The sequence below is a fragment of the Diabrotica virgifera genome, chromosome 2 (genome assembly GCF_917563875.1).
Source record: "Diabrotica virgifera virgifera chromosome 2, PGI_DIABVI_V3a".
NCBI lineage: Eukaryota > Metazoa > Arthropoda > Insecta > Coleoptera > Chrysomelidae > Diabrotica > Diabrotica virgifera.
Window position 1 is genome coordinate 184,051,179 of NC_065444.1, and position 1,110,907 is coordinate 185,162,085.

At 32.5% G+C, this 1,110,907-nt stretch overlaps 1 protein-coding gene and 1 long non-coding RNA gene across 2 annotated transcripts; one reads left to right on the top strand and one right to left on the bottom strand.

Annotated features, from left to right (window-relative positions):
* Positions 1 to 34,462: 34,462 nt before the first annotated feature.
* On the bottom strand, positions 34,463 to 875,904 carry LOC114331856 (protein tincar). Its single transcript, XM_050642976.1, has 13 exons — positions 875,674 to 875,904; positions 533,281 to 533,575; positions 474,913 to 475,031; positions 428,779 to 428,992; positions 375,519 to 375,776; positions 349,036 to 349,226; positions 337,082 to 337,260; positions 243,844 to 244,138; positions 153,586 to 153,825; positions 141,048 to 141,178; positions 60,065 to 60,212; positions 40,711 to 40,851; positions 34,463 to 36,167 (listed from the first exon to the last, which is right to left on the bottom strand). The coding sequence occupies exons 2-13, from the start codon at positions 533,528 to 533,530 to the stop codon at positions 35,466 to 35,468; spliced, it is 2,868 nt and encodes a 955-aa protein (XP_050498933.1). The 5' UTR covers positions 533,531 to 533,575; positions 875,674 to 875,904; the 3' UTR covers positions 34,463 to 35,465.
* LOC126879745 (uncharacterized) lies at positions 389,208 to 390,194 on the top strand. The gene is made up of 2 exons (XR_007696239.1): positions 389,208 to 389,500; positions 389,953 to 390,194. It is a non-coding gene; the product is annotated as an uncharacterized LOC126879745 (long non-coding RNA).
* Positions 875,905 to 1,110,907: the final 235,003 nt, after the last annotated feature.

Below are 1,110,907 nucleotides of genomic sequence, written 5' to 3' on the forward strand. Positions count from 1 at the left end.
TGGTGTTATACCACTTTCATAAATTTTGAAGCCAGAAAATGCGCCTTCTTCCCGGTACTCTTTTACCATTTACCTTCCCTTGGAGAATCAGTTGGAGAAGGTCGTAACGTTCTTGATTTCTCATTACATGTCCTAGATATTCTAATTTTTTTGTTTTGATGGTTATAAGAATTTCACACTTTTTCCCCATTCTACTCAGGACTTCCACATTAGTAATTCGGTCAACCCAGGATATACGTAAGATGCCTTTAACACCACATTTCGAAAGCTTCGAGCCGATTCATAGATGCAACAGTTAGTGTCCACGCTTTCATTCCGTAGAGCAGAACTGTGAATATGTAGCATTTCAACAGACGGTATTTTGTTTTTAATGATATGTCTCGACTGTTGAAAATGGGTCTCATTCTAACGTATGCTGCTTTCGCTTTTATTATTCGCTGTTTAATTTCTATTGAGTGGTCCCATTGGCTATTTAAATTCGTACCCAGATATTATATTCCTCAACTCTTTCGATATTCTGTTGGTTGATTGTAAGTTGAGCGTTTAGTATTGGTTTTTTACTAATTGTCATAAATTTGGTCTTCTTTATGTTAAGAGCTAGTCCGTATCTGTTGCTGACTTCTGTTATACGATTTGTTAATATCTGTAAATCATTCAGATTATCGGCAAAAACTATGGTGTCATCTGCATATCTAATGTTATTCAACCATTTACCATTTATTAATACTCCTTTCGCACAACCGTCTAAAGTCTAAAGCTTCCTTAAATACCCATTCAGAGTAAATATTGAATAGTAGTGGAGATAAAATACAGCCCTGTCATACTCCTCGTTCCTTTGCAATTTTATCAGTTAACTGATCTTCTATTTTGATTTTGGCCGTTTGATTGTAATAAATGTTTCTGATAATTCTTAGATCTTTGTTGTCAATTCCAATTTCTTGCATTAGAGTTATTAATTTGTCATGTTTTACTCTGTCAAATGCTTTCTGGTAATCTATAAAGCATACGTATATATCACAATTTACATCCCTGCATCTCTGAATAGCACTTGCACAGCAAAAAAAGCCTCCCGTGTTCCCAGAGCATCACGAAATCCGAATTGTGTTCTTGTTAGTTGTTTCTCGCACTTTTATTTGTATATATTCGTTTGTGAATAACCTTTAGAAATGTTTTAAGGTGATACAGTAGCGATCAACAGGTGGCAACAAACGCGGTTCAATATTGCGAAAGTTCTGCGAACTTTCAAAAGTGGGGCAACAGTGCGTCGGTAATTCGACACTGACAGTGACGTTTATACTATCAAAAACAATAATTTTTATACACATAGGCGCGAAATGTTGCCAAGTCAGTGACGTTCGATTTCTTGTTAAAAAAAAATCAATTTTTAGTAGTTCCAAGATTACACAAAATCTAGGCATGGGATAACAAAGTTTATTTGAAGAAAGTGTATTTTTTTGTCTTTCTTAATGGCGGTACAGACTCCTTTTTTCAATATTTTATTTAGTTGTAGAGTAATTTCCACATACTAACATATTTCTGAAATTGGGCTCTGTACCGCCATTCTTTATTATATTAAGAATATGTGTGCCAAATATCTCGACAAAATATTCAAAATTAGAGCCGCAATCTTGGAACGCGTTTGTTGCTACCTGTTGATCGCTACTGTTTCCTCTTAAGTAAATGGCTCCTAAGGCTTATAATTCGCACTTTCTCGCGTTGGGTTTTTCTGTAAGATTTATAAAAGTTGGTTCTAGCCATTTTTTGGGGAATTATGCCTGCGTCATATATATTGTTAAATAATATATTTGTCATCCGTTTTATGTCGTCGTAGTCCATAGGTTTTAAGAATTCGGAATGAAAATGATCATGGCCTATACTGCTTTACCATCTTTGGTACTTTTGATGGCATACGTTACTTCTTCAACTGTAAGTGGAGGTCCAGATTCGCAATTTGGTGTTTGTTGTGATGCCAGTGTTACTTCGTATATCTTGAAAAGTTTTTTCCACGTATTTAATCCAAATATCCCATTTATGTTCTATTTCCAATACTATGTTTTCCTGATTATCTGTCAGAAATCCAGTGTTCTTGTGTTTATATAAGCCTGCAGCTTCTTTGATCTTTTTATGGAGGTTAAAGCAGGATGGGAACCAATGAAAGACAACGCGGCATAAACGCACGAAGAGTCGTAAAAGCCAAAGAAGAATAAGATCATTTATAGAGCAATGTAGCAACATTAATGATAATATATTCTCCTCTCTGTTTATCATTAAAAATCAAATTTATTTAGAATCAGAAAATTGTTTCTTACCCACCCTATCACTCTCTTATACAGGGTGTATAATTAAGAATGTCCAATCTCTGAGCTGGAGATTCTAGACCTCAAAATATTAAGATTTAACCCAAATCACTTAAATAAAATATGGCTCCTTACTGAATTACAGGGTGTTTTATTTAAAAATTTAAAAAGTATTTTTACCCAGTACTTTAAAACTATTTGACGTATCCTTATCATACTTGGCAGAAAGTGTGGCTACTATACACCCTATTAAATGGTGATAAATAAACGTTTCTAGCTACTACCAGAGGCGTACGACAGGGATAGTGAATGGTTGACTCTTCCCAAATTCTACGCCACTGGGGGAATTACTATTTTAGCGTAATTTTTTGATTTTCCAATACTTTCTATGTCAATAGTATACTCTTCATTGGTAACGCTAAAGTCATTAGTTTTCGAGATATTTGAAGTTAAACATGAAACGGCACAGTTATTTTGATTAATAGTCCGAGTAATGAAACTTAAAATAGGACAAAACCTCGCAATTTTTACAGAATAGATAGATTTGCTTGAAAATTTGAGAACAAGTAGTGGATAGTCCAAGGATCAAAATCTATATGATGCCGAAAGGCGCTTTTACCATGGGGGTGGTTACCACCCCATCCCGGGGGTGGAAATTTTTTATTATATTTTTACCGCAAAAGTTGGTAAAAACATTCATTATAAGCAAAAAACGTTCTATACATTTTTTTGATAAAATTAATAGTTTTCGATTTATTCGCTATGGAAAGTGTTAGTTTTATATCGAAAAAATCAATGTTTTTAATAAGTTTTCTGCTAATAACTTCAAAAGTTTTCGTTTTATCAAAACAACTTCACTGAACAAAAATTTACCTTTTGAAAAAACAAAAAAAAACTGTTTTTTTAATTTTCTTTAAGACCAATAGTAATCGAGCTATACTTTATTATATGTTAGCTCTTCTTCTTCAAATGCTAAATATTGTAGTTTCAAAGTAATAAGACGGGAAAATTATGCATTTTTCGAGGATAACTTGTTGAAACTAATTTAAAGTATTTAAAAATATCTATGTCTAGAAATAAAGAAGACGTCTCTAGCTCAAAAATTAAGTGACTTATAATGAAAATAATGTCAGTCCCTATTTTTTTCAGCGAAAAAGTGATTGGAAGCACCCCCTAATCACCACCCTAATTAAAATTAGTCATTGACCTAACTTAATTTTTTTTATTTATTTATTAATAATAGGTTCTAGAAGTTTGATCGGCTTAGAATGATTAGTTTTTAAAAAATGAAGTTAAAAGCGAATAACGAATTTTTGTAGTTTGGAAGAAAATGGCCTTTTCTTCAGAATAGAAAGATTAGCATCAGAGATACGAAAAAAGTTTAAATATGAAGTTGTAGCTTGTTTTATTTTCAAGAAACTTGTTTCCAAAAATTTTTCTACGGTAAAAATTGAGTGAGTTATTGACAATTAAAACTTGTATTAACATGCAAAAACCACCTTTACCAACTCTTTCAAAGTCATCTCTTTTTGCGACTGAGGACTGTTAAAAGATTTAATATTAATAAGCGTATAGATCTTGTAAAAACCTACAAAATTGGTTTTTACAAAACTTTCTTAAAAAATAAGAAAGTTACGGTTAAAAAATCAATATATTTTTTTGAAAAAAAAAGAAGAAATATAATTGGAAGCATAATAATGTAAGTTAGCGGTGTTTTTAGTTATTGGCCTTACTTAATATTCCTTATTTATGTATTATTAATATATTATAGAAATTTGACTGGCTTGGAATGATTAGTTTTTAAAAACCTGGAGTTAAAAGCGAATAACGAATTTTTGTAGTTTGGTAAAAAATGCCATTTTCTTCAAAATAGAAAGATTATCATCAGAGATACGAAAAATGTTTAAATATGAAATTGTAGGCTATTTAATTCCCAAGAACACGGTATGAAAAAATGTTTTCTGTGGCAAAAATTGAGTTAATCGTAAATGAGTATATATCGAAAAACATTGATTTTTTCGATATAAAACTAACACTTCCGATAGCGAATAAATCGAAAACTGTTAATTTTATCAAAAAAAGTATAGAACATTTTTTGCTAAGAATAAATGTTTTTATCAAAATTTGCGGTCAAAATATAATAAAAATTTCCACCCCCGAGATGGGGTGACAACCACCCCCACGGTCCAGTACTTTAAAACTATTTGACGTATCCTGATCATACTTGGTAGAAAGTGTAGTTACTGTACACCCTACTAAATTATGTTAAATAATATTTTCTGACCCCACCAGAGGCGTACGACAGGGGAAATTGACTGGTTGATCCTTCCCAAATTCTACGCCACTGACGGAATAGCTATTTTAGTGAATCTTTTAAATGTTCCATTACATTTTATGTCAATAATATACTCTTCATTCGTAACGATAAAATTATTATTTTTCGAGATATTTGAAGTTAAAAATGAAGCGACACAAGACATTAATCAAAATAACTGTGTCGTTTCATATTTTAACTTCAAAATATCTCGAAAACTAATGACTTTATCGTTACAAATCAAGAGTATAGATACTGTTAACACACAAAGTACTACAGAATCGAAAAATTGCACTAAAATAGTAATTCACCCAGTGGCGTAGAATTTGGGAAGGGTCAACCATTCACTATCCACTATCGTACGCCTCTGGTAGTAGCTAGAAACGTTTATTTATCACAGTTTAATAGGGTGTATAGCAGGCACACTTTCTTTAAAGTATGATAAGGATACGTCAAATAGTTTTAAAGTACTGGGTAAAAATAGTTCTTCAATTTTTAAATAAAACACCCTGTAATTCAGTAAGGAGTCATATTTTATTTAGGTGATTTGGGTTAAATCTTAATATTTTGAGGTCTAGAATCTACAACTCAGAGATTGGACATTCTTAATGATACACCCGTATAAACCCTTGATAAGTTAAAAATCTATAACCTAAAGTATTTTGTTGTTCCTTTGATCATTAACTTAATATTTATATATTTTTTCTGGTTAATAGAGTCCTGCGCCTTCCAGTTCCCAGTTTCCATTTTCTCGGGCATCTTATTTACCTGGACGTAAACCTCTCCCCGAAATGTCGGGGAGATGTTTATTGGGAGTCGGGGAGTTTTATTTCGCTTCTCTATGTCGTTTGATTATCTTTAATCTTTAATCGTTAGTCAATTGTCTGTCATTATTTGTATGTGGTCATACCAGCATTGTTATTTCTATTGTATTCCCCCAAGAATTATCCTCTTTTTATATTTATTTCCTTGAGCAACCACTAAGTTGAGAAAAGGGATCATTACAGAGTAAAGTAGTGCTTAATACGCCAATACTGTGTGCCGTCATTTTATATTAGGAACATCGAATATCAACAGCTATTTTTTAAATTTGTCGGCGATTTGATTGTAATTTTTGAAAAGGAAAATAAAAAACAATTGCATTTATTTTAATAAATAATAATTTATTATAGTGATGCAACATAGAAACTATAAACACCATAGGAATATCACTTTTTTACATACTGATAGAGATTGGAAGTCGGTATATATTAATATAGTTTATATAAATTACAATAAATATATGGTTTTTCAAAAGCAAAGATATCCATATTCTTTAACAATTATGAGAAAATCCCAAATATTTATCCTTTAAAATTACAACATACAAAATAGTTTTATTTTTGTACTAAAATAATGATTTTTTATAAATAATGAAAACAGTCATCCAAAAATTTGGAAATAATTTAAAATTCATCAAATAAATCCAAATGATCCAAGTTAACAATCTATAGAAACGAAATAGCAAACTTTGTTAATATCTTACTTCTATGAATGCAGACATGTCCTAGAAACAAAATACTGTTCTGTTTTGTAATTTTAATGGTCTGCCGATTGAACAAGAGGGAGATCAGTAGAAACTGTAACAATATAAAAAGAAAGAATTCCAGAAAAATGCTCTTCAAACTAAAGCAATAGTAAAGTAAGCGAGAAAAAGACAAAATATAATTTAACTAGCGTATAATATTTACGCAGATCGGTAAATAGAGTTAAAATATCCAAGAAAATTGTCAACATTATTGTCAAATTGTATATGGACATCTTTAACTTTTAGCTGGTTTAGAGATGAATATAATAAAATTTGACTAGATCTGTGTTTTAATCTACAAAATCAACAAGTGAACTTAGGGCGCACATCATTTAAAAATTAACATGTCGAGATAAAAACTGAACCAAAACTTGTTTCCTTAGCGTAAAAAAATAAAAAAGCGGAGTTTCACATTTATTTAAAAGGATGAAAACGTTTCATTGGTTCAGCTACTATCTGTTATACCAGAACTAAAATTGGATAAGAGTTTTAGACCTCAAAGATCTACTGGACTATAAAAATGGCCTATTTTACTGCAATATTACATCGATAGTTCACAGTACAAAGTCCTTTTTCAAAAATGATTACGAAAGTCTTAAAAATGGTTTTAATTGCTTGATTTGAGCTAGTCTACCACTTTCTGAAATATTTCCCCCACACCTAAACCTGTAGCTCTAGCGCGGTTAGGTCTTGTGATTGCAAAACAATAATTTTTAATTTTAATCAAAAGATTACGCGTTAAAATAAAATAAATTATTTTTGTCGGACAAAAAATAGTGCGCGATTGTCGAGTCCGACACCCACAAGATGTCACTCTAGCGCGTACAGTTTTGTTATTAAGAAACTCTTATTTTTAATCGAAAGTATTAATAAATAATTACTAAAGATTGTCGATCTCATGTCCCACAAATTTACATCCTCGTTTCTGTAGTCGGACAACGTAAATATATTAATTATGGCAGGTTATATTTTGCGATTACAAAATTTCGGACACGAATAACAGGTGAAAGATTGGAGGGTCCTTTATACAAATATAGCAGTGTCCGACAAAAATTGGGTGTCAGATAGCCAGTCCGACAAATTAATTTCAAAACTTTTTATACTGTAACCGCTACAGTTACTAGACACATTAAGCTAATACAGCCCTGGACCTTTCTCTTGTTGCACTGTTTACTTTTATGTCTAGTGACGTCTAGAACGTCAGAAAATGTATAGAAACGGAATGTAAACATAGATTAATTATTAGACCTTTCGCTTTCATATCCTAACAAAGCGTTGTCATGAAGCATCTAGACTAGAGGTAGGTGATTTGTGATGATAACAACAAAGAACAAGTAGACTACCACTGTTTAAAAAAAATTTAAAAGTTTGCGTCATTTTTTTTGTCGGACAATTACTTTTTTAATAAACATGTATTATTTAAACGTTAAAAAAATACAAATATGACTTTTGTAATCACAAAACATAACCTGCCATAATTAACATATTTACGTTGTCCGGCTAAATAAACGAGGCTATAAATTTGTCAGACAAGAGATCGACAATCTCTAGTGATCAATTATTAATACGTTTAATTGAAAATGAAGAATAAAAATGTGTACCATTTTTATTCATTCAGTTGCGGTGCGAAACCAAAACTGTCTTAATTTTTACTCAGATCAGAGAGTGCAGCCAGCACTCTTATCGACGATTTCACCTCTTTTTAGAGGTTCATCAGAGACTGCATAGGTTGCTTTTCTCTGGCCCAGGTAAAAATCTTCGACATATCCATCTCCCACCGCAACTGACGAGATGGTAGTAGGTGCCTAGCGGCATCTGCTAAATAAAAGACTAAGTTTTTCAACCTAATAAAAATATTTGTAAATTAAATATTTTTAAAAGATTTTTAATTGAAAAACTTTATTGGCCCATTTCCTGGTGACAACCTCCAAGGCTTCTACAATATGCAAGCACATGGATGCTGCATTGAAGACTAAGGGGAAGGAATTCTACACTATGCAATTCACAACCCCCGTCTGCAGCGTGGTAAAGTTCCAGCGGAAATGGACCTAGTTACTCTATAGGAGTAATACTAATATAAAAATAAAAATGTATACCATTTTTATTCATTCAGTTGCGGTGCGAAACCAAAACTGTCTTAATTTTTACTCAGATCAGAGAGTGCAGCCAGCACTCTTATCGACGATTTCACCTCTTTTTAGAGGTTCATCAGAGACTGCATAGGCTGCTTTTCTCTGGCCCAGGTAAAAATCTTCGACATATCCATCTCCCACCGCAACTGACGAGATGGTAGTAGGTGCCTAGCGGCATCTGCTAAATAAAAGACTAAGTTTTTCAACCTAATAAAAATATTTGTAAATTAAATATTTTTAAAAGATTTTTAATTGAAAAACTTTATTGGCCCATTTCCTGGTGACAACCTCCAAGGCTTCTACAATATGCAAGCACATGGATGCTGCATTGAAGACTAAGGGGAAGGAATTCTACACTATGCAATTCACAACCCCCGTCTGCAGCGTGGTAAAGTTCCAGCGGAAAATTGACCTAGTTACTCTATAGGAGTAATACTAATATAAAAATAAAAATGTATACCATTTTTATTCATTCAGTTGCGGTGCGAAACCAAAACTGTCTTAATTTTTACTCAGATCAGAGAGTGCAGCCAGTCTTTTTTTTTTTTTTTTTTTTGAAAATTAAGAGTTTTGTAATAACAAAACTGTACCGCGCTAGAGTGACATCTTGCGGATGTCGCCCTCTTTTTTGTCCGACAAAAATAATTTAGTAAATAGATTAGAATAGTTTTGCTTGTTTTTGATTCAGAGGGTTGCATAATCGCTGGACAGCTGTTTCCACCATTTCAGGCTTCCTCAACAGCGCTAGCATGCACTCCTCTGGATCGAAAAACAGCTCAACCATCAATTTAAGGGGAACTTCAAAAATCATTGAATTTCCCATTGGGACCTTAGAATATAAAAGAACAGGAAGGAGTCTGTCATATATCAACAACACCTTAAATTTCTAGCGGAACTGGCCATCTTGAACGTCTGGGGATGACTCATAAGTTTTTGTCAACGAGGTAGAAGGTGTTGGACATCTTGGATATTAGTGCACCCTATGTAACGCACAGCTGAATCTTATGTTTGTGCGTCACAGTGTTGCCATGCTGTTTTCTATATTTTTTTCATAATTTCAATCAATGTTAAATGTACTTACAAGAATAATAGAATAAGAACGTTTACTTCTCCGTTATTATACTAGGTAGAATGACAAATGAGGTGTCAAATGAAAGCTTATAATCCAAGGATAGTACTAAAGGCGAGAAATTAGACCTAGGTTGTCTGTACGTCTGTCTGTCTGACCGCGAATATAACTCATCCGTCACTATACCAGGTAGAATGACAAATGAGGTGTCAAATGAAAGCTTATAATCCAAGGATGGTACTAAAGGTGAGAAATTTGACATAGGTTGTCTGTCCGCCTGTCCGTCCGACCGCGAATATAACTTCTCACTATACTAGGTAGAATGAAAAATGAGGTGTCAAACGAAAGCTTATAATCTAAGAATGGTACTAAAGGTGAGGAATTTTATAAGCTTTTATTTGACACTTCATTTGTTGTTCTACCTGGTATAGTGACGAAGGAATTATATACGCGGTCGGACAGACAGACGGACAGACAGTCTACGTTAAATTTCTTTACTTTACTTGGTGTTTCAAAACTACATACTTACTTTTAACACATTACACAATATTTCAAGGTTCCTAGCAAGTTAAACTTTACAATGATTTAAAATAATTAAGTCAAAACCTATCTATACGTAACATATTAGAATATACCTAAAATACACAAATGATACATTTCACACACAAATATAATATCACAAAAAAGTATAACGTGATAGTATGAAAAAATAGAGGATACGGCAACGGTGTTACAAGTGATGGTCGGATCCAATGCCAAAATCTACACAGACATATTAGGGTGCACTAATATCCAAGGTGTCCGAAGGTGTTTGTGTATTGGATCAGCTGTGTGCATAGGCGTACCATCTGGTAAAGCTCCTGTATATGCAATCAATTAACTGAAGTTATTAGTATAATAAAATGTTATTTAACTGACTTTTCAACAAAATATTATACTAATACGTATTTTCTCTTGATCTATAGCTGTTTCTTTAACATCAAAGATGTAATAAAATCGTTAAGAATTTATTTTCTTCCCTCTTTCAAAGATACGTCACTGGAGATAGAAAGCAAATCTGACAGCTGATCGCCATTTGCAACCTCCTTCCTGGCTCGGAGTCATTTCGCATTGTACTCCTTCCTTTTATTTTATATTCTAAGATTGGGACGCGATACAGCGACATCTCTTAACAAATTGAAGAGTCTCAAATGCAGAATTCACCACTCAATAAAATTAAAATGGTAAATAGTTATTTAAATCTGAGACTCTTCGTGTTGAAAGTTCTTTCTGGTACATCCCTAATCTGCGACTTTTACAATTTATAAGACCGCAGACGACGAATATAGAAAACAAAAAGGACTCCTTGCAATCACATTCTGTTTTCAATCGTCTAGGAAAAGGACAGAAGAGGAACTTTCTAGTATTCAAATCTGAGTAAAGATAGAAAAGTAAATAGATGGTTTTGCTTGTTTTTGATTCAGAGGGTTGCATAATCGCTGGACACCTGTTTCCACCATTTCAGGCTTCCTCAACAGCGCTAGCATGCACTACTCTGAATCGAAAAACAGCTCAACCATCAATTTAAGGGGAACTTCAAAAATCATTGAATTTCCCATTGGGACGCGATAAAGCGACATCTCTTAACAAATTGAAGAGTCTCAAATGCAGAATTCACCACTCAATAAAATTAAAATGGTAAATAGTTATTTAAATCTGAGACTCTTCGTGTTGAAAGTTCTTGCTGGTACATCCCTAATCTGCGACTTTTACAATTAATAAGACCGCAGACCAGTGGCGGCTCGTACCACTTTAAGAAGGTAGTGCCACAACTCGGGCAGCCGCCAAAATTTTTAGTGACGGATTCACGATACATATTGTCAAAAAAGGTATACTGACAACAAAAACTAAAAAAAAATATGCGCGGATACTTTTATCTTATGTACATATCTTAAGTTTATTGATCTGAGGTGCCAAGCAATTGTCCAACATTGATCAATACAGTTCCGTAAATTAATTAATAATAAAAACCTCTTAACCTACCACCAGCATTTACTGCTGATAGTGCTTGAAAATTGTTATTACGATTTAGTCTCTATTTACCAATTTATAAAAATAATACTATTTCATTATTCATACACATGCACAAATTTTTGTAATGTCACTTTTAAAGTTTACGATATATGAAATTTATTCTTCTATTTTTTGGTTGCAAAGTTTTCAATGACTTTATAATTAAAATTATCAATACAATTTACAAAATGCTTTTCTGCAGATAGCATACCTAAAGCACTATATTTTAACATCGAAAAACAGCGTTCTGCTTCAGATGTTGATATAGGAATGGTAACTAAAATACTTAAAAGTTTAATAGTTTCTTCAAATGTGCTTTTTAAACCTTCCCTCTACAATAAAACCGATAGCGAAACAGCCCCAGAGGTAGTACTTAATTCGTCTCGCTAATACAGTACCTACTTCTAATTCAATTTTAAACCGAGTTTTGCTTAAAAATGAAAATTGTCTCCATGTTTCGTTAAGAAATGATTCGGAGAACTGATGCTTATAAGCAGAAAACTTCTCCCACATAAATAAATTAGAAGCAACTAAATGTCCGGAGAAGGTAGGCCTTTGAAAGATCTGGTACTTTGAATAATATGAACCTTTAAGTCGTTGTCTAATTCGGCGCTAAAATTGACCAGCTCCTTAAATATGCCTCTATTTTCTTTTTCGTCGTGACCTCTTAAAGCTAACTCGAAAGCTCCACAACACCTTATAACCTTTGTAGTTTTTTTTCTAGCGAAAAACCACCAAAAAAATTTTTAAAATACTAATCTTTATTGTCAATTAATAAATTAAACTTAAGAAATAATCAAAATATTATCAAAATACCCACGATCATGATGCACTAAAAGTTTAATTATAAATACAAAAACTTTTTAAAAGAAAATATACATAATAAAATCGACAAACCAGCACGTAAAGAAACTCAACCCTCGTGCCTGGCACAGAGATTCTAATGTTAAGGTATACTAATAGTCCAATATAGCTCTTTCTCTGTCACTTACATAGAATGCTCGTAAAATCTTTCTCTCTTTTGTCGTGCCAGTACTGACTTCGGCGCGAAGGAGATTCTCCTGTCGAATACTCTCCGCTGTCGGCAGGGATTGTATTGCGCCTATAGTTGCCATATTTTATATAATTTATGAAGATCAAAAGAAATACAAACAAAAAAATTAACTGGAATTAAAAAGTTTTGAAGATAAAAAATATGTTTATGGATAGTTAGCAAGGTAGTGGCATGGCTCTATGGCACTACCTCCCGGACCGCCACTGCCGCAGACGACGATTTTTCTATATTCGTCGTCTGCGGTCTTATAAATTGTAAAAGTCGCAGATTAAGGATGTACCAGAAAGAACTTTCAACACGAAGAGTCTCAGATTTAAATTTTATTTACCATTTTAATTTTATTGAGTGGTGAAATCTGCATTTGAGACTCTTCAATTCGTTAAGAGATGTCGCTGTATCGCGTCCCAATGGGAAATTCAATGATTTTTAAAGTTCCCCTTAAATTGATAGTTGAGGTGTTTTTCGATTCAGAGGAGTGCATGCTAGCGCTGTTGAGGAAGCCTGAAGTGGTGGAAACAGCTGTCCAGAGATTATGCAACGCTCTGAATCAAAAACAAGCAAAACCATCTATTTACTTTTCTATCTTTACTCAGATTTGAGTACTAGAAAGTTCCTCTTCCGTCCTTTTCCTAGACAATTGAAAACAGAATGTGATTGCAAGGAGTCCTTTTTGTTTTCTATATTCGTCGTCTGCGGTCTTATAAATTGTAAAAGTCGCAGATTAAGGATGTACCAGAAAGAACTTTTAACACGAAGAGTCTCAGATTGAAATAACTATTTACCATTTTAATTTTATTGAGTGGTGAATTCTGCATTTGAGACTGTTCGATTTGTTAAAAATAATTTATTTTATTATAACGCATAATCTTTTGATTCAAATTAAAAATTACAGTTTTGCAATCACAAAATCTAAGCGCGCTAGAGCTACAGTATTAGGCGTGGGGCGTGAGGAAACACGTCCAACCTGAACTCTGAAATTTTTTAGATAGTGGTAGACTCACTCAAACGAAATAGTTAAAACTATTTTTAGGACTTTTGCAATCATTTTCAAAAAGGACTATGTACTGTGGACTACGAATAGTTGCTGTTTAAACCTAATAATGGACAGCTTGTATTGAATATCAAAAACTCTTATACAATTTTTGTTTTCCTATACACAAAATATATTCATAATTATCAAGATCAACTGTAGGTAACATAAACTGTTTTTAGTTATTAGTTTTAAGCGAAATTATATTTACACAGTTGGCCAACCAGAATTCACAAAACATTTGGGATATTGATACACATGAAGGTCCAGTTTGGTTTTAATTAAAGTATTTCAAACAAGCCATTGAATTTGCTGCTTTAAAAACCAAAGTCAGCATTTTTCGTATATATTTTTAAAGACACTTATAGCATTAGTAGGTATCTATATTGATACACTCTGTTAGTTAAGTTGATGTTTTAGTCCTTTATGCCCTTGGTACAGATATACAGAAACCTACATAAATTATGTTTTTTCTAAACAAGTCAAGTTCTATCTTGTAACAAGAGAGAATCTTAAAGGGTGTCTTTTATTACTCAATAGTAAAAATGTTTTTTTCTTAATAGCTATATTTCTTGGTTAGAATCATTACTTGAACATTTTATTAGTTACTTTTACTCTTGTTTCAATAGACGATCTTCTATAGCATGAAAAAACAATTCACTTTAAGGAAACACAGCTTTAGATTAAATTCGATTCGGAGCTGACCAAGGTTTCTGCTTTTCAGCGTCTTTAGAGCCGCCTGTGGTGTATACCTAAGCGAACTGCGTACGGACACGTCAGTGACATCTATTTATATCTAGACACAGAGAAAATTCTTTATAATTTGGAGTGCAGAATCCTTGGTAACTATCTGCTGCCTGAGCTGTTTACAAATTTATAAAGATATAGGCCGTAAATAGCGGACAATGGGAGGATCTACTATACAGTGATGAGCGCGCTAATAACCGGCAAAATAACGCAAAAGATGGAAAACATGTTAAGTTATGAGATAAGAAGAAATGAAACTAGTCGAGATGGGAAATTTAGCGATAAAAACCTATAAACTGACATTCTATTTATTGTTTCCCACTTTTAGATGTATCAGAGTAGTATGTCAACTAAAATTGTCACTATCAAAGTTGCAGTTCCCAAACTCGTCCGATACGTCTAAAAGTGGGAAACAATAAAAAAAATGTAAATTTATAGATATTTATCGCTAAATTTCCCAACTCTACTAGTTTCATTTCGTTTTATCTCACAACTTAATATGTTTTCCATCTTTTGCGTTATTTTGCCGGTTATTAGTGCGCTCATCACTGTATACATCCATCACCTGCCCGCTTATCTCGATAAAATTCCAACAGAATTCTACATCCTTAGTACTCAAATACAGGGTGATTGATTAGTGGGGTAAAGCTCAATAGATCCGCTATAGTAATAGATGGCAATAAAAGTTAATAAAAAAAATTTAGACACCTTTGAGCTTCACGTTACAAAACTAGTTAGAATGTTACAGGGTGTTCGATAACACAGTGGCAGACCAAACTTATGTTTTTTTAAATGGAACACCCTATATTTTATTTTAAATTTGAAATTCTGTTAACTTCTCCATCACAAAAATATAAAGTTTTGTTATGTTATACAGGGTATTTACAAAGTTATAACCAATTTGATATGAAAATCGTAAGTTTAACTCCCTGTATAAATAAAAATAAGCAAAACAGCAATAGTTTATTAATGCCATATATTTTTACGTATTGTCAAAATTTTCAAGAATGATTGATATTGCTAATTTTCTTTATATCAAATACAGGGTGAGTCAAAACGCAAGTACATTATTTTCTCAGTAATTTTAAATGGAACACCCTGTATTTTATATCACTATTGAAAAGTACCATTACCTTACTTTAATTTTTAGATAACATTCCCTATGTCTAAATTTATTAGTTTTCAAGATATTTTTATTTTTCAGAGCAAATTATTTTAGGTGTCTAAATTTATCCAAATTTGAAGTAAGCCATGACTGAATGACAATTGACGATTACTGATTATCAGTCCGGTAATCAATGTAACAATGTAGCAAATAAACAAATAAAAATAATTTATTAGTAATACATTTTACAAAAAAAAACACAACCACAACATGCAACATTTTTGAAACAATTAAAAACTACTTTTTTATGTAAATGTAACAAATAAAGAAAGAAAATTAGTAATAAATGTAATAAATTTTACAAAAAAAAAAACACACAAACACAAATTGGAACAATTTGTGAAGACAATTAAAGACTACTTTTGTATGTAAATGTAATAATGTAACAAATAAAGAACGAAAAATAATTTATCAGTAATAAATTTTGCAAAAAAAAAAGTTTGAAAAAATTAGAAGCTACTTTTAATAAAATAATTTTAATATAATTACATAAATTGTTCAAAATTACCTCCTAACACATTATTATACTCGCCTAAAAACGATCATTGAATGAGCTACTTACTCTACGAAGCATTTGTAAATTAACACATCAAAATACACTTTGTATTCTATTTTTTATCTCATCCCTTGTTGTTGGAGGTATTTTATAAACTTCATTATTAACGTAACCCCAATAAAGTCAGTCCAGTGTATTAAATTCTGGTGATTTGGGTGGCCACGCTACTGGTCCATTGAAAAATGAAAATATCTCGAAAACTAATAAATTTAGACATAGGGAATGATATCTAAAAATTAAAGTACGGTAATGGTACTTTTCAATAGTGATATCAAATACAGGGTGTTCCATTTAAAATTACTGAAAAAATAATGTACTTGCGTTTTGACTCACCCTGTACTTGATATAAAGCAAATTAGCAATATCAACCATTCTTGAAAATTTTGACAATATGTAAAAAAATATGGCATTAATAAACCATTGCTGTTTTGCTTATTTTTATTTATACAGGGAGTTAAATTTGTTACGATTTTCATATAAAAATGGTTATAACTTTTTAAATACCCTGTATAACATAACAAACCTTAATATTTTTGTGATGGAGAAGTTAACAGAATTTCGAATTTAAAATAAAATATAGGGGGTTCCATTTAAAAAAACATAAGTTTGGTCTGCCATTGTGTTATCGAACACCCTGTAACATTCTAACTAATTTTGTAATGTGAAGCTCAAAGGTGGCTAAAATTTTTGTTATTAACTTTTATTGCTATCTATTACTATAGCGGATCTATTGAGCTTTGTCCCACTAATCAATCACCCGTTATGAGTAAAATGAAATAAGGAAAGACAGCTTTAGATTAAATTCGATTCGGAGCCACCACCATCGGCTGATCATGGTTTCTGCTTTTCAGCGTCTTCAGAGCCGCCTGTGTGGTGTATCCCGAAGCGAACTGAATCCCTAAGCATCCATGCTTGTATATAGACCTCCTCTTCCTTCTTCAAAGCCTCTCTATCTTGGACAATTTGCATCCATTTTGATCCGGCGTGTTTCTTTAGGTCATAATATGACCATCGCATTTGTGGCCTTCCCCTTTTTCGTTTGTGGTTCCACGGTCTGTCTCTAGTGTATAATCGTCTTAGTCAATACTTCATCCTTCTGCCTTAGGGTGTGTCCGACGAACTTTCATATAAGCTTTACTACTTGAGTTCAGCCATCTTTCACATTTTGTTTTGTTACGAATCCTTTCGTTTCTTTTCCTGTCTGATAGTTTAATGTTCAGCACTTGTCTTTACATGGACCTTTCTGTCATTGGCTATTTTTTCCATATTTTCCTTTGCAAACGTCCATATCCACGAGAGCCATATATGAGGACAAGGAGTACCTATAGGATAGGTACATTGTTTAAAGACTCTTGTTTGTAGGTATTGGGGGTATTTTTTGTTAATTAGAATATAAAAAAGTTTTCCGAATGATGCCCAGGCCAATCTTATTCTTCTTTTTATTTTTTCGGTCTGCTTTTTATTATTTAATTTAGTGATTTGTCCTAAATTACTATTTTACTTGTTCTATTATTGTTTATGCCATTGTAATTATTAGTTCTTCTTGTTGATTGTTCATGATTTTTGTTTCACTGTAATTCATCTTCAGTCCTATCTTTATCGATTCTCTATATAGTTCTTCCATCGTTCTTTGTAATTCTTTACTCTTTTCTGTTGTTAATACAATATCGTCAGCATATCGTAAGTGATTCAGATATTGCCCGTTTATGTTAATACCCAAGCCATGCCATCCCAGTGTAGTTGTTTGAACACAACAATTCAATTTTATACTACATTTCAGAATACAATCAGAGAAAATTGCTCAGAAAATTGAAAAATTTCAGAAAACATAACATTTATTTAAACTTCGCGGGTTTAATTATGATCGTTTTGGGCATGAGCCAAAAAGACATCTTCTGCTTTAGGTACAATCTCCTCATTTAAGGTTGGTGATGACACCTGCCAATATTTTATATTGTTCTTATTATGTTTTTCAGGTCTAATTCTGTTCATTTTTAGATGTTTCGTTACAAAAGAAGGATTAGGTGGGATAGTACATAATTAAAAAGTTTAAATATATTATTTGGCACGTTATTTAAAACAAGAGAAAACAGTGTTGTGAATAAGTACCAAAAAGATGTTTTCTTGTCAAATAGCTAAGTTTATTTATATAAAAAAACTGATAAAAAAAGATAATTTTATCAGTTTTTTTTTCATTTTTTCACTTTCTTTTGGAGCAAATACTTTCACTGCACTTAGATTTTTAGCAGTCAAGTAACTATTTATTATTTGTACATACTATAAAAATTGTGTCAAAAACTTCCAAAAGCTTATACGCTAAAAGGCGACAATTCTAAGGTCTTGTACATTATTGTCAAAATGTATTTTGAAGTAAACCTGAGCTTTAGCTACTAAAACCAACACACATTTGTATAAAAAAATATTCTTGGGATATGTTGAAAATCACAAATTTTGTGTATGTGTTTTAAAATTTTGATCATCTACTGAGTCCTGTATACAAAATATTGCATTTTTAGAAATATTAAAGTAATTCCTCACCTTAATTGTGCCGCTTATACACTTAATATTACAGTTTCTTATGTTTATGTCGATATTAAAATACTTTCTATCTCTATGAAAGATTCTAATTTTTCTACAGTTGTTCTACTCTTTCAATACACCCTGTATTATATTCACAGTAGAATCTATAGATATGATGAGAATATCTGGTTATTACGCTCAAAAATATTGTAACGGAACATCCCTTATCAAGATGTGTATTTGAGTCCACAGTTTGCTTATTTATTTCAGTCTTTCCATCTTTTGTGCCGTTACAAAATTTTGATTTAACTTTTTTGTCTAAGTGTTTGGTGATATTAAGTATTATAACTAATATGTTTGTGAATTCTGTTTGGCATTTTGGAGAAAGGTACATTGACAAACTAAATCTATCTTACGTATTAGTCACTAACCTATTGAGAGTTAGCTGGAGTATATATTTGAAAATTTATAATTTCTTTGATTGTAAATTGCAACTTATATGCTCATAATGCAAATAGGCACTTAAATGAATAATATGAAAATAAAAATTCGAAAACTACCACATCGTAAATAACATTTATGGTTTGGAGTCTGATGTAAACACAATAATAAGAAAAACGGAAAACGATCCATTCGCACCCTCCAACTTGCGAGAACACCAGCACTCTGCATAGTGTACATCAGAAAAGAAGAAATTCAAGTAAGAATAGAAAATAAAGAGATTGATAAGTCTTCTTTGTATTAGTCAAAGAACCGGTATCACAGATGTTATAGACCGTGTCACCAAGCTCAAATGGAACTGGACAGGACACTTCGGCAGGCTGAAGGACTCAAGATGGATAAGAAAGCTAGTGAAATGGAGACCGAGAGAAGATAAACGCAGTAGAGGAAGGCCGCCTACACGATAGACAGATGCTATCAGGCGGATTAGTAAATACTGGCAACAATCAGCACAAAACCGTGAAGTGTGGAAACAATTGGGAGAGAACTATGACCAGCAGTGGACGTAAATTGTTTGGATGATAATAAGTCTTCTACTTCGTGTGCACCCATTATTCTTATTTTGTCATTTAATATCTTGAAGTAACATTCTTCATAATAGATTAAAACCTCTACTGGCTCTGTTAGAACTCCAAATGCCGCTTCGTCTTATCCAACTAACTGAATTTAGACTCACAAGAGTCACAAGAGGAGCGAGCATGGTCAGAATTCAGAACGATGTTTCAAGACTCTTTCATTGCAAAAATAGACTGACAGATCGTTAAGGGATCTGCACAGAGAATGGGGCTAAATATAAATGCTCAAGAGACCAACAATCAGTGAGCATTACAGAAATGCAGTAAAGTCTGTAAAAACTTTTTCTGGTGCCGATGTTCCATCTGATCACAATCTGTTGTTAGCCGAAATAAAATTAAAACCTAAAACGGATAAAACAATAACTCTAACAAACTGGACATGGATTTAGTCAGAAGGGCAAAACTGACCGACAAGGGCATAAACATAAACGGAAAAAAGCTTAGCAATCTGGATATATGAGATCAAAGAACTTTTAAATCAGCTCAACCTTTCCTCGCTAGAAGGGAGATTGAAAATAAATGTATCTAAAATCCAGATGATGACAAATCTTGTAGTCATCGAAGATATCTGCGTAGGAACAAGATCCATAGACAAGGTAATGGCTTATAAATACCTAGTAATAAGATTCACATACGAAAAAATACCCAATCCATTGAGCTTCTCCGTCGTGTAAGACTGTCTTGGGCATCCTTCGGCAAGCTGAACCATATTTTCAAATCGTCTGACAATGCATTAAAAGACAAACCTTTAATCAATGTGAAAGTGTTGACTTTTGGAGCGGAAACGTTGACCATGACAAGAAGAGCAGTGTTAAATATCCATGTATCTCAAAGAGCGATGGAGCGTTCTATGTTGGCCGTTTCACTACGAGACAAGATCCAAAACCGCCAGCTTCGACCAATATCAGAAGTGGCTGATGCAGTAGAGGGAACAGCAACACTGAAATGGAACTGGGCAGGTCACGTGGCTCGAATGACAGATAAAAAATAAATAAAGCGGATACTGAAATGGAGACCAATAGACGATGCCTACCCAAACAGAGGTCGCCCACCAACAAGTTGGACTGATGATCTAAAACGTTGTCATAGGAATTTGATGCAAGAGGCACAAGATTGAAATAGATGGAACATTATGAGGGAGATCTATGTGCAGCAGTGGAGAAGCGAAGATTGAAGGATGAACAGTTAGGGGATTGGAACAGTTTAGAGAGAAATTTTGAGAATATCGTTAGTTAAAGTTAACACGCCTTAGATGGATATGACATGTAATTAGGCAAGAAGAAGGTGCAACAGTCACAAAAGTATTTCATCGAAGAGGGACGATTGGAAAACGAGCCAGAGAAAAACCGAGACTTAGGTATCAAGACAACTTAAAGGACGAGTTAAAATCTATTGACTTAAGGACATGGAGAAGAGTTGCCAGAGACAGGAGTAATGAAATATTATTCTGAAGAATGTTTTGGCTCATAACGAGCTGTGATACCACTGATGATGAACATTTTACATAGAATTATCAATATTTACCTTATATTAATCAGTCATGTAGGCTTGGAATAGAGATAAAGTTACTTACAGAACTAAAAACTATATTTTTGCAGAGAAAACTATTTATGAACATACAATAAAAATATTCAGTACCATTTAGTCATTTCTCTCCATAGCGTTTATAAAAAAAACTATAGCATTTGAAAACGTTTCACATAACTACAACATTTTTCTGCTGCGTGAAATTTGTTTTTAGTATTGACATAAATAACAAAGAAAATTGTAAATTTACAAATTACGTCCAGCTCTACCATTTGATAGACAGAGAGAGTGAGCATCACATTTATTTTTAATATTAAAACTGTTACAATTGGTATAAATAATAATTCTTCATATAAAAGCTATTATACCTACTTTTTATTGTTTATGTTTTTTGTTTAACTTACTATACGACAATGTTTATGTTACTGTGTATGAGTATTATTGTTGCATGACGGTGATATGAAAGGGGATATTTTTTCGTTTTAAAATGGTCGAATGTGGCAACAATTTAAAACAGTTGTAGCTTAAAATATCTATATTATTTTCTAAAGTTATACCGTTAGTCTTTTTGCTTGTTTTCTAAAATTTTACCGTGTTTTATAGGTTTTATGTGCAAATATAGTGTACCTTCATTATGAATACGGTTGGCCAAAACAAGATTATAGTCTGGTGACTCACCCCTGAAAAGGGGTGTAAAATAAAATTACCAAATCACCGCTTAAAAAAGACGACTGATATGTCCAATAAGGTAGAATCGATTCCTTATGTCATTAAAAAAAATCCTACAAAATTTTTTTACCAAAATAAAAAAAAAACTATTTTATGAAACCTATTTTATAAAAGAGGTATTGTAAACCTTTTCGTTAGGCTTTTATTTGCGTTTTGGCATTAAAAAATGTTCCTTTTCCATTTCCAGAACACCCATTATTACTTAACACTCATATTTTTTTAAATTAGAGTATGTTTTTCAAAATTATGTTTGTTTGAAGTTTTTTTGAAGATTTTTAAACATTGGATTTTTGCTAAGCATCTCTTGATAAACGACTTTTTTTCAATAATTTTATTGTTTTGTTTTCCTCAAGGGTAGTTTTTACCGTATCTGTCATAAAATGTGTCCCAAAATTGAAAATTTCTGCAAATTGAAAGAAATATAACATGGGTAGTTAATGTCAAAGTAATGTAATATTACTTCATCAAGTATTTCCGTGTTATCAGATATCATTTCAGGGTCGATCTCATGGTTTGGAGCAAGTTCACAACACATTATGAAACCTTTGAGGGCCGGTTGTTCGAACGCTAATCAAGAAGTTGATTATAATGAATCAGTTTATTATAATCAATTTTCTTGATGGGATTCAAATTGAGACAAAGAAAATTAATGTAAAACACTAATCACTCATTGATTGTAAGTAAAGCAGTAATTAAAATGTAGCCGCAGCTCTTATATTATTAAAAATTGCTTATTATTATTATTGATTTGTAAGTAAAAACAAAAAATTAACATCAGAAAGAGTTTAATTATAGTTTATTTTAAATTAAAACTAAAATAATAAAATAAATCAGTCCACATAACCTCAAAATGTGACATCTGTCAGAAGTACGCTTAATCAAATAAAATTGTAATTAAATATTTGATAATGATCAGTGGATTCCATTTTTGATTAGCGTTCGAGCAACCGGCCCTGAGAGAAGGAAGAAGACATATTTTCAAATCATTCATCTTATTAATTTTTTATCATATCACTGGGACGACTAAAAACATTAGGACATTTAAAACTCTTAGCTTTCTTTAATAGATTAGGTTCTTCTTCTGCTTACCAAGCCCATCAGTCCCGGATGCTGGCGATCAGCATGGCGATCAGCTTGGCTGTCCTAACTTTGCTTGTCGCTATTCGGAATAGTCCGGTTGTAGATGTATTGAACTAATTTTTCAGGTTTTGACGCCAAGATATTCTTCTTCTCTTTGGTCCTATTTCCAAATACCTTGCCCTGAAGATTGAGTTGCAACAAGCCATATATCTGTTCATTCCTCATACCATGGGCAAGATATTTTAGTTTGCTCTCTTTGATTGTGTTAATAATCTCGCATTCCTTGCTCATTCTACGATCCAACCATCAAAATATAATAACAAATTATTATTATCATAAATCAAGTGGGTGCTGTATATTCTGACGGATATACCTAAATTACCCATAGCAAGTTGCGCAGTAAATTACAGAAGGAGGTTAGGTTCCTATTATGAATGACTGACTAAAATGTACTACATAATTTAAAACACAAAAAACATTATCTCACTTTCCGTTTTTATTCAACTTTATTCAAAAATCGATTGAAAAATCTTTAGCGATTACACTCTCTAAGTTCTGGTGTCATCCAATACCTACTTACATGAACTGGGGGATTAAATCAAAACTAGAGAAATTAAATTTACGAACTAATAGGATTAGCAATGCAAAACCAGGCGTTTTAAGTAGATAATAGATTGTAAAATGTTTGTCTAGATTTACAGGGTTTCTCCATTAAGATTGTCTTACATAGGGAAAGTAGAGATTATTTCCGTAAGTCTGCGACGAAAACTTAAGTTAATTTAAAAATGGGGAGTTCAGAGTTTCCTCGTGTAAAATGTGTAATATTTTTCATTTTTAATAAGGTATTTTTTTTAAATAAACAGATAACGACTAATTATTATTTTTATTTTGTTTTGTGGGTAACCTTCCTTCGTTTTTTCTTCAAATTTTCTTCTTCTTTAAGTGCCGTCTCCTAATCAGAGGTTGGATATCATCATCACTATCTTAACTCTATCTACTGCTGCTATGAAGAGTTCTATAGAACTTCATTTAAACCAGTCCCTTAAATTCTTCAACCATTGACACTCTCCTCCTTCCTATACTCCTTCCGCGTCTTATCTTTCCCTTTATTATCAGTCTTGGCATTTTAGCTCATCATATTAATGTGCACATCGTTGATATTTAACTCTCCCTAACTTCATATTTTATCGTATATATTAACTTATTTTACCAAAAACTTGATATAGTCGATTCGCTAAACTCAGACACAATTGGCTAGAGATTTTACTAGGTATTTTTTTTTGTTTTTTGCCAAATTTGCCAAAATTGGCAAAATTACTAACTATTTAGTAATTCTTAACTATTTAGTAATTATTTTTTGTTAAAATTACTTACTAAAATCATTAGCCAGTTGTGTCTGAATTTAGCAAACCGACTATACTTGAATTAACCGTATAAAAGTGTTAGCTAGTACTAGTACTAGCTTATATGCTTTATATTCCTAATTCATTTATTAGTAGTTAGAATGGTGCATTTATAAAAACTTTATAATAAATTAATTCAAGATGTTTTCCTGGAGACGACTATTTTGAATTTTTGAGTAACTCAACATATAAGTACATATTTATAAAAAATTCTAGAAGTACAGGAAGGTTTCAAGGTTCAAAGCACAAGAATCTCTCAAGAAGCTTTCCATACATGAAAGATTAAAGAACTTGAATTTTCTGCCAAATATATTAAGTACATAATTTCTCTTACCAATGAACTATTGTCGTAATGCGAAAGAATTAATGAACAAGGAAAAATTAGAGATGGCTGTTCGCCATGGAGAGATTAGAGAAGTCAATGCATTTTCAGATGGTTAAATCAATGCATTTTTGAGTTATAATTTTCGCGTTTAATCTCAAAATATGGGTTACAAAGAAATCACAAGGTTGAAAGAATCATTACATCGGGATGTCCTTAAAATATCTCAAATGGTTTAAACATTTGATTAAATTTATTACAATCTTCGAGAGTTTGTTTAAGTGTTTTAACTAGATGTTTTATGTTCCTTACATCATTTGCCAAATGTTTCCTTTTAAATTGGATAAATGAAACTAAGCATTACCTGCTAATGTATTTGAATAAATTTGATTAAACAGCTTTTGTACCACATAATAATATAATTACCACAAAGTAAACAATATATGATTTTTACTAACTTTTAAACTGTATTTTACGAATAAAATGATATTCAAATTATTACAGAAACATAAATTCTGCAAAGGTCTGCAAAATAGGCGTTTGTTTTGTCAACTATCTCTTCATTCAAGCTGAATTTTATTGTAAGAGCCATCTCTTCAGATTTTGGAACACAATAATCGGAGGTGGCCAAATCAGGGGAATAAGTTGGATGAGAAAGCAATTCGAAGACCAACTCATACATTTATTGCCATTGCCATTGACTCTTGTGAGTCGGTGTATTATCTTGTAGAAATAATATGTACTTTTTTCTTCTGCATACGGGACTGTTTCTCGCCAAGTTTCTACTTTAGTTTGTCCAATAATGCATAATAATATTGTCTATCGATAGCTTTACGTGTTTCAAAATAGTCAGTTAACATTATGCTTTTCCAATCCCCAAATATAGTTACTATAACTTTTCCTACCCATTGAGACACGCTTAGCCACTTAGCACTTTTGTCGGCTTCGGTCCACTGCGGTGTGTTCATTCTGTTCTTAGGTATGTAGGTTCTCAAAAGGAGATGTAGTAGTGGATCCAGATTTCGTTAACGGTTATCAATCTGCGCCAAAAATTCGAGGAATTGAGCTTCATACGGTCCAAACACTGCTAAGCAATGATGATACGATCATGGTTTGGTCAATGGTCAGAAAACGCGGGGCATGATAATTTGTCATATTCTTTACATTGAATTTTTCATACCAATCATTCCCACTACCCAAGCTAGTCATGAAATGCAAGGTATTTGGAGAATACGACTCTGAACGAAGAATTATAATATGCATTTTATTATTTATACTATTCTGTATTTGTTTATAACAAACGAATTTCACTTAAACACTCAAAGACAGTAATAAATTTTGAAGGCACTGGACTTGATGAATGCCAAATTATTTGTAATACTAAAATGTTAATAAAAAAGTGAAAAAATAGAAATATTAAATTAAACATGATTTGATAATTTATTAAAGATGATGATAATTAAGGTAAAGCAAAGGGATAATCTTGAAGAATATGATTTAACGTGGAAAGATTTATTGGTAATTACACATATATTAGGGCCAGCTAGTTTCTGGTTTCTTTATAGTTGTAGGAAATTTTTATGATAATCCAGGCGAATTAAAACTTCGTTGGATCCATGTTGCCTTAGAACCTTTCTTATGGTATGTTAGATTGTTACCCATGTTACACTTTGTCATCTAGTTAACGTGTTAAGTGCCACAGTCCATATTTAAATAGTAGAACTATATTGACAAAACGTTTTAAAGGATCAATATTAAATATTAAAAAAGAATATATTATGGAATTTTTGTATTTTTATTTTCTTTTCAGATCAAAATTTATTTTGCCATTTTATTATTAGTCTAGTCGCAACATAGGGGGTCCCCTGGACAGTTTTTGTTCGCCGCGATTTGATGGTGGTATAATAGGTTTTTGGGTCGCTGAATCCAATGGAAGTGGTCTGGAAGCCAAAATGTGGTGCGTTTAATTGTTATTAAGACATTATGGTAAAATTAGGTGTTTTTCAGGAATTATTAGAAGCCTTGTAAATAAATTGATAGTGTTAAGGTCTTCTCTGGTGTATTTTTGGTCCATGAATCGAATTCGACTAGTCGCGATTACTCAAAATATGTTCTTATTTTGTTAATAACAAAATAGGTAATAGTTTATTCGCCGAAAAGCTCGAAATGCGCAATCTAAGTACAGCAAGTTTGTAGTCTTTTTCATAGCATTTTTATACGCTAAATCGGTTGCCGTTAGTCGTGATAGCTTAAACCACGTTCCAACTTTGTTCGACGTTGACGAATTAATAAATTATTGCAAAAATAACGGTTTATAGTACGTTCACTCACGGTTTTTGCTCTAAATTTAAAAAAACCACTTGGATTGACATGAAATTTGGCATACAGGTAGCTAACCTGTCAAACAAAACAAGTGATATTGTGCCGATGTCTGACTTTACCCTGGGGGTGAGTTTCTCCCTTTTCGGGGGTGAAAAAAGAAACCTTTAAAATAAGTCCGGAAGTAGATAAACTGATTAATTCTAAGCAACTTTTGTTCTATCCAGTTTTTTCACTAAGTCAATACTTTTCGAGTTATTTGGTGTTTTTGTTGAAAAATGAACATATTCACTCGCAAATAACTCGAAAAGTATTGACTTAGTGAAAAAACTGTATAGAACAAACGCAGTGGCGTAACTAGTCTGACCTGCGCCCCAATGCAAGTAATCCTCGTGCGCCCCTATTCCCAGACTTATTCTGCACCCCCTCCCTCCCAACCGCCAACGAAACTAACAACGACATTTCTTCAGAGAGAGATTATACAAAGAAATATAACAGTAATTTGACTCCCACATTTGACTTTGACTAACAATCCTGACTCACTTTGAACATTTTTTATGCTTTCAGACCGATGCCCTCTGAAAGCTAGATTACAGGTTGATATTGTTATGATAACATCCAAAATTCTCTTTATTACTTTAACCAGTTTTTCTTCTTTGTCATAAAAAACATTTTGATATCTCTGTTATTTTTTTCTCATTCCATACATGCATTAATATGGCACTTACTCAATTCGTGGTCTTTAATGTTTGTTGACAGATTTCTCCAAGCATTGATCTTCCCCGTAGTCCATGCATTGTTAAAGTTTTTATCAAGTCTGTTAGCGAACAACCAACATGGTTCACAATACACTTCACTTAAAGAAGGAGAGTAGCAAAGCCAAAAACGCTCAATTTTTTGACCAGTTTTCGTTTCGAATAAATAATAGTCTTTTGAAAAAGATCTATTTGTTTGAATGTCTTTAGGGAATGGCCTTGAGGTCTACATGGTTCGGAGTTCAAAATACGAGATTTCAGTTCATCTTTATTCATATCTTCTGAGAAAAAAGCTATGCCTGTATTCTCTACATTGCAGATTATACCTATGTCATCAGTATTTTCTTGTACTGTACTACTTATGCCAGTTGCTGATGTAGAAGGAGCTGTATAATATGTAATATTTAAATCAGCAGACTTACTCACGTTTTGGTGGACTTCTGAATTTTGGTTATCGGCAAGAAAATGCAATGTGACGATCTCTTCTATCGTGGATATTTTGTCCCCACGCTCACATTCACTCTCACCAACACCATCGTCACCTGATTGACTTTTAGAAGTATTAGCAAAATCCTGTTTTTTTAAAAACATGTCAATCTTTGGTAGTTTTTTCACCTTTTCATCTTCTTGTTTTTTCCTTTTTCGGAACTCAGCACCACTAGGTCTTTTTTTTATTTCCGTTCATTTTGTTCACACTAAATCCACTAAAACGCACAAATAAACGGTCCACTTATTTCAATTGTATAACAAATACACCGACAAAATTTGTTTTGTATTTTTATGTAACAAATAAAGCTACTGAACCGTACGATCTTACAACAAGGACTAACACATGACAGGGACACGTTGTTCTAGTTACTAAAATAATACTAAAATATTTTACCTGAATATCTTTGTAGCTAACAACGATAAATAAACAAAAGCAGTTGTGATGAGAAAGCCATAAACACGATAACTATAATAGTAAACAAAAGAGTCACCAACATTCTGTTGTGACTGAACGGAAGTGAGTGAACGGAATAAAATACCACGAATATTTTTTTACATTTTTTATTTTCGGGAAGCTAAACATTATATTTGCTTCAACATATTCTTTTGCTAAAATTTTTCCAGAATATCAGTTTTTTGCGCCCCCCTACGGCCTGCGCCCCAATGCACCGCATTGGTTGCATTGGCGTTAGTTACGCCACTGAACAAACGTTGTTTAGAATGAGTCAGTTTATCCAATTCTGGTCTTATTTTAAAGGTTTTTTCTTTCACCCCCGAAACGGGGCGAAACTCACACCCAGGGTAAAAGCACACATCTGCACAATATCACTTGTTTTGTTTGACATGTTAGCTACGTGCATGCCAAATTTCATGTCATTCCAAGAAGTTTTTTTAAAATTTAGAGCAAAAACCGTGAGTAAACGTACTATAAACCGCTATTTTTGCAATAATTTATTAATAACAAAGTCGGGACGTGGTTTAAGCTATCACTACTAGTGACAATCGATTTAGCGTATAAAAATACTATGAAAAAGATTACAAACTTGCTGTAGATAACGCAACTTCGAGGTTTTCGGTGAATAAACAATTATTTTGTTATTAACAAAATAAGAACACATTTTGAGTAATCGCGACTAGTCGCATTCGATTCAGCGGTCAAAAATACACCAGACAAGACCTTAACACTATCAATTTATTTACAGAGCTTCTAATAATTCCTGAAAAACACCTAATTTTACCATAATTTGTTAATAACAATTAAATGCACCACATTTGGGCTTCCAGACCACTTCTATTGGACTCAGCGACCCAAAATACCTATAATACCACCATCAAATCGCGGCGAACTAAAAGTGTCCACAGGACCCCCTATGTTGCGACTAGACTATATTATGTTGAAAAATTTCATATTTTGAATTACTATTATATCAAAATAATATTGAGTTTGTTTAGTTAATTCATTTGTATTTTTTAAATCAATTTTAATTTAAAAGCTACAACTGCTTCTAAATTCTGCACAGTTTTTACGTAATGATACTTGCCTAAAGGGTTCCCAAAATATAAAAACTCTAAAAAAATCTATAAAAGTTATGATTTCTTGACTAGTGCGCATATATGTAAAGAAGATGTATATTTTCTTAAATTATTCTAGCAGAAGCTGAATGGGAAACTGCATGTTTTTCGTAATAATAGTGTCAGTTCTTTTATTTGAAACTTTCGAAAGGTTGTGAAATTATTTTAAAGGGAGACTTGTTTCTTGTTAATAACAATATTTCCTTGATCCCGAAACTGTCCCGTCCCCCAATATGTTTGTCTAATATGGAAAACATATTAGAATAGTTTATATAAGTTTAGAAGAGAGAATTATTATCATAAATATATGCAACTTCTGAATCAAACTGGCGTTTGATTAAGAATTATACAGAACAAATATGTGTAAACCGATACCAATTAAATAAAATAAAATTTCTCAAATAAGTATTAAAAAATATCAAATTTTTTTTAGTATACATATGAATATTGATTTTTGCATATTTTTAAACTGCCGAGTAACATTTACCTTACTAACTTTGTGTGTCATTCCACCAGACAGATATTTATGTCGCAGTCAGTAGGATTTTCCGATACTCACTTCTAAACCAATTTTCGTGCCAATAATTAGCAATAATCTCTTCCAGATTCATTTTCCTGTTCTATATATTCACTCCCCTCCTAAAATTTCTATTTCCTAAACTCTGAAAATTGCAATTTCCGTTTCAGCGTTAGCTACACAACCATCTTACGACTAAGGGGAACAAAATTGGAGGATAAGCCATATATTTCAGTGTACTATAACGGTTTTCTTTTAATAAGATATTTTAGGTTTATTATCTAATTTATAATAAACTAAATAAAACGTATATTATTTTATAAGTAAATAAGTAGGAATATTACAAACGATATAGAAGTCACACAATCTTAAAAGGAAATCAGTAAGTAATACATATTATGTAACACAATATTCTAAGTAGGTATTACTTTTACGTATACAGGGTATTTCGTTAAGAATTGTCCATATCGTTACTGGAGAAACCTTAGCACAAAATATGAAGATTTAACCTAAAACACTTAAGTAAAATGTGGCTCCTTACTAAGTACAGGATGTTACTAAATTATGTCAAATAAACGTTTCTGCCTACTACCAGAGGCGTACGATAGGGGAAAGTGAATGGTTGACCTTTCCCAAATTCTACGCAACTGGCCGAATTGCTATTTTAGTGCAATTTTTGGGTTCTCCACTCCATTCGTAACGATAAAGTCATTATTTTTCGAGATATTATTTGAAGTTAAAAATGAAGCGGTACAATTATTTTGACTAACGTAGGTATTTATTATGTCGGTGTTTTTAGATCAGAAGATTGCATTTTATTACGCAAATGAATTTTTAATCGATAATAAAAAAATATAATGTTATTTATTAATATTTCTTAAAACGAAGAGATGCATTCAACATTTAAAAACAAATTGTGGTTCTATAAACAACTACATATTTGGTTATAATCTAAATAAAAGAACAATTTTAATAACACGAAAATATCAAAAACACACATTTTTTGGCTAATCAATAGTTTAAATGTATTTTTTGATATTTACGTGTTATTAAAATTTTGTTCTTTTATTTAGATTATAAAAAACCCCATTTTAGAACCCCAATTTTTTTTAAATGTTGAATGCATCTATTTGTTTTTAGAAATTTCAATAAATAACATTATGTTTTTGTTATTAACAATTAAAAATTCATTTGTGTAATAAATGAAATCTTATGACCCAAAAACACCGACACAATCAATTCTTACATTAGTCAAAATAACTGTGTCGCTTCATTTTTAACTTCAAATATCTCAAAAAATAATGACTATCGTTACGAATGAAGAGTATATTATTTACATAGGTACTAAGTATTGCAGAATCGAAAAATTGCGCTAAAATAGCAATTACGCCAGTGGCGTAGAATTTGAGAAGGGTCAACCATTCACTTTCCCTCGTCGTACTCTCTAGTAGTAGCCAGAAACATTTTTTTAACATAATTTAGTAGGGTGTACAGTACCTACATATACTTCATACCAAGTATGACAAGGATATGTTAAATGGTTTTAAAGTACTACATAAAAAATAATTTTTAAATAAAACACCCTGTAACTTAGTAAGGAACCACATTTCATTTAAGTGTTTTAGGTTAAATCTGAAGCGAACGGCTCCACGGGCAAGAAATTGACGCTAGCAGTAGCAGTAAAATGAACTTAATGTTCCGCGGAACGGAATAGGAATAGACGAACTGTACCGACTATAGGACTTGTGCGTAGTCGGTTCAGTTCGGCTATTCCCATTCCGTTCCGCGGAACCTTAAGTTCATTTTATTGCTACTGCTAGCGTCAATTTCTCGCCTGTGGAGCCGTAGCCTAAGGTTTCTCCAGTTACTATATGGACAATTCTTAACGAAACACCCTGTATATGAGTCAATTCACAAAGTCTATTAAAAAACAAGATTTTAAAGAATAAATTATTATTGGAGTTTTTGTCTTATGTTTCTTTTATAGCAGTCATATATTCAATTTTCCGTATTTGTACTTTTAGAAATTTAGCACTTCAGATACATAACAGATCTGGTAGACTTCTTCTTTTTAATGTACCTATCCGTGATGAATGTTGGGGATCATCATGTCAATCTTCACCGTCTGCAGCAACGCGGAAAAACTGCATAGTCAACCATCATGATCTCAGGTTGAACTAGATTCTGCGAGGTTCTTCAACCAGGATGTTCTTCTTCCTCCTGGCAGTGCCGGATTTACCACTAGGCCGACTAGGCCGCAAGCAAAAGGGGCCGCAGCGTTTTGTAAAAAAACTTTTTTGGTAAAAAAATGTGTAAAAAAAGCCGTGTCCGAATATGGACACGGCTTTGCGCATTCTACTATGCATGATGACATCTAATGCATCTGGAGAAAGATCATTCAGCGTGTTGAAAAGAAACAAAAATTGACGAAGATTCTAGATTGTCTAGTTTGGTTAGTTTTGTTTCAAATGCTAAGAGCTTTTTCAAGGCTTAGACTTTAAGGCCATCGGTACATAATACGCAAATATTTTACGGCTATCCCTATTTTTACGGCTCTCCCTATTTTTACGGCTATTCTGTCTTTACACGGCAAATTACGTGTAGTAAAATTCTCACTGGTATGGATATGTAAATATTACTTGTCAATGTCATCATTAACTTTAAAGGGATGGATTTTGAATGCTCTTGGATAACTGTTACTTGTATAATGGAAAATTATTAATTCAGTTAATAAATATGATTATTTTTTCACTAATTATGTATTCAGTGATTGTAATAATTTATATACTGTACAACAAAAACTAATACTCAATCGAGAAAATAGAAAAAGTGTTAAAGTGATTTTTTAATAATATATTGTTACTATGGAACGCTTACAATTTGTGAACATCTTTAGCAACAAAATACTTGGATCACAGAATATATCCTGGTCAATTCTCTGCTTGGATCGTCCATAAATAACAAACAATTCAGATTTTATTAAGTTCACGTTTTAAATCAATTATTTATCAAACACAGTATCAATATTATTTAATCAACAACTCAAAATATTCCCGATGCCATGTCAAATATTTAAAATTGTCACTGTCTTGTCATCATATTCTATTTGACTCAGTGCGTTGTATGACAAAGATAGCGAATGTTAGATTTGGAAAATATCACCACGGACATGGTGTCCATTTTTTTCAAATCTTGAGAAAAGTAATAAATATTTTTTTAAAATTTAAACGCAGAATGAAAGACTAAATTATTATCGAGGGCTGAAAGTCCCTTAGAATAAATAGAAAGTTTATTTTGAACGAGATATTTGAAATTAAAAATCACACTACATTTTCTCTTAGTTTTTCACCCCTGTAACTTATTAAAATAAACATTACAGAAGTTTTCAGGGACTTTCTGCCCTCGGTAAGAACGTAGTCTTTCGTTCTACATTTAAATTTTTCAAAAATACTTATTAGTTTTCTCAGGATTTGAAAAAAATGAATCCCATTTAAATAGCATTAAAGCCGAAACTACGTACCCATCCCCTTAACGATTTGATTAAAGATTTTGCAGCTAAAAAAGCTAGAAAAGTGAGTGTTTAGAGTGTAGATATGAGATTTATTATGAGTATGGAGTGGAGTGAGTGTCAATGTTAATCACTAATCCAACTTTACCCAAATTAAGAACATGACATTGACTTTTTTCAGTATAAGAGAATAATGTGACAATTTAACGATCTAAAGTTTATTTGTGGTATTCTTAATATTTTTATTTTTCAGTACCGTGGCCTATTACTGTTATACAGTTCATATTATTTTGCTTGTTCTTTTACTTATAATGTCTTTTCAACTCGGCTTTTTTTAGTCTTTTGCTGTCACCTGTATCTACTTTTCCACCGGATGAAACAAATGCTATTTAATTTTAACAATTAAGGGCAGAGGCGCAAAATGTCGCCTGTCAAAATGTTCAATGTGATTTACCAATGTACTTTTTGTAGTACCTACCAATGTTGTACCAATTTTAAAAAGTAAAATTAAAATAAACGTTATGTAATAATATTATGTGCTTTATGCTTAAATTACATAATCGTGAAGTTATCGGGGGCCGCTCGGGGTAATTTGGCCTAGGGCCGCAAGTACTCTAAATCCGGCACTGCCTCCTGGACCTCGCTTTCCAAATATTTTTCCTTGTAAGATAGCTTCTAGGGGGGCATATATGGATTAATTTGTGTCCAAATATTGTAGCTTTCGAGATTTGATGGTGGTTAGTACCTTTCGGTTTTTCTTTATTTCTATGCGGACCTCCTAATTTGTGACTCGGCCAGTCCACGGAATTTTATGTATTCTCCGATATAGCCACATCTCAAATGCTTCCCATTTTTGCACATATCTTCGTTAAAGATCCACGATTTAACATCATAAAAAAGGACGGAGAATACTTATTTTTATACCAAGATAGATATTGTGGTTCTTGAATCCAGTTGAAGGTGGATCTAGTTTTTTCGGTGCGTTTTCATATCTCGTGAATGTTGGTCCATTATTAATTTATTATGGTACCGAGGTAGTTGTAGTGCGTAACTCTTTCTAAAGGTGCTTGGTTGATGTAAAGTTGACCTTGATCATAAGCTTTATCTTCTTTACATTTATATTGAGTCCATATTGTTGACTGTAATACGTGATTTTATTGAAAGGGACTTGCAGGTCTTCTAGATTGTCCACGAAACGCACATATTTTGTAACAATATAATTTTTCTTCTAATCACTTATAATGTTGAATTTTTTGGTGATTTGTTCTGCTTCCAAGCAATACAAAAAACAATGTTATTTAAAAGCTTTAAAATAAAGAAAGAATATCTAATTTTTTTCACGTTGCTGGTTGATATTACGTGCTGCATTTATATAAACACATACTTATCAATTTTAAGATTTTTTCAATTGATTAAGAAATTACTTAATTTATGTTTTTTTTTTGAGAACTATATTTGTGTATGGTATACATATTGTAAAAATAATAATGTTGAGATACGTAATCGTAAAGGAAAATAATTTATGTAATGCCAAAAAACTTTCCCCTCGATTGTGTGATGGGAATATTCCAAAATAAATTCTCTTTATGTACTCATCAATATCAATCTCGGCATGGCATGAACTGGAACAATGGCTAACCCTCCCTGCACTTTTACTACCCTTGTCTACGACGTATAGTGATACAATTCGCCGGATTTCCTATTAATAGCAGTATAAATTGGTTCATATTTTATCCCCTCGCCTACCTTGGGATGCAGTCTTTTAACGTATGGATTGTGTGGATTAGACAACAGCTTGACGCCGTTATGATGTGTCGGTATAGTAGTGTGTTGTCTCGGATACACATTGCAGCTATTTCCGTTTACCAAATTGGCTGCTTGAACATTGTTGGTAGTATGTTGTGGAAGAGGCATGGTAGAACAGTTCGGATACACGTTCTGAACAGGTTGTGTCGGATAATGCGGCAACGTTGCTGAGCACGACTGGGTGTTTGTTTTATCCGTAAACGACGTCATGCGCATGTTAGTGCATCTACCATACGGATCCTCTTCCAATATAGCGGGTGTTATAATGTCGGTTTTGTTCGGCCTGATCGATTTTCTGCGTATGACGACTGTGCTTTCCTGGCTGTCGGCTGGATTTTCTGTGATGTTAATTATGCTTTCGGTTTTCGGTGGTGAATGATGCTCGCTATCGTTCGAATGAATTCCACTAGAAGTTTCGCTGTGATTACTTCCAGGAGGATCAGGGGGCGAATGTGAGCTTTCTGTACTCACAGAATCGGATCTTCCTGGAATTTCTTCGTGGGGGATGATTCCGGAGTCGGCGCGTCGAATACAACGTGGTGCTGAACTGGTTATTTGTACCTGTAGAAGAAAAATAGACTTCATTGCAATTAAAAGTTTTAGGTATTTATATTGAAAGTTTTAAAACATGTCTGTACCATCTTTCTACAGTTTATAATAGTAAACAAAGTAAACTCCTACCTATTTGTACTCAATTCTAAAATTTAGTTCGTTAAAAGATGACAGAAACTATAAATAGGGATAATAAACGCAATTACACCCAAATATAAAATATTTAGTACCAAACTGACTTGAAAATGGTTTTAATAAACAAAAATTGGTATCGAAAACTATCAAACTACTGTAAATAAACAAGTCGATCATGCTAAAATAACTTCCCAAGAATGTAATTCTACAATATCTACGAATACAACAAACCGGTATATGTATATTTCGTTGACCTTAAGAAGATATTTGACAGAGTCAAATTAAAGGAATTTATCCATTTATTGTATGCAAGAGAGATATCTCTAGGAATAATAAGAATGCTAAATTATAACCGCCAGAAATTTTAACATGTTAGTGTCCCCCAAAAAAAAGACAAAATGCATGGTTATAGCAGCAAATACACTAAGATATAGCGGGAGGTTCAGATCATAGAACAAATGATTTAGTATAAACATTTAGGCATCAAACTAACTAGCTACGGAAAGCTTGGAAGGAGTAAAAGAAGAAGGAGAGTGTCATGGTTGAAGAATTTAAGGGAATTTAAATACAGTTCAATATAACTCTTCAGAGCAGCGGTAGATAGAGTAAAGATAGTGATGATGATGTCCAACCTCCGATTGGAAGACGGCACACGGCACTTAAAGAAGACGGAAACAAAAGTGGAAGATCAAATGAATAGAAAAAACAAAGCCGCAGGTTCCCCGAATAAAACAAGATGAAAAAAATAAAAATATCGTAAAAAAAAAATTAAAGGCAAAATTTACAAAAAAGTCATCAGACTCAAAATGACATAAGCGGCAGGAACAAGACCTGTCACACACAAGACAAAAGAATGCTAGAAATAGCAGAGATTAAAAAAATCTTAGAAAAATCGATGGTAGAGATATATAGATGGGCAAAGCTAGAAGTACAGATATACGACGGAGATGTAAGATGGACATCAAGGACTTGGTAAGAAACAAAGGAGCAGAATGGGACGATTACGAGTACATAAGCCGAATGACAATAAATAGAGTAGTATAGATAGCGAGAGACAGTTCTCCAATAGGAAGACGATCAGTGGGAAGACCACGAAAATGATGGAACGACAACTTACTGGAGACACATTGAAAAACAGAGTCATGTATTCACAAGACAAAGGAGAAAAACAGGTATGTAATTCTGATAAACGTATAGTAATCGTGAACCATAGCCAAATTAAACATTAGAGCACAATTAGAGAGATATACACTTTTCCAAGAAATTAGCGACGCATCACCTTAATAATTGGTCATTTTTAATGTCTCTAATTTCCTAAACATGTTGTCCGACTTAAGTGATTGATTTTTTTTAACTTGTTGTAGCCATATAATTTGACAATGTCGCTGTAATAATATTGTTGCTAAACAGATAAATTGTCACTGTATACCGGGTGTACCAATCAAACTGATTTTTTCTCAAAGTTCGCGTCACCCTGTGGAATATTCTAGCATTTATACAATACTGAACTGAAAACCCAACAATAGCCTCATATTTTCGTAAAATTTTGTTTTTTGATTCATTCGCTTATGTTGGATGGTAAAAAAGTTAGGTACTTTAACAACTAGCCTTGTTTTTCATCAATACATATTGTTTTTAAACAAGTATGGCAAATTTTAAGGGGTAATACTGCATGAAAAAATAATGACATTTTGCTTTATAAACGTATGTCGGCAAATGTTCGTTTCCGGGATAGGGGCGTTGAAAATTTTCTTACAAACTGACGATTTATTTATTGCTCTAAAACCGCTTGAGATACGCAAATGTAATTTGGTGGGTTTTAAGAATTAAAATTCCTAATTGTATATAAAAAAATACGCAATAATTACCTCTTAAAACCCACCAAATTTTATTTGTATATCTTAACCGGTTTTAGAGCAATAAATAAATCGTCACTTTGTAAGAAATAAAATTTCAACGCCCCCTATCTCGGGAACGAAGCAGGTGCGGACATAAGTGTATAAAGCAAACTGTCATTTTTTTTTAATGCAGAATTACCCCTCAAAGTTTGTCATACTTATTTAAAAACACCCTGTATTGACTAAAAAACAACTATGAGAAAAAATCACAGCTTGATTGGTATACCCGGTATACAATAACAATAATTTACATCAAATTTACGAGACATAAAAAATGATCCGTTTTTAAGGTGATACGTTATAGGCCAGGGTAATAAGACAAAAATATTCCCTGTTCGTGACACTTCAGCAGCCAGGGTTCTAAAGCGTGTTTTCGACAGGTAATACCTACAAGAACAAATTATAACTATTTCCTGCGTAGGATCTGTCGGCCATTTTTATTTATAAACAATGAACTGTCAAAAAATGGCATTTTCCCCTTTTTCTTCAAATCAACGGAGAACAGTGAAACTTATGATTTTTTTAGTACAAATATCTTCGAGATTATGGAAAAAGATTTAAAATGACGTATTGCAAAGTTTGATATACTCATTTATTGTTAATATAATAGCGAAAAAAGGTCGGAATTGCAAAAAAAAAATATTTTCTCAATAACTGTTGTAAAAATTAGTGTACAGCTTTGAAATTTTGGTCAAATGAGGGTTCTTTGGTGCTTAATATGTGATAAAAATTTCAAAGCGATTCATTCAATTGTTTAAATTTTATTCAAATTATTTATCCCAGTGAGCATTTTTGTCGCAATAACATAAGTCAGAAAAAAATTACCTTAGAACCATTCCACAGGTGTCAAATGAAAGAACATGAGCTACATTTTCAACATGGTTTAAAAAAGTGAATAAAAAATGCATTTATTAGTAATAAATAATTATGCAAAAGTATCGTCAATTTTTCTATATAAACTTTTTGAATAACTTTTTTCAAAAAAATTAACTATTTTACCCTGTTTTAAGTGCACAACTACCAAGTAATGTTATCCTATCATAATTGATAAAAAATTGTAATAAATATGTATAATTTCTTATATAACAAAATAAAAACTTTATAATGAAAGATTTACGATACTTTTGCATAATTATTTATTACTAGTAAATGCATTTTTTATTCACTTTTTTTAAACCAAGTTGAAAATATAGCTCATGCTCTTTCATTTGGACACCTGTGGAATGGTGCTATCGTCATTTTCTTCTGACTTATGTTATTGCAAAAAAATGCTCTCTGGGATAAACAATTTGAATAAAATTTAAACAATTAAATGAATCGCTTTGAAATTTTTACCACATATTAAGCACTAAAGATCTCTTATTTGACAAAATATTCAAAGCTGTACACTAATTTTTACAACAGTTATTGCGAAAATATTTTTTTTTGCAATTCCGACTTTTTTCGCAATTATATTAACAATAAATGAGTATATCAAACTTTGTAATACGTCACTTTAAAGCTTTTTCCATAATCTCGAAGATATTTGTACTAAAAAAACCATGTTTCCCTGTTTTCCATTGATTTGAAAAAAAGTGAAATATGCCATTTTTTGACACTTAATTGTTTATAAATAAAAAAAGGCCGCCAGATCCTACGCAGGAAACAGTTACAATTTGCTCTTATAGGTATTACCTGTCGAAAAAACGCTTCAGTACCCTGGCTGTTCAAGTGTCATGGAAAAAACCTTATTACCCTGGACTATTAATTTCTTGGAGTAGTGTAGTATAAAAACAGGGAGGCGTAAAATTAAATTTATCAATCATATCAGAAGATAAGATCTCACCACTCACGAAGGCCAATATGGGAAAAATAATAAATGCACGAAGAGCGATGGAAAGATCAATGCTCGGGATGAGACTTATAGACACAAAAACAAACAAATGGATTAGAAGCAAAATCAAAGTAAAAGACGCAGGAGAACATGCTGCCAAATTAAAATGGAGCTTCGCAATACACAATGCCCGACTGAAGGACAAAAGATGGAATTACGAAATAAAACAATGGAGACCATGGTTAGGAAGAGAAGCAGAGGAAGGCCACGAATGAGAAGGGCTGATGACATTAAGAAGGTTGAAGGACACAACTGGAAGCAAGTGGCGCAAAATAGAAAACGCTGTTGGATTACTTTAGGCTGAAGAAGAAGAAGAATAATATCAAAAGATTTGTAGGGCTATTATAAATCACACTGATAGACGACCAAACAATTATTGAAAAAAAAGTAAACGCGTACCAAAAAAAGTTGATTAATAGCAAGCTAAAAATTTGTTAATAGCTTAACGGTGCGGTGTCTAGTCGGACAAACTTTGATGTACCTACGGAAACACTGGAACAGGGAAAGTTTTAACTGTGGAACAGGTTACAGGTTTCGAACGTCAGATTACGAAAACTTAATTTCTTTATCTTCTATGCTACTTGTTTGTTGAAGGTCATGTGATGAAAATGTATACAAGTTGAGACCCTAAAAGTATTATACTTACCACACTTTCGTAATTATTATGAACAATAACAGATGATTCTTCCAGCAACGGACTTCTATCTTCATAAGCGTTATCCGGAGGATCGAAGTCTTGGTTGGTGCTAGCATAAGTTATATGTTCATCATGAACACAAGCCAGAAGCTAAGGTAAGAAAGCAAAGCAAAGTTAGTACAGTTAGAGCAAAATTAAGCTTTACAGGGTATTTTAACTATGTTTTAAAAGTTTTTTAGACGTCACATAGAAAGCATTATTTTCAATCAAAGCTTCGACCGCTGTACAGCTTTTCACATCTAAGAAAATTTAAATCTACACAATAAAAAATTATATTTCCATATTAATAATAATGAAAAACAAATCGTGGCTTATCGAGAAGAGTTTGAACCTTCGTACCGTTAACATCGTATCGAAGACGAGCTAGGTAGTTATCAAAATGCAATTAGCAGAAAGTTTATTGTTTCAACAAGTAAATATAAATAATAAAAGTTTATTTATACAAGTTAAGTTTTTGTGAAAGTGGTACATACAAAAAATATTTCATTGTATTATAATATCCAATTGTATATACCAGTAACATTTTTAAACACATTTTCAATTTTATTGCGATTTATACTGACAAAACTGAAGTCGGTTCCCAATAGGGGGACAGGGCCGCACTCCCTCTTGCGGGTGAGGTCTGTTCTTCTAAAATGATCTCCACCGAAGCAAGCATGGATCAACAATCTCAACAAAACCAAATTTCACCGAAAAGCTACTGAGCAGTGACAAATCAATTTAAATTTCCTTTAGAAGACCAAGCACTAGTCTTTAGTGAATCTACAGAATCACCAAATCTACAGAATTACAACTAAAGCTTCTTTCAGACGGATGATATTTTGTCGTTGTCGTACAGTGATCGTGTCGTGAAAAAGAGTTTGGTTGCATTTACACATCATTTTTTCATTTCTGCCGTAGTTGTGCTGTGCTGTGAACTGTTTTCTGGTATGATGGATGAAAGAAAAAGAAAGCTTTTAATAGTGTTGGTATTATGGCATTGATAGAAGATTAATAACAAGCTCGTTAACAATTTCGATATCCATTTTTTAAAATCTAAATTCACTAGCACTGTTTACTTCGAAGCATAAATCACGTGACAGACAATTTAAAAAATATTAGAATATTGTTATAGAACCTTCAAGAAGTGTGCTCTCAGGTTGGGTTAAAAATTAACATATCTAAGACAGGATAATGACAAACCTGGTCCCCAGTGAAAACATTGTCATTAATGACTGCGAAATGGAGTTTGCGGAAAAGTACACATATCTTGGCCATGAAATACGAATCACGAGAGACAATCAAACATGCGAATTGAAACGAAGAATTATCCTCTTCTGGGCCGCATATGGTAAACTCAGAGACGTATTCAAAAGTGATCTTCCAATTTAGGAACGGAAAGTCTTTAACTAATGAGTTTTGCCAGTTATGACCAATGGTGCTGAAACTCTACCTTTAACAACCTCATCTGCTAAGAAGCTAAGAATTACTCAACGTAAGATGGAAAGGTCGATGATTGGTGTGTCATTGCGGGACCATATAACAAACGAAGAACTACGATTGACAACAGGAGTCACAGATGTTGTATGACAGGGGACTAAACTTAAATGGGACTGGGCCGGTCATGTGGCACGTCTGATAGATGAGAGATGAACAAAAAGGTTGCTCGTGTGGAGACCAAGAGCCGATAAAACAGTAGAGGAAGAAAATCCCACACGATGGATGGACGATATAAAAGGAATGACCACAAATTGGATTAAAAGCGCCCAGGGCAGAAGCGAGTGGACGGAAATAGGGGAGGCCTATATCCAGCATTGGATGCAAAGGGCTGAATGATTGATGATACATCACGAGTTTTTTTAACCAACGCACAAGCGTGAAAACTAGAATAAACTAACTTGTAACACTGCAGTCGTTCACGATCCCAAGATCGTGTTGTCGCAGTGTACCCGACGTTGTACTACGACAGTCGTGTACGACTTCTATTTAAATCGTGTAGTGTGAAAGTTTACATTTAATCAATGAGTTATTAAATATCGTACTGTCTGAAAGAAGCGTAACACCTTATGCGAAATGAATACAGATGTGCCCTCCTACAAGTCATCCTGCAAGGAAAAATATTTGGAAAGCCAGGTTCAGGAAGAAGAACCTGGTTAAAGAACCTCAGAAACTAGTTCAGCACATGTGTTCAGCTTTTCCGGGCTGCTACAGATAAAGTAACATTGCCATGACGATCACCAACATTTGTCATAGATAGGCACATCAAAAGAAGAATTACACTTATTATATTTTGACTTTCTATGAATATTTTATCGACTTATTTTTCAAAGCTTTTGTAATGAGCGTAACCTATATTTCTCTCTTAATTTGTTGATTTTCCACCAATTTCTTCATTTTGCCTCTTTGCTGCCGTTTGAAGTACCATACTTGTTTTTGTTGCTTTTAATATGTAAAGTTTTCAAAGTAATATATCATTTTGTTATTTTTGTTTCAATTGTGACAAACTATGTTGTTTATTTTGTTATTTTTTTTAATTTTTATTTATTGTTGATCTGTAACGTAGCAAATTTGTCGGATTATACTTGTTAATCGAATAAAAGAGGTTACATTACGATACAAGAATATGTGGAATTTTTTATTTATTAAATATGTTACAGTTCAAGTTGATTCTCAGTTAGAGTTGACTTTTCCTAGTTCGAGTCAACTCCAACTGAAACGAGCAGTAAAAGTTGATTTGAAAAATTTAAATCAACTTTTACTAGTTGAAGTTGACTCTTCCTAACTCTTGTTAGTAAAAGTAGATTATACAATTTATATGAGTATAATCTCACGTGCATTTTTGATGAGTGTGCGTCTCTTTGTTTTTACCGTTTCAACTACTTATTAGTTCATGCTGTAACGTCGCCCCCGTTAGGTAAATTATTCTGATTCGATTTTTTTGCACAAACTTACTCAAACAAATACATCCTTATAACAAATACACAGTGTCAGGCGGTACCACGGTCGAAAAATTGTTTAACCAATTTTTGTTAACCAAATTGACAAAAATAATTCTTATCTACTCTACCTCATATTATGTATAAGTTTTTATTGTATGAAAATTTTAAATATAGATAGCAGTACATGAAGGGTTTAAAGTGTGCCTGAAGTAATAATGTATTTTAAATGGGATTTACTTTTTCGCACTGTTTTTAGCACACTTTCATATAATCAAATATCCTTAACTTTCTCCTTGTCATGGTGATGACATGTGAGCAATAAATTACAAAAAAAGTTTTGACAGTTTTGTGGTTTGACAGAAGTTTGAATTTTTAACTGTCAAAGTTCTAAAAAATTGTAAAATAGGAATGTATTCCAGTGACGAAGAGTTGCAGTTTTTTTATTTGTTTTTTGGTAGATAAAATATTGTATGAAACTGTGCGCGAAGTACTTTTTGCGCACTTAGGCGATGTATAGCACTCGGCCCGCTCGTGCTCTAAACGTCGCGTGCGTGCGCAAAAAGCATACTTCACGAACTGTTTTATAAATAACTAAGTATTTCAATCCGGACAAATTTTTTTAGATTATTTTGGTCATTCGGAGCAAAAAAGGTCTCTTACGATTTTTCTCTAAAATTGATAGTTTTCGAGTTATACGCGATTTAAAATTAGAAAAATGCGAAATGGCCATTTTTAAGGCTTAATAACTCGATTAAAAACTATTATTATGAAAGTCAGAAAGTCACCTAATCAAAGTTTAAAGTCCCCCTACAAGATCCTGAAGAAATTTTTGGCATTATTTTATTACTAAGCTGTTATTTTTAATTATCAACAATGAGCGCTTAAAGCGTATTGAGGCGGCCGTCAATGTGAGTGCGAGTAAGATCCTCCATTCCGACCGTCCAATGCTGCATCTCAGTCGCACTCACATTGACATCCGCCTCAATACGCTCCTAGCGCTCATTGTTAATAATTAAAATTAACAGCTTAGTAATACAATAATGAAAAATATTTTTTCTTCAGTACCTTGTAGGGGGGTCGTTAAAATTTGATTTCGTGACTTTCTGACTTTCATAATAATAATTTTTAACCGAGTTATTAGCCTTGAAAATAGTTATTTTCACATTTTTCTAATTTTAAACTCGAGAACAATAAATTTTACAGAAAAATCACAAAATACCTCTTTTGCTCCGAATGACCCAAATTAATGACGTAAAAAATGTCCGAAGTGAATTTTTTTTTGTGAATTAAAAAAAAATGTTAAAACAATTTTTCGATTACATTACCACCTGTCACCCTGTGGATTCGTTATAAGGACCTCTTTTTGAGTAAGTTTGTGCAAAAAAATCGAACTGGAATAATGTACCTAACGGGGGCGACGATACAGGCTGGACTATAAATATCACGATTTGAACATAATATACAGTAACATTCAATTTCTAGAATCGGTTGTTTGTGTGAATCAACTTTTACTAAATGGCATTGGGAAGAGTATACTTTAACTAGTTGGAGTCTACTTTTACAAGTAAATGTTGAATAAAAATCTTCATTTTATATTTATAATCAACTTTTACTAAAACCAGCCGTTTGAGTCGACTCGAACTAGGAAAAGTCAACTTCAACTGGATAATCAACTTGAACTGTAACAGATACATTAGATACATTTAAAAAATCTCGGAACAACCGTCTAGCAAAAATTAGAATCCATCAAATGATTAACCGTATTTCAATTAAGACGAAAATAAGCGAAAATAAACAAATAAAACAACACTAATTAAAAATGATTAACCTGCTTGTTAAATCCTTTACTTTTATCAATGAAAAGTCTTTTAATTAAAGTTGCTGGACGCAAAAACAAGAAAAAACAAACCGAACACTACAATAACTTGTAAGCTTGTCGTCGATCAAAGCGGACAGCTTCAGGACTACTCCCCCAACCACGCACAACAACGAACCAGCAAACAAATGAAACACGATACGGACGGGCACGAAACACCAAATCTACAGAATTACAACTAAAGCACAAACTTGTGGAAATCACATAGGCTTATCTAAAGAACATCTGAGGGGTCAATTGTTATTCTCTATTTACAAAGCTTGTAATTAAAATCAGGGAAATCGGAGAACATGCAAACCTTGCTTTTTTTAACTTAGCTTTATTTCCAATTATACCGACACTGATTTCAAGTGGTTTTCAGATTTTCCAAGGTAAAAATTTAGCGATTTAGTTAAAAATTCCGTTTTCAAAGTAAAAATTTAGCAATTTAGTTAAACATAATTTAAATCTGAATAAGCATAACAATTAGAATATTAGAATATTTATGAAAAGTATATTATACACTGTGTTAACTTGGCGATTAGAGATAGAGTCTTAAAATGGCAATACTGCCGACTTCCCACATGCAATAAGTTACATATAAACGATATTATTATAATTTATAGACATGTAAATATTAAAAGTGTCGGCGGCATGAGTAATCGTTAGAGTATCAATTTCATTGCCGGATTCCCAAATTCAATCACCCTGGATTCTTATGATAATTTATTAGACATGTATTATAAACAAGAAGAATGGAGTACAGAATAGTCATAATTTCATCTTCAAAATAGAGCTGGCTATTTCTTTAGTTTTTGAATATTCTTTTAAAAATCCTTACCTGTTAATGGCTTTACTTATTCATTATTAATTAATATTATGATTATTTTTTCACCAACTACGTACTCAGTGATTGCAATCATTTATATTACTATGCAATAAAGAGACTAATAATCAAGAAAGGAGAAAAATTGACGTGATTTTAATAACATACTGTTATTATCCGAACGAGTAGATACATTTTTCCAGTTACACCTTTAACAGTTAAAATATCATTTTAAACAACGATATTTTCTTGAAAAATTATTGTCTCAAACAATGCAGAAATTGCCACCCTCAAGAAGTGTCACCAGAAAAAGTCGAGGAAAGAGAATACCGGGATACACAAATGTGTGCTACAATCGACGTAGATTCAACACGTTCAAGTAGAAGCGTTGCTCAAGAGTTGGATGCTAGCAATGCTACTGTAACTAAAGTATGGAAAAAGCACGGTTACAAGACTTTTGAATATGTACAAACGCAGAGCTTTATCCAGACGATTACTTTCGAAGAATGGAGTTTTGTGAAGATCTAATGACGAAGGCTAATGATGATCCAAATTTTATTAAAAACATATTGTTCACTGATGAATCTTCTGTTTCGTTAGTAGGGAGACATGATCCTTCCATTACGAGGTATTGGGCTCATGAAAACCAGGCATAGAAGTGTTGTTTGCCGAACTCAACATCCAAAAAAGTTAACGTCTGGACTGGTATTTTAGGAGACCACATAATAGGTCCTTTTTTTATCGAGGGCAACTTGAACAGCAGAAAATACCTCGATTTGTTACAGAATCATGTTCTTCCCGCTATTATCAATTTTCCTGATATAAATCTGGAAAATGTTTTGTTCCATCAAGATGGATTTTCAGTTCACAACGCACGAATAATTCAGGAGTATTTAAACAATATTTTCCCGAATCGAGTTATCAGTGGAACAGGTGATATTAAGTGGCCTGCGCGATCTCCAGATCTTACACTCATGGACTTTTTTTTTGGGATATTTAAAAAACACCATCTACGATCATCTTAAGGCTAGAGCCCAAAACTTAGATGAATTAAAAACTCGAATAAGAGAAGTCTCCAATTCTGTTACAGCAGAGACTCTGTCATCTGTCCGCAGGAGTTTTTATGACAGATTGGGATATTATTCATACGCAAACGGTGGTATATTTGAACGATTTCCGAATACTGTAGGGTATAAAAGAAATATTTTACGTTTTATTAGGAATTATTTTGTCATTTCGTTCACTGTTTATTTTGTCTATGTTAGTTTTAACTTTATGACATGTACTTAACTATTTAAATTTTAAAATTTTATACCTTACTATTTTGTAATGCTGTGCATTGGGTAATTACTCTTTGACAAATAAATAATATATTTTTGTTTTATCTTGTGTGTGTTCGCACCACACCAGCAAATCGTTACAAAAAAGTGACAAAGTGTCGCTTTGATTAGAAGTTACTCACAGTAACGAAATAGCTCGTCGTTTCGGCCCGGCAAGTCAAGAACGCATGTACGAGAACGGGACGGGACAACGGGAGTTGTCTACCATTGTTGATGCATCTACCATGCATCTGGTAATATGGTGACAACATAATAGGTGACTGTCACCTTTTACCGCGATATCTCGTAACGTTGGGAACGTTACCATTAAATAGCGGTAATTTCCATCTCTATATTAATTGAAATGCCATACCTTACTACTTGCACTTGCTTACTCTTGCTGAGCGGTGAGGTTCCAAAGTTAAAGGGAGGGGATAGAAATTCTGAGAAATCCATCTCAGTCTGAGTCATTTTCATTTTCGACTACCTCTCAACGTCCATTGTAAAAATATTTGTATTGCCCTTTTTTATTGTCTACCAATGCCAAAGGTAATCCTTGATTAGCCAAGGAATTTTGTTCATTCGACAATAAGAGTATATCTCAACGCCTTCTAACTTGTTCATCATAATAACTTTCGTGATCAAGGTTTCATATCGGTATAGAGAGTAATATAGGATATATGTATACATTCCATTTTCTCTATGCTAAAAAAATGTTGTGTACTGAATTAACCCCATTAGCATGGGGGAGATCCGAATGGTCAAAACAGCAAGAAATAAATCACCACTCTAAATCAGGAATTCTTGTGCAACAATACTTGACAGTGGCGGCTCGTGATTTTTTCAATAGGGGAGGCTATAATTAACTGTAAATTATCTAGACAAATTTTGCACTATCAAAAAAAAATCCGCCAAAAAAATCTAATTTAGGGCCCCATTTTTTTGACCATTTTTTATTTACATTTTATAATATCATCATAATTCATAATTATTTCATAATATATCATTTTAAAAATAGTTAGTATAATTGTAAAAGTGTATTACCAAAGTTTGTGTCGTTTATTTGTTAACAATTCTATCTCTGTAAGTAGATATGCATATCAAAATAAATACAGATTTGAAGTTTTGCAGTCCATACAGGTTGAAGGTTTACATTGTTTAAGATACTCAATTGAATTTTTTTAATTCTAAAAGCGGCTTACTCTGCGAATGCAAAAACACGGTAAATTGCCGATATTTTGCTTTGCATTACAGATATCGGAAAAAGTTATTTAAACAAGTTGTTCCAAATATTATTCTAATCCCACATACCAAATTTGATCACAAAATTCGCACTTTTAGTTTTTTCATTATTTCATTATTTGTAGTCAGGATCCTAAAATCCACAGAGGACAGGGTTGCCAGATTGGGGTATTTTCCCACAATTTTGGGGTAATTTGAAAGCGTATAGGGGAACTTCTCTAAGCAGAAATGGTTGGAAGATTTTTTGGGGTGAAAATTATGGAAGATTTTAAGGGGTCATGGGAAATTAAATTTGCAAATGTACACATAGAACTGTATATTATACTCTCATATAATCGAAGAAGATGAGAGCTATGAATTATTTCCAGGGCCCTCTGTTGATAAGTAGTATAATTTTTGTTTACTGTTCGCTACATTTGACTACTAATTTATTAAAATGCGTCAAAAATTTAAATTTGGGTGATTTGAGCTTCAATTTGAGGGAATTTCAGTTTCTAAGTGGGGGATTTATAAAATCACATCTGGCAACTCTGACAGAGGAGGCTGCTGGTCGAAAAATCTCACTTGCCCGATCTCCGGGCAGCGTGTGCGTTAAGCGATGTGCAGCTCTAAGGCATTAGAAGCTCTATTAGCACATCAAAGAAACATGAAACGTAAATTACGTTTCATGGAAATAAACCACTGCTAAACAAATATATATCCGGCCATTTATGAAACTCTCCGAAAATAAAAATGTGTCATGAGCATGAATCACACTCGTTTCATTGGTAGGCGGACTTTGAGATTTGTTTAGAAGTGTTTTCTTTTCATGAAACATGTTTTTCGTTTCATGTTTCATGTTTTTCGTTTCATGTTTCTTTGGTGTGCGGCTTGGCTAAGGAGACCGGGTCTCCTTAAACCATCCTTAAACGCTGCTGGGCTACGCGGAGCATTAGCAAGTGAAATTTTCCGGCCAGCAGCCTCCTCTGCGATTTTAGGATCCCGACTACAAATAATGAAAAAACTAAAAGTCCGAATTTTGTGCTGAAATTTGGTATGTGGGGTTAGAATATTATTTGAAACAACTTGTTCAAATAACTTTTTGCGATATCTCTAACGCGAAGGAAAATAGCAAAGTAAACAAAACAGTGTAGCGTGTGTAAAAAATTTATGGGGAGGCTAAGCCTCCCTTGCCTCCTCTGACCAGCCGCCACTGATACTTGAAAAAGAAAGCAAAGCCACTTATTTTCCCATTCCGGCTCTGAATTCAAATTAGTCGTATCGTAGCCCACTTCTTTTTCAAATTGTTTGTTTAATCTCTTGAAAACTATTTTTAGTCGAATTTTAAGTTCTTGGCTCATAAAACTTTTAATCTGAAATTGGCACATTGTTTGCAGTTGGCTTGTTTTCATAAGGGAATATTATTATTTATTATTTATTTACATAAAGTACCTCGGCAGCTATGGCTATTGGTACAATATTATTATTTGATAAAAATAGATAAATATCTATTAAACAAAGTGCGTTAAACCACTGCTTAATAATTTTCGATATTTACAAATTAAATGTTATGAATTACTATTAATATCTAATCCTCTTTACCCCCTAATGTGATAAACTGATAAATGATATTTTTAGTACATTATTTGACGGTTTTTGCTGTAAATTTTAAAGAACCGTTTGGATTGATATAAAATTTGGCATACGCATAGCCAACAAGTAAAAAAAGTGATATTGTGCCGATGTGTGCTTTTGCCCTGGGGGTGAGTTTCACCCCTTCTCGGGGGTGAAAAACATACGTTCGAAATAAGTCCGAAATTCGATAAAATGCCTAATTCTAAGCAACTTTTATTCTATACAGTCTTTTCACTAAGTCAATACTTTTCGAGTTATTTGCGAGTGAATATGTTAATTTTTCAGCAAAACAAACACGTTTTTAGACAATTTTTCGCAATTAATTCAAAAAGTATTTTATCGAAAAAACCATTGTTAGCAAAAGTATAGCTTGTAAAAAAGTGAAAAAAATAGTGTATACATGAAGTCTCCAGACCTAGTAGAAGCAGAGTTATAGCTAAATAAAAATAGGTTCATATTCGCCAAACTTCAAATAAATATATTTCAACGTGAAATAACCAAAAAATTAAGCACTTTTGGAAAAAACTCATTACAACTTTTTAGAGTTTAAAAAGCTTTATGTCTATTTTTATAAAAAAATATTCTAGCATCAAATGTGAGCAAGTTATGCTCAAAATACAATTTAGTGCAGTCACTGAAGGTTTTCACCTCCGATTTCGTTGAACCTCCATCGATTTTCATGAAAATTGGTGAGCAATTAGAGGATACCTCAAGGAACAAAGATGATATGATGTCAACTTGCGCTTTTACCCTGGGGGTGGATGCCACCCCTTTTCTGGGGTGAAAATGATTTTATTAAAAGTAATACCATAAATCGATAGAGGAACAAATTCTAAGCAAAACTTGTTATATTAAGTTACTAACATAAATCAATACTTTTTGAGTTATTAAAGATCAAAGATTTTATTTTTGCGTAAAAAAATGTGTGTTTTAAAGCTGTTCACGTATAACTCAAAAACTATTTAGTGTAGGAAAGAGAGGTTGAACCTTGCAAAATGGACACAAGTCCGGTTTTATTTTTTTTCTGGTAGATCAAGGGGTGCTTATTATAAGACTAACTTTTTCTGAAAAAATTTCGCCCCGGAACCCCCTTTTTCACCCCTTTAAAGGGGGTAATTTGTGGTTTTTGCGGAACGTAGCCCTTCCTGTACCTTTTACAAAAAACATTTTTTATAGAAATATGAAGAGGACTACATTTTCTATGATTTATTTCCCGACAGCATATGTCTATCATCCACCGTTTAGCGGGGGTGGCGCCCCAAAGTTGACAAGTTTTTAAAAAAGATGTTTTTAAAAAAAATATATTTTTCCCTAACTGTAACGGAAATTAGGAAGAAATCCTGCGACAATTATTCACAAATAAGTGACTGATTTTTTGGTATAGGTTTCACTTAAGGGTAATTGGCCTATTTTTAATTACAGGGTGTTACATTTTAAAAAACCCCTTTTTATACCATCTGAACCGTTTATGCTAGAGTAAAAAGACTTTCAGCAATTACCCACGTACTGGTGCTATTTACAAATTGGTATAATTTACCCCCATTTTTTCCTCGGAACCACCCCAAAAAAAGAAGAATTAATAAATAAAGTGATTTTCTTGAAATCCTTCACACACAATGCCCTTTATTAATATGCTTCATATATCATTTTGTGCACGTTATTATTACCCATGCATGGACACCAAAAGCGATTTCCTAGTGCAACCCCTGTAGCCAAAAATAAATAAATAAAATGGGGGTTGAAAGTATTTTTTTGTTTTTTGCTTTTTGATCCATACGGGCATATGCTTCATCAATAGTGCTTTTCAAAAATATATATGGTTATTGCAACATTCCTGCGGAAACCACCCCCATCCTTGAAAATATACTGCAAAAACTACCCCTATCCCTTGGCGAGCATATTTTTACGATTTCCTCATTACTTATGCATTCTTTTTAAACAAAACTTATACAAGATTAAAGACCACTATTTATTCTAAAAATTAGGTTCTATTCATTTTTTTCGTATAAGCAACCGTTACGGCAGCCGTAAACTTCGTGATATGCTTTGGAGGGCTCCAGTTTTTGTTTTTTATTTCGTCACTTGTTTGTTTAATTGATAAAGTACTTATGTAAAATAAAACAACATAGTGTAAGCTACAAATTATGACCTATACACATTTTACATTCTTTGCCCCCCAAAGCCACAGTGGTGGCCCAAAATCAATTTTTGCATATTTTCGCCACCTACACGCATTTTATTTCATTAATGCTACCTTAATAGCACAATATTCACCCTTAAGTGGTCGCTAAGCAGTGGCGAATCCAGAGAGGGGTGATTGGGGCGATCACCCCCCTCAAACCAAAAGTGATATTATATTTAAAGATTATAAAAATATTCATTTATTTTTATAGAAATACTTATATTATTATTTTTATAATGATGGCGTACTTTTTATGTTTTAGCGACAGTGGCGGATCCAGCATCGTTAAGGGGGGTGCCAATTGGCTAAATTTCTATAAAAATAAATGAATATTTTTATAATCTTTAAATATAATATCACTTTTGGTGTGAGAGGGGGGGTGTTCGCCCCCATCACCCCTCCCTGGATCCGCCACTGCTTAGCGACCACTTAAGGGTGAATATTGTGCTATTAAGGTAGCATTAATGAAATAAATTGCGTGTAGGTGGCGAAAATATGCAAAAATTGATTTTGGGCCACCACTGTGGCTTTGGGGGGCAAAGAACGTAAAATGTGTATAGGTCATAATTTGTAGCTTACACTGTGTTGTTTTATTTTACATAAGTACTTTATCAATAAAACAAACAAGTAACGAGATAAAAACCAAAAACTGGAGCCCGCCAAAGCATATCACGAGGTTTACGGCGCCACTGTGCCGTATCGGTTGCTTATACGAAAAAAATGAATAGGACCTAATTTTTAGAGTTAATAGTGGTCTTTAACCTTGTACAAGTTTTGTTTAAAAATAATACATAGGTAATGAGAAAATCGTAAAAACATGCTCGCCAAGGGATAGGGGTAGTTTCTGCAGTAAATTTTCAAGGATAGGGGTGGTTTCCGCAGGAATGTTGCAATAACCATATATATTTTTGAAAAGCAGAATTGATGAAGCATATGCCCATATGGATCAAAAAGCAAAAAACAAAAAAAAATTTCAACCCCCATTTTATTTATTTTTTTTTGGCTACAGGGGTTGCACTAGGAAATCGCTTTTGGTGTCCATGCATGGGTAATAATAACGTGCACAAAATGATATATGAAGCATATTAATAAAGGGCATTGTGTGTGAAGGATTCCAAGAGAATCACTTTATTTATTAATTCTTCTTTTTTTGGGGTGGTTCCGGGGAAAAAATGGGGGTGCATTATATAAATTTGTAAATAGCACCAGTACATGAGTAATCGCTGAAAGTCTTTTTACTCTAGCATAAACGGTTCAGATGGTATAAAAAGGGGTTTTTTAAAATGTAACACCCTGTAATTAAAAATAGGGCAACTACCCTTAAGTGAAACCTATACCAAAAAATCAGTCACTTATTTGTGAAAAATTGTAGCAGGACTTTTTCTTAATTTCCGTTACAGTTAGGGAAAAATATATTTTTTTTAAAAACATCTTTTTTAAAAACTTGTCAACTTTGGGGCGCCACCCCCGCTAAACGGTGGATGATAGACATATGCTGTCTGGAAATAAATCATAGAAAATATAGTCCTCTTCATATTTCTATAAAAAAAAATTTTGTAAAAGGTACAGGAAGGGCTACGTTCCGCAAAAACCACAAATTACCCCCTTTAAAGGGGTGAAAAAGGGGGTTCCGGGGCGAAATTTTTTCATAAAAAGTTAGTCTTATAATAAGCACCCCTTGATCTACCAGAAAAAAAATAAAACCGGACTTGTGTCCATTTTGCAAGGTTCAACCTCTGTTTCCTACACTAATTAGCTTTTAGAAAAAGTTATTCTTACTAAACTTAAAGACAATAAAAAATTGAATGCACTATTTACTCAAAGTACTAAACTAATTTTAATTCAAAGTGAGTTATGGGTAATTGAATGTATATTTTTTTCGATGAGTACTCAAATCTCTGTATTCAAGGTTAAATAACGAGAAAACATGCATTTGATAAAATATTCCTGCTAAATACTTATCAAATTACTTCAGAATACCTAACAAATGAGCTCCAGAAGAAGTTAATAGCATCAAAATTAAGCAAGTTATGATGAAACTAAGAGAGCCCTTTCGAATTTTTTAGGAAAAAGTGAAAAATAAAACATACGCCATTTCCACAAAAATTAAAATTTATAGTAATCCTTACAAAAATTTCTTTGTACTAGCATAAGTAATGATTTTAACAATTTTCACCGGTTTAGAATGTATATTTTTGAAAAAAAGGTATAATTTAAAAAAATCAGAATTTTTAAAATTATCCTCATTTTCATTTTCTTTTAATAATAACTGTAAAAATACTCAATATACGTAAAAAATGGTATATAACCAAATTTTAGTTTTTTCTATATCAAATATTATGCCTTTTTACCATTTCTGTAGGGTGAAAAATAACATTTAGAAACGTTTAAAGCTTAAATTTTGCTGCGAGAACCATGTAACCGTGGCCATTTAATCTTTGATTTTTAAAAAAGTAAAGGGTTTAAAAGATTAGGTTCAACGCGTTTTAATAGCCTTTAGAATTACCTTTCAAACTGTTGTTAGGTGAATCTGATATCTTAAAAATTAACGGAGTTATTAAAAAAAGCACTAACATTTTTTGGAAAAATTGATAAAAGATAAAGTTTGAAAAAATTTTTTAGCATCAATTTTAACGCTATTAACTTGTTCGGTATCTCATTTGATAGATATTTCTAAGTACTTTCACAAATTTTTAATAAGTTTATGTTATAAAATGCATCATTTTCCCGTAATTTAAGCTTGAATACTTAGATTTGGGTACTCGCCGAAAAAAATATGCATTCAATTACCTATAACTCACTTTTAGTTAATATTAAAAGGATTTTTAGTAAGAAGTATACATATTTTGTTTTTTATTAGCTTTAATTTTGGTAATAATAACTTTTTTGTAAAAACTTATAGTTTTTGAGTTATCTATAAAAAATCGGTTAAAAACATGCATTTTTTTACGAAAAATTAAAATTTTTGATCTTTAATAACTCAAAAAGTTTTGATATATTTTAATAACTTTATATAACAAATTTTGCTTAGAATTTGTCCCCCTATCTAATTTTGGGGTTATTTTTAATAAAATAATTTTCATCCCGAGAAGGGCTGGCATCCATCTAAAGAGTAAAAGCGCAAGTTGGCACCGTGTCTCCTTTGTTTCTTGAGATATCCTCTAACCACTCACTAATGTTCATGCAAATGGATGGAGGTTGAACGAAATCGGAGGTAATAGCTCATATCCACCTTCAGTGACTCCACTAATTGGTCCGTTTTGATTTGGCATAAAAAAATCGGGAAAATCACCCCCTAATTAAAAACTTAAATAGAATTAATCCTTACCGCTTCACATGTTGCTTTATTTATGTTGTGTCTATATGGTCTGTAAGTTTCATCGATTCAACCTGCTTATTTTGAAAAAAAAATGGTTTTAAAATAAAATTTTTAAAATTTTTAATTTTGAAAAATTGATCTTTATTAGTAATACCAAAAATCTCAAGAAGTGATAAAATCTACGTTTTGCTTTTCTGAATATTTTGGACTTTTTGTTTTCCTGTTACACAAAAATCGGTTATGCTATGGCTGTTCAAAATTTGCATACACTCGGGATTAGTGACTCGTTCAAGCCATTTTAACTACAGCCTTTTCAAAAATAAGCACTTCGAACCGCTGAGACTTACAGATCGTATAAAAAATAAATAAGTAAAGTAACCTGTGAAGCGGTTACGATTAATTTCATGTGATATGCTAATTAGGGGGTGCTTTTCGGGATTCTTTTTACCAAAAAATAAAAGGTACCAACAATATTTTGAGCATAACTCATTTACTTTTAAGGTTAGAAGTTTTTTTAAAAAACAAAAATAAACCTTTTTTTAAACACGTTAAAAAAGTTGAAATGAGTGTTCCCCGAAAAGTGTTCCGTTTTTTGGTTATTTCTCGATGAAATATTTGATTTGGAATTTGACGAATACGAACCTACTTTTCATTAGCTACAACTTTGCCTGTACTGGGTACTTATTAACTATGTGTATGCCAAATTTCATGTCAATCCAAGTGGTTCTTTAAAATTTAGAGGTTTTGCAATATTTTACCGTTAAAGAACGTACTATTTAATAACTTAATACTTTAGAAATACAATAAGGTATTAAAATATTAAAAAGTGTAGACATATTCTTCTATGTATTATAGTTGTTCCATTTTATCTTTGCTCAAACGTGATGATTAATTTTCAAACAAGTTAAATAATATAATTATGTGAAACATACGTCGATAATAATATGTAATAATATCATTGATACATATATTTGTACTGTCAATTTATAATTAGGAAATGGCTATTATGCCGTGGACGTATTTTATACAGTTTTATTGTTCATTCATATTTAACTATATTTAACACAATATAACTTTATAAAATAAACACAATATAAGTTATAAATTCTAATAAACACAACAAATGCGCTAATGTCACTATCACTGAAAATGATAAACGTCAAAATTCATAGTAAACATGGTATCAAAGACATGCCGTATTGTTTATCCTTCTTTAACTTACTGTGGTTTCTATGGACAAGCGGCTTAATTTTGCGATACTAGTTTCTGTGAGTAAAAAAGAGACCTAGTGTAAAAAGTAATTCGTGAATAATTTCATGCATGGGCAAAGATAGAGTGGGAAAACTATAAAATCTATTTACTAATACCTACTTAAATGTACATGTTAGATATTATAAAACATTTATTGTTAAACGAGTGGCTTGCAATCTAAATTATATTTGAAAATTTTCATGTTCAGTGGCCAAATTACATTGCAATCAGCAATTTCGTTCTTCCTCAATGCCCATATTTTTTTGTATTCGATTTACGTAGCTCCGATAATAGAGTACAAGTGCATTATGATAAGAGTAAATATAAATTTGGTCACAATATAATATTCAATTTTTTAGCTGTCATATATTTATCCTTTAACACTTTCCTGTTTTCTTGAAAAACCTTCAGTTTTTCTCCATCTACATCCCATTGTTATACCAATATTTTTAATGATTATATTTTTCTAGTAAAGTTTACTCATTTTTTAGTACTTCTAAATTCTTCTTCATAGTAGACCTTTTTTGCTTATCTATATATTAATGAAACTTAAAATAGGACAAAACCTCGCAATTTTTACAGAATAGATAGATTTGCTTGAAAATTTGAGAATAAGTAGTGGATAGTCCAAGGATCAAAATCTATATGAGTCCGAAAGGCGCTTTTACCATGGGGGTGGTTGCCACCCATCTCGGGGGTGGAAATTTTTTATTATACATATTTTGACCGCAATAGTTGGTAAAACATTCATTCTAAGCAAAAAACGTTCAATACATTTTTTTGATAAAATTAATAGTTTTCGATTTATTCGATATCGAAAATGTTAGTTTTACATCGAAAAAATCAATGTTTTTAATCAGTTTTCTGCTAATAACTCAAAAAGTTTTCGTTTTATCAAAACAACTTTGCTTAACAAAAATGTACCTTTTGAAAAAATAAACAAAACCGTTTTTTCTACTTCTCTTTAAGACCAATAGTAATCGAGCTATACTTTATTATATGTTAGCTTTTCTTCGTCAAATGCTAAATATTGTAGTTTCAAAGTCAAAAGACGGGAAAACTATGCATGTTTCGAGGATAACTTGTTTAAACTAATTTAAAGTATTTAAAAATATCTCTCTACAGAAATAAAAAAAGTCTCTAGCTCAATAATTAAGTGACTTATAATGAAAAGAATGTCAGTCCCTATTTTTTTAAGCGAAAAAGTGATTAGAAACAACCCCCTAATCATCACCCTAATTTAAAGTAGTCATTAACCTTACTTGGTCTTCTTTATTTATGTACTATTAATAGGTTCTAGAATCTAGAAGTTTGGTCGGCTTGGAATGACTAGTTTTAAAAAAATTGGAGTTAAAAGCGAATAACGAATTTTTGTAGTTTGGTAAATTTGGCTATTTTATTCAGAATACAAAGATTAGCATCAGATATACGAAAAAAATGTTTAAATATAAAATTGTAGCTTATTTAATTCCCAAGAAGTTGGTTTACAAAAATTTTTTCTACGGCAAAAATTGAGTGAGCTATTGACAATTACACTTGTAATAACATGCAAAAATCACCTTTACCAACCCTTTCAAAGTCACCTCTTTTTGCTACTGAGGATTTCAAAAGGATTTAATATTAATAGCCAAATAGATCTTGTAAAAACCTAAAAAATTCTTTTTTATCAAACTTTCTAAGATAAAAAATAAAAAGTTACGGTTAAAAAATCAATATATTTTTTTGAAAAAAAAAAGGAGAAATCCTATTAAAAGCATAATAATGTAAGTTAGCTGTGTTTTTAGTCATTAGCCTTATTCATTCTTTTTTATTTATGTATTATTAATAGATTCTTGAAGTGTGATCGGCTTAAAATGATTAGTTTTTAAACAACTGGAGTTAAAAGCGAATAACGAATTTTTGTAGTTTGGTAAATTTGGCCATTTTCTTCAGAATAGAAAGATTAGCATCAGAGATACGAGAAAATGGAAAAAATTGTAGGCTATTTAATTCCCAAGAATTTGGTTTAAAAAATTTTCTACGGCAAAAATTGAGTGAATCGTAAATGAGTATAATATCGAAAAACATTGATTTTTTCGATATAAAACTAACACTTTCGATAGCGAATAAATCTAAAACTAATAGTTTTATCAAAAAAATGTATAAACCATTTTTTGCTTAGAATGAATGTTTTTATCAACTTTTGCGGTAAAAATATAATAAAATATTTCCACCCCTGAGATGGGGTGGCAACCACCCTCATGGTAAAAGCGCCTTTAAACATCATATAGATTTTGATCCTTGGACTATCCACTACTTATTCTCACATTTTCAAGAAAATCGATCCATTCTGTAAAAATTGCAGTTGAAAAGTTTCGGTTCGTGTACTATAAGCTAGAGAAGCATGTTTACAGTTGCCTTTAATACTTCTGAATATTTCTTTTTATCTTCATTTTAATTTTCTATGTAATTTTTTTACTAAAAACTTATTGACCAGCAAACTACTACTGCACTCAAATTTTTCGTTTATACTTCAAGAGTTCATCATTTGCGCCACATTTTTCAAGAAATGTAAGTTAAGAAAGAAAGTAGTCGTTAGCTAAAACTATCTAACACAACCATAAACTAAATGGTGATTTTATTTTATATTACGTCATTTTAATTTTTGCATATTTCCCCTTTTTTTAACATCTTATAAAATGCACCTATAAGCATTTTTGTTTCTAATTGATACGCCTATGCCAATTTCCTCCAAATATCCAACGTCACATTTCGATACAACAAAATTGGAAACTTACCTTTCCCTCTTCACTGGCTGTGTCTTCCCCGTTGGAAATTCTCTGAGAGGAGTTGGGAGGCGGAAGAGGCAATTCCCTTAGGGTAGCATAATCGCCGTCGTCTTGGTCCATTCCTGGGATGGTGCTTCTTCTCACGCTGCTCTTTGTGCTGGAAACAATAAGAGAGAATAAGGTAATGTTAGGGGTGGCATCCGACAAGAGAGACGGACAGGTTGCGGCAAGACATGGGTTGACTGGCTGTCATAAGTTAGGATAACTTCTTGGCTTTGGCTGTTCGAAAGAAGGGCCTTAACGATTATAATCTAAAGAAAATATTGATTTGGCCTCTAATATGCCGCCTTCATGCTATGATTGATGACATATAAAAAATTACTTTATCGATATATTAGCGATATAAAAATAATTATTTTTTTAACTAGTTGTTATATTGATGTAAAAAATATCCTCTATGTGATGAATTAAATAAAGTAAAGAAAACATAAAGTAATTTCTATGAAACTTTTTCTTCTGGCATGTCAAGTTAAATATTTACCCCAGGCTGTGGGTGAAAAAACGTGATATAATTCAGGAATTTTTGAAACCTACCAGGTGTTGTAAAGGACGATGCCAGGAATAACTTATACTAAAATGTAACCAAAAATATTGTGCGCTTTTTTTTAATTGCGATTTTCATTTGTTAAATTTGCAATTTTTATTGATTTTTAATTTTGTAGCTTAGGATATTGATTTTAGAGAAAAACTGGTTAATAGAAAGTTGTAGTAAATTAAAAAACCTACAATTTGAGGTACGGTAAGTTTAATTTGGTTAATTGGTTATTGCAAAACAGCCTGCGAAAAGTCCAAAATGGCCGTTTTTTCAATTGCATTATTTATTGTACAAATATATTTTTTTATTTTTTAAAGCTTTAAAATGAAGATCTTTTAATTTCAAACGTAAAAAAAATTGTAAAGAGGTCAAATGTCGAAGGCTATAACTTTTTGAAAAAAAAAATCGTAGAGAGTTGGTGAAACATCTAATCTCCTTCAAAAGAGTTATATTTTCATATTCTGATGTAAATAAATGCGCAAAACATTTTTAAACCTCTAATTTTTGGATTTGAAAATAAGGGGGCAAATTTCGTTATAAACATTTAGAGCTGAAGCGGCCCTGTACATCCTATGAGTTTTTAACTTACATATTATTGTTGCTGAAGATGAAACGAAGTTTTATAAAAAAATAAAAAATTTCTACGACCAACTGAAGCCGAGATAATTTTTGGGTTTGAAAACAAGGGGGCAAATTTCGTTATAAACATTTAGAGCTGAAGCGGCCCCGTATATCCTATGAGTTTCTAACTTACAGATTATTGTTGCTAAAGACGAAACGAATATTTATAAAAAAATTAAAATTTTCTACAACCAACTGAAGCCGAGATAATTGTTTTTTTTTCTTAAATCATAGTGCCTTTATTTATAACAATTAAGAAATTATTTTACAGTCATTGACTAAAGAAAGACTTATATTATCTTAAAATAAAAATTATTATAAAATATAATTACATTTAATTATTAAAAATTATTTTTTAAATCGGTGCTTTTGCAAGCGGCCGAATTTTGCAAATCGCCCGGCTCGCTTCAAATCCGCACGCTCGGAAAATTTTTACGTAACTTGTATTACATTTTGACAGAAAACAATTTAATAATATTACCATTATAATATACAGTCCATTTACCACTGTATTTTTTTTTCTTGATAAACTTTTATATGTGAAATCCAAAAAGAATAGTCACTACAAGAAGAAAAAGTTTTATATTGTATATTATAGTAAGAAGTAATATCATTATTATTATATTTATATAACAATGAAAAACTTAAAAATATTGTTATATATTTCATATATATGTATCATTTTTGTAATATTATTTCTTCAGAAATGAAAGTTCACATATAAAAGTTTATCAAGAAAACAAATACAGTGGTAAATAGACTGTATGTTATAATGGTAATATTATTAAATTGTTTTCTGTCAAAATTTAATACAAGTTACGTAAAAATTTTCCGACCGCGCGGATTTGAAGCGAGCCGGGCGATTTGCAAAATTCGGCCGCTCGCAAAAACACCGATTTTAAAAATAATTTTTAATAATTAAATGTAATTATATTTTATAATAATTTTTATTTTAAGATAATATAAGTCTTTCTTTAGTCAATGACTGTAAAATAATTTCTTAATTGTTATAAATAAAGGCACTATGATTTAAGAAAAAAAAAAAAAAACAATTATCTCGGCTTCAGTTGGTTGTAGAAAATTTTAATTTTTTTTATAAATCTTCGTTTCGTCTTTAGCAACAATAATCTGTAAGTTAGAAACTCATGGGATATACAGGGCCGCTTCAGCTCTAAATGTTTATAACGAAATTTGCCCCCTTATTTTCAAACCCAAAAATTATCTCGGCTTCAGTTGGTCGTAGAAATTTTTTATTTTTTTATAAATCTTTGTTTCATCTTTAGCAACAACAATCTGTAAGTTAAAAACTCATAGGATGTACAGGGCCGCTTCATCTCTAAATGTTTATAACGAAATTTGCCCCCTTATTTTCAAACCCAGAAATTAGAGGTTTAAAAATGTTTTACGCATTTATTTACATCAGAATATGAAAATACAACTCTTTAGAAGGAGATTAGATGTTTCACCAACTCTCTACGATTTTTTTTTCAAAAAGTTATAGCCTTCGACATTTGACCTCTTGGGATAAACAATTTATAATATCTAAGCAACAAATTCGTTAATCTGGCTTTACAATTTTTTTTACGTTTGAAATTAAAAGATCTTCATTTTAAAGCTTTAAAAAATAAAAAAAATATTTGTACAATAAATAATGCAATTGAAAAAACGGCCATTTTGGACTTTTCGCAGGCTGTTTTGCAATAACCAATTAACCAAATTAAACTTACCGTACCTCAAATTGTAGGTTTTTTAATTTACTACAACTTTCTATTAACCAGTTTTTCTCTAAAATCAATATCCTAAGCTACAAAATTGAAAATCCAATAAAAATTGCAAATTTAACAAATGAAAATCGCAATTAATAAAAAAGCGCACAATATTTTTGGTTACATTTTAGTATAAGTTATTCCTGGCATCGTCCTTTATAACATCTGATAGGTTTCAAAAATTCCTGAATTATATCCTGAAATCGACCTATTTTTTACCCACAGCCTGGGGTAATTACGTTTATATGGAATTAAGTCACAATTGATTGGAAATAAAATTACATTTTATAATTTATTGAAGACCTAAGTGGAAGACAGGGGTATGTTACAAAGACTATCTTTAGAGATATGGGCAGTTAAAGTTTTTATTCCTCTACTTTTATCATGAAAATATTATTTATGTTATTTGGTTTTATTTATATAGCTATAAGCATTACTTTACATATAATGTTGATAATTTGTTTTTATTGTTAGTATTTTTTCTAAAAATAAATAAAAACTGTACATACCGCCTTCTTCCATTACTTTTAGTTCGTATAACTATCCTTTATCTGAATGGATCAAGGGGGTATGTGGCATGAAATAATACTCTATAATCAGTTTTACGGAAATTTATGTAATTGAACACAAATTAATCTTCTTCTTCATATGTCGTGCTCGATTATTGAGCGTTGGCTATCAAACTGGCTATAGTAATTTTGTTAATGACAGCTCGGTAAACGGATACGGAGAATCGGTTAAACCATTCTCATAAGTGTCTAAGTCATGACGGTCTTCTTCGACCTGGCCTTTCTTCTTCCGTCTACCTTGTCTTGTATTATTAAATGGAGTATATTATACAGAATGAGTTTTATGTATGGAAAGCCTCAATTATCTCGGAAACGGCTTGCACGATTTTTTATAGATTTTGGTGACAAAGGGTTTTCTAATGCGGCCGATATAATAGTGACAATTACATTGTTGTCAGAACTTCCGTTTTTCTGTAAATCTGATGAATTCTCTTATTTCAAATGGAACACCCTGTATATTTTTGCGCTTTGAAGTCCTTAAGAAATGCTGATTATTTTTCGTGTTATATTCCCTATATCTAATTGCTATAATTTCGTAGTTATTTAGCTACATTTATTTAAAAAAAAATTTAAACAAATTTAAAAAATCATTTTTTTTAACCCGGGTACATATTTTAGGTTTTTTTGATCATTGGAAACAAAAGAGGTCCTTTGTAATTGTTGTCTAAACTTAATAGTTTTCGAGTTATAAACAATTTAAACCTGAAAAAGACGAAAAATGTTACATGCCTCCTTCATCCACTAGAATATCTCTTATTAAGCTTTTTAGAGGTACAGTATCAGTGTCATATGATAGTGAAGTTACATACCACCTTCATTTACTAAGAAACTCAAAATTTTAGAAAATGTTACATACCCCCTAGTCATGTTGATTAAAGTTACTTTCGAGTATTTGTTACAAATCTTTACTTTTATATAAAGTAATCATTTGCAGTATTCGTTACTTTGATTACTATGATTACTTTTGTTACTTTTGTATTTGAGTACCGGTAATCATATCGAAAATCGTATTTCTCAGTAGGTAGTTATTTTGTATAAAGTAATAATTGACAGTATTCGTTACTTTGATTACTATGATTAGTTTTGTATTTGAGTACCGGTAATCATATCGAGAATCGTATTTCTCAGTACGTAGGTCTGTATAGGTATTCCGATATAACAACGACCTTCACCAATCTGTTTAAGAGATAAAAATGATTTGATTACTATGATTACTTTTGTATTTGAGTACCGGTAATCATATCGAGAATCGTATTTCTCAGTAGGTAGGTATTTTGTATAGGGATTCCGATATAATAACGACCTTCACGAAGTACGAAGTAATCAGAGTAATCAAAGTAGATACAATAGTCGTTACTCGCTCTGATACGATTGGTACGAAGTAACGAAGTAATCAGAGTAATCAAAGTAATCAAAGTAGATACAATAGTCGTTACTCGCTCTAATACGATTGGTATGAAGTAACGAAGTAATCAGAGTAATCAAAGTAATCAAAGTAGATACAATAGTCGTTACTCGCTCTGATACAATTGATACGAAGTAATCAGAGTAATCAAAGTAACGACTTGCCTCTCTGTATAGTAATCGTTACTTTCCGTATTCGTAAGTAACGAGTACTTTGTCACGAAAAGTTACTTTTTCAACATCACTAATACCCCCTTCTTCCACTTGGGTCTTCAATTATTACTGTTGTTTGACGTTTTTATTTCCACTCCGGAAATCGTTTTCAAAAAAGATTATTTTAATAGTGAGGTTTTATTATAACAAGTTGATTAACGGTCATGCTTTTTTAAACTGATAGGTAACTTACTTCGACCATTAGGTACTTTCGGCAAAAGTACAGCAGTTTAATCAAATAAGTAAAAAACGACCCGAAAAAAAATCAGTAAAGAACCAATCAGATATAAAATAGAAATTGACGGTGTCGGTGTTGAACAAGTAATGGAAATAAAATACCTTGGAATTACATTGTCAAACTACGGAGGCCTGGACAAAGAAGTGAGAAATAAAGTACAAAAAGCAAATAGATTGGCAGGATGTATTAATAATACTAAATGGCGAAACCGACATATTAACACTGAGATGAAGTCAAGCATTTTTAAAGCCAGTGTACGACCAATAATGACATATGCATCAGAAACAAGACTCGATACAGCCACAACACAAAGACTACTAGAAACAGCAGAGATAAGAGTACTGAGAATAATTACAGGAAATACGCTGAGAGATCGAAAGAGGAGTGAAGACATTAGAAGAAAATGTAACGTACGTTGTATAAAAAATGGACACTAAATAGAAAAAAGAATTGAATAACTACATAAGCAGAATGAGGGAGACTCGTGTGGTCAAAATAGAAAGAGATAAATGACTACTCGGTAGAAGAAGTATCCGCCGACCGCGCAAAAGGTGGAGTGACAACCTTTGTAACAAAAAAGAAAACTTCTGTCGGAGTGAAAGTAAAGAGAATGATAAACTCCAACAGAAGTAAGAAAAAGAAAGAAACTTAATGTAAGCTAATGTAAGAAAAAGTAACAAAAATGTGTCAAAAATACAGGTGGCTTCTACGTTGAGAAGCCGAAGTAATATACTCCTTTTTGCAGTAGTATTAGTAGAGGAGGATGCAAAGAAGAAAAAAGTGGGATGATAATAAAAGTATGAATGGACAGAGTTAAACTGAATGGAGTTAGGCTAGCGAGAGATGCAAGAGAACGACAACTTGACACTCAAAGATGGATACGGCCAATTTGCATGCCTGTCAAAGACGGTAGCTTAAAGTAGATAGGGATGATAACGAAGAAGGGAAATACTAAGATAAGAATAATGTACTGAAAATGGATAAAGATGAATAATTGCTAATGAAGAACAAATTGAATAAAACCAAATACATCATGGGCGCCAGGAAATGATCTTGGATCACCTTCCCAGGTATCTTTCACTGCTGTCAAATATTAAATAATATATTAAATCAGTAAATGTGAACATAAAGGAATAATTAGAAATGATATGCAAAATAAATAAACATTTGTTAAAGATAACTACTAGATTTTTGACAATATCTGAGTTAAAAAATGCATATACACTGACTCTAACATGACAAAAGTTATCGTTAAACAAGTGATATCCAGATAACAACAATAATGTTATCTGTTCCAAAATTATATACCTCTTACTTATACATAGGGTACAACTCACATGAGACTTTTACCAAATAGTATATGGTTTATATAGTACGCTTGCTACGTACAAGTAAAGTAAACCGACAAATATGAGAATAATATAAATAAATAGGCACAAGCCTGACTAAGAGAAAATATAATAATGAATTAAGCAAAATTAATGAATGAAAGTTAAATTCCTTGATTATATCGGACAAATCTAGTGGCTTTAAAACATCGTGTTCAGTGCTCATTATAGAGAGATGTTTCAAACGCTCTTGTCCCATCATAAGTCGAAGTCGATTTTTAATTAACTTAAATTTTGAGAACGATCTCTCTCCACTTCAGTTAGTTAGCAGCATCAGAACTATATAGGTATATACGAAGTGTCACTACAACGTTTGGAAATGCATCATTCAAATTCTTGTCTTTTAGCAGTCGGTACATTTGAAGTTTTAACTTATATCTGATGAGCCGATTTCCTCTTTAAATGAACTGAACAATTCTACAAATTGTACCAGTTCGACACCTAGATTTTCATCTTAATCATTGCTATATAATATGTCGGTAAGCTTCAGTGAGTGAGCTTCAATTTCATTGGGAGTTAATTTTTCCAAATAATGTAAAAATCCAAAATTTGAATGAATGGATTCAAATGCAGAAAGCCTCTGACTTAAAGAGGAAATGATCTATAATAGCGATAAAATTTTGGGCCCTAAATTTCTCTAATGTCATCATTTCAGTCTTTGAAATATTCCTTAAAAGAATATAAATTCTTTAAGTGATCTACCTAAGTGCCGCAACTCCTGAATTGAGGTCTATATTTGGATCTTGGAAAACACGACTTGTCCTGTTTGTAGTCTCTAAGATTTCATTCCAAAATATCACAAACATTCCTGTTTCCAGTAAACACATTCGATTATACAAACCATTTGCATCGCTACGAGTTTCAAATTGTTGCTCATCGTCTTCTGAAATTTTGGATAATGCTCCTTTAATCTGATTATAACCTTTAACTAGTTTTTTTGCGGCGTCACTTCTAGATGACCATCTATTAGTATTTACTCTTTTAGAAACAATAATATTTCTGCCACGATCGGCGTTGCTCTAGCTTAAAGACGCTTTTAAACATTCGATTAACAAGTTGTATCTATTGCAGAGGAAGTGAAAAATACGTATAATTCATATAGTCCTTCCAGGAAATCAAAGAATGCTATGGCAGCAGGACAACACTCAGCTGCAGCTTTTGCAACTAAATTTAGAGAGTGAGCGGTACACGGAATCCACAACTCCAAGATATTATGTTATCTAATTTTGGCCTGAACACTATTGTATTTTCCACTCATAATTGAGGCGTTGTCGTAGGACTGTCCCCTGCAGTTTTTCAAATCGATATCATCTTCTTGCAAGAATTTCATTAGAGAATTAAATATATCTTCTGTTTAATGATCGTGATTTGGCAAAAATACATTTTCAACGGGAGAGACACCTTCTATGTAAGGAAATATCACAGTTAATTGATTGACAAAAATTAATAGGTATATGTGAATAATGTGCTGATTTTTTTTAAGTTTGGGGCTATGTGGGGGTCCTGGGCAGCTGCCCAGCCTGCCCCTCCTTAAATCCGGCCCTGGCCATGTCGAAAGGAGGAATAATCAAAGATAGCCAGGGAAAATGTTACAGTGGATTCCTATCAACCGTAGAAAAAATGGAAGACCAAGAATATCGTGGAGACTAGAAGTAAATGGTGACATGGAAGATAGGGGTCTACAAGCAGATGACTGGAACGATCATAAATACGTTGGAAGCTAGGGATGCAAGAAACGACGACAGCTGTAATAAACTCGTTATAAAAAAAATCAACACCACTCAAATTAATATCATTTGCACAATTTGTTATCATAAATGATTTTCTAAATGAGGCTAACATAGAGCGAGTAAAATGCGCCCGAATATGCACCGCTGATATTTATGCTTTTTTTAATGAAAAAAAGCCATAAAAATACTGTTACTAGCATAATCTTTAAAGCGACTATGAATTCAGCTAATTGTTAAAACCATGATTAAAATTTTAACGCCATTTATTAAAAAAAAACACATTCTCTGTAGAGTTAAATCAAATGAACACATACCGCATGTTCATGCCAACATCAAAGCCGTTTCAAATCTGAGTGGCAGTGGACTATTTGTTGGTTTCATAATTATTACCGCAGCTTCATTTTGTAATCTCCGCTACAAAACCCACACACCGCAATGATGGTTTTGATCTTTGACCAATAAAATAAACTACTTTGCCATTTTGCTAAATACTGATCAATTGGTATAACACTGATACATTAATAGAGTGAATATAGGTTTTCACTTCGAAAAAAATCAAACAAAATAGAGTTTTTTGTAATTTCATTAAGAAATGTTTAATAAACAACATACCTATTATCAAAAAGTTCTACTTGATAAGTGGGTGCTTCATTTTTTATTAAACAAATAAACTGCAAAATTAGATGTTTTTTTAAATAACTCCGAAAATATAAATTTTAGAAAAAAACTGATTTAACCGTTGACGAATTCAGGAAATTTTACAAAAAAAAAACTTATATAAAGATTTTTTTAAAATTAAATCTATAGCTACTATAATTTTTGATTTATAACGCTAAAGTCACCCTTCTCACAAACATTAGCGCACTGTAAACTACATAGCGTTCGGCGAAGTGCACGGTTGAGATATTTTAATGTAATTCTTTAACTAATGGATCAAATAAAATTTTACAAATTGCACATGAAAGACGAACAATTAAACAATTAACAATCTTTTGGTTATAATAAAAAGAAATAAAATGTATGGACATCAGTACGGTGTGGGCAGAAAATGTGTAACTAATACAATTTTATTTATAAAACTCTCAAATTCGCACAACTTACCTTTCAAACATTTTGCTAAACCAAGTTTCATTCAAAAAAAATCTCAAAAATTTAAATCAAATGATACGGCGGCGTCTCAAAAAAGTAATTTTTGAAAACCTCGTAGTTTTACAGAATTACTACCACTTTAAGACGATATCAAGTTTGAAAAGATTTGCTACAATTTTATAGGTGTTTTTTTAAAGCTTAGAATGTAATCTTTAAGAGGGGGGGGGTATGGTTTGAAATCAACATACCAAGCACATTTTTGTGAATTTTCTTTAAAGCTATGGTACAATTATTTTATTTTTAAAATAAATAAACATATTAAGTGCAATTCAAAAAATATTTGGAAAAAAATTCAATCCAAAATATTGAAAAGTATGCCATTGGTGACAAATTTTGACAGGCAGCTCACAAAAAAATGGATTTTGCGGTGGACATCAGAACTCGTCACTAGATCAAACGAAACAAAAAATTGAAAAAGATTTAATTAGGTTATGAGTTTCACGAGGTCACAACGTCGAGTTTTTTATTTTTAATGATTTTTGAATTTTTGGTATCACTTAGAAATAAAAAAAATGAAATTTTTAATCTATCTGAAATATCAGGTAAATCGGCCGAGTAGTTTTTCAGTTACAATGTCCACCGCATTTGAAAAAGCAGTTTTGAGAAAAATGCGTTTAAACTTTTGACAACTGCATCTTCGTCTTCTTATTTGTCTGCCAAATCGTAAATGCATATCACTAAATGGGTATTTTAATGAGTGGAACACGTAGAATATGTCAAATGACAGAACTTATGACAGGTGATAAATAGCAGTCTGATTTTTGCATTAGAGTTTAATGAAAGGGTAACAAAAGCAATTGGAAGTCCTGTCGGACAAAATACATGTGACGTTTTCGTGGTCTGACCGTTCCAAATTTTTAACCTGTTCCACAATTAAAACTTGCCCTGTTTCAGTGTTCCCATATATCAAAGTTTGTCCGACTAGACACCCTTAAGCTATTAACAAATTTTGAGCTTGCTATTAATCACCTTTTTTCATACGCGGGATCCAGACCTATATATAGATATTATGATTTGCTAACTACACTCTGTATATCGACAATATAATATTTTACTATCTATCTATCAACTTGGCCACATGCACACCTGACACACCTGCACATCTGGGCGGACCAAAGGACGCCACTTTTTCCCACGGTCGACAAATTGTTTCCAGGCTCAACCGGCCCATCTGATTTTTTTTTATTTTTGAGTATTTGAGCTGAACTTTAATTTTAAAATGCCCCCGATAAAATATTTTTTTAACAAAAAACTGGGTGGCACTCCAATAAATATCACATCGTCATAATCATCATTAGCCATTTTGCATCCACAACTGAACATAGGCCTCCCGTAAATAATTCCATTGCATCCGACCTTGAGCACCCTGAATCCAGTTGTGCTGAATGTTCTTGATGTCGTCCAACCATCTTGTTGGAGGACGTCTATAACCATCGTGTCTATATCTACATTCTAAAATTTTTTGGTCCATCTACCATCTGTGACTCTGGCAAGATGTCCCGTCCAGTTCCATTTCTGCATACGTAATAACAGTTTTTCTCCTAACTATGTGATTTGAAATTCTGAGTCTCTGAGGGATATATTTAAAATTTACTTCTCCATTGCACTCTGTACCACTTGTATCTTATTGATTACTTTTCTGGTAAGTAATCTGGATCATAGACCTTTCTTTTCGAGCACATGGGAATATCTGATCAAAAGACTTCCCTCAGTTTCCCGTAAGCTACCCATGTTAGTTCTATTCTCCTGTTTAACTGTGTTGTTTGATTGTCTGATGTTTTGGAAAAGTTAATTTCAAGGTCAATTCATGTACAAGAGCTCTGACGATCTTGAAGAAGTTGGCAGGCATGATCTATCCGGTCGGCAATAAGGACTATGTCGTCTGCAAATCTCAAGTTATTCAGAAACTTCCCATACATGTGACTCCAATATTTTCCCAATTATTTCTGACAATAAATATCACAGGTAGGTCAAATTATCCACCTATTACAACTCTTATAGTCCGTTCGCTAAACTCAGACACAACTGGCTAGTGATTTTAGTAGGTATTTTTTTTGCTTTTTCCCAATTTTGCCAAAATTGGCAAAATTACTAACTATTTAGTAATTATTAACTATTTAGTAATTTTTTTTTGCCAATTTTACCAAATTGGCAAAATTACTGACTAAAATCACTAGCCAGTTGTGCCCTCGTTTAGCGAACCGACTATAATAAGTTTCTGAATTTGCGTATATTTTGCACTTATCTATTTGAAATTATATTTCCCGGTCTTCTGGATATTTGAATTTGCCTCATAGAAGAATGGTCTAACAATGTCACCACACATTTATTTTCCATTATACAGACTTTCAACAACAAAAATGATGAGAAAAGCTTTAACAATTCCATTATGATAATTTTTCGCAATAAAATTGTCAGATTCTCATTGATGCAAAAATGCACAAATAAAAAAATAACTTCCTCCAATAAGTTCGTCCTTCAGAAATGTTAAATCGTTTTCATTACGAAATCTACATACATTTTTATTGCTCGAACTGTTTTTGTTTAAATCGTTTACTGACGACGATGAAGTAGATAATTATTCATCAAATTCCGCAAACCGATGCTTTGAAGTTTTTTCTAATTTAACATAAATCTCATGCAAATTTACACGATCTTTTTATTTCGCAGAAAATTTCCTTATAAACTTTACTCCCCTCTTTATTGGAAAGTTTTTTGCCTCTGGCTAAGAAAAAGTCGGTCTAATATATCGAGGGATGCATCGGAGTGTGATTTAGGACAAATTGGAAATATTTCTTCAACGTCTCAACAGGGGAGAGCGGTCGTAATGTATTTGTATGTGGGTGTGAGTCATAGGTTCAACATTTGTAGTTTATTACCTTTCCACCATTCATGTTTCACGACCTTTAAGATTGCACAAAAGGGAGTTGATATTCTGTCGTTTTAACAGAAAAATAATATGAAATTTATTTCTTTTTTTACTTCTTCTTCTTCTTAAAGTTCCCTCTCCTCTATCGGAAGTTGGATATCGTAATGGCTATGGTCACTTTGTTTGCTGCTGCTCTGAACAGTTGTAAAGAACTACAGTTAAACCATTCTCTAAGGTTCCTCAGCCAGGAGATGCGTCTTCTTCCTATGCTTCTTCTTCCTTGCATAATAATTCTCAGCAACTCGTATTTGTCTCCTCCTTTTAATGTAACCCAAATATTAAAGTTTTCTAGTCTTTATACTCTTCATAATTTCTAACTCCTTATTTAAACGTCGTAGTCCCGAGAAATAAGATTTTTCTCGTGACACATCCCCCTCCAGGCCGAAACCAAATTTTTTGAGTAGTATGGACATCTATATTATTAACCTATATGTTTCCTGCAGCCGATTTTGATGATATACATAGTTATAAACAAATGAAGATCGAAAAACGGCAAATTATCGCTTTTTTCGTCTATTACCAAAAAATTAAGCATATTAAACAAATTTGAGAGTAAGAAACTCATAAATCGTATAAAAAACTTCAATATGGCATTCGCTGAATATGTCCATCCTTATTGGTTGCTTAGAAAATTGCAAAATAAATCATAAATTTTCAGTTTTTATAAATATTCATAACTTAGGTAAAAATTAACTTAGAATCTTCTTATTACACGGAATGCCGAGACTTCTTGTACTAAAATTATATTTAAAATTTCAAAGCAATTGGTCAAATAGTTTAAAAGTTATTTAATTTGTTTTTCCCAAATTCATTTTTTTTGCAACACTATAAGTCAGAAAATTACGAGGTTACAATAATACTTCAGACAGTTTATGAAAGAAGAACATTTATACTATTACCTTAATTAAAAATAAATGACAAAAAATAATTTTAAACAGTGTAAAATAATTTTGCAAAAACTTATAAACAATTAGAATAACTTTTTAACCGTTACCCGTAGAAAAATTATTTTTTCATATTTAGAAAGACTGAATTTTTATACACATTCAGAAAGAAAAACAACTGTTCTAGGACATTTAGGGACAAAGTTAGCCCCCCCATTTTTTTAATTCACATGTTTTTGCAAAATTATTTTGCAATATTTATAATTATTTGTTGTCATTTTTTTTAAATTAAATAAATACTGTAAATTTTCTTCTTCAATAAACTATCCAAAATATTACTGTAACTTCATCATTTTCTGACTTACAGTGTTGCAAAAAAAATTAATTTTGGAAAAACAAATTAAATAACTTTAAAACTATTTGACCAATTGCTTTGAAATTTAGGGTATGATTTAAGCACCATAATTCTCATCATTCTGTGTAATAAGAAGGTTCTAAGTTAATTTTTATATAAGTTATGAATATTTATAAAAACTCAAAATTTATGATTTATTTGGCAATTTTCTAAGCAACCAATAAGGATAGACATATTCAGCGAACGCCATATTGAAGTTTTTTATACGGTTTATGAGTTTATTACTCTCAAATTTGTTTAAAATGCCCAATTTTTTAGTAATAGACGAAAAAAGCGAAAATTTACCGTTTTTTGATCTTGTTTATAACTATGTATATCATCAAAATCGGCTGCAGGAAACATATAGGTTATTATTATAGATGACCATATTACTCGAAAAATTTGGTTTCGGCCTGGAGGGGGTTGTGTCACCAACACGATATTTTTTTCCTTATTTCTCTGAACTATCGTAGCACTTCAACATTGGCAATCCTTTGAACCCACTGAATTTTCAACATTCTTCTGTAACACCACATTTCGAACGCTTCTATTCTTCTTACGTGTTGTCTCTTCAATGTCCAAGCTTCCATTCCGTATAGCAATATAGAAAATATGTAGCATCTTAGAGCCCTCAATCTGAGAGGCAACTGAAGGTCTTTGTTTGTAAGCAGTGTCTTCATTTTTATAAATGCTTGCCTTGCAGTTTCAATTTGGACTTTAATTTCTTTGCTTTGGTCATTTTTGTCATCGACCCAGGTTTCCAGATATTTGTATGTCTTTACTTTTTCTATTTGGGTTTGCTCTATCATTAACCTTTCATTTTCATGTTCTGTTTTAGAGACGATCATAAATTTAGTTTTTTTCTTGTTTATTTTTAGTCCGTATCGAATGCAATAATCGTTAATTCTATTTAGCAATTTTTGTGGCGATTCCAGGGTGTCTGCCATTATAACGGTGTCATCAGCGAATCTTATGTCATTTACTATTCTTCCGTTTATAGAGATTCCATCACTTAGCTCCGATATCGCTTCCTGAAATATGTCTTCACTGTATAGGTTAAACAGTAGCGGCGACAGAACACAAACCTGTCTTACCCCTCTCTTTATATCAATATTCTCGGATTCTTGTTGTTCTATCTTTATATTGATTCCGTTACAGATTTATGATAATTCGTAAATCTGGTATGTCTATATCTCTGTTTTTCAATAATTTTATTAGTTTTTCATGTCGGACCCTGTCGAACGCTTTTTCGAAGTCGATGAAACAGGAATAAATATCCAGGTTCATATCTAAGCATCTTTGAGAGAGGACATTAAACGCAAACAATGCCTCTCTTGTTCCAAGTCCTTTGCGGAACCCAAATTGGGTATCATCCATATCATATTCTAGCTTTCTGTATAATCTTCCATGAATCACCTTTAGAAATATTTTGAGGGTATGGCTTATTAATGATATTGTCCTATAGTCCGAACAATGTTTGGCATATATTGTTTTTGGTATTGTTACAAAGGTGGACACCAACAATACCTGAGGGATTTTTCCGGTTTTACATACTTCATTAAACAGATCCAGTAGTACAGGTAGAGTTTCATCGTCTAGACATTTCAGTAATTCCGCAGGTATTTCGTCTGGACTTACAGTTTTTCCGTTTTTTGCGTTTCGTATTGCTTGTTCGATTTCCTCCATTATGATCTCTGTTTCGCTGTCGATTTTTTCCGGTTCTTGTCTATTCTCCTCAAACAGATCTGTTATGTATGTCTTCCACTTTTTTAATTTCACCGTGATTTCTATAATAATTTTTCCACTTATGTCTTTAAGAATGCCATCTTTCTTTTTTCGCTGTGTATTTTTGATTTCCTTTATTTTCTTGTACATGTTAAAGCTATCATACTTTTTAGAATATTCTTCTATATTTTTTTACTAGAGAATAGATAATATATTACCTATTTTTCTCAAAAAAACTAAGTGTATTAAGAATACTATTTGTTTAAGAGTATCTTATTCTTCTTCTTCTTCTTCTTCCTCTCTATAAAAAACTCTGCTTGTTCATTGGCGGATTGATACCTCCATGGAAGGTTTCCACTCCATCTTTTATACGGTCTTTCGATACTTTTTATGCCGATTGGTGATTTATGTCTTGCTATCTTGACCACACGGGTTTTCTCCATTTTGCTTATATGGTTATTCCATTCTTTTTTCTATTTAGTGTCCATTTATTATTAGCATTATACACCGTACGTTATATTTCCTTCTTATTCTTCTTCTAATATCACGCGAGACTCGTTAGTCTCTGGCCCTTGTTCATAAGACCTTTGTACCATACATTGTTTTTTTCTTAAACTACTCGTTTCGTAAGCTTCTTGTTCAAACCTCAGTTGATTCATTCACCTTACCTAGTTTGTAACTGCCATTTCTTAATCGGCAATCTCCAGTCAACATTTCAGTGACCGTTTTGATCTCTCGTTTATTGAGGTTCATCAAGCTGTTTGAGAGTTTTTTTTATCAATATGCTTATTTTTTTTTTAATCTGGGTTTGCCCTTGAGTGGCTCTCCATTCCTCTTGATGATTCCTTATCAGCCATTTCTGAACCTCGTTTTTCGTAGTATCCTTTTTCGTAGCATCTTTAGTGATGCTACCCACATAAACCCTGTTTTGCCAATCTTGCTCGTTCGTTCCCATGCACCCATTCATGACCCGGTACCCATGTTGAAGACTCTTTATTGTCTCCTGCCAGGTTGTTGAGGAGATATTTGCAATTTCTCACCAGTTTTGGCTTCGTGAGAGGATTCTTTACTGAAGGAATAGTCGCATGGCTAATGTTGATTCTCTTAGTTTTAGGGTATTCATCAATGATATCATCAATGCAGGCCACCAAAGCAAAAACTTCAGCGTGGAACACAGTTATACTTATAACCTAGGTTATAAGATTTATTATAGTTACATGTTTGTCCAAAGACCCCTGATCCAGTACTATGGGCAGTTTTAGATTCATCAGTAAACCATATTAAGTCCCCATTAATATTTGGGACGTTTTGTTCTCTAGATGGTATAATTCTCAGTGAAGATTAGTTCTGGTGTCATCATATCTGAGTTCATCATAAAGATGGATTCCTCAAGTATAATCGCAGTAGTGTCTGTGTGCCTATTCAATACATAATTCGGCCTCCATGTATTGTTCGCTTTGGGTCTCAGGATGTTCATAACGGCTACCGCTGTAATATATAATTACAGCGAAGGTAGACTTGTGACAGTCTCAAATGAAGCCATTCCTGTGTTATTCAAGGCTCCTGATATATTTAGAAGTACTTGTTTTTGTATGGTCTTGAGATTGGTCACACAAGATTGCAAAGCCGTCTTTCTCCACCAAATATTGAACCATAAATAACTGTCCATGTGTCACTGCTGTGTATAAGCAACATATTACCTATGCTTTCAATTTAGGTTTTACCTACAAGTCTCTTCGTCCGCAGTTTCAGAGGAGTCTCTTAGCCCTATTGGTTATATATTTAATGTGAGTATTCCAATTGGATTTCGAATCTAAGGTTACCCCTAGATACTTTACCTCATTGGTTTTTTCCAGTACCTCACCAAATAATTTCAGTTCACTTAGTCCAGTAAGCTTCCTCTTATTTGTAAAGATTACCTGTTTAGTTTTGGAAGGGTTCACGGAGAGGTTCTCTTTCAGACACCTGTTCTCTATCTAATGAAGAGTATATCGCATCTGATCCGTAGTAGTGCTGGGAAAATTTGCCGTAGTCACTATTACACGTCTGCGAAACACTGGACCCAGATTTCTTGGGCGCGTAGCCCATGAATCAGGTCATCGACAACTATGTTCCATAATGACGGTGAGAATACACCCCCTTGAGTGCATCGCTTAGTTGACCTCAGATTTATGGCATGTTCATTGTTCATACGTGACTGTGGATATGAACGTGGAGTTCACCATAGCTAATTAATCTCGCCATGTGCGGTCATGTTTTTAATGTGACAAATAAGTGAAATAATAAGTAATTAGTTTTACTTTACGTTTGCACCCTATAATAATTTCTTAAACAGTACGGTCAAATTTCTTTTTGGAAAAATATCGAAAATTATTAATTATAAACCCTCTTTTTATTATTTTTCCTAGTACAGTTAGGCCATTGAAATGTTACATTTAGGGTTGCATTTCTTAGAGGAGTCAATTTTATTTTTTAATGTGTAGGGGGGTTCAGTAGGAGCTTAAGTTCAAGTTTTTGGGGTCGCCACCTTTGTCCCCCGGCCGCCATATTGGAAAAAGGGGTGCAAAGGGCTTTCACGCTGTATCTCCCAAACTAGCAATCCTACAGAAAATTTAATTCCACATAAAATGTTGCAAATTAAATTTTCTACAATTTTATATCTATTACTTTTTATCGTCAAGTGACCAACAAAAAAGTTATAAACAAAAATATGAGACAATTTTGTAAAAAGTTTCCTTTTGTAGGTTACAACTTTTATTCCGTGCATTTCACTATAAAATACCATCATAGCGATTTTGTAGAGGATTTTTCAATGAACAATTTTCACTATAAAGTTGTTTAATTTTATTTATTATCTAGGTTTTACAGCGCTCCAATCTTGACCAGATTCTCGAATTCTGATAGGAATACAATAAAAAAAATACTTTTCTATCTAATATATTAGTCGAGCGGCAGCAATCGTTATGCCGACCACGAAAATCAAATTTAAGGTGAATGACCAATTTTGGTCTATTTTTATGTTTTCGAGGTCGCTGAATCCGAATATGAAGGTTATTTTTATCTAGATTTGGTGGAACATGTTCAAAAATCAAATTTTATACAAAAATGTCGAAAATCAATTTTGATGATTTTTTAAATTTACCTCACTGTATCTTTAGTCGCTGTAAATATTTCCTTTTGAAAATTTTACTGTGTCGTCTTTGAAGTATGTAGATAACTTTACTTAAAAAAGTTGAATGAGAAACTTTTTAGTTTATAATTTTAACCAACACAACAATAAAACATAATTTATGAAGAAGTTTTTTGGAAAATTTTAAGTCAAAATATACAATAGGAAAAAAGTTATGTTACTTCATAGACAAGCGGCACACTCCAAAAAACGCTTATTTCTCGAGATAATGACCACCGTGTGGTGAATGGCTAATTTTGATCATACTTTATGATTTTGATATCAAAAATTCGTTTTTTGCTCTTCTTAAGAATTTTGCATTTTGCGGTTTCGTCATTCTTCTTCTGAACCGGCGAATTTGTCCTGAAACAACTTCTTGGGCCTTTTCTATATATGCTTAGGGTTATAAGTTTTATAGTAGGGAGAAAGGTCAAAAACAGATTAATAATACCATAGGAATGTGAAAATCATAATAAATTATATGAATAAAAAATATATATAGATAGAAAAGTAAGCCTAACTTTTGTTTTTATTGTATCACTATGAGCATTCGAGAATCTGGTCAAATTTGGAGCGCTGCAAAACCTATACAAATAAATAGAATTAAACAACTTTATAGTGCAAATTGTTCGCTGAAAAACCCTCTACAAAATTGCTATAATGTTATTTTATTTTAAAATGAACTGAAAAAAAGTTAGAACCTCCAAAAGAAACTTGTTAAAAAAATTTTACGTATTTTTGTTTATATCTTTTTTGTTGGTCACTTGACGATAAAAAGTAATAATGACAAAATTGTAGAAAATTTTATTTGCTACATTTTATGTTTAATTAGATTTTCCGTAGGGTTGGTAGTTTACGAGAAATAGCACGAAACCCCTTTGCACCCCATTTCCAAGATGGCGGCCGGGGGACAAGGGTGGCGACCATAAAAACTTAAGCTTCTACTGATCCCCCTACACATTAAAGAAATAAAATTGACTCCTCTAACAAATGCAAGGTATGGCTTAAAAAATGTAACATTTTAATGGACTAAGTACTTTATCATCTTAAATACTTAATCCTGCATAGTTTAAGCGTCTACATTTTGTAGTAGTTCGATTTCAGGAAAACCCTCAGCGTAAATAGTTCTGATCCCTCGGTGACGAAACTGTCGTGACGTCTGTCTGAAATAATTCGCTGAAATTATGCATGACTTAATTGCAGACGGGACGTTGTCTCTCAAGTGGAAAGGCTCTCTTGGCTCTGGGCTCCGCAGCTTCCAAACTCCTTCTGTCGAATTATTATCAGAATGCAGACTTGCTTGGTGGGTTTAAAGTTTGTTGAATATTTAATAATTTTGTTCTCAAAGGGGTATTTTGGTATAAATTTAATTAAACTGAATCTTTTAGTGGAGAATTTAAAAAAAAATAATAATACTCCTCAATTGCAAAATAGGCATTTATTATAAGGTAACTCTTAACTTTTGCCTTAAGGGCATGGGCGCAAATATTTTACGGCTATTCCTACTTTTTCTGTCTTTACACGGCAAATTACCTGTAGTCAAATTCTCACTGGTATGGAAATGTAAACAGTACCTACTTGACAAATGTTATCATTAACTTTAAAGAGATGGCTTTTGAATGTTCTTGGATAACTGTTACTCGTAAAATTGCATTATTAATTCAGTTAATTAATATGATTATTTCATTCATAGGAGATTCTGACCAATAGAAAGCTACAGAAATCTGAATTAAATCGATAATTTTTGATAATCTCCCGTCGTTAAGTATATTACGTCAGATGCCCTTCGTTGCTACGAAAAAATACATTCAGTGACATTAATGACAATTAATATTTTAAAAATTATAAAAGTGATGACTTTCAATCGTCAAATATTTATAAAAACTGTGTGTTTAATGGTACTTACATAAATAAATTACAATAAAATTTTGGTTTTGAACAGTTTTATTCATGAAATAATCGCAACAAATTGCACTCGACCTCTGAAATTAATATAGAATTTTTGCTCTCGTGACACTTTGACATAATTTCACTCGCCTTCGGCTCGTGAAATTAAAACTGTCAAAGTGTCACTCGGGAAAAATTCAATAATTTCAGAGCTCTTGTGCAATTACTACTGATTATTTCATTCATAGGAGATTCTGACCAACAGAAAGCTACAGAAATGCAAATTAAGGTGATAATTTTTGATAATATCCCGTCGTCAAGTATATTACGTCAGATGCCCTTCGTTGCTACGAAAAAATACATTCAGTGAGATTAATGACAATTAATGTTTTAAAAGTAATAAAAGTGATGACTTTCAACCGTAAAATAGTTTATATCAACTGTGTGCTTAACAGTACTAATTTGTACGTACATAACTAAATTACAATAAAATTTTGGTTTTGAACAGTTTTATTCATGAAATAATCGCAACAAATTGCACTCGATCTCTAAAATTAATATAGAATTTTTGCCCTCGTGATACTTTGACATAATTTCACTCGCCTTCGGCTCGTGAAATTAAAACTGTCAAAGTGTCAGTCGGGAAAAATTCAATAATTTTAGAGCTCTTGTGCAATTACTACTGATAATTTTTTCACTAACTATGTATTCAGTGATGGTAATAATTTATATACCGTACAACAAAAACTAATACTCAATTGGGACCGTGCAAGTTCGGCAAGGCGACACCTATTTCTACGCTCTGCAACTTTATTCGCACTTTTAATTATATTGGCCAATTATATTAGTCCTGGTTACTGGATAATTATTGTCAAGGCAATAGCCCAAAAAATAATAAGAAGAAAAAATAAGATTCAGGTTATGTTATTAAAACGTAAAAAATTGTATGTAGTAAATAAAATTAGTTATTAAAATGCAGTACTACAAGCAAAATACAATTAATTAAATTTACCTTTATATAATAATTGCATATCATATCAATATTGTGGGGCAACATATAATTTTTCTTCTTCAATGACAATAGATATGAAATTTACGTCAATTTGACAATTTCAATTGACAATATGAATTATTTAAGAAAGTTGCAATATTTCTCCGCTATTCGCGCACGATCGTTTTACGTATCCCTTCCAAGTACTTGCATACCGCGAATAGAGGAAAGAGGAAAAGTGATAAAGTGATTTTTTAATAATATATTGTTACTACGAAACGCTTACAATTTTGAACATCTTTAACAACAAAATACTTGGATCACAGAATATATTCTGCTGTATTCTCTGCTTGGATCTTCCATAAATAATAAACAATAAATAACTTTTAATTAAGTTCACGTCTTAAATCAATTATTTATCAAATACACTATCAATATTATTTAATCAACAACTCAAAATACTCCCGATGCCATGTCAAATATATAAAATTGTCACTGTCTTGTCACCATATTCTATTCGACTCAGTGCGTTGTATGACAAAGATAGCGAATGTTCGATTTGGAAAATATCACCATGGACATGGTGTCCATTTTTTTTCAAATCCTGAAAAACTAATAAATATTTTTAAAAAATTTAAACGCAGAATGAAAGACTAAATTATTATCGAGGGCCTTAGAATAAATAAAATGTTTCTTTTGAATGAGATATTTGAAATTAAAAATCACACTACATTTTCTCTTAGTTTTCACCCCTGTAACTTATTAAAATAAATATTACAGAAGTTTTCAGGGACTTTTCGGCCCTCGGTAAGTACGTAATCTTTCATTCTGCGTTTAAATTTTTCAAAAATCCTTTTTAGTTTTCTCAGGATTCGAAAAAAATCAATCCCATTTAAACAGCATTGGAGCCGAAACTACGTATCCATCCCCTTAATCTGATGAAAGTTAATAGCATTTATTCTAGCCTGGCATTATATTATAAAACTTAATGGCTAAATATAGTACCTTAAACCATTTCTGGATCTCTCAAGTCGGCCAAATTCTGGCTTACGATTATTGCTGTTTATAGTGGGATAATTGTGAAAATCTACATGCGCTTTCTATTGGCTAAGATTTTGTTTAATGTGCAACAAACACTGCATAATATATACACAAGTTAATGTCAAAATTTTTAAAGTTCTAACATTTTTTCTTTTTTTTCCATAACTCGGTGAAAAATTTTGCAACCTAACTTTCCTCTCGTAAGTGCTTCGAGGAAGGGTGTAGTAATGCGTAGGTTTATTTTTTTCTTTTTTCATCTTCTTCATTTTGATTATTTAAATCAATAGCTTTAATAATTGTTAGAAATCATATTTCTAACATAACAAATAAATAAAAATACTATAAACTAAAAATATGTTGTAAGTTCGTATTTAAATGCGTTTGTTAGATAAAATCTAACGCGCGACCGATTACGTGACAGAAAAGAGCGCAACTGTTCCCGGGTTAACAAACAACAACATAAAAACAGTTTGACAGCTGACAGCTGACAGCTTACATATATGTAGTAAAAATGAAACGGAACACTAGAGAACAACTAGTTTTCATCCTTGAAAAATATTTTAAAAATAGTACAAGTTGAACGAAAGTTGGTCACAGTTCGAAAATTTCATGCAAAATATGGTTTACATCGGTAACTGTGAAGAGAGTAATTGAAAAATTCAGAGAAGCTGAATCAATTAATGATGCTAAATACACTGCTTGTCCAAAAACAAACCGCTCAAATATCAGTATCGAAGCAGTGCGTCAGAATATTGGTGAAAGTCCAGAAACATCAATTTGGAGTCAGTGAACAAAAATTTCAAATATCAAGAAGTTCCGGGCTATAGGAAACTCAATGTAAAATTCTAAACTGTTGAATTCCTGCTTCAATAATAAAAAGTTTAAAATTGTTCTACGATTTAAACGCGTTCCAAAATTTTAAAAAATATAATACATTTGCACAGTAGGTATGTATGTAAGTATGTATGTATGTATGTAAGTTGGGCCACACGTTACTATTTAACTGACAGTGCTCACACCATTGACTGAACAAAAAATCTTTATCATTAATACTTTCTCCGCAACTGAGGGTATCTTAGCAGCTGTATTGTTTTTAAACAATAAATGATAAAATAACTTCATTGTAACACAGTATTGCACTGTGTGTGGCCTAATTTTGTGCTGAAAAACTGAAAAATGTATTATTTTGGAATATGTTTAATTCGTAGAACAATTTTAACAGTTGTTTTCAATACAGATTTCAATCCTCTATAAATAGTTTCCAATGTCTTTTGATGTAAAATAATTAGGGAAGCAGGAATTCAACAGTTTAGAATTTTACATTATTTTACATTGAGTTTCCTATGGCCCGTTTTCCAATTTACCACCCGGTATGTATTCATGCTTACAAAGTTGAATTGACAGAATAACTGAAGTCTAATGACCATGTATGGCGAAGAGAGTTCGTTGAATGGATTATTAAACATCAACAAGTGGATGCCGATTTTTCGAGCAAAATCATTCTTAGCCATGAAGTATGTTTTCACCTGGATGGCTTTGCTAATTGTCATTGTTAATTGTTATTGGCGATTGTTAATTGCCGCATTTGCAGTTCTGAGAAACCACAAGTGACTATCTAAAAAAAAGGAGCGATACCGTGTCACTGTTTGGTAGGGATTTTGGGTTAGAAGTATCATTGGACAATAGATCTTAAAAAAAATAGGCTGGTTAAGCAATGACTTACTGGTGCTCGATATCGCAATATGGTAAGAAAGTTCTTGTTGACTAAATTGGATGATGTTGATCTGGATGACATGTGGTTTCAAAAAGACGGTAGCACTTGCCATACAGCCCGTCAGATAATGCAATTACTGCATGAGATATTTCCTGGCCGTGTAAACTCTAATTTCGGTGATCAGAATTGACCCCCTAAATCGTCTGATTTAACACCATTAGATTTCTTTTTATAGGGTTATTTGAAGTCAAAAGTTTATGTCAATAAGCCTACAACTACCCGCGCATTGAAGGAGGAAATTCATAGCTGCATCAACGAAATTCAGCCACACTAATGCAAAAAGTCTTGAAAAATTTCAGCAAATGAGGATGTAGGTGCCAGCAAAGCCGTGAAGGTTATTTTTAGCTAATGCGTTTTTCATATATAACTCTATGCTATCCTGTGCACTTTATGGTTCAATAAAAAAGTTACAATCTAAAGGAAAAAAGTGTGTTCGATTAAATTCAAATATTTCGTAAATTTTGAACGCTTTTTGTCTTAAATGTTATTATTTCTTTAAAATCCAATAGGCTCTTATTCCAATATAAAAATTCTTAGCATGAGATTTTTCTTCACAAAATAACAACTGCTGCTTAATACAGGTATGACTGCTAATTTTGTACTTAAAAAACATCTTTTTATGCAAAGATTTACACTCCAGATACACTGCGGTACAAAAAAATCGATCCACTAACAATTTGGTCATTTTTGATGTTTCAAATATCCTAAGGCTGTTGTCCGATTTAAGTGATTTTTTACCACGTTATATTGTTGCTAGACAGTCAAACTGTCATTGTATACCGGGTGTACGAATCAAACTGTGTTTTTTTCTCAAAGTTCGCATCACCCTGTGGATTATTCCAGCATTTATAAAATACTGAAATTAAAACCCAACTATAGCCTCAGGTTTTCTTAAAATTTTGGCTTTCGATTCATTCGCTTATGTTGGATAATAAAAAAGTTAGGTACTTTAACAACTGGCCATGTTCGTCATCAGTACAGGGTGTTTCTAAATAAGTGCTACAAACTTTAAGGGGTAATTTTACATGACAAAATAATGACAATTTTTTTATAATCAAATGTCCGCAAACGCTTCGTTTCCGAGATACGCGATTTTCAATTTTTTTTACAAACTGACGATTTATTTATTACTTTAAAACTAGTTGAGATATGCAAATAAAATTTGGTGGGTTTTAAGACGTACTTATTGCACATTTTTTGACATACAATTAAGAATTTAATATTCAAAATTGGCGCGCAAACGGGTATTATGACCGATAATATTATCCGTACGCACGCCAATGGTGAATATATAATTTTTAATTGTATGTTAAAAAATGTGCAATAACTACGTCTTAAAACCCACCAAATTTCATTTGCATATCTTAACTGGTTTTAAAGCAATAAATAAATCGTCAGTGTGTAAAAAAATTGAACATCCCGTATCTCGGAAACGAAGAGTTTGCGGACATATGATTATAAAGCAAATTGTCATTTTTTTCTCATGTAAAATTACCCCTTAAAGTTTGTCGCACTTATTTAGAAAACATCCTGTACTAATGACGAACATGGTCAGTTGTTAAAGTACCTAACTTTTTTATCATCCAACATAAGCGAATGAATCGAAAGACAAACTGTTAAGAAAACCTGAGGCTATAGTTGGGTTTTAATTTCAGTATTTTATAAATGATAGAATAATCCACAGGGTGATGCGAACTTAAAAAAAAAAGTACAGTTTGATTCGTACACCCGGTATACAATCTCAGTTTGACTGTCTAGTAACAATATTATTACAGCGATATTGTCAATGAATAAGGTTATAACGTGGTAAACAACCGCTTAAATCGGACAACAGGTTTAGGAAATTCGAAACATTAAAAATTACCAAATTTTTAGTGGATCGATTTTTTTGCACCGCAGTGTATTAGATGGCACAATTATTGTCAGGCTTCTCATTATACATAAAGCATCACATGATACTAACACAAAATATTTAAGGGGAAAAAAGCAAAATGTGACCTGTCAAAATTTTCAATGTGTTTTAAATGTATTCATTTTTTTCAAATCCTGAGAAAACTAATAAGTATTTTTAAAAAATTTAAACGCAGAATGAAAGATTGCGTTTTTACCGAGGGCTGAAAGTCCCTGAAAAGTTACAGGAGTTAAAATAAAAAAGAACATGTAGTGTGATTTTTAATTGCAAATATTTAATTCCAAAGAAACTTTTTATTTATTCTAAGAGACTTTCTGCCCTCGGTAATAACGTAATCTTTCATTCTGCGTTCAAATTTTTCAAAAGTATTTATTAGTTTTCTCATTCGAAATTCGGATTCGAAAAAAATAAATACATTTAAAATGCATTTAAAATTTTGACAGTACATTTTGCGCCTTTCCCCTTAAGTCGTAGGTCTGTTTCTTTTTAGAATCGTTTAGACAAGTATACTCTAATTACACCCACGACATATATTATATTGTATACGAGTAGAAATAATATTTGAAAACTTTGAAAAATGAATACAATTAAAACACATTGAGAATTTTGACATGCGTAAAAGTTTTGCATTAACTCAATGTAAAATTCTGAACTGTTGAATTCCAGCTTCCGTAATAATTATTTTACATCAAAAGACATTAGAAACTATTTGAAGAGGATTGAAATCTGTATTGGAAATAACTGTTAAAATTGGTCTACGTAATTAAACATATTCCAAAATTTTGTAAAAATGTAATACATTTTAGTTTTCAGCCCAAACTTAGGCCACACACAATGCAATAATGTTCACATTTTTGAACTGTCAATATTTTTATTTTATCATCTATTGTTTAAAAACAATACAGTTGATAAGAGAAAAGATAAGAGAGTTCAGTTGCGGAGAAAGGATTAATAATAAAGATTTTTTTATTCAGTCAATGGTGTGAGCACTGTCAGTTAAATAGTAACGTGTGGCCTTACTTTTACACGCATACCTATTGTGGCAAATGTATCATATTTTTCAAAATTTTGGAATGCATTTAAATCGTAGAACAATTTTAACTTTTGATTTGAATACAGATTTTAATTCTCTACAAGTATTATCTCATGACTTTTGATGTAGAATAATTAGGGAAGCAGGAATTCAACAATTCAGAATTTTACATTGAGTTTCCTATGGCCCTTTTTACGATTCACCACCCGGTATAAGATAAAATGTGTACTATTTGTCTTATTATTTCATAATAACACAAATAATACACATATATACACAATAACACACATTCAATGATCGAAAATAATTTAAAAATATGGGAATGTAAACTCTTGTGACGTAAGGTCAAAAATATAAGTCTCCCCACCACCGTCGGACAAGACAACCGTAATAAAGTCTAATAACCGTGGGCATTGGTAACATTTATTTGACAGTTGCGGTATTGACACTTCGGATTTGTTTTTATTATTTACTTTAGGTATTTGTTTTAATGAATTTACTGTTTTTATTATTTACTTTAAGTAAGATTATTACTTAATTCTTATTTTGCATTTCTAATATTTTTATTTATTTAAATTAAATATTAATTTATTTTGTTGTATAATCCACTTCTGTAATTATTATATTTGATTTAACCCTTAACTAATGACGTGGATTTTTCTGTAAGTAGACTCTGACATGCGGTATGTCATGCCGTTGCATATTCTCCTTTGTTTTCTATATAATGTAAATTTGTCTTATATCACTGTATTTGTTTTTAAACCAACTACTGAATATGATTCTTTACACTGCTATGGAATAAAATACTGCTCCAAATAAAATAAACTTCATTTTTTCAAGAAAATTATGAACGCATGCATGAGAATTAAAAAAATGGAGAAGGTTTTTACCAAATCTTTTATAAACTGAATTACAAAAAAAACTCTAGTGATAGACAGACATTCTGACAGAAAAAGATAGCTAGTGAATATTGGCGTTATAGAGCGGACCATACCTTACCTAATCTATTCTTATTATGTCTATGATTTAGGCTGTACCAACCATACATTTATGTACAAGCACCTCCGTCAAAAATTAAGGAAGAAAACCCATTCAATTCAACTATTATTACTTGTCAAAATCATTTCACCATCCAAAGGTATTACCTTATAGGGCTTTTCATTCACAGTCATTTGTTTCGGGCTTCTGTCATATGTTGTATAATCCGTGTATATTTTTATTATACACGGATTATACGACATTTGACAGAAGCTCGAAACAAATGACAATCGATGAAAAGCCCTATTTGTGGTAGTAAGTCCATCTTTAAATAAACATTTCAAATACTCCTGTTTTTGTCCTACGTGGTCCTACTCAATTTTAATCAAATTTTTCATGAGCTTCATGAAATTTATGAGTCTTACACCTGTTTTAATACTAGTTATAACTTCTTCGTGCATATCTCCCACAAAGTTCAGATACTCACTGAAAAATACTAACTTATTGAGTGCCTACCATAAAAGAATATCTCTCGAGGGACTCGAAGATATCGTATGCGTTTTTAATATCAGTTCAAAGTTCAAACCATATGAGTGACTACCATTTAGTGCTGATCTGTGGTGCATAAATCCAAACTGATTTTCGGATATTTCGGTTTCTTCGATATTGGTCTATCAATTACTTTCTCCCATAGGTAGCTTTAGGACAGCGTGGTTTTTCCATTAGTAAGAATCTCCTTTGTTTTTGTAAATAGCTACTAATTTAATGCTTTCCCAATTCTCTGACATGTGTCCTGTTCCCATGATTTAATTAAACAAACCTGTTAGTTAACTTGTTCTCTCTCTCCCTCTCTCTCTCTCTCTCTCTCTCTCTCTCTCTCTCTCTCTCTCTCTCTCTCTCTCTCTCTCTCTCTCTCTCTCTCACTCTTTCTCTCTCTCTATCTCAAAGCCACCCATACTGTATAAGAGGTGTCCAACTGGCACATTATTTATAACAATACTCCCAACATTTTTTGCAATTTTACATAATAGTTTTCTCTTTTTCTGAATTCTTTCTTATGCCTCCTCTACACATCGGCAGACGCGTCCGCGATGTATCGTAACACGCTGACCACACATCTGAAGGGTCGTTCTGTCTTGGCATTGAAATCCTTTGATCTGTGCTGGAGAAACCAACACAAGTATCGGATGTGCTGCAGATGCGTCTGCCGACGTGATATACATACATCCGCAGACGCATCTGCCGATGTGTAGTGGAGGCATAAGACTGCGTTTGACTACCACCAGAGGCATTTTTATTTGGTTTCGCACCTTAGCTTACCCTAGCATAATAAGTTGTAATAACGAGTATTTTTGCCCTCTCATCACATATACCAAGTACTCAAGTTTTCGTATTTTGATAGTTAATATTATTTCTGATTTATTTTCTATCCTTCTAATTACTTCCGCGTTTGACATTTTCTGAATCCACGAGATTCATAGAATTTTTCTGTAACACCAAAATTCAAAGGCGGCGAACTTATTTAGATGGACTTGTTTTAATGTCCACGCTTCCAAGCCATAAAGAAGAGTAGACAACACGTAACACCGAAGCATCCTTAGGCGTAGTTCTAATCTTATATCCCGACAACAAAGAAACTTTTTAAGTTTAATGAATGATGTACGTGCTATTTCAATACGTGTTTTAATTTCTTTAGTTTGTTGCTAACTAAGTATTTCTAGTTATCCACACTCTCAATTACAGTATATTCGATAATCAATTGGATGTTTGCGTGTACTGATTTAGTCATGATCATTCATTTAGTTTTCTTTAAATTCATCTTTAATCCGTACTCATGACAGCGTTCACTAAGGTGTTGCATTACGTTCTGTAAATCATTGTTGTTATTCGATATTATTACTGTATCGACTGCAAAACGTAACTTGTTCAAAACTTCTCCATTAATAGATATACCTTCTACTGAATCTAAGAGCGCTTCTTGAAATATCGCTTCACTGTAGAGATTGAAGAGTAGTGGGGATATTCTTGTTCTCATGATCATTTTTCAGTGCGTCACAGTTTTTCGATTTCTCTCTAATGCATTAAGTTTGATGAGACGGAAAAAGCGTCCGTGATTAAACACAAAAATAATGCAGCATTACAATGGTTATCTACATAAGATGTCTATTCCTAACCTACGTTTGATTCGTTGATATTTAGAATGCGCGTTATTTCTAGCCAATCAAATACACGTATTACGAACATTTGACGAAAACTTCGTCCATTTTGGCCATTTTTTAGAAGTGTCAAAGAGTCAGTGACGGTTATTATTCAGGTCAGTATTTTGTGTACCTGTCATTTTGAAATTTCGAATTCGACTTCCCTTGTGTTTCACAACGTTTTTGTGCATTATTTTGTGTTTTGCTTTAGAATTTAGTTCGTTAAAAGTTAGTTTTGTATTTTGGTTTAGAATTTAATTCGTTAGAAGTTAGTTTATACTCCAGGTCGTTATGCAAGAAAAATATTCATAGTAAGGAGACGTAACTCATGGCTGAAGAACCTTAGGAACTGGTTTGGATGTAATAACAATGAATTATTTAGAGCCGCGGTTTCAGAAATAAAAATCGCTCTGATGATTACCAACTTTTGAAGCGGATACAGCATCTAGAGAAGAAAATAAAAACACAATTTATGGATAGTTTTGTGTCATTTTTTAATGTTTCCATATTTATAAATTTAATTAACAATATTGTTTCTTCTTAATTTTATTCCCCTTTATAAAAAATACCTACATGTTAACATATTGTGTAAAAATCAAATCTACTAAATTACTAATTAGTTTAATTCCACAAGCTTTTCACATATGGCTAAGTACGATTTGGGCATCTGTCAGATTCGTCAATAATTACATGAAATAAGTCTCGACACACCCAATACAGTATATGACGTCATAATTAATGACGCACTGAAAAATGATCATGAGAACAAGAATAGCAATCAACCCTGACGGATCCCTGTCTGTATTTTGATATCTTGAATCTTGAATGTCCTGGTTTTTGATCTACCACTACTTAATTTATGTGTTTGTGCCAATAAAGAAAGTTGTTTATAGATTTACCTTATGAATATCTTTAGAGCAGGTGCTTGACATATACACTATTTTTTATTTAGGGAAAGAATAACAGACCGATAAAGAAGGAACAAACACAAATAATGAAATCAATGGACCTAAGTTTCAAACAATTTATGGTTTAATGAAAGAGGTATATTTATATTTTATCCATCCTCGTATAAAGCATCATCATCAAAACCAGAAAACTAATCTTCTTTAAAGTGCAGTAACAGAAGGAGCAATAAAATTTTTTCAATAAAAATCAAGTACACCGGACGCATAATATAGTAGGCAATAACTCGCTTAATGTATATAAATATACTTCGTGAGGTGGTGTTTTAACTTTAATAGCAACTTTAAAATTTAAATTGAACTCATAAAATAGGAACATTACGTCTATGATGGCAATAACTTGCAGATTCATTTCTGCTGCGTATGTCACTTATAACTACTTCTAAAACTTTATAAATTTCTGTCTAGGGGTTATGGGATTGAATAATAAATATTAATTTTAACAACTTTTAGTAAAGAAAATGACGTAAAACAACTGATTTTCTACATGTTTGATTACTAAAGGATATTGTTACGTTCGACAGTTCTTACGACATCGACAGTTCCGTAGATTGATACTACATAGAAAAAGTCCCCTGACGTAAAAGAAGAAGTAGACACGTACGAGAATGTTCTAGATGTCATGGAATAACCCAGAAATATCTGATGACGTCTAGAACATCAGCAAATTTATATAAACATATTAGACCTGGATCCCGCGTACCAAAAAAAAGTTGATTAATAACAAGCTGAAAATTTGTTAATAGCTTAACGGTGCCTAATCGGACAATGTTTGATGTACGGGAACACTGGAGCAGGGGAAGTTTTAATTGTGGAACAGTTTAAAAATTTGGAATGTCAGATTACGAAAACGTCCCATGTATTTTGTCGGACAGAACATAAAATTCATTTGTTGAATCAGACTGCTATTACTAACCAACATGATTCCTGTCATTTGATATGTTCTTCGTGTTGCACTCATTAAAATCCCCAGTTGGTGATAAACACCAGTCTGATTTTTGCACGAGAGTTTAATGAAAAGGTAACAATGGTAACAAATTAAAAGTTCTGTCTGACAAAATACATGGAACGTTTTCATAGTCTGACGGTCCAAATTTTTAACCTGTTCCACAATTAAAACTTCCCCTGTTCCAGTGTTCCCATACCTCAAAGTTTGTCCGGCTAGACACCGTTAAGCTATTGACAAATTTTCAGCTTGCTATTAATCAACTTTTTTTGGTACGTGGGATCCAGGGCTATATGTGTTTGACATTTTTAGTAACAGTTGTATCTAAAGTTGATAGTAGTCATTGATATTAAGAATTGTAATATTGTTGGTGTTCAATAAATCGCTTTTAAACCAAAGTAACAATATCATAATAGGCCAGGGTTATAAGACAAAAATACACCCTGTTCGTGACACTTCAGCAGCCAGGGTACTGAAGCGTTTTTTCGACAGATAATACCTATAGGAACAAATTATAACTATTTCCTGCTTAGGATCTGGCGGCCATTTTTATTTATAAACAATTAACTGTCAAAAAATGGCATTTTCCCCTTTTTTTTCAAATAAACGGAAAACAGTGAAACTTATGATTTTTCTAGTACAAATATCTTCGAGATTATGGAAAAAGCTTTAAAATGACGTATTACAAAGTTTGATATACTCATTTATTGTTAATATAATTGCGAAAAAAGTCTGAATTGCAAAAAAAATATTTTCTCAATAACTGTTGTAAAAATTCGTGTACAGCTTTGAAATTTTGGTCAAATGTGAGTTATTTGGTGCTTAATATGTGATAAAAATTTCAAAGCGATTCATTCAATTGTTTAAATTTTATTCAAATTGTTTATCCCAGAGAGCATTTTTTTGCAATAACATAAGTCAGAAAAAAATGACCTTAGAACCATTCCACAGGTGTCAAATGAAAGAACATAAGCTACATTTTCAAAATGGTTTAAAAAAGTAAAAAAAAAGCATTTATTAGTAATAAATAATTATGCAAAAGTATCGTCAATTTTTCTTTATAAACTTTTTGTATAACTTTTTCCAAAAAAATTAACTTTTTTACCCTGTTTTAAGTGCACAACTACCAAGTAATGTGATCTATATCACAAGTGATAAAATATTGTAATAAATATGTATAATTTCTTATATAACAAAATAAAAAGTTTATAAGGAAAGATTTACGATACTTTTGCATAATTATTTATTACTAATAAATGCATTTTTTTATTAACTTTTTTTTACACCAAGTTGAAAATATAGCTCATGCTCTTTCATTTCACACCTGCGGAATGGTTCTAACGTCATTTTCTTCTGACTTATGTTATTGCAAAAAAAATGCTCTCTGGGATAAACAATTTGAATAAAATTTAAACAATTGAATGAGTCGCTTTTAAATTTTTATCACATATTAAGCACCAAAGAACCCTTATTTGACAAAAATTTCAAAGCTGTACACTAATTTTTACAACAGTTATTGCGAAAATATTTTTTTTTGCAATTCCGACCTTTTTTCGCAATTATTATATTAACAATAAATGAGTATATCAAACTTTGTAATACGTCATTTAAAGCCATTTCCATAATCTCGAAGATATTTGTACTAAAAAAACCATAAATTTCTCTGTTTTCTATTGATTTGAAAAAAAAGTGAAAAATGCCATTTTTTGACACTTAATGGTTTATAAATAAAAATGCCGCCAGACCCTACGCAGGAAATAGTTATAATTTGCTCTTATAGGTATTACCTGTCGAAAAAACACTTCAGTACAATGGCTGTTCAAGTGTCATGGAAAAAACCTTATTACCCTGGATTATAACTGATTATAAGTTGTTAACTAACCAGGTATTTTATTTGCATTAATGTGCATGTGCAAACATATGAATTGGTTAGAACACGACAAAGAATACTCTTAAATTATGAAGTGACAACGGAATGAATGTCAATAATCTCAAATTCGTAGATGACACCGTACTGAGTGCTTCCAATTACAAAGAGTTAAAATGACTATATGACCGAAGCAAGTGATGAATATTGGCTAACACTTAATACTTTTTAGACAAAACTTATGGTTGTTAGCAAAACGGATTAATATGTCACAAAGAAAATTCTCTATAATAGAGTTATTACATTAAACTTTAAAATCAGATTATTACGCTGCTACATATTCTCGATGTTGCAGTCTGACATGGACAGCTGGATCCTTACAACAGACTCTAATTAAAAACTCAGAAGCCCTTCAAGATCTAGACCTACTATTTATACGATTAAAAATCTAAAAATTTATCTAGATAAATTGGGTTAATCGAACAAGATTAAGCTAATTTAACTGAAATAGTTTTTTTTACATCCGCTCAGACAGTCCCTTAAACTATACTGCTGGATATCTACAAACGGTAAAATAATTATAGAGATTGGTGAAAGGCTTAAAAGATGGAGGAGTATATTGAAGAGCTATTTAATAGTACATTCTTTCACGGTTTTTGCTGTAAAATTTAAAGAACTGCTTGAATTGACATGAAATTTGGCATACGCATAGATGACATGTCATAGAAAAAAGTGATATGGTGCCGATGTGTGCTTTTGCCCTGGGGGTGAGTTTCACCCCATCTCGGGGGTGAAAAAATATATGTTCCAGTTAAGTCCCGAAATGGATAAACTGACTAATTTTAAGCAACTTCTGCTCTATAGAGTTTTTTCACCAAATTAATACTTTTCGAGTTATTTGCAAGTGAATATGTTCATTTTTCAATAAAATAACCACGTTTTTAGACGGTTTTTCGCAAATAACTCAAAACGTAAGCATTTTGTCGAAAAAAATATTCTTAGCAAAACTATAGTCTATAAAAAAGTGAAAAAAAAAACGGTGTATATATTAGCCCATATTACCTAGCAAAAGCGGAGTTATAGCTAATGAAAAATAGGTTCATATTCGAAAAATTCCAAATAGTATAATTCAATGTGATATATCCAAATAATAAAGCATTCTTGGAGAAAACACATTACAACTTTTTTAAAGTGTTTAAAGTAACGCTCAAAATAAAGTCGGTCCCTTTTGTTTTGGCAAAAAAATCAGGAAGATCACCCCCCCCCCCCCCCTCCCCTTAGCAACTTAAATGAAAGTAATCGTTACCGCTTCACAAGTTACTTTATTTATATTGTGTTTATATGATCTGTAAGTTTCATTGATTCAAAGTGCTTATTTTTGAAAAAAATTGGTTTTAAAGTAAAATTTTTAAAAAATTTAATTTTGAAAAAAATGCTTCGCTGTAAATGTACTTGTGCAAAGGTGCATGGATGTTAATCAGCCAGTATTTTATTACACCAGTTAATAGGGAAAAATATCATCGATTTCACGTAAAAATGTTAAGCAGGGTTTTGAAGGTTTTAAACGATAGATGAAGGATAAATGATGATAATTCCGTGAAGACGTACAGCTAATTTTTCTTCTTCTATTTTTTAAACAGTTACAAAGAATGAAAAACTCAGTTTTTTGACTATAAATCGTTTCTTGTGCATTTTAGAGAAAAATGTTTCAAATAAATATTGTAGACCTTAAAAAGTTCTTTAATTTGGTGCGACAAATATTGAAATATATAAACAATTAACCGAGATAATTGTAAAAAGCTCTCATTTTTGCACTAATTTATAAATGTTAATAACTGTATTTTTTGCACAACAATATTTAATTTAACTTCTTTAGATAATGCCAATTAAAGGGTTATTTCAGTGTGCTAAATTTCAACCAGATTGACCAAACAGTTTATGAGTTATTCAATTTGTTTATCCCAGAGAGCAATTCTTTAAACAACTGCTCTTGCCCTAACAGTGACTATTTTACAAATCCCAATCGATTATTTGAGACTTTAATTTTAAGATGTATTGAAAATGTTTTAAGATTTTATCAAAATTTTTATTAAGAAAAACGTCTGAAAAAGACCCTACTTTTTAGGTTATAAACAATTGGAATAACTTTGACAGTTTTTATGATACACGCTTGTATGTAGGCTCACTGAAAAGCTGGTGAAAAAATACACTTTAAAATTGTAAAAAGAATTTTATATGACCAATAGAAATCAAGTTAGAATTTGTTTTTTCAATAAATTATATTTCCATTGTTTATAAACATTAAGAGCTGAAAATTGAACGAGTTGTTTAAGAAAATCTATATTTTATGACCCACTTCATATATTGCATATGCGGTGAAAAAATAAAAAGTCATGACCCGTTAAACTGATGGTATTCGTGAAACGCCGCCAAAGAATGTGAAGGTGAGAATAGCTTCGTTTTATTTTTTAGAATGGAATCCCAATTTAAAACAATTTACAATTAATTCAACTTTTATGTGCAGAGCTCAACAAATCTGGGTACCGAACTAAAGTAGCAGATGAAGATGCAGACGTATTGATAGTACAGACATCTCTTTAGGAACATACATATGAACCTGACAAGATCGCTGTAATAATTTGTAATGATACCGATATAACCATAATATTGACGCAACTCTCTGTTCCGGACAATAACATATATTTAAAAAAAAATCGAAAAAGGACAATCTATCTATCTATTATAGTTGTAATAGGTTTAAACAATCTCATATAAGAAAATACGTTGGGTTCTTATATATTTTTACTGGGTGTGATACAACTTTTTAGATCTGATAAATATTTTTTATGACGAGAATGCTAACAAGGAGGACATCATGAAAAACGGATATGATATCATTGTTGCTTTGTATTCTGCTGCAGTTGATGTTACATATAAAAAAAAACACAATAACATATTGGCATTAAATGAGTTACGATTTTTACAATTTATAAGAAATACAGGAAAAAAAATGCGTTTATCATCAATTACAACACTGGTTAGGTAAAAAACTGGATGCTACCCATACCCAATATGGATAGAAAAAGACTGATATGGATTTTGAACCCATTTACACTTTAGATTGTTTGACTCCTCAATTGATATTAAAACAAATAACATGTAAATGTTCAACGGGTTGCAAAAGTACAAGATGTGGCTGTAAAAAAATATGGTATAAACTGTACGGATCTTTGTACAAACTGTGCAGTGGAAGAAGAGGGAAAAAATGTTGCAATCGCGCTGCAGTGGTTCTTGACGATGTCGAGTCAGACTTTGCAGACGATGAACTAACTGTAACTTGCCAAAAAGTTGTAGATGTTCACTAGAATAATCAAATTAAAATTCATAAACAATGTTTTATTTTTTATTTTTATATATTTTTATACTTACTAGATGCCTACCTAGACAAATATTAATAGCTTCTTTCAATTAAATCATAATAAAAAAAAAAGAATGTGTGTGTACTTTGTACGCACGTAAGAAGTTATACTTCTATTATATGATTATATGATTATAAACGAAATTAATATACTTTTTATTTATATTTTATTTAAATATTAAATTAATTTATACTTACTACTTCTCAAACATTTTTATTAAAACAGTGCCAAAAATTAAAATAATAAAAAAATAAAACACACACAAACACATTAAAAATGCCACAAATGATTTCTGAACATTAATTGTCGGAAAATTTTTTAACTAAATACGTATTTTCTGAAAATAAAATTATATAATAAATATACTTACAATCATAAAATGTATTAAAAAAAACAAAAAAGAAAGTTTCTATTGGGATTCGAACCAACTTACCACGCGGCTGGTATTTGCGTTTTCACTCGCATTAAAATTTCGCCACAGAGACAGCTTGCCATTACGTGCGAAGATCGTCTAACTAAACAGATTACCCTTTTGACATTTTTAACTTATGTAAATCAAATTATTTTGATTTTGAATTGAAATGATTTAGAATTGAAAAAATACAACAAAACATAGAGTAAGAAGAATCAAATTATGTAAATAAAAGTATTACATACTACTTATGTATTTTGGTAGGTTCAAGGTAGGTATCGGAGCCCGTATAACGACTAATAAATTTCGCAATCACTTGCGTCGTGCAAAGTGGCTATGCTCAAATATCATAACAAAATTTGATCAACTATTTATAACACTTACCAGTGAAAGATTCTTTAGCTTTGAATAAGCGAGATCTGCGGCACTCATACTAGGCACAGTTTGATGAGCTTTCACATTGGCATGCAACAATCATCTCTTCTATGTAAATAAGTCCAAAAATATAATATGAAAACTATTTAAAAAGGCAGTATAACCATTAACTAACTTTTTGTTTGTTGTTTCTCTTCCTACAAATTTTAAAACGCAACAAGCATACATTATAACCAAACACAGTCCCACAGCTGTGCCACAGCTGCCATATTGGATAATTTTTGTCATGTCATTTGAACATCCAATCAGAACAAAGTTATAATGCGCATGCGCCCGGTCGCTAGGTTTTCCCATATAAAATTTCACCGTCATTACGCCCGTAAAGAAGTATAACTTCAAAAAATTAATTTTTTAAAAACTATTAAGGACTTTTATATACTTTTAATTATTGCAATTAAAATAAATAAATAATGTATTGTACTAATTTATAATTATTTTATACTTATATAAAAAATATACTTTATTTAAATAAATTTAAAGAATTTTTACGAAATACTTGTAAAATTCAATAACTTTTATAGTATAATTGAATCAATTGATTTTCACGGGATTTTCCAATTTTCCCGGAAGGTGAAATTTGCACAGTTTTTATTATTTTCTTGAGCTACCCCAGTTAAAAAAAGAAGGTTGCACGTGCTATGGAAGGTGATAATTTATTGCAGTTTTTTTTTTCAAAAAAGTTTCAACCTTCACTTTCGTTGGTGGTGTTTCACGAGTACCGTCAGTTAACGATACCGTTATAATAAGTTTTTATTATTTCACTGCCTATGCAATCTATACACTGGATCATAAAATATAGATTCCCATAAATACAATATGTTCAATTTTTAGCTCTTTATGTTCATAAACAAGGCAAAATTGATTTATTAAAAAAAATACTAACTTGATTCATATTAGTCATATTAAATTATTTTTTCTATTTTAATATGTATTTTTTCATCATCTTTTCAGTGAGCCTACATGCAAGCGTGTGACATAAAAACTGTCAAAGTTATTCTAATTGTTTATAACCTAAAAAGTAGGGCCTTTTTCAAACGGTTTTTTTAATAACAATTTTAATAAAATGTTAAATTTTTTTAATATATCTTAAAGATAAAGTCTCGAATAACTAATTGCGATTTGCTAAATACCTCTAGAGTCACTGTTAGGACAAGAACAGTTGTATAAACAATTGCTCTCTTGGATAAACAAATTGAATAACTTATAAACTATTTGGTCGATCTGGTTGAAATTTGGCACACTTAAATAGCCCATTAAATAGCATAATTTAAATCAGTTAAATTATATATCATTATGCAAAAAGTAAAGTTATTAATATTTATAAATTAGTGCAAAAATGAGGGTTTTTTGCAATTACCTCGGTCAATTGTTTATATATTTCAATATGTGTCCCACCAAATTAAAGAACTCTTTAAGGTCTACAACATTTATTCGAAACATTTTTCTATAAAATTAACAAAAAACGTTTTATCGTCAAAAAACTGAGTCTTTCATTCTTTGTAACTGTTAAAAAAAAAGAAGAAGAAAAATTAGCTGTACGTCTTCAAGCAATCATCATCAGTTATCACTCATCTACCGTTTAGCATCTTCAAAACCCTGCTTAACATTTTTTCATGTTTTTTTACCTATTAACTGGGGTATATGTGTTTCTTGGATTACAACAAAGCCTTCGATAAGGTCAGACATAATCGCCGTATCGAATTACTTGAAAAGAAAAACTTAGACATGAGAGACATGAGGATCATTAATCAGATCGCTGTGGTAAAAGAACAACGTCTTTTCAAATGAAATACAGATTGAGAGGAGCTTCAGGCAGGGCTGTGTCCTCTCCTACCTTGTTTATTTTGTATTCAGAGGAAATAATCCAGAAAGCACTAGAAGAACTAACTATGGGAATAAAAGTAAATGGTCGACCAATCAATATATACGGTTAATATATGGTTTGCCGACGACACTATTTTATTAGCGGGATGTCTTGAAAATTTACAACAAATTGTTGACAAAGTGGTAGAAGTCAGCGAAGAAAACATACTGTCCTTAAACACAAAAAAGACACAATTTATGTTAAAAAGAATGTGTGTGTACTTTGTACGCACGTAAGAAGCTATACTTCTATTATATGATTTAAACGAAATAAATATACTTAAAACAGTTTATTTGTATTTAATTTAATTATTAACTAATTTTGATATTATCACTTTCAAACAATTAAAAAGAAAAAGAAAAAAAGAATCGTCCGTGTCCGGATTTGAACCCGGGACCTCCGGGATGTGTAATTGAATGCTCTACCAAAAACCCATCAGGGCTTTGTGTACATGACTTCTCGGACGTAATTACAAACCACGGTGACAAATAGATCAAGTGAAGTATAAAAATATAAAAATGTTTAATACTTATTATCTTACTCCCGAGGAAGACAAATCCAAAGACACAAAAATTATAATAAATATATTTACTAAAAACACTAACATATTCTTTTCAAACCTTATTTTCGCTGATGCATACATAACTTGAATGATTTAGCAACTAACAACATACTGTCTGTGTGTGCATGCGCCCAGGATAATAAAAATTCACTTTCAATCGCGCCTAAAGAAGTATAACTTCAATAACAAAAGCCCAAGAGCACTAATACCCCAGACTGTGGGTGAAAAAACGTGATATAATTCAGGAATTTTTGAAACGTATCAGGTGTTGTAAAGAACGATGCCAGGAATAACTTCTACTAAAATGTAACCAAAAATATTGTGCGCTTTTTTTTTTAATTGCGATTTTCATTTGTTAAATTAGCAATTTTTATTGATTTTTAATTTTGTAGCTTAGGATATTGATTTTAGAGAAAAACTTTTAAATAGAAAGTTGTAGTAAATTAAAAAACCTACAATTTGAGCTATGGTAAGTTTAATTTCGTTAATTGGTTATTGCAAAACAGCCTGCGAAAGGTCCAAAATGGCCGTTTTTTACAATTACATTATTTATGGTACAAATATTTTTTTTTATTTTTAAAGCTTTAAAATGAAGATCTTTCAATTCCAAACATAAAAAAAATTGTAAAGCCAGATTAACGAATTTGTTGCTTAGATATTATAAATTGTTTATCCCAAGAGGTAAAATGTCGAAGGCTATAACTTTTTGAAAAAAAAAATCGTAGAAAGTTGGTGAAACATCCAATCTCCTTCGAAAGAGTTATGTTTTCATATTCTGATGTAAATAAATGCGTAAAACATTTTTAAACCTCTAATTTTTGGATTTGAAAATAAGGGGGCAAATTTCGTTATAAACATTTAGAGCTGAAGCGGCCCTGTACATCCTATGAGTTTTTAACTTACATATTATTGTTGCTGAAGATGAAACGAAGGTGTATAAAAAAATAAAAAATTTCTACGACCAACTGAAACCGAGATAATTTTTGGGTTTGCAAATAAGGGGGCAAATTTCGTTATAAATATTTAGAGCTGAAGCGGCCCTGTATATCCTATGAGTTTCTAACTTACAGATTATTGTTGCTAAACACGAAATGAAGATTTATAAAAAAATTAAAATTTTCTACAACCAACTGAAGCCGAGATAATTGTTTTTTTTTTTCTTAAATCATAGTGCCTTTATTTATAACAATTAAGAAATTATTTTACAGTCATTGACTAAAGAAATACTTATATTATCTTAAAATAAAAATTATTATAAAATATAATTATATTTAATTATTAAAAATTATTTTTTAAATCGGTGCTTTTGCAAGCGGCCGAATTTTGCAAATCGCCCGGCTCGCTTCAAATCCGCGCGCTCGGAAAATTTTTACGTAACTTGTATTAAATGACAAAACAATTTATTAATATTACCATTATAATATACAGTCTATTTACCACTGTATTTGTTTTTCTTTATAAACTTTTATATGTGAAATCCAAAAAGAATAGTCACTACAAGAAGAAAAAGTTTTATGTATATTATAGTAAGAAGTAACATTATTATTATTATATTTATATAACAATGAAAAAATTAAAAATATAGTTATATATTTCATATATATGTATCATTTTTGTAATATTATTTCTTCAGAAATTAAATTTCACATATAAAAGTTTATCAAGAAAAACAAATACAGTGGTAAATAGATTGTATATTATAACGGTAATATTTTTAAATTGTTTTCTGTCAAAATTTAATACAAGTTACGTGAAAATTTTCCGACCGCGCGGATTTGAAGCGAGCCGGGCGATTTGCAAAATTTGGCCGCTCGCAAAAGCACCGATTTTAAAAATAATTTTTAATAATTAAATGTAATTATATTTTATAATAATTTTTATTTTAAAATAATATAAGTCTTTCTTTAGTCAATGACTGTAAAATAATTTCTTAATTGTTATAAATAAAGGCACTACGACTTAAGAAAAAAAAAACAATTATCTCGGCTTCAGTTGGTTGTAGAAAATTTTTATTTTTTTATAAATCTTCGTTTTGTCTTCATCAACAATAATCTGTAAGTTAGAAACTCCTAGGATGTACAGGGCCGCTACAGCTCTAAATGATTATAACGAAATTTGCCCCCTTATTTGCAAACCCAAAAATTATCTCGGCTTCAGTTGGTCGTAGAAATTTTTTATTTTTTTATAAATCTTTGTTTCATCTTTAGCAACAATAATCTGTAAGTTAAAAACTCATAGGATGTACAGGGCCGCTTCAGCTCTAAATGTTTATAACGAAATTTGCTCCCTTATTTTCAAACCCAAAAATTAGAGGTTTGAAAATGTTTTACGCATTTATTTACATCAGAATATGAAAATATAAATCTTTCGAAGGAGATTGGATGTTTCACTAACTTTCTACGATTTTTTTTCAAAAAGTTATAGCCTTCGACATTTGACCTCTTGTGATAAACAATTTATAATATCTAAGCAACAAATTCGTTAATCTGGCTTTACAATTTTTTTTTATGTTTGGAATTGAAAGATCTTCATTTTAAAGCTTCAAAAAATAAAAAAAATTATTTGTACAATAAATAATGCAATTGTAAAAACGGCCATTTTGGACCTTTCGCAGGCTGTTTTGCAATAACCAATTAACAAAATTAAACTCACCGTAGCTCAAATTGTAGGTTTTTAATTTACTACAACTTTCTATTAAAAAGTTTTTCTCTAAAATCAATATCCGAAGCTACAAAATTAAAAATAAATAAAAATTGCAAATTTAACAAATGAAAATCGCAATTAAAAAAAAGCGCACAATATTTTTGGTTACATTTTAGTAGAACTTATTCCTGGCTTCGTCCTTTACAACACCTGATCGGTTTCAAAAATTCCTGAATTATATCCTGAAATCGACCTATTTTTCACCCACAGCCTGGGGTATAAGAAATCATAACGATACATGGAGAACAAATTAAAAAAGATTGAAAATATAAATATCAGGGTACAATAATTACTGAAAATAATGAAGACACACACAGACTAGAATAAAGCAAGAATAGAACAGGCAACAACCTGTTTCTTTCAACAAACTGAAAAAAGTATTCTGTATTTCTTTAAAGATAAGACTTCTGAGATGGTACGTGTTCTCCGTAGACCGGGCAGTATCGTCGCCCCCGCTAACGAAATTATTCCGATTCGATTTTTTTGCACAAACTTACTAAAAAAGAGGTCCTTATAACATATCCACAGGGTGCCGGGCGGTGCCGTGGTCGAAAAATTGTTTAAACAATTTTTTTTAAACAAATTCACAAAAATATTTTTTTCAGTTCGATCAAATTTTTTTTACATTAATTGGCTTATTCTGAGCAAAAAAGGTCTCTTGTAATTTTTTTCTAAAATTGATTGGTGTCGAGTTATATGCGATTAAAAATTTGAAAAATGCGAAAATGGTCATTTTCAAGGTTTAATAACTCGATTAAACATTATTATTATGAAATTCAAAAAGTCACCAAATCAAGGTTCAAATCCCTTCTTCAAGGTCCTGAAGAGATTTTTGTCATTATTTTATTAGAAAGCTGTTATTTTTAATTATTAACAATTAGCGCTATAGTCCAGGATATATCGTCGCCCCCGTTAGTGAAATTATTCCGATTCAATTTTTTTGCAGAAACTTACTCAAAACGAGGTCCTTATAACAAATCCACAGGGTGCCGGGCGGTGACGTAATCTAAAAATTGTTTAAACAATTTTTTTTAAACAATTTCACAAAAATAATTTTTTGACTTCGAACAAATTTTTTTAGATAATTTGGGACATTCTGAGCAAAAAATGCCTCTTGCGATTTTTTTCTAAAATTGACTGTTGTCGAATTATACGCGATTTATAATTTGAAAAATGCGAAAATGGCCCTATAACTCGATAAAAATCAATTTTAGAGAAAAATCACAAGAGACCTTTTTTGCTCAGAATAACCCAAATTATCTAAAAAAAAATCGTTCGCAATAAAAAAAATATTTTTGTGAATTTGTTTAAAAAAAATTGTTTAAACAATTTTTCGACCACGGCACCGCCCGGCACCCTGTGGATATGTTATAAGTACCTTGTTTTGAGTAAGTTTCTGCAAAAAAATGGAATCGGAATAATTTCACTAACGGGGCGACGGATACATCCTGGACTATAGCGCTAATTGTTAATAATTAAAAATAACAGCTTTGTAATAAAATAATCAGAAAGATCTCTTCAGGACCTTGAAGAAGGGGTTTGAAAATTGATTTGGTCACTTTTTGAATTTCATAATAATGTTTACTCGAGTTATTAAGCCTTAAACATTGCCATTTTCGCATTTTTCAAATTTTTAATCGCATATAACTCGACAACAATCAATTCTAGAAAAAAATGACAAGAGACCTTTTTTGCTCAGAATAAGCCAATTTATCTAAAAAAATTTTGGACGAAATAAAAAATGATTTGTGTGAATTTGTTTAAAAAAAATTGTTTAAACAATTTTTCGACCACGGCACCGGCCGGCACCCTGCGAATATGTTATAAGGACCTCTTTTTGAGTAAGTTTGTGTAAAAAAATCGAATCGGAATAATTTCGCTAGCGGGGGCGACGATACTGCCGGTCTATATGGGTTGGAGGCTTGGACATTAAAGAAAGATGTTTCGGACAAATAAGAAGCCTTCGAGTTATCCTTCGGCCTACAGAAGGATATTAAACATAAGTTGGGTAGATAGTCACGAATGTCGAGGTATTGAGAAAAATGGGAAAAGAAAGAGACGTTTTAAATACAATTAAAGTTACAAAACTGCAATATCTGGGAAATGTCATGAGAGGCAAGCGTTATAACTGGTTGCGGTTAATAATAAAAGGAGGAATGCAGGGTAGAAGCCGTGGAAAAAGACACATCTCCTGGTTAAACAATTTGAGAGATTGGTTTAACTGCATCTTCAGGTCAACGGTTACAAGTAAACTAAATGCTACAAATAAAAACCAGAGTTAGAACAATGTCTGGTTGTAAAAAGATGCTAAAAAAGATCCATAAGATCAAGCCAATATTTAACAATATAAATAAATTAAGACCACAAACAAATACATATGTACGCACACATACTGGCAGTAACAAACGCTCTTATATTCACAAACACATGCAAATGTATGCAGTCTGTGCTTATGCAATGTTAACCGCTACAAGGGATTCTCTCTATAGTCTTCTATAACATGATTTATTGTTCAAATTATGCTAATGGGGATTTGATTGGATGTACCTACTTCTCTTCAATTACTTCAGCGTTTTCCTGAGTTACTCCCAAATAATCGAATTTCCCAACTATCTCAAAATTAAATTCCTTGTCTGGGGCAGATACTTTCTAAAACTGTCCTAACTGTTCATTGTTCCCTTTATCTCTATATACTTTGTCCTCTCATTTACTTCCAGTTCGTACTCTCTTGATTTTCTCTTAAGTATTTTAAAAATCTCTCTTAATTCTGCTGATCTTCTTGTAAGGTCAACAGGGTAAGATCATCTGCGTATGCTACGCATTGACGTATGTGGTGATAGATTGAGCTTTTAGTGTGAATGTTGTTTTCCCTTAAAATTCTTTCCAATATTATATTGAAAAATACAGTAGACAAAGTGTCACCTTGTCGTAGACCTCTCTGTTAAAGCTGTCGGAAACATGACCTTCTATAATGACTTTAAAAATCCACAAGGAAAAAGTTTTCCTGTAGTTGGCTGTATAACATATATTAGAAAAAACGACTAAAATCCTTTATAAAAGGTATATTTAGAAAAATCCCTAAAATCACAGAACTAGTTTTCGATCGGATGACCGATCATCATCAGCACTTACCTAAAATGCGTATAACCTGATAAAATAATGCAAAGTTTTTAAATTTTGACTACGGTTTTAAGAAAAGTTATACTCACGTGATATAACATGCTAACCACCAAAATACAATATTATAAAAATATATGGGTAAAAACCCTTTAAAATTGATCCGTGATGGAAACATAGTTAAATATGTGAACTTAAACATATTCAAAATATTCCATGTAATATGGTCTAGGTACCATTTGAGCTCAGAATTGACTTGTTCACATGTTGACTGTAAGGTGGCAAGTGGCAATGATAGAGGGACTCCTAAACGATGACATGACAGAAGTGACAGTTTCACAGGAAGTTGAAAAATTTAACTTGTTGGTTTTGAAGACTCTGGTGTAAAGCTTGTTAACCTTCGGAGTACGAAGACTGGGTCAAGCGTGACCCGAAATTCAGTTATTTCTTAATATTTTATAAAATAATTTTTTTACAAATCCGATTGATCGTAAGTTCTCCTTATTTGTTTCAATCTATTTTTTCGTATATAATTCGTGAACATGCAAATTACAGTTTTTCCTCTACGTAACATCTATGATGCCGGGTCAGTCCTGACCCGGTCTTCGGATTTCGAAGAATATTTTCAATAATGTTTGTAAGTACACGTAAATCGCAGCCGTCTCTGTTTACGGGTATACGTACAGTGGAACCCCGATAAGTCGGCCTCCGATAACCCGGAAGTCCGGCTAACCCGAACCGATTTTCATCAGACAAAACAAACATTTTTTCACTTTGATCAAGTTTTTTACTAAGCAATAAACAATACTGTATACAACTGTACGTAATTTAGATGTATTGTGCATATTTTATGTATTTCATGTTTTTGAAATTATGTATAATGGAGTTTATCTGTAAGTATACCGTGTTTTATTAATTTTTACCATAATCTCCGGCTAACTCGGATTTTCGATAACTCGGATCGGCCGCAGTCTCGATTAATCCGACTTATCGAGGTTCCACTGTATTCAAATATATGGCCGGAGCAAATTTACCTATGCCCGTTTTCTGTAAGGTATTAAAATCTGGCCGCCGGAGCGAACTAGTATATGCCCTATGGGTAACCATCTTAAAAAATTTAAATACAATAATTTAGGATTTTGTTTGTTTTTTGTTAAATTAAAGACACTGTTTAATAATACTGACTATTTAAAACATCCTTATAAATAAAATGAGAATGGGTCACGCTTGACCCATCATCGTAATCTAAGTAAGTCAAATAATCTCCGTACTCCGAAGGTTAAATTAAGAACAGTAACGACAATCGCACCACTGTGATAAATAATCAATTAAAATAAAATAAACTTGATGTTAGAGTTATGACAATGTATTATGTTGTCAATGGAGGTGATAGGCAGACCACATCACACAAAAAATCGAAAACTAAAATCGATAATAATAAACCCTATTGTGATTAGACCCAGGATTTAGAAAAGCATTTTATGTTGATTTAAAGTTATCGAATTTATTTAACTTGTTGGTAGCTGTTGGAATTTGTGTAAGTTCAAGAAAAGGTTACAGTAGGGGTGACTGGAGTGTAAAAATGCCTCAAATAATCTAGGGTATAGGCTATATATCATTAAAAATTATACCGGGTGGTGAATTGGAAAACGGGCCATAGGAAACACAATGTAAAATTCTAAAACTGTTGAATTCCTGCTTCCCTAATTATTTTACATCAAAAGATATTAGAAACTATTTGTAGATGATTGAAATCTATATTGAAAACAACTGTTAAAATTAAACGTATTAATAATAAAGATTTTTTATGCAGTCAATGGTGTGAGCACTGTCTGTTAAATAGAAACTTGTGGCCTAACTTATACACACATACCTACTGTGGCAAATGTATTATATTTTTCAAAATTTTGGAATGCGTTTAAATCGTAGAACAATTTTAACTTTTGATTTTAATACAGATTTCAATTCTCTACAAATATTATCTCATGACTTTTGATGTAAAATAATTAGGAAAGCAGGAATTCAACAGTTTAAAATTTTACATTAAGTTCCCTATGGTCCGTTTTACGATTCACCACCTGGTATACATCATTATAATGGCTTTACATTATATTAAATATCATTATAATGACTTTACTTTTGATTTCATTCAGAAGGGATTTAGTTTATTCTTTTTACCAATTTATGCCTGTTTATTGTGTTATATTATGCTTGTCAATAAACATGTTTAGTAACATATTAAATTTACATAAGCTAGCCAGTATCTGTTTAATGGTAAAAAATTGGTATATTATTGATCTGTTTTCTCTAAAACTAGCTTGGTATTCACCAAGATTTTCTTCAATGTTGGCATTAATACTACTTCTGATCGATACGGCTAAAACTTTATTCGTTATCTTGTAATGCTGTACCCCTGTAGATTTTATGTTACAGAAATAGTTTTATACCGAATGAAAAAGCGCTCAGAAATAACGTAAACAATAAAAATTCAAAAGTTATAATATTTCGGTGATGTAATGAAACATCCAGAGATATACCCTTCTACACCTTATAATACCGGGCAAGATCGCCTGAAGAATAGGCCTAGACCGAAGGGTAACATTACTAAGTACTGAAAGAAAAAGAACAAGCTACACAGCTGTGCATGTGCATATAATAGATTTGGGTTTTCACAAATCGACAAAAATTAACTTCTACATTAAGAAATCTATATTTTCAATATCTCATTTACAGTAAATTAAACTAAGAAGATATTTTTTTGGTAAATTTCACTTTTCTGTTAAAACATCATTAGACAGATATTTTTTCTCAAAACACCTCCATCTCGTATCTTTTATATTTTTTAACAAAACAGTTACTTTAACTGGTTCCTTATCGAACATTTGTTGGAAAAACACAATGGTCCGCCGTGGGGAGCGTTTTGAAAAGATTATGGCTTTTCCATTCAGAAAGTGTTGAAAGTGAAACGCAGATACTGGAATCTTTTGTTAAAATACGGAAACTACAGTCGTTCCAAATTGGTTAAATGGCTTTAAGTTTATTAGTGAGGAAATAAAATTAACTATTGATTAAACAATTTTATAGTTATTAAATTTGTTAGAATTATTAAGTCTATATTATTGTAATATTTTTTAAATTAATTTTTTTTTATAAATTTAATACAGTGATACTGGCTGTCTCATGTAGCTGTGAAATCTTTTTTATTGCCTTTTGCTAACAGCGTAACATATTTTAGAATAGAATATAACCAGAATAAGTACTATAGAAAAGTTCACCTTTTAAAAAGACAGGAGGTGAATTTGAAACGCCAAATTATACACATATAATTTCTTCCGTGGAATTAGAAAGTTTGACTGTTTGACCATTGACCATGTGTTCTTTCTAACTAGTAACTTTCTGAACAGGAAAAAGGATTCACTTCCGCATGGGTTGTTTAGGGGAATATACCTACATTTCCTCTCTCGCGATTCGTTTGACTTTGTTAAGAGAAACAATTTCACTACAGCAAGTATTTCTATTTAGAAATATGCCCCGAAAAGATTGGTTTTAAGTTATGCCACAGATTCTGGGGTCAAAAATAGGTTGATTGAACCTCACTTACCTATATACAATAGCCCACACAAAAAAGTTACAGCCCTTTGAAGTTACAAAATTAAAATCGATTTTATTTCATATAGGTATCGAAACCGCTTAGAGATTTTTTATTGAAAATGGACATGTGGAATTTTTATGTCAGGGACATCTTAAAAAAAATTAAAGTGAAATTTGTGCACCCATAAAAATTTTATGGGGGTTTTGTTCCCTTAAACCCCCCAAACTTTTGTGTACGTTCCAATTAAATTATTATTGTGGCACTATTAGTTAAACACAATGTTTTTAAAACTTTTTTGCCTCTTAGCACTTTTTTGATAAGCCAGTGTTTATTGAGATATTTTGAATATTTGTCGAATCCACCACATACACATTTGAATGTGGTTAAGTATGATTATATGTAGACACCTGTTAATAATCTGAAAATTTATTTATAACTTACATTTTTAGGTATATTTTGAACAAGAAGCCACATCTCGATAAAAGGTGACTTATCAAAAAAAAGACTAAGAAGCAAAAAAGTTTTAAAAACACTGTGTTTAACTAATGGTACCACAATAATGAATTAATAGGAAGGTACACAAAAGTTCGGGGGGTTTAAGGGAACAAAACCCCCATAAAATTTTATGGGGTGGAAAAATTTTACTATAATTTTGTTTTAAGATGTTTCTGCCATAAGAATGATACATCTCCATTTTCGATAAAAAATCTATAATAGCTTTCGATATATCGAAAAAAATTGATTTTAATTGTGTAACTTCAAAGGACTGTAACTGTTTTTATGAGCACATTTGTACTAAGGTAAATGAGGTTCAACCGAACTATTTTGGACCCCAGAATGTGTGTTATAATTTATGACCAATTTTTTCGGGACACTCTGTATAATTATATTAATATATCAATCGGTAATATAAATACAGATTTATTCTTAATAATACAATAATTCTCCCGAAGTCTGTTCATAGAATTTGTTTCTTGAATTTGTTATCAGAGTCACACAAAAGTTAAATTCTGTTATACCTGTAGGTGTACAGTAGGAAAAATGAAAGAATACCCATGAACGAACATATAAAACACGCTGTATTTTCCTGTCAACGTGTCACACAAAAAATTGGCCAGCGCAAGTACATGTAATAATTATTGTTACATGTACTTGCACTGGACAATTTTCATTGTGACACGGTGACAGGAAAATACAGCGTGTTTTATATGTTCGTTCATGGGTATTCTTTCATTTTTCCGACTGTAGGTATATTAACTAGAAAAGCTTGAGAGTTATTGAATCATTGGCAAATCAAGATCATATCTGTGTCACTTGTTGAATTACTATAGTGGACGCCACATTCAGATGGCAGTGTACTAATATAGAATAACAGTCTTGCCAATTCTACTGGCATCGTAAATTTTGCTACTTTTTTTAAAATAATCAGGGCCAAACCCAAAAAAAGTTCACAACAGTGTAGAATCTTTCCATTTTACATTCATAAATATTTCCCAAATTATAATTCTTTTGTAGGAGCCTGCTCATAACGAACGATTAAAAACTTTGACAATATTGTAGTTATTTCTGCCATATAAAAAGCGCAAGCGTATCTCTGTAACGCTGCCATCTGAATGTGAACTTCAACATGTTAATCCGGCATTGGTCGCTATGTAGGTTGTTACGCCAGTGGTCGCGCGTGAGATTTTCTCTCACATATCCAACTTTTGCCTTTGTTTACAAAATTTTACAAAAAAGATGAGGTGTAATCAACGATAAAGCCATTTGCTTTAAAAAGACACGACATTTTTCTGTTTTAATATTATTATCTTTATATAAAATGTTAATGTTAATGCCGCCAATATTTAACATTGAAAAATATATGGTAAGTGACCATCTACAAGTAACCCGTGAAACAGAATATAGGATTTTCATATCATCGACCATATGGAGTTCCACAAGGTTCAATACTTGGACCTATCCTGTTTAATATATATATATATATATATATATATATATATATATATATATATATATATATATATATATATATATATATATAAATGGTTTATTTTCATTGGAATCTACTGGAAGCATTATCGGCTTTGCAGATGACACCGTAATATTCTATAATGCTACCAATTGGGAAGAACTAAAACATACAGCTGAAATTGACTTTCTAAAAATTAAAAAATGGTTGGACTATAAATTATTAACAGTCAACCTAAGTAAAACCAATTATCTACCATTTAGTTGCTATTCTTCGGGTGCTCCTCAATTTAACCACTTATGTATTACACAATCAATGTCCATTGCACCTGAAAAGAAAATGAAATATTTAGGGATTATTATAGACCCCCACATGAAATGGGATCTACATGTAAAGTATTTAATAAATACATTAAGAGTAATACTGTACAAATTTAGAAAACTAAAACAACTGGTACCTACCAATCACTTGAAAACTTTATATTTTGCATTGGTTGAAACTCATCTGCGATATGGAATTTTAGTATGGGGTTCAACTTATAAAACACATATCACCTCCCTAGAAATTATGCAAAGAAAATTTCTTAAATTAATCTTGTCCAGAAGTACAGTGTATGCATCTGATAGTCTATATACTGAAATGAAAATTTTGGATGTAAGGCAGTTATACTATCTGTGTTCTGGCATCAGGTATTATTCAAATAAAAGTTTAGATGCACTACCAACACACCAATATAATACTCGTCAAAGAGACCATTTTATTGTTCCTCTTATGAATAAAACTAGTACACAAAAATCGTATACCTACATGGCTCCCAAACTATATAATACTATTCCGGACTATATTAGGTACATTGTTAATTTATATAGTTTTAAACACCAATTGAAAATATTTCTTTTGAATACAGACAGATCAATTATACACAACTACTTTGATATATTATAATGATCCATTGGTAGATTGAATTGTTAGATTTAAATGTTTTTGTTACCTTTTATTATATTATTAGACATTAATATTTTTAACTTAAATTGATTTTTATAAATTTTATATTGTACATATTGTTGAATTTATATTTCCCTCGAATTAAATAATCTATATTATTTTAATTTCAAATTTTTATACATAGTTTTATAGATTATAAATTATACCTATTTATATTATTATGTAACCGAAACAAGTGTGTAGACACTTATCGGTATATGTACTACTTTATTCAAATATTTTATTTATATATGTATACAAAGCTGTAATTTTTTTTTTGAATAAAGTTCATTCATTCATTCATTCATATCCACGGCGCCTTTTATTACATCATAAAAGGATATTATTTTAGGTTTTAAGGGGAAAAATATAATTAATTTTTATACACAGTTGGTGACGCCGGTGGTCGCTTGATGAGAGAATCTCTCACATAAAGCGCACTGACTCAACAATATGGTGATACTAAGTATATTGAGTCACTATCTGAGCAGACGAGTCTATTAGATTGTCGAGGGAGGATAGTTAGGAGACTAGAAAGAACTACAGCGCGTATAATTTCCCAGAAAAAAAGTTGTGCGCAATTTTCTGAAACCGTGAGAGAAAATCTCATATAGCGACCACTGGCGGGTTAAGTATCACAGTGATCAAAGATGGTTATACGAACGTCACTCTACTGGAGTCATTACATCCTGATAAATATAATGCAAACGTTAATTCGATAAATACAGTGTAGTTTGTTTTTTGTTTGTAACAAAGATTTTGTATTTTCGAGTTATTGTCCAAATATCGTCAATTGTTAAACAATCATAGTATGATTTTAACTAAATTATAATTTGGTTTAGAGTTTTTTTTAAAGCGAGTTAAATCCTGATCCACTAAAGATTAGATTTTTGTTTTATTTGCTTTTTATAATAATGGCAGTAACCAGCTCTTTACTGATCAGTTAAGGGGTACACGACAATTAGACCGAAATCATTAGACCGAAACCAGTTAGTAGACCGAACTCATTAGACCGAAAAGCAGTTTACCGAAACCTCACTAGACCGAACCGCATTAGACCGAAATGGTACATAAATTAAAAAAGATTGCGGAAAATGTGCTAAGATTTTGTATATCTGTCTTTTTGTTTATTGTATTTTTTTGTAATATTTTATATATAGACTGTGTAAATTGTTACTCTGTACAGTCTAATATGAAAAAATTTTCATCTGTAAACAAATTAGTGAAGGTAAAAATAAATTAAGGGTAGAGTGACGTGAACACCATTATAACTGTTTATAATAACCATCCAAATACCATTTAGTTGTAATTACATTAGTCTTCTCTCTTTTACTGCGACAAGTAAAAAGAACTGCTTTTCGGTCTTCTGCTGTTCGGTCTAGTGAGGTTTCGGTAAAGTGCTTTTCGGTCTAATGAGTTCGGCCTACTGCTTTCGGTCTAATGATTTCGGTCTCTTTACAGTAAACCCAGTTAAGGTACTATTTAATTTTGCATGTAATTGTATGTTGGAGAATTATAAAAGTTTCTACTTTCTAATTGTTTTATTTTATGTTTATTCGAACCATTTATCAAAATTAATGATAATATATTAACGATAATAATTTTATTTACAAAAAGGTAAGTGGTGTCCTATCTCTCTCTCTTTTTTCTTATTCGTCAAAATTTGTTCAGGTAAACTAAATCCCAATTTCAAAAGCTAGTTTTGAACCCAGGACTCGCTCTCCAACAACCGCCTTTCGCATTATATCAATTATTGCTGACCTTTCTAGCTACAGCATAATAAAACCCGTTACACATTGATAAATGACTATTAAGGATTCATGGATAAATATTAACATCGTAAACAAAGAAAATTTAAAACTAAAATACCATAAGTTAACTTATCAAAGAAAATTCAGTATCTTAAAGGCATCACTAGCTTAATTTTCCACCTCTACTGTAAATTATCTTGCTCCACTTACGGCCAAGTCATGTTTATTATTGATGTGTTATCTTTTCATCACCTCGGAGTAGTCATTTAATTAGTTTGTGTGTTTCTATTGATATTCTGATTATGTGGTCTTTCCCTCTTAGACTCCACTCAATGACAGTTTTCCCGTATAATTATAAAGTTTCTACTTACCCCTTACTTTATAGCGGGTCCTGTACCGGTGGTTGCTTTTACCCTGGGGATGGGTGTCACCCCCACTGTCAATGCCACCTAGGGATGACTGAAAGTTGAAATGATGACTTATTTGCGAACGTAAGTTTCAATTTTCCAACCAAGAAACCTATATGTTTTCAGATGGTTTTGCGCCAATAACTCAAAAACTTTATTATTAAAAGTAAAAATGTAGCTTATAATATATCAAAAAGATAGGGCGTTTATGGAGTCTACAGACTAAGATGTTTAAAACGAAGTAACAGCTTAGTGAAGGTTAGTTCATATTCGTCAAAACGTTAAAACTGTACGTTTCAACGTCAAATATAAAAAAATGCATCTTTATGGAAAACATTATATAATCTTTTCTGAAGTATTTAGCATCAATACGAAGCAAGTTGTAACAAAAATAATGTTTGTTATTTTTTATTCACACAAAAAGATGTGAAAATCACCTCCAAATTATAAAATTAATATAAAACTCCTTTTATTTATGTATTTGTAGTCTCTAAGAAGTTTGAAGAAAAAAATGAGCTTGAAGTGAAACGAGTATTGTTATAATTTTTCAAAAATTGCTTTTTGCTCAAACTGTTTGTGATACCTACACAAAAATTTGTATAATACAAAATTGTAGGTTGTATTTTACCGATATAATTTTTCTTTCTTTATATTCTTGTAGGATAAAAATTCAGTAGGATATGGCCGTTATAAGTTTGCAGATGTCCGTTAATAGTAACTTGTTCAAGACTTTTTCTCTCAAATACTGAAAAATAAGAGCTGAAAGAAAATTTACTTCATATGGACTTAACAAAAGTGATATAACAGTTATCAAAAATGATTTTTGAAGGTCATGTCTGAGAGGTGAAGGATATTAATTACTCCGAATCATATTAGAAGAAAAAGTAAAAGGCAAAAGATTAATAGGAAAACGCCAAAACTCGTGACTCAAGGTCTTGAGCAGATGGTTTGACCGCTTATCCATAGAAATCTTTCATGTATCAGTTTACGAAGCTACAATTGCCATTTGGACCGCTAACCTGCGATAGAAGATGGCGGAATTAGAAGAAGAACAAATCACCATTCTTTTTATGGCCCTAAATTTTTACAAAATCTTACATTTTCACATTGTTATCATATATGGAAATAAATATGAAGAATCCGTCAAAAATTTGTTAATTGAAGAACACGTAGAAATAAAAGGAATGAAAAAATTGAAATATTTTGGTTTCATAATGTAGAAAAACGCAACAACAGAAGAAGAAATAAAAAATAGATCGGGAAAAACAAGATCTTGTATAAGACAACTCATAGTGTCATATGGATTAAAAAATCAAAGAAAAAAAACGTTATAACAAACAATAGTACGAAGTATAATGAAATATGAGGTAGAAATTTGGATCATAAATAAAAAAAAAAACAAAAGGAGCATTCCGGCAAATGAAATGGAATACTGGAGAAAATGCTGGGGTCTGATCAGATGAGACAGGATATCAAATGAGGAGATAAAGAGAAGAATGTAAGTGGAAAAAGATAGCCTGCAGTATATAGATGAAAGAATACGGATATTGTACGGGCTCGTACGTAGAGCAGAAAATACATGGATAAACAAGGTTGCAAAATATAACCCAAGGGGAACAAGAAGTAAAGGAAAACCGAGAAGATCATGGAAAAATGAAGTCGACGAAGCCATGTTAAAGAAAAGATTGGAAGACGGAGATTGGGAAGATCGTGAAAAATAGAAGACCTGGCTGACGGAAGGGGACCGGCACTAGTGATACGTGCCCACTAAAAATTATATAAGCTACTGACTTAGTAGATTTTCATTATCTAATATTCTTAATAGCACAATGGTGATTGCAAAAATAATCGGTGCGCTGTAATGAGATGTCATATACATAAATCAAATAAATGTACAACGCTTTATGAATAAAATATTAATTGTAATCATCAATTAATAAATCATTACTCCAAGTTATATAAAATAATAGCACAGATAAATTTGAATATAGTTTATTAAATATTTAATTTCACAAAATATTACACATGTGGAATAAATTATTGCAACTAAGTAATAAATAAAATATTAATTGAATATAATTTTAGCGGTATATACAGAGCATTTTGTCTAAATTATACATGAAATCAAATTGAATATCATACATTTGATATGTTTGCTTATAATTTTTTGGGAAAAAGAAACAGTGAGATTGAGTTAGGTTTTTTAGTGTGCACTTTTGGTATGGTACTCTACGCGTTGTACTATCGGTTTTGTCATAATATTCTATAATGTATTATTATAGACAGGCATCGGTATTTGGATATTAAGAATTAGAAACTTTAGTAATCTGGACATTCAGCGCACAATTCTATAACTGAAAAAGAAAAGTAAATATTCTAGAAGACGAAAGACTAAGTTTTCAATCTAATGGCATATAAAACAACATAATGTTACTCTACATCTCACCAGACTGAAAACAATGGGAACCTTATCTGGTTACACCTCCGAGGCTTCTACAATCTGCAAGCCATAACGGATGCTGAGACTAAGGAAGATGAGGGAATTTTATCATTTATAATTCACGTCCCATCTGCTCAGCGCGGTAAAGTTCCAACGAGAATGGTTCCCTTCGTACTCCAATCACAGTAAACATGTAAATTAAAAATGAATAACCATTTTCAATTTCGTTGCAAAACGAAAATAGCCGCATCATATTCTAGTCCAATCAGAGAGTGCAGCAAGCACCTCTACCGGTTTCGAAACTTATTAGTCACTCATCAGGAGGCACATATGCTGCTCTCTCTGATCCAACCAAAACAAACCCCGGCGTGCAGTCACAGATTGCAACGAACGAAACGGCATAGATGCCCTAGCGGCAACTGCTATCACAAGACTAAGTTTTCAATCTAATGGCATATAAAACATCATAATGTTACTCTACATCCCACCAGACTGAAAATAATGGGAACCTTCTCTGGTTACACCTCTGAGGCTTCTACAATTTGCAAGCCATAACGGATGCTGAGACTAAGGAAGATGAGGGAATTTTACAACTTATAATTCAGCAGATATATAATTGAGCAAAGCAACAAAGGAATTAAAGGATCTAATCCAAGAAGAAGAAAACCATGGAATACAAGAATATTTAGAAAATTTAACACCAACTGAAGCTACAGATTATTCACTCTGGAAAGCCACGAAAAAACTCAAACGGCCCTAACAGCATAATCCACCAATCAAAGATGAGGCAAACACCTGGGCTAGGAACGACAAAGAAAAAGCTGATCTTTTTGGCAAGCACCTTTAAAAAGTATTCACGCCATACCCTTCTACAGTATCTACAGAGGAAGAAACAGAACTAACCAGATTCCTAACAGCACCGTTTCTAATGGATCTGCCCCACACGAAATTTACAGTCAACCAAGTAAAACAAACAATAATAGATGAAATCAACATCAAAAAAGCCCCTGGATTTGACCTAATCTCTGGCAAGATTCTAAAAGAAGTCTCGGATAAGTGCATAAAACTAATCACCTTTATATTTAATGCAATTCTGCGCCTAAACTACTTCCCTAGTTCATGGAAAGTGGCACAAATCCTAATGATCCTTAAACCCGGAAAAAGACCGGAAAATGCATCTTCATACCGGCCTATCAGCCTTTTGCCTATGATTAGCAAAGTCTTTGAAAAAATGTACGTAAAAAGGTTGAAAACGATAATAGACGAAAATAAAATAATTCCAGAACATCAATTCGGTTTCCGAGATAAACACGGAACCATAGAACAAGTGGATAGGCTAGTCAACCAAATAAACAAGAATTTTAACGCCAAAAGATACTGTTCTGCTGCATTCCTTGACATATCTCAGGCTTTTGACAAGGTATGGCACATAGGGCTACAAATAAAATTAAAGAAGCTCCTACCCTATCCTCACTTCCAGCTCTTAAAATCCTACATAGAAAATAGACACTTCCTTGTGAAGCACGGTAACGAGCACACTAAAATATATCCTATTCACTCAGGCATCCCACAAGGCAGCGTTCTCGGCCCAATTCTATATCTTTTATACACAGCGGACATTCCAACATCTGGTACAACTACAGTTGCAACCTATGCAGATGACACTGCTATCCTGGCATCCCACACAGATCCAACAACAGCATCAAGGAATCTTCAATCAAACCTAAATAGAATTCAGCAATGGATGAAAGTATGGCGCATCAAATCTAATGGAACTAAATCATTGCATGTAACATTCACGCTACGCAGAGAAACATGCCCCCCTGTATATATTGATAATTGTCTAATTCCTCAATCCGAGGACGCTAAATATCTTGGCATGTACTTGGACCGCCGTCTAACTTGGAAAAAACATATTTTTACCAAACGAAAACAGCTTGGACTTAATTTTAGAAATATGTATTGGCTCATTGGACGCAATTCCAAACTATCTTTGGATAACAAAATTTTACTCTACAAATCCATCCTCAAGCTCATATGGACTTATGGGATTCAGCTATGGGGCACTGCTAGCGTCTCTCCAATACAAACATCTTACAGAGATTTCAAAACAAGGTGCTGCGTGCCATAGTCAATGCGCCATACTATGTATCTAACGAGGTGATTCAACAGGACATCCCCCTAGAATCCGTGAAAGAAGCCATACAACGCTTTAGTGTTAAATACTGTGAACGAGTGTTAGTGCATCCTAATGCGTTTGCCAGACAATTAAATGTGCGGGACGTCTTTGAAGTGCGTAGACTAAAACGGCAAATATTGCGAACCTTAAAAAAAGTTCCCTCCGGCCCAAATAGGTGATACTGTCATAATAAAAGTGTCTGATGTTGACCGTGGTCGTACTGACCCACGAAATGTGTTAGCGGTTGTTGTTGAAATAGAGGATTCAGACTATTATAAATTAGCAAACAAAATTGGTACCCTCAAGCAACTTTTCACACGTAATCAGTTCGCAATTTGTAAAGAAAAATTACTTTTTATGGATCAAATTACAACTGATGAAATGTCGCTAAGAGAAGCAGCTTGTGCTAATTCGAAAAGTGAAGGACAAGGCTATACAGATACACGTTGCATTGTAACTGCAAAAGAAAGTGTTCCACGGCTAAATGTAGTTGTAAAGGCAAGGGGCTTTTGTGCAATTCGAAGTGTCATGGTAGCTTAAGTTGTTGCAATAAATAAATTTATACTTATTGTAATACATTTCCTTTGTTTTGTTTTTGATTTTTATTTCAAATTAGATATCAATATTTAAAAAAAATTTCTCTGCTATGTTGATAGTATTTTAGTTAACAATCGCTATTTGTGATGTTTGTTTTAATCTTCTTATGTATATTAAAATAATTTTGCCAACTAAAAGACATATCCAACTATTTTTTTATTTTTACTTGATAAAAATTATATTGTTTAACATACACCAAAAATGTGTGACGAATGTCGACATTCACCGGTGAATGTAAGAAAATATGATATTTAACCAATAATTCGGATATACACCAAGCTACTTGGTGAATGTTGACATTCAGTGGTGTATCTCGACATTCACCGGATTTCGGACTTTCACAATAACATATACACTCTCTGATGAAATCTAACGAGGTTGAAACCGGTAATGGTGTTTATGTGACTCTCTGAGCAAACTGAAATATAAGACGCCTCTTGGTTTTGTTTTGCCGTTTTCATGGTTAATAACGAAATTATTAAATTCCAATTGAATTTATTGCATATAGTACATTCTTTCGCGGTTTTTGCTGTAAATTTTAAAGAACCGCTTGGATTGACATGAAGTTTGGCATACGCATAGCTACCATGTCAAAGAAAAAAAGTGATATGGTGCCGATGTGTGCTTTTACCCTGGGGGTGACTTTCAACCCGTCTCGGGGGTGAAAAAATATATGTCCAAGATAAGTCCCAAAATGGATAAACTGACAAATTTTAAGCAACTTTTGTTCTATAGAGTTTTTTCACCAAATCAATGCTTTTCGAGTTATTTGCAAGTTAATATGTTCATTTTTCAACAAAATAACTACGTTTTTAGACGATTTTTCGCAAATAACTCAAAACGTAAGCATTTTGTCGAAAAAAATATTCCTAGCAAAACTATAGCCTATAAAAAAGTGAAAAAAATGGTGTGTATATTAGGTCTCTATACCTAGCAAAAGCAGAGTTATAACTAATGAACAATAGGTTCATATTCGAAAATTTCCAAATAGAATAATTCAATGTGAAATATCCAAATAATGAAGCATTTTTGGGGAAACACATTACAACTTTTTTAAAGTGTTTAAAAAAAGATTAATTCTGTTTTTATAAAAAAAAATTCTAGCATCAAATGTAAGCAAGTTACGCTCAGAATAAAGTTGGTCCCTTTTGTTTTGGCAAAAAAAATCAGGAAGATCACCCCCCAATTAGCAACTTAAATGATATTAATTGTTACCGCTTCACAAGTTATTTTACTTATGTTGTGTTTATATTATGATCTGTAAGTTTCATCGATTTAAAGTGCTTATTTTTGAAAAAGTTTGGTCTTAAAGTAAAATTTTTTAAATTTTAATTTTGGAAAAAATGTTTTTTTTTCAAAATAACTTAAAAATGATTAGAGATACCAAATATCTTAAACAACAAAAAAAGTCGGCTTTACTTTTCTGAATATTTTGTATTTTTTGTTTTGCTGTAAGACAAAAATTATTGGTTAAGATTCGGTGTTTCTAAATTGGCATACACTCGTGATAAGTGACTCGTTCAAGCCCTTTTAACTACAGCTCTTTCAAAAATAAGGACTTTGAACCGATTAAACTTACAGATCATATTTATGATTAATACATACGCGAGTAAAAAACTTGTGAAGTGGTAACAATTAAGTTCATTTGAAATGCTAATTAGGGGGTGATTTTCCCGATTTCTTACCAAAAAAAGGGACCAACTTTATTTTGAGAGCAACTTGTTTACTTTTGATACTAATTTTTATTTTTAACAAAAATAAGCATTTTCTTAAACACTTTAAAAAAGTTAAAATGAGTTTTCCCCAAAAAAGTGCTTCGTTTTTTGGTTATGGCACGTTAGAATATTCGATTTGGAATTTGACGAATATGAACCTATTTTTCATTAGCTACAACTCTGCTTCTACTAGGTATAGTCACCTAATATATACACCATGTTTTTCACTTTTTTACGTGCTATATTTTTGATAAGATTTTTTTTTCGACCAAATACCTACTTTTTGAGATTATTTGCGAAAAACCGTCTGAAAACGTGGTTATTTTGTAGAGAAATTAACAAATTCACTCGCAAATAACTTGAAAAGTATTAACTTGGCGAAAAAACTTTATAGAACAAAAGTTGCTTAGAATTAATTATTTTATCCATTTCAGGACTTATTTCGAACACATATTTGTTACCCCCAAAAGGGGGTGAAAGTCACCCCTAGGGCAAAAGCACACATCGGCACAATATCAATTTTTTTCTATGACTTGCTAGCTATGTGAATGCCAATTTTGATGTCAATCCAAGCGGTTCTTTGAAATTTAGAGGTTTTGCAATATTTTACCTTTAAAAAACGTACTAATACCTACCCAAAAGACAATAATTAAAGAGCACGCTTATCTATAATTAATTTTTCATTATTAAAATAATTCTAGAATAACAGTCAGAGTTTCACGGTGAAATTTAAAAAGCATGGATTAAAAATTAATTCATATTAGAGATTTCTAAAATATAAACAAGTTCATGATATCATGATATACGAACACATTTTGTAGAAATCATCTTGCATGTCTAAACAATCCAAACACATTCAGCACCTAACACATTGTTGTACACCATTCGCGCCTTTTGGCATAAATGCGTTCCAGTGATACATTGTGGTAGCGTTACTAAAACATATCTACAAATAGTATCTGCTTTGACGTTTTAATTTCCTCTTTTGTACGCGTTGATGATGTTGTGACGCAAAACGGGGTTACTAACATCCTGGAGCCAAATCGATTGACGGATGCAACTGGGTGGTTGAATCTGAATGTGTTTCTAAATTAAACAAGATAAGAGCACGGAGGAACGGGTTGTTTCACTTTGAATGTACACGCTGATATGGAAATACTTACATCTATTCTGCCTGTCTCCTTATCCGACAAATAAAGTTAGAAGGGCACTTTGTTGCATATTAAAATTCAATTAAAAGAAGAATTAAGGAAAATAATTCAAAGCGAGCGTTTCCGATAACATTGTAATTATATCAAAGATTTAATGTAGAATTTAAAAGACAGCACAATATCAAGAAAATAATAATAGTTTAATTACAATTGGCGATCAAAAGTCAATACTGTAAGAATATCAGTAAATTGTAATTTTTATGAAAAATGGCACCAATGTTAATATACTTTATACGACTTTTGCGAACCAGTCGAATCGATAGATTTCCCATAGATGTAGAGATATGTTTAAGATAAAAATATTTATTCTTGGCTTTTATTCCTTTTTTTTTCAGACGTTGCAAGACGTGTTCTGTTGTATGTAATATACATATATTTTATTACTCTGGGCTAATTAGCAAAATACAAGGAAAAGTTATTTACCAGCAATTTTATTGCTGAAATCGAATCTTATTATTGTATGTATTAATAATATAGATATGCAAAGTCCGCAGATAGTGTGCTACTTTTTTTATAAACAAAATGGCGCCCGAAAATCGTGTTTTTTTCAATTTTTGGTGTTTTTTACGATTTACTTCGACGAAAACTTTCCCAGCAAAAAACGGGTTTTTCCAACAAAATCTTTAATTTTCAACTAAACTTTTAGATAAGTAGTTGTTAATCAATAATTAAATAACTTGGTAACGTAAAAGACCTTTACGTATATATTATAATTCCAGAAGTCTATGAAAATTGAATGAACAGTTTAGCAACAATTAAAATGTTAATTAAAAATTTACGGTCTCTATAATAACGACAATAATTATGATGTATTAGAATAACTATGATTTTTTCATAAAAAGACACTATATCTATCTAATATACTTTACAGAATTGAAATTAGACTATTTAAGCGGCCTCAGGAATATTTTAAAATTATAAACAATTTTTTGGTTTATAAACAAATAGAATATCTCGGGAAATATTAAACTAAATTAAATTGTGAAAACGGCATTCAAAAGACAGTGGCAGGACGCTTCTTCTAAAAGAAAAAACGTTTAATTACGACGAGTGGTTTGTGAGATACAACCGGTCAAAGTTGACCGGAATTTACGGCAAAGATATAAACAATAGGATCATAATTTTCAAACCGTCACCTTTTTATTTTTGTCCTCTTTCTCCACACCAATTTTCATATCTTTAAAATACTCATAACATATATTATTATAATAAAAACTATCGATAATACGTGTGAAAATTGCCAAAAATAGCAAAATTCCAATCAAAAATTAGGTTGAAGAAAATGTAACCCTCAAAGTTCAAAATCGGTATACGTTAACAAAATGCATTTTCTCGGCTTCCCATGGAGCAATTTCCTTCATTCTTTTTTTGTTCCCTAATAACTCGAGTAGAGCCATCGAACTAACGCATTATTAAATGTCAAACTTGCTTTTGTTTTGTTATAATAGATTAATTTATTTATAAGAACAGAAAATGACATATTTTTTCCAGTTGTAGGCTTTTTTTTAGATAAACTTACTACAAGTGTACCTTTTAAAGTTAAAAACATAAATATTCTCCATTTGAAAGCTGTATAATTATTTAAACAATTTTTATTTAAACAAATTAAAATATTGTGTTATAATAAATAAATAAATTTATTATAACAAAAGAAAAGCAAGTTTGATATTTAACAATGCGTTAGTTCGATGGCTCTACTCGAGTTACTTGGGAACAAAAAAAGAATGAAGGAAATTGCTCCATGGGAAGCCGAGAAAATGTATTTTTTTAACGTATATCGATTTTGAACTTTCAGGGTTACATTTTCTCCAACCTAATTTTTGATTGGAATTTTGCTATTTTTGGCAATTTTCACACGTATTATCGATAGTTTTTATTATAATAATATATGTTATGAGGATTTTAAAGATATGAAAATTGGTGTGGAGAAAGAGGACAAAAATAAAAAGGTGATGGTTTGAAAATTATGATCCTATTGTTTATATCTTTGCCGTAAATTTCGGTCAATTTTGACCGGTTGTATCTCAGGAACTACTCGTCATAATTAAACGTTTTTTTTCTTTTAAAAGAAGCGTCCTGCCGCTGTCTTTCGAATACCGTTTTCACAATTTAATTTAGTTTAATATTTCCCGACATATTCTATTTGTTTATAAGCTAAAAAATTGTTTATAATTTTAAAATATTCCTGAGGCCGCTTAAATAGTCCAATTTCAATTCTGTAAAGTACATTAGATAGGTATAGTGTCTTTTTATGAAAAAAATATAGTTATTCTTATGCATCATAATTATTGTCGTTATTGTAGCGAGCGTAAATTTTTAATTAACATTTCAATTGTTGCTAAACTGTTCATTCAATTTCCATCGGCTTCTGGAATTATAATATACACGGAAAGGGCTTTACGTTACCAAGTTATTTAATTATTGATTAACAACTACTTATCTAAAAGTTTAGTTGAAAATTAAAGATTTTGTTGGAAAAACCCGCTTTTTCCGGGGAAAATTTTCATCGAAGTAAACCGGAAATGACACGTCTCTATGCATAATTTAATTGCGGTGAATTTTTATTTGGGTTTTTTTGGTCTAAAGTTAAAATCTTTGGAGTTATAGAGCAAAAATTGAAAAAAACACGATTTTCGGGAGCCATTTTGTTTATAAAAAAAGTAGCACACTATCTGCGGACTTTGCATATCTATATTATTAATATATACAATCATAAAATTCGATTCCAGCAATAAAATTGCTGGTAAATAACTTTTCCCAAAAATGGCCTATTCTCCGATAATCAGCCCAGACTATATGTAAGAACCGATATTTCCATTTTTCCTTGCTTTTCCTATATATTTCATTATTTTATAAAATAATAACCTCTGGTGTTTTTTTACTCTTCGCAACACATTCTTTTTTTGAGTTTTCCCGCTTCAGGATATTTTCATTTTAATTCTTCACTTACCCACATATTCTTGTAATGTGTCAAAATTCCGATACATTACGTCTTGTCGAAGTGTGTAAGTGGTTAAACTGTAAGGTGCTTTGATTTCAAATCTAAACACCCTAATATACGCGGGTTCGATCCATAATGCGAACTTTCATATTGAAGCAAAAATTGGCAAATTGGCACAGTACTCCGACACGATAGGACTCCGAATAAACACAGAGAAAACTAAACTTCTAAAAACTAATAACCATCCAAATAATAAAATAATGATAAACGGTAAAGAAGTAGGAGAGGAGTCACATATCTGGGATCTGTCATGGAAAGGAGCGGGGAGTGTAAAAAGGATATACAGACGAGAATAACAAAGGCTCAACACGTATTCAACGCTTCAAATAGAATTTGATAAATAAACGAAATATCGGAAACAACAAAAATTAAAATAGTTGCATTAAAAGTATACTGCTCTATGGAGCAGAAACATGGAAACACGACGAAAATACAACTAAAAACTACAAACATTTGTAAACAAATCTCTAAGAAAAATCCTGAAAATATACTGGCCAAACAAAATAACTAATACAGAACTATGGGAAAGAACAAAGCAAACTAACATATCTACTACAGTCAAGGAAAAAAATGGAAATGGATCGGCTACACTTTGAGGAAAGATTAGTATTAGCAGCATAGCAAGACAAGTACTTGAATACCAACCAGAGGGGAAAAGAAAGAGTCAGACCAGACAACAGCTGGAAAATAACAACAACAAGAACCCAAGAAAAAATTGGACTAAGACGGGGCGAAGTCAAAAAGAGAGCAAAAGATAGAAGAGAGTGGAGGGAATTAGTTCACAATTTATACAGAGAATAAAAACAAAAGAAGATGCGCTGTCTCGGCCAGACAGCAATCTTACACTTTTAGCAAAGAAACGCATAAGCGCCCAATACTCCACAAGGAGGGATGGAACAAGAGAGAGACGTCTTGTCGAAATTTTCGGTGTCCTATCAAGTTTCATAAAATCACTCAGTAGATATATTTTTATTCCTATAAATATTTTTCCACGACATAATTTTGCTAAGACCACCCACTCATACATTTTGACTTACAATTAGGTCCATAAGTACTTACTGTAATATCCACAATAAACCTTTTTATAAATTCCCCGCTTTAATACTTCATGTGCCGAACGATTAGCTTGAATCTTTATCATTTCTTTTTAGACAAGGCGAAAACGGCGGTTCGTTGAAAAAATATTCCCATGAGATTTTTTTGCATAATCACATTCGTGAGACATCCCAGAATAAGGTTCAAGAAGTCACCCACGAGAAAAGTGGTCCAAATTTTTTTTAACAATTATTTTTTTTAATCAAATTGCAAAAATTAATATTTTTGGTCTGGACAAATTTTTGTTAGGTTTTTTAGACCATTCTGGATAAAAAAGGTCTCTTGTAATTTTTGTCTAAAGTTGATGGTTTTCGAGTTATAAGCAATTTAAAATTTGAAAATCGCAAAAATGGCCATTTTTAAGACTTAATAACTCGGTTAAAAAATATTATTATGAAAGTCAGGAAGTGACTAAATCAAAGTTTAAAGCCCCCCCTATTGGGACCGTGCAAGTTCGGCAAAGCGACCCCTATTTCTACGCTCTGTACTATTATTCGCACTTTTAATTATATTGGCCAATTATATTAGTCCTGGTTACTGGATAATTGTCAAGGCCATAGTCCAAAAAAATAATAAGAAGAAAAAATAAGATTCAGGTTATGTTATGAAAACATCAACAATTGTATGTAGTAAATAAAATTAGTTATTAAAATGCAGTACTGCAAGCAAAATACAATTAATTAAATTTACCTTTATATAATAATTGCATATCATATCAATATTGTGGAGCAATATATAATTTTTCTGCTTCATTGACAGAAGGTATGAAATATACGTCAATTTGACAATTTCAATTGACAATATGAATTATTTAAGATAGTTGCAGTATTTCTCCGCGACTCGCGCAGGGTCGTTTCTCGTTTCCCTTTCCAAGTACTTGCACACCGCGAATACGATCCTGAAGAAATTTGTGTAAATAATTTATTACTAAGCTGTTATTTTTAATTATTAACAATAAGCCGTAAGAGCGTATTGACGCGGCTGTAAATGTGAGTGCGAGTAAGATGCCCCATTGAACTGCCAGAATGGCATCTCTCTCGTACTCACCATATACGGCAGCATAATACGTGCTGGCGCTCATTATCATTACTTAAAAATAACAGCTTAGTAATAAAATTATGACAAAAATTTCTTCAGGATCTTGTAGGGGGGGCTTTAAACTTTGATTTTGTCACTTTCTGACTTTTATAATAATAACCAGTTTACTAAGCCTTGAAAATCGCCATTTTTCGTTTTTTTCAATTTTAAATTGTTTATAACTAGAAAAATATCAGCTTTAGAGAAAAATTACAATAGACCTTTTTTGTCCAGAATGGCCCAAAAAACCTAACAAAAATTTGTACGGGCCAAAAATATTGATTTTTGCAACTTGATTAAAAAAATTGTTAAAAAAAATTGGACCACTTTTCACGTGGGCGACTTATTGAACCTTATTCTGGGATGTCTCACGAATGTGATTATGCAAAAAAATCTCATGAGAATATTTTTTCTAACGAACCCGCCGTTTCCGCCTTGTCTATTTGTGTCTATTTACCTACCCAGTGCTAAATCTACCAATTCAGTTCGCACACTTTTTGTTTGCAAATATAGTAAACAGTCTCTCATAGAAGCGCCGAAAGATGTGTCGTTAAATAAAATTACAATTTTGACCACAGACAAATTAACGGTATTTTTCGTATGTAAATTTTTCTCTATAAAAAGGAATATCTTCTTAATCTTATTTCGTTTTCCACTGTGTAAGATGTAGTTGAAGTTCGACTAGTGTGTTTTTATAAGACCCCTGTCAAAGGGTAGGATATTTTTGATAGCTTTCATATTTCTTTATATTTTTATCTTCTATTTTCTGCGCCTAGTTTTATTTTGTTTATTTTATCCATTTAATTATGGTGCAAAATCAATCCAAGTAGAATCCAATCATGGTCCAGAGGTAATTCCAACGTTAATCTTAAGTTAGCTCCAAACGTAGTTAAAGTCTATCTCACGTTTTGCAAAGATAGATCCAATTATTTCAAGTTACACAATAATACGAGAGACTGGATATATACGTACATTTTCTTGAATTCTTTGTTATATACCTACATATGTTGTTTTTTTGCGTATTTTATGTTAATTAATAATTCTAGTGGAAGTATCCATTAAATATGTAGGTATGCTTTTTCTCATGAGGATCTGTCAGTGCCTCACAAGTCACAGTTTTTCAATTTCTTTCTAACACATTAAATTGCATGTGACAGAAAAAAACGCACGTCGGTGATTACATTTCGTCGGTGACATTTATAACATTTATTCTAGTTGTCAATAGATGGCGCTATAATCGAAAAAAAAATTGCAAATTATATAATATATCTACGAATATAATCTGTACAATTTATAAGACTATACAAATCAAAGTAAAGACTATAGGCCTAACCTATAGACCTAACCTAACCTACTAAAAGCAAAAAGTAATCTTAGAAGTTATAGACAACACCGCGTATACATTGAATGAGATTTAACACTTAAAGAGATTGATATGCAGAAAAATCTTAGACATATAGCAGCGAAAGAAAAGGCAAATGGCAAAAGAATAAAAATGGGTTATGGTTTTATCGTTATTGAAGACACCAAATGGAGATGGAACCAGAGTACGAATAATATAGAAATAGTCAGAGATAATGTAGCAGCAACTGGTTTAAAAAACTACTAGTTAATGCAAATTCGAGGATGGGTATTAGTGCGGCAGATTCGTGGAATATATTATAAGAATTGCACATTTATTGATACAAGCGTATAATTTGGTCCATATATACTGTACAAATAAAGGTTCAAACTTAGATATGAGGCCATCTCAGATTTTGCCTTTTACAAAAATGGCAGTCATTCAAAATGGGCGACTATACATATATGACTAATAGCACGATATCTTTTGAATGAAAAGTCAGATTTCAACCAAATTTGGTACGTAGGTTCGTTTTGTGATTTACAAGATCGATGCCATAAACTGGAAGAATCGTTTTACCAGAAGTTTTGTTTTTCCTGGTTTTTTATGTAAAACTATTTTATATTATGTAAATAATTTATTTTCAATTTTTTTACCCTGTATATATTAATTTTTCAAAATGGTAATACCACTACTGAAAAGAGCGTAAGAATATGTTTTAGGAACTATTTTGAACTTTGTAGTTATGTTAATTATAATTACCATTTAATAAATGCATAACGTATCTTCACATGTACCTATATGTGGCAGATTCGTGCAAATATTATAAGAATTATTGTACATTTACTGGTAGAGTCATATAATTTGGACAACATATACTACACATACAAAAGTTCAAATTTAGATATGAGGCCATCCCAGATTTTGCCTTTTACAAAAATGGCGAGCATTCAAAATGGCGGCTATACATATGTGACTAATAGCACGATAACTTTTTAACGAAAAGTCCGATTTTAGCCAAATTTGGTATCAAGTTTCTTTTTTTGATGAATAAGATCGAGGTCTTGAACCGGAAGAATCGGTTTACCAGAGTTGTGTTTTTACTGTTTTTTATGTAAAAATATGTTGTGTTTTTTTCAATTCTTTCACCCTGTATATATTAATTTTTCAAAAAGGTAATACCGCCATTGAAAATAGTGTAAAAATATTTTTTAGGAAAGATTTTGAACTTTTTAGATATGTTAATTACCATTTATTAATAAATGCATAACGTATCTTCACATGTACCTATGTGCGGTAGATTCATTTTGAATGCCTGCCATTTTTGTAAAAGACGAACTCTGAGATGGCCTCATATCTAAATTTGAATCTTTGTATGTGTAGTGTATGTGGTCCAAATTATACGCTTCTACCATTAAATGTACAGTAATTCTTATATTATTTGCACGAATGCGCCGCACATAGGTTCATAGGTACATGTTAAGATACGTTATGCATTTATTAATTGGTAATTAATATAACTAAAGAGTTCAAAATATTTCCTAGAAAATATTTTTACGCTCTCTTCAACGTAGGTATTAACTTTTTTAAAAATTAATATATACAGGGTGAAAGAATTGGTAAAAAAACAACATCTTTTTACATAAAAATCAGGAAAAACACAACTTCTGGTAAATCGATTCTTCCGGTTCAAGACCTTGGTCTAACACATCAAAATAAGAATCTATATAACAAATTTGGTTGAAATCGGACTTTTCGTTCAAAAGTTATCGTGCTATAAGTCACATATGTATAGTCGCCATTTTGCATGCCCGCCATTTTTGTAAAAGGTAAAATCTGAGATGGCCTTATATCTAAATTTGAACCTTGATGTATGTAGTATATGTGGTCCAAATTATATGCTTCTACCATTAAATGCACAATAATTCTTATAATGTTTGCACGAATTTGCCACACTAGGTACTTGTGATGATACGTTATGCATTTATTAAATGATAATTAACATAACTAAAAAGTTCAAAATATTTTCTACAGAATATTTTTACGCTCTTTTCAATTGCGGTATTACTTTTTTGAAAAATTAATATATACAGAGGGAAAAAATTGAAAAAAAACATTTTTTACATAAACAACCAGTAAAAACACAACTTCTGGTAAACCGATTCTTCCGGTTCACCATATCCCTCTTGTAAATCAAAAAGAAAACCTATATACCAAATTTGGTTGAAATCGGACTTTTCGTTCAAAAGTTATGGTACTATTAAACACATAAGTATAGCCGCCATTTTGAACGCCCGCCATTTTTGTAAAAGACAAAATCTGAGATGGCCTCATATCTAAATTTGAACCTTTATATGTGTAGTATATGTGGTGCAAATTATATGCTTGTATCATTAAATGTGTAATTGTTTCACATATCGGCCGCACTATATGGATACTACCCCAGGCTGTGGGTGAAAAAACGTGATATAATTCAGGAATTTTTGAAACCTATCAGGTGTTGTAAAGGACGATACCAAGAATAACTTCTACTAAAATGTAACCAAAAATATTGTGCGCTTTTTTTTCTATTGCGATTTTCATTTGTTAAATTTGCAATTTTTAATGATTTTTAATTTTGCAGCTTAGGATATTGATTTTAGAGAAAAACTTTTTAATAGAAAGTTGTAGTAAATTAAAAAACCTACAATTTGAGCTATGGTAAGTTTAATTTCGTTAACTGGTTATTGCAAAACAGCCTGGAAAAGGTCCAAAATGGCCGTTTTTTACAATTGCATTATTTATTGTAGAAATATTTTTTTTTATTTTTTAAAGCTTTAAAATGAAGATCTTTCAATTCCAAACATAAAAAAAAATGTAAAGCCAGATTAACGAATTTGTTGCTTAGATATTATAAATTGTTTATCCCAAGAGGTCAAATGTCGAAGGCTATAACTTTTTGAAAAAAAATCGTAGAGAGTTGGTGAAACATCCAATCGCCTTCTAAAGAGTTATATTTTCATATTCTGATGTAAATAAATGCGTAAAACATTTTTAAACCTCTAATTTTTGGGTTTGAAAATAAGGGGGCAAATTGCGTTAAAAATATTTAGAGCTGAAGCGGCCCTGTACATCCTATAAGTTTTTAACTTACACATTATTGTTGCTAAAGATAAAACGAAGATTTATAAAAAATAAAAAATTTCTACGACAAACTGAATCCGAGATAATTTTTGGGTTTGAAAATAAGGGGGCAAATTTCGTTATAAACATTTAGAGCTGAAGCGGTCCTGTACATCCTATGAGTTTCTAACTTACAGATTATTGTTGCTGAAGACGAAACAAAGATTTATAAAAAAATAAAAATTTTCTACAACTAACTGAAGCCGAGATAATTGTTTTTTTTTTCTTAAATCGTAGTGCCTTTATTTATAACAATTAAGAAATTATTTTACAGTCATTGACTAAAGAAAGACTTATATTATCTTAAAATAAAAATTATTATAAAATATAATTACATTTAATTATTAAAAATTATTTTTTAAATCGGTGCTTTTGCAAGCGGCCGAATTTTGCAAATCGCCCGGCTCGATTCAAATCCGCGCGCTCGGAAAATTTTTACGTAGCTTGTATTAAATTTTGACAGAAAACAATTTATAGTATATTATTCAACGAGCATGTAATAGCCATTACATGCGAGTAGAATACTATACTTTTTCTACGACCTTTTTTTATTTTAATTAGTAAAAAATTTAATTATCAACTACTCGAGATTTAAATTATAATAATTTACAAGAATACCTAAATGATATTTACCCCTAGTACGTGGATGAATAATTGGTTGCCTACTATTACCAAATTATTATTTATTGTAAAAATACATCTAGAAATAGTCAATATAAGTTCTATTCGTTTCCGAAAAATTATAAGCTTAAATTTGTACCTACTGTCAATAGGGCTTTTCATCGATTGTCATTTGTTTCGAGCTTCTGTCATGTGTCACATAATATTAATATATCTACGTCATACGTCTTTGGTTTGTACCATGGGTATATACCAATAACGTACGACGTAGATATATTAATATTATGTGACACATGACAGAAGCTCGAAACAAATGACTGTGAATGAAAAGCCCTATTAATAAATCTGATAAATAGGAAATGGCTGTTGTCGGTGGACGTATTTCAATAGTTATAATGTATATTTACATTTAACTATATATAATATAATAATATAACTATACATAATATGTTATAACATATTTAACACAATATAACTTAAGAAATAAACACAATATTAGTTATAAATTCCAATTAACATAAACAAAATGAGCTAATGTCACTGTCACTAAAATAAATGATAAACGTCAAAATTTGTAAACAAGATATAAACGTAAAAAATATACTGACATTGTTACAGTTAAAATTCTTTTAAACATTTTTCGAAGTTAATTATTGATATAAATTACATTAATTATTGTATTAAATAAACAACTTTAAGTAATTTTATTTGCAGTTTATATACCATTAATATTAAAAGTGGCATGCGTCACTTGAATCTAACTTCAGCCCGTGAGTAATGACCCGTGAGTAACTTCAGCCCGTGAGTAATGAACTATTACTCACAGGTACAGTAATGGGTGCTATTATTTATGAAAAAATAGCGAATAATGAGCATGTTATTAAACGGTCGTAGAAAAATAATATTACCATTATAATATACAGTCTATTTACCACTGTATTTGTTTTTCTTGATAAACTTTTATATGTGAAATCCAAAATGAATAGTCACTACAAGAAGAAAAAGTTTTATATTGTATATTATAGTAAGAAGTAACATTATTATTATTATTATATTTATATAACAATGAAAAAATTAAAAATATAGTTATATATTTCATAATATATGTATCATTTTTGTAATATTATTTCTTCAGAAATGAAATTTCTCATATAAAAGTTTATCAAGAGGAACAAATACAGTGGTAAATAGACTGTACCTATATTATAATGGTAATATTATTAAATTGTTTTCTGTCAAAATTTAATACAAGTTATGTAAAAATTTTCCGACTGCGCGGATTTGAAGCGAGCCGGGCGATTTGCAAAATTCGACCCCTCGCAAAAGCACCGATTTTAAAAATAATTTTTAATAATTAAATGTAATTACATTTTATAATAATTTTTATTTTAAGATAAAGAAGTCTTTCTTTAGTCAATGACTGTAAAATAATTTCTTAATTGTTATAAATAAAGGCACTACGACTTAAGAAAAAAAAAAAAAAAACAATTATCTCGGCTTGAGTTGGTTGTAGAAAATTTTTATTTTTTTATAAATCTTCGTTTTGTCTTCAGCAACAATAATATGTAAGTTAGAAAATCATAGGGTGTACAGGGCCGCTTCAGCTCTAAATGTTTTTAACGAAATTTGCCCCCTTATTTCCACACCCAAAAATTATCTCGGCTTCAGTTGGTCGTAGAATTTTTTTATTTTTTTATAAATCTTCATTTCATCTTCAGCAACAATAATCTGTAAGTTAAAAACTCATAGGATGTACAGGGCCGCTTCAGCTCTAAATGTTTATAACGAAATTTGCCCCCTTATTTTCAAACCCAAAAATTAGAGGTTTAAAAATGTTTTACGCATTTATTTCCATCAGAATATGAAAATATAACTCTTTAGAAGGAGATCAGATGTTTCACCAACTCTCTACGATTTTTTTTTCAAAAAGTTATAGCCTTCGACATTTGACCTCTTGGGATAAACACTTTATAATATCTAAGCAACAAATTCGTTAATATGGCTTTACAATTTTTTTTTATGTTTGGAATTGAAATATCTTCAGTTTAAAGCTTTAAAAAATAAAAAAAAATTATTAGTACAATAAATAATGCAATTGTAAAAAACGGCCATTTTGGACCTTTCTCAGGCTGTTTTGCAATAACCAATTAACGAAATTAAACTTACCATACCTCAAATTGTAGGTTTTTTAATTTACTATAACTTTCTATAAAAAAGTTTTTCTCTAAAATCAATATCCAAAGCTGCAAAATTAAAAATCATTAAAAACTGTAAATTTAACAAATGAAAATCGCAATAGAAAAAAAAGCGCACAATATTTTTGGTTACATTTTAGTAGAAGTTATTCATGGCATCGTCCTTTACAACACCTGATAGGTTTCAAAAATTCCTGAATTATATCCTGAAATCGACCTATTTTTCACCCACAGCCTGGGGTATACGAACATGGCACAGATTATGGACATGAGAGAATATAACAAAATCGATGCGAGTCTTGACAAAAATATGCAAAAACTAAACCGTAAAAATACAAACAATGAAAGAACTATGAATGCAAAAAATGAAAAACAAAATAAGTATTGGAAAATTGGGTTGTGGAATATACAAAGTCTAAATGGTAAAGAAGAGGAACTTATTGATGAGTTTGAAAACACAAGAATGGATTTTTTAGCATTAACTGAAGCAAAGAGAAAAGGTAGTGGATGTATTAAAATGAGAAATGAGCACTACATGATTTTTGGAGGTGTTAATGAGTCAGAACGTGCGAGGGCAGGAGTTGCCCTAATGGTTCACAGAAATGAGCATAAAAATATCCTAGATGGAAAAATATTTCGGAAAGAGTCCTTAGAATAGATATCAGTAAAAACGAGAAGACAACAATTATTGTTGGGTATGGACCATCGGAAAATGAAGCCAAGGAACTCAAAGATAGGGAACAATAAAATTCTGGGAACAATTGCAGAACGAAATGGACCAAATAAATCATAAGGTCATAATAGTAGGCGATTTTAATGGGCGAGTAGGGTCAAGCAATGAATATGACTACCCTATAGGACCATATGGAGAAATGGTCAGGAATAATAATGGACAAAGAGTCATCGAGTTTTGCATCATGAATGATATGCAAGTTAGTAACACATTTTTTCAACACAAGGAGATTCATAAATACACACGAGTGATGGATTCGCGGAACGAAAAATCCGTTATTGACCTAGTATTAGTACAGAACAGATATAAAAATGAAATAGTGGACGTTCGTGTTAAAAGAGGCTATGAGATCAGCTCGGATCATTTTCTCGTTGAAACTAAAATAAAGACAAGGAGAGAACAGACATTTAATATTAAAAATGAAGAAAATCGCTACGAACAACCAAGTATTTAAAGTATACAAACTTCAGTCTGAAAATATTAGGAAAGAATACTGTCGTAAATTAAATAAAGAAATACGAAAAACAAATTGGAAAAATGAGGAGGATATAGAAATATTATGGAATATTTTTAAGGAGCTGGTGTATGCAACCGGGAGTAAAGTATGTGGTGTAACGAAAGGAAGATATCTGAAAGGTACAGCTATTTTTTTATAGTTATGTATGATTCATTTCATTATTATATTTGACTACTTTATTTGATTACGTTATCTGATTATGTTATTTGATTATTTTGTGATGTGAATGGTGTTTGTATTTTTGAGTATATTTTGGTGTAGTGAATTTTACCATAGTTGTTACGATCCCAGCCCAATTGCCAAAGAAGATTGTAAATTACATACTCTCAAAAACAAGCCATACGACTAAAAAAACATCCTAGTAGTTTAACTCAAACTGAAGACGAAGCGACACACTCGCAGTGACGTTACAACAAGATTAACAACGAATTTTGACGTTGTATCAGTTTTTCTCTACAGTAAAATGCGCAGAACATTATCACGACATTAGCGACACAAAATAATTGGAAGAGTCCACTTACTCGACGACGGGAGACCTTGATACAATATAAAATTTCATTTTGTAAATAACATGTAAATATTAAGTAGGTACTAATTCTTTGTCATTTTGAAAATTTCGAATAATATTTATCACCTGTAAAAGATAAACACAGTAGTCATGATAACGCTGGAAAATATGTGGTGGGTCTATAGCTGATTGAAACACAGTATGAAGCTTCGCACTAGTCTACAATACCGCCTACTGAAGGTACCACTTTTTTTCATTTTTACTATTTTTAATCGCTTTTTGTAGATTTTACTTTAAAATTATTACTAGTGATTGTTATTTGTTTTCACCATACACTATTGTTGAATTTTAAGTAGGTACATAATACCTACTAGATAATAAAATACTCTACTAAAAAATAAATAAATAAAAACACTTCTGCTATATTGATATAGGATATCAATGTACCATTCGCAAAAGTAAGGCCAATAGGGCCCAAGATTTGACTATGTTATTTTATATAGGTACTGTATAACTACACTGTGGCAGAAATATAATATGGAGATGAAATTTTTTATTAATATTTTATGTACTTCCATCAAATGTAACTCGTATGACTATAAAATGTTCTTGAAATAAATTTGATTGAAGAGCCAAGCCAAATATATTATATTATGAGAAAACTTTTGTTAATCACTCGGTATGTTTAACAACCAAAACCCATATCTTGATCTTACAAAATTCTACGTTTAAAATAGTGCCACATATATTTTAGAATTACTAAAAATCATAAGCAAGCATGCCAAAAGGAACAAAAAATACTAAACTACTACTAACTATACAAAAAAGCAGTCACATTAACACAAAACTCAGCATCAATTGCAAGATATTAACATTAAAAGAATATTTCATTTTATTTGAGAGTATTTGTTAGATAGTAGTAATATTGGTTATTCTTTTTTTTTTAAGAGAAACCGCGTTTCTTGTATTTTATAAAGATAATAAATATAACTTGTAGGATTACTTCTAAAATTCATTACATCGGTTTCCTCGCATTTTGGTTTAAAAACGGACTTGAAAATAATGTTTATTGTGGTATTTTTGTCCATAATTTAAAATTAATATTATTGGGTAATACTTATATATGTGTACTGTGTGACATTGATTATTAAACACTAAGTAAAATCTAAGGAGTCCTAACAAAATTTTGGTAGATAATAAATATGTTATACTGAAAGGAATTACTTATAAAAAAGTTAGTTTCAGTTGGTTTCTATAGTTGTAGTTGTAATTAAGTAATGCTGCTGTATTAAATACTGTAATACTGCAATTAGTTACTGTACTGTAATGCTGCTGTATTAGTTGTAACTTTCAACAATCGATAATAATAAAAAAGACAGCTTAATTTTAATATAAAAGACATTACTTTGGCAATGTGCTAGAAATCAGGTGTCCCACTTTTTGAACACGGTTCAATCAAAATCGAATGTCAAAAAACAGCGTCAAAGACGGTTCTCCTCTAAACTGACAGTTTAGTTGAGGTTTGGTTTGTACTTTCTAGAACCTGAAAAGCAATAACAAAACTGGAACAAACTCAGAACTTTTGTTTCCATCGAGCGGGATATATTTTGTTCAAGTTTTTGTTTTGTATTCCAACTGGAAACCGTGACTGGTTGTCAGGAAGAAGTCAAAGCACAGTTTTCTGCAATCACCAACCAACATGTTTAGAGTAGATTATTACGTCCTTGAAAAAGGGTTGGTGTCAAACAATTGGGCAATTTCCATGTCGGTCGGTAACATAAAGGTAATCCATATAATTGGAAAAGAGAAAGAAATCATGAGCATAATTAAACAACAAAAAACTTGAATATGCAGGCCACATATTGAGACACGATCCCGGGTAAAATAGACTGCAGGCGAAGACCAGGCAGAAGAAGATATGGTGGCTCCAAAATCTGCGGAAGTGCTTTGGGCTCACATCATCGGTCGAACTATTCAAAAGTGTCGTAAAAAACATCACGACCGTCATGTTAATATCCAACGTTCGCAGCGGACGGGGTTCGGACAAATAATCCCCGGATAAATAATCCCGGACAAAAAATCCCCACAAATTATCCCTGGACAAAAAATCCCCAACCAAATTATCCCCGGACAAATAATCCCCGGACAAATAATCCCCTGACAAATAATCCCCTGACAAAACATCGCCACAAAAAATCCCCACAAAAAATTCCGGAAAAATAATCCACACAAATTTTTTTGGACAAAATATCCTCACAAAAAATTCCGGACAAAGAATTCCCAAGAAATATTTGCTGCCAAATAGTTCTCTAAAGGTTTTCGCGTGAATGCGAACGACTCAAATGTTTTTCAGCCTCAGTGCATGAGAGTTATAGCAATCACCATGAAACCAATTTTCGGCACGAAAATAATAATTAGCAAGATTAAGCATGAATTGTAATTTCGATTACCAAATTTTGAATTCCAATTCCGTGCCACGTCGAAAACTTTACATGACACATTTATTTTACACAAATTTTACATGACAGAAGAGTGCGAGTTTTTTCAAAAATCGTGGAAGATATGGCAATGAGCTAAAGCTGTGGGAATCATGTTGTAATTATTCGCTTAAATCTTTTGCTCACTCTGCTTTAAATAACTATGTTGAAAACATTGATTATTTTGTCTAAAAAATTTGTGTAGATTAGTTGCCCGGGATTTTTTGTGGGGATGTTTTGTCCGGGGATTATTTATCTGGGGATTTTTTGTCCAGGGATAATTTGTGGGGATTATTTTTTCGGGCTAATTTGCCCGGGGATTATTTGTCCGGGCTCATTTGCCCGGGGATTATTTGTCCTAGATTCTACTAGACCAATTAATTAATAAAAATATATGAATAATAATGTTTAAAGCGTAGTGTCACACAGTATATTATATACGAATATATTTCTTGCAATTGATAGTGTACATCTTAACACATCTATATACAACAATCAGGACACAAAACTTAACACCTAGAGGTATTAAAAGCCATGTTACCGATTAGCTGCGTTACTTGTCGATTCGTCAAAAGTAACTTTTTGTTTCGGTTTTTTCTTGAACCAGCAGAAGTATTTGGATCCATCCGGCGAGTTTTGGGAGGGTACAATAGCTGGTCTTAGCCAATAGATCTGCAATAAAAGTAAAATACTAAAGTTTAATACAATCTTTACATATCACGATATCAGCAAATTTAGAAATAACTTTATAATGTGTAAGTATAAATATATTTTGAGGACGAGAGTTACAACTCTTTGACAATGTTGCTGTTTTGAATAAATAATTTCAGACCACAGCTTATAAAAATAAAAGGCAATGTTCAATTATATAGTGATGAGCGCGCTAATAACCGGCAAAATAACGCAAAAGATGAAAAATATTATGTTGACGATAGTTTTCGAGGCACACAGTGCCCATAATGGGTATCATCTGGAGTTTTAGGGAAATCCGATACAAAATCAACCTCATTATTTTCGGAGGGTTTGGGGACGATGAACATGAAGATCCCAACGACGATGGTCTCCGAGGCACCTGGAGCACAAGGTGAGCCTCGTCTTCTGGAGTTTTATGAAAATTTGGGGTCGCTAATTACGAATATATTGACTGCGATGGTCACCGAAGCACCTGGTGTATTTGTACTGATTTTGTATCGAATTTGTACAAAACTCCAGTAGACCAGGCCTGTCCTGGACCCCAAGTGCGTCGGATACTAGCGCCGTTATGATTTTTATGCTCAGAGACCACAAAAATCCCCGACTAACTACTTTGCACGCTGCTTTTGTATATAATTTCCATAAAACTCCAGACGAGGTCCATCCTGGGCACCAGATGCCAAGGATATTATCGCCATTATGAGATTTGTATTCAGTGATTCTAAAAACTCTCTAGTAGTAATACTGAACCCTAATTTCCTTTAAACTGTTTCCGAATTACAAATTTCAAAATGCCTTAGGAAAATGCATTTTCCTTGTTCAATAATGCAATTTTTTGTTCACAATGTTTCCTAAGGCTCTTACGAATTGAATCCAACGAGTTTCATTGACATTGATATTCATCCAACTGCAAAAATTTGGTACGTTTATTGGTTCATTTCCTCGGCTAACGTAACGAAGTTCGATCGTAATAATCGTAATAATCAAATATTTTAACACATTTAATACAGTTTATATCATAATTGTAGTTTATTACTATTAAAAGAACTCAGTTATACAAACTCATCCGTTAGTTTCCGGGATTAAATTGGGTTTTGAAAATAACATTTCGTTCACGTCGATAAAAAAATTTTAAAAGAGCATTACTTCTTTTTCGGATACATGTTTTTCGTTTTTAATAAAATTACATTTATAAAACACGAAATACTGTGTATGCGGTATGTGTATGTTTTGCATTTAAAGTGATTTGTATATATTTACTTATCATTTTCACCAGCGGGTATAAATGCGTTTTGCAAATTAGAGTGAATATTTTAAAACAATTATTTACACACGCCAACAACTCCCAAACTAGTTAGTAAACAAAAGAAAAAAAATATTAATTTAGTATTAAAATACCTCTCGTACTTGGATACACCGTACCTACTGCTGATGACCAACTAATCTCAAATACGTATATACGGTTGCCCTTTATCATAAACCATTGAGAATGAAACCATTTTTTTTCTTTTTTGCAAGACATGCCAATATTATTTACATTCACTCTCTACTGTTCACTTGCATTAACCTTTATCATTTGTTTGAAATGTTTTATGCGTTTGGCGTTCCATTCCTCCGGCAGGTGTAGCTTCTTCCTTGGGTTTTATTAGTTGTTCACCAGGAAACGATCTGGTTCTTCTAACACTATTCTTACAAATCGGTTGCATTGCTCCTCCAGTGATCCTCTCCCAAGCTAACACGCTCCTTTTCTAACTTGGCTACATCGTGCTCATAATCATCAACTTTTTTTAATTCCTGGGTTTGTCGGTCTGTTATAAATTTATTTTGTTTAAACTGTGCCGATAATATAATTTTGTCGTCTAGATACGCCAATGAATTAAGTAAAACGTGTTTTTGTACCGTCTCGGACGATATAAAAGTCAGAACGAAAAGCCTGGTTGATTATTATTCTTGTTTTATATCATAGTTTTAGGGGAAACATTCGAAGAACACATGCAGAACTTAAAACAAGCATTTAAACGATTACATGATGCGAAGCTAAGAACTAAATTAGAACAATGCGAGTTCTGCAAAGACGAGATCGTATACCTCGGTCATGTAGTCAAAGGCATCAAAACTGACGAAAGCAAGATTAAGGCTACCATCGACTACCCAGCCCCAAAATCTATCAAGCAGCTAATTAAATTCCTAGGAACCACATCTTGGTACAAACGTTTTATTCACGATTATTCTACGAACATAGCACCACTAACGCAATTATTAAAAAAGAAACAGAAGTTGATTTGGAGTACAGAACAAAAAATCTCTTTCGAGAAAATCAAGAAACAACTGACACAGGCCCCAGTTCTAATTTGTACAGATTTTAGCAAAAGATTCTTTCTTCAAACAGACGGATCAGACTACGGTCTCGGGGTAGCTCTAATCCAGAAAGACGAACAATGACCCGATCGAGTCGTAGCTTACGCCAGCAAGTCTTTATCAAATGCGGAGAAAAACTACAGTGTAACAGAAAAAGAACTACTACTAGCTATCGTATACGGAATAGAGAAAATGTGACCATACTTGGAAGGGTATCAATTTTCAGTCGTAACCGATCATCAAAGTTTAAAAAAACCTACAAACCATACAAAATCCGTCAGGAAGATTAGCCAGATGGACTATGTCATTACAACAGTTCGATTTCGACGTCATTTAACGCAAAGGAGCATAAAATCACTTAACAAATGCCCTCTCTCGGGAACCAGTAGACTCAATCAGTACCATTACATTCGGAGAATTACAAGATGATTGGTACAAGAAGAAACTAAAAGAGGTGAAAACTAACCCACAACGATTTTAAGATTATATAGTAAGAGACAATCGACTGTATCGACATTTCTAGGATAAATATGACTACAAAGAAACAGATTTAGCCAACCCGTGGAAACTCTGTATTCCATCCAATAAACAAAAACAACTGATATCCGAAAACCACGAAACAACAACATCCGGACACTTAGGTATAGCCAAAACAATAGCAAGACTGGCACGAAAATACTACTGGCCAAACATGTTTAGAGATACCGCAAAATTCGTCAGAAGTTGTCACAGCTGTCAAATGTACAAACCTTCACAGCAACAGACCCCCGGAAAAATGTACTCAACCTCCATCCCAGAACAACCGTGGTACACCGTCACAACCGACATGATCGGCCCACTACCAAGATCAAGCAAAGGCAACATCTATGCAATCGTTTTCCAAGACACTTTTTCGAAATGGGTAGAAATTGTTCGCTAAGACGTGCCACAGCCAGCTAGAACTGATTTCGCAATTAACTCTACAAAACACGACTCCACCGGATTCTCTCCAGCATTTTTAAATTTTGAATACGAACTAGACGTACCCAGTAAAATTATAGAAACGCCTAATCCGCCCGACACTATTCCACCAACTTTCAAATGGAATAAATTAAGATAAACTTTCGAACTGGTAAAAATCAATTTGGCCAAAGCGTTTACATCACAAAATCACTATTATAATCTACGCCGCAGAGAGTGGACACCGAAAATCGGGGACAAAGTCATGAAGAAAGATTACAACATTTCCAACGCCGCCAAATAACTGAACGGCAAATTAGCTCCCAAATTCTCCGGTCCATATACTATTCACAAAGTACTATCCAAAGTAATTTTTCAGTTAAAGGATGCAACGGGAAAAACAATTAACAAAGTTCACATTAAAAATATGAAACCGGCTCACGACGATAGTACATGATTCCATTCACTCCTTTAGCCCAACCCCAACCCCACACTAACACTCATCATACCCGTTATACAACGACACGTCTGTATTACATACATTATTACATGTATTACATACATTTATCAAAATGGAAGTCATCATCGAGGTCTCAGCACTGATGAGGCCGCCACAGGACAGTGCTGTAAGAACGCCGCCGCCCATTCCAGGATGGAACACAGGACAATATGGAAACGATACAAACGTTAGTGCTAGTGCTACTGCATTAAAGGATATTCGTAAGTTTAATTTTTAGAAAGACGTTTTTTTTCTCTTTTGTTATAGTTATAAGTTGTAGTTAGGTATATAGCTAAAATTTTGTTCCAAATTTTTTTTAGGAGAGGGGGGTGTGACGATAATATAATTTTATCGTCTATAGTACGCCAATGAATTAACTAAAACGTGTTTTTGTACCGTCTCGGATGATATAAAAGTCGGAATGAAAAGCCTAGTTGATTATTATTCTTGGAGCGTTGATCGAAGAATAATAAACAACAACGAGGTATAAGAGGTGACTTATCCCGACTGTTCTCCGCCGTCGTTTTGGTGTGTTGAACGAATCCGACGGTTTTCCTTTTACCTATCCTTTTAAGAGCGTTGATCGTATTTCCCTACATGTCTTTTGGAAGGAGTAGGCAGAAGAGGGCAAAAAGTCGGAAACAGCTGGAAAAAAGACAAAAAGTAAGGAAGACACGGATACAACTACAAACAGACAAAAGTAAAAAGGAATACGGCGACTGCCGAAAAGAAACAAGAAAAATAACAACAAAAATATGAGGCTCTGGAGAGAGACCGACCCAAACCTGGCTCGAAAGAATTCTATAAAGCAATGCCCTCTGAGAAAAGAGGACATAGAATCAATTCTATCCTAAACTGAGAGGCAATCAAGGCCATATGATAATCGACGGTAAAGAACTAACTGAAGAATGGAAAGGGTATTTCAGGGACCTTCTAAATATCATACAGTAAGAACATCACAAAGAAGAGGTCTATATCACAGCGAGCATGCCCGTCAAAAATCCTACTTTTGAAGAAACCCAAAAGGCCCTAAATACGCTAAAAAATCACAAAGTGCCGGGTACGGACGAGATACCAGCAGAATTTCTGAAATATGGGGGAAAGCATCCACAAAAGAGGGGACAACACAAAATGCTCGAATTATAGAGGAATTTCACTCCTAAACACGGCATATAAAATCCTTTTAAAGATCATTCTTAGTAGGCTAACCCCCTGTACTGATAACCCCCTATGTCCTAGGAGATTATAAAGGAGGTTTTAGGACAAACAGGTCAACAATAGATCAACTATTCACGCTGAGGCAGCTTCTAAAAAAGGGATGGGAGTATAACAGACCCATACACAATCTCTTCATAGACTTTCGACAGGCATATGATAGCGTAGAAAGAAGCCAAGTATGGAATGCCATGGCGGAGTTCTCAATACCAAAGAAACTCATTGAAATCAACAGTGGACTCAAACAGGATAATTCGTTATCTCCAGTACTTTTTAACCTTGTATTATAGAAAGCCATGCAGTCGGCCCAAATAAAACAGAATTGTTATAAGGCTCAAGGTCCAAAGCTATTACTAGCGTATGCAGATGACAGTGATCTCGTTGGAGATTCTATCCTATCCATAAAACCATAAAAAACATTTTCAACAAGGTGGAAGGAGCAATAAGTGAAGTAGGGCTGAAGATTAATGAAGAGAAGACGAAATATATGTGAATAAATAAAACGACACGAAGAGGCAGGATAGGACAAAATGAGACGATCAACACCTTCAGTTTCGAAAGAGTAGAACGTTTAAAGTATCTGGGGGGCCGTAATCACAGCTGACAACGATGTTACTGAAGAAATAAAAGACAATTCAATCGGAAAATCGCTGTATATTCGTACTGGATAAGATTATAAAATCAAAAAATCTTATAGGAAGTTCAAAGATCAAAATCTATAAATCCATCGTCAGACCTGTATTAACATAAGGATGCGAAACGTGAACCATCACCAAAACAAACGAAGAAAAGCTCAGACGGTTTGAATGAAAATACTTATAAACATTTTCGGGCATCACCACAAACCAGTATAGGGTCAGAACCAATATTGAATTAAAACCACTTTACAATTACGCTGATATTGTCCAAGAAATTAAATCCCGGCGACTAAGATGGGCAGGCCACGTGCACAGACTTCATAACGAGATACTTGTGAGACTGGTATGGGAGGAGATTCCTACAAGCAAAAGACCACTCGAACGTCCCCGAAATCGAAGGAGAGATAACATCCAAGCAAGCAGATCTCCGGAAAATAAACATTCCATTTGACCCTAGGTTGCTGGAAGACCGAACAAATTGGAAAAACGTTGTAAAGTCAGACAAGACCCACCCAGGGTTGTAGATGATGATGATAACTATAACCTTTGGCTGATAACGTTATGTCTGAAATGTACACGGTTTAAGCCCCGCTAATTTTTATTTCAATCTGCACTTCACAGTACCTTTTGAACGTGCCTGTGTCTATTCAGTCTTCAGTCATAGTTTAGCAAGTGAACAGTGTGTATCGTTTAATAGGAATTTTAAATATTTATATGATCCGGTCCCACAAACCGACGTTACAGTTGCCGTTACATTTTGATGTAAGACTAATTTGTTTGATTTTTGATTTGCAATACTGATTTATATTATACAGGGTGTCCCGAAAAGATTGGTCATAAATTATACCACAGATTCTGGGGTCAAAACTAGGTTGTTTGAACCTCACTTACCTATATACAATAGTGCACACAAAAAAAGTTACAGCCCTTTGAAGTTACAAAATGAAAATCGATTTTTTTTCATATATCGAAAACTCAGAGATTTTTTATTGAAAATGGACATGAGGCACTCTTATGATAGCAGCATCTTAAAAAAAAATTAAAGTGAAATTTGTGCACCCCATAAAAATTTTATGGGGGTTGTGTTCCCTTAAACCCCCCCAAACTTTTGTGTACGTTCCAATTAAATTATTATTGTGGCACCATTAGTTAAACACAATATTTTTAAAACTTTCTTGCCTCTTAGTACTTTTTCGATAAGCCAGTGTTTATCGAGATATTTTGAATATTTGTCGAATCCACCACATATTTGTATCTGGTTAAGTACGATTGTAGCGACTTGTTAATAATCTGAAAATTTATTTATAATTTACATTTTTAGGTATATTTTGAAAAAGATGCCACATCTCGATAAAAGGTGACTTATCAAAAAAAGACTAAGAGGCAAAAAAGTTTTAAAAATACTGTGTTTAACTAATGGTACCACAATAATAGTTTCATTAGAACGTACACAAACATTGGGGGGGTTTAAAGGAACAAAACCCCCTTAAAATTTTTACATAAATATATTTAAAAAGAAGCCGCATCTCGATAAAAACTGGTTTATCGACAAAATACTAAGAGGCAAAAAAGTTTTAAAAACGTTGTGTTTAACTAATGGTACCACAATAATGAATCAATTGGAACGTACACCAAAGTTTGGGGGGGTTTAAGGGAACAAAACCCCCATAAAATTTTTATGGGGTGGAAAAATTTCACTATAATTTTGTTTTACGATGTTCCTATTATAACAATGAAACATGTCCATTTTCAACAAAAAATCTCTAATAGTTTTCGATATATTGAAAAAAATCGATTTTCATTTTGTAACTTCAAAGGGCTGTAACTTTTTTTATGAGCACATTTGTACTAAGGTAAGTTAGGTTCAATCGAACTATTTTTGACCCCAGAATGTGTGGTATAATTTATGACCAATCTTTTCGGGACACCCTGTATTTTAGGGCATACGTTTATAATAAATTACGGGAGGGAACAAGAATGGCTGTTGCGGCTTCTAAAGACAGATACTTCGAATTTGGCATTAGTGAATCGTCTTTGTTCATCTATCTTGGGATCAAATAGAAATGTCACGCTTGACAACTTTTTTACCAGCTTTTGATGGAGATACTAAGGCAGCACCGTCTTACTACTATTGGGAAAATGGAAAATTGCGTCTAATAAACTTGAGACACCTCCTCAATAGTGGAGTCACTGAAGGTGGATATGAGCTATTACCTACGATTTCGTTCAACCTCCATCGATTTGCATGAAAATTGGTGAGTGGTTAGAGGATATCTCAAGAAACAAAGGTGACATGGTCCCAACTTGCGCTTTTACGCTGGGGGTGGATGCCACCCCTTCTCGGGGTGAAAATTATTTTATTAAAAATAACCTCATAATTAGATAGGGGGACAAATTCTAAGCAAAATTTGTTATATGAAGTTATTAAAATAAATCAAAACTTTTTGAGTTATTAAAGATCAAAAATTTTAATTTTTCGTAAGAAAAATGCATGTTTTTAACCGATTTTTCATAGATAACTCAAAAACTATAAGTTTTTACAAAAAAGTTATTATTACCAAAATTGAAGCTAATAAAAAATTAAATAAACTCCTTACTAAAAAACCTTAAATATTAACTAAAAGTGAGTTATAGGTAACTGAATGCATATTTTTTTCGGCCAGTACCCGAATTTAATTATTCAAGCTTAAATTACGGGAAAATGATGCATTTTATAACATAAACTTATTAAACATGTGTGAAAGTACTTAGAAATATCTATCAAATGAGATACCGAACAAGTTAATAGCATTAAAATTTATGCTCCAAAAATGTTTCAAACTTTATCTTTTAGAAAATTTTCCAAAAAATGTTATTGTTTTTTTTTAATAACTCCGTTAATTTTTCAGACATCAGGTTCACCTAAAAACGGTTTGAAAGGTAATTCTAAAGGCTATTAAAACGCGTTGAACTTAATCTTTTAAACCCCTTACCTTTTTAAAAATCAAAGATTAAATGGCCACGGTTACATGGTTCTCGCAGCAAAATTTAATGTTGTTCTGAAGCTATTTCCTTGTGGCATTTTTATGATTAATTATTTATATGGGAAATAAGCCACAATTAAAATGAAAAAAATAATTTTATTAACGTTTCGACGCCCAAATCGGGTGCCGTTGTCAAAATACAAAATATTATTAAATAAACAAAAGAGCTGTTGTTAAGCAAAAAAATTCTTCTAATAATTTATTTAATCTCACTCATTTATATTGGCAATTCAGACATATATTATACATTTTAAAGTAGAAGACTTTAAAATGATATTGCCAATATTTATGAGTTGCGTTCCTGGGACGACTTACTGAAAGATAGTTCATTCGATTACATGAAATCAACCCCAACTCAAGAATATCCGTCATAAAAAATTATAGCATGTGATCTGTCTTTAAAAAGACAACCAAATGCAACGACAGTAAAATTCTCGCGTTAGAGACTTCATAGTAAATCACAAGGGAAAACCAGGAAAAACCATGTGATACTATCCCGACATCGTAAGTATTTAGTCTTACATTAATTTACTCTCAAAAAAAAAAAAAAAAAAAATACCAAATTCTGACTTGTAACATGTTTAAATTATAAATAATATTAATAATACTAGATATATAAGTAATACTAAAATATAAAATATGTACTAGCTCGATATTATTGACTTACTAATCTTGGTATTTTCTTTCTATTGACTTTATTTGCGACTTTGCGAATTTGCGACACAATTGGTTTCATTTAGCATAATTAGAGCCGCTTCTTTGATTTTTCTCTTTTTACTATCCTGAAAGAGTCAGATAGTAAAAAGAGAAAAATCAAAGAAGCGGCTCTAATTATGCTAAATGAAACCAATTGTGTCGCAAATTCCTCGGTAGAATGCAGTAGGATGTGGTTACCCATACTGAAAGAGGAAGTCAATAGAAAGAAAATACCAAGATTAGTAAGTCAATAATATCGAGCTAGTACATATTTTATATTTTAGTATTACTTATATATCTAGTATTATTAATATTATTTATAATTTAAACATGTTACAAGTCAGAATTTGGTATTTTTTTTTTGAGAGTAAATTAATGTAAGACTAAATACTTACGATGTCGGGATAGTATCACAGGGTTTTTCCTGGTTTTCCCTTGTGATTTACTATGAAGTCTCTAACGCGAGAATTTTACTGTCGTTGCATTTGGTTGTCTTTTTAAAGACAGATCACATGCTATAATTTTTTATGACGGATATTCTTGAGTTGGGGTTGATTTCATGTAATCGAATGAACTATCTTTCAGTAAGTCGTCCCAGGAACGCAACTCATAAATATTGGCAATATCATTTTAAAGTCTTCTACTTTAAAATGTATAATATATGTCTGAATTGCCAATATAAATGAGTGAGATTAAATAAATTATTAGAAGAATTTTTTTGCTTAACAACAGCTCTTTTGTTTATTTAATAATATTTTGTATTTTGACAACGGCACCCGATTTGGGCGTCGAAACGTTAATAAAATTATTTTTTTCATTTTAATTGTGGCTTATTTCCCATATAAATAATTAATCAGCAAAATTTAAGCTTTAAACGTTTTTATCTAGGTTATTTTTCACCCTACAGAAATGGTAAAAAAAGGTATAATATTTAATATAGAAAAAACTAAAATTTGGTTATTTACCACTTTTTACGTATATCGAGTATTTTTATAGTTATTATCAAAAGAAAATGAAAATGACGATAATTTTAAAAATTCTGATTATTTTAAATTACATCTTTCTTCAAAAATATGCATTCTAAACAAGTGAAAATTGTTAAAATCATTACTTATGCTAATACAAAGAAATTTTTGTAAGGATTACTATAAATTTTAATTTTTGAGGAAATGGCGTATATTTTATTTTTTACTTTTTACTAAAAAAATCGAATAGGTTCTCTTAATTTCATCATAGCTTGCTTAATTTTGATGCTATTAACTTCTTCTGGAGCTCATTTGTTAGGTATTCTGAAGTACTTTGATAAGTGTTGAGCAGGTATATTTTATAAAAAGCATATTTTCCCGTTACTCAAGCTTGAATACTTAGATTTGAGTACTCATCGAAAAAAATATACATTCAATTACCCATAACTCACTTTGAATTAACATTAGTTTAGTACTTTGAGTGAATAGTGTATTCAATTTTTGATTGTCTTCAATTTTTGTAAGAATAACTTTTTTGTATAAGCTAATAGTTTTTGAGTTATACGTGAAAAACAGCTTTAAAACATGCATTTTTTTACGAAAAAATAAAATTTTTGATCTTTAATAACTCAAAAAGTATTGATTTATGTTAATAACTTAATATAACAAATTTTGCTTAGAATTTGTCCCTCTATCGATTTATGGTATTATTTTTAATTAAATAATTTTCACCACAGAAAAGGGGTGCCATCCACCCCCAGGGTAAAAACGCAAGTTGGCAACATGTCACCTTTGTTACTTGAGGTATTGTCTAACTGCTCACCAATTTTTATGAAAATCTATGTAGGTTCAACGAAATCGGAGGTGAAAACCTTCAGTGACTGCACTACAAATGTTATTAGCAAGACCAGAAAAATCCATTATGTTTACTTTCAGAGATAAGTGTACGCTCGTTTCGTATTCTCCAAAACGAAAAAGAAATGTCCTGTTTGTATCGACTATGCATTACGATGATGCTGTTGACGAGAAAACTGGACTACAACAGGAAAACTGGAAAACCAATCATGGACTACAACAAACCTAAAGGAGGTGTCGACGTTGTTGACAAAATGTGCGAAGCCTACAATTGCGCTCGTACAACTCGTCGTTGGCCAATGGTCATTTATTATAGTGCCATGAACGTTGCTGGAATAAATATAGTTACGTCATTTACACCTCGAATACCCAAACAAAAATCGAGAGAAGAAAATTCTTAGAAAATTTAGGATTTCAATTACTTAACCAACACATTCCTCGACGAGCACAACAGCAAAACATTAAAAGATAATCCGTTTGCGTCTTTCTGAAATATGTGGAATAGAAACTGAGAATGTTGCTCCTCAGAATCAAAGTCATGGACGATGTACGTACTGTAACACTAAAAAAAGTTAAAGAACAAGATAGTCTTGCACAAACTAAAAAAAATATTTGTGTCTAAATAGACCATCTAATGGGATTATGTAGGCATTGTTTTGAAAATTATGATGTTCGATGCTCAAATTTGGAATATTTTCAGTAATCTGTATGAATTTCGAGAGTAAAATTTAATTTTCCCAGTTTATTAACATACAAGTAACTGTTTTATGTTTTAGTGGAACCAACATTTTTTTTGTTACAATTATTTCATAAAAATGAATGTCTGTTCATAAAAATGACAGTTTTTTAATACCTCCTTGAAATTGTTAAAATAATAAAAAAATTATAAATTTCATATATTTGTATAGAGAATAAGGTACACAATTATATTATTACACATATTTGTCACCTACAGCTAAATTTAATTTTTTTTAAATATTAGAAAAAGTCGAATTGTTAGCCTACGTTCAAAAATTTTAAATTTTTTCACGTTATCTGCGGAAGGTTAATAAATAATAAACATTACGTTTTTATATTATTATATACACATAGGTACACATTATATTTTAAAATTTATAAATGCCCACGCTACTTCTCTGAGTAAGTAAAAGTAAGTTTACTTTAGCTATAAAACGACGTCTTTAAATATTTAAGTTACCTGTTCATCGCCGTCATCGTTGGTAGTTATTGAACCGTTACTTTTAGATTTCTTGATCAACGCCGCTTTTTGAATCACCCCCATAATGGCCCTTTTGGGAGACGTTTCGGACACGCTGTACGTCCTTCCATTTCCAATTACCAAAAGGGGCTGTTGGGAAGCATCTTCTCGGTGGCTGTTAAGATGGACATCGTGGACAAGACGAAGGGACCGAGATTCTCTAACTGTCGCTCTTCCAATCTGAAAAGAGGTGATTCTATTCAAATAATGCTCTCAATCACTATCTGTATACTTTGCTACTTAGCTTCATTATAATTTATTTTGATTTAATTCGTGACCAAACTAACTTTGTTTAATAACTATATTTTATTTTAATGAAGAAAGGAAAACTATATTGAAGCAGATTTAGTAAAAATATTGGTTCATTTATTACACCAGTGCAACAAAATTGTTGTCACCTGCCATTATTACGCAGCTTTTTGTGATCATCATAATAATAGTGCAGTCACTGAAGGTGGATATGAGCTATTACCTCCGATTTCGTTCAACCTAAATAGATTTGCATGAAAATTGGTGAGTGGTTAGGGGATATCTCAAGGAACAAAGGTGACTTGGTGCCAACTTGCGCTTTTACCCCGGGGGTGGATGCCACCCCTTCTCGTGGGTGAAAATTATTTTATTAAAAATAACCCTATAGGTAGATAGAGGTACAAATTCTAAGCAAAATTTGTCATATAAAGTTATTAAAATAAATCAAAACTTTTTGAGTTATTAATATAATCAAAGATTTTAATTTTTTATGAGAAAAATGCATGTTTTTAACAGATTTTTCATAAATAACTCAAAAACTATAAGTTTTAACAAAAAAGTTATTTTTGTTGTGAAGCTATTTTCTTGTGTCATTTTTACAATTTTAACTATTTATAATGGGAAATAAGCCACAATATTATTTAAAAAAATGATTTTTATTAGTAGTATTTTGTATTTTGACAACGGCACCCGATTTGGGCGTCGAAACGTTAATAAAAATCATTTTTTAATAATATTGTGGCTTATTTCCCATTATAAATAGTTAAAAAAGTTATTATTACCAAAATTGAAGCTAATAACAAATAAAATAATGTACTTGCTAAAAAACCTTTTAGTGTTAAACAAAAGTGAGTTATTTATAGGTAATTGAATGTATATTTTTTTGTCGAGTACCCAAATCTAAGTATTCAACCTTAAATTACGGGAAAATGATGCATTTTATAACATAAACTTATTAAACATTTGTAAAAGTATTTAGAAATATCTATCAAATTAGATTCCTAACAAGTTGAGAGCATTAAAAATGTATGCTCCAAAAAGTTTTCAAACTTTATCTTTAAAAAATTTTTCCAAAAAATGTTATCGTTTTTTTTTATAACTCCGGTAATTTTTACGACATCACCTAAAAACGATTTGAAAGATAATTCCAAAGTCTATTAAAACTCGTTAAATTTAATATTTTCAACCTCTTACTTTTTTAAAAATCAAAGGTTAAATGGCCACGGTTACATGGTTCTCACAGCAAAATATAAACTTTAAACGTTTCTATCTCGGTTATTTTTCACTCTACAGAAATAGTAAACAAGGTAAAATATTTGATATAGAAAAAACTAAAATTTGGTTGTATATCATTTTTTACGTATATTGAGTATTTTTTGAGTTATTATCAAAAAAATGTGAAAATGACGATAATTTTAAAAATTATGATTTATTTAAATTATATCTTTTTCTCAAAAATGTGCATTCTAAACCAGTGAAAATTGTTGAAATCATTAAATATGCTAATATAAAGAAATTCGTGTAAGGATTACTATAAATTTTAATTTTTGTGGAAATAGCATATGTTTTATTTTTCACTTTTTCCTAAAAAAATCGAAAGGGTTCTCTTATTTTCATCATAACTTGCTTAATTTTGATGCTATTAACTTCTTCTGGAGCTCATTTGATAGGTATTCTCAAGTGCTTTGACAAGTGTTTAGCTCATATATTTTATAAATTGCATCGTTTTCCCGTTATTTAAGCTTGAATACTTAGATTTGAGTACGCGTCGAAAAAAATATACATTCAGTTAGCCATAACTCACCTTGAATTAACATAAGTTTAGTTCTCTAAGTGAAAAGTGTATTAAATTTTTTATTATCTTCAATTTTGGTAATAATAATTTTTTTGTAGAAGTTCATAGTTTTTGAGTTATACGTGAAAAACAACTTTCAAACATGCATTTTTTTACGAAAAAGTAAAATCTTTGATCTTTAGTAACTCAAAAAAGTATTGATTTATGTTAATAACTTGACATAATAAATTTTGTTTAGAATTTGTCTCTCTATCGATTTTTGGTATTATTTTCAATAAAATAATTTTCACCCCCGAAAAGATATGGCATCCACCCCCAGGATAAAAGCGCAAGTTGGAATCATGTCACCTTTGTTCGTTGAGGCATCCTCTAACTGCTCACCAATTTTTATGAAAATCGATAAAGGTTCAACGAAATAGGAGGTGAAAACCTTCAGTGACTGCACTATAAGCACAAACATTTCAACCAATGCCATATATTTAGTCAATTTTCTGTAGGATTTTAAGATTTAATTAATAGCAGTTTTAATTAGAGAAGTTAATATTATTTTCGATCATATTTATTACATAGTAGATTACATACCTGGAATGCATGCATTCCAGATGTTAGAATGGGAAAACAGAGGTTTGAATGCCGATGGTGAAAGGCTGAACCACTGCGGCTGAAACCTACGATTTGCAGATGCCATAGTTCTAATAACCGACGACATAAAGGAAGCCTACGAAATGCTGCAAGAACTACAACGAGTTTCTCAAAAAGTAGGGTTGGAAATAAACATTGGGAAAACTAAAATGATGATTAATTTAGTACCTAGCGGACCATTGAAACTAGAAAACTGCCATATCGAAACAGTTGATAAATACATCTATCTGGGCCACGAAATACAAATAAGTAGAGACAACCACATGTGAGCTTGTGGAGCTGAAACACTGACATGACTAAATCATTAATACGAAAATTACAAGTAGCACAACGAAAAATGGAGAGATCCATGCTTGGCCTAACTTTGAGAGACAGAATACGAAATGATGAATTACGGCGAAGAACTGGAGTGGAAGACATCATAAAACGCATTACGAAGTTGAGGTCGAAATGGTCAGGACACGTTGCAAGACAGAGAGACAACAGATGGACAAAGAAGACTTTAGAGTGACGGCCAAGAGCAAACAAGCGAAGTCGTGGAAGACCACCTACCAGATGGACCGACGACATTAAAAGAAGAGCGACAAACTGGATTGCAGCTGCGTAGGACAGAGAAGGGTGGAAACATCTTGAGGAGGCTTATGTCCGACAGTAGACAAATTTGGCTGTGTGATGATGATTACATACCAGTGTCCCTAAAAAGCGGATTAAGAACGGAATGATTTATTATAGCAAAGATTCTGATAGAACAAACCAATATGACGTGGCAATAGCGGTATATACAAAAGGAAAATAAGCACAATGATTGAAGAGTTTACTTCTACCGTTGTCAAGGAAAGAGGCGAGATCGATGAACAAAAATAGAAACAAAAAAACCGGGAAGTTCTTAAGAAAATGGGTAACCTTATTATCAAGATAGTAAAGAAAATGTTGCCAATTATATGGGAAAGTATGAGAGTAATGAAAGTAATCAGAAGAGAGAAATAAGCTAGTTAGCAGTGCAGATCAGGGGAAACAGTTAAAATAACTGTACTACAACAGTGAAAACTTACTCTGGAGCAAATATAACAGATCACAGTCCAGTAGTATGGACAATTAATATAAAAGAGAAAATAATATCGAAAAAATGTTAAAACCACAAATGAGTCGCAAAAATAAAATGAAAGATTATAAAGAACACATTGCAAGTGTAGGACGAAAACTATTCATATATGTAAAAAGAATAATATAAAAATGTCTTAAAGAATATGTATAAAAACAGAGATAAACGTAAATATCAAGAAAGGATTAAGAATAGAAAAAAAAGAAGCGAAAGAAGTATGAATATCCATTACATTTTAAGAAATTGAGGAGTGAGGAGCAATAAATACTATACAATTAAAATTCAAGAAGGTTTAAAAAATGACAGGAAGGTTTAATAAATACATAATGTGACAATACTTTCTTTGTACATAAAATACTCATCATTCGTAACGATAAAATCTTTCGTTTTTGATATATTTGAAGTTAAAAACGAAGGGGCATAATATGTTAATCTAAATAACTGTACCGTTTCATTTTTAACTTCAAATATTTTGAGAACTAATGACTTTATCTTTACGAATGAAGAGTATATTATTGAAGAATCTAAAAATTGCAGTAAAACAGCAATTCCGCCAGTTACGTAATTTGGGAAGGTTCAACCATTCACTTTCCTCCGTCGTACGCCTCTGGTAGCAGCCAGAAACGTTTATTTAACATAATCTACTGGATCTAGGCTGTACATTACCTACACTTGCTGTCAAGTATGACAAGGATAATGTCAAATGGTTTTAAAGTATTGGGTACAAATAGTTTTTAAATTTGTAAATAAAACACCGTCTAACTCAGTAAGGAGCCACATTTTATTTAAGTGATTTCGGTTAAATCTTAATATTTTCAGCCCAACAATTTACAGTCAAAATATTTCCAATTATTAATGAAACACCCTGTATACAGGTTTATCTTAACAATATTCACAATCACCCAAAAAGTAAACTCTTGAACATTTATTAAAAACTTGGTAAAGCCATAAGAGATAATCTCTATCTCTCTCACACAACCTTATCGGTGTTAAATGAACAGTGATAATGTTTGAAACACAAACTGAGGTGTAACTTTGAGAGATACGTCCGTATCCTATTAATTTCTCACCCATTAATAACTTTGTTACTCTCCCGTTATTAATTTGCGTAATTGCCTTTAACCAATGGACCGAACGCGGTTGATGGATTAATAGAAGCAGTTATATGCAGGGTGGTTTCCAAAAACAAAGGTTGCTAACTTAATCTGTAAGCAAACTTAAACCCTGATGATTTAAAATGTGGAGTGCCAAACACAAATGAAAGAATTGTATGTATAATAATATTAAATTATATAAACAATGACAAAATCTACGTTTCAAAATGTGTCTCATCGTATGTTAAAATATTCAAGGTAAAAAATTTTACATGTAGATGTAGACTTCAAAACTTAGCTCTATCAAAGAAGAGGTTTCTTATTATTGTAGCTAAAATTATCCTGCAAAGATAAGCAAACACAAGTTTGAAAATGATAAATCTCAAGAGTGGAACAGTTTAAGCTTCAGTAAGATGGAGAGATGCTACAGCAAGAGGGAGAGATGAGAAGATTCAGGTACGTAAATTACATGGCAATTGAAATTAAAGCCATTGTGCTAAAAATTGACAAACTTGGAAGCATTTCTGGCACTTAGAAGGCAGCGTTTAGATACCACGATAAATCCTAGCGATTTATCGATATCGATCGAGTTGTTTCAATCTGTCGTTGTGTGTAAACGGTACATTGGAGTTGGATTGGAGTTGGTATCAGATTGCATCAATTTATTGTAATGATCGAGTTGTTTCAGTTTATAATCAATCGCGACAATATATCGCAGCGTCTAAATAGTGCGGCAGATTCGTGCAAATATTATAAGAATTGTGCATTTAATAATAGAAACATATAATTTGGACCACATATACTACACATATAAAGGTTCAAAATTAGATATGAGGCCATCTCAGATTTTGCCTTTTACACAAAAATGGCGGGCATTCAAAATGGCGACTATACATATGTAAATAATAGCAAGATAACTTTTGAACGAGACGTCAGATTTCGACAAAATTTGGTATGTAGGTTCTTTTTTTGATGTATAAGATCGAGGTCTTGAACCGGAAGAATCGGTTTACCAGAAGTTGTGTTTTCCTGATTTTTTTGTAAAAATATGTTGTTTATTTTTTCAATTCTTTCACCCTGTATATATTAATTTTTCAAAAAGGTAATACCGGCGTTGAAAAGAGCGTAAAAATATTTTTTAGGAAATACTTTGAACTCTTTAGTTATATTAATTACCATTTAAATGCATAACGTATCTTCACATGTAGGTACCTATGTGCGGCAGATTCGTGAAAATAATAATATAAGAATTATTGTGCATTTAATGGCAGAAGCATACAAAGATTCAAATTTAGATATGAGGCCATCTCAGATTTTGTCTTTTACAAAAATGGCGGGCATTCAAAATGAATCTGCCGCCCATAGGTACATGTGAACATACATTATGCATTTATTAAATGGTAATTAACATAACTAAAAGTTCAAAATATTTCATAAAAAATATTTTTACACACTTTTCAATGGCGGTATTACCTCTTTGAAAAATTTATATATAAAGGGTGACAGAATTGAAAAAAAAAACAACATATTTTTACATAAAACAACAGTAAAAACACAACTACTGGTAAACCGATTCTTCCGGTTCAAGACCTCGATGTTATTCATCAAAAAAAGAATCGATATACCAAATTTGGTTAAAATCTGACTTCTCGTTCAAAAGTTATCGTGTTATTAGTCACATATGTATAGTCGCCATTTTGAATGCCCGCCATTTTTGTAAAAGGAACAAAAACTAAGATGGCCTCATATCTAAATTTGAACCTTTGTACGTGTAGTATATGTGGTCCAAATTATATGTTTCTACCATTAAATGCACAATAATTCTTATAATATTTGCAGGAATCTGCCGCACATAATATGTACATGTGAAGATACGTTATGCATTTATTAAATGGTAATTAACCCAACTAAAAAGTTCAAAATATTTCCTAAAAAATATTTTTACGCTCTTTTCAATGGCGGTATTAACTTGTTGAAAAATTATTACACACAGGGTGAAAGAATTGAAAAAAAAAATAACATATTTTTACATAAAAACCAGGAAAAACACAACTTCTGGTAAACCGATTCTTCTGGTTCACTGGTTCAAGACTTAGATCTTGTACATCAAAAAAAGAACCTATATACCAAATTTGGTTGAAATCTGACGTCTCGTTCAAAAGTTATCGTGTCATTAGTCACATATGTATAGTCGCCATTTTAAATGCCCGCCATCTTTGTAAAAGGCAAAATCTGAGATGGCCTATACCTAATTTTTAACCTTTATATGTGTAGTATCTGTGGTCCAAATTATATGCTTCTATCATTAAATGCACAATTGTTTCACATATCGGCTGCACTAAAACAGCTTTAAAAAAAAAGCAATAAATCGTAGCAATTTATAGTCTTAATAAATTGCTCGCACTTAACGCGACGTCGTCTAAACGTCGCCTAAGATGAAAAAAAAACAAGAAAAACTTGGTCGCTTTTATCTCTGATGCACATTCATTTATTTAGCGCTTCGCTGTTTCTTGAATGTTCTTTGCTCTTTTTGTTGTATGTTGTAGCATAAGTCTTCTTCCTTCCTCTAATTCTGGGTTTCCTTCTTTTCTTTACGTGCCATCTCCGCAACGAAGGTTGATAATCATCATTGCTATTGTAACTTTTGACACTACAGCCCGAAAGAGTTCAGTTGATCTGCATCCAAACCATTATCTAACGTTTTCCAGCCAGGACATGTTTCTTCTACCTATGCTCCGCCTTTCTTGAATCTTTCCCTGCAATATTAATTTTAGGAGTTCATATCTGTCACCACGTGTTATATGACCCAAATATTGTAGTTTTCTTATTTTGATGGAATCCAATATCTCCCTGCTGTTCTCTATTTTTCTTAGTACTTCTTCATTGGTTATTCTGTCTCTCCAGGAGATTCTCAGTATTCTTCGATATGCCCACATTTCAAATTCTTCCAATCTATTGTTTATTAAGAGTCCATGTCTCCATACCATACAAAAGAACAGAAAATACACAACACTTTAGTACTCGTTTTCTAAGATTTAGGCTGAGGTCTCTACTACATAATATTTGTATCATATTATTGAATGCACTTCTAGCCTTTTCTATTCTAACTCTGATTTCTTTGGTATAATCGTTTGTTTCATTAATGTTTGTCCCTAATGGCTATAATTCTGAACTCGTTATATCGTCTTATTATTTACGTGTCGAATGATATTTTCAATATTTTTCTTTGATATAGTCATAGATTTTATTTTCTTTATGTTTAGTGACAGACCAAATTCTTCACTCGTTGCAACAACGTTATCTAAAATTCTTTGTAAATCTGTAATATTTTCTACTGTTAGTATTGTATCATCAGCATATCTAATTTCACATATGGATAGGTCATTTATTTTTATTGAAACCGACTGTATGACTTGTACACACTTCTAAATAGGTCAAACCGGCAAACAGGTGTATGTTCTCAAAGAAATTGAAAGTGTGTAAAAATTTTTTAATAATCAGCTAAGTACTTTCAACACATAACGTGCCATCATCAGAGCTTCCTAAAAGGACATTTAAGATAAGAGATTTTTTTTATAAACATAAGATTGAAAAAACTTACGTCCTCTTATAAATCCTTCATAGAAGAGCAATTGTTAAAAATCACATGAAAAATCATGGATACTGGGCAAAAGCCTCAGATATCGGGTATAAAACCCTTAAAATTAAAAGTTCTTCACATCTAAATTCTCTTTTAGTTTTAAAATTACAACATGGCTGCGTCAAACCATTGTGAGTTCACGTGAACAGCTGAGCACTATCATTCATTAAAATGACAAAGAAGGAACCACTATCCTATGCGCCCTCTATATTGGTATGTAAATAATAATTAAAAATTAATTAAATTGAAAGTGGCTAAAAAGCCAGTGTTGGTTAAATGAATTCTAAGTAAAGATACTAAATTTTAAAGTTAAATTTTCAAAATTACAATTATTAATATTGAAGTGAAATGTTAACGTGTATATAAATTATCAAAATTCTTTTAAAAAACAAACCATTATGGTTTGACCAAGTGTGGAAGAAGTTAGATGAAAACAAACCAAGAAGTCTCATTTGTCAGGTTCAGAGTTCGAAAGCTGTTATTTTATAAAATTAACAATTTTACCAATAGATTAAGTCAAATCTCTAATATTTTACTTATATGTAATCAAGGAAAGAAAACTCAAGAATATCGAAAAAGTAATGTTCAAAAAACCAAAACAATTGCTGTAGGTTTTTTGAGCATTACTTTTTCGATATTCTTGAGTTTTCTCTCATTGATTACATATAAGTAAAATATTAGAGATTTGGCTTAATCTATTGGTAAAATTGTTAATTTTATAAAATAACAGCTTTCGAACTCTGAACCTGACAAATGAGACTTCTCCTTGGTTTGTTTTCATCTAACTTCTTCCACACTTTGTCAAACCATAATGGTTTGTTTTTTAAAAGAATTTTGATAACTTATATACACGTTAACATTTCACTTCAATATTAATAATTGTAATTTTGAAAATTTAACTTTAAAATTTAGTATCTTCACTTAGAATTCATTTAACCAACACATGGCTTTTTAGACATTTGCAATTTAATTAATTTTTAATTATTATTTACATACCAATATAGAGGGCGCATAGGATAGTGGTTCCTTCTTTATCATTTTAATGAATGACAGTGCTCACGTAAACTCACAATGGTTTGACGCAGCCATGTTGTAATTTTAAAACTAAAAGAGAATTTAGATGTGAAGAACTTTTAATTTTAAGGGTTTTATACCCGATATCTGTGGCTTTTGCCCAGTATCCATGATTTTTCATGTGATTTTTAACAATTGCTCTTCTATAAAGGATTTATAAGAGGACGTAAGTTTTTTCAATCTTTTGTTTATAAACAAATCTCTTATCTTAAATGTCCTTTTAGGAAGCTCTGATGATGGCACGTTATGTGTTGAAAGTACTTAGCTGATTATTAAAAATTTTTTACACACTTTCAATTTCCTTGAGAACATACACCTGTTTGCCGGTTTGACCTATTTATTTTTATGCCTGGTACTTCTTCTAATGCTTTTTTGAATATTTCTTCTGAGTATGCATTAAACAGTGATGGCCTGTCTAACAGCCCTATCTAAAACCTCTTTTGATTTTCATTTTATTAGTTTTGAAATTATTTATTCTTCTGACAGCTTCTTGGTCATAATACAGATTATTTATTATTCGTATATCCCGTGTCCATGTTCTTTGTTCTCAGTAGTTTTATCAACGGATTATGTTTAACTGTATCGAATGCCTTGTTACAAATCTAGGAAGCAGAGATAGATGTCCTGGTTTACATCCAAACATCTCTGAATTAGCACATTTACTGCATATAATGCTTCTCTGCTACTCTGGTTCCTTGAGCTCTGGGTTTCCCCTGACATACAATGTTTTTTTTTTATTTTACGCGATGTCCACTCTTTTTCATCACAATGTATCCAGATTTTAATTTACATGTTTTATCTTTTGTTTTCTAATATGTTCATCTAAAAGTTTCATCTGAAATTCTTCTCGCAATAATTACCTTATATAAATAAAAAATAGAGTGCGACACATAGTAAAACTAAATATAGTTTCCAAATTTTCAATTATTGACTGGCTTCGGGGTGGTTTTAACCCTATAACAGTTGATTTGTTCAGTTTTTCTGAAAAATAGAGTGCTACACATAGTAAAACTAAATATAGTTTCCAAATTTTCAATTATTGACTGGCTTCGGGGTGGTTTTAACCCTATAACAGTTGATTTGTTCAGTTTTTCTGAAAAATATAGTGTGACAAATTTTTTTATGGTAAAACTATATATATAGATTCAGAATTTTCTATTATCGAGTGGGTTCGGGGTGGTTTTAACCCTATATGTGTTGATTAAATTAAATTCAATTAAATTATAACAAAAAAATTAAATAAAAGTAAATAAAAAAAATTAAATTAGAGAAAACTAAATAAAATATATATTCTCAGACGGATTATGGGCCCGATAAGAATGGACAACGGAGAAATGAGAAGAAGAATGAACCATGAACTAAGAGACATAATGAAGGGTGAAGATATAGTTAGATTTATTAAAGCACAGAGACTGAGATGGCTAGGACACATAGAGAGAAGGAAAAACGTCCTACTGGTTAAGAAGATCAACAGATGGAAACAGAAGAAGATCATCAGATCATCAGATGGAATAAGTTTTGATGAGATGCGAATAGGTGAGTTAGATTGTATGAGACAGACTGTGGTAAAGAAGCTCCAATAAAAAAAAACATACAAACAAAAACCCAATTTTGGGACCAAAGAAAGGGGGAACGGGGAAAGGAAGGGCATCCTTGCTTACAGTCTGTGGATAAATGAAGGTAAAGTGCTTCGGAAGCGATGTCGACCTTGTAGCGGCCATTCCGCTTTCGGAGCGCTGGATGACACAGGAGGGTCTGGTTTAGCAGGTAGGCATTCGGCGTAGCCTCGACGACGAGAGAGTGGTTTTAAAGTACCTCGGGAACTATCGCTGGGGTTACGAAGAATGAATCCTGCACTAAGGTCAGTCAGGCGGCGTTCTGGACTGAGATGTCTTTTGAAGATTCCATACCCCCCCTCTTTAAAGATGAAAAAAAAAAGATGGAAACCAGAAACTGAAAGACCAAGGGGAAGACCAAGAGAGAGATGGGAAGACCAGGTCGTGAGGGATATCAAAATTCTGGAAGTGAGAAACTGAAGGGAACTAGGCACATATCGAAATGAGTGGAAGAAAATTGTAACGAAAGCCAAGTCATACAAAAAAACTTTGACAACATACAAGTGGAATGCGGAGTGATTCACCGCAATAAGCGAATCAGAGAGCTCTAAGTAAGAGCGGCAAACATTCCACCCGGAATAAAAAGCCCTGATGATGATGATGAAATAAAATTATATAAAATTAAGTAAAATTAAAAAGAATTCAATAAAATTCAATAAAATGTTAAATCATATAAAACTATTTAAAATTAAAAATTATATCTACAATATTCTACAAAATTCTACAAAAATAAATACATAGAATGAAATAAAACTAAATAACACAAATCAAATTAAATAAAACCAAATAAAATTAAATCAATTAAATAGAATCGCATTGAATTAAATAGAATCGAATCGAAGATAATCGAATCTATAAAAAGTATTCACATCTCTCGGCACTCCGCAAGTGACACGCTCTTTTTTATTAGCGTATATCAAATAAAATTATTAACCCTTTCTAAAGATTTATGGTATCTATGTTCTAACACAAAATTTTCCAAAAACATAAAATTTTTATCCAGTACTTAAAGAAATAGGTTACCGATATGAATATTTATCTTTGTCTTAAACCAATAGGGTCACCGATGCTCGACAACCCGAGGCTTTTATAATATCCTAAAGCGAACGAAATTGTGCAACATAAAGCTAACAGTAACTTGGGAAGAGCATCCACCAATCCCTCGCTTATGAAATTTTCATTACTTTAGACATTTATCCCTCCATCGAACAGTCATTTATGTTGCTCTTCTCGTGTTTTTGTTTTTCAATTAAAATCTTTATAGCCCATAACGTTTTATGACAGCCTTTTGGAGTAAGAGGTTAAAATATTTATATTAAGCAACGAATATCAAATTATTTTTTAGAATAGTCTCTTTATAATTTATTCTTCTTCTTTCAGTAATCACGTTTTAGATAATCGATTTGATTTTATTTTAGTCAAGACCATTTTATCTTAAATTTTTTGTATGACCATCAATTTTTATTATTTTTACGGACATAATATTTTCTACAAATTATAGTCACTCGAGCGTTATGGGGACCTATTGGGTTGTGATGTTTAGTTCCTAAAACCAAAAAGAGTTAAGTAAAGTAAAGTTTTCCATTTAAGTGAGGACTTGCCATTTTTTAATTTAATTTTCCATTTCCAACAATCGTTTTTTCCGATTATAGCTCCATCTATCCATAATTCGATAAAATGTCTCAAAAGTTTCTTATTTTTATGTAACGAATCCAAATGTGCAATAAAAAATGGGGTCTATTATTTAAGTTTTTACAGTAACCCCCTACTCCACCTCCATGGGGTTGTTGAATGTTTGGTGTCATTCGATAGATTTTTCAAAAATACTGAATACGTTCATTTTGCTGTTTTTCGATCTGATGTTCATTTCGCGAAATATCGCGGAGTTCCTATTTAAAAGTTTAAATTTACCCCCCACTCCTCTCCGTGGGAGATCGTATTTGGTATCATTCGATAGATTTTTGAAAAATATTGAACGGGTATTTTTTACTTTTTCGATCTGACATTTATTTCTCACAATATTATTAAAAAATGATTTTTATTAACGTTTCGACGCCCAAATCGGGTGCCGTTGTCAAAATACAAAATACTATTCTGATTTTATTAATATATATATAATATATTATTTTGATTTTATTAATATATATATAATATATATAAAATCAATAGTATTTTGTATTTTGACAACGGCACCCGATTTGGGCGTCGAAACGTTAATAAAAATCATTTTTTAATAATATTGTGGCTTATTTCCCATTCTAAATAGTTAAAATTGTAAAAATGCCACAAGAAAATAGCTTCAGAACAACATTTATTTCTCGAAATATTCGTTTTTGTCTTGTGAAAATTTTGTGGCCCACTCATTTCCTTACGCCCCGTTTAAACCGTCAGATTTATTAAATATACACTGTTCTGCATGTACTTACATAACTTACCTAATGCTAATCTGTCGATTTCGAGTTTTTCTAAGGATAAATTTTTTTTGACGGACCCCCCGTTCCCCCCTGTATTAAGATCCCATATATGGTAGAGGTACATTTACAGGGTACAAAGTTTCTCCCCATGTGATAATCTGACGCGCTCGAGTAACTGGAAAAATCCCTTCTTGGGCTCCCCTACCATTATGTTTATATACTAATTTAACTGTATTGTTCTGTTCTTGTTCCAATGATATATAGATTATTCTACTATCTATCTATCTAATCAGCCCTAAACATCCATCCTTGGATATAGGCCTCCTCTTCCTTTTTCCATGCCTCTCTATGTTGGGCAATTTGCATCCATTTTGACCCAGTGTGTTTCTTCAGGTCATCTGACCATCGCATCTGTGGCCTTCCCCTTTTTCGTCTGTGGTTCCACGGTCTCCAATGTATAATCATCTTAGTCCATCTTTCATCCTTCTGCCGTAGGGTGTGTCCGGCGAACTTCCATTTAAGCTTTGCTACTTGGGTAGAGCAATCTTTCACTTTTGTTTTGTTACAGATCCATTCGTTTCTTTTCCTGTCTGATAGTTTAATGTTCAGCATTTGTCTTTCCATGGCTCTTTCTGTTTTTGCTATTTTTTCCATATTCTCTTTTGTAAACGTCCATGTCTGAGAGCCATATATTAAAACAGGGAGTATACATTGATTGAAGACTCTTGTTTTTAGGTATTGCGGGGATTTTCTGTTCTTTAGAATATAAGACAGTTTTCCGAATGATGCCCAGGCCAATCTTATTCTTCTCTTTATTTCTTCGGTCTGATTTTCTTTATTTAATCTAGTGATTTGTCGTAGATATATATACTCTTTTACTTGTTCTATCCTTGTTTGTGCCACTGTAATTACTAGTTCTTCTTGTTGATTGGTCATGGTTTTTGTTTTACTGTAATTCATCTTCAGTCCTATCTTTGTCGATTCTCTATCTCGTTCTTCCACCATTCTTTGTAATTCTTCACTTCTTTCTGCTATTAATACCATCAGCATATCGTAAGTGATTCAGATATTGCCCGTTTATGTTTATACCCAAGCCATCCCAGTGCAGTTATTTGAACACATCTTCTAGCGCTTGGTTGAATAGCTTGGGCGAGATGGTATCTCCTTGTCTTACTCCTCGGTTTATTTTAATAGGCTCCGTTTGTTTCATTAGCTTAATAGTTGTTGTTGCCTTATTATATTATATATTTGTAATTAAGTCGGTATATCTGTAGTCTATTCTGCTGTTTTGTGGGGAATTCTGTACTGCCCAGTGTTCCACACTATCAAATGCTTTTTCGAAGTCAATAAATGCCATGTATAGCGGGATATGATATTCGTTAGATTTTTCGATTAATATCTTCATCGTTAAAAGGTGGTCACTTGTACTGAAGCTCTTTCTAAATCCGGCTTGTTCTCTTGCCTGGTATCCATCTAATTTAGTTGTTAATCTGTTTGTTAATATCTTGGTTAATAGTTTGTACATGACATTTAGTAAAGTTATGGGTCTGTAATTCTTTAGATCCTTTTTATCTCCTTTCTTAAATAGTAACAATGTTACTGCTTCGTTCCAAGTGTTGGGTATTTGTTTTGTCATTAATATTTTATACATAAGTATGTACAAAACTTCTCTAGTTGTTTTCCCACCATTTTTTTGCATTTCTACAGTTAACCCGTCTACTTAGATTATTCTCAGATCATTTTACTACTATTAGATTTATTTGGTTTCTTTTTCTTGAGAAAAGCTACACATATGTTATGTTAAACCATGTTCTGAGGTTATTCATTCAGAATGTTCTTCTTTTTCCTGGACCTCGCTTTCAAAATTTTTTTCCTTGAAGGATAGCTTGTAGGAGCGCATACCTGGACTCATTTCTCATAATGTGTCCCAATTATTGTAACTTTCGAGAATAGGGAACTTGCATAAAATTATAAATTCGAAAAAAATGGTATAAATCACAACAGAACATAATTTAGAACCTGTATCAAAGATAAAAAAGTTTTGTTTGTCTTTCGTTTGGCCCCTAAAGACGACTAAAAATTCAACTTATACCAGCCACCCCAAAACGCGTCGTGACGTCACGGGGTTGTATGTTTACATTCTACACCAATTGTATATATAATTTTAAATTAGACATTATAAACGTCAGTAAAAAATACAGCTATGTGACGTTAAAAGTGTTTTTGATCGTTTGAACTATTCATAGAAAATTTGTACTTTTACAAAATGGTTTTATTTTCAATAGTAAACCTTTCTTCCTTTCCTTCAAAAACTGTATCAAACTCCAATCTCAACAAACTGGTATATATTATTACAACGACATACGATAAATGTCATTAGAATATAAATATTTTTCCTTTATTCCCCGACGACGAGCTGGACAAATACCCAAGTAGGCGGAGGCCAATAAACCAAAGAAGAAGAAGAATATACGTAAATATAACCATAAACGGAACCACATAGTTAAACTCTGTGACGTCACGGGTCGTTTAAACTATTTTAAGATAAAGAAGACTGTAAATTTGTACTTCTTAGTTATTATGAGTGTTTGAAGCGTGAAATTTTGGAAATCTCATTTTTATACAAAACTGAACATTATTATGTAATAAAAAAATATACAAGTTCCCTATTGATGGTGGTCATCTCGGTTCGTCTTTATTCTTCTGGGGCCCTCCTCATTTGTGACTCGATCAGTGCACAGGATTTTAAGTATTATCCAATATAGCCACATCTCAAGTGCTTTCATTTTTCTGCACGCCTCTTCGTTCAAGGTCCACGGTTCAACATCATAAAAGACAGAGAAGACGTAACATAGCATTCTTACTTTTTCTAATAGATACATTTTTTAATCTTTTATTAATTTTACATCCATGATGTAAGGTTATTAGCAGATTCCTTAATTTTTTTTTGATCACTTGTAGATTATGTAAGGTAGTATGTGCAAACATTTCTAGAGTTTGTTGTACGTCATCAATGCCTTAAAATTTCCCGGACTAAGCCAAGCGGTGGAGTTCGACTTGAAAAAAATTCAATCGTCTACCCTTATTTTAACGTCCTTTCTCTACGTAAAGGGTGCGAAATATAGTACTTTTCAAGGATATACTCTAGGTTTATTCCTAACATCTTTCAATGGCTTCCACTAAGCTTGGATTTGCGGTTCACATAATTCGCTATCGAAGAGAAGTTTCTTGACTTGATGTTGCCTCGGCAATTATATTTTTTGGTGATAAACAAAAATTATAAGAATTACCGTAGGATTTTCGAAACATATGACAAAATATCAAAGACTAAAACAAAACCGTACCTATTATAGTAACAATTAGTTGATTTTAATAACGCATCAGGTAACAAAATAACATACCATAAATTTGTTAGTAAATAAAACAAACAACCAATAGGGAACTTGCACAGTTTTGTTTTATTACATAATAATATTCAGTTACGTTTAAAAATAAGATTTCCAAAGTTTCACGCCGAAAAACCTCATAATAATTTAAAAGTACAAAGGACCCCGCAACACTCCTTATGGAAAAGTGGTCCCGGTTAAATTTAACGAAAGTTTGGTCAATGATACTTCCCGATGTGCAGATTAAAAAAGTCCATGGGACCTGGGTCTGAATAATTACTATTTTCGAGCTACAGCCTTCTGAAGTTATTGAATTCGAGTACTCAGTTTACGGCAAGTGCACTAATTCACGGTCAAGTGGACGAAAATATTTATTATTGGAAGAAGAAAGACTTATTTTCTTCATGCAAACTTGCATGTTGTACATGAATTCGTGGTCAAAAATAGATGCATCGTATTTTAGTCTTCAGAAAACCTCCGAAAAGTCCTCAGAAAACTAAAGAAGTGCGATATAAAATGTGCTACTAGAGCGATATAAGAATTATCACGTTTTCATGAATGCTTCACAGTTATGTAATACCAGCAAAGCTGCAGTTTCGCCTTATCTTTAGAATACTACTGAGCAGTGGTGGATCTAGGGGGGAATGGGATATTTCCACCCGTAACATGCTTCAGAAGTAAAGAAAAAATTGTTCTTCTTTTAACGAGAATGAACAAGATGGAAGCCGTCAAACTACATTTAAAACCAAAGACCGGATGGTGTGAGGAAAAGACGTAGGCCCAGAGTACAATTTAAGGACCAGGTGGAAGACGAGTTACGGGTGTTAAGAGTACGAAATTGGAAAACCAAGGCTAAGGATAGGAAGGAATGGGAACTGATTATTGAACAGGCCGAGGTCCACCAGGGGTTTTAGTCAGTGATGATGAACTTTTTAATACAAAATGTTGTACAATGTAAGGTGCTACAGCTGAAGATAGATGCTCAAAAATTATTATTACAGGGGTTATTAATTCCCAATGTTGTACAAGCTAGAGTTGAGACTAATAATCTAATTAGAAGAAATGATCAATGGAGAAGGCTTCATAATCACGATTTTGCCAACTTTCCTGTTTTCGACTTAGAATACCTAAAAGACCTTACGATTGAGATTATTAAATTAAACTGGCACCGTCTTACATACAAGACAAAATAATTAGAGACAATGACGAAGAGTTTCAAATTGATGAGAATATGGATGAACCGGGATTCATAAGAGTTCGAACATTTTCTAGTTTTCGGCAAGGTACAAAACACCAAATATTCATTTCCTACACGGTTGATAAAGATGAGCCTGCAGAAGAACCGATTAGCGGGTAGATGGTTTTAGGCTTTGGAAGACATCAGCCCATTGACATATGATGCATCTAATCGAAATCAGCAAAATCTTAACGTACAGATAGTCGAAGATAACTTAACCAGATTTTTCCATAGAAAATTTGTAATTAATATTTAGCGTTTACTGTCTACAAGGTACTTTGTTTTTATCGTATTCAGATCAAGTCCATGTTTTTACTTATCTTATATTTGATATGCGGGACAAGTTTCATGTCAGCTAATGTATTTTTTATGTTTCGAAAACTTTTTCTTTAGTTCTGGACCGTGTTACGGAAATTCCCCCATTCCTCCCTACATCCGCCACTGTTCAGTATATTCTAAAGACAAGGTGGAACTGCAGCTTTGCTGGTGTTGCATAACTGTGAAGCATTCATGAAAACATGGTAATTCTTATATCGCTCTAGTAGCACATTTATTATCGCACTTCTTTAGTTTTCTGAGGACTTTTCGGAGGTTTGCTGAAGACTAAAATACGATGCATCTATTTTTGACCACGAATTCATACAGTCGGAAAAATGAAAGAATACCCATGAACGAACATATAAAACACGCTGTATTTTCCTGTAACCGTGTCACACAAAAAATTGGCCACCACAAGTACATATAATAATTATTGTTATATGTACTTGCACTGGACAATTTTCTTTGTGACACGGTGACAGGAAAATACAGCGTGTTTTATATGTTCGTTCATGGGTATTCTTTAATTTTCCGACTGTATATAAGACGCAAGTATGCATGAAGAAAATGAGTCTCTCCTCTTCCAATAATAAATATTTTCGTTCACTTGACCGTGAATTAGTGCACTTAACGTAAACCAAGCACTCGAATCAAATAACTTAAGAAGGCTGTAGCTCGAGAATAGTAGTTATTCAGACCCAGGTCCCATGGACTTTTTTAATCTACACATCGAGAAGTATCATTGACCAAACTTTCGTTAAATTTGACCGGGACCACTTTTCCGTAAGGAGTGTTGCGGGGCCCTTTAAGACCTTCTGTGTATTTAAATAAATTCAAACGATCTAAAAAGCACGCGAACCCTTGTGACGTCATATCATAATATTTTGTAATGACCTTTCTCCCGTCTAATATAAAAGTATATACCATTTTGTTTACTAAAGAGTTTAAGAGTTTAATACAGTTTTTGAAGAGATAGTAGGTATTGCATTGTGTATGTGTTTACTATAAAAAATAATAAGTCAATACTATAAGTGCTTTTTATTATCATTGTGTTAAAGTACGACCATTAAAACCTCTAATAAAATATTTATTATATTACCAGTCTATAAGAAACGGCGTTTAATAAACTGGTTGCATCCATGTTGAAAGGACATTACAGATATTTTTGTTTATTTTCAAGGTCTTCACGTATGTGAAAATAATTTTAATGTATGTATTTAATGTCTGTTGTCTGCTTAATAGTTTTTTTAAGACAAGTGTATTTTGAAAAAAAAACTATAACTTTTGGTATATTTTGGTAGATGTACATTACAGATGGAATGGTATTTACCTATATAATGTTTATCTGGAACTGCTTTTACCATAAAATTAAAATAAATTAAAAACTAACATCCAAGTAAAAAACTCCTTAGCAGTAGGTATAATTTAATTAAAAACCTTAGAAATCCAAATGGATTACATAAAATTTGTTCAGAACGAACGTTTTTGGACTTATCAGTCCATCATTAGTGAACTCATGTACTTGCAAAATAACCCCAAAACCAAGTAGTGGTTATATGTCGATTTCAATTTACATTCTTAATCGTAAAATTATAAAAGGTTGTAGCCGATGATAGCGGATATTTTCTGGGAACATTACGAGACCCTACTCGAAATCTCAAACAACCATCTTGGTCAATTGGAGTCTGCCAACTGCCATCACCATTTTTTTCAATTAAATTGTAAACAATTCGAAAATAATTATCGCATATTATCAGTAACGCTTATCATAATTCTTATGTCTTATGTTCTCTTATTATTCTTATTTCTGAATTAAATAATTATTATGACTGTTTTTGCTTTCTACTCACTTACTCTGGGCTAATTAGCAAACTACAAGGAAAAGTTATTTACCAGCAATTTTATTGCTGGAATCGAATCTTATGATTGTATATATTAATAGTATAGGTATGCAAAGTCCGCAGATAGTGTGCTACTTTTTTTATAAATAAAATGGCGTTCAAAAATCGTGTTTTTTCAATTTTTGCTCTATAACTCCAAAGATTTCAACTCTACACCAAAAACACCCAAATAAAAATTCATCGTATTTAAATTCTGCATAGAGACGTGTTTTTCCCGATTTACTTTGATGAAAATTTTCCCCGGAAAATGCGGGGTTTTTCCAACAAAATATTTAATTTTCAACTAAAATTTTAGATAAGTACTCGTTTATCAATAATTAAATAGCTTGGTAATATAAAAGCTCTTTTCGTATAGATTATAATTACAGAAGCCGATGAAAATTGAATGAACAGTTTAGCAACAATTAAAATGTTAATTAAAAATTTACGGTTGCTATAATAACCACAATAATTATGACACATAAGAATAACTATGATTTTTCTACAATAAGATACTGCACTTATCTAATGCACTTTACAGAATTGAAATTGGACTATTTAAGCGGAGTCCGGAATATTTTAAATATTTTTTGGCTTATAAACAAGTAGAATATCTCGGGAAATATTAAATTAAATTAAATTAAATTATGAAAACGGTATTGAAAAAGTTGAGGTTTTAGTTGAAAATTAAAGATTTTGTTGGAGAAACCCGCATTTTCCGGGGAAAATTTTCGTCGAAGTAAATCGGGAAAAACACGCCTCTATGCAGAATTTAATTACGTTGAATTTTTACTTGGGTGTTTTTGGTGTAAAGTTAAAATCTTTGGAGTTATAGTGCAAAAATTAAAAAAAAAACACGATTTTCGGGCCCCATTTTGTTTAAAAAAAAAGTAGCACACTATCTGCGGACTTTGCATACCTATATTATTAATATATACCATCATACGATTTGATTCCAGTAATAAAATTGCTGGTATATAACTTTTCCCAAAAATGGCCCATTTTCCGATAATCTGCCCAGACTAACTATTTTATTTCATATCGTTCCTTTCCAGAACTTAGTAAAAAAATGTACGTTTGTATATTCTCAAAACGTACTCCCTTAAGTTAAAAAGTTGCAGAATTTCGATTTAAGTTTGACGTAGACGTACATTGTGTTGTTCGTTTTCAGATGAACACCGAAAGTTTTACTGGTGCGTCAAAGACATGTAAAATGTGAAAAGGGCTACACTAGCGTAGTTCAAATCATCGGCTTTTAGTTTAAGAGTAAAGGAAATGGATTCAGCATCTCTTTGTAGCATTCGTGACGGAGCATATATTATTCGATTACCCTTTCTTTAGAATTTAATCTTATTGAGCAGTAGGTATTTAATTACTGATTGAGATTAAATAGTTTTTTAACAAACACAAAAAAGCAAAATGTTAAAGAGTAATGTTTTCTTTAACATCGAGAAACATTCTTTAACATTCTCGAAACATCGAGAAAATGTTTTTTTTCAAATTCCAGAAATTACTCCTTATAATTTTGAGAGCTATTAATAAAGAGGATGAAACCTCTCATTTAAACTAAAATTATTCGTCAAAATTGAATAACCATTTTCAATTTCGTTGCAACACGAAACTACAGCCGCATCATTATTCTAGTTCAATCAGAGAGTGCAGCAAGCACCTCTACCGGTTTCGAAACTTATTAGTCTCTCATCAGGAGACACATATGCTGCTCTCTCTGACCCAACTAGGACAAACCCCGGCGTGCAGTCACGGATTGCAACGAACGAAATGACAGGGATGCCCTAGTGGCAACTGCTAGCAAAAAACTAAGTTTTCAATCTAATAGCACATAAAACAACATCTAAAAATGATATTCTACATCCTACCACATTGAAAACAATGGGAACCTTCTCTGGTAACACCTCCGAGGCTTCTACAATTTGCAAGTCATAACGGATGCTGAGTTTAAGGAAGATGAGGGAATTTTACTATTTATAATTCACGTCCCATCTGCCCAGGCGGTAAAATTACAACGAGAATGGTTCCCTTTAAAATGTTTTTTTTAATTATTTGATTTTATTTAGTTAAAAATTCTTTATATTTGGGGTTTCGATTTTTCTCAGAAAAATTTTTCTATTTCATTTTATCTGCTTGACTGATTCTCACTGATCTGTAAAAAAGTGTTTTCATGCATGATAACGTTATTTTTGGTGCTTTAAACTCGGAATTTACCATGGGAATAAATACAGCACATAGACTTTTCGTATAGTGTTCATTTAATAAAAAAACAATATAAATAGAGAAAGATATTTGATCACAAACTAAAAAAAGTTGTAAAGCACTATGTTTAAATTTTACAGTATAGGTATTTGTATAACAAGGGAGGAAAGTGCTACTTTTCCTCCCGAGAATGAAGTTTACTGACCGACGCGTCGCGGAGGGCAGTAATCATTCGAGGGAGGAAAATGCACTTTACTCCCATGTTATCATATGATTTTTCCACCTTCCTCAAATAATATCAAGTAATTTTTTCATCTTTAAATAATTTATTTATGTAACTGACAAAATTTATTAGAGCACTAAAACTAACAAGTAGGTACAGTATAACTGTCAAGTGTCAAATATAAAGGCTAATTTACACTTTGAGAAGTAAAAAGTACAAGTAAGAAGTGACAAGTGACAACTGACAAGAAGCTGTTAAGTGAGAAGTGACAAGTAAAGGTTCACACAGTGCAAAGTTCTTTCTGACAATTTCAAAGTAACCGCGTCAGTGCACAATGGAGGAAGAACAACGTTTACAAATATGGAACATTATAAGAGAGATAGTTGAAGTGATAGCTCACAGCCGACAAGACATCATGTAATATACAAAACCATTTATTATTTGGTACATAAATGTCGCTCGTCCCAGCACCAGACTCGTTAGAATTTTTTACTTTCTTCAGCTCTTGATAATAGGTTGATTTTATGCTTCTTATTTTAAGATATGCATCTTTCGGGTTGAAATCTATCATGTTCATACTTGTACTTATTTTTAAAAGAGATGCATTGCGTAATGGTTTGTTTCTGTACTGTTTGCTATGCATATCATAAAGACATTCGTACTGTATAAATTCCTTAACGAAATGCATAATTTGCTCCTCGGTCCACTTCATTTTCTGCGTTCGTACTATGCACTTGTCACAGCGAAACTGCTTTCACACTGCGAAGTTGTCACTGTTCTCAGTTGTTCCGAAGAGAGGGGGAAGGCTACTTGTCAGGAAAAATCAAATCAATTCTATTCACTTTACTTCGTCACTCACATTCGCGCTTGTCACTCACATTTGTCACTTCACAGCTATTCTGTTCACACGCTACTATTCACTTCTCATTTGTCACTCGCAGTGACAACTTCTTAAAGTGTAAATTAGTCTTAAGTCAAATTATTAATGTAAACATTGTTAAATCAAAATAACCATTTACTGTTTTCACCATTCTGCAAAATACAGGGTGCTCTATAAATAAACGTTATAATGTATAGATATTTACGTAATAGATAATAGAATATTGTATAGGGCGTCAATAACTTATTTCATCAATGACATACCATGACGTCACTTTTACTTTCCCTCCCTAGGGAGGAAAAGTACGACTTTGCTCCCTTCAATCAGGTCAGGAAAAGTATACGTTCGGTAGAGGTAGGTGGAAAAAATTTTTTCATATACAGGGCATGAAAGTTTTACTAAATCACGAGAGTTTCTGGTTAAATGAGTAACAGAAATCAGCCAACATCGCTGATGACTTTTTTCAGGATTTTCAGGCACAAAAATCAATTTTAGAGTTACATATTGCATCGTAGGGCTTCATAATCATAAAGAAGTTCTTAAATGATTTCATGGGAGTTGTCAGCTGTTAGTGGTCAGTTGCCAGGAAAAATTATACAAAATAAGTCAGAAAAAAGACGGCAATTGATTGTATGAATTTTAAGATATTTAAACGTAAAAATGGGAAGAGAAAAATTATATCAGGGAACAATAGGTATACATAGCCTGCACGAAATAAGTAATGACAACGGGCAAAGAATCATAGATTTTCAGAAACATGGGTTTCTCCCGATATGAAAACAAGAAACCAGATCGACCACGTCTTAATAGAAGCAAGACATGCCTCAGGCATTTCAGATGTGAGAAGTCATAGAGAGGCAAACGGCAGCTTTGATCACCACCTTGTGCTAATTAAATATAAACAAACAATTACCGCCAAAGAAACAGAGAAAGCTGAAAAAAAGATCAAATACGCTTCAGAATATTGGCCTGTAATGAGGAAAAGAGAGCAAGATATGAAACGAAAATAGAGAACATAATTGAACAATGTAATCAACTTAATGAAAATCAGGTCAGAAATATCGAAGATAAATGGAGGGTTTTAAAAGAAGCAGTGATAACAGCTGCAAAAGAAGTAGTGGGGGAAAGCAAAGAACCTAGCCAAAAAAAGATGGCATGACAAAGACTGTCAAAGACTAATGGAACAAAAAAAAACAAGCTAGGCTTAAAATGGTGAACAACAGTACGGAAGAAACCAAAGAGGAATATATTACAAGAAGACGACAATTAAAAAAACATCTAAGATTTAAAAAGAGGAAACACAATAGAGAAAATATTGAAAGGCTATGTGAACATCTGAACATGAACAAAAACATGAAATAAAACTATTCTATAAGGAAATAAATCTTGAAAAAAAAGGGGCCATAAAAACTAATCAGATTAGTAAAACTATGCCTAACCAACACCAAAGCAAAAGTAAGAATCCAAAATCAACTGTCCGATGAATTTAACATTAATGAAGGTCTAACACAAGGAGATGCACTGTCAACAACACTTTTTAACCTTGCGTTGGAACAAGTAATCAGGAAAACTCCTATAGATAGGGATATTACAATATTTACAAAGCTCAATCAGGTCGTTACCAACGCGGATGATATAGACATGATCAGCTAGACATTAAAAGACCTAGAAAAAATTTATACATATTTTAAAGAAGCGGCACAGACTATGGGTCTAGAAGTTATTGTCTCAAAGACAAAGTACATGATAACAACTCGGGAAAAAGTACAAACGAACGGCAACATATCCTTCAGCGGGCAAATATTCGAAAGAGTGAACCGTTTCAAATATTTAGGATGAACAATAACAGAAGCAAATAAAACCAGTGATGAGGTAACAGCAAGAATTTCGCTTGGAAACAAATACTTCTACAGCCTACAAAATATCATAAAGTCAAAATTAGTATCTATTAATTCAAAAGTAAAAATATACACAACAGCAATGAGACCTGTAGTAACGTATGCATCAGAAACATGGACCTTGACTAGTGAACAAGAGGAACAACTTCTTAGATGGGAAAGAAAAATCCTAAGGAAAATATATGGACCTATACAGGAGAATGGAGAATGGCGTATAAGAATGAACCACGAAATAAATAGAGTGTTTAACAGACCGACTATCATAAAAGAAATACGAAGTAAACGACTGAGTTGGTTAGAACTCGTAGAAAGGATGGATGATAAGAGAAATACAAAACAAGTTCATAGAAAATAATTAAATGGGAAGAGACCGAGAGGTAGAGCTAGAAAGAGATGGATCGATGGTATTAACCAGGATTTGAAAGACCTAGGAATACGAGAATGGGAAAAACAAGCAAAGGAAAGAAAAACATGGGCAGCTATAGTCAAACAAGCAAAACACACATAACGCCGAAAAGACCTCCTCAAAAAAGAAACAAGAAAGTAATATTTTAAATAAATATCATTTAGAACTTTTGAGGAGTTATGCGTGTGGCTGGCCTCCACACCATGTAAAGCTTTAGAGGATAGAAACCCCAACGAACGGGCTACCATGGCCCTCCATGGGCTGTCGGCGGTCACCGATGATGATGATGATGATGATTAATTTTCAATTGTAATCGTGTATAAACGAATTATTTTAAGCTACTAAAGTGACAATATTATCCTTAATATTTTATTTCCTTAATATCCTTAATAAAGTTATTACGAAGCTCTTCACCTAAAATTGTAAGTGCTGCTTGTTCCATTTACCGAAATGAGAGCTTCTTCTTAATTTTTCTCTTTTTAGCAGATTTTTTTTATTTTTATGAACACCAATGTGTTTACGTATCTGAGATCTGTTAAACCCTCTATTTTTGATATAAGATTAGTTTTTAATCATTGTAACATTTTCTTGGCAAGGTTCTGAAACTGTTTTTTGTGGCATGTCTAATTTAAGTACGGTATGCGGCAAAATAACTAGTACTGAAATTCGTATGCCTCAGATTTGAATGTGTCATGTGCCGAAACGTATTGAGTGATTTCTGAACGTTGTTATAACGTTTGTGTATATCATGTTAATGTTAGCTACTTCAGGACGGTTTTCAGTTTTGCAGAAAAGATTTTTATGGTTGGGTACTATTACGGAAAAGGTTCAAGCTTATAATCAACAATGGTTTCAGCAGGACCGAACAACCTGTCACACTACCAGGGAGTCTCTTAGAATACTGTGCGTGCGATCATTTTGGGAGTTTCCACTCACCAGAACTAACGCCACCAGATGCGTAAATATGCGGAATGCTGAAGGAGTCAGATAGATTCATCGTCTGCCATTTCGGAATTGCGGACTAGAATTAAAGATTTTTTTCGTGCCGAAAGCAGTGGTGAATCTAGAAATTTGACTTGGGACGGAAAATTTGCTTTAGGGGGAACTTCCAATGAAAAACCACCCAAAAGACATAAAAAAGATAAACTCAGATTACGTAAAAGCCATAAATAATAACTTAGAGGCATTAAGCTTCATTAATTTTCTTAACTATCGTGTTTATTGGGTTGAATTTGTCTTTGTGTGGATTTGGTTTCATGTGTGATATTTCTTTGTTTGAACATTTTTTTTTTAATTTTGGACTTTGTTAAGGGGGAAACTTCCTCATTTTCCTACTCCGTAGATCCGCCACTTGCCTAAGAGCATCCTTAACATCTGTTTTATCGGGTACGTGCGTCGTCGTGAATAACGTTTGCAAGGCTATATTATGTAGTATAGATATATAAATAATCATAAACATTTCAATACTCATTTCAGTACTGTTTATTTTGCCGAATACCGTATTACGTTTACGTTTTTTTGGGATGCAGCCACACTTGGGAATCTTGAAAGATTTGCCTGAACTTCTAGAATTATCTTCTTTTGAGAACGAAATTTGAGAATGTCTTTCACATCGGAAATCAAAATTTGTTAATTCAAAATTTAATTTTCATTACACGAATGATTGTGGCTCAATCCAATATAAACATAATACTTAACATTTTCTTTTTACTAACTCTAACAAAATTCGCATTAAACACATATTTTATAACCACCATCCTTTCTTCTTCCCCGTTCGGTTTTGGGTTTGGATTTAGCCAAAATATATTTTGGTTTTGTATTAAAAGTTGTTGAATGTCACGTTGTGAGTAATGTTTAATTCATTTTGTTCAGCTAGTAATTTTACGTCTGGTATTGTGATTTTCCCCAAATTGCCTTTTATGAATATTTTAGGACCTTGATTAATGTTGTGCTGTTCCATTTTCTCTATTCTTCAAAAGGCCTTATTCTATAAATGACAAGGGATAATTAATAAGTTTCTATTAAAATATGTATATACAGAGAGAGTCTGTAATTTGGAATAAATTCAATATCTCAAATACTAATGGTTTTTTTTGAAAAATGCTCAGACCCGTCGATTAGTATTTCAAATTGTCCTTTTTGACATACAATAATAATGTATACAGTGTGTCCCGATTTAGAGATATGACGCCATCGTTGATTTTTTTTAAATAGCAAGACTGTCATTTTGATAGCTATTTTGATAGGGTGTGTAAAGCCATACATAATTGCAAAATATCAAATTTTTATTCTCTTCCATTCACAAGATAATAAAAAATAACAAAGTTATGTCTGTAATTTGGAATAAATTCAATAATTCAAATACTAATTGTATTTTTGAAAAATGCTCAGACCCGTCGATTAGTATTTCAAATTGTCATATTTGACATACAATAATAATGTATACAGAGAGTCCCAATTTAGAGATATGGTTTCATCGTTGATTTTCTTAAATGGCAACACTGTCATTTTGATAGCTATTTTAATAGGGTGTGTAAAGTTATACATAACTGCAAAATTTCAAATTTTTATTCGCTACCATTAACAAGATAATAAAAAATAACCAAGTTATGAAAAACAAGTAATCGAATAATTGAATTTAATTATTTAAATTAAGCAAATGCTCATAATGTTGCTCATTGACTATTTGACAATAATTAAGGGCAAAATTATGAGCATTTGCTTAATTGATATAACTAAATAATTCAATTATTATTTGATTACTTGTTTTTCACATCTTTGTTATTTTTTATTATCTTATAAATGGTAGGGAATAAAAATTTGGAATTTTGCAGTTATGTATAACTTTACACACCCTATCAAAATAGCTATTAAAATGAGAGTGTTGCCATTTATGAAAATCAATGATGACGTCATATCTCTAAATTGGGACACCCTGTATACATTATTATTGTATGTCAAAAATGACAATCCGAAATACTAATCGACGGGTCTGAGCATTTTTCAAAAAAACAATTAATATTTGAATTTATTGAATTTATTCCAAATTACAGACATAACTTTGTTATTTTTTATTATCTTGTAAATGGTAGAAAATAAAAATTTTATATTTAGCAGTTATGTATAACTTTACACACCCTATGAAAATAGCTATCAAAACGACAGTGTTGCCATTTAAGAAAATCAACGATGAAGCCATATCTCTAAATTGGTACACCCTGTATACATTATTATTGTGTGTCAAAGAGGACAATTTAAAATACTAATCGACGGGTCTGAGCATTTTTCAAAAAAACAATTAATATTTGAGATATTGAATTTATTCCAAATTACAGACTCTCTCTGTATAGGTATGTTAAAACATTTTTCTTCTATAAAAATTATTTTCGTTAGAACAAGTAATTTTGTATATTATTATGTATTAATTTAATTATCCTCTTTTAATATCTACTTATGTGGTTTGATTTGTAATTTAAACATCTGTTGAAGTGTGTTGATTTTCTGGATACTTGTGTTTCATAAATATTCAGTTTCAGTATAACCGAAGCAACGAAGCACCAAAAAGCCCAAAATCTAGGAATTTGGTGCAGTAAGATGACAACTTTTTGCATTCGATTCGAGAGAGTGTCAGACAATTTTGTGAACTAAATTGATCTCCGGGAAAACTTTTTGTGCATAAGAAAATGCATTTCCAAATTTAGAACTCAAGAAATGTTAATGGAAATAAGTTCAATTTTTATACTTGGGGGTTTTGGAGGTCACTGAACACGAATTTCATACGGCGATGGTCTCCGAGGTACCTGGTGCCCAGGGTGGAACTCGTCGCCTGGGACGATCGAATAATTCGCAAAATGAAGATTGGACCGAAAAACTGAAAAATGCGTGTTCAATATTTTTCAAAAATCTGTCGAATGACACTAAACACAACCCCACCCCACTCCACCAAATGGAAGTGGGGTGGGGGTAACTTTAAAAACTTAAATAAAAACCCCATGTGTTATTGCAGATTTTGATTGCTTACGTAAAAATAAGCAACTTTTATCCGAGACATTTTTTCGAATCGTGGAAAGATGGCGCTATAATCGGAAAAACGGTTTATTGTGATAGCGTAGGTAAAATATAGAAGCGGTCTAATATCTCGAGAAATACACTTCCACATAAAAAACCATAAAATACGTGGTAAATATGTTTCAAGAACCTATCGAATAACATCAAACACTACTCTCCATTCCACCCACTGGAGGGGGGAGGGGAGAACTTTAAAATCTTAAATAGGAGCCCCACTTTTTATTCCAGATTTTGATTCCTTACGGAAAACTAACTAACTTTTATTTGAGACATTTTTTCGTAATATCAATAGATGGCGCTTTAATCGGAAAAACACTATTTATTAGCGCCATCTATCAACAATTCTAAAAAATGTTTCGAATAAATGTTACTTATTTTTTCATGAGGAATCCAAGTCTGCAATAAACGTGGGGATTCCTATTTGATTTTAAAATTATCCCCCACCCCACCTCCAGGGGGTGGAGTGGAGGGTCATGTTTGATGTTATTCGATAGGCGCTTAAAAAATATTTAAAACGTATTTTTTGGTTTTTTATTTGGAAGTGTATTTCTGGAGATATTAGACCGCTTCTATAATAATTTACCTATGGTATCACGATAAATCGTTTTTTCCGATTATATTGCCATCTATCCACAATTCGAAAAAATGTCTGGAATAAAAGTTGCATAAAATATGAATATCGAAGAAAAGTTAGTTCAGTTGAGATGTAATTTAAGTACTGAAATTAAAGAGATGGTACTAAGTTGAGATAAGCTAATTATAGCTTCTTTTCTACATCATAGGTGTGTTCAAAAACGATCTACAAAAAGTATACAGCAATAACAATAATATAAGAAATAAACAAGACGGTGAAGTCCTCAAAGTTCCATTGCAAGTTTTTTTCTTTTCTGTTGTCTTCCGCGGTGGAATTTGGTGAGTGTTATTGATCATTTTGGCGAGTATCAAACAACTGATTTGGTTTATAGACCTATCTCCGGACTTTTTCAGGTTTATGTCAAATAAAAGAGCTCAATTAATGGATCAATTATGACAATGCATTCTAAAATTTTGTTATTCAATGTTTTACAATATCTGATCACTTTGATTGATCCAAAATTAAAATTGTTGTTTAATATATGTACTAATGTGAACTGGTTTGAGTTATGGTAATGTAATGAAAAGCTTATTCAAACAAAAATATAAGGTTTTGTTAGGAAAACAGATTCTAGAGTAAGTAAAATTAAGCACTACTCTACAACCAAAAGCAGAAAATAGATACAATATACAAGTTTATTTAAATGTAGAACTAAATTGGCTTGATTTTCAAGCCGAGGAAACACACGCCTTTGGTGTTTCGAAGCAATAAGTTGGTTTCACGGTTTCACACCGAGAATGGTGCTGGAAGCGTGTTTAGCGGTCACACTTATTTCTTAATAGCTTAATATAAACTAGATACGCAAATGGAAGCTGAGTGCATCTCCGCTTACAAAGTTCTACGTTGCCAACGTAATTTACGCTGTTTCTTACCAAGTTGATAGAAACTAGAGCGTTTATAAGAAACGTGCAGACACCAATGTGAATTGTACTATAGGGAACGCCACTTACATCCTCTTAATTATACACAAAAATTCCCTCATTTTCGTTTATTTTAGATTCAGTATAATAGTATATTGTGCAACAAGTGCAGAAAGGTACTAATTTCTCACGAGTTTGAAAAGTTGCGGTACGAGCGCAAGCGAGTGCCGCAATTCAAACGAGTGAGAAATTACCTTTCTGCACGTGTTTCACACTATACTTTTTCTACAAGCACAGTTTTTCCTAAAAATAAAAATCACAATTTCCAAACGACGATTAATTATAATAGGTACCTATGTGATAAATTTTAAACTGTATTTAATTAATACCTACTAATCAATTTAAATTCCTTATACCTAAATAAATTGCACAGAAATCAGTTAAAAAATTAATGCACTGCCTTAATTTGTTTAAATTTAAACAATTATTACACATTATTGACATTATATTTATGCAGTCACGGATTTACACAAAACCTACTTCATTCGACGTCTCTTGCACAGGTTGCTAAATCCTTATTGGTTATTTGATAATTATAAAATGTTTAATAAGAATAAAATTGTAAAATAAAACAGTTGTAACATCTATAATTTAGTTTCTATGCTATAGTTAAATATAATAATTGTCTTATAGGTTATATATTTGTCTAAAGTTTAACCACGGATGTAAACAGAATATAACGTTACTCAGAATGCGGTAGTCCACGGATGTAAACAGAATATAACGTTACTCAGAATGAGGTAGTCAACTGTGCAGAAAAGAACTTTGCGGCACAGAAACGTCACTTTGCGGCACAGAAACGTCACTTTTCTGCACACTAATGTCAAATATCTTATACTGTGAGAAAATATCAAGTTTGCTAACATAAAACCGTGCAGAAAAGTGCACTTTGAATAGTGGTTGTAGAAAAAAGTATAGACTTAAATGATGCACTCATATCAAAGGTATGAAAGTAAATTGTCAAAGGTAAAAAATAAGATTATTGTTTTCACCCAATTTAAAAAAAATGTGAAAATTCTGAATTATCCACGTCCGCCTGTTCATCCGTCCGCCCGTAAACACAACTTCTCATTATCCAGGTAGAATGACAAATGAGGTGTCGAATGAAAGCTCATAACCCAAAGATGGTGCTAACATTGAGAAATTTGAACTAGGACCTCCGGTTCTAGTAGCAACCGGAAGTACTGTTTTAAAGTTGCAGGAATAGTACAAGCGATCTATTATTCGACGCGCCTTAGAAAAACGAGAATAAATAATATACACTTCCGGTTTCATGACTGGCTGTCATTGTGTCCGCGAATATAACTCCTCTGCTATTAATACAGATCGAATGACAAATCAGGTGTGCTTATAACACAAGGATAGTATTAAAGATGAGAAATTGGACCCAGAACTTCCAGCTTTAGAGGTGCAACCGGAAGTACGGTTTTAAAGTTACCGAAATAGTATAAGTGATATCTTATTCGATATTTCTGAGCAAGATGAGAACAAATGTATACTTTTAATTTTTATATCATTTCCGGTCAAAAAGTTCTAACCGTGCGTAAGTGCCATATTATAGTCGCAGTAATAGTACATGTGAAATATCGATCGAAGCGTATTGAAAAGTCGAGCTTTAATCTTTAGTTCCGGTTTTGAAGTAAGAAAGTTTAATAAAAATGACTCTAAAGTAGTAAAATCGTATATTAATCGACGCAAAGTTGCACGAAGAGTTCAAATATCTACTTCCGGTTCTACTTTCGGTCACTTTTGTTTTAATGACACCGAGTTTTCTAGTTTTGAGAACTGTCAAATTTCAGAAAATGAACCAAAATAAACGTTTAATGCCTGGTTGCAGCAACAGATCTTAAGTTCCAGCTTAGCTAAGCCCTACTTATATGTAGATAGGGCCTCCTTGAGTATCACGTACGTTGCACCATAATTTTAGATTCTTACCTTATTAGTCCATTCTTTCACGGTTTTTGCTCTAAGTTTTAAAGAACCGCTTGGATTGACATCAAATTTGGCATACGCATAGCTTACATGTCAAAGAAAAAAAGTGATATTGTGCCGACGTGTGCTTTTGCCCTGGGGGTGACTTTCACCCCCTCTTGGGGGTGAAAAAATATATGTCCAAGACAACTCCGGAAATGGGTAAACTGACTAATTTTAAGTAACTTTTGTTCTATAGAGCTTTTTCGCCAAGTCAACACTTTTCGAGTTATTTGCGAGTGAATATGTTCATTTTTCAACAAAATAACCACATTTTTAGACGGTTTTTCGCAAATAACTCAAAAAGTAAGTATTTTGTCGAAAAAACCGTTCTTAGCAAAAATATAGCCTATAAAAAAGTAAAAAAAAAATGGTGTACGCGTTAGGTCTCTGGATCTCGTAGAACCAGAGTTATAGCCAATGAAATATAGATTCATATTCACCAAATTTCAAATAGAATATTTCGACGTGAAATATCCAAAAAATTAAGCACTTTTTGGGGAAAACCCATTTTAACTTTTTTAAAGTGTTTAAAAAAAGCTTTATTTCTGTTTTTACGAAAAGTTTCTAGCATTAAATTTAAGCAAGTTACGCTCAAAATAAAGTTGGTCCCTTTTGTTTTTGCAAAAAAAAATCGGGAAGATCACCCCCTAATTAGCAACTTAAATGAAATTAATCGTTGCCGCTCCATAAATTATTTTACTTATATTGTGTTTATATGATCTGTAAGTTTCATCGATTCAAAGTGTTTATTTTTGAAAAAATTTGGTTTCAAAGTAAAATTTTTAAAAATTTAAATTTTGAAAAATATGCTTTTTTCAAAATAACTTAAAAATTGTTAGAGATACCAAAAGTCTCGAAATACAAAAAAAGTCAGATTTGCTTTTCTGAATATCATGTATTTTTTTGTTTTTCTGTAAGACAAAAATTGATCAATATTTGGTGTTTCTAAATTTGCATACATTCGTGATCAGTGACTCGTTCAACCTCTTTTAACTACAGCCGTTTCAATAATAAGGACTTTGAACCGATGAAACTTACAGGTCATATAAACAATATATACACGAGTCAAGAAACTTGTGAAGTCGTTACGATTAAGTTCATTTAAGATACTAATTAGGGTGTGATTTTCTCGATTTTTTTACCAAAACCAAAAGGGACTAACTTTATTTTGAGCGTAACTTGTTTAATTTTGATGCTAGAAATTTTTTTTATAAAACAAGAATGAAAATAAACACTTTAAATAAGTTTAAATGAGTTTTCCCCGAAATATGCTTCATTTTTGGTTATTTCACGTTAAAGTATTCCACTTGGAATTTGACAAATATGAACCTATATTTCATTAGCTATAACTCTGCTTATACTAAATACAAAAACGTGATATATTCACTATTTTTTTAAATTTTTTATAGGCTATATTTTTGCTAAGAATGCTTTTTCGACAAAATACTTACAATTTGAGTTATTTGCGAAAAACCGTCTAAAAGCGTGGTTATTTTGTTGAAAAAATGAACATATTCACTGCCAAATAACTCGAAAAGTATTGACTTATTGAAAAAACTCTATAGAACAAAAGTTACTTTAAATTAGCCAGTTTACTCATTTCCTGACTTTGTTTGGACGAATATTTTTTAACCCCCAAGAGGGGGTGAAAACCACCCCCCAGGGCAAAAGCACATATCGGCACAATATCACTTTTTTTCTTTGACTTGTTAGCTGTGTGTATGCCAAATTTCATGTCAATCCAAGCGGTTCTTTAAAATTTAAAGGTTTTGCAATATTTTACCGTTAATGAATGGACTATATTATCAATTATATCTATTATTATATTATGGTATTCTTATTGTAATATATTATAATTATGTTATATTAATTCTTATGATATTCTCGACTTAAGCTTAAGATCTGTTGGTGCAACCGGGCATTAGTTCTGCATATAATGTCTTATAATATAATAAAATAAATGTTAACAAAGACTTGAATTTTGTATGTGAGTATTAAAAAAATAATAATAATCTTTCGAATATCACACGATAGTAAGAATAAAAAATAAGAAAATAATATTCCAGTTTGTTTCCCAAACTTGTTGTCATTCGGCAATAGTCACTCGAGCCCTGCGGACTCTCGTGTCTATTGCCGGGCAACAAGTTTGTGAAAAGTTATAACATTATTTTCAATTTTTTCTCACTATCTTGTGATATTAATACTAAAGATACATGGTAATATTTGAATAGGGCATAAAATAAATAAAGAACTAATTTTGGTTGTATTTCAGGAAGAGGATGCTATCCTTACTATAATAGAGAGTGAATATAAAGATAGAGAACAAACAAAATATCAAGTGTGACAATTTCCACATATCCAATAATAGTCAAACTAGAAGAGGAAGGCTGTTAACTATTTAGGAAAAAGGGTAAGGTGTGGTAGATTAAGCTAGATACTTTTTATAAATGTAATACATTAGATAGTGATAGAATAAAAGAAAACCTTTAAAAAATACTGTGTATAGGATGTAATAGTCCGGGAACCGAAGCTTTTCATCTCGCAATTTTTACAGAATGGGTCGATTTGCTTGAAAATTTGAGAATAAGTAGTGTATAGCCTAAGGATCAAAATCTATATGATGCCAAAATGCGCTTTTACCATGGGGGTGGTTGTCACCCCATCTCGGGGGTGGATATTTTTATTATATTTTGACCGCAAAAGTTGGTAAAAATATTTATTCTAAGCAAAAAATGTTGTATAAATTTTTTTGATAAAATTAATAGTTTTCGATTTATTCGCTATTGAAAGTGTTAGTTTTATTCCGAAAAAATCAATGTTTTTCGATATAGTTACTCATTTACAATTCACTCAATTTTTGTCGTAGAAAAAATTTTTTCAAACCAAATTCTTGGGAATTAAATAACCTACAATTTCGTGTTTGAACATTTTTTCGTATCTATGAGACTAATCTTTCTATTCTGAAGAAACTGGCATTTTTTACCAAACTACAAAAATTCGTTATTCGCTTTTAACTCCAGTTTTTTAAAAAGTAATCATTCTAAGCCAGTCATACTTCTAGAATCTATTAATAATACATAAATAAAGAAGACTGAATAAAGCAAATGACTAAGAACACCGCTAACTTATATTATTGTGCTTCCAATTGGATTTCTCCATTTTTTTTAAATATATTGATTTTTTAACCGTAACTTTTAAATTTTTATCTTAGAAAGTTTCGTAAAAAAGAATTTTGTAGATTTTTACAAGATCTCTAAGGCTATTAATAGTATAGTATAGTTGATCCAAAAGATGGCATAACCCAGACATCCAAAGTGAAAGTTATCCTTTAACACCAAATTATTCTATATGGTCCACACAATGTCCAGAAAAAAGTCACACCATTTTGAGCGTCGGGTTTGGGGGGGGGGAGAGGGGGGAGAAATCGGTAAATTCGTAGTTTTTTACGTCTTTCGTCAATATTTCTATAACTATGCGGTTTAGCATGAACAATCTTCTATACAATATTGTTCTACATTAAATTTGAAATAAAAAAAAGCCCCATGCATAATCTTTCTAAAATGAATGGTTCCAAAGTTACGGAGGTAGTATAATATAACTGGTCCAAAAAAAGGCCTAACCCAAACATCCAAAGTAAAAGTTTTCCTCCAACACCAAATTGTTCTGTATGGTCCACATATTGTTTAGTAAAAAGTTACACCATTTTGAGCGTCCGGTTTGGGAGGGAGATGGGGGAGAAGTCGGTAAATTAGTAGTTTTTTTAAGTTTTTCGTCAATATTTCTAAAACTATGCTTTATCGTAAACAATATTATATACAAAAATATTTTCCATAAAATTTAAAACAAAAAATGTTCTATTTATAATTGTTATAAAATCAACGGTTCCAGAGTTACGGAGGGTGAAAAGTCGAGGTTTTCGAAACTTTTTATATTTTTTGGGCAATGTATGTTATAACTATACTGAAATCCCAGACATCCAATGTGAAAGTTATCCTCCTAGACCAAATTGTTCTATATGGTCCACATAATGTTCACAAAAAAGTCACACCATTTTGGGCGTCGGGTTTGGGGGGGAGAGCGGGAAGAAATCGATAAATATAAAATTTATCGAAAACCTCCACTTTTCACCCTCCGTAACTCTGGAACCGTTGATTTTATAACAATTATGTATAGAACCTTTTTTGTTTTAAATTTTATGTAGAACATTTTTCTATAGAACATTCTTTACGCTAAGGCATAGTTTTAGAAAAATTGACGAAAAACTTAAAAAAACTACTAATTTACCGACTTCTGCCCCATCTCCCCCCCCCAAACCGGACGCTCAAAATAGTGTAACTTTTTACTGAACAATATGTGGACCATATAGAACAATTTGGTGTTGCAGGAAAACTTTTACTTTGGATGTCTGGGTTAGGCCTTTTTTTGGGCCAATTATACTATAATGCCTCCGTAACTTTGGAACCGTTCATTTTAGAAGGGTTATGCATAGGGCCTTTTTTATTTCATATTTAATGTAGAACCATTTTGTATAGAGGGCTGTTCATGCTAAACCGCATAGTTTTAGAGATATTGACGAAAAACGTAAAAAACTACGAATTTGCAGATTTCTCCCCCCTCTCCCCCCCCCCAAACCCGACGCTCAAAATGGTGTGACTTTTTTCTGAACATTATGTTTACCATATAGAACAATTTGGTGTTGGAGGATAACTTTCACTTTGGATGCCTGGGTTTGGGTCTAACTATACCATACTATAATATTAAATTCTTTTAAAAACCTCAGTCGCAAAAAGAGGTGACTTTGAAAGGGTTAGTAAAGGTGGTTTTTGCATGTTATTACAGGTTTTAATTGCCAATAGCTCACTCAATTTTTGACGCAGAAAAAGTTTTTGTAACCCAAGTTCTTGGGAAGTAAATACGCCACAATTTCATATTTAAACATTTTTTCGTATCTCTGATGCTAATATTTGTATTCTGAAGAAAAAGGCATTTTTCTACCAAACGACAAAAATTCGTTATTCGTTTTAACTCCATTTTTTTTAAACAAATCATTCTAAGCCAATCAAACTTCTAGAACCTATTAATAATACAAAAATAAAGAAGATCAAATAAGGTCAATGACTATGACTAATTTTAATTAGGGTGGTGATTAGGAGGTTGGTTCCGAGCACTTTTTCTCTGAAAAACATAGGGACTGATATTTTTTTCATTATAAGTCACTTAATTTGTGAGCTAGAGACATTTTTTGTATTTCTGAAGATAGATATTTTAAAATACCTTAAATTAGTTTGAACAACTTATCCTCGAAAAATGCATAGTTTATCCGTATTTTGACTTTGAAACTACAATATTTAGCATTTGGCGAAGAAGAGCTAACAGGTAATAACGTATAACTCGATTACTATTGGTCTTAAAGAAAATTAAAAAAAAAAACCATTTTGTTTATATTTTCAAAAGGTACATTTTTGTTAAGTAAAGTTTTTTGATAAAACGAAAACTTATTAGTAGAGTTATTAGTAGAAAACATTTTCGATAGCGAATAAATCGAAAACTATCAATTTTATCAAAAAAATGTATAGAACATTTTTTGCTTAGAATGAATGTTTTTACCAAGTTTTGTGGTCAACATATAATTAAAAATTTCCACCCCCATGGTAAAAGCGCCTTTCGGCATGATATAGATTCTGATCCTTGGACTATTTAGTACTACTTATCCTCAAATTTTCAAGCAAATCGATCCATTCTGTAAAGATTGCGAGGTTTTATCCTATTTTAAGCTTAATTACTTGGACTATAATATAATGCAAATGATACATGCAGAAATATGCGTATTTGGCGTCGACATAGTAATATTGACCGAAAAAGCCGGAAACTGAAGCACAATTTGGAAAATGGAACTCCAAAGTTAAAAAATACAATCTAGTTGTAAATAAAAAGAAGACAAAGGTATAAAAAAGGACTTCGATGAGCTAATAGAAGTGGTGATAAACCAACAAAAAATAAAGCAAACAAACATATACAAATATCTGGGAACAATAAAATATAACAGATGAAGCATCGATAACGACATTAGTAACAGACTTGAGAGTACAAGAAAACTATTTCTGGCACTAAATAGAAGATTCCTCAATAACAAATAAATATCAAGGAAAACCAAGATGACAATACATAAAACAATATACTTATAAGCAGCCAACGTTGACATACTGAGTACAAAATTACATTTTACACAGAAGACACCAGAGTACGATGCAAGCAGCAGAGATGAAGAACTCATCTCAATGATAAAGAACCTCAGAAGATCAATAGGGGAAGAAGGACAGACAGACTAAAAAAGAAGAAATAACAAACAGACTTAAAATTAAACAGTTACTTGAAACAATAAAGGAGAAAAAAATTACATTTTAAAAATTAAATAACACGAATAAACAACAACAGGCAAGTGAAAAGCGTGTAGGAAACTAAACCAACAGGGAAGAACAGAACAGGTAGACCAATAAAAGAGTAAAACAGCGGCATAGTAGAGATAGTCAAGATTGGGGCAAATCACAACAAACACAAATCTTTTTAGAGTAGCAGTGTGCAAAGTAGCGGATAGGCACTACAAGAAGAAGAAGGAGCAACTATAGTCAAGAAACAACACATACGTTCGTTCGTTTATACGAACCCAATGTGAATACTACGTGCTGAACACAATGTGAATTGTATTATGTATAGGGAACGCTACCTACGTACCCTATACAAAAATATCCACCTATAGATGGTAACAGCATAGACAACATAATATATGGTAACATAATGGATAGGACACAAAATAAATGAAGAACTAATCTGCACTTTGTTTCAGGCAGAGGATACTATATTTACTTCAGAGAATACTAGAATACAAATGCTAAATGGACAGCAAGAGGCAAGTGAAAAGAGTGTGGGAAATTAAAACAGGAAAAAAACAAAAGAGGTAGACCAATAAAAGAGTAGATTAAAAATAGTACAACATAAGGGCAAATCTTGGCAAGAAGCAACACAAATAGCGAAGAACCGAAAATAATGGAAAACATTCATCAAATGCTAAATGCACCTCCCTCGACACCCTCGACACCTAATAAGGGTAGCAGAGGAACGATCGTGTGTGTAGGTATTTACCTTCAAAATTTCCATTAATGTCTTAATGCCTTTCGGTATTATAAATAAATGGTCATATCCGTATACGAGTTCCATATTGCAATATTGTACCGTAATGCGGAAATTAGTAACAGCCGAAAGCGCTATTGATATTTCCACAAATTTCCACACAAAATTTTGTTATATTTGAACGTGTTTCGGACCATATAGGAAATTGATTTTAGTTGTCCGAATTTGGTCCGGCTTTAGACGGATTTCATTTTCATATCGAAGTATATAGTCTGCGAGGTAGTGTCAAATTTTTACGGTGATTTTAGTACTGATTCTATGAATTTATTCTGGTAGATAGTACTTGTTTGACAACGAAAATGTCTGTCAGCTGGCGCGACTCAAGGGTTTTTAGGCAAGAGAAGATAAATATGAAAGTAGATGGAAAAACCCTACAACTTATATGTCAAATATTTATCTCCGTGTCTTATATCCGTAATGTCCTAGTGGTTAGAATACCTGGCTTCTGGCTTTCACCCAGGCGAGTGGGGTTCGATTCCTGGCGTTGGAAATAATTTTTGTTTTTAAAATTGACATTTTGATTTGAAAAATAATTGTTTTTATAATACCACGTTTTTATTATTTAGATATACGACACAATATAAAAAAGTATTATAAAAACAATTATTTTTCAAATCAAAATGTCAATTTTAAAAACAAAAAAGATTTCCGACGCCGGGAATCGAACCCGACTCGCCTGTGTGAAAGACAGGAGCCAGGTATTCTAACAACTAGACCATTATGGATGTAACGCACGAAGATAAATATTTGACATATTATAAGTTTTAGGGTTTTTCCATCTACTTTCATATTTTATCTTTTTTTGCCTAAAAGCCCTGGTTATGGGTCAGCTGACACATCATTTGTTAATAAGCTTTGGAACAACTGACTATATAAACAAAATCAGACATGCTAAAGCTAAAATGCTCCGGTCAAACTTGACGCTACCTCCCGGACTAATACTTTCGGATTCCCTGATTTGTTTATGAAAATTAAACCGTTGAATATCATTTTTTTATATGAACAAAAACCATAATTAAAACAAATAATCGAATGGTAAACGTTAAATGGGAAGGTTTTATTAGTTTAACAGTTATTAAAATCGGTATTTTCACGAAGTATGGCTAATATATTATTTTTTCTATAACTGACATGAAATGTCATAATTGCCAACTCTTCTCAGTGCTGAAATGTCACATTTTATCTCATGGGATAAAATCTATTTCTATCCTGCTCGCGGATGTCAAAAATTTATAAATTATTTTCATACTTGATCAATCCTATTTTTTATTAATTGAAGGAAATTACAATTATTGAATTAGTCCATGTGGTGAGACCGCTCCCGTCTGAAAATATTTCTGATTCGGTATCTTTGTGGATTCCTATTAAAAAATGTCCCCTTTAAACAAATCTGAAGGGTGCCGGGCGGAATTTTTGGGCAGAAATTGTTTAAATAATTTTATTAAACAAATACAAAAGATCACGTTTTTTTGCTCTGAAATATATATTTTTAGATTTTTTGGGTCATTCTAAAGAAGAAAGGTATATTGTAATGTTTCTCAAAAATTGATAGTTTTCGAGTTATAAGCGATTTAAAATCTGAAAAATGCGAAAATACGCATTTTCGAGGCTTAAAAACTCTTATTTAAATTAGTATTTTCGAGGTTTCCATATACCTAAATTGAAGGTTAAACATTCAGCTTCAAGATTCTGAAGAGTGATCGCGTCTAAATTTAATTTATACCGTTGTTTTTTAATTGTTAAATATGCATGTTTATCTGATTTTTTTGCCGGTGCGGCGCGTTCTCTTTCAAAAATCTCCTATTTTCCTCTGAAAAATATTTTTTTTAGATTCTTTGGGATATTCTAAATAAAATAAGTTTCTTGACATTTTTCTCAAAAGGTAATAGTTTTAAAGTTATAAGCGATTTAAAGTCCGAAAAATGACAAAAAACGTATTTTCGGTTTTTAAATCGCTTATAACTTTAAAACTATTAACTTTTGAGAAAAATATCAAGAAACTTTTTTATTTAGAATGTCCCAAAGAATCTACAAAAAATATTTTTCGGACGAAAATAGGAGATTTTTGGAATAGAGCGCGCCGCGCCGGCAAAAAAATCGGATGAACATGCATAATTAACAATTAAAAAACAACGATTTAAATTAAAGTTAGACGGGATCACCCTTCAGAATCTTGAAGCTGAATGTATAAACTTCAATTTAAATATATGGCAACCTCAAAAATACTAATTTAAATATGATTTTTTAAGCCTCGAAAATGCGTATTTTCGCATTTTTCAGATTTTAAATCGCGTATAACTCGAAAACTATCAATTTTTGAGAAAATTTACAAGATACCTTTCTTGTTTAGAATGTCCCACGAAACTTAAAAATATATGTTATGGAGCAAAAAACGTGATCTTTTGTATTTGTTTAAAAAAATTGTTTAAACAATTTCTGCCCAAAAATTCCGCCCGGCACCCTTCATATTTGTTTAAAGGGGACATTTTTGAATAGGAACCTACAAAGAAACCGAATCAGAAATTTTTCCAGACGGGAGTGGTATCACCACATGGACTAAATGTATAGTAGCAAAATAAAAATCAGTTTGTTTCGTCAGGTGTATCTTTTAAAATTCAGTTTTTGTGAATATCTTTGAGACGCAGATCAACGACAGATGCAATCTTCATTATAAGGCAATTGATAAAAAACTACAGGAAAAAAGAAACAAACGCTCAATGGTATTCATTGATCTTCAGAAAGCATATGATGTTCCTCAAGAGATTCTCTGGTGGGCACTCAATAAAAAAGGCGTCCCTGGTGGATATGTAAAGATTGTGAGCGACATGTATGAGGGAGGAACGACTAGTGTTAGCACAAGTGAGGGAGAGACTGATAAATTTCATGTGAAAGTAGGATTGAACCAAGGCTTGGTAGTCCTTATTTATTATCATTAGTTTTGAACCAGATAACAGCGAAACTACAGGGTAGCATTCCATGGTGCTTAATGTATGCTGATGATGTAGTGTACGTAGGAAATAGTGAAAGAGACTTAGAACAAAAAAATTGAACAGTGGAGACAATCTCTGGAAGAAAAAGGTTTAAAACTTAGTAGTATAAAAATAGAGTAGTTGGAATGTTTAAGATGGAGTTACTACAAAGAATATGATATCTTTGGATGGTGAAATGAGAGTGAGATGCAATAGTTTTAAGTACCTACGATCAGTATTACAGAGTAGTGGAGATGCATGCAGTATAATTAAGGCTGGATGGATGAAGTGGAAGAAAGCGAGTGGTGTGTTGTGTGTAATGGAGAAGGATCAGGCACTTATAAATGGGATAAGGAATTAAACAAAGAGATGGACTCAGTCCTCTCTTGTTTATAATAGTCATGGATATCCTAATAAAAAAATACTAAAGATCAAACAAGAAACCTTCAATATAGAGTGGGATATAAAAACTTACATGCAATAAAGATCAACTATCTTCTATACGCTGACGATATAGTTTTAATCACAGACACGGTAGAGAAAATGCAAAAACTAATAAATATTTGGCAAAAAGAGATACAGAATTTAAAAATGGAAATGAATCTTAATAAAACAAAACTTATGATAATAAATAAAGATGAGAAAAAAGAAAGGAATACTAATATAATAGTAAGGGAACAAGTCATAGAAAAGGTATCTACTTTTGAATAATTGGGAAATATAATAACAGATGATGGAAAAACGAACATGGCAGTAATAAACTGAAGAAGGCTACTATCGTGTACTACTATCTAAATAATACACTTTTTGGAAAGTCAGAGATAGACAACAATACTAAACTAAGAGTATACAACAGCATAGTAAATCCGATAATGACATATGGGGCTGAAAACATGGATTGTGCAAAAGAAACATGAATCAATTATAAACGCGACCGAGATGAAATACATGTTAAGAATAGCTGAAGTTACGAAGTTTGACAGATTTCGAAATGAAGATATAAGGAGAGAGCTGGAACAAGAACCGATAATGAGGAAAATCGAAAACAAACAATTGAGCTGGTTTGGCCACATACAACGAATGGAGCAAAAGAGACTAACAAAGAAGGTACATGAAGTCAAAATGGGAAACAAAAAAAAGGAAGACCGAGGAAGACATGGATGGACCAGATCCAGGATATAGGGGAAAGGCGACACATGAGTATGAGAGATATGAAGAACCTGGCCACCAATAGAAGCGCATGGAAGAAATGGATAAGAGGGAGAACCCGACATCCGACGCCCTGAAAGGCACTAAGGATTACGAGAAAGAAGAAGTGTTGTATGACACAAAAATTCTAATGAAGCTGAAAGGAAAATTTTATAAAACAGCCATAAGACCGGCTCTATGATGTACAGACTTGAATGTTGAGCAGTGAAAAAGAAAGATGAACAACGAATGCAAGTGGCGAAAATGAGAATGCTTAGATGGATGAGTGGAGTGACAATAAAGGATAAAATTAAGAATAAGTATACTAGGGGAAGTCTTGGTGTGGCATCAATTGATGCCAAAATGATAGAGCATAGGTTAAGATGATTTGGTCATGTTCGACTTCGAGACGTTAATTACACAATACAAAGAATTGCTTAGGTGCAGATTCCTGGAAGGAGTAGGAGAGGAAGACCAAAGAAGATCTGGGGGGAGACGATTAGTTAGGACATGTTGGTAAAGTGGATTAATATTGATATGATCCAAGATATAATTGTATGGAGGAACACAATAATTATGGAAGCCGACCCCGCTTAGGGATAAGGCAAAGAGAATGATGATTTGACTTCTTAACTCGATAGGCTTGAGAATTTTATGTCAATATCACCTTGTATGTTACATAAGAGAATTGTGGATCGACTTTCAAAAAATCGGCTGTACGATGTGAAAGAAAAGGCGGAAAGACAAACGTATAGGTAGAAAGGGACAAATTAAAATGAAAACGCCAAGGGGAGGTTTCGTCCAGGAGTGGACAGTTAAGAGCAGTTAAAAGAATGTATTTTAAACATTATTTAGTAAAAAAAAACAAGAATGTGTGTGTACTTTGTACACACATAAGAAGGTATATTTCTATTATAGCCGATGTCACGTGCTACTTTGAAATCATATGAAATTTTCATTTGCATTTTTAGGTTCATTAGGTTTAATACGTTTTTAGCAGTGTCTCCATTGTAGAATTATCTCAAAATCTAAAATTGTTAAAAGACCCTAAAGTGCTGTCCCGAGATACAAGTTGACTTTGAGGACTCGGTTATCTCGAAGATGGTTGGAGATATCGGGCCAAAGAAAACAGTCCACTTCGATAGCTGGCAGTAGCTGGCAGTAGTCATTAGATTTTAAGGAAATCACGAAACAGGTTGATTTTTGTTCTAAGAAGAACACATTTTTACGATACATACATCTGTCATTTGTCAACTCCCTCCCTTCCACTTCCCCAACCCCTTATTCTTAAATAGGGAATATCTTTGCAAAAAAACTGTTAATTAATTTGAAGTACAACACCCCTTTAAAATGAAACGTAACGCCTATTATTTATTAATATGTCAATTTTTCTGTCACATCAAAAGTGACAGAAAAAATTACATGTTAGCAAACCATAGACGTATGTGTGTGTGGAAAGATAATGGCATGGAATCAAGTCCATTTGCCACAGAAAGTTGTAAAAGGAATTCTCTTATAGTATAACTACAGAGATGTGGGTTATGCCGTTTTAAATTTGTATTTTATTTTCTTTAATAAAATTTACTAAAAGTTCCAAGGTGTTTCTATTGGCAGCTAACAAAATGTGTGTGAGATTTAATGGAAGAAAATATTTCATTTCAATAAGTGTACGAATTAAATCATTGGATTTTTTTAAATGTTTTTTGCAACCGAAAAATATATGATTTAGATCTCCGTAAGAGTTCTGATCACAACTACAGGCCGAGGACTGTATAATGCCCAGCTTAGCAAGGTGCGATGGAATTCGCCCATGATTTGTTTTAAGTCGAAAAACACTTGCCGAAAAGAATTTTGAAGTAGGGTAGTTGAAAATATATAGAGGTGGGGATGGTAGGGTAGGATGTATTTTAAAGTAGGTATTTTGTGAGTTTTCTACAGTATTTTCCCACTGTCGTTCCCATTTTAATCTTATTTTATTTTTTATCAAATGAAAGACGTCTGGTAATGTATAAATATTACAAAGAACTCCGTTAAGTACTGCTTCCTTAGCCAAACTATCAGCTTTTTCATTACCTAGTATACCTGTATGAACTTTGACCCATACAAATGTTATATTTAAATCTGCTATCAAATTTTTTAAATTGCATAATATAGGACACTTCATTCTTTCAAATTTTATGCTTTTTATTGACTCCAATGCAGACTTAGAATCAGTTAGGATTACTCCATCTCGTAAATTATTTGATGTTAACCAAGTAATGCCCTTCCAAATTGCTATAAGTTCAGCAGTATATATGCTACATATTGATGGTAATTTAAACATAAATGATTGTTTTGTATTTTGGATAAAAACTCCACAACCAACTCCGTGTTTTGTTTTTGATCCATCTGTATATATAAATGGCTTATTGACTAATCCACCTAATATGGATTTTAGAAGGGTGTGATTTATATGATGGTATTCTGTATAATTGGGTATTATGACTCTGTGTGGTTTTATTAGTGATCTATAGGGTATGGTATGCATAAACAATGTTTTATTTTTACCAAAAGAAATGTGATCAGCATTGGTCTCAACGAAAGCTTCTGCCAGTGGAGGAGAATTCTTTATTTTTCAAAAGCGGTTTGTTAAATCTTCTTTTGCAATATCACTTAATTTGTTGATCATGTTTGACTCTAAGGATTTTAGTTTTAAAAGATATTTTTGTGATAATAACTGCCGACGCAAATCCAAAGGCAATTCATTACATTCTGCCAGTATTGCTTTCACCGGTGATGATGTCATTCCACCTCTGCAAGTTCTAAGACATTTATATTGAACTCTGTTTATTTTGTTTAGATTGGTGTTACAAGCAGATCCGTATAAACAACATCCATAGTCAATGATAGACCGCACATAGGCTCTATAAAACAATAAAGCTATACCAGTAGCTGCGCCCCAACTTCGATTTGTTACACACCTAAGCAAATTATAGCCTTTCTCACATTTGTTTATTAAGTGACGTATGTGACTCGACCATAGTAACTTGGTGTCAACAATGATACCTAAATACTTAAACTCTTTAACTACCGACAAGGTACGCCCACACAGAGTTAATCTCTCTGGTGCACGTAGTCTATGCCTGGTAAAAAACATAATAGAGCATTTTTCTGTTGAAAGGGTCATACCAGTTTCTTCTGTCCATGTACTTACCTTATGCATAATATTATCAAGAGCCTCAGTGCATGCTTCATAACTATTTTGGATGGTGTATATACAGATATCATCTGCATATTGTATGCAATTTACGGAATTATGAAATAGTGAATGAATATTGGCAGAATATATATTAAAGAGTATAGGACTAAGTACGGATCCCTGTGGCAACCCATGATAAACAACCCTTGGACCATGTAACACATTTCTATGGTCTCTAATATAGACATGTCTAGAAAAATATAGTTGCAATATATTTAGAGCAGTCGTTTCGCTAAGACCAATCTTAACCATTTTCTGTTTAAGTATATTTATATTTACAGAGTCGTAAGCCCCTTTTATATCTAGGAATAAACAAGCTAGATACTTGTTGCCAGAAAAGGCAATCTGGATGTCATTTACTAAATGAGTTACTGCATCCAAAGTACCATATCCCCTTCTAAAACCGTATTGAGTATTAGGTAAGATATTGTTATACTCGATGTACCACTCCAGTCTTGTTTTTATCATTCTTTCGAACGTTTTAGTTATACATGACATTAAAGATATAGGGCGATAAGAAGAAGGCATATTTCTATCTTTAGTAGGTTTTAAAATTAAACAAATGGTAATTTGTTTGAGATGCTCAACATAGTTTGAATTCACCCACCAATCATTGTATATATTTAGTATAAAATTTTTAGCAACTTGGGGAAGATTTTTAATAATATCATATGTAACATAATCATTACCCGGAGCAGTACATCTAGAGGTCTTAATTGAAGCTTCAAATTCTGTTATATCAAAAGGTGCATCCATGTAGTGGCTGCCAATTTTCTCGTTCGGATCTTCAAGCATATTTGGCACAAAACTAGGTGCTACAATATCAAAAATTTGGTTTATTAGTTCTTCAGATAGAGGATGTTTTTTAAAAGTTGAGTTTTTGTTCGATATTTTTTTTATAAAACTCCAAATTTTTGATATTGGGGTATTTTTATTTAATTTGTTAATAAAATTTTTCCAGCATAGTTGTTGCTTTTGTTTAAAAAGTAATTTAGCTTTGGCCTGAATATGCTTAAACTTGAGGTAATTTTCATAATTCGTGGTCATTTTATATTCATGGTATGCGTCTTTTCTATCATTAACAATTAAAGTGCATTCATTATCCCACCAAATAGGATTTAGAGGTTTTTTACTGTTACCTGAACGAGATTTCATTGACTTAGAAGCTGCATCATTTATTACTTTCATAAAAAAATCAAAGGAGTTATTATTACTGTTATTGTTATAGATTTGTGTTTCGATTAGGTTTTGAAAAAGCGTCCAGTCAGCTGAAGACTCAATCCATTTTCTAGAAGGTGTTTTGTTAGTGGGGATATATTCCCGAGATATAGTAATATGGATAGGGAGATGATCTGAGCCAAGTGTATCATTCAGAGGATTCCATTCAGATAAACTTAAAAGGCTAGATGAGACAAAGGTAAGATCTATGGCAGAAGGTCTTTCGTTAGGTCTGACTATCTTAGTAGGTCGTCCGTCGTTTAAAATAATTAGGTTAGTTTCTTCTATAGCTTCTACAAGTCGATTTCCTTGTGAGTTATCTATTGTAGAGCCCCAAATACTGTGATGACAGTTAAAATCACCGCATATAATGACATCACCCTGTAGTTGTGAAAAAAGATTATTCCAGTCAGTCTTAGTTGCTTTTATGTTGGGAGCTTTATAAATGGAGGCTAAGGATATCTTAAGGTCATCGATATATGCTGCACATACTTCTATTTTGGAATTAAAGATTTTACGAATTGAAATTTCATGATAGCATAGGGAATCTTTAATAAGTATGGCAGTGCCTCCGAATCCATCAGTTCGATCTACATGTAATATATTGTAAGTTGGTAAATGAAATATTTTCTTTTTAGATAACCAAGTTTCGTTAAGCATAATTAAATCAAAAACAGCGTGATCGTTTAGAAAATTAATAAGATTAGCTTTGTTTTTAGTAATGGAGTTACAGTTCCATTGCAATATATTTATCATCTACTTAATAATAATTTTCGTCACTATCACTATCATTGTATTGTATCGTATCTAAGATTGTTCTGAGTTCTGTTTGAGTTTCCTGGATAACTAGTGGATCTGGGTTTACCAAATTAAATTTTTTAAGCATATTTTCAAAAATAGAAGGAAGTTTCTGCAGTATCTGTGATTCTAATTTTTCTTTGTATGAATGGAAAGCTTCTCTATGTGGATTAGGAATGATAGGATTTGAAGCGGTATTTTTAAGTTTAAATGAAGGGGGTTTATTAACTGAAAGGGGCGAACTTACTTTGCGCTTTTTCGGCTGTTGGTAATGTGGACGTGGTACCCAATTTTTATTACTCGTGGAGGGGGAATTGTTCGTGTCAATATTACCATTCAGCTCAGGGAAATTGTTTAAATTATTTAAAATATCGAAATTATTATGTGTTACTATTTTAGCGTAAGACGGATTTCTTACAATAACTTCAGCTTCTTTAAATGATACATTTTTTTCAGACATGATCTTTTTAATTTTTAATTGTTCCTGGTATTTCGGGCAAATTTTTGATACGGACTGATGGTCATGCTTTTCACAGTATATGCAGTAAGTGTCAGAAGTGCAATCGGTATCATCATTTTCATCGTGGGTTTGACCACATTTTTTACATTTAGTTGTAGTGCTTTTACAGTATTTGGCTGTGTGGCCATATCGAAGGCACCTGAAACACTGAACTACAGGATATATGTAGGGCTCTACAGCAAATCTCACCAAATCAATTTTAACAAATTTTGGCAAACTATTTCCTAAAAACGTCAAGACGATCATTTGTCTAGGGACAAACTGTGTCTCATTATCAGAATCAACTATCCTACGTTTCATTCTTTTTACATCTACAACTTTATGTTCACTTTCGATATTCTCCATTATATACTTTTCGGACAAAAATGTGTCAATTTGTCTGATAATTGCCTTTTTATGGTTGAAAAAAATAGGTATATACGCGATCAAATTGTTATCTTTTATTAATTTATGTCCTATAATGGCATTAGCAATATTATAAGATTTAAAAATAATTTTTACTTTATTTCTCCCGACTAATTTTATGTCAATAACATGTGTGTTAAAAGTAGTATTTTTAAATAAGTAGTGCCCAACTTTAACAGCCGATAAATGACTTTTTTGATCAACCGGTTCAACGATAACATAGTACGGTCCGATGTCTGTCGAAATATATTTGTTGTCTAAATTACATATTTTATTATCAATTTCCATTTCGCCTTGTATATCTTTCTCATCTGGTGGGTCTTTTCCAGACGGGGGAGTACCCCCGTCGGAAGAGTTACTCATTATAATATTAAAAAACTTGTACTTACCTTAACTATGGGTTTATGAAATAACAAACCAAAATAAAATATCTACCTGCCTAAATTCGAGCAAAAAGTAATTAAGCGCGTGTAACAAAACCAACCTTACTGTTCGGAAGACACACTAATACTGAAAAAAGACGTGTCGTTACTTTTTAATAGGTGTTCTACTTTAAATATATTGACAGTTTCTTTGCAAAGACGGTGCAAATATCTAAAAAAAATCATGAACGAATATTATGTCTGAATACTCTATCTCAATGCCTTTATATTGTTCGTCCGCTATAATTTTTCCCATGCGTCACGATTCATTTCTAAACAAATTAAGTCAAAACATAAAGTGAAACGTACGCCGATGTGTATATACATTTTATATACTGTATACTATACTACACACATCGGCGTACGTTTCACTTTATGTTTTGACTTAATTTGTTTGAACATGAATCGTGACGCACGGGAAAAGTTATAGCTGACGAACTGTAATGATGTGCCGCACATGGTATATTCCCTATTTAAAAATAAGGGGTTGGGGAAGTGGAAGGGAGGGGTTGACAAATGGCAGATGTATGTATCGTAAAAATGTGACATAATTTAATTTGAGATATTACTTATTTTTTTTTATTTATTTAAAAGTATTTTGCAATCTGTTGAGTGTCAACAATACACAAAAGTAATGACATTCACTAAGGACGAGAAGGATTTTACCCACTGGTAAAATCAAAGTACAATTTTTATAAAGTTGTAAAGGAACTAATCACTTGTTATAACTCCTAACTAATTAGTTCACAAGTTTACTCAAGTGGTACGTCCAGTGGTTTGAACCTCTTTACATACGCTGTTCTTGGAAATTGTCTAGGAGGTTAAGTGCAAACGGGTTTTCATGATCCTCCAACTTGGCAATGTATGCAGCGATACGTTTTTGGATAACTTCTTGTTCCATATTCATTTTAAGGTCTCGATGAATAATTCTGTTGTTGATGTACCAAGGTTTTGAGGGTTTTTGATTGGAAGCGTTGGATAATTTCCATGTTGGAGTGACTGGCTGTTCCCATAGTTCCAACCTATATGTCCAGATTGGCATAAGTATTGCCTTATAGAGCAGCAATTTATTATCCAGAGATAGTATTGATGAACGGCCCATTAACCAATAACCATTAACCAATACAATACATATTTCTGAATTGGAGACCTAGTTGCTTTCTCTTGGTCCAGATATGTTTCCTCTATGTGAGACGTCTGTTCAAATGAATACCAAGATATTTTACCTCGTTGGCTGATGGTAATTGATGATTGTTTAAAGTTACAGAAGAACAGGTTCCTCTTCGTGCTGTAAAGGTAAAATGAAAAGATTTTCCTTCATTGACTTTAATTTTCTATTCCAAAAACCAATCTTGTATTCTGACTAGATACGCTTGAAGGAGATGCGAGGCATAAATACGGTCAGTATGTGAGGCCAGGGTTGCAGTTTCGTCGGCAAATGTTCCTAGCATAATTTCTTCTGTATGTGGTCTCTCCTCTAGTGGTTCCTGAAGAGTTGGAGGTATATCTGCGGTAAACAAAAGATACAAGGTAGATCCCAGCAAGCTACACTGTGGTACGCCAGCTTTGATAGAATACAGGTTGAAAGTTGCATCTTGGTATTTAATAAAATAACACCTACCTAACAAATACGACTCAAGAAGAATGTAAAAACTGTGCAGTAATATTCTTTTTAGCTTGTATAGGAGGCCTTCATGCCACACCGTGTCAAATGCCTGCCTAACGTCAAGAAATACCGCTGTACAGTATCTCTTGGCCTCAAAATCAGCATTCATATTATGTTTTACCACTCTGTGAACTGGTTGAATTGTTGAGTGATGAAACCGAAATCCAAACTGGTGGTCTGGAATTAGATTTTTGATCCCAGTACCATGAGCCTTTTTTTTATATATTCTGGTACAAAAGTTTCTTTCAATTCATATTTTATGTAATTAGACATCGGACAGAAAGCAAATCTATTCGAAGAATGTTATTCCAGTCAATCAGAGTTAATGGACACAGTAGTATAAATAACTCCCGGAATACTACATTTAATTAGTAAGTTCGGTTCTGCAGCTACATATACTTGCATTTTGGCTACTACTCGTATACCCACGTAATAAAGTTAGAGGACCAATGTCCCCAAACAACCTCGATCGGGATTTAGTTGATTTAGTGCCGTTCGTACAATTTTAAGCTCCTTGTCAACGAGATTTATACGGGTATCGGGGATTTCAGACATAATTTAATAACATACGCGGATGTATGGGGTTATTTCACTCTAATGAAAATTTGTTGCGATGTTTCAAAGTTTGATAACTATAAATCAACTAGATATAGCAACAAGTCACCAATTCGTGGTAATTGATATCTGACGTTTTAATATCACCTGCTAAGTCTATTTGCCGTATTCAGGTAATGTAAATGGTTCAATAAGTTATAAAACAAGAAATGACATTAAGAGTAAACAGTAGCGCGTCATCAACATTTTTGTTTTTCGAAATTTTTGCGAACTTTCAGCAGTGTGGCAACAGTGCGTCGGTAATTCGACACTGACAGTGACATTTATACTGTCAAAAACAATAATTTTTATGCTCATAGGCGTGAAATGTTGCCGAGTCAGCCACGTTCGGTTTATTGTTATAGAAAATCGATTTTAAGTAGATCCAATGTGGCACAAAATCTAGGCATGGGATAAAAAAGTTTATTTGAAGAAAGTGTAGTTTTTTGGCTTTCTTAATGGCGGTACATGCTCCTTTTTGCAATATTTTATTTAGTTATAGAGTAATTTTCACATATTAACAAATTTCTCAAATTGGGCTCCGTACCGCCATTCTTTATTACATTACGAATATGTGTGCCAAATATCTCAACAAAATATTCAAAATTACAGCCGCAATTTTGGACCGCGTTTGTTGCTACCTGTTGATCGCTACTGTATGCTCTTAACAACGAACAATACTTAAACCTTGCCCCATGCATAGTGTACCTATGCGTACTATTTTGATCTCGATGAACCATTAATAATTAGGATTTACGAAGGATTATCACACAAACATGGACTGTTTTTGGTAGATTGATCAACATTCTCAAGTTCAGTTAATTCCAGTTTGTTTAAAAAGAATGGTTTCTGACCAGTGTGTTCTGCCGGTTCTTACTAACTCTGAAAAATTGGAAACACTATAAAATGAAATAGCCCGGAAACACTGTCCAGTTACACCAACAAATAAACGATTGATGTGGATTGCCCGTTTATTTCAAAATCTTTTTCGAAAGAAAAGAAAAGTGTTCTGTTATTATATTTGATGGTAAAAAATTTAATATTTTTCGGGAGAATCGTTAAAATTTCTGTTTTTGATTGAGAGTTTTTTGACAATTATTTTATTTTAAAATAAACGGGCAATCCAAATCAAAAATCAATCGTTTATTTGTTGGTGCAACTAGACGTTACTCTGACAAGAGGAACAATAAATAAAATAAGCGTTACACAACACGCTAGGGAAAGATCAATGTTAGGCATTACCATCAGAGATAAAGTACCAAACCTAGAAATAAAAATAAGAACAGGAGTCACAGATGCAGTTGAAAAAATGGTCATGGCTAAATGGGCTTGGCCCATTGGCCAGAAAGATTCTGTCAGAAAGACAAGCTAAACGAGCTTGACCAGAAAGATTCTGGAATGGCGATCAAGACAAGACGCCTATCGAACCAGTGGACGATCACCGACTACGTGGATGGAAGCTCAAGATAGAAATAAGTAGAAAATTTTACGGGAGGTCTACGTTCAGCAGTAAACAACTTTAGGCTAATTGATGAATACAGATTTTAAACAATACAAGTTAGTCGATTCTGACATTCCGTAATGATACCTACAGTTTGCTACAGCTTTTAGTAGAAAGCAAGAGAAGGTAGAAGCTGTTTAGGAAAAAAAAAAATCCTGGCTAACAAACTTAATGGAGTTAATAAACAGATGATCACGTATATTTGTCACTTCAAAGCAGGCTTGTTGACGAGAGATGTTGCGGCCGCGGTGGTGAGATCGCGTAAGCTCTGTAGTCGTTGTCAGGTCTATGCACCTACTCAGTGGGAACACAACATCCTATGCTAAAACGTTACAGGGCAGTATCCTTCTACTCACGTCTATATTCTTTGCTTTTACCAAGAAAAGAAAAATGTTCATTAAATTTACTTGTAATTAATGATATACAGCCAGCTACGGGAAACTCTGCCTTGTGAATAGAAAAGAGATATTTCAAAATATGGCTCATAAATGAGTATAATTTCTGACAGGTGACTATAATCGTGGATTCTGAAACAACAAATACACATGAAACCAAAGCGATCTAACCGGAGGGTAAAAAGAGACCTCGAGAGAATACAATTAGGTTAGGTTAGGTTCAATATCAGTGGGCGCTTAACACATAGATATAATAACAAGTAGATTAGGCCAGGTCTGAAAAATAACGTAACGCGGAGCAGTTCGGGTCAGTGGTCTATCTATCTCTCTCTACCGGCGCTTAGCTTACTCTCTCTAGCATATGGCCGCCGCCTCTGTGTTTGTGTCGTTCCATTACTCGCACCTCTTGGTAGATACGCTCACACTCGCACGATAGACAAAGATAGCTAGACCACCGTACTTGATATTGGCGTTACACTTCGATGCACTGAGTGGCATAAAACTAGCCTGGTCTATTGTTAACATGTCTCTGGCTCAACATCCTTCCACTCGATCTAAGAGGTCTATTGTGGCTTATCCCTAGATTAAAGTTGTCCCCTTCAGTCACTAGTTGTCCCCTTCAGTTGTCAATAGAGTGATTATGCAGGTTGTCACTAAGACTTAGCCTTGGTTTCCCTCCGTATACTCCACCTCCAACTTCTGCATCGGTATTAGAGCCATCTGTTTCCAACGTTGATCAGCTATTATGAGATCCGTTTTATTTGTCCCATTCGTCCTCCCCCTGGAAAGAGGAAGGTTAACAGCTTTTCAACGTTATATTTAGGTTGCGTTGCACTTGGTACCATTTCCAACTCTGAGTGATTTTTAATTATTTCTCCAGATTTGATCCTGGCATCCTTTTGCCTTGCTTTCTGGTATCTTATCCACCTTTTATGTGCTCCTAGCTTCGCCTTCTCCATTCGTATATGTAATGGAGATAGGTCACGTATGACCTACATGGAAGTCGTATCCACGAAAGAGGATACGACTACGGAGTCGCTAAAAAAAAACCAACGAACTCTATAAAAGAGACTACCGATGGCACACAGATATGTATCATTCTGATATTTAACTTGATTTCACTCTAATAGACCTGATCATCAACAAACTGGAACAAGCAGTGGATGAGACTCCCATCGGAAGTCAGGAATCAATTTCTGCAGTTTCATAAAATATCGTTTGGTAGAGAAACAATCTAGCAGAATTAACTAAATGCGGACCGAAATCACTATACTATCATCTCCCTAATTAGTTTAGGTATGTATTCACAGATGTGTCCAAAGGAAAATCAAAAATCCATAACAAAGCAGGAAAGTTCCTTGCAAATTGAATTAAAAAATAATACAAAGATATCAAAGCCGAAGAACAGGCAGGCTGTAGAAGGGAAAGTTCTACGATACATCACCTTTTATGTGTAACTTAAGTGAATGATAAGAAGACAGCATTTAACCAACAACTAGATTTGCTCTATGTGTACTTAAAAAAGCCCTATGATATCGTGCCTCATTGCAACACCTCAACAGCTATGGAAAGCATCATCGTCTTAATCAATAGTACTTTAGCCCTAATTGACCTCCTTTAGCCCTACTCGACCTTCCCCAGTCTATTTCGCCAGTCGTTTCTGTTCATCGCTGATTATTATCAATTTGTGCGCTGATCTTCTTTGCGTCTTCATTTATACGATTCCTCCATCTCAGTTTCGATCTATCCCTACACTTATTTCATATTGTTGCCACTAATTGGGCCCCTCATTAGAAAAAGTTAATATTAAGACCAGTAAAGCAATCTTGGTAGGAAGAAATATTCATAGCTCCGAAACATTCGTTTTGGACTGGCTTACCAGCAGATCAACTATTACCAGTAACGTACTGATAGATCAGCGGGCCCTGGTTCCAGTTTAGATGCGGGGCCCCCCGAACAATAAAAACACACATTGTATATCAAAAGTTTTTAATAAATATTAAATATAAATCACCATATTTTTTTTTAAATTCAAACTAATTTAAAACAGTAAATTAATATTAATCCTATCCTTCTTCCCACTGACATGGCTGATCACTTTACTCCAGCTTTTTTATAAATAATGAAACTCAAAAATTTTCTACATCTAAATCTCCAGTCATAATTAAAAACCTTAATATCGGAAAACTAAAACAGCTTTTAAGAAATGAACATTGGAATGCAATTTATATCGACAAAATGGATTCTCAAATTATTGTATGATAAATTTATAAATAAGTTAAATAATTACATACAAACCCCTAGGGAGATAAAAAGCTAAATAAAAAAAATAGCAAAAATAAAATCTTGGATATCGGTGGGGTTGATATACAGGGTGTTAATAAATAAGTATGAAAAATTTTAAGGGCTAATTCTACATGAAAAATTAATGCCAGTTTGCTCTATAAACATATGTCCGCAAATGCTTAGTTTCGGAGATACGGGGTGTTGAAATTTTTATTTCAAACTGCCAATTTATTTATTTCTCTAAGACCAGTTGAGCTATGAAAATGAAATTTGGTGAGTTTTAGGAGGTAGTTATTACGAATTTTATGACATACAATTAAGAATTTTGTATGCATCATTGGCGCGCCTACGGGCAATGGTCTGAATTATTTAAAGAAAAAAATAGTACGCCACTGAGATATTTCGAATTAGAAAATATTTTTAAATTCCACGTCTAATTTATGATAAAAAACCTTTCTTGCATTTTTTTCATATGATGCACCGTTTTTATGCAGCAAAATAAAACATCTTGGGGCATATTTTTCATTTTCTTAATAAATCATCAAGAACTATCCAATATAATAATACTAAACTAGAACAATAACAGAAAATATTAGTAATACTTTTCTTTGTCGTCAATTGAACGAGGAATTCAAAAATGATTTTTAGTTTAACACATCTCAGTGGCGTACTATTTTTTTCTTCAAAAAATTCAGACCATTACCCGTACGCGCGCCAATGATGAATATAAAATTCTACTGTTACCTGTAAAGTAAAAGAGATCATTTTAAACATTTCTTGCAGCTTTGCACCTAGTTGAAATGGTATTACTAATATTTTCTGTCATTGTTCTAGTTTAGTATTATTATATTGGATAGTTCTTGATGATGTATTAAGAAATGAAAAATATGCGCCAAGATGTTTTATTTTGCTGCATAAAAACGGTGCATCATATGAAAAAAAGGCAAGAAAGGTTTTTTTATCATAAATTAGACGTGGAATTTAAAAATATTTTCTAATTCGAAATATCTCAGTGGCGTACTATTTTTTTCTTTAATATAATTCACGTAGGCGCGCCAATGATGAATACAAACTTCTTAATTGTATGTCATAAAATTCGTAATAACTACCTACTAAAACTCACCAAATTTCATTTTCATAGCTCAACTCGTCTTAAAGCAATAAATAAATTGGCAGATTGAAATAAAAATTTCAACACCCCGTATCTCCGAAACTAAGCATTTGCGGACATATGTTTATAGAGCAAACTGGCATTAATTTTTCATGTAGAATTAGCCCTTAAAATTTTTCATACTTATTTACTAACACCCTGTATTTAATCAAGCGATGAGATTTTCTTAAAAAGAAATTAATAAAGCAATGTTCGCCAACACTTAAGGGAATAGGCGCAAATTTCGGCTCCAATGCATTTTAAATGCATTAATTTTTTTCGAATATTGAGAAAACCTTAGAGTATGGAAAATTTTTTACCCTCTCCCTGGAGTGACCGCAACGAGAACGAAACTGAAGCCAAAACCAAGTTAGAACCAAACACGAGTGATAGTGGCGTAAAGCGTAGGCCAGAAGAAACTATATAAAACTACATAATTAAATAATATTGCTCGTAGGTTTAGTTCAATTTTCTATTTTTATTAATTACACAATATTATGCATGGCTTACATAGAAAGATTGAAACAAATAACAGTATTTTAGTATGTTGAACTTTTATACCCACTCAAAATAAAACAGGATTAGGAATTAGGGGATGTGACGAAAGCAAACTTTTTGAATTATTGATTTATGATAGATATCTTTATTTCACATAGGTCGCAAAATTTCGGCTCCAATACTATATTTAAATAGGATTTATTTTTTCGAATTCTGAGAAAAAAGTTACAGGGGTGAAAAACTAAGAGACAATTTAGTGTGATTTTTATTTTCAAAGATCTCATTCAAAAGAAACTTTTTATTTATTCTGAGGGACTTTTAGCCCTCGGTAATAATTTAGTCTTTCATTCTGCGTTTAAATTTTTCAAAAGTATTACTTTTTTCAGTATAGGGCTTTTCATTCACAGTCATTTGTTTCGAGCTTCTGTCATGTGTCACATAATATTAATATATTTACGTCATACGTTATTGGTATATAACAATGATACAAACTAGAGACGTATGACGTAGATATATTAATATTATGTGACACATGACAGAAGCTCAAAACAAATGGCAATCGATGAAAAGCCCTATAGGGCTTTTCATTCACAGTAATTTGTTTCGAGCTTCTGTCGTGTGTTACATAATATTAATATATCTACGTCATACGTTATTGGTATATAACAATGATACAAACTAGAGACGTATGACGTAGATATATTATTAATATGTGACACATGACAGAAGCTCGAAACAAATGGCAATCGATGAAAAGCCCTATAGGGCTTTTTATTCACAGTCATTTGTTTCGAGCTTCTGTCATATGTCACATAATATTAATATATCTACGACATACTTTATTGGTATATAACAATAATACAAACCAAAGACGTATGACGTAGATATATTAATATTATGTGACACATGACAGAAGCTCGAAACAAATGACAATCTATGAAAAGCCCTATTGGAAAAAAATGAACACCATGTCAGTGGTAATATTTCCCAAATTGAATATTCGCTATCTTTGTCCTACAACGCACTCAGTCGAACAGAATGTGCTGACAAGACAGCGGCAATTTTAGATATTTGACACGGCTTTAGGAATAATAATAATAACGTTTGATCCAAAATTATTGTCACCATAGGTGGCTCTCAACGACAGAGATAGATATACAGTGCATGTCTGTTCTTAATTCAGATATACTACTTTCCAGTTTACGTCAACTTTGCAGTGCACGTCAACTTAACAAGAAAAGTTAGGTTATGTAGAGATGTTGGTGGTGGACATACACAGCATCCTGTTTGATTGTATTTATTATTGTTACTTATAATTGTGTTAATTCTTTTTATTTTAGATTAAAGTTCTGTGTTAAAGGCTTTGACTGATTTTTTATGTTTTATAACGTTAATCAAAATTAATTGATAAAAATTCAGATTAAAACAAGACATACGTAATTTTTTGCACGGCTAGCTTTGATCCAATAATTGTGTATCGCTCGTTATCTTGAGTTGTTTATTAAATAATATTGATAGTGTATTGGCTAAAGAATTTAAGACGTGACATTAATAAAAAGTTATTTATTGTTTATTATTTATGAAAGATCCCAAGCAGAGACTACACCAGGATATATATTGTGATATAAGCATTTTGTTGTTAAAGATATTCAAAATTTATCTAAGCGTTCCATAGTAACAATATATTATTAAAAAAATCACTTTTCCTCTTTTCTCGATTAAGTATTATCTTTTATGGCATAGTATATAAATTATTATAATCACTGAATACATAATTAGTGAAAAATTATCATATTAATTAATTGAATTAATAATTTAAGCGATGATACAAGTAACAGTTATCCAAGAACATTCAAAAGTCATCTCAAGTTAATGGTGACAATGTCATTGTCAAGTAATGTTTATGTACGTATCCATATCAGTGAAAACTTTACTACATATAATTTGCCGTGTAAAAAAAGAAAAAGTAGAGATAGCCGTAAAATATTTGCGCCTGTGCTCTTAAATAATTTTTTTACATATAAACAAAATAAAATCAAGCAATAAAATGTTTAACAACAAAAAAAAGTCAATAATATGTAATAACAATATACGCTATTAATTCCATTTTCGAATTTGCCACAATATATTTTATAATTTCATTTATTTCGTACCGTTTCGTACCTACACCACTGGTAAAATGGTGATTTTTTATGTTACTTTTAATTTTACATGTAAATTTTTCTCATTTTATAACTTAACCATGTAATTTTAATTATGTAATAAGGTACATTGAAGTGTTAATTTTCAAATTATTAACCATTTAAGAGGCAATATCTAAGAATATAGGAGTATTTATTGAATTTTCATCTACGCACACATAACAGAAATATTTATTTACCTGTAAAATGTAATTCGCACTTATTTCCTGCTGCTGTCGCTTTTACAACCGTAAGCCGAACACATCACCACTATAAAGAGTTAAAAAAATTGCTAGTTTTCACTCAGAAATCGCACAAAAATCACTAATAAAACAAGTGATGTCAAATCTCAATGAGAACCAACCGTATTAAAATAAGGATTCACTTTCGTTCGAAAAAAAGATTGCGTGTTAGATCTCCAGAGAAAGAAAAAATGTTCCATGCTCTAAGGAGAAAACTAATAAGTAGTTTTAAAAAAGATTTAAACGCAGAATGAAAGATTACGTATTATGTTTTGTAGTGACCTTCTTGGGTGTGAATCTGTCTCTTTAGTTTACTCCTCCTGGTTTAAAAACAAAACATAGTGTCAATTGAATTAGCACCATGCCTAGGCAAGAGTTGTCTGTTTTGCGCTACACCAAGTCAATAGGACACTGTATCAATTATTTTACACAAAAGTAGTATTAAGGTTGGAAGTTAGAAGTAAAATTAAACATCTAACGTAAAGTTAATGCTACAGAACAAGACCGACGGTATACGCTAAATCCCATTGGATGTTGAATACCTTGATAGTAAACTAAATAATATTATAGTAATGAGTCGCTGAAGAGTTCTAAAAAATAACTGCTTTTTGTATAAAACCAGACTAAAACTCTAAAAATTAAAGGAATAACGCAGAATACACAAAATATCGCCTTATAACTTAATTAACCTATGAAATGACAATAATGTAAAAATTTCATAACAGTGGAGTAAACTTCCCTCAGGTTGCACCAATTACAAACAAATATTACGGAGCAGTAAATTTGAATTACACCTCCTGGTTTAAAAACAGAGCACAATAATATAAAATATATTAAATGTAATAGTATATTATTCAACGAGCACAATGATGCCTTCGACTCGTGTCGTAATTCATCTCGAACAAAAGGAGCATCGAACGTCGAGTTTATTGTCTTGGAATTATTTTTATAATACTAGCATTGAATATCTAAATTTCCGAAATTTTACAACTTCGTAGCTTACAACTTAATTCATAGATCGTTCATAGAACTATGCCGGAATCATTCTTTAACCAACTTAGGAAGTTAACGGCAAAGAGCTCTTTGAGTTTGTCATGTTAAGCCATTACTACTTTCCTCTATTTATCAAAGTCGAAAGAGCTAGTTTTTCAACTTTACACAATCACAAAAGCCCCAAATCTATCACAAAACTTTTCCACTTTGTCTTTTTAAGCCAGTTTGACGACTAATTTTTCATTTTGCTCGAGTAGACCTTAACGATCTCCCCAACAAAATAAAAACAATATCCTGCACATTTAAAAATATATATATTAAAAGAGAAAAAACTACACTCACCGGCAAAAAATTCCGCCCCTAAAAATATTTTTGACTAAGTTTGACAATTTATAACTTTATTATTAAATTTGTACCCCGATTTTCAAGATTCTTGCATCAGTTTTTAGGTACATGTATTAATATCGTTTGTTATTATTCTGGTAACAAATTTTTTTTGCCTAGATGGCATTATACGGGGATAAATGGAAGCGTTGTCTTTTCTCTTAACTTTAAAAAATTCTGTGGAAAAATTGAAGGGCTGATTTTGTTTCATTGTCCTTTCGTATTATCTCGGAGGCATCCCTAAGTAATTTCTTTTTTTAATTATCCGAATATCTTTTTTCTTGTAAAAGCTGTAAATAAAAACAATGATTTGAAGAATTAGTTAATTAAAACTATCAAACGCACTACAGTTAACAACACAAAACAAAATTAAAACAGTTCAATATCGGATATGTCCATTTCTTGCAGCAACGGCTGCTCGCAATCTGTTTGATATCGAATAAAATGATGTGATATCCTTGCCTGTACTCTGGGCTAATTAGCAAAATTCATAGAAAAGTTATTTACCAGCAATTTTATTGCCGGAATCGAATTATAATATCTATTAATAATCTATCTATCTATTATTATCTATCTATTATTAATCTATCTATTAATAATATAGGTATGCAAAGTCCGCAGATAGTATGCTACTTTCTTTATAAACAAAATGGCGCCGACAAATCGCATTTTTTTCAATTATTGCTCTATAACTCCGAAGATTTTAACTTTACAACAAAAAAACTCAAACAAAAATTCACCGCAATTAAATTCTGCATAGATATGTTTTTTCCGATTTGCTCCGATGAAAATTTTTCTCGGAAAATGCGGGTTTTCCCAACAAAAACTCTAATTTTCAAATAAAGCTTTAGGTAAGTAATTATTAATCAATAATTAAATAACTTAGTGACATTAAAGCTTTCTTGGTATAGATTGTAATTCCAGAAGCCAGTGAAAATTAAACGAATATTTTAGCAACAATTCAATTGTTAATTAACAATTTACGATCGCAATAATAACCAAAATAATCATGATACACTGATCAAACTTATAAACTTTATAAATATGAGATGCTTATTTAATATTTTATCGACAAAATATAAATTTTTCGTTTTTTTGCATAATTATTAAATTTTGAAAAAAAAAATAGTTATAATACGCTGGTCTAATTAGTAAAGTACAACGAAAGGATATTTACCAGCAATTGTATTGCTGGAATCGAATATTATGATCTTATATATTAATAATATAGGTATGCAAAGTCAGCAGATAGTGTGCTACTTTTTTTATTAACAAAATGGCGCCCCCAAATCGTGTTTTTTTTAATTATTGTTCTACAACTCCGAAGATTTTAACTTTACACCAAAAACACTCAAATAAAAATTCACCCCAATTTAATACCCTGCATAGAGTAAGTAATTATTAATCAATAATTAAATAACTTAGTGACATCAAAGCTTTCTTGGTATAGATTGTAATTCCAGAAGCCGGTGAAAATTAAACGAATATTTTAGCAACAATTCAATTGTTAATTAACAATTTACAGTCGCAATAACAACCAAAATAATCATCAAAAGACATTGATCAAACTTAGAAAGGTTATAAAGATGTGATGCCTATTTAATATTTTGTCGACAAAATATAAATTTTTCATTTTTTTTTGCATAATCTTTAAATGTTAAAAAAATAGTTATAAACAAATTAACATTTCTCATAAATTGTTTGTTACATTCTAATTTTAAAAATAATTAGAATGCGTATTTCAAAGGTCTTGAAAATGAATGCTTTAAAAATGTTTTCCAACCATTTGCAAAAAAGTTATGAAACAGCAAAGTAAATATACGATTGCTCCGTTGTTTATAATTTGTTTTAATCGTTTCAAGGCTTAAAATTGAGTCTGTGGTACAATCTAATTACTCACAAAGAATATCAAATATTAGTTTAATGGTTATACTTTAACCAAAGATTAAAAATACTTTTTTTTGTAATTTTTAGCGCGAAAGTAGGGTTGATACAGAGCCAAAACTAAAATGTTCACTCGAAGCGACTGACACGCAGCATACATAATACTATAATTTTATTTATTAAGTGTACGTCGCGCGGAGGTCGTCGCTTCGAGTGAAAATTTTAGCTACAGTACTCTATTAGTCTACTTTCGTGCGTGTAAATTACAAAAAAATATATTTATACTCTTTAATTAAAATATAACCATTAAACTAATAATCGATATTTTTTGTAAATAATTAGCTTGTGCTTTAAACTCACTTTTACGCTTTGAAAGAATTAAAAAAAAAATTATAAACAACGTATTAATCGTATGTTTATTTTGCTGTTTCATAACTTTTTTGCAAATGGTTGCAAAAAAGTTTTAAAGCCTTCATTTTCAAGATATTTGAAATACGCATTTTAACTATTTTTTAAAATTAGAATATAATCAAAACTTTCTGAGAAACGTTAATTTGTTTATAACTATTTTTTTTTAAACATTTAAAGATTATGCAAAAAAATAAAAAATTTATATTTTGTCGACAAAATGTTAAATAGGCATCCCATCTTTATAATATTTCAAAGTTTGATCAGTATATCATAATTATTTTGGTTATTATTGTGACCGTAAATTATTAATTAACAATTGAATTGTTGCTAAAATATTCGTTAAATTTTTACCAGCTTCTGGAACTACAATCTAATCCAAGAAGGCTTTTCAGTCACCAAAATATTTAATTATTGGTAGATAATTTTATTTATCTAAAACTTTATTTGAAAATTAAAGTTTTTGTTGGGAAAACCCGCATTTTCCGAGGAAAATTTTCGTCGGAGCAGATCGGGAAAACATATCTCTATGTAGAATTTAATTGCGGTGAATTTTTATATGAGTGTTTTTGTTGTAAAGTTAAAATCTTCGGAGTTATAGAGCAATAATTGAAAATAACACGATTTTCGGGCGCCATTTTGTTTATAAAAAAAGTAGCACACTAACTGCGGACTTTGCATACCTATATTATTAATATATATAATTATAAGCTTCGATTCCAGCAATAAAATTGCTGGTAAATAACTTTTCCCAAAAATGGTCTATTCTCCGATAATCAGCCCAGACTACTAGGGAATAGCCCAAAGCTGGAGGCCTAGAATGATGGCGAATAGCTATTTTCAATTCATCCCATAAATGCACGATAGGATTGAGATCTGGGATGCATGCGGGTCATTCTAATCTTATCAATCCAACCTCTCTTTAAGATATATGTATGTTAATGGGTCAATCAGTGTTTTTATTTACAAAAATTGGGCAGTTCTTACAAGAAAAGAGATAAAGTCAAAGTCAAAGTCAAATTTATTCATCACATGCGACATTATACAAAGTTGTACATGTATGAGACAAGTCAAAATTACAGACATATAATGTACATATTAAAAGTATATAAATTAATAAATACGACAAAACATACTTAAAAGTTATTTTTAGAATATGGCTCTAGCTCACAAATGTATTGATGTACACACCTCCGAAAGTTTGGCTGATGTAAATTCATTCGTATATCTATTGGCAATTTGTTAAAGAAACTTATGGCTGCATAATGTGTGCTACCTTCCAACAAAACAGAACGATGTTGTGGAAGCATAAAGTGATTGTCTCTGAATCTTGTTGAATAAACATGGTTAAATTGAAATTTATTGAATTCATAAATTTTGCAATGTCAATACATTATACACGAAAATATATACAGACCAGGAATTGTAAAAATATTATTTTGTCTAAATATACCTCTACAAGAATCTCTAAATTTCATTTTATATATTATCCTAATAGCTCTTTTCTGAAGTACGAATATCTGCTCTAATTCAGAGGTACAACCCCAGACTTCAATGCCATATTTGGCTATTGAGTAAAAATGGGCAAAGTATACTGTTTTTAATATTGATGTATTAAAGAGACGTGAAAGAATTCTCAATGCATAACATGCGCTACTTAATCTGGATTTCAAATTAGAAATGTGGTTTGACCATTTAAAATTACTGTCTAACAGGACCCCCAGCAACTTCGTGCAGTCTGTTTTATCTATTGCTGCTTGTATAGTGGCTTGATGGTTTAATAAATTATTTGACGTGAAAATCATATACTTTGATTTCTCTTCATTTAAAACTAGTTTGTTGGATAAGAAATAACTGTTGATGGTGGATAGTATCTGTGTAGTTTTATTTTGAAAATTTTGATCGGATGTTGCTGTGACTAGAATGTTGGTATCATCCGCATAACTGATGATGTTAACTCCACTTATTATTAATATAATAATATTGATATTTGAAAAATTCCAAAAATAAAATCTTAGTGATGCCTCTAGGATAATACGAAAGGACTATGAAACAAAATCAGCTTTTCAATTTTTCCACAGAATTTTTTAAAGTTAGGAGAAAATACAACGCTTCCATTCAGCCCTGTATAATGCCATCTAAGCAACATTCTTTGATACCGGAATAATAGCAAACGATATCAATACATGTGCCTACAAACTGATGCAGGAATCTTAAAAATCAGAGTACAAATAATAAAGTTATAAGTTGTCAAACAATCAAAAATTTTTAGTGGCGGAATTTTGTGCTGGTGATGGTGTGTGTATATATTCCTTCTTTATGGTGTTGCTTAGTTGTTTTATTTTTTACTACCGCAGCTGTGTTTGATGTTTCTTCGGCGTAATAAAATACCAGTGTTTCGATGAACTATTCAGTAATACACCGAAAGTGTTCTGAAACTACTACCATGGGAAAACTACTACAAATAAAGAAGGGCGTGTTTGAAAAAACGCTCCGTCATGTTGATCCGTATCTTTATTTGCACCTTTATTCAAAAACATCTTTTTATGCAGGGTGTATCATGTAACAGTAATCGATATCGACTTTCTTATTTTAAGTACAAAATCCTGTACCTATATTATCAGATGTTTGGATTATTTAAAACATTCTGAACATAATTCATGTCTATCTATCTATCTATCTACCTAATCAAACCTAAACATCCATCCTTGGATATATAGGCCTCCTCTTCCTTTGTGGTTCCACGGTCTCCAATGTATAATCGTCTTAGTCCATCTTTCAGCCTTCCGTATTAGGGTGTGTCCAGCGATGTTCATTTAAGCTTTGCTACTTGGGTTGAATTCATGTACAATGCCTTATAGGTAAAGTCCTTTTCATGAGCATTTTTCAATTCATCACAAATGATAGAAAAAAAGGTAAGTCCGTGACAATACACATTTATAACATTTATTCTGACATGACATTTTAGTTAAATCTGACAGTTGTCATATTTTATTTGCAATTTAGCATAAAAACAAATCAATTGTGTTTGTTGCATTTATAAAATGGTATTTTCTTTGATTTGTAGAGTCTTATAAATTGTAAAAATTATATTCGTAGCTATATTATATAATTCGTAAATAATTTTTTTTCGATTATAGCGCAATCTATCGACAACTAGAATAAATGTTATAAATATCTCTAATCACAGACGTGTCTTTTTTCTGTCACATACAATTTAATGCATTAGAAAGAAATCGAAAAACTGTGACGCACTGAAAGATTCTCATGAGAAAAAGAATACCTGTTTTTAATTTAGAAAATATTGATGATTATTTTATTTATATGAGATTCTAACTAATAGGAAGCTACAGAAATAAAAATTACAGAGAAAATTACATTCACCCATTTGTCTACTCGACAATTATCGCGTGATTACAGCGATTATTCCATTCATAGGAGATTGTGACCAATAGAAAGCTACAGAAATCTAAATTAAATCGATAATTTTTGATAATTTCCCGTCGTCAAGTATATTACGTCAGATGCCCTTCGTTGCTACGAAAAAATATATTCAGTGACATTAATCACAATTAATGTTTTAAAAATTATAAAAGGGATGACTTTCAACCGTCAAATTAATATTTATAATAACTGTTTGTTTAATTGTACTAATTTGTACTTACATAAATAAATTACAATAAAATTTTGGTTTTGAACAGTTTTATTCATGAAATAATCGCAACAAATTGCACTCGATCTCTAAAATTAATATAGAATTTTTGCCCTTGTGACACTTTGACATAATTTCGCTCGCCTTCGGCTCGTGAAATTAAAACTGTTAAAGTGTCACTCGGGAAAAGTTCAATAATTTTAGAGCTCTTGTGCAATTACTACTGATTATTTTTTAATGATTTTAACTTCCAATCGTATAGTAAGATATTTGATCACGTGTTTAATTATGTCCAATCGGATTAAAATAATTATACTGAGAAATATCTACTGTCGAAAATTACCGATAGAATTTTTTGAAGTAGATTGTTTCTGTTTAATGGCAAAGAGTTTCCTAGTTTTGACAAATGTCACATTTAAGAAAATATCCATAGTATACGTATTAAAAAGTAATCTTACGAATATCACACGACAGTAAGAATAAATAAGAAAATAATGCTTCATTTTTACTCAAATTTGTTGTTATTGGGCAATAGCCAACAAATTTTCGAAAACTGTCGCATTATTTTCAATTTATTCTCACTCTCTTGTGATATTATACCCGATAATTGCATAGCAGAAATCGAAAATTGCAATGTTATGTTTTTAAATTGTTGAATTTGACAACCACATATTAACAACAGCTTTGTTTATTTAATATATCAGTTTGGCATTTCATATATTTATAAAACTGGGCATTCCAACACAAAATCTATATCTTCCTACCTAGAGATGGACCAGAAACACCAGGAGATGATCATTCAACAAATGAGAACCAATGCAACGGAGCCTCAACCAAGTTGTTCCAAAAATTTAAATCCACGGCCAAAAGAATCGGCAAATAATGTAAACAATTATTATAACTGTTTAATAATTATTAGTTTTTTTAAGATTGAGTTTTGTTGTATTGTTAAATAAATTGCTTAGAAAATTATTGTTTCTTCATTTGATAGTTTCACTTTCTTCGACTAATTTTCTCCCTAAATTACAATCATGCATCAAAATAATCAGATAATTTAGCTTTCGAGCCTTTTACAAACTACTTCACATTTTGGCGAACGAAATATTTCATAAATATTATGAAATAAATAAATAAATCACATATTCTGCATATTCTCATAAGCCCCAGATCTAAATTCAATCGCGCATGAGGTTATCAGTCAAGGAGAAATAAAATACAAAAATTGAAGAAAATCTTCTGTGTAAAAGGTATATTTATTAAAACCCCAATAAAGGGCTACATTAAAAGACAGAACGTTTTCGCTCTAAAGAGAGCATCATCAGTGTTCTAAGCCTAAAATAAGTACAACCATAATTAGTGAAGATACAATAATTATGAGTAAATAAGATACAATAATTATGAGTCATTCCACGAACATACGACTCTCTTGGATTATCGCGACAACGAATATTTTAGTGTACAATATAGGAAGTACGAAAGTAAATGGCTCTAATAATTACTACAATAAACAGCAATGTAATTTTCAATTCACTTTCATTCTGCTTATTTTACACAGCAAAATATTCGTTGTCGAGATAAGAGGGTCGTATATTCGTGGAATAGGGATTATTTAAATACTATTTCAATCTTTTAATAGACAAGGGTTCGAGCAGTATTATCCACATAAATTGTTAATAACTCTAAAAACACAATTGTGTGCTTATCAGTTTATAATGGTTAAGATTTATGTCTTCTAATTTATGAGAAGTTTCCTTGAACAAAGAAGCTTAACTAGAGAAACACTTCAATCAAACAACCTGCTTAACATGAAATCGTGAGATACTCATTTAATACTCTTATACTAAATATACCCGTATCAAATGTCTTTAATCTTCCCTTTATTGCAGCGCCATCTCCGTCATTCTTTTGACACCTTTAATCTGTAATCTCGTTTGTCGATTAACACCGTCGATTACCCCCACCCTCAATGCTCGCGGAGTTCAATTGTTTGTGCAGAAAGTAAGCCGGCATCTAAGTAGGCCTCTTATTCGCGTCTGGATAGATGGTAAATGGAATATCTGGAAAATGGAGAAATTTTGAATGCAACTCTCGTTTGGAGTTGACAATGAATGTGGCGGCGTTTTAGCCAGATTAAAGACCCGCGGGGTTAAAACAAAGTCATAGTCTAAGAGCAGGAGAATTATTTCCGTCCAATGGAGGAGCTTAGAATTTTCCACGTGTATCCTTCTATGGCACAATTTGACTAACCAAACACATAACTGAAATTATTTAAAAGTGTAGGATATATAGAAAATTGAGCAAAACATTAAACTCATTATTTATTCATTCGATAAGTTAGTTCAACATTAATTTGACAAAGGCATGGAAAATGAACAATAAATAATTTAATAATAATTTATTAAATAGCTTTTAATGCAATTGAAAACGAGTCTTAGATACATATTTTCATCAATATAGATGGTAGTTAAATGAAAAACTAATATCGTAGATATTTATTTTCTTTTTTTGCTGATATACTTGTAGCACCATATATTATTTAATCTGCTCAGAGCTCTTCTTCGCTTAGTTATTCATTATCTAATTCCCTGCTCATCCGTTCGTTCTTCACTTTTTTTTTCAAGTTAACAATAATAGCTTTCACATCCCTTATTCTGCCATTTTCGTTTTCGTATAAAACTAGGTATGTTGTCTATTCACCTATAGTAAACAATTTACTGTCTATTTTATTCCGATTTATTCTTATTCCTATCTTTTGGTATTCCGCTCTTAATTTTGTTGCCATATATTCCAAGACATATTTTTCTTGTGCCTGTATTATCTGGTCATCAGCGAATTGAAAGGTATATATAGCTCTGTGTTATCTAATAATATATCCATTTTATCCACTACGTGCATTTCTTTTCCCGATTAATTCATCCATTAGGTATATACATTTCAAACATAGTAGGTGAGATCAATGCTCGGGGTGAGGCTCATAGACAAAAAAACAAATACATGGATTAGAAGCAAAACCAAATAGTGGAGTCACTGAAGGTGGATATGAGCTATTACCTCCGATTTCGTTGAACCTCCATCGATTTGGATGAAAATTGGGGAGTGGTTAGAGGATATCTCAAGGAACAAAGGTGACATGGTGCCAACTTGCGCTTTTACCATGGGGGTGGGTGCCACCCCTTCTCGGGGGTGAAAATTATTTTATTAAAAATAACCCCATAATTCGATAGAGGGACTAACTCTAAGCAAAATTTGTTATATAAAGTTATTGAAATTAATCATAACTTTTTGAGTTATTAAAGATTAGAGATTTTAATTTTTCTTGAGAAAAATGCACGTTTTTAACCGATTTTTTATAAATAATTCAAAACCTATAAGTTTTTACAAAAAAATTATTATTACCAAAATTGAAGATAATAAAAAATGAAATAAATTTCCTACTAGAAAACCCTTTTAGTGTTAACTAAAAGTGAGTTATAGGTAATTGAATGTATATTTCTCATTTTATAACACAAACTTATTAAACATTTGTCAAAGTATTTAAAAATATCAATCAGATGAGCCCACGAACAAGTTGATAGCATTAAAATTTATGCTCCAAAAATTTTTCAAAATTTATCTTTTAAAAATTTTTCCAAAAAATGTTATTGTTTTTTTTTTAATAATTCCGTTAATTTTGAGACATGAGATTTGACTAAAAACCATTTGAAAGCTGAAACTAAAGGCTTTTAAACCACGTTTAACTTAATTTTCTAAACCCCTTACTTTTTTATAAATAAAAGGTTAAATTGCCCGGTTACATGGTTCTCGCAAGCAAAATTTAAGCTTTAAACGTTTCTATCTCGGTTATTTTGTACCCTACAGAAATAGTAAGACAGATAAAATATTTGATACAGAAAAAACTAAAATTTAATTATATATCATTTTTTTCGTATATTGAGTATTTTTGGAGTTATTATTAAAAGAAAATGAAAATTACAATAATCTGAAAAATTCTTTTTTTTTAAATTACATCTTTTTTTCAAAAATATGCATTCTAAACCGGTCAAAATTGTTGAAATCATTACTTATGCTATTATAAAGAAACTTTTGTAAGAATTTCTATAAATTTTAATTTTTGTGGAAATGACGATGTTTTATTTTTAACTTTTTCCAAAAAAAATCCAAAGGGTTCTCTTATTTTCATGATAACTTGCTTAATTTTGATGCTATTAACGTCTTATGGAGCTCATTTTATAGGTATTCGAAAGTACTTTGACAAGTTTTTAGTAAGTATATTTTATAAAATGCATCGTTTTCCCGTTATTTAAGGTTGAATACTTAGATTTGCGTACTCGTCGAAAAAAATATACTTTCAATTACCCATAACTTACTTTGAATTAACATTAGTGTAGTTCTTTAAATGAGAAGTGTATTCAACTTTTCATTATCTTTAATTTTGGTAATAATAACTTTTTTGTACAAGCTTATAGTTTTTCAGTTACACGTGAAAAACAGCTTTAAAACATGCATTTTTTACGAAAAAATAAAATTTTTGATCTTTAATAACTCAAAAAGTATTGATTTATATTAATAACTTTATATAACAAATTTTGCTTAGAATTTGCCCCTTTATCGATTTATGGTATTATTTTTAATGAAATAATTTTCACCCCCGAGAAGGGGTGGCATCCACCCCCAGGGTAAAAGCGCAAGTTGGCATCATGTCACCTTTGTTCCTTGAGGTATCCTCTAACTACTCACCAATTTTCATAAAAATCGATGAAGGTTCAACGAAATCGGAGGTGAAAACCTTCATTGACTCCACTAAAAGTAAAAGACGCAGGAGAACATATTGCCACATTAAAATGGAGCTTCGCAGGACACAATGCCCGACTGAAGGATAAAAGATGGAATCACGAAATACAACAATGGAGACCGTGGTTAGGAAAAAGACGTGGAGGAAGGCCACAAATGAGATGGGCCGATGACATAAAGAACTTTGGAGGACACAACTGGAAACACGTGGCGCAAAATAGGCAACACTGGATTGAATTGGGGGAGGCCTATGTCCAAAGTTGGATTACTGAAGGCTGAAGAAGAAGGTGAGAGAGAATATCTGTTTGAGAGAAGTTCTGTTGTTGTTTTAAATGTATAAATACTAAATAAATGTTTCTTCATGTATTTACTTTCTTCTTGTCTATTATTTGTTTCAACGCAAATAAATGTTTTGCTTCTTTTATTAATCTTTAATTAATAATTATTTTAGTACTCTTCTATATAGCCTCCTGAACATTGATGTTACTATCGTGATCGTATGTATAGTTATCGCACACAGTGGAACCCCGATAAGTCGGCCCCCGATAACCCGGAAGTCCGGCTAACCCGCACCGATTTTCGTCAGACAAACAGTTCAACAATAACAATGTATGTATATTTGAGAGATAATGTGTGTTTGTGTAATTTGAACTATACGATAGTAAAAATGACTCATGGCACACGGCGCCGGCAGCAGAGCGACGTTATTGTCGGAAATAACAAAGTACATGTTATTCCTTATTTATTTCAAACTGCCTTAGCATTGTTTAAAAAAGACTAAAAGACTATTTAAAAAATTATATTTTAAACAATGGTCTTATGTTTTCACTGTTCTTAAGTAACATAACATCGTTCCGATTGTAACTGTATTGTGTGTAGCACAATCTTGTATTGTTCGCTTCCGTTTGCTTAGGTTTGTGTTTGCTTGTTTTTAGTAATTTAGATGTGTAGGTACTGTGCATATAAGTATATTTTTCATGTTATTTCAATTATAACGGAGTTTATCTAGAAGTATACCGTATTTTATTAATTTTTACCATATTCTCCGGCTACCCGTATTTTCGATAACCCGGATCGGCCGCGGTCCCGATTAATCCGAATTGTTGGTTTTGTTTACTTTCTGTGTATTGGTATTAAAATATCGTGATCCATCCGTACGGTATATTTCCCTTATCAATAAAAGTAAAATATGTATTTTATTACCCTTTTTAATTTCTCTGATTCATATTTTATCAGTTCTGTTATAATGGTAGAGGAGCCCAAGCGGGGATTTTTGCAGTTACTTGAGCGCGTCAGATTATCACATGGGGAGAAACCTTGTACCCTGTTAATGTACCTCTACCATATATTGGCTCTTAATACAGGAAAGCTCGTTAAGGGAGTCCGAAAAATAAATCTATTCTTAGAAAAACTCGAAATCGTCAGATTAAGATAAGGTAAGTTAAGTACATGCAAAAGAGTGTATATTTCAAAAATCAACGATTTCAGCGGGAAATGAGCGAATCACAAAGTTTTACAAAAAAGCGAATATTTCGCTAAATGAACGTCAGATTGAAAAACTAAAAAATACGTGTTCAATATTTTTCAAAAATCTATCGAATGGTACCAAACGCGACCCCCCATGGAGTTGACGTCGGGGGTTACTTTAAAATCTTAAATAGAAGCCCCAATTTGTATTGCAGATTTTTATTCTTTACGTAAAAATAAGCAACTTTTATTCGAGACATTTTTTCGAATTATGGATAGATGGCGCTATAATTGAAAAAAAAAACGATTGTTGGAAATGGAAAAGTCAATTAAAAATGGAAAGTCCCCCACTTTATGCAAAACTTTACTTAACTTTTTTTGGTTTTAGGACCTACTCTTCACAACCCAATCGGTCCCCTTAACGCTCGAGTAACTGCAAATTTAGCATACATTCCTCCCCAACTATAATATTCATAAACGGAGAAAAGCTTAGCCGCCCGAGGTTTGCAGATGATATTGTGCTAATAGCTGGTCGGGCAGATGAGGCCAAAGCACTTTTAAATCAGTGTTATAACTTTCCCCGCTAGAAGGGAGATTGAAAATAAATATGTATATCTAAAACCCAGATTATGACAAATCTTGTAGTCGGCTAATATAATATATACATAGGAACAAGATTCATGCACCAGGTAACGGCCTATAAATACCTAGGTCACGAGATTCGCATAGGAAAATATATCCAAACCGTTGAGCTTCTCTGTTGCATAAGACTCACTTGGTCAGCCTTCGGCAAGTGAACCACATTTTCAAATCATCAGATATACCAATATGTCAAAAGAAAAAGATTGCCAATGTTGACTTACGAACCGGAAACGTTAACCTTGACAAGTAGAACAGTACAAAAGATCCATGTGACTCAAAGGGCAATGGAGCGTGCCATGTTGGGCGTTTCACTACGAGACAAGATTCGAAACCGCCAGCTACGACAAACATCAGGAGTAGCTGATGCTGTGGAGAGAAGAGCAACAATGAAGTGGAACTGGGTAGCTCACGTGGATCGAATGACAGACAACGGATGGACAAAGCGAATACTGGAATGGAGACCAAGATCTAATGCATACGGAAGCAACAGATAAACAAAGCGGATACTTGAATGAAGACCAAGAAATGATGCCTATCGAAGAAGAAGTCATCCAAAACCACGTTGGACTGACGATCTAAAACGTTGCCACAGAAATTGGATGCAAGAGGCACAAGATCGGAACAGATAGAAAATTATGAGGATGTTAATGCCAGCAGTGGACAAGCAAAGATTAAATTATGTAATATTACTAGGTCCACCCCCTCTTCTATTTGTGTTTTAAATTATTTGATGACTATTTTACCGTACGAAGGGACAAAAGAGGAAAAATATTCCTTTTCTTTATGCATACTTTCCAACGTTTAAAATACATAACGGCTTGTGGTGGAGTAAAAGAAGAAAATAATAACAGTAAGATTTTTAATAAAAAATGAATGGAATGTCAGGACTGATAGGAGGGAAAATCATTATTTCAATAATTTTAAATCTGATGTCTTAAAGTTAGGTATGAGTTTTTCTCAGCAATATCGTGGTAAAAGTTTAAAAATTGTTTCCAAAAAGATAGTTATATCCAGAAACTCATCACCCAAAACACGTGGTAATTATGCTCCGCAATACCTCGGCTTGTTACCAGGGCACTTTCAGTTAAATTAGCATAGTATTTCCGACTTTCCGACAAAACATCCCTTATAACAAGTCATGGAAGTACTAAGTGCAATTAAGTGAATTGCAAATTTAGAGTTTCTGCTTAGCAATTATACTTCCAAACTGCGATAAAATTGTACTTTTGCGTTGCAGTTATTCAAAACTTTTGCGGTCGTTCTTTGTAAAATCGTTTAAGTATCTTGTAACAAAAACTTTGGATGAGAAAATAAAAACTAAGAATTAATTGTAAACTTGTTTAACGAAATTATTATTGGGCGGAATTTTTAAAAACTTAGTGAATTGCTTTTGCAGCTGTTAGATATGATTTTTATTTTAACAAACCAAAACTTCAATTGTATGCCGTTTTAAAACTCTGCTAGGGCATAGGTGCAAAATGTCGCCTGTCAAAATGTTCAAAGTATTTTAAATGTATTCATTATTTTTAAATCCTGAGAAAACTAATAAAAAATTAAAAAAAAAAATTAAACGCAGAATGAAAGACTTCATTACTACCGAGGGCTGAAAGTCCCTTAGAGTAACCAAAAGGTTTCTTTTAAATGAGATATTTGAAATTAAAAATCACACTAAATTTTCTCTTTTTTTTTTCACTCCTGTAACTTATTAAAATAAACACTATAGAAGTTTTCAGGGACTTTTGGCCCTCGATAATAACGTAATTTTTCATTCTGCGTTTAAATGTTTCAAAAATACTTATTAGTTTTCTCAGGCTTCGAAAAAAATCAATACGTTTAAAACACATTGAAAATGTTGACAGGCGACATTTTGCATATTTACCTTTTAATTATTAACTCTGTTAATATCTGAATGAATAGCAGATATAGGTATTCAAGGAAGAATTTGAGCAAAATGTTGTGTACAAACATTACCAAAAACCCACAGTATGGTGGAGCTATACAGATGATGTCGCCGGTCCGAAATAGGAATGACGTAACTGCAAATTTTGTCAATTCTAAAATACTGTGTACAGATGATACAAAAGCGACAGAACTGTCGTATGTAACTACAGGGTAGTTACGTCGTTATTGAAATACGCATTATTTTAGACCTTGTTTCAGATGAATAATCACACAACTGTAAATAGGATTGAAAATGGGGGGGACTAAATTGAGATAATCAAATTCGGACCAATAGGGATGAAAATAAAAGCCATCGCTGTAAGAATAAACGTCATACTCAATATTTAAAAAGTTTTTTGTACAGAAAAATTTTCAGATCAAGAATGACGCAACTGTAGATATAATTGAAAATGGGAGGATTAAGTTAAGATAATGAAATTCGAACCAATAGGGATAAAACTAAATGCAATCATTGTAAGAATAAACACCATACAGATGCTCCAGACGGTTACTCTTTATTTAATCACTATTTCAAGTATTAAACATTTTTAAGATGAAGAATGACGCAACTGTAAAAAGGGATAAAAATGGGGGGATTAAATTAAGATAATGAAATTCGAACCAACAGGGACAAAAATAAAAACCATTATGGTAAGAATAAACGCCATACCGATGCTCCTGGATGATTACTCCTAATTTAATCCCTATTTTAAATATTTAAAAATCGTTTTTTTGCTCTACTGAGAAATTTGGCTTTTTGCAGTTACGTCATTCTTATTCCGGACCGGCGATGTGTTCTTCAATTGGCCTCATAGACCAAAAGCACTGAACAAATTTTTAATGGAGATTACCTGGAAAGGAGAATCGATTATATTCGCTATGGAAAACAAAAACAACAACTCATTTCTGGATGTGTTAGTCACAAAGGAGGATATAGAATATGTAACTAAAATCTACAATAAACCAAACCACACTATTAGGCCTAGATCCCGCTTACCAAAAAAGTTTAATAATAGAAAGCTGAAAATTTATTAACTGCTTAACGATGACTAGTCGGACAAACTTTGATGTACGGGAACACTGAAACAGGAGAAGTTTTAATTGTGAAACAGGTTAAAAATTTGGAACGTCAGACTACGAAAATGTCCCATGTATTTTTTCGAAGAGAACTTCCAATTGATTTGTTACCCTTTCATTAAACTCTCATGCAAAAATCAGACTGTCACCTATCACCTGTCATAATTCCTGTCATTTGACATGTTCTACGTGTCGGACTTATTAAAATGCTCAGTTGGTGATAAATACTAGTCTGATTGTTGCACATGAGAGTTTAATGAAAGGGTAACAAATGAATTCGAAGTTCTGTCCGACAAAATATATGGGACGTTTTCGTAGTCTGACGTTCCAAATTTTTAACCTGTTCCACAATTAAAACTTCCCCTCTTATAGGGCCCATACATTAAGTTTGTCCGACTAGACACCGTTAAACTATTAGCAAATTTTCAGCTTGCTATTAACACGTTGACGGACAGTGCGTCAAATGTATAAGCAAGTGTTGTGACACTATTTTGTATTTTGCAAAGTAGATTAGGGAACTTGTTGAATTTTTTGAGATGAGCTTTTTAACGTTTTTTTAAGCATGTGGACGACGACCATGGATATTGTGTCACATTTAATATGCATCTGTAGATGTAAGGTGACATTTTTTGTCACAACTCGTTATTTTAAAAATGACGTCTATAGACGTTGTGTCACATTACATCAATGGAAATTAGACGTATATAGACGTTCTGTCCGTCAACGTGTTAATCAATTTTTTTTTGGTAAGCGGGATCCAGGCCTATATAGTCTATTCACTCACGGTAAAATATTCCAAAACCTCCACATTTTAAAGAACCGCTGAGAATGACATGAAATTTGGCATACACATAGCTAACATTTCAAAAAAAGTACCGATGTGTGCTTTTACCTTGGGGGTGAATATCGCCCCTTCTCGGGGATGAAAAACATACTATCAAAATAAGTCCGAAAGTGGATCAACTGACTAATTGAAAGCAACTTTTGTCCTATAGATTTTTTCCACTAGTCAATAATAGTTTTCGAGTTATTTGCGAGTGCATATTATGTTCATTTCTCAACCAAAAACCACGTTTTTAGAGGGTTTTTCGCAAATTAACTTAAAAAAGTAAGTACTTAAAGTGAAAAAGTCTATGTATAAAGTCTGTAGACCTATTAGAAACAGAGTTGTAGTTAATGGAAAGTAGGCCTGAATCACGCGTTGATTCAGGCCTGATCACGTGGCAAAAAAGTTGATTAATAGCAAGCTGAAAAATTATTAATAGCTTAATGGTGTCTAGTCGGACAAACTTTGATGTATGAGAACACTGAAACAAGGGAAGTTTTAATAGTGGAACGTGATTTTAATTGAGGAACGTGTCATCCTGACAAGTTTATGATTGTGAAAACTAGCAGGTGGTTTTTAAGTTTATTCAACAGCAAACTTTATATAATATATGAAAAATATTTTTTCGACAAATATGTTGGGTATTTAAATAAGTCCGATACATAGAACATGTAAAATGACAGGAATTGTATTGGTTGTAAATAGCAGTCTGATTTTTGCATGAGAGTTTAATGAAATGGTAACAAATAAATTGGAAGTTGTGTCCAACAAAATACATGGGACGTTTTCGTAGTCTGACTTTCGAAACCTGTAACCCGTTCCACAATTAAAACTTCCCCTGTTCCAGTGTTCCCGGATATCAAAATTTGTCCGACTAGACACAGTTAAGCTATTAACAAATTTTCAGCTTGCTATTAATCAACTTTTTTTTGGTACGCGAAATCCAGGCCTATCTTGTTTTTTGTTCATGACGTCGCGTCGGTGTATCTATGTTATGCTTCTTCTTATTACAGTAATTATAAATTTGGCTTCTGCGTTAAACTTTAAACGTAGATGATAAAATATGAAACCTGTAACGTTTATAAGTTTATAACGTTTCTCTTACCTGAGAAAAGTTTTAAGCGACTCATTTATCTAAAGAGGAAACGTTCCAAAGCAAAGGGAAATTCCGCTTAATTTAAATAGATAAAGCAAGATATAGCTTTGTGTTTAACTTGAGTTTATCACAATTAGAGAAAGTGAGTAATCGCGGAACATTAATCATAGAGATTGAAGAGAAAGTAAAGATATTAAAAATAAAGGGAAGTCTTTTAAGACGATTAAACTGAGTGTTTTCACAATAATCATTTTAGAAAGCAAAAGCTTTGTTGAATAAAACAGTAATAATATAGTAACTTTTTGTTAGTTTTAAAATCAAATTAACAAATGGAAAAAGAAAAGTACCTATTTTAAAAGTGTGTAAATATTTAATTCCCAGCTGAGCACTTTCGACTTACAAAGGCATCTTCAGAGCTATTGTCAAAATTTAAATAGTACTACTACTAAATTTGTGAAAAGAATTATTAAAGAGTTTATAAAATTCTTCGTCAGCATTTAAAAAACTTGGATGATGGTTTAAAAGACATCCAACAAACGGCACATTAAGTATTTCATAAGAAGCACATTAAAAAGTTTTGATCATGGTAAGGGTGTAAGCACCCAACCATCTGGATGGAGTGCAGGTGGCAGAGAGAGGCCCCGATCTTGTTCTAATAATTATATTCTTATTTTTATCTCTTAGCTTTTAATAGGATCCCTGTTAGTCCACAGCTTCTAGACGGAGAGGTAGCGCTAAAAAATCTATTTGAATTTACTAAAGCTAGATTTTTCACAGTTGATTACTGTGGGTGTGTAGAGAAACATACTGCGGTCGGTCAAGCGAAACGTAGAACAGGGGTTACTGAGGGTATCAAAGTTGCTTTCCTACGAAGGTAATTATTTCCATTTACTAAGGCTGAAAATCAGTACACACATTCTGAATTAAATATAAATAAAATTTGTTATAGTCGGTCAGCTGTATGACGGGACAGAGCCGGTCGGTCGGCCCCAATAGTCGATTGAGGAAATGAAGCATTTTGGCTCGCAATTTTTTCATCCAGCATGGATTTACTTGAAATTTTCACAGAAGTTAGGGAATAGTCCAAGGATAATTTTCTATATCATGTCGCTATCATACGCTAAAACCTTGGGGGTGGTTGCCACCCCATCTCGGGGGTGGGAATTTTTTATTACATTTTAACCATGTAATTCGATGGAAAAAGTGATTCTAAGAAAAAAAGTTTTTTACATTTTCTTCGTAAAACTAATATTTTTCGAGTTATTCGCGCTTGAAAATAACAGTTTTTCGACGAAAAAATCGACTTTTTTAGAGGGTTTTTTGAGAATACCTCGAAAAATATTCTATATATTTTTGGCGATAAAAAGATTCTTCAAAAATGATTTTGTAGGATTTTTAAAGAGCTATAAGACTGTGTAAATTAAATTCCGTAAGATCCCTTAGTTTTTAATTGGGGCGGGTTTAAGGGCTCGAACAAGGCTTGCTGGTAAATAGAGGTTTTAAACAGCTATATCTGGCTAACTGTTCACTGTGATGAAAATATATGCACAGGGTAATTTTAGTCATTAAACAAGCTATAATTTAGTTGTTTACAATTTTTTTCGGATCTTCAGTATTTTCGGAGATATTTTGAAGTAAATGGTAAAAAATACCAAATTGCAAAAAATCAATTTTTTATAAACTCTAATTTTTCCAAAATTAGACATTTTAAATGTGTCAAACTCCTTGAGTGTATTGCCAGTATAAATATAAAAAGAACTGCAGAAAGGTGAAGACCAATTTTGAATTAGGAAGGTAGTTAGGGGGTTGCTTTCACTGATTTTTTCGTAGGGTAAAGCAGGTACCGACACTTTTTTGATTATGTCGCTTAATTTTTATGCTAAAAACTTTTTATTTTTTTTTTGGAAGGTCCAATTGTATACTTGAAAAAACGTTATTTAAGTTTTCCCCAAAAAATGCAAATTTTCCCATTATTTGGCTTTGAATATTCCAAATTATGCATTTGACGAAAAAAGCTAACTTTTAACATGCCGTATCTCGGTTTGTATTGGTCTTAAAGATATTATAGGAAAAGAATTTGGTTTGACTTGCTATAAGGTACAATTTTTATATCTACAGTTTTTTTGATTAAATGCATATTTTTCGAGGTATTCTCAAAAACCCTCTAAAAAAGTCGATTTTTTCGTCGAAAAACTGTTATTTTCAAGCGCGAATAACTCGAAAAATATTAGTTTTACGAAAAAAATGTAACAAACATTTTTTTCTTAGAATCAATTTTTCCATCGAATTGAATGGTTAAAATGTAATAAAAAATTCCCACCCCCGAGATGGGGTGGCAACCACCCCAAAGGTTTTAGCGTATGATAGCGGCATGATATATAAACTGATCCTTGGACTATTCGCTACCTTCTGTGAAAATTTCAAGTAAATCCATGCTGGACGAAAAAATTGCGAGCCAAAATGCTTCATTTCCTCAATCGACTATTGGGGCCGACCGACCGGCTCTGTCCCGTCATACAGCTGACCGACCATAGTAACTTTTATTTATATTTAATTTAGAATGTGTGTACTGATTTTCAGCCTTAGTAAATGGAAATAATTACCATTGTAGAAAAGCAACTTTGATACCCCCTCAGTAACCCCTGTTCTACGTTTCGCTTGACCGACCGCAGTATGTTTCTCTACACACTCACGGTAATCAACTGTGAAAAATCTAGCTTTAGTAAATTCAAATAGATTTTTCAGCGCTGCCTCTTGGTCTATTCTTCTTGCGAATTCAATTTCGGTTGTTGTAATCTTTTTCTATATTTTCCTTGTTCATTGCTCAGTTTCTGTCATTATACTGCGTATTCAGGTACAGTAAACTCATTTATTTGTGTTTCTGTTAATCTTTATATCCGACAATACTCCGTTCATTTGCTTGATATATGTATATGTACTAGTCTGCGGCATTTTCCAGTGCGTTGAATTTATTTTCTATTCTTACTTTCCTTCATATCCATGTTTTTTACTGGTCTCAGTTGCGTTTTTAGATATTCAATCTTGTCTAGGTTTATTTCTAGTTTTTTTTTTATATATTATTGTTCTATTTTTGCGGAAAATATAATATAACATCTGCTTCATCTTGAACAGAACTTAGTCATCTGTGAAACTTAGTAAGTATAAGAAGTTTCGGTATTTCTATATAATACCTTCACCTTATTACTTACTTTATTAATATTTTAAATACCCCCGGAGACCTAGACAATTTTTGTAGTAATATATTGATGGTTTTAAATTCCTTTGAGCACTTATTATCTACCGATTCCTAAGAGTGTTTTAACTATTACCAAATTGGTGATATAACTAAGTTTTTAGATTTCTACTTATACATCGGTTGTTGCGATATGTTTCATCGTTTTCCATAGTTTTTTTCCAAGAACTGTATCTAACTGTTTTGCAATCATTTTCTCAATCAACTGTTGAAGAGTATAATAATGTGGACTATAAAAGACTTTTCGGCTGTAATTTTGCTTGATCCTTACACCGACATCTTACTTATCCGACACTTACCGATTTGACACTTACACCTCCGTAGTTTTCGCATTCTTTCCTATCTACTTCTTTTATTTCGAAGCACTATATGGTTTGGACTATTTGGACTGAGTATTTAATAAATAATTTTGTTCAGCTTGTCAGTCCTCTAATCGTAACAGTCTAACCCATTCACTACTTCTCATGGCTCTGCTGATTTATTGCTTCTTAAAGTTTTTGTGGCACTTTTATTTTAGTCCAGAGAAATAAGGTTTTTCTCGTGACACATCCCCCTCCAGGCCGAAACTAAATTTTTTGAGTAGTATGGACATCTATATTATTAACCTATATGTTTCCTGCAGCCGATTTTGATGATATACATAGTTATAAACAAATGAAGATCGAAAAACGGTAAATTATCGCTTTTTTCGTCTATTACCAAAAAGTTAAGCACTTTAAACAAATTTGAGAGTAAGAAACTCATAAATCGTATAAAAAACTTCAATATGGCATTCGCTGAATATGTCAAACCTTATTGATTGCTTAGAAAATTACAAAATAAATCATAAATATTGAGTTTTTATAAATATTCGTAACTTAGGTAAAAATTAACTTAGAATCTTCTTATTAAGCGGAATGCCGAGATTTCTTGTACTTAAATTATATTTTAAATTTCAAAGCAATTGGTCAAATAGTTTAAAAGTTATTTAATTTATTTTTCCCAAATTCATTTTTTTTGCAACACTATAAGTAAGATAATTATGAGGTTACAATAATACTTCGGACAGTTTATGAAAGAAGAACATTTATACTATTAGCTTAATTAAAAATAAATGACAAAAAATAATTTTAAACAGTGTAAAATTATTTTGCAAAAACATGTCCATTTTTTGCTTACTTATAAACAATTAGAATAACTTTTTAACCGTTACCCGTAGAAAAATTATTTTTTCATATTTAGAAAGACTGAATTTTTATACACATTTAGAAAGAAAAACAACGGTCCTAGGACATTTAGGGATAAAGTTAGCCCCCCCATTTTTTTTAATTCACATGTTTTTGCAAAATTATTTTGCAATATCTATAATTATTTTTTGTCATTTTTTTTAAATTAAATTAATACTGTAAATTTTCTTCTTTCATAAACTATCCAAAATATTACTGTAACTTCATCATTTTCTGACTTACAGTGTTGCAAAAAAAATTTATTTTGGAAAAACAAATTAAATAACTTTTAAACTATTTGACCAATTGCTTTGGAATTTAGGGTGTAATTTAAGCACCATAAGTCTCAGCATTCCATGTAATAAGAAGGTTCTAAGTTAATTTTTACATAAGTTATGAATATTTATAAAAACTCAAAATTTATGATTTATTTGGCAATTTTCTAAGTAACCAATAAGGATAGACATATTCAGCGAACGCCATATTGAAGTTTTTTATACGGTTTATGAGTTTATTACTCTCAAATTTGTTTAAAATGCCCAATTTTTTAGTAAGAGACGAAAAAAGCGAAAATTTACCGTTTTTTGATCTTCATTTGTTTATAACTATGTATATCATCAAAATCGGCTGCAGGAAACATATAGGTTATTATTATAGATGACCATATTACTCGAAAAATTTGGTTTCAGCCTGGAGGGGGATGTGTCACCAACACGATATTTTTTTTCCTTATTTCTCTGAACTATTTTGCTTAATATTATTTATACCTGTTTTTAATTTTGTGCTGCTTTTTGCGGCTATGTTGCGACTCTTTTTATGGATTCTGGGAATTTTATATCAGTGGTCCTTTATAGCAGTTTTCCTATTCTTCTTCTGATATGTACTGCATTTGAACCACGATTCAGATTTTCTTTTTCCCTCTATTAATTTTTTTTTGACAACAGTTTACTGTATAGATAATAGATAACAGTACTTGTGTTGTATACCTACCCATAAAAATCTTTTCTATACTGAGTCGTGGAATCTCACAGACGCCACCTGCAAGAAAACTGAGGTTTTTGAAATGTCCCTTTATCGTCGAATTCTGAAGGTATCTTATACCGCCCACATTACTAATCAGGGTTGTTCTGAAGCTATTTCCTTGTGGCATTTTTATAATTAAGTATTTTCTATGAGAAATAAGTTATATTATAAATAAGACGGATATTCTTGAGTTGGGATTTATTTCATGTAATCGAATGAACCATCTTTTATTAAAGTCGTCCCAGGAACGCAACTCATAAATATTGGCGATATCATTTTAAAGTCTTCTACTTTAAAATGTATAATATACGTCTGAATTGCCAATATAAATGAGTCAGATTAAATAAATTATTAGAAGAATTTTTTTACTTAGCAACAACATTTTTGTTTATTTTAATCATATTTTGTATTTTGACAACGAAACCCGATTTGGGCTTCGAAACGTTAATAAATTCATTTTTTAGTAAAATTGTGGCTTATTTCCCATAGAAAATACTTAACTAATCAGGGTGTTTTAATGAGAATGCAAAAAGGAAAAGAGCTGCTAATCACAATAAAAACAGCCAAAATGGAATAACTCGGTCACATCATGAGGAATAGCGAAAGATATGGACTGCTGCAACTAATCTTGCAAGAAAAAGTAGAAGGACAGCGAGGACCAGGAAGGCTAAGGAGTTCCTGGCTGAAAAATATTCGTACGTGGTTCAACACAACAACCACAAATCTTTTTAGAGCAGCAGTATGCAACGTACAGATTGCCATGATGGTCGCCAACATCCGAAACGGATAGGCACTACAAAAAGAAGAAGACTTGTGTTGTAGAGTTTAAAAACACATTGGGGACAGTTTTTATGATTGATATTACAATACGTCTATTAATTTACAGTACTAAAGCGGACCTACTTTTACTTAAAGCTCGTTAGCGTTATTTGACACAAAAACTTATGTTTTTAAGTAATGATAAGTAATGGTATCTACCAAAGAAAGGGTTTTTTGTTAACCACTGTTTTTGCTTGTACGGTTTACATGCATTTGCGTTTTAATGCACTTTTTGCGTTTAAATGCACGCAATTTTTTAAATATCTAGGCATAACACTATCTAGCTACGGAAAGCTCGAAACCGAAGTGGAAGATCAGGTGAATAAAGCAAACAGAGCAGCAGGCTGTCTGAATGACACAATATGGAGAAATAAAAATATCGGAAAAGAACTGAAAGGCAAAATTTACAAAACAGTCATCAAACCAATAATGACATATGCGGCAGAAACACGACTTGCTACAGAAAGGACAAAAAGAATGCTAGAAACAGCAGAGATGAAAACACTTCGAAAAATCGATGGCAAGACACTATGGGATAGAGCTAGAAGGGCAGATATACGACAGAGATGCAAGGTGGACAACATTAATGAATGTGTGAAAAACAGAAGAGTAGAATGGAACGGCAACATAAGCCGAATGACAACAAATACTGTAGTAAGGAAGGCGAGAGACGGTTCCCCAATAGGAAGACGATCAGTGGGAAGACCACCAAACTGACGGAATGACAACTTACTGGAGGCACATTGAAAAACAGACAGATTCATGTCTACACAAAAAGATGAAGAAGAAGAAGAAGAAGAAAGAAGGTTTAAATGCCATTTTACTGAACAATAAAAATGAAATTTAGAATAATTAGAAATTTCCTTCTACAAAGAAAAGGTAAAGGTGTAGGGGGAAAGACGGGCAAAACGGGGTAGCTGCCTAAAACGGGGTACCCCCTTTATTTTTCAATATCACTCGCTACATCTATACGACGTTAATGAAATTATATTATAGACGCCTGTTTACGCCTTCTGTCATAAAGCAGATATATTTAACTGTTAGGCGATTGTTGTGAAGAGTACATGTGCATTTTTAGTTAACCAAGTTATAATGTCGGCCGAAAACTAATCCATCGTGAGTATTACTAAAACAATTTATTATTTAATATCATTACTTCCAACTAACAGTAAATGTGTTCTAGAGTATTCGTTTGTCATTATGTTAAAAAATAAAAACTTATAATAATTTAAACAGGTCATAATCTCAAAATCTGCCCCTTGGGCAAAATGGGGTACCAATAGGTAGGGTAAAATGGGGTACCCTTTCTACCATACCTATTGGTAGTCTTTACCCTTTTACCATACCCAATAAATCGCAATTGAATAAAACTAAAAAAGTAGAGTCAGATTCAGAAGGCGAAGATAGTCACACTGACTGGTTCTGCGGAAACTTTTATTTAAGTTTAAAATGGGCTAAAAATTCATGTGCAGGTGTAGAAGATGAGGATGATGAAGTATTACTTGTATGCGAATTTTGTCAATAGGTTTTTCTTGGTTTCAATGTGGTACCCCATTTTACCCTATACGACGGGCATAATGGGACAATTTACATTAGTTTATGTTTTTTCATATAATAAAAAAACTTTGACTTTTTTAAATTCAAATTATATTAATAAATAGTTACTACTATAACAATAATATTTGTCTTATTTTAAGACCTTAAAAGTTACAGATTTTTTTTAAATCCCAATTTAAACCTTAAGTACCCCATTTTGCCCGCCTTTCCCCTACGAATAAAACAGCGGATAAAACGAAAATTACTATATTTATATTCCATTAAATTGAGGATACCAGTTGTAGATAAAGTAGATTGATTAATGAAGAAGTGCAAAAATGATGTTTGTGAAGTAAAAAAGTGAACCGTCTGGGGCACAATTTCTGGACAAATAATTATTGATCTTTACTTCTTTAAGAGCAACGCAGGTCCAACAACTCTTAATAAAGAGGTGTTACTCATGATCTCAGACATATTGGAGGTCACCTTATTATACAGGTCAATAATTTTAATGTTTCAGAATTATAGGGTAACACTGTGTACAGCACAGACAACATGAACCTTTCTGCAAAAAAGATTTGGTAAGGAAACATTTTCACCGATTTTTTGTTTTCAATCTCACTCTCTGAACATCATCGACTTTATTGCAGAGTGCTGAAACCAAGACTTTTCCTATATAAAACTCAGTTACTGTAGACAAATTACAGACGATGATATACAACTTCTACTTTCAAATATGGCAACACATATGTAAGACCTCCAACATAATCAAGAGTAATTATTAGAATATGTCAAATGTTTACAAAGCTAAGACTTAACGTGTTAGCTTATTAATAATTTTTTTTTCAGTAAAAGGTTTGACAAACTGTAGCCATACTGCACATCAAAAACAAAAATAATAAAACATTAAAAGCAAAAGGTATACAAAAAAAATTAAAAATATAACATCACTTAATATAGTACATACATAATATAGTACATATAAAGATGTAAATATGATAAACTAATGTAAATGAGTCACTTTCTATTTATTTTCCTTGTTTATCCCTAAATCTTATATAAGAGAGACAGTATGTACTTACGGTTATCCTCAACTTAAACGTCCACTTCTGCTTTATGGATAAGAAGAGCCATATAACAATCCAGAAAAACAAGTGCATAATGCCCCCGATGATGCAAATTAGGGTGACGTCGTCCAAGCTACCCCTGTACACAGCCATATAGTCGTGTATAAGGGGAGCGTTGCAAATTCCTATAGAGAGCAGAACACAGAGGGCAACGCAATGGGTGAAGTAGCCCCACAAGTTGCCGCCGCCGCCTTCCTCCTTGAGGGTGATTATTTTGCTCTCCCTCTGCTGATTCAGGAACGCGTTAAATCTGAAAAGAAAGAATTGGGGTTAAGACCAGGTAAATGGATACAACATATATTAGGGAATTTCTGAGATTCGCTAAGAGTTTTTTATTTTATATCGAATTACTTAAAATTTTGTATATAAAAAATTTAGTGTAAAAACTTTTCATAAAAATATAAAATTTGTAAGGCTTTTGGGAATACTAATTATTTCTTCCTTTCTATAACTAAAGCTCAGATTATTAGGCAAAACGCCATTTTTGCATATTTTGTTTATTGTAGTTGATCTTTTTACATTTTGCGTTTTTTCGTAAATTATCTAACAAGGTGAAAATACTACAAGGTCATAAAACTACTAATGGTTATAGATTCACTGTAGGAAGTCTATCTATACTCTCGAGTTGTAGGTCCCCTGCGAGGTGAAGCTGCAATAAAATTTTTGAAAAGTGGTTTAAATTTAGTATAATTTAAATTAATTTGAGTAATTAATGCCTGATTGCACTAACAGATCTTAAGCTCCAGCTTAGCTAAGCTCTGCTTATAGATAGGACCACCGGAAGTATCACTTAATTGCACCATAATATTGGATTCTTACCTTGTTATCAAGTATATCTATTATTATTATGATATTCCTATCATGTTTTATTGTAATTATATTACATTAATTCTTATGATATTCTCGGCTTAAGCCTAAGATCTGTTGGTGCAACCAGGCATAAGAAATCTTCAAATCCTCTAATAAGTCCAACTCCAAGTAGTTTTTTGTGCTACTAATGTTAAGTAAAATAGATGAACCTGTATTGGCGATGTTAAGTCACAATTACGACCTCTCGTGGATTTCGGTGGAACTAAAATTGAGGCCTTTTTCTTTTTATTGCCCTGCTATATTGAGGGTTTTTAATGTCAACTCGTTGTTAAAATCGTTGTCAGTATTTTTGAAAATTAAGATAATTAATAAATTTTAATACAAAAGATTTAATTAAAAGCTTGCAAACCTTTTATCAAAAGTGTTCTTATTTGTATGTTGTGTTGCAGAATATTTGGAGTAAATTTAGGACGAACACGTTCTTTTTGATTCTACTGATGCTGGTAGATTCATCCATGTGACTACTAAATTTTTCACTTTATTGATTTTCGAAAATACTTACAACGATTTTAACAATGATTTGACATTAAAAACCCCCATTATAGCAGGACAATAAAAAGAAAAAAGATGTGACATAATTATGGCACATACTGTTTTCAGCTCCAGGCCTAACAGACCCGAGTGTAGTTTACTAAGTAACCTTTTTATGATTTATAATGTTCTATTCCTTCTCGACTTTTGGAGTAAATTCTTTCTTGTTTCGTGTAAATACAATTCGAGATGCTATTTATTTCTAGTACATTAAATGTTGTATAAATAGTAGGTTTTTGTAATTAGCAGTTCAGTTGTGAATTTGAAAACGTCGGTGTACTTTGATATGTAACGGGCGCGGAATATTTTTGAATGTGTAATTAGATAAATTATTAGATTTAGTGTAATAAATAAATTAGATATCGTAGTTTGTAAAATAAAGGATATAAATTCAGTGTTTTTCATTTGTTTAGAAGTACGTTATTAAAAATAAATAAAGTCAACTAAAACTAAAAATTAGTGCCCAAAAGATCATAGAAAAGTCAGTTTTGTAACAAAGGCCTCTTATTTTAGTTCCGCTGAAATCCTCGAGAGGTCGTCATTGTGACTTAACATCGCCAATTGATATTGAAATTATGCTTAATGGACTGCAAGTGTTGACAGAAACTTTAAGTGTTTGGTCTCTTTAAATGTTCTGTAATTCTAGTGGGCAATTTCCGAAGGTGCTACATAAATAAGGAGGTATCGCAATTTATATTTATGGCATTATAGAACAACCATCCTCCAATTACAAAATATTCGACTAAGAAAGCAACCGAAAGAAATGGCACCATTAAGAAAACAAAATCTCACTAGTGCACTTCTGGATAGACACGGTATTACTATAATACAGACGGATGAAAAAGTACAATGCTAGGTACAATACATCTACGAAGTGTTAGATGATGAAAGAAGGAACCTGGAATACATAAAATTTACTTCAGAAGAAATAGGTCCATATATGATAAAAGAAGAAATATTACATACCTTAAAAACAATGAGAAGTGTACAAAGCTCAGGCATCTTGCATATTTGCAAAGAAAGTACTAAAAATTATAGATAAAAAATACAATGACGTTTTAGTAATACACTTGAACCCAATTTATAGCTCAGGCGTATTACCCAAAGATTGATTAGGTTAAGGTCCATCTTTGTTTGTCTCCCAAAAAAGAAAAACGCAAGAGAACGCGGCGATTACTGCACCATTAGCTTGATGTCTCATGTGCTATAGTTACTAAATAGAAAAATTGGAATCCCTCGAATTGTGGGCATATAGAAGAATTCTGAAAACTTCGTGACAGAACACATCACCAACAAAGAGGTTCTGAAAACGATGAATAAAAAAAGAGAAATCTTAAATATAATCAAAACAAAATTGGAATATCTCCGAAATATTGCACATGGAGAGAGATACAACTTGCTTCAACTGATTATGCAGGGAAAGATCTAAGGAAAGAGAAGCGTAGGGAAAAGTAGATTATCATGGCGGCACTACTTGAGAGAATGGTATGGATATACATCAAATGAACTTTTTAGAGCAGCCATATAGAAGAACACAGAAAAAGCTTGGTACTTAAAGAAGAACACAGAAAAAGCCCGAAGTACGTTTAGCAACGATATAATCAATGTCGATCTTCAAAGTTTTCTGAATAAATAAACATTGAATTGACAGTTAAACCAAAGAAACTACAATATCTGGAAGGTTTTGCACGTGGAGATAAATATTATTTGCTACATTTAATGATACAAGAAACATTTCTGGGAGAGTGTAATACTGAAAGGAGAGTTATATATCTTGGTTGAGAAAACAAAAAGAATGGTTTGCTTGCAGCTTTATTCGACGGTTCCGAGCAGCAGTCGCCGAGAGTTAAAACTGCTGCGATTAAGGAAAACCATCGTAGAAGATAATATGGCACTGGGAAAAAGAAATGGTATTTTGAGGAATGTTGTTAAATAAACATCTACACAACCTGCATTTCCGAAGACAATAAAGTTCAACCAAGACCAGTTAACGCGATTTATAAGAGCCTCTCTTAATATATTATTTATATTTCACTTGTTGTGATTTAAATTGCTTTGTTTAATCTTATTTTAATCCTCTGAATATTTTGAAAATGTCTAGACTAAAGATTAGCTGACTGAGAAATGTAATTTCCAAATGTAATGATACGTACTATAGACCTTTTAATTTTAACTGACTTTAAACAGTATCTAATTAGAAAATCGTTAACGTCTTTCGTTGGTAAATTGTATTAAATACGTTCTATTTTCTAATTTATGGACTAGACTTTTCTACCGAAAAATAAAATTGTCTCGCTTCAACTTTAATCTACTTAAAAGACTTAACCTAAATTGGAATTCCTTGTTCATATAAATCCACTACAGGGAATGAAAATAGCCCTATCCTATCAACTAGTAGAATAGAAATTTCTTACGTTTTTCTGATCGATAATTGCAAAGCTCCGGAATTTATTCTATTAAACTGTCAGCATCTTAAAGATTCGGAAAAGCCAGTGACGTTGTGTGCATAGGAGATAATTATTATAACACATTAGAACTCGTAATAGATGAGATAGTGAAATGTTTAAACTATAATAGATGATATAATGAAAGAATGTAAGAAAACTTTAAAAAAATACTGTATAGGATAGAATAAAATACAAATGATAAGTGTACAGATATGAGTATTTGCAGATGGGTATTATTTCCCGAAACAGCAGGAAAAAAACTGAAGCACAATCTAGAATAATAGAACCACTCTTAGTACATTCTTTCATGGTTTTTGCTGTAAACTTTAAAGAACCGCTTGGACTGACATGAAATTTGGCATACCCATAGCTAACATGGTAACGAAAAAAAGTGATATTGTGCCGATGTGTGCTTTTGCCCCGGGGGTGAGTTTCACCCCCTCTTGGGGGTGAAAAAATATATGTCAAAAATAAGTCCTGAAATGGATAAACTAACAAATTTTAAGCAACTTTTGTTTATAGAGTTTTTTCACCAAGTCAATACTTTTTGAGTTATTTGCAAGTGAATATGTTAATTTTTTAACAAAATAACCACGTTTTCCGACATTTTTCGCAAATCATTCAAAAAGTAAGTACTTTATCGAAAAAAACATTCTTAGCAAAAATATAGCCTGTAAAAAATGGTGTACGCATGATGACTCTACACCTAGTAGAACCAGAGTTATAGATAATGAAAAATAGGTTCATGTTCGCCAAATTCCATATGGAATAATTCAATGTGAAATTTTAAAATAACTAAGCAGTTTTTGGGAATACTCATTAGAACTTTTTTAAAGTGTTTTAAAAAAGCTTTATTTCTGTTTTTATAAAAAAAAGTTTCTAGCATCAAATGTAAGCAAGTTACGCTCAAAATAAAATTGTTCCCTTTAGTTTTGGCACAAAAAATCGGGAAGATCAACACCTAATTAGCCACTTAAATGAAATTAATCATTGCCGCTTCATAAGTTGCTTTAATTATGTTGTGTTTATATGATCTATAAGTATCATCGATTCAAAGTACTTATTTTTGAAAAAAATTGGTTTTAAAGTAATGTTTTTAAAATTTTTAATTTTGAAAAACATGCTTTTTTTAAAATAACTTAAAATTTGTTAGAGATACCAAAAGTCTCAAACAATAAAAAAAGTCGGCTATGCTTTTCTGAATATTTTGCATTTTTTTGTTTTTTTGTAAGACAAAAATTGGTTATTATTTGGTGTTTCTCAATTTGCATACACTCCTGATTAGAGAATCGTTCAAACCCTTTTAACTACAGCCCTTTGAAAAATAAAGACGTTGAACCGATGAAACTTACAGATCATATAAACAATACATACACAAATAAAGAAACTTGTGAAGTGGTAACGATTAAGTTTATTTGAGGTGCTAATTAGGGGGTGATTTTCACGATTTTTTTTACAAAAAAAAAAGGGGACCAACTTTATTTTGAGCGTAACTTATTTACTTTTGATGCTAGAAATATTTTTTTATAAAACAAAAATAAATCTTTTTTTAAACACTTTGAGAAAGTTGTAATGAGTTTTTCCCAAAAAGTGCTTCATTTTTTGGTTATGTCACTAGTCCTGTCGCCAGGGGGGGTACAACGGCCTCCTTAATTCAGATGGACTTACCCAAGTTTTTTTTATATATTTTGACCCGTAGAATACGAATTTTTTGGGTAACAGTTGATCCGGATGTCGATAAGACTGTTATAGACAAAGAACTTGAGGAATTACATAACAGCGATTTCTTGCAAAACAAAACATATTTTTGTATTTTTTGGGTCATTTTAAGCAAAAAATATTTCTACAAGTTTTTTCGTAGAATGCATAGTTTTCGAGATAACCGCGGTTGAACTTTCAAAAAATCGAAAAATTGCAATTTTTGAACCCGAATAACTTTTGATTAAAAAATAAAGTAGCAATTCTGCTTACCGTATTTGAAAGTTTAAGTCAAATTATACCGGTTTTGATTATTTGCATTGCTAAAAATTAATTCTTTTATTGTTAAACTAATCTATAAACACATAGTGTTTCCCGTGCCTAATACATGCGTTTTAACGCATGCTACGTAGAAATTGCCTCGCTTGCACTTGTATCTACTCTACCTACTCGTTCGATTTTAAATGAGAAATCATTAAAAACATCACTCACATACTAGGTGTTTATAGATTAGTTTAACAATAAAAGAATTAATTTTTAGCAATGCAAATAATCAAAACCGGTATAATTTGACTTAAACTTTCAAATGCGGTAAGCAGAATTGCTACTTTATTTTTTAATCAAAAGTTATTCGGGTTCAAAAATTACAATTTTTCGATTTTTTGAAAGTTCAACCGCGTTTATCTCGAAAACTATGCATTCTACGAAAAAACTTGTAGGAATATTTTTTGCTTAAAATGACCCAAAAAATACAAAAAGATGTTTTGTTTTGCGAGAAATCTCTGTTATGTAATTCCTCAAGTTCTTTGTCTATAACAATCTTATCGACATCCGGATCAACTGTTACCAAAAAAATTCGTATTCTGCGGGTCAAAATATATAAAAAAAACTTGGGTAAGTCCATCTGAATTAAGGAGGCCGTTGTACCCCCCCTGGCGACAGGACTACACGTTAAAATATTCGATTTGGAATTTGACGAATATGAACCTATTTTTCATTAGCTGTAACTCTGGTTTTATTAGGCATAGAAAGCTATAAGATGTAGATCTTTGAAACACACTCAGTGAACCAAAGATCCAAGGTTATTGGTTTAACGACCACTCGTACGAAATCAAATAGATGAAATAGAGAATGTGGAAAAATCCCCTTACGAACAATTCACACATCCACCATTTCGGGCTGGGAAAAATTTTTCGAATAGAATCAAAGATCCAAACACCAGTTCTTAGAAATGTGTTTCGCCCTCTTCAACCTCTCTGGGCTCGTCGGTAAAGACAAGAGGTTGAATATCTTTAGACACATTCTAATCAAAAAACAACATTCGAGACCTAGACATAGAAGGTGCGTAAGTCTACGGCAAATCCGACAATGACAGTCTCAAGTTTTAATTCCCTAATTACTTAAAGTAAGTAAAATATATGTTTAAAAACATAAGATGTAGATCTTTGAAACACACTCAGTGAACCAAAGATCCAAGGTTATTGGTTTAACGACCACTCGTACGAAATCAAATAGATGAAATAGAGAATGTGGAAAAATCCCCTTACGAACAATTCACACATCCACCATTTCGGGCTGGGAAAAATTTTTCGAATAGAATCAAAGATCCAAACACCAGTTCTTAGAAATGTGTTTCGCCCTCTTCAACCTCTCTGGGCTCGTCGGTAAAGACAAGAGGTTGAATATCTTTAGACACATTCTAATCAAAAAACAACATTCGAGACCTAGACATAGAAGGTGCGTAAGTCTACGGCAAATCCGACAATGACAGTCTCAAGTTTTAATTCCCTAATTACTTAAAGTAAGTAAAATATATGTTTAAAAACATAAGATGTAGATCTTTGAAACACACTCAGTGAACCAAAGATCCAAGGTTATTGGTTTAACGACCACTCGTACGAAATCAAATAGATGAAATAGAGAATGTGGAAAAATCCCCTTACGAACAATTCACACATCCACCATTTCGGGCTGGGAAAAATTTTTCGAATAGAATCAAAGATCCAAACACCAGTTCTTAGAAATGTGTTTCGCCCTCTTCAACCTCTCTGGTCTCGAATGTTGTTTTTTGATTAGAATGTGTCTAAAGATATTCAACCTCTTGTCTTTACCGACGAGCCCAGAGAGGTTGAAGAGGGCGAAACACATTTCTAAGAACTGGTGTTTGGATCTTTGATTCTATTCGAAAAATTTTTCCCAGCCCGAAATGGTGGATGTGTGAATTGTTCGTAAGGGGATTTTTCCACATTCTCTATTTCATCTATTTGATTTCGTACGAGTGGTCGTTAAACCAATAACCTTGGATCTTTGGTTCACTGAGTGTGTTTCAAAGATCTACATCTTATGTTTTTAAACATATATTTTACTTACTTTAAGTAATTAGGGAATTAAAACTTGAGACTGTCATTGTCGGATTTGCCGTAGACTTACGCACCTTCTATGTCTAGGTCTCGAATGTTGTTTTTTGATTAGAATGTGTCTAAAGATATTCAACCTCTTGTCTTTACCGACGAGCCCAGAGAGGTTGAAGAGGGCGAAACACATTTCTAAGAACTGGTGTTTGGATCTTTGATTCTATTCGAAAAATTTTTCCCAGCCCGAAATGGTGGATGTGTGAATTGTTCGTAAGGGGATTTTTCCACATTCTCTATTTCATCTATTTGATTTCGTACGAGTGGTCGTTAAACCAATAACCTTGGATCTTTGGTTCACTGAGTGTGTTTCAAAGATCTACATCTTATGTTTTTAAACATATATTTTACTTACTTTAAGTAATTAGGGAATTAAAACTTGAGACTGTCATTGTCGGATTTGCCGTAGACTTACGCACCTTCTATGTCTAGGTCTCGAATGTTGTTTTTTGATTAGAATGTGTCTAAAGATATTCAACCTCTTGTCTTTACCGACGAGCCCAGAGAGGTTGAAGAGGGCGAAACACATTTCTAAGAACTGGTGTTTGGATCTTTGATTCTATTCGAAAAATTTTTCCCAGCCCGAAATGGTGGATGTGTGAATTGTTCGTAAGGGGATTTTTCCACATTCTCTATTTCATCTATTTCATAGAAAGCTAGTATATACATCATTTTTTTCACTTTTTTACAGGCTATATTTTTGCTAGGAATGTTTTTTTCGACAAAATACTTACTTTTTAAGTCATTTCCGAAAAACCGTATAAAAACGTGATTATTTTGTTGAAAAATGAACATGTTCACTCGCAAATACCTCGAGAACATATATTTTTTTATCCCCAACAGGGGGAAAACTTACTCCCAGGGCAAAAGCACACATCGGCACAATATTTTTTATTTTTTTCTTAGACTTGATAGCTAAAATGCTGTCTATGCTAAATTATGGAAGCAAAAAACTACAACCTAAACGTAAATAAAGAGAAGACACAAATAATGAAAAAAAAAACACGGATAACCTAATCCAAATGGAGATAGATTAACAAAAAATTAAGCAAACAAACATATACAGGGTGTCCAGAAACCCTCCTGACAAACGAAGACCGGAGATTCTTCAGATAATTTTAAGACAATTTAACCCAATTTACCTAATGCAAAAATGCGTCCTGAGGGAGCTAGAGCTCTTTGAAGATGGCGTCTTGAAATTAGTTTTTCTTAAATATCTGCAGAACACTGTTATTTAGAAAAACGATAATTGGTACGCTTATTTATCTTCCAGAGATAAATCGATTCTATCAATTACGCATTTCTAGTACAGGTCATAGGCGCCCGTTTTGGGTAGGGCAACTTGTATTTTATCGCATAACTTTTTTGTCTTTATCTTCTAAGCATTTTTGACACTGGATTATTAAATTGTGAGGTATTCTTGTATTAAAAGGTACTCTTGCTATAAGGTGCTAGGATGTACCGTTTTCTAGAAAGATCGATTTGAAAATGTTTCGTTTATTGAATTAGAAAAAAAATTGAAAATTTTTTTCAAGAGAAGACGGTGTATTTTACCGACTTAAAGCAAGAGTAATTTTTAGTATTAGAATACCTCATAATTTAATCATCAACTGTCAATAATGTTTAAAAATTTAAGACAAAAAAGTTATGCGATAAAATAACCGTTGACCTACCCAAAACGGACGCATATGACCGGTACTAGAATTTCGCAACTAAGGAAATCGATTTATTTTTGGAAGATAAATAAACGTACCAATTTTCGTTTTTTTTTAAATAGTTTTTTTCTGAAATTTTTTTTTCAAATTCAACAAACGAAAAATTTTCAAATTGATTTTTCTAGAAAACGATGCATCCTACCGACTTAAAGCAAGAGTACCTTTTAGTACTATAATACCTTACAATTTAATAATCCAGTATATAAGATGCCTAGAAGTTAAGGATAAAAAAGTTATACGATAAAATAACCGTTGCCCTACGCGCCTATGACCGGTACTAGAAATTTATAATTGATGTAGTTGATTTATCTCTGGAAGATAAATAAGTGTACCAGTTTTCGTTTTTCTAAATAGGAGTGTTCTGGAGATATTTAAGAAAAACTAATTCCAAGACGCCATCTTCAAAGAAATCTATCTCCATTAGGAAGCATTTTCGGACTAGGTGAATTGGGTTAAATTGTCTTTAAATTATCTAAAGAATTTCTAGATAAATATTGACATATGAAGCAGAAAACAGAAGACACCAGAGTAGGATACAAGCAGCAGAGGTGAAATGCCTCAGAGGAACGATAGAGACAAGAAGAACAGGCAGACCCATAAATGAAGAAATTAGAAACAGACTTAAAATCAAACTGTTACTTGATACACTAAGGGAGAAAAAAATAGCATGGTTAGGTCATCTAACACGAATGGACAGTAACAAGCAAGTGAAAAGAGTGTGGGAAGCTAACCCAATAGAGAGAAACAGAAAATTATACATATTACAAAAAAGGTAGCAGATATATTACAAAATAAGGGCAAATCTTGGCAATAAGCGACAAAAATGGCGAAGAACAGGAAAGAATGGAGAAAATTCATGAAAGGCTAGAAGCACCTCCCTCGACACCTAACAGTAGAAGAGAAATGATTATGGATGTATGTAGTATGCAATAGTATTATTACTGTTACATAAATATAACGCTGAACTAGCTTTGCAGGTGTAGACATTTTTCGTATTATACCTTTTTTTTTCTACAAACGTGTTAAAAATGCAATTTTTAGCACTCCATAGGAGCCTTAAAAATATCACTTTAAAGCACTGGGTGCTTTAAAATTTTTAAGGCACTGCAGTTAAAAGTGAAATGTCAAATTTTGAAACGCCTTTCGCTTCACACCATTTCTCAAACTTATTATAAGCGATATCATATGCATTCTGGATTTCCTCGGCAACAAATCCAGGATAGCTCGACTGGCCGCTAACTCTATATCTAGAAATTGATCTTTTTCTACGATATTTTCTTGCATTTTAACGAAAAATCCACAACTGCGTTTTAAAAAACTAAAAGACGTCTGACAGATGCTTCAAAACTTTCGTAAACAATTAAATCAACAATGGTTATTAAGGTTCGTAATTTACGATGCAATGTAAAACTATCTTCTTTCAATTTATTAAAGGATTTTTAAAATTTAATTTAAACTGTATTACTGCATTTTTAACACGTTTGTAGAAAAATATTGTATTGATATACGTGTTAAAAGTACATTTTTAAGGCACTCATGTAAATTGCAGAAATGCGGGCCTTAAAATTGTACTTTTAGCACTTATATCATAAATAACTATTTTCTACAACCGTGTTAAAAATGCAATTTTTAGCACTCCATACGAGCGTTAAAAATGCTACTTTAAGGCACTAGTGCTTTAAAATTTTTATGGCACTGCAGTTCGTATTGACCGTATAGGCAATTTTGAATGTAATGTCAAAAAATATAAAAATGGATTGTCCTGTAATTACGTTTGTAGAAAAAATATTGTATGATATGCGTGTTAAAAAGTATATTTATAAGGCACTCATGTGAATTGCAGAACTCGCTTTGCTCATTCTGCAAACTTTCACATGCGTGCCTTAAACGTGTACTTTAACAGTTATATCATAAATAACTATTAAAATGTTTATTGCATGGTATTTTTGATTAAAGCACAAAACATCTGCCCATCCTATTCGGTCTACTAACTGTCCTAGCTGATAGCATCTATCTGAGTAAAGTCGTTTCTACGTTTTCTAAATCCTTCTTGTGTTTTTCTTCTTTTTAAGGTGTAATATACAGGGTGCAACAAAAAGGTAGGTCATACATTAAATCACATATTCTGTGATTTGAAAACTGTTAAAGATTTTATGTTGAAAATTAACATGTCGCTTTCTTATGGCATGAACATAAGAGTGAAATTTGTGCACCCCATAAAAATTGTATGTCGGTTTATTTCACTAAACCCCCTAAATGTGTGTGTACCTTCCAATTTTGGACTCAACCCACATAAATTCTACTGGATGATTGGCAGAAAATAGCAACTAATAACTTCTTCTTCTTTCTCGAAACTCCTTATGCCCCTCAGGGGCGTCGGAGGTTTTATTCATCTTCTATACATCTCTTCCATTTCTTGCGGTCCTTTGCTAACTCTTTCATTTGTTGATGTGTTTTTCCTTTTTCCTGTCCAATTTCTATAATCTGATCGATTTATCTCTTCCTTGGCCTCCCTTTCCTTCTTTTACCATATCTTTTCGATTCAATCACCTGCTTTGGTAGTCTTCCCTGGCCCATTCTGTTAATGTGTCCATACCATTTTAATTTTCTTTTTTGTATCTTGGTTATTATCGATTCCTGTTTCAGTCTTTGTCTAATATCTTCATTTCTTATTCTGTCCAATTTCGTTTTTCCTGCTATTTTTCTTAGCTGCTTCATCTCCGCTGCGTTTATTGTACTGTCTATTTTTGCATTGTTTACCCATGTCTCACTTGCATATATTAAAGTTGGCACAGAGATTGCATTGTATACCTTCAGTTTTATTTCTTTATCTATTTCTTCCTTTCCAAATATCGTTTTATTTAGTGCATAGTAGATCTTATTTGCTTTTTTCGCTCTGTATGAGATTTCTTGATCTATCTTTCCATCCTCTGATATTATTACTCCAAGGTATTCAAACGTCGAGACTGTTTCTATTATTTCGTTTTTACACCTAAATATCGTTTGGTTCATTTCTTCCCTTTTCTTTTGGGTTACTATCATGGTCTTCGTTTTCTTTACATTTACATCCATTTTCAAATTTTCTATTTCCTCCACATATTGATTAATTTTTGCATTTTCTCTTTATTGTCTGCTATTATTACTAAGTCATCTGCACATAGTAATTCCTCCATCCTCACTGGTACTAAATTCCTGTACCCTATTATTGACTGTAATTGCCTTGACCTTCCTTTAGCGCTCTTCATTACTCTATCCATTACTAATATAAACAAAACTGGGCTGAGACTGTCCCCTTGTTTTATTCCTCTCCTTAGGTTTATTATTGGCGATCTGTTTCCGTTTATTTGTACTTTAGCAAGTACGTTTCTATATGTACTTTTTACCACGCTTACTATCTTTTGCGGGATTTGCAGATCTTCCATTACTGACCATATTACTTCTCTACTTATAGAATCAAAAGCAGCTTTAATATCTATAAACGTAATATATAAGTCTTCTCCTATTTCGTTTTTCTTTTCAATTATATTTCTCAGTATGTATATATTATCTGTTGTTCCTCTTTCCTTCCTAAAAGCCGCTTGTTCTTCTTCTAGTTTTCCTTCCAGTTCTTTCCTGAGCTTCCTTTCTATTATCCCGGTGTAGACCTTATATGCCAATGATGATAAGCATATAGCCCTATAGTTATCACATTCCGTTTCATCTCCTTTCTTGTGTATTGGTATCAATAAATTTTCTTCCCAGTCTTCCAGTATCTTTTCTGTTCTCCATGCTTCCCCCATTATTTCCAGTAGCCAAAGCTTGCCTCGTTCTCCCACGTACTTCATCATCTCCGGATCTATGTCATCGGCACCTCCCGCTTTTCCAATCTTTATTCTTGCCAATCCTTCTTCAATATCTTTGATATGAATTTCGTCTACTCGATTGTCTCTATCCACTTCTCTTGCCTGCTGTCCTCTCTCCTCATTTTGTTGTTATTCCCAATCCCTTCGTTTAATTCTTCACCCAGTTCCTTCCAGCTCTTCTTCTTCGCATCTTTTACTAGTTCTTTCATTATATTTCTGTCTCCTGTATTCGTCTCTGTCTTGCTCTTCATTTGTGTTTATGTATCGCTTCCACATTTCTTTCTTCTTTTTTACAGCTTGCTTTATTTCGTTATTCCACCATCCAGTTCTTTTATTATTCTTACCATTCTTTCTTATTCCACATACTTGTTTTGCAGTGTTCCATAACGTATCTCTCAATTTTTTTCCATCTCTCTTCCACATTCCATATTTCCTCATTGTTTTCATACTGTTCCAGTATTTTATCTGTCTCTCTTTGGTATAACTTCCTCATTTCCATATTTTTCATCTTATGTATTGCTATTCTTGTATATTAAGGACTCTCTATTATTTCCATTAGTTTCATGTTTATCTCTGCTGTCACTAGTCTGTGTTGGGTACCGAGTTCGGCTTCGTTCTCTGTTTTTATATTTTGTATCGTTAGTTCTGCGTCTCGAGGATATACTATGTAGTCAATTATGCTTCTCGCATTTCTTTCTTCTGCTACGTATGTATATTTTTCGTTTCTCGGTTGATACCAGAAAGAATTACCTATTAACAAGTCATTTATTTGGCAGAAACTTATCATTCTTTTACCATTTCTAATAACTAATAACAAAAAACCAAATACTTATCTATAACAAAAGCCTATAATAAAACCCGTGTGAAGTTATGGGATAAAAATATGGGGTAGAGCAAAAAAAACTTCAATGGAAGTTCTCCCTATATGATCATTTGCAATAGACAATATTTGACATCCAATGGAAGGAACAAAATGTTAAAAATGGAGAAAGTAAAAAAATAAGTTCATAAGTTATACATATATCTCCAAATATGCACATTTATTGTTAATATAGCATAAACTAAAAATGGACATTAATAGCCTAAATTAATTATAATGTAATAAAAATATGACCTTTATTATGGAATACTCGTATTTATACTGTCATCAACAGGCAAAAATAATAATACTCAATAACACCCAATTTAATACTCTATAATATCAGACATAATAGATTGACCATACAATTATTAAAATGGATAACAAGCGCAGACAATGAGAATAATATAGATGACATAAATTATTCAACATCATAAAAGGGTAAATGGAAACACGTAAAACTCGTCTATAACGCCTTTTAACATAATTTTTAAAAATGAATTTTTCATTTTTGTAAGTATATTGTACGACTATACACAAATATGTGTTAAAATGTATTACATTATTACTGTCAAATAAAATTTTGCTGAGAAGTAGAGGATAAAATAACAGTTGTAATTTTACCCGATGAATAAATTTCTTGCGGTGTAGTGCAGTCACTGAAGGTGGATATGAGTTATTACCTCCGATTTCGTTGAACCTCCATCGATTTGCTGGAAAATTGGTGAGTGATTAGAGGATATCTCAAGGAACAAAGGTGAGATGGTGCCAACTTGCGCTTTTACCCTGGGAGTGGGTGCCACCCCTTCTCGAGGGTGAAAATTATTTTCTTAAAACTAATCCCATAATTCGATAGAGGGACAAATTCTAAGCAAAATTTGTTATATATTGTTATTAAAATAAATCAAAACTTTTTGAGTTATTAAAGATCAAAGATTTTAATTTTTCGTGAGAAAAATGCATGTTTTTAACCGATTTTTAATAATGACTCAAAAACTATAAGTTTTTACAAAAAAGTTATTATTACCAAAATTGAAGCTAATAAAATATGAAATAAACTCCTTACTAAAAAAACTTTTAATGTTAACTGAAAGTGAGTTATAGGTATTTGAATGTATATTTTTTTCGGCGAGTACCCAAATCTACGTATTCAAGCTTAAATAACGGAAAAATGATGCATTTTATAACATAAACTTATTAAACATTTGTCAAAGTACTTAGATATCTATCAAATGAGTCCTCGAACAAGTTGATAGCATTAAAATTTATCCTCCAATAATTTTTCAAAATTTATCTTTTAAAATTTTTTCAAAAAGATGTTATTGTTTTTTTTTAAATAACTCCGTTAATTTTTGGGATATCAAGTTTACCTAAAAATCATTTGAAAGATAATTCTAAGGGCAATTAAAGGACGTTGAATTTAATCTTGTAAACCCGTTACTTTTTTAAAATAAAAGGTTAAATGGCCCCGGCTACATGGTTTCGCAGCAAAATTTAAGCTTTAAACGTTTCTATCTCGGTTATTTTTTACCCTACAGAAATAATGCAAAAGGTAAAATATTTGATACAGAAAAACTAAAATTTGGTTATATATAATTTTTACGTATATTGAGTATTTTTGGAGTTATTATCAAAAGAAAATGAAAATTACGATCATTTTAAAAATTCAGATTTTTTAAATTATACCTTTTTTTCAAAAATTTTCTATATAAACCGGTCAAAATTGTTGAAATCATTACTTATGCTAATATAAAGAAATTATTGTAAGGATAAGTAAGGGTGTAGGATAAGAGAGGAAGAAAGCGAGAGAGGAAAAGAACCCAAGATAAAAAAATAAGAATAAAAATCTAATGATTAATTACACATGAACATTGAACAACTTATTAATTTTGATTTTTATGAATCTTTTTTTATCTAATAGTAATCCCCAGAATAGAGTTATTCCTAATTCCTTTAATCTAATTTAAAGGTCACTGTACACCACTGGTTATTGAGAACATGCCGACAGAACCAGAATTGCTTTTACAAATTGTCGGCCGTCCTGCTTTTAGATGGATTTGATGAAATTCCTAAATCGGGACTTACGGAAGGAGGTGAATTGACTTTTTTTGTAGCCAAATATCGGGAAATTTAATTACATTTTATTGGAGAATTCTTTATAATGGAAGAATTGTTGTAATTTTTGCATAGGCATGCGAACAATTTCTGGTTTAAAGAAATTCTTTCTATATCTCTCCAATTGGTGAGATATACAAAAGATTGCGATTGGTACAAAAAATCTAAACTCATTATCGAATGTATTCAGATCTGATGAGATTATGTTATAACATAAGGTATGGCTTGAGCAGCCTTTTAATAAGCAAGTTTTTTTTCTTTAACAAAACAAAACATAACATTAAAACACTGTTGGAGGAAACAAGACCAGAATGAATTACTCCTATAGGAAATACAGGTTTTGGGAGAGATGATTACGATAAATGAAGGAGAGGTTTAAAAAAAGCTACAACCTTGTTAAAAACTGGATTCACTAGATTAATAAAAATGATCACATATGGTTATTTCTTCTTCTGTATATGCCATCTTCTACCAAAGTTTGGCGACCATTAAACGATATGTTTCTCTGTTTTGTGAGGCATGTATGATGTTTGCAGTTTCTGGTATTTGGAACCATTCCCTTATGTTTATCATCCATATTTTTTCCTTCTGTCCAAATCTCTTCTACCTTCAATCTTGCCTTTCACTACAAGCTGTAGCAGATTGTACTTATCATTACGGAACACTGACACTCCTCCTTTTAACAGTTTTTAACAATTCCATCTCTTTACCCATTCGTCTCAATACCTTTGCATTAGTCACTGTATTAGTCTAAGGTATTCTCTATTCTCAGTAGGCGTCGGTACATCCACATTTCTAAAGCCTCCAATATGTAAAAAATACATACAAATGTACCAATATAATAACAATACATAACAAAAAATAACAAGAATTACCTTTAAAAATAGTGAATTTAACCAAAGCATTTAACATAGTAACCATTGATAAGCCATTGGGCGTTCTAGAGAAACCTTACTTACTTACTTACTTAGTCCTAAGCCTTTCTACCTTTAGGGGTAAGGCTTCTAGAGAAACCTAATATAAATATAGCTCCGATTGACTTTCTGTCTTTTCCTCCACTTTGCCGGTGTTTTGCAGCATTGTTCTACTCCCATCTTAAATAGATTACTCATTACTGCATTCTTCCAGCTTTTTCTTGGGCACCAAATTAATGACCTCATGCCATCGTGCCCTTCCCGTGTATTTAGTAATCTTTTATCATTCGCTCTTACTGAATATCCTGCCGATCTTATATTTGCTTTAATGATTAATTATTTATATGGGAAATAAGCCACAATTAAAATGAAAAAAATAATTTTATTAACGTTTCGACGCCCAAATCGGGTGCCGTTGTCAAAATACAAAATATTACTAAAATAAACTAAAGTGTTGTTGCTAAGCAAAAAAAATTCTTCTAATAATTTATTTAATCTCACTCATTTATATTGGCAATTCAGACATATATTATACATTTTAAAGTAGAAGACTTTAAAATGATATTGCCAATATTTATGAGTTGCGTTCCTGGGACGACTTACTGAAAGATAGTTCATTCGATTACATGAAATTAACCCCAACTCAAGAATATCCGTCATAAAAAATTATAGCATGTGATATGTCTTTAAAAAGACAACCAAATTCAACGACAGTAAAATTCTCGCGTTAGAGACTTCATAGTAAATCACAAGGGAAAACCAGGAAAAACCCTGTGATACTATCCCGACATCGTAAGTATTTGGTCTTACATTAATTTACTCTCAAAAAATAATACCAAATTCTGACTTGTAACATGTTTAAATTATAAATATTATTAATAATACTAGATATATAAGTAATACTAAAATATAAAATATGTACTAGCTCGATATTATTGACTTACTAATCTTGGTATTTTCTTTCTATTGACTTCCTCTTTCAGTATGGGTAACCACATCCTACTGCATTCTACCGAGGAATTTGCGACACAATTGGTTTCATTTAGCATAATTAGAGCCGCTTCTTTGATTTTTCTCTTTTTACTATCTGATTCTTTCAGGACTATACTTGAATCTCTCCACTGAACTCTATGTTCATTATCCCATGCGTGTTGACATATTTGAGATCTCTCAAATTCTCTATTTTTAATATAAGATTGATGTCCACTTATTCTAACGTCTAATGGTCTTGATGTCTCACCTAAATAAAATTGTTCGCATTCACAAGGTATTTTATAAATGCAATTTTTTGTTCTTTCTTGATCATTGTTAGGTTTAGTTTTAGATAGAATAGATCTCAATGTGTTTGTTGTTTTGAATGTTGTTGAAATGTTGAATTTATTTCCTATTGTTTTAAGTTTCTCGGATAGTCCTTTTATATATGGTATTGATATTTTCCTCGTATTATTTCTGGTGAATGTTGTAGGATCCCGTTCTAAGTTGTTCTGTTCCATTCGATCCAATCTTGACAATTCCTTATTTATAAACGATAAAGGATAATCATTTTTTAATAAAACAGATGTTAACAATTGTTTTTCTGCTAAAAAGGAATTTTCGTTAGAACAAGTAATTTTGGCTCTATCATATAAGGATTTAATGATTCCCTTTTTAACGTTGATGTTGTGATTTGACTTGTAATTGAGATATCTGTTGATAATAAAATATATATTAACATCAACGTTAAAAAGGGAATCATTAAATCCTTATATGATAGAGCCAAAATTACTTGTTCTAACGAAAATTCCTTTTTAGCAGAAAAACAATTGTTAACATCTGTTTTATTAAAAAATGATTATCCTTTATCGTTTATAAATAAGGAATTGTCAAGATTGGATCGAATGGAACAGAACAACTTAGAACGGGATCCTACAACATTCACCAGAAATAATACGAGGAAAATATCAATACCATATATAAAAGGACTATCCGAGAAACTTAAAACAATAGGAAATAAATTCAACATTTCAACAACATTCAAAACAACAAACACATTGAGATCTATTCTATCTAAAACTAAACCTAACAATGATCAAGAAAGAACAAAAAATTGCATTTATAAAATACCTTGTGAATGCGAACAATTTTATTTAGGTGAGACATCAAGACCATTAGACGTTAGAATAAGTGAACATCAATCTTATATTAAAAATAGAGAATTTGAGAGATCTCAAATATGTCAACACGCATGGGATAATGAACATAGAGTTCAGTGGAGAGATTCAAGTATAGTCCTGAAAGAATCAGATAGTAAAAAGAGAAAAATCAAAGAAGCGGCTCTAATTATGCTAAATGAAACCAATTGTGTCGCAAATTCCTCGGTAGAATGCAGTAGGATGTGGTTACCCATACTGAAAGAGGAAGTCAATAGAAAGAAAATACCAAGATTAGTAAGTCAATAATATCGAGCTAGTACATATTTTATATTTTAGTATTACTTATATATCTAGTATTATTAATAATATTTATAATTTAAACATGTTACAAGTCAGAATTTGGTATTATTTTTTGAGAGTAAATTAATGTAAGACCAAATACTTACGATGTCGGGATAGTATCACAGGGTTTTTCCTGGTTTTCCCTTGTGATTTACTATGAAGTCTCTAACGCGAGAATTTTACTGTCGTTGCATTTGGTTGTCTTTTTAAAGACATATCACATGCTATAATTTTTTATGACGGATATTCTTGAGTTGGGGTTAATTTCATGTAATCGAATGAACTATCTTTCAGTAAGTCGTCCCAGGAACGCAACTCATAAATATTGGCAATATCATTTTAAAGTCTTCTACTTTAAAATGTATAATATATGTCTGAATTGCCAATATAAATGAGTGAGATTAAATAAATTATTAGAAGAATTTTTTTTGCTTAGCAACAACACTTTAGTTTATTTTAGTAATATTTTGTATTTTGACAACGGCACCCGATTTGGGCGTCGAAACGTTAATAAAATTATTTTTTTCATTTTAATTGTGGCTTATTTCCCATATAAATAATTAATCATAAAAATGCCACAAGGAAATAGCTTCAGAACAACATTTGCTTTAATGTATCATACTATGTTTTCGTTTCCATAGATTATTTTAAGTTGCTGGATATAGCTTCGTCTCTACTCTATTGTTATCTCCTATCTACAAGACCCAAAGGTTGTGGGGAGGACCTTCAGTACTAAGATTCATTTTGTTGTTTCTAAGTATGTTGTTAACTACAGTTTGTTAGGCTACAGTTTAAAGCTGGATTCCCATAAATTGCAAAATATGTTGGATAGCTGGGACAACTACAGGAAGGAATATTAGTCAACGGAGAGCATTTAACAACATTAGATATGCGACGAGCAGTAGTTTTTATAGATAGCCTAGATGATTTGCAAAGAATAATGTGGCGAATATTAGATATACCTAAATAGAAAAGATCGACTTGATCTCAATACGAAAAAAAACAATATACATACATGGTAGACAGTAAGTGTAAAATATTAAATACACACGACTTTTGGTTAACCAACAACCAATTCACAGGGTGGACAGCTACACATACTTTATTACCAACAAAAACAGCCAATGGGACCATTCTAGTGAACTACAACAACGCATAGGAAAAGCGAGATCAGCGTTCATATTGATGAAGTCTCTTTTCAGAAGTCACGATTTACTACTTGGTACCAAAATCTCATGCCCAAACACGAGTCTAGAAAGTATCCCACTCCTTGTGATACAGATCCCACCCTCGACTGACTGACAGAATGTTGTATTTAGTACTTTTTCATCATTCTTTTGTCAATGCATGTCTTGTCCATCAGTCCATCCTATACGATTTGCCTTGATGTGTCATACTAGTCCGGAGGATTCCGTGCTAAGACTAATTTTATTGTTTCTAAGTTTGTTGCTGACTAGTTTGTTAGATTAGCTTAGTGTAAAGCTAGACTCTCGTAAACTACATAAGTGTGTTAGATCAGTATTTTTCAATCGGTGGGTGGCGACCCTCGGGGGGTCGCGAAGCCTTTCTCGGGAGGTCGCCGACTGAAAGAAAAAGTTGAGGTTCTTAAAACACAAATAGTGGGAAGGATATGCTGGTTTGTTTTTAAAGGTTTATCAAATTGTGGTGATATTTTTGAAAGGTTAATCAAATTATTTTCTAATTGCAGTCTACTTCTCTTTTTAGTTTTAATTCTCTTTAGTTTAAACTCTTGAAGAAAATGTCAGTTCACACAAGTATGAAGTGGCGAATTGCACTAATAATTTAAGAGCTTCCCTTGTTTTAAGAGCTCTGGATATTGGTGCTCTTCTTTTCATCCAAAATAAGTCGACACTTTACGAATAAAAATCCGTTTTAGGCATGCCATCAGCAGCTAAATCTAGAAAACATTCTTTCATTGTTTTGGTGACGTCAGCCAGATCTATTGATTTGTCCAAAAAATGGTTTAAAATCCATCTACGCCCATTGTCAGCTTCAGAGTGCAAGTCTGGAAAGTATGTCAAAAGTTGCTGTTGTAAATTATGCAAGCTATGTATGATGCAAGGAATGTGAGCTGATACTGCAAAACTTTGGTCTGTTGCATTACCTTCATCAATCTTCTGAACACATGGAAAATACTCAAAAACGTTTTGTTTTGCAGTGAGGTTGACCACAAACGAAGTTTTGCGTGAGATGATTTTACTATATCTTTAGCTGTGAAAATATTCTCTTCTCTTCCTTGAAGGTTCTTGTTCAAATTGTTAAGATGGCTAAAAAGATCTGCCAAAATGCTAATTTCAAGAGCCAATAGGGCCAGAAGTAAGCACATTAATATTACAGCTCTCAGTTCCAGAATTCTTGTCAATACAAAATATAGTAATGAAACACAGACATACTCACAATCATTTAATTATACTTTGACGACCGGTTTCGATCTCTACAATATACAGATCATCTTCAGGTCGGCGTTACAAGTAGTTAAATGCTACAATAAGAGAAGAGAAAGAGAGATCTGTATATTGTAGAGATCGAAAACGGTCGTCAAAGTATAATTAAATGATTGTGAGTATGTCTGTGTTTCATTACTATATTTAATATGGACTCACATATGCAACCCATTCAATATTCTTGTCAATACCTTTCTTTTGGATAGCCATCTAAGCTTTGTGTGATAAAGGATATTTTGATGAAGCGAGCCCATATCTTCACAAACGATTCTAAATAACTGGGTTTGCAAAGCTTTATCTTTGATAGAATTTACAATTTTTATTTCCTCCTTGAGCACGTTATTTAAATGAAAAGGTATAACCTTAGCAGCTAGAGCCTGTCGATGAAAAAAATGGTGTGTCCTGGATATGTTTGGCATTGTCGTTTTTATTTTGCAGTGAGTCCGCTATTTTTGCCAGTTATAGCTTTAGCGCCATCGCAACAAATAGCGATATATTTTTTCCAATTAATATTGTAGTCGCACATAGTCGTGCTTTCTAAAAACATATCGTACAAAAGGAAGTGCTTTGCAAAATAAGATTTCGTCTATGATAGTGTCATCTGCTTCAAAGCGCACAAATACTTAAACTGTACACAGTAGGAAACATCTGTAGAATTCGTCAAACTGCAGAGCAAAATGTTGTATGTTCTTTAATTGATGGCCCGCGTGAATAAAATATAAGGAGAAATTATTACCTAACGTATGTAGTTTTTAATTAAATTATTTTTTTGGCTTTCTATGACACCAGCTGGTCGTCAGAATATTTTAACCTGTAAAGGGGTCGCGAAATCAAAAATATTGAAAAACACATCTGTGTTAGATGAATTAAATGAGATTGTTTTTGGCGTACTCAAGTGTGACGTTTTCAGATCAATTGTGGTCTAACATAACTTAATTTACTTTAACTTATTTTATTTTAATGTATTTAGTTTTAATTTATTTTATTTTATTTTAATTTATTTGATTTATAGTTTTATTTTATTTATTTTATTTTGCTTTGTTTATTTCAATTTATATTATTTTACTTTATTTTGATTTATTTTATAAAAATTATTTAAGTAGATATTATAACCCTAGTAAGGAGATTTTTAATAATTACTTTTTAGTACTTAGGATTAGATAAAGTTTCAGAACAAATAAATACCACTAACAGAAACACGTGTCTTAATTACACAGTATCTCACTCCTTGTAATATAGATCCCACCCTCGACTGACTGACAGAAGGTTGCATTTAGTACTCTTTCATCATTCGTTCTTCGTACATGTCTTGCCCATCTTATACGATTTGCCTTGATGTGTCGTACTATGTTTTTGTTTCCATGGATTGCTTGGAATTCCTGGTTATGTCTTCGTCTCCACTCTAGTGTTATCTCGTCTTTACAAAAACCAAAGATCGTCCAGAGGATTCCGCACTAAGACTAATTTTATTGTTTCTAAGTTTGTTGCTGACTACAGTTTGTTAGGATAGGTTAGTTTAAATTTAGACCACCCGTAAACTACATAAGGGTGTTAGATGAATTAAATGAGATGGTTTTTAGCGTATTCCAGTGCTACGCTTGCAGATGTATTGTAGTATGACATAACTTATTTTAATTTTATTTATTTTATTTCAATTTATTTAGTTTTAATTTATTTTATTTTATTTTATTTTAATTTATTTTATTTAGTTTATTTATTTTATTTATTTTATTTTGAATTATTTTAGTTTATTTTTTGTAATTTAATTTAATTTTATTTTATATTCCTTTTCTTTATTTTAATTTATTTATTAAAAAACCGTGACTGTACGCCGGAGTTTGTCCTAGTTGGGTCAGAGAGAACAGCATAATAATATGTGCCTCCCTATATGATGAGAGACAAATAAGTTTCGAAACCGGTAGAGGTGCTTACTGCACTCTCTGATTGAACTGGAATAATGATGCGGCTGTAGTTTCGTGTTGCAACGAAATTGAAAATGGTTATTCATTTTTGATTATTTATTTTACTTTATTTTGATTTATTTATCCCACCCTTGACTAATTGAGAAGGTTGTATTAATTCCTCCTTCATTATTTCAAGTTCTCAGTAGATATATGTCTTGCCCATCTTATACGATTTGCCTTGATGTATCATACTACGTTTTCGTTTCCACGGATTGCCAGATAGAGCGGGCAGTATCGTCGCCCCCGCTAGCGAAATCATTCCGATTCGATTTTTTTGCACAAACTTACTCAAAAAGTATATATACTTATAACATATCCACAGGATGCCGGACGGTGCCGTGGTCGAAAAATTGTTTAAACAATTTTTTTAAACAAATTCACAAAAATAATTTTTTTATTTCCAACAATATTTTTCAAGATAAGTTGGGTCATTGTGAGCAAAAAAGGTTTCTTGTCATTTTTCTCTACAATTGATTATTGTTGAGTTACATGCGATTAAAAATTTGAAAAATGCAAAAATGGCCATTTTCAAGGCTTGATAACTGCATTAAAAATTACTATTATGAAATTTAAAAAGTGACTAAATTAAGTTTCAAACCCCTTCTTCAAGGTCCTGAAGAGATGTTTGTCATTATTTTATTACAAAGCTACTATTTTTAATTATTAACAATTACCGCTATAGTCCAACCGTATCGTCGCCATCGCTAGCGAAATTATTCCGATTCGATTTTTTTGCACAAACTTATTCAAAAAGAGGTCCTTATAACATATCCACAGGGTGCCGGCCGTTGCCGTGGTGGAAAAATTGTTTAAACAATTTTTTTTAAACAATTAAAAAAAAATCATTTTTTCATTGCGAACGATTTTTTTTAGATAATTTGGGTTATTCTGAGCAAAATAGGTCCCTTATGATTTTTCTCTAAAATTGATTGTTGTCGAGTTATGGCGACTTTCGCATTTTTCAAATTTTAAATCGCGTATAACTCGACAACTAATTTTAGAGAAAAATCACAGGAGACCTTTTTTGCTTAGAATGTCCCAAATTATGTAAAATCAATTTGTTCTAAGTGAAAAAATTATTTTTGTGAATTTGTTTTAAAAAATTGTTTAAACAATGGATTTTAAACTGTGGATATGTTATAAGGACCTCTTTTTGAGTAAGTTTGTGTAAAAAAATCGAATCGGAATAATTTCACTAACGGGGGCGACGATACATCCTGGACTATAATAGCGCTAATTGTTAATAAATAAAAATAACAGCTTTGTAATAAAATATTGACAAAAATCTCTTCAGGACCTTGAAGAAGGAGTTTGAAACTTGATTTGGTCACTTTTTGAATTTCATAATAATAATTTTTAATCGAGTTATTAAGGTTTGAAAATGGCCGTTTTCGCATTTTTTAAATTTTTAATCGCATATAACTCGACAACAATCAATTTTAGAAAAAAAAAATGACAAGCGATTTTTGCTCAGAATGACCCAATTTATCTAAAAATAAATTGTTTGAAATGAAAAAAACATTTTTGTGAATTTGTTTAAAAAAAAGACCTCTTTTTGAGTAAGTTTGTGCAAAAAAATCGAATCGGAATAATTTCGCTAGCGGGGGCGACGATACTGCCCGGTCTAAGATTGATTGGAGTTCCTGGTTATTATTTTTTTTTTGGTCTCCACGCTTCTGTTATCTCGTCTCTACAAAGTCCAAAGATCGTCCGGAGGATTCCGCACTAAGACTAATTTTATTGTTTCTAAGTTTGTTGCTGACTACAGTTTGTTGTTAGAATAGTTTAAAGCTAGACTCCCGTAAACTACATAAGTGTGTTAGATGAACTAAATGAGATGGTTTTTGACATATTCCAATTTATTTGCTTGTAATTTAATTTCATTTTATCTTCCTTTTCTTTATTTGAATTTATATCATTTTTGATTTATTTGTTTTAAAAAAATAATTTAAGTACTTATAACCCTAGTAAAAAGATTTCAATAATTACTTTCTAGTAGGATTAGATAAAGTTTCAGAACAAATAAATACCACTAACCGAAACACGTGTCTTAATTAGAAAGTATCCCACTCCTTGTAATACAGATCCAACCCTCTACTACTGAGTGACAGGCCTCTGGCTATAGCCAGAAAGTCGATTAAGATGCGGTTTTTTACTTGAATTGCCTTCATCGATTAGATTAACGCCGGTCGAAAAGGGGTTGTTTTCTTTATATTACCCTTATGCTTTTATGGCGGAAGAAACCCCCAGACACTTGCTGATATTATTTACGCTAGAGTTGAGAAGAAAATGAAACCGGGATGGATAGATGTCATTGACACGGAGCTATTAAACGGTGAAGGCTTATAATAATATTAAACGACCTAAAATATACAAGAGAAAATTTTATGATGGTTTGTTATGAGTGTTAATTACTTTTCAAATAATATACAGGGTGTTTAACTTCCCTTAGTACGAAAGTTGATAATAACCGAAATACAGTGTGTCAAAGTTAAACTTTTATTATATTTATTCTTGAATATTTCCTGACAGGCATGGGATGACAACACGAAATTTTTTGCGACGAGAAATCTAAATTCGCCACCAAAGATAAAGTCTTGCCCAGAGGGCGCCACTTACGTCTTTCAGCGCTCACTTATTACGTTCAATTTTTTTGTATCCCCCACTCTACATACTTTTTAAATCAAAATTTTTATTCTCTTAAGAGCGATCAACAGGTAGCAACAAACGCGGTCCAAGATTGCGAAAGTTCTGCGACAGTGACGTTTATGCAGTGATGTGGGAGGGAGGGGATGTGACATGAGGTGAAGTAGATGGGATCGCTTTCACGGGATAAATAAGGAAGGCAATATGGCGGAACAACTCTTTAGCAGTATATTCTGTTCTATATAAAGTATATAATTATAAAATTGTATTATATTATATAAATATATATATATATAATTAAACAACATATATTCCACGTATAACATAAAAAACCTGCCCGCCGCCATATTGCCTTTCCCAAAAGTGTCAAATCAAGTGGTCCCATTTAGTAAACACGAGAGCATCTCTTATGTCATATCCCCTCTCTCCCACATCACTGCGTTTATGCCATCAAAAACAATAATTTTTATACACATAGGCGCGAAATGTTGCCAAGTCAGTGACGTTCGATTTCTTGTTATAAAAAATCGATTTTTAGTAGTTCCAATGTGACACAAAATCTAGGCACGGGATAAAAAAGTTTATTTGAAGAAAGTGTATTATTTTGTCTTTCTTAATGGCGGTACAGGCTCCTTTTTTCAATATTTTAATTAGTTATAGAGTAATTTCCACATGTTAACATATTTCTGAAATTGGGCTCTGTATCGCCATTCTTTATTATATTACGAATATGTGTGCCAAATATCTCGACAAAACATTCAAAATTAGAGCCGCAATCTTGGAACGCAGTTGTTGCTACCTGTTGATCGCTACTCTTTGCTCTTAATATTTATACTTAAAAATGGTATACTATATTCATCTCGCTAAACTGAACTGTTTTCGAGATATACACATTTTAAATTTGTGTTACAGCATAATTTTTTGCATAATATCATTGTAGTTAGACCCGAAAAATAAACTTAAAACCATAATAATTGTGCCAGTTCTCATATTTTTGTCATAGCATCGCAAATTCCATTTGAAGAAATTTGCCATACATTTGTTTTAAGTTATTTTTCAATGATATTATGCAAAAAATGATGTTGCCTCGCACATTTAAAATGCGTTTATCTCGAAAACGGTTGAGCTTAGCGAGATGAATGTAGTATACCTTTTTTAAGTAAAAGTATTAAAATAACAATTTTTATTCAAAAAGTATGTAGAGTGAGTAATAAAAAAAAAGAATGTGTGTGTACCTTGTACTCACGTAAGAAGTTATACTTCTATTATATGATTATATGATTATAAACGAAATTAATATACTTTTTATTTATATTTTATTTGAATATAAAACTAATTTATACTTACTACTTCTCAAACATTTTTATTGAAACAGTGCCAAAAATTAAAATAATAAAAGAATAAAACACATACAAACACATTAAAAATGCCACAAATGATTTCTGAAAATTAATTGTCGGAATTTTTTTTTTAACTAAATACGTATTTTCTGAAAATAAAATTATATAATAAATATACTTACAATCATAAAATGTATAAAAAAAATAAAAAAAAAAAGTTTCTATTGGGATTTGAACCAACTTACCAGCGTGGCTGGTATTGGCGTTGTATTGGGGTTCACTCGCATTAAACGCTTCGCCACGGAGACAGTGTGTCATTATGTGCGAAGATCGACTAACTAAACGGATTAAACTTTTGACATATTTGCATTATGTAAATCAAATTATTTTGATTTTGAATTGAAATGATTTAGAATTGAAAAAATACAACAAAACATAGAGTAAGAAAACAATATATTAGGTGAATATTGATAGAAATTTTGATGGTAATCAAATTATGTAAATAAAAGTATTACATACTATGTATTTTGGTAGGTTCAAATGATAGTTCAAATGATATTACATACTATGTATTTTGGTAGGTACCTATTATACATTTACAATTATTACGTACCTGTTGCTTTAAAAACTATTTAAAAATCACTACAATTATAAACTTTTTTGTTTTGGCATATTTGATCATTTTTGTCATGTCATTTGAACATCCAATCAGAACAAAGTTGTAATGCGACTGCGCCGGGATCAAAGGTTTTAATCCTATTAAAATTCACCCTCATATCGCGCGTAAAGAAGTATAACTTCAAAAATTTAACCTACTAAATGAGCAATGGGAAATAGCTGGTCAGGACCGACAACAATGGAGGGAAATAGTAATCGCGGCCAAGACTCACATAGAGTTGTAGAGCCAAATGATGATGATGACTAATTGAGCGCTGAAAGGCGTATGTGGCACCCACTGGGCAATACATCATTTTTGGTGGCGAATTTAGATTTCTCGTCCCAAAAAACCCCCGCTTACCAAATTTTGTGTTATTATCCCATGCCTGTTAGGAAATATTCAAGAATAAATAAAATAAAAGTTTAACTTTGACACCCTGTATTTCGGTTATTATCAACTTTCATACTAAGGTAAGTTAGCTTAAATCGACCTATTTTAACCTCAGGAATCTAAGGTTAAGCTATGGCCCATTCTTTACCAAACACCCTGTATATTTATGGCAAGCTTATGTTAAATCCCAGTCAGAATAAGTATTTCGAGTTATCATAAATAGGTCAAAACAATACATTTTTCATAACATTGACATTAGTCATTCAGTCAGTCGCAATCAGATTAGGTCTATCACTAGCTTAAGGTAAGTAATGTGTAATGTGTGTGATGAGTAAATGTCTTATTACTTAGTAAAGTCGGCTTCATTATCTTTACAAAGAGACGCTTATTGTATCCGTACGTCTGCAATCCCTGAGGTGAGTACCGATCCCACAACGACATGAATTATTTTCATTTTATTGAATTTTTAATAAAGAAAAATTATCTACCCAGCTGAAGTTCGACCTCACAACTTTGGGTCCAAAAGTAGGCTCTCTTTCTTACCACTGAGCTACGGAGTGGTTGAAACAATACATATAAATTAGACACAGATATACCAACGCAAAACAAATAAACTCAAATAAGGAAAATATTACTAATCAATAAAATTGTGATACCGTATTAACAACAAACTACTACCAGAACCTTAATATGGATGTGAATGATACTTATAAATGAACATTACTGAAAACTAAGTTTGTGGTATTTCCTCAAAGATACATTTTTTCGTTATCGTATTTTTTTAAATTAACCAGAATAAAGATACAAATACCACTGTATGTCTCAGTTATAGTTCAAAAATAGTATAGTTCGAAAATCAAACATAAAACATATTTCTAATGACGTTTGTGGTTATTTAAAAGAAACGGGAAATCATTTTAGGGGTCGCCAACTTCTTAAAAATTTCAAGATCTTGTCTTGATCTTGTCTTGATTTCAAGACAAGAAGTAATTTTAGATTTCAAGACAAGACAAGAAATTTTATATCAATACCAAGATTTCTTGTCAAGAAAACAAGAAATTTTGAAATATCTTGACTAATAATGAAAACTCTAAAATGTAATTATTTGTGAAAAAGATAACATTATTTTAACATAGCAGAACATATTTTAGTTTATTGAACACTTTTTTTGCTAAATTGTAAACTAGATTTTGTTTTAAATAACAAATTTAGCATATTTTTAAATCGGAATTGATAAGCCATGAATTAAGGCAGATAACACTCATGGAGTCAACGCCTAACAGATTTCTTGGCTTTGTTATTGTAAAAGCTGCTCTTGAAAATATTATTTCCGCAGGTACAGATGTTAGATGTTACTGTAGATCATTCTGGGATTTATTAAAATAGTAAGCTTTAAATATTTTTTAAAATTTTTCTACTGACTCTGATTGTAGAAGCTTTCTCCAAGATGTTGTTCTGAAGCTATTTTCTTGTGGCATTTTTACAATTTTAACTTTTTATACCAAATTCTGACTTTACTATAATTTTGTTTAAATTATAAATAATATCAATAATACATGGATATATAAGTAATACTAAAATATAAAATATGTACTAACTCGACTATTGACTACTTACTAATTGTGGTATTTTCTTTCTATTAACTTCCTCTTTCAGTATGGGTATCCACATCCTACTGCATTCCACCGAGGAATTTGCGACACAATTGGTTTCGTTTAGCATAATTAGAGCCGCTTCTTTGATTTTTCTTTTTTTACTATCTGTTTCTTTCAGGACTATACTTGAATCTCTCCAATGAACTCTATGTTCATTATCCCATGCGTGTTGACATATTTGAGATCTATCAAATTCTCTATTTTTAATATAAGATTGATTTATATAGGTGAAAGTTTTATATAGGTGAAACATCAAGACCATTAAACGTTAGAATAAGTGAACATCAATCTTATATTAAAAATAGAGAATTTGATAGATCTCAAATATGCCAACACGCATGGGATAATGAACATAGAGTTCAGTGGAGAGATTCAAGTATAGTCCTGAAAGAAACATATAGTAAAAAGAGAAAAATCAAAGAAGCGGATCTAATTATGCTAAACGAAACCAATTGTGTCGCAAATTCCTCGGTGGAATGCAGTAGGATGTGGACACCCATACTGAAAGAGAAAGTCAATAGAAAGAAAATACCACAATTAGTAAGTCAATAGTCGAGTTAGTACATATTTTATATTTTAGTATTACTTATACAGGGTGTTAGTAAATAAGTATGAAAAATTTTAAGGGCTAATTCTACATGAAAAATTAATGCCAGTTTGCTCTATAAACATATGTCCGCAAATGCTTAGTTTCGGAGATACGGGGTGTTGAAATTTTTATTTCAAACTGCCAATTTATTTATTGCTCTAAGACCAGTTGAGCTATCAAAATGAAATTTGGTCAGTTTTAGAAGATAGTTATTACGAATTTTATGACATACAATTAAGAATTTTGTATTCATCATTGGCGCGCCTACGGGCAATGGTCTGAATTATTTTAAAGAAAAAAATAGTACGCCACTGAGATATTTCAAATCAGAAATTATTTTTAAATTTCACGTCTAATTTACGACAAAAAACCTTTCTTGCCTTTTTTTCATATGATGCACCGTTTTTATGCAGAAAAATAAAACATCTTGGCGCATATTTTTCATTTCTTAATACATCATCAAGAACTATCCAATGTAATAATACTAAACTAGAACAATAAACGAAAATATTACTAATACCATTTCAACTAGGTGCAAAGCTGCCAGAAATGTTTAAAATGATCTCCTTTACAGGTAACAGAAGAATTTTATATTCATCATTGGCGCGCGTACGGGTAATGGTCTGAATTTTTTAAAGAAAAAAATAGTACGCCACTGAGATATGTCAAACTAAAAATCATTTTTGAATTCCCCGTTCAATTTACGACAAAAAATCTTTCTTTCCTTTTTTCATACGAGGCGCCGTTTTTATGCAAAAAAATTAAACATCTTAACGTTTACAAAGTATTTGAACTAAGTTTCTATGCATATGGAAACTACCTCAAATACTTGTTAGCGTTAAGATGTTTTATTTTTTTGTATAAAAAGGGCGCCTCGTATGAAAAAAAGGAAAGAAAGATTTTTTGTCGTAAATTGAACGAGGAATTCAAAAATGATTTTTAGTTTGACATATCTCAGTGGCGTACTATTTTTGTCTTCAAAAAATTCAGACCATTACCCGTACGCGCGCCAATGATGAATATAAAATTCTTCTGTTATCTATAAAGGAGATCATTTTAAACATTTCTTGCAGCTCTGCACCTAGTTGAAATCTTATTAGTAATATTTTCTGTTATTGTTCTAGTTTAGTATTATTATATTGGATAGTTCTTGATGATGTATTAAGAAATGAGAAATACGCGCCAAGATGTTTTATTTTTCTGCATAAAAACGGTGCATCATATGGAAAAAAGGCAAGAAAGGTTTTTTATCACAAATTAGACGTGTAATTTAAAAATAATTTTTAATTCGAAATATCTCAGTGGCGTACTATTTTTTTCTTTAAAAAAATTCAGACCATTGCCCGTAGGCGCGCCAATGATGAATACAAAATTCTAAATTGTATGTAAAAAAATTCGTAATAACTACCTCCTAAAACTCACCAAATTTCATTTTCATATCTCAACTGGTCTTAGAGCAATAAATAAATTGGCAGTTTGAAATAAAAATTTCAACACCCCGTATCTCCGAAACTAAGCATTTGCGGACATATGTTTGTAGAGCAAACTGGTATTAATTTTTCATATAGAATTAGCCCTTAAAATTTTTCATACTTATTTACTAACACCCTGTATATCCATGTATTATTGATATTATTTATAATTTACACAAAATTATAGTAAAGTCAGAATTTGGTATTAATTTCGAGAGTAAATTAAATGTAAGACCAAATATTTACGATGTCGGGATAGTATCACGAGGTTTTTCTGGTTTTCCCTCATTATTTACTATGAGACCTCTAACGCGAGAATTTTAATATCACCGTTGCATGTGGTTGTCTTTTTAAAGACAGATCACATGCTATGATTTTTTTGTGACGGATTTTCTTGAGTTGGGGTTGATTTCATGTAATCGAATGAACTATCTTTCAGTAAAGTCGTCCCAGGAACGCAACTCATAAATACTGGCAATATCATTTTAAAGTCTTCTACTTTAAAATGTATCATATGTATCTGAATTGCCGATATAAATGAGTCAAATTAAATAAATTATTAGAAGAATTTTTTTACTAAGCAACAACATTTTAATTTATGTTAGTAATCTTTTGTATTTTGACAACGGCACCCGATTTGGGCGTCGAAACGTTAATAAAAATCATTTTTAATAATATTGAAACAGTCTCAAATTTACTGTATAAATATAACTAAGTACGCCCTAGTATTATTTTTTTGCTCCATCCTGAATAACAAAGTTATTCGAGTTTTCGATCTAGTTTACATTTGTAATACTTTCGCTACGCCTTGTATATTGAGTAGTTGTTTACAATACTGAGAAAAACGGTACTGTCTTTGTGCAGAGTATGGCGTTATTCACTTCTCACGGGTTTGGATGTTTGTTTCGTTGTTCGTACAATTCTCTGAAATTTGGTGCACGAAAGTACCCCAAATTGTTTATATCCTACAAAATTGTAAACGGAATATTTTTCAATAAACCCCTGCATTGTTGTAGTTTCCAAGATAAAAGGTTTTTATGGCAGTTGTAGACTAGAGTCTTAAGGTTTATGGCGTTCTCAGACACAAATTTATTGAAGGTTGTGTTGGGACAGGAAGGCTTAACCTGGATAAGCCGATGTTTTTAGTAGAACCATTAAATATTGAGTTCGCAAAAACTAACTGTAATAGTGTGAGTCATAGCATTTCGTGAAAACTTAGGGATCTTGTTATTGAGAAGATAACGAGTCCTTATTGGTAGAAAGCAAAAATCATGACATTTATGGGATGTCCTGAGTAAGTTTTCTTGCCACCTGATTGGTAGAGAAATGTTTGGTATGGTCGCTATTGGTCAAAGTAGGAGGTAACTTCTTTTTTTTTGGGAGAAGGAACCCAAGTTTAGAAGTATCAAGGTAGAGCTTAGAGAAGTCAGTTCCACCAGGGCCACCATCGAGTTAAGTTTAGTTTTGGTTCATTTAGGGCCATCATCATGGGCAGTTGAGTTCCATTGAGTGTTTCGGAATGTAGTTTTCCAGTTTCTCAGCCAACTAGGTTGATTCCAGCCCGGCGAATGTGATGGTGTATCGTGAATCCCGGCGATTTTCTCGCTGTTTCTAAGCGAATCGTCGTTATAATTTCATACCAATTTTGGTATCAACTAATTTCTTTTAAACAGTCAGAATCAGAAGTAGGAGAGAAGAGTTCCAATTTTCGCATTACTATGTTTAACAATGCAGTTAAAACATAGAGTATGCTCACATACTTTATTTTGGTCAAAGTTAATGAACTTTTGATAATTTTTGTTGTAGTAAAAGTATATTTTTGTTCCAGTTATTGAACTTTTAATCATTTTGTTCGAGTTTAACTAAATAATTTTTGTTCGAGTTGAATGCTGAATTTTTCTATAATTTTTTTTATAAACAATGGATAACCTTATGTACTGTTTGCTGTAGCTATTAACAGTGAAGTGTTTTCTCGCGTAGTGAAATAGCGTTTTGGACTTACCAACCAACCAACAGAAGAAAACATAACATTCATTGTAAAGGTATAATGTTTATGCTTGTAAAACTTTTTCGTTCCGTCTTTGTTTATTTGATAATCTAGATCTCTAATTGTAACACAGAGATCAGAGATTCATTTTGTTTTGCTTTTTAATAAATAATGTTTGATTTTCAACATATAAATTTATTATTTCTTTCCTTCTCTCTTGAATCCTAAGAACAAGAAAATATTGACTGAGCATATAATTTTGAGTATAAAGTACAGGAGGTAAGTTACATTATAATACGTTGTATATTATGTATATTTTTTATTTGACTATGTTTTCTGTTTTATTTTGATTTATCTTTGTTTGTTTTATTTCTATTTTTTTTTTTTTGTATAAAGTTTGGTTTCCCTTAGGTAACCAATGGCGCCCAAAATTTTATTTTTGTATTTTTTTTATCTTTTTATTTCACATCCTTATTTCGATTTTTCTATCTTTTTAATTTTTCTAAGCTAATAAGAGTGTATATCATAACATCTATTAAAGAATCCACTCCCTAAAATCTCTGAGACAGTAGCAGCCGAGGTACTAAAAAATTATGTAGCACGAATTTTGTCAAATCTAAGTATATCTTTATGTTTATCCAATTAGTCATGTTCATAAAATGGCGCCGCAAAGTGCGAGCTATATTTTTTGTCTTACAATATTGTGGCTTATTTCCCATTATAAATATTTAAAATTTCTCCAAGATGAAGAGGAAACTGCCTCTACTTTATGACGAGCATCCAAAATAAGAACTATACGTTATATCCCATTAGTTTTGTTATAGTGTTTCAGTATTTTTTATCTCTCGCAGCTTGAATGAAGCAAATTAATTACTCGTCGGTAGTGTCTCTATCAATTTAATTATCAAGTTAATGAGCCAATATTTCCAGTTTGTCTAAGAGTAAATTTACTCCAATTACCACCAATGGGAGTGTGGAATATGTTTCCCTTTCGAGCCTTCGAGTATTGAAGAAAGTGTTTGAAAGCTTCTCAGATACTGACAAAATTTACTGATCAGAACCCATTCTTTACCTAATATTTTGCATTTATTTAGATTTTCGATCGGGACTCCCTCCAGTGGCCGTGTTATCACGCAACGCAATAAAAAGGTCACCGGGGAATTACCGGAAGGGGTTATCAAGAAATTTCAAGATCTTGAAATTTCTTGAGTCAGGACATGATATAAAATGTCTAAAAAACGTCAAGACAAGATTTTTTTTTAATTTCTTGATTTTTTTCTCAAGACAAGACAAGAAGTTGTTGTCAAGATGTCGACCCCTACATATAATTGACAGATAATACACAGGAAAACAAATAAATATAGACAGCCGTCAGTCAGTCGGTGAGTACTAGTACTAGTCTGAACTAGACGAAATTAAAAATCCCATCCCCATTAAGAGAGAAGTTAGACAAGGAGGTAGAATATCGCCAAAGCTTTTTAACGCAGCCTTAGACGATGTCTTCAAAACTATAAATTGGTCAACATATAGCATTAACGTTAATGACTATAAGTTAAACCACGTCAGATTCGCTGACAACATCGCGCGTGGTGATTAACGCACATTCGAGAAATTGCAAATTATGGTGGAGGAACTTGCAGGCAGCTCCCAATTCGTCGACCGAAAAATGAATATGTAATACAAAAGCAAAAACAATGACAAACACAGCCCACTCCAGACGTATAACTATAAATGGCAGTGAGGTAAAACAAATCCATAGGCCTGGATCCCGCGTACCAAAAAAAGTTTATTATAGCAAGCTGAAAATTTGTTAATATCTTAACGGTGTCTAGTCGGACACACTTTGATGTACGGGAACACTGGAACAGGGGAAGTTTTAATTGTGGAATATAATTTAATTGTGGAAGGTGTCATAGTGACAACCTTATGATTGTGAAAACTCGCAGATTGTTGTTAACTTTATTCCATAGCAAACTTTATATATGAAAAAATGTTTGTTTGACAGATATGTTGGGCATTTTAATAAGTCCGACAACATAGAACATGTCAAATGACAGGAATTATGTTGGTGGGAAATAGCAGTCTCATTTTTGCCTGAGATTTTAATGAAAGGGTAACAAATAAATTGGAAGTTGTGTACAACAAAAAACATCGGACGTTTCCGTAGTCTGACGTTCGAAACCTGTAACCTGTTCCACAGTTAAAACTTCCCCTGTTCCACTGTTACCGTATATCAAAGTGTGTCCGACTAGACACACACCCTTAAGCTATTAACAAATTTTCAGCTTGCTATTAATAAACTTTTTTTTGGTACGCGGGATCCAGGCCTACCAGGAATATATCGATCTAGGCCGAATTCTGAAACTTAACAAAGAGAACCAAAGTGCGAAAATTACTAGAAGAGCAAGCCTAGCATGGGCAGGATTTGGAAAATTTAGTTGTATACTTAAGAACGACAAAATACCGTAATTCTTAAAAAGCAAAGTGTTCAACCTTCATAACTTAATTTATTCATCCTTCTTAACATGATTTATGGATATCAAACATGGACCCTAACCAAGGCAAATATGAATAAACTAACCATAATTGAAAGGAAAATGAAAAGGGCAGTGCTAGTTATACGACTATCAGATAAAAAGAGGAACGACTGAGTAAGATCAAAAACAACAGTCTAGGATATAACCACAAAAATTGCCAAACTCACACTGCTAGACAAAAAGACCAACGTTAGAACGCTACAATACAACATTGGAGACCTTACGAACTTAAACGACCAAAAGGATGACCACATATTGAGATAGGCAGATGATATAAAAAGAACAGCCGGAACAAATTGGAAGTACATATGTTACTCAGGACAGAAATCGATGGAAGGAAATGGAAGAGGCCTATGTCCAAGCATGGAGGACAAAAGGCTAAGAAGCAAAAGAAGCGAACGCTTATTTCAATGCACTTTATGTGTAATAGAACTCTGACTGGAAAACAAATTTTCTTCGAGGAATGACCCACCAGTGACAGAATGATTTGGAAATTTACAGTTTAGATATTTATAGTCCAGTATGGATTCGATATTCGGTAATACATATTTATAAATTTGTATTAATATACATTACAACAAATAAATTTTTTTCTCTTAAGGGGATGGGTAAGTATTTTCGGCTGCAATGCAATTCAAATGGGGATTAATTTTTTTCGAATCCTGAAAAAACTAATAAGTAGTTTTGAAAAATTTAAACGCAGAATGAAATATTACGTTCTTACCAAAGGCCAAAAGTCCCTGAAAATTTCTATAACGTTTATTTTAATAAATTACAGGGGCGAAAAACTAAGAGAAAATGTAGTGTCATTTTTAATTTCAAATATCTCATGCAAAAGAAACTTTTTATTTATTCTAAGGGACTTTCGGCCCTCGGTAATAATTTATTCTTTCATTCTGCGTTTAAATTTTTTAAAAATATGAATTAGTTTTTTCAGGATTAGAAAAAAATGGACACTATGTCCGTGGCAATATTTTCCAAATATAACATTCGCTATATTTGTCATACAACGTACTGAGTCAAATAGAAAATGATGACAAGACAGTGACAGTTTTAAATATTTGACATGGCATTGGAAATATTTTGAGTTGTTGAATAAATAATATTGATATTGTATTTGATAAATAATTGATTTAAGACGTGAACTTAATAAAAAGTTAATTGTTTGTTATTTATGGACGATCCAAGCAGATAATTGACCAGGATATATTATGTGATCCAAGTTTTTTGTTGTTAAAGATGTTCAAAATTGTAAGCGCTCCATAGTAACAATATATTATTAAAAAATCACTTTAACACTTTTCCTCTTTTCTCGATTGAGTATTAGTTTTTGTTGTACATATAAATTATTACAATCACTGAATACATAGTTAGTGAAAAAATTATCAGTAGTAATTGCACATGAGCTCTAAAATTATCGAATTTTTCCCGAGTGACACTTTGACAGTTTTAATTTCACGACTCAAAGGGGAGTGAAATTATGTCAAAGTGTCACGAGGGCAAAATTTCGATAATAATTTTAGAGATCGAGTGCAATTTGTTGCGATTATTTCATGAATAAAACTGTTCAAAACCAAAATTTTATTATAATTTATTTATGTAAGTACAAATTAGTACAATTAAACACACAGTTGTTATAAATATTTGACGGTTGAAAGTCATCACTTTTATAAATTTTAAAATATTAATTGTCATTAATGTCACCGAATGTATTTTTTCGTAGCAACGAAGGGCATCTGACGTAATATACTTGACGACGGTATATTATCAAAAATTATCAGTTTAATTTTTATTTCTGTAGCTTTCTATTGGTCAGAATCTCCTATGAATGAAATAATCAGTAGTAATTGCACAAGAGCTCTAAAATTATCGAATTTTTCCCGAGTGACACTTTGACAGTTTTAATTTCACGACCCGAAGGGGAGTGAAATTATGTCGAAAGTGTCACGAGGGCAAAAATTCGATAATAATTTTAGAGATCGAGTGCAATTTGCTGCGATTACTTCATGAATAAAACTGTTCAAAACCAAAATTTTATTGTAATTTATTGATGTAAGTACAAATTAGTACAATTAAACACACAGTTTTTATAAATATTTGACGGTTGAAAGTCATCACTTTTATAATTTTTAAAACATTAATTGCCATTAATGTTACTGAATGTATTTTTTTGTAGCAACGAAGGGCATCTGACGTAATATACTTGACGACGGGATATTATCAAAAATTATCGGGTATAATATCACAAGAGAGTGAGAATAAATTGAAAATAATGAGACAGTTTTTCGAAAATTTGTTGTCTGGCAATAGACACGAGAGCCCGCAGGGCTCGAGTGGCTATTGCCCAATGACAACAAATTTGAGTAAAAATGAAGGATTATTTTCTTATTTATTCTTACTGTCGTGTGATATTCGTAAGATTATTATTTTTTAATACGTATATTATGGATATTTTCTTAAATGTAACAGTTGTCAAAACTAGGAACTGATTGCCATTAAACAGAAACAATCTACTTAAAAAATTCTATCGGTAATTTTCTACAGTAGATAATTCTCAGTACAATTTTAATCTGATTGGCCAGAAGTAAACACGTGATCAAATATCTTACTATGCGATTGGAAGTTAAAATCGTTAAAAAATAATCAGTTTAATTTTTATTTTTGTAGCTTTCTATTGGTCATAATCTCCTATGAATGAAATAATCACATTAATTAACTGAATTAATAATTTGCAATTAGGTATACAAGTAACAGTTATCCAAGAACATTCAAAAGCCATCTCTTTAAAGTTAATGATGACATTGTCAAGTAGAATGACATTCTAGTAATGTTTAAATATCCATACCAATGTGAATTTTACTACACGTAATTTGCCGGGTAAAGACAGAAAAAGTAGGGATAGCCGTAAAATATTTGCGAATTATGTACCGATCGCTTTAAAGATATTGTTTTCATTAGTTACTGGTTTATGCGTTCATTTGTACATCCTTACAAAGCTTTTCCGCTTTATTTTCCACAATTGGCATAGGAATTTGACGTCAGCTCACCAGTGGATTTTTCTCAATTTTAACAATTTAAATTATGAACAATTTTATTATTTTTCTTTACGTTTTACTGTCAAGTTATTATTAAGCTGTTTGCTTATTCAGTTTATACCATTATTCACTCAGCCAGAACATAACAAGTCTCATACTTCAGCTGCAGCCAATAATCTACTAGAACCGGAAATGACATGTTCAAAACAACTAACTACATTTCCCATCATATATACAACCAGAGGAAAAATTATATTAAACTTTCACAAACAATCGCAATCATTTTCATTCTGTCCATGACGATCGTGGTGAAACGGGCAGCATGGTGCATTGTCATCGATTTTACAATCAGTCTCAATAAAAACTGGGAAATGACGTTTATTCATTTTACAATAATACGTACCCGGAGTAACAGTAATAACAACAGCAACTTCTTTATGATTGATGAGTCGGTAAATATTAAGTTAAATGTTCAAAGTTATTACTTCGTAAACACGAAGTTTTCTATTTAATCATGTCCGTTTAATTGACTAAGTTTACTGCAAAATTAAATTAGTGACACTAATGATTTTCCTGTGCTGACGGGTAATTGTTTTGTTAGGTTTACTCCGACTGAAAATAATTAACTACCTATACAGGGTGTTTCATTGGGAAAGTAACATACGTTAACTGTAGAAACAGGACACTTAACCGGTCTCAAAAATACCATACTTAATGGGTTTTACTTCATTAATAACAACGATACTGGGTGTTTTATCTATTTTGCTATTTTCTTATTTGGTTCAGAACTTTTTAACCACACTGTATATTTATTTTATGTTTGGTACGCAAATATTCTTTAATGTGTACAATCAATTAATGTATTTATAATTGTAAAAAATCTAGGTCCGCATTAAAAAATATCGGAAAAATATTCCGACCTAAAAACAACACCCTGTATGTACATTAATTTTTTTAAATGGATTTTGCATTTGAAAAGAGGATAAAAAATTAAATTTACTGGTATACTTAGAATTTTCGGCAAAATGATTTTTCTGGTAAAATTTTGAATTTGAATTCTGAAATTATGCGAATTGCGAGAGCTCGAAGTAGAAGAAAAATTGAAATACGACTTACAACTTGTTAAACACACTGTATAATTATTTTATATTTAGCATCAAATATTATTTAATCAATAAATTTATTTACCATTATAAAAAATCCAGGCCCGGATTAAAAAATTTTGGAAAAATATTCCGACCCAATAAACACCCTGTACATTAATGTTTTTTTAAATGGACTTTGCATCTAAAAAGATGATGAAAAACTAAATTTAGTGGTATATGTACTTTAAATTTTCGACAAAATGATTTTTCTGGTAAAATTTTGAATTTGAATTCTGAAATTATGCGAATTGGGAGAGCTCGAAGTAGAAGAAAAATTGAAATACGACTTACAACTTGTTAAACACACTGTATAATTATTTTATATTTAGCACCAAATATTATTTAATCAATAAATTTATTTACCATTATAAAAAATCCAGGCCCGGATTAAAAAATTTTGGAAAAATATTCCGACCCAATAAACACCCTGTACATTAATGTTTTTTTAAATGGATTTTGCATCTAAAAAGATGATGAAAAACTAAATTTAGTGGTATATGTACTTTAAATTTTCGACAAAATGATTTTTCTGGTAAAATTTTGAATTTGAATTCTGAAATTATGCGAATTGGGAGAGCTCGAAGTAGAAGAAAAATTGAAATACGACTTACAACTTGTTAAACACACTGTATAATTATTTTATATTTAGCACCAAATATTATTTAATCAATAAATTTATTTACCATTATACAAAATCCAGGCCCGGATTAAAAAATTTTGGAAAAATATTCCGACCCAATAAACACCCTGTACATTAATGTTTTTTTAAATGGATTTTGCATCTAAAAAGATGATGAAAAACTAAATTTAGTGGTATATGTACTTTAAATTTTCGACAAAATGATTTTTCTGGTAAAATTTTGAATTTGAATTCTGAAATTATGTGAATTGCGAGAGCCCGAAGTAAAAAAAAATTAAAATGTGACTTAATTTTAATTAATACCATTATTATTCTAAATTGGTAAAATGTTAACATTTCAGTGTTTTTTTATTATGACGACAAATAATTCATAACAAATATTCACCTTTAATTAATGAATAGATAATAAAGATTTCACAAAAAATACATAACTTTAATCAACGAACTATCTTAAAAATTACAAAAAAAAACAGAAATTTTTTTCCAAAAAATAACTATGGCTACCACCTTGTTGAAGACAAAGTCTTGCTCTTTTTGTTATTTGCCTGACTGACTTCCTAATCTCGTCAGGGTTATTTTTCATTTCTTGGAAGGCGTCTCGAATCCGGTCAAGAAGTTCTTCCCTACTATTTATTTCCTCGTTCTAAACTTTGTATTTTAGATATCCAAAAATTATTTTTCAGCAATTTTTTCTGTTTTTTAATTTTAAGATAGTTCGCTGATTGAAGTTATGTATTTTTTATGGACTCTTTATTATTTATTCATTAATTAAAGGTGAATATTTGTTATGAATTATTTGTAACTATAATAAAAAAATACTAAAATGTTAACATTTTATCAATTTTGATTAAATAATGGTATTAATTAAAATTAAGTCTATTTTTTTACTTCGAGCTCTCGCAATTCACATAATTTCAGAATTCAAATTCAAAATTTGACCAGAAAAATCATTTTGCTGAAAATTCAAAGTACACCACTAAATTTAGTTTTTCATCCTCTTTTCAAATGCAAAATCTATTTTAAAAAAATTTAATGTACAGGGTGTTGTTTTTGGGTCGGAATATTTTTCCAATATTTTTTAATCCGGTCCTGGATTTTTTACAATGTTAAATAAATTAGTTGATTGTACACCTTAAATAATATTTGCGTGCCAAATATAAAATACATATACAGTGTGGTTAAAAAGTTATGAACCAAATAAAAATGGCAAAATAGATAAAACACCCAGTATCTTTGTTATTAATGAAGTAAGACCCAGTAAGTATGGTATTTTTGAGACCGGCTAAGTGTCTTTTTTCTACCGTTAACGTATGTTACTTTCCCAATGAAACACCCTGTATAATTATTATATACAGTTGTTTCATCGTGTCATTGCACAAACGTAATGATTGATTTGCAAATCAGTTAAATCAAAACATTAAGTGAAACGTACATCGGCATGTACTGTCAATGTCAATGTAATTATTAGGATATGATTATTGTCCCGGTGAACGCATTTTATAAAGTTATTTTATTGAAGTGTTTAATGTTTTTTCACTATTGCGCGGATTGATGGACTTACAATTAAACAGCTTCAACATCATACCAACTATTATTAATAAAAAGGTAAATAATATAGAACGGTAATAAATAAATTTAAAAAAGAAAAAAAATTTAAACAGTTATCTCGAAAATAAACAAATAAGTTTCCGTTCGACATAACTATAGCCGGACTCATGTAGTATAATGACAATCTGTAGGTTAAACAATATTAAGTACTTTCACATTTGTCACATTAGTTTGAAAATAAAGAATTACCGAAAATAATCAAATAACAGAGCAGCTGTTGGTCGTTTTAATAATAAAAATTACAATGAAATTTACAGGGTTACTCACTATATTTTGACCCCCCTGTAAACTGCTTTATTTACAGAACTAGAAAAAAATGTAAAATAAAAAGTTATTCAATTTTTAAATTGATTTTTTGACATAATATATTGTACTAGTGATGTCATCCATTTGGGTGTGATGATGTAATCGACTATTTTTTTTAATGAGAATAGGGGTCGAGTGCTAGCTCATTTGAAAGGTCATTTAATTCCCTATTCAGTAATGTAAACATTAACATGATTAATTATACAGGTTGTCCAAAAATTTTTTTAATTAAATTAATTGACACAAGAAGAAGAATGTATGTAATTTATTTAATTGAAAATACATTTTACTGCTGTTAGAAAACAGATATAAAATTTGTTGCACAAATAAACATTGATTTTTGCTTAAATCAAATGCTCAAACTGCCAAGAGGCAAATGGGTGACAGCTTGAACATTGAATTTAAGTGAAAAGTAATGTTTATTTGTTCAATAAACATTACTTATTTCTATTTTCTGACAGCAGTAGAATGTCAATTCTTGTCTTCTTTTGTGTAAATTTTAATTTAATTTAAAAAAAAAAATTTTGGACACCCTGTATAATTAGATATTACTGAATATGGAATTGAATAACCTTTCAAATGAACTAGCACTCGACCCCTATTCCCATTTAAAAAAATAGTCGATTACGTCATCACGCCCAAATGGATGACGTCACTAGTACAATATATATGTCAAAAAATCATAATTTAAAAGTCGAATAACTTTTGTATTTAAATTTTTTTCTAGTTCTGTAAATAAAGCAGTTTACAGGGGGTCAAAATAATAGTGAATAACCCTGTACAACACTAAAAGTTTAAATAATAATATGAAAAAACCATTTTTACACACATTATTACATTGTGAAAAACCATTATTCCAAAGTTTTTGATAAACTTCAAAATTTTTAGTGAATAATGTATCAAAGCCCTGACGTATCGCTTATCCTTGTTTAACTTATTGTGGTGTCCATGGACAAGCAGCTTAATTTTGCGATACTAGTTTCTGAAAATAAAAAAGAGACGTAGTATAAAAAGTAATTCGTGAATAATTTCATGCATCCATTGGAAGAACTGTATAATATTTCCCAGAACAAATAGCTAGGGTATGGAAAGAATATTATGAGGAAAAATTTGACACCAAAGAAATAAAAAAAGACAATGTAATAAATGAAGACGAAGAAAACATAGAGCTAGAGCACCTAAGTAAAGAAGAAGTAGTAAAATGATTATCAAACATAAAATAGGCAAGGCAGGTGGAGATGATGAAATTGAACCGGAAATGGTAAATTACATGAGAGAACAAGGAATAAACTGGCTAAGGAAAATATATTAAAAAGGGTGGGAAAAACAAACAATCCCTAAAGACTGGTAGAACATCATTGTTCCAATATACAAAATAGGAGAACATGTAAACCGCGATACTATACAGTGTGTCAATTTGGAAAGTTGCCACACCCTTTAATTTGGTCCCTATAGAAAATCTAAAAATATGCAAAAACACGTCAAATTTATTTGTGACGGGGACATTTTGTAGACCAGTTTTCAACTTAATTACACAACCCTCTAGCGGGGGCGGACACAACCCCCAAAATCTTTAATGGAAAGGGGGGTTGAGTGATATCTCATTTTGAAGGTCATTCAATTATCTTTTCAAAAATACCGCATACCTTATATTTCTGTTTAGTACTTTTGGAAAAATCTTGGACTCAATACTCTAAAAAATTTTGGAGTTCTGAACTCGATACTTAATATCTTAACGGTTTTACTTGATTTTTCCAAAAATACTTTAAAAAAATTCTCTAAATACTCCAACACTCAAAAAAAATTCAATTTGGAGCTCAATATTCCAAAAGAAGTTTTGGAGTTCTTATATAATATTTGTACGGTTTCACTTGATTTTTCAAAAAGTACTGAATGGAAATATAACGTAAGTGGCATTTTTGAAAAGGTAATCGAACGATCTTTAAAATGAAGTATCACTCAACCCCCCTTTCCATTAAAAATTTTGGTGGTTGTGTCCGCCCCTGCTAGAGATGTAATTTAGTTCAAAACTGGTGTACAAAATGTCCCCCTCATAAATAAATTTGACGTGTTTGTGTATATTTTTAGATTTTTTATAGGGACCAAATTATAGGGGGTGGCAACTTTTCAAATTGACACCCTATAGATAGAGCTATTAGTCTGTCATCGGTATGCTTTAAATATAAGAAAATAATAGAAAGGAGACTAAGACAAGAAGTAGAAATGGAATTGGGAGAAGAACAAGCGGCATTTAAACCAGGAACAGACAAAAGAACATTAGGAACCTAATAAAAAGAAGCAAAGTTACGGGGGAAAACTAGTATTAGCATTCATAGACCCGATAGACCTAAGAGCAGCATTTGACTCGATAGAAAGACATAAGGAAATGCTTGAGGAAACTAAACGTACCAAATACATTGATAAAAATTATAAAAAATACATACAGAGTACAAATAACAGGGGACAGATTGAAAGAACTTCATTGGAAGACAGGTATTAAAAGGAGATAGTCTCATCCTTTTGCTAATAATAATAGTAATTGGTACGAACTGGTAAGAAATACTAGAGTAAGAACCAATCAACTACGGAGAATAATAAGATACCATAGATTACAATCGGTAACAATAGCCCTTAATATATTCTGACGACACAGTAGTAATAGCAGATTTCTAGAATAAAATGTAGAAATTAAAGGACATATATAGGCAGAAGAAATAGAAGAAGTAAAAATTGAAATAAAAGAGGAAAAAGTTTGATAATGGTAATCAACGGTAAAGAAGATAAGGAAGATAATGAAATAAAGATGAAATGTAAAACACTTGAACTGCAAATAGTTATAACTTACGAATACCTAGGAAGTATAATTACTAATGACGGAAAAATAGACTGGAAAATAACAGATAGAGCAAAACAAGAATGTGTGTGTACTTTGTACGCACGTAAGAAGTTATACTTCTACTACATATTATGTGATTTTTAAGACAATACCAAAAATTTAAAAAAATAAAAGAATAAAACGCACACAAACACATTGAAAAATGCCACAAAGAAAAAAATGATTTCTGAACGATAATAATTGTTGGCAAAAATTTTAAATACGCATTTTCTGAAAAAAAAATTATATAACAAATATACTTACAATCATAACATGCATAAAAAAATAAAAAAATAAAACTTGCATCGGGAATTGAACCCTTGAATTTCGTGCCGCTTTGACTCGTAACCGAAGCGTAGACTCACTCGTCCAATCCCACATTATTTATCATGTGGAAAAATACGGTAAGTGAACGTTTTACTGTTTGACAGTTGTTTTGAAAATTAAATTATGTAGTTTTTTGTGGAAGAAAATATAAAAATATAACAAAACAGTAAGAAAACAATATATTAGATGAAGATTGGTAGAACTTTTGTTGGTAATCAAATTAAGTATGTAAATCAAAGCATTACATACCTACTAGATAAATAAATCTACGCCAAAAAATCATAATTTAAAAATAAAAATCGAACCTAATTTGGGATTTCTCTCTAAAATCCGAATTCTTGAGAAAATAAATGTATGTATTTCAACCTAATCCAAATGTATAATTACAATATGATTATAATAAAAACTACCTACCAAATTAGAATGAGTTTTTCTTGTCCAAAATAGTCCAAAAATATAGGTATATGAAAACTATTTAAAAAGGCAGTATAACTATTAACTAACTTTTGTTTGTTGTTTCTTTTCACACAAATTTTAAAACGCAACAACCATAAATAATCTAACTACAGCTGTGCCACAGCCGCCATATTGAATAATTTTTGACATGTCATTTGAACATCCAATAAGAACAAAGTTATAATGCGCATGCGCCCGGTCGCTAGGTTTTCCCATATAAAAATTTACCCTCTATCGCCGGTAAAGAAGTATAACTTCAAAAAACAAACAAGTTATACTATGCGTTAGTCCCAATACTGGGAAAAAGGGAACGTACTAGAGAGACATGGATAAAATATACAGGGTGTCCCGAAAAGATTGGTCATAAATTATACTACAGATTCTGGTGTCAAAAATAAGTTGACTGAACCTAACTTACCTTAGTACAAATGTGCACATAAAAAAACTTATAGCCCTTTGAAGTTACAAAATGAAAATCAATTTTTTCCAATATATCGAAAACTATTAGAGACCTTTTATTGGAAATAAACGTGTGGCACTCTTATGGTAGGAGCATATTTAAAAAAAGTTATAGTGAAGTTTGTGCATCCCATAAAAATTTTATGGGAGTTTTGTTCCCTTAAACCCCCCTAACTTTTGTGTACGTTCCAGTTAAATTATTATTGTGCTACCATTAGTTAAACACATTGTTTTTAAAACTTTTTTGCCTCTTAGTACTTTCTCAAAAAGTCAGTTTTTATCGAGATATTTTGAATATTTGTCAAATCCACCACATATTTTTATATGGTTAAATAACATTATAAAATATTATTTTCATATTATTACCTCTCTATCTCTATAATCGTACATCTCCATATACAAATATGTGGTGGATTTGACAAATATTCAAAATATCTCGATAAAAACTGGGTTTTCGAGAAAGTACTAAGAGGCAAAAAAGTTTTAAAAATAATGTGTTTAACGAATGTGTTTAAGGGAACAAAACCCCCATAAAATTTTAATGGGGTGCACAAATTTGACTATAATTTTTTTTAAAGATCCTCCTACCATAAGCATGTCACACGTATATTTCCAATAAAAGGTGTCTGACAGTTTTCAATATATTGGAAAAATTTGATTTTCATTTTGTAACTTCAAAGGGCTATAACTTTTTTTATGTGCACATTTGTACTAAGGTAAGTTAGGTTAAATCGACCTATTTTTGACCCCAGAGTCTGTGGTATAATTTATGACCAATCTTTTCGGGACACCCTGTATAACACAATAGCGATATCAAGTGTGTTCTATGCAATGAAAACTGGACAATTCTGAAAAACAGGAGCAGAATAAATGCAATGGGGATGAGACACCGAAGAAGGATATTTGGAAAGTTAAAATGGGATAGATTAAGCAACGAGACTATTAGGAGAATGACCAACAACCAATAATGTAGAAGCAATAATGAACAAAATAGCAAAGACACAAATTAACTGGTATGAGCATCTGATGAGGACGCAACCCAATATAATTACAAGAAAAGTCTCCGAAGCAAAGAACATCGTAAAAAGAAAAAGAGGCAGCATGTAGTAGAGGCGGGAAAAGTTAAACAACAATCAGTCGAGAAATTTAAAATAATGGCAGGAAATAGAAAAGAATGGAAGAGATGGGTGAATGGAAATTAATGTAGCTAGCCCAAATTCGACACCCTGATAGCGTAAGAGGAAGGGGAGAAAGAATAATACGTACCCGGAGTAACAGTAATAGCAACACCAGCTTCTTTATGATGAATGAGTCGGTAAATATTAAGTTAAATGTTCAAAGTTATTACTTCGTAAACATGAAGTTTTCTATTTAATCATGTCCGTTTAGTTGACTAACTTTACTGCAAACAAAATTGAATTAGTGATACTAATGATTTTCCTGTGCTGACGCGTAATTGCTTTGTTAGTTTTACTCTGAATGAAAATAATTAGATCCAGATTAAACGATTGCATCGATTAAATTACGAACAAAAGTAATGAAGATCATATTGCATCCAGCGGAAACAGTAAAGAATAAATTCATCTTACAGATGAATACAGAAGAATAAATAACATATTTTTTTAAATAACAAAAAATAAATAAGAAAGGTAGTATGTCAGACAATATGGTTCAATGAATATACAGTGAGCACGTAAAGGTTGGAATAAATTCATTTTCTCGAGAATGGACGATTTTGGAAAAAAATCCCAAAGCAAAAAATCGAAAAATCTCATTTTTTACACTAAATTGTTAATAATTAAAAATGACGTCGAAATCTCGGAGGAAAAATATATTTTCTTTATATAAGCCTATAACTAAACAAATATTCAGATTTGACTGAGATTTGACTTTAACCTGGATTTGTTACAGTCCCGAACAGGGCATTTTTTGCTTTTTTCCCTGGTATACCTATACAGTGAGCACGTAAAGGTTGGAATAAATTCATTTTCTCGAGAACGGACGATTTTGGAAAAAAATACTGAAACAGGTCAATTTTTATTTTTAAATTACGACTTTTTGACATATATATTATACTAGTGACGTCATCCATCTGGGCGTGATGACGTCATCGTTGATTTTTTTAAATGAAAATAGGGATCGTGTGATAGCTCATTTGAAAGGTAATTCAATTCTCTATTCCGTAATATAAACATTAACATAATTATTTATACAAGGTGTCCAAAAAAAATTTTCTTGGATTAAATTTATTGACATAAAAAGAAGAATGTATGCAATTTATTTAACTCAAAATACATTTTACTGCTCTCAGAAAACAAATGTTTATTTGAAAAATAATCATGGCTTTTCACTTAGATTAAATAGGTCTGGATCCCGCGTATGAAAAAAAAGTTGATTAATAGCAAGCTGAAAATTTGTTAATAGCTTAAGGGTGTCTAGTCGGACAAACTTTGATATATGGGAACACTGGAACAGGGGAAGTTTTAATTGTGGAACAGGTTAAAAATTTGGAACGGTCAGACCACGAAAACGGCACATGTATTTTGTCCGACAGAACAGACTTAAACTCTCCGAACAGATATTAAACTCTCATGCAAAAATCAGACTGCTATTTATCACCAAATGGGCGTTTTAATGAGTGGAACATGTAGAATATGTCAAATGACAGGAATTATGACAGGTGATAACTAGCAGTCTGATTTTTGCATGAGAGTTTAATCTCTGTTCGGAGAGTTTAAATTTATTCTGTCGGACAAAATAAATGTGCCGTTTTCGGGGTCTGACCGTTCCAAATTTTTAACCTGTTCCACAATTAAAACTGCCCCTGTTCCAGTGTTCCCATATATCAAAGTTTATCCGACTAGACACCCTTAAGCTATTAACAAATTTTCAGCTTGCTATTATTCAACTTTTTTTTCATACGCGGGATCCAGACCTAAAATGTTTAAACTCTCACGAGGCTGGTGGGTGGCTGTTTAATATTTAATTTAAGCAAAAAACAATATTTATCTGCCAATTAAACATTTTTTCCTGTTTTCTGATAACAGTAAAATGAATTTTGAATTAAATAAATTACACACATTCTTCTTTTTGTCAATAAATTTAATTAAAAAAATTTTTTTTAGGCGCCCTGTATAAAAAATTATGTTAATGTTTATATTACTGAATAGAGAATTGAATTACCTTTCAAATGAGCTATCACACGATCCCTATTTTCATTTAAAAAAATCAACGATGACGTCATCACGCCCAGATGGATGACGTCACTAGTATAATATATATGTCAAAAAGTCGTAATTTAAAAATAAAAATTGACCTTTTCAGTATTTTTTTCCAAAATCGTCCGTTCTCGAGAAAATGAATTTATTCCAACCTTTACGTGCTCACTGTATAGGTATACCAGGGAAAAAAGCAAAAAATGCCCTGTTCGGGACTGTAACAAATCCAGGTTAAAGTCTAATCTCAGTCAAATCTGAATATTTGTTTAGTTATAGGCTTATATAAAGAAAATATATTTTTACTCCGAGATTTCGACGTCATTTTTAATTATTAACAATTTAGTGTAAAAAATGACATTTTTCGAGTTTTTGCTTCCTATTAAAAAGCTTAATAAAGTAGGTAAAATCGCAAAACTTTATCTTTTGAAACAAAAAATTATATAAGTAACAACAACAATAGCTTTAAAATCACGATTGCTTAAAGTTTGTAAAATTAATTTGTTGCTTCGGGAACAAAATAAGTCAAACTCGTTAATAGTTAATAACAATTGTAAAAGGTCAACCTAGATATTTGTTATTGTACCCAAAGTTGGGTATTGTGGTTCCTAACAAACCCTTAAAAGTGCAGACCGATCCATCAATTAGTTTAAATTTATTCTATTTGTTTATCCCAGAGACCTCTTTTGCAATAATATTAGTCACAATTTTATAACCAAAAATTATAGTCCACAGTACATCGTCCTTTTTGGAAGATGATTACAAAAGGCTTTATTTGAGCGAGTCTACCACTTTCTGAAAAATTTCAGAGTGCAGGTTGGACGCGTTTGACAGGTTGACACCCGCAAGATGTCACTCTAGCGCGGTAGTTTTGTTATTATAAAACTCCTAATTTTCAATTGAAGTAAGTACTTAGGTATATTTATTTATTAAAGATTGTCGATCCCTTTTCTGGCAAATTTATAGCCGCGTTTTGTTAATCCGACAACGTAAATGTTAATGACGCGGGACGCGGAAACGCGTCCCACCTGCACTCTGAAATTTTTCAGAAAGTGGTAGACTCGCTCAAACGAAGCATAGTTAAAACCATTTTTAAGACTTTTGTAATCACTTTCCAAAAATGACGATGTACACAATGTACAGTGGACTATTGTTTTGTAAAATAATGTTATTTTTAACGTATAAACAACTGGAATAAAAAACCGGTTAACGCCGTAAAAATGAGTGGCGCATACAATATTCCAGCTACAAAAGAACTGATATGAATATTACGTGGCGTGAAAATGTATTTTCATTTTGATGGAAAATAAAATTCTAGTTTTGTTTTAAAATATGTTTCTATATTATTTGCTAAAGAAGTAAAACGCGCCACAAAAGAGTAACTTTGATAGGGTTTGTATTTTGAAGTTCTTTTGTGGCGCATTTTACTTCAAAATTAGCAAATATTATGGAAACACCTTTTAAAATAAAACTAAAATTTTATTTTCCATTAAAATGAAAATACCATTTCGCGCCACGTAATATTCATATCAGTTCTTCTGTAGCTGGAATATTGTATGCGCCACTCATTTTTACGGCGTTTATCGGTTTTTTATTCTTGTATCAGGAGTTTTTCAAAGTTATTTATAAATTAAATGTATGAAGTTGAATGTAATGTTTCTCGATTCCACGTTAAGCGTTATAAATGGTAGCCTTTCTAGCATTATCTCTCAAATGATCTAGGGTCCATCGAATGTACACTAGATTTTTTTTCTATTCGAAATAAATTGAAAAAAAAATATTCGGATGGCCGGTACATAAACTCGGATTGCCCTATCAAATTTACCGTCGTAACAACTATAACTGCATAAAGCATTTCGGCGATAATGGTCAAATGGATTATACTATAAAGCTTGATAACTTCGAAACGGCTTAACAGATTTTGATCACTAAGCATGAGTTTAAAACGTATTAACAAGTAGTATCTGATGCATCCAAGGTCAAGTATGATAACTGAAGGTATTGCAGGAATTATTAAGCTTGAAAAACGGTTTTTCCCATACTAAATAGATTTGATCACACTTATAAAGCCTATAACTTAAAAATTCGAATTTTGCCAAATATGATGTATACACCGTTAAAAGCGTCTAGAGTCCTCCTACAAACGCTTAGTTATTGGCGCAATTCGTAGCTTGAAATTTTGAGTAATGGTCGATAAACCAAAATTTTTAAAGTTTAGTTTTTCAGGTTTTCGGCTATACTGAGCCGTGTATATGTCTGATCCTAACCGCTTAGGCACCATTTGAAAGCTTAATTCGACGCTATTGATTTGGTGTATTTGCGGTTGTCCTGTCTCTCCTTGAACCTAAGATATATACCCCAAAAAATATGCCGTTTTGTACCTACGGTGGTCGAAACCTACCTATGGGTGGTCAAAAGTCACAAACTACACCGGTTCTGAATCGGCCGGACCCCTCTCTTAAAACACAGAAAAAAAAATCAGATCTTTGTAACTTTTCCACGCACATACATACATACACGCATACATTTTCCCCTTTTTAAATAATAGAAATTACATAAAATTTCTGAGCTCGGTAACTTTTGAATGGTATAACCGATTTTTAAAATTAAACATGCGTTGGAAATGTACTGATCAGTACTATGAGAAGCCGCGAAGGTAGGACTTAAGTTTTCGAAATTTTTGGGAGTTTTGGGGACGAGAACGAAAGACAGGCCCTAAATGGGAAGGGCCGTAAAATCCACACCCTTGGACCAGAATAGATGGTTGACATATGAATGGGCGAGTCTCTTGCTATACTTTAAGATGGGATTTAGCATAATTTCCAATTCAGTCAGATTTAGAAAATCGAAAATTTCGTGTATATAAATATAGTGTCGCATGTACGGGGGTTGTCGTTCTCTGGGATTACAAGAGATTATAAGTTATTGTTTCTCGTAGATGAATTATTTTTTAATTATGTATTTAAAAAGCTGAAAATTTTACAAGAATTTAAACAAAAAGAGAAAGTTTTTCTAGTCTAGAATGATAATGTAAAAATTGGGGAAAATAATACTCATTGTCTTATAACTAGGATGAACGAGAACAGACTAGTAAACAAGGTAACAGATGCCAAAACACAGGAGAAAAGAAGAAGAGGCAGACCTAGAAATGGGTGGATGGAACAAATAGAGGAAATCGGGACAAAGAGGGGGGAAACAGTGCAACAGATGAAGGAAGGCTTGGAAGAAATGTGTAAAAGATGGATAGGTGATACCAAAGGCCGACGCTCTTATAGGGCAAAAGGACAACGAGAAGAAGAAGAAGACAGCATTGTCTGTGGGTGTTAAAAATGAGGCTGAAATAAAAATAAGTTAGACTATGTTAAGGGGGAACTAAAAACTCAAGCGTTCAAAAATTTAGTGACTTCAAAATACTGTAAGTTTCTTTATCTCCAGTTCTATGTTGATAGATTTTGATATATTTTTAATTTGTATGTAATTTTTGCATATATTACAAATATGCAATTTTTTAATAATATTAATAAACAAACAGTGCAATTTGTTTAAATAGTTACAAAAATATAATTTTCCCAAAAAATTCTAATTATTTATTTTTAAAATATGATACTGTATAATAAAACTGTATGTATTTATTTTTAAAATAAAACTAATTACCTACTTTTTTATTAAAAATAATAAAAAATATATTTAATATAATACAAAAAAAAAAGAATAAAAAAATAATTTCTACTGTGTATTTAATCGTCCCAGAATAACTCATTTATTTAAAAGATTATTAAAAAAATAAGCTTTAGAATTGTGCGGTAAAGGTAAAATCGATTTTTACTTCCATAGCTTGTTCGGAAGCTGTAGATTCGGCATAAAACTTCTTCTAGATTTCTTTTCTCCTTCTAGAAGGTACATATAAAGATTATAGAGCGAAGAAGTATGAAGGATATAACTTTCGGATTAGCTGAGTTTTATAAATTTACTTCTTATGTTGCGTAACATACATATTCGTTGTCGCGATAATCCAAATCAATCGAATATTCATGTAATAGACTGTATGAATATTTTTAAGGTTATCTAAAAGTGCTAAAATAAAATTACCTATTATACTAATCCTTCTTTTCAGTAACCCAGTACGTTCAAAAAATTCCGCTCGTGACTTTTGCAGAAATTGTCGATAGCAGCGTTTAATCACTTACTGCAAGAATTTTAGGGGAAGCAGGAACTTTTTCAGTTAGAGATAGAAGATAGCGCAAAAGAGATAAAAGGAGAGATCGGCCTGGTCTTTAAAATCCTATTTAGATAAGAGGAACGATGATGAAGGAAATGAAAGGCAGTGAATATTTAAATTGGGAAAATGACTTTCCACAGGGTGTTTGTAGATTAACAGCTAAAATCAAAATTTTGAATGTGTTTTGAATGAATAAAAACAATTGATTTTCTTGGTGTGAAATTTTACTTACAAATTTAAAAAAAGCAAGTACGATTCTTTATTTTTCGATGTGGGATACACGATTCGAATTTGCGATATTTTCTTTTTCATAAATATCTATTTAAAAGTTTACAACAATGCTAAATTAATTTCTATTCGATCAAGAATCCAGAATATTCTCCATTGTTAATTTCACAGTAATTTGTAATTTTCTAAACGATGGTAGAATATATCTATTACATTCATTCATGTTTCCTTAGAAATTGATATGGATTCATCGATAATATTCTTTGCATTAGCTCTACAGCACTTGCTGGTTTAGTTTTATAAATTCTAGTTTCCAAGTATCCCCAATAAAAATATTCATCAGGATTCAAATCGGGTGAACGAGGAGGCTATTCAATACTACCTAATCTACCAATCCATCGTGCGGGAAATGTCTGATCTAAATAACATCGAAACTTTACAGCAAAATGAGCTGGACATCCTATATATGTAGATAGAGTGTGTTCCAACGAAAAGTTGACCCCTCCCCAAGAAACTCAGAAACCAAGAGTTTCTTCACAATTTAAAAAAACAGTCAATTTGAATTGGAAGGGGGACAAATTTTCATGCAAAATTCATGCCCTCAAATGTAACCCCCTACTGCCCCCCCCCCGTTTTTTTAAATAGCAAGTGTACTCGAGTTACACATCATTTGAAATGTATTTTTTTCTGCACACGACCCTGTATTTTTTTTTAATTTGCGGAATAACTTTAAAGACCATTTTTAATTTAACTAATTTATAATACATTTGTTAAGAGGAATCAGTAGCGATCATCAGGTAGCGAAAACGCGTTCCAAGATTGCGGCTGTAATTTTGAATATTTTTTCGAGATATTTGGCACACGTATTCGTAATATAATAAATAATGGCGGTACAGAGCCCAATTTGAAAAATATATTAATATGTGGAAATTACTCTGTAACTAAATACAATATTAAAAAAACGAGCTTGTACCGCCATTAAGAAGAACAAAAAATACACTTTCTTCAAATAAACTTTTTTATCCGATGCCTAGATTTTGTGTCATTTTGGAACTACTAATGAAATAAAAAATTTTAGTAGTTCCAAAATGACACAAAATCTAGGCATCGGATAGAAAATTTTATTTGAAGAAAGTGTATTTTTTTGTTCTTCTTAATGGCGGTACAGGCTCGTTTTTTAATATTGTATTTAATTACAGAGTAATTTCCACATATTCTTTATTATATTACAAATACGTGTGTCAAATATCTCGAACAAATATTCAAAATTACAGCCGCAATCTTGGAACGCGTTTTTGCTACCTGTTGCTCGCTATTGTTTCCTCTTAAGAAACCAAATATTCTTTCACAGAACTTTTCCAATTTGTCAAATTTCGAGAAATATGATAATTAGTTATTTTCTACCAAAAAGTCCAAAATTACCTGTAAACTTATTAAGTATATTAAAAAACATAGAGTGTCATGCCGAGAAAAAAATTTCCTTTTAAATGATGTGCCACTCGATCACACTTGCTATTTAAAAAAAAAGTGGGGGTTGATGTGGGGCACTAGGGGGTTACATTTAAGGGCATGAATTTTGTACGAAAATTCGTCATCCTCTCATTATAAATGGACGTGTTTTTTTTTAATTTGAAGAAGCTCTTGGTTGTTTCTGAGTTTCTGTGGGGGGGTAAAATTTTCGTTGGAATAAATATAATATATAAATATATAAAATATGTATATCAAGTGTTACATATGGTTGAACTCGTACTGAACTAAGGAGTCCAATAATAATACCTACAATAAACAGGGTGTGATATTTAAAAAACCAAAGTAAATATGGCAACATTGCAAGTGTCAAATTTGAAATCTCAATAATGCAGAACAGGCTTATCCAATTTTTTGTACAGTTCGGACCATCCATTTAAGAGATAATTAGGGGTCATTCCATTTCAAATCACTCAATTTTGGAGCAAAAAAAAATTTTGGACCTTCGATTTGTCTGAAAATTGGTATATAGCTTCTGCGGTACGTAAAAATAAGATAATTAAGGTCAAAAAATCTTCTTCTTCTTTTTTTCTCAAAATGTTATTTTATGCCATTTTACAGTGATTTGGTGTTTATTTATACAAATTTGCATTTTCTATCGTAAAGTATCAATGGAAAACATAATATTTTAATATAAGGGACTCAAAAATGTCATTATATGGCATTATAACAAGTTACTTTGATTCAAAACAAGCTTTTGATCACATTTTATAGTGTAGAAAACGTTAAAATACCGTTTTTTACATTTTTCTCTATTCCCAAAATACGTCATAATCGATTTGCCTGAAAATTTGAACAAAGATAGACAAAACATAGGACATTAAGTGGTGAGAAGGATTTGAATTATGTTACAATACCAAAAAAGTTACATGCAATATTATAGTCAAAAATGTAGGCGTCTACTGTAAGTACAATTAACTCGAAAATATCGACCTCACGACAAAAATTGTTAAAAAAAAATTGTAATAATTGTAAATACGATTTATTTGGAACAATTTCAGTTCCTACCATTTTTGTTGAAAAGTTAAAAATGGCGGAGATATTGAGCAACACAGGTTCTCCTTTAAAATCAAGATGGCGGCTAACTTAACGGAGGAATTCATTCATGATTTTAAATTTAGGCTACTATTGACTCCCCTAAAGATCAGAAAAATAAAATTTTGGGCAGCTCGGCATTCAAGGTCAAATGCTATCCCGAGTGGACTAATATATACTTTTGAGTCTGATATTACTGCATGTAACTTTTTTGGTATTGTAATATAATTCAAATTCTTCTAATCGCTAAAAGTCCTATCTTTTGGCTATCTGTGGGCAAATTTTCAGCCAAATCGATGATGATGTATTTTGGGAATGGAGGAAAATGTAAAAAACGGTATTTTAACGGTTTTTTTTCACTCTATAAAATTTGATCAAAAACTTGTTTTGATTCAAAATAACTTGTTATAATGCCATATAATGACATTTTTGAGTCCTTTCTATTAAAATATTGTTTTTCATTGATACTTTACGACAGAAAATGCAAATTTGTTTAAATAAACACCAAATCACTGTAAAATCGCATAAAATATCATTTTGAGAAAAAAAGGAGAAGATTTTTTGACCTTAATTATCTTATTTTTACGTACCGCAGAAGCTATATACCAATTTTCAGACAAATCGGAGGTCCAAAATTTTTTGCCTGAGTGATTTGACATGTAATGTACCTTAGACGTTTCGAGACTTTTGGTCCACTCTGTACCTATATATATATATATATATATATATATATATATATATATATATATATATATATATACAAATAAAATAGAGAATGTGGAAAAATCCCCTTACGAATAACTCACACATCCACTATTTCTGGCTGGGAAAAATTTTTCGAATAGAATCAAAGATCCAAACACCAGTTCTTAGAAATGTGTTTCGCCCTCTTCAACCTCCGTGGGCTCATCGGTAAAGATGAGAGGTTGAATATCTTTAGACACATTCCATCAAAAAACAACATCCGAGACATAGACATAACAGGAGCGTAAATCTACGTCCAACCTGAAAATGACAGTCTCAAGTTTTAATTCCCTAATTACTTTAGAGTAAGTAAGTAAGTATATATATATATATATATATATATATATATATATATATATATATATATATATCAACATTCCTCAGCAACGTTTTAAAAAATTTTATTGATATATTATTTACTATTGGCTATTATACGAGACAGGAGTTGGATAATATTCTCCAAGAGATGTCAAACTGTACTGAAATTATAGAATAGATACTAATTAGAGAACACAATTTGTTGTCTTAGCAACGCATAGGTTTAATATCAAATCCTAAGGTATGTTAAGATCGTTTGATTAGCATATTGCGTTTATAATAGCTTCATTAATTAATACAATACACAAACAATTATTAGTTAACGTTTTGAATAGTAATGCCAACCAGTCGTTTGATGCAAATATATATTTACGCAATGAAAACAAAATCAAATATGTATATTATGTCGCTTTATCGAAAGCGAGTATTGATATTTATTTATAAAGCTCAACAAGCCTTGAAGGCCTAGTGTTGTAATATTTAATTTTCCGTTACAGTAATTATTTATATTACAGGCTAAACACTTTTTTATCCAATTCTCAATATTACTTTTTTGTAAGTCTTCGTATACACTGTCCTATCATCTCTTTCTTGGCCTACCTTTACTTCTTTTTTGCACTGACCTTCGTGAAAGTACTATTTTTCGGCATTTTTTCTCATTCGTTTAATAGCCTAAATATCATTACCTGTGCTTTAAATGCTGTCGTTATATTTGCTGCGTTATATCTATAGTTCAAGTTCCTTATTAATAATTTTTCTCCAATGACCATCTACTTCCACACCTCAATATATTGCTCTTTGTATTTTCCTCTCCTGTCTTTGTAAAAGGTCTGTTTATGATTCTCTAAGCTACGATGTCTCGCATGCAAATGTAGCTGTAGGCCTAAAAACTGTTTTGTAGATTCTAATTTTGTTTCTCTTCAATCCTTCATATTTTTTGTTCCATTTTGCTATTCTTGCCTTTATCTCCTCCTCCTTATGTCCCTTTTTATCTAATTTTATATCCAGGTAAGTAAATTCTGAAACTCTTTTGAACATGTACTTGTTTTCAACTTCTGTCTCTCCTATTATCATGTATTTTGTCTTTTCCTTAATTATCCAAGCCCATTTTTTTACCTCTTAAATTGTTCATTCATATTAATTTGTACTTTTGTCTTACTTGTCGTTACTTGTCTGCGAGTGCTATACATTGATGGCCTTTTTTAAAGATTGTTTCCTGCATATCTATTTTGATTTTTCTGTTTCTTCTTCTTATGCAATCCATTAATGGATGTTCGCGATCACGTTTGACCATTTTTCTCTATCCCTTCCAGTATGTATTAGGTCTCCTATGTTTCTTAGTCCTGTTCAGTGTTCGACATTACGGAGCCATGACATTTTCTTCCTGCCCACTCCCCTTTTTCCTTCGATCTTTCTTTCAATTAAGGTTTGCAGAAACTGGTATCTTTCGTTTCTAATTAGGTGCCCCAGGTATGCCGTTTTTATATGTTTAATTGTGCATGGCAGTTGTCGTTCTGTACCAATTCTTCTCAGGATTTCTTCATTTGTTATTCGTGCGGTCCAGGGAACTTTAAGAATTCGTCGATAAATCCACATCTCAAATAATGATTTTTCTGATTATTCCTTCCAATATCAGATTAAATAGAGACGTTGATAGTGTCGTTGTCGTAATAGGCGAGCAGTTTAACGAGACCCCTAAAAAGACGCTTAGAAACGGAATATACCGACAAATTTTTTTTTGTATTTCTAGCGCACCAAGCCTTTTTTTTTCGATTCTATATATTTTTCAAAGTTCAAATGTATTTTTTTAATTCTTTTAAGTGGCCCAGAAATTGTTATTAACAAATAACTTTAACAGAAGAGTGTGACACTCGCAGACTGCCAACAGAAGTGAATACTTTCTTATAGATTCGATTGTATTCGAATTAATTTTATTCGTTTCTCAATTTGATTCTATTGAATTTTATTCATTTTACTTAATTTCATCTAATTTTATTTAATTTAATTATTTTTATCAAATTTTACTTATTTTTATTGAATTTTATTTAATTTTATTTATTTTTATTTGATATTATTTAATTTTGTTTAATTTAATTTAATTTCAGTCCATTTTATTTATTTTAATTTTGATTTAATTAGATATACTTTATTTAATTAGATATACTTAATTTTATATTATTCTATTTAATCTTATTCAGTTTAATGCATTTAAATTTATTTAATTTTAAATAAATACAATTATCACCTATAGGCTTGAAACTATCCCGAACTCAGTCGATAATAGAAAATTCTTAATCTATATCTAGTTTTACCATAAAAATGTGTTATTCTTTTTCTCATGAGCATCTTTCAGTGCGTCACAGTTTTTCGATTTATTTCTAACGCATTAAATTGTACGTGACAGAAAAAAGGCACGTCGGTGATTACAGACATTTATAACATTTATTCCAGTTGTCGATAGATGGCTCTATAATCGAAAAAAAATTATTTACTAATTATATAATACACTAAGCGTCAAAATTAACGCACCACCTTAAAAATGGGACATTTTTGAAGCCTCGTATTTTCTAAACCTGTTATCCGATTTTAGTGATTTTTTTAGTATCTTATAGCTTTATTCTTCAAGAATGTCCATGTAATAATATTGTTGCTAAACAGGTAAGTGTCATTGTATACCGGGTGTAACAATGATAGTGTGTTTTTTTCTCAAAGTTCGGAACACCCTGTGGAATATTCTAGAGTATATAAAATATTGAAATTAAAACTTAACTATAGCCTTAGACTTTCTTAACATTTTTCTTTTTGATTCATTCGCTTTTGTTGCGTAACAAAAAAGTAAGGTACTTTAACAACTAGCAACGTTCTTCATCAATACAGGGTGTTTCCTAATAAGTGCCACAAACTTTAAGGGAAAATTCTGTATGAAAAATAATGACCGTTTCCGAGATACGTGTTGATTTTTTTTCTTACAAACTGACCATTTATTTACTGCTCCAAAACCGGTTGAGATAGGCAAATGAAATTTGGTAGGTTTTAAGACGTAGTTATTGCGCATTTTTTGGCTACAATTAAGAATTTTATATTCACCATTGGCGTGCATACGGGTCATATTACTCGGTCATAATCCACGTATGTACGCCAATGGTGAATATAAAATTCTTAGTTGTATGCCAAAAAGTGCGTAATAACCACCTCTTAAAACTTACCAAATTTCATTTGCATATCTCAACCGGTTTTAGAGCAGTAAATAAATCGTCAGTTTGTAAGAAAAAATTCAACATCCCGTATCTCGGAAAGGAAGCATATGCGGGCATATGTTTATAAATCAAACGGTCATTATTTTTCATGCAGAATTACCCCTTAAAGTTTGTCGCACTTATTTAGAAACAACCTGTATTGATGAATAACGTTACTAGTTGTTAAAGTACCTAACTTTTTTTATTACGCAACGTAAGCGAATGAATAAAAAAGCAAAATGTTAAAAAACCCTAAGGCTACAGTCTAGTTTTAATTTCAATATTTTATATACGCTAGAATATTCCACAAAAAACACACTATTATTTTTACACCCGGTATACAATGACACTTAATTGTTTAGCAACAATATTATTACAGCGATATTCTTGAAGAATAAAGCTATAACGTACTAAAAAATCACTAAAATCGGACAACAGGTTTAGAAAATACGAGACTTCAAAAATGTCGAATTTTTAAGGTGGTGCGTTAATTTTGACGCTTAGTGTATATCTAAGAATATAGTCTGTACAATTTATAAGACTATACAAATCAAAGAAAATACCATTTTATAAATGCAATAAACACAATTGATTTGTTTTTATGCCAAATTGCAAATAAAATGTGACAACTGTCAGATTTAACTAAAATGTCATGTTAGACTAAATGTTATACATGTGTATTATCACGGACTTACCTTTTTTCTATCATTTGTGACGCACTGAAAAATGCTCATGAAAAGGACCATACACTATATTTTTCCGAATAACTTGCTAAATATCTATATTTAGCCAGTTATTCGTAATATACTAAGTAGAATCTATATTTAGTTCTGGTGTAAAATCATGAGCCCCACTATATTTTTTGAAAAAAATGAACAAATGACCCATATAGGGTTGAAACCACTCCTAAGTCAACCAATAATTTAAAATTAGGAATTTATGATTGAAACCTGAAAACAGTCAAACAATAGATAATTAGGGATCTGTACTAAGTGTACACAGGTTTTTTAAATGACGCCAAATACGATTTTAGTCCCGTTAAAATTCCATACCGAGCGATAACAAGTATTCAAGTATATTCAAATGGGAAATAAGCCACAATTTTACCTAAAAATGATTTTATTATTAAAATTCAACATATCAACAACATTCAAAACAACAAACACTTTGAGATCTATTCTATCTAACACTAAACCTAACAGTGAACAAGAAAGAATAAAGAATTGTATTTATAAAATACCTTGTGAATGCGAACAATTTTATATAGGTGAAACGTCAAGACCAATAGACGTTAGAGTAAATGAACATCAGTCTTATATAAAAAATAGAGAATTTGATAGATCTAAAATATGTCAACACGCATGGGATAATGAACATAGAGTTCAGTGGAGAGATTCAAGTATAGTCCTAAAAGAAGCAGATAGTAAAAAGAGAAAAATCAAAGAAGCGGCTCTAATTATGCTAAATGAAACCAATTGTGTCGCAAATTCCTCGGTAGAATGCAGTAGGATGTGGTTACCCATATTAAAGGAGGAAGTCAAAAGAAAGAAAATACCACAATTAGTAAATCAGTAACATATCGAGTTAGTACATATTTAGTATTTTAGTATTATTTAAAATTTAAAATATCAAGTCAGAATTTGGTATTAGTTTTGAGAGTAAACTAAATGTAAACCCAAATACTTACGATGTCGGGATAGTATCACGAGGTTTTTCCTGGTTTTCCCTCGTGATTTACTATGGAATCTCTAACGCGAGAATTTCAGTGCCACCGTTGCATTTGGTTGTCTTTTTAAAGACAGATTAAATGCTATGATTTTTTTGTGGCGGATATTCTTGAGTTGGGATTGATTTCATGTAATCGAATGAACTATCTTTTAGTAAAGTCGTCCCAGGAACGCAACTCATCAATATTGGCAATATCATTTTAAAGTCGTCTACTTTAAAATGAATAATACGTGTCTGAATTGCCGATATAAATGAGTCAGATTAAATAAATTATTAGAAGAATTTTTTACTAAGCAACAACATTTTTATTTATTTAGTATTATTTTGTATTTTGACAACGACACCCGACTTGGGCGTCGAAACGTTAATAAAATCATTTTTAGGTAAAATTGTGGCTTATTTCCCATTTGAATATACTTGATTATAAAAATGCCACAAGAAAATAGCTTCAGAACAACAACAAGTATTCATTTCAAAAAATAGTTTCCAGAATCGCTTGGAATAAAATATTTTATATGAAATGATAATAAATTATAAAATAAGACTTGATCAAAAAATTTGATTTGGTAAAAATTTAAAGCAATGCAAAGCTGTTCTAGATATAGCAAACTATTTAATAAAACTCAAAAAGCTCAATTATAAAAACTGATTACTCTATCAGAGAGGGTGTAATTAAATTACGAAGTTAAAATTGCGTTTTAATCACCAAAAGGGTTAGTTAAATAAGTTTAATGGTTTTCCGCAAACACGTTTTGTATTTTCCAATCATTATGGAGAACATAGAAACATTATGGAGAACGTGGTAGCGTGTATGTTTTCAATGTAAAGTGATTTGGATTTATTTATTTATACTATTGTTTTTACTAAATATATATCTAAATATTTGGAAAATGTCGTTTAAATGCATTTTATAAAGGGGGATATATTACAAGTGGATGCAAGAGGCACAAGATCGAAATAGATGGAAAATTATGAGGGAGATCTATGTCCAGCAGTGGACAAGCAAAGGTTGAATGATGATATATTACTCGCGAGAAACCAGAAATGCCTGCTTCTCTCTAAAATTAGTCTTGGTTCACAATACGACATATATATTTCGACTTCGTTAAGAATCGAGTGAATCAGAATGAAAGACAGTCTAAGAAAGAGAAAGGTAACCCATTGTAACGGTGAGTGCCATCGTTACGATAATATTATATTTATTCCTATAAGCCACCTAACAAGTATGCAACCAGTTATGCGTTCGTGCTTAGAACGGGTTACCTAAATTTGGGACCAAATACAATATAAGGTTGGTACTAGATTGGGGAAATTCTGGTCTCAGCGTGTGGCTGTACGGCTTCTGACGGAGGGGCATATCAAATCGCCAGCGGAGCGGATGGGCACTTGAATTTCCAATCTCGTTGGATGAACCCATAACTTCTTCCATGGACATTGTTTAAAGAATACTATTTTTTGGTTGAAATATTCGTTTATAGCAGAGCAGTTTACGTTGGAAGGAATTATTATTATTTTGTTTTGGATTTGTGGAGTGAAAAAGAAGAGTTTTGTTTCCAATATTTTTTTTTGAAAAGCAATGGGTATGTATGAAAACTATCACTTAGCTGTTTTTTATGTCTTTTCCCTGTTAAAAAAATAACCATCTAAATCATTTTTAATACCATATTTAGATTATATTAAAAGCATTGCTACTCTTCAATTATCACATTTTCAATTCTTAAATACTTCTAATCTACGTTTACAGGAACAAATTTGAATTCTTAGAATTACATTTTCACTCTCAAATAAGTTTGGAATCAATGATCATTTTCATTATCTCCTTTATATAAGTCCATATAGTAATCTTTGATTACAAAGATCCACATTTACTTGTCCAAATACTTTCTTATATTCGTTTAAAAAGGCTTTTTCCAGTCAAGGTCAATGAACTTCAAGCATGTACATCAAACTTCATTTTTTCCCTAGATTTTTTCTCTGTCAAGTTCTGATAAGGTGATCCACCTTTTTATAGTGACCCTGTTTCTTGGGTACTCAAGGAAAACCAGCTGATAGGTTTTTTTTCTATTCTTTTAGCCATGGAAGAAAGAAGATAAGATAGGAAATTAAGTCAACCAATACTTTAGTTTGCCTTTATGGAATGAAACATTATTTTGGGGAATTCTTTTGGATGTAAATTGGATGGGTTTTTTTTTGGTTCTTTGGAATAGCAGTTGAGTTTTTTTTTGATACTGGGAAAGTACCTCCTTGTCATACCTTCCTTTGGTTGAGGATCTCCCAAGGATTGAGGGAAAACGGAGGATACCTTATTTGGCGCTCCCACCATCAGCTTCACAGGGTTTGAAGAAGCAACACGCCTAAGTTGTAGCTACAGGTTTTTATAGTAAAAAAATTGCATGTCATTTGTTCTAATAATATTTTTCAATTACTATTTTTGTGTCAATAACTTAAAAATAAGCTCTCTAATAATAATATACCTTCAATTTTCATTAAAAATATAGTTAACATAGTAATATTCAACATTGTTCAACAAATTTAATCTTTTCCCAGTTCATATCCTTATTTACAATAGTTGGGGATTATGATTTATGACGATGTTGTGCACAATATCTAGCGTAGATTCTCTTATTTATTAATATTTATTCCATTTGTCAGGTATTGTAGTCAGGTTGTCACCTCCGATCAGATTCGGGATTGTCGGCCAATATTAATCCTCATTCATAGTCAGTTTGTATATACATAGGTAGATCAATAATTAACTGTCTTTGTAATAAATTCAATACATTTTTTTTTCTTACTGTAAAAGCTGCGTTGCAGACAGGAGCGTACTAGCCTAGTACGTCAGGAATTAGCTAGTTTGTATAAAATTGTATATAGGGGTTATAGGTATTTTTTTCATTAAATTTGTTGGTTGTACATATATGTTTTATTATCCTACCATTTTGAGTAGTATTAGTTAGGTACAGCAATATAGGTCACGTGGAGAAGAATTTATAAAATCCTTCCCTGGCGCTCAACACTACTTCTGAATATCTTCTGGGTCAGTAGTTCCTTTTTTTTTACATTTCTTTCCTTATTTTACTTTAGTTTCTTAACACTCTAGTACTTCATTAGGTACCGTCTTATTTCGGGCGTGCAAATACGGCCTGATCCTCTCCTGAGTCCACTTGATACAGTCTCTTAAATATCCAGCTAGCCTATTTCTGTAAAACTTAGTCATTTATTAAGCTACCCCATTCAAACAGAAAAATCATACGTTACAATTGGCGCCCAACGTGGAGCCCGATTTTCAGTAAGACAGTACCTTTCTTTATTTTGTTGCTTATTGTAAATTTTTCTAGTAAGTATCTTTCTGGTTCATTGTTGTATATTTTGTAATTATATAGAGATATTTTTTTTGATTCCTTTTGTACGTTATTTGGAAAATACACTAGTGCACTTGTATTGCTGTATTGGTACTATTTTAATTTATTTAAAATTATAATTGTAAATCTTGAGTAGGATAATATTTAAATAGGTATATTGGTTGACATTTCGGTCTGGTCGGTTTGGTGATACCTGGATATTTATTTTGAAAAATTTTGAAGGATTTATTTTTTTTTGATATCTAGGTACATTACTACTTTTGATTTAGGTGCAGCCACAATATACTACAGTTAGCTAAATTTTTGCTTACCATACCTATATATAACTTATAAAGTTTCATTTTTTTTATATACATTTTCGTTTAAACATTTACTTAAATTATTTTAAATATCTACCCCAAATATATATCTCGGTTATATTTGGTTTGTCGGTTTGTTAGGTCGTTAGTTTAACAGCTCGTCGGTTGAGCAGCTTGTTTAGTAGATTGTCGGTTAATTGGGTCGTTAGTTTGTTGGGGTGGGTTCGGTTTGTCGTTGTTGGGTTGGGTTTATTGTTACTAATTCTTTCCCTATCACCATGTGTACCTTTCAGCCAGAACATTTGTTAGTTAAGGAGTTAGATTATGAGCTGAGGATAAGGGAAATAGAGGTTGAAGAAGCCGCTAAATGTGATAGAAAACGCAGTCTATTGCGTGGTGCTCTTAAACAGGAGCAAGGAAATAGGAGTTTCCGTCAGATTTCAGCTGCAGCTATTCCTTTCCTGGAACAACAACAGGGAATAAATGAGACACTAGAGGATCTTACGCAAAAGATAAATAATTTTAGAGGGACTGTCCATGATAGCATGTATTCCAGATACATTTCACGTCTTGCTCATATCTCTGGTCGTGTCCACTTATTATGTTGTTCAGATAAGGAGCAACAACTTTACAAACGCTCTATGTCCATTAGGATTCTCAGTCTAGAAGGTGAACTCGATTCTCGAGTAAATCCTCTAGCCACGTCCACACCCGTTTCTTCAGTTCAAGCCTCTAATTCCTTGTTACATCCCAAGCCTGTGCAGGTACATAAGTGGGGAGTTTCGTTTTCTGGTGAAGGTCATTATGACCAAGTAATTTCATTTTTAGATAGGGTAGAATGTCTTCGTGTTTCGATGCGATGTCGGTGTGAGTGAGGAAGATCTCTTTTCGGCTTCTGCCGAATTATTTACAGGCCATGCTTTTACGTGGTTTATGAACAACCGTGGTAGCTTTACCACTTGGACTGGTTTGGCTCAGAAACTAAAATCCGATTTTCTGCCTTATTCTTTCCAAACTGATCTCTTAGACGAGATCAAGAACCGCAAGCAGAAACCTGGAGAATCAGTGACTATGTTTATTAACACCATGTTGGGTATGTGTAGTCGTTTAGATACTCCTTTAACAGATCATGCAAAAATAAAGATAATTTTAAAATGTTTGTTACCCTTTTACCATGCCCAATTGGCACTGGTTGATATAGCCACTATCGAAGACCTGACAGATAAGTGTAAACGGTTAGAGGAAACTCTATCCTGGTCTTTTCATCCCCCTACAACATCTAATTCTGGTGCTGGATTTAACTCTCACTCCTCGAGAAATCGTTCTTGGCAATCTAGACCCCATACACCGAATGTGTCTGTGACTACTTATTCTTTGTCTTGCTGGAATTGTCAGGGTGTTGGTCACGCATTTCGTGATTGTACCAGACCCCAAACACGGATTTTCTGCCACGGTTGTGGTAGAGAAAATACGCTTAAACGTAACTGTTTTAAGTGTTCGGGAAACGAGCATGCAGAGGCTCGTACCCTGAGCGTTCCTCAAACAGCAGCCCCATCAGGGAATATGACCGCAGCTGTAGACGAAGCTTCAGGTCCAATACCCGCCAGCAGCTCAAACACACCCTCTCAGGAAGGAAGAAACACTTCCAACCGGAGACCAGCACGCAAACCGAAATCAGGGAAAAAGTAATTGTTAGTAACACTTCAGTTGACTCGTACGGTTCGATTGATCGTAGATTATCCCCTCCAGTCTTAAGCTGGAATTTTAGTAATAAGCATAATCAAGACGAGGAAACAGTTCCAAATTCTATACCAGGTTGTACGTTTGTAAATAATAATAATATGTCTATGTTAATACCAGATAATTTTGAAAATAAATCAGATATTTTGGATTTTGATATAAATTCGTTATTAGTTAGGAAACATAATGATAACCGACCTTATCTTGAAATTGAAATTTTAGGACAATCTTGTTTAGCTCTATTAGATAGTGGTTCTAACATTTCTTTAATAGGTTCGTATTCGCTGAAATTGTTAGAAAACACCGATATTAATGTTATGCCTATTTCTTCTCTGCAAGTCTCTACTGCGGATGGTGCAATCCAGTCAATTACAGGTAAATTTGACACAGAAATCGTAGTTGCCAATATTCGGAAAATAATTACATTTTATGTTATCCCTTCAGTTAAAAATTCTATAATTCTTGGCATGGATTTCTTAAATGCATTTAATAGTACATTAAACTGTTCAGATTTTTCGTTGTTTATATCTTCCTTTAATGTCGCAACTGTAAGTGCCATTCGTGAGTTCTCTAGTTTGTCTAGCTTAGAACAAAACCAGTTAGAGAATATTATCTCTAAATTTTCTTCTATCTCTTCCAAAGATAAATTAGGCCGTACACATTTAATATCTCATACTATCGAAGTGAACACTTCAACTCCTTTTAGACAATATCAATATCCCATACCTCAGGCATGGCAAGCAGATTTGGGTAAAGAAATTGATTCGATGCTCTCTCTAAACATTATCGAACATTCAAATTCTTCATATTGTTCGCCGTTATGGATGACGAAGAAGAAGGATGGATCATTCCGAGTATGCTTCGATGGTCGCAAACTTAATAGTATCACTACTAATCGAGATGCTTATCCCATCCCTCGGATAGATATAATTCTGAGCAAACTTCAGAATGCCAAATATATCTCTTCGATCGATTTATCCAAAGCCTTCTTACAAATTCCGTTAAGCGAAGAGAGTAAGAAGTATACTGCTTTCGCTGTCAGTGGTAAAGGGTTATTTCAATTTGTCACAATGCCTTTCGGTCTAGTTTCAGCTCCGCAAACAATGTGTCGTTTGATGGACTTGGTTATTGGTCCCCAACTCGAACCATTCGTATTCTATTATTTAGACGACATCATAGTTGTTACTCCTGATTTTTCGTCACATATTGAAATATTGGAGAAATTATTTTCACGCCTTAAAGAGGCTAATCTCACTGTTAATTTAGAGAAATGTAATTTTTGTCGTCCTAATTTGAAATTTCTAGGATATGTTGTTGATCATCAAGGTTTGAGAACAGACCCTGATAAAGTAACCGCTATTAAGGACTTCCCCATTCCTAAAACTACTACACAACTACGTAGGATCTTGGGCATGTGTGGGTACTATCGTCGATTTGTGCCTTCTTATTCTACTTTATTATCACCCCTTACTGACCTCCTTAAGAATAGGAAAAAGGGCCAGACTATCACCTGGACTCCTGAAGCTGATGATGCTTTTCATCGCATTAAAGAAGCTCTTACCAGTGCTCCTGTCATGACTTCACCTGATTTCAGTGAACACTTCTACCTCATGACAGATTGTTCAAATACCGCCTCAGGTGGTGTACTCTTTCAGATGAAAGATGGTTCTGAACACCCCATAGCATATACTAGTAAGAAGCTCAATAAGGCCCAGAAAAATTATTCCACTACCGAGCGTGAACTCCTTGCTATTATTCATGGCTTGGAGGCTTTCCGCTACTATTTAGAAGGTCGTAAGTGTACCCTTATTACTGATCATAGTTCGTTACTCTGGATGCATTCTATGCGTAACCCATCCCAACGTTTGTCTCGATGGATTTGTAAGTTGTCAGCATTTGATTATAATATCGTCCATCGTAAGGCAAATGGTGTTGTAGTAGCTGATGCTTTGTCTCGAACATTTGATGTCAATCTTCTTGACTTATCCACCTTAGTTCCGGATGCATGGTATCAGAAAATGTTGGAAAAGGTTACTCAAACACCTGATCAGTATCCTGATTTTAAAGTAGAAAATAATATCCTTTATAAGCATGTTGTTAGTTCAGTAGAAGCTTTGTCTAACATGTCTGATTGGAAAATTGTCGTCCCAACAACAAACAGGGATGAAATTCTTCGTACATTTCATGATAATGTGACATCTGGTCATTTTGGTTCTTATAAAACGTTTAGTAGGATAGCAGAATTATATTATTGGCCTGGCATGCGCAACTATATCAAGAAATATATTTCTAGATGTAGAGTTTGTGCTACTTGCAAGCCAAGTACTATGCCACAAGCTGGATTAATGGGTACTTTTAGGAACATTGACTTCCCATGGCAGATGATATCCATGGATCTGATTGGACCATATCCTCGTAGCTACAATGGCTATACCTATTGTTTGGTGGTTGTGGACTACTTTACAAAATTTCCACTAGTTTTTCCTCTTCGGAATGCCACTGTCCCTGCCATTGTGAAATATTTGGAGGAACAAGTCTTTTTGTTGTTTGGTGTTCCCCAAATTGTGTCTTGTGACAATGGTCCTCAATTTGTGTCTAAGGCTTTTAAAGACCTTCTAACTAAATACAAAGTTCAGAAGATCTTTTATAATGCTGCATACCATCCGCAAGCTAATCATAGTGAGCGAGTGAACCGCAGTATTGTAACAGCCCTTAGATCATACACATATCCAGATCACAGAGCTTGGGACCAGTATATTCACTCAATAGCTCAAGCCATAAGAACTTCGGTCCATGAAGTTACTCAATGTTCTCCAGCTTATTTGAATTTTGGTAGAAATATTGCTTTGTCTGGTGATTATTTTGGTTTAATTTCGGAAAATTCCACAAATCTCCCTCAGATCTCTGAGAAGCTTCATCGTTTAGATGATATTCAGACTTTGCCTCCAATATTTGCAGACATCAGAAAGAAGTTAAAATCTTCTTACCTTAAGTCACAGAGTCAATATAATTTAAGGAAAAGAGATTTGCGATTCTTTGTGGGTGATCGGGTATTAAAACGTAATTTTGTTAAGTCTAGTAAAGGTGATGCTATTTCTGCCAAATTTTGTCAGAAATACGTGCCTTGTGTTGTCAGTAAAGTAATCTCTCATTTAATATATGAATTAAAAGATAGTTCGTCCAACCGAAAGCTTGGTCGATTTCATATAAAGGACTTATTACCAGATAATACTGTCAACGACTTAGAAACTTCGTCGTCAGAAGAAGAAGAATAACTTAACAATATTGATCAAGTTAATTCCTCTTTCTAAATTTTAAAAATACTCGATTGTTCAATGAATAGGTTAACGATTGGATTTTGATTTTAGTCACCAGATAGGGACTCTATGTTTTATCTATTATAGTAGTCTTTCTAGCTTTCCATATTCTATGTATCTGAGATGTCATTAGTTTATTATTGAGATTTAGCTTAGTTGGGCTTAATATTGAACTGGTATGGAACTGTTAACACCTTGTATGTGATTATGCTTATATATGTCGTCACTAGTAGATTAGTGTATCTACCAAATAGGTTTAGTTTTGTGTTTAATTTTGTAGTTTCTACTGGAAAGTTATTTCAGTGCTTAGCATGATTCCTTGGTACATTAGCTTATTTTTGTCTAAAGAAGTCATTGTGATATTTGTTTGGGTAAATGCAATTTTAGTATACAGTGTGATTCCAAAGTTATACTTCATGTGTCCAAATTTTGATAAAGTTAATTGAGATTAAATTTATGATTAGAAGACTGTGAAACCATTTCATTATTTATTGTAGTGAACATTTCTTAGGAAAGTGGTTTGCCTAGCTTGGCTATGCAAATACGTGGGTTCGAGACTTGTTGCTTATCGACTGTGCACCTGATAGGAAGCAGATTTCATTGCTCACAGTTGTCTAGTTCCAAGCCATACCTCAATTAGTTCAGATGCTGAATCTTTATGATAGAATGTTTAATCATCATTTTAATCATGCACTAGGCATTCTTATTCGATTTTCAGTTTACATTCATTCTGAAGAAACTTAGTCTTAACTTGTATGTTTATCTATCCTTCTTAAGTTTTACTATTTTATTATTCTGATAATGATGGTAACTTCTTTACTATATTGAAATATTGTAGCTTTTGTATTCACCGAGGGATTATTTTGTTCAAGCATCATCTTTCCGAGGAACTAAATTTTTTTTTGTTCATATGTACCTTAGGGTCAGGATCAATATCCTGTTCTCTGTGAGTAACTAGGGAACATTTTCTTAATCTGCAGTTTCTTTAGAAATTGATTTACCTGTTCTCTAGTATTTCCATAATTGGATTTATTTATAAGAGTTATTAATATGTGACTTCTTGAATTCTTTCATGAGAGATGACTTCGAAATATTGGTTAGCTTCTTCTGGCCATTCTTATCAATCTGTTGTAGCTATAGCTATAGTTAGAGAATCCCAGAGTAAGCTAACTTCTGTTAGGTCAATTATTCGGTTAGTTACCCTTAGATAGATCTCCCATTGAATCTGATACAAATCTGATGATCAGTCGAGTTAGGGTCATGGTAACAAATATGTAATCATCATTAGTACATTTAGCGCTAAGTGTAGCATTGCTCAATTAAATCTGCCTGATTGTTCCACCTTGGATATGCTTCCCTATAAATCTGTTGTCCACTGTCGGATCAATTTAGGATAAAAGTCTTGCTACAATAAATTTTCCCCTTTCTTGTTAATGACTCTTATATTTAGGTTAGGTTATACTGTGGTCTATTTTTTTTGCATGTTGAGAATTGGCTACGAGATTTCTACGGACTGTTCACTTTGGATATGCTCTATTTAAATCTGTTGTCCATCGATAGAACAGTTTGTACTACTCGTCCCATTCGACATTTTTTTGATTAGAATTTATCTGAATTATGAAATTTAGCAAAGGGTTATAATAAACCTTAACTATGTATGTTGGTACCATATGTGATATATTGGTCATTAAGACTACCCCATTTACATGACTCATAATTTGCGGTTAGGTATAATCGATCGAGTCAGCTGTAAGTGTGAGTAAGTTAGTCGTCATATAGGTTATATTAAGTTTTGTATTCGAATATTGTGGTTATGGTGTTCTTGTTGACTATAATTTGGGGTTTTATAGAAATCTACTAAATCAACTGGAACACAATTTGGTCTTTAGGATATATGTCACCGAGTACTGGTCCTACGAATTTGGACGATGTCCTCCGATAGGTTAGTTTAGAGTAGTGAAGTATTCTTAGGTACGTACTATATTTTTGCTATTTGGTTTGTTCACGCCTGTGTTGGATCCCACAGCGTGTGACTTTTCCTCTATGAATACTTGTATTGAGTATTTGTAAGTACATATGGAAAAATTGTTCATACGATCAATTTTTTTTCCGAGTATTGGGGGAATGTAACGGTGAGTGCCATCGTTACGATAATATTATATTTATTCCTATAAGCCACCTAACAAGTATGCAACCAGTTATGCGTTCGTGCTTAGAACGGGTGACCTAAATTTGGGACCAAATACAATATAAGGTTGGTACTAGATTGGGGAAATTCTGGTCTCAGCGTGTGGCTGTACGGCTTCTGACGGAGGGGCATATCAAATCGCCAGCGGAGCGGATGGGCACTTGAATTTCCAATCTCGTTGGATGAACCCATAACTTCTTCCATGGCCATTGTTTAAAGAATACTATTTTTTGGTTGAAATATTCGTTTATAGCAGAGCAGTTTACGTTGGAAGGAATTATTATTATTTTGTTTCCAATATTTTTTTTTGAAAAGCAATGGGTATGTATGAAAACTATCACTTAGCTGTTTTTTATGTCTTTTCCCTGTTAAAAAAATAACCATCTAAATCATTTTTAATACCATATTTAGATTATATTAAAAGCATTGCTACTCTTCAATTATCACATTTTCAATTCTTAAATACTTCTAATCTACGTTTACAGGAACAAATTTGAATTCTTAGAATTACATTTTCACTCTCAAATAAGTTTGGAATCAATGATCATTTTCATTATCTCCTTTATATAAGTCCATATAGTAATCTTTGATTACAAAGATCCACATTTACTTGTCCAAATACTTTCTTATATTCGTTTAAAAAGGCTTTTTCCAGTCAAGGTCAATGAACTTCAAGCATGTACATCAAACTTCATTTTTTCCCTAGATTTTTTCTCTGTCAAGTTCTGATAAGGTGATCCACCTTTTTATAGTGACCCTGTTTCTTGGGTACTCAAGGAAAACCAGCTGATAGGTTTTTTTTCTATTCTTTTAGCCATGGAAGAAAGAAGATAAGATAGGAAATTAAGTCAACCAATACTTTAGTTTGCCTTTATGGAATGAAACATTATTTTGGGGAATTCTTTTGGATGTAAATTGGATGGGTTTTTTTTGGTTCTTTGGAATAGCAGTTGAGTTTTTTTTTGATACTGGGAAAGTACCTCCTTGTCATACCTTCCTTTGGTTGAGGATCTCCCAAGGATTGAGGGAAAACGGAGGATACCTTATTTGGCGCTCCCACCATCAGCTTCACAGGGTTTGAAGAAGCAACACGCCTAAGTTGTAGCTACAGGTTTTTATAGTAAAAAAATTGCATGTCATTTGTTCTAATAATATTTTTCAATTACTATTTTTGTGTCAATAACTTAAAAATAAGCTCTCTAATAATAATATACCTTCAATTTTTATTAAAAATATAGTTAACATAGTAATATTCAACATTGTTCAACAAATTTAATCTTTTCCCAGTTCATATCCTTATTTACAATAGTTGGGGATTATGATTTATGACGATGTTGTGCACAATATCTAGCGTAGATTCTCTTATTTATTAATATTTATTCCATTTGTCAGGTATTGTAGTCAGGTTGTCACCTCCGATCAGATTCGGGATTGTCGGCCAATATTAATCCTCATTCATAGTCAGTTTGTATATACATAGGTAGATCAATAATTAACTGTCTTTGTAATAAATTCAATACATTTTTTTTTCTTACTGTAAAAGCTGCGTTGCAGACAGGAGCGTACTAGCCTAGTACGTCAGGAATTAGCTAGTTTGTATAAAATTGTATATAGGGGTTATAGGTATTTTTTTCATTAAATTTGTTGGTTGTACATATATGTTTTATTATCCTACCATTTTGAGTAGTATTAGTTAGGTACAGCAATATAGGTCACGTGGAGAAGAATTTATAAAATCCTTCCCTGGCGCTCAACACTACTTCTGAATATCTTCTGGGTCAGTAGTTCCTTTTTTTTTACATTTCTTTCCTTATTTTACTTTAGTTTCTTAACACTCTAGTACTTCATTAGGTACCGTCTTATTTCGGGCGTGCAAATACGGCCTGATCCTCTCCTGAGTCCACTTGATACAGTCTCTTAAATATCCAGCTAGCCTATTTCTGTAAAACTTAGTCATTTATTAAGCTACCCCATTCAAACAGAAAAATCATACGTTACACCATCTTATTTAAATGACAGGAAATGGTCACCACTGAGTATTATTGAACTACCTACTGTGTATTTCAGACATGATATTTAGTGTACGAACGATACCCCTAATACAAACTAACTGAGAATCTTCATGACAACGTTGCCGCTCTTCACGGCATCGGCCGTGAAAGGTAGTATTAGGCAGGTATTTGTAGCGGATTATCGCTGTTAATTGCTGTGGAGGATTTATTTTTGATAATTCACAGAATGGCAAAACCCGCTTGCAATATAGAACCGTACTGATACTAACGTTTGAAACAGAGTGTAGAGTAAAATTTCTGAAAGAAAGCATTCTCTTCGTCCCAATTATCCATCCTCTTCTATCATAGGTGGGTGCCTCTTTTAGATTCCTTGCAGTCATTGCTTCATCGATAATGTCACGCCACTTCTTCGAGGGCGTCCTTTATTTCATTGACAGAGGAAATCCATTCTATATTCTTCGAGGATATCTGTCTTCTGGCAACATATTTCATGTCCGAACGTGTCCAAACCATGTCAACTGTCTTTTCTTAATCTCATGTGTTTCGTCATTGCCCAATATTAGATATCCACATTTAAATATATCCATTTTTAGGCCCACCGCTTCATATTCTTCTTTTAATTTTCTTAGTATATAGCTAAGATTATCTTCATCTTCCGCAATCCCATTTGGTCATCAATAAAGAAGACTGTAAAATGTTTCTGTTCTTCCACCGTTATTTCCATACTTCGGGATCCCCCCATCCATTTCTGTAGGAATCTGCGTAGATAAATTTTAAATAAGTTGGATAATAAAAACATCCTTGTCTCAAACCTTTAATTGTTTTACACGGAGAGGTAATTTTTGTTTTTATTTTAATTCTTGTCCAGTTCTCTTCATAATATTTTTGAGTAGCCTTAGTTAAAACGAGATTTGCTGTCAAATTCGTTATTTCCTTTCACAACTGTGAAATTAGCACGCTTTTATATGCTCTTTTTTTTTAAATGTTTACATGCTATATTGAGTTTCTCTTTTTCTCTGCATACTTTTTTCGGCGATTTTCAATGTAAATAAAGTATCTTGGATCGTCCAGCACTGTATCCTGCTTATTATTCAGGTTGTTTGTCTTTAACCCTTAACTACGGACGTGGATGTTTCAGAACGTTTACTCTGACATGCGGTATGTCATACCGTTGCCTATTCTCCTTTGTTTTCAATATGAATTTGTCTTATATCACCGTATTTGTTTTTTTACATCAACTACGGAATAATTATTTACACTGCTGTAAAATAAAATATTGCTCCAATTAAAGTTACCTTTATTTAATAAAATTATGAACGCATGCATAATATTAAAAAAGAGTGGAGATTCTTAAAAAATCCTTTATAAACTGAACTACAAACAAACAGATTTAACTGCAACTCTCGAGGTCACTTGCACCACATGAACGTCTGTCGTGCCTTCTCCTCACGGTTGCAGATAAATCGGTTTTACTGTACAAAGAATCTTGAGTATTAGTCACTAACAAATAATAAAATAATGTTAAACGTAGTTAAAAGTATAACCTGGATGAACTTTCTGCCATAATAACAGCGAAAGAATACAGTGAACTGCTTTTAACTATAGAAACGTAAACACTACCACGCGATTCGTGATACCGTAAGAAAATTTTACGTCGACGTAGCTAAAAGACTAAAAAATACTAAAGCTGCAGCAGTTGAGAGCAGGTACAATTAATTACACACCACCAATACAGACTAAATTTTATTCATTGTTTTTAAAAGAACTCGATCGATCCGATAAGTGATCCCTGTGCGCTGTGCGTAAAATACTTTTCAAACAAAATGATCCTATAGCCATACACCCGATTGCGATAGGCCCGCTTCGGCAAGCCGTCCCCAGATTGACGATTTGCTTGTAATAAGAAGCTATGGAATATTAGCCGATAGGCAACCCATTATACATTCGCCGTATTAATTTGAATGGCAAGTCCGGCAGATACCAATCTGCCGATCGGTGATCTGGCAAACGGCAGCAAGGCACGTACCTAGCCACGTTGTGCGCCCGGGATGAAACTATGAAATAAGTAGTTTTACGTCGTTTAATTATTGATATTGCAGTTTTTTAAGTTGTCAGGAATTACCATTTAGGGGACAGAATGAATTGGACTATTCGTTAAATCAAGTTAATTATAGAGAACGAATAAAATTGTTTAACAAATACAATCTGGAATTTTCTAATTTACTTTCTGTCTCGAAGAGATTTAGCGGCGTACCTAAACCAGCACAGAATGAAAGAATCAATTAGTAGTTACATTTTGATCCTTTCGGTAGAAGTAGACGAAACTACTGATACAGATATTATGTCATTCATAATTATCAATTGTTCTTCGATACGCGTTACGTCTAATATTTATGAGAGGTGTTTAGGTTTTCAGACGTGAGTAGAAGCCACAAGACAGAATATATTTTTGGAGTTTAAAGGGCAGATTAAAATTTTTAGATATTTTGATGTCCGGTGAATTGTATGGTCTCCAGGCAAAAGTTAAAACTATTGCATCTTCGCTTTATTTACTCACTGTCATAAGTCACTTACCTCTTTGACGATTCAAATTTTACAAGTTACGCCAAAGAATTTTCAAAATATCTATTAGACAAGTTCAATAAAAATTATCCATCATTCTTTAATCAAATAAAATAAGAAAATGAAATTTTATATGCTGATCCAAATATTTTCGGAAGGTGGGATATGTTACAAAATATGTATAATTTTATATACTGCAATTCATTAGGTACAACAAACTGTTCGCGAAATTAATAAATTATTGTTCTCAAATGTGGGCAAATTCTGCCTCAAATGAACGGTATTTCTTTTATCTCAAAAGAGTCAAAACGTATTGTCGAAACACCATGAAACAAGAGAGAATGTCAAGCTTGTCTCAAATGTCAATAGAAAAAAACTTTTAAAATCTCTCCAAAACAATAATAAATTTTACAATGACGGTATAACCCATTTTGCTACTTAGAAAAAACATACACAAGAGTTAATTTATAAACAGGTTTAGATTCTAAATAGATAGGAAAAAACAAAAAAAAAACAAAAAAAAATAAAAAAATAAAAATAAACAAAAACTAAAAATCTCCTATGAAACTGAAGCCTTTTAAATAGATGGTATACCTATCTGAGGAGACAAAACCTTGCCGACTCTGTCCCTAAAGCCACGAGCCGCCACTCTCATAATAGTTTGAGTATAATATCATAATACCATATTTAATCTAAAGCTGTTTTTATTAATTGTTCTATTAGTTTGTATGGCTCTCCACGCTGCTGAACTCTTTATGCATCCGGGATGGTTTTCTGTGTATTCTCACTTTTTTCTTAAGTCTTATTTTTCTGTGATTTCTCATTTTACTTCTTTAGTCAACTCTTTATATTGTATTTTTGTTTGTCCATTTACTTTTGCAATACTTCTGATAAGGTTTCTTCTTTTTCTTGAGCTTTATTTAATTTCAAGTAGAAGTGCAATTCCTGGAATGAATGACGTCCATAACATTCATAATTACTACGATTTTTTCTTTATTGCTAAAGTTTGGCCAAAGATGTGACAAATTGACTACTAAAATTGTTTTAAATGTATTTTAAAATTATTTATTTTACCAATTAAAATTATCGTTTTTTGTGGAAGCTGCTGATTCAGCGAAACAATTCACGTTAATTACTCTATTCTGTGGAAATTAAAAACAGTTACTCTTTTATTTTTATGTTATATCATGGAATATGGTTTCCGAATGCTGTTCAATGCTGTTGTATATTTTGTGGAAATATTTGTTGATTTTTGCTGTCGTTATTGGTTGCTAGTGTCGTTGTTACCAATCAACCACAACATGTTTGGTAGTTTAACTCTGTAATGGTTAAATGAATGGATCCGCCGAATAAAGTTGTAAGCGCCACATCACTAGTTTTTAAGAAATAGAAAAAAAAGTTTTAAAATTATAACAATGGCAAAGTTATACTTTTTATTGGTTAGTAATAGAGTTTGTAAATACAAATTACAAACTGTATTCATCATCATCAATGGTGCTACAGCCCTATGAAAGAGCCTCGTCCTTCACAAGTCTATCACGCCAGTCAGTCCTATCCATTGCCAACGTTGCCAGTTTGCTGCGCCTCTTTTTCTCCCATCCTCATCTACACGATCCTTCCATCTAAGTTTTGGCCTACCCCTATTTCTACTTCCCACAGGTTGTGACATAAGGATTCTTCTAGGAGGGTTGTTATGCTGTGATCTTGCTAGATGTCCTGCCCATCTTAGTCTTTCTATTCTTATACAAACTGTATTACTTACCCTTAAAATGTATAAACTCACCATTATCACAATTTTAAAACTTTTTCTTCGACTTCACAAAAACAAACAATGTGGCGCTTACAACGTTATTCGGCGGGCCCATTCAAATAAATTGACAAGTACACTTAATTTAGTTTACTATGGCAACAATTATTGTAAGTTACAAATTATTGATTGATTGTTACAGTTGGATCCTCGACACCTAATTGGTTATCCTCGACACCTAATGGTAAAAGAGGCAACCGATTATGTATGTATGTATGTATGTTACAGTTGGTCAAGAAAATTTCAAAATGAATTGCAAATATGTATATTTGCAACCTAAGCAACATACATTAATTTTTTGATCAAACATCAAAATAATTTTCGAGACCCTAACTTAAAATACACTAAGCGGCAAAATTACCGAAACACCTTAAAAATGGGACATGTTAGATGTCTCAAATTTCCTACACCTGTTTTCCGATTTGAATAATTTTTTTTAGTATATTATAGCCTTACTATTTAAGAATATCGATGTAATAATATTGTTGCTAAACAGGTAAACGCCATTTTATACCGGGTGTAACAATCATACTGTGTTTTTTCCTTAAAGTTCGGAACACCCTGTGGAATATTCTAGCACATTTAAAATATTGAAATTAAAACTCAATTGCCTTACGCTTTATTGATATTTTCTTTTTTGATTCATTTGCTTGTCTTGGGTAATAAAAAAGTTAGATACGTTAACAACTAGCCATGTTTTTCATCAATAAATCCTCATTTTCTGCTTAGTTTAACAAACAAGCCTAAAGTAGGCTATGAGAAATTAACAATTTATTAGATGTCAGTTTATTAGTAGATTTATTATTTAAAGTTTCAATTAAGCCGTATTTTTTTGTTGTTGTTTGGTGGAAATGGAACGCGCTACAAGGAATTTGACCCGCGATGAGTGTGTTCAAGCACTGATATTTCTTAGTGAAGGACTTAGCTACCATGCTATCGGCTCCTCCTATTGGTAACAATTGTTTGCTAATGGACGATAATGCCAGACCTCACGTTCATTTCACGAACTGTAACCGAATATATACAACAGGTAAATCTTCGGAATTTTAATTTGCCATCGCCTAGTGCAGATCTTAACCCGATCGAACATTTTTGTGGGACATAATTAGCAGAAGAATACGACAGCATTTGCCACCTCCCAGAACCTTACAAGAGGTAGAAACAGTAGCTCTCGAGATTTGGAATGATATTGATTAAGACCAAATAGCATACCTCATTTGTAATATAAAAATACATTATCTATTTTGTTATCGAATATAAGCGAATGAATAAAAAAAAACAAAATGTTAAGAAAGCTTAGGGCTATAATTGAGTTTTAAATTCGATATTTTATATATTCTAGAATATTCCACAGGGTGTTCCGAACTTTAAGGAAAAAGCACAGTATGATTGTTACACCCGGTATAAAATGACGTTTGCCTGTCTAGCAACAATACTATTACATCGATATTCAAATGATAATGCTACAACATACTAAAAAAATTACTCAAATCGGACAACAGGTTTAGGAAATTTGAAACACCTAACATGTCCCATTTATAAGGTGTTCCGTTAATTTTGCCGCTTAGTGTACATATTGTTACCAAACTATTCTATAAAGTTAAAAATGTTGTCGGTGAGTTACTACTAACCGTCCTTAATGTGAAGACATATTGTCAATTAAGCAACCCACTTCCCTTGTGTGGATCACAGGATACCAAAATCCATATTCTTACGGATTCTTATCCATTGGATTTTTCAATAATAATGTCATTGTAACACATTTTATTAACATTTCAAGGGATTTAACCCATGTATTTTTGGTGTCTCAGTATGTGATTTGCCTGTAATAGCACTGATGATGATCTTCAGATAGAAAACGTTATGTGATAGATGTGGCCCGTTGAGTTTTTTTTTATAAATATACTTTTTATAAAGGGTTTTTTCATTAAATTGTTTTTAAACTATTTTAAATATTTCCTTGTGTTTAAGAAATATAAATAGTAATATTGGCATTTTTATAGTACATATTGTTTTACGTAGTAATAACGACATAAGTTATGTCTAGTCTATTTAAATAAAGTATTATATTTTTTCACGTTTTAGATATGTTCTTCTCTGGTATTGAACCACTTGGAGTATTAATATATTATGTAACGACTCAAAGCAACGATGGGGTCTTAATAGTTCACAATGATAAATGGTGAGTTTGTGGTTGTAATCAGGATATAATGGGCGAGAGAGGGTTGCAGAGAATTGTTAATTACAGTGTTAAATATTAATGAGTTATAGGAGTTAAACATATGTTTAATATAGCACATTAACTTATTTAAACCGGAAAAATTACAGCAAAATTAAATATTCTAAATAACATTATACATAAGAATTAAGAGAAGAGAAGTTTTAAGTACAAAACGACCTAGTTATCTCAGAGGCACGAATTTTATACATTTTGGTGTGAAAGGATCTTGTGATGCGACCAATATTATGTTGGAATTTACATTGTTGACAGATCTTTCATTTTTTTTTCTGGAAATCTAATAAAATTTCTTATTTCTAATGGAGCATCCTGTATAGGTATTTTTTGCTTTTTGAAGTCATGAATAAATTAGTATATTAAGTATGGAGAACGATAAGGGTTTTATACCGATCGAAGACAATTGTTTGGAGGAGGAGCGGAGCGACGACTCCAATTATTGTCTGAGATCGGTTACCCTTAACGTTCGACATGCTTATAACGTTTTTTGCACGATTGATACCATTATAAATTATAAAATTAAACATTTTCGTCATATTGACTAGTTTCATTCATTTTATCAAGATAGATACTTTGGTTGTTAGGTAGTAACTAGGGTGCATAACAACAATGGATAATTGAGTTTTTATTTAGTTGTCAATAATTTTAAGTACAATTTTGATTATTATAAATTAAAATATGGGCGAAAGTGAATTTGAAGAAATTGAACGGGCTTGGGAAGAAGGGTGTTCCGCAATTATTCCCAAAAAATCCAAAATCTGTTATCAAAATACCTACCAAAGTTTTAAAAAATGGTGCGAAGGCAAGAATTTAAGAATCGAAGAAAATACTATATTGGCATATTTCGTTCAAAGACATATGCAGTTGAAAGCTCCTGGAAGCCTCTGGGCAGAATATTCAATGATTAAATCCACCGTTTTTCTTTATGATGGCATTGATATTTCCAAGTTTTCAACTTTGATCGCGTATTTGAAGAGAAAAAATGTTGGCTATAGGCCTAAGAAAGCGAGCATTTTTACACGGGAGCAATTTGAAAAATTTCTGGTGGAAGCACCGGATGAAGAATTTCTAGTTCACAAGGTAATATAAGCTAGTTTTAATAGAAATACTCTAATGAAGATTTTTCCATAATTTGTAGGTCGCAATGATATTGGGAATATCTGGTGCCTGTAGAAGAGAAGAATTATATAATATTACTATGAATGACATCCAAAAAAACGAACATCCAGCGTACTTTTACAGTCGTTAATAAACCAGACGATAAAATTCCATATTTAGAAATTCTGCAAAAGTATATAAAACTTCGTCCATTACAAGTAAAATCAAATCATTTGTTCTTAAGATACGCCAAACGAAAATGTTGTGCTCAAGTAATAGGGAAAGGGTAATAGGGTAATGCTCAATACTAGTAATACTACTAATGTATGCGATTCTGCAGGAGTTTCTGTTAGAAGTGAAACCACAGCCCAAACAAGTGGGATTTCATTAAATAATTTAACAAATTGTACCATAAGTTACAATATTAATAAATAATTCGTTAGTTTTCTTTATTCTTTCAAAAAATAAATTAAAATTAAGAGATTTTTTAACTCGACGATAAGTGAATTACTTACCGTCGAGTTGGAGTACTTACCGTCGAGTTGGATTACTTACCGTCGAGTTGCTAGTAAATGTCACCTACTGACGTAAAATCTGTCACGGTAAACAGTCAAAAATGATCAATCGTGCAAAAACTAATTTATTATTCGTGCATTATTACCTAAATGTCATAATTTTGGAGTTATTGCTACATTTACATTATCTTCGTCGAAATTAAAATTATACATTTAGATAGCAATGACCTTTAAAATAATATACCGAACTTACAGTTAAAAAAAAAACGAGCGGTTCGTATTTACACAGGGTGTTCCATTAACAATTGTCCATATCGGAGAAATTGGAGAAACCTTAGCACAAAATACGAAGATTTAACCCAAAACACTTAAATAAAATATTATTCCTTACCGAGATACAGAGTGTTAATCGTTTTCTAGTTATAAACAATTTAAAACTGAAAAAAGAACGAAAGATGACGATTTTCAAGGCTCAAAAACATAAGTATAAAATATCATTTTTAAAATTACGAAGTACCCAAATTTAAGTTCAAACCTTATTCTATCAGTTCTTGATAAGTCTTTTGGACTTACTTCATTCTGAAAAATTGTTTTTTAGTTGCTAATGCCCGTCTCCCCATAACAAACCTTCCTCATTAACAATTAAAAAAATATGTTTTAGAATGAAACATGGCTAAAATTCTTATCGAGACCTGATAGATAAAGGTTTGAAATTAAATTTATCTACTCGATGATTATAAAAATGATATTTTTTACTTGTGTTTTTGAGCCTTAAAAATTGTCATCTTTCGTTCTTTTTCAGTTTTAAATTGTTTATAACTCGAAAACGATCAACTATAAAAAAAAATTACAAAAGGCATTTTTTGTTTATTCAAAAAATCTGAAATAATATCTGCCCTGGTCGAATTTTTCTTTTAATTTATAAAACAATGTCATTTTTTAATTATTAATTAATTATAGTTAGAACAAAATTACATCAGGCAACCCTTGTTTTTTGTACTTGTTAACATGCTAAATTACATATCCAATAATTTTTATCCATTAAACATATCGGTGCAGATCGACCTTATATCTTATTTTTTATATTATTATCTTATTATTTATATTAGACACAAATAATATCATTTTTAAAATGACTCCCTCTAAACCGTTGCGCCATTGCATACTTTTACTCTTTAGTATTTCACTAATCGATTGTCGTTTATACTTTTCTTTTGGTTTAATCATTCGAGCTGAATCCTACACTCTAAGCGCGCTGCCATTTGGAGAGTTCCCATCATCTAGAATTAAATATTTAGTCGAAACCAGGAAGGGATTATTTTCAGGAACGAGATTTTTCTTTTTTCTTGTATTTTCGTACTTTTACATCGATCCTATTTCTTTCTGAGTAAATTATCCAATTTTAAATTCTCTCGTCCGACGAGTTTGACTTTTTTTTAATTTAAGATCGATACTTTTTTAAGAGCCTTAACTGATTAAGTCTATAAGCAGTTAATTTCTTAAAAGAGCTAGCTGTAACTGTTCGATACGTTACGAAATTATTTTTGAACTTTTTAATTATTTTTATAATTATTTCCTCTTGATCCCTGAATTAAATTCTCTAATTTTCTCGTAATCAACTATTTACGTGACGTCACACTTCGGTGTACGTAACGTACTATACGCCACCTAGTGGTGAATATGACTTCGTGTTCCGAGAGAATTTGACGTTTACCTTGTGGGAGAAGCGTAGTTCGCTCGTCACTCGACTTATGAGCCCGGAATAGGTCAGGTATAGTACCCAAAATGGCGGGTGATAATTTCAAATAAAGTTAAGGCTTTTAGTTAACGCCTCCAGTTCAGTAGTGAGAGGAAAATACAAACTGTTTTCTGGAGTAAGGATTGCAGTAACTCTAATGGAACATCAATAAAATCACACCCGGTAAATACATTATTTCTTTTACAAAAAGAGGTTAATGACCTTGGACCTTACATTATTTTTTTACATCTAATAAAATATTGCTTCCAATTCAATTTTCCTAGTAAATTTGGATAATATTCAATCAGAGAAAATTCTAATAGGTTATTTAGATAATATTCATGTTTGGTTATAATTAAGTCAAAAATTTATTTTGAAGTCTTCCAACATTGCTTATAAGTATCCTATAATTATTTTAAAGAAGTCATATCTATTCTGTATTTAAATTCCAAATTCACGTGTCGTGTAATTTAAAATTGTCAAGGTCAAATTTTGTCAAGAATATTCAATATTGAGAGATTTTTTGTGCGACTACTGACACTTTTTACATTACTGTTTTTCCTAAAAACGCTTTTCTAGTTTCTCATTTTCTCCTTTGATTTTTTCTTAAACTTTTACATTGAAACTAAGACTGCGTAAATATTTGTTTTAACCTTGTGGGGAAATAATATACTTAACATCACATGGGCAGTCATAGACCCTCACCCACCTAAGAGGAACCTATTCCGGCTACAGTCAGTTAACCTGGGAGCAAGCTGGAGCGTTCCAGCTCCATATTCTATATTATATTATTGTATCTCAGACATTTGGTTGATGCACTATAATTATTAATTTTTTTTTAAGATTTAGCTTACTTTTTTATATAACATATTGAAATATTAGCGTATTAAGTTCCCAAACTATTGTATCTACGGTAAGTTACTTGTGCATAAGGAATAAGCCCAGAAAATTAGGTTTTTATACTTTATTGTTGATTTAATTGGTTTGTAAATTTAGGTTGTAATAATATTAATTGCTTGTTTCCCAGATATTTTGTCGTTAATTTGCTTCATTTCATTTGTTCAGTTAATTCAAGTCGTTTGTATAGGTATTTATCTTAGCTTCAATTTATTCAACGTTTATTCCTTAACTTTGCTCAATTCATTCTATTATATTTCCCTTAGTCAGGCTTGTGCCTGCTTATTTATATTATTTGTTATATTTGTCGGTATTCAATTTAGTTGTACGTAGCAAGCGTACTATAATCATTTGGTACAGGTAGTCTCATGTGAGTTGTACCCTATATACAGTGATGAGCGCGCTATTAACCGGAAAATAGCGCAAAACATGGAAAACATAATACATTGCGAAACAAAAAGAGATGAAACTAATGGAGGTGAAAATGATCGTTATAAACGTATGAATTTTATGAATTACGCTTTACATAGCTCCCCACTTTTAGACGTCTGTGACAGGAGTATTTTATAAAATTTTACTGTCACAGTGACAGTTTTCAATTTCCTCTGATACGTCTAAAGGTGAGAAACTGTGTAATGTAATGTTAATTTTTACGTTTACAACGATCATTTCCATCTCCACTAGTTTCATCTCTTTTTGTTTCGCAAAGTATTATGTTTTCCATCTTTTGAGCTATTTTGCCGGTTATTAGCGCGCTCATCACTGTATAAGTAAGAGGTATATAATTGTGTAACATGTAACATTATTGCTGTTATCTTGGATATAACATATTAAAATATAACTTTGTCATTTTAGAGTCACATACTCATTTTGTAACTCAGAGATAGTGAAAGTCTAAGTAATTATATTTAATAAATTTTGTTTATTTGGTATTAATTATTATTATTATTCCTTTATATTTACATTTACTTATTGATTTAATATACTTTACAGCAGTGTAAGGTACCTGGGAAAGTGATCAAAGATCATTTCCTGGCGCATATGATTTGTTTTTTTTTATTCAATTTATGCTTCATTAGCAAGTATTCATCTTTACTCATTTTCAGTACATTATTCTTATCTTAATATTTCGATTCTTAGTCATCATCCCTATCTACTTTGAGCTACAGTTTTTGACAGGCATGCAAATTGGCCGTATCCATCCTTGAGTGTCAAGTTGTCGTTCTCTTGCATCCATCGCTAGCCTAACTCCATTCAGTATGCCTCTGTCTATCCATACTTTTGTTATTAGTTCATCCATCCCACTATCTCTTCATCTTTGCATCTTCCTCTACTAATACTACTGCAAAAGTAGTATTTTGTAACACCGGCATCTCAACGTAGAAGACACACATTTTTGTTACTTTTTCTTACTTTACCTGTTCTTTCTCTTTTCTACTTCGGTTGGAGTTTATCATCCTCTTTACTTTCACTCCAACAGAAGTTATCTTTTTTATTACATAGCGAATATAATTTCCTTTAACTAAAACATTCTTAATACGCTCCCTATTCTAATTTGTTAATATTCTTAGAGACTAAAAACTACTCGCGTTTCGATTTTCACTCCGGAAATCGTTTTTATAAGTTAAGTATAATAACTGTCTTACAGGTTATATATTTGTCTACACTTTAACCACAGATGTAAACAGAAGATATAAATTTACTCAGAATGAGGTAGTCATTTGTAGAACACTAAATAAAGTTCGAAAATAATGTGTTAAATTAGCGAATTTTCCAGATTTCTCGGACATGAGATGTAGTTAAATCGGTTCTTTTTTGAAAAGTACTATCAAATCTAATATCTCAAATAAAACAATTTCATCAAAACATGTTATAATTATATTTTTTGTGGAATGTAATGGTACTGTGCAAAACAGTTATTTTCCTAACTAGTGCGGAAAGTGATACTTTCACGCACGAGACTGCCGTTGACCCGAACGACGCGATAGCGGAGTTCGGGCAAGCAGTCGAGTGCGGGGAAGACACTTTCCGCATGAGTTAGGAACAATATTTTTTCTAGGGCCGTACGTTTGGAAAAAAGCCACAAAAAATATAAATTTTTATTTAGAAGTGAAAATACACAAATTAATTCTTTGACAAGGTTGTCAAAACCAAACTTTCAATATAATGCGTTACCACGACGACAATATTGGTTTCCATGACGACGATTCAAAACCATTTTAATTGTCTACTGATTTGACTTTTAAATATTATGTCAAAATAATTTTATTTCATCGAATTATCAGTAGTAATTGCACAAGAGCTCTAAAATTCTATATTATTTTAGAGATCGAGTGCAATTTGTTGCGATTATTTCATGAATAAAACTGTTCAAAACCAAAATTTTATTGTAATTTATTTATGTAAGTACAAATTAGTACAATTAAACACACAGTTGTTATAAATATTTGACGGTGGTTGAAAGTCATCATTTTTATAATTTTTAAAACATTAATTGTCATTAATGTCACTGAATGTATTTTTTCATAGCAGCGAAGGGCATCTGACGTAATATACTTGACGACGGGAAATTATTAAAAATTATCAGTTTAATTTTGATTTCTGTAGCTTTCTATTGGCCATAATCTCCTATGAATGAAATAATCGCGCTAATTTCATTAAAACATGAACACAATAAGATAAATTTGAAATAAATTAGTAAATGATATATGAATATTAGTTTAGTGCATGTATTATATTATATTATAATTTCATATTACAAGGTATTTTACTTTCCCGGGCGCCATGCGGGAAAATTTACTTTCACGCACGCCGTGCGGGAAAATTTACTTTCACGCACGCCGTGCGGGAAAGTGCAACTTTCAGAAACGAAGTGCGTGCGTGAAAGTGGCTCTTTTAACACGGCCGTAGAAAAAAGAACTTGTCGGCACAGAAACGTCAGTTTTCTGCACACTAATGTCATATATCATATACTGTGAGAAAATGTCAAGTTTCGTAACATAAAACTGGGCAGAAATAATTATTTATGAAACAGTTCGTGAAGTATGCTTTTTGCGAAAGCACGCGATACATACATCGCGTAAGTTCGCAAAAAGTACTTCACGCACAGTTTCATACAATATTTTATCTATGATGAACAAATAAAAAAACTATAACTCTTCGTCACTGGAATTTATTTCTATTCTACAATTTTTAGAACTTTGACATTTAAAAATTCTAACTTCTTTCAAACCACAAAACCGTCAAAACTGTTGTCGTAATTTATTGCTCATTATGTCATCACCATGACAACGCGAAAGTTAAGGATATATGACTATATGAAAGTGTGTTAAAAACAGTGCGAAAACGTAAGTCCCACTTAAAATACATTGTTACTTTACGCACACTTTAAACACTTCACGCACTGCTTCTATAATGACAGTTTTCACAAACTAAAAACTTATATATGACATAGAGTAGATAAAGTGCAATTTGAATAGTGGTTGTAGACAAAAGTGCATTTTGAATAGTGGTTGTAGAAAAATAGATATTTCCTTACACAAGATTTAGAACAAATTTGTTAAAGAAGCTAGAAGTGTGCCATTACAACATTTACTGAGAAAGAACTTGCATCTTTATTCTTACGATAGTCCATGAAACGGTTGTATGAATAGATATATTTGCCTCTGGATTTTCTTGGCAATAAATCTAATGAAGCATTATTCACGACTTCTATCAGTTCTAGAGGAGTACAAGGAATCGAACACTTATCATCACTCATAGTTAAATTAGGTAATTTTGCTTTATAAAATGATTACGATCACAGAAAACACGAGAAAACACCAAAAATACTGCCAAAAATAAGCAAATGCGTCAACTTTGACAATCCATATTTTTGTTTCTATAGGCGGGTTCTCTATTGTCAGTTTCGCTGACGCAGTCTAACTGATTCAGTGATATTGAACAAATAATGAACATGAGAACACATTTTCATTTTAAATGATCAGTACATTCATACTTTCAGTTAAAGTGAAAACCGGTTCTACTTTTTATCATTTTGACTGATCATTCCCTCATGTTGGTATTGGCTTTTTGTATTTTTGGAGCAATTTTTTTGCAGAATCTTTTAAAATTTGTCTTCGTTCATTCTTAAGTGGTTTGTATATGAATCACAATCTTCTAAAGCTAATTCTTTCAATATAGTTTCATTAACAGCCCATTTATTCTGTGCAATATCCAGGACCTCAGGAATATTCTGTAATTCATTTACTAATTGTAAACATATTTCCCGAACAGCTGGTCTCAAATTTTTTAAACAATTTTCATATGATGTTTGGACTAACTGCATACCTACTGAATGTAGTAAAACATGAAACGTGTGAATACAAACGTCGCTTTTTATTTTTCATTATTAATGAATCAGTCAGACTGAATCAGCAAAACTGACAAGTGAGAACCCGCCTTTAAGTTACAAAACATGTATTTGTTAGCATCACAAATATTTGAGTCAAAATAATATTATGTCTATTTGAAAATTTTAACACGTTTATTTTAATATAATTTAAATATTCGATTTTCGGAAAAATAGTATGTATACCTTGTAGGAAAAGCCACATTCCCGGACTCTGTATTATCTTGTCTGGGCTTGCGCCTCGACGGCAATCTTTACATGGTCCGGAAATGTTAAGCGTTTCCTACTAGGTACACAATGTACTATTCTTACTCGATAATATTCTCGCTTATTCTTTAAGATTGTCACTTACCTAGTATGTCCGTAGAAATAAAGAACGATACTCGAAGCTAGCACCAGTAATGTCGATAATGTGTATAAAGCGAAGGTGACTTGAGAGTTGAGCAAAAACGGCGTTGGGCTTCCAAAGCTGTAAACCTTGGCGTTGTGTTTCAAAAGTGGCAGCGCTTTCCATACTCCAACAACGTGAACCTGCAAAAATAATTAACTAATTATGCATACAGGTATGGCTAAATAATGTTTATAAAGACATAAATCCCAGCTATGTTTATAAACCGAAAGTTTAAAGAAAATATATAGCTACTAAAACATAGTTTCAACTGCTGTGCTATGTTCCTTTTTAGAATATAGCACTCCGATGGCCTAGAAGCAATACCTAGTAAGTGCATCTGTCAAAATTTGTGGTTTTTAGCAAAAAACTTTTTATCGGTGGCCTAGAAGCAATACCTCGTAAGTACGAAAAATTACGCTTTTGGCGCCGCAATACTGACATACACCTTTTCTACCCATCGCCAGACTGGTAAACTTTATAATATAAACTTGCAAAACAAATTTTTACGTTATAATCGACATTAACTACCATGGCAAAATAAACACATACGAGGTATTGCACGCAAAAATATTTAGTCGAGGTATTGGCACATGATGAAAAGAACGATATTCACCCACTCGCAATTCTATCACGTCACGTATACTATTGTCATATGCGGCTTCTCGTACTATGAGGTCTAATTCTTTTTAGATGCTTAACGGTTTGTATATATCGGATTAGAGTCTTATAGTATTGCGCAGAGAGGAAAAGCGTTTGCTCAGCGATTTTATTGAACCCAAAGAAAAGTTGCTAACACAAGTCTTTAGCCTCCGGCGGGTAACACAAGAGGGATACATTTGCACTTCTGTTGCCTTTGCTGGCCTACAGTGGAGAGAGTTCATTTGCAGTTTACAAAAAGTATCAGCAAATTGTCTCTAGGTATTTGTGTAAGGATGAAACTAGGTAGGGATGTAGGTACTAACTGGTAGTCAGGGTTGGCTTAAGAATTATTTACAACTAAGGATTATAATTATGGATTTGCTCAGTAAAAAATATAATATTATTTTTTGCGAAATTGTGAAAAATTGAACAGACTTTCCGCTCTTAGCCATTTTGACCCGCGTGTGCCACAAGAGTACGTTAAGCGAAAGGAGCCTAAACAGATCACTTTTCTTTTGCTTCAAAGTTTTTTCTAAAACCTGCCCATTAGATAGGTTGGTAAAAATCTAACTTTGTTTCTAGTATATTTATTATTCGTGTAAATAACTTGTAGAGGTCGTTGAGGAGGCTCGTGGGTCGGTATTTCTTAAGTCTATTGGTGTTTGAGGTATTAGTTTAAGTGGTATTATGAGGTTTTTGTGTAATACAATTGTAATGTGCACTGTGCACTGTCCCATCTTGTAGGTGTTTCACTTTAGTGACATAAGTTGAATAGAATTCTGTCTTCTTCAATCTTTGCGACTTCTATAACGATATTCCTCGATATTTTCATCAGTGGATTCCTTATTTGGTTTGTTAATGTAGCAGGATACTAATGTAGCAGCATCAATTGCGATCCTTTTTTCCGATCCAACTTTTCTAACTTTTCTGTTAGTTGCTCATCATGATTATCATGATGATATTTCTATCCCTATCCTTTAATTTTGTTACATCAGTTTTGTTCTTTTTTAATTTTCTCCTTAGAACTTTGAGGATCTTGTTACCTCCAATAATTTGTAAGATTTGTTTAGTTTTTTACATACTTTCGTTTGTCCGTCCTGATGGATTTTTATATTCTTTTCTTTATATCTCTAAGTTCACGATGTTATTTGCTTCTTTTACTTACCATTTTTCTATTATCTTCTATTAATGATTTAGTCCAGAAAGCCACTGCGTATCCGCTAGGAAAAATATTCTGAATCGGATCTTTTGCACAATCTTACTCAAAAGGACTCCTTTTAACAAATTTGCATGTTGCCAGGACCAAAAGGTGGTCACAAGTTTTTAAACGTTTTTTTTTTGTTTTTTCCTAAAACTATTTTTTTTGCATGGAAAAAAGTTTTTTTTAGATTTTTTGGATCATTCCAAACAGAAAAGGTCTTTAGTGGCTTTTCTCTAAAAATGATAGTTTTTGATAAATAAGCGATTAAAAATTGAAAAATTGCGAAATCGGCCATTTTTAACCCTCAAAAACTATGTGAAAAACTGAAAATTTGAATGTTGCCAAGGTAGGTAGATATTCTTTAAACATAGATTGATAAAACCCCGAAGAGTTTTTTGCAATACAATATTCAAAACTCCTTTGTTTTTTAATTGCTAATCAAGCGTGCGCGACACTATTTTCCACCGACAGTATGGTGCAAATGAAAGGAATACGTTATTTCGTAAACCGGAGACTTTAAGGAAAAATCCCGAAACACGTCTATTTTTATTTTTAAGTTATGATATTGTGGCATATATGGTATACTAGTGACGTCATCCGTCTGGGCGTGATGACGTAATCGATGATTTTTTTAGATGAGAATAGGGGTCGTATGGTAGCTCATTTAAACGGTTCTTCAATTCTCTATTCAGTAATGTAAACATTTACATAATTATTTATACAGGGTGTCCTTCTACTTCTTTTTTGTCAAATAATTTAATTTAATAAAAATTTTTTTACACCCTGTATAAACAATTATGTAAATATTTATATTACTGAATAGAGAATTGAAGAACCTTTCAAATGAGCTAGCACACGATCCCTATTCTCATTTAAAAAAATCATCGATTACGTCATCACGTCCAGATGGATGACGTCACTAGTATACCATACATGCCACAATATCATAACTTAAAAATAAAAATCGACCTGTTTCGGGATTTTTCCTTAAAGTCGCCGGTTTACGAAATAACGAATTATTCCTTTCATTTGCACCATACTGTCGGTGGAAAATAGTGTCGCGCACGCTTGATTAGCAATTAAAAAACAAAGGAGTTTTGAATATCGCATTGCAAAAAACTCTTCGGAATTTCATCAATCGATGTTTAAAGAATATCGACCTACCTTGGCAACATTCAAATTTTCAGTTTTTCACATAGTTTTTGAGGGTTAAAAATGGCCGATTTCGCAATTTTTCAATTTTTAATCGCTTATATGTCAAAAACTATCATTTTTCGAGAAAAGTCACTAAAGACCTTTTCTGTTTAGAATGATCCAAAAAACCTAAAAAAAACTTTTTTCCATGCAAAAAAATTAATTTTAGGAAAAAAAAACAAAAAAAAAACGTTTAAAAAATTTTTGACCACCTTTTGGTCCTGGCAACATGCAAATTTGTTAAAAGGAGTCCTTTTTGAGTAAGATTGTGCAAAAAATCCGAATCAGAATATTTTTCCTGGCGGATGCGCAGTGGCTTTCTGGACTAATTGTGTTTCGGTACTTATTCTTTCGTTATATCATTTTTTTTTGGTTGTGTATTTTTTGGAAGATTACATACGCCTTTAATAAAAAGTCGTGGACACTGAAAAGTTATAACAGAAGATAGTAGATTTTCACGTAAAAGGTTAAAACCAGAAGTTGTTTGTAACAAATTAATTCCGTGACGCAAAATTTATTGGGACACTAATTAAAGTTGCAGGAATATAATCAGTTTCGCATATGGCATTACGTTAATGGTAAAAATAATATCACTGTTGGATGTGGACACTGATTCATGATATTATCTATTCATTAGTTTCGTCTGCTCATAAGCTATTATTATTAGCATTTATAATGTGTCATTGTTTTCTAATTACGAGTATGTTTAGTGTGCAATATGTTAATTTTGTGTTAAATGTATGAGTATACATAGTCATGTGAAAATCGTTAATTGTGCATAAAAGTCCTTTCAAAATTTTGATTGTAATTTATTATGAAAAATTTAATTTGAATCTTTATGTCAAAGATGATCGAATACGAATTAACTTGGTTGTTTTTCAAAGAGTTTTATAAAAAAAAATGAAAAAAAATAGTAAAATTTTTGCAACTACTTCCCTAGATCTTTGCACATGTCGGGTCATATAGCCTCGATTGGCAATTTTTACCTAGATGAATGGACGCAACGATGATGGGAAGTACAAAAACCAATTTACGTGTGCTTTATATATTTTGATAAGGCATTTGATAGGAAACATGATAGACTGTTTGAATATCTATAGAGAGACTTTTACAACATTTTTATTGGAAGCAAGAAGTTTATATTCTGGTATAGAAGAAACCATAGAACAAAGAGAAGCAAGAAGTTTATATAAAGAAACAGAAAAAAATTGCATTCAAAGAGGTGTCAGACAGGGTTGTGTATTATTCCCAACTTTGTTTACGGTTTACTCGGAAATAATATACGAATCCTTGGAAGGGTAATATAGAGTTCGAATTGGGGGAGAAACTATTAACAACCTCAGATATGCGGATGACACAACGATCATGGCTGAAAGTATCGGGCTTCAATTCCTTATAGATCGAGTAACTAGAGAATGCTCCAATAACGGACTTGTCATAAATACATCAAAGACAAAGTTACTTGTGGTTAGTAAACAAGACGTCGGCCCTATGTAACTAATTGTCAACAATGAACTAATTTGGCCCAATGAATTACAAAAGTTAGCCATTTAAAATACCTAGAATGTTGGATAAACGAGACACTAAATCCTAATGAAGAAATTAAAACTCAGATGGAAATTGCAAAAGGAGCATTTATGAAATCTATACTGAGCAATTCTCAGCTGAATTTACAACTAAGGATCAAGTTGCTAAAATGTTATGTGTATTCTGTATAACTATGTCGATTAGTCCATTCTTTCACGGTTTTTGCTCTAAATTTTAAAGAACCGCTTGGATTGACATGTGGCATACTTATAGCTTACATGTCAAAGAAAAAAAGTGATATTGTGCCGATGTGTGCTTTTGCCCTGGGGGTGACTTTCACCCCCTCTTGGGGTGAAAAAATATATGTCCAAAATAAGTCCGGAAATGGGTAAACTGACTAATTTTAAGTAACTTTTGTTCTATAGAGCTTTTTCGCCAAGTCAACACTTTTCGAGTTATTTGCAAGTGAATATGTTCATTTTTCAACAAAATAACCACATTTTTTGGCGGTTTTTCGCAAATAACTCAAAAAGTAAGTATTTTGTCGAAAAAAACGTTCTTAGCAAAAATATAGCCTATAAAAAAGTAAAAAAAGATGGTGTACGCGTTAGGTCTCTGGATCTCGTAGAACCAGAGTTATAGCCAATTAAAAATAGATTCATATTCACCAAATTTCAAATAGAATATTTCGACCTGAAATAACAAAAAAATTAAGCACTTTTTGGGGAAAATCTATTATAACTTTTTTAAAGAGTTTAAAGAAGCTTTATTTCTGTTTTTACAAAAAGTTTCTAGCATTAAATGTAAGCAAGTTACGCTCAAAATAAAGTTGGTCCCTTTTGTTTTGGCAAAAAAAAAATCGGGAAGACCACCCCCTAATTAGCAACTTAAATTAAATTAATCGTTACTGCTCCACAAATTATTTTACTTATGTTGTGTTTATATGATCTGTACGTTTCATCGCTTCAAAGTACTTATTTTTGAAAAAAATTGGTTTCAAAGTAAAATTTTTAAAAATTAAAATTTTGAAAAATATGCTTTTTTCAAAATAACTTAAAAATTGTTAGAGATACCAAAAATCTCGACAACCAAAAAAAGTCAGATTTGCTTTTCTGAATATCATGTATTTTTTTGTTTTTCTGTTAGACAAAAATTGATTAAGATTTGGTGTTTCTAAATTTGCATACATTCGTGATCAGTGACTCGTTCAACCCCTTTTAACTACAGCCCTTTCAATAATAAGGACTTTGAACCGATGAAACTTACAGATCACATAAACAATATATACATGAGTCAAGAAACTTGTGAAGTCGTAACGATTAAGTTCATTTAAGATACTAATTAGGGGGTGATTTTCTCGATTTTTTTACCAAAACCAAAAGGGACTAACTTTATTTTGAGCGTAACCTGTTTAATTTTGATGCTAGAAATTTTTTTTAAACAAAAATGAAGCTTTTTTCAAACACTTTAAATAAGTTGTAATGAGTTTTCCCCGAAATGTGCTTCATTTTTGGTTATTTCACGTTAAAGTATTCCATTTGGAATTTGACGAATATGAACCTATTTTATATTAGCTATAACTCTGCTTATACTAGGTGTAGAGACGTGATATATACACCATTTTATTTTAATTTTTGTAGGCTATATTTTTGCTAAAAATGTTTTTTCGACAAAAAACTTACTAGTTGAGTTATTTGCGAAAAACCGTCTAAAAGCGTGGTTATTTTCTTGAAAAAATGAACATATTCACTGCCAAATAACTCGAAAAGTATTGACTTAGTGAAAAAACTCTATAGAACAAAAAATACTTAAAATTAGCCAGTTTATCCATTTCCTGACTTTCTCTGGACGAATATTTTTTCACCCCCAAGAGGGGGTGAAAACCACCCCCAGGGCAAAAGCACATATCGGCACAATATCACTTTTTTTCTTTGACTTGTTAGCTATATGTATGCCAAATTTCATGTCAATCCAAGCGGTTCTTTAAAATTTAGAGGTTTGGCAATATTTTACCGTTAAAGAACGGACTAGATGTGAAACCTGGATCATGAAGGTTAATATGATACTTAAAAGCCTTCGAGATGTGGTAATATCGTAGAATGCTCAAAGTATCGTTGGTTGAACGCATTTTAAGCATAGAAGTCTTAAACAGAATAGGTCATGGCGAAGGTGCGTTGATGAAGATGATATAAAAAGAGAAAATTTGAATCTCTGGGGCATATAATGAGAGGCAGCAGATATTGGATACTGCAGTTAATACTCAACGGAAAGATCGATGGAAAAAGAATAATTGGTAGAAAGAAGTATTCCTGACTCCGAAACCTTCGTCAATGGACTGGCTTATCAGTAGATGAATTGTTACATGCCGCACCAAGTCGAGAACGATATCGGCAAGCTCCATTGTCATGGAAGCTATCCATGCCTAAAATTTGGGCAAAGTAATCAAAGAAAAAGAAGAATGTACGAAAGGTGACTGCATATTGCAGAGCCCTTTCGTCTGCTTTTTCCATCGTCTCCTTGTCTTGTATATTGTAGAAGGTACATATTGAGGTTGTACCCAGAGCAGAGTTAGTTCCACGGTAGATGTCTTTATATTTTCGTGTCTACAAGTTCTTATTTCGTCACTTGTTTTAATTTAAACTGTTTAGCAACAATAAAGTATGTTAGGCCGCGTTGAACAAATTAAAATAAAAATGTTTACTAACATATTCCATTAAAATGTTTTATTTAAATTTAGGATGCAGCTTTTTAATTTGTTTTTTTTTTTGTGTTAAATACAACATTCATTATCAGTGATCGAAAAACAATTTTATCGCAAAACAGAATTAAAAATTTATAGTTCTTGTTGATTTTACTGTTTTACCCGTTCATTGTGCTCTCAAATCCAATCGCCGACCAGTGAAAATTGACCCTTCCACATACAGACCACGTGTAGGGAGAGTAAACATTTTCCAAACCGACGCGTTCTTCTCTGAGGGCTGCTTGTCGGAATTGATAAAAAGGGGTTGGTTAGATAGGTGCAGGGTAAATAAGTATCCATATGAAAAGTCAATACGGCTGTTTGTAGTGACGGGTAGAGGGAAGAAATTGAAACCGAAAATAAGGCATGACCAGAAATGTACCTTTCCTAACTAGTTCATGTTCCATTAAGCCGGGATCCAATGGAGTGTGGCGTGGCAAAGAGAAATAAAAATATATAACGGTGAAAAGAAATGAGAGCACGGTTACCACCCCACATTACAGTGAAATTATTAAATATTTACTTTTTGATAAAATTGGTCGGGCCATGCATGTCCTCTCTAGTATCGAGGGTACACCATCAGTGTTGGCGGTAGAATTTTAGTAAGTTGATCAATTCATATAGTGATAAAAATTCTAACTTCTTCTTCTTAAGGTGCCGAGACCGCTTGTCGATCGTTCTCTCTCATGTTGCGCAGCATATTAACAATCACTGTCTTATTTACAGCCGCACGAAATAGTTCAGTGCTAGTTTTCCCAAACCATTGGCGTAGGTTTTTAAGCCAAGAAGTTGTACGGCGGCCCACACTTCTTTTTCCCATTATTTTACCTTGCATGACAAGGTGAAGTATGTCATATTTTTCTGGGTGACGCATTATATGGCCAAAGTATTCCAATTTGCGCCTTTTAACCGTGTTCACTACTTCGCAACTTTTATTCAAACCTTGCAAAACCCTTTCGTTTGTGACTCTTTCTACCCAACTGATCTTCAGGATACGGCGGTAGACCCACACCTCAAATGCTTCTAGGTTTTTTAAAAGCGATTCTTTCAGGGTCCATGCTTCAACCCCGTAAAGTAGTACTGGGAATATATAACATCGAACCATTCTTATGCGAAGTTCCAAATTTAGATCATGACTGCACAGGATTTTCTTAAATTTCATAAAACTTGTTCTTGCTTTGGCAATTCTACTTTTTATTTCTGTACTAGGGTTCCAGCTTTCATTAATATGAGTACCCAGATATACAAGATTACTCACTCGTTCAATTGAGTCATTACCGATTGTTACGTTATAGTTATTATTATTTACGGCTGCCTGTTTACTAATAACCATAAACTTTGTTTTGTTTTCCAAAAAAATTCCAACACAACGACATTAGATCACAAAATTATCAGCCACTAGCTGAGTCGGAAGGGATGGAGGAGTACGTACCTAGTCTGTTTCACCTTCTGATTTCCTTTGAACCGTGGTCATTTACCGACAAATTATGGAAGACTTCGCGCCGATTCATGCCGGCCGTATATTTTTTTTTTCTATTTTTCTAGTTTTCGGTCCTAGCCCAAGGATCCGAAATCACAAATTATGAGGAAAATAACGCTATTTCACGTTGCGTTGATTCTATTTCTCAAGACGTGCATTTTCTATTTCTCAATGCGTCCCAGCTTATAGTCGAGGAAATGAAGCATTTTGGCTCGCAATTTTTTCGTCCACCATGGATTTACTTGAAATTTTCACAGAAAGTAGGAAAGAGACCAAGGATCATTTTCTATGTCATGCCGCTGTAAGCTAAAACCTTGGGGGTGGTTTCCACCACATCTCGGGGGTGGAAATTTTTTATTAAATTTTAACCATGTAAATCGGTGTAGAACGTAATTCTAAGCAAAAAATATGTTTTACATTTTTTACGTAAAACTAATATTTTTCGAGTTATTCGCGGTTAAAAGTAACAGTTTTTCGACGAAAAAATCCACTTTTTAGAGAGTTTTTGAGAATAACTCCAAAAATATGCATTTAATCTAAGAAAACTGTAGCTATCGAAATTATGTCTTTTAGTAACACAAGCCAAATTCTTTTTCTATAATATTTTTCCGACAAATACAAACCGAGATACAGCATGTTAAAGGTTAGCTTTTTTCGTCAAATGTATGTTGAAATATTCAAAGCTAAATAACGGGAAAACTTTGCATTTTTCGAGGAAAACTTAGATAATTTTTTTTTCAACAATACAATTAGACCTTTCAAAAGAAAAAAAAACAAAATGTTTCTACCATAAAAATTGAGTGACTTATGATCAAAAAAGGTCGGTATTGCTGTTACAAAATCTGGTGAACCTAAATCAGTCATTTGGTGACTTCAATATACGAACGAAACTATTGAATCCGACATTACTGAAAATATCAGGGTGCAGATGGGACCCTGTCGCGCAATTCGCAGCAAATAAAATAGTCGTATGTTTTTAGGCCTCATTTTATTTCGGTTATACATACGCATTTTCAAGGTTCACGAGGTTTTGCACCAACTATACCTGCTTTTATTTATGAAAAAATCAGTGAAAACAACCCCCTAACTACCCTCCTAATTAAAACTTTGTCTTCAACTTTCTGTAATTCCTTTTAAATTTTACCCATATTAAAGTTTACAATGATTTTATATAATTTTTGACAATAAGGGGTAGTTTACACTCCTAAAAATAATCTACGCCCTTGAGCATGATATAGAATATGAAGTACAGGGTGAGATGATCCTAATCTCAAATTTTTGTATAAATATAAATCGATGCAAGCCGAAATTATTATTTTAGGATAAGTCAATTTTTTATATATAGCTCCAACAAGGGTGATTTTAAGGGTTGAAATATTATATATTATATCAAACAATCATTATGTAACTAATAAGAATGAAATGTTGACACTGTTAAAGTTTAAAATGTTATTTTATAATTTTTTACAATTAGGGGTAGTTTTTACCCTTAAAAAACCAAAAGCGTACAACGGCTCAATATAGAAAATGAACTAGAGGGTGAAATGAGCCTAATCCAAAATTTTTGTACAAATCGATGCCGGACGAAAAAATTGCTAGGTTTTGCCATTTTTTCAGTTTCATTTCCTCGACTATTAAGATTCCAACACTGCTTACACAGGCCAGATTATAATTTATTACTAAGGAATATGAAAGGTCCACTTTACAAAAATACAATGTCTTCTTCATAAAATATTCAACGTTAAACATTGTATAAAGGATCGCCATATGCATCACTAATACTCCAGTCGGGTTAGGTCAAACAAGCCTATTGCATGGCAAGCTACCCCAAATTTTATTATTTTAACATTTAGGGGGTCAATGGTAATGTAAATTTAAAATCGCTACTGAACGCCATCTTGAATTAAAGGAGAACAGTTTTTGCTCAATATCTCCGCCATTCTCAACTTTTCTACAAAAATGGTAAGGACTGAAATTTTTGCAAATGCGACTTCCTACGATTTCTCTTTGACAAATATTTTCGTGCAGCCGATATTTTCCGAGTTAAGGGGGAAAATAGTGGAAAGGAAGAAGCATAAGTATCGCCGGGTTCCTACTTAAAATTTAAAAGTTACCCCTCATCCATCTCCGTCGGGGGTCGTGTTTGGTATCATTCGATAGATTTTTGAAAAATATTCAACACGTATTTTTCAGTTTTTGGATCTGACGTTGTGTACTAGCTGCTAGGTCGTAAACCAAAACGATCCTATAGGATAAACTTTTATTATATACCTGTATTCATAGACAAATGTGGATACAAAGTGCAACTCTGAGGCTGCGCGGAACCATCAAATACAAAAATGATTAGAGTATCAGGGAAAAGAAGAAACATCACCATGAAGTATTTTATATAATTACCAAACCATGAAATCAAAAAAATTAGTAGACCCGTAGAACTACCGGAAAGGAAAAAACTGAAGAAAAATATCCTACTGATCTTATAATATAAATTTTATTACTGGAGTGTTATAATTTGGATAGCCTCTCCTCTCAAGGGACATAATGTAATCGAATATTCTAAAAACTTTGATAGCGCAGATTGTAAATATGTAGTTAAACAAATTTGTTAATAGGGTTTACTGATTTAATTCTCAAATGATTGTATACATTTCAATCAGTCTTTTATATATATTAAGAGCGTAGGCCCAAAATTTCGGGCTAATGCTTTTTAAATGCATTCATTTTTATCGAATCATGAGAAAACTAGCAAGTATTTCTGAAAAATTTAAACGCATAATGAAAGATTACATTATTACAGAAAGAAAATCTCTGCCGAAAGTCTCTGAAAACTTTTATAATGTTTATTTTAATAAGTTACAGGGGTGAAAAAAGAAAAAATTTAGTGTGATTTTTAATTAAAATATCTCATTCAAAAAATATCTCATTCAAAAAAATTTGTTTATTCTAAGGGATTTCGGCACTCGCTAATAATGTCACCTTTAATTCTGCGTTTAAATTTCTCAAAAATATTTATTACATTTCTCAGGATTTGAAAAAAATGAATGCATTTAAAACACATTGGCGGTGCATGAACTTTGTACACCAATTTATATATTTGTTATAATAAAATAAACATTATATAAGAAGTAATTTACCTTGTATAATATCGACATCCCAGCAAAGGACAGTAAAATATGGAGTCCATTTATCAGCAATTGGAAGGAGAATATTAATCCCAGACACTTATTTGTGGCCCAAAAAAGCGCTGGATATCGAATGGAATATATTACTAGAGCTAGAGCCAAGTTCATGTACTCGATGTTAACGGAGCTTATGAAACTGGTTTCTGAAACAAAAGAAATAATATATTATTCTTTACAATCACGTTGTTAATATTATTACTAACAAAAATTACCAATAATTTGCATGTTTTGTCTTTATCCTAAGGTCCAGTTCACATGGCAAGCGCTTAACGTACGTTTTGATAATTGAGGCCTAATACATATTCAAGGTGATTAATAATAATATTAATATTTCAACAAGTAGCTTCATAGTCCATCTCTTTTTCAAGTTTGTTTTTTAAAGCTTTCCTTTATTTTGATCATTCAAGAATAAAAATTGCAAGGAAAGCTGTAGTATTTAATTGGAATAGAGGTAATTAATAAGAAGAAAGTTTAAGGCCATTCATATTTAAAATCATAATGAACCAATTTATAAAAATAACACAGCAAAAACCAACCTTTAGAGTTTTAGAGGATAGAATGATGAAACCAGGGAATATATGGGAAGAATAAATAGAATACAACAAAATTTAAAACAACCAATACACTGAGAATTATTGTTCTGTTTAAAACCAAACCGAATAACAAGACAGATCAAAGAACTGAATCTATAAAATACTCTGTGAATGCAACAATTTTTATTGGTGCCTTAAGAGAAACCGCAAGACCACTTGTCAGGTCAAACAAGCATTAGATTAGACATACATCAAAAACAGGGACTTCCACAAATCACAGATATCAAACTGCTTTGAAAATATGCAAACGGGACAATAAACACATAGCCCAGTCGGGATAGCATTTGACCTTGCATTAGGAGCTGCCCCAAATTTTATTTTTCTAATCTTTAGGGAGGGTCAATATTAGTATAAATTTAAAATCTCGACTGAATTCCGCCGTTGCGTTAGCCGCCATCTTGATTTTAAACGAGAACCGTTTTTGCTCAATATCTCCGCCATTTTCAATTTTTTGACAAAAAGTGTTTTAACTGAAATTGTTGAAAATGCGATTTTCTATAGTTTCATTTATTATACATTCTTTCTTGCGGTCGATATTTTCCGAGTTATGAGGGGAAATAGTGACAGTTGTAGCATAATTATTCAATTATTGAATTATCTCGTTTATTATTAGTTTTACAACAAATATATACCTATACAAAAAGGAAGAGAATTAAATTTTGTACAATTTTTGTGCCGTACATTTTTTTGATAAAATTAATATTTAAGGTAGTACGTATGTGGTATAGGTGCGAGCATAAGACCTGATTGATTTTGTAGCAATTGTTTTTGTTCAATATCTCCGCCATTTTCAACTTTTCGACAAAAAGTGTAAGAACTGAAATTGTTGCAATTACGATTTACTACAAGTTTTCGAGAGAACCAGTGGCGGGACTACAAGGGGGGGAAATGGGAAAATTCCCCCTAACAGGGTCCAAAATTTAAAAAAAATTGTGGAAACATCACGATATATTAGCTGACATAAAACTTAAAATATCGACAGACAAATTCAACCAATCAAACCCGCTAGTTAATAAAAATAAGTGAACTTAATGCATATAATGTCTTTTATATACTTAGGTTGGTTGATGTTTCATTGGAAGTTTCAAAAATTGTATAAAATATAATTCTCTTTATTTTTGTTTGTGTACAATTATGTCGTAAAGTTAATAATAAATGAGACAATTCAATAATTATGCTTCCCCTCCGCTTCCAATATTTTCCCCCTTAACTCGGAGAATACTGATCGTATAAAAAAATTGTGCCAAAGAAATTGCAGGAAATTGCATTTCCAACAATTTTCTTTCCCACCATTTAGGTTGAAAAGTTGAAAATGGCGGAGATATTAAGCAACAACAGTTCTCATTTTAAATCAATATGGCGGCTAATGCAACCGCGGAATTCAGTCGAGATTTTAAATTTACACCACTATGGATCTCTGCTAAAGGATAAAATTATAAAATTTGCGGCAGCTTGGAAACAAAATTCAATTCAATAATTATGCTTCCCCCACCACTTTTTACTATTTTTCCATGTAACTCGGAAAATATCAACCGCATGAAAAAAACTGTTAAAAAGAAATTATAGGAAATTTTATTTTGAACAATTTTAGTTGAAAATGGCGTAGATATTGAACAAAAACAATTGCTATAAAATCAATCCGGTCTTACGCTCGCGTCATTACCGCATACGTACTACCTTAAATATTAATTTTAGCAAAAAAATGAAAGAGATCAAAATTATGTAGAATTTAATTCTCTTCATTTTTGTATAGGTACAGATTTGTTGTAAAACTAATAATAAACGAGATAATTCAATAATTCAATAATTATGCTCCAACTCTCACTATTTTCCCCTCATAACTCGGAAAATATCGACCTTACGAAAAAAATTATAATTAAGGAAATTATAGAAAATCGCATTTTCAACAATTTCAGTTTCTACACTTTTTGTCAAAAAATTGAAAATGGCGGAGATATTGCGCAAAAACAGTTCTCGTTTTAAATCAAGATGGCGGCTAACGCAACGGTGGAATTCAGTCGAGATTTTAAATTTATACTAATATTGACCCTCCCTAAAGATTAGAAAAATAAAATTTGGGGCAGCTCCTAATGCAAGGTTAGGCCTGTTATTCGTCTAACCCGACTGGACTAACAGGATGCAATGGAAAAATGCATCAACAGTGATGATAGAAATAGACACGGAAACCAGAAAAATCAAAGAAGCCCTTATCTTACTCAATAAAGAAAAATGTGTAGCAAACCTATCAGCAGAATGTAGCAGGCTTTTGTTGCCAACAATAAGACAATAAGAAGAATATACCAACAATAGCGGTTTAGTAAAGTATGAGACATATCTGCAATCATATACAATACATATGCAACACATAATACAAAATCACAAGACACAAACACACACACAAACCAATTAATCACATATAAAGTCTAAACTTTAAAGTCCAGAAATTGATTAAGTGAATAATTCTAGGCAACTTTCGTTCCATAGAGTTTTTTTAAATATGTCAATACTTTTCGAATTATTCGTGATTGAAAATGTTTATTTTTCGACAAAAAAGACACGTTTCAGGCGTTTTTCGCAAATAACTCAAAAAGTAAGTATTTTATCGACCACAATATTCTTATCAAAAATGTAGCATACAAAAAAAGAAAAGAATAGTGTGTTAGTGAAGTATATAGACCCAGCAAGAGCAAACTTGTCGATAACGAAAAATACGGTCTCATTCGTCAAATTCCAAATGGAATATTTCAAAGTGGAATAACTAAGAAAAGAAGCACTTTTCGGGAAAAACCCATTAACACTTTTTTAAATTGTTTTAAAAAAAGCTTTATTTTTATTTCTTGTAAAAGTTTATAGCATCAAAACTGAGCGAGTTACGATCAAAATAAAGTTGGCCCCATTTTTTTTAGTAAAAAAATTGTGAATTTTTTTGGAAAAAACATTGTGAAAATCTCCCCCTATTTAGCACACCAAATAAAATTAATCGTTACCGTTTTACAAACAGTTTACTTTACTTACGTATTTTTTATATGATATGTAGGTTTGATAGGCTTAACGTGCTTATATTTGAAAGGTTATAGTTGAAAAAACCTACATTTTTACTCTTTGAGAATTTTCATGTCTAATATAGGTACTTTTTAAGTTATTTTGAAAAAACAGCATTTTTTCAAAATTTTTAGAAATTGACTAAAAGACTAAGTTCACTCTAATGGCATATAAAACAACATAATATTATTCTACATCCCACCAGAATGAAAACAATGGGAACCTTCTCTGGTTACACCTCCGAGGCTTCTACAATTTACAAGCCATACGGATGCTGAGACTAAGGAAGATGAGGGAATTCTACAATTTACAATTCACGTCCCATCTGCTCAGCGCGGTAAAGTTCCAACGAGAATGGTTCCCTTCATACTCCACACAGAGTAAATGTAAATCAAAAATGAATAACCATTTTCAATTTCGTTGCAAAACGAAAACACAGCCGAACCATATTCTAGTCCAATCAGAGAGTGCTGCAAGCACCCCTACCGGTTTCGAAACTTATTAGTCTCTCATCAGGAGGCACATATGCTGCTCTCCCTGATCCAACCAAAACAAACCCCAGCGTGCAGTCCCGGATTGCAACGAACGAAATGGCATAGATACCCTAGCGGCCACTGCTAGCAAAAAGACTAAGTTTTCACTCTAATGGCATATAAAACAACATAATGTTATTCTACATCCCACCAGAATGAAAACAATGGGAACCTTCTCTGGTTACACCTTCGAGGCTTCTACAATTTGCAAGCCATACGGATGCTGAGACTAAGGAAGATGAGGGAATTCTACAATTTACAATTCACGTCCTATCTGCTCAGCGCGGTAAAGTTCCAACGAGAATGGTTCCCTTCATACTCCACACAGAGTAAATGTAAATCAAAAATGAATAACCATTTTCAATTTCGTTGAAAAACGAAAACACAGCCGAACCATATTCTAATCCAATCAGAGAGTGCTGCAAGCACCCCTACCGGTTTCGAAACTTATTAGTCTCTCATCAGGAGGCACATATGCTGCTCTCCCTGATCCAACCAAAACAAACCCCAGCGTGCAGTCCCGGATTGCAACGAACGAAATGGATGCCATAGATGCCCTAGCGGCCACTGCTAGCAAAAAGACTAAGTTTTCACTTTAATGGCATATAAAACAACATTATATATTCTATTCTATTCTAGTAGAATTTTATAATATACTCCTGTCACAGACGTCTAAAGGTGGGAAACTATGTAATGTAATATTATTTTATAAGTTTATAACGATAATTTCAACCTCCACTAGTTTCATCTTTTTTTGTTTCGCAATATACATATTATGTTTTCCATCTTTTGAGCTATTTTGTCGGTTATTAGCGCGTTCGTCACTGTATACTCCTTTTGTATTATCCTGGAGATATCCCTAAGATTTTTTTTTTTTTTGAATTATCCGAATATCTCTTTTCTTGAAGGAGCTGTATATTTTTTTGTAAATAAAACACTGATTGACTCATAATCATAAATATCTTAAATATAGGTTGGATTAATAAGATTAGAATGACACACATGAAGCCCAGATCTCAATCCTATTGAGAATTTATGGGATGAATTAAAAATATCTATTCGCCGTCATCCTAGGCCTCCAGAAAATCTGGTAGAGGAATATCGGGCTATTCCCCAGGCAAGGAAAACACATCTTTATTCGATACCAAACAGATTGCGAGCAGTCGTTGCCGCGAGAGGTGGACATACCCGCTATTTAATTGTTTTGTTTTGTTGTTAATTTTAGTGAGTTTGATATTTTTCAAACCTTCAAAGCAGTGTTTTTATTTACAGATTTTACAAGAAAAGATATACATATTCGGGTAATTCAAAGAACAAACTCTTAGGGGTAACTCTAGGATAATACAAAAAGGAGCACAAGGATAACAAAATCAGCCCTCCAATCTTTCCACAGAATTTTTTAAAGTTAGGAAAAAATACAACGCGTCCATTCACCCCCGTATAATGCCATCTAATCAAAAAAAATTTGTTACCGAAATAATAACAAACGACTCCAAAATATATATATTATACCTATAAACTGATGCAAGAATCATGAAAATTGGAGTACAAATAATAAAGTTGCAATTTATCAAACTTAATTTTGGGTGGAGTAATTTTGTCCCGGTGAGTGTATAAAACCATTTTTTTTTCAAAAATAAGCATTTCAAACCGGTCAAACTTACAGATTGTATAAAAAATACACATACATATAAAGTAAATGGTAAAGCGATAACTATTAATTTTATTTAGAGTGCTAAATAGGGAGACATTTTCACGATTTTTTTGCCAAAAAAGGGCCAACTTTACTTTGGGGATAACATGCGTAGCTTTGAAGTATAAGCTTTATAAAACAAATAAAAATTAAGCTTTTTTAAACACTTTAAAAATTTTAATATATTTCCCGAAGTTTACTTCATTTTTTGGTTATTTCTCGTTGAAATACTCGATTTGAAATTTGACGAATAAGAACATATTTTTTATGAGCAACGACTTTGCTTCACTGGGTTTATAGACTTCATTAATACACAATATTTTTCAATTTTTTTGGTAATCTTCATTTTTGAAAGGAATATTTTTTCAATAAAATACTTATTTGAGTCATTTGCGAAAAAGCGCCTGAAAACGTGTTTTGTTATTGAAAAATAAACATTTTCACTCGCAAATAACTCGAAAAATATAATCTAAAAACGCTATGGAAAAAAAATACTTAAAATTAGTCAATTTATCCATTTTCGGACTTATCTTGAACGTATGTTTTTTCACCCCCGAGAGAGGGGCGGGGGCATTCACCCGTCAAATAAAAGCAGGGCACAATTTCAACTTTGAACCGGAGGGTAAGTATAACCTAAAATTTCATGCATTTCGGAATTAACCTTGAAAATTACACTCCAAAACGGTCATTTACTGGGCTATTAGAGCCTACTACTCTAGGTTCGCTTTCAAGATGCAGTAGAAATAAACAAGCCAAGACACGTTAAATGCTACTAGGAGCACAACCGAATCATAAATTACAATGTATATACATTGTAAATCCCAAATCATGATTTTCCAAAGTTTATACATTGTAAAATATGATTCGGGAGTGCTCCTAGTAGCATTTAACGTGTCTTGGTTTGTTTATTTCTACTGCATCTTGAAAGCGAACCTAGTGTACAACATTGTGTGGAAGGATTTTAAATTTAAAATAACATTCCTCGTATATTTATTTAACCGTGTCACATCTTCATTCACACAAAACACAAGAATTTCTATTTGCAACTAATCAAAAAATAAATATAAAAACTAAAGCCAACCAGGGACATGCTTAACTCTAGACAGTGCAAATTAAAAATAGGAAGTACAATGGAAATAAACGCCGAAATGCAATTAGTGCTTTTCCACAACATTGCAGAGAGGATAATCAGCAAAACCATTCTGCCATGTTGAAAATGTTTTATACTTTTTTATTAACGTTAAGGTACACTTTTTAATCAAAGTTAAAAAACAAGCAAGAACTACTAATACAATGGCAAAACAGAAGGATACTACTGTATCTTTTTTAAATTTAGCTGTATTCAAAGAATATGAAGCTTAATACTTCTTTTCCGTTCGTTCCAACTTTATTAAATTTTAATAAAGCTGTATTTTAAAAGGATTCTAATGCGAAGTTGAAGCTCGTTGCAGTTTATCACTGAATTATGCAGTTCATAAAGGGTTTTAAATAACTAATTTCATAACTGAATAATTAGTTCGAAACACAAAAAAACTTAGCTACTTTTTAGAACTACATCTTAGAACTTTACAGTGATGAGAGCGCTAATAACCGGCAAAATAACGCAAAAGATAGAAAACATAATACATTGTGAAGTAAAAAGAGATGAAACTAGTAGAGGTGGAAATTATCAATATAAACGTATCAATTAACATTACACTACATAGTTTCCCACCTTTAGACGTATCAGAGGAGTATGACAACTGTCACTGTGACAGTAGAATTTTATAAAATACTCCTGTCACAGACGTCTGAAGGTGGGAAACTATGTAACGTAATGTTAATTTATTGAATTGAATAAATAGTTACTAGTTTAGATATGAATATTATTTTTGTTTTCTCATAACCATCATAATAAACGGACCTAATTTAACACGTTAAGTGTCATAGCGTACAGTGATCAGCGCGCTAATAACCGGCAAAATAACACAATATTTAACTTGTAAAGAAAACATTTTCAAAACCTTTATGTTTAATGTCTGTAGAACCTTTAGTTTATGTTTAATGTCTGTTGCAAATCTTTTCATTTTTACGGGGACTATGTACATAGTTTTCAATTTTTTAATTATTTTCATGCTTGCTTTGTTTCTCTGCTTATAATTTTATTTTTATTTATAATAATATCTACTAATTTGTAGTACATAATATTTTTATAATAATTAATTAAATAATTAATTCACTTTTGTTTAGAAAAAAATATAAATTCTCCAAGCTAGTGTAAACTTGGTTAGGTTTGTTTACTAGAAGGGATCCTATTTAATATAAATTGTTAAAACGTTTTCCATATTTAAACAATTCAATAAATGTTTGGCGAACAACATTTAATCTTGGAATGTACATAACAGGAACGTTGGGAATATAATCATATACCGCGCTCTTTCCGCCATATCAAGGGAAATTTAACTTCCCGATTTCCTAATTGAGTTCCTGTCTTCATCCACATGCAAGACCTAGAATTTATCAAAACAGCCTTCCATTGAAGCGCACAACACTTGTAGCCGAGAAATTCCACCAACGAATGCAATTAGCCCGTTAAGTGTTCTTGTTGTTTTTTCTTGTTGTTTCTAAGAAAGTTGCAGCGTTCAATTAGGAAGTTAATTTCAACTTTAAAATGAATTGTAGGAACTGTTTGTCCCAAATTAAATTGCTATTAAAAATTAATTGCAGGCAGTGTATTTAGAAATTGATTTTACCATTTTACAGTTTTTTTAATGAACCATCAAAAATAAGTTTATCTTCTTAAGATAAACCTGTTAGGCAGGCCATATCAAAAATCGCATACCTAATTAGTATGACTTCATCAATAACAAAGATTTCTCTCTCTCTGTCTATCTCTATCTCTCTCTCTTTCTCTCTTGGGCCATCACTTCTAGTGGAGTATTGGGCGCATTGCGTTTCTTGGCCGGTGGTGTAAAACAGCTGATGGACAGCTCAGCGAATCTTTTCTGTGTTTATTATGTGGTTAATACCCGTACGAGTTCCTTCCATTCTCCTCTGTTTCTCAAGCCGATTCTGTTGTGTTCTCTAATTACTGTTTTCTTCCAGGTGTTATCTAGTCATCCCCTCTTTCTTGACCTTTCAGGTTGATATTCAAGTGCTTGTCTTGTGATATTATTAATATCTTTTCTTAACGTACGGCCAATCCATTTCCGTTTCTTCTGCTTAATTGTTGTTATTACACTGGTTTGTTTTGTTCTTTTCCATACTTCTTCATTCGTTATTTTATTAGACAACTAAATTTTTAGAATCCTTCTTAAGGACCTATTTATAAATGGCTGTCGCCTCTTTTTTGAGCTTTCGTCATGCTTCCAATTTTCTGTTCCGTAAGGTAATATGCTTTTGACACAGGTATTAAATACATACATTGATTTTTGTTGCTTCTGATATATCACCTTATTTGCTAGATTGTATTGAAGGCAAATTGTGTCTTCGTTATTCTTGCTTATATGTCTTATGCCTTTCGTGTATCCTCATTTTCATTCCATGATTGATCCCAAATAAGTGTTTTGTGTTATTGATTTTTTGAAGTTATACTTCTTTACCGGCGATATGAGGGTGAATTTTTATATGTTAAAACCTATGATCCCGGCGCATGCGCATTATAACTTTGTTCTGATTGGATGTTCAAATGACATGTCAAAAATTATTCAATATGGCGGCTGTGGCACAGCTGTAGTTAGATTATTTATGGTTGTTGCGTTTTAAAATTTGGGTGAAAAGAAACAACAAACAAAAGTTAATTAATAGTTATACTGCCTTTTTAAATAGTTTTCATATACCTATATTTTTGGACTTTTGGACTATTTTGGACAAGGAAAACTCATTCTAATTTGGTAAGTAGATTTTATTATAATCATATTGTAATTATACATTTGGATTAGGTTGAAATACAGTAGAGCGTCGATTATCCGAACTAATTGGGGGACATAGGTGTTCGGGAAAGCGATTTGTTCGGATAATCGAACTACAATATATTGATACATATTTATAGTCATACATATTTATCCACAAGTGAATAAAAGCCATATTTATATACCTACATATTTATTTATATCTTGATAATGACAACTAGCAACTAAACAAAAAAGTGCAGTTTTTGCAACAACATAATTATTTTTGGATACAATATTGAAGAAAATTGAAGATATTTTAAGCGTCAATTACTAACGCTTGCTCGGTATTCGAGTGTGGGACGCGGGAGTCGATAGTTCGAATAAGCGGGCGTTCGGTTGATCGACGTTCGGATAATCGACGCTCTACTGTACATTTATTTTCTCAAGAATGGGGATTTTAGAGAGAAATCCCAAATTAGGTCCGATTTTTATTTTTAAATTATGATTTTTTGGCGTAGATTTATTTATCTAGTAGGTATGTAATGCTTTGATTTACATACTTAATTTGATTACCAACAAAAGTTCTACCAATCTTCATCTAATATATTGTTTTCTTACTGTTTTGTTATATTTTTATATTTTCTTCCACAAAATTTAAACTACATAATTTAATTATATTCAAAGCCACTGTCAAACAGTAAAACGTTCAGTTTCCCTATTTTTCCACATGACAAATAATGTGGAATTGGACGAGTGAGTCTAGGCTTCGATTACGAATCAAAGCGCCACGAAATTCACAGGTTCGGCAAGTTTTTATTTTTTTGACGAAGCAAGTTTTCAATCCTAATAGTAAATTAATAATATTGAAAAATATTAAAAATCACTAAAAGATTTTTAAATTGAAAACTTATTGGTACATTTTCATGGTAGTACCTCCAAGACTTCTATAATTTGCAAGTCATATGGATGCTGCAGTGAAGACGAGAGGGAAGGAATTCTACACTTTGCAATTCACATCCCCCGTCTGCAGCCGGCAAAATTCCAACTGAAAGATGCACCTGGTTACTCTACGGAGTAATACGAAAATAAAATAAAAATGTGTACCATTTTTATTCGGTTGCGATGCGAAGGCAAACCAATCTTACTTTTTAATTAGAATACGGAGTGCAGTCCAGTTCCTTTAACCGCGATTTTCTGCTCTTATTGGAGCTTCATCAGAAGAAACGTAGGCACTGTTCTCCATAATCCAACTAAATTGCATCGAGAGGTTTTACAACACATCGCAACCAAATGGATGATAATAGGTGGCTAGCGCCATCTGGCAATTGAAAGACGAAGCAAGTTTTCAATCCTAATAGTAAATTAATAATATTGAAAAATATTAAAAATCACTAAAAGATTTTTAAATTGAAAACTTATTGGTACATTTTCATGGTAACACCTCCAAGACTTCTATAATTTGCAAGTCATATGGATGCTGCAGTGAAGACGAGAGGGAAGGAATTCTACACTTTGCAATTCACATCCCCCGTCATCATCCATTTGGTTGCGATGTGTTGTAAAACCTCTCGATGCAATTTAGTTGGATTATGGAGAACAGTGCCTACTTTTCTTCTGATGAAGCTCCAATAAGAGCAGAAAATCGCGGTTAAAGGAACTGGACTGCACTCCGTATTCTAATTAAAAAGTAAGATTGGTTTGCCTTCGCATCGCAACCGAATAAAAATGGTACACATTTTTATTTTATTTTCGTATTACTCCGTAGAGTAACCAGGTGCATCTTTCAGTTGGAATTTTGCCGGCGCTGCAGACGGGGGATGTGAATTGCAAAGTGTAGAATTCCTTCCCTCTCGTCTTCACTGCAGCATCCATATGACTTGCAAATTATAGAAGTCTTGGAGGTGTTACCATGAAAATGTACCAATAAGTTTTCAATTTAAAAATCTTTTAGTGATTTTTAATATTTTTCAATATTATTAATTTACTATTAGGATTGAAAACTTGCTTCGTCTTTCAATTGCCAGATGGCGCTAGCCACCTATTATCATCCATTTGGTTGCGATGTGTTGTAAAACCTCTCGATGCAATTTAGTTGGATTATGGAGAACAGTGCCTACGTTTCTTCTGATGAAGCTCCAATAAGAGCAGAAAATCGCGGTTAAAGGAACTGGACTGCACTCCGTATTCTAATTAAAAAGTAATATTGGTTTGCCTTCGCATCGCAACCGAATAAAAATGGTACACATTTTTATTTTATTTTTTTTTATTTTTTTATGCATTTTATGATGGTAAGTATATTTGTTATATAATTTTTTTTTTTCAAAAAATGCGTATTTAAAATTTTTGCCAACAATTATTATCCTTCAGAAATCATTTTTTCTTTGTGGCATTTTTCAATGTGTTTGTGTGCGTTTTATTCTTTTATTTTTTTAAATTTTTGGTATTGTCTTAAAAATCACATAATATGTAGTAGAAGTATAACTTCGTACGTGCGTACAAAGTACACACACATTCTTTTTTTTTTGACTTTTTTCTTCTCTGCATTTATCCGAAGATCAGTCATGTCGGAGTACTGTGTTGGCTACCGATTTTTGTTTGCTTGTGAGTTCGGTGTTCTGTTAACAGGCAGCAAATTCAAGATTTTCAAGCTGATTAAAGAGGTTCCATCTAATACCAGACCAGTCATCTGTTACTTTTTTTATAATCCAGTCTACCAAGATTAGAAAAAAAGTAGGAGATAACATACAATCTTGTTTAACACCGTTTTCAATAGCTATTTCTTCTGTGATCACTTCCTTGTGTTCTAGTCTAGCTATGTACCCTTTATAAAACAGTTTGATCAGGTTAACAATTTTTGTTGGTAATTTCCCGATTTCCTAATTGAGTTCCTTTCTTCATCTACATGCAAGACCTACATTTTGCCAAAATAGGCTTCAATTGAAGCGCACACAACTTATAGCCGAGAAATTCCACCAACGAATGCAACTAGCCCGTTAAGTGTTCTTGTTGTTTTTTGTTTCCAAGAAAGTTGCAGCGTACAATTAGGAAGTTGATTTCAACTTAAAATGAATTGTTGGAACTGTTTGTTCCAAATTTAATTGTTGGGTATTAAAAATTAATTGCAGGCATATTTATAAATTGATTTTAAACTAGAACCTCGTTATACGAAATATTTTTTTAGAATTATTTTTTATAATATCAAGCAAGTAATTGCGTTTAACACAGCCTGAAAGACTTTGCACACCGCTTAAGAAAGACATTCGGGTGATATAATTCATTAAGGCGAAGAGGATTATCTTATGTCGAAATAACTCTACCCCGCCCAATGCTCCAGACTATCCACTCACCTCTCTCCCATAGCACTCTGATGCACTATAGGGGCTCTGTATCAGCAAAGTGCTTGTCATGTGGGAGCTGTGGACACAAAGACTCCCACACGAAATCCTACCCCGATCACTGCAGGACAGCGTGAGGGGATCTATTTCCGCTATCTCTATTGACTTATCATTGATCTTTATTGCTTGCCCGGGCACTGAATCTCCGCTCTAGGTTACCCCCAGTTGATTGACTCGGCTCTCGAGAGCGTGGGCCTGTCTTGTCTGTTTTTTCTTGGATTTGGTGTCGCCTGTGCCGTTGTTAGTGTTTTGGTAATTTTTTGGTGGCTGAAGCCGTTTTTTGTGTTTTCTTTTTTAGATAGGATCCGATTTGGGTGGTCTTCTAACTCAGCGAATTCTGGTTTTTTCCTTTATCATATCCGTTACCATTATTTGTTTTATGTCTCTGAATAGAAACCGTTCGGTGACGTTTGGCAGGTTTGCAGCTTCTCTAAAACAGTTGTTGTGTGCTGAATGAATATTCTATTTATTGCTATGACTTGTGTGTCTCCATGCTAGAGACGCATATTTGTAATAATTGTTAGTATGATGCGATTTATCAGTCTTAATTTTGTTTTCATAGCAAATTTGCTATTTCTTCCTGTAACTTCTCTTACTGGAGTTCTTGATTCTGATCTATATAAAATTTATTAAAACAGGTTTCAATTGAAGCGCACAACACTTGTAGCCGAGAAATTTTTCCAACGAATGCAATTAGCCCGTTAAGTGTTCTTGTTGTTTTTCATATCTAAGAAAGTTGCCGCGAACAATTAGGAAGTTAATTTTAACTTAAAAATGAATTGTAGGAACTGATTGTTCCAAATTAAATTGCTATTAAAAATTAGTTGCAGGCTGTGAATTTAAAAATTAATAATAATAATAGAGTTTATTTGTAGCAAATAGTACAAAATAAATAAACCCAGTAGTAACATGGACTACAACTTGTGCGTGAGGGTTAAATTTTGATTATAAAATTGATTTTACACTTTGTACAGTTGTTTTAATGAATTAGTAAACTAAAAGTTTTCTAGGTAAAGGCGGTTAAGATTTAATTACGATTCAGAGACTACTGCCATCTGTTTATGTACATTTCAACCTCTTGGTGCTCTGAATTGAAATCAAATCCTTCTGCCGTGTATGCCAATTATAGTAAAATAATTAACAAATAGACGCAGTAGTGACATCTAATAAAGTATAGGCGAAACCCAAGAGAGTCTATTTCTAAATAAATAAATATTTGAAAATATCTGCTTGATGAATCAACGTACTTAAATAGTGTAGATTATTAGCTTCATGGTTCATCCCGATTCGTTAGAAATATCATTTCTAACGAAGTTGTTTAACATTAGACGGAACTGTAGCTTTGAAGTTTTTAAGTTATCCCGAATTTCTAGAGTTTCAAGAGAAAACAAAGTAAGAAAAGTTATTAAAGAATGCTCAGGCAGCGTTAAGTAGCTCAATTTTGTCATATTTGTACCGATTAAGTGACAACTTTACGAAGTTATTTCCAGTATTTAAAACTAAAAGTTTTTAAACTAAATTTTAAAGTTTATCGTAAGACTTATTTTGGTGGAATGGTTTCATCTAAATTTCTAAGAGGTATAAAGACAGTGACATACAACTGCTCACAACTTCTCGACTTAATTAGAATATGCCTTTAATTAATGTTTACAGTCAAATTCTAACGACTCTCATTATACAAAACAGAAGCTTTTCAAAAAATTTTAACATCGAGACTTCAAACATTCGCCATCCACTTCCTTTTTTGGAAGTTTAATTTAAAAAGTTACAAAGCCCATTATTTCAAAATTTTCTCATAATGGAACCGTACTCTTAGCAAAGCTTAAGATTCTTTAGAAGCAGTATTAGCCACAGAAAAGTTGCGCAAAAAGTTGTAAATTGCTGAAGACTTCAATATTTATATTATTAACATTTTGAGCAGGACTGACGTTAGGAAAACATAAATTTTAGCTTTATTTTAATACTCTAAATAATACTGTAAAATTTAATTTTTGATTTGTAGTTTTGTATTGTATTCGACATTAATCACGTAGTTTAAAAAGTTAAAGATAATAGCGCCGGCTAAAGGGGAGGGTAACCGGGACGCCAAGTACCCCCTGATAAGGCAGGTGAAATGCCTTCACTCCCAGAATTAAATTTTTTGTTCATTTTTATGTTCAATGTGATTAAAAAACAAGACTCGGCACAATTTAACCTGCGACCAATATTTTAATTTTAATTACCTATTTTAATTTGTGGATTTTATGAAAAACTATTTAGAACTTATATTCCTAATATTTTCTAGATTTTTTCGTGAGGTGCGCAACCGTAAAAAATCAGCAAAACTGGTTTTTTGGGATTTTTCCCAATTTATAAACTTCAAATTAGATCAAACTAAGATTTAAGTAACTGAGTTCATTAAGACATTTGAAAATTGGACGAAACACGTTCAAAGCACCCAAAAACCATGTTTTCAATGTTTTTAAGGGGTTTTTGCAGAGTTAATAATGTTTTTTTTTAATCGAAACAACATTTTTTCATTTGCTACGTGTTTTAGGTTTAGGTGATTAAAAATAAAATATGTCATCAATCGAAGTAGCACAGAAAACGACAATAAATATATCGTTCCCATACCACCAGATTGACAATAGGTGGAATGCTTTCTTTTGTTACAACCTCCCGAGATTTTCTAAAATTTTAAATCATACAGGATGCCCAGTAAATTAAGATGAGAGAATTTTAAATAATTCACAACCCATCTGCTCAGCGTGGTAAAAGTTCCAACAAGAAAGGTTCCTTAGTACTCAACAAAAGAGTAAATGAATTTAAATGTATAAACATTTTCAATTTTTTTGCAACACGAAAATGCAGCAGCTGCATAATACTCTGGTTAAATCGGAGAGTGCAGGAAGAGTCTATACCGGTTTCGGAGGTTTTTTACGGAGGCATCATACCTTGGGCCTTTCCGAATTGCAAAGAACGAAATATCACGGATGTACTAGAGGCATCTACCGAAAAACAAAGTAAGTCATCAATCGAAGTAGCACAGAAAATGACAATAAATATCGTTCCCATACCACCAGATTGACAACAGGTGGAATAATTTCTTTGGTTACAACCTCCCGAGATTTTCAAAAAATTTAAATCATACAGGATGCCGAGGAAATTAAGATGAGATAATTTTAAATAATTCACAACCCATCTGCTCAGCGTGGTAAAAGTTCCAACAAGAAAGGTTCCTTAGTACTCAACAAAAGAATAAATGAATTAAAATGTATAAACATTTTCAATCTCTTGCAATACGAAAATGCAGCAGCTGCATAATACTCTGGTTAAATCGGAGAGTGCAGGAAGAGTCTATACCGGTTTAGGAGGTTTTTTCCTCCTCATCAGTAGTCCTATATCCTCTTCTCTCCGATTTCCCCAGGCATCATACTTTGGGCTTTTCCGAATTGCAAAGAACGAAATGTCATGGATGTACTAGAGCCATCTACCGAAAAACAAAGTAAGTCATCAATCGAAGTAGCACAGAACGCCACGTGGTATGGGAACGATATTTATTGTCGTTTTATGTGCTACTTCGATTGATGACTTACTTTGTTTTTTGGTAGATGGCTCTAGCTCTAATACGTTCGTGACATTTCGTTCTTTGCAATTCGGAAAGGCCCAAAGTATGATGCCTAGGGAAATCGGAGAGAAGATGATATGGGACTACTGATGAGGAGGCAAAAACCTCTAAAACCTTTATAGACTCTTCCTGCAGTCTCCGATTTAACCAGAGTATTATGCAGCTGCAGCATTTTCGTGTTGCAAAGAAATTGAAAATGTTTATTCAGATTAAAAATAAGTCAGCGCAATTTTACTCCGCCACCGCATACCCATATCACCATTTTTTCGTATTTATTCTTTTTAGGTAAGATGCAATTAATTAAAAAAAATCACAGGCATAGTTTGAGCGTTTTATAAAATATGCCAATTTTTTTGTAGACCCGTAGATTGATTTGCTTTTTTTTTCGAAAAAGGCGTATAACTTTTTTGCGATGGCTGCAGGTCTATTTTTTTTATTTTGTGTATTTTATCAAAAATCATATTTTGAATTTTTCCAGATCCTTTTGTTAGGTGAGCTACCTTCGAAAACCAGAAAAACTGGTTTTCAAACAAATAAATTCAAAATATATCAAATCAAGGTGTTTTATAGCATATAATTTGAGGTAACTAAGTCCTTTAGGACTTTCAAAATTTAGGAAAAATACGTTAAAGCCCAAAAAACACAAAAAATTCCAATACTTTGCTTTTTTGAAGTTATACTTCTTTAGGCGCGATTGAGATTGAGAGTGAATTTATATTGATCTGCGCGCAAGCGCACACCGACAGTTTGGTATTAGTCTTTATACGGGCTCTGATTGGGTGTTGAAATGATCTGTCAATAATTGTTCAATATGGAGGTTATCGGTAAACAAAAATGTTGTATAATATATTAATTTTTATTGTTGTGAGGACAGAAATAAAATCAAATTTATAATTATAGTGACTTTTTAAATAGTTTTGAAAAGCCACAGGTACGTAATTCTAAATGTTTCAGTTGTATTCCAATAAAAAATTATCTTCATACCTATTTGGAAAATGTAAAAAAATAATGTACTTACCTAGTACTTGCTATGCTATACCCCTAGTAGGCAATGCTTTAATTTACATAATCTGATTACGAACAAACTTTCTACAAATTTTCATCTAATGTATCGTTTTCTTACTCAATATATTGTTGTATTTTAATTCGACAAAAATCAAACTAATAAAAATTCATATAAACAAAATGTCAAAAAGTTGTTCAGTTTGTGTATATTCCCACATGACGTATACGCGAAGGTGGTGCAGTTTGAAATCGCTTCGACTCTCGTACGGCGGGATACACGGGAAGTAGGTTCAAACCCAATGCAAGTTATATCATTTTTTTTATTTTTTTTATAAATTTTATGATTGTAAGTATATTATTATATAATATTTTTCAGAAAATAGGTATTTAATTAAAATTTTTGGCAACAATTATTGTTCAGAAATCATTTGTGGCATTTTTTCAATGTGTTTGTGTGTGTTTTATTCTTTTATTTTTTTAATTTTTGGTATTGTTTTAATAAAAATTTTTGGAAAGTAGTAGAGAAACTGTTTAAAGTATATTGATTTCGTTGAAATCATATAATAGAAGTATAACTTCTTACGTGCGTACAAAGTACACACATTCTTTTTTCTCATAACTATTTTATTTATCTCTGCGTTCTAAATGTTAAGATTTAGATTTTTTTTTTCAGTCATAACCATATTATTATCAGCCACGTCTCCTAATATTTTTATAAGACAATGAAAATAAATAAGATGTAAACTGGACGTCGATGGAGAGCATTTAACAAGTAATGGAAATAAAGTACCTCGGGATCCATCTATGGAGGCGTTAAAAATAAGTAAGAAATAAGCAAATAGATCACCAGGATGCATTATTAACACTCTATGGTGTAACACAGTCACATTAACTGCGTTGTGAAATCAATAAAATCTATAAGGCTAGTATAATGACGTATACATCAGAAAAAAGTCACATAGCCAAAACACATAGTACTGGAAACAGCAGAAATGAGATGAATTACAGGACACGCGATGAGACTCTGAATAAGGAGTGACGAAATAAGAACAAAATCTAATGCACAGGGTATACTGTTCTTCTTCTTCTTGTACCTTATCGGAGATTGGCATTCATCAAGGCTACCCTGACTTTATTTACTGCTGACCTAAAGGGTTCATTAGTGGTGCAGCCAAACCACTCTCTTAATGACAACCAGACAACCAATCACCCAACCATGACATTCTTGTACGGCCTGAATTCCGTTTTCCTTCTATTTTTCTTTGCATTATATTTTAAAGTAATGCGTATTTAAGTCCTCTCATCAGGTGATCCAAATATTCGAGTTTCCTTCGTTTTATCGTTAACAAAATCTCTGGGTCTTTTCCTATCCTTCGGTATAAACTAGTGGACAATAAATAGAAAAAACGATAATAGAATAATTAAATCAGTAGAATAGCGAACACAGGAGTCGTTAAAATAGCAAGGGACAAATGGTACAGTAAGTATTGGTAGACCGCACAAGAGATGGTAAGAAGAATGGTAACCAGAGAGCAATAAACTTGTCATAGAGACATAAACTACTTTAGCTAGACTAGAAATAAAAGAGTCATAAACGGAGACCTGTAAAATCAAATAAGACTAATTTTGTAGTCAAAGAAAATTCAGAGCAACGTTTTCATTACAATACAATTTATTTTATTGTAATTCCATTCCAGATTATTCTATTCCATTATCCGATGTGTATCGATGTGTAATTCAATACTCTTCTTTTTTGTATTAATATTAGTTTGTAAATTACTTTTAAATCGTATTAGTATTATAGCTCGTTATTGTACACGTCATACTTAGCAACGTAGCTTTTATCTGTAGCAAACAGGATAATCCGGTGTATTTATTTAAAAAGAAAATCCCATTTGGTAAACACTTTTTTACAAAAAGCGGCCAAATCCAAGACGTGAAATATAAGAATCCTTTATTCGAAAAGAAACAAACTAGTATCCACCAAATCGTTTTCTACAGCGGCGTAGCTACTGCCAAGTTAGAATTTGAAATCAGGGAGAAGTTAACTTTAATCGCGAATATTTAAGATTTTTACAAGGTTCTGAAGCTGCTTTCTTGTGACATAATATCTAATTTAGATATTATGTTTTTATCGGATTGTTCTGGAGCTATTTTTTTTGTGGCATTTATACACACACCGGCAAAATTAGCCGAACACCTTAAAAATGGGACATGTTTGATGTCTCGAATCTCCTAATCCTGTTGTCCGATTTGAGTGATTCTTTTAGTATGTTATAGCCTTATTAGTTAAGAATATCGGTGTAATAAGACAGGTAAATGTCATTTTATACCGGGTGTTACAATTATACTGTGTTTTTTCTTAAAGTTCGGAACACCCTGTGGAATATTCTAGCATAATATATAAAATATTAAAATTTAAACTCGATTGTAGACTTAATCTTTCTCAAACATTTTCTTTTTTGATTCATTTGCTTATGTTGGAAAATAAAAAAGTTATGTGCTTTAACAACTAGCCATGCTTTTTATCAATAAATCCTCATAGTAGGGGAGGAAAGTATGCTAAATTTGCAATTACTCGAGCGATATTGGGACCTATTGGATTGTGAAGAGTGGGTGCTAAAACCAAAAAAAGTTAAGTTAAGTTTTCATAAAGTGTGGGACTCTCCATTTTTTATTTTAATTTTCCATTTCCACCAATCGATTTTTCCGATTATAGCGCCATCTATCCATAATAGGAAAAAATGTTGAGAATAAAAGTTGCTTATTTTTACGCCAAGGATCCAAATCTGCAATAAAAATTGGGGGCTCCTATTTAATATTTTAATGTAACTCCCCACCCCACCTCCGTGGGGGTGGTGTTTGGTGCCATTCGGTAGATTTTTGAAAAATAATGAATAGGTGTATTTTGCAGTTTTACGATCTGATGTTCATTTCGCAAAATATTGCAGTGTTCGTATTTATAATTTTTAATTTACGCTACACCCCTCTCCGTGGGGTGTCACGAGCCCCCACGGATGAGGGGTAGGGGATTTATTTTAAAATCTTAAATAGGAGCCCCCAATTTTTATTGCAACGTAATTCTTTACGTAAAAATAAGCAACTTTTATTCGACACATTTTTTCGAATAATGGATAAATAGCGCTATAATCGGAGAAAAATGATTGTTTCCAATGGAAAATTAAATTAAAAACTGAAAAGTCCCCCACTTTATGGAAAACTTAACTTAACCTTTTTCTGATTTTAGCACATACTCTTCACAATCCAATAGGTCCCCATAACGCTCGAGTAACTGCAAATTTAGTATACTTTCCTCCCCTACTATGAGGATTTATTGATGAAAAACATGGATAGTTGTTAACGCACATAACTTTTTTATTATCTTACATAAGCAAATGAATCAAAAAGAAAAATGTTAAGAAAGCCTAAGTCTAAAATCGAGTATTAATTTTAATATTTTACATATGCTAGAATATTCCACAGGGTGTTCCAAACTTTAAGAAAAAAACACAGTATGCTTGGTACACCCGGTATAAAATGATATTTACCTGTCTAGCAATAATATTATTACAACGATATTCTTAAATAATAAGGCTATAAGATACTAAAAGAATCACTCAAATCGGACAAGTGGTTTAGGAAATTCAAGACATCAAATATGTCCCATTTTTAAGGTGTTCGGATAATTTTGCCGGTGTGTGTATAATAAAATTATGTATACGTCAATAAAATTATTTTTCAAGTTAAATTGTGGCTTATTTCCCAATTAGAATAGTACTTTTTCATAATTTCTCATTAATGATTTAATGAAAATTATATTTCTAAATAACTTTTGTTTGACGTTTCGATTTCCACTACGGAAATCGTTCTCAAAAAAAGATCATTTTCTTTCTGCACGTTTTGAACCATACCACACCAGCTGCTTGTTTTGGTCTCATTTGTGATTATTTCGATGTGTCTTATTAGTGGTTTCACGTTTCGTTTATTATTTTTTTTTTCTTCTAGATATTTCTGCCGATCTCCCCTAGAACTCCATTTTTGATTATGTCTCGCATCCGCCATTTTTTAAATAAGCCGCCATAAAATGTATGATTTTGATATTTAATATCAAAATCATAGTTCATAAATACTTAGAAAAGTATAGTATTTTATTAGCTCCCTCTAGCTTCATCCCTCCTTGTGGAGTAATGGGCGCTATTGCATTTCTTGGCCAAAAGTGTAAGATTTTTGATTGGCCGAGTCAGCGCATCTTCCTTCTTATGCATTCTCTGTATAAACTATGTACTAGTTTCTTTCATTCCCTTTTATTTCTTGCTCTATTTTTGACTTCGCCCCATCTTAGTACATTTTCTTCGTATTGTCTCGTTGTAGTTCTTTTCCAGATGTTGACTGGTCTTCTTCTCTTTCTTTTACCCTTTGGTTGGTATTCAAGCGGCTATGTTGCTTTGGTTGTTCCTCATGTCCACTTGTTTTCCTTTATTGTAGTAGATTTGTTAGTTATCTTTTGCATATCTTTGCAGTTTTTCAATTGTCCTTTTGGCCTGTTTTCATGTTTCTGCTCCATAAAGTAGTATACTTTTAATGCAACTATTAAAGATTTTAATCTTACTTTACTCCGTAAAGTAGTATTTTTATACTTTAAGAGTTCTAATAATATTTCCACATTAGGAGCATTTCTTTTTCCATTTTGTAACGCCGCTTCAAGATCTTAATTAAGGTGGGCGACATCCGGCATCCTTGTCTTGATCCTTTATTATTATTATATACATCTATTTATCCTTTATTCTATTAGGTATTCTCTATACATTATTTCCGTCCACTTAATTTTGACTCTCTTATTACTTTGAAGTTGGATCAAATGTGGTTTTAATGCTTATATAGCTGCTTGACTATCAGACATTAGACAATTTTTTGTCCCTATAATGTTTTGTCCAAGTTTAACTTCCGCGCATATTTCAATGCGTAATATTCCTAATGCATGATAAATGCTGGGTACCTTACACAGGAGTGTTTAGTTATCTAAGCTTGCACACTTTTATCCCAGTTATTCTTGCTACTGTAGAGTAGTACCACTTATACCACTAAATGTGATTCTTTTTAGCTCCAAAATAATAGTGCCTTGGTCTCATTGGTTTTTGCAGTTTGGTAGTAAATTTATACATAAAGACATACTTTTTTGGATAGGGGTCTTGGTGTACGCGCCAATGATGATTGTCATTAAGATTGAAACTAGAAAGGAGTTTAATGATTCCTTCATTAGCCATTATAAAAATATTGTCATCGGTTTCACGCACCACTAAGATAATGTAGAGGTGTGATTAAGGGTTACGGCCATGCCAGCCGTTGGGAATATTTTTATTTCACCTTTTTTCTACATACACAAGCTGGTCTGTGAAGATTCTTGATATTGTTTCTCATGTTGCTTAGACCAGCATCATTTTTCCAGACAGCTATACACTGACATGAAGCAGTTAAAAAAATCAATGTATGAATAACCTTTTAAATTCCTATTCGAAAATTATTGAACACAATTCAATATAAAAATTATTGTGTGTATATAGATATTTCTGTTCTGTTTTTAAAATTTTTATATTTACTGCCACGTCTCTGTTGTACTAAGTTAAATTTAATAGCAGCTAAAACTTTTCAGAGTTGAAAATCCTTCTCAATGATTTTGTAAAGCTTTTAAACGAGTTTTTCAGCTTTTTAACAGAAGCATTAGTTTAAAAAAAGCATGAGAAATTTGAAACACTCACAAATATAAATATACATATACACGTAACGATAGACTTTTTTTAAGTTTATTTTGTCTTTTTGTAGCTTGTATAACAGTTCTTTGCAGTCGAAGGGTTATATACAACGATAACTTAAGTACCAGAGGATATCAATCCGATATTAATGTGTAAGGTAGGTAGTTAATATACTTTCGCATATAGATTTACTTATACATATATACATAGTGTGACCAACTCCAATTCAGTGGAATTCGGGACAAGGCTGAAAAAATAACTGAAATCCAGGACTTTTCAATGCAAATCGGGCAATTTTTTTAAATATAGCAACTTTAATATCATCATTTTATTGATTATTTAATATTTTTACGTTGATAATGATATTTTTGATGAGATTAAGCCACATTTGGTTGTAATGATAATCTGGCATCTTTGTTAGTGTTTGACGTTTCGACTTCCAATCTGAAAACCGTCCTCAAAAAAGGGAAAAAATAAAATCAACTGATGTTGGAATTCCATGTAGCCTTAGGTTAATATAAAAATGTAATTATCATTACAAACAATTGCGGCTTAATTTCACCAATTCAATTTGATGTGAATTCTTGCTAGAAGAATAGAGTATTCAAAATTTCAAAATAGAATTTGACCAAAATGTTGAAAATTCGGATGGCCTGGAAGCCTTGTTCGGGACGCTGGGACACGACTTCGTAATTCGGGCCATGTCCCGGATTTTTAGGACTAGTTGGTCACACTAATATACACCGTTTTTTAGGCGTCAACGCCCTTCCGGTAGGGATCTATGGAGGAGTATCACCGAGCCGCAAGCCCTTATTCTTTGCCGTACCGCTCAGGCCGATCTCTAGACCGATCAGGCACCAGCTTATTCCAGACCAAGCCGTAGATTATTTAGAATTTTAGACTACGACGCTAGTGTTTTTTTTTTCTATTCACCGGCCAGGGCTCTTACCTCGATCACATATCTAGATTTGTCGATCAAGCGCCTCAGACCGCTAGGCTATTTGACCGACTATCTAGATTTATTTACAATTTATAAATTACACATTTCACAATAACCAAATAGATTACATATAAGAAGCTTTATCCAAGCTAACGGCTAGGGTTCTGTTTCCGTTAATCCAATTTATTTATTGAATATCCAATTCTTGAAAGTTGCAGTAATAGGCCAATCGAGTTAATTTTTACTCGACATAACTATTAAGACGGGTTTGACGGGTTTTAATGTGTAGTATGAGATATTACAAAAATACTACCATCTAGGGATTCATCAATTTTTTAGTGGAAAAATTGTTGAATAAACAATCAATACGTCAAACTTTGTTTTTTGCTCATAACTTAAAAACATTTGTTTATTTAGAGATACGACCAGATTTTATGTGCAGGAAACTAGTTGTGGACTGTAGAAGATATTTATTTTAACATAGGTCGAATGTTTCATTCTTTAATTACGCTACCAGTAATAAATTAGACAAAACACATAACACCAGGAACCTCGTACAGTATCTTCGATGCAATATTCTTGTCCAGCGACCTCAAAAATCTTGAGATAATAAATTTAACTATTTTCATAAGGACTTTCCATAAAACTCCATGAGACGACGTAGATACCGTGCACCAGATACCTCTCACAGCTTTGTCGACCCGATATTCGTGTTAAGCGACCTAAAAAACCTCAGGATAATAAGTTTAAATGATTTTCACAACTAATGTTCATAAAACACCAGGAGACGACGTAGATACCGGGCACCAGCTTGTGCCTGTGTGTAGTGCCGACACGATATTCCTGTTCAGCGAACTCAAAAACCCCCGAGAATGAAAATTGAGCTTATTTCTATGATATTTTCCGAGTTGTGGATTTTTATTTTATACACATTGATATGCACTTTGAAAAATGCATTTTCCACCTACAACAATGCAATTTTCATTTGTCCCTCATGCCAATAGGTCAACTTTTCTCCTCAAGCTCTCCCGAATTGAATGCAAAAGGTTTCACAACAATCTGTCTTAAAAAGTTAGAGGTGCAATGTTTTATTTCCTCGCCTATGAACCCGGCAGTAGTCGCTATATGAGATTTTCTCTCACGGTTTCAGAAAATTGCGCACAACTTTTTTTCTGGGAAAATATAAGCGGTGTAGTTCCTTCTAGTCTCCTAACTATCTTCCCTCGAAAATCTAATAGACTCGTCCGCTCAGATAGTAACTCAGTTGACTTAGTATCACCATATTGTTGAGTCAGTGCGCTTCATGTGAGATATTTTCTCGTCGTGCGACCACCGGCGCCAACTGTTATGAAAACCCTATATTCTGTTTCACGGGTTAGTTGTAGATGGCGACTTACCATACATTTTTAAATGTTAAATATTGGCGACATCAATAGTCATATTGTATATAAAGATAATAATAAAACAGAAGAACTTCGTGTCTATTTAAAGGAATTGGCTTTATCGTTGATGAAACCTCATCTTGTAAATTGTTCGACAATTCCAAACTTAACTTTAAGCTTTCGGAATTCTATTGCAAGAATTGCCAAAATAACAAACACTACCGAACTCATCAAAACCAGAACCATCGGATATTCAGTTTTGTTTATTTTTCCCCCGCTGCATAAATAGAAAAGTAAAAAAATTGTAATTCTTATCATCAACCAATTTGTCCAGTACAATCTTGTTTACTTGTGTAAAGTGCAGTGCCGTAAATTATGAAGATAGGAGATTGATTAATATTGATCTCATTCTGATCATTTTTTTTGTATCTTATCATATTATTATGTATATTAATATTTTATTATTAGTTAATAAAAAAAAGTTTAAAATCTGTTTAAAAAAATTTTTTTTGTAAAGAAAGGCAAAAGTTGGATAAGTGAGAGAAAATCTCACGCGCCACCACCCGCGTACAAACTTACCTAGCGAGCAATGCTGGGTTAACACTGTATATTATAGAACTTACCGATTTCCTTATTTTCCAACATAGTATGATTTTCGTGTCCAATAATATCCTTTAAAGTTTTAATCACAGTATTGGTGACTACAGGTGCGCTGACGAAGGGCATGGCACTCGGTTTCGTCGCTGCAGTTGTCGGCAGTGACAAGGCTTTTTGCATCATTGGCGTTGTATGTACGAAAGTTGTATTTGAAGTTTTGAAATTGAGCACTACGCGGTCTTTGTGTGTTACTATAAAATCCAAGTCGGTGTGCCAGATTTTATCTGAAACAAAATCCAAAGTTAGAGACAAACAAAAAAAAATTTACAGTCAAGGCAACGCTCAAATACAGTCAAAATTTCGCAACTCTATGTTTGTACAAGGTTTCATAATAAAGGGAAAACAGTATTTACATCGACGACATCAAAATAAATACCATTAAAAATAGTATATTATGCAACGAACAATTATTATGGTCATTATAATGCAAGCATGAGGGATACGACATGAGCCGAGTAGCGGCGAAGATCTTATAGAATACGAGCATCATAATGGCAATTAAATACGAGTAGTATACATATATCACGCACAGTATACATATATCACATCATAATATAATGTGGGATACTTTTACGAATTATACAAAACCGAGTATTCCTTCTGTTTGCATGTAGAATGGATAATAAGCAATTTGGATTTAGAAATGGTCTAGGAACTAGAGAGGTACTCTCAAAACACATTTTGTATGCGCGTTCTTTTACAAAAAAGTTGTGAGTTCCGAAAGAACGTTTATGTTTGTTTCATCGACTTCGAGAAGGTATTCGACCGAGTATAATACGATACACTTTTCAATTGCCTTCGGGCAGCAGGACTTGGCAAATATGCTATAAGACTGCGAAAATGCATATATTACAATCAAGTAGCCTTTATCTATTGGAGATAGTCGTACTGAAAAACTATCCATCAAACGTGGAGTACGACAGTGTTGTGTTTTGTGACCCAGTATTTTTAATCTGTACTCTGAAAAAATCTTTAAGGGGACTTTGGACGACAGATAAGTGGGAGTAAGACTGAGCAGAGAAGTAATCAGCAATATAAGATACGCTGACGATATAGCCATTCTTGTAGAAAATTTACAAAATCTTCAGACATTAGTATCTTGTGAGTGAAGCAAGTTATCGGCGAGACCTAAAAATCAATATTTCAAAGCAAAGTGGATGGCAGTTGGAAAGATTGAAGATGACATTGAAACAGTTGGAAAGTTTACATACTTGGAAGTAGAAATATATGCCGTTGGATCAGAAGATGGAGAACTACGGAAGAGAATAACGTAGGCAAACAGAGTCTAGTTTGCTTTCTCCCATATATTTCGGTCTAAAAGTGTCCACCGAAATACAAAGTCTGGGTGTAAAAGCTCTGGCAGTAAAGTCTGGGTCCTGAAAGAAACATCCAAAAACAAACTCGACACATTCGAAAGGAAAGTACTGAGGAGAATACTAAGACCTGTAAGGGAAACGGAATCTTCAGAAGTCGATACAACAACGAGCTTTATAAGGAAACACCCCTGCCAGACTTCATTAGAATACAAAGATTGCAATGGGACGGACATGTGATAAGAATGGAAGAGGATAGGCTACCAAAAAGAACACTGAATGCTAGAATGCAGGGAAAGAGACCGGTTGGAAAGCCAAGAAAGCGCTAGGAAGACACAGTAAACAGCGACGCACAAGCCCTTTTAGGAGTCCGTGTAGGGAGAAGAGCAGCCACTGACAAGCAAGGGTGGAGGCAAAAAATAAAGGAGGCCAAGGCTTAATTTGGGCTGTAGTGCCTTAGAAGAAGAATATGAAGTTGGAAAGATTAATGTGTGTGCTTTCTCTTAACGGAGAGGAGATAGAACGGCTAAACAATTTTAAATAACTTGGCAGCAGGTTAATTGTAAATTGCGACTGTGATGAGGTAATAACCAGGATCGAAATATCACGTAAGGCTTTTACGACCTGGAAACCAATTTTATGTAACCGAAGCCTGTCGATGAATATTCGCAAGAAGGTCCTGATATGCTATGTGTGGTCTATATTATTGTATGGTTGTGGGACATGGACGTTAAAAACCACAATGCTAAATAAATTAGCATTGTGGTTGAGGTAGAATCCTAAAAACATAGTGACTTTTGCGCACTTCCAATGAAGATGTTCTCCAAATGATGAATTAAGAACGTCTGCTCATAAACATCATAAATAGGAGAAAAACAGAATACTTTTAGTCTAAGAGCTGGCAGTGGATTTTGTGCGTGATAAGTAATATGGAAAAACTATACGGGGATATGTTGAATTAGTCGTGTACATGACTTTCCCCAACGGCCGGAAACCAGAGTGGGGGACGAGGGTCGTTATAAGGGGTCAAAGTCGCGGTTTTTATTATTTTTTTTGTGACGCTCATGATCGAGATAGTGCACCAAAATTTGGGAATAAGTAGGTCATGATGTAACTAAGTAAAATCTCTAGGGCAGAACGATGCGTGGCCGACAAGGTAGGGGTGGGGGTAGGAGAGAATATAAAAAATATAAGGGGTTTTTTGCGACGTTCGTGATTGGGATAGTGCACCAAAATTTGGGAATAAGTAGACCATCGCATAACTAAGTAAAATCCCCAGAGCCGGAAACCAGAGTGGGGGACGAGGGTAGTTATAAGGGGTCAAAGTCGCGGTTTTTATTATTTTTTTTTGTGATGCTCATGATCGAGATTGTGCACCAAAATTTGGGAATAAGTAGGCCATGACGTAAATAAGCAAAATCTTTAGGGGCGGAACGCTGCGTTGCCGACAAAGGGGTGGGGGGAGGGGTGAATATAAAAAATATAAGGGATTTTTTGCGACGTTTGTGATTGAGATAGTGCACCAAAATTTGGGAATAAGTAGACCATGATATAACCAATTAAAATCCCTAAAGTCGGAAACCAGAATGGGTGACGAGGGTAGTTATAAGGGGTCAAAGTCGCGGTTTTATTTTTTTTTGTGACGCTCATGATCGAGATAGTGCACCAAAATTTGGGAATAAATAAATCATGACGTAACTAAGTAAAATCTCTAGGGCGGAACGCTGCGTGGCCGACAAAGGGGTGGGGGAAGGGGTGAATATAAAAAATATAAGGGATTTTTTGCGACGTTCGTGATTGAGTGCACCAAAATTTGGTAATAAGTAGACCATGACATAACTAAGTAAAATTAAAAAATTAAATTAAATTAAAAAACTAAATTTTTTGAAGCATATATCGCTTATTTTAAATGTAATCGACATTTAATATTGTTCATTTTAAAGGAATTTTCAAGCACTACAAAAAGTATTAGTAGCACTATACACCTAAAATCGACCGTTTCTCTGTTATTTCAAGTTGAATACACCGATTTGAGCATGTACCAAAAAAACAAACTCTTTTTTCACCTAACATATTATTTATTTTTGTATTATAACTAGAAGATTTATGAAGGAACGAATCTCTTTGTTTATTTATAAGCTACAAAAATGTTTTGTATAGTTTTTTTAGTTAGATGCATAGTTTTTAAGGTATTCGCAAAAAAACCGTCCGAATAGGTGTCATTTTTCAACGAAAACGGCCAATTTTCAACCACGAATAACTGAAAAATTATTGAGTTTTCAAAAAAAAAATTATAGAACAGTTTTTGCTTAGAATTGGGTTTTATAGCCAAATACATGGTTCTTTTGACCAAAAATTTTTTCACCCCCTTGAAGGGGTGGGAACCGCCCCCAAGATAAAAGCGCCATAGTATATAGTTTGTTATAGACTTTGTTTCTTGAGCTATTCCCTAGTTACTGTGATAATAGCAAGTAAATCGATGCAGTAGGATGGAATTCGTAACCAAATACCCTCGTTGACTGTCCTATATGATTATTTTAAAAACCGACCTGTCCGAGCGTTTGTTTATGTGCTAAAAATAAATAAGTTTGTAAGGGCACTCTACATTATATAACGTTGGCTATTGAATAAACTTAAAAACAACTTGCTATTTTTCACAATCATAAACTTCTCAGGACGACACGTTTATCATGCTGAACAATTAAAACTTCCCCTGTTCCAGTGTTCCCGTGCATCAAAGTTTGTCCGACTAGACACCGTTAAGCTATTTACAAATTTTCAGCTTACTATTAATCAACTTTTCTTTCTTACGCGGGATCCAGGTCTATAATTAATAAAGAAAATATTGAGAGATCTCGATACCATGTGTAAGACATGATATCTACTCAAAATATCATGTACAGATAAAATAACGAATTTAGAGGTTTTAAAATAATGTGAGATCATAAAAACTGTTAAAATAAGTGTAATTGAATATTTTTGTCATTTAGTGAGAAGGCAAAAACAGGCATTAATTATATTGATTATGTAAGTGAAGATGCAAGAACAGAGGCACTAGGATAGACCTAGGGAATGTCCTGGCTGAGAAATTTAAGGGAGAGTTTGGTTGCAGCTCTTTAGAAGTCATTAAAAATACGGCTAATACGATTAAGGTCAGACCTTGAACATCAAGACAATTAAAAAGGAGAAAGGTAGACGCCACTGAAATGTTTTACTGGAGATGAATGATCCTAATTCGATGGGCCGACCGTAGAAGAAATAATTTTATGTTTTCAAATTTATAGTATAGTATTCAGAAATTACAACATCGTAGAAGCTTTACTTTGATATCCAGATTAAGGTTGTAGCTTTTATAAAGAGATTGGCAATGTTGTGGAATTAACTCCTAGTATTTTCTATTCTATTTTTTATCTTGTGATTCCATTGTTACTTGACAATTGTTCCAATATGGGTAAACTTTTTTACTCAGCCCACTGTCTCTAATTATATTTTTGCTAATGACCATCAATTTAGTTTTTGATATGTTTATCCGTAGTTTAAATCCTTCATTTACTTTATCTATTTTGTTCATTAGCCGTTGTAAACTTTTTAGATTTCTGCAAAAATAACAGCGTCATCAGCATATCGGATGTTATTTGGGCCTTCTGATTGGTTCCAGTATCAATTTGGTATTACACGCCTGTTTTTATCATCTATTTGGTCTTCTGTTAGAACATTCGTCATTTTCCTATTAATTAGCCATTAATAACTACATGGCTCTTTAGACTTATTGGCCTATACTCTCCGTACTTTTTCGCTCCCTGTTTGTTTGGTAATGTAATAGATTTTGAAACTAGCCATTCTTTCGAAATATTGCCTGTGTCATTGATATTATTGAAGATTTTACATAGTGTTTTTAAAGATTCATCATAAAGAAATTTAAGAAATTCAGACTGCACTCCGTCAGATCTTAGACCTTTCCCTTCTTTTAGCGATATTATGGCTGGTCTTATTTCTGGTAGTATAGGTAGTCCGGCTTCCGTAGGTGTTAGGGACTGGTTTTCCCTACCATCAAAAATTTAAGTTCGTATGTAATTTTTTCAGGTATTATCAATACTCGCTTACCACGATTATCTGTCCACGATTACCTCTTCATTGTATTTAACAAGAGTACTCCTTTCTCTTTTTATATTTTCCTGTTATTTCTCTAACCTTCTAACCATCTCATGTACGTTAAAATGGTCGTATTTCGATTCCTTTGCATTTTTTCTCCAGCTCTTTCTGTTTGTCTTCTCTGATGTTTCTCTGTAGCCGTCGACGTATTGTTTTATTATATGTTTTAATTAGATTTAAATTTTTCTACATAAAATAAAATATCTTTTAATTTTTATATCATAGTTAGCTAATCGTATTTTATAGCTATTAAGTCTACGTTGTATTAAATATTGTTTCTTAAAATTTCTTACTTTGAAAGGAGAAACGTCGAACACGTCTTTCAGCTCGACAAATCTGCACTCAGTTTTCACAAAACCATCATTCTACCGTAATATTATAACAAGCACTGTCTTGGATAAAAGCCATCCAACATCCTGGATTCAGAGAATTGACCCGTAATCAATTTAAATTTTGATGAGGGAGGGTTTCCAGGTAGAGTCTCGAGGCCTAATTTAATGTGTATACCGTATCAAAGTCAAATGTTTGCCTTTGTGTTATTATTCCGGAATAATGATGGGAAAAGGACGGTGACGTTACAAAAGGGAAGCAACAGATATATCTTTATGTATATACCATTAACAGCAAAATACGAGCTTAAATATTCTAACTTCGAATAATGTAAAAACACAATACATATACCTAAATAAATAAACAAAACTATTACATATGTAATTCCATGCTATCGGTTCATAATATATAAAGTATATACTATCACATAATATGAAATCTACACATTCATCAATAAAAGCAACAATTCAATATTTTTAGTTACACAAATATTTTCTTAAGTTAGGACAATAAAGGACCATCAAGGAGTGTAGGCTTTGTATTGTGCTAGTTTATTGTAGTTATATAATTACTAGGATTATTTCATTCATCGAGATTCTGACTCCCAAAAATTGCCTTAGAAAACAACCCGCCCGGTTCAAGACCCCCCTACCATCTACCACCTAAAAGATGGAGGGATAGTTGGCAATCTACCTCCCAGGAAATTAACTAGAGGCAGCTTCAGAATTAAACAGATCGAAAGATCTCCAGGAAGTAAAAGAAGAAGCAGATTTTTTGATGATATTAATTTCCAATCATGTTGTAAGATTTTTCATGACGTGTTTAATTCTGTCCAATCATATAATTATTGTGCTGGGAATAATCTACTTACATTATTATACTGAGAATAATTTTTAAGTATTTTGTTTCTATTTAATTACAATGACTTTTATAGGTCTGACAAATGTCACATTTAAGAAAACTAACCAAAATTAACTTTTAGTTTTGCATTTAATGTCAAATTGTCACGAGGGAAATACAAATCGGCAATTTTAAGCGTTCTAGTATAAATCGGTAAGATTATTAATTTCATGAATAAAACTGTATTTATAAATAATTTTAACTAATATTTTATTGATATCTTCGTGGGAATATTTGCTAAACCAGCTCATGTTGTTCACTTTGACAAGTTGTAAAACATTAATTGTGATAAATGTCACTGAATGTTTATTTACAAAGACTTAAATTTTGTATGTGAGTATTAAAAAACAATCTTGTGAATATTACACGATAGTAAGAATAAATAAGAAAATAATGCTCCAGTTTTTTTCTCAAACTTGTTGCATTCGGTAATAGTCACTTGAGCCCTATGGTCTCTCATGTCTATTGCCAGGCAACAAGTTTTTGAAAAACTGTCGCATTATTTTTAATTTATTCTCACTCTATTGTGATATTAATGTTGAAAATATTTTCAGAGTAACTGGGGTGTCGAATATGTACGCCTATGTGATATAACTTGCTAACGAGAGAATTGTTTAAATACGAATTTAGTAAGATTTCCCAGGACATAATTAACATGTTTCGACTAATGTAATGTAGTTGACGTTTAGACTCCTCAGTCTCAAATGAATTATCTAATGCAATGTTTGGATTTCTAAAGGTAAGTTAGTAGGTACATTGTAACTTCTAATTAGGAAGCTAATCTCGCAAAATTAAATAAAACAAGTTTGAACTCAAACATAAAATACAGTGCTGACTTTACTCGCTTACTGGTTGTGTAGATATATGCAGTCAAGTATAATCGTGAAAGGATAATAAATCCATCTGAACGATACAAATATGTAATAGTAGTCCCAAAGTCACAACAATATATTGTTTGGCTGAACAAACAACTTATATATTCTTTATCTGCATACTAGCCCGATCAGGGAACAGAAAATGTTACGAAAACCTCCAAAAAAATAAAGGAAGGATAAAAATTTGGGAATAGGTAGTTGAAATTGTATATTATTATATAGGGTGTCCCAAAAGTAGCGGAACGGTCGAATATTTCGCGAACTAAACATCGGATCGAAAAACTGAAAAATATGTGTTCAATCATTTTCAAAAATCTATCAAATGACACCAAACACCAATCCCCACTACACGCCCTGGAGGCGGGGTGGGGGGTAACTTTAAAATCTCAAATGGAAACCCCCAGTTTTTCTTGCAAATTTGGATTCGTTACGTAAAAGTAGGCAACTTTTATTCAAGATATTTTTTCGAACTGTGGATAGATGGCCGCTATAATTGGGAAAAACGATTTATCCTGATACCATAGGTAAATTATAGAAACGGTCTAATATCTTACCAAATTCACTTCCAAATGAGAAACCAAAAAACACATTTTTAATCTTTTTCGAGATCCTATCGAATAACACAAAACATGAGCCTCCAACCCACCCCCTGTAGGTGGGGTGGGGGGTAACTTTAAAATCTTAAATAGCAACCCCCACTTTTTATTGCATATTCGGATTCGTCATAAAAAATTAAGCAACATTTATTCGAAGCATTTTTTTAAATTTTTGATAGATGGCGCTAATAAATCGTATTTTTCCAATTCAAGCGCCATCTATTAACAATTCTAAAAAATGTTTCGAATAAATGTTGCTTAATTTTTCACGACGGATCCGAATCTGTAATAAAAAGTGGGGGTTGCTATTTAAGATTTTAGAGTTACCCCCCACCCCACCTCCAAGGAGTGGGTTGGAGGGTCACGTTTGGTGTTATTCGAAAGGTTTTAGAAAAAGATTAAAAATCTGTTTTTTAGTTTCTCATTTGGAAGAGCATTTCGTGAGATACTATACCGTTTCTATAATTTACCTATGGTAACAGGATAAATCGTTTTTCTCAATTATAGCGCCATCTATCCACAGTTCGAAAAAATGCCTTGAATTAAAGTTGCTTACTTTTACGTAACGAATTAAAATCTGCAAGAAAAACTGGGGGTTTCCATTTAAGATTTTAAAGTTACCCCCACCCCAACCCCAGTGGGTGTAGTGGGGGTTAGGTGTAGGTATTTTTCAGTTTTTCGATCAGATGTTTAGTTCGCGAAATATTAGACCGTTCCACTACTTTTGGGACACCTTGTATAAGAAAAAGTTTACAATTCTACATCCCCTCCATTTTACAAAAATTGGGAAATACGTCAATACTTTTCGAGTTATTTGCGAGTGAATATGTTCATTTTTAACAAAAAAAAAAAAACATGTTCTTGGGCGGTTTTTTGCAGATAACTCGAAAAGTAAGTATTCTAGCGAAAAAAATATTCTTAGTAAAAATATAGCTTATAAAAAATTTTAAAAAATGGTGTACGCTTGAGGTTTGCAGACCCAGTAGAAGCAGAGTTGTAGCTAATGAAAAGTAGGTTCTTCTTCGTCAAATTCCAAATCGAAAATTTCAATGTGAAATAACCAAAAAACAGCGCACTTTTCGGGGAAATTCATTACAACTTTTCTAAAGTGTTTAAAAAAAAGTTTATTTTTGTTTTTTAAAAAAACTTCTAACATTAAAAATAAGTGAGTTACGCTCAAAATATTGTTGGTCCCTTTTATTTTTTGGTACAAAAATCGCGAAATTCACCCTCTAATTAGCTTCCCAAATAAAATTAATCGTTACCGCTTCACGTTACTTTACTTTTATATTGTTTATATTGTCTACAAGCTTCATTGGTTCAAAGTGCTCATTTTTGAAAAAAATTTGGTATAAAATAAAACATTCTTTTTTATTTTGAAAAAAAGAATGGAATTGTTTATGCAATTAACTTAAAAATTATTAGTAATACCAAAAATCTTAAGGAGTTTTAAAATGTACGTTTTGCTTTTTTGAATATTTTTGCTTTTTTGTTTTATTTTTAGACAAAAATTGGTTATGCTATGGCTGTACAAAATTTGCCTAAACTCGTGATTAGTTACTCGTTCAAGCCATTTTAACTACAGCTTTTTCAAAATTAAGCACTTTGAACCGATGAAACTTACAGATCATATAAATAATACATAAGCACAGTAGCTTGTGAAGTGGTAACGATAAAATTTATTTGTGATGCTAATTAGGGGGTGACTTTCGCGATTTTTTTACCAAAAAATAAAAGGGACCAACAGTATTTTGAGCGTAACTCACTTACTTTTAATGTTACAAGTTTTTTTAAAAAACAAAAATAAACCTTTTTTAAACACTTTAAAAAAGTTAAAATGAATTTTCCACGAAAAGTGCTCCGTTATTGGGTTATTTCACATTGAAATATTCGATTTGGAATTTGATGAAAAAGAACCTACTTTTCATTAGCTACAACTCTGCTTCTACTGAATCTACAGACCTCAAGTATACAACATTTTTTTCAGTTTTTTATAAGCTATATTTTTGGTAAGAATATTTTTTTCGCTCAAATACTTACTTTTTGAGTTCTCCGAAAAACCGTCCAAAACCCTGTTTTTTCCTGTTAAAAATGAACATATTCACTTGCAAATAACTCGAAAAGTATTGACTTAGGGAAAAAAACTCTATAGAACAAAAGTTGTTTAGAATTAGTCATTTTATCCAATTACGGACTTATTTTGAATGTATATTTTTCACCGTTGAGAGGGGGTATTCCCCTCCATTTTACAAAAATAGTAAGTACTGGAGGTAAGTAAATGGAGTAAAAAGTAAGTAAAATGGAGGGGATGTAGAATTGTAAATTTTTTCTTAGTTAATAATAGAGAATTTCAACTATTCCCAAATTTTCATCCCTCCTTTATTTTTTTTGGGTCAGATTTTTCTTTGATCGGGCTATACATAATACATACACAAACAATAATTACGCTATTAAAGAAGTTGTTTTTTAACCCAGCTTCGTCAAATAATAGTTAATTTAGTTAATTAATTAATGCCTATAAAGATTATGCTCCAAGAACTAGCTAAAAAAACTAGGACTTTTCCAAACCAACCATCTCACTATGTGGGATCACAACACTAATAGATTTGGCGATACTTAACAATAATAATCTGTGTGTTAAATACGACGAAAATATCGCCAAATACACAGATCTTGAAATACAAATAAGGAGACAATGGAGAATGGAAAGTACTCAGATGATACCCATTATGCCCTCTACAACTGAAGTCATTTTGAAGAACCTCCTAGAGACCATCATCCAGCCTTCTCCGTCCAAAGCTGAATATAGGCCTGCCTTCATGTCCTCCCATTCTGTCTGTCTTAAGCTTCCTGTAGCCAATTCCCAGCGATTCTTTTGACGTTGTCTGCCCATCGTGAAACCACCATCATATGTAGTCTACCTCTGCTTCTTTTGTCTGCTCGTGGTTTCCACACAGACATTTTTTGGATCCACCGTCCGTCATTCAATATTGGCACATGATCCGCCCAATTCAACTTCAGCTGTGCTATGCGCTCTATGACATCTGTGGCGCCTATCCTTCTTATTTCCTCGTTTCTAACCGTGCCTCTGAGAGTCAGTCCAAATAGCGTCCATTCCACTCTTGTTTGGGTCACTATGAATTTGGTTATTGTGGCCTTGGAAAAATAAAGAGTTTCGGCGCCGTAAGTCATGACTGGAAGCACACATTGGTCGAACGTCTTTTTCAAATAATTTGGCATGTTGCTCTTGAAGATGTCTGATAGAACTGCGTAGGCGGCCCATGCTAGAGAACAGCTAAAATGAACACCACTAATACCATAAAGGAAGCGATATGACTCAACATCCATATGCGTAAGAAAATGTTTGGGAGTTACTCTGACGTACTAAGTCAACTATGGCTTGATAATATGGAAAGAGTTTCACCAGATCTGATACCGTAGGTCTGATTTGAGTAAATGGTTTCTACTCGAAATCATCTAGATCTAAAGAAGCTCTAAAGAGCTCTCCCCTGCTAAAAACTATAGAAACTTTCTCAAATAATATCAATATGTACTTTCAAATATGCAAGTGCCATTTTCAAAATATAGTCAGAGGAAAGTTTAGGTCCGGAGGATTCGTTGTGCAACGTGGAAAAAATATGCAAACATACACACTTTACATACAACTACCTCGGGATGAAACATGCGCAAAAATTTGACCATAAACAAATGAAAACAGAAATAACTTCCAAGTTTGTACGAATAGTAAGACAAAAAAATCGCTCACATCTTAACAGTAAAAATTTGTTTTAGGTATTAGATACGTACGTATGTTCTGCGCTTAACTACTCATTTGGTATTTATGTGCTCTAAAATTAAAACTTAAGGTCTTCAGCGGAGAGTAAATACACTTATCACCAAAGCACAAAAACATCTTCCACCGTAGCATACTAGACATCACAATATTACCACATTATCTAGGGGAGAAGACTTATGGACATAGGTCAAGCAACATGGTTGCTTGCAAAATTATATTGGCCAGCATGTAGCCCAGATCAGATTTAAATCCAATTATAGCATTTATATGACAGTTTAAAACGTCGAATTCAATGGTGTGCGTCAATCTCACTGACCACCATAATTTGTCACTACCTTGATATAAACGTTTTACCAACAGCTCAATAATAATAATAATAATTGTGAAAAATATTATGTGCTCATATTATTTAGCACCACACTGTATCACAATTACAGTAAAAGTGACAATCTAAACAACAAAAGATAAAGCAATAGTCTTTACAATAATATCCACAAAATTTAACAAACAGGTTCTAAAGTACACACGCAGAATATTAAAGCACAAAGTATAAAAGCACACAACTGTGTATTTAACTACCGGCTGTAATATTGAAGTTTTCTCGATAAAAATCGAGCAAAAACTATTGAAGGTAACTCCAACTGCAAACTAATATCCGATATTAGCTTCCTGATATGTTGGAAAGTTATATTTATATTGTGAAATTTCTAGGGTAGGTTCAAATTTAAACGATTTTTACTTCACTTACAAGGAATATAAAAGTAATAAAAGCACATGATTTGATTTTAAACATTGGTCAACAATTTGAAGACGTTATTATTTCTAATAGATTTAAGATACAAATAAGAAAATTTTTAAATCATCAATCCTTAGAAAGATCTATCTCGTTTGTAAGTCCCACACACGTTCATGGAAAATATGAAGGGCAATCATCGGCATTTAAACATAATTGTATAACATTAGTAATTAATTCAGTGAATTTGTACTCTATGAGCTCCTCAGTTGAAAGATTCCTTTCATTATATATGTATTTTGGGCTGCTGAATCCGAATATGAGGTTTGCGGACAAAATTTCGTGTCGGAACATTGAGAAAATGGCGAAAAAAGCCAAAAATTTCTGCTTTTTCCCACTTTTCAGCTTAAATCTCGAAAACTGTTAACTCTCAGTAAATGGTCTGTTAACATAAATTAAAGTACTTAAAATTCTCTACAAATATCACTATTTACTTTTTTTCTCAGACGAACTCTTTGGTCTAAAGTGCAAGTTGAAAATTGTCAATTTTTAACGGTCTCTGCAAAACCCACATTTGACATTTCAAAACTTTATTTTTTATTAGAATGTTAACATTTGATAAATTTCTCCTAGTTTCCGGCACAAATAATTAAAAAGAAAAAAAGGTCGAAATTGTATAAGCAGTATCACTAAAGGTAGGACTCTTTTTCTTCTTTAAGTACCGTGCCCAAATTTTAGGCGAAGGTAGCTTCCATGACAATTTGCCGATATTGTTCTCGATCTTGCGCGGCATAAAGTAGTCCACTTTTTCCGTCGATCTTTCCGTTTGTAACGGTCCACCCGTTATAATATCATTTTTAGCGCTTTAATTATTTTTTTAAATTATTTCCTCGTAATCGCGCAATTAAATCCTCTCATTTTGTCACTCCTCTCATATTTACGTGACGTCACATTCTATACGGAACATTCTACGCCTCTGTTGGTGAATTTAATTCGTGTTCCGTGGTCGTTGACGTTCTGATCGTTCTGAAAATTTGACAAAGCGATCTTCCGTTTTCCGTTACTTGGCTGTGAAGTGTGCTAGGATTCGGTCGACGAACTTGGTTCCATAATGGCGGAAGGTTTCATTTCTTAAGCCATTCTATTTGGAAAAAAAAATGCAGTCCCACTGAAGTAAAAATGGTATCCCGTGGTTTTCCCAGAATCCATCCAGAGTTTCTAGAGGGACAGTAAATGAACAACTGACCTATCCGGTAAATAACTTTTTGACATATAAAGGTTAGGGGATATTACATAAATTTTCTTTTAAAATATTCTTTCTTAATTTGGTTTCTCTTAATCACTCCACTGTATGTAATATGTGTTCGGAGAAAATTCTCATAGTCATAATTTTTTGGGGTAGTAAAGTTTAAAGTTAGTCCACACCCAATATTTCATAAATTGTGAATAAAAAAATATAATGCTATGCTCATATCACACTGGCAATATAATTATCCTATAATCTTTTGTTCTCAATATCATATTCTGTATTTAAATACTACATCAAGGTCACACACAGTATCTTCTTACATCTGATAAGCCTTGCTAATTGATGTTTTTTATTGCTGTTCATTCTAAAAACCTCTTCTTCATTACTTCTTCTGTTGTTTTTTATTCACACATGCTCGAGTGAAAAAAATAAACTAAAACTGGGAATGTTTTTTAGCCATTTGGGGAGAAATATTAGAACCTACCATGTAAATCCTTCAACCACCTGGAAGGCGTCGATTCCAGCCACGACCACAGCCAAGTCACTATTGGGGTTTTGGGAACAAGCTTTTTGGGGGACATTCCAGCTCCTTTTCGTCCTGCCACCTGGGCCTACGGGGGGCATGGAGGCGCATCATCGTGATGCTCATTTTCTAGGATGCAACCGCAATCTCATTTGGGAACATTTAGTGTTGTGCATTAAGTAACTTTGGTTTTAATATTTCAGACATTTGATTTAATGCACCATGTTAATTAATTTTTTTTTCCAGATTTAGTTTACCTCTGGTTTTTTTTTAATATGACATATTTGTATATTATTGTATTTGGTTCCCAAACTTTGTATCTACGGTAACTTCTTGTGCACAGGAATAAGCCTAGAGAAAATTAGGTTTTTAATACATTATTATTGCTTTGATACTGGTTTATGTAATTCGGGTAAATTTATTTTGTAATATTACTTGCTTGTTTCCCAAATATTTTCTTGTTATTCGCTTTATTTCGATTGTTCGGTTAATTTGTCGTTACTTTATTTCATTGCATTTTCTCGGTTAATTTAGGTCATCGTTTCGGTGTTAATGACTTCATTACTATCACTTTATTCATTTGTATATTTACCTTTATTTATTCATTATGGTATTTTCTCTTAGTGAGGCTTGGGCCTATTTATTTGTAGTATTTTCTTCTTTGTCAGTTTCATTTAGTTGTACGTAGCAAGCGTACTATAACCATTTGGTAGAAGACTCATGTGAGTTGTACCCTCTATGTTAGTGAGAGGTACTTATACCTGTAATTTTGTAACAGATAACAAATAATAATGTTGTTATCTTAGATATAACTTCTGTCTAACTTATGTCATTTTAGAGTCACATGATATACACTTTGTGTAACTCAGAGATTGTCAAAAATTTAGTAGTTATTTTTAATAAATATGTATTTATTTTGTATATCAATTATTTTGTTATTCCTTTATGTTCATTATTACAGGTTTAATATATTTAATATTTGACAGCAGTGTAAGATACCTGGGAAAATGATCGAAGATCATTTTCATGGCGCCCATGATTTGTTAGATTTATTTATCTTGTTTGTCTTTAGAAATTATTCATCTTCATTCCTTTTCAGTACCTTATTCTTATTTTATTATTTCACCTTTTAGTCATCATTACTATCTACATAGAGCTACTGTTCTTCGACAGGCATGCAAACGAGCCGTATCCATCCTTGAGTGTCAAGTGTTTTTCTTGCATCTCTTGCTAGCCAACTCTATTCAGTTTGCCTCTGTCTCTTCCCACTTCTACTTATATCCCTTCTAATCCCCCTTTCTTCAGTACTACTGCAAAGTAGTATTTTTTATTTTTTATTACTTCGGCTTCAACGCTGAAGCCCCTTCATTTTTATTTTCACAATATTTAACTATTTAGCTTACATCTAGTTAGTCATTTTTTTCATTACTTCTGTTAGAGTATATCACTCCAACAGAAGTTCATTTTTGTTACACGTTGATTATTAAATGCAGCATCATGTATCTGCTACCTCTCATTATATGCGCGAGATATTCAAGTTTTCTCTTTTTTATCCTCTTGATTAAGTCACCTTCGACTTGACCTACTCTGTTTAAGACTTCTGTGTTTGAAATGCGCTGAACGCAAGATATTCTGAACATTCTACGGTACGACCACATCTCGAAGGCTTCTAATTTGTTCATCATGTAAACCTTCATGGTCCAGGTTTCACATCCATATATTAAAACAGGATACACATAACATTTTAGGAACATGATTTCTTAGTTGTAAATTCAGCTGGGAGTTTCTCAGAATAGATCTAAGTTTCATAAATTCTCCTCTTGGAATTTCTATACGAGTTTTAATTTCTTCATCCGGATTTAGTGTCTCGTTTATCCAACATCCTAGGTATTTAAAATGGTTAACTTTTGTTATCGGGGCTCTAACAAAATAAAACTTAAAATATCGTGGTTATTCACATTACAAATTAAAATACAAAACAAATTAAAATACAAAATGGTGTATAATACCGGGTGTCCACTTATATTTTCCCCCATTTCAACTGCCTATAACTTCTACACGGCTCAAGATAGAAATATGTGGTTTTCGCTTAAATGTTTTATTTTAGTAAAAGTTTTGTCTGAATGGATTTAATTTTTTATATCGCTTTCAAATACAAAAATAGAAATGGCGGATTTTTGAAAAAAAAACGTTGATTTTTTTTTAATGGAACACCCAGTATATTTTTTTGTAAATTGAAAGAAAGGTCATTCACCTATCCAGCGATATAAAGTTTTTCAAAATCGGTTGTAAATCACTGAGTAATTAATTTTTAAAATGAGAGGTGCAACGTGAATATCACATACCTAAATAACATAACTAAACAAATTGATATTATGTATGTGATTTCCACATTGCATCTCTCATTTTAAAAATTAATTGCTCAGTCATTTGACAACCGATTTTAAAAAATTTTATATCGTTGGATAGGTAAATGACCGTTTCTTCAAGTTTTTGGGTAAATGACCATTTTTTATATCACTTTTAAATAAAAAATGGTGGATTTTTGAATAAAAAAACGTTGTTGACTTTCTTTATTGAAACACCCAGTATACTTTTTTGTAGCTTGAAAAAACGGTCATTTACCTATCCAGCGAAATAACAATTTTAAAAATCGGTTGTCAAATGACTGAGCAAATAATTTTTAAAATGAGAGATGCAATGTGGAAAATAATATCATTTTGCTTAGTTATGTTATTTAGGTATATGATATCCACGTTGCACCGCTCATCTTAAAAATTAATTAATCAGTGATTTGCCAACCGATTTTGAAAAACTTTATACCGCTGGATAGGTGAATAACCTTTCTTTCAATTTACAAAAAAACGTACTGGGTGCTCCATTAAAAAACAGTCAACAACGTTTTTTTCAAAAATCCGCCATTTTTCTTTTCGTATTTGAAATCGATATAAAAAATTCAATCCATTCAGACAAAACTTTTACTAAAATGAAACATTTCAGCGAAAACCGCATATTTCTATCTTTAGCCGTTCAGAAGTTATAGGCAGTTAAAATGGGGGAAAATATAAGTGGACACCCGGTATAACATGATATGAGCCGTAGTCTTTTAGAAGATCCTTGCTGTGGTTCTCCAGTGGCGATGGGTATGGAAAATATTCTGCTTGTTCTGGAAAATAAAAGTGATGGTGTCAGTTCTAAAGGAGAAATGATGATTGCAAAATAGATTCTGAGATTAAACAGACATTCCGCATTGTGCTGAGGTTCTTCGATGGCATCATATCCTGGCTCAGGGTCTGATTTCTCCATCGTCAGCGCCAGGGTTCGTTCTCCTGGATAATAAAAGAGGTAGTGATACTGACTTATGATTAAATATCCAGGGGAAATTAATGATTACGAAATAACTTGTGATATTCTACATACCTCTGTCTCTTTCTTCAGTCTCTTGTATTTCTATATCAGAGCTATCTTTCGGGGGCTTAACGTTGTTACACAGTCCTTCGCATGATGTGAAAATTGGGCAGCAATGGAGGCTCGTTTTCCTGCATCCACAATGGCGTTGGCAGCCCTTTTTACATTTACAATAAATATACCGTAGTAGTGAGTTTGGTGCAGGGTTAGAAGTGGCCACTGGCACGAGACCACTAGTGGTTTTTTTCGAACCCCACTCACTTGGATCTTTTCGTTGCTCGTCAGGTGTGGCTTGATATAAAGGTAACCATTGCGGCACCTAATAGTAAACTCTAAGGCTACGGCTCCACGGGCGAGAAATTGACGCTAGCAGTAGCAGTAAAATGAACTGAAGGTGAATGGGAATAGCCGAATTGCACCGACTACGCACAAGTCCTGTAGTCGGTACAGTTCGGCTATCCCTATTCCGTTCCGCGAAACCTTAAGTTCATTTTACTGCTACTGCTTGCGTCAATTTCTCGCCCGTGGAGCCGTAGCCTAAGTGAATGTTCTCGTGCAGCAGATTCGGTAAAGGGTAATGAGGCAATGTTCAGACTGGTCTCTTTGTTTCTTCCATATAGAGCCACGAGAAACACGTTTCCTGCTGTGCAAACTCATCCTGATATGCATTAGGGTCTTTAAAAGCCTCAATGGTTGGTTGCAAGTCTGTGTTCTTCTGCAAGACATTAGGGAATTTCAGTTTCCCCTGATTAAACAACGTAGAAATAGTATCACAACCACTCATCACATGTAGGAATAAAATATGGTCCATTAAGATTCTTTCAGCAGCCAGATGAGGGTTGTAGAAGCTTTGCGAAACCTTTCCTTTTTCCTGGTTTTAGAAAAAACAAAATTTTTGTGTTAGGACAACACAGGCCAATCAAAATGACCAGAAGGTCGATATCTTCTCCCACCACTGTCACTGTTCATTTGACGGTGCCATCTCAAGAGCTGTTGTGATAATTAGAATATCAGCATCCTCCACTAGATTGAGGATGTAAATTTATCAAATAAGCATTCTAATAAAAAATAAAGTTTTAGAATGTAAAAAGTAGATTTTGCAGAGATCCTTACAAATTGGCAATTTTCAACTTGCACTTTAGACCGAACGGTTCGTCTAAAAAAAAAGTAAATAGTGATATTTGTAGAGAATTTTAAGTACTTTAATTTTTGTTAACAGACCATTTACTAAAAGTTAATAGTTTCCGAGATTTGAGCAAAAAAGCGGGAAAAAGCAGAAATTTTTCGCTTTTTTCGCGATTTACTCAATGTTTTGTCACGAAATTTTGTCCGCAAACCTCATATTCGGATTCAGCAGTCCAAAATACATAGACAATGAAAGAAATCAGAACTACCCCAAAACTTTCCTAGTAAAAACACAATTTGATTGAATCAAATATACCAAGTTAAACTCATATACAGTCGGAAAAATGAAAGAATACCCATGAACGAACATATAAAACACGCTGTATTTTCCTGTCACCGTGTCACAAATAAAATTGTCCAGTGCAAGTACATGTAACAATAATTATTACATGTACTTGCGCTGGCCAATTTTTTGTGTGACACGGTGACAGGAAAATGCAGCGTGTTTCATATGTTAGTTCATGGGTATTCTTTCACTTTTCTACTGTATATCCTACTCATCACTTGCCACAAAAATATCAACCCCTTCCTCTCGTAGAGCCATCCAAACCCCTATAGGTATTCCATCAGGTCCTACGGCTTTAACATTTTTCCATAGCAGTAGTGTCAGTGCGCTTTGCATTTCTCTTTGCTATCTTGTATATCTGCTTTTCTTCCTCTGTTTTAGACCTGTCATACCTGTTTCTAGTCTCTTTATCCTCCTTCATATCAACTATTACCGGTCAGTGTTGACTAGCTAGACACTCACCCTTTATCACTTTACTGTTGTTAACCTCGTTTAGCCGAGCTGACTTCTTCTACAGAGCACAAAATCTATCTGACTTTTTTCTCCCTCGCTACTATAGGTAACATCTGGTCTTCAGTCATCTGGTTCATAAAGAACGTATTAACCACACACAAATCCCATACCACCGCAAAGTCAATCACACTATTTCCGTCATAATTTTGTATTCCCATCCCAAATGAACCATGAACCATGAATTCCCCTCCATGAACTCTTTCTATTCCAGCTTTTTCTCTACCAATATGTTCATTCAAAATTATTCAGATCACCTCCAATAAAACACTTTTCGTCCATGGGTTAATCTTCAACCGTTTTATTAACTCATTTTAGGAGTTCTCTTATATTTTAAGTAAGTCCTATAGGTAAAAAATTGCTAAGATATTATGTCAGAGATAGATTTTATTTTATCAGCAATCAAGTTGGCCACTCACGGTATTTCCCAAATGTATCCTTTTATGTTTGACATTTTTTTAAACTATCTCTTTGCATCATATATTTGATAGCCTTTTTGATAACACCAAAATTGATTCCAAGCTATTTATAACACAATAAATAAAACCTTAAGATTATTAAAACATAAACACGGAAACGAAAATTAACCTTCAGAACCCTAAAGTTTATATCGTGTTTCTATTAAAACGGTTTAAAATTGAAAACCCTCATGCAAACGGAGGGTGTGTACCAAATACAAATTCTCAAAGGTACACAACAAATCCGACATTTTCAGAAATTACTTTATGTATTTTCACTAACGTCACGATCCTTTTAAGTTGTTTTCAACTGAAAATACACCTACACAGACTACTAGAGGTGCGTAATTTACAAGTCGACAACTCGAGTTACTGAATCGTATTTAGATTAGGTACACGTTTTTACGTTACATACATTTTATGTATGTATTTAAATGTAAATGTAAAAGGTCTTCTTCTTCTTTTTCTTAAAGTGCCCTCTCTTCAATGTAGGTTGGCTAATTTCAAACTTTTGTCTATTTTTAGCTGTTTTTATTAGCTTTTCAAAATTTAGTCCTGTCCATTGTTGGATGTTGATGTTCCTTAGCGTAAAGTAAAAGTCCAATATATGCCAAAATAATACTCTTTGTTTCGTTCTATTATAATTTTTGATTTTGATTTTCAAAACATACTTCTTTAATAGTGTAAATTCGACACAGATATTTTAGAGAAAGTACATATTTACAGCTGTTTTGGTATACCGGGTTGTGAATTGGAAAACGGACCATAGGAAATTCAATGTAAAATACTAAACTGTTGAATTCCTGTTTCCCTAATTATTCTACATCAAAATACATGAGAAACTATTTGTAGAGGATTGAAATCTTTATTAAAAATAATTGTTAAAATTGTTCTACGAATTAAACACATTCCAAAATTTTGGATCATATAAATAATTGGTAAAATATAATTAATTTTATCAAAGTATTTGACAAATCTAGGCCACACACAGTGCAAGAATGTGTATAAGGTTGCGTTAGGTCACAATGAAATTATTATATTAACAATATTTTGAACTGTGAGTATTTTTTTTTATCATTTATTGTTTAAAAAACAATAAAGTTGAAAAATGTCCTCAGTTGAGGAGAAAGTACTAATAATAAAGATGTTTTATTCAGTCAACAGTGTGCATACTGTCAGAAATAGTAACGTGTGGTACGCACTTACTTACTATAGCTAATGTATTATATTTTTCAAAATTTTGGAATGTGTTTAAATCGTAGAACAATTTCAGCTTTTGTTTTGAATACAGATGTTAATCCTCTACAAATAGTCTCTCATGACTTTTGATGTAAAATAGTTAGGGAAGCAGGAATTCAACAATTTAGAATTTTACATTGAGCTTCCTATGGCCCGTTTTCCAATTCACCACCCGGTATATATTTGCGTTATTAGTAGATTTATGACTGTTTGTTATTTCCCATGTTTTTGATTTACTTTTTGGAATATACATATCAAAGACAAAATCTTGACCTATTGAGAACTGTTGTTTTTTAGAAGCTGTCTGTTCTGAATTAGTCATACTTCACCAGTTGGCTTATTGTACATCTTCAATTCAATGTTATATAAGATCTTCAATTCAATATTATATAAGACCTCCAATTTAGCATTTTAACTTACCAGTTTTTTAACAGTCAAATTTACTAAGTACTCCCTTAAAACTTACAACTAAATTTTTTCAAGAACGAAGAAATCAGACAAACCCTTAGCATAAAGGTTTCCGTATGGGAAGGTAGTGTACAGATGCAATATTTGTCATAGAACAGATTACATAGAAAGTAGGTACGAGAATACGAATAAGTCGTACGATTTACTTCTTAATCTGAGGCTATTTTTTGTGGCCTCTTATTACAATTTACTGTTTTTATCGGGAATTAACCAACATTTTAGTTTAAAATATGTTTTAAGGTTTCGATCTCCACTTAACAACACAGTTTTATTTTGTATTTTGTATTCCCAGAAAAAATAGTAAAATGTAAACTATATTTCACTACATTTAAGGGGATGTATATGTATTTTCGGCTGCAATGCTATTCAAATGGGGATTCATTTTTTTCGAATCCTGAGAAACCTAATAAGTATTTTTGAAAAATTTAAACGCGGAATGAAAGATTGCGTTCTTACCGAGGGCTAAAAGTCCCTGAAAATTTCTATGGTTCATTCCACGAATATACGACTGTGTTGGATTATCGCGACAATGAATATTTTAGTGTGCAACATAAGAAGTTCGAAAGTAAATAGTTCTAATAATTATTCCAATAAACAACAATATAATTTGCAATTTACTTTCATTCTTCATATTGTGCAGAGCAAAAGATTCGTTGTCGCGATAATCCAACACAGTCGTATACTCGTGGAATAGGGTATATAATGTTTATTTTAATAAATTACAGAGGTGAAAAACTAAGAGAAAATGTAGTGTGATTTTTAATTTCAAATATCTCATTCAAAAGAAACTTTCTATTTATTCTAAGGGACTTTCGGCTTTCGATAATAAATTAGTCTTTCATTCTGCGTTTAAATTTTTTAAAAATATTTATTAGTTTTTTCAGGATTCGAAAAAAATCGACACCATGTCCGTGGTGATATTTTCCAAATCGAACATTCGCTATCTTTTTCATACAACGCACTGAGTCAAACAGAATATGATGACACTGACAGTTTTAAATATTTGAAATGGCATCGGGAATATTTTAAGTTGTTGATTAAATAATATTGATAGTGTATTTGATAAATAATTGATTTAAGACGTGAACTTAAGGGGATGGGTACGTATTTTCGGCTGCAATGCTTTTCAAATGGGGATTCAATTTTTTCGAATCCTGAGAAAACGTATAGAAAATCCTGAGAAAATAAGTATTTTTGAAAAATTTAAACGCAGAATGAAAGATTACGTTATTAACGAGGGCCGAAAGTCCCTGAGAACTTCTATAATGTTTATGTTAATAAGTTACAGGGGTGAAAAACTAAGAGAAAATTTAGTGTGATTTTTAATTTGCAATATCTCATTCAAAATAAACTTCTTATTTATTCTAAGGGACTTTCGGCTCTCGGTAATAATTTAGTCTTTCATTCTGCGTTTAAATTTTTCAAAATTATTTATTGGTTTTTTCAGGACTCGAAAAAAAATAAACACAATGTCCCTGATAATATTTTCCAAATCTATATTTTTGTCTTACAACGCACTCAGTCGAATAGAATATTGTCAGCATACTGTCAGTCAGACTCAGGCAGTGACAATCAGTGACAATTTTAAATATTTAACATTGCATCGTAAATATTTTGAGTTGTTGATTAAATAATATTGATATATAGTGTATTTGATAAGTAATTGATTTAAGACGTGAACTTAATAAAAAGTTATTTATTGTGTATTATTTGTGGAAGATCCAAGCAGAGAATACATCAGGATAATATATTCTGTGATCCAAGTATTTTGTTGTTAAAGATGTTCAAAATTTTAAGCGTTCCGTAGTAACAATATATTATTAAAAAATAATTTTAACACTTTTATTCTTTTCTCGATTGAATGTTAGTTTTTGTTGTACATATAAATTATTTCATTCAATGAATACATAGTTAGTGAAAAAATTATCACATTAATTAACTGAATTAATAATTTGCAATTATACAAATAACAGTTATCCAAGAACATTCAAAGCCATCTCTTTAAGTTAATGATGACATTTTCAAGTAGAATGACATTCTAGTAATGTTTACATATCCATACCAGTGTGAATTTTACTACACGTAATTTGACGTGTAAAGACAGAAAAAGTAGGGATAGCCGTAAAATATTTGCGAATTATGTACCGATCTCCTTAATGTTTATTATTGTTGGAAGATCCAAGCAGAGAATACATCAGAATATATTCTGATTTAAGTATTTTTTTGTTAAAGATGTTCAAAATTGTAAACGTTCGATAGTAACTTAAATCACTTAAAACACTTAATTCGCGTTATTAAAAAATCACTTTAACACTTTTTCTCTTTTCTCGATTGAGTATTAGTTTTTGTTGTACATACAAATTATTACAATCACTGAATACATAGTCATTGAAAAAATTGTCACATTTATTAACTGAATTATTAATTTGTAATTATACAAATAACATCTATCCAAGAACATTCAAAAGCCATCTCTTTAAAGTTAATGATGACATTGTCAAGTAGAATGACATTCTAGTAATGTTTACATATCTATATCAGTGTAAAGACAGAAAAAGTAGAGATAGCCGTAAAATATTTGCGAATTATGTACCGATGGCCTTAAAATAGTTAATATATCTCCCATAGTTTTGCATAAACATGACTTTTGATGCTTGAGATATCCGGATCTTTTTCTGATCCGAGTGAAAACACCTCTACCAGACAACAGTCAGTCGTCAAGTAATTCATGCTCGTCTCGATAACGTGTCGCTACCCGTTGCTCTTTCAGACGAGAACACTAAATTTCTGTAGGAAGTAAATTCTCGCTGAATACCAACACCTTTTGAATTTGAATAACCCATTCTGTACGTAACAGCTCTGGAGCTCTGTCCTAGTTCTGTTTTATATTCTCCAGTTGTACGGTATTCTCATATAACTTCGATATACAGCTTCACTAATAAAGTTTGTTTCGTATACCGAACTATCTTTTGTGGTAGACGTTTAATTCAGGAGAAGATTACGTTCTTGGGATATGTATTTTTCAGCAAATTGCAGAAACTTTGCGGAATTAAATAACGAATAAAAGTAATGTAAGTAAATCGTAAATGCTGCAGCGAAATACGGTAATTTCGACTCCTTTTTTAAAGATATACTTGGTACAGAAGAACAACAAGGTTTTAGGTTGGGAAGATCATTCACAGAGGCTACGTTTATTCCTCATTATAAAATATATAAATAAAGTTCAAGAGAAATTCAAAAAATCCAGCACATATTTGTTTCGTGAACCGTAAAAAGGCATTCGACTGGGTCACATTAAAGGAAGTTATCCATTTGTTGTACTCAAGAGAGGTACCTCTAGGAATAATTAAAACGATCGAAAATACCTAGCAGAACAACACAGTAAAAGTAAAAGATCCACCTGCTGTTCTGCAACCCACGTGATGGAGGAGTCATGTTGTGGTGCCTTATATCGATTTTATCGATCGTTTGAAATTTTAAGTAACAATGTAAATTTAACACATTTTTATATGAACGAACGAGTTTTACTTTTAATATTAACAATATTAAAAATAAAATTTTATCTTAGTTCTATATAAGTTTTACCTATAAAACTTATATAGCTTGATCTTTCCTTCTGTCTTAAATAAAGTTAGCAAATCTTTAAAGTTTATATATTATTTAGGAACTTGTTGGAAAGAGAGGAATAAAATGCATGAATAAAACAAAAATAATATATTCAACAACAACAAAATAATGAAGGTTGAATCCAAACAATAAATAAACAAACAGTAAACTTCAACTTAAAGACTGAGTACAAACACAAATAAAAATTAACAGAAGGTTGAATCGAAACAATAAATAAACAAACAGTAAACTTCAACCTAAAGGTTAAATAAATACACAAATAAAAAATTGCACCAATAATTATTAATGTGTGGTGGTATACATAGAGTGAGTAGTGAGGGCGTCCGAGTTGGAATAAATTCATTATCTCGACAAGGGGCGAAACTGGAGCGAAATCCTGAAACAGGTCGATTTTTATTTTTAAATTTTGACTTTTTGGCATAATTATCATACTAGTGACGTCATTCATCTGGGCGTGATGACGTAATCGATGATTTTTTTAATGAGAATAGGGGTCGTGTGCCTCATTTGAAAGGTTATTTAATTCTCTATTCAGTAATATAAACGATAACATAATTATTTATACAGGGTGTCACATTTTTTTTTAATTAAATTAATCGAAACAAAGTACATTCTTAAAGCCGAGTACTTTGTTACCTCTACACCACATTTGTATGGATACTTTCTTTTATGGTAAATTAATTGAGACAAAAAGAAGAATGTATGTAATTCATTTATCTCAAAATACATTTGAGTGCTGTCAGAAAACAGAAAGAAATGTTTATTTGACAAATAAACATTGTTTTTCGCTTAAATTAAATGTTAAAACTACCGCCCACCTGTCTCTTAGCAGTTTGAACATTTAACGAAAAGCAATGTTTGTTTGTGAAATAAACATTATACCATGTTTTTCTGACAGCAGATAAATATATTTTGAATTAAATAAATTGATTATATTCTTCTTTTCGTGTAAAATAATTAAAAAAAATATTTTTTTGCACACCCTGTATAAATAATTATATTAATGTTTATATTATTGAATATAGAATTAAATAAAGTTTCAAATGAGCTATCACGCAACCCCTACTCTCATGACGTAATCCCGATTACGTTATCATGCCCAAATGGATGACGTCACTAGTATGACATAAATGTCAAAAAGTCATAATTTAAAAATAAAAATCGACCTGTCTCAGGTCGATCAGGAATGTATTCCAACTCAAAGGTCCTCATTTTATATCAATAAAGCAGATAAAAAATTCTCTCTTTGCTGTCCAGGGCTTATCTCGAGATAATGGGTATTGTAAGTTTAATGAGGTATTAGACGGGGCAGTATCGTCGCCACCGCTAGCGAAATTATTCCGATTCGATTTTTTTGCACAAACTTACTCAAAAAGAGGTCCTTACATCATATCCACAGGGTGCCGGGCGGTGCCGTGGTCGAAAAATTGTTTAAACAATTTTTTTTAAACAAATTCACACAAATAATTTTTTCATTTCGAACAAATTTTTTTTAGATAAAATGGCTTATTATGAGCAAAAAAGGTCTCTTGTCATTTTTTTCTAAAATTGATTGTTGTCGAGTTATATGCGATTATAAATTTGAAAATGCGAAAATGGCCATTTTCAAGGCTTAATAACTCGATTAAACATTATTATTATGACATTCAAAAAGTCACCAAATCAAGTTTCAAATCCCTTCTTCAAGCTCCTGAAGAGATTTTTGTCATTATTCTATTAGAAAGCTGTTATTTTTAATTATTAACAATTAGCGCTATAGTCCAGGATTTATCGTCGCCCCCGTTAGTGAAATTATTCCGATTCAATTTTTTTGCAGAAACTTACTCAAAACGAGGTCCTTATAACATATCCACAGGGTGCCGGGCGGTGACGTGGTCGAAAAATTGTTTAAACAATTTTTTTTAAACAAATTCACAAAAATAATTTTTTCACTTCGAACAATTTTTTTTTATATAATTTGGGACATTCTGAGCAAAAAATGTCTCGTGTGATTATTTTCTAAAATTGATTGTTGTCGAATTATACGCGATTTATAATTTGAAAAATGCGAAAATGGCCATATAACTCGACAACTATCAATTTTAGAGAAAAATCGCAAGAGACCTTTTTTGCTCAGAATAACCCAAATTATCTAAAAAAAAAATGAAAATATTCGTTCGCACTGAAAAAAAATATTTTTGTGAATTTGTTTAAAAAAATTGTTTAAACAATTTTTCGACCACGGTACCGCCCGGCACCCTGTGGATATGTTATAAGGACCTAGTTTTGAGTAAGTTTCTACAAAAAAATGGAATCGGTATAATTTCACTAACAGGGGCGACGATGCATCCTGGACTATAGCGCTAATTGTTAATAATTAAAAATAACAGCTTTCTAATAAAACAATGACAAAAATCTCTTCAGGACCTTGAAGAAGGGATTTGAAACTTGATTTGGTGACTTTTTGAATTTCATAATAATAATGTTTAATCGAGTTATTAAGCCTTGAAAAGGGCCATTTTCGCATTTTTCAAATTTTTAATCGCATATAACTCGACAACAATCAATTTTAGAAAAAAATAACAAGAGACCTTTTTTCCTCAGAATAAACCAGTTTATCTAAAAAAATTTTGTTCGAAATGAAAAAAATATATTTGTGAATTTGTTTAAAAAAAAATTGGTTAAACAATTTTTCGACCAAGGCACCGCCCGGCATCCTGTGGATATGTTATAAGGACCTCTTTTTGAGTAAGTTTGTGCAAAAAAATCGAATCGGAATAATTTCGCTAGCGGGGGCGACGATATTGCCCGGTCTATATAGCAAATACAACTAAAACAAAATTCATCAACGTTAAATTTGGAAGAATACAAAAAAAGAGACTATAAAAACCTGTAGTACAAAAATTGAACCACAAACCAACCCACACTTCAAATATTTCAAATTGTTTTATGTTAAATGAAGATAATCATTCCTTAAAACTTAAGTTTATATTCCGTGGAGATAAACGGCGCATTGTATTCCACGTGTTTTTATAAAGTGTCAAAAGAGAACTCTCAGTTATTTGTTTGCTCTATGGAATGCATAGATACCCACATTTTCGAGTAGAATAATAAACTCACTAGGGACCCATCTATTCCACAATTTTCCTTTTACTCTGTTTTTCCCATTCTCTCCCATTCTTCCGTCTAACTAGCACTATTATGCGGTCACGGAACAGTTTTGTGTTTTATGATTTCATGAGTCTCCGTAATTAAACCTCTATTTAAGGATCCGGTGGTAGAGAGCACTTGTTGACTTTTGAATTTTTTCAGAGCTAGAAGTTTCTTGCCTTTTTAAAAATTAAAAGGGCGTTTAAAATGAGAAAATATTGTGGCTTGTTTAATGAAATTTTTCTCGTCTTGTTTGAGCTACGATAATATCCAGTGAGGATTAGGCAGGAGTTTTTTCTGGTACAGTGTTCGCGGAGGATATTAAAATATTTAATCAGATTTTTGCGGCTTTTTTACTCCTCTTGTAAGCACATTTTTGGATTTTGTTCGGACTTTATTTAGAACGATAATGAAATTTTACATTTAAATTTTGGAAAGTGCAAACCAACACAAAATTTTTAGAATTCTCTGATAAATAATATACTTTATGTTGTTCTAAAGCTATTTTCTTGTGGCATTTTTGCAATTGAGGAGTTTGCTGTAAGAAGGGTGCAGCTCCATATTTGGTAATTGTTGGCAAATTGAAAAAAACTGTTTTTTAATAAAGGTTTTTATTTTAACCCGAAAGACATAATATCAATCGATGACAAACAGATTTAGTCAATATTTGAGACTATTTTGAAGTCGATAATTATTGAAAAAATAAGAAAAAAAATTGAAAAAAGTTGGACCTGCATCTTTCTTGCACCAAACACGTGAAATAATGCTTCTTTACCAGCATTTTTGCAAAAAAAAACAAATTCCCAACAAAAACTCTTTTATTCGGTTACAACAATCAAACGACTATGGTTTGCCTACTACACAAATAAGAAAAAATCAGTAAAAAGAAGCAGGCTAGTGTCAAAGAATAGCATTCAGAAAAAAAAAATAAAACATTAAACACATGCTCAAACACATCCTTCGTTCATCTACCTTAAAGCCACGCAGTATTGATAGCGACAAACGAGTCAAAACAAATCAGCTGCCCTACCGGCCCAGCGCCAACAGAAGATGACCTTGCATTCCACGAAAATCACCGAACATTCACAATCGTTTGGTGTAAAAAGGATGCACGTCCGGAGCTACACCCTTCTTGCACCAAATAACTGAGGAGGCAGATCCATAAAGACGTATAACTTCTTTATTTATTATCGGATCTGCATCGTTCTTATACCAGTCAATCCGTCAATTTTTTTTTTAATTATGGCATAAGTTTCCACCCAAAACGATATAAATATGGAGCTGCATCCTTCTTACAGCAAACTCCTCAATTATGTAACTAGATTTTATTAACGTTTCGACGCCCAAATCGGGTGTCGTTGTCAAAATACAAAAAAATATTAATGAATTAAACAAAAATGTTGTTGCTTAGTAAAAAAATTCTTCTAATAATTTATTTAATCTGACTCATTTATATCGGCAATTCAGAATAATATACATTTTAAAGTAGAAGACTTTAAAATGATATTGTCAATATTTATGAGTTACGTTCCTGGGACGACTTTACTGAAAAATAGTCCATTCGATTACCTGAAATCAATCCCAACTCAAGAATATCTGTCACAAAAAAATCATAACATGTGATCTGTCTTTAAAAAGACAACTACATGCAATTGTGACAGTTAAATTCTCACGCTAGAGATTCCATAGTAGATTACGAGGAAAAACCAGGAACAAACCTCGTGATACTATCCCGACATCGTAAGTATTAGGTCTTACTTTAGTTTACTCTCAAAACTAATACCAAATTCTGACCTTAATATGTACATATATGTTATTTTAAATTATAAATAATATTAATAATACTAGATTGATAAACAATACTACAATATAAACTATGTACTAACTCGATATGTTATTGACTTACTAATCCTGGTATTTTCTTTTTATTGACTTCCTCTTTTAGTATGGGTAACCACATCCTACTGCATTCTACCGAGGAATTTGCGACACAATTGGTTTCATTTAGCATAATTAAAGCCGCTTCTTTGATTTTTCTCTTTTTACTATCTGTTTCCTTCAGGACTATACTTGAATCTCTCCACTGAACTCTATGTTCATTATCCCATGCGTGTTGACATATTTGAGATCTGTCAAATTCTCTATTTTTAATATAAGACTGATGTTCACTTATTCTAATGTTTAATGGTCTTGATGTTTCACCTAAATAAAATTGTTCGCATTCACAAGGTATGTTATAAATACAATTCTTTGTTCTTTCTTGTTCACTGTTAGGTTCAGTTTTAGATATAATAGATCTCAACGTGTTTGTTGTTTTGAATGTTGTTGAAATGTTGAATTTATTTAGTATTGTTTTAAGTGTCTCGGATTAGTCCTTTTATATGGTATTGATATATGGTATTGATATTTTCCTCGTATTATTTCTTGTGAATGCTATAGGATCCCGTTCTAAGTTGTTCTGTTCCATTGGATCCAATCTTGACAATTTATTAATCAAACAGATGTTAACAATTGTTTTTCTTCTAAGAATAAGTTTTCGTTAGAACAAGTAATTATTTTGGCTCTATCATATAAGGATTTAATGATTCCCTTTTAACGTTGATGTTATGATTTGATTTGTAATTGAGATATTTGTTGGTATGTGTTGGATTTCTATACACTTGAGTCTCATATCCAGTATCCTTCTTTGAGACTAAAACATCGAGGAAAGGTAGGGTGTTATTATATTTCTTTTCCATTGTAAATTTTATTGTCTCTTCTTGATCGTTTATAATATTTAGAAATGTATCCAACAATTCTGGTCGATGAGGCCATATTGAAAACACATCATCTACATATCTTTTATATAGCATTTTACCTTGCATGCCGAGCTGCCCAAAATTTTATTTTTCTAATCTTTAGGGGGGTCAATAGTAGCCTAAATTTAAAATGGCTAATGAATTCCTCCGTTACGTTAGCCGCCATCTTGATTTTAAAGGAGAACGGTTTTTGCTCAATATCTCCGCCATCTTTAACTTTTCGACAAAAATGGTAGCAACTGAAATTGTTCCAAATAAATCCTATTTACAATTGTTACAATTTATTTTTAACAATTTTTGTCGTGAGGTAGATATTTTCCGAGTTAATTGTACTTACAGTAGACGCCTATATTTTTGACTATGATATTGCATGTAACTTTTTTGGTATTGCAATAAAATTCAAATCCTTCTAACCACTTAAAGTCCTATGTTTTGGCTATCTGTTGGCAAATTTTCAGCCAAATAGATTATGATGTATTTTGGGAATGGAGGAAAATGTAACGGTATTTTAACGTTTTCTACTTTGCTGTGGAACTCTGGGAACATCATTTAGAAAAAAATAAATAAAAAAATATATCAAAAATTATTTAAAAAAAATACAAAAATAATTATTTATTAGTAGAATTTTTTATTATATTAGTATTAGTTTTAGGATAAGATACGAAAAAATGACTAATAAAATAAAAAATAGTAAAATTGGCGAATTGATTTAGTGTCCGCAGTCATATAAACCCAAACAAACAACAACAACGTTTTCTACACTATAAAATTTGATCAAAAACTTGTTTTGAATCAAAATAACTTGTTATAATGCCATATAATGACATTTTTGAGTATATTCTATTAAAATATTATGTTTTCATTGATACTTAAAGATAAAAAATGCAAATTTGTTTAAATAAATACCAAATCACTCTAAAATCGCTTAAAATAGCATTTTGAGAAAAAAAGAAGAAGAAGAAGATAACTCGACCGTAAATGTTTTATTTCTACATCCCGCAGATGCTATATACCAATTTTCAGACAAATCGGAGATCCAAAAGTTATTTTGATCAAAAATTGAGTGATTTGAAATGGAATCACCCATAATCATAAACACTTTAATATTCATTTCAGTACCTACTGTTTATTTTGCCGCATACTGCGTATCAAAAAAATTAAGCAATAATAAAAATAATTAACAAAAAATAACAGATGAAGCAAAATTCTTGTACTCGTATATGCAGTCGAGAACAATATTGTGAGTTTTTTTAGAGTATTCTGTAACATTAAAATAAATATATTGTTTAATCTTATAACAAAAAACTCACCCACTGATTTATGAATCAGTGATTAAAATAGAAGCCACATCAACAAGATTTTATTTTAAACCATTTTTACTAAATTAACCTTTTCACTGACACATACCCACCGCTCTTGAACCTCAAAGTTTAGGAGTTTCGTCGGTCTGGGATAACAGCAGGAGCTGTTTAAACGTTGATAGAAGTCACCGACCGAAGTATTTACACTGGATGTTGATGTCCTATAGTAAATTTTCTGTTTATGTGAAATTCCTGAAGGCATGAAGAGGAACGATGTAAACAAGAGAACAATACTCGCACCAATTTTGCTGTTGCATTCAATAGGGTAAATATAAAACTATATTGGCACAAATACTTGTATTGCTTTAAGATGAAACCTAGAAAAAATGATACCTCAAGGATATTGCGGGTATTACTGCTGATATTTATGTAGCTAAAAGTAAGAGAACTACTAATGATATAAAATTTAAAAAATAATTCTGATGATGTAGATTTGAGAAGCAAGGAGGATATTGGTGAGACATATTTGATACAAAATATACCAAATCAAGACTTTAATTTTGGTCAATTTAGCTTATGTTTATTGTTTTATCAGATAATGTTATTTATTTATCTATTTTTTGAAAAACATCGAACATAGGATATTATGAATTTGTTGAATCAATTCACTCAGATATAGCGAAAAGCTGACTGGAGTATCTAGAATGTACAACGCTAGAATGAATGTACCAATTTTAGACCTCCCAATAGAAGGAAGTGCACGATAAGTTAATGAAACTGGTTGACGATAAACAACTTGCATTGCTAAACAATATTTCTGTCGAAGAGGTCTCTGGGCAACTACTGGCTATCGGTAATGGCCGTATCTCTGTCAACGAATTGAATGGTTTGATTTCGTTTCCACTAAATATTTGACAATTCGTCTCAACCAAGGGCGAGCGTATTAATCAAATGTACAATAAAGTCCTTGCTAGCCACAAAAATCACAACTGACTCAGTAAACAAACAAGGAACAATGATTTAGATGACTTAAAATAATTCAAAATCAAATCGTTAGTCCTTTGCACTCCTTCAAATCCATCAACTGTGTAATAAACGAAGAGGTTTAGACGGGTGCTTTTGGTGTGGAAACTCATAAACAATAATGCTAGGCGAGCGGCAGGCACCCCTAAAATGACCAGGTACTGACCACGGAGAGGTGAATGGCCAATTTTAGACATACTGTATGTTTTTGATGGTGCTGAAAACGAAAATGAGATTTATTTTGAATTTGATGTGGGGGAACATTGTCAAAATCGCAATTTTACCCTCAAAATAAAAAATAATAAATCACGTTTTTTTGCGTTTACCTCGCTACAACTCTGTTCCATTTTAATATTTTTTTTCTGAAATTTTTACAGTATATAGCTCTAACATTTTTGAAGACAAAGATACCTGTTTCAAGCTTTAATTCTTATTCTGATAAAGGTTATGCATTTTTCAAAGGAAAATGTGCGGATTTGTGCATTGCAAAGTTTAATTGCAAAAGTTGAGTGACGAAATTTAAAACTTATCCTTTTAATCACGTTTATGTTAATATAGAGAGTACAAAGAAGTTTTATGGAGAATTTTAGATCAAAATGTTTTATAGGAAAAAATATTGCAACTTTTATTATCGGCATTAGAAATCCCCAATATAACGGTTATTTTTCGAGATATTGATCACGGGCGATGAATGGCTAATTTTAGTCTAGATTATGTTCTTGACGCTACTGAAAATGAGAATGAAATTTATTTTAAATTTTAGGTGGGGAAATATTGTCAAAATCGCAATTGTACCCTAAAAATAAAAAAAGTGAAATCACGTTCTTTTCGTTTTACTCGCTACAACTATGGTTCATTTTAATATTTTTTTCTAAGGTTTGTACACTATATTTTGCTTACGTTTTCGAAGACAATGGTATCTATCTTAAGGTTTTAGTATTATTCTGGTAAAAGTTATGAATTTTTTAAAGTACAAGGTGCAGATTCGTGAATTGCAAAGATTAATCACAAAAGTTGAGTGACAAAATTTGAAATTTATCTTATTAATCACGTTTATGTTAAAACATATAGTACAAAGAAGTTTTCTGGAAAGTTTTAGTTACAAATGTTTTATATAAAAAAAGTGGTACCCCAACGAAAAATAAAGTACCTGCATATGTCGGAAGGTCCTTCAATAGTTCAGCCCACTCACTAAATTAGTACTTTGTTGCCACGTGAATTAGATTATTTTTGAGCTATATTGAATTTAATTATGTAATTCTATTTTAATACAAAAAAATTACTGTCAGTTAATGATTTAACAGAACGTTTCTTAATTCTAAGTTCTTTGAAGTTCGCTAGTATTAATTATAAAAGAAAGAGAACTTTAAAATAAAACACAAAATTAAAATATAAAGAAATATTTAATTAGAAATATTGAATACTATTTTTTCAAGCGATATTTACATTTCTATATTAAAAACATCCCCTTCAAAGAGGGCATTCACTTTTATGTCTATTACTGCCACTAAATACAAACATGAATTGCGTCGAAAGCATTGTTCATTTTATCATGCATACCTGTGGAAATAATAATGCAAATATTCTCTATAATTTCATTTTCCCGATAGGCAGTCTACTCATCGTAGGTAACACAAAAGAGCAAAAATCAACAAGTAAATGTCAATATTCGTTGCTAGTCTACATTCGTATAGCGCGCTCGAATACTCAGTCATGTGAAAAAACCACCTATTATGGAACGTTGTTATGGACTAACTTTGATTTTTATTTGATTTTGATTAGTTATCCAACCACTGTTAGACCCTATTTTATCAAACAATAACTTATTGATTTGTTATGCATCATTAAATATTTTTTAATTATTTTTGTAGTTTTTTTTCGTAAAATGTTCTACTTGTGGTCAACATATTATGATAGAACAGGTGTTATTAAAAGTAGAGTATTTTAATCTAAGGGCAAGGGATGGTTTTGTGACCGATTTAGGTCCATGATATTTTACAACTGATTTTTATGTACATACTTTGACCCGCCGAATCTTCAACCCAATAGTCCGAATTTGTGGGCAGGAATGCGTGTAACTGATAAATTAATAAATATATAAAAAGGTAAAGTTTTCAACCCTAATAGCAACATTAATAATATTGAGAAATATTAAAAATATTACTAAAAGATTTTTAAATTGAAAACTTATTGGTCCATTTCCCTGGTGGCACCTCCAAGGCTTCTACAATATGCAAGCCAGATGGATGCTGCAGTGAAGACAAAAGGGAAGGAATTCTACACTATGCAATTCACAACCCCCGTCTGCAGCTTGGTAAAGTTCCAACGGAAAATGGACCTAGTTACTCTATAGGAGTAATACTAATAAAAATAAAAATGTATACCATTTTATTCAGTTGCAATGTGAAGGCAAAACAATCTTATTTTTCACTTAGAATACGGAGCGCAGTCCAGCACTCTGAACCGACGATTTTAGACTATGTTGGAGTTATCTTCGGAGAGGCGTAGGCCTGTTGCTCCATACTCGAAGTGACCAACCATGAAAACTTATCCCCACATTGCAACTGGCGTGTATGGATTAGGTGACTAGCGTCATCTGGCCATTGAAAGGTAAAGTTTTCAATCCTAATAGCAACATTAATAATATTGAGAAATATTAAAAATATTACAAAAACATTTTTAAATTGAAAACTTATTGGTCTATTTCCCTGGTGACACCTCCAAAGCTTCTACAATATGCAAGTATGTATATAGGAGTAATACTAATAAAAATAAAAATGTATACCATTTTTATTCAGTTGCAATGTGAAGGTAAAACAATCTTATTTTTCAATTAGAATACGGAGCGCAGTCCAGCACTCTGAACCGACGATTTTCGACTGTTATTGGAGTCATCTTCGGAGATGCGTAGGCCGAAGTAGAAATAGTGAAATAGTAGAAATAATAAAAGTGAAATATGGTCCATCCATCTGGCTTGCATACTGTAGAAGCTTTGGAGGTGTCACCAGGGAAACAGACCAATAAGTTTTCAATTGAAAAATTTTTTAGTAATATTTTTAATATTTTTCAATATTATTATGCTGCTATTAGGATTGAAAACTTTACCTTTCAATTGCCAGATGACGCTAGTCACCTAATCCATACACGTCAGTTGCAATGTGGGGATAAGCTTTCATGGTTGGTCATTTCGAATAGAGAGCAGCAGACCTACACCTCTCCGATAGTGACTCCAATAAGAGTCGAAAATCGTCGATTTAGAGTGCTGGTTTGCGCTCTCTGTTCTAAGTGAAAAATAAGATTGTTTTGCCTTTACATTGCAACTGAATAAAACTCGTATACATTTTTATTTTTATAATAAATATATGTATACCTTTCCTTCAGATCATGTTGTGTGTCTTTTAAAAAATCAAACCAAGCAAAATTTGAAAAATTTTAATCGGCCGATTAGAAGCCGAGATACTGCAAATATATTTTAAAAAAATTACATATTATCGACTCAGACATTTTTGTTTATACCTACATTTGCTATTGCTTAATCTAAAAATAGTTTAAGTACTTCATAGGTATATTTTAAATCGAATTTGTTTTTAACTATTTGTCGATATTATGAGATTAAAAAATTTAGTATCATGTTAATGAGGACTATCGTACAATGGCAAACGAACATTTTGAGCTTCATTATACTCATTTTCATGTAGTTTTCGCTAAAGTACGGTAAATTGAAATTGACCCAGCTGATGGTCCTAACACTACCTTTTTCTAAAATTATTATTTTTTAAATTATCTTCAAAGACTTTTTGAATACGAGATAGTGTGGGTACGAATACAAGAGATACACAATTTAACTCTAGCTTATGAAGAAAATTTTTGTAAGGTACTACCTGATCTGGTTAATTTCAGGTTCCGATTATAACAGTAAGATAGGTTGAAATACTTTTACAGCCAGTGTATGAATTGGTATTAAATTGTACAGATACTGTATGTACAAGAAATGCATGTAAATGCATTTATTAAGGAGTTAAATGTTGCTCCTTTTGCAAATGTAACAAAAAAAAAAAACATGCAGAAACATAGGTACGAGTTCAGCGCATAAGCTGCGCCAATTTCAAATTACTGTATATTTGCAAAGACTGCATCAAAATTAGTTTTGTAAAGCTCAATATGTTCGTTTTCCATTTTATTATAGTCTTATTAACATAAAATTAATGTTTTGACCTCATAATACCGAAAATCGTTATAAACAATATTTATTGTTTTTTTACACCTAAATTTCACACTTTAAAGTTATACAGTGAGCACGTAAAGGTTGGAATAAATTCATTTTCTCGAGAACGGACAATTTTGGAAAAAATCCCGAAACAGGTCAATTTTTATTTTTAAATTGCGACTTTTTGGCATATGCATCATACTAGTGACGTCACCCATCTGGGCGTGATGACGTAATAGATGATTTTTTTTTAATGAGAACAGGGGTGGTGTGATAGCTCATTTAAAAGGTAATTTAATTCTCTATTCAGTAATTTAAACATTAGTTTATACAGGGTGTCCAAAAAAAATTTTTTTTAATTAAATTTATTGACATAAAAAGAAGAATGTGTGTAATTTATTTAACTTAAAATACATTTTACTGCTATCAGAAAACAGGAAATAATGTTGCCTAAATTCAATATTAAAGCCGCCACCCACCTTCCTCTTGACAGTTTGAAAATAAACATTTTTTTTATGTTTTCTGAGTGCAGTAAAATGTATTTTTGACTAAAAAAATTACATGCATTCTTCTTTTTATGTTAATATATTTAATTAGAAAAAATGTCTTTTGGACAACTTGTATAAATAATTATGTAAATGTTTACATTATTGAATATAGAATTAAATTACCTTTCAAATGGGCTATCACACGATCCCTATTCCCATTTAAAAAAATCATCGATGACGTCATCACGCCCAGATGGGTGACGCCACTAGTATGATATATATGCCAAAAATCGTAAACTCGTTAATTCGTGAGAAAATGAATTTATTCTAACCTTTACGTGCTCACTGTATAACTTCGTCAAAAATTGATAACATTTAATTTTTCCAAATTTATTTGTAAGCTTACATATAGACATAGCTTTAAAATGAGATAATTTAAATCCTTTTACGTTAGGTAAAAGCAAAGTTATAAGCAAAATTTTTTAATAATAAATTTGGAAAATCTCTTCTTTTAATGGACCGATTTTAATTTTTTTTTGGTGTTTTTTTTTTAAAGAAACCAGACATAATTTGAAAAAAGGGTATTATTTATTTGTTTATTAGTTATAAGAATTTAAAAAATAAACTACTAACAACAATTTTCTGCCCAAAAATTCTAACTTATTATTATGTTGAAGATTCGGATTCAGCGGGTCAAAAGACATAAAAATCAGTTGTAAAATCTCATGGACCTCAATCATCCACGAAACCCCCTTTGCCTATAGACTATTTGAAGGTAAAATAAAACCAGTTGCCCAATTAGAAAATATACAAAATGTAACGAAAAGGTGGGCATTACATAAATCACATATTCTGGGATCAAAAATAGTTCGATTGAACCTAACTTACCTTAGTACAAATGTATGTACATCAAAAAAGTTACAGCCCTTTGAAGTTACAAAATGAAAATAGATTTTTTTCAGTATTTCAAAAACTATTCGAGATTTTATATGGAAAGTGGACATTTGTGAAAGTGGAAAGTGAAAATTTGTGAACCCCACAAAAAATTTTATGTGGTTTTTGTACCCTTAAACCCCCCCCCCCCAATGTTTGTGTACATTCCAATTTAATTATTATTATGTTACCGTTAGTAAACGCAATAGACAAGGAGAAAACGGCGGGTTCGTTAGAAAAAATATTCACATGAGATTTTTTTGCATAATCACATTCGTGAGACATCCCAGAATAAGGTTCAAGAAGTAGCCCACGTAAAAAGTGGTCCAATTTTTTTTAACAATTTTTTTTAATCAAATTGCAAACAATCAATATTATTGGCCCGTACAAATTTTTGTTAGGTTTTTTGGACCATTCTGGACAAAAAAGGTCTTGTAATTTTTCTCTGAAGTTGATCGTTTCCGAGTTATAAACAATTTAAAATTGAAAAAAAAAACTAAAAATGGCGATTTTCAAGGCTTAATGAATTGGTTAAAAGTTATTATTATGAAAGTTAGAAAGTGACTAAATCAAAGTTTAAAGCCCCCTCTACAAGATCCTGAAGAAATTTTTGTCATAATTTTATTACTAAGCTGTTATTTTTAAGTAATAATAATGAGTGCCAGCACGTATTAGGCGGCCGTCTATGGTAAGTGCGACAGGGATGCCATTCCGGCACTCCAATGCGGCATCTTACTCGCACTCACATTTACAGCAATACGCTCTTACGGCTTATTGTTAATAATTAAAAATAACAGCTTAGTAATAAATTAATGACACAAATTTCTTCAGGATCACGTAGGGGGAGGCTTTAAACTTTGATTTATTCACTATCTAACCGTCACAATAATAATTTTTAACCGAGTTCTTATAACCGAAGTCTTAAAAAAGGAGACCTTTTTTGTCCAGAATGGTCTAAAAAACCTAAAAAAAAATTTCCAGACCAAAAATAAAAATTTTTGCAATTTGATTAAAAAAAATTTGGACCACTTTTCTCGTGGGCGACTTCTCGAACCTTGTTCTGGGGTGTATTACAAATGTGATTATGCAAAAAAATCTCATGAGAATATTTTTTCCAACGAACCCGCCGTTTTCTCCTTGTCTAAATGTTTTTAAAACTTTTCCGATAAGCCACTTTTTATCGAGATATTTTAAACATTTGTAAAATCCACCACATATTTGTAAATGGTTAAAGTAAGATTATAGAGACCTGGTAATACCTAATATAAATTTATTTACAATTTATATTTTGTTAGTTGCTCAGAAATATTGAAACATAATATGACAAAGGAAGCCGAATCTCGATAAAAACTTGCTTATCGAAAAGTGCTAAGGGGAATTTTTTTTAAACATTGCATTTAATGGTACCTGCTTTTTTTAACATGTTTCTGACATAAGAAAGACACATACATGTTCATTTTTAATGTAAAATCTCTAACAGTTTTCGATAAATTCGAAAAAATAGGTTTTTATTTTGTAAATTCAAAGGGCTGTAACTTTTCTTATGTGCACATTTGTACTAAGATAAGTTAGGTTCAAACGAACTACACTTGAGAGCAAAATAATCGACTTACTTGTTGAATAATTGTACACGTGGAATTGACTAAACCTGTTGTCCGATTTGAGTGATTTTTTTTAGTATGTTATAGCCTTATTATTTAAGAAAATCGATGTAATATTATTGTTGCTATACAGGTAAAGGTCATTTTATACCGGGTGTAACAATCATACTGTGTTTTTTCTTGAAGTTCGGAACACCCTGTGGAGTATTCTAGAATATAAAAAATATTTAAAATAAAATTCAATTGTAAGCTTAGGCTTTATTAAAATTTTCTTTTTTGACTCATTTGCTTATGTTGGATAATAAAAAAGTTAGGTACGTTTACAAAAAACACCCTATGATTGTTACACCAGGTATAAAATGACCTTTACCTGTCTAGCAATAATAATGCTACATCGATTTTTTTTAAATAATAAGGCTGTAACATACTAAAAAAAATCACTCGAATCGGACAACAGGTTTAGGAAATTCGAGACTTCTAACGTGTACAATTCAGCAAGTGAGTCGATTATTTTGCTCTCAAGTATATTTTTGATCCCCGAATATTCTATTGAATTTAGGAGCTACCTTTCCGTTACACCCTGTATATCTAGATATTTTAAAAATCATGTAATCATGCTAATCACTTGCATGTATGTAAAATCGGGTAGGCAATGGAGATAATATTGATTTTCGGTTAGAGGCATGAGGCATGTTAGAGGGTTCTCTCAATCTTCCGTCTCCTTCTGCGTGTATCTGCGGTGGGCAACATTACTCAAGCCAAGCTTGATGGCTAGTAATCGGTAAAATGCCTACATAATGAAACTTGAAATGTTTGCAGCAGTTTGAAGGGTGGCTTGATGGTTTCTCGAGAAAATTACGTCTCGTGCATTAACTTAATGATTGTTTAAATTGTTTTTTGCTAACAAATGCTCAGTAAATTGTACAAAATATTATACATTATAAATTTACTATTTCCAGCATTAGATGTAACACAACTGTACAATCTATATTATTTCTAGGAAGTATGTAGATTAAAAATATTAAAAAAAAAATCAATGGGAAAATCCCAATAGTTGGCTGTATACCATAGTTTAAAAAACTCATACAGAAGTAAAAACTTCGAGATGTATTCTGGTATAAAATCGTTTATTTAAAAAACTATCTAAAATGTCATGGATTGCAAAATGTTTTCGTTCTAATACAGAACATCTTCAGTGCATCCTGCCGAGTAGTTTGAAACTAGCACACTGTATATAGTGGTAACCCCATCATATATGGTTTACATAATATAAGAGTTGGTCTCTGCCCATTGAATTGGCAAGTACCTAGCACCTTCGAGCAGGGAAGCATGGCACCCTTTTAGCATGTGTTCCATTATATCTATTAACATCGACTTGTAGTCATAAAATTTTAGTAAATTATATTATGTAAACCATATATGATGGGGTTACCACTATATACAGTGTGCTAGTTTCAAACTACTCGGCAGGATGCACTGAAGATGTTCTGTATTAGAACGAAAACGTTTTGCAATCCATGACATTTTAGATAGTTTTTTAAATAAACGATTTTATACCAGAATACATCTCGAAGTTTTTACTTCTGTATGAGTTCTTTAAAAATATTACTTCTGTCCCTTTTTAGTTAAATATTAATATATCGAAACTGATGCAGAAACTTAAGAATACACTTGAATTCTAACCTGTACACAGGCCGCTATAATATAATATCTTGAATATAGAGCGTTTCCTTATTCTTATTTCCAGCGACCTGTATGTCCATAATATCCTTAATAATTCAAAACTGAATTGCATTAAATGGTGAAACTTCAATTGCATAGAAAGGTTCAATGTATCCAGGCAATAGGCTTGGATCATGCGTACGAAAAAAAGTTTATTAATAGCAAGCTGAAAATTTGTTAATAACTTGGTGTCTAGTCGGACAAATTTGATGTACGGAAACAATGGAACCGAGGAAGTTTTAATTGAGGAACTGGTTACAGGTTTAGAATATCAGACTACGAAATCGTCCGACAGACACGATAGACATACGAAATGTATTTTGTCGGACAGAACTTGATTTGTTACCCTTTTATTAAATCTCATGCAAAAATCAGACTGCTATTTACCACCAACATAACACCTGTCAATTGACATGTTCCACGTGTCGGGCTTATTAAAATACCCAACATATCTGTAGGACAAACATTTTTTCATACATTATATAAAGTTTGCTATTGAATAAACTTAAAAACAACCTGCTAGTTTTCACAATGATAAACTTATCGGGATGACACGTTCCACACTTAAAATCACCTTTCAAAATTAAAACTTTTCCTGTTCCAGTGTTCCCATAGATCAAAGTTTGTCCAACTAGACACCGTTAAGCTATTAACCAATTTTCAGCTTGCTATTAATCAACTTTTTGAGCTTAGAAGAATTTTAAAATAAAAAGTATGTATGATAGAAGGAAAACTATGTATATAAATTCTGGTGGATGCGCGGTTTAAATTTACTGCTTATTTTTTAGTGACTCATTTACATTACATGTAGTACGGTATAACTAGACCCAAACCCAGACATCCAAAGTGAAAGTTATCCTCCAACACCAAATTGTTCTATATGGTCCACATAATGTTCAGAAAAAAGTCACACCATTTTGAGCGTCGGGTTTGGGGGGGGGAGAGGGGGGGGGAGAGGGGGGGGGGGCGAGAAATCGCAAAATTCGTAGTTTTTTACGTTTTTCGTAAATATTTCTAAAACTTTACGATTTAGCATAAACAACCTTCTATACAAAAATTTTCTACATTAAATTTTAAATAAAAAAGGCTCTGCATAATCCTTCTAAAATGGACGGTTTCAAAGTTACGGAGGTAGTATATTATAATTGGTCCAAAAAAAGGCCTAACCTAAACATCCAAAGTAAAAGTTTTCCTCCAACACCAAGTTGTTCTATATGGTCCACATATCGTTCAGTACAAAGTTACACCATTTTGAGCGTTTGGGGGGGGGGGGAGATAGGGAAGAAGTCGGCAAATTAGTAGTTTTTTAAGTTTTTCGTCAATATTTCTAAAACTATGCTTTAGCGTAAACAATTTTCTAGACAAAAATGTTCTACATAGAATTTAAAACAAAAAAGGTCCCATACATAATTGTTATAAAATCAACGGTTCCAGAGTTACGGAGGGTGAAAAGTGGAGGTTTTCGATACTTTTTATATTTCTTGGGCAATTTCCTACTGATTTTCTTTAACAGGATTGGGTTATATAAATCAAATTTGCTATTTCAGTGGCCGATGGTATGTTAGTGATAAGCCCTTGAAGAAACGTCAACCTCACCACCCAAAATCATCATCAATCGCCGAAACAATATAAAAAGTATCGAAAACCTCCACTTTTCACCCTCCGTAACTCTGGAACCGTTGATTTTAGAACAATTATGTATCGGACCTTTTTTGTTTTAAATTTTATGTAGAACATTTTTGTATAGAATATTGTTTACACTAAAGCATAGTTTTAGAAATATTGACGAAAAACTTAAAAAAAACTACTAATTTACCGACTTCTCCCCATCTCCCCCCAAACAGGACGCTCAAAATGGTGTAACTTTTTACTGAACCATATGTGGACCATATAGAACAATTTGGTGTTGGAGGAAAACTTTTATTTTTGATGTCTGGGTTAGGTCTTTTTTTGGATCAATTATACTATACTACCTGTAACTTTGGAACCGTTCATTTTAGAGGGATTATGCATTGAACCTTTATTATTTCAAATTTAATGTAGAACATTTTTGTATAGAAAGTTGTTCATGCTAAACGCCATAGGTTTAGAAATATTGACGAAAAACGCAAAAAACTACGAATTTACCGATTTCTCCCCCATCTCCCCACCAAACCCGACGCTCAAAATGGTGTGACTTTTCTCTGAACATTATGTGGACCATATAGAACAATTTGGTGTTGTAGGAGAACTTTCACTTTGGATGTCTGGGTTATGCCATCTTTTGGATCAATCTTATCATACTAATGTAAAAGTTATGATTCAGAGTTGCAACAGGAAGAGAGAAGAAAAAATTTAAATGTATTTGATTATTATTATTGTTTAAACGGGAAATGTATTTTTTGTGTGAACAATTATTTGTGTAAACAAAAACATGTATTAAAAACGTGTACTATATGTATAACAAATATGAAACATTAGATGTATATCTCATGTAATATCTATATTAGAAATATAGAAAGTAGTCAAGAGGAATGAAGTCTATAAATTAATCAGCACAGTTCTAACTGTCCAAATACGAAATTAATGCCGTGTTCTATTATAATGGAAATGTCAAGTAAAGAAAAATTACACAGATTATGGGTCAGAAAACCTTTAAAAGTATGTTGTACACGTTCAAATTAAAGTTATGTTAATTGCATAATAAATAAACTGGCTAATAAAGTTTGGCAACATCTTGAAGTTTATGTAGGTGATATAAATATCGACTTGTTAAAATCCTATACACCCGATACAACTAGGTATCTAAACATATTAAATACATATGGTTTCATCTCTTATATAAATAAACCTACAAGAGTTACTTCTGATTCTAAGACAACATAGATCATATATTTATTAGGAAAACTAATAATATAGAAAGTAAAATTGATATAGATTCGATAGTTTTTCAAACCGATATGACAGATCATTTTTCGCCATTTGTTTTGATATCCTTTAAAAGCTGTGACAGTATAAATACAGAACATAAAGAAAAAAATTACAACAAAAAAATTGACTTTAAAAAAATAAATAATTATTTAAAAAATGAATCATGATCTGAAGTAATTAATAATAATAATGTTCAAATTTCTTACAACAATTTCATTAATAAATTAAACACAATTACAAACTCTTTCACTAAAATTGTTGTCAACAAAAATAACAAATACAAAAAATTACAACCATGGATATCTACGGCAATAATAACATCCATTCATAAACGTCATATCCTCAAAAAACAACTAAATAAAACGCCTACACCCATTCTAGAAGCACAGTATAAGGAATATAGAAATAAACTTAATGTGTTAATAAAAAAACAGAAAAATGTTTACTATAAACAAAAATTATACGGTACTCATGGGAATACTAAAAAATTATGGAATATTATTAATGAGGTTGCAGGAAGTAAAAATACACTAGATATTTCTAATATTGATATTGTTAATGAAAATGGGGACTGCGTTAAAAATAATACAGATAAGGCAAATGTGTTTAATAATTTTTTTATAAACTTAGGAATGAAAATGGCAAATAAAATAGAAAATTCAAATTTACCTGATAATTTGTTGAGAGATGTTTATATAGAATCGTCTATTTTCTTAAAACCGGTAACGCAGGCCGAAATAACTATTTTGATATCTAATTTAAAGAATAATTGTTCTCCTGGTCCCGATAAGATTAGTAGCAAATTAATAAAATATATTCATCTTAATATATTGGGCCCATTAACCCATATAATAAATCTCAGTCTCTCAACAGGACAAATACCTACGCAATGGAAGCAATCTATAGTTTCTCCCATTTTCAAAAGCGGTTCTAGAAATAAACTAACTAATTATCGACCGATATCTGTAATAAATAACTTTGCTAAATTATTTGAAAAAGTATTTACAAATAGATTGGTTAGCTTTCTGGATCAGCATAATGTTCTTTCTAAAATTCAATACGGTTTCAGAAAAAAATCCTGTACAGAAGATGCCGCATTGAATCTAGTTGAAACAATAATTAAAGCTCTCGATAATTCTAAAAAATGCCTAGCAGTCTTTCTGGATTTGGCTAAAGCCTTTGACACGGTATCTCATGCCAAACTGTTAGGTAAATTGAATAATTATGGTATTCGGGGTATTGCATTAGATCTTTTTAAAAATTATTTAACAAACAGAACGCAGCAAACTAAAATCGGTGACAAAATAAGCACTAATATTAATGTTCAGATGGGGATACCACAAGGAACGGTGTTAGGACCTATTTTATTTCTCGTATACATAAATAGTATTGCAACAATCCAGAATTTTGAGGGACAGTTGGTATGTTACGCAGATGATACTGCACTCATAATTACAGGAAATACTTGGGAAGAAGTGCATTTTGCGACAGAGGTTTGTCTTAAAAATATTAGAATTTGACTAAATCATAATCTTTTAACTTTAAATGTCGAGAAAACAAAATATGTAACATTTTCCCCAACAGTTACGGACCAACCATCTTTAAAGATTAGACTGCATAATCCCAGATGTAAAGATAATATATGTGATTGCCCCATACTAGAACAAACCCCTGTAATAAAATATTTGGGTGTTATGATTGATCATCACACAAGGTGGTCACATCATATTACCTATGTCTCTAAACGTATAAGAGCTTTAATACATAAATTTTATAAAGTAAGGTTCATCCTATCTAAGTCCAATCTTATTATGATGTATAATTCATTAGTTGAATCAGTTCTAAGATATTGTATAACTATTTGAGGTGGTGCATTCTCTACTAATTTAAAAAATTTGCAAACTACACAAAATATTTTACTTAGAATAATATTTAAAAAACCTAGATTACACTCAACATCTCTACTCTACCAAGAAACAAAATTATTCAAAATACGTCAAATTTATATACACCAATGTCTCCTAAGGACCCAATTTTCAAAAGTAAAAAACAATAAAAAAACTTCAATTACTAGAGCAGCTACTAATCTACATCTAAATACTAATTTATTTAAAAAAACTGTGACGCAGAGATCATTTTCCTATTATGGTCCTAAACTATTTAATATGTTACCAACGCATTTAAAAGAAATTAATATAAGACATAAATTTAGTAAAGAAGTAAAGAGTTTAATTATCAGTAACCCGGAAATGTTTAAAATATTTGAAAATGTTTGAATTTGATTTGCACAACCAATTCGTATTTTCTCCTTTTTTACTCTTTCATCTAATCATCTAATAATCATCTAATAAAAAAAAAAAAAAAACTAAATCACATAAACAGTTAAAATCTAAAAAGAAATGTATCGATTTGCTATTGTTATTGAATGTTTTGATTTATATTTTACTTTAATTTATACATATTATAGACAGTGTATTTAATAAATTATATGTACATTGTATATTATATTGACTGACATCAGTGGCAGGTATCCGACAAACAGATGCCTTGTGTCTAGGTCTGCCTCCGGATGAATCAGTCAGTATAAGTATATTAATTAGGTCTGTTATATGTATATTGTATAATAACTAAGTGGTTGAATAAAGCCTGAAATCGTAGAAAAAAAAAGCAGCAAAAGTATATTGAAAAGTGTCCATAGTGTACATGATTCAATTTCGTAAAATTGTTTGACGATTTTAATAATTTGGTTGCTATTTAGCACATATTGTATTAGGTAGAAAAGGGCAGCGTTTAAATATTGTAATTAATTTGTTAAACTTGTGTAACCCAAAGGCATCTAAGACCTGTAGTTAGACCTTAGTACTATAACTTGATAACTCCAAAATTGACGTTTTTGAGACAACTAGTTCACAAGATGTATTTTATTTGCCTTCATATTGTGTAAAAACTTGATAACTCGTTCCAAACGGGTTAAGTATTTATTTATGATTGACGAAAGTTGATAAAACTCAAATGCCCCTAATATACAGTGCTAAAAATTGACAAGATAAGTTATCAAGTTATTGTTTAATCGAAATAATCGTGAATACGACATACACTGAATGCTACAACTAGCTAACTCTAGTTATCTAGTTGTAGCACGTGTTTTTCTGAAACCATTGAGCTTACTACGTAATTGCTATCTGTTTATTCGGTTAATGTTAATACAAAAATTCGAGAATTGTTAGCAGATCTGGCAACCCCCATGGCAAAGAGCTAAATTTTACCAAAATAATGCTTAAACTATTAGTTTTGTTAAAAAGTTTACCTACTTAGATGCAACCTGGCACGACATTACCAAATGTTAACATTATGGTAGTGCTAAAAGTTGATAACTTTAATTTTTCATGTTGTTTTCCATATCGGAAAACAAATTTTCACCGTATTCCTAAATAGACCAATAGCCAAAATGTTAAGAAAGAGTATTTTAGAGCTGCAGAGTGAATTCCTTATTTACCAACATCATGGTAGCAGCACAAATATCTTTAAAATCTTTAAACCCGTGTATCTCAGAACTACTAATTTCGAGTTATCAAATTATGGTATTAAGGCGACGAAATTATACCTGTAAAATTCTGGATAAACCTGAATATTCAAAGATTATACGTAAAATAGATTTATACAATTAAATCGAATGGTAATTTCAAAGGCATAGACAAATGCGTTCAAAAGATTTATCACGAAATCAAGAATCACACTCTTCTGAAGCTTGAATGACAATGTGCACTCTCAAGTTGTTATTATTTTTTGAGTATATAAAAAAATTGGGATACGACATGTTAACAACTGAATATTCAAACAAATTTTCTGAATTATATACCAGAAGTTTATACTCGTATTTATCCACCAGATGGTTACAAAATTAATGAAAATAAAGTATGCTTGTTAAAAAAGTCTATCTGATCTGAGAGAGAGTAAGCGTGATTGGTATTAATAGTTTCCTCATTACAAATCAAGTATAGGATTTAAACGTTCATCGTATGATTACTTATATTACTATCCGCTAATCATTGTTACATAATAAAATTGTTTGTATCTTCTATTATATAGACGAATTGTTAGAGACCTTTATTAATGATTTAAACCTAATTAAAGAAGTTAAAATATATTTTTACCATTTGTTGAAAATGACCATTTGATCTAAATAATTAAACATGAGCTTGAAATATATTTTGATTATAGATTAGACGAAAAGAAAAGTTAAAAAAGTGTATTGATCAATGGCTTACTCAATACTCTTTGTATACCAACCTACCAAGTGGTTGTTAATGAATCCGTATTTTATTTTATACTTTATTTTATAATATAAAAAACAATAAGTTAAAACGTGGTGAAATATTGGGAGTCTTTTTTTGTATAAAATTTTCACACTTTCTTGTTCTAAACTATTTAGGTTGTATCTTATTTGTGTAATTTCCTCTTCAGATTGCTTCATTTCTTCTATCTGTTTTTCATATTTGTACGGAAAGATAATTTTTATACCAAGGAAATGGTGATCGCTACCACAAGTTAATCCTCTATATGCCCTGACATCTGGAACTATTATGATCCTATTATCTTATGATTATGTTTTATAAAAATGACCTAGGTCTTAACAAAAAAACTTTATAATAATATTGTATTACTTATTATTGACATTGTGTTATATAGAAAATCAATTCTGTGAAAGCATAAATCATAAAACAATTTAAAATCTAGTTCACCAAAACCACTAAACCCACTTTTCCGATCACTTTTGTTAACGAACCTTTTAAATTTCATGAATCCACTACGTCGCTGGTAAGTATGGAACTCTTCTTCTTAATCATGTAAATTCGTTCAATTATTCTAAAACATGTTCATCGAATTTCGTCCCTTAAATGTGTATATTCGGTGTTAGCGGAAAAGCATTTTCAATTAGAGGAGACCGGGTAGGGCGAAAGGCGGTAACGGACCTTTTTGTTTGGTTAGTTCGCTCGGATCTTCCTCAAAGAGGAGCCCTAAGTGCGGTTTCTGGGATATCTCCCAAAACGAGCTGTTTCTATTTGGAAAATTAGAAGGAAACGGTTTTTGTGACATGATCACAAAAAAAGGCTATCATAATAGACAGAATTTCAACTTTGCCGATATTACATGCCAGCGCTTTTACGAAAAGATATCTCCATGAAAGCGGCGGGCAACAAAAGCGAGTTACAAATATGCTAGGAACTAAACCAGGTCATGTGAAAATTCATTATCTAGATTAATTCTCGTTTGAACCGGAAAATTCCATTATAACTATTTGCACGTCGTTTTGTGTCTTTTAGTCTTTTTGTAGCTTTTATTTGTGTGCATTTTGTCTATTTCAACAAATATAACAAACAGTTATTATATTGTTGTTAAGCCGATAGATTGGTATGTCAAAATATCAGTTTGAATAAAAAAATAAAATTGTTTGTGTCGATATTAATAGTTATTTATGATATGTTAAAAGTACAATTTTAAGGTAGGTATGTGAAGGTTTGCAGAATGAGCGAAGCGAATTCCAGCCGTCTTTCGAAAAATATGCAAAGATCAGGGGGAAAAATATATTTTACTCAAAAGTAAATTACTCAAAAGTAATAAAAAGCAAGGGCTCAGCCAAAGTCAAATTAAGTCCGAATAAAGAAGATATTTACAAAACAGAAGAGTTCAAGTGACGTTTTATTGTATTTTATTTAAAATTTAATTCTTATCGCGTAACTAATCTTTGGATATCCGACATCCGAGAGTGAAAACATGGACTCTGAAATCCACGCGACACAATGAAACCAATTGTGTCCCAAATTCCTCGGTAGAATGCAGTAGGATGTGGTTACCCATACTGAAAGAGGAAGTCAATAGAAAGAAAATACCACGATTAGTATGTCAATAACATATCGAGTTAGTACAAATTTTATATTTTAGTATTACTTATTGTATATCTATATATTATTAATATTATTTATAATTTAAACATATTAAAGTCAGAATTTGGTATTAATTTTTTGAAAGTAAATTAAATGTAAGACCAAATACTTACGATGTCGGGATAGTAGTACCACGAGGTTTTTTCCTGGTTTTCCCTCGTGATTTACTATGGAATCTCTAACGCGAGAATTTTACTGTCATCGTTGCATTTGGTTGTCTTTTTAAAGACAGATCACATGCTACGATTTTTTTTGTGACGGATATTCTTGAGTTGGGATTGATTTCATGTAATCGAATAAACTATCGTTTAGTAAAGTGTCCCAGGAACGCAACTCATAAATATTGGCGATATGATTTTAAAGTCTTCTACTTTAAAATGTATAATATACGTCTGGATTGCCAATATAAATGAGTCAGATTAAATAAATTAATAGAAGAATTTTTTTACTTAGCAACAACATTTTTGTTTATTTTAGTAGTATTTTGTATTTTGACAGCAAAACCCGATTTGGGCTTCGAAACGTTAATAAAATTATTTTTTTCAATTTAATTGTGGCTTATTTCCCATCTAAATAGTTAATCATAAAAATGCCACAAGGAAATAGCTTAAGAACAACATCCTAAATATTGTAAAAAACAGAAAAACTAGTTATCTAGGACATATTTTCAGATGAGAAAAATACAACTTTTTACGACTCACAATGGAAGGGAAAGTGGAAAGAAAATACTCCTGGCTTAAGAATGTAAGAGACTGGACAGGCATGGATACACATTCAATAGTAAGAACAGCTCAAGATAGCGAGCAATTTGCTGTAGTTATAGCCAATCTTCAGTAATGGAGAAGGCACCTTAAAAAGAAGAGGAATGTGTAACTTTCTTAATGAGTTCTCAGGGATCGTGAACTATATACAGTGGTGTTAAAAAGTCCTGCATCACCTAAGCGCCTTATAGTTTTTGAGGTTTAACACAAGTTTTTTGTATATTTTCGATAATTTATTTTAAGTTTGTGCATGTTATTAGCATTATCGGTATACTTACTAATGTTTTTTTAATTGCTAGCTCAAAATTCTACAGAAAAGATTAAAATAATCTGACTGAAGGGATTTCCCATAATCCGAGAAAATTATGAGGTGATTATTAAGTCGTTAAAGTACTATTAAATTGAATCTTAATGACAAATTTGCCACATATTTTGACTATATAAATACTGTAGTTACACTAACACATTTATTCTCTATTTGATTTCTGATAAAAAGGTCAAAATGTCATCCCAGATCAAACAAACTAAATTATCGAACAAAAAGCGTTTTGAAATTATTTTTCACCATAAAAACGACAAATCTAGTCGCGAAATAGCATCCGCAGTAAACTGTAATCAATCTACAGTAATTAGATTCATTAAGAAGTATGCTGAACAAGGAAAATCGACGACAGACCGCGTATTTGGTAAGGTGATGCAGGACTTTTTAACACCTCTGTACCTGTTTTAGATAACGAAGTAAATATATTACTATCCTTACCTTGTGATAAAAATCCGGCTTCAATAAGTTTTGCTTCCATAAGTAAATTCGGTACCAACAGACAAAATGATATGGCGATATGAATGAATGGTGCCGTAGGTCCTCCGTACCGGAACAACCCACAACTACCACTTTTGAGCAAATCTGGAGGTTCCTTACTGCAAGTTCCCATCTGTCGACCCAGTTTATATCCGTCGTTGGCCAAGTTTCCAACCTGAAATAAATAATATTTTATTAATATAGTACGAAACCAAAAAAAAGAAATAGTTCCCAAAAGTAATAGCAGCATTTAAAAAGTGTCTAGAAGAAGTGTTTTAGCTATCTAGACCTGAAAAATTTTTATAAGCTCTTCTTTGTTAGTCAACCACCTGCGGTATTTTGTAAACATTGTATAATTTATTAATAATAATAAAGGCAAAGATAAAGATACTAGTATACTTTAGAAGACCAAAAATAAGCATCTTTTCAAGATTTTTTTTCTCAGAACCTTTATTAGAAATGAACATAAAACTTTTTATATATTAACATCTAACTCTTGGCGAATACAAAAAATACATCTTTTTTCATTTATGCACGTACACTAATATTGTAGAGGGCGCCAAAGTCGAGGCCTCGAAAAAAAGTAGTTCCGATGGCGGACAGTTAATCTCAGGATTGGGATCTCCGAAACAAAAAAGTTGGACGGCATTTGAAAAAGGAAGGTTCCTTACGTAATAATTTACTACCGCTGGTGAAAAATTCCGCAAAGAAAAGATTTTACGGAAATTTGAAAAAAAATTTGTGAAAAAATCGCCCGTTTTTCTTCAGTTTTCCATGGTTAAAAAATATTTATTTTTTATTTTTGGTCAAATTGTGGTAAATTGTCACGTAAGAAACCTTCCTTTTTCAAATGCAGTATGATATTTTTGTTTCAGATATCCCAATCCTGAGATTAACTGTCCGCCATCATTTTTCGAGGCCTCGACTTTTGCGCCCTCTGCAATATTAGTGTACATGCATAAATGAAAAAATGTATATTGTTTGTACTCTCTAAGAGCTAGATATTAATATGTAAAAAGTTTTATGTTCATTTCTAATAAAGGTTCTGAGAAAAAAATTCTTAAAAAAAATGATTATTTTTGGTCTTCTAAAGTGTACTACTACCTTAAAATTTGTTTATAATTTACGATGTGTCAGGAATATTAAGGGCATAGACGCAAAATTTCGCGCCAATGTGTTTTAAATGCATTCAGTTTTTTTGAACCCAGAGAAAACTAATAGGTATTTTTGAAAATTTGAACGCAGAATAAAACATTACATTATTACCGAGGCGAGGGCCGAAAGTCCCTAAAAACCTCTATAATGTTTATTTGAATAAGTTACACGGGTAAAAAAAGAAAGTGTGATTTTTAATTTCAAATATTTCATTCAAAACAAACTTTTTTTGATTCTAAGCGACTTTCGGTCCTCGGTAATAATATAATATTTCATTCTGCGTTAAACATTTTCAAAAATACACATTGGCGAGAAATTTTGCGCCTACGCCATTGATATCTTTTAGATAAATAAATAAATAGGTATTTAAAATCATAATCAGAAAATCTTCTACATAATATATCTTTAAGAAGCGCATTTTAACTGATTCCTGAGCTCTATAAAACCACTTTAATACTACGCAAATTGACTCCCAACCCCATACAGGAATTGACTTTTCCGCTCAATACGAAATTCCGAGAAATTGAATCTTCTTCTTAAATTTGTATTTCGAGGAAAACAGGTATACAGAAGAAATATACAGAAGAAATTATAAATGTAGCCGCAAATAAAAATGATATCCTAAACTTACAAACTGTACAGGTTGATGTCTTCTTGACATATTTTTTATAAACTCAAAAGCAGTTATACATTTTTTGTAAAGGAGGAAAATTATGTTCAACGAAATTTCTTTTAAAATACATTGCTTTTCCGTACACTCCTTTAGAGACACTATTACTTTTTACATGATAGATAGGTGTATATTTAAATATTTTTCGGAACCTCCAAAAATTGGAAAATGTGTATAAAACAAAGAACTGAACAACTTTGAATGAAAGTTCTTGCATGCATTCGTCGTTATTTGTAGAAAAGTACTATTCTTGGTCCACATGGTCTACTTTTATTTGTTCCTGGGTTCTGATATCAAGGTGTAGGACACTAATGTGAACCAGAACAAGAAGAAACAGGGTCACTTCTCTGCTGGTTCCCTTTAAACATAGTTTACCTATAGTCTATGTCTAGTATCTAAAAGACTAGTATCTTAAAGGTGATTGTATCAAATATCAGTATTCAAAAATTGGTTATGGCCCATCAGAAACAAGAAGTCAAGAAGATGGAACAAGTTCTTTTTTTGAAGGTTTTTCAGTCTTTAAATTGTAGACTCTAATAAAAGCCATTTTTTACAAAATTATATTCTTTATAAATTGTATTGTTCTTTAGTCTTAAGAAATCACAATAAAGATGCAATAGAAATAAACAAACCAAGATACGTTGAATGTTACAAGGAGCACTCCCAAATCATGATTTGCAATGTATAGGTTACGGGTAAAATTAGGTAAACGGGTAATTCTAGGATTACCCGGGTAAAGTATGAAGTACCCACCAGGTTTTGGTAAAATAAAGGCAAATGTAAAGCTGCTGGAAATATTTATGACTCCAAATGCCACAGCAGCTTGTCTTGAATAGTTTATAATGTTTATTTCTGAAGTATTTATAATTTTACTTTCCTTATTTTTGTAAAATGCGTTTTTTTCTTAAATTAAGATATCTTTCAAATAGTTACGGCCTTGTCGTTACTAGGGTACCCAATTAGGCATTTAACCACGAGGCAGTAAAAAAGTTTTTGTTAAGCAAGCTAGAAATTTGATATTTTGGGAAAGCTGCTGTGGTTACTGAGTATTAAATTAAATCCTATTGTAACATATTTCCAGTGTATCCCCTTGTATCGAATTTCGTTTCATTATCATGTAGTAACTTAAATTGCACAATTTCGTATTCAATTTTAACTCACATTACATTACTCGCAGATATCAACATAGCCCTGCTTGCAAATTTAATGCAAAATTCAACACGCCTATCGGCTTTCCATATCTCCGATCACATGCACACACCACAGCAGACACTGCAGACAGCGTATGTGTATGGCGTATACGTCGTGCGTTATGTATACCAAATCACCGTGCTTTCAGTAAGCAAGACCAATGGCATGTTTGTCCATCTCTGTGCTATCTACCTTCTCGATTATGAAAGCAACACCACGTACGATACATGCTTCATGGAAATATCTATTGAATAGATTGTTATTGGATAAGTTGAACAGGGATGAATTTGGACGTGTCTTTAACATAATTTAAAAAAAAAATAAAAGCATACAAAACCACAGATTGTCATATAAAAAACTACATTTCAACTACATGTTTGTAACATTTTACTTATTTATTTATCCATAACATAATTTTGATATGCATTAATTCCTAACACTTAAGGATAGATAATTTAATATTAATTTAATATAGTTTTTATGTCTCTTTGTTCATCTAGATTTTCGTATCCCTCTATGTTAGTTCTTTAAATATTCTCGCCATTTCTCCACTATGTTTTCATCTTCTGTTATTATATTTCCGTCTATATCTTTTACATTCGTTGTTCTGTATACTTTCTTTTACCTTAGCTGCTTTATAGTACCATAGAAGAGTCTTTGATTTTGCAAAAATTCCTTCCATGACTTCTCTTTATTTTTTTGACTGCAATTTTGGCTTCCTTTGTGTTTCTATGTAAGTATTATAATCCTCTTTTTGTGATTACGTATTTATTCCATGATCTCTCGTTAATTTTTTACTGCTATTTTGGCTTCCTTGGTGTTTCTTTGTAAGTTTTTTTGTAAGATTAAGCAGCTCTTCAATTGTTCTTTCTTTATTTTTGCTTGTATCTCCTCTGTCTACCATTCGGATGTTCTCATGTTTATATTTTTGGTATTTTTGCCCAATCGCATGTTTCTTCCGCTTTTATTATTATGCATTTTTTCAGATTTTTGCCTTTTTACTCTATATTTGTGTTCCGTTCTCTATATTTTAACATATTATCTAATTTTTCCTAATATATGTTTCTCTATCTTTTTTATTTTAGTTTAAGGTTTTTTATTTTTCATTTACTTTTCTTCTTCTATTTTCTCTTATTCTTTTCTTCTATTATTTTTGATTCATAATTACCAAGCACTCGTCTCTTCCAATCTCTACCTCTTTTTACATTTGTGTAAAATTATTAATATTACTGGTTTTTCGGTTCTGTTTTCTGCTATTCTTGTATGTTTGGTTATGTTTAAATTCCGTTTTTGTTATGACAACCCTGTTTTCTCTACATATTTCTGTTACTTTTCCCCTCTTTTTTTTTAAACCTCTTCGCCTTCCTTTGCCCTGCATTTCTGCAGGTCTTCGTTGTTATTTACAACTCCCCCATTCAAGTCGCTCATTAAAATTATATCCCCTTCTTCATTATCGATCTCTAATTGTAGCTCTTTAAAAAATGTGTTTTCTCTTCTTTTCTTGCCTCCCCATTTCGCCGTAAACTATTTTATTGACCACGTTTCGTTTTTGATTAATTTTATTTTCGCCATCAGTATTCTCTTGTTGACATAATTTTCTTCTACAATATCTTTTAACTTATTTGGTGCGTTTATTAATCCCACGTTTTGTCCCCTCCTTTATGGGTACTCCTGACCAAAATAAACAGTATCATTTTTTTATAAGCATTTACGCGTATTTTCTTTAATCTTTTTCGTTTTATTTTTGTTTCAATAATTATTACCAGTATTTATATTTTTGGCTGAGCATTTTCTCAAACATTAGGCTACTCTTTGCAAGTCAAGGTGTATCAGAATCTATATGAAATACATTTTTGGAGACGCCTACTTTTTTGTTTATGGGCACTTGATTGAAGAGAAAAATTATATTGTTTTCACGAGACAAAAACTCTTTGAAATCAATACAAAGACTATTTCAATTAATGAAAACTAAATTTATTTTTGTGTGTTACTGATTATTTTCCGCGTTGTTATTTTCAGCATTTTATGGACAGGATTCCCATTTCGAGTAATAAAAATACCCACAAGGTAAAAAATTACGCGAACTTTACAAAAAGTTTGGACAGTTTCAATTGGTCCAATAAAAACAGGAAGGTTACTTGGTAACTCTGAAAGTTAACATAGTTGGTGATATCTAGAAATAGCAAATAAAACAGTGTGAAACATATTTAACTTGTGTTGTCCAAAAAATAAACATATCACGAAATAATCAGGTTAGGCGATGCAATGAAGCACTAAGAAGCACTAAACTTACCAATTTTCCGCAGCAAGATGAATCGCAATGCAACTTTTTGCATTCGATTCGGAAAAGTGTCAGGAAAGTTTGTGAACAAAATTCATTGAGGTAAAATGAAAATTTCATTTTATGCATAAGGAGAATGTGCTTCCAAAGTGCATAGAAGACGCAAAATTTGCAACTAGGAATATATCGACAGGAATGAGATCATTTTGTTACTCAGGGGTTTTCGAGGTCGCTAAATACGAATATGATAACGACGATGGTCCTCTCTCGGTGCCTAGGGTGAACCTCATCTCCTGAAGATTCATATTACTTTCATTTTAAATCAGTTGACAGTCATTACTCTGAGGTTTCCGATGCCACTGAACCCAAATATGATACAGACAGATGATGGTCCTCGGGCTACCTGGTGGCTAGTGTGGACGTCGTCTCCTGAAGTTCCATATTAATTGCATTCGTTATCATATTTGTGTTCAGCGACCTCGAAAATCCCCGAGTAATGACTTTCGACTGATTTTGACTGAAAATGACATAAATCTCAAGAGGACGACGTCCACCCTGGGCACCAGGTAGGTCAGGAATTATCGTCTTTATCATATTTATGTTCAGAGGGCTCGACAGCTCCCTAATGACTCTTAGCTAATTAAGAATGAAATTAACACATTGAACGCCACATCAGTTGTATTTAACTCACACGCAGTTTGGCCCAGGCGTTATGTGAGTTAAATATAATTCACAATAACATTGAGATTCTAAACGTGGAGCCTGAAGGCAAAAAAAAAAACAATTTTCAATTGGGCGGTTAATGTGTTAACATGATTCTCCAGAAGACGAGGTCCATCCTGAGCACCAGGTAACTCAAGGATCATCGTCGTTATCGTATTTGTGTTCAGCGACGTCGATAACCCCCCGAGTAACAAAATTGAACTGATTCCGGTCGATATTTTCCGAGTTGAATTTTTTTCATTTTCTATGAAATTTGGAAAAACATTTTCCTTATGCGAAAATGCAATTTTCATTTGGCCACCATGAATTTTGTTCACAAACTTTTCTAATACTTTTCCGAATCGAATTCAAATATCAAAATCGAATATCAAATTTTAGTTTTTAATGAACTATTTCTTTTCTTAGTTGACCCTCTCTTACAGACAATTTTGGACACAAACTCGACGTTTAATCATTTGCTATTTGGAAAGCTAGTGGTTGATCTTCTCTCGATCTAGAAAGTATATCAAAAATGATATGCTTGATAACACGTAACTCGAACTTATCAGTGTGATCTTCACTTGGGGCAATATACCATTTTCTATATTTCAAGAACCTATTACAAGCTTTCATTATTATTTCATGCAGTGATACCTATAAATCTCATACAGTAGGTATTGTATAATAATTCTCCGCCATTTGCAACTTTTCAAGAAACATATTAAAGACTTCTTTACAAAGTTTTTCGTGCGATTGATATTTTCCGAATTGAAAAAATAGTGACAAAGCATAATTATTGAACTATCTCGTTTACTATCAACTTCACGATATAAATGTACCTAAAAAATTGAGATAATTATATTTTATACAATTTTGATCTCTTTCATTTTTTTGCTAAAATCAATAATTGAGGTCGTACGGATGCGGTAAAAAAGCGAGCGTAAAACCACGCGAAGATTGGTTTTATAACATTTGTTTCTATTTATCATCTCGTTTATGTTCAACTTTTCGTCAAAATGTTACAGAATTGGAAAAGACTGTCTGATCTTAAATATGTCCTTTTAGGAAGCTCTGATGATGGCACGTTATGTGTTGAAAGTACTTAGCTGATATAAAATATATTTTTTACACACTATCAAAAGTTTTTTGAAAACATACACCTGTTTGCCGTTTTGACCAAAATGTTAAAGACTTAAATTGTTGCAATGGCGATTTACTACAATTTGCTCTTTGTAAATTTTTTCGTGTCTTCGATATTTTCCGTGTGAGTTAAGGAGGGAAAAAGCGACTAAGTATAATTATTGAATTTTATCGTATATTATTAACTTTACGATGTAAATGTACGCAAACAAAAATGGATAGAATTAAATATTATACAACTTTGATTTGTTTGATTTTTACCATTTTTGAACATTTAAGATCCTACGCCTATGACACGCCCGTTGAGGTATAAGTGAGCAGCAGGCCATAAACGAAAACGAACATTTGACCTTAAATATTGATTTTATCAAAAAATGAACATCAAAATTGTATAAAATATAATTCCCTCCATTTTGACTCCAAGTTGAATCCTTCCTGTAGCCATATTTTAATGAACTATTGAGATATTAAACAGTAATATATTATTATATTACACCTAACAAATACTTGTAACCTCTTAATCCGGCCCTAAATTCAAGAGCCTCTATTTCATATATAATTGAAGTGGAATGGCATCGGCTGACACAGGTCGGCAATATAAGGACAACTCTATATACTACGTATGTCAAACGATTTCAGAGAGTTCTGAATAGAGCATTACGCTTGATTAAACGTTCCTTGAATGTCGACTGACTTCCCAATAAATGCTTGTATGTAGTAGTGTATAGTAAGTACGTACTACAATACACTACTATAACTACAGCGGAATAATAAACCAGAAATGCTATTATATTTTTCATGCCACATTAACTTGCAGATATTGAATACGGTTGAAAACTGGCTGTATAATAAAATTTTCAGTTTTCAAATAAAGCATTGAAAACCAAACAATAGTTTTAAAGTTCTATATTTTGTTATATGTCATCCTTTTAGACTGTTTTAACTCGTTTAATAGTTCATTTGTTATACAGGGTGGTGAATTGGAGAACGGGCCATAGGAAACTCAATGTAAAATTCTAAACTGTTGAATTCCTGCTTCGCTAATTATTCTACATCAAAAGACATAAGAAACTATTTGTAGAGGATTGAAATCTTTATTGAAAACAATTGTTAAAATTGTTCTACGAATTAAGGTACTAGTACACTTTAGAAGGCCAAAAATAAGCATTTTTTCAAGATTTTTTTCTCAGATTCTTTATTAGAAATGAACAAAAAACGTTTTACATATTAATATCTAACTCTTAGAGAATACAAAAAATATATCTTTTTTATTTAAGCACGTACACTAATAGTTCTTAGGCCCCCATATAAAATTATTATTTATGACCACACCGTTGAAACTTTTTGTACTTGTTATTTGGGTGGAGTCGGACAAATTTCGAGCTTAGCGCATCATGGCAGTGGGGCGTTTGTCTGTCAAGCAGTCACGAAGTTGTCAATTTTATGCAAGAAAAAAATTTATAACCACATTGGTCATTTTATTTTAATCAATGGTTTTTATCGTATAAACAGCGAAAATAATTTTGTCGGACAAAAATATTGGGGCATACGACGCGTCGGACACGCTAAATATGTCAAATTTATGAAAATAAAAAATTTATTACCACATTGCTAATTTTATCAGAATATACCATAAAACATTTTTACAATAATGTGGTAACCTTGTCGGACAATTTTCACGGGGCATATGCGCAGTCGGACGCGTCGAAGATGTCAATTTCCTGAAAATTTTTTATTTATTACCACAGATGTCATTTTTATTTTGTGCTGTTCTTTTACATGTGTAATGCATATTGGATCACTTGTCGGACAAAAATAATGGGGCGTTTTGGAGATACAGGGTGTCAAAGTTAAACTTTTTTTTTATTTATTATCGAATATTTCCTGACAGGTATGAGATAACAACATGAAATTTGGTATGTGGGGGTTTCTTGGGTCGAGGAAACTAAATTCCCTACCAAAAATTATGCATTGCCCAGAGGGCGCCACATACGCCTTTCAGCACTCATTTATTACGTTCAATTTTTTTATCCCTCACTCTGTATAATTTTGACATTAAAATTTTTATTGTCCTATTAGTTTTACTTAAAAAAGGTATACTTCTTTCATCTCCCTAAACTCAACCGTTTTCGAGATAAACGCATTTTAAATCTGCGATACACCATCATTTTTAGCATAATATCATTGTAGTTACACCCGAAAAATAACTTAAAACCATAAAATTATCCAAAAATGTATCGCAAATTTCTTCAAATGGAATTTGCGATGCAATGACATAAACTTGAGAACTGCTATTGTATTATGCTAATATTATGCTAAAAATGATGGTGTATCGCAGATTTAAAATGCGTTTATCTCGAAAACGGTTGAGTTTAGGGAGATCAAAGAAGTATACCTTTTTTAAGTAAAAATAATAGGAAAATAAAAATTTTAATGTCAAAATTACACAGAGTGAGGTATAAAAAAACTTGAACGTAATAAATGAGTGCTGAAAGGCGTATGTGGCGCCCTCTGGGCAGTACATAATTATTGGTAGGGAATTTAGTTTTCTCGATCCAAAAACCCCCACATACCAAATTTCATGTTGTTATCTCATACCTGTCAGGAAATATTCAATAATATATAAAAGAAATTTTAACTTTGATATCCTGTATCTCGGTTATTATAAAATTTGTACTAAGATAAGTTTAAATCTAAGCTAACTAACTAAGCTTAAATCGGTCTATTTTTACCTCAGGAACCTGACGTTAAGCTATGGCCCATTATTTACGAAATTTTACCTGTATATAAATTAAATGGAATTTAATGTATTGTTTCTCGATTCCACGTTAAGATATATATGGTCGCCTTCTATGATTATCTCTCAAATGATCTAGTGTCCATCGAATGTACACTAGAGTTTTTTTTCTATTCGAAATAGAATAAAAAATTATTTTAATGGCCGGTAAATGAACTCGTATTGCTCTATTTTTATATAAATCTATCTAAATTTAGCGTCGCAACCACTACAACTACATAAACCATTTCGGCGATAATGATCAAATGGATTATACTTTTGGAACTAGATACCTTCTAATCGGTATTACCGAATTTGATCACTAAATATGAGTTTGAAACGTATTGAGAAGTAGTGTCTGATGCATCCAAGGTCAAGTAGGATAACCGAAGGTATTATGTGACTATTGAGCTTGAAAAACCGGTTTTCCTATAGGAAATAGATTTGATCACACTTATGAAGGCTATAACTTAAAAAATCCGAATTTTTCCAGATAGAGGTATACACCGATAGACGCATCTGGAGTCCTCCTTATTTGTTGGCGCAATTTGTAGGTTGAAATTTTGAGTAATTGTCTAAAAACCAAAATTTTCAAAGTTTAGTTTTTCGGTTTTTCAGCTGTACTGAGCCGTGTGTATCTCTGATCTTAACCACTTAAGCACTATTTGAAAGCTTAACTCAACGCTATTAATTTGGTGTACTTTTGGTTTTCCTGTCTCTTCTTGAACCTAAGATTTATACCCCCAAAAAATATGCCGTTTTGTACCTACCAAGTCCTATAGCTGGCTTATGGGTGGTCGAAAGTCACAAGCTATACCGGTTCTGAATCGGCCCTGACCCCCTCTTAAAACATAGAAAAGAAATTCAGATCAGTATAACTTTTCCACAAACATACACACAAACATACAAAACATTTTCCCCTTTTTAAATAGAAATTGAATAAAATTTCTGAGATCGGTAACTTTTGAATGATATATACAATTTTCAAAATGGCAATGGGATAAGACAGAGAGATTCCCTGAGTCCTCTGTTGTTCAACCTGATCATGGACGAAATAATAAAAACAGTAAGAACAAAAAAAGGATACCAAATGGGAGAAAAACCACTTAAAATAATCTGCTATACAGACGACGCAATACTAATCTCTCAAAGTGAAGATGATTTACAACGTATGCTGCACGAATTTAATATAACCGCTAGAAAATTTAACATTTTAATTTCCCCAAAAAAGACTAAATGCATGGTTACAACAGTAGATCTAATAAGGTGTAAATTAGAGCTGGAGGGTCAAATAATAGAACAAGTCATGGAGTTTAAATATATAGGCATCAAACTATGCAACTACGGAAAGCTCGAAACAAAAGTGGAAGATCAGATGAATAAAGCAAACAGAGCCGCAGGTTGCCTGAATGAAACAATATGGAGAAATAAAAACATCAGAAAAGAAGTGAAAGGCAGAATTTACAAAAGAGTCATCAAACCAATAATGACATACGCGGCAGAAACACAACCTGATACAGAAAGGACAAAAAAAGCTATAGCAACAGCAGAGATGAAAACATTGCGAAAAATCAATGGTAAGACGCTGTGGGATAGAGCTAGAAGTGTAGATATATGAAGGGGATGCAAGGTGGACAACATTAATAACTGGATGAAAAGCAGAAGGGTAGAATGGAACGACCACATAAGCCGAATGACAACAAATAGAGTAGTAAGAACGGACAGAGACGGTTCCCCAATAGGAAGACGATCAGGGGGAAGACCACGAAAAAGATGGAATGACAACTTACTGGAGGCACATTGAAAAACAGACAGAGTAATGTCTATATAAAAAGAAGAAGAAGAAGAGAAGAATTTTCAAAATTAAACATGCGTTGAAAATCGGACTTAAATTTTCGAAATTTTTGGGAGATTTGGGGACGAGAACGAAAAACAGACCCTAAATGGGAATGGCCGTAACATCCACACCCTTGTACCAAAATGGATGGTTGACATATTTCTCTTTTCCTATATTTTAAGATTGGATTTGGCCCAATTTTTTCAATTCAGTCACATTTAGAAAATCGAAAATTTCTTGTATAATATAGTGTCGCATGTACGGGAACAGCCGTTCTCTGGGATATAAAAAAATAATAAGCATCAAGGAGACCAAAGCGAACTATAAACTATTTTTCTCGGTTAGATCTACATAGATCAAACTGAAAATTTGTAGAAATACTCCTTATAATGTTTATAAGGACGTAACGTAGAGAACATTCCAAAATGTTAGAAAAATTTTCCGAAATTTTCCCTCTTGTCGGAAAATCTTTTTGGAAAATTTTGGGTAAAACTCACCGTCATGCCCTTTTAAGTGTTGTACATAGCGTATGTACCAATTTATAGCTAAATCGATTCAAAAGAAACCGAGAAACACTGTTTTAAATTTTTTTTTGATAATACCTCCTCCTCGATAGCCTAAAAGACTTAAGCTTTCTGTTCGTTTGCCCCAACATTTTTGTCAGACAATTAGATTTTTTGTTCAAGAATATAATTACTTGTAACTTACTGCCTTTGTCGGAAAATTGGTTTTAAAGATAAGGGATGCACGAACCCAGCAGAGTTTAAAAGTATAATTTATTAATAAAAATTAAATTTTTTTGTCCGACTTTGGATTTGACCCAATATTTTTGTCGGACACTTAGATTTTTTTATTTAGAATATGTGGGTACAGCTCTACGTCATACCCTTTTAAATGTTTTACTTAGTGTGTGTACCAATTTTCAGCTATATCGATTTAAAAATAACCGAGAAAAACTGTTTTAAATTTTTTTTTGATAATACCTCCTCGTCGATAGCCTAAAAGAATTAAGTTTTCTGTTCGTTTGCCCCAAGATTTTTGTCAAACAATTACATTTTTTGTTTAAGAATATAATTACTTGTAACTTACTACCTTTGTCGGAAAAATGGTTGTAAAGATAAGGGATACACGAATCCAGCATAATTGAAAAGTATAGTTTATCAATAAAAATTAAATTTTTTGTCCGACTTTGGATTTGCCCCAATATTTTTGTCGGACACTTAGATTTTTTGATTTGGAACATAACTACTTATAACCTGATACTTGTGTCGGAAATTTTTTTTTATTTCGAGAAAAAAAACTACAGAACGATATTTGTCGTTGTTCAAGGAGTATGTACGCAAATATCAGATCACAATTTTTCTAAAATTTTCCCTCTTGTCCGAAATTTTTTTTTGAAAATTTTGGGTACAGCTCTACGTCATACCCTTTTAAATGTTTTACTTAGTGTGTGTACCAATTTTCAGCTAAATCGATACAAAAATAACCGAGAAAAACTGTTTTAAAATATTTTTGGATAATACCTCCTCGTCCATAGCCTAAAAGAATTAAGTTTCCTGTTCGTTTGCCCCAACATTTTTGTCAGACAATTAAATTTTTTGTTTAAGAGTATAATTACTTGTATCCTACTACTTTTGTCGGAAAAATGGTTGTAAAGATAAGCGATGCACGAACCCAGAATAATTTAAAAGTATAGTTTATTAATAAAAATTAAATTTTTTGTCCGACTTTGGATGTGCCCCTATATTTATGTCGGGCACTTAGATATTTTTGATTTGGAATATAACTACTTATAACCTGATACATGTGCTGAAATTTTTTTTTTAATTCGAGAAAAAAATACAGAACGATGTTTGTCGTTGTTCAAGGAGTATGTACACAAATTATCAGATCACAATTTTTCTAAAATTTTCCCTCTTGTCGGAAAATTTTTTAAGAAAATTTTGGGTTCCGATCTACGTCATACCCTTTTAAATGCTTTACTTAGCGTGTGTACTAATTTTCAGCTAAATCGATTCAAAAGTAACCGAGAAACACTGTTATAAATTTTTTTTTGATAATACCTCCTCGTCGATCGCCTAAAAGAATTAAGTTTTCTGTTCGTTTGCCCCAACATTTTTGTCAGACAATTACATTTTTTGTTTAAGAATATAATTACTTGTAACCTACTACTTTTGTCGGAAAAATGGTTGTAAAGATAAGGGATACACGAACCCAGCATAATTTGAAAGTATACTTTACTAATAAAAATTAAATTTTTTGTCCGACTGTCGAGTTGCCCCAACAATTTTGTCCGACACTTTGATTTTTTGATTAAAAATATAATTACTTATAACCTACTAATGTTGTCGGAAAAATGGTTTTAAAGGTAAGGGTTGCACGAACCCAGTATTTTTTAAAAGACAGTTTATTAATATAAATTAATGTTTTTGTCCGACTTTGGATTTGACCCAATATTTTTGTCGGACACTTAGATTTTTTGATTTAGAATATAACTACTTATAACCTGATACTTGTGTCGGAAATTTTTTTTAATTGGAAAAAAAAACTACAGAACGATGTTTGTCGTTGTTCAAGGAGTATGTAAGCAAATATCAGATCACAATTTTTCTAAAATTTTCCCTCTTGTCGGAATTTTTTTTTAAAAATTTTGGGTACAGCTCTACGTCATACCCTTTTAAATATTTTACTTAGTGTGTGTACCAATTTTGAGCTAAATCGATTCAAAAATAACCGAGAAAACTCTTTTAAAATTTTTTGATATTACTTTCTCGTCGATAGCCTAAAATAATTAAGTTTTCTGTTCGTTTGCCCCAAGATTTTTGTCAAACAATTACATTTTTTGTTTAAGAATATAATTACTTGTAACTTACTACCTTTGTCGGAAAAATGGTTGTAAAGATAAGGGATACACGAACCCAGCATACTTTAAAAGTATAGTTTATCAATAAAAATTAAATTTTTTGTCTGACTTTGGATTTGCCCCAATATTTTTGTCGGACACTTAGATTTTTTGATTTGGAATATAACTACTTATAACCTGATATATGTGCTGAAAATTTTTTTAATTCGAGAAAAAATACAAAACGATGTTTGTCGTTGTTCAAGGAGTATGTACACAAATTATCAGATCACAATTTTTCTAAAATTTTCCCTCTTGTCGGAAAATTTTTTAAGAAAATTTTGGGTTTCGATCTACGTCATACCCTTTTAAATGCTTTACTTAGCGTGTGTACCAATTTTCAGCTAAATCGATTCAAAAGTAACCGAGAAACACTGTTTTAAATTTTTTTTTTTTTGATAATACCTCCTCGTCGATAGCCTAAAAGAATTAAGTTTTCTGTTCGTTTGCCCCAACATTTTTGTCAGACAATTACATTTTTTGTTTAAGAATATAATGACTTGTAACCTACTACTTTTGTCGGAAAAATGGTTGTAAAGATAAGGGATGCACGAACCCAGCATAATTTGAAAGTATACTTTACTAATAAAAATTAAATTTTTTGTCCGACTGTCGAGTTGCCCCAATATTTTTGTCCGACACTTTGATTTTTTGATTAAGAATATAATTACTTATAACCTACTAATGTTGTCGGAAAAATTGTTTTAAAGGTAAGGGTTGCACGAACCCAGTATTTTTTAAAAGACAGTTTATTAATAAAAATTAAATTTTTTGTCCGACTTTGGATTTGACCCAATATTTTTGTCGGACACTTAGATTTTTTGATTTAGAATATAACTACTTATAACCTGATACTTGTGTCGGAAATTTTTTTTAATTGGAAAAAAAAACTACAGAACGATGTTTGTCGTTGTTCAAGGAGTATGTACGCAAATATCAGATCACAATTTTTCTAAAATTTTCCCTCTTGTCCGAAATTTTTTTGGGAAAATTTTGGGTACAGCTCTACGTCATACCCTTTTAAATGTTTTACTTAGTGTGTGTACCAATATTCAGCTAAATCGATTCAAAAATAACCGAGAAAATCTGTTTTAAAATATTTTTGGATAGTACCTCCTCGTCCATAGCCTAAAAGAATTAAGTTTCCTGTTCGTTTGCCCCAACATTTTTGTCAGACAATTACATTTTTTGTTTAAGAGTATAATTACTTGTAACTTACTACCTTTGTCGGAAAAATGGTTGTAAAGATAAGGGATACACGAATCCAGCATAATTTAAAAGTATAGTTTATCAATAAAAATTAAATTTTTTGTCCGACTTTGGATTTGCCCCAATATTTTTGTCGGACACTTAGATTTTTTGATTTGGAACATAGCTACTTATAACCTGATACTTGTGTCGGAAATTTTTTTTTATTTCGAGAAAAAAAACTACAGAACGATAGTTGTCGTTGTTCAAGGAGTATGTACGCAAATATCAGATCACAATTTTTCTAAAATTTTCCCTCTTGTCCGAAATTTTTTTTTGAAAATTTTGGGTACAGCTCTACGTCATACCCTTTTCAATGTTTTACTTAGTGTGTGTACCAATTTTCAGCTAAATCGATACAAAAATAACCGAGAAAAACTGTTTTAAAATATTTTTGGATAATACCTCCTCGTCCATAGCCTAAAAGAATTAAGTTTCCTGTTCGTTTGCCCCAACATTTTTGTCAGACAATTAAATTTTTTGTTTAAGAGTATAATTACTTGTATCCTACTACTTTTGTCGGAAAAATGGTTGTAAAGATAAGCGATGCACGAACCCAGAATAATTTAAAAGTATAGTTTATTAATAAAAATTAAATTTTTTGTCCGACTTTGGATGTGCCCCACTATTTATGTCGGGCACTTAGATATTTTTGATTTGGAATATAACTACTTATAACCTGATACATGTGCTGAATTTTTTTTTTAATTCGAGAAAAAAATACAGAACGATGTTTGTCGTTGTTCAAGGAGTATGTACACAAATTATCAGATCACAATTTTTCTAAAATTTTCCCTCTTGTCGGAAAATTTTTTAAGAAAATTTTGGGTTCCGATCTACGTCATACCCTTTTAAATGCTTTACTTAGCGTGTGTACTAATTTTCAGCTAAATCGATTCAAAAGTAACCGAGAAACACTGTTATAAATTTTTTTTTGATAATACCTCCTCGTCGATAGCCTAAAAGAATTAAGTTTTCTGTTCGTTTGCCCCAACATTTTTGTCAGACAATTACATTTTTTGTTTAAGAATATAATGACTTGTAACCTACTACTTTTGTCGGAAAAATGGTTGTAAAGATAAGGGATGCACGAACCCAGCATAATTTGAAAGTATACTTTACTAATAAAAATTAAATTTTTTGTCCGACTGTCGAGTTGCCCCAATATTTTTGTCCGACACTTTGATTTTTTGATTAAGATTATAATTACTTATAACCTATTAATGTTGTCGGAAAAATGGTTGTAAATAAAAAAATTTCAGGAAATTGACAACTTCGGCGCGTCCGACTGCGCATATGCCCCGTGAAAATTGTCCGACAAGGTTACCACATTATTGTAAAAATGTTTTATGGTAGATACCGTTAAAATTATCCATGTGGTAATAAATTTATTATTTTCATAAATTTGACATATTTAGCGTGTCCGACGCGTTATATGCCCCAATATTTTTGTCCGACAAAATTGTTTTCGTTGTTTATATGATAAAATCCATTGATTAAAATAGAATGACCAATGTGGTAATAAATTTTTTTCTTCCATAAAATTGACAACTTCGTCACCGCTTGACAGACAAACGCCCCACTACCATAATGCGCCAAGCTCAAAATTTGTCCGACTCCACAAAAATAACAAGTACAAAAAGTTTCAACGGTGTGGTCATAAATAATAATTGTATATGCGGGCCCAAGGCCTATAATATTGTAGAGGGCGCCAAAGTCGTGGCCTCAAAAAAAGTAGTTCCGATGGCGGACAGTTAATCTCAGGATTGGGATCTCTAAAACAAAAAAATCGCACGGCATTTGAAAAAGGAAGGATTCTTACATGACAATTTATCACCGTTCGTGAAAAATTCCGCAAAAAAAAGAATTTACGGAAATTTGAAAAAATTTTATGAAAAAATCTCCGGTTTTTCTTCAGTTTTTCATGGATAAAAAATATTCATTTTCTATTTTTTGGTCAAATTGTGGTAAATTGTCACGTAAAAAACCTTCCTTTTCTAAATACAGTACGATTTTTATGTTTCAGATATCCCAATCCTGAGATTAACTGTCCGCCATCATTTTTCGAGGCCTCGACTTTTGCGCCCTCTACAATATTAGTGTACGTGCATAAATGAAAAAAGATATATTTTTGTTCTCTCTAAGAATTAGATATTAATATGTAAAAAGTTTTATGTTCATTTTTTATAAAGGTTCTGAGAAAAAAATTCTTGAAAAAAATGATTATTTTCGGTTTTCTAAAGTGTACTAGTACCTTAAACACATTCCAAAATTTTGTAAAATATAATAAATTTTATCCAAGTATTAGGCCACACACAGTCCAAGAATGTGTATAAGGTTGCCTTCGGTCCCAATGAAATTATTAATAACAATATTTTGAACTGTCAGTATTCTTATTTTATCGTTTTCGTTGTTTAAAAACAATAAAGTCGAAAAGATGTCCTCAGTTGAGGAGAAAGTAGTAATAATAAAGATGTTTTATTCAGTCAATAGTTTGCGTACTGTCAGAAATACAGTGGGTGATCATATTATTCGAGCCACCTAGTAAAATTCAATGTTTTAGAGGAAGGGTATACAGGGTGTCCCGAAAAGATTGGTCATAAATTATACCACAGATTCTGGGGTCAAAACTAGGTTGACTGAACCTCACTTACCTATATACAATAGTGCACACAAAAAAAGTTACAAAATGAAGTTACAAAATGAAAATCGATTTTTTTTCATATATCGAAAACTCTTAGAGATTTTTTATTGAAAATGTTCTGGGGATTTTGTTCCTTTAAACCCCCCTACTTTTGTGTACGTTCCAATTAAATTATTATTGTGGCACCATTAGTTAAACACAATATTTTTAAAACATTTTTACCTCTTAGTACTTTTTCGATAAGCGCCAGTGTTTATCGAGATATTTTGAATATTTGTCGAATCCACCACATATTTGTATTTTGTATAATACATATTATATGTATTATGGTTAAGTACGATTGTAGCGACCGGACCTCTTAATAATCTGATTTATTTATAATTTACATTTTTAGGTATATTTTGAAAAAGAAGCCACATCTCGATAAAAGGTGACTTATCAAAAAAAGACTAAGAGGCAAAAAAGTTTTAAAAACAGTGTGGTTAACTAATGGTACCACAATAATAGTTTAATTAGAACGTACACAAACATTTGGGGGGTTTAAAGAACAAACCCCCCTTAAATTTTTTATGTAAACATATTAAAAAAGAAGCCGCATCTCGATAAAAACTGGCTTATCGAAAAAATACCAGGAGGCAAAAAAGTTTTAAAAACGTTGTGTTTAACTAATGGTACCACAATAATGAACTAATTTGAACGTACACCAAAGTTTGGGGGGTTTAAGGGAACAAAACCCCCATAAAATTTTTATGAGGTGGACAAATTTCACTATAATTTCGTTTTAAGATGTTCCTACCATAACAATTATACATGTGCATTTTCAACAAAAAATCTCTAATAGTTTTCGATATATTGAAAAAAATCGATTTTAGTTTTGTAACTTCAAAGGGCTGTAACTTTTTTTTATGAGCAGATTTGTACTAAGGTAAGTTAGGTTTAATCGAACTATTTTTGACCCCAGAATGTGTGGTATAATTTATGACCAATCTTTTCGGGACACCCTGTATAATAGATCATATATTAATGCATTTGTTTCCATTTGGTTGTCTTGTTACACTTTATGAAAGTGCAATAAAGAGTCTGACAATAGTGCCAACACGCATGTGTGGCAATGCGTGACTCAGATGCCATTGTTTGTCAGTGCTGCCCAGCCTAGCTTGCAACTCGTGTGCCTATTATTTTGTATTCTTGGTGTTTAGAGTTATAATAAACTTTGTGAGTTTCCTTTACTCTCTAGTGATATTCTGACAGTCCTGTACTATATTTTGGGAATTTAGTAAAAATTGTGCGTTCGTTACACTAGTTGTACCAGAACATCATGGGAAATCCAAAGACATCTCACCAAGGAAAATAGCAGAAATAAAAACTTTAATATTCAATACTAATCACTCCATCAGAAACATAGCATCCATTTCTAAAGTTTCAAAGGCAACGTGGACCGTATAAAGAAAATACTTACATACCATTACTAAACAAAAGTAAAATTTTCTGAGGTGGTTCTAATAATATGATCACCCACTGTAGTAACGTGTGGCCTTACTTTTACGCACTTAGGTATGGCAAATGTATTATATTTTTCCAAATTTTGGACTCTGTTTAAATCGTAGAACAAATTTAACTTTTGTTTTTAATACAGATTTTAATCATCTGCAAATAGTTTCTCATGACTGTTGATGTAAAGTAATTAGGGAAGCAGGAATTCAACAATTTAGAATTTTACATTGAGTTTCCTATGGCCCGTTTTCCAATTCACCACCCGGTATACATAGACTACAAACTGCTTCTCATTTGCATTCATTTTACATTTAAACATAGGCGTAAAATATGTATTCTGGGACAAAGGGTGCTTTTGTGACCGATTGAGATCCATAAGATTTTACAACTGATTTTTATGTATTGATGAGAAAACTCGAACAGCAATATACAAAGAATGGAATGGAAATAAACCTAAAGAAAATTGAATACCTAACAATATAGAATATAGAAATAAAACAGCTAGAAATAGACGAAGGTAAACACATCAAAGGAACAGACAAGTACAAATATTTAGGATTCATAATATCAAGCAAAGGAACAACTAAAGAAGATATAAAAAAAACTAAGAAAAATAGACCTGTATCCCGTGTACCAAAAAAAAGTTGATTAATAGCAAGCTGAAAATTTGTTCATAGCTTAACGGTGTCTAGTCGGGGAAACTTTGATGTACGGTAACATTAAAACAGGGGAAGTGTTAATTGTGGAACAGTTTAAGAATTTGGAACGTCAGATTACGAAACCGTCCCATGTATTTGGTGGGACAGAACATCCAATTGATTTGTCACCCTTTCATTAAACTCTCATGCAAAAATCGGAACTGCTATTACTAACCAACATGATTCATGTCATTTGACATGTTCTTTGTGTTCCACTCATTAAAATGCCCAGTTGGTGATAAACACCAGTATGATTTTGCATGAGAGTTTAATGAAATGGTAACAAATAATCAATTGGAAGTTCTGTCCGACAAAATACATGGAACGTTTTCGTAGTCTGACTTTCCAAATTTTTGACCTGTTCCACAATTAAAACTTCCCCTGTTCCAGTGTTCCCATACATCAAAGTTTGTTCGACTAGACTTGCATCATATTAATGATGACTATAGTACAATAGAAATAGTATATTATTCAACGAGCATGTAACGATGGCTATTACTCACGATGATGTCGTAATTCATCAGAGTCAGTAATAGCCATTACATGCGAGTAGGATACTATACTTTTTCTACGACCTTTTTTTATTTTAATTAGTAAAAACATATAATTAGCAACTACTCGAGATTTAAATTATCATTTTTATAAAAATACATAATGTACATGTATATTGAACTATATAGGGTGTCAATTTAAAAAGTTGCCACCCCCTATAATTTGGTCCCTATAGAAAATCTAAAAATATGCAAAAACACGTCAAATTTATTTGTGAGGGGGACATTTTGTAGACCAGTTTTCAACTAAATTACATCAATCCTATAGCGGGGGCGGACACAACCCCCAAAATCTTTAATGGAAAGGGGGGTTGAGTGATACCTCATTTTAAAAGTCGTTCGATTACCTTTTCAAAAATACCACATACATTATATTTCTTTTCAGTAATTTTAATTTTTTTATAATTAATTTTAATAATTAAATATCGAGTTCCGAACTCCAAAATTTTTTTTGGAGTATTGAACTCCAAATTGAATTTTTTTGGGGTGTTAAAGTATTTAGAGTATTTTTTGAAGTATTTTTGGAAAAATCAAGTAAAACCGTAAAGATATTAAGTATAGAGTTCAGAAATCCAAAATTTTTTAGAGTATTGTCCAAGATTTTTCCAAAAGTACTGAAAGGAAATAAATGTATGTGGTATTTTTGAAAAGGTAATCGAACGAACTTTAAAATGAGGTATCACTCAACCCCCCTTTCCATTAAAGATTTTGGGGGTTGCGTCCGCCCCCGTTATAGGATTGATGTAATTTAGTTGAAAACTGGTCTACAAAATGTCCCCCTCACAAATAAATTTGACGTGTTTTTGCATATTTTTAGATTTTCTATAGGGACCAAATTATAGGGGGTGGCAACTTTTTAAATTGACACACTGTATACAGTAAGCACGCAAAAGTTGGAATTAATTCACTTTCTCGAGAATGGACAATTTTGGAAAAAAATCCCGAAACAGGTCAATTGTTATTTTTAAATTACGACTTTTTGGCATGTATATCATACTAGTGACGTCACCCATCTGGGCGTGATGACGTCATCGATGATTTTTTTAAATGAGAATGGGGGTCGTGTGATAGCTCATTTGAAAGGAAATTCCATCCTCTATTCAGTGGTGTAAACATCAACATAATTATTTATACAGGGTGTCCAAAAAAAATTTCTTTTAATTAAATTTATTGACCTAAAAAGAAGAATGTATGTAATTTATTTAATACAAAATATATTTTACTGCTCTCAGAAAAGAGAGAAAATGCTTATTTGGAATATAATCATCGCTTTTCGCTTAAATTAAATGTTCAAACTGTCAAGAGGCAGGTGGGTGGCTGCATTAATATTGAATTTAAGCAAAAAACAATATTTATTTGTTAAATAAACATTTTTTTTCTGAGAGCAGCAAAATGTATTTTGAATTAAATAAATTACATACATTCTTCTTTTTATGTCAATAAATTTAATTCAAAAATTTTTTTTTCGACACCCTGTATAAATAATTATGTTAATATTTATACTACTGAATAAAGAATTGCATTACCTTTCAAATGAGCTATCACACGACCCCTTTTCTCATTTAAAAAAAAATCATCGATGACATCATCACGCACAGATGGGTGACGTCACTAGTATGATATATATGCCAAAAAGTCGTAATTTAAAAATAAAAATTGACCTGCTTCGGGATTTTTTTTTCAAAATGGTCTATTCTCGAGAAAATGAATTTATTTCAACCTTTACGTGCTCATTGTATAATATATACCCTATTCCACGAACATACGTCTGTTGTGGATTACCTCGACAACGAATATTTTACTGTGCAAATTATGAAGAACGAAACACAATATAACTTTATAAAATAAACTCAAAGCACAATATAATTTTAAAATAAATTCCAATAAACACAGCAAATACGCTAATGTCACTGTCATTGAAAATGGTAAACGTCAAAATGCATAATAAACAAGGTATAAAAGTAAAAAATATACTGGCTCATTGTTACAGTTGAAAATTCTTTTCGAAGTTAATTATTATTGATATAAATTACAATAATCATTGTATAAAATAAACAAGTTTAAGTAATTTTATTTATTACCTATAAGTGGCATTCACACTTGAACCTAACTTTATCCCGTGAGTAATGACCCGTGAGTAACTTCTCCCCGTTAGTAATGAACTATTACTCACGGGTAAAGTAATGGTTGTTTTTATCTATTCAAAAATAGTGAATAATGCGCATATTATTAAACGGTCGTAGAGAAAACTATATATATTACTGTGGATCAATCTATCAATCAAAGATAGAATAAAAATTTTAATTTTTTTAATATAACGCGGTCACATAAATTTGATCCACCCTGTACATTGATTTGTAACTATTTATTATAAGTAGTTTTTAAGAAGTGATTTATCGTTAGTAAGTTTTTTCCCTGAAAACTAGAACAAATTAGGGGAGAAAGTGATATGAATAGACCATAATTGTTCAGGGTATTTGGAGATTATAACGATGTTTTGTTATGCACGAGGGCAAAGCCACATTAATTAGTTCTTAGGAAATTAATGTAAAGATAGTTTGGAATTTTAAATATGTTTGTTTAATGATAGCAATATTTACATAATTTCCGGAAGGTCGTAAGTTTGGGTAGGAATATTTTTGAGAGAATGACTGTTTCAAATAAAAAAAAAAGAAGGTGGGGAGATAAATGTTTCTGATTGGCTAGGCACTTTGGAAGGGGGAAAGTTTTGTTTTGAATGTTGAGATAGTTTTGGAAAGAGGAACTCATTATGTTATTGGCATCGCTGAAGAGCAGTCAACGTTTTCGTGGATAGTTAGATAGCAAGTACCAGTGGGTGTTTTGATAGTGGAGAATAAAAACTGAAAAGCTGAAAAGTGGAACGAGAGACAGATCAAATTGAGACGAAATACCTCTTTGATTCTGTATTACTGTGAGAAGGAGAGGAGAGAATTTTTGGAGTTTGTGTTTTGTTGGAGAATTGATGCTGGTATGCTGATAGATTTGAAGCTTGAGAACGGAGAGGGCTTTGATGGGTAGCCTAACATAGTCAACGAGGGAGAGCTGTTTTGGGTCAAGAGAAGACATCAGAGTGAGTGAAGCAAAAGGTCAGTAAATTTATGTGAAAGATATTTTTATGTTCGGAAACTAAAATTTTGAGTAAAAGCACATGAATTAAGATTCCAATATTTCAAAAAGTAAATAGGAAGTATAGATAATTTTGCGAATACCTAAATTTGTTTGTTTAGCTTGTTTTATCAAAGTCATCGGGAACAAACCGATAAATTGTTTTTTTTAACTAGAATAAATTTAAGTGGTAAAAATTTCATTCGGACAGCTGTGTCCACAGGTTTTAAATTTGATCGATTTTTAGAGTATTGAATTTGATAATAAAAGACAATTCTGTATGTTTATTTTATATTTCTATTTAATTCCTTTTCCTAATATTTTTCCCGATTAGAACCAACTATGAGATACTGAAACCACGAGAGAAGATAAGTATAACATAAGATAATTTAGATATTTTTTTTATTATAAAAAGGCACCCTGAGATTTTTTATAAATTTTTTTGTATGATTTGCGACAAATGGATAATTGATTAAATAATTAATTGGAGTAATCAAATAAAGATTAATTGATATTAAAGAAATAAAGAGAAAATCATAACAATATATATATAGTGTCTACTTAAGTTGGAAACATATGGGAAACTTTTTTATTATTAATTTTACGAAAAAAAGTTATTCTTTATAAAAAGTTCTGCATGTCCCAAAACCTAAGATGCAATCATCAGATATCAAATTTTCTCAATATTATACGAGGTATGTCAAAAAATATGAATTTCGGTCAAGGGTAAAGTACCTTTATTTCTCTCAATATCGAAAATTCTTATGATAAAAAGTTGTTTGGAATCAAAAACTAAGATCAAATACGCAATTACATGCTTCTAATTGAAAAAAAAATTTTTTTCTCAAATTTATGGATACCCAACATCGTTTTTAATTATTACAAATATGATAACTCGTTTATTATTCATTTTACGAAAAAAGTTATTCTTTATAAAAAGCTTTGCATGGTCTAAAATCTAAGACACAACCATGACATATCAACTTTTATTAATTTTATACGAGGTGTGTCAAAAAATATGAAATTCGCTCAAGATTATAGTACCTTTATATTTCACAATATTTCAATTAGAAGGATGTAATTGCATATTGAAACATAGTTTTTAATTCTAAACAACTTTTTTAATAACCGTTTTCAATATTGTGAAAAATAAAGGTACTTTACTCTTGAGTGAAATTCATATTTTTTTACATACCTCGTATAAAATTAATAAAATGTGATATCTGATGGTTGCATCTTTGGTCTTAGGACATACAGAGCTTTTTATAAAGAATACCTTTTTTCCGTAGAAGTAATAATAAAAGAGTTATCGTATGTGAAATAAATAAAAACGAAGTTAGTATCAATAAATTTGAGAAAAATTTGGAAAATATTTTTTTCCAATTAGAAGCATGTAATTGCATATTTGATCTTAGTTTTTATTTCCAAACAACTTTTCTTAATAAGAATTTTCGATATTGAGAGAAATAAAGGTATTTTCCTCTTGAACGAAGTTCATATTTTTTGACATACCTCGTATAATATTGACAAAATTTGATATCTGATTGAATCTTAGGTTTTAGAGCATGCAGAACTTTTTATAAATAACTTTTTTTCGTAAAATGAATAACAAAAAAGTTTCCCATATGTTTCCAACTTAAGTAGACACACTGTATATAAAAAATCAATGGGAAAATCCCAATACACTGTATATAGTTTTTCTAAGTTTCTTGAACCATACTATATTTAATTAAATTTTGTATTTCTTGGGTTTCGGTTCAGTGAATAATGTTAAAAAAATTTTGGAATTAGATTTTATTTTTCCATTTAAATCGACGTTTCGGTGGATATCTCTCACCTTTGTCAAGATTCTAAAAATGCATACAAATGAATACAAGATGTTATTATAAAACATGTTCAAAAACTTACCTACACGTAAATCGACACACTCACAATAATGGACATATACAGAATAAAATGTGAAATTTGTTATCTCATTGCTAGATGGTATAGTAATTACTATTAATTAGTAATTATGATACAGTGCCGTATCTTTTATGTTGTTATAAAATATTGCAAAGTGGATGTTTGTTACGACTTTAGGAGGTTTTTGTTTTGTTTCGGGTGTTATAATGATCATTATTTAAATGAGATTGTAATATATTCTATTTAGGTTGTCAGTGTCTTTTTTGTCGTTGATAGCATTGGTGTTCCTTTTTATTTCAATCGATTCGTATATTTCCCTCTTTTTTTATTTTTCTCGGTTTTTAAGACTTTGATGTTATCGAAGTCAAATTTATGCTTCTTCCCATTCTCATGCTTTGTAAGCGCAGTGGTGTTGTTTTTATCGTATTTGTGGGAACGAATTCTAGATTGAAGCAGTTGACTGGCTTGCCCGATGTAGACACCTTCACAGTTAGTACATGGTATCTCGTAAACAACATGTGATTTTTTAAGTTTTGGAGTCTTTGTTTTCAATTTGGTAAAATATTTATTTAAAAGGTTGTTGCCCTTGTGAGCCACTGTTATGTTATGTTTGGCTAAAAGATGCATCAGTTGTTCAGATAAACCATTTATATACGGCAGGGTTGTATATATAGTTTTGGTGTTGTTGCTTTTGTTGTTATTAGTGTTGTTGTAAAATTTATTTAGTCTGGATTTGAATATCGATTCGATTAAATGTTTGGGATAATCATTGCTTAGGAGTGCATTTTTTGCTTTTTTTATTGCAATTGGTCTGTACTCTGGATCTGTCAGTTTAATAGATCTGTCAGCAAGACCTATAATTACGGACATCTTCTGGGAGAGCGGATGATGGGATCTATAGTTAAGATATCGTCCAGACCACGTATCTTTTGTGAACCACATAGTTTTTATTGTGTTGTTGGTACGATTTAAAGTGACATCCAGAAAATTTATTTTATTATGTTGTTCAATTTCTAAAGTAAATTTTAGTTTTGGATGGTAGCAGTTGAAATTGTCTAAAATTTCATTGATTTTATTAGTTGGGACAGCACATACACAGTCGTCGATGTAGCGGTAGAAGAATGGTATATTAAAATCTAAGTGATCTATGACAGATTCTTCTAAATCTTCCAAAACCAGCTGAGCGATGACACTGGAAATACTTGCACCTATTGCACATCCATCGATTTGTTGAGTTTAATGTCTAATGTTGAGTTTAATGTTAACTCTACAGATGATTGGAATTCTTGCAATGGGAGGTCAGTGTACTTTTTTATGTCATTCCACTTCTTTTTAATTATGTCGGTGGCAAGTTTTATTGGGATATTAGTGTAGATATAGTATATCTATATATGTAGTATATCTATATATGTAGTATATATATATATAGTATACTATAACTATATATAATATATAGTAATTTGCAAAAGGAGCAAATTTAACTCCTGAAGAAATGCATATACATACGTGCCTTATCTGGATTTACAATTATTATCATACAATATCTGTACAATTTATAACCAATTCATACATAATTTATATTCTACAAGAATTTTTTGTTACAATATAAAAACAATTCCAATTTTTAATAAAATCATCAAAAGCACAAAACTAATATTTAAAACAAACTGTTGCGTATGAGGATTTTAATAACTTAAACACTAAACATAGCATGAATTCTAACTTAAATAATAAATTTAATCCCGACGGAAGTTTTGCAGTGAATTATTAATAAAATGTTTTGAGTTTGAAATTCGAACGCAAATTGGAAACTTTTAAATAAATCTAATATAAACACAACAGTTGTAAATATTGGACTAAAATTCAGCATTTAAAGACAACTATAGGTCACAGAAAACTCACTAACTTTTATAGTTGCCAATTGCAATGCTAGACACAAGTAAAGTAATCCTAGCGAAAGGCAAGAGAAAACACAAAACAGAAGATTGGTATGATGAAGAATGTCAAGAAGTAGCAGAAGCAATAAGAAAAGTAAAACTCAAAAATCACACAAATAACGAAGATAGCAATAGACAAGAATACAGAGAATTGAGAAAAATCATAAAAAGAAAATGTAGAAGCAAAAAAAGGAAATACAACGAGAACCAACTGAAAGCAATAAAAAAAATTAGAAAAAAAGAAACAATTTCATTATATCGGGAAGCAAAAACATGGAAAGTGGATATTAGAAAAACAACCCATACATGAGAGTTTATAAAGAGACACTGCTAAATAAGCGGGAAAAAATAATGAGAAACTGGCAAAACTATTTCACAGAACTGTTAAGTAAGAGCGAAGTACAAAAGGAAACAAACCATGAAATTTAAGATGATCAGATAGCAATAGAAATACCCACATAACAAAAAAGGGGACGAAATAAAGAGCCTGAAAAATAACAAAAGGCCAGGAATAACAGAGATATCGGCCGAAATGATAAAATGAAGAGTGAAAAGACTACAAAAAGAGATATATGACCTGATAAATAGAATATGGGAAGTCGAAAAAATTCCAGAAGAGTGGACCAAAACAAGAATATGCCCTATACATAAAAAAGTGATAGAATGCTATGCGAAAACTATAGAGGAATTGCATTACTTGAAATAGTTTACAAAATCTTGGCACAAAGTATAAGAAGAAGACTAAATCAATATTCGAAAAAAATATTGGGAGAATACCAAGCAGGTTTTATAAACAAGAGATCAACGACAAACCAAACATTTGCCTTAAAAGAAATACAGACTACCTGTTACGAACATAAAACAGTACTATATGCTTTGTTCATCGACTTTAAGCAGGCCTACGACATAGTAAACAGACAGTGGATGTACGAACTGATGAAAGACTTGGGATACGAAGTAAAATTGTCAGGATGGTAAACATGACGATGAAAAATACAACAAACGAAATAGCATGGAAAACGCATACATCCAAAAAGTTTGAAACCAAGGAAAATCACGACCCAAGGTGACCCACTATTAACGCCTGCATTCAATCTAGCATTGGAAGGTATAATCAGAAAAATCAGAATAAACATGGAAGAAACGATATCTAAAAAGGGCCACCAATGCAGCATTTGCAGATGATCTTCCACTATTAGCAACAAGCAAGAAAGAACTATAAAAATTAATGAAAAACATAACAACAGAAGAATAGTAGAAGCTAAAAAAATTGGGACAAAATAAAAGAAGAAAAGATAAAGTATATGATAATATGAGAGATACAAAAAGAAAAAGAAAATAACATCATAGTACGAAAAAATTTGGAGAAAAATCATACTCGTTCAAAAGATCCAAAGAAATTAATTACCTGGGAGAAAAATAGATGAAAATGGTTATGACGAAGGGGATATAAAGGCAGGAATAGCTAAAGAAAATAAAAAGTATGAAGCATTACGAACATTAATGAAATTCAAATACGTATCAAAAAAACAAAAATCAGAATTCATAAGACTGTTATCAGACCTACAGTAACATAAGCATGCGAAACCTGGGTGCTGAAAAAGTAAAAAAAAACAAACCTTTTAGAAAGATGGGAGACAAAAATGCAAAGAGGATATATGGAGGTACGAAAATAGGTCTGTGTAGAAGAAGAACCAATAAAGAATTGGAAGAACTGTATAAAGAGCCAACGATCACGACGACGATCAAAGCACCGAGAATACGATACTTGCAGCACATCGAGAAAATGGGAAGTAAAAGAATGCCAAAATTGGTACTCTCACGAAGACCAATACAAAAGAGAAGGAAAGGCAGGCCAAGAAAAAGATGGAAGGACAGTATGTACGAAGACATGACAAAAAGTAATATTAACCCGCCGTTACACGCGTCTTCTATTGTGACGTGGTTGCACGCGTATGAGCGTCGCCCTCACCTACATAAATTCGACTTATTTCGAGGAAGAATGAATGTCAACATGTATAAATATAAAATGGGTTGTACTCACATATTATAGAAAGTCTCGTAAACCATTTTTTTTATTAATTTAACAAAACAAAAGTAAAAATAATATAGATCAAAAGCAAGTTTTCTTAATTTTCAATTTCAGCAAGCCACTGAAGAAATTAACGTTCTTTACGCGAATTAATTTTACTAAAAATACAAATTAAAATTAACAACTGTTCTGAAGCTATTTCTTTGTGGCATTTATGTAATTAACTATTAATATTTTGTATTTTGATAACGACGTCCGAGGTGGAATTCGAAGCGTCAATAAAATCAATTTTTCAAGTTAAATTGTGGCTTATTTCCCAATTAGAATAGGTAAATTTAAAAATGGGTTCTTAACCAGTGGCGCACCTAGAATTTTCCTCTGTGGGGGGGGGGGGAGGGGGTTTGCTTGGGCACCGAAAGTTTTTTGTATTATTTGTGAAAGACAAGTTACATTTTCCTACTTTCTTTTATATATATTTCTATATGCTCTGGGTGGGATTTTAACCCCCAAACCTCCCCTCGGTGTGCCACTGTTCCTAACCTAATCCAAACAATAATATTTTAATTAAACCTACCTAAATATTAAATAAAAACCTAAAAGTTTCTTTGAGATAATAGAAACGTGATTTCACTGTGATTGCACGCGCGGTGAGGAATTCCCTCACTTGAAGAGGCATGTCTCTTCTTTCAACTATCACACAGCACACTGACCGCCTGAAATATTCTATAACTTTTTCATACCCTCTCATGAACCATGCTAAAGGCATTCCTGGGTGCTTAAGGTTATCGTATTAGTTTACACAATTTCATTGGTTATAAACAAATATGGTGAGGGATTCCCTCATAGCGCGTGTAATGGCGGGTTAAGAGATGGAAAGAATTAGCATTGGACAGAAGGAGATGGAGGGAGGTGGTAAAGGAGTGTATAAAAATACTGAAGTGTAATTAAATAAAATTTATAAGACTAAAATAAAATCTTATCAGAAATGTAAACATTATAGCCCTAGGCCTACAAGGCCTGTGTTGAGCTTAATAAATAAATATAAAAACAATTTGAGTTTTTAATAAAATCATCAGAAGCATAAAACTAATATTTAAAACAAACTGTAGTAGCGTATGAGAATTTTAATAACTGAAACACCAAACGTAGCATAAATTCTAACCTAAATAATAAATTTAATCCAGACACAAGTTTTGCAGTGAATTAATAATCCGAAATTTTGAGTTTTAAACACGAACGCAAATTCGAAACTTTTAAATAAATCTAAAATAAACACAACAGTTGTAAATATTGGACTAAAATTCAGCATTTAGAGACAAATGTAGGTCGCAGAAAACTCAGTAACTTTTATAGTTGCCAATTGCAATTCTCGCCAGAACTTTTGGAATGAGTGCGCTAGATAAGTTTTTAAAGTATGCACTTTAGAAGTTTCTGTTAGCTACAAAATTTAAAAATCCGCTTAGAGAAAAATAACAGAATTTAAATGCATAATATAAGAGAATAAAAGAGAATACTGTAATCTCTTAAAAAAGGTTTGCAAGTACATTGGAATTTAAGTAGTTCATATATACAACGTACCTACTTGTAAGTTGGACACATATGGGAAACTTTTATTTTATTAATTTTTTACACTTTAACAATATTATACGAGGTTATTAAAAAAAGTTGTTGATAATTAAAAACTATGTTTCAATATGCAATTACATCATTCTAATTGAAATATTCTGAACTATAAGTTACTTTACTCTTGAGCGAAATTAATATTTTTACATACCTCGTATACAATTAATAAAATGTGATATAACCCTTAACTACTGACGTGGATGTTTCATAACTGTTGTCTATTCTCCTTTGTTTTCAATGTGAATTTGTCTTACATCAATGTATTTGTTTTTTTATATCAACTACGGAATGATTCTTCACACTGCTTTAGAATTAAATATTGCTTCAGATAAAATAAACTTTATTTTTTCAGGAAAATTATGAAAGCATGCACGATATTAAAAAAATGGTGGAGGTTCTTACAAAATCCTTTATAAACAGAATTACAAAAACACTTTAGTATTGGTAACTAAAATATAATAAAATAATGTTGATAGCAATTAGATAGAACAACTGGATGAAGTTGCCACACTAATAGCGAAAGAATACACTGGACTACTTTTAACTATAGAAACGTAGACACTAACATACAGTACGTGATACCACAAGAAAACTTTCCGTCAACATAGCTCAAAGACTAAACCATACTAAAACTGCAGGAGTTGAGAGTAGATAAAATTACACACCATTTGAAGGTACACAGATGTGTTCCAGGAATCTTTTATAAAATTCTTTTTACAACAATAGCTATTTGTATAACAAGGAAAGAAAGTGCTACTTTTCCTCCCGAGAATGAAGTTTACAGCCCGACGCGTAGCGAAGGGCAGTAATCATTCAAGGGAGGAAAAGGCACTTTACTCCCATTTTATACATATGATTTTTCCATCCTCCCCAAATAACAAGTCATTTTTCATTTTTAAATAATTTATTTATGTAACTTACTAACACAATTTATTAGAAAACTAAAACTAACAGGTAGGTACAGCAGAACTGCCAACTGCCAAATACAAGTCAAATTATTAATGTAAACATTGCTAAATCAAAATAACAAATTACTGTTTTTTCCATTCTGCAAAATACAGGGTGTTCTATAAATAAACGTTAAAATGTATAGATACTTACGTAAGGGAAAGTGGGGGAATGGTGCGCACTTAAGCAGAAATCGATTCTGTTGTAAATTATTTCAATCTATCATAACATCCAGTACGTTAGAGTAAGCCCTAACTATTCTCCTTTGCATATATAAAATAAGTTTTAGAGAAATACAAAGTGCAAAAGCATAATATTAAAAAAAGAAAAGAAGTGCATTTGCGCACGATTCCCCACCCATGAGGGTAATCATGCGCACAGGTTGGGAAATGGTGCGCACTAAATTAATGTTAGAAAAAAACATTAATTTAAAATTAATGTAATAAAAACACTTCTTTCAAAAGTATAAAAATATTATGAAGAAATAAGAATTGTATGGTATACATAAATGTCATATTTTTAACGTAAACAAAAGTTTCATTTATAATTTTCTGGGGTATTTACAGCTGTACATTCTGCGTGATTCCCCGAGGCACATAACACCAGTGCCGGCGCTAGGGTATAAGGTGCCCGCCTGCAAAACTAGCACAGGCGCCCCCTCCCTCACACATACATACACACAGATACTCGTACAACCCCAGCCTCGGAGACATTATGTGTGTTCTAATGGATTAGTGAGACCCACATGCCCGAAGATCAAACCGGTCACACTGCATAACCGGGAGTGGTATGTATCTGGCCACCAAGTTATACCACCTCCCCTTTCTATCGCAGTACATAACGAATGAGGAGGCTTTGTACTGAACGTTACCTTGGATGCCCTGGGTAATGGGACATCCTCAATATTACTTGATGTGGTTAAACCCCTGATTTTAGAAGTACCTAGACGAGCTTTTCTCCCTATTAATGATTTGATTTTGGATTTTTGTCCTAAAAATGTGTATTCCGGGCAGCGAGGCACCGACTTAAGTCGGTGTCCCACTATCCGGAAATGTCCCCGGTAAATAAAATTACAGTTCTACGGTTACAGTTTTATTGGACCCATCATCTGACAAAACAACTTCACCTTAACCTTTAACTTTTTTAAGAAATTGGCTAAGAAAACTAAGATTGTTTTCTCTTTGTCATTTCTTCTTTTTAGATATGTGCCCCAGATAATTTTTTTGAATCCATTTTGATTTAACTAAATAAAAATAATAACTTTAAAACCTCAAAATTATGCTTCTGCAGTAATGTGAAACCGTAATTTAATAATATTACTGAGTACTTAATAAAATTTTATATTAATTGAATGCAACACTAGATTCTTTAACAGCAGAGTGGAACTGACAAACTATTCTGTATTATAATTACATGAAATAATACTAAATCTTAAGAGCTCTAAACTAAATTATTTGTAAAATGTTTATTTTAAATATTATATTTTTATGGGATTAATACTTGATACCGCTTAATAGGTACATACCTAATACTTAAATTAGACAGGCGGCAAGAAACCAGTATCACGATCTTGTTTATTTTACTAGAAATCATTCATTTCCTCTCATAACATAACTGCTGGTATAATACAAAACTAACAACTTGCAAGAAATTTGAAGAAAATAAACAAAGCATTCTCATTCTAAGTTGTTAGTTGAAGAATAATATCTTTGACCAATAAATTATATTATTTACTACATGGTAAGAATTCTATGCGGCATTGCATATTTTTGTATATTTTACATGTGTGATATGCAAAATTAACAAACACAGATTTAGGGTATTCTAAAAAGTTCATTCTGGCGCCCCCCAACAGTGGCGCCCGCCTGCAATGCATCCCTTGCAGGCCCGTTATCGCCGGCCCTGCATAACACACATGTATATCATAATCCTTTTTGTCCCTCTTTCCCCACAAATAGAGCATGTCTCGTTACGTGCAGCTGGTTTTTCTAATGGTGGTAGAATGAAGCTTCATTCAACATCATCTAATTCGTCTTCATAGATAACATGTGACAAATAACCGTCTCTTACATCAGACGACTCAGGTGTTAGCTCTTTCTGCAGTCTTCTTTTTTTGTTTGCCTTTTTTTTTTCTTTTCTATGTCTGGTTCGTGGCATCTGGCAATAAAAATAGTAATTTTTATATTTACCATTTCATTGTTTGTGGGGTAATCGTGCGCACTCCTGCGCACTATTACCCCTTTGTGCCCTAAATACTAATCATCATCACAAACGGAAAACTACTGAACCATATCAACCAACAGATGCACCAAAATACACGTTAAACAACATGATTTAAATTAATAATAAGTCCAAAGCAATTGAATAAAGCCTAAGGACTTACCGTCCTATTTTTTGGAGCAGAAAGACTAGAAGAATTCTTGCAATTTTCAATAATCGGATCTGACTTAGTCCACGTACAATGGTCGACTGAAGATAATGGCGTAAACCGTTCATGAGATCGGTTGAAATGTGTAGGACTGGTCGAGTTCGTAAAATCTTCCACGGAATTTGAAATACAATGCAGCGCACGATTACCCACCGCGCACCTTTCCCCCACTTTCCCTTAATAGATAATAAAACATTGTATAGGGCGTCAATAAGTAATTTCATCAATGACATACCATGACGTCACTTCTACTTTTACTCCCTAGGGAGGAAAAGTACGACTTTGCTCCCTACAATCATGTCCGGAAAAGTATTCCTTCACACATTCGCTTTTTTCAACATTTTAACTACACTGGATAAAACTTTTTCCACCTACCTCTACCGAAAGTATACTTTTCCGGACCTGATTGTAGGGAGCAAAGTTGTACTTTTCCTCCCTAGGGAGGAAAAGTAAAAGTGACGTCATGGTATTTCATTCATGAAATGTAACTTATTGACGCCCTGTACAATATCTATTTTCTGTTACGTAAGTTTCTATACATTTTAACGTTTATTTATAAAACACTCTGTATTTTGCAGAATGGTAAAAAACAGTAAATTGGTATTTTGATTTAACAATGTTTACATTATTAATTTGACTTATATTTGACAGTTGACAGTTATATTGTACGTACTTGTTAGTTTTAGTTCTAATAAATTTTGTTGGTTAGTTACATAAATAAATTAAGTAAAAATGAAAAAATGACTTGTTATTTGAGGAAGGTGGAAAAACCATATGTATAACATGGGAGTAAAGTGCCTTTTCCTCCCTTGAATGATTACTGCCCTCCGCTACGCGTCGGGCAGTAAACTTCATTCTCGGGAGGAAAAGTAGCACTTTCCTCCCTTGTTATACAAATAGCTATTTCACTTTGTACACTCCAAAAGTAACTGCTCAAGTTTAATATAGGTATAAACTATACATTGAAATTTTCCTTAGGTACCTAAGTTAATAAAAGGAAAAGGCCAATACAAAGCAATAGGCTAATTCTTGGGAATTTTTACTTTCTATTTTTAGCTACCTATTTAGAAATTGTTAAGGGATTAAGATAATAATATTACATATTTTGGATATGTCAGGTACGAAGGTATTTGAACCTTGAATTATGAATCAACAAATAAATTCGTTTTGAAAACCTGTTATATGCACTTTATTTTTAAATATATCAGTATATGCAAAATTCAAAAGAAAATACAAAAATATGCAAATGCATATGCATATTCACTCTTGCATATTTGCCTGACTCTGCGTATTAGTTACTAGGTAGACTATGCAATTTGCAAATTATTGAAATTTTTAAATTTTGCAATTGATTGTTTCATGTACTACATCATTATTATTATTACTATTATTTTTTAATTATATTGACAATTTTATGTAATTTGAGTAAATTGAATTATTATTGTTTTGTTTTCTTGACTGTTTATAAGCTTTGTCGATAAAGTTGTACAATTTTCCATGACAATAAAGCATATTTCTATTCTATATTCTATTCTACAAAACGTGTCAATAAACGTCAATCTATTGTTAATTTTATGAACTAATGTTAAAATCACAGCATTCTATATTTACTGAATGATTTCAATACTATTTTCTACTGAGAAGTTTTATTTTTTAAGATCTGCATGACTAGATAAAATACCAACTGTTACATATATGGCTGAACTCGTATTGAAAGTAAAGATTCCAATTATCTACATATTTCCAATATGTAGAATGTTGTATTTAAAAAATCAAAGTGAGTATTGATATTAGAAAAATGGTAATTCTGAGAACATTGCAAGCGTCAAATTTGAAATTTCCAGATTGCAGAATAGATGCATTCCGGTTTTTGTACAATTAGAAACAACCATTTAAGATATAATTAGGCGTGTACAGACTTGGCTCAGTATGTATGTACTATACTAACCGCATGTCATTTTTGTAAATATGCAAATACGAGCTGAAAAAATAATAATAAAATAGGTAACTAGAAAAAATTTGCAATAAAGGGAACATAAATAAAAAGAAGATAATATCAATACAAAAAATAACTATTAAGATTAAAAAATCCTTGTTCAGAGATATCTCTGTAAATGCAAGGTTCTGAAAGTGTTTTCTTGTGGCATCTTTAAGTATGATGTAAAATTAATAATATATAATAGTCTCCCGTTTTATACCGCTAACGCGGCTTTGGGAGTATAGCAGGGTAGTCTGCTATATCTAGGGCCTACGGTATACAAGGAAGGTAACAGGGCCAGTGCTACGCTTCAACCGCCTATTATTACCCCTGGTTTTACTCAAGGTATTTACTCATTTTATTCAGGCTGAGTCGACCTGGGGCCTATAGACATTTAAAAATGTCTAGTTGTTTTTGCCGGCGCGGCGGCGCGGCGGTGGGATTTGAACTCCGGCCTACCAGCACTCGAGCCAAGCATACTACCGCCTGAGCTACGCCGCCCGTTTGCAATAAAGTGAACAATTATAAAAAGAAGATAATATCAATACAGTAAAAAAACAACTACGTATTAAGATTAAAAAATTCTGAAAGTGTTTTCTTGTGGCATGATTAATTGATGTTTATATCAGATTTAACCACAATTATTGATGTAATCAAAATTACATTTTTTGATTAACTAATGTTTTGACGTTTCCATTTCCACTTCGGAAATCGTTCTCAAAAAGAAAGAAAATCTAAATAATTTTAGGAAGATTGTATAACCTAATGTTTTGGGTTACGTGTATCTATTGTGGTTGAAAAGCTTTGTTTGAAATGATGTTACTTGAGTATCAAATTCTGACTGTTTTTGTGTTATTTTTGTGTTAACTTGTTTATGTAGTTTGTAGGTGTGATTGTTAAAAAAATTAAATTTGAATTAAATTAAAATCCATTATGAAAATTTTTAAATTCAATAATAATCATTACATTAATTCGTTTAATTAAATTAAAATTTAATTTTTGTTTAAGTTGTGTGTGTCTTGCAATATGAATTCTGTTTGGAGATATTCAATGGTTTGTCTTCAACTTTTTTTTATTTCACTCTTGTTGGTATGTTCTTGTTTTTTACTTGTTTTTTTAGTATTGCAACCAAAGCCTACTGCATTCTGCTGATGGGTTCATTTGTTTGAACATATAGGTACTCACAAATAACCACTTGGGGTCCAATTTCTTTTGTAATTTGTTCCTTAGAAAGTCCATTCATTGACTGTGTCATCTTTAATTATTCTAAAAAAACTGCGATACACTTCTGCCAGGAGATCTTTGGAAAGATTGTCTGGCGCCTCTTGTGCTAGTTCTTTAGTTTGCCCAGGGTGCACGTGCAGTATTACCTGCAGACGCGAATTAGCGTTACACCCCCTTCAAATGTATAAAATTATGTATATGAATAAGATATAAATGGAAAAATATATTTTAAACGATTTGACATTAATTTACCAATGACAATTGACCAATTTACCAATTGACAATTTACCAATGAAACTTATAGATAATATAAATAATACCTACATAAAGTAACTTGTGAAGCGGTAACGATTAATTTTATTTGAGAAGCTAATTAGGGGGTGATTTTCGCCATTTTTTTACCAAAAAATAAAAGGGGCCAACAATATTTTGAGCGTAAATCACTTACTTTCAATATTAGAAGTTTTTTTTAACGCAAAAATAAACATTTTTTTAAATACTTTAAAAAAGTTGTAATGAATTTTCCCAGAAAAGTGCTCCGTTTTTTGATTATTTCACATTGAAATATCTGATTTGGAATTTGACGAAGAAGAACCTACTTTTCATTAGCTGCAACTCTGCTTCTACTGGGTGTACAGACCTCACGCATACACCATTTTTTTCAATTTTTTATAAGCTATAATTTTACTATATCTTTATATAATATTTTTTTTGCTAAAATACTTACTTTTTGAGTTATCTCCGAAAAATTGTGTAAAAACATGTTTATTTTTGTTAAAAATGAACATATTCACTAGCAATTAACTCGAAAAGTATTGACTTTGTAAAAAAACTCTATAGAACAAAAGTTGCTTAGCATTAGTCATTATATCCAATTCCGGACTTATTTTGAACGTATTTTTTTCACCCCGTATTTTCCAATTTTTGTAAAATGGAGGGGATGTAGAATTGTAAACTTTTTCTTATACAATAATAGACAATTTCAGCTACCTATTCCTAAATTTTCATCCTTTCTTTATTTTTTTGGAGGTTTTCGTAAAATTTTGTGTTCCTTGATCGGGCTAAATTCGGACTATCCATTTAAGAGATAATTAGGCGTTTCCAACCTTTTGGTTAACTCTGTATACTAACCACAAAAGTTCTGTCAAAAAGAAAATACGAGTTAAAAAATAATAATAAAATATGTATCTGTCTAGCAAAAATTTGTAATAAACTGAACATTAATGAAAACAAGAAAGAAGGTAATATTAAAAAATCAGAAAGATAATTATCACAATCCCATTACACACAGATGCCATTGCCAGATAGGTTTCCAATGCGACTCGAAATCAGTCGATGAATCAAACTAGCGCCGCATTGTAAAAGAAAAACCTACTGATGAATCCACACACACACACACACACCATAGTCTATGCTGCATCGTCGCCCCCGTTAGGTAAATTATTCCGATTCAATTTTTTTGCAAAAAAATTACTGAAAAAGGGGTCCTTATAACAAATCCACAGAGTGCCAGGCGGTATCGTGGTCGAAAAATTGTTTAAACAATTTTTTTAAACAAATTCACAAAAATAATCATTTCACTTCGTACATTTTTATTAGATTCTCTGAGTTATTCTGAGCAAAAAATGTCTGTTGTGATTTTTCTCTAAAATTAATTGTCTGTTATATGCGATTTATAATTTGAAAAACGCGAAAATAGCCATTTTCAATGCTTAATAACTACTCGGTTAAAAATAATTACATATTAGTGTAGGAAACAGAGGTCGAACCTCGCAAAATGGACACAAGTCCGGTTTTATTTTTTTTTTCTAGTATATCAAGGGGTGCTTATTATGAGACCAACTTTTTCTTAAAAAATTTCGCCCCGGAACCCCCTTTTCATCGCTTTAAAGGGATTAATTTGTGGTTTTTGCGAAACGTAGCCCTTCCTGTACGTTTTGCAAAAAATTTACTTTATGGCAAAATGAAGAAGACTATATTTCCTACTATTTATCTCCCGACAGCATATCCCTATCATCCACCGTTTAGCGGGGGTGGCGCCCCAAAGTTGACAAATTTTTCAAAAAGATGTTTTAAAAAAATTATTTTTCCCTAACTGTAATGAAAATTAAGAAGAAACCCTGCGGCAGATAATCACAAATAAGTGGCTGATTTTTTGGTATAGGTTTCATTTAAGAGCAATTGTAAAGTTTTTAATTAGAGGGTGTTACATTTTAAAAAAACCCCTTTTTATACCATCTGAACCGCCTATGCTAGAGTAAAAAAACTTTCAGCGATTATCCATGTACTAGTGTTATTTACAAATTTGTATAATGCACCCCCATATTTTCCCCGGAACCACCCAAAAAAAAGGAGAATTAATAAAGAAAATAATCAAAAATTGATTTTGGTTCACCACTGTGGCTTTAGGGTGCAAAGAAAATAAAATATGCATAGGTCATAATGTGTAGCAAACAGTGTGTTCTTTTATTTTCCATAAGTACGTTATCTATAAAATTAATAGGTGACAAAAAAAAACAAAAACTTGAGTACACCAAAGCATTTCTGAGGTTTACGGCACCACTGTGCCGTAACGGTTGCTTATACGAAAAATACGCATAGGACCTTATTTGTAGAGACAATAGTGGTCTTTAATTCTGTATGTATTGTTTTAGAAAAATGCATAGGTAATGAGAAAATCGTCAAAATATGCTCTCCAAGGGATAGGGGTAGTTTCTGCAGTTTATTTTCAGGGATAGGGGTAGTTTCCGCAGGGATGTTGCAATAATCATATATATTTATGAAAAACCCTATTGATCGAGTATATGTCCTTATGGGTCAAAAAGCAAAAAAAAAAATTTAACCCCCCTTTATTTTTTTTTGGCTACAGGGGTTGCATTAAGAAATCGCTTTTGGTGTCCGTGCATGGGTAATAAGAACGTGCACAAAATGATATATGAAGCATTTTAATAAAGGGCATGGTGTGTGAAGGATTCCAAGAAAATCACTTTCTTTATTAATTCTCCTTTTTTTGGGTGATTCCGGAAAAAATGGGGGTGCATTATACAAATTTATAAATAACACTAGTACATGGATAATCGCTGAAAGTTTTTTACTCTAGCATAGGCGGTTAAGATAGTATAAAAAGGGGTTTTTTAAAATGTAACACCCTGTAATTTAAAAATGGTGCTAAAAAAGTGTCCTTTAATGAAATCTATACCAAAAATCAGCCACTTATTTGTGATTAATCTCCCCAGGGTTTTTTCTTAACTTTCATTACAGATAGGGAAAAATATTTTTTTTAAAAACATCTTTTTTAAAAACATGTCATCTTTGGGGCTCCACCCCCGCTAAACGGTGGGCGATAGACATATGCTGCCGAGAAATAAATAGTAGCAAATATATATTCCTGTTCATTTTACTATTAAGAAAATTTTTTGAAAAGCGTACAGAAAGGGCTACGTTTCGCAAAAACCACAAATAACCCCCATTCAAGGGATAAAAACGAGGGTCCCGGGGCGAAAGTTTTTATGAAAAAGTTAGTCTTATAATTAGCACCCCTTAATATACCAGAAAAAAAATAAAACCGGACTTGTGTCGATTTTGCGAAGTTCAACCTCTGTTTCCTACACTAATATTATGAAAGTAAGAAACTGACCAAATCAAAATTTAAAGCTTCCTCTACCAGATCCTGAAGAAATTTTCGTCATTATTTTATTACTAAGATGTTATTTTTAATTATCAACAATAAGCCATAAGCGTGTATTAAGGCGGCCGTCAAGGTGAGTGCAAGTTAGATGTACCACCTTTGGACGGCCAGAATGGTGCATCTCGTTCGCACTCACCATTGACGGCCGTCTAACACGCTCTTAGCCCTCATTATTAATAATTAAAAATAACAGCTTAGTAATACAACAATGACAAAAATTTCTTCATAATCTTATAGAGGGGGCTTTAAACTTTAATTTGATCACTTTCTGACTTTCATAATAATTATTTTTAACAGAGATTAAGCCTTGAAATTAGCCAATTGTGCATTTTTCAAATTTTAAATCGCGTATAACTCGACAACAATCAATTTTAGAGAAAAATCAGAAGATACCTTTTTTGCTCAAAATGAACCAAAGAATACCTACGCCTGCCTAACGGAGGCGACGATACAACCTGGACTAAATGAAAAAAGAAAAACAACCCGCATCGAAAAGTTAGCAGAGGAACGGTAAACAACTCGCTTTTCTATTTTGAATAATTTACGACATGTGTGGAATGCTATCAGCAGATTTTGTTCGTTTCGTGCCTGCACATGTGGATGTTCACATGGGAGTTTCAAAGTACGTTAGAGATTTGGTAAAACGCAAACACCAAAAAAGGCTGAAAGTAAAGTTATTCAATCATGAGATTTTTATAAAATGAAAGATTACCCAAAAATACGAACAGAAAAAATCAATAGGTATATCCATTTTAAAATATTTATATAGCGAATATTGATAAGTAGATAAGGGCTAAAATACGAGATGGATAAGAAACATACTTCGAAAATAGATGTTTTGAAATCGAAGAGTTATAGGGAAACATGATGCGTTTAATATGCATAAAAAAAGTAGCGGATCAATACAAACAGCATACACATAGCATCGTTAATAGAGACCGCAAACCGATTATCACTTCTTTGGATAAAAGGAAGATAGAAAGAGTGAATTAAATGTTTAAAGATGAAAGGTTCGATCTCGAAAATAAAGAAGGAGTGATAGTTTTACACACCACACAAACACACAAATTTAATTCATTTTACAACCAATTAAATGTAGTACATACATTGAATCACGGTTTTTGTTCCAGATCTTAAAGAAATGCTTGGATTTACATGAAATCTAGCATAGACATAGGTAACATGTCAAAGAAGAAATGTGATATTGTGCCGATGTGTGCTTTTGCCCTGGAGGTGAGTTTCACCACTTCTCGAGGGTGAAAAAATATACGCCCAAAAAAGGAAATGGATAAACTGACTAATTCTAAGCAACTTTTGTTCTATATAATTTTTTCACAAAGTTAGTACTTTTCGAGTTATTTGCGAGTAATTATGTTCATTTTCAACAAAAAAACACGATTTTAGGCGGTTTTTTTTTCAAATAACTCAAAAAGTAAGTATTTTATCGACACAAACATTTTTAGCAAAAATATAGCTTCCAAGAAAATGACAAAAATGGTGCATATATGAATTCTCTAGACCTAGTAGAAGCAAAGTTGTAGCTAATGAAAAAGAGGTTCATATCCGTCAAAATTTCAAAGAGAATATATCAACGTGAAATAACCAAAAGATGATGCACCTTTTGGGGAAAACTCATTACAACTTTTTAAATTGTTAAAGTTTCTAGCATCAAAAGTAAGCAGTTACGCTGAAAATAAAGTTGGTCCCTTTTTTTTGGTCAAGAACACTCGGGAAGATTCTCCCTAATTATTATCTTAAATCGAATTAATCGCTACCGCTTCACAAGTAACTTTACTTTTGTATTATTTGTCGGTTCATCGGTTCATCGGTTCATCGGTTCAAAGGATATATTTTTGAAAAAATTGGGTTTTAAAGTAATTTTTTTAAATTTTAATTAGTTTTTTAAAAATATCTTAAAATTTATCAGTGACACCAAAAATCAATAGTAAAAAATGTAGGTTTTGCTTTTATGAATGTTTTGGATTTTCTGCTTTTCTCTAAAGCAAAAATTGGTTAAGATATGGCCGTTCAAAATTTGCACATATTCGTGATTATTGACGAATTCAAGCCGTTTCAACTACAGCCCCTTCAAAAATAAGCACTTTGAACTTATGAAACTTACAGATCATATAAATAATACACACACGAGTAAAGCAACTTTGTGAAATGGTAACGATTAATTTCATTTGGGATGCTAATTAGGGAGTGATTTTCACCATTTTTTTATCAAAAAAAAGGACAAACTTTATTTTGGGCCTAACTACCTTACTTTTAATACTAGAAATTTTTTAGAAAATAGAAATAAATATTTTTTTAAACCCTTTAAAAAAACTTTTTCCCAGAAAAAGTAACGAGTTTTCCCCGAAAAGTGCTTTATTTTTTGGTTATTTCACGTTGATATATTAGATTTATAAATTGGCCAGTATAAACCTATTTTTCATTAGTTATAACTCTTCTTAATTTTTTCACCTTTTATAGGCTATATATATAAAATATAAAAATATGATATATTTTTGCTAAGAATGGTTTTCCGATAAAGTACCTACCTACTTTTTGAGTTATTTGCAAAAAACCGTCTAAAAACGTGTTTTTTTTTTGTTAAGAGAAAAACATATTTACTCGCACATAACTCGAAAAGTATTAACTTACTGAAAAAATGCTATAGAACAAAAGTTGCTTAGAATTAGTCGGTTTATCCATTTCCGACTTATTTTTTCACCCCCGAGAAGGGGTGAAACTCGCTCCATGGCAAAAGCACACATCGGCACAATATCACTTTTCTTCTTTGACATGTTACCTATGTGTATGCCAAATTTCATGTCAATCTAAAATTTATAGGTTTTCCAATATTTTACCGTCAGTGAACGGACCAATGTAGTATTATATGTATGGATATTCTTACTACTTAAATAACCACAACAACAACAATTATTTATGCCGTCATTTCTTATGATAATCACTATATTGTCACTAATGTATTTTAAATCCTATTCATTACTGGGTTATTTTATGCCTGATAAGTAATTTATTCACGATCTGCGACGGTCAACATATTGTCTCCGTTCTAAGAATTTGACTGTTTTGTATTATTGTCGCTTATATAATCAACTTTTGAAACATTTTCTTGATTATATGTGAATAAATATTTGTTTTCATATTTTGGTCCCGTCTATTTAAATTTTTAAGGTTTTTATGATTTAGAATTAATAGGTCTGGATCCCGCGTATGAAAAAAAGTTGATTAATAGCAAGCTGAAAAATTGTTGATAGCTTAAGGGTGTCTAGTCGGACAAACTTTGATATATGGGAACACTGGAACAGGGGAAGTTTTAATTGTGGAACAGGTTAAAAATTTGGAACGGTTAGACCACGAAAACGGCACATGTATTTTGTCCGACAGAACAGACTTAAACTCTCCGAACAGAGATTAAACTCTCATGCAAAAATCAAACTGCTATTTATCACTAAATGGGCGTTTTAATGAGTGGAACATGTAGAATATGTCAAATGACAGGAATTATGACAGGTGATAAATAGCAGTCTGATTTCTGCATGAGAGTTTAATGAAAGGGTAACAAATCAATTGGAAGTTCTGCCAGACAAAATACATGTGACGTTTTCGTGGTCTGACCGTTCCAAATTTTTTACCTGTTCCACAATTAAAACTGCCCCTGTTATAGTGTTCCCATATATCAAAGTTTATCCGGCTAGACACCCTTAAGCTATTAACAAATTTTCAGCTTATAAAAAATCAACTTTTTTTTCATACGCGGGATCCAGACCTATAAATGTATGTATGATATTCTCTGTTTTATTTCACTTGCTTTAAATTAAGTTTACTTATAGTCTATTTACTTATTTTCTTTGTACATCGTACAACATTCATGCATATTTTTACACTTACAAATTGGTACTTACCTTAAGAATAGCTACCCCTATAAAAATTGGCAGTAGAAGAAATGCAGCTCCAGTAAGTCCCAGGCTACAGTTTAGTTCTAAGTAAGGCAATCCTTCTGGCCATGCTAGAAGGGAATAACCTGTAAAAGAATGACGAGTTAGTAATTTTAATAACACATTAGATAGTAAACTAACATTTAAATTGTAGATAGTAACTAGAAAATATCTCAATACCGAAGTACTTTCTATACTTATGAAAATCAAGTTTCACCTATGTATTCCCATGTATTAGAAGATCTTTTCTCAAAACAAATTAATACTTTTTTATGGATATTAATTTAAACCCAGCCGTTTTTCACTCATTTATACTTCATAAATGGCCACATTATCAGTTTTACTATACAAATGGATCCAAAGTACAAAACAAGGTAGGATGTGCAATAATAAATATTCAAAGTGGATTTAAAAAATTATTCAAATTGCCATGTGAATATCGATATACACTGCTGAAATGATAGCGATACTTTTTGCTTTAAGACACATCTATAGTAACGAACCCTATAGCTGCATAATATTTACAGACAGTAAGAGTGTCGTTGACAGACTAACTTACGTACATAAGTCCCAACAACTAAGTCATATAAAACTGGAAATTTAGACAATTTATAATAAAATTGCAAATTTAGGAAAAACATCATTTTATCATAGATAAAGGGACACTCGGGCATTAGGGGTAACGAAATAGTAGACAGGCTAGCCAAATCCGCCCTAGAAATAGGCGAAGAACCTCCCTTGAACTTATTACCCATTTCGGATATTGATATTATTAGTAAACGACATCAAAGAGAAAACTGGCAAACGTATTATCGAAACACGAGAACTGGAAGTAATTACAAACAAAGGCAGCCTGAAATTCCCATTAAAAGACAGTTTCATTCTGTATCAAATCGCCATTTCTTAAGAGTTATAAATACATTGAGATGTAATCACGCTATACCCCCCCTTCATATGTTCAGTTTGGGTATCACAGAGTCACCTAACTGTGAGTGTGGAAAAGAAGGTGATCTACATATTCTCCTCGAATGTTCCCATCAATTAGTAAATATAAACATTATTTTATGATAATCTTAATATTTTAAAAATTCCACTTCCCGTCTACCTAAACAATTTGATTTTTTCTGAAGATATTAATACATTAAAAACAATTAACGAACATATCAAAAACTGTAAATATAAATTGTAGCAATATAATTAACCTTGTATTTAAGTAATTTAGTTAAAACAAAACAGGCATGTTTGTTAAAAAAAAACAAACATGTTTGTTTTGTTGTTAATTTTTTAACCCTGTAGATTTAAGAAATTATTGTATATTATAATTGAAAAAAAAGAACAAAAAAAAGAGAAAAAAAAACAAAACAAAGAGAAAAAAGAAAAAAAACTAAGAAGATGTAAACCTCCGAAATGTTGAATCGGGTTTACGTCTTAGCGTAGTTAAAAAACAATTAAGAAAAAGAATGAAAAAATACAAAAGAAAATAAATACAAAAAAAAAATAATATTTACATCCAAAACAGTGTATTTTTTTAAAAAGTAGAGTATATTAGTTTGTTATGTACATATATTTAGAGTTAAAAATACAGAAAAAATTCCTCTGATTGAAAAAAAATTGTTTGTTTTTAAAATAAATTGTCTGGCTAATTGGCTGAGCCAAGGCCATCAACTTCACACAAAAAAAAAACATTTAATAATTTTAAACAGTAGTTAAAAACAAGCAATCGGACTTCATAAGTCCTAGATCTCTCGCAACGTGTCCGGAAGTACAACTGGAAGTCGATATTTGAACTCTTCGTGTAACTTGGGGTCAATTGATATACGATTTCAGTACTTTTAAGTCATTTTTATGAAACTTCCGATCATAACTTTTTAACCGGAAATGTCATGACAAATGGAACTCAATTTTCGAGCTCGACTTTTAAATACGCACCGATTGATATATCAGAAGCAGTATTTCTACGACTATAATGTGGCACTTCCGGTTACAACTTTTTAACCGGAAGCGATATAAAAATCAGAAGAACTTGTTCTTATCTTGCTAGGCGCGCCGAATAATGGGTGCGTTCGGACGACCATAGCGGCTGACTGTCAGCAGAAATCGGCTGAGTGGTTGAATCCAGCCGTGATAGGGAAAGCTTAGTAAATCTCTCAGCGGCTGACTTCTAGCGGTGACGTCTGACAGCTACTGCTGGCTCAGCTGTCCAGCCGCTGTGGTCGTCCGAACGCACCCAATGTTACAGGTCATGGTTTACTACTAACAACGTGTTTAGGTATTCTCAAGTTTAGACTTGTTTGGGCTTGTTTAGATGATAGATATGCTGTTGGAAGAAACATGTTTGGTTGTGTGTCACGTTTCGAAGAAAGAAGACTTTCAAAAGATTTGTTACCTACCCCATACAAAAATATTTGGCTTTGCCAAAATTATTCTCATACGTCAATAAAATTCAACTTTTGGAATTAACGTGGAATTAATATCTCAGAACATAATAATATCTGTAGTACTAAAATAATATTGTTTTTGTATCCTGAATATGTGCTTTAAACGAATAAAAATATAATTGGACGAAATGTTTACCTTTTTATAAGAATTTTTCTCTATGCTGCTTTAAAAGGCAAAATCTTTCTCAAAAAGATTTAATTCAAGCTCCACGTTTATCTTTGAATTTTCTACCGCTATTATCTTTGAAAAACGGTTTGATATCGGCATATTTCCTTCTCAAATTAAATGTATTTCATAATACATACTTCAGTGTCGTAGATGTTCTTTTTGTTTTATTCATTCTGCGGAGAAATATCCTACATATTTTATTTCTATGGAAAGTTCTGTTTCTATGAAGCCACTATGTCGTTTAAAAATATTGCTTTAAGAGTTTACTCGCTATCTATGAGCGGTACTTTCTTTTTCAAAATTGAGATATGTACAAATGAAAATCTGATAAATAATACCTAATAATTATAATGTTGAATGGGTTGCATGTGAGAGTTCATTATGAATGAAGTAAAAAAACCGACGTACTCTCAATCCTTTATTGTAACTTGCGACGACCGGTTTCGCTCTCTAAAGTATGCAGAGCATCTTCAGGTCAACGGTTACAAGTCACTAAATGCTACAAATAAAAACCAGAGTTAGAACAATGTCTGGTTGTAAAAGATGCTAAAGATCCATAAGATCAAGCCAATATTGAACAACATACATAAAAGTAGTTAAGACTATAAATTAATAAATGAAAATAGTTTCTGTCCTGGGATCGGTACTCACCGGAGGGACCGCAGACGTTCGGATACAATTAGCGTCTCTTTGCAAAGACAATGACGTCGACTTTGCAAAGTAACAAGACACTTACTCAACACACACACTACACATGACACTAGGTACCTAACTGCAAAAATTCACCGTACCTACCATGCCAATGGCCATTAGTTGTCGAGGCATTAGCTAAAAATAAAAAAAAAATAGTCAAAATTAGGAAGTAATTTATTTCCCATTTAATTCAATTTTAAGAATTCAATGATGATCTGAATCGTCGGCCGACCACAAAATTTAAGAAACTTTAATTAGATCGGAACTTCGTAATACAACTCCAAAAATGATGACTGACAACAAGCGGCCCAGTGTAAAGAATATTGGAAGTGACTGGGGGAGCCTATGTCCAGCAGTGTACGCGATTGGCTGAATGGTGGTGATGATGACTGTATTTTAAATCGAAGAAAAATTTCTCTCGTGGTTTCTTTTTTTTGTGATTTATAACTTATTTTTAATATTTTTTTTTGCTTTCCAATATCCCGAAATTATGATTCCCATCGTTTAAATATTACTTTGCTCTAAACGTCGTTTTTAGATCATTTAAAAGTTTCTCTAAAATTTTAAACCAATTTCCTTAATATCTACCATTTTTTTTAATCTAATACCTAGATATAATATGAAAAAATAAATTATGGGGTACGTGGATGGGCCAATAAGTACTTAGCCTCTCCGCCCTAAGGCGCAACTATCTTTAGAGAAAAATAGTATCGTATAATACATTTTTGTAGATGGCCAATGTCAAAATCTCAGCCAAATCAGACTTGTAGTTTTGTTTTGACCGCGTGTGGAAGTAGAAGTGTCTAGGGATTTTAGAAAAATGAAAAAAGAGCAATATCTGTCGGTGATTCGATTATTGCCTTTGGAAGGGAAATCGGACAGTGAAACCAAAGATCGCGTGAAAGCTATGTACGCTGACTCTTCTCCTTCGATGACGACCGACAAAAATTGGTTTAACAAGTTTCAACATCATCGCATGTCGGTTTTTGATAAGTCACACCCAGGTGTCCCGAAAACGGCTACCACGGAGGATAATGTGAAATAAATTCACGATCTCGTATTGATAGATCACCGGTTGAAGGTTCTCGAGATAGGTAAGACAGTAGGCATCTAAAAAGGTCACGTGGGTCATATCCTGCATGAGATTGAGGGGATGAGAAAGCTGTGGCGCGGTGGATGCCGCGTTTTCTCAGTCAGACCAACAAGCGCAACCATAACACCACTTCAGAGCAGTATCTGAAGCTATTTAAGCGTAATCTGACGGAGTTTTTACGTTGTTTCGTAAGCGTCAACGAAACATGGATCCCCGGAACTGACCAGAGACCAAGGAACAGTTAATACAGTGGACGTCACCTCGCGAACGTGCTCAAAGAAGGCAAAGACTGTTCTATCGGCCGAAAAGGTGATAACCACCGTTTTCTGGGATGAACAAGATGTGATATATAGGGTGTTCCGAAAAGATTGGTCATAAATTATACCACACATTCTGGGGTCAAAAATAGTTCGATTAAACCTAACTTACCTTAGTACAAATGTGCTAATAAAAAAAGTTACGGCTCTTTAAAGTTACAAAATGAAAATGGATTTTTTTCAATATCTCGAAAAGTATTAAATTTTTTTTTATTTAAAATAAACATGTATCATTCTTATGGCAGGATCATCTTAAAACAAAATTATAGTGAAGTTTGTGCACCCCATAAAAACTTTATGGGGGTTTTGTTCCCTTAAACTCCCCCAAACTTTTGTGTACGTTCCAATTAATTTATTGTTGTGGTAGTATTAGTTAGACACAACATTTTTAAAACTTTTTGACTTCTTAGTATTTTTTCGATAAGCCAGTTTTTATCGAGATGCGGCTGCTTTTTTAATATATTTACATAAAAATTTTATGGGGGTTTTGTTCCTTTAAACCCCCCAAATGTTTGTGTGCGTTCCAATTAAACTATTATCGTGATACTATTAGTTAAACACAGAGTTTTTAAAACTTTTTACATCCTAGTCTTTTTTTGACAAGTCACCTTTTATCGAGATGTGGCTTCTTTTTTAAAACATACCTAAAAATGTAAATTATAAATGAATTTTCAGATTATTAACAGGTCTCTATAATCGTACTTAACCATATACAGATATGTGGTGGATTCGATAAATATTCAAAATATGTCGGCAAACTAGACTATATTCAAACTGGCTTATCGAAAAAGTACTAAGAGGCAAAAAAGTTTCAAAAACATTGTGTTTAACTAATGGTGCCACAATAAAATAATTTAATTGGAACGTACACAAAAGTATGGGGTGGGGGGGGGGGGGGTTTAAAGGAACAAAACCCCCATACAAATTTTATGGGGTGAACAATTGTCACTTTAACCTTTTTTATGATGTTGCTGCCATAAGAATGCCACATGTCCATTTTCAATAATAAATCTCTAAGAGTTTTCGATACTTATATGAAAAAAAATCGATTTTCATTTTGCAACTTCAACGGACTGTAACTTTTTTTGTGTGCACTATTGTATATAGGTAAGTGAGGTTCAATCAACCTATTTTTGACCCCAGAATCTGCGGTATAAATTATGATCAATCTTTTCGGGACACCCTGTATATCAACCTCCTGGAAAAGGGCAAAACGGTCACAAGGCTTTACTATGCCGCATTATCGGTTCGATTCGACGCCGAATTGCCGAAAAAACAGCCCTAAATTGGGGAAGAAAAAAAATTCTCTTCCACCATGACAACGGACTGTCTAACACCTCCACCGTCGTCATGGCCAAACTTGTCAAATTGGACTACAAACTTCTATTCCATTCACCGCACTTTCCAGGTTTGACCCAGGTTCGACTTCTTTTTGTTTCCAAACTTAAGAAAGTTACTCGCCGGCACACATTTAAGTCGAACGCCTCCATGGAAGCCCATTTTGCAGACCTCGAGAAAACGTAATTTCAGATGGGTTAAAGAAATGTATCGAGTGTATCAAGTGTATCGAGATAAAACGAGACTACCTTCAGCAATAAATGACCAGTTTTTCAAAATTTTCGTTTTTCTTTTTTCGGCTAAGTACTTGTCGGGCCGACCCAGTACAGGGTGTTTGGTAAAGAATGGGCCATAGCTAAACCTTAGATTCCTGAGATTAAAATAAGTCGATTCAAGCTAACTTACCTTAGTACAAACGTTGATAATAACCGAAATACAGGGTGTCACAGTTAAACTTTTATTTTATTTATTTTTAAATATTTCCTGACAGGCATGGGACAACAACACGAAATTTGGTAAGTGGTGCTGGTACTATACACCCTAATAAATTATGTTAAACAAACATTTCTGGTTACTACTAGAGGCGTACGACGGGGGAACGTGAATGGTTGACCCTTCCCAAATTCTACGCCACTGGCTTAATTTCTATTTTAGTGCAATTTTTGATTCTCCAATACTTTCTATGTAAATAACATACTCTTCATTCGTAACGATAAAGCCATTAGTTTTCGAGATATTTGAAGCTAAAAACGAAGGAGCATAATACATAAATCAAAATAAGTGTGCCTTTTCATTGTTAACTTCAAATATCTCGAAAACTAATGACTTTATCGTTACGAATGAAGAGTATATTATTTGTATAAAAAGTTGTTGAGAATCTAAAAATTATGCTAAAATAGCAGTTCCATCAGTGGTGTAGAATTTGGGAAGGGTTAACCATTCACTTTCCCCTGTTTTACGCCTCTGGTATTAACCAGAAACGATTATTTAACATAATTTAGTAGGGTGTACAGTACCTACACTTTCTGCCAAGTATCATAATGATAAGTCAAATAGTTTTATAGTACCGGGCACACATAGTTCTTAAAGTTTTAAATAAAGAATAATTTATTAAAAAAAATATTACTTAAGATAATTTGACATATTCGTGTCATACTTGGCAGAAAGTGTAGGCACTGTACACCCTACTAAATTATGTTAAATAATCGTTTCTGGCTACTACCACAGACGTAAGACAGGGGAAAGTGAATGATTGACCCTTCCCAAATTTTACGTCACTGATAAAACTGCTATTTTAGCATAATTTTTAGGTTCTCCAATACTTTCTATGCGAATAATATACTCTTCAGTCGTAAAGATAAAGTCATTAGTTTTCGAGATATTTGAAGTTAAAACTGAAAAGGCACACTTATTTTGATTAATGTATTATGCTCCTTCGTTTTTAGCTTCAAATATCTCGAAAACTAATGGCTTTATCGTTACGAATGAAGAGTATGTTATTTACATAGAAAGTATTGGAGAATCAAAAAATTGCACTAAAATAGAAATTAAGCCAGTGGCGTAGAATTTGGGAAGGGTCAACCACTCACGTTCCCCCGTCGTACGCCTCTGGTAGTAGCCAGAAATGTTTTTTTAACATAATTTAGTAGGATGTAAAATACCCGCACCACTTACCAAATTTCGTGTTGTTGTCCCATGCCTATCAGGAAATATTAAAAAATTAATAAAATAAAACTTTAACTTTGACACCCTGTATTTCGGTTATTATAAACTTTTGTACTAAGGTAAGTTAGCTTAAATCGACCTATTTTAACCTCAGGAATACAACGTTAAGCTATGGCCCATTCTTTACCAAACACCCTGTATAATCCATTTTTTTCTTACCCTTCTCCACCTTATACTGGAATACTTTTGAATTAAACTTTCTGCTTTAATTCATGTATTGAACATTGATGTTTGTCCAATATCCAGCCAGTACAGTGTACCTTCCTTCTATACAGCATATCAGCATATCGTGTGCTCAATCAATAATTATTTCATTTCTAGATTTCTGAAGGTATGTTGTTGTCATAATATGTATTTTTTACAATGTTGTTGTTATAATTGCCATTAGCTACAAAACGCGCTTCATTGTTTGCTATTTTATTGTACAATTTATTGCGCCACATTTTTCTTCGTCGTATTGACAAACTGCCTTGACGTTTATTAACGGCAAGCGTTTTATATTGACTACATATCTCGCATTTCACGACGTTTCCCTTTTAGTTGCTTATTTATTTCACAAACACTCGGAAGCTCTACGAAGCCAACATGACGTACGTTGAAATTTTCTGGCCGTTTCAAAAAGAAACAACGACAAGATGTAGCAACGTACACGTATATGTACCGGCGAAACACTCTATAATATAATATGCCAGTATATCTATATATGTCAGAAAATAAACTGTGATATTAGAAAGTTTATTATTGTGAATCTCTACGTTCACGTATAACACTTTAAATCTCAAATAAAGTGAATCAGATGAGATGAAAGATTGAATAAAGTTCGAGATTATGTTTTTCTGTGAGTTAACTTTTAACATAATCTAAACGATTTAAAATAAAACTACACACACCGGCAAAATTAGCCGAACACCTTAAAAATGGGACCTGTTTGATGTCTCGAATTTACTAAACCACTGGTCCGATTTGAGTGATTATTTTAGTATGTTATAACCTTATTATTTAAGAATATTTTTGTAATAATATTGTTGCTATACAGGTAAATGTCATTTTATACCGGGTGTTACAATCATACTGTGTTTTTTTTCTTAACGTTTGGAACACCCTGTGGAATATTCTAGTACATGTAAAATATTAAAATTAAAACTCGACTGTACACTTAGGCTTTTTTAACATTTTCCTTTTTGATTCATTTACTTATGTGAGATAATAAAAAAGTTATGTGCGTTAACAACTATCCATGTTTTTCATCAATAAATCCTCATAGTAGGGGAGGAAAGTATACTAAATTTGCAGTTACTCGAGCGTTATGGGGACCTATTGGATTGTGAAGAGTATGTGCTAAAATCAGAAAAAGGTTAAGTTGAGTTTTTCATAAAGTGGGGGTCTTTTCATCTTTTAATTTAATTTTCCATTTGAAACAATCATTTTTCTCTGATTATAGCGCTGAGTACCTATCCATGATTCGAAAAAATGTGTCAAAAAAAAGTTGCTTATTTTTACGTAAAGAATCCAAATCTGCAATAAAAATTGGGGGCTTCTATTTAAGATTTTAAATTAAATCCCCCACCCCACCTCCGTGGGGGCTCGTCACACCCCACGGAGAGGGGTTGGGGTAAATTAAAAATTTTAAATACGAACCCTGCGATATTCCGCGAAATAAACATCAGATCGTAAAACTGCAAAATACACCTATTCAATATTTTTCAAAAATCTACCGAATGGCACCAAACACGACCCCCCACGGAGGTGGGGTGGGGGTTACTTTAAAATTTTAAATAGGAGCCCCCAATTTTTATTGCATATTTTGATCCTTGACGTAAAAATAAGCAACTTTTATTCGCAACGTTTTTTAAATTTTGCATAGATGGCGCTATAATCGGAAAAAACGATTGGTGGAAATGGAAAATTAAATTAAAAAATGGAGAGTCTCACACGTTATGGAAAACTTAACTTAACTTTTATTGATTTTATCATTCACTCTTCACAGTCCAATAGGTCCCCATAACGCTCGAATAACTGCAAATTTAGCATACTTTAGCAAATTTAGCATACTCCCCTACTATGAGGATTTATTGATCAAAAACATGGCTAGACGTTAAAGCACATATATTTGTTATTTTCCAACATAAGCAAATGAATCAAAAAAGAAAATGTTAAGAAAACCTAAGTCTACAATCGTGTTTTAATTGTAATATTTTATATATGCTAGAATATTCCACAGGGTGTTCCAAACTTTAGGAAAAAAACACAGTATGATTGTAACACCCGGTATAAAATGACATTTACCTGTCTAGCAACAATATTATTACCCGGATATTCTTAACTAACAAGGCTATAATATACTAAAAGAATCACTCAAATCGGACAACAGTTTTAGGAAATTCGAGACATCAAACATGTCCCATTTTTAAGGTGTTCGGCTAATTTTGCCGGTGTGTGTATTTAGAAAAGTAGTAAGTAATTCCAGTTGCAGTTTTTTGCATCTTATTTAAAGGACCAGTTTTTCCTCGAAATAAGTAAATAATGGAAAGCCTATTAACAGAAAGCTTAAGTTTTAAGATAGCCTAAGTCCCTATTAACGGAAACACAAAGAATCAAAGTATTAATTATAATTAGATGATATGAAAATAAAACCAAAACACAACCAGAAGTATGTAATTTATTTAAGGGAAAAGGAACAAAATGCAAAATTTTGACCCCTGTAAAAATTTTTAATGAGAAAACTAATAAGTATTGTTGAAAAATTTAAACGCAGAATGAAAGATTACTTTATTACCGAGGGTTAGGAGGGTTATTTACCGAGGGGAAAGATTACTTTATTAGATATTTGAAATTAAAAATCACCATAAATTTTCTCTTAGTTTTTCACCCCCATTAAAATAAACATTATAGAAGTTTTCAGGAACTTTCGGCCCTCGGTAATTTCGTAATATTTCATTCTGCGTTTAAATTTTTCAAAAATACTTATTAGTTTTCTCAGGATTCGAAAAAAATGAATCCCATTTAAATAGCATTGAAGCCGAAAGTTTGTACCCATCCCCTAAATATAAAATATTCTAATACACCTATCAGTCCACTGCTAAGAAACTTCGAGCAACTGGACGCGTGAAACATGTTGGAAATGCTGTTCGTTAACTAATAACTGATACCATAATACGTTATGAATTATTACTATTAGTCCATGTGGTGAGACCGCTTCCGTCTGGAAAAATTTCTGATTCGGTTTCTTTGTGGATTCCTATTCAAAAATGTCCCCTTTAAACAAATCTGAAGGGTGCCGGGCGGAATTTTTGTGCAGAAATTGTTTAAACAATTTTTTTAAACAAATACAAAAAATCATGTATTTTGCTCTGGAACATAAATTTTTAGATTTTTTGGGTCAATCTAAACAAGAAAGGTATCTTGTAATTTTTCTCAGAAATTGATAGTTTTGGAGTTATAGGCGATTTAAAATATGAAAAATGCGAAAATACGCATTTTCGAGGCTTAAACACTCATAATCAAATTAGTATTTTTGAGGTTGCCAGATAATTAGATTGAAGACTGAACATTCAGCTTCAAGATTCTGAAAAGTGATCGCGTCTAACTTTAATTTATACCGTTGTTTTTTAATTGTTAAATATGCGTGTTTATCCGATTTTTTTGCCGGTGCGGCGCGCTCCGTTTCAAAAATCTCCTATTTTCCTCCGAAAAATATTTTTTCTAGATTCTTTGGGACATTCTAAATAAAACAAGTTTCTTGACATTTTTCTCAAAAGTTAATAGTTTTAAAGTTATAAGCGATTTAAAATCAGAAAATGCGTTTTTTGTCATTTTTCGGATTTTAAATCGCTTATAACTTAAAAACTATTAACTTTTGAGAAAAATGGCAAGAAACTTATTTTATTTAGAATGTCACAAAGAATCTAGAAAAAATATTTTTCGGAGGAAAATAGGAGATTTTCGAAATGGTGCGCGCCGCACCGGCAAAAAAATCGGATAAACACGCATATTTAACAATTAAAAAACAACGGTATAAATTAAAGTTAGACGCGATCACTCTTCAGAATCTTGAAGCTGAATGTTCAGTCTTCAATCTAAGTATCTGGCAACCTCAAAAATACTAATTTAAATATGAGTTTTTAAGCCTCGAAAATGCGTATTTTCCCATTTTTTAGATTTTAAATCGCCTATAACTCCAAAACTATCAATTTCTGAGAAAAATTACAAGATACCTTTCTTGTTTAGATTGACCCAAAAAATCTAAAAATTTATGTTCCAGAGCAAAAAAACATGATCTTTTGTATTTGTTTAAAAAAATTGTTTAAACAATTTCTGCCCAAAAATTCCGCCCGGCACCCTTCAGATTTGTTTAAAGGGGACATTTTTGAATAGGAATCCACAAAGAAACCGAATCAGAAATTTTTTTCAGACGGGAGCGGTCTCACCTCATGGACTATATGCGTGTCGTATTAATTCAAGGAAAATTTCAGCTGGTACAAACATTTCTAAAAGGTTTTTTTACCCGTATTAAAATAACAAAAATATCATCCAAATAAAATTTATTTATTATGTCCAGTACATCAATGAGGATTATCCATATCGCCGAATTCAGTTTTGCGAAATCATGCAAGATTTATGTAATCAAAATTCAGGTGTCATTCGCCAAATCCTTTTATCTGATGATAAATCTTCCGTTTACATGGAACAGTGCATTAGCAAAACTGCAAATATTGGGTCCTCCCCCAAGATATCCAAATCTTACACCACTTGATTTTTTCTAATGGGGCAGAGCTGGGTAGTATCCGGATACTTCTGTATCCGGATACAATATCCGGATACTTTTTATGTATCCGAAAGCTGTATCCGGATACTTTTTAAATTTTGTATCCGGTATCTGTATCCGTGATCAAATTTTAAAGTATCCGACATCGACCTAACGTAGGCACAACACTGCAATTCCTTCAATCCAGATGTGTCTAATATGTTAAATCCCATTTTTCGTACTCGTCACCGTTATAATATATTAGGTCTGGATCCCGCGTATGAAAAAAAAGTTGATTAATAGCAAGCTGAAAATTTGTTAATAGCTTAAGGGTGTCTAGTCGGACAAACTTTGATATATGGGAACACTGGAACAGGGGAAGTTTTAATTGTGGAACAGGTTAAAAATTTGGAACGGTCAGACCACGAAAAAGGCACATGTATTTTGTCCGACAGAACAGACTTAAACTCTCCGAACAGAGATTAAACTCTCATGCAAAAATCAGACTGCTATTTATCACCAAATGGGCGTTTTAATGAGTGGAACATGTAGAATATGTCAAATGACAGGAATTATGACAGGTGATAAATAGCAGTCTGATTTTTGCATGAGTGTTTAATCTCTGTTCGGAGAGTTTAAGTCTGTTCTGTCAGACAAAATAAATGTGCCGTTCTCGTGGTCTGACCGTTCCAAATTGTTAACCTGTTCCACAATTAAAACTGCCCCTGTTCCAGTGTTCCCGTATATCAAAGTTTATCCGACTAGACACCCTTAAGCTATTAACAAATTTTCAGCTTGCTATTAATCAACTTTTTTTTCATACGCGGGATCCAGACCTATACTATTATATAGCTAATGGAGCTTTGTTTTTACCTAATCAGTTATAAATCTTCATAAGTACGTTGTTTAATCGCTTTTCAAGAACCTCTTTTTATACCCTGTAAACAATTTTTTGAGTACTTTCTGATTTCTTTCTCCATCATTTAGCAATAAACAATTAGCATTTAGCATCATCAGCAATAAACAATTTTTTGAGTACTTCCTGATTTCTTTCTACATCATTTAATGTATTTTTATTATTATATATTACATTAAAAATACACGCACATCACATAGTTCTAATACTAATAATTTATGTCCTTCTTAAAAAAAGTATCCTTCAAAGTATCCTAGGAAGTATCCGAAAAAAATATCGGATACTCGTATCCGAATAAATTTTTAAATGAAAGTATTCGTACTTTTTTAAAAAGTATCCGGATACATTTTGAGTATCCGTATCCGGTATCCGGATACTTTTTTTCAGTATCCGACCCAACTCTGTAATGGGGATACTTAAAACCCAAAGTTGACATCGATCCATCACAAAATTGACAAGATTTAACAAATATAGTTAGATTGGAAATTAGTAATATAACTCCAGAAATGATCCATAACGGTGAAGAAGATTGTCAGTTCAGTTACTACTAAGACGCAGTGGAATTTTAACATTTAATGTAAGCGAAAAAGCAATTTTTATTAGTCAACTAAACATTTTTTCTGTTATCTGTCAGCAGGAAAATGTATTTTGTAACTAAATTAGATACATAATTTAAAAATTGGTCACTATCTGTCACCATTAGTAAATGAAGAACTTTTCAAATGAGCTAGCACAAGATCCCTATTCTCATTTAAAAAAATCATCGATTACGTCATTACCCCCAGATGTATAACGTTACTAAAACCCTCTGAAGCCCTCTAAAGCTCAGATGTATAACATCACTTAGTACTATATAAATGAAAAAAAAAATCATAAATATACAGATATAAACAATAAAATAAAAATCGACCTTTTTCGGGATGTTCCTAAAATCGCCCATTCTCGAAAAATTCTCCAGTCCCAGTCTACAGCGAGGATGTTTGAGTTGGAATATATTCATCATCTCGAGAATGGGCGAGAAATCCTAAGACAGGTCGATTTTTATTTTTAAATTATGACTTTTGGCATATATATTATACTAGTGACGTCATTCATATGGGTGTGATGACGTAATCGGTGATTTTTTTAAATGAGATTAGGGGTTGTGTTATAGCTCATTTGAAAGGTTATTTTCTCTATTCAGTAATATTAACAATAACATAATTATTTATACAGGGTGTACAATTTTTTTTATTACATTAATTAACACAAAAAGAAGAATGTAAGCAATTTATTTAACTCAAAATACATTTTACTGTACACAAATAAACATTGATTTTCGTTATTCAATGTTCAAACTGCTAAGAGACAGGTGGGTGTCAGTTTTAAACTTGAATTTAAGCGAAAAACAATGTTTATTTGTAAAATAAACATTTTTTTCTTTTTTCTGAGAGTACTCAAATGTATTTTGATATAAATGAATTATATACATTCTTCTTTTTGTCTCAACTAAGCAATTTAATTCAAAAAAAAATTTTGGATGCCCTGTGTAAATAATTATGTTAACGTTTATTATTTTCTCTCCAAATTCGCCCATTGTTGAGATAATGAATTTATTCCAACTCAAACGTCCTAATAATAATAATAATATTCTGTAAATTTTGTAAATATATCGTTTTTTTATGTATCAGAAGTAAAGGGCATTTTAAATATATATAATATTAAGTTAGTATTTTTTCCTGCTGCACTATATTCATGGCTTTTATTTCGTAAAATTTTAGAGCCAAAGCCACTCAGTCAGTTGAATTTATCTACCTATCTACCTTTGAAAAGTATTCGAATTTAGATGTAGATTTCCTATTACGATGACAACAAAAAAATGTTCAACCGTACGTTGTAACTGGCAATTTTATTTCTATCTACCTTATTTTCCAGACAGCTTTTTCCATCCAGTGTGAAATTTCAATTCGTAAATAATTTCCTCTGAATAACGCGCCAGCTTAGCAAATACTTTGATCAATTAAATTCTCTACAAAACTGACAAGCAGCCGGTAAGAACCGATGATGGTTCTCAAATATTAAAGGCAGCTAAAAGTCTGCCAGTAGACAATAAAAAAAATAAAGATTTACTCTCGGGTAGACATTAAAGTTTCGTTGAAAATGTCGCACTAAGTACTTATACGACAAGATGTTCATTTTTAACTGTGTTTTAAGTACTTATATCTTATTTTGATAACATAAATTTTTCTTTTATATATAAAATTAAAACTTGTTAATACACTGAGCAGCAAAATTAACGCACCACCTTAAAAATGGGAATTTTTTGATGTCTCGAGTTTCCTAGACCTGTTGTCTGATTTGAGTGATTTTTTTAGTATGTTATAGCACTATTCTTTAAGAATGTCAATGTAGTAATATTGTTGCTCGACAGGTAAATGTCATTGTATACCCGGTGTAACAATCATACTGTGATTTTTCCTCAAAGTTCGGAACACCCTGTGAACTATTCTAGCTAGCTCGTATAAAATATTGAAATTAAAACGTGATGGTAGCTTTAGGCTTTCTTAATATTCTATTTATTGATTCATTCGCTTATGTTGGATAATAAAAAAGTTAGGTAGGTTAACAACAAGCCATATTTTTCATCAATAAAACCACATTTTCTGCTTAGCTTAATAAACAAGCCTAAAGCCTAAAGTAGGCTATTTTAGTAGAACTTTTTTTTGAAAATGTTTTATTTGCAATATGTCCTTAACTGAGAACAATAGGTAAATTATTTGACAAAAATTAAAAATTTGCCCTGTAGAGGGAGATCCAGTCATCACGATCTTTACATAAATTAAATTAAAACAAGTTAAAATAAATTTAATTATCACAGATTATTCGAATCTTCTTGCTAGGTCCACTACTTTGAATCTCTTCAGGCGTCGTACATCATTATGGACATCACTGAGGTTGCTGGCTAACTCGTTTGGATGAGATTCTAGTCTCTTGGCATATTTGTTGTAATATTCTGTTATTACTGTTTTTATGGATGGTACATTGAGGTCTTGGTCTATCACATAGTTTGGCACGTACCAAGGGGCATTCAGCATTATTCTAAGGACTTTGTTCTGGAATCTCTGCAGTATTTCTATGTTTGTTTGACTGGCTGTCCCCCAAAGTTGGATACCATAGGTCCACACTGGTTTTAATATAGCTTTATATATCAGCAGTTTGTTTTCAAGTAACAGTTGAGATTTACGACCGATGATCCAGTACGTTTCTCGGAATTTTATTCCTAGTTGTTTTCTTTTTGTGAAAATGTGCTTTTGCCAAGTTATTCTCCTATCAAGGTGGGTTCCTAGGTACTTGACAGTATCGGTTTGTGGAAGTTGTGTTTCATTCAGAGTTACAGATGGACATGTTTGTTTTTTCATGGTGAATGTTACATGGGTGGATATACTCTCATTCGCCTTTATCTTCCATTTTTTAAGCCATTCTTCATGTTATTAAGGTCTTTTTGAAGGATTCTGGATGCTATAATTGGATCATGGTGAGAGGCTAGTACAGCAGTGTCATCATCAAAAGTTACACACGTTGTCCTGTTACTTGTTGGTAGGTCAACAGTGTAGAGCAAGTACAACATTGGTCCCAAAACACTTCCTTGTGGTACACCGGCTTGTATTGGTCTTAGGCTTGTGTATTCATTATCCTGCTTGACTAGGAAATGTCGGTTAGAAATATAGCTTTTTAGGATTTGATAAAAAGGATGGGAAAGGTTTTTCTTTAGTTTAAAGAGCATACCAGCATGCCATACCTTGTCGAAGGCCTGACCAATGTCCAGGAATGCAGCAGAACAATATCTTTTATTTTCTAGATCGTTTCTGTTGTGGTTTATGAGAACAATACTGTTTTCACAGATATGTATGTACCCGTATGTACCCGTATGTACCCGTATGTACCCGTTCTGTCGTTCCGTGTTGTGTACTGAACCCAAATTGGTGATAGGGAATTAGTTTCCTTTCTTCTATAATTGGGGATAATTGTTTAAGGAAAAGTTTTTCTAAGATTTTTGATAGAACAGGTAGCAGGCTTATTGATCTGTATGAAGTCACCTGAGTTTTATTTTTCCCTGGCTTAGTTATGAGAATAATTTGAGCAACTTTCCATTGTTCTGGGTAGTACCCTAGCCTAAATATTGGATGAAATACTTAAGTTATCATTTTCAGGCCTTTGCATGTTAATTGCTGCAGTACTTTCCCGTTGATCAGGTCATACCCTGGAGCTTTTTTTGGATTAATTTCATGCTGGATGATATTTCTAACTTCTTTAGTGGTGACTTTTTGTATAGGTAGGTCCATTTGGTAGGGCGACTCCAGGAAGTCATTTATTTCTTCCTCTGTGTCACCATCTTCCATGGGATGTGGCTGGAATATATCAGTGAGGTGATATGCAAATGCTTCGGCCTTTTCCAAAGTGAGTATTCACTATCTGCTTTTGCTGATAAGCCTGTAAGGTATTCTTGTATTTTATTATTTTTGATATTATGCAATTGTAGTTTAATTTCCTTGGTGATTTTATTTAATTTCGTCTTGTTCTCAGATGTTCTTTGTCTTCGCCACTCCTCCTTTATTTTTCCGTTTCTAGTAATCATTTCCTTTATTACAGTTGGGCAGTGCTCACTCCATGATGACCTAAGCAAATTTGTCGTTGTCGCGGCGGAAGGCGGTGGCTGCGGGACTCGGGAGCTTTGTCGAGCATCGACGAAATTAACGAATTAAAATTAAATAAATTGTGCGATATTGTAAGATTTGTGAAAAGTTGAAAATTTCTATAGCTGGGATATACCTACAGGCAAGAATATACAAAGACAAAAATGAAAATATTACAATAGATGCTGACAGGCAGACGAAAAATTAGATGGTTGCTTGACGTAAAAGACGACTTGACAACTATGAATGTAAGGCAATGGATAAGAAGAGCAAAAAGGAGGCCTAAATGGAAGGGCATAGCAAGACAGACAAAGGCCCATCAATGGTTATGATGTAACATTAAATGTTAAATGTAAAATAAGAAGAATAATTAAAAATACATACAATACTTTATTTTCTCCCTTTTATCACCTACCCCTATTTCTTAATAGCCATATTAGAAATTTAATAGTTTTTAACCGCGTTCGATAATAATTGACCAATTATCACTAGACCAGTGTCCCCGCCAGGCATCTACCGGTGTCACTTCTTACTCAGTAAACAGCACCATTTTATGTATGTATGTATCGACCGTAGTAGTGACGTTTTTAATTGCAAGTTTTTTGGGAGTTTGCTGAGTAAACTTTAAGTGTCCATGTTTCGGGCAAGAAAAATTAATCGTGCATTGAAAAACCGCCATCGTTTTATATTTCATCGGCAAAAAATATTTCTTATCACAATGAATTAAATTGATACTTTTGTATTGGGTAATATGTAATATTTTTTAAATATTTTTTTAATTTTCTGTTAATTTTTATTTATTGAACTTTGACACATTATTGATTTATTTCTAAGGCGGTACGAAGTTCGCCGGATCAGCTAGTATTATAATAAAATATAATACACTTTATGAAAATGTAAAGAAACTGATGGTAAAAAGAGAAAAATCAAAGAAGCGGCTTTTACTATGGAATCACTAACTTTAAAAAAAAATTAGAATAACCTTTTTGAGAACGATTTCCGGAGTGGAAATCGAAAAGTCAAACATTAGTCAATTAAAAATGTAGTTTATTTGAGTAATTTTCACTAAACCAATAATTGTGGCTAATTTACTAGTACTTATTATTAACTAAAAGTAGAAGAAACTTTAATAAAGAAATAACAAAAGTTTTATTTTATAAAGTGTACTTTTTATTCAAGAAATATTGATAATAATATCAGCAGCTTCTTAGGGGGACGGATTTCAAAATAGAAAAAACTAAATTAAAGTTTTTTCTGTGATTTTAAAAGAGTTGTACCTTATCTTATAATATAAAGTAATACCTACAATTGTAATTCAGAAAAGACTAATAATCGCATTTACAAACTCCATTATAAAATTTAAATCTTTTCCGCAATTTGAAAGGTCACACGAAAAGCACAGTAAGAAGCAAAAATAAAACTTTCGACCTGAATGTAATAAGATTTCAAAAACTTTGGACGCTCGTTTTGTCGAGTTTTACGTTTTTATGACAATATTTTCATTTTTTATTATATTCCCTTTTTACGGTTTTCAAACAGAACTCGACATCATTTAATGTCAGAGGTTTTACCGTATTCGTGAATGCCTCAAAGGAAATCTTTAGATGAGATTACCTTACAAGGAATTTGTGTCTACACTAATAAAACGTCATTTATTTTAAAATTAATTGGAAATAAGTCATAAGGATATCCAAATATAACTTTTCAATCAGAGTTTTAATGCTATGTACAAAGTACAATGTACATCGAAACAATGCTATAAACCAATTCTTGTTTGAAATTATAATAATAAATTATTTATATTCGACGACATTGGTGATCCTAGCAGCAAAAATGTTAGTCCAGAAAGCCACTGCGCATCCTCTAGAAAAAATATTCCGATTCGGATTTTTTGCACAATCTTACTCAAAAAGGACCCCTTTTAACAAATTTGCATGTTGCCAGGACCAAAAGTGGGTCAAAATTTTTTAAACGTTTCTTAATATTTTTTTCCTAAAATTATTATTTTTGGATGGAACAAAGTTTTTTGAGGTTTTTTGGATCATTTCAAACAGAAAAGGTCTTTAGTGACTTTTCTCTAAAGTTGATAGTTTTTAACATATATTCGATTAAAAATTGAAAAATTGCGAAATAGGCCATTTTTAACCCCCAAAAACTATGTGAAAAACTGAAAATTGGAATGTTGCCAAGGCAGGTAGATATTCCTTAAACATCTACTTTCCACCGTTGCATGTGTATACAGTATGGTGCAAATGAAAGGAATAAATCAGTTATTTCGTAAACCGGCGACTTTAAGAAAAAATCCCGAAACAGGTCGATTTTTATTTTTACGTTATGATATTGTGGCATATATGGTATACTAGTGACGTCATCTATCTGGGCGTGATGACGTAATCGATGATTGTTTTAAATGAGAATAGGGTCGTTTGCTAGCTCATTTGAAAGGTTCTTCAATTATCTATTCAGTAATATAAACATTTACAAATTTATTTATACAGGGTGTCCAAAAAATTTACAGGACAGTATACAGGACACCCTATATAAATAATTATGAAAATGTTTATATTACTGAATAGAGAACGTGCATTCATTTTGAAAACGTGTAAAAGCGGTTCCGCGCGGTTTAACCGTAAGCGGAAACCGCCTCCACTGTGTTCGCCGACTATCATCGACTTATTTCGTATTCTTTAAATGATGACGCATAGGTAAAGATTCAGGGACTCAACAATAATTTAAATAAAGAGTATTCTAGTCATTCCGTATCTGTAAATTTGTTAAAATTTAAATACGCACCAATACTAGGTTGTTCAATAAGTTTTGCGATTCGATAAGAGAATTGCTACCAGTCCAATTTTTTTTGTTATGTTGGTGCTCTCTTCATATTCTTCATATGAACGTGTGGAAAGTTTCATTTCAATCTGTCAATTCATTTTTTGTTTACAAGCCATTTAGTATCAACGTGTTACAGTATTTTTTACAATCAAGTATCGTGCAGTGATTGAATTTTTATTTTTCGATGGTTTAAAAGCAAAGGAAAATAGACGAATGTAGAAAGTGTATAAGGACTCTTTTCCTTCAGTTAATACAGTAGAAAGATCGGTTGCTGAATTTAAACGTGGTCGTACAAGCCTTGAAGATGATCTACGTCAAGGACTTCTAAAAAGAGCAACAACTGTCGAAATCGTAGAAAAAATACAGGACATGGTATTGGAAAATCATTGGGTGACTGAAAGAGGTTTAGTAGAATCCATACTTATCACATTGGACAGTGTGAGCAATATTTTGACTGTGGGTTTCAGAAAGCTGTATTTACAATAAATTTTAAAGTCAAAAGGCAGATATCGAGCACTGAATTTAATTAAATCTTGCCCAAGTATACTTTCGCTTACAAGAGCATCCTCAGGGGCATTTCGTCAATAAAAAGAAGGTATCCTCGAATGTCATTTAATTATTATAGATCATTTTGGTGGCAAACTTAAATTAACAACTAACTACACACTGCACAAGGGACAAACATATAAATTAAATTGCCAGTAGGTTCTACATTTTAAATATGGAGGCCGAACGAAGAATGAAGCAATGAATGAAGCAATGAATATTTACAATAGCCTAATAAAATCAAAAAATATCAAAATGTAACTCCGTACAGCTTGGAATACATTTTATATCAAAGTTTAAGTGAATACAGAAGATATTTTCAAAAAAGTATTAAAAATCATATGAGGGGATCATTGTTTAAATAATTAAAAAGGGGTCATTTTTGCCCCCTTTAAAAAATATTTACTTTTTTACCTGCTGAGATAATTTACATTTTAATGAAGGTCTTTAGGATTTTATTCTACAAAGCTGAAGGATAAATATTTTACCTAAGACTTACTAAATTAAATTTGACCCCTATTTATTTAAATAATTATATATAAAATTTAAAAATTAAATTTCCAAAAAAATATTATTTGCGTTTTAAATAAGCACTATAAATTATTTTATTTAATAGAAGTTGCGCTATGTTATGGTCCGAGAGCTGTGAGACATTTTTGAGTAGGTATTTTAGGCAACCTGAAATTTTTTCAGATGACTCTTCCATGATAGCCTAATACAAAAATGCCGGTCTGTCTGGAGGGTAGCGGTTATTTTCCCCAAAAATCCCCCCCAAAGTTAAAAAAAAGGGTAAACATTGATATTACAAAAAATATCATTGGCGTGACTTTAAACTAAATTTAAATATTTAAATATGAAGAAAATAAACAGGCCAGGCGATTTGAGGACGATTTTAACTCTGCAAGATACTTGCATGGGCGCCCCAGGATTATTTTCAGGGGGTGCATCTGAACTGAACTTCAGAAGATTTCATCTGGATCTGTACATACTATTAACGAGTATAAAATATACAACTATACACATGCATAGCTATGTACATTTCTTCCGGACAGGGAGGTGCAATTGTTATTTTTACAGGGTATTTTTTAATATTAAAAATAAATATTCTAAAAAAGACAGGTTCTTTTTGGTGTAATTTTCTAACTGCCAGGTGAAACAAATAACGGGTGCATGTGAATGAAAAGGGCTATAGGTAATTCTTCAACATCTAACGGAAATGGATGGATACTAACAGATTTTGCCAAGGAATTAAAAAATATTAAATTTAAGTAGTTAAATTTTTAATTGAACATTGGTCTACAGAGGAGATGGTGCCTTTTATTGGTAATTTATTAATAAATTTAAATTATGATTTATGTGATTCGTATGTTGTAAATACTGATGGTATAGAAATGTCGATCGACGATAACATGACCTGCGAAAATCACAAAGAAGCCGACACGAAGATAGTTCATCACGTATGTAAGCTTAATACATTAGCAAAGACCAATATTCTTATTAAAACTTCGGATACAGATGTTTTGATAATTGAGCTTGGAAACATGGATAATCTCTAAAGTGACGATCTAGAGATTTTTATTGAGTATGGTACTGGAAATTTTAAAATATACATAAATATAACGAAGCTACATACGGAATTAGAGCCGTCTTTATGTACGAGATTGTTTGCCTCAATCAGTTTATGATTGCTATAGTTCATCAGCGAACCAAAGAGAATTTCAGGTATATTGCTGAGGGTAAGCTTACATACATGTTCTTTTTATAACTGAAATCTTTTTTTTAGTTAACTCAATTTTCTGCTTCTTCGTGTGCCTCATCCTTTCATGCCACTGGCGATCATCGCGGCCCATTTTATTCTCTCTGCAGCGATTCTGAAGAGTTCTATTGTTGTTTTTAACACACCACTACTTTAAAATTTTCAACCAGGATATGCATCGTCTTCCCGGTTCTCTTTTTTCTAACACTTTTCCTTATATAACCAATCACATCACGTTTTTTATTTCTTAGTATATGACCAAAGTAGCTCATTTTCCTTTTCTTCATAGTGTTGAGTATTTATTTTTCCTTTTTCATCTTTCTTAATGTTTCTGTGTTTGTTACGTGTTGTGTCCATGATATTTTTTATATTATTCGATAACACCATATCTCAACAATTTCAAGCCTTTTTTCAGATGCGCCCGTGATTGTCCAGGCTTCGACTTCGTATAAAAGGAGAGAGAATACGTAGCAACTCAATTAATTAATCACTAATTAATTTTTAATTAATTCTAAATATATATTCTAAATATATATTACAGATCATGTAGAAGAGGAATCTGAGTCTCGAGAGGAGTCTGACGAAGAAGAAGATAATGAATATTCAAGCTTAGATGAGGAGTTTGAAGAAGTAGTACAAGATTCGGACACATAATTAATTTAGTTTATAGTTTTCTGCTTCTCTACCTATATATTTATAATAATAAATTTGTTTTTTTTTTGCCATATTTGCAAAATCTATTGTATAGTACGTATTATTTTCCTTTAATTAATAAAAAGTTACTTAAAAAACTATAATATATAATAATTACTCTAACGTTTCGAGGCACAACAACATGGGTATCGCCAGGTCGCGTGATTTTTCTCGAGCGAACGGACTCGCTCAGCTACAATATAGGACGCAAACAGCTATCGGTATACGCTCTTTCTCACACTGCTGCTTACCTATAGTGCTTTTCATTTACATGCTCGCGTAATTTGTTTAATCACCTAGCAGTTGAAAAATTTCACCAAAAACCTGTCTTTTTAGAATATTTATTTTTAGTATTAAAAAATACCCTGTCAAAATAACAATTGCACCTCCCTGTCCGGAAGGAATGTACATCATAGCTATGCATGTATAGTTGTATATTTTATACTCGTTAATAGTATGTACCGATTCAGATGAAATCTTCTGAAGTTCAGATGCACCCCCTGAAAATAATCCTGGGGCGCCCATGCCAGTATCTTGCAGAGTTAAAATCGCCCTCAAATCGCCTGGCCTGTTTATTTTCTTTATATTTGAATAGTTAAATTTACTTTAAGTCACGTCAATGATATTTTTTGTAATAACAACGTTTACCCTTTTTTTAACTTTGGGGGTATTTTTGGGGAAAATAACCGCTACCCTCCAGCCAGACCGGCATTTTTGTATTAGGCTATCATGGAAGAGTCACCTGAAAAAATTTCAGGTTGCCTAAAATACCTACTCAAAAATGTCTCACAGCTCTTAGGCTATTACCAGTATTAGGCAAAAAACATTTACGCCAGTCAATGGGAGCAAAAATAGGATATTACCTCCGAATTCTATCCTACTGCATGGATTTTAATTAAATTTTGGGAATAGCCTCTACTTATCTCGTAATTCAAAGTCTACCCTATGCCGATGTGTGCTTTTATCTTGGGGATGGTTCCCACCCCTTCTCGGGGGTAGAAAATTTCTTGGTTAAAATAACCACGGAAGTGGCTAGAGAACTTAATTGTAAGCAAAAATTGTTCTATAATTTTTTTCGAAAACTCAATATTTTTAGTTATTCGTGGTTGAGTATTGGCCATTTTCATTAAAATATAACACCTTTTTCAACGGTTTTTTGCAAATATCTTAAAAACTATACATCTAACTAAAAAACTATATAAAACATTTTTGTAGCTTATAAAAAACCAAAGAGACTAGTTCCTTCATAAATCTTCTAGTTGCAATATAAAAAGAGATATGGTAGGTGAAAATAGTTTGTTTTTTTTTGGTGCATGTTCAAATTGTTGTATTCAACTTGAAATAACAGACAAACGGTCGATTTTAGGTGTATAATGTTACCAACACCATTTGTAGTGCTTAAAAATATCTTTAAAATGAGCAATATTAAAGGTATATTGCATTCAAACTAAGCGAGATATGCTGCAAAAAAATTGATGATTAATGTATTTTAAAAAAAATAAGAAGTATATTTTTAACCTCTCATCCACCAGAATTTTAATGCATCATTTTACTTATACAATACCTTTTATTATAGTATTAGGGACGGGTTCAAAAAGTTGGACGGGTTTAAAATGAATGGTTTTAAAAAAAAATCAATTTATAGAGCGCATTTTTAGATTTCCTTAAAAATCTTCTTTTTCTACATGTAACTTAAAAATGATAAGAGATACAATAATGAAACACAAAACAAAATTTTTATTCAACAATATCCTACATTTTTGTGTGGTACCTTTTTTTCGCAACTCTTATCATTTTCGAGTTACATGGAGAAAAAGAAAGATTCTTAAGAACATTTAAAAATGCGCTCTATAATTTGATCTTATTTTTTTCAAGAACTATTCATGTTAAACCCGTCCAAATTTTTTAACATAGAAATAACACTATAATAAAAAGTATTGTGGAAGGAAAATGATGCATTTAAATTCTGATAGATGACGGGTTAAATGTACTTCACATTTTTTTTTAATTCCATTAGTCATCAATGTTTTTACAGCATATCTCGCTTACTTTGTATGTAATCGACATTATTTAATGTTGCTCATTATAAAGGTCTTTTCAATTACTACAACAGGTATGGGTAGCATTATACAACTAAAATCGACTGTTTCTCTTTTATTTCAAGTTGAATTCACCGATTTCAGCATGCACCAAAAAAACAAACTCTTCTCACCTACCATATCTCTTTTTGTACTATAACTAGAAGATATATGAAGGAACGAATCTCTTTGTTTTTTTTATAAGCTACAAAATTGTTTTGTGTAATTTTTTTCGTTAGATGCATAGATTTTAATTGATTCGCAAAGAACGGTCCGAAAAGGTGTCATTTTTCAATGAAAACGGCCAATTTTCAACCACGAATAACTTCAAAATTATTGAGTTTTCAAAAAAAATTATTGAACAGTTTTTGTTTAGAATTAGGTTCTCTCGCCACTTCTGTGGTTATTCTATCCAAAAAATTTTACACCCCCGAGAAGGGGTGGGAACCACCCCCAAGATAAAAGCGCACATTGACATAGGGTAGACTTTGTTTCTTGAGCTATTCTCTACTTATTGAGAAAATATTAAGTAAATCGATGTAGTAGGATGGAATTCGGAGCCAAATAACCTCATTGACTGCCCTAATTGGTTAAAAAATATTTAATAATTTATGAGATATTTAATTTGTTTATTAAATGTTACTATATTTTCAATTGCAAAAACGCGGCTGTTACCAAAAGAATATAAATTTGTATAAAACCTCATTACCTTTACTTTTATGTATGTTTTCGATAAATGTATTAATAAATTCAAATTTACATTTAACTCCCCTCTAAAATGACATTTGAAAATTGTGATAATTTGTTTATAATTTGTTTTTTTAATAACGTCGCGGGGATTAAACAATTTAAAATGCTGTTCCGATAATCGGGTTCCTGGGAATTTTTCACTAATTAACAAATTTTTTTTGTCGTTTTTTCTTCTTCTTGTTTTTTCCTTATAGTTAAAGATATAATTTTGCTTATAGAGGGGGTTTCATGAAGAATGTCCAATCTCTGAGTTGTACGTTCTAGACCTCAAAATAATAAGGTTTAACCAAAATCGCTTAAATAAAATATGGCTCCTTATTGAGTTACAAGGTGTTTTATTTAAAAATTAAAAAATATATATATTTGCTCAGTATCTTAAAACTATTCAACGTATCCTTTTCATACTTGGTAGAAAGTGTAAGTACTATACACCATATGAAATTATGTTAAATACAAGTTTCCGGCTATTACCAGAGGCGTATGACAAGGAACAGTAGATGTTTGACCCTTCCCAAACTCTACGTCACTGGTGAAATTGCCATTTTGGCACAATTTTTAGATTCTCCAATACTCTTTATGTAAATAACATCCATAACGATAAAGTCATTAGTTTTCGAGATATTTGAAGTTAAACATGTAACGGCACAGTTATTTAGTTATTTTGATTAATATATTGTGCCGCTTAATTTTTAGTTTCAAATATCTTGAAAACCAATAATTTTATCGTTAAGAATGAATAATATACTCTTCAGGCTTAACGATAAAATCATTAGCTTTCCCGATATTTGAAATTAAAAATTAAGCAGCACAAAAATTTAATCAAAATAACATTACCGTTACATGTTTAACTTCAAATATCTCGAAAACTAATGACTTAATTGTTACTAGTGTAGAGTAAGCTATTTACATAGAGAGTATTAGAGAATCTAAAATTGCGCTAAAATGGCAATTTCGCCAGTGACGTAGAACCTGGGAATGGTCAACCATTTGCTTTCCCTTGTCGTACGCCTCTGGTAATAGCCGGAAACCAGTATTTAACACAATTTCATAGGGTGTATAGTACCTACACTTTCTACCAAGTATGAAAAGGATACGTTGAATAGTTTTAAAATAATGAGCAAAAATAATTTTTAAATGTTTAAATAAAACACCCTGTAACTCAATACGGAGCCATATTTTATTTAAGTGATTTTGGTTAAATCTTAATATTTTGAGGTCTAGAATCGACAACTCAGAGATTGAACATTCTTAATGAAACATCCTCTATAAGCAAAACTATATATTTTACTATGAGGAAAAAAAGAAGAAAAAAAAACGACAAAAAAAATTTGTTAATTAGTGAAAAATTACCAGGAACTCGATTATCGGAATAGCATTTCAAAATGTTTAATCCAAGCGACATTATTAAAAAAACAAATTATAAACAAATTACATAGAACAATCTTCAAATGTCATTTTAGAGGGGAGTTAAATTGAAATTTGAATTTATCAATACATTTATCGAAAACATACATAAAAATAAAAGTAATGAGATTTTCAAAAGGTTTATATTCTTTTGGTAACAACCGCGTTTTTGCAATTTTGTATATAGTAACATTTGATAAACAAATTAAATATCTCATCAATTATTAAATATTTTTTATCAAATTTTTTTTGCTTAATAGTGGTAACATAGCGCAACTTCTATTAAATAAAGTAATTTATAATCCTTATTTAAACGCAAAAAATATTTTTTTGCAAATTTGATTTTTAAATTTTATATTATAATTATAAATAAATAGGGGGTCACATTTAATCTTTCACCTAAGACTTAGGTGAAAGATTTGTCCTTCAGCTTTGTAGAAAAAAAACCCAAAAGACCTTTAATGAAACGTAAATTACCTCAGCAGTTAAAAAAGTAAATATTGTGCAAAAATTACCCCTTTTCAATTATTTAAACAATGATCCCCTTATATGATGTGGATACTTTCTTGAAAATATCTTTTGTACTCACCTAAACTTTGATATAAAATTTTTTCCAACCTGTACGAATTTACATTTTGATTTACATGATCTTATTTTTTGCACGATTGATCATTTTTGACTGTTTACCGTGACAGATTTTACGTCAGTAGGTGACATTTACTAGCAACTCGACGGTAAGTAATCCAACTCGACGGTAAGTACTCCAACTCGACGGTAAGTAATTCACTTACCGTCGAGTTAAAAAATCTCTTAATTTTAATTTATTTTTTGAAAGAGTAAAGAAAACTAACGAATTATTTATTAATATTGAAACTTATGGTACAATTTGTTAATTTTTCTATTCAAATACGCGATCAAAGTTAAAAAATTGGAAATATCAATGCCATCATAAAGAAAAACGGTGGATTTAATCATTGAATATTCTGCCCAGAGGCTTCCAGGAGCTTTCAACTGCATATGTCTTTGAACGAAATATGCCAATAGAGTCTTTTCTTCGATTCTTAAATTCTTGCCTTCGCACCATTTTTTAAAACTTTGGTAGATTGTATTTTGTAGGTATTTTGATAACGGATTTTGGATTTTTCGGGAATAATTGCGGAACACCCTTCTTCCCAAGCCCGTTCAATTTCTTCAAATTCACTTTCGCTCATATTTTAATTTATAATAATCAAAATTGTACTTAAAATTATTGATAACTAAATAAAAACTCAATTCTCCATTGTTGTTATGCACCCTAGTTACTACCTAACAACCAAAGTATATATCTTGATAAAATGAATGAAACTAGTCAATACGACGAAAATGTTTAATTTTATAATTTATAATGGTATCAATCGTGCAAAAAACGTTATAAGCATGTCGAACGTTAAGGGTAACCGATCTCAGACAATAATTGGAGTCGTCGCTCCGCTCCTCCTCCAAACAATTGTCTTCGATCGGTATAAAACCGTTACCGTTCTCCATACTTAATATACTATTACTAGGCTACAATGGATGCCGCATTCGCTAACAACGGATCAAAAATTCGAACATTCGAACGCGGCTTTCTCAGCAATATTTAGAGCGTTTTCGAAAGGATAAAGTAGATATTATGCATTGATTTATCACTATATATGAGACTTGGGTCTATCACCACGATACTGAATCAAAGCAGGAGAATAAACAGTGGTGTTAATCTGGTTCTTCAGCTCCGAAACGAGTCAGAAATCGGCCAAAAAGGTGTTAGCACCAGTTTTTTGGGATGCGAAAGGAATTTTGTTTGTAGATTACTTGCAAACTGGTAACACAATCATTTATGGATATTATTGAAACCTATTAGAAAAGCTTAAGGAAATAGTTCGTGAAAAAAGACCCGTTTGCAGAAGAAAAGAATCCTCATTTATCAAGACAATGCACCGTGCCATATGAGCATTTGTTAAAGTTCAAATTGATAGAGCATCCACCGTATTCATCAGATTTGTCCCCTAGCGACTTTTATCTGTTTCAATACCTAAAAAAATTCTTGCGTGGAAAGCGTTTTTTTAATGAGATCATAACAGATGTGGAAGCTTATTTTGCAGCCCTTTTGATTCTTACTTGAGGGATGGAATTCATAAATTGGAATCTCGTTGAAACAAGTGTATTGATATTTAAGGAGACTATACTGAATAATAAACTGTATTTCAAACCATAAAATTGTGTTTTTTTTTTTAGTAAAAGATGGTTTTGCTTGCTTTAGATTCAGAGGGATGCACGATCGCTGGACTACTGTTTCTGCCATTGCAGGCTTTCTCAACAGCGCTAGCGTGCACACCTCTGAATCGAAAACCAGCTAGCCCATCTATTTAATAGGAATTTCAAAGAACATTGAAATCCCCATTGGGACGCAATCCAGCGACATCTCTTAAACAAACTGAAAAGTCTCAGATGCAGAATTCACCATTATAATAAAAATTAAAATGGTAAATAGTTATTTAAATCTGAAACTTTTCTTGTTGAAAGTTCTTTCTTCTTCTTCTTGTGCCACTCCTATCGGAGATTGGAAATCATCAAGACCTGTTGCAATCCAGCGACATCACCTGACCCTGTTTACAGCTGATCTAAAAAGTTCATTAGTGGTGCAGCCAAAGCACTCTCTCAAATTCCGCAACCATGACATTCTTCTACGGCCTGGATTCCGTTTTCCTTCTATTTTTCCTTGCATTATATTTTGAAGTAATGCGTATTTATGACCTCTCATCAGGTGACCCAAATACTCGAGTTTTCTTCGTTTTATCGTTAACAAAATTTCTGGGTCTCTTCCTATCCTTCGTATTACTTCAAGGTTTGTGATTCTTTCAACCCAACTTATCTTCAGCATTCGACGGTAGCACCACATCTCGAAACTTTCAATATTTTTTATGTTGTTCTGTTTGAGAGTCCAGGCCTCTACACCGTATAGTAGCGTATTAAATACGTAGCCTCTCAGCATTCTTAATCGTAGAGGGATGCTTATGTCTCTGTTGCAGAAGAATTTTCTCATCTTTATGAAGGTGGCCCTGGCAATTTCGATACGTCTTTTTATTTCATTGTTTTGGTCTCCAGTTTCGTTTATTAAAGTTCCCAAGTATTTGTAACTTAATACTTTTTCAATTTGAATGCTGTTTATACTAATATGTGCTGGTTGTGTCATGATTTTACTGAAGACCATATACTTGGCTTTTTTGATATTAATGTTTATGCCATAATTGTTGCAAGCAATATTTATGTTTGTAAGTAATCGTTGTAATTCTTCTACTGTTCTTGCAACTAGTACAGTGTCGTCAGCGTATCGAATATTATTTACAACCTCTCCATTGATTACGATTCCTTCATTTGCTTGCAAAAAGGCTTCCTGTCAGATGCTTTCACTATATATTGTTCGTCCGCTATCACTTTTATAGCGGACGAACTATACATTAAATAGCAGTGGTGACAAAATGCATCCCTGTCGTACTCCTCTACGTATTTCTATTGTTTTTGATATCTCATTTTCTATTTTGATGTTAGCTTTCTGATTCCAATATAAGTTGAGAATTATTCGCAGATCTTTATTAGTTATGTCTTTTCTTTCAAGAATGTCTCTTAGCCTATCGTGGCGTACTCTGTCAAACGCTTTTTCAAAAGTTCTTTTTGGTACATCCTTAATCTGCGACTTTTACAATTTATAAGACAAAATACGACGAATATAGAAAACAAAAAGGACTCTACTATATGCAGTCACATTCCCTTTTCATTCGTCTAAGAAGTCTATTTTTTGTTTAATAAGTTTAATTATTTTTGTTTATTAAATATTACGTTATTTTACTAGATATTACATAGAAATAGTAAAATATACTTCGAAGGGAAGAAAATATAAATGGCATTCAAATCAAACAATGTTTCAAGTCAAAACACATATTTTTTAATTTCCAATTTCCAGTAGTCATAACACAACATTTCGTGAGGTTTATAGTAAAAGGTTATCTAATTTAAATGTTAACTAGGTTCAAAGATTAGGACGGACTTATTTAGGTATAATGGCAATAGGGTATGAATACAATGGTATAACTGTTAATGTAAACTTCATAATTTTCAGGATTATTCAAATTCCCATGCATTCTCCAAATGGCAAAATAACCCAAGAGTGGATTTGAGTGATTAAAACCTAAGTATGTTTTAAAGCAAAAATAGTTAAATATACAGGGTGTCCCGGAAAATAGTACGTTACTTAAAGGTATCGGTGGAATGCACCATTTAAAAAGAAAACTTTCTTATAATTTTTTTTTCTAAAGTCATCTGTTGCCTCAAAAAAGAAAAATAAATTAATATTAGTTAAATTTACAATTGGCAACCCGGCAGGTTCATTTATTTTGACACACATAACGCACATTATTTGTAAACAGTCGTAAATACCTGCAACGTAACTTTAAGCGGCTGTGCTGTAAACCGAGAATACATCGTATTGTCATGTTTTCGAATCGCGAATATCATGATATACAGGGTAGCGAGAAAGTATAGAAACACGGTAATTTTTCGGAAACCGCTTGAAGAATTTTTATAAATTTTGGTGGACAAGGATGTTCTAACGTGGTCGATAATATAGTGGTAATTACATTGTTGTCAGATCTTCCGTTTTTCTGGAAATCTAATGAACTTTCTTATTTTAAATGGAACACCCTGTATATTTTTTCGTTTTGAAGTCCTTAAGAAACACTGATTATTTTTAATGTATATTCCCTATACATAACTGCCATATTTTCGAAATTGTTGCTACATTTATTAAAAAAAAATTTAAACAAATTATAAAAAATAAATTTTTTCAGCCCGAGTAGATATTATTTTAGTTTTTTTGTATCATTGGGAACAAAAAACGTCTGTTATAAGTTTCTTCTAAAGTTAATTATTTCCGAGTTATAAACAATTTAAAACTGAAAAACATCAAAAAATGACGATTCTCAAGGTTCAAAAACACAAGTAAAAAAATCATTTTTAAAATTAGAAAGTACCTAAATTCAAGCTCAAACCTTCTTGTATCAGATCCCTATAATATAAGAACTTTTGGCATGTTTTATTCTAAAATATTGTTTTGTTTTTTAATTTTTAATGAAGCTCATACGAGAGGACGGGCTATCGGGCATTAACAACTAAAAAATAATATTTTAAAATAGAATAAGACCAAATTACTTATCGGTATCGGATACAATACGGTTTGAACTTGAATTTAGGCACTTCGTAATTTCAAAAATAATATTGTTTATGTGTTTTTGAACCTAGAAAATCGTCATTTTTCAATTTTTTTCAGTTTTAAATTGTTTATAACTCGAAAACGTTTAACTTTTGAGGAAAATTACAGAAAACATTTTTTGTTCCTAATGATCCAAAGAACCTAAAATAATATCAAACCGGGCCGATAAAATTGATTTTTATAATTATTTGTTAAATTTATTTTTTTTAATAAATAGAGCAACAACTCCGAAATTGTGGCATTTAGGTATAGGGAATATAATATAAAAAATAATCAGTATTTATTAATGACTTTAAAACGCAAAAAATATACAGGGTATTCTACTTAAAATAAGAAAGTTCATTAGATTTCCAGAAAAACGGAAGATTTGACAACAATGTAATTACCACTATAATATCGGCCGCATTAGAAAACCCCTACCCACCAAAATTTATAAAAATCGGTCAAGCGGTTTCCGAGAAATTACCGTGTTTCCATACTTTCTCGCTACCCTGTATGTTAATTAAGTACAGTGAATCTCACGGTGACAATAACAGGCCTGTTAAATTTTTTGTTGAACTCTTTCCCAAACAACGACTTCCTAATGCCCGAAATTTTGTGAATGTGCCTCAAAGGTTAGGTATTAGAGACAGGTTGTGTGTATGTGGTACCTAAAAAAGCCAGCGGTAGAACACGAAGAAACCATAGAATAAATACGCGATATGTAGCTATGGTTTGTTTTTAAACCAAGAGGAGTAAACTAAAAAGACAGATTCACACCCAAGAAAGTCAATAGAAAAATCACCAAATACATCTTCTTTTCTGGTTGATCATATCGGTCTTCGACGGTAATCCATATATATTATATTAATATGTCGCTAAAGAGTTCTAAAACAAATGTATTTTATATAAAAGTAGACTAAAAATCTAAAAATTAAAAAAATAAAGCAGAAAATACAAAACATCGCCGATATAACTTAATTTACCTGTAAAATGCCAGTAGTGTTACAATTTCATAAATGTCATTAGTTTCAAAATATCATAACAGTGTAGTAAACTTGCCTGAGATTGGACCAATTACAAACAAGCATTACGGCGCGGTATATAGGTACGGCATTAAATTTGAATTACTCCTCTTGGTTTAAAAATAGACCATAGAATGCTGGACATTTTTAAAAACATTATTCATAAGATCTTTACGGCGGTCACTTCAAACATTTATTGTAGTAATGTTTTAGGTAAGTTAAAACAGTATACAAACATTAATTATTTAGACATTTACTAAAAACAAATGTTTTTCTCTATCACTGCGATCAGTATCAATTCAAAATTATGCCGTATCAAAACGATCGCTGATTCATGATAGTTTTTAAGGTAGTATAATAAGAAGCGCAACGTTGCCGGTTGTATTTGCTTTTCTGTGGACAATAATCAAGTGGATTAAAATTCACATGATTTTTAAATTGTTCACTTTCCAAAAAAAAAAATAATATAAGACATTTTTGTTATAAATGGTGCACTCAGCCTATACGTTTAAGGAACACACTATTTTTCGAGACACCCTGTATAACCAATATAAACTGCTCCAAGAAATTAACTCACCAATTAATAAATTTTGTAGAAAATTATCGCCAATTTAAATCAAGTACATTATTTTCCTATATTTTGTAAATGACTTTTACGTTAGTTTAAGCTTCGATTTTTACATGTTTTGGAATGTATAGACTGCTAAGATGCAACAAGAATCCAGAAATAAATACTTATGGAATGTGCTCAAGCTGTTGTATTACAGGAAGGAGGTTGAAGTTATCGCTGAATAGGTAAAAGATGCGGTGAGTCCTATACATTAGTATGTGGATGGTTGAAAAATACAGGATAACCGGTGAGAAGAGCAGAAGAGCTGGGAAAGTCAGAAACCGTGTCATGACTCCCGCTTAAAATCGTTTGTTAAGATCGTTCTAAAGAACCCCACATATTACCAACTTTCATTCAGTCGAATCGTATCATTTATCAGTTCTGACTGACGGTTTCTATGTTTACATATTTTTACATTTTGTTCTCAGATTTATTGATTTGAGTAACAATGGACGAATAGGAGTTATTATGTTGTGTTGCATTTACTGTCGCCCTCAAAAAAAGGAAAGGACAATTTGGACCAAAGCATGTTTAATGAAAGCGCGCCGTTATTGACACATTAATTTGTTGATTGAATTTGATCCCAAAGATTGGTACAAGTATTTAAGAATGGACGAAGGTGCAATACTGGCAATGTATGGAGCCAGTAAGACAACAATTAGTAACAACCCAAAAGTTGCAATCTAAGATTCAAAAAACAAGTGGCCAAGTAAGCCTGGAAACAATTCCAGAACGAAAATGTGCATCCTCACATTGCTATCAGAGGTCTAGCGTTAAGCAGAGACCATCGTCGAGCACGGCTAAATTTTGGTAGGGAGTATGTGAATTGAGACAGATCATTTTTTTGCTTGCATACATGTAATGTAGTACCATTTGCCTGGTATATTAACAAAAAGTTTTGTACAGATTGGAAGTTGGCATGGAAACAATGGACTGGCCAGTACGTAGTCCCGATTTTAATCCCATATAATGTGTCTGGAATATATTTGTGAGGAAATTGCGATCTTAAGCGAACCGGCTCAATAACTTAGAGGACTTAAAGCGACTTCTGGTAGAACTTTGAAAATAAATTACCTAGACGAAAAACGTTCAAAATCTTATTTTAAGCATGAATCGCAAATGTCAGGGTGTGATTAGGAGAGGTATGATTACCACCACTAGTTCAATAGAAACAGTTTTCATTTCAGTCTTTTTCAATAATCTTATTCAACCCTTCTACAAATTTTTAAAAAATAAAAGTATTTTGACTGTTATTTTCAGGGACTTCATACGTCATAAACATTATGTTTAATGAATGGCACCTACAGTATGCTTGGACTTGGCAATTTGACCGTAGATTTCTGGCTTCATGTTTCCATACCTATTATATTTTATATTGTCTCCAAACAGGTAATTAAAATATTTGCTTTATGTTTGCTTTTGCGTTTCGCTAAGAGCACTAAGGACCTTAGGGGCATTTGCGTATATGTATTAGTTCTAAGATGTATATATTATGGAGATTAGGAAACTGTTTTCTTGTAGCATATTTAGGTTAAATATTGTTTTATATGGGATTAAATTACAATTAACTTGTCATACCAATTACGAATATGATATTATTATATTATAGATTATTTTTTAATGATACTAGCTCACATGCCTATTGTCAGGCAACAAGTTTTCGAAAAATTATTGTCGCATTATTGTCAATTTGTTCTCACTCTCTTGTGATATTAATGTTGAGAATCTTTTTATATTTACAAATGTAATTCTCATTACAAACAATTATGGTTTCATGGTTTCATCCTGTATAAAACAGTATGTAATGTCCGACTGGTATATTATTTGACAAATAATGACTTGATTTCAAAAATCAGTTAAATATGATATACAGTGATGAACGCGCTAATAACCGGCAAAATAAAGTAAAAGATGGAAAACACATTAAGTTGTGAGATAAAAAGAAATGAAACTAGTGGAGGTGGGAGATTTAGCGATAAAAACCTATACACTTGCATTCAATTTGTTGTTTCCCACCTTTAGACGTATCAGAGGAATATGTCAACTAAAACTGCCACTGTCAGAGTGGCAGTTGCCAAACTCGTCCGATACGTCTAAAGGTGGGAAACACTAAGTACATAGAATGTAAAAGTATAGGTTTTTATCGCTAAATCTCCCACCTCCTCTAGTTTCATTTCTTTTTATCTCACAACTTAATGTGTTTTCCATCTTTTGCGTTATTCTGCCGGTTATTAGGGCACTCGTCACTGTATTTCCCTAGGGCGATATTTTTCAAAATAACACCCTAGGGTATTAAATTTAAATAGCTAGTTAGATACTGTCAAGTTGACAGATAACAACCTAAGTCAAATGTACTTATTTGAAAACTAATTTATTCAAAATTCATTCAAATTTTTTGCATATAAAGAATATTTAGTCTGACATTAAACGTTGAAAGCTACGTTACTAGATAAGAACACGCTTAAATGGTTTGGACATTTGTGTAGAATGAACGATAGTAGACAAGTAAAACGCATATGGGAGGCAAAAGTACAAAATAAGAGAGGAAAAGGAAGATCAAAGAAAACCTGGAACGATGAAGTGGTAGAAATTCTGAAGAAGAAAAATACAACTTGGACTGAAGCGAAAGGAAGGGCTAAGAATAAGCAAGAGTGGAGACGATTTGTATACGATATAGATGCATGAAATGTATTTTTTCTACGATCGTGCCAAAAGAGCCACTTTCACGCACGCATTTCGTTTCCGAAAGTTGCACTTTCCCGCACGGCGTGCGTAATAAAATACCTTGTAATATGGCATTATAATATATTATAATACATGCAAAAACTAATTTTAGATATTATTTACTAATTTATTTCAAATTTATCTTATTGTGTTCATGTTTTAATGAAATTAGCGAGAAAATTCCACACCTGTAATTTTGAACCAATCAAAATACGTTATTTTGACAGATCACCATGGCAACGGAGGTATTTTATCGAAAATTTTTTGCTCGTGGGGTACCCAACAGCGAATTATAGTGGAAATTTTTTGACGTTTACAATAACAGAACATTTTTGACAGACTGGTTTTTATTTGTTTACATAATTTAGTTTTGATTCATTTTCTATCACTTGTAGTTACTCAAAACTTATGTAAAATTAAAGAATATACTATTTTCTATCTTGAAATGGTATTCCCATGCAACTACAATGAGTAGAAATTACGAATTTGAAAGCCTAAATAATTGCTGACAAAGCTATGGCGCGCTATTAATCTGTTCATGCAGCTTTGGATTTTCAAATGCAAATTTGGTGTGGAATTTTCTTACCGAATACCACGCGAAGTCAAATTAATATCCGGAAATTTTTTTTTGATCATGAATATTTTTAGAAAATTTCCCTCGTCTGCGACTCGGGAAATTTTCAAAATATTCATGATCTCAAAAAAATTTCCGGAAATAATTTGACCTCTAGTGGTATTACTAGTGATAATTCGATGAAATAAAATTATTTTGACATCATATTTAAAAGTCAGATCAGTAGACAATTACAATGGTTTTGAATCGTCGTCATGGTAACCAATATCGTCTTCGTGGTAAACCAATATATTGAAAGTTTGGTTTTGACAACCTTATCAAAGAATTAATTTGTGTATTTTTACTTCTAAATAACAATTGATATAACTCTATTATTTGTGGCTTTTTCCAAACGTACGGCCCTGGAAAAAATATTGTTCCTAACTCATGCGGAAAGTGTCTTCCCCGCACTCGACTGCTTGCCCGAACTCCGCTATCGCGTCGTTAACGACAGTCTCGTGCTGGAAAGTATCACTTTCCGCACTAGTTAGGAAATAGTATATTGTGCAACAAGTGCAGAAAGGTACTAATTTCTCACGAGTTTGAAAAGTTGCGGTACGAGCGCAAGCGAGTGCCGCAATTCAAACGAGTGAGAAATTACCTTTCTGCACGTGTTTCACACTATACTTTTTCTACAAGCACAGTTTTTCCTAAAAATAAAAATCACAATTTCCAAACGACGATTAATTATAATAGGTACCTATGTGATAAATTTTAAACTGTATTTAATTAATACCTACTAATCAATTTAAATTCCTTATACCTAAATAAATTGCACAGAAATCAGTTAAAAAATTAAAGTAACGTTTACACGTATCCAGTAACTGGCGCCAGTCTCACTGGAATGCGAGTGCTTGACTAAGACAGCACTGGATAGGTTCGTTTACACGTATCCAGTAACTGGCGCCAATCTCACTGGCACTCTTATTAAAAATCCTAATACTGCCACTGAAACCACAGGTACGACAGCGCCAGCGACTGGAACGCTGTGTTTACACGTGTCTACAACCACTGGCACGGGGTTAGAGGGGACGCGGACGAGGGCCACTGGCATGAAAAATAGACCAGCCTTCTATTCGAGACAGCGCTGGACTGGAACAAAAAAGCGTTTACATGATGCCACTACCATGCCAGCACTGTCGTTCCAGTGCGACTGGCGCCAGTTATACTGGATACATGTAAACGCGCCTTAATGCACTGCCTTAATTTGTTTAAATTTAAACAATTATTACACATTATTGACATTATATTTATGCAGTCACGGATTTACACAAAACCTACTTCATTCGACGTCTCTTGCACAGGTTGCTAAATCCTTATTGGTTATTTGATAATTATAAAATGTTTAATAAGAATAAAATTGTAAAATAAAACAGTTGTAACATCCATAATTTAGTTTCTATGCTATAGTTAAATATAATAATTGTCTTATAGGTTATATATTTGTCTAAAGTTTAACCACGGATGTAAACAGAATATAACGTTACTCAGAATGCGGTAGTCCACGGATGTAAACAGAATATAACGTTACTCAGAATGAGGTAGTCAACTGTGCAGAAAAGAACTTTGCGGCACAGAAACGTCACTTTGCGGCACAGAAACGTCACTTTTCTGCACACTAATGTCAAATATCTTATACTGTGAGAAAATATCAAGTTTGCTAACATAAAACCGTGCAGAAAAGTGCACTTTGAATAGTGGTTGTAGAAAAATAACTATTTCAACACCTTACACCGTTAGGTAGAAAGGTTTAGATTATATATATACCCTTGGTACCTTAATAGCTATAACATTATTGAGATTAATAATTTCCAACTATATACCATTACTTCTTGTTCTATAGATTTCTTCTAGATCATTCCGCAATGTGGCTTATCATTGCTATATTGTCCCTGTATAAATTAACGTCTAGTTGGAAATAATCTATAAATGAATATTAGAATAAATGCTGTCTTTATTTAACACTTTTTGGTTTTATTTAAAGTTTTATTTATTTGATACTGTTCTGTTTATATTCCATTTCTTTTAGACCACAACAACCGAAACTAAACAAAAAGAAACAAATTCGATCATTTACGTTACAAACCGTCGACGTTTAGAGTATTGTTTCCATTCCAACTAAACTTTCCAATTCCTGCTAGGGATATTATCTCTAAATTCTGGTGCAGTATACAAGAAAGTTTCCAAGACAATGTAACAATAGTTTAACCACATTAAGCAACGTTTAGCGACTCCTAAACATCCTGTTAATCTCTTTCGACTTAATTCTGCTTAGCAACTAATTTCGGCGCAGTATTGTAGATTAGATGTTTTGTGTGTTACGCCTTTTGTTCTTGGAAAATTTAATTTGAAATTTTGCACACAAATTTAATTTGACAATGGCAAGACATAGGCAGGGTTTGAAAGGTTAATGGAAACTGCAAATCTGGGATTCTCTAATATCCTTAAAATAAAATGGATTCTCATAATCGTGTAATCTAATCGTTTGATAAACAGTAGTGTCATTAAAATTGAGACTCATGGAGAATAAAATGAAGCTTATAAATACACATGTAATTAACGCAAAAAAACCATATCTGTTTTGACGAAAATGGAAAGGAGGAAAGCATAAATATTTTACTATTCTAACTGGGAAATAAGCCACAATTTTTAGTAGTTTTTTTTATTAAGCAACATGTTTGTTAAATTTAGTAATATTTTGTATTTTGATAACGACGTCCGAGATGGAACTCGAAACGTCAATAAGATCATTTTTTAAGTTAAATTGTGGCTTATTTCCCAGTTAGAATAGAAATGCCATAAAGAAAATAGCTTCAGAACATAAATATTATTGAAAAAATAATGCGAAAGTATAGTATTATTAAAATAGAATTTAATTATATTAAAACTAATTTGGTTAAATTAATTTAATTATTTAAACTAAGTTAGTTAGATCTGAACAGTCTAGTTCAAAATTAAAAAAAAAAGAAGTAGCAGAGGAAATATTTCTGAATTCACGTGGCAGGGGAATTAAAATTATGAAATTATATATTTAATATGAAATTATAATTGCAGGTAACCGAGAGTCCAGACAAAAAGACATGAGTGAAACAATATGAACATCAACAAATATAACCTTTCTAAACAATAAACTATACTTTTAAAAAACTGATATTCCAACTTTGTTTATTATTATAACCATAATTCAAAATTAAAAACAAAAAAACTGCACCCCAATATTACTTTTTCAGCGAATAGAATTCAATTGTCGAACCCAGATGAATCTGTAACCCAAATCTACTTGGATTATCAGCAATGGAACAGCTGGTCTGTTCCATTGGCAGTCCAGATATGTTTTATTCGTACTTAGCCGGTCATTCTGATCAAAAATATCCAAGTCTTTTTTCTTCTTCTAGTGCAACAGAGATGGATAATCATCATAGCTATTCGGACTTTCGATAACGGTTGCTCTAAAGTTAATTTTATGTACATCCGTACCATTATTTCACGTTATAGTCTAAGAGCTAGTGAACCCTCCGACTAACGGTCGTCCTGTAAGGCTAGAAATTTTTCTAGTGATAATTCATAGCACACCAAGGCTAAAAACCATGACCTGGCAGGCATCAGCGGTGCACGTGTATCTACCAGGTGAATCGAAAAGTGCAAATTTAGGGGGTAAAATAAACTTTCTCCTGTAAGGTTTAAATTTACGTATGTGTTTGAGTAAGTCATTTAGAAGAAATGTGTACAATGACAGGCGATTCTGAAGAGCATAAGACCTTGCCAGGCGAGGGGAAAGATTAGGGGTTTTTCCTAATCCAAACAGAAAAGTCCTTTAGTGACTTTTCTCTTAAGTTAATAGTTTTTGTTATATAGTTTTTGTTATAAATCGTCCATTTTTAACCCTAAATCGGACATTTATCTAAAAATTTCAAAGTTGCCAAGGTAGGTAGATATTCTTTAAACATTTATTGATGAAATCCCAAAGAGTTTTTTGCAATACAATATCGAAAACGCCTATGTTTTTTAATTGCTAATCAAGCGGGTGAGACACTGTAGTATAAGTGAGGAAGTTTGAGTTGGCATAAATTCATTATCTCGAGAATGGGCAAATTTCAAGAGAAATCCTCAGACAGGTTGATTTTTATTTTTAAATTAGGACTTTTTGGGATATATATAATACTAGTGACGTCATCCATCTGAGCGTGATGACGTAATCGATGATTTTTTTAAATGAGAGTAGGGGTTGTGTGATAGCTCATTTGAAAGGTTATTTAACCCTAAAACAGCACACTGGGGTCTGAAAAACCCAGGCACATGAATCGTTCAATGTAACTTGCACATGTCTGCGTCCTTTGGCGATCCCTTGTACGTAAATTCAGTTAACAGCCAACTACGTTGACAGACAATCGCTGCGCCGCGTGAGTTTGTTGTATAGTTTGCTGTGACGCTTTTAGTGTGGCTGCGAGTACTTCGGACCCCAGTGTGCATTAAAGGTTGTTAAAATTTTGAGGTAATTTTTTGTTATTTGCTAGTATGGCAGATTCTTACAGAAAATATTAGCGTTCACTGACAACAAAAGAATTAGAGTGGGATGCTGAAAACCTGTGGGCGAATGAAGATGAACCTGAAACTATCGAAGATGATTTTGGAGACTCATCAGATGAAGATGATGATTATGTTCCTGAACATCAGTCTGACACTGAAAACGAACAAAGTGACGTCGATAATAAAGAAGAACAAACAGAACCCAATGCTTCGCAAAGAAATATCGCCAGTATACTGGGAAAAATTGTTTCGAACATCGTACTGTATAGAACATCGAGCTCAATTAGGTTATGTGTATCAGAACCAAAGTTGAAATGCCTGGCTAAGCTTAAGAAATAGTTATCTTTTAACAACATTTATGTTTTATTTTAGTTTAAAAGGTTTTTAAGAGACAAGTTTTATTTCACTGGAATTTTGTTTAATTTTTTTGGTCATATCTCCATATTTTTAAAAAAGTGTAATAAAAGCAATAAATTTTGTGTTTCACGTTTATCAGATCTAATGAGAAATGTTTGAAATAAACATATTTTGAAAATAAGTAATTGTTGTTTAATATTTTGTAAAACATACCGCAGAAAAAATAAATAAATAACATTTATTACTAATAAAGACAATTAGGGTTTTCGAGACCCCACTGTGCAGTCTACGTTAGATGAACGAACTGTGCTGTTCTAGGGTTAACGCTTATATAACAAAAACTATTAACTTAAGAGAAAAATCACTAAAGACCTTTTCTGTTTGGAATGATTCAAAAAACCTAAAAAAAATTTGTTCGGTGCAAAAAGAATAATTTTAGGAAAAATCCCTAATCTTTCCCCTCGCCTCCTGGCAAGGTCTTATGCTCTTCAGAATCGCCTGTCATTGTACACATTTCTTCTAAATGACTTACTCAAACACATACTTAAATTTAAACCTTACAGAAGAAAGTTTATTTTACCCCCTAAATTTGCACTTTTCGATTCACTTGGTAGATACACGTGCACCGCTGATGCCTGCCAGGTCATGGTTTTTAGCCTTGGTGTGCTATGAATTATAACTAGAAAAATTTCTAGCCTTACAGGACGACCGTTAGTCGGAGGGTTCACTAGCTCTTAGACTATTACGAAGCCATAACATACTACGTCTCCTTATGCTTATTTTTTCTTGAATACTTTCCTATATAATCCTTTGACGCAAGTAAGTTGTATCTCTCTTCACGTGTAATATGTCTGAGATATTCCAATTCTATTGTTTTGATTGTATTTAAGATTTCCGTTTCCTTATCAGAACCTCTTTGTTTGTAACGTGTTCTGTCCATAATATTTTCAGAATTCTTATATACACTCACGACGCGAATGATTTCAGTCTTTTCCTTGATGTAGCGTTCAAGGTCCAAGCTCCCATTCCATAAAACAAAAAACGTAGCACCTCGCCAACCTAAATCCCGCTCTAAGTCTAATTCTTTCTCTAAATCTCTGCTGGTAGTCTCGTATGTTAGTTTCAATGTGTTTTGAGATTCTTTGTCTGATTAGTGATGTTAATATTTTGTGGCAGCTGTTTAACAATGTTACTTCTCTATAGTTTTTTCATTGTGTGGTGTCACCTTTCTTTAGAATAGGAAATGTCCATCGTGTTCTCCATTCTTCGGGTATTCTTTCTTCTCCCCAATTCCATATTATTAGGTCGTATATTTTTCGTTGTCTTCTCCGCCTCGTTTTATTATCTCGTTTGGGATTTTGTTGTTTTCTTTTGTTTGAGATTTCTGATCATACATAAAAAATTTCGTTTTTATCATTGAGGTATGTTTCTTCTGTACATTCGAGAGTACTTTCCCTAGCTTTAAATAACTCTTCGTAATATTTCCGCCATATTTTGGCATCAATCTTAACTGTTCTTCTTGTTTTGTGATTTTATATGTTTACATAGCTTTACATTATTCTTGCTATTTACTTCCAACTTTTCTATAAATTCATCAATCCATGTATTTTGTTTTGTTTGTACAACTTTTGTCTGAGTCTTTCTTTCTTCTCTTAAACTCTTCCAAATCTTCTTCTCTACCATGGTGTTTAATATAATATGATTATTCAGTATAAGTAAAGAATATTTAGCTATAAATAAAGTAAATACCACTTATATGGGTGCTTATAGCTTGTATCCAGAAACTCTACCAACAAACGAAGACAGGAGATTCCTCAGGTAATTTTAAGACAATTTAAAATTTAACCAAATTCACCCAGTCCGAAACAGGCGGGTTGACACGATCCAAGTTGCATCCAAGTGTACTTGGTCTAAATCCACTTGGATGCAGCGCGCGCAATACTTGGAAAATATAAAACGGGATATAAGTACAAATAGAAGAATATATATAGTTAAATACAGCACCTAGAGACTTGCAGTTTTTTGCATTATGTTCAGGATGACGTCAGGAAAAAGTCTACTATTCAAAAATAAATGGAAATGCATAATTGCACTGTAAAGGGTATAAAATGCATCCAAAATTGCATAAATATAAAAATAAAGTCAAAATCAGTATACTAAGGAACAAAATTTATTATTTGGGGGGTTTTTGGGGACACTGAATACGATTACGCCATCAGAACTGAACCCCGGATCACCTGGTGCCCAAGGTCACGGCAAGAGACGTCATCTTCTGGAGTTTCGATGGTTTTCGGCATTAAATCGATGCAAACGAATTACTAACGGGTTTTAGGGATCGCTAAATACATTGTCGATGATACATAAATTGACGATTTATCAAATTTCAGAAAATTGTATTTTTTATTGTTATTGTTAGATATTATTTATTTATTTTTTCTGACTTTAATTAAGCTTTGTCCATAAAATTTGTATTTTCAGTGACAATAAAGCATATTTCTATTCTATTCTATTCTATTGTCAGATATAAATAAAGGTTATATAAATTTGATATATACATAATAGACGAGGGCATTTAGCACAAAATAAATCAATTTTTAAATACAGCACCTAGAGACTTGCAGTTTTTTGCTTTATGTTCAAGGTCACTGCAAGGGCGTCGTCTTCTGAAACTTCGAGGATTTTTGGCACCAAATTGATGTGAACGGATTACTCATGGGTTTTTGAGGTCGCTACACGAATATGCGATCAGAATTGATCTCCGGAGTACCTGGTGCCCAGAGTCGCTACTAAGGCACGTCGTCTTCTGGGGTTTCTTGAGTTCTCAGCATTTAATTGATGCAAATGGATTACTGGAAGGTTTTTGAGGTCTCTAAATACGAACATGTCATCAGAACCGACCCCCCTCTGCACCTGGAGCCCAAGGTCACTGCAAGAGACGTCCTATTCTGGGGTTTTGAGGAATTTCGGCATTAAATTGATAAAAATGAATTACTTGGGGGGTTTTGAGGTCGATAAACACGAATATGCAATCAGAACAGACCACCAGATCAGCTGGTGCCCAAGGTCACTGCAAGGGGCATCATCTTTTGGAGCTTTTAGGGCATTCGACAAATTGATGCAAATGGATTGCTTACGGGTTTTTGGGGTCGCTAAACACAAATATGCCATCAGAATTGAATTTCGGGGTACCTGGTGCGCAGGATCGCTACTAAGGCACGTCATCTTCTGGATTTTTGAGTGTCTTCGGAATTAAATTGATGAAAATGGATTACTCAAGGGGTTTGAAGTCGCTAAACCTGAATACGCAATCAAAATCGACCTCCAGAGCACCTAGTGCCTAAGTTCATAGCAAGGGATGTCATTTTCTGGAGTTTCAAAGGTATTCGGCATTTAATTGATACAAATGGAATACTGAACGGTTTTTGAGGTCGCTAAAGACGAATATGCTATCAGAACCGACCCCTGGTGACAAGGATCACAACAAGGGGCGTCATCTTCTGGAGTTTCGGATGCTTTTGGTACTACATTGATGCAAATGGATTACTCATACGTTTTTAGGGTTGCTGAATACGAATACGCCATCAAAACAGACACCGGTGTACCTGGTGCCTAAGGCACGTCATCTTCCGGAGTTTCTAGTGTTTTCGGTACTAAATTGATGCAAACAGATTGCTCTTATGTTTTTGGAGTTGCTGAATACGAATATGACTTAGATGAAAGACTTTGGAGTATCTAGTGACCAAGAAGGATCACACTATCAAAATAAAATATAATAAATCGATTTTGAAATAAATGAAGGAAAAACGCTGTCAGATATAAATTGAGTTTATATTTATAAAGAATTAAAAAATTGTATAGCTCAACATAGTTATTTTAATAAACAGTCTAAGTAAAATATCAAACAAAAATGTTACCAATTTGAACGTTTTGTTTGAACAGCAACTCAAAAAACTTCCGAGTACTCGGTGTGTACCAATTTAGTGTCGGAATGCCTCAAAATTCTAAAACATGATGTGCAAAGCAGCCACTCTGGCCACTAGGGACGCGGGGTTCGGTTCTGATTTGATATTCGTGTTCAGCAAACCCAAAAACCTATGAGCAATTTGTTTGCATCAATTTAGCACCGAAATTTCTCGAAATTCTATAAGATGATATACCTTAGCCACCAGGTGCTCTGGTGTCTGTTCTGATGGTGTATTCGTATTCAAAATGTGTTTTCGATCGAAAACTCTCGAAAATCCAGACGATAACGTGCCTTAAGCTTATAGGTACTCCGATGTCTCTTTTGATAGCGTACTTGTGTTCATCCATCCCAAGAACCCGTTAGTAACCCGTTTGCATCAACTTGGTACCGAAAACCCTCGAAACTCCAGAAGAGTACCTGCCCTAGGCGCCAGGTGCCCTGGTGTCTGTTCTGGTGGTGCATTCGTGTTCAACAACCCCAAAAACCCATTAGTAATCCGTTTGCATCAATTTAATGCCGAAACCCTCCGAAACTCCAGAAGATGACGTCCCTTGGAGTGGCCTTAGTCACCAGGTGCTCCGCGGGTACTGTTCTAATGGCATATTGGTATTTGGCGACCTCAAAAACACCCGAGTAATCCATTTTATGCCAAAAATCCAGAAGATGACGTGCCTTAGTAGCGATCCTGGATAACAGGTGCTCCTAAATTAAATTCTGATGACATATTCGTGATTACCGACCCCAAAAACCCAAGTAATCCGTTTGTATCAATTTAATACCGAAACTCCAGAAGATGACGACCCTTGCAGTGACTTTGGGCACCAGGTAATCCGGTGGTCTATCCTGATGGTATATTCGTGTTTAACGACTTAAAAACCCCGGGTAATCCAATTTTATCAGTTTAATGCCGAAATCTCTCTAACTCCAGAAGAGGACCCCCTTGCAGTGACCTTTGGGCTCCAGGTGCACAGAGAGTCGGGTTTGATGGCATATTCATGTTTAGCGAATTCAAAAACCCGTAAGTAATCCGTTTGCATCAATTTGATACCGAAAACCCTCGAAACTCCAGAAGATGACGTCCCTTACAGTGACCTTGGGCACTAGGTGATCCCTTAAGGTCTGTCCTGATGGCATCTTCGTATTTAACCACCTCAAAAACCCCCGAGTAATCCAGTTACATCAATTTAGTGCCGAAATCCATCAAAACTCCAGACGATGACGTGCCTTTGTCGCGACCCTGGGCACCAGGTACTCCGGTGGTCAATTTTGATGGCGTAATCGTATTCAGTGACCCCAAAAACCCCCAAATAATAACTTGTGTTCCTTAGTATACTGATTTTGACTTTATTTTTATATTTATGTAATGTTGGATGCATTTTATGCACTTTACAGTGCAATTATGCATTTCCACCCATATTTGAATAGTAGACTTTTTTCTGACATCATCCTGAACATAATTCAAAAAACTGCAAGTCTCTAGGTGCTGTATTTAAAAATCTATTTATTCTGGTGTTTTTAGTGCTAAATGGCCTGGTCTATTTATACTTTGGGTATTGTTATGTGTGTTATGTATGTACAAATATCCGTTACTTGACGTTACATTACATAAGTTACGCTACATGATAATTGAATGATTTATGCACATGTTCATACAATCCTTTTTCTCTCATATTTGTATCAACTTTTTAAATTTTTGGATTGACCATTTGCAATAGTTGTTCAAATTATTCGGTAGTTATTTTTAAATAGTTTTTAAATGTATCTTAATCTTCATTTTTACTACTTCACTTAGAAAATTAGACAAAGCTCCAAACGCCTCACGTATCCAATTAAGAATCCAAATTTTCCTTTTTTTTTCTTTTTAATTTCTTTTTTCTGGATCTCAAGCTCATGTATTAACTTATCAGCCGTCAGCAACCACTTAAATACCCTCCATAATCACTTTCGCCATCTTTGCAATGTTTATTTGTTACTTTTATTTGAGATCCAAGTAATTTACACGATCAAAGTAGCTTCCAAGTAGCGTGCGCAGCGTCCAAGTTGACTTGGACTAAGTACACTTGGATGCAACTTGGATCGTGTCTACCCGCTTTAAGGGAGCTAGAGCTCTTTGAAAATGGCGTCTTGTAACTAGTTTTTCTTAAATACCTCTAGAACGCTTCTAGTTAGAAAAACAAAAATTTGTACGCATATTTATCTTCCAGAGATAAATCGATTCTATCCATTACGAATTTATAGTACCGGTCATAGGCGTCCGTTTTAGGTAGGGCAACGGTTATTTTACCGCACCGTTTTCTACAAAAATCGATTTGAAAATTTTTCGTCTCTTGAATTTGAAAAAAAAGTGAAAAAAATTTTGAAAAAAAAACGGTGTGTTTTACCAACTTGAAGCAAGAGGAACTTTTACTACTAGAATACCTCATAATTTAATAATCTAGTGTCAACAATGTTTAAAAATTAAAGACAAAAAAGTTATGACATAAAATAATAACCGTTGACCTACCCAAAACTGACGCATATGACCTATGCTAGAAATTCGCAATTAGTGAAATGGATTCATCTCTGGAATATAATTGAACGTACAAGTTTTCGTTTTTCTAAATAGTTTTTTTTTCAATTTTTTTTTGAAATTTAAAAAACGAAAAATTTTCAAATTAATTTTTCTAGAAAACGGTGTATCCTACAGACTTAAAACAAGAGTATTTTTAGTACAAGAATACCTCACAATTTAATAATCCAGAGCATCAAAAATGCTTAAAAGTTAAAGACAAAAAAGTTATGCGATAAAGTAACCGTTGCCCTACCCAAAACGGACGCATATGACCGGTACTAGAAATTTGCAATGGATGTAATCGATTTACCTCTGGAAGATAAATAAGCTTACCAATTTTTGTTTTTCTAAATAGAAGCGTCCCCGAGGTATTTAAGAAAAACTAATTACCAGACGCCATCTTCAAATAGCTCTAGCTCCCTTAGGAAGCATTTTCGGACTAAGTGAATTGGGTTAAATTGTCTTAAAATTATCTGAGGAGTCTCCTGTATTTGTTTGTCGGTAGACTTTCTGGACACCCTGTCTAAATATGCATCATTTAAATTTCTATAAGACGTTCACAACAGCTTAGTACGCAGCAATTTCAAGACGAGGAAACCAGTAGATTTCAATAATTAAATTGTCATCAAATCTAAAATGTAGATATAGAACAACTTAAACCCTGGTGAATAAAATTTGTAGGTCTCGCAACGGCTACAATTTCCGGCGTCATTTTTTTCGCTGTTACGATTCTTATCTTAATTGTTATAATTCTAACTTCAAGCTATTAACCTATTTCTATATGGGCCATTACATTGTCACCCATTCGCATTTGTCATGTTTAGACACAACTTTCTAATCCTCTTATATGAAATAGAATTACAGCGAATGAAGTTGATTATGATAAGCTACTTCTTTGTGTCCAAATGTCCTTTGAACACGCCATCATCTATCACGATCGAAAAAATATTAGGTTAGCATTTGGCGGGAAATATTTACTCGTTCCCCTGTTGAGGAGAAGAATGTAAAATTCATGTTTGACATATAAATTTTAAAATAGTAAACCATAGAAATATACAAGGTGTAACAAAAAGAGAGGTAACACATTAAATAACATACTCTGGGACCAAAAACAGTTCGATTGAATCTTGCTTACATCAGTAGAAATGTGCACATAAAAAAGTTACAGCGCTTTGAAGTTACACAATGAAAATCGTGTTTTCCGATATATCGAAAACTATTAGAGATTTTTTATTGAGAATGGATACGTGACATTCTTACAGCAGGAACATCTTAAAAAAATAATAGGGAAATTTATAAACCACATAAAAATTTTATGGGGGTTTTGTTCCCTTAAACCCCCAATATTTGTGTACATTCCAATTAAATCATTATTGTGGTACCATTAGCTAAACATATACGACATCAATGAGAGCAAGAATAGGATACTACCTTCGAATTCTATCCTACTGCATGGAATTTAATGAAAATTTAAGAATAGCCTATACTTATATCCCAATTCAAAGTCTACCCTATGTACTATGGTGCTTTTATCTTGGAGACGGTTCCCACCCCTTCCAGGGGGTGGAAAATTTCTTGGTTAACCTTCGTAAGGCGGTGCGGGTTGCAGGTGCACCCCAGACCTCGTTTTTCTCGTTTTTCCATTTTTTTATTCGCATTAAATTCACTTCTAAATGCATTCCACCCATCACTGCATTTAAACCTCTTTACGTTTACGTGCTTTTTTGGAAAAATGACTGTAGGGTGCAAATGATGAAAATTTCATAATATCCTGAATTGGACGTTTCTCATGTTCCACCTGGAGCTAACAGAGCTACGGGGAAAGGTCGGTGTTGCTTATGTCAGAGAAAAAAGACCGAAAGTCCCGGCATAACTGTATTGCGTATAAAAACTGTGTGTTGCTCACTCTGGGAAAAATTTCATGTGTTTGTCTTGCAACGATAATAATTTTTTTTAAGAAGAAATCAGTAGGTATTTTGTTTGTAAAATTATGTTTTATAGTATAATAAACAAGTCCTAATTATCTTTCAAATCAATTTCCCCGAATTTCACATAAAAAAATGGATATACGGATGGGGTGCAGATGCATCCCGCACCGTCGTTTACGTAAGAATCTAAGCACCGCTTTACGAGGGTTAAAGTAACCACGGAAGTGGCTAGAGAACCTAATTTGAGGCAAAAACTGTTTTATAATTTTTTTTTTTAACTCAAAACTTTTTGAGTTATTCGTGGTTGAAAATTGGCCATTTTCGTTGAAACATAACACCTCTCGTAACAGTTTTTTTCGAAAACCTTAAAAACTATGCATCTAACTAAAAAACCTATATAAAAGATTTTTGTAGATTATAAGAAAACAAAGAGATTCGTTGCTTCATAAATCTTCTACTTATAATACAAAAAGAGATAAGGTAGGTGAAAAAGTTTGTTTTTTTGGTGCATGCTTAAATCGGTGTATTCAACTTGAAATAGGTCGAAACTGTCGGTTTTAGGAGTATAATGCTACCATACCTTTTGTGGTGCTTAAAAAGACTATTAAAATGAGCAATATTAAATGTTTGGAGTAGTCAAATAGACCAGGGCGCATCTGTAAAAATATTAGTACATTTGGACGTTGAGAGGTGACTCAAATTTTTTTGCAGAAATTGCTTGAAAATAAACCAAATAATAATATTTGAGTTATCCTCCCTCTCAAAAAGGTCCGGAACATTGTTTAAATAATCAAAATATCAAAAAATTAAGGAAAAATTCGATTTTTTCTTGGTTTTTTGATTATAACTTTAAAAGTACCTATTCATTTCCGAGAAAAGTTGTACTGACATAAAAGTTGCGTAATTAAAATTCCTACAATATAGAATTGGTTAAAAATTTAAAAAATAGTCACCTTTGTTGTAAAATAGCAATAATTGTGAAAAAAACATACAAAAACAAGTATTCGCATTTTACGTTTTTCAACCATTTATTCTACACTTAGGACCTTCATATTTCACCCTGAAAAACTTTATGATACAGTAAAACAATACTGTAAATTTCATTAAGATCGGTTCAACAGATTTTGCAAAATAAATTTTGCAATCCAGCTTTCGAAAAAAAAATCATTTTTTTTTTAATATTACAGGACTGAAAATAAAGCAGATAACAAGTTGAAAATTTTTTTGCTTATAGAAGTGTACTGTACCTTTCATTTTCAATTTAGCAAAATTAAAATTGATTAACACCACGGCGTCAGGAATTTTTTTAAATAAACATTAATTATTGGTGCTACGCGCAGGACAGCGGATAGTTTGCTCTGATTGGGCATTCCAATGACCTTTGACAATGATTGATACATTTTAATTTTTATTACATTTCGATATAAATAAATAAATTTGTTTATTGCAAAATTTAACGCATACTCTATCCTTTGAAATAACACTTTTATTAGCAAAAACTTTCTTTGTTCATATATTTTAACTTAAATAATAAAAGTTTATTATTTTTAAACATATGCAATTGTTTAAACAATATTTCACAAACAATAATAAAATTAGTTTGATTTTTGTGGAATTAAAATATTAAAATACAACAAAATATAGAGTAAAAAAATAATATATTAGATAAAGATTGGAAGAAATTTTGGTGGAAATCAACTTGTGTGAATCGAACACCGCACCGCTGTCCTGCGCGTAGCACCAAAAATGATAGTTTATTTCAAAAATTTTCTGACGCCGTGGTAATTAATCGATTTTAATTTTCAAAATTGCAAATGAAAGGTACAGTACACTTCTATAAGCAAAAACATTTCAATTTGCTATCGCTTTATTTTCAGTCCTGTAACATTTTGAAAAAATGAATTTTTTTGCGAAAGCTGGATTGCAAAATTTATTTTGCAAAATCTATTGAACCGATCTTAACGAAATTTACAGTATTGTTTTACTGTATCACAAAATTTTTCTGGGTGAAATATGAAGGTCCTAAGTGTAGCATAAATGGTTGAAAAACGTAAAATGCAAATACTTGTTTTTGTATGGTTTTTTCGCAATTATTGCTATTTTGCAACTAGGGTGACTATTTTTAATAATTCTATATTGTAGGAAATTTAATTACTCAACTTTTATATCCGTACAACTTTTCTCGGAAATGAATACTTTTAAAGTTTTAATCAAAAAACGAAGAAAACAATCGAATTTTTCCTTCAATTTTTGACATTTTGATTATTTAAACAATGTTCCGGACCTTTTTGAGAGGGAGGATAACTCAAATATTATTATTTAATTTATTTTCAAGCAATTTCTGCAAAAAAATTTGAGTCACCTCTCAACGTCCATCTCAAAACAGATGCGCCCTGGACTAAAAGTGGTTCATTTATTGGCTATTTCACGTTAAAATATTCGATTTGGAATTTGACGAATATAACCCTGTTTCTTATTAGCTATGTGGTTATTAACCGTGGTTATTTTATTGAAAAATGAACATATTTACTCGCAAATAACTCGAAAAGTAAAAGCTTGGTGAAAAAAAAAAGAACAAATTAAAAGCAAAATTTATTATATAAAGTTAATAAAATAAGTCAATAATTTTTAAGTTATTAAAGATCAAAGATTTTAATTATTTGTGAAAAAAATGCATGTTTTGAAAAGGTTTTTTGTAAATCACTGAAAAACTTTTAAGTTTTTACAAAAAAGTTATTAGTAGTTTAATTCGTATAGCTTATATTCTAAGAATAAACTCTTAAATCACGCGTCTTTCGATTATAGAGCTACAACCCCTTCGCAAGAAAACGACCCCATATTCCCGGCTTAAGAGAGAGTTGTTCTTAAAATAATTTAAATTAATTATTTGGCGACTACATATCGTTTAATAATTTATGAGCTTGCAAAATATACGCATCTCAATTATTGAATTGCCATTTTCTTTCTATAGTGCAGTCACTGAAGGTAAAAATCAACTAGTACCTTCGATTTCGGTAAATCTCCATTTATTTTCACGAATTGACAATAACAACTTGGGGTTTTAGCCTGGGGTATATGTCACCCCTTCTGGGGAGTGAAAATTACTTTATTAAAAATAACCCCACAAATCGAGAGAGGGACAAATTGTAAGCAAAATTTGTTATATAATGTGATTAAAATAAATCAATACTTTTTGAGTTATTAAAGATCAAATATTTTAATTTTTGGAAAGAAAATGCATGCTTTAGAGCGATTTTTCATAAATGACTCAAAAACTGTAAGTTTTTACAAAAAAGTTTTCATCACTAAAATTGAAGCTAATAAAAAATATAATAAATTGCTTACTTGAAAACCCTTTAATGTTAATTTAAAGTAAGTTATTGGTAATTAAATGTATATTTTTTTCCGCGACTGTTAAAATCTAAGGGTTCAAGCTTAAATAACGGGAAAGAGATGCATTTTATAACACTTAGGTACTAAATACTTGTCAAAGTACTTAGAAATACCTATGAAAAATAAGATGCAGAAAAAGTTGATAGTATTAAAATCCGCTCACCAATTTTCGTGAAAATGAATGGAGATTTACCGAAATCGAAGGTACTAGTTGATTTTTACCTTCAGTGACTGCACTATAGAAAGAAAATGGCAATTCAATAATTGAGATGCGTATATTTTGCAAGCTCATAAATTATTAAACGATATGTAGTCGCCAAATAATTAATTTAAATTATTTTAAGAACAACTCTCTCTTAAGCCGGGAATATGGGGTCGTTTTCTTGCGAAGGGGTTGTAGCTCTATAATCGAAAGACGCGTGATTTAAGAGTTTATTCTTAGAATATAAGCTATACGAATTAAACTACTATTAACTTTTTTGTAAAAACTTAAAGTTTTTCAGTGATTTACAAAAAACCTTTTCAAAACATGCATTTTTTTCACAAATAATTAAAATCTTTGATCTTTAATAACTTAAAAAGTATTGACTTATTTTATTAACTTTATATAATAAATTTTGCTTTTAATTTGTTCTTTTATTGATTTGTGCATTTATTTTTTATAAAATAATTTTCACCCCCGAGAAGGGGCGGTATCCACCCTCAGGGTAAAGGCGCAAGGTGGTACCATGTCACCTTTGTTTCTTGACGTATCCTCTAATTACTGACCAATTTTCGTGAAAATCGATGAAGGTTCACGAAATTGAAGGTAATCGTTGATTTTTACCTTCAGTGACTGCACTATACAAAATAAATTGCAATCTACTGATCTAAATGCGCGTAATTTGGAAGCATATAAATTATTAAATGATATGTAGTCGCCAAATAATTAGTTTAATGCATTTTAAGTACAACTTTCTCTTAAGCCGGGAAGATAGGGTGGTTTTCTTGCGAAGGGGTTGTAGCTCAATAATCGAAATGCTCTTGATTTAATAGTTTATTCTTAGAGTATATAAGCTATATGAATTATATCCGCAATACGATATATTTTAAGTTTTCTCAGCATCTTTCTCTTAAGTTAAATCAATTAAAGGGTTGTTTGGGGGTGAAGGGGATGAGCTCAAAAATCGAAACTATATAATTTCAAGAGCTCATAAATAGCTCGTAATTCTGCCGCAAAAACCGATTCAATATTCCTATTTTTAAGTAGTGGGGGGGGCTGACTCAGCCCCCCCCCCCCACTAGGGTATTAAATTCCTGCTCAGTGGAACGAGCTCAAAATTTTTAGTTTGCGGAATATGAGAGCTCATAAATAGCTCATAAATCAGGGCTATTTGTTTTTTAATTTTTGCAAGTGGGGGGGGCCAGCTCAACACGGGTGTTATTTTTAATTCACAAATACCAAGTTTGGAAGAAAAAACTATTAAAACAAGAAATCAATCTCTTTATAGTTAAAAAATAGGTTAATTTATTTACGTTAGACCAATGATATTAAAAATAAAAAAAATAATTTCAAATGTTGAAAATGTTTGCTGTTCACCTCCTGACAACGTGCAAGCCTATAAATAAATTCGTGAGTCACTTTTTGCAAGATTTCTCCACGTACTAGTTCACATTCATCAATTATTATTCTTTGTCTCAAATCCTGCAAGCATGTTGGTCGCATAACGTAAACACATAATTTTAGATAACCCAAAAAAAATCTAACGGGTTGAGGTCCGGAGAACAGGCGGGCCAGTCTATGAATCCTCTACGTCCAATCCATCGATTTGGAAAATTCACTTCCAAAAAATGAAGATTTACCATAACCTATTATCATTAATATTTCAATACGATCTTTTCCACTTAAATGAACCATTTTTAATACAACTTATTTCTGTCAATTAGTTCAGTAACAGTTTTGCCTACTATAACTATACTAAATTCAAATAAGTCATGCAGTGCATGTAAACAACAAGTTTAGTCTACAGTTTAGATAGTACTCGTTTATTTCCTATTACGCTGTATTAATACAAAAAATTATCTACAGACACTTTTTAACAAATTTTTTCTACCAAATTTGGTATGTATGAATTAAAAATAACAAGTTCTTTTAAAATCCTCAAAAATATATAGGGTGTCCCATTTAAATTAAATAAGTTAGGGGTATTTCCGGTGAAACCGGAAGTGGAATAGTAACATAAAATACGGCAACAGATGCCTTTTGCGCCACTGTACTTGCATGCAAAGTTTCATAAATATTGTTCTTTTCGTTTCAAAGATATTTGCTTGGTTCCATACTTTATCCCAACCCAGTATATGGAAAAATCTTAAAATTCAACATGGAAAATGAGTCCAAATATAAAGAGGTATAAACACAGGCGGAATTTAAAGCAGGAAGATCAACAGTGGACCTCCTTTCTTCACTCACCCAAGCTATACAATGATGAGCGCGCTAATAACCGGCAGTTATTGCGAACAATACATAATACATTGCGAAGTAAAGGGAGATAAAACTAATAGAGGTGGAAATTATCGGTATAAACGTATAGATTAACATTACATTACATAGTTTCCCACCTTTCAAATGATACAAATTTCATTACATATTTTCATTACATGTTTGTATATCTATATACTCCCTTAGTCCTTTTGCAACCCTCCTGCCCAAAAAATATTCTTCATAAAATCGATAGTATACTGTCATTCTATCGATATGGCAGGACTCAGAAACTCATCGCAACTACCCATTTTTTTCATGAAAAATCTAATTTTCACAGGAAAATGTCACAGGCAACCCGTGGATTTTTCCACAAATTGTAAGTGCCTTCTCTAACCTTCCAGTATTGCAAAGGGCAGGACTCAGAAAATCGTGGTTGACCTTGAACTTCTGTCAATATCTCCCGGTTTATAACCAATTTTAGATGAAATAGGGAGTTAGTCAACCAATGCCTCATGTTTACTGCTCTTACGGCGCCGTAAATTATCGCCCGTGTAGCCTTTCGCTTAGGTTTCTTACTTTTATGGTCTTACCATTTATGGTGGTGCTCTTGAAGTAATGTAATGTCCTAAACCAACTTAACTGAGACGTAACCTGAATACTTTTTCTATCAAGTTCGCGCCTTTAAGCCAGAACGCCTTTGTTAGCAAAAACATGCCTAAAAGGCATATGCAAAATTTCATATTAAACAACTTACCTAAAATCCTTTTCAGACATCTGTAGGCCGTATATCCTTGAAGTCCTGTAAAGAAGACTCCGTACCATATCGACCAAAGGTTGTTAAGGTGTACTCCAGTCTTCTTTTTTGATTTCTTGGTACTGTGAAGAGATTCCGTTGATTTTATTGCTTGATAGCTGCCCTTGCTGGAATCACTCATTTTTTCGATTGATTTTTTGATATCATTGTTATTATCAAAAGTTGATGGGGTGCTGTGGATCGAGTGCATCACTTAGAGATATCCCCTAGTTAAATACGGACCTCGTGGGGAGTCCTGAAACAAAAATACTTTATTAGGAATGCTCATAAAATAACGCATTATTCTAATTACGATTTATGATAACTTTAAATGGGGCTCTGTGGGATCACATATTTTAGGGGGCGGGGGGGGGGGGGCAACTTTAAAATCTTAAGAAAGTTCTTGTAATTGACGACCAGTCAATGACAATACTGATACTACTTTGACTACTTGGATTACTACTAGTACATGTTGGTTTATCACATTCTTCGCCATTTTCCGACTTCTAATTGCTACTTCGTCCTGTTGTTCCGTAGGTTCTCTTCTATGTTTTGTTCTCTCAGCTCTTTGCCAATTCCTTCGTTCAAACTTTTTCTTCGTCTACCTCGTTTTTTCTTTACTTCTGGTTGCCATTCTGGCATTTCCTTTGTCAGAACTAGCCCAGTAAATGAACGGGAAATTCGGCGATAACGTGTAATTTTCAGGGGCAACTCCGAATTGCATGAAAATTTGGATTTAGGTTCTACTTACCCTCCACTTCAAAGTTGAAATTGTGCCGTTGGTTGCTTTTACTTGGCGGGTGACAGTCACCCCTTCTCAGGGGTGAAAAAACATAAGTTCAAGATAAGACCGGAAATGGATAAATTTACTGATTTTAAGCAACTTTTGTTCTATAGAGTTTTTTACGTAAGTCAATACTTTTCGAGTTATTTTCCCTTGAAAATGTTGATTTTTCGACAAAAAAACTACGTTTTCAGACGTTTTTTCGAAAATAACTCAAAAAGTAAATATTTTATCAAAAAAATATCCTTAGCAAAAGTGTAGCTTATAAAAAAACCAACAAAATGGTGTATCAGTAAAGTCTATCAATCAAATAAAAACAAAGTTGTAGCTCATGAAAAATACGTTCTTATTCGTGTAATTCCAAATCGAATATTTCAGGGTGAAATCACCGAAAAATTAAGCACTTTTCGGGAAAAACCCATTTAAACTTTTTTAAAGTGTTTATAAAAAGTTTTGTTTTAATTGTTAACAAAAGTTTTAGCATTAAAAATAAGCGAGTTGCGCTTAAAATAAAGTTGGCCCTCTTTTTTTTTGTAAAAAATCATGAAAATCTCGCCGTGTTTAGCTCCCCAAATGAAATTAATTGCTACCGCTTTACAAACAATTTACTTACCTATCTATTTTTTATATGGTCTGTCAGTCTCACCGGTTTAAAGTGTTTATTTTTGAAAGGGTTATAATTGAGAAAGCTTGAATGGATCACTAATCACGAGTGTATGCAAATTTTGAACACCCATATCGTAACCAATTTTTGTCTTACGGAGAAACAAAATGAAACTAGCATATTTATAATAGCAAAACCTACGTTTTTTTACTCTTTAAGATTTTTCTTATCACTAATAATTTTTAAGTTATTTTGAAAAAAATGAAATTTTTCAAAAATTTTTAGAAATTTTTTTTCCAATAAAACCAAATGTTTTTAAAAATAAGCACTTCAAACCAATCAAACTTACAGATCATATAAACAATACACATACAGTTAAAATAGATGGTAAAGCCAAACGATTAATTTCATTTAGGGTGCTAAATAGAGGGAGGTTTTCACGATTTTTTTTTACCAAAAAAAAGGGGCTAACTTTTTTTTCAGTGTAACTCGTTTATTTTTTATGCTGTAAACTTTTGTAAAAAACAAAAAATAAGCTTTTTTGATACTTTAGTTAATAAGGTTTTCCCGAAAAACGCTTGCTTCTTCGGTGATTTCGCGTTGAATTATTCGATTTGGAATTAGACGAATAAGAACGTATTTTTTATGAGCTACAACTTTACTTCTACTCAATTTGTAGACTTTACTGGTGCACCGTTTTTTTCATTTTTTTATAGGCTACACTTTTGCTAAAAATATTTTTTTCGATAAAATATTTACTTCTTGAGTTATTTGGGAAAAACGGTCTGAAAATGTAGTTTTTTTGTCGAAAAATCAACATTTTAAATCGCGAATAACTCGAAAAGTATTGACTTACGTAAAAAACTTGATAGAACAAAACGTGCTTAAAATAAGTTAATTTATCCATATCCGGCCTTATTTTAAACACGCGTTTTTCACCCCCCCGAGAAGGGATAAATGTCACCCCCCAAGTAAAAGCAACCAACGGCACAAATTCAACTTTGAAGTGGAGGGTAAGTAGAACCTAAATCCAAATTTTCATGCAATTCGGAGTTGCCCCTGAAAATTACACTTCAAAACGGTCATTTATTGGGCTAAACCAGATAAGTTGGTTTGCTTAATAAGTCATCTGCGATGGTTCTTTTGATTCCCATTATTTCTCTAAAGCGTTCGTTTGTAACGTTGCCGTTCTATTTGATGCTCCAGCTAACAAAATTCAGTCAAAGACAATGGTTCACTTTTTAAGACATTTTTATTTAGAATAAGATACACAAAACATACATAAGATAAGATAATTAGTCTTAATTATTACTCGTTAATTTCGTTAATAAAATATATTTATAACCTACGTATCGAACAGAACATAAGGTTCGGGTCGATGTGACGATATTTTGTACATGAATGAATAATATTGACGATCGCGCGGACTAGGAATTATTTTTATTAATATGAAATGGACGTATAAGGAGAGGAAATCTCGCTCAACTCGCCAGGGGAAAAGACATATTGGGAAATACGGTCACCGCTCGTATAAGGATAGATAAAAGGAAAAACCGTCGGATAACTCACCTCTTATACCTCGTTATAGTTTATTATTCTTCGATCAACGCTCCAAGAGTAAATGATCAACTAGGCTTTTCGTTCTGACTTCTATATCGTCCGAGACGATATAAAAACACGTTTTACTTAATTTATTGGCGTACTTTAGACGATAAAATTATATTATCGTCACACGTTAGTAAGCCTTTCTCTTCTAGATAGTCCTGCTGCATTTCCCCAAAAATCCATTTTCGTTGCTTTCAGCGGTGCCAGTGTTCCTTCTTTTAATGGCCATACCTCGCAACTGTATAGAGTGACGCTTTTCGCTATAGTGATACTTGAATTATACTATAATAAAAAAAGAAAGTCTAAGTTTTTCAACCTAATAAAAATATTTTTAAAATAAAATATTTTTAAAATATTTTTAATTGAAAAACTTATTGGACCATTTTCCTGGTGACACCTCCAAGGCTTCTACAATATGCAAGCCAAATGGATGCTGCAGTGAAGACAAAATGGAAGGAATTATACACTATGCATTTCACAACCCCCGTCTACAGCTTGGTAAAGTTCCAACGGAAAATGGACCTAGTTACTCTATAGGAGTAATACTAATATAAAATAAAAACAAGAGGTGAAATCGTCGATAAGAGTGCTGGCGGCGCTCTCTAACCTAGGTAAAAATTACGACTGCACTTCAAGTGGTTTCAGTGGTTTCGCACTGCAACTGCAAAAAAAATAGTATACATTTTTATTTTATATTAGTATTACTCCTAGAGTCCATTGGTATATAGAGTAACTAGGTCCATTTTCCGTTGGAACTTTACCAAGCTACAGACGGGGGGTTGTGAGTTGCATAGTGTAGAATTCCTTCTATTGTCTTCACTGCAGCATCGATTTGGCTTGCATATTGTAGAAGCCTTGGAGGTGTCACCAGGAAAATGGTCCAATAAGTTTTTCAATTAAAAATCTTTTAAAAATATTCTATTTCACAAATATTTTCATTAGGTTGAAAAACTTAGGTCTTTCATTTAGCAGATGCCGCTACGCACCTACTACCTTCACGTCAGTTGCAGTGGAGGACTAATAAATGTCGAAAGTTTTTACCTGGAGTAGAGATAGCAGCCTATGCATTCTCTGAAGAGCCTCTAACAAGAGGTGAAATCGTCGATAAGAGTGCTGGCCGCGCTCTCTAACCTAGGTAAAAATTAAGACAGTGTTGGTTTCGCATCGCAACTGAATAAAAATGGTATACATTTTTATATTATATTATACTATAATAATTAATTTCAGGTTAGAACGTAGGGTTGTTATCAATCAACGTACTTCTTTTTTGGGGAACCATTAAAAAACATAAACTTGCTTTGTTTTAGTTGCAGTGGAAGTAATGTAATTTAGTTCAGTGAATGAACAAAGGCGATTCATATCCAACACGTATGCATAGTAATTGATGACCATTCAAAAATTAAAATTGTCATTTTAAGATTTTTTTTAAGTCATTAACGAAATAATTTATTCTACTAATATAAAGAGTTAGTCTGTAATTTGGAATAAATTCAATAGTTCAAATACTAATTGTTTTTTTGAACAATGCTCAGACCTGTCGATTAGTATTTCACAGCGAAATTTTTTACATACAATAATAATGTATACAGGGTGTCCCAATTTAGAGATATGACGTCATCGTTGATTTTCTTAAATGGCAACACTCGTATTTTGATACCTATTTCGATAGGGTGTTTAAAGTTATACATAACTGCAAAATATCAAATTTTTATTCCGTACCATTTACATGATAATAAAAAATAATCACGTTATTTCTGTAATTTGGAATAAATTCAATAGTTTAAATACTAATTGATGTTTTGAAAAATGCTCAGACCTGTCGATAAGTATTTCAAATCGAAATTTTTTACATACAATAATAATGTATACATCGTGTCCCAATTTAGAGATATGACGTCATCGTTGTTTTTTTTTCAAATGGCAACACTGGCATTTTGATAGCTTTTTGATAGGGTGTGTAAAGCTACATATAACTGCAAAAAATAAAAAAAATTTGCCTACCATTTAGGAGATAATAAAAAATAACAAAGTTATGAAAAACAAGTAATCAAATAATTGAATTTAATTATTTCAATTAAGCAAATGATCATAATGTTGCCCCATTTCAAGGATATTCTAAAATATTGTCAAATAGTCAATGGGCAACATTATGAGCATTTGCTTAATTGAAATAATTAAATTCAATTATTTGATTACTTGTTTTTCATAACATTTTTATTTTTTATTACCTTCTAAATGGTAGGGAATAACAATTCGAAATTTTGCAGTTATGTTTAACTTTACACAGTCTATCAAAAGGCTATCAAAATGCCAGTGTTGCAATTAAAAAAAATCAACGATGACATCATATCTCTAAATTGGGCAACCTGTATACATGATTATTGAATGTAAAAAATTTCGATTAGAAATAATAATCGTCAGGTCTGAGCATTTTTTTTAAATCAAATAGTATTTGAACTATTGAATTTATTCCAAATTACAGACTCACTCTGTATAATACCTACAATACATTTAGTACATAGTAATATATATACATCCAAGTAAAAGCGTAATTTGGTTTACCATATTTATTTTGATTTCAGTATGATGTTATGAAGTTTTGCCGTATATCTAAATTTCAAATTGTTTTATTTGCTGCTTCGTCAGTGCAAGTTTGATATGCAAAATATGTTACACAGAGTGAACAGTAAAATTAGAAAAGCCTTCATTAAATTTCGAGGAATTCGCCTGAAGTTTCAAATTATATTCTAATATGTTATATAACTGGGCTGTACCCGTGTACCGTAATGATGAAAACCAATAAGTCAGAAATAGATATTTCATTTTTTCTATATTAAACTATTGTTTTTTATCCTTATCGAGAATTTTGTTGTAATTACAGATGAAAACCTTTTTATCTATTTCCTATGATTTTGCGAGCAGTATCTGTCTATAATAGTCCAGAAAGCCACTGCGCATCCGCTAGGAAAAATATTCTAATTCGGATTTTTTGCACAGTCTTACTCAAAAAGGACTCCTTTTAACAAATTTGCATGTTGCCAGGACCAAAAGGTGGTCAAAAATTATTTAAACGTTAAATTCGTTATTTCGTAAACCGGCGACTTTAAGGAACAATCCCGAAATAGGTCGATTTTTATTTTTAAGTTATGATATTGTGGCATATATCGTATACTAGTGACGTCATCCGTCTGGGCGTGATGACGTAATCGATGATTTTTTTTAAATGAGAATAGGGGTCGTGTGGTAGCTCATTTGAAAGGTCCTTCAATTCTCTATTCAGTAATGTAAACATTTAAATAATTATTTAAACAGGGTAGCCAAAAAATTGTTATTAAATTAAATTATTTGACAAAAAAAGAAGTATAAGGACACCCTGTATAAATAATTATATAAATGTTTATATTACTGAATAGAAAATTGAAGACCCTTTCAAATGAGCTAGCACACTACCCCTATTCTCATTTAAAAAAATCATCGATTACGTCATCACGCCCAGATGGATGACGTCACTAGTATACTATATATGCCAGACAAAAATCCAAAATACCAAATAAAAATCGACTTGTTTCGGGATTTTTTCTTAAAGTCGCCGGTTTACGAAATAACGAATTTATTCCTTTCATTTGCACCATACTGTCGCTGGAAAATAGTGTCGCGCACGCATGATTAGCAATTAAAAAACAAAGGAGTTTTGAATATTGTATTGCAAAAAACTCTTCGGGATTTCATCAATCGATGTTTAAAGAGTATCTACCTACTTTGGCAACATTTAAATTTTCAGTTTGTCATATAGTTTTTGAGGGTTAATAATGGCCGATTTCGCAATTTTTCAATTTTTAATCGCTTATATGTCAAAAACTATCATTTTTAGAGAAAAGTCACTAAAGATCTTTTCTGTTTGGAATGAACCAAAAAACATAAAAAAACTTTTTTCCATGCAAAAAAAATAGTTTTAGGAAAAAAACAAAAAAAAACGTTTAAAAAATTCTTGACCACCTTTTGGTCCTGGCAACATGCAAATTTGTTAAAAGGAGTCCTTTTTGAGTAAGATTGTGCAAAAATCCGAATTAGAATATTTTTCCTAGCGGATGCGCAGTGGCTTTCTGGACTATAACTAACTATTTTACAGTTAAGTCCATGATTCTTTACCGTGCGTCATTACTTAAAGCATACGAAATAAGTCTGAAATCTATTACAGCCAACAGCAAGTGACCGAGAGTAGGTTCTGCACCGATCACGGATTATATTATAAAATTGTAGGTTATTGTTCGTCCGCTATAACTTTTCCCATGCGTCACGATTCATTTTTAAACAAATTAAGTCAAAACATAAAGTTAAACGAAGCGTCGATGTGTATATACATTTTGTATACTGTATACTATATGTTATATGAGAAAATATTAACCTTGAACTAGCCTAAGTTCGCCGACTTCATATTTCATCATACCATTCCCACAGAAACCGCTGAGCAAGCAGGAGAGGAACTTTGTACGAACCGTTGGCCAACATTCATGGGAACAGCGATTCAGCACTTTATACCAAACCTATAAATTACCATTTTCAGATGCCGGGACCACTCTTAGCTGCAACTTCGACCAGTCCAGTTATTGTAGTCATTTTAAATTAATTTATTTTGTACTATTGTTTGAATATTTAATGTGTAACAAATAAAGTTCTTTTTTTAAAAAGTCAAATACGTGATTAGTGATCTAACAATTGGCGCAGTCAGTACGATCCGTTTAACGTTGCTAGAACACGTGTATACTCACTGGCAGCGGCGGATTCTCATCCCTTAACGGATCAAAGAATCTACGGAAGTCCTCACTCCTGTGAACTACGGAAGGAACACCCAGTGAAGCCCTGGTAGCCTAGCAGAGAGAACAAGACGACCCTTAAAGAAGAAAGCATCTCCGAACAACCTCACTCCTGTGATCTACGGAAGGAACACCTAGTGAAGCCCCTGGTAGCTGAGCAGAGAGAACAAGGCGTCCCGATGTTCTTCTTTATGTAAGTGGATTTTGAATCATCTCGTTAATAATTTTGTTTTAATAATTTACGAAATTGACTATACTGCAAGTCAATTATTAATCAAGATACATAAAAAAAAATAAAATACAATTTGATTATCTAATATTTGAAAGTATTAATATTGACATTTTTCTTTATACTATTTTATACTGATATTTTATTGACATATTTTTATTACTTGGTATATTTCTACCATATTTTATTGACATATTTTTACTTGCTATATTTTTGGTATATTTTCTCTTGATATTTTTATTGATATATTTGATACATTTTTATTGATATATTATTTGATATTTTTATTGATACATTTTGTCTCTATATACCATTTTTATTTTTATTGATACATTTTGCCCTTTATATACCACGACATATTTTTTTTTCTCCCTTACATACAGATATTTTATATTTCTCCAGACTTCTTTTTTTCATATTCGTTTAAAAATATCCCGCAAAATGCCCGAGACACGTTCCCAAACTCAACAAGAAATCGAACCATATAAGCTTTCGGAAATTTTTTCCATTATCCCAGAATTTGAAGGCGATCCGATTTCTCTTTCAACATTTTTAGATGCGTGCGACTGTGCTATTAAGATGGCTACAGGCGATCAGCGCGTTCTTTTAACGATTCACATAAAAAATAAACTCAAAGGTAAAGCTGCACAGCTTATTAATTCTAGAAAACCACTTTCTTATAAAGAAATAAAACAATTACTAAATCTACATTTCGGAGACAGTAGAGACCTGACCTCCTTAATACAAGACTTACAAAGACTAAGACAACTATCTAACGAATCTCCTCTAACTTTCTTTAATCGCTTACAAGTTTTGAATGCAAAAATGTACGCCTCGATCCAAATTGCAGATTTATCCGCAGAACAAAAAACCGCCCAATGTGACTTAATCGATACCATGGCTCTAAACACACTTTTAACCAGTTTAGAACCTCGTCTAGGACAAATTATTAGGGCTAGTAACCCTAAAGATCTCATTGAAGCAAGCAATCGTATCCGACGCGAACTTCAATTGTCATATTTTGAAGAACAAAAATCCAATTCTAAGACAACTATTCCTAAACCCTCTCAGCCAATGAGAAGACCCTCGTCTCAATTTACAAAATGCACAAATTGTGGCCGAATAGGTCATCAAAATTTTGAATGCCGTTCTTCCCGTTTCGTACAACCAAATCAATCTTTTTCTAGGCCTAACGGTTATCAAAACCAATATAATAAATGGACCTAACAACTATCAAAACAATCAAAACCCTAATAGGAATCAATATTCCTCCAACAATCCAAATTTCAACCAACAGAGACCTTCCTTTTCATCTCAAAATCAAAATCAAAATCGTCCATCCGTTATTCAAAGAAACCCAAATTTTCAAAGGGCACATGTTCTAAATGAATACCCTGATGAAATGACGACTAACTATTATACAGACGATTACTATACAGATAATAACTATTATAATACCGATAACTACGAACACTATGAAACAGATTATTATACAGAAAATAATCCACAAACAGATAACTTTTACGAAACCAATAACACACTCGACACAGAAAATTATCAGGATTTTCTTTCACTTCAGAATCAAAATCATCCTCCCAACCATACGAACCATTCAACGGATATTACGAATATCCAAGAACAAATCCAGGCACTCAACTTAGACAATTTTCATCCGGATCTCAATTTTCCCGAACAAAGGTTCCTGTAACCCCATTTCATACCATGAGTTCCAAAAATTTATATTACATTAACGATGCTACCAACACTTTTAAACTTTTAATCGACACAGGTGCTGGAATCACTGTTTTCAAAGAAAACACAGCACGCAATTATCATAATAGATTTCCTGAAAACGTTACTATCCAAGGTATAACCGATCAAAAATTGTTAATAACAGAATCTGTCCTTATTCCTTTCACTGACGATAATCCCCACAAAGTCTTTATTTTCAATTTAGACATTGACTTCGATGGCATAATAGGCCTAGACTTTCTAGATCATTATGAATGCGTAATAGATCTCAAATCCCGACAGTTGCATACAAATTTTAAAACTCTCACCCTTCACAAGGTAGGACACGATACAAACACACCTCCTAAAGACATATCACCGACACACCCTACGGAAACAAGACAAAACGAACCTAAAATAAAAATTAAACCAGATTCTAAACAGGAATCAAATTTAAAATACCAAAACCCTATGAATGAAAAATACACTATCGTAAATAACCGAGATCAAGACAAAAATCTTGAAAGACCGGAGAGAAAACGAATAAAAGGAAAAAACATAATTACCATTGACAGCCGGACCGAACAACTATGAAGACTAAAATGCTACTTATCAAATACAGATGCCATATTATCAGCTCAAGAAATAGAAAAAGTTAGATTACCTCATGCATTAGTCCATGTAGACGAAAATGGAGAATTCTTAACTTCCGTCCTAAATGCTAATGCTATGCCGAAGACAATCGAATTTTCAGACATTTCAATTGAACCTTTCAAAAATTCGGAGACAATCCTAGCCTACAACGGAAATGATTTTGGAGAACCCGTAGTAGATAGAACAAGAATAATTAAAGAACAACTAAGAATTGATCACCTAAATTGCGAAGAACAAGAACGGATTTTAGATATCTGTACTGAATATGCAGATATATTTTATGTCGAAGGCGACAAATTGACTTTCACAAACGAAATCAAGCACAAAATCGATACAAACAACGCTAAACCTATCTTCACTAAATCCTATAGATATCCTCAAATACATAAGGAAGAGGTAAAGGCGCAAATTAATAAAATGTTACAAGAAGAAATAATCCAGAAAAGCGTGTCGCCATATTCGAGTCCAGTCTGGGTTGTACCGAAGAAATTGGATGCCTCAGGGAAACAAAAATGGCGAGTTGTTATTGATTATCGCAAGCTTAACGAACTGACAGTACAAGACCGTTATCCTCTACCACAAATATCAGAACTATTAGACCAATTAGGAAGATGCCAATACTTCACAACACTAGATTTAGCGTCTGGATTTCACCAGATTGAAATAGAGCCACAAGACATCCAGAAAACGGCCTTTTCCGTCGAAAATGGGCATTATGAATTTGTCCGCATGCCATTCGGACTAATGAATGCTCCATCTACTTTCCAAAGAGTAATGGACAACATCCTCTTGGGAATACAAAACGAAAGATGCCTAGTATACATGGATGACATAATTATCTACTCACCCACTATCCATGATCACATGTCACGACTAACAGAAGTTTTTAAAAGGTTACGAAAAGCAAATTTAAAAATACAGCCAGACAAATGCGAATTTTTAAGAAAAGAAGTGGCATATTTGGGCCACCTTGTAACAGAAAATGGAGTAAAAACAAATCCAGCTAAAATTTCTTGCATCAAAAACTTCCCGGAACCAAAGAACACCAAAGAAATAAAATCATTTTTAGGCTTAGCCGGTTACTACAGAAGATTTATTCCAAATTTTGCAAAAATTTCTAAACCACTTACGAAACTACTCCAGAAAGATGTACCTTTTATCTTTAATTCTGAATGCAAAGAAGCCTTTAACGAACTCAAAAATATTCTTACATCAGATCCAATACTCATATATCCGAATTTTGAGGAACCATTTTTACTAACAACTGACGCTAGTGCATTCGCGATTGGAGCCGTTCTATCACAAGGCCCAATAGGAAAAGATTTACCCATAGCTTATGCCTCCAGAACGTTATGCGGTGCAGAAACAAAATATTCAACCATAGAGAGAGAATTACTAGCTATTGTGTGGGCAGTCAAACATTTTAGACCATACCTTTTTGGCCGAAAATTCACACTTATTACCGATCATCGACCCCTTACATGGCTTTTCTCGATAAAAGATCCCGGAAGCCGATTAGCGCGTTGGCGCCTAAAACTCGAAGAATACAATTATAAAATAGAACATCGTGCAGGAAAAATAAACAGAAACGCTGATGCCCTCTCAAGGATTAAGATTAACCATTTTAAGGATTGTGCAAACTTTCAATCGAAAATCAAATTACATGCATCGAATGAAGACGACACGGACACACAAGAAAACGAGGAAGACAACGATGAAGAAGATATAGAAAAAATGTCCGAAGAACTTGACAAGTTTATCGAACTTTATAGAACTAAGTCGATAATCGATTATTCTAAAGTTGAAATATCGAATACGGACTTATTAGACAAATCTAACAAAAATATTGTTACCTTTTTCTGGCAAAATAAACTTGAAGAACTTCACGAGAAAATAATGAATGACATATTCGAAGAAAACATGGAATATAGTAACAGAAGAATTAATATTGTACACAGCAAAACAGTAAAAGATCGAAAATATTTTATTATACCATTACCTTTTGATCCCGAACGAGTAATATCACACCTGTTTCTTGTACTTTTTGCAAATAAAGATCAATTCGATGAATCAAAAATATATTGTGTCGAAAATAATCTCGAACTACCTATTCTAGAGATATTTTCTTATATTTTTGCTGACAAAGAATTAAAATTAAGAATCTGTCAAAATATAATTAAAACAGCCAGCGAAGACGAAATCCCTCAAATTTTAGATCATTACCATTGTGGTAAAAATAATTTACACCGTGGAATAAACGAAACTGTCAGAAGAATAAAACAAAAATATAATTGGAAAAATTTAACAAAAGATGTAGAGAAATTTGTAAAAGCATGTGAAATTTGCCAAAAAGTTAAAATTTGTAGAAAAAACTTAAGTGGACCACTAGTCATAACAGAAACTCCAAAAACAGAATTCGAAAGAATCAATATGGACATATTCGAATACCCAACTAGAAATTATGCATTAACTATTCGTGACGAACTGACAAAATTCACACAAGCCTATCCTTTAGAAGACAAAAGAGCAGTAACAGTAGCCAAGACACTTTTACTCTTCTTTCAACACTATGGAACACCATTAAGAATTCATTGCGACTGCGGTCGAGACCTATGCGAATTATACGACATCAAACTAACATTTTCTAGTGTTAACCATCCACAATCTAATGGATCCGTAGAGAGATTTCATGCCACACTCTCAGAAATGATTAGAGCAAATCAAGCCGAAAACCCAAACGATCATCCCTTTACTATACTTCCTTATGCAATAATATGCTATAACAACACAAAAAATAAAACTCACGGTTTTACACCATATGAACTTATATTTGGGCACACTGCAGGCCGACCACCAGAAACTCTATACAATCAAAAAACACTAATGAGTAAATATATTCGAGACCTGAATAATCGCATGGAATATTTTTACAAAGTAGCCAGAGCAAAAACAGAGACACAGAAAGAAAAGGCGAAAGTAAGATTTGACGAAAATATTTCAGCACAAAGACCTGATTTTAAAATTGGTGATAAAGTCTACGTAAAAGAATCCCAAATTAAATCAAAATCGGAAAATCTTTTTAATGGACCTTTCGAAATTCAAGAAATTTTTACAAATTCCGCAATTATCCTAAATCCCAAAACTAACCAAACTTCTAAAGTAAATTTTGACAGACTAAAACCTTATTTTGAATAATTTTCCTTTACAGATTCTATGGACTCCTTTCTATCGTCCAATCCCAAATTCTCCTCACTCCCATTAATAACACAATTGGAATATTTTTCCATGAAAAAGGAACTATACGAATATCTAACGACAAATGGACTTTACTTGTTTACAAAGAATTATTGCCTATCAAACTACAATATCCAACAATGACAAAATTTTGGAAAACCTATTAGAAAAATTTATTAACGTAGATACACCGAGAAAACTTGCCTTTCAAGCCGAAGTACAGACACATGTTAGTCTGCTAAAACAAATCTCAAACTCCGTTAACTTAAAATATAAAGAAATAACCTCTGACACAGTACCTTATAATTAGAGACTGGAAAATATGCACTAAAAAATGTCTAAAATATGCATGCAATATGCATTTTAAAACAAGCTGAATATGCACAATTAACATGCAAATATGCATTTATATATGCACTTATTTTTATATGAATAATTTTATGGTTTACGTTAAATACATAAATAAATAAAAAATAATAAAAATAAATAAATAGGTTTGAATTTAAACCAAATTGTATTATTATTTCTTAATATATTTTTTTAACTTCAGGTTTTGTGACAAATAAAACGGCAAAATATTTTATTTTGACCACAAGATAAATAAGAGTACAATAAAATAAATGTACATATTTTTATTGTTACAATATTGATTCATATTTTCTAAACTAATATTATAAAAAGAGTTGTGAAGATTACTTAGGGTAATGATCTCAGGTTGTAGGGTTGATTATAAGAAAATCACGATAATCGAACAAAAGGTGTATTTTCGTCTATACGTTACAAGATCTCAATGCTAACTAACTAAAATAAAAACAGCAAACTGAGAAAGGTCTTTTGTATCTTTCTCAGGTAAATACATCCGTTTCCATCGATGCATTGTGCTACCTAAAAACCGTTGGTTCCCGGAAAGTCTTATCCTATGGTACGCGTCTTACCGACGCGTTCCCTACATAGACGGCGTAGAAGGGATCGTTTTGTTACAGTCTCCCCCCCTGGCATCGATATCGTTAGAGGAGAGGCCAGCAGAAGATGTAGTTTTCTTCCTGGGACGTCCTCGTCTTCGTTTTGGCACTACAGGGGTTGGAACTTCAGAGTCATTGAGCTTCGCAGGTGTAAGCGCCGATACGTGGAACACACCGAGGGCAGTAGGGGTGTCCACTCCACAAAGCTCATAACTTACAGGCGATACCACTCGCTTGATCCTATAGGGTCCATCTCTCTTCGGGTAGAATTTAGCCGTCTGTCCTTTCGACCTATTACTAGGAGCAGTTGTATTGGCCCACACTAAATCTCCCTCTTTGAATGGACTGGGTTCCTTCAGGCGTCGATCAGCATATTTCTTTTGCCTATCTTGGGCGTTGTCATGCTTAATCTTCGATTCATGCCATGTTTCAGTCATGCGTTTTAAGTATGGAGATATTTGAGGTATAAAATTCTCAGTTTCTACAACTTGGCGAATATCTCGATTAACTTGGTCTAGAGTTCGCAGCTCACGTCCAAAAGTTAAGTAAGCAGCGGTTTGTCCTGTAGACTCGCTCCATACTGAGTTCATGGCAAATCTAACCATTGGCAACTTCTCAGGCCAAATGTTATGCTCCGTTCCTACAAGCATAGCAAGTCTCGGCTTCAAATCTCTATTCTTGCGCTCTACCATATTAGCAGAAGGGTGATAGAGTGGAGTAAAGGTCTCTTTGATTTGCAACACATAGCAAACTTGTTGCATCACGTCAGACACGAATTGCACACCATTATCACTGATAATCCTTCTCGGTAGGCCAAATCGTAAGAATACCTCGTCAATAAGCTTCATAGCGCATTCTTGTGCAGTTGCTTGAGTTAAGGCAAATAACTCCACCCACTTAGTACAGGAGTCTTCAACTATGAGAATCCAACGTTCACCTTTCGATCCTTCAGGTAACGGTCCAAATAAGTCGATGGCAAGTGTCTCGAAGCGTTGCGCATACACAGGGGTTTGTAATAGTCCACCTGGTTTCTGATTAGAGGCCTTATATCTTTGACAATCTTGGCATTTATCAATGTATTCAGCAATAAAACGACGCATGCCTGGAAAAAAGAATTTTTGAGCAATTCTTCTCAACGTACGTTCGATACCATAATGACCAGCCGTCGGTGCATCATGATATTCTCTCATAATGGCTTCACGCTCGTGTGTGGGTACTACTAACTGAGCCTCTTCTTCGTCTTCTTCCGATGAATAACGGTAGAGTACTCCTTGTGTAAGCAAGTATCCACGATCTGTCCATTTTACATATTCATTCGAATTTGGGTCTTCGAATGATTGAATTATTTTGGCGACATCTGGGTCTTTCAATTGTTCCACCCTGGTCTCATATGCCGATCGATGAGGCAAGTCAATTTGCACTTCACATATCTCGCAAGACAGTACATCATTGTGTTCACATGGCGGTCTGGAAAGTGTATCGGCTACCATGTTACGTTTACCTGGCAGATAATCGATGGTTAAGTTATAACCTTGGACCAATAGTGACCATCTTGCCAACCTTCCTGTGGGAGCTTTCAGGCTTAGCAGCCACCTTAAGGGTTGGTGATCAGTCTGCAGCGTTATCTTCGTACCTTCAATATAACCTCTGAACTTTTCTAAGGCCCATACAACAGCTAAAGCTTCTCTTTCCGAAGTAGAATAGTTGCGCTCGGCAGCGGTAAGAAGTCTGCTAGCGTATTCCACGGGATGCTCGTCATCGATATCTCCTTGTAGCAACACTGCTCCTAACGCGTAACCACTGGCATCAGTACGAATGATATACGGTTGGTTTTCATCTGCTTGCCGTAAAATTGGAGCGGTAATCAGTAACTTCTTAAGTGTTTCGAATGAGTTCTGTTCCAGTTCCGTCCACTTCCATGGCTTATTTTTCCTGGTTAAGTCACTCAAGGGTCTGGATATGTCCGCAAAATTATTTATAAACCGGCGGAACCAACTAGCCGTCTGAAGGAAAGATTGCACTTCCTTAACGTTTCTCGGCGGTAACCGTTCCGATATAGCAGCGGTTTTATCCGGATCGACCGAAATTCCTTGCTGAGTGATCAAATGTCCCAAGTATTTTACTTTTTCGCGAGCAAACACGCACTTTTTCCGATTTGCCCGAAGGTTAAATTGGTCTAGTCTATCGAACACTAACTTTAGATCGTTTAAATGTTCATCAAAAGAGCTGGATAGTACGATGATATCGTCTAAATAACCTAAAACCACTACGTTACTAAGACCACGACGAAAACGGTCCATGAGTCTTTGAAAAGTCATTGGGGCTCCCTTGAGACCAAAAGGCATCCGTAAGTATCGGAAAGTCCCGAACGGTGACACAAACGCAGTCTTATCACGGTCCGCTTCCGCGACGTTGACTTGATGATACCCCGATCGTAAGTCTATCGTAGACATGTAAAATGTTCGTTTAGCGGCGTGTAGTAAATCGTCCATACGCGGTAACGGATACGAGTCACTAGTAGTTACGGCGTTTAAACGTTGATAGTCAACGCAAAGTCTCGTACCGCCATCCTTTTTCGGTACTAATACTACCGGCGCGGCCCACGCACTTTCGCATTCTTCGATGATGCCCTCCTCCAGGAGTTTATCTAGCTCGGTTTTCAATACCTCTCTCTTTGCAGGTGACATCCGATATGGTGGCAGTGCGATGGGTGCATTATTTCCTGTGTTAATGCGATGCTCAGCGTAGGCTGTAGGCTCTCCCCCCATTCTGAAAGTATCCTTCCTACCTTCTAAAAATTCATCCAGTCGATTGCGTTCATAATCCGCTAGCATCGTTCCTTCATCTGGTCTCAAGTTTTCACAAAAATGAATTTCAATACATTCTGTACCTGTATCTTCAAAAAGCAACTGCTGTCGTGTGCTGTCATTTGCAAAATACCATTCTTTATTGTGAAAATCTAGAGCGATTTGTGCATTTATCAAAAAATCGATACCTAGCAGAGTTTTATTAGGTGCATCAGGAAAAATTATAAACTTTGTAGGCACCGTTTTACCTCTTATGTGTACATCGACTAAAGTTGTCAACACTAGTTCTGTTCTCCCAACACCATCAGCGAATTTTACAGAAATTTGCTCGGGCTTAAAACTTTGTCCTTTGTTTTCTAAAAGGTTGTACAACGTTGTACCAGCTATACTTTGTTTAGCACCTGTATCTATTAACCCTTGGCCCTCATGACCTAATATATTAATACGTAGAACAGGTCTGGGTTGAGGTGAAATAAACGTGTCTAAGGAAGAGAAATCTAGCGAAGATGTTACTGTATGACTACAAACTGGGCAGTTGGCTCTGATAAAACCCGGTTTCCCGCATCCGTAACATGATAACGGGTTGTTTACACTATTTCGCGACGAGTTCGAAGTGGATGCTCCGACGGTAGCACTAATCGTACGCGAAGAACTCGCGGTTTCTTTCGGAATTGTCGGTGTGTCTTTAGATTGTTTATCACGTAACTTTCGACACTCGTCCTTAGAATGACCCGGAACGCGACAAAATCCACATCGCGGCCGTTTTTCGTAAGTTTGTCGATTGTTTGGAGTTTTGTTATCGTCAGAACAAGGTTTCTCAAACACATCTTCGACCTTTCGTGCCGCCGTAAGCAGCGCGGTAAAAGTGGAAACGGAATCCCTCGAAATCTTCTCTCGAATCCCCTTGTTTAATAGTCCGTACACCATATCCAACTGGATCTCTTCTGTAAGGCTGCCTGGGTCTAGTTGTGCCAGAACCGCCCTACAACGACAAACAAAGACATCTACTGTTGTTTTTTCGTTTTGCTCCTCGGCAAATAACTCGCGGTACACGCGATAAGCAGGTTTTTTAGGACCGAACGTAACTCTAAGCAGACTAAGAAGTTCCTCCCATGTCTTAATAGTGTCTTTGACGCCTTGATACCATTTTGCCGCGAAATTATCGAAAAGCATACCGATTCCCCGAAAAGCATTCTCGTCCGACACTAATGCGCAATCTTTATAGATTTCGACAGCGCTGATGAAAGCATTAACGTCGGTGTCTTTGTGTCCATCAAAACGCGAATGGCATTTCGATAGGTTGCCACTTTGAACCGACGCCGGCGAAACGGGAGCACTCTGTACCGCTAATTTCGATAACAGCTCTTTAAATTGTTCGTTTGTCAATACTACGTTTTGAGCCATGTCGTTAATGTTTGTTGCCACCGATCTATTTGAAATAGAGTCCGACTTAGAAATAATTTTTATGGTACTCGAATGTTCAATGTTTTGCGTGGAACGCAAATTGTAAAAATGATTGGTCATGCAAAATTGGAATGTACTTGCCAGTAAATAGCTCTCCTGTGTCCACGCTTGGATAAGGGATACCTCCAACAGCTTTCTGCATACCACCTGTACAATTCTTGGAACAGCTCTAGCACTAATTCACTTCCGAGTTTCACAAAACACAAGGTTTTTACACGTAACCGAAAGCAATCAATCGTTTAATACATAATAAAAATACACAGAAGTGTCTGAATAACTAAAACGAATCACTTTGTTATTTATTAACAAACAAAAGTCCACTTGATTATTTATTTAACCAGCGAAGCACTTAATATTATTTTAACTGGAGTTAGCGAGGTTATAACAGTGAAAATAGTCCGATTAAGTTATCGAAACTCACTTTTCACGCGAAAGAGTGTCCAAATATGCTGAAGCACGCTTTTTCATTCAAACTACCGAAATATACGATTTATCGCGAAATCCCCAAGCCACGAGTTGGGCGACAATGTGAAGATTACTTAGGGTAATGATCTCAGGTTGTAGGGTTGATTATAAGAAAATCACGATAATCGAACAAAAGGTGTATTTTCGTCTATACGTTACAAGATCTCAATGCTAACTAACTAAAATAAAAACAGCAAACTGAGAAAGGTCTTTTGTATCTTTCTCAGGTAAATACATCCGTTTCCATCGATGCATTGTGCTACCTAAAAACCGTTGGTTCCCGGAAAGTCTTATCCTATGGTACGCGTCTTACCGACGCGTTCCCTACATAGACGGCGTAGAAGGGATCGTTTTGTTACAGAGTACAATAAAACAAATTTACATATTTTTATTGTTACAATAAATAATCATATATTGATTCATATTTTCTAAACTAATATTATGTCTTCTATCTGTTAATATTTGTTTATAGGCAGAAAAAGATCTCTCAACGTCACAAGATGTAATTGGGGCATATTTAAACTTTGCTATTAGAGACGGATCCATATTAATATTTTCATCGAAGTTTCCAAAATTGATTATATTATTTATTGAACGCAATAAAGTGAAACCCTCATTTTTGTTTAAAACGTCATCAAGTTTATCTTTAATTTTTACTCCAATTTCCCCATTCAGATTTGTTATTTTCTGTTTAACCGAATCAACAATAGACATACTATTGTGAAGACATAAATTTTGAGCCTCTAATTTTGTAATTGAACTTTCAATGATATCGAAATTCGATTTTATATACAACAATTGATTTTTAATAGACTTTTCTTTAAAAATATTTTGACAGTTATCAATAGCGGTACAAGTCGGATCAAAACTTGAAATAACGCTTTTGATGTCGTCGTAGTGTTCAGATAAAAATATAGCACTTTTAAGCCAAGTTCCCCATCTGGTTAATACTGGTTCTGGTGGTAAAGGAATATCGGGAAGCATCTCCCTATATACCTGTACACGTAGTGGTGCTTTCAGAAATACTTTTTTTACATTATTTATTAAGGTGTTTACATTGGGAAATTCAATTCTAACTTTCTCTGCAACTCTGTTTAGGCCGTGCGCCAAACATGTACAGTGAATTAAATTAGGGAAAAAGATTTTAAGATTGGATGCAGCTTTCATCATATATGAGGCGGCATCACTAAGCATTAATAATATTTTTTCAAATGGTACTTGATCAGGTAAAAAAAAATTTGTTAGGGATTCGTTAACAAATCTAGCTATTGTAGCATAGTTTGTTTTTTCCAAACATTTTACACTAATTAAGTATGAGTTTTTAAAATCGCCAGAGTCGTTAAGAACTCCAACAATTAGATTCGCAATTTGTCGACCCTTTGTATCCGTTGTTTCGTCGACGGAAATCCAAAGATATTCGGCTTTTAACTGATTTTTAATACTCGTCATCACATCTTTGTAACATGCACTGACATATTTTTTCCGAAGAGTTGAAGAACTTGGTATTTGAGCTGGTTTATCTTTAATCTTGCAATAAGTTTTTAAAAAGTTTTGACACGATTTATGTTCTAACTTGTGCAGAGGGATATTGCAGTTCAAAAAAAAATGGCATAAATCCTTTGCAAAGGTTTCTTGCCCAACTGACGTATTCTGAATCTGCAAACTGTTCTGTAGAATCTGCTGGCGAGGTTTATTATCATTTTTTGATAGCTTAGTTTGGTGAAGTGAAGTTTTTATGTGTTGAACTACTTGGAATTTCTTTTGACATGGAATCTGGAATATAATGATAATGATGTTTTAGATGTTTTCGTAAATAGATACCTACATTAAAATGATCAAACTTTTTAAACCTCCCCCAATTTTTTTTTATTTCTCAAAGTGAAATTGAAATCGTCAAACAATAAAGTACAGTCAGTGTACCGTAGTATACAGGGTGGGCCACTCTCAACACCTCGCTCTGTATAAGCCAAACCGTTGCGAACTTTAAAAAACAGTTTTTGAAGAAATGGGACGGTTTGTCATTTTAGAATAGACAGACACATAGATGTGCAAAGAAGTTTGATAAGTTTAAAAATCTATTGAAGTGGAGAACTTACCTTTTTATCACAAATGGTGCAAAACATACTTTCACTGTCGATAACTTTTAGATGATTGTTACTTCCAATCCAACTTCTGAGAAGACTTGATTTTTCCCTTGCTACTTTAGGCATTTTCACAATAATAATAAAATGATTTTTTTACACAGTATAGTCAATAACTTGCAATCACAAAAGTTGAATAATCGGCGATTGATTTAAGACTAACCATTCATAAAATAAAATAATCTATCCTACCCTTAAAATGCTTAAAATTTCGTTTTGGTTGGTTTTCCCAGAATAATTCATAGTTGGCCGACACCAGCAGAAAGTACAGGTAATATTTGTAATGTTATTCAAAATATAATCGGTATTTACTTAGGTAATTTGTAAATTCTGAGAAGTCTATAAATCTTAAATATCCGGATAATGATACCTGCAGCTATAAATAACGCCCATTATGTTTATGGGTACAACAACAAAGGAGCTTAACAGCAAAATATTTACTTTCACATTTTATTTTAATGGATGTTGATGTTACTAATATATACCTTATTTTTAAATGGGGTAGAGTAAATTCCCATCAAAATATGCATTTATATGCTCTTAAATCTCCAAATATGCAAGGCATATGCATTTATGAAAAACATGAGAAATATGCAGCATATATATGCATATGCATTTTGCATATAATCCAGTCTTTACTTATAATAAACGCGTAAAACGCGGTTTAGTAAATGGTATTGGAACAATATGGAAATCCATTACTGGAAATTTGGACGCCTCTGACGGCGAATACTTTAATAAATGTATAAATAAGATAAACTCCGATGAAACTCAAATTGAAAATCTCTTAAAAAATCAAATATCTGTTACCACTTCAATTATAAAAACTTTCAACACTTCTATTCAAAAATTGCAAATAGACGAAGAAACCTTTAACAACGACTTAAAAACTATAGAGACTACACTTCTGGACATTAATAATGACATCTCCTTTTACCAAGCACAATTACAAATACTAGATTTATGTGAGTCCTTAATGGAAAGCTACGTATTTTTAGAAAATTATTTAAAAGATATACTAAATTCTATCACATTCTCTCGCCTGCAAATTTTACATAGTTCTATTATTTCGCCCATAGACTTAATGGAAGCATTAAAAGAAATCTCACAGTCATTACAAAATAACGTTTTGCCTCTACCCACTTATATGTCAAATATAGCTCAGTATATTGACATAATAAAACTACAAGCTTATCAGCTCGATTCAAAAATTGTTTTCGTTCTCGAAATTCCGTTAGTTGATCCCGAAATCTTCACTTTGTATCAACTATATTCAATACCAATATTAGATAATCAAACTGGTTTTCATCATATACTTTCAACTGTTCATAAATACATAGCGCGAGATGATGATTCAATTTCATATGTCTTACCCATGGACACCGAAAAATGCAATCAAATCAGTCAAAACCAAAGAATGTGTACGTACAGACATTCTTCCGTACCCCATAGACACCGATGCTATATGCGAAGCCCAGCTTTTGAAACCTCTCAGCAACTTGCCAAAAACTTGCCAGATGTCCATGCTCTTGGCACAAGGTTACAACGTTCAAGAAATTGACCGAAATTTATGGTTGCTAACCATTTCCGATCCATTACCAGTAACAATCAAATGTGCAAGAAAAGATGTCACTACACGAATAATCAAAACAAATTCAATCTTAAGATTAATTCCCGAATGTATTGCATTCATTGGCAGTACCAGAATTAATGCCAAAGACCAAATCGAGAAATATACAAATATTACGTATAGAAGTCACCCAGTTAACGTACCCTACAGATGCTGTGACCATTTTGAGACAAAGAGTCACCTATCAAAATTGAAACCGCTAAAACTCAGTAAGATCAACGTAGATGACTTAAATATTGCACAACACAAATTGGACCAATATTCAGAAGAACTGGACCATATCATGAGCCAATCATTCATCGAGGAACATTTACCCTTATTCACCATATCTACCTTATCCCTGATTATCATCCTAGTTATCTTATACCTTTGCTGTAAATATCGAACCAAAATATTCCCAAAAATTGCAATCTCCTTGTCCCAGGATCAGCCTCCAACTTCAGCACCACGCAGGAATTCCATTAGACAAAAACTTCAAAGCTTAACCTCCTTCAGAAGGAGACCCAATGTCCAACAAGAAAGCGAAGAAGAAGCAGAAACACCAATTTCTCTGTAAAAGTCAAAGCAATGGCATTGACTTTTCACTAATAAGGGGAGTTGTTATATGAGAAAATATTAACCTTGAACTAGCCTAAGTTCGCCGACTTCATATTTCATCATACCATTCCCACAGAAACCGCTGAGCAAGCAGCAGAGGAACTTTGTACGAACCGTTGGCCAACATTCATGGGAACAGCGATTCAGCACTTTATACCAAACCTATAAATTACCATTTTCAGATGCCGGGACCACTCTTAGCTGCAACTTCGACCAGTCCAGTTATTGTAGTCATTTTAAATTAATTTATTTTGTACTATTGTTTGAATATTTAATGTGTAACAAATAAAGTTCTTTTTTTAAAAAGTCAAATACGTGATTAGTGATCTAACATATATACTACACACATCGGCGTACGTTTCACTTTATGGTTTGACTTAATTTGTTTGAAAATGAATCGTGACGCAAGGGAAAAGTTATAGCGGACGGACAATATTAAATAAATAGAACTTAAAATTTTGGTGAAGAATCACAGCTACATTTACAGTAGCTAAATAACTTCCTTTAATATCATTAGTGATAGTAAATATTTGTTATTATATAAATATGTGAAAATAAAATATTCGTCTATGAATGCTATACAATGTGCAACTGCTCTCACTACTTACATACATTCAAAATGAATAATTTCTCACGCAGTGACAAAAGTCGGCCATTGCAGTGAGAAATATTTTTTCTCACGGGTTTTCCTACGGTTTTCTTAAATATGATTGCCGTTTCAATGGCAACATGTACAAAATGTGTTGAAGCAAAACTTACCCGGAATTACCGTTCAAAACTGTTAAATATAATTGTTTATAATTTTAAATAAATAAAGTATACTGTCACGGTCCCAGGCCGGCCCTGTCAATTCCGGAGCTTCTGGCGGCGAACTGTCTGAGACCCTTTCTGTGGGCGAGAGAAACTTGTTTACAATCGGCGTATCTAGAAGCCATCGATAAACCTTTTTGATTGTTCTGTAAATAATATTAGTTACCTTTCGATTTTTCTGGAAATCAGTAGACTAATTGTACATAACTATATAAATAGACATTTTTGGAATTAAAGTTTAATTGTGAATTTGAAACCGTCGGTGTACTTTGATATGTAACGGGCGCGGTATAATTTTTGAATTTCTAATTAGATAAATTAGTAGATTTGGTGTAATAAATAAATTAGATATCGTAGTTTAAAATAAAAGATATAAATTCAGTGTTTTTCATTTTTTAGAAGTAAGTTATTAAAAAGAAATAAATTCAACTAAAACTAAACATTAGTGCCTAAAAGATTATAGAACAGTTTTGTAACAATATAAATATTAAGAATAATAAATACCTACTTATATTATTAGGTCTGGATCCCACGTATAAAAAAAAAGTTGATTAATAGCAAGCTGAAAATTTGTTAATAGCTTAAGGGTGTCTAGTTGGATAAACTTTGATATATGGGAACACTGTAACAGGGGTAGTTTTAATTGTGGAACAGGTTAAAAATTTTGAACGGTCAGACCACGAAAACAGCACATTTATTTTGTCCGGCAGAACAGACGTAAACTCTCCGAACAGAGATTAAACTCTCATGCGAAAATCAGACTGCTATTTATCACCTGTCATAATTCCGGTCATTTGACATATTCTACATGTTCCACTCATTAAAACGCCCATTTGGTGATAATAGCAGTCTGATTTTTGCATGATAGTTTAATCTCTGTTCGGAGAGTTTAAGTCTGTTTTGTCGGACAAAATACATATGCCGTTTTCGTGGTCTGACCATTCCAAATTTTTAACCTGTCCCACAATTAAAACTTCCCCTGTTCCACTGTTCCCATATATCAAAGTTTGTCCGACTAGACACTCTTAAGCTATTAACGAATTTTCAGCTTGCTATTAATCAACTTTTTTTCATACGCGGGATCCAGACCTATATGTATTTTATTTCAATTTTTGCATTTAAAAATTATTTAATTTTGAAGTTTGAACTCTTTACAAAAACGCATCCATAGAAAGAGTACAGTGTACAAGACGTGAGAAAAAAGACATATTTCTCTCTCACTTGATTTGCGGATTTGATTCAAGGAACTTCTGCGTTCGTGAGAAATATGTCATTTCTTCTAACTTGCTGTACAATATACTATACTTTTTGTTATTTATTTCACTTTTACGGAAACTTAAACAAAACCATTCCTTAACTGTGAATGAGGTTAACTTTTTATGTAAATTAATCGCAAAATAAAATAAAGTTACCATAAAACTTCAAACTCCACTATAAAATTAGTCGTGAAAACAACGGTTTATTTAATATAAATAATAACTTCTAAATGCAAAAACAGGACAGAAAAACAGCAAAAAATCCAACAAACTGACAGTGACAAGTAAACAAACCAGCACCGTTACAAATTATAAATAAAATTTGAAAACGTCCCAAGAGTCTTTTTTGTACCTATCTCTTTTAGATATACTGAGTGTAGAGCGTTTATAAAAATAACATGTGTCTTAATGATAGGCAGTACTTAAAAACAGGCTGTATGTATCTGATTTGTCTTTAGTTTCATGCGTGGAAGACAATGATATCTAGATAAAAAGTATGTGTTTTATCTCGTCAGGTGTTAATGATGCACGGGTAAAGAACCCTGGACTCAACTGTATTTCTCTTTTTATGTAACTCATTCATAGCATTTTGTAAGGATATCTAATAATTCCTTGTATCTTGAACGACGCGGACGGCTGGACACTCATCTCAAATTAAAATCGGGTGATACCGGCATTCAAATTAAAACAGCATTTAATTACGTTCAGTTGAAATAATTTATTATTTCATATAATACTGAGAAAGAAATTAATGCTATTGGGAAAACCTGGCAGAAATAAAAATCAGTGCTAAGGATAGGACAGAATGGAGGCAGACAGTTGACGCCCTATGCTCCGCATGGAGACAAGAGGAAGTAAGTAAGAAATAATTTATTACAACAGAGACAATGAAAATAAATTGTACTGTTCATAAATATCTTTGGAAAAACCTTCTTCCCATAAGCCTCCTCTTTTCTCGTAAGAATTACGAGTATATCCTTCCCTTGCTTTATTTGGTCTTAAAATAACACGTTTCCGGTTGAAGACCATAAATTATGCAAAACATGATTAATTAAATTACGTAGCAATTAAAATAAATAATTTATTTTTCTTTTCTTGGTTTTTCCAGATTTAGGAACCTACAATTTATTTTTATTTACATATTTTTTTGGAATTGGTTTTTTTTTCACCGTAAAAAGAAAATTGGGTATAGATAATAGTGAAAGATGCATAACAAGGCAATATGTTATAGCACTATCGCCGTACATATGTATAAAGTACTTTATCTACTCTATGTCATATTATGTATAAGTTTTTAGTTTGTGAAAACTGTCATTAGAGATGGCAGTGCGTGAAGGATTTAAAGTGTGCGTGAAGTAACAATGTATTTTAAATGGGATTTACTTTTTCGCACTGTTTTTAACTTTCGCGTTGTCATGGTGACAATCCTTAACTTTCGCGTTGCCATGGTGATGCCAATATGAGCAATGAATTACAACAAAAATTTTGACAGTTTTGTGGTTTGAAAGTAGTTAGAATTTTTAAATGTTAAAATTCTAAAAATTGTAGAATATAAATGAATTCCAGTGACGAAGAGTTACAGCTTTTTTTATTTGTTTATCGTAGATATTTGTGATATTTTTAAAATATTGTATGAAACTGTGCGTGAAGTACTTTTTGCGAACTTACGCGATGTATAGCACTCGCAAAAAGCATACTTCACGAACTGTTTCATAAATAACTATTAATAGTTATTTATGATATAAGTGTTAAAAGTACAATTTTAAGGCACGCATGTGAAAGTTTTAAGGCACGCAATTCACATGAGTGCCTTAAAAATGTACTTTTTAACACGTATATCATACAATATTTTTTCTACAAACGTTATAAATTTATAAAATACAATATTTTTGTTTATTGCTGAAACCATAAAACCTATGACCCGTAAAAGGTAGAACTGGTTGTCTACACTCGAGGGGAATGTCTAAAAATTCTTAGCGAAAATTGGCGAAAATATTATACCGTTACATAAACTTGATTTTTCTACAAACGTGTTGAAATGCAATAATACAGTTTAAATTAAATTTTAAAAAACCTTTTAAACCACCTTTTTCAAATTGCGCAAGTTGTACTATTAATATTAATGTTAATAAATGAAATATTAATATTTTGACGTTTCACAATTTGACAATTCACTTTTAACTGCAGTGCCTTAAAGTAGCATTTTTAACGCTCCTATCGAGTGCTAAAAATTGCATTTTTAACACGGTTGTAGAAAAAAATTAATAAAACATTACACTTATTTTATAATAATTATAGAAAAAAACACTTTATATTTTAAATTTACATTTTCACGTGCTGTTTTTCTGAGAGGTTATTCGAGAATTATATTTGACCCTAATGCCATAAGGCAAACATTTCAAAAATGGTCGGTTAAGGGCCGTAAACAACGATTATCCACAGGAGATCAAATCGCATATTTATAGGAAAAGCCCGATCAACATTCAATGTTATGAGAAGAGTACTTTGCCAGCAATGATCTGTTTCTGCAACTCAAAATACACATACTGAGGTGTTACATTTAACTTCTGTTTTATTATATGCATTGGAGGCTTGGAGTATAAAAAAAATATACGAGGGTCACTCGTTAAAAAAGATTCTCTATAAAGCTGAGAAAGAGTGCGACGTGCTGGGAGAAGTCTGGCAACACCGCCTTATACATAAATTCTCACTCTCTCTCGCCCCTCCACTGTCGCCACGCTGTATTGCTCAGTGTCGACCAAGCAGTATTTAAAGGACATTGTCGCTGTTACCGCCAATGTCATCCGTAATAAACGGTGCCCTATACCCATGAGAAACAGTGCGACGTACTGGGAGAAATCTGGCAACACTGCCTTGTACATCCACTCTCCCTCTCTCTTACGGCACCAGTTTTGCCTAGCTGCAGTGCTCAGTGTCGGCCAAGCAGCCTTGGAAGATGGAGATCCCGGTCGCTGTCGTTTAAGTGCACAATGGATTTCACCTATTGACATTCATCGTCAGTTAATCGAAGTTTATGGGTAAAAATGCATATGTGTTCAACATGTTCGCAAATGGTGTAGATAATTCAGTGAATGCCGATCGGAAATTGAAATGACCCTCGTAAGTAACAGAATAGAAGAGCTTAAGATGTGAGCTTATAAAAGAATTTTAAAATAGGTCGGGAAAGTTGGGTCGATAAGATTACGAACAACAACGTTTTAAAAAGAATGAACAAGGAAAATGAGATATTAAATACAATTATATTTAATATTTGCCGATATGATTGAATGAGTCTCATACAACATACCACTCGCCTACTTTCATTTCAAAAGTTTATCTCCAACACTATTTCATCCATCTGCATCTAGTTTCCAATATTTTATTATTTTCGTGTGTATATACTCTTATTCTTTCTCTGTGTTTGGATATTTTGCTTTCTTTTCTCTGTGTTTGGCTCTTGTATCATATATATTTTTTCAGCCTCTCTGATATCACGTTGATTGAATAGATTCTGATTTCCTTTTGCTTTATCGTTTTCTACTGTTTTAGCTTTAGACCCGCACTGTATATTGACTAATATATTGATATCTCTTAAACTGATACTCATAAAAATTAATGTTGTTCTGAAGCTATATCCTTGTGGCATTTTTGTAATCCGCTATTTTAAATGGGAAATAAGCCACAATTTTACTAAAAAAATGATTTTATTAACGTTTCGACGCGTCCAAATCGGATACCGTTGTCAAAATAATGTATTTTTGGACATCGAAACGTTAATAAAATCATTTTTTAGTAAAATTGTGGCTTATTTCCCATTTAAAATAGTTGATTTCGTAAAAATTAAGTTGACTAGATATTCCTGTCTTCCACTGTATGGAACGAATTAAACTAAAAATTTATAATTACGTATTTCTTACACGTATTAATTCTTTTAGTATCAAACTTGTTTTCCATTGTTTATTTAGTGCGCAGTCGACAACAGATGGGAACACATAGAAAACCGCTTCCTTAATTCAGATTTAAAACAATATAGATTTAAAAAAGATTTATTTGCTACGTAAACTGAATAAACTTCAGAGTCATGTTTTTTAACAACCGACCCCTCTAAAAATTTAAGGCACACGTCGTTTGAAACCCTTATTTATTCTTAACACGTTTCGCTTTGGGCCCTTTCGGCTCTTTTTGTTCTCTCTCTTCTCGTCACTTTTTGATTGTTGGAGATACCTTTATGATGATAATGCGGAAGTTTACGTAAACAGTTTTTTAATGACGTCGAAATATTTTTCCTAGATGATCGAGGTTTTTATTGGGTTTATCGGAGCTTGTTTTAATACAGAGCAACTGAAAATTATTAAAATATATCTCGTGGTTCGTCGTTAAGGGAGAAAATAAGTGGTAAGGTTTCTGTATAGTGACAAGACTGTCATCAAATTATCAGGTTTTATTTTGTAGGTCGTTTATGAAATATTCGAATAAATATTCCACACACTGTTGCTCCAAATGTTACGTTATAAATACAGCGTGAAACTCACTTATGGAATAAAATTATTTCTGTCCTTGTTTTAAGACATGTTTTAAGACAGCTGTGGACGGCGACCACAGCTTGTCTGACAGCAGCGCTAGTTCCAGTACAGAGGAACCCCGATAAGTCGGCCCCCGATAACCCGGACCGATTTTCATCAGACAAACATTTCAACAATAAAAATGTATGTAATATAATATTTGAGAGATAATGTGTATTTGTGTAATTTGAACTATACGATAGTAAAAATGACTCATGGCACACGGCGGCCGAGCGACGTTCATTTTCTCGGATTATCGGAAATAACAGGCACCTGTATTCCTTTATTTATTTCAAACTGTCTTAGCATTGTTTAAAAAAGACTAAAAGAATAATAAAAAATTCTTTTTTAAACAATAGTCTTAGTCTCCACTGTTCTTAAATAACATAACATCGTTCCGATAATAAATGTAATTATATGTTAAAAAGAAACTTATCAAACCTGTCGGGATTCTGACTTGTCGGGATTTTGGCCTCTCGGGATTCTGGCGTGTCGGGATTTTGGCCGTCGGGATTGTGGCTGTCAGGATTTTGGCTGTCAGGATTTTGGCTGTCGGGATTTTGGGGTAGACCCATTTGTGCCACAACGTTTTCGTGTATAAAATTTTACATTTGGTTACTAGTGTAGGAAACAGAGATTGAACCTTGCAAAAGTCCGGTTTTATTTTTTTTTCTGGTATATCAAGGGGTGCTTATTATAAGACTAACTTTTTCTTAAAAAGTTTCGCCCCTTTTCATCACTTTGGGGCCCCTGTCACTTTTCATCACGAAACCCTGGGAAGATGAATACAAATAAGTGGCTGATTTTTTGGTATAAGTTTCATTTAAGGGCAATTGCCCATTTTTAATTATAGGGTGTTATATTTTAAGCAACCCCTTTTTATACCATCTGAACCGCCTATGCTAGAGTAAAAAAACTTTTAGCGATTATACATGTACTGGTGTTATTTACAAATTTCTATAATACACCCCCATTTTTTCCCGGAACCACCCAAAAAAAAAAGGAAAATTAATAAAGAAAGTGATTTTCTTGGAATCCTTCACATACCATGCCCTTTATTAAAATGCTTCATATATATCATTTTGCGCACGTTCTTATTACCCATGCATGGAAAAGCGATTTTTTAATGCAACCCCTGTAGCCAAAAACAATAAATAAAGGGGGGGTTGAAAAAATTTTTTATTTGCTTTTTGACCCATATGGGCATATGCTCCATCAATAGGGTTTTTATATATACATATTATTATTGCAACATCCCTTCGGAGACTACCCCTATCCTTGAAAATATACTTCAGAAACTACCCCCATCCCTTGGAGAGCATGTTTTGACAATTTTCTCATTACCTATGCATTTTTTTCGAACAAAGTTTATGCAAAATTAAACTCAACTATTTTCTCTACAAATAAGGCCCTATGCATTTTTTTCGTATAAGCAACCGTTACAGCCCAGTGGCGCCGTAAACCTCAGAAATGCTTTAGCAAGATCCAGTTTTTGTTTTTTGTTTTGGTCACCTATTCATTTTATGGATAACGTACTTATGGAAAATAAAAGAACGCACTGTATGTTACACATTATGACCTATGCATATTTTATTTTCTTTGCGCCCTAAAGCCACGGTGGTGGCCCAAAATCAATTTTGGATTAATTTCTTTATTAATTCTCTTTTTTTTTGGTGTGGTTACTGGAAAATATGGGGGTGCATTACACAAATTTCTAAATAACACTAGTACATGGATAATCGCTGAAAGTTTTTTTACTCTAGCATAGGTGGTTCAGATGGTATAAAAAGGGTTTTTTTAAAATGTAACACTCTTTCATTAAAAAATTTGCAATTGCCCTTAAATGAAAATCATACCAAAAAATCAGCCACTTATTTGTGATTAATTGTCGTAGCGTTTCTTCTTAATGTTCATTACAGTAAGGGAAAAACATTTTTTAAAAACATCTTTTTTAAAAATTTGTTAACTTTTGGGCGCCACCCCCGCTAAACGGTGGGTGATAGACATATGCTGCCGGGAAATAAATAGTAGGAAATATAGTCCTCTTCATTTTACTATTAAGTAAATTTTTTGCATAACGTAAAGGAAGCTCTACGCTTCGCAAAAACCACAAATTACCCCCATTAAAAGGATGAAAAAAGGGGGGTTCTGGGGCGAAAAGTTAGTCTCATAACAAGCACTCCTTGATATACCAGAAAAAAAATAAAACCGGACTTATGTCTATTTTGCGAGGTTCAACCTCTGTTTCCTACACTATAAACAAGGCTTAATTATGAAAAAATATGAAAACAAAGGTATGTGTACATACATCAGTACACTGATAGTGTATAAACTAATAAAACTGGATTTATTAAAAAAATTATATTTTTTTGTTTAAATTCCTCGACGTTGTTAAATGTATTAATTTAAAATCGTTTAGCAGTTCCTTTATATTATTTTATTAATATTATTAGAACACTTCCAGGTATTTTCTAAATACATTGCTGAATCGTTGGAAGAGAAAGTTTCTTACGAAGTTTACTGTTAATTTATTACCGCCGGTTTCAAAATTTTGTTCCGTAATGTTTGCAACTCGTTTATATTAGTCCAAAAGGTATAGCACAAACTTCCATGCAGAGGTAACCAGTGGACTAATTAGTGTTTTGCATACTATCAACGCATACTGCACTTTTCGGTGAGATTTCAGATTAATTAATAGATAAAGTTTGATTAATATTGCTTGTATTAAATTATAAACTAACAGAACACATCGCTGTGGTTGTGTTCTTTAAATGTATAAAAGGGAAAGGTAGTGATTTGATATAATATTAAAAATACCTTCTCCGCTGTTCTTATTAGCGTATTGACATCAGGTATGACGCACCATTTTCTTATGTCTCTGAAGCATGCATTTTTCTTTCGCCCAGAGCGTCTTCGACCTTCAACTTAAAGTCAACCTTACCAATCAAGATAACATTTAGGATATGTAAAATATAGCCAAAATATGAAACAAATAATAACTCCCTTTGGACATTAACTTTTCCTAAAAACTCATCATTTGCATGGTCTACCCCAGAGGCGTGCGGTCCATGGAAGCGGGGGAAGCGCCGCTTCCCTATTTATTCGTCGATATAAGAAAATATATTATTAATTAATATTTAATAATAAAATTTTTTCCCTAATCCAAATAATCTACATATTACCTAGCCAATAGGCATTGAAAAATATTAAAAATTAATCGCGTACGAACGAACTCAATATGCACACAATTCAACTATTTGGTCCACTCCTGGCAGAAGCGCATCTCAAAATCGCCGCTTGTCATGCAGTTGTCCCTTTTAAAATTGGTCAGGGTTCAATGACCGCAGCCACTAGTCGCGCGAATTTTGGTATGCCATGGAAGCGCTCGTCGTATCGCCTTCCCGAAAGTGAGATGCTCCGACTACTACTGCTGCTAAGGGGTGCTTAGGTATTACATACATTCGCTTAAAGAATATTTCGATTTAAATTTTTTGCTATTTGAGATATTTCCTTTTACTGATCTTTTATATGACATTTTACAGAAATCAAATGGTATTGCATTTTGTATAAGACAAATTGATGACTTTATTGATACGATAAATAAAAAAAAACGAGAGCAGTTTAAAAATATTTGGGATAAAACTGAACATATGGGGTTTGAACATGAAAGAAAAATAATGAAGATTGATAATTTCGGAGACAGAGAGACAGAGAAAACAGAGGAAACAAAAAGACCTTTTGATAATATTCTACAAAAAATGAATTCTAGCTTTCAAAATTTTAACGATTTAAAATTTGTAGAATTATATATAATCTTAATATTTCTAATTATAATTCATCAAAATTTCCCACAGATGAATTTATGTTATTATGATTAAATAATGAAAATTTTTTGATATCCCAGCTTTGCATTCTCAGTTAAGTATCATTTATGAAACAACTGACATGAATGATAAAGAAATACCCAGAAATCTGGGATTTCTTTATAACTACTGGTATAAACAAGTCGCTGTGTGAAGTGGTCAAGTTGTGTGAATTAGTACTACTAACTATCCCAGCCACAAGTGCATCAGTTGAACGAAGTTTTGCAGTATTAAGATGCATTAAAAGTTTCAAATTAAGAGTTTAAAAGAAATTCAACAAGCGAAGACAGACTTTGAAAGTTAGCCCTATTATCCATTAAAAAAGACTGCATTCAACAATTATCAGAAGTTGATAGGAGAATACACCTCGAGTATAAATAAGTGTCATTTTAGTGAAAGTTTTGTGTTGTGGAAAATGCCTCGGAGTATAATTTTTTTTAAATATGATTCTTCTTTAGAAAACCAAGCCCGGCGCGAGGACTCAAGGCCCGAGCTAGCAATACAGATCAATGATAGGCCACTAGTCACTAGAAATAGCGGGAGTAGAGTGCCTCACGCATTCACGCGTCACGGATTTAGTGTGTGAGTCCTTGTACGCAGGACGTCTCACATAATTAAGTAATTTGCTGATAGAGAGCCCCTGCGCATCAGAGTGTTATCAGGTGGAAAGTTGCTCGACCCTCGACCCTTAAGAAAATATTTTTATATCCTTATTAAATCGCTTCCCCTTTCGAAAAAGTCACCGCACGCCACTGGTCTACCCATGGAATTCTCTGAGACCCCACATTTCGAAAGCCTCCAAACGATTCATAAATCTCCCTTTAAGTGACCAGGTCTCACTTTCGTGCATTAAGGTTCGTATAGGTTCATAGGTTCGTCCTATTACAAGTAAAACTCACTAAGTGCGTACTATAAAAAAATCTCCTAAAAATGCATCATAATTAGTTTAGCATAAACAAATAAAAAGCAACATAATATTCATTTTCTGAAAACCTTCCCTTATTAAAATAGATTTTTGCTTAAATTAAAACAATATAAAGTAATTTCATCACTTTTGTGTATTTAAAAATATGAAGTGATCTTAATGTTCTTTATTTAACGATGCTCCAATGCATCTGTCGATATATTTTCGAGTGTAGGGAAAAATTGAACACTTTTTATCCATTTTATCAATTTTTGCTTCCTATTTCCCTTTGCACTAACGTTATTCTTAAAACAAAAACTTTCAAGTGGAAACATTCCATCAATGCTTTCAATCCTTGCTGATGCTTTTTCACGTTACACAACTCACACAACCCCGAGCGCTGAACCTGGTGAGCTCTCTTCTGCATTTGCCAGGCTTTTACAAGGCCCTTTATTATTGAAGAGTTTTGTTAGTTGAAGTATGGGAAATTTCCGACAGGTGGTTCTTGTCTTAGTTGAGATCATGCTCTATTTCGTTTCGAGTGGCTGTTATTTATATGGGGAGAGCTGGTTTTAATATAAAAATGTTTTGTAAAATAAATAATTGAAAGCATGAAAATTTAAGACATGAAAAAATGTATGATTGTATTGTATCGTGGTTGTAATAAAACATCAACAAAAAATATTGCACGATGAAGTAGAAGAACCATTTTTTTCTTATAATTACTTATAAGATAATTTTAGGATAAATCAAATCCATATACCTATCTGCGTATAAGAATTATTTAAAAATAATATGCTGTTTCGTAAATATTCTAATAGTCCAGAAAGCCACTGCGCATCCGCTAGGAAAAATATTCTAATTCAGATTTTTTGCACAATGTTACTCAAAAAGGACTCCTTTTAACAAATTTGCATGTTGCCAGGACCAAAAGGTGGTCAAAAATTTTTTAAATGTTTTTTTTTTGTTTTTTTCCTAAAATTATTTTTTTTACATGGGAAAAAGTTTTTTTAGGTTTTTTGGATCATTACAAACAGAAAAGGTCTTTAGTGACTTTTCTCTAAAAATGATTAATGACTTTTGACATATAAGCGATTAAAAATTGAAAAATTGCGAGATCGGCCATTTTTAACCCTCGAAAACTATGTGAAAAACTGAAAATTTTAATGTTGCCAAGGTAGGTAGATATTCTTTAAACATCGATTGATGAAATCCCGAAGAGTTGTTTGCAATAAAATATTTAAAACTCCTTTGTTTTTTAATTGCTAATCAAGCGTGCGCGACACTTTTTAGCACCGACCGACATCGACAGTATGGTGCAAATGAAAGGAATAAATTCGTTATTTCGTAAACCGGCGACTTTAAGGAAAAATCCCGAAACAGGTCGATTTTTATTTTTAAGTTATGATATTATGGCATATATGGTATACTAGTGACGTCATCCATCTGGACGTGATGACGTAATCGATGATTTTTTTAAACGAGAATAGGGGTCGTGTGCTAGCTCATTTAAAAGGTTCTTCAATTCTCGATTCAGTAATATAAACATTTACATAATTATTTATACAGGGTGTCCAAAAAATTTTTATTAAATTAAATTATTTGACAAAAAAAGAAGTAGAAGGACACCCTGTATAAATAATTATGTAAATGTTTACATTACTGAATAGAGAATTGAAGAACCTTTCAGATGAGCTACCACACGACCCCTATTATCATTTAAAAAAATCATCGATTACGTCATCACGCCCAGACGGATGACGTCGTCACTAGTATACCATATATGCCACAATATCATAACTTCAAAATAAAAATCGACCTGTTTCGGGATTTTTCCTTAAAGTCGCCGGTTTACGAAATAACGAATTTATTTCTTTCATTTGCACCATACTGTCGGTGGAAAATAGTGTCGCGCACGCCTGATTAGCAATTAAAAAACAAAGGTGTTTCGAATACTGTATTGCAAAAAACTCTTCGGGATTTCATCAATCGATGTTTAAAGAATATCTACCTGCCTTGGCAACATTAAAATTTTCAGTTTTTGACATACTTAGTTTTCCAGGGTTAAAAATGTCCGATTTCGCAATTTTTCAATTTTTAATCGCTTATATGTCAAAAACTATCATTTTTACAGAAAAGTCACTAAAGACCTTTTCTAATCAAGTATATTCAAATGGGAAATAAGCCACAATTTTACCTAAAAATGATTTTATTAACGTTTCGACGCCCAAGTCGGGTGTCGTTGTCAAAATACAAAATAATGTTTTTTATTTTGTATTTTGACAACGACACCCGACTTGGGCGTCGAAACGTTAATAAAATCATTTTTAGGTAAAATTGTGGCTTATTTCCCATTTGAATATACTTGATTATAAAAATGCCACAAGAAAATAGCTTCAGAACAACATTAAGACCTTTTCTGTTTGGAATGATCCAAAAAACCTAAAAAAACTTTTTTCCATGCAAAAAAATAAGTTTAGGAAAAAAACAAAAAAAAAACGTTTAAAAAATTTTCGACCACCTTTTGGTCCTGGCAACATGCAAATTTGTTAAAAGGAGTCCTTTTTGAGTAAGATTGTGCAAAAAATCCGAATTAGAATATTTTTCCTAGCGGATGCGCAGTGGCTTTCTGGACTATAAACGAGCGTACGAGGTAACACAGTAACCTTGCTAGAACACTCAAATTAATTTGATATATAACAAATTAGTATAAGAGCTGTGAGACATTTTTGAGTAGGTATTTTAGGCAACCTGAAAATTTTTCAGGTAACTCTTCCATGATAGTCTAATACAAAAATGCCGGTCTGGCTGGAGGGTAGCGGTTATTTTCCCCAAAACTCCCCCCCAAAGTTACAAAAAGGGTAAAAATTGTTATTACACAAAATATCATTGACGTGACTTTAAAGTAAATTTAAATATTCAAATATAAAGAAAATAAACAGGCCAGGCGATTTGAGGGCGACTTTAACTCTGCAAGATACTTGCATGGGCGCCCCAGGATTATTTTCAGGGGATGCATCTGAACTTCAGAAGATTTCATCTGAATCTGTACATACTATTAACGAGTATAAAATATACAACTATACATTCAAAGCTATGTACATTCCTTCAGGACAGGGAAGTACAATTATTATTTTGACAGGGTATTTTTTAATATTAAAAATAAATATTCTAAAAAGACAGGTTTCTTTTGGTGAAATTTTCCAACTGCCATGTGATCGAACAAATTACGCGTGCATATAAATGAAAAGCGCTATAGGTAAACAGGAGTGTGAGAAAGAGCGTATACCGATAGCTGTTTGCGTCCTCTGTTGTACCTGAGCGAGTCCGTTCGCTCGAGAAAAATCACGTGACCTGGCGATCCTATGTTGTTGTGCCTCGAAACGTTAGAGTAATTATTATATATTATAGTTTTTTAAGTAACTTTTTCTTAATTAAAGGAAAATAATACGTACTATACAATAGATTTTGCAAATATGATAGAAAAAGACAGATTTATTATTATAAATATATAGGTAGAAAAGTATAAAAGTATAAACTAAATTAATTCTGTGTCCGAATCCTGTACTTCTTCAAACTCCTCATCTGAGCTTAAATATTCACTGTCTACTTCTTCGTCAGACTCCCCTCGAGACTCCTCTTCTACAAAAATTAATTAGCGATAATTTAATTGAATTAAACAAACTGGAACATGAAGTAAAAACCACTTCTATGTAAAAGGTATATTTACTAAAAATTTTTAGAATCCCAATAGTTTCAATAAAATGAGTTCATCAGAACGTTTTCAAACCTATCGGTCCATTATCAGTGAATTTGAATACTTGCAAAATAGCCCCAGAACCAAACAATGGTTGTGATTATAAATAAATCTACATTATGTCTTACTTAGTAGTCATCGTTGACCGAAGATGGTTGATTGGGTCCTCGGGTAGAGTTTCACCATGTTCCCAGAGGTTTAATCCCTGAACATCGGCGTTTAGCCATTTTAAATTTATTTTAACATAATGTAGATTTATTTATAATCACAACCATTGTTTGGTTCTGGGGCTATTTTGCAAGTATTCAAATTCACTGATAATGGACCGATAGGTTTGAAAACGTTCTGATGAACTCATTTTATTGAAACTATTGGGATTCTAAAAATTTTTAGTAAATATACCTTTTACATAGAAGTGGTTTTTACTTCATGTTCCAGTTTGTTTAATTCAATTAAATTATCGCTAATTAATTTTTGTAGAAGAGGAGTCTCGAGGGGAGTCTGACGAAGAAGTAGACAGTGAATATTTAAGCTCAGATGAGGAGTTTGAAGAAGTACAGGATTCGGACACAGAATTAATTTAGTTTATACTTTTATACTTTTCTACCTATATATTTATAATAATAAATCTGTCTTTTTCTATCATATTTGCAAAATCTATTGTATAGTACGTATTATTTTCCTTTAATTAAGAAAAAGTTACTTAAAAAACTATAATATATAATAATTACTCGTAACGTTTCGAGGCACAACAACATGGGATCGCCAGGTCACGTGATTTTTCTAGAGCGAACGGACTCGCTCAGGTACAACAGAGAACGCAAACAGCTACCGGTATACGCTCTTTCTCACACTGCTGCTTACCTATAGCGCTTTTCATTTATATGCACGCGTAATTTGTTCGATCACATGGCAGTTGGAAAATTTCACCAAAAAAAAACCTGTCTTTTTAGAATATTTATTTTTAATATTAAAAAATACCCTGTCAAAATAATAATTGTACTTCCCTGTCCGGAAGGAATGTGCATATCTTTGCATGTATAGTTGAAAATTTTATACTCGTTAATAGCATGTACAGATTCAGATGAAATCTTCTGAAGTTCAGATGCATCCCCTGAAAATAATCCTGGGGCGCCCATGCAAGTATCTTGCAGAGTTAAAATCGCCCTCAAATCGCCTGGCCTGTTTATTTTCTTTATATTTGAATATTTAAATTTACTTTAAAGTCACGTCAATGATATTTTTTGTAATAACAATTTTTACCCTTTTTTTAACTTTGGGGGGGATTTTTGGGGAAAATAACCGCTACCCTCCAGCCAGACCGGCATTTTTGTATTAGGCTATCATGGAAGAGTCACCTGAAAATTTTTCAGGTTGCCTAAAATACCTACTCAAAAATGTCTCACAGCTCTTGGACCAAATGGCCTTTTAGTACTTCTCAAATAAGCCTGATTTTTTGTTTCTGTAGTCTTTTCACATTACACTAGAGAACAACTAAGTAATCTTTATCTAAATATTATAATCAAATTATCTTTTACACATTTCATTTTATTCGGTTTAAAATGACATAATTATTGTGAAGCCTAATGAAGCCTAAGTACTCGTATTAGCTAACTATGTGTACGTTTGATTTTAAAAGCCATTAAAAACATACTATTTTTATTGATTGATCTATGACACTTTGCGGCAATAAATGAATGCGTGTTATATCATTAAGAAACATCACTGATATGATTAGACTGGGAGATATTATACAGAAGTTCAGCCACGATTTTCTAAGTCCTGCCTTTTGCAATACTGGAAGGGTAGACGATGTAATTACAATCTGTGGAAACATCCACAAATTTCCTGTGACATTTTCCTGTAAAAATTAGATTTTCCCAAAAAATAAAAATAGGGTTTTGCGATGAATTTCTAAGTCCTCCCATATCCGTAGATAGACAGGATACTATCGATTTTATGAAGAAAATTTTTTGGGCAGGACGGTCGCAAAAGTACTTAGGGAGTATACATATATACAAATATGTAATGAAAATAATGAAATTTTCATGATTTTCTAAGTCCTGCCAACTTAATAAACTAAACATATTTATTTCAAAATGATCAAAAAAATATTGGCATGACGTCTCCTAATGTTTAAGTATACTTGTCCCTTGGAAAATTCTGCGGAAAATTCTCACCCTGATTCCGTGATTTTCTAAGTCCTGCCTTTAAAAAGTTATAATACTCAAATGCAATCAATACCTTTTCGGTACTCGGCAGGAAGGTTAAACGGTTCTTGTAAGACGGCAGGAGTCCTAGATTTGTAAGAAAATTCGTGAAAAAGTCAACGATTTTCTAAGTCATGCCATTTTGCACATGTTTCAAGAATCTTAATATAAGTCTATATACAAAGAGGTAGGATGGTTTTATGGTTATTTTGTATACGGGGTGGGGCATTAGTGTGGGCTAGTCCAATTACTCGTTTGTCGTAAGATATACGAAAAAAGTTATTTAGGTAAAACATGTGCCACAGATAGGACTATATTTTAACAGTATTTTCTAATATACAGGGCTACCCGTTTTCACAGGGTGACAAAAATTTATGTTTTTTTAAATGGAATACCCTGTATATTTTTACATTTTTGGATTCTACTCGATGTTCTCTTTAATAAAATATAGTGTTTTGAAATATTATACGAGGTAGTTTAAAATATAATTACGTTTTTTTTTAATTTTGTAGGAACATTCACACCCTATACATATTGTTAGTGATTTGATATCCAAACTTCTATTAATTTATGTTTAAACGATTTTTAATATAGTCTACTATTGTCAGTTATTAATAGTATACCAAAATGTTTAATTTTAGTATACGGGGTTGGTTGAAACTTGAAACTCGGAATGAGTATTTTTTGAGTCTTCTTAAATGGGACACCCTGTATTTTAGTATTATAATAAAATGATATTTTATGGTACCTTTTTATTTGCTAAGCATTTTCTATACCATATTTATATATTAATTTCGGCAGTAAATTGATACAGACAGATTACTCAGGTGGTTTTTGGGGTTTCTGAACAAGAATGTCACATTAGAACAGATCTTTACCTAGTGCTCGGGGTGACTGATATACACGCCGTATTCTTAAATTTCGAGGCTTTCAGACACTAAAGTGATGCAAGTAGATTTCTCGAAGAGTTTTGTGGTAGCTGAACATGAATACGCCATCAGAATCGACCTCCAAAAACTCTCTTAAATTCGAGATCAGTCACCCTGGGCACCAGGTGATCCGAGGGTCGGTTGTAATGTCATATTCGTGTTCGGCCATCCCAAAAACCATCGAATATTCTGTTTTTTTTTTTTAATTTATTGCCGATATCCCACGAAACTCCAGATGGCGTGCCTTAGCAGCAACTCTGGGCACTAGGTGATTCAGAGGTCGGTTCTGCTTGCGTATTCGTAACTCCATAAACCTCCCAAATAACAAAATTTTGCCCTTCATACACCGATTTTGACAGGTTTATGCACTTTTGGATGCATGTTATGCACTAAAATGCAATTTCCACCCATTTTTATATTATACACCTTTTCCTGATGTTATCCTGAACACAATGCAAAAAGTTGCAAGTAGATAGATGCTGTATTTAAAAATCGATTTATTCTGGTGTTGTTAGTGTTAGTAAATTTTGCTATCAAATATAGGAAACAATATCAGGATAATATCTACAATCCTACAATATCAGGAAAACGAGTTGAGTGCGGCAACTCAGCGCCTGTTACATGCGTGTGTATTTTGTGTTCGAACAAGTAAGAAGGCGGGATAAAATTGCTATGCAACAAAATAAATTAATAACAACAAATTGATTTTAAGGCAATTAATAATTGCAATAAAGGCAATTAATAAATTTAATAATTTTAAGGCAATTTAACACAATTCAACTAATCTGAAAATGCTTCCTAAGGCAGATTAAAATAACATAAAACGTGAAAGATGAGACGTGAAACATGAAACTTGAAATAAGAAACAAATAAATTCTGAAAAAACATTTGATTTCATGTGATATACTAATCGAAGAAACAAAAATAAAATTTGTATAGTCGACAATGGAAAGTTATGACGAGGTCGTTGCTGTCATGGCAAACCTTTATTGCTTTCTAAGGGAGGCCGCAGATCAAAGAAACGTGAAGTAAAACTTAAAACGTAAAACATGAAACAAAATGAATTGTGAAGGACGAAACCGTTTCATATTATATACTAATCAAAGAAACAAAATGAAAATTTGTATAGCCAACAATGGAAAGTAATGATGACGAGGTTGTTACTCTTGCGGCAACTTTTTATTACTGCCCAACATCATAATCATAGTACGTATTTGGTTGAAAACGAACTAAGTAATCATCTTCCCAAATTTAAATAATTTTATAGACTGAGTATTCAAACATCTACATTGTTTTATTTTGGGTCCTGGTTTAAAGAAAACTGATATTTTCTTATATTTTCTTATCATTACCTATTCGAGTACCTCTCCAGGTTATAATAATTGTACAACTCTTCGTTCTACTTTACAACAGAAACCAATGCAATATTAAATTCTTGGTTGGAATTCATATTATGCACGTAATTAACTATCCAAAACATTGAAACTGAAACCGAAAAATACAACACGATCTCTTTCCTGAAACAGATTTCACCAAGATAAAAATTTTTATGTGCATGAATCACACTCGCTTCTTGTGTGTGCGAACTTCAATTTGTTTAGCTGTGTTTTATTTTCATGAAACGTGTTTTACGTTTCATGTTTTATGTTTCTTTGGTGTGGGGCCTCTCGAAGATAAAAAAGTTTCAGGCACATGAATCACACTCGTTTTATTGGTGGGCGTACTTTTAAATAGACGGAGGCCTATGACCAGTACTAGAAATTCACAATTGATAAAATCGATTCATCTCTGGAAGAGAAATAAACGTAGCAGTTTTCGTTTTTCTAAATAGAATTTTTCTAAATTCTTTTAAACTCAAAAAACCAAAAAACGAAAAATTTTTCACATCGATTTTTCTAGAACACTGCACTGCGTATTCTTCTGAGTTAAAGCAAAAGTACCTTTTAGTACAAAACTATTCCAGAATTCAATAATCCAGTGTCAGAGATGCTTAAAAGTTAGACACAAAAGTTATTCGATAATATATCCGTTTCCGTACCCTAACGGACCCCTATGACCGGTACTAAAAATTGACAATTGATAATTGACATTTGACAATTGACCTCTGGAAGATAAATAAGTGTACCACTTTTCGTTTTTCCAAATAAAAGCGTTCTGCAGCTATTTTAAAGAAACTAATTACAAGACTTCGATATGCTTCTTCTAGACGAAGCATATCGAAGTAGAGGTCGTCCGCCAACCAGATGGTCTGATGACATTTGTAAAGTTGTAAACGGTTTTAGATTAGTGTTTTTTAAGCATACTCGACATGGTATGACTCAAGAAAAATGTGGTGATATGAATATGTTTGTATAACACCCTGAAATAATTTTACAGACAGATAATATAATTTTACAGACAGATAATTTAATTTTTTTATACGAAATAACTATACAACCATCCTGCCTCTTTGAAAATAGATTTATATTAACCTTCTTGAGATATGTGCGAAATGGCATGACTTAGAAAATCGTGTAATTTTCCACGAATTTTCTTACAATTTTTTTAACTATATATAGTAAAAAAGGTGTAACTAAACATCCTGCCATTTTGCATAATGTATACTGAAATTATTTATTTTGTAACAAAATTTATTTTATGACTTAGAAAATCACGGAACCAGAGTGAAAATTTTATACAAAATTTTCCAAGAAACAAGTGCAGTTAAACATTAGGTGACGTCATGCCAATATTTTTTTTGGTCATTTTGAAATAAATATAATTAATTTATTAAGTTGGCAGGACTTAGAAAATCATGAAAATTTCATTATTTTCATTACATATTTGTATATATGTATACTCCCTAAGTACTTTTGCGACCGTCCTGCCCAAAAAATTTTCTTCATAAAATAGATAGTATCCTGTTATTCTATGGATATGGCAGGACTTAAAAATTCATCGCAACTCCCAATTTTTTTATTCATGGAAAATCTAATTTTCACAGAAAAATGTCACAGGAAACCCGTGGATTTTTTCACAAATTGTAAGTACCTTCTCTAACCTTCCAGTATTGCAAAGGGCAGGACTTAGAAAATCGTGGTTGAACTTCTGTTAATATCTCCCGGTTTATATTAATGTCAATTAAGAATCACCCAGAGTTGGAACTGGTACCAAATGCAATGCAAACTAAAAACTACATACTAATAACTACAATATATTCTCGAAAAGCCCTTTACAGTCCTCTAATCTAATCTAAAATTAAAACAAATTTCATAATGGCAGATCGATGCTGATGTACAATACATACGACTCTAAAGTAAAGATGAAGGAGTTGGAGCTGGAGTATATGGAGGAAAATCAAGGCTGAACCTTACGTAACCACTCTACTATCTGCCAAGCGGAAATTTATGTTATAGAGATGTGCCTATAGGAACTAATAAAGCGGAACTGCAGAGACATACGTATGAAAATTGTATCTGAAAGGCAGAGGGAATAAAAGGTGCTGGAATCGAACTGGACTGACTCCAAGTTAGTTTTGGATCTGTCTTCATAATATACTCCAAGATAGTTTGGAACCGGTCGCCTGGATATACTGGTATTGAAAGAAACGAAAAAGCCGACCTACTTGCCTGGGGCGGGGTAAAAGAAACATTCTTTATAGGCCCAGAACCTTCCACTGGCATTGCAAGAAGCACAGCCAAAAGAACAATATCGGACTGAGTGGAACTGATGAAACGTAATCACTGGTATGAACACAAACAGGTCTCAAGCATTCGAAGGCCTTTACACATGAACCTTCGAAGAGAAGATTCAGAGATCTACTAGATGTGAATAAGAATGATCTGCGAACTGTCTTCTAACAGGAAACTACAGGACACTGTTCGTCTTCACACTTCACGAGGCACACTAAAAAAATCGGACCGACAGAAAATGTTAGAAAGGTTGGGCTGAAGGAATAACTATAACCTAGGGATGTGCCACAATAAACCTCGTAGATCGAGTGGAAGGGTAGTTAAGAGCCCACTCATATTGAACCTAACCTAGATAGATTCAATGAGGTTGCTTTTGTCTTGCTCTATCGCATCTTCTCAGGTCGATTGTGGTCCGCTAGCTCTAGATTACATTATCTAGCATGACCGTTTTTAAAAGGTCTAATAACTTGAAGACTAGACCTTCCATGTAGCTATTTGCCGATAGATTTTCTTTGCCTAATGTAAAGAACTGCACAGTTGCCAGGCCGTCACACTGACATCAAATTAATGTGCTCTGCTTTTTCTTTTTCCAGGTAACAGAATCTGCAAATCTCATAAATTTCAACTGCCTATTCAGCTTACAGTGCCCTGTTAGCAGACGTACTATGTGACTATGACTGTTTTCCTATCTTTGCTTATTCTGTCTGTCGTAAATTTTGGCGGATGTTCTGAAATGAACTGTTTCGCCTGTTATTGTCCTGGTAAATTCCTCCACCATTGTAGAGAAATCGAACAGAACCTAACAATATTATAATAGGTACTCACAATACCTACTCGACAGAGCGCTTAGCAAATAACATCTTACGAAGACAATTTTTATTGTATACAAAACTATAACGCGTAATAGTATTCTACAAAAACTATGCACAGTCAAGGCACAGTATGTCCAGCTATTAGCTACCTTCACTGAACCAAAAACTCCTTCACACATCCATTATGAACCTGCACTAGGTAAGATGAATAAAAACAGATATCTTATAGGAAACTGTTAGATATGATTAGTTCTAAAGCAAATAAAATTTTATTTGATCTAAGATAAAAATTATGAGATTCAAACTAAAATGGAAAAGGAACAAAAGGTGTCAAAAACAGAGATTTGAATTTGCCGTCATTTGTGTATTAAAGTGTTAGCAACAACAAAATAAAAACAGTTGGATAGCTGACCGTTTAGGGTTAATAAACATAGAGCGTTACACGAGAGAACAATGGGTTTTTATCGTTAAACATTATTTTCAAAATAATGAAAGTTTGGCGGTCACAATTCGAAAATTTCGTACAAAATATGGTCCAAATATTGATTTAACTTCGAAAATACTGTGAAAGGAGTAGTTTTTTTTTATTTTGTGGCTTTAGCACTTAATAATGATATGTACAAGTAGGATATTTATTTGATATTTGAAAATAGCAATAGGTTATTTATTTGATACGGAGGAAATATTTGCAGCGTTTGCAAGTTGTTTAAAAAGAGTTCCTCAGTGCTGAATATATTTAGAACACTTAAAAAATATATGATTAAAAGTTCCTTGTTCGTGACATGTCTCGCATAAGTCCGAGTTGTAAATTTTGATTTTATCAAGATGAGCAGGATAACAAGCGTGACCAAATCTCAATCTTATTAAGGTTGTTATATATTTAGGGTCTTATGTGGCGGAAATGAGAATGCTTAGATGGATGAGTGGAGTGACAAAGAAGGATAAAATTAGAAATGAGTATATTAGGGGAAGTCTAGGTGTGGCACCAATTGATGCCAAAATAAGAGAGCATAGGTTAAGATGGTTTGGTCATGCTCAACGTCGAGACGTTAATCACCCAATACGAAGAATAGCTGAAGTGCAGTTTCCTGGAAGGAGTAGGAGAGGAAGACCAAAGAAGAGCTGGGGGGAGACGATAAGGCAGGACATGTTGGTAAAGGGGATTAACATTGATATGACCCAAGATAGAATTGTGTGGAGAAATGCAATTAGGGAAGCCGACCCCGCATAGGGATAAGACAAAGAGAATGATGATGTTGATATATTTAGGGTCTTAAATGAAATTAAATTTCTTAAACCATCTCGAATTTGGGATGTGTGGTTATATATAAACGTATTGTGTAGTTGAGTGGTCGTAAAATGTTTGCCAAGAAGTTTTTCAAACATCTATTTGATTTCTTTTAGCGATACAAAAAGTGTCAGGAATAAAAATTCTCTCATCTGATACAATTTCAGCTGAAGAGGTTATTGCAGCTTTAGCAATAGACACAACATGCTCATTATGTATGTTTTATACCAACATGAGCTTTTACCCAAATAAAATTAGTAGGTACTCTTAATTTTATTTTTAAAGTTGACAAGTATGTTGAAAAGAGTAGTTGAAAAATTCAGGGAGACTTGATAAATTGGTGGCATTAAATACACTAGTCGTACAAAATCAAGCCGCTCAAATGTCAATATCAAAGCAGTGCGTGAGAGTGTTGGTGAAAGTCTAGGAAGATCAATTCGACGTCCTGGACAAGAATTACAAATTTCACGAAGATCTCTACGGAGTATACTCACTGAAGATCTTCACCTCTATACTAACAAAGTTCAATTGACACATACACTGAAGCCCAATGATCATGCCCAGCGAAGGGATTTCGTTGAATGGATGATTAAACATCATCAAGTGCATGCTGAGTTTTCGAGCGAAATTATTGTTAGCGATGAAGCACATTTTCACCTTAAGGGGCTTGTTTATTGTCAAAATTGCCACATTTGGGGTTCTGAGAACGCATATGTGAATGACGAAAAAAGAATGCAACCACAACATGTCACTTTGCGTGAAGATTTCTGGCTGGAGGCATCATTGAACAATATTTCTTTGAAAATGAAGCTGGTCAAGCAATCACTGGCGCTTGATATCGCCACATGATAAGAGAGTTGGTGAGATAATCACCTTAATTAGATGATACTGATGTGTACAACTGTGATTTCAACAAAACGGTACCATATTCTATATAGCCCGTGGAACAATTCAATTACTGCAAGGGATATTTCCTGCACGTCTGATCTCTCGTTTTGGTCATCAGAATTAGCCCCCTAGATCATATGATTTAACACCTCTAGATTTATTTTTATGAAGTTATTTGAAGTCAAAGCTCTATGTCAACAAGCCGTGTAATGGAGAAAATTCAAAACTGCATCAACGAAATTCAGCCACATTTGTATTATGGAAAGCTTCGACAAAAGAGAGCGTATACTTATGCCAGCAAATATGTAGTAGTTTGCCTGATAGTCCATTCTTTCACGGTTTTTGCTCTAAATTTTAAAGAACCGCTTGGATTGACATGAAATTTGGCATACGTATAGCTTACATGTCAAAGAAAAAAAGTGATATTGTGCCGATGTGTGCTTTTGCCCTGGGGGTGACTTTCACCCCCTCTTGGGGGTGAAAAAATATATGTCCAAAATAAGTCCGGAAATGAGTAAATTGACTAATTTTAAGTAACTTTTGTTCTATAGAGCTTTTTCGCCAAGTCAACACTTTCCGAGTTATTTGCGAGTGAATATGTTCATTTTTCAACAAAATAACCACATTTTTAGACGGTTTTTCGCAAATAACTCAAAAAGTAAGAATTTTGTCGAAAAAAAAACGTTCTTAGCTAAAATATAGCTTATAAAAAGTAAAAAAAATGGTGTACGCGTTAGGTCTCTGGATCTCGTAGAACCGGAGTTATAGCCAATGAAAAATAGATTCATATTCACCAAATTTCAAATAGAATATTTCGACGTGAAATATCCAAAAAATTAAGCACTTTTTGGAGAAAACCCATTATAACTTTTTTAAAGTGTTTAAAAAAAGCTTTATTTCTGTTTTTACAAAAAGTTTCTGGCATTACATTTAAGCAAGTTACGCCCAAAATAAAGTTGGCCCCTTTTGTTTTTGCAAAAAAAAATCGGGAAGACCACCCCCTAATTAGCAACTTAAATGAAGTTAATCGTTATCGCTCCACAAATTATTTTACTTATGTCGTCTTTATATGATCTGTAAGTTTTATCGATTCAAAGTGCTTATTTTTGAAAAAATTTGGTTTCAAAATAAAATTTTTAAAAATTTAAATTTTGAAAAATATGCTTTTTTTTCAAAATAACTTAAAAATTGTTAGAGATACCAAAAATCTCGAAAAAAAAAAGTCAGATTTGCTTTTCTAAATATCATGTATTTTTTGTTTTTCTGTAAGACAAAAATTGATGAAGATTTGGTGTTTCTAAATTTGCATACATTCGTGATCAATGACTCGTTCAACCTCTTTTAACTACAGCCCTTTCAATAATAAGGACTTTGAACCGATGAAACTTACAGATGATATAAACAATATATACACGAGTTAAGAAACTTGTGAAGTCGTAACGATTAAGTTCAATTAAGATTTTAATTAGGGGGTGATTTTCTCGATTTTTTTACCAAAACCAAAAGGGAATAACTTTATTTTGAGCGTAACTTGTTTAATTTTGATGCTAGAATTTTTTTTATAAAACAAAAATGAAGCTTTTTTAAAACACTTTAAATAAGTTTTAACGAGTTTTCCCCGAAGTGTGCTTCATTTTTATTTATTTCACATTAACGTATTCCATTTGGAATTTGACGAATATGAACCTATTTTTCATTAGCTATAACTCTGCTTCTACTAGGTGCAGAGACGTGAGATATACACCATTTTTTAAAAAATTTTACAGGCTATATTTTTACTAAGAATGTTTTTTCGACAAAATACTTACTATTTGAGTTATTTGCGAAAAACCGTCTAAAAGCGTGGTTATTTTGTTGAAAAAATGAACATATTCACTGCCAAATAACTCTAAAAGTATTGACTTAGTGAAAAAACTCTATAGAACAAAAGTTACTTAAAATTAGCCAGTTTATCTATTTCCTGACTTTCTTTGGACGAATATTTTTTCACCCCCAAGAGGGGTGAAAACCACCCACAGGGCAAAAGCACATATCGGCACAATATCACTTTTTTTCTTTGACTTCCTAGCTATGTGTATGCCAAATTTCATGTCAATCCAAGCGGTTCTTTAAAATTTAGAGATTTTGCAATATTTTACCGTTAAAGAACGAACTATGATGTGATATTACATACATAATCCTACACTATGTACTTTTTGATTCAATAAAAAATTACAGTCTAAAGGAAAAACAGTCTCTTTTCTATTAAAAAAATTTCTATTAAATTATTTTTTACTTAAATTAGATACTTATTAATTGATGGATTCGACCGTTACTTGATGGAAGTTCATTTTATCTCACAATAAAACACTGAAAACTTTTGTTTTCTATACTTCCACAAAATTTATTATTTACAACTATTTGACTACAACTGTTTCGGCAGAGTGCCTTTCTCAAGTGATATAATTTACAATGCCATGCCACATTGTTTGATTTGCTTGTCTAGATAATGTTTAGAAGAAATGCGTTCAATGTGCTTCCCCGTTTAGGATTTTGTCCTCTTCAGGGTTTGAGGTGAATGTATTGTGTTGGCAGCAAAGCAAACAGTCCGAAAACCACACCGGGGCAAGCGCCGTGTCCTGGTGTTCTTGGATCCTGGGTTATGCCAGACGGTGTTGTCCAGAAGGCCAGAAGTCAACAGAGAAGAAAGTTTGATGGATTGTTGTTGGTTCCATAGACATTTACGTGTACTGTCCGTGCTTTGCTTTCGACCAAGCTCCCTAGAAACCATTGTACAACGACAGGCGAACCTGCGTCCCTCGTCGGCGGTCAGGAGGTGGCTTTGAGCGCAGCGTGGACAGTGAGCGTTCGAGTGGAGAAAATAGTTGCGGCTATTTTCTTGGGACGAACAGGTATAATTGTGCAATGAAGTTGGGAAACCGCAAAAAACCAACTTCTCCCTGTTCGGGGTAAGGAAGAGGAAATGTTAGAGGTGGGTACGGAAGGCTAACGGGGTAGCCTCAAGGATGTTTTCGTACTCTACCGGGAGTTCGTCAATGCATGTTTGCATTAGAGCGGACGGTACGTGAATCTTTTTGCGTTTGGGCTTTCGGTAGAGTACGTGGCCGGAAGATGAACAGGAACATTTGAGAGATTCTTGTGTGTCGGAAGGGGGCCGTTGATTACTTTGATTGTGAAGTTCCTGTTCAGAGAGTTTATTCTCTCGGTGATTTTGGGGATGTTCGAGATGTTATGGATTTCGTTTGAGGGATATCGCCAGTGCTCATAGTTACATCTACGCAAGACTCTGCGCTCCGTCCTCAACAACCTCTCTTGTTTTTGTCTTGAGCAAAGAGAGTAGATACATGATTTGTACTCCATGACGGGTCGAATAAAGGTCTTGTAAGTGTGAATGAGAGTCTTCTTGTGTGTCTTGCCAATTTTTCCCGAGAGAGCGTTGAGAAGTCTGGCCCTGTTCCTTACCCTATCTAAAGTTGCCTTTAGATCTGCGTCCCAGTTGAGAGTCCTGGTAAACAGTACTCCCAAATAGTTCACAGTCGGGCTAACAACAAGCCTTTCTCCCAACAAACTCAGAGGATATTGGTCGTCTTCATTGCGAATGATTCTATTTGACACAGTAGGGGCGCGAAACACAATTGTTGTTGTTTTGTTCGCGTTGAGCGTGACTCTCCACTTACAACACCATTCGCCGACACCGTCCAACAGAGCCTGTGCTCTTCTGAAGAGGAGTCTTGGGTTGTATCGAGAGGTAGTTGAGAGCAGAGTCGTGTCGTCTGCATAGAGAAACAGCCGAGTACCTGGGATATTTTGGTTAGTGATGTCGCTGTTGTAGATGATGTACAACAGCGGCGCTAGGACTGAACCCTGGGGAACTCCAGCTTGTGGAGTGAAGGGGGTGGACTTTTGATCGCATATTTTCACTCTGACAGTACGGTTGTGGAGGTAGGAGTGTACAATTTTGGTAAATTGCAATGGAAGCCCGATGTCCAGAAGTTTCCGAACAAGCCCGTCGTGCCAGACCTGGTCGAAAGCCTTCTGCACATCCAGAAATGTGGCTATGGCGATAGAACCATCGTTGATGGTTTGAGTGACTTTGGTAGTGAAATCTATTAATGCATGTTTGGTAGATTTACCTGACTGGAATCCATATTGGAATTTTGGTATGATATTGTGGTTTTCGAGAAAGTTATTGAGCCTCTCCTTTAGGATTAGCTCAAGAACTTTACCCAGAGTATTGATTAATGAAATTGGTCTGTAGGATTCCACGTCGGTTGGGGGTTTGCCTTTTTTCAAAAGCATGATGGTGTTGGCCACTTTCCAAGGAGTAGGAAAATGGCTGTTTTTGAGACATGCATTGAATATTTTAGTTAGAAGAGGGATGATACTCTCTGGAAGTTTTTTGAGGCACCTTCGGTTGATGCCATCAGGTCCGGGAGCGCTGTTTTTGCCGATTTGGCAAAAGCTCTCCGTTTCCCTGTCTGTGAGGGGGTCCATGATAGGATCATAGACTGGAATGTGGTGGTTGAGAGTAACATTTACAATGTATTCTGTGTTGAATTTAAATATGCGATCAAAGTTCGGGTTATCTGGCGTTTGAAAATTGTTTTGAAGCGAATTTTTGAATGCTTCGGCTTTCCCTTCTGGGGAATTGACTATGTGATTGTTGACCAACAGATGAGATGGTTGAGATAATTTTTGTTTTGTTAGGACTTTGAATTTTTGCCAGAATTTACCTCCGTCTCTGTAGTCCAGTTTTGAGGTAGTCTCTTCCCACCGGCGAGCCGTTAGGACAGATATCTCCCTCTTTATCCTGGCACAGATTCGGTTGTACTCTGTTTTGATTAGTGGGTTTCTGTTGGCCTTGTATTGACGTAGAAGACGTCGTTTTTGTTGAATTTTGGCAATGATGTATTGTGGAAGTGCCGGTGATGTATAAGTTATTTGTTTGAGTGGAATTGCGTGCGTGATCGCCTCAGTGATGAGGTTCTCGATATTGGTTGCACTGGTGTCGATACTATCGTTAGTATCGAGTTCGCCTAACATTGGGAGATTTTGTGTGATGAAGTTTTGGAATTCAGTCCAGTTAGCGTGACGATAGTCTCTTATAGATCTTGGAGGGTTTGGTTGTTTTGGAGTGAGAATGTCGGTGTCGACAAGAAGAGGTACGTGGTCTGACGTTATCGAATCGCCTATGTGGCATCTATCCCCGAACCGATCCAGAATGTTACTAGTAACTAGGATGTGGTCGATAATAGAGGCCCCATTGGCGTTCAAAAACGTGAATTCAGTGTTGGTGATTCTTGAAATGGGAAGGTCTAGTAGATAATCCGTGAGGCGGATGCCTTCTGGGTTTTGATGGTGATCACCAAACTGTGTATGTCTACAATTTAGGTCACCCATCAACACAGCCTTGCCGAGCCTCGAAAAGTACTCTAGCAAATGCCTGTTGAGTGGTTGACCCGGGTGTTTGTAGTAAGAGACTATCGTGAGGGTTTCGTTGTTGGGGATGTGCACGTCAATTGCCAGGAAGTCCACATCAGGTGGACGAAAATTTTGTGGGAATGTGTGTGTGTTGTGCGGTATTCCGTGTTTCACGAGAATACCATTCCCACGTGAAACCTGACAGCGGCTTCGATGGATGATCGAATATCCTGCGAAGTGTGGATCGTTTTTCGACAGAGTATCTGTGAGTGCGAGGATCTGGATGTTATGCTTCGACAGGATATTCTTGATGAGGGGTCTCTTTTTGGAGAGACCCTGACAGTTGACTGTGCCTAGGGTGAAATCCATAAAGGGAGGGTGTTTAGTGGTTGGAGCGGAATGTCACCGTGACATTGCTCCCGTACCCGTGGACCACTGTCGAGTGGTCGTAGACTTGGCTAATCAGATTAGCCGTGATTGCAGCGATATGCTCACGAAGTTCAGGCAACAAGTTAAGCAACAGAGCGGTCTGAATAGACAAGATGTTTTTTGTTTCTGTAGGGAGTTCGAAAGGGGGGAATGATCTTTCGATCGTAAGTGGCTGAATTTCATGTTGGGCGGAGGGGATGGTGTGTCTTTGAGGACACTTGTTGGAATATGCGGGGTGGTCACCGCCGCAATTCGGGCATTTTGGTTCCTGCTGTTTGGTGCAGGCGCTGGATTTATGGTTGCCGCCGCAGTGGGGGCAGACGAATGCTTTTTGTGGGCATTCGTCGATGGAATGTCCGTTGATGCAGCATTTGCTGCAATATTTTGGAGTGGGTATTGTAGGGTCGGAGCCATGAGGGAGTTCGGCATTATAGATCTCGCCATCTAGAGTTATGCCTCGGCTCAGTGCTGACGTGAATTTTTCCAAGGATTTGGTCACCACCTTGATCACTTTGGAGTCCTTGCCTCTTTTATAGGATTTGACTCTCCACAGTCTTTCGACTGGGAATTGCTGTTCTGTGAGCAAGTCGGTGACCTCCTGCTCGGAGTAATCCACGTCGATTCCGGTTATGCAGAGGAGATAGGTGGGCTCTTTTGCGGAAGTGTTTGCATTTCTGCTACGGCTATGGACCGTAACCATGGTTTGGCCAGTTGCTGTGTGGATTGCTTTCTCGATATCCCCTGCATTTATAGGATTAAAAAGTCGAAGATGTGCGATTCCATGTGAGAGGACTTTGCAAGAGTGAATTTTGTTGGACAAAAGAGTGGTGGCATTTATTTGCCGAAAGAAGGTACGTTTGTTACAAAGATCTTTTGGGAGATCTTTGATTAGATATTCGGACAGTGTGGGATCGTTTATGGCGTTGATGACGTTTTGATTTCTGGCTTGGGTTTTGGGGCGTGGATTGGCTGCGGCATTGGCGTAAGACATTTGTCTTATTTGTCTTCTCTGGAAGACGAAATCGTTGGGTTCAGGATTGTTTGCAGTGCTGATGGTTGCTTGTTGTTGTTGAGAAGAGGGTTGCTGTTGAGAAGATTGTTGTTTCGATTGTTTGGGTGCTTGTTTTGATGGTTGAGTTGGGACTTTTGGTATTGCACCGTGAATATTCCGAGCGCTCTGAAGTTGAGGACCAGCCTGTGCTGGTGTTCTTAGTGGCGGAAAATCGTTAGCATATCGCTGCAGAAGGGGGTTGGAGGCGTCGTCCTGCTCGATGCGAAGGTAGGCCTCGCGATACCTGTCGCGGACGATTTGCATCTCCGCGCTAAGCGTCTCGAGGTCTAGCTCCGCCGTGAGCCGGTTGTAACCTCTGGATGGGGGCACAGTGCCTTCCTGATGCAAGGAAGAGAACTGGTTGGCTGTAGTGGTGGTGGTGGTGGTGGCAACGCTTGTCGCGGTCGTCGTCCGAGGACGAAGCGACCGGGTGGAGCTGACTGACCTTACAGAAGAAGGCATTACAAATGGGTGAGGATGCAAGTCTAGCGATCGGAGGGCACCTCAGCCTCAAGGTGTTCTGGGGGGTAAACCCCAGGGATAAAGGTGGCTTGTCCACCCCTCCGTGCTTTTCCGGCGTAAGACAGTGACTATAATTACCTGGTGGGTGCAGTTTACCCTGCCGCTGGTGGGTCCCTCGTTGAAAGCCTTTTTCGCAGTTAGTTTGGCCCCCTTACTCGCACTTGTTCTTGTAACCGTATGTGAACACTAGGTAGAGTTCGGGGCGAGCGTGCTCGCTCGAGCCCAGGGCCAGAGTATTCCTCTGAAACCCAGTAATCCGTCTACCTTTTGGTTTACACGGCCAAGCGTCGTTGGTTTTTCACACTGGTTCCAAACTAATAGCTTAGGGCTAACCGTGCGCCGCTTCTTCAGCACTTGGTGCTCTCAGGCTTCTCGCTGTTCGTCGGTAAGAGTGGGGTGTGCACGCAGTGACCTTACTCTTCGACGTCCGGGACGAGAATCGATAATTTACAATGTGTTTGCCTTTTTAAGTCTCTAACTGAAAAGGTTGAGGAGTGGGGAGCTGTTTGTCTCGAGTTGGTCATTCAGAATTATATCTTTATTTTTCAGTTTATTAATTTCCACAGATTCTAAAAAATATATGCAGAATTTGAAACTCTTCATTGAAAGAATGATTATGATCTAGATACTTATTAAATTATTTACACTTAAAAAATGTAAATATATAAAACGCTATAAACGCTAAACGGTTTCATCTATTAAAATATAATAATATACAAAATAGGTTATATTATAACCATATTTAAATGGTTTGATTACGTTCACAGTATAAGGCCCCGTTCTCATGACAAGCGCTTAACATGCATTTTGATAACGCGCGATTATAACTAGGTATTGTCCTTTTCATGAGCATTTTTCAGTGCGTAACAAATGATAGGAAAAAGGTTAAGTCCGTGATAATACACATTTATGACATTTATTCTAACATGACATTTTAGTTAAATCTGACAGTTGTCACATTTTATTTTAAATTTGGAATAAAAACAAATCAAATGTGTTTCTTGCATTTATAAAATGGTATTTTCTTTGATTTGTATAGTCTTATAAATTATACAGATTATATTTGTAATATTATTATCTATATATATATAATCGGTTTAAAACGTCCTCCGACGTCTTCCGATGCCCAATCTCCATGCATCTCTATCTTCTCAAAGGTCTTCGTCTAAACCTCTCTCTCGGATCTCTCTGTCTATTCCTTCTCTCCAGCTCTTTCTGGGTCGGCCTCTTTTTCTCTTACCATGTGGTGACCAATCTAGAATCTGTTTTGGCAGACGGTGTTCTGCATTCTCTGCACATGTCCATACCACTTTAGTTGTTGTACTCTTATATCTTCGACAATCGTATGTGTGACTCCCATAATCTCTCGTATACGTTCGTTATTAATTCTTTCGAGTTTTGATTTTCCTGCGGCACGTCTCCAGTAGTCCATCTCCGTGGCTTGTAGTGTTCTTTCAGTAGTTGTCTTTAACTGCCACACGTCACTTTCATACATTACTATGCTCTTTATAATAGTGTTGTATATTCGATGTTTATTTTTTTTGGATATATGTTGATCCCAAATAATACTATTTAGTTGAGATATGGCCCTTCTACCTTGAGTGTTTCGTTTTTTATCGCCTGATCTGATTTGCCGTCGTCCGTGATTTCTACTCCTAAATAAGAATATTTATTGTTGTACTTAATGTGTTGTCCGTCGTTTAAAACTAGATTCTGTTCGTTGCCACCGATGTTCATGTACATTGTTTTCTCTATGTTAACTTCTAATCCCCATTTTTTGTACTCTTCGATTAATTTCCGAGTCATGTATTCCAGATCGTCATAATCGTTGGCAATCACAATTTGATCATCAGCAAAACATAGAGTGTACAGGTTGTTATTATTTAATTGTATACCCATGTCGCTGCACTTCCGCTTCCAAAGTTTTAATGCTTGTTCCAGATATATTTTGAAAAGTGTCGGCGATAGGCAGCATCCCTGCTTCAGTCCTTTGTCTACTACAAAACCTTTGGAAACATTCGTTCCTATTTTAACTTTGGCATTGGCGTTATCATATAGTTTTTCCACTGCTGTTATGAGATTTGAGTTGATGTTCGTTTGTCTTAGAGTGTTCCATAACTTGTTTTGGGGGATGCTATCGTAGGCCTTTTTTAGATCAACAAACAAAAAGTGGACTTCTTGATCTACAGCAACCTTTTTTTCTATAAGTTGAGTGATACAAAAAAGGTGGTCTATGGTCGATCTACCAGCTCTAAAACCCGACCTGCCAGCTCTATTATCTAATTAAAAAAAATATTTTTTTTTATTATGGCGCCATCTATCGACAACTAGAATAACTAGAATAAATGTTATAAATGTCACTGACGAAATATAATCACCGACGTGCCTTTTTTTTCTGTCATATACAATTTAATGCGTTAGAAAGAAATCGAAAAACTGTGACGCACTGAAAGATGATCATGAGAAAAAGAATACATACATTTTCCTTGAGACCATTCACATGCCAACGGGCATTTTAATAACCTAAAACGCGCGTCAGCATGTGAACGGTCTCAAGTAAAATGTATTTTAATAGTTGTAATCGCGGGTTATTAAAACGCAAGTAAAGCGTCTGTCATGAGAGCGGGGTCTAAGAGAACAAAGATGAGAAGTACCATACATGATTGAGAACAAACACATTGGGCAATAAAGAATAAATAATTTCTATACAGAGAGATAAGCTTAAATTAATAACAGAATAATGGCAATTGGCAGTAGATAAATATAGAATGTGCCTTCGATACAATAAACAGAGCTGCTATCATAAAAAGCTTGAGAAACTCAATTTAACGGATAACATTCTCTCCGTTATAAACAATTTCTTACAAGAGAGATCATTCAAAGTGGTTGCAAACGGGAAAACATCTTCACCGTATATCTCACAAAATGGAGTTCCTCAACGCTCAGTTCTGAGCCCCACACTTTTCCTTCTTAGCATTAACGATATAGGCTCTCTCGTTCTTCCTCCAGTAAAATACTCTATATACGCTGATGACCTCGTTCTCTACTGCCAAGGTAAAGTTATAAGGAGCATATGCTCTTTACTGCAAAATACTCTTAACAACCTTCTAAACTGGTCCGCCAAAATTGGAGTCAAATTTTCATCTAGAAAATCCAATGTCATACACTTCACTAGAAGACATCACACTCACCCTCCTATACTTCTCCTAAATGGATCTCCTCTTCAAGCAGTTGATAAACACAAATTATTAGGAGTAATATTCGATAAAAGACTTACATGGAGAGATCAGATACAGAACACAAGAACAAACTGCCTAAATACAATCAATATCTTAAAAACTTTGGCTCACCATCAATGGGGTGCAGAAGAGGAAGTCCTCTTAAGAATTTACAGAACTTTGATCCGCTCTAGGTTGGATAACGGAAGCATTCTCTACATATCAGCGTCCGGCACTCAGCTTAAAAGCCTGAATACAATTCACAACACTTCCTTGCGCATTAGCCTTGGAGCATTTAAATCAAGTCCTTTGAAAGTCTCTATATCGAATCTTCAGAACCCCCACTTTTTTTAAGACGGCAACGCTTACTACTATCTTACTTCTCTAGAGTATCTGCTAATCCGAAAAATCCAGTCATTAAACTAATTAATACCCTCCACCCTGTTCCAGATAATACTCACCCTCGATCACATTCTTTCTCACAAATTTTAAAAACTCTGCTAAAAGATACAGATCTAACACTCACAACTCCTGTTACTACGTCCAGTATTCCTCCGTGGACCAAAAAGCTACCTACAAACGCCCAGAACTCGCTTGGTACAGAAATTTCAAGAACTTATACATACACAGTACTATGATAAGATTCTTTACACAGATGCCTCCAAAGAAGAACAGGCCGTCGGTTGTGCCGTTACCACCTCAAATACAACAGTAGCATCATATCAACTTTCTCCCAGATGCAGTATACACACAGCTGAATTGTACGGAATACTTAAGGCATTAGAGTTGCCCACTACTACTAACGAGAAATCATTAGCGATATGTACCGATTCTCTCGCTGCGATTGGTTCAATCAAAAATATATACTCCTTACATCCCATTGTACAGAGCATCCACAATATCTGCCAACAACAGTCAAAAATGGTATTTCAGTAACCATCATCTGGATACCATCCCATGTTGGTATCAATGGAAATGAGAACGCTGATCAAGCAGCAAAACCGGCCTGCTCTCTTGAAAATCTAGAAAACATGCAACTTCACCAAGATCTAAAGGCTAAAATCAAGAACAATGTATTAAGCACTTGGCAAACACACTAGAACATGCAAAATACAAAACTACGCACAATCCAACGAACTGTTACCTCCATCACCATGCCCCAAATGAGCAGAAAAGACAGTACTATATCAGAAGGCTCAGAATAGGTCACACTCGTCTTACACGTTGATATCTGATGTCCTCTGAAAATCGTCCTCGTTGTGAACATTGTGATGAGCCATTAACAGTCCAGCACATATTACTGGAATGTGTCCAGTATAGAGTTCAAAGAGTCCACTACAACTTTCAAAACAATTTAAGTGACCTACTCGGTTCTACAAACATGTACAGTGCCATAATTTGTTTCCTAAAAGATTGTCACCTTTACTGTTTAGTGTAATTGTAATATTAAGTTGTAACTTGTACAAAAACAAACTGTAATTATTGTATGTAAATAATATTGTAAAATTTTGTACCAGTGTCAATGGCCATCAGTTGCCGAGACACTTTAAATAAAAAAAAATTGGCAGTAAAATTAATATTTAATTTATTTTTATAGATCTTAGTTGATTATTGTAGTTTATATTATACTTCTTTATTTGCGTCTTATAAATTGTTTTTTATTAGCTTCATCAACTAGATTATCATGTTTCGTTTACCTTTAAGACATTCCTCATAAAATGTCAGTAAATTACAAACTGTCGTTTGCCTTTTATTACGTTGACAGTATGCTTTTATATCGACGACAAAAAATGCTAATCTATTTAGAAATAACGTTACTGTGAGTTTATGAGTGTTTAAACGTGGGCATTCAGCGTTTGTCAATAAAACAGTTGATGCGTCATAAAAATTCTTTCACGCAAGCTTTATCACAATCTCCGAATCTCTCTTTTTCACCGAAAACTAAGAATCAATAAAAGAAAAAGATGAGATATATCTTTCCAGATCAGGATTACTTCCGGTTTCGCTCAAAAGTTTATGGCGGTCACAGATGTGTCCGGTTTTAAATCTGTATTAAAAAGAAAAGTGAAATATGAGATACAGGGTTCGGTAATATTTAACTTGAGCTCAAAAAATAAATAAAATATTTCAACTATGTCACATTTTTGACTATGGATTTCGGGATAGCTTTGTAAGAACAATAAACAATAAGTGCAATAACTAAAAAAATACGCAATTGTTAACGACGCTCTGATTTCCGCACGACTACTTCTATTCATAATTCTAATATAAATGAGGAGAGATTATACAGGGTGTCCAGAAACTCTCCCGACAAATGAAGACCGCAGATTCCTCAGATAATTTTATGACAATTTAACCCAGTTAACCTAGTCCGAAAATGCTTCCTAAGCGAGCTAGAGCTCTTTGAAGATGTCGCCTTGTAATTATTTTTTTAATATCCCCAGAACGCTTCTATCGAGAATCTAGAACAACGAAAACTGGTACGCCTATTTATCTTCTAGTGATGAATCAATTCCATTAAGTGTGAATTTCTGGTACCGGTCATAGGCGTCGGTTTGGTTAGGGCAACGGTTATTTTATAGCACAACTTTGTTGTCTTTAACTTTTAAGTATTTTTGATAATGAATTATTAAGTTGTAAGGTATTACAGTACTAAAAGGTACTCTCATTTTAAGCAGGTAGGATAAACTGTTTTCCAGAAAAATCGATTTGAAAATTTTTTGCTTTTTAAATGTGAAAATGAATTAAAAAAAAATTTCAAAATAAAACGCTGTTTTTTACCGACTTTACACCGACTTACTGAAGCAAGAGTAAATCTGAGTACTAGAATAAGTCATAATTTAATAATCTAGTGTCAAAAATGCTTAAAAATTAAAGACACAAAAGTTATGCGATAAAATAACCGTTGACCTACCCAAAACGCACGCCTATGACCGGTACTCAAAATTCGCATTTAATGAAATCGATTCATCTCTGGAAGATAAATAAACGTACCAGTTTTCGTTTTTCTAAATAGATTTTTTTTAATATTTTTTTCAAATTCAAAAAAGGAAAAATTTTCATATCGATTATTCTAGAAAACGGTTTATCCTACCGACTTAGGGCAAAAGTATATTTTATTGCTAGAATACCTCACAATTTAATAATCCAGTGTCAAAAATGCATAAAAGTTAAAGACAAAAAAGTTATGCGATAAAGTAACCGCTGCCCTACCCAAAACGGACGCCTATGACCGGTACTAGAAATTGGCAATTGATACATTCGATTTATCTCTGGAAGATAAATAGGCGTACCAGTTTTCATTTTTCTAAATAGAAGCGTTCTGGACGTATTTAAAAAAACTAATTACAATACGCCATCTTCAAATAGCTCTAGCTCCCTTAGGAAGCATTTTAGGACTAGGTGAATTGGGTTAAATTGTCTTAAAATTATCTGAGGAATCTCCGGTTTTCGTTTTTCGGGTGAGTTTGTGGACACCCTATATAACAAACAAATTTTGACATAACATATCTTACAGTTGTGTTATGCTATTGAAAAATCATCGTCACCATCATAATTATCCCGAAGATTACTCTCGGATCTTGGCCTGCTCGTAGAGAAATCGCCACTCCCTTCGATTCCTAGTAACTTTCTTCCATCTTCTAACCCTTAGAACCTTAAGGTCTTCTTCCACAGCATCAATACATCTTTCTACATAGCTGTCTTTTACTTATTCTGCCCTCTGCATTTGAGAATGTAAATATCTTCGTGTACTCATTATCTCACATCCTGGCAATGTGTCCAGCCCATCTTAGCCTTTGCACTCTAATAAACTTCACAATATCTGGATCTGTGTATGACTGGTATAATTCAAAGCCATATCTTCGACGCCATACCCCCATTTCCATTTACGGTCCACAAAATAGTTTGAAGTATATTTCTCTCAAAGATACTAAGCAGTCTCTTGTCGGTTTGGGACAAAATCCATGCTGCAGTCCCGTATTATTAAAAAACCATTGGAATATAATACACCGGCGCATCTTGTTTAATATATTATCAGTAGTAATTGCACAAGAGCTCTGAAATTATTGAATTTTTCCCGAGTGACACTTTGACAGTTTTAATTTCACGAGTCGAAGGCGAGTGAAATTATGTCAGTGTTACGAGAGCAAAAATTATATATTAATTTCAGAGGTAGAGTGCAATTTGTTGCGATTATTTCATGAATAAAACTGTTCAAAACCAAAATTTTATTGTAATTTATTTATGTAAGTACCATTAAACACACAGTTTTTATAAATATTTGACGATTGAAAGTCATCACTTTTATAATTTTTAAAACATTAATTGTCATTAATGTCACTGAATATATTTTTTCGTAGCAACGAAGGGCATCTGACGTAATATACTTAACGACGGGAGATTATCAAAAATTATCGATTTAATTCAGATTTTTGTAGCTTTCTATTGGTCAGAATCTCCTATGAATGAAATAATCTACAGAACTCATTTGAGCTTGAACGAGGTAATTAACCTGCTATATAAGTGAAACATACACTTCTTCCATAGCATCCTGGCCAAAATTGATAGCAATTACAGTCTATATAAAATAAAATAAGGTCTAGAGAGGCATACGATAGGGAGACTCGGTAAGCCATCTTCTATTAAAACTTAATATGGATGGAATCATCAGGAGGCATAGGATCTAAAATCGATGAAGAAATTATCTCTATTAGACACCGAACAGATGACGCTATACTTATTAAAGAGTGAAGATGGTCTGCAGGGACTGATAAATCAATTGATCCTATATAGAATATAACAATTCCAAAAAAAGTTGCAAACTAGAATTATATCATATTTCAGCAAGAAGGAAAGTTTAACTACTAAGAGCCGGTTTCACCAACAACAAATAAATCTATGAATAGTTACTCGTCGAATAAAATTTATTAGTCGATTATACTTTTATTGTATTTCAATGCAATTTTGATAGCTTAAAGTTAAACTGACAAATTTTCTTTATCATAGAATTATACATATATAAAGCGAGATTGACTTGTCAATTTATTCGGAGAGTAATAATTTATTTGCTGGAAACAGCGCAAGAGTTTAACATAGATATGTACCATATTTTGTCGATTTTAAAGCTGCTTATGACAGTGTATTAAGACCAAGTCTCTACAACGCTATGAATGAGTTAGGAATCCCAGAAAAACTCATATGTATGATAAAAGTGACAATGGCGAAGATGATATCGGCAGTAAAAATTCAAAACGACTCGTCAACCCCACTTGAAATACATAGGGGGTTAAGGCAGGGAGATGCGCTGGCGTGTCAACTTTTTAATGTAGCATTAGAAAAAGTCGTACGAGACGCTAATATAGATAGCAGAGGAACAATATTCAATAGATCTGTCCAAATTCTAGCATATGCAGACGACGTGGAATTATAACAAGAACCAGAGCGAGAAGTGCGGAAATCCTAACCGAGCTAGTAGCAGCAGCAGAACGAATTGGGTTACATATAAATCGAAATAAAACAAAATTCATGGCGACTAACCCAAACACAAGAGCTGGAAATGTTGACGCAGATCTAATCATCAATGACCAAAACTTCGAAGCGGTCGAAGAGTTCATATATCTAGGGACATCGGTTAACCCCAATAATAACACATCAGAGGAAATAAAAAGACGAAAAATAATTGCAAACAGGTGTTATCATAGTCTATCAAAGGACTTAGCTAACAAACGTCTGTCTCAAAAAACTCGTATAAGGCTGTATAGAACATTGATAGTCTCCGTTCTCACATATGGATCAGAGGCATGGACGCTAACTAAAACAGATGAATCCGCTCTGTCGATTTTTGAAAGAAAGGTGCTACGTAAGATATTCGGAGCGGTCTGTGAGAACGGAATATGGAGGCGTAGATATAACTTTGAACTGCAGAATATCTACAAGCATACGTCTGGTAGAAAAGATATTATCACTATAATTAAGCGAAACCGCACTGCAGTGGGCAGGACATGTAGCCCGGGTCCCTGAATCGAACATGATAAAAAAGATTCTAACAGCGCAACCCGTGGGAATGAGAAGACGGGGTAGACCAAAGCTGAGGTGGATGGAAGGTGTAACACAGGATGCCGAGAAGATCGGAGTCGGCAACTGGAAAATGCAAGCAAGGGACAGAACAGAATGGCGTAGAAAGCTTGAGAAGGTCGAGACCCTCTAAGGGCTGTAGCACCAAGATGATGATGAATAATTTATTTCATAAATAAATAAAATAAGTCTTATTTGACGTTGGTGAAACGTACATGTGTCGGATTTATTGGTCGAATAACTTTATTCATCGAATAAACTACTATTCTTCGTTGGTGAAACCAGCCATAAGAAACACTGATACATAAAAATGGAGAGACAGAAGCAGAAATTGTTTATGGTCATTAAATAGACTGCAAATGCACGGCCCAAGAGTATAAGTACAAGTAAAACAGTATAACAAACACATAAGTAGAATAATAGTGTAGAAAGTAGTAACAATAGCGCAAGACAAATCACCAGATGGCCAAGGAAGTATAAAAAGACCTAGCAAAAATTGCAGTGATAACATGGAAATTAAATAAAAAGGCATCCGAAGATAAAACAGACGCAGCGTATCAAGAAAGTAGGACAAATAAATAACAATAAATTAAGAAATCGAAAGAAATAAGTAAATATCTGGGACATACATTAAATCTTAGCTGTACCAAACCAAAATTATAATTACATATGCATGTAAAATTAGCAAAATGACACAAAAGTTTATCAAAAAGATTTATACCTACATGATAGGTGCACCGATTTCCATTATTGACCTCAATTGATATACCGCTATATAATACAACTCTTACAAGTCAAAAAACTAATTTGTTGTTAAAAAAGTAAAACTACTGCGTAACCAGGAATAAGTCGAAAACCTAAAAGAATCTGTTAACACGTTCGCTGCGTATATTTTTTTAAATACTTCTCCCAGAACCTGAAATAATTTTTGTTAAGTAATGTAAGTGAGCAAATGTCGCTCATCGGCGACATCAGCACTGGAGAGGGAAACCGAATGTCGCCGATGAGCGATATGCGCATCGAATATGTTAATAAATGGGGTTTTGCATGATAAAAAGATAAAATAGGTTTCAGAAGAAAAAAAGTTTTCCTGTAGTTAGCTGTATAACATATATTACAAAAAACAAGTAAAATCCTTTATAAAAGGTATATTTATTAAATTCCCTAAAAAGGGCTACATCACAGAACTAGTTTTCGATCTGATAAAAGATCATCATCAGTGCTGACAAGATGCTGACATGGTAACCACCAAAATACAAAAATATTCGGGTAAAAACCCTTTAAACTTGATCCGTCATGGAAACATTGATTATAATTGTGAGATTTAACATGGATGCACAAAATATCACATTTATTCTGCTCAGAGTACCATTTGAGCCCAAATTTAGTTATTCACATGTTGACTAGATGGTGGCAACTCAAAATAGATGTTTATAATTTTAAGAGTATTTCATGTGAAGTCAATTCTTGATGCTTTTATATCCATGTCTTTTGTACAAATATATCTGAGTTTGGATCAAATGGGTGATAAATTTGAAGTACACCCAAAATTATGGCATAAATCCGGATCTGTATATTTAATGATTACTTTCAATTTCGGGGTAGACGAAAACAAACAGACACTTTATATAAAATATTGGCCGATAAAGTGAATACCCCGGAAAAAGCAGCACATAACTGTTAACTCAAATATACGAGATATAGAGCGGTTCTCTCTGTTCTTGAATCATATTTATAGGCTATATGGAAGAGCAAATATTGGGGAGTGATACCAGCACGAAGATTTGTTTTGCTTTATTGCGTTGCCGTATTGCTATATCCCAGATAAAGCATTGAATTTTGGTACCAGGAAAAGTATTTGTTTACTTTTAAATCGACCGAAATAATACATCAGAAAAATATGAAACAGGAACAATGTTGCTTCATGCGTTTTAGAAAGGTTTACCAGTGACCTACTTACAGAGAAGTATGAATATAGACAAAACTAGCAGACTGTATCTGGCTTTTGAAAAAATTTTAAAATATTAAAAACTGAAATGGATGAAATCATCAACAGAGTTTTAAATCAACAACATAAGAGTTCTTTAAAAAAGTTTGTGAAAAAGTATTAAATTTTTTTTTTAATTATTTTTTTAATAGGTCGGTCAGATAGCTAAGCAAGACGGCGACCGACTCACTTCGCTTCAATGCTAGGTATGTGATTCAAACTCTGTCCCGGTGAACAGAAAAATAAAAAAGGCGGACGCAGCAGTTTAAAATTCGAATAAATCTAATGCTTGCACTGGAATACGCTAGCTTTACATGAAATAAAAGTTTGAATATAAATAGCAATAGCAGAATTTACAAAGATCGGGCAATTTCTTTGCTATACCAGTCTTAACCTAAGGCGACGAATAGTATTGCTGAGATGATACATTTTTTAATTCTCCTTAATGAATCCAGAGAGACTTGCGCCCAGAAAAACTGAAATGGATAAGTTTGCGACGTTTATAAACCGGTCTGTTATAAACCGGGCGTACTGCTGCTAATTGGCTTATTTTATATCTTCCATTCCTTGTGATACCTATTTCGAAAGGTAGAGTGACTGCCTCAAATTAAAAATATCATGAACTTGCAGAGTGAGTAATGTAGAATTTCTTCAGAAAATAAAAAATGTGAAAAATAATCAGCACCCTGAAATCAAAAAAGCTTAAATATGAAGATGGAGATATGTAGATGATAATATGTTTTTCATTTAGCCCAATAGACCAGAGGTATTGAATAAATTTCTAATGCACATTAATAATAAAAAAGAATCCGTCAAATTCTGCATGGAAAGAAAACAACAATTTCAAAACTTCCTTTTTGGGATGTGCTAATTACAAAAGAAGACACCAACGGATATGCAACCAATGTTTACAGAAAACCAACATATAATAAAAGATATTTAAATTACCACTCCAATCACAACGTAAACATCAAGAAAGGAATTATCAAAGCACCTGCTCCAACGAAAATGCATTTCAGGAAGAAAAAACATGCTAAGTTTTTGACTAAAAATGTCGTGTCTAAACAAGGAATTCGAAAAGATTAAAGAAAAAAAAACAACAAAATACCACAGACATTCCAGAGACACTCACAAAAAGGGAGTCAAAGACAAAAACAATAGCATAAAACGTAAAGGGCTGATAAGTATAATTGAAAAGGATAGGAAACAAGTACAATATTAAAACAATATTCAAAAATGTTGTTCTGAAGCTATTTCCTTGTAGCATTTTTATAATCAACTATTTTTAATGGGAATAAGCCACAATTTTACCAAAAAAATTATTTTATTAACGTTTCAATTATTTATCTAATAGCATTGAACAGAACATCAGCAAAGAGGAAATGAAAGCTTTAAAAACTTTTAAAAATGATGAATCCATAATAATTCTACTAGCAGATAAAGGAAAGGCAACTGTAATAATGGATAAATTACAATATGAGGACAAAATTACAGATCTAATTACAAATGGACCTTATACCAAATTAACGAAGGATCCAACGAAGACACTGGAAAACAAAATCTATAGAACTTTATTCAAATTTAAAAATGATCTAACGTACTATCAAAGAAAATTAATGACACCTCATTACAGTAAGACACCACATTTTTATGGAGTACCGAAAATTCATAAAGCGAATATTCCACTTAGACCCATTTGTAGTACTATCAATTCTCCTTGTAGTGAGTTATCAAAATTTTTATTAAATATTATAAAACCATTTGCAAATAATAATGACACATTTATAAAAAATACACAACATTTTTTAAACAAATTATCAAATATTGAATTTAATCCAAATAATATTTTAGTAAGTTTTGACATAAACAGTTTATTTACAAATGTACCATTAGATAAAACTTTAAACATAATTAAAACGAAATTAGAAAATGATAATACATTGACAACTAGGATAAGACTAAATGTATCAGCTATAATGGAGTTATTGACATTATGTACCAATAATACCTATTTTCAACTAAATAATGAATTCTATAAACAAAATTTTGGTCTCGCAATGAGCTCTTCTTTATCTCCATTATTGGCTAATATATTTATGGAGGATTTCGAAAATAATATAATTTCTAAACAAAATTTAAAACCCACAGAATGGTGGACATATGTAGATGATATGTTTTCAATATGGCCTCATAGATCAGAATTGTTGGATACATTCTTGAATATTATAAACGATCGAGAAGAGACAATAAAATTTACAATGGAAAAGGAATACAATAACACTTTACCTTTCCTCGATGTTTTAGTCTCAAAGAAGGATACTGAATATGAGACTCAAGTGTATAGAAAACCAACACACACCAACAGATATCTCAATTCCAAATCAAATCACAACATCAACGTTAAAAAGGGAATCATTAAATCCTTATATGATAGAGCCAAAATTACTTGTTCTAACGAAAATTCATTTTTAGAAGAAAAACAATTGTTAACATCTGTTTTATTAAAAAATGATTATCCTTTATCGTTTATAAATAAGGAATTGTCAAAATTGGATCGAATGGAACAGAACAACTTGTAGCGGGATTCTACAACATTCACAAGAAATAATACGAGGAAAATATCAATGCCATTAAAAGGACTATCCGAGAAACTTAAAACAATTGTAAATAAATTCAACATTTCAACAACATTCAAAACAACAAATACATTGAGATCTATTCTATCTAAAACTAAACCTAACAATGAACAAGACAGAACAAAGAATTGCATTTATAAAATACCTTGTGAATGCGAACAATTTTATTTAGGTGAAACATCAGACCATTAAACGTTAGAATAAGTGAACATCAGTCTTATATTAAAAATAGAGAATTTGATAGATCTCAAATATGTCAACACGCATGGGATAATGAACATAGAGTTCAGTGGAGAGATTCAAGTATGGTCCTGAAAGAGTCAGATAGTAAAAAGAGAAAAATCAAAGAAGCGGCTCTAATTATAAATGACACCAATTGTGTCGCAAATACCTCGGTAGAATGCAGTAGGATGTGGTTACCCATACTGAAGGAGGAAGTCAATAGAAATAAAATACCACGATTAGTAAGTCAATAACATATCGAGTTAGTACAAATTTTATATTTTAGTATTACTTATTGCATATCTATGTATTATTAATATTGTTTATAATTTAAACATATTAAATTCAGAATTTGGTATTAGTTTTTTTAAAAGTAAATTAAATGTAAGACTAAATACTTACGATGTCGGGATAGTATCACGAGGTTTTTTCCTGTTTTTCCCTCGTGATTTACTATGGAATCTCTAACGCGAGAATTTTACCGTCATCGTTGCATTTGGTTGTCTTTTTAAAGACAGATCACATGCTATGATTTTTTTTTGTGACGGATATTCTTGAGTTGGGATTGATTTCATGTAATCGAATGAACTATCTTTTAGTAAAGTCGTCCCAGGAACGCAACTCATAAATATTGGCGATATCATTTTAAAGTCTTCTACTTTAAAATGTATAATATACGTCTGAATTGCCAATATAAATGAGTCAGATTAAATAAAAATAAATTATTAGAAGAATTTTGTTACTTAGCAACAACATTTTTGTTTATTTTAGTAGTATTTTGTATTTTGACAACGAAACCCGATTTGGGCTTCGAAACGTTAATAAAATCATTTTTTTGGTAAAATTGTGGCTTATTCCCATTAAAAATACTTGAATATTCAAAAAAACTAACACTCTGAGATCTATCTTATCCAAAACCAAGTCCAGCAGCACATAAGAAGGATCCAAAAACCACATCTGTAATATACCCTTTGAGTGCAACCATTTGAAGACCCCTAAGTGTCAGGGTAAACGAGCTTGTAATATACATCAAGAACAGAGAGTATGAGAAATCCCAAATATACAAACATGCCTGGAACAAGGAGCACAGAGTGCAATGAAAAAAGATGCATCAATAATCATGAAAGAAACAGAAATGAAATAGATAAAAGTCAAAGAAGTAGCCCTTATCCGACTTAACGAAAAAAAAAATATATAGCAAACCCGACATAGTCCATGTGGTGAGACCGCTCCCGTCTGAAAAACATTTCTAATTCGGTTTACCTGCGGATTCATATTCAAAAATGACCCCCTTAAACAAATCTTAAGGGTGCCGGGCCGGTTTTTGGGCAGAAATTGTTTAAACCATTTTTTAAACAAATACATAAGATCACCTTTTATTGCTCCAAAAAATATATTTTTAGGTTTTTTGGGCCATTCTAAACAAAGGTGTCTTATGATTTTTCTCAAAAATTGACAGTTTTCGAGTTATAGGCGATTTAAAATCTGAAAAATGGGAAAATACGCATTTTCGAGGCTTAAAAATTCTTATTTAAATTAGTATTTTTAAGGGTGCCAATAACTTAGATTAAAGTTTAAACATTCCTTTTCAAGATTTAGGAGAGTGATCGGGTCTAACTTCAATTTAGACCGTAGTTTTTTAATTGTTAATTATGCATGTCCATCCGATTTTTTGGCAGGTGCGGCGCGCTCTATTTCAAAAATCTCCTATTTTCCTGCGAAAAATATTTTTTCTAGATTCTTTGGGACATTCTAAATAAAATAAGTTTCTTGACATTTTTCTCAAAAGTTACTAGTTTTAAAGTTATAAGCGATTTAAAATGCGAAAAAGTGTTTTTTGTCATTTTTCAGATTTTAAATCGCTTATAACTTTAAAACTATTAACTTTTGAGAAAAATGTCAAGAAACTTATTTTATTTAGAATGTCCCAAAGAATCTAGAAAAAATATTTTTCGGGGGAAAATAGGAGATTTTTGAAAATAATGCGCGCCGCACCGGCAAAAAAACCGGATGGACACACATAATTAAGAATTAAAAAACTACGGTCTAAATTGAAGTTAGATCCAATCACTCTTCGGAATCCTGAAAAGGAATGTTTAAACTTTAATCCAAGTTATCGGCACCCTTAAAAATACCAATTTAAATATGAGTTTTTAAGTCTCGAAAATGCGTATTTTCGCATTTTTTAGATTTTAAATCGCCTATAACTCGAAAACTGTCAATTATTGAGAAAAATCACAAGATACCTTTCTTGTTTAGAATGACCCAAAAAACCTCAAAATATATTTTTTGGAGCTATAAAAGGTGATCTTATGTATTTGTTTAAAAAAATTGTTTAAATAATTTCTGCCCAAAAACCGGCCCGGCACCTTTCAGATTTGTTTAAGGGGGCCATTTTTGAATATGAATCCGCAGAGAAACCATATTAGAAATGTTTTTCAGACGGGAGCGGTCTCACCACATGGACTAACAGTAGAATTTACCAAGATTTGGTTGCCAATACTAAGAGAAGAAATTTACATTTATTTTAAACGTCTGGATAAAATCGTCCCTTCTGAAATTGACAAAATTATACCTTTAAGTAATTTCTGTCAATTTTTCTCTTTGTTCATATTTCCAATCCAGATTTTAAACTCACCTCAAACTTTGAGCAAACAAAGTTTAATTACAAAGATTTTACGCCAATTAATATTAATATCTTTTATCTGGTAAGAAGTACACGTGGCTCCTTTCAATCATAATTTACAATGCAATTATTTCGGCTCATTAAAGATAATAATTTTTAATTGTACTCATTGTTTGTTCTCTTTTTCAGGTGTATTTAGGTTTTATATTCCAAGCAAAAGTGTGGCAAACATTTATTACAATTTAATTTTCGTTTCTCAATATTCAAAACCTTCGTCCAATTGGTGTTAGGTGGAAAAGAATGTTCGAAACGTTTTCACAGTTCAGATTAGTGCGGCAGATTCGTGCAAATATTATAAGAATTGTGCACTTAATGACAGAAGCATATAATTTGGACCACATATACTACACATATAAAGGTTCAAAATTAGATAGGAGGCCATCTCAGATTTTGCCTTTTACAAAAATGGCGGGGATTCAAAATGGCGACTATACCTATGTGACTAATAGCACGATAACTTTTTAACGAGACTTCAGATTTCAACCAAATTTGGTATATAGGTTCTTTTTTTGATGTATAAGATCGAGGTCTTGAACCGGAAGAATCGGTTTACCAGAAGTTGTGTTTTTTCTGGTATTTATGTAAAAATATGTTGTTTTTTTTTCAATTATTTCACCCTGTATGTATTAATTATTCAAATAGTTAATACGGTCAATACAAAGAGCGTAAAAATATTTTTTAGGAAATATTTTTAACTTTTTAGTTATGTTAATTACCATTTATTAAGTGCAAAACGTATCTTCACATGTACCTATATGCGGCAGATTCGTGCAAATATTATAAGAATTATTGTGCATTTAATGGTAGAACCATATTATTTTGACCACATACACTACACATATAGAGGTTCAAATTTAGATACGAGGCCATCTCAGTTTTTGTTCCTTTTACAAAAATGGCGGGCATTCAAAATGGCGACTATACATATGTGACTAATAGCACGATAACTTTTGAACGAGATGTCAGATTTCAACCAAATTTGGTATATACGTTCTCTTTTTATGAATAATATCGAGGTCTTGAACCTAAAGAATCAGTTTACCAGAATTTGTGTTTTTACTGTTTTTTTTTTATGTAAAAATATGTTGTTTTTTTTTCAATTCTTTCACCCTGTATATATTAATCTTTCAAAAAGGTGATACCGGCGTTGAAAAGATCGTAAAAATATTTTTTAGGAAATATTTTGAACTCTTTAGTTATATTAATTACCATTTAATATATGCATAACGTATCTTCACATGTAGGTACCTATGTGCGGCAGATTCGTGCAAATTATAATATAAGAATTATTGTGCATTTAGTGGTAGAAGCATATAATTTGGACCACACATACTACACATACAAAGATTCAAATTTAGATATGAGGCCATCTCAGATTTAGTCTTTTACAAAAATGGCGGGCATTCAAAATGAATCTGCCGCCCATAGGTACATGTGAACATACTTTATGCATTTATTAAATGGTAATTAACACAACTGAAAAGTTCAAAATATTTCCTAAAAAATATATTTACACTCTTTTCAATGGCGTTATTACTTTTTTGAAAAATTTATATATACAGGGTGAAAAAATTAAAAAAGAAACAACATATTATTACATAAGAAAAACAGTAAAAACAGAAATTCTGGTAAACCCATTCTTTCGGTTCAAGACCTCGATATTATTCATCAAAAAAAGAAACTAAATACCAAATTTGGTTGAAATCTGATGTTTCGTTCAAAAGTTATCGTGCTATTTGTAAAAGGAACAAAACCTGAGATGGCCTCGTATCTAAATTTGAACCTTTATATGTGTAGTATATGTGGTCCAAATTATATGCATCTACCATTAAATTCACAATAATTCTGATTATTGCATTCATAGGAGATTCTGACCAATAGAAAGCTACAGAAATCTGAATTAAACTGATATTTTTTGATAATTTCCCGTCGTCAAGTATATTACGTCAGATCCCTTCGTTGCTACGAAAAAATACATTCAGTGACATTAATGACAATTAATGTTTTAAAAATTATAAAAGTGATGACTTTCAACCGTAAAATATTTATAACAACTGTGTGTTTAATTGTACTAATTTGTATTTACATAAATAAATTACAATAAAATTTTGGTTTTGAACAGTTTTATTCATGAAATAATCGCAACAACTTGCACTCGATCTCTAAAATTAATATAGAATTTTTGCCCTCGTGACACTTTGGACATAATTTCACTCGCCTTCGGCTCGTGAAATTAAAACTGTCAAAGTGTCACTCGGGAAAAATTCAATAATTTTAGAGCTCTTGTGCAATTACTACTGATAATATTTGAACGAATCTGCCGCATATAGGTACATGTGAAGATACGTTTTGCATTTATTAAATGGTAATTAACATAATTAAAAAGTTAAAAATATTTCCTATAAAATATTTTTACGCTCTCGTCAATAGTGTTATTAACTTTTTGAAAAATTAATACATGCAGGGTGAAAGAATTGAAAAAAAAAACAGAATATTATTACATAAAAACCATCAAAAACACAACTTCTGGTAAACCGATTCTTCCGGTTCAAGACCTCGATCTTATACATCAAAAAAAGAACCTATATACCAAATTTGGTTGAAATCTGAAGTCTCGTTCAAAAGTTATCGTGCTATTAGTCACAATGTATAGTCGCCATTTTGAATCCCGCCATTTCTGTAAAAGGCAAAATCTGAGATGGCCTCATATCTAAATTTGAATCTTTATATGTGCAGTATATGTGGTCCAAATTATATACTTCTATCATTAAATGCACAATTGTTTCACATATTGGCTGCACTAGATAGGTTGTATACATTTTAAAGTAGAAGTCTTTATGATTATTTTATTGGCAATATTTTTGAGGTCGTTCCTGAAACGACTTTATTTTCGTCTTTGTTTATTTGAAGGTCACTAACCATAGCTTCTTACAGAACCATCTAAAAGTATGACGCTTACCATCCAGTCAACTACATGAAGCCTTAAGCCTTATACCGTAAGTATCATTTTTATTTTTGTACATATCGCCGGTCCGGAATAAGAATGACGTAACTGCAAATTTTGTAAATTCCTGTTTATTGCGCAATTAGCTTCTAAAATACTATATACAGATGATACAAAAACTACAGAACTGTAACTATGTGCTGAGCCACTACAGGGTAGTTGCGTTGTTATTGAAAGAAGCACCATTTTAGACCTTATTTCAGATGAATAATGACGCAACTGTAAATAGGGTTTAAAATGGGGGCACTAAATTAAGATAATGAAATTCGGACCAATGGGGATGAAAATAAATAAAACTCCTACAGCCATCTAGACAAGGCGAAAACGGCGGGTTCGTTGGGAAAAATATTCCCATGAGATTTTTTTGCATAATTACATTCGTGAGACATCCCAGAATAAGGTTCAAGAAGTCGCCCACGTGAAAAGTGGGCCAAATTTTTTTAACAATTTTTTTTTAATTAAATTGCAAAAATCAATATTTTTGGCCCGGACAATTTTTTGTAGGTTTTGTGGACCATTCTGGATAAAAAAGGTCTATTATAATCTTTCTCTAAAGTTAATCGTTTTCGAGTTATAAGCAATTTAAAATTGAAAAAAAAAAACAAAAAATAGCGATTTTCAAGGCTTAATAACTCGGTTAAAAGTTATTATTATGAAAGTAAGAAAGTGACTAAATCAAAGTTTAATGCCCCCTCTACAAGATCCTGAAGAAATTTTTGTCATTATTTTATTACTAAGCTGTTATTTTTAACTAATAATATTGAGCGCCATGCATGTGGTAGCCGGCCGTAAATGCTGAGTGCGAGAGAGATGCCACTCCGGCATTGTGCATCTTACTTGCACTCACATTTACGGCCGCCTACCACGTGCATGGCGCTCATTATTATTACTTAAAAATAACAGCTTAGTAATAAAATAATGACAAAATTTCTTCAGGATCCTGCATTAAAATTTGATCTGTCACTTTCTGACTTTCATAATAATAACTTTTAACCGAGTTATTAAGCCTTGAAAATCGCCATTTTTCGTTTTTTTCAATTTTAAATTGCTTATAACTCGAAAACGATCAACTTTAGAGAAAAATTATAGGAAACCTTTTTTATCCAGAATTGTCCAAAAAACCTACAAAAAATTGTCCGAGCCAAAAATATTGATTTTTGCAATTTGATTAAAAAAATTGAACCACTTTTCACGTGGGCGACTTCTTGAACCATATTCTGGGATGTCTCACGAATGTGATTATGCAAAAAAGTCTCATGGAAATATTTTTCCCAACGGACCCGCCGCTTTCGGCTTGTCTAATCGCTGTAGGAATAAACGGCATATACCCCATTCCACGAATATGCGACCTTCTTGGATTATCGCGACAACAGATATTTTACTGTACAAAATATGAAGAAGGAAAGTAAATTGCAAATTATATTGTTTATTGGAGTAATTATTAGAGCAAAATACTTTCGTACTTCTTATGTTGCACACTAAAATATTCATTGTCGCGATAATCCAAAACAGTCGTATATTCGTGGAATACACCATACTAAATATTTAAAAATAGTTTTTTTCGTACAGAAAAATTGTCAGATTTAGAATGACGCAACTGTAGATGGTGTTGAAAATGGGGGAAATAAATTAAGTGAATGAAATTCGAACCAATAGGGATGAAAGTAAAAGCCATCATTGTAAGAATAAACGCCATACCGATGCTCCGGACGGTTACTGTTTATATAATCACTATTTTAAATATTTAAAAATTTTTAGATGAAGAATGACGCAACTGTAAAAAGGATTGACATTGGGGGGATTACGTTAAGATAATGAAATTTTAACCAACAGGGATATAAACAAAAGTCATCATTGTAGAATAAACGCCATACCGATGCTCCTGGATGATTGCTCCACATTTAATCCCCATTTAAAATATTTAAAAATCGTTTTTTGCTCTCCTGAAAAATTTGGCTTTTTTCAGTTACGTCATTCTTATTCCGGACAGGCGATATTTAAGCGGGATTTGCATTTTTATTAATATTAAAATTTCAGTTCATTTTGAATGTATAGTAAATATGATTAGTTAATATCCTCTTTTATTTGTGCATTCCAAACCTCATTTTTCAGTTAGTAATTATTAAAATAAGATATACATATACCTGGGAGAAAGCTAGTCGATTGGGTTAGACGTTAGTTAGAGATTTATTACAGTATTCAATTTTGTTTTACAATCTAAATTCTAATGATAACAAATAAGATAACAAAACAGAATACTACAAGAATGGAGATCAAGATCCTAATACATCTCTTTAAAAGGGAGACAAATCGGATCCGAAGAATTACAGAGGAGTTAATTTATTAAACACAACATTAAAATTATTAGCAACCTGATAATATAGTGCAGTCACTGAAGGTTTTCACCTCCGATTTCGTTAAACCTCAATCGATTTTCATGAAAATTGGTGAATAGTTAGAGGATACCTCAAGGAACGAAGGTGACATGATGTCAACCTGCGCTTTTACCCTAGGGGTGGATGCCACCCCTTCTCGGGGGTGAAAATTATTTTATTAAAAATAATTTGTAATAATAATGTAATAATAAAAATTTGTTATATAAAGTTAATAATACAAATCTATACTTTTTGAGTTATTAAAGATCAAAAATTTTATTTTTTCGTAAAAAAATGCATGTTTTAAAGCGGTTTTTCACGTATAACTCAAAAACTGTAAGCTTTTATAAAAAAGTTATTATTACCAAAATGGAAGATAATAAAAAATTTAATAGACTCCTCACTTAAAAAACTAAACTGATGTTAGCTCAAAGTGAGTTATGGGTAATTGAATGTATATTTTTTTCGACGAGTACTCAAATGTAAGTATTCAAGCTTAAGTAACGGGAAAATGAAGCATTTTATAAAATATACCTGCTAAACATTTGTCAAAGTACTTTAGAATACCTATCAAATGAGCTTCCGTAGAAGTTATTAGAATCAAAATTAAGCAAGTTATGATGAAAATAAGAGAACCCTTTCTATTTTTAAGGAAAAAGTCAAAATTTAGACACACGCCATTTCCACAAAGATTAAAATGTATAGTAATCCTTACAAAAATTTCTTTATATTAGCATAAGTAATGATTTCAACAACTTTGACCGGTTTAATATGTATATTTTTGAAAAAAGAAATAATTTTCAAAAATCAGAATTTCTAAAATTATCGTAACTTTCATTTTCTTTTGATAATAACTCCAAAATTACTCAATATACGTAAAATATTATATATTACCAAATCTTAGCTATTTCTGTTACAAATACTTTATCTGTCTCACTATTTCTGTGGGGTAAAAAATAACCGAGATAGAAACGTTTAAAACTTAAATATTGCTGCGAGAACCATGTAACCGGGCCAATTTAACCTTTTATTTTAAAAAAAGTAAGAAATATAAAAGATTAGATTTAACACAGTTTGATAGCCCTTTGAATTATCTTTCAAATGGTTTTCAGGTGAACTTAATATCATACAAACTAACGGAGTTATTAAAAAAAAACAATAACATTTTTTGGAGAAATTTTTAAAAAATAAATTTTGAAAAAAAATTGTGGCATAAATTTTAATGCTATCGACTTGTTCGGGGGCTAATTTGATAGATATTTCTAAGTACTTTGACAAATGATTAATAAGTTTATGTTATAAAATGCATAATTTTCCCGTTATTTAAGCTTAAATACTTAGATTTGAGTTCTAGCAAAAAAATATATACATTCAATTACCTATAACTCACTTTTCGTTAACACTAAAAGATTTTTCGAGTAGGGAGTTTATTTTGTTTTTTATTAGTTTCAATTTTGGTAAGTATAATATTTTTGTAAAAACTTATAGTTTTTGAGTTATTTATGAAAATCTGTTAAAAACACGCATTTTTCTCACGAAAAATGAAAATCTTTTCTATAATAACTCAAAAAGTTTTGATTTATTTTAATAACTTTATATACCAAATTTTGCTTAAAATTTATCTTTCTATCGATTTGTGATGTTATTTTTAATAAAATAATTTTCACCCCCGAGAAGGGGTAGCATCCATCCCCAGGATAAAAGCGCACCTTGGCACCATGTCACCTTTGTTCCCTGTGATATCCTTTAACTACTCACCAATTTTCATGCAAATCGATGGAGGTTCAACGAAATCGGAGGTAATAGTTCATATCCACCTTCAGTGACTCCACTAAATATAGTCGGTTCGCTAAACTCAGACAAAACTGGCTATTGATTTTAGTAGGTAATTTTTTGGTTTTTGGCAATTTTGCCAAAATTGGCAAAATTACTAACTATTTAGTAATTATTAACTATTTAGTAATTATTTGTTTGCCACTTTTACCAAAATTACTTACTAAAATCACTAGTAATTAGCGAACCGACTATAACCAGCAAATTGAATAAGATTTATTTTTTCCCCCCTTTAGACGTATCGGACGAGTTGGGCAACTACCACTTTGACAGTGACCTACTTCTCTGAGACGTCTAAAGGTGTGAAACAATCAATATAATGTAAATTTATAGGTTTCTTTCGCTAAATTTCCCACCTCTACTAGTTTCATCTGTTTTTATCTCACAACTTAATGTTTCTTCCATCTTTTGCGTTATTTTGCCGGTTGTTAACGCGCTCATTACTGTATTTCCTTAGTAATAATTTTTTCAGTGCTGGTATATCGCACATAAAACTGATTGTGTTTTACGGCACGTTTAATTAATTTTATAACAATATTATTCATCTTATGTAACCACGAATTTTTCTTTGAAACCTAATGATTGCAGAATAACAGGGCAAATGGGGATGCGCGCAGCTCCTTTTAACAAAGTGAAAGAAGCAATACAAATACTGTACAAACAAAGTTAGAGAACAGTCTTTGACAAGAATATGAATTTTAAAAGCACCACAAAGATATTTCTGACAATGGTGGGCTTCGCAGGTATACGTAAAGGAAATGGAAACATAATAACAAAGAAAAATGAATAGAGCACTTTTCTAGATGAAAATTTAAGGTTCGTTGTAATAGCACTTAAATGGCACATACCGCGTTTCATTCTCAAAATTGTAAATAGCCGTTTCTATACATTTATCATATACATTTATCTACATTAAAAATATACCTCTTTATATAGTGAATTACATATTTTTTATTTTATTATTATTTTTGTATTCTTGTTGAACATTGAATGACTGTTTTTGCTCCAAATTTTAAAGAACCGCTTAGACTAACATGAAATTTGGCATACACATAGCCTAACATGTCAAAGAAAAAAAGTGATGTGAAAAAATTATTGCAACGATGTGTGCTTTTGCATAGGGGATGAGTTTCACCCCTTCTGGTGGGTGAAAAAACATACGTTCAAAATAAGTCCGGAATTCGATAAACTGACTAATTCTAAGCAACTTTTATTTTATAGAGTTTTTTCACCAAGTCAATATTTTCGAGCTATTTGCGATTGAAAATGTTTATTTCTCGACAAAAAAACACGTTTTCAGGCGCCTTTTCGCAAGTAACACAAAAAGTACGTATTTTATCGAAAAAAACATTTTAGCAAAAAAGTGAAAAAAATTGTGTATGTATGAGATCTTTAGACCTAGTAAAAGCAGAGTTATAGCTAATTAAAAATATATTCATATTCGTCAAATTCTAAATTGAATATTTCAACGTGAAATAATCAAAAAATAAAGCATTTTTTGAGGAAAACTCATTATAACTTTTTTTAGAGTGTTTAAAAAAAAGCTACTAAAGATACTAAAGATTTTACTTTAGTATCTAGCATCCAATTTAAGTAAATTCGCTTAAAATAAAGTTAGTCCTTTTTGTTTTGGCAAAAAAAATCGGGAAAATCGCCCCCTAATTAGCACCTTAATGGAAATTAATCGTTACCGCTTCATAAGTTGCTTTACTTATGTTGTGTTTATATGATCTGTAAGTTTCAACGGTTCAAAGTGCTTATTTTTGAAAAAATTTGGTTTTAAAGTAAAATTTTTGAAATGTTTAATTTTGAAAAAAATGTTTTTTTTTAAATAACTTAAATATTATTAGTGGAACCAAAAATCTACCGAGATATTATATTTGTTTATACGCCAAAAAATTGTTTATAACTTTAAAACATTCCTGAGGCCGCTCAAATAGTCCAATTTTAATTCTGTAAGGTACCTACATTAGATAGTTATAGTGCCTTTTTATACGAAAATCATCGTTATTCGGATGTATCATAATTATTCTGGGTATTATTGCGACCGTAAATTTTTAATCAACAATTTAATTGTTGCTAAACTATTCATTAAATTGTCACCGGCTTCTGTAAATATAATCTATTACAAAATAGCTATTTGTATAACAAGGGAGGAAAGTGCTACTTTTAGGAAAATGGGAGGGCAGTAATCATTCAAGGGAGGAAAAGGCACTGTACTCCCATGTTATACATATGATTTTTCCACCTTCCTCACATAACACGTCATTTTTTCATTTTTAAATAATTTATTTATGTAACTAACACAATTTATTAGAAAACTAAAACTAACAAGTACCTACTTGCACCTACTTGCACCTACTAGCACCTACTACACCTAGCAGCACTGTCAACTGTCAAATATAAATCAAATTATTAATGTAAACATTGTTAAATCAAAATAACAATTTACTTTTCTTCCATTCTGCAAAATACAGGGTGTTCTATAAATAAACGTTAAAATGTATAGATACTTACGTAATAGATAATAGAATATTGTATAATGCGTCAATGTCAATAAGTTATTTCATCAATGACATACCATGACGTCACTTTTACTTTTACTCCCTAGGGAGGAAAAGTACGACTTTGCACCCTACAATCAGGTCCGGAAAAGTATACTTTCGGTAGAGGTTGGTGGAAAAAGCTTTTTATGTCAGCAAGCTATTTAATTATTGATAAATAATTACTTCCTAAAATTTTAGTTAAAAATAGAACATGTTAGGAAAACCCGGATTGTCCGAGAAAAATTTTCGTCGAAGGAAATCCTTCAAAAAATAACTGTGTGAGGAATTAAATTACGGTGAATTTTAATTCGTGAGTTTTTGATTTAAAGTTAAAATCTTCGGAGTAACAGAGCAACAATTAAAAAAAAATATTTCGGAGCGCTAATTTGTTAATAAACAAAATAGCACACTTTCTGCGGACTTTGCAAACCAATATTAATAATACATCTATCCAATCTTACGATCCAATTCCAGCAAAAAATAAGTGCTAAACAACTTTTCCCAAAAATTGTCATTTTTTCGATAATTTGCCCAGCCTATATGGTATATTCAGTTAGATCTAAACTGATAACTCTTTGCTGTAACTTTTGTTTTATTTTTTTTCTGTTTTCTAAGTTGTACACATATTACTATATACTGATACACAAAGATCGTCGTTATTAAAGTGTGTCAATACATACAACTGATATTACTTTTGATACAATAATATGGACTAAAATTCCTTAACAATTCTCTTGGATTATAGAAACTCTTTTATCCAAACCTACCCGCTTTATTTTCCTTATCTTCTGGCTACGAATTGCACTTCTTTCATCTCTTGATATAAAATCATTCCCAGTTTTATAAACTGGATGCGGGTGGAATACCTAAAGACGAGAAAAGGCCTAAGGTAACGCGTGCGGAATCTTGCGAAATGCAGGAAAGACCCCTCAGAAGAAAAATCCCCGGAAATACGAGAAATTAAGTAAGTTCGCAGGATGTTAATTTATAGGTCTAAATCCCCTTTTCGAGTTATTTAGGGTGCAAATATGGAGAGGGTGGCATGTGCCGATATAGCCGAGTGTGTTGAATGGGTTCTTATAGGTAAAATATTGAATTTAGTTCTAAAACCATCAAATGGGGGAACGGTAAATAGCTTTTAGTCGTTTATATTTTGGTTAATTATGTCTAGTAGAATAATATAGGGTGACACTATATAGTATACCGTCTACCTCGAGGATGTGGTCTACCTGTGCATATCTTTTATAATGTGCAGTCTACCGATTGCAATCTGAAAATTTTTGAAGGATTTGCGGAATATAATGAAATTTACGAAAACTCTTGTAGGAACAAATTATTTATTCACAAATAATAAACATTTGGAGGAAAATAAATGTACCGCGTGTCCCAATAAGAATGGCTCTTGGTCATATCTCAGGAACAGTTTATAGTACAGCTTTGAGAAAAAATATTTATAACAAAAGTTGCCTCGAGAAATGCCTGGAAATGATTTTCATAATTGTAGGTTCACCGCTAGAGGGCGTAATTGAATATCAAAAATTAAAAAATCAAAATTTTACAAAATTTACCTAATGAAAGGGCACTATAAATTCTATAATCGTATTCTTCATAAAATTTTGCGCATATTTGATTTCACAAGTTTAAGTCTACCTTTGCAAATAAGAGGTGGGGGCGAGTGGGAACCTTGTTATGAAAAAATGGCTTAGTCCGGTTCTGCTAAATCGAATTTTGCATACTTGGTCTTGTTGAAAACAGCTCTTTTTCGTCAATGTAAGAGTTATAATTTCGAAACAGCCTATTGAGTAATATGCCAGCTAGGAGGCGTTATTTAATTATTTTCAGACATCTAGTTTTCTTTGGAAAATATTAAATACAAGTATGCATTTTTAATCCTGTATTACAACATAAGATCAAATTAGCAACAGGATAGAGAAAACCGCATGTCGATATATTTTTTCTATCTCGAGATATCTTAAGAAAGGTGTAAATTTTAAACCTAATGTTACTGTCACCGGTAAACGAAGTTAAGAAAAGATAGTGTGCTGTGGAAAAAATAAAGAAACATTTTCCACATCTCAACGTATATAATTAATTAAAACAACAATAACACAAACAACATTATAAAATATGACAAAGAAATAAAAACAACTACTTACTGACGACTTAAATGTTCAAATTATTGCCCATCATTTTTGATTCAAGCAATTACTGTTTCAAGAGTAGATTGAACAGCAGTCTTAATTTCTGCTGTCGAAATGCTTTGAATGGGGTTTCGTATTGTCTAGATTATTTTTTCTCGAGTATGCCTAGCTGCGAAAACAAGGTCTTTAATCTGCCCCCATACCTAAATAAAAGTGAAATACCAAACCGTCCCCACACCAAACAGTCAAATCTGGTGATAATCAGATAATTGGACCCTCTGTTTTCGATAATGCTATTATTGGTGATAGCTATCTAATTTTTTTAAGGAATGAATTGTCTCTTCTTCTGGAAGATGTACTGCTAGCAGTTCGTAGGTCCATGTTGTTTCAGCATGATGGTTGTCCCGCGCATTTTTCCAGAGTAGTAAGAGATTTTTTAGATGAGTCATTCGCTGATAGATGGATAGGACGTGAAAGCCTTTTTTTGGCTAGCCAGATCACCAGATTTAACTCTTTTAGACTTTTATTTATGGGGGCGGATTTAAGACCTTGTTTTTGCCGCTAGGCCCACTACTCGAGAAAACATCATCCAGAGAGTAAGAAACGCCATGCGAAGCATTGCGAGAGCAGAAATTGAGAATGCTGTTCAATATACTCTTAAAGAAAATGCATCGAAAATTATGGGCCATAATTTGAACATTTAAGTCGTTACTAAGTAGTTTTTTTTTTATCTCTTTGTTATATTTTATAATGTTGTTTGTCCTATTGTTGTTTTAATTGATACACTTTAACATCTAAAAAATGTTTCTTTGTTTTTTCCACAGCACACTACCTTTCCTTAACTTCGTTTACCGGTGACAGTAACAGTTATGCTTAAAATTTACACGTTTGTTAAGATATCTCGAGATAGAAAAAATGTATCGACATGCGGTTTTCGCTATTCTGTTGCTAATTTGATCTAATTTTGTAATACAGGATTAAAAATGCATACTTGTATTTAATATTTTCCAAACAAAACTAAATTTCTGAAAATAATTAAATAACGCCTCCTAGCTGGCATATTACTTAATAGGATGTTTCGAAATTATAACTCTTACATTGACGAAAAAGAGCTGTTTTCAACAAGACCAAGTTTGCAAAATTCGATTTAGCAGAACCGGACTTACAGCCATTTTTTCACAACAAGGTTCCCACTTACCCCCACCTCTTATTTGCAAAGGTAGGCTTAAACTTGTGAAATCAAATATGCGCAGAATTTTATGAAGAATACGATGATCGGATTTCTAGTGCCCTTTCGTTAGAAAAATTTTGTAAAATTTTAATTTTTTAATTTTTGATATTCAATTACGCCCTCTAGCGGTGAACCTACAATTATGAAAATAATTTCCAGGCTTTTCCCGAGGCAACTTTTGTTATAAATATTTTTTTCTCAAAGTTGTACTATAAACGGTTCCTGAGATATGGCCGAGAGCCATTCTTATTGGGACACCCGGTACAATGAAAGAGGACTCTAATACATAGTTAAAAAAAATCACCCCAACTATTTACAAAAAAAAATGTTATATACATATTACCTAATTATTTGTAAAACGATTCAAATTATTATTACACACGGTTGGTTGCCTTTCATTATTATGTGCAAACCCTTCTGAGAAAAGATCTTGGTGTTGTTTCAGTATACAGTGCCGACAAAAAAAACGATGCCTTCACAACAAAGTGAAGAAAACTCAAAAATCGGAAGTATATATTATTATTTTAATTTTACAAATTAATACTTTGTCATTGAATTTACTATTTTAGTTCGGAATAAGCCACAAAAATGGCTTATTCACAATGGCTTATTCACAATAGTAGGGGAGGAAAGTATGCTAAATTTGCAGTTACTCAAGCGTTATACCAATTGGGTTGTAAAGATTAGGTCCTAAAACAAAAAAAAAAGTTAAGTAAAGTTTTCCATTTAAGTGGGGACTTTCCATTTTTTAATTTAATTTACCATTTCCAACAATCTTTTTTTCCGATTATAGCGCCATCTATCCATAATTCGAAAAAATGTGTCGAATAAAAAGTTACTTATTTTTACGTAAAGAATACAAATCTGCAATAAAAAATGGGAGCTCCTGTTTAAGATTTAAAGTAATCCCCCACCCCACCACAGTGGAGTTCGTGTTTGGTGTCATTCGATAGACTTGTCAAAAATATTGAATACGTGTATTTTGCAGTTTTTTAATCTAATATTCATTTCGCGAAATATCGCGGGGTTCCTATTTAAAATTTTAAATTATCCCCCCACCTCTCTACGTGGAGGATCGTGTTTAGTATCAGTCGATAGATTTTTGAAAAATATTGAATACGTATTTTTTATTTTTTCAATGTGACGTTTATTTCTCGAAATATTCGCTTTTTCGTTGTGAAACTTTGTGACTCACCCATTTCCTTACGCCTCGCACAAAACCGTCAGATTTTTGAAATATATACATACACTCTTTTGCAAGTACTTAACTTACCTTATCTTAATCTGACGATTTTTCTAAGGATATAATTTTTTTCGGGCCCCCTTTAACGAAGTCCCCTATATTAAGATCCAATATATGGTAGGGATACATTTACATAGTACAAGGTTTCTCCCCATGTGATAATCTGACGCGCTCGAGTAACTGCAAAAGTCCCTGCTTGGGCTCCCCTACCACAAGTAAAATGTATGCGTTTTATTCACTTTGTAAAGATTTGCTTACCGGCACTGTAATAGAATACAGGTTAATACAGAATACAGAAACGCGACGGTAGAGCGCATACTATAGTGTCACAAATTATAATCCGTGGAAGAAGAACCCGGAAAAAAGAAAGAACAATACACTAGTAATTTCTGACCACTTAACTAAACATCCAAATAAATCCGAAACTAGGTCACCGTCGAAATGTTCAGTAATGGTGGTCCAGGACCATGTGATTCGGTTACGGAAAATCACTTTTCCAGTAATATTTTTTAATGGCTTTGGATTGGTTAATCCATTTAGGCATGATAAATAAGAATATCAGCATTAAATACTCAGAAAAATTCCAGGAAACACGCTAATATTATTAATGCAGGACCGTAACCAGCTAAACTTGAATTACAAATAATGAGTTAGACAGGGATATTTTTCAGATTAGGGTGCTTTTCACAGAGACTTAACTAACATAACGTGTGCGATCCAAAATTTTTTTCACCATAGGTGGCTTTTTTTGTTTAAATCCACAAGGAAAAATTTTCCTGCTTTTTTTTGTTTTGTTTTATGGCATAGACTTGGGTGTCAATTAGCCAGTCACAACTTTTTGTTTTCTATTCATACATAAAGAAGGCAGTGAGGTCCTTAGAGTTCCATAGCAAACTCTTCCACAGCTCTCTACTCAGTTCAAAAGCTGCAGCTGGTCGCTATGGATTGTCCATGTTGCTCACCACATTTTTCCATTATACATCTTCTTCTTCTTCTTTTTTCATATATACATAATATATCAAATTATCAGGATTAAAAATTTAGAGGTTAATTTTAGTTTCACAGATAAATTTCATTAAACAATCATATATATTTTTGCTGTTCAGAGACAATAGGGCTTTTCATTCACAGTCATTTGTTTCGAGCTTCTGTCAAATGTCGTATAATCCGTGTATATTAATATTATACACAGATTATACAACACATGACACAAGCTCGAAACAAATGACAATCGATGAAAAGCCCTATAGATAGGATATATTGACAGCCACCATAGGTGGCTGTCACCTATACAGTGCATGTCTATTATTAATTAAGATATACTTTCCACCCTACGTCAATTTTGACAGATACTTGTCAGCGTACGTACGTCAACTTAAAAAACACTATAATTGAACATAAAAACTGGATATAGCCGCTGTTGGTCGTGACGTCACACTCTGGCTGTCTTTCAGATTAAAACAAGCATAGGTACGTAATTTTTTGCACGGATTGCTTTGATCCCAATAATTGTGGATCGCTCGTTATAATACAACCGGCAACGGTTAGGGTTAGGAGGGTAATATGACATAACAGTAGACAGGAGGAGTAAAACTAAGCATATACCTACAGAATCATTCATTTCATATTAAATTTTTCTGTTATACATCCAAATATGCAACGATTAATATCATCATCATCCTAGTCACAAATACAAATCCTATATAACATTTTCCGCAAGATCCTACGCTCACGCTTTTACCGCATATGTACGACCTCAAATTGATCTTAGCAAAAAATGAAAGAGATCCAAATTGTATAACATATTCTTTCTATTTTTGTTTATGTACAATTATGCCGTAAAATTAATAATAAAAGAGATAATTCAATAATTTATACTTCCCCTTCGCTGAAACTATTTTCCCCCTTGAGAAAATATTAACTGCACAAAAAAATTGTTAAGAAAAAATTGTAGGAAATCGCATTTGAAACAATTTTAGTTCTTACCATATTTGTCGAAAAGATGAAAATGGTGGAGCTAATGAACAAAAATAGCCATTGTTTGCAATATTGTTTGCTTACGTGTAGCAGTTAAATCACTTTGATATCAAACGACTCATTTCAAAAGCGCATCCTTAGAAAAATATCTAATGATATCTAATAACTGAAGATAACGGAGTTATTTATTTTGAACCACTTTTAGTTAAGTTATCCTTTTCAAGGATTTTAACAATACTATTTTTGTATAAATGATTACACGAATGTTTTAAAGCAAACAACACATATTTTGAGTCGGACATAACTACAACTTGACGGTCCGAAATTCCTTTGTTAACAGCGCATTCTAGAGCTTGATATATTTCAAAATTTCTGCAGAATATATGGAGCAGTGCTGATTTAATTTAGACATTAGGGATTCTTGGTGACCTGAATGTATACAGCACAACTGACTCCCAGATTTCACTTTGAATTATATGCGAAAGTGCTGCATGATTTGTTTATTAAAGTTGGCAATCCGTTGATGAAAATTAATTATCATATCCATCAAAGTTAGAAAGCAAATGTTGACTTTGATGTACCTAGGATACTAAAACTAATAAAATGATACTTTGAAAAATAATAAATATTTTTGATTATTTCATCCATAGAGATTCTGACAAATAGAAAGCTACAGGAATAAAAATTACAGCAGTTTCTTTTTTCGATTATGTCTTGATGATTTTAACTTCCAATCGTATAGTAAGATATTTGATCACGTGTTTAATTCTGTCCAATCAGATTAAAATTATACTGAGAATTATCTACTGTAGAAAATTACCGATAGAATTTTTTTAAGTAGATTGTTTCTGTTTAATGGCAACCTAGTGGCGTCACTGAAGGTGGATATGAGCTATTACCTCCGATTTCGTTCAACCTCCATCGATTTGCATGAAAATTGGTGAGTAATTAGAGGATATCTCAAGGAACAAAGGTGACATGGTGCCAACTTGCGCTTTTACCCTGGGGGTGGATGCCCTTCTCGGGGTGAAAATTATTTTATTAAGAATTACCCCATAATTAGATAGGGGGACAAATTCTAAACAAAATTTGTTATATAAAGTTATTAAAATAAATCAAAACTTTTTGAGTTATTAAAGATCAAACATTTTAATTTTTCGTAAGAAAAATGCATGTTTTTAACCGATTGTTTATAGATAACTCAAAAACTATAAGTTTTTACAAAAAAGTTGTTATTTAGGGGAGTGCAATTAGAATGAAAAGATACAATGTTTCGGAAAAAATCAAACAAGGTTATATTTTTCTTAAACTTTTTTTGTTAGTTTATAAATATGTTAAAGTAAAAAGTTCTACTCACCAATTTTGCCGCTAATTGTTTATTAATTGTTTAAGCAATAACAATTGTTTTGTATAAATAATGTTAAGAATATGGGTGAATTCAATATTTTATTTTGATCAAAAATGTTTTTATTTTAGTTTTGATTATGCTGAACCCGAATCTGACAATACAATTTGCAAATTCAAAATGGCGGATTAAAAATGGCGGATTTTTTCCTAAAAATCCTTAAAAAGTAGTTGTAAAATCCGATTTTTTTTATAAAACGTGTTTGTTTACATATATGTGGATATTTTTGAGAGATTTCTGAACCTGAATCAAATTTTGATAATTTAAATAATAAAATGGCAGGTAAAAAATGGCGGATAACTGCAAAAATAGTTGTAAAATCATAATTTTTTTACAAAATGTGTTTATTTCTACATATATTTATTTTTAAGAGCTTTGATAAACCTAACTTAAATGTTAACATTATAAACTATAAAATGGCGGATCAAAAATGCGGATTTTCTAAAAAGAACATAAAAAAGAACATTTTTCTACAACATTTATTGTCTTTATTTTTAACAGGTTGTTGAATCTGAATTAAAGATTAAAAATTTAAATTTCAAAATGGCGTATCCAAAATAGCGGATATTTAAATGAAAAACAAGTAGTGTCAAATCAAACAAATATGGAATTTCATTCTTAAAAAAAAAAAGATAAACAAATAATTTTCACAATAATATTAAAAATTAAAATGTATTAGAAAGAATATTAAAAAAACAAATTTTCGATTAGAACGATATAATTAGATATTGGAACATAGTTTTTAATTCCAAACAACTTTTCTTTATAAAAATTTTCGATATTGTGAAATATAAAGGTACTTTACTCCTGAGTGAAATTCATATTTTTTGACATACCTCGTACAAACTTAACACAATTTGATATTTGATGGTTGCATCTTATGTTATATACGATGCAGAGTATTTTATAAAGAATAACTTTTTTTCGTAAAACTGATATTAAAAAAGTTATCAATAGGTTCCAAGTTACGCAGACATACTGTATAAGAGCTAAAGAAAAAATTTTTTGTTGAATATTTATTATTGTTGAAGCTTATTATTAAATGTATTTTAGGTAAGTTTTACAGAAAAACATTTTGATCACTCTGTATATACATTTTTTCAGCTAGTAATTTTCGGTTTTTGTATTACATTTTTGTTATCTTTCTTAGTTTTCTCAAAAAGAAATTGTTTATTTCATTTTTAAACTAAAATAATTCAGTGATTTTTAAAGATTACATCCCAAGCTTTAAAAAAATAGCAAAAAAATTGTATTAGATTTATTCAAACTTGAGTAATACCGTCTTAAAGTGATGGGAATTCTGTAAAACTACGAAGTTTTCAAAAATTACATTTTTTGAGACATCGTATTATTTGAATTATATTTTTGAGATTTTTTTTGAATAAAACATCGTTTAGTAAGATTATTGAGAGGTAAGTTGTGCAAATTTAAGAGTTTTATAAGTACAATTGTATTAGTTACACATTTTTAAATCATTTTTAAACAAAATTCATGTAAGGCTCACTTTCCGCCCACACCGTACTTATGTCCATACATTTTATTTCTTTATATTACAACCATAGGATAGCTTATTTCATCTTCTTTCATGTCCAATTTGTAAAATTTCTTTTGATCCATTAGTTAAAGAATTACGTTAAAAAAACTCAACCGTGCAATTCTTCCAACGCTAATTTACACTGCGCCAATGTGTGTGAGAAGGGTGACTTTAGCGTTATAAATAAAAAATTACAGAAGCTAGAGATTTAATTTTAGAAAAATCTTTATATAAGGTTTTTTTTGTAAAATTTTTTGAATTTTTCAATGGTTAAGTCAGTTTTTTTCTAAAAATTATATTTTTGTAGTTATTTAAAAAAACATCTAATTTCGCTATTCATTTGTTTAATAAAAAATGAAGCACCCACTTCTCGAGTAGAACTTTTTGATATGTTGTTTATTAAACATTTCTTAATGAAATTACAAAAAGTTTTATCTTGTTTGATTTTTTCCGAAGTGAAAATCTAAATGCACTCCCCTAATTACCAAAATTGAAGCTAATAAAAAATTAAATAAACTCCTTACTAAAAAAACATTAACTAAAAGTGAGTTATCGGTAATTGAATGCATATTTTTTTCGGCGAGTACCCAAATCTAAGTATTCAAGCTTAAATTACGGGGAAATGATGCATTTTATAACATAAACTTATTAAATATTTGTGTAAGGACATAGAAATATCTATCATATCAGATCCCGATCAAGTTAATAGCATTAAAATGTATGCTCCAAAAATTTTTCGAACTTTATCTTTTAAAAGTTTTCCAAAAAATGTTATTGTTTTTTTTTTAATAACTCCGTTAATATTTACGATATCAGGTTCAACTAAACAAGGTTTGAAAGGTAATTCCAAAGGCTATTAAAACACGTTAAACTTATTCTTTTAAACTTCTTACTTTTTTAAAAATCAAAGATTAAATGGCCACGGTTACATGGTTCTCGGAGCAAAATTTAAGCTTTCAACGTTTCTATCTCGGTTATTTTTCACCCTACAAAAATGGTAAAACAGGTAAAATATTTTGTATAGAAAAATCTAAAATTTGGTTATTTATCATTTTTTACGTATATTAAATATTTTTATAGTTATTATCAAAAGAAAATGAAAATGACGATAATTTTAAGAATTATGATTTTTTTAAATTATACCTTTTTTTCAAAAATATGCATTCTAAACCAGTGAAAATTGTTAAAATCATTACTTATGCTAATACAAAGAAATTTTTGTAAGGATTACTATAAATTTTAATTTTTGTGGAAATGGCGTATGTTTTATTTTTCACTTTTTCCTAAAAAATTCGAAAGGGTTCTCGTAGTTTCATCATAACTTGCTTAATTTTGATGCTATTAACTTCTTCTGGAGCTCATTTCTTAGATATTTTGAAGTACTTTGATAAATATTGAGCAGGAATATTTTATAAAATGCATCGTTTTCCCGTTATTTAAGCTTGAATACATAGATTTGAGAACTCGTCGAAAAAAATATACGTTTAATTACCCATAACTCACTTCGAATTAACATTAGTTTAGTACTTTGAGTGAACGGTGTATTCAGCTTTTTATTGTCTTCAATTTTGGTAATAATAAATTTTTTGTAAAAGCTAATAGTTTTTGAGTTATACGTGAAAAACAGCTTTAAAACATGCATTTTTTACAAAAAAATAAAATCTTTGATCTTTAATAACTCAAAAAGTGTTGATTTATGTTAATAACTTAATATAACAAATTTTGCTTAGAATTTGACCCTCTATCGATTTATGGCATTATTTTTAATAAAATTATTTTCACCCCCGAGAAGGGGTGGCATCCACCCCCAGGGTAAAAGCGCAAGTTGGCATCATGTCACCTTTGTTTCTTGTAGTATCCTCTAATTACTCACAAATTTTCATGAAAATCGATGAAGGTTCAACCAAATCGTAGGTGAAAACCTTCAGTGACTGCACTAACCAGTTTCCTAGTTTTGACAACTGTCACATTTAAGAAAATATCCATAATATACGTATTAAAAAATAATCTTACGAATATCGCACGACAGTAAGAATAAATAAGAAAATAATGCTTCATTTTTACTCAAATTTGTTGTCATTGGGCAATAGCCACTCGAGCCCTGCGGGCTCTCGTGTCTATTGCCAGACAACAAATTTTCGAAAAACTGTCGCATTATTTTCAATTTATTCTCTCTCTTGTGATATTATACCCGATAATTTCCCGGCGTCAAGCGTTACGTCAGATGCCCTTCGCTGCTACGCAAAAATGCAGTGACATTAATGACAATTAATGTTTTACAATTTGTCAAATAGAACACCATGAATAGGTTTAGCAAATATTCAGGCCAATATATCAGTAAAATATTAGTTAAAATGGTTTAAAAAACAGTTTTTTTCATGAAATAATCTTACCGAATTACATTCGAGCTCTTTAAAATTATCGATTTGTTTTGTCAAACTGTCAATTTAAAAAAATCACACTCAATTTTCACTTCTTTTTCACCCCTGTAAGGTATTAAAATAAACATTATGGAAGTTTTCAGCGACTTTCGGCCCCAGTGATAATGTAATATTTCATTCTGCTTTAAAATTTTTCGAAAATACTTACTAGTTTTCTAAGAATTCTAAAGAAATGGATGCATTTAAAAAGCATTGGCCCGAATTTTTGCGCCTACACTCTTAAGAAACATTACGATATGATAACATCGGGGATTTTTGATTATGCCACCATTAGCCCAATAAATGGGTTAATTCTACTTACCCTCCACTTCAAAGTTGAATTTGTGCCGTTGGTTGCTTTTACTTGGGGGGTGACAGTCACCCCTTCTCGGACGTTTTTCAGACCGTTTTTCGCAAATAACTCAAAAAGTAAATATTTTATCGAAAAAAATATGCTTAGAGAAAGTGTAGCTTATAAAAAAGCGAAAAAAAAAATGGTGATCAGTAAAGTCTATAAATTAAGTAAAGGCAAAGTTGTAGCTCATGAAAAATACGTTCTTAGTCGTCTAATTCCAAATCGAATAATTCAACGCGAAATCACCGAAAAATTAAGCACTTTTCGGGAAAAGCTTATTGACATTTTTAAAGTATCTAAAAAAAGAAGCTTTATATTTGTTTTTTACAAAAGTTTCTAGCATCAAAAATAAACGAGTTACACTGAAAAAAATGTTGGCCCCTTTTTTTGGTAAAAAAAAAATCGTGAAAACCTCCCTCTATTTAGCACCCTAAATAAAATTAATCGTTACCCCTTTACCATTTATTTTAACTGTATGTGTATTGTTTATATTATCTGTAAGTTTGACTGGTTTGAAGAGCTTATTTAAAAAAAAAATGGTTTTATAGTAAAAAAAAACTTTTCCAAAAATTTTTGAAAAGTTTCCTTTTTCAAAATTTGCATACACTCGTGATTAGTGACCCGTTCAAAATTTTTCAACTATAACCCTTTCAAAAATAAGCATTTTAAACTGTTGAGACTGACAGATCATATAAAAAATAGATAAGTAAGTAAATTGTTTATAAAGCGGTAGCGATTAATTTCATTTGAGGAGCTAAACACGGGGAGATTTTCATGATTTTTTTACCAAAAAAAAAGGCCAACTTTATTTTGAGCGTAACTCGCTTATTCTTAATGCTAGAAACTTTTATAAACAATTGAAATGAAGGTTCTTATAAACACTTTAAAAAGATTGAATGGGCTTTTCCCGAAAAGTGCTTAATTTTTCAATGATTTCACCTTGAAATATTCGATTTGGAATTAGACGAATAAGAACGTATTTTTCATGAGCTACAACTTTGTTTTTACTCGATTGATAGACTTTACTGATACACTTTTTTTCGGTTTTTTATAAGCTACACTTTTGCTAAGAATATTTTTTCGATCAAATATTTACTTTTTGAGTTATTTGCGAAAAACCGTCTGAACACGTAGTGTTTTGGTCGAAAAATGAACATTTTCAATCGCGAATAACTCGAAAAGTATTAACTTACGTAAAAAACTATATAAGTAGAACAAAAGTTACTTAAAATCAGTCAATTTATCAATTTCCGGTCTTATATTGAACGTACGTTTTTTCACCCCCAAGAAGGGGTGACTGTCACCCCTCAAGTAAAAGCAACCAACGGCACAATTTCAACTTTGAAGTGGAGGGTAAGTAGAACTGAAAATTACACGGTATCGCCGTATTTCCCGTTCATTTACTGGGCTACATTATTTGTCAACTATATTAAATTTGAAACAGAAATATCACATATTGTTTGTAGCAGTTTAGTTTGGTTGTTATTTGCTCCAGCAAAAAGATTTTTGGTAGCTGCGGATTTAAGAGGAAACAGTAGCGATCAACAGGTAGCGAAAACTCGTTCCAAGATTGCGGCTGTAATTTTGAATATTTTTTCGAGATATTTGGCACACGTATTGGTAATATAATAAAGAATGGCGGTACAGAGCCCAATTTGAAAAATATATTAATATGTGGAAATTACTCTAATTAAATACAATATTAAAAAACGAACCTGTACCGCCATTAAGAAGAACAAAAAAATACACTTTCTTCAAATAAACTTTTTTATCCGATGCCTAGATTTTGTGTCATTTTGGAACTACTAATGAAATAAAAGATTTTAGTAGTTCCAAAATGACACAAAATTTAGGCATCGGATAAAAAAGTTTATTTGAAGAAAGTGTATTTTTTTGTTCTTCTTAATGGCGGTACAGGCTCGTTGTTTTAATATTGTATTTAATTACAGAGTAATTTCCACATATTAATATATTTTTCAAATTGGGCTCTGTACCGCCATTCTTTATTATATTACGGAGATGCATCTCAAGATTTCAAAGTTTGATCAGTGTATCATAATTATTTTGGTTATTATTGCGACCGTAAATTATTAATTAACAATTGAATTGTTGCTAAAATATTCGTTTAATTTTCACCGGGTTCGGGAACTATAATCTAAACCAAGAAAGCTTTTATGTCACCGAGTTATTTAATTATTGGTAGATAATTACTTATCTAAAACTTTATTTGAAATTTAAAGATGTTGTTGGGAAAACCCGCATTTTACGAGGAAAGTTTTCGTTAGAGCAGATCGGGAAAAACATATCTTTATGCAGAATTTAATTTCGGTGAATTTTTATTAGGATGTTTTTTGTGTAATGTTAAAATGTTCGGAGTTATGGAGCAAAAATTGAAAAAAACACGATTTGGGGGCTCCATTTTGTTTGCGGACTTTGCATACCTATATTATTAATATATATAATCATAAGTTTCGATTCCAGCAATAAAATTGCTGGTAAATAACTTTTCCCAAAAATGGCCTATTCTCCGATAATCAGCCCAGACTAGACATCATGTCGACCGCTACACTCCCTCCGGGGGATAAGGCTTGAAGAGAGAATTGGTCCAACCTCAGGTAAGTTTACTACACTGTTATGAAATTTTGACACTATTGTCATTAATGAAATTCTGCCACTATTGGCATTTAATAGGTTAATTAAGCTATATCGGCGATTTTTTGTGTTTTCTGCGTTATTACTTTAATTTTTAGATTTTAGTCTTCTTTTATAAGCAGTTGTTTTTAGAACTCTTTAGCTGCGAGTTAGTATAATATAATATTTATGGATTACCGAATGAAAGCCGATATAATCAACCAAAAAGAAGATATATATTTGGTGATATTCAAAGCGACTTTCTTGGATGTGAATCTATCTTTTTAGTTTACTCCTACTGGTTTAAAAACAAAGCATAGTAACAATTAACTTCTTTTAACACGATAGTGTCTATTAATCGATTTTTCTATATTTTTTTTATTTTCTGTATTTTCTAATAATTATTGGTAACTTCCAATCTCGGCGTTATTTCCACAGATAAAAGGAATTTTAGACCAATTTTTGTTTGTACATTTTCATTTTATTTTCTATATATTTCTATAAATTGTAGCCTTCATCCTAATAAATGCCTTTGCTATTAAAACAGTTTAATAGCCATTACTCCACGTTTAATATCTGTTTGTAGTTGCTGTTTTATAGACACCCTTTTGTTTATTACGCTATAAACTCAAGAAATGTATCAGCCTTTCAGGAAACTTTCATAATAAATAATCTCTAAGAATGAAAACAACAATCCATATTTTATGAAACTCGGAGACCTAAGCTCACTACATCAAAGTAACAAACAATCCATAGAATGTAGCTGCAGTCCGTAACAACTTCAAAAGAAAGATAAGATGCTGTTTTTTGTCTGTCAAGAATGAAACTGACAGTGATCGAATGAGAAATAGAAAGACCATAACATTGAACACAACAAGTGACTCACCGGACAGACTTAAAGAAAACGGATTTCGCTATATTCGATAAGAGAGTTTTATTTTACGGGAATAAACTGCATTCAATGTAATGTAATATCAGAATGCGGAAAACTTTCCGGATATCCAATTTTACTATTTGAGATAAAAGATTCTTCAATGTATTTTCTGTAGTTTATTACATGAATTAAGAATAAACTTTAACTCAAGAATATCCGTCACAAAAAAATCATAGCATGTGATCTGTTTTTATAAAGACAACCACATGCAACAGTGACAGTAAAATTCTCGTGTTAGTGATTCCATAGTAAATCACGAGGAAAAAAAGAGAGTAAACTAAATGTAAGACCAAATACTTACAATGTCGGGATAGTACCAGAGGTTTTTTCCAAGTTTTTCCTCGTGATTTACTATGGAATCACTAACACGAGAACTTTACTGTCACCGTTGCATGTGGTTGTCTTTTTAAAGACAGATCACATGTTATGTTTTTTTTGTGACGGATATTCTTGAGTTGGGGTTGATTTCATGTAATCGAATGAACTATCTTTCAATAAAGTCGTCCCAGGGACGCAACTGATAAATATTGTCAATATCATTTTAGTTGAAAATATGTTTATTTTGACGTTTCGATTAACACTTCGAAAATAGTTCTCAAAATATAAAACAAACAAAGTATTTTGTTTTGTTGCTTGGCAATACAAAAAAAATCTAATTTAATTTTAGCTGCCTCACTCAAAATTAAAATTTAGACACATATTTTTAGTCCATATTGTGAGGCCGCTCTATTATGAAAAATTCGGTTTGTTTAGGTGCCCAACGAAATTTTTGGGCAGAAACTATTTTTTAAACAAATTCAAAAGATCACCTTTTTGGGTATTCTACCAAAATTTGGGTAGTTCTAAACAAAAAGGTTTTTTTTCATTTTCCCCAAAAGTTGATAGTTCTCGAGTTATAAGTGATTTAAAATCTGAAAAATGCGAAAATACGCATTTTCGAAGCTTGAAAACTCATATTATGTAAAAAATTATTGTTGAGGTTGCCTAAATTTTAGTTTCTGACATTTAATTTCAAGATTCTGACAAGTTAGATATTCTGACAATTATTTCAGTATAGACCGTGGTTTGTTAATATGTAAGTACTGTTAATTATGCGCGTCCACTTGACTTTTAAGCCGGACTATATAGTGCGTCTCTGCCGCACTATTATACGTACTTATGCGAAACCTTCCCAACAAATTCCGTTCCAATTTTATATTAATATCTCGTATATCAAAGTCAACGTTTGTTTTTCAACGTTGCATGAAGATAATAATTAATTATTATCAACAGATCGCCAACTTTGATAAACCATGCAGGATTTTCGCATATAATTCAACTTGAAATCTGGGGGTCAGTTCTGCTGTATATATTCAGGTCACCAAGAATCCCTAATATCTAAATTAAATTAGCATTGCTCCATATATTCTGTAAAAATTTTGCAATATACCAAACTTTAGAATGCGCCGTTAACAAAGGAATTTCTGACCGTAAAGTGGTAGCTATGTCCTCAAAATATGTGTTACTTGCTTTAAACATTCGTGTAATCATTTATACAAAAATAATAACGTGTGATTTAAAATTATTGTCACCATCGGTGGCTCTGAACGACAGAGATAGCTATACCGTGCATGTCTATTCTTAATTCAGATATACTTTCAGTTTTCGTTAATTATTTTGCAGTAGGGTGGAACGAAAAAAATGTTTTTATAATTTCAAAGTGTAATAGTGATAAAAAGTTGCCTATAGCCATTGTTAAGCCACAAATAAAATATTTTTCAAAACAAAATATTTTTAGAGATGCCGCAAAAGGGTTGAAAATAGAATTTTTAGTTAGATTTTGCGAATTTTGATCAAAAATAGCTATTGTAATGTCTTAATTCCTATTTTAAATGATAAATATACACTGCAAAACTACTCTTTAAAGATAATTTTAGTTTTAGCTTACAACAATCCAATATTTATTTTTACTAAAACTGACAAAGTTTCAACTAGAATTCCACATTTAAAGAAATATTTAATAGTAAATATTTATTTCATTTCTTAATATATTTTAACATTCTTAGTACCAGATGAAAGCCAAGACGTGAGGAAAATGTGTATTGATAGAGTTGACAAGATAGTTTCAAAGGTTCTGGCAACGAGGGAGGAAAGGAGGCAAAAACTAGTACAGCAGCATTTGAATTACAAACAATAATCAGTAGCTGATGGTAACACTGCTGTGAATATTACATGTGTTACATGCTGATGATCATAATCAAAGTTACGAGCAAGAATTTATTTATAATTCCAAAAAGCCGTCAAGTTCTTTAAATATAAGAACTAAACAAATGCGAGTAGAACTGTCAACAGTAGCTTCTATCTGAAACAGGACTGGTGTTTCAAACAGAGTAGCAGCAGCAATCAACTGAGCTGTACAAGATGTTGGCATTATTATGGAAGATAATAAAAGTAAGGCAATTGACAGGATGAAAATACGTCGAGCACGGTTGAAAAATCGTACAAAAGCCACAGAAATTAGCTTCATGCAAATTGGAAAAAGCGCGGGGTTATTCCTTGATTTAAGAAAAGACAAAACAATTAATCAAGAAAAACGAGGGAACAAATTTTACAAAAAAAACTATACTAGAAGAGCAAATTTCAATAGTAGAGGACCCTGGATCAACCTTCCTAGGGCATATAACTCCTGCTTCCGGAACAGGTGAAGCTATAAAAGATAGCATAGTGGAGCATTTTCAAGGTGACAATCCTTTGAACATTTCCAATATAGCAGCGGTCGGATGTGATGGAACTGCCACTATCACCGGTTTTAACAATGGTGTAATTGCTTTAGTAGAAAAAAACCTAAATAAGCCGCTGCAGTGGCTGATTTCTTTGTTTCATACCAATGAATTGCCTTTGCGTCATTTGTTTGGTACAGCTTCCTGTGGTTAATTTCGCTCCCATACAAAACAACCTCCCTATTCTAGAGATTGAGGATGATCTAAGCACAGATCGAAAATATTTACTTGAAATGTGCAAAGTAATCTGATATGTATATCCTTCTGATCTTTCATCTTTCTTTAAAAACCCCTGGGAAATTGGCTCATTAACGATGACTTACGTTGGCTAATCACATTCTTCTGCTATATGTTGCAACAGAGAATCCTTCAGATAATCTGAAAACTTTAACTATGTATGTGATGAAAGTGTATGCCCCAGTCTTGTCTCATATCAAGCTAAAACCATCTTCTGTAAATGGATCAAAGCATCGATGGGGACTCATAAAATTTTCACGTTATTTTTGTGAGGAATATCTCCAAATAACTGATCCAGGAATTCAAAGGAATGATTACTTCTCTCACCCAGAAAATATGCTTCTCTCCATGTTATGTGACAAGAGAAAACACATAAGAGAGCAAGGTCTACGGTGACTTTTGAAGGCAAGATCGGAACTCATAAATGGTATAAGGAACTTTGTTATCCCGAAGCTTAACTTTAATGTCAATGACCACATTGATATAATTAACTGGAAGGAAGAAGAAATTACTGAACCTCCTATGACAAAACATATAACTGACGGGGACTTAAAGTATATAAGTGAAGCAAGAGACCCTAATTGTCAGGTGCAGTGTGTGGATTTTCAGTGTTTTCCCTGTCATACGCAGGCAGTGGAAAGAGTCATAAAGCTCGTGACTGAGTCGTCTCTTAGTGTCTGTGGTCTAGAAGCAAGAAATGGCTTTGCTAGAGCAAATATTACTTCCCAAAAGATTATGCCCAAGTTTTAGACAAAAAAACAATGTTTTGAATATCAAGAAGAATATTGTAGCTAAAGAAATCTTATAGCAATGTGTACATATAAGAGTGATAGCAATGATAGCAATGTTAAATGTTATTATAATCAATATTTGACTAAGAAATGTTAGCTATGGCACCAGGTTAAATATATAAAATATTTGAAAATTTCTGTATTTTTTTGTTAAAAACCTAACTTTTCAATGCTGTTGCGGCACCTCAAGATGTAAACCTAGAACAAAAATATTTTGTAGTTTTATTGTAGACATGAAAAGGCAACTTTCGAGTGCTATTAGAAAGTTCTATGAAAAAAAAATTTTTTTTCCTATCCTTTCGTTCCACCCTATTTTGCAGTGTACGTCAACTTAACAAGAAAAATTAGGTTATGTAGAGATGTTGGTGGTGGACATACATAGATATAATAGCCTGTAGATTAGACTAGCTATGAGCCGCTCTGTGCATCGAGGTGTAACGCCGATATCAAGTACGCCATCGGTCAATATTCATTTTGAGTGGTCTAGCCGTCTTTGTCCGTCATATGAGCCGCATCGCTTAGTAAAAAGAGATAGATAGACCACCGATCGACTGCCCGCTCGTTACTCTTTTTTTGCTCAGTATGCCTTGTCTACGGTTAACATATCTCTGGTACCTATACAGCATCTTGTTTGATTTTATTTATTATTGTTACCTACTTATAATTTTGTTAATTCTTAAACATCTGTAACATCTTAAAAAAAATTAAAGTGAAATTTGTGCACCCCATAAAAATTTTATGGGGGTTTTGTTCCCTTAAACCCCCCAAACTTTTGTGTACGTTCCAATTAAACTATTATTGTAGCACCGTTAGTTAAACACAGTGTTTTTAAAACTTTTTTGTCTCTTAGTACTTTTTCGATAAGACAGTGTTTATTGAGATATTTTGAATATTTTTCGAATCCACCACATATTTGTATATGGTTAAGTTCGATTATAGAGACCTGTTAATAATCTGAAAATTTATTTATAACTTACATTAATAGGTATATATTGAAAAAGAAGCCACATCTCGATAAAAGGTGACTTATCAAAAAAAGATTAAGAGGCAAAGAAGTTTTAAAAACACTGTGTTTAACTAATGGTACCACAATAATAGTTTAATTGGAACGTACACAAACATTTGGGGGGTTTAAAGGAACCAAACCCCAATACAATTTTTATGTAAATATATTAAAAAAGAAGCCGCGTCTCGATAAAAACTGGCTTATCGAAAAAATACTAAGAGACAAAAGTTTTAAAAATATTGTGTTTAACTAATGGTGCCACAATAATAGTTTAATTGGAACGTACACAAAAGTTTGGAGGGGGGGTTTAAGGGAACAAAACCCCCATAAAATTTTTTATGGGGTGGGCAAATTTCACTATAATTTTGTTTTAAGATGCTCCTGCCATAAGAATAATACATGTCCATTTTCAATAAAAAATCATTTCGATATATTGAAAAAAATCGATTTTCATTTTGTAACTTCAAAGGGCTGTAACTCTTTTTATGAGCACATTTGTACTAAGGTTAGTTAAGTCCAATCGAACTATTTTTGACCCCAGAATGTGTGGTATAATTTATGACCAATCTTTTCGGGACACCCTGTATATTATGTACAATAATGAAATTTTATGTCTACCTATTACTGAAGTATCGTGTGCTAACATGCTATCTTCAACAAAACCAGCTTCGTACGACCTTTCTTTAGATATCTCAAATCGGTTTGGCTGATTTTGTCTGCAGATATATGTTTGAGGAATCCCTTTTGTGAGATTGAAATTCGTTCATGGTAAATCGTGGGTATATACATAGGAATATTGAACTATCCAGTGTTATGGTAGGTAGACGACAACTATTTCGAATTAGCAAATTATGGCACTTTTTTATCTTGATTATGGCACTTTTTTATTTGATTAAACTAAATGCTCGAATTCTGCCTGTTATTCCTATAAATTCCATAGATTTAAACCGTTTAATAAGCAGTCTTGAAGGTATCTTAAATAGACGGCTAATTACCTTTTCTAATAGTGCAAAAAGCACATATTGTATAATTTGAGATTATTTAATTATTTCACACACGGAAGGCTAATTACAAGATCTCAAGAAAATGTATACAGTGATGAGCGGGCTAATAACCGAAAATCACGCATAAGGTGAAAAACATAATACATTGCGAAACAAAAAGAAATGAAACTAGTGGAGGTGGAAATTATTGTTACAAACGTATAAATAATTAACATTACATTACATAGTTTCCCACCTTTAGACGTCTGTAACAGGAGTATTTTATAAAATTGTATAATAGTCCTGTCGCCACTGGGGGGTACAATGGCCTCCTTAATTCAGATGGACTTACCCAAGTTTTTTTTATATATTTTGACCCGTAGAATACGAATTTTTTGGGTAACAGCTGATCCGGATGTCGATAAGATTGTTATAGACAAAGAACTTGAGGAATTACATAACAGCGATTTCTCGCAAAAAAAAACATCTTTTTGTATTTTTTGGGTCATTTTAAGCAAAAAATATTCCTACAAGTTTTTTCGTAGAATGCATAGTTTTCGAGATAACCGCGGTTGAACTTTCAAAAAATCGAAAAATTGCAATTTTTGAACCCGAATATCTTTTGATTAAAAAATAAAGCAGCAATTCTGCTTACCGCATTTAAAAGGTTAAGTCAAATTATATCGGTTTTAATTATTTGCATTGTTAAAAATTTATTTTTTTATTGTTAAAAAAAGCTGTAAACACATAGTGTTTCCCGTGCCTAATACATGCGTTTTAACGCATGCTACGTAGAAATTGCCTCGCTTGCACTTGTAGCTGCTCTACCTACTCGTTCGATTTTAAATGAGAAATCATTGAAAATATCACTCACCCACTAGGTGTTTATAGCTTTGTTTAACAATAAAATAATAAATTTTTGGCAATGCAAATAATCAAAACTGATATAATTTGACTTAAACTTTCAAATGCGGTAAGCAGAATTGCTACTTTATTTTTTAATCAAAAGTTATTCGGGTTCAAAAATTGCAATTTTTCGATTTTTTGAAAGTTCAACCGCGGTTACCTCGAAAACTATGCATCCTACAAAAAAACTTGTCAGAACATTTTTTGCCTAGAATGACCCAAAAAATACAAAAATATGTTTTGTTTTGCGAGAAATCACTGTTATGTAATTCCTCAAGTTCTTTGTCTATAACAATCTTATCGACATCCGGATCGACTGTTACCCAAAAAATTCGTATTCTGCGGGTCAAAATATATAAAAAAAACTTGGTTAAGTCCATCTGAATTAAGGAGGCCGTTGTACCCCCCTGGCGACAGGACTGTAAGGAGTACGATAACTGTCACAGTGACAGTTATCATACTCCTCTGATACGTCTAAAGATGGAAAACTATGTAATTTAATGTTAAGTTATACGTTTATAACGATAATTTTCACCTTCACTAGTTTCATCTTTTTTTGTTACGCAATGTATTATGTTTTCCATCTTTTGCGTGATTTTGCCGGTTATTAGCGCGCTCATCACTGTATGTAGGTACAAACGGTCTTTATACTACAGTATAAAAACTGAAGGATTATAATCGGCCTAACAATCATTAAATATTATTAATATTGTCTCTAAAAAAATCTTGACAAATTCTAAAAATCCCCAATTGGCATAACTCTGTTCTATCACAAACTCTTTTGTGCTTTTATAAGTTTTTTAATTATCTTTTTCAATAATAACCTTTTATTTTCAGAAGCAATTCATAATAATTCAAGCATAAAATATGAATAGAAGAAATTATAATTACCTACTAAAAAACATGGTACCTACATAGCATTCTACTAATGTGCATTTTTGCATTGTTCTGCATTACGTCGAAAAAGTAAAATAAACGACCACCTAGTTTGCTTCGGTCGCTATAAAACCTGTATAAAACATTAGTCCAGATGAAAATTAAAGAATGTTTTAAAAAGCTGAATGAGATTTTAAGTAAAAGATAATGAAAATGGTACTTTATGAAAACGTTGTAATATAGAAATAAAACTGTACGTTTAAAAATGCGAGTTTTCAATCAAATGTTTGAATATTATGTCTACCTATATGGGATTAGCCACAGTTAATTGTATTGGCAATTATATTTTTATCGACTTTGGAAATCGTTTTCGAAAAACATTATTACAGAAAAGAAATTGTGTTGAAAAAATGTATAATCGTCAAGTTGTTGTTGATGTTATAGGCGAGCGGCACACCCCTAATTTGAGGCTTAGAAATCGAAAAAGCCACCATGATAGGTGAATGGCAAATTTTTGTCATACTTTATATTTTTGATGTCGCTGAATCTGAATATGAAAATTATTTTTACTAGAGTTAGTGTAACATGTTCAAAAATCAAATTTTTTGCAAAAATACGAAAAATCAATTTTGATGATCTTAGTGGAACACAGCAATATAATATAATTCATGAAGAAGTTTTATGGAAAATCAAGTTTTCAAGTCAAAATATGCAATAGGAAAAAAGTTATGTGACTTTATAGACGAGTGGCACTCCCACAAAAAAAAACGCTTATTTCTCGAGATACTGACCATAGTGACCATGGTGTGGTGAATAGCTAATTTTGGTCTTACTTTATGTTTTTGATGGTGCTGAAAATGAAAATGAAGTTTATTCTGAATTTTAGATGGGGACACATTGTCAAAATTGCAATTTTACCTTAAAAATAAAAAAAAATGAAATCACGTATTTCTTAAAAGTTGCGCCATTTTTTTTTCTATAAAACATTTGATCTTTGTACCCTATATTTTGGCAAAAACTTTATTAAAAAGCTAAGTTTTAAATTGTGTCACTCAACTTTTGCGATTAAACTTTGCAATTCAGGAATCTGCACTTTTACTTTAAACAATTCATAACTTGTATACACTAAGCATCAAAATTAACGCACCACCTTAAAATGGGACATTTTTGATGTCTCGTATTCCCTAAATGTTTGTCGATTTGAGTGATTTTTTTAGTATATTATAGCTTTATTCTTCAAGAATATCGATGCAATAATATTATTGCTAAAGAGGTAAGTGTCATTGTATACCGGGTGTAACAATAATAGTGTGTTTTTTCCTCAAAGTTTGGAACCATGTTTGGAACACCCTGTGGAATATTATAGCGTATATAAAATACTGAAATTAAAACTTAAGGGTAGCCTTAGGCCTTCTTAACATTTTGCTTTTTGAATAATTCGCTTATGTTGGATAATAAAAAAGTTAGGTACGTTAACAACTAGCAATGTTATTCATCAATAAAGGATGTTTCTAAATAAGTGCGACAAACTTTAAGAAGTAATTCTGCATGAAAAAAATAATAACCGTTTGTTTTATAAATATATGTCTGCAAATGCTTTGTTTCCGTGATATGGGATGTTGAATTTTTTCTGACGATTTATTTATTGCTCTAAAACTGATTGAGATATGCAAATACAATTTGAGGTTTTAGGAGGCAGTTATTGCACATTTTTTGACATATAATTAAGAAATTCATAACCACCATTGGCGTCCATACGGGTATAAACATTTTAGATACATCCCGCATCGGGCTACCATTACATATTCGGAATAGACGAAAGTGACAAATGCTTATACTGAGAGCAGTTTAGAGATACCAATATGAACGTAACACTGGAGAGAAATGAAATTGGAAGAATGGCGACCCAACCGGAGACAGCGCCCAGGAGCAAGAAACTCCTGGCCACTTTGAACATAAGAGATACATAGAGACAAGAGAGAGATAACATAAAAGAGAGTGAGAGGTGATGTGACTTAACATAAATAGGTTCATACAAACAATGTCTAACTTATGTAGGTTTAGATATATTTAAAAGAGATTATTCATTGGAATGATACTCTACATGTCCTCAGCTTAATTGTCATAAAAACGCTTATTGCTTAATAGGCAGATTTGAGATGTCTCTAGGAGTTAGAAAAACATAAATAGGGAGGGGTGAGGAAGAGAAGGAGTAAGTAGTTGCAACGGGAAAGTGTGAGAATGCGTGAGAATCGTACGTGAACGAGAGATCCCGTGAATGCTGTCGTGACGTTATGCCCCGACAAAGGCGGACTGGCCGCGGTAATTCATGGTTGATGAGGATTTTTTTAGCAGGCAGGTCTCTGCAATGACGGTGATGGTATATCGGCACCGGCGATTTCGGATATCATCGTGAGCACATTGGAGGAACCCTGCACAACAGAGGCTGAAAGCTTCTTGGACCGACGTTACGAGAATGGAGGGAGTTGACAAATGACATCTATATATCGTTTAAAGATGTTTTCTTTGGAATAAAAATCGACTTGTTTGAGCATTTTCACAAAATCCAATAGTAGTGGAGTAAAGTATGCTAAATTTGCAGTCACTCGAGCGTTATGGGGACCAATTGGGTTGTGATTATTAGGTCCTAAAATCAAAAAAAGTTAAGTAAAATTTTCCATTTTAGCGGGCGCTTGTCATTTTTTAATTTAATTTTCCATTTCCAACAATCGTTTTTTCCGATTATAGCGCCATCTATCCATAATTCTAAAAAATGTCTCGAATAAAATTTGCTTATTTTTACGTAAATAATCCAAAGCTGCAATAAAAATTTGGGGGTCCCATTTAAGATTTTAAAGTAATCCCCCACCCCGCTCCCGTGGGGTGTCGTGTTTGGTACCATTCGATAGATTTTTCAAAAACATTTTTGTGTATTTTGCAGTTTTTCGATCTCATGTTCATTTTGCGAAATATCGCGAGGTTTGTATTTAAAATTTTAAATTTACCCCTACCCCTCTCCGTGGGGGGTCATGTTTAGTACCATTCGATAGATTTTTGAAAAATATTGAAGAAGTATTTTTTAGTTTTTCGATCTGACGTTCATTTCGCGAAATATTCGCTTTTCTTTTGTGAAACTTTTTGAATCGCCCATTTGCTTACGCCCAGCTCAAATCGTTAGATTTTTGAAATATACACTTTCTTGCATGTACTTAACTTACCTTATCTTAATCTGACAATTTCGAGTATTTTTAACCATAGATATTTTTTTTTCGGGCCCCCCTTAACGAACCTCCCTGTGTTAAGAGCTAATATATGGTAGAGGTACATCTGCAAGGTACCAGGTTTCTCCCATATGATAATCTGACGCGCTCGAGTAACTGCAAAAATCCCCGTTTGGGCTCCCCTACCACAATGAATATTGCCAAGTATTAGGTTGGCCAACCCTATATGGATAATCCCAAAAAAATCTTTACAATTGAATACTTAACTGTATTAATAAGACGCGACAAAAATTTCAATGTACACTTCTCCTGCGCTGTCATTTTACGGTAATCTTCGTGAAATATAAAAGTAAAAATCTAATGTCCAGATCTTTGGATTCAGATTCAGATTCAGAAATGTTTATTGCATACAATAATGTTTAAATACAGTAATGCTTAAGGGCGTAGGCTCAAAATTTCGCGTCAATGTGTTACAAATGCATTCATTTTTTCGAATTCTGAAAACTATTTATTTTTGAAAAATTTTAAGGCAGAATCAGATATTGCATTATTACTGAGGGCTGAAAGTCCCTGAAAGCTTATATAATGTTTAGTTTAATAAGTTAGAGTGGTGAAAAATAAAAGAGAAAATTTAGTGTGATTTTTAATTTCAAATATCTCATTCAAAAGAAACTTTTTCGGTATTCTAAGGGACTTTCGGCCGTCGATAATAATGTAATCTTTCATACTGCGTGTAAATTTTCCAAAAAACGTATTAGTATTCTTAGATTAAAAAAAAATGAATGCATTTAAAATACATTGGCGCGAAATTTTTCGCCTACGCCCTTAAAGTAATAGCTCTCCTAATTAAACAAACATTTATTCCCCTATGACCACTGGTCGTCTGGGGTGTTGGTCAGAATATAAAATAACCTAAATCCCTAAATCTAATGTCCATGAAACACAAATATCTAAATAAAAATTAATCGTTGTAAATATAGAAACGTTATTTTTGTAAAATATTTGATAAAGCTGATGCAAATGGTTTAATAATTTCGTCGAAATAATCCCAGTTTACATTTAATTGTGGAAAATTATTTTTTATGTCGCTTTTCATTTATTTTGGCCTTTTCGAACATCTGCAATCCGGCAAATTGTGAAATCCACTAAACTAAATTAGATGAAGCCAAAACGAATAAAAGTAGAATCTAAGAAGACGGCAAAATGTTGATCAAATTGAGCGTTCGTTGTTAGCTGCATCCAGGTCTACAATTTCACCGGGAGGAAAAAGAAATAATTAAATTTACTTGAAAGAGTATACTTTTCAGGTTGTTATGCTCACTAAAAGGTATCTGCTTACGTACGGCTGTAGCCTCTGGTTAAAATGTTAGAAGTGATATTAAAATCGATACTGGTAAACTGGAGTTCTGGCATTTGTATTACGGTCTACGTCTACAGAATGATATGAAAAAAGCTAGTCCAGAACAACAGTATTCCTTTACCACAAAAAAACTAAAATGTTTTATAAACGTGTTCTTTTTTGCATACAAATTTTACTAATAAATTTATTCTTTATTTTTACTATACTATTACAAAATCTAATTAACGTATACGAATATATCTAACACCACCTGCAGCTTTGTTCGGTGGAGCGAGTAACTCGACAGAACTGTTGCCGGTCCCAAGCCCGGATAAAGGAGGAGATGGTCATGATTTCATGATTTCAATGATTTCATTACGACCACCAACACGAGAAAGAGGAAAAGAAAAATATGGAAAACGAGAAATATACTTCGCATCGGTACTTGGAAGGTGAAGTCTTTAAACACAAGGGAGTTGGAAATCAAAAAAGAACTTGTATAAGAAAATATACACATATTATGTGCACTTTAAGACACGAACAAAAAAGGAAAGAGTCCATTTTTGCTGGATGACTATCTGATGATTTACAATGCTGTTTCAAAAGAAAACAGGGCCAAAAAAGGAGTCGGACTGCTAGTACACAGAAAATTTTTACACCAAGTACAAGAATGCCAATATATCTCCGAAAGAATAGGTAGTGTTAAAGCCGAACTAGATGTCAAACCTCTGAATGTGATAGCTATCTATGCACCTGAGAACAACAGAGATGCCACCACAAGAGAAAACTTCTATGAACACCTTCACACTGTAATAAACGAGGTCCCAAATGACGAATAAAAATTTGGGTGATTTTAATGCCCGTGTTGGTAATTATATAGTTCCGGGAATAAAATAAGGATATAATTAAAATATCAGAAATAAAAACGGAGACCTGACGGACCTCTGCAGCATAAATGAAATACGTATTACCAATACATTTTTCCCTCACAAAGAATAATACAAATACACTTTTTAAAACACTACAAGACAAAAATCTATGATAGACTATATTCTGTCGAATAGAGAGGATCTCTATTCTTGGATCTCAAATCTTGGATGTAAGAGCACTAGCATCAGCAGAATAGGAAGCGATCATAAATTGGTGTTGTGCAAAATCAAAATAGCAATACACATAAGTGATAACAAAACAGCAGAATACACCACCAAGATAAAAGTCAAAAGCACATCACAAGATACCGGTTTCAAAAACGAATAATGGAAAGAAGCAGAAACATGTATATCACAGAAAGTGGCGGAGTCGAAGAAAGTTGAGCAAAAATTAAGTCTAATATCTTAGCCTCAGAGAAGGAAGTTCTTGGTGAAATAAACATTAATAAAAATAAATCGCTCCCATGGCGAAGAACTCCATGGTTTTGTAAAAAAGTGAAGGAAAAACGTAAGGAAAAGAAACAAGCTTACCTAACATACATGTAAACTAAGACACAAGAGGCATACGATAATTACATGAGACAATAAGAAATGAAACACATTTACTCGTAAGAAGAATAAAAATTAATCACTGGAAACGTTTGCCGAAAGAAATGGAACATAATTTTTATGGACTACAAAAGGAAACATGGCGCTTTATAAAGAAAGGGGGTAAAGGAACTAATATAACCAAAACACATAGAAAAGGTTACATGGATTGACTATCTTAAAAATGTCTATGCAGAGGAAGAACAAATGACGCTAGGACCGGAAACACCAGAAATTATCACAAATGAAGATGTTAATATAAGTACACAGGATGTTCGAAAACACTTGAAAAGCTAAAGAATAGAAAAGCTGCAGGATGGACAGAATACCAAACGAATTACTGAAATACTCTGGAGCAGCACTGACAGAACAATTGACAACATTAATTAACAAAATCATAAAACACAATAAAATACCGGAAGAATGGAGAACGAGCGAACTAATTTTACAATTCAAAAGAGGAGATAAAAAGCAGCCAGAAAAATACAGAGGCATCAACTTGTTAAATACTACCCTAAAACTTACAACGAAAATTCTACAACAACTAATGAATCAGAGGATAAGTTTAGTAGATGGACAACAGGGTTTTCGTACTAGAAGATCGTGTATAGATGCAATATTCGTCATAAAGCGAATTACTGAAAAATCCCTAAAGTATATAATAAACCAGCATTTCTATGTCTGATTGACTTGAAGCATTTGACAGAGTAAGATTCTATACAGGGTGAGGCAGATAAACGGCCTATTAGAAATATCTCGAGAACTAAACGCTAGGGATGGAAAAAACCTACCGGTTTAAACCTAAAACCGGTATTTTTACTTCGCAATAACCGGCTTTACCGGTTGTTTTTTTGTCCCGGTTATAACCGGTTTTTTCTTTTTAAAGTAAAAACCGGTTATTAGGTTTTTACGGTGATTAGGATTAGATTAGGTATTATTTTGGATCCCAATCATAATTATTATTCTCAAGTAATTATTCCAAACAGAACCATAATTCAAATTTTATTTTATTTTATAAAATACAGAAGCAAACTGAAAGTGCAATCTCATATCAGCCAGAAACAATTATTATCTATTTTTCACACTTAACTCTTGACATTGAAAGTGAGTGAATGACTTTTTCTGATTACCAAAAATATTGCTCTGAGTGTGAATATCGAATTACTGATTACGAATACGAATCTCCAAGAATTTCGCTACGTTTTCAAAACGATACTCTCATAGAGGAAGTATTAAATGAGTTAAAATTTACCTATTCTACAAATATACAAACGTGTTAAAAGTAATACATGTTCTTTCGATAGTACTAATCTTGATCATATTGATATCGAGTCGAATGGAGTATCGCAAACTAAAGTGTATTGCAAATGTAACTTTGTAACCTATTGGATTAAAAAAACCGAAAACCGGTTTTTCCAAAAACCGGTTTTTTGGCCGGTTATATCCGCCAGGTTAAACCTTAAGCAAAAAAAACCGGTATAACCGAAAACCGGTGTTTTGTCAAAAACCGCCATCCCTACTAAACGCAATAGAATCATGAAAATTGGAATGAAGGTGTTTTGAACAGTGATCTATTTAATGAAAATATTTTCATCTATTTGCCACTTCCGGTTACATCGGAAGTTGCTTAAAACTACGTTTTTTTAATGGGAGCCCCTGTATATTTTTACATTTTTGGGTTCTCCTAGATGTCTTCTTTCTTAAAATATGAGGTTTTGTAATGTTATACAGGGTAGTTTAAAAGATAATTACGTTTTTTTTTCTTAAAATTTCGTAGAACATTCACACCCTGTAGAATTGTAGTAGTTCGACATCAAAAACTCTATTTATATTCAAATAGTTTTTAATATAGTCTACTATTTTACTATTTTAGTGTGCAGGGTTGGTCGAAACTCGGAATGAGAATTTTCTGAGTTTCTTAAATGGAATACCCTATTTTAGTATTGCAATGAAATTATATTTTATGTAACTTTTTTATTTCTTAAGCATTCCTAAACCTAACTGCTTTAATTTGTGAGTTATTGGTGATTCCAGCCAAACATTAATTGTAACAAAAAAATACGTGAAATGTTATTAGGTTGGCTGTGAAAATATTCAGTCAAAAATAATTTTTCAGAAATAAATACATATTATTAATCTAGATCAATTCTTAAAATTACCAATAACGGTTGAGCTATCAAAATACTTACGTAGTTAAGATTGTTGGTGCGATTAATAATTAAGCACAAATTAAAGCAGTTGGGTATAGGCAATGCTTAAGAAATAAAAAAAGTACCATAAAATATAATTTCATTACAATACTAAAATACCAACCCTGTATACTAAAATTCAACATTTAGCTATATTAATAATTTTTAACAATAGTAGACTATATTAAAAATCGTTTGAATATAAATGTAATTTTTGATGTCAAATTACTACAATTCTACAGGGTGTGAAAATTGCTACAAAATTAAGGAAAACACGTAATTATCTTTTAAACTACCCTATATAATATTGCAAAACCTCATATTTTAAGAAAGAAGCCATCGGGGAAAATCCAAAAATGTAAAAATATACAGGGTGTCCTATTTAAAAAAACGAAGTTATAAGCAACTTCCGGTATAACCGGAAGTAGCAAATAGATGAAAATATTTTTATTAAATAGATCACATTTCAAAACATCTTCATTCCAATTTTCATGATTCTGTTACCTTTAGTTCTCGAAATATTTCTAATATGCCATTTATCTGCCTCACCCCATATAATCGAGAAGTCCCCCTAGATTCTGGATATCATAAAAACTATTGAAAACATCTACCAAAACAACAAAATGGAAGTTGGAATCGATGGACAGACTACTTAACTCGTCGACATGTTTCGGAAATGCAGTTTTCTCGTGATGACGGATTAGAAATTACCATAAACATTTATTAGACATCATAATTTTCACTATTTAGTAAATTTATGCTATAATCTGTTAACGATCAGGTCCATAATATCAGCAATATTGAATTTGAATGGTCTGGTCAATTGTTTATTTGACTGGTTTGGCCACATGTTACTCAAAGAAGCTCGCTTAATATTCTTTTCCTCTCGTAAAACTTTACACTCTACCTGGTAATAAATTCTTGAAGGCTAATATATCATGAGAGTAGATAAAATGATTTTTATATGTAAAAAAAGTCATTTATAATGTACATTGTCAAGATTTTTACGTTGAGCGAGCGCTCTTGTATGCACGTTTTACTTTTTTTCTATAAAAACCACACATAATGGACTCAGAAGCAAAATTCAGGCGAGCTGTTTTAAATATATAGTCTGACGGGGAGTGGGAGATTAATTAGCTAAATTACAAAAGAAGACCGTTTAATAAAAATGCACTGACATTTTAACAGGTCTTTAGTCTGGTATTCTACAACAAATGTTGAAAACTGTGATGAAAATGACTGGAAACTTCCGACGATTTTGAATGCCAGTTACGGGCGCGAAATCAATTTTTTAAGTAAAACTTGTATGAACTCGACGATAAAAATTCGATCTTATTTGAGAGTCTCCTATCGACAAAAGGCTGCCTTTTCGATGCCGCCGGTTCATCGCCGCATTTTCTATGCCGCCGATTCATCGCCAGTCCATTTCATCGCCAGTCCATTTCATCGCCGTCCGTTTCATCGCCAGTTAGTCATGACAATTAAAAAAATAAAAAATATATTAATTTACTGTTCTATTTCTACTTCCCCTAAATTTGGTACTAAATAGTACTAAATATGTAGGTTAAATGACCTTTGTAGAAATATATATGTTCAAATGTATGTAGTGTTAGGTTAAATTAGGTTAAGTTAGATCATTTCCTAGAATTCCTAATTAATATTAAAAAATAAATAATAAATTTAACTGTCGAAAATTGGTCGGAAATTCGGAAATAAATCAGTTAGGAATTAACTGACTGGCGATGAATCGGCAGGCGATGAATCGGCCGGCGATGAATTGGCGGCATCGAAAGGGCGGCGATGAACTGGCGGCGATGAAACGTCCTAGACCCCTGTTAAATAAATAAACATTGTGCGATTTCTGCCATTTTTTACGATTTCCATGAGATCAATAAAATTGATCACTTCCGTTGACCCGTCACTATGGAATTTCCATTCTTAGAGCCTGATCTTCAAAACCTATAACATGAAATTTCCATTTTGAGTTTTCGCAATAAATATGATGCATTTGAAATATGCCAAAAAACACTGAATTTAAACGTTCACATTACAAACGATCTCATGTCATGGAAAATGACTCTACGGAGACAGCATTGAGTGGAATTTGTAGTTGAAGTGGTGTGTTTCAAAAAATGTTATTGTGCAATCGTAAAGAAGCAGGTTTAAATGTTTTAAATCGTTGCATCAAGATGTTTAAAAGATGAGTTTTGGAATTACAGATACATGAAATTGTGCAATAAAATCAGAATATACAAAATTTGCCTTATATATACCCATTATGTTCTATCTATAACAAATCACCGATAATTGTATATAGAAGGAAGACGCAGACGAAATGGAGGTATAGTTATAGTCGGTTCGCTAAACTCAGACACAACTGGCTAGTGATTTTAGTAAGTTATTTTGCCAATTTGGTCAATTGCGAGTATTGACTCAATTACTATATCGAATTGTCTTAGAAAATGACTTAGTAATCTCACTAAATAACAGCCCCTCATTTTGTTATACAAAATAAACACATTGAGTGATTCATAACTAAATAGAGGGTCACTCGTAAAAAATGGTTCCCTATATCACTGAGAAAGAGTGCAACATACTGGAAAAAATCTGGCAACACTGCTTTACACATCAACTCTCCCTCTCTCTCACCTCACTAGTTTCGCCTTGCTGCATTGTTCAGTGTCGACCTAGCAGCCTTCGAAGATCGAGGTCCCGGCCGCTGGTCCGGTGATGTGAAATTCATGCTGTAATACGTTTTTTAAATGCAAAATGGATTTCACCTATTGACATTCATCATCAGTTAATCGAAGTTTATGGGTAAAGAGCAGATTTGTTCAACATGTTCGCAAATGGTGTAGAGAATTATTTCCGTTCGGTCTTTACTGAGATCTCTACACTAATGTGTGAACTTTCTAATGTCTTCACACCTCTTCCGATCTCTCAGCGTATTTCCTGTAATTCTTCTCAGTACTCTCATTTCTACCGTTTCTGTCGTCTTTGTGTTATGGCTGTATCGGGTTTAGTTTCTGAAACATATGTCATTATACTCTGGGCTAATTAGCAAAATTCATGGAAAAGTTATTTACCAGCAATTTTATTGCTGGAATCGAATTATAAGATCCTATATATTAATAATATAGGTATGCAAAGCCCGCAGATAGTGTGTTACTTTTTTTATAAACAAAATGGCGCCGACAAATCGTATTTTTTTTAATTATTGCTCTATAACTCCGAAGATTTTAACTTTAAAACCAAAACACCCAAATAAAAATTCACCGCAATTAAATTCTGCATAGAGATATGTTTTTCCCGATTTGCTTTCCTCGGAAAATGCGGGTTTTTTCCAACAAAAACTCTAATTTTCAAATAAAGTTTTAGGTAGGAAATTATTAAACAATAATTAAATAACTTAGTGACGTCAAAGCTTTCTTGGTATAGATTGTAATTCCAGAAGCCGGTGAACATTAAACAAATATTTTAGCAACAATTCAATTTTGTTAATTAACAATTTACGATCGCAATAATAACCAAAATAATCATGATACATTGATCAAACTTATAAAGATTATAAAGATGAGATGCTTATTTAATATTTTATCGACAAAATATAAATTTTTCGTTTTTTTGCATAATCTTTAAATTAAAAAAAAATAGTTATAATACGCTGGTCTAATTAGTAAAGTACAAAGAAAGGTTATTTACCAGCAATTTTGCATAGGTATGCAAAGTCCGCAGATAGTGTGCTACTTTTTTTATTAACAAAATTGTGCCCCCAATTCGTGTTTTTTTCAATTATTGGTCTTTAACTCCGAAGATTTTAACTTTACCCCAAAAACACTCGAATAAAAATTCATCCCAATTTAATTCTACATAGAGGCATGTTTTTCCCGATTTGCTCCGACGAAAATTTTCCTCGGAAAATCTGGGCTTTCCCAACAAAATCTCGAATTTCCAAATAAATTTTTTGTGCAAGTAATTATTTATCAATAAATAAATAATATCCTACAATATTATAGATTGTATTACAATCCTACAATATTACAATACAAATAGGGATCCTACAACATTCACCAGAAATAATACGAGGAAAATATCAATACCATATATAAAAGGACTATCCGAGAAACTTAAAACAATAGGAAATAAATTCAACATTTCAACAACATTCAAAACAACAAACACATTGAGATCTATTCTATCTAAAACTAAACCTAACAATGATCAAGAAAGAACAAAAAATTGCATTTATAAAATACCTTGTGAATGCGAACAATTTTATTTAGGTGAGACATCAAGACCATTAGACGTTAGAATAGGTGAACATCAATCTTATATTAAAAATAGAGAATTTGAGAGATCTCAAATATGTCAACACGCATGGGATAATGAACATAGAGTTCAGTGGAGAGATTCAAGTATAGTCCTGAAAGAATCAGATAGTAAAAAGAGAAAAATCAAAGAAGCGGCTCTAATTATGCTAAATGAAACCAATTGTGTCGCAAATTCCTCGATAGAATGCAGTAGGATGTGGTTACCCATACTGAAAGAGGAAGTCAATAGAAAGAAAATACCAAGATTAGTAAGTCAATAATATCGAGCTAGTACATATTTTATATTTTAGTATTACTTATATATCTAGTATTATTAATAATATTTATAATTTAAACATGTTACAAGTCAGAATTTGGTATTATTTTTTGAGAGTAAATTAATGTAAGACCAAATACTTACGATGTCGGGATAGTATCACAGGGTTTTTCCTGGTTTTCCCTTGTGATTTACTATGAGGTCTCTAACGCGAGAATTTTACTGTCGTTGCATTTGGTTGTCTTTTTAAAGACATATCACATGCTATAATTTTTTATGACGGATATTCTTGAGTTCGGGTTAATTTCATGTAATCGAATGAACTATCTTTCAGTAAGTCGTCCCAGGAACGCAACTCATAAATATTGGCAATATCATTTTAAAGTCTTCTACTTTAAAATGTATAATATATGTCTGAATTGCCAATATAAATGAGTGAGATTAAATAAATTATTAGAAGAATTTTTTTGCTTAGCAACAACACTTTAGTTTATTTTAGTAATATTTTGTATTTTGACAACGGCACCCGATTTGGGCGTCGAAACGTTAATAAAATTATTTTTTTCATTTTAATTGTGGCTTATTTCCCATATAAATAATTAATCATAAAAATGCCACAAGGAAATAGCTTCAGAACAATAAATAAATAACTTGGTGAAATAAAAGCTTTCTTGGTATAGATTATAACTGCAGAAGCTGGTGAAAATTAAACGAATATTTTAGCAACAATTCAATTGTTAATTAACAATTTACAGTCGCAATAACAACCAAAATAATCATGAGACATTTATCAAACTTAAAAAGGTTATAAAGATGTGATGCCTATTTAATATTTTGTCGACAAAATATAAATTTTTCATTTTTTTGCATAATCTATAAATGTTAAAAAAAATAGTTATAAACAAACATATAAAACAGCAAAGTAAATATACGATTTCTCCGTTGTTTATAATTTGTTTTAATTGTTTCAAAGCTTAAAAGTGAGTCTATGGTGCAATCTAATTACTCACAAATAATATCAAATATTAGTTCAACGGTTATATTTTAATCAAATATTAAAAATACTTTTTTTGTAATTTTTAGCGCGAAAGTAGGCTTGATACAGAGCCGGAGCTAAAATGTTCACTCGAAGCGACTGACACGCAGCATACATATACTATAATTTTATTTATTAAGTGTACGTCGCGCGGGCGGTCGTCGCTTCGAGTGAAAATTTTAGCTACAGTACTGTATTAGTCTACTTTCGCGCGTGTAAATTACAAAAAAATATATTTATAATCTTTAATTAAAATATAACCATTCAACTAATAATCGATATTTTTTGTAAATAATTAGCTTGTACTTTAAACTCACTTTTACGCTTTCAAAGAATTAAAAAAAATTATAAACAACGTATTAATCGTATGTTTACTTTGCTGATTCATAACTTTTTTGCAAATGGTTGCAAAAAAGTTTTAAAGCATTCATTTTCAAGATATTTGAAATACGCATTTTAACTATTTTTTAAAATTAGAATATAATAAAAACTTTTATAAGTTTATAACAATTTTTTTTTACATTTAAAGATTATGCAAAAAATTAAAAATTTATATTTTGTCGACAAAATGTTAAAAAGGCATCTCATCTTTATAAGATTTCAAAGTTTGATCAGTGTATCATAATTATTTTGGGTATTATTGCGACCGTAAATTATTAATTAACAATTGAATTGTTGCTAAAATATTCGGTCAATTTTCACTAGCTTTTGGAACTACAATCTAAACCAAGAAGGCTTTTAAGTTACCAAATTATTTAATTATTGGTAGATAATTACTTATCTAAAACTTTATTTGAAAATTAAAGATTTTGTTGGGAAAACCCGCATTTTCCGAGAAAAATTTTCGTCGGAGCAGATCGGGAAAAACATATCTCTATGCAGAATTTAATTGCGGTGAATTTTTATTTGAGCGTTTTTGTTGTAAAGTTAAAATCTTCGGAGTTATAGAGCAATAATTGAAAAAAACACGATTTTCGGGCGCCATTTTTTTTATAAAAAAAGTAGCACACTATCTGCGGACTTTGCATACCTATAAGTACATATTAATATATAATCATAAGCTTCGATTCCAGCAATAAAATTGCTGGTAAATAACTTTTCCCAAAAATGGCCTATTCTCCGATAATCAGCCCAGACTATTATTGGTCTTACACTGGCTTTATAAATTCTTGACTTCATTTCACTGTTAATATGTCGGTTCCGCCATATAGTGTTAATAAGGCAACCTGTCAGTCTATTTGCTCTTTGTACTTGTTTTCACATTTCTTTGTTCAAGCCTACAGAGCTGGCAGTATAATTCTAAGGTATTTTATTTCCATTACTTGTTCCATACTGATGCCATCAATTTCCATTTTACACCTGTATGGTTATTTACTGATTTGATTAAGATTGCTTTGGTTTTCGAAGAATAATTTGATATATTGAATTCTTTTGCCCTTATGTTAAAACTATGGACTGATCTTTGCAGACTATCTTTAACTTAGGCTATCAATATTGCGTCGTCTGCGTAACAGAGTATTTTTAAATGATTTTTTTACTTTTCTGTTTTCCATTCTGGATCCTCTTCCTTTGTTGACGCTTTTTATGATTTCATCCGTAATTAAATTGAAGAGCATAGAACTCAGTGAGTCCCCTGTCTTATATCGCCATATCGATATGTCCACAGGTTCTATAAGTTTTCAATAGTTTTTATGACATCTAGGGAACTTCCCTATTACATAGAAGATGGATTATATCTTTGAGTCTTACTCTGTCAACTGCTTTCTTCAAGTGAATCAGATATAGAAATGCTGGTCTATTAAACTCTAGTGATTACTCAGTAATTTGCTTTATGACGAATGTTGCATCTGTACACGATCTTTCAGTATCAAAACCCTATTCTTCATCTACTAAAGTTATCCTCTGATTCATTAGTTCTTGTAAAATTTGAGTTATAAGTTTTTGGGTTGTATTTAACAAGTTGATATCTCTTTAGTTACATATTCGTATGTAACAAATATTCTCTTGATATTTTTGCTAGGTAAATTTAAATGCAAATTTAAATATAAGTGTAAATTATACCGTCGCGAAAAACTACTATATTACGGCTTTACAGGTATTTTTCCAGTAACGTATGGGATCGTAACTGGAAAAACTTTAATTGCTTTAGAACGCATAGGGTTAGGAGCAAGTCCGTTCATTTAAAATTACTCCGTTGGAATAAAAAACTGATTCGAATGCAAATTTTATTCAGAAATGAATTTCCGTATAATGATCCGAGCCTGTGAAAAAACTGAGAACCGCCCAGGAAGGAAAACTAAGGACGTGTTCCATTAAAATTTGATTTATGGCGCTGCCGAGTAGGATTTCTAGGATTCTTTTTAGCACACCGCGTCTCATCAGCATACAAGAATTTTATTCGTTACGATCTACGTTCGACACTAAGTAAATAATGGATGTAATTTTAAAAGATTTTTTTTCTATTTTAGTCATTAACATTTCGTTAGCATTATACGTATATGCTCTGGTATATGATGAGCAGTTTTAATATATTACTCTTATTAGGTCAATAAATAAAAATTGTAAACTTTTGTTAGCTTTACGTTTTCTAAGTATGAATGTATATCGCATGTACATATATCGTATGTATATCGGTGGTCGGAGAATATGCAAAGGTTAGTAAACGAGAAGAAAACTGCTTAGCAGAAATGAATGTCAATAATAAAGGAGGAAGATTACAAGAAATACACAAAATTAAATCGGGATGTAAAAAGAGAAGTAGTCAAAAGTAAAAATGAGATTTGGGATCAAAGATGTGCAGAAGTGGATAGGTATATGGATTGAACAAAAGTTGGGCAAGTGTGGAAGGTGATAAAGTCTCTCCGCAGGGAAGGAAAGGAAAAATCGAACATAAAGTCACTAGATCTGAAACAGTGGAAACACCATTATGAGGTCTTACTGACAGAAAATTGATGTATATTTCAAGAGATCGAAATGGAAGAATTATTAGAACATACACAAATAATTAAGATAACAACCGGAGACTTAAACGAGGCCATCAAAAGATCAAAAAGCAGTAAAGCACCAGGACCTGGAGGCATACCCAATTGAGGAACAAAATGGATTTCGTGCAGGAAGATCGTGGTCTGATAATATATTTGTTTTGCAGGTAATATAAAAACGGAAGGCAAGGAATCTATCTACCCACCTAGTGTTTGTAGATTAAGAGAAGAGATACGATACGGTACCTTTGAAAAAACTGTTTCAAACATTGAACGAAAGTAGGTCTCAGTAGAGAGTATGTGGATGCTATTGCAAGTATATACAAAAATACAATAACTGTCGTTAAAGAAGGAAACTTTATATCTAAATCATTTCCAATAACAAAGGAGCTTAAACAAGGATGTTCTCAATCTCCGACCTTATTAAAAATATATATTCAATCATCGCTAGAGCAGTGAAGAAACAAGTATCCGGAATGGAAATAGACAGGCGGTGGTAAATGTTTAACAACTTTGTTTTTCGCAGATGATCAGGTAGTCGTAGCGAACGATGAGGAAGACATCGACTACATGTTTCGAAAACTAAAGAAAGAATATGAAAATGAGGCTTCAATATGCGTATGTCAAAGACAGAGTATCTTAAAATAGGGGATGATGAAGATCCAGAGTTAGAAATTAGAACCACCAAAATATGTCAAGAATATAAATATCTCGGATCTATGATATCTAAAAAAGGCACTACCAAAAGCGACATCGAAAACAGAACGTAGCAGGGCAAAAAAGCAGTAAACATTCTAAGCTCTCTATTATGGTCTAAAAACATAAGACAAAAAATTAAATTGACAATCTATCGAACCTTGGTAGAGCCTATTATGACTTAGAGCAGAAGTTTGGCAGATCACGAAAAAAGATGGAAAAATAATAGAAGTAGTAGAAATGGATTATTTAAGGAGAGCGTGTGGTATATCCAACAAAGATCACATTAGGAATGAAGATATTAGAAGGGGGACAAATACTGTATATTCCAGTGTAGATAGAATTGAAACGAGACAACTAGTGTGGTATGGTCACGTGAAAGAATGACTTAAGATAGATGGCCAAAGATAGCTTTAAATTACATACCGCAACAAAGAAGAAGGGGAAGGCCTTCAGTTGTCTGGGAAGAAAATGTACGGCACGTAATGAGAAATAGAACCATCAAAGAAGACGAATGAATGGACAGAAAACGATGGCGGCCAAAATGCGAGAAACGGCAGAATTTGTAGGAACCTCGCTTATAGATAGAGAAATTGCAATTGAAACCTCTATACTCTGGATATGGAGATTTTTGAAGAGGAAGAACTGACGAAATAGGGGAAAACTGGAAAAGAACTGATTTAAGATACTAATGAAGAGTGGCTTAGTTCGGAAGAGAGCAGCAAATGGGCAGAGAAACACTATATCTCAAGTGAGTATTGGGCTAGCTTCAAGACACTGAATATTGGCTTTGAGATATAAAAATAGAGAGAAGGAATAATGAAATGATGGAAACAAGGAAGAAAATGAGACCTTTTAATACAAAAATGGAAGGCAACTTGATAAGAACGATGGAAATAGAGTGATATGAACGGTACGACAAGGAGAGAAGAAGATGGACGCCAACTCGGGCTTTCTGGGCCTAGAATTTAAAAAGCTCGAGGATTTTAAGTAATGAACAACAGGAAATAAATGACAGTTGATACAATGACCTGAAATACAAAACATTATATCAACGTCATCTAGTATTCAAGGCTAGTACTGGTTAAATGAACTTTATTAGTAATCTTATACGATTATCCTCATTAATTAATTTGACCCATACTAATCGCAAATACCAGGAGCAGATAGGCACTATAAAAAGAAAAATTAATTTCAGCATTTTATCTGGTCCGGCTGAGAACGGATAACGAGAAAGGCAGATAAAACTATAAAAAATTAAAAAAGAACGATAATAAAATTATCAGCAACAATTAGACCAGTAATCACATATGGTGCTGAAGTAATGTGTCTGACACAGTAAGAGGAAGAAAGATTGAGGATTCTAGGCAGGACCACTAAACTTAGGTAATAATGAATTTAGAAAACTCATGAACCACAAGTAAGAGAACTTCTGAAAGAAGAAGACATCGTCAGATTTATCAAGGCACAGAGACTTAGATGGATGGGACATATAGAAAGGAGGAATCCAGAAGCCGTTATCAAGAAAATTGCCAAATGGAGACCTGTATCAGGCAGACCACGAGGAAGACCCAAAACTAGATGGGAGGACCAGATAGTGGAGGACCTTAAGAAGATGGGAGTCAGAGAATGGGTAACCAGAAGCAAAAACAGGAACGAATGGAGGAAAATTGTAGAAGATGCCATGTCACACAACTAAATGTAAAACGAAAATGTTAATGTGGATTGATTCACGGAGACAAAAGAATCGGAAGAGCCCAAAAGGGGCGGCAATCACTCCGCTAGGAGTGTAGATGCCATGATGATGATGAATAAAATTATAAGATAAAATAAACGAAATGGCTAGATGAAAAATGCAGGAAATGGAACGGGAAAGAACAAATAATATAATCACAAATTTTTTTATAAAAATATTAAAGAATAAACCAAAGGATACTAAAGTAAAACGGAATAAAAAATAAACTGCGAATAGTTATCTTCTTCTTCTTCTTGTAGTGCCTATCCGTTTCGGATGTTGGCGACCATCATGGCAATCTGTACTTTGCACACTGCTGCTCTGAAAAGATTTGTAGTGGTTGTGTTGAACCACGTACGTAGATTTTTCAGCCACAAAATCCTTCGCCTTCCTGGTCCACGCTTTCCCTCTACTTTTCCCTGTAAGACCAGTTACAGCAGTTATCACTGCAGAGAACTCTTGACTGAGAAGTATACTGGAGAAAGAACGAGGAAGAGGAAACGATTGGCGAAGAAAAAGCAGATGAAACTGACATCGACATCTCAAAAGAGCTAACAATACAGAAATTGTGGGAAGTAATACCAGCTATGCAAAAAGTGGAATAGCTCCTAGTAAAGACGAAATTAAAATGGACCTTAAAGAATACGAAGAAGAGAAAAGAGAGCTGACGAAAAAATACTAACAGTATTGAAAAATATCTGGAAAGAAGAGAAGATGCCAGCAGACCGGGAGATAGGTCAGGTAATAACAATACATAAAAATTGAGGCCAACTTTGTGAAAAGCATGTAGGAATAAGATTACTAAGTACCACGTATAAAATATTGACATCAGTAACAAGAAGATTGTCAAAGATCGAGAAGAAGAGAAAGGTACAATACCAATGTGGATTCACACTATCAACAAGGAAGATCAACAATAAAGACAAAACTAGAGACAGAAAAAAACGGCGATATATCGTTAAAAAGATAGCATAAGTATTTCACCTGGTCCTGTAGATTTCACTGTCTTAACATTGTTAACCATTGTTTTACTTAGCAGATATTATATCTAATACTATTTCTTTTGCGAATGGTTCGTTTGGGGCTTTCCTATATCTCCTAAATTAACTCTTCAACGGGAATGCCATGACGCATTGCCTTTGTGATCTCTTAGTCTTATCTTAGCCTTATCTACAATTTTTTCAACTCAGATGTATATCATCTAGAAATTTTGTAGGGATGGCTATTTTCCATATGACTACACCAGACCGAAGATCTTAGATGTATATACCAGGTCTGTGTAAGTCCTAAAAGCGTGTATTACAGAAGTTGTAAAATAAACCAATTAGCTACAGTACAACCGATACAGAACTGACTGGCTTCCAAAGAAAAGAAATCTTCAAGTCCTCGAATTTCATATTGTCTGAGATAGGTCTCACTCGAGAAAAATAAACTTTCGATTCATTAACAATGATTATTATTAATAAAATGTTACGTACTTTTTCAATTATTATTATTTATGCTGACAAAAAATAGTACGTTGCATAACTCTATTTTTTTCGTATTTTACAAGTCTGCTCTAACCTTCCGTACATAGAACTCTGATTTTATTAATTTGGTCTTCTTCTTCTTCTTCTTGAATTAGGACTATGTCCTGTTTCTTCTGTTACAGTCTCTGCTGCGATCCGGAGCTCCAGCTCTAGTACCATCGTTTTTTGGATCTTCCTAGGGGTCGCTTGGTGTTGGGCTTCTGTGTCTTCGCCCATTGCGCCATGCTCGTACCCAGAATTTTCGTCTGGGTTGGCTTGGACACCGAAATTTTTTTGTATTGTTTGTGAAAGCCAAAAAAAATTTGAAATAACTTGAAAACTATAGAAAAAGAAGAACTGGAAGAAGCAATAAGAAAGATAAAGATTGGAAAAGCACCAGGAAGCGATGATGTAGCACCAGAAATGATGAAATATACAGGAGTAAAAGCAAAAGAAAAATTGTTATACATATATAACCTAATATGGAAGAGAAAAGTAATACCCAGAGAATGGACAAATGCAGTAATTATACCTATATACAAGAAAGGAAACACAAGAGACTGTAAGAACTATAGAGGTATATCACTACTATGTGTAGCAGCAAAAGTATACGAAACCATAATAGAAAGGAAAATCAGAAAAGAAATAGAACATAAATTAGAGGACGTACAAAGTGGATTCAGGAAAGGACACAACACACAAGACCATATATTCACCATGCAACAAGTAATAGAAAAAGCATTAAAGAAAAATAGAGAAATATATCTGAGCTTTATAGACATGGAAAAAGCATTCGACTCAGTCAAAAGAAAAGATATATGGGAAAGCCTAAAGAAGAAGCAAGTAAGTGAAGAACTGATAGAAGCAACAAAGAGTATATACATGTAAACAACAATATATTGTATACGACGTATATTTGCAGACGACATAGTATTAATTGCGGAAACGGCAGAAAAACTGAAATACAACTTAGAGAAATGGAACCTAGAAGCAAGCAAATACAACTTAAACGTAAACAAAAAGAAGACTCAGATAATGAAAATATCAAGGAAACAAGGGACGGAAGATCAAATAGAAGTAATGATAGACCAACAAAAAATAATACAGACAAATTCATACAAATACTTAGGAACAGTAATCAACAACAAAGGAGACATCGAGGACGATCTTAACAACAGAATGGAAAATGCAGGAAAACTATTCCAAGCACTAAATAGAGGATTCCTTAATAACAAAGAAATATCAACAAATATCAAGATGACAATATACAAAACAATATATAGGCCTACGGTGACATATGGAGCAGAAAATTGGATATTAAACAAAAGACAGCAGAGCAGAATTCAGGCAGTAGAGATGAAATACCTCAGAAGAACGATCGGAGTAAAAAGAACTGATAGAATCAGAAATGAGGAAATAAGAGAAAGACTCAAAATCAAACCGATATTCGACTCAATCAAGGAGAAAAAAAGAATGGAACAGTGACATCTCGCAGATACTGCAGAGTAAGGGTAAGACTTGGCAGGAAGCAACACAGATGGCATCCAATAGGAAGGAATGGAGAGAGTTCGTTAAGAGCTAAGACACCTCAGAAGATTGTTAAATATTGTAATTTAATGAATTTTATTATAAACAGTCCAACGACGAAAGGTACAAATGGGTCTACTGATTAAGTAAAGTAAAGTAAAAAAGTTTGTGAAAGCCAGGTTACATTTTCCTACTATTCTTTATATTTTTTTTATATGCCCTGGGAGGGGTTTTAACCCCCAAACCCCCCTGGGTGCACCACTGGGTTCATCCGATCTACGTGGTCTCTCCACATGCATCGTCGTCGTCGTGGTCTTGTTCATCTCACTACGTCTTGAACGCCTAGCTCTCTCTATTAATTTGGTGTTTTTTTTTATTTTAGTGTGTCATTGTTTATCAATGTAAATATGTGTCATTGGTAAATGATTTGTTTAATTTGTACTTGTAAATATCTTGCAAACGCGACCACACCATCTACAAAAGTGCGAGTAAAATGTGAAGCCATATTTGGACATACAAACATGGCCATTTAATGGCTATATTATTATGTGATTCGGACGCTAATTTCGTGGTGTTTTCGTGTGAGACAAATTTTAAGTTTTTGTACAATTTGAATGCCATTTATGTGGACGGAACCTTTAAATACTGCACGAAGTATTCAACTAAATTAATCTTAATAAAAATTTTGGGATAAGGACAAGGGTCACACTTTCCTCATTCACTTTTAAAATAAAAATTCACTTTGAAAATAAAATGTTTATTATATCTATTATTAACAAAAAGTCGGTCAGACTTAGATAACCTATAACTTAGATTACTAATTAGATAGTTTAGATAAGATATATTATGTTTATGTATGTACTATTTACTTTGTTTCTGGCCGCATGGTCTAATCCTAAAGCCAATAAAAAAAAAGTATTCAACTGTTTACTGTTCACGGGCTCACGAATAAATCCTATGCACCTCTTGTACATGTCTTGCTTCCCAACGAAGAAGCTGTTTCCTATGTTCGTGTGTTCCAGTTCTTGAAAGGAGTGTAAGAGTAGAAGCATAATTTTTGAGCCGACCGTTCTGTATGTGGATTTTGAAATAGCAATTCACAAAGGGGTGTTAGCAAACGGTATTTAGATGATGAAAGTTTCCTTCGTGGACTATATTATAGGTCTGCTAATTTTAATTTGAGTGAACTAACATACAAATTGATAAGAATAGAAACTGATGAACCGGTAAACACACTACTGATGAAAGAGATGGTACTCACGGTTTTTTTCGTTGTCTTCTTCGAATCTAGGGCCCCAGTCACCTCTGTACTCTTCCATGTACCAAATCAGCAACTTTGACGAATTTTGTATCAAGCCGATGATTGAATTAGGCGAAATTTTTGATACTCGCGGCAGGTACGATCTATGCTATCGCCATTTTTTTTGCAATTACTCTTAAACAGTTCTTCCGTACTTTGCGCGTTGAAATTACAGCTGTGTGTTTTTGAAGTCTAATTTAAATATTTAGCGGCAAAAGTGGTTTGCGCTAACCAAGTTTTACCAAATTCTGATTTTAAAGGATGCCGTTTTCACCTACGACAGGGTTGGTAAGTTTATTAAATGACTCTTAGTCATTCAGGAACTGGACTTGTCAATGGAATATTCGAAAGAATCAGACATTTGTGTTACTTAAAATACGTGTTTGGTCTTTCTTTTCTGAGCTACGAAGGCGTAGGCGATTGTTTTGTGATTGATTTTGGGAAATCTTACCAAGCCATCCTGCAGTTCAAAAATGTGTAAATTTCTTGGTGGAACAACATCACTGAAGACACCAAATTTCCACCTACCATTTGAACCGAGAATAGTAAGTCTCTACAAAGAACGACGAATGCATGCGAGAGCTTCCATTCACAAAAATTCAATTCTGTGTTTTTTACTTCCCATCCGAACATTTTACAATTTTTGGAGGTTCAGAAAAATGTTAGGAAAAGATAGGTAAGTGCCTATACATATTAAAGTAAGAAGTACATTAAACATTAGTAAATAAACATTAAGCATCAAACACGTTTTTTACAAGAAAAACGTGTATTAAATAATGGTTTTGGGTTTCTAAAAAATATGACAAGGAGGCATCAAACTTTATCAAAGCTGCAGTTTCTATACTAAATAAATTGTTCACGACTACATTTCTAATTATTTCTGGTGTATAATATTACACCTGTTTTCCTCAAAATCCAAGGTTCAGAAGAATATTCAATTTCTGGAAATTTCGTAATGAGGGGAGCCAGTTCATGTATGGGTTTAGGAACCAATTCGCGTAGGATTAAAGTGGTTTTATAGAGCTCGGGAAAACAGTTAAGTTGCGCCGATTGAAATTCACTTGATATTTGGCTCCCACTAAAATGTCATTACAAAATTGTACGATGTGGAATGTGCAAAAGGAAAGCTACTATAAGAATAGCTTTGTTACGAAATATTTTCTAAAAAATTGAGAAATTTCTTTAACTTACAAAATAAATATTTACTGGATACTAAAAATGAAGCGAAGGTAATTTCTAAATTATAAAATTAATATGTACCAGCTGAAAATGCGAGCATTATCATAACGAAAACTTTGTTTATTTACGTATTTAAATTCATAATAGGGAAAATTTCTATTATGAAAAGTTGTTTAGTATTAAAAGATATGTTTTAATACGCAATTATATCCTAATTTAAATATTATGATCTATAAAGGTACTTCGCTCTCGAGCAAAATTCATATTTTTGACATACCTCGAATAAAATTGATAAAATTTAATATATAATGATTGCATCTTAGATTTTAGACCATGCAGATCTTTTTATGAAGAATAACTTCTTCGTAAAATTAATAATAAAAGAGTTACAAATGAAAATGATATTGGTATCCGTAATTTGAGAAAAATTTTCAAATATTTTTTTTTTTCATTAGAAGGATGTACATGCATATATTACAACATAGTTTATAACTCCAAACAACTTTTTATAATTTTTCAATACACTTTTCAACACAAAACACTTTTCAATATTGTGAAAAATAAAGATACTTTAATCTTGATCGAACTTCATATTTTTGACATACCTCGTATAATATAGATTTGATATCTGATGGTTGAATATTCGGTTTTAGACCAAACAGAACTTTTTATGAAGAATAACTTTTTTCGTAAAATAAAAAATAAAAAAGGTTTCCCATAATATGTATGTGTCTAACTTAAGTAGACACGCTGTATATAATAAATAATATATAAATATAATATACTACATAATATTATATATCACTGAGTACAGTAGACAGCTCAAATAAAACAAGCGTCTCGGGCAGGCCGTGATGATTACGAGTACAGGCGTTTATAGTCGAATGTGATGTTGAAGCGGATATACCATATTATTTATATTTATTTATAGAAATATTTGCCATAAAATTAATATTTAGACTATTTTTATTTATTTATTTATTTATTTGACATCTCAATTTTATGTTGACGTTTAGTTACGTCAAACGAAAACAAGTTGAGTTGACGTTTCTCTGTCGGAAGAAAATAAGTATTTAAAGAAGGCTTGTGACGTCACAATGACGACTTTGAGGTCGGATATCTCGAAGATGGTTAGAGATAGCGAAATGCCGTTTTCAGATTTGGATTCAGAAGACAAAACTACATAGGCGTCCATCGCTAAGTGGCCTCTAAATATTGCAGGAGCGGCGACGCATGAACGAACAGACTTGCGAATTTATAAACGAAAAGTTTTCGTTGAAAAGTACAGAATGAGTTTTATTATTTTTTTTTATTTTAATAATAATTGTTTCAATAATTATTTTTAATACTAAATCATTTTGAGTAATTATTAGAATAAATCGTTAACTTTTTATTATTGGTATAGGTGAGTATATTGAAACACACAATATTTTAAAAAATAAAGTAATTAAATTTGCTACTGTTTTTAAAATGGCGATTAACTGAGTTAATTTATATTTTCAATTGAACACAGCGATAAATTAAATCCTTTCTATATGGATTAAAACGTTTACAAAGATATTTATTGAATAATTTATGGGTTAACTGTTTTAGTTACAGGTAATTAAAATGGATTTTAAATCGTAATTTTGATTAATTCACCATTTAGTTCAGTCTATAATAATTATAGCATGCGGAAAATAGGATTATATCCGATTGTTATTAAAATTGACTATTTAAAAGGATAAAAAGGAACGAAAATTAACAAATTTTCAAAAGAAAATACACAATAATACGAGAGACATAAAAAAGTAAATATCGAAGGACTGTATTGCATATTGTCTATTCACGCACGGTAAAATATTGCAAAACCTCCGAATTTTAAACAACTGGATTGACATGAAATTTGGCATGCACACAACTAGCATGTCAAAGAAAACAAGTGGTATTGTCCCGGTGTGTCCTTTGGCCCTGGCGGGTGAGTTTCACCTCTTCTATGACGGGTGAAAAATATACGAATTTTACAAAGGAAAAGGCAGATATCGAGCACTGAATTTATTTAATCTGGCCCAAGTATACTTTCGCTATCTAGAGCATCATCAGGGGCATTTCGTCAATAAAGAGAAGGTATTATCCTCGAATGTCATTTAATATGAAATAGTCTGGTGGAAGCAGAATTTTGCTTCCATCTTGCAAAAATGTAGAACCTTACCAGGCACTCAAATTCATCTTTTTTTTTTCGTCTTTAAAGAGGGGGGGTCTGGAATCTTTAAAAGACACCTCAGTCCAGAACGCCGCCTGACTGACCTTAGTGCAGGATTCATTCTTCGTAGTACCAGCGATAGTTCCCGAGGTGCTTTAAAACGCTCTCTCGTCGCCGAGGCTACGCCGAATGTCTACCTGCTAAACCAGACCCTCCTGTATCATCCAGCGCTCCGAAAACGGAATGGCCGCTGCAAGGTCGACATCGCTTCCGAAGCACTTTACATTCATTTATCCACAGACTGTAAGCAAGGAGGCCCTTCATTTTCCCCGTTCCCCCTTTTTTTGGTCCCATGATTGGTTTTTTTTTTTTTGAGCTTCTTTCCCACAGTCTGTCTCATACAATATATCTCACTTATTCGCCTCTCGTCAAAACTTATTCCCTCTGCCTTCTACTCGCCATATATTTCACCCCTATCGTTGGTACAGCTGTTTTTCCTCCTCTTCTTTCTTCTTGATCACTACACGGATATAGTTGTGTATGCTAGTCCAACCAGTTTTATTTTCAATCATTCTCTCAATCATTTCTCGCACTGTCAAAAAATTCACACCTGTCTCTCTTTCCATTCTATTTCTTTCTACTATCCATCTGTTGCACTCTAGCATGGTATGTGTAACAGTGTCCGGGTGTCCGGGTGTTTAGAGGTAGGCTCTAAAACACCCGTGTCCTGTGAGCACCTGCGTCAGGAAATAGTCCAGTCGCCTGTGACCACAGTCCATCCAATCCTTTAAGTTAGGAAGCAGCATCTTTGTCCACTGTGCCACATGCTCCATGTTGTTCCATTCTTGCTGCCATCTTTCAATTGACCTTTCTCTTTCCTGTCTTCAAATTCATCTGTTTTGTCCTTTGTTAAGTGTGTAGTTATATGTTAAAGTTGCCACCAAACTATTTCATATTAAATGACATTCGAGGATAATACCTTCTCTTTATTGACGAAATGTCCCTGATGATGCTCTAGATAGCGAAAGTATACTTGGGCAAGATAAAATAAATTCAGTGCTCGATATCTGCCTTTGCCTTTGTAAAATTCATATATTCGAGCATTCAACCATTTCCTATTTTCTTTTTGAAAAAATATACGTTCAAATTAAGTCCAGAAGTGGATAGACTGACAAATGCTTAGCAACTTTTGTGCTATAGTGTTTTTTTACTTCTTCTTCTTAAAGTTCCCTCTCCTATCGGAGGTTGGATATCATAATGGCTATGGTCACTTTGTTGGCTGCTGCTCTGAATAGTTGTAATGAACTACAGTTAAACCATTCTCTAAGGTTCCTCAGCCAGGAGATGCGTCTTCTTCCTATGCCTCTTCTTCCTTGGATCCTTCCTTGCATAATAATTCTCAGCAACTCATATTTTTCTCCTCTGGTAATGTGACCCAAATATTCCAGTTTTCTAGTTTTTATACTTTTCATAATTTCTAACTCCTTATTTAAACGTCGTAGCACTTCAACATTGGTAATCCTTTGAACCCACTGAATTTTCAATATTCTTCTGCAACACCACATTTCAAACGCTTCTATTCTTCTTATTTGTTGTCTCTTCAATGTCCAAGCTTCCATTCCGTATAGCAATATAGAAAATATGTAGCATCTTAGAGCCCTCAATCTGAGAGGCAACTGAAGGTCTTTGTTTGTAAGCAGTGTCTTCATTTTTATAAATGCTTGCCTTGCAGTTTCAATTCGGACTTTAATTTCTTTGCTTTGGTCATTTTTGTCATCAACCCAGGTTCCCAGATATTTGTATGTCTTAACTTTTTCTATTTGGGTTTGCTCTATCATTAACCTTTCATTTCCATGTTCTGTTTTTGAGACAATCATAAATTTAGTTTTTTTCTTGTTTATTTTTAGTCCGTATCGAATGCAATAATCGTTAATTCTATTTAGCAATTCTTGTAGTGATTCCAGGGTGTCTGCCATTATAATGGTGTCATCAGCGAATCTTATGTTATTTACTATTGTTCCGTTTATAGAGATTCCATCACTTAGCTCCGCTATCGCTTCCTGAAATATTGCTTCACTGTACAGGTTAAACAGTAGCGGCGACAGAACACAACCCTGTCTTACTCCTCTCTTTATATCAATATTCTCGGACTCCTGTTCTTCTATCTTTATATTGGCCTTTTGATTCCAATACAGATTGATGATAATTCGTAAATCTCGTCTGTCTATATCTCTGTTTTTCAATAATTCTATTAGTTTTTCATGTCGGACCCTGTCGAACGCTTTTTCGAAGTCGATGAAACAGGAGTAAATATCCAGGTTCATATCTAAGCATCTTTGAGAGAGGACATTAAACGCAAACAATGCCTCTCTTGTTCCAAGTCCTTTGCGGAACCCAAATTGGGTATCATCCATATCATATTCTAGCTTTCTGTATAATCTTCCATGAATCACCTTTAGAAATATTTTGAGGGTATGGCTTATTAGTGATATTGTCCTGTAGTCCGAACAATCTTTGGGTTTTTCTACTAAGCTGGTCCAATTCAAACATCTTAATGATTAATGATATCATATTATCCTAATAATATTATAACCGTGTGGTACAAACTTGACGGCAAACAAATTCAACACATTTTTCCTCATTTAGTCTTTTCGCAGCAGGAAACCGCTGCGCTGTTAGCACATAAAGAACATATAATTATTTATCATAACAACTAGTGGCTACAGCAACTCATGTTGTCCTATATAAGGTTATGTAAGATTTTTGTTTATAGATGTGATGTTGGTTAAAATATAAGGTGTCTTATAAAACTGTCTACTCACCAAACTCTGTTATTTTAGTTTCTATATTTAATTTCGATTCAAATTGTTGGATATTTATTAAAAACAATATTTTGACATTGTATTTATAATATAATATAAAAGGCGAGCGGCAGCAACCCCTAAAATCACGTTATACCGACCACGAAAATCAACTTTCAAGCGAATGACAAATTTTGGTCATTCTTTATGTCTTCGATCGCTGAATCCGAATATGAAGTTTATTTTTATCTAAAATTAGTGGAACATGTTCAAAAATGAAATTTTATGCAAAAATGCGAAAAATCAATTAAGATGATTTTTCAATTTTAACTCGCTGTATCTTTGGTTTCTGTAAATATTTCCTTTCGAAAATTTTACTGTATTATCTTTGAAGTATTAAGATAACAATGATATTTATCCGAGATATTTAAACAAACTAAAAGAAAAGTTGTTAATTTTTAAACGTTTTGTCGTCAGAATTTGTTAGTTTCATGTTTACTTAAAAAAGTTGAGTGACAAACTGTTTAGTTTATAATTTTAACCAACACAGCGTTAAAACATGAGTCATGAAGAAGTTTTCTGGAAAATTTAAAGTCAAAATATGCAATAGAAAAAAAGTTATGTGACTTTATATACGAGTAGCACTCCCCCAAAAAAACGGTTATTTCTCGAGATACTGACCACGGTGTGGTGAATGGCTAATTTTGGTCATACTTTATGATTTTGATGGTGCTGAAAACGAAAATGAGGTTTACTTTGAATTTTAAGTGGGGAAACATTATAAAAATCGCAATTTTACCATAAAAATAAAAAATCAAATTATGTTTTTCTTAAAATTAAAAGATGCACCATTTTTTTCTATAAAACATTTTGTTCGCTGTACTCTATATTTTAACATAAACTTCATTAAAAAGCTAAATTTCAAATATTGTCACGTGAAATATTACACAGTCAATATATTTACGTGATTGTCACAATAAGAGTGAAAGATTGAAGCAAATCTCATTCTTTTCAAAATGATGAGAAATACTAAAAAAATTTCACAAAATATTTAAATTATTTAACAAAATATTAAAATGTAACAGAGTTGCAGCGAGTTGAATGCAAAAAAAGTTGATTTCATTTTTTTAATTTTTGGGGTAAAATTGCCATTTTGGCAATGTTCCCCCACATAAAATTTAAAATTAATCTCATTTTCATTTTCAGCACCATCAAAAACATACAGTATGACAAAAATTAGCCATTCACCACACCGTGGTCAGTATCTCGAGAAATAAGCGTTTTTGTGGGAAGTGCGACTCGTCTATAAAGTCACATAACTTTTTTTCTATTGCATATTTGAACTTGAAATTTTCCAGAGAACTTCTTCATAACCTATGTTTTAAGACTGTATTAGTTAAATTATAAACTAAAAAGTTTGTCACTCAGCTTTTTTAAGTAAACATGAAACTAACGCAATCTGACGACAAAATGTTTAAAAATTAACAACTCCTCTTTTAATGGTTTTAAACATTTTGGACAAATCTCCATTGTTCAAAATGGACAATTGTTATCTAAATACCTCAAAGATGATACAGTAACATTTTCAAAAGAAAATATTTACAGTGACCAAAGATACAGCGAGTTAAAGTTCAAAAATCATCAAAATTGATTTTTTGTATTCTTCCTTTACGGAAATTATTTAAAGTTACAGCCCTTTTTCAAAGGGTAAACTTTACATCAATCAAATTAATAACTGTAATTATAAAAAAACTATGGTTACTGGTTTTGCTTTCCTTCTAAAGAAATGGTATACACTTCATACATGTTGAACAACGAACCATGGACACAACATAATGTAATAGATTGGCTAAAATTATTTAAATATTTTAATATGTGTGTGATTGTCCTTTTAGTAAAGTTTCAACTTTTTCAATCAATCTCAACGACTAGTAAGTAAACAAAATATACATTGTAATTACTTAATTCTTACATTTATAAATTTTGTAGATGTCTTGAAAAAGAATTAAATATAATTCGAAAGCTTGACAGTAAGTCAAAGAGTTTTCTTTGTCTTGTGGGCCAAATAAACTGACTGCATCCTCAAGAGTCACTACTTGATATATATATATATATATATATATATATATATATATATATATATATAACAAACTAGCCACAACAGAAAGGGCAGAGGAAGGGTCACTGTTAGGTATTATCCATTCCAAAACAATGGAATCTAGAGTCTGATTTCACCCTCAGTCTAATTTGTATTTTGTATAGGAGTGTGGTGAAAGCTACTTCTTTTAGAAGTTTTGAACTATAGTTTCAAATACATCACTTCTAGGGATGTTTCCATTAAAAGGTGGTAAAATTATACACAATCTTCAATTTTCCTTTTAACATCAATATTATATTATATCTTCTTTATTTATATTATATATTATATTATATTATATATTCTTTTTAACTAATAATCAATCTTATATTATAAGCAATAATCTAGATTTACTAAATTAGTTCGATCCTTATGCCTCTCTTTTAATATCTTATGGCATTACGCTGCCTTCACGGAAAAGTGTCTAAAGGTACGATTCCGACAATGACTGCAGACGGCAGAGGGTAACTGCAGACGTCAGTTGCAGTTATCGGCGTGGCAGACGTCACTACTTTGCACTATTAATTTGTATGAGACCGATTTCGACATCTGACTGCAACTGCTGTCCGCCAGAATGTCAGTTGCTTATACGTATACAAATTAATAGTGCAAAGTAATGACGCCCGTCATGGTAAAAACTGTAACTGCCGTCTGCAGTTTCCGTCTGCCGTTTGCAGTCGTTGTCAGAATCGTACCTTAAGAAATGTCCCGAGTTTCGTTTTATTTTGGCCTTACCGTTATGTCTATACCCAAGTACCTGATACGGTAGTCTATACCCGTGCTACCCAGGTACCCGGCATTGTTTCGGTACACTTCGCTTGTAGGTTCGACTTGTTCGACTTCGCTTGTAGGATAATTCGCTTGACGATAATTCGTATCCACTTACTAGACAAATATATACTGGAAAAAATTCAACTGGACGTAAAACTAATCAAGGAGAACGCGTAGTATGAGATTTGTGTTACAGATACAAAAATTCTGGACGAAACGTAACAATGGATAATTTGTTCACAAATCTTCCACTAGCCCGTCTGCGTATTTCCGTTTACGTGTCCGTTTCAAGACATTGCGGTTTTGAAACGGACACCGAAACGGTGATACATATCTAGTTCCAAAAAGGTGTTGATTTGAAAGCGCCAACCCCCGAAATGTGCACGGGTTTGTACCGAAACATGTGGCGTTGGAATTCTACAAATAAGTGTATAGAACTAATAGGTCTATTATCATTTGCCGTCTAATTTGTCGCAACTAAAAACTCCATCGAATATTATATCATTTATTTGTGAAAATAATATTATAAGATCTCGAAAAATCCGTGTATGTACATACAGCCTACATCGATCGCTCGATGCTTACCTTGTAGTGGAAGAATTCAATCAGGCAGACCTACAAAAGCAGAATCCCAAAAAAGGAAACATAATATTTCATTAAACATTAAAAACAATGAATATGTTGCAAGAAACATTAAGAGCAAGGACACACCAGGCGGCACGCGTCGAATCGACGTCGAGGCAGCGTAAAACACATGGCGCGGTATAACAGCGGCAGTTATGCTACGATTAAAGTATTTGTATTTCGTTGTTGCCAAATTTAGTCGCGTGTTGGCTGCTGTACGATACGATGTCTGAAAGTTATGACGATTTGTCTTTTGTAATAAATACAAGTGTATTTTATCTTAGATTAAGGAAAAAAAGAAACACAGATATTATTAGATACATCCGATCGTAAAGGAACGAAATTATAAGGGATTTTATACACATTATATTAACATTAATAAAATAATTATTAGTGAGTATTAAAAAGCCGTGTTCAAGAAATAACACCGTTATGAGGGAAAGCATATCACCTAAGAAAAACTATTTATAACGCTAAGAGGCATTCCATTCTATGGTACGCCACTGAGCAAATACAGGTGTTAAATTGATTAAAAAAATTATTCAAATTAAAGCCAAAGTACGTATCGAGAAAGACGAAAACCAGAATATACAAAACCGTAATAAGAGCAACAGCCACCGACGGATGTGAGACATGGGTGCTAAATAAAACAGAAGAAAAAAAGATATAGAGTTGAGAACGGAACGTGCTAAGAGCTATTTTCAGGGCAAAGAATACAGATACAGAAGACGGCTGGCATAGAAGCACCAATCAAGAATTAAGGATGCTTTACAAGGACCCAAGTGTAACAAGATACACAAAGTCATAAAGAATCAGGTGGGCAGGTCATGTCGAGAGGATGGATAAGGGAAGAATGCCAAAGATGGTACTGCACAGAAGACCAGTTGGGACTAGGAGACGAGGTAGACCAAGAAAAAGACGGCAAGAAAGTTTCAGGAAGGTGTAGTATCGATGGAAATTACACACTGGAAAGAGGAGCTGAAAACTAGGATATAGTGGAGAACCATAGTTCAGCAATTTTTACATAGACATCAAATAAAATTATATATAAATTATTAGCATAAACTGTATTATCTAAAATTGTAAATACAAGGCCTGTAGAGCATAATAAATAAAATAATAAATAAATAAATAAAATAATAAATAATAATAAATAAGGTTTTTTTATTATTTTGTTTGAATATTCATCAATGCGCATATCCCAAATAGCTGGTCTCATCTGAATTAATTAATTTTTCTACATGTGTATTTCCCATCACAAAAACACGATCTGACAACACTCACTACAGAATTCGCTAGAAAACAGCTCAAACGTGTGTGTCATACAACGATAGACGCATTTATGATATGCCGTCGAAGTCATAAAACCGATTGGCGGTGGATGGGTTCCAGGATATGTCGCCAGTAAGCCGCTGCATCGAAAATTTTAAGAGCGTCTGGTGTGTGTTACTGCATCAAAGTATAGTAAGGGATGCGTCGCTGTCGACATCTCAGCGGGGGTTCAGTCGACGTACGCCGCCCCGTCTGTGTTACCTCTAATACTATTGTTATAATGTACGTTTGTAAAAAAAATTACTTTCAAATAAATGTACCTATTTGTGTTTCATACTACATACTTCAAACATTTTTACACCATTAGGTATAACAAACCGACTCCTTACTACCAATACCTCCTATATACCAATTTTATGCAAAATGATATATTTTCATAAAAAAATTATGATTTTTCCCTCGATATCTAGCCTTCCTATTGTATGTTGGTTAGAATTAATCATGAACTTGGTTTTCCTAACGTAGTTCATATTTTATATTGACTTGATGTAATATATTTAGGTACTAATCGTTGCAGTGCTTTTAAACTGTCTGCAAAAATAGCGGTGTCGTCTGCGAATCTTATGTTTTTCAAGATTTCTCCGTTTATTGATATACCCTGTTCTTTCTCTGATATTCCTTCATTAAAAATAGCTTTAAAAATAGCTAAATATAAATATGTTTGCTGAACAATAATTGTTTAGCTGAAACTAAAATATATTTTTAATATCACTTTTAGTACCTACCTATATTGTTGTGCATTACTACAAAATGTATACGTATCGTAATAGTTTATTTTGACAGGATATTTTGGCACTATTTTGAGTTTTTTGAACAATTATAAAGAAAAAAAAAAGGTAATTTTGGTAACAAAAAACAAAATTGTCTTATTTCCACAGATCCAATGAATGATAATTTGTTATTCTGCAGATAGGCGCTATTTGTGATAAACAGTTCAAATAAAATACAATTATGTTACAACTTAACACGTATTTGTGATAATTTTACGCGCGAAGTTCTTTTACAAACCAGTGCGCATTTCAAAATTAAACGTCTTGAAATGGACATGTCTGTATTTGAAAGCAGATATGCTCCGCCATTTACGTGCCGATTTCAAAACTACCCGGTCTTGAAATGAACACGGAAACGTAAATACGCAGCCCGTCTCCTGTTGCCTTGGAATTTATCATTAGTTGGTACTTTAAAAATAAACAAACCATATATTCCACAAGAAGTGCTGCCTTCGCCAGAGCGTGAGCCTGAATCGTCATTATACGGGTTCAGTGCAGATCATGTTACCATTTGTTCATTATGTACCAAAAAAGAAAAAAGTGTTATTTTGCTGCCAACAATGCATACAGTTGAGTCCGCGAGTCTTTACCCGTGCGTCATTAATACCTGGCGAGATAAAACACATACTTTTTATCTAGCATAATTCTCTTCCATGCATGAAACTCATGACAAACCAGCTGCCGTTTGTTATTAAGTAACAACACATGTTATTTTTATGAACCATCTAGACTCAGTGCATTGAAAAGAGATACACCGAGAGAACAATTTCTTTTCTCCTAAAACACCGATTTCTTTGAGCAATATTTCTTAAAAGTTAACATATCCTATTAACTTAAACACACCGGTTCACATATAAAGGAACGAGTTTTTTAAACACAACTCAATAATTTCTTACAGATAATTTCTTCAATACTAAGAAATGCATTAATGGTTACATTTAATTTTCTTATCCTAAAGTTTTATTTCTTAAATTGAAAACTACAAATATTTTGCAGTATAAGAAATATAATGTTAAGTTAATCCATATTTATATTTGTGAACAAGAAATTTTCTTGCAATCAAATAAATATTTTAAACCACAAGAAATAATTCTTCCGAAATACCCTCTGTAGTAACTGTGGTTATAAAATAAAAACTTTGTCATTAATGCCGAAATGTTACTTGCAAAGAGATTTTCTTCCACAAAAGAATTGCGCAGATTAACTATTTATGATTTAGTCGTCAGTGTTTGTCAAGATGGCGTGATATGTTCATGTTCATATAGATGGATGTTGGATTTATTGGTGTTCTTTAAAAATTAACTGATATTTTGAAGGTACGTACATATATAGGTATTAAATAAAAGTAAATTGAGTAATTTAAGATGTAATAATAATATTGTTGCGTATCCGAATGGTTAAAAAAGAAACATAATAGTATCTTTATATGCTTTTTAGGTATAATGATGGACGACTCTGAAATAAAGGAGCTTATTATTCTAACTGGGAAATATGCCACAATTTAAAGCTGGGACAGAATGATATAATATATAGCTTCAGACCAATATTAAGAAAGGAGTTATTAACCAACTGCGGGGCCTTCCAGAAATGGTAGAAATTCATACATGTAAGTACCTTTTTAAAAATATGTATACTTATGTATCAACTATAATAGGTTTCTTGAATGTATCGTCTTGTATAAAAATATACAATACAACGCTATATCAAACATGGCGGTTGCAACGCTGAGGATGTTTTCTGTTAATTTATTTGAGATAAAGAAATCAGTTAGTCTAAAAGAAATATATGTTTATGGTTAAGAAATGTTATTGCCGAAAACCGTGAATTAGTTAATATGTATTAAATGACTTAGATGTAAACTAATAATATTTTCCCGTAATAAAATTTCTTAATGATTAGGTATGCTGTCTCTTTCAGATTATAAGAAAATTACATATTATTATGTCTGCTTCAATGTTTTACATTGGTTGTTTTTTCCCTCTTGTTTTAGCTAAACAATGTTTATTGTGTGACTTAATATTATACAGATAAATAATTAATATTTCATTAACCAAAAGAAAAAAATAAACAAAGATGTGTAGGTTAAATAATGCCATGTTTGAACTAAATATGATTGATTATTATTAGTATTAATAGTTCTTATATGGGGCCGTGTATTTGTTTTTTTTTTGTATTTCCTAAATTTGTCAAAATAAATATCTATAGATATCTTTATAAAAAAATTTTTATTAAAGTAAGTTTACTCTTTCTACATAACGATTTTGTTTTAGTGAATTGCTGATATACAAAGTGCTATTAACAAAAGAAGGAAAATTTGAGGAAGTTGGATTTGCCTCTCCATCCTTTTATTGTTGTGTAGAAGCCAGTGGTTTTAAGAGTGGAGAAAATATTTGTATGTAATAATAACGTTTTATATCTTGTTTTATTAATAAATAATGATTTTACCTTAACACAATGATTTATTTCGCCGTATGTAATATCACTTTATTTTCAAGAAATATTAACTTAACTCTAAATATACGTTTATCTCTGCGAAATATATTTCTTAACATTAAATACATTAATTATTAATAGTAAAATAATAATATTCCTTACTAAGAAATATTATTGCTCAGAAAGAATAGTTTTGTAATGTGTAGAAAATATATTTTTATGACTAATAAAATTAATTAACATCAAGTGTAATTTCTTTCTGATAAATGGGTTTGAAGTTTGCCAGAAAGTGATAGTTCAATCATGTTTAAGATATATTTCTTTGGCTATAGTGGAATTTATTTGAAATATTTTAGAAAATTATATCTTACATACAAAGATATATTTCTTAGGCAATATGCCAAGTCGATCTTTCTTAAATATTAATAAAGTTTCTTTATGTCAAGAATTTTTTTCTCTCGGTGTAGGTACAAAAAAAGACGATTCGGTATGTTTTCATATTTTAAGCACAATTTGTTTGACGTTTCTGATTTGTTTAATTTTGTGGCTGTCAGTCAGTTGAACTTTTTGCGGTTTTTGTCGAATTTTTACGTTTTGAAGTTTCTTTATATTACACAAACAGTTGTTTTCGCAACTAATTTAATATTGGGCTTTGAAATTTTAAGGTAAATAATTATATTTAGGCAATTAATATTTAAAAAATACAAAGCTAACGTCATTCACACAGTAAAGAAATGACTGTGTTTAGATTTCCGTCAAAGTGAATAAAATAACAAAAATAAAATATGTTATTGGATTTTTTATAAATTGTTTATTTATTTATTAATCAATAATAATAAAAGAATTTATTAAGCTACTTCAAATGTAGCTGTAATTCTGCGCAAAAATTTTGAAGCAAAACTTACATTTGACATTCTATATATTTGATAACGTCAAATTTTATAATAAAACCCGTAATCGGAACAGTAGCCACTTTCTGTCAGTTGTTGTTGCGTGAAATAGATTTCCGACTTATTTCGTATGCTTTAAGTGATGACGCACGGGTAAAGACTCGCGGACTCAACTGTAACAATGATAATTAAAGTGGCTTAAAAAATAAACCTGAATGAATTCAGTACTATAATAAAACTAAAGGAGGCGCAGACAATATGGACAAAATGGTTTCTCATTATTCCACCAAACGCAGAACTTTGCGTTGGTCAGTAGCCTCCTTTTACAATATCCTAGACGTAGCTTGTCTAGCAACATATAATACAAATCCAGAGTTTTACTGAAACTAGTAAGCGTAAAATTTTTCTACAATACTTCGGGAAACAACAACTAATGATGCCTGCAATGTTTGCTAGATCTAAAGTACCAAATGTAGGTATATAGAAATTTTTCATCAAGGTCAGGAATTGAGTGTATGTTAGAAAAACCTCTACCTATAGATTCAAGTAATACAGCAGAGTCATTACCTCTCCAAGATTCCACTGGGTGCCCCAAAATTGTTGGAAATTGCTACATTTGCATGTCTTTAGCGAATAAGTGGCTAAGAAAGACATGCAAATCATGTAATGTTTGTAATGGTTCACTATGTAACGAACACTCAGTAAATATAAGTAAGTGCGGACAATATGTTTGAAATATAACTTTTATTTATGTTTCTATATCACTTTTATTATAAAAAAATTAGACACAGCTTCATGATTTACTAAACATTTGTGTTACCCGGGTGCCACGGGTGTGGACGTAATGGTGTAAAAACTTTGACAGGTATTTTTAATATATTATATGTATTTTTTTCTTTGGATTTTATTATAAATCTCTTCGCTATGAATAATTTTAGGAATAACTAAAAGCTGGAATGAAAATATTTATACTATCGCCAATGATTTAGATAAAACAGTTACCAATGATACCCAGGTACAGCCGGTTCCTAAAAAAACTGATACGACTCTAAGGGCCGGTTGTTCGAACGCTAATCAACAATGATCACTATCAAATATTTAATTACTGTCACCAAAACTGTCAATGTCAACTTTTATTGGGTTGCTGAAAACATAATTGATTATAATTATGAGATTAGGTAATCAATTAACATAACAATTATTAACATAATTAATTAAGTAATTTCATAATTGTAATTCAGCAACCCAAACAAAGTAGACATTGACAGTTGGTGACAGTAATTAAATATTTGATAATGATCATTGTTGATTAGGGTTCGAACAACCGGCCCTTAGTAAGATTTGATCATGTTGAGCAGTGTATTTGATTGATCTGACATTATATTGATTATGACAGACAAATAATAAAATAAACAAACAAAAAACAACTGATCCATGAAAAAACTAATAAGTATTTTAGAAAAATTTAAACGCAGGATGAAAGACTACATTATTACCGAGGGCGGAAAGCCCCTTAGAATAAACAAGCAGTTTCTATTGAATGAAATATTTGAAATTAAATATCACACTTTTTTTTATTTTCAGCCCTGTAACTTATTAAAATAAATATTATAGAAGTTTTCAGGGACTTTCAGCCCTCGGTAATATTGTAGTCTTTCATTCTGAGTTTAAATTTTTCAAAAATATTTATTAGTTTTCTCAGGATTCGAAAAAAAAATGAATACAATTAAAATACATTGAGAATTTTGACATGCGTCACAATTTTGCATTAACTCAATGTAAAATTCTAAACTGTTGAATTCCAGCTTCCCTAATTATTTGACATCAAAAGACATTAGAAACTATTTGTAGATGATTGAAATCTGTATTGAAAACAACTGTTAAAATTGGTCTACGTAATTAAACATATTCCAAAATTTTGTAAAAATGTAATACATTTCAGTTTTCAGCCCAAACTTAGGCCACACACAATGCAATAATGTTCACATTTTTGAACTGTCAATATTTTTATTTTATCATCTATTGTTTAAAAACAATACAGTTGATAAGATACCCTCAGATGCGGAGAAAGTATTAATAATAAAGATTAATAATAAAGTCTAATAACCGTGGAACAGAATAAGCTATCTGACAAATTTTAAGATTTGGCAGTGACATTGACAGTATGTAAATATTAAGTATTTATCCTTCAAAATACACTGCTCAATTTTCTACAAAATACGCGTCAAGAGTCGTATCAGTTTTTTTTGGAACCAGGTGTACCTGGGTATAGACACAAAGGTTAAATGGGCAATTTTAAATTTCCTATATTTTCAATAGTGTCAGCTGTTTTTATACAGTTAATTTGTTGGCTACCAATGGAATAACTTAACGTCGATTAAAATTACCATAAAATCCTGCTCGCTTGAAATTTACAGGAGCATGAACAATTTTCAATACTTTCGGTCGTAATATAATGTTATGTAGATGAATTTTTGCTTTTCCGGATTAATTGAATATCGGGAATTTGTGAATTTTGATAAGTCTTTCAGGAAGGCTCATTTGAATTTGCAAACAGTTCCAGTGGAATTTTCCGAAATGTTGAGGGGCAGCTTAGCAATTCAAATAGGTTTGTTAGTGTCATATTAGCACGTTTTATACCATTTTTATTTACATTGATAATATTGCATAGCTTTGTCAAAAATATCATTACGATTTTATTGGTATTTTAAATAACGTACAAGAAATAGTCTTAGATCATTAAATAAGGCTAATATTTGACAATAGTACATAAATTAGACTATTACTTGTTACTTTACTTATACAGGGTATCCAGAAACTTTCCTGACAAACCAAGACAGGAGATTCCTCAGATAATTTTAAGACAATTTAACCCAATTCACCTAGTCTGTCAATGCTTCCTAAGGGAGCTATAGGGTTCTTTGGAGATGGCGACTGGTAATTAGCTTTTTTTAAATACCCGCAGAACGCTTCTATTTAAAAAAACGAAAACTAGTATGCTTGTTTATCTTCTAGAGATAAATCGATTCCATCAATTGTCAATATCTAGTAACAGTCATAAGCGTCCGTTTTGAGTATATGGCAACGGTTATTTTATCGCATAACTTCTTTGTCTTTGAGTTTTAAGCTTTTTGGCATTGGACTATTAAATTGTGAGTAGTACTAGTACATCTACTACATATAGTATTAAGAGGTACTCTTGTCGGTAGGATTTACTGTTTTCTAGAAAAATCGATTTGAAATTTTTTTGTTTTTGAATTTGAAACAAATTTGAATAGAATTTAAAAAACCGATGTATTTTACCGACTTAAAGCAAGAATAACTATTAGTACTAAATTACCTCATAATTTAATAATCTAGTGTCAAAAATGCTTAACAATTAAAGACAAAAAATTATACTATAGAATTACCGTTGCCCTACCCAAAACGGACGCCGATGATCGGTACTAGAAAATCGCAATTGATGAAATCGATTCATCTCTGGAAGATAAATAAACGTACCAGTTTTCTTTTTTCTAAATAGATTTATTTGAAAAATATTTTCAAATTCAAAAAACGCAAAATTTTCAGCATCTGAAAAAGTTGAATGTTTGTTATCATCATCAAGTTGTTCAGTTCAGTTGTTCAGTTATCATCATTGGTCTCAACAAGTGTTTTCCACCATTATCGACTATTATCGATGAGAAATTTTTTGAAAGCAAATTTTTCAAATCGATCGATTGGACAAAGATGATTCATCGAGAGCCTACTCATTCTCCGGACCTTAATCGTTTTAGTTTTTTTCAAGTTATCTAAGATCACATTTACAGCAGGCGATCAATATATTTGCAGGATTGGAAACAGAGTTATTGAGAAGTGGACGTTAAGACTACGTGGAGTAGTCTTGGAGAGAGTGACTCACAAACTTAATAATAGACTTGCACATTATCAGGTGAACGGTGAGCATTTTTAACATTTGAAGTGATTTTTTTTAATTATATGACGTCAGATTCATTATGTGTTAGTGTACTTACATACTAAGTTTTAAGAATAGTTTTTTGTTTCAAAGATATTTATTTGTTTATTAGAAAAATCATGTTGTTTCTTGACTAAGTTTTAAAATGTTAAAGTGCAGAAAAGTACAGAAGTGCAACATTTTTCAAATTACCACAAAAACACAGAATATTGCAAGAACGGTGGCGATTAATTTTATTTTTCTGCAAAATTTGGACGTTTTTTCATCCCATCCGAATCTTGAACTCCTTATGGTATAAATACCTTCCGCTGAAATGATCTTTCCACACGAAGCATCCACAAAATTACGAATTAACGATAAAAACATACATTATCCGTAATATTACTTTTCCAACTAATATTTTATCCAAATTGCGGTATCGTAAATGCCCCAAAGGGTGTAATTTAATAAAAGTGATTTCACATTCTCTCTAGTGTAAATTATCATCATCAAGTGCTCCCCATGGCTTCCATCGCATGCTGGTGTTCATTAAATCATTCTTTGGTTCACTGAGTAACTGGAAATCGATCGTTGAATTTACATAAAAACTCTTCTTTACTCTAAAGGCCTTTGACACGTTTGTAGTGTGCGGTGCAAGGTAAATATTTGTGAATTTGTGTTTCTGCAACTGTGTGAATGTGAGGTTTTAAAAAGGTTAATTGATCAAATTATTAGTTGGTTCATTTATTACTGGTCATTAATGAACGAGTGAAGAATAGATAATGAGGAAGCCTATAAAAAATGAATGAAAGGATACATTAATGCCCTGTGTATGTATATTTTATAAATTGCTGATGTAGAATGTTTAACAAAAGTAGATTTCAAGATTCAAATAGTAATGAAAGCCTATTACACTCCGAGCCAAAAAAATCGGGACACATTAAAAATGGGTCATTCTTGATGTCTCAAATCTCCTAAATCTGTTCGATTTTAGTGAATTTTCTAGTATGTTATAGCCTTGTTTTTTAAGAATCTCGATATAGTAATATTGTTGCTAAACATGTAAATGTCGTAATATACCGGGTGTAACAATAATACTGTGTTTTTCCTAAAAGTTCGAAACACCCTGTGGAATATTCTAGGATTTAAAAAAGCCTTAGCCTTTCTTAACATTATGTTTTTTGGCTCATTCACTTATGTTGGATAATAAAAAAGTTAGGTACTTTAACAATTAGCCACGTTTTCATCAATACAGGGTGTTTCTAAATAAGTGCGACAAACTTTAAGGGTTAATTCTGCGTGAAAAAATAATGACGATTATTTATTGCTGACGATATTTATTTACTGCTCTAAAAACCCGTTGAGGTATGCAAATGAAATTTGGTAGGTTTTAAGAGGTAGTTATTTTACATTTTTTGACATACAACTAAAAATTTTATATTCACCATTGGCGTGCATACAGGGTATATGACCGGGTTATTTGACCCGTATGAACGCTAATGGTGAATAAAAAATACATAGTTGTACGTCAAAATATGCGCATTAACTACCTCTTAAAACCCACCAAATTTCATTTCCATATCTCAACCGGTTTTAGAGCCATAAATAAATCGTTAGTGTGTAAGAAAAAATTCAACATCTCGTATCTCGGAAACGAAGCATTTGCAGACATATGTTCATAACAGAATTACTCCTTAAAGTTTGTCGAGCTTATTTAGAAACACCCTGTATTGATGAAGAACATGGCTAGTTGTCAAAGTACCTAACTTTTTCATTATCCAACATAAGTGAATGAGTCACAAAGCAGAATGTTAAGAAAGGCTAAGGCTACAATTGAGTTTTACTTTCAATATTTTTTAAATGCTAGAATATTCCACGTGGTGTTTCTAACTTTGAGGAAAAAACACAGTATTATTGTTACACCCGGTATGTAATGACATTTACATGTTTAGCAACAATATTACTACATGGAGATTCTTACAGAGCAAGGCTATAACACACTAAAAAAATCACTAAAAATGACCCATTTTTAAGGTGTCCCGATTTTTTTTGGCCAGGAGTGCATTATCAATAAAGACTTACAGTTATAAAAAATATAGCATATATAGCGTGTCAGAGAAACGGGAGCTATACGCTCCCGAGGAAGCTGAACCTGTTTTCACTTAAAGATCCTTTTTGTGTGGGGGATCGTCCCATTCTGGGTTTGGTTTAACGGTTTCTGATGCGACTTCGCTGTTTCCGCTATATTTCTCCATTTTTGTCTCTCTTTGATTGTCCTTCCTATATTTCTAATTTCGATACTCTCTTCCATACTCTAAGTCTTCTTTCACTTGTAGTTTCCATCTCAGTTTAGGTCTACCTCTGGTTCTTTTACCTAGTGGAATCAATTTCTTTATAACATTAACGAATTGCTCTTCTCTGTTCTCAATATGGATCCATACCATCTAATTCTCTGAGCTTATATTCCTGTAACTATGTTCCCTTGATCCATTCATTCTTGTATTTCGTGATTATTGTCTTACATCCTCTTCGTTTAACCTCTTTGGTCCCAGTATTTTTCTAATAATTTTCCTCTCAAAATTCTGTTCTCAAGTTCTCAAGTTCTGTCAGTTGTGTCTTCTTTTTCTTGCTTACGTTCATGTATTTTGTTTTATTTTCATATATTTTTAGTCCTCTCAGTTTGGCTTTGTTTGCTAGTTCTTGGAAGGTTTTCTTTGATGCTCTTTTATCTGTTGCTACAATGGTTATATCGTCCGCATATCGTATTATTTTTACTGCATTCTTATTTATAGTTCCTGCTTTGACAGCCTTTTTATTCTTGTCTAGCGATAGAATAAATAGTATCGTTGAGAGCGCATCTCCTTGTCTTACTCCATTTTTTATTTTTATTATTTCTGTACTTTCTCTTCCGATGTCTACTGTTGCTTGGGAATCTCGCATTGTCATTTCTATTATTTTTATAATTTTTTTTGGTATTTTACTCTTGTGTAAGTATTGGATCATTTTTCTTCTGTTTGGTTTGTCAAACGCCTGTTTAAAATCTAGGAAAAGTATATGTGTTTCTCTGTCGTATTCGTATGTTTTTTCTATCACTTATTCCAGCGGATGGATAGCATCTATCGCGGATTTACTTTACTGGTAATCTCCTATGCTTTTTTCTGCGTACCTATATTGTTAGTACGTCCTTAATTATAGCAGTCATTACTGTATAGTTACATTCAGTAAATTATTAATTGTTCGGTAGTTTTTACATATTTTGTGATCTCCTTATTTTGGGATTGTCACTACAATTCCCTTCTTCCATTCTTCGGGCATTATTTCCTTACTCCATATATTCTGTATTATAGCAATAATAGCCCACCATTCACATAGTCGTCGACAATTATTAGAAAGACTTTCAAACAGTGGAGTGATTGCTGTAAATTTACATCGCACGAAAGCTTACTCCCAAAAATGAACAGACTATAGGTCTAAACGAAGAAGAATATCTTTATTGCAATCTGTATCATATTTTCGCAAACTATTTGGAGATTTGCTTTAAATATACTTGAAAATTATATTTTAATTCATCACTTGCAAAAAAATACATAATTAACTTTAAACAATTTTTAAAAATCAAGAACGTCTATATATAATTTTCATAAATTTTTTTCCGTAAAATTACATTTGTAAAAACGACGACTGGTATTCTTGATATTTCCTGTTTGTTTTAGTGCCCATTCCGACATTGTTTACATCACATCCATTGTACGTGTTAGATATAATAGGTATTCCTAAAATACTTCGGTAGCCATTAAAAACGCAATCAGGAAGCAGGTTATTCATGCACACTAAAGTTTACTACTACTTGATTGTCTATTTATAACCCATCTAATGCTTAAAACATCGGTTCTCGAAATAGCGTTTTTTTATCTAGTAAATCGAATTAACTTCTTTAATTCTTCCTAAGAAAATAGTAATAAATCCTAAAAAAACATTTAAGTATCTTTGCAGATGCTTGAAATGAAACTGACAACTACTTTGAATGGGCGAGATTCTCAACGCCAGAAATAAAAAACTTGTTGTTTATTTGGGTTTATATGACTACGGACACTGAATCCATTCGCCAATTTTACTATTTTTTATTTTATTATTACTTATCCTAAAACTAATACTAATATTAATCTCTAATAAACAATTCTACTAATAAATAATTATTTTTGTATTAATTTTTTTTAAATAATTTTTTATAATATATTTTTTTTTTATTTTTTTTTCTAAATTATGTTCTCAGACTTCCACAGCAAAAACTGCAACATTCTTCTTTAGCCCTCTACTTAATTCGAAAGCGTTTTACTATGGACTGTCCAAGTTCGTCGTTCATTTTTATCTACATATTTTTTTTATTATATTTTTTTATTATATATTTTTCTTCTATTATTTTTTTATATTTTTTTGTATATATTTTTTTCTTTTTTCTTTTAATATACAGGGTGTATACAAAATACGAAGATTTAACCTAAAACATTTAAATAAAATGTGGTTCCTTACTGAGTTACAGGGTGTTTTATCTAAAAATTTAAAAACTATTTTTGCTCAGAATTTTCAAACTATTCGACGTATCCTTTTCATACTTGGCAGAAAGTGCGACTACTAGACACCCTACTAAATTAAGATAAACAAACGTTTTTAGCTGCTACCAGAGGCGTATGATAGGGGATGGTGAATGGTTGATCCTTCTCAAATTCTACCCCACTGGAGGAATTACTATTTTAGTGCCATTTTTAAATTCTCCAATACCTTCTACGCAAATAATATGCTCTTCATTGGTAACGATAAAGTCATTCGTTTTCGAGATATTTGAAGTTAAATATGAAACGGCACAGTTAATTTGATTAATTTATGATATGATTCATGTGATTAAAATTTAAAAATTATTTGTACCCAGTACTTTAAAACTATTTGGCCTATCCTTATCATACTTGGCAGAAAGTGTAGGTACTGTACACCCTACTAAATTAAGATAAATTATCGTTTTTAGCTACTACCAGAGGCGTACGACAGGGGATAGTGGCTGGTTGACCGTTCCCAAATTCTACGCCACTGACGAAATTGCTATTTTAGTGTAATTTTTTGATTTTGCAATAGTTTTTATGTAAATAATATACTCTTCATTCGTAACGATAAATTGATTAGTTTTCGAGATATTTGAAATTAAAAATGAAGCGACACAATACACTGATCAAAATAACCGTGTCGTTTCATTTTTAACTTCAAAGATCTCGAAAACTAATGACGTTATCGTTACGAATGAAGAGTATATTATTTTCATAGAAAGTATTGGAGAATCCAAAAATTGAACTAAAATAGCAATTTCGCCAGTGGCGTAGAATTTGGAAATGGTCAACCCTTCACTTTCTCCCGTCGTACGCCTCTGGTAATAGCCAGAAACGTTTGTTTAACATAATTTAGTAGTTTGTACAGTACCTATACTTCTTGCCAAGTATGAAAAGAATACGTCGAATAGTTTTAAAATGCCGAGCAAAAATAGTTTTTAAATTTTTAGATAAAACACCCTGTAACTCAGTAAGGAACCACATTTTATTTAAGTATTTTGGTTAAATCTTCGTATTTTGTGCTAAGGTTTCTCCAGTTACTATATGGACAATTATTAATGAAACACCCTGTATAACAATTTACAAGAAATACTTACTCTATATGTATTTACAATTACAATTTAAGTTTCTTCTTCTTCTTCTTTTGCCCTTTAATTCGTCCAATTTTGAACATAGGCTTCCCCCAGTTTCCTCCATTCGCTTCTGTTTAGTGCTTTCTGTTTCCAGTGCGTTCCTCCTATCTTTTTAATGTCGTCTCCCCATCTCATCTGGGGTCGCCTCTTGCTCTCTTTCCTGTCCATGGTCTCCATTGTTGTATCGTGCTATTCCACCTATTGTCCGACAATTTAAGTTTAATAAGTTTAAAAGATAATGTTACTATACTACAATCACAATAAATATGCACTAGAAATAAACAAACCAAGACAAGTTTACCGTAACGAGGAGGGAGCACTCCCAAATCATAATTTACAATGTATATAAACTGTAAATCCCAAATCATGATTTACAAAGTTTATACATTGTAAATAATGATTCGGGAGTGCTCCTCAACGTGTCTTGGTTTGTTTATTCCTAGTGCATTTTTATTGTGATTGTAGTATAGGAGTACTCCAATAGATAACTCGCAATTAAAACAATACATGGAAAGCCAACGCCACCTAACTAAACTACAAAGCCTTATGAGAATGTTTTGAAGGTATGGTATTTGGATACCAGAAAAAGTCTCAATTAATAAACAAGTTTTTTATTGCGTAATAGAGGAAAATCTTCATTGTCACCAGAAGGTAAAATACTTTCTACGAGTATAAAAAAATTACATTTGCATTGCACACGTCGCGTCGCAACATCGAATTAGTAAGTCAAATTATTCTGCTATACAATTCTGCTACTTCAATTTAGAATACTGAGAATAAAGTGTCGTAAATCATAAGTAAACTGTCATAAGTAACGAACATGGATATGCTCCTGGATATGCTCTACATTTGCTTTAATAAATTAAATTATATTGAAAGTAAATCGTAACTAAAAAATTAAAAATATTTACCAATTCCATTTTTGATGAGGAACCAACCATCAGTAACACTTACCTATAACAAAAAATATTTTTAAGATTTACAGACAGGAATATTCATTATAATAATTTATTACTAACTCTAACCTTTTCACTAATTTAATAGTCATCTATTGCCATAGCCATTTTCGTTTGAAGTAGCTGATTTTGTGATCACTATTAAATAATTTAATACTAAAATTAAATATTTTTCTATTCTCTTTGGCAGATTGAATCGATCAATGTGGTACTGACAGTCGATACTTATACCACTTTAAGTGGGTCAATTATATCACCCTCATCGTCAGGAAGATTACAGGTATAGCTATAACCCAGTCTCATGCGTAATAGAAGACTCAGCTCCACCGAGCCTTCCTTTATTTGAATGGAACGAGCAATCTAGAATCTAGACCTTTTGGATATCCTAGGACTATAATATCTTAAAATCTTCTTGTGGGTTCATATACAGTCATAAGTTTTCTTAAGGGATCACTATAACCTGGTACTGCTAAATAAACTCCAATCCAGGAACATTTGGCGGTTACTTTTGACACTCGAGGGCTACACACTGACAGAGTAGCTGTCCTACTCTGAGGTACTGCTAAGTAGATGGAGGTAAATAACTCCTATATAGTACGTTCTTTAAAGGTAAAATATTGCAAAAACTCTAAATTTTAAAGAAACGCTTGGGTTGACATGAAATTTGGCATACACATAGCTAACAAGTCAAAGAAGAAAAGTGATATTGCGCCGATGTGTGCTTTTGTCCTAGGGGTAACTTTCACCCCCTTTTGAGGGTGAAAAATAAATGTTCCAAATAAGTCCGAAAATGGATAAAATGACTAATTCTAAGCAACTTTTGTTCTATAAAGTTTTTTCACCAAGTTAATACTTTTCGAGTTATTTACGAGTGAATATGTTAATTTTTTTACAAAGTAACCACGTTTTCAGACAGTTTTTGGCAAATAACTCAAAAAGTAAGTACTTGCTCGCAAAAAATTCTAATTAAAAACATAGCACGTAAAAAACTGAAAAACATGGTGTATACATTAGGTATATAAACCTAGTAGAAGCAGAGTTATAGCTAATGAAAAATAGGTTCATATTCGTCAAATTCCAAATCGAATATTTTAACGTGCCATAACCAAAAAACGAAACACTTTTTTGGGCCAAACTCATTTTAGATTTTTTAAAGTGTGTGCCTATTTTTGTATTTAAAAAAAAATTTAGCATCAAAAGTAAACAAGTTACGCTCAAAATAAAGTTGGTCCCTTTTTTTGGTAAGAAATCGGGAAAATCATCCCCCCATTAGCATTTCAAATGAACATAATTGTTACCACTTCACAAGTTTTTTACTCGCGTATGTATTGATCATATGATCTGTAAGTTTCATCGGTTCAAAGTCTTTATATTTGAAAGAGCTGTAGTTAAAAGGGCGTGAACGAGTCACTTATCACGAGTGTATGCAAATTTAGAAACACCGAATCTTAACAAATTTTTGCCTTACACAAAAACAAAAAAATACAAAATATTCAGAAAAGTAAAGCCGACTTTTTTTATTGTTTAAGTTTTTGGTATCTCTAACAATTTTTAAGTTGTTTTGAAAAAATTCATTTTGCAAAATGGCTCCTTCATTTTTGAAAAAAATGCATTTTTTCAAAATTAAATTTTTTAAAAATTTTACTTTAATACTAAATTTCTTCAAAAATAAGCACTTTGTAAACACACCATAAGTAAAGTAACTTGTGAAGCGGTAACGATTAATTTCATTAAGTTGCTAATTGGGGGGTGATCTTCCTGATTTTTTTTTTGCCAAACAAAAGGGACAAACTTTATTTTTAGCGTAACGTGGTTACATTTGATGCTAGAAATTTTTTTTTATAAAAACAGAAATAAAGCTTTTTTAAAACACTTTAAAAAAGTTAAAATGTGTTTTCCCCAAGAATGCTTCGTTATTTGGATATTTCACATTGAATTATTCTATTTGGAATTTTTCGAATATGAACCTATTTTTCATTAGCTTTAACTCTGCTTTTGCTGTAGGTATAGAGACCTAATATATACACCGTTTTTTTCACTTTTTTATAGGCTATAGTTTTGGTAAGAATATTTTTTTCGACAAAATGCCTATGATTTGAGTTATTTGCGAAAAACCGTCTAAAAACGTGGTTATTTTGTTGAAAAATGAACAAATCCACTTGCAAATAACTCGAAAAGTATTGATTTGGTGAAAAAACTCTATTGAACAAAACTTGCTTAAAATTAGTTAATTTGTCCTTTTCGGGACTTATCTTGGACATATATTTTTCACCCCCGAGATGGGGTGAAACTCACCCCTAGGGCAAAATCACACATCGGCACCATATCACTTTTTTCCTTGACATGTTAGCTATGCGTATGCCAAATTTCATGTCTATCCAAGTGGTTCTTTAAAATTTACAGCAAAAACCGTGAAAGAATGTACTAATAATGAATCAGGAGGAGTTGGGCTATGAAACTTAGAAAGTTTTGCTATCCTCTAAATCTATCTTGCTATCTATGCTATCTTGAAAATGCTCTAACGAGTACTACCCATAATGGTAAAAATTTGTACATTACAAGCAGATGTATGTATATTACTATTACAGATATGGTATATCATTTAAATAACTTTTCTGTGAACTGTAAAAACACGAACATACTTTATGCATAATTATATATGGTGCTTCTCAGAGGCTTTTTTCAGTGCGATACAAGTGACAGAAAAAAGGTACGTCCGTAATACATACACGTTTGTGACGTGAAATGATTTAGGTATTTACCAATTACTTACCTATTACATATCTACCTATAAGACTATAATTTAAAGTTCTTCTCAGTCTTTCAGTGTGTCGTTGATGATACACTGAAAGTGATATAATTTTAAGAATGTAGAAAATCAAAGCATGACATTTTAGTTAAATCTGACAATTGTCAGAATCGTAATCGTAATTTGGTATAAAAACAAATCAAGTGTGCTTATTTCATTTATAAAAAGGTATGTACTTTGATTTGTATAGTCTTATAAATTGTACAGATTATAGTCATATAAATAATACATAAATCATTTTTGATCAAGGTCAAAACAGCTAATTAGTTGCCTTTCCAATCCAGAGATGTCGCCTTCAGTCAATTTTCTTGTCAAATTTAACAATTGACAACAATGTCAAAAAAACGTCAAAAGTGAAAACCAATATTTTAAATTTCTCCGAAGAAAATATTAGTTTTTAGCGTTTTTTTTTCATTAAAGTTCTACTGTAGTTCACCTACGATTCAGACGTGTTTATCAGCAAGAGTAAAACCAAATTAAACAATATCCGATTAAAATTGTGTCTTAAAATAGTTGTTCAAATTTGGTGGTATATAAGGAAGTTTGGATAGTGTTCAAAACCAATTAAATGGACCTGCAAGTCGGGGGGAAACCCCCTGACCCTGTACCCCCAGATATACCTCAAAAAAAGATAAGTTTAATTAAAGATGTAAGTATGGATATTTATCCAGTTGGACAGGTGACAACCTTTAATAAAAATAACATTTGTAATGAAAATAATCCGGTAAGTACTGATAATAATTTATTAATTAATCAAAATTCGTCAACAAATGATAAAATCGACAATATTATGTCAAAAGAAAGAGAGGAATTTGTGTATGTAAGTACTGATTTAGGGCCATACCATATTTATGTTGAAAATAATACAGCTGAATTCAAAGGCAAATTAAATGCTCTCAAAATTGGAGATATAATTCTCTCTAACTTCCCGCAAATAGATAACAAAATTATTAGTATTGATTCTATAGGTCGGAATAGGATTAGAATCAAGTTAAAAGATTATAAATCAGCGAATTTTCTAATAACTCATAAAAACGATAACATTTTTGTTAAAAATAACTTTGTATTGTACATTCCAAAATTTATTCTCCATAGACAGGGCGTCATTAGAGATATTGAACAAGACTTTTCGGATGAGTATATAAAAGGTAAAATAAAGCCATTTGATCAACATTGCAATTTTGAAGTTTTTAACGTCAAAAGAATAAACCGTAAAGTAGAAAAAATTACAGATGAAGGTAAGTCAATAGAATATGTTGCTACTAAATCTTGCATTGTTACTTTTAAATCCCAAATTTTGCCAAAATATATTTCTATTAATAAGGTTATTAAGGAAGTAGAACCCTACAAACAAAAGGTACTATTATGTTATAACTGCCTCCGTTTCGGCCACCTAGGTAGTCAGTGTAGAAGTAGACCGAGATGTAGTAAATGTCAGGAATCCCACACCACAAAAGATTGTACTAGTACTGACTACCTACCACGTTGCTTTAGCTGTCAAGGAAATCACCTTACAACTAATTTATCTTCTTGTCCAGAATTTAAAAGGCAAAAAATTGTGAAGGAGACCATGAGTTCTTCCAATGTTAATTTCTTTGATGCAAATAAACAGGTCCCAAAAAATACATACGCCAACATAGTCGCTCTTAATACCTCTGCCATGGAAAATAGTGTAATTTCCTCGACAAATTATCCCCAACGGATTCAATCTGGACTTACCCCATCTAGCATAATACAGTATCATTCTTCTCAACCACAATTCTCGCAGACCCAGAATTTACAACCCAAATCGTATAAAAATAATTTTACTAATTACATGTTTTCTTCTCCTACATCTTCAAGCCCAAACAAAAGGCACAGGCCAATTAGCCCTAATCCCATTGAAATTTCAAGACAAGAAATTCTTTCTCAACCAAACTCATCTTTTGTCTCGGGAGGAATTTTTAATAGTCAACGTTATTTAAAAAACTCAGTTGGAGTAAAATCACAATCAGAGGAATTAAATTCAACAATAAGTTTAGTTTTAGAAGTAGTTCTCAATATTATAAATAATATAAAACAAACAAACAATTTTAATGTATCAGAGTCAGAAATAGTTCAATTAATTAGTAATCATGTAAACCAACCCTTATCTTCAAATTCGCAGACATCACAAATATGAATATGCTGCAATGGAATTGTCGTTCAGCAGTAGCTAATAAAGTAAATTTAGAATATCTGCTATATCAAAATCAAATTTCCATAGCATTACTCTCAGAAACCTGGTTTAAATCAAAATACTATTATAATTTTAAAGGTTATAATTGCTTTAGATCAGATCGTGCAGACGGGTATGGTGGAACTGCCATTTTATTAAAATCAAACATAAGATGTGAAGAAATAAATCTTAAAAATAGACATCCTTTCACTCATAAATGTATTTCAGTTCAAATTTTTCGAAACAAAAATCCTATTACTATTGTCTCAGTATACATTGAACCAAAAACCCAGATATCTGAAAGACAATGGTTGGAATTCTTTACAGATATTCCTAAGCCTTTTATTATTGGTGGCGATTTTAATGCCCACAGTATCGCATGGGGCTGTGAAATTGAAGACAATTATGGTAAAAAACTTTTAGAAAGTATTGATCATTGTAATTTGATATGTCTGAATGATGGGTCGCCCACATTAGCAACTAGTAACAGTCCATCTGCTATTGACTTAACATTTTGTACTCAAGATCTTTCAAATTTTTTAACGTGGAGTGTCTTACAAGATCCTCATGGATCCAATCATCTTCCGATTATCATAAACATGGAAACAGATAATATAACTTCATCTCCAACTGAAAACTTTCATAAGATCTGGAATCTTAACAAGGCCGATTGGGACTTATACACCTCTGTACTAGAAGCTGAAAATTCTCCCGGTAATTATCAACAGTTAATAGCAAACATCAATAAAGCAGCCAATTTAGCAATACCGAAGTTTTCATCTAACGTCATACATAAGAGACAAATCTCAAACCAATGGTGGTGCGAAAGTTGTAAAACTGCTGCTGATAACCGTAAAATTGCATACGGAAAATATAAACAAAACCCTACAAGGAATAATTTATTTGAATTTAAGAGACTTGATGCTGTCGCAAAAAAACTCTTCAAGCAAAAGAAAAAACAGAATTGGATAGAGTACTGCGAAAGCCTTAACTCCAAAACAAAAATCAGTGAAGTATGGAAGAAAGTAAACGCCTTTAAAAACCGCAAACAGTCCAACAAGTTTCCAATAAATCCAAATTCAAGCTGGCTAGATGAATTTCATAATAAAATATCTCCTCAGTGGGTACCTTCCCAATATTTTCCAGAATACAGCGAAACAGTTTCAAGGGATAAGTTTGACTTAGAACAACCATTTAAATTGTGGGAGTTAGATCGAGTACTTAGTCAACAAAATAGCAGTGCTCCAGGTAAAGACAATATTTCATATTCCATGATATACCATATACCACTTCAATATAAAATATCATTATTACATATTTTTAATGAAATTTGGAATGACACGTCACAAATTCCAGAGAGTTGGAAGGAATATATTCTAATACCTATTAAAAAACCTGGAAAACCAGAAAATTCTTATAGTTCATATAGACCAATATCCCTAGCTTCTTGCTTCCTAAAGACGTTAGAAAGATTAATAAAAAATAGAATTGAACACTGGTTAGAGCAAGAAGATATTTTCCCAAAATCTCAATATGGATTTCGAAAATCAAAATCAACTCAAGATGCGATAACTTCCTTAGTCTCATCTATACTAATAAACTTTACGGATAATGCGTATACTATGGCTGCTTTTCTAGATGTCTCTTCTGCATTCGATTCCGTTAATTTGGACATTATGTATAAAAAACTAGTAGACATTGGTTTTCCCATCAACTTAGCTAGATTTCTGAGGACACTGTACACTAATAGATGGACGGTTTTAAAAATCAACAATTCCATCTCCACTCCACGTCTTACAAATATATGACTACCACAGGGTAGCATATTAAGTCCAATGTTATATATTTTATATAATATTGATTTAGAAAATTGTATTAATAGCACAACAAAGATTATTCAATATGCTGATGATGTAGTAGTTTACACATCCCACAAATCATTGGATATATGTAAAAATAATTTTAATGTCTCAATTAAGGCTGTTCTTAATCACTATCAAAATATTGGTTTAGCAATATCAGAATCTAAAACAGAAATTTGCATTTTCTCCAGAAATCGTCAAATTCCACAAGGTCATTTGGCAGTAGGTCAAATTCAATATCCTATTAAAAATTGTATAAAATATCTCGGTACTTATTTGGATAGAAAACTTCTATGGAAGGATCACATGCATCATATCATAAAAAAGTCTGAAAATGCAATGAATATTCTACGAGCCTTTTGTAGCACTAATTGGGGTGCCGATCCAAATATAGCACTTTTATTTTACCGTACTATGATTCGTCCTATTTTCGATTACAGTTGTCATCTGTATGGAACTGCTGCAAACACACATTTTAATAAATTAGAAATACAAAAAAATAAATGTCTTCGACTTTGTCTTGGATATTTGAAGTCTACACCCGTTAATATAATGGAAGTTGAGGCGATAGAACCACCCCTGGAATTTCGACGACAGTTTTTAAGTGATAAATTTATTACTAGAGCTATAGGAAAAAATACAAACTATCTGCAGGATATACATAAGTTATCAATTTTAGATCTATTTCATAAATATTGGACAAAGAAAAAATGTCCCCTTCTTGTACATAGTTACTTGAAAATATCTCAATACCGAAGTACTTTCTATACTTATGAAAATCAAGTTTCACCTATGTATTCCCATGTATTAGAAGAAATTTTCTCAAAACAAATTAATACTTTTTTTATGGATATTAATTTAAATCCAGCCGTTTTTCAATCATTTATACTTCATAAATGGCCACATTATCAGTTTTACTATACAGATGGATCCAAAGTACAAAACAAAGTAGGATGTGCAATAATCAATATTCAAAGTGGATTTAAAAAATTATTCAAATTGCCTTGTGAATCATCGATATACACCGCTGAAATGATAGCGATACTTTTTGCTTTAAGACACATATTTAGTAACGAACCCTATAGCTGCATAATATTTACAGACAGTAAGAGTGTCGTTGATAGACTAACTAACGTACATAAGTACCAACAACTCAATCATATAGAACTGGAAATTATGACTCTTTATAATAAAATTGCAAATTTAGGAAAAAAACATCATTATATCATGGATAAAGGGACACGCAGGCATTAGGGGTAACGAAATAGTAGACAGGCTAGCCAAATCCGCCCTAGAAATAGGCGAAGAACTTCCTATGAACTTACTACCCATTTCGGATATTGATATTATTAGTAGACGACACCAAAAAGAAAATTGGCAAAGGTATTATCGAAACACGAGAACTGGTAGTAATTACAAACAAATGCGACCTGAAATTCCCATTAAAAGATGGTTTCATTCTGTATCAAATCGCCATTTCATAAGAGTTATAAATACATTGAGATGTAATCATGCTCTTACCCCCCTTCATATGTACAGTCTGGGTCTCACAGAGTCACCTAACTGTGAGTGTGGAAAAGAAGGTAATCTACTACATATTCTCCTCGAATGTTCACATCAATCAGTAAATATAAACAAATTTTATGATAATCTTAATATATTAAAAATTCCACTTCCCGTCTACCTGAACAATTTGATTTTTTCTGAAGAGATTAATATATTAAAAACAATTTACGAACATATCAAAAATTGTAAATATAGATTGTAGCAATAAAATTTACCCTGTATTTAAGAAATTTTGTTAAAACAAAGCAGGCATGTTTGTTAAAACAAAACAAACATGTTTGTTTTGTTGTTATTTTGTTTTAAATCCTGTAGATTTAAGTAATTATTGTATATTATAATTGAAAAAAGAAAAGAACAAAAAAAAGATAAAAAGAAAAGAAAAAAAAACAAAAAAAAAAAATAAAAAATGCAAAAAAAAACAAAAAAAAAATAAAAAATGCAAAAAAAAAAAAAAAACTAAGAAGATGTAAACCTCCGCGAGGATGAATCGGGTTTACGTCTTAGCGTAGTAAAAAAAAAACAATTTATAAAAAATAACAATAAAAAAATTAATAAAAAAAAAACAAATTAACAATATAAAAAAAAATACAAAAAAAAAATAAAAATTTACAAAAAAAAATGAACAACCAAAACAGAGTATTATTTAGATAATAATTGTAGATAATAATGTTAGTTTGTTATGTATTTAGAGTTAGAAATACAGAAAAAATTCCTCTGATTGAAAAATCAAATTTGTTTGTTTTTAAAATAACAAAATGTCTGGCTAATTGGCTCGGCCAAGGCCATCAAATTCACTCAAAAAAAAAAAAAAAAAAAAAAAAAAACAATTGACAATTAAATTAATGGATTATTTTTGTATTTACTTTCCAATTTGTGGCTTAATTATTATAGTGGTGTTACGTTTTTAATCAGATTTAATCAATTTTATTAACCTTCTCTCCGTTTTTATAAGTAGAATTTTTACTTTACATTAGGCGTTGGATAATACCGTGCTGTTTTTCTTAACATGTAAAAAAATATAGTGGATCCTGAAACAGTTTATTCCAATAGGGCTTTTCATCGATTGTCATTTGTTTCGAGCTTCTCTCATATGTTGTATAATCTGTGTATAATGTTAATATACACGAATTATATGACATATGACAGAAGATCGAAACAAATGACTGTGAATGAAAAGCCCTACAGCCGAGTTTGAAAGTGTGTTATCAACATTTCGGGCCTATAGATTTTTCGGAAGTTTGTAAAAAATTATAAGATATTTATCTAAAAAATCTTCCTACAAGATATTCTTTAAAAAATTTTCATTCAACTAAATATTAAACATTGATTTATTACAAAAACAGTTCTTTCACTTGACACATGGCTGTAGTATTTAGCATTTTGAAAACAAATTGGAATATTTGAAGTTTTCAGTAAAACTCTGATTTTTGTTTATATTAGGTTTGTTCTAGCAAACAGTCAAACTAGTCAGAAACCGTCAGCAAACAGTTGGTCAGTGAGAGAACAATACAGTCACCAGTGCTATCCCCTCTACTCGCGCTGGTCCACTATTCGCTGATGGTTTCAAACCGTTTGAAACTGATGCTAGAACAAACCTAATGGTATTTCAGCACAGATTACAACACTACCTACTACAATGCTACTACCATAACTTCATAGACAGAACTTTTAGTATTTTTTATGTAGATGAAACTTTAAAGGTTTTAAGTTATGATATAATATTATGGACAGCGTCTATAGTCTAGAGTATGTATGGTTTGTGATAGTATGTACGATAATCGATATTATTTATAATTTTAGAAACACTGACCGTTACCAGGGTAACCAACAATGTTCTTGAAATACAAAAAAATAAGAGATTTTGGAAACAGTCTGTTTGTATGTGAATGAAGGATAAAGACGTCCGAAAATTTATGTAGTAAATAATGAGAATTATTCGCTCGTTAACTATTGTTCCCGAGCAAGAGTATATCACCTTTTGCGAAAAGTTATTATATCATACATATGTGGGGGCCACCCACGAAAAGGGTCATTTTTGATGTCTCGAATTTCCTAAACATGTTGTCCGATTTAAGTGATTTTTTAAATATATTTGTTATAGCCTTATTCTTTAACAATATCGCTGTAATGATATTGTTGCTAGACAGGTAAATTATCATTGTATACCGGGTGTACCAATCAAACTGTGTTATTTCCCCAAAATTCACCACACCCTGTGGAATATTCTAGCATTTATAAAATACTGAAATTAACACCCAACTATAGCTTCTTAACATTCTGTTTTTTTATCCGTTCGCTTATGTTGGATAATAAAAAAAGTTAAGTACCTACTTTAACAACTAGCCATGTTCTTCATCAATACAGGGTGTTTCTAATTAAGTGCGACAAACTTTAAGGGGTAATTCTGCATGAAAAAATAATAACCGTTTGCTTTATAAACTTATCTCCGCAAATGCTTCGTTTCCGAGATACTGGATGTTGATTTTTTCTTACAAACTGACGATTTATGTATTGCTCTAAAACCGGTTGAGATATGCAAATGAAATTTGGTAAGTTTTAAGAAGTAGTTATTGCTAATTTTTTGATATACAATTAAGAATTTTATATTTACCATTGCCGTGCATACGGGCAATATTAGGGGTAATATTATTGTGATATACGAAATTAATATTCATCCCATGCTTCTTAATGTCGTTCTGAAGCTATTTCCTTGTGGCATTTTTATAATTAAGTATTTTCTATGTATTTTGTATTTTGACAACGAAACCCGATTTGGGCTTCGAAACGTTAATAAATTCACCCCATGCTGCTGTACACTTGTGCGAAAGATGTCTATTTTAACTTTATATACTACTGGTTATATCATTATAATAATCTCAATTAAACCGTAAATAAATTTGTTGATTAAATTAAGCATTATCCTCGTACAAAAGCCGTAGAAACTTTTTCTGCTTTTTGAATTGCACGGAGTATTTAAATTATTTTAACATGCCTAGAAGCGTTACGTATAATTCTGCTAACCAATCGAAATAACTCAACACGAATTGTAATTAACGGAATAAAGCTGTTCTTCGTCCCTGAAAGAGCAAAATTTTGTGCACAGTTGAAGATACATGAATTGAAAACCTGTAAAAAATACGACAAGAAATGAATTGGGAAGCCGGATACAAAAAGAAAAACGGAAACGAGGGTTACTAGACTGGAATAAGAAATAACCGATTAAAATGTAAATTATGGACTAGTTGAAAGTGTTAAATGGGGGTTTTAAATTTACAGTGCTAGTCAAAAGTCCGTACCCCCCCTCGTATCTTTTGAACGATTATACCTATAATAGTGAAATTTGGAGGGAGGAAATAAACGGACGTAAGCTTCTTAACTAGTTATGACAGGAGACGTAATAGTGACAGATGACTTTACAGCGCCACTGTGACAGACAATTTTAAATGGGACCTTATGACAAGTGACACATCATTTGAAAGGTATTGAAAATACCTATTCAGACATACTAATTTTGTTTGAGTTTAAGCTAATTTTGATGAATAAATGAAATAATATAAAGTTGTAGTTTCGCATTTAATTAATAAAAATTCTAAATTCCGCCTATGCCTACTTGTCAAAAAGGTTAATGTTGTCGTAAAAACTACTAGAGAATTGAAAAGCGTCAACTTTTTTGACAAAAAAACCATAGGCGGACATATGAATTTTTATTAATTAAATGCGAAATTACAATATTATGTCTATTTAATTTATTCACCAAAATCAAAATCAACTTAAACTCAAAAAAATTAGTATGACTGAATAGGTATTTTCAATATCTTTCAAATTATGTATCACTTGCCATAAGGTCCCATTTAAAATTATCGGTCACAGTGGCTCTGTAACGTCATCTGTCACTATTACGTCACCTGTCATGACTAGTTAAGAAGCTTACGTCCGTTTATTTCCTCCCTCAAAATTTCACTATTATAGGTATAACCGTTCAAAAGATAAGAGGGGGGGTACGGACTTTTGACTAACACTGTATAGGTTTAAATACTGATGTTATGTAAATAAACTACTATGCAAGGTGCACGTCGTATAATTACGTAGGAAAATCATTTTTTAAGATTACATTGTAGGCGTTGTTAGTTGACAAAGAAAAGTAGACGTTTACTAAGAATAGCTCATTTATCGGTATTGCTTGAGAAATCTGCAAAAAGTTCGATAAAAAAATTATTTTTTTTATTGATATAGTTATAGGATGTTCACAATTTAACCCATTTCATCTAGTCCGAAAACGCTTACTAAGGGAGCTAGAACTCTTTGAAGACAGCGCCTTGTAATTAATTTTTTTCTAGGCCTCCAGAACGCTTCTATTTAGAGAAAACGAAAAAGGCACGCTTTATCCTCCAGAGATGAGTTGATTCCATCAATTGCGAATTTTTAGTACCGGTCATAGGCGTCCGTTTTGGGTAGGTCAAAGATTTTTTCAGTTACATTTCGTTTTCTGACAAAGCTACATTCACAAAAAATGGAATTTTTAATGTACATAATGCACATTATTATTCGTACGTTGCGTTGGTGAGAATCCACACGTCGTTCAAGAATTTAAGAATCAGCATAGGTTTAGCATAAACATCTGGATAAGAGTAGTTCGTTTAAATGGTGTTGTTTGCTTGGGGTCCGGACAAATAATCCCGGACAAAAAATCCCCACAAATTATCCCTGGACAAAAAATCCCCGGACAAAAAATCACCGGACAAATAATTCCCGGACAAAAAATCCCCACAAAAAATCCCGGACAAATAATCCCCACAAATTTTATTGGACAAAATATCCCCACAAAAAATCCCGGACAAAAAAATCCCCAAGAAACACTGGCGAAGCGTCGATGTAACCATTGTTACCATTGGTAACAGTTAAAAATCTTGCAAATAAATATTTTATGACGATGAATAATTTTATTTACCAATATTTTTACCAATAGAAATATAATATTATATTATGTGGTAATAGTACCTAACTCAGTAAATAGCCAACTACTCGTAGACACGAAAATATTGGCGAGTTTATGCGACTCAGTTGCACTTTATTATACTCTGTTACCAGACTACTTTCTGGTTGCAATGGTTATATACCCACGCTGGCGCTCGGGACCGGCTAGTGACTGAAAATTTTGAAGAAGCGACGGCATAAGCGCACTGTGTATCAGTAGCGCTGTTACCAGATTTAAAATTGGTGACGGTACCTATAAAAAGTGTGCGTGCAGCTAACCATGGATTCTTAATCGATCAACTACTTGAAAAGTAATTCTAGCCTAATAAAATAAAAAAAAGTCAAAATGTAAATTCGTACAGGTTAAAACAAATTTTATATCAAAATTTAGGTGGGTACAAAAGATATTTTCAAGAAAGTATCCAAATCATACAAGGGGATCATTGTTTAAAAAATTAAAAAGGGGTCATTTTTGCAAAAAATATACTTTTTTAACTGCTGAGCTAATTCACTTATTAATGAAGATCTATGGTATTTTTTTCTGCAAAGTTAAAGGGTAAATCTTTTACATAAGACTTACTAAATTAAATTTGATCCCCTATTTATTTAAATAATTGTATATAAATCTTTAAAAACAAATTTGCAAAAAATTATTTTTAGCGTTTTAAATAAGCACTATAAAATATCTTATTTTAGAGACTAAGTTGCAGTATGTTATCAGTATTAAGCAAAAAAAAATTGGTCCAAAAATATTTAATATTTTTTGAGATATTGAATTTGTTTATTAAATGTTACTGTATTTTAAATTGCAAAAACGCGGTTGTTGCCAAAGAAATATTCACCTGCTTAAGATGTCATTATTTTTATTTTTATATATATTTTCGATAAATGTATTGATTAATTCAAATTTCAATTAAAGTCCCCCCTAAAATTGCATTTGAAAATTATTCAAATTTGTTTAAAATTTGTTTTTTTTTTAATAACGTCGCGGGGATTAAGTATTTAGAAATGTCGTTTCGATAATTGGGTTCCTGGAAATTTTTTACTAATTAACAAAATTTTTTTGTCGTTTTCTCTTCTTCTCTTTTTTTCTTGGAGTTACATTACTACGGGCCCTTTTAGGGTTAAATTTTATTAAGAATATCGAATCTCTGAGTTGTAGATTCTAGACCTAAAAATATTAAGATTTAACTAAAATATTTTAAATAAAATGTGGCTACTTACTGAGTTACAGGGTGTTTTATTTAAAAATTTAAAAATTATTGTTACCAAGTACTTTAAAACTATTTGACGTATCCTTATCATACTTGGCAGAAAGTGTGGCTATTATACACCCTACTAAATTGTGATTAATAAACGTTTCTAGCTAGTGCCAGAGGCGTACGACAGGGGATAGTGAATGATTGACCCTTCCCAAATTCTACGCCACTGAGTGAATTACTATTTTAGCGAAATTTTTCGATTCTCCAATACTTTGTATGTCAATAATTTTATTGGTATTGATAAAGCCATCAGTTTGAGAGATATAGGAAGTTTAAAATGAATGAATGAATGAATCAAAATAACTATGCCGTTTCATTTTTAACGTCCAATATCTCGAAAAGTAGTGACTTAATCGTTACCAGTAAAGAGTATATTATTTACATAGAAAGTATTGGAGAATCGAAAAATTTCGCTAAAATAGTAATTCCCTCAGTGGCGTAGAATTTGGGAAGGGTCAACCATTAACTATCCCCTGTCGTACGCCTCTGGTAGTAGCTAGAAACTTTTATTTATCACAGTTTAGTAGACTGTATAGTACATACACTTTCTGCTAAGTATGATAAGGATATGTCAAATAGTTTGAAAGTAATTGGTAAAAATAATTTTTAAATTTTGAAATAAAACATCCTGTAACTCAGTAAGTAGCCACATTTTATTTAAGTGATTTTAGACCAATCTTAATATTTTTATGTCTAGAATCTACAACTTAGAGTTTCGACAGTCTTAATGAAGCTTAACCCTAAAAGGGCCCGTAATAATATAACTCCAAGAAAAAAAAAAGAAGAGGAAAAAAAGGCAAAAAAATTTGTTAATTAGTGAAAAATTCCCAGGAACCCAATTATCGAAACGGCATTTCAAAATATTTAATCGCCGCGACGTTATTAAAAAAACAAATTATAAATAAATTTGAATAATTTTCAAATGTAATTTTAGGGGGAAGTTTAATTGAAATTTGAATTTATCAATACATTTATCAAAAATATACATAAAAGAAAAATAATAAGATTTAATACAGGTGAATATTTCTTTGGCAACAACCGCGTTTGTGCAATAGAAAATAGAGTAACATTTAATAAACAAATTCAATATCTCAAAAAATATTAAATATTTTTGGACCAATTTTTTTTTGCTTAATACTGATAACATAGCGCAATTTAGTCTGTGAAATAAGATATTTTATAGTGCTTATTTAAAACGCTAAAAATAATTTTTTGCAAATTTGTTTTTAAAGTTTTATATACAATTATTTAAATAAATAGGGGGTCAAATTTAATTTAGTAAGACTTATGTGAAAGACTTACCCTTTAACTTTGCAGAAAAAATCCCATAGACCTTCATCGGTAATTTAATGATCTCAGCAGTAAAAAAAGTAATTTTTTTGCAAAAATGACCCCTTTTTAATTATTTAAACACTGATCCCCTTGTATGATTTGGATACTTTCTTGAAAATATCTTTTGTACCCACCTAAACTTTGATATAAAATTTGTTTCAACCTGTACGAATTTACATTTTGATTTACATGTAGTGTAATTTTATTTTACTAGACTATTCTCCTTGTATAATTTTGAAGAAAAAAATGAGATTAAAAATAAAAGACCTATTTTATACAATTTAAAAAAGGAATCAACAAAAGTAGTTCGATATTTTAAATTTAGTTGGTACAGTGAAAATCCTTGGTTATATTATGGTTGCAAGAAAAATATACTGTATTGTTGGCCATGTCTTCTGGTTTCTCAGAAAAATGGGTGGACCAGGTTCACGATTTAAATAGTGTTAGATTTTTAAAAAGGAGACATGAAATTTCTCCATTACCTACATGTAAGATGTATACTCAATTTGATTCAGTTTGGCAAAACAAAAATCAAAAGTTCTCTTAACCAAGCTTTTATAGCAAATATTGCTAAACATAATGAGTTTGTTAAAAAATAGATAGGTATATCCTTAGCACGCTTTTAATAGATACTGTATGTTTTTGGGCCAAACAAGAACTAGCGTTTCGTGGTCATTTTGAGTGCGACGACTCTGACAATCGAGGCAACTACAGGGAATTGTTAACATTGATTGCCAAAAAAGATCAAACATTTTGTCAACATCTAGAAACATCTGTTTTTTCGAGAGTTTCAAGTGATATACAAAATGATATTATTGAAGCTAAACTCACCGGCACAAAATTCCGCCACCCAAAATTTTTGATTAAGTTTGACAATTTATAACTTTATTATTTCTGCTCCGATTTTCAAGATTCTTGCACCAGTTTGTAGGTAAATGTATTCATATTGTTTGGTATTATTCCGGTAACAAAAAGTTTTGCTTGCATATCATTGTACAGGGGTGAAAGGAAGCGTTGTATTTTTTCCTAATTTTAAAAAATTCTGTGGAAAAATGGAATAGCTGATTTTGTTTCATAGTCCTGTCATATTTTCCCGGAGACATCACCAACATTTTGTTTTTTGAATTCTCGGAATATCTTTTTTCTTGTAAGAGCTGTACCATTTTTTGTAAATAAAAACACTGATTGACACATACAATTGAGGTTGGATTGATAAGATTAGAATGGCCCGCATGCAGCCCAGATCTCAGTCATATTGAGTATTTATGGAATAAATAAAAAAAGCTATTTGCCGTCATCCTAGGCCTCCAGAAAATTTGGTAAAGTTATGGCCCTGCTAGTGAAATATCGGGCCATTCCCCAGGCAAGGAAAACACATCTTTATTAGATGTTAAACAGATTGCGAGCAGTTGTTGATGCAAGAGGTGGACATAACCGCTATTGAATTGTTTTGTTTTGTTCTTAAATTTGTTTTGTTTTGTTAATTTTAGTGCGTTTGATATTTTTAATTAAATAAACCTTCAAAGCAGTGTTTTAAATTACAGCTCATACAAGAAAAGAGATATTCAGATAATTCAAAAAACATAACCTTAGTGATACCTTCAGGATAATACAAAAGGAGTATGAAACAAAATCAGCTCTCCAATTTTTCCACAGAATTTTTTAAAGTTAGGAGAAAAAACAACGCTTAAATTCACCCCCGTATAATGCCATCTAAGCAAAAAATTTTTGTTACCGGAATAATAGCAATTGACATCAATGCATGAACCTACAAACTTGTGTAAGAATCTTAAAAATCGAAGTACAAATAATAAAGTTATAGATTGTAAAACTTAATCAAAAATTTCGGGTGGCGGAATTTTGTGCCTGTGAGTGTATATATACATATAGCCATATCTTCATTTTTTTAAATAAGATTTTTTGCATCTGGTTTTGGTAACACTTTAGAAAAAGTCACGCGTCGCCACTGCCAAGAAATATTTGCTGCCGAATAGTTCTCTAAAAGTTTTCCTGAAATTTTAACAAATTTCGAATTTCAATTCCATGCTGAAAACTTCAAATTTTACATGACAAGAGAGTGTGAGTTTTTTCAAAAATCGTGGAAGATATGCGGAATGAGCTAAGGCCCCGTTTTCATGACAGGCGCTTTACGCTCGTTTTGATAACGCGCGAGTACAACTACATACATTTTACTGAAGACCGTTCACAAGCAAACGCGCGTTTTAGGTCATTAAGACGCGTGTTGGCATGTGAACGGTCTCAAGTAAAATGTATGTAGTTCTAATCACGCGTTAAGCGCCTGTAATGAAAACGGGGTCTTAATTCATTCCCCATATTTTCCACGATTTTTGAAAAAATTCACACTTTTTTGTCATGCATAATTTAAAGTTTTCAGCATGGAATTGAAATTCGAAATTTGTTAAAATTTCAGGAAAACTTTTAGAACTGTTCGACAGCAAATATTTCTTGGGGATTTTTTGTCCGGGATTTTTTGTGGGGATATTTTGTCCAAAAAAATGTGTGGGGATTATTTGTCCGGGATTTTTTGTGGGGTTTTTTGTCCGGGGATTATTTGTCCGGGGATTTTTTGTCCGGGGATTTTTTGTCCAGGGATAATTTGTGGGAATTTTTTGTCCGGGATTATTTCTCCGGGGATTATTTGTCCTAGCTTCGGATTGGAAGAGTTGATCCAATTGCTAGGCCAGCAGGATCGCCAGATTTGAATCCTAGCGATTATTATGTTTGGGGATACATAAAAGCATTTGTTTATTATGTTCCGATACACAATTACGTACAAAGTGTCAAAGACAGAATTTTAGCTGCCTCCACTTCAGATGGTGGGTGCTTAAACCCTACAATGATCAAATTTTTAATATATAGATATTTTTAATTAAAATTTTACATAAAACATTTTTCAACCTTCAACCAATTTTTTTAACGTCATAAGAATTTTTTTTCAATTAAAATTATTTCAATTAAAAACGGGATCCATCTTTATAGTGGTACTTTTAACCATAGCTCTGAACATGGCTTTGTAAGTCGAAAATGCTCAGATATGAATTCATTCATCTTTCTTATTCACTTAAAAAATATATAACAAGCATATTAAACATGTTTCCCGGTCTATTCCTGGTTTTGGAATTATATAACTTGTTCAATACTTCCTGCTAAATGGTAAAAGTTACTGCAGAGAGATTGTACGAAGCTGTTGTATTTTATGACTGTTTTAAAATTTCCAATTGGGTATTTTACTTAGTTTAATTTTATTGTAGGAGTTTCAACTTGTTTGAATTATAAATAGCTTTTCGGTATAACAATGGGAAACGGAACTGGAACTGCAGACTTGTTTCGCATTCAGCGTGGTGAAATTATGAAAGCGTTAGTGAAAGTGCAAGAAAATGCTATAATTTTATTTAGTTTATAAATAAGACACAATTGAGACGACAAGCTAAATTGATAAGCCTTGTACACGAAACAAAACTCACAAATTCGCTAGCAATTTAGTCAGTATATTTGAAGTATATGAAAATTTAATAAGAAAATCGGAGGAAGTAACAAAAGATTTAAAAGCAACTGATAATTTCTTTGTTTACTGTTGATAATAAAGTTCGATTAAAAGCTTCGTATGTTCATAGATTCGATTAAAATATATATTTATGTATATAGACATTAAACAAGCTTTTGATAGTGTGAATAGAGACAAAATGCTGGAAGACCTTTGTAATCTATGTAGGAATGTAGGTATGTCTAAGAAATATATCAGCCTAATAAAAACGATGTTGTAGGGTTCAAAAGCCGCAGTTAGAGTAGATGGAGAATTGACTCCCCGTTTGACATCAACATAAGAGTCAGACAGGGAGACACTCTATCAACCATGCTAGTCAACCAAGTTCTTGAGGCAGTCATCAGAAAGTCCAATGTAATCGGCCATATAAATACCAAAACAGTACAAATTACTGCATATGCAGACGATTAATAATCAAGCCACGACTACTGGAAGCGTTCAAAGAAATTGATCCTGAAGCGCGAAAAAGGAGGTTTAAAATAAACAAAGCAAAAACGAAGTACATGATCGTCAAAAGAACACCGGACAATGAAAATAATATCACAATAAACAACAATACTATTGAACGTGAGAATGCTTTCACATATCTGGGCACAGAAATCAATCAGAAGAATTCCTTAAGTAGCGAAATTAATACACGTATTTTCAGCAGGAATCGTACATAGTATGCTAATAAAAGATGAGTGACATCGAAATTATAAAGTAACCAAAATGACTAAATACAGAACATTAATTAGACCCGTAGTAACCTATGGTTGTGCAACCTGGGTAATAACGAAAAAAGATGACGCCCAACAGGAGATTCGAGAGAAAAATACTGAGAAAAGTACAGAAAAGTATATGGCCCGGTGCTAGAGGAAGGCGGCTTTTGGAGAATCAGGAGCCATGTACAGTAACAAGACGACCATGGGACATGCACAGTGACAAGGCGATGCAAAAACAACAAAGAAAATATTATAATGGAAGCCGACAGGAAGGCGAAAAAAAGGAAGGCCCAAAGCGAGATGGTTGGATGACGTGGAAAACCTGAAAACCATGAACATAAGACAATAGAAAAGACATCAAATAGACAGGCAAAGGCCCATCCAAGGTTATGATGTCAAAAGGAGAAGAAGTTTCAGCTTGTCAGCGTGAGAGAAATTATAACTTTTCGGTATTACAATGGGAAACAGAACTGGAACCGCAGACTTGTTTCGCATTCAGCGTGGTGAAATTTCGAAAGCAGTTGGAGAAAGTGCAAGAAAACGCTATAATTTTATTTAGTGTATAAATAAGACATAATTATTGAGACGACAATTTAAATTGGTAATAATTGTACACGAAACAAAACTCAGAAATTCGCAAGAAGTTTACAGTTAGTATATATATATATATATATATATATATATATATATATATATATATATATATATATATATATATATATATATATATACTTGGCTTCCTACAACTTGGAAAACGGTATTGAAGAAAAAGACCAAAATAAATCAGGCCGCAACATCCACGCGTAACATCCCGCCGACGACTGCAACCTACACCGGACCAATAACAAGAGCCAGAGTTCGCGCAGGGCAAGCAGCATCAGGATCAACTACATAAGCGACGGTATCGTGAGTAAAAATTCAGTTTACTTCAAGCAGCAGCGAGAAGCGGAACTACCTGACTTGACAATGGCAAGTGAGATCTTGCCGAAACGTCGTCAAAATAATGGTTTTTATCAAAACCAAAATTATTCAACGCGGAGTCAAACCCGGAAAACAACAGAAAGCAGCATATATATATATATATATATATATATATATATATATATATATATATATATATATATATATATATATATTCGAAGTATATAAAAATTTAATAAGAAAATCGAAGGAACTAATAAACGATTTAAAAGCCAATGATAATTTCTTTGTTTACTGTTTTAGTCTGTAGATCCAATATTGCTCCAGGGAAATACGCAAAAAAAGACCCTGTTCAGGATTTTCAATAATACAGGTATCTGACAACTTTTTTAGTTATTGTAAACCTATAGGAAGAAAACATATCTGTTTCCTGCCAAGAGTTCGAAGAAGTTTTTTAATTATGAACACTTAAGTGCACAAAACGCGATTTTTTCGATTTTTTCCAGCCATTTAAAAAGCTGAATAGTTGACATAAAATTACAATATTTGATTTTTTAGACCATTAAAAGAACTTCAAAATGGCCAGTTTTGAAAGACAAAAAGTAAATTTGTTGCTGCACAAAACGCAAAATAAGGCAAAACCATTATTTGTTCATAACTGTTATTAGAATTCACCTAGAACTTTGTTATTTCACCCAAAGTTGGGTATTCGAGTACTTAGCACACTCTCAAACTTCCATAATCATCGATCAATCAGTTTAAAAGTTATTCTATTTGATTATCCCAGACACCTTTTTTTTGTAATAACATTAGTCAGAAAATAACGAAGATACGGCAATTCTACGCATATCAAATGGAAGATTAAAAGTTAAACTATCAACATGTATCAAAATGAGGCCGAAATAAAAATTAGTTGGACCATGTTAAGGGGGAACTAAAAATTCAAGCGTTGAAAAATATTAATGAACAGAAAGATACTGTTTCTTTATCTCAGATTCTAGTTGATATATTTTGATCTCTTTCTTTTAATCGTATGTACTTTTTGCGTAAAGTAAAAAGATGCAAAATTTTAATAATATTGTTAATTAAAAAAAATGTAATTTGTTTAAACAGTTTAAAAATAAATTTTTCCCGAAAAATTTTAATTTTAATTCTAAGTGTCTACTGTATGAGTGTACAGAACGCATGGGAAAATGTCTTTCAAATTTATGGAAAAGTTATCAGCTTTTGGAATGCCTATATTAAAAGATTTTTGCTACGAACAATATTTTAAAGTTATTTAATCATGTTTAAAGTTACTTAAATAAATAAACTAAAAATTCGAATAATTTTGCATTTCGACTAAGTATTAGTGCAGTCACTGAAGGTTTTCACCTCTGATTTCGTTAAACCTCCATCGATTTGCATGAAAATTGGTGAGTGGTTAGAGGATACGCCAGGGAACAAAATTTACGTGGCGCCAGCTTGAGATTTTACCCTGGGAGTGGATGCCACCCCTTCTCGGGGGTGAAAATTATTTTATTAGAAATAGCCCCATAAATCAATAGAGGGAAACACCCTAATCGAAATTTGTTATATACAGTTATTAAAATAAATCAATACCTTTTGAGTTATTAAAGCTCTTAAAAACATTTTTCTACAACCGTGTTAAAAATACAATTTTTAGCACTCCATACGAGCGTTAAAAATGCTACTTTAAGGCACTAGTGCTTTAAAAAAAGTTTAAGGCACTGCAGTTCGTATTGACCGTATAGCAATTTTGATGTAATGTCAAAAAAATATAAAAATGAAATGTCAGTCAGGTTCAAGTAAAAGTTTTTGTAGATATTGACCTGTAATTACGTTTGTAGAAAAAATATTGTATGATATGCGTGTTAAAAAGTACATTTTTAAGGCACTCATGTGAATTGCAGAACTTGCTGTCGCTCATTCTGCAAACTTTCACATGCGTGCCTTAAACGTGTACTTTTAACACTTATATCATAAATAACTATTAAAGATTTTAATTTTTTGTGAAAAAAAACGGGTTTTCATAAGTAACTCAAAAATGTACTTATCCTTTCGAATTTTTTAAGAAAAGGTAAAAAATTAAACATACGTAATTTCCACAAAAGATAAAATTTATAGTAATCCCTATAAGACTTTATTTATTTTATAATAAAGACTCTCAAAAATTTTGATAGGTTTAGAATAGATATTTTTGAAAAAAAAATAAGGTTTAAAAAATCAGAATTTTTCACATTTCGTTATTTTAATTTTCTTTTCTTTCTCTCTTTCTTTCTCTTTTGATAACTACAAAAATTCTAAATATACATAAAAAAATGACACAGTACCAAATTTTAATTTTTGAGAAAGTACGAAGAAAATTTGAGTAAAATATTTTTTTTCTTGGGAGTATCGTTACAATTTATACTTCCATAAATATGCACATTTTTCTATCGTTGTAATGTCGCTAGAAGGCGTTCAACCGTCAAGATAATATTTTGCTCTGTTATATTTCCTTCCATGCACTCCTATTTCAAACAGGAAAATATCTCGCAGGTGAATAAATTGTAATTTTAGCGAAAAACCGGGATAACCGTAAGGTATAAGATAATTTATTGTACGTATATTGAATTTTTTAGATACGTTTCGGAGCGTTGTAAATGATTTATTTCTTGGCAATACGCCATAAGATTAATTTTGAAATATTGTTAGAGTGTAAAGGTGTGAGTTTAATATTTTTAGATTTAGAGCTAAAAATTATCGCGCAACACATGCTCTTGCATATTGTTTAATGTCATAACACATGAAATATATTGAAATTTGATAGCGTAATATTTTGGTTGAGTTACCAAATAAATTACGAAGGAAACACATGTTGATCTGATACAGTTATAAATCATGCTTTTCTGTATTGCTCAACGTGCTAAGTGCTCAACGAAAAAATTAAAACTGTTCTCCACCAAAACGATATAATACAATATCCGCCAAAATAAACAGTACCGAATATAAAAAAATATATTTATGAATTAATTGGCGAATTGGAAATGAATGGCGTTGCAAACAAGCTTCATAACGTTTCTGATGATCATTAAACATATTTAAGAAAAGTGGTTGCTGCAAATGTTAAAAATCAATTATTATTCTTTGCCGTAGTTCTCCAATAGTTTCTAATGGATTTTCCGAGAAAAATATGGAATTCTTCATCTTACCCCAAATGCAGGCTTCAGGTGGTGTTAAAACCGGTGAATGAGGTGGATGCTTAAAATCTGTGTGACCAGAAATTATTCTGTTATCAAAATGTTCACGGAGCAAATTTATTAGGCTATTGATTATATTCAAAATAAGATAGCTAAAAGGAACTACAACGTTAACGGGGTTTTATTATTTCATATGGTCAATGGACATCTATATATGAAAAAACCGCGGAATGCTACCATTTAAAGGGGTGCGTTTTTGAGAAATGGCTGAATTAGTCCCTGGGCACAGGTTACATTAGGGTGAGTTTTACGCACTGTTAGTACAAACATATCTACATAAAAATTGTTCCTGGTTAAATTTTCTATCTAAATGTCACTTCTAAAAGTCAATGATAGTTTTTTTTACAAAAATATATTCAAAAGAAAAAGCACAAAAGGACCCAAAAGAAAGAAGTTTTGTTTTTTGTCCCATAACTTTTGTCCACGAGGATATAGGTATAAACATTGCTTTACAGAAAAAAACCTACATATTTCTTCTTTAAAATGTTGTTTAGTAGAGGTAATTAGAATTTATAGTTTTCGAAATATGATTTTTCAAAGTTCGCCACTCACAGCAATTTTGGGCAATTTTCCTTGTTATTTCGCAAATATTGTTCTGTAACTTTTTTCTACGTAACTTTAGGTATATGCAATGGTATATGCATTAAAAAAGCAGTATAAGTCTTCGCTTTCAGCGCAACCAAAAAAGTGAGTGCAAGTTATTTTTTGCAAAAGTTATAAACAATTAACGATTTTGCCTTTTTTGCTGTTTTCTGAACAACAAAGACACTTGAAAATTTTTAGAATGCGCTGTTTTGAGGTTTTTCTATCGACATGTCCCGAGAAAAATTATTTTCCTGGACTATATCGACGGCGTCACGACAGAAAGGCATAAGCGCCATTGACAGTTTTTTTTTCAGGAGACACAAAAAACGTTTAATATCGCTTAATATTTCTTTTTTTTTACATTTTTTTGGCATTTAATTATTATAGAACTGAGGCATTTTGACTTATTATATGTTAGTTATAAAACAATTATTATAAACATGAGATATTTAACATGTTGGTACTTACGCCTTTAATGTTAGGTTCTGTGGTGTTTAAGCCTTTTTGAAAGGCGGTTACCATATTTGGAAAAAAATATTTTGATCAAAAAATGTCGCTTAGGAACTTGTACGCCTTTTAATTTTACGGAAGTATAATAAAAATGGAGAATAAATCTTTTCATTTTAAAGCATAACAATTAAGTAAAAATAATACAAAATAAACAATACGCAATATACAGGGTGTAACAAAAATACAGGTCATAAATTAAATCACATATTCTGGGACCAAAAATAGTTCGACTGAACCTAACTTACCTTAGTACAAATGTGCACCTAAAAAAAGTTACAGCCCTTTGTAACACAGAACACTGTGTGAGGTTTCTTATTGAAAACGGGCATGTGACATTCTTATGATAGGAACATCTGAAAAAAAAATTATAGTAAAATTTGTGTACCCCATAAAAATTTTATGGGGGTTTTGTTCCCTTAAACCGCACCAAACTTTTGTGTACGTTCCAATTAAATTATCGTTGTGGCACAATTAGTTAAACACAATGTTTTTAAAACTTTTTTGCCTCTTAGTACTTTTTCGAAAAGTTAGTTTTTTTTGAGATATTTTGAATATTTTGTTAAATCCACCACATATTTGTGTACTGTTATGTACGATTTTAGAGACTTGATAATAATATGAAAATTTATTTATAAATTACAGTTTGAGGTATACTTTGAACCATATTAAAAAAGAAGCCACATCTCGATAAACGGTGCCTTATCTGAAAAATACTAAGAGGCAAAAAAGTTTTAAAAATACTGTGTTTAACCAATGGTATAGCAATAATAGTTTAATTGGAACGTACACAAACATTTGGAGGGTTTAAAGGCACAAAACCCCCATAAAATTTTTATGTAAACATATTAAAAAAGAAGCCGCATCTCGATTTAAACTGGTTTATCGAAAAAGTACTAAGAGGCAAAAAAGTTTTAAAAACATTGTGTTTAACTAATGGTACTACAAAAATAATTTAATTGGGACGCACATAAAAGTTTGGGGGGGTTTAAGGGAACAAAACCCCCATACAATTTTTATGGGCTGCACAAATTTCAATTTAATTTCTTTTTAGGATGTTTATGCCATAAGAATGCCACATGTACATTTTCATTAAAAAATCTCAAATAGTTTTCTATATATCGGAAAAAATCGATTTTCATTTTGTATCTTCAAAGGGCTATAACTTTTTTTGTGTGCATATTTGTACTAAGGTAAGTTAGGTTCAATCGAACTATTTTTGGTCCCAGAATATGTGATTTAAATTATGACCTGTATTTTTGTTACACCCTGTATTTATGAGTTTCTTAGAGTTATATTTGTGTAAAAAAATATCATACAAAAATAAAGTTAATTTAATTATCACGTTATATAAATTATAACAAGAAAATAAACTGGGTTTTGGAAAGAATTGTAAGCAAACACGTTTTTGTACATCATTCTTCAAAAGAAAGTATTGATAAGTTAGATTACGACGTGAATCAGAAACTGTTCTTTTTCTCTTTACAGTATGACATTAACGCAACCATTAATGAAATTTTTCTTATCTAAATTATTACCTAGGTTCCAAAAATTTTTAAAAATACTATTTCTGTCCTCAATGCTAAAGCTATTATATTGATTGACACATTTTTTGCCTAAACATGGATTAGGAAGCAAAACTTTTTCAGCAACGAGTTCGTTTTTATAATTACAGTGTAACTTTTCCCCAAGTTACATAACTTTCGTTGACGTAATAAATTACTTTCCTTTTTTTTCTCTTTTGTCCTCTACCTTCAGGTTGAGTGCTTTGAGATGAACTACCTGATGTTTTACTAGAAATTGAACCAGTTGATGAGCTAGAACTAATGCTGTCAATTTCAGTCTCATTTGTAAGAAATACTGTCAAGGATGATGAATCTGATTCGGAGTTTAATAAAGAATCATTATGTTGTATAAAATCATTAAAACCTATCTTATCATTAACTAATGGACTAAATACTATTGCGGCATTATTACTACTATCATTAGTATCATCACTATCTGAGTAAGGTACAAGCTTTTTATCACAGGTTAATAAATCAGTCTCTTCTTCGGCAGTCTCATCAATGTTCGAAAATAAACGGCTGTCAATATTCAAATTTGGACTTAGAGGAAAACTGAAATCCACAATGGCATCATCATCTAGAACAGAACTAGGGATTTGGAGTTCTTGTTTATGGTCTTTTAGTATAGGCTCTAAAAGAACATCATGCTTTAGCACTTCATTGAGGATCTCATTTTCAGTGGAAAATGAACCATGGTTTTTATTATTTTTCTGAATTCCTGCACACTACTATCGTGATCCTCCAAAATGGATAGCAATGCAAGATTTATTATTTTGTGCCCCCGAGAAACCATTCTAAAAACAATTAAAAAAAAGAAGTAAGCGCCACTCAAATGTTAGTTTTTAAAATAATATTACTACCAAAATATAACTTTAAAATTAAAAAAAGACGACTATACAACAGAGTAAATATATATTTTATTTGGGTTCAAACCTTATTTAAGTCGGTTAAGTAGTAATTTTTTTATGGCAAATTTAAGTCATAGTGTATTTTAAATAGCCAAATGGCGGTTACATAAACGAAACATTTTTTTCTGAAAAGGCGTAACCGACAGTCGGTAAAATTGTGGATTCTTATGGTATATTATGATTTATCAACATAAATAATCTAACTAAACGCTTAACAAAACATTAAATATTAATAATATTTCAAGTTATTGTTTACCTTATTGATATAACCACGTTTTCAGACCCAAGACGTAAGCACCACCTTCCACTACGGATCTTGTCGCTTACTGATTTCGGTGTCTCATCTTTTAAGAAACTCGTTTGGCGGTTAGAACATTCAAAGCCCCTTTTAGTTGGTTTGGAATTTTTTTACGGCTACGTCTTTTTAATAGTCGATAGGACGTAAAAACTATTTTATTTTGATACCAAAACATAAATTTAGAATTTTTGACGCTTACGCCTTTTTGTCGTGACGCCATCGATATATAGTGTTTCTTAATGTGAACAACCTATGCTTTTTATCTCGATATCTGATGACTAGTGCAGAACCCTTCTAAATTAGAATACCTACATTTTACCCGAACGTTCTCATGTGTAAACCGAACGTTCTACAAATTTCCGTCAATCAGATTCAATCAAATTCCACCTGTACAATTTTCGGAGTCCCCGAAATGCATCCATGCAGAAAGTACAGGTACCAACCAACTACCCTTTCATCCCTCCAGCCCACATCCCTCCTCGTTTCGTTAGGCAACACATTTCGTACTCAGTGAATCCTGAAAATCATTCAGGTGAATATTTTAGCAAGTTTTATGAACTTTTTATACGCATCGTAATTTCGTTTGTCATAAAGTGCGACTTTAATCATTTTTGCCATTATTTCCATTTCCATTGTGGAAATACGAGATCATTGTACGGAGTGAGGATCGTTAAATTTTATGTGTTATTATTTTCAGTTTTCTTTGTATACGTTTAAAAGGGAGGTATAATTGTGAGAAAAGCTATTATTCCTTATTCAAGTATTATATGATTTCTTTTTAACAAGCATGAGACGAGTTTGTCTGTATTTAGTTTTACTCTTATTTATATTCAATTATAAATGCAATAATAACTATTTTTAAGTATCTACTTCTGGCACTCAAACAATTAAGTTCGTTTTCAGTTATATTTCTAGCCATAAGCCACGGTTATGCATAATATTATATCAAGGTTATATATGTATAATATGTTATATATTTACTACATGTCTGGAGTTATTGGCGAATATATCAATTCCAAGCTTTAGGATGGTAATCAGATTTTTAAATATGGAGAGTTTGGTATTAATAGGTGGAATGTAAACAGTCCAAGGATTAATAGTGCTGACATTTGGTAAACAATAAATCTAGAAATTTGGATTTAAGTTTACTTATTAGTATCTATTATAGGTATTGCATAGAAAGGATAGTCAAACCTAACATGTCTTAAATGAGCCGTTGAAACCCAAAGTGGTCTAAGTCAAGGTTCAAGGATTTTATTTTACACGTCAAGCATGATGATAATAATAGTTTTGTTCTAGCAAACAGTCAAACTAGTCAGAAACCGTCAGCAAACAGTTGGTCAGTGAGAGAGCATAATACAGTCACCAGTGCTATCCCCTCTACTCGTGCTGGTCCACTATTCGCTGATGGTTTCAAACCGTTTGAAACTGATGCTAGAACAAACCTAATATTCGCGGTGTGCAAGTACTTGGAGGGGATCTTGAAACTTTCTGAAATAATTCATATTGTCAATTGAAATTGTCAAATTGACGTATATTTCATATCTACTGTCATTGAAGAAGAAAAATTATATGTTGCTCCACAATATTGATATGATATTCAAATATTATAGAAAATTTAATTTAATTAATTATTGTATGTAGCTTGCAGTACTGCATTAATAATTGATTTTATTTACTACATACAATTGTTTACCTTTTAATAACATAATCTCAGTCTTAATTTTTCTTTTTATAACTTCTTTGGGCTGTGGCCTTGACAATTATCCTACAACCAGGACTAATGCAATGGGCCAATACAATAATTAAAAGTGCGAAAAAAGTTGCTGAGCTATGAAACCATATGTCGCTTTTCCGAACTTGCACGGTACCAATATCAAGATATCGCTTTAAGGTGATACAGTAGCGATCAACAGATAGTCAAAACGCGTTCCAAGATTGCGGCTGTAATTTTGAATATTTTTTCGAGATATTTGGCACACGTATTCGTAATATAATAAAGAATGGCGGTACAGAGCCCAATTTGAAAAATATATTAATATGTGGAAATTACTCTGTAATTAAATACAATATTAAAAAAGCGAGCCTGTACCGCCATTAAGAAGAACAAAAAAATACACTTTCTTCAAATAAACTTTTTTATCCGATGCCTAGATTTTGTGTCATTTTGGAACTACTAATGACATAAAAAATTTTAGGAGTTCCAAAATGACACAAAATCTAGGCATCGGATAAAAAAATTTATTTGAAGAAAGTGTATTTTTTTGTTCTTCTTAATGGCGGTACAGGCTCGTTTTTTTAATATTGTATTTAATTACAGAGTAATTTCCACATATTAATATACTTTTCAAATTGGGCTCTGTACCGCCATTCTTTATTATATTACGAATATGTATGCCAAATATCTCGAAAAAATATTCAAAATTACAGCCGCAATCTTGGAACGCGTTTTCGCTACCTGTTGATCGCTACTGTTTCCTCTTAAATAAAATTCTTGGCTTGAACCACTCTAGTGTTTAAAGGCTCAAATATCCTAACATGTGCAAAAATATCTTCAAAACGGTCTGGATTTATATAGTGGTTAACAGGATTTATAGGATTTATACCAAACGCAGAGTAGTCCACAGGAGAATAGAAGAGTGGTTACTTGGACTGCCTCTCAGAGATAGAGTTTTTTTTATTTTTTAATGGCTTTGTCTTAGCCAATTAGCCAGATTATTTGTTTTTGTATGGTATTACAATAACAAATTTTAATTTAATTATCTAAGCCTCTACTTATAATCTAAAGGACACTACACACATCTTATGGAAAATATAATGTCACTCAAATTCAATAAAATTTATATGAATAGATTCGTTTTAAATTAACGGTCAATTCTTATCATTGCGCCAACTCTGTATTTTCAATAATAAGAGCAGAAATTGATATAAATAAATCTGAAATCAAATGGGTACGTACATAAGTTAGAGAGAGAAAAATATTTTAAAATGCCCAAATTATCGGTACTCCATAAATCAGCGGATTAGTTTCACTAATCCGTTTAGGCCCAGCGGGGTTTAAGCTGTTGTGAATAGCACCCAGAGCAAAAGTGATTGTAACTGACACATTTAAGGAGTCCAAAAATGTGATTTCGATAAACTTGATTTCGTAATTAATCATAATTAAGAGTTAACGCAATGATAAGAATTGACCGTTAATTTAAAACTAATCTATTCATATAAATTTCATTGAATTTGAGTGACATTATATTTTCCATAAGATGTGTTTGGTGTCCTTTACAGGGTGTTATAATATATTCATGGTTACATTTTTCAATTTTGTGTGTCATGTTTATAATTTTTAATTTTATAACCTAAGCCTATTCAAAATCTAAATTTACAGGATGTTACATATCGTCCTTTAGCTTACAACACCGCTCAAGTCGAAAATTAACGGTTTTGTCATATACATACCGTTGGATAGGTCTGCTCATTGCGCATCTAACCATTTGTCACATGATTTAGATTTCAGTCAATCAGATGCTGTAATTCTAAAAGTAGTGACACCGCGCAAATCCTCAACCTGTATCATGGTCAACACCGCACAAGTCGCTCTGTGATTATATGTTTGTACGTGAGTTTTACTGCTGAAAAGTCTAGTATCCAAGAAGTTTTTATAGAAGATTAAGAGGTAAGCTATATAATAAAGTAATCCTTATTCATTTACGCGTATTAATATAGAAAGAAATGACAATAAAATAACCTAAGCGGTGTTTACTAACGGTATTTTTTTAACTTAGGCGGTGTTTCAAAAATTAGATTTTTTCGTCTCCTGTAAAGTTGGTAAAAATGACTTATGCGGTGTTGTAAGCTAAGGGACGATATTCGTAAAGACATTTTAACGTTTGTTTATTTTTGGAAAACTAATTCCATTTAAGTTGATAGGTAAAGGACAATTTAGATCAATTCACTTTCCATACATTATTTTAATATTGTGTCTGTACTGTCCACACTCCAATATGAGGTGCTGTAGATCTCAAATTTTACCACAGGCGCAATATGGGTTATATTAATACCCATGCTGTGTTTGTATGCTGGGGTTAGTGCGTGATTTGATCTTATTACGTTTATTGTTTTTAAACATAACCTATTTGACTTATGTTTAAACCATCTCTCATTGGGAATTAGTGGTTGGCAATTAGAGATAGGCATTAGCAGAATGGCATAACGAGAAAATAAAAAGAAACACAGGCGTCACAAATGTCCAAGAGCGCATAACATGAACTATAGTCTTTCTTAATGTCAACAACCTATGCTTTTTATCTAAATATCTGATGACTAGTGCAGAACCCTGTTAAATTAGAATACCTACATTTTACTCGAACGTCACAGGCGTCACAAATGTCCTAGGTCCTAGAGCGCATAACATGGGCTTAAGTTGAATTGGGTGAACCATGTGCTACACGAAATTGGTTGCAGGAATCTTAAGACAGGCAGACCTGGAAGAAATTAGTGGACCTAAGCAGAGCGGTTGTTGAGAAATTTCGTTGCACTGGTAGAATATTTTGTCAACTTAAAGGCTGTTCAGGTCGTCGAAGACCCATTTGTACCAATGCTAATGAAAGGCGCGTGTTTAACCAAATCATCCACTCTCCGCAAAAAAGTCTTGTACGAACAGCACGTAAACTGAATACAGTCGAACCGCTTATTCGAATAGCCTTCGTGACAATCAAAAGTATTCCTATAACCGGGATATTCGGCACCTCAAATTTCTATTCCTTAAACCGGAATATTCCTTTAAGCGGTATTCTAATAAGCGGGTTCGATTTTATAAGTGAAACATCTACATGTCGAATGTTCAAATCTATTGGCGGCTTTCCATACCGAATTCAAATGACGACTAAATGTTGCGGAAAAACATGAAAGAGAAATTTACTGAGGACGCGTGCTGAGCTTAGTGTATAAAGATCCTAATTTTTTAAGAACCGCATAGTTTTCTGACGAAAGTCACATTCACATTAACGGTTACATCAACCGACAAACAAATCGATTCCTTGGGTTTGAATGTTCTGATGCCATTACAGAAAAACCTCTCCACAGTGCTTGAGTAACCATTTGGGTTGCTATGTCTGGCCATGGGATAATTGAGCCGTTGAAAACCAGTGGTTTAAGTCAAGAATTTTATTTTACGTTTATGTTAAAAATTTTATTCTATTTAACAGTGTTCTATTTTGTTAAAAAATTTAAAAAATTTTAGTGTGTCCACCCACTCACAGACGAAGCTACTGTAATATATGCCAAAATTATATAATAATAATATAAACTTACGTGCATAGAAATCGGCCCACCTAAAAATTTGGTCATTTTTGAAGTCTCGTATTTCCTAAACCTGTTGGCCGATTTAAGTGATTTTTTTAACATGTTATAGCCGTATTCTTCAACAATATTTCTGTAATAATATTATTGCTAAATAGGTAAGTGTTATTTTATACCCGGTGTAACAATGATAGTGTGTTTTTTCCTCAAAGTTCGGAACACCCTGTGAAATATTCTAGCGTATATAAAATATTGAAATTAAAACTTAACTGTAGCCTTAGGCTTTCTTAGCATTTTGCTTTCTGATTCATTCGCTTATGTTGGATAATAAAAAAGTTACGTATTTTAACAACTAGCAACGTTCTTCATCAATACAGGGTGTTTCAAAATAAGTGCGACAAACTTTAAGGGGAAATTCTGCATGAAAAATAATGACCGATTCATTTATAAACATATGTCCGCAAATGCTTCGTTTTCGAGATACGGGATGTTAAATTTTTTTTTACAAACTGACGATTTATTTACTGCTCTAAAACCGGTTGAGATATGCAAATGAAATTTGGTGGGTTTTAAGAGGTAGTTATTGCGCATATTTGACATACAATTATATATATATATAGTGACTGTACACCCCGATATGGGGCTAAGTCGCGTAAGCTTTCTAGATCCTATTTCTTAGGAGTATCAGTCCCTTTTGCTTATGTTATCTTCTTAACGATTTCTCTCCATTTTTTCCTATCTCTAGTTTTTCCCCGCCATTCTCTGACTCCTGCGTTTTTTAAGTCTTCTTCAACTTCTTGCAACCACTTTGATCTTGGTCTTCCTCTTTTCTTTCTTCCTCCTGGATTCCATTCTATCATAGCATATGTCACTGCTTCATCTCCTGCCCGCCAGATGTGACCTAACCATCTAACTCTGCATTGCTTTATTTTAGTCACGATATCTTCTTTTAGTACTTTCTTAATCTCTGCATTTGTTCGGCTTCGATATTCATTTTGCTCTGTTCTGATTGGTCCCAGTATGGTTCTCATGATCTTTCTCTCCACTATTGTTAAGTTTTCTTCATCTTTTTTAGTCATCGTCATTGTTTCTGCTGCGTATAATAATACTGGTCTAATTATGGTGTTATACATTCTCATCTTGGTTTTAATAGAGGGTATTTTGCTTTTAAGTAGTGTTTTATTTGCAAAATAAGCTTTATTCGCTGCCAATATTTTTTCTTTTATTTCTGGTATTTTTTCACCCGTTTTGCTTATTGTCACTCCTAGGTATTTGAAATGTTCTACATCTTCAAACTCTGAATTTCCTATTTTGGTTTTTCCTTTTATTGCTGGTTTCCCTAGTCTTAATATTTTCGTCTTTTCTTCATTTAATCTGAGTCACATTGTCTCCCCTTTCTCTTTTATTTCTTCTAGCATTTCTTTCATTATGTTTCTATTTTTTGCAATAATAACAATGTCGTCTGTATATGCGATTATTTGTCCACCTCTTGTTCTTGGGTTTCCTTTGTTTATATTTCGTAGTACATATTCTAAAGCTAGATTAAACAGTGTCGTGGATAAGGCATCCCCTTGTTTCACTCCTTTATTTATAATGAATTCATCTGTCTCGCCTCTTTGCGTCTTTATGCTAATTTTGGTAGTTCTCATTGTCATATTTATTAATTTTCTGAGTTTATGTGGGATTTTTAATTTTTCCAGGGCAATCATTAGTTGTTTTCTCTTAATCGAATCAAATGCCTGTTTGAAATCGATGAATAGCATTTCTAATTGCAGTTTGTATTCATTTGCTTTTTCCATTATTTGTTTTATTGTGTGTATAGCATCTATTGTTGATCTTCCTTCTGTGAATCCACATTGGTACTGTCCCACTCTCTTCTTCGTGATCTTTGACAATCTTTTTCTTATTATCGAAGTCAATATTTTATATGTTGTGCTTAGTAGTGTTATTCCTCTATAATTTTCACAAATTTGTTGGTCTCCCTTTTTATGTATTGTTATTACCTGCCCTATCTCCCAGTCCTCTGGCATCTTCTCTTCCTTCCATATATTTTTCAATAGTGATAGTATTTTTTCCTTCAGTTCCTTTCCTCCATATTTTATAAGTTCCATGTTAATTTCGTCTTTTCCTGGAGCTTTTCCATTTTTGCTCTTCTGTATTACTTCCTCGAGCTCATCTATTGTTGGCTCTTTTGAGACTGCAATGTGTATTTCGTCTGCTTCTTCGTCCACCGTTTCCTCTTCTTCGTGCATTTCTTCTCCAGTGTGTTCCTCCGTCAAGAGTTCTCTGTAGTGATCTGCCCATACCTGCCTATATTCATTGTCTTCTACAATGACTATTCCCTCTTTATTTTTTATTCCGTTTGTTTTACCTTTGTATTTTTTGGTTTGTTCTTTAATATTTTTATAGAAATGTTTCGTGTTTCTATTTGTTCTTTCCTGCTCTATTTCTTGCATCTTTTCATCTGCCCATCTTCTTTTATTTTGTCTTATAATTTTCTTAGCGTCCTTTCTTAATTTTTCATAACTTTCTCTGTCTTCCTCTTTATCCGTTCTCAGCCATTTAATTCTTGCTTGCACCTTTTGTGCTGTTAGTTCTTTACATTCGTTGTTATACCATTCGTTTTTTGTTTTCTTCTGGTGTTTGCCTACCTGCTTTTTTGCAGCTTCTTCTATTGACTTTTTGATCATGTCCCATTCTGATTTGATGTCCTCTGCTTTATATTTCTCTCTTATTTGCACTATCACTTCTTCTTCATATTTTTTTCTAATATCTGCATTCTGCAATTTATTGACATTCCATTTTTTCTGTTGATTTTTCTGTTTAGTTTGGATTTTAACTTTTTGTCTTATGGTGGCTGCGACCATATAGTGGTCTGAATCCGCACACGCACCCCTGAAAGTTCTCACGTCCTTCATTGAAGATTGTTTTCTTTTGTTTATTAGTATGTGATCAATTTGGCTATACGTTTTCTGATCAGGTGACCTCCATGTTACTTTATGCATTTTAGGGTGTTCAAATTTTGTTGAGCTTATTATCCTGTTTGTTCTTGTTGCTAGGTTACATAGTCTTTATTATCATTAGTGTTTTTGAAGTTATACTTCTTTACCGGCGATAGAGGGTGATTTTTTTATATGTTAAAACCTATCAGCCCGGCGCATGCGCATTATAACTTTGTTCTGATTGGATGTTCAAATGACATGTCAAAAATTATCCGATATGGCAGCTGTGTAGGTAAACAAATGTATAATATATTAGTTTTATTGTTGTGAGGACAGAAACAAAAAAGTTTATAATATTGTAGTGACTTTTAAATAGTTTTTAAAAGCAACAGGTACGTAATAATTTTTAATGTATCATGGGTATAAACCTACCTATTTGATCTGCCAAAATACATAGTATGTAATACTTTTATTTATATAATTTGATTACCATCAAAATTTCTATCAATATTCACCTAATATATTGTTTTTTTACTCTATGTTTTGTTGTATTTTTTCAATTCTAAATCATTTCAATTCAAAATTAAAATAATTTGATCAATTTATATCACAAGTTTAATCCGTTTAGTTAGTCGATCTTCGTAAATAATGACACATAGTGTCCGTGGCTAAGCGGAGAAGGCGAATGAATTCCAATACCAACCGCTCTTATCAGCGCTGGTTCGAGTCCTAATAGAAACTTTCTTTTTTGTTTTTTTTAATACATTTTATGATTGTAAGTGTATTTATTATATAATTGTATTTTCAGAAAATACGTATTTAGTTAAAAAAATTTTCGACAATTAATGTTCAGACATCATTTGTGGCTTGTTTAATGTGTTTGTGTGTGTTTTATTCTTTTATTATTTTAATTTTTGGCACTGTTCTAATAAAAATGTTTGAGAAGTAGTAAGTATAAATTAGTTTAATATTTAAACAAAATATAAATAAAAAGTATATTAATTTCGTTTAAATCATATAATAGAAGTATAACTTCTTACGTGCGTACAAAGTACACACACATTATTTTTTGTGTACGGTGTGTTTTCCTGCAATTTGCTGTAAAAAATCTTCTTTTCCAATCTGGGCATTGAGGTCTCCTAGTATAATTATAACATCTTCTTTGGGTATTTTTTCCATCTCTTCTTCTATCTTATCATAAAAATTGTCTTTATCGTCTGTGTTGCTTGTTTCTGTAGGTGCGTATAGGTTTAATAGTGATATATTGAATGGTTTATTATTTATTCTTACATACGCAATTCTTTCACATATCGGTTTAAAGTTTATGACTTTTTCTCTTAGCTGTCCTAGAATCATGAATCCCACTCCTTTTTGTCCTTGCTTCTTTCCTCCTAAGTATAATAGTGTAAAGTCTTGTTTATCAATCTGTCCTTGTCCCTCCCACCGTATCTCTTGCAGTGCTGCAATATCTATTTTATACTTTGCTAGTTCTTTGCTTATTTCTAGCATTTTTCCTGGTGCCAACATTGTTCTTATATTCCATGTGCTTATTTTCAGTTCTTTATGTTTTTTATTTTTTTGTTTTCGTCTTGTATTTTTGTTTCCTTGTCTGCTCTTATTTATTTCTTTTTTGTGATACATCAATTTATCTGCACTCATTTCCTTTTTATTTGCCTCGTCCGTCGCCAAATAAGTATTGTCTTGTATTCTCTCATCAGTTGCTAGTTTTTTAAAACGTTTTGAAAAACCTCATCCAACTGATTCTTGTTCTTATTCCATTTCCTCTCCCGTCCATCTATATTATCAATTTGTTGTGCTTAATTTGGACGCGTTTTCCTTTCTTTATTTCATCATTTGCTATTTTGCTATTTCTTTTTGTATTTGTAATTCCTCTTTCGTTAAATCATTGTTTATATATATTCTTTCTTCTTTTACTTCTTTAAGTTTTCTTTTATTTTCCATTACTTTTATTTTTTCCTCTTTGTTTGGCAATCTGACTAAACATGTTTTGTTTCCTAATTTCACAGCTTCTTCTATCTTTATATTAATATCTAGTTCTTCTTTCATAAAGTTCTCCATTGTTTCTTTTAGTAATCTTCTATCTCCCGTATCTATTGTCATTCCCTGTACTATAACATTATTTTTTTTCTTGCTCTATCGAGTCTTTCAAGGCGCACTTTTACATCTTCCAGTTCCTTTTTCATATGTTCATTTTCTCTTCGCACTTCACAATTCTCTTGTCTTAATTCTTCTAATTCAATTCGGAGTTCCCTCATTTCTTCTCTGTATTGCCTTTGCTCCTCTTTAATTTCTTTTACGTGAATTTTCAGATCTTGTGTCTCTTTCGTTAAGTTTGCCATCATATTTAATATTTGGTCTAGTTTGTCTTCCTCTGTGTTCCTTTTATCTGGAGTTCTTGATACTTTTTTGCTTTTCGAAAAAGACTGCTCTTCATTTTCTCTATATCTTTTCCGATTATCGTCGGATGTGTAATCGTCGGGGTTCATTTTCTTACCGAAGTTGCTCGCGATAAAATCGCCCTCCCCACCTATCGCGCCGGAGGAAGATGATTTTCTCAAGCAATATGTTTCTCTTTCGAATGTGTTACCCCTAAATTGAATTAAATTAAATTTAATTATTTTACGTTATTTTGGAGCAGTTTGATTCAACAGTTCCAACCTTTAACTTTCAAAATTCCAGTTTCTGGAGCTTGTAATCAACGTTCTAATGATCTACTTTTTTGGCTTGATGTTGAATTAAATTTTATTTGTTGTTTTAAGTTTATGTATTGTATTTAATATTATTGTACTTACAGTCTGTTTCAAAAGTTTATTTCTATAACTTCACTTAACACTAATCGTCTTTGACACACTGTAACTAAAATCACTTTAGAAACTATTTCTTATTCGCCAAAAAATTGAATTTTTAGAGAGCCTGATTTTTCACGTGTTGATCTGCCCACACTAGAGATGGGAATTGTGCATTTTTGACATACAATTAAGAATTTTATATTCACCATTGGCGTGCATACAGGTCATATTACCCAGTAATATTACCCGTATGCACGCCAATGGTGAATATACAATTCAAAACTGTATGCCAAAAAATGCGCAATAATTACCTATTAAAAAATACCCAATTTCATTTGTATATCTCGGGCGGTTTTAGAGCAATAAATAAATCGTCGGATTGTACGAACAAACAATTCAACATCCCGTATTTCTGAAACGAAGCATTTGCGAACGTATGATTATAAACCTAACGGTCATTATTTTTTCATGCAGAATTACCCCTTAAAGTTTGTCGCACTTATTTAGAAAAACCCTGTATTGATGAAGAACGTTGCTAATTTATTGTTAAAATACCTAACTTTTTTATTATCCAACATAAGCGAATGAATCAAAAAGAAAAATTTCAATATAATTTCAATATTTTATATACGCTAGAATATTCCACAGGGTGTTCCGAACTTTGAGGAAAAAACACACTATCATTGTTACACCCGGTATAAAATAACACTTACCTGTTTAGCAATAATATTATTACAGCGATATTGTTAAAGAATAAGGCTATAACATATTAAAATAATAACTTAAATCGGCCAACAGGTTTAGGAAATACGAGACTTCAAAAATGACCAAATTTTTAGGTGGGCCGATTTCTATGCACGTAAGTTTAGTATATAAAAATAGTAATATATCAAGAGAGACCACTCTGGTTTTCAACGGCTCAATTGGTCCTTACTTTGTTGAGGACGAGAATGAGGATGAGCAGTCAGTTACTGTCAATGAAGAGCGGTACAGACATAATATTTTGACACCTTGTGTCAGAGATTTAAAGACTTTTTGTCATGCGCGTAATTTAACACAATAACCGTCGCATTAAATTTTTTTGTTTTTGCCTTCAGGCTCCACGTTCAGTATCTCAATGTTAATGTGAATTATATTTAACTAACTGAGCGCCTGGGCCAAACAAGGCGTGAGTTAAATACAACTCACGTGGCGTTCAATGTGTTAAAAATCCGTAAACAATGGTTTCAACAGGATGGCGCCTCAAGCCATACACCCGAACGCTCCATAAATGATCCGTGAACATTTTGGTAACAGAATAATTTCTCGTCGCATAGATTTCGAATATTCCTCATTCACTGGAATCAAGAATTCTATATTTCGCTCGGAAAATCCTCCAGAAACTAAGAGAACTACGGCAAAGAATAATAAATTATTAACATTTGCAGCACCCACTTTTCTTAAATATGTTTAATCATCTTCAGAAACGTTATGAAGCTTGTTTGCAACGCCATGGTGTGCATTTTGAACATATGTATTATAAAAATTAATTCATAAATATATTTTTTTAAATTCGCTACTGTTTATTTTGGCGGATACTGTACATTATATCTCCGTCTTACTTTCTTTCAAGTAATTTTTTTTATGAATGTTATTGTTAATTATGTAATCAGCTGACAGAATATAATAAGAGATACGATGTTATTATCATTAAATAATACAATTTGGTAGCATACATAAATAATATTTCAATACAATGAGTATATGAATACGTTATACTACACTGCTTTCTTACAGTAAGAATTCTCTTGGAAACATTCCATTTCGCTTAAATTACTTTCATGTAACCCTTTTTACTACTCCATAATTATTTTCGTCCTGCCCCATTTCAATGTTCAAAAGACTGGGTGTATATCTAATTACTGTTACTCTATTCATTCAAAAATATCTAGGCCAAAAGCCTCATACCACTCGTTCTTTTGAGGTACGAACTTACATTTTTTGAAAGCCACCCCAACGCCAACGTTTCAAGTAGGAGGGTTGCACTTATATTTGAATGAAAGGTCTTTTTATATGCGTACATAGGTTTGATGGACGAAAAAAACGCGAGTGTCGAAATAATAAATATAATCAACATGTTCTCAGTGGGTTGGCAGTTTTTATGTAGAACAACTTTTGCTTTATAGTCTTTTAGGGCCGGTTGTTCGAACGCTAATCAACAATGATCACTATCAAATATTTAATTACTGTCACCAAAACTGTCAATGTCAACTTTTATTGGGTTGCTGAAAACATAATTGATTAAAATTATGAGATAGTTAATCAATTAACATAACAATTATTAACATAATTGATTAAGTAATTTCATAATTGTAATCAATTATGTTTTCAGCAACCCAAACAAACTTGACATTGACAGTTGGTGACAGTAATTAAATATTTGATAATGATCATTGTTGATTAGCGTTCGAACAACCGGCCCATAAATTATTAAATTTGAATGTCGTTAAAAAATCTTTTGCGGCTTGCTATCATAGTAATTGTAGACTATAATAGGTTCATTTAGGGCTAACTATAAACACGCCAACATATAAGATAATATGCATCTGAACTACAACAATAAAGAAAACAGGATTTTATATCGCTAAGAATAACAGTATATTGTTCTGAAACAATTTTTTGTCCTCTCTCCGATTTTTAATAATATCTTGTAGTAATAACAACACTCTCATTTGACGAAACATCAAATTTAATAAAGAGTGTCTTTTTGTTTTATTACAGTATTTATTCTGTACATAAAAAGAGATATGTAATTATGTACTTACAAAATGATCAGCAATACGAAGAGGTCGAAATAGATTACGATTTTGAGATACAACTAAGAGGCCTGGATCCCGCGTACAAAAAAAGTTGATCAAGAGCAAGCTGAAAATTTGTTAATAGCTTAATGGTGTCTAGTCGTACAAACTGTGATGTATGGGAACACTGGAACAGGGGAACTTTTAATTGTGGAACGTGATTTTAATTATTGTGGAACGTGTAATCCTGACAAGTTTATGATTGTGAAAACTAGCAGGTTGTTTTTGCAATTTTGCAAGTTTATGCAATAGCAAACTTCATATTATAATATATGAAAAAATGTTTGTCCGACAAATATGTAGAGCGAGATGGGAAATAAGCCACAATTAAATTGAAAAAAATAATTTTATTAAAGTTTCGACGCCCAAATCGGGTGTCGTTGTCAAAATACAAAATACTACTCTGTATTTAATAGTAGTATTTTGTATTTTGACAACGACACCCGATTTGGACGTCGAAACGTTAATAAAATTATTTGTTTCAATAATTTAATTGTGGCGTATTTCCCATCTAAATAGTTAATTATAAAAATGCCACAAGGAAGTAGCTTCAGAACAACATTGATGTATTAAAGTATGAGAATAGAAAAAAATATTTTATTTATTGATGCACAAATTTCAGTTAAAGCTTTATTAATAGTCTAAGAGCTGGGAGCGGATTTTGTGCGTGATAAGTAATATGGACAAACTATACGGGGATATGTTGAATTAGTTCTGTACATGACTTTCACCAACGGCCGGAAACCAGAGTTGGGGCCGAGGGTAGTTATAAGGGGTCAAAGTCGCGGAATTTATTATTTTTTTTATGACGCTCATGATCGAGATAGTGCACCAAAATTTGGGAATATGTAGGTCATGACGTACCTAAGTAAAATCTCTAGGGGCTCAACGCTGCGTGGGCGACAAAGGGGTGGGGGTAGTGATTGAGATAGTGCACCAAAATTAACCAGAGTGGGGAAGGAAGGTAGTTAATTTCCGTTTTTTATTATTTTTTTTGTCACGCTCATGATCGAGATAGCGCGCCAAAACTTGGGAATAAGTAGGTCATGACGTAACTAAGTAAAATCTCCAGGAGTGGAACGCTGCGTGGTCGACAAAGGGGTGGGGCAGGGGTGAATATAAAAAAATGTAAGGGGTTTTCTGCGACATTCGTGATTGAGATATTGCACCAAAATTTGGGAATAAGTGGACCATGACATAACTAAGTAATATCCCCAGAGGCGGAAACCAGAGTGGAGGACGAGGGTAGTTATAAGGGGTAAAAGTCGTGGTTTCTATTATTTTTTTTTGTGGCGCTCATGATGGAGATAGTGCACCAAAATTTGGTAGTAAGTAAGTTATGACGTAACTAAGTAAATTATTTAGGGGCGGAACGCTGCTTGGGGTACAAAGGGGTGGTAGGCAGGGGTGAGTATAAAAATATATGGGGGTTTTTTTGCCGTTCGTGATCGAGATAGTGCACCAAAATTTGGGAATAAGTAGATCATGACATTACTAAGTAAAATCTACAGGGGCGGAACGCTGCGTGGGGGACAAATGTTGTGCCGGGACACAAAAAATAAAACACACTGCGACTTTGACCCCTTAAAACTACCCTCATCCCCAACTCAGGTTTCCGGCTCTGGGGATTTTACTTAGCTAAGTCATGGTCTACTTATTCCCAAATTTTGGTGCACTATCTCAATCTAGCACGTCGCAAAAAACCCCTTATATTTTTTATATTCACACCTACCCCCACCCCTTTATCGGCCACGCAGCGTTCCACCCCTGGAGATTGTACTTAGTTACCTCATAACCTACTTATTCCCAAATTTTGGTGCAATATCTCGATCATGAGCGTCACAAAAAAATAATAAAAACGGCGTTTTTGACCCCTTATAACTACCCTCATGCCCAACTCTGGTTTCCGGCTCTGAGGATTTTACTTAGTTATGTCGTGGTCTACTTATTCCCAAATTTTGGTGCACTCTCTCAATCACGAACGTCGCAAAAAACTCCTTATATTTTTTGTATTCACCCCTGTCCCACCCATTTGTCGACCACGCAGCGTTCCGCCCCTAGAGATTTTACTTAGTTACGTCATGACCTACTTATTCCCAAATTTTGGTGCACTATCTCGGTCATGAGCGTCATAAAAAAAATAATAAAATCCGCGACTTTGACCCCTTATAACTACCCTCGGCCCCAACTCTGGTTTCCGGCCGTTGGTGAAAGTCATGTACACAACTAATTCAACATACCCCCGTATAGTTTTTCCATATTACTTATCATGCACAAAATCCGCTTCTATCTCTCCGACTATAAGAGGCAACATCAACGCGCGGAAAGCGCGTTCCAAGATTGCAATACATATTAATTTTAGATATTTTGTCGAGATATTTGGCACACATATTCGTAATATGTATAGTGAAGAATGGCGGTACAGAGCCCAATTTGAGAAATATGTTGTATGGGTAGTATTTGTGAAAATTACTCTATAATTAAATAAATTATTAAAAAAACGATTCTCTACCGCCATTAAGAAGAACAAAAAAATATACTTTCTTTAAATAAACTTTTTTAATTTATGCCTAGATTTTGTGTCACAATGGAATTACTAAAAATCAATTATCTATAACAAGAAAACGAACTTGACTGACTTGGCAACATTTAGCGCGCCTATGATTATAATAAAATTATTGTTATTATAATATTGTACCTTCGTTTTTGATAGTATAGTGTCACTGTGTGATGTAGCCTCTTAAGAAAAATGATTTAAAGCTTTATGTAACTTTATAACTTGGTTTACATACAAGACGTATATTTTTTAAAAATTTAATTTTGAATTACATAGTTTGAAAGATTATTTATCCTGAAATTTCGAAAAACTAGAGTGTAGACGACAATTGATTGAATCCGCCGTCGCATAGCGACAGGTAAAATCACTAGGCATTTATAAAGATATAGTAATTAACTAGTCTAATTGGGAAACAAGCCACAATTTAACTTGAAAAAAATAATTTTATTAACGTTTCGGCATCCACATTGGATGTCGTTGTCAAAATTAGAATTGTCCCAATTAGAATAGTTGCCTAATTACAAAAATGCCACAAGGAAATAGCTTCAGAAAAAAATAAATATCTTCTTCTTCTTAAAGAGCCTATCCGTGCCGGATGTTGGCGATCATCATGGCTATCTTGACTTTGTTTACCGCAACGCGGAACAGTTCAGTGGTAGTCGTGTATTATAAATTTACTTTCGTAAATTTTGAAGCCAGGAAATGCGTCTTCTTCCCGGCCCTCTTTTACCATTTACCTTCCCCTGGAAAATCAGTTGGAGAAGGCCGTAACGTTCTTGATTTCACATACCATGTCCTAGATATTCTACTTTTTTCGTTTTGATCGTTATGAGAATTTCATATTAGTAATTCGGTCAACCCAGGATATACGTAAGATGCGCCTATAACACCTCATTTCGAAAGCTTCGAGTCGATTCATAGATGGAACAGTTAGTGTTCACGCTTACACTCCGTAAATATAAAGATATAGTGTTAAATCTGATACTGTGGAAGGAAATCACATCGAATGAAATGTATAATAACTTAGAGGATATTATATATAAAATAAGGAAGTTCTCTTATCCTAATTTTTCAGATATTAATTATGTCAATTTTCTCTACAACGTCTACTTGGGACACCCAAAGAATCACCCCGTATTTTAGCACGGCCTGTTAAGCACAACCAATAAAAATAAAACAACAATTATTTTGGTAGGGGAGCCCAAACGAATATTTTTGCAGTTACCCGAGCGCGTCAGATTATTACATGGGGAGAAATCTTGTACCCTGAAAATGTACCTGTACCATATATTGGCTCTTAATGCAGGGGAGTTCGTTAACGGGGGGCCGAAAAAATATATCCTTAGAAAAACTCAAAATCGTCAGATTAAGATCAGGTAAATTAAGTACATGCAAAACAATGTGTATTTAAAAAATCTGACGATTTGAGCGGGGCCTAAGAAAATGGGTGAGTACCAAAGTTTCACAAGAAAAAAGCGAATATTTCGCGAAATGAATGAGACATCAAAAAACTAAAAAATACGTACTTAATATTTTTCAATAATCTATCGAATGATACCAAACACAACTTCCCACGGAGAGGGGTGGGGGGTAGGTTTAATATTTTAAATACGAATCCCGCGATATTTCGTGAAATGAACATCAGATCGAAAAACTGAAAAATACACTTATTCAATATCTTTGAAAAATCTATCGAATGGCACCAAACACGACCCCCCCCCCGGAGGTGGGGTGGGGGGTTACTTTAAAAGCTTAAATGGGAGCCCCCATTTTTTATTGCACATTTGGATTCCTTACGTAAAAATAAGCAACTTTTATTCGAGACAGTTTTTCGAATTATGGATAGACGGCGGTGTAATCGAAAAAAACGATTGTTTGAAATGGAAAATTAAATTAAAAAATGGAAAGTCTCCACTTAAATGGAAAACTTTAGTTAACTGTTTTTGGTTTTAGTACCTACTCTTCACAAGCCCATAGATCCCCATAACGCTTGAGTGACTGCATATTTAGTATACTTTGCTCCCCTACCATTTGCCTCTACGAAAAATATTTCTTGTTAATTAATATTCAGATAAATCCCTCTCTTTTAAGAGCTATTAACTTTCAATTTCAATTCTGCTTTATTTCATAAACCACTGCTGAAATGGTCGTCCTTGGTCTGTTTAATCAATAAAGTAAATGTAGAGTTATTGAATAAATCATTTTTGATTCTTCGATTTGCTAACATGCATGTTGTTCAATTTCCTTTTCAATCACTTCCTGTTACGTAGTTGTGAACTATTTTATTTGTTCGTGACGTGAAACTAGGTCAAGCATTTTCTTTGTTATATTTCTGGATGTAAAAATTCTCTGTAACAAATCCAAGTTCTATAGAAAGTTGGAAATAAAAATATTTAAAATCTAAGTTAAACTTAAAATAAATGAAAAAGGTTCTACAAAATCAGTTATACTTTTATATGTCAAGAAAACTTTATACGATACGAAATAAATAGAAAAGTTGAGATACTTAAGTTTAAGAAACGAAAAGTTTACACAGTAAAATTTAACATTAAAATCAATTTTTTACGTAAATATGCTATATTTACGTGCAGTATCCGGGGTGACCAGTGATCGTATAAGAAATAAAGACATACGTGAAAGGTGCGGTGTTGGAAGGACCTTAGACAGACTTGAAACGAAACAGTTATCGTGGTTCGGACATATGGCGAGAATGAGTGAAGGTAGAACTGTAAAGAGGGTATGGAAAGCGGAATCTGACAACAAACGACGAAGAGGCAGGCCAGCAAGAACGTGGAACGCAAATATTGGAAAGGTTTGCGTAAAAAAATACTGGGTGGAGAGAAGCAGAAAGACTAGCTACTGACCGAAAGGCCTAATTTCTCCATTTACCTCGATACCGTAAGGTACAAGAAGACGGAGTAAGTAAGTAAGTATAAATTTTTTACATTTTCACAAAAGTTATATAAATAAATATGAATGTTTGTCTGTATGTCCTTTCTAGAATCGTAAACTATGCATTTAATCACATTTAGTAAAGTTGTTTTGCATGATCATACGAAGGTTTCTAAGTTGGTACCAACATAAGTCAAAACGGGGCTGCTCCTCTCCCCTCGACATTTTAATTTTTTTTGACAAACTGTTTTTTTCCTCTTAATTTTATATCATGTGCAACTAAGAAATGCATATAGCTCTAAATTTTCACTTTTCTATCACCAATCCTTCTTTTAAGAGGCATCTAAATATTTACCTCTTCTACAGTAGGAAAAATGAAAAAATACCCCTGAAAGAACATATAAAACACGCTGTATTTTCCTGTCACCGTGTCATACAAAAAATTGGCCAGCGCAAGTACATGTAATTTATTATTACATCATGACAGGGAAATACAGCTTGTTTTATATGTTCGTTCATGGGTATTCTTTCATTTTTCCGACTGTATACAGAGTGTTGTTCTGAAGCTATTTTCTTGTGGCATTTTTATAATCAAGTATATTCAAATGGGAAATAAGCCACAATTTTACCTAAAAATGATTTTATTAACGTTTCGACGCCCAAGTCGGGTGTCGTTGTCAAAATACAAAATAAATAAATTATTAGAAGAATTTTTTACTAAGCAACAACATTTTTGTTTATTTAGTATTATTTTGTATTTTGACAACGACACCCGACTTGGGCGTCGAAACGTTAATAAAATCATTTTTAGGTAAAATTGTGGCTTATTTCCCATTTGAATATACTTGAGTATACAGAGTGAGTTTTATGTATGGAAACCCTCAATTATCTCAGAAACGGCTTGCACGATTTTTATATATTTTGGTGGGTAAGGGTTTTCTAATGCGGCCGTTATTGTAGTGGTAATCACATTATTGTCAGATCTTCCGTTTTTTTGGAAATCTAATGAACTTTCTTATTTTAAATGGGACACCCTGTATATTTTTTACGTTTTTAAGTCCTTAAGAAATACCGATTATTTTTCATGTTATATTCCCTGTACTTAAATGCCATATTTTCGGAGTTATTGCTACATTTATTAAAAAAAAAAAATTTTAAAAATATTATAAAAATCAATTTATTGGCCAGTTGAGACATTATTTAGATTCTTTGGATCTTTGGGAATAAAAAAAGTCTTTCATAGTTTTTTTATTCGTTTCCGAAACAATTTAGTACTGAAAAATAAACGAAAAATGACCATTTTCAAGGTTTTTTCGGGAAACTCGGAAACGATTAACTTTAGAGAAAAATTACGAAAGAACTTTTTTATTCCCAATGATCCAAAGAATCTAAAATAATGTGTGACCGGGCCAAAAAACTAATTGTTACATTTGAAATAAGAAATTTCATTAGATTGCCAGAAAAATATGGAAGACCTGACAACAATGTAATTAACGCTATAATATTAGCCGCATTAGAAAACCCTTATCCACCAAAATCTATAAAAACCGTGCACGTCGTTTCCGAGATAATTGAGGGTTTCCATACATAAAACTCACTCTGTATAAATAAATTTAACTGCTTATCAAGAATACACCAGTTGACCGAGTAAAACAGTCTACCTATCTTGGAACAATTAATAGTAAAATTAATTAAAGTAAAATGTAATATAGAGAAGGGTAGGAGTGCATTCAACAATATGGCAAAACTCTTTAACGCCACAGCCTTAATATGGAGATAAAAGTAAGGCTCCTACAATGTTATGTCTTCTCAATAGTATACTACGGAGTTAAATCCTGGGCACTCACTGAAGCGATGAAGATAAAGAAAACACTTGAAGCCTTGGACATGTGGAATCCTAGGCGGATGTCCATCTAGGCATGGACGGACAGGATAACCAACGAGACCGTACTACGAATAATGGGGAAAGAAAGAGAAGTGACGTATACGATTAAAAGGAGAAAGTTAGAATATCTCGGACACATAATGAGAAACTGCACTAAATAGACATTACTGAAAATAATCATTCAAAGCAAAGTGTTCGAAAAGCGAGGAATTGGGAGAAGAAGAATATCATGGTTAAAAAAACCTGAACAAATGGTTCTCCACAACAACTAATCTATTTAAAGCATCAGTTAATAAAATATTTATAGCCAGAATGATCGCCGAGATACCAATAGATGAAGAATATAAATGAAAATTAATGTTTAGCAAAGTTGTTGTGACCGACGAACTGAATGAATTAAATGACGGGTATGATATTGTAAGATTTGATATTTTAAGAGAAAATTTAGTGTGGTTTTTAATGTCAAATATATCATTCAAAAGAAACTTTTTGTTTATTCCAAGGGACTTTCGGCCCTCGGAAATAATGTAATATGTAATGTAATCGTATTGCCAAATGTAGAAGTAAATATATTATTTTATGAGTTCATTAATAACAAAAGTTAAAATAGAAGAATGCATGAGAAGTGCAATAAGAGATGAATATATAAATGTATCCAAGGATGGGGCCAAGTAAGGAAAACGTAATTTTTAAACTGACAGTAAAAGTTTATCATTACGAGTTAGTTATTATCTTGTGTTTTATTTATTATTACTGCAAATCCGATTAAAACAATAATATAGTTATTTTCCTAACAAGTGCAGAAAGTCATACTTTTCCGCACGCGACTGCAGTTTGCCGAACGACGCGAAGCGGGAGTTCGGCAAGCAGTCGAGTGCGGAAAAGAGACTTTCTGCAAGAGTTAGGAACAATATTTTTTCTACGAGTGTTTAAAAAATGACCAAATCTTAATCAATTAATTTAATTAATATGATTATTTCATTCATAGGAGATTCTGACCAATAGAAAGCTACAGACATGCAAATTAAGGTGATAATTTTTGATAATCTCCCGTCGTTAAGCATATTACGTCAGATGCCCTTCGTTGCTACGAAAAAATATATTCAGTGACATTAATGACAAATGTTTTAAAAATTATAAAAGTGATGACTTTCAACCGTCAAATACATATTTATAACAACTGTGTGTTTAATTTCACTAATTGGTACTTACATATATAAATTACAATAAAATTTTGGTTTTGAACAGTTTTATTCATGAAATAATCGCAACAAATTGCACTCGAATTTTAGAGCTCTTGTGCAATTACTACTGAAAATACATACACAAATTAATTCTTTGGCAAGGTTGTCAAAACTAAACTTTCAATATAATTAGTTAGCATGACGACGATCTTGGTTTCCATGACGATGATTCAAAACTACTGTTATTGTCTACCGATTTGACTTTCGAATATTATGTCAAAATAATTTTATTTCATCGAATTGTCGCGTTAATTTCATTAAAATAGGAACACAATAAGATACATTTAAAATAAAATAGTAAATAATATCTTAGTTTATTGCATGTACTATTATAATTATTTTAAGGCCATATTAAAATATCTAAACGCGTGCGGAAAAGTAAAACGCGTGCGGAAAAGTAAAACGCGTGCGGAAAAGTAAAACTTTCTAAACTTAAACGCGTGCGCGAAAGTAGATATTTTTGCACGCTCGTAGAAAAAAGTTATTTCGCAACAGAATTGTTACTTTTAGGTAAAAATGGTCACTAGGGTGTTATGTAACGTTTAGTCAGTAGGTAAGAGGGTACAGAAAAAGTTACGGTGCGTTACATGGGTAGGGGAGTGGGTCGGAAATCTTCAAAAATTGCATTACGTAATACTTGAATGCCCCTTAATTTTTTTGGCGTTACGATTTTCGTCGTGTACCTCTGAACTGATGAATCAATAATAATAATGACATTAGATTTTCATTATTTCATAATTCTGTGAGAAAATAAAAACAGCTAATATACTGACAATCTATATTGGAGTAATCAACTATATTATTATAAGAAATATAATAATCTTCTTTTTCAAGCGACCTCTCCTCACTGGAGGTTGGCTACTACAATTATTGCAAACTCTTTTGTTGCCATGATAGTCTTTTCCGTCAGGCCTCTATTTCCCTCGTTCTTTCCTAGAGCTCCATTTTCCCGGCCCTTTTGATTTCCCGGGAATTTGGAGTCTGTAATTTGGATTTCCCGGGAATTCCCGGGAATCGGGAAATTTAAAAATTGTTTTTTTAATTCTTTATTATTTTTTCAATGCAATCAGTATAAAAAACGTATAAATTTGGTATTAAAAAATTTCAGAAAAATTCAAAAATTTTAAACGAAATAAAGTTTTAAAAAAAATTGTAAAAATTGGAAAATTGTAAATTTGTGTTAATCTGAATTTTCGTTGTTTTTATTATTGAAATATGGTTTAAGAAAACATAAATTGTTGAGTGTTTCATCCTTCAGGCTGGCTCATTTTTTTGTCCAGAAATTTGCTGACGTTTAAAATGCCCGTTCGCTTTCTCTTGATGTAGGTCATATACTTTTTAATGCAGTGACCAACTTTTTTAAATGCCCTGTAAGCTCATTTGAGTTGTTGTACAGCGGGAGCTCTTGTTTTATGACCTTTTCAAGATCATGTTCATCAACATTTGAATTCTTTTGAGGACGCATAACTGTGGCAGACTCAATTGCAGACGATAACTTTTTTTTTCAAATCATCAGTATTTATATCCGATGAAACTGATGAATCCGTATCACCTTGATGATCGGTTGTTTCAGTAGATTCATCTTGATCCTGAGAAACCAAAAACTTTATCCAATCAATAGCTAATCGATTTATTGTTCTTTTATTAGACAGTGGCAAATGTCTGTTTTCAGTCAAGTCCTTGTTTTGAAGATACCGCATCAATGTAATCAAATCAAAAGTCAAATTTGTCATCCTAATAAAAATATTTAAAACTATTTTTAAAAGATATTTAATTAAAAACTTATTAGACCATTTTCCTGGTAACACCTCTATGGTTTCTAAAAATTGCATGCTAGATGGATGCTGAAGCGAAGAAGACAAGAGGGAATTCTAAAACTTGCAATTCACGACCTCGTCTGTTCAGCGTGGTAAATTCCAACGGAAAATGGACCTATATTACTCAAAGGAGTAATACTAATATAAAACAAAAATGTATACCATTTTTATTCAGTTGGAATGCGAAGCCAAAACTGTCTTAATTTTTACTTAATTCAGAGAGCGCAAATCAGCACTCTAATAGACGATTTCGCCTCGAAAGTGAAAATGAAAGACAGTGGTTTAAAATATATGTAATTGAAAAAGAAATATTTTAAGTGGAATAATGTAAAATGATTATTAAGCAGATAGAGATAATTGTATCATAATCATTTATTCATTGTGAGTCAGTAATATCTCCGCTGATAATTTAAAATATAATATTAAAAAAATCTTGGGAATGTAAGAATTCTCGGGAATCGGGATTACTATTTTTTACTGATTTCCCGGGAAATTTGTCCGGGAAATTTTCTGGAAATGGAGCTTTATTCTTTCCCTTCACTATTAGTTGAGCATATTATTGGTACTTATTATTTCTCAGTATGTAGCCTAGGTATGATGTTTTTCTAAATTTCACTGTGTTGAGTTTTTTGCCTATTCTATGCAGCACTTCTTCGTTTGATAGGCTATTGATTACGTTCAAAGTAAGAGAGCTAAAAGGAACTACAACGTTATCGGGATTTTATTGTCTCATATGGTCAACGGACATCTATGTTTAAAAAAACCGCGGAGTGCTACCATTTAAATGGGTGCATTTGTAAGAAAGGGGTGAATTAGTCCCTAGGCACAGGGTGAATTAGGGTGAGTTCCATTCACTTTTGGTACAAACACTTCTAAAGGAAAATTGTTTCAAGATAAATTTACTATCGAAATATCATATTTTTAAGTCAAAAGTATTTTTTTTTACAAAAATACATTCAAAAGAAAAGCAAGAAAAAAACACAAAAGAAAGTAATTTTGTTTTTAGCCCCATAATTTCTTTCCACATGGATATAGATATAGGCAGTGCTTCAGCGAAAAATAACTTCCATCCTTCCTTTTAAAAATGACGTTTGGTAGAAGACTCTAGGATTTATAGTTTCCAAAATAGAATTTTTTAAAATTTGCCGCTCACAGAATTTTTGAGAAATTTTCCCCATTATTTCGAAAACATTGTTCTGTAACTTTTTTCTACGCATTTCTAGGTATATGCAATGGTACATTTAGTAAAAAGAGGAGTCAATTGCCTTTAAAATGGTCTACTGTGTAGGGTCGTACGACTATTTTTAAACAAGTTATGCTTTTTCAAGCTTTTATACTTTTAATGATTTTTGATATTTTTTATGATTATTTTTTTAAATTTCTCATTATGACTTTTTTTCTTGTACATTTAAGTATATACATTTTAGAACAAAAAAAGCTTATTTTCTTTACTTTAAAATGTTGTATTGCAATCACCTCTAGGACTATTTTTAAACAAGATATCGGTGGGATATCCAAGGGGATCCGTAATTTGAGAAAAAATTTAAATTTTTTTTATTTTTTCAATTAGAAGAATATAATTGCATATTGTAACATAATTTTTAATTCCAAATAACTTTTCTTGATACCACTTTTCGATATTGTGGAGTATAAAGGTACTTTACTTTTGAACTAAATTCATATTTTTTAACATACCTCGTACACTATTGATAAAATTTTATATCTGATGATTACATCTTAGGTTTTAGACTATGCAGAGCATTTTATAAAGAATAATTTTTTTCATAAACTTAATAATAAAAAGTTTTCCATATGGTTCCAACTTAGTGGGACCTATTGCATGTGTATATGTCAAACTATGAAAAAGCATATCTTGTTTAAAAATAGACCTAGAATTTTTTACATTACACCATTTTAAAGTAAAGAAAATAAGCTTTCCTTTTTATTGCACAATGTGTATACCTAAGTATACAATAAAAAGTTATAATGAGAAATTTAAAAATAATCATAAAATATATCAAAAATCATTAAAATATAAAATTTTGAAAAACCATATCTTACTTAAAAATAGTCATACAGCCTTATAGGATAGACCATTTTAAAGGTAATTGACTTTGCTTCCTACTAAATGTAACATTGCATATACCTAAAGCTTCGTAAAAAAAAGTTACAGAACAATGTTTGCGAAGTAACAAGGAAAATCGCCCAAAATTGTTGTGAGTGGCGAAATTTGAAAAATCATATTTTGGAAACTGTAAATCATACAGACTTACACTAAACGCCATTTTAAAGAGGAAGGATGGAAGCTTTTTTTCTATGAAGCAATGCCTATACCTATATCCCCGTGAAAAAAAGTTGTAGGGCAAGAAACAAAAATGCTACCTTTCGTGTTTTTTTCTTGCTTTTCTTTTGAATATATTTTTGTAAAAAAAAATATTTTTGACTTTAAAATGTGATATTTCGATAGTAAATTTAACCTGAAACAATTTTTCTGTAGACGTGTTTGTACCAAAGATGAATAGAACTCACTCTAATTTGCCCTGTGCCTAGGGACTAATTCACCGTTTTCTCAAAAACGCACCCCTTTAAATGGTAGCACTCCGCGGTTTTTTCATATATAGAGTTCCATTGACTCTATGAAACAATAAAACCCCGTTAACGTTGTAGTTCCTTTCTAAAATACATAATCAATAGCCTATGAGGTATGCGATGTCCATTATATTTTGAGGATTCTCCGGTAGATTCATATTTTAAATGTCTCCAATTTATTCATAGTTGATGTTTTAATGGTCCACGGTCCAACTGCAGCAAGAAGAATCGACCAGACGTAACGTTTTGATAAATTAGTCAAATTTCGAATTTCAAGTTTTATTCGAGAATCACATAGCAGCCTATTGATTTTTTCGAACGATTTTCTGGCCTGTTCTATTCTCGATCTTATTTCTAGATCAGGATTTAGGTACTTAAATGTATTGACCCGTTCTAAAATGAGCTCGTTCGTTGTGCAAGGTTGAGGTATATTCTGGTTTTTTCGGATTGACATCACTTTGGTTTTCATAATTTTTATTTTCATATCGAATTATTTACACATTGACTTGGTTCTGTCGATGAATCGTTGTAGACCCAAGTTGGAATTCGCAATCAACACCTTATCATCGACGTATCTGATACTCTTGATGTTTAACCCATTCACCTTGACTCCATCCTTGGAATCCTCCAGTATCTGTTTAAATAGAAACTCGGAATAAAGATAAATAGCAGGGGTGACAAAACACATCAGTGTATAACTCCCTTTCTAATTTCTACTTTTGCGGGGACGTGGAACCTTCGATCCTAATTCTGGCGTTTTGGCTCCAGAATAAGTTTTTTAGTAGTTTGACGTCTTTCTCATCTAAACAAACTTCTTGCAATTGTTCTTATAGTAGATCATGTCTTACTCTATAAATATAATAATAGATAAATGAAAAATTACACAAAAAAAAATGTTGCACTATTAAAGTTTGTCATTTTTATTATGGTTTTGTAGCACATACGTTTTCATTTAAAAGATATAATAAAAAACTGCAGTAAAAACAATGTAGCATAAAAGAGTTTAGTAAAATAGTTAAAGAAGAAAATAACTATTGTATCATTCTCCTTAAACCAGATGGCATATGCAGACCATTCTATGTTTTACTGTTAGCTCTTGAAATAATCGTATAAGATAGACACGTAAAATGTCCAGAGCTCTTAGCCATTAAGTTTTATTATACTGTCATAAATACAGACACAGCACATAAAATATATTTCTCCGGTAATTGTACTTAGGCAATAAACCAAAAATATCTCAGCATAAATATCAAACAAATTACAATAAAGTAATAATGAAATGACAAGGCACTCTAGATGCATTATTGTAAGAGATAACTATCTGTTAGTGTTAAAATAATGTATGAATGCATTTAATGCAAGAATGTATGTCTTCTAATTATATTTTAAAATTTATTAGTGTATCAGGAGTTCCATAATAACGTGTAACATTTATGTAAAATCTTTTAAGACAATATTTTTAACAGACAATGAAATAGTGACAGCTTTCTTAAATCTCATATATCTGATTTTTTTTTCAAATTATTACTTTGTAACACAAAGCTTACGTGTATTGATGAAGATGTTCTTTTTGTCTCATATTATGTAATTATTACCCGTAATTATTATGTAATTATCATGAAGTATCTACCCGCGGTAGCTGTTAGATACTTCTCTGCGATCCCGGTAGGGAATAGATCTACTTCAGGAATAGCACACTTGCCCTACGCGAGCTCATGGATTTCCTCAACATCCCTTTACCGGGGAAACCATGTCCAAACCCAAAGCATTCCCATCTCCACCCTTTCCTCCTTCCACATCCTAACCCTCGCCAACACGCACTAGCCAAGCGTGGCGTTTTAATGGCTAAAAACCCCAAAGGCAAATTTCCATGAAAGACGAAACTACTGAACGGCCCTCAGTCTCCGGCGGCTCCAACACCCCCAGTCAAGGTAGCGGGTGGAAAAGGGTTGGAGCAGAGGGTGTTAAGAATCCCCGGAAAAGATCAGGCTACCACAAAGAACGACAAATGCATATCACCTCATGCAATGTTAGAACTCTTATATCGGACCAGAAGATGATGGAACTGGAGGAAGAACTGAAAACAATAAAATGGGATCATCGGCCTCAGTGAAATCAGACGAAGAGGAGAAGCCCAAATTACCCTTAAATCGGGACACTTATTTTATTTTAGATGAGAAGAAGACACTTCAAATGGTGGAGTAGGATTCATTATACATAGAAAGCACGCCCAAAATATAACTAAAATTAACAGCATAAGTCCCAGGATTGTGTACCTCATCTTCAAACTAAATGCAAGATATAACCTTAAGATAATCCATACATATGCTCCAACGACTAGCCACTCGGATGAAGAAACTGAAAAATTTTATGACGACCTACAAACAGCATTACATACTACACTAGCATACTACACAATAGTTATGGTCGACTTTAATGCGAAAATGGGCTTTAAACAAGATGATGTAGAAGTAGCAATGGGCAAGTACGGGTACGGCGAAAGAAATGAACGAGGGCAAAGACTGCTTAACTTCTTACACCAGTAAAATTTATCCGTGATGAACTCTTTTTTCGATAAAAAGCCTCAGCGTAAATGGACATGGATAAGCCCAGATGGCAGTGTCAAAAATGAGATAGATTTTATCATAACGAACAGAAAAGAAATAATTAAAGATATTGAAGTACTTAACAAATTTTCGATAGGAAGCGACCACAGATTAATCCGAGCAAGGATACAATTAAATGTTAACTTGGAAAAAACAAAGATGATCTTCAAAACACGAAAGAAGAAATGGATTCCCCCAGAAAACAACGACCTCTATGAAGATATACTAACCAGACGTATAAGGAAACGAAATAGAAGACATCGCACTAGCAAATAATCTCATAACGAAGGCACTAAAAGAAACCGAAAGGGAGTGCTGCCCGACGGTCGTGACCCATAAAGAAAAATTAAGCCAAAATACCAAAGAGTTAATAAGTAAAAGAAGACAACTGACGGAAAAATACGACTCCAACTACACAACACTGAAGAAATTAAATAAAGATATCCACCGGTCAATATGAAAAGACATAAGAGAAAACAATACAAGAGAAATAACTCAAATAATTCAAGAAAACAAAAGTTTAAAAGTTTTGCGGCGAAATACGAATAACATTGGTAACAAAAATATGTACAGAATAAGAAACAAAGACAACAGCATTGCTACGGATAGAGCCGAAATCCTTAAGGTTGTCGAATCGTTTTATCGCGAAATGTATGAGAGCACCAACGCAAGGCAAGATCAGCTCCTGCCCAAAATCAAAAACCAGGGATCAGAATTAATGCCAGAAGTAACACCATACGAAGTTAAAAAGACACTTTCAGAAATGAAAAATAATAAATCCCCTGGCAATGAGGGAGTAGTGATTGAGGCAATCAAACAAGGTGGAAATAGAATTATCCAGGTTTTGGCCAAACTTTTCACCGAATACATTTACTAAGGCAAAACGCCTTCTCAATGGAACAATGCAGTCATTGTTTTATTGCACAAGAAAGGTGACACAACAGATCTAAAAAACTACCGTGCTATCAGTCTGCTATCACACATATATAAACTGTTCACAAAAATTATCAAAAAAAGACTGGAGGCTAAGTTAGACTTCTATCAGCCTAGATAACAAGCTGGCTTCAGATCCGGATATAGCACTAACGACCACCAACTGGTAATAAAAAACTTGATCGAGAAGTCTGCGGAATACAACAAACCATTGGCACTGATATTCGTGGACTACGAGAAAGCGTTCGATACCATAAATCAGCAGAAAATGTTAAAAGCATTGACAGAATGCCGAATAGACCATCGCTACACTAACATGATAAAATATATCTACCACAACGCAACGGCTAGCGTAAGACTATCTGATCAACAAACAAATAAATTCTGTATACAGCGAGGAGTACGGCAAGGAGACACTATCTCACCAAAGCTGTTCACAACCCTTTTAGAACACAGTTTTAAGAAGGCAGATCTGAACGAATATGGTATCAACATAAATGGAGAGAAGCTCAGTCATTTGAGATTCGCAGATGACATCGTCCTTATAGCCGATCGTATGGATGATGCAATAGTAATGTTGAACAAATTATATCACGCTTCCTTAGAGGTCGGACTAAAGATTAATATCAACAAGACGCAAATAATGACTAATCTGGTGCTAAATCGTAATATTGTTGTTGATGGAATGGATATTGAGCAGACTGCATCTTATAAGTACTTGAGACATGAAATTCGGTTGGGAAGAGATAACCAAACTTGCGAGCTCCCACGTCGCATAGGATTAGCCTGGGCAGCGTTTGGTAAACTGAGCTATGTATTTAAATCGGACTTACCCATATGCCTGAAAAGGAAAATCTTTGACCAGTGTGTATTGCCTGTACTCACTTATGGAGGGGAAACATTAACACTCACAAAAAAGGTAGTGAACAAGATTCGCATAACTCAGAGGGCTATGGAGCGCCAGATGTTGGGTGTCTCCCTGAGGGACCGAATCCCAAACGAAGAAATACGTCGTAGAACAAAAACAGCGGACGCCGTCGAAAGAATCGCGTCGCTCAAGTGGAATTGGGCAGGACACGTCGCCAGATTGTCAGACAACCGATGGACAAAACGTATTGTCGAGTGGAGGCCACGAGAAGAAGCACTACGGAGCAGAAGACGACCACCAACCAGATGGGCTGACGATCTGAAGCGTATTGTCGGCAACTGGATGCAAGCCGCACAAAACAGGGAAAGATGGAAAGAGCTGAGGGAGACCTATGTCTACAATTACTTATTTTTTCGTTAATTATCTTTCCGCCAAATTGTAGTTAGCTACTGGTTCTATTTCGGTAGGTTTGAGTTGACGGAATTAATTAAAAATAATAAAAATAAGTGTAACGACGAACAGTAATATATTTATTTATTTTGGGTGAACAAGCGGTGTGTTTGCTTATATCTCCAACGAGGGTCGATTGTCAGCGAGCCGAGGGTTGGTCTGCATCGTTGGCATGCTGTGAAGTGACTGACTTGCCGGACCACCAACTTTGTGTCAACTGGTTTTGCGGTTTTGCTATTTGCTATAATGGCCAGATGGCAGATAAATTACTGCCTCTGCCTTTTAAGAGATGAGAAGCTTTTTTGTATTTTAAAGTTGACATAAAGAGTGTGGCGATCTGGGGCATCGTCACCTATTAGTGTTTCCTTGAAAGAGACATTAATGTCACACAATCTGTTTAAGGGATAACCTTTCGTTTCTCGAAATCAACGGCATATGGTTTGTATATCACATGTGGATTTTAAACGACCAATGCCGTTTCGTTTTGAGAAAAGTTATCAAAAATTAAGAATATAAAATTAGCAAAAATAGTAATTAAAGCGTACCGCTATAGTTCTAAATCAACTAGAACATGTCGAAGAAATAAAAGAGGGTCTTTGAAAAAACACGTACAAGAAATCCTAGAACAAAGACAAGGACCGATAACTACTAAGAGAGAAATAAAAAATTAAAAAACGAAGGACCTGAACTATTTGTAGAATCCATTACCTAATAGCGTTAATTTAGACTACGAAGATTTTGATGGTGTGAAAGAACCAAAATGCTGGAAGATCCTTGAAACCTAGATATACCTATAAGTAGATGGAAAACTGACTCCCCTATTTGACATCGATGTGGGAGTGAGACAGGGAGACACAATATGCTGCTCCACCTGGTTCTTGAGGAGTTACTATAAGAGAAGTTACTATACAAAAGAACTAAAATGACTATTTCGATCTCATTAGCCTTCTTCGGTCCATCTTCGGACATAGGCCTCCCCAATCCATTTCCATTTTTCTCTGCCTGTCGCTATAGTCATCCACCTAAAGCCCACGTGCTAGTGTTCTGTAAATGACAATTTACAGAACATTAATTATTTATTAGGCCCATAGAAACCTAGAGATGTGAGCCTTGTGTAATGACAAAAACGATGAAGTGCAACTCAAGACCTCTAAGAAAGAATTATGACAAAATTCAGTTTTAGTATTTAGGAATAAGGCAGTTAGCTAAATGATACTTAGTTAATTAAAACTTTTGAGTTGGGCCAAAAACTTGACATGATCAACTCAAATTTGCCAAACTCAAGCAATTCTAGTCTGTCTCACCTTGACTTTACAGTAAACGAACATACAGCAATACAATCCTTATGGGAGTTTTTAGCGCGGCTATTTTCTTTAAAAGAATTTTCAATCGGACATTACCAAGGTCCTAAAAATGTAGGTCTCTAAAAATTTTAAATTAAAACTAACCCATTACAGTCAAGTAAAACAATAGTTTTCATTGTTTTTTTGTGAGTGATAGTCATTTTCGAAAAGTAATAAGCAATTTTATAACCGATATGCGTAATAACTTTGTTTGGTTAAGAATGTTAGAATATTCAACATTAAAAGTGGATTTGTTCTATGGTTGTTAATTTATGTATTGACAGTATAGACAGTTTGAAGTAATGTCAAGAAAAATATAAAATAGATTGTCAGTCAAGTTTTATATTGTCCTACCAGGTCCGACAGTTGAGAATAAATAAAGTATAATTGTTGATGGTCAGTTCACCTAAATTAAATTATAACAAAGAATATTAAATAAGCTTAAAATTATTACTGATAACATTGTATGGAGTAACTCATTGCTTATTTGGAAAAATTGGATCTTAATTGCAGTTTATTGTTAGTCTTATGCCTGGTTGCACCAACATATCTTAGGCTTAAAACGTGCCTTAAGCTCAGCATACGAGACATACGCGTTGCACTATTGAGTCTTAGATCAATTTTCAGCTTGCTTCAATGGATTTCCACGTGAATTGCATCTTAAACTTACCAGTGAAGACGTGCTAAGATAGCTGAGCCCCATCTATAAGCTGAGCTGGGCTAAGCTGGAGCTTAAGATTTGTTGGTGCAACCAGGCATTTATGACTGATTTCCAAGGTGAAATTAATGTCATTTTAATGTGTTTACACCCTACCACAGTGGCAGTGAAAGTGAGGAAGAAAGGATTATAGAAAGAAGCTAAAATATATAGTTTAAATGTATTTTAATTATTTCTGTAGGTACCTACATACGTATTTACTAAGGTTTAACATATTTATGCGCTTAAATACATTATTATATAAACACTGGCGGATGCAAGGGGTGTCACGGGGGGTCATGACCCCCCCCCCATAATTGTAAACCCACTTCTCCTAGGGTTGGTAAGACTAAGTGACCTTGCATCTGAGAATAGTAATTAAATCGCCCTCAAGACCCATGACCCCCCAAAAACAATTTCTAGATCCGCCACTGTATACAGGGTGTCCAGAAACTCTACCGACAAACGAAGACAGGAGATTCTTCAGATAATTTTAAGGTAATTTAACCCAATTCACTTAGTCCGAAAATGCTTCCTAAGGGAGCTAGAGCTCTTTGAAGATGGCGTCTTGTAATTAGTTTTTCTTAAATACCTCCAGAACGCTTCTATTTAAAAAAACAAAAATTGGTACGCGTATTTATCTTCAAGATATAAATCTAGTCCATCCATTGCAAATTTCTAGTACCGATCATAGGCGTCCGTTTTGGGTATGGCAACGGTTATTTTATCGCATAACTTTTTTATCTTTAACTTTTATGCATTTGTGATACTGGATTATTAAATTGGGAAGTATTTTAGTACTAAAAAGTACTCTTGTTTTAAATCGGTAGGACACACCGTTTTCTAGAAAAATCGATTTGAAAACTTTTCGCTTTTTGAATTAAAAAAAAAATTCAAAAAAAAAACCTGTTTAGAAAGACGAAAACTGGTACATTTATTTATATTCCAGAGATAAATCGATTTCATTAATTGCGAATTTCTAGTACTGGTCATAGGCGACCGTTTTGGGTAGGTCAACAGTTATTTTATAGCATAACTTTTTTGTCTTGAATTTTTGAGCATTTTTGACACTAGATTATTAAATTATGAGGTATTCGAGTACTACAAGTTACTCTTACTTTATGTTGGTAAAATACTTCGTTTTTTGTTGAAAAGTTCTTTCAATTTTTTTTTTCAAATTCCAAAAATGAAAAACTTTCAAACAGATTTTTCTAGAAAACGGTGTGTCCTACCGACTTAAATCAAGAGTACCTTTTAGTACTAGAATATCTCACAATTTAATAATCCGGTGTCAAAAATGCATAAAAGTTAAGGACCAAAAAGTTATGAGATAAAATACGCGTTGCTCTACCCAAAACGCACGCCTTTGACCGGTACTAGAAATTTGCAATGGATGGAATCGATTCATCTCTGAAAAGTAAATATGCATACCAATTTTCGTTGTTCTAAATAGAAGCGTTCTGGAGGTATTTAAGAAAAACTAATTTCATGACGCCATCTTCAAAGAGCTCTAGCTCCCTTAAGAAGCATTTTTGGACTATGTGAATTGGGTTAAATTGTCTTAAAATTATCTGAGGAATCTCCTGTCTTCGTTTGTCAGTAGAGTTTATGGATACCCTGTATAAATGTTTTATACAAAATTATTTTTATTTTGTTCACATAAAGGTATTTTTCGAAAAAAAAAATATTTTAGAACCCCTGACAGCCACAAAATGTCAATAATATTAATTTCTAAGTTATTAATAGTTATCTTATAGAAAAAAGTATGTTTGCTTAAAACCTGTTTCTGATCAAATTTGGCACCACTGTTGGTCATAAGAACCCGTATTGTAAAGTCAAGGTGGGACGCACATTAGAAAATAAATTATTAGCTATTTTACAAATAATAATTTGTCTCAATACTGAACTTGTATTATTGAACCTGGTATATTTGGAGAAGCATGGTGTTACTTAAGTCGATTAGTAATAGACGACAAAACATATAAAAGTTTTTATCTCTGACAAAGGTTTCACTGTAACATATGTTCGTGCTCTTAAATTTTTATTTCATACCTTTTAACGGATATGTCAAACAATGTAAGGAATAATTGTTAAAAACGGTTATAGGTTATTAAAATAGTTACCTAATAGTCATTTTATAACGCCGTAAAGCAATCGTATAGTTTAAATATATTTATTTATACCCAACGTTTGGAATTGTAGGGCTACAAATCTTGGTAAAAATTTTATTTTACGACCTTTAAAAAATCCTGAAATAGCAAACTGCCTCGTCTCCTGGGACAGTAAAAGAACAATGTAGTAATGAGATTAGTCGTCTCTTTCAATACAACCTGCCATATACAAGTCTAAAGGGGTAGAATTCAATTTTGCCAGTAAAAATTGAAAGTGCTTTTATAAATATGCAGGGTAGTAATCAGTAGATATCGAGGGACGTCAATAAAAGTGTAAACAGAAAGGGATGAATAAAGAAACCGTTAACTTAGTAACGAACTTTTCTATTAAACCATTTTCTATTTCTATACAGTGATGAGCACGCTAATAACCGGTAAAATAACGCAAAATATGGAAAACATATTAAATTGTTAAATAAAAAGAAATGAAACTATCAGAGGTTGGAAATTTAGCGATAAAAACCTATTAATCAACATTATATTTATTGATTCCCACCTTTAGGGCCGGTTTTTCAGTGCTGGGTTAACCCAGATTTTTTGGTCACCGAAATTTTTATGGTTAATCAGTTTTTCAATACTAGGTTATCGCTTAAACCCGTTTAAGTTGACCAAGATTTTAACCGATACTCGCTATCATAGGTGGTTTAACTCCGAATTTTCCGACAGACGTTTATCTATATTTGCTGACAGAAGAGGTTAGTTAAATTATGACATTTTGTGTTATCGCGGGAAATATTGTATTATGTATTATTATATTCTTGATTTTATCTTCATCATCAGATGAAGAATCGGAACTTGAATGCATTAATCATTTTTGTAATGTTATGTTATTTGTTATTTATAAAATAGGTTATGAAATTCTATTTTGTTTATTTTTCTGTCAAAAATCTATAGAATGGCACATCTTGGTTTAAAGCACTGAAAAACGATATAAGGGTTAAAATATTGGTTAAAATTTAAACTAGGTTAGCTAACCAAAATTTTAACCGCTCACTGAAAAACCGGGCCTTAGACGTACAGGGTTAAAACTGTAAACTGCTTTATTTACAGAATTAGAAAAAAATATTAAATGCAAAACTTATTCGATTTTTAAATTATGATTTTTTGACATATATAGCATACTAGTGACGTCATCCATCTGGGCGTGATGACGTAATCGACTATTTTTTAAATGAGAATAGGGGTCGTGTGATAGCTCATTTGTAAGGGTATTCAATTCTCTATTCAGTAATATAAACATCAAGGTAATTATTTATACAGGGTATCAAAAAAATGTTTTAATTAAATTAAATGACACAAAAAGAAGACTGTATGTAATTTACTTATTTCTAAATATCTTCTACTGCTGTTATAAAACAGAAATAAAAGTTTATTGCACAAATAAACATTGCTTTTTGCTTAAATTCAATGTTTAAACTGCCAAGAGGCAGATGGGTGGCAGCTTGAACATTGAATTTAAGTGAAAAATAATGTTTATTTGTTCAATCAACATTTATTTCTGTTTTCTAACAGCAGTAGAAGATATTTTGAAATAAATAAATTACATACATTCTTCTTTTTGTGTCAATTAATTTAATTTAAAAAAATTTTTTTGGCACCCTGTATAAATAATCATCTTAATGTTTATATTACTGAATAGAGAATTGAATAACCTTTCAAATGAGCTAGCACAGGACCCCTATTCTTATTTAAAAAAAAATAGTCGATTCCGTCATCACGCTCAGATGGATGACGTCACTAGTATGATATATATGTCAAAAAATCATAATTTAAAAATCGAATAACTTTTGTATTTAACATTTTTTTTCTAATTCTGTAAATGAAGCAGTTTACAGGGGGGGTCAAAATATAGTGAATAACCCTGTACATATCAGAGGAGTATGCCAACTAAAATTGTCACCGTCAGAGTGGCAGTTGCCAAATTCGTCCGATACGACTAAAGATGGGAAACAATAAATAGAATATACATTTTTAGGTTTTTATCGCTAATTTTTCCAACTCTACGAGTTTCATTTCTTTTATCTCACAACATAATATGTTTTCCGTCTTTTGCGTTATTTTGCCGGTTATTAGCGCGCTCATCACTGTATATGATAGATACCAATAATTAATTTAAAGAAAAAAGTGTCTTGCAGTTGTATTCTATCAGTTATGACTATGACCTATGAAATGGAACTAATATCACTTACTGCATTATCAGCTAACATTAAGAATAACATAAAATGCTATAGTTCGAACTTAGCTAGAAGATTTTATATAATATATTGCCAAAATATCAACTAGGGATGTGAGAAAAAAAAATAATGTATAAAATAATGGAAATAATTGAACTTATGAGACCCTAGGCAAGAAACAGAAAATAAAAAGCAAGAATCAATGAACTCAATAAGTGAAAAATGCTGTAACTGAATTAATTTAAAAATACTAAATATGTACAGCCGGTTCCTAAAAAAACTGATACGACTCTTAGTAAGATTTGATCATGTTGAGCAGTGTATTTGATTGATCTGACATTATATTTATTATGACATACAAATAATAAAATAAACAAACAACAAACAACTGATTACATATTATGTTAATTCATAAATTGTACTAATTATTAAGGTCTAAATGTTTATATTATTTTAAATCTATCTAAACTTTTATATTAACTATCTAAATGATAGTTTTTACATCAAATAGATCACATAATTATTGTAAACGTGGATTATACAACAAAACAAATTAATATTCAATTCAGCCCTGTAACTTATTAAAATAAATATTATAGAAGTTTTCAGGGACTTTCAGCCCTCGGTAATAATGTAGTCTTTCATTCTGAGTTTAAATTTTTCAAAAATATTTATTAGTTTTCTCAGGATTCGAAGAAAATGAATACAATTAAAATACATTGAGAATTTTGACATGCGTCACAATTTTGCATTAACTCAATGTAAAATTCTAAACTGTTAAATTCCAGCTTCCCTAATTATTTGACATCAAAAGACATTAGAAACTATTTGTAGAGGATTGAAATCTGTATTGAAAACAACTGTTAAAATTGGTCTACGTAATTAAACATATTCAAAAATTTTGTAAAAATGTAATACATTTCAGTTTTCAGCCCAAACTTAGGCCACACACAATGCAATAATGTTCACATTTTTGAACTGTCAATATTTTTATTTTATCATCTATTGTTTAAAAACAATACAGTTGATAAGATACTCTCAGTTGCGGAGAAAGTATTAATAATAAAGATTAATAATAAAGTCTAATAACCGTGGAACAGAATAAGCTATCTGACAAATTTTAAGATTTGGCAGTGACATTGCCAGTATGTAAATATTAAGTATTTATCCTTCAAAATACACTGCTCAATTTTCTACAAAATACGCTTCAAGAGTCGTAACAGTTTTTTTTGGAACCAGGTGTACATGCAAAAGAAGATCGAAGAAAATAAAGAAATATACAGATAAAATCGGAACAAAGCAAAAAGGAGTTCAAAACAGACACATGGACAATCCTGGGGGAAATTTATAGTCAAATTGAAATTGATGTACATGGAAGACAAACTTTTGTTTATAAAATGATAAAACAAATGAATACAATAGAAAAATATACCATCTACCATTAGTGCAGCCGATATGTGAAACAATTGTGCATTTAATGATAGAAGTATATAATTTGGACCATATATACTGCACATATTATAAAGGTTCAAATTTAGATACGAGGCCATCTTAGATTTTGCCTTTTACAAAAATGGCGGGGATTCAAAATAGCGACTATACATTGTGACTAATAGCACGATAACTTTTGAACGAGACTCCAGATTTCAACCAAATTTGGTATATATAAGTTCTTTTTTTCATGTATAAGATCGAAGTCTTCAACCGGAAGAATCGGTTTACCAAAAGTTTTGTTTTTCCTGGTTTTTATGTAAAAATATGCTGTTTTTTTTTTCAATTCTTTCACCCTGTATGTATTAACTTTTCAAAAGGTTAATAGCACCATTAAAAAGAGCGTGAAAATAGTTTTTAGGAAATATTTTTACCTTTTTAGTCATGTTAATTACCATTTAATAAATGCAAAACATATCTTCACATGTAACTGTATGCGGCAGATTCGTGCAAATATTATAAGAATTATTGTGAATTTAATGGAAGAAGCATATAATTTGGACCACATATACTGCACATATAAAGGTTCAAATGTAGATAGAAGGCCATCTTAGTTTTTGTTCCTTTTACAAAAATGGCGGGCATTCAAAATGGTGACTATACAAATGTGACTAATAGCACGATAACTTTTGAACGAAACGTCAGATTTCAACCAAATTTGGTATATAGGTTCTTTTTTGATAAATAATATCGAGGTCTTGAACCGAAAGAATCGGTTTACCAGAATTTGTGTTTTTACTGTTTTTTTATGTAATAATATGTTGTTTCTTTTTCAATTCTTTCACCCTGTATACCTATATAAATTTTTCAAAAAGGTAATAACGCCATTCAAAAGAGTGTAAATATATTTTTTAGGAAATATTTTGAACTGTTCAGTTGTGTTAATTACCATTTAATAAATGCATAACGTATGTTCACATGTACCTATGGGCGGCAGATTCATTTTGAATGCCCGCTATTTTTGTAAAAGACTAAATCTTAGATGGCCTCATATCTAGATTTGAATCTTTGTATGTGTAGTATGTGTGGTCCAAATTATATGCTTCTGCCATTAAATGCACAATAATTCTTATATTATTATTTGCACGAATCTGCCGCACATAGGTACCTACATGTGAAGATACGTTATGCATGTATTAAATGGTAATTAATATAACTAAACAGTTCAAAATATTTCCTAAAAAATATTTTTACGCTCTTTTCAACGCCGGTATCACCTTTTTGAAAAATTAATATATACAGGGTGAAAGAAGTGAAAAAGAAACAACATATTTTTACATAAAAAACAATAGAAACACAAATTCTGGTAAACCGATTCTTCCGGTTCAAGACCTCGATATTATTCATCAAAAAAAGAACCTATACACCAAATTTGGTTGACATCTGATATCTCTTTCAAAAGTTATCGTGCTATTAGTCACATATGTATAGTCGCCATTTTGAATGATCGCCATTTTTGTAAAAGGAACAAAAACTGAGATGACCTCGTATCTAAATTTGAACCTCTATATGTGTAATATATGTGCATTACACATATATTACACACCATTAAATGCACAATAATTCTTATAATATTTGCACGAATCTGCCGAATATAGGTACATGTGAAGATACGTTTTGCACTTAATAAATGGTAATTAACATAACTAAAAAGTTAAAAATATTTCCTAAAAAATATTTTTTAGGAAATCTTTTTACGCTCTTTTTAATGGCCGTATTAACTATTTGAAAAATTAATACATACAGGGTGAAATAATTGAAAAAAAAAACATATTTTTACATAAAAACCGGGAAAAACAGAACTTCTGGTAAACCGATTATTCCGGTTCGAGACCTCGATCTTATATATCAAAAAAAGAACCTATATACCAAAGGTTGAAATCTGAAGTCTCGTTCAAAAGTTATCGTGCTATTAGTCACATATGTATAGTCGCCATTTTGAATCCCCGCCATTTTTGTAAAAGGCAAAATCTAAGATGGCCTGCTATCCAGTTTTGAACCTTTATACGTGTAGTATATGTTGTCCAAATTATATGCTTCTATCATTAAATGCACAATTCTTATAATATTTGCACGAATCTGCCGCACTACATCACATCAAAGAATAGAAAAGCAAAGGCGCAGAAAACAAACAGGGGCCTTTTAAGATATGGAATACTGAAGATTTTTCTTGTGGCATCTTAATACTATTTAATACAATTAATACAACTTTCGAAATAAGTTTATTTGATGTTTCGATTTCCACTTTGGAAATCTTCGAAGTGGAAATTGAAATTTCAACCGAATTATTAGCTGTCGCATATACATTGACTCTGAAGATAACAAAACATTTGTAACATTCGTAAATTGATGCAAAATGGCATATCACAAACGATACAGTAAGCACTTTCTTGTAAATTGTGGTGGTTGATTTTTGGTATTTTTCCAAGACATATTCTGTTTTGTGAAAAATACATATTTATGTTGAAAATCCACAAGGAAGAATTTCCTATAGGAAATTCTCAGGCTCTATACAATTAATTACAAGTAAATTTAATGAAAAATTTTTTCTAATGTATATTTATTTGAAAACCCTTAAAAGGGCCTAAAATATACTTACGCGTGAACATCAGACGGAAATGCTCTTAAACTTTTACTTTAGTTGCCATACACCGCTCTCAATGTGAAGACTTAATTTTTCACCTAGCAATTCACGTGCCTCGTGGGAGTCATTTGTGCCCCAGGACCTTATCCTTAGGGATTATATCCATCCATTGGATTTCATAATTAATTTAACAATGTAAGACATTTAGTCAACATTTAAAAGGTTTTAACCTCTGTATTTTTGGGTGGCTCAGCATTCCGAACACATTTTTTTTTAAGTATGGTAGAATTATTTGATTTTTAAATTAAATAAGCATATTCAATACAATTCATAGATTACTCAAGAAAAAATTCAAGGAAAAATACTGAAAAATAAGCCAACGGTGGCCAATTTTTGAAGACACCTCAAAATATAATGAATTTTGCGGTGAGCATCAGAACTCATCATTGGATCATGGTAAACAAAAAATTTAAAAAAATTTATGGGTTTCTCGAGGTCAAGTTGTCAAGTTTTTTAGTTTTATCTAATTTTTACTTTTTGATATCACTCAGAAATCTAAATAAAGAATTTTTTGCAAAGAAGGGTGAAATTCAACATATATATTATTGTTAAACAAAAAATAAGCATAAAACAAAAATATCTTGACAGCGTTACCTCAAGGAATGTCTAAAGAACATATTTACAAAATTCCAGGTGAGTTGGTCAAGTAGTTTTTTGAGTTACAATGTCTACAGCCTAAAAAAAGCAGTTTTGAGAAAAACGCGTTTAAAGTATTATCAATTTTTATTTTCAATTTCTTTTTGTCTGTCAAATGTTAAAGTGATGCACACCGAAATATGTTTTTAAATCGCGGAGTAATTTACAAAAGAAAAAAGAACAGGTGTTGACCGTTTCTCACTACGCTCAAGCGCGTTGGTACGAACTTGCTATAAAACGAGTCGAAGGTAGGGAGGTAGGGAGATAGTGTTAAAAAGCCCTAGCTTCGACTCGATTTGCAGCAGGTAAACGAACGTAGTGAACAACGGTCAACAGCTGTTTCTATTTTCTTTTGTAAATTACTCCGCGATTCAAAAAGATATTCCGGTATGCATCATTTTACGATTTGAAAGACAAAAAAGAAATTGAAAATAAAAGTTGACAATACTTTAAACGCGTTTTCCTCAAAACTTCTTTTTTCAAAGGCTGTAGACATTTTAACTCAAAAACTACTTGACCGACCCACCTGGTATTTTGTATATATTTTCTTTAGATATTCCTTGAGGTAAAGCTGTCGAGATATTTTTTGTTGTATGCTTATGTTTGGTTTAACAATAATAAATATGTTAATTTTCACCCTTTTTTACAAAAACAATTCGTTGGTTTGACTTCTGAGTGGTATCAAAAAGTCAAAATTAGATAAAACTAAAAAACTTGACAGCGTTACCTCGAGAGACTCATAAGCTAATAAAATCTTTTTGAATTTTTTGTTTACCATGATTATATTTTGAGGTGTCTTTTAAAAATTTGCCACCATTGGCTAATTTTTCAGTATTTTTCCTTGAGTAATCTATGAATTGTACTGAATATGCGTATTTAATTTAAAAATAAAATAATTCTACCATACTTTAAAAAAAATGTGTTTGAAATATTGATTTCAACCCCTTCGGCCCCCCGTAAGGATAGCTATGACACGATTTTGATAGGCAACCCATGCTAGAAATATTTGTCTATGCATGAAATTAAATAAAAAAAATGTTTCATCCGGCAAGCAGATGGGTACATTTTGACCTCCTATTCGGATCTTAGACTATCAGAAATATCTTAAAAATATGTAAACCGATCCTGGGTAGTTTCTGTAAATGTCATAAAATGGAATACAAAATGGAACTTTATTAAGTTTAAATGTGAGCTAAATAGTATTTTATTAAAAAATCTAAAAGGTAAGGCAAATGCTCTTTTCTGACTTTAATATTGCAAGACATCTAATAAAATTCTATATCAGATAGGAGGTTGAGAGACATGAATCAATTACATAAGAGAAATGTTTTCCATGTTTTAATAAAAATGTTGAGACTATTTTTGACAAAAAATTTGAATAGAAAATAAAAGTTACAAAAAAATTCAATAACATCAACTATAGCATATAAATTCAATAACATCAACATAACTACCTACTGATTGAGTACCATAAGTACCGCAAATATGTGCCGAAAGTTAATGATTTCAAACAAATGCCGCTTTCATTGTGAAAAAACTTTCAAATACATTATGCAAACTAATTTAGATTTAAATTTAGCTTTATATTGCCAATAATGTATTATTTTATATTGATTGATGCATCAAATGCTAATTATGTACATTATGCTGTGACTTAAAAATGTACAAAAAAAGGTACAAAAGGCTTAGGTTCAATATGAGTGAGCACTTAATCACCCTTCCACTCTATCTAATACTAAGAAGTATATTCTGGCTAATCCCTAATTTAAAGTTACTGTATAGGATTATCAGCATCTAAAACGAGAGCAAGACATATTCGTTTAATTTTTAAATGTCTTACAAAACAAACATCACGTTTGTTGTTAAATAATTAAGGTAACACAGATTACAAGTGCACTAGTTTCAATAACGCTTTGTCAGCTATTCAATATTATTCTTAATTCACGGCCAAGCCGAGTCAGCATTAAAAACATCAACACTTTTCTAATAACTAAAATAACATCGCGGATCATTCTTTTATAATTCTTTTATCAATTTTCATTCGTGATTCAGATACCTGATTAGATAGTTAGACCTCGAGCACACCAACTGGTTACTGTGGTATTTAGAGTTGGTAAATAAATAAGTATTCAGCAAATAGTGTCTACTTCATCAACCCCTATCATAGGGGGTAACTACTCCCACTAATCTAGGACGTTCCTGAGGGTGGAGTACCACCATATTACCTGTTCAGCCCAGCATTTTTAACTAAATCTACGATGGCCTTAAGTGGCACTACAAAGTCGCAGTGTCACTTGGGCAGTTGCACGGACAGTGATCCGTCGTCTCATCATCAGCTTCACAGAATCTACAATTCACTCTAGCTGTCAGTCCCATTTTGCTCATGTACCCCTTGAGGCGACAGTACCCCATTAGAAAACCTACGATAATTCACAGATTATGACTCCATATCTATTATAGTAGATATTTATATTCGAAGGTTCATGTATAAAAGCCTTAATGGTTGAGACCCGTTTGTTCGTACCAGTTAGTTCAGAACGCCACTGCGCATCCGCTAGGAAAAATATTCCGATTCGGATTTTTTGCACAGTCTTACTAAAAAAGGACCCGTTTTAACAAATTTGCATGCTGCCAGGTCCAAACGTGTGTCAAAATTTTTTTAAACGTTTTTTTTTACGTTTAACGTTAAACGTTAAAATTATTTTTTTTTGTATCGAACAAAGTTTTTTTTAGGTTTTTTGATCATTTCAAACAGAAAAGGTCTTTAGTGACTTTTCTCTAAAGATGATAGTTTTTGACATATAAGCGATTAAAAATTTAAAAATTGCGAAATCGGCAATTTTTAACCCTCAGAAACTATGTGAAAAACTGAAAATTTCGACATTGCCAAGGTAAGCAGATATTCTTTGAACATCGATTGATGAAATCCCGAAGAGTATTTTGCAATACAATATCGAAAACCCCTTTGTTTTTTAATTGCCAATCAAGCGGGCCCCTGATTGGCAACCGTTGCATGTATGTAATATTGTATTAACATGTGTAAATATATGTGCGGAAAAATATTTCGATTAAATTTTTTTTCACCATCTTGCTTGAAAATATCCCCTCTTAACAAATTTGTATGTTGACAGGATCAAAAAGTCAAAAAAAATTTTAAACGTTTGTTTTTTTTTCCTAAAACTAATTTTTTTGCATCGGACAAATTTTTTTAGGTTTTGTGGATCATTCCAAATAGGATATATTGGATATGACAGATTCGTACTAATACACGTTAACGCACTATTAGAAAAGTGAATAATTACCTTGATAAGATTCAATTTAAAAATTATATTGGCACCATGTAGCCCATGTCATTAAATAAGATCTATCATTTATATGACCCTTTAAAACATCGCAAAATTAATCCTAAACACGTGCCACGGAATGGGCTAAGAATTGCAGCACAAAAAATTTCACTTCACATCATAATTTCAAAATATGCAATATGTTTGTACGTTAGTGTATATTTAGAACCGTACACAGAAAATATTGGAAACTCTACACTTATCCTTTAAAATTGATACATCATAATTTAATCACCTTAATGCATTCCACCACTTTCCCCAAGCATCCAATAACCGAAAATCTGATGGAAATATTCGCTATAAATCGTTAAATCGTTGACCGCAACGACTACCGTTTTATGATAGAACTTTTATAGCGTTTTCCAACTTTCATAATAAATATTGAGGCAGACACATTAATTAATCCTACGTCTGGATAACTTTCACTTTTAATTGCCAGTTTTCCATTCTCTCCATTAATTTTCTGTTTCCATAAAGTTGCACTGACAAGATGGTCTTCGGTGAGAGATTTTGGTTAATGTCAAGATCGTAATTACTTTATCTAACGGTATGAGGCCTTAAAGTAAACGAATTCGTCAAATATGAAGAGGAAATTATACAGTACGTAAATCATTCAGCTGGACATAGGGAACATACATTGTATATATTTAGACACATAAATACATACATTGTATTATATTGAGATCATTGTGGCAACTGAGCTCTCTCGATGAGAATATGGTTGATAGCATTAAGTGGAATTAACCTCAAAATTGACAACTCATTTCGACTGATACAAATACACGTCAAAATATGACAATGTAGTAGCTAAATATTTTTGGCCTAAGGGAATGGGAAAACTGTTTAGTTTTGAAATTAGTTTTTAAATAAAAAATATTTTAAAAATTAGCTAAAGTACACTTTGTTTTTGATTTATCTATGGACAGCCTTGCTTCAAAACCAACTAATTCTATTCGTTCTACCAGCTCTATCGCACCAAAAACTCGTACTCGAACAGAAGCTTCAACTAACACAGCTTAGCGCAGTTGCCACAATTCTCTCAATTAGGCCAGGAACCGAAGCTTTTCACCTCGCAATTTTTACAGAATGGATCGATTTGCTTGAAATTTTGAGAATAAGTAGAGGATAGTCCAAGGATCAAAATCTATATGATTCCGAAAGGCGCTTTTACCATGGGGGTGGTTTCCACCCCATCTCGGGGGTGGAAATTTTTTATTATACTTTAATCGCAAAAGTTGATAAAAACATTCATTCTAAGCAAAAAATGTTCTATACACTTTTTTGATAAAATTAATAGTTTTCGATTTATTCGTTATCGAAAGTGTTAGTTCTGTATAGAAAAATCAATGTTTTTCGATATTACAATTCACTCAATTTTTGCCGTAGAAAAATTGTTTTCAAACCAAGTTGTTGGGAATTAAATAACCTACAATTTTATATTGATTTTTCGTATCTCTGATGCTAATCTTTCTATTCTGAAGAAAATATCTTTTTTACCCAACTACAAAAATTCGTTATTTGCTTTTAACTCCAATTTTTTAAAAACGAATCATTCTAAGCCAGTCAAACTTCTAGAATCTATTAATAATACATAAATAAATAAGAATTAAGAAGGCCAATGACCAAAAACACCGCCAAGTTACATTATTATGCTTCCAATTAGATTTCTCCTTTCTTTTTTCAAAAAAATATATTGATTTTTTAACCGTAACTTTTTTGTTTTTTATCTTAGAAAGTTTGGTAACAAAATAATTTTGTCGATTTTTACAAGATCTATAAGTCTATTAATATTAAATCTTTTTAAAATCCTCAGTCGCAAAAAGCGGTGACTTTGAAAAGGTTGGTAAAGGGGGATTTTGCATGTTATTACAAGTTTTAATTGTCAATAGCTCACTCAATTTTTGCCGTAGAAAAAATTTTTTTAAACCATTTTGCTAATTTTGCTATTCTGAGGAAGAGGTCATTTTTTTCCAAACTACAAAAATTCGTTATTCGCTTTTAATTCGCATTTTTTTAAAAACTAATCATTCTAAGCCGGTCAAACTTCTTGAATATATTAATAATATTATATTTATTTATTATATTAATAATACATAAGTAAAAAAGATCAAATAAGGTTAATGACAAATTTTAATTAGGGTTGTTATTACGGGGTTGCTTGCAATCACTTTTTCGCTGAAAAAAATGGGGACTGACATTCTTTTCATTATGTCACTTAATTTTTGAGATAGAGACTTTTTTATTTCTGGTGATAGACATTTTTAAGTATTTTAAATTAGTTTGAACAAGTTGTCCTCGAAAAAGGCATAGTTTTCTCGTCTTTTGACTTTGAAACTACAATATTTAACATTTGACGAAGAAGAGCCAACATATAATAAAGTATAGCTCGATTACTATTGGTCCAAAAGGAAATTTAAAAAAACGGTTTTGTTTATTTTTTCAAAAGGTACATTTTTGTTAAGAAAAGTTGTGTTGATAAAACGAAAACTTTTGGAGTTATTAGCCGAAAACTTATTAAAAACATTGATTTTTTCGATATAAAACACTTTCGATAGCGAATAAATCGAAAACTATCAATTTTATCAAAAAAATGTATAGAACCTTTTTTGCTTAGAGTGAATGTTTTTACCAACTTTTGGGATTAAAGTATAATGAAAAATTTCCACCCCCGAGATGGGGTGCAAAATCACCCCCATGGTAAAAGCGCCTTTCGGCATGATATAGATTTTGATCCTTGGAGTATCCACTACGTATTCTCAAATTTTCAAGAAAATCGATCCATTCTGTAAAAATTGCGAGGTTTTGTCCTATTTTAAGCTTTATTACTTGGACTAAATGTATATTCCTTATGTCCAGCTGAACGATTTACGTACTGTATAATGTGAGATGAATTACCTGTTATAATAAAAAGAACGGTAAAAGTAATATCAGACAAAGCTTGTGTTTGGGAGAAATAACTTCTTGGAAACTCCTAAAACATATGTCTAAAAAAGCTTAAAACTAACGATGTTTATACATTTATATGCGCTTAAATAACATTACGATATTTACCCCAGGCTGTGGGTGAAAAAACGTGATATAATTCAGGAATTTTTTAAACCTACCAGGTGTTGTAAAGGACGATGGCAGGAACCACTCCGCTTCGCCTCGTTCGGCAAACTGCAATGTGTAAAAGTGTGACTTTCCGCACTTGTTAGAAAAACAACTATTTCGTAAACTGCGTCGGAAAGGAGATATTTCCAAGAAACTGTTATTAGCCGCCATTTTTTTAATGGCGGTGCGAGCGGCGGATGTACTAGGTAGCGAAGTTGAAATTCGAAAAGAGCATAAGTACCAGAATTTATAAAATAACCAATTTTCAAAACTCCAGGAAAACTTTCCAGGTAACCCCCTTTTTTCGACCAAATGACTGAACGAGTATATCAAAGTAATATTTTAAGTGCAATTCAAAAATAGTAATAAATTAATCTTATAATTAAGATTGTATAACCATATCTAATAAAGAATATTAAAAAAACTAACAATCTTTGGTAGTTCTAAACGACATGAAAGAAAATGTTATGATCGAGATGTTGTTTGTAGTATTTTCAAGAAAAACAAAAAAACAGGTAATGGTTTTAAAGAAAGTACAGCAAAATGATATTTTTAGTGTATGTGGAATTATTGTGGTAAAAACACGCTGCATGTTTATGTTTTTCGTTACCTTTGAAAATCCTATAGTTGATTTAGGATTTTATAAACAGGAAGTTATTTTCAGAGATAAACAAGCAGTAACTTTCGCAGAAATCGGTTTAAGCCTTGAATTTCCTGTAATTTATTGCCTCAGCTTGAGTTTTTCGTTATATACTGTTAGGTTTTCGTGAAATATAACCAAGCAATAAGCCAGAGATTTTATTGCCACCTGGTCAATTTAAGCAGGTGTTATTTATGTTGTTGTCTTCTTTGACCAAAGGTGTAATAATAATGTTATCAGATTTAGAACCGGAAACAGATATTTACTGATTTGTGAGAACAATGCTGTTATCAGAAGGAGATTAAATAGTAATTAGATTAAAGACATCAAATATTGTTTCGAGGTGCCATACAATTATTGGTAAAATGGGTTTCATTTAATGGCTTGATAATTTATCTAAATTATATACGTCAATGCTTGCAATTCTGTAACTTTTGTATCCATTTGAGCACGAATATTTGCACGCACGGATTTCTCATCACGCGACAAATCAAGTCGAGATCGAAGCTTTTATGCGTTTATTCACTTCGTGTATGTGTATGCAGCATTTTGGCGTTCAATTGCTTTATGTAGACTTTCTATTACTATGCTTATCTCTTTTTCTATTAACACCAATAAATCAGTTTAAATAGTGACTTTATAGGGAAATTCTGATAGGCTATTTAAAGATTTTGCCAATTTGAAATCTATAAAAAAAGACTAAGTTTTCAATCTAATGGCATATAAAGCAACATAATGTTACTCTAGATCCCACCAGACTGAAAACAATGGGAACCTTCTCTGGTTACACCTCCGAGGCTTCTACAATTTGCAAGCCATAACGGATGCCGAGACTAAGGAAGATGAGGGAATTTTACAATTTATAATTCACGTCCCATCTGCTCAGCGCGGTAAAGTTCCAACGAGAATGGTTCCCTTCATACTCCAATCAGAGTAAACATGTAAATCAAAAACGAATAACCATTTTCAATTTCGTTGCAAAACGAAAATACAGCCGCACCATATTCTAGTCCAATCAGAGAGTGCTGCAAGCACCTCTACCGGTTTCGAAACTTATTAGTCTCTTATCAGGAGGCACATATGCTGCTCTCTCTGACCCAACCAAAATAAACCCCGGCGTGCAGTCACGGATTGCAACGAACGAAATGGCATAGATGCCCTAGCGGCAACTCCTATCAAAAGACTAAGTTTTCAATCTTATGGCATATAAAACAACATAATCCCACCAGACTGAAAACATCCCACCAGACTGAAAACAATGGGAACCTTCTCTGGTTACACCTTCCAGGCTTCTACAATTTGCAGGTCATAACGGATGCTGAGACTAAGGGAAAAGAGGGAATTTTACAATTTATAATTCACGTGCCATCTGCTCAGCGCGGTAAAGTTCCAACGAGAATGGTTCCCTTCATACTCCAATCAGAGTAAACATGTAAATCAAAAATGAATAACCATTTTCAATTTCGTTGCAAAACGAAAATACAGCCGCACCATATTCTAGTCCAATCAGAGAGTGCTGCAAGCACCTCTACCGGTTTCGCAACTTATTAGTTGAACTATCAGGAATGACTATATAGTTAACTTATCAGGAAGCACATATGCTGCTCTCTCTGATCCAACCAAAATATACCCCGGCGTGCAGTTACGGATTGCAACGAACGAAATGGCATAGATGCCCTAGCGGCAACTGCTATCAAAAAACTAAGTTTTCAATCTAATGGCATATAGAACAACATAATGTTACTCTACATCCCACCAGACTGAAAACAATGGGAACCTTCTCTAGTTACACCTCCGAGGCTTCTACAATTTGCAAGCCATAACGGATGCTGAGACTAAGGAAGATGAGGAAATTTTACAATTTATATAGAGCAGCTGGGACGTGAATTATACATCGTCTATTGGAGACCACCGCGTTAAACGAAAATCTTTTGAGCTTATCGTTATTGCTGTCTACTCTCCACCAACACATAACCTCAAAAAAGTGTATTATTTAAAATTTTTATAACTAAAAAATTAAATATTTCTGTTAATTATATACATAATGAGGAAACATGGGACCGCTAAGAAAAATAATGTCCCTAAACTCCTCAACAATAAATGAATTTTAACAAAACTTAGGAAAAATCTCTCTTTGGGATCAGGTAGATAGTGCTCCTGAAAACACTTGAATTTATGTCAGAAACAAAATAATTGAGACTGCAAAAGTTATACAAGAGTTTCCATAACCGTAAGTCACGGATAACTGACGACACTAGGACTGTGCTTCAACACAGAAAAGAACGAAAAAACTAGATTTGGAACAAACGATAAATAAAGAGCGTTATCGTAAGAAATACAAATCTCATGCTTCAAAGATAAAGCGGATTATATCTCAAAATATTATTCCAAGTAATGAAGCTTAAAATAGGACAAAACCTCGTAATTTTTACAGAATGGATCGATTTGCTTGAAAATTTGAAAATAAGTAGTGAATAGTCCAAGGATCAAAATCTATATGATGCCGAAAGGCGCTTTTACCATGGGGATGGTTGTCACCCCATCTCGGGAGTGAAAATTTTTTAGTTTACTTTGACCGCAAAAGTTGGTAAAAACATTCATTCTAAGCAAAAAACGTTATATACGTTTTTTTGATAAAATTAATAGTTTTCGATTTATTCGCTATCGAATGTGTTAGTTTTATAACAAAAAAATCAATGTTTTTAATCAATTTTCTGCTAAGAACTCAAAAAGTTTTCTCTTTATCAAAACAACTTTACTTAACAAAAATGTACCTTTTGAAAATATAAACAAAACCGTTTTTTTTTAAATTTTCTTTAAGACTAATAGTAATCGAGCTATACTTTATTATATGTTAGCTCTTCTTCGTCAAATGCTAGATATTGTAGTTTCAAAAGTGAAAAGACGAGAAAACTATGCATTGTTCGAGGATAACTTGTTTAAACTAATTTAAAGTATTTAAAAATATCTATCTCCAGAAATAAAAAAAAATTCTAGCTCAAAAATTAAGTGACTTATAATGAAAAGAATGTCAGTCCCTATTTTTTTCAGCGAAAAAGTGATTGGAACCAACCCCCTAATCACCACCCTAATTAAAATTAGTCATTGAACTTATTTGGTCTTCTTTATCTATGTATTATTAATAAGTTCTAGAAGTTTGACCGGCTTAGAATGATAAGTTTTTACCAAAATGGAGTTAAAAGCGAATAACGAATTTTTGTAGTTTGGTAAAAAAATGCCCTTTTCTTCAGCATAGAAAGATTAGCATCACAGATGCGAAAAAATGTTTAAATATGAAATTGTAGCTTATTTTTAATTCCCAAGAACTTGGTTTGCAAAAAATTTTTCTACGGTAAAAATTTAGTGAGCTATTGACAATTAAAACTTGCAATAACATGCACAAACCACCTTTACCAACCCTTTCAAAGTCACCTCTTTTTGCGACTGAGAGTTTTAAAAGGATTTAATATTTATAGCCTTATAGATCTTGTAAAAACCTACAAAATTATTTTTTACTAAACTTTCTAGGATAACAAATAACAAAAATTCGGTTAAAAAATCAATATATTTTTTTGAAAAAAAAAAAGAGAAATCAGATCGGAAGCATAATAATGTAAGTTAGCGGTGTTTTTAGTCATTGGCCGTATTCAGTTTTCTTTATTTATGTATTATTAATGGATTCCAGAAGTTTGACTGGCTTAGAATGATTAGTTTTTAAAAAACTGGAGTAAAAAGAGAATAACGAATTTTTGTAGTTTGGTAAAAAATGTCATTTTCTGCAGAATAGAAAGATTAGCATCAAAGATACGAAAAAATGTTTAAATATGAAATTATAGGTTATTTAATTCCCAAGAACTTGTTTTGAAAAAAAATTTTCTACCTACTATCTAGTGGACTATCCACTACTTATTCTCAAATTTTCAAGCAAATTGATCCATTCTGTAAAAATTGCGAGGTGAAAATCTTCGGTTCCTGGACTATATATAGAGAAATAGAGGAGCTAGGGCTATCGGAATCAACTGAGAGATTTATTCCAAAAGGGCAAACTCCTTTTAAAAGAGAGTTTAAACCTCAAATGTGGTCTGTGATGGATATAGAATATAATTTAAAGGCCGATATTGACGAAATATTGGAAACAGGGCGAAACTATTGTTATGTAGCAATTTATATAAAATTTACGAGACTTTAACAGAAAATTATGGCCCTCCGACTACCCTAGAGAACCTACTTTCTTGTTCTCTGAAATAAAAGATCGCTAAATAAATCTCCAGGTATAAACACAATATCAGGAGAAATGCTGCAGTCATTATAGACCAGGTCGCATCTGTAAAAATATTAGTACATTTGGACGTTGAGAGGTGACTCAAATTTTTTTGCAGAAATTGCTTGAAAATAACTCAATTAATAATATTTGAGTTATCCTCCCTCTTAAAAAGGTCCGGAACATTGTTTAAATAATCAAAATGTCAAAAAATGAAGGAAAAATTCGATTTTTTTCTTCGTTTTTTTATTATAACTTTAAGAGTATTCATTTCCGAGAAAAGTTGTATTGACATAAAAGTTGTATAATTAAATTTCCTATAATATAGAGTTGGTTGAAAATTTAAAAAATAGTCAACCTTGTTGCAAAATATCAATAATTGGGAAAAAACTATACAAAAACAAGTATTCGCATTTTACGTTTTACAACCATTTATGCTAAACTTAGGACCTTCAAATTTCACCCAGAAAAACTATATGATACAGTTAAATAATACTGTAAATTTCATTAAGATCGGTTCTATAGATTTTGCAAAATAAATTTTGCAATCCAGCTTTCGCAAAAAAAATTCATTTTTTCAAACTGATACAGGACTGAAAATAAAGCAGATAGCAAGTTGAAATTTTTTTTACTTATAGAAGTGTACTGTACCTTTCATTTTCAACTTGCAAAACTAAAATGGATTAACCATCACGGCGTCAGGAATTTTTTTAAATAAACATTAATTATTGGTGTTGCGCGCAGGACACCGGATAGTTTGCTCTGATTGGGCATTCCAATGACCTTTGATAATTATTGATACATTTTAATTTTTATTACATTTCGATATAAATAAATAAATTTGTTTATTGCAAAATAAAAACACATACTCTATCCTTTGAAATAACACTTTTTTTAGCAAAAACTTTCTTTGTTCATATATTTTAACTTGAGAATAAATGTTTATTATTTTTAAACATATACAATTGTTTAAACAATATTTCACAAACAATAATAAAATTAGTTTGATTTTTGTGGAATTAAAATATTAAAATACAACAAAATATAGAGTAAGAAAATAATATATTAGATGAAGATTGGCAGAAATTTTGGTGGAAATCAACTTCATGTGAATCGATCACCGTTGTCCTGCGCGTAGCACCAATAATTAATGTTTATTTAAATAAATTCCTGACGCCGTGGTAGTTAATCGATTTTAATTTTGCAAATTGCAAATGAAAGGTACAGTACACTTCTATACGCAAAAAAAATTTCCACTTGCTATCTGCTTTATTTTCAGTCCTGTAACATTTTGAAAAAATGAATTGTTTTTGCGAAAGCGGGATTTCAAAATTTATTTTGCAAAATCTATTGAACCGATCCTAATGAAATTTACAGTATTATTTTACTGTATCATAAAGTTTTTTTGGGTAAAATATGAAGGTCATAAGTGTAGCATAAATGGTTAAAAAACGTAAAATGCGAATACTTGTTTTTGTATGGTTTTTTTCGCAAATATTGCTATTTTGCAACAAGGGTGACTATTTTTTCAACTTTTAACTAATTGTATATTGTAGAAAATTGAATTACGCAACTTTTATGTCAGTACATCTTTTCTGGGAAATGAATACTTTTAAAGTTATAATCAAAAAACGAAGAAAAAAATCGAATTTTTCCTTCATTTTTTGACATTTTAATTATTTAAACAATGTTCCGGACCTTTTTGAGAGGGAGGATAACTCAAATATTATTATTTGAGTTATTTTCAAGCAATTTCTGCAAAAAAATTTGAGTCACCTCTCAACGTCCATCTCAAAACAGATGGGCCCTGGACTATTAGGTGACAAGGGATTATATAAAACATCATCCATTCTATCTGTGTTTGCAATTCGACCAAATGGTCACCTGATTGTTGTATCTCAATTTATATTCCACTAAAGAAAAAATGAGTCACTACTACATGTAAACACTGCAATACACTGTCAGTAATAACTCATGCCAGTAAAATCTTGTTGCGTATCATCAAGCAGATTAAAATATCGCAAGAACCAGCGTAGTTTGTAAAGGGGAAAGGTATATATGTACCTACACGTGAGCAAATACTGAACATGAGACAGGGAGACAGCTCATTCAAAAGTCGAGAGAATTTTAAGTACCTATGATATCATGCTTTATTGACTATAAGAAGGCATTTGATTGTGGAAACTGGATAAATCACCGGTTCATTTTAATAGGGATGGGTGCACCGATACATCTGGTGACACTTATTACAAATCTTTACCAGTGCAATAGGACCTGCAACAGTATGACTAGATCAGAGGTTCTCAATACAATTCGGAGCAGAGAGAGGGTTTACACAAGGATTCGATTTATCACCTGACGTATTCAATATTCATGGTAAACATGTCATGAGGATTGCTTTAATAGGATGGCTAGGTGAAATAACGGTGGCAGGTAAAACATCTCCTATTTAAAATTTGCTTATGGCACTACACGTATATGTAGCAGCAAATGAACAAAAAATGATAGATCTTCTGCAAAGAGTTAAGTTAGAAAGTAACCGAAGGCACTTAGTCTACAACTATTTTAGATTCTATTCAAAGATCTTCTGCAATAATTTTGTGATCTCCTCCACCAATATCACTCCTCTCTGGTTTAGCAGTCCATTTGAAACATATGTATTTGCAGTCTTCTATTTGATCTTTAATTTTAACCAAATTAAAAAAAAAACACATCGACAGGAGAAAAATCGGAGTAGAAATAAGTATTAAAGAGAAGTAAAAAATACTATTAAAAATGCACCAAATCAATGACTAAATCACAGGGCTATAGTGTCATCTAAATCGGATCTAAATATAAATAAACATTTTATTTACATTTAGATTTCCACATCAGAAGCTAGAGTCAACATAATAAAAGTATTTAGTGTACTTGTTGTAGCAATAATGTTCGATATTTTAAGCCCAAAGGATAAGTTACAAAATTATCTAAAATGTAGTTGAATTATTTCGTGGATGATAAAGTTTAGCATCCTTTATATTGTTAAGCTTCGCTTCTCACATGTGGTTACAATTTAGCGAAAATGTATTATCTTTGTCGCTTTTCGGCGTTCATAAAACTTCAAAAATACGGTTTATCATTTGAAAACACCTGAGATCCATCATCGGCCCGAAAAGCTTTAAAACTTTATCAAATTATTACCCTCCTTGACATGGGGTACGAAAAACGAAAAAAATACATGATATGCAAGAATTGTCGCCTCTGTGGTAATCTGTTCAACATTTCATGTTAATAAAGTTATGGAGTAAGTTAAATGAGAGTTTTTTATGCAAAAATCGATAGTTAAGCTTTTAAGCCGTTGAAATGATTTTGATGGGGTGTGAAAATTAATGATAGCACTAATGTGATATTGTGATACGGGATTAGCAGACAATTTTAAAGCATCATATATGTAAGCAAGCCCAGAGTAACGATCGATCATAAAATTGAGGTTACACTGCATGTCTAGAAGATTATGTTCATTAAAATCTGTAATTAAAAATATGAAAACCCGTCATTAAGGATTAACAAAACATTAAGCTGGTAATACGAAACTTGAATAATTCTTTATTTTGATCATTTCGAAACTATGAATTGAAATGATAATTTTCTCAAGAACGTTTATTTTCTAAACTACTATGGCACTCAAGAAAAAAGGCGACACCTCAAAGTACGAGAACTGGAGACCCATAACTCTCATATGTGTTGCGAGTTTGCGCGACAAATAATGACCCGTATCATGTTATTAGAATGAAGAATAAAATAGGAAAATGTGGGTTTTCCCAACAAAATCTCGAATTTTCAAATAAATTTTTTGGGCAAGTAATTATTTATCAATAATTAAATAACTTGGTGAAATAAAAGCTTTCTTGATATAGATTATAACTGCAGAAGTCGGTGAAAATTAAACGAATATTTTAGCAACAATTCAATTGTTAATTAACAATTTACAGTCGCAATAACAACCAAAATAATCATGAGACATTGATCAAACTTAGAAAGATTATGAAGATGTGATGCCTATTTAATATTTTGTCAACAAAATATAAATTTTTAATTTTTTTGCATAATCTTTATATGTTAAAAAAATAGTTATAAACAAATTAACACTTCTCAGAAATTGTTTATTATATTATAATTTTAAAAAATACTTAAAATGCGTATTCCAAAGGTCTTGAAAATGAAAGCTTTAAAATTTTTTTCCAACCATTTGCAAAAAAGTTATGAAACAGAAAATAAATATACGATTACTCGGTTGTTTATAATTATATTTTAATTGTTTCAAAGCTTAAAAGTGAGTTTATGGTACAAACTAATTACTCTCAAAAAATATCAAACATCAGTTCAATGGTTTAATTTTAATCAAAGATTAAAAATGTGTTTTTTTTGTAATTTTTAGCGCGAAAGTAGGCTTGATACAGAGCCGGAGATGTTCACTCGAAGCGACTGACACGCTTTAAACTCGCGCGAGTTGTGTATGTGGACGGGTATAATACATAATACATAGCTACGGTACTGTATTAGTCTACTTTCGCGCGTGTAAATTACAAAAAAAATATTTATAATCTTTAATTAAAATATAACCATTAAACTAATAATCGATATTTTTGTAAATAATTAGCTTGTACTTTAAACTCACTTTTACGCTTTGAAAGAATTTTAAAAAATTATAAACAACGTAGTAATCGCATGTTTACTTTGCTGATTCATAACTTTTTTGCAAATGGTTGGAAAAAAGTTTTATGTTCTGCAAGCATTTCCATATAATTTTTCTTTCTATAGAGTCGAATGCTGCCCTTAGATCTATGAATGCTAGAATGAGCTATCCCCCCGAATCAATACTTCTTTCTATTATATTTCTAATGATGTAAATGACATCGTACTGGTCTAAACGCTGCTTGTTCTTCTCCCAGTTCTTTTTCTACCTCTTGTCTTAGCCTTTTCTCTACTATTTTCGTGCATATTTATATTCGAAAACATACCGATGATGAACATATTGCTCTATAATTTTCGCAGTTGACGTGTTCTCCCTTTTTGTATATTGGCACTATAAGGCTATTTTGCCAGTCTTTTGGGATTTGCTGCTTTTCTCATGCCTCTTTGTATATTTTCAACAACTATTTTTAATACTAAAAACATATATATAATATACTTGTCATAAGTCATAGAGAAATTGTAAATTTCAAATTGTGGACACTTTATTATTTCTGTCCCAGAACAAATTCAAATATCCGTTTCAATTTCCTATTTAATTAACTAATTACTTGCCAGCATCGAAAGTGCCAGAAAATGATATTAAAACGGCTCAAAAGGGGTGGCAATAAATTCGGGAATTCATTTCTCCTTTCAACCATATTGTAATCATTTAAATTTGCAATTAAAAGAGAAAGAGAAGTAAATTTAGCCCCAGTATAATACTGGTATATTAAAAAAATGCCAGTGTTTAGAACACGAAAATTGTATTTTTTCGAAATACTTACATTAGTTATACAAACTGAATAAAGAAAATGGTAGGGAAGTAAATATAATTTTAAATTGTATACCTTGAGCAGATTGGAGAAGTTTGAAATTTTTATTTCTCAAGCTACACTTGCGAGCAAAAAAATCGACTCAGTGTTAATTGTAGATTAATGCTTAGCAATTTCATGTTGTCTTCTTTGAATTAAAACAGCTAATGCAAAATAATATTGTCTCTTATAGAGCTTCTAAAAAATAAGTGTTCTTAATTGTTCTTGCTTCCCTTGGCAAAGTATTGTAAAATTTGCCTAGTTCTGTATGGCATAGGGCATAGGGAATGCACTTAATTACTTTCCAAATCCGGAACAACAACAACTTTAAATTCTGTATTTCCAATGGTTGGCCACATAGATGGCCCTGTCATTTGTTATAATTAAGTCTTCTTCTGTGCAGGTCTCTCTCATCTGTGTGCATGACAGTAGATGCCGGCTGGTCTGAACTGCGCCACAGTCGCAGGTATCGTCCTCCTGGTATCCCCATTTTTTCAGGTTTAGCTTTTTCCAAGTCGGATACGGTAAATTGTGTCCAACAACCATTTCCTCTGAGGCAGGAAAATGTGTCGCGGTGGCTGACGCTTGCCATAGGTGTATTCGGCGCACCTCTGGCGCTTCGGGAATGGATCTTGATGTTTTCAGGAAGCTTTTCCGAGATTTTAGTCTGCTTGGCTGAGTTTGGTGGTCATATAAGGGGTGTCTTCGGTCCGTCTCCTGCTTTTTCCGTTCTACCTCTGACGTGACCTTCCTCCTAATAGGTGGTGGAGCAATTCCAGCTATGAGGTATAGATCTTCGATAGGTGTCGGTTTCAGGCAACTCGATATTATACGGACCGTTTCATTTAGAGCTACGTCGACGTTCTTTGCGTGAGCAGAGTTTGCCCATACTGGTGCTCCAAACTCCGCGGCCGAAAAACATAATGCCAAGGCAGAAGTGCGGAGGGAATACAGAAAACATTTTACGGGCATGTTCTATGCAATTTACACCTCTATAAATTTATCGGTGGTAGTCTGTCGCTTTTCAAACGGCTTCGTGTGCGTAAACTTGGAAGTGAAGTAAGTGAATATTTTATGAATGGATACTTCACCAGTGTAGGCGGCCCAGGTAATTGCATAAATACGACAGCGCTATAGTCAGAGGATTATCGCCCGTCGCCTTCTTATGACGCAGTCTGCAGTCTCAAAGGCTTACCGTCGATACCGGTAGCTATAGTCGACGACCAGGTTCGGGTCGGGAACATGTAATGCCAGAGCGGGATCGCTGTCCTGAGTTCCTTGTTGAATTGGCACGCGACTTGAATTCTTCTTCTTAAAGTTCCCTCTCCTATCGGAGGTTGGATATCATAATGGCTATGGTCACTTTGTTGGCTGGCGACTTGAGTTGAGCTTTAACAATCCTTGGACAATGTTCGAGATGTCACTGTCATTCAGTGGATAGTTAGGAGAAGACTTAAGGCTGTAACTTTGACTCCCAGACAAGCTAGCATAGTGCCCAAATTGAACGCACGTCAGAAACAAGCTCGACTTCAATTTGCTCGAGAACACGTCAATTGGGACCTTTGCCAATAGAGCAGAGTTTTATTCTCTGACGAGAATCGAATGTGCTTGTAAAGCAATGACTATCGGACGTCCGGAGAACCATTTTTCCATTGCTGCAGTGTCAAAACGGTAAGCTATGGAGGTGATTCGTGTATGTTTTGGTATATCTTAAGATGGAAAAATTGAGCTTGTGTTTATGCCTCTAGGTTGGCGCGGAGGGGATTTGACAGCAAATCATTACTTTACAGATATTCTCCAAGACCATGTTCTTCCTTACGCCAGCTACAAAGGCAACGGTCTCGTGTTAATGCAGGATAACACTCAATGTCCCACAGCGAGGATTACGAAAGATTACCTGGCCAACACCAATACAACAACAATCGACTGATCTCCATTGAGCCCGGATACGAATCCTATCGAGCACTTATGAGTTGAGCTCAAATGCAATGCGGTCCGTATTCAGCACCAGCCACAGTGGCGGAGCTAAAAACTTCATTAGATGAAGACTAGAGGAGGCCATCCAATCCATGAAATGCACGCGGAGGGTGCCAAAGGGGAGTTAGGAGTAAGGTCGACGGGTCAGCCATGCTCGCTAAGAGCGGTTCCAGGCTCGTCGGCTGGAGAAAAAGGGGGTGGGTTTAGTCGGTAGGCGGCCTATAAAGATGAAGTAGGACGGACTGAATCCGACACACCTGGGACACCTTCCCAGACGTTCTACGAAGAGTAGGAAGCGATTCTTTAGGAATAAGTCAGAAACTTAATAAGGTCCTTCAAATCTCGAATAGAAAGTATAATACAACACAGAGAGAGAATACTCATTATTTTGATTTTTATGTTAGTTTATTTTTATATTCATTATATAATTTTTTTTTTCACTTATAACATGTTTTCTCGCATACAATAGATTTGTTCTAGCATCAGTTTCAAACGGTTTGAAACCATCAGCGAATAGTCGACCAGCGAGAGTAGAGGGGATAGCACTGGTGACTGTATTATGTTCTCTCACTGACCAACTGTTTGCTGACGGTTTCTGACTAGTTTGACTGTTGGCTAGAACAAACCTATTATTAAGTTACCTTTGTTGGGTACTTTAGTTACTAACTTAATAAACAATATTGGTGGCATTGCAATAAAAATTACTTGTGTTCACAATATTTTACTTCTAATTTTACATATGCATGATGTAGATAGGTACTTGCCAAACAGCATAGTAAAACAAGAATGTGTGTGTACTTTGTACGCACGTAAGAAGTTATACTTCTATTATATGATTTAAACGAAATTAATATACTTTTTATTTATATTTTGTTTAAATATTAAACTAATTTATACTTACTACTTCTCAAACATTTTTATTAGAACAGTGCCAAAAATTAAAATAATAAAGGAATAAAACACACACAAACACATTAAACAAGCCACAAATGATGTCTGAACATTAATTGTCGAAAATTTTTTTAACTAAATACGTATTTTCTGAAAATACAATTATATAATAAATATACTTACAATCATAAAATGTATTAAAAAAAACAAAAAAGAAAGTTTCTATTGGGACTCGAACCAGCGCTGATAAGAGCGGTTGGCATTGGAATTCATTCGCCTTCTCCGCTTAGCCATGGACACTATGTGTCATTATTTACGAAGATCGACTAACTAAACGGATTAAACTTGTGATATTTTGAAAATTGATCAAATTATTTTAATTTTGAATTGAAATGATAGAAATATTTTGAATATTGATAGAAATTTTGATGGTAATCAAATTATATAAATTAAAGTATTACATACTATGTATTTTGGCAGATCAAATAGGTAGGTTTATACTCATAATACATTAACAATTATTACGTACCTGTTGCTTTTAAAAACTATTTAAAAGTCACTACAATATCATAAACTTTTTTGTTTCTGTCCTCACAACAATAAAACTAATATATTATACATTTGTTTACCTTTACCTCCAAACCACAGCTGCCATATCGGATAATTTATGACATGTCATTTGAACATCCAATCAGAACAAAGTTATAATGCGCATGCGCCGGGCTGATAGGTTTTAACATATAAAAAAATCACCCTCTATCGCCGGTAAAGAAGTATAACTTCAAAAATATAACTAGGTATATACGTATTTTACTTTTGAGTCGATCTTTTTGCTCGCAAGTGTAGTTAAAATAAAACCTATCAAAGAACTTATGTATAAAGTGGCTCACAGCGAAGCTCGTAGTGTAGACGTTAATCGAGGAGCTTATTATGTCGAGACTCTTATCGACGGTCGTAGTGGAGACATTGATCGAGGATATGGAATCAAATAAAAATATCATCCTTTCATCGTATAATGCATTACTCCCTATGTACATTCTAACAGAATCTCAATTTGTTATATTTATGACTTTCCAATAATCTTGTTTCAATAGCAGTTATCGGGAATTTTAACAAATCGACAACGTTTGGTTGATAAGTCCTTTCGCCCGCTGAATCTTCGGTTTCTTTTTACTTCTTGATTGTGCTCTTGTTGTTTGATGCCTAATCACTCCTAATTCTTACTAACATAGTCCTACTTCCTAATTTTTTTTAATTCCTTATTATATCTTTGTTCAAGCTTATCGTAGATTCGTAGTCTTTTAAGGTAGACGTGATATACAGTGAGGACGTTTGAGTTGAAATAAATTTATATTCTCTAGAAGAGGCGAATTTGGAGAGTAATCCTGAGACTGGTCGATTTTTATTTTAAATTATGACTTTTTGGCATATACATACTAGTGACGTCATCCATCTGAGCGTGATGACGTAGTCGATGACTTTTTTAAATGAGAGTAGGGGTTGTGTGGTAGTTCATTTGAAAGGTTATTTAATTCTTTATTCAGTAGTATAAACGTTAACATAATTTAAAATGAATAGCGATTTTCAATTTCGTTGCAAAACGAAAATACAGCCGAACCATATTCCAGTCAAATCAGAGAGTGCAGCAAGCACCTCTACCGGTTTCGAAACTTATTAGTCTCTCATCAGGAGGCACATATGCTGCTCTCTCTGATCCAACCAAAACAAGCCCCAGCGTGCAGTCCCGGATTGCAACGAACGAAATGGCATAGATGCCCTAGCGGCAACTGCTAGCAAAAAGACTAAGTTTTTACTCTAATGGCATATAAAACAACATAATGCTATTCTACATCCCACCAGAATGAAAACAATGGGAACCTTCTCTGGTTACACCTCCGAGGCTTCTAACCAAATTTTTTTTTTTTTTTTTTAACATCCTATTTATTTACAATCTGTAATAATGATTACAATAAGTAAATTGTTTAACAATTAAAAGAGACTTGCAGGAGACTGTCCAGTGACAATAACCTATAAAATCATAATTTTAGTACTTAACAAAATTATTTGTGACTAATAAATAAAACCCTATAAATAAAACTCTATAATAAATAAAATATTTTTGAAAATTTAAAATTTAAAATCTTGTTCGTAGATCGCTTGGAGTGTGGCGCTTTAACCTTCTGTTTGCCTGGGGTCTCATTAGGTTCTTCGCTAGCCTGTTGGGGTGGTTTTGTAGTCGGATGTCGTATTTTTGGGCGTAACTGGCAATTTCTTCTTTGACAGTCTTCATTTGGAGATCACGATTGATGTGTTCATTGGGCATGTACCACGGTGCATTTGTGATAATGCGCAAGGTCTTCGATTGGAATCTCTCCAGGATGTCGATATTGGATCTCGACGCAGATCCCCACAGTTGGATACCATAGCTCCATATTGGCTTAATCACTGCCTTGTATACTAAAATTTTATTGTACAAACTCAGTTGTGACCTTTTTCCTATCAGCCAGTACATTTTATTGAGTTTCAGACCCAACTGTTTTCTTTTCGTGAATATGTGTTTCTTCCACGTTAATCTGCGGTCCAAGTGCATACCTAGGTATTTTACGTCATCCTTTTGTTGTAGTACTTGATTATTTATTGAGACGGTTGGGCACGTATCTTTTCGATTAGTGAACGTTATATGTACTGACTTGCTTTCGTTTACTTTAATTCGCCATGTTTGTAACCAGATATTTATACTGTCGAGATTTGTCTGGAGCAGTTGCGAGGCGATGTACGGGTTTGAGTGAGCTGCAATGATTGCTGTGTCATCTGCATATGTGGCTGTGATGATGTTTTGGCTTGTAGGAAGATCTGCTGTGTAGAGTAGGTAGAGAACTGGTCCAAGGACACTACCCTGAGGTACTCCAGCGTTGATCGGATATAAGTTAGTGCACTGATCTTTAACTTTTACGAGGAAATGGCGGTCGGAGAGATAGGACTTGAGGATTAGAAAGTAGTTGAGAGGAAGGACTTTTCTTATTTTGTATAGCAAGCCAGTGTGCCAGACTTTATCAAAAGCCTGCGAGACATCCAAAAAGGCTGCAGAGCAGTATTGCTTCTCTTCTAAGGCTTTGTTTATGGAATTGCAGACTCGATGAATTTGCTCGGTGGTAGCATGTTGTTGTCTAAATCCAAACTGGTGGTTGGGTATTAGCTGCTTTTCCACGAGGATTGGCTGTAATCTGTCTAGTAAGAGTTTTTCAAAAACCTTTGACATCACTGAAAGTAGACTGATAGGTCTATAGGACTTAACTTCTTCTACAGGCTTGCCTGGTTTGGGTATTAAGATGATTTGTGCCACTTTCCACAAAAGGGGATAGTAACCAGTTCTTAAGATTGCGTTAAAAATCTGTGTCAAATATTGCACGCCTTTCTTGGGAAGTTCTTTTAAAATTCTTGCAGTGATTAAGTCGAACCCTGGGGACTTTTTCGGATTCATATCTGTTTGGATTTTGTTGAAAACTTGTTTGGCTGTGAATTTCTCCAACGGTGCTTCTAGTTGGTATGGATATTCTAAATACAATTGAATATTATCTTCTGCATCAGAGTTGTTGTTTTGGGCATGTGGTTGGAACGCTTCCTCCAGGTATTTGGCAAAGACTGTAGCTTTTTCGTTGTTACTTTTAGCCCATCGTCCGTTACTGGCCCGGATAGGCGGATTAGAGAGTTGTGGTCTGTTAATCTTTCGTGTTGCCTTCCATAGTGAGTATTCGGAGGTTTCCGTAGCAGATAGATTTTGTAGATATCGTTTTATGTCGTTGTTTTTATTGTTGTTTAACAAAGTTTTTAGTCGCGCTGTAGCTTGGTTTAATCTATTTTTATCCTGGGGTGCACGGGTTCTTTGCCATACTTTCCTTAGTCTTCTTTTTTCTGCGATTTTTTCTTTTATTTCGTTGGGTAAATCTTTGTGCATGATTGTTCTTGGTTGTTTAGGAGTTGACTGCCAGCCAGCTTCCTGAATTATCCTATTTAATTGATTTACTGCTTCGTTAATTTCGCCATCCGATTTTAGTGGGATGTTTAGGTCCAATCTCTCATCAAGGATAGCCCGGAATTTAATCCAATTGGTATATTTACTACTTAGATATGGTGGAGGTTGTGTTTCGAGGATATTCGTAGATATCATGACCAAGACAGGAGAGTGGTCGGATGAAAGATCGAAACAAGATTGTGCTGTCTGGGATTCAAGTGGTATTCCTTTAGTCACACAGAAATCAACCAAATCTGGAATTTTGTTTGTGTCTGTGGGCCAGTATGTGGGTTCGCCAGTAGATATGTATTTAAGGTTGTCGGTTTCCATTGCCATGTATAATTGCCTACCTTTCGGAGTTATTAGCCTGGATCCCCAGTGAGTGTGTTTTGCGTTATAATCGCCGCCTGCTAGAAACCTGTTTCCAAGTGTGTTGAAGAATTCTTGGTATTGATTTTTGGCTATAGTATGTCGTGGTGGACTATATATTGCAGTTACTGTTAAAGGACCGTTCCAGTCTTCTATGCTAATACTTGTTGCTTGTATATAGTCTCTTTTAAACTTATTTAACTCGTGGTGTTTTATAGATGACTTAATTATGATTGCAGTTCCTCCATGTGCAGTGCCATCTGGATGTTTGGTGTTATATATTGCATAGTTGGGAATTCTCAGATAGCTTCTATTTGTAAAGTGTGTTTCAGATATTAACATTATGTCGATGTTGTGTATTAGTATAAAAGCTTTAACTTCTTGAGCATGATTTGTTAGCCCGTTGGCATTCCAAATAGCTATTTTTAAGAATTTGATCATTTTGTTAATTTAGTGACGACGGTGGTGAGAAGGTTTAACAGTGTACCCATTTGTTCCATCAGGACTTTTAACATATTCTTTAGTTCAGCCATGTCATTTGAGGCGGGAGTATTGGTAGTAATTACTTCTGTTTGGTTTGTATTACTATTCGTAATTTGTTGTGAGTTATTAACGATTTGGGCGTAGGTAACTCCTGCTTGGACATGTTGTGCATGATTAATTGGCATGCTAGGCCTGGGTCTAATCGTTGGGAATTTTTTCGTTTGTAGCTCCTTGTATACCCTGCAACCTTTGTAGTTTGCTGGGTGGTCTCCCTCGCAGAGTACACACTTGACGTTGGCACTTCTTTCTTTATTAGTGCATTGCTCTGTTGCATGATCCCCTGTGCACTTTACACATCGTGGTCTAAGGTGGCAGTATGATTTGGTATGTCCGTATCGTTGACATCTAGAACATTGTGGTATCTCTCTTTTCTGGTACGGTGGTTCAATTTTAATCTTATGGTTTAATAGGAACTCAATGTCATATATATTTCTATTATTATCAGAAGGTTCCAAGTCGACGAAAAATAGTGATAGCTGATCTTTAGTTTTAGGGTGTTTGATGTTCCAAATGTTTCTAACAGTGTGGCCTTTCTCTTCTATTTCCTTTTTTATAAGATTTTTGTCCATCGAGTAATGCATGTTCTTAAGAACAACCCTGAAACTGCGCTCGTTTTTTATTTGATAAGTATGAAACTCTGTCTTTTTTTCCGATAGGGCTTTTGTTATTGTACTATAGTAGTCAGCAGATTTTGGCTGAAGTTTAACTTGATCGGAGCTAAGAACTTTTAATTCGTAATTATTTTCAGCAATTTGGTTTAGTAATTCAATAAGTGGGGGTATGTGTTTAACCCCCTTAATAAATATTGGAGGCGGTTTGGTTATTTTCTCTTTTTCACTTGTGCTTTCATTGTCATTTATTTCATCATCTTTTGACTCGCTATTTAGTGCCTCGAATCTGTTAGAAGTGGTAGTCGGCGAGTTCAGCCAGTAATCGTTTATTTTTGTTTGCTTTACAATTCTTTTGTCTGGACTAGTTCGATGTCTTTTGTTGGAGTTTTCGACTGTTTTCCATTCGGTTTGATTTAATGAGGTGGAAGGTGGGTTAGTATATTGGGGTTGCTTTAAGGGTTGAGAGTAAGATGTGTTTAATGGTTGAGAAATTTGCATATTACCTTGTAATTGTTGATCAGTGCACATTTGGTATTTTGGAGCGTACGCCACTGGCTGCTGACTAGTACCCATTGCGTCGCATTGCATAGGTTCGTTAGATTGCAGAATATTCCGATTTATCGCCGTCGAAGCGGAATCCATTTTCGCTTTTTGGGTCCCATTAACAATCGTTTAATTTGTTTCACCACAAAAACTGGATTTTTATTTTTGTATTTATATTTAACTATAGATAAGCAAACTGGTGATATCGACTGTCTCGTTCGAAATTCAAACAAAGACTCTTCTAACCAAATGAACATAATTATTTATACAATATGTCAAAAAAAAACTTTTTTCAATTAAATTAATCGATACAAAAAGAAGAATGTATGTAATTAATTTATTTCAAAATACATTTGAATCCTGTCAGAAAACAGAAAATAAATGTTTATACATGTATGACAAATAAGTACCTATTGCTTTTCGCTTAAATTCAATGTTAAAACCGCCACCAACCTGTATCTTAGCAGCCTGAACATTGAATTTAAACGAGAAGCAATGTTTATTTGTGAAATAAACATTATTACCTGTTTTTCTGAGAGCAGTAAAATGTATTTTGAATTAAATCAATTGCTTACATTCTTCATTTTCTGTAAATGAATTTAATAAAAAAAAATTTGTACACCCTGTGTATAAATAATTATGTTAATGTTTATATTCCTAAATAGAGAATTATATAACCTACTGATTACGTCATCACTCCCAGATGGGTAACGTCACTAGTATGATATATATGTCAAAAAGTCACAATTTAAAAATAAAAAATCGATCTGTCTTAGGATTTCCCTCCAAATTTGTCCATTCTTGGGATAATTAATTTATTCCAACTCAAACGTCCTCACTTTATAATTTACCCGTACTACTCTTTATTCCTTCCACCCGATTCACTTTCTTTCTCGGCGTGCAGAGAGGCTACCCTCACCACCAACTTTAAAAAATTCCATAGGCTCCTAAGTGATCAATTTCAATTTTTTCAAAGGGCATTTGAAAAATTTTGTGCCTTTCTTTAGATGTAATTTTTTTAATATGTGTTTATTTTGAACCCAGCATAATTTTGAAAATTTGTAATTTTTTTGCGGACTCTGGATTGCAAAATTATTATGCAAAAAATATTAAACCGATCCTAACAAAATTTAGCATAAGAACGAGTTTTTAGAGGCGGAATATGAAGCCTGGAAGTTATATTTGAGCGGCTGAAAAAAATTTAAATGAGAAACTCCATTTTTTGCACTTTTTTTATTTAATGCTATGTTTCAAACAATTAATATTAAATTTTCAATTTCTATATAATATGTATATTTGTATATTGTTTTTGTTAAAGCAACATCTCTCGAGTTATAGGCAAAAATATGAGCGAAAAAGCAAAAAATTATCAATTTTTCAAGATTTTGTTAAGTAAAGAATTAAGCACAAGATTTGCGACTAGCGCATATCATGATTATTGTAACAAGGTGCATTCTGTAGTAATGTGATTCCAGCAAAAAATAAACTCATATGGAAAATGTCCATTATATTCTGCTTTTCGGCAGATCTCGTCTGAACTAGTGGGATTAAATCATTAAATGATTTTATTTATACACATTTATTGAAGAAAAACAAACAATTATATTGAACTATATTGAATATTTCATTTATTCGCCAAATATATAGATTATTTTCCCAAAATTATCACATTCAAATGTGAGGTAAAATATTCAAATATGAGGCAATAATAAATATTTGAATCGGAATTGCGCTGGTTAATTAAATTACATTCCAGAGAAATATTCCAAATCAAAACACTGATGTTACAGGCAGTCATAATATATTCGGCCGCACATTAAATGGTGTTTTGGGTTGTTACTATGCTTCTTTCTTTGTTCGTGTACTTGCTATATATGATAATATTGCGGTTTTAATAAATATGTGTTGATATATGAAATATTTGATTTTTGTTGCATTTGGTACATCATTCATATAATAGTTATTTTCCTGACAAGTGCAGAAAGTCATTCTTTTCCGCACGCGACTGCAGTTTGCCGAACGACGCGAAGCGGGAGTTCGGCAAGCAGTCGAGTGCGGAAAAGAGACTTTCTGCAAGAGTTAGGAACAATATTTTTTCTAAGAGTCTTTAAAAAATTACCAAATCTTAATCAATTAATTTAATTAATATGAAAATACATACACAAATTAACTCTTTGACAATGTTGTCAAAACCAAACTTTCAATATAATTAGTTAGTATGACGACGATCTTGGTTTCCATGACGATGATCCAAACGACTGTTATTGTCTACCGATTTGACTTTCGAATATTATGTCAAAATAATTTTATTTCATCGAATTGTCGCGTTAATTTCATTAAAACAGAAACACAATAAGATATATTTGAAATAAATTAGTAAATAATATCTAAATATTAGTTTATTGCATGTATTATAATTACTTTAAGGCCATATTAACATATCTAAATTAACACGCGTGCGGAAAAGTAAAAACCGCGTGCGGAAAATTAACACGCGTACGGAAAAGTAACACGCGTGCGGAAACGTGAAACTTTCTAAACTAAAATGCGTGCGCGAAAGTAGACATTTTTGCACGCTCGTAGAAAAAGAGTATGATCGAGTCCTAATAGAGGTTTAATTAAAATACCATCTGGACCAGTTCGGTCTATGAAAACGCAACTACATTATTTGGATGTGGGAGGTGGCATTCTGATTTTGGAGGGTTCATTTTGGAGCAAAGTCATAAATTCGTCCAGGAAATCTTTATTAAACCGCCCCCCCCCAGAAACTCAGAAACAAAGAGTTTCTTCAAAATTTAAAAAACACGTCAATTTATACTGGGAGGGGGACGAATTTTCATGCAAAATTCATGCCCTCAAATGTAACCCCCTACTTCCCCGTATCAAACACCAGTTTTTTAAATAGCAAGTGTGATCAAGTGGCACATCATTTGAAAGGTATTTTTTTCTCTACACGAATATAATTTTGGATTTAACTAATTTATTGGTTCAACATCATTATATGTATATTATATATTAAAAAATAACCTCCCCTGACCTCCATACAACAATATAGTCAATTTTTAAAGCATCTTCGTATATTTGCAAATACCTCATTATTATGGAGATTGAATATGCAACCAATAAATTAGTTAAATCCAAAATTATCTTCAAAGTTATTACGTAAATTAAATTACGTGAATTAAAAAAAAAATAGAGTGTCATGTAGAGAAAAACATTACCTGGCTTCTAAAATTTGCAAGCCATAACGGATGCTGAGACTAAATAAGATGAGGGAATTTTACAATTTATAATTCACGTCCCATCTGCTCAGCGCGGTAAAATTCCAACGAGAATAGTTCCCTTCGTACCGCAATCAGAGTAAACATGTAAATCAAAAATGAATAACCATTTTCAATTTTGTTGCAACACGGAAATGGTTATTCATTTTAAATTTACATGTTTACTTTGATTGGAGTACGAAGGGAACCATTCTCGTTGGAACTTTACCGCGCTGAGCAGATGGGACGTGAATCACCCCCATGTCGGCAGAACGGCCAGGGCTCGCCGAACGCATAAAATAAAAATAAAAATAAAATAAAAATAATTTTATTTCAAGAAAAAATCAGTTTACATGCAAAAACTTAGATGCTAAGTACACGATGAACATATTGTTTGTGTGTGTACTTATTCTATTTATTATAATCAATAAAATTAATCTAATGGAGGTAACTGATTATTAAGAAAACAAGAGAAAATTCACTTAACCTAATAAAGATTTACAAAAGACTATGTCTATGTTCTATAAAGTTTTACATTATTACTAGAATATGTTATTTATTTTTATATTTTTTATCCAGCTAGAAAGTGATTTCTTTATCTTAATAAATTTTTTATTTTTAAATTCTTGAGGTAAAGAGTTAAATATTTTTGGAGCTGTGAAGAGTAAGCTTTTTTGAACAGCCGTGTAATATATTGGTGTAGTAGTCGTTAACATATTATTAGTAGTAAATCTAGTTAGAAATTGATGGTTTGAGCTGGGTTTTGGTAACTTATTATTACAATAGAGTCTGACAATGGTTTTAATATAAAGTTGAAAAATCTGCATTACATTTGCTTCTATAAACAAATCTTCTGAAGAAAAACATTTCTTTTTAAATAAAATGATTTTTAAAATTGTTTTTTGTGTTATTATTAAGGGGGATAGAACGTTAGAATAACCTGCACCCCAGGTACATATTCCATATGTTAGGATAGATTCGACTAGGGCTTTATATATATTTATGATAGTATCCTTTGTTAAACATTTTCTTAGAATGTAAAATTTGTACATAATTTTTCTTAATTTACCACAAATATATTCAATGTGAGGTTCCCACTTCATGTGTTTGTCAAAAAATACTCCTAAGTATTTAATTTTATCAACAACTTTAATAGTTTGACAATCACATTTTTTGTGATCCCTACATGTGTATTTATGTACTTTAAGAGCTAAAATTTCTGGTGACGTGGCTTCATTCATTGTGAAGCACATAAAGTGGGACTTCTCGATATTCATTGAAAGCAGACTGACATCAAACCAACTTTTAATTTTTGCCATGATTTCCTCTGCTATGGTAAGAGTTTTTTCCCAAGTGCTCTCACAAACAACAATGGCTGTGTCATCTGCATAGCATATAATATTAGCCTCTTTGAGAACTGAAAATAAAAAGTCCATGTATAACACAAAAAGCACTGGACCCAAAACCGTCCCCTGTGGCACACCGTACGTTACTGGAGCTGATTCACTTAAAGTTTCATTTATTTTGACCTTCTGGGAGCGATTTTCCAAATAAGATTTGAACAAATTATAAGGAAGACCTCTTATTCCCTTTTTCTTAAGTCGCTCCAGCAATATACGGTGTGACACAGTGTCGAAGGCCTTGGCCAGATCGATAAAAATGACCATACATTTCTTTTTATTGTTGAAACTATTAATAATTTGATCTGAAAGTTTAATTAAGGCATCTTCTGTGCCATAGTTTTCTTTAAAGCCATATTGGTTTGATGATAATAAACTATGCTTCTCCAGGTAATTACATAAGCTTAACTTAATGCATTTTTCTATGATTTTACTTATGTTGTTTGTGAGGGCATTTGGACGATAATTGCTAACTATATCTTTTGGACCACTTTTGTGAATAGGGACAATTATTGTTTCTTTCAGTGCGTCCGGAAAGATGCCTTGCTCAAAGATAAGATTTACTAAGTATAATAAAGGTTTAATGAGAAATTTACTGTAGTACTTAATTATATTATTTGAGATACCATTACCTATGTTTGAGTCACTGTTTTTTAATGTGTTTATAATTTTTTCCATTTCACCACTCGAAAAAGGTTTTAAAAACAGGCTATTATTTATATTTCCTTGCTCTATTAAAGAATTTACAATGTGATCTGGTGGTTTTTTTATTTTTGAGGCTAACGTCTCTCCCACATAACTAAAGTAGCTATTGAATTTTTCTGCTATTTTCCTGTCATCCTCAATCAAACTCCCATCCTTACTTACTATATTAGAAATACTAGGTCTATTGCAGTTTTCATTTGTGGCATATTTTATAGTTTTCCAGATTTCCTTAGCATTCTTACAGTTTTTATCAAATAGATTTTTAAAATAGTTTTCTTTTGCCCTACCTAAAGTTTTGCTTAAAATATTTCTATATACTATATATTCTTTTTTGAAATTTTCATTAAATGGGTTTTTAGCACAAAGTTTATTTAGATTGTCTCGTTGCCGAATAGAGTTCAACAGCCCCTGCGTAACCCAGGGTTGTTTCACTCTATTTTTGCATTTAATATATTTTACCTGTGTTGCTATATTAATAAACTGTGTAATTATCCTTATTAAACTATTGGTGGCAAGATTCGGATCCTGCTCCCTCATAACATCATCCCAACTCTCAGTTTGAAATAATGTTAGCAATCTATTTTTATCTAACACTTTACCATATCTTCCTTTTTTGTTATTATTATTAAATTCATTATTTAGAGTTATATTCAAGAGTATGGGATAGTGGTCCGAGTGACTACCTCTTAAGACTACAGCATTGCACTTATTTACTGACCGCACAAAAAAGTGATCTAAACAGGATCTCGAGTTACCATCAATTCTTGTAGAACAATTAATTTTACTCTTATACCCTTCCACAGAAAATACATTTAGATACCTACAAATAAGCTCTTTAGACCTGGGATTATTAACATTTTTTGTTGGGGAAATATCTACATTTGTGTCACCACAGAAGACCTCAATCTGGCATTTTTTACTATAACGAGTGTGGATTAGTTCAAGGCCACTAATTAGATTAAATTGATCTACATTATGACATCTATAATAACCAGTAATACCCACTGAATACCCATTTTTACTTAAAACTATTCTAAGAAATTTACAATTTTCAATTTCAATCACTTCCAATGATTTTAAGAGTTCACATTTGACATAAAAAAAAATACTCTCGTATTGACGATAGCTCCAGAGATTCACATATGACATGCTCGACAATTTCGTCGTCCCGTTCACACTTCCTGCACAGTGTGTGAAGGTGTTTACTTAGTTGACAATGGCCAGTTAAAAAACCAACTGTCAAGCGTAGGTTTTTCCTGGTCATTCTCAAGTACTTTTCTGATGATGACTTCCTAAGTTTCCTTAGTGTTACCTTGGCGCAAGTCTACATCATGGTGTTTTTTTTAATCTTTTCACGGTTTGCGTGTAGGAGTGACATTTGGCAATTTCCGCGATTATTGTAGTTGACCAGTCAAAAAGATCACCAGGCCCTAAGAGACTTAGGACTTAGGACTGCTACCTTCCTAGCTAGCTGGTCAGCAATGCGGTTGCCTTTATCTCTATTGTGTCGTTTAACCCACCTCAGGATAATTTTTTTACCATCCGAAGCTTGGGCTAGTGACCCATGAATCTCCGTTACTAGCCCTGATATTGCATGTGTTTTATTCAGGGTTAGTAGCGCTTGTCTGCTGTGTGTGTGTAGATTATTATGGTGTTACTAGCTACACCTTTTTTTTATGATATCTCTTTTGCGGCTATGTAGATACCAGCGAGTTCAGTTTGAACTACGATGGCATTCTTGCCCATATCCCATTTTATACTAATGTTCAGTGATCTGAAGTATATCCCGCATACTGAGCCTTCTTCCATTTTAAAGCAATCGGTGTATATGCAATACGCATTTGCAACGTTTGACTTCCTGTGCTGTCTTGTTTCGATTTTGTAGGGTTTGTCGACGACAAACGTAGGTTTAATTGAGTCGTCTCCATGGCCTGCATGTAGCAGGGGCAGCGACTTCAGCTCACCGCGCCCGAAACGGCATCTCAATTGTCCCATTCCCTCTCAAAGTTTGCACCAGCTGAGCGCGATCGCATCATCGTCATCAGCGCCACCTCTATGATATATATGTCTAGAAGGGTGAATCCAATGAGCAATTGCATTGCAGCAATTAGTGTTATTTTAATGGCACCTGTTCTATTTACGCAAGCCATCTGCTGAATATGGTTTATGTTGTTGATCGTAAACTTTTGGTATTCTTCTAGTCTAGAAGGTCGAAAGAATGAATGTTCCAAAATAAATCATGGTAATTATGAGGTTGTAGTTAACTCAATACAGTGGAACCCCGTTAACTCAGACTAATCGGGACCGCGGCCTATCCGGGTTATCGAAAATCCGGGTTAGCCGGAGAAAATGGTAAAAATTAATAAAATATGGTATGCTTACAGATAAACTCCGTTATAATTGTCACACAGACACTGGTAAACCACGTTCGCATTCCACACAAAACCACACATACAAAGCGTCGTCAAGAGTCTCATTCTTAGCTTTATTAGCTTTGCACCGATTGTCCAAACTGTCTTTTTTTATCATTTTGAAAAAAAAATCTTCGATTTTAGTTCTATTTTTCTTCCAATCCGATAGTGTAGATGTACCGACACCATATAATGCTGCAAGATTCATCTTTATCAATTCTACTTAATGCTTCTAGTTTCTTTTCCATTGTAACTATAACATTTTTACGTTTTGTTGCCCTTATAGACAAAAACACGCACACAAAATCTGAATAGATTTACGAACGATTGGAAGCGAACAATACGACTTTACTACACACAATACCGTCTCTGATGTTATGTTATTTAATAACAGTGATGACTAAGACCATTGTTAAAAAAAGAATATTAATGGTCTTTGTAATGGTATATGTAGTTCAAATTACACAAGTACCCATTATCTCTCAAATATTATATTACGTAGAGTTGGTACAAAACCTCGTGAACCTTGAAAATGCGTATGTATAACCGAAATAAAATGAAGCCAAAAACATACGACTATTTTATTTGCTGCGAATTGTGCGACAGGGTCCCATCTGCACCCTGATATTTTCAGTAATGTCGGATTCAATCGTTTCGTTCGTATATTGATGTCACCAAATGAATGAATTAGGTTCACGAGATTTTGTAACAGCAATACATCTTTATTGTTGAAATTTTTGTCTGATAAAAATCGGTCCGGGTTAGCCGGAGTTCCGGGTTATCAGGGGCCGACTTATCGGGGTTCCACTGTACCTCTAAAAAAAATAGTGAAAATAGATACAAACATCTGTGTATGTGTTGACCCAGTCAATTGTATCACTGTGAATTGAATTAATCATTTTATAAATCAACAACCCTATTAAATACGAACAACTATTTAATGGTGTTACCTCGTAATATTAATTTTCCACGATTTACCGAAGTTACTAAATTAAACCTATTGTGATGCTTATTTTCCGCGTCCCCCAAATAAAACGGGAATATTTTTAAACTTCACGGTTCCGTACAAATATGGGGGTGAAAGTGCCACCGTATTGTAAATGATTTGGGAGTATTCGGAGACACCTTCTAAAAACGAAAACGGGAAGCATTTATCATTTTGGGGATATCTTTACGCCACAATGGCTTGAAGTGTCTGTGAAATATGATGTTTTTGAAGTTTTGACAACGAGCTCTTACACTTTGAGCGATACGTATTATGTTGGAAAAATATAATTAGTTTTGCGTTTTGTTTGTTTTATATTTCTTTGAGTGTTTCGTTTTCCTGAATCATTAACAATTTTTTAACCGGTTAAGTATGCTGTACTTTGATTTTTGATTTGCAGTTTCTCTTATATTATTTCTGTAAAATATCAACAGGTACAATCTCATGAGCAACATTATTATTTTACAATAAGATGCGACTATGCGACTGAATGCTCGAATATATTAATTTTACAAATAAAAGACAGAGGTTGTTCTGAAGCTATTTTTTTTTTCTGAAGGCATATTTAGATGGGAAATAAGCCACAATTAAATTGAAAAAATAATTGTATTAACGTTTCAAAGCCCAAATCGCGTTTCGTTGTATAGATTTTGAGAGATCTCAAATATGTCAACACGCATGGAATAATGAACATAGAGTTCAGTGGAGAGATTCAAGTATAGTCCTGAAAGAATCAGATAGTAAAAAGAGAAAAATCAAAGAAGCGGCTCTAATTATGCTAAATGAAACTAATTGTGTCGCAAATTCCTCGGTAGAATGTAGTAGGATGTGGTTACCCATACTGAAAGAGGAAGTCAATAGAAAGAAAATACCACGGTTAGTAAGTCAATAACATATCCAGTTAGTACAAATTTGATATTTTAGTATTACTTATTGTATATCTATGTATTATTAATATTCCTTATAATTTAAACATATTTAGGTCAGAATTTGGTATTAGTTTTTTGAAAGTGTGTAAATTAAATGTAAGATCAAATACCTACGATGTCGGGATAGTATCACGAGGTTTTTTCCTGGTTTTCCCTCGTGATTTACTATGGAATCTCTAACGCGAGAATTTGACAGTCATCGTTGCATTTGGTTGTCTTTTTAAAGACAGATCACATGCTATGATTTTTCTGTGACGGATATTCTTGAGTTGGGATTAATTTCATGTAATCGAATGAATTATCTTTTAGTAAAGTCGTCCCAGACATTTTGATAAAAGCATAAATTATGAATACATTTACATCTATATATTATACGAAACTAGAAAAAATATTTTTACATTTGCACCATTCCATAACAAAGGGACGAAAACTTAACGACTCAAGCCAAAAAAGAAGAGGAAATAAACCACCATAAGAGATCGAATCCCCTTGAGCTCAATTTTTCTCTAGACCTTCCTCATCAAATAAAGTATATCAGATTATTTTTCAATTTAAAATCAATTTCTCTGTGCTCCCTCTGTCCGACTTAAACAAATCCTGAAAGCTGCTCGAGAGTGGTCTGTGGTCTCGATCTCCGTTTAACTAAAAAATAAAACATAAAAGATATTGAACGGAAAATTCTTGTATCTACAGTCACCTGTACCTTTTGAGGATTTGCATAAGATAACAGGAAATTTGAAGAGTTTTAAGTGGAACTGTCAGTTACATGGAACGTGTTTAAATTGAAAACCATATTTCTGTTTCGTTAAACAAAGATACCGAACTCGTTTCGATCTCGTAGGATACCCAAAAAATATTAGAAATTAACAATAAAAATTGGTTTTTCAGAGCAGGGGATATATTTTTTATATGATATTGTCATCATTTACATGTCCTTTGGGTTGAGCTACGAGACAAGAACAGGAAAACATATCATAAAGAGTAACAACTCGTAGACAAGATGTACAAATATTTTTAACTGCTGTAGTATTTTAAAATAAAAATAAAAAGATGGACAGAATACCTGAATGAATTATTTGAAGACGATAGAAACAACTTAACTCAGATAATCAATGCAACTGGGCCAGACATATTGAAAGAAGAAGTAGAATATGCAATAAGAAACGCTAAAAATGGAAAAGCAAACGGACCTGACGAAATCCCTACAGAACTGCTGAAGCTTTTGAATGATAAATCCGTAACCATAATATTGCATATATTCAATACAGTACTGGTACTGGTATAATACCGCAAGAATGGTTGCTGTCTACGTTTGTCACCATACCGAAGAAAACTAAGGCAATGCAATGTTTAGATCATCGAACAATCTCCTTGATGAGTCACCTGCTTAAAATATTTCTTAGAGTCATCCACAACCGAATCTATCAAAAACTAGACATCGATATTAACGATACACAGATGGGATTCAGAAAAGGATTAGGTACAAGGGATGCTCTCTTTGCCTTGAACGTTCTAACACAGAGATGCCTAGATGTTAACCAAGAGGTACACGCCTGCTTTATAGACTTTGAAAAGGCCTTTGACAAAGTACGCCACAGTAAACTCAAAGAAATCCTGGAGAGTAAGAACATTGACACCAGAGACATACAAATAATATTAAATCTGTACTGGAATCAGCGAGCTAATATAAAAATAGAAGAACAAACATCGGACGAAATAGAAATACGTAGAGGAGTACGACAGGGTTGTATATTGTCACCGCTCTTATTTAATATCTACAGCGAACAAATATGCCAAGAAGCTCTCTCATATGCAAACGAAGGGATAATAGTCAATGGAGAAGTTATCAATAACATTCGATATGCTGACGATACTGTGATAATGGCAAGAACAGCGGAAGATCTACATTTAGTTGAAACTATGAATGAGATATGTAATAACTACGGCATAAGGATGAACGTCAAAAAAACCAAATATATGACCTTCAGTAAGAATCCAATAAATGACACTAGTATCACAATAAACGGTACCCAACTTGAAAAAGTAAACGAATACAAATACTTGGGAGCCCTTATCAATGAAACAGGTGACCAAAATCACGAGATAAAAAGACGTATTGAAATTGCCAGGTCTACTTTTATAAAAATGAAAAAATTATTTTGTAATCGTGATATTAGTATTCATCTACGAACTAGAATGTTAAAATGCTATGTATTCAGTACTTTGCTCTACGGTGTTGAGTCATGGACTCTTAAACAGAGGAATATTAAAAATCTTGAAAGCTTTGAGATGTGGTGCTACCGCCGTATACTACGAATAAGTTGGGTGGATAAAATTACAAATGAAGAAGTAATACGCAGAATAAATAACGAGCCAGAAGTTCTACGGAGTATAAAAAAGAGAAAACTTGAATACTTAGGCCACCTGATGAGAGGACAAAAGTACACATGCCTACAAAATATAATGCAAGGAAAAATCCAAGGACGAAGAAATCCAGACCGTAGAAGAGTGTCCTGGATGAGAAATTTGAGAGAGTGGTTTGGCTGTACCACTAACGAATTGTTCAAAACAGCAGTAAATAAAATTAGAATCGCCCTAATGATATCCAATCTCCGATAGGAGAGGCACTCAAAGAAGAAGAAGAAGTATTTTAACAGTTTTTATACTTTGATTAGAAAACTAAAGACGGAAGCATCTCAGAATTATAACAATTTTTATGTGCAAATTGGAATTTCTAATTTTTAACAATTTTTGCATGTTCCACGACTAGATTTGCATAAAAAATATCCAAAATAAACCGGTGTTTATAAACAAAATAAATAAAGTCGACCAAAACTTTCACCTAAAGTGAAATCATTTTATTACTGGAAGTTAAGGAAGAAATGTTTTTAGATGTATTTTTACACGTTGAACGCGAATCCGTTGTCAAAATAATGGTATTTATCGTCGTTTGCGAAATAAATTTTCTCAAAACCAGTAGTGAGTATTTCCGTTTTGACAATTTTTGCCGTAATAACTTTAAGTGCTGAATCGGAAAGAATTCGTCGCCATTTTTTTTTTCTATCTATTACAGTTTTTTAATTATCCGTATAACACGCAAGCTCTACATAATGTATACCACTTTCTCTAAAATGCCTTAAGAAATATGAACCTGAGAAGGTCAGGACCAGGACAGAAAAAACCAAAATGATGATATCAATAATTAACAACAGGTGTGTACATCCCATCCTCCACAACATAAATTAGTAACCTACCATAGCATGTTATACAGATTGACAGAAATTCCCATGTCAATATCTAACTCCAAAATAGAATTGCACATCATTGTTAGTCCAGGGCGCATCTGTTTTGAGATGGACGTTGAGAGGTGACTCAAATTTTTTTGCAGAAATTGCTTGAAAATAAATCAAATAATAATATTTGAGTTATCCTCCCTCTCAAAAAGGTCCGGAACATTGTTTAAATAATCAAAATGTCAAAAATTGAAGGAAAAATTCGATTTTTTTCTTCGTTTTTTGATTATAACTTTAAAAGTATTCATTTCCGAGAAAAGTTGTACTAACATAAAAGTTACGTAATTAAATTTCCTACAATATAGAACTGGTACAAAATTTAAAAAATGGTCACCCTAGTTGCAAAATAGCAATAATTGCGTAAAAACCATACAAAAACAAGTATTCGCATTTTACGTTTTTCAAACATTTATGCTACACTTACGACCTTCATATTTCACCCAGAAAAACTTTACGATAGAGTAAAACAATACGCTAAATTTCATTAAGATCGGTTTAATAGATTTTGCAAAATAAATTTTGCAATCCAGCTTTCGCAAAAAAAATTCATTTTTTCAAAATGTTACAGGACTGAAAATAAAGCAGATAGCAAGTTGAAATTTTTTTTTCGCTTATAGAAGTGTACTATACCTTTCATTTGCAATTTTCAAAATTAAAATCGATTAATTAACGCGGCGTCAGAAAATTTTTGAAATAAACAATAATTGTTTGTGCTACGCGCAGGACATCGGTGTTCGATTCACACAAGTTGATTTCCACCACAATTTCTTCCAATCTTTATCTAATATATTATTATCTTACTCTATATTTTGTTGTATTTTAATATTTTAATTCCACAAAAATCAAACTAATTTTATTATTGTTTGTGAAATATTGTTTAAATAATTGCATAGGTTTAAAAATAATAAACTTTTATTATTTAAGTTAAAATATATGAACAAAGAAAGTTTCTGCTAATAAAAGTGTTATTTCAAAGGATAGAGTATCTGTTTTTATTTTGCAATAAACAAATTTATTTATTTATATCGAAATGTAATAAAAATTAAAATGTATCCATCATTATCAAAGGTCATTGGAATGCCCAATCAGAGCAAAATATCCGCTGTCCTGCGCGTAGCACTAATAATTAATCTTTATTTAAAAAAATTCCTGACGCCGTGGTGTTAATCGATTTTAATTTGGCAAATTTGCAAATGAAAGGTACAGTACACTTCTATACGCAAAAAAATTTTCAACTTGCTATCTGCTTTATTTTCAGTCCTGTAACATTTTGAAAAAATGAATTTTTTTTACGAAAGCTGGATTGAAAAATTTATTTTGAAAAATCTATCAAACCGATCTTAATGAAATTTACAGTATTCTTTTACTGTATCATAAAGTTTTTCAGGGTGAAATACGAAGGCCCTAAGTATAGCATAAATGGTTGAAAAACGTAAAATTCTAATACTTGTTTTTGTATGTTTTTTTCACAATAATTGCTATTTTGCAACAAGGGTGACTATTTTTTAAATTTTTAACCAATTTTATATTGTAGGAAATTTAATTACACAACTTTTATGTCAGTACAACTTTTCTCGGAAATGAATACTTTTAAAGTTATAATAAAAAAACCAAGAAAAAAATCGAATTTTTCCTTAATTTTTTGACATTTTGATTATTTAAACAATGTTCCGGAACTTTTTGAGAGGGAGGATAACTCAAATATTATTATTTGATTTAGTTTCAAGCAATTTCTGCAAAAAAATTTGAGTCACCTCTCAACGTCCAAATGTACTAATATTTTTACAGATGCGCCCTGGTCTATATGCAAATATCAGTAAACAATGGGTATAAGGAACAAACAACAAAATTGTAAACCAAAAACTCTATAAGAAAGCTCTGAAATTAGTCTTTCCATTACCACAGAAAAAACCCAGTACTTTCTGCTCTATCACATATACAGGCAAGATATCAACAACAATAGCCAAACATACGAAAAAGAAAGGAATAACACCAGCTTTCAGAACTAACAACAACTTAGGCAAATACATTAAGAACAATAAGATCCAAAAGAAAAGGAAATTACAGAGTGGTATTTACAAACTGATATGGTGACTGTCCAAAAACTTACATCGGTCAAACGGGCAGAAGCTTTGACAAACGGATAGCAGAACACAGAAGGGCTTTCCACAACAGAAAAGCATATTCTACGTACACACTTCACATTCTAGATCATAATCATTTTTTTAATGAACGGTTTCAAGTTATTTACATAGATATGATGAATATATGGAAATTAATAAATTAAAAAATACAGATATAATTCTGAATGACCAACTTGAAACAAACAGCTCCCAACTCCTCAACCTGTTCAATTAGATACTTTAAAATGCAGACACATAGTAAAATAAATCACTTGAGAAAGGAACTCTGTCGAAACAGCTGTGGTGACATTAAGTTATAATAAATGGTGAGGAAGTTTTGAAAACATAAGTTTTCAGTGTTTTATTGTCAGATTGTTATAAAACATTACTACTGAAGTAACAAACTTCCAATGTTAAATGATAAATCAAATTTTATTATTTTTTTTAAATTATCGAAATATATTAGTAAAAATCCTCAGAGAACGTTTTCGATCATATCAGACCATCATCAGTGTGAACATCTAAGTACGTCGGTAATTGGAACTAGGCACAGAAATGGGTCAAAAGACCTTTAAATTACATTATTTAAGCATTTAAATATCATAGAAATTGAATATCAGGTATAATCATAGAAAAATTATACTGGCGTCAAACAGCGACAGGTTGCATAAATGGAAAATCAACAGAAATATGCAAAATACAAAGAGGCGTCAGACAGGGTTGTATACTGTCCCCACTGTTGTTCAATTTGTATTCAGATAGAATATTTAAGGAAGCGCTGCATAATTTGGAATGGGGTGTGAAGGTTAATGGAATTCTGATAAATACAATCAGATATGCAGACGATACAGTTATTTTAAGTGATGATATGAATGGATTACAACACCTTTTAAATGCCATTGACAGAGTGGGAAGAGAGTTTGGCCTAAATATAAACTGTTCAAAAACAAAGTACATTTAGCCGTTTGGCCCATCAAGATTCACGGTTATATGTTGATGGTCATATGATTCAAAGAGTACCCAGTTTTAAATATCTTGGTTGCCATATTACTGAACAACTAGATCCAGATAAAGAGATAAAATGTAGAATCGAGATAGCCCGCACGACATTTTTAAAAATGAGGTCATTCTTCTGTAATGATACCTTGCAACTTCAACTTCGAAAGCGCATGATTAAATGCTACATTTGGTCAGTCCTCTTGTATGGTGTCGAAGCATGGACTTAAAAATATCCACCATTAACCGTTTGGAGGCCTTTGAAATGTGGCTGCACAGACGTATTCTAAAAATACCATGGACGGCTATGCTGACAAATGTGGCAGTCCTTAAGAGAGCAAATGCTACCCGTGAGCTGCTTGATAACATCAAATATAGAGAGATGGCCTATTTTGGACACGTAGTAAGGGGAGACCGGTATAATATTCTTCAACTTATTATGATGGGTAAAATCGAAGGACGCAGAGGAATTGGTAGAAAGCAGGCCTCTTGGTTGAAGAATATCCGGGAGTGGACAGGAATAAAGAAAGCAGAACACCTATTTAGAATAGCTCGAGACAGAGACAGTTTCGCCATGTTAATCGCCAACGTCAAGGGGACTTGATAGGGCACGTTAAGAAGAAGAAGCATTTAAATTAATGAACATGACGACATTGAGTCGATGTTAAAGGAATTAAAATTATTAAGGGGATATAATTCCTAATAAACTCTACCTTATAGTTTGATATTCGATACCAATTTGTAAAAACATGCATTTATTCCATGTTGCTATACGGAGTGCAAACATCGATTATGGGAATTACAAGTATTTGGCATATAGAAGTCTTTGAGATGTGGGTTTTTCCAAGAATGCTGAAGATCTGAGGGATCTGAAAAAATGAGGACTGAGAGAGAACTCGTAAATATTGTAAAAAACAGAAAAACGAGTTATCTAGGACATATTTACAGAGAAGAAAGATACAACTTTTTACAACTCATAATGGAAGGGAAAGTGGAAGGAAGAAGAGGTCCAGGAAGAAGAAAATGTTTCTGGCTGAAAAACGTAAGAGACTGGACAGGCATGGACACACATTCGATACTAAGAACAGCTCAAGATAGAGAGCAATTTGCTGTAGTTGTAACCAAAGCCAACCTTCAGTAATGGAGAAGGCACCTTAAGAAGAAGAAGGGGATATACACATCCCTGCTCTAAAGGCACGTGATTCTATGGTGAGTGGCGAAGACCATATTATGTGAATAATTCCAATTACCGATGTACTTAGACGTTCACACTGATGATATGATGGTCTGATATGGCCGAAAACGTTCTGTCATTTTTTTACAAATCATTTTTGGATAATCAAAAAAAATAATTAAATTTAATATAGGGTGAGGCAGATAAAGGGCCTATTAGAAATATCTCGAGAACTAAAGGTAAGAAAATCATGAAAATTGGAATACAGGGGTTTGGTCACTTTGCTACTTCCGGTTATACCGGAAGTTCATTGTAACTTCGTTTTTTTTTAATGGGTATATTGTATATTTTTATATTTTTGGATTCTGCTCGATGTCTTATTTCTTAAAATATGAGGTTTTGTAACATTATACAGGGTAGTTTAAAAGATAATTACGGTTTTTTATAAATTTTGTAGCAAACTTCACATCCTGTAGAATTGTACTGATTTCATATCAAAAAACTCCATTTATATTCAAGTGATTTTTAATATAGTATATTATTCTTAAAAATTATTAATAGAGCGAAATGTTTAATTTTAGCATACAGGGTTTGTCGAAACTCGGAATGAGTATTTTCTGAATTTTCTTAAATGGAACACCCTGTATTTTAGTATTATAATGAAATGATATTTTATAGTACTTGTTTATTTCTTAAGCATTGCCTATACCTAACTGCTTTAATTTGTAAGTTATTCGTAGTTCTTTAAGCCAAACATCAATTGCAACAAAAATTACGTGAAATTTTATTAGGTTTGCCGTGAAAATATTCAATCATAAATATTTTTTTTAAAATAAATACATGTTAATCTAGAATGATCTTTAATTTATTAATATTGGATGAGGTACCAAAATGTCTACGTTGTTAAGATTGTTGGTGCATAAAATATTAATAAAAACAAACCATATTCTACCTAGTTGGCTATGGCTTTGACTAATATAAATTGTTACTAATATAAATTGTTGTAATGGGGAACTGATCAGTTAAGTTTTTGTTCTAGGAGAGTATAACAAAAATGTACTACTAGCAATAAGAATTTATCATCTGCAACTCCCTGAAAGAGGACAACCACGAAGAGAAACTTTTCAAAGTTTACTAGAATAGTTTCGTCGTACTAGACAATTAGGTCTGGATCCCGCATATGAAAAAAAAGTTGATTAATAGCAAGCTGAAAATTTGTTAATCGCTTAAGGGTGTCTAGTCGGATAAACTTTGATATATGGGAACACTGGAACAAGGGCAGTTTTAATTGTGGAACAGGTTAAAAATTTGGAACGGTCAGACCACGAAAACGGCACATGTATATTGTCCGACAGAACAGACTTAAACTCTTCGAACCGAGATTAAACTCTCATGCAAAAATCAGACTGCTATTTATCACCAAATGGGACTTTTAATGAGTGGAACATGTAGAATTTGTCAAATGACAGGAATTATGACAGGTGATAAATAGCAGTCTGATTTTTGCATGAGAGTTTAATCTCTGTTCAGAGAGTTCAAGTCTGTTCTGTCGGACAAAATAAATGTGCCGTTTTCGTGGTGTGGCCGTTCCAAATTTTTAACCTGTTCCACAATTAAAACTGCCCCTGTTCCAGTGTTCCCATATATCAAAGTTTATCCGACTAGACACCCTTAAGCTATTAACAAATTTTCAGCTTGCTATTAATCAACTTTTTTTTCATACGCGGGATCCAGACCTAACTTAGATTACGAGAACGTTCATACTAATATGCAGATTCTCAGTGACACTAACATTTAATTCATTTTAATAATTTACTTTTTATATCATACATTTCGTTTTTGTTCGATCAGATTTCTGGTAGTCTAAATGTCCAGTTCGTTGAAACCGCTCTAGTAAATTTTGAAAAGTTTCTCTTTTTGGTTGTCATCTATCATGGAATTTCTGATGATAAATTCTTATTTCTAGTAGCACATTTTTATTTGTTATACTCTCCTAGAACAAAAAAAAACGTTTAAATCAGTTCCTCATAAGAAAAATTTATATTAGTAATTGTAGCAAAGCAACTGGAACTTCAAAAATAGTAGAATGTTTAAGCAAATCAAATGTTTAAGCATATTTAGTGCGAAAGTCATAGCCAACTGGATAGAATATTGTATGTTTTTATTAATATTAAACACACCAACAATCTTAACTACGTAGGTATTTTTCATACTGGGTTGGGATAAAATATGGAACCAAGCAAATATCTTTGAAACGAAAAGAACAATATTTATGAAATTTTGCATGTAAGTACAGTGACGCAAAAGGCATCTGTTGCCATATTTTTTGTTACTATTCCACTTCCGGTTTCACGGAAATATCCCTAACTTATTTAATTTAAATGGGACACCCTATATATTTTTGCGGATTTTAAAAGAACTTGTTATTTTTAATTCACACATACCAAATTTGGTAGAGAAAATTTGTTAAAAAGTGTCTGTAGATAATTTTTTGTATTAATACAACGTAATAGGAAATAAACGAGTACCATTTATACTGTAGACCAAAACTGTTGTTTACATGCATTGCATGACTTATTTGAATTTAGTATAGTAGGTAAAACTGTTACTGAACTAATTGACAGAAATAAGTTGTATTAAAAATGATTCATTTAAGTGGAAAAGATTGTATTGAAATATTAATGATAATAGGTTATGGTGAATTTTCATTTTTTGGAAGTGAATTTTCCAAATCCATGGATTGGACGTAGAGGATTCATAGAGTGGCCCGCTCGTTCTCCGGACCTCAACCCGTTAGATTTTTTGCTTTAGGTTATCTAAAATTACGTGTTTACGTTAGGCGACCAACATGCTTGCAGGATTCGAGACAAAGAATAATAATTGATGAATGTGAACTAATACGTGGAGAAATTTTGCAAACAGTGACTCACGAATTTATTTATACGCTTGCACGTTGTCAGAAGGTGAACAGCAAACATTTTCGACATTTGAAATTATTTTTTTAAATTTTTAATATCATTGGTCTAACGTAAATAAATTAACTTATTTTTTAACTGTAAAGAGATTTATTTCTTGTTTTAATAGTTTTTTCTTCCAAACTTGGTATGTATGAATTAAAAATAGCAAGTTCTTTTAAAATCTGCAAAAATATACAGGGTGTCCCATTTAAAGTAAATAAGTTAAGGGTATTTCCGGTGAAACCGGAAGTGGAGTAGTAACAAAAAATATGGCATCAGATGCCTTTTGCGTCACTGTACTTGCATGCAAAGTTTCTTAAATATTGTTCTTTTCGTTTCAAAGATATTTGCTTGGTTCCATACTTTACCCCAACTCTGTATATCAACCAGTATAAATAAATTAATTAATAAATTAAGGGTCAGTCAAGATTAATATGTGTTTATTTTCGAAAAATTATGTATGATTGAATATTTTCACGGCAAACCTAATAAAATTTCACCTTTTGTTGCAATTAATGTTTGGCTTAAAGAACTACGAATAACTTACAAACTAAAGCAGTTAGGTATTAGGAATGCTTAGGAAATAAAAAGAACTATAAAATATCATTTCATTACAATACTAAAATACAGAGTATTCCATTTAAGAAAATTCAGAAAATACTCATTCCGAGTTTCAACCAATTCTGTATACTAAAATTAAACATTTCGCTATATTAATAACTTTTAATAATAATAGACTATATTAAAAATCACATGAACATAAATGGATTTTTTGATATTACATCAGTACAGTTCTACAGGGTGTGAAGTTTGCTACAAAATTTATAAAAAACCGTAATTATCTTTTAAACTACCCTGTATAATGGTACAAAACCTCATATTTTATGAAGTCACTAGAGATAGCGGGAATAGAGCGCCTCACGCTGGCCTGCATTGATCGGGGTAGGATTTCATATGGGAGTCCGTGTACCCAAGACTCCCATATGATAAGCACCTTGCTGATTGAGAGCCCCTATAGCGCATCAGAGTGCTATCGGGGGGTAAGTGGATGGTCTGGAGCATTGAAGCGGGGTGGAGTGATTCCTGCTTACGGGAGTTAATCCTCCTCGCCCCAATGAATTGTATCACCCGAATGTCATTCTCTAGGAGGTGAGCAAGTCTCTCAGGCTGGGTTAAATCACTATGCTTGCTTGCTTGAATCCAAAAATGTAAAAATATACTGGGTGTCCCATTTAAAAATACGAAGTTACAATCAACTTCCGGTATAACCGGAAGTAGCAAAGAGACCAAAATATTTTCATTAAATAGCTCATACCTCATAACTGCTGTTTTCCAATTTTCATGATTCTCTTACGTTTAGTTCTCGAGATATTTCTAATAGACCCTTTATCTGCCTTACCCTGTATACCATTTTACAATGAAAGTTTGTTACTTCGACAGTAAGGAAAGAAAGAACTTATTTTGGTATTATTTGACGTCTCATTTATCTTAGCTCAACCCTGGAAAATGGCCATTTTATTTTGGTGAATTATTTGTTGAAATTGAAATCGAAATAGCAGTAGTAACATCCGCATAGCAATTCGCGTTCGAAGTGCAAAACAGACCATCAGGAAAATAAAGTTGTCTCTACCAGGACGAAATTACGGCAGCCATTTCAGACGTAACTCCAGATGTGCTTCTTCGTCTCGTACTCGCCTGGAATTTGATTACGGCTTATGCAAAGAGACCAACGCCAAGTGCATATTTGGAAGTTATTGAACTCCAATCTATTGTTTTGTATTGGGAATATTGAAAAGTTGCGAGGTTCGAATATCTTAAAGTTTCGAATTTGTGGTAAATGACGAGTTGCGACAGGTACAAATTAAAGAGGAAACTTCCAGTATTTCATTTTGCACTTTCCTATAAATTCAAAATTCTTACAAGTTTAAAATTAACATTATTTTTACTTGGATATTAATAATAATTCACAAGAAATTAAAAGAGGTTGCCGGAAAAAGGAACGAAAACAATTATTATCCCAAAGTATAGAAGACAGAAAGGGACACAGCATATTAGGGTAAGAACAGAACAAGTAGGTCGAGGTGGAGGAGTAGGTCGCGGTGGATGCTACTAGTTAAGTCGCGGTCGATGTCGATAGCACATAGGAAGGAGGTCACCTGCGCTGTCAGTCGAGCTAGAATCACTATCAAGTGAAGTAGTTTAATGAAATTTGAATGACAAAAAGACTGTGCTTTTGCGATGTTGTGTCAGTCAAGTGATGATAGTGATGAAATGTCAGCTGTAAATAATCAGATCCTCCTTCATATTTCAAAAAGTTACTGAAATTAATTACTTTAGAAATTCAAAAATAAACTGAATACAAACAAGGGATTATATAAAAAGTATCAACTCGGATAGCGCAGGTAATGACAACTTGGCTTCGAACGGACGAATCACAGGGAAGCATCCTTGTAGGCCGCGCAGTAGACATCCATGTAAAACAAACTATTTTTATTTTAAAAAGCATCGATGTAAACCTCCTGAATGGCATCGCACTAAACCTCCACCGCGACTTACCTGCTCTGTTCTCTTCCATTCACTACAACAAAGAATACATATCTCTCACAAGAACCGACACGGACGGCGATTCTTTTGTTGTTAGCATGTACTTAATTTTAGTATCGAGTTGGCAAGTGTACACGCGAGTACACTGAGAAAAGTCTCGCACATTTCTGGCGTGTATCAATAAAATTTTAGTTGCACTGAGAGAAAGGTTGCATGCAGGGCCGGCTTTTGTTGACATTCTTAATATGGTGGAATTATTTTTGATTTACAAAAGGTTGCAAATACAACACAAAGTAATGGTGAGAATTATATTGATTAAAACCATGGATAAAATACCTTTTTTTATCCTGATTTTAGCATTGAAAGACCAATAATAAAATATAGTGGCGTGACATTCACTAATTATACTTTTTGGCTTATATTGATACAACGATACAAAATATAATTTGTTGTTTTCACCAATTTTGAAAAAGTGTGAACAAGTTGGTGAGAATTTGAACGACTTGGTGTGACCTAATAGGCTGTCTGTCCGTCCGACCGCGAATATAACTCCTTCAGTCACTATACCAGGTAGAATGACAAATGAGGTGTCAAATGAAAGCTTATAATCCATGGATGGTACTAAAGGTGGGAAATTTGACCTAGGACTTCCGGTTTTAGAAATGCGACCGGAAGTACTCTTTTAAAGTCACCGCAATAGCACAAGTTATATATTATTCGACGCGCATTCGCAAGACGAGAACAAATATATACTTCTGGTTTCATGACTGTCTGTCCGTCCGACCGCGAATACAACTCCTCAGTTACTAATACAGATAGAATGACAAATGAGGTCTCGAATGAAAGCTTATAACCCATGGGTGGTATTAAAGATGAGAAATTTGACATCGGACTTCGGTTTTAGAGTTACAACCGTAGGTACTGCTTTAAAGTCACTCAAAATATGATATGAATGTAAAACAAGATGACAATATTAGTAAAATCGTAGATCAATCGACGCAAAGTTACACGAAGAGTTCCAATATCGACTTCCAGTTCTACTTTCGATTACTTTGGGTGAAAACCTAGGACAAAACTTGTTTGTCGAGGTATTTCCTAATTCATTATATTCGTTATTTCGTAAAATAATCGAAAAATAACAGCCGTTGTAACCGTCACGGAATCCAATTCTTTTTGGATGACAAATGTTCGTGATCAACAACAAGAAACTGTATGTTAAAATCGAATGTCAATATTTTCAATTTTTATTGTCTTGGAAACCAGCCAAAACATTCCGTACATTTCAGCCAAAACCAGTCAGTACATTCTTTAAGGCTATGGGTACATAATTCGCAAATATTTTACGTGTATCCCTACTTTTTCTGTCTTTACACGGCAAATTACGTGTAGTAAAATTCACACTGGTGTGGATATGTAAACATTACTAGAATGTCATTCTACTTGAAAATGTCATAATTAATTTAAAGAGATGGCTTTTGAATGTTCTTGGATAACTGTTATTTTTATAATTGCAAATTATTAATTCAGTTAATAAATGTGATAATTTTTTCACTAACTATGTTTTCAGTGATTGTAATAATTTATTTGTACAACAAAAACTAATAATCAATCGAGAAAAGAGGAAAAGTGTTAAAGTGATTTTTTAATAATATGTTGTTATTTTGGAACGCTTACAATTTTGAACATCTCTAACAACAAAATACTTGGATCACAGGATATATCTGATGTATTCTCTGCTTGGATCTTTCACAAATAATACACAATAAATAACTTTTTATTAAGTTCACGTCTTAAATCAATTATTTATCAAATACACTATATATCAATAATATTTAATCAATTTCTCAAAATATTCCCGATGCAATGTCAAATATTTAAAATTGTCACTGATTGTCAGTGTCTGACTGACAATATATGCTGACAATATTATATTCGGTTGAGTGCGTTGTAAGACAAAGACAGATTTGGAAAATATTACCACGGCATTGTGTTCATTTTTTTCAAATCCTGAGAAAACTAATAAATATTTTTGAAAAATTTAAACGCAGAATAAAAGACTAAATTATTACCGAGGGCCGAAAGTCCCTTAGAATAAATAAAAAGTTTATTTTGAATGAGATATTTGAATTTAAAAATCACACTAAATTTTCTCTTAGTTTTTTCACCCCTGTAACTTATTAAAATAAACATTGTAGAAGTTCTTAGGGACTTTCGGCCCTCGCTAATAACGTAATCTTTCATTCTGCGTTTAAATTTTTCCAAAATACTTATTAGTTTTCTCAGGATTTGAAAAAAATGAATCCCCATTTGAATAGCATTGCAGCCGAAAATACGTTCCGATCCTCTTAAAGTCGAATATCGGGGTAAATAAATAAAAAACCAATAAGTATTGTACTATTTTATTTCTATAAATATAATGATGTAATAACTGAAAAAATATATATAGTATACAATAAAAACTAATAAGCAATCGAGAAAAGAGAAAAAGTAATTTTTTTAATTAATATATTAATTAATATATATATGGAAACGTTTTGATCATTATGGTCAGAAGCTTATATTCCATATGAAAGCAGCCTTTAGCTTTTTTTGTTGGAACGCAAGTATAATCAAGAGAATGTAAACCTATTATGAAGAGTGTATTGTCAATTATCAAGCATTAATGTTGAAACAATTTCAAGTGATATTGGATCAAACTTTTTGAATTAGCTAAATTATATAATGTTACTCCTGAAAATCCTGAATTTCAAGTAGTCAGTCATAAATTGTTTTATATATTTGACCTAAGTTATTGTTTTATACAAACTACAGAAACAATTTAATGAAACATAATTTATTAAATTTAATTTAGGTTTGCTGATAAAAGTACTTTATAGAAGTTTTTGTGAGTATTGGATTCTCAACTTTTTAAACACAGCACGTGGCTTGTGGAATGAACACATATAAAATATGACTTTGTGCTCTTCCTGCAGATGCATTTGGTACAGTAGAGGTCAAAGAAAGGTTAGAGAATTTGTATGATATTTTGGATTCAAATTCTTTGTGAAATCCCAATAAATACAAAATTAATTTTTTATACGATAGTTTATAGTTCATGAAAAAGCTTAAAATAATTAATTCACATAATCAAGATATCTCAAAAAGAATTAAATTGTATAAATGTTGGAAAATAACAATTAATAGTTGTAGGCTATATAAGAAAATATATATATATAGGAAAATAAGTCTATACAAAATATTATGAGCTACAAACTGATACAAAAACAAAATACTAACGCCAAGCCAAGCCAAACAAACAACTGTGACAACAAACGCCGATCCTGTACAAGACAAATGTCACCAAAATTATTTGCTATTCATACAAATTGAGAAATGGCCGATCTGGCACATGCGCATAAAAATTTAGTTCATAGATAATCCGTTTGTGTCGGTTCTTGGGAGATATGTATTCTTTGACTACAATGTGTTTGTTTTACATGGATGTCGACATCGACAGCGACCTTCACCTCCTCCTCCACCGCGACCCACTAGTTCTGTTCTTACTCTTAGACATCAATGAACAATAAAAACATAAACCACCTTACTAAGGACGAAAAAATGCGCACCTGCATGGGCAAACCTATGCACGGGCGACATCCGAATGAGGTCAACCAAGATTATGTCGACAATATAGAGTCGAACTATTGGTTGATATCAGGAAAGATGTTCCCTGAAACAGAAGGTTCATTATTGGCCATTCAGGATCAGATTATACCAACTTAAAATTAAAACTTAAAATTACCTGAAATATATCGTCAAAGACCCTCAGATCCAGAACGACAAATGCCGATATGGATGTCGAACCCAAGAAACCATTCAACATCTTACAGGGGGCTGCCAGTCATTTGCTGCAACTGAATACAAGGAACACATGACGCAGTGGGAAAAATCCTTCATCAAGCTATCCAGCTGGGACTTCTCCAAACGGACCATCTCCCAGATTATCAATACGTCCCTGAGAGTATGCTTGAGGATGGCAACTACAAGCTATACTGAGACCGTACTGTTCTTACAGACCAAACAGTGGCAGATAATAGAGCAGATCTCGTACTAGTTAATAATTAATAAATTAACAAGACAAACAACACTAATTGCTTTGTGGCGATACCTAACAACAATAATCAACGTAGTAAATTTACTGAAAAGATCGCTAAGTACAGAGATCTGGAAATTCAAATACGAAGACAATGGAGAATGTAAAGTACCCAGACGATACCTATTATTATGTCTACTACTGGAGTCATTCCGAAGAACCTCCTCGAAACATAAAAAAGCTGGATCTAAAGGAACAGCTTTATAAGACCATGCAGAAAGCTTTACTACTCGCGACGCGCGACGGCCAGATGTGTACGAAAATTTTTGGGAGATACTCCAGCATACTAAGTTACCTAGGGCTCGATAACACGGAATCACGGAAAGAGTCCCACCAGAGCTCAATCCTTTTCCTTTTCCTTTCAGAGCCTTCAATTTTCCCCTTAGAGGGAGTGTGAGCCGTATGGCTAAATCTGATATCATGGGTACTCTATAGCATACAATTTTAAAAGAGGTACAAATAGGCGGAATTTACGAAAAAAAGGTAAAATGGGCAAAAACACTTAGAATGTAGTCAAAACAGACATTTTGACTAAAATCCAAGCTTTACTGATAAATTAAGGTGATACAGTAGCTATCAACAGGTAGCCAAAACGCGTTCCAAGACTGCGGCTGTAATTTTGAATATTTTTTCGAGATATTTGGCACACGTATTCGTAATATAATAAAGAATGGCGGTACAGAGCCCAATTTGAAAAATATAGTAATATGTGGAAATTACTCTGTAATTAAATACAATATTAAAAAAACGAGCCTGTACCGCCATTAAGAAGAACAAAAAAATACACTTTCTTCAAATAAACTTTTTTATCCGATGCCTAGATTTTGTGTTATTTTGGAACTACTAATGAAATAAAAAATTTTAGTAGTTCCAAAATGACACATAATCTAGGCACCGGATAAAAAAGTTTATTTGAAGAAAGTGTATTTTTTTGTTCTTCTTAATGGCGGTACAGGCTCGTTTTTTTAATATTGTATTTAATTACAGAGTAATTTTCACATATTAATGTATTTTTCAAATTGGGCTCTGTACCGCCATTCTTTATTATATTACGAATACGTGTGCCAAATATCTCGAAAAAATATTCAAAATTACAGCCGCAATCTTGGCATGCATTTTCGCTACCTGTTGATCGCTAATGTTTCCTCTTAAATAATATGTTTAAAGTGTAACACTATGTTTTGTTCATGTTTATCATGACCTACTGATCGTGTAGGTAGATGATTGAAAAACCAAAAATGTTTCTAATCAAATCTTCATTATTGTCCTTGGAAGTGAACTATTACTACATCAAATATATAAAATATTAGGTGCTTTATTATAATTATTTAGACATTGCCACAAAAATTACATAGGTACACGACTTTCTACTTTAATCCATTATAAAACCCTTCACCTAAATACTTATAAAATGAATGTTTTAAGTCCATTTTCTGTATGTTCACATTCGAGAAACAAGTGATTGTGAGGTCCAAAAAGGACTGAAAACCGCCAATTCTCTGTCAAGTTGGAACTTTGTAATGTCCAGAGGAGATTGCGGTCACGAAATATTTCTGCCTCTACCTCTTTTCCATCTAAATCCGAACATTTCATTTTCCGGAAATGACCAAAGGTCACTCCAGAATTCCGATGTTTTTATGGGCGATAAAATATTAAACGCGTTTATGGCCGAAACCTGGAACAAGTCGTAAAGTCCTTATTGTTATCAAGATTAATGAAAACGTAGGATTAAAAATGTGAAAATAATTTTTGTAGTTAATAAATTTGGCCAAAACTAGGTAGCTATTATTATTAAACGCTTTTCTTTACTTCAATAGTTTGCATCAAATCTTTAGACGTTAATTTGACTGACTTTTCTTCAATGCAAATGAATGAAAATTTGCAGACATATGCATTCGCGGGAACAATACACGAATAATCAATAAAAAAAAACAATTTTAATGGAAAATGCTTAAATTCTCTTGTTTTTTACAATGTAAAAACTTGAAACTTTTACGGATTGTAGCTAATGATATGAACTAAACATAATTTCACTTTTACGTTAACTGTTTACGTTATGCTTCATAAATAAACAATAAAGTTTCAAATTTTGAAAACTCATATATTTGTTTATATAAAAATCGGCGCTTATTCGTATCAAATTTCAATACCATACGGAACAAAACTAGTCGTAGAAAAACCACCGGTAGAGACGTTTTGTGCTACTACTAACATTATAATTCGTTTTGGCATATTAGTTAATTAAACGCTTTCCTTTAGTTTAATCGTTTGAGTCAAATCCTTATTGTTATCAAGATTAATGAAAACGTAGGATTAAAAATAAGAAAATAAACATTTTTGTAGTTAATGAATTTCGCCAAAACTAGGTGGCTATTTTTTTAAACGCTTTTCTTTACTTCAATAGTTTGCATCAAATCTTTAGACGTTAATTTGACTGCCTTTTCTTCAATGCAAATGACTAAAAATTTGCAGACATATGCATTAGCGGGAACAATACACGAATAGTCAATATTTTTTATGTTTATTAATTGTTTAAATAAAAAAACGACTTTAACGTAAAATGCTTACATTCTTTTGTTTTTTACAATGAAGAAACTTTAAACTTTTACAGATTGTAGCTAATTATATGAACTACAAATAATTTCACTTTTTGCGTTGTTTACGTTATGCTTTATAAATAAACAATAAAGTTTCAAATTTTTTGCCGATTCCCACTACTTTTCATGTTTGTACATCATAATATGTTTTATACATATTTTAATAAACATGACGATATATTTTAATGTTTGAAAAGTGTAAGACTAAAAAGTAAAAAATAAAACAATATGAAAAATTTTTTTTAAGAAATGCTTTTTTTTGTTTACGAGTGACTAAAATTAAAAATATAAAAAAATCAACTAAAAAGCAAAAAAAAAATTGAAAAATCTAACACATTCGTTAAAGAAAAAAGTGGGGCAAAAACCGTTTATTCGATGAAGACGCGCCACGCTTTTCTTTGACGAATGTGTTAAATTTTTTCAATTTCTTTTATTTTTTGCTTTTTAGTTGGATTTTTTATATTTTTAATTTGAGTCACTCGTAAACAAAGAAAAGTGTTTCTTAAAAAAATTTTTTCATTTTTTTTAATAAATAAAATAATGTGGACTGTGCTTTACTTATGTTTTTTGCTTTATTTATTAAATGTTAAATTCAGATATTTTATAAAATTTCAAAATATATCTTCAAGATATATACAGTGGCTCACAGCTTAAATGATGCAGTAGTTACTCAATAAAACTAGCTTGTGTCAGTGGCTCAATATTTATTAGAAAAAAATTACCTACAGAAATTAAATTACTATAAGTCTTCTAAAATAGTATAAGTTATTTTTTATGTTTGAAATATTATCGATTTTTTAAGTTATACTTCTTTAGGCGCGATTGAGAGTAAAATTTCATAATTCTGCGCGCATGCGCACACAGACAGTATGGCGTTTAGTTGTTAAATCTTTCTAGTTATGTATAAATATATCAGTGCAAGAAAAGGTGTGAAAAGAATATATTAGTGTTTTTAGTAAATATATTTATTATAATTTTTGTGTCTTTGGATTTGTCTTCCTCAGGAGTAAGACGAGTATTATTAAAACATTTTATTGTATATTTATTATACATCACCTTGTCTGTTTGTTACCGTTAATTGTCATTAGGTACGTTCGAACAGATACAGACACAGTCTTCGTAGCGCATGTGGTATAGCATTCGGCCAGAGATCGAGAGGTCTTGAGTTCGAATCCAGTGCAAGCCTATACTTTTTTTATTTTTTTGAAAGCACTAAGCACAAAATTAGTTTGGTGTTTAAAAAAAATTAAAACAAACTGTTTAAAGTATATTTATTTTTAAGAAATCATATAATGGAAGTATAACTTCTTAAGTGCGTACAAAGTACACACACATTCTTTTTTTGCACAAACTGCTTAAAAAGAGGTCCTTATAACATATCCACAGGATGCCGGACGGTGCCGTGGTCGAAAAATTGTTTAAAAAATTGTTTTAAACAGATTCACAAAAATAATTTTTTCATTTCGAACAATTTTTTTCTAGATAATTTGGGTCATTCTAAGCAAAAAAGGTCTCTTGTCATTTGTTTCTAAAATTGATTGTTGTGGAGTTATATGCGATTAAAAATTTGAAAAATGCGAAAATAGCCATTTTCAAGGCTTAATAACTCGATTAAAAATTATTATTATGAAATTCAAAAAGCGACCACATCAAGTTTCAAACACCGTTTTCTAGATCCTGAAGAGATTTTTGTCATTGTTTTATTACAAAGCTGTTATTTTTAATTTATTAACAATTATCGATATGGTCCTGGATGTATCGTCGCCCCCGTTAGTGAAATTATTCCGATTCGATTTTTTTGCACAAACTTACTCAAAAAGAGCTCCTTATAACATCCACAGGGTTCCGGGCGGTGTCGTGGTCAAAAAATTGTTTAAACAATTTTTTAAGCAAATTCACAAAAATAATTTTTTTACTTCGAACAAATTTTTTTAGATAAATTGGGACATTCTGAGCAAAAAAAGGTCTTTTGTGTTTCTCTACAATTGATTGTTGTCGAGTTATACGCGATTTAAAATTTGAAAAAAACGAAAATGGCCATATAACTCGTCAACAATCAATTTTAGAGAAAAATCACAAGAAACCTTTTTTGCTCAGAATAACCCAAATTATCTAAAAAAAATCGTTCGCAATAAAAAAATTATTTTTGTGAATTTGTTAAAAAAATTGTTTAAACAATTTTTTCCCACGACACCGCCCGGAACCCTGTTATAAGGACCTCTTTTTGAGTAAGTTTGTGCAAAAAAATGTGCGAATCGGAATAATTTCACTAACGGGGGCGACGATACATCCTGGACTATAGCGCTAATTGTTAATAATTAAAAATAACAGCTTTGTAATAAAATAATGACAAAAATCTCTTCAGTATCTTGAAGACGGGGTTTGAAACTTGATTTGGTCACTTTTTGAATTTCATAATAATAATTTTTAATCGAGTTATTAAGCCTTGAAAATTGCCATTTTCGCATTGTTCAAATTTTTAATCGCATATAACTCGACAACAATCAACTTTAGAGAAAAATGACAAGATACCTTTTTTGCTCAAAATGACCCAAATTATCCAAAAAGATATCGTTCGAAATAAAAAAATTATTTTTGTGAATTTGTTTAAAAAAAATTGTTTAAACAATTTTTCGACCACCTCACCGCCCGACACCCTGTGGATATGTTATAAGGACCTCTTTTTGAGTAAGTTTGTGCAAAAAAATCGAATCGGAATAATTTCGCTAGCGGAGGCGATGATACAGCCCGGTCTATATACCATACTTGGATAACAATAAATACTTAATTATTTTACGCCTGATTTCGATGTCACATCTAAAATAATGATGCAAACTTTAAAACAAGAAAATTAATAAAGAAACCAAACTCAACGCATTGAAAACTGACCGCTAATATTTTATATGTAGGTCCCCCTTCACTATCAAATACAGTCCTGTAAGTAGTCGTCTAAGCCTCTAGCTAGGCATTGGTTCAACCAATTTTCTAGAGTACTCTGGGGATATTGTGTTCCAAGCTTCAGTAATTTTTACATTCAATTCATTTCTATTTGATATTGGGGCACTGTTTACTTATTTTTGTAACGCCAACCAAAAATTTTCAATAACGTTTAAATCTGGTGAGTGTGTTGGTGTTTTAATGACATTTCGGCAATTATGACGCAATCAAGTACGAACTCGATATGACATGTGTTTTGGATCGTTGTCCTGATAAAACCGGTAATTGTTATTGATACCTAATTTTTGAGCACTAGGATAGGAGCGAGATGCTGCGTTAGTATATCCATACCTGTATTGGTTCATATTCATCCAATACATGTATTGGTTCATATTCCATTCAATAAAATGCGTGTCTCCAACTCCTGAAGATGACATACACTCCACATCATCACTCCCCCTCCACCGTACTTTACTGTACCCTTCATATTCTTTAATTTTAGTTCTTCATTCGACTTTCTTCACACCGATGATCGGACTAATCACCTTCATTTTTCGATCGGACCCAAACAAGTTTATGTTCAACAATTTTGTTCATAAGTTTTGTTTCACTAGCAAATATTACTGAATTCCAAAAGTTCAAATGTTTGTTAATATGCTCCCTGGCGAACACCAATCTAATACGTCCATTTATTTGGCTAATAAAAGATTTATTTCTAGCAATTCGACCAAGTATATTCTTTCGTAATATTAGTCTAATTGTTTCAGCGTTATGTATTTTTCCAAGCTGTCTTTCCACCGCGTCTCGCAATTTTGGTGTACTTTTTTGTGATTATTTGATATTTTTGTGACAATCCATCTTTCCTCACGTTCGGTAAAAATCTTATTTGCAGCTAATCTTCATTTATTTTCACCTCTATTTTCAGTAACGTTCAATAATATGCTGAACTGTTGAAGAATATTATTTACCATTTTGGATAAATATGTCTGTGTCTTCGGCTATATCTATTTCTGTGGTGAGTAATAATTAAATTTCTTTCATCAATCGTAGTTCGGCAACCCATTCTTAAATAATTTTGTTATTTGCCGATTAAATACTTTGAAATGTCAAATTAAACAAAAAAATAACTGCAATATGAATTTAATGTAACATCTACTTGACAAATTTCAAATTGATAAGTTGTGTATGCTTCATTTTTTATCTGCATCGTTTTTGGCTGTGACATCACAATCGTACATAAAATAATTAAATATTTATTGTTATTTAAGTATGGTATATTTGAAACCCAAACAATAGCTTAAGCTATTTTAGAAGACTTATAGTAACTTAATTTCAGTATGTAATTTTTTTCTAATAAATATTGAGCCATTGTCATAAGCTGGTTTTATTGAGTAGCCACTGCATCATTTAAGCTGTGAGCCACTGGGTTTATTTAAAAAATAAATTTTTTCTACGGCCGTGCTAAAAGGGCCACTTTCACGGACGCATTTCGTTTCCGAAAGTTGCACTTTCCCGCACGGCGGCGGCGTGAAAGTAAATTTTTTCGCACGGCGTGCGAGAAAGTAAAATACCTTGTAATATGGCATAATACATGCAATAAACTAATATTTAGATATTATTTACTAATTTATTTCAAATTTATCTTATTGTGTTCATGTTTTAAGGAAATTAGCGCGATTATTTCATTCATATGAGATTCTGACCAATAGAAAGCTACAGAAATCTGAATTAAATCGATAATTTTTGATAATTGCCCGTCGTTAAGTATATTACGTTAGATGCCCTTCGTTGCTACGAAAAAATACATTCAGTGACATTAATGACAATTAGGGCCGGTTGTTCGAACGCTAATCAAGAATGATCACTATCAAATATTTAATTAATGTCACCAACTGTCAATGTCAACTTTTATTGGGTTACTGAAAACATAATTAATTATAATTATGAGATTAGTTAATCCTTTAACATAACAATTATTAACATAATTGATTAAGTAATTTCATATTTGAAATCAATAATTATGATTTCAGCAGCCCAATCTAAGTTGACATTGACAGTTGGTGACACTAATTAAATATTTGATAATGATCATTGTTGATTAGCGTTCGAACAACCGGCCCTTAATGTTTTAAAAATTATAAAAGTGATGACTTTCAATCGTCAAATATTTCTAAATATGCATAAATAAATTACAATAAAATTTTGGTTTTGAACAGTTTTATTCATGAAATAATCGCAACAAATTGCACTCGAACTCTAAAATTAATATAGAATTTTAGAGCTCTTGTGCAATTACTACTGATAATTCGATGAAATAAAATTATTTTGACATAATATTTAAAAGTCAGATCAGTAGACAATTACAATGATTTTGAATCGTCGTCATGGAAACCAATATCGTCGTCGTGGTAACCAATTATATTGAAAGTTTGGTTTTGACAACCTTGTCAAAGAATTAATTTGTGTATTTTCACTCCTAAATGAAAGTTGAATTGACTCTATTTTTTGTGGCTTTTTTCCAAACGTACGGCCCTAGAAAAAATATTGTTCCTAACTCATGGGGAAAGTGTCTTCCCCGCACTCGACTGCTTGCCCGAACTCCGCTATCGCGTCGTTCGGGTCAACGGCAGTATCGTGCGTGAAAGTATCACTTTCCGCACTAGTTAGGAAAATAACTATTTCCTGACAAACAATTCTTTAGATTATTTGACAGGAACCATTTAAGAGGTTATATAGTTAAATCAACACCATACAGTGAAATGAGTATATGTATATACGCAAAAATGCTTCCTTGGATGTTAATGACATTTTAAAATCTCAAATATATATAAAGATTTATTTTAGGCATGAAAACACCATAATTTTCTTCAATATTTTCCAGACACCTGATAAACAGGTTAAAATAATCAATTAAGTATAAATAGAAAGGTATCTTGCCAGTTGTTTATTTCGAAAACCAAAATAGATCTTCTGGAAGCAACCACTCCATTCAATAATATTAATATGATAATATTTATTTTATTCTGAATCGACATGCATACAATTTTTATGTTTCCAACTGCAATAAATGTTGAAATCTTTACGTTTTCAACTGCAATAAAAGTTGAAATTTTTAAGCAACTCCAACCCAAGCAGTTTTTCTTTATATCTGTAATTCCATAATAATATTATAGAAAATAATTTTAAAATTAATCAAAACGCTTAATTAAACAAAATAAAAACAAGTGTTAAAAAATGTGCCAGTTTACTACTTAGATACCATTTATTTTTAATTACACCCAAAATTCTTCCAGACATAGTTTTTACCAAGTCCTGAAAATATTTTGGCGTAAATGAATGCTCTATTTCTTGCAAGTTTTGCTTCAATAATTAGTTGACGGACCTAATTTTCAATTCTAATAATTTAATTTAATCTGACTCATTCATATCGGCAATTCTAAGTTGATATATTAATATTATATATTAATATTTTGTATTTCGATAACGACATCCGAAGTGGAAGTCAAAACGTCAATAAAATCATTTTTCAAATTGACCGTTAAATAATTGGAAAAAGAATTTAACAAACCACTTTTTATCCAACCTGTATACCAGTGAATAATAGTATATTGTACAACAAGTGAGAAATATGTCATTTTCTCATGTGTTGTACACTTTACTTTTTCTATGGATGCGGTTTTGTTAAGAGTTCAAACTTCAAAATTAAATATTTTGGAACTTTTAGGTATATTATATGCATAAATTGAAATAAAATACATATACATGTAGGTATTTAATATTCATAAAATTTATATACGTTATTTATTTAAAATTCTAATTAACAGTTATTTTTAAACAGTTTTGGAAGGTAATTCCTGGTAAGTTTTGCTTCAACACATTTTGTTTGACAACATTAATTGTTTGTACTGTGCATGTTACCATGGAAACGGCTATAATATATGAAGACCTTGGGACCAGAAGAAGACAAGCCACAATTTCGTCAAAAATGTAAAAATTGGATTTCAGGATCTGAAAATAAGTTTAAAATGGTGTTTTCTCCAAAATAATCTTTTGTGGCATGTCCCCTACTGGTCCCAAGGTCTTCATATAGGAAAACCAGCGGAAACCCGTGAGAAAAAATATTTCTCACTACAATGGCCGACTTTTCTCACTGCGTGAGAAATGTTTCGTTTTGAATATATGTAAGTAGTGAGAGAAGTGGCACATTGTATAGTATCCATAGAAAAATAGTTTTAATGCATTCAGGAACTGCGGTATATACATATCTTAAAAGGTGCTGTTAGTTTAAATGTTTTTCCACCTACCTCTACCGAAAGTATACTTTTCCGGACCTGATTGTAGGGAGCAAAGTTGTACTTTTCCTCCCTAGGGAGGAAAAGTAAAAGTGACGTCATGGTATTTCACTCATGAAATATAACTTATTGACGCCCTGTACAATATCTATTTTCTATTACGTAAGGATCTATACATTTTAAAGTTTATTTAAAAACACTCTGTATTTTGCAGAATGGCAAAAAACAGTAAATTTTATTCTAATTTAACAATGTTTACATTAATAATTTGACTTATATTTGACAGTTGACAGTTATATTGTACCTACTTGTTAGTTTTAGTTCTAATAAATTTTGTTGGTTAGTTACATAAATAAATTAAGTAAAAATGAAAAAATGACTTATTATTTGAGGAAGGTGGAAAAACCATATGTATAACATGGGAGTAAAGTGCCTTTTCCTCCCTTGAATGATTACTGCCCTCCGCTACGCGTCGGGCAGTAAACTTCATTCTCGGGAGGAAAAGTAGCACTTTCCTCCCTTGTTATACAAATAGCTATTTTCCACCTACTTCTACCGAAAGTATACTTTTCCGGACCTGATTGTAGGGAGCAAAGTTGTACTTTTCCTCCCTAGGGAGGAAAAGTAAATCTGACGTCATGGTATTTCATTCATGAAATATAACTTATTGACGTCCTATATCTTTCTATTACGTAAGTATCTACATTTTAACGTTTATTTATAAAACACCCTGTATTTTGTAGAATGGTAAAAAACAGTAAATTGTTATTCTGATTTAACAATGTTTATATTAATAATTTGATTTATATTTGACAGTTGACAGTTCTACTGTACCTACTTTTTAGTTTTAGTTCAAATAAATTTTGTTGGTTAGTTACATAAATAAATTAAGTAAAAATGAAAAAATTACTTGTTATTTGAGGAAGGTGGAAAAACCATATGTATAACATGGGAGTAAAGTGCCTTTTCCTCCCTAGTTATACATATAGCTATTTTCTAACTTCATTCATTGCATTGCCCACGAGATAAATAGAATTGCAGAAGAAATATTAAATCTGTCTCTGTTGGTGAATGATTTTATAAATTTTATGGAAAAAGTTTTCGTTAAGGTTCCGTTGAGGGTGCAGATATATGTATAAAGAAAGACTTCCCAAAATCCCTTTGCCATCCAAACCAGTAATTACCAGGTAGGGAGCATGGCTCTAAGCCGTTTTTTTACTTTGAACACTGCAACGAAATATAATAATTAGTAATGTCAGAATTTGAGATGATATTTCTTCAGGCTTTTGAGAAGCAAAAAATAATCCGAAATTGAAACAGCAATATAAGCCACAATTTAAGTTTGAAATTAAATATATTTGACGTTTCGGCTTCCACTTCGGAAGTGGTTATCGAAATACAAAAAAATCCGAAGTGGAAGTCGAAACGTCAATAAATTTCATTTTTAACTTAAATTGTGGCTTATTTTCCAATAAAATGGTAAATTATTTAGTTATTAAAATTGATTATATTACTAGTAATGTTATGTGGTGTAAAAATATTTTAGGTAAGTTATTATTTAGTTAATTCACTTTGTAAAATAAATAATAAGTTATATCTGCCTACATTGCCTCTACAGAGTGTTTCATTAATAATTGGAAATATTTTAACTGTAGATTCCTTGGATCAAAATATTATGGATTAACCAAAATCGCCTAGTCCGAAAATGCTTCCAAATGGAGCTAGAGCTCTTTGAAGATGGCGTCTTGTGATTCAGTTTTTTCTTAAATGTCTCCAGAACGCTTTTTTAGAAAAACAAAAACTGGTAGCCCTATTTCTCTTCCAGAAATAAATTAATTCCATAAATTGCGAATTTCTAGTGCCGGTCATAGGCGTCCGATTTGGGTAGGGCAATGGTTATTTTATCGCATAACTTTTTTGTCTTTAACTTGAAAGCATTTTTGACACAAATTTTCAAATCGATTTTTCTAGAAAACGGTGTACCGACTTAAAGCAGGAGTACCTTTTAGTACTAGAATACTTAACAAATTTAATAATCCATTGTCAAAATGCTAGAAGTTATAGATAAAAAAGATATGCGATAAAGTAACCTTTGCCCTACCCAAAAGGGAAACCTGGTACTAGAAATTCGAAATTTATGAAATCGATTTATCTCTGGAAGATAAATTAAAAGACGCCATCTTAAGTAGCTACCGTAGGTAGCATTTTCGGACTAGGTAATTTGGGTTAAACCTCAATATTTTGAACCCAGGAATCTACAGTTAAAATATGTCCAATTATTACTGAAACCACCTGTACTTATATTGACTATAATTTAAGATTCCTGCCTTTTTTAATAACAATCTTTAACTATCTAGACTCCTTTTTCTTGAATTTTTGTTGCCAATAAATCCGAGCTCTGTTTATCAGTATAAATACGATATTTATTGAGTTGCCATTAAATCATTGTAATGTAAAAAACTCAATTTGCATCCCACGTGTTGGGAAGTTCAATACCTTAACTAAGGGCATTATCCCTGTTGCTCCATACTAAGGCATTTTATTTAATTCTGCACCTTTAATGCATCTATATAATATTTAAAGGGTTTTTACCCTAATATTTCTTTGGTGGCTCAGCTGGCATCCAATCTATCTAACACTGATGATGATTTTTTATAAAATCGAAAAGGTTTTGTTGTGATGTAGCCCTTAAAGGGATTTTTAATAAAACTTTTATACCTTTTACAAAGGATTTTTCCAATTTTTTTACGATATTTATTGTTTTTACAGAACACTATTTTTACATAATAAAGAAACTCATGCATGTTATTTAATAGTTATCTATGATATAAGTGTTAAAAGTACACGTTTAAGGCACGCATGTGAAAGTTTGAAGACTGAGCGAAAACGAGTTCTGCAATTCACATGAGTGCCTTAAAAATGTACTTTTTAACACGCATATCCTACAATATTTTTTCTACAAACGTAAGTACAGGACAATATCTACAAAAACTTTTACTTGAACTTACTGACATTCCAATTTTATATTTTTTTGACATTACATCAAAATTGCATATACGGTCAATACGAACTGCAGCGCCTTAAAAAATGTTTAAAGCACTAGTGCCTTAAAGTAGTATTTTTAACACTCGTATGGAGTGTTAAAAATTGCATTTTTAACACGGTTGTAGAAAAGTGTCATTTAATTATGTTTTAAGGATAAAAGCTTTTGAGTATATTATTAAAAAAACTTCGCATGTAGATTTAATAATCTTATGAACTTATAAAAATAACAAAATTATGATACAAAAATTTCTTTTGTCCCAAAAAATTCTTAATTCCCGAAAACCATTTTTTGGAAAAATAGAACGTCATGCTATTACTTAAATGGACGTTTTTTAATAACTGATGATTTTATGAATAATTAATATACAAATTACAAAATTCCTCTCCACAACGAAGGACTTCGTAAACTTTTTATTGTACTTCTTTATTTACGTAATTTATTAAGATATCTGGTAAAATTTCAAAACAATAAATATCGCGTAATTACTATATTGTGTTTTAAAATATTCCAACTATTAAAAGAGCTTAAATTCCAGACTTCGGAATTACCATTCTCGTTAGACCGGAGCGAAGAAACATCAAAAACTTTTCAAGCTTCCACTCGTCATTACTGTCTCATTTTGTAAAACGTCCGAGAAACGAAATACATAACAAAAGAAATCAATTCATTAAAATCTAGACGAGTCATTGAAGGAACACAGTGGCGGACAAAGAAAATAATGGAAACATAGAATTTTCAATACAGAAGCGTTGTCATGACCCACGACCAATTCGCCGTGAGATATAATTGTAAAATATATTACTTTATTTTTTTTATTGACCAAATTTACACAAATCCATAGTTATAGAACTAATACTTCTTCTTCTTTTTCTTTTAATAGGACTATGTCCTGTTTCTTCTGTTACAGTCTCTGCTGCGATCCGGAGCTCCAGCTCTCGTACCATCGTTGTTGGGTTTCTGTGTCTTCGCCCATTTTGCCAGGGTCCATCCGATCTACGTGGTCTCTCCACATTCGTCGTCGTGTCCTTGTCCATCTCACTACGTCTTGAACGCTTAGCTCTCTCAATGTGTCTTCGTTTCGTATTCTATCTCTGAGTGTGATACCTCTTATGGATCTTAGGGTTTTCATCTCTGTTGTTCTCATTATTTGTTTGGTGTTTGTTGTCTAGGCTCTTGTCTCAGCTGCGTATGTCAGTACGGGTCTAACACATGTCTTATAAATGCGGACTTTGCTTTCGGTGCTCATATATGTATTCCGCCAGATTATATCCCTCAGGAAACCAGATATTCTCGCTGCTTTCGTTGTCTGCTGTTTTGTTTCTTGCCACAGATGCCTGTCGCTAGATATTTCCACACCCAAGTATCTACAATCCATTACCTGTTCGATTATATGGTCGTCCACTACTAATTTACATCTAATTGGGTTCTTGGATATTACCATCAATCGGATTTTCACTGTGGATAGTGTCAGGTTATACTCTTCGGCGGTTATTTTAAATTTTTGTAGTAGTCGTTGTAAGTCATCTTCGTTTTCGGCTATTAAGATTGCATCATCTGCGTAGCAAAGTATTCTCATGGTTCGGTTACCCATTTTGTATCCCTGATTCATTTTGTAGACAATACCTAAAACTTCATCCATTATTAGATTAAATAAGCATGGACTGAGGCTGTCCCCTTGTCTAATGCCGACATTGATTTTGATTTCTTCCGTGAGCTTGTGTGTGGTTTTTATTCGTGTTTTGTTGGACCTATTGAGCTCTTTGATTATTCTTCTTCTTCCCAAGGATAGTGAGCACGTCCTTCAATCGTACTCTGTCGGATGTCTGTTTCAGATCTACAAAGCATGTGAACATGGGCTTGTCGAATTCTATTGATTTCTCAACTAATTGTCGCATGATGAAAATAGCGTCTATTGTAGATCTGTTTGGGCAGAAACCCTGTTGTTCTTCCGATATACCGACTTTCCAGAGAGAACTAATCCAAATTTTTTAAATCCGTATCTACATCGTTTACTCTTTGTTTTGTCAGATTTTTTTGTCAGATTTGCTATTATTCTATAAATGACTTGGAGGTATATTCGTTGAATGAATTAACTAGTATGTCTCTATTCTGATAGGTTTCTACTTGATGATAATTGGTTTTTAACTTTATTATACCTCGCTTTTTAAATAGGACAAGTACCTAATTCAAATTTACCGCGCCATAAGGCTGGTTTGTAATTGGTCCAACCGCAGACAATTTTACTCATCCCAAGTAGTATAACTAGACCCAAACAGTGGGACCCAAAATCCAAAGTAAAAGTTATCCTCCAACACCAAATTGTTCTATATGGTCAACATAATGTTCAGAAAAAAGTCACACCATTTTGAGCGTCGGGTTTGGGGGGGAGATAAGGGAGAAATCGGTAAATTAGTATTTTTTACGTTTTTCGTCAATATTTCTAAAACTATGCGGTTTAGCATGAACAACCTTCTATACAAAAATATTCTACATTCAATTTGAAATCAAAAAAGGCCCTATGCATAATCCTTATAAAATGAACGGTTCCGAAGTTACGGAGGTAGTATAGTATAATTGGTCCAAAAAAAACGCCTAACACAGACATCCAAAGTAAAAATTTTCCTCCAACACCAAATTGCTCTAAACTTACGTGCATAGAAATCGGCCCACTTAAAAATTTGGTCATTTTTGATGTCTCATATTTCCTAAACCTATAGCCTCAGGTTTTCTTAACATTATGTTTTTTGAGTCATTCGTTTCTGTTGGGTAATAAAAAAGTTAGGTACTTTAACAACTAGACATGTTCTTCATCAATACACAGTGTTTTTAAATAAGTGCGACAAACTTAAAGGGGTAATTCTGCATGAAAAAATAATGACAGTTGGCTTTATAAACGTATGTCCGCAAATGTTTTGTTTCCGAGATACGAGATGTTGAATTTTTTCTTACAAACTGACGATTTATTTATTGCTTTAAAATCAGTTGAGATATGCAAATGAAATTTGGTAGGTTTTAATAGATAGTTATTGCGGATTTTTTTTTTTTTATATAAAATTAAGAACTTTATATTCACCGTTAGCGTGCATACGGGTAATATGATCGGTCATATTACACGTGTGCGCGCTAATAGTAAATTTTTAATTTCCTTATTGTATGTCAAAAAATGTGCAATAACTATCTCTTAAAACCTACCAAATTGCATTGGAATATCTCAACCGCTTTTAAAGCAATAAAATAAATCGTCAGTTTGTAAGAAAAAATTCAACATTCAATAGGGGGGGAGATGGGGGAGAATTCGGTAAATTAGTAGTTTTTTTAAGTTTTTCGTCAATATTTCTAAAACTATGCTTTAGCGTAAACAATGTTCTATACAAAAATGTTCTATATAAAATTTAAAACAAAAAGGTCCTATACATATTTCTTATAAAATCAACGGTTCCAGAGTTACGGAGGGTGAAAAGTGGATGTTTTCGATACTTTTTATATTTTTTGGGCAATTTATAATATTATTACCATTATTACTAATGAAAGAAATTTTCTTTAACAGGATTGTGTTTTGTAAATAAAATTTGCTGTTTTAGTGGCCGATGGTACGTTGGTGATAAGCCCTTGAAGAAACGTCAACCGCACCACCCAAAATCACATCAATTGCCCAAATAATATAAAAAGTATCGAAAACCTCCACATTTCACCCTCCGTAACTCTGGAACCGTTGATTTTATATCAATTATGTATCGGATTTTTTTTGTTTTAAATTTTATGTAGAACATTTTTGTATAGAACATTGTTGACGCTAAAGCATAGTTTTAAAAATATTGACGAAAAACGTAAAAAAAACTACTAATTTATCGACTTCTCCCCCATCTCCCCCCAAACCGGACGCTCAAAATGGTGTAACTTTTTACTGAACAATATGTGGACCATACAGAACAATTTGGTGTTGAAGGAAAACTTTTACTTTGGGTGTCTGGGTTAGGCCTTTTTTTGGGCCAATTATACTACACTACCTCCGTAACTTTGGAACCGTTCATTTTATAAGGATTATGCATAGGGCCTTTTTTATTTCAAATTTAATGTAGAATATTTTTGTATTAAAGGTTATTCATGCTAAACCGCATAGTTTTAGAAATATTGACGAAAAACATAAAAAAACCACGAATTTACCGATTTCTCCCCTCTCTCTCGCCCCCCCCCCCCCCCACGCTCAAAATGGTGTGACTTTTTCTGAACATTATATGGACCATATGGAACAATTTGGTATTGTAGGAAAACTTTCACTTTGGATGTCTGGGTTATGCCATTATTTGGATCAATTGTATCATGAAATTATTGATATTCATGAAATTTTGACACTATTGAAATTAAAAAGTCATAGGTTAATTAGGTTATACCGACGATTTTTTGTATTATCTGCGTTATTCTTTTAATTTTTAGATTTTTAGTCTGCGTTTATATGAAAACTGTTGTTTTTAGGACTCTTTAGTAAAATATACCTAATCTAGGTACTCATAAACCCAACTTGGATTTTTGTTTATGATCATATTGTAAAAACTTTTTGAAAAGGTAGAAGCAAAATTATGCTTTAATAATTCACATGATTACAAATAACGCCTGATTTATATTAAGAGCAAAAGAATAAATAAAAAAACGACAAACCAATTTTTACGATCAGGTGTTGCTTCCTCTAGCTCGGAGCATGACTTTTGTTCTACCAAGCAGGTCACAAGTTATCATTCTAATGATAAGTGAACTTATAGTGAAGTGGAATCTAAATTACAAACAAAAAATTAATTTTGGTCCATAGGTGGTGTTTCGCAGTTTCTTCGTTATCCACGTATATAATCCAATATTGCTTATAATAATTGTAAAATGTGGTCTCGAATTATCTAGTATTCTTCTTCAAGTGCCATCTCCGCGACGGAGGCAGAAAATCATCATAGCTATTCGGACTTTGAAGACGGCTGCTCTGAAAAGTTCGTTTGATGTACATCCGTACCATTCTCTCAGGTTGCGCAGCCACGATATTCTGCGTCTCCCTATGCTTCTTTTTCCTTGAATCTTTCCCTGTATAATGAGTTGGAGCAAGTTGTATCTCTAGCATTAGAATGAAGTAATTACCTATATGAGTAATTTCATATTACGAAGGCAGAAGAAGCATCGGAAGAAGACGAATTTCATGGCTGAAGAACCTGAGAGAATGGTTTGGATGCGGCTCAAAACAACTTTTTAGAGCTACTGTCTGAAAAATTAAAATAGCTATGATGATTTCCAACCTCTGTAGCGGAAATGGTACCTGAAGATGAAGAACAAGAATTACCTATAAAGTGTGATATGGGAAAATGTATCGTCGTGTTATTGTGCTATCTTCAATAAGAACCCAGCTTTGTACGACATTGCATCGATATTTTGGCCTCTAACATTAGCGCTCCTTCATGAATAAAACTTACATTCCAAAAATATTTCACCCATTCGCCATCAAGAACGCTTAAAATGCAAAAACCAATATTACCATCCGGTACCTTCTATGCAATTTTTGACGTTAACTGGTCTACAGTCTACAAGCCTTTAATCCAGGGCTTACTCCCTTAATCCGCTTATTTGGACAGATACTTATTTAAACGTTGAGAATAATGTAAAGTATATTCAGAAACCTTTCTACCATAATAATAGTGGTGTAAGGTTTAGCTCACTTTAGATTAACTGTTTTATTTTATATTTTTGTAGTTTAATTCAAGAGCTGAATAAAGCGTTAACTTGCCGGAGTGAAAGCTGATGATTAAATTCAGCCCAAGATAGAAATTTTTATACATTAACAAAAAGAGCAAAAAGAAAATTGTCTCCTTCGGTGACAATCTTAAATGATAGGTACCTACTCGTTCGACGTACCGACATCGTTTATTTATAATAATAAGGTAGGTATTTACTGAAAACATACCAAACAAATTGATTATCGTGCTAAAAAGTTTAACAAAAAGAGTCGTGATAGCTACTTTCAGAGCTTATAGGCCATGGTCTGGAATTATTTCCACTTATAAAAGACCAACCGTGAAAATTTCACTTTTAATTCGGTTAAGTTAATTCGTTATCCGTAATATGCAAAGAAACGAGAGTTTCGTGAAGTATTCCTTGATAAATAAATAGGTGCAGGAGGAAAACATTACGTTCTTACAAGTATTTTTCGTAAAATACACAGTTTTCGAAATACGAGTAAATGCGGTTAAACTTTAAAGAAATCGAAAAATTGCAATCTTTGAACCCAAATAACTTTTGATTAAAAAATAAAATAGCAATTCTGCTTGCAGCATTTGAAAGTTCAAGTAAAATTATACCGGTTTTTGATTATTTACATTGCTAAAAATTAATTCTTTTATTGTTAAACAAAGCTATAAACAAACAGTGTTTGTGCGTTTTGTCGAATGTCCGCACCGTCCGCGTCCCAAGGATTAAAACCGAACGGAACCGACCAGTGCCGGTTTAACCTAACTTCGGGCCCTGGGCACTAGAGATTTAGGGGCCCCCTTCAATGCTATTCGTTGTCAATTTTTTTAACAAAAAACACATGCATTAACCTGCATTAACTATAAACGTTTACTGTAAAACCCATACATTTTTAAAAATTAAAAAAATATTTTTACACACGAGAAAAATAGCAAACGTAAAAAATATTTCAAAAAATACATTTAAAAATATAAAAAACAGAAAGTTCTACAGAACAACACATGACAAACAAAAAAAAACATATTCTAAAAAATATATAAGACAAAAATTAGCTCACTTTTTCTTGACTGGGCATTAGCAAACTGCCATATTAATACTAAAAAAATTCAGTTGCTCCACTTCTTCATTTTTGATAATACGATAGTGATAATGCGTCTAGGTTTTCTTGACCCTTTGACCTTTAATATATGTATCTTTATTATTTTTACAGCCAAAAAAGACCGCTCGCCTGACGCTTTAGAAATTGGTATCGTCAAATAAACTTGCAGTAAAGTTAAAAATTGGAAAAAGTTGCCTTTACATCCTGGATGACACCAAATTTTCAAATATTTATTCAAATTTTGGCATAACGTTATAAAATTAATAATTTCATTATGCAAGTTCTCTTTGGTTTCGTCAACATCTTTTTTATATTCCTCGCATAAAATATTAATTCAGTTTTTGACTTCTTCTTTATTTAGCGTAAAAAAACATCTAACAGCTGATGTAACATCTTTGTAGCATTATATTCTCTTTAAAAATTTTGGGAAATATTGTGGCATATAACATTAAATAGGTACTTCAATTCTGAATATCTCTTGCCCCTTTAAAATTGTTTCACTTTCAACTGCTTCATCGAAAAATGTTTTTTTCTTTGTTTTTTGAAGGCCAATTCTATAGAATATGTTTGAGATTATTGCCTTCACAAAAAAATATTTTTGGCTTCTAGTTCAATTTCGCTTAATTTATTTCTTACGTCTCCAACAAAGCTCAAATGTCATTAATTCTACTCCAATTGACACGTTCAAGTTCACAGTTTCTAACGTTTTGCTTGTTGCGTTCATTCGTTTTAAAATCCTTGCCCAAATCAGTGCCAATAGAGTATCCAAGTTAACCTGTCTCAAAGGTATCCATTTTATTATGCAGTGCCTTGGATTCACTTCTAACTGTTGATTTTTTGTCTCTATTATTGCTTAACTGGAAAAATATGTTTGATGGATCCGTAGTTTTTAAGTAAAGAATTTACAGCGTCAAAAATTTCTACATGTTTTGTTTTCATCGGTTCCAGGAATTCATTGCAAGTTTGGTCAGACAGATAGCTAACTGAACCTTTTTCTTTATTCACATTCCGCTGTAAATGCTGAGATAAGAAGTTATCAAAAGCAAAGTATACAAGACAACTTAAGTAATTTCCCTTATGACGACTGGTTAAATTCTTATGGGATCAACGAAAAGCTAGTCCTTGAGAAGTAAGTAATTTAATGGTGACCACAACTCTTCTTAGGACCTTTACTCAATAGTCAGCTTTGCGTTCTACGTGCTCTTTCAAGCCAGCGTCTATATAACTCCAATTTAACTGATGATCAATCTAACTCCAACTGATGATATTGTTATTAATGTGACAATACACTTCAGATGAAATTTACTTTCTTCGTGAGATTTGAGTAAACTATTCAAATAGTTTCAGTGGGTAAAATATATCCAAAATCAGTTAAACTATTTTTTTCAATTGATAATAATTTGCACGGGTAACAATAAACAGAACACTTTTCTTTGCCTCCAATGGGTTTTACTCTATAAGAGTTGCTTTCATTTAATCTTCTATAATAAGCTTTGTCTCCAGATTAATACATTTTTTACAATTTTCTAAGGAATCGTTCTTTGGTTTAAAAATTGTCACAGTTCTTATTTATCAGTCTTAAAATCAGACCATATCGAAATCGCAGGTATTTCGTAGTCTTTTTCTCTATTTAAAAAACTATGGTCCTCGATTATTTAGTGGACTTTAATTTGTTATTAATAAAACGAAGGGTCCCAACGGGCCCCTCCTGGGCTTGGGCCCCTGGGCGCCCGCCCCAAGCGCCCAATGGATAAAACGGCACTGGAACCGACTAGGTATTACAGGCACAAGCCGATTGCAGGTCCTAGCTTTCTACGCATACGCGGTAAAAATGGATTATTATAAGTTTATGGATGTGTACTTAAAACATAAATATAATTTCACCTAAAATACATCAAAATTTTATATAATATAGGTAGGTACATTAACCCCTTTAGTCATAACCGTCGTAGATCTTTACATAATTATATGCAGGGCCGCTTTATCCATTAGGCAATATAGGCAGTTACCTAGGGCCAGTGCCGGATTAACCAATATGCAAAGTAGGCATTTGCCTGGGGGCCTCGGCCCCAAAGGGAGCCTCGCAGGGCCCAAAATGAAAAAATAATAATTAGATTTAATTAAAAATTATAAATCATATTATGCCTTAAAAATAGGACTGAAAATGAACTTGAGCAAAACTAAGCTAATGTCGAACAAATATGATCAACCAACGATAACCATACAAGGAACAAAAGTGGAACATGTAAAAGAATATATATATCTGGGTCAGAATATCAAGGTAAACAAAGAAAACCAAACTACCGAAATAAGCAGACGAGTAAGAAAGGGATTCGGAAAACTCTCAATACTAAAAGACAAAAAGATACCACAGTACCTTCGAAAAAAAGTGTTCGATTCTTGTATCCTTCCCGTTCTCACTTACGGAGCTCCAACCTGGACATTCACAAAAATGAACATGGACAAGATTAGAAAAACTCAAAGAGCCATGGAACGACAGATGCTTGGTATCTCACTCATAGATCGGCAAACAAACGAAGCAACCCGAAACAAAACAAAAGTAAGGGATGCCGTGGAACAAGCGGCTAAATTAAAATGGAAATGGGCTGGACACAACGAACGTCTCGAAAATGGTAGATGGAGCAAAAAAGTTGGAAACTGGCGACCGTACGAAGCGAAGAGACCAAGAGGAAGACCTCAAATGCGCTGAAGCGATGACATCAAAAGAGTCGCAGGACCAATGTGGAAACGCCTCACACACAACAGAGATGAATGGCGAGAAATAGGAGAGGCCTTTATTCGACATTTCGAATAGAAAAAAAGGCTATAAAAAAATTATGCTGAAAATTTTAAATATCGAGCAATACCATAAAAGTAATGGTGTGCGTATAAAACTACATTACAATCCATATTTTTGTTCACATAAAACGCCTATATTATGAGAATAAAGCCTGGTTGCACCAACAGATCTTAAGCTCCAGCTTAGCTAAGCTCTACTTACAGATAGGGCCTCCTTGAGTATCACTTACGTTGCATCATAATTTTAGATTCTTACCTTATTATCAATTATATCTATTATTATATTATGGTATTCTTATTGTTATACAGTGCTAGTCAAAAGTCCGTACCCCTCCTCTTATCTTTTGAACGGTTAAACATATAATAGTGAAATTTGGAGGGAGGAAATAAACGGACGTAAGCTTCTTAACTAGTCATGACAAGTGACGTAATAGTGACAGATGACGTTACAGAGCCACTGTGACCGATAATTTTAAATAGGACCTTATGGCAAGTGATGAAGTACCTCGTTTGAAAGGTATTGAAAATACCTATTCAGTCATACCAATTTTTTTGGGTTTAAGTTGATTTTGATTTTGGTGAATAAATTAAATAAATAAAATATTCTAGTTTCGCATTTAATTAATAAAAATTCAAATGTCCGCCTATGGTTTTTTTGTCAAAAAGTTGACATTTTTCAATTCTCTAGTAGTTTTTACGTCAACGTCAACCTTTTTGACAAGTAATCATAGGCGGAATTTTGAATTTTTATTAATTAAATGCGAAACTACAATTTTATATTTATTTCATTTATTCATCAAAATTAGCTTATACTCAAACAAAATTAGTATGACTGAATAGGTATTTTCAATACCTTTCAAACGAGGTATCACTTGCCATAAGGTCCCATTTAAAATTATCTGGCACGGTGGCGCTGTAAAGTCATCTGTCACTATTACGTCACCTGTCATGACTTGTTAAGAAGCTTACGTCCGTTTATTTCGTCCCTCCAAATTTCACTATTATAAGTATAACCGTTCAAAAGATAAGAGGGGAGGTACGGACTTTTGACTAGCACTGTATATTATAATTATATTATATTAATTCTTATGATATTCTCGACTTAAGCTTAAGATCTGTTGGTGCAACCGGGCATTAGTCGCTTATGAATGCCATTTGGTAGAAGGAAGAGTACTGCCTATCAGTCTGCACTCAGTCCTGATGGACAGGGAATTGGGCAGGGAAGTGGGCAGCGTGAATGTGTAAATAGCTCACTTGCGCTGCTGCTGCTGCTGCTGATGCTCCTGCCATTGCACGGCGCTCCCTCAAAAGTCGGTTTTCGAGATGGAAGTCAAAGGACGGGCAGCGCGAGCGCGAGTAAGCATTCATATTCAACTACTCTCTCTCTCACTTGCCGCCGGCAAAGCGGCAAGTGAGTAAGGGAGCAAGACGATGCTGTCGTCACATTCCATTCTTGAGAGTCGTTCGGTAAATGAGTTATGAGGACATTGGCGAGGAACTGATGTGAACACTTCACTCGCGTAGATATCGTATTTCGGGCAATATTTCCGGCAACGGCAGCAGCAGTGGCAATGGCTGAGTATAAATTCGGCATTTAGAAAAGTACAGTATAGCCCGAAATAAACCGTACCGAAACTGAAACATAGGTTTCTCTTTCTGCACGCTGTCATACCCAAATTAACTTGTATAGACCTGTCAAGTAATTATTAACAATTATTAATAATTATTAATTTTTAAGAATTACTTGGCAGGTCTATACAAGTTAATTTGGGTATGACAGAGTGCAGAAAGAGAAACCTATTTTTCAGTTTCAGTACTGTTTATTTCGGGCTATACTGTAGTAAGAGTAAGAGCAACAAATGAGTCAGCGGTCCCTCGTTCCTCTCTTTTTCATTATCCATGCCTTTCGCTACATGTCAGGCAAATACAATGGTCTCCAGGCTCATTTATCTAAGATTAACAAACTTGCAATTTACATTTTTTGTGCTGCACATTCGCTTTAGTTGGAGTAAGTGTTGCTAAAAGTTGCGTTTAACCCGTTGGGGCAATATCGTATTTTGGAATTGTTCAGTCCGTGTACGACTTTTTTTCAGCCTTTACTCACCGTTAGGAAGCTACAATCAAATGCTTAAATAAAACTCAACTAACCGATCCCATTCGCCACGATTTGAACATTGTCCTTAAAAGAACAAGCAGCACTAGATGGACTGCAAGGGCTGATGGAACAAAAGTTTTATCTAAAGCTGAAACAGTTCATGCGTTCAAGTGTTTGTTGAAAGAAATGTCAAAACAGAAACATTAATAATGAATGAGTTTTGGGCAACAATTTTAGAACTCGTTAACGCCGTTATTAAATCATTACAAAGAGAAGAGATTGAAGTTGAAACTGCAGTTCAGCTTGTAAAATGACTTTCGAAGTTCTTAAAATCCCAAAGAGATCATTTTGGTTACTACAAGCAGAAGGTCTGCGATCTACAATACTCTGAATATACCGACGAGAGTAAACAAACGCGAGCAAGGAAACTACATTTTGATGATGCTAATTCCAATGAAGTTTTTCTACAGGGTGGAGAAAAGTTAAAGGTTGAAAGAATCTAATAATTTTGAATAAGCTAATTATTGAGCTGAGTCGTCAGTTGACAGCGTACGAGTCAGTAATTCAGTATTTTTGGTGTTTTGTGTGTTTTTCTAAAATTGAGTGATACTCAAATAAAGGAGTGTGCTTCAAAACTACATGGAAACTGTACTGATGATATTGAACCTGAAATTTAGGATGAACTACTGCAAGTCAAATATTTTATAGTCCGTCTTCAGGACTTATAGCGAAAACAATTTATTTCTGCTTCATAGTCTTTTTGGGTTTTTATGAGAACAAATTCGAACGAAGTTTCGAAATTTGTCAGTAGCTTTTAAGATTTATTTTACGCTAATGATTACAAATGCAACAGGCGAACGGTTATTTTCAAAAATGAAAATTATTAAAAACAGTCACCGTTCGACAATGGCACAAAATAGACTAGCATTTTCCTCAATTACAGCTATTGAGATAAAATGATGTGCTCGAAAATTTGGAAGTTTGAAGATATTTTAAGTAGTTTTGATTCTATGACTCAGAAAAGTTGCTTTATAATTAATAATTATACGACTTTGAAAACTCAAACTAAATTTAATCCATAATTATATTACATAATTAAGTAATAAGTAACAGAATATTATTCAACGAGCATGTAATGGTGGGTATTACTCATGACAATGAAGTTTGCGACACGAGCGAAAGCGAGTGTCGTAATTCATCAGAGTGAGTAATAGCCATTACATGTGAGTAGAATACTATACATTTTCTACGACCTTCTTTTTTTAAATATTAGAAAAATTATTATACTACTTTAAAATGAATCGTTCGTTTATTGATATCTATACCAAAAAAAAACTAAAATAATTTTTAAATGCAAAATTTAAGCAAAATTATATACATAACAGTTTTTTGACTATTTCTTTGTTTTCTTCAAGCAACACGTTTTATAAAATAAAACAAAAATTTATAAGTTTAAATCTACAACATGTCCGCTAATATATCAAAGAAATGCCGCTCGGAAATGGGGGGGATATCCGAGGTTTTGGAAGGAAAAGACAAAAGTTTCTAAGGGGCCTCCTAGCTTGGGATGCCTAGGGGCCTCAAGATTTTTAATCCGGTAGGGCAGAAAATTATGAGAGGGCGGCAAAAACAAAAATACACAAAAATGGTACATGTTGAAGGGCGGCTACTAGAGAATTGCCTGATAACCACGTGTTTGAAACAATATGTTCAATCTTCGCGACAAAACAATCGCAAGTGGAATCCGGCGCTTACGCGTTTTAATATATAACTAGCAAAGAGAGAACTGTACGGTGGTCGACAATCAAGATAGTTCTTTAGCATTCAGCGGACAACAGAAGAGAGAGTTACCTAGTCTTTCGTTTTTCAATGTCTAAGGAAAGTGGGGTGGAGTCGGTAGTAGGATATTAGTAAAGGTTAGATTAAGGAATAGTTTAAAATTGTGAGTGAAAATTATTGAAATATTATAGCAAAAAATATAAAATTATTTGTAGCATGTGAAAACTGAACAAAGATGTTTCACTGATGATGGCCGACAAGATCGAAAACGTTTTATTTGAACATTTTAAAATACATTTAGGTGATTAAAAAATAGACTATCATACATAACAAGTTTTTGAAGTTATACTTCTTTAGGCACGAGGGTAAATTTTTACATTCCCTGGCGCATGCGCACACCGACAGTATGGTAGTAGTCGCTAAAACGTTATACGGTATCTGATTGGGTGTTAAAATCATCTGTCAATAATTGTTCAATATGGAGATTATGGATAAAAAAATGTTGTGTATACATATTAGTATTTATTGTTGTGATGGCAGAGAAAAAAGCAAGTTTATATTTGTAGTGACTTTTTAAATAGTTTTTTAAAAGCGACAGGTACGTAATAATTGTAAATGTTTCAGTATTCTAATAAAAAATTACATAGGTACCTACCTATTTGGAAAATTTAAAATGAATCTACCAAAATAGTATGTAATGCTTTGATATATATAATTTGATTACCATCAAAATTTCTACCGATATTCACCTTAAATATTGTTATTCCACAAAATATTCCTTTAATTCCACAACAATCAAACTGATTTGATTAAATTCATATAAGTAATAAACAACTACTGTCAAAAAGTTAAAAAGACAGACACGCGAAGTTGGCGCAATGGGAAAGCACTTCGATTTTCGATTGGCGGGATCGACGGGAAGCGGGTTCGATCCCCAATGCAAGTTACTATTTTTTTATACATTTTATGATTGTAAGTATATTATTATATAACTTTTTCAGAAAATACGTATTTAGTTAAAATTTTTGGCAACAATTATTGTTCAGAAATAATTTCTTTGTGGCATTTTTCAATGTGTTTGTGTGTATTTTATTCTTTTATTTTTTTAATTTTTGGTATTGTCTTAATAAAAATTTTTTAAAAGTAGTAAGTATTAAAATTAGTTTAATAGTTAAATTAAATATAAATAAACTGTTTAAAGTATATTGATTTTGTTGAAATCATATAATAGAAGTATAACTTCTTACGTGCGTACAAAGTACACACATTCTTTTTTTTACTTTATTGTAAGTTTGTTTACTACATACCCCTGGAACTTTACCTTTTAATTTTTAAAAATATTTTTTAGAAAACATTTTTTAACGTGTAATTTCTTTATAAAATCATCTAAAAACGATCAAATTCGGCGAAAGTGCACTTCAAAATTGGAAAATATGATAATTTTGTTTCCGGAAAAGTCTAGCGCTTTATTCATATTCGAGTCAGTATCTCGGATAAATTCATACTTTTATTTCTGCCTCATATTCTTATCGGACGAGAAGCGAAACGTGCATTTGAAATAATGTATATGAAACCATAAAAATGTAATGTACATTCAGAATAACTGATTGTGTTACAGCTACCGGATACTTCAAATTTTTTATAAAAGTTGAAGTTGACATCAAATAAGAACGTATTTATTCGATTATTTTAAAAGAATTTAATTTAATAAATTTTGATCAACTTAGCTCCGTATTCATTATCCATGGCAACTCGATTATCTTCCATAGCTTTACTAACCACGATTATTTTTTAACATATACCTACATAAATTTAGTTTTCTCGAGCTTTAGTTATTTTCGCCGATTATTAATTTATATTTTCTTTCATGGCAAGTATTGAGTATGTATAATAAGAATACGACATAATATATGATATAAGGCAGTGTTTCCTAAACTTTCTTAGATAGGGGACGTCTTTCTCTTTTAAAGAAAATAGTTGGAAACCCCCTTGTTTTATCATACCTAGTTCATTCGCCATTTATTAATATTGGCAAATCGACAAAAATATAATAGACTAAAAACCGGGGTAGGTGAAATTTGATAAACATCTTAAGCACCGTGAGAGCCTATGTATAATAGGTCTGGATCCCGCGTATAAAAAAAAAGTTGATTAATAGCAAGCTGAAAATTTTTTAATAGCTTAAGGGTGTCTAGTCGGACAAACTTTTGATGTATGGGAACACTGGACCAGGGGAAGTTTTAATTGTGGAACAGGTTAAATAATGTGGAACGTCAGACTACGAAAACGGCCCATGTATTTTGTCGGCCAGAACTTCCAATTAATTTGTTACCCTTTCATTAAACTGCCCTGCAAAAATCAGACTGCTATTTATCACCAACTAGGCATTTTAATGAGTGGAACACGTAGAACATGTCAAATGACAGGAATTATGACATTACAAATAGCAGTCTGATGTTTGCATGAGAGTTTAATGAATGGGTAACAAATCAATTGGAAGTTCTGTCCGACAAAATACATGGGACGTTTTCGTGGTCTGACGTTCCAAATCTTTAATCTGTTCCATAATTAAAACTCCCCCTGTTCCAGTGTTCCCATACATCAAAGTTTGTCCGACTGGACACCCTTAAGCTATTAACAAATTTTCAGCTTGGTATTAATCAACTTTTTTTTTCATACGTGGGATCCAGACCTATAACTTAAATAGTAGAACCTAAAATAAAACGTATGAGCACTATACCGTCACTTTGTATTGACACATGCGTTGACAGTGGCGCATCAATTTTTCCGGTATAAATAAATTAAAGGGTACCTCCCGTCACTCCTAGAATTCTCTTTTTTTTCATTGTAAGCTATATGTGATTAAAAAAACTCAGCAAACGCAATTTTATTCCACCCCCCTTCTCACTCCCCCTCGCTATCAAAAACGTGGTTTTTCGTTATTATTTTTTTAGGTAGGATTTTAAAATTTAAAAAAATTCACAAAGATAGTTAAGGCTTTTTACAAGATATGTCGATTTTTATAGACCCGTAGGTTTAGTGTACATAACCTCAAAAAAAAAATATTCTAATTGTTTTCAGATTTTTCCGTTAGGTTCGCCACCATCAAAAATCCGAAAAACTGTTTTTTAGGGGGGTTTTGGATATTTTCCATATTTTATATACCTCAAAATAGATCATATCAAGGTTTTTCTATAGGCTATATGTAAAATGAAATAACTTAAGTCCTTTAGATTATTTAAAAACGGGAGAAATACGTTCAAACCGCCAAAAACCCCCTAAAAAACAGTTTTTCTGATTTTTTAAGGTGGTGAACCTTAAGGAAAATTGTGAAAAAAATTAGAGATATAGTGCTTGATAAAATACACAACATAAAAAAATAGAACTGCAGCCATCTCCAAAAAAAGTTATACGCTTTTTTTCCAAAAAAAATATCAAAATTTTTGAGTTTATTTACACTCAACCTACGGGTCTACAAAAAATAGATATTTTGTAAAAGCCTCAGCTATGCGTCTAAATTTTTTGAAATCTTAAATGGATTGTATCCCACCTAAAAAAAAAAATAAAAACAAAAAATGACGTTTTTAATGGTAGTGGGTTAAAATTGCGTAATATTGAATCTTATTTTTTAATCAAATAGAACTTAAAAATGAAAAAATTAATTCTGGGAGTGAGGGAGGGTACCCTTTAATTTATTTATCTCGCCCATAAGTGGAAAGTTTCACTGCGCCAGTGTCAACGCATCTGCCACTAATGAGTGACGGCATAGGGCTCATACGCTTTATTTTAGGTTCTACTATTTTATACGCTTTATTATCAAATTTCACCTACATATACCGGCTCTTAGTCTACAGTTTTTTCCCATCCATATTTGGTAGCAACCAGTGTTTTACCTACCTACAGTCTAACAAATTTTGTAAATATAAAATCCCCCATAAAATCTAATTAAGTATGAAATTAAACATTTTTCAGCAGACCGATAAAATGGTGTCTCTAAAGCGACTAATGTCGTTATAATGTTTACCGTTGAGCTACTACAAACTTAGCAAATAGGTATAACAGAAGAAATTTTATTAGAATTAACGCTGAACGACAGGAAATCAATATAGATTTTAAATAAGGATATTTAGCAGAAGAAAACTTCCTTATAAAGCCGAGATCCGATGGAGCGTGGCGTGGCGCTTTTCACCAGTTTACGTCAGCAAAAAGAAATGGAAAATATATAATAGTGAAAGAAAACAGACCCACTTTAGTGTGAAATTAATAGATATTAGGCGAAGACGAAGTAGTTTTCAATCCTAATAGTAAATTATTAATATTGAAAATATTAAAAATATTACTAAAAGATTTTTAAATTGAAAACTTATTGGTACACTTTCCTGGTGACACCTCCAAGACTTCTACAATTTGCAAGTCAAATGGATGCTGCAGTGAAGACGAGAGGAAAGGAATTCTACACTATGCAATTCACATCCCCCGTCTGCAGCTGGTAAAGTTCCAACGGAAAAATGCACTGAAAAAAAATTCACTGCAGCATCCATTTGACTTGCAAATTGTAGAAGTCTTGGAGGTGTCACCAGGAAAGTGCACCAATAAGTTTTCAATTTAAAAATCTTTTAATATTATTTTTAATATTTTCAATATTAATAATTTACTATTAGGATTGAAAACTACTTCGTCTTTCAAGGCTCCAATAAGAGCCGAAAATCGCGATTCAAGGGACTGGACTGCACTCCGTATTCTAATTGAAAAGTAAGATTGTTTTGCCTTCGCATTGCAACTGAATAAAAATGGTATACATTTTTATTTTATAGTCGTATTACTCCGTAGAGTAACTAGGTACATTTTTTCGTTGGAATTTTACCAGCTGCAGACGGGGGATGTGAATTGCATAGTGTAGAATTCCTTCCCTCTCGTCTTCACTGCAGCATCCATTTGACTTGCAAATTGTAGAAGTCTTGGAGGTGTCACCAGGAAAGTGTACCAATAAGTTTTCAATTTAAAAATCTTTTAGTAATATTTTTAATATTTTCAATATTAATAATTTACTATTAGGATTGAAAACTACTTCGTCTTTCAATGCCAGATGGCGCTAGCCACCTACTAGCATCACTTCAGTTGCAATGGGTGGGAAAACCTCTCGATGCGAATCAGTTAAAATATGGAGAACAGTGCCTACGTTCTTTCCGATGAAGGCTCCAATAAGAGCCGAAAATCGCGATTCAAGGGACTGGACTGCACTCCGTATTCTAATTGAAAAGTAAGATTGTTCTGCCTTCGCATTGCAACTAAATAAAAATGGTATACATTTTTATTTTATAGTCGTATTACTCCGTAGAGTAAATAGGTGCATTTTTCCGTTGGAACTTTACCAGCTGCAGACGGGGGATGTGAATTGCATAGTGTAGAATTCCTTCCCTCTCGTCTTCACTGCAGCATCCATTTGACTTGCAAATTGTAGAAGTCTTGGAGGTTTCACCAGGAAAGTGTACCAATAAGTTTTCAATTTAAAAATCTTTTAGTAATATTTTTAATATTTTCAATATTAATAATTTACTATTAGGATTGAAAACTACTTCGTCTTTCAATGCCAGATGGCGCTAGCCACCTACTATCATCACTTCAGTTGCAATGGGTGGGAAAACCTCTCGATGCGAATCAATTAAAATATGGAGAACAGTGCCTACATTCTTTCCGATGAAGGCTCCAATAAGAGCCGAAAATCGCGATTCAAGGGACTGGACTGCACTCCGTATTCTAATTGAAAAGTAAGATTGTTTTTCCTTCGCATTGCAACTGAATAAAAATGGTATACATTTTTATTTTTATTTTATAGTCGTATTACTCCGTAGAGTAACTAGGTGCATTCTTCCGTTGGAACTTTACCAGCTGCACACGGAGGATGTGAATTACATAGTGTAGAATTCCTTCCCTCTCGTCTTCACTGCAGCATCCATTTGACTTGCAAATTGTAGAAGTCTTGGAGGTGTCACCAGGAAAGTGTACCGATAAGTTTTCAATTTAAAAATCTTTTAGTAATATTTTTAATATTTTCAATATTAATAATATACTATTAGGATTGAAAACTACTTCGTCTTTCAATGCCAGATGGCGCTAGCCACCTACTATCATCACTTCAGTTGCAATGGGTGGGAAAACCTCTCGATGCGAATCAGTTAAAATATGGAGAACAGTGCCTACGTTCTTTCCGATGAAGGCTCCAATAAGAGCCGAAAATCGCGATTCAAGGTACTGGACTGCACTCCGTATTCTAATTGAAAAGTAAGATTGTTTTGCCTTCGCATTGCAACTGAATAAAAATGGTATACATTTTTATTTTTATTTTAATACATATTAATTTACTTTTTGATAAATTCTATCGAACCATTCCTATGGAGCTTGTCCTCTCGAGTATCGAGGGCTCACCACCAGTATTGGCGGTAGCAGTTTTAGTAACTTGGTTAATTCATACAATGATAAAAATCCCAACACAACGTCGCTTGACTACTCCATTGTAAAATTACCACGCTACTGATAGACCAGGGTATTTAGCACAAAATAAATGGATTTTTAAATACATCACTTATTGTATTATGTTCTGGATGATGTCAAGAAAAAAGTCTACTATAGAAAAATGTGTGGAAATGCATTAAAGTGCATAAAATACATCAGCATGTCAAAATAAGTGTATTAAAGGACAGATTTTGTCACTTAAGAGGTTTTTGAGGTCGCTGAACCGACCGCCGGAGCACCTGGTACTCAGGTTCACTGCTAAGGCACGTCATCTGGAGTTTCGAGGGTTTTCGGCACTAAATTGATGTAAACGGATTACTCGGGGTGTTTTGGGGGTTGGTGAACAATAATACGTCATCAGAACTGACCATCGTCGCACCTGGTGACCAAAAATCCTCCAAACTCCAGAAGGTAACATGCCTTATCGATGACCTTGGACAGCACGTTGTCCGGGGTCAATTCTGATGGCGTTTTCGTATTAAGCAACCCCAAAATCCGTCTAGTAATCTATTTGCATACATTCAGTGCCGAAAGCCTTCGAAACTCCAGAAGGTGACGTTTCTTAACAGTGACAATGGGCACCAGGTGCTCCGGGAGTCAGTTCTAATAGCGTATTCGTGTTCAACAACCCCAAAAACCCCTCGTGTAATCAGTTTGCATCAATTTAGTCGAAATCGCTCGAAACTTCAGAAGATAACGTGCATTAGCAGTGACACTGGGCATTAAGGTCGGTTTTGATAGCGTATTCGTGTTCAATGACTCCAAAAACCTCCAAGTAATCTGCATCAATTTAGTGGCGATAACCCTCGAACCTCCAGATTACATGCTTTAGCAGTGACTTTGAGCACCAGGTGCTCCGGGGGTCAGTTCTGATGGCGTAGTTGTCTTCACTGACCCCAGAAACCCCGAGTAACAAAATCTGGCCCTTAATATGCTTATTTTGACATGTTTATGCACTTTAGAATGCATTTTATGCACTTTAAAATGGAATTATGCATTTCCATCGATTTTTATGTACTAGACGTTTTTTCTGACATCATCCTGAACACAATGCGAAAAGTTTCTAGATGCTGTATTTTCTCTTTGCCTTATCCCTATGCGGGGTCGGCTTCCCTAATTGCATTTCTCCACACAATTCTATCGTGGGTCATATCAATTTTAATCGCCTTTACCAACATGTCCTGCCTTATCGTGTCCCCCGAGGTCTTCTTTGATCTTCCTCTCCTACTCCTTCCAGGAATTTGCACTTCAGCTATTCTTCGTATTGGGTGATTAACGTCTCGACGTTAAACATGACCAAACCATCTTAACCTATGCTCTCTCATTTTGGCATCAATTCGTGCCACACCTAGACTTCCCCTAATATACTCATTTCTAATTTTATCCTTCTTTGTCACTCCACTCATCCATCTAAGCATTCTCATTTCCACCACATGCATTCGTTGTTCCTCTTTCTTCTTCACTGCCCAACATTCAGTTCCATACATCATAGCAGGTCTTATGTCTGTTTTATAGAATTTTCCCTTCCATTGTAATTTTTCTGTCACATAACACACGACTCGCTATCTTTCCACTTCATCCATCCAGCCCTAATTCTACTGCATGCATCTCCATCTATTTCTCCATTACTCTATACGGATTCTAGGTGCTGTATTTAAAAATCGATTTACTCCGGTATTTTTACTGCTAAATACCCTGATCTATGACGCTTATAGTCTATATCAGCTTCTGACTTTCTTTGAATCGTGTTCATTTACCGACAAACGGTAGAAGACCTCGCGCCAATCCACGCTGGTCATAAATAGAGTATTCGATCCTAACCCAAGGATCGTAAATCACAAATTTTCAGTGAAATAACGCTATTTCACGTTGCGTTGATTCCCGTCTTTAGTTTTATCTTTTTCTATTACATACACTAAGCATCAAAAATAACGCACCACCTTAAAAATGGGACATTTTTGATGACTCGTATTTCCTAAACCTGTTATTTGATTTTAGTATTTTTTTAGTTTATTATAGCTTTATTCTTCAAGAATATCGATGTAATAATATTATTGCTAAACAGGTAAGTGTCATTGTATACCGGGTGTAACAATGATAGTGTGTTTTTTCCTCAAAGTTTGGAACATCCTGTGGAATATTCTAGCTTATATAAAATATTGAAATTAAAACTCAACTGTAGCCTAAGGTTTTCTTAACATTTTGATTTTTGATTCATTCGCTTATGTGGGATAATAAAAAAGTTAGGTACTTCAACAACTAGCCATGTTATTCATCAATACAGAGTGTTTCTAAATAAGTGCGACAAACTTTAACGGTTAATTCTGCATGAAAAAATAATGAAGTTTGCTTTATAATCATATGTCCGTAAATGTTTTGTTTCCGAAATACGGGATGTTGAATTTTTTCTTAGAAACTGGCGATTTATTTATTGCTCTAAAACTGGTTGAGATGAATGAAAGAAATGAATGAAAGATGAGCAAATGAAATTTGGTAGGTTTTAAGGGGTAGTTATTGCGCATTTTTTGACATACAATCAAGAGTTTTATATTCACCATTGGTGTGCATACGGGATGTATCTAAAATGTTTATACCCGTATGCACGCCAATGGTGAATATAAAATTCTTAACTGTATGTCAAAAATGCGCAATATCTACCCCTTAAAACCTACCAAATTTCATTTGCATATCTCAACCAGTTTTAGAGCAATAAATAAATCGTCAGTTTGTAAGAAAAAATTCAAGATCTCGTATTTCGGAAACAAAGCATTTGCGGACATGTTTATAAAGCAAGCAGTCATTATTTTTTCATGCAGAATTGCCCCTTAAAGTTTGTAGCACTTATTTAGAAACACCCTGTATTGATGAATAACATTGCTAGTTGTTAAAGTACCTAACTTTTTTATTATCCAACATAATCGAATAAATCTAAAATAAAAATGTTAAGAAAGCCTAAGGCTACAGTTGAGTTTTAATTTCAATATTTTATATACGCTACAATATTCCACAGGGTGTTCCAAACTTTGAGGAAAAAACACACTGTGTTACATCTGGTATACAATGACGCTTATCTCTTTAGCAATAATATTATTACATTGATATTCTTGAAGAATAAAGCTATAATATACTAAAAAAATCACTCAAATCGGAAAACAGGTTTAGGAAATATGAAACGTCAAAAATGTCCCATTTTTAAGGTGGTGCGTTAATTTTGATGCTTAGTGTATTTTCTATTTCCCGCAGCGTGCCACGCCACGCCCCGTTGGATCCAAGCTTTAAACCTATATCTCTTTTATTAATTTAATTAATGTTAGAGAAAAACTAATTTATCTACATTACTTACCATGTAAAATTTAATATTTCCTTGTCATATAAAAATACTCATAAAAATGAAATAAAACTACTAAAATAAAAATAAATTGGTGTTTGTTCTGCACTCGGCAGTTTGCAGGTCATTGTTCTGTTCGTTAGCTTTAGGACACAATGCTCATTAGTTTTTATAGGAGAAAGAGGAAGTTTCCTCCTTTTACAAAGGAAAAGTGCAAAAAGAGAAAAACACTCCTTATCTTTAACTCCTTTCTAAAAATCTGTAATTTGTCTTGATCACGAAAAGCACTAGCCGCCATATACACGGCCGACTAGTCAATGCATTGGCCACTGGACCTAAACAAAAGACTTCACGGTGTAGAAACGGCTTTTCCCTCACTTTGCTGGTAATGAAATCGGAACAACAGGCAATAAACGTGACACACAATATTGGAAAGGGGGTGAGAAAATACATTTCGGTAAATATATTGAGAAAAATACTGAAGAAAATCGTGCATTTAAAGAAGTCCGTAAATGGGAAGTGACTAATTCTAAGCAACTTTCGTTCTATAGAGTTTTTTCAGGCGGTTTTTCGCAAATAACTCAAAAAGTAAATATTTTATCGAAAAAAATATCCTTGTGGCACTTTTATAATCAATTACTTAATGGGATATAAGCCACAATTTTACCAAAAAAATGATTTTATTAACGTTTCGACGCCCAAATCGGGTATCGTTGTCAAAATACAAAATAATACTCAATTAAACAAAAATGTTGTTGCCTAGTAAAAAATTCTTCTAATAATTTATTTAATCTGACTCATTTATATCGACAATCTACGGCCGGAGTGTGACGTCACGGCGAACTGCGGCTATATTCAGTGTTATGATCACTTTCCAAACAAATATTGTAAACACGTTGAAAAGATAGGGTTTACCGAATCTCAAGACTTTTTAATTAGTATAAAGTTAAAATTTTACAATATTCGAAAAACTAACAACGTGTTTTGATGCCATAATCTAAAAATCAAATAAATTCTAACGTTACTTCACCCATACATACATTTTATTGCTATTTATATAAAACATTATGCTTTATTATTTACACAACCTTGTAAAATTGTTGTAGTAATTATAACAATACTTACATATTGCAAAAAACGGAAATATTCTCTGTAAAAACTGAAAAAATAATAAAGCATAAAAAGTTGTCACACTAAACAACGTTTGTTTGGAAAGGTTTGCAAAAAATCTGACATATATGTCAATAAAAATTGACACTTCTACGTCATCACTCCGGCCGTCCATTCAGACATGTATTATACATTTTAAAGTAGAAGACTTTAAAATGATATTGCCAATATTGATGAGTTGCGTTCCTGGGACGACTTTATTAAAACATAGTTCATTTGATTACATGTAATCAACCCAAGAATATCCGCCACAAAAAACCATAGTATGTTATATGTCTTTAAAAAGACAACCAAATGCAACGGTGGCACTGAAATTCTCGCGCTAGAGACTCCATAGTAAATAACGAGGGAAAGCCAGGAAAAACCTCCAAAATAAAAACCACCGTTGCATTTGCTTGTCTTTTTAAAGTCAGATCACATACTATGATTTTTTGTGGCGGATATTCTTGAGTTGGGTTGATTTCATGTAATCAAATAAACTATATTTTAATAAAGTCGTCCCAGAAACGCAACTCATCAATATTGGCAATATCATTTTAAAGTCTTTTAATTTATAATGTATAATACATGTCTGAATTGCCGATATAAATGAGTCAGATTAAATAAATTAGTAGAAGAATTTTTTGCTAAGCAACAACATTTTTGTTTTTTTAGTATTATTTTGTATTTTGACAACGACACCCGACTTGGGCGTCGAAACGTTAATAAAATCATTTTTTGTGTAAAATTGTGGCTTATTTCCCATTGAAAATAGTTGATTATAAAAGTGACACAAGGAAATAGCTTCAGAACAAAATTAAGAATATTTTTACGTGAAATAGCCAAAAAACTAAGCATTTTTCGGGAAAAACCTATTAAAATTTTTTAAAGTGTTGAAAAAAAGCTTTAATTTTATTTTTTATAAAAGTTTCTACCACCAAAACTAAACGAGTTAAGCTCAAAATAAAGTTGGCCCCTTGTATGGTTTTTTTATATTTTCGACAACTTTATTTATCCATAGTATGCTAGGGTCACCTGGTTCTTCTCGGATTTCAGTTAATATATTCCTGTTTACTTAACTTGATTTAGTTGCCTTGTTACCTTTTGCTTTGTTTCCATTCACTTTAGTAAGCTCATGGTTAGTGTTTTTTATTTGTTACTTTTTATCTTTACCTTGGGTTGAAATTGGGCTATAAGGAAAATAAAGACGTCTGCGCCAAGATATGATTTTGCACTATGTATACTATATCAGTATCTATGATTGATTATACGGTAGTCACTCTTATTTCCATGTATATAGTCTGGAAACGGATAATTTAAACAATCTTCTTCTTCATGTGCCATCTCCTCTGAGAAGGTCGGCAATCATCAAGACAATTCGCACTTTCGACTCCACTGCTCTAAACAGATCAGCAGAAGTGCAGTTAAACCAAGCTTTAGTTTAACCAGGAGATCCGTCTTCTTCCACAACTCCCTCTTACCTGTATTTTTCGTTGTATTACTAATTGCAACAAGTTATAACGCTCGCCCCTCATGACATGTCCCAGATATGGCAGTTTTATAACTTTAATGTGTATTCAAAACCTCTCTTTCTTTTCCTATTCCTCCCAGCACCTCGACATTCGTGACTCTGTCCGCCCAACTTATTCTTAATATCCTTCTGTAGGCCCATAACTCAAAGGATTCTAATCTGTCCGAAACATCTTTCTTTAACGTCCAAGCTTCCAACCCATAAAACAACACGGAGAAAACTTAGCATCTCAGAAGTCCTATCTTGAAAAAAATTGTAATATCCCTGCTACAGAATATTTTCTTTCAATTTGTTGAAAGCATTTCTTGGCTGTTCTATTCTGGCTTTAATCTCTTCTGTGTATTCATTATTTTCATTACTTAATGTACTCAGATATTAATATTTTTCCACTTTTTTAATTTGTTCTCCATGTGGGTATTGTTATGCTTTCTTGGCGCTGTTGGGCTTTTGTTATTACTATAAATTGTGTCTTTTTTGTGTTTCGGGACAGTCCGTTTTCCTCGTTGACTTCTACCACTCTGTCAACCATTTGTTGTAAATCTTCAAGACATTCTGCTAATAAAATAGTGTCGTCGGCAAATCGTATATTATTGATTGGTCGACCATTTACTTTTATTCCCGTAGTTAGTTCTTCTGGTGCTTCCTGGATTTTTTCCTCCGAATACAAATTAGGAGACAGGACACAGCCCTGCCTGACGCCCCTCTCAATCTGTATTTCATTTGAAAAGATGTTGTTCTCTTTTACCACAGCCATCTGATTATAATGGAGAGAGTGCTAATGATCCTGATGTCCCTCATATCTAAGTTTTTCTTTTCTAGTACATTTAGCAAGAACAGGGCTTCCCTCGTTCCCAGTGTCTTTCTAAATCCAAATTTTGTTACTAATGTCTTGCTGAAGTTTGTTGTGTATTCTCCGGTGTATAATTTTCTCCTTATTAAACTTATTATCCAGTGGTATTGGCTTTCTTTTGCATTTGGTTTTTTGCAGTGTTATGAACGTTGACATCAGCCAATCTCTGGGAATTATTCCTGTACTGTATATTGTATTACATAAGTCAACCAATATTCCAATTTGCTGTTCTTCTATTAACTGTATTATGTCTACCCGTATTTGTTAAGGACCTACTGCCTTGTTGTTCTTTGTTCGCTTTATCACCTCTAATATCTCAGCTTCTGTTATGTCTGAGCCGTTGTCGAACTTTTCCTGATCTAGTTATTCTAGTCTATTTAAACCGTAATATACTCCTAATAGATACACGTTCTTCTTGACAGAACTGAAGTAGTCTCTCGCCTCTTTGAATTTGTATATCAAATACATGTTCTCCAATTGTTTTCAACTCTACCTTTTCCTAATTTGTAGGTAAATTAGGTATCATATATATTAATAAATAAATCAGGTATCCCATCATTATATTCTTATTTCATAAGGTGTGTCTAAAAAATTGGATGGAGCTCAAGTTAAACCATTCTCTCCGATTTCGCAATCAAAAGGTTCGCCTTCTTCCTTTATCTCTTTTACATTCAATTTTAGCTTCCATAGTCAACTATAGCAGTCTGTATCTTGTCCTCTCATGAGATGTCAAAATATTCAAGTTTTCACTTTTCAATAGCTTGAACTACTTCCTCATTTCTACTTATTCTGCAGAAGACTCAAATTATTGGTAACTGCCTACCCACGATAAACGCAATATTCTACGATAGCATCAGCCTCCAAATGCCTCTAATTTTTTATCTCTGGATTATTTCAGTGTCCAGGCCTCAGAGTCGCTGAGTAGCGTGTAATGATAGGCTGACGCTCCGTCCAAACATCGACACTCGGAACCGTGCGATTCTCTCAAATCGCGCAGGTGCCCCCACTAAGTTCCACCTCTCCGAACCAACGCCGCCAGAGGGATATTTAAGAGCATCGTAAGCGACGATCCGGCAGTCCTGAACGACCGTTCTGGGCTCCATAACCAGCCAAGCGAAGTGAGCGAGGCCGGCCAACCTGAATCGCGACGTGCACCGTTCGTGAGGTGATTCGTAAACTCAGGCAGGCCAACTCGAGACGAGACGCACGGTGTACCGAAGTGAGGTAATGTGCGACTCGTAATTCAACGGAGGCAAGCGTATTGAGCGAGCCCCGATAGATATAATATATTTGAATACCTCTGTTAATTTTGGTTCTTCTGTTACAGACGCCCATCCGGAGGAAGACTTCGCTGGAACGGGATAAAATATCAAATTATTATTTTGCGTTATATTGTTATAATTTAGAGTTAATAAATTTGCTTTGTTTTCAACCTGTGTTTTACTGAGTCTGTCGTCCTGAAAGAACTACCCGTTACAAATTTGGCGCCCGAGCAAAAGTCGAAATATACGCAAGTAAACGTCGTTATTCGACGCCCAGATAATAACAAAAATGCCGACAGATAAAGACACAGACTCAGTATCAGGTGCCACGACGGGTACGTCATGGATAAATCGTCTTTCCAAAGAGGAATTACAGCGCGACGCCGAAAGATGCGGGTTGGATTCCAAAGGAACCGTCGACGAGTTAAGATTAAGACTCAGAACCTTTTATAAGGATCGCGGGGAAGCGACAGGAACAATCCCAAAAAGCAATACTTCCAAGGAAGCCGAACCAGAAACACTGACCCAAGAAATTTCATTAATCAGAAACCAATTACAAGACTTAACAATGACAAAACAAATGAGGCAATCAGATTTGCTAAATCAAGTGCGGAGGTGGAACACACACTTCGACAAGAAACATTCGGATGCAGTAGACTTCATAGAAAGGATAGATGAATTAAGCCTAGCCTACGAGGTCGATAAGCAAGATCTGCTAAAAGCATTACCAGAATTGTTAGGAGACCACGCATTGTCATGGTACCGAAACAACAACAGAAATTGGGATTCATGGACGGACTTCGTCAAAGATTTTAAGAAAGCTTTTTATCCCAGAGAATATTTGCTACAGCTAGAGGAGCAAATCAGAAACAGGAAGCAAAGGAAAAACGAACCAGTGGATAGATACATCACGGATATTCAAACATTGATCAGACGAGAGGGATCTTTGTCAAGAAACCAAGAACTCGACAGGATATATAAAAATATGCTGCCAGAATATAAGCTCTACGCTCGCCGCCGGGATTTCGAAGACTTATCGGGATTGCAAGAATTGGCCCAAGAGTACGAAACTTTGGAAGACGAAAGGACCCGAGAAAATAAAAATTTTCACGGAAATTGGAGACGTACAGACCCTACAGAATACGATGCCAAAAGGACATGCTTCCGGTGCAAGATGACAGGTCACTTCCGTAGGAATTGTAAAAACCCATGGAAAAAGTTTTGTTCGCGATGCGGCAAAGAAGGGGTCTACAGCAGTGACTGCTGTTCCAGACGTCAGGGAAACGAATAACAGACTGGAGAAACAAGGAGTCGTCCCAGTCTGAGGAGCAAGATTCGACTCCGCTCGTTCTAGCCGTTACACAACAAGCAGGAAACGACATGCGACTATTCGCATCACTGAAAATCGGACAAAGTTCCTACAAAGCATTAATTGACACAGGGACCACCCAAAATTACGCCGGAGATAGAATAGCGCAGATATTCAAACACTCCCTACATAGCTATAACGGAAGAACTAGACTAGCAAACGGATCTTCAATGGAGCTCAACCAGAAATTAACAATTGACTGCGAGATCGATAATTTACAAACAAGACAAACATTTATAATAATGCCAGGGTTAACGGAAGATGCAATACTAGGAGTGGAATTCCTCAGGGAACATTCGATCGAACTTAAGTTCGATAGGGATACATCCAAACAGTACGAACAACATCAAGAGGAAACATGTAACATTTTAAAAGACTCCACCCAAAATACAGAGATAGAAAGGTTCCTAAGAAGAGAGCTTAGGGAATTCGAGAAGTTAACAGGTCCCACCAACTTAATAAAGCACGAAATAAAATTGAAGAAAAGGTGCGATCCCGTCAAACAGCCGTATAGGCGGCAAAATCCCGCAATGTTGCAGATCATCAACCAAGAGGTGGATAAAATGTTGAAAGAAGGAACTATCGAACCCTCTGCAAGTGGTTGGAGTTCACCGATTGTACTAGTTAAAAAAAAAGATAACTCGTACAGATTTTGCATTGACTTTAGAAAAGTCAACGAACTATCAGAAAAGGACGCGTATCCGTTACCGCGGATATCAGAAATTTTGGATAGACTTAAGGAAGCAAATTTCATCTCAACTCTCGATTTGAAGCAGGGATATTTTCAAATACCCCTGGAAGAAACAAGCCGCCCAGTGACAGCATTTAGCGTACCCGGAAAAGGTCATTTCCAATTCAGAACTACCCCGTTCGGACTGCACTCCGCCGGAGCAACTTTCCAACGACTGCTAGACAAAGTAATACCGCCCGATGTAGAATTCGCGTTCGCATACTTGGATGATATCGTGGTAATATCGAAGACATTCCAAGAGCATTTATATCACCTACAAGAGGTCTTCCGAAGACTAAAAGAAGCCAGGTTACAACTTAACTTCGAAAAATGTACATTCTGCCAGCCAGAACTCAAATATTTAGGACACGTTGTGGGAGCAGAAGGAATAAAAACTGACCCGGAGAAGACCAGCGCTATAACCGAACTTGCACCACCGAGAAATGCACGTCAGCTCCGTCGCTTTTTAGGAATAACCTCATGGTATCGGCGATTCATAGAGAATTATTCGACAATAGCAGGACCACTAAACATGCTTCTAAAGAAGAAGATAAGATGGAAATGGACGGATAAGCAGGAAAACGCGTTTAAGGAACTCAAAGCGAAACTTACGACGGCTCCAGTATTAGCGTGTCCCGATTTCTCAAAAACATTCTACCTACAAACAGATGCATCAAACTGCGGACTTGGAGTTGCGCTAACACAAAAATACGACGGCCAAGATAAGGTAATCGCATACGCTAGTCGAACCCTCACACCAGCCGAGACAAAATATTCCACAACGGAAAAAGAATGTCTATCCATAGTGTACGGGATAAAGCAAATGAAGCCATACATAGAAGGGTACAACTTCAAGGTTATATCGGATCACCAATCTCTCAAATGGCTGAAGAATCTCAAAAACCCGTCAGGTCGATTAGCCAGATGGAGTTTAGAACTGCAGCAGTACGATTTCGAAGTCATATATAGAAAGGGAGTTCTGAACAAGGTAGCAGATGCTTTATCACGGCAACCACAAGAAACCCTTAATGAGGAACCAGAGCTGGAGTTGTTAGCATCGGAACTAGAATCATGCGATTGGTACGATAATTTATATAGGAATGTGCTCCAAAACCCAGGTAATTTCCCGGATTTACAGATATCAAACGAGAAACTATATAAACACATTTGGAGCAGCCGCAATTTAGCCGACCCAGAATTTAACATCCCATGGAAATTATGCGTACCAAGTTATAAAAGGAAAGAGATTTTGAAAGAAAATCACGACTCAACCACAGCAGGCCATTTAGGAATTGCAAAAACAATTTGCCGGATAGCGCAGAAGTACTACTGGCCTAAGATGTTCAAACAAATTGCAGACTACGTTAGAACCTGTACGAAGTGCCTTCAATATAAACCGTCTCAAATGCAACCAGCCGGGAAAATGCAACCGTCAGCTGTAGAAAAGCCTTGGCATACTGTCTCAATCGATTTAGTGGGACCATTCCCAAGATCTACAAAGGGAAACGCTTTCCTGATAGTCGTGCAAGACCGGTTCACTAAATGGGTCGTCGCCCAACCAATAAAAGCAGCTTCTACGAACTCCCTCATCGACTTTCTACGATCAAAAGTAATTATGCAATTCGGAATCCCAAAGAAAATCATCTCGGACAACGGCGCGCAGTTCACAAGTAGCAGCTTTAGGGCATTCATGAAGTCATACAATATAGATCACATTCTGACACCACCATACTCGCCTCAATGCAATCCAGTAGAACGAACAAACAAGGTACTGAAAACAATGATAGCTACTTACGTGGAGGATAACCATAAAGACTGGGACAAATTCATACCAGAATTCTGCTATGCCATAAATTCGTCAAAACATGATTCGACAGGATTTTCACCAGCGCTTCTCAATTTTGGAAGAGAATTAGATACAACAGATGTGACAAATGACCAGGGTATACAGGGGTACGCAGAAAACTTAAGCAAGTTAGAAGCGTTGAGGGAATTGGCAAAAGTACACATGGAACACGCTTTCGAGGACCAAAAGAAACATTACGATTTAAGGCGAAGAAACTGGCGGCCACATCCAGGAGACCGTGTCATGAAAAAGGAACACTATCTATCATCGGCTAGCGCAGCGTTCACCAGCAAGTTAGCGCCAAAGTACTCAGGACCATACACAGTAACATCCGTGATATCGCCAGTAATCGTAAAACTGAAATTTGCCGACAGCAACAGCCGTAAGCAGATAACGGCGCATGTGAAAGATTTAAAGCCATGGGTGGGGGAAGACGTCTCGACAGAAATCCCATCCCCACCAAAGGAAATCACTATATAAGCAGCAATATTAGCATTCAGAATTTAGTTCGTCCACATCCACCATGGAAGATATTCTAGAAATTCCTGAACAGATGACCCCCCTAGGAACGCCAGAGAGACCCGGTCTGCCCGTGACACCAGGGAAAGACGCGGAACGGATGTTAAAGAGATTCCACGAACTATTTGGAACGCCGCCATCCCCGCCAAGGAAGCAGAGTGTCCTCGAATCCCCGGCGGCCCCAGATACACCAACGGGGCTCGAAGCCCAAGCCGCATCCACTCCAGGAGAACCTCAAACCGCAGAATACTCTGACCTATTGGAAGTCGTCCCAAAGCGACTAATTGAAGGAGGGACCAAAAGATACAGAATTTCATGCAATAACGGGAGAAAAATTGTAATAAAGATACCACGAGGGATAGATGGAATCAAACGACTATAGACGCCAAAAAAAAAAGGTATGTTACTTCTTTTTTTTTTTTTTCGAAGAAGAGGGGGTGTAATGATAGGCTGACGCTCCGTCCAAACATCGACACTCGGAACCGTGCGATTCTCTCAAATCGCGCAGGTGCCCCCACTAAGTTCCACCTCTCCGAACCAACGCCGCCAGAGGGATATTTAAGAGCATCGTAAGCGACGATCCGGCAGTCCTGAACGACCGTTCTGGGCTCCATAACCAGCCAAGCGAAGTGAGCGAGGCCGGCCAACCTGAATCGCGACGTGCACCGTTCGTGAGGTGATTCGTAAACTCAGGCAGGCCAACTCGAGACGAGACGCACGGTGTACCGAAGTGAGGTAATGTGCGACTCGTAATTCAACGGAGGCAAGCGTATTGAGCGAGCCCCGATAGATATAATATATTTGAATACCTCTGTTAATTTTGGTTCTTCTGTTACAGACGCCCATCCGGAGGAAGACTTCGCTGGAACGGGATAAAATATCAAATTATTATTTTGCGTTATATTGTTATAATTTAGAGTTAATAAATTTGCTTTGTTTTCAACCTGTGTTTTACTGAGTCTGTCGTCCTGAAAGAACTACCCGTTACAAGCGTTGTAAAAACATAGCCTTGTTCTTAGGTTCTTCTTTACTATGCTATCGATGATAAAAACATTGATTTTTATTTAAAGTTCTCTATTAATATGTAATAGATATGTCATTGTCATTATGAAAGAAGCAGATGATATTAAACTATTACAATTTGTTTTATTTCCATGCACTAAAACAAATTAATTTCTTTAATTATGATGCGCGGAACCAGAAGGGTGAGTAGCAAATTTCAACAAATTCTAAAACTGGGTCGAAATATTTATGTAATTGGAAAATAATAGGATATTACCTATTTTATAAGACTATTTTAACGATCTGAAGTCAACACAGTAAATAAAAGTTCATATTTTATTAATGATCTGATATTGTTTTCCAAGAAAATTATAATGCAATGGTTTAGAAATTAATATCTCTCAAAGAGAATATCGATACTATGCTAAAAAATTTATATCTTGATAGCAGTAGATAAATTCGATAGTCAATTCATAGCTAGGATAATTATTATTTAATTCAAGACTGCCAATATCTGAAAAATATCTGTGGTTTTGATGAAAACGGCATTACTTTGAAGCTTTGAAGATGGCTTTATAAGCCGAAAGCGCGTGTGAGATGACTATGCCCTCTAGTTGCTCGTGTATTTACGTGGTATTGTATGGTACGTAATACCTATGTGGTAACGCCGTTCTGTTGAAATCTCGTGTCGTTTATGACCACTTCATCCAATGTAAGCCAAAAAAAGTTAGTAATGATCAATTAAATTAAATACATTAGACGTCTTTGGCTCTCATCTACATTAGTGTTGTCCTAAATTCGACAATTTTATTAGTTGACATACCTACCCTTTCATTCAACAGTGGGCCTAAGCTATAAATATGATTTTTCGATGAAAATTAAGCGACATGAAATCGACTGTCTCGGATTCTCCTGCACACTCTCATGTTAATTGATTGTTTACTGAACCAGTTGACTCAAACTTATCCGTCAAAATGCGAATAATTCTTTCGATAGGGCGAATATGATGGCCGTAAAATTGGCCAACCGCGCGGTACGTTCATAGACATAATAAGAATAGACCAGGCATGGTAGGCATACTGAATATTGGCCAATGACGTCCTTGATATTGGCGTTACACCTCGATGCACAGAGCGACACATACCTTACCTAGTCTATTCTTATGATGTCTATGGTTACGTTGCCCCGAACGGAAAACCTCTCAACAGAAATCCATCCATGGTAATTTGGCAAAACATTAAATAAATGGCAGCGAATCTGATAGAACAACAATTTGGCCGCTGTCAACTGTCAAAAATCGAAAATCCCTATTGGAAGAAACATTACAAGTTTAGATCATTAAGTTGACAAAGGTCAAAACAAATTATTGAAATGAAGAAAAAAATTATGGACGTAAGTAGCAAGTAATGCCTCCTCTGGTAGTGATAACGGCTTGCAAACAACAAGACATGCTATACATCCTTTCACCCTTTATATAAATCTATATAAAGGGTGATTCATTTACAGGTACTTTTTTTGTTGGGGATTTGATGGGAGATCGTGCATGTATTGTCTGATATTTCATCTTAGAAAGACCTGGCCCAGCACAGCTTCTAAAAATTATTCAACTGTATTACGAAAATAGGCGTTATATAAGGAACGTATTTCGTGTGCGTAGAGCAACTTATGGTCCACATAATTGGCCTGCCGAACGCACAATTCGCTATACCATCAGTAAGTTTGAAACCCAGTTTTCATTATTGGATAACACGCGACCAAATAGACCACATTCAGCGCGTACTGAAGAAAATATAGCGGCAGTAGTGGATGATGTACGCGAAAATAATGAAGAATCGATTCGTCGCCGCTCGATTTTAGCTTGTCGTATGCAACAACTTGGCATGTTTTACGTATAGCCTAATAAAATAAAAAAAAATCAAAATATAATTCCGTACAGGTTGGAATAAATTTTATACCAAAGTTTAGGTGAATACAAAAGATATTTTTAAAAAAGTATCCAAATCATATGAGGGGATTATTGTTTAAATAATTAAAAAGGGGTCATTTTTGCACAATATTTACTTTTTTAATTGCTGAGGTAATTTACATTTTATTGAAGGTTTTTAGGGTTTTTTCTACAAAGCTGAAGGACAAATCTTTCACCTAAGACTTAATAAATTAAATTTGACCCCCTATTTATTTAAATAATTATATATAAAATTTAAAAATCAAATTTGCAAAAAAATATTTTTTGCGTTTTAAATAAGCACTATAAATTTAATTTATTTAATAGGAGAAGTTGCGCTATATTACCAGTATTAAGCAAAAAAAATTGGTTAAAAAATATTTCATAATTTATGAGATATTTCATTTGTTTATCAAATATTACTATATTTTCAATTGCAAAAACGCGGTTCTTACCAGAAGAATACAAAACTGTGTAAAACCTCGTTACTTTTATTTTTATGTATATTTTCGATAAATGTATTGGTTCATTCAAATTTCAATTTAACTCCCCTCTAAAATGACATTTGAAAATTGTTCTAATTTGTTTATAATTTGTTTTTTTAATAACGTCGCGTGGATTAAACATTTTGAAATGTTGTTCCAATAATCGGGTTTCTGGGAATTTTTCACTAATTAACAAATTTTTTTTGTCGTTTTTCTTCTTCTTTTTTTTCCTTATAGTAAAAGATACAGTTTTGCTCATAGAGGGGTTTCATTAAGAATGTCAAATCTCTGAGTTGTCGATTCTAGACCTCAAAATATTAAGAGTTAACCAAAATCACTTCAATAAAATATGTCTCCTTATTGAGTTACAGGGTGTTTTATTTAAAAATTTTAAAATTTTTTTTGCTCAGTATTTTAAAACTATTCAACATATCCTTTTCATACTTGGTAGAAAGTGTAAGTACTATACACCCTATGAAATTATGTTAAATACAGGTTTCTGGCTATTACCAGAGGCGTACGACAGGCGGACAGGGGAAAGCAAATGGTTGACCCTTCCCAAATTCTACGTCACTGGTGAAATTGCCATTTTAGCACAATTTTTAAATTCTCCAATACTGTCTATGTAAATAACATCCCCTTTACTCGTAACGATAAAGTCATTAGTTTTTGAGATATTTAAGTTAAACATGTAACGGCACAGTTATTTAGTTATTTTGATTAATATATTGTGCCGCTTAATTTTTAGTTTCAAATATCTCAAAAACTAATGATTTTATCGTTAAGAATGAATAATATACTCTTCAGTCTTAACGATAAAATCTTTAGCTTTCGAAATATGTGAAATTAAAAATTAAGCGGAACAAAACTTTAATCAAAATAAAATAACTGTGCCGTTACATGTTTAACTGCAAATATCTCGAAAACTAATGACTTTATCGTTACGAGTGAAAAGTAAGTTATTTACATTGAGAGCATGGGAGAATCTAAAAATTGCGCTAAAATGGCAATTTCGCCAGTGATGTAGAATTTGGGAAGGGTCAACCATTTGCTTTCCCCTGTCCGCCTGTCGTACGCCTCTGGTAATAACCGGAAACCTGTATTTAACATAATTTCATAGGGTGTGTAGTACCTACATTTTCTACCAAGTATGAAAAGGATATATCGAATAGTTTTAAAATACTGAGCAAAAATAATTTTTAAATAAAACGCCCTGTAACTCAATAAGGAGCCATATTTTATTGAAGTGATTTTGGTTAAATCTTAATATTTTGAGGTCTAGAATCGACAACTCAGAGATTGGACATTCTTAATGAAACCCCCCCTATAAGCAAAACAATAACTTTTACTGCAAGGAAAAAAAGAAGAAGAAAAAATGACAAAAACAATTTGTTAATTAGTGAAAAATTACCAGGAACCGGATTATTGGAACAGCATTTCAAAATGTTTAATCTCCGTAACGTTATTAAAAAAACAAATTATAAACAAATTAGAACAATATTCAAATGTCATTTTAGAGGGGAGTTAAATTAAAATTTGAATTTATCAATACAACGAGGTCTTACACAGTTTTATATTATTTTGCTAACAACCGTGTTTTTGCAATTGAAAATATAGTAACATTTGATAAACAAATGAAATATGTCATAAATTATTAAATATTTTTTAACCAATTTTTTTTGCTTAATACTGGTGATGTAGCGCAACTTCTCCTATTAAATAAAATAATTTATAGTGCTTATTTAAAACGTAAAAAATACTTTTCTGCAAATTTGATTTTTAAATTTTATATATAATTATTTAAATAATTTGGGGGTCAAATTTAATTTAGTAAGTCTTAGGTGAAAGATTTGTCGTTCAGCTTTGTAGAAAAAAACCCTAAAGACCTTCATTAAAATGTAAATTATCTCAGCAGTTAAAAAAGTAAATATTGTGCAAAAATGACCCCTTTTTATTTATTTAAACAATGATCCCCTTATATGATTTGGATACTTTCTTGAAAATATCTTTTGTACTCACCTAAACTTTGATAAAAAATTTGTTCCAACCTGTAAGAATTTACATTTTAATTTACATGTAGTGTAATCTTATTTTACTAGACTAGTAAGGATCTTGGTTTAAAAGCAAAATTGCAATTTATTTGAAAATTTGGAATAGATTGTTACTGTTTTTGGTTTCACTTCATTATATTTTATTTATATTGACGATTTATATAATTTTAGTAAATTTGTTATTGTTTTTATTTGTAAACTTTGTCTATAAAATTGTTAAATTTTTCATTACAATAAAGCATATTTCTATTCTATTCTATTCATACAAAATTCAATTAGTGCAATATCTGAAGACGATCGACCTTCCAAGTCGTCACCGTTTCAGTTGATGTGCTCTTGATCAGCTTGCAGAAGATCCAGTGTTTTCCATGTGGCACATTTTTAGCTTAATGGGGACCTGAATAAACAAAATGTCCTTATTTGGGGTGACGAGCAACCCGAATAGGCCCATGAGTTGCCATTACATCCAGAAAAAACAATTGTTTGGTGTGGTTTATGGGCCAGTGGAATCGTCGGTATATATTTTTTAAAACAGAGGCCGGCCAGAATGTTACTTTGAATGGATACCGTTCTCGCGCCATGATAAAGGACTAAGTATTTGGTACCTGAAATTAAAGCTCGTAGTCTCGGCATCTGATTCCAACAAGATTGCGTCACTTACCATATAACCCGTAAAAGCATGACTTTACTGCGAGAACTATTCGGTGAACAGTTTATTTCGTGTTTAGGATCAGTGAATTGGCTGACGATATACTGTGACATCACACCTCTAGAACTTTTCCTTTGGGGCTACCTAAAGTCCAAAGTCTACATGAATAAACCGGCTACAATTGAGGTATTGGAGGCCAATAGTACTCTAGTCATTGGTCAGATCTTTACCAATCGAAATGCCTGAACGCGGCAACTGAAAAACTAGAATTGGAACTTCAGGACCATTTTAACCGTAGTCATGGTTTTGACGATTTAAACATTTGACAGAAATTATCTTTAAAAAGTAATTGTAAAGAATACTTCCTTTGTATGATAATCAAGATTTTCATATACTTTCATTTTTTTTCATTAATAATTAATTAATAATTCATTTTTTTCTAAATGAGTCACCATTTAGTAGCTCTAGTTGTATCCAACTACACTAAGTCGTTTTCTAACGGTCCACCCGCTTATTATTTCTCACTTCTTGAGGAATATTATACGTACATTCGAAAGAAAACTGCCATTCGGTTTCTAAAAGTAATAGAAACAAGAAAACCATCTCCATATCCGTTGCATAGGTACTCGAGATAATTATACCAACGTTTCTCGTAGTTCCATGATGACCGCGGCTATCTTCTAAAGCCGCCACAATTCTTGCGGAAACAACAGAGTTCATGCTCACTGCAACAAACTTACAGCAGTAGCAACAAACAAAACATAATTAAAATGTATAATATATGTCTGAATTGCCAATATAAATGAGTGAGATTAAATAAATTATTAGAAGAATTTTTTTTGCTTAGCAACAACACTTTAGTTTATTTTAGTAATATTTTGTATTTTGACAACGGCACCCGATTTGGGCGTCGAAACGTTAATAAAATTATTTTTTTCATTTTAATTGTGGCTTATTTCCCATATAAATAATTAATCATAAAAATGCCACAAGGAAATAGCTTCAGAACAACAAAACATAATATTTATGAAACCATATTTGAATAGTAAACCTGGAATTGTGTAGTAAAATTAGCGCCAACCTAACTAATTTTATTACTGGTTTTATGTGAACAGCATGTGTGATAAAATAAAAAAAAATCAAAATTCAACGGCATCTCCGTATAAAATTAATTCATGAAAAATAAACAAATTCGGTATAAAAATAATGACGACCACACACACGTTTAGGTATACGTGTATCAGATATCCGAGAAATCCAATATTATTGTGGCAACATGCTGCAGACGGGGATGGCTGTTCGATTAATAAGCAGTATAAAATATCACAAAATCTAAATTAAGATCTACATTATAAAATTTGTACCGGGAACAGGGATCCACAAATTTTAATTCAAGTATTTTTAAAAATGCGAAAGTAGTAGCAATGTACCCGAAAAAGCATTTTATATGATTCTGAAAGAATTTTGTTGTGGCATTACTATGTTATCTATTATATTTAATGGAAATTAACCACAATTTTTATTGAAAATAGATTTATTCCGACTTGAGGCAAAGATGCGTTCATACACAAACTCATACAAACTCAGTAAATAGAATAATACCGAATCATGATATACAAAGACTCTCAATCTAGAGATGCAATAAAGATTCCAGTCCATGGTGTACCTGTGAAGGAGTAAATTAGATGGAAGATCATGGAGGAAAATACATAAAAATAAATAATTGTTACTGCGGTACTCAGGAAAAGAAGCCAAATATGATAAAGATGATAGGTTCAGTAGTAGAGTTCATAATAACATCACCAAGGGCGGATACAGGACCGATTTTCGGGAGGGGCCATGAACTTTTTTTGGGGAAGAGCACGGGGGGGCCAGAGAGTAATTTTTAAAAATTAGGGTTACAATGGTGAGTTTTAGGCACTTTTCACACACTTTTGAGTTGCATACAGACATTCAAAAGTTATCGTTATTAAAGTATTATTAAAGTCAGTACCGATTCCTCCACATTTCTTCGGATCCAAGTGCAGTTCTTTCAACAAGTTTAATACTATTTTTCCCAATTGTTCTCCTGTCAGACCTTGTTCTTCCCCTCTTTCTTGATTTTCACTAATTGATTTTATGTTCTCATAAGCGAATGTTGTTATTGTGTATGTATTTCAAATTTAGAGAAAGCTGTTCTAAGTGGGATACGTCGGTCGTTTCTTCAAATATCACGGAGTAATAATTTTCACTTTGAATCTTATGCATTATTTTTTCAATTATTTCTTCACCACAACATGTTATCAATTGATTTTGACTGATGTTACTAATGCATGTTGCTGCGGATAGGTGTCGTTTAAGAGTCATCTCCTGATGCGATTTTAAACCATGACAATTGGCCCCGGACTCCTCATTGCTAGGTCCAGCATCTTCGTCCAGAAGCAGAAGGCCATCATCATGATGGCCTCTTAGAGGAATATTTTGTCGACTTAAGAATACTATATACTATACTATTAGTCGTAGTTTTTCTTTATTTTCTTGTATCTGTTTACACCTTTGAGAGTCTAACTGGTTAATGACTGCCTTGTGCGGGTTGCGATAACTTTGTAGAAAATCCACCTCAACCTCAACGCACTCATAACATTGTGGTATGATGTTTTTTCATGAGTTTGTATGGCTCCGTCTTTGCCCATGAGTTTGGCGAAAGATATTGAAGGTTTCGTGACAAGGCTTTGGGCTGTCATCCTTTTATTATGAGTATATTTTTCATTAGAAAAATAAAACGCAATACTTGTAAAACAATCCCTTTTAATTGTGCGAAAACACCGACCAACTCCTTTGTTCTCTTGTGATACAAGTAACGCTTCATTTATTTTTTATTCTTTGTGTGTGTAGAATATGGGAATTGAAAAGATTTTGATGGCTGCCAAGGTGGTTCTAACAATTGGCACTTTATAAAATTATCTACATTTTGATTTATAAAACATCCTATGTCATTCTTAAAGCTTCCGTTACTACTTTTGCTAAATTCTAGTCCAGAAAACATATTTATCCCCTGTTTAGTACATATTATATGTGTTTGAAACTAAAAACATTTGAAATGCAAATATTTAAATTTATATATTTTTTTAATTCTCGGAGGGGCCATGGGGGCCATGGCCCCCTCCCTGGATCCGCCCTTGAACATCACACAGAAATTGAACCACAAGACTCAAAGGTAAATTGTATTTTCCATACATAGGAAGCAAAAGCTAAAATAGGAGCGTATTCAAATATATACGACAAACTTGAAAGAGAAGAGGATGAAGCACAGATATCTAAAATAGCCAAAACATATAGCAAAGAAATCAAAAATTATTAAAGCATTATTAAAAATTATTAAGCAGTATATTAAAACCTGTTTACAAAAACAAGGAAGATATACAACCATGTAAAACCTACAGGGCTTATGGCTAGGCCTTATGTAACTACTTGATCATACCACAAAAAACGTGGCAAAGAGTAAATTATTGATAGACGAATAAATGAATAAACCGAAATATACGAAAATCAGTTTAGATTTATTAGTCCTGTCGCCAGGGGGGGTACAACGGCCTCGTTAATTCAGATGGACTTACTCAAGTTTTTTTTATGTATTTTGACCCGTAGAACACGAATTTTTTGGGTAACAGTTGATCCGGATGTCGATAAGATTGTTATAGACCAAGAACTTGAGGAATCAAATAACAGCGATTTTTGGCAAAACAAAACAATATTTTGTATTTTTTGGGCCATTTTAAGTAAAAAATATTTCTACAAGTTTTTTCGTAGGATGCACAGTTTTCGAGATAAACGCGGTTGAACTTTAAAAAAATCGAAAAATTGCAATTTTTGAACCCGAATAACTTTTGATTAAAAAATAAAATAGCAAGTCTGCTTACCGCATTTGAAAGTTTAAGTCAAATTATATCGGTTTTGATTATTTGCATTGGTAAAAATTTATTTTTTTATTGTTTAACAAAGCTATAAACGCGTAGGGTTTCCCGTGCTTTTACATGCGTTTTAACGCATGTAACGTAGAAATAGTCTTGATTGCACTAGTACCTATTCTACCTACTCGTTCGATTTTAAATGAGAAATCATAGAAACATCACTCACGCACTAGTTGTTTGTAGCTTTGTTTAACAATAACACAATAAATTTTTAGCAATGCAAATAATCAAAACCGACATAATTTGACTTGAACTTTCAAAGGCGCTAAGCAGAATTGCTATTTTATTTTTTAATCAAAAGTTATTCGGGTTTAAAAATTGCAGTTTTTCGATTTTTTGAAAGTTCAACCGCGTTTATCTCGAAAACTGTGCATCCTACTAAAAAACTTGTAGAAATATTTTTTGCTTAAAATGACCCAAAAAATACAAAATATTGTTTTGTTTTGCCAAAAATCGCTGTTATTTGATTCCTCAAGTTCTTGGTCTATAACAATCTTATCGACATCCGGATCAACTGTTACCCAAAAAATTCGTGTTCTACGGGTCAAAATACATAAAAAAAACTTGGGTAAGTCCATCTGAATTAACGAGGCCGTTGTACCCCCCCTGGCGACAGGACTATATGCCAGACAAATCAACAACAGACATTGATCCAGAGAAAGTATATGATAGAGTTTCTCAAGAGGTTCTTTAGTTGGCCCTTAGTAAGAAAGAGTTGGCGATGAGTTCGTGTAGATTTTAGGAGTATAAGGGAGTATCAACTAGTGTTCGTACATATGTGGGAGAGACTAAGCGTATGCTCACTACGGAGACCAAAGGATGGTATCCTAGGCATTCAAAATAATGCATTTATTTTACATAGCGATCGATAATATAGTTTCGATGGCCAGGTAAAATAAGTACATTATTTTAAATGCGAGAATTCACGATACCATGCTCTAAGCTAGGATACCATCCTTTGGTCTCCGTAGTGAGCAAACCCTAATTCATGCGAAAGTAGGATTGCATCTGGGCTCAGTACTTAGTCCTCATTTATTAATTAGTGTTGGATCAGATACTAGGGAAACTACAGGGTAATATTCTCTGGTTTACTACATTATGCTAGTACCTATGTAATAAACGTAGTCTTTATTGGAAATACTGACAGGGATTTAGAACATACACTCGAACAGTGGAAACAAGCTCTTGAGGAAAAATATTCAAAAGTTAGAACGACAAAAGCTGTAAATAAAATTATAATTCTATTTTTAGTTCTAGGATCAGTATTACAGAGTAATGGCGAAATACATGAAGCTATATGCAGTAGAGTCAGGTCAGGATGGATGAATTGAGGTGTTATAGATAAATTCCAATGAAACGGAAAGAAAAATTCTATAAAACTGCCATAAGACCAACTATGATGTACCGAACTGAATTTTGGGCAATTAAAAAAATATAGAGTATGCATAAGTCTTTGGTCAGTGCGTGTTGCCGGTACTTACATATGGTGCAGAAACTTTAACAATAACCAAGAAAGTAAGAAATAAAATTTGTGTTACCCAAAGAGCCACGGAACGCTCAATGTTAGGCATTTCTCGTAGGGATCGAACTACGAACAAGGAAATAAGACGAAGAACAGTAGTGACAGATGCCATAGAAAGAATTATGACACTAAAGTGGAACTGTGCAGAGCACAGAGCTAGAATGTCGGATAACATAGGGACACAGCGAATAATATACTGGAGACCAAGACAAGAAGTATATCGAAGTAGATGCCTTCCTCCAACAAGACGGTCTGATGACATAAAACGGATCGACAAAAATTGGATGCAAACAGCACAAAACAGAAATACATGGACAAGACTGAGAGGGACCTATATCCAGCACTGGATAGATCCGGGTTGAATGATGATGATAGTATGCATCTAGTGAAAATAAGAGGGGTTGGATGAATGAGTGGACTGACAAAAAAGGAGAAAACTAAGAATGAGTCTAGGGGTTGCACCAATTGATGCCAAAATTATAGAGCATATGTTAAGATGGCTTGGCCATATTCAAAGTCGAGACTCTAATCCATCAATACGAAGAATCGCTGATCAGCTAGTTTCTGCAAGAAGAATGAGAGGAAAACCAACGGAAATCTGGGAAGAGCCGCTTAAGCAGGATATGTCAGTAAGGGGGATTGATATTAGTATGACACTTATTGGTAGAGGAGCCCAAGCGGGGATTTTTGCAGTTACTCGAGCGCGTCAGATTATTACATGGGGAAAAACCTTGTACCCTTAAAATGTACCTCTACCATATATTGGCTCTTAATGCAGGGGAATTCGTTAAGGGGGGCCGAAAAAAATCTATCCCTAGAAAAACTCGAAATTGTCACATTAAGGTAAGGTAAGTTAAGTACATGCAAAGCAGTGTATATTTGTATATTTCAAAAATCTGACGATTTGAGCGGGGCATAAGGAAATGGGTGAGCCCCAAAGTTTCACAAGAAAAAAGCGAATATTTCGCGAAATGAATGATAGATCGAAAAACTAAAAAAATAAGTGCTCAATATTTTTCAAAAATCTATCGAATGATACCAAACACGACTTCCCACGGAAAGGAGTGGGGGTAAATTTAAAATTTTAAATACGAATCCCGCGATATTTCGCGAAATGAACATCAGATCGAAAACTGAAAAATACACTTATTCAATGTTTTTGAAAAGTCTATCGAATGACACCAAACACGACCCCCCGCGGAGGTGGGGTGGGGGTTACTTTAAAATCTTAAATCGGAGCTTCGTTTTTTTATTGCAGATTTGGATTCCTTACCTAAAAATATAAAACTTTTATTCGAGACATTTTTTCGAATTATGGATAGATGGCGCTATAATCTAAAAAAACCATTGTTGGAAATGGAAAATTAAATTAAAAAATGGTAAGTCCCCACTAAAATGGAAAACTTTACTTAACTTTTTTTTGGTTTAAGGACCTACTCCTCACAACCCAATAGGTCCCCATAACGCTCGATTGACTGCACATTTAGCATACTTTGCTCCCCTACCATATAGAGAAATGATATTTGGGAGGCCGAGAGAATGATGATTTAGAAATATTACTCCAATTAAAAAAATTAACACTAATATACAAATACTGTTATCGAAAATTGAGCAAAACCAAAAAATAGCTGGACCAATTAAAAATGAAACATATCAAGAAGTTTCAACAAAACAAAAGAATAAGAATAAGACTGAATACTTCACTAATCGGGTTCTACTCCGAATATTTTAGGAACAAAATGTTATGATAGAAAAAACAACAAGCAAATGGGATTCTAATAAATAACAAAATAATGATTCAATTAAAATTGGATAAATCCCGGTAGTCGGCCGTATACCATTTAGTTGAATAACATCGAAGTAAAAACACCTTAGTAGTAGGTATAGTTTTAATAAAAATTAAAATCTTGAAAAATCCAAATGGGTTACATCAACGTTGAAATGTTCAAAACGTTTTCAGATCTAGTAGGCCATCCTCAGTGAACTCTTATACGTGCTTAATAGTCCCAGAACCAAACAATGGTAGGATTTAAAATGCAATTGACATTGTTAAATTGTAAAATTGAAACGGCTTAAAGCCGATGTTAATGGATAACTTCCGGGAACATGAAGAATCCCTACACGAACAAAATCAAACAACCATCTTGGTCTACATTATGTCTGCCAACTACCAAAATAATAATTTTTATAAGTCTAAAAAATTAGATATGCACACACCCAAACTTATATGGAATCACAATGTATTTCAAAGTAATATTTATTTCTTTTGAAAAAACTTGTTATTGTTGCGAAGAATAAAGGTGTTTATCGAAAATAAACAAATCTATAAGACAAACAGATAGTACAGCTCGGTACGGTATAGGTTACTTGCTTGAGTTTCAAATTGAACGAAAATAAATAAACTAACTTTTGCGTCCAAAAACGAAAATATGCGTCATATGGGGTTATAGAACTTACAACGAGGAAAGATTATTGGTCTTGTGGAGCAAGTAATGTTCTCAGAGGGACATAGCTGTAGGGCTAGACGTAACACAGGGCGTTCTATTCAAAACCTATGCTAGGTAACAGGAAATAGGAAAGCTCAAAAATAAAGCAAGGGAAATTCGCCAAAAAGTAATAGTGGCTCGCCACGATCGTTTAATTGTCCATTCAGCTGGAAGACACCCAACCATTTCCCACCTGCAGCTACAAATGCAGCTTTTGGAAGCTGCAGGTGTAACTGTTTCAGTTGACACGATAAGAAAAAGAGTTCGTGCCAAGAAGTATACAGCAGACAGTTATGGGTTCCCGAGTTATCCAGGCAGCACAAGATTGATCGCCTAAATTGGTGTCTTCACCACCAAAACTGGAACATTGGGAATTGACAAAATGTGCTATTTTCAGAAAAAGTCAGGATTTGTGTAAAATCAGACGACCCACGAAATCGTGTACTTAGAGGTCGAGGAAGACAAGCAAGAACGAAAACTGTCAGATCTGTTCACAAATATACAAGAGGAAGTGTAATGTTCTGGAGAGGAATTGTGATGTTGTTCTGAAGCTATTTCCTTGTGGCATTTTTACGATTAACTATTTAGATGGGAAATAAGTCACAATTAAATTGAAAAAATAATTTTATTAACGTTTCGACTCCCAAATCGTGTGTCGTTGTCAAAATACTACTAAATTAAACAAGATTGTTGTTGCTAAGTAAAAAAATTATTCCAATAATTTATTCAATCTGACTCATTTACATTGGCAATTCAGACGTATATTATACATTTTAAAGTAGAAGACTTTAAAATGATATCGCCAATATTTATATCATTTTAAAGCCTTCTACTTTAGAATGTATAATATACGTCTGAATTGCCAATATAAATGAGTCAGATTAAATAAATTATTAGAAGAATTTTTTTACTAAGCAACAACAATTTTGTTTAATTTAGTAGTATTTTGTATTTTGACAACGACACCCGATTTGGGCGTCGAAACGTTAATAAAATTATTTTTTCAATTTAATTGTGGTTTATTTCCCATCTAAATACTTAATCAGGAATTGTGATCAGTAAAAAAACTCCTTTAATTTTCATCCAATCAACTTTAACTGCTCACAGGTATGTTGATAACCTGTATTTAGGCTCTGGAGAGGTGCAACAGGAGAAAATTTAATTTTCTTGCATGATAATGGACCTCCACATACCATTAGAGTAACTAGAGACATCATTGAAGCAGAAGGTATCCCTTGTTCGGAGTGGCCTGTTTGATTACCCGAGCTTAACCCTATAGCGAATTTGTGGGATATGCTTAAAAGAAAAATTAGAGCTCGCCAGGATAATCTACAAAACACCTCACGGCTAGTACAAGCTGCTCTTGAAGAATGGAGCAACCTACCACAACAAAATGTTGATAATTTGATTAGGAGCGTGCCCACGCAAACTGAAGCTTGCATAAGGACAGAGATGATCACACTGACTACAAAAAAAATAAAAACAATTTAAACATTATTCGTATTGCATTGAAATTTTCTATGCTATTGACTTTAAAACAACTAATTTCAATTTGTTTGTCTAAATTGTTTTGAAGTTATACTTCTTTACCGGCGATAGAGGGTGATTTTTTTATATGTTAAAACCTATCAGCCCGGCGCATGCGCATTATAACTTTGTTCTGATTGGATGTTCAAATGACATGTCAAAAATTATCCGATATGGCAGCTGTGGTTTGGAGGTAAAGGTAAAGGTAAACAAATGTATAATATATTAGTTTTATTGTTGTGAGGACAGAAACAAAAAAGTTTATAATATTGTAGTGACTTTTAAATAGTTTTTAAAAGCAACAGGTACGTAATAATTGTTAATGTATCATGGGTATAAACCTACCTATTTGATCTGCCAAAATACATAGTATGTAATACTTTTATTTATATAATTTGATTACCATCAAAATTTCTATCAATATTCACCTAATATATTGTTCTTTTACTCTATGTTTTGTTGTATTTTTTCAATTCTAAATCATTTCAATTCAAAATTAAAATAATTTGATCAATTTTCAAAATATCAAAATATCACAAGTTTAATCCGTTTAGTTAGTCGATCTTCGTAAATAATGACACATAGTGTCCGTGGCTAAGCGGAGAAGGCGAATGAATTCCAATACCAACCGGTCTTATCAGCGCTGGTTCGAGTCCCAATAGAAACTTTCTTTTTTGTTTTTTTTAATACATTTTATGATTGTAAGTATATTTATTATATAATTGTATTTTCAGAAAATACGTATTTAGTTAAAAAATTTTTCGACAATTAATGTTCAGACATCATTTGTGGCTTGTTTAATGTGTTTGTGTGTGTTTTATTCTTTTATTATTTTAATATTTGGCACTGTTCTAATAAAAATGTTTGAGAAGTAGTAAGTATAAATTAGTTTAATATTTAAACAAAATATAAATAAAAAGTATATTAATTTCGTTTAAATCATATAATAGAAGTATAACTTCTTACGTGCGTACAAAGTACACACACATTCTTTTATTTAATTGTTATGTATTTGTTATTAAATTGCTTTAAAATAAATATTGTTTGACTTCGTGTGTTCGTTTTTTTAAATTCGCACGAAATCATAAGTAATATCAGGTGATTTCATATAAGTTTGGGTGTGTATACGTTTAGATATACATAGATCTAAAAAAAAGCTAATTCCATACGTCTATTAATACCAATTGATACTAGATGAAACAGTATAATGGAAAAATTGGAAAATGAAAAAGCCACAAACTTGACAAGAATTAGATAAACATTTAACGGAGATGCAATAAAAATAATTATTTATTTCAGAATGCAATTTTACAAATAGTATTCTAAAGTGATCGTGAAAGGATGCATAGATAAATATAAATAATATGAAACGAACTGAAAAAAAGAAAGATGCAACTGACCTTGAAGACTAGAAAACTTTCAAAACAAATTCTAAAGAACAGGATTCAGCTATAGTATTCAGAACATGGATATGACTAAAAAGTCTCCAAAAAAAGGGAAGAAAAAAAAACAAAAATTTTTATACATCAGATCACATTATCATCCATGCAGATCATTTTAAGAATCCAGTGTTGACCTTTATATCTAAGATGCCATCTGAATGAAAAATAGGTTCATATAACATCATGTTTCATTGTTTTGTAACATGTAGTACCTTATTATTATGATAAAAACCCTCATAAAAACAGACTTGGTTATCCAGCCTGTACTTTTATCCCAGTCAAACAAAGCAAAAGCAACAAAACTTTAGACAGTTTTACTCATTATTTATTTGTTTTAATATACAAATTTTGTTGACATTACTTATGTTAAGTCATAAAGTTTAGACTACATTAAGATGCAATATTTTAGCTTAGCTATTTTGGTAAATTATTAAATTAATAATAAAGACTTTTTAAACTTACCATATCCCAAATCTCTCCCATTCTTGGCACTATTTACACCACTTTCATAAAAAATCCTTAATTTTCAATGACACCGTCCAACAACCGTTCAAACGAATCACCCGCACCCGGCGTTTTTCGTAAATACTAGCCCGACGATAAAATCCCGATGCTCCTCGACGCACGTCGTCTCTTAATGCATCTCTGGATGCTCTTCCGCGTTTTCCAGGAATATTGTTACGACGACGTCGTCGCGATAGAGCGTCTCTGGAAAGTAGTTTTGATAGGAGGGCGTCAGAGGGTGAGATGGAACGTGCGCAGTGTGGGAGTATCGATTTTGCATCTGGAGTAGAGATGGGACATGTGACAGTTGAATATATTATAACTAGTTAAAGATGAATATGCAACAGTATGGTCGTTGACTCCGTGTACACATGAGGACATGAGAGCCAGAGTGGCCTAACTGATTTGAACATTACTTAATCAAAGAAAATGATCAGAAGCTAACAATGTCCGATTTTTTAAGTAATTGGATGTTGACCAAGAATCATTATTGGTCAACATACAATTACTAAAACAATCCGACATTGATAGCTTCTGATCATTTTATTTGATTATGTAAAGCAGTGTTTTTCAATCTGTGGGTCGCGACTCCCCGGGGGGTCGCGAAGCCTTTCTCGGGGGGTCGCCGACTGAAAGAAAAAGTTGAGGTTCTTTAAACACAATTTTGGTGGGAAGGATGTGCTTGTTTGTTTTTCAAAAGTTTATCAAATTGTGGTGCTATTTTTGAATGGTTAATAATCAAATCATTTTCTAATTGCAGTCTATTTCTCTTTTTAGTTTTAATGTCTACCATTGAAGAAAATGTCAGTTCACACAAGTATAAAGTGGCGAATTGCACTAATAATTTAAGAGCTTTCCTTAACTGCGCGAGATATTGGTGTTTTATTTTCATCCAAAGTACGTCGACACTTTGCGAATAAAATTTCATCTTAAGCATGCCATCAAGAGCTAAATCTAAAAGACATTCTTTCATTTTTTTGGTGATATTAGCCAGATCTATTGATTTGTCCAAAAAATGGTTTAAAATCCATCTACGCCCATTGTCAGCTTCAGCGTGCAAGTCTGGAAAGTAAGTCAAAAGTTGCTCTTGTAGATTATGCAAGCTTTGAATGATGCAAGGAATGTGAGCCAATACTGCAAAACTTTGGTCTGTTGCATTATCTGCATTAATCTACTGAACACATGGACAATACAAAACATTTTGTTTTGCAGAGAGGTTGACCACAAACGAAGTTTTGCGTGAGATACTTTTACTTCATCTTTAGCTGTTAATATATTCTCTTCTCTTGCTTGAAGGTTCTTGTTCAAATTGTTAAGGTGGCTAAAAAGATCTGCCAAAATACTAATTTCAAGAGTAGGTAAATAGGGTCAGGAAAACGATAAGTATATTTAAATTTTGCATCTTGTAAGAACATTAAAAATTCAGCTCATAATACCTTTCTTTTGGATAGCCACCTGACCTCTATGTGATAGAGATTTTAATGAAGCGAGCCCATATCTTCACAAACGATTCTGAATAGCCCGGTTTGCAAAGCTTTACCTTTGATAGATTTACAATTTTTATTACCTCCTTGAGCACGTCATTTAAATCAAAAGGTACTACTTAGCAGCTTGAGCCCGTCGATGAAGAAAATAGTGTGTTCAGGATATGTTTGGCATTGTCGATTTTATTTTGCAATGAGTCCGCTATTTTTGCAAGTCATAGCTTTAGCGCCATCGCTACAAATACCGATACATTTTTTCCAATCAATATTATTGTAGTCGCAAGTGCTTTCTAAAAACATATCGTACAAACACTGAACAGTAGTGTTTGCAGAAAGGGCTTTGCAAAATAAAATTTCTTCCATGATATCATTGATACTGTCATCTGCTTCAAAGCGCACAAATACTACAAACTGTGCACAGTCGGAAACATGTGTAGATTCATCAAACTGCAAAGCAAAATCTTGGCCGTTCTTTAATAATTGTTGGCCCCTTGTGAATAAAAATTAAATGTACCCAAATAGGAAAAAATTATTACTTAACGTATGTAGTTTTTAATGAATTGATTTCTTTGGCTTTCTATGAAACCAGGGGGTCGCCAAAATATTTCAACCTGTAAAGGGGTCTCAAAGATTTCAACACTTATGTAAAGTAATGTCCAAATCAGTTAGGCCACTCTGGCTCTCATGGCCTCATCTAGATGCAGCCAGTTATATTCGAATATAACAACGAGACATGCATGTCAGAAATAATTGATTCCAGTACTTCAATTATTTATAATAATTTAGAATAATGTAGAACTTTTTAATTCCTGAGTTTGTCGGTCTGTTATAAATAAAACTATTTGCTTAAACAACAAAGAAACTATTACAATGGAAGCCGATAGGAAGGCGAAAAAAAGGAAGGCCCAGAACAAGATGATTGGATGACGTGGAAGATGACCTGAAAACTATGAACATAAGACTGAAGGGAGAGAGAATGGAGAAGGACACAAGAGAGATGAATGGAAGGAAATAGCCGGGTTATGATGGTACAAGAAAAAGAAGATTTTGCTTAAACGTTTCAGTTATTTGTCACTTTCAATAAGCACTTTAATAATTATATAAATCAAATAAAAATAGACGGTTTCGTTATTATATTGTTGTATAATAGGTTTTTTCTACGACCGCTTAATAACATGCTCATTATTCACTATTTTTGAATAGATAATAACACCCATTACTTTACCCGTAAGTAATAGTTCATTATTCACGGGTCAATGCTCACGGGTCATTACTCACGGGCTGGAGTTAGGTTCAATTGACGAATGTCACATTTAATATTAGTCTGATATAAACTACTTATGAACTCTAATATAAAATGACTTAACATTGTTTGAAACAATAATTATTGTAATTTGTATCAATAATTAACTTCGAAAAACTTTTAAATGGTTTTTAACTGTAACAATGGGTCAGTATATTTTTTACTTTTATGCCTTTTTTACTATTATGAATTTTGACGTTTATCATTTTCAATGACAGTGACATAAGCGTATTTGCTGTGCTTATTGGAATTTAAAACTTCTATTGTGTTTATATTATTAACATATAAATTAAATAGTTTAAACATATATATTATCATATTATATATCGATAAATATAAATGTACCTACATTATAACTTTATAAAATACGTCCAACGATAATAGCTATTTCCTATTTACTACAATGGCATTCGGTACAAATTTGTAGTTATAATTTTTAGGAAATGAATAGGTATAACTTGAATTGACTATTTCTTGTATTTTTTACAATATATAATTAAGACAGCATTTGCTAATAGTAAGCAACCAATTATTCAGCCGTGTACTATTGGTAAACAAAATTTATTTTTGTAAATTATAATTTTAATCTCGAATAGTTGATAATTATTTTTTTTGACTAATTAAAATAAAAAAGGTCGTAGAAAAAGTATAGTATTCCACTTGCATGTATTCATTAAAGTGAGTAATAGCCATCATTACATGCTCGTTGAATAATATACTATTATTTTATATTTTACATCTGCATATGTTGTTTCTCTGATATGGAAATTATTTATTTACAGTATCTGCCAATTGGGCGTTTACAAAGTCAAATTAGTTTACCAAATGTGATATATATTGGAATGATCTTTGATATTGGTTTTGTTATTGATACAATTGTGGTCTTTATTTATGTGAATCATCTACAATATACATATTTTGTTATAATTCTGCTTTCTCTAAAATCTGTACATTTTCAAAATCAAAGACAGAGTTTAATTGATTGGTTTATGCACTATTTTTCTGTGCAACAACCCTTCTATGTAGATATTGATGTGTTTGCCCAATTATTCAGAAAACCCTGACCAATAGTATCTAAATATCCCCACTTCCATTCCTACCCATACAGGTACGCTCATGTGTTAGCTCCCGTGCGCAACACATTTATATCGTTTGGACCTTTCTTTTGGGTTCCATTGCCGCTGAACAAACGCTCTTATTCTCTAAGCCAAACACATTTAAAACTCGTACACAAACTATTTAATCCGCGCGTGAAATCAGCACAACCGCGAGCAAAACGCGAACAGTGATCAGTGACACAGGGCTTGATAAGATTTTTATAAACTTATAATATTGTCTGTTTATCATAATCCTCTCTTAATTCCACTTTAACCAGCAACCTCATAACGTCCATAAAAACGGAAACTATATTAATAATTTCATGTATGTAGATGCCTTTATTGTATACCAACATTGATGTCATGCAAATGTTGGCAAAATATGAAATGAAAATATGAAAAAAGCAATTATGGAAATGTCTGTTTACAAAAGATTTCATAAGTGAAATCACTGAATTAGAAGGAATTATAAGAAAAATAACTCTTGAGCATAAATTGTCAGAACCAAACTTAACAAAAAGTTACTCGTGACAACGAAATAAAAGAAAGAAAGAGCTTCATTGTCCTCGAAGAAAACCAACGGATATTTGGCTTAACTTTAAAATCACAAAACAAACATTAAAATGAGAACCATATATTATAGAGCCAGAAAACAACAAACGCATTGAGATATATTTATCATCTAACACTAAATCCAACAATGAACAACAATAGTAGGGAATGTATTCATGAAATTTTAATTTAGGTAAAACCACTAAATGTTATAATAAATAAATATGTATCTGATATTATAAACTAAGAATTTGTTGATCTCGATAATCAGGATGAATCCTGGATGAATCGTAGGATAAAAATATCAGGATTTGATGTCAACTTAAAGATTAAATAATATATTTTAAGGTCCTTTACTTTTGAAGTACATATACCTAAAACATGGTTAATATTACAAATATAGAGGTAATGTAAATGTAACCTCTCAAGAATTCAGTTATCGACAATCGCAACAAAGACGTAATATTTATAGATGATTGAGATTTTTGGTGTTAATATAAATATTTTGAAAACTATTTCTGGACTGTAAGGCCAATCGTAAAAAAATATTAAATTATGATTACAACTTAGTATAATTTCACATTAGATTTGATCTAATTGGTGATGATTATTTTGTTTTGTAGAAATCTTCTTCCTTTTAGTAAAATATATAAATTATTTATATACGCGAATACACCAATAAATAATTATTCGATTTCGGGCCGGTTTTACCAAGAACAAAAAAATCAATGAATAGTTATTCGTCGAATCAAATTTATTATGGCCGGTTTCACCAACGACAAATAGTAGTTTATTCTATGAATAAAGTTATTCGACCAATAAACTGACATTTCTCCATTTTGCTAACGACAAATAAGACTTATTTTATTTATTTGCCAAATAAATATTTACTCTTCGAATAAATTGGCAACTTAATCTCGTTGTAAATATTTATAGTCCATGTGGTGAGACCGCTCCCGTCTGGAAAAATTTCTGATTCGGTTTCTTTGTGGATTCCTATTCAAAAATGTCCCCTTTAAACAAATCTAAAGGGTACCGGGCGGAATTTTTGGGCAGAAATTATTTAAACAATTTTTTTAAACAAATACAAAAGATCATGTTTTTTGCTCCGGAACATATATTTTTAAGTTTTGCGGGCGATTCTAAACAATAAAAGTATTTTGTAAATTTTCTCAAAAATTGATAGTTTTCGAGTTATAGGCGATTCAAAATCTGAAAAATGCGAAAATACGCATTTTCGAGGCCTAAAAACTCATATTTAAATTAGTTTTTTTGAGGTTGCCAGATACTTAAATTGAAGTTTAGACATTCAGCTTCAAGATTCTGAAGAGTGATTGCGTCTAACCTTAATTTATACCGTTGTTTTTTAATTGTTAAATATGCGTGTTTATCCGATTTTTTTGCCGGTGCGGCGAGCTCTATTTCAAAAATCTCCTATTTGCCTCCGAAAAATATTTTTTCTGGTTTCTTTGGAATATTCTAAATAAAATAAGTTTCTTGACATTTTTCTCAAAGGTTAACAGTTTTAAAGTTATAAGCGATTTAAAATCCAAAAATGCGTTTTTTGGCATTTTTTCAACGTCTAATAAATTTTATTCGACGAATAACTATTCATTGATTTATTTGTTGTTGGTGAAACCGGACCTTAGTCGATTATATTTTTATTGCGTTTCAATACAATTTTGATAATTTAAAGTTAAACTGACGAATTTTTTAAGAGATTAACTTGTCAATTTATTCGAAGAGTAAATACTTATTTGATAAATAAATAAACAAATAAAATGTTATTTGACGTTAGTGAAATGTACATGTGTTAGTTTATTGGTAGAATAACTTTATTCATCGAATAAACTACTATTTGTCGTTGGTAAAACCGGCCGTTAGAATTAAATATCTGTCCAAATGTTATATCACATCCAGACTATCACTTAGTCATTTATCCTTAGATGGACCTAATATTAAAAGAGCATCTGGAATGGCCCATCTCTACCTTCAGTAGGAAGTTACACACAAGGTGTTTTATGCGTTTGGTGCATTTACTCCATTTATTATTCGTGGTAGCTCGACTGTGTTCGTAGTATTTTTAAATGGGGGTGTTAGAGGGTGCATGTGGATGTATCGGTATCGCGATAGTCTAACCATTCTATAAGCCTTTAATAGCCTAATTGATGTTAATGTTTTGGAAAGAAGAGTCACTTCAAGTTGCACAAGGGGTAAAATAGTCGTAATAATTGATTTTTGATGATCGGATTTCTCTTTTCCTCATATTGCATAAAAAATTTCATTGTAACATTTGTCTACACTGTTTGTGTCAATACACTTTCTTGGTAGGGTAATTGCCTCATAAAACAGGTTTAATAACCAGGAAAATGCCATTAGCCAGAAAACAGTATGCGAGGAAATGCCGTATATTCAGAACTATAATTTTATACCGATTGTAAGAATGTACATACCAAGATTAACAATGGATAATTTTTTTATTTTTTATTTAATTTAATGGCCATTGGCATGGTACAGTAGATTTTTCCAATCAGGTACCTAGTGTAATGTGTAGTGTGTGTGTGTTGAGTAAATGTCTTGTTACTTCGCAAAGTCGAGTTGTCCAGTTGTCCCCGACTTGATTTTATTTGCAAAGAGACGGTGAGTATCGATTCCACAAGGATAGAAACTGTTTTCACTTATTAATTGTTAATAAATGAAAAATTCTCCACCCAGGTGAGATTCGAACTCTGGAAAAGCCTCTGGAGTAACTGTTTGCTAACAAAGAACAGACAGATATTGGGCAGAAAAATGCAATCATAATGTCTATAAAGATTAATACTATTGTAAATGACATTACTTGGGACTTTGGACACATATACACAGAACGAAAAATAAAAGAAAAAGAAAGAAAACGAGATATATCCACTAAAGTACTTTTGTGAAAACCCAATTTAAATATTTAAATCCAATATATTGTTTGAGGGGGCAATTATTGTGGCTTGGTACTTACTTATATGTATATGCAACGCTTTAAGGGTTCGGATTAATGTGATTATGTTCAGCAAAATAGTAGAGGCTGATAAAAAGTCCATGAAAATGTTATAAAGTTATTTTTGACAAAATGTGGATATATGTCGGTTTTAAAATGACCGATTCAATTATTATTATTATCGACCATTGTATTGTTCTTTCTAATTTAAACTTATGGTTGTTCCTTTTTGTCAGTGTATTTTTGTTTTCAATCTTGACGTCACTCCTTTGCTCTTACAGTTACTCCATATACAGAGTCGGTATTTTCTTATCGATGGTATGGGCTTTTAATAAGAGCAACAAAGAGACATGCATTTATTATACATTTAAAACGGGTTAGAAGATATTGGGCGGCCGAAGTAGGAACAGCCACCAAAAAATTTCGCGTTGTAGGTATGGCTTTGTCAGAAGCGTTGCCGAATTTGGAAATTATGAAAAGAAAATATTAAAGTAGAAAAAATAATATAGTTAACTTTTTGTAAACAGATATAATAAACAAATTATTTAAAAATAACAAAATATTGTTTTCATCCATTTTAAAAAAATGTGAAAACGTTGAATTATAATTCAACGTTTATTTTTTTACTTATATTTTTCTTTTAAATAATTTGTTTAGTAGATGTACTTATTTGTTCACAAAAAATAATATAGGTACAGTAATGAGTGCGCTATTAAGAACCGGCAAATTAACGCAAAAGATGGAAAGCATAATACGTTGTGAAATAAAAAGAGATGAAACTAATAGATATGTAAAATTATCGATAGGAATCTATAAATTTACATAACATTACATAGTTTCGCACCTTTAGACATATCTGAGGAGTATAACAAATCTAACCGTGACTTTATACCGTGATTTTATAAAATTCTAAATGTTTTCTGTCACAGACGTCTAAAGGAGGGAAACTATGTAGGTACCTGATGTAATGTAAACTTATAGGTTCCTATCGATAATTTTACACATCTACTAGTTTCATCTCTTTTTATTTCACAACGTATTAAGTTTTCCATCTTTTGCGTTATTTTGCCGGTTATTAGCACGCTCATCACTGTATTATTTTTTTTTCTACTTTGATGGATAATTACGCATGTCTGTCTCTCTCAGAGACTTTGTAAACACAACTTTTCCGTCATTAGATAAGACAGGACAAATGAGCTGTCGAATGAAAGTTCATTACCCAACGATCTTATTAAGGTGAGAAATTTGACCTTGCACTTCCAGTTTTAGAGTTGAAACTTGAAGTACTATTTTAAAGTCGCCCAATAAATATTATAAACGACTTATTATTGGACGCGCTTTAGCAAGACGAAAACCATTATATTTTTCCGGCTTTGTGCAAGTCTGTCCGTCCGTCTGTCTATCGAATATAACTTCTACGTTATTAAAACACTCAACTCCGGTAGCAAGATAATATAGCAGAAGACCTGAAAGCTACGGGCGTGGAGAACTGGACAGAGATTGTCTAAGACAGAGAAGAGTGAAGGCATGCTGTCGAGTGGGCTAAAACCCACGAAGGGCTGTAACGCCACGTAGTACGTAGTAAGTATGAGGTGTCGAATTAAGGATGGTATTAAAGCTGAGAAATTGGACTTCACACTTCCGGTTGCAGAGTTGAAACTGGAAGTAGTGTTTTAAAGCCGCCGAAATAGTACAAGCGACATATTATTCGATGCGCTTTAGCAATACGAAGACAAGGTATCAAATTAGATCTTATAACCCAAAGATGGTATCAGTTGCAACCGGAAGTACTGTTTTAAAATCACCGAAATAGTACAATACATTTGTTTTCGTCTTGCTAAAGCGTGTTAAATAATACATTGCTTGTATTAATTCGGCGTCATTAAAACCGTACTCCCGGTTGTAACTCTATAAACGGAAGTCCGAGGTCAAATGTCTTACTTCTAATGCCATCTTTGGGTTATAAGCTCTCATTCGACACATCATTTGTCATTCTATTTTTTTGTCGGACTTGACTAATACCGGAAGCATCTTGCTACGGCGCGTCGAATAATATGTCGCTTGTACTATTTCGGCGACTTTAAAATAGTACTTGTGCGATCAAGTTTCTCACTTTAATAACATCCTTGGGTTAAGAGCTTTCACTCTTACACCTCATTTGTCCTTCTGTCTGATCTTATGACGGAAAAGTTGTGTTTACAAAGTCTCTGGGACAGAAAAACTTGCATAATTAAAGTAGAAAACATATTATATTAATTTTTGTTAACAAATAGTGTAGGTACTAACCAAATTATTTAAAAGAACAAATTAATAAAAAAATAAACGTTGAAATATAATTTAACGTTTTCACATTTTTTAAAATTGGCGAAAACAGTATTTTTTTACTTAAGTTTTTTTCTTTTAAATAATTTGTTTATTATATCTGTTTACAAAAAGTTAAATATATTATTTTTTCTATTTTAATATTTTCTTTTGATAATTTCCAACTTTGGCAACACTGTCTGACAAAGCCATTACCTACGACCCGAAATTTTTTGGTGACCCTTCCCAGTTCCGCCACGTTCGACCGTCCCACATCTTCTAATCCGTTTTAAATGTATAATAAATACATGTCTCTTTGTTGCTCTTATTAAATGCGCATACCATCGATAACAAAATACCGACTCTGTACATGCATGTTATAATAGCTTAATAAGTTAAGAGCAAGACAGAATATGGTGCTCACTGCGTAATATATTATAATGATAACGTACATTAAAGCTAATGTTTTCATTTCCGGCTTTACATTAATATGCCAAAAATTGTAGCAGGAAATAAACCCGTTTGAATTTCCCATGCTCTAATAAATGAATGCACTACAAACTCTAATTAGTTTTGCGTAACGCACTCGAGAAATACACATTAATAAAAGCCAGTTTAATCCGATGGTTTACCGTTCTAGTAGTGCCCTAAACCCACGTCAGATTGAATTTTACCTACCCCTGTCTTAAGACTCGAATGGAGAAAAACCTTTTAAATAAAAAATACTTTTCTGCACAAAGATTAACAACTACATATTCTTTAACAGTGGAGACCATGTTATGCAACACCCAGAGAGATATAATAATCAACTCATACAGAAGTAAAAACTTCAAATTGTATTCTGGTAGAAAATTTTTTATTAAAACTATCTAAAAAGTCATCCAAATGGATTGCAAAACGTTTTCGTTCTAATTCAGAACATCTTCAGTGCTTAGAATGAAGTATTTCTACGTTAGATTAAAGCAAAAAAGTTAAAATTGAAAGAAAAAACATGTGGGAATACTTACATTCTGCAAAGTAGTTTGAAACTAGCACACTATTTAAAGTGGTTACCCCATAATATATGGTTTACATATTATATATTGATAGAATATGTTGACTACAAGTCGATGTTGTTAGATATAATAGAATACATGCCTAATGGACATTCAATATGACAAGAGTGACATGACATGACAAGATAAAGCCAATTTTTGGTTAAAGCTTAAAAAGTGTGGTTTGATTTTGGATTTTTAGTAAAATGTACAGGTTGTTAATAAAAATCTGAAAATGCAAATTTAAATTATTCAAATATTATAATCTATTGTAAAGTATCAATTAGCAACTCTCTATTCTAGAAAAACTTATGGATTTTATAGATTTAATGTAGGTCTATTTCATGTTTCAAAGTGTGACGTCGTCGAATGTGAAATGACAAGATGAAAGTTAAATTTAGTTAAATAAAATGAAATATACTACATACTAAACAATTACTGGCCTGACGTGGAAGAATAGGAAGCTAAATGAAACAAAAATTCAGAATTTTAAGAGTTTTTTTTTATATGAGATGTACTGTTGGTTGCCTAACAAGATGAGGGTTCGAGTATTGTGAAATAAACAATATATGCAGAAAGCGACTATTTTAGTGTGTTAAATTTATTAGAATACTATTGTACTGATTAATTATGTCTGTTAAAAGTGGGAGAGGAATTGAGAAAAACTTAAAGTAATTAAAGAATACAGATAGTGAACTAAATGTTGGTGTCAAAGATATGATTTTAATGGAATGTAATGGAATGAATAAAAGTATGTAATAAATTTCATAACGGAAAAGGGAGGAAATAAAATATGTGACAGCAAAATCTAATTGACTTTATGTTGTTTTGGATGGACTGAAGGAATTTGAGGAAATATACCTTGATAGGCTACCAGACGAAGTAATTAGTGAATGAACAATAGAATGAGAGCTAACTAATATGGGTCAAATTGTGGGTTGATGTCAATATGTAAAGAAGAATCTAAATTGAATGAGTATCAAAAATAGAGAACTGTGAGTTTGATTTCTATAGGTGGTAGTGGAGTTAACAAACTTAACCAAATGAACTATATATAAGTGCAGGAGTTTGTGAACGTATATGGTAGATATGACCAACTGAATTAACAAACAAATGTAAAAAACAAAATACTAATGTGAAATTTAAATTAGGATAACTGGATAATGGGGGTTGCCTGATATGAATGGAAATGAAAAGAAAGATAGGAAAGAAATGAAAAGGATAGTATATGCATTAAAAACTTAATTATTATAATCTGAAAGAACTTTGAATGAATGTGTGATAATGGATTTTGGTGTGCAGTACCCTATTGTTGATTTTAGATATAATAATATTATATATTATACTTCATATAATAATATTATATATAGTATATTATACTCCATTTAATAATACAAGGCAAGGTAGACGGAAGAAGATGCCCAGGTCAAAGAATAACATCATGGCTTAAAAACCTGAGAGAATCGTTTAACAGATCATCTGCATCCCTTTTCCGAGCTGCCGTCAACAAAATTATTATAGCCAATTTGATACCCAACACTCGATAATCGAGCACGGCACATGAAGAAAAAGGAGACAATGAAAGACTATTTGGGGTAGAGTTTTTTGTTAAAAAGAAAATTGCAGAACTAGTGGTGAACTTCGAGTCAATAACAAGCAGACTATGTCATTTATCGTAGGGGAGCCCAAACGGGGATGTTTGCAGTTACTCGAGCGCGTCAGATTATCATATGGGGAGAAACCTGGTACCCTGCAGATGTACCTCTACCATATATTGGCTCTTAACATAGGGGAGTTCGATAAGGGGGGCCCGAAAAAAAATCTATCCTTAAAAAAAGTCAAAATTGTCAGATTAAGATAAGGTAAGTTAAGTACATGCCAAAGAGTGTATATTCCAAAAATCTGACGATTTGAGCCGGGCCTAAGGAAATGGGTTTCAAAGTTTCACAAGAAAAAAGCGAATATTTCGCAAAATGAATGACAGATGAAAAAACTAAAAAATATGTGCTCAATATTTTTTAAAAATCTAATCGAATGATACCAAACACGACTTTCCACGGAGAGAGGTGGGGGAGGGGGGGGGTAAATTTAATATTTTAAATACGAAACCCGCGATATGTCGCGAAATGAACATCAGATCGAGAAACTGTAAAATACACTTATTTAGTATTTTTGAAAAATCTATCGAATGGCAATAAAACCCGACCCCCCACGAGGTGGGGTGGGGGGTTACTTTAAAATCTTAAATAGGAGCCATTTTTTATTGCAGATCTGGATTCCTTACGTAAAAATAAGCAACTTTTATGAAAATAATTGTAGGCGATTTTAATGCAAAAGTGGGTAAGGAAGATGCTTACAGACAAATAACCGGCGGAAAGACCAAATACAGAGCACACGAGCACATATTTTTATCATAAGGAGATTCATAAAGGTACTTAGATATCACCAGGTGGTCAAACAATTAATCAGATAGACCATACACTCATTGAAGCGAAACAGATGAAAACCATTAAAGACAGTAGAAGTTATAAAGGAGCCGATGCAAATTCAGACCACTTCTTAGCAAAAGTAATGGAACAAATGATGTCCACATATACTAGGAAGAATAGCCAGCGGGTGAGACGATATCGTGGCATGCTATTCCGGAACGAAGATGTTCGAAAAGAATTCAAAGAACAAGTAGAGGGGAATCTAGCGAGACAGGAAGTAGCACAAGACATAGACAGTAGGTGGGAACGACTCAGAGAAATGATTCAACAAGCATGTCAACACTACCAAACCCTCGCAAAAAGACAAAAAAGGATTGGCATGATAATGATTGTAATAGAGCGATTGAGGAGAGGAATAGAGCCAGAATCAATAGCATAAGGAAGAACAATTTGAACAATAGAGAACTAAATGCTAAAAAGAGAAGGGAGGCAAAGAAAATATGCAGAAAAAAGAAGAGGCTGTACCTGGAAGAAACACTAAATAATATTGAAGAATATTTTGTAAATAACAAAGTCAGGAACTTCTACCAAGAAATAAAAAGAGAACGAAGTCAATATAAAACCCCACCGAAATATTATAAAGATGAGGAATTTCAGTTAGTAGGAGGAAAAGATGAAAATCTGGGTAGATAGACCAGATATTTTAAAAGTGTATTAAATACCGATGAAGAACAAAAACAATAAACCGGAATAACAATGATAGGATACCAACAAAGGAAAAATAATAGACATAATAGAGCTTAAAAAATAATAAAGCATCCGGTGAAAATGGCATCATAGCAGAGTTCCTAAAGAAAGGTCAAAGCCTACTTCCTGTAGGCTTTTCCTGTAGGAAATCACAGAGTTGATACGTCTGCTGTGTCCAATACACAAAAAATGAAAATGGTACGGAATGTAAAAACTACAGGGGTATAGCTTTACAAGATACAACTTATAAACTATATCTATAAGAAATGGAATTAATGCCAAATTGAAGATAACATGGCTTCTTAAATCTATGTGAATACCAAGCTGGTTTTAGAGCAAACAGATCAGTAACAGACCAAATTTTTACAATTAAACTGATCCTGGCTAGGTCATATGAATTCAATATGTCACTAAACATATTGTTTATTGATTTTCGATAAGCTATTATGACACAATAAACAGATATAAATTGATCGACACATTAAAATATTTTGACTTTTTGGGGTAAAATAGTACGATTAACTAAATCCCTTCTGAATAAAAGCTAATAAATAAGTTCACTACAAACTCTAATTAGTTTTGCGTAACGCACTCAAGAAATAAACATTAATAAAAGCCAGTTTAATCCGATGGTTTACCGTCCTAGTAGTGCCCTAAACCCACGTCAGATTGAACTATTACCTACCCCTCTCTTGAGAGTCGAATGGAGAAAAACTTTTCAATTAAGGTATTTTTCTGAAGGGATTTAAAGTAATAGATTGATGGCGGTTGCAGTATTTAATCTTCTTCACTGCCCTGCTGGTTGCCAATTATAATTAAAGAGTAAGTATATACTTCCCGTAACATAGCGTTGTAAGTTGGCGATATAATTATATATAATGACGGACTAACTAGAGACTTTGTTGTAAGCAGAGATTTATATTCTACCCATGTGCTTAATTTATTATTACATTGCTTTAGTTTAAAAAGTTCAACATCTAAATAAATATTTTAGGAGATCATGGAGTGCGTTTTATCGACAAGTAAAAAAATTCGGCCAAAAAAAGTTGCTGGACAATTTTAGCGTACTTAATTCTGTTTTGGTGTATTTACAAAAAAGTCTTTAACAATATTCTTTTCAATTTCTGGCATTGTTCCGGTGAAATATTCATCTTTAAGAAGCTGCCAAATCTTTGAACCATCAAAAACACCGGCCTTTATTTTTTCAAATCTGAATATTTTTGGATAGCCCTAAATCTAGAACTAAATCATTCAAGTCTTGCTGATAAAATTCCACCTATCTAAAAAAGTTAGTGTCAACCAAAAGGAGAGCAATAGTGCTATAATCTATGGTAGGTGGTGGAGTAGAGGAAAATCTTAAAGCGGTAGAGAAAACTAATTATAGTTTTGAAACCTGCATGCCTGAATACTTCCTCTCTTCCTCCCTACCTTTTCAAAAGTGTGGACACGAATTTTTATTCTCCGCAGTTTAATAGTTTGATTTTAACGATACAAACGAGCAGTTCTCGGTGTATTGTGTGTTATTGTGTTAATTAGTGTTCCTTTTGTTAATTTTCTTTATTGTTTATAATAGGTAGGTTAGGTAAGTGATTAAAAAAAATATATAATGGATGAGACCTCGGGTGGCACTTCGCCACCCGAAAATAAGGACGCAGAGGAGGATAGGTATGTAAATAATTTTATAGATTTAAATAATAGATATAGAACCGAGGATAAAGGTCCATATTTTGTATATATTGAGAGTACTGATAAGCATTTGGGAAGAATTTTCCCAATCCGGATTGGTCACGTTTTGTTGACTGACAATTATATAAAATCCGATGTTCTTGATATCAAATCGATTGGTCTTAATCGCGTTAAAGTTATTTTTAAGTCTTATGAAAAAGCTAATTATCTAGTTAACAATAAAATTATGTCTAATAATAACTTAGTAGCGTATATACCCAAATTTTTTACACACAAGAAGGGTGTGTTGAGGAATATTGACACATACTTTTCTGAGGAATTTTTAAAAAATGCCATAATATCTAATAAAGAGGTGGTTCAAGTTCAACGCATGAAACGAAAGGTAACAGATAAAGACGGGAATATTTCATATGTAAACAGACAAATGGTTATTGTTCAATTTGTAGGAAATGAACTTCCTCAAAATATAACAATTAATTTATGCAATTTCTCTGTAGAACCATATATATTCCCCGTTGTTCAATGTTTTAATTGCCTGCGATATGGGCATTCTGCCAAGCAATGTAAAACCAAATCTACTCACTGTCGAAACTGTTCTAGCCTAAATCATACTTCAGACTCTTCTTGCGAAAAATTCTGCATTTATTGCCAAAATAATGAGCACTGCTCTACATCCAGAGATTGTCCAGTATATAAGAAACAAAAAAATATCAAACAACTCATGGCCAGGGAAAATATTACATTTAAAGAAGCTGAAAGATTGCATGATAATCCATCTTATGCCAAGATTTCTACAAATAATAGATTTTCTGTTCTTAATAATTCCACTAATTTTCCCTCTCTGCCACTCCCCAGTACGTCCCAAACTCCAAATTCTAGCTTTTTGCTACGTAAACCCATTGTTCGAAATACTTCACCCAAAAGACAAGTGAAAAAACGTAAGCCATCTGCTCCGGAGTCTCCACCTATTTCTCCGTCTCTGCCTACTTCTTCCCATTTTCAATCAAAAAAAACCAAATCTTCACATAATCCCATCATACCAAATCCTCACAGAGATGACTTTATCCAATATAAGGAAAAACTAACAAGTCAGATAATAACCGTAGTTAAACACGTAGTTAATTCAGATTCATCCGAAACAAATTACAATTTAGAAGAAAATATTAGAAATATGATCTCCTCTATATTAAGTCCTTCAAATCTAATTCCAGAAATCGATATTGAATCTTGTTCTGATGATTCAATCCACTAATAAGATAAGTACACCCAATAGTAAAAACATTAAAGTTATCCAATGGAATATTCGTTCTTTCTCTAAAAACCATCCAAGTTTATTAAATTTTTTACACAATGATCCTGTAGATATTATAGCTTTATCAGAAACCTTCAAAAAACCAAACCATTCTTTTAAACTAAAAGGGTATAAGATTATCCGACAGGATCGTGCAAATGGCTTTGGTGGTGTTGCCATTGCAGTTCGCCAAGACATTAAATTTATAAATTTTCCTATTACTTTTGCATATAAAAAAGATTTAGAACTTTGCGCAGTTAAATTTCCGTCCTTAAATATCATACTAGTATCGGTGTATAAACCACCTAAATTAAATGTTTCTAAATCAGATTGGTCAAATATCTTTCGTCAATTTAATTCTCCTGTTATTTTCTGTGGCGATTTTAACAGCCATCATACACTTTGGGGATCTCATATTAATAAAGCTTGTGGTAATCAATTAGTAGAAGCCTTAGATGACAATAACTATGTTGTTCTCAATAATGGTAAACCAACTAGAATTTCTCGTCCAGAAGAGCTACCTTCGGCGGTAGACATTACATTTTGCTCTGCTAGTTTGGCTCGTGATTGTTGTGTATGGGATGTCGTACCAGATGCGTTAGGTTCAGATCATTGCTTAATCAAATTTGAAATTATTAGGGATAGAGTTATAATAAATAAAAATCCAGCATCTAAATGGAATGATAAATTAGCTGATTGGTCTGCATACTCCACTATACTGGAAAATTCGTTAATTAGTACAAACCAAAATCTAAACTCCAATCTACTAAGCTTCTCTATTTTTATGGAAAAGGTCTCAGAGGCAGCATCCGCAACTATTCCCCTAAAAAGAGCAAGACAACAAGTAACTCAACGTCCAATATGGTGGGATACCGAATGCTATGATATGTTTCGTCGCAGAAAAGAAGCCCTGAACCAGTATAAACGTGTCTCAAACTATACAAACTATTGTCAATATCAAAATGTAGCTAGTCAAACTAAATTACTATTTTCTAAAAAAGCTCGAGATAGCTGGATATCTTTCATAAGCAATATTAATAAAAACACGCACCCTACTAAAATTTGGCAATTTATAAAAAAAATATCAAACAAAGACTCAACGGGATCGGACAGTATATCAGCTGATATGGTGGACGATTTTTTTGAGTTTTTTATTCCCAAATTTGCATCAAATAAAATCGACTTCAGTAAATTCAATAGTAATGTAGCATGCAATGAATCATTTTATATGCCTATCAGTTTGGAGGAATTACGATTAGCAATCAAACAATCTAAAAGTACAGCACCGGGTTTTGATAGCATTACATATAAAATGATTGAATACTTGCCTGAAATTGCTAAAGGAATTCTTTTAAATATTTTTAATAGTTGGTGGTTGCAAGGATTATATGAAAAAAGTTTAAAAAAAACTGTAATTTGCTTACTTGCTAAACCCAACAAAAATTTAAGTCTACCTAACTCTTACAGACCAATTTCATTAATATCATGCATTACAAAAACATTTGAGAGAATTATCAAATTAAGAATGGAACTGCATTTTGAAAGTAATTGTTTATTACCTATTAATCAGTTTGGATATCGCAGAGGCAAAGGCACCTCTGAAGCATTAGCTCAATTAGTTTCCGACATTCAGAATGCACTTTCCGTTAATCTTATAACGGCATGCTTGTTTTTAGATATTAAAGGGGCTTATGATACTCTGGATATTGATATTTTAACTGTTCAGCTCATAAAATACGGTCTAAATTATAAATTCGCACAAAGAATCACAGATTTGTATAGGGACAGAGAAGTTTTCATTCGAGATTCAGAAAATCACATTTACGGCCCTCGATTATTATCAGTCGGAATTCCGCAAGGTTCAGTCCTAAGTCCAGTACTTTTTAATATCTATACTGCAGAATTGCATGACATGTTAAATGAAACAAATAATACAATTAAAATTATTCAGTATGCAGACGATTTCTGTATATACAGCAGCCGTAAATCATATAATGAGTGTTTATGCGATTTGGAACTGATAATGCAATGTATAAAAAGATGGTCTATGGCTTTTAATTTCACGTTATCCCCTGAAAAATCTAGCATCACCTTTTTCACTAGACATAGGTTAAGTTCCCCTACCAGTATAAATTTAAGTAATGTTGATATAAATGTATCCTCTCACCATAAGTATCTGGGCGTGGTTTTGGACAAAAAACTAACCTGGACACTCCATGTGAATCACATTATCAACAAATGCGAAAAAGGTTTAAACATGCTTCGTTGCATATGTAAAGCTAGATGGGGTGCCGACCCAAAGATAGCATTAATGTTCTATAAATCGTATATTCGGTCAATCATTGATTATGGATGCTTTTTATATGGTTCATCGTCAAAATCTAATTTATCAAAAATCGATCATATTCAGTATAAGGCAATACGTATATGTATTAGTGCGTTTAAGTCAACGCCATGTGCTGCAATTCTAGCAGAAGCGCAGGAACCTCCTCTAAACCTTAGAAGAGAATTCTTGTCTAATAAGTTTCTATTAAAGACCAGGACTTTAGACTCACATAAATTATTAAGTAAAATTAACAGTCTCACTGAATATAACTTAACAAATTCTTATTGGAGAATTAAAACTTCTCCCCCTCTTACAGATGCTTATCTAGAAACTAACAACTTTAGCATTAACACTAAACAAATATTACCCATATATAACCTTTCTATTGAGGAAATCGCAATATTTCCAAAGATCATAAAACCTACATATAGAAACTTACCATGCCAAAACAATAAAATTATAAAATTAATCTTATCTGAATTTTCTAATTATAAATACATCTATACAGATGGTTCAAAAACATGTAATAGTGTAGGTAGCGCTTATTATGTTTCTAATATAAAAAGTGGTAATTCTTTTAGACTACCTAAATGTACATCTATCTTCACTGTCGAACTTTATGCTATTGAAAGAGCCCTAACTTACGCGGTTGAACAGAACTTTGGAGACACGGTTATACTATCAGATTCTTTATCTGCTCTTGAGGCAATATCACAACCAATAACCAAAAAACACAACAATGAGTTGTTATGCCATATTAGAAAGACAATCGCTCGATTTAAAAATAATAGTAGTGACTTGGTCTTTATCTGGGTAAAAGGACATGCTGGAATCAAAGAAAATGAGATAGTGGATGAAATGGCAAAGAATTCGGCAACTTTAAATGAAATAGTAGATTTAACAATCTCCAGCGATTACATTCCAGAATTGCATAAAAAATTAAGAAAGAAATGGGAAACTATTTGGCTTAAGTTTGTACAAACTTCGAGGAATCCATACACTTACATATACCCACAACTTCCGCAAAATATCCCACATATATTTGATTATCACGTTACTCGGTTTTATTCCACATCCCTAAGTCGCTTAAGATTAAACCATGGCAATTTTCCTGCACATTTAGCTAAAATAGGAATGCGTATCAACTCTCTCTGTTCATGTGATAACTACTCTACTGCAGATTTAAATCATATAATCTTTAATTGTGAACTTAATAAAAACCATACGAAAGCACTAATTGCTAGACTTCAGGAGCGGAATGTAAATTTACCGCTGAATATTTCACATCTACTAAGCTTCAATACCAAAACTATTAATGATATTATCATGCAATTTCTTAAAGATTCTAAAATAAAAATTTAATATGACATCTTCAATCTTCAACTTTCAAATATATGTGGCAAAAAGTTTATCTAATGCCATCCCCTCTTTGTGAACACACACACACACACTCCCTACCTTTTCCATGGAAATTGGAACCAGCAAATATTCGTATTACATGATTAATAAAACAACGTAAACCATGTCAAAACCATCATACGATATGACATCTCCATTTTTGCATCAATTGGAGCCATCCCTAAACTTCCCCTAATATATCAATTCTTAATTTTATCCTGTTTTGTTATTCCAGTCATACGTCTAAGCATTATTATTTCCGTCATAAATTTGTTGTTTCTTTATTAGTAACTGCGCAATATTCAGTTCTATATATCATAGCTGGTCTTTTACCACTTGCAGTTTTATAAAATTTTCCTTCCAGTTTCATTGGAACGTTTCTATCACAGAACACACCACTCGCCTCATTCTACTTCAACCATTCCCATCCATTTCATTATCCAGAGTTATCATCTTATTTGTGGTAGTAGACCTTTTATTATCGAAAATCTTTTACCGAAAATGCGAAGAACAAATTGCGCCTAATCAGTTTGGATTTGTGAACGCCGTTGGTACGAGGGAGGCTTTATTTAGCGTGCATGTGTTGTTTCAGAAATGTAGAGATGTCAGCTGTGATGCTTTTGCATGCCTGACTGACTACAAAAAGGCTTTCGATAGAGTCCGACATGAATAAATGATGGAAGTGCTTAAGAGGACAGGGATTGACGGAAGAGACTTGAAAATAATAGCTAACCTGTATTGGAATCAATCAGCAGTGCTCCGAATAGATGGAGATTAAAATCTTAAGGAGAGTGAGACAGAGATGCATAATTTCACGCTGATATTCAATCTGTACTCAGAGCACATTTTTGAAGAGGCTCTAAAAGATATTGATGAAGGCATATGCGATATGCAAATGATACAATAGTGTTTTCCAATACCATAGAAGGGCTGCAAAACTTAATGAATAAAATAACTAAAACCAGTAGAACATATGGACTAGATATAAACACCAGCAAAACCAAGCTAATGATCATCAGCAAGCAAAACATAACTGGAGTAAATCTGTATGTGAACCAAATGAGAATTGAACGTGTCTCACAATACAACTATTTGGGAACTATAACCAATGAGTCGTGGGACAATACTCAAGAGATTAAATGTCGCATCGGAAAGGCAAAGAGTGCATTCTTAACTATGAGCTCTGTGTTCAAGAGCCATGACATCACTCTAAAAACAAAAATAAGGCTCCTTAAATGTTAGGTGTACTCAGTGCTTCTATACGGAGTAGAAACGTGGACATTGAAGGCAAATACTCTATCGAAACTTCAAGCTTTTGAGCTATGGTTGTACAGAAGGATCCTAACGATACCATGGACAGACAAAGTCACCAAATAAGAAGTATTACGGAGCATGAACACAACCTCAGATTTAGTCAACATCGTGAAGGGCCGTAAGCTGCAGTACTTGGGGCATATAATGAGAAATCAAGGCAGATACGAACTACTCCAGTGCATTTTACAAGGTAGAGTTGAAGGAAAAATGGCCCTAGGACGAAGAAGAATATCCTGGCTTGCTAACCTGAGAGCATGGTATAGAAAGACCTCAACACAACTATTCCGTATAGCAACTAACAAAGTCATCATAGCCAGAATGATCGCCAACGTTCGGAACGGACAGGAACCCTAAGAAGAAGAAGAAGATCTTTTATTAAATAAACATTCCAGGTACCCTATTCTACAGATATTAAACCAACTAATACTATGCAGTGCTGATAAAAAAAACTAAAGATCAATGTGATTAACGTGACTACACCCAAAGAAAAATTAAAAGATGAGGAATTTCTCATTCCTAGGATTTCCATGATTAGTACAATCTTTCACGGTTTTTGCTCTAAATTTTAAAGAACCGCTTGGATTGAGATGATATTTGGCATACGTATAGCTTACATGTCAAGGAAAAAAAGTGATATTGTGCCGATCTGTGCTTTTGCCCTGGGGGTGACTTTCACCCCCTTTTGGGGGTGAAAAAATATATGTCCAAAATAAGTCCGGAAATGGGTAAACTGACTAATTTTAAGTAACTTTTGTTCTATAGAGCTATTTCTCCAAGTCAACACTTTTCGAGTTATTTGCGAGTGAATATGTTCATTTTTCAACAAAATAACCACATTTTCAGATGGTTTTTCGGAAATAACTCAAAAAGTAAGTATTTTGTCGAAAAAAATGTTCTTAGCAAAAATATAGCCTATAAGAAAGTAAAAAAAATGGTGTACGCGTTAGGTCTCTGGATCTCGTAGAACCAGAGTTATAGCCAATGAAAAATAGATTCATATTCACCAAATTTCAAATAGAATATTTCGACGTGAAATATCCAAAAAATTAAGCACTTTTTGGGGAAAACCCATTTTAACTTTTTTAAAGTGTTTAAGAAAATATTTATTTCTGTTTTTACAAAAAGCTTCTAGCATTAAATTTAAGCAAGTTACGCTCAAAATAAAGTTGGTCCCTTTGTTGTTGCAAAAAAAAAAATCGGGAATACCACCCCCTAATTAGCAACTTACATAAAATTAATCGTTACCGCTCCACAAATTATTTTACTTATGTTGTGTTTATGTGATCTGTAAGTTTCATCGATTCAAAGTGCTTATTTTTGAAAAAATTTGGTTTCAAAGTAAAATTTTTAAAAATTTTAATTTTGAAAAATATGCTTTTTTTCAAAATAAATTAAAAATTATTAGAGATACCAAAAATCTCTAAAAACAAAAAAAGTCAGCATTGGTTTTTGAATATCACGATTTTTTTTGTTTTTCTGTTAGACAAAAATTAATTAAGATTTGGTGTTTCTAACTTTGCATACATTCGTGATCAGTGACTCGTTCAACCCCTTTTAACTACAGCCCTTTCAATAATAAGGACTTTGAACAGATGAAACTTACAGATCATATAAACAATACATACACGAGTCAAGAAACTTGTGAAGTGGAAACGATTAAGTTCATTTAAGATACTAATTAGGGGGTGATTTTCTCGATTTTTTTACCAAAACAAAATAAGACTAACTTTTTTACTTTTGATGCTAGAATTTTTTTTTATAAAACAAAAATGAAGCTTTTTTTAAACACTTTAAATAAGTTGTAATGAGTTTTCCCCGAAATGTGTTATTTCACGTTAAAATATTCCATTTGGAATTTGACTAATATGAACCTATTTTTCATTAGCTATAACTTTGCTTCTACTAGGTATAGAGACGTGCTGTATACACCATTTTTTTTTAATTTTTTACAGGCTATATTTTTGCTAAGAATGATTTTTCGACAAAATACTTACTATTTGAGTTATTTGCGAAAAACCGTCTAAAAGCGTGGTTATTTTGTTGAAAAAAATGAACATATTCACTGCCAAATAACTCGAAGAGTATTGGCTTGGTGAAAAACCTCTATGGAATAAAAGTTACTTAAAATTAGCCAGTTTATCCATTTCCTGACTTACTTTGGACGAATATTTTTTCACCCCCAAGAGGGGGTGAAAACCACCCGCAGGGCAAAAGCACATATCGGCACAATATCACTTTTTTCTTTAACATGTTAGCTATGAGTATGCCAAATTTCATGTCAATCCAAGCGGTTCTTTAAAATTTAGAGGATTTGCAATATTTTACCGTTAAAGAACGGACTAGATCTTAACCGATATGTCCTTTGAGTAGTTTAAGCGCTTGTCCATATGAGTGCGGTTGTACATTATATCGTACACATGAGAGCGGTTGACTGGCGGTCCCATTCCTCCCCTAGTCTTACAACTGCCTCGGTTTGACGACGGAGCGGTTGCATATGTACGATTCCATTTGTTCCTTGGCAACTTGAACCGCGACGTTGACGTTGGCAAACCGCCATGTGAACGAGCTGTTACGGTACTCCTTTTATTCAGGCTGAGTCGACCTTATTCGCAGTTGTGCAAAGCTTTACTTTTGTACTTATACCGGGTGAAAGAAATGAAATATTTTTCTTATGTTCAGTTTGAGACATCCTGTAGGGTGGACGAGGTACAAATGTGAGTATACATCGGAATCGTATTGTAGTCTTATGTTTTGTTTTTTGAACATTTTGCTTTTTGTATCTTTCTGATATCTTTAGAAACAAAGCAAATTGGTGGTTTTACTCATTAACATGTGTTTTAACTGAAACAAAACTAAATTAACAATAAAAAATAACAGTTAACAAAACTTTAAAAACAGAAAGGCATATAACTTAAACAGTTCTTCTCGACACCTATAAGAGTTATTTGTCGACCAGGTAAGCGTTATGCACAGCGAAATATAAGAGAGACGAGATTGTTTAATGGAGGCTCTGTGATGTTTTGGGGTGGAATTTCCTTGACAGTAAGTACGTATTTGGTGTCTAGGTGGAGGCTCTTTAATTAGCGAGAGGCACTTATTGCATGCCATCAGTTAAAACACATATTAAAGAGTGAAACCGTTTGTTTCTTTGTTATTAAAGATATCAGAGAAATTTAAAAAAATGTTCACAAGATATGAGACTACAACATAATATCGATGTATACCCAACTTTGTACATTTTCCTTCCTACAGGATGTCACAAGCGTTGGTTTCGGTTAAAACACATGTTACACTACAAAGCCGTATATTTTCTTTGGTTCTAAAAATATCAGGGACATTCAAAAGCCAATATATTCACAACACAAAAGACCACAATATGATTTCGATGTATACTCACTTGTACCTCGTTCTTCCTACAGGGTAAACCTTTGCACAACTGTCTAAATACTAAAGAAAAATCTAAAATAATAAAAAAATAGCGAAATCCGTCAATCTGATCACGAAAAAATCAACTATGAAAATGAGCATAAGTTTCTATATCCCTAACTTATGTCTCGCAGTATATGTGTGGTTTATATTATTGTATGGTTGTGAGACGTAGACGTTAAAAACTACAATGCTAAATAAATTAGAAGCATTAGAATTGTGGTGCTATCGACGAATCCTAAAGATATCGTGGGTTTCGCACACTTCCAATGAAAATGTTCTCCAAATGATGAATTCAGAACGTCTGCTCATAAACACCATAAAGAGGAGAAAGACAGAATACTTCGGCCATAAATACCATCTACTTCGCCTCATAATACAAGGAAAAAGAAACTTTTATGGTTGTGTAATATTAAACAGTGGTGTGGTTCCACGGTAGAAAAATTCTTTCTCGCAGCAGCCGATAGAGAGAGATTTTAGAAACTCGTAAACATGATGATGACCAACGTCTGCATACGGACACGGCACCTAAAGAAGAAGAAATCATTTTGTTCAAGCTGAGTCTACCTGGGGCTTGTAGACATTTTTAAAAATGTCTACAAGACTGATCCCCGGTCTTCTGCCTGAAAGTCATATCCTACCGTCTGAGCTACCCGGACCTTAAACAGTTGTGATACTAAATAACTGTTGTCTTCTGCGAAAACCGTGATCCCTCATCTCGATGGAGAGACACTTTATGATCTTCGTGGCCACTAATTCTGGGCACGAAGGAGTAAAACCTCCCTTTTGGGAATTAGATGACGATGACATCCATATTTCATTAGCCTTCTTTCGACATGCTGGGCTCTACCGGGAATTACTCTTTACTCACTACCTTCTCATTTTGTGAGAATGAACCAGTAATAAATAAATAAAGCAAACAAGGAAGAGAACCGACGTAGCCTTAGAAAGAAAGAACGGCGTATAAAATTCCGTGAACTGTTAATATTGGGTGTAACAAAGGGATGATGATAACATTTTGCACCAGGAATTGAATAGGAAAAAGCTTTACACAAGATTGGTCCAGTGGGGCAGATCAGAAACGCATTTTCATGGAAATTTCTGAAAAGTGCTTGACGACTCTTAAAGAAACACAGTGTGTCGATATATTAAATCAAGAAACGTCCGAACATCGATTTTTTAGGAAACAAAAGGAATTTTGCTGACTGACTATTTTAAAAAGTGTAAAACAATAAATGGAGAATACTAGTCTCAACTTCTAATGAAACTGTATGTTCCATCCAATCTATTTCCTAGATTTGGTTCCCTCGGACTTCCATAGTATTCTCAAAACTAAAAATCTTTCTAGCTGGTCAATGCTTTTCGTTTAATCAAGAAGTTATTGGAGCTGTAAATAAGTACTTTGCAGTACTTCCAGAAGACTCTACGTAAAGAGGATAACGGTAATGGAACACCACCAGATGAACTAGCTAGGGGATATTATGTTCAAAAATAAAAATTGTTTGGAAGAATAATTTTACTATCAGATCGACCTATACTCAGCGTTTCCCAACCGGTGGGTCGCGACCCACTACTGGGTCGCGGACAGATTTCCGGTGGGTCGCGTCGTGGCTATTACAGTAGCTGAGTGACGTACAGTGTACAGAATAGAGTATGATCATGGGTGAGGGATGGGTCGCGAATATGAAAAAATATCTACTGACCTATACAATAAATATACCAGATATGACTTACCTCTTTTCGGGAATTACATTTTTTTCTACTGCGCTATTATATTAAATTAATGTCCTGGAATGTATTTTCTTTTTAGTGAAATTTATCTTACCAATTACAAGTGCTCATATTCATGTTTCATTTTATTACATAATTTTGTAATATATAGAAATACTATATTACTAATACGGTATAACTAGATCCAAACCAAGACATCCAAAGTGAAAGTTATCCTCCAACACCAAATTGTTCTATATAGTCCAAATAATGTTCAGAAAAAAGTCACACCATTTTGACCGTCGGGCTTGGGGGGGAAAGGGGGGAGAAATCGGTAAACTCGTAGTTTTTTAAGTTTTTCGTCAATATTTCTAAAACTATGCGGTTTAGCATAAACAACCTTTTATACAAAAATGTTCTACATTAAATTTGAAACAAAAAAGGCTCTATGCGTAATCCTTATAAAATGATCGGTTCCAAAGTTACGGAGGTAGTATAGTATAATTGGTCCAAAAAAGGCCTAACCCAGACATTAAAAGTAAAAGTTTTCCTCCAACACCTAATTGTTCTATATGGTCCAGATATTGTTCAGTAAAAAGCTACACCATTTTTAGCGTCCGGTTTGGGGGGAGATGGGGGAGAAATCGGTAAATTAGTAGTTTTTTTAGCGTAAATAATATTTCTAAAAATATGCTTTAGCGTAAACAATGTTCTATACAAAAATGTTCACATCAAATTTAAAACAAAAAGGTCCTATACATAATTGTTATAAAATCAACGATTCCAGAGTTACGGAGGGTGAAAAGTGGAGGTTTTCAATACTTTTTATATTGTTGGGCAATTTATAATATTTTTACTGATTGAAAGAAATTTTCTTTAACAGGATTTGCTATTTCAGTGGCCGATTGTATGTTAGTGATAAGCCCTTGAAGAAACGTCAACCTCACCACCCAAAATCATCATCAATTGCCCAAAAAATATAAAAAGTATCGAAAACCTCCACTTTTCACCCTCCGTAACTCTGGAACCGTTGATTTTATAACAATTATGGATAGGACGATTTTTGTTTTAAATTTTATGTGGAACGTTTTTGTATAGAACATTGTTTACGCTTAATCATGGTTTTAGAAATATTGACGAAAAACGTAAAGAAACTACTAATTTACCGACATTCTCCCCCATCTCCCCCCCAAACCGGACGCTCAAAATGGTGTTGGAGAAAAACTTTTACTTTGGATGTCTGGGATAGGCCTTTTTTGGACCAATTATACTATACTACCTCCGCAACTTTGGAACCGTTCATTTTAGAAGGATTATGTATTCGGCCTTTTTTATTTCAAATTTAATGTAGAACAGTTTTGTATAGGAGGTTGTTCATGCTAAACCGCATAGTTTTAGAAATATTGACGAAAAACGAAAAAAAAAACTACGAATTTACCGAGTTCTCGACGCTCAAAAAGGTGTGACTTTTTTCTGAACATTATAAATATGGACCATATTCGCGGTGTGCAAGTACTTGGAAAGGGAAACCAGAAACGACCGTGCGCGAGTCGCGTAGAAATATTGCAACTATCTTAAATAATTCATATTGTCAATTGAAATTGTCAAATTGACGTATATTTCATACCTTCTGTCATTGACGCAGAAAAATTATATATTGCTCCACAATATTGATATGATATGCAATTATTATATAAAGGTAAATTTAATTAATTGTATTTTGCTTGCAGTACTGCATTTTAATAACTGATTTTATTTACTACATACATTTGTTTACGTTTGCTAAACATAACCTGCATCTTATTTTTTCTTCTTATTATTTTTTTGGACTATGGTCTTGACAATTATCCAGCAACCAGGACTAATATAATTGGCCAATATAATTAAAAGTGCGAATAAAAGTACAGAGCGTAGAAATAGAGGTCGCTTTGCCGAACTTGCACGGTCCCAATGAACAATTTGGTGTTGGAGGATAACTTTCACTTTGGATGTCTGGGTTATGTTATTTTTTTAATCAATTTTATCATACTATACCAGCAAATACTGCAATTTTAGTATTTGTAGATTAATGCAGTGACACCCTTATTACACTAGATAGAGACTAGTAGAAGAGAATTGAAATCTGTAGGGAAAAACATGTTAGACAGTGAGAAAGAGTTTTACTTCTTTCAATTTCAATTTCATTAAATATGGGATTTTTTGCTAGTAAATGGAATTTACTATCCAATTATATTTAGATTCGCCAAAAGTTTTCTTCCAATTTTAACCTATTTTTTATAATTTTATAAATTTGACATGATAAGATAGTTTATAACAAATATTCTTTTAAATAATAATACCCTACGCGCTCATGGTTTTAGTCATGTCGAAAATTTTAACGTTTACCAGTAAGTTCTTCAGTCAAAACACTAAATGAGACAGAGAAGGGGGATAGATTTAATTATTTGAGGGCTTGCTTGGATACCTTAGGGAAGATATATGGTTATGTGTTTCCTTGACTAGGGTTAGGAGTTTGGGATAATATTTTACTCATTTTAGAAGTATATGTCGCCATTGCGCGGGTAAACAGCTAATTGGAGTTGCAAAGTTGGAAACGTATGCTCGTATTTACTTGGCTGTAGTGTAGTTATATTTTCGGTAATTAAGTAAAACCAAATTAATTAAAGATCATTTTTTAAAGCTAATAAGTGCACCATGATATCTACACTAAATAAATAGTATTTTCTTTGCAGTTGCTTTATGTGTTTATAAAAACTTGTTACATTTAAAGTTTTGTACAATCTTTAATAATAAAGATATCGAGATAATGGTTTTTGTATGAAAAAATTTTAAGAACGGATAATGTTATTTTACAATATTAATAAGATGTAGCGTGTGTTTCTAATTAGTTCCATAGGGTGCTGAAAAATAAACTGAAAAAACATAACTTTATTTTTACATCCCTTATATGGGTAAAATGTTGACGTTTCTTAGAAAACATTGGTACAGTAATTCCTTAGAAATAAACCTATAATGTGAAATCATCCAAATCCAATCAACGGTTCAGCAGAAAAATAACTTCAAACTTATGGTACATTAAGGTGGTGGTAAGTACGGTTTTTAAAAAAAGTACAATTAGTCGAAGCAATAAAGCACTGAACCTCCAAAAAAAAAAGGACAAGAAGGATCTTAATATTTCTTTTTGCATTCGATTCGTGAATGCGCCAGGAAACTTTGTGAACCAGAGCCATGATATAATATTGAAAAACTGCATACAAAAAATGCATTCTTAAAGTGCATCTCAAAGAGATAAAAAAAATTTAGAACTCGTCAATTATCGGCGAAAATGAGTTCAATTTTGTTACTCGGGGGTTTTTGCGGTCGCTGAAAATGAATATGACGTCAAAAGTTATCTCCGGAGTACCTGGTGCCCAGGGTACCTACTGTGTACCTTGTCTTGTAGAGTTTTCGGCAAATTCATTAAAAATCAGTCAAAAATCATTACCCGGGGGGTTTTTGGGGCCGCTAACGACGAATATGACGTCGGAAGTAATTTCCGGAGTACCTGGTGCACAGGGTACCTACTGTTTACTTCGTCTTGTGGAGTTTTCGGCAAAAAATGTATTAAAAAATTAGTCAAAAATAATTACTCGGGTGTTTCTGGGATCGCTAACGACGAATATGACATCGGAAGCGATCTCCGGAATAACTGGTGCCCAGGGTACCTACTTCTTATGGAGTTTTTGGCAAATTCATTAAAAAATTAGCCAAAACTCATTACTCGCGGTTTTTTGGGTCGCTGACGACGAATATGACATCGGAAGTGCTCTACGGAGTACTTGGTACTCAGGGTACATACTGTTTACCTCGTTTTCTGGAGTTTTTGGCTAATTCATTAAAAAATTAGTTAAAATTCATTACTTAGGGATTTTTGGGGTCTCTGACGACGAATACGACATCGGAAGTGATCTCCGGTGTATATGGTGCCCAGGGTACCTACTGTTTATCTCGTAACTAATGATGTTTGACTAATTTTTTATTGAATTTGCCGAAAACTCCAGAAACCGAGGTAAACAGTAGGTACCCTGGGTACCAGGTACTCCGTAGATCACTTCCGATGTCATATTCGTCGTCAGCGACCCAAAAACCCCCCGAGTAATGATTTTTGGCTAATTGTTTAATGAATTTGCCGAAAACTCCATAAGAAGTAGGTACCCTGGGCACCGGAGATCGCTTCCGATGTCATATTCGTCGTTAGCAACCCCAAAAATCCCCAAGTAATTATTTTTGACTAATTTTTTAATAAATTTTTTGCCGAAAACTCTACAAGAGAGCTAAACAGTAGATACCCTGGGCACCAAGTACTCCGAAAATTATCGTACATTTTACTGTTAATTGTTTGATTGTATCACTTTTGATAAATTTAAAGGTTCATCCCTGATGTTCTTAAAAATTTCTTTAATACAAATTATACCATTCCTTTAATTTTGTTTCTGTGTCAGGGATAACTTTTTCTTGTTGTTCAATGGATAATCAAGTAGATATTATTTTATTGAATTTACCATCGAATCAACATCAAGTACAGCAAGCCCAGATGATGCAAATACTAAAAGAAACATAAATTAAGAAACAAGATCTGAAAATAATTAGAACCTTTTAATGGAATGTGTTGACTGTGATGTGTATATTTGTTTTATCGACTACAAAAAGGCGTTTGATAGAGTAAAACATGATAAACTCATAAACATCTTGAAAGAAGCGGGAGTAGATAACAGAGACTTGAGAATCATATATAATTTGTATTACAACCAAACTGCCAATATTAAAGTGGATGACCAATTGACAGAGGCAGTCTCCATAGATAGAGGAGTGAGGCAAGGATGCATCCTGTCCCCGGTGCTGTTTAATATATACTCTGAATGTATCTTCGAGCAAGCGCTGGGAGAACTACAGGAAGGCGTATTAGTCAATGGAGTGCGTCTGAACAACATTAGATATGCCGACGACGCTGTAGTTTTTGCAGACAGTCTAGATGGTTTGCAAAGAATAATGTCGCGCATATCAGATATAAGTAGAGAATACGGACTTGATCTCAATACGAAAAAAACAAAGTACATGGTAGTCAGTAAGCGCGAAATATTAAATACACAGCTTTTGATTAACCAACAACTAATTGACAGGGTCGACAGCTACACATACCTTAGTACCAACATACACAGCCAGTGGGACCACTGAAGTGAAATAAAACAACGCATAGGAAAAGCGAGATCAGCGTTCATAATGATGATGAAGTCTCTTTTCAGAAGCCACGATTTACCTCTTGCTACCAAAATCTCTATATTCAGATGCTATGTATTTTCTACATTATTATACGGAGTAGAGGCCTGGACACTTTCCGAGGCTTCTTTGAGAAAACTCGAGGCATTCGAGATGTGGTGTTACAGGCGCATTTTGAGAATTTCGTGGGTGGATCGTGTGACTAATGTTGAGGTTCTACGTAGAATAGGCAAGGAATGCGAGATTATTAACACAATCAAAAAGCGCAAACTAGAATATCTTGGCCATGTTAAGAGGAATGAATAGATATATGGCTTGTTGCAACTCATTCTTCAAGGCAAGGTATTTGGAAAGAGAGCACCTGGGAGAAGAAGAATATCTTGGCTTCAAAACCTTAGAAAGTGGTTTAATACATCGACAACCGGACTATTCAGAATAGCAGCAAGCAAAGTTAGGATAGCCATGCTGATCGCCAACATCCGGAACGGATAGGCACCTTAAGAAGAAGAATGGAATCAGACCGCAAAATCCCAGACAAATGAAAAGTTGAAGGTGAACACACCGAATATGTGAAAATCATGCGTGCAGTGAGGCAAGACTGTATTTTGTCTCGTCTAATCGTCAATCTCTACTTAGGAAGAATATTTATCGAAGCTTTGCACGAAACTGAAAAAGGTATTCTACTAAGAAGGTACCGGCTAAACAACATCAGATATACAGATGACACCATAGTATTTGTGGACAACCTAGAAGACCTACAAGTCATGAACAAAATCATGTATGGTTTGTTCGACAGTAAATGGTTGAGTTCAATTAGTGCGGTCGTAAATATTAATAAATTTATCTGACCTGACCCATTGTTAAGACCCACCCGGAGCGATAAGCCACCGAGGTAGACAGAGTTGGTCTTTTGCAATTAACACTGACTAGACGGTACTCCCATAATAAAGCCTGAAATAAATTTTACCTGAAACCGGGCTTTTTATACTATTATCGGTTAATCCAGGATGTTTATAGTGGTAACTAATTGAACTCAACCATTTACTGTTAAACATACCATAATACAGTTAACAATATGGGCTCACAAACGTAGAGAAAGCAAATCTTATAAGCATTAGAAAGAAACAAAAACAGAAGATCAACTCTACGCCAAACTCCACCAACCCCCGGTAGAAAGAGTAACGCACTACCACTATCTTGGCACCATAATAAATGAAGAATGGACCAACAACCAAGATACAAGAGTGCGAAACGGAAGAGCTAGATCCACCTTCAACTGGATGGGGGCCTTCTTCAAGAAACACAACGTCTCTCTTGGTATAAAAGTAAGAATTCTGCGATGCTACGTCTTCTGTGTTGTTTTTTTACAGTGGTGAATCGAGAACTTTGAACGAAAATATGTGTAGTAGGTAAATACCTAAAGTCCGAAGGACTGAAAGAGTCTCAAATGAAAAGGTCCTCAGAAGAATGAAGAAAAACCGATTTAACGATGCAAACGTTACGGAATTAGTTTTGAACTTTTTAATTATTTTTATAATTTATTTTCTCTTGATTTCTTTCAAATTCTCTAATTTTCGCTTAATTAACTATTTCTAATTATTATCTTTTATATTTAAAATTTCTTGCAACGTATAACGATGCCACACCTAATTATGTTTTGGTGTCACTGATGGAACGTACTAAATACGCCACCTAGCGAGAAATATTCTTTCGTGTTTTGAAAATTAGACAAGGCGGTCGTGCTTGACTTTACTTGACTGTGAAGTGCACTGGAAGTAGGTCGGCGGACCTCTGGTTCCATAATGGCGGAAGGTCTCATTTTTTTAAAAGTTATTTAGTGGGAAATACAGTTCCATTGGAAGTAGAAATGGTGTCCCGCCCAGCGTGTTCTTGAGGAAAAACAATAACTAATAAGGGAAATTCCGGTAAATATTTTTTTTACATATAAAGGTTAGGTTGGATCATACATTATTTTTTCATTTAAAAGATTCTTTCCAGTTCAATTTTCCCAGTAAATTTGTTAATTATTGAATTTGGTTTCTCTTAGTCATTCCACCGTGTACAAATTTTTGTTCGGAGAAAGTTCTAATAGTCGTAATTTTTGGTTAATAAAGTTTGAACGACACCCAATATTTGATAAATTGTGAATAAAAAAAATCTAATGCTATGCCCATATCACACTGGCAATATAATTATCCTATAATATTTTGTTCTAAATATCATATTCTGTATTTAAATTCTGCCTCAAGGTTACACTCATACCTTTTCACATCTGATAGGCTGTGCTAATGGATGTTTTTATTGCTGTTCATTCTAAAAAACCTCTTCCTCATTACTTCTTCTTTTGTTTTTTACTCACACATGTTCGATTGGAAATTGAATCTAAGACTGAGAAATGTTTGTTTTTTAGCCATAGGGAGAAATATTAAAACCCTCCAGTAGAATCTTCAACCACCTGGAAGGAGCCGATTCCAGCCAGGGCCACAGTCAATTCACTGGGAATATGTCATCTGGGAACGAGCTATTTGATTTCTTCTACACCTGTACCTACAGGAAACATGGTTCGGCACCCCACTGGTGCCAATTTTCTGGGACACAGCAGCGAACCTTTTGGGAGTAGGTCAAGAAATGTGTCGTTTTGGGAACAGTTAGGCCGTCCGCACATGGGGCGACGCTCAAACTACTCGACTCGATTCCAGTTACGTAAGTCTCTCCCCGCCAGTAAAGTTCCTTCGTTGTGGCATTGAGCTCCGTACACGGAGCGTTTAAGATTGCAAATCTCCTCGTCTTGTACGACTCTCGTCGCTTGCGATCCATAGCGCACGAGAAATTTCGAGTGAGACGCACGTTTCCAGTCATATAGGTAGTTTATTTTATTTGTTTCCTTCGTGTTTTGTTGTTTTTTGCGCTGAATGAAAATTTAGTTTTATTTAAAGATCGGTGCATGTTATGTTCGGTGATTGTAGTACTAGCTTTGTGGAAATATATTGTTTGTAATATAAAATTCTGAAAACATTGAACTTCTGTTTCTAGGTGTCTCTATAAAATTCGTTGGGGAAGTAGAAAAATGTCCTACGTATAATGCTCATTGTATTCAAATTATATAAAAATAAAACAATACCGTACTTTTCACAGATCGAAATAGTTGTTTTGGTTAATATATAAAAAATGCGCTCTTTCTGGTTGGAAGATGTGAGCAAACTGAATCGACTAGTGTGCGGAGAACAATCGCTTGTGCCACAGGGTTCGTACAAAATGAGCAAGACTCGCGAACTTCGAGACGTGTCTTCGATCGATCCATGTGCGGACGGCCTTAGTTGGGACATTGAGTAACTATGGCGTGTCATATCACAGACATTTGGTTGATGTACTATGTTATTAATTATCTTTTTTTAGATTTAACTTACCTTTGTTTTTTATATATCATACTTGTATATTAATGTATTAGGTTCCCATCCCACACTTATTTGTGATCCTATGGTACGTTACATTGTGCACAAGGTAATAAGCCCAGAAAATTAGGTTTTATATTTTATTATTGATTTGATATTTATTGTGTAATATTACTTGCTTCTTTCCCAGATATTTTATTGTTTATTCGCTTTACTCCATTTGTTCGGTTAAGTCAGGTCGTCGTTTAGGTATTTATCTTAAGTTCATTTCTATAACTTTCATTCATTAAATTTTGCGTAATTCATCATAGTACTTTCTCTTAGTCAGGCTTGTGCCTATATATTTATATTATTTTCATATTTTTCAGTTTTAATTTAGTTGTATGTAGCAAGCGTACTATAATCATTTGGTAAAAGTCTCATGTGAGTTGTACCCTACATGTAAGTAAGAGGTATATAATTTTGTAACAGGTAACAGGTAACATGATTGTTATCTTGAATATAACATGTTAAAGTTAACTTTGTCATTTTAGAGTCACACAATATTCAATTTGGTTAACTCAGAGATTGTGCAAATCTCGGTAGTTATTTTTAATAAATATTTACTTATTTTGTATATCACTTATTTTTATTATTCCTTTATGTTCACATTTACTGATTTGATATATTTAATATTTGACAGCAGTGTAAGATACCTGGAAGAGTGATCGAAGGTCATTTTCTTGGCGTTCATTATTTGACAGTTTTTTTGTTCTTCTTTGGCAATTATTTATTTTTATTCCTTTCAGTACATTATTCTTATCTTAATAGTTCTCTTCTTAGTTATCATCACTATCTACTTTGAGCTACCGTCTTTGACAGGCATGCAAATTGACCGTATCCATCCTTTAGTGTCAAGTTGTCGTTCTCTTGCGTCTCTTGCTAGCCTACTCTATTCAGTTTGCCTCTGTATATTCATCTATATATTATTTGTTCATCACTCCTTTCATCTTATCATTTTCCCCTTACATAATACTAATTTAAAGTAGTATTTTATGACTTCAGCCTCTCCAACGAGAAGCTACTTTCTTTTTATTTTCATTTTTGTTCCCATTTAGTAACACATTTAGTTTCTTTCTTCTCCTTACTTCTGTTGGAGTATATCATTCTCTTTACTTTCACTCCAACAGAAGTTATCTATTTTGTTACAACGAGAGGTACTGACCACCATCAAATCTCTAAAGTTACAATACTTCGGACACATTATGTAAAATGAATCCAGATATGCCCTCCTCAATCCTGGTTAAAGAGCCTCAAAACCTGGTTCAACACAACATAATATGTGCAGCTTTTCGGCGCTGTCGTAGAAAAGATAAATATTGCCATGTTGATCACCAATATTCGTCACGGACAGGCATATCAAGAAGAAGATTGAAGCAAGTACATTAAGTTTTAAATTATATTAAAACTTTAGAAAATAGTAGTTTTCTAGTGTTTTGCTATTATAAATGAATTTTTAGTTAAAATCGCCCATATTTATCAATCAAATCAATAGCTCAATCTCAAAACAGGAGATTAAACAATATAATTTAAAAATATTCGTAATATAACTAAAATTCACAATTATGATGTTCAAATAAAACTGCAAGTACTGTGCAATAATTCAAACTGATTTTGTTATTATATTGCATTTCAAAAATGGCACATAATAAATTGGCAATAGAAAATTAAATTTTAAAATTTTCAGTCGGAAACAATATCGCCGCGCATTAATAATACCTCAAAGGGTAATAGCAATTGAAAATTATTAAATATAATACAAAACTAATCTGATCAATTAAACGGAACATTCAAAATAATTTATATTACTTTTTATAGAGACTCCTCATTTAAAATAACGCTCGAAAATATATTTTATGACAGAATCCAAAATCAAATTTTCCAAATGCATCATGAAAAAAAAGCTTTAAAAATAATCGCACTTCACAAGTTTACTGTAAAAGTTATAGAAAGCATACTAAGAATGAAAAATATTTTTAGTCCAGCTATATCGTCGCCCCCGTTAGGTAAATTATTCCGATTCAATTTTTTTTGCACAAACTCACTCAAAAGACGTCCTTAAATTTAAAACAATATTAAAGGGTGCCAGGCGGTACCGCGGTCGAAAAATTGTTTAAACATTTTTTAGGTGAGCAAAGAAGGTCACTTGTGATTTTTCTCTAAAATTGATTGTTGACGAGTTATACGCGATTTAAAATTTGAAAAAAGCAAAAAGTAAAAGTTAGCCTCAAGCCTCAATAACTCGGTTAAAATAATTATTATGAAAGTCAGGAAGTGAAAAAAATCAAATTAAAGCCCCCTCTACAAGACCGTGAAGAAATTTTTGTCATTATTTTATTACTAAGCTGTTATTATTAATTATTAACTATACCCTATTCCACGAACATACGCCTGTTTTGGATTACTTCGACAACGAATATTTTACTGTGCAAAATAAGAAGAACGAAAGTAAATTTCAAATTACATTGTTGTATATTGGAATAATTATTAGCGCCATTTACTTTCGTACTTCTTAAGCGCCGTTTAAACACAACGATAAGTCACAGCAACTAGTTGTGATGACAAGTTGAAACGCTGTTTAGACGCTGCGATTCAATGCGATACCACCTTCAACCCAACTCCAACTTTGATAAGTTATGCGATGCACCGTTTACACACAATGATAAGTTGCAACAACTCGATTGACCTTGATAAGTTGTTTGATTTATCGCTGTGTTTAAACGACCCTTTATGTTGCACAGTAAAATATTCGTTGTCGAAGTAATCCAAAACAGGCGTATGTTCGTGGAATGGCCCATATAAGCGCTAACCGCATATTAAACGGTCGCCAATGGTGAGACCGAAAGAGATGCACCATTCCAGTCGTCTAGTGGAGCATCTCACTCGCACTCACATTGACCGCCGCGCCGCATCAAAACACGCTTAGCGCTCATTATTGGTATAGTCGGTTCGGTAAACTCAGACACAACTGGCTAGTGATTTTAGTAAGTAATTTTGCCAATTTGGTAAAATTGGCAAAAAAAATAATTACTAAATAGTTAATATCACTAAATGGTTAGTAATTTTGCCAATTTTGGCAAAATTGGCCAAAAACAAAAAAAAAATACCTACTAAAATCATCAGCCAGTTGTGTCTGAATTTAGCGAACCGACTATAATTAAAAATAACGTCTTGGTAATAAAATAATGACAAAAATTTCTTCAGTATCTTGTAGAAGGGGCTTTAATCTTTGATTGGGTCAGTTTGTAATTTTCATAATAATTATTTTAAACCGAGTTATTAAGTCTTGAAAATGGTTATTTTCACCTTTTTCAAATGTTAAATCGCATGTAACTCGACTTAACGGGGGGCGACGATACAGCCTGGACTATAGAAAACATACTAAGAACGAAAAATATGTTTGACACTAATCTGGCTTAAGTAAAAAAACGCACGATTTTCGATGTTTTTCTTATTTATTTTTCAACACAGTCTCTTTCGGTTAATATACTTGATAAGAGGCTTGTCTAACTTTTTAGTCCCTTGCGAAAGGTAATTTTGCTCCTTCTCTTTAAAATTATCGGCTAAGATCGCGTAGTGTGCTGCAAAATGGCGTTGACAGAGTAATTTTAAAAAAATATTGGAAACAGCAATAATACTATCCAACAATGAACATATTTTAACACCTAAATAAAAATGTGTTAACACCTAGATATTAAAAATATGGAATAATAAAAAAACACAGTAGACGATAATCATTCAAAATACCTAGTAGGATATCAGAGCATTGACTGTCCTTAAAAGAGGTGAAGCGATGACATAAGCTTGTGGAAGGCATACATGTGAATATAAAACCGACAATGTACCTCAAAACAAGAGGAAAAAGCCGTTTCTTCTTTAATGACAAAGCTAAAATGTAAATAACAATGCTTTTAAAAATTTAATAGTATTTTTTTTTTCTTTTTTGGCTTAGACTATGGTCATTCAGCCAGTCTCAATCAAAAGTAAATGTATTAAAGATATTGCCAATTAGTGAAACTTGGTTATTATAATATTATTACAATTTTTTACTTCTTATTTACCTACTCATTACAGCTTATGTACATACATACTATGTTAATAAATATAAATATATTATACTACTTAATGTTTATCAAGAACACATAGTGTATACATTGTACAAATAAAAATATTAATCTTAATATTAAAATAAATGCATTTGTATTTTATTTTAGTTTTTTTTTTGCTTTTTGTTTTGTTTTTTTTTGTCACTACGATAGGATGTCAACCCGGTTCAACCCCGCGGAGGTTTAAATCCTCTTAGTGATTTTTTTTATTATTTTTTTTACATATTTTTTTTGTTTCATGTTTTTATTTTTTTTTATTTTTTCTTTTTATTTTTTTATAATTTTTTTAAACATATTTTACAAATGCCTATAACTAATTACAATAATGTTTTACTATCCGACAAGAAAGATACCAAACAGTCAAAAATTTTCTTTTTATTCAGTGACAGAATAAAGAGAATATTTACAGGGAGTGGGATGTTCTGGTCTATAATTCTTGTAATTAGGTGATTGGTTAGGTGTTTATGCTTTTTGCATTCAAAAAATATGTGGTTCAAGTCACTTTTAACCTCACATTCTTGACAAATATGCGAATCTAATATGTTTATTTTAAATAAATGTGCAGGATAGCATGCATGTCCAAATCTAATTTTACTGATGGTGGATATGTATTTGCGAGGGAGGGTGAAATTCTTATACCAAGGTTTTTCCGGAATAATCGGTTGTATCAAACTGTATTGTGTTGTTGATATGTTACAGTACCTTTCCCAGTGTGTTTTCCAGCTCTTCATCTGTTCAGTTCTTAAACAAGCAAAAGCATCTAGAATGCAGGGCTGATCTTTGGTTACTGTTCCATGGATGAGGGAATTTTTAGCTAATTGGTCTACATGCTCATTATGTGTAAGTCCTGAATGTGCTTTGATCCACATAAGTTTTATTTTTGGGGTGTGTTTATTAATTTCAAATAATATTTTTTTTATTAAAAGAATGTATGGATTAGAAGTACTACAAGGTAGTTGAGGTGTTTGAATAGCAGTAAGCACAGATAATGAATCAGATAAAATTATTGCAGAATTATAGGATGCCAACTTGAAATAATTTAATAGTATTACATGTCATAAGCATAAAAATAATATAGTTCTAATATTGGAAGTTGAATTTTTTTGTAATTTTTTAATGAAATATAAAAAAATTGGTAAAGGCAAAAATGATGAGGTTTCGTATTCAAAACATGTAAATGAAAAAAACTTGAAAAATAATAATTAAAGATACCACTTACCTAAATTCAATTTACCCAAAAGAGACCTAAAAAAATATCTTTATATTATCTTTATGTTTTTAATGGAAAACAAAATTATAAACAAAAATGGGAGAACTCAGTGTCGGTCATATTTTATTGGAGTGTCCTCTCTATTACATGGAGAGACATAAATATATGAGAAGATATTTCGTACTTATATTCCACAATTTACTAAATAAATTGTAAAATTTAAATTACACTACAATATGATCCCTTGAGGTTGAGGTATAATTAGTGTGACCAACTACCCGAAAAATCCGGAACTTGGCCCGAATTACGAAGTCGTGTCCCGGCGTCCCGGATAAGGCTTCCGGGCCATCCGAATTTTCAACGTTTTGGTAAAATTCTATTTTGAAATTACGTTATTTTTCTAAGAATTCACATTAAACTTAATTGGCGGGACGAAAAAGTCGACAATTTCTAGAGTGTAATATTCTAATACCACGTACAAAATGCATACATTTTATATTGTGGTATTATATTTCATCGCGAGGCAAATATTATTTTAAGAAACAAGCTACAATATTAAGTAATCAACATAAAAATGTTCTAAAGCGGTTTTTTTGGTATGTTATACAGTTATATTTTTGATGGGGTTAAGCCACCATTGGTTGTAATGATAATTACATTTTTATATTAACCTAAGGTTATATTTACATGGAAATCCAACATCAGTTGATTTTCTAACTTTCCTTTTTTGAGAACAATTTCCGGATTGGAAGTCGAAACGTCAAAAACAAACAAAAGTATAATTATCATTACAACCAATTGTGGCTGAATCCCATCAAAAATATCATTGTCAACATAAAAATGTTAAATAATAAATAATATGATAATATTAAAGTTCTATATTAAAAAAATGGCCCGATTTTCATTGAAAAGTCCCGGATTTCAGGTATTTTTTCAGCCTTGTCCCGAATTCGACTGAATTGGAGTTGGTCACACTAGGTATAATAGTTATTAAGGTACCAAAGGTATTATAAGAATAATAACGCTTGAGGTCAATGGTGTATATACCGAGGGCCTTCGGCCCGTGGTATTCATATTTATAATAAAATGATGAAATGCTTGCAAATGTGTTCCATGTTCCATTTTCGATAGGTAAAAATAAAAGAGAAAACAATTTTATTTTACTATAACGTGGACGACCGATGTAACGTTAAATTTATGCTGCATTAAATATTTACTTTAGAGTTAAATTGTTAACGTCAAATTTTTACCCTGGATATTGTTGACGTTATAATTTCACTCTAGAGTAAAATTTTAACGTTAAATAATTACTCTATTTGTTAAAATGATACTCTCTTTAACCTACGTTAAAAAATTGAAATCTAATGAGCGTTTGTGTGTTGTTTAACGTGATTATCTTGAATTCGAAGATTCAAGAATTGAAGAAGACAAGCATTATGAAAGAGCTAATTATGGATTAAAATAGTTAACATATTCATGCATATAGCATGTCTGTAATGATGGTCATTTTAATGTGAGTATGAAAGATAGTCGTATAAATAACTCGTATGGAATACGAACATCAAATGACAATTAAATGCAAGTTATACACAATATTTTTTTACAACAAAAAAATATACTCAAATTTAATTATTTTGTAAGACAAACAAATTAAGTAAAAATTAAATGATTAAATTATTTTGTTGATACATTTCTATTTTAAATATCACAATTATTAAAATAAATGGGAGAACTCAGTACGGTTCATTTTGTTGCAAAACAAAATTCTAGTTTTATTTTAAAATATTTTTCCATAATAATTGCTAAATTTGAAGTAAACGCGCCACAAAAGAGCTTCAAAATTCAAACTGTATCAAAGTTACTCTTTTGTGGCGCGTTTTACTTAAAATCGAGCAAAAATTATGGAAAAATTTTTTAAAATAAAACTAGAATTTTGCAACAAAATGAAAATACATTTTCGCGCCACGTAGGTAATATTCATATCAGATCTTTTGTAGCTGGATTATTGTATGCGCCACTCATTTTTACGGCGTTTAGCGGTTTTTTATTCTTATATATTATACAGAGACATTAATAATGGCAGAACCTTAAATAATAATCATCGAGTGGTTTTGAGTCTCAGCGATAGTAAAGCGGAAAAGTAAAAAAATTATTGTGAAATTCAAATTTTAAAATTCCAGGTTGTAGGTTACCAGGAAAATGGTCCGATAAGTTTTTCAATTAAATATCGTTTAAAAATATTTTTATTAGGTTGAAAAACTTTTGACTTTTTTTTTAATTATCCCTACACCTTTTCAGGCTGTACAATTATTTCAGCCCAACGTCTGGTCCCCAAAAAAAGGTTACCAATAACAGTAAAAGGAAAATGTTTAAGGTAGGTATAATTTAATATATTTTTTATATACTGTCTGCCCGATTTTGCCAGAGTAATGCTAGTGGGAAAAGAAAATACCTTACTTAAGGGTACGAACATGCCGAAGATACATGGATGTGCGAGGTATAGGATAGGTCGCGATCGCGGTCGCTACATCGATGTCAAAACAATCCTTCATTCTCTTATGAGATCGCACATACCAAGGACACAGTATATAGAGGTTCCACAGTAAAACCACTCCTCTGTCGGTGCTTTGATCTCAAGAGGTAATACCGGCAGTACGCAATTGGTAATTCACCAGTGGTGGATGCGGGTTTTCCCTGTTAAAGTCCGTACGTTTCTATGCGACTAGCAATGCGAGAGTGGGGCAAAAGCGACTAAGAACATTGCGCGGTCGCCATGCGCGACTACACATTTTACTTCCAATTTTTCGGAGAGTGGTTCTACTGTCCCTCTTTATACTGTGCCAAGGATGTGTCGCCCGTTCACCCTCGCGACCTATCATCGCGGTTAACAGCGATGTCGATGCCAAAACAAAATAGTTTGTTTTACATCGCGATCGAGATGCTGATCGCGTGGTAAATTAAAGTTAATTGGTGATTTTTAAACCACGTGACATTCGCCGGAGATACGGCTGGTGTATTTATTAATTTCTTGTTGTAAGCAGGTTGCGACAAGTTTTGGTTAGTGGAAACCGCAAAGAACACTGAAAGGAAGGTATCTTCGGTATGTTCTGCCCATCATCGATCTAAACTTCGACCGCCATTGCGACTTACACCGCGCTCATCCATGTATCTTCGGCATGTTCGTACCCTTACTGCATAATAAACGTAAGGGCAGCGCGCTGCAACGTCTCGAAAAGATCTAGACCAGGGGTGGCCAAAAGGCAGCCCGCGGGCCAGATCCGGCCCTTTTGCTTACTTTGTCCGGCCCGCTGAAAAATCCCGCAAGCTTTTTTTAAGAGCATAGGCGCAATGCTTTTTAAATGGATTAATTTTTTTCGAATTCTGAGAAAAGTATACTGCCGAGGGCCGAAAGTCCCTGAAAACTTCTACAATGCTTATTTTGATACGTCTCAGGGGTGAAAAAAAAAGAAAAAATTAGTGTAATTTTTAATTTTAGATATCTCGTTCAAAAGAAACTTTTTGTTTATTCTGTATTCTAAGGGACTTTTGGCCCTCGGTAATAATGTTATCTTTCATTTTGCATTTAAATTTTTCAAAAATATTTATTAGTTTTCTCAGGATTCGAAAAAAAGGAATGCATTTATAAAGCATTGGTCCGAATTTTTGCGCCTACGCTCTTAATGTCTTTTATGCGATTTTGTTGAAATCAACAGTATTAGTGCTTGTAGTGTTCATATAAATAATGAATCTCTATCTTCTGCTTTTCTTAAAAGCGTCTGTGTGTTTAACCCGGTCCAGGCGCGAATATTTTTCGGCCAGGGTATTTGTCGTCTACCAGGACCCTTTTCCTTCGATTTTACCTTTCATAATCAGCTGCTGCAACAACTTACAACAACGTACTTATCATTTATTAGCATGTGCCCTTTCTCCTTGCTGTCTTTCTCCCTTTAATGATGGTCAAAGTTCTCTGTTCTTTTCCCATTCTGTTCAACATCATTTCGTTCGTAATATGATCGGTCCATGGTATTTTCTAAATTCTTCTAAAAAGCCACATCTCAAAAGCTTCCAGCTTTCTCACTAAGTTAGCATTAACAATCCAATAACGAAGAATAAAGTGGACATAACATTTTTATTATCATCCCGGTTATTTATAGGGTTCTCCGCCTTCCGGTTCCCAGTTTCCAGCTTCGTCCGTCGTTGCATTCGCTAGGATGGAGGTTCCTTTCCGACATTGTCTTCTGAATGCCACCCAGCCAGGATTGTTTCGGCTTTCCTCTCTTCATTCTTTCCTTGGCGTTCATTTTAAAATTTGTTTTGGCAGACTGTCGTCGTCCATTCTTTCTACATGACCATACCACCTAAGTTACACCTTTGAATTTCGACTATGATGGTTGACTTGACATAACATTTTACCATCCGATATCAGATTTTCAGATTGAAGCTTTGGTTGCTCAGAAATTTCCTCATCTTCAAAAAGGCTTTTCTTGAATTTCTGAATTTCATTTTTTATCTGGATCCCTGTTATGGCTTAATATAATGGACCATATCAAAAATTTCGTAATTTTACTGAGAACAAATTATTCGCATATACACACAAGTAAGACAATTTATCCTGTGGGAGTTTTATGTCAGTTCTTCTATCAGGCGCGGCCCCCTGCCAATGGGGGATGCTCTCTGGGTATTCGTAGCGCCAATACCCAGAGGATAGCAGGGATACTTGCCGTGGAACAAAAACTGACACCTGGCAGTAGGTATAAAATGCACACCCATTAATATGGAGACAATTTATTATTATTATTTATTATTAACAGTCAAATATATTTGTCCAAATGCTTTAAAATTATACTTATAGTATTTATGTCAAAAAACTTTCTGGGCCAGAGAAAAACCTCCACCAAAAACATTAGCGTGTGCGCAGCGTACATACTGGGTATAGGTCTCCGGCCCGGGAGACATTTTGACAATTTCATTTTGGCCCGCGCTTAAAAGTATTTGCCCACCCCTGATCTAGACCTAGACCGTAGATAACGAATATAACGCTTGTATGTATGATGTGACTATTGTGTATTTTAAATTTTTTTAAAAACAAAAACATTTAACATGATCAAGTTATACTAATATTGAAATGGTTACCTTTATGACAACAAGAGTAAAATCTTGTAAAGCGTGTATTTTAATACTCGTGCAATTTACTATTTTTGTTGGGAATAACCAAAAATTTTACTTTAAAATGAGTTTATTTGAGGTTTCGAGTTCGGAGATCGTTCTCAAAATACAAAACATTAAATAATTCCAAAGTGGAATGCGAAACGTCAAATAAACTGACAAATGATTTCTTTATCATGACTACCAGATGACCACAAGTCAACTTGTGCCTTATTTGCAACAAAACTAAGTAAATTGTATTAGGATGCCACAAGAAAATAGCTTCAGAACAATATTAAAATGTAATAGTCGATTTTTTGTACATTTTTGTATTTTATGGTTAGTATTTTCTACCCTGTAGTTATAGCAAGCGGAATGTAATTCGCGATTTGTCTAGTATTACGAGTTAAAATATTCAAGAATCTTGTTCCAACTAATAACTTTAATCACAGAATTTTCATACACCGGTTTCCACAGAAAAACAACGAAAGAGAGCAAACCATAATTTCATAAACACTTAAGTATAATCAAGTACTCCTTATCGCTGAAGCAACACAGCACACAGCCAACCTCAACGTTTTAACGTTATTTCGCAAAAGGAAGGGAAACTCTATATAGGCAAATGCAATTTTCCAGCCCCGGCACAAATTTTATATGATGCGAGAAAAGGTGTTTTGACGCTTCACTTCGTTTACCCATTTTCTTGATGTGCACACGTTGGTCCTTTATTTATGTTTCGGCACCTCGCTCCGGGATACAAGTGATACTTTCGTTACTCAACATAATCCATAATCTATTAAACGTAAACATAAAATAGTGTGTGAACATTATTCTGTCGTGCGAAAATATTATACATTTTTCTTGCTGGCTATTAACTGGAGCAATTTTTAATGTATACTTTGTCCAAATGCCCAAATAATACGACAAAAATAATAATATATTTTTTATTTACGCATTTTTTATTTAAAGTTGTATTTAAAGTTTTTTTTAATTAGATTTGAGAATAATACAATGTGTACCTAGTAGGAAAGCTTAACATTCCCGGACGATGTAAAGATTGCCGTCGAGGCGCAAGCCGAGAAGGCAATACAGAGTGCGAGAATGTGGCTTTTCCTACAAAGTAAACATATGTTACAGTTCAAGTTGATTATCCAGTTGGAGTTGACTTTTCCTAGTTCGAGTCGACTCAAACGGCTGGTTTTAGCAAAAGTTGATTATAAATATAAAATGAAGATTTTTATTCAACATTTACTAGTAAAAGTAGACTCCAACTAGTTAAAGTATACTCTTCCCAATGCCATTTAGTAAAAGTTGATTCACACAAACAACCGATTCTAGAAATTAAATGTTACTGTATATTATATTCAAATCGTGATATTTATAGTCCAGGCTGTATCGTCGCCCCCGTTAGGTAAATTATTCCAGTACGATTTTTTTGCACAAAATTACTCAAACAGAGGTCCTTATAACGAGTCCACAGGGTGTCAGGTGGTACCGTAATCTAAAAATTGTTTAAACATTTTTTTTAAACAAATTCACAAAAAAAATTCACTTCGGACATTTTTTTACATCATTAATTTGGGTCATTCGGAGCAAAAGAGGTCTTTTGTGATTTTTCTGTAAAATTTATTGTTCTCAAGTTATACGCGATTTTAAATTTGAAAAATGCGAAAATGACCATTTTCAAGGCTTAATAACTCAGTTAAAAATTATTATTATGAAAGTCAGAAAGTCACCAAATCAAATTTTAACGACCTCCCTACAAGGTACTGAAGAAATATTTGTCATATTGTATTACTAAGCTGTTATTTTTAATTATTAACAATGAGCGCTAGGAGCGTATTGAGGCGGATGTCAATGTGAGTGCGACTGAGATGTACCATTGGACGGTCGGAATGGAGGATCTTACTCGCACTCACATTGACGGCCGCCTCAATACGCTTTTACCGCTTATTGTTGATAATTAAAAATAACAGCGTAGTAATAAAATAATGACAAAAATTTCTTCAGGATCTTGTAGGTTGGGCTTTAAACTTTGATTAGGTAACTTTCTGACTTTCATAAGAATAGTTTTTAATCGAGTTATTAAGCCTTAAAAATGGTCATTTCTGATTTTTCAAATTTTAAATCGCGTATAACTCGAAAACTATCAATTTTAGATAAAAATCACAAGAGACCTTTTTTGCTCCGAATGACCAAAGTAATCTAAAATAATTTGTCCGAAGTGAAATACTTAGTTATTTATAAAACAGTTCGTGAAGTATGCTTTTTGCACACGTACGCGATGTTTAGAGCACGAGCGGGCCGAGTTCTATACATCGCCTAAGTGCGCAAAAAGTACTTCACGCACAGTTTCATACAATATTTTATCTAGCAAAAAACAAATAAAAAAACTGCAACTCTTCGTAACTGGAATACATTCCTATTTTACAATTTTTTAGAACTTTGACATTTAAAAATTCAAACTTCTGTAAAACCACAAAACTGTCAAAACTTTTTTTTGTAATTTATTGCTCACATGTCATCACCATAACAAGGCGAAAGTTAAGGATAATTGATTATATGAAAGTGTGCTAAAAACAGCGCGAAAAAGTAAATCCCATTTAAACTACATTATTACTTCAGGCACACTTTAAACCCTTCATGTACTGCTATCTATTTTACAATTTTCACACAATAAAAACTTATACACAATATGAGGTAGAGTAGATAAGAATCATTTTTGTGAATTTGGTTAACAAAAATTGGTTAAACAATTTTTCGACCGCGGTACCGCCTGATACTGTGTATTTGTTATAAGGATGTATTTGTTTTAGTAAGTTTGTGCAAAAAAATCGAATCAGAATAATTTACCTAACGGGGGCGACGTTACAGCCTGGATTAATAAGTAGTTGAAACGGTCAAAACAAAGAGACGCACACTCATCAAAAATGCACGTGAGATTATACTCGTATAAATTGTATAATCTACTTTTACTAACAAGAGTTAGGAAGAGGCAACTTCAACTAGTAAAAGTTGATTTAAATTTTTCAAATCAACTTTTACTGCTCGTTTCAGTTGGAGTTGACTCGAACTAGGAAAAGTCAACTCTAACTGAGAATCAAATATACTATTTTTCCGAAAATCTGACATTTAATAGTATATTATGCGACGAGCATTTTTAATGATGGTCATTATGAAGCGTGTATGAGAGATACGAAACGAGCCGCCTCGTATAGAGTACGAGCTTCACAATGATAATTAAATGCAAGTTGTATACACGATTTTTTCTATGATCATTCAAAACAAAAAATATATTCAAATTTATTAATTTTGTAACGCAGATAAATTAAGTAGTTTGTCAGCTTATTTACAAATTGACAACTGTCAAAGCGTATGTATTTGACTCGCCATTGGTCACTCCGCGTGTGCCACCTTCATCGCAAATGCCATATCGCGATTCTATTGGTTAAAAATATGTATCGTAATGAAAATCTGTATCATAATGGAGTTCATTATGATACAGGTAGTGAAATCATAATTGATATGTTATGTTATAGTATGAGAATAGAAAAATTATATTAAAATAAACATGTTAAACTTTTCAAATAGACATAATTATTATTGCTGTAAGAAAAAAGTATATTGTAGGTACAACAAGTAAGAAAAAAGACATATTTCTCAAGAGCGCAAAAGTTTGTTGGTAAAACGAGCCGAGGCACGGTTTTACGGGCACGGTTTTACGAGCCGAGGCACGAAGTGAGTGCCGCAAATCAAGCGAGGGAGAAATATGTAATTTTCTCACGTATTGTACACTGTACTTTTTCTATGAATGCGTTTTTGTCAAGAGTTCAATCTTCAAAATTAAATAATTTAGGTGCTTTTTAGAAAAAACAAAAGAAAATTGTTGACTAACTTTTGCACCTGGCAACATGCAAATTTGTTAAAAGGAGTCCTTTTTGAGTAAGATTGTGCAAAATATCCGAATCAGAATATTTTTCTAGCGGATGCGCAGTGGTTTTCTGGACTAATAAGCGCCTATAAACGGAATGAAAGAAAATAAATAAAATGGGAAAAATGCGAAGTAGACATATAAATAAATATCAAGCAGCAGTCGATTATAAAAACGACTTCAACTAACTACGAACAGGTATCGGTGTATATTGTCGAATGAATAAAATATAATGTATTATAGTACTGCTTTTCAAAATAAAAAGGTTACAGGATATCTTAATCACCATCCTTTTATGTTCAAGAGATACTTCCATCCAAAATTGCTTTGTAATAGTTTCTACTAATTGCAGACATTAAATGCTTGGCAGCGGTTAAATGCCTCGGAGTTGGTAACTGAAATAAATAACCACTAATCATATTATATGCACATACTGGTATTATTTAATGAAGTCGTCCTCCTGGCATTACTGTAAAGAGCAAGTATATTGAAACGATCAATACTGCAATAATACTTGTTGCATACAGTAATGTGAACAAAATACAATGTAAAACATAAGGTTTCATATGTATTTTTATGCACGTCTAGGAATAATTTAAATAGGCCACCTGATGAGGGGACAAAAGTACACATTCCTACAAAACATAATGCAAGGAAAAATCCAAGGACGAAGAAATCCAGGCCGTAGAAGAATGTCCTGGATGAGAAATTTGAGAGAGTGGTTTGGCTGTACCACTAACGAATTGTTCAAAACAGCAGTAAATAAAATTAGAATCGCCCTAATGATATCCAATCTCCGATAGGAGAGGCACTCAAAGAAGAAGAAGAAGGAATAATTTGAAAAAAATTAAATAGCAGTCATTATTTTCTGTAAAAATTAATTTGAAGTTCGCGTGTTGCATCATTAATATACACGACAACATCCATGATGTTCTAGAATAGGGCTTTTCATTCACAGTCATTTGTTTCGAGCTTCTGTCATATGTCGTATAATCCGTGTATATTAATATTATACACAGATAATACAACATTTGACAGCAGCTCGAAACAAATGGCAATCGATGAAAAGCCCTATTAATTGCAATACCAGATCTTCGGCAGCAGATTCAGCAGTAATCAGTACCAAAGAATCTCATGACTTAAGTTAATGTTCTTGAAATATGCCTACCACAATTTATTAGAATTTTTGCATTTAATTCTTTCTTTTTTATCTATTTTGATCTAAAAGATCAGAAAGTGACAAAAAAGATAGCTTGTCCCGAAGATTGGAAATGCCTATCATCTCTATATAGTCGATGTGGTAAGACCCGCTCCCGTCTGAAAAACATTTCTAATTCGGTTTCTCTGCGGATTCGTATTTAAAAAGGTCCCCTTTAAACAAATCTGAAGGGCACCGGACGGAATTTTTGGGCAGAAATTGTTTAAACAATTTTTTTAAACAAATACATAAGATCACCTTTTATTGCTCCAAAAAATATATTTTTAGATATTTTGGGTCATTCTAAATAATAAAGGTATCTTGTGATTTTTCTCAAAAATTGACAGTTTTCGAGTTAAGGCGATTTAAAATCTAAAAAATGCGAAAATACGCATTTTTGAGGCTTAAAAACTCATATTTAAATTAGTATTTTTAAGGGTGCCAATAACTTGGATTAAAGTTTAAACATTCCTTTTCAAGATGCCGAAGAGTGATTGGGTCTAACTTCAATTTAGACCGTAATTTTTTAATTGTTAATTATACGTGTCCATCCGGTTTTTTGCAGGTGCACTATTTTCAAAAATCTCCCATTTTCCTCCGAAAAATATTTTTTCTAGATCCTTTGGGACATTCTAAATAAAATAAGTTTCCTGGCATTTTCCTCAAAAGTTACTAGTTTTAAAGTTATAAGCGATTTAAAATGCGAAAATGTGTTTTTTTGTCATTTTTTTCTGCGGCAAAAATTCAGTGAGCTATTGACAATTAAAACTTGTACTAACATGCAAAAACCACGTTTACCAACCCTTTCAAAGTCGCCTCTTTTTGCGACAGAGTTTTAAACGGATTTTATATTATGTAGCCCTTATAAACTAAACATGCATCAAAATTAACGCACCACCTTAAAAATGGGACATTTTTGATGTCTCGTATTTCCTAAACCTGTCCTTCGATTTGAGTCACGTTTTTAGTATACTATAGCTCTATTCTTCAAGAATATCGGTGTAATAATATTATTGCTAAACAGATAAGTGTCATTGTATACCGGGTGTAACAATGATAGTCAGTTTTTTCCTCAAAGTTTGGAACACCTTGTGGAATATTCTAGCGTATATAAGATATTAAAATTAAAACTCAACTGTAACCTTAGGCTCTCTTAACAGTCTGCTTTTCGATTCATTCGCTTATGTGGGATAACAAATAAGTTAGGTACTTTAACCACTAGCCATGTTATTCATCAATACAAGGTGTTTCTAAATAAGTGCGACAAACTTTAAGGGTTAATTCTGCATGAAAAAATAATGACCATTTACTTTATAGACATATTTCCGAAAATGCTTCGTTTCCGAGATACGGGATGTTGAATTTTTTCTTACAAACTGACGATTTATTTATTGCTCTAAAACCGGTTGGATATGCAAATAAAATTTAGTAAGTTTTAAGACGTAGTTATTGTGCATTTTTTGACATACAACTAAGAATTGTATATTCACCATTGGCGTGCATACGGGTCATATTACCCGTATGCACTCCAATGGTGAATGTAAAATTCTTAATTGTATGCCAAAAAATGCGCAATAACTACCTCTTAAAACATACTAAATTTCATTTGCATATCTCAACCGGTATTAGAGCAATAAATAAATCGTCAGTTTGTAAGAAAAAATTAAACATCCCGTATCTCGGAAACGAAGCATTTGAGGACATAATATGTTTATAAAGCAAACGGTCATTATTTTTTCATGCAAAATTACTCATTAAAGTTTGTCGCACTGTCACATTTAGAAACACCCTGTATTGATGAAGAACGTTGCTAGTTGTTAAAGTACCTAACTTTTTATTAAAAGCGTTAAGAAAGCCTAAGGCTATAGTTGAGTTTTAATTTCAATATTTTATATACGCCAGAATATTCCACAGGGTGTTCCAAACTTTGACGAAAAAACACACTATCATTGTTACACCCGGTATACAATGACACTTATCTGTTTAGCAATAATATTATTACACTGATATTCTTGAGGAATAAAGCTATAACATATTAAAAAAATCACTAAAATCGAACAACAGGTTTAGGAAATACAAGACATCAAAAATGTCCCATTTTTAAGGTGGTGCGTTAATTTTGATGCTTAGTGTAAATCTTGTAAAAAACTGCAAATTTTTTTTAACAAACTTTCTAAGATAAAGAAAACTTTCTAAGATAAAAAGATCTAAAAAAGATCTAAAAGTTCTAAACTTTCTAAGATAAGCAAAAAAATATAGTTATTTTCCTAACAAGTGCAGAAAGTCATTCTTTTCCGCACGCGACTGCAGTTTGCCGAACGACGCGAAGCGGGAGTTCACCCTTCAAAAATAAAATTTTAACGGTAGAAATACTCACATATTATATTAAGAATATCAAACCATTATTACATAAATCATCCGAATCAAATGTTACCATCCTTAAGCATTTTTGAGCAAATTTGAGCAGTTAGGGGTAGTTTTCACCCTTGAAATGAACTTGTAAAGGGTCGAAATAGTCAACAAATATAGCTAGACTATTAGAGAATCATTTTGTAATGCATCTCACCAATTTCACCCTTTTTAACCTTTTTTATAGGTTTTAGCAATAAGGGGTAGTTTTCACCCTTAAAAAATAAAAACCGCCCGTCAGCACAATATAGATTTTGAAGTAGAGGGTAAGGTGAACTTAATTCCAAATTTTTATGCAAATCGATCCGTTCTATAAAATTGCGAGGTTTTGTCCTATTTTAAGCTTCATTCATTACTTGGACTAGTAGTCGACATCGCTTCTGTTATGATTAAACTGGTCCTATTGTTTTTAATACTATTTTTTTTTATTTATTGCTTAAAAAACGTTAAAAATAAAACTTCAATGCTCTAATATGAAACGTTATACGTCTAAAATATTCATTTTTTGGGAATAAACCGCAATAATTATGAATAAAAAAGCAAAGGTTTTTATTATACCCCTCAAGATGTTACGCCTATAAAAATTTGCAATATGCAATAAAAATACTAAACAATTTAATATGGGTTCTTGACTACATTTGCATCAAATACCACTTTCAGATACATGGCAGCGATTTAATGCCATCCCTTGCTAAAACGGTTCGACAATCAGAGCAGGATTTCAAAAACACCTGGCGCTTCTTGTTGACTTTAACTTAGTATCTCGATGGTCGTTGCATTTTCTTTTTTCTTTTTGTCCATAAAGCCATTGGCTACAGCTACACGGAGTAATGCAGCGGCAGGTTATAGAGGAAGTATAAAAATCCATTCTGGTATTTGTAGAGTGGTTTGGCTTGTTTACGTTTAAAAGTTTAAATCGACTCTTTAAGTTATTTAAACAGAGAGAAGAATGTTGATATTGTATTGTGGTTCTGAATGCATGAAGGACATTTTGACGTCTTTCTTGCATTCAATGGCTATTATGTTTTGAGTAGGTAATTAGTAGAGCTCGGGAAATATGCAAAATGCATATTAAGTGCATATTTGCATATTTTGGATAAATTTTATAAGTGCATATGTATCTATGAAAATTGCATATTTCCGGAATTTTTTGCGCCAAACGATACCAACAGAAAAATTTTTAAAGAGAAATGAGAAGTCTCAGATCTAAACAATAAATCTGAAAATTCCCTTGGAACCACTTTCTGGTAATATCCATAGTCTCTGTCTACTACAATTTATAAGGCAAGGAGACGACGAATAAAGGAGACGAAGGGGACTCTACAATATGCAGTCACATTTTGTTAGTGAAAAATTTTGTTATTGTTAAGTGATGCTGCGCCATATGAGAAAAGGTGGACAACATTTAAAAATATTTTTTTTCTATGGATGCTATACAATGTGCAACTTCTCTCACTACCTACATGCATTCAAAACGAATAATTCTTACGTAGTGAGAAAAGTCGGTAATTGCAGTGAGAAATATTTTTTCTCGCGGGTTCTCCTACGGTTTTTCATACATACGATCGCCGTTTCCAGGGTAACAGGCACAATACAAACACAATTTTAATGTTTGTCAACAAAATGTGTTGAAGCAAAACTTACCAGGAATTACCTTTCAAACCTGTTCAAAAAAACTGTTAATTAGAATTTTAAATAAATAACGTATATAAATTTTAAGAATATTAAATACCTACATGTATGTATTTTATTTTAATTTATGCACATAATATACCTAAAGGCACCTAAATTATTTAATTTTGAAGTTTGAACTCTTGACAAAACTGCATCCATAGAAAAAGTACAGTGTACAACACATGAGAAAATGACATATTTCTCCCTCACTTGATTTGTGGCACTCGCCTCTTACGAACAAACTTCTGCGCTCGTGAGAAATATGCCTCTTTTCTCACTTGTTGTACAATATACTATTTCAAATTTGTTACTTGTTTAGCACACGCTTTAAATAGAGTAGCAGAAACTGGAAGGACAGAATTTCCATTGGTATCAAATACCATTGTATCAAATATAAAAAAATATTTCTAAAAGCACTTTTGCGAGTAGAGGTGTATATAGATCGTTTACCTAATGTGCCTTTACCATCTGAACCTGTGTTAAATAGATGGGGAACATGGTTAAACTCTGTAAATTTCATAACCGATAATTTTGAGGGGATTAGGGAAGTCATTTTGACATCCAAAAAATTTGTGGATATTTAAAAAAAAAACCGTTATTAAAAAGTAATTTGACACATATCCAAACCAATTTTGTAAATATTGCTGAACCAATTACTAAATTAGAAAAGCGAAACATTTCATTAGAACATATTATTGAAATAATCAATTCATTAAGGAAAAAATTAAACACCTTGGAGAAACCAAAAAAGTGTATCAAAAACTCTGCACGTTGTTAAAGAAAAATGAGAGATATGAAAAAATAATTCAAATAAATAATATTGATAGGGAAATGTGAAGATAATTTAATGTTATAGGTAGGCAGAACGCCCAATTATACAATATTTGAGTTTGCTCCTTTTACTTCATGTGAAGTAGAAAGAAGTTTTTCCGAATATAGACAATTATTATCAGATAGACGGCTCAGTTTTTCTGTAGAAAATTTAGAAAAACGTTTAAGAAATGTATAACTGCAATTGTAATAATAATATAATAAAGAATGATGGTAATAAATATAAATAATAAAAAAATGAGACTAGAGTAACTTGGTGAAACTAAGTCCTCCAGAGACCTGACATCAAATTGGTTGTAAATGAAGTGATCGTAAAATATGGGGGGGGGGAGTTGGAAGGTATGAAAAGTCTGACAGAGTATGTTGTGATATTGGACCATGGAAGATGTGTAGTGTGTTGTAATGATAGGAAAACCATCATCATTTCACAATCTTCCATGGTCCAATATCACAACATACTCTGTCAGACTTTTCATACCTTCCAACTTCCCCCCATATTTTACGATCACTTCATTTACAACCAATTTGATGTCAGGTCTCTGGAGGACTTAGTTTCATCAAGTTACTCTAGTCTCATTTTCAGTCAGATAAAAAACAAAACAGTACTTCTATAATTATCATATCACTTTTTCCATCATTATCCAATTTATGTTGGGTCGACTTCTAAGCAAGTTATCAGTCATCAGACAATTATCCTCTAATTAATACTCTTAGAATCGTACACATATGTACACATTACATACATTTTGTGTTCCTAGACGTCTACACATATAAGGCCTTTCCCATTATTTGTCTAATTGTATTGATAATTTCACACCACTAATACAACACCTATTGGTATTGTTGACTGCATAACTTCTGGTAACGTAAACATTTTATTTTTATTTTCCTATTTGAATACTTAAGGCTGTATGACACTATGCATTTTCTTGTATCATTTCTAATATCGTTTCTGATATCGTTTCTTGTATACATTTTCTTGTATCATTTCTTGTATGTACATTTGTGCCCTGTATGACACTATGCAAGTTCTTGTATCGAAAACTGTATGAAATTCGGCACGTGATTGGTCGAAATTTTGTTTGTCACCCTCTCACCTTACATTGGTATGGTAGTACTGCGTCTACAGCTGATTTTAAGGATTTTATAAAATTTATAAACTTTTAAAAACAAATATTTTAATGTTATAATAACTAGAATTTTTACGTTGACTGTTGATTATTTGTGTTTTTTATTTTGTTTTGATATTTGTGCTAAAATATTTGCATTATAATTATCTTCAGTTTGATCCAAATTGGAACTATTGTATTTTCCTCTATTAAAAAATTATGCAATATGAAACCCAAAGTTATTCTAAATATATGGTTATTAGTAGAACAGTAGTCCATACCAAACGGTATATTAAGTATCAATAAAATATTTATAAATAATACCTACAAAACACAAATAAATTTATCAAGACATAAATCATATGATCTCATTTTCAGCCGCCATTATGAGATTTAGAAGTTTTACCAGCAGGTTTTACGTTTTTGCTCTTTGCGCAGAAATTGGCGCAGTTATTGTACAAGAATCTGTGCCTGACACAAATTCTTGTATCGTTTCTGATATCGTTTCTTGTATCTGTGTATGACACTATACATTTTTTTGACATATCAGAAACGATATTAGAAATGATACAAGAAAATGCATAGTGTCATACAGCCTTTAAGGCTGTGGGTACATAATTCGCAAATATTTTACGGCTATCCCTACTTTTTCTGTCTTTACAAGGCAAATTACATGTAGTAAAATTCTCACTGGTATGGAAACTGCAGATGTAAACATTAGGTTGACAGTGACATTGTCATTAGAAAGGTAGAGATGGCTATTTCGGTTTCGTTCAGTTTTTGAATGTTCTTTAATAACCTTTACTTGTATAAATGATATGATTATTTTTTCACTAATTATGTATTCAGTGGTTACCATTATTTATATACTATACAAATAGTCGAAAAAGAAAAAAAGTTGTAAAGTTATTTTAATAATGTCCTGTTACCATGGAAAGCTTAGATAAGGTTTGAACATGTGAAAAACTGCGTTGTATAAATGTAGTATTACTCAATTAATTTATAAAGACTTAATTTATTTCTTTATTTGCGCAAATTAAAATATGGGACGTTGTTACAAGAAATGTGTTACTGAAAAGCGAAGAAATAGCGGTTAGCTCAATTGAAGTAAGTACTTTTTTACATAAATCAAATTAATTACTTTTGTATTTTTCAAATTAATTTTAAATTTATAGTGAAAATATGATCTATAAAATCTATCGGTAAACTTCATCAAGCCCAGAATAGAGAGAAATTTGCCATATTGACCGCCAACTTCGATAGAGAAGTCACGTAGGAAAAGGAGCCGAAAATATCATTTTATTATTTTTCTTCGAGAAAAAAAAGCGTTAAAACTCTCCGTAAAAAGCGAAGCCTTTAATTATAAAATATTAAAATCATCTTTATTAAAATATGAAGTCATTTAATAAATAATTCACTCAAGAAAATGGGCGGAATGCATAAAACGTAGTAGATGCTATTGCTTCAGCAAAAAGTCACTACTTTGTAGCATTTTCTTTTACATAAAAGTAGGTACTTTTGTTGAGAAGAACTTACTACACAACAGAAGTACCTACTACTGAGCAGAAGTATCTACTACAAAGCGTAGCGCCAGCCGTGTCTGCATTACACCAATCGTGATGGAATTAGTTTTCCATGTGCTTGTGATTTGTGAATTCACATTTTTACGTACCAAAATATTAGAATTGTACATGAATAAAAATGAGTGACTCAGATCCGAAGCGACAAAAGAGTTACGCGAGGATAAAAATGAACAATTGTTATTTGTTAATCTTCTTCACAATTATTATATTTTATTTGATAAAAGAATGACCCCAAAAATTAAGAATCTTCTTCGTAGTTTCTAAATTTTTCTATGACACACATTCATAAATGCTGCCATATTGTAACAAAAAAATACCTACGCCGAAGACGTCCACTCACCAACTTCACTTAAACTGAAGCAAAATACTACTAAACAAGCACATACTTCAAAAGCGTAGTACATTCTTCTATGTAGGCTGGTAAATAGTAGCAAATACTACGGAGAAAAGCAAATGCCTTTTGTAGTGAAATCTTCAAAAATGTAGTACGTGCTTGAAGCATTAGCATTTACTACATTTTATGCCACCATGGTCACTTTACTTTATAGCTAAACTCGTACCTATTTACGGTTATCGGAACAAACTCTTATAAAATAATACTTTTATTTGAACTTTAATGACTTGAAATACTTGGATTTTCCATAAATAATATATAAACAATAAATAACTTTTTATTAATTGTACGCCTTAAATCAATTATTATTTTTCAAATCACTATCAATACTATTTAATAAACAACTCTTTGATTGATTTTATTATCATCGTAAAAGCGTTAAAAAGCAGTAGCAGAATGAACTGCTATATCACAATAGCGGGTCGGACACATCTCTACTTGTCACTGTCTTGAGTCTTGTCATAACATTATATTCGAATGAGTGCGTTGTATGGCAAAGATAGCGAATGTTCGATTTCCACGGACATGGTGTCCATTTTTTTCGAATCCTGAAAAAACAAATATTTTTAAAAAATTTAAACACAAAATGAAAGACTAAATTATTATCGAGGGCCGAAAGTCCCTTAGAATATATAAGAAGTTTCTTTCGAATGAGATATTTGAAATTAAAAATCACACTACATTTTCTCTTAGTTTTTCACCCCTGTAACTTATTAAAATAAACATTATAGAAGTTCTCAGGGACTTTCTGCCCTCGCTAATAACGTAATCTTTCATTCTGCGTTTAAATTTTTCAAAAATACTTATTAGTTTTCTCAGGATTCGAAAAAAATGAATCCCCATTTGAATAGCATTGCAGCCGAAAATACGTACCGATCCTCTTAATTAATGGATTATTTCTAAGAAAAAATAGCTATTTGAATAACAAGGGAGGAAAGTGCTAATTTTCCTCCCGAGAATGTAGTTTACTGCCCGACGCGTAGCGGAGGGCAGTAATCATTCAAGGGAGGAAAAGGCACTTTACTCCCATGTTATACATATGGTTTTCCACCTTCCTCAAATAACAAGTCATTTTTTCATTTTTACTTAATTTATTTATGTAACTAACCAACAAAATTTATTAGAACTAAAACTAACAAGTAGGTACAATATAACTGTCAACTGTCAACTATAAGTCAAATTATTAATGTAAACATTGTTAAATCAGAATAACAATTTACTGTTTTTTACCATTCTGCAAAATACAGAGTGTTTTTAAATAAACGTTAAAATGTATAGATACTTACGTAATAGAAAATAGATATTGTACAGGGCGTCAATAAGTTATATTTCATGAAGGAAATACCATGATGTCACTTTTACTTTTCCTCCCTAGGGAGGAAAAGTACAACTTTGCTCCCTACAATCAGGTCCGGAAAGGTATACTTTCGGTAGAGGTAGGTGGAAAAAAAAATTTCCATCTAATCTTTTTTCGAACATCTTTAATTCTAACATATGTCAATTAAATACTGTTTTATCTTAAACATTCAAAATAATCTTTAAACGTTGTGGCTGAAGTAATAAAATACAACTAGGTTACATTGACAGTTCTTAATGTCATTTTGGCTTGTTTTTAAATTCAGTTGTCAGTTGGCCATTGAAATCCAATATGTGGGGTTTTCTCCAAAAAAAATTCCAACCACGTGGGAAGAGTCCTGTGTTGCCCTGGGTAACATCTTTATATAAATATGTAAAACAACCATATCATTTACATTTAAAAGGTTTTTACCCAATACATTTTGGTGGCTCAGGCATGCAATTTTTGTAAGTATGGCCTATTGTTTTAAAACCTCTGTCAATTTTTAACTTTTCTCTAAATTAATTAGGTTATACTTAATTTTAGGGGTTTTAAACACTGATGATGGATTCCTTAATCCGAAAACGTTTTGTATTGTGACCCTTATTTGGGGTATTTTAATATATACCTTTTACAAAAAACTTGGTATTTTTACTAAAATAGTTGTGTCGAAGTGTGATCAAAGTTTAGCAAAATCTGGAAAAATCTGAGCTTAAATGGACAATGATTCCTCATTTTCCTGCACGCTGCCAGAATCAGTAGAAGCTGCAAATTAAGCTTGGTTGAACATATTGCCCATAAAATCTAAGAGGTTATATGAGCGAGCGTATGCAGAATTCATTGATTGGCACTCCAGAAAAAAATGTAATTCGTTCTCGGAAAGTGTTTTCATGGCGTATTTTTCAGAAGTATCGAAATAAATGGAACCCTCAACAGTGTGGGACCATTATTCTATGGCGAAAAGTGTATTAAGTTATTGCCAACAATAATGTGGATATCTCGAAATATTAATTTAACCTCGTTATTGAAATAAAAATTCCAAAGTTATTTTGATGTCCGGGAGTTGGATAGAAATAGACTTTACCCCATAGAATAAAATGTGACGTTTCAGGAAAGGACAAGAACTGGCAAATAATGACAATTTATATCAATTATAGAAAAAAACTACTTGAAAGAATAACTACAACGCTCGCAACATCAAGACGACTTCGTTATTTTGTTCTTATTATATTATAATAGGAATACTTTTTTGTACGAGAAAGTCGTCGAAAATTGGATACAAAATTCAGTGTACACAATAGGACACATACTGTCTGAAGTTATAATGATTGAGCCTGGAATACTTCTTTTTCTTCTTTCTCTTTTTATTGACTTGCATACTTGTGAACCTGCTAGTACATTTGGTTGTAATACAGCTCGTCTCGCTCTAGCAATGCTGTTGCTGTTACACTAAAAAACCTAAAAAAACTGAAGTGACAAATACTGTCACGTATCATTATTTATGTATTTATCGCCAACCGTCACTAAAGTCATTCATTATTGTACTCATTTGACGCCATTTGCGGCAGTAAAGTAACACTTTATTGTACTGAAAGAAGAATTTTACTTTACCTGCCGCGATTAATCAAATTAACTGAGATTGAATGTAAGCGGTCGATGGCAGTAATCGATTATTTATTTGAGTGAACTTAAAATTTATTTACTTTAATTATTAAAAATATTGTACAAAATGTACGTTATTATTAATTAAATTTATGCCAGAAAGTGAAATGCTCTAGTATTTTGCAATTATATTCATAAAACCTAAATCGAAACTTTACAGATTTAGTAATTAGGTACTTATTCAATATTGATTACTTGAACAATTATCGATTAAACATCCAAATCGGCCATCATGCGGATTCTGTCATCGTCATTGTCATGAATGTCATACGAAATTTTTATTTCGTCTAAAATTAATAAAATTCTTAAATATTTTAAGTTTTGTATTAATGCAAATATATTATGAAATGGTGTTTTTGTTAATTCGATTATAATATATATAGGGGAGTGCAATTAGAACGAAAAGATACAATGTTTCGGAAAAAATCAAACAAGGTTATATTTTTCTAAAACTTTTTTTGTTAGTTTATAAATATGTTAAAGTAAAAAAGTTCTACTCACAAATTTCGCCGCTAATTGTTTATTAATTGTTTAAACAATAACAATTGTTTTGTATAAATAATGTTAAGAATATGGGAGAATTCAACATTTTATTTTGATTAAAAATGTTTTTATTTTAGTTTTGATTATGCTGAACCCGAATCTGACATTACAATTTGCAAATTCAAAATGGCGGATTCAAAATGGCGGATTTTTTCCTAAAAATCCTTAAAAAGCAGTTGTAAAATCCGATTTTTTTTTATAAAACGTGTTTGTTGACATATATGTGGATATTTTTGAGAGGATGCTGAACCTGAATCAAATTTTGATAATTTAAATTATAAAATGGCAGATCCAAAATGGAGGATAACTTCAAAAATAGTTGTAAAATCATAATTTCTTTACAAAATGTATTTATTTCTACATATATTTATTTTTGAGAGATTTGATAAACCTAACTTAAAAGTTAACATTATAAACTATAAAATGGCGGATCCAAAATGCGGATTTTCTAAAAAGAACATAAAAAAGAACATTTTTCTAAAACATTTATTGTCTTTATTTTTAACAGGTTGTTGAATCTGAATTAAAGATTAAACATTTAAATTTCAAAATGGCGGATGCAAACTGGCGGATATTTAAATGAAAAACAAGTAGAATCCAATCAAACAAATATGGAATTTCATTCTTAAAAAAAAGATAAACAAATAGTTTTCACAATAATATTAAAAATTAAAATGTATTAGAAAGAAAGAACAAATTATTCAAAATCTATCTCTTCAATATTCAAAAAATTGTTGCAATGGGATCATAAATAAAAAAGTTATTCTTAGTAAAAAGCTCTGCATATTCTAAGACTTTAAATGCAATCATAAAATATCAATTTTTATCAATTTTGTACAAGGTATGTCAATAAATAAAAATTTCAGTTAGTAGTAAAATACCTATATTTTTCATAATACTGAAAATTGTTATTATGGAAAGTTGTTCAGAATTAAAAACGATGTGTCAATATGCAATTACACTCTTCTAATCGAATAATCGAAATATTGTGAACTATAAAGGTACATATTTATTGCGCGAAATATAATTTTTTGACATAAATACCTCGTATAATATTAATAAAATATAATATTTTATATTTGCATATTAAGTGTTAGACCATGCACAGCTATTTATGACGAATAACTTTCTTCATAAAATTAATAAAAAATCGCTTATCATAAATAATAAGTGAAAAATTAATGATGTTGGATATAATTAATTTGAAACAATATTTAAAAAAAAACAAATTTTCAATTAGAAGGATATAATTACATATTGGAACGTAGTTTTTAATTCCAAACAACTTTTCTTTATAAAAATTTTCGATATTGTGAAATATAAAGGTACTTTACTCCTGAGTGAAATTCATATTTTTTGATATTCCTCGTACAAAATTAACAAAATTTGATATTTGATGATTGCATCTTATGTTATATACGATGCAGAGTATTTTATAAAGAATAACTTTTTTTCGTAAAACTGATATTAAAATAGTTATCAATAGGTTCCAAGTTACGCAGACATACTGTATAAGAGCTAAAAAAAAAAAATTTTGTTGAACATTTATTATTGTTGAAGCTTATTATTAAATATATTTTTGGTAAGTTTTACAGAAAAAAGTTTTGATCACTCTGTATATACATTTTTTCAGCTGGTAATTTTCGGTTTTTGTATTACATTTTTGTTATCTTTCTAAGTTTTCTCAAAAAGAAATTGTTTATTTCATTTTTAAACTAAAATTATTTAGTGTTTTTTAAAGATTATATCCTAAGCTTTAAAAAAATATCAAAAAAATTGTATTAGATTTATTCAAACTTGAGTAATACCGTCTTAAAATGGTGGAAATTCTGTAAAACTACGAAGTTTTCAAAAATTACATTTTTTGAGACGGCGTATTATTTGAATTAAATTTTTGAGATTTTTTTTTAATGAATCATCGTTTAGTAAGATGATTGAGAGCTAAGTTGTGCAAATTTGAGAGTTTTATAAGTAAAATTGTATTAGTTACACATTTTTAAATCATTTTTAAACAAAATTCATGTAAGGCTCACTTTCCGCCCACACCGTACTTATGTCCATAAATTTTATTTCTTTTTATTACAACCATAAGATAGCTTATTTCATCTTCTGTCATGTCCAATTTGTAAAATTTCTTTTGATCCATTAGTTAAAGAATTACATTAAAAAAACTCAACCGTGCACTTCTTCCAACGCTAGTTTACAGTGCGCCAATGTGTGTGAGAAGGGTGACTTTAGCGTTATAAATAAAAAATTACAGAAGCTAGAGATTTAATTTTAGAAAAATCTTTATATAAGATTTTTTTTGTAAAATTTTCTGAATTTTTCAATGGTCAAGTCAGTTTTTGTCTAAAAGTTATATTTTCGGAGTTATTTAAAAAAACATCTAACTTCGCTGTTCATTTGTTTAATAAAAAATGAAGCACCCACTTCTCGAGTAGAACTCTTTGATATGTTGTTTATTAAACATTTCTTAATGAAATTACAAAAAGTTTTATCTTGTTTGATTTTTTCCGAAGTGAAAATCTAAATGCACTCCCCTAATAGGACGGTGACAGATATTAATGATAATTTGTTAGCAAATATATTTATTTAGATTTTCTATTATTATTCATCAAGGGAAAAGCAACTGCGCTGCGGAAACCTACACTTCATAAACAATAACGTAACTATTAACGGTATTTTTAATTTTTGGTATTTTATTTTAAGTGTTAAAATTGGTTTAATATTTAAATAAAAATACGATTAAACTGTTTAAAATATATTTATTTCGTTGAAATTATAATAATAGAAGTATAACGTCTTACGTGCGTACCAAGTACCTACACACACTCTTTTTTCATTAGGATGTAACTCCTTTTGTATGTAAATTTGTAGGATGTAAATTTGAATTACTCCTCCTGGTTTAAAAACAGAGTAAGTTGCGCATATTTTGGTGTTCAGTTAATGTTATTTATGTATATCATTTTTCTTATACAAGGAATGAGTTTTGGAGCCTCGAAAACGCGTAGGTATTTTGTATTTTTTCATTTTTCAGGTTTTAACTTGCTTATAACTTGATAACTATCAACTTTTGAGATAAGAAAAATGAATAGCGACCCTTTGTGTTTAGAATGGCCCAAAAAACCTAAAAAATATGTTTCGGAGTAAAAAAGGTGATCTTTTGAACAATTTATGGCCAAAAATTTCGCCTGACAACCTTCTAATTTATTTATATTGGGACATTGTTGAACAGGAAGCCCCAAAGAAACCGAATCAGAAAATTTTGTCCATGTCTCACACCACGGACTATATGATGACTGTATAAAATCTAAAATAAATATTTTTATGCCGGTGCTGTATTTAAAAATCAACCTCTGCGGAAATCTGGCCATCCGACGATATCTGTTCGGCGTTTACTCTAGTTTTCTTCTTGCAGCTGTTTCTTGTTGTCGTAATAGTCGCCGGCAAAGGCGAATACCTTCTTGGGCAACATGTGCGTCCAATCACTGCCCTCCGAAGGTAGCACCTGTCCATGCAGACGAATATTTTATGCTGCTATCGTTTCAGCGTAGCCGAACTATATAATGATATCAGCAGATTCATTCGGCCAGAACGTGTTACTTAATTCATTAATATTTGTAAGATAAAAGGTCCATGTGTTTAAAATCAACACAATTTGTAATACAGGGTGGGTGTAAAGAACACAGTCTACCTTGATATTTGGCAGTAGTTATTTGATTTTAAGGAAATGCCGTAACAGGTCGATTTTTATTTTTATATTGCAATTTTTTGGCATATATTTCATACTAGTGACGTCATCCATCTGACTGTGATGACGTAATCGATGATTTTTTTAAAACGGGAATAGGGGTCGTGTGGTCGCTCATTTGAGATGGTGTCCAATTCTCTATTTAGTAATATAAACATTAATATCATTATTAAAATGTATACCATTTTTATTCAGTTGCAATGCGAAGTCAAAACTGTCTTAATTTTTACTTAGGTTAGAGAGCGCAACCAGCACCCTTATCGACGATTTCACCTCTTGTTAGAGGCTCTTCAGAGAATGCATAGGCTGCTATCTCTACTCCAGGTAAAAATTTTCGGCATTTATTAGTCCCCCATTGCATCTGACGAGAAGGTAGTAGGTGCGTAGCGGCATCTGCTAAATGAAAGTCTAAATTTTTCAACCTAATAAAATATTTGTAAAATAAAATACTTTTAAAAGATTTTTAATTGAAAAAGTTATTGGACCATTTTCCTGGTGACAACCTCCATGGCTTCTAAAAATTGCAAGCCAGATGGATGCTGCAGTGAAGACAAGAGAGAACTAAGACTTTCATTTAGCAGATGCTGCTACGCTATTTTTATTAGGTTGAAAAACTTAGACTTTCATTTAGCAGATGCCGCTACGCACCTACTACCTTCACGTCAGTTGTAACGGGGAACTAATAAATGTCGAAAATTTTTACCTGGAGTAGAGATAGCAGCCTATGCCTATGCATTCTCTGAAGAGCCTCTAACAAGAGGTGAAATCGTCGATAAGGATGCTGGTTGCGCTCTCTAACCTAAGTAAAAATTAAGACAGTTTTGCTTCGCATTGCAACTGAATAAAAATGGTATACATTTATTATTAGTATTACTCTTATAGAGTAACTAGGTCCATTTTCCGTTGGAACTTTACCAAGCTGTAGACGGGGTTGTAAACTGCAACTTTTTAGAATACCCTCTTGTCTTCACTGCAGCATCCATCTGGCTTGCAATTTTTAGAAGCCATGGAGGTTGTCACCAGGAAAATGGTCCAATAAGTTTTTCAATTAAAAATCTTTTAAAAGTATTTTATTTTAAATATTTTTATTAGGTTGAAAAACTTAAGACTTTCATTTAGCAGATGCCGCTATGCACCTACTACCTTCACGTCAGTTGCAATGGGGGACTAATAAATGTCGAAAATTTTTACCTGGAGCAGAGATAGCAGCCTATGCATTCTCTGAAGAGCCTCTAACAAGAGGTGAAATTGTCGATAAGGGTTCTGGTTGCGCTCTCCTAGTAGTAAAAGAACCTAAAAAGAACCTAAGTAAAAATTAAGACAGTTTTGGCTTCGCATTGCAACTGAATAAAAATGGTATATATTTTTATTTTATATTAGTATTACTCCTATAGAGTACCTAGGTACATTTTCGGTTGGAACTTTACCAAGCTGTAGACGGGGTTGTGAATTGCAACTTTTTAGAATTCTCTCTTGTCTTCACTGCAGCATCTGGCTTGCAATTTTTAGAAGCCATGGAGGTTGTCACCAGGAAAATGGTCCAATAAGTTTTTCAATTAAAAATCTTTTAAAAGTATTTTATTTTACAAATATTTTTATTAGGTTGAAAAACTTAGACTTTCATTAATATCATAATTTATACAGTGTGACCAAAAAAATAATTTCTGAATTAAATTAATTGACGCAAAAAGAAGAGCGTATGTGATTAATTTAACTTAAAATACATTGTACTGCTGTCAGAAAATAGAAAAAAAGTGTTCAATAAATTACATACATACATTCTTCTTTTTGCGTCAATTAATTTAATTCAAAAATTATTGTAGGGTTTATCTTTTGTTGTCTAGGGTTTAATTAATGGCCACGGGTCGATTCGAGGATATAACAAACACTTTATTGTTTAACTTAGTCCAGAAAGCCACTGCGCATCCGCTAGGGAAAATATTCTAATTCGGATTTTTTGCACAATTTTACTCAAAAAGGACTCCTTTTAACAAATTTGCATGTTGCCAGGACCAAAAGGTGGTCAAAAATTTTTTAAACGTTTTTTTTTGTTTTTTTCCTAAAATTATTTTTTTTGCATGGAAAAATTTTTTTTAGGTTTTTTGGATCATTCCAAACAGAAAAGGCTTTTAATGACTTTTCTCTAGAAGTGATAGTTTTTGACATATAAGCGATTAAAAATTGAAAAATTGCGAAATCGGCCATTTTTAACCCTCAAGAACTATGTGAAAAACTGAAAATTTGAATGTTGCCAAGGTACGTAGATATTCTTTATTGATGAAATCCCGAAGAGTTTTTTTCAATACAATATTCAAAACTAGTTTGTTTTTTAATTGGTAATCAAGCGTGCGCGACACTATTTTCCACCGACAGTATGGTGCAAATGAAAGGAATAAATTCGTTATTTCGTAAACCGACGACTTTAAGGAAAAATCCCGAAACAGGTCGATTTTTATTTTTAAGTTATATACTGTGGCGTATATCGTATACTAGTGACGTCATCCATCTGGGCGTGATGACGTAATCGATGATTTTTTTAAATGAGAATAGGGGTCGTGTGGTAGCTCATTTGAAAGGTTCTTCAATTTTCTATTCAGTAATGTAAACATTTACATAATTATTTATAGAGGGTGTCCTTCTACTTATTTTTTTGTCAAATAATTTAATTTAATAAAAATTTTTTGGACACCCTGTATAAATAATTATGTAAATGACTGTTTTCAATCTTATAGCACATAAAATAATATTAAAAATATTACTCTACATCCCACCAGATTAAAAACAATGGGAACCTTCTCTGGTTACACCTCTGAAGCTTCTAAAATTTGCAAGCCATAACGGATGCTGAGACTAAATAAGATGAGGGAATTTTACAATTTATAATTCACGTCCCATCTGCTCAGCGCGGTAAAGTTCCAACGAGAATGGTTCCCTTCGTACTCCAATCAGAGTAAACATGTAAATCAAAAATGAATAACCATTTTCAATTTCGTTGCAACACGAAACTACAGCCGCATTATACTCTAGTCTAATCAGAGAGTGCAGCAAGCACCTCTACCGGTTTCGAAACTTATTGGTCTCTCATCAGGAGGCACATATGCTGCTATCTCTGATCCAACCAGGACAAATCCCGGAGTGCAGTTACGGATTGCAACGAACAAAATGGCAGGGATGCCCTAGCGGCAACTGCTAGCAAAAGACTGTTTTCAATCTTATAGCACATAAAATAATATTAAAAATATTACTCTACATCCCACCAGATTAAAAACAGTAAACAGAGTAATATTTTTAATATTATTTTATGTGCTATAAGATTGAAAACAGTCTTTTGCTAGCAGTTGCCGCTAGAGCATCCCTGCCATTTTGTTCGTTGCAATCCGTAACTGCACGCCGGTATTTGTCCTGGTTGGATCAGAGATAGCAGCATATGTGCCTCCTGATGAGAGACCAATAAGTTTCGAAACCGGTAGAGGTGCTTGCTGCACTCTCTGATTAGACTAGAGTATAATGCGGCTGTAGTTTCGTGTTGCAACGAAATTGAAAATGGTTATTCATTTTTGAATTATGTAAATGTTTATATTACTGAATAGAGAATTGAAGAACCTTTCAAATGAGCTAGCACACGACCCCTATTCTCATTTAAAAAAAAATCATCGATTACGTCATCACGTCCAGATGGATGACGTCACTAGTATACCATATATGCCACAATATCATAACTTAAAAATAAAAATCGACCTGTTTCGGGATTTTTCCTTAAAGTCGCTGGTTTACGAAATAACGAATTTATTCCTTTCATTTGCACCATACTGTCGATGGAAAATAGTGTCGCGCATGCTTGATTGGCAATTAAAAAACAAAGGAGTTTTGAATATTGCATTGCAAAAAACTCTTCAAGATTTCATCAATCGATGTTTAAAGAATATCTACCTACCTTGGCAACATTAAAATTTTCAGTTTTCACATAGTTTTTGAGGGTTAAAAATGGCCGATTTCGCAATTTTTCAATTTTTAATCGCTTATATGTCAAAAACTAACATTTTTAGAGAAAAGTCACTGAAGACCTTTTCTGTTTGGAATGATCCAAAAAACCTAAAAAAACTTTTTTCTTTGCAAAAAAAATAATTTTAGGAAAAAAAAACAAAAAAAAACGTTTAAAAATTTTTTGACCACCTTTTGGTCCTGGCAACATGCAAATTTGTGAAAAGGAGTCCTTTTTGAGTAGATTGTGCAAAAAATCCGAATTAGAATATTTTCCCTAGCAGATGCGCAGTGGCTTTCTGGACTAACTCGTAAATTACAGGAATATAGAATTAATGTAAACGGTAACTATAACACTATTGAAATATGACCGCGGCTTAATAGCAAAAATATGAACACGTCTTTCGTCGTATGTCGTTTAGAGATGAGATGCCGTCATCTGCATATCACCTGGCCGTCTTGGTGTTCTACTCACTCTGTCCTCGATTCATGCTCGACTTATTATCGACAGTGTTATTGATTATTCTGCAATGCTACTTGAAACTGTCCTTCGGCTCGCGGTTCGGGATAAATGGAAGTTAGGAATTGGTAACGGAAAATATTTGCTGACGAATGCAATTCTACATTATTTTTTGGCCACCCTGTATAAATAATAATATTAATGTTTATAATAATAAATAGAGAATTGAACACCTTTTCAAATGAGGTACCACACGACCCCTATTCCCATTAAAAAAAAAGAATGTGTGTGTACTTTGTACGCACGTAAGAAGTTACACTTCTACTACATATTATGTGATTTTTAAGACAATACCAAAAATTTAAAAAAATAAAAGAATAAAACGCACACAAACACATTGAAAAATGCCACAAAGAAAAAATGATTTCTGAACGATAATAATTGTTGGCAAAAATTTTAGATACGCATTTTCTGAAAAAAAAATTATATAACAAATATACTTACAATCATAAAATGCATAAAAAAATAAAAAAATAAAAACTTGCATCGGGAATCGAACCCGTAAATTTCGGGGCGCTTTGATTCGTAATCGAAGCCTAGACTCACTCGTCCAATTCCACATTATTTGTCATGTGGAAAAATAGGGTAACTGAACGTTTTACTGTTTGACAGTTGTTTTGAATATAATTAAATTATGTAGTTTAAATTTTGTGGAAGATAATATTAAAATATAACAAAACAGTAAGAAAACAATATATTAGATGAAGATTGGTAAAACTTTTGTTGGTAATCAAATTAAGTATGTAAATCAAAGCATTACATACCTACTAGATAAATAAATCTACGCCAAAAAATCATAATTTAAAAATAAAAATCGGACCTAATTTGGGATTTCTCTCTAAAATCCCCGTTCTTGAGAAAATAAATATACAGTAGAGCGTCGATTATCCGAACGTCGATCAACCGAACGACCGCTTATTCGAACTATCGACTCCCGCGTCCCGCACTCGAATACCGAGCAAGCGTTAGTAATTGACGCTTAAAATATCTTCAATTTTCTTCAATATTGTATCCAAAACTAATTATGTTGTTGCAAAGACTGCACTTTTTTGTTTAGTTGCTAGTTGTCATTATCAAGATATAAATAAATATGTAGGTATATAAATATGGCTTTTATTCACTTGTGGATAAATATGTATGACTATAAATATGTATCAATATATTGTAATTCGATTATCCGAACAAATCGGTTTTCCGAACACCTATGTCCCCCAATTAGTTCGGATAATCGATGCTCTACTGTATTTCAACCTAATCCAAATGTATAATTACAATATGATTATAATAAAAACTACTTACCAAATTAGAATGAGTTTTCCTTGTCCAAAATAGTCCAAAAGTCCAAAAATATAGGTATACGAAAACTATTTAAAAAGGCAGTATAACTATTAACTAACTTTTTTTTGTTGTTTCTTTTCACACAAATTTTAAAACGCAACAACCATAAATAATCTAACTACAGCTTTGCCACAGCCGCCATATTGAATAATTTTTGACATATCATTTGAACATCCAATCAGAACAATGTTATAATGCGCATACGCCGGGATCATAGGTTTTAACATATAAAAATTCACCCTCATATCGCCGGTAAAGAAGTATAACTTCAAAAATCATCGATTACGTCCTCCGCCCTGATGGATGACGTCAGGGCGTGAAAAAATTGTAATTTAAAAATAAAAATCGAGCGGTTTCGGTATTTCCTTAAAATCTAATAACTACTGCTAAATATCGATGTGAACTGTTTTCTTTGGCACGCCATGTATATGTACGTACAACAAAGGATGAGGCAAAAACCATAATTACTAATTACATTATAATCATCACAATTACTGATCAAAAAAACTTGTTTATGACTATATTTTTAACCTTTAATTTAATTTACTTTACTGATTTACTTCACTTTAACGTAACTTTATTTTTTTGTGTTTATTATTTCGTATTCTTTGCTCATTTCTCGCAATACCTACTTCGTTTTTTTCTGTGTGTATTCTCTTTTAAGCATCCTTCTGCAACACCACTTTTCAAATGATTGTAGCTGATTTATGTGTTCTTGTTTCAGTGTCCAGCTTTCTAGTTCATATTGTAGTATCGAAAACACGTAATATCTCACAGCTCTAGTTTAGATATTATAATCGAAGGTTTTTATTGCAGAGAATTGTTTTCAATTTTGCAAACGCATTTCTTGCTGGCCCTTATTTCTGTTGTCTGATCATTATTTGGTAAAATCCAGGTTCCCAGGCATTTCTATTTATTTATCAACCCTTTCTATCAGTACTTGTCCCAAATATATTGGGTTTGTTTGCATATTTGTTTTCTTTATTATTGTCATATATTAAGGGTCGATTTCTCATACCTGCGGTAATCTATGGTTCAGTTGAACCAGGTTCACCGGTGATCTACGGTTTTGTTGGGAATGCATTTCTCATTGCACGTTCATGTCAGCGCTCGTTCTACAGCTTTCAAGAAATGCCAATAGATGACAAAAGGTAAAAAACTGTCGCCATTTTGAACTACCTTTTTTTATGCTGTTTTTGAATAAAGTTAAATTTAAGTATTTATAGTCAAATAGTCATTTTAATAATTATAAATAAATATTATAAAAACAAAAATAATGTTATCGTTTATCGTTAGGCTTAATATATAGGCCAGGAACCGAAGCTTTTCACCTCGCAATTTTTACAGAATGGATCGATTTACTTGAAAATTTGAGAATAAGTAGTGGATAGTCCAAGGATCAAAATCTATATGATGCCGAAAGGCGCTTTTACCATGGGGGTGGTTGCCACCCCATCTTGTGGGTGGAAATTTTTTATTATATTTTGACCGCAAAAGTTGATAAAAACATTCATTCTAAGCAAAAAATGTCCTATACATTTTTTTGATAAAAGTCATAGTTTTCGATTTATTCGCTATCGAAAGTGTTAGTTTTGTATAGAAAAAAATCAATGTTTTTCGATATACTTACTCATTTACGATTCACTCAAAGTTTGCCGTAGAAAAATCTTTTTAAACCAACTTCTTGGAAATTAAATAACCTACAATTTTATATTTAAACATTTTTTCGTATCTCTGATGCTAATCTTTCTATTCTGAAGAAGATGGCCTTTTTTACCAAACTACAAAAATTCGTTATTCGCTTTAACTTCAGTTTTTTAAAAACTAATCATTCTAAGCCCGTCAAACTTTTAGAATCTATTAATAATACATAAATAAATAAGAATGAATAAGGTCAATGACTAAAAACACCGATAACTTACATTATTATGCTTCCAATTGGATTTCCCCTTTTTTTATTTAAAAAAAATATTATTTTTTTAACCCTAACTTTTTTATTTTTTATCTTAGAAAGTTTGTTAAAAAATAATTTTGTAGGTTTTTACAAGATCTATAATTATGTTGGTATTAAATATTTTTAAAATCGTCAGTCGCAAAAAGAGGTGACTTTGAAAGGGTTGGTAAAGGTGGTTTCTGCATGTTATTACAAGATTTAATTGTCAATAGCTCACTCAATTTTTGCTAAAGAAAAATTTTTTGCAAACCAGGTTCTTGGGAATTAAATAAGCTACAATTTCATATTTAAACATTTTTTCGTATCTCTAATGTTAATCTTGCTATTCTGAAGAAAAAACCATTTTTTTCACTACAAAAATTCGTTATTCATTTTAACTCCATTTTTTTAAAAACTAATCATTCTAAGCCGTTCAAACTTCTAGAACCTATTAATAATACATAAATAAAAAAGACCAAATAAGGTCAGTGACTAATTTTAATTAGGGTGGTGATTAGGGGGTTGCTTGCGATCACTTTCTCGCTGCAAAAAATAGGGACTGACATTCTTTTCATTATAAGTCACTTAATTTTTGAGCTAGAGATTTTTTTTTACTTCTGGAGATAGATATTTTAAGTACTTTAAATTAGTTTGAACAAGTTGTCCTCGAAAAATGTATAGTTTTCCCGTTTTTTTACTTTGAAACTACAATATTTAGTATTTGACGAAGAAGAGCCAACATACATGTATAATACAGTATAACTCGATTACTATTGGTCTTAAAGAAAATTTAAAAAAACAGTTTTGTTTATTTTTTCACAAGGGACATTTTTGTTAAGTAAAGTTGTTTTGATAAAACGAAAACTTTTGGAGTTATTAGCAGAAAACTTATTAAAAACATTGATCTTGTCGATATAAAACTAATATTTTCGATAGCGAATAAATCGAAAACTATCAATTTTATCAAAAAAATGTATTGAATGTTTTTTGCTTAGAATGAAGGTTTTTACCAACTTTTGTGATTAAAATATAAGAAAAAATTTGCACCCCCGAGATGGGGTGACAACCACCCCCATGGTAAAAGCGCCTTTTGGCATGATATAGATTTTGATACTTAGACTATCCACTACTTATTCTCAAATTTTCAAGCAAATCGATCCATTCTGTAAAAATTGCGAGGTTTTTTCCTATTTTAAGCTTCATTACTTGGACTAATAATAAAATAGGATATATTTATATTATGACAGCGTTTCGTGTTAATACAACGCATGCGTAGTCCATGAAATCATCTGAACTGAGTTCTGAAATCTTTGAACGGCCGAATTCCACCGTTCAAGCATCGTTCAAGTTTAAACTGCCATCGGTTGAACGTGCTAATTGAGAAAGACGATTTTGACTTTAAACTGACGTTTACTAGAAGTTCAGGTTAAATTGGAGTTGAACTCGATATGAGAAATTGGCCCTTAGTCTTTTTATATTCATTTTTAGTCCAAATTTTTCACAGAAACTGATTGTCTTATTTACTAGTAGTTGGAGTTGTTCAGCGGAGCTTGCCATAATCACAGTGTAATCTGCATAGGGGAGAGTTGGATAAAACGGGATGGTCGGATAAAACGGGATACCTAGCCTAGAGACCCAAAGAGTGCTGCTATCAATCGGACAACGACGAAAACTTGTTCTCGGTCGTCATTTTAACATTCTCAGTTTGTTTTACCTCGATGCCATTATTTGATGAAAAGTTGTTGTGTTTACAATTGTTTGACTCTATTTTTTTGGTACTTTGTACTAGGGATGGCGGTTTTGACAAAACACCGGTTTTCGGTTATACCGGTTTTTTTTGCTTACGGTTTAACCTGGCGGTTATAACCGGCCAAAAAAACCGGTTTTTGGAAAAACCAAATTACATTTACAATACACTTTAGTTTGCGATACTCCATTCGACTCGATATCAATATGATCAAAATTAGTACTATCGAAAGAACATGTATTACTTTTAACACGTTTGTATATTTGTAGAATAGGTACATTTTAACTCATTTTATACTTCCTGTATGAGTGTATCGTTTTGAAAACGTAGCGAAATTCTTGGAGATTCGTATTCGTAATCAGTAATTCGATATTCATAGTCAGAGCATTATTTTTGGTAATCAGAAAAAGTCATTCAACCACTTTCAATGTCAAGAGTTAAGTGTGAAAAATAGAAGATGTTTGCGTCTAATTCAACCAGATAACTTCTTATGTAAATATTATTACAAATACCTTTTCAAGGAAATCTTATAATAAAACTTAATAACTGTTTCTGGCTGATGTGAGATTACACTTTCAGTTTGCTTCTGTATTTTATAAAATAAAATAAAATTTGAATTATGGTTTTGTTTGGAATAATTACTTGAGAATAATAATTATGATTGGGATCCAAAATAATACCTAACCTAATCACCGTAAAAACCTAATAACCGGTTTTTACTTTAAAAAGAAAAAACCGGTTATAACCGGGACAAAAAAACAACCGGTAGAACCGGTTATTGCGAAGTAAAAAAACCGGTTTTAGGTTTAAACCGGTAGGTTTTTCCCATCCCTACTTTGTACTTTTAAGTGCGTTGTTTTCTACATATCTAAACATATAATTCCAGTGACTATTACATTTAATTAAGCACTCATTAACGAATATTCTCATGTATAGTCTATCTAATTTTACTTTCACGTTTAGGCAGGAGCCATTTTTGTTTTGAAAACTGTCTGAGTTGGACAAAACGGGACACTTACAAGTTGGATAAAATGGGATACAGTTTTTTATGTCCCGTTTTATCCACCTATTTATTTGTTGGCCTATTAATTTTTTAAATAGCGATAAAGCGTGTTCTCATACTGCAGAAAAAAACAACATATTTTTATGTGACTTTTGTTTTGATATACGTACCTAGTCCTAAATAAAAGGTCTTATTTCCCATTTTGCAATAAAACATCAAAAAGGCCTATTTTTAAGTTTCTGACTACTGAAGATATTGTTTTTCAAAGGTAAATTTTGCTTTGTAGTCTTATATCTACTTAAATATACTTTTTAGATAATTTTATCCAAAAAATTAAATATTGTGAACCTATCCCGTTTTATCCAACCGTGGTATTCTAAAACAGGATGTGCAGGACTTTAATAAATATTTTTTTACTATTTTACAGTCATTAAAAATAGCTAAAAATATGTTTTTTGTGTGCTTCAATAAACGTTATACCTATAAAAAATAAATATATGATAATTTCTTTAACATTTTTTCCGTAATAAACATAAACAAGAATGGTATCCCGTTTTGTCCAACTCTCCCCTACCTTATGTTGTTAATACGTCTTCCGTTAGCTATTATTCCTTCACTTTCAGATTGTATTTATTGCTTTTTCAAAAATGGATTCACTATATAAATTGAATAGTAGGTGAGACAGAATACATCCCTGCTTAACTCCTCTCCTGATTTCAATTTTGAACTGGCTTCGTTCTCTATTACAATGTATGCTTTTTGATTACACCAAACGTTTGTTATTATTATTTAGTCCCTTTTGTCTAAGTTTTTTGGTCCTTAGAAAATTTGCACATCCATATTCATATCCATGACTTATTATTAATGATATTTTGTCCTATATTCACTGCAGTTTTTGGCGTCTGTATTTTTAGGGATAGTGCAAAAAGTGGAGAGTAACCATTGTTGAGGTAGATGTCCTGTTTTGTATATTCTGTAAAACAAGTCTACTATAATGTCTAAGGTTTCATCGTTTATGTGTTTTAAGCGTTTTACTGGGATTTGGTCTAGACCTACCTACTGCTTTGCCATTTTTACAGTTTTTTGGTGCCGTTTTAATTTCCTCTTTTAATACCCTTAAAACTACATCATCTTCTATTTCTACTTCTATCTGTTCTGTTCTATTATCTTTGAACACCTCATTGATGTATTTTGTCATCATATGAATCATAAAATAATATGGTACTTATTGTTACCAAAAACGGACATTTTTGTGTCAGTAGAAACAAGTTGTCAAATCCATCGATTTAAGACATTTTTTGACACTTAGCGACTTCTTTCACTGAAATAATAATGAATTAAAACTTCAATTTGGATGGATGAGATTTTACCCAGTAGGAAGCATTTTGTTGCAAATATGTTTTCGCCAACTTATAATACACATTTTATAATATAAAATCTATATTATAGATGTTCCGTCCATGACATGATGTTCACAGAACAAATCAGTCAATCCTCCAAGAGAATATTCAGACTCGACTTTCCTCTATTTGCCTCTCCACAGTCTTAAAATTTTTCGGCTATATTGCAAGAAGAAGTGATGATAATCTTGAGAGACTTATAATTTCGGGAAACGTTGAAGGGCGCAGAAGTAGAGGTCGCTCACCTACTCGATGGACGGATCAAGTACAGAAAGCCAGTGGAAAAACATTCTCTGAATCCATGAGGGAAGCTCAGGACAGAAGCCGATGGAAAGAGATAGTGGCTCGTATTATAGGGAATCACGACACTCAGCAATGAGGAAACGACTGAGGAGGAGGAGGATTATAGATGTTGCCTCTTAATTAAATTATAGAAAAATATTGACTTGGCTACTTTTTTCACTAACCCTTCAAAATTAGTTTGAATTATTTTGGCGTTATAACTCTCAATATCTGAGTTTATTACATTTATTACAGACGAACATGATTATAATTTAGTTAAAAAATGATAAACTAATTATTTTGACATTTGTTAATTAAGAGCTCTTAATAAGCTGTTTCACTTAAATTGATTAGAGCTTTCCAAATTAATTTCATTTCCAAGTTAATCCTCCGTTTTTCAAACAAAAAAAAACTAAGGTATGGAAATATCAAAAACTTTATTCAAAAAACTTTATTCAACATTTCCTATTAGCTTACTTTGTCGGTACAAAGAAATTTTCTTTTAATCAAAAGTTTCGTCATTCTTTTAAAGATTTTCTCTATTAATATTAAACAAGTATGGTGAAAGCACTGCTGAATACATCCAGTCTAAAAATTTTTCCAACGTTCGTTCAGGATATTTTTACCTTAGAATTTGAAATGTTCCTGCAAAGGTTAACTTGCGCTAAATGATTAAAATACCTGGGAAAATGGTTTTTTAAAAATCATAAAGCTATTCATTGATCCAACAAAAGTAATGAGAAATGAGTGTTTTTATAAAAAAAAAACACGAGTTAAAAGTTGTTAGTTGGTTGGTTTATTACTTTTTCTGGTTCAAAGGCTGAATGTCTGTGAAGTTAATAAACATGGCAGGAAATAAGTAAAACGAAAGTAAAAAAGTTACTTAACGAGCGAAAGTGTTTTCAACTTTAATGTTATTCAACGTGAAAGTTTAAAATCAGCTTTAGTAACTTCTCTATTAAAAAGCTGGCAATAAGAAAATTCCATTTTCTTTTTCTGGCTGTTCGTACAATAAAATGAATATTAAATATAGGTAAGCGTAGGTAAGTTTACAACCATTTTTAGATGATTAATAAACATTATGCACTGCGCGTCAGAGAAACCTACTCATAAAATTTTAGAAATTTAATTTTTTTCTTATTTATATCAAATTAAATCGATAGTGTATTAGGACAATCAATGAGGGTATTTGGTTCCGAATTCCATCCTACTACATCGATTTACTTGATATTTTCACAGTAAGTAGGGAATAGCTCACGAAACAAAATCTACCCTATATACTATGGCGCTTTTATCTTGGGGGTGGTTCCCACCCCTTCTCGGGAGTGAAAAATGTTTTGGTTAAAATAGTCGTGGAAGAGGCTAGAGAATCTAATTTTAAGCAAAAACTGTCCTATAATTATTTTTTGAAAACTTAATACTTTTTAGTTATTCGTGGTTGACAATTGGCCATTTTCATTGAAAAATTCGGACGGATTTTCGTGAATACCTTAAAAACTATGCATCTAACAAAAAAACTATATAAAATATTTCTGTAGGTTATAAAAAACAAAGAGATTCGTTCCTTCATAAATCTTCTAGTTAAAATAGAAAGAGGGATATGGTAGGTAAGAAGAGTTTGTTTTTTTTTGCTGCATGCTCAAATCGGTGTATTTAACTTGAAATAACAGAGAAACGGTCGATTTTAGGTGTATAATGATACTTACAACTTTTATAGTGCTTGAAGAGACCTTTAAAATGAGCAATAACAAATGTCGATTACATTCAAACTAAGCAAGATATTCTGCAAAAAATTTATGATTAGTGTAATTTAAGAACAAATGAGAAGTATATTTAACCCCTCATCCATCAGAATTTAAATACATCGTTTTCCTTCTACAATACTTTTTATAATAGTGTTATTTATATCTTCAAAAAGTTGAACTGGTTTAAAATGAATGGTTTTTAAAAAAATAAGATCAAATTATAGAGCACATTTTTAAATTTTTATAAAAACCCTCCTTTTTCTCCATGTAACTCGAAAATGATAAGAGAGACGAAAAAAAGATATCACACAAAAATGTAGGGATTTTTCAGATAAAAATTTCCTTTTGACTTTTCATTACTGCATCTCTTATCATTTTCAAGTTACATGGAGAAAAAGGAAGATTTTTAAGAAAATTTAAAAATGCTCTCTATAATTTGATCTATTTTTTTTTCAAAAACCATTCATTTTAAACCGATTATCATGTCTACTACTGGAGTCATTCCGAAGACCCTCCTCGAAAGCATAAAAAAGCTGGGTCTGAATGAACATCTTTATAAGACCATGCAGAAAGCTGTACTACTCGCGACGGCCAGAAGTGTACGAAAATTTTTGGGAGATACACCTGCATTCCAAGTCACCTAGAGCTCGATAACACGGAAATAGTCCCACCAGAGCTCAATCCTTTTGATACCGTAGGTATCTGGGATGAGTCAATTTTCCCCTTAGAGGGAGTGTGAGCCGTATGGCTAAATCTGGACACTATAGTAAAACGTATTGTAGAAGGAAAACGATGCATTTACATTTTGGTGGATGGGGGTTAAAATTACTTCTCATTTTTTCTTAAAAGACATTAGTTATCAATATTGTTTGCAGCATATCTTGCTTAGTTTTAATATAATGGACCTTTAGTATAGCTCATGTTAAAAGTCTTTTCAAGCACTAGAAAAGGTATTGGTAGCATTATACACCTGAAATCGACTGTCTCTCTGTTATTTCAAGTTGAATATACCAATTTGAGAATGTACCAAAAAACAAACTATTTTCACCTACCATATCTCTTTTTGTATAACTAGAAGAGTTATGGAGGCAGGTGTCTCTTTGTTTTTTTTATAACTTACTAAAATGTTGAGTATAGTTTTTTTGTTAGATGCATAGTTTTTAAGGTATTCGCAAAAAACCGTTCGAAAAGTTATGTTTCAATGAAAATGGCCAATTTTCAACCACGAATAACTCAAAAAGTATTGAGTTTTCAAAAAAAAATTATAGAACAGTTTGTGCTTAGAATTAGGTTATCTAGCGAATTCCTTGATAATTTATACCAAAAAATGTTTCACCCTTGAGAAGGTGTGGAAACCACCCCCAAGATAAAAGTACACATCGGCATAGAGTAGACTTTGAAGTAGGAGATAAATAGAGGCTAGGCCCAAAATTTCATTAAAATTCATGCAATAGGATAGAATTCTGGCGCACTGACTGGCGTATATTGGTTGAGTTACTTTTTAACCCCACATTATTGTTGATAAAAAATAAAAACAAGGAAAATTTGAGAAAATTATAAATGTATTCAAAAATTCGATGTATCTACCATTACGGTACATAAGATCATTCGTTCCAATAATGTGTGTTGCCACCACGATTCTGGATGACACCCATCATTCGATTTGGCATAGAACTGATCACGTCTTAAGCTGGCCACTGACTTACGGATATCGAAGAGGCCATGGCATGCAGGCCAGGACTGAAGGCCGGTATTTAAGTAGTTAAGTTAATGAACTGCAGTTGAGACGCCACACACATGCAGTTTTGTGATCGAGCGTGCCAACGCCTTTACAAAAACTGCGTGTATGTGGTGATTTTGGCTTCAATTAACCGCCTGTCAGTCGCTCGGCCTCTTCGATATCGGTAAGTGAGTGGCCAGCATTAGATGTCCCTTTGTTTGGGGAAAAGTGGTCCATTTCTCAATGAAAGCCATTCGAAGCTCTTCACATGTTCATGGAGCGAGTATACGACGTCTTATATTCCTTTTAAAAAGGCTCCATATCTGCTTAATAGGATTAAGGTCTGGAGGTTGAGAAGGCCAGTCCATTTTTGGAATACCTGTAGTATCTTTAAAATACTGTGTAACCATCCATGCCGCATGTGGTCTCGCATTATTTTGCATTAGCAGAACACCATTGCCAATAAACCCAGCATGGCATCACATGTAGGCCTGGATCCCGCGTACCAAAAAAAGTTGATTAATAGCAAGCTGAAAATTTGTTAATAGCCTAACGGTGTCTAGTGTGTGGAACGTGTCATCCTGACGCGACCAGTTTATGATTATGAAAACTAACAGGTTGTTTTTAAGTTTATTCAATAGCAAACTTTATATGAAAAAATATTTGTCCGACAAATATGATGGGCATTTTAATAAGTCCGACAAATGACAAGAATTATATTGGTAGTAAATAGCAGTCTGATTTTTACATGAGAGTTTATTGAAAGGGTAACAAATCAATTGGAAGTTCTGTCCCACAAAATACATGGGACGTTTTCGTAGTCTGACGTTCGAAACCTGTAACCTGTTCCACAATTATAAATTCTCCTGTTCCAGTGTACCCGTACATCAAAGTTTGTCCGACTGGACATCGTTAAGCTATTAAAAAAATTTCAGCTTGCTATTAATAAACATTACTGAGCCACCACCAAAATCAACCCGATGTGACCGAGTACAAGTAGCATAACTTTGTTGTAATAATAACAATGGGCATACCAGTACAACAGAATATTTACATTCACTACTTTTCGAAGCTTATGACCAAGTGATTTTTGCACAAGACAGGGAGAACAAGGAATATATGATATACGTAAGTCAATGGGAGCAAGAATAGGATAACCTCCGAATTCTATATTACTGCATGGATTTTAATGAAATTTTGGGAATAGCCTCTACTTATCTTCCACTTCAAAGTCTACCTTATGCCGATGTGTGCTTTTATCTTTGTGTGCCTTCTCGGTGGTGGAAAATTTTTTCGTTAAAATAACCACCTAGAGAACCTAATTCTAAGCAAAAACTGTAGTATAATTTTTTTTTTAAACTCAATACTTTTTGAGTTATTCGTGGTTGAAAATTGGCCATTTTCATTGAAACAAAACACGTTTTCAAATTGTTTTTTGCGAATGCCTTAAAAACTATGCATCTATAGATGCATTATAGATAGCAGTGCGTAAAGCATTTAAAGTGTGCGTGAAGTAACAATGTATTTTAAATGGGATTTACTTTTTCGCACTGTTTTTGACACACTTTCATAATGAAATATCCTTAACTTTCGTGTTGTCATGGTGATGACATAATGAGCAATAAATTACAACAAAAATTTTGACAGTTTTGTGGTTTGAAAGAAATTAAATTTTTAAATGTCAAGTTCTAAAAATTGTAGAATAGAAATGAATTTCAGTGACAAAGAGTTGCCGTTTTTTGATTTGTTTATCGTAGATAAAATATTGTATGAAACTGTGCGTGAAGTACTTTTTGCGAACTTCCGCGATGTGTAGCACTCGCTCCGCTGTCGCTCGTACTCTAAACATCGCGTGAGTTCGCAAAAAGCATACTTCACGAACTATTTCATAAATAACTATTTGTAGCTTATAAAAAAAAAACAAAGAGACTTGTTCCTTCATAAATCTTCTAGTTATAATACAAAAAGAGATGTGTAGGTGAAGATAGTTTGTTTATTTGGTGCATGCTCAAATTGGTCTATTAAACTTGAAATAACAGAGAAACGGTCGATTTTAGGTGTATAATGCTACTTATGCCTTTTATAGTACTTGAAAAGACCATTAAAATGAGCAATATTAGAGGTCGATTACATTCAAACCAAGTGAGATATGCTGCAAAAAAATTGATAACTAATGTATTTTAAGAAAAAATGACAAGTATATTTAACCCCCATCCACCAGGATTTAAATGCATCCTTTTCCTTCTACAACACCTTTTATTATAGTGTTAAAAAAGTTGGACGGGTTTAAAATGAATGGTTTTTGAAAAAAAAATAAGATCAAATTATAGAGCGCATTTTTAAATGTTCTTAAAACTCTTCCTTTTTCTTCATCTAACTTGAAAACGGTAAGAGATACAGTGATGACAAATAAAAACAAAATTTTTTTGAAGAAACCTGTAGGGTTTTCTAGAAAACCCTACATTTTTGTGTGGTACCTTTTTTCATATCTCTATCATTTTCGAGGTACATGGAGAAAAAGGGAGATTTTTGAAAATTTAAAAGTGCGCTCTATAATTTGATCTAATTTTTTTTTCAAAAACCATTTATTTTAAACCCGTTCATCTTTTTGAACATAGAAATAACACTATAATAAAAATTATTGTAGAAGGAAAATGATGCATTTAAATTCTGATGGATGAGAGGCTAAATAAACTTTTAATTCCTTCTTAAAATCCATCAGTCGTCAATTTTTTTGCAGCATATCTCGCTTAGTTTGAATGTAATCGACATTTTTTAATATTGCTTATTTTAAGGGTTTTTCCAAGCACTACAAAAGGTATTGGTATACCCTATTCCACGAACATACGCCTGTTTTGGATTATTTCGACAACGAATATTTTACTGTGCAAAATAAGAAGGACGAAAGTAAATTGCAAATTACATTGTTGTTTATTGGAATAATTATTAGCGCCATTTACTTTCGTACTTCTTAAGTTGCACAGTAAAATATTCGTTGTCGAAGTAATCCAAAACAGGCGTATGTTCGTGGAATGGCCCATATCATATTAGTATCATAGACTATTTCTCTGTTATTTCAAGTTGAATACACCGGTTTGAGCATGCACCAAAAAAAAAAACTTTTCTCACCTACTATAATCACAGTTTTTTGCTTAGAATTAGATTTTCTAGCCACTTCCGTGGCTATTTTTACCAAAAAAATTTCAACCCCCCGGAAAGGGGTGGAAACCACCCCCAAGACAAAAGCGCACATCGGCATAGGATAGACTTTGTTTCTTGAGCTATTCCCTACTTACTGTGCGGCGATGAACGTCCTATTCCGGAAAATATCAAGTAAATCGATGTAGTAGGATGGAATTCGGAGCGAAATACCCTCATTGACTGCCCTAATAAGGAAATTCAAAGAAGAATATGAGGACTCAAGATAATTATGTATAAGACCGAACATTTGTGTCTTGGATCCAAGGTTGTAGATTTGAACTTAAGTATACAAGATACCATTGACAGTTGTGATACTTTGAAGTATTGAGGTTCAATGACAAGCCGAGATAGTACCTACTTTTATGAAAGATGTAGAAATAAAAATAGCACGGGGAAAACAAGCCATGAAAGCACTCCATAGAGTGATATGAAACAACACTCTAACCAAAGAAAGCAAAAGCCAGAGCACAGAGGTGGCCGAAAAGAATATTGGACTGGGACCTACCGGAAAGAAAACGGAGAACAAGGAAGACCTGCTACAAGATGGAAAATGTACAAAGGAAATGCTATGATAGATAGAGACTTCAGAGAAGGTGACTGGGAAAATGGAGTGCTGTGGAGGACGAAACCAGCGAAATCATAATAGGGAAGAGCTGATTTGCTGAGATAGCTGAATGGCCAATAGCTGACATGCAAATTTACATTCCACAACATACAATAATCACAATTTTTCGCGATGGCTCGGTAATTAGTTAATATGTTTTTGTTTACAATTCATGCTTTTACACATTGCGTAGATACTACTAGAATAGACATACATATACTTTGTTTCAGGTTAAGAATAGAACGTTACGCATATCGAGATCAGTGTTGTTAAACCTTTCGGGCACATGTGTTTACTCAACTGTCGATATACGATTCATTCTAGTCAGTACGGCGTGGCATCGGCGCGCTTCTATCGTCCATAAGAAATACATGCGGCTATCTCCGCAATGTTCTATTCTTAACGTGAAACGCTCTATTGGGACCGTGCAAGTTCGGCAAAGCGACCTCTATTTCTACGCTCTGTACTTTTATTCGCACTTTTAATTATATTGGCCAATTATATTAGTCCTGGTTGCTGGATAATTGTCAAGACCATAATCCAAAAAAATAATAAGAAGAAAAAATAAGATGCAGGTTATGTTTAGCAAACGTAAACAATTGTATGTAGTAAATAAAATCAGTTATTAAAATGCAGTACTGCAAGCAAAATACAATTAATTAAATTTACCTTTATATAATAATTGCATATCATATCAATATTGTGGAGCAGTATATAATTTTTCTGCGTCAATGACAGAAGGTATGAAATATACGTCAATTTGACAATTTCAATTGACAATATGAATTATTTAAGATAGTTGCAATATTTCTCCGCGACTCGCGCACGGTCGTTTCTCGTTTCCCTTTCCAAGTACTTGCACACCGCGAATAGATTTGAAGTTTTAATTTTATGTTTCAACAATTTAAATTGAAAAAATGTTTCTTATACAAAATGTACTTCTTGTCAAGATAATAATTATAAACCATATAATATACCTGTAATTTCATATGGGTAATCGAATATTAACGTCTAGCTTGACAGATACAATAAGAATGTCTACGCTTATCAGAAAAAAACAGTACGAGTGTATATTTTATTTAAATGTATTTTGAATAATAACGTTATTTTGTTTTCATAACCCACATAAATGTTTGCCTCTTTGTATTTTACAGTAGTAAGAAACTACTCGCTATAGATTATGGTGGTACGCACATGCTACTTAGTAGCATTAATATCATTATAACGTGAACCACATAGTGGCATACTTAGATGAATTATTGCAACTAAGATACAAATAAAATAAACTAGTCTAACTAAATTATTTAATAAAATAATATACAACGACGATCAAATCCCTGATGAATGATTAAAATATATCTTTTATCCATACCCAAGAAAAATAATCCTAAATCTTGCGATGAGTACCGATTAAAATTAGCCTTATGAGCCACACTTTAAAAATACTACTCAAAGTTATTCAACAGCGCATATCTAAAAAATGTGAAGAACAATAATTAGACAATACACAGTTTGGATTTAGAAGTGGAATGGGAATAAGAGAGGCATTGTGCGCAATGACAAATATGTTATACAAATTTCCAAAGAACGTTTGACAGAGTTCAACATGATAAACTTATACATGCATTAAAACAGATGCAGCTAGATTCCAAGAATATTACTTTAATCAAAAATCTATACTAAAATCAAACGGCGGCAGTCGTACGGGTAGAAGATAATGAGACAAACCAAGTGGGAATTGAAAGAGAAGTCAGAAAGGGATGGGCAGTGGCGGCTAGTCAGGGTCGGCAGGGTCGGCAGTGCCGACCCACACATGTATGGACACATTATAGATTTTTTTAAATATTTAATTTAATCAGAGTTGATGATATTCGTTTCTGTGAAATAAAAAAATATCTGTGAGATAATACAAACAAAATTTTATTCATTGTTTTTAAACGAATTCGATCGATCCGATGCGTTAAGTGATCTATGTGCGCTGTGCGTAAGAGACTTTTCAAATTAATGATCCTGTAGCCAATTGCGATAGGCCCGCTTCGGCAAGCCGTCTCCAGATTGACCATTATGCTATGGAATATTAGCCGATAGGCAACCAATTATACATTCCCCGTATTCATTTGAATGGCAAGTCCGGCAGATATCAATCTATCTATCGGTGATCTGGCAAACGGCAGCAAGGCACGTACCTAGCCACGTACTGGGCCCTAGATGAAACTATGAAATAAGTAGTTTTACGTCGTTTAATTATTGATATTGTAGTTTTTTAAGTTTCCAGGAATTACCATTTAGGGGACAGATTGAATCGGAGTATTCATTAAATCAAGTTAATTATAGAGAACAAATAAAATTGTTAACAAATACGATCTGGAATTTTCTAATTTACTTTCTGTCTCGAAGAGATTTAGTAGCGTACCTAAAACAGCACAGAATGAAAGAATCAATTAGTAGTTACATTTTGATGCTTTTCGGTAGAAGTAGACGAAACTACTGATAGAGGTAACATGTCATTCACAATTATCAATTGTTCTTCGATACGCGTTACAATATTTATGAGAGGTTTTTAGGTTTTTAGACGTGAGTAGAAGCCATAAGGCAGAATATATTTTTGGTGTTTTAAAGGATAGATTAAAATTTTTTGATAACAAAAATAAATTGGTAAGGCAAACTTATGACAGCGCTGCCTTCATGCCCGGTGAATTGTATGATCTCCAGGCAAAAGTTAAAATTATTGCACCCCCGCTTTATTTACTCACTGTCATAAGTCATTTACCTCTTTGACGATTCAAAATTTAAAAGTTACGCCAAAGAATTTTCAAAATATCTATTAGACAAGTTCATTAAAAATTATCCATCATTCTTAAATCAAATAAAATAAGAAAATGAAATTTTATATGTTGATCCAAATATTTTCGGAAGGTGGGATAAGTTACAAAATATGTATAATTTTGTATACTGCAATTCATTAGGTACAACAAACTGTTCCCGAAATTAATAAATTATTGTTCTCAAATGTGGGCAAATTCTGCCTCAAATGAACGGGATTTCTCTTGTCTCAAAAGAGTCAAAAAGTATTGTCGAAACACCATGAAACAAGAGAATGTTAAGGTATAAACAGGTTTAGGTTCTAAATTTACAGGAAAAAACAAAAAAAAAAACAAAAAAAATAAAAAAATAAAAAAAAACCTTGCCGACCCTGTCCCTAAGCCACGAGCCGCCACTGGGGATGGGTGCTGTCACCACAATTATTTAATGTGTACTCCCAACTAATATTTCAGTAGGCACTATGGGAAAGAAGTGAGGGTGTAAGGATTGGAGGGAACATCATTAATAACATATGATTTGCAGACGATACCGCAATCATGGCAGAGAATATAGACGATTTACAAATTCTCCTAGAAATCATTAACAGAGAAATCAAAAAGATGAGACTAACAATGAATATAAGTAAAGCCAAATACATGGTGAGCTCACCATATTGAGGACAAAACATGGAAGACTGAAGAGTTGAATCTACAGCAGCAGCAACAACAGCAGCATCAGCAAGGCCTTTACGCCTTTCGAAAACTACCACAAGCTATATATCCATCATGAGCTCAAAAACCCTGTTGACAACAATATGTACATCTGACATTGGAGGGCAAACCGATAGAGAGGGTCGACAAGTATAAATACCTAGGAGCAATTATAAACTCACATTTATTAGATCAAGATGAGGAGATAAAGGTCAGAATAGAAATAGCTCGAAAAAGATTTATAAAATAAAAGTCAATATTTACAAATAGGAAATTGAGTATGGCCATTAGATTGAGGTTAGTCGAATGTTATGTTTGGTCGCAACTACTATATGGGGTAGAAGCTTAGACTCTAAAAGCACAATCTGTGGCTATATAGGCATATTCTAAAAATTCCTTGGACTGCAAAAGTGTCAAACGAAGAAGTGTTAAGACGAATTGGACATGGCAGAAAGCTTATTAACATAATTAAAATAAAAAAACATCGTATCTGGGCCACATACTTCGTGACAATAAATACGCTCTGAGAAAGAAATACGCAAGAAAGAAGAAATTTTAGGAATATCAGAGATTGGACTAACCTCGGTGTTGAACAAATATTTTACGTTACACAAGACAGAGAAGTGTTTAAAGAAGTGCTCGCCTACCTTCGTTAGAAGATGGCACAAGATGAAGAATTTACCAATATTAACAATTCACCACCACAATGTGAGTGAGATATTGGATGTACTAAAAAGAACAAAATACATGCTATCACTCAACTTATTGATCTAAGCATTCAAATTTTCATCGCAAATATTATATTTGTATTTTTTTTGTAATTTAATTATAAATTAAGTGCTGCATTTTATAGTTAATCTTATGGCTGTCGTGGACTTTCCCTTTTCAGGTTTATTATATTTTTTGCCACAAAATATACCACACACATCACTCTAATGCAGATACCTCTATTAATTTTTCTATTCCTCTGAAATACCAATCCAAGACACCTAATAATATTAGTTTCTACAATCATTTCATCATCCACAACTATCATCTTATTGGTACTAGTAAATGTATCTTTGAATGAATATTTGAGATATTGTGTTTTTGACCTATATTGTTTTAAACCTTCAAGAACCTGCATCCCTTTTCCAGTCTTTCTTGTAATTCCCTTTAAGTTTTTGCTCACACCACATTAACATACATTAAGCTCATGTGAGTCGTATCCCTCTGGAATTCTTTCCATATCTGATCCAACACTCCAACAGCGAGCAGTATATTGTTCCATTTGTACCTTATAATGAAAATTGCATGTGTTGCTGAGCTGCCTTGCATAAATTATCGAACGTATAAAGATTTTAAACAAAAATTAACACGCTTAATTAGCAAAACAACAAAATTATATTCAAAATCTGATAGCGAATGATAACTAGCCTACTAATCTGACAGCGCATAGAAATCTGAATTACTTTAATGAAATATGGTCACGATTTCTGATCATTTTTCGGACCATTTTCAGGTTTCTTTCCGGATTTTTTATAAAACTTTGAACCCTTAATTTTCTTTGTTTTTAAGCTTCCCAGTGGTTTTCATAAATCTTTCGACGCAATTATTACCAAAAATCTTCTACTGTACGAGTTTTTGTCATATTTAAGATACAATTCGTTTATTATATAATCGATGTTATTCTGCTCTTACCATTTCAGGATCCACCCAACGGTGTCACCAGGATGATGTTAAAGGGGGGGTTACAACTACTGAAGGATCGGTGGTGGTATGGAATAGTAATGGTGTTAAGCGTATAGAGCTCAAAGTATATCCCAATGGGGGGTTACAACCCCCAAAACCCCCCCGGCTACGCCACTGGGTTCTCCTGGAATTGTAATGCGTTAAAAGTCCGATACGTTTTATCTTGTTTAACGTAATTTCGCTAATTTAATAAATTTTAATTACCCCGTACATTATTATTATTATTAGGAAATTATTTCTCATACTATACAGTCCATCTAATTTACTTACCGTTGCACGTCATCAGCTACGCCAGAGATCTAAGTTGACATAGTTGCCAAAGTATAAAAAAAATCCTGAATCCATTTTAAATCAAATATATCACAATTATTGTAAACGTGGATTATATGTACAACAAAACAAATTAATATTCAATGCAAATAAGTAAAAACTTAAGAAATAGAGAACAAGAATTAAGTTACAATCTTTTAAGATTTGCAGTGCAAGCGTTTTTGCACTGCATTGTTAATAATTAAAAAACGGCTCCGAACTCTTGGCATGAAGCCGGTAGCTTTCTTTGTATATGTCTACAATAACAACTAAAAAAGTTGTCAGATACCTCGATTATTCCAAGTCGTGATAAAATTAGGTGAAATTTATATTTTTATAGTAGAGTATCTTTTTATAGTAAAGTAAACAATAAAAACAGTAAATATAATAAAACAGATACTTATAGTAAAGAATATAAACAAATATGAAGTGTCATCACCGCAACTGTCAAATAAATGTTACCAATTTATTCTAAAATGCCACCTTCGTTCGATTACAGTTACAGTGTGTTCCGAACAAATCTGCTTCATAAAAACGCTTTATAATCAATCCATTTAAACAAATTAAATGAAACATATTATTGTGTATTTCTTTAGGTTAACATTACTAGAAATCGTCAAATATTATTTCTACGCGTACATAATAAAATATGTCTAGTGGATGTAATGCCAATGTACTCGGCAAAATGATTCTAAAAAAGAACACACCTACCGCCTAAATATTTCTTGTTGGTACCATGTGACGTCACAGGCTATGACGCGGATGACGTGCAACGGTTAGTAAATTAGACGAATGTATACCTAACTTTAAGCCAGTAACACCTTCTTAACAAAACAATCGTTAGACAATAATAAAACTTCAATGAATTTTTTTATAAATCTACCGGTTGGGTATTGCTGTATAATCCCAAACTACCCAATTTGCTCTTTTGACTAAGTCACTGTCGGTCATTGTTTGCAAATATAGAAAATAATCCCTCAAAAGAAGCATCGAAAGATGGACCCGTTAGATGAAGTCTATTTTAGACTACACACGAGCTAAATGGTATTTTTTAAAATGTTGAATTGGTTATTTGTTCTATTTGAATCTTCTTCTTCTTCTGGTTCCTAGCCGTTTCGGATGTTGGAAATCATATAGGCAATCATAACGTTGCTCGCTGCGGCTCGAAACAGTTCCGTTGAAGTTTTCTTAAACCATGTTCTCAAATTCCGCAGCCATGATATTCTTCTTCTACCGGGTCCTCGCTTACCTTTGACTTTACCTTGCAATATGGACTGCAGCAAGGAGTAACGGTGCTGATTTCTCATAACGTGTCCCAGATACTGAAGTTTTATGCGTTTGATGGTAAACACAATCTCCTATTCCTTCATCATTCTTTCTAGAACTTCCTTGTTCGTGATCCATGCTATCCAGGATAATCTCAGCATTCTTCTATAGAGCCACATCTCAAACGCTTCAAGTTTTTTAATAGTGGCCTCTGTAAGCGTCCATGCCTCCACTCCGTACAATCATCATCATAATCATACATCTCCAAGTGGAGCAAAGGGCACCTTGCGGTGTTTCAAGTAGCATGAGGAATGATGGTGAGGTTGCTAGTCCCACGCATCATCTGTTGAGTTCCGTCCAATTTTGTTTACTAGTTTTCTCCATTCTCTTCTGTTTTTTGCTATATTTTTTGCATCGTTCCATGTTAAATTATTTTCTTTGAGTTCTTTCTCTATTGTTCTTTTCCACGTATAAGATTGTCTACCCATTCTTCTTTTGCCTTGAGCATTGTAATGTAGAGCTTGTCTAGCAATATTTGTTGCTGGTTTTCATAAGGTGTGTCCTATCCACTTCCATTTCCGTTTTTTTATTGTATGTTCTATCCTTTCTTCATTTGTTATTCTCCACAATTCGTCATTAGTAATTTTGTTTGGCCAAAATATTCTCAGTATAATACGTAGGCACCTGTTAATGAAGGATTGTATTTTCTGAAAGAATTTTTTATGGTGTTTCCATGTTTCTGCTCCATATAACAGGACAGACCTTACATTAGTTTTAAATAATCGTAGCTTGGTTCTTCTGCTGATGTTTGTCGAGGCCCATATCTTGCGCAAAGAGTTGAAAGCGTTTTGTGTGAAGCTTATTCTTTGTGTTATGTCCTTTTCTGTTCCTCCTGTTGTGTTTAGCAGACTGCCCAAATAAAAGAAATCTTTTACTTCTTCTATTTGTTTCCCTTCCAAATATATATTGTTTCCGTTCGTTTCCCCATTTGATAGTATTTTCGTTTTTTTGGGATTTATTTTTAAGCCGGTTGTTTTTGCTATGTTGTTCAATCTGGTGATTTTGTTTTGCATGTGTTGTCTGTTTGATGTTATGAGGCATATGTCGTCAGCGAACTCTAGATCCTCTAGTTTTTTAAATGGTGACCATTGTATACCTGTTTTTTTATCTTCAGTTTGTTTCATTATCCAATCTATGACTATTATAAACAACGTCGGTGACAAGACACACCCCTGTCTTACTCCTTTTTTGATGCTTATTTGTTGGGATAGTTCCAGTCCATGTTCAACTCTGGCAAAACATTCGTCGTAGAAAAGCCTTATTACTCATATAAATTGGTATGGTTTTCCACAGAGTTTTAATATCATCCACATCATATTACGATTTATTGAATCAAACGCTTTTTCGCAGTCTACAAAGTTGATATAAACTTCCTGATTAATTTCCGCTGATTGTTCCAGGATGATTCTTAGGGTATTTATATGGTCAATACAGGAACTGTTCGGTCTGAATCCTATTTGGTTAATTCTTAATTTTTCATTTATGGGATCTTTAATTCTCTCCAATATTATTCTGGCCATTATTTTGGTAGCTACAGTGAGAAGAGTGATTGGTCTCCAGTTTTCGCATAGTGTGAGATTTCCTTTCTTTGGTAGCTTTATTATAACTCCTACACCCCAATCTTTTGGTATCTTTTCCTCGATCCAAATTTTTTTAAATAGTAAGTAGTACATATCCACTGAGAAGTTTAAGTGTGATTTTATCAGTTCTGCGGGAATTCCATCAACACCAGCCGCTTTGTCGTTTTTTAAAAGGTTTGTAGCATACCTTATTTCGTCCTTCGTAAATTCGTCGTTTCTTATGATTAATGTTTCGTTTCTCTCTGTTTCTTCCATCTCTATTTGTGATTCAATTCCTTCTTCATAGAGTTCTGCGAAGAATTGTGTCCATCTTTGGGCAATTTCTTTTTGAGTTATGAATGTTTCTCCTCCTTTCCCCATTAGTTTTGTTCTTTGAAACCTCTTGCCCCCTTTAATTTCTTTGGCTATTGAGTAAAGTGTCCTTGTGTCATGTATTATCGCTGCCTCCTCTGCTTTTTCTGCCATTTGTTCCATATACAGCCTTTTATCTGTTCTGGCTTGTTTTTTAACTTCTTTATTTTTTTCTGTGTATTTTTCCTGCATTTCTTTTCGTTTTATCGGGTTTGTTGTTTTGATCAATTCAGTTTTGATTGCTCTTCTTTCCTTGATTTTTGTTTTAGTGTCCAGCGTTATCCATGGTTGATCAGCTTTCTCCTTGCACCCTAATATGTCTTTCCCTGCTTCCATGTACGCGTTTTTATACGCGTGCTCCGTACAATAATATAGAGAAAACATGACATCTCAAATGTCTCATTTTTGTATCTAGGGATATGTTGTGGCTTTTGAAGATGGCGCTCATTTTGTTAAAAACCGTTCTTGCCTTTCCTATGCAGCACTTTATTTCCTGTACGTTGTTCCACTGCTTATTTATAATAGTTCCCAGGTAGCAATACTGTTTTACGCGCTCTATCTGCGTTCCATTAATGTACAAATGAGCCCCGTCTATATTCTCCTTGCTGATAATCATTTGTTTGGTTTTTTGGGTAGTATTGTTTAGTCCTTACTGTTGACTGTACTCCTTGGTTCTGTCCATTAGCCTCTGCCACCCTCTAAACTATCTGCTATCACCAAGGTGTCGTCGGCATATCTAATATTGTTTACTCTTTCTCCATTTAGAATGATGCCTTCGTCTACTCGATGTACAGCCTCGTTAAAAATTCTCTCTGACTACATATTAAATATCAATTGCGATAGGATACAGCCCTGACTAACTCCACGTAGTATTTTTATAAGATCTGTTTCTTCTCCGTTAATTTTCATATATGCGGTCTGATTCCAGTAGAGTTCTGAAATTATTCTGAGGTCTTTGTCATCCAAGTCAGCTTCTTTTAAAATGTTATTCATCTTTTGGTGTTGAACTCTGTCAAATTTCTTTTCATAGTCGATTAAGCACGCGTATACGTCGCAGTTAACGTCGCTGCATCTTTGAATCAGGACCTGTACTCCGAAAAGTGCCTCTCTGGTACCCACTGCATTAATGAACCTGAGCTGTCTGTCCGACATTTGTTCCTCGCACTTCTTATAAATTCTTTCATGGATGACTCTAAAAAACAGTTTCAACATATGGCTCATTAGCTGATTGTTCGATATTCTTCGCACTTTTTTGCCCCTTGTTATTTAGGTATCGCTATGAATTCTGATTCTAGCCATTTATCAGGGATGATTCCTGTATTCTATGTTTTATTGAAGACAGCCGTGATTCAGTTTATTCCTTCTTCCTCCAAGGGTTTTAAAAATTCAGCTTCAATATTATCAGGCCCTACAGCTTTCCTGTTTTTCATCCGTTTTACTGCGTCTTCTACCTCGGATTTAAGTATGTCCGGGCCCGTCATCCTCTCTGAAAATGGATGCCTGTAATCCTTTCTTTGATCTTGAAAAAGTGTCTTCAAATATATTCTCCATTTGTCCTTCATCTCTTGGATGTCAATGATTAATTATCCATTGATGTCTATGACCTTCATTTGTGTTCGCTTTTTTATTTCTTTTACCGTTTTGTGTACATTAAAATTGTCATGCTTGGCTTGTAGTCTTTCTATTTCGGTACATTTTTCTACAGCTTCTTTTTCTTTAGCTTCTCTTATTTTTCTTCTGATGCATCGCTGCATCTTTTTATATTCATCTTTATTTCCTTTAATTAACCTTTTGCGTTCCATTAAGTGAAATATTTCTGGAGTCATCCAAGATTTCTTCTTTGTTTCTTTGTTTGGTTTTAGCAGCTCTTCTTTAGTTTTCTTAATTATTTCTTCGAATTGTTTGATTTCTCGTTGGATGGTATTTTCTTCTTTTAATAGTTTAACCTGGTTGTTAATATGGCCCCTTAATATCCCCCCTTGCTTCTTAAGTTGTCATGTCGTAGTTAGGTCTAGCCTTTTTCTTTATTGTTTTCAGTCTCCCATCCATGACTCCCACCAAAGGTATGTGATCCGATTCAATGTCCGCTCTTGGATAGGTTTTGACCGACTTAAAACTGTTTCTGAATCTTCTATTTACGGTGAGCGCGTAAAGGCTGGAATAAATTCATTTTCTCGAAAATGGACGACTTTGGAAAAAAATCCCGAAAAAGGTCAATTTTTATTTTTAAATTACGACTTTTTGGCATATACAGTCGGAAAAATGAAAGAATACCCATGAGATCATATCAAGCACATATTTTGGATTTGCTGCCTTTTTCTATAAATAACAAACGAGAGAGATAGATTATTAAGTGTTATCTACAAAGTAAAAACGTTATCCAAAGACGGCGAGATAACGTGAGACGGCGATACAATTGTCCAACGTAGTTATGTTAATTTAGTAGAAAATTTAAACTCACACTTGACTATTTCTGTACTTCTGTCATTCTTAGAAAAACATTCAACATGAGTAGAGATAATGATTGTATAAACTACTATTCGAGTAATCGTGCTGGTCAACTATAATCCGACTGATTCGATTTCTGTCACTTTGACAGTGAAACTGGGTTAGAATCGGTAGAGTTTATAAATTTTAATAATCAGTCGTATTTACTTGAATAAATTCAGTTCTTTAAGAGCTATTTTGATATTATATTGTATTTTTGGTTTGGTAAGTATTTATTTAATTAAAAGACGTCAAAAAAATGTGTAAGTAATCATCTGTCAATATGGTTAACTTCTGTCTATGAGTTCGCCAAACGTGTACATATTCCTCTGACTTTTCAATCATAGTGTATGAAATTACAGATTAGTATATTTTTACGAATGTACATTTATTTGCAGATAATGTCTGGAAAATGATCTGGATACCTAATGATCTGAATTTATTAAGTTTACTTTCATTTTAATCACTTAATGCAGCTGACATAAACGACATTTTTTAAATTCCTGTTACTATTTATGTCCACTGGCAACTTTAACATGGAGAAATTCATAATACTATATTTGCTTACTCATTATTTTTGTATTATTAATCTATATCAAATAAATAATTACGGTAGTAATAGTAACACTACAATAAATATATATTATCAGAAAAAGAATAACATCACAAAATTTTTTTGACACATTCTTACGTAGCGAAAAATCGTACGGTGGGGTAGTAGTCACATCCGTTTATTTTCAGTATTAACTTAGTTTAGACTTTGTTTTTACTAGAAATTTTTTTATAGGGCTTTTCATCGATTGTCATTTGTTTCGAGCTTCTGTCATGTGTCACATAATATTAATATATCTACGCCATACGTCTTTGGTTTCTATCATTGTTATTACCAATAACGTATGACGTAGAGATATTAATATTATGTGACACATGACAGAAGCTCGAAACAAATGACTGTGAATGAAAAGCCCTATTTGATTCGTATGCATATCATCGATGACGCATGGGTATTCCTTCATTTTTCGACTGTGTATCATACTAGTGACATCACTTATCTGGGCGTGATGACGTCATTGATGATTTAAATGAGAATAGGGGTCGTGTGATAGCTTATTTGAAAGGTAATTCAATTCTCTATTCAGTAATATAAACATTAACATAATTGTATATACAGGTTGTCAAAAAAAAATCGAATTAAATTTATTGACATAAAAAGAAAAATGTATGTAATTTATTTAATTGAAAATACATTTTACTGCTCTCAGAAAACAGAAAAAAATGTTTATTTGAAAAATAATCATTGCTTTTCGCTTAAATTAAATGTTCAAAACTGTCAAGAGGCAGGTGGGTGGCTGATTTAATATTGAATTAAGCAAAAAATATTTATTTATCAAATAAACATTTTTTCCTGTTTTCTGATAGCAGTAAAATGTATTTTGAATTAAATAAATTACTTACATTCTTCTTTTTATGTCATAAAATTGAATTAAAAAAAATTTTTTGGATACCCTGTATAAATAATTATTTAGAGGTTTATATTACTGAATAGAGAATTGAATTATCTTTCAAATGAGCTACTACACGACCCCTATTCTCGTTTAAAAAATCATCGATGACGTCATCACGCCCAGATGGGTGACGTCACTATTATGATATATATGCCAAAAAGTCGTAAATTAAAAATAAAAATTGACCTGTTTTGGGATTTATTTCCAAAATTGCCCATTCATTAAAAAATGAATTTATTCCAACCTTTACCTGCTCACTGTATAATCTATAATATGGTTTCCAAGTATGTTATGGGGTTTATCTGCTGGCGCCTCCAAGTATACAATCTCCTCGGTGGTAGTTTATAAAATGTGTTCAAATTCAAAACCACTAGCTGGATATCTTCTGCGAATATTTCTAGTCTGTCTCCTCTCTCGTTTCTTTGTCCTAACCCAAATGGTCCGATTAGAGACGTTTTCCGTTCGGCTCCAAGTTTTGCATTGAAATCCTCCATTATGATGCTGACTTCGTGTTTAGGTATTCGTTCTAATATATCCTGTATGCTTTGGTATAGAGCCTCTACTTCCTCTTGAAATAGAATCTAGAGTCAACTCGAGTTGACTGGTGTAACAAGAAAATTTCCTCTAGTTCTTTCTCAAGAAAGTTACAAATAGACCCAGATACTAAATACAGTTACTTAATCGAAATTAAGGGGAAAGGCGCAAGATATCGCCTGTCAAAATGTTCAATGTGTTTTAAATGTAATCATTTTTTTCGAATCCTGAGAAAACAAATAATTTAAAAGCAGAATGAAAGATTACATTATTACTAAGCGCCGAAAGTCCCTTAAAAGTTCTATCATGTTTATTTTAATAAGTTACAGGGGTGAAAATAAAAGAGTAAATTTAGTGTGATTTTTAATTGCAAATATTTCATTCAAAAGAAACTTTTTATTTTTTATTCTTTCGGCTCTTGGCAATTACGTAGTCTTTCAGTATGCGTTTAAATTTTTCAAAAATATTTATTAGTTTTCTCAGGATTTGAAAAAAATGAAGACATTTAAAACACATTAAAAATTATGACAGGCGACATTTTTCGCCTTTTCCCGTAATGCTTACTTTATTTTCTAATTACGAAAGAGATCCGTTGCATAAATATTTTTAAAGTAAATAGAATATTAAAATTTTCATTAAAAGTTAACAGATGTCATTAATGGTGTTTTTATTTAAAACCAAAAAGTTCCATTTTCCTTTGATGCCATTGACCTAAGGAAAGTCATTTTCCACAAACAGTGGCAGAATATTTCCCCAGCTACCCTCTAATCCAATAATAGGCGTGGATAAAATATGACTGTATAATCCATTTACTTTTGCATACATTTTGCAAGATGGGCTTTTAGAGTAAGAGCTTTCTTAACTGTACTCTCCAAGAAATTTATTTTCATGAAAATCGTGGAAACAGCAAAAGGGATTGTCTTTGTCATATTATTTCAACCGTTAACAGATGTTTGGTTAAATTGATTAAAAAATAATATATTGAAAGAGAAAGATATAAGAGTCTTTGTTTAAAAATAGTCCATGTGGTGAGACCGCTCTCGTCTGAAAAAAATTCTGATTCGGTTATTTGTGGATTCCTATTCAAAAATGTCCACTTTAAGCAAATCTGAAGGGTGCCGGGCGGAATTTTTGGGCAGAAATTGTTTAAACAATGGAACATATATTTTTAGGTTTTTTGGATCATTCTAAACAAGAAAGATATCTTGTATTTTTTCCCAAAAATTGATAGTTTTCGAGTTATAGACGATTTAAAATCTGAAAAATGCGAAAATACGCATTTTCGAGGCTTAAAAACTCATATTTAAATTAGTATTTTTGAGGTTGGTAGATAGCTAGATTGAATATTGAACATTCAGCTTGAAGATTCTGAAGAGTGATCGCGTCTAACCTTAATTTATACCGTTGTTTTTTAATTGTTAAATGTGCGTGTTTATCCGATCTTTTTCCGGTGCTATATTTCAAAAATCTCCTATTTTCCTCCGAAAAATATTTTTTCTAGATTCTTTGGGATATTCTAAATAAAATAAGTATCTTGACATTTTTCTCAGAACTTTTTAGTATTAAAGTTATAAGCGATTTAAAATCCGAAAAACTCCAAAAAACGCATTTTCGGATTTTAAATCGCTTATAACTTCAAAACTATTAACTTTTGAGAAAAATGTCAAGAAACTTATTTTATTTAGAATGTCCCAAAAAATCTATAAAAAATATTTTTCGGAGGAAAATAGGAGATTTTTGAAATACAGCGCGCCGCACCAGCAAAAAAATCGGATGAACATGCATATCTAACAATAAAAAAAACAACAGTTTAAATTAAGGTTAGACGCGATCACTCTTCAGAATCTAGAAGCTGAATGTTTAAACTTTAATTTAAGTATCTGACAACCTCAAAAATACTAATTTAAATACAAGTTTTTAAGCCTTGAAAATGCGTATTTTTGCATTTTTCAGATTTTAAATCGCCTATAACTCGAAAACTATCAATTTTCGAGAAAATTTACAGGATACCTTTCTTGTTTAGAATGACCCACAAAACTTAAAAATATAAATATTTTACGGAGCAAAAACGTGATCTTTTGTATTTGTTTAAAAAATTGTTTAAACAATTTCTGCCCAAAAATTCCGCCCGGCACCCTTCAGATTTGTTTAAAGGGGACATTTTTGAATAGGAATCCACAAAGAAACCGAATCAGAAATTTTTCCAGGCGGGAGTGGTCTCATCACATGGGCTAAAATAGAATGTCAAACAATGATATATTATTTTTAAAAGTGTTTTCTATAATTTTCTCTAAATATGTTTTGTCAGTTATACTATAGTCCAGTTAAAAAACTAAATATCTTTTAGTAAAATATTTAAAAATTATTCTGGAAACTCGCACGATCAAATTAGAGCTGAGAACAATAAAGTTCAAAGCGCAATTTCACAAATTCAGGAAACACATTTCTAATTTTAAACTGTCGTAACATCGTTATATGAATGACTGTAAATATTAAAATTATTTTTTCTATGGATGCTATACAATGTGCAACTTCTCTCACTACTTACATACATTCAAAACGAACAATTTCTCAGGCTGTGAGAAAAGACGGCCATTGCAGTGAGAAATATTTTTTCTCACGGGTTCCATACGTAGAATCGCGGTTTCCATTGTAACATGCACAATACAAACACAAATATTATTGGGATTTTCCCATTGATTTTACAAATATTATTGTCAAATAAAATGTGTCAAATCAAAACTTACCAGGAATTACCTTTCAAAACTGTTCAAATATAACTGGTAACTATAATTTTAAATAAATAAAAGTATATAAATATTAAGAATATTAAATACGCTCGGCAAATCCGAACCAACGGAAAGTGAAAAAAATTTAAAAATTTAAGACAAAAACTTGACATGTTTATTGTTTATTATACAGAGTATAACCAGAAAATTGAATAATGTAGGATTAGTACTATTAGTAGGACTTTGACATTTAAAATTTCTTAAAAATAAATACGTACTTTATGCGTAGTGCTTAAAAAGGTTAAATATAAACTTACTTCGGTTTTCTCTTAGTCAACTTGAGTCCTAAAAATATTGTCCACACTCTTGCGAGAACGTTTTGCGACTAAAAATCAAAGACAATGTAAGCTTTGGATTCTTAGTTAGGCTAATATTAATATTTCAATCAACGGTTAGGCTAACTTTCGGATAATCCGAACTTTTCGGAATCCGAACAGGCTGTCCCCCCAATTAGTTCGGATTTGCGGGGTTCTACTGTACCTACACATATCATGTGTATAATATGTATTTTATTTCAATTTTGGCATATAATCTACATAAAAGCACCTAAATTATTTAATTTTGAAGCTTGAACTCTTGACAAAAACGCATCCATAGAAAAAGTACAGTGTACAACACGTGAGAAAACGACATATTTCTCCCTCCCTCAACAAACTTCTGCGCTCGTGAGAAATATGTCTTTTTTCTCTCTTGTTGTAAAATATACTAGTTTGGAATATACACTAAGCATCAAAATTAACGCACCACCTTAAAAATTGAACATTTTTGATGACTTGTATTTCCACCTACTTCTATCCAAAGTATATCTTTCCTGGCCTAATTGTAGGGAGCAATGTAGTACCTACTTTTTTTTCCTACAAAGTTCTTTTACTCTCTATGGAGTAAAAGTAAAAGTGGAGTCATGGTTGGTATGTCATCGATGCAATACATTAATGACGCCCTATACTACACTCACCGGCACAAAATTCCGCCACCCTAAATTTTTGATTAAGTTTGACAATGTATAACTTTATTATTTGTGCTCCGATTTTTAAAATTCTTGCACCAGTTTGTAGGTACATATATTGACATCGTTTGGTATTTTTTCGGTAAAACAAAAATTTTGCTTGCATGGCATTATACAGGGGTGAATGGAAGCGTTGTATTTTCTCCTAACTTTAAAAAATTCTGTGGAAAAATGAAAGAGCTAAATTTCTTTCATAGTCCTGTCATATTATACCGGAGGCATCGCTGAAATTTTGTTTTTTGAATTATCCGAATATCTCTTTTCTTGTAAGAGCTGTACCATTTTTTGTAAATAAAAACACTGATGGACTCATAAAATAGAGGTTGGATTGATAATATTAAAATGGCCCGCATGCATCTTAGATCTCAATCCTATTGACCATTTATGGGATGAATTAAAAAAAGCTATTAGCCGTCATCCTAGGCCTCCAGAAAATTTGGTACAGTTATGGCTCTGGTAGAGAAATATCGGGCTATTCCCCAGGACAGGATAACACATCTTTATTCGACGCCTAACAGATTGCGAGCAGTCGTTGCTGCAAGAGATGGACATACCCGCTATTGAATTGTTTTGTTTTGTTGTTAATTTTGTTTTGTTTTGTTAATTTTAGTGCGTTTGATATTTTTAATTAAAAAAATCATCAAAGCAGTGTTGTTGTTTACAGCTCTTACAAGGAAAGGGATATTCGGATAATTAAAAAAAAAACCTTACTGGTACCTCCAGGATAATACAAAAGAAGTATGAAACAAAATCAGCTCTTCAACTTTTCCACAGCATTTTTTAAAGTTAGGAGAAAATACAACATTTCATTTCACCCCCGTATAATGCCATCTAAGCAAAAAATTTTGGGTGGCGGAATTTTGTGCCGGTGAGTGTATACTATAATCTAATACGTAAGTATCTATACATTTTAACGTTTATTTATAGAACACCCTGTATTTTTCACAATAGTAAAAAACAGTAAATCGTTATTTTGATTTAACTTACATTAATAATTTTACTTCCATTCATAGACTCATCCGGTTTTCGAATTTATCATGTGATGATATGTCATGCAAGATTTACAACGCAATGATTGCTCATGCAACATCATCAATGATTGTTCTTTTTGGAAGGATATCGTGAAAAAAATCCACGATCTCGTATTGGCAGACCACGGACTAAAGGTGAACGAGATAGCTGAAGGGCCCGAAGACTGTCCTATCGTCCGAAAAGGTGATGGCCACCGTTTTTTGGGAGTCACAACGTGTGATCTATATCAACTTCCTGGAAAAGGGTAAAACGGTCACACAGCTTTACTATGCTCCAGTATTGAGCTGATTTGACGCCGAATTGCAGAAAAAAACAGCCCCAATTGGGGATAAAAAAAGGTCTTTCACCATGACAACGCACTGACTCACAGGTTCGTCTACTGTCCCATCTCCCATCCAACGTATTCTCCAGATTTGGCCCTTTACAACTTATTTTTGTTTTCAATCTTGAAAACCTCACTCGCCGGTCAGAAATTTAAGTCGAATGATGAGCTCATCGCCGCCACGATAGCCTACTTTGCAGACTTAGAGGGAAGGTATTTTTCAGACGAGTTGAATAAGTTGGAGCATCGCTGGGTCAAGTGTATCGAGCTACCTTCAGAAATAAATTACCACTTTTCCAAATTGTTCGTTTTTCTTTTGTAAGCTAAGTACTTATCGGACCGCTCTAGTACCTACTGCGAAGAATGATTTGACTGGACTGTGATTAGTTTAGTCTTCACATATTTAATACGTAGCGTAGAGAAACAAGGAAACCATAGCTCCAGCGCACGCAGGTTCAATTTTGCCAAATTCTACATCCTTCTCATTGCTTGAGCCCTTTCCAAGACATGGTAACACTCCAACCATTGTTAACTTGCTATCTCCATTAGCTGAGACCTTGAACAATGAAAAACTGAATCTTGCTGTAAGGTGCGATGGTGCCTTGTTACCCCCCTCCCCACCCACCCTATGTTACATGCAGATAAAAAGCGATTTTTCGCAAAAATACATTTTTTGTATTTTTTGGGTCATTCTAAGCAAAAAATGTTCTTACAAGATTTTTCATAAAATGCATAGTTTTCGAGATAAGAGCGGTTATAAACTTTTAAAAAATGGAAAATTTGCAATTTTTTAACGGGGATAACTTTTGATTAAAAAATAAAATAGCAATTCTGCTTGCAGCATTTGAAAGTTCAAGTCAAATTATATCCTGTTGGATTATTTGCATTCCTAAAAATTAATTTTTTTATTGTTAAACAAAGCTATAAACAAACAGTGTTTAAACGTTTTATCAGATGTCCGCACCGCGCCAAGGAAGTCCTACCTAGTCGGTTCCGTTCAGTTTTAATTCCTGGGCGCGGTGCGGACATGCGACAAAACGCTCAAATACTGTTTGTTTATAGCTTTGTTTAACAATAAAAAAATTAATTTTTAGGAAAGCAAATTATCCAACAGGGTATATTTTGACTTAACCTTTCAAATGCTGCAAGCAGAATTGCTATTTTCGATTTTTTAAACTGCGTTTATCTCGAAAACTATGCATTTACGAAAAAACTTTTTTTGTTTAGAATTACTCAAAACAGTGTTGTTTTGCGAAAAATCACTTTTGATCTGCCGTTAACATAGGGGTGGGGAGGGGGTAACAAGGCACCATCGCACCTTCGGCCAAGATTCAGTTTTAGATTGTTCAAAGTCTCCGGTAAAAGAATCCGAACTTAGTTGCCGGTCCTCAGTTTTTGCATACTCAAATACTTCCAGGGCCCGGTCTATAGGGATTTTCCCTACAAAAAGTCTTTGCATGTCTTCATTTGGTCCGCCCATAGTGTCTTCTTGGCCTTGATCTTTTTCTTGGTCTTCGGCCTTCTACTACCAATAATTTCATAGTCTAATCTTCTTGGTATGTGGCCACAGCAATTTAGTTTTACTTTTTTATATAGCCTTTCGTTTGTATGCAGCTCTTCCAGAATTGATAGGTTCGTTCTATGTTCTGTTTAGAACACGCATAGAATTCTTCTGTAGACCCACATTTCGAAGGTTTTTTCTTTCTCGAGTTTAAACAAAACCTGGAATTATTTGAGTTGTGGATGTATGTATAGAAGAATTTTTAAAATAATTTTGACAGAAGGCATCACAAAAAAAGAAGTTCTGATTGAAAACGTGAAGAGAGATATACCTTGCTTTAACGAGAGGGAAAGATCCAAGGAAAGATAAATGTAGGGAGACGTAGAATATCATGGCTACGTAATCTGAGAGAGTGGCACGGATATACATTTAATGAACTTTTCTGATCAGCCGTCCCTAAAGTCGACATGATCATTTCCGACCTTCATCGAGGAGAAGGCATTTGAAGAAAAAGATTTGGCGAATAACCTATTAGACCAATCAAGTTAGGTTTCTACTCGATATAACTGAAAGGACAGGGTTTGACAGAAATGTGTAGTATGAGATATTACAAAAAGACTACCATCTTGGGATTCATCAATTTTTTAGTGGAACAATTTTTAAATTAACAACAAAAACGTCAAACTTATTTTTGTGCTCATAACTTAAAAACTTGTTTATTTAGAGATTTGACGTTCACAGGTAACTTTTTCAGACAAAAAAAATACATCGAATGAGATACGCTAAATGAAAATCGGTTAATAAACAAAAAAGTTATTGCAAAGCGGACGACAAAATCGCTGTTTTTGGATATTGTTAATAACAATTTTATTGTTAATTAGAATTTGTTTAAACGTATCTAAACTTGAGGGTATTATGGTGTTTGAATGGTGTGCAAAAATGGTCCAGATCTGTTAAATAGTTTTTGCGAAATTGAATGTGTTTATAAAATTTTTTGAAAAACGAGCTAATATCTGAGGCTGGTCCAGTTAATTTGGTTGACTGTATACTAATAGCCTATAAAAAAAAATTTAAAAGAAAAGTTACATTTATGTACTTAAAATTATTTGTTAATAAATATCACTTTTTACGCTTATCAACAATTACAATAACTCCGTGGAAATTAGATCAAATTAAATGGCAATAAAAAATACGGAAATCTGATTAAAATACACAACTTTACAAAAAAAAATTAAAAGTCCTACCACCCTGGGGGGCTGAGATGGCCCCTTTTTTTAAAAAATCACTGTTACGTTAATTAACAACATTAAGAGCTGAAATTAACCAATCTTTTATAAGACAAGTCAAAGTTTTCAACAAAATTTTTAGCTAGAAAAAATATTACAAATTGTTTAAATAGGAGTGTTATAAACAAAGAGTATTTTGCGTTCCGAGTAAAAAATAGTGGGCGTAGCGGCTGGGGTAGCCGAATGAGAATGAATTCGCGCGCTATTACACTAATAGCCGGTATAGGTGAAATTTGCTAGTCATTTTAGGCACGATAAGAGCCTAAACTTAAATTATAGAACCTAAAGGAAAACGTATAAACACTGTGCCGTCACGTTTTAGTGACATACATGCGTCGACAGGGGCGCATCAAAGTTTCCAGTTATGGACGGGATAAATAAATTAAAAGGTACCCTCCCTCACTAACAGTATTTATTTCACTTTTTAAGTTCTATGTGAATAACAAATAAGACTAGTAATACTTAATAACGTAATTTTAACCCACCACCCCTTCCCCACCATCAAAAACAAAAAAAAATTCCGATTTTATTTTTTTTTAGGAGGGATGCAATGAATTTTTAAATTTCAAAAAATTCACACGCATAATTGAGGCTTTTACAAAATATGTCTATTTTTATGGACCTGTAGGTTAAGTGTAGGTACATCACCTTAAAAAAATTTTTTTTTGTTCAGAGAAAAACCTATAACTTTTTTTGGGGATGGCTGCAAGTCTAATTTTTTTAATCTTGTATTTAATGTATTTAATGTATTTTATCAAACACTATATTTCTAATTTTCTTCAGGCTTTTCCTTAAGGTTCGCCACGTTCAATAATTCAAGAAAACTGTTTTTTAGTGGTTTTTGGGGGTTTGAACGTGTTTTTCCCATTCCCACTCAGTTAGGTACTTCAATTTTCATATAACCTATAAAAGAACACGATTGACTTTGATACATTGATTTGATCCATTTTGAAGTCTAGAAAATAGGGAAATCCCCAAAAACCATCTAAAAAACAGTTTTTCGGATTTTGGAAGGTGGCGAACCTTACGAAAAATCTTATAAAAAGTAGGAATATAGTGTTTGATAAAATACACAAGATTAAAAAAAATTAGACTTGCAGCCATCCCCAAAAAAAGTTATACGTTTTTTCCCGAAAAAAAAAAAAATTTTAATTTGAGGTTATTTACAATCAATTTACAGGTCCATAAAAATATACATGTTTTTTAAAAACCTCAATTGTGCGTGTGAATATTTTTGAAATTTAAAAATTGATTGCATTCCACCTAAAAAAAAATAAAGACGAAAAATGAAGTTTGTCATGGTGGTGGAAGGAGGACGGGGTGGTGGGTTAAAATTAGGTTATTACGTATTACCAGTCTTACTTGTTAATCACATAGAACTTAAAAAATGAAAAAAATTGAATTCTATTAGTGAAGGAGGCTACCTTTTAATTTATTTAACCCGTCCATAAGTGCCGACGCATGTGCGTCACTAAAACGTGACGGCATAGTGTTCATACGTTTTTTTTAGGTTCTACTATTTAAGTTTAGGCTCTTATCGTGCCTAAAATGACTATCAAATTTCACCTATACCGGCTATTAGTGTAATAGCGCGCGAATTCAGTCTCATTCGGCTACACCAGCCGCTACGTCCACTATTTTTTACTCGGAACGCAAAAATACTCTTTGTTTATAACACTTCTGTTTAAACAATTTGTAATATTTGTTCTAGCTAAAAATTTTATTAAAAACTTTGACTTTTCTTATAAAAGATTGGTTAATTTCAGCTCTTAATGTTGTTAATTAATGTAACAGTGATTTTTTTTTAAAAGGGGCCATCTCAGCCCCCCAGGATGGTAGGAGTTTTAATTTTTTTTAAAGTTGTGTGTTTTAATCAGCTTTCCGTATTTTTTATTGCCATTTAATTTGATCTAATTTCCAAGGAGTTATTGTAATTGTAATTGTTTATAAGCTTAAAAAGTGCTATTTATTAACAAATAATTTTAAGTACATAAATGTAACTTTTTTTTTTAATTTTTTTCATAGGCTCCAGATCATTGAAATCCAGTCAGCCAAATTAACTGGACCAGCCTCAGAAATTAGCTCGTTTTTCAAAAAATTTTATAAACAAATTTTTCGCAAAAACTATTTAATCGATCTGAACCATTTTTTGCACACCATTCAGACACCATAATACCCTCAAGTTTAGATACATTTAAACAAATTTTAATCAATAATAAAATTGTTATTAGCAATATCCAAAAACAGCAATTTTTTCGTCCGTTTTGCAATAACTTTTTTGTTTATTAACCGATTTTCATTTAGCGTATCTCATTACCTGTTCTCAAAAGTTACCTGTGAACGTCAAATCTCTAAATAAACAAGTTTTTAAGTTATGAGCAAAAAACTAAGTTTGGCGTTTTTGTTGTTAATTTAAAAATTGTTCCACTAAATAATTGATGAATCCCAAGATGGTAGTCTTGTAATATCTCATACTACACATTTCAACTGTCAAACCCTGTCCTTTCAGGTATGTCGAAAAAAGGCTAATTTTTTACTAACTTGATTGACCTATATATCAAAAAAACAATATAAACGCTGTGTCTAGGTACACGCTAACGTGTACTGGTGTACGCAAATAAAAAAGTTAGGTACACGCTAAACGTCATCAAGTCAGAGACGTCACTATTTAGCGTGCACTGTTACTGGTTTTTTGCATACACGCTAACTTGAGCCGCATGTATGCTGTGGTAAGTCTGCGAGTGTGAGAGTGAGATTAGAATTTGTCTAATCGCTTTGTGTTTACACTTATTATTGATTAGTAAAAAGATTTCTTATTTTTTGTTTAGTGTTATTTAGTTCTGTTAGTGAGTTTAACAATATTTTAAAACAGTATGGAAATGATAAGATACTATAAATTAATATATTTTTTTACAAAGTGAAATACCGCCCAAAATTAAAATAAAAGGAAGACCTGAAGCTTTCACAATAATTATTAACTTACGTATAAAAATTATTTTAACAATATTTTGTACATGTCATGTCAACTAAAAACATATTTATTTTGCTAACCTGAATACACATTGATTTATTACAATTAAGTTTGAAACATAGTTCTGCTTTCCTTCCCTTAATAACAAATATTTTTCTATCAAACAAATAGACCTGGATCCCGTGAACCAAAAAAATGTTGATTTATTTCAGAACTTCCAATTGATTTGTTACCATTTCCTTAAACTCTCATGCAAAAATCAGACTGGTGTTTATCACCAACTGGGCATTTTAATTAGTGGAACACGAAGAACATGTCAAATGGCAGTAATCAGGTTTGTTAGTAATAGCAGTCTGATTTTTGCATGAGAGTTTAATGAAAGGGTAACAAATCAATTGGATGTTCTGTCCGACAACATACATGGGACGTTTTCGTAATCTGACGTTCCAAATTTTTAAACTGTTCCACAATTAAAACTTTCGTGTTCCAGTGTTCCCGTACATCAAAGTTTGTCCGACTAGACACCGTTAAGCTATTAACAAATTTTCAGCTTGCTATTAATCAACTTTTTTTGGTACGCGGGATCCAGGCCTAAACACTTACGCCCGATTTCATAATAAAGTTAAAGGAAACTTTAAATTAAAGGAGGCTTTAATCAATACATAATCAATTATTTAAAGTCTCCTTTAACTTTATTATGAAATCGGTCGTAAACATATCAAAATAGCGTGTATGTACCAAATATACAGTCACTGCGCACGCTAAATAATGACGTCACTAGCTTGATGAAGTTTAACTCGCGTGTACCTAACATTTTTATTTGCGTACACATTAGCGTGTACCCAGACACAGCGAAATAGAAAAGGTACGAAAATGAAACGCAAGATTTTGTTGATATAAAGTTTCCAGTAATGAAAATAATTGTGTAATGAAACTTATCTTTTATAGATTGATATGACAAGTAATTATTGAATATAATAAATCATTAAATAATAACAACTATTGTTTTACCTCTAAGCATTACATTTTTATTGTTTTATGAAAATTAATATGAAAAGTCGTAAATTTTTACTTTATGAACAGAATTAAAACTAACGAATTATTTACAGTAGAAACAACAGACAAAAATGTTCTTAACACAATTGACTATTACCTTGGTAAGTTTTTGAAATTTTGTTAATCTTATACAGGCATTGAAAATTCAATAATTTAAAATTCGTAAAGATAGAATTTTCAAATGAGTTGTTGGCATAAAATAGACCAGAACTATAAAGCAGATGAACGTAAAGACAAGGGAAGTGGACAAGAACAATAAAAAGCTAAAATAATAGAAGATAAGGGAAAGAGTGAGTGAAATATACTCTATGGTACTGCACTTACTGAAACTGTATTAATAAAATTTCCTGTAATCACCAATAACGTCAAAAGTTTTTATAGTGGAGTCACTGAAGGTGGATATGAGCTATTACCTCCGATTTCGTTGAACCTCCATCGATTTTCATGAAAATTGGTGAGTGGTTAGAGGATATCTCAAGAAACAAAGGTGACATGGTGCCAACTTGCGCTTTTACCCGGGGGGTGGATGCCACCCCTTCTTGGGGTGAAAATTATTTTATTAAAAATAACCCCATAATTCGATAGAGGGACAAATTTCAAACAAAATTTGTTATGTAAAGTAATTAAAATAAATCAAAACTTTTTAAGTTATTAAAGATCAAAAATTTTAATTTTTCTTGAGAAAAATGCATGTTTTTAACCAATGTTTCATCAATAACTCAAAAAGTGTAAGTTTTTACAAAAAAGTTATGATTATCAAAATTGAAGCTAATAAAAAATGAAATAAAGCTCTTACTAGAAAAACCTTTTAATGTTAACACTAAGTGAGTTAAAGGTAGTTATAGGAAAAAACTCTTAGGTTCATCTAAAAACTATTTGAAAGTTAATTCCAAGTTCTATTTAAGCACGTTAAACCTAATCTTTTAAAGCCCTTACTTTTTTAAAAATAAAAGGTTAAACGGCCCCGGTTGCATGGTTCCCACAGCAAAATTTAAGATTTAAACGTTTCTATCTCCGTTATTTTTTACCCTATAGAAATAGTAACACAGATATTTGGCAGAGAAAAAACTAAAATTAGGTTATATATAATTTTTTACGTATATTGAGTATTTTTGGAGTATTATCAAAAGAATATGAGAATTACAATAATTTTAACAATTATGATTTTTTTTAAATTATATCTTTTTATAAAAAATATGCATTCTAAACCAGTCAAAATTATAAAAAACATTACTTATGCTAATACAAAGAAGTTCTTGTAAGGATTACTATAAATTTTAATTTTTGTGGAAATGGGGTATGTTTTATTTTTCACTTTTTTCTAAAAAAATCGAAACGGTTTTTTTATTTTCATTATAACTTACTTAATTTTAATGATATTACCTTGTTCTGAAGCTCATTTGATAGGTATTCCGAAGTACTTTGACAAATGTTTAGCAGGAATATTTTATACATTGCATCGTTTTCCCGTTATTTAAGCTTGAATACTTAGATTTGAGTACTCGTCGAAAAAAATACACATTCAATTGCCAATAACTCACTTTGAACTAACATCAGTTTAGTTCTTTATGTGAGTATTGTATTCAATTTTTTATTGTCTTCAATTTCAGTAATACCAACTTTTTTGTAAAAGCTTATAGTTTTTGATTTATACGTGAAAAACCGATTTAAAACATGCATTTTTTTTACGAAAAAATAAAATCTTTGGTCTTTAATAACTCAAAAAGTGTTGATTTATTTTAATAACTTTATATAACAAATTTTGCTTATAATTTGTCCCTCTATCGACCTATGGTATTATTTTTAAGAAAATAATTTTCACCCCCGAGAAGGGGTGGCATCCACCCCCAGGTTAAAAGCGCAATTTGGCATCATGTCACCTTTGTTCCTTGAGGTATCCTCTAATTACTCACCAATTTTCATGAATGTTGTTCTGAAGCTATTTTCTTGTGGCATTTTTACAATTTTAACTATTTAGAATGGGAAATAAGCCACAATATTATTAAAAATAAAAATCATTTTTTAATAATATTGTGGCTTATTTCCCATTCTAAATAGTTAAAATTTTCATGAAAATAGTTGGAGGTTCAACGAAATCGGAGGTGAAAACCTTCAGTGACTGCACTATTAAGGATGGTCGGGTTTCATCTCCAATGACCTACACAAAAACAAAAATGTATTTAATTTCATTTTCGGGAGGAAAATAGCACTTTCCTCCCTTGCCATACAAATAGCTATTCTCCAATTAGAATCATTTAGGCAGCCAGATATTTTGTTCGTTTTAGTTATTTGTAGCTTACCAATCCTTTACGAAATTGCGTCTCAAAAAACAGTATGTGTCAACATTCCATTTATGAGAACTACGATTTTATGTATATTGGAGTCAATAGACTTTTTACTTACGAAAAAAATCAAACAAGATTTCAGACAAGAACTTTTTATAATTTCACTAAGAAAATGTATTATAAACTTATAAACAGCATAATATCAAAAATTTCTACTCCAAAAGTGAGTGCTTAATTTTTTATTAAGGGGGTGGGATATGTAGTTTCGGCTACAATGCTATTTAAAGGGGATTCGTTTTTTTTTTTCCAAATCCTGAGAAAACTAATACGTAGTTTTGAAAAATTTAAACGCAGAATGAAAGATTACGTTCTTACCGAGGCCCGAAAGTCCCTGAAAACTTCTGTAATCTTTTTATTTATTCTAAGGGACTTTCGGCCCTCGATAATAATTTGGTCTTTCATTCTGCGCTTAAATTTTTCAGGATTTGAAAAAAATAGACAGCATGTCCGTTGTGATATTTTCCAAATCGAACATTGGCTACCTTTGTCATACAACGCACTGAGTCAAATAGAATACGATATAATATGGTGATATAGACAAGGCGAAAACGGCGGGTTCGTTGGGAAAAATATTCCCATGAGTTTTTTTTTTGCATAATTACATTCGTGAGACATCCCAGAATAAGGTTCAAGAAGTCGCCCACGTGAAAAGTGGGCCAAATTTTTTTTAACAATTTTTTTTTCAAATTGCAGAAATCAATATTTTTGGCCAGGACAATTTTTTTGTAAGTTTTTTGGACCATTCTGGATAAAAAAGTTTTCTTATAATTTTTCTCTAAAGTTGATCGTTTTCGAATTATAAGCAATTTAAAATTGGAAAAAACGAAAAATGGCGATTTTCAAGGCTTAATAACTCGGTTAAAAGCTATTATTATGGAAGTCAGAAAGTGACTAAATCAAAGTTTAATGCCCCGCCTACATGATCCCGAAGAAATTTTTGTCATTATTTTATTACTAAGCTGTTATTTTTAAGTAATAATATTGAGCGCCATGCACGTGGTAGCCGGCCGTAAATGCTGAGTGCGAGAGAGATGCCACTCCGGCAGTCCAATTGTGCATCTTACTTGCACTCACATTTACGGCCGCCTACCAGGTGAATGGCGCTCAATATTATTACTTAAAAATAACAGCTTAGTAATAAAATAATGACAAAAATTTCTTCGGGATCTTGTAGGGGGGCATTAAACTTTGATTTGGTCACTTTCTGACTTTCATAATAATAACTTTTAACCGAGTTATTAAACCTTGAAAGGCGGAAAGTGGGACTTGCATGAATTTAGTTTAAAAATTATTTAAAAATGTGATACTAATATAATTTTACCTATAAAACTTTCAAATTTGCACAACGTACTTTTCAAACATCGCACAGTGGTTCCAAATGCTGAAAACGTGGTCATGATGTAAAATAAAAAGTCCCTATTTAGGGATTTTCATGTTTATAGTTGTTTTCTCATACTATCGTAGATCCTTCATACGCATGTATAAGAATCAGACCGGATTTATTCTTATTCGTAACTCCGGGACAAGTGAGCCATGTACGACCTTATTTTGGCCGGCAGTGAAAGTAAAAAAGAACGCATATTTTGAAAACGTTTTGTGGTTTATCAATTTTATTGCTGTAAAGACTCAATAACAATAAATGCATAAAATTTGTTAATGAATGAAAAAATGTACTTGAAATAATCAAAATTTCGTAAAAATATATTCAAAAAGTACATAATTCTGCAACTAATGTTTATTAATCCCAAATGTACAGTCAGAAGATCCAGAATCACATTGGTTTAGCTGCCTTTAACTGCCTATATGCATTGCTGGCAGTTGTTTGAATACAAAAGCGTGAAATGACGCATGTTGCGTGATTCTGGCGATTGTTGCGTACGTATGGGCGGTTTTACCTAAGTAAGTAATAGGTTCGAAATATTGTACTTCAAAAAGAAAATGTATAAGTAATCATCAATTTCAAAAGACCCTTATAATAAAAAATTTCAAAAAAATGTGCGATTAAAGTAAAATTTTCGAATTTGTTTCAACCATACTGGATCCGCCATTTTGTTAAAAATAAAATAATGTTAGATTTGTAATCATCGACGAAAAACTACCAAATTTGACAAAAAAAATTGCGTTTGGATTGATTTTTTCAATTTCTTTTCGCCATTTGGTTTAAAACAAATGTCAGATTCGTAATCAGCGATGCCAAAATCCCTTATCTCTCTCTTTTCGTTTCCTTATTACTGAGGATCGTGATTTCTTCCAATACTCCTAACAATTTTTTCCATTGGTCTCTATCTTCAGCTGCTCTAAGAGTTTCGTAGAATGAGTTTCAAGCCGACTTCTTTATTTGGTCAGACCATCTAGTTGGTGATCGTCCTCTTGATCTTCTCCCCGGAACGTATCCAGAAACAATAAATCTCTCCAAACTATCGTCACCTCTGCGAACCACGTGACCGAAGAATTGCAGAATTCGGTGCAGACATATTGTGGACAGCCTTTATGTATGTAAAAACCCTTATGTATGCAAGTAATTCCGAAGTGTATGAACAATAGCCTTTATAGGTTCATGACCGCCTTTTCGGTATTTGGACCCATAGTGCATCGTAGGCAACTTGCTGCCACTACAACTTGGTCGTCCGCAAAATGTAGAGTATACAATGTTGTATACCCAATGTTGTATCGTCAAGTTGGATCCCCATCCCTGAACAAGATCTCCAGTGTTTTATAGTCCAGGGAGCATCTGTTTTGAGATGGACGTTGAGAGGTGACTCATATTTTTTGCAGAAATTCCTTGGAATTAACTCTATAATAATAATTGAGATATCTTCCCACTGAAAAAGGTCCGGAACATTGTTTAAATAATCAAAATGTCAAAAAATGAAGGAAAAATTCGATTTTTTTCTTCGTTTTTTGATTGTAACTTTAAAAGTATTCATTTTCGAGAAAAGTTGCACTGACATAAAAGTTGCGTAATTAAATGTTCTACAATATAGGATTAGTTAAAAATTTTTAAAATTGTCACCCTTGTTGCAAATTACCAATATTTGCGAAAAAACCATAAAAAAACAAGTATTAGAATTTTACGTTTTTCAACCATTTATGCTACACTTAGGACCTTCATATTTCACTCAGAAAAACTCTATAATACTGTAAATTTTATTAAGATCGGTACAATAGATTTTGCAATCCAGCTTTCGCAAAAAAATGCATTTTTTCAAAATGTTGCAGGACTGAAAATAGCAAATAGCAACTTAATTTTTTTTCATATAGAAGAATACTGTACCTTTCATTTGCAATAATTAATTTGCAAAATTAAAATCAGTTAACTAACAAGGCGACAGGAATTTTTTTAAATAAACATTGTGGATACGTTTGCTCTGATTGGACATTCCAGTGACCTGTCAAAAATTATGGAATATTGCGGCTGTGGACAAACAAATGCGTTGTTGTTAATAATTGTTAAGTTGGTGTTTTAGATTTTATTGTTTTGAGATCAGACACAAAAGTAAGTTGGTACTTGTAGTGACTTAAATAGTTTTTAAAAGTAACAAGTACTTAAGTGTAAATATTTTAGCATTGTAATGAAAAATTATATATTCTATTTGGAAAAAGTAAAATGTTCGATTCACACAAGTTGATTTCCACCAAAATGTCTACCAATCTTTATCTAATATATTATTATCTTACTCTATATTTTGTTGTATTTTAATATTTTAATTCCACAAAAATCAAACTAATTTGATTATTGTTAGTGAAATATTGTTTAAACAATGGCATATGTTTAAAAAGAATCAACTTTTACTCTCGAAGTTAAAATATATGAACAAAGAAAGTTGTTGCTAAAAAAAGTATTATTTCAAAGGAGAGTACCTATGTGATTTTATTTTGCAATAAACACATTTATTTATTTATATCGAAATGTACTAAAAATTAAAATTTATCAATCATTACCAAAGGTTATTGGAATGCCCAATCAGAGCAAACGTATCCGCTGTCCTGCGCGTATACGCCCTGAGCTTCGCTGGTGTCGCTCCTATCGGATTACTAATTCAACTTTCACCGGTAATTTTTAAATTTATTATTTAATTGTTATCTCTTAATATTTACACCGCAAAAAAGTAATTAAATTGTAATCGATTTTTTTAAGATTTTGCTAATCATTTTGACGTTCTATTGATAAAATATGAATTTCTTACTTCGGATACCTTCACAATTATCGTGTAGATGGCGCTAAGATTAATAGATTCATTTTTAATTACATATTACGAAATATTAAAAAAACTTAAATTCAGTATTTAAAACGTAAGTATATTTCAGGTAATAGTATATTACTTATGAGGCGGAGAAGCATGACTTTTCTTGACGCGCCCGATATTACGCGCCGAACGAAGTGAGGCGCGTAATAGAGGGCAAGTCAAGAAAAGTCGCTTCTTTGCCGAATAAAGTATACTATTTTTTCTTCAAAAGTAGCAATTTTCAACCATAAATAGTACAATTCATACGCTATTTTTACTCGAAATTAACTGTGACAACTATCAAAGTCGTCTAGATGTTAGAAATTAAAATAATTAAGTCGTCGGTGGGATTTGCGTCTCCCTGGTTATAGTTGTTTGACAGTTGTTTGCAATTATTAAAGACAGCTTATTGTTGTTGCAACCGCAAGCGCAAATTTAGTGCGAAAATGGAAAACCTAAACGAAATTGAGTCCGCGGCTAATGATGCAGTAGCACGTTTGGGGCCCTCCAAGTCCGGAATAAAGTATCGGTTAGCGTACAAGCACTTCCAAGAGTGGTGCGATACAAGAGGAGTACGGCAAGTTACCGAAGACGTTTTACTGGCATATTTTAATATAATGGAAAATGAAAATAAATGGAAATCTTCTACAATGTGGTCACGATACTCTATGATAAAATCCGAGTTAGTTATTAGAAAAAATGTGGATATAAGCAAATTTTTAAAGTTACGTGCCTTTCTGAAAAAGACAAGCGAAGGATATACTGCAAAGAAGTCTAAAGTTTTCACTAAAGACGAGTTTGATAAATTTTTGTTTGAAGCGCCAGATAAGTTGTATTTAGGATTAAAGGTAAAAAAAATTATATTGCAAAGCATGTAGTATACTCTACTAAATTATAAAAATATTTCAGATTGTTTTGTTAATTGGGGTTACCGGCGCCTGTCGATGCGACGAAATGGTAAAAATGAAGACTGTGGACATTGAGGATAAAGAAAATGTAATAATTATCAAAATCCCAGATAGTAAAACACGACAAATTAGATCTTTTACGATAATTGGTCAAAACTACATTAAACTGTATAAAAAGTATGCATCACTGCGGCCTGAAAATTTCACAGAAAACCGATTTTTTATCAAGTACCAAAATGGAAACTGTTACCGAAGCGTCATGGGAATACATTCGATCAGCGCAGTAGCCCAAAAAGTAGCTAGTTATTTAAATTTAAACGATGCAAGCGCATACACGGGTCACTCTTTACGACGAACTTCAGCAACACTTTTAATTGATGGAGGCGGAAATCTAGAATGCCTCAAACGACATGGGGGCTGGAAGTCAAGCACGGCTGCCAAAGGATATATTATAGAGGATTCAATAAGAAATAAGAACGATAATGCTCAAAAAATTTTAAACCCTCATGATTCGCCAACTTGGGGAATGATTGCTAAAAGTTGTGCTCGACCATCAGTATCATCAACAATTACCAATGCGTATCAAGAGTCGGGAACATTTTTGCACGGTTTCAATTTTGAAAATGCCTCATTAACTAATTGTACTTTTAATATTACTATAAATAAAAATGATGTTTAATTGTTGTTAATGACATTTGTATTGTTGCTTTGTGACATGTTTCATATTGTTGCATGACAACATTTTTCCCTCCGCCGTAAAGAAATGGGAAAAAAACTGCTGCCGGCGGAGACATCAAACTTTGACAGGATCAAGTTAGATAAGTAATGTCATCATTATTTGACGTTTGAAGAAAAAAATATATACCACAGTTTTGACCAACTAATATTTTTTAAAATTAATGTTTTTAATTTTAATTTTAAATTAATCACTTTGACATTTATGTCAAATTTCCGGTAAACGTTTACAGATTTGTCACTACTGGCGCTCGCGAATTTGTAAATATCCCCTCTACGTACGAGCTCACAGCGTATACCCTATTCCACGAATATACGACTGTGTTGGATTATTTCGACAACGAATATTTTATTGTGCAAAATATGAAGAACGAAAATAAATTGCAAATTACATTGCTGTTTATTGGAATAATTATTAGAGCTATTTACTTTCGTACTTCTTATGTTGCACACTGAAATATTGGTTGTCGCGATAATCCAAAACAGTCTTATGTTGGTGGAATGAACCATAGCACCAAAAATTAACGTTTATTTAAAAAAATTCCTGACGCCGTGGACCGATTTTTATTTTGCAAATTGCAAATGAAAGGTACAGTATTTTTCTATATGTCAAAAAAAAAATTTCAACTTGCCTTATTTTCAGTCCTATAAAGCTGGATTGCAAAATTTATTTTGCAAAATCTATTAAACCGATCTTAATGAGATTTACAGTTTTGTTTTAATATGTCATAAAGTTTTTTTGGGTTAAATATGAAATACGAAGGTCCTAAGTGTAGCATAATTGGTTGAAGAACGTAAAATACAAATACTTGTTTTTTATGGTTTTTTCGCAATTATTACTATTTTGCAACAAGGGTGACCATTTTTAAAAATTTTAACTAATCATGTATTGGAGGAAATTTAATTGCGCAACTTTTATGTCAGTGCAACTTTTCTCGGAAGTGAATACTTTTAAAGTTATAATCAAAAACGAAGAAAAAAATCGAGTGTGTCCTTAATTTTTTGACATTTTGATTATTTAAACAATGCTCCGGACCTTTTTGACTGGAAGGATAACTCAAATCTTATTATATGAGTTATTTTCAAGCAATTTCTGCCAAAAAATATGAGTCACCTCTCAACATCCAAATGTACTAATATTTTTACAGATGCGCCCTGGTCTATTAGTGCTTTAATTAAATATATTGTTTTGATTGTGTTGAATTTAACAACTATTATTGTTTCAGATACTCACAATTTGTACATTAGTGCAAGGGGATTTACAAGATGTAAACGTCGGTGTCGGTCCTGTCGACCAAAATCTCATTGCTATGTTAGTCAACACAAAGTTTGGAGGACTTCAACCATTCGAATATATAGTCGACGGACAAAAAAAGATATTTCAACCAATTAAAGTCCTCCACTTTGGTCATCAGTAAGTATTACTGTTTACATATTTTACATTTTCAGTTTACTCTCTTTTTATTACTCTCTTTTTATTTAACCGTAATATTATTTAAAATTATATAATTCATATTTAAAATTATTTAAAATAAAAACTGAACATGGGCTGACCGAAGAAATAAGCGTGTCGTTAGGAATCAGGCTGGGGGATAGCCTCAGTCCGAATCTCTTTAATATGAGCATAAACAAGATAACAGAAAGCTTAAATGAAATCAAATTTGCTACAAAATAAGACACCGATCTTTGAGTATCTTTTGATACACAGATGATGCAAATATCATGGCAGAAAATTAAGATGACCTGCAGCGCCTACTTTACACAATCAGTATAACAATACACAAGTTAAACCTGTTAATATCCCACGAAAAGACCCTATCAATGGCAATGCCAATATTATAGCCCGATCAAAGAACAATCTGACCCAAAAAAAAATAAAGGAAGAATGAAAATTTGGAAATAGGTAGTTGAAATTGTCTATTATTATACAGGGTGTCCCGAAAAGATTGGTCATAAATTATACCACAGATTCTAGGGTCAAAAATAGGTTGATTAAACCTCACTTACCTATATACAATAGTGCACACAAAAAAAGTTACAGCCCTTTGAAGTTACAAAATCAAAATCGATTTTTTTTAATATGTCGAAAACTCCTAGAGGTTTTTTATTGAAAATGGACATGAGGAATCTTTATCGTAGCAACATCTTAAAAAAAAATTATAGTGAAATTTGTGTACCCCATAAAAATTTTATGGGGGTTTTGTTCCCTTAAACCCCCCCAAACTTTTATGTACGTTCCAATTAAATTATTATTGTGGCACCATTAGTTAAACACAATATTTTTAAAACTTTTTTGCCTCTTAGTACTTTTTTGATAAGCCAGTGTTTATCGAGATATTTTGAATATTTGTCGAATCCACCACCTATTTGTATATGGTTAAGTATGATTATAGACACCTGTTAATAATCTGAAAATTTATTTATAACTTAAATTTTTTGGTATATTTTGAAAAAGAAGCCACATCTCGATAAAAGTTGACTTATCAAAAAAAGACTAAGAGACAAAAAAGTTTTAAAAACACTGTGTTTAACTAATGGTACCACAATAATAGTTTAATTGGAACGTACACAAACATTTGGGGGGTTTAAAGGAACAAAACCCCCATAATTTTTTTATGTAAATATAGTAAAAAAGTAGCCGCATCTCGATAAAAACTGGCTTATCGAAAAAATACTAAGAGGCAAAAAAGTTTTAAAAACGTTGTATTCAACTAATGGTACCACAATAATGAATTAATTGGAACGTACACAAAAGTTTGGGGGGGTTCAAGGGAACAAAATCCCCATAAATTTTTTATGGGGTGGACAAATTTCACTATAATTTGGTTTTAAGGTGGGCCTGTCATAAGAATTATACATGCCGGTTTTCAATAAAAAATTTTTGAGAGTTTTCGATATATTGAAAAAAATCGATTTTCATTTTGTAACTTCAAAGGGCTGTAACTTTTTTTATGAGCACATTTGTACTAAGGTAAGTTAGGTTCAACCGAACTATTTTTGACCCCAGAATGTGTGGTATAATTTATGACCATTCTTTTCGGGACACCCTGTATAAGAAAAAGTTTACAATTCTACTTTCCCTCCATTTTACAAAAATGGAGGGGATACCCCCTTCTGGGGGGTGAAAAATATACATTCAAAATAAGTCCGGAATAGGATAAAATGACTGATTCTAAACAACTTTTGTTCTATAGAGTTTTTTCACTAAGTCAATACTTTTCGAGTTATTTGCGAGTGAATATGTTCATTTTTAACAGGAAAAAACATGTTTTTGGACGGATTTTTGCAAATACCTCAAAAAGTAAGTATTTTATCGAAAAAAATATTCTTAGCAAAAATATAGCGTATAAAAAATTGAAAAAAAACGGTGTACGCATGAAGTTTGTAGACCCAATAGAAGCAGAGTTGTAGCTAATGAAAAGAAGGTTCTTCTTCGTCAAATTCCAAATCGAATATTTCAATGTGAAATAACCAAAAAACGAAGCACTTTTCGGAGAAAATTCATTACAACTTTTTTAAAGTGTTTAAAAAAAGGTTTATTTTTGTTTTTCAAAAAAAAGGTCTAACATAAAAAGTAAGTGAGTTACGCTCAAAATATTGTTGGTCCCTATCATTTTTTGGTAAAAAGATACACGAAAATCACCCCCTAACTAGCACCCCAAATAAATTTAATCATTATCGCGTCACAAGTTACTTTGATTATGTATTCTCTATATTATGATCTGTAAGTTTCATCAGTTTAAAGTGCTTATTTTTGGAAAGGCTCTAGTTAAAATGGCTTGAACGAGTAACTAATCACGAGTTTAGGCAAATTTTGAACAGCCATAGCATAACTAATTTTTGTCTAAGAAGAAAACAAAAAATCCAAAATATTCAGAAAAGCAAAACGTAGATTTTATTACTCTTTGAGATTTTTGGTATTACAAATAATTTTTAAGTTAACTTGAAAAAATTGAATTTTTTTTCTAAATTAAAAAAAAATGTTTTATTTTAAAACCATTTTTTTATCAAAAATGAGCACATTGGACCAATGAAACTTATAGATCATATAAATAATACATAAGTAAAGTAACTTGTAAAGCGGTAATGATTAATTTTATTTGGGAAGCTAATCAGGGGGTGATTTTCGCGATTTTTTACCAAAAAATAAAAGGGATCAACAATATTTTGAGCGTAACTCACTTAGTTTTAATGTTAGAAGTTTTTTTTTAAAAACAAGAATAAACCTTTTTTTAAACACTTTAAAAAAGTTGTAATGAGTTTTCTCCGAAAAGTGCTCCGTTTTTGGTTATTTCACGTTGAAATATTCGATTTGGAATTTGACGAATAAGAACCTACATTTCATTAGCTACAACTCTGCTTCTACTTAGTCTAGAGTCTTCATGCATACACCATTTTTTTCATGTTTTTATTAGCTATATTTTTGCTAAAAAAATTTTTCGCTAAAATACTTACTTTTTGAGTTATCTGTGAAACACCGTCCAAAAGCATGTTTAATTTTTGTTAAAAATAAACATATTCACTCGCAAATAAGTCGAAAAGTATTGACTTAGTGAAAAAACTCTATAGAACAAAAGTTGCTTAGAATTAGTCATTTTATCCAATTCCGGACTTATGTTGAACATATGTTTTTTAACCCCCGAGAAAATATTTTTCACCCCGTATTTCCCAATTTTGGTAAAATGGATGGGGTGAAGGATTGTAAACTTTTTCTTATATAAAAATAGACAATTTCAACTACCTATTCCCAGATTTTCATCCTTCCTTTATTTTTTTGGAGGTTTTTGAAAAGTTTTGTGTTCATTGATCGGACTATTATAGTCAAGAGCCCTATCAGATGTAAGCTAACGATTAACGAACACATAATACAACAAATTATTAATTTTAACATACTACAATAGCTTTTAATATAATATGTACTACAAAGGAAGTGAAAAAACAAGTTAAAAGTCAGCCAGAATATCGAATATTTGAGGGAGAAACAAATATAATATGGGCGTAGAAAGCCAATCCGGATATACCTACAGTATGGTGCAAATGAAAGAAATAAAATACAGTAGACTCTCTCTGTAACGAACACGGTTATTACGAGGTTTCGCTTATAACGAGGTACACTAGATGTCCCATGAAATTAATATTGAACTGTAACACCTCTATAACGAGGCATATTTAGTTATAACGAGGAAAAATGAAATCATATGTATATTTACCTATTTTTACCGCTGTAATGGCTATAAATAAATACCCCAACTGCTTGTATACAGAAATCCCTAACACCTGTGTGGTTATCGAAGGTAGTGCTGTAATAAAATTAACGGCTTATAATAAACTTCTTCCTGTTCTGTTTATCTATCGACCAATATTGAATATTGTAAGAAAATTTGCAATTTATGATGGCGAAGACTTATTGTTGAGGAAACAATATTTAGCATCTTGTATTGCTCCGAATGGCTTCATTGTAGGAAGTTAATGTTTAAAAAAACTATATATTCATATGAATGCACAATAACATTGTTGTCTGATATAACGAGTTACGCTTATAACGAGTTATTTAGTCCGCCATTTCAGTTCTCGTTATAGAGGGAGTCTACTGTAAAAAGGAAAAAATTTTGGACACCCTGCATAATTATGTTAATATTAATCTGTATAATTAATTATGTTAATATTATTATTACTGAATAGAGAATTGAAAAACCTTTGAAATGAGCTAGCACGCGATCACTATTCTCAATTAAAAAAATCATCGATTAGGTCATCCCGCCCAGATGGATGATGTCACTAGTATGCTGTATGTAAAAAATCATAATGTAAAAATAAAAATTGACTTGTCTCAGGATTTTCTTAAAGGCTTCGGCTTACGAAATAACGAATTTATTTCTAGCATTTGCGCCATACTGTATGTTAAAAATTCATTCTAAGTTTTAAGTTTGTTTTAAAAAGAAACTTTTTCGAATCTTTTACGTATAAAGATTAGCACATAAAATATAAAACTTATGAAGTTATACCGTATACATTTTGTAGATTTGATTTTAACTGTTTGGTATTTTTTAGGGAAGTAGATCTCGCAAAATTACCAGAAAAAGATATATGGCAACAAGCAATTTCTGAGTAAACGATGGCAAGTATAAACTCAGAAGTTCGTATAAGTATAACATTTTAAATATACCCTAAGATTAAACCACCTACAACATACGTTATTATCATCATCATCATCATTCTCTTTGCCATTATTCCTATACGGAGTCGGCTTCTCTAATTGCACTTCTCCGTAAGTTTTTATCTTGGGTCCTATTAACATCAATCCCCTTGCCGACATGGCCTGCCTAAGCGTTTCCCCCAGGTCTTCTTTGGTCTTCCTCTCCTTCTTCTTCCAGAAAGCCGCAGTTCAGCAATTCTTCATATTGGGTGATTGACGTCTCGACGTTGAACATGATCAAACAATCTTAACCTATGCTCCTTAATTCTGGCATCAATTGGTGCTAGCCCTAGACTCCTCCTAATATACTCATTCCTAATTTCATCCTTTTTTGTTACTCATCTCATCCATCTCAGCATTCTCATTTCCGCAACATGTATTCGTTGTCCTCCTTTCTTTTTAAGTGCTCAACATTCAGTTCCGTACATCATAGCCGGTCTTATGGATGTTTTACAGAATCTTCCCTTCAGCTGCACTGGAATTTTTCTATCACACAACACACCACTCACTTCCTTCCATTTCATGCATCCAACCCTAATTCTATTGCATGCATCTCTATATCGGTCAGGGTAATAAGACAAAAATATACCCTGTTCGTGACAGTTCAAGAGCCAGGGTACTGAAGCGATTTTTCGACAGGTAATATCTATAAGAACAAATTGTAACCATTTGCTACGTAGGATCTAACGGATATTTATATTTATAAACAATTTAGTGTCAACAAACGGCCTTTTTTCCTTTTTTTTTTTTCAAATAAATGGAAAACAGTAAGACTTATGGTTTTCTTAGTACAAACATCTTTGAGAGAATGGCAAAAAGCTTTATAATGGCGTATTACAAAGTTTAATATAGTCGGTCCGCTAAACTCAGACGCAACTGGCTAGATATTTTAGTCGATAATTTTTTTGTGTTTTGCCAATTTTGCAAAAATTGGCAAAATTACTAACTATTTAGTGATTATTAACTATTTAGTAATTATTTTTTGCCAATTTTACTAAAATTGGCAAAATTACCGACTAAAATATCTAGAAAGTTGCGTCTGAGTTTAGCGAACAGACTATACACTCATTTATTATTAACATAATTGCGAAAAAAGGTCGAAATTTCATAAAAAATTAATTTCGCAATAACTATTTTAAAAATAAGTGTACAGCTTTGACATTTTTGTCAAATGAGGGGGTTCTTTGGTGCTTAAAATGTGACAAAAATTTCAAAGCGAGTCATTCAATTGTTTAAATTTTATTCAAATTGTTTATCCCAAAGAGATTTTTTTTGCAATAACATAAGTCAGAACAAAATAATGCCAGAACCATTCTACAGGTGTCAAATGAAAGAACATGAACTAAACTTTCAAATTGATTTAAAACAAGCTGAGCATGCGAGCATTATCATAACGAAAATTTTGTTTATTTACGTATTTAAATTCATAATATGGAAAATTTCTCTTATGAAAAGTTGTTTAGTATTAAATGCTATGTTTTAATATGTAATTATATCCTAATTTAAATATTGTGAACTATAAAGGTACTTTACTCTCGAACGAAATTCATATTTTTTGACATACCTCGAATAAAATTGATAAAATTTGATATATGATGATTACATCTTAGATTTTAGACCATGCAGATCTTTTTATGAAGAATAAGTTTTCTTCGTAAAATTAATAATAAAAGAGTTATGAATGAAAATGGTATTTTTATCCGTAATTTGACAAAAAATTTCAAATATTTTTTTATCTTTAGAAGGATGTACAAGTAATAATTGCATATTAGAAGATAGTTTTTAACTCCAAACAACTTTTTATAATAACACTTTTCAATATTGTGAAAAATAGAGATACTTTAATCTTGATCGAACTTCATATTTTTTGACATACCTCGTATAATATAGATTTGATATCTAATAAAAATAAATAAATACAAAATAAACAGTTTTCCTTGAAAATAGTGAACCGTAATTTAACATTACATTAAGAGGCTACAGTAGCGATTAACTGGTAGCAACAAACGCGTTCCAAGATTGCGGCTCTAATTTTGAATATTTTGTCGAGATATTTGGCACACATATTCGTAATATAATAAAGAATGGCGGTACAGAGCCCAATTTCAGAAATATGTTAGTATGTGGAAATTACTCTATAACTAAATAAAATATTGAAAAAAGGAGCCTCTACCGCCATTAAGAAAGACAAAAAAATACACTTTCTTCAAATAAACTTTTTTATCCCATGCCTAGATTTTGTGTAATCTTGGAACTACTAAATTTTTTTATTTTTAACAACAAATCGAACATATTATAACTAAATAACTAATAAGGCAACATAGAGAAATTATCACTGTCATTTTGACAAACCTGCGTCAGATTTTCTCTAATCTGTTCTGTCATCTTTATCGATATCTGTTCAGTGCAGTAGTGTGTTAATTTAAGAATTCGTTTTTGTTGTTTCATAGAAAAGTAGTGTTTATTGATAGTTAATTTATTATATATTTGTTGTTATTGTTGTATAAGTTGTTGGCCTCTTTGAAAGAATAGATTGTTGGTAATTAAGAGTTTTAGTTATATGTAGGTAGGTAAGTATATTTTACGTAAAAATATTTCGAATTCTAATGCGAGTATATAAAGTTTTAGGAGGATTTTTTATTCTAAAAATATTCTCAATAGTTTAACAAAATGGAAAAAGTAAATCAAACGAAAAATAAAGTGAAACCTTCCAAGAAAAAGTCCATTAAAAACCGTGCCAAAATTATGCGAAAATCGAAATTTGTTTCGCTTCACAACAAAAAATGCCTATTTATTATTGTTTTATTATTAAATATTTCATGCAAGTACCTTTCTAAATACCTATCTTAACATAAAATTTTCACCCATTTTGGTTTATTTTTATAAATATCTATTTATTAATAATAAAATCATTTTCTATTACTTCCATTTAGCGCGACTATGATATTGTCAAAATATTAATCTTAGATAATGTCAAAGATTACCACTGTTGCCAAAGTTTATGATACTATCTCCCGAAGTTATATTTTGATGCTACCTGTTGATCGCTACTATTTACTCTTAACATAAATAAATAAAATTTGCTTATCTGACATTTCAATTTTATGTTGACGTTTAGTTGCGTCAAACGAAAACAAAGTAGAGTTGACGTTTCTGTCGGAAGAAAATGACAATTTAAAGGAGGCTTGTGACGTCACAATGACGACTTTTGGGGTCGGATATCTCGAAGATGGTTAGAGATAGCGAAATGCCGTTTTCAGATTTGGATTCAGAAGACAAAACTACATAGGAATCCATCGCCAGATGGCCTCTAGATATTTCAGGAGCGGCAACGCAATAACATACACACTTTTGCGAATTTATAAACGAAAAGTTTTCGTTGAAAAGTGAATAAAAAATGCATTTATTAGTAATAAATAATTATGAAAAAGTATCGTCAATTTTTCGTTATAAATTTTTTGAATATTTTTTTTTCAAAAAAATCTATTTTTTTACCGTTTTTTAGGTACACAGCTACCAAGTAATGCTATGTATAGGATAATTGATGAAAAATTCTAATAAATATATACAGGGTGTTTCATTGGTAAAGTAACATACGTTAACTGTAGAAAGAGGATACTTACGCGGTCTCAAAAATACCATACTTAATGGGTCTTACTCCATTAATAACAAAGATACTGGGTGTTTTATCTAATTTGCCATTTTCTTAATTGGTTCATAACTTTTTGACCACACTGTATATTTAGTTTATATTTGGCACGCAAATATCATTTAAGGCGTACAATAAATTAATTTATTTACAATTGTAAAAAATCCAGGTCCGGCTTAAAAAATATTGGAAAAATGTTCCGACCCCAAAACAACACCCTGTACATTAAATTTTTTTAAAATGGATTTTTCAGTTGAAAAGAGGATAAAAAACTAAATTCAGTGGTATACTTTGAATTTTCGGCAAAATGATTTTTCTGGTGAAATTTGGAATTTGAATTCTGAAATTAAGTGAATTTCGAGAGCTCTAAGTAGAAAAAAATTGAAATACAGCTTACAACTTGTCAACCACACTGTATATTGATTTTATATTTAACACGCGAATATTCTTTTAGGTGTCCAGTTAATTAATTTAATTACAATTATAAAAAATCCAGGTCCGGATTAAAAAAATATTGTATAAATGTTCCAACCCAAAAAAAACCTTGTATATTAAATTTTTTTAAAATGGATTTTGCATTTGAAAAGATGATGAAAAACAAAATTAGTGGTTATACTTTGAATTTTCGGCAAAATTATTTTTCTGGTAAAAATTTGAATTTGATTTATGAAATTATGTGAATTGCGAAGCTCAAAGTCAAATAAATTAAAATATGACTTAATTTTAATTAATACCATTATTTAATCTAAATTGGTAAAATATTAACATTTGCACACATAACAATAATTTTTGATGACCTTCTCTGTGACTCAGTGGTAAGAGCGCCTACCTTTGTATCGAAAGGTCCGAATGGTCGTGAGTTCGAATCTCACCAGGGTCAGAAATTTTTCGTTTATTATAAATAATAAATGAAAATAGTTTCTGTCCTTGTGGAATCGGTACTCACCGGAGGGACCGCAAACGTTCAGATACAATTAGCTCTCTTTGCAAAGACAATGACGTCGACTTTGCAATGTAACAAGACACTTACTCAACACACACAGTACACAGTACACATGACGCTAGGTACCTAACTACAAAAATTTACCGCACCTACGTATAAAAAAAATAATTCTTGATGGTAGTAATTTCGAATAAGTACTTTAGTTTTGAATAGTGATTACGCCGCAAATTTTCGCTGTTTTGTTATAATTTTTAGCTATTTTGTTGATTAAAGTGATGTATCCTTTATTGACCCTTTATTATTTATTACTGAGCGGCCGTGGGTAACGGCATAAACGCTGGCCTCATACGCCAGTAGACGTGGGTTCGATCCCTGCCAAAGACAAACCATTTTCATTTCCAATAATGACACGAGCCGTCTCACCGTGCCTCGGAGAGTACGTTAAGCCGTCGGTCCCCCTGGGCTAGTGTACATCGACACTAGTTACTTGAAACAGGGTTAAAGATGTAGTTGGCGCTGGAACTATCCGAAAGGATCTCCCCGGCAAAAATGCCATACGATATTATTATTTATTATTTATTCATTATTTAAAGATGAATATTCGCCAAAAACTATTTTTCACACATAATAAAAAAACACTAAAATATTAACATTTTACCAATTTAGATTAAATAATGGCCTTCGACATTTGCCCCCTTGGAATAAACAAGTTATAATATCTAAGCAACAAGTTCACCAATCGGGCTCTACAATTTTTTTTATGTTTGGTTTTAAAAGATCTTCATTTTAAAGCCTTAAAAATAAATAAAAGTTATTTTTACAATAAATAATGCAATTGCAAAAACGGCCATTTTGGACTTTTCGCAGACTGTTTTGCAATCATGTATTAACGAAATGAAACTTGCCATAGCTCAAATTGTAGGTTTTTTAATTAACTACAATTTCCTATTTAAAAGTTTTTCTCTAAAATGAATATCGTAAGCTGCAAAATTAAAAATCTTTAAAAATTGCAAATTTAACAAATCAAAAACGTCATAAATAAAAAACCGCACAAAATTTTTGGTTACATTTTAGTAGAAGTTATTCCTGGCATCGTTCTTTACAACACCTGATAGGTTTCAAAAATTCCTGAATTACATCCTTAAATCGACCTATTTTTCACCCACAATTTGGACTAAGTGTCTATGAAACAGTCTCATTGGATGCAAGTGTGTTTTACTGGCGCATGTCCAGTTTAAAAGCTGGCTATGATTCTGAGCTTATTCCTGATTGTTTTTCGCAATCAGCCTATTACCACATATCCGTCCAATATACATTCTGCTTGCTGCCTTATGCTAGTAGTCCAGAGAAATAAGATTTTTCTCCTGACACATCCCCCTCCACGCCGAAACCAAATTTTTTTTAGTAGTAGTAGTTTAGTAGTAGTAGTATGGACATGTATAATAATAACCTTTTCTTTCCTGCAGCCGATTATGATGATACACATAGGTATAAACACATGAATATCAAAAAACGGTAAATTTTCGCTTCTTTCGTCTATAACCAAAAAGTTAAACATTTTAAACAAATTTGAGAGTAAGAAACTCATACATCGTCTAAAAAATTTCAGTATGGCGTTCGCTGAATATGTATATACTTGTTGGTTGCTTAGAAAATTGCAAAATAAATCATAAATTTTGATTTTTTATAAATATTCATAACTTATGTAAAAATTAACTTAGAACCTTCTTATTATACGAATTGCTGAGACTTCTGGTGCTTAAATTAAATTTTAAATTTCAAAGCAATTGGTCAAATAGTTTAAAAGTTATTTAATTTGGTTATCCCAAATTCATTTTTTTTGCAACACTATAAGTCAGAAAACTATGAGGTTATTGTAAGACGTCTGACAGTTTATGGAAGAAGAACATTTATACTATTGACTTAATTAAAAAAAAATTACAAAAAGTAATTTTAAACAGTGTAAAATTATTTTGCAAAAACACGTCGATTTTTTGCTTACTTATGAACAATTAGAATAACTTTTTAACCGTTACCCGTAGAAAAATTATTTTTTCATATTTGGAAAGACTGAATTTTTATACACATTTATAAAGAAAATCAATTGTCCTAGAACAATTAAGGACGAAGTTAGCCCCCCCCTTTTTTTAATTCACATGTTTTTACCAAATAATTTTCAGTATTTAGAATTATTTTTTGTCATTTTTTTTTTAATTAAATTAATAGTATAAATCTTCTTCTTTCATAAATTATTCAAAGTATTAGTGTAACTTCATAATTTTCTGACTTATAGCGTTGCAAAAAAAATTAATTTGGGAAAAACAATTTAAATACCTGTTAAACTATTTGACCAATTGCTTTGAAATTTAGGGTATGATTTAAGCACCAGAAGTCTCAGAATTCCGTGTAATAAGAACGTTCTAAGTTGATTTTTACATAAGTTATGAATATTTTTAAAAACTCAAAATGTATGACTTATTTTGCAATTTTCTAAGCAACCGATAAGGATAGACATATTCAGCGAACGCCATATTGAAGTTTTTTTATACGATTTATGAGTCTCTCACTCACAAATTTGTTTAAAATACTTAACTTTTTGTTTATAGACGAAAAAAGCGAAAATGTACCGTTTTTTGGTCTTCATTTGTTTATAACTATGTATATCATCAAAATCGGCTGCAGGAAACATATAGGTTATTAATATAGATGTCCATACTACTCAAAAAATTTGGTTTCGGCCTGGAGGGGGTTGTGTCACCAACAGGATATTTTTTTCCTTATTTCTCTGAACTATAGACCGGGTATACTTCTCAGTATTTTTGTATTCGAATTCCGGCTTCCAGGTATCACATTTTCAGGTATACTTGTACAGTAAGAGTTATATTGTATTCTCATCAAATCTCTTTTCCGGTCGCGGATAGTGCTTTTTGGCACTTCAAAAACTGGCTCTTCACGAAGTATTTTGTAGATGATTCCCTTGGCAAATTCGTTAGCTATTTCATTGTCATGTATTTCCCGATGTCCTGGCACCCACACCATGTGATGCTATTATGCTCTGCTAATCCATCCAGTTCCTCCCGGTATTCCCACACCTGCCTAAAAAACTACCTTAGAGCTTCTGATTCTGATAATCCCAATAACCACATGACTATATGAAGATATTGATCCGTTTAAGTTTAATCTCTGCCTAGAATAGAGTCATATCTTCCTAGTTTAAGAGAAAAACTTGAATTTTCACAGCTGTGATAAATTCATACAGCCGACCTTTTTGCAGTTTTAGATTCGCCTACATACCAAACATATGTAAAGCTGCAAACCGTGTTATGTGCTCCCATTGCTGCATCCTTAAGTACACCTGAAAACATTTCATTTATGATATTCCTATGTCCTCAACACGTACATTTGTTGGAGTTCCAAACCTATGCAGTAACTAACTAGTTTTTTTAATTTTTCAGATCTTGTTTCAACGTGTACCAAAAGAAGGAAGATCTGCAATGACATTAAAAAAATGTAAAAACAAATTATAGATATCAATGAGAAATAAATGTTTTATTGTATAAAATAGTTATTGATGAATAAAATTATTTATTAAAAGACATAGTTAGTTTTTAGTTCTTAGTTCATTGAATTTCATTGAGTTTAGTTGAAAGGGTTGTAGTTGAAAGAGCTTGAACGAGTCACGAATCACGAGTGTATGCAAACCTTGAACAGCCATCATTTTTTTCTTAAAGAAAAACAAAATAACCAATAGTTATAGAGCAATGCCTACATTTATTTACTCTTTGAGAATGTTGTATCACTAGTGCTTTTTAAGATATTTTGAAAAGGGTTTTGAAAATGTTTTCCAAAATTAAAAAAAATCAAAAATAAGCACTTTGAATCGGCCAAACTTACTATATATATAATATAATATTATAATATTATATTAGGGGAATACCAAGCCGGCTTCAGGAAAAAATAGATCGACCATACATCAGATTTTTACTTAAGGCAGCTGCTTGAAAAATGATGGGAATTCAATAGAAATATCCGTAATCTCTTCATAGATTTCCGACAAGCATACAATAGCATTAAAAGGGATCAGATGTGGAATGCAATGGCAGAACTTTCAGTTCCAAAAAAACTTATCCAGCTTGTTAAGATATGCGTAAATGGCTGTAGATCCAGAGTACGGATAGGTAACAAACTCTCAGAGTCGTTCGAAATAAGCAGTGGCCTGAAACAAGGAGATGCGCTGTCACCTCTCCTTTTTAATATAATCCTGGAGAAAGTAGTAAGAACAGCACAAATTAGAACAGAATTACTGACAGTAAATGGACCACAATTACTACTAGCATACGCGGATGATATTGCATTGTGGGAAACACAGTCACCAATGTGAAAGAGACTTTAAAAAAATTTCCGCACAAATAATCTAAACAATCGATTTTTTTAAATTTTCTTTCGATTTAATGTGTAAAAAATAGCAATACTGAAAATAAAGTATCATTTGACCGTTTATGAATCGATTATACATACCAGTAAATTATCTTCTCTTATTTTAGATCCACGAATGCATAAAAAACCGCACCGGCAAATGCCTTTACCATGGTAACAAGCACTTATATTTTTTAGCGATTGTTAATTGGAGCCTCGATATTTTCTGCTGATAAAGCTCTAACTGGTCAAAATTAATTAAGTCTGCCTTTGATCGTAGAAATTAAACGAGAACGAGTAGTTATTTACTAATTATTAAGCTTCGTTTTGTAAACCTTCGCTTATCTGATTTCGAGTACCCGATACGAAAATTATATCTTTTACGAAATTACTGGGAATATGGATTTTGGAAACGCTTTGAAACGGTGTTATTATATATTCTGTTTTTTGATATCACCTGTCATTTGTACATGATGAGAGAAGAAGGATTTTTTAAGAACTTTTTATTTGTATTCGTATTTTTTCGATTGTAATATAGTTTTCTAAGTGATTGACAAAAAATTGTGATTGCAAACTGTTTGCATAATATTGTCATTGTAGTGTATTGCAGTGAGCGATTAACGTTTCTATAAGTGTCTCTAGTATGCAACGAGGATTGCGCAGTGGCGGATCAGACATTTGCCTTGGAGGAACCTGCCTTAGGGGGGAGAACTTCCAATGAAACACCAATCAAAAGACATAAAAATTATAAATTCGAACTACATAAAAGACATAAAAAATAACTTATGCTTATGCGGACCTTCTTGGGGGAATATCTCCTATTCCCCGCCCCTGTAGATCAGCCACTGGTTTGGCGCTGGTACAAAGAGACTGATCTGCTCACTCCAAGACCTGATTCAGAACAAGATAGTAACTGATGGGAATAATAATTGAAGAGAATTTTCTTCGAAAAAAGCAAAACACTGCTACGTGATTCTCGAATAAAATAGTCTAGTCGCAACATAGGGGGTCCCGTGTACACTTTTAGGTCGCCGCGATTTGATGGTGGTATTATAGGTTTTTTGGGTCGCTGAATCCAATGGAAGTGGTCTGGAAGCCCAAACGTGTTGCGTTTAATTGTTATTAACAAATTATTGTAAAATTAGGTATTTTTCAGGAATTATTAAAAGCCCTGTAAATAAATTGATAGTTTTAAGGTCTTCTCTGGTGTATCTTTGGTCGCTGAATCGAATGCGACTAGTCGCAATTACTCAAAATATGTTCTTATTTTGTTAATAACAAAATAATTGTTTATTCACCGAAAGGCTCGAAATGCGCTATCTACAGCGAGTTTGTAGTATTTTTCATAGTATTTTTATACGTTCAATCGATTGCCACTAGTCGTGATAGCTTAAACCGCGTTCCGACTTTGCTATTAATAAATTATTGCAAAAATAACGGTTTATAGTACGTTCACTCACGGTTTTTGCTCTAAATTTTAAAAAATCACTTGGATTGACATGAAATTTGGCATACACGTAGCTAACATGTCAAACAAAACAAGCGATATTGTGCCGATGTCTGCTTTTACCCTGGGGGTGAGTTTCACTCCTTTTCGGTGGTGAAAAAAGAAATCTTTAAAATAAGTCCGGAAGTGGATAAACTGATTAATTCTAAGCAACTCTTGTTCTACTCAGTTTTTTCACAAGTCAATATTGTTCGAGTTATTTGGTTTTTTATTGAAAAATGAACATATTCACTCGCAAATAACTCAAAAAGTATTGACTTAATGAAAAAACTATAAAACAAAAGTTGCTTAGAATTAATCAGTTTATCCAATTCCGGACTTATTTTAAAGTTTTCTTTTTTCACCCCCGAAACGGGGAGAAACTCACCCCCAGGGTAAAAGCACACATCGGCACAATATCACTTATTTTGTTTGACATGTTAGCTACGTGCTTGTCAAATTTCATGTCACTCCAAGTGGTTTTTAAAATTTTAGAGCAAAAACCGTGAGTAAACATACTATAAACCGTTTTTTTTTTTGTCATAATTTATTAATAACAAAGTCGGAACGTGGTTTAAGCTATCACGACTAGTGACAATCGATTTAGCTTATAAAAATACTATGAAAAAGACTACAAACTTGCTGTAGATAACGCATCTCGAGCTTTTCGGCGAATAAACAGTTATTTTGTTATTAACAAAATAAGAACACATTTTGAGTAATCGCGACTAGTCGCATTCGATTCAGCGGTCAAAAATACACCAGAGGAGACCTTAACGCTATCAATTTATTTACAGGGCTTCAAACGCACCACATCTGGGCTTCCAGACCACTTCCATTGGATTCAGCGACCCAAAAAAACCTATAATACCACCATCAAATCGCGGCGACCTAAAAGTGTACACGGGACCCCCTATGTTGCGACTAGACTAAAACTCGAAATTCGACTACGTTTATCAAAATGCTACGCCTGGACGAGTCTTCTCTATCCAGTTGAAACGTGGACCCTTAAGACAGCAACATTAAACAAATTGGAGGCCTTTGAAATGTGGATTTACCGGATCTACCTACTCGCAAAGAATGAGAACTTTTCAACACAGTGAAGTTAGAAAGACAGCATACCTAGACCACATTCTGAGAAACAGTAAGTAGGTACCAATATGATCAACTAATAGTGAATGGAAACATCGAAGGAAAGAGCGGACTAGGAAGGAAAAGACTATCGTGGATAAGAAACATCCGACAAAGGACAGAGCTAAATTTTGAACAGATAATAAGAACAACTGAAGACAGACAAGAATTTGCAATTATAGTAGCTAACCTGAATTGAGGAGAAGCCACTTAAGAAGAAAAAAGAACATTTAACTAAACATAAGATCAGCGAATCTAAAACATCATGATGAAACACCGTGGTGAAATACAGATGAAATATTACACATAATGGATACTCTAAGATTGTACATACATAAAAACCATAATGTGAACTGAACAGATTATCCGCTTTCAGTGATGAGTGCGCTAATGACCGGCAAAATAATGTTAAAGATAGAAAGCATATTAAGTTTTTTTTCCTTTTATGGCTTTGGGAACTGCGCTCATTTAGCCAGCAATACTTTTTAAAATCAACGCCTAACCATACAACGCCTTAATACAGCGCATATTAAGTTGTGAGATAAAGAGAGATGAAACTAGTAGAGGCGGGAAATTTAGGGAAAAACAATTGATTGTTTCCCACCTTTAGACGTATCAGACGAGTTTGGCAACTACCACTGTGGTATTATGTTAGGAAATGACTATTATCCCGTGAACGTATTTTATAAAATTATTTTATTGAAGTGTTTAATATTTTTTTGCTATTGAGGAGATTAAACATAAACATAAGACCTAGAAAGCTTAATATACAACGTAGACCAGGAAGGATCTTTTTTTAGGTGGATGTGAGAGGTGGCATTCGGATTTTTGCGGATAAAGTTAGGTGATAACTTCGTTAATAATAATTGACTTATGCTCCTTCTCAAATATGCCCGGAGCATTAATAAAAAAAATAAAATATTTAAATATTTCAAAAAATGTCTTTTTTTTCTACTTTCTTTGCTTATAACTTTAAAACGATTCACTTTGGAACAAAGTCGTATAGGAATAAAACAAAGATAATTAATTTTCTATCAGATACGATTGGTTAAAAATTTCTTAATTTAAAACCCTTGCTGCAAAATAGCAATAAATATAAAATAAGGGGGCAAAACAGGCCCCCTTATTCAATGTTTTTCCGTCACTTAGGTTACACCTGGAACCTTCCTAATTCGCTTAGAAAATTTTTGTAATGTGCTAAAACCGTCCACCAAATTTCATTAAAATGGACTTACACTAGATTTTGCATAATAATTTTGCAATCTAAACTTTTTTTAAAAAATTAATATTTTTTAAAATCTTGCGCAACAAAAACTAGAACATACAAAGATTTGTCAATTTTTTTACATATAAAGAAGCACTCCACCTATCTAATGCACTGCACAGAATTGAAATCGGATTATTTAAGCAGCCTCAGCAATGTTTTAAAGTTATAAACAATTTTTTGGTTTATAAACAAATTAGTGCTGTGTCCAGGAGGGGGTACTACAGGCTCCTTTATTTAGATGGACTTAACTAAGTTTTTTATGTATTTTGACCCGTAGAACACGAATTTGTTGGGTAACTGTTGATTCGGATGTTGATTCGGATGTCGATAAGATTGTTATAAACAAAGAACCTTAGGAATTACATAACATCGATTTTTCGCAAAATAAAAATTTTTTTGTATTTCTTTTTTTCTACTTTCTTTGCTTATAACTTTAAAACGATTCACTTTGGAACAAAGCAAAAAATGTTCTTACAAGTTTTTTCGTAGGATGCATAGTTTTCGAGATAAACGCGGTGGAACATTCAAAAAATCGATAAATTGCCATTTTTGAACGATAAAAAATAACTTTTGATTATAAAATAAAATAGCAATTCTGCTGACAGCATTTGAAAGTTTAAGTCAAATTATACCGGTTTTAATTATTTGCATTGCTAAAAATTAATTTTTTTATTATTAAATAAAGCTATTTGTTTATAAGCCAAAAAATTGTTTATAATTTAAAAACATTGCTGAGGCACCTTAAATAATCCGACTTTAATTCTGTAAAGTGTATTAGATAGGTAGAGTACCTCTTTATATGTAAAAATATTAGCCAACTTCTAAATGGTCTACGGTCTACTTTTTGGTCAGAAAGATTTTTAAAAAATTTGAACTTTTTTAAAAACATTTACATTGCAAAAGTATTATGCAAAATATATTAGGTCGATTTTAATGAAATTTGGTAGACCATTTAAGTAAGTTATAAGAATTTTCTAAGCGAATTACTAAGGTTCTAAGTGCCACCAAAGTGGTTAAGAAACATTGAATAACAACAGGCGTATTTTGCCCCCTTATTTTGTATTTATAGCTATATTGCAGAAAACACCTAATACCTCAAGACATTTTTTACTAGTCGTATATCATACAAAATTCAATTGTCTTTAGTTTATTTCTCTACGACTTTGTTCCAAAACGAACCGTTTTAAAGTTATAATAAGCAAAGAAAGCAGAAAAAAATCGATGTTTTTCGAAATTTTTAAATATTTTAATTTTTTTATTAATGTTCCGGGCATATTTGAGAAGGAGCATAAGTCAATTATTATTACTGAAGGTGTCACCTAACTTTATCTGCAAAAATCCGAATGCCACCTCTCACATCAAAAAATACACGTTTTTTACAGATTAGTCCAGTCTAAACATAAATAAATTAAAAAACAGTCACAACAAAAAAGTTAATATTGTTAAGAATATTTTTAATATTACATAAGGTTGAGAAATACAAAACTATCGAGTTAATTACACAAATGAAATATTAATATTTTTAATATCATACCTTTGGGGAAACAGTGATGCAAGTGAAATTTTTCATAAATTGAGTTATCAATACTACGATATTACTAATACTCGTCTTTGTCTGGGGAGCTAAAATTCAGTATTGCAACTCTTCCTTTATTTAACCGAAATATTATATTTATTTTTTATAAATAATATAAAACCATATATAAACTTTATTGAGAAATAAATAAAACTTTATTGATTTATAAAAAAAAATAAATAATAAATGTAAATAAACCAATAAACAACTGTCACTCTCATTGAAAATTATAAACGTCAACATTCTTTAAACAAGCTATCAAAGACATTCTTTATTAATGTAGGTATAAAAATTTTCAATTTTTGTATTTATTTTAATTTAATTTGGAACTTTTGTCACGCTGAGCAGATGGGACGTGAATTATTTAAAATTCCCTCATCTTAATTTCCTCGGCATTCTGTATGATTTATAATTTTTTGAAAATCTCGGGAGGTTGTAACCAAAGAAAGTATTCCACCTGTTGTCAATCTGGTGGTATGGGAACGATATTTATTGTCGTTTTCTGTGCTACTTCGATTGATAACTTATTTTATTTTGTTACATTCTTTATTGTTTATCCTTGTTTAACTTATTGTGATTTCTATGGAAAAGCGGCTTCATTTTATGATACTAGTTTATGTGAGTTAAAAAGGGAACTAGTATAAAAAGTAATTTGTGAATAATTTCATTCATGGGAAAAGTTAGAGTGGAAGTACTATATCGTTAAATTTTCCACCTCTGCTAGTTTCATCTCATGTTATCGTACAACTTAATGTTTTCCATCTTTTGCGTTATTTTGCCGATTATTAGCGCGCTCATCACTGTATATCAAAAGTATTCAAAAAAAGTTAGAATTTTTGTTACACAAAATACTGTTTTATAGCAAATTTTAAGTATCTTCGATAGTTTTGTATTTATTTTGAAAAAAAGATGAATCGACTTTATTTTCGTCATAACTAACTTAGATTAAGATCATATTATGATGGAGAGGTCTACAAAGTCTCATTTTAATAATTTTAAGTAAGTATGTATTTAAAAAAAAAATTAGTAAGAAATTTTGAAAAAAAAATTCGGCCCGGAAAATATTATTTTAGATTTTTTGGATCATTCGAAACAATTTTGTCCTTTTTCTCGTAAGTTGATGGTTTTCGAGTTATAAACAATTTAAAACTAAAACTAAAAAAAAACTAAAAATGAAGATTTTCAAGGCTCAAAATCACAAGTAAAAATATATTTTTGTAATCATGAAGTAGCTAGGGTAAGGACAGATATATTGGTGATAAAAATGAAAAATACTAATATAGGAATTTGACAACTAAGCAAGAAATAAGTGTTGCTTTATTACGTTACTTATTATTTGAAGTAAATGTTTAGAAGAGTTAATTTAACAAAAAATGAATAATAATAATAGTAAATGTCAAATTGACATAAAAACTTATGTTAGGTAAGTTGGTGACACGGTAAGGTATATTGGTGATAGTGGTTAGTAAATTTGGTGAAACAACCGCAATTTAACTTACCTTGGCTAAATTAATCACGAATTCAATGCAGCTTTTTTTATTGATAATTAGTTTATTGAATGGTTTTATAAAGTTTTATGAAGAAAATAGCAATTATTCCAATAAGTATGTAACCAAATATGTAACCGTCTCTCACATTCAATAAGAAATGACTCCACTGTGGCACAATGGTCAAAACAGTGTGTTTACTAAACGAGGGTGCGCGCAATGCTAAATCGTAATAATGTTTGTTCTGCTTGCTTACACTCGTAACAACGTACTAGATCTGCGTCATGAATGTGCTTGCATAGGGAATTGTGTAGTAATCTGATTAAAAATTATCACCAAATTACTTGTATCACCAATATACCTTTCTTTACCCTATCTAAATGCTAGAGTGCTCGGTAAAAGAAGTAGGTATCAACTTAGAGTATCAACTATAAGTCAATTTAGACAACTTTTAAGGAGAAGCAAAAAACGATAATTAATTGGCATATCTACTATATCGTAGTGCACAGAATTGTTATATTTACTCAGTTTACTTCGTAAACACTAATCTTGAAGAAAGTATCTCTTTTCTTTTAAATAAATTGAAATGACGAAAAAAAAGTGACATATTTTTTGGATCACTTGTACCAGATCAGATGACTTATATAGGTACTAATATTTACACAATATTTATAAAAAAACAATCTAAAAACATAAGAATAATAATTTATAATAATGCGATTTCGGCAGACCAATGGTCTCTTAACAGAGATCTTTCGAGAAACTTTAAAAATATTTAATTAGCATCCAACTAGAATTAACTTTCCAAGTGGAAAACATAATCTATCTAAATATACTAAAGAATTCAAAATTTTAAACCTTCAAAAAATAATTTAATTTGGTGTTGAATAATGTAGTACATAATTTGATTGTACTTACTTTAAATAGAATTAACGCAGTCAAATCCAAAAGACCTATAAAACCTTACACTATTTACCACAAAAACCGCACTTTTCAAAAACAAGAATGTGTTATTGTAAACAAAAAGTGCATTTAAAAAACGAAATACCGCAAAACTGACCCTACCGACCGACGATACACTCCGCAATTACTGAGCGAGTAGAGCGAGATTGACTGACGCGCACATGAGGATTAAAAGGTCTTAGTGGCTGTGAACGTGAACTCTCGGTAAAATGAAGAAAGACGAAGAGCAAAAGAATGAAGAGCAGCTGGCAGATGGTATTTGGTTGCCCAAAGGGTGCGTACGTACTGCACTCACGAACAAGGTACTCACAAAAGGTTGAAAAACAATTAAGAAATCCTTAGAACGGAGTACGACCGTCTAAATTTATAGACAAAGAAAGTGAACTATCACTGTAATAGAAAACGGTTCGTGTAGTACTTCTGCACCTCTTCAGTGCTAATGATTGTGAAATAAAATACATACTATAATATGTAATGCAACGCAATGTCATATACAACGGTTAGACGTTATAACGTTAGAAGTTAAAAAATACATTACAAATTACAATAAAAATTACAAAAAATTTTACATTATTTTAAAGTAGGTAGGTTCAATGTTGATTGTGTTAGATTGCGTGTCTAATGAGACTGGGGAATACAAAAGGCGACCTGGTCAAGTACGAAAAAGATGTACAACGCCAAGAGATGACCAATATTTAAGACTTAAATCTTTGAAAATCGTACACTTACAGCTTCTTATCTCAAAAATGAGTTACTGATCACAAGACAAGTTAATGTAAGTGCCAAAACTATGACTCGAAGACTTGGTTTGAATCAAAAACGACCTGCCAGAGTTCCTCTTCTTTTAACACGGCATAAAACTCAAAGGTTGCACTTTGCAAGAGCCCACGTTAACTGGAACGAACATCAATGGAGAAGAGTTCTTTTCACAGATGAAAGAGAATACAATTAAGGGAGCCAGATGGACGTGATCGAGTATACAGAAAGTCTGGGGAAGGTTTCGCAGAATGTAATCTTGTACATGTTAGTTTTGGTGGCGGTTCCATAATGCTACGGGGTGGCATTAGTTGGGAGAGTCGTACGGAGCTTATTGACGTGAATATTCGAATGACCTTATGCCGGCTTCATTGGGTATGATAACTTTGTGCTAATGCACGATAATGCCCGTGCACATACCGCAGGAACAGTCAGTCATATCAATATCTTGAGGATGTTGGAGTTGAGGCTCTAGACTGGCCACCAATGAGTCCTGTGCAAATCCCATAGAACACATATAGGAAATCCTAAAAATACGTATACGAGCAAGAAATCCAGCTCCAAACTCAATTGCTGAATTACGAATTGCTGCACAGGAAGAATGGAATCGACTTCCGCAAGAAACCATTAAAAATATTCTGCGGAGCATGCCTAGAAGGATGCGGGTAATCATTAGAGCTAGAGGAGGAAATACTATAGGTCTGGATCCCGCGTATGAAAAAAAAGTTGATTAATAGCAAGCTGAAAATTTGTTAATAGCTTAAGGGTGTCTAGTCGGATAAACTTTGATATATGGGAACACTGGAACAGGGGCAGTTTTAATGGTGGAACAGGTTAAAAATTTGGACCGGTCAGACCACGAAAACGGCACATTTATTTTGTCCGACAGAACAGACTTAAACTCTCCGAACAGAGATTAAACTCCAATGCAAAAATCAGACTGCTATTTATCACCTGTCATAATTCCTGTCATTTGACATATTCTACATGTTCCACTCATTAAAACGCCCATTTGGTGATAAATAGTAGTCTAATTTTTGCATGAGAGTTTAATCTCTGTTCGGAGAGTTTAAGTCTGTTCTGTCGGACAAAATTTATGTGCCGTTTTCGTGGTCTGACCGTTCCAAATTTTTAACCTGTTCCACAATTAAAACTTCCCCTGTTCCAGTTTTCCCATATATCAAAGTTTGTCCGACTAGACACCCTTAAGCTATTAACAAATTTTCAGCTTGCTATTAATCAACTTTTTTTTCATACGCGGGATCCAGACCTACTAGGTACTAAATTGTTACAATGTTGCCGTAAAAAATTGTTCTATTGTCGTTATTGTTTTTTTTTTCTAATTAAATGTTATAAGCAAAATCAAACTATTTCATGAATTTCTCTACAAATTATTTGTGACTCTGTAATATGCAAGTTACTGGACAATAAATATACGTAGGATAGTTCACCTCAACTTATTTAGCGATAAAAAGTACAAAAAATTTTAAAAGGAAAAAGATATACTTCAAACATAAAATATGCAATATTTTCGTCTGTAATTTTATATAAAATAGATCGAAAAATAAAGCTAGGAGCACCATTATCTTGTTTTAATCTCTAAGAATAATAATATTTATAATATAATCTAAATAAAAATATTTTTTAATTGTTGAAAAAAAAAGCATTGACAAAAAGTCTTTTTTTATTACTTATCAATAAAATCTACTGATATGGTTTTGTGTAAATTTTTCAAATACAATTAAAAGGAAAACAACGAAGGTCTTAAGGAGAACGGAGCAAAATACAAAATTTTGACGCATGTCAAAATTTTCCATGTGTTTTAAATGTATTCATTTTTTCTAATACTGAGAAAACTAATAGGTAACTATTTTTGAAAAATTTAAACTTAGAATGAAAGACTACTTTATTACCGATGGCAAAATGTCCCTTAGAATAAATAAAAAGTTTCTTTTGAATGAAATATTTGCAATTAAAAATCACACTAAATTTTGTCTTTTATTTTCACCCCTATTACTTAGTAAAATAACCATTATAAAAGTTTTCCATAAAATAACCATTATAGAAGTTTTCAGAGACTTTCGGACCTCGGTAATAATGTAATCTTTTATTCTGCGTTTAAATTTTTCAAAAATATTTATTAGTTTTCTCAGGATTCGGAAAAAATTAATACATTTAAAAAACATTAAAAATTTTGACATGCGTCAAAATTTTGCATTTTGCTCCGTTCTCCTTAAAAGAGCTCTTTGTTATAACTTTTGTTAAGATACATAACTTGGATTATCTCAGCTTGGGTAGGCATCCCTCTGTGAAGCTAGGCTGATGAATGTGAAATCTGGCTGGTGGATGCATAGACAGATTTGATAGGTAAGCCAGCAAGTTTTTACTGACGATGAGTTGAATATTAAATCCAACCTCAGGACAGTGGCGGCTCGTATCACTTTAAGTAGGTAGTGCCAGAATTTGGGCAGTTGCCTAAATTTTTAGTGACGGGTTCACGATATTGTCAAAAAAGGTATAAAATAGATATTTTTAATTTGATTCAAAACATATCGATTCTTTATCCACTTCTTGTTCATTGTGTTTAATTACACTATCACGATAAGCTGAATTTAACTCGGGTTTTATTAAAAATTAAAAAATTTAAATTACTTAAATAATAGTTTATAATAAAAAGTTTAATCATTAAAAATGTAATAACTATAAATACAAAAACTAGCGAGCGAGCGCGTAAAAAAAAAAACTCGAAAATATAATGTACTACCCTGTAGGAGAATCTTTTTGGATCTACGATCCACTATTCACTTATGATGAGCATTGTAAAAAATATTAGATCTTCCTTGTCGAGCCAGGCACGAATAGTCTCATTTAAACGTGTATTAAAAGTGCAATATAGCTCTATATCTGTCACTTACATAGAATGCCCGTAAAATCTTTCTCTTTTCAGCCGAGCGATCTAAGCTTTCGGCACGATGCGATCATCCCGTCCGCAATGAGTGGCGAGGGTTGTACTACACTGCATAGTTGCCAGATTTTATATAATTTATAAAGAGAAAAGAAATACGCACAAAAAAATGAACGGGCATTAAAACGGTTTAAAGATAAAAAAATATGTTTCTGCATAAAAATAACGTAGTGCCATGTAGGTCTGGATCCCGCGTATGAAAAAAAAGTTGATTAATAGCAAGCTGAAAATTTGTTAATAGCTTAAGGGTGTCTAGTCGAATAAACTTTGATATGTGTGAACACTGGAACAGGGGTAGTTTTAATTGTGGAACAGGTTAAAAATTTGGAACGGTCACAGCACGAAAACGGCACATTTATTTTGTCCGACAGAACAGACTTAAACTCTTCGAACAGAGATTAAACTCTCATGCAAAAATCAGACTGCTATTTATCACCAAATGGGCGTTTTAATGAGTGGAACATGTAGAATATGTCAAATGACAGGAATTATGACAGGTAATAAATAGCAGTCTGATTTTTTCATGAGAGTTTAATCTCTGTTCGGAGAGTTTAAGTCTGTTCTGTCGGACAAAATAAATGTGCCGTTTTCGTGCTGTGACCGTTCCAAATTTTTAACCTGTTCCACAATTAAAACTACCCCTGTTTCAGTGTTCCCATATATCAAAGTTTATTCGACTAGACACCCTTAAGCTATTAACAAATTTTCAGCTTGCTATTAATCAACTTTTTTTTCATACGCGGGATCCAGACCTAATGGCTCCATGGCACTACCTTACCGACCGCCACTGCCTCAGGAGCATTGGGAATTCAAACTGAAGTCGGTCGATCATTGAGCGACAGAATTGTCGCTCTGATAATAATTCAGATGACAGGCTCTGGCGAGGCACCACCACTTAAACTACACGCACTCAGTAACGGAGTCACTACGGGTTTATTGGTCATAATGTCTAGCCAACCAGGACACAGAGTCTTGCCAAGTCTACATCCAAGCCTCACCTTGAATGTAGATTAGGGTCTATTTGATCTTTCTCTTTAGTTTGGGCAGATTTGAAGCGGCCAGCGTCCTTCAGAACAATCGTGATTGCCTCGTCCATGCATTCAAAGCCAGCTGCCGTACCTAGGTGACGGTCTGATAGTGTAGGAATCGAGGTGGCCGCTGGATTGTTGACCACGTATAGGCGGAATAAGTCAAACATATATCTGCATTTCGTCTCCTTATTTTATAACATTTCATTAGTATAAAACATGTGGCACATAGGAAAATAACAGTAGAAGATCGCTTGAGGAAAATAGAAAATAGGAAAAGAGGCAGCGAAAAGAGGCTGTGAAAAATCTTCACAGTTGATTACTGTGATTGTGTAGAGAAACATACTGCGGTCGGTCAAGCAAAACCTAGAACAGGGGTTACTGAGAGGGCATCAAAGTTGCTTTTCTACGAAGGTAATTAAATCCATTTACTAAGGCTGAAAATCAGTACACACATTCTAAATTGAATATAAATAAAAAGTTATTATAGTCGGTCAGCTGTACGACGGGACAGAGCCGGTCGGTCGGCCCCAATGAATGTACGGGGTTATTCACTATATTTTGACCCCCTTGTAAACTGCTTTATTTACAGAATTAGAAAAAATGTAAAATACAAAAGTTATTCGATTTTTAAACTATGATTTTTTGACATACATATCGTACTAATGACGTCATCCATTTGGGCGTGATGACGTAATCGACTATTTTTTAACTGGGAATAGGAGTCGAGTGCTAGCTCATTTGAAAGGTTATTCAATTCCCTATTCAGTAATGTAAACATTAACATGATTATTTAAACAGGGTGTCCAAAAAAAATTTTTTGACACCCTGTATAAATAATGATCTAATGTTTATAGTACAACCTTTCAAATAAGCTAGCACACGACCCCTATTCCCAGTTAAAAAATAGTCGATTACGTCATCACGCCCAAATGGATGACGTCACTAGTACGATATATATGTCAAAAAATCATAATTAAAAAATCGAATAACTTTTGTATTTTACATTTTTTTCTAATTCTGTAAATAAAGCAGTTTACAAGGGGGTCAAAATATAGTGAATAACCCTGTGCATTCATTGGGGCCGACCCACCGGCTCTGTCCCGTCATACAGCTGACCGACTATAATAACTTTTATTTATATTCAATTTAGAATGTGTGTACTGATTTTCAGCCTTAGTACATGGATTGAATTACCTTCGTAGGAAAGCAACTCGATACCCTTTCAGTAACCCCTGTTCTACGTTTCGCTTGACCGACCGCAGTATGTGTCTCTACACAATCACAGTAATCAACTGTGAAAAATTTAGCTTTAGTAAATTCAAAGAGTTTTTTCAGCGCTGCCTCTCCGTCTATAAGTGAAGTATTGTTATAACGATTTACATCATAATATGTAAACAAAAATCTGGGCTTGGATATGCTGTAGATGTAGATTATATAGTGATGAGCGCGCTAATAACTGATAAAAACCGCAAGAGATGGAAAACATAATAAGTTGTGAAGTAAAAAAGAGAATAAAGAAACTAATACAGGTGTAAAATTATAGATAGGAACGTATAAATTTACATTACATTACATAGTTTCTTTATTAAGACCCGAAATTCCTTTTTATCCATTTTCTAACACTCAAGCTGCTTCAGTCAAAATGCTATACTTATCTCATAAACTAATAAGTTCGACAGCTGTCTATATACACGCATCTTTTGCAGGTTAGGGCTGACTACAAATCATATGGATTTAATGCCAATAGTGCCATCAATCTTATAAAAAGTCAAGGGGGAAAGGCAGTTTTGTTTTAATTTGATTCAGAGTTGGACCACCATCTACAGATAGCTATTTCTGCAGCTTATGCTTCATCAGTGTAGCTATGCAGTCCCAACTCTGAAATAAAAATCAACAAGTCTACTTTTTAAGGGAAATCACCGCGATGCAGTAATGCATAGCTACACTAATGAAGCATAAGATTCAGAAATAGCTATCTGTAGATGGTGGTCCAACTCTGAATCAAATTAAAACAAAACTGCTTTTTCCCCTTGTTCTTCTTTACTCAGATTTTTGAGTACTCGAAACTGTCTTTCGGTACTTTTTCCTAGACGAAAAGGGAGTAGATACGTGACCGTTGTCCTTTCTAATTTCTTCTATATTCGTCGTCTCCGTGCTTATAAAGCCGGAGATTCAGGATGTAAGCAGAAAGCAGTTTCTTTCAACGAAAAGTCTTGGATTTAAAATATTGTTTATTGTTTTATTTCAATTATTTTAATTGTTTTATTACAGTAAACTTTGCATCTTTTCGTCGTGTTCCTAGTTTTATAAAAAGTCCTCAGGAATGAAATCTACATTTTTCGTCGTTTCAGTGTAGTTTGTCCGCTACCAAGTTAAAGGTAAGGGAGGCCGCATATTCATAGGTATGAATCCCACCAATTCTTAAGTACCTTTGGGAACATAAATCTTCGTCAGTAGAACTGTTAAAATGGACTATGTTTGTCAACCACTCATTTTCAGACTATAAAAAGACTTGAAAACGACTATTAAGGGCTTTGGTAACATAAAAGGCGTTTGTAATTTATAGACACTCAAGGCAAACAAAAAGCTTATAAAATAACTTGTCCAAAATATGGTGTTAACAGACTTGCAAGTACATTATATTATTCTCTTTGTTACTTAACTATAAACTAAGATGCAATTAACTTATGTGGCTTGATTTTTTCTCCTTGTAGGTACTTGATCAAAAATTGATTTAGTTTATCTGAATTTTTATATTTAGACTTTTCATAAATATGGCAACTGTCTGTCTGATATATGAAAGACTGTTGAGTGATTGTTGTATTTAACCCGTTTAAGAAGTAAAGTTTATTTTTTTTTCAATACTTTTTCAATACAGGAAATATCAAATATGGATAAACTAGTAATATTAGGGAAAGAAGAACCTAAGCCTAAGATCAGTTGGTGCTGACTTAAAAAATCATTCCCTCTGCTTTTCATCTTAAGCAAGAAAAAATGTCTTGTTGCATGTTCTGAATCACATTAATAACAGTAAATTACACATGTTTCTTCACAAGTATAATGAGGGCTTCTTCTTTTGATTCAGTTCATTTGTACTCTACGAGCCCCCTAGTGGGAAAGTTTTGGGGTAGTTCTGATTTCTTTCATTATATATGGATTTTGGACTGCTACATCCGAATCTGAGGTTTGTGGACAAAATTTCGTGACGGAACATTGAAAAAATCACGAAAAAAGCGAAAAATTCCTGCTTTTTCCCGCTTTTTTGCTTAAATCTCGAAAACTATTTACTTTTACTAAATGGTGTGTTAACAAAAATTAAAGTACATAAAATTCTCTACAAATATCAGTATTTACTTTTTTTTTCAGATAAACCGTTCGGTCTAAAGCGCAAGTTGAAAATTGCTAATTTTCAACGGTCTCTGTAAAACCCACTTTTTACATTCCAAAACTTTATTTTTTATTAGAATGCTGTCATTTGATACATTTCTGCTAGTTTTCTGCACAAGTAATTAAAAAAAAAAGTCAAAATTGTACAAATTCAGTATCACAACAGGCCAGACAGGGGGCCACGTTCTGCCAACAGTTGAAGCTTGGATTTAAATTCTTCTGGCACATATTTTACAATATTTTTTACATCATTAGAAAGAATCACTGTTCTGTCTAAGTTGAACAAGATCTACTCTAATTGATCCACCATTGTTGGTGATAGGGCCATTGATTTAATCATTATTTTGGCCAGAGTTCTGTGAGCCAACATATAAGCTCGTACTGCCCTTGTGTAAGCGTGACCAGACATAATTTTTTCGTTTGATTTTGCCGCATATATGGTATTGAAAAGTTCAGCCAATCCACCACCTTGCATAATGTAACCAATTGCTCCCATGAAGGACATCAATAGTGAAATCCACCGAGCCTTATAACCAGAGCCTATTTTACTACTAGGCCCATGAGGCACCTGCCTCTGGCCCGCATTTTAACGGGGCCCGGAAATATACCAAAAATTTTTATTGCAATAACAAAATAAATTTTCAAAATTCTTTCATTTTACGAACAGGAAATGATCAATGATAACAATAAGAGTTATATTCAGAAATTGAAAATGAAGCTGAAAAATTATCGAGATAAACCCTTTATATAGGTACTTAGGTAAATATGAGCTTTCCCGGGGACGAAAAAAAAACAAGTTTTTTGGTTGCTAAACAAGTTTAGTTTTTTATCTATTTGTGATACTTTAATTACGCAACTATCTATTTCTATTATATACGAAAAGATACTTATAATTCTGTAAACGATATTTTTAACATACATTGTTCACAGACAATATTGAAATAGTGGACTTGAAAACTATTACCGATTATTACGAGATCGATATCGATGTTGATGATGTATTTAGTGGAAGAAATGGCACATTTTAAAGAACTTTGCAGCACATATAATATCTTATTAAGATATTAAGAAGAAGAATTTTTTTTAATCTAATCTATTTTCAAGTGATGGAATGGTTGCAGGTGTGAGTCCATGATGCATAGTTTATGAAAAAAGTGTCAATACTCACAATCTTTATTGGTGTTAGTGTTAAATAAGGCAACCGGTTTCGAGGCATATATTGTAAGCGGTCGCCTTATTTAACACCAATAAAGATTGTCAGTATTGACCCTTTTTTCATATACTATTAACTACACGCATTTAAGTACACGCGCTGGCGTACTTTGTACGCCAGCTATAAGAATTCTACTGCAAATATAAAAAATTTAATTTTTGACCTTGTTTATCTCTCTAACCTATCACTGGAATGTGCTTTACAATTTGGTTTTAGTTTCGTTATAATCGGCTTTCTGGGAAGATCGTAATTTACAGTTTAATATTTGTTGTTTCCGTTGGCGGACAATATACGCCACGATTATATTAATATAAGTAGTAATATAAGTACATATTTCAATTGTTTTTTAGTCATTATGGCACAAAATATATTTTTCTTTATAAACAATACTTTTTCTCCTGCAAAAAATCACATTTCAAAAAAATTTTTATTAGTAATTTTATTTATCATGGAATCCAGTTATTCCATGATTCCAGTTATAAATCCCAATTGGCTTACTGAGAAGGAACTCGCAAGTATTTACTGATGTCGAATAAGGTTTATAACAAACAACTAAGTGTATTTTTTCAAAAAAAAAAAAATAAACAAATCCGCTGTTTTTAAGTGTATTTTCTTGTGGCGTATAAAGTACGCCACGCGTGTAGTTATGTTATAACTTGATGCGCGGGTAGTTAAAGGTTAATCTATTTTGTTTTTCCTACTAAATATTTAGGTATAGTACCTACTTATTTTTTGTTCGTTTCTGTAGAGGTACTATTTGTTTTATAATAATTATATTTAAGTTTTAGGTAATTTCTGTATATATTTTATAGTAAAGGAGAATTTGATGCTAAATTTGCAGTTACTAAAGCGTCATGGTGACTTATTAGGTTGTGAAATTAGGTCCTAAAACCAAAAAAAGTTAAGTTAAGTTTTCTATAATTATTTATTTTTACGTAATGAATCCAAATCTGTAATAAAAAAATGGAGGTTCCTATTTAAGATGTTAAAGTAACCCCCTACCCCACCTCCGTGGTGGTCATGTTTGTTGTCATTCGATAGATTTTTGAAAAATATTGAATACGTATTTTTCAGTTTTTCGATTTGATGTTAATTTCGCGAAATATTTGCGAAAAGATATTAATTTTTGAGAAACTTTGTGACCTGTCCATTTCGTTACGCCCCGCTCAAATCGTCAGATTTTTTAAATATACACTGTTCTTGATGTACTTAACTTACCTTGTCTTAATCTGACGTTTTGAATTTTTTTAAGAATAGATTTTTTACGGACTCCCCAAACGTACACCCCTGTATTAAGAGCCCATATATGGTAGGGGTACATTTACAGGGCACAAGTTTACTCCCTATATGATTCTCTGACGCTCTCGAGTAACTGCAAAAATCCCCGCTTGGGATGCCCTACTATTAGTTATGTAAGTTAATATTTAAAAACATTTAAAAAAGTTATTAAATTATATTGAGGGGCCCGAAAATTGTGTAGTGCCTCGGGCCTGATTTGAAGTAAAATAGGCTCTGCTTATAACAACATTTTACAGATCAGGATCATCGGGACGACTAACAAGGATGTCTCTTGCCTTGAGGTAGAGGGGTTGGTCAAATGTTCTTGAAGACATGTAACTTGCTTCAAGGATTTAGTTTTCTCTACTCCGTTCAACAATTCTGTAAATATTGTATCATAATCACTTGGAGGAGCGTTGACAAATGGCTGGTAAACAATAAATGTTAGTTCATATGACATGTTTCTTGTGACAGCTTCCATGAATCCATTCCATCCTAAGAGGCCGGGAATATCTCTACTTTTCCCATAGAGCCACAGAAGATCAGGCACAGATGGAGTCACAGTTTCAGTTGGTGTGAACATTCCCTTCGGATCTATTATCTTGATTTCTGATAAAACTTGAGGTTTTTTCCTTTAAAAATGAATTACTTGCATAAATCTCAGGCGTTGGTTTCGTTTTTAACCGAGGAATGGATTCGTTAAGTGCTACTGAATGTTTTGGTGCAATAAAAGAAATGCCACCCATGACGTGAAAAGTGTTGTATCCGTCGATTGTATGTACTTTAAAATCAGCGTTATCGTACACCTGCTGTGTAAAGCACGGCTGGTCAGTTTTCTGCGGATCGCCTGCGATTGCTGATTTTTTCAGACAAATAGCTTCTTTATAGGATGAACAAAACACCAAAGAGGAAACTACATCAACCAATTTTCTTGATTCGTCCTTTTTTTAGGGCAACACGGCCAACCCTACAAGGACTGGTGAGACGAATGATCTGGGCCTTACCGCTGCTACAAGACTATGAGCAAGCGCGTTGCTTTACTTCTTCCAGTTATCATCCTCCCCACGTTTTTTATGAAGTACAACTTTTTCCATAAGTGTACGTAGTGTGAGTGTTTCAGGAATTAGTTCTTCATTTCCTTCTAAAAACTTATCCGGTGGGTGGTATTCCTGTGTCTCGTAAACCTGGCTCCGGACATCCTCAACAATAATGGCAGCAGCCGTCTGAACAATCCGTAGTCTTTCATTTTTTAACGCTTGTTGGTACCAAGCGTCGTTCAAGATTTTGTAACCTGTGTCTTTGAAACAAACGACCGACTTCTTGTTTCGGGACATGGTAATAATTATATCGCTTCCGTATTTTTTGAGTAAATGAGCTTTGGCTGTCTTTTTGTCAGGACGATATTTATCCTTGATTTGGTCGATCAACTCATCGAGCCAAAATTGGCACTCCCCATCCCTATTCTCTAAATAATTGTAAACATCTTGCATTGCTCTTTCAACATCATCGGCAAATGGACCCGATTTTTTAATCTTTTTTTGAGTGATTGGACGATTGTACAGTTTTCTCATGCATAAACTATGATACCGGCAATCAGAGGCTACTAAGTCTGAGACAGGCAAAAAGCGTTTGATTATGGCTTTGCCATACTGATCATCACGTTCTTTTGCTCGTTTTATAAGTTTCTTTAAATTTTAAAACTCGAACCTGATACACCATATTGCGGTTGGTTGTCATTTTACTTTGCTGTTCTATAAACTCGCTAAGCGAGCTCGCAAACCAAATGCAACACATACGATAAAATACATACGTAAAATGTTGCACATTTATTTCATAATAGCGTACATCTGTTTATACTCAACAGAGATAACGTCGCATGCACACATTTTATATAATGTAGAATACAGGAGCGTGCTATAATTTTGGAACTTCAGTAAGTATATCAAATATCAGTATTTGAAATGTCTTCAAGCGAAGAAGACGTTATTGTAGCTTGGCAATTTTTAAGAAGACGTCAGAGAAAAAAAATGGGTTCAGCATGTTCATGCTACACTATTGTTGTTAATATTTTTGGATAATCCTCTGCAACGACTCTATTTACCTCCCAAGGGTAATACTCTGATGAATTTTGACTTGAGGTTGAACATATTAACTTATTTACTTTTAGGACATAATATGCAAATCGGACAGGTCGATTTTTAAAACAATCATAGTATATTCGTGTGACAGTCATAACTAAGATTTTTTTTAATCGGAAAGTACATCATATAACACCTCATTTAAAAGCTTTTAAAATACTGGTTACAAAAATATACAATACTTGCGCAAAATTTCGGTCCAATACTTTTTAAATGGATTCATTTTTTTTAATCCTGAGAAAACTAATAAGAATTTTTGAAAAATTTAAATGTGCATGCACTCGTAATTAGTGACTAGTTCAAGCCTCGACTACAGCCCCTTCAAAAATAAGCACTTCCAACCGGTGAAACTTACCATATAAACAATAATATAAGTATACACGAGTAAAGCAACTTATGAAGTGGTAATGATTAATTTCACTGAGGATGCTAATTAGGGGGTGATTTTCACAATTTTTTTACCAAAAAAGAAAGGGACCAACGTTATTTTGAGCGTAACTTGCTTACTTTTGCTACTAAAACAAAATTAAAGTTTTTTTAAACAATTTAAAAAAGTTTTAATGAGTTTTTCCCAAAAAGTGCTTTATTTTTTGGTTATTTCACGTTGAAATATTCGATTTGAAATTTGGCGAGTATCAATGTATTTTTCATTACTTATAACTCTTCTTTTACTAGGTAATCTCATACCTAAACCATTTTTTTCACTTTTTTATGGGATATATTTTTGCTAAGAGTGTTTTTTTTTCGATAAAATACTTACTTTTTGAGTTAGTTGCAGGAAACCGTCTGAAAATGTGTTTTTTATGAACATATTTACTCGCAAATAACTCGAAAATTTTAACTTAGTGAAAAAATGCTATAAAACAAAAGTTGCTTAGAATTAGTTAGTTTATCCATTTCCGGTCTTATTTTGAGCGTATATTTTTTCACTCTCGAGAAGGGATGAAGCTGGGCCCCCATGCTACCTACATAATATGTATATGCCAAATTTCATGCCAATTTAAGCGGATCTTTAAAATTGATAGGTTTTGCATTATTTTACCGTCAGCGAACGGACTATCAATTGCCCATAAACTTTAAAAATATCACCTAGAAAGAAATATGAAAATAAACATGGAGAAAATAAAGATAATGGTCATGGGAAATGAGGATACTCAAGTAAATATAGAGATAAATAACCAAACATTTGAACAAGTAACAACATATACATAAATACCTGGGTATGAAAATAGAAAATGGAGGAAGATCAGAAGAAGAAGTCAACGAAAGGATAACCATGACTCCAGAATGTACTACAGCTTAAACAGAGAAAGAAGTAAGAAAGAAAGAAATAACATTGGAAAGAAAGAAGTAAGCAGCAGGACGAAGATGGGGTATATAAAATGATCTTCAGGCCGATTCTCACCTATACTACTGAAAGCTGGGTGCTAACACAATCATCGAAAAATAGAATAAACTCAATGGACATGAAGTACCCATGAAAAGTAAAAGGAATTACAAGACGCGATAGAATAAGAAACAGCATTGTAACAGAAGAACTACAAGTCGAACCAAAAACACAAATACTAGATAAGAACAAGCTTAAATCCTTTTGGCTTTTGTGTAGAATGAACGACAATAGACAAGTAAAACGCGTATGGGAGGCAAAAGTACACAAAACAAGAGAGGAAAACGGAGACCAAAGAAAACCTGGAACGATGAAGTGGTAAGGATTCTGAAGAAGAAAAATACAACTTCGACTGAAGCAAAACGAAGGTCCAAGAATAAGCAAGAGTGGAGACGATTTGTATATGATATAATTGATATAGATGCATGAAATGTATTTTTCGAACACCTTAAGAAAGGTTTAGATATAGATTATATATATAAAATTATTTATACTACTTGGACTAAATAAAAAAGGGATTTGTGTACCAATTTAACAAATTTAAATTATACTAGAAAAAATTGATTTGTCAAAAAAACTGTAAATATTAATCTGTAAACATTATATAGATAAGTCAACAAGCATGTCTATGCTTTTAAGACTTTTTTAAGTTTATTATGTAAGTAAACAAATTATTGTAAAAAATTGACCTATAATTGACCAATAAACCTATTATATCAAAAATTATAATGCCCTATTATCCCTCTTATTGTACGCCCTCAATCCCAAATACACACATCTGGGCCTTTGGCACACAGCACACTCTACTGCCCTTTTTTGAGAATCCGATCCCGAACGAGCTTTTAAAGAATTCTAGGTAGTTTAAGTGCATTGAAGACATAAATTAACCGCAGATATTTATTAGACCATGCTGTATTGTTGGTCCCGTTAGGTAAATTATTCGGATTCGTTTTCTTTTGCACAAACTTACTGAAAAAGACGTCCTCATAATAAATCCACAGGGTGCCGGGAGGTGCCGCGGTCGGAAAATAGTTTAAACAATTTTTTTTAAACAAATTCAAAAAATCAATTTTTTCACTTCGTAAATTTTTTATATTCTTTGGGTCATTATGGACAAAAAAGGTCTCTTGTGATTTTTCTCTAAAATTGATTGTTTTCGAGTTATACGCGATTTAAAATTTGAAAAACGCCAAAATCACTTCTTCTCCTTTTAGTTTCTTGGCCTCCACTTCTTAGGTACTTGGCCAGTTCTCGTATTTAGACTGCAATTGGAAGGGAATACTCTTTTCAAGGGGTCTGGATTTTTCCATATTCCCTTCGTTAAATTTATTGTATTATGATTGTCAAATAACTATTTTATATTTTAATTTGATTGATCGTTCTTAAGATTTGGTCATTAATATTATGTAGACAATTTTATATTGAAATGGGGGGTTGGACTTCCTGTATTAACAAGTTCCTGATACAGGTCAAGTTGATTTATTTTGTAACATATTCAGTAACATATGAGTTATACTTTTGTCCACATTCACAAAAAGGAGTATCACTACAATTGATTTTAAACCAATAATGATCTGGTATGAGGCATTGACCCAAACGCATTCTAATAATTGATGTCAAGTGCCTTCGATCCCCAAATGTGAATTTGTGGAACCAAGGGTTTGTAGAAAAATCACTTTAGTTTTAAACTGTTTTGTCCATTCAACTTTAAACTCATTTACAATTTTGTGTTTAATAAAAGGTAAAAAGTGAAATTTATATATTTCAATGTCTGCAGAAAAGTCTTGACTATATATTTGCCAATTTATCAGCCTCTGTATTCCCCTTTACTCCAGTATGGCCTGGAATCAAAGCTAAGATTAAGATATAGCTAAGCTAAGATATATATATATATATATATATATATATATATATATATATATATATATATATATATATATATATAACGCCAAAATGACCATTTTCAAGGCTTTATGACTCGGTTATAAATTATTATTATGAAAGTCAAAAAGTGACTAAATAAAAGTTTAAATCCCCCCCCCCCTCACTACATGATCTTGCAGAAATTTGTGTCATTAATGTATTACTAAGCTGTTATTTTTAATTAATCAGCGCTAACAGCGTATTGAGGCGGCCGTCAATGTGAGTGGGAAAGAGATGCACCATTCCGGCAACCAATGGTGCATCTTACTCGCACTCACATTGACGGCCGCCTCCATACGCTGTTAGCGCTAATAGTTAAAAATAACAGTTTAGTAATAAATTATTGACACAAATTTCTTCAGGATCATGTAGGGGGTGCTTTAAACTTTGATTTAGTCTTTTTCTGACTTTCATAATAATAATTCCTAACAGCGTTAAAGCCTTGAAAATGACCATTTTCGCGTTTTTCAAATTTTAAATCGCGTATAACTCGACAACAATTAATTTTAGAGAAAATTCATAAGAGACCCTTTTTGCTCATAATATTCCAAAGAATCTAAAAAAAATTGGCACGAAGTGAAAAAATTGATTTTTTGAAGTTGTTTAAAAAAAATTGTTTAAACAATTTTCCGACCGCGGCACCTCCCGGCACTCTGTGTATTTGTTATAAGGACCTCTTTTTAAGAAAAACGTTTGTGCAAAAAAAATGATCGGAATAATTTACCTAACGGGGGCGACGATACAGTCTGGACTATATGGGATGTTGCCTGTTACAAATATCGTTCGGATATCGCTTTTGGTATGAGAGCTTCCTAAGGAACGAGACCACACATAAAACATTGAGTTTTGAAATTAAAAGGTGGTGCAGTAGAACGTCTTTGAACTTGCTCCCTATCCTCCTCAACTTTCTTCAAGTAAGCGTTAATCATTTTTAAATCATTGTAATTTTTACGACCTCACGCTATTAACAGCTTAATTAATCTGTCATTTAAAAAAGAAGAATTATTGGAAATAATTCTTATTTATTTATAAGTAGGAGAAATGTATTATGTATTTATAAGAAACTAGGAGAAATTTATCAAATGACAGCATTCTAATAAAAAATAAAGTGGGTTTTGTAGAGACCATTCAAAATTCGCAATTTTCAACTTGCACTTTAGACCGAACGGTTCGTCTGAAAAAAAAGTAAATAGTGATATTTGTAGAGAATTTTAAGTACTTTAATTTATGTTAACGGATCATTTACTAAAAGTTAATAGTTTTCGAGATTTAAGCAAAAAAGCGAGAAAAAGCAGAAATGTTTCGCTTTTTTCGCGATTTTTTCAATGTTCCGTCACGAAATTTTGTCCGCAAACCTCATATTCGGATTCAGCAGCCCAAAATCCATATATAATGAAAGAAATCAGAACTACCCCAAAACTTTCCTAGTCAAAACACAATTTTATTGAATCATTTGAGTTTTCTCTTTTTCAGGTCTGTTTCTTTCATGATTGTTGATCCATATGTCTATTGTACTCTGCTTCTTGTCCCAGGCATGTTTGCATATCTGGGATTTTTTTAAGTCTCTTTTCTTGATGTGTGTTTCAAGCTGAGCGTTATCCTAACATGAAAAAGAGAGGGCGTTCAAGTATTACGTAACGCGATTTTCGAAGATTTTTGACCCCCCTCCTCCCTATGTAACGCACCGTAATGAGGCGTTCAACTATTAGGGAGCGTTCAAGTATTACGTAACGCGATTTTTGAAGATTTTTAACCCCCCCCCCCCACGTAACGCACTCTTATGGGAGTTTAACTATTGCGTAACGCAATTTTTGAAGATTTTTGACCCCCGCCCCCAACCTGCGTTACGTAATACTTGAACGGTCCCTTACGTAACGCAATTTTTGAAGATTTTTTGACCCCCTCCCCTCCCATAACCTGCGTTACGTAATATTTGAACGGCCCCAAAGTCAAAAAAGCAGCCATCATCCTACTAAACAAAGACAAATGTGTAACCAGTGGCGTAACTAACGCCAATGCAACCAATGCGGTGCATTGGGGCGCAGGACTTAGGGGGGCGCCAAAAACTGACAATGACCTCCAAAAGCAAAAAAAAAGTAAAGACTTTTTTTGACGAACTTTCTAGTGACTATGAGTTTAGTGATCCTGTGCATTGCTTTAAAATTAAGGTATTTTTGAGAGCTGTTGATATTCTTATTTCACAGTTAAACGAAAAGTTTAAATCTATGGTATGTATAACTGACACGTTCAGTTTTTAAACCCAGATAATTTATTATATTTTTCTGACGAACAACTTGTAGTAAAGTCAGCCTCTGAGTTTTGTAAAAAAATATGAATCTGATGTGACTCATGCTTTGACCAATGAAGTAATTTGCTTTAGAAATGTAGTCAAAGACGATATCAAAAGTAATAAAATAAGCAAAATCAGCCACTTGGCAGATTATCTATTGATTAGGAATAATTTATTGCATCAAGTGTCCCAAACGTAAGTACAGCATTAATAATGTTTCTTACATTATCTGTAACTGTGGCAAGTAGTGAAAGTTCTTTTTCTAAACTAAAAATAATAAAGAACTACTTAAGGAAATCTATGTCCAATACTAGACTGTGTGATCTTAGTGTAATTAGTAATTAGTAATGAACATGAAAGAGCTCGGTCTTTAGATGTAGAAAAGTTAGCAAGACTGTTTCTAGAAACAAAGAGTCGCAGGGGCTTTGTCAGGGAATAAGAATTAACGTACAGTGTTGTTCCTATGAGCTGTAGGTAGGTTTGACTGTAAGAATGCATCATCTAGTAAAATTAATCAAAGTTTGAGAAACGGAACATAAACATTATATTGTTGCTTGCGATATCATGTACTTATACTATATTGTATAGGGCACTAAATAAATAAAAAATATTGAGTAAAGTAAGTAGTGTATATTTTATCGTCCTAAAAAGTACATTAATTAATTGTAAGTATATAATGTGATCCTTACTTCAGTTATATTATTGGTATTTGGAAATGTTCAGTAACTTAAAGGGCTATCTTAGTGTAAAAGTACGAAATTCATATAAGTACTTTTTTGGGAATTTATAATATAAAAAGTACTGTGCCAATTGTTTTGAAAATTGGCATAAGCATGTACTATAAAAAGAAGTAAAACAATTTTCATTAAAAAATATTAAAAATTAAACGATTTATGCGCCAGATACTGGCACCGTGAAAATAAAAAACATAACTTATTTCCTATACTATGATTTTTGAAAACATCAACTCTATGATTTTGATTCCATCAACTATGATTTTTGAAAAATATTAAAATTTATGAAAATGACGAAGTGCTGAAATTTTTTTTTTAAATTAGCTGAAACATTTGCAGTTTCAGAAACCGCCAAATTGACATTTTTTATCCGATCAAATACCCCTAGTGGATGGTATAGAAAATAACTTATATTTCAATAATACCTTTGAAATGTCATGTTTCAGGGTCTCTATTAGTCCCAATCACTGCAGCAGTGGAGCTATGTTTTTATTTTCACGGTGCAATGCTCATGCAAATTTTCAAAACAATTGGTACAGTTCTTTTTATTTTAGAAATTAAAAAATATGTGAATTTCGTACTTTTACACTAGGATAGCCCCTTAATTTTACTTTCAATTAATTTTTTGAATAATAACTTTTTAATAATTAACTTTAAAATTATATTTCTGTGTATAATCTTTCTCTGGAGAAATGTCGTTGTTAGTTTCGTTGGAGGTTGGGGGGGGGGGGGGAATAAGTCTGGGAATAGGGGCGCACGAGGAATACTTGCATTGGGGCGCAGGTCAGACTAGTTACGCCACTGGTAACAAACCCATCGGCAAATACAGCAGGCTTTGATTAGCAATGCTAAAAGAAGAAGTCAATAACAAGATCATACCATACAATAGCCAAATGAAGAACAGATCCTCGAAAATCTCATATCCAATACATACGCATCACACAGCACAATCATGGACAAAAATTAAAAATGTTATTTTTATATACCTAACAATCACATATACGATACTACACATTACACAAACAAATTAACACAAAGTAACACACAAAAACAGTCAGTATTATTTGATATTCCTAGAGTCCAAGAACAATAACAAAATTTTTAATCAATTTTTTTTCAACCGGATACTTGCTATAGTCCATAAGATCGAGACCAAAAATTTCATTGTTTAAAAACAATACATAACCTAAAAATCACGTTATAAAATCTTCCCAGAATTTTTCAGAACAGTTTTCTTTTTCATTTTTGAGAACGATTTCCGGGGTGGAAATGGAAACCTCAAAACATTAGTTAATTAAAAATGTAATGCTTTACACCAATAATTATGGCCAAATCCCATATAAACATAATACTTAAATTAGACATTCCACAAGACAACAGTTTCAAAACCATATAGGCCTGGATCCCGCATACCAAAAAAAGTTTATTAACAGTAAGCTAAAAATTTGTTAACGGTATCTAGTCGGACAAACTTTGATGTACGGGAACACTGGAACAGGTGAAGTTTTAATTGTGGAACAGGTTACAGTGGTCGAACGTCAGACTACGAAAACGTCCATTGTCGGACAGAACTTCCAATTGATTTGGTACCCTTTCATTAAACTCTCATGCAAAAATCAGACTGCTATTCATCGCCAACATAATTCCTGTCATTTGACATGTTCTACGTGTCGGACTTATTAAAATGCTCAACATATTTGTCGAACAAACATTTTTCATATATTATATAAAGTTTGCTATTGAATAAACTTAAAAACAACATGCTAGTTTTCACAATCATAATCTTGTCCGGATGACAAGTTCCACAATGAAAATAACGTTCCATAATTCAGACTTCTCCTGTTAGAGTATTCCCATACATCAAAATTTGTCCCGCTAGACACCGTTAAGCTATTAACAAATTTTCAGCTTAGTAAACTTTTTTTGGTACGCGGGATCCAGGCCTAATATTATATTTTTTACACTTATAAGAATCGCGATCTTTTTGAAATTTTTGGTTCTTAATTTATAACACGTCAAATAATTTCCTCTTATTCGTAATAAAAAACATAAAAGAAAAATAAAAAAAATTAAAAAATTTTTAAGAAACGCTTTTCTTTAGTTATGAGTGACTAAAATTAAAAATATCATAAAAAAAATCAACTAAAAAGCAAAAAATAAATAAAATCTCACACATTCGTTAAAAAATTGAAAAAACCTAACACATTCGTTAAAGAAAAGCGTGGGCGCGCCTTCATCGAATAAACGGTTTTTGCCCCACGCTTTTCTTTAACGAATGTGTTAGATTTTTTCAATTTTTTAACGAATGTGTGAGATTTTTTTATTTTTTGCTTTTTAGTTGATTTTTTTTATATTCTTAATTTTAGTCACTCATAACTAAAGAAAAGCGTTTCTTAAAAATTTTTTAATTTTTTTATTTTTCTTCTATGTTTTTTATTACGAATAAGAGGAAATTATTTGACGTGTTATAAATTAAGAACCAAAAATTTCAAAAAGATCGCGATTCTTATAAGTGTAAAAAATATAATATTAGGCCTGGATCCCGCGTACCAAAAAAAGTTTACTAAGCTGAAAATTTGTTAATAGCTTAACGGTGTCTAGCGGGACAAATTTTGATGTATGGGAATACTCTAACAGGAGAAGTCTGAATTATGGAACGTTATTTTAATTGTGGAACTTGTCATCCGGACAAGATTATGATTGTGAAAACTAGCATGTTGTTTTTAAGTTTATTCAATAGCAAACTTTATATAATATATGAAAAATGTTTGTTCGACAAATATGTTGAGCATTTTAATAAGTCCGATACGTAGAACATGTCAAATGACAGGAATTATGTTGGCGATGAATAGCAGTCTGATTCTTGCATGAGAGTTTAATGAAAGGGTACCAAATCAATTGGAAGTTCTGTCCGACAATGGACGTTTTCGTAGTCTGACGTTCGACCCCTGTAACCTGTTCCACAATTAAAACTTCACCTGTTCCAGTGTTCCCGTACATCAAAGTTTGTCCGACTAGACACCGTTAACAAATTTTTAGCTTACTGTTAATAAACTTTTTTTGGTAACACATTCGTTAAAGAAAAGCGTGGGCGCGCCTTCACCGAATAAACGGTTTTTGCCCCACGCTTTTCTTTAACGAATGTTAGATTTTTTCAATTTTTTAACGAATGTGTGAGATTTTTTTATTTTTTGCTTTTTAGTTGATTTTTTTATATTATTAATTTTAGTCACTCGTAACTAAAGAAAAGCGTTTCTTAAATTTTTTTTTATATTTTTTTATTTTTTAATTTTTAGTCTTAACCTTTTCAAACATTAAAATATATCGCTATGTTTATTAAAATATATGTATAAAACATATGATGTACAAACATGAAAAGTAGTCGAAATCGGCAAAAAGTTTGAAACTAAATCGTTTTTTCTTTATTTAAACAATTAATAAACATAAAAAAAATTATTGACTATTCGTGTATTGTTCCCGCGAATGCATATGTCTGCAAATGTTCATTCATTTGCATTGAAGAAAAGGCAGTCAAATTAACGTCTAAAAATTTGACACAAACTATTGAACTAAAGAAAAGCGTTTAAAAAAGCGTTTAATAATTATTCACTCACTAATAATTATTCAGTTTTATTGATTAATTCTTAACATAAATTGTCCGCAAAAACTACCGCTTTTATTCCATATCGAAATATAAATATATTTTTTGATTTATTATCTCATGATTAGTACCTGCAGTAATTGATAAAATTATGAATAACTGTTATTCTGTTAAAAGTGGTAAATAGTAAATTACATAGTAGAATTGATATATTTTATGTTCAATAGTTCTATTATGTAGGTAATGAAATATACTCGGTGGTTTTTAATAACCCTTATTATCTTACATATTAGTTTATAATGCATAGGATAGTTAACAAAACAGAAATGTTAATAAATAGTATACTTACTTTACTTTGCATGTTCAGTTCAAACAATTTAAATCTTGTCCATCCAGAAAACAGCGGCCTCAATGGCCGTGTGCCACTTTAGTTGCATGCGGCAGATCGTGTTGAGTGCAAGGTTTCTCCAACAAACAATTAAGTAGGTGTGTTGAATCTTGTACCTGTACGTCCCCACATCCACACAGGGTATCGGTCAGCATGCAACAGTTCCCATTTCTTAATGTTGGTTTTACGCTTGGCCACTCCAATACGCAGATGATTGGGAATCCTCCACACAGGGTAAGGAAGATGGCTACCAGATGCAAGTTTCTCTCGATGAGTTATTTCTAGTATATCTTGCACATATCTTGATCTGGCCAGAAAGCTTTTCTCCTATTTGAGTCTTCATGCGGTAGGCTGGTAATCATGGAGTGGATGTCGCGAATCTAGAGGTTGTTTATTTCGTTCCATATCTATAGAGTTGGGTGATACATACTTACAATAGGATAGAGATTATGTATGGGTACGGATCTCTCAAACATCCACTGATGATTTTGTCGGAATCATTGATAGCTACATCTACGACAATCTACGTGTCTAGCGCGTGCTGATACTTCCCATACTGGCAAGGCATATTCGCATATTCAGCAGAGTACAAGCGTCGACAATCTAAGAGCGCGTCCATAGTGCACGCTGGTTTCCGAGTCAGGAAGCTGAGTCCGTGTGCAAATAATACTAATAACAGAGCGCAAGTGTACTTTGGACAGGCCCGAAGGATTATTTGACATTACTCTGGGCTAATTATCAAAATTCATGGAAAAGTTATTTACCAGCAATTTTATTGCTGGAATCGAATTATAAGATCCTATATATTAATAATATAGGTATGCAAAGTCCGCAGATAGTGTGCTACTTTTTTTATAAACAAAATGGCGCCGACAAATCGTATTTTTTTCAATTATTGCTCTATAACTCCGAAGATTTTAACTTTACAACAAAAACACCCAAATAAAAATTCACCGCAATTAAATTCTGCATAGAGATATGTTTTTCACGATTTGCTCCGACGAAAATTTTCCTCGGAAAATGCGGGTTTTCCTAACAAAAACTATAATTTTCAAATAAAGTTTTAGGTAAGTAATTATTAATCAATAATTAAATAACTTAGTGACATCAAAGATTTCTTGGTATAGATTGTAATTCCAGAAGCCGGTGAAAATTAAACGAATATTTTAGCAACAATTCAATTGTTAATTAACAATTTACGATCGCAATAATAACCAAAATAATCATGATACATTGATCAAACTTATAAAGATTAAAAGATGAGATGCTTGTTTAATATTTTATCGACAAAATATAAATTTTTCTTTTTTTTGCATAATCTTTAAATTTTGAAAAAAAAATAGTTATAATACGTTGGTCTAATTAGTAAAGTACAAAGAAAGGTTATTTACCAGCAATTTTATTGCTTTAATCGAATTATAAGATCTTATATATTATTAATATAGGTATGCAAAGTCCACAGATAGTGTGCTACTTTTTTTATAAACAAAATGGCGCCGACAAATCGTATTTTTTTCAATTATTGCTCTATAACTCCGAAGATTTTAACTTTACACCAAAAATACTCAAATAAAAATTCACCCCAATTTAATTCTACATAGAGGCATGTTTTTCCCGATTTGCTCCGACGAAAATTTTCCTCGGAAAATGTGGGTTTTCCCAACAAAATCTCGAATATTCAAATAAATTTTTTGGGCCAGTAATTATTTATCAATAATTATATAGCTTGGTGAAATAAAAGCTTTCTTGGTATATATTATAAATTCAGAAGTCGGTTAAAATGAAACGAATATTTTAGCAACAATTCAATTGTTAATTAACAATTTACAGTCGCAATAACAACCAAAATAATCATGAGACATTGAACAAACTTAGAAAGATTATAAAGGTTGATGCCTATTTAATATTTTGTCGACAAAATATAAATTTTTCATTTTTTTGCATAATCTTTAAATGTTTAAAAAAAATTGTTATAAACAAATTAACATTTCTTAGAAATTGTTTATTATATTCTAATTTAAAAAAAATACTTAAAATGCGTATTTCATAGGTCTTGAAAATCAATGCTTTAAAAAAATTTTCCAACCATTTGCAAAAAAGTTAGGAAACAGCAAAATAAATATACGATAGCTCCATTGTTTATAATTTGTTTTAATTGTTTCAAAGCTTAAAAGTGAGTCTATGGTACAATCTAATTACTCACAAAGAATGTCAAAAATTAGTGCAATGGTTATGTTTTAATCAAAGATTAAAAATACTTTTTTTTGTAATTTTTAGCGCGAAAGTAGGCTTGATACAGAGCCGGAGATAAAATGTTCACTCGAAGCGACTGACACGCTTAAACTCGCGCGAGTTGTGTATGTGGGCGGGTAGCTACGGTACTGTATTATTCTACTTTCGCGAGTGTAAATTACAAAAAAATATGTTTATAATCTTTAATTAAAATATAACCATTAAGCTGATAATCGATATTGTTTTATAAATAATTAGCTTGTACTTTAAACTCACTTCTACGCTTTGAAAGAATTAAAAAAAAATTAATAACACCGTAGTAATAGTATGTTTATTTTGCTGTTTCATAACTTTTTTGCAAATGGTTGCAAAAACGTTTTAAAGCATTCATTTTCAAGATATTTGAAATGCGCATTTTAGCTATTTTTTAAAATTATAATATAATAAAAACTTTCTGAGAAACGTTAATTTGTTTATAACTATTTTTTTTAACATTTAAAGATTATGCAAAAAAATAAAAAATTTATATTTTGTCGACAAAATGTTAAATAGGCATCTTATCTTTATAAGATTTCAAAGTTTGATCAGTGCATCATAATTATTTTGGTTATTATTGCGACCGTAAATTATTAATTAAATGTTGCTAAAATATTCGTTTAATTTTCACCAGCTTCTGGAACTACAATCTAAACCAAGAAGGCTTTTAAGTCACCAAATTATTTAATTATTGGTAAATAATTACTTATCTAAAACTTTATTTGAAAATTAAAGATTTTGTTGGGAAAACCCGCATTTTCCGAGGAAAATTTTCGTTGGAGCAGATCGGGAAAAACACGTTTCTATGCAGAATTTAATCACGGTGAATTTTTATTTGAGTGTTTTTGTTGTAAAGTTAAAATCTTCGGAGTTCTAGAGCAATAATTGAAAAAAACACGATTTTCGGGCGCCATTTTGTTTATAAAAAAAGTAGCACACTATCTAAGGACTTTGCATACCTATATTATTAATATATAGGATCTTATAATTCGATTCCAGCAATAAAATTGCTGGTAAATAACTTTTCCCAAAAATGGCCTATTCTCCGATAATCAGCCCAGACTACATACGAAGGATTATTTGCACACGGACTCGGCGCTGACTTCGGAAACCAGTGTGCACTATGAACGCGCCCTAAGGGTGGAATGATGTGCACCTAAATTTTTTATCTACAAGCTTGAGGAGAATGTTCTTTCTGGCCGTCAGTTTGCCATTTAGTTGTAAACAATGTTCTTTGAATGACAACGCGCAAACCAAAGTAAATCCCAGATATTTTTGGTAAGTATAGTGTTCAAGGATTTCATTACATCAATGAATGTTCAGTTTTCTGGAAGCGTCTATGTTACGAAGGTGGAAGGAGCAGACCAGAACTTTTCCGGGTTTTGGCTTAAGATAGTTTGACTCGTACTTTGTTGTCATTGTGTTTAATGCTTCAGTTTTTGCTTGTGTAACAATAGCTGTATCGTATGCATATATGAAAGTCTTAGTATGTACTGAGTACTGGTACAGGCTGGTCGTTTGTGTAAATGTCCTTCTGTATTTTTCATCTACTCTTATTGTGAGATACAAAAATTCTCTCTTCTGCAGGACGATGCAAATAAGAATAAATTAGATAGTTCAGGTGAATGTTAGAAAATAATAAAATTATTAGTACTCACTCTAATGGGATCCAAAATCAAATTATATGCATTATCAAGGCTATTAGTCCAGAGAAATAAGATTTTTCTCGTGACACATCCCCTCCAGGCCGAAACCAAATTTTTTGAGTAGTATGGACATCTATATTATTAACCTATATGTTTCCTGCAGCCGATTTTGATGATATACATAGTTATAAACAAAGAAGATCAAAAAACGCTAAATTTTCGCTTTTTTCGTCTATTACCAAAAAGTTAAGCACTTTAAACAAATTTGAGTGTAAGAAACCCATAAATCGTATAAAAAACTTCAATATGGCGTTCGCTGGATATGTCCATCCTTATTGGTTGCTTAGAAAATTGCAAGATAAATCATAAATTTTGAGTTTTTTAAAAATATTCATAACTTATGTAAAAATTAACTTAGAACCTTCTTATTACACGGAATGCTGATACTTCTTGTACTTAAATTATATTTTAAATTTCAAAGCAATTGGTCAAATAGTTTAAAAGTTATTTAATTTGTTTATCCCAAATTCATTTTTTTTGCAACACTACAAGTCAGAAAATTATGAGGCTACAATCATACTTCGGGCAGTTTATGAAAGAAGAACATTTATACTATTACCATTATTAAAAATAAATGACAAAAAATAATTTTAAACAGTGTAAAATTATTTTGAAAAAACATGTCCATTTTTTGCTTACTTATAAACAATTAGAATAACTTTTTAACCGTTACCTGTAGAAAAATTATTTTTTCATATTTAGAAAGACTGAATTTTTATACACATTTAGAAAGAAAAGCAACTGTCCTAGGACAATTAGGGACAAAGTTAGCCCCCCCCCCATTTATTTAATTCACATGTTTTTGCAAAATAATTTTGCAATATTTATAATTATTTTTTGTAATTTTTTTTTTAATTAAATTAATACTGTAAATTTCCTTCTTCCATAAACTATCCAAAGTATTACTGTAGCTTCATCATTTTCTGACTTACAGTGTTGCAAAAAAAATAAATTTGGGATAAACAAATTAAATAACTTTTAAACTATTTGACCAATTTCTTCGAAATTTAGGGAATGAATTAAGCACCATAAGTCTCAGCATTCCGTGTAATAAGAAGGTTCTAAGTTAATTTTTACATAAGTTATAAATATTTATAAAAACTCAAAATTTATTATTTATTTTGCAATTTTCTAAGCAACCAATAAGGATAGACATATTAAGCAAACGCCATATTGAAGTTTTTTATACCGTTTATGAGTTTCTTACTCTCAAATTTGTTTAAAATGGCTATTTTCTTAGTAATAGACGAAAAAAGCGAAAATTTACCGTTTTTTGATCTTCATTTGTTTATAACTATGTATATCATCAAAATCGGCTGCAGGAAATATATAGGTTATTATTATAGATGTCCATATTACTCAAAAAATTTGGTTTCGGCCTGGAGGGGGTTGTGTCCCCAACAGGCTATTTTTTTTTCCTTATTTCTCTGAACTATATATTCTGATTCAGTTATTGTGTTTAATTACTCCTATTTTCTTCTTTTCGGCAAGGTTTCCTGTAATTTTGCGTTAATTTCAGCTTCTTCCATTTTTAGAGTTTTGAATAGTTCTATCCTGTTTCTGGCTTTGATTATTTTAATGTCTTCAATAACCTCAAACTCCTATCTATCTTAAGGTGTTCCTCTCAGCCTTTCTGTTTCTGGATTAATTATCTTAATTAGGACGTCGTGTTCTGATCATACGTTCTGTGTAGCGAGAAGTGTGTAATAATCATTTTACTTGACTTTAGTCTGGATTATTGTCCTAACAGGTTCACTTTAAGTTTCGACATAGTAATATCATAAATGAAATTAGAAATATTGAATAGAAGATGATATCTTACCATATGGTACCCAGATGTAAGCCTGAAGTACCTTTCCAAGTGGACATCAGCCCACGAGAGGAACGGGTCAGGGAGATCACTCTATCAATACTTTAGGGTTATACCTGGTACCTGGTGTAAAACTGCAGAAGGATCGGACGCAAGAATATTCTGTATTGCTGTAAATTTAAACATTTCTATTTCACTAAGGGCTTTCGAACTGAAGCGGATCAATATATGCAAAAATAGCTAAGCAGCCATGGGGACACTCATAAGCCCTAGTTGGACTCTAGGGTAGTGTGGGAATACCGAGAAGAACTCGACAGACTGTCGAAACATAACACTGTCAAATTGATATGGGTTTCAGATCACCGGGGCATTTACGGTAACGAAAGAGCTGAATAATTTTCCAGAGGAGCACCAGCTACAAAATACTTAGGTCCAGAGCCGGCCCTGATAGTACCAAAAAGCATCGCCTATGAGCGGAAAAAAGCTTGGATCTGAAGGCAACACAATACACTGCGAGTAAAGCTGAAGTACTGAGGAATACAACAAGCAGGAATCAGCTCATAGTCATAAAAAGCTTCTTTACTGGCCAGTCAAGAGATACATGTATACAATAAGATTGTTTCATGGAATTTCATTGCCATTCTCTGGCAGATAACTTGGAAACAGTCAACCATATCTTGATTGACTTCGAGGTACAGTCGAACCCGTTTATTAGAGTACCGGTTATAGGAATATCCCGGTGTATAATAAAAATTCAAGGTCCCGAAACGTTTCCCTTTACCCTTTAATAAATTTATCCGTTTATTGGAATATGCTTTAGTAAACTAATACCGCATAATCGAATAATTTTTTTGGTCAACGAATAAATTTTTACGTACAATTTCCTAAAAATTTAAAATTTGCCTGGTATAATGATTAGTCGATAAGAGCTTCGAAAGCCTGCTGTTTTGTATATTATTACGGTTTGTCAGGTACCTACTAAACACTTTATTACTGTGTTATGAGTAAACGCTCCTTTCCCACAGAAAATTCAATCGTTCGCCGACAAGGTCATAAAATAATTTCATTTGTCTACAAATTTCTATAGGTACATATTGTCACCCACTGGCTGTTTTTAGAAACAGCCTTTTTCTATAAGATTATTTGTTACTAATAGTTGATCGTTTGGGCGGAAGTCTTTTCTAAAACCCAATTCCAATTTATTTTCTAATCGTTTCGTAATTATTTTTGTAAATATTTAGATTATAAATTTGTATTGACATAAAAAGGCCTAAAACCATATGCATATACATATTGACATAGTATGTACTATTATAACGTATATTTGGTACACTTATTTCAGCTTGCCACCAATGATCGGTTATTAGAATATCCCGCTTATAAGAATATTTTTGTATGGCACGAAGGCTATTCCAATAAGCGGGTTCGACTGTATTAGATAGCAGGCGGCAATTACTTTTCTGAGACAACCAACTGACTCCAAAAATATATGGTAGTCATCCACTAGACCTGTACATTGTACAAGCTGCTTCCAGAACCCTGGAATGGGTATCATAAAGATAGAAACTTAGGGAAAACATTAATTGAGCAAGTCGACTTAACATAGACATAAGACAAAGAGAAAGGGAATAATGATCACGGTGTAAAAACTGCAAAACGTATTGGCTAAGTGCACTATTATGGAAGTGGCCTTAACGTTTTTTGATGGCTCTTTGTCCATTTTTTTAAACTAAAAACGGAACATCAAATAGATGTAATGTAATACATAAACGGATCCAATATCAAACGAGTCGACCAATATGCATATCTCGGAGCAATGATCAACTCCACAGGTGATTCCGTTCAGGAAATCAAAATCAGAAAAGAAAACCCTAGAGCAAGTTTTAGGAAAACAGAAAAATAAGAAAAGTGCTCTGCACAAGAGATTTGAAGTTGGAGCTAAGAGTTAGGTTGGCTAGGTTCTATGTTTTCTCGACTTTTTTATGAAATGGAAGCTTGTACCTTTAATGCGGCATCAATGAAAAAAAACTAGAATCATTCGAGCTGTGCGTGTACAGAAGAATTCTAAAAATGTCGTGGACAGAACACATCACAAACAGAAAAGTTCTGAGAAAGATAAATAAAGAAATGGAAATCTCAAATACCATCAAAACAAGAAAATTAGAATACCTCGGACATATTACACGTGGAGGGAGATACAACTTTCTCCAATTGATTATGCAGGGAAACATTCAAGAAAAAGGAAGCATAAGGAGACGCAGAATATCGTGGCTGCGCAACCTGAGAGAATGGTAAGGATCAAATGAACTTTTCAGAGCAGCCGTCTCTAAAGTCCGAATAGCTGTGATGATTGCTGACCTCTGTCGCGGACATGGCACTTAAAGAAGAAGAAGAAGAAGAAGAATGTAATGTAATTATTATATCTAATATACAATTTTACTAAATTTTGAACTACCCTCTGTATTCTCCCAACGAGCCATGATTCGTTTAGATTGAAAACAATGCAGAGTATCTTTTTTAATAAATTATGCAGCAAGGTGAAAGAGTGGCAATTCAAAATTAAGCTTTTATTTTATAATTGCGTGTTTATTTTTTGCAAGAGCGATCGCCAAACAGAAATTCGTTAAATTCGCTAATTACAAAATTAGAATTTTATCGCTGGGCCATCTACCGAAAGTGTTTCTAAGGTAACGATCATTTTTGACAACAGATGTTTGCAGATTGCTATCGAGGGCAAATTTACAAAGGCTATAGTTTTTATAATTATAGTTAATGGTGATACTTCGAAGACTTTATGTCAATATACGGGGGGGATTTGAGATGTTTTAGCTCAATACTGAAACTATGCACCTTTTCACATGACGTGAATATCGGTGGCGCCCAAAATCACGACAGCCCAAAATTCCGACATGCAACAATCCTCGCATAAGTAATAATTCCGACCACTACATTTTGAATATTTATTGTCTCCTTTTCAAATGCTATACCAAATCATTTTATAGAGAATTGAAATTGAAAAATTAATTACTTACTAATAAGTACGGGTACTAATTATTATGTATTTTAAAAGAAAAAATTATTCACTAACACTTTATTTTATAATATAAAAACTATACTTACTGAAATGGAAGGTTGTAAGTTACATGATAATATCTATTATATGAAAGTAATAAACTTGAATTCAGGATTTGATTATACATATATTATTGGACTATATATTGGCAAAAAAAATAATTTAATTCATATACCAATGTTAGAAATTTTATTTAGAAAATTAGTTCATATTAAATGGTAAACACTTTTATTTAGTAACAAAAAATAACAAACAGATGGCCATAAACAAAAAACACGAAATAAATGTAATTATATGTTAAAAATAAACTTATCAAACCTGTCGGGATTCTGGCCTGTCGGGATTTTGGCGTGTCGGGATTTTGGCCGTCGGGATTGTGGCTGTCGGGATTTTGGCTGTCGGGATTTTGAGGTAGACCCCGTGAAGATAACTCTAATACTTTAAAAAATAATGTCAGTTATACACGACACACGATTATGGGTGATCATAGTGAGTTTCATTACAAGTGTTAATTTCATATACATGAAAAAAAATTCTTCTAGAAATTAGACAAGGCAGTCAGTATCTTTGAAAACAGGATAGATATACTCTTTTTAGCTTATTATATTGAACGTATTGGCAAAAAAGCATATGACGTTAAAGTGACTCTTAGAATTATATCAACAATATTTCCTAAAAATAAACGGATTTTTCTCATCTAAAAAAATTCACAAATTTGGAGGGGACACAAATATTGAAATATATGATTGATTAGTTACTGTACACTCACACAACAATAACAAGTAGAAAATTACAGACTCAGACAACAAACACAGTCTAGACTTCTAGATAATAGGCTTTTTATCTACCCAAAAGAAGTCTAGCCGAAATGATGACAAATGCACCATTTGGCAAAGGGATCCTTAGGAGAATATATAATACGAAAAGGAAATAGACAAATTGTAAAATGAAGGTGTTATGTAGGTACTTGATGTTATTTATTTTTATTAGTTACACTCAGTATTTTTATTACGTATGTATAATTTTTCGTGTCAAAATAGTTTTTCGCGACGATTTTAATATTCGCCCTATGGATCAGTTCTTGCTATTAAAGTTCTCGTGTCACATAAGTGTAGAAATTTGGTATATCTTAGAATTTTTCAAATATTCTCAAGCAGCTCATAAAGAATATTATTTTAAAGTACAGTGGAACCTCGATAAGTCGGCCTCCGATAACCCGGAAGTCCGGCCAACCCGGACCGATTTTCATCAGACAAACCAAACATTTTTTCACTTTGATTGAGTTTTTTACCAAAAAAATAAACAATACTGTGTACAACTGTACGTAACACAGATATACTGTGCATATATATTTCATGTTTTTGCAATAACAATGAAGTTTATCTGTAACGAGACCGTATTTTATAAATTTTTACCATATTCTCCGGCAAACCCGGATTCTCGATAACCCGGATCGGCCGCGGTCCCGATTAATCCGACTTATCGAGGTTCCACTGTACATCTTAATTAAAACATAAAATGAAATTAAACCATAAAATTCTCTGAACTCATTATTTACAAATCAAGGAAGCTTTGCGTAGATAATAGGGAACTTGTACTTTTTTAATTACATATAATAATGTTCAGTTTTGTTTAAAAATGACATTTCCAAAATTTCACGCTTTAAAAACTCATAATAACTTAGAAGTACAAATTTAAAACCTTTTCTGTATTTAAACTATTTCAAACGAACTGTGGCGTCACCTAATTATATTCCATTTATGTTTATGGTTTTTTTTTTAATTTAAAACACAAAACCACATCAACCGCGCAGGGTTATTAGTGGATATGACAATACAAAGTATTACATTAAATATATAATACAATTTAATTTAATATTATACAATTTGATGTCTTTTAAATATGTTAACACTGATGAAACTTTTTTGGTGAGGATTGTCTTGAGGTCATCGTCTGTGATTCTATGGGATCTTCTTTCTTTTTGAAATTGAGGACACTCTTAATGTGTGATTGGCTTAGCTTCTAGGTCTGTTCTTACAAGGATGGCTACTCCGCCACTTGCCTGTTGTGCTATTCTATTTTTTGGAAAACATTGGTAGTTTTGAAGATTAATATTGTATTGCTTAAAATGGGTTTCTTGAAGACATAAGATCTTAGGGCATGTTTCGTTTATTAGAAGTTTTAATTGTTCTAAATGGGTGTAGAACCCATTGATATTCCACTGTAATATATTATATGGGTTAGATTAGACATTTTCGAGTTCTGACTGAGAATGTGTTTCGTCGGTCTCTTCTGTGTAAGAGAAATTATTGGGGCTTAGTTACTTTCTTAATCGAGTTGTATTATTTTTTAATTTTGAATTGTGGGTATAAGCGTGAACAAAATTAAGGATCTGAATTAATTCGGCTGTTTCGTTCGAATAGTTTTTTGAGGTTATTTCGGGATGTTTTGCGTTTAATGTGTTTTCGAGAAAGTCACATATTTCGTCGAAGTTAAGGACAAATGGTGGTGATCTGTTTGCGATTTTGTCTTTAATTGTCTCTAGGGAAAGTAAAAGTTCATCTCGAGAATTTCTTTTAGACGTTTTTGTTTTTTTCTTTGATTTCCTTGTTACTGGAGAAGTGAAGATATGAGAATCGGTCTGTGTGGTATATTCGTTGATTTCTGGAGACGATGAGATGAGCCTTTTTGGATGTTTTGTGACGTTTGGAATAATTTTAGGTTGTGTTATTTCTAATGGAGTAAGATTGCTGATCTTGTTGGAAGTTGATGATGTTGTTATTTTTAAAGTGTTTGTTTCATTTGTATTATTTGTAGGTCTTGACATGTCGTCAGTTTCTATGGTAGATTCTAATTGGTTATTAGAGACCTGTACGTCCGGGATCTGATCTAATATGTTTTGGGAAGATGCCGGGTGATCGTTAGAGGTGGATATTAAGGCTTTGTCAGAAGGTTTTTGTTCTGTTTGGTTATAAGGTAGATTTGTTATATATTGTGTGTTTTGGGAGGTTTCTGGAAGAGCTTTAGAAGTGGTTGGATTAGAATTGGTTGGGTCAGGATTTGTTGTATTAGAAGTGGGTGGATTAGAATTGGTTGAGTCAAGATTGGTTGTATTAGAAGTGGTTGCATTAGAAGTGATTGTATTAGCATTGTCAGGACATTCTGTTTCCTGGTGACCAATAGTCTTGCATTTTGAACAGTTGAATCCTTCTATAGAAAGGTATAGTCTGTAAGTGGTATTATCATGAGAGATCATGAAAGAATCGGGAATGGACATATTTTCTAAAGGTGTGATAAATGTTTGCCTTCTAAAACTCAAGACATGGCTGTAGTCGCTTTCAGGCATTCCTACCCTAAGAAAAGTCATTTTAGAGACGGCGCTTATACCCATTTTACGTAGTTCTTGTTCAATTAACGTGGTTGGAACAGAAGGACCAGCGTTTGATATTATCAGTCTTTGAGCTGGAGTGATAAGTCTTCTTATTTCTACTTGAGTTTCTTTTATATTGACGTATTTGTGGGAATGCAGCAATGAATCAACCATATTTTTAGAAGAGAGATATACACATATTCTATTATTGGCTATTCTGGAAGCGAAAGATACGTTACGTGGACCAACTATTGAACCGACGGCTATGATGTACTCTTGAACTTTGGTTCCTTCAATACTAGAAAGAACTATGGCTTCGTCTTTTGTTGGTTGTTTAAACGTGTTAACAACACTGGAATATGAGATGTGAGATGTAGTTTGTGTAGTGTTCATGGTGTTATTCGAAGTCATGTTTGATTAATTTTGGAGACGTTGCAAGGCCGGCCCTGTCGCCGGTTCAAAAACCGGTGTGGATCTTGGCCCAAAACTGGTCCTATTTATATTTCTTGGATATTTTATAGGTTATATTATTATTAATATAAATATAATAGATGTGGTTTTTGGTACTCACGTCAGGTTTGCGGGGTTTACATGGTGTTTCCACTATAACAATGTGGAGGAACTAACAAAATAATTTTAAACTGTGTTTTTATCATTTAAAAACTGATAAATATCGCAGCGGTTTACAACGTGATGTATATTATCATTGTCAGGACCGTACTCCTATGTTTATGGTTATATTTATATTTTAATGACATTTATCGTATGTCATTATGATAATATATACCAGTTTGTTGAGATTGGAGTTTGATACAGTTTTTGAAGGAAATGAAAGAATGTTTACTATGAAAAATAGAAGAAAACTCTACAAGTATTGTTTAGTGCCATTTTGTAAAAGTATAATTATTAAAAACCCCAATAATATATTTATTGGATTACCAGCCAATAAAAAGTGCGTATAATATACTTATGTGCTTTAACTCCCCGAAGTTTCCAACGGAAACTTCCAACGGATTTCTCCAACGGAAAAATTTTCACCCTTTATGTGGCCACCATACATATATTTTTTATAGGTAAGTTATATAAAAACACTTAAATATTAGTTGGAAATATTGTCTTCTCAAATATTAGTCATATTAGAAATAACAACTATCAAAATATTTATAAAACTGAGTGTCAATGTCAAAACGAATGCCAAACCTAATGAATTAATGGCGAAGTCATCCAATACTACAATTATATGACGTCACGACCAATCAGGGCGCGTATTGGGCTGGCTGCTATCAGCCAGCGTCTTCAGCGCCAATCAGGGTGCGTCTTTAGGAGTCAAACGAAAGACAAAAAAAACTTTTTTTAAATCATGTTCTGTTGCGATTTATAGCATTTTTTTCAAATTTAAAATTTTATGCAAGTTCCCTATTGATGGTTTTGAGAACTGCGTCAACTATTGAAGTAGTCCATTCTTTCACGGTTTTTGCTCTAAATTTTAAAGAACCGCTTAGATTGACATGAAATTTGGCATACGTATAGCTTACATGTCAAAGAAAAAAAGTGATATTGTGCCGATGTGTGCTTTTTCCCTGGGGGTGACTTTCACCCCCTCTTGGGGGTGAAAAAATATATGTCCAAAATAAGTAAGGAAGTGGGTAACCTGACTAATTTTAAGTAACTTTTGTTCTATAGAGCTTTTTCTCCAAGTCAACACTTTTCGAGTTATTTGCGAGTGAATATGTTCATTTTTCAACAAAATAACCACATTTTTAGACGTTTTTTCGCAAATAACTCAAAAAGTAAGTATTTTGTCGAAAAAAACGTTCTTAGCAAAAATATAGCCTATAAAGGAGTAAAAAAAATGGTGTACACGTTAGGTCTCTGGATCTCGTAGAACCAGAGTTATAGCCAATGAAAAATAGATTCATATTCACCAAATTTCAAATAGAATATTTCGACGTGAAATATCCAAAAAGTTAAGCACTTTTTGGGAAAAGCCCATTATAACTTTTTTAAAGTGTTTAAAAAAATCTTTATTTCCGTTTTTACAAAAAGTTTCTAGCATTAAATTTAAGCAAGTTACGCTCAAAATAAAGTTGGTCCCTTTTGTTTTTGCAAAAAAAAATCGGGAAGACCACCCCCTAATTCGCAACTTAAATGAAATTAATCGTTACCGCTCCACAAATTATTTTACTTATGTTGTGTTTATATGATCTGTAAGTTTTATCGATTTAAAGTGCTTATTTTTGAAAAAAATTGGTTTCAAAATAAAATTTTTAAAAATTTATATTTTGAAAATTATGCTTTTTTTCAAAATAACTTAAAAATTGTTAGAGATACCAAAAATCTCGAAAAACAAAAAAGTCAGATTGGCTTTTATGAATATCATGTATATTTTTGTTTTTCTGCTAGACGAAAATTGATTGAGATTTGGTGTTTCTAAATTTGCATACATTCGTGATCATTGACTCGTTCAACCCGTTTTAACTACAGCCCTTTCAATAATAAGGACTTTGAACCGATGAAACTTACAGATCATATAAACAATATATACATGAGTCAATAAACTTGTGAAGTCGTAACGATTAAGTTCATTTAAGATACTAATTAGGGGGTGATTTTACGATTTTTTTACCAAAACCAAAAGGGACTAACTTTATTTTGAGCGTAACTTGTTTAATTTTGATGCTAGAATTTTTTTTATAAAACAAAAATGAAGCTTTTTTTAAACACTTTAAATAAGTTGTAATGAGTTTTCCCCGAAATGTGCTTCATTTTTGGTTATTTTACGTTACAGTATTCCATTTAAAATTTCACGAATATGAACCTATTTTTAATTAGCTATAACTCTGCTTCTACTAGGTGTAGAGACGTGATATATACACCATTTTTTTAAATTTTTTACAGGCTATATTTTTGTTAAGAATGTTTTTTCGACAAAATGCTTTATATTTGAGTTATTTACGAAAAACCGTCTAAAAGCGTGCTTATTTTGTTGAAAAAATGAACATATTCACTGCCAAATAACTCGAAAAGTATTGACTTAGTGAAAAAACGGTATAGAACAAAAGTTACTTAAAATTAGCCAGTTTATCCATTTCCTGACTTTCTTTGGACGAATATTTTTTCACCCCCAAGCGGGGGTGAAAACCACCCCCAGGACAAAAGCACATATCGGCACAATATCACTTTTTTTCTTTGACTTGTTAGCTATGTGTATGCCAAATTTCATGTCAATCCAAGCGGTTCTTTAAAATTTAGAGGTTTTGCAATATTTTACCGTTAAAGAACGGACTAAAGTGTTCTAAATAGCTCTTCTAAGATATCTTAGTATTACACTGGTCTCCTTATCCTTATACTGAAGTGTATGTCTTAATAACGATGGAAAAATATCAAGTCTGTTCAGATTGGGGGCCGTTGAAGTATTACGTAACGCAGGTTAGGGGGGGGGGTCAAAAATCTTCAAAAATTGCGTTACGCAAGAGTTAAACGCCCATTAGAGTGCGTTACGTATAGGCGGGGAAGGGGCCAAAAATCTTCAAAAATCGCGTTACGTAATGCTTGAACGCTCCCTTGTTACATTCCTGAAAAATGGAGCAAGCTAAAAAAATGTGGCAAAACAAATGAATGTTAGTCATTCAACTGTACAAAGAACTTACCAACGATTTCTTGAGACCCTAGAACCGAGAAGAGTGACCAGGGACGGCCGCCAAAAGTAAGAAGAGTCAGAGAAGATCGCGTTCTAACTAGTTGCATGTCGAAACAGTACGCAATCTTCTAGAATGTCTCAAAGGCATATGCATGCAGCAAGTCCAAAGACCACAGTAATCAGCGTTTCTACTGTTAGACGAAGGTTAAGAGAACAGGATTTGACAGCTCGCAATCCAGCAACGGAGCGATAACTTACTATTGTACGTGAATTGGACAATAGACGATTGGAAAAAAGTATTGTTTACGAATGAGCGTTGAATATCAATTTATGGTAAAGATCGTCTAAATAAGGTCTACAGTCTAAAGAAGGGCTGGATAACGTTATGCTGTCTGCACACGGTCAAACCGAGTTGCTTTTGGTGGTAGCTCAGTAATGTTTTGGACACGGATTTTTTTTTGAGGCACACATGGATCTCGTCTTGATTCGGAGGGATGCATTAACAGCACATAGATACATAATGGAGATCTTACAACATCATGCCATTGGTTTATTGTCAATGTTATTGTAACACAGTATCTTGAAGATAATGGTATTCCAAGAATAGACTGGCTTTCTTAAAGTCCAGACTTTAATCTTATTCAGCAATATAGAGCCTTCCCAAAAGGCGTGTAAGACGTCGTAAACCTGCTCCAAAAATATTTGAAAAGCTTCGAATTGCTCTAATTGAGGAATGAACCACGTGTCTGCAAAGGGACATCCAAAACGTGATAAGTTCTATGTAAACTCGAATGATGAGTATCATCCAGAACTGTGTAGCCCGATCAAAGAACAATCTGACCCCAAAAAAAATAAAGGAAGGATGAAAATTTTGGAATAGGTAGTTGAAATTGTCTATTATTATATAAGAAAAAGTTTACAATCCTACATCCCCTCTATTTTACAAAAATGGAGGGGAATACCCCCTCTCGAAGGTGAAAAATATACATTCAAAATAAGTCCGGAATTGGATAAAATGACTAATTCTTAGCAACTTTTGTTCTATAGAGTTTTTTTCCTAAGTGTTCCTTTTCGAGTTATTTGCAAGTGAATATACTAATTTTTAACAGAAAAAAATATGTTTTTGGGCAGTTTTTCGGAGATAACTCAAAAAGTAAGTATTTCAGCGAAAAAAATATTCTTTGCAAAAATATAGCTTATAAAAAACTGAAAAAAATTATGTATGCTTGAGGTCTGTAGACCCAGCAGAAGCAGAGTTGTAGCTAATGAAAAGTGGGTTCTTCTTCATCAAATTCCAAATAGAATATTTCAATGTGAAATACATAACCCAAAAACTGAGCACTTTTCGGGGATAATTTATTTTAACTTTCTTAAACTGTTGAAAAAAAGGTTTATTTTTGTTTAAAAAAAAACTTGTAACATTAAAAGTAAGTGAGTTACGCTCAAAATATTGTTGGTCCCTTTTATTTTTTGTTAAAAAAATAGCGAAAATCACCCCCTAATTAGCATCACAAAATAAATTTTATCATTACTTCACAAATTACTTTGCTTATGTATTATTTATATGATTTGTAAGTTTCATCGGTTCAAAGTGCTTATCTTTGAAAAAGCTGTAGTTATGGCTTGAACGAGTAACTAATCACAAGTTTAGTTAAATTTTGAACAGCCATAGCATAACCAATTTTTGTCTAATAAGAAAACAAAAAAGCAAAAATATTCAGAAATGCAAAACGTACATTTTATTACTCTTTGAGATTTTTGGTATTACTAATAATTTTTAAGTTAATTCCATGAACAATTCCATTTTTTTTTTCAAAATAAAAAAAATGTTTTATTTCAAACCCTATTTTTTTTTTAAATGAGCACTTTCAAACCATTAAACTTAGAGATAATATAAACAATACATAAGTAAAGTAACTTGTGAAGTGGTAACGATTAATTTTATTTGGGAAGCTATTTAGGGGGTGATTTAAGCGATTTTTGTACCAAAAAATAAAAGGGACCAACAATATTTTGAGCGTAACTCACTTATTTTTAATGTTGTTTATTTTAAGAAGTTTTTTTAAAAAACAAAAATAAACATTTTTTTAAACACTTTAAAAAAAGTTTTAATGAATTTTCCCCAAAAAGTGCTCTGTTTTTTTGAAATATTCGATTTGGAATTTGACGAAGAAGAACCTACTTTTCACTAGCTACAACTCTGCTTCTACTGAGTCTGCAGAGCTCACGTGTAGATCATTTTTTTCAATTTATTATAAGCTATAGTTTTACTAAGAATATTTTTTTCGTTAGAATACTTACTTTTTGAGGTATCTGCGAAAAACCGTCCAAAACATGTTTTATTGTTAAAAATGAACATATTCATTCGCAAATAACTCGAAAAGTATTGACTTAGTGAAAAAACTCTATGGAACAAAAGTGGCTTAGAATTAGTCATTTTATCCAATTCCGGGCCTATTTTGAACGTATATTTTTTCACTTCCGAGAAAATATTTTTTACCCTGTATTTCCCAATTTTTGTAAAATGGAGGGGATGTAGAATTGTAAACTTCTTAATTTCTTATATAATAATAGACAATTTCAACTAGGTATCTATTCCCAAATTTTCATCCTTCCTTTATTTTTTTGGAGGTTTTCGTAAAATTTTGTGTTCCCTGATCGGGCTAGTGGTGGCAACATACATTATTAAAACGAGTGATACTTGTCCTTTCTTGACTCTATAATTCACAAATGCACTTGTTATAACTGTGACTGTAATGGTACATCAAAATTTTTAATACATTTATTATTTTCTCAAATTTCTCCTAGTTTTCCATTTGTTACTAATGATAATGTTGGGTTACTTGCTAAAAGAGTAACGGAATCAATGCACAATAGATTTAATTTGATATAAATAAGAAAAACTGAAAAGATAAAAATTTTTATAAAAAATTTCTATAATTTTTTAGGTGACCCGTTTTTTTGACGCGCAGTGATTTTAATTCAATAATGTTCACATTATGTACATATTTAAAACTCATAAATGAACTGATTATCATTGACTGATCATATTTGACTGAAATAACTCTTAAATTCACTTTATAACTGTGGAAGTAGTAAACCGGGCCTGAACAACCGGCAGACGTGTTAAATGAAAATGAAGTTAGAGGCCATCTGCCAGCTGTCGCTTTTTAATTTGTATGCTGTATGGTTTTTTTAACTAATTTTGATTTTATAGCGACCACCACCAGGACAGGAAAGTGGAAGTACGTGATTTAGTCAAAGAATCACACACATAAAGATTAGTTTCTAGAATACAGTGCGAGAAAAAAAGTTTTAGATTAAATTTGAAAATTAAAATTATTTAAGTTGAAGTGTTAAAACGTCTAAAGAATAAAAATAGTAAAAAATTTCGAGTTCGAATATAAACTAACAACACTAAAAATACGTCAAAAATCAACCAAGTTATACTAAAATGTGACATTTCAATTTCATGATATACAAGATCATTGTACGTAAAAATTACACAAACACGACATGGAATGTCTGGAAGAATTAGAAATTACTCCAAGAGGCGAAGTGGAAAGGATAGAAGACTCTCTCTTCTTCTTCTTTTGGTCCTATACGCTATGCAGCGTGCAGGTCTTTCTGTTGGTTGGATTATGCGTAAAGATCCTTCTTCTGTACTTCTTATTATTGTACTGATATCAGGTATGTCGCAGATGGTCGCACCAGTTTCTTGTCCAATTAATACAATTTAGTTATCTTACTTCAAGTACCGGGTCTCACTACCGAACATTATTATTGGCCATATGTATAGGTTTCGCGCTGACAAAGGTAGTTATTGAATCTGGTGATAGTATGGCCAGCTATATAAGGTAGCTCCAAGATATTTAAATTTCTTAAATCTTTTTATAAGTTGGTTGTTTATTTTCAACTGTTCTTGCATATAGTATTTATTGTCTGATGATTATCATTCATTTAGTTTTTATAATGTAAATGTTGAGACCATACTCGTCTCCAACTGTATTAATATTATTTACTATCTCTTGTAAATCCTTCTATGTTGTCTGCTATGATAGCCCTATCATCAGCATATCGTAGATTATCTATGGGAATTCCATTTATATGACACCCTTTTCATTCTACTGTGCAAAGTGAAACATCTTTCCTACCTACATAAATATTAAACCTGATATTTTGAATGCCAGAATTCACGAATACGAAGAGTAGGATACTATGCTCTAAACTAGGATACCATGCGATGGTCTCCGTAGTGAACGTATGTAACCTAAGAGCTGAGAGCGGATTTGGCTTGTGATAAGTAATATGGAAAAACTATACGGGGATAAGTTGAATTAGTTGTGTATATGACTTTCCCCAACTGTCGGAAACCAGAGTGAGGGACGAGGGTTATTTATAAGGGGTCAAAGTCGCAGTTTTTATTATTTTTTTTGTGACGCTCATGATCGAGATAGTGCACCAAAATTTGGGAATAAGTAGATCATGAAGTAACTAAGCAAAATCTCTAGGAAGAACGCTGAGTGGGGGAAAAAGGGTGAGGGCAGGGGTAAATATAAAAATTATAAGGGGTTTTTGTGACGTTCGTGATCGAGTAAGTGCACCAAAATTTGGAAATAAGTAGATCATGACATAACTATGTAAAATCTACAGGGGCGGAACGCTGCGTGGGGGACAAAGGGGTAAATTTAAAAATTAAAACCGGTTTTTTGTGACGTTTGTGATCGAGATGGTGCACCAAAAATTGATAATAAGTAAATCATGCAAGTTGCGGACATATTCTCGACGACTAACATCACCCAAAAGTTTTGCATATTGATCCCTGCCCACCACCCCTTTGTCCCCCACTCCGAATTAGAGAGATTTTGCTTATTACGTCATGATCTACTTATTCCCACATTTTGGTGCACTATCTCGATCACGAACGGAACAAAAAGCCCCTTATAATTTTTATATTCACCTCTGCCCCTATCCCTTTGTCCCCCACACAGCGTTCCGCCCCTGAAGATTTTGCTTAGTTGCGTCATGATCTACTTATTTCCAAATTTTGGTGCACTATTTCAATCACTAAGGTCACAAAAAACACGTTATAATTTTTACATTCACCCCTGCCCCCAACCATTTGTCCCCCAAGCAGCGTTTCGCACCTAGAGATTTGGCTTAGTTACGTCATGACCTACTTATTCCCAAATTTTGGTGCACTATCTCCATCATGAGCGTCTCAAAAAAAAATAATAAAAACCGCGACTTTGGCCCCTTATAACTACCCTCGTCCCCCACTCTGGTTTCCACCCGTTGGGGAAAAACATGTACACAACTAATTTAACATATCCCCGTAGAGTTTGTCCATATAACTTCTTTTGGAGATGTGGAATTGATAGTGATTATTCACATATCATTTACAATGGTGTCCCAAACATTCGTAATACCAAATTTTACCTATACGCGAATTTTTGTAATCAAAAGTCTATCTTGACTGGGCTATATGTACTGCAGTTTGGGTTCTATTGGATATTTAATAGGATTCCAAATCGAATTCAAGTCATGCCATCTCTTTGGCAATTGTTTCTTCAAGCTTTATTATTTCTATCCTAAATTAATCTTCTGAGGTGAGGTCTTCTAGTACTAAAAGATACTCTGCTTTAAGTCGGTAAGACACACCGTTTTCTAGAAAAATCGATTTGAAAATTTTTGGCTTCCTGAATTTGAAAAAAAAATTGAAAAAATTTTCAAAAAAAACGGTGTATTTTACCAACTTAATGCAAGAGTAACTTTTAGTACTAGAATACCTCATAATTTACCTCAAAAAGTTATGCCATACCTAAAATAACCGTGGACCTACCCAAAACGGACGCATATGACCGGTACTAGAAATTCGCAATTAATGAAATCGATTCATCTCTGGAATATAAATAAACGTACCAACTTTCGTTTTTCTAAGCACATTTTTTTTTTTAATTTTTTTTTGATATTCAAAAAACGAAAAATTTTCAAATTGATTTTTCTAGAAAACGGTGTATCCTATCGACTTAAAGTAAGAGTACCTTTTAGTACTATAATACCTTAAATTTTAATACTCCAGACTCAAAATTGCTTAAAAATTAAAAACAAAAAAGTTATGCGATAATATAACTGCTGCCCTACCCAAAACGGACGCCTATGACCGGTACTAGAAATTTGCAATGGATGGAATCGATTTATCTCCGGAAGATATCTAAGATATCTCCGGATATGTCTAAGAATTTTCGATTTTCTAAATAGAAGCGTTCTGGAGTTACAACTAATTACCAGATGCCATCTTCAAATAGCTCTAGCTCCTTTCGGAAGCATTTTCGGACTAGATGACTTGGATTAAATTATCTTAAAATTATCTGAAGAATCTCCTGTCCTCATTTGTCGGTAGAGTTTCTGGTATAATGCTGATGTAGGCATTTTTAACTCCGACTATACGTTTGTTGTCTTGTACCAATATATTTTGTTTCTTATTTATTTTTGTTAGTTGTTCCTTATCTGTTGTTAGTTGCATTCAAAGTACCTTCATTTTACAGTTATTATCAATGGTTTTTTCTATATACTTTGTATTGTATACTTGCCGATCTTGTCTAATTGCCTTTTTGAAGTGAATACTTAAATTTATTTAATCTGAAAGGTTGGTTAGTGTAGAATTCCTAGAAATAGTAGTAGAGAACCACTAAGAAAATCATGGTGACAGATACCAAAGCAAATCATACATGGAGAAACGAAATTAGAGAAATCTGTCCCATATGCAGAAAAAGCAAATAAAATGATGGCAAAAAATGACAATATGTGTAATACTTCGTATTATATCCTTTAATTGATTTTCTTTTTGTTATCTTATCGTAAGTTTAATACAAAGACGTCATTGATCGATGTCATTGTCATTGACAGACTAAACGTGGTTCAATGAAGACCTAATCACATAAAAAAATTTTTTTAATGTAATGCAGTAGAGCATCATGTTGCTGGAAGTATTCCATTTGCATCCCATTTAGGCCAAATTATTTTACAATTTTTACTATGCAGTTGGAACATACAACTTAACCAGTGTTTGGCATTGTGGCTATTTAGCAAGGACAGGGAGTTCACTGATGATCGACTGATAAGTCCGAAAACGTTCTGAAAGTAATCCTTCTAGTGATTAATTATTTATATGGGAAATAAGCCACAATTAAAATGAAAAAAATAATTTTATTAACGTTTCGACGCCCAAATCGGGTGCCGTTGTCAAAATACAAAATACTACTAATGGAAACAAAAATGTTGTTGCTTAGTAAAAAAAATTCTTCTAATAATTTATTTAATTTGACTCATTTATATCGGCAATTCAGATACATATGATACATTTTAAAGTAGAAGACTTTAAAATGATATTGCCAATATTTATGAGTTGCGTTCCTGGGACGACTTTACTGAAAGATAGTTCATTCGATTACATGAAATCATATAAATAATTAATCATAAAAATGCCACAAGGAAATAGTTTCAGAACAACATTAATCCTTCTAGATTTTTAAAATCTTTTTAAATTTTTTAAATTATTATTAAAATATACTACACCAAGGAGTGTTTTACTTCAAGTTAAATTTTATTTAATACAAAGCTTTTTGCTACGCCCGTTTAATAACATGCTCATTATTCACTATTTATGAATAGATAATAACATCCATTACTTTACCCGTGAATAATACTTCATTACTCACTGGTTTAATTAATCAAGTGATGCATGCCTAGTGAGATATGTGACTGATATATTAAGGTCGAAACATACTGGCATTACACCATTTTGATTTTTCTATAATCTTAAAAAATAAAAATTTATAATCTTAAAAAATACACTCTGTGCCAAAATTAACCGGCCACCTTAAAAATCGGTCATTTTTGATGTCTTATATCTCCTAAACCTGTTGTCTGATTTAAGTGATTTTTTTAATATGTTATAGGGTTATTCCTTGACAATATCGTTATAATTATATTGTTGCTAAACGGGTAAATTTTCATTGTATACCGGGTGTAAGAATCAAACTGTGTTTTTTTCTTAAAGTTTGCATCACCCTGTGGAATATTCTACCATTTGTAGAATATTGAAATTAAAACCTAACTATAGCCTCATGCTTTCTTAACATTCTGTTGTTTGACTGATTCGCTTCTGTTGGATAATAAAAAAAGTTAGGAGCTTTAACAACTACACATGTTTTTAAAAAAATTTGGCAAAGTTTAAGGGGTGATTCTGCATGAAAAAATAATGACAGTTTGCTTTATAAACTTATGTTCGCAAATGATTCGTTTCCGAGGTAGGGGGTGTTGAAATTTTTCTGACAAACTGACGATTTATTTATTGCTTTAAAACCGGTGGAGATATGCACATGCAATTTGGTGGGTTTTATGACGTAGTTATTGCATATTTTTTGACATACAATTAAGAATTTAATATTTACCATTGGCGCGCATACGGGTAATATGAGCCATCATTTATGAGATATAAGACATCAAAAATGACCCATTTTTAAGCTGGCCGGTTAATTTTGGCCCAGAGTGTATATGGTGTAACTTACGTCACTAAATTGTGCGATAAACAAAATATTCAGTTATTTTTTTATTAATAAGTCGGCTAGTAAATAAAAAAGCAATAAAACGAACGATGCATTTTAAGGTACAATAATTTTTCTAAACAAAAAGAAGGTCGTAGAAAAAGGATAGTATTCTACTCGCATGGAATGATTATTACATGCTCGTTGAATAATATACTATAAATTACTCTATTGTCAAGATAATGTTTAATCAAGCAATGTATGTTGAAACAATATACCTCTAAATTTTATAGAGTGACATTTATTCTTAAATACTTTGTATGTTTTTCTTTACGAATTCAACAAAAATAATAATTATGTACGTTCTACACCGGTTATCCTTATCTTTTCTTTAAATTCCAAAATTGTGTCATGCATACACCCTCAAAAGGATAAAAACCAGGTAAACTAGGTAAAGGGGTTAACTATTTTTAACATCACGTTGTGAGCCAGGTGTTTGTTACAAAGAATAGATACAAAGGCAGATGTTCGACTAAGTAGCGACACACGGCATACGAATGTATATGCATAGAATTCTCCAATTATGACTAGATAATCATTTCCTTATCTTGATGAAATGAAATAAGGGTGTATTTAAAGGGAAGAGTGGTCAAAAATCTGAAATATAATTTTCTATTATACGAAATAAAATAAAAATTACAACTATTTTAAAAACAATCGGACATCTAAATAATATAATATCTTAGAATTAGATATTCGTAAATCTCAGCTAAGTATACAGTATTGGACAATAATATATAGAGTGAGCCAAACCTCTGGTTTTCTTTGATTACGGCTAAACTATGAGATATCAAAAAATGTTTATAACAAATCTAATGTGTATCAAAGACGTCTATATGCAATTTAAAATTATTTTCGGTTATACAGGGTGAGTCAGAACGACGGTATGAACCAAAGTTGTGTTTTTTTTAATGGAATACCCTATATATTAAATCATTTTTGAAAATATTTTTTAACATTTGAAGAATTTGTATAAGATCTTATAGGCCTATAGTTAATAATTTTCGAAATATTTTCATTTTTATTGAGAGAAAAATTGTAATATTTATAGGGCTGTGGATTATGTTTCCAAGGTAATAAAAATTTAAGTAATATGCCAAAGTTTTCCTAATATAATGTCATTTTTAAATAATGTAATATCTTTTACATATTAAAGGGAAGAGTGGTCAAAAATCTGAAATATAATTTTCTATTATACGAAATAAAATAAAAATTGCTATTTTAAAACTATTTTAAAACTATTTTAAAAACAATCGGACATCTAAATAATATAATATCTTAGAATATAATATAATATAATAATACCTAATAACATATACAGTGTGATCACTATTTGCAAATACAAAATGTTCTCATTTTTTTAACAGAACTCTTTCTTTTGGTATAAGGTTGTATGTACCTAGCATGTTTAGTTTTGTAGATAATTAAAAAAGAACTATAGATTTTACGCTTTGCGGATATTTTATTGAAAAAATTTTTTTCAAAAAAAATAATTATAATCTGGTTTTAGAAACATACACTAAAATATCAAAGATGAAAATTAAAACGTAATTAAAGATTAAAATAAAACGTATGCAAGTACAACTTAGTTGAATTTAATAACTTTAAAATCATGTTTCAAAACAATATTTTACCATACTAATACGTAATTAATGTAGATAAATTAATTATTAAATTGAATAAACAACTAATCTTAAAATCTACCCCAGTAACTTTCTTGTACCAAATTTTGTTAGTTAAATCGTATTTACTTACGAGTAAGATCAGTTAATAACTTTTTAATTTACCTACATCTTGAGAACGTATTATAAATTATGCTTTGAAACAAATGAACGTTACAGATGTATTATGAAGTAAACAGTATCTATTTACTTGAGTCACAAGAGCTGGAATAATTTCTAATTGTTTCACCCAAAACAAATGTCATATCCACCAATTCTTCAGTTAAAAAATTTATATTTAAAAAATAAAAAAAATGTTACAAAAATTTCAACTACAAAATTATTACCAGCTTTTGTGATACAAGAAAACACTATTAATTTAGTAAATAATTGGCAGATACATACATTCATTTGTTTCAAAGTATACTTTATAATATTATGTTCTCAAGATGTACGTAAAAAGGTAAATTAAAAGTATAACTGATCTTACTCGTACCTAAATACAATTTAATTAACAATTAATTTAGTACAAGAAAGTTGCTGAGGTAGAAAACTTACTAGGGTAGATTTCAAATTTGGTTGTTTATTTAATTTAATAATTAATTTATGCATTTATTAGTATGGTAAAATGTTTTTTGTAAGTTATTAATAAATTCAATTAAGTTGTACCAGCATACGTTTTATTTTATTATTTAATTACATTTTTATTTTTACATTTGATATTTTAATGTATGTTTCTAAAAGCAGATTAAATTACTTTTTTTTGGAAAAAAACTTTTTAAATAAAAAATCCGCAAAAACGTAGTATTTGGAGTTATTTTTTAAATATCTACAAAACGAAATATTCTAGCTACATATAACCTCATACCAAAAGAAAGATTGTAATATGTATTTACTACAAAATGCAATACTAATATACAAAGTGTTCCATTTAAAAAAAAATGAGAAAATTTTTTACTTGCAAATAGTGATCACACTGTATATTTTATGGCTGTATATAAAAGATATTAAATTATTTAAAAATTACATTATATTAGAAAAACTTTGACATATCAACTAAATTTTTATTAACTTGGAGACATAATCCACAGCCCTATAAAATATTACCATTTTTCTCAATAACAATGTAAATATTTAGAAAATTATTAACTTTAGTCCTATAAGACCTGATACTAATTCTTCACATTTTTAAAAAATATATTTAAAAATGATTTAATATATAGGGTGTTCCATTTAAAAAAACAAAACTTTGGTCCATACCGTCGTTTTGACTTACACAGTAGAATCTAAAATAATTTTAAATTATAGACGTCTTTGATATACATTAGTTTTGTTATAAACAATTTTTTGTATATCCCATAGTTTAGCCGTAATAAAATAAAGCCAGAGGTTTGGCGCACACTGTATAATATGGACTATGATACAGGGTGAGTCATGAGGAACTGTACATACTCCTACCTCGTATAGAGGCCCCTACGGGGAATAACAAATGCCCATTAAAAAGTGTTTGCTCCCATTGTTTAATAATATACAGGGCGAGTTTCGCATTTTGACAGACATTTTTATTCGTCATAATTTTTGAACGGTCAGATCGATGTGTCTCTTATTTTGGTCAATCGTTACACTATTACCACCCAATCAACAGATTTATTCAAAATAGAAAAAAATCAGGTCCGGCTTTAAAAAAATTAGTTTGTTTGGGTCTTAGAAAAAATTTCACCCTGTATACGCTTTTTGAAAACTCTAATATGAATTATACAAATTGGACAAATAGGCAATTAAAATGGCAAATTTATTTTTTCCCCACACGATTACTTAATTTTTTATAAAAAAATCAAATTTGACTATGAATTAAAAGTTTGGTAAAATGAACCATAGATTTAAAAAATTTTACTTTTATTAAAAAAAATAATTTTTTTTTTAAACAAATATTTAATCTGTGTTACCACCCAATCAACTGATTTATTCAAACTAGAAAAAAATCAGGTCCGGCTTTAAAAAATTAGTTCGTTTGGGTCTTAGAAAAAATTTCACCCTGTATACGCTTTTTGAAAACTCTAATATGAATTTTACAAATAAGACAAATAGGCAATTAAAATGGCAAAATATTTATTTTTTCCCCACACGATTACTTAATTTTTTATTAAAAAATCAAATTTGTCAAAATCGCAATTTTACCATAAAAATAAAAAAATTAAACAACGTTTTTCTTAAAATTAAAAGTTTCACCAATTTTTTTTTCTATAATACGTCTAGATCTAAAACTCCCCATAACACTTCTCTTTGGACTCTATAGTTTAACATAGACGTAATCAAATAGATACATTTTAAATTTTTTCACTTAATTTTTGCGATTTAACTTTGCAATTCACGAATCTGCACCTTTTATTTTAAAAAATTCGTAACTTTTAAGAGAAGAAGACTGAAAGTCTACAACAATTTTCATAGTCTTCACAATGGTAAGAGATATGTGCTGTAAAAATTTCAGAAAAAAAATATTAAAATGGAACTAAAATGGATATTAAAATAAAGAGTTAAACCGTGATTTCATCTTTTTTTCATTTTTAGGTTAAAATTCCGATTTTGACAAATTTGATCTTTTAATAAAAAATTAAGTAATCGTGTGGGAAACAAATAAATATGCCATTTTAACTGCCTATTTGTCTAATTTGTAAAATTCATATTAGAGTTTTCAAAAAGCGTATCCTTTGTATCGCTAAAAGCGCTTAGGATGTGTTGAATCCCCTTCAAAATCACTGTCGTCTTCCCAAATCTATTAGTCTGTAGTTCGTCAGATAACATTTCGACATTATACTCTGGTAACGTAGGTAGACTGCTAAATATTGGAATGGGTATCTGCTCAAGCTGATGTGGAATTGGTCTTATTGCTGAAACCAGATTAGGATGGTCTTTGATGAATCGTCAAAATGATTTTTTGGTTCCCTCCTTTCGTCCACTGCCGCAAGTTTTCAAGACAAGTTTTTCACACTACATGTGAAGCCCAGGATTTATCTTTATCTCCTAAATGAACTCCAAAATAGCCTTTATATGCCCTTTTGTCCATTTGCCCATTTGTCTTAGAATTTGTTAAGTTTGTTTTAAACATATTGCAATTATAGTGGTCGAATATACAGAACTGTATATTTAAGTATTTAATGAGTATGTTATATCTCGAAAACTAGAGCTGATACAAAGAAAAGGTTTGCATTTTTGGAATCAGCAGAGATGAATTAACTATAATCAGTTGATATTTTTTCGGCATCAAGACAATTTTTTTTTGTTGGGCTGTGTAATTCATGCCCGCTAAAATAGATTACATAATTTTTAAAGAAATATGGTCCATTATATTATATTAAGTTATAACAAATCCAGATAAAAAAAGAAGATATTTAACAAGTGGCAAAATGAAAAATCTTTTCTATTCTGGATTACGAAAGATTTAAATCCGAAATCAGAAATTCGATCAAGTAGAGAGCAATCAAGATTAGCCTTTTTGAAGATGTAACCAAAGAGTAACCTTGAATCTTGAGTAACCAAAGACTCGATCTGCAAATCCGTTATCGGATGGTAAAATCTTATATCCACTCTATTCTTCTTTATAGTGCCGAAGCTTGGACTGTTAATGTGGACTTAATAAGAAAGCTGGAAGCTGTTGCGAAGTGGTTTTTTAGGAGAATTTTGAAAATACCACGGACCGATCATATTATGAACTATAATATGGTGTTGTACAGAATAGGAAGAGATAGAGAACTTTTGACCGCCATTAAAAGGAGAAAGGCAGCATATTGGGGACGAAAATGATTAGTACGAGTTGTTACAGCTGATTATGAGGGGTAGAATAGAAGGAAAAACCGGTCCTGGTAGTCGATAAATAATAAAACATTCGCGACTGGACTGGGTTAAACACACAGACGCTTTTAAGAACAGCAGAAGATAGAGGCGAATTCGCAATGGTTATAGCCAACCTTCATTAGTGGAGTCGGCACTAAAAGAAGAAGAATATTAAAATAATGGTCATTAAATAAGTCAGTTAATGAAAGATTTTATTTTGCTATTTCTTTATAGCTTAACGATTTCTACAAATTAATTTAAAATGATGTTATACGCACACTAATATTAAGAGAATAACAAAAATTGCCTTTTGGATTTTTCAATGGGCCGGATAAATTAACAAAAGGGCCGGAACCGGCCCGCGGGTCGGCTTTTGCCCACCCCTGCTGTACACTGTGGGCCGAAATAAAGGAGTACATTTTTTAGTTGAAAATAACTTTTTTGTGTTTTGGGTGATTTAATTTATTTTTTCAGGGCTAATAGCCTAACATGTCCTTAACATGACTGCAAATTTGGAAGCAAACATAACGTACAGGGTCGGACTTATAAAAAAATTTATGTAAAGGTGAATTTGAGCTCGTTGCAAATGAAATCTGTCTTAGCTAAAATTGAACCGATATTGGTAGGTTAACTATCCAGAACACTTTAGTAAAAAGGAAATTTTTCAAAATTACCGGATTCGCAAAATATCATTTTTTTATTTAAATAATGTTCAGAACACGTCTTCGCCACAATATTTTAAAAAATCCCGAATTTGTAAAATATCATTTTTTGCTTCAATTAGGAAATCTTATTCGAGTAATTTTCTAATATGTTCGCCAAAACGAAACCCTCTTAACACTAAATTACATATTTTCTATAGTTTTTGCTTCATACAGTACAGCCCGAAATAAACAGTACTGAAACTGAAACATAGGTTTCTCTTATTAATAATTAATAATTGTTAAGAATTACTTGGCAGTTCTATACAAGTTAATTTGGGCATGATAGCGTGCAGAAAGAGAAACCTATGTTTCAGTTTCAGTACTGTTTATTTCGGGCTATACTGTATTAGCAGTAATTTTTGTTGAATGTCTTAGGCTAAGGCTCCACGGGCGACAAATTTACGGTAGCAGTAGCCGTAAAACGAACTTAAGGTTCCGCGGAACGGAATAGGAATAGCCGAACTGAACCGACTACGCGCAAGTCCTGTAGCCGGTTCAGTTCGGCTGTTCCTATTCCGTTCCGCGGAACCTTAAGTTCGTTTTGCGGCTCCTGCTAGCGTAAATTTGTCGCCCGTGGAGCCTAAGTCTTAATAACGCTTAAGAATTTCTCAAACGCTCAAATACCGTAAAGTGAGGCTAATTTGTGACAGATATGGTTGCTTTGTGAGAGTGGCCTCTAAAGGCGGAGATACATATGCGCTCTGCTCGGTGTGCGAGCCGCTCGCGCGCAGCGTATTCGTCAGATTAGTACGTGTTTTCAAGTGACGCACAAACGGCACGCACACGGCGCACCACGATCTAAATTCTGTCGGTTTTTCAACAAACGCTTTGATGGTTCGCAATACGTATTTGGACGGGTTTGCTAGTGGTTTGTTGGTTTTGGCGCGCATAAGTTGAATATTTGTTAGTAATGGAATGGTCGGAACTGTCGGAAGGAAATTGATGTTTACCGTAGAAAATCATTATTGTGGGATCCTCAATAAAGAACCATTTAATTTAAAGAAACAACTTAAATCCGATCTGAACGAAATTAGAAGCTGAAATAAAAAAAATGTACATGCGGACCTTTTTAAAAAATGTTAGTTCATTGTTGTACTAAAAATAACATGTATTAAAAATAAGATTTACTATTTTATTTGGGCATAAGCCACAATTCGAGTTTGAAATCAAGTTTACTTGACCTTTCGACATTCACTTCGGAAATAGTTATCAATATCAAAAAAACATTCATAAGCAGATATATATTATGTGTCACCGGAAAGCGAAATAGGTAAAGCACGACTTGGAGAACCTATAGTTTTCTAACTTCGTGTCTGGTGAAGCAACGCAGATGAAACAAGCGGATATATTATAATTGTGTCACCGGAAAGCGAAAAAGGTAAGGCACAACTTGGAAGACCCAATAGTTTTCTACCTTCGCTTCTGGTGAAGCAACAGAGTTGGAACAAGCAGATATATTATAATTGGGTCACCGGAAAGCCAAAAAGGTAACGCACAACTTGGAAGACCCAATAGTTTTCTAACTTCGCTTCTGGTGAAGCAACGGAGTTGGAACAAGCAGATATATTATAATTGGGTCACCGGAAAGCCAAAATGGTATCGCACAACTTGGAAGACCCAGTAGTTTTCTAACTTCGCTTCTGGTGAAGCAACGGAGTTGGAACAAGCAGATATATTATAATTGGGTCACCGGAAAGCCAAAAAGGTAACGCACAACTTGGAAGACCCAATAGTTTTCTAACTTCGCTTCTGGTGAAGCAACGGAGTTGGAACAAGCAGATATATTATAATTATGTCACCGGAAAACGAAAAAGGTAACGCACAACTTGGAAGAGCCTATAGTTTCCTAACTTCGCTTCTGGTGAAGCAACGGAGTTGGAACAAGTAGATATATTATAATTGTGTCGTCGGATAGCGAAAAAGGTAACGCACATCTTGGAAGAGCCTATAGTTTCCTAACTTCGCTTCTGGTGAAGCAACTGAGTTGGAACAAGCAGATATATTATAATTGGGTCACCGGAAAGCCAAAAAGGTAACGCACAACTTGGAAGACCCAATAGTTTTCTAACTTCGCTTCTGGTGAAGCAACAGAGTTGGAACAAGCAGATATATTATAATTGGGTCACCGGAAAGCCAAAAAGGTAACGCACAACTTGGAAGACCCAATAGTTTTCTAACTTCGCTTCTGGTGAAGCAACGTAGTTGGAACAAGCATATATATTATAATTGGGTCACCGGAAAACGAAAAAGGTAACGCACAACTTGGAAGAGCCTATAGTTTCCTAACTTCGCTTCTGGTGAAGCAACTGAGTTGGAACAAGCAGATATATTATAATTGGGTCACCGGAAAGCGAAAAAGTTAACACAGGGCTTGGAAGAACCTATAGTTCTCTAATTTCGTTTCTAGTGAAGCTACGAAGTTGAAACAAGCAGATACATTACAATTGTGTCACCGGAAAATGAAAAAGGTATCGCATGACTTGGAAGTACCTATAGTTCTCTAATTTTGATTCTGGTTGTAGGAACAAGCAGATATATTATGGTAGGGGAGCAAAGTATGCTAAATGTGCAGTCACTCGAGCGCTTTGGGGACCTATTGGGTTGTGATTATTAGGTCCTAAAACCAAAGAAGTTAAGTAAAATTTTCCATTTTAGTGGGGACTTCCCATTTTTTAATTTAATTTTCCATTTCCAACAATATTTTTTCCGATTATAGCGCCATCTACCATAATTCAAAAAAATGTTTCGAATAAAAGTTGTTTATTTTTATACAAACAATCCAAATCTGCAATAAGAAACGGGGTCTACCATTTAAGATTTTAAAGTAACCCCCCACCTTACCTCCGTGGGGGGTCGTGTTTGGAACCATTCGATAGATTTTTCAAAAACATTGATAAAGTGTATTTTGCAGTTTTTCGATATGATGTTTATTTTGCGAAAGATCACGGGATTTGTATTTAAAATTTTAAATTTACCCCCCACCCCTCTCCGTGGGGGGTCAAGTTTGGTATTTTTCGATAGATTTTTGAAAAATATTGAACACGTAGTTTTTAGTTTTCAATCTGACGTTCATTTCGCGAAATATTCGCTTTTTTTTGTGAAACTTTTTGACTCACCCATTTCCGTACGCCCCGCTCAAATCGTCATATTTTTGAAATATATACTCTTTTGCATGTACTTAACTTACCTTATCTTAATCTGACAATTTCGAATATTTTAAGGATAGATTTTTTTTCGGGCCCCCCTGAACGAACTCCCCTGTGTTAAGAGCCAATATATGGTGGAGGTACATCTGCAGGGTACCACGTTTCTCCCCATATGATAATCTGACGCGCTCGAGTAACTGCAAAAATCCCCGCTTGGGCTCCCCTACCATTATATTTGTGTTGCCAGGAAGCGAAAAAGGTAGTTCCCGAAATGTTCCCAAACTGTGGCTGATTCCACATAAAATAGTAAATTGCATAAGATGACACAAGAAAATAGTTTCAGAACAATACCAAGATAAGATGTAGTAGAAGTACAGCACAGAGACATGATTATCTACAATTACTAAACGTTCGTAAGTTTCCTCTGGATCGTCAAAATGAAAAATTTTAACGAACAATAACCGCGCCACGAACGCGCGGCGCACACACGGCGCGGAGTTCGCGGCGCGGATATCTGTCTCCGCCTTAAAGTTAACTTAGTAACTTGGCCGAGCCATTAGAAATGCTGGAATAATTAAAATGTTTTATTTCAATAGTAGACTGTGTGCACTATCTAGGGAACAATAACCAAAGTTCCTAGTGCAACTTCGCTCGTCATGCCACAGCTGATTTGATCATCGTCAAAACAGGCGATTTTAGGTCGGCGTGAAAACTTTGACTTTTGAAGAAGAATTTTTAGAAGATATTTCTACCAAAGTAAATTTATATTTTAACACAATATGTTACCTCCATTTAACATTAAAATGTTTGTAAAAAATGTACGGGTGTTTCTTTTTGCCACAGTTAGAATTCCATATAAATATCGCAGAAAAACTTACGTGTCACAAAGAAACCCCCACCCATGGGGCGACTTTGTGGCAACTTTTTTTGACATTTTCTTGATTTCTATAACATATAGCGCATTCTAGTTGTCACTGAACATAGAGCAAAGATTGAGCTTTGAGGTGATATTTTTAAAATTATAATAAACCAAAAGTGTGTGTACTATATCATCACAAAACCTAATAGAGTGTCACAAAGTAGCCTCACTTTACGGTATGTCAATTTTACTTAGTAAAACATGACTGCTTAGATTGCCATGAAATTTGTTTGACATTTATAGTTAAATAAGTAAATTGGCCAGTTCATAATCCCTCTTTTAAGCAAAGAGTACAGAATATTAATTAAATATTACCGTGAAAAATATAATTATGGTGCAAGAAAAATTGTAAACGGATTTCCTGAGAAAAATTGGCGTATTGGAACGATAGAAAAGTTCTTAAGACATCTAAGGGACACCCATGGGTCTATTGAACATAAAAGTGGAAGAGGAAGGAAGCGAAGCTCAAGAACTGAAGACAATATTGCTAGAGTAAGGGTTGTTTTAGGAAATTTGCAATCTGCCAAACTGTTGAAACAAGGAAAATCGCAAAAGAAACTAAGATTTCCCGAACATCAGTTTGAAGAATCATTAAAGAAGATTGCCATCTTAAAGTATTTAAAAAGTTTACCGTCAAAGTCTTAAAGCTAAATAAAAACTGGATTGTGATAGCGGCGCAGGATAGATGGGGTTGGAAACGAGGGGAGGAGTTCTATGTTCAGCAGTGGACTTTTGAGGCTGGATAATGATGATGATATTAAGAACAAATCTTGTAGCACCTATTATTACCTGAAATTGAAGAAGTATGTAATGATTACATTATCCAGCAAGATGGTGCTCCTTCGCACACTTCCCACAATACAAGGATATTCTGGAGTAAAAATTGCCCGGACTATATTAAGCCAGAAATGTGGCCACCTAACAGCCCAAAATTAATTCCGGTTGGCTATTCAATTTGGGTAATTTTCGAACAAAATTTGTAAGACGGACAACAATTTGAAACCATCGAATTTATAAGTCCGACCCTGTATGTTGGTTTTGCATTCAAAGGGTACCCCCCGTTAAGATAGGCAAAATGCCCTCACTCTCAGAATTCAATTTTTTAAATTTTTTTACGTTCTGAGCAATTAAAAAATGAGATAACGCGGATTTTTAGCTCGCCACCCCCCCTTACCCCTGCCCCCACAGCCAAAAACGTAGATTTTTAGATTTAATTTTTTTTAGTTGGGTTGCAATTGATTTAAAAATTTCAAAAAATTGACACGTGTAGCTAAGGCTTTTACAAAACATGTCCATTTTTTATGGACCCTTAGTTCGAGTGTACATAACCTCAATCTTTTTTTTTAACTTTTTAAAGCCTGTAACTTTTTTTTGGAGGGGGCTGCAGGTCCAATTTTTTTTGTATTTTGTGTATTTTATCAAAAGATTTATCTCTGATTTTTTTCAGATTTTTCCGTCAGGTGCGCCATCTTGAAAAATCCGGAAAACTGTTTTTTTAGGGGATTTTTAGGGATTTTCTCCATTTTATAGACTGCAACATAGATCAACTCAAGGTTTTGTTAATAGATTATGTATAATTTGAAATAAATGAGTATTTTAGGACTATCAAAAATTGGGCAAAATACCTTTAAACCCCCCAAAAACCATGTTTTTTTAAGTTATGTAAGGGTTTTTGCGGGCTTAATGATATTATTTTTTGAGATCGATACAGCCTGAATATTTTTTTTTCCATTTTTTTACGTTATATGTGAATAAAAAATAAGACTAATCGCATTTTTAGCACACCCCCCCCCTCTCTGCCCCCACAAAAACGTCAATTTTTCTATTTTTAAAGTTGCAATTAATTTAAAATATTTATGAGGCGTCTACAAAACATATCTATTTTTTATAGACCCGTGTAGGTCGAGTGTACAATACATATAACCTCAAAATTCCTTTTTTATTTTTTAAAAGGTATTTTTGACTTCCAATCGATATTTTTTTAAAACGTCCAATGAATATTGTACATCTCTCTCGTGGACGGCCGCTTCAATACATGCTTAGCGCTCAATTTAATTATTAAAAATAATAGTTAGCAATAAAATAATGACAAAAGTTTATTTAGACTATTGCAGGGGGGCTTTAAACTTTGAGTTGGTACAATACATATAACCTCAAAATTCCTTTTTTATTTTTTAAAACGTATTTTTGACTTCCAATCGATATTTTTTTAAAACGTCCAATGAATATTGTACATCTCTCTCGTGGACGGCCGCTTCAATACATGCTTAGCGCTCAATTTAATTATTAAAAATAATAGTTAGCAATAAAATAATGACAAAAGTTTATTTAGACTATTGCAGGGGGGCTTTAAACTTTGAGTTGGTCACTTTATGACTTTCATAATAATAATTTTTAACCGAGTTATTAAGCCTTGAAAATGGCCATTTTCGCGTTTTTCAAATTTGAAATTGCATGTAACTCGACAACAGTCAATTTTATAGAAAAATCACAAGATACCTTTCTTGCTCAGCTTGATCTAGAGAATCTAAAACAAATTTGTCCGAAGTGAAAAAATTGATTTTTTTAATTCGTTTAAAAAAATGTTTAAACCATTTTCCGAAGTTTGTGTAAAAAAATTAATCGGAATAATTTACCTAACGGGACAAGCATACAGCGTGCACTATTTGCATTAGGAGCCAAACGTAGATGGTTTGTAAAATACACAAAAGACAAAAAAAATTAGCAGCCATCGCCAAAAAAAGTTATACGTACCTATTAAAAAACAAAAAAATGAGGTTATAATATGTACACTCGACCTTCGGGTCCATAAAAATAGACGTTCTGTAACAGCCTCAGCTCTGCGTGTGAATTTTTTGTAATTTATAATTTAATAATTAGGTACTAACTATTCTAAATGCGACATAAGCCACAATTTAACTAAAAAATGATTTTATTAACGTTTCGACGTCCACCACGGACGTCGTTGTCAAAATACAAAATAATAATAAATTAAAGAAAAAGGTTGCTTGGTAAAAAAATCTTCTAATAATTTAATTTAATCTGACTTATTTATATAGATCGTCCCAAACCATTTTTTCAGTGCGTCACAGATTGTCGAATTCTCTCTATCGCATTACAGATGGAAAATAAAATCATTTTTTAGTTAAATTGTGGCTTATTTCCCATTTAGAATAGTTAATTACAAAAATGCCACAAATAAATAGCTTTAGAACAACATTTTTAATCTAATTGCAAACCAACTTAAAAAAAATAAAATCGAAAAATTTAAATTTTTGGCTGTGGGGGAGGGGGAATAGGGGAAGTGGGCTAAAATTGCGGTGTCCTAATTTTTTAAAATCATATAGGACGTAAAAAAATAAAAAATATATTCAGGCTGTATCGACCTCAAAAAATATCATTAAGCCCGCAAAAACCCTTACATAACTTAAAAAAAACATGGTTATTGGGGGGTTTAAAGGTATTTGCCCAATTTTTGATAATCCTAAAATACTCATTTATTTCAAATTATACATAATCTATTAACAAAACCTTGACTTGATCTATGTTGCAGTCTATAAAATGGAGAAAATCCCTAAAAACCCCCTAAAAAAACAGTTTTCCGGATTTTTCAAAATGGCGCACCTGTCGGAAAAATCTGAAAAAAATCAGAGAGATAGCTTTTGATAAAATACACAAAATGCAAAAAAATTGGACCTGCAGCCCCCTCCAAAAAAAAGTTATAGGCTTTAAAAAAGTTAAAAAAAATTGAGGTTATGTACACTCGACCTAAGGGTCCATAAAAATGGACATGTTTTGTAAAAGCCTCAGCTACAAGTGTCAATTTTTTGAAATTTTTAAATCAATTGCAACCCAAGTAAAAAAAATTAAAACTAAAAATCTACGTTTTAGGCTGTAAGGGGAGGGGTAAGGGGGGTGGCGAGCTAAAAATCCGCGTTATCTCATTTTTTAATTGCACAGAACGTAAAAAAATTAAAAAGATTGAATTCTGAGAGTGAGGGCATTTTGCCTATCTTAACGGGGGGTACCCATTTGCAGTCATGTTAAGGACATATTATGCTATTAGCCCTGCAAAAATAAATTAAATCGCTCAAAAAACAAAAAAGATATTTTCAACTAAAAAATGTACTCCTTTATTTCGGCCCACAGTGTAGAATTTATTAGTGATTGTAGTCATTTGGGAAACGAATATGATAGTGATAGTGGCAGTGACATAAATCAAATAATGGGGACTCAAGGGGTTAACTCACAAAGGCAAGTAACCGCATACTTACCAGCATGAGATCATAAATATGTTTTTGGAGTCACTTGGTGGTATTTAAAACGTGTTTGTCTCCATTAAATAGCATCATTGTATGCAGATATTACTTTAGTGTCACGTGTCTAAGGAAGCCTTACTTTCCAGTAGGAATTATGTTGTGTACGGTCGCAGTGTGTTTTGGGCGTTTTGGCAGTTCTCTGGGCCGAAGTATTTTGTAGCCGAACCCTTCGAAAAATCGATGGTAAGACATTAGGGATAGAGCTAGAAGTGTAGACGGAGATGCAAGGTGGACAACAATAATAACTGGGTAAAAAATGAGTAGAATGGAACGACCACATAAGCCGAATGACAACAAATAGAGTAGTAAAAATGGCTAGAGACGGTTCCTCAATAGGAAGACGATTAGTGGGAAAACCACGAAAACGATGGAATGACAACTTACTGAAAGCATTTTGAAAACACAGACAGAGTCATGTCTACACCAAAAGCAGAAGAATTTTAATTTAGTACTGAAGACTTGAAGAGGTTATTAATACATTAACAACCATCAAATAACAAAATCCGTTGTTTGTACGCCAATCAGTTGATTGTAATCAATTATGTTAATTATAATGATGATAATTAACATAATTGATTGATTAATTAACATACCAATTATTTTATTAACATAATTAATTAGGTAACTAATCAATTAATCTCATAGTTGTAATCAATTATGTTCTCAGCAACCCAATCAAAGTTGACATTGACAGTTGGTGACAGTAATTAAATATTTGATAATGATCAGTTGATTCCGCTTTTGATTAACATTCGAACAACCGGCCCTTAACCCGCCGTTACACGCGTCTTCTATTGTGACGTGGTTGCACGCGTATGAGCGTCGCCCTCACCTACATAAATTCGACTTATTTCGAGGAAGAATGAATGTCAACATGTATAAATATAAAATGAGTTGTAGTCACATATTATAGAAACTCTCGTTAACCAATTTTTTTATTAATTTAACGAAACAAAAGTAAAAATAATATAGATCAAAAGCAAGTTTTCTTAATTTTCAATTTCAGCAAGCCACTGAAGAAATTAACGTTCTTTACGCGAATTCATTTTACTAAAAATACAAATTAAAATTAAAACTGTTCTGAAGCTATTTCTTTGTGGCATTTATGTAATTAACTATTAATATTTTAGTCCAGAGAAATAAGATTTTTCTCGTGACACATCCCCCTCCAGGCCGAAACCAAATTTTTTGAGTAGTATGGACATCTATATTAATAACCTATATGTTTCCTGCAGCCGATTTTGATGATATACATAGCTAGAAACAAATGAAGATCAAAAAACGCTAAATTTTCGCTTTTTTCGTCTATTACTAAAAAGTGAAGCATTTTAAACAAATTTGAGAGTAAGAAACTGATAAATCATATGAAAAAATTCAATATGGCGTTCGCTAAATATGTCTATCCTTATTTGTTGCTTAGAAAATTGCAAAAGAAGTCATAAATTTTTGAGATTTTATAAATGTTCATAACTTATGTAAAAATTAAGTTAGAACTTTCTTATTACACGGAATGCTGAGACTTCTGGTGCTTAAATTACATACTAAATTTCATAACAATTGGTCAAATAGTTTAAAAGTTATTTAATTTGTTTATCCCAAATTAATTTTTTTTTGCAACACTATAAGTCAGAAAGCGATGAGGTTACAGTAATACTTTGAACAGTTTATGAAAGAAGAAGATTTATGCTATTAACTTAATTAAAAAAAAATGACAAAAAATAATTATAAATAGTGTAAAATTATTTTGCAAAAACATGTCGATTTTTTGCTTATAAACAATTAGAATAACTTTTTAACCGTTACCCGTAGAAAAATTATTTTTTCACAATTAGAAAGACTAAATTTTTATACACATTTAGAAAGAAAAATAATTGTCCTACGACAATTAGGGACAAAGTTAGCCCCTTTCATTTTTTAATTCACGGCAGCTTTGTTTATAACAATTAAGAAATAAAATTAGCCGCATTTGAAAGAACATACTTCAAAGTTTTAACGTACCAAGTATACAAAAGATTTCCTTTCAAGGAAATCGTCCACAAAGCTTAAAAATATGGCCCTTAAAATCGGCCGGCGTTGAAACTTGGGATAGCGATGAGAGGGGGAAGGAGCTGTTAACTGTATCTCTGGTTCTCGATTATTTATTTCGTTGTTTCTTTTTTTAAATTGTATGTACTTTTTACGTACATTACGAATATGCGTTATTTAAATAAACTAATTGTTATATACACCATCAAATTTGTTTAAACAATTGTTTTTCAATTTTTTTAATAATATTTGATGTAACTTTTATTGTAAAACATACATATTAGTTATACAGGGCGTAACAAAAATACAGGTCATAAATTAAATCACATATTCTGGGACCAAAAATAGATCAATTGGTCCTAACTTACCTTAATACAAATGTGCACATAAAAAAAGTTATAGCCCTTTGAAGTTACAAAATGAAAATTGATTTTTTCCAATATATCGAAAACTATTAGAGATTTTTTATTGAAAATGGACATGTATCATTCTTATGACAGGAACATCTTAAAGAAAAATTATAGTGAAATTTTTGCATCCCATAAAAATTTTATGGGGGTTCTGTTCCCTTAAACCCCCCAAACTTTTGTGTACAACCCAATTAAATTATTATTGTGGTACCATTAGTTAAACTCTCTGTTTTTAAAACTTTTTTGCCTCTTAGTATTTTTTCGATAAGACAGTTTTTATCGAGTTGCGGCTTCTTTTTAAATTTGTTTACATAAAAATTTTATGGGGGTTTGTTACTTTACACCCCCCAAATGTTTGTGTACGTTCCAATTGAACTATTACTGCGGCACCATTAGTTAAACACAATGTTTCTAAAACTTTTTTGTCTTTTAGTATTTTTTCGATAAGGCACCTTTTATCAAGATGTGGCTTCTTTTTTAATATGGTTCAAAATATGCCTAAAAATGTAAATTATAAATAATAAATTTTCATACGATTATATATATATATATATATATAGTTTAGCTCTCCAGGCCTAGAAGGCCCATGGCTTGGTTTACTATTCCTTTCCAATCTCTCCTATTTGCTGCTTTATTTTTCCAATTTGTGATTTTCAGTTCTTCTATGTCTTTTTCAACATCTTTCTTCCATCTGGTTTTCGGTCTACCTTTCTTCTTCTTTCCTCCTATTCCTCCCGTTAGTATTTTTTTGGGAAGTCTCGTGTTTGGCATCCTTTGGATATGTCCCAACCATCTCAGTCTTTGTGATTTTACGATCCCTACTATGTTTGGTTCACCATACATCCTCTCCAATTCCACATTTGGTCTTCTTATCCACATTCCATTCCATATCTTTCCGCCAAATATTTTTCTTAGGACTTTTCTTTCCCATACTTTAAGCATGACTTGCTCGGATTTGTTCATCGTCCATGTTTCACTGGCATACAAGACTATAGGTCTTATCACTGTCTTGTATATTCTTATCTTAGCCCCTCTAGATATGTTCTTATTTCTCAATAAGTTGTTTAGAGCAAAGATACAACGATTGCCAGCCATAATTCTCGCTTGGATTTCTTCTTTTATATTTGGTCTCCTAGTGAATGTCGCTCCTAGATATTGGAATCTCTCTACTTCCTCGAATTTATATATTTTTGCCTCTGTGTTTATTGTCAGGTATTGTCCTTGTGTGTATTCTCGTTCTGTCCATTCCATATATTTAGTCTTTTCTTCGTTTATGTATATCCCTTTCTTTCTTCCTATCGCCTCTAGTCTTTTTAGTATTTCTTTTAATTCTTGTTTGCTTCTGGCTATCATTACTATGTCATCAGCGAATGCCAAGCATTGGTGTTTTCGTTGGTATACAAGTCCTGTCCTGTTAATTTCGGCTTCTCTGATGACTATTTCAAGAAGGATACTAAACAACAGTGATGACAGTGGGTCTCCTTGTCGTACCCCTTCACCGACCCTAAACTTATCTGTTTCCTTTCCATTTATTTTAACCCTGTTCTCTGTTTCTCTGAGTGTAACTTTTACCATCTTTATTAATTTTTTACTAATTCCAATTTCACATAGTGCTTTGTATATTTCTTTTCGTTTAACTCTGTCAAAAGCTTGTTTAAAGTCAATGAATAGGGCCATTGTAGATTTTCCGTATTCGTAGCTTTCCGCTTGTATCTCACGCAGCAGGAAAATTTGATCCACCGTGCTGCGTCCTCTTCTGAATCCACATTGATATTCTCCTATGTCATTATCTATCTTTTGTGTTATCTTGTCTTTTATATGTACTGCAAGTATTTTATATGCAACGTTTAGTAGGGCTACTCCCCTGTAATTATGGCATAAACTTTTGTCGCCTTTTTTGTGAATTGGACACAGTGTGGCTTCAGTCCATTCTTTTGGTATGTGTTCTTGTTCCCAAATTTCTTTTATCAGCTTTTCCAAATGCTTAATTAGTACTGGTCCTCCATATTTAAACATTTCAGCTGTTATTTCATCCTTACCTGGGCTCTTGTTTTTCTTTAGTTTTTCTATTATTTCTTTTATTTCTTTTTCATTAGGCGGTCTTTCCTGTATTTCTTCTTGATCAATATTTTCATTCGGTCCTTCTTCTTCTTCTTCTGCATATTCTGTTGTGGGAATTTCATTTAGAAGCTCTTCGAAGTATTCTCTCCATCTGCTCAGTATTTCTTCGTCGCTTACTAAATTCCTTCCATTTTTGCTTTTGTAGTGTACAGGTTTTCTTTGGAACCCCTTTTTCTCATTTTTTACTCCTTGATATAAGTTCCTGACTTCTCCATTTTTATAGTTTTCTTCTATGCATTTCAATTTATCTTCGTTGTACTTTCTTTTCTTTGCTCTTATGATTCTTTTAGTTCGTTTTCTTTGTTCGTTGTATTGTATCTCCATCTCTGGTGTTTTCACTTGCATCATTTTGAGTCTTAACTTATTTCTTTCATCCAGTTCTATTTTACATTCTTCATCAAACCATTCTTTGAATCCATCTTTTATATTTCTATTACTGACTTGCGCTGCTTTGGTCATACATACTTTTATTTGCGTCCATTTTTGTTCGATGTTTTCATTTTTTGCAATATTTTCCAGTTCTCTAGTGACTAGTCTTTCATATTTACTTTGTTCTTCTTCTGACAGTAGTCTAATAGGTTTAGTTACTTTGTACCTTTTTTTCTGTTGATTTCTAAGAACTGGTATAACCTGTTTAAGTTGTATTCCGACTATAAAGTGATCTGTGTCTGCATCCGGTCCTCTATATGTTCTTATGTTCTTTATACATTTTTCCATGTCTTTTTCGATGAGCACATGATCTATTTGATTTATGGTTTTTCCATCTGGTGATCTCCATGTTCCTTGATATATTCTTTTGTGTTGAAAGTACGTGCTCATAACGATCATGTTTTTTTCTTTTGCAAAATCTATTAAGAGGTGACCATTTTCATTCGTTGTTTCATGCAGACTATATTTTCCTATGGTGGGTGTATATATTTCTTCTTTTCCTATTTTGGCATTAGCATCACCTAGTACTATTTTTATATCGTATTTGGGAATATTTTCGAATACTGTATCTATTTGACTGTAGAAGTCTTCCTTTATCTCTATGTTTTTCTCTTCAGTCGGTGCATGTATGTTTATAAATGTTATTTTTTGGTATTTTCCTCTTATTCTTAGTATGCATATTCTCTCTGAAATTGGTTTAAAGTCAACGATTAGATCTTTCAGCTTTTTGTTTACTACAAATCCTGTGCCTAACATTCTATTTTCGCCTCCGCTATTGAAAAATAAATAGTCATTTATTTCCATTGAGTTTTGGCCTAGTTGTTTCGTTTCTTGTAGTGCTACTATTTCGAATTTATATTTTTTACATTCATCTACTAGGTGTTTCAGTTTTCCTTCTTCGTATGTTCCTCTTACATTCCATGTTCCTACTAATATATGTTCTTTTATGGGCTGCTTTTCATTAATAATCTGTACATTTTGTCTATTTCGTGTACCTGTACTTTGCCATGTCGTCTCCGTTATTTCAGTCTGCTTTCGTTGTATTGCTAGTTTTTTGGTTGTATATTTTTCTCTTTTATGAGTTGTTGTTGGCTGTTATTCCATGTCCATATTTCACCATTAATGATTAGCTTCTGGTATCCTATTTTTACATTTTTTCCATTATGCCTCTCTACCATAGCCTTGCTTCTAATTTCTTTCTGAATAATTCTTTCTTCTTTTGACATATCATCATTAATATAGATTCTTTCGTCCTTTTTGGTTTTTAATTTACTTTTATTTTTCATTACTTCTATTTTGTTTTTCACGCTGTTGAGTTCCACTATGACAGTATTTTCTCCTATTTTCCTTGCTCCATTTACATCTACTGAAACTTGTAGCTCTTTTTCCATAAAATTCTCCATAGCCCCTCGTAAAACTTTCTGATCATTTGTATCAATTTTTATTCCTTGTATTATTACATTTTTTCTCTTTCTTTCTCTTTCCAATTTCTCTATTTTTTCATTTGCTATACTAATTTCTTTTTCTAATTGACCTATTTGATTTATAGCTTTTTCGTTTGTTTCTCGCAGCTTTTTTATTTCATCTTTGTAGCCGCTTTGTTGATCTTTCAGTTCTTTAATTTCATTCTTTAGTTGTGTGATTTCGTCTCCAGATCTATATTGTTCTTTTTTTATGTCTTTTATATCCATTGCTAATTCCCTCATCATTTTCATCATTTGTTCCATTCCACTTATGTTATCTTCATCTGTTTTTTGTGATGTTCTAGCTGTTATTTTTGATTTTTTGCTGGGATGTTCCTCCTCTTCCCTTCTCCTTTTCATTTCATACGATTACCAAGTCTTCATAATCGTACTTAACCATATTATACAAATATGTGGTGGATTTGACGAATATTTAAAATATCTTAATAAAAACTGACTTTTCGAAAAAGTACTAAGAGGCAAAAAAGTTTTAAAAACATTGTGTTTAACTAATAGTACCACATTAATAATTTAATTGGAACGAACACAAAAGTTTGGGGGGGTTTAAAGGAACAAAACCCCCTTAAAATTTTTATGGGGTGTCAAAATTTTACTATAATTTTTTTGTAAGATGCTCCTGCTATAAAAATACCACATGTCTATTTTCAATAAAAAATCTCTTCTACATATTGGACAAAATCGATTTTCATTTTGTAAATTCAAAGGGCTGTAACTTTTTTTATGTGCATCTTTATAGGTACTAAGGTAAGTTAGGTTCAATCGAACTATTTTTGGTCCCAGAATATGCGATTAAATTTATGACCTGTATTTTTGTTACACCCTGTAATTATTATATGACTAATTCTATTCAATCATTCCTAAATCTAAAATTGGCTTATAATATTAAATTGAAAATAAAAAATCTCAAATGAACTAGGGTTTATTTCTTGATAAACATACTACTAGATAAACGAAAAATTAAATGTAACAAAATTAGAGAGTGGATAAAAAGAACAAAATTATTTTCAGAAATTTCCTACAATATTGTAATAATTGTATCTTACAACATTGAAAGTTATAATTTTAAGATTGCAAAAAAAAATATATTTCATACATTTTGGTATGATAGCAAAGCTATTAAAATAAATTTAAAGGAGGTTTATCTAGGAATACTTGTATTTTTATGAAAAACGTAACAATTATCAGTTACCCATTTATTAAGATTTTGTAAAGTCAAGTGCATATGATCCACTCCTATAATTGCCAACAAAGTCATCCTAAAAATATCGTAAAAGAATTTCCAAAAATTGTTTACACAATTTACATAGTTAATTAAATAACCACTTTATTAACAAAAAACATAATATCCGTAACGTACGCAAAGAGTACATGCAGATTAAAAAAGAAACTCCAAAATAGATAATAGAGAAAGATTGAGGTTTTGATAATCGAAGTCCATAAACTATTTATATCTCTGTACTAACAAGTACTCGGTCAACCAGTTTTGCAAGAGCAGATAGTTTATTTTAATAAAATATCTTATATAAAGAAGATCTGTTGATCGGATCGGCACTAACGGTTCTTAGCTTAATTTCCAACCCCAATCAATTACGTTTATCTCTTTTTTGGTGGTTCTGTAACTTCAGTTTTTCATTCATCTAATAGCATGTTTACTGAAAAAATAAAACCTAGTTTATTTGAGATTTTCTGATTTCCATAGACCAATACTATTTTTAGAAACAATCTAATGGGATAATTTTGTTTTTTCATACTTTAAATTATTACTAAGTTTAATAAAAAATTATGTATTATTATATTATTCATAAATATGTATGTTTTGTGATTAAAATTACTTCAAATATTATTAAAAAAAATTGAAAAAAAAATTGTTTAAACAAATTTGATTGTGTATATAACAATTAATTTATGTAAATAATGCATACTCGTACTTTACGCAAAAAGTACATACAAATTAAAAAAGAAACGTCGAAATTCATAGGCGAGAACAAGAGATACAGCTAACATTTCCTTCCCCCTTCTCATCGATCTCCCAAGTTTCGAGGCCGGCCGATTTTAAGGGTCACATTTTGAAGCTTTGTGGACGATTTGTTTGAAAGTATATATTTTTTATATTTGGTACATGTAAACTCTGAAGTATGTTCTTTCCAATGTGACTGATTTGATTTCGTAATTGTTATAAAGAAAGCTGCTGTGAATTAAAAAATGGGGAGCGGCAACTTCGTCCCTAATTGTCCTAGGACAATTTTTTCTTTTTTTAAATTTGTATAAAAATTCAGTCTTTCTAAATGTGAACAAATAATTTTTCTACGGGTAATGGTTAAAAAGTTATTCTAATTGTTTATAAGCAAAAAATCGACATGTTCTTGCAAAATAATTTTGCGATACTTAGAATTATTCTTTGTCATTCTTTTTTAATTAAGTTATTAGTATAAATCTTCTTCTTTCATAAACTATCCAAAGTATTACTGTAACTTCATTATTTTCTGACTTATAGTGTTACAAAATAAATTAATTTGGGATAAACAAATTAAATAACTTTTAAACTATTTGACCAATTGTTATGAAATTTAGTATGTAATTTAAGCACCAGAAGTCCCAGCATTCCGTGTAATAAGAAGATTCTAAGTTCATTTTTACATAAGTTATGAATATTTATAAAAACTGAAAATTTATGAATTATTTTGCAATTTTCTAAGCAACCAATAAGGATAGACGTATTCAGCGGGAGCCATATTGAAGTTTTTTATATGGTTTATGAGCTTCTTACTTCCAAATTTGTTTAAAATGCTTAGCCATTTGGCAATAAACGAAAAAAGCGAAAATTTAGCGTTTTTTGATCTTCAATTGTTTATAACTATGTATATCATCAAAATCGGCTGCAGGAAACATATAGGTGATTATTATAGATGTCCACACTACTCAAAAAATTTGGTTTCGGCCTGGAGGGGGTTGTGTCACCAACAGGCTATTTTTTTCCTTATTTCTCTGAACTATTTTGTATTTTGATAACGACGTCCGAGGTGGAATTCGAAACGTCAATAAAATCAATTTTTCAAGTTAAATTGTGGCTTATTTCCCAATTAGAATAGGTAAATTTAAAAATGGGTTCTTAACCAGTGGCGCACCTAGAATTTTCCTCTGGAGGGGGGGGTTGCTTGGGCACCGAAAGTTTTTTGTATTATTTGTGAAAGACAAGTTACATTTTCCTACTTTCTTTTATATATATTTCTATATGCTCTGGGTGGGATTTTAACCCCCAAACCCCACTCGGTGTGCCTCTGTTTCTAACCTAATCCTAACAATAATATTTTAATTAAACCTACCTAAATATTAAATAAAAACCTAAAAGTTTCTTTGAGATAATAGAAACGTGATTTCACTGTGATTCCCTCACTTGAAGAGGGATGTCTCTTCTTTCAACTATCACACAGCACACTGGCCGCCTGAAATATTCTATAACCTTTTCATACCCTCTCATAAACCATGCTAAAGGCATTCCTGAGTGCTTAAGGTTATCGTATTAGTTTACACAATTTCATTGGTTATAAACAAATGTGGTGAGGGATTTCCTCATAGCGCGTGTAATGGCGGGTTAAAAGAATAAATATAGGTTGGGCTGCATTTGACAAAAACAGAGACGTGTTTTTTAAAACAAATGTCTCAATCCATTTAAACGAAAAGTTTTCTACCAGTGCGTTCTATCGGTCCTCACATTCGGAGCAGAAACCTTAAAGCTGCGTTGACATTAGTCAACTGACTTGATCAACTCACTTGAATTCAAGCGAATTGAATGCTTTTGGACGTCTATGGGCCGGTTGTTCGAACGCTAATCAAGAAGTTGATTAGAATTAAGTCCCCTTAACAATCATCAAATAGCAACACCCCTCATTCGTACGTCAATCAGTTGATTGTAATCAATTATGTTAATTATCATTATGATAATTAAAATAATTGATTGATTAATTAATTATTAATTATTACTGGTCAGGCCATGGACTTCGGGAGGTACGAGGTTTGCAGCGCAGTATGTCGTGCCCCCAGTTGTACATGCTTTGGCATGCTGGACGAGCCATACAGTCTGTAGTCACTACCCCGATGTATGAGCGGGAACACAATATGCATAAATACTCATACGCTCATGAATCGCACCTGGCGAGTCATGAGGGCCTTCACATTTCACTCTTCTTCAACTGGTCTTAAGTGAAATGTTCTCTGATCTATCCTATCAGCCTCCCTTGACTAACTCTTGTTTTCTTCCGACCTCGAATGGCTATTAGGTTCCCGAGGGCAGACGGGTCACCATTTTATTTACACTATCTATTCTTTCCTCTTAAACTCGCCAACACGCATGGCAAGCGCGACGTTTTAAATTGCCATTTTCCCTCGAAGAATGAAATGTCAGATAATAAAGGAAGATTACCCCAGGTGAGTATAGGGTTCAAAACCCAGAGTCTCACACTGATCTATCAGTCTGTCCCACGGATTCTGGTGGGGGGGGGGGGGACAAAGTTCTGACACAACCTGAGAAAAACACAAAGCGATTTACGATGAAAGTTGCAACGCTTAACGTTAGATCCTTAATGTCGGAAGACACATTACTGGAATTAGAAAACGAACTACAGAACATTAAATGGGACGTAGTCGGACTTAGTGAGGTAAGAAGACGAGGAGAGTCTCTCGAAACACTAAACTCTGGTCACCTACTTTATTACATGGGAAGTGAACACATCTCTTTAGGAGGAGTAGGCATCATCATACACAAGAAACTCTCCAAAAATGTGGTGTTAGTAAAAGCAATATCTGAGAGAGTAATTTATATAAATAAACAGTTAAATAAAAGATGTACTAATAAGTTCATATAAGTCTATGCACCAACATCAACCCATCGTGACGAAGAGGTAGAACAATTTTACGAAGATATATTAGAAGCCATAAGAGAGAATAATGCCCACTACACTGTCATGGGTGGTGATTTCAACGCAAAAATGGGAACACAGTTAGATGCATCGGAAATATCTCTGGGAAATTTCGGAAGTCCGGGTAGAAATGAGAGAGGTGAAATGCTTTTGTCCATGCTGACGCTGGACATGGAGGAGCCCAGACGGCAATACCCGCAACGAAATAGATTACTTTATTACAGATAAAAATATATACTTAAAGATGTGACTGTTCTTAATAGATTCTCGACAAACACTGACCATAGGATGGTTAGAGCTACCATTGAGATACCAACTCATTTAGATAGAAGCCATATATTAAAAAAGAAATACTTTCACTGGACACGCCCACAAGACGAAACAGCATTTGGAGACTACATTAATAACACTCTTGTGTTATTAATGTAGTCTCCAAATGTGACTACATTAATAACACTCGTTTTAAACGAGATGAAAAGATCACTTTAGAAACACAACACAAAATAACAGAAAGAAGACAGTTAAAAAGTGAAAGGGACATTGATCCACAAACCATTAGGGCACTCAATAAAGACATATCGAAAGCTGTGAGAAGATATATTAGGAAATTAAAACATGAAAAAATAGTACCGACTATAGAGCAAAACCGGAGCATGAAGGTAATGAGACGAAAAATGGCGACAAGTAGAAAAGAAATTTTCCAGCTTAGGGATAAAAATGGTGAGATAACAACAGACAGACAGAAAATACTAGGAATAGTCGAAGAGTTCTACACTAATTATACACAAACCAAGTTAACAATGTCATAAATCCAGAAAATAGGCAGAAGGTACAAAACCAGGGATCTGAGGATATTCCAGAAATTACTCAAGATGAGATACAATATGAACTCCAAAAAATGAAAAACAACAAGGCTCCGTGAGATGATGGAATAGTTACAGAAGCTATAAAACTTGGCGGAACTTCTCTTCTGAAAAAAAAATACAAGACCTCTTCAATCTCTGCTTGTACAGTCAAAAAATTCCTATAGCTTGGAATAACTCAATTACAATTCTTCTGCATAAAAAGGGTGACAACATGAACCTAGAGAATTACAGGCTAATTTCTCTACTCAACCATTTATACAAACTGTACACCAGAATAATAACCAATCGACCAAAAACTAACAAAAATGTAATTATTATTATAACCTGTGTCTTAATACAATTAAAAATATCATTGTCAATATAAAAATGTTAAATATTCAATAAAATGATGATATTAAAGTCCTATATTTAAAAAATAAAAAATGGCCCGATTTTCATTGAAAAGTCCCGGATTTCAAGAATTTTTTTCAGTCTTGTCCCGAATTCAACTGAATTGGAGTTGGTCACACTAGGTATGACCGATCGATGACGGTCACGGAACTTGAAGAAGAAAAATCATAATAATGTTTTAATAGTTAAAATTTTATTTGCAAATTCAAAAAATGTAGGCTCGGGGGAACAAGGGTTATACTGTAAACAAATAAATACTCTTGCCAGTTACATTACGAGTAGCTCTTCAGCTAGATAATTTTATATCCAGTCTAGTTTCCAATATATTCATAAATTCCTGTTTAAATTTATTATCTCCCTATATACGCTTTCAGTCTACATATTCTATCCTATACTCCCCATATGGAATGTTGAATTTATATTGTTTAGGGATTACTCGCATTCACAAATGGTTGCTTTTTTGAATAGAATATTATTTCCAGTTGAAGAGAAACATTCTGAAAATTTGATTCGATAATAAGGTCTCGTTTCGTGCCAGAGTTAGTTTATAGATTATTTTTGATGAGTAGGTACGCTCGACGCATTAATTCCTGATTTTTGTTTTTTTATGTCAAAATATTAAAAAACCCACAGAGTAAGTTCAACTTCAACATATAAATTGAAAATATTTAGTAGACAAGGCGAAAACGGCGGGTTCGTTAGGAAAAATATTCCCATAAGATTTTTTTGCATAATTACATTCGTGAGACATCCCAGAATAAGGTTTAAGAAGTCGCCCACGTGAAAAGTGGGCCAAATTTTTTTTAATCAAATTGTAAAAATCAATATTTTTGACCCGGACAATTTTTTGTAGGTTTTTTGGACCATTCTGGATAAAAAAAGGTCTCTTATAATTTTTCTCTAAAGTTGATCGTTTTCGAGTTATAAGCAATTTAAAATTGAAAAAAACGAAAAATGGCGATTTTCAAGGCTTGATAACTCGGTTAAAAGTTATTATGAAAGCCAGAAAGTGACTAAATCAAAGTTAAATGCCCCCCTACAAGATCCCGAAGAAATTTTTGTCATTATTTTATTACTAAGCTGTTATTTTTAAGTAATAATATTGAGCGCCATGCACGTGGTAGCCGGCCGTAAATGCTGAGTGCGAGAGAGATGCCACTCCGGCAGTCCAATTGTGCATTAGGGTGGAGCGAAGTTGACCGATATTTTTCATTTTTCTTTTTTTGAAATGGGCTAGTACCCAAAAGTTGTCTATTAGGTAGTATATTATAGGAAAAAAAAATCAACCCCCTGTGTTGTAATTTGGAGGTTCCCCCCGGGACTTGAAATTTGCCTATCACGTTGTATACATTAATAGCAGTTCTTCACTTGTATTTTATATTTTGGCATTAAAATGCAACCCATAACTCACCACGAGGAGGTGGCTGCTAAACGAGTTCCACCACCACCCCCCACTGCCACCGCCCTCCACCCCCAAAAATTCTTTTCACCCCCTAACTCATAATGTAAATATGGTATTATGTAGTGTCTAGTGAGTACTCACGTTTTGTATTAAAATGTGGCATCTGTTGTCGTGAGTCCAATCTTAATTTGATAAATCCATCCCTGTTGTCCTCCCCACTGACCGCCATAGAAGCTTCGGTAACCAGTCTGACACATCGTTCAACTGCTTGGGTATTACATGGATATTTAACAATTTCCATTTGATCTGGCACTTCTATCATAGCTAAAATGTCTTTGTTAGAAATATTAGCTAGTAATGGAGGTTCCGTCAGCCTGCAAGACTGTCAATCGATGAGTTCCATAAAGTCTGTGGCATTAAAATTAATTTTTGGAATAGTAAAAAATCTTATATATTGATTATTCTGATTTTGCTGACGAATTTTCAAGAGACGACGATAACCTAGCTCCCTTATGGACTTGGTTTCATCTGTTACCATCGCAAGTAACAGATTTTATGGATGAGCATAGAAACCATTTCTCTGAATGACGGGATCAATAATTTCCAAAAGTTTCTTGTCAAAATTTCTGGACCATCTAATCATATTCAACAGATGACGAGGACCGTCCTTACATAACGGCTTTAGGTTAATATGGAACCATAAAGGTTGCTTACACCTTAAGTACGTATTCGCTTAGAATTTGAAGATTACTTGAGACTTCATTTGTGGATATATAAAGTCTAAGTATCCTATTTGCAGCTGTTAGCCAACGGGAATGGGATAATTTGCCCGGGTTTCGATTGGCTAGGCTCTCCGTGCAAATGCCAGAAGTAACAATTTGACATATATCCCACAAATATTTTTGATCGGTACTTAGATCATCAGGAAAAAGCACTGGAAAGTTTCTACTCTGTATTGGTTTAAATGACACAACTGGCAAATTTTCACAGCTTTCTAAAGCTTTTCCAATGGTACCAGAATATCCGCTAGGTCCTGTTGAAGGTCCATCTAACTTTTGAAGTAAGTGCCTTAGGGGTAATTCATTTGCGTGAAAAAGGCAGATCAACCACTGCACGGGGCGTTTAAGATATAGTTCCATAATTCTTATGGCACCATTTTTATTTCCAGTGTTCACAACTGTTCCGTCACATCCGATAGCATTTAAATGGGAAAAGTCCACCTTTGTCTCTAAGAACTTTACGATTGCTTGTTTAATATGAGATGCAGTTCCAGACTGCGGCGTCACATGTCCTATATACTTGACGGGGGAGAATCAAATTGATGTTGTAAACCATAAAAATACCGTGTATGTAATATATCTTATTATTGTAAAATTCGAGGCGTTCGGGGAACCTCTGAAATATTTTTAATTTATTTGTGCTTTTAACACGTTATTTTGTATACCGATAGACAACTTTTGCACACTACCCCACTTCAAATTTCGAAAATTGAATTTTTCGCTCCACCCTATTGTGCATCTTATTTGCACTCACATTTACGGCCGCCTACCACGTGCATGGCGCTCAATATTATTACTTAAAAATAACAGCTTAGTAATAATGACAAAAATTTCTTCGAGATCATGTAGGTGGGGCATTAAACTTTGATTTAGTCACTTTCTGACTTTCATAATAATAACTTTTAACCGAGTTATTAAGCCTTGAAAATCGCCATTTTTCGTTTTTTTCAATTTTAAATTGCTTAAACTCGAAAACGATCAACTTTAGAGAAAAATTATAAGAGACCTTTTTAATCCAGAATGGTCCAACAAAAAAACCTACAAAAAAATTGTCCGGGCCAAAAATATGGATTTTTTTGCAATTTGATTAAAAAAAATGTTAAAAAAAATTTGGCCCACTTTTCACGTGGGCGACTTCTTGAACCTTATTCTGGGATATCTCTCGAATGTAATTATGCAAAAAAATCTCATGGGAATATTTTTCCCAACGAACCCGCCGTTTTCGCCTTGTCTTTACAAAAAATTGTATTTACAAAAAATAAAAGCGCTCAGAATGGACCAGCGTAAATATAATAAGTGCCTTAATAACAGGTAATTCACGATTAAAGCCTTAAAGAAGATTTTGCGTTCGTTTCCGAAAATATTAACTTTAGCATGCTGAAAATTTGTTAATAGCTTAACGGTGTCTAGTCGGACAAACTTTGATGTATGGGAACACTGGAACAAGGGAAGTTTGTGATTTTAATTGGGAAGCGTGTCCTGACCAGTTTATGATTGTGAAAACTAGCAGGTTGTTTTTAAATTTATTCAATAGCAAACTTTATATAATATAATATGAAAAACTGATTTTTCATATAAAACATATACATATAATATAACATAACACATATAATATTATATGAAAAAAATTTGGGGGGGGTTTAAGGGAACCAAATCCCATAAAATTTTTATGGGGTGTACAAATTTCACTATAATTTTTTTAAGATCCTGCCATAAGAATGCCACATGTCCATTTTTAATAAAAAATCTTATATAGTTTTCGATATATTGAAAAAATCGATTTCTATTTTGTAACTTCAAAAGGCAATAACTTTTTTTATGTGCACTTTATACTAAGGTACGTTAGGTTCAATCGAACTATTTTTGGTCCCAGTATACGTGATTTATTTTATGACCTGCATTTTTGTTACACCCTGTATATATTTATATGCCCTGGAAGGGGTTTTAACCCCCAAACCCCCCTGGGTGCGCCTCTGGTTTTCTGCAGTCGCTGTTTATTTTTTAAGTTGAAAATATTTAAAGAGTGATTTACCTTTTCAAACGTGGATTTCGACTAAATATTTATACTCTGGGCTAATTAGCAAAATTCATGGAAAAGTTATTTACCAGCAATTTTATTGCTGGAATCGAATTATAAGATCCTATATATTAATAATATAGGTATGCAAATCCGCAGATAGTGTGCTACTTTTTTTATAAACAAAATGGCGCCGACAAATCGTAGTTTTTTCAATTATTGCTCTATAACTCCGAAGGTTTCAACTTTACAAGAAAAACACCCAAATAAAAATTCACCCCAAATAAATTCTGCATAGAGATATGTTTTTCACGATTTGCTCCGACGAAAATTTTCCTCGGAAAATGCGGGTTTTCCTAACAAAAACTCTAATTTTCAAATAAAGTTTTAGGTAAGTAATTATTAATCAATAATTAAATAACTTAGTGACATCAAAGCTTTCTTGGTATAGATTATAATTCCAGAAGCCGGTGAAAATTAAACGAATATTTTAGCAACCATTCAATTGTTAATTAACAATTTACGATCGCAATAATAACTAAAATAATCATGATACATTGATCAAACTTATGAAGATTATAAAGATGAGATGCTTATTTAATATTTTATCGACAAAATAAAAATTTTTCTTTTTTGCATAATCTATAAATTTTGAAAAAAAATAGTTATAATACGCTGGTATAATTAGTAAAGTACAAAGAAAGGTTATTTACCAGCAATTTTATTGCTGGAATCGAATTATAAGATCCTATATATTATTAATATAGATATGCAAAGACCGCAGATAGTGTGCTACTTTTTTTATAAACAAAATGGCGCCGACAAATCGTATTTTTTTTCAATTATTGCTCTATAACTCCGATGATTTTAAATTTACACCAAAAATACTTAAATAGAAATTCACCCCAATTTAATTCTACATAGACGCATGTTTTTTTCGATTTGCTCCGACGAAAATTTTCCTCGGAAAATGTGGGTTTTCCCAACAAAATCTCGAATTTTAAATAAATTTTTTGGGCCAGTAATTATTTATTAATAATTATATAGCTTGGTGAAATAAAAGCATTCTTGGTATAGATTATAAATTCAGAAGCCGGTGAAAATGAAACGAATATTCTAGCAACAATTCAATTGTTAATTAACAATTTACAGTCGCAATAACAACCAAAATAATCATGAGACATTGATCAAACTTAGAAAGATTGTTAAGGTGTGATGCCTATTTAATATTTTGTCGACAAAATATACATTTTTCATTTTTTTTGCATAATCTTTAAATGTTTTAAAAAATTTGTTATAAACAAATTAACATTTCTCAGAAATTGTTTATTATATTCTAATTTTAAAAAATACTTAAAACTCGTATTTCATAGGTCTTGAAAATGAATGCTTTAAAAAAATTTTCCAACCATTTGCAAAAAAGTTATGAAACAGCAAAGTAAATATACGATTTCTTCGTTGTTTATAATTTGTTTTAATTGTTTCAAAGCTTAAAAGTGAGTCTATGGTACAATCTAATTACTTACAAAGAATGTCAAAAATTAGTGCAATGGTTATATTTTAATCAAAGATTAAAAATGCTTTTTGTTGTAATTTTTAGCGCAAAAGTAGGCCTGATACAGAGTCGGAGCTAAAATGTTCACTCGAAGCGACTGACACGCAGCATGTATTATTTATAAAAGTGTACGTCTCGCGCGGCCGGTCGTCGCTCCGAGTGAAAATTTTGGGCTACAGTACTGTATGATTCTACTTTCGTGCGTGTAAATTACAAAAAAATATATTTATAATCTTTAATTAAAATATAACTATTAAACTGATAATCGATTTTTTTTGTAAATAATTAGCTTGTACTTTAAACTCACTTCTAAGCTTTGAAAGAATTAAAAAAAAATTATAAACACCGTAGCAATCCTATGTTTATTTTGACATGACTGGCCTTTTGGCTACGCCAGTGCCATTAACTTAGTTAAAAAAAAAATATGTTTATTTTGCTGTTTCATAACTTTTTTGCAAATGGTTGTAAAAAAAGTTTTAAAGCATTCATTTTCAAGATATTTGAAATGCGCATTTTAGCTATTTTTTAAAATTATAATATAATAAAAACTTTTTGAGAAACGTTAATTTGTTTATAACTATTTTTTTTAAACATTTAAAGATTATGCAAAAAAATAAAAAATTTATATTTTGTCGACAAAATGTTAAATAGGCTTCTCATCTTTATAAGATTTCAAAGTTTGATCAGTGTATCATAATTATTTTGGTTATTATTGCGACCGTAAATTATTAATTAACAATTGAATTGTTGCTAAAATATTCGTTTAATTTTCACCATCTTTTGGAACTATAATCTAAACCAAGAGGGCTTTTAAGTCACCAAATTACTTAATTATTGGTAGATAATTACTTATCTAAACTTTATTTGAAAATTAAAGATTTTGTTGGGAAAATCTGCATTTTCCGACGAAAATTTTCGTCGGAGCAGATCCGGAAAAACACGTCTCTATGCAGAATTTAATCACGGTCAATTTTTATTGGAGTATTTTTGTTGTAAAGTTAAAATCTTAGTATCTTGGTTAAAATCTAAAGGAAATACCCGCTTTTTCCGGGGAAAGTTTTAGTCGAAGTAAATCGGAAAAAACACGTCTCTATGCAGAATTTAATTCCGGTGAATTTTTGTTTGAGTGTTTTTGGTGTAAAGTTAAAATCTTTGGAGTTATAGGGCAATAATTGAAAAAAACACGATTTTCGGGCGCCATTTTGTTTATAAAAAAAGTAGCACACTATCTGCGGACTTTGCATACCTATATTATTAATATATATAATCATAAGCTTCGATTCCAGCAATAAAATTGCTGGTAAATAACTTTTCCCAAAAATGGCCTATTCTCCGATAATCAGCCCAGACTATTAGTAATAATTCATAATTAAGGTATGATGTTATCTACAGTAGATGTTGCTCAAATTATTGCATTGTTACAAGACGGAAGAAATCAAGTTTGTGTATCGGAAACTTTAGGTATTCCGAGAACTGCAGTGCGGAAAACCTGGTTCCGGTCGTAGAAGAGTTATCTTGCAAAAAGTGATCGTTTTATTGTGATGGAACTTTTAAGAAATCGCCATTCCACGGCAATTGCTACAAGAAGTCGTCTGCATGAGGTTCGAAATGTGAATGTAAGTGAGAGTACGGTTAGAAGACGCCTCAGTGAAAGATGGCTAATGGCAAGAAGGCCGGCTATTACTCCCGAATTATAACGCAGACACTGCAGGAATCGATTAATTTTTGCTCGAACACATCAACATAGTCCATTCTTTTACGGTTTTTGCTCTAAATTTTAAAGAACTGCTTAGATTGACATGAAATTTGGCATACGCACAGCTTACATGTCAAAGAAAAAAAGTGATATTGTGCCGATGTGTGCTTTTCCCCTGGGGGTGACTTTCACCCCCTCTTGGGGGTGAAAAAATGTATGTCCAAAATAAGTCCGGAAATGGATAAACTGACTAATTTTAAGTAACTTTTGTTCTATAGAGCTTTTTCGCCAAGTCAACACTTTTCGAGTTATTTGCGAGTGAATATGTTCATTTTTCAACAAAATAACTACATTTTTAGACGGTTTTTCGCAAATAACTCAAAAAGTAAGTATGTTATCGAAAAAAACGTTCTTATCAAAAATATAGCATGTAAAAAAGTAAAAAACATGGTGTACGCGTTAGGTCTCTGGACCTCGTAGAACCAGAGTTATAGCCAATGAAAAATAGATTAATATTCACCAAATTTCAAATAGAATATTTCGAAGTGAAATATCCAAAAAATTAAGCAATTTTTGGGGAAAACCCATTATAACTTTTTTAAAGTGTTTAAAAAAAGATTTATTTTTGTTTTTATAAAAAGTTTCTAGCATTAAATTTAAGCAAGTTACGCTCAAAATAAAGTTGGTCCCTTTTGTTTTGGCAAAAAAAAATCGGGAAGACCACCCCCTAATTAGCAACTTAAATGAAATTAATCGTTACCGCTCCACAAATTATTTTACTTATGTTGTGTTTATAATATGATCTGAAGTTTGATCGATTCAAAGTGCTTATTTTTGAAAAAATTGGGTTTTAAAGTAAAATTTTAAAAAATTTTAATTTTGAAAAATATGCTTTTTTTCAAAATAACTTAAAAATTGTTAGAGATACCAAAACTCTCGAAAAACAAAAAAAGTCAGCATTGCTTTTCTGAATATCAAGTATTTTTTTTGTTTTTCTGTTAGACAAAAATTGAATAAGATTTGGTGTTTCTAAATTTGCATACATTTGTGATCAGTGACTCGTTCAACCCCTTTTAACTACAGCCCTTTCAAAAATAAGGACTTTGAACCGATGAAACTTACAGATCCTATAAACAATACATACACGAGTCAAGAAACTTGTGAAGTCGTAAGGATTAAGTTCATTTGAGATACTAATTAGGGGGTGATTTTCCCGATTTTTTTACCAAAAAAAGGGACTAACTTTATTTTGAGCGTAACTTGTTTATTTTTGATGCTAGAATTTTTTTTTATAAAACAAAAATGAAGATTTTTTTTCAACACTTTAATTAAGTTGTAATAAGTTTTCCCCGAAATGTGCTTCATTTTTGGTTATTTCACGTTAAAATATTCCATTTGGACTTTGACAAATATGAACCAATTTTTAATTAGCTATAACTCTGCTTCTACTAGGTACAGAGACGTGATATTTAAACCATTTTTTAAAAATTTTTACAGGCTATATTTTTGCTAGAAATGTTTTTTCGACAAAATACTTATTATTTGAGTTATTTGCGAAAAACCGTCTAAAAGCGTGGTTATTTTGTTGAAAAAATGAACATATTCACTGGCAAATAACTCGGAAAGTATTGACTTAGTAAAAAAAATCTATAGAACAAAAGTTACTTAAAATTGGTCAGTTTATCCATTTCCGGACTTACTTTGGACGAATATTTTTTCACTCCCAAGAGGGGGTGAAAAGCACCCCCGGGGCAAAAGCACATATCGGCCCAATATCACTTATTTTCTTTGACTTGTTAGCTATGTGTATGCCAAATTTCATGTCAATCCAAGCGGTTCTTTAAAATTTAGTGGTTTTGCAGTATTTTACTGTTAAAGAACGTACTAACACTGGGATATACAGTATTGGAGCCGAATTCTCTTTACTGATGAATCGCGGTTCTGTTTGATGTATGGCGATGGCCAAGAGAGGATTTGGAGACGGAGAAATGAAAGATATGCCCAAGCTTCTATTTCCCAGAGAAGAAAATTTGGCGGGGTGGTGTCATGGTCTGGGCTGGAATTTCATTTGAAGCTCGAAATGAACTTATTTTCATCACCGGTATATATAGGATATTTTGGCAGAAGCAGTAGTTCCTTTTCGTTCGTTTATTGGGGATAATTTTGTCTTTATGCATTATAATGCACGGCCGCATACTGCCAGAATCGTGACAAATTACTTAAGGGAAGTAGGAATTAATACTCTAGAATAGCCAGCCTGCAGCCCTGATGTGAATATCATCGAACATCTTTGGAATGAACTTCATCGTAGGGTTAGAAGTCAATCAGACCAGCCCGAAAGTCTTGCAGATTTTCAAAACATGTTTCGTGAAGAATATGGGCGTATTCCTCAAGTTTTTATTCAAAATTTGTTCCTTTCCTTTCCTTCCAAATCGTCTCCAAACAGTTATTGATGTTTTAGATTTGAGATATTTATATAATACCCGATATTAGACAATTTTGTTCAAGTCGTAATTTTTATTGTTGTGTAATTCGTTTCGATATTACACTACATTTTCTGTATTACACGTATTTTCTTCTGTAGCCTTCTAATTAAATAAATTATGCTAAGAAATCAAGGAGTAATGGCCATTTTTTGTTTTTAAAATCAAATATGTTGAGTATATAATATGAAACAGTGCATAAAACTTCCAATGAATTTTTATTTTCGGAAATTTATAGGGTGGCCACTTTTTTGCCGCTCAGTGTATGTATCACTGATTCTATTTTTGTTTTGCTTTTATTAATAATTGTAATAATTTTATGATTACTCGCATATTCATCGCTGTTGTTGATTAATTACATACTGAATACACAGGGTGTTTTATTAAGAATGTCCAACTGAGTTGTAGATTCTAGACCTCAAAATATGAAGATTTAACGAAAATCACTTAAATAAAATATGGCTTCTTACTGAGTTACAGAGTGTTTTATTTAAAATTTTAAAAATTATTTTTGCTCAGTATTTTAGAACTATTCCATGTATCCTTTTCATACTTGACAGAAAGTGTAGGTATTATACACCCTATGAAATTATGCTATATAAACCTTTCTCTGGCTATTACCAGAGGCGTACGACAGGGACAGTGAATGGTTGACCATTCCCAAATTCTACGGCGGAATTGCCATTTTAGTGCAATTTTTCTATTCTCCAATACTCTCCATGTAAATAACATACTCGTCACTCGTAACAATAAAGTCATTAGTTTTCGAGATATTTGAAGTTAAACATGTAATTTTGTTAATGTTATGTTATAAGTTATTTTGATTAATGTATTGTACCGCTCAATTTTTAATTTCAAATATCTCGAAAACTAATGATTTTATCGTTAAGAGTCAACAGTAGCGATCAACAGGTAGCAACAAACGCGGTCCAAGAATGCGGCCGTAATTTTGAATATTTTGTCGAGATATTTGGCACACATATTCGTAATATAATAAAGAATGGCGGTACAGAGCCCAGTTTTAGAAATATGTTAGTATGTGAAAATTACTCTATAACTAAATAAAATATTGCAAAAAGGAGCCTGTACCGCCCTTAAGAAGAACAAATAAATACACTTTATTCAAATAAACTTTTTTATCACATGATTAGGTTTGGTGTCATTTTGGACCTACTAAATTTTTTTTCTTACAAGAAATCGAACATATTATAACTGTGTTATAACTATAAACCATATTATATATTATAACTATATATAATAACTAATTAGGCAACGTAGAGAAATTGTCACTGTCATTTTGACAAACCTGCGTCAGATTTTCTCTTATCTGTTCTGGTATTTTTATCGATATCTGTTCAGTGCAGTAGTGTATCACTTTAAGAATTCGTTATTGTTGTTTCATAGGAAAGTAGTGTTTATTTATAGTTAATTTATCATATTTTGGTGTAATAAAATTAAGTTGTTGGGCTACTAAAAAATAGATTATTGTTAATTGTGAGTTTTAGTTATATGTGGGTAAGTATATTTTACGTAAAAATATTTTGAATTCTAATGCGAGTATATAAAGTTTTAGAAGAATTTTTTATTCTGAAAATATTATAGTTTAAAAAATGGGAAAAGTTTATTTAAAGTTCTATTTAAAAAAAAAGATTAAAATTAGTTGGAGCTCAGTTAGCCTCTATGAACTATATAAAATAAGACGGCTCTTGTTTCTCTTCACAACGAAACGACTATTTATTATTGCTTTATTATTATTTCGTGCAAATATAGTCGGTTCGCTAAACTCAGACACAACTGGCTAGTGATTTTAGTAAGTAATTTTGCCAATTTGGTAAAATTGGCAAAAAAAAATCATTTTTAAATATGTAGTTAGTAATTACTAAATAGTTAATAATATTGCCAATTTTGGTAAAAGTGGCCAAAAATTAAAAAATTACCTACTAAAATCACTAACCAGTTGTGTCTGAGTTTAGCGAACAGGCTACCTATGTTAACTTAAAATTTTCACCCATTCTGGTTTATTTTTATAAATATTTATTAACTAATAATAAAATTGTTTTCTATTATTTCCATTTAGCGCGCCTATGAGTCAATTTATGAGACAATTGTCAAAATATTGATTTTAGATAATGTCAAAGATTACCACTGTTGCCAAAGTTTCGCAGACCTTACGAAAAAAAGGTATGATACTATATCCCGAAGTTATATCGATGACGCGCTACTGTATGCTCTTAATGGCGCATTCTCACAGTTCGATTTTAGTTGATCAACTTTAATGGATCAACTAAAATCAGTCAAGTTTTTGTTCACACATTTCAAACAAAATTAAAGCAATTAGATTTAATAAAATGGGTCAAAGTGTAGTTATACGCAAAAGTATAAATATTATTAGTAGTTTACCGATTCAGAAACTCACGAAATTATGTTAAGACGAAATAAAGAACATAAAAAACGTCGTTTCTGGATACGAAATTGGATTAAAAGATGGATTTAATGTTGTGTTTCAGAAACTCTACTAAAAGAATTTGCTTTGGACGATACAGAAGTATATGAACATCTGAACATAATCTCTGTGACCACTTTGATCTCATTTTGTTAATTTAAACGATAACAATTTACGCAGACAAGAGTGATTCAAGTCGATAAACAAATGTTCATACGCTTCAAACACTATTCAACTCGTCTGAAAAATGTCAAGTTGAACGATAAAGTTGACTCGATCAATCTTTTGTTGAATCGACAAAAGTGGACCGATTAAAATTGAAACATAGATGTTCTCACAGCTATTATGATTCGATTTTAGTTAATCTACTAAAGGTGATCAACTAAAATCGAACCGTGAGAATGCGCCTTAAGAATGAATAATATAGGTAGTCCTCAGTCTTATGTCACGTGTTCCGTGAATTTCTTTGTATAATCACCTTTGTAATTATTCTCAACTTTAAAGAAATATTTGTTGTAGTACGAGTCACGTCGTATATTTTAATTTTGTAGAAATTGATGGGCTAGAATTAAACGTATATGTGATACTTACTTTCTTCTTTTATTTAAAATACAGTCTACTTACTTATTTATTTTGTAATATACATGCTTATGTCGAAGGAGAGAAACCAGCGTTGTTCAAGATTGAACGTATATACTCAAACTCCCTTTCTGATGTACTCATATGTTATGTAAAGGTCATCGCATATGCAGAAAGTAACACCAGCCAGCTATAAGATTTGACGTAAACATCTGCTTCCCTGTTCCGTAAATGATTACACTACGTATCAAGGTGTTAAAAAATTATCTTCTTTGTATTTCAACCTTCGTCCATTTCCAAGTTTCCTACTGGTTCTTGTTCTATTATTAAGTATTCGGTCTTTTATAGGTTTACTTCCAGTTCACTTTCTCTTCATACCAGTTCTAAATTTAGGACCATATATACAGTTAAGTCCGCGAATCTTTACCCGTGCGTCATCATTTAAAGCATACGAAATAAGTCGATGATAAGTCGGAAATTTAAATTTACTAAACGCAACAGCAAGTCACTTACTCTCCCTTGCTGTTGCGTTTAGCAAATTTCAATTTCAGACTTATCATCGACTTATTTCGTATGCTTTATAATCCGGTCAACTTAGACATCAAAATGCTTGGCAAATAACAAAAATTGCCGGAGAGCCAAATTTTGGTGGAGAGCTAGGGTATACCATAACAAATAAAGTTTAAAAAGTCCCCATCGATCCCATGTGTGCGTCAAAAGTTATTCGGGGTCAAAGGTCAAAATTTGAGATTTTTTGGATTTTTTTCGAAAACGGTAAGTTTTATCAAAAAAAACCTCAAACCAAAGTTGTAGATCTTAACATTCTCTACAAAAATTGTCCTTACAATTTTTTTCCTAAGAGTTACCATTCCTGAGATATCGCGATTTTAGAAGTTACTTTATACATTATATGCACATATAAGCCACGTATATATACATATGTGGCCCTTAAGACAAGTATAAATGCCTATTTGTGTCTCTTTTATATAGTATATTATACTATTCTGAAAATATTTCTTCAAAAGGTTATCAGTCCCAAACTGAATTTCCTCTATCCACGTGGCCTTGAAAAACATTTGGCTATACCATTGTTTAAAAAAGAACAGATTGTCTCTTATAGGCAATGGCTACAGTATTGTCCGTAGGTCTGGTTCATAATATTATCTGTTTCTTTTAGTGCTAAAGGTTCAGTTCAAGTGAATATAAGTACTTATTACAAGCGTCTACCATTTAGTACCGTTACCGTTATTTGTACAATTTTATAGTTTTAAAAATGTCTCAGTTTTGCTTAATTTGCAATAAACTTTTACATATTGAATATTGAAGTGAAACAATAATTTAAGGCAACAAACACAACAATTGTAGTTGGTGAAGATGTTGATTTGTTGGTACTGATTACTGCAAGGACTCCAGTAGATAAAGTTATCTACTTTCTGAAACCTGGAAGGGCTCAACAGCGAACAGAGATATATTCTTCGAATAGTTTATCGGCTTATCCCAAATGCCAAAAGTACATTTAATTTTTACATTCGATAACCGGCTGCGACACTACGTCAGCAATGTACAGAAGGGGCAAAAACGTCAGTACTTAAATTATTCGAAAAAAAAAAAGATTTGACTGATTGCTGTAAACTTTTTACAGAACTTGATTCTACACCGCAAACAATAATTACGGAAGGAATTCGCTTTCTTCTTGCGGTTTATGGAGCTCCAAAAAAAATTATTTGTCTTGATAAATACCGATACTTAACTTTTGTAAAAAATACGCGAAACAAGAAACAAGTACAACTATCATGTCTTCCTCCAACATTAGCATCTGCTTTTCAACATTTGTATCGAGTATATTATCAAGTTCAAACATGGCTAGGCAATGAACTGAATCCAGAAGACTGGGGTTGGAAATTAATAGATAATACTCTAGAACCGATTAAAACCTTACTCCCACCTGCTCCAGAAAAACTCCTTAACACTATTTTTTGCAATTGCAAAAAAGGTTGTAGTGCCAAATGTGGATGTAAAAAAGTCGGGTTGCTGTGTTCTCTAGTGTGTACCAACTGCCAAGGTCAGTCTTGCTCAAATGTCCAGTTTAGTACAACAGAGGAAGACTCCTGTGATTTTAATGAAGTGACCAATGACTCAGTCACATTTGAACAATTTTTGAACATCCAGCAAGAGGAAGAGGAAGAAGATGAAATCGAAGAAGACTTGACTGTTGAAGTAGACTTTCAAGAATATGAATCTGATGAAAATATCTAAAGAAATCAAAACAATAGTTAACCTAATAATCAATAGCAATATCAATAATCAATATCAATAATAAGGTAATATCTAGAACTTGACCGGTATTGTTTCCTTAAATTATCCTAAAATTGTCAAAACAGTTAGTGGAGTAGGCCTACAGGGGAAACCACGGTAAAAAAAACGCGCCGAGTACACTACCTCACAGGTGGTGTGGAAACGTGTGCATATCATGTATAATGTGACTCTTTAAATCGCGATATCTCAGGAATGGCAACTCTTAGGAAAAAAATAGTAAGGACTATTTTTGTAGAGAATTTTAAGATCTACAACTTTGGTTTAAGGTTCTTTTTTGATAAAACTTACCGTTTTCGAAAAAAATCCAAAAAATCTCAAATTTTGACCTTTGACCCCGAATAACTTTTGACGCACACATGGGATCGATGGGGACTTTTTAAACTTTATTTGATATGGTATACCCTAGCTCTCCACCAAAATTTGGCTCTCCGGCAATTTTTGTTATTTGAAATGTCTATATAGACGGGGTTATTAAATGATGACGCACGGGTAAAGATTCGCGGACTCAACTTGTAGGATAGATCATCTTCATCTTGAGCTGTTACCATTTGTTCATCTGTAAAACTTAGTGTGTCCAAGAAGTTTTCCCGGATTGGTATTCCCATACCCCATTTCTTTTCCCATGGGTTTAATATTTGCTCTAGGAATAATTTGAACAGCTTCGGAGACGTAGAGCATCCCTACAATAAATCTGTTGTGGTCTTAAATTCGCTCGAGTATTTATTGCCGGTTTTAACTCTGATTCTATTGTTATTGTATAGATTTTACGTCTTCTATTAACCTCTGAAGAGAGGAGTTCGTTAGGGTTGCGTACTGTCCCCACTACTCTTCAATGTTTACAGTGAAGCGGTATTTCAAGAAGCGCTTTTAGATTCAATACAAGGTATATCTATCAATGGAGAAGTTTTGAACAACTTACGTTTTGCAGACGATACAGTAATAATAACGAATAACAACAATGATTTACAGAACGTAATGCAAACGCCTTAATTAACGCTGTCATGAGTACGGACTGAAGATGTATTTAAGGAAAACTAAATGCATGATCATGACTAAGTCAGCACACGCAAACATACAATTCACTATTGAAGATACTGTAATTCAGAGTGTGGATAACTACAAATATTTAGGAACATGGATAACATCAAATGTAGACCAAACCAAAGAAATTAAGACACGTATTTAAATAGCATGTTCATCATTAAACTTGAAAAGTTTCTTTGTTTTCGGGATGTAAGGTTAGAACTACGCCTAAGGATGCTTCGGCGTTACGTGTTCTCTATTCTTCTTTATGGCTGGGAAGCGTGGACATTAAAACAAGTCCATCTGAATAAGTTGGCCGAGTTTTAATTTTGATGTTACAGAAGAATCCTACGAATAACATGGATTCAAAAAATGTCAAACGTGGAAGTAACTGGAAGGATAGGAAATGAAGCGGAAATAACGTTGACTATCAAATGACGAAAGCTTAAGTAGGGGAGGGTCGGCTATTTGTGCGCACCTAAGGCTAACTCAGGATATTTCACAAACTTGAAACATTTCAGTTTCCAAATTTTTTGAAGATATACTTCAAAGGCTTAGGTATATTGATAGGGACCTCATTTAATGAATGGTTGAACAGTAGAAGAGTAAGAGGCGAAATTTCCAATTAGTGTAATGCGCACAATTACCCGACCTATTCGGCTAATGGTGCGCATATGTCGGATAACTGTGCGCATTAATAGAACTTAAAAATGACCTTCGAAAATGTAGCTTATTGAACATAAATGTTAAAGGGACAAACAAATATACGGAAAACGATAAGAAACCAAGTTACAGATATTTAAAAAAAAATCTAAGTATTGCAGAAGTCACAAATATATCCTTCTAAACTATCCTGTCGTATACACATGGCATGGGACCATTGACAATATATACCTCGCACCTATACAGTATTTCTCATGATCATCTTTCAGTGCGTCACAGTTTTTCGATTTCTTTCTAACGCATTAAATTGTATGTGACAGAAAAAAAGGCACGTCGGTGATTACATTTCGTCGGTGACATTTTTATAACATTTATTCTAGTTATTCTAGTTGTCGATCGATGGCGCCATAATAAAAAAATAATTTTTTTTTAATTAGATAATAATATTACAAATATAATCTGTCTAATTTATAAGACTATACAAATCAAAGAAAATACCATTTTATAAATGCAAATTGAAAATAAAATGTGACAACTGTCAGATTTAACTAAAATGTCATGTTAGAATAAATGTCATAAATGTGTATTATCACGGACTTACCCTTTTTCCTATCATTTGTTACGCACTGAAAAATGATCATGAAAAGGACAATACTTGCACCATACCCCGTCTTTTTTGCTACCATCACCGCAATTCACAGAAGTCATTT

Coding starts and splice junctions, on each gene's coding strand:
- LOC114331856 (XM_050642976.1), bottom strand. CDS start 533,530: ATGCACTCGATCCACAGCACCCCATCAACTTTTGATAATAACAATGAT. Junction 428,993..474,912: donor TAGGGGTAGCTATTCTTAAG/GTAAGTACCAAT, acceptor TATTTATTTCAG/GTTGGAAACTTGGCCAACGA. Junction 36,168..40,710: donor ATAATAATTACGAAAGTGTG/GTAAGTATAATA, acceptor TTTCTTCTACAG/GTACAAATAACCAGTTCAGC.